This window comes from Acartia tonsa, chromosome 5 (genome assembly GCF_053477335.1).
Source record: "Acartia tonsa isolate MP-2025a chromosome 5, ASM5347733v1, whole genome shotgun sequence".
In the NCBI taxonomy this organism is placed as follows: domain Eukaryota; kingdom Metazoa; phylum Arthropoda; class Copepoda; order Calanoida; family Acartiidae; genus Acartia; species Acartia tonsa.
The window spans coordinates 10,405,735-11,279,358 of record NC_137264.1 but is presented as its reverse complement, the minus strand read 5'-3'; the positions used below and the strand labels follow the sequence as shown (position 1 = coordinate 11,279,358).

The following is an 873,624-nucleotide window of genomic DNA, read 5'->3' as shown; positions in this document are numbered from 1 at the left end:
TTATATAAACAAAAGGATCTCGCTAACCGCTGAACCTTTATGATTTTCCTTTACAGTGCAGCTTTTCATGGGTTCTGGAAAGGTTTATAAATAATTTAGAGGAAGGTAACACCACTCTTTCAAGGTATATCACCCCTAGAAAAAAATTACCCTCCCCAATTTTTTTTGAATTTGTATTTTTAAAATGAAATGGCGTGACCCTAAAACAAAAAAGTAAATAAACCTTCCCAAATTCTATGAAAAGCCATATTGTAATGGAGAATCATAACGGTCCATCGGTTAGTGAGATCCTTTTGTAGAACCACACAGAAATAAGATACTTTTAGGTGCTCTTTTGTAGTTGCGCCGTTTTCGGACATTCTCTTGATTTTACACAATTTTATTTGGCTGTAAATTGTTACAGAACAAAGTTGTTTTCTCTCACATAAAGGCGGTTTCCGAGATCTTAAATAAAATAGAATAACATCATTGGTACATTGAAAGTTGGGAGTTATTTCTAATGTAAAATGATGCTTTTTTATAACCTTAGATTCAGTTCAATGTTACTCGGTTCATGGCCTTTGTTAAATGTAGGCATTTATAAAAACGAGGATGAAAATATTCATGGATATATATCATAAGCTCAAAATCAAGGAACATATTTTATTTAATTATCAAACATGATGTTAGAAGGACGGAGAACATTTATATTGTTTTTATAGTTACAGAAATTCTTTTTCCCTATACCTTTATTGACAGACGGTCGGGAATTTGTAATTAAAGAGTAGTTTTGCTACTCTGAATATTTAATTAACATGATTTTGTTGATAAAACTAATAAATGATTGTCCATAAGAAGTACAGCAATAATAAAATCACAAATACCATGCTGAAGAGCAACACAACTTAAACTAACCTGGCACATATGTATATTCAATAAATGTATGTAAACCATGAAGGGAGGGGACAATGGACTGTAAATCTTACATGTATCTTAAAACTTTGAGTATTAAACATTGATTTTATATATTTAGCGAAGCAATGTAAAAACTTTTCAACCAATAATTTAAATCTACAGAAGGAAAAATTTTCATTATAATCATTGGGTATGTACCAGTACCTTTTTTTCATCCAATGTCTTATCCCTTAAAATCCTGGTGCAAACCTAAGTTGAATCCCGAGTTAAAGTTGGTCAGAGTTCTAATTTGTGCTGATTTAGCTTTTCCTTTATAGTTTAATTTTAAAAACAAGGATGACAACATCTATAAGAAGAGAAGCACAAAGAATTAAGGATTGACAAATGGCCAAAGACAGTTATACAAAAGAAGTTCCGTGTTCTAAAAATGCAGAAATGTTTTTTACTAAAAGTAATAAATCACGAAACCTTTTCACATGTATTATTTTTTAGCATGACTGTCAGACTGACGCTCCATTTAAATCCAATATTGAATGTTCATTGATACAGAGAATCTACACAAAAAAATCTAGAACATATGCCGAGTTAGTTAAAGAAAAGGGAACATTTCGAATTATAGAGTAGCTTCGCTACTAACATACAATTATTTCCATTAGTACAACAGTTTTAAGTAAAAGTAAAATAAAATGATAGTAAATGATATATCAGTGATAGTAATTTTTACTAATCTGATTTAAACATTTTAATTGTATATGTGCAAAGCTATGAAATACGGTCAATTGACATGATATGCTTGGGCATAAGGCCGAACTGAGTGTCAGATGGTTAGACGTACGGAAAAGGCTTTTTAAAAGAAAGTTGTGATATAAATTATTTTTTTTCCATTGGAGTGTGCTTTTATCTTTGAGAATTAGGAATTAAAATCTTAAAACACACAAAACAAATAAACACACACAAACACAATCATAACACTGAAACAAATACACAGACACAAAACAAATATATAAACTAACACACTGGGTGTTTTGGAAACTATTCAATTTCATAATTAGCTCAGTTTTAACATAAAAATTTTTTGTAGTTTCACTCAAAGTGTCTTGTGGAACACATAACTACACATAAAAATAAAGTGGGTAGTTTTTCATGTATTTCTCTATTACTTTAGAATAGGTTAGGTAAGGTCATATTGGGCACTGGGTATAGATAGACTCTGAAGTCTGCAGGGTTAAGACAACCCCTTATATTACAATAATAAGCAACACCCTTTTTTAGACATGCTTCACAATTTCTATGACTTTAGAAAAAGAATGAATACAGTTCTCTATTAATCTAAATAAAAATATTCTTTTCGTTCAGTGCATGACTATCAAGAATAGTCAAAAGCTGAGGCTTTAAAACTAGGAAACTCAAACTTTTAGATTACATAGAATTGGCCTATTTTCTTTGATTCGCTACCCAACGAAATAATTTCTCTTTTTTGTATTCACACTTCTAAACAATTCTAAACAAAACTTTGACATTTGCTTTGATTTCTATCTGTGAAGTATTTCACTTCTGTCGGGTTCTGAAGACCTACTATTATGTTAAATCACACAAGTTATGGTTCTGGCGAAGGGCTGAAATGGTTACCTTTCAAACTAAGAGTAGATATTATGATATAAAAGAGATTTTTAGGGATATTTATACGGGACTCCTTGACAGGTTTTGAATGGGGTAGACCAACCCTTGTCCATAAAAAAAAACATCTATGATAGCTATTCAATCATTGTAGAAATACAATAAAACACAAAATCAAAAATACTAAACAGATATTAAGAAGCAGTCAGACTAGATTTATGCTAGGAAATTCCTAGTTGTAACAGGAATCAAGAATATTTAATACGCCTATTAAACATAGCTGCATATGAAATATCAACTTTTGTTAGCATACCCTTACAGACGAACATACTCTAGCGCTAGAATAGCTACGTTTCAAGCCTTCAAATGTGATTATTCAGTAACAGAATGACTTTAGACCAACAAAATGTTTGTTGACTTTACTCATGAGAACCAAGAATTTTAATCAAAATCATGGAGAAAGGAAACGGCAACTTAGGTAGGTGACTTTTATAAAAAGTAAAATTTAAAGGAGAAGTAAAGGGAGGAAAAGAAATATTGGATTGAAAATTATGATGGCTCCCAAAAGGTTATGTGACCATATTCTCTCAATGGTTGGCATAAAATTATTTGTAATTTATATTCAAACCTTATTGGGTCAGCTATCCAATTTAATCTGCAAAAATTTTTTTAATACTATATATGTATGTGCACAAATTTATCATCCATTGTCATATCACTTTTAATCCCTGGAATAGAAAAATTAAATATACATTAAAGTTATTCTTTGGTGAAAATTATAGTCTACTAAAAAAAATATAATAACTTACTACCTCGGTTGTGCCCCTAGCATCCAGGACCTTCGTATTTAAAGGGATAGAAAGTAGTCTTAGACAAGCCAAGAGCTAGTGAAGCTTCCATAAAATGAAGATCCCAATCGTTTAAGTAGTTACCAAAATCTTAAGCTACGGAAAACAATCTTATTATTATATATAATAGGATAATACCAAGTTGATTTATAATAAAAATATATAAAAAAATAATAATAAAATACATTCCAAAAAGCCTTTATTATTAGGTAAAAAACAAGTCTATTCTTTTATAATCTCTTAAAATAAATATGATTTGAAACAGATTTAATATTATATACAGTAATAACCATGACAATTTTATATTATATACAGTTAGAATTAAGTTAAGCATTCGATACATTTTAAAATATTTCAAAATTAGAACAATTAAACTTTTTTGGCGGATTTTTTGTAACTTAAAAATGAATTTTTTTTTCAAAAATAAAAAAAGGTTGTCATCAAAAAAGTACAATAATATATTGCATTTTTTTTTTACAGAAACTCTCTATTAATTGACTTTTTGTCCGTCTGGATATTCAAAAAAAAACTATAATGCTACTTTAATTTTTGTCTTAAAATCAGTTGAAAAATATTTTGGCTCACTCTTATAGCAGCCTAGTATAGTTATTTATCTCATCGTATTATGGACAGCTCTCCGTGGAATTTTATGATTTTTATTTCAATATGCGTGGAAAATTGTCTGTAATAAGATGCTATACGTGATTTTTAGTATGGCTGAAAACCGGTTCCAGTCCAACGGATTATTAATCGGTTTCTAAGCCATATATAATATTCTTTTGGGTCTTAAAAATATATCTATTTAAATAAAAATTAAATTTGGCTTAATAGTATTATAATAGTTGATTATTAAATGATTTTGATTATTACTTTTAAATATAATAATTTGATGTTTTTAAAAAAATTTAAGCTTTGTCATACCCCTATTAATAAAGATTTTATACTTGTTTTTATGAATTTTAAATAAAAATCAGAATCAATATTTTTTAATTTCACAAAATGTTTATTTGCAGTTTTTGCCATGTGGAAAGGTTTTCATTTGTTTGTGATGGTGTCCGCCGCTGGAGGGGGATTTCCTGTTTGCCTGTCCGCCTGTCTGGCCACCAGTTACCTGCACAGGATTTCATGGTTTTATGTTTAGTCAAATTATTAAGATCTCATAGTTTTTTTCTAAAATACTTTATTATTTTGAAATTTAAGGTACATTTACTTTGTAAACAAGTATGACAACAATCATAAAATTGAAATAAAACAAATCAGAAAAAATAAGCATAGAGTTAAAACGCCTTCAATACAAAATGTAGAACAAAAATTTGACGTATTCACATTTGAGTTTGCATTTATAGAGATACTATGCATGACAAATTATTTTAGACTATAATATCTGAATGAGCCAGCCATAAATGTAGAAAAGCTTTGGTTCATAAAAATTGTAAACGTTATAATATCATATCTTCTGAGCATAAATATGAAACCTATATGTCTAAGTTTACAAAAAACCATGCCTGTATTTTATGAGTTTGTCCTTGTTGAATAATCTTGTGTCCCTGTCCTGCTGGGAGGATGGGTAGCCCCTTGTGTCCCTGCCCTGCTGGGAGGATTGGTAGCCCCTCTTGGGGCACCACCAGCCCACAATCCTCCTCCTCTATGGTCGCGTCGAAATGGACTCCCTGAAGGGACATAGCAAATGTTATATTGATGCACATCCTGCAATTATGATGAAAATATTAACACTTCTGTAAATCAAAATTTAAGGTAAAAAATAATGGACACTGCTAGATTGGTTAAAAGATCAAGATTTATTAAGCGTTCTAAAGTTTTCAAACACGATTATGAAAATAGAATTTAAAATTTTTGGTTTAAGTACCATTTACAGTCCAATATATAAATTGAAAGTAAAAAGGGGTGGTTTTTCGTCAGTTTGTTTGTTAATTAAATTAGGTTAAATAAGGTTAAAATGTGTAAAGAGTACAAAAAAAAGTGAAATTGGGTTTCTATGCTCGCTAAGAACTTTGAGGGAAATCACTGTTAAAAGTGTCAAATACTGAAACTAATTTTGATCGTTTAATTCTTTAAATTAGATCAAAATGCACTTTTACGCAAAAGTTTAATGTTTTATTTTAAAAATCAAATTTGAAGGCGACGCCTTTAATATTTTTATGCACCAATTTCTAAATCAAATTTAGTCGCAATTTCCCTTTAAAATGATTATACATACACATTCAATATAATTTTTGCTTCTTAAAGATAATGCGATTAATTAAATATTTAATTATTGAGAAAATCGTATAAGATAAGCAAATAAGGGTCTAAAATGTCATACTTATTTTTAGATTGGTTAGTTAAAACTAGCAAAGTCTAGAATTCATTTTAAAATTAATTTAATCTATGCATAGTAGTACTTTTATCAAAGTTTGAAGTGTATATCAATTTACCGTTTGAGTTATCCAAAAAGTTCCTTAACATCATTTGTTTCTACCGGCCTTAACTTGACCTAACCTAATATAAAATAAGCAATACTTTTTCTTTTCAAATCCCATTGTCCCTTTAAAGTAAATAGGATATTGACATTTGAAACTATAATTGCAATAATAGGTATTGATAAAATCAACATTGAACTTGCAATCAAAATGCAACCATATTATTTATTTTTATATTAGAGAGAATAGTCCTGGGAGGGAGGGGACATTGAATTTTGATTGGTATGATCAAAAGTTGAGTGTTCAACATTTTCAACCACTTATTGTAATCTACAGAAGGGGTAATTTTGTGTATCTTCATTGGGAGTGTACATAAAATCCCTTTAGATCACTAGAAAAATCAGACAGAAAGGGACCACTTAAGTGCCTGATATTAAAACAGATATTAAGACCAATTTTAGAATTACTACAAACCTACGACTTAAAACTTGAAAACTTTCGGAACTTCTATAAAATCTTAATTAAGTTGTACAAAACAGTAATGTCTAAACTTTTTAACCAATAAATTTGATAACAATACATATAATTAGTGGTTTACATCTTATCCCTAAAGATCCCTGTGTTGGTTTTGTCATGGATGAAGGGGTCATTTGGCACTGATTCCAAAAGTTTTCCAGCAACATTATCTTATTTGTTGGCTCTAAAACTTTGGGTAGTTTTATTTAATTTTGACTCCCTGTTTAGCGATGTCCAAATTTTTGAACCAATAATTTAAATCCGCAAAGAGTGTTATTCGTTGATCATAATTTGACTTGTACAGGACATCAAAGTATTGTTCATTTTCTTATCCCGTAAGATTCCTAATTATGTTTATTTATCCCTTTATCCGTGGGTGGGATAGAATAATTTTGAATTAAAAATAGTACAATTTGCATATTTGACACAAACTGACAATTTTTATGATTTTACAAATTTTTATTTTCCTTAATTTTGCATGTTTGGCACTTTTTATTTATCAATATTTATACTGTTATTTTATTAATCAAAAAAGTCAGTCAAAGGTCGATAATTTGTCAGCAAATGAATCTCTTAAACAATGTATTTTAGTCGACATATAATACTACTTTGTTTACTTTATGAAAATTTGGTCTGATTTAACATAGGGAGGGAGCGGACATTTGAATGTAAATTATACTTGCAACTAGGGTTTTAAAACACGTTCTCACATTCGTTGAAGTCGAAACTTTTCAACCAAAGATGAGATTAGCAATAGAGTTGAAATGGAGGGAGGGGTTTTAATGGTTAACCAACTTTTCAAATAATATAATTCAATTCAAGCCTTCCAAACAACAAACCCCTTTAAAATAAATTTACTAGAGCCCCTATTTTTTTGTTTTTGATGGAGGGGATTAGGGTTTTTTCCCACCAAGAAAATCGGATTTTTGTCAGTCTGTATATTATTTGTAAAACCATCCAATTTTCTTTTCATCTATAATACAAAGTAGAATGATGTCTGTCCGTCTGTCCGTTTGTCCGTCCGTCCGTCTGAAGCTTAAGATCTCGCTAACCACTGAACCGATTGGATTTTACTCTTCAGGGTAAATACCTACTGGTCCAGTGGTGGTTTTAGGTTATTTTCTTGGGGGGTGGGACACCCCCGACCCCCCAAAAAAACCAAAAATCCTCCCTTATTTTTTTTTTTTGCAGAAGATTTCCTTGGTCCTTTATCTTTATTTTTATTTTTTTTTGCAGAAGATTTCCTTGGTCCTTTTTTTGCAGAAGATTTCCTTGGTCCTTTTTTTGCAGAAGATTTCCTTGGTCCTTTTATGAATTTCACCTTAATTTTTTTGATCATCTCTTGGGGCAAAGCCCCTAGAGGCTAGGGGCGAAGCCACTAGTATTTTATAAAGTGGTAAGATTTTTACCAATGACTGAACTGATTGAGTTCTCCATTTAACTTGGTCCCAGGATGGTTTTAGCCTTTTTTTATATCTACGTCTTGGGATGGTTTAAGGTTATTTTTCCTACCCCTTCTAATACAAAGCCCCTAGATGCTAGGGGTGCAGCCGCTAGTTGTAAATAATATTTTAGATAACCAATTTGCTTTCCTTGAACTGAGGTGGGGGCGGGAGGATCAACTCCTCCGTAGCGTTGCTAGTGGTACTGCTCCTCACATTAGCCAGGGTCTCCTTGGATATGTGCTTCTTAGGCAAGGTGGAGAAGTGCCAGTGGTTCAGGCTAGATTTGGCCTTCCTTTCCTCTAGGTCCTGAATAATTAATACCAATTAAAAATATATGATGATAAAGGGGACATTGGACTGTTTATTACCCTAATCCCCAAATAATGTCTTCGTATTCGTTGGCTTAACAATTTTGGAGACTTTAATGGGTTTTGATTGGTTGGTTTATTAAGTTGAGTGTCCAAACAGTTCAACCACTAATTGTAATCTACATATATTTATGGAAGCTGATTTATTTGAAAATCTAAAAATTTTATTGCTGAAACTAAACCAAATTTTAGCCATACAAAAAAGTTTAAAACACAAACCTAATTTAGTCTTATAATGTAATTATCATACAAAGAATATAATTTAGTCTTATAATGTAATTATCATACAAAGAATATTCATTCATCCAATAAAACAGGCACATTTTTCTTTCAGATTACAAATAGTAATATTAGATAAAATCGAACCCGGTATTAGTGTCTTAGAAATTATCTTAGTGACGTAACTAAAAACGAGGGATAAGAGGGGAGGTGGGAAAGGTAACCCCTAAAAAAGAGATGGATAATAGAGGTGATTGATAATTGATAATTGATAAAGAAAATGTAGGAAATAATTTATACTCTCTGTACTTTCTACCATAGATTAATTAATTTGTATTTTCTAGACAAGGATGACAACATCCATAAAAACGAAGCACAAAAATCAGAAGGTAGAACAAACGCACAATAGCTAGAGTGTCAGAACTTAATAAGCAGAATTGAAGTCTAAATGAAATTGCACATAAATTTGTTGCAAAATTGCGTAAATATAGCATACAGTAAAAGGACATACTTCCGTGCAAAATTTGAAATCAATAGTATAATTCTAATATGTCTAATAAATGTTGTCATAAAAAGGTTGAAAAAAGTCCGCATATTTGATTAAATTTTTCTTAAAATCCGCATATTATGTTGATATAAACTATAATATATTATCACTAGCAGTAACATCACTAGAAGCTTTTAGGGTGGTAAGGGGGAAAGTTCATTCTTCCAATTTTCAATTTAAGTTTTAAAACAAAGAAGTAAAATTGCGGAGATGGTACTTTTTTTCTAGGTGTTATTTTTTTTGGAGAGTGGAGAGCCCTCTTCCTAAATAGTTATAAACTTCTCTATACCTATAATAAGCTTCACTGTAAAGAAGAACCCTTTAGGTTCAGCGGTTAACAAGATCCGTTGCTACAGTCAAAAAAAGCTTAGCTTACTAATTTATATAATAGGATATAATAAAGTAACAGGATGTCTGTTTGTCTGTCTCTTTGTTTGTTTGTTTGTCTTTTTCTTTTAAAATCTAGAAAAATAAATTGGTTTATTAAATTGGACTCTCTCCTCCTCAAGTGCCCCAAGAGGCCTCTAAGGCGTAGCCGCTAGTAATAGGATACAGTAACAAAATGCTAATCCTTATATCAAAGTAAAAGAATGTTTGTGTGTGTGTGTCTATTTATATGGAAGGATCTTCCTAACTAATATGCTTCTCCTTTGCAGGGACATAGGTCATAGGTCATGGGAAGATTTATAACTATTTTAGGATAGGGTACCTGCACCCTCACGCGCTTAGAAAAAAAACCACCAACATTTTTTAAATTTTTTTCTTTTAAAACTAAATTGTCCTTTTAAGTATATCTGTCAGACAGACAGACAATAAATATATGGAGCAGATCTGTATAAATATAAGGTATCTTGACTAAAACTTACAGCTGGCTATCTAAAAAAGCAGTTAAGAAAATAACATTTCTCCAACAATAAGGTTTTTTAAGCATGACCGACAGTCAGACAGACAAAATAATGTATAGAGTAGATGCAGGGGGGGGGGGGGAAGGGGTGATTACTTGAGGGCACCCTCAAATTTTGGAAGTCGTTAAGTAGATGCACATATATCTTGGGTATAGTCCCTTTCATGACAATGCCTCTTAAGGGACGTTTCTTGGTATTTTCACAGTAGATTTTATCCTATTTCTAGCCACTGCGGGGGGGGGGGGCTCTATCCATGCGGGGCCATTTTCCTAACCCTGCAGGGCAATCACCTAACCTAACCTAAAATAATCCATCAAAAGCTACTGTAAAAAAAAATACATTAAAACACCTCTTAAAAGACCTTTTCACTTAAAATTTCAGTTGTCTTTCTTCAATAGCAGCCAAAAAACACACAAAGCATGTTTTAAATGGACGTACTGACTTTCTGTTAACAATGATAGAGTTGCTTTCTAAATTATACCTAACTGTCATAGGAATCATCATGAAGAGTTTGAAATTGATAGGATAATTCTAACATGTCTTGTTTAATAATCTAAAATCAATTAATAATTTTATCTAATTTCAATTTATCTATGAAATAAATGTAAAGCTGTACAGGTTAAGGCTACTCTCTGACTCAATACATTTCTTTTTCTCCTCTTTTTAGCAACCGAATGAAAGTAATTCTTTTCAATTCCAGATAATTATAAGAATTGGTAACATTTGCTTAGATATTTATTTTATAAAAACATAGCAAAAAAAATAATAACCGTATTATAATACAGGTATTAAATATTTATATACAAACAATAAAATTGAATATGAATAAAAATTAAGGATAGATCAATCAAATAATAATTATGTACAGTGTCAAAGGACTAAACAATCTTGTGAGAGGTAATATAACTTATGCATTTTAAAAAGATATTTTAAATAGACTGATTATTTAAAGACATATTTGTTAAATATGTTGCTCTACTGGATATCATTACCCTTGTTAGAATGTACCATTCATAAAGAAGGTTATTTTTTAATGGCAAAACTGTTTAAGCTAGCTTTTTTAACAATTACGTTCAAATTCCGTTAAATTTATTGATATAAATAATCTAATAATTGATTGTTTTGTTTTTATTCGTAATTGTCTTTTTTATATATACATTATTATGCTTAATTAAAAATTTCTGATAAACATCTCATTATATTTAAAGAAAAATTAGCTGTCTCTAAATTTAATATAGAAATAAAATTATTATGGAAAATCAATTGATTTTTCATGGTAAGAGGTATAAGTTATAAAATACAGACGAATTTATAGATGTAATCTTGAAAAGATAGCTTTAATTTAAAATGATAAATATGCGTTATTTTTACCAAAAACTAGACAAAACCCTTTTTTTGTTGTTGTTGATAGCAATATCTTATTTCTTTACTCTCGTTTATATATAGTTTTAACCTAATATCTTTTGATTTAATTGTTATTGGTTTGAAATTTTGACTAAAAAGCTGGCTTAAAAAATAGCTCATATGTGATAAAATATATAGCAGCTTGCGCTAACTTATGGGAGGTTTATACAATAAGTATAATTATAAAAGCAAATATTTGAAAATTATTTAAAATCATTCAATGTTTAATGTTAGATTAAGCCAATTATTAATCACGAAATTACATATAGGTTTTTTATTATTTTGCTAAATAATCTATTAAATATTTACACATTGTAAGTCAACTCTTGAGTTATGTAAGAAGTACAATATCAGCTGATAGATCTTATTTCAATTTTGAAAGATAATTTTATAAAAAAAAATAAAAAAAAGTTGATTTTGTTTTTTAAAAGTGAGCAAAAATAATGTAGAATTTTTAGAAATATTTTAAATATTTTTTAAAAGCACAACAAATCTTGATTTCAGGCCTATATTAACAATTCTTAAAAATCCTAGTAGTATCGACACATCCTATTTTTTTTACGTCACTAAGATAATTTCTAAGACACTAATACCGGGTTCGATAAAATCATAATTCAAATATTTTGTAGTCAAATAGTTAGGTTATAAGTAATTGAGTGCCCCTGTTTGCTAAATGGTAAGGGTAAGGGTGTGCTATCAAATCATATTAGATCATGGAGTGTGTGAAAATTTATAAAAGAGCAATTTACTTTATAAAATAATGCATAAAATATATTAATCAATGCTTACCTTAATATCCCGTTTGTGTTGTAAAGAATTTGTATTAGAGACCATATGATGACCACTGGCAACTGGCTGCTCCGTCTCTAGCGTCACAGCGTCAATACACAGAAACTCATGCGGCGACCCTGGCACCCCCATACCACCACTAGAAGAACTACACTTTGACGCCGAGCTGACAACAGCTGACCCAAGCGAGGAAGACCGTACGCCGCCATTTTGTCGGGCGGAGGATTTTTTGTCTATTTTCCCGCCGCCACCATTGCAGGATGATGCCGTTATCAACGGTTTGCCGAATAACGGCGTGTTGTCCGGCTGCAGTACGTCGCAGGGATCCGTGACAATGACATGGTTGAAATGATTGCTAGAGTCAGGTAGTTTGTCACAATCACTGCTGCTGCTCGTCAGCATCACACTGTACGTCTTTTTTAATATAGTCTCACTTGTACCGTTACTTGTCGCCGCCGTTAAATTAACCACGGCTGCACTCTCAGGCGGCACGTCGACAATACAGGATTTGTCTTTTTTCAACAACTCGGAGGAGTTTGAAATATTGTCGACAAAACAGTTTGTCTTGGATGAGTGTAAGGTTATGATTGTTTTATCACTGGAAAAGCTGCCCTCGCTGACCGAGGTCTGGTACAAGTTGGGACCCGACTCGGAGCGGCGGCTGGCATTGTTGGCACGGCGGCGTTTTATGCCGCGACAAATCAGAAAGAACACCATTGATATGGCTATGGTCAGAACACTGATCACCAGCGACGTAACGCCGATTACTACAATATACTCATTATTGAACCGTTCTTCCACCTTCCGCTCTTTCGGCGATTCGGGCGGAACCGGTTTGACAACACTTATGGTAAAATTACCGACCACAACGCCGGCCCTATTTTCGGCCTCACACTGAAATAAGCCAGTGTCGGCCAGGGAGGTTCGTTGAATAACCAGGGTGCTGATTATTGTGTTTAGATTTTCATTGGCCTGAATTGAATAAATGTATGTTCGGCGGTCTACATCCGTTACCATTGTGGAACCGTTATTAAGTAGTAGTCCCTTGTACCGCCATGTTATCCCGCTCAACGGTATGCTTTCAACGGTACAGATTAAACTCATATTTTTGCCGCTTATTACTTCTTCAAATGAAGACGACGGCGAAACCTTGGGCAGGCAGGCAAGTTCACTGTCCGCTAGATCCGTTATCCGCTGGCCGCTGATCCAGTCGGGCGTCGCGCACAGCGGCTCAATCTGGTAGGAGATCACGCGGCGGTCCCTCAGAAAGTTGCGCAGTCCTATGAGGTGACAGTCGCACCGCCACCGATTTTGGTTCAACGACACGCCCTTGATGCTTGGTGGGATGTCAACCTCGGGGTTCAACGTTTCAATCAGGTTGTTCTCCAGCTTCAACCAGTGAAGCTTGCCGAGCAGGGCAAATGTTCCTGGTTCCACGTGCATTATCTGGCAAAAGGAGAGGTCAAGTGTCTCAAGGTGGTTGAGGCCGGCAAACTGTTTCTTGGTGAGCTGGCGGATAGGGTTGCCTGCCAGGATCAGGATCATCAGGTATTTGCCATCCTGCAGGGCGTCCTCTGGCACCTTCTGCAGTAGGTTCTGACTTAAGTCCAGCTCGATCAGGTTGGTCATCCCCTTGAAACATCTGAAAAAATATGCTATTATATAAAGTAAAGAGCTTTTTCATGTCTGTAACGAAGGATCTCGCTATCTGTTGAACAGATACGGTTCTCCTAATCAGTGAGGCTTCTTATAGGTCTTTTGATGGTTTTGTGCTATTTATCTGCCTTACTATAGATCCCTTCGAACTAAGATACTAAGGGCGCAGCATCTAATTTTAAAAAAATTGAGTATACAATTTAAAACGTTAAAATTCTTTTTAATAGTGCAGTTAATTATATGAATAGACGCTAGACGTTTTATATGACAACTTTTGAAGATGAAATAATTATCATTATTAATTTTTCTAAAGCTATGGTATAATCTTAAATTTCATCTTCAAGGAATATAAAATTATTAAAAATTGCTTTATAATATTATTAAATGTTAATAGTATATCTCCTTCCTAATTAAAAAAAAAGCTCAATAATCTAATTTAATTTTAAATCTGTAATCCAAAAAAAGTATTATTACGCTTCCTATGAACATAAACTTTGCTCAATAAAAATGGATTTGGAAAATACGTGGATATTATGACATGGGAAAATTTGTCATAAAAATTTAGGTCATCATTGGTCAGTTCGTTCAAACAGTAGGATGGGAGATGATGGGGTAAAGTGGTATGGATGAGGGTTATCTTAAGTTTAATCAGCTACAAGTTTCACTTTTTTAATATCAAAGTAATGATAATTCCATTCAATATATGACTTTATTTTTTACTTAAGTGTTATCAGCTGATAGATAACTATTGATTTATTTTCTACGTTACTTTTATAGGTTAACTTTAGTACAAGAAAAAAAGGATGAACTTTTGAAAGTTAGTTTTTGTTTAGATATTTGATTATTGCAAGAAAAAGCAAGAAAATGGAAAGTTATTTATTGTGTTAACTACACTATAGTAAAATAAAACTACGTAAAGCTAAAGAAAAGTATCCTATGTAGAATGATTTTTCTCTCTTTTTTAAAAGCGATGCGTTTCTATAAATAGGGTCGGTCCGTACGTACGTCCATAAAAGTTAGCTCTTTACGTTAATCTAAACAGGCTAGAAATGTCCTTTCGATTTCAAACTTTGTATGCTGATTCCTAAAACAGTTAGGTACGACTTAGAAAGCAAAGCAACTCTATAATTGCTACCAGAAAGTCCGTACGTCTAAATTAAACAACCAATGTTTTGAAAGTACCCAAAGTTTTTAAGTAAACAAATGTGAGTACTTTTGAAATTTTAGCACAAGAGTAATTTACTGCTCCGTTTTCCCTCCTATCTAGCGGACTGACATTTGAAAATCTAGAGTAGCTACGCTACTATGAAATTACCAACCTCCCCGTGATGGCATGGATGTTGCAATGGCGGAGATATATCTTCTGCAGGTTCAGCAGTTCCAGAGATCTAAAGGAGTCCTGGTTGATCCGCACCAGGTTGTTCGTGGACAGGTCCAGCACCTGGGTAGATAGATAGATAGATAGATAGATAGATAGATAGATAGATAGATAGATAGATAGATAGATAGATAGATAGATAGATAGATAGATAGATAGATAGATAGATAGATAGATAGATAGATAGATAGATAGATAGATAGATAGATAGATAGATAGATAGATAGATAGATAGATAGATAGATAGATAGATAGATAGATAGATAGATAGATAGATAGATAGATAGATAGATAGATAGATAGATAGATAGATAGATAGATAGATAGATAGATAGATAGAAATTTCTAAAAATAATTTTTAAAAGTTTAACAAAATATGAAAGTAATAATTGATTTTAAGGGGGGAAAAACAAGGATGGAAACATCTGTTTGTAGCGGAACACATAAATAATATATTAATAATTAAGAACAGAAACTGATAAACAAAAAAAATTGAGACAAAGCAGCTTCATGTTCAATAAAATCTAGCTAATCACTGAACCGATTGAGTTCTCCATCATTCATTTGTTGAGTTCATTTAGCTTCATGTCAGTCCTAGAATGGTTTTAGGCTATTTCTTCCATAAATTATAGTCTTGAAATGGTTTTTGACCATTTTTGTCGTCTGTTATTATCTATTAAAGAGTTGCTTAGCTCCTCTTTAAAAGAAGAAAAAACTTAGTGTATGGGAATTAAATAGTTCTCTGAAATAATAATCCATAGAATGGAAAACTAAAGAAAACTTTATTTAAAACACTTTTCAATTAATTCTGGGTTGGATCATTAAAATTATTATTAGTTGTTCAAATGAAGAAAACCTATTAGTGTATATTATCAAATGTAACCTAACCTAACCTAAAAAAATACAAACACACGAAAAGAAAAAAAATAATTGTGAGTTCGGGGGTTTCTGTGCTCGACTAAACATTTTATGGGAAAGCATCACTTTTTTTTAAGGATTGGACTGAATTTTTTCCGAGATTATGCAAATACTTTTAAGTTTGAGCCAACACTTTCTTTAAATAAATTCATATATAGACACATTAAAAACAGGATTAGGGGGCAGGGATCTAAAGGGATAAGACAATGACCGATAAATTATTGTACATCCCCAATAGTGCCACACAAAATCACCCTTCCTATAGATTACAATTAATGATTCAAACGTTTGGACACTCTACTACATGAATCAACCAATCAAAAGTCCCCAAGTTTATAAAGCCAACAAAAAAATGTAATTAAAAGACTTTGGGGACTAGTGTAATAAACAGACCAATGTCCCCTCTCTTACTAATTCGCTACTAAAATTTTAATTTTAACATTTATTTTAATATGTATAAAAATGTACTTTAAGAATTTAAAGGAAAATTTTCACACTTTACAAAAATTAAATAGAAAAGAAGTCAAGTGAAAAGTTGAAGACATCTTCAAACTTTTTCAATGGTGATAAATAGATAGATAATAGATGAGAGATAGATGGATAAATAGATAGTATAGTTGATAAATGGATGGAAAGATGGATGGCTGGATAGATAAATAGATAGAATAGTAGATGAATGGATGAAAAGATAGATGGTTGGATAGATATATAGATAGATGGATAAATAGATAGTTTTATGGATGGATAGATGTAAAGATGAATAGATAGATAGTATGGTGTATGGATACTAATAGATAGATTGATGGATATACATATGGATAGGTATTTGGATAGATAGAGGTTTAGATAGTTGTTAACAGATGGTTAGATTAGATAAATAAATGGATAGATATTTAGATAAATAAATAGGATGATAGATCGATACAAAGAAAGAAAATGAGATAGAAATTATATAATGTTGTGTATTCAATTATCATTTAATCTTCACATAAATAGAAAATTGGATAAATCATTTTCCTATTATTATTATGTGTATTTTATATCAGGGAGGTAGGGGACATTAGGTTGCTTATCACACTAGTCCCTAAAGTTTTACTCCACAAAAGAGGGTATCATGTGGTGTACATTTGTTTATTGTAATAAAATTTAAATAAAAATCCTAGATACATATAAACACAACTTTCATTTTTCTCTAAAATGTTTTTCAAATTAAAAAAAGTATAATTTTGATTCAGAAATCATTTAAAGTATAAAAAGTTTAACATTTAAACTGTCCTTAATAAGAAAGCTCTAATTATTTATGAAACAGAAAAATATAGTTTATGTAACTAAAAAATGGTGTCTTTACAATTTATCGAATTTGTCCACCATAAAAAAAACAAATACCCTAATACAAGGGATTTATATACATCTCCAATTATGATAAACAAAATAATCCCTTATTTACATTAAAATTTTAGGTTTTGACAATAATGTGTATTACAACTCTTTCATGATTTAATAAGGGTTCTCAAAGTTTGTATTGAGCCAACAAATGAGATAACTTTGGGGACCAGCATAATTTACAGAATAATTTACCCTCCTTGCCCTCTTACGCTCTCAGAAAACTAAAAATAATCTTCTTTTTTTATTATTTTAGGATATAGTATTGACCTCCTTTAGATTTAGAAGTTTAGTTGAAGTTCAAAACTTAGAATTAACTAACCTAAATATTGATTTTTTTCTACAAATTTGTTTTTCTTTAGAACACAACCCCTTAAAAAGTTTTCTTTTTCTCATGGTAATTTCTAAAGTCAATCTATCAAATATGACATCACAATAATGGGCTAGACTTAGTCAATTCTCTAATGTGATACAAGAGTATCAAATCACTCCAAACCCCATTCCCCTAATCTCACAACTTTTGATTGGAAAAGAAATTAAGAATGTTCCTGCTTTTTCACAGAGAATTTTGCAAGGCATTGAATAATAATTGTTTTATCAATTACTTTTAGTCATGTTCAATGTTTATTATCAATAGATATAATTCAAATAATCTAACAAAATTGCTATCAAATGCTTTGATTGTTATCATCAAATATTATATTTAGTAAAATGATTTTAAGCTTAAATCAATAAATAGTTTTTAGAAATTTAGTTATATGCAAAAAAAAGTAATTTATGAATGTAACATTAAAACTTTATCAAGAAAATAAAGGGATAAGACAATTGCATACATTTATGTACACCCCCAATGATGCTATACAAAATTATCCCCTTTGGTAGAATAGAATAATTGATTTAACATTTTGGACACCGCTAGTTTACACCGACCAATCAAGATTTAGTAAAAGTACAAAATTGGTAAGCCAACGAATTTTTTACAGAACTCACTCCCTGTAAGATTATTCCTGTCTATAACCTTACATTTAAAAGAAATTTATAATTTAAACAAATGATAATTAAGACATTTTAACTTGTTATAGCAAAAAAGCTACTTAACTATTTATCTATTATTTTCTATGAGTAAGGGTTTCTATGCAAACCAAATCAAATACAGACTTTAGATCTTTCTAAAGCATTTGACACTATACAATCACAGTTCATTAACAATAAAAGTAAACTTGTAATAGTGTTGTTATAATATTGGTGATGTTGGTTCCTAGAAATAACTTTTAACCGACAGTTTGTGCTTGTATTTTGATGTTAAAACATTCAAGGAAAACTTAGTTAAATAATTAATTTTTCGACCATTTTACTATTTTTATTAAAATAGCCAAAGATTTTATGCTAACTAATGATAAAGGAAATTCACAAAATTTAGGGTATAAATTGATATCAAATGTCCTTCCTCCCTGAGTAAAAGTTAAGCTTGTAATCATTTCTAATTTTGGTAAAATTCTTTTAGAGGGTTGATGACCTTATTTGACGGATAAAAAAGGCCTTTAATGTATACTCCGATTGGGGTTAATAATACCTGTTTTTAGGAAGCACTATACGAATTGTTAACTTTAAAGGATGTTTCTAAGCGTACAAAAAAACAAGATCTATAAACTAATCCTGTCTCCTTAACTGGGAGGGGGGGGAGGGAGGATACATTTAAAGTTTTATGTTAAAGTTTTCTTATTTGTTGGCCTTTTTATTGGTTGGTTCATTAATTTTATTAAATTTTTCTTGGTTGATTAATTACGTTTAGTGTCCAATGTTTTAACTACTAATTGTAATCTAAGAAAGGGTAATTTTTTGTATAATCATTAGGGATATACATTGATTAATCGGCCATTGTCTTATTCCTTTAGATCCCTGCTCCTTATCCCAAAATAACTAAAATGTTTATTTTTACCTAGGAATCTTATGGGATAAGACAATGGACGATAAATTAATGTAAATTAACAAAATTGCTTCCTCTGCAGATTTAAATTATTAAAAAGCGGCTAAGGAGCTGTCTGACCGCTATGACTAGAAAAAATAATTTTCTCTAAAAATACACATGAATCATCAGAAAAAAAATTTACGTCTTTATCTGTAACAGGAGCCGAGATAAAGGGGGGCTCTTGGAGCGTCCCCCCCCCCCCCCCTCGATCTGATAAGGTGGGAATTGGGGCCCGATCTGTAAGGGTTAAGAAAATTAGATACTACTAGTTTTAAACCATCCAATAAAATTACATGCTTATGAAACACTGGGTACCAGTGTAATTTACAGTCAAAATACCTCTCCCCCCTCTGCAAGAAAAAAAAAGAAAAAGAAAAACTAATAGTGAAGAAAGTGGAGCTAGAAGTGTTTAAACTTTGGAATAAATTTGCATGCAAAATGTACAAAGTGCTTTCAGAAGCGTAGCTACTCTTTACGAGGTTTGTACGTCGGTTTGTCCTTTTGTCATGTAGTTATGTAATAATCCATGGCTTATCCGATTGGAAAAAACTTGCTTTTTAGGCTAGTTTTCTTAATACTATTTTCAACTAGCTAAAAAATGTAGTCAAAAAATAATAATCAAGAATGAAAGGGCTATTAGACTGGAAATTAAACTAGTACCCAAAGTTTTATAAAACGTAGTTTTTTTTGTTCAATTTTCAAACGGGCAGTGAGAAATTTTTTTTTGTTTATCATCATTGGGAAGGTACATAATTTCATGGTCCATTGTCTTATCCCTTAAGATCCCGGATTTTGAATTTGGAAATGAAAAATCATTTTTTTTATCTATGAAAATACTTTTCCTTGTTTACCAATAAAAGTTAAATGTGTTAACGAAAAGAAAACTTTAATTAGATTAAAATAACATTGTGTAAAAATGAGAGACCTACCAGAGACAATGGACAGTTAATTACACTAGTCCTCAAATTTTTACATAAACGTTTTCTTATTCATTGGCTTAACAACTAAGGGGACTTTAAATTAATTTATTGATTGGTTTATTGAGTTGAGTGTTAAATTGTTTCAACTACAAATTTCAATCTACAAAAGGAGTAATTTTGTGTGTCATCATTATGGATATGTATCAATTTATCGCCCATTGTCTTATCCCTTTATATCCCTGTAGACCTCCCACCGAGCTCTATTTAAACTTAGGGTTCTAATTAATGCAAACACAAACCTATATTTGTTATAAAAACTAGGATGACATCATCCATAAAAAGGGAGGCTCTAAAATAAGGTGATAGGACAAACAATCATTAACCCTGCCCCCCTAACATCTAGGGGCTCTGAATAAGAGGGAAAAGCAGAAACGTAAATCCATCATAAAACTAAAATTCATTTATAAAATAGCCTAAAACCATGCATGAATATATAAAAAGCTTCTCTAAAGTGGAATAATCAAGTGTTTCAGAATTTATCAAAAATCTTAAGCTACAGATGAGAAACCTTAATATTTTATATAATAGATTAAGTCTAAACTAAATATCTATAACTAATCACCTTGTGAGAAAATATTGAACTATAGTATATAATTATTGCATCGTATTATAAACGGCTTTCCACAGATATTGAAATGTACAATTATAAGATTAAAACCAGTTTTTTTTAGCCAGGAGATGTCGAATGCACGGACAAAAATAACTGGTTTATTTCTTTTGTTCATTAATATTCGAATACAACTGGATATAATACGATGCTATACTTAATTTTTCAGTGTGGCTGAGAACAGGTTCTAATCAACCGGATATTAATCGTTTTCGAAGCGATACTGGAAATGAATAATCACCTGAGTTGACGCGTCCAGTTGGGGAATTTTTGTGAGCGAAGCATTTCTACACTCGACTGTCTCCTTGCCACCCTTCCACTTGCACAGACACTTCTCAGGGCACAGGCCATATGTGCTGGCCTAAATAAAAACAATGATGACAATATCTATAAGTAGCGAAGCAAAATTTTAAAAAAAATAGATAGAGTTCAGTGTTCATTATTAACACTTCTCAACGTACAGCCCATATGTGCTGGACTAAATAAAAACAAGGATGATAACATTCATAAATAGCCAAGCAAAAATTAAAAAAAATAGATAGAGCTCAGTGTTCATTATTAACACTTCTCAGCGCACAGTCCAAATGTGCTGGCCTAGTAGCGAAGCAAAAATTTAAAAAAATAGATAGAGTTATTGAGGAAATTTTCAGTGTTCATTATTAACACTTCTCAGCGTACAGCCCATATGTGCTGGACTAAATAAAAAAACAAGGATGATAACATCTATAATTAGCGTAGCAAAAATTAAAAATAATTATAGAGAAACAAACAGATTTACGTGGGTTATTGATAAAATGTTTAGTGTTCATTATTAACACTTCTCAGCGCACAGTCCATATGTGCTGGCCTAGTAGCGAAGCAAAAATGAAAAAATAGATAGAGTTATAGAGCAAATGTTCAGTGTTCATTATTAACACTTCTAAGCAAACAGTCCATATTTGCTGGCCTAGACATAAATAAGGATGACAACTTTCATAAGTAGCGAAGCACAAATGAACAAGGACTACAACATTCATAAGTAGCGAAGCTAAAAAAACATAAAATGGATAAACGGACAATGTTAGTTATAGAGCATTTGCTTAGTGTTCATTTGTAGTAATAACTTTTAGCTATTATTCGAATAAAAATTTGTTTTAAAAACTTTCTTAATTAATGTAGATTTGACCTAAGAATAGCGTTTGATATCCCATTATATTTGGTCATTAAGGGTAGGGTCTTAAGGGATAGAAGACGAAGAAAGTCCCTCAAAAAATCAGCATGTTACGTCATAAAACGAGGGATTATCCATATATTTTTTGCGGGTTTTCTTTCCCACTCTTCCTCTCCTTATCACTCTTTTTTTATGACGTCATTGAGGGACTTTCTTCGTCTTCAAAGGGATAAGACAATATCTGATAAATTTATGTATATCTTAAATGATTATACACAAAAGTGTCCTTACTGTAGATTACAATTAATAGTCGAAACGTTTGAACAATGAGCCAACCAAACAAAATTCAATTTAAGTCCAGAAAGCTGTTTAGCCAGCGGTACGGAAACTTTGGGGACTAGTGTAATAAACAGCCAAGTTTCCCCTTCCTCCCTCTGTAGGTTAGTGTTTGAGGGGGGGGGGGGGTTAGAATTACAAATAAATAAATAAATATATCATGAATTATTATTCTAAATATATGTCTCCAGAGATAGGGGGGACAATGGACTGTTTTACACTAGTCCCCAAATTTTTATCATAACGTTTTCTTATTCGTTGGCCTAACAACTTTGGTGAATTTTAATTTGTTGAGTGTTTAAACGTTTCAAACATTTCTTTTAATCTACAGAAGAAGTTATTTGTGTATCAACATAGGGGATGTACATCAATTTATCGTGCATTGTCTTATCCCTCTAAATCTCTGAAAAGTCTCTATCCTAAGAAAAACTAACTGCACACACATTGATAATTCTGTGAACATTTTTCTTTATTTCTTCTTAATTGTCTCAATAACAGAGAACCCTAATTGCACACACACACACTCTCTCTCTCTCTCTCTCTCTCTCTCTCTCTCTCTCTCTCTCTCTCTCTCTCTCTCTCTCTCTCTCTCTCTCTCTCTCTCTCTCTCTCTCTCTCTCTCTCTCTCTCTCTCTCTCTCTCTCTCTCTCTCTCTCTCTCTCTCTCTCTCTCTCTCTCTCTCTCTCTCTCTCTCCCTTGCACTCTTTTATTTACTAATTACTTTCTTCAGTACATTCTATTATGGACCTGCGGCAGAGCCTCTGGCACCTAGGGGATCTATATTTGAAAAAGGGTTGAGGAAGTGGGAAGCAAATAGCCTAAAACCACCATAAGTGTTATAATAAGTTTCCAAAAGTTTAAAACTCAAAAAATTAAGTAATTTGCAAGATTATAACAGACAAATTAAACAAAAAACCGTTCTACGTTATATACATATACTAGGAGTAAAGGATGCACCTATAGAATTAATCTCTTTCGTTCGAGAGAGAGATTTATTTTAGGTTGTTGGAAGTGCCTTATCTCAAGATGGTTATAAACTATCCCTGGACCTATAGGAAGCTCCACTATAGAAGTTCAGGAGTTAGTTAGAGCTTAAGCAGACAGACAAACAGAAAGACATTCTATTTCTCTTATAAAAAGATGACTTACTCTCTCTCTCTCTCACTGTCTGTCTTTCTTTTTTTCTTTCTTTCGTTCTCTCACACACTCTTTATTACAATGATTAATACTGAGATATCAAGATAAATAAGATATTTCTTCATAACTGCTCAATCTCAAAGTAGGGATATGTTTACTGAAGATAATAAGAAAGTTTCAAACAGTAAGAATAAATGGAAATCGTCTGATAGAGATAAAAAATATACATTGAGAAAGTTATAAGCACTATATTTATTAGAAAGAAAGGGGACGATGGGCTGTATATTACACTGGTCCCGAATGCTAATTCAGAACGTCTTCTTATTCGTTTGCTTAACAACTTTGGAGACTTTTAATAAGTTGATACATTAAGTTAAATGTCTAAAAATATAAACAATAATTGTAATTTACAGAAGAGGGAATTTTGTGCGTCATTATCAGAAATGTAAAACAATGTATCGGCCATTGTCTCATACCTTTAGATCACTGATGTTTATTAACTTAAATCTTAAACTATTCTTTTATAAAAGTTTTTTCGAATAAATATTCTAATCTTTTTTTATATAATCGAAGCGTTGAGTAATTATTTTTGCTAATTGGTTCCATTTATCCAATAATTAATTGTTATTGGCTAATAAGAATACATTAGTAATAATCTTAATAATAACAAGCGCATAATTACTCAGATAACATTATAGATTTGTATAACAACTTATTAAATCGAGAGAAAAAAAAGTTTTGTCCTATTATTAAGAGTTGTAAGGGATTTTTGTTTGAAGCTTGAAATTTGAATATCTATTCTGAACCGTTTTACTTCTCCTTTTTAGGGAAGCATGTCCCAGGATGGTTTACGCTATTTTATTTGGAAATTTAAGTCTTGGGATGGTTTTAGGCTATGGTTTGCCCTTCTCCCAAGCACCAAAGATAAACTATATGTATAAACATGATCTAACGTTTGTTGGAGTAAAGACTTTGTGAAGTTTTTCTTAATTGGGTTGTTCAAATTTCCAGTGTCCAAACCTTTCCACAAATAATTAAAATCTAAAGAAGGTGTAACTTTGTTTATCATTGTAAAGTAATCACCCCCCCCCCCCCCCAAGAAAATAGCTTAAAACCACCAGAGGACCAGTAGGTATATTCCCTGAAGAGTAGAGCCCAATCGGTTCAGCTGTTACTGAGATTTTACAAAAAAAAATGTAATTAATTTTTTAGGGGGTGGTTTTTTTAGTTTTGGGGGGGGGTTAGGGGTGTTCCAACCCCAAGGAAAATAGCTTAAAACCATCACAGGACCAGTAGGTATATTCCCTGAAGAGTAGAGCCCAATCGGTTCAGCGGTTACTGAGATCTTAAGCGCCAGACGGACAGACATCAAGCTACTTTGTATTATAGATAATAATTTAATGCTCTTTTTGACCTCTATCCTTCTTTTTATTTTCATATTTCTTGATAATATAATTCTACCACGTTTAGGTGTAAAAAATTGTATTAGAATTCTTCACATTCCTACGAGGGAAATAGGAAAATTATGTCCATAAGTAGAGCAGCAACAACCAGTTAAAGCTTATTTATAAACACGGATGATAACATCCATACAATTGAAAGTCTAAAATCAAAAGGTACGACAAACGAACATTAACACTTGTAGAGTGTCAGAACTTATTTGGTAGAATATCAATTTGCGAGTATAAACAAGATTGTAAATATGTAAATTTGTTGAAAAATTGTAGATAGATAGATAGCAAATAGATAGATAAATAGATACATTCTTACCATTAATATAAAGAATAGAAAGGATATATTAAAAGTTGCTCTACTAATATCATAGATAATTATAGATAGATAAATGGACAGTTTGATAGATAGATGGATAAATAGATAGATAAGATAGATATATAGATAGATAGATAGATAGATAGATAGATAGATAGATAGGTAGATAGATAGATAGATAGATAGATATAGATAGATAGATAGATATATAGATAGATAGATAGATAGATAAATTCTTACTATTAATATAAAGAATAGAAAGGATATATTAAAAGTTGCTCTACTAATATCATAGATAATTATAGATAGATAGATAGATAGAAAGACAGATAGATGGATAGATAGATAGATAGATAAGATAGATAGATAGATAGATGGATAGATAGATAGATAGATAGATAGATAGATAGATAGATAGATAGATAGATAGACATATGGATAGATAGATAGGCAGATAGATGGATAGATAGATAGATAGATGGATAGATAGATAGATAGATGGATAGATAAATGCTTACCATTAATATAAAGAATGGAAAGGATATATTAAAAGTTGCTCTTCTAATATAATAGATATATAGATAGATAGATGGATAGATAGATAGATAGATAGATAGATAGATAGATAGATAGATAGATAGATAGATAGATAAATTCTTACCATTAATGTAAAGAATAGAAAGGATATATTAAAATTTGCTCTACTAATATCATAGAAAATTATAGATAGATAGATAGATATAAAGACAAATAGATGGACAGATAGATAAATAGATAAATAGATAGATAAATTCTTACCATTAATATAAAGAATAGAAAGGATATATTAAAAGGGATAGTGCATTTAAAAAAAATAGTGAACTGTAAGTTTTTTCTATTTTAAATTACGTAGTAGTGCATAATATAAAGTTATTGATTAAAATTAAAAGATTTGACCAGGGATTTTCCTTAAAAAATGAGCTTTTCATTTTTATTTTCAACTTCGTTGCATGTTATATATGGCAAAAACTTTTTTGTCATAAATACAACTTTAGATAGCATTTACTAGTTAATAGAACTTCAAACTTTTTATACAACAAAATACACATAACCTCAAAGAATGACCAATAAAATATTTAGTATAGTACTTAGAGTAGTGATCTTTTTATATGTCTTAGTAGAATATATTAGGCATTGGATAGATATGATTGCGATAAAGAATTTTAACATTGACCTGACCGAACTTTTTTTATTTGACAATACCTCAAAAAGTTAGTGATTTGCAACATAAATTACATGATAATGGTCTTTATATATATATATATGTTGTATGGTTAGTTGGTATTTCCGCGTGAGATAATGTGTATATTGTAAGTAAACCGGACGTTTTTCTTTATTTAAAAAAAAAGAATCTATAGAATGAACTGGACGTTATTTTTTATGTTTTTAAGTAACTTGTCCTAAGGGGAACCCCTGTTCAATTTTTTTTTAACTCTTGTGAAATATGTGGAAAAAGATTCTCTGATATTGGTGTTTTGGCTATAAATATTTGGAAAAAAATAGACCACTCTCATGTAATTTATGTGGCAAATCACTTTAACTTTTTAAAATATTGTCAAATAAAAAAAGTTTGGTCTGGTCAATATTAAAAATTCTTTAACATATAATCATTTCTATCTAATGCCTAATATATTCTACTAAGACATATGAAAGTTCACTACTCTAAGTACCTTAACTCTTTAAATACACTTCGTAGAACTATCCCTTTGCTCTACTAATATCATAGAAAATTATAGATAGATAGATAGATAGATATAAAGACAGATAGATGGACAGATAGATAAATAGATAGATAAATTCTTACCATCAATATAAAGAATAGAAAGGATATATTAAAAGTTGCTCTACTAATATCATAGATAATTATAGATAGATAGATAGATAGAAAGACAGATAGATGGACAGATAGACAAATAGATAGATAGATAAATTCTTACCATTAATATAAAGAATAGAAAGGATATATTAAAAGTAGCTCTACTAAACATCTTTTCATTTATCACTACCATCCATTTTTCTGAAAATATAAAATATTTTTAAACTTTTTTATATTTTTTATTAACACTAGAATTTGATTTTAATAAGACCTATATCAATTATTTCGAGGTTGGCTTCGAAACTGCTTAACATCTGCAGGGTTAGAAACAGTTCTCAGCAATACTTTAAAATTATGTAAAGCATCTTTTTACAGACTATTTTTGTTAGCCCGGAACTTCGGCACCTCGGGGCTAACAAAATTGGTTTTAATCTTAAATTATCATTTTAAAATCCTCGGAAAGCTGTCCATAATACGATGCGATAAATAACTATTCCAAAGCCTTAGGTGTAGCAGACACTCTGTAAACAGATAACTGTGTGATAAAAAAAGATATAGGATATACTTCCTGGACATTAAAGGAAAGGGGGGGTTAACGAATTTTATAAATCCTATGTAAAAATCAAAATTCAGTACTATTGTACCCAAAGTTTTTAAGCCAATAAATAAACTTTAAGTATGAGTGTAATTTCAACCCAATATCCCCTCTCTCCATGGTCAGACGACTATAAAACTAAAACATAAAAATGTAAATGTGGTGTGTAATAACTTCCGCTTATAGTCCAATCAAAAGGTTTTCATGATCGCGATTGCTTAATTGATTTAAGGCTTTTAAACTTTGAGGGATATATAATATTTATTGATTTGGTTGTTCAATCTGATAATGTCCAAACTTTTCAAATAGTGATTTTATTCTTCAAAAAGTGTGATGATCTTATTTGGTTGACATCATTTTTATGTCAATTGTTCTTTATCTGGAAATTCTAACTGTGCATGGTAATGAGTTTTTTGGCTACGCATTTCCTTAAAGTGGCTTAAAGTCGTTCATCTTACATTGTAAAAATCATTTAACGTCTTTAGTTACGACGCTGTGTTGAGCCGAAGTACTAGAGATAAAATCAACCTTATTCGACGTTCACTCAAAGCCCAAAAATAATGGACTTGAAAGTGTATTAAACTGTATATAAGACATTTGCGAATATATTGATACCATTAATTTGCCTCTTAGATAGAAAAAAGTATGTTTTTTTAATATTTTTCTCTTGCTACAAATCAAATTTCAAATTTGAGTCACCAAAAATGCTAAACTAATTTTTGCTCTAGAAGAATCAATTTTTGGAGTTAGAAAGTGCTTAATACCTCATTTTAATCGCCTGGCATTGCTTTATAATATACAGGTAATGACTTGGTTTTTTATGGAACAGCTGACTAAAAAATCGAGGTTTTGTGATAAACCCACTTTTGTTGTTGCTCCATAAATGATATTTTTTTTCCCAATTTTTTTGGCTGTAAAGAAGCTTTATATATTCATATAACATCCAACTAAATTTGACTTTTGATATTTTATTTATAACATCACCAGAGGGAATTGAATTTTGGAAAAAAAATATCAATTTATATTTTACACTGCTATGCATTGTTCTTGTTCTTGTTTCTAAAAAAATTTATATTATAAAAAAGAGAATTATTTAACGCTTCTATAGGTATGTTTATCATTTTTCTAGGCTAAATATAACTATAATTACACCATTTTAAAGTTAGACATCATAACATATTAACACAATTATTGAAACGGTCTGTATTATTAAGCTGGCAACTCTTAACCCATTAGTGCCGAGCGCCACTTTTATGGGCCGATCGAGCTGTAAGTTTCAGGGAAGCTTTATAATGGTCAAAACGGAATTTGTATTTTTTTGTTTTGCTCTAGTGGCGTGCACAGGTAAGTTGCAAAAAAACCCGGTTCGGCTTGGCCATAAATACCAACCAGGCATTAACACCCGTTTTTGGTTCTTTCCCCCAGTTTTAAAACCCGGTTGACCTGTATAAACCCGGTTATTTTCACCAAAAATCGAAAAATGTAATTTTTGAACGCCAAAAGTGAGATGAACACTTTTTAGAACTTTGATACGATCCGTAATTGAAAACTACACAACCTCATGTAATCTAAAGAGCTACAAGTATAATACGAAGCGATTTATTTCAAATTTCGTGTTTACTTTCGGGTAAAAAAACCCTGTTTTGTTGTTGTTGTCAAAAAAGATCTATTAGTGAAACCGAGTAATAAAAATTTCAGACTCAAAATGGAAATGCCGAACCGGGCCTATATAGGACGTAAAAAAACGATAAAAAAATCATATAAAAAATAATAATTTAAATAAAACGAATTCACAAATAGATGTACTTGTCAATAAACTTTAGATTTAACGAAAAAAATCAGCGACTTTACTATAAAAACAAAAAAGTTAGATGGGGTATTTTGAATTGTCATGATTTTCAAACTTTGTTGATCTATACCGGCAAACGGAAGTAAGCAAAACTGCCTGCTCCAGGGGGAAATGAAAGCCAGGGTAGTAGAGGGGGGATTCATACTGAGAATGATGCAATTATGAAGCCGGAAACCGGTTTTTTTTACATTTTCTGGCACCGGGTTTTAAAACCCGGTTCGGCACTAATGGGTTAAAACAGCTGCATTTCATTATCCTATTATATAAAGTAGTAATCTTTTTTGTCTTCAGCTTAAGATTTTGACCACTACAGTACCTATTGAGTTCTGTGTTTTATGGATGCTTCTTATAGGACCCTGGATAGTTTTGGAATTTTGAAAAAAATATCAATTTATATTTACACTGCTATGCATTGTTCTTGTTCTTGTTTCTAAAAAATATTTTTATAATTAAAAAGAGAATTATTTAATGCTTCTATAGGTATGTTAATCATTTTTCTAGTCTAAATATAACTATAATTTCAGCATTTTTTAAACATCATTATATTCAAGTTATTGTAATTTTTAAATAAAATATCAATATCAAGAACTATTGGAACAATTTTTACCATGCAAAACAAGGTGTTATAAAGTGTAGGATCCCTCACAATATCTATCTGTCTGTCTATAATGCATTACACATGTAATGCTAATAGAGAGGATGCTATAAGAGTGCTCTTATAATGTGAACTTCTCATAATTGAATGGGCTTCCTGAAACCAGAGACCATAAAGTTGGCCTAGTCACTACAAGGGGGAGTGCAGGAGTATCCAGGGGGAGGTGCTTGTAAAAGGGTAATTTTTTTTAGGGATGGGGGTAATCACCCCCCGTAATAAATTATGGGGGGTATAAAACCAGCCTTTTAAATTTTTTTTAATAGGAGTAAAGAAAATCCTTAAAACTTACAAATCTAGGAATCAAACTAGCACCCCAACCAATAATCGGTTCCATGCCAAATGTAGGAGTGGAAAAACATTGGAGGGACAAATGCTTGAGTCCCAAACGTCAGAGTGGAACAAACCCAGGAGTGGGACAAACGTTGGAGTGGACAAACGCAGGATTTTTGGGACAAACATCGACGTGGACAAACACAGGAGTCCCAAACTTTTTTTTCAATTTTGAATTTTTTTTATACAAACACAGCCCCCCCTACCTTCGTCCTGTTACTTTTCTTAGTTAGGTTAGGTTAGGATATAGGCTAGGGGGCTGAGCGCTGCAGCCATAGTCATTATTTTGTAGACAAGGGTATAAAAAATTTCAAAATTGTATTATTATTAAAATAGTAGACACTCCTAGGTTTTATTTAAGCAATGTCCACTCCAATGTTTGTCCACCTTGATGTTTGTCCACTCTGACGTTTGTCCCATTCTTACGTTTGTCCACTCCGATGTTTGGGACTCCTGCATTTGTCCACTCCAACATTTGGGACTCCTATGTTTGAGGTAGAACCCCAATAAGTAAATCTCAATAAAACTTGATAAAATTATGCAAAATATCAAAGTATTCAATCCCTGAATTTCAACCATCTAACTTGAATAGGAGTAGAGAAAATCATGAAAACTTGAAATGTAGGAATCGATATAGCCCACCCCAGTTTTTTGGCAAATCCTAATGAAACTTGATGAAAATATGGAGTATTGATAGAGAGAGAGAATATTCAATCCATGAAAATTTCAGCCTTCTATCTTTTATAGAAGCCGAGAAAATATCGTTTTCCCCTTTCTGTCTCAGACAGACAGACATACCAATGAACAGACATACAGATGAATGGACAGACAATGGACGGACAAATATTTTGAATTATAGAGTAGCTTCACTACTAAAAAACTAAATAGGATAATTGTTGCTTTTTGATTTGGGGGGAAGGGGGGGGGAATTGAAATATCTAAATTTGGGCATCCCCATGTTCATTTTGTGGGGTAATCTTTATATTATAGAGGCAAGGACGTCAAAGCTTTTTATATTTTTTTTTTGGGGGGGGGGAAGGGGAAGATTAAAAATTATGGGGTCGCCCCAAATTAATTAATAACCCTTAACCCCCTAACCTCCCCCCCCCCACCGGGACATCCCTTTACATAAAGTAGTGATTATAAAGTTGCTAAGTACCTTACTGCTACAAAAATCATCTTCCAACATTTAAGATTAATTCTAACACGCCTGAATTAACAAAAAGAGCTAACCATGGCGTGGATATACACATCCTAATTGTAAAAATGTTTTGCTTTTTAAAATTGTAAATCAATTGTTCAGGAATCATTTTACTTTGTTTATTTACTAGCAGCTGCGCTCCAAGCATCTAGGAGCTCTGTAATTAAAGGAGTAAGGAAATTAGTAAAATAGCCTTATACTTTACCGAAATCTTAAGCTACAGACAAAAAAGCTTTATATAATATGTATTAATTTGTAAAACTGCAAATGATAAAATATGACCTATTTTTTTCTCTTTAAAGATTCTCTTCAAACACCTCCCCCTTTTTATATAAAGATGCTAATTCCCCCCCAACCCTAAGAGGATATAAGCAGTAAAAAACCCTGAGGGGGCACAATTTTCTAACACTTCTTTCTTAATTAGTCTTATAAAAGGATTCAAAATGCATTGACATATATATATATATTCTTTTTGACTCTTATTTTATACATTTTAATTGGAACTGATGATTTATTTTTATAGAGAAACATATGTATTCCATCAATAAAAAGTTAAAAAAATTAGTGTGTTTATACATATAATAATTACTATATATAATAGGATAATGAAATGCAGCTGTTTTAAGGGTTGCCAGCCTAATAATACAGACCGATTCAATAATTGTGTTAATATGTTAAGATGTCTAACTTTAAAATGGTGTAATTATAGTTATATTTAGCCTAGAAAAATGATAAACATACCTATAGAAGCGTTAAATAATTTTCTTTTTTATAATATAATTTTTTTTTAGAAACAAGAACAAGAACAATGCATAGCAGTGTAAAATATAAATTGATATTTTTTTTCCAAAATTCAATTCCCTCTGGTGATGTTATAAATAAAATATCAAAAGTCAAATTTAGGTGGATGTTATATGAATATATAAAGCTTCTTTACAGCCAAAAAAATTGGGAAAAAAAATATCATTTATGGAGCAACAACAAAAGTGGGTTTATCACAAAACCTCGATTTTTTAGTCAGCTGTTCCATAAAAAACCAAGTCATTACCTGTATATTATAAAGCAATGCCAGGCGATTAAAATGAGGTATTAAGCACTTTCTAACTCCAAAAATTGATTCTTCTAGAGCAAAAATTAGTTTAGCATTTTTGGTGACTCAAATTTGAAATTTGATTTGTAGCAAGAGAAAAATATTAAAAAAACATACTTTTTTCTATCTAAGAGGCAAATTAATGGTATCAATATATTCGCAAATGTCTTATATACAGTTTAATACACTTTTAAGTCCATTATTTTTGGGCTTTCAGTGAACGTCGAATAAGGTTGATTTTATCTCACTAGCGGGTCTTAATAATGTGATACTTATTACGGAAGGGATGGGACACTAAATATGATGACTCGGCGATTCTAAATAAAGCGGAGAAAAGATGTACTGAATTTTAGTTTCCGAAAGTGTACCTAGCTTCCGCGTCCTATCTCAATATTTACTACTAGCTAAAAAAGCGTCAAACTTCCAAAAAATCTAAATTTAAAAAATTAAAATTCTGAATGTATAATATATAAATCGTTTATATATTATATCGCTTATCCCGGAGTAGCTGAAAATAGCGTTTGCAATGATTGGGTTATCTGTTGTACAACTTTGGAATTTAGGGAGGAAATAGGCAATCCTTTTTCAGCACATCGGAGAAAATGTTTAAAAGGTGATAAAAGAAAACCACAAAAATATCAGTTTTTAGAACAGTGTTGACAACCAGGGATCTAAAGGGATAAGACAACGGCCGATAAATTGATGTATACTACCAATCATGATACACAAAATTACCCCTTAAGTAGATTATAATTAGTGGTTGAAACGTTTGAACAATAAACTTAATGAACCAAACAATCAAAATTAAATAAAAATCCCCAAATTTGTTGAGCCAACGAATAAGAAACTGTTATAAGGAAACTTTGGGGTCAACTCAATATCCCCTCCCTCCCTGGATAACAACATTTCGAAAGAGCGAAACACACTTTCAAAAATAATTTAAAAGAAGGGAAAAATTTACATTTGGAAAAACACTTTATTAGGGAAATTGCTTATAAGGAAAAATACAAGCCTCCAATAAACGTTTTGAGTGGACAGACGGACGGACAAAGTTATTTTCTACTGAATAAGTCATAATGATTTATACAGGTCATTCTTTATTTTTGTTTTTCGCTACTAATGGATTTAACGTTCTTTTTTTGTTCAAATACCCTTGAAAGAATTTTGAGTATATTTGTTGCTGAAATATTTTTCTTTTATATATAAAATCATAACATTCTTCGATAGGTGACACAATGAGCTGATAATGTTCAAGATTCAATAACTTAAAATTTTGAAATATTTAGGATTTTTTTCAAAACGTACTTTTCATAGATCTATCCATTAATACATCCACCATTCTATTCAACAATCTATTCATAAATCTAACCATTAATATATCCATCAATCTATTCATTAATATATTTATCAATCTATCCTTTTATCTATCCATCAATTATCAATCCAAACTATCAACAAATCTATCCATCAATATATTTATTAATCAGTCAACACTATCCATCAATTTATCTGTCAATCTATCCATTAAACTATCCATCAATTCATCCATCAATATAACAATCAATCTATCCATCAATCTATCCATCAATCTATCCATCAATCTATCCATCAATCTATCCATTAACCTGTCCATCAATCTATCAATCCATCTATTCAAAAATATATCAATCAATCTATCTATCAATCTATCCATCAAACTATCAATCAATCTATCCATTAATCTATTCATCAAGCTATCCATGAATTAATTAATCAATATATCCATTATTCTATCCATTTAAACTATTACGACTATTAAGGCAATTGATTTTTAAAATATTTGTAATTTTTTTTAAGGTTTATTTACAGCAATGCATAAATTTTTCCCTTCAAATTATTTTAGATCGCTGTACAAATGATATACTCTACAACAATTTGTACTTTTTTGTCCAATTTTAATACTTTTGTGCCACTGTGGTTGTGACAGTTTGTGATATTGTAAACAGCAATATCATACTTTTTCATAGTTTTCAATCTTTGACGGCAACGGAAATTATATTTTTGTATAAAAACGTGAAGCCCTTTTATGCTTTTCAATATATTTTTTTTCTTTACACATACAAAGCAGGGTTGGGGACATGCATTTGTATAGACAACAAGGACAATAATGCCCATAAGAAGTACAGCAATATTAAGCATATATCCTATTATATTAAGTAGAAAGGAAGTCTAAAACTGAGCTGATTGACACGACTAACTTAAAACCAACCAATCAAATTCAATAATAATACCCAACGTAGTAAACTTTGGGTACCAGTGTAATTGGTATTTTGGATAACAGTACAAGGTTTACTCTTTTTTTTGATTTTTAAGAAAACAACATTGGTTGAAAAATTTGAACATTCCTAGTTTGGAAACAACCAATCAAATCAAATAAAAGTATCTAAAGTTTAGGAGCGAAAAAAAATTGATGACATGCTTATAAAACTTTGGGTACCAGTGTAATTTACATTCCAATGTCCCATTCCTCCCTGATTTTTCAGAAAACATATCTCAGTCTAAACAAACAACAACCCACCCGCCCACACACCACAAACACAAACACACACACACACACACAAACCAATGTCTGATGTTTTATAAAAGAGATTGAAATAGATTTTTAAGCGTAGCTATGATATATCTTATAGTATGTCCATGTGGAGAGACGTATAACTTTTAACATTAATCTTAGTGAGGTTCAAAACGTTCCATCAATTGCAGCCTATTTATTGAGACAAATGTAAAGATAAAATAGTTATCATGTAGCATTGATTCATAGAACCTATGATTTTAATTGGTAATAATTAATTGACTTGAATTCAGATTAGATTCAGTTATATTCTAATTGGATCATGCATTATTTTAAAACGGTTTTCCGTTTTCAATCATTTTCCTTTCCTTTAGAATTTTTTTGGACAATAACTAATACAACCCCCTCCCCCCCCCTGACAAAATTACCATTTCATTAGATAATAGGTTTTAATGAAAACGTTAATATAATGCTAGTTTGTGCTACCAAATCAAGACTTATTAGTACCCAAATTTGTTTAGACAGCGAATAAGAGAAAGTGTTTATTTCCACTCACTCCCTGCGTACAATTCACCAGAGAGAGTAAGAGGACAATTGACTGTTTATTTCACTAATCCCCTAAGTCCTAATATCCTTATATATTTTCTTATTTGTTGCCTTAACAACTTGGGGGACCTTAGTGAATTTTGATTGGTTGATTCATTAAATTGAGTGTTCAAATGTTTCAACAACTAATTTTAATCTACAGAAAGGGTTAATCTTTTGTTTCGTCATTAAGGATGTACATCAATTAATCGGCCATTGTCTTATCCCTTAGATACCTGCAAGACAAACCAAAAAGTAAATTACATATAAGAATCTCTCGGCTTCAAAAACAACATAAAAGCTTCTTTATGAACAAGAATACCTCTTTTCAGATTCAATGCTATGGATGTAAAGCTGGTTCTGATATATTTTCATTGATAAAATAACAGTATAGTTTGTATCTAAATCAGACTGCTACGATTAAAAAATAACTTTATGGAACCACTTTAGCTGTGTGTGTTTGTAGGAGACTTAGGATGTTCCCCTAAAACGGAAAATAACTCCTATCATTTTTAAAAGCGAAGCTTTTCTATAATTAGGGTCGGTCCGTCCGTACGTCCGTAACGGATAGCTTTTTTCGTTAATTTAGGCATGTTAGGATTGTCCTATCGATTTCAAATTTTGCATGGTGATTCCTTTAATAGTTAGGTACGATTTAGAAAGCGTAGCAACTCTATAATCATTACCAAAATGTCCGTACGTCCGTTTTAAACATGTTGATTTTTTTACTTTTTTAACAACAAATTTTTATGTGATCAAATCATCCGATTGATCTGATTTTTGGTATATTGATTCCTGGGAGAACAAAGTATAATGTTATCAGCGAAGCAACTCTATAATCAAGTCCTTAAAATGTAGGTATGTCCATAAACATTATCCTGTATAAAGCATTTTTTAAAACAAATTTACTTCGACTCTTATATATTTATATTCTGATTATTTAGTTCTGACAATATATAAGTGTTAATGTCCGTTTGTCCTACCGTTTCAGTGCTTCGCTTTTATGGATGATGTCATCCTTGTTTTAATAAGATTGAGATACGGAAAGTTTCATGTTTGACGTCATAAAAATAATCTGAAATTGAAAGATGAGAGGAGAAGTGGGAAAGGAAACCCCTAAAAAAGAGATGGATTTTTTAATGCTAAGAAATTTAGAATACTCTTCTAGGATTTTAAATCACTTAATAAACAAGACAGTTTATAATCATTTAACACAACCCTGTTGGCCGAAAGAACAGACAAATAATAGCTGTAATGTAACTGCACTACAAATATACTTCAATAAATTGAATGAGTTTTGGTTGTTTTAAATGCTAACCCCGCCAACCTGGTTTAGGAGAAGAAAAATTATTCTGGTTTCAGTGAAGATTTTAGAAATATTGCCTTTCTTACCAGGAACATTTATATGGGCCAGCTAATTTTACGTTTAATAAATAGGATGATTATATTTAAATAAGCGCAAAAAAGTCTAGAACAGTCAGGGAGTAAAGGGACTTTGGACTGTTAATTGCATTGGTACCCAATGTTTTATAACCAAGTTATCTTATTCTTTGGCTCAAAAACTTAAGTAGCCAAGCATTCCATTGAATAATACATATAGAAGGGCTAATTTCATTTGAATCACAATTGCGAATGTACATCAATTTTACATCTATTGTCTTATCCCTTTAGATCCCTAAACTAGTACAACTATGTTTAATTTATTCGTGTGTTTAGGCGAGTGTCTGTGCACTGGTCATTACTGGTTTGTGTGTTAGTGTGCGACAAATCTTTTAGGTGAGATTGCTATATAATGCCCCGACGATTAAAATTTTTTAAGCCTTTCCAAAGAAAAAGTGTAAAGCAGTCAAAAAAGTTATTTAATTATTAGAAACTATAATTTTGTATTGATATAATACAAGTATTTAAATGAACATGATAATTGGTCAAATTTGCTAAAAAAATATATAAATTTCTGTTGGGTGGGAACACTGTTCCCTTTTGTGAGTCCTCTCATCAATCATTCTCCTTTAAAACATCACAAATTGAAATTTCTTTACCAGATACATTCACAAGAAATTTGAATAAACTTTCAATAAAAATATATATGTTTGATTTATTGTATGTGGGATGTCTGTTTGTCTGTCTGTCTTCATGTCTTAAACCATATTTGTAAAGCGAATTGCCCATGGAAAAAATATACTTTCCCCAACACTTTGAAAAACAAAGGTTTATCTTTCTGTCCTTTAAGAATTTTTTTTCTTTTCAGGGAAGCTTGGTAGTAGTAAATTTAGGATTTTTAATAGACAAATTTAATAGACAAACATTTAGACAAAAATGACAAACATATAGAAAACCAGACAAATATACAGACAAACATACAGTACAGACCAACACACTCCTGACAAACCTATCGACGAACATACATCAAACAGACAGACAAACTTACTGACAAACAGACAGACAATTTTATAGACAAACATATAGACAATTAGACTGACATACATACAAAAATACAGACAAACAAACTGACAAAACATACAGACAATCATATAGACAATTAACCATATAAACATACAGTCAAACATACAGACAAACATACAGACAAACATACAGACAAACAGACAGAAACACATACAATCAAACAGAAAAAAAACCTATTCTATTTATATTTTACTAAAATATTTTGAGCAAAAAAATATAAATATGAATATATTATGTTTGTATATCCTATACTTTATGATACAAATATACAAATAAATAGATGATATTTATTCATTTTCCTCTAGTATTTGTTTTAAAACATTTAAAAACCACCTAAAACAATCCATAGACGTCTAGAATCTTTTACCAATCTACTTTGAAACTTGTTTAGTTAAAAATTTTGGAAAGAACCAACCCTTTGATTTTATGAGATTTATCTGGAATTCTTAACTGACCAGAATAAAGGGTTGTCCCAATGGATCTAAAGGGATAAGACAATTACTCATCGTGTAGATCACTGGTAAAAAAGTTTGGACACTGCATGTTTGAACAATTAATGTTAAACAAAAGTGTTTAAGATAACGAATGAAAAATCGTGTTTTAAAACCGGTATTATGTACAGTTCAATATTTCCTCTCTTCGTGCCTGTTTATGGACCAAAGCATTATTCCTACTTTTGCTATAATTATCATGCGTCTGACATAATTTAAAATGGAAGCAAAGGGGTTATAGAAGAAACAATAGGAAATGAAATAGGAAAATACTTGTGTCTATATTTGTTTGTGGGGATGTAACACATATAAGTAGATATCATTGTTCTAGTAATCCTAGCTTATACTAGATAGATAGATAGATAGATAACACATTTAAGTAGATATCATTGTTCTAGTAATCTTAGCTTATACTAGATAAATAGATATATAGATAGATAGATATACACTGTATATTATAAAGATAGATAGATAGATAACACATTTAAGTAGATATCATTGTTCTAGTAATCCTAGCTTATACTAGATAGATAGATAGATAGATAATACATATAAGTAGATATCATTGGTCTAGTAATCCTAGCTTATACTAGATACATAGATAGATAGATAGATAAATAGATAATACATATAAGTAGATATCATTGTTCTAGTAATCCTAGCTTATACTAGATAGATAGATAGATAAATAGATAATACATATAAGTAGATATCATTGTTCTAGTAATCCTAGCTTATACTAGATAGATAGATAAATAGATAATACATATAAGTAGATATCATTGTTCTAGTAATCCTAGCTTATACTAGATACATAGATAGATAGATAGATAAATAGATAATACATATAAGTAGATATCATTGTTCTAGTAATCCTAGCTTATACTAGATAGATAGATAAATAGATAATACATATAAGTAGATATCATGGTTCTAGTAATCCTAGCTTATTCTACTAGCAAGTGTCCCAAAAATCAGCAATGTGACGTCATAAAAAAAAGGAAGATAAGAGGAGAAATGGGAAAGAAAACCCATAAAAAATGAGATTGATAATCCCTCATTTTTATAACGTCACTAAGCTGATTTTTGTGACACTTTGTCCAGCTACTAGATTAATAGATAGATAGACATATGGATAGATAGATTATTAGTGAATATTAAACTTCAAATATAAATTAAACTTACATTAATTTTACCATATAAAATCAATTCCTAAAATTTACAAATCTTTCCTTAATAATCATATATCAATTTTATACCGTTACATATTAATTTTTTTTTAAATTAGAGTCGGTGACTAAGGAAACGTTCTAACAAAACTTTGGGTACCCTTGTAATTTACAGTCCAATGTCCTCTCCCTCCCTGTACATAAGTGTGAGGCGGGTTTGTGGTGTAATACATTATGTTGCACAATGATTCAGGGTTTATAGGGAATATACATCCATTCTTTTAACGGATAGCTCTTATTGTTGATGTTAAAATTGTTCCATCGATTTCAAACTTTGTAGTGTAATTTTCATAATATATAGTTTAGATTAGAAAGCGTAGCAACTTTATAATCTTTACTAGCGGATACGCCTCTAGAAGCCTCTAAATACACCAAAGGTAGGAGGGGGGAAAGTTTTAACTTGAGTTTGAAAAGAGTAAAAAAAAATATTTTTTTGTGGGGGGGTGAAGACACCCTCCCCAAAGTTTTTAATAATGTTTTCTTGTTTATTGGCTTAACAACTTTGGGAACTTTTATTGAATTTTGATTTGTTGATTCAATAAGCTTAGGGTCCAAACGTTGCAATCAATAGTTGTAATCTACAAAAGAGGGAAACTTGTGTACTATTATTGGGGATGTACTTAAATCTGTCGGCCATTGTGTGGCTATATTATAGGATGGCTAAGGACGTTATGGTAACGTATATTGAAAGTATCTAATATTACGGACAGACGGACACTATTTACAGAAAAGCTCTGCTTTAAAAAAAAATGTGCGAATTTTTAATGATTTTAAGGGTTAAGTAAGTGGGTTTTATATGTACTATATTGATTTACAGATTTTTTAAAAGCCTTATTAAATTCTTTATGATTTAATAGTCCTACAGACTTCAAACATAAACAAAGTAATGAATATCAGCTACGCTGTCTAGATAGAAAAAAGAAATAAATTACATGATTATAATTCCGCGGATGTAGAAATAAAACCATAATAAATTTTCCAACACAACATAGAGGAAAACAAATAACATTTTTATTTTGTCTATTTTCATCTCATTTTTTTTATAAATATACTAACAGCTGCGCCCCTAGTGCCCTATAGGGGCCCTTTAGATGAGGGATAGGGGGAATTTTTAATTGTAGTTTCAAAAAAAGAAAGGTTTTTTTGGAGGTGTCATTTTTTTCTAGGGGCGATTTATTTTGGAAGGGTGGTAGTACCCTCTCAGGACCTATGAGAAGCTATCCTATAAAAAAAAACCATATCGGTTAAGTGGTTAGAGAGATCCTTTGGTACAAACAAACAGACAGATATCCTTTTACCTAATTATAAGGATACATAAAAAAAAAGTCTAAAAAAATAAGAAATTCATTTTGTATAGCAAATTTAATGAACTTTTGACTTAATAAGAGTGTTTGACGTACATTAATTAATGTCAAATACCATTATTTCGAAATGGAAATATAAAAATTTATTTGTAGAATCAATTTGCAATTATCAATAATAATAATAGGTTGCTAACATGGACCTCGCTTATTGGTCAGTTCGGATATCTAATAGAAGAGGAGGGAAAGGGTTTGATGGAGGGTATCGTTAGTTTAGCCAAGTTTCACTTTATTAGAGAATATAAAAATCTGGTAATAATATTTCCATTTCAGTGATTAATTTATATGTCAAATTTTAGGTAAGAAGTTATAATATACATTTATTTTTCGAGCTGTGGGCATGATCATGATTTTTAGAATCAATTTGCCAAAATTAGTAATTGAATCAATTATGTTAAACTTAATGTAAATTTGACTTAAGCAAGGTGTTTGATGTAAACATTATTCATTTAAAATCAGAGAGTGAGGGGACAATGGACTGTTTGTTACACTACTCCCCAAAGTCTTGAATGAGAATTTCTTATTCGTTGGCTTAACATCTTTGTATTTGGTTGATTCATTAAGTTGGGTGTTCAAACGTTTAAACCACTAATTTTAATGTACAGAAGGGGTGATCATTGTGCATCAATATTGGAGATGTAAATCAATTTATCGACCCTTGTCTTATCCCTTTGGATCCCTGATTTGAAATAATCATTATTTCGAGCTACAAAGATAATAATGATTTTTAGAATCATTTTGCTAATATCGTTAATTGATTTAATATGGTAAGTTTTGTGTGCTATAGACTTTCACTCAATGTTGTATAAATATCAGGGATCTTAAGAGATAGGCAATAAACCATAAATTAATATACATCTCAATTGATGTAAAGTAAAACTACCCCTTCTATAGATCAAAATTATTGGATGAAAAGTTTGGACAAAAATAGTTTGGAAATAATCTATCAAATTTTAATAAAAGTACCCAAAAATTTAAGCTAACGAATAAGACAACAAGGTTATTTGGGTACCAGTATAATTTACAGTCTCATATCCCCTTCCTCCCTGACATACATATATCGATATGCAGTTATTTATTGGGAAATGATTTTTTCTCATTTATTTGTGTATTATTATCAGGAAGAAGGAATCGGTACTTAGGAAAATAATCCTGATAATTTTCTTCTAACTCACCTCCCTTAGAAGTTTCCCAAAACTAATTCTACCCAGAATTTACACTGACAACATATCAAAGCTATTTCAAGTATAATAATGATTCTGATTCCTTACATTTCTGTTACATTTAATAATTATTATTGTTATATGTTTTTAGCCATGCGCTAAATAAATGTTATGTTAGATAACCAAATTATTACTTACATTCTTTATATACTTTATTAGTTGCCTCTAGGGGTACTTTAAAATATTTTTGGTATTTCTTTTCTTGTGCTGATTTATCTTGGGAGGATGGTAGTACCCTCCCCCAAAATAGTTATTAACAGACCCTATCAAAATCTACATTGTAAAAGAGAACCATTTCAATTTAGTAGTTAGTGAGACTCTTCGGTACAGACAGACACTCAGATCCTCTTACTTTTTTTTCAAGGAAAATCTATTTTCTTTTTGTGGCAACAACTCTAAATGTATAATATGTCCAGTATGACTTCAAAAATGTTGTTTGTCATCTCCGATTTAAATATACCTCCCCCCCCCCCCCTACCCCATCATCCCTCTTTAAAAAAATATATGGTGTATCCCCCAAATCAACTGTTGGGGGAAAGACACTACAGTACAAGAAAAAGTACAAATATATATTATATTATATATCTAATAAAGAACCCCCCTAAAAACAATTATTTTTTTCTGTGTCTCTTTGCTGAACAAAACTAGATGTAAAAATAACAATAAGACTAATTATATAACATTGGCACACTTCTCCTCAATATTAGTTAGGTTAAATCGTAGATTTACAGATGTCCAAGGAACGCCCAAAATATAAGGAAATACTTTAGATTTTGATCCCAGCTTCTTAAAGGCATAGGCATAATGAACAGTTTCATTTCGGGGGTCCCCTCCCCAAAACATCTAAACCGTTCAACAATTGATTTTTACAAATCATGGAAAATTTGACACTTTATACCCAAAATAGTATATTCATTTAGAGGGTAAATTTATACCCCCCCCCCACCCTACAGCAAAAAAAATAGACTTCCTTGAAGTATGGTAAATGAATCTCATATTCAGTTTATCCTAATCTGATGCCTGGAGAGGTGTGAAGAGACAGCAACTTAATCTGTATGTTGTCTCAAGCGTGTAATATATTTTTACCCAGGAAAAATAATTGTTTTTTATCATTAGACAAACCAAAAATATAAGCTTTTAAGTCTCTTTCTACTTTTTCTTTTTATTGGCCGTCTATGTTCATTCAATGGCAAAATATCCTAAAACTTAAGTGGGGCCATAATGATTATTCGTTATATCACAGACATCTACTTTTTATTTCAGATTACATGAATTATTATTTGTTTTAATTCAAAAATGACAAATAAACATAAAAATTATGAAATGGTATGCTGTATGACTTTGAGAAAACTTTTTCCTTCAAGTTTTGTTCAATTAATTTTGTTGGCAAAGTCTTATCTTACATGTCTTTCATCAAAACAGTTTAAATTTAACTTTTTGAAGAAAATAAATACTTTTAATCTTTTATTAAGTTTTCAATCAACGTTTAAAAATGCCTTTATTTACTCTAAAACTAACAAATCAAAATATCAATTTCATGTTAGGATGCAATTAAAATTAACCTTTTTTATAAAATTTATTAAAAACAATTTTATTAACAAAATCAGTACATAAATAATTTTATTCATTAACTATTTCTTAAATTCTTTGTAAATAAAATGGAAATGTTGAAAATTCCCTTTTAATTATTTTTCTGAAATTATAGCTTTCATAACCAAAAATAAACCATTCATAGGGTATACTTTTACATTAATATCATTGTAGCTAACCCAGATAGGGAGTATATGGTAGCCTTAAATTCATCTAAGATTACTTAAGTATGCATAAGAGTGACTATTCTTATATCAAACCTTTTTTATCAATGTTAGGCTAGTCTTAATTTTTTATTAGTTTTCAATACAAAAAGGGGGTCAAAAGTTGTGTGTAATCAAATGCTCTTATTAAGTCAAACTGTTCCTAATAAAAGCATTTGACTGAGCATTAGGTCATAATTAAGAACAGTTTGACTTAGTAAGTGCATTTGAATAAACCGTTACACACACCTTTATGGGAAATACGCAAAAAAATAAGTATTTTTTTTGTATGATTATGGAAACATTTTTTTAAAAGTTTGTGTGTATGCATATATGACTGTGTATTTTTACCAAACCATGGTAACTCAAGAACAAACAGCGATGGAAAATAGCCACAAAAGGGAAGATATACTTTGTGATACCTTTATATTTTTTGGGAGGCAATTTGCCTGAAAGTCCCTTCTGGAGCACAGAATTTGAGAAGGGGTTGGTTTCGTTTGTTTGTTTATTCTATATGCAAGATTATATCATATTGGGTACTGGGTAATTTTGCAAGGTAATGCATCGCAGGTGTTAGGGCCCCTTCGCACGGTATAGACAACTAACCTATCTCTTATTTAAAATTTATTTTAGAAAGAGAGGTGATAGGTTTTAATGCACGATATAAGTTTTGAGGAAAAGTACTTTTAAGATGAAAAATTGCCTAAAGCCTAACAAGGACAAATAATACGAATTCATAGAAAAATAAGATACATATAAGACTTTCTCATTAACAAACACTAATACAAACATATAGGCACTCAACTGTTTCACTATATTTGATTTTAACTTACCCTTTTGCATGTGTGAACTCGTCAAGAAATAGGTGTAAAATCTTGATTAAATTGTTTTAGTATTTTAAACCTACCAGCACGCGAAGTAAACTTTGTTTTGAGCAAAATTTAAGAAAAAATATAATTAAGTATAAGTTTATTATGTAAAAAGAAATACTATTATATATTTATACTAGTGGCTTCGCCCCTAGCCTCTAGGCGCTTCGCCCCATGAGGTAATGGAAAGTCAACCCTCCAGAATAATTTTATAGTTATATTTTCAAAAAAAAGTTATTCTTTGCCGAATTACTCTTTGGTAAAATTAAACCCAGGTTGTGCGCCGTATGCACAAAAATTTCAATTCGTAAAAATTAAACCCAGGTTGTTCACCGTATATCTCGTACGGGGCGAGCATAAGCGAGTACCCTGTATGCGGCGCAAGCTCTGATAGTCCCACTGATTGGACCACATATACACAAAAATTGAAAACTCTCCTCTGTAAATTTTATTTAATACCTATAATTGCAACAACTTTTTAAAGATGTCAATTTTTAAAAGTTACAAAAAGCCCAAAAAAAATTTTTGGTAAATTTTTTTTTTTTTTGGGGGGGGGGTTCATGGGGGCTTCGCCCCATGGTGCAGTGGGGTTCCCCCAACCCAATTACTGGTTTTTGTTTACAAAAATAAATAAAAAATAAAAAATTTGGAAATAGGGATTTTTTTATTTTTAGGGGGGTTCGGGTGTCCCACCCTCCTAGAAAATAGCCTAAAACCACCAGAGGACCAGTAGGTATATTCCCAGAAGAGTAGAGCCCAATTTGTTCAGCAGTTACTGAGATTTTACAAAAAAAATGTAAAAGTAAAAAAAAAATTTTGGAGGGGTGGTTTTTTAGTTTTTGGGGGGGTTGGGGGTGTCCCACCCCCCAGGAAAATAGCTTAAAACCATCACAGGACCAGTAGGTATAATACCTGAAGAATAGAGCCCAATCGGTTCAGCGGTTACTGAGATCTTAAGCTTCAGACGGACAGACAGACGGACAGACGGTCAGACGGACAGACATCAAGCTACTTTGTATTATAGACTAGCGGCTACGCCCCTAGAAGCCTCTAGGGGCACTGGTAGGAGGGTGAAAAGTCGACCTCGTCCCATTTTAAATTTGAGTTTCAAAAGAGTTTAAAATATTTTTGGGGGGGAAGTGGGGTGAAGAAACCCTCTTCAAAAATAGTTTAAAACCCTCCCAGGACCTATAAGAAGCTTCACTGTAAAGAAGAACAATTTCGGTTCAGCGGTTAGCGAGATCCTTCGGGACAGACAAAAAACGCTTACTATTTTATATTATAGGATAGTAAATATTTTTGTACTTTGAAAACTATCAAAATGTAGATCCGCCTTATCTTATATAATCTGGTGAAATTTTAGCCTAAAACCCAAAGTTTTTAATAATCAAATATAACTTTTTCCATATTCTTGGCTAGAAAGTGTTTATTTAAATAAGCTAATTTAATTTTTTCATAAATAGCTGGTATAATAATGGTAATAAATATTTAATTTGTTTATAATTATGTCTAGAAATTTGTAATAAAAAGAGAGTTTGATATACATTTTTATGAATAGGGTTTAATTATTTTGGATGATTTCATTATAAAAAGTATTAAAAAGTTTCTTTAAATTTTTGCAGCTATAATACTTTTGCTGTTTAAAATGACCGTCTTTTGAATGACTGGCTTATATGGCTAAAATACTACTACTAGAAACTAGGCTAAAACTTTTAATTACGAATATTCAGGGATCCTAGGGGATAAGACAATGGAGATAAATTGCTGTATAACTCCAATTTTGATAAAAAAAAGATTACCCCTATTGCATTGAAATCATTTCTGGAAATGGTTTGACCAATAGAATTTTTTAAAAGACTCCAAAGTTTTGAAGCCTACAAATTATAAAATTTGAATAATTGTATAATTATAAGTCCAATGAATTTTGAATACGAAAAGAGGTACAATAATTTCTTTTTAAATGCACAGCTACTATATAACTCTATAACTAGGATATAATAAACGTTAGTCAGTCAATCTGTCAGTTAAAACTTAAATTAATGAAAGTACGTCAAATTATGTATCTTAAAACACATAAATTGTTAAAATTAAAATCGAAACAGCAATATCATAGGAATAGATTTGTTGATAATTCGCCCGAAAATGTTCTTCTATACTAATAATTTGTATATTCTTGTTGGGATGCAAAATATGCTTTTTGTGATGTATAAAGTATTAATTTTGCGTAATTTATTCTTTTATTAATTAAAATACAAAATATAAGGTTTCTTTTTATCATTTCATTAATATCAGCTTGATGGAATTAAATCAAGGATGTCAACATCCATAAAAGCTTAATATATTTATGAGAAAGTATTAGAATTTAAGACTTAATTACAATTACAATTTATATCAATGTTTCTAATCGTTCTAAGAATCGCCATTCCAAATATTAATTTACTAGGATAGCTAGATTAATAAAAATCAATATTTCTATTCATGATTATAAAGTTACTTTGTCTAATCGTTACAGGATTCATTATACAAACTTTGACATCGATAGATCAATTCTAATATACATAAATTAAATATTAAAGCTATATTATACCGATATACAGGCAAACTAAATCTAAATATAGAAAAGCTACGCTTTTTAAAATATTTTTAAAATAAAGTATGTATATAGATAAGGAAAAAAGAGCAAATAGGAAAATTCTACAAATTTCAGCACTCTATAATTTTATGTGCCAATCTTTATGGAAAATCATGTGCACACCACTCAATAATTTCAAAGGCAGCTAAATAATTGACTGTAAATCATACTGTTATCCAAAGTTTTATAAACACAGTCTTTAATTTGTTTGAGTAATAATCTTCGAGAACTTTTATCAAATCTTTTTTAGTTGTACAATAAGATATATAAGTTTTCCGGAATTTTAAAGTTAGGGGGAGATTTAAAATCTGCATCAAATTTTAAGGATTTTTTATAAAATTCGTTTTTTCTATAATTCTTTATCTAAAAGCGGAAATGCAATTTAAGTTAATTAATTTTGGCATCTGTGATTGGTGGATTTAAAAAATCTGCGCTCTGATTGGATGGCGTACATCATTTGACCAATTAGAGCGCAGGTAGTTTAAAATCCACCTATCCTATTGGGCAAAATTAATTAACTTAAAATGCATTTCCGCATTTATTTTTTTAGCAATAATATAACCTACTGTATTAATGAAACTTTGCATTATGATTTCTGTAAAAGTTTTGCATAATTAAGAAAGCTAGCAACTCTGTAAGCCTTAATAAAAGTCATAAACTAAAAAAACTGTTCAGGGAAACTTCTTTTGGTTATTATTAAGGAGGGGTGTGTTTAATATGGCTTTCAGCTTGATATTGAAAAGTAATGATGATTTCTGTAATAGTTGGGCTTATTTTAATTCTTATTAAGGAGAGGTGTGTTTAATATGGCTTTCAGCTTGATATTGAAAAGTAATGATGATTCCTGTAATAGTTGGGCATATTTGAATTCTTATTAAGGAGAGGTGTGTATAATATGGCTTTCAGCTTGATATTGAAAAGTAATGATGATTCCTGTAATAGTTGGGCATATTTGAATTCTTATTAAGGAGAGGTGTGTTTAATATGGCTTTCAGCTTGATATTGAAAAGTAATGATGCTGATATGCTTTAAACTTCAAGTTGGGCAAACAAAACAACAAAAAAAGGAATCTATGAAATACATTAATTTTTAAATATTATTATTTTAAATAATTTAGGGAGGGAGGGGACCCTGGACTGTAATTTTCTAAAAAGTTATTAAAAAGATTTAATCTACAGAAGGTGAAATTTTGTTTATTATTATTGGTATCCTTATTTAGTACCGTCCATACCGTCTTCCATTAAGATCTCTAAAACATCATTTGAATCATAAAAATATTCTTACAATAAAACTATACTTTGTTGTTCTTTTCTAGTCAATTCTTTTGTTTAGCTGTTTTGTTTTTCTCCCAATATTTGCATCTTGAAATGCATATGAGCAACAGAAAAATATAATTAGAGTGAATAATCATACAATTTAAATAGCTAAAATATCTATTTACAATATTTTATCCGTAATTAGTAACGTGTCGACTTGCGACCGCATCACACTAGATACGTTGAAAATAGTAAGTGCTGCTGTTATGTCAGGCGCGTTAAATCAATACTAAGAGTTGTACCATAAACAGGCACAACTCATTTCCATGCGCGTTAGGACTTCCAGACAAAGGTCGTGCAATTAAAGGGTACAGCTTCTTTAGCTTAAAAAAAACTTTTGTTTTTTGTTTAAAATGTACATATTTACCTCCCCGTAACCCTTTGATAGCAGGACCTTTTTCTAGAAGTAATTATTTGCGCTCGATTTTGGACAAGGCATTCCTACTCTAAGATAATGTTGATAGTAAGATAAGGGAGAATTCGGATAATTTGGATAATGCTAGTTTAAACAAACCAATCAAAATTTGATTAAAGTTTTTAAAGCCAACAAATGAGAAAACTTTCTTTTATAACTTTGGGAACCAGCATAATTTACAGTCTAATACTCCCTCCCTCCCCCATTAGAAAAAAATTCGAGGTTGGTGCACTGTCTAAATAAATCTATTATATGCATTATGCACAAACTCAAGAAAACTCAATCGTGAGAGAAACCCAGGGATCTTAAAGGATAAGACAATGGATTATATATTAAATTACATCCCCAATGATGACATGCAACATAACCCCTGCTGTAGATTAAGATATTTGTTTTAAGTTTCGACACTAATAGTTTAAACTCAATTAATCACAATTTGATAACAAAGTATCCAAAGTTTTGAAGTTGCCGTTGTTATTCAACTTTGGGTACTAATGTCCCCTTCCTTCCTGGAGAAATCAGATTTTAAAGAGAAAAGGTTTCGTACATGCATAGATAGATAGATAAAGGAAAGAGTGAAAGTAACCAGAACAATTATGTCCACAAATAGCGTAGCAGTGTCAGTTAAGAAAGTTTTAATAAAAAAGTACTTGATCGATGTGACAAACGAACCTACTGGCGGACCACAAATTATTTGGGCATGTTTAGAATATGAATAAAGATTCAGAAGATGATTAGGTAGAAAGTAAAGTAAATAAATAAAAGGAAAAGTGATAAAAATGAAATAAGATTGGAATACATTATCAAGTTTTAAAATTAAAATGAAAATTATTTTACAGAATAATTAATTGTAAAAAGTAGGAAAGAAAATATAAGAATTTATTGTACAAATTTTTTTAGGGTTGCCTAAGACTTGCTCAGTCTTTTATGTTTAGTTCAATTCAGTGTTCAAATCACATGACTTAAAACTTAAAATATTTTTGTTCAATAATTTTTTTTTCCGTAACCATGAAATGTTTAAAGTAAATTTAAGGCACCCAGTAGACTGAGAATGTACGCAAGTTTAAAAAAACAGGGCAAATTGGGACTAAAGTATTATTGTTGTGACGTTACACACTACAGAAGACCAATTATAGACCAGTATATATTTTACCATTGGTCAATTACAATAAATATTTGCCTATCATTGGTCATTTGTATTGTATGTCTCCATTTTTTCTAAAGGCAATATAGACTGCTTTATCCCCTTATTTGGAAAATTTTTAAAATAAACATATTTGGTAAACTCTTGAAAAACCTCCATGTACAAACTATGTACTGTACAAATTCTGGCCATAAATTAACCCACCACCATTGTTCAAGTCCCATTGAAAAGTCATTGTCATTGAGATTCACTTTTCTAAAACCAAGGAAAATAAACTTCAAACTTTAAGATTTAAGGAAAAGTGCTTTGAAGACAAATAATTCAGGTCGGCAGAAGCCAGCAAAATCAATGGAAATAAACAACACTGCTAGTTTAGAACGGCCACAGTAAAAGTGTCTGACTATGACGTCAGAAAAAATTAACAACTAACCAATGAGAGGCCGCTATATCGCTATATATTTTACCATTGTGAATACTGGCTTCTCATTGGTTAAGCTACAGCTGAATTTTTAAGAACCATTCTTTATATTGACGGCTTGGTCTGACGGGCCCAACAAATAGATTTAAATTTTTTATATAAGAAACGGTATTTTACTATTATTTTTTTTACAAATTACTTGTAATTACAACTTAATAAGCATACTACTTTTTATTTAAAGAAGAAAAATGTTTTCTTCTTTTGAAGAAAAAAAGTGGTGCATTGTCCATCCAGTTTAATTCATCATTTTGCCAACAGGGAATATTTTTCAGAACAATTTTTTGAGCAGGGATCAACAGCCGAATGTAAGCCGCAGGAAAATCAAATTTTTACAATTCTTAAAAATCAGCTGGAAGTCTAAACCTGACTCAAATATGGCAATCCCTCTTTTTTGAATTTTTCAAACCATTCAAATGTAAGGCTGTCGAGCTCTGGTGTTGAGCTCTTTTAACTTTCCTACAGCAAAACTCATTTTAAATAATAAATATTATCCGTTAAGATTTAGCTTATCACTAAATTGTTTGTGTTCTCTAATTTAGGTAAGCTTGACATTGGATGCTAGGGGCGCAATCAATAGTATTATGCCCTGATTCAAAAGAGGTTTAAGTGTTTACTCTTAGTTTATACTTCTCAATTTATTTTTATTTTAGAATAAATATCTTCTTTGCCTGAGAATGAATTGTGCAGAAAATGATGCAATTTGGTTTCAATAGCTCCTCATAATATCTATCTATCTATTTATCTTTTTACATCTATCTATCTATTCATCTCTTAATATCTATCTATCTATCTAAGATACAAATTTAGTTTTAATAGCTCCCCATAATATCTATCTATCTATTTATCTTTTTATATCTATCTATCTAAGATACAAATTTGGTTTTAATAGCTCCCCATAATATCTATCTATCTATTTATCTTTTTATATCTATCTATCTAAGATACAAATTTGGTTTCAATAGCTCCTCATAATATCTATATATTTTATCAACTCTTTCTATCATTTTCTAATTTATATCTATCCATCTATTTTTCATTTCTATTTATAAATCTATGTTCCAGTTTTGCCAATTTAACATTTAAAACCTGCCACTAAAAACGAAGCCATCAATACATAAAAATTTAGTTTTATCTTTCCTAAAGAATTAAATTTTAATCAGATCTGCAGTAAAAAATAAAATAAACCCCAATCAACATCCCTTGAAACCTCTTATGGATACTTTTCCTTAAAGTGACTCTTGAGTACTAGAAACCTTCGTACACCCTGAGAGGCCTATACCTGCAGTGCCCTTACCCTGTGGGGTTACACAGTAACTAATATAGCCTAAACTGTAAATGACATAGATAATTAGAAGAATAAAAATAAAAGTACCTTTCCCCCTTATTTTCAATTTATTTAATATGAGGGGGGGGGGGGGTAGTTTCCTAACCAGTCTCTTTGAGAGAGTACACAAACCATTTTTTTTTTGAGGTTAAGAATAAGGGGGAGTGGTGTTCCAATAAACCAAATAAGAGAATAAACAAAACCCTTTAATCTTTGATCTTAATCACTCCTAAGGCAGAATTTTACATATTCAAACAATTGGGAGATTTATTTATCATTAATTGTCTTATCCCTGTAACCCTGAATTTAATGGATACAAATTTGCTTGGTTTCTAATATTTAGGTCAAATTTGGTTTTCAGAACTGATCAGGGAGTGTGGGGACATTTGGCTGTAAGTTACACTGGTACCCAAAGTTTTATAGCCACGTTAGATTATTCGTTGGCCCCTAGACTTTGGGTACTATTTCAGTTGCGTCCAAACTGTTGATACCAAACTTTTTCAACCTTTTATTCTAATCTTCTCAGGGAGCAATTTATTTTATCCTCAATTGTTATGTATATCAATTAATCATCCATTGTCTTATCCCTTTAGATCCCTGGAATCTATGAACAAAAATAAAACAACTTTAATAATATTTTTATCTGCATCATATTTTTAATTTCTATGGCGAAGCCACTCAAAAATTCAGAATGTCAGTTCGTTTGTCCGTAAGAAATGGTAAAGGGAATTGATACCACATTTTCATCAAAGATAGAGTCTGTCTGTCAGTAATACTAATTCATTCTTCACATATATGTGGAATAGGCTAAATGACGTCCAATGAAGGGGGGTAAAGGGGTAATTAGCCCCCCCCCCCCCCAAATGAATTTGGTGGGGCCATAGGCACCCCCAAAATTTTGAAGTTTAAATTCCCCCCCCCCCAAAAAAAAAAAGTTCGGACGTCATTGCTTATATAATCCCCTCCCCCAAATGAATATGTGGATGCTGTAGGCATCCCCAAAATTTTGAATTTTGAATTTTTACCGCCCACCCCCCAAAAAAAATGAAAAAGCTTGGACGCCCTTGATACGCTTCCTACATTCCATGTGAAGATTCAATACTTACCAATAAGAATTTACTGAATAACTAAATAATGTATTTTTGCAGAAATTGATAAATAAATTTCTTTATTCAATGGGCTTAAATGTGATAAAAAAAAAGAGTTTAATTGGACGTACTGACGTACACACATTGTAAATTGCGAGAAGCTACGCTATTCTATAACTTGGTAATGTGGACCGAAGTGCATTAAAGTTCTTTTCAACTTGGTTAAAGAAATAATAGATGAGCTAAATGACGAACAGAGGGTGTTCAAACATTGTGAACCAAAAAGGGATAAAATTTTACCGCAAAACTTTTTGAAATTACTTTTAGTTTAGGTTAAGTAAGGACAAAGCGAGTCCAATACATAATATGAGGTTTAATATTTTAAAACAAAAATGACTTACTGGACTTTTATCTATAGTAAATAAATCGTAATATTTTTATACCTATCATTTCGTTGTTTTATAAAAACAATTAAAATGAAGGATAGAGAGACCCAAAATGATATTAAAAATTCATATCATTGGTATTTCGACATTGTTAAAGAAATTATAACATATAATAAAAAGCTTTTTATGTTATGTTATGTTTTATTTTTTTTATGCTGTAATGTTTTTTTAAGTAATTAAGTACCTAATGAAGTCAGAAAATCTTTTATGTCTGGTTTTTAAACCATTAGTATTTTTTATTCAATCTCATATTTGTTCTGTAAAGGGAAGCTTTATAGACACTAAGAATCTAGATTGTTCAGGCACTTTTCGGTTCAAATATAAACCCACTAATAAGTAGGAGCGCTGACGATATACATTTAGCTATAATTAAAGATTAACTGAATGTCAAAAACACCTCTCATGTCCCCTCTTGTGAACTTTTGCCGTGTTTTTAAAACTTCTTTTTTCTTTTTGTAATGCAGTTTTATAATCATTCATTACTAGAAAATATGTAAAAAAAAAAGCCTTAATAGGTTTCCCTAAAAAGTGTTCAGTCAAGCATAGAAACCCACCTCTTTATTTTAAAATAAATTTAAAAAATGGGTAATTTTTCTTGTGTTGGTTCAAATTTTAGGACAGGTTAGACTATATCCTGTAGAATAATTAAATTTCACCAAAAAAGGCTTCCACGTCCTTCGTTTTGCTTTTATTATATAACAATATAGGTGGTTATAATGATGATAATAATTTGTGATTCTTAGACATGACTAAAAGTTATAGAATCTCCAAAATTTTATTTTAAATGCAATTAAGTACTTCATAGACAATTCTATAACTTGCTATAAATGTTAAATTGTTATTTTTTTTTGGTCTGATTCGGTGAGCTTCGCTCTTTTGTATGTTGTCATCCTTGTTAACATATCCATACTTCTAACAGCTAGAATACAAAGAAAGAGCACTTAAGATAATTATTAATCCAATATTTCTAATAAACCTCATATTAACACCAGAATAGGGATACTTATCCTTATATAATAATAGGATGTCTGTCTTTAGCTAAAGATCTCGCTAACCGTTGGACCGATATGGTTCTCTTTTCTAGGTGAAGTTCCTTTTATGTCCATGGAAGGTTTATTACTATTTTTGGGGATTAATGACAATTCAAAATTGGAGGGTATTGTTGGTTAAAGCTAGCAATATTTAAAATTTTCAACCAATGATTACAGAAGGGATAATTTTATTTATTTTAAATGGGTATGTATTTACTTTGTACATCAAATTATTGCCATTGTCTTATTCATTAAGATCCCTAGATAATTCAAACATTCCGAATAAAAAAAAACGTTTCCATCATATACTGTTTCTGTTTATTGTTCAAATGTTTTTTTCTGAAACTAAAAAAATCACCCAATACAAGTCCATGTCAATTATATTAGAAAAAAACATACAATATAAATGTGTTCGGGGAAAATAAAAAAAAATATAAATATGTAATATCTTTATAGTTGTATCAAAATGTTTTCATGTCATAAGGGATAAGATAAAGCATAATTAATTGATTTCCATCCCCATGATGATTTTAAAAATTGCCCTTTTAGTACATTAAAATTATAGGTTTAAAAGTTAGTAATCTACAAGTTTGGAATCAACCAATGGATTTTTTGTATAAACCAACGAATAAGGAAAGGTGGTTTTAAAACTTTGCGTGTCAGTGTAAATTACAGTCCAATGTCCCCTCCCTCCCTAATTTTAAGAATTTCTTGAAATGAAATTAATATTTTGAATCTAATAAGAAATCTAGAAAAAATACTTTATTGCTTGGTGTAAGAAAAGCAATATCTAATTTTTCCAAAAAAATTTAATCCAAAGAAAAACTTTTTAGATAATTGGAGATGTATACAAAATTATCGTCCTTTGTCTTATCCCTTAGGATGTAATCAGTGATCCATTGAAAATCTATTTATCTATTTAATCTAGTTTTAATCCATCTTTGTATCTATCTATTTGTAATGAATTATAAAGTTTGTATATATTATTCATATAAACTTAGATTCATACACAGCAATAAAGTAATAAGTATTATAACACAATGCTCAAAAAATTGAGGATTTTTTGAAGGGAAAGTAGTAAGGTTTTGTTTGTCTTTTAAGATTTACAGAACCTCTGAACAGATTGGATTCTATATATTTTTTTATGCAACTTTTTAACTTAAGGATTGGGATTTTTTTTTACGTCATTCCTCCCATTTATAATATACTAACGGTTTTGCCCATAGCTTTTAAGGGACTCGGAAATGGTAGTCATAGAAGAAAAATTGCAAAAACCATTCCTTGACTTGAAGCTCAGCAAACTGCTGGGGGTAAAGGTGCTAGTAGTTTAATAACTTTTTTAAATATCCAAAAAAAAAAAATTAACAAAACTTATTTGTTATGAGTTTAGGTATATTATTTAAAATTTTACATAATTCTATGGGCGTATGAGATCTTCTTAATAATTATACATCTAACTATTCCTCAACATGATTTGTATACTGATAAAGAGCAGGGACAATTTTTCTGTGTTTTTGTAACGAATGTCAAAAATGAATATTCTTTTTAATCTGCACTTCTTATAGATGTAATTAATTTGGACAGATTTTCTTTAATCACTAAATAACGGGGGGGGGGGTGCATACTATATAATATAAATGATACTGGTACCCTTCAATCTTAATTCGTTGGCTCAAACTAGCAATTTTTAAACTTTTTACCCATGAACCCGTGAAACATAAAGGCTAATTTTTGCTTCTTATCATTAGGAATGTGCATCAATTTATATTCGATTGTCTTATTCCTTTATGATTTAAATGTTTTACTGTAAGTATGTCTATATCAGTGATATTGATATTGTAATGTAGACTATTTCTTTGTCTACCAACTCAAACAGATTTAATTATGAACACAAAATTCACGGATTTTGGATGGGTAATAAGCACAAATATGACAGTTAGTAGCGCAGCAAGAGTTTTTAGCGATTTCCCTTGACATCAAATCCCTTTTATGCTTATTTTAGTTCAGGTTAGGTTAAGTAAAGGTTATTAGTACCCCAAAGGCTAGAAATACAATTTTTTGAACATTGAAAATAGGGGGGGGGGTTGAATAAAAATATCAAACCCTAGTCCCTATAGTCATTATATAACATATACAATAATATATAGATTTCTAAAGACTTTATAACTACAGTAAACCAATATAGAAGTAGTATACAATTCATCTTAAGGGATAAGACAAAGGAAGATATATTGTTGTTGAATATTGATATCATATCTTATTATTATTGTTGTTTAAAAGGTCAGACACCACTTGATTGGAACAAACCAATTATAGTTTAACAAAAGTACCAATAGTTTTTGAGCCAACGAATAAAATAAAGTTTATAAAAAATGGGTTTTAAAAGCTGTTCATCGATCTCAACCCAAAAATTGGGTATTAGTGTAAAATATCGTCCAGTGTCCCCTCCCTTCCTGAATTCTGATTTATTCCCTATATGTAATAGGAAATATTAGTTCTAAGGAACTGTCTATTGTTTTATTCATCATCAAACGTACAGTAAGATTAAAATAAATAACTAATGATTTATACAGTACATGATCGAATCGTCTGATTGATTAAAAAATTTATCGATATCATTTTTATAGCAACCAAATTTACATTATGTAAAAAAATGTTTATTGCTGTAAAACAAGTTAAATAGAGTTCAGTTACGAAATTGGTGGGTCTAAAAATATACTGAAAAATAGGATTTAAACGAAAAATGTTTATTTTGGATTTTACAAGGAAAAAAATATTTTATGTACACATTGAATAAAATGTTTTTGAACATTACAGTTATTTGTTGATATTTAATGTTAGTTAGACATTAGCAAAACATTCAATAAAAATCCACTATAAAAATAAATAAACAAAACTTTAAAAATTGTTTGTTTTAAATAATTAATGATCTTTAGGACAAAAATCATTTATAGATCAGTTTACATTTAATATTATGCTAAACAAAATTAATGTAGAAAAACTCATTGGTTGAAAAGTTTGGAAACTGTTTAAATTTACCAATAACAAAAGAAATTTTTGGAGACAACAAAAATTTTCAAATCCATATTATTTTCCGTTTTTAGGTATACAATAAAAATACACTGATCCCAAAATGTTATTTCTTGCTGCGTTACTTTTAAAGTCATGTGGTATATTGACCTTGTTCTGTTGTACAGGAAATGGGAAAAATATGAATGATATCATTAAAAGGACGCTCCTATATTTCTAGTCAGAGAGAGAGAGCGGTTTATGTACTGTTTATAACACAAGTCCCCAAAGTTTTAGAATGACGTTTTCTTTTTCGTTGGCTGGATAACATTGAGGACTTCAGTGAATTTTGATTGATTTATTAATTAAACGTATAAACCACTAATTTTAAGCTACAGAAGTGATAATTTTTGTGTATCATAATTTGGGATGTACATTAATTTATAGGTCATTGCCTTATCCCTGATCCCTGAATAATTTGTGTGTGTGTACTGAAAAATCTCGTAAACGGCTGAATCGATTATAAAATTTCAAAAAAAAAGTTTACACATATCTGTTGCAGAAAAAATCAAGTTTTAAATCAATAAACAATTCTATCATACTTGATAATTAAAGCTATCCGATACAGACGTACGACGCAAGGACGTACGGACCCTACCAAAGTTTCTTAAAGCTTCGCTTTTTTATAAAAGCAAACAGCATAGTGTCCTCTGAAATATTTATGCACATTGCACGGAGTAAAAGTAAAATAATAATAATAATTCAACCAAAAAAGCAAAAACTTTAACCATCAATCAAAAATGAATTCCAATTTTATTTTTTTATTTGTTATAAAAACTATTTTTGTGAACGTTAGTCATTCTTGGTCTAAGCATCAACAATTTTTTTAGTTTTCTATAATTAGGATCGGTATGTACGTCCGCCAGTCCGATCGTTTGGACACTCAACTTAATGAACCAACCAATCAAAATTCAATAAAAGTCCCCAAGGTTGTTAAGCCAAAAAAAATCAGAAAACGTTGTTCTGAGACTTTGGGGGCTAATGTAATAAAGAGGCCAATGTCTCCTCCCTCCCTGTATAGAGTGTATGATGTTCTACTTTTAAAGTAGACAATAGATGGATATATAGGTCCTTGTTTATTTTGAGGTCAATTTTGATTGTTCAAAAACAAACATTTACAACAACTTTTGCAAAGTTTAATTTAATACCTAACCTATTAAATTAGATATTTATGATTTTTGTATGTTTTAATCATTGATTGACATGAAAATCAGCTAAAATAATTTAGAGGCGCTTTATATATATATAAATTAAATTAGTAAAATGATAGGTTTCAAACTTTAAGGGAGGGTAAACACCGCTTTACCACCCTCTTGGACGTCTAAGCATAACTTATTGAAACTATATTTGTTATTAAAACACTTCATATTAGATATTTATTACAAAATTTCCCTGATTTTTAAATATTTCCATCCTTGTTATGTTTAAATGTTTACTGGGTGTAGTTGCAAAATGTTTTGGCTGACACAAATTAAACTTTAAGTTCCCAAGGTCTTATTATGATAGTAGAATAACAGCAGAGTTACAATCTAGCCCTTACTGTTAACATACTGTAATATATAAGTAGTGTATATCTAAAGAAACAGCCTTTATTAAGCCAACAAATATTGGAGTATTTGTACAAAAATTTATATTTTCACAATTTAGCAATTTTAAATTCAATTATTTTGCTTTGTTTATATCAACAAAATATCATGTTGATAATATTCCAGAAACAGCCACCTCTAGTTTCCCTTAAAGTACCTAGTCGAGCACAGAATTCCCCAGAACTTATCTTTAAGTAAATTGAAAATGAGAGATGAAGGGTAGGTTTTTCTTAATACTGTTAATTGTTACCAAAGTCCATGTTATGTTGGGTACTGGGTAGCCTTGCAGAAATCGGGCACTGCATGTATAGGCCCCGCAAGGTTCGGGCCCCCTACAAAAGTAAAACATAAAGAAAGAATAAAATAATCCCCACAGACAAAGCCCAAATTGTGTTAAAATTGTGTCAAACATTATCCATGTGACGTAACAAAAATGAGGGATTATCCATCTCTTTTTTAGGGGTTTTCTTTCCCACTTTTCCTCTCATCTTCCTCATTTTCTTACGTCACATGGATTATTTTTGACACAATTTTACCACAATTTTGGCTTTTTCATCCACACACTTTTCAAAGTTATTTCTTAAGAGGAGATCTGTGGTCGCTAAACAGTTTAAGGGAACGCACCTAACTATATTTTGTTGGTATGAATTACTGAGCTGATGTGTAAAAACTCTATAATATTGAGTTCCATACAAAATTAATTCTGAATTCATAATTTATTATGAAAACAGAGATTCTTAGAATAACCAAGGGATCAATTAATCACCAGTGGAATCATATATTTAAACATATTATTTTCAAAATCTCATAAATCTGATAATAAACAAGCCATACATAGTTAATATCTTGAACATACTTCGTCGTAGTTTCGTGCTTATAAATCGTAGTTTTGGAATAAGACCTCTTTTTAGATTTTGCAAAGTTTTGTTCAATAAAAATATTATTTGATTAATTTTATATTAGACATGGACATTAGAATTTGAGTGACCTGTGTTTGCCCTCTATGTGTGAATCAATCTATTATTAGTAGCGCAGCTACTCTATAATCAAACCTCTCTACTTTTATACAAATTTCTTTTTTTGCCGATTTTACTCTCAATTTTCTATCATCAGATATCATCAGGATTTTTATCCTGTAGAATTTAGGGAATTCTTAGCCTTAAATTGATGTTTAAAATATAAGAGATTTTAGATTTTCTCCTTTTCCTGTATTTCACTTTATTGTTCTATGATGATATACTTTTGCTACGCGCAACTAATATAAAACTAATGTACAAACTTATCCTTGTTATGAATATTGAACAATCCAGTCAAAGCCAATATGTATAATACAAAACGGTTTGTTAAAACAAGCCAAAAGTTTATCTAGGCTACTCTATAATTTGCCTATAAACATGTTCGTTTTTCCGTCTTTTTTTTCATTTGTTGCAATATGATAAGATATTTAAATCACAATTGATTATTCAGTCAAATTTTCTACATCAATAAAAGATGGAAAAAAGAGCTTGTAAGGTATTTTTTTATCTTAAGATTTCGATAACTACCGAACCAATTGGATTTTCAATTTTATGAAACCTTTACATAGGTCTAAAAAAACTGGTTTTAATCTTATGATTGTACATTTTAATATTCGTAGAAAGCTGGATATAATACGATGCTAGACATAGTTTTTTCGTATGGATGAGAACCGGTTCCTATCCACCGGATTTGAATGAATACGAGAAAATTTTTATATATAGTTGTTTTTATACACTACCCCTCAAAGTTTCCTAATTCGTTGGCTTAGCAACTTTGGGGACTTTTATAGAATTTTGATTAGTTGATTAATTTAGATTAGTGTCCAAACGTTTCAACCACTAATTGTAATCTACAAAAAGGGTTATCCCTTTAGATATCTGGATATATCACTATGTCCCTGCATATAAGCCCCCCCACTGTCTATTTTAATTACTTTCCTTTCTTTATATTATTAATTGTTTTTGATATGCAAATCTTTCATTATCAAATGGATGTTATATTCAATCATCACTAAGAAGGTTTGGAGGGGAGATTATTTTATTTTCTCGACTGTTATTAAAGGGTGTTGAAAAGAGATCAATCGCTCCTTTTTTTTTATTTAAACCCTACAGACTTAGTTAAATACTCAAGCTATGACAATAAGAAAGCAATATTGAATTAAAACCAGGATTCTAACACAATCCTGGTCAATTTGGTTAAGGTGTCAATAAAAAATACTAAATTTAACACCGCAAATGATTTCTCGTTCAATGCCCTATCTTTGTGGACGGTTTCATCCCATTACATGATTACTTACTTACGGATCTTATTGTTTACTAGGAATATATATAGAATATAGGGAATTGTAAAAAATGATCTACAGTTTTTTTAGATTTAATTTATCTTTTGATACTGTAGTGGATGCCTTAGAGACCAAAGACTTAAACTTTTTGTTTGAAACTAAAATGATTTTTAAAATACTGTTCGATTCTCATAGAGTCTTTACAATTTGTTTTTACATCATATTGATGATGATTTGTCAATTATAACCATTTTTCCACAAAAACTATTAGCTATTTAACATGTAACTGTAGCTTCGCCCATATCCCTAAAGGCCTTCCCCTTAGGAGAGTATTTTTTCGAAGAGAAGTGGTTGAAGTAATCCATTTTTAAATAGCCTTAAACCTATCCTAACGATTCTTTTAGATGCTACAGTTAGACTCTACACATCCTGTTAATTTTGTACGTAAAATTATATTTTTTAAGAATCTTTTCCTAACCCTATTTCCCTGTTTTTCCCCTAACCCACTTTCCCCCGTTGACCTTTGAGTACATATATAAATTAACAAGATTAATTGATATATCTTCCAAGGATGTAAATATCCACCAGTAGAAAATCAAATATATAATGTAAAGAAGGATTATTTTATAGTGCGACCAAGCTAAAAAACAATTGCCAAAAAAATTTTAAAAGTTCATCTATGATTCATAAGATTAAACATTATACAATTGTTTTGCAATTTTTTCAATACATAGTGTAAGTTATTAATTTTTATCATTTAATAAACTCATATTAAACCCTGTAATTACTGGCTAGGAAGGGTTAGTTTAATCCCATTATATAAAGTAGTAAACTTTTTTGTCTGTAGCGAAGGATCTCGCTAACCGCTGAACTGATATGGTTCTCCTTTTCATTGAATCTCCTTATATGTCATGCTATGGCTTTAGGCTGTTTCACTTTTATAAAAAAAAAGTCTGGGTATGGTTTTAGGCTATTTTTCTGCCCTCCCATATTCTATCGAATATAATGCCCCTAGATGCTAGGGGCGCAGCCGCAAATCTATTTATATAGCAAGAAGTAAACAGTGCTGTTTTTTTTATAATTTAAAGATAGTCAAAATCATATATTGCTTGATTCACTTCTACAAGAGATGCGATTGATAATGAAGATTTTTTTCTTTGAAATATATTTCGTTATGAAGCAGCAGCAGCAGTTGAGATAGCTTTATAACTGTTAAAAGTAAATCTGCAAATACGGTTATCTTCAATCGATATACACATCTCATAATGATAAACAATATTACCCCTTACTGTAGACATTGGTAGTTTGTACTTACCAATCAACATTAAATAAACGTTCCCAAAGTCTTTAGCCCACGAATGAAAGCTACATAAATAAATTTAGAATGCTAAATAAAATGTTAAGAAACAGTTTCTCCATTTTCCTATTATTACATACGTGAGTATTCTATTGCAGGGTGAGTTTTATAACGTTTTCTTATTCGTTGGGGACTTTTATTAAATTTGGTTCATTACGTTCAGTGTCCAACCCCTAATTGTCATCTACATAAGGAGTAATTTTGTATATCATCATTGTTGATGTACATCATTTTATCAGCCATTGTCTTATCCCCTTAGATCCCTGCGTAATATAATGTATCAATCTTGTCTGACCTTTATTATCCATTAACTACCAGAATCTCACTTTAGTCTCACTTTCCAATGCAGAGAGAGAGGACATTGGACTGTAAATTATATTGGTAATTTGGTACCCAAAGTTTTATATACACAATCTCTCCTTTGTTTGTTTGGTTCCTTTATTAACCTTTAAGTACCTTATTAAATCTTGATTAGTTGGCTCAAAACAAGCAGTATTCAAACTTTCCACCAATGGTTTTATTTTCAAGAATAGTTTCTTAGCGAAAAGCTACTCTATCTGTAGTTTTAAAATATATTTCCGTTATAAATTTTAACTAGATAAACAATAATAACGGCTTCGCTCCCAGAAGCCTCTAGGGGCAGTTAACTTCCCTGGACTTATAAGAATGTTCACTGCAAAGGAGAACCATAACGGTTCAGTGGTTAGCAAGATCTAAAAAAAACTTACTACTTAACATAATTGAATACTTACAAACTAAAGAAAAAGATATTTGTTAAGGCTTTAGAATAAATAATTTCTATTTATAACATATAAATGTTTATTGTTTGGACTTATGTTTATAAAAAAGTATAATTTATCTCAATATATATCGAGAAAAAAATGTATTGATACTTTCTTATATCAATAGATATAAATTATAATAAATAACCAATATTCTTAATATTCTTGTAGATTTTTTTATGTTTGTTTTGCGGATTTTTAATTATTTATTACCTTATTGATGATAAACAAAATTTCCCCTTCTGTGGAATTAAATTACAGGTTGAAAGGCTAAGACACTGTTAGATTTAACCAACCAATCAAAAATTTAAGCCTTTGAATGAGAAAACGTGTTTATAAAACTTTGGTTACCAGTATCAATCACAGACCCTCCCTGACAAAAGTGCATAAAGGAGGAATTACAAACAAAACATTTATTACGTATCATAGACAGATTTTTATTGTAATACTCGTGGAAAATGTATGTAATACGATGCTATGCATGATTTTTCAGTATGGCAAAGAACCGGTTCTAATCTAGCAGATATTAATCGGTTTGGAAGCCATACTGGAAAAAACATTTATATTGTTAAAAATTAAAACAAAAAGACAACCTAAATAAAACTGTTTAGATTAATTGAAGCGAACATTAAATCATTAATTAAGAACTATTTGCTTTTAATTATAGTATAAATTGTACGTTTTTTGTTGTAAACCAATTTATTTATAATTGTCATGTTAAATATTTTTGATAAAACTTTAATATAAGCCACGTTATTAACAAACCAAATCTTAAGACAATGGACGATTAATTGATATAAACTTTACTTATTATATAAGAAAATTCTGTAGATAAAATTAATGGTTGAAAAGATAGAACACTTTGTAATTTTTTTTGAATACATGTTTTTCTAGCAATGAACATATACACCCTTCTTAATACATTTAATGTTTGGGGCCAATTACAGTATTTATTGTCTTTTTACTATTGTAGTTATCTAGTTAAAAGAAAGCTGAAAATCATAGACCAAGGACCAGGGATCTTAAGGGATAAGACAATGGGCGATAAATTGATTATGTACCCATTTTGTAGATGAAAATTATTGGTTGAAAAGTTTTAACACTGCAAATTTTAACCAACTAATAAAGATTTGATAAAAATACTCGAATAAAGGAGTAGGATTTTAAAACTACAGGTACCATTGAAATTTACAGTCAACTGTCTCCTCCCTCCATACTTGAAGCAATGCATTGGGTTAATGGTTATAAGTAGTCAGGCTACTCTGTAATCTAATTGTTCGGTAGGACAAAAGTATGATTTATTGAGTTTCATTTATTAGAATAAACAAAATTGTAATATAAAGTTTTGAAAGCTATTGATCCATCTCAACCCAAGACTACTTTATCAAACTAACATCTTTGTACAGGCCATAATATAATATATATATATTTATTTTCAACTTAAAATTGTACCCACAAAAGCCATGTTTAAAGTTAAATTAGGTTAAGTTAGCTGAGGTCAGCTAAGGATAGCCCAATGCCGTGGTTTGACTACCCTAGTAAAGATACAGGGTCTTTGGGCTTAGGTTCAGTATGGTGGCTTATTTCTACTGGAAACATAAAATATGATCACCTTATTTGAATAGACTCGATCTAGGGCTTTCAGAAAATACTAAGAATTAAGAAAATCCGTTCATAAACAAGAAAATCATCTATATGTTACTATAATTGATCTGTACTCATCCTACTATAATAGATGAACGAACATACTTAAATTATTTTGTAGCTTCAATACTGTGGAGATTGTTTAGTTATTACTATATTAGCTTTTTATTAACTTAAATTAAATTAAATGGATCTATTAATTATGTTTTCAATTTTTAATTATACCATTCAAAATCAAAATTAAATTTTATTTTATTTCTATAGAAAAACACTCTTATATGTAATAGAATAATAAAATTGGATTTGGATTTCTATATAACTTTTTTATCTCATAATTGATTACATTGAGATAAAATATTAGGAAAAATTTTATCATAATGTAAATACGTAAATGGTCAAATAATTTTAATTTCATTTTGGTTAGCTAAAATAAAAAATAACGAATGATACTTTTTGTATTCATAACTAAATCTAAAATTTTCATTCATTTTTATGAATTTAGATTTTTGAAATATTTTTATAAAAAAATTATATACATAAAAAATTTACTTTAAAAGGTTTTAATGGAAATTAGTGTTCAAAAGTATATAGCAATTCAAAAGACATAAAATTCTATAAAATCATAAAAACCAGTCGTCCGAAGTGCCATCTTAAAATTTCACTTTCACCCAAATTTTAAAATTTTAACTGTATGATACTCTCTGTGAACAGTATGATGATTTCTAACCAACTGGCACAGTGAGAAGAATTTTGTGCTCACCACACACACACACACACACACACACACACGCACACACACCACACACCCACACACACAGTGTCCGATGGGAGCAAAGGCCCTACAGAGTAAAGGGAGGTGGGTTAAAGCTCTCTCCCCCTAAAAAGAGAGGTGGGAAAGCAAACAGTATACAAAAAGAGAAGTGGGAAGGGACCCTAAAAAAAGAGAAAGGGGTATAGAAGCTGCAATTAAAAGGAGAAAAAGTGTCATGGGGTAAAAGTACAGCTCTAAAAAGAGAAGGTATGAGAGAGGAAAAGGTGAAAAGGGACCTCTTACAGAATGGGAGTGGGGTAAGGTCCAGAATAAGATAAAGGAAGTGGGTAAAGGTCCAGCCAAAAAGAAAAGGGATGTGGGTAAAGGAAAAGAGAGAGGGGGAAGAGGGTTTTGCGGATTGGAGCATCCCTACCATTATACGAAACTCTTCAAATTAATTCAAAAAGGTTTTAAAAGCAAAGATTTTCTACTATTAGGGTCGTTAAGTTTTCCTCTTATCGTTGATTTAGGCATGTTAGAATAGCACTTTAAACTTCAAACTTGGCAAGATAATTGGAAAGCGTAGCAGCTCTATATTTATTACCAGAAAATAACTGAGTTCCTTAAAAAAAAATTAATTTTTATAATATTAATTTTTGATTCCTAGGACGATTACACATGATGTTATTTATGAGCTAAGCTGCTATATAATTGAGTCTATAATATGCGTTTCTACTCTATATTAGTAGATCTTCGGTTTTTTTTAATTTACTTTTATGGATTTTATCATCCTCTATGAACCCTCAGTAAAATATTTTTTGTGTATTTAATGTCAGTTTGAACTTACCATAGCATTTGATATTTTTTATTTTCTTTCGTTACCTATTTATTTGAATCAAATTAAATAACTGGTATATCCTTATACTAAAGTAACAGGATGTTTGTCTGTGTATCTGTGTGTCTGTACCGTAGGATCTCGCTAACCGCTGAACCGATCGGGTTCTCCTTAACAGGGTAGATTCTCAGGGTAGGTCCCAGGAAGGTTTATAACTATTTTGGGGGAGGGTACCACCACCCTCCCAAGAGAAATCACAATAAAATCGAAAAAAATTGAAACATTCTCCCCGCATAGTGTCGCTATCCTAGTGGCGCTGCGTAGAGACATGAATTTAACCGCTGATTGACCATAGACAAATTATTTCTCAAATCAGATATTTAAAATAATAAAAAAAATGCCACTAGAGACCTCTAGGGGCGTAGCCGCTAGTCCTATTATATAAAGTATTAAGACTGTAGTTCTGTCCTTTAAGATCTTGATAACTGCTTAATCGATTGAGTTAAGGCTTAGGATGGTTTCAAGCTATTTGTTAATCTCCCAGGGAAATAGAAAAAAACCTAAACGTATATCTTTTAATAGTTAACATGTTAACCCTATTCTTAAGTGGCTACTAAACATCTTTATTACAGAGGGAATGGGGAAGGGGCTTTATAAATGATTTGCGACTTTTGAATAGTAAATGGGGATTTATATTACCTCATCTCTCCCAGATTATAATATTGATTTTAACTAATCATAAAATGCTAATAAAAATATGTAGCTATCTTAATTCTCCAGAAGATGTGTGTACCTCTCATACCCCCCCACCCCCCCCCCCCCCCCCTAGAAATTTCCCTTTCAGTGACCAAGCCTGCATCCGTCCAACATCGGCTTCAAGTAAAACCCTTGATTCACCTCTGCTTGCGGTGTTCATATAAATCCTCTAAAAATGTAAAAAAGAAAATTGCACGAATGATAATTGGCTCATTTAGGGTCCGAATTTGTACGTTTGGTTCTTCTAGACTTTTTAAAAAATGTTTATTTCTTAAAATTTACCAAATAAACTTGTTTACAGAATCATAAAGTATTTAACTAAAAATGTAATTCATATTGTTTTTAAATCGATAAAAAGCACAGTGCAACTATTCAGTTTATTGAACTAGCGGTTACGCCCCTATTATCTAGAGGCCTTGTATTGGAAAGAATAGCCTAAACCCATCCAATGACTGAAATATAAAAAGACTAACGAAATTCCTGGACCCATTTTGAAGCTTCACTAAATTAGTTAAGTATAACAAAAAAAAGCCTTACTACTTCATATTATAGAAGTTTACGTAATTTGCGACCATTAAAATTAGAAAACAAGAATGACAAATTAGCGAAGATAAACAAATCAGACGGAATAATGAGAATAACAGTGGTTTTAATTAGGGTCGGGCCGGATACTTTTTTGGCCGGATACCGGATATCTGGCCAACGTTCGATATCCGGCACATTACAGGATATCCGGCCGAATAACCGGATATCTGTAATAAGAAATCAGTCGAATATCCGGTATCCGGCCAAAAAAGTATCCGGCCCGACCCTAATTAAAACCACTGTTATTCTCATTATTCCGTCTGATTTGTTTATCTTCGCTAATTTGTCATTCTTGTTTTTGTAATTTTAATGGTCGCAAATTACGTAAACTTCTATAATATGAAGTAGTAAGGCTTTTTTTGTTATACTTAACTAATTTAGTGAAGCTTCAAAATGGGTCCAGGAATTTCGTTAGTCTTTTTATATTTCAGTCTTTGGATGGGTTTAGGTTATTCTTTCCAATACAAGGCCTCTAGATAATAGGGGCGAACCGCTAGTTCAATAAACTGAATAGTTGCACTGTGCTTTTTATCAAATTCAAAACAATATGAATTACATTTTAAAATACTTTATCATCTTGTAAAAATATTTTTTTTGGTAAATTTTTGAAAATGGCCGGATATCCGCCCAACCCTAGTTTTAATGTGAAAAAAACTAAGACTTGAATCGCTTCTTACGTGGTTCCCAATCTTTTAAAAAATGCTTATAGAGTAACTAAATTATCCTTAGAATAAAATAACAAGATGTGTGTTTGTATGTCTGCTAACCGCCGGACCGATTGGGTTCTCCTTATCAGGGTAGCTTCTCATAGGTCCCAGGAAGGTTTATAGTTTAACTATTTTCGGGGAGGGTATTAACACCCTTCCAAGAGAAATCGCCCCTAGAAAAAATACAACCCCCCCAAAAAAAATTAATTTTTTTAACTAAAATTAAAAATACTTTTTCTTTTAAAATCTAAAATAATTGATTGAGTGATCAAATTCGACTCACTCCTCCTCAAGCGCCCTAGAGACCTCTAGGGGCGTAGCCGCTAGTATCTGTAAAAAGAGCAAATGACAAAGGGTAAAATCGATATGATGATTCTAGAAGGATCAATTTAACAAAAAAAGGTAATTTTTTACGGACGGACGGACCGACCGTTATTTTCAAAAAGCTTCACTTTCAAAACACTAAACATATTTATTGCAAATTAGCAATTTTTGGTATTTTCATTTTGACGTCATTTTTCTCTTTTTAGTTACATTAGGCTTTAGATGAGAGAGGAAGAGAAAGAGATAGACATAAAAAAGAAAGAGAGAGAGAGAGAGAGAGTTATATACTATGACATCCTTATTTGAAAAGAAACAAGGATGACAGCATCTATAAAAGCAAAGCTCTGAAATGGTAGGACAAACAAACATTAACACTTGAAGAGCGTCAGAACTGAATATGCAGTATAAAAATGTATAAGTTGAAACAAAATTGTACCTTGTTGTAATAAGAATCAGTATTCCAAAAATCAGATACTAGGATAAAAACCTGTTTAAAAACCAACATGTTTCAAATAGAGGTACGTCTATTATAGTAACGATTATAGAGTTGCTACGCTTTCTAAATCGTACCAAACTATTATAGGAATCAACATGCAAAGTTTGAAATCGATAGGACAATTCTAACATGCCTAAATTTACGAAAAGAGCTAACCGTTACGGACGGGTGGACAGACCTACCCCAATTATAGAAAAGCTTCACTTTTAAAAAGGGAAAGAGAAAGAGAAAAAAGGTATGTTTCTGATTATCTTTAGACATAGGTAGAGATTTTAGATTAATACTTATACAGAGATTAATAAAGCAAACGATGTACTTCAATAACGCCTGCTTTCGCTGTAAGATGCTGTATTTTTTTAGGGAGGGAGGGGACATTGGGCTGTTTATTAGACAAGTTCCCAAAGTCTTATAATAACCTTTTCTTATTCTAACAACCTTGGAGACTTTTATCGAATTTTGATAATTGGTTTGAATGGCATTGGTACTGTACATCAATTTATTGGTCATTATCTTATTCCTTCAGATCCCAGGTAATTTTCATTATTACCAACTAAACTCCATTGTTAAGAATGCTATGACTTGATGAGCAAGCTGTCTCACTCTCATGAGAGGTTTGGTAACTTCTCATCCTTGTAGACTTCAGTACGGAATGTGTTCCATATTTGATGAACGATGGACTCATTTTGTTCAGATTATTCTTTGTACATATGTATCTTTCAATTTTTGCAAATAATTTTAATCAGGTTATTTATCAAAATGTACAACAAAGATTCTTCATACTTTAAATTTTATTAGAAATATTAAAGGCAGTATTTTTTGGTATATTATTATTTACATTATAATTGTACTGTGCATCTGCTATAGTAAACGGCGAATAGAAATAGCTGCTAATTATTTAAGCAGCCGAAAACTAATCCATGTTAATAAGTAAATAATTCTAAATCGCAACTTACACACCGAAAAGGGTTATAGTGTGGTATTCGGCAACCGTGAGCCATGTTCAATGGCAACCCTGACCTTGGTTCGGAGAAGGGCCGAGGGCCCTCCCCCGAGTACTGGGGAAGGGGTCAGCCTGACCCCTCCCTATGCTTTAAAATTAATGATAGATTTTGACAGCCTTATTATGGTTAAGCTGTATTGTTTGGTTCCCCCACCCTTTCCAGGGATGGGGGATCATTATTGCCCAATCTGATTATTGTATATGTATTTATATTGATTCTGCTTTAGGATTATTTATTCCAATCTGTGTATTTATTATTTGTTGTATATAGCTTTAGTAAACCTTAGACCCTGAATAAAGTAACACCTGAATAGACTCTGTTTATTATTTAGTGGTTGCTAGAGAAGCGTAGCTTCTCTATAATATATGTGTCCACGTCTGTTCGCACTGCCGTAGTCATTTGAACTTGGGTGTCTGCCATTTAACCAAGGCGGATACCACAACTTTTGGTGACAGCTGTGTGAGATTACGGCAAACCACAAGTGTAGAGCAGACGCGCAGCTGAGGCTAATGTACTCCCAGCAGTGAAACTGGCAAAACTGACACAAGCAACCTGAATTACCCACCCTGGATAGCAAGGTCTAACTCTGTATCCGGCAGTTGTGGAAGCGAAACCTAGCAAAAGACCACGGAGAGTGGCGGAACCAGAGCTGCGGAGAGCAGCGAAATCGGACGAGAGACTGCGGAGAGCAGCGAAACTTGACGGAGAACCGCAAAGAGCGCCGAAATCTAACGGAGGATTGAGCGCTCAAGGGCTGAAACAGGCCTGCAGACAGGCTGAAACAGGCCAAATAATTGCAAACGGCTAAAAATAGGCCAACATTTACTGCAAAAGATAGCAGGATCCGAACCCACGGCGCTGCAGGATGGGACATTCCCTGCCGCCACCACCCGGATTCGGACCCACGGCGCTGCAGGACGGGACATTCCCTGCCGCCGACTGGCTGAAACAAGCAAAATAGCTGCGAGCTGTGAGCGAAAATACGAGTGTAGTGTACCAAGCAGAAGAAAAACTACGTTAACTCCAAGTATCCTGAGAGGCTACAGCGCAGCCACCCATTGAGAAAAACAGATATTATATCAGATTTTATGGATTACCACCCTAGTGTGAAAGCTGAACAATAGATTTATGGGCAGGGCTTGGTAAACAAATTTGTTGTGTATTGTGATAAAGCCAAAAATAGAACCTAGATGTAAGATAACAATGCATTGGTAAACAATCTGACCCCCAAACCTGCAGCACAACAAATACACCCCTTATCCCAACGGAAGGGGAGGGGCCCACCATAAATTGAAGCAAATACAATTGAGGTGACATAAGAATAAGCCAAGGATTAAGGGAGAAGCCCAATTACCTCACCACCCAGTCACCTCAAACCTGCGGCACCCCCCTCCCCATCTGGGGAAGGACGGCTTTACCCCGTCCCCTCACGCGCTCCCCCTTCTCCCCACACTTGGATAAGTCCGTCTACCGTGCGGAGATAGCGACCGGGAGAACGGAGCGCATTCCACGGGTTGCGCAGCGGAGCTCGGGACGCAACGAAAATTCGACGGAGAAAGGAGATAAAGCAGACCAATGAGAGAGCAGATTGAGGGATAGATGCGCGTTTTACCTGTGTGCGCACTCTGACGGCGCGTAGGCGCGTTGCAAGAAAAGGGGATATCACGCACACACACACACACAGGAGAGGAGCTACTCTATAACATACAACAGAGATATTTTTAGAAAAAAAAAAAGACTTGCAAGCTCCTCCCTCCTATCTACAGTGTGATAAGGAAAACCAAATCAGTTCCTGACAGCAGTTCAGACCCTCAACAACTCTCTACACCTACCAGCCTACCTTAAAGCTTAGAAGCTAGTGACAAGTACCCCAGTGTACACCTATTTTAGATCTTTGTAGTTCAAACTACCAACCAAGTGATAAACGGTATTGGCTGCTAGGATAGAAACCATAAGTGTAAACCGCCTATAGTATTGACTTAAAACTTAGTGTCCCGCCGCTGAACCTTTGACTCGATGGAGCAGCCACAAGCGCAAGGAGGCGACCAGCTCCAAGGATGGCTCCAGGACGATCCCCAGCCGGCTCCAGCCGAGTACCGCAAGCTGATGTTGAGTAACCTGCCGGAGTACCGAGGACCGCCCAAGCAGTCCTGGAACTCCCACATCCGGAGGCTGGAAATGTCATGGGCGGCTTACCGCGTACCCCCCCATGACACACTGAACCGCCGCAACGCCCTTTTACTATCCCTGGCGGGGCAAGCGGCGGAGATGGCCTCTCATCTGTTTGGAGAGGCAGGCCAAGCCTTGACCTACGAACAAGTCAAGGCCGAGTGTGAAATGTTATTTCGTCCAGCCTATGAGTCCCAGACCCTGAAGCAAGCCTTCAGGGACTACAGGCAACACTCGACGGAGCCCATACAAGCCTACATATCCACCAAGTGTGCGCTGTACAGGGAGGCCTACAGCCACGAAGACCTGGAGTTACTCATCAATGAACTTAACCGCGGCATCCGCAATGCCAATGTGAAACGCGTGATGATGGGACATGAGATCGCCTCGGTACCTGAGTACACGAGGCGAGCCATGTTCACCGTGACCATGATCACCAAGCAGCTGAAGGAGGGTGTGTGCCTAGTGGACGCCACCGACGGGCTCACGGGATCGGCCAGCGTCCAGTTGCCCCAGTACGATGAGTCGGAGCCAATGGAGATTGGCGCCTTGGCTCCGGGTCTCCACCAGATGGGGAAGGTTGCACCAGACGACGCCTCCAAGATTCCAGGCCGCTGCTTCCGCTGCCATGGGAAGGGCCACCGAATCAGAGATTGTCCTACGCCTATGGAGGTCAGCCTAGAAGAGCGACGCACCCAGCCACGCCGTGACCGTCCTGCCAAATGTGAACGTTGCCATTACGCAGGCCATACGGCAGCCGAGTGCAAGGCTGACTGGGACCAGGTAGCCGGCAGGAGACGTGTAGCTGGCAAGGGCGCTCACTCAGGGAAGCCCAGCCAGGTAGCCAACATGGAAGGGAGCGCGCCCCCAGCAACACTCCAGCAAGCAGCCGCCCCCAGCGCTGTGGGCCACTCAGAAGGAATGCCGCAGTTTGGGACTATCCCAGCCAGGATCAACGTGCTGGGAGGAGCGGCTGAACCCAACCGGGTTGGCCTGGGCTTCAGCCTCAACCACTTGGGACCGGAGTTCGTGCAGCCAACCAACATTGCGGAGCCAGAAGTCCTGCGGCCTCTACCATTCAGCCTCAACATGATGGGGCCTGCCAGATTGAGTCCCCCAAAGGAGGAGGTAGCCCCTGTCACCCCCAGCAAGAGCGGAAGGGCGCTACCCAGCGCCACCGAGACGATGTACGGGGAGGCCCTGGCGGCCGCCGAGCGGGAGAGGCGAGAGGCGCTAGCCAGCGAGTCTGAGTCAATGTATGGGGCGCCATCCGGCGTTGCCACCTGGGAAGACTGGGGGGTGCTATCCAGCGCCCCCACACTGGTGCCTGGGGCGACAACCGTCGCCGCCACCGAGAGACCTGGACCCCGGAACGAGCCTGCAGCCCCAGAGGGAGGGGTGACATCCGTCACCCCCAGTCAGCCAGCGCCCCCAGCCAGCAGGGAGAGTCCAGCTATCCATCATCCAGAGCCCTCAGCCAGCAGGGAGAGTCCAGCTGTCCCTCATCTAGAGCCCCCAGCCAGCAGAGAGAGTCCAGCTGTCTACCACCCTCAACTGAGCCAGGATAAGTTAAAATTGACAAATGCATTGTATCCAAAATATTGTAACCCTCCAGCCTTGCCTGTGCCTCCCGCACCAGAGGCTGGGGAGATTGAGATTTGGGGTTATCAGGACTTGCCTGTGCCACATTCAACTGAGTTCCTAGGGCAGGGGAGGGATGTAATACAGGGCGAGCCTGTGCCACACGCACTACAGCCCCATGCCACTGGGCATGCCATGGACGAGGGAAGGGCCACCTTGGGGCTAGGGGAGCCGACGCCCAGACAGGCGCCAGTCGCCTGTCAGTCCGTCATTGGGGAGGGTATCGGGACGCCCCGGGCGTCTAAAGATAACACTCAATGGAAATTTATATCTAGCCAGGAGCAGTCCAGCAGTGTCCAGCCCCAGGAAGCAGTTGTGGCCAGAGCCGAGAATCCCCAGATGCGCGCGCGAGGACGGTGGCTGTCTGGCAGATTCTCCCATTGGTGGATGGTTCTGTGGGGCCTATTGCTAGCAGCTGTGTGGCCTACAACTAGCTATGTCTTAGTAGGGTGGGACTGTGCCAACCCCACCCATGTCACTGCCTTCAACAAAGAGCAGATGTGTAGCAAGGAGCCACTACACCAGGAGGTGCCCTTGGGCCATGAGGTACATGTCCTGCAGCAAGTTAAGGTTCGGGAGACCACGGGATATAGCTGTCAACTCACAGTGTCCCAGTGGACATTTAGGTGTGGAGTCTGGGGCCACCTGAAGGTGACCTCGGTCCCCACCCTCATGCGGCCAACCAAGATTGACCCAGAAACGTGCCGGGACCTGGCCCGGAGCCGAGTCTACACCCTGCCAGGCAAGACCAAGCCATTGACGTTCCAGCTGAACCACCCCCTGTTCTTTACCCTTGATATGGTAGGCGAATTGGTCAACAGCCCCGAGGGGGTGGGTTGTGAAGGAGAGGACGTCCATTTTGAAGGCCAGCTGTACCGAAATGAGTTAGTGCTCCAGGAGCGATGGCTGCTGGTCAAGGAAGAGACCTACGTAGTTGAGAACGGACGGGTGGAGTCCCAGTCCGACCACCTGGCCCTAGAGTGTCCCCAGTCCGAGCTGTCCTGTGTCACTGGAAAGGCCACATATGTGTGGGACCACCTGGGGAGAGATTGCCCCTTGAGGCTGATCCGCAGCCTCCAGCCCAGCCTGGTGATGGATGCGTTCCTGGTTGACCATCAGGCACAATTCTTTATCAACATGACTACCCCCACCTCGATAGTGAACTGCGACTTTGAGGCCCATGCCACCAACCACCCAGCATTGTTCGTGGCAGCCAACCCGGCCGCGGCAGCGTTGCCCAGAGTATCGGCCAGGGACGTGGATGTCCCCCTCCAGGCCCAGATACACGCGGGTTACATCGGATTTACCCTGGAAACTCGAATGAGAAGCGCAGCAGCAGAAGAAGTAGCGGCCAATTGCTGGAAGCTCCAGCAGCTAGACCCTGCCCATCCGGTGCGTGTCCAGGGGAGCACGTTCTCTATTTTGAGGGGAGATGTATTGCTCCAGCTTACCTGCCAACGTAATAAGTACGTGGTAAGGGAGAGCAATGAATGTTGGGACAAGGTGCCGGTGGAGCCCACAGGATTTGTAGATGCCGTGACAAAGGTGTATAGCGGTCACGCCACCAAGATTCCCTGCTCCTCCACCTACCCCCTAACTGTACACGCCGAGGAAGGGTGGATAGAGCTAACTCCTGCACCTAAGAAGAGGCCGCCCCCGCTGGATACACCCAAGCAGCTGCTGACCGAGCCCTTGGATGACTTTAGCTCGGGAGGATTGTATTCCCAGGCTGAGCTGAATGACTGGCAGCAGCTACTAGCGTTCCCGGCGTATAAGGCCGCCATGCTGACCGGCCTGTCATATGAATCATGCGTCCAGCAAGGCAGCTGTTCAGCCACCGGAGACCATGGGATAGTGTCCTACAATATTGACCGACTGGCGGAGGAAGGGGAGGAAACCCTGGATGTCTGGGCTGGGTTCAGACAGGCTATTCACGAGTGGAGAATGGCGCAGCCATACTGTGTCTGTTGCTGTTGATCCTCAAGCTGCTGGGAGACTTAACCATCATCTCCCTGGCAGCTGCACAAGGAGGTGTACGGGCCGCCCTGAACGCGATGTCACAAGTATTCCTGTATCACCCAACCTTGTATCGTAAGGCCTTGGCCAGGGCCAGGCTCACCCATGCCAAGTCCCGGGACTTTTCAATGGACTGGGATGCCATTCCTATTGGCCGGGAAGCAGCCGAGGAAATGGTATCCATGAAATCAGCCGATAGTGGAAATGACCACCTAGGCAAGCCTGGGCCGCACTCTGGAAAGCCCCGCGGCCCCTCGGGAGGCCAGGCTGTCGCCCAGACAGTCAACCTGGTAGCCAGTGCCCCAGCCGCTGCCAACGCCAACCAGAATGCCCCGTTGCTGACCGGTCCAGCAGCGGCTGCGCCCCATGCCAACCTGACACCCGCTGGCGCCAAGCTACGTGCCCAACAAAAGCCAGCCTCTACCTTCTACCCCACGTTGGGGGCCCATCAGCTCTGAAAATCACCACTAGGATTCCATTGAATCATTATCTCTTGTACATAATAGCCCCTAATGAGCAGGCCGAAGGCCTCAACCACTGTCGGAAGTCTGGCAGGGAAACCCCCTCCCAGCCTTCCGAGGGGAGAGTTGTGGTATTCGGCAACCATGAGCCATGTTCTATGGCAACCCTGACCTTGGTTCGGAGAAGGGCCGAGGGCCCTCCCCCGAGTACTGGGGAAGGGGTCAGCCTGACCCCTCCCTATGCTTTAAAATTAATGATAGATTTTGACAGCCTTATTATGGTTAAGCTGTATTGTTTGGTTCCCCCACCCTTTCCAGGGATGGGGGATCATTATTGCCCAATCTGATTATTGTATATGTATTTATATTGATTCTGCTTTAGGATTATTTATTCCAATCTGTGTATTTATTATTTGTTGTATATAACTTTAGTAAACCTTAGACCCTGAATAAAGTAACACCTGAATAGACTCTGTTTATTATTTAGTGATTGCTAGAGAAGCGTAGCTTCTCTATAATATATGTGTCCACGTCTGTTCGCACTGCCGTAGTCATTTGAACTCGGGTGTCTGCCATTTAACCAAGGCGGATACCACAATAGTACACAAAAGATTTTATAAAATACAATTTTATATTATATAAATATGCCCAATGATTCATTATATATCTTCTTTAAATGAGTAGCTGCAGGCACCCTGGCATAGGCGTCCAAGGGGGGGGGGTAATGGGCCATTTGGCACCCCCAAACGATTTTGGGGGTGCCGTAGGCACCCCCAAAATTTTGTGAACAATACCCCCCCCAAAAAAAAATTACCCCTACCTTGGGGGTGCCGTAGGCACCCCCAACGATTTTGGGGAAGGGTATTTACCCCCCCCCAAACGATTTTGGGGGGGGTAATTACCCCCCCCAAAATAAATGTTCTTTAAAAAAATTTTTTGGGGGGGGGTATTTACCCCCCCCAAATTGAATGTTCTTTAAAAAAAATAGAAATAGGAGAGAAGCTTGTGTGAAAAAAACTAAGAAACGCCCCTTAAAGAGCGTTGCCACAAAAGGGACTATACCCCAATATAGTCCAACCAGTTAAAACAGTTCTTAACCATGATAATAAAAAATTTAATAGTTTGATCATGTTTTATTTGCTTGGGCCTTTATAAGGGCTAAAGCCATCCCGGGGATCTATGATGTAATTGTAAAGCACTGAAGATTCCATAAAATAGATTCCTAACTAAATTAAATATTTCATTAAATAATGAAAAAGAATTTCTATAGGCGATTTCTTTTGGGAGGATGTCAGGGTGTCTCAAAACTAGTTATAAAACTTACCAGGACCTATAAGACGCTTCACTTTAAAGTATAATCATATTGGTTCATTGGTTAGTGAGTTAATTATTGTATTTTTATGTTCTAAAGAATGAGATACTACTATATATTTGAATATTAGTGGCGCCCTTAGCATCTAAGAACTCGTGTTTTCTAAAGGGTAAAAAGGGAGGAGAAAAATAGCCTAAAACCACTCAAAGGATTGACCTATAATAGTGTGGAACCATCATGGGATCTATGTGAAGCTTTCCTAAAAAGGAGAACTCAGTATTAAAAGTAATGAAATCTGAAGCTATAGTCAAATAAACCTTACTTACTACTTTATGTTATAGGATAGTACTTATTAACTTAGTAGATTAGGTAGGTGCTTTTTTACATAATTAAATTACCCCCCCCAAAAATTTTACCCCCGGGGTAAATTAGTTTGGGGGGAGTAATTACCCCCCCCCAACAGATTTGGAGGGAGTATTTACCCCCCCCAACAGACTTTAGAGGGGGTAATTACCCCCCCCAATCAAATTTTACCCTTGGGGTAAAAATTTTTGGGGGGGTAAAAAAAAATTTCGGCGCGCTTCGCGCGCCATTTTACCCCCCCCAAACACGAATTACCCCCCCCCTGAAATTTTTTACCCCCCCCCAAAAAAAAAGCTTGGACGCCCCTGCACCCTGGACACAAATGATGTGGTAATACAAGTTGTAACGGATCGGACGTTCTTGTTGTGTTTTTAAAAACGTAGCCCGCCTCGAGCGGTGTTGACGGCGCTACTCGTTGAGTTGGTAACGTTGCGGCTGAGAGAATACAAGAGCGAAGCGGCTCGTTCCCTTTGTTGAACGTCTCCGATACGCAAAGAACAAAACTATTCACGAGTACCCACAGGGGATTTGTAAGTTTCTGGATAATTAATGGCAGCTAGTAATAGCTGCATAAAATTAGGAGTTGATCCTCTAATAAAGACTGTTTCTGCGGAACTGATATATTTTTAATAGACAAACATAGTTTACACAAATTAATGAATACATATATACATATAGGAAAATTACAGAGTATTGGAGGGCGTTTCTGATCATACAGGGATGGCTAGGGATACAGGTAGGTCTGCACATGACATTTAAGCAGGCCGGAGTGTATGCTGAGTTTCCCGAATAGTCACGTTCAGTTGTGCCGGGGAAATCTCCGTGATGCATTGAGGATGCCGTCCCTGGATATCTGGAGCCTTTCTAATAAAAGTACAAAAATTAGATATCTCCTAAAAACCTACACGCGTAGACTTAAAAATGTACATATTTATACTGCGCATAAATATGTATTTTGAATTCTTGGAAAATTTCCAGAGCTCACATGATAAAATCATACAATTTCACAGAATATAAAAAGTACTAATGTTTCATAATTTTAACTCGAGATCCGTCATTTGTGGGCTTAAAAATGCAAATAGAAGTAAAATCAAAAGAGAAAAATAAATGCTTTAAAATGCTACTAATTTCATAAAAATCTGTCCACTCGTTTAGGATATCGAAAATGTCATTCTGCTGTATTTTATAAGTGTCTCAAGTAAGCCCCACTACATTTTCTCCCCTTTTTATCTGGCTAGACAGACATGCCAGATAACATAAAGCTCAAATTGGCAAAGACAATAGACTAGACGGCCAATTATACCTATTATTCTGTCATGGTATTAAGGTTGATATCCTAGGTGATCTAGTCGCAGTGCTGTACGATGGCAGGGATGCAGGATCCAAGAGGGTAGGCTGTATCTCTGTCATCTGTATCTTCGGGGTTGATGTCGTTGGTAATAGTGACGTTGTCTCTGCTGCTGTAGTAGGTTCTCGCCTCTCAGTTCTGGTATCGGCCTTCTTCTTCCTCATAAGCTTCTGGTAGGAAGATTGTATGGTATTGTAGAGATATAGGTGGGCAACTAGGGCAATGGCGGCTCCAGGGCCTACACGTAGAAATGTGAGGATGATGCATATCAGATCAGTAATAAATTTTAGCCCTAGGATGACCAGGCATGCGAATGCCATTAGATCGCCATATTCATGGAGCCAGCTCTTGACGCTGCTCCATAAGTCAATCTCGCGTTCCAAATCTGGCATTAGATTGTCAAGGGTGTACAGGGGTAAATTGCTGGTGGAAAGTTGGTTACAGTTTCCGTCTCCAACGCAGAGTCCGTAGGTAATCTCCTTCAGGCTTGCTTCGGTGTAGGATGGGAAGGTTAAGGTGTGTAACCATTCAGCTCTCTCTCTTTCCGTGTAGATTCCTCCATGGCTGTAATCCGTCCAGTTAACTAGCGGGGTGTCGATGGTCATCTCCATGGGGGCCTGAGTCTTGATGATGGCAGGGGTCAGCTGTACCCAGCCTTCCTTAGACTTAACAGTTAATGGGAAAGTCGCAGAACATGTTACCCTTGTAGAATGCAACTTATAATGTTTAGTTGCGGCGTCAGCATAGCCATCAGGGTCCAAAGGTATATCTTGATAGCAGTTGACGTCATCCTTGATCTTCTGGGTCCTCTTGGTGCACTGGAAGGTCATCAAGAGATCTCCCTTCAAGAGTCCATAGGTCTGCTCATGTAGCAGGACCGGTTGGTCTGCCTCTCCGTGGTAATGGGTCTCGCATATGGTCTTCTGTAACGTAAAATCTAATTGGCTGAAGGTTTGGCGCATACTATAAGCTAAATAATTTAAGTGTACTGCAGCTTGAAGGTTAACATCTATCTGTCCGGGGTCGATGGTGGCGAGTCTGCTGAGTTCGCTGGTCTTGCCCAGGTAGATCCCATCGTGGTCCGTGGTCAGGACATTGAAGGGGCAATGCATTAACTTCATTGCGCCTGTAGTGTTGAGTAAAACTTGCTGCTGATGATCCACCAAGTAGGTGTCCATGGTGGTGAGGGGGTTGATGGTGTTGACCATCTGTAGAGTGCAGGAACTGTCGTTGATGTTCCACACGAAGGTCGCGGCGCCAGTGATGCACTCCCCTTTATGATATGGACATGGTAGAGATAAATGGTCTGTTTCACTCTCTACCTTATTATTGCTAACCAAGAAGGTTTCTTCTTTAAGTAGAATCTGGTACTCGGCTAGCTTCAGGGTGTTGTAGTGGATAGTGTCGCCCATGCGGATGGTCTGCCCAATGCAGGTGATCTTGTCATCTTCCATCTTCAGTGATCCGGCTAGGGTTGCCGAAACATAGGTGGGCTGGTTAAGTTTTACTTTGATAGGGTCACCGTAGCCAGAAATTTGATATTCCTGGAGTAGTGACATGCGGCGGCAATTTTCTGCAGTAATCTCCTCGTGCCTCATTGTTTGGGGTACCTGTTGCAATTTTAGGTGACCCCAAACTCCGCACTTAAAATGGTATAAGGATACCCTCACTTCGCAGGAGTATCCATATACCTTAGTCAGAGTTGGTCGTTGTAAAATGTGGTGTGTCCGGTAGGGGAAGGTTGAGGGGGTCAATGTTGGGCGGTGGTGGCGGTGCTCCTCCCGGTGCGTTGGGTGGTCCTCCCTCTTCATCGCTGTCGTCCCCATTTGAGAAATCAACTCTTGGATTAGGCGGCTTCGCCTGTCGTCTTGGATTCAAGGGAATTTGTTCCCCTGCTTCATCTCCGTCTTCTTCAAATGGTTCTGGGGGAGAAGTTGGGTCTCCATCTGTCATTGCTGGGGGGTAATATGGTCTTAACCGACCAACATGGACAACCAAATCTTCTTTTTCTCCCGCTGGTATTGTCTGGATTCTATATAAAACGTCGGCACACTTCTCGGTAATTAAGTATGGTCCACTCCAATGTTTGGTCATCTTCTTCTTTGCTTTACCATGGTTGGGTGCCAAATAAAAAACCTTTTCGCCTACTCTAAACTCGCAATCGTTGTGGTACTGCAAAGCATTTCTTCGAATGGTGCTTTCTTGACTCTTCGCCATGGCTTCATACATGGTCGTGTATCTATCCAACAAATTTCTCACTGCTGTGGGAATATCCTTGTCATCTTCAGGGTTCGGTAGCCGCAAAATTAAATCCGCGGGTAGAGTAGCTTCTCTACCCTGGAAGGCGAGAAAGGGGGTCACGCCGGTGGTGCTGTGGATCCTTGTGTTGTATGCCAGGACAACTCCAGGTAAATATTCTGGCCATGAAGTCTCCCGTCCTTGAATCACGGTTCTCAGCGTCTCTTCCATAGTCCGGTGCCACCTTTCTATGAGGTTGCTCTGGGGGTTCGCCACGGGGCCTAGCTCGTGCTTGACACCGAGCTTCTGCAGGAGCATCTTCATGATGCTGTTACAGAACTCTTTCCCTTGGTCGCTGTGGAATGCCTGTGGGCATCCAAAAGTACAGATAAACTTGTCCATTATCGTCGTAGCTACCTCATCAGCGGTCTTCTGTTTCAAGGGGTACGCCTGAACAAAGGGCGACCATCCGTCCTGCAGCGTCAGGATAAAATTGTATCCTTCTGGTGTTGTGTCGAACTTGCCTACCACATCCATGTAGATTGTCTGCAACGGATACCTGTTTTGGATGGGTACGTGCGCTCCTATCTTGATGTTGGCCTTGATGTTCTTTTGGACGCAGTCGTGACAGACTGCGATCCTCAGGCGGATGTCTGCTTGGTGTCCCACATAGTAGAAATTTCTCAAAAACTTTGATATCGTGGAATGCATGCCAAAGTGCGCTCCAGTGGTCGTTCTGTGGGAATGATTGAACACCTCTTCTCTCAGGGACAAAGGAACCATTATCCTGCGTCGTTTCCCTGTGAAGGTCTGTATCTCCTGCTCTAGAACTCCATCTTCTGCGATCCTCAAAGTGTCAAAAATCTCGGCCAGCCGGTGCACGTCCCTACTCTCTCCACGTAAGGTTGCCTTGTCCGGTGCACGTCGGTCGTGTCCAATCCATCTACGAACCTTCTCTAAAATTGGGTCGTCTAACTGATGTCGGTATACTCTGTCTCTATACCGCTCGGTGCTGCGGGGGAGTTCGTCTGCACTCTCGTCTGCTACAGCTCCGATATACTCATCCTGCTCAGCCTCTTCCTCGGCTGTCGGCTCTGGCATATCAGCATCGGTACACCGGCTTAACGCGTCGGCGTTGGTGTTGAGTCTCCCCGGCCGATGAACCACACGGAACTCGTATCCAGCCAACTCCTCTGTCCACCTGGCCATCATCCCGGTGTTCTTCTTCAGTGACTTCAACTGCTTGAGGGCGCTGTTATCCATGTTTATTTGGAACGGCTTGAAGCTCAGGATTGTCCGAAACTTTCTGATGCCATAAATCACGGCGGAAGCTTCCCCCTTCCACGAGGGATATCTCTGCTCCACTCCGGTTGTCTTGCGTCCCATGGCGGCGATCAACCTCTCGGCACCATTTTGGACTTGACTCAATACTGCACTAATGGCTCTTCCTGAATAGTCCGTTGTTAATTGAAACAGAGTATCAGCTTCAAAATCTGGCACAGCTCGGATGGGTGCACTCTCGAATTTGTCCTTCAACTGCTGGAACTGTTGGTCCATCCCTGAGGTCCACTCTAGCTTCGTGGCCTTCTTCTGTGCATTCATCTCACATGTCAAGTCGGCGTACTCAGGTAGGAATGACCTATAGTACCCGTAGAAGCCGAGGACGCTATTCAATTCGGCTACTGTATTCGGCGGCGGCCAGTTTCTGATGCGCTCCACATAGTCAGGAACCATCCCGATACCTTCCTTGCTCAGCATGTGGCCCAGGTATTGTATCTTCTTCTGGAATAACTTGCTCTTCTTAGCCTTCAGTTTGATTCCAGCCTTGCGGTGGGCCTCGAAAACCTGTCGCATCTGTGGCACATGATCAGCAACTCTCAGGTTATATGATATGACATCATCGAGATAGCATTGCGCTATCTCGCTTCCCAGCGGGTTCATGGCGGTGCTGATGAATCTGCTGTAAACCGCTGGTGCTGTGCTGATGCCGAAGGGCATGCGGCGGAATTGCCACAAACCCGTTGGCGTGGCAAAAGCCGTCAGCTCCCTGGATGCTGGATCGATGGAGATGTTGAAGTAGGCAGCCGTGGCATCTAACGTAGAATACACACGGTGCCCTCCTGCGCGGTCTGTATCCTCGGCAGCGGATAACTGTCCTGCTCTAAACAGCTGTTTAACTGGCGAAAGTCCACTGCCCATCTGATCTTCCCGTCTTTCTTGCGCACAGGAACGAGGGGGCTCGCCCATGGTGATGAACTTGTCTCGATCACTCCTTGGTTGAGCCAGTCGGCCATCTGCGCCTCCAGGTCCTTCAACATCTTAGGGTTCAGTTCCCTATATCTCTGCCGAATGGGCTCTGTTCCTGGCTTGAGTCTCAACTTCATGGTTACCAGGTCTGTGTGCCCAGGGGCCTCTCGACTGAATATGTCTCTGTATTCATAAATAAGCTCCTTGACTTGCTTCTTGACATCAGGGTGCTCGTTCAGTAGTTCGTTGTCCTCCATCTCCAGGTCCTCCCATACTTCCTTGAATGTGGGGTTCTCCATCTGCTCCTTCGTAATAGGCTTGCCGTGGTCGCCCTCGTTGCTCTTGGACATAGACTGTATATACTCATGGGGCTCTCTCAACACTAAGCTCTCGGTGTTGATCACCATACTGCTATCCTCACAAATCTTGGCGGTAAACACGCACCCAGCCGCTGTGACACACGGCTGCTCCTGGAGGTTCACAACAGGTATGCGTACAATTCCATTTTGCTGGGCTCTGTATACACCTTCCAGCACACGCACTGGACTATCATCTAAAACGGTCTCTTCTACCATGACAGTCATTTGCGGTCGGAATTCTCGACTGGGAAGAAAATTCAAGACAGACACTGACTCTGCTGCGAGAATCCTAGTCGCTTGGACGGACAAACGGACAGGATGCGGCCGCTTACCTAGCGCGACGGTTTTCAAACGAACGGCCGGCCCTTGGGAATTACGAAGCGGTCCCTTGACATTACGAGTCCAAACGTTTTTGCGCTCAAAATCTACTTTTGCTTTGTGCTTAAAAGAAAGTTGCGCAACATATGACTCGACGGAATCTGGTTTAAGTTCTAAAAAATCTCGTGAATGGTGCACATTACCATTAGCAAAATTATCTTCAGCTTTACATAATTCTTTAACAGTGGGTTTACAAACATTTAAGGCACTACTATAGCTACTTATTTCTGCGTTCAACTCCTCGAAGGCTCGTAATGAAACACTTATCTGAGGGTTGGGGGGCGAGTGCTCCCCCGGCGGCTTTCCAGACCGCTCTTTGTCTTCTGAGGCACTTGCAGCCTCGGAGTCGATGGACTGTACAAGCGGGACTCTCTTCTCCTTCACGACCAATGTCGCCTGCACAGGTGATGAATAATCCAGGATCCCGCGGATCTCCTCGACCCACTTGCACCCAAGGTTGATGGGGGTGCGAAGCTCAGGTATAACCAAGGCTTCCTTGATGTAGCTAGGACAGTCATCTCCCAAGATGACGCTGATGTTGTAAACACGGCCGATGACGTCCATATCTCCGCCATTCGCCGCTGTTCCTACTGTTAAATCGCAAGGAACAATCGGCAGCTGTAACTTCTGGGCTAACTCCTCATTTACGGCGACTCCTTTGTGCAATTTATTACGGTATCGATGAGACCGTAGGTCCGCACAGTCGGTCCTTTTGCACGCAGGCTGATCTTAACCATGGCCCGGGCGCCTCGTCGTCCTTGCATCTGGTTGAGGGTGGTAGGGTCTACAGCTGCTGAGGAACTCCGCCCTACCGACGGGAGCCCTCTCTGCCATTTTTTGAAGTCTTGCTTCGGTGGCCAACTGCTTCCAGACAGTTGACATCTCCATAATATTGCGCTTGGTCGTCATCACCTACGCCACTGTCGTTGTCTCCAGGGTCGTTGGCATGCATCTCTCGCACGGCATTGCGGGCACGGTCTTGCTGCTGCCTGCCGCGTCCATTGCCGCTGGCATTCTTCTCCTGGTTCCTCTTGCGCACGTTCGCCAGCCTGTCCTCAGGGATCGTACACGTCTTCTGCCAATGGCCAGGCGTGCCACACCGCCGACAGTTACCTTTCGGCTTGTCTTTAGTGGCACCGCCCGTACCTTTACTCGCTTGCTGCTTCTTCTTAGGACAATTACGCGAGTAATGGCCATTCTGGTTGCAATTGTAGCACTTGAAGCTACTGTTCCCATCTCCGACGGCGTTGACCTCCATGTCCTCCGTGCCATCGTTACGATAGACAACACGGTTGGACGTGGCGAGGCCATCCATGGAAGTGTCCTCAGCATCTCCATGGTGAATGAGCTGACGTTGCGTGGCAATTTCATTCATGATGGTGGCGCGTAAAACGGCCATGCTGGTGATTCCAGGTAACTGGCAAAAAACTCTTTTCAGTACCTCTCGATGGCGTAGACCAAGGGTTACCTCTTTCCGGAACTGTTGAGGGTCACGGTTGTCCGGGGAATAGGCTTTCAACCACATCTGCTCTTTCTTAGCAAGGTAAGTCTGGGGAATCTCGTTCTTGCCTTGCGACAACTGCTTATACGCATCCTTGTTGATGTCTGAATCCGAAGGTGCTAAAAAGATGGCGTCCAGCCTCTCCATGACTTGGTCGTAGCTGAGCGCATCTTGGTTGTTGGCAACTTCTCTGGCCATCTGGAACGTTCCCCTTCGAGACTCTGGATGTATTGGCCTTTCCTGCCCTCCTGATCCGATGCATGGTGGCGAGCAATTTTAAACGCGTTCTCCATCCTCGTCTTGTGGCCGTCCCAGTCTCCTGCACGGTTACAAAAACGAGGGAAATTCTGCTTGTTAAGCTTCCTACGCTGGTTTTCCAACCATGTGTTGCCTAACGCAATGAGCTGAGCCTGCTCATTCGGCGCTCCTTCCAGCTGAGCCTGTTGGATTGCCCGCTGCAAGTTCAACTGATCTAGGTCGGCAGCTTGCGCCATCGTTGAAAATTAACGAAAGTTCTTCAAAATTTAAAGAAAACTTTACCAAATTGGTGCTCCAAGCGTCAGAATGGTCCCACACTGGTCTCCAAACACAGTATTTCTTGTCCTTTCTGGCCTCAGTTCTCATACAAACTGTCTGGTTGCACACGATCGTCTGAAATTACCGTAGTTCCTCGGGGTAATTTCCACGTAAATCTCCTGTTGAGCACTTAGTTGATCCAAACACAGCTGTCACCAGTTTCGCTGTAACGGATCGGACGTTCTTGTTGTCTTTTTAAAAACCAAGATAGCCCGCCTCGAGCGGTGTTGACGGCGCTACTCGTTGAGTTGGTAACGTTGCGGCTGAGAGAATACAAGAGCGAAGCGACTCGTTCCCTTTGTTGAACGTCTCCGATACGCAAAGAACAAAACTATTCATGAGTACCCACAGGGGATTTGTAAGTTTCTGGATAATTAATGGCAGCTAGTAATAGCTGCATAAAATTAGGAGTTGATCCTCTAATAAAGACTGTTTCTGCGGAACTGATATATTTTTAATAGACAAACATAGTTTACACAAATTAATGAATACATATATACATATAGGAAAATTACAGAGTATTGGAGGGCGTTTCTGATCATACAGGGATGGCTAGGGATACACGTAGGTCTGCACATGACATTTAAGCAGGCCGGAGTGTATGCTGAGTTTCCCGAATAGTCACGTTCAGTTGTGCCGGGGAAATCTCCGTGATGCATTGAGGATGCCGTCCCTGGATATCTGGAGCCTTTCTAATAAAAGTACAAAAATTAGATATCTCCTAAAAACCTACACGCGTAGACTTAAAAGGTCAAATGTACATATTTATACTGCGCATAAATATGTATTTTGAATTCTTGGAAAATTTCCAGAGCTCACATGATAAAATCATACAATTTCACAGAATATAAAAAGTACTAATGTTTCATAATTTTAACTCGAGATCCGTCATTTGTGGGCTTAAAAATGCAAATAGAAGTAAAATCAAAAGAGAAAAATAAATGCTTTAAAATGCTACTAATTTCATAAAAATCTGTCCACTCGTTTAGGATATCGAAAATGTCATTCTGCTGTATTTTATAAGTGTCTCAAGTAAGCCCCACTACACAAGTCTATATAAAAAGTTAAATATTAATCAAGAAGGGAATAGGGAAGAGAAAAAAAAAGGATGTAGAAGGTTATATTAGGTGAAATAATCCAGTTGCCGAGCCTTGCTGTAGAGACAGAGCCAAAGAGAACATTATAAAGTGACAAAGAGTCGGATTTTTTAAAGAAATAAGATGACCAACTTTTACTAAGTTTTTTGAATAGATGTTCCTTTCAAATTTTTGCAGGTAAATGTCAATAGTAGGGATATCTATAATACAAAGTAGCTTGATGTCTGTCCGTCTGTCTCTCCGTCCCTTAAGATCTCGGTAACCACAGAACCGATCGGATTCTACTCTTCAGGGAATATACCTACTGGTCCTGTTGTGGTTTTAAGCTATTTTCTGGGTGGGTGGGACAACCCCAACCCCCCCAAAAACAATATAATCACCCAATTTTTTTGTGTAATGGGAAGTTAGTTCACAGAAAACTACTGGCAGCACCAGTAGTACTTATTTTTTATTTTTTTTTAATTACTTCTTGGGGCATAGCCCCTAGAGGCTAGGGGCGAAGAATCTAGTCTAGTATAAAACAAGGGTTATTGAGTTCAGGGGCGTCCAAGCTTTTTTTTTGGGGGGGGGTAAAAAATTTTAGGGGGGGGGGGGGGTAATTCGTGTTTGGGGGGGGTAAAATGGCGCGCGAAGCGCGCCGAAATTTTTTTTTACCCCCCCCAAAATTTTTACCCCGGGGGTAAAATCTGATTGGGGGGGGGTAATTACCCCCCCTAAAGTCTGTTGGGGGGGGTAAATACTCCCCCCAAATCTGTTGGGGGGGGTAATTACCCCCCCCCAAACTAATTTACCCCTGGGGTAAAATTTTTGGGGGGGGTAATTTAATTATGTAAAAAAAGCACCTACCTAATCTATTAAGTTAATAAGTACTATCCTATAACATAAAGTAGTAAGTAAGGTGTGGTATTCACCATCCAAGTTTATGTATCTCCATCCCTGTCCACATTCCTATACTTCTCTGGCTGAGTCAGACCTCCACTTGTAACCGCCACTATACTCCATCCTGCTGTGTTGAGGGCTAGTTGATTTTATGCAGGCCTTGTGAGAACATCTCTCCATCAGCTTGCACTTGGTAGACTGTATACCTATATGCTAGGTTGTCGACAGTCTTAGTCTATATTCCTGTGCACGTGGTTTTCTGTCCTTTACAGAAAACGAGACGTCCAAGCCTTTAATTGATATCATATTAAATATATCCTATAATAATAATCCCATTAATCTGCCTATTCTAACCAGTTTAATTGCTTAATAAATATTGTATTTTTTAGAAATACCTTTGTTATATTATTGATATTTAATTGTATCGAAGCTACTCTATACTCGTATTCCGGTCTGTCCGTACATCCCCTCATACGTCATTTTGGCGCAGTCTTGTCTACCACTCAATTTTTGAGGGGGGAAGGTATAGATAATTATTAACGTACAGACAAAATTAAATTGTAAAGAAGCTTCGATTGCAAAGTGAAATTAATATTTTCCTGATAACTAAGTTTATTCACGGAAACAGTTTATAGTAACAATTGGATCAGTAATATTTGACATAATATCATTTGCCATAAATTCATTTCACATAAAACATTTGACATAAAATCATTTGACATAAAGGTACATTTGACATAAAAACATTTCACATAAAGGTACATTTGACATAAAGGTACACTTTACATAAAAACGTTTCACATAAAGGTACATTTGACATAAAGTTACATTTGACATAAAGGTACACTTCACATAAAGGTACATTTGGCATAAAGGTACACTTCACATAAAGGTACACTTTACATAAAAACGTTTCACATAAAGGTACATTTGACATAAAGTTACATTTGACATAAAGGTACACTTCACATAAAGGTACATTTGGCATAAAGGTACACTTCACATAAAGGTACATTTGACATAAAGGTACATTTGCCATAAAGGTACACTTCACATAAAAACGTTTCACATAAAGGTACATTTAACATAAAGGTACACATAATATAAAGGAACATTTGACATAAAGGTACGTTTGACATAAAGGTACATTCTACATATAAACGTTTTACATAAAGGTGCATTTGACATAAAGGTACATATGATATAAAGGTACACTTTACATAAAGGTACGTTTGACATAAAGGTACACTTCACATAAAGGTAAATTTGCCATAAAGCTACATTTGACATAAAGTTACATTTCATATAAAGGTACACTTCCCATACGGTTCACTTTGCATAAAGGTATAGTTGACATAAAGTAACTTTTGACATAAAGGTATATTTGACATTAAAAAATATTTCACATAAAGTTACACTTACCATAATATTTCATACCTTTAGCATGGAAACGAATAAAGACCAACATTTGACATAAAAAAACAACAACTTAGTATTCATATTTCTAAATTAAAAAATTTATTTTAAGAACAAAAGCAAAAAGAAAACCAAACAATTGTATATTGTAGTTGTAACAAAAATTTTGATATCAAAGGAGCACCAGTTGTGCATTGTGCCAATAAACATTACAAGCATGTGAGGCTAGGCAGTGTGCCACCAAAGTCAAGTACTCGGTTTTTTGTAGATACTTGAATCGGGAAACTAATGACTGCAGTGTTTTAACCTTGGCCTCGGCCAGCAGCTTCCTGCCTGTGTTGGTGGTCAGGTCACGGCCCTGGGCATTTGAAAACATCAAGCGTTTTGTTTCGGCCTCCAACTTGACAAAAAACTTTCAACACTTTCCATAGGTTTGGTCGTATTCCAACCTAAAATAGAAACATGTCTAATTAACAAGCAATGTTTGAACTAAGGAAATTATAATAAAAACCCTGTATTCTCTAACTGTTTAAATACATTAATGAATTATTATATTTCAGTATTTTTTTTTTATTGTTTCACTTAAAATAAAACCTTCCCGTCCTCCTTGTCCTTATTGCTCCAGTCGTGAAAACGCAAGAATTCCATGTTGTTGCTTGTCAGCGTGTATTCAACCGGCACAGGGTTGTCAAAAACATCTGCAAAAGTTTTGGGAAGTGCTGAAACTTTGTGTATGGCCTAAAGTAGTATGATTTAATAATAAAACATTTATTATACTCTTATGACTTTTTTTAATTCTGAAAATTTGAGTAACCCTCAACCCCCCCCCCCCAAAAAAAAAAAAAAACTTTATCTATGGCCACAGCGCTCGGCTCCCTAGCCTGCCTAGCCGCGGGCGCTCGGCTCCCTAGCCTATAACCTAACCTAACCTAATTATAGTTCTCGCCAATAAAACTTTTTGCATTATATTCTCATGAATTTTTTTTCAAGTTTGAAAATTTTGGTACCTTTTCCCACCCCACCCCACCGGGAAGTTTTTTATTTAATTAGGTTAGGTTAGGTTATAGGCTATGGGCCCGAGCGCCCGCGGCTAGGCAGGCTAGGGGGCCGAGCGCTGCGGCCAGGGGGCGACGGGTATACAAAAATTTTAAAAATTTCAAAAAAAAATCAGAGGAGGATAACAGTTTTTAATCTAAACTACATGCCACAGAAGCTGTGAGCATTTAACTAATTTGAAGCTAGAAAACTGACTGACTCAGATTATGACGTCAAAAAAATTAAACAATGATAGGCCACTATAAATTTTACCATTGGTCAATTACAGTGTATACTGGCCTCTCATTGGTAAATTTTTTTGACGTCATAATCTCAGTCAGCCACTTTTACTAGCTTCACTAATTTCAAAGAAATATTTATTTTGCTTTATATGAACTAGTGGCTGCGACCCTAGCATCAAGAAGCTCTGTATTCGAAGTTTATAAAACTACTTTTCTATTACCTGTTTTGTTCTCCGATGAGCTTGTTTTATAGCACCCTGGCTGCGTGCACTACAGATCAGTGATGTCCCAGGGCGGGCCTGAATATATGTACATATACATATATGTGTTTGTGTGTATAGCCCTTGTATGGTTCACTTAATATAAATATTACAAAACATTTCTAAAATAAATGCAGCTATTAAACTTTTAAACGTTTTTATACCATCACACTTACACTGAATGGTCTGTTTTTGTATACTATAAAAATTATTGTTATAATGATTCATACTATTTTATTATTGCAAAAAAATATAAACGTTTGGTTTTCAAAATGTTATATTAACAACTGATTCTTACCTCTAAGTTGGAGCTGATTTCTGTTAAAACATTTCTCAGTGTTACACTAGGCATTGCAGCCATGCGCTTTATAACGTCATTCTCCATAGTTGTAGCAGCGCGCTTGAGAACTTGGTTGTTAAAATGGGTGTGGGTCTCCGGTATTTCGCCAACAAGTTTGAAATCTACAGTTGTCTTAAGCCGTGCGTTGCAGCCTTTTACTGCACAAAGCCAGGATTTGTGAGTGTAACCTTCTTTGTAATTGTTGAGGTGATAACAGTGGTTATTCTTGTCCTTAATACAGGTTTTACCCTTGGACGTGGTCGATAATGAAATTGACTCCGCCATTGTCGAAACAAGAATAACATATATCCCATATTTTAAAAGACTTTTGCAAAAAGTTTAACAGATTTTCATTCTTAAATTTGGAATATTTTTTTTCATGGAAAATATTTTGAAGAAAAAAACATGATTTTTTGCGAAGTGTAGTTTTATATTAAATGTACCTTTATGTCATATTTTTATACTGGTACCCAAAGTTTATACTAGTACCCAAAGTTTTATACTGATACCCAAAGTTTTATACTGTTACCCAAAATTTTATACTAATACCCAAAGTTTTATATGGGTACCCAAAGTTCTTATACTAGTACCAAAAGTTTTATACTGGTACCCAAAGTTTAATACTGGTACCCAAAGTTATATACTGGGTTCCAAAGTTTTATACTGGTTTCCAAAGTTATATACTGGTTTCCAAAGTTTTATACTGGTACCCAAAGTTTTATACTAGTACCCAAAGTTTTATATTTTTATGTGAAATGTATCTTTATGTGAAACGTTCTTATGTGAAATGTACTTTTATGTGATGTATACCTTTATTGAAATGTACCTTTATGCCAAGTGTATTTTTATGTCAAATATATCTTTATATTAAATGTTTTTATGTGAAATGTATCTTTATGTGAAGTGTACCCATATGTGAAAATGTAACTTTATGAAGCTGGTACCCAAAGTTTTATACTGGTGCCCAATTTTTTATATTTTTATGTGAAATGTATCTTTATGTGCAACGTTTTTATGTGAAATATACCATTATGTGATATATACCTTTATGTGAAATGTACTTTTATGCCAGGTGTATCTTTAAGCATAATATATCTTTATGTGAAATGTATCTTTGTGTGAAGTGTACCTTTATGTGAAATGTAACTTAATGCCAAGTGTACCTTTATGTCAAATGTATTTTTATGTCAAGTATACCTTTATGTGAAGTGTATCTTTATGTGAAATGTACCTTTATGTCAAATGTACCTTTATGTGAAATGTACCTTTATGTGAAATGTACCTTTATGTCAAACGTACCTTTATGTCAAATGTACCTTTATGTGAAATGTACCTTTATGTTAAACGTACCTTTATGTCAAATGTACCTTTATGCCAAATGTACCTTTATGTCAAATGTACCTTTATGTCAAATGTACCTTTATGTGAAATGAGTTTATGTGAAACGTTTTTATGTTAAGTGTACCTTTATGTCAAATGAGTTTATGTGAAATGATACTTTATGTCAAATGTTTTATGTGAAATGAATTTATGTGAAGTAATATTATGTCAAATATTACTGATCCTAACAATTTGTTACAGAATATTTCTAATAATTATTTCGTGGCAAACTGCCAAATAAAGATAAAAAGGAACCCGCCTTTTATTTTCACACTAGTATTTAATTTCACACATTTCCATATTTTCTCCCTAAAACAGGAAGAAAGGGATATTTCCAAGTTCTTAAAAAAAGTTCGTGGTAGACAAAGCAGTGTTAACGAACACTACACTCCAGCACCATGACCGATAATGCCAAGAAAGGGGATAATGATAAAACCAAAAATCCGCCGCCTCCGCCGGCTCCGGCCGTCCCTGGTACCTCGCAGCAGCAGTCTGACCCGCTTTCCCCTGAAAAAATCAAAGAACTCATAACGGAAGCGTTAAATGTTAAGTTAAACGAATACTCGTCACATTATAGAGATATAATAAAACAAGAATCCGAGATTATGAAGCTCGAAATAGAAACAAAATGGGCAGGGTTTAAGGACACGGAATCACATCGCAGATTATTAGCCGACACCGACATCTTAGATCTAAAACGTAGAGTATCAAAACTCCCAGCGGACGGAAATCTTGGCCCATTGTTTGCGGAAAAAACGTTAAACGAAAGTCTTAACACAACTCATTTTAACACCATAGGTGATGATTCAATTAATGCCACTTTTTATGACCGGCTATCGGTCCAGCAAAAGATAAACGTGATCGAATGGGTCGCCAAGGATAGAATTACAGCCCCAGGTTGTATGGCCTATTCAATTGTAGGCTTTATAGGTCCGGCGGATAATGACAATTGGATGAATGTAAGAGAAACTTCTCTAACGGAATATGAAAAAACCTTATTAGAAAGGTTTCCCTTTATCCCTGATAGGATTAAGTCGTTAGAGCCCCTCCGTAGACCTACACAGTCTGCACCCAATGTAGCAACAAGACCCTCTACAAGAAACACACCAAACACAGGCACATCCGCGACGGCAACAACTAGCGCCGCCGACGATGATTTTATTAAAGAATGCTTTATTAAAGGACAAAAATGGGATTCCGATTTTGCGAGGGATGCCCCTAGGTGGGACGGCAGGGCCGACTTTGATAATTTCTTTTCTAATTTGTGGAGGGTTGCAAAGACATACAGAATCTGTGACCCAATCCTTTTTAAGGATATTTTATACCAGCGAATTTATGACTCGAGAGGGGAACGATTAGGAGACCTAATTACGCCTGAAAGAAATCAGGCCTTATCTGCCTTAAGTTATTACCTGATGATTAGGAGGCTGGTCACTCCTTTCTCGGATCCAGAAGTAGCCTCGCAGTACTTCTACAACCTAAAACAGGAGACTAATCAACCCCTTGACACCTATTTTGAAAACAAACTTAGGGTGTTCAAACTCATGAATCCTGGCCTCATACCTAAAAAGAAGTGGAAAGAATTCTATCTTAACGTTAGCAAAAATCTGCTGTATACCAACCTTGCCATGGACATGGCCAATTACGTTGAGAGTATGCAATTTTTGGACGATTACAACGCTTACTTAAATAAACTTATTAACCTCGGACAAAGATACGTTAATTGGGATGGGTCTGGCCATATTAGCAAGGAAAACCTTTCGGCTTGCTATTCCCAAGCCATGGAAATGTTCCTACCTAAAAATTCTGCGGAAACGAAAAAACAACCCATAATCAGCATTATCGAAGATAATACCCCCACTAACACGGCAATGTATAAGGAAAACTTAACCGAAGAACCTGACGAGGTTCCCTCTTGGGTAGATCATGAGGATGATCCTATTGCTTGGGATCAAATCGAGGGCGTTATAGGAGCCTTTAATGGGAGGAGTAAAAATATTAAATGCTGGCATTGTAATATCCCTGGCCATGTAGTGCAGAATTGCAACAAAAAGAAAGCTGGGGAGCCCCCACATCCTGAGTCCCGCTTTGGTAAAACACGGAGTAAATTCACACCACCTAGAAAAGCTCCAGGTAATAGTAATAAAATACCTGAGCAGTATGCACGTAAAACTATCAACCAAATGGATCAGGAAGCCAGCGAGGAATCTGAAATAGATAAATATGTACAAGCGATTGTTAAAAATCACGTCCATTAGATGTAAAAAATAAGTGGATATATGCGATATTAATTGTCCCTATCCCAGAAAATAAAAATTTGCTGAATGAATTTCATATTTTGATATGAAAGATAAACAAAATATCCCATGTCAAGCTAAACTTGCAAATTCCTTAATATCAAATATCCCTTGCCAAGCAATGCTTTGGCGCGAAAAAATAAAACAAATTGTTATTATTAAATCTGACTAAGCAACACAAAATAAACTCCTTCCCCTCCTTTCCCTATCCAAATGTAGCTGATACAGGAAATTGGGGGAAATAGGGAGGTAACCTGAGGAGCATTTCAAATGCACTTAATATTTCCATTTTTTTAAAATTTAATAGTCTTTATAAAGAAGCCAACAAGTGAATACCTATTTTCTATTTAGTAGTATTTATTTTTAATATCGCATGATCTATCTAAAATGTAAATATCGTATATTTAGAGTGTATATATATAAGAATCTAAAACATTCTAGTTCAATTTTTAACCGCTAGGGGACCTTAAGCGAATTATCTGTATATAAACAATGATTTCTGAGTTAAATCCTCAGTATCAATTTTATCTGAGAGTTGCACACTTTTAGTCTCTGATTTTTGTAGCTGAAATATTTCAGCAATTATGTATAATAACTTATTTATATGGATAAATATTATTGCATTTTGTACAGTGACAATAATAGAACTATATTTAATTTATTATGTATCCGAAAGATGTCGCCTAGAATGCTATCGCGGTCCATATAAGTAAATAATAAGAAAGGGGGGGGGTCTACTGGAAAATCTGTATAAATACGAGCGAATTTCCAAATCTAATTCAGTTGTTCAGGAAGATTTTTAATTATCTTTTCCTCTCTGATTTTTTGAGCTGCAATCAAGCAGCAGTTAAAAATTAAAAACTTTAATCACTTAAAACGTGATTAATAAAATCTTAAAACATTTTGATTAAATTATTTTCCGCTAGGATTACTAGCAGAATAAAATAAATTTAGTTCTATTAGCTTCCGCTAGGATTACCAGCGGAATAAAAAGTCTATATAAAAGTGAATGCATATTATTAATCAAGGCCAGTTACTATCAAAGCAGTTACTACAAACCACTTCTTATTTTTGAAGCTGACTTCAGCATTAATTATACTTTAGTAAATATATAAACTTGTTCTACCCCATAGGTGGAAAAATTAAGTATAAATACTAACAATATCGGAATAATAAATCAGTCATCATTGACCCTCTTTATTATATTAGTCATATCTAATATTTTTTGAGCTGTAATTCAGCGCTAACTTTATATTATTTGATATTGTGAATCAAATACTAACTAGTAAAACTATATTTTGTATAAATACAGATATAAGTCAAAAAATAAGTCAGTCTGTTTTTAATGTCTTGTTAGTTGCAAGCTGAACACTTATTTTTAAGCTACTTTGTAGCCTTTCAATCTTTCGAAAACTTTTTAGTTCAATTTTATTCCGATAGGTTTTTATCATATATCCAAGTATATAAATAAGGACCCGTATTAAAGTTTAGTAGTCTCTTTAGAACTATCAACATTCTCATGCTTATTAAGAAATTTCTGGAGCTGAAAAGCGCTTAATAAAAACTTAATGAAACCCAGAAAGTTATATAAAATTATTTTAACAATTAACCATATTGTTAAAACATTTCATTATTTAAAAAGATTCGACAGACAACTATACCTGGAACACAGGAAATCTCTGTGTGAGGATTACCATCGTCTAACCGCTGAGGTGGGGATCTTGGAAAATATGCATCTTAGGCTTCGACTAAAAATATAATTTATTTTATAATGCCTATCTGTGCAAAACTAAAAGTTCTTAATCCCGTGGGGGGGGAATTCCTGCAACACGCTTTAGTGGATACAGGAAACAACTTTAGGTCCCTTATTTCTAAAGAAATCTTAGATGATAATAAAATCACATTCACCCCTGCCAATCTTAGCGCTCTGTCTGTAGATTTAAAACCAGTAAATATCATAGGACACGTAAGTTTAAAATTCAGCTTTGATGGGTCAGATAAAATATTCGAAGAAACGTTTTACATCCCTGAAACGACGTCTAAAATTATAAATCTAGGATATGAATTTCTCAAAGTTAATCGAATTAATTTGTTACTAGATAAGTTGTCCTTCGAGCTCCCCACTGGCGAGCAAATCCCAATAGAAAATTTGACAATTAACATAGTTGAAGAAAGTAAAAACATACCCTTGATTCCTACAAATAATGTTCATACGGAACAAAACTCCCTTATCCCAGGAATAAATTGGAGTAACCAGGGGGGGACTGGGACATTAAAACAAAATAAAACATGCGTAAAATTAGCAAAGAAAACAACATTCTTGCCGGGGGGGAATACAACGGTGATAACAATACCTATCCATCAAAAAAATAGGAAGCTGTATATATCCCCAAATAATTCTAAAATGACAAGCCATAACGGCTTGATGCTTATGGAGGGTATTTATAATGTAAATGAGAAGGGAGAATGTTGGGTAAATTTTGTCAATTTAGCAGGAAAAAATATTACCTTATTGAATAACGTTAAAGTTGGATATTGCTTTGAATTTGAATCAGATTCCCCAAATTCCTGCAATAAAAATATTAATCAAATAAATGAATTGTCAGGAACTACACTTCTTAAAAGAATTAAATTCATTAAAGAAAAATTAGACTTAGAAAATAGTGATCTTATCAAAAATAACCCAGGGATGAAGGAAAAGGTAGTAAAATTATGCCTTGATCATTTCGATATATTTTCGGTTGACGATGCCGATATCGGTAACTGCGATCTCTTACAGTATAAAATAGACTTGATCCCCGGGGCTAAACCTATTAAGGCTAGAAACATTCAATTAAACCCATTATACGAAGCCAAATTAAAAGAACAAATTGAAAACTGGCTAAGGGGGGGCGTCATTGAGGAGGGCTACAGCGAGTGGTCCTCCCCAATCTTTGCGGTAAAGAAAAAACCAACGGCTGGGGGGGAAGGCAAACTTAGGTTCGTTATCGATTTTCGTGCGCTTAATAGTGTAACACGAAAAATTAATTGGCCCCTTCCCTTGATTTCTAGTAATTTAGAAAAATTAGGCACTGGCAATGTATTTACCACCCTCGACTTGACTAGCGCATTCCATGCGCTAGCCATTTCGGAGGAAAGTAAACACTTGACAGCGTTCACAGCCCTTAACAGGTAGTATCTTTTCAAGAAACTGCCGTTCGGACTGTGTAACGCGCCAAGTGTTTTCTGCCATTTGATGGACAGAGTCCTAACCCTTATCCCTGGCTTATACAAATTTATAATTTCTTACCTTGATGATCTTATTATATTCTCAAAGAATGTTGAGGAACATCTGAAGCATCTCAGAAAACTCTTCGGAGTCCTAAAAATAGCAAAACTTAAGTTAAATCTAGCCAAATGTAAATTTTTCACATCCGAATGTACATATTTAGGTCATATAGTCAGTTCCCAAGGACTTAAAATGAACCCCGAATATTTAGAACAAATTAAAAATTGGAGCAGGCCCAGGACAGGCAAGGAACTCCAGCGTTTCCTGGGCTTCTCCAATTATTATAGGGCCTATTTCCCATCCTATGCAAAAAATTCTTGTACCCTAGATGAACACAGAAACGATAAAGTTATCGAATGGACCGATTCCCTATCAAAAGATTGGGAAAATTTCATAAATATGTTCTCAAATTCTATAAGTAAAGGCTATCCCCAGTGGGATAATCCTAACCCCTTTATAGTAGATGTAGATTTTTCTACAAGTTATTTCGCTGGAATTCTCAGCCAAAACCAGGGGGGGGAAGAAAGAATTATTGGAATATGTTCCAAAAAATGTAACGGGGCAGAGAAAAATTATCCAAGTTATAAAGGCGAATTAGCATGTCTAGTATTTGTTCTTAAAACCTTTCTTCATTATTTAAGATTTAGAAACTTTATTGTACGTACAGATTCGATTTCCTTAGTTCATTACAAAAAATGGCAAAAAGGAACAATAAATGGTGTAACTCTGAGATGGATTTTCTTTATCCAAAGTTTTGACTTTACAGTAATTCATAGGAAGGGTAGGGACCATTGCAATGCCGACAATCTATCTAGAGGGCAATTTTTATGCAAAGAACATAAGGAAACCGATTGTGAAAAATGTACTAGCTCATTTACCTTGGATCCTTACGAACAGGATTGCCCCTACCAAGACCAGATTTTTGAGTTACATGCGGCTTCGGAAGTCGGTGTGCACAATGTTTGGCAATCTGAAACACAAAAAGATCAAGTATTATCTGACATTCGTAGGTGGATATTCGAAAAAAAGAAGTTGTCGAGTTTTGAAAAAGCTGAACTAACCGGCCGGAAAGAGGTCCTTTTTAAATTAATAGAACATTTATACGTTATGGAAGGACTTCTAATATTTAGACAACCTATTAGCAATGGAACATTCATTGAAAGACCCGTCGTACCCATTGGATTATATAATAAAGTTTTTGAATTAGCACATAATAATATTATAGGTCACAAGGGGGTTAACGAAACAATACGCAAGATAAATGAAAGATTCTTCCTTATAGGAATTAATAAGTTTGTTGAATCACGCATCAAAAATTGTATCACCTGTCTAAGAAAAATAGGACAGGTACCTAAACATAAACAACCTATCACCCATTCAGCCATTAGTCACGAGATTTTTGGCCAGGTATCAGTAGACCTTATCGGTCCTTTAACCCCTAACTATTTCCAAGGACAACATGTCCGCTACATATTTATCCTAGTTGACCTATTCTCTAGGTACATAATCGCCCACCCCATCAAGGACGCCACCGTGGAAAGCACGGTGAAGGTCATCCTTGAACAGGTGGTACCCACCTACGGCTTATTTCGGTCATTGAGGAGTGACAGGGGAACAAATTTTACTGGGGAAGTTTTCAAAAAAGTTATGGATGAACTAGGTATCGAAACTAAACTTATTCCCCCAAGAAACCCTAATAGTAACCCATGTGAAAGGCATAATCAAAGCATTTATGCAGGTCTAAGATCTGATGACCGATTCGAAAGTAAAGACTGGGCAAGAAAATTAGCTTTGACCACTTTTGTAATTAACTCTAGTACGTCTAGAAGAACGGGGTATACGCCATATTACCTTATGTTCGGCAGACAACCAACTCTCAATCTCGATTTCTTTTCTCCAATCCTGCAGAAAAGGCAAGACATTGATTGCAGGTCTTACTTAAACTACCTAAAAAATTTGGAAGAAATTATTGCACAGGTTTCCAAAAAATCTAAAATCTATTTAGAGTTTCAAAATAAATCTAGAAAGGCTTCATCTCCCCTTTTCGTTAACGACGTATGCTTTGCTTTTTTTAACCTAGTCAAGATAGGGGTCAGTAAAAAATTGCAATCTTTCTATGGGGGTCCTTTTATTGTAACAAAAAAATTCTCAGAGGCCCTTTTTGAACTCAGTCCCTTTGGATCAAATCCAATAAAAACTAACCAAGTTGTTAGTAGAGATAAAATACGAAAAATAGATTCTAAAGTAGAATTATTGGGGGAAACACTTTCCTTTAACGTCTTTCCAATTGAGGAAATTGTCCCGTCTGAGGAAATAACCTTGACCATAGATAATACCGGGCAAACCGAAATAAACGATAATAAAGGTATGGAAAATGACGATTTTACCTACCTAGATAACGATGGTGACGATTTTATAGAAGAAAACCCTGAAACTAGTCAGGACTTACCCCAGGGGGAGGTAGATTGTGATGGGGGAGGGGATATAATGGAAAAAAACTCACCATTTGAGCCACAGCCCAAAGACCAAGAACCCCCTGGCGCAGATCGGTCATCCGGTCCTAACATCCACGTCGAAAATAGTTTCTTGGAAGAAACCGTCCCGTCCGAGGCTTCTTTCTTCGCACAAAGACCCAAACAATCCAGCCCTGAAAAGGTTATTAATGTTAACAAACAAAGCATAGTACCCAAGTATATATTAGAAGAAGAAAGAAAAACTAGGTCACAAGGGGGGGATAACCGCATACATGTCCAAATCGGACTGCATAACCCAATTAAAAGGAAGAAATAAAATGTATATAAAATGTATAATTATATAAAACCAAGGTGGCAAATGTATATAGCTTAATCTACGTATGTATAATAACGAAAATAAACAAAAAATATATGTTAAAACTAACTAATTAACATATTTCAGAGAAAAACAAGAAGCATAAAAATAAAATGCAGCATCATTTGGCAAAGGCACCAGGAGCTTGAGGTAAATTTATTTTGGGATTCTTGGGGCTTTTTATTATTTTGGCAAAATCAAATGCGTCCGAAATAATACAAATAGATGCGACTCAATGTGTAGCAAACGAAAATCCGCGTTTGAAAATCTCTGAATGCGCTGCGTTTCTTAATATTACCAATATTGAACAAAAACAATTTCACCTACTTCAAAAGGTTGAAAGAAAAATTATACCTGGAATTCGTTGCCACCTCCGAACCAGTACTCATTACTGGTATTGTGGCAGATATAGCCACATCCACCTCGCTGCTCCAGCACTCGTGGAGATACCGAGCCTCGTAACTTATGAAGACTGTTACACCATGTCCAAAACTAAAATATTTAACTTTGAAGGAAAATCAGTCTCAGTGTATGAACACCAGATGTCATACACGCGTTTCCTGGTAAACGGGACGCTTACTTACCCCAACGACCTCCTTAACGGCATCGACCCCGCCTGCGAGGGAAACGGCGTAACCATTAACGGCATTTTTATCCCTGGGACATTTGAGGAAAAACAAATAGGGGTCCAGGCTGAGCCTGTTGAATTATTACAAACAAAAGCGGGCTGTTACCTGGGCAGTCACTGGGTGGGAAACAATTGTTTAGATCACAATCTTAGAATAGGCTACGATAGAATTATCTCAGATGATAAATCTGATAACGCACAAAAATTCACTTCTCCTTGGCGAACGGTAGACATCTTTAATATTTCATTGTTTACATTTGAAGGAGAACAGGGTGCCCAAAAATATCTAGTGATCGATCCCCAAATTACGCTAGCGCTAGAACTTAAAGATAAAAAACATTTTGAAAAACTAATTCCCGAATTATCTTATTACAAAACTAATATTGATAACTTAATGGTATGGTTCACAAACTCTGTAAAACCATATTTCCCACTTTTAAACGCTAAGGAAAAGGATGACATGTTACCACTAGAGATTTTCTATTCCTACCAACAATATAGTAAATTAATTGTCCCCGAAACTCGCTGTTTACAGAACCATTTTCTGTCTAAAAGTAGTATTCAGACTCATCGTAAAAAACTAGTTAGGGCGCTCGGTGAACTGGATTTAGTAATACAGTGCGATAGTCTTAAAATCAATGTTTCTTTGGGAGAAAATTTACCCTGTTTTGTGGATCATTTCTCGGTTTCAATCAATAATAAGACTATGGGAATATCACCATTTTCACGCAGATTGGTTAACACCACCCATTTAACTCCGACTAAATGCTCCGAAAATCCAATTTTCTTACATTTGTACCAAGGAAAATTCCTTGGGAATCAATTTCTCAGAAAGTGCCGAGGAATTATACCTCAGCCAACTTGCTGCAGACTCCAATAATTTTGAAGTAAAAATAACTGACTCCTGGTTTATTCAAACGTATCATAAGGTGGTTGATTTTCTATCTAGTACTTGGTATCATATAGTGCTTGTAGTAGCAGCCATCCTTACAGGAATAGGGTCGTTATTATGCGTCGCTTTTATCATTTATATATTAGCCTGCACCAAAATTCACGCGTACAAAGAAGGAGGTACGAGTGAAACACACGAATTGCGGGATTTTACAAATAATGGGGAAAACTAATCTCCAAAAAACGGACGACCTGTAAACAGACATATATACCTATAAGATTGTCGTCCCTAAAGGTCGTCTTTGTAAAAATATTTCCTTATTCGGTATAAGGAATTAATGACCCTTAATTTTAAGTTTATTATTTTTATTTTAGGATATCCCAGGCGGAATTTTTCAAGGGGTTTCCACCACTCCCATGGGGCCGGTCACTCTTCATACCGTCGAGAATATGAAGAGGCACCCTTCTACAATGAAGAGGACTATTATTACGACAGCAATCATGGCTATCCCCAGGGCGGCCCTGAGGAAGCCTACTATGAACCTGACGAGAACAGGTATCAGCCGCGAGTAAAACCGCCACGCAACCCTGAAAACCTCAGTGAACTTCAATGCGTCTCAAGATCGATCCACGTCTACCGCACCGCGAGAAAAGATGTTCCAAAGGAACTCCTTGAATTGCAAGAAAAATTGCGGCAGGCTAAAAATTTAGAGGCCAACGAATATCCCGATAAAGCCAGGCCTAGGGCCAGGCCTCTAATGGAACAAAATAGGGGAGGGGAACCGCAAAAAAATCGGGTGGAATCGCCACCAAAACGTAGTGCCTCACCTGAACTGGAGGTAGTCGCCGTAAAATCAGCCCCAAAAGCGGTAGAAAAACGTCCGCCAACACCAACAGGCAGCGGCGGCCCAGCAGCCAAGAAGGCTAAGGTGGAAACTCAACCGCCTCCATTACCCCCTAAAAAGAAAGAGACATTAGCAGAAAGCAAAATTGAGCCTAAGGCTTTTTGGGTGACTGCTGAGGAATGGAAAAAAGTCCTATCCTCCACTGTAAAAGAAGCAATGGAGGAAGCTCTTCTCCCCTTCCAGAGAAGCCTGGAATCTAAAATTGCTAGCAATGCTTCATTCGTTGAGAAAGCATATATACAACATGGCAAGCGCCTTATTGAAATTTCCGCAGAATTACTGCGGAACCGCAAAACTTTGCGCGAAAAAATTCGCACTGTCTCTGAGGACTCGACCGTTGAGTTAAAATCACGAATGACCATGGTTATTGAGGCCACTAGTCGATTGTTGGACCAAAACTCTGACAGGGTAATTAAATATATTAATACTCGTTGTAATATTATGAATGTACCTGGGCAGAATGTGGCGACCATAGAGGCATCCCTTCCCGCTGAGGACGTATCCCGGCCAGATGATGATGGAGTTGAGCTGGTTTCCCACTATGGCGGTTCTGAGTGCTCTGATGAGTACAGGCCCACCGATAGAGAAGGCAATCCCGAGGTCCTGGATCCTGCAGAGGAAAACAGTGACACAGAGCTCGATGCTCAAATCAGTGAGCTCTTTCCATCTGGAATTGATCTGCCTGTTAATCCGCAGGCTGGCGCTGCCTCTGAAGATCCAGTGGCCACGGCTCCCTGTGAGGGCGTGTTGGCCCTCCAGAATGCTGTTGCTTCGGAGCTTCCAGCAGCTCCAGAAGATCCTACTTCCTCAGAACCCAATCCTGTTGATATCGTAAAGAGGGCTATGGCCGCAATCGAAGAACCTGCGAGTACAACAGCAACCCGCAGAAGCAGGCGTGCAGGTCAACTGTGAGGGAATATTTCATATTCCCTCAGAAGGGGGCGAGTGTGGTATTCACCATCCAAGTTTATGTATCTCCATCCCTGTCCACATTCCTATACTTCTCTGGCTGAGTCAGACCTCCACTTGTAACCGCCACTATACTCCATCCTGCTGTGTTGAGGGCTAGTTGATTTTATGCAGGCCTTGTGAGAACATCTCTCCATCAGCTTGCACTTGGTAGACTGTATACCTATATGCTAGGTTGTCGACAGTCTTAGTCCTATATTCCTATGCACGTGGTTTTCTGTCCTTTACAGAAAACGAGACATCCAAGCCTTTAATTGATATCATATTAAATATATCCTATAATAATAATCCCATTAATCTGCCTATTCTAACCAGTTTAATTGCTTAATAAATATTGTATTTTTTAGAAATACCTTTGTTATATTATTGATATTTAATTGTATCGAAGCTACTCTATACTCGTATTCCGGTCTGTCCGTACATCCCCTCATACGTCAAAGGTTTATTTGACTATAGCTTCAGATTTCATTACTTTTAATACTGAGTTCTCCTTTTTAGGAAAGCTTCACATAGATCCCATGATGGTTCCACACTATTATAGGTCAATCCTTTGAGTGGTTTTAGGCTATTTTTCTCCTCCCTTTTTACCCTTTAGAAAACATGAGTTCTTAGATGCTAAGGGCGCCACTACTATTCAAATATATAGTAGTATCTCATTCTTTAGAACATAAAAATACAATAATTAACTCACTAACCAATGAACCAATATGATTATACTTTAAAGTGAAGCGTCTTATAGGTCCTGGTAAGTTTTATAACTAGTTTTGAGACACCCTGACATCCTCCCAAAAGAAATCGCCTGTAGAAATTCTTTTTCATTATTTAATGAAATATTTAATTTAGTTAGGTATCTATTTTATGGAATCTTCAGTGCTTTACAATTACATCATAGATCCCCCCCCCAAAAAAAAATTTTCAGTAAAATTTTTTTTTTAAGAACATTCAATTTGGGGGGGGGTAAATACCCCCCCCAAAATTTTTTTTTAAAGAACATTTATTTTGGGGGGGGGTAATTACCCCCCCAAAATGGTTTGGGGGGGGGTAAATACCCCCCCCAAAATCGTTGGGGGTGCCTACGGCACCCCCAAGGTAGGGGTAATTTTTTTTTGGGGGGGGTATTGTTCAAAAAATTTTTGGGGTGCCAATGATTGAGTTATTAACATTTAGATTTTTTTTTAAAAATTGGAAATAAGTGAGGAGGGTAGTTTTTTCCTATGCCTAACCTCTGTGGGTGACCCTAACCCTGCGGACCTACACCTGCGATGTCTCAACCCTTCATTATCGAGTTCCCAATATAACATATCATAACCTGACCTAAAGTAATAAACAAAAAAACTCCGAGACAGCGTAAAGTGGCACCGAAAATATGACGTCATACAATAAAGTTGACCAATGAGAGGCCAGTATACACTGTAATTGACCAATGGTAAAATTTATACTGGCCTCTCATTGGTTATTTTATCGTATGACGTCATTTTTTTGGTCCCACTTTACGCTGTCTTGAAAACACCGCCCTCAGGCTCAACCACCCTATCACTTTATTTCTGTAAAAGATAAAGTGAAAAGTTACATAAATTTGCCTTTGTAATAGTCCAAAGGAATTGTATTTCAAGAAGTACCGACTTGTATCTTCCACTCAAGAATAGAAACATTCATATCTATAATACAAAGTAGAATGATGTCTGTCTGTCTGTCTCTCTCTCTCTGTCTGTCTGAACTTAAGATCTCAGTATTCGATGAACCGATTGGGTTCTACTCCTTAGTTAATATACCTACTGGTCCATTTGTGGTTTTAGGCTATTTTCTTTCCTCCCAATTTTTTTAGGCACATAAACCTAGAGACCAGGGGCGAAGCTACTATTATTTTTTATTTGTGTTATTTATCTATAATTTGTGAAAAATTAACTTAGGGCATGTTAGAATCGTCCCATCGATTTCAAACTTTGCATGATGATTCCCATGTAACAGTTGAGTAATTTTTTAAAGCGTAGCAACTCTATAACTATTAACAGCAGGTCAGTATGTCTACTTTTTTAAAAGCGAAGCTTTTCTATAATTAGGTTAGGTCCGAACTCCGTCCGTCCGGAATGAATAGCGTTTTTCGTTTATTTAGGCATGTTAGAATCATCCCATCGATTTCAAACTTGCATGATGTTTCCTGAAAGCGTAGCAACTATAAATGTAATCAGTACGAGAAAGTCCGTATGTCTATTTGATTTTTAGGTTTTTTAAAAAGAAATATTTAAGATGATGTGATCATACCACTTACTCTTTTTCCCCCTACAATTCTCTAAGTTCGTAAACACTAGTAATGGATAAAGAATATATGTGGATATTATGACAGAGGAAAAATTGTCATCAATTTAGGTTGCTAACATTAAAAACTTTATTGGTAAGTTCGTTCAAGTAGGAAGTGAGGAGAAGGGGTATCGTTATTTTAGTCCACTGCTAGTTTCAGAGTACACGAAAATCTGATGTAACATCCAATTAATTATCATATCTATTCCGCTAGAATAAAAAAATATAACAGTTTGATTAAGCGGCTGTTTAAGCGGCTGTGCAGTCTTTCAACTTTCTTTCTCATTTAATTAAATGTAAAAGTCAAAGAGTAGAACAGTAGAGATGCCAAGAATGCAGGGGACAAATTTTATATAAATCAAGCCATGTAAGAATCGTCCCATCAATTTCAAATCAGTACAAAGAAAGGGCGCAATATTTGTTTGACTTGTGACATATTATCTTTGATTAAATTCATATAAAAATGTCCCAATAAAATTACATATAAAAGGTTTCATCAGCAACAAACGATTAAAATTTGATGATAACATCCTTAAGCATTAAAGCACAAAACATCATGGATGGACAAACAGACAGACTGAATTAAAGAGTATATGTTCAGAGGTCATGAAAAAAAGATAAAGAGTGATATATGTAAAATGATAGCAAATATTTATGGAGCCGAAAAAAAAATCACATTTCTCCATAGCGTCATGGACTGACGTAAAGATAAAATAAATTATAGAGTAGCCTCGCTTCTATTAATGTCTGAATGTCTGACCGTTTCCCTGTTGATGAGAGTTGCAAAATGCATTGAAAAATTATTTCTTTATATATAACGTCAGAAAATACAGTGATAATACAATGGACGATAAATTAATTTTCCCCTTAAGTTTAAATTTCCATGTTTTTTGTCGATTACATGGCATTAAGTAAAAGACTGACATAAGAAAATATAATTTTCTTTACTTAATCTTTTGTTAATTAATTGTAGACCAACTGTTAAAAATTATACCAGTATGTAATTCTAAAGGTCTTTACAGGGCTTTTTAAAAAGTGGTTAAGACTGACATCCTATTTTTTGTCGCCTGTACTGTGTTAATAAAAAGTGTGCATTACTACGTAATATCGGGAAATAGCTAGTCTAATTTAAGTACATACTTCTGCTGACTATAACTAAATAAAATGTTGACATGGGTGGTTAGTAAATATTTGTAGAAAGAAAATTTATTTTTGTGCAAGAGTCCTTTCCCTCCCTGAAATGAAGAAATATCTTTTGTTTCCAAGACAGCAAATGTACTACAATAAATACTTAAATATTTTCCTTTTAATTTTGATTAAAAATTGAATAATTCAAAAGTAGACAGAGAGGTTTTTGGTATAATCCTTATATTAAAGTAACAGGATATCCTTTCTATTTGAGTGTCTGTCTTTTTGTGGTGTAGCAAAGAATCGCACTCCCAAGAGAAATCGCATTTAGAAAAATTACCCATCCCCCCAAAAATGTTTGATAATGTAGCTAGATCAAATTTTGATAACGTAACTCAATCTACAGTGTGTTTTTTTTTATGAGAACTTTTTTGAAAGCAATTTTACCACACTTAATGATTAATGGCTTATTTTCTTCGTTTTTTAATGCAATTAATAGAACAGCAAAAAAATATTTCAGTTTTTATTTAAAAAGTACAGTAAAATCTAAAATTCAAAACTTAGGTGTCAACATCTAAAAATGGTTTTAGCGCATTTTTCTTATGCTCAAATATTCAACCTTTTGCAAGAATGGCTGCAAAACACTTCAAAGTTTAGATATAGAGCTAAAATGTATACAGATACTATTAGGGACATGTACTAGAACATATCAAAGTTTAAAGGTCATATCTCAACCAGGGAGGGAGTACTGGCCCCCCAAAGTCGACTACAGAAAATCTAGTTTTTTTCTTAGAAGATTTAGGCATAAGAAAAATGCGCTAAAACCATTTTTAGATGTTGACACCTAAGTTTTTAATTTTATATTTTACTGTACTTTTTTAATGAAAACTGAAATATTTTTTTGGTGTTCTATTAATTGCATTAAAAAAAACGAAGAATATAAGCCATTAATCATTAAATTCTGATAACTATAAGTGGGGTAAAATTGCTTTCAAAAAAGTTCTCATAAAAAAACACACTGTATTTTATCTTCTTCTCTCAATATGAAGGTATTTTTCTACTAAACTCTCCTGAAAAAAATCAAGAAACGACAGGTCTAGCCGTTTCTAGATCGTTGGGGACATACAACTCAATTCTTTATAGGTGACAGAATTTCTTTCCAGATTCAATCATCATACAAATTACTAGTAGATCAATAAGTAAAACATAAAATAAACTTAGAGATACTTTAGACATTTTATAATGGATGCAATTTTAATCTATTTTGCAAATGCTCGGTTCAATAAGCCGAAGTAAAGTAATTTGTTTTTAAAATTTTCTTTATTGTTGATTTATTTTTTATCTTGTGAGTGTTTTATTTAAAGGTTCATTGGTATGGGCGTGCATGCGAGGGGTGTCGTAACCCTCAAAAAGGAAGATATTTGTAAGGACTACCTGGTGTTTTTTTTGCACCCTTCTGGGGATTACAATCCCTCCCCCCCCCCCCCCCTCTGACAAATATCCGTGCACGCTTCTGTTAATTGCCATAATTTTTTATTTACTTTGTAATTTCTTTCTATATTCATTTATTTCTTAACTAGAGTTGGCTCGATATAACTATCTCGCTATTGGCTAGTTACCTATTATGATCTTATAGAACAATTTTGTTGTCACCCTATAAATAGAAAATATAGAAAAAAAATTTTAAGATAAGAAATTTTTTTTGGAAAATACCTGCCCAAATTGGTTTTACATTTCTTAGAATCTTTATGATGTATTGGCATGATTTAATAACAAATTTAAAATTTAATTTACTAACCTTTATAAACTGAAATTTTAATTCATACACTTTATTTCACTCTCTCTTTAGATTTAAAAAAAAAGACAACATCAAATATGTTTTTGAAAACATGTTGTGTTCATCACAACATGTTGTAACATAAACAGAGGTAGGTTCTTCAGATGTCAAGGAGAGTGTTTCGAGACCCATGGCTATACAATATTTTTTTCAAGGTTATATACTTTGGCATTTAAATCAAGACTATAAAACATATATTTATGTCTTATACTTTGACATTTAAAATAATACTGTTAAAAACATACATATTTCTCATGATGAAATAGCTCTTTTGCTTAAGGCGTCAGATTTCAGATGTCAAGGAGGGCAGGGAGTAAGGGAGGGGACAATGGATCGAATATTCAATTTTTAGGAGTCTCAGACTTTGGGGACTGGCTTAAAGGGAATGTGCAAGAATTAAGCAGTTTCTGACTGAGTTTGGGGACTTGCCCATAGAATGCAGCTATTCGTTATGTATGTTTTGAATATTGCAGACGGGGAGAAGGGAAAAGGGAAGTGGGGGGAAGGGAAATAAACACTCGTTGTGTTAGTTTGGAATGTAGCAGACGGGGAGAAAGGAGAAGGGAGGTGGGGGCAAGGGGCAAGGGAAATAAACAGAATAAAAAGGGGCAGTCATATTCTTGCTAGCAGCTGGCCCGGTCCAATAATCTTTTAATATAAAAATCACACCAAAAAACCTCAATATATTTCATCAAAAACAAGTTGTGATTTCACTTTACATGACGCTATGGAAATCTATTATTCAATTAACAATCCCTTTATAATTTCCTACAAATTTATTGGATTGAACTGGATTTCATGCCCTTTCTTTGATAACTCTTATATTGAATTAATTGCCCATTGTCCCCTCCCTTACTCCCTGCAAGGAGGGTGGTTAAAGACACCCCACTGAAACAATATATTTTCAATATTATATACTTCGGCATTTAAAATAAGACTGTTGAACACTCACATATGTCTCATGCTAAATTAGCTCTTTTGGTTAAGACAACAGGTTTCAGATGTCAAGGATGGTGGTTCAAGACACACCACTGAAACAGTATAATTTTCAATATTATATATTTTGGCATTTAAAATAAGACTGTTGAACATCTACATATGTCTCATGCTAAATTAGCTCTTTTGGTTAAGGCAACAGGTTTCAGATGTCAAGGATGGTGGTTCAAGACACACCACTGAAACAATATAATTTTCAATATTATATACTTTGGCATTTAAAATAACACTGTTGATCACTCACATATGTCTCATGCTAAATTATCTCTTTTGGTTAAGGCAACAGGTTTCAGATGTCAAGGATGGTGGTTCAAGACACACCACTGAAACAATATTATTTTCAATATTATATACTTTGGCATTTAAAATAAGACTGTTGAACACAAACATATGTGTCAGGCTAAATTAGCTCTTTTGGTTAAGGCAACAGGTTTCAGATGTCAAGGATGGTGGTTCAAGACACACCACTGAAACAATATTATTTTCAATATTATATACTTTGGCATTTAGAATAAGACTGTTAAACACAAACATATGTGTCATGCTAAATTAGCCTTTTTGGTTAAGGCAACAGGTTTCAGATGTCAAGAATGGTGGTTCAAGACACACCACTGAAACAATATAATTTTCAATATTATATACTTTGGCATTTAAAATAAGACTGTTGAAAACTCACATATGTCTCATGCTAAATTAGCTCTTTTGGTTAAGACAACAGGTTTCAGATGTCAAGGATGGTGGTTCAAGACACACCACTGAAACAATATTATTTTCAATATTATATACTTTGGCATTTAAAATAAGACTGTTGAACACTGACATATGTCTCATGCTAAATTGGCTCTTTTGGTTAAGGCATCAGATTTCAGATGTCAAGGATGGTGGTTCAAGACACACCACTGAAAAAATATATTTTTCAATCTTATATATTTTGGCATTTACAGTAAGACTAAAACAATAAATCTACAAAACATGCATACCCCTGTAGAGATTTGGAGGTTTGGTGAGAAAATAATTTGTTTTACCACTGATATTTGGTTTAATGGATGCAAGATCGAGTCTCACCAAAAACAAATTTAAAAAAATATTTTAATATTTTAAGTGACTGTATAATGTATAATGTAAATGATTAAAAATATTTTAAAATTTTGTATTACTTATTATCTCAGACAGTGAAAATTAAATTTGGTGTTTGGGTAGTTTTGAACTGAAAACCCTCTAAATGGAACCTCATCTCTACCCCTGAGCTATGATGACAGACATAGAAGAATATGAAATTTTAAAGTATACTATAAGAAATAAGTTTTTGTATACATTGTCTATTTTCACAACTGATAATTGGTCTCCAATATAGCTCATTTATAGAATGTTGGTTTCCTTATCCGTATGTTGTGGGTTCGAGGCTCTCCGAGAGTGGCAGGGATTTTGTTGTTGTTAAAAATTGGGAGTTTCTATGTAGTAAAAGTTGTTGCAAATATAGGTATTAAATAACCAACCCAGCAGTGTTGTTACTGCAGGGATCTACAGGGATAAGACAAAGGTTGATAAATTGATATACATTCCCATTGATGAAAAACTAAATTACCCCTGTTGTATAATAATATTAAATCAATTGTATGAATAGTTTGGAACCAACCAACTAAAATTCAATAAAAGTACCCAAAGTTTTTGACCCAACGTAATTATAAAACTTTGGAGGCCAGTGTAATTTAAAGTTCAATGTTCCCTCCACCCTGGTGTTAATGATATAATGATTGTGCTATAATAATGATGATTAAATCATTAACATAAGAGGTATTCATACAAAGTAGAGCGATGTCCGTCTGTCCGTGTCCGTCAGTCCGTCTGTCCGTCTGTCTGTCTGTCTGTCTGTGCATCTGTCCGTCTGAAGCTTAAGATCTCAGTAATCACTTAACCGATAGAGCTCTACTCTTCATGGAATATACCTACTAGTCCCCTGATGGTTTTAAGCTATTTTCTTTGGGGGTGAGACACCTCCCCCCCCAACAAAAATTCCTTTCCCCCCCCAAAAAAAAATTTATACTTTTTCTTTTTAAATCTAAAAAACGAAAAATTAGATTGATCAAACCTCTTGAGGCAAAGCCCCTAAGAGGCTAGGGGTGAACCCACTAGTATTGATACAAAGTACCCAAGTAAATGCCTCTTAAAAGTGTAATATCTAAAGAACTTAATAGATAAGACAATGGAAGATAAATCTAGTACCTCCCCAATTAAGATAATTCGTTGGAAGGTTTGGGCGTTACTAGTTTGACCTAACCAATCAAAAGTTTTTAAACAAAGGAAACAGACCAGTATAAGTCAAAGTCTGGCGTTATCCTTTTAGGTTAAGTTAGGTTGTGTTGGATGGCAACGGGGACGTGCGCCCGCGGCTAGGCAGGCTAGAGGGCCGAGCGCTTCGGCCATGGTCATTTTTTTTAGACGGGAGCTGGGAATGGAAAAATCCTAAGAAGATTATACCCACAGTCTTATGTCCCCTCCCTCCCGGGTAAGATCCATAGTTTGTTGGAAGTTCAAAACCTCCACTCTAAATCACTTTGTGATCGGAAAATCCAATACTTTGATAATTTTTTTGTACCTGTTGATGGACAAAAACATTTTTTTCTCGATAATATTGGATAATTTTTTGAGGCACTAATAGTTAACCAAAATAATCATCATCATCATTTATGATTACCAGTATCAATTAATGATTGTGTATATAACTTGTTACCGCAGGGGAGGTTATAACCCATTTACTTTCATTTTTCCGGGTATAGTCCCTTTTTGACAACGCCTCATAAGGGGCGTTTCGTCGTATTTTCACACTATCTTTTTATGGGTTATTCTAGGTTAGGTTATGTTATGTTTGGATAGGTGATTGCCCCGCAGAGGCCAGAAATAGGGGAAAAGCTACTGTGAAAATACGACTAAACGCCACTTAAGAGGCGTTGTCACGTAAGGTAAAATTCCCATATTTTCTATTATAAATGAAAATGAGAGGGGGGAGTATGCTTACTAGGTCTGGGGGGGAAATTTGCCAACATTTCTTTTGACAAAAAATTGCAAGATATTTGAAGACAGGTGTGCATTAACTTCCACACATTATTAAATAAAATAATGCTATTGTAAATTACCAGGGATCTAAAGGGATAAGGCAATGGCGATAAATTGATTATATCCTTAATTATGAGACACAAAATTTCCCCTTCTGTACATTAAAATTATTAGTTGAAACGTTTGAACACTCAACTAAATTAACCAACCAATCAAAATTCCCAAAAGTTGTTAAGCTAACGAATAAGAAAACGTTATTGCAAAACTTTGGGACTAGTGTAATAAACAGCCCATTGTCCGCTCTCTCTCTGGTAAAGTACACTGGTACCCAAAGTTTTATATCCATGTTATTTTATTCTTTGGCTCAAAAACTTGATGAACTATTGTTAGATTTTGTTTGGTTGATTTGGAATCTTTTTACCCAATAATTCTAATTTACAGAAGGGGTATTTTTTTCATCATAATTTAGGATTCACACCAATTATCTTTCATTGTCATATCCCCTAAGATCCAGGCTGTTTAGTCTTTTTAACAGCGAAGCTTTTCTATAATTAGGGTAGGACCGTAAGTACGTCGGATAGCTTTTTCCGTTAATTTGTGCATGTTAGAATTATTCTATCGATTTCAAACTTTGTATAATGATTCCTGTAGTAGTTAGGTACGATTTAGAAAGCGTAAAAACTCTATAATCGTTACCAGAATGTCCGTACATCCATTTTAAACATGTTGATTTTTTACTTTTTTAACAACAAATTTTTATGTGATCTAATTATCCGATTGATCTGATTTTTGGTATATTGATTCCTTGGACAACAAAGTACAATATTATAAGCGAAGCAACTCTATAATCAAGTCCTAAAAATGTAAGTATGTCCATAAACATTATCCTGCATCAAGCAGTTTTTCAACAAATTTACTTACAATTTATTTTGATTACTTATAATTTATATTCTGATTATTCAATTATGGAACTACAAGTGTTAAAGTTCGTTTGTCCTTCGCTTTTATGGATGTTGTCGTATATATAACGAATATAATTATGTGATTATATATGTGGAAATGATAGAACACCATGAATAAGATGTAGAATGAGAATCATAAAAGTTTTAATAAAAGTTAGTTTTTGCATGAGATCAAAATGTTTTAAACATTTTGGTGACTTTTACAATTTCTTAGAAGCGGAGCTACAGTATAATGTCGGAATCTTGGCTATGGATATTAAATTTTTTTTTTAAATATTATTTTTGAGAAAATTAGCTTATTTAATGAAGGTATACAATAATCTGATGATTTTTTTGTGAAAACTGTGAATTTTACGTGTGTGAACATGACAAGAGTTAGTGTTCATTTCATTGGTAAGAATGTAGTTTGTCATTGAGTGCCAAAAAATTATATATCAAATAAACAAACATTTCTACAAATAGTTTTAATCTATATTGGGGATAATTTTGTTAATAATAATTGAGAGGTACATTTATTCATTGTACATTGTCTTATTCACAATGATGCTTTGATTTTCATCTCCGCTCTTTCTGTGTTGTCATCCTTGTTTTTAAACCAAAGCACATATTTAGATGCTCTTTGAACTTTTTGAACTTGAAGTTTTTTTTAGAAATGCATATATTATTCTGCTTATAGAATATATTGAATAACAAAGATGTTTTTTTCATAAGTAGCGAAACAACATAAAAAAGATTATTTTAATTTTGTAAATTATCATTCACTAGCGGCTTTGCCCCAGTAGGAAAGAGGTGCTGCAACACCTACTTTTAAATCAACTGACTTAAAAAAATTTGGAAGGATTTTTTTGTTCTGTCTTGGGGGGGGGGGGGGTTATGTGTTCCAACCCCAAAGAAAATAGCCTACTACACGACCAGTTGGTATATTTCCAGAAGAGTAGAATTCAATCGGTTCAGTAATTACCAAGATCTTCAGGGACAGACGGACGGACATTAGATCTTTTCATGAAAATACTCTTTTTCGAATTTTAGTTTTCTGCTAACCTAAAAAGTTACTTTAGGAGCCTAGAAATACATGTACAAAATTTCAGCTCTCTATCTCTACTGGCGACCTAGCGCCAGGCATGTAAAATATCAACAGATAACGGTAGCACGGCGGTTTTTACAATATCTCAGCAATGTGCAGGTTTTAAGCTCTTCTGCATATTTCAATTTAAACACATAAGGACAAAGGTATATTATCCCAAAAATCTTTTGTCAAAGTATACTCTACACCTAGCGCCAGTCAGTTTTCTAAAATCATGCATTTTATACCTGTGAAAATAGAAATCGCCAGCGCTAGGTGTAGAGTAGACTTTGACAAAAGATTTTTGGGATATTATATCTTTGGCCTTATGTGTTTAAGTTGAAATATGCAGAACACCTGAATTCATCTTCCAAGCCATTCTCTAGGCATTTTATTTTTTTTTATGAAATAACGGGATTTCAAAACTGCCCTTTGAAAAGGCCCAAAAAGTATCTTTTTTTGTCACTTTTTTCACTGCTTATAGTTACAACTTATTAAGATATTATGCTCAGTTAAAAAAAATCGGCGCCTCCAGCACCAAAACCGGCAAAAACTGGCAGTTAAACTTCTGTGCCCCTACTTGCCCCCCTCTTCGGTAAACAGTAGTTATCTCATGAAGTAAAAGAGATATCAACACACAGCAAGAAAGCTTTTTAAATAAAACTGAACTAAGTAACTATTACATATTTAATTTTGGGACTTTCCTTCTAGGGGCTTGTGGAGCAAAAGACCCACCAAAATACTAATAATATGAGTTATGAGCTTATTTTTAAAGATATCAACCTGATTTTTTTAAAAATCTTTTGTTACCATAACCAAAGTCAGTAACATTTACAGATTTCATTTTGGGACTTTCCTTCCAGGTGCTAGTGGAGCAAAAGACCCCCCAAAACACAAAAATTATGAGTTCTGAGCTTATTTTTAAAGATATCAACCTGTTTTTTTTAAAGAAAATGATTTAAATAAAACTGAACTCAGTAATGATTACACATTTCATTTTGGGACTTTCCTTTGAGGGGCTTGTGCAGCAAAAGACCCCCCAAAACACAAATTATATGAGTTCTGAGCTGATATTTAAAGATATCAAACTGATTTTTTTAAGAAAATTTTTTTAGGGGGGGTAAAATTTGCTTGGGGGGGGGGGGTAATTGCCCCCCCTGAAATCTGCCCCCAGGGTAATTTTTTTTTTTTTGGGAGGGGTTATTTAAATTTTATTAAAAATTTAGTATTTTTTATTTTTGGGGGGTATTCAAAATTGTTTACCCCTCCTAAAATACCCCCTCCTAAATGGTTGATATCTTTAAAAATAAGTCCAGAACTCATATTTTTAGTTTTTGGGGGTCTTTTGCCAAACAAGCCTCTAGAAGGAAAGTCACAAAATGAAATCTGTAAATGTTACTGAGTTTGGTTATGTTAACAAAGATTTCAAAAAAAAATCAGGTTGATATCTTTAAAAATAAGCTCAGAACTCATATTTTTTATTTTGGGGGTCTTTTGCCCAACTAGCCCCTAGAAGGAAAGTCCTAAAATGAAATCTGTAAACATTACTGAGTTTCATAGACTTCCAAGAGGGGGGGTAAATTGGGGATTACCCCCCCCCCCCAAACTAATTCGGGGGTTCGCCCCCCCCCCAAAAAAAAAAAGCTTGGACGCCCCTGCTGAGTTTGGTTATGTTAAAAAAGTTTTCTTTAAAAAAATCAGGTTGATATCTTTAAATATCAGCTCAGAACTCATATTTTTTTTGTTTTGGGGGGTCTTTTGCACCACAAGCCCCTCAAAGGAAAGTCCCAAAATGAAATGTGTAATCATTACTGAGTTCAGTTTTATTTAAAAAATTTTCTTTAAAAATTTGGGGGTAAATTTTGGGAAGGTAAACAAAATTTGCCCCAGCCAACCGGTTTCAGGGGGGGTAATTACCCCCCCCCCAAGCAAATTTTACCCCCCCCCCAAAAAAAAAAAAGCTTGGACGCCCCTGCTGAGTTTGGTTATGTTAAAAAAATTTTCTTTAAAAAAATCAATTTGATATCTTTAAATATCAGCTCAGAACTCATATTTTTTGTGTTTTGGGGGGTCTTTTGCTCCACAAGCTCCTCTAAGGAAAGTCCCAAAATGAAATGTGTAATCATTACTGAGTTCAGTTCTATTTAAAAAATTTTCTTTTAAAAAATCAGGTTCATATCTTTAAAAATAAGCTCAGAACTAATATTTTTGATTTTGGGGGTCTTATGCCCAACTAGCCCCAAGAAGGAAAGTCCTAAAATGAAATCTGTAAACATTACTGAGTTTCATAGACGTCCAAGAGGGGGGGGTAAAGTGGGGATTACCCCCCCCCCCCCCCAAACTAATTTGGGGGTGCGCCCCCCCCCCCCAAAAAAAAAAAGCTTGGACGCCCCTGCTGAGTTTGGTTATGTTAAAAAAGTTTCCTTTAAAAAAATCAGTTTGATATCTTTAAATATCAGCTCAGAACTCATATTTTTTGTGTCTTGTGGGGGGTCTTTTGCTGCACAAGCCCCTCAAAGGAAAGTCCCAAAATGAAATGTGTAATCATTACTGAGTTCAGTTTTATTTTATAAAAATTCTTTTAAAAAATCAGGTTGATATCTTTAAAAATAAGCTCAGAACTCTGCATAATTTTTGTGTTTTGGGGGGTCTTTTGCTCCACTAGCACCTGGAAGGAAAGTCCCAAAATGAAATCTGTAAATGTTACTGAGTTTGGTTATGGTAACAAAAGATTTTTTAAAAAATCAGGTTGATATCTTTAAAAATAAGCTCAGAACTCATATTATTAGTGTTTTGGTGGGTCTTTTGCTCCACAAGCCCCTAGAAGGAAAGTCCCAAAATTAAATGTATAATAGTTACTTAGTTCAGTTTTATTTAAAAGTTTTCTTTCTGTGTGTTGATATCTCTTTTACATCTTGAGATAACTACTGTTGGCTGAAGAAGGGGGCAAGTAGGGGCACAGAAGTTTAACTGCCAGTTTTTACCGGTTTTGGTGCTGGAGGCGCCGATTTTTTTTAACTGAGCATAATATCTTAATAAGTTGTAACTATAAGTAATGAAAAACAATTTTTAAACAGGTCAACTTAGCGGCTAATAAAATGCGACTGAACGTAAATATTATTTTACACGAAATTGTTACCGCAAATAACCTTTAATCAATAATGCACAGTTATCTCGCAGTGAACATACATGCACAAAAATAAATTATCTTACGTGTGTTTTATTCAGTCAAGCATGTTCATCGTTGGATATTGGCTATTCCAGATTATTTTTTGGCCTTATACCGCTTATAACAATGCATGTGTAGGTAAAATATTTACGTTCAGTATTTTTACGGTTACCTGTTGCTGTTTTATCCTTATAACACCACTCAACCGATCGGGTTCTCCCTATCAGGGTAGCTTTTAACCAAACATTTAAAGTTTCACTAGAGGCCTCTAGGGGCGTAGCCGCTACTTATAATCAAAGTATTATAATGTAGGAAAAAGAATAATTTATTGTCCATTGGCCTCTCCAAAATCATGTGTTCAACTATATACATATAAGTGTATTGTGTAACAAATATAGAGGGGACATTGGGCTGTTTATTACACTAGTCCTCAAAAGCTTATAATTTCTTATTCGTTGGCTTAACATTTTTGGGGACTTTTGAGTTTTGTTAGTTTTGCTTGGTTGAATCATTAAGTTGAGTGTCAAAACTTTTACCCCCTAATTGTAACCCACAGAATGAGTAATTTTGTGTATCATAATTGGTGATGTACATCAATTTATCGGACATTGTCTTATCCCTTTAGTTCCCTGTTAACCATCAAAGGCCCTTGTGTCTGTGAAGTATAAATTGAATAAATGTTTTGACCAGGGTGATTTATTACATACTAGCGGCTTCGCCCCTAGTCTCTAGGGGCTTTGCCCCAAGAGATGATAAAAAAAGTTAAGGTGAAATTCGTAAAAAAAAATAAGAAGGACCAAGGAAATCTTCTACAAAAAAAGGACCAAGGATATCTCCTACAAAAAAATATGAGGGGGGATTTTCTGTTTTTGGGGGGGTTGTGGGTGTCCCAACCCCCAAGAAAATAGCCTAAAACCACTACAGGACCAGTAGGTACATTCCCTGAAGAGTAGAATACGATCGGTTCAGTGGTTACCGAGATCTTAAGGGACAACAGACAGACCGACAGACGGACGGACGGACAGACATTATTCTACTTTGTCTTATAGATTATAAGTGTATTTATTTAATATCTATAATACAAAGTAGCTTGATGTCTGTCTGTCTGACTGTCCGTCCGTCTATCTGTCAGTCTATCTGTCTGTTCGTCTTTTAAGATCTCAGTAACCCATGAACCGATTGGATTCTACTCTGCAGGGAATATACCTACTGGTCCTGGTGGTGGTTTTAGGCTATTTTCTTGGAGGTTGGGACACCCACAATCCCCCCAAAAACAAAAAATCCCCCCTCATTTTTTGTAATGTATTAGTGGTTGCATCTCAAATTCTTTTATTTTTAAAATTACCTTTTGGGGCAAAGCCCCTAGAGGCTAGGGGCGAAGCCGCTAGAATGTTATACAACAATAGTATAAAATAATTAAAAACCATCTTTTTCTATCTCCTATCTATCTCTCTCTTTCTCTCTCTCTCTCTCTCTCACTCTCTCACTATTTATCTCTCTCCTTCCCTCCCTCTCTATCTTTTTCTCTTTCTACTTAATGTGCCGTAACTTTTCATTTGTAAAAGTTTCTCAGTTTCAAACGATAAAAGTTTTTGTGCAAAATTGGAACTAAATTTTAAGCGTTTTCGCTTGACAGCAAATTAATTAATAGTATCCATGTTCAGAAATGGGTTTTTGAAAGAAGAATGCCGCGTTTTATTATGTAATTATTATGAAAATGCCTCGTAGAATTTAAACAGAGTATACAACTTAGGAATTCAAAATCTTAAAATTATTATTTCAGCCATTTGTCTAATAAAGCTCTAAAAAGATGCATTAATTAACATACAGCAAAAATGGATTTAAGATTTTTTATTTTTCTTCTATAAAAGCCGTACCAACAAAAGCGAAATACTTAAATAAATAGTTGTATACTCTGTTTAAATCCTACGAGGCATTTTCATAATAATTTCATAATAAAACGCGGCATTGTTCTTTCAAAACCCATCTCAGGATATTATGGTAGGGATATCCTGGGATGGAGAGGACATTGGACTGTAAATTATACTGTTGCTCAAAGTTTTACAAATACAAAATCTTTGTGTACTTTTATGAAATCATGACTGGATTGTGCAAAACTTTTCAACCAATAACTTTATTCTACAGAAGGGATAATTTTGGTGATCATCATCGGAGAAGTACATCAATATATCATCCATTGTCTTATCCCTTAAGATCACCAACAACAATTAGTCCAGCCGTTTATGAGATATTACCATTTAAACACACATATTAATAAACACAACTGAGTAGGTATCCTTTTGAATATATGTTTCATTATAAATCTGGTATCTTATGAGACAAGATAATGTATTATGTACATCACTAATAATGGTAAACAAAATTACCCCTTAGATACATTACATCCATAATGATGATAAATTTTTTTTAAAAAGATTAAAATTTTTGGTTGAAAAGTTTTGACTATGTTTATTTGAACCAACAATAAGGATTTGTTAAAGTCTCCTAAATGAGATAACTTGTTCATAAAACTTTGGGTACCAGTATAATTTACAGTCAAATATCCCTTCCATTCCAGATTAAAATGGGTAATGTTTTCACAGTTTTGTGGGGAGAACTAATTCAGCATTTAGATTTTTCCCTTTGGCCCTTTTTTCTCACACACACACACACACTCCTTCACACACTTAAACATACACACACACTTACCCACACACACAAAATACCCACAAACACACACTCAAACATACACATACACACGCTCACACACACACACTCTCACACTCTGAAACATGCACACACACACATACCCACACTCACACAAACACACACAATTTAAAATGTGATTAAGAGTTGAAGGGAGAGAATAATTGAAATGCCGGCAGGGAAATTTTGTAAAATTGAATTATCTAATTTTAGAAATTTCTTATGTTTAAATTTAAAGTTTACTAGTGGCTTTGCATCTAGCCTCTAGGGGCTTCACCTCAATTATTTAGGGTGGTTCGTGTTTTTGTATTGTTTGAGGGGATGGAATTGTTACAACTTCCCAAAAATAGCTTTAAACCACTATAGGAAAAGTATCTTAACTTCTAGAGCATAATCTAGTCTGTTCAGCGGTTACTGAGGTCTTTAGCATCAGACAGACGGACTAACATACAAACATCGAGCTACTTTATATTATAGATTTGTTCTTATATTGGATGCGTCCCTTTCAAGAAGGGAAATACTCAAGAGATCTTAATGTACAGACTAAACTATTTTATTCCATTTAATTACAGTATTGTCGTCAGTGACGTTCCTTGGGCTGGGAAGGCATAAAAGCAGAGTATGAAAAAGAAGAACCATTGAAAAAAAAAACAATTTAACATTTTTTGCTGATTTTGAACTTCAATGAAACAATTTTATTTTTAAAAATCTACATATATAAAAAAAAAGCTACACAATTATTGTGATTTGAATTATCTGTTTGTTCCTCTCAAATCATCAGTTGATCTCAATACCTGAAATTAAAAATAGTTTAATCAAATAGCATCCTATAATTCAAAGAAGTTAGGGTTTTTTTTGGCTTAAGCTTAATATTTTAATATCTATTGAACCATTTGATGGATAAAAAGTAAAAGAATAGAGAGGATGGGGTTATTTTTCCCCAATAAAGTTAAAAGTCTTCCCTGGACCTAAGAGAGACTTCCCTTTAAAGGTTTGATTGATTGATTAGCCATAGTTTCTTATGGTTTGGACCTAAGTAGTCATGGAGTAGGCTGAGACACTTTTGTCTAGCCACTAGGGCAATCAAGCTCCACGTTCAAGCACATTACGACTTGACCCGCTGTCTCATGAGAGCTACTCATTATTACCTCACCCTCGCCGAGTATGGCAGGTGTGGCGTGATTATTATTGCGAATGAGAAATTCGAGTCAACATACGGAGAATTCAACTCTAACTCTCACCACCGTAGCTCAGTGTGTTACCCGGCGCCCCTCTTATGATTAGCGAGATTATTCCTTACGAACAGACAGACAGACAAATATAGCGTAAAAAGTTGTGCGTAGTACAATGTTGCATCTACGCATCTTTAACCGAATGCGGTCATTTTTTTATATTTATTTGTGCATTAAAAAAGAATATATTTAATTACTACAGGAAGATTCTATGTCTGTATTTGTTCCATGGAATAATATATTTAGAATATTTGTTTATACATTTATAAAGAAAGTATTTAATTACTACAGGAAGAGACTATGTCTATATTTGGTCCATGGAATAATATATTTAGAATATTTATTTATATATTTATAAAGAATATATTTAATTACTACAGGAAGATTCTATGTCTATATTTGGTCCATGGAATAATATATGTAGAATATTTATTTATATATTTATAAAAAATATATTTAATTACTACAGGAAGATTCTATGTCAATATTTGTTCCATGGAATAATATATTTAGAATATGTGTTTATACATTTATAAAGAAAGTATTTAATTACTGCAGGAAGATACTATATCTTTATTTGGTCCATGGAATGATATATTTAGAATGTTTATATATACATTGATAAAAAAATTTGTTTAATTATGACAGGAAGATTCTATGTCTATATTTGGTCTATGGAATAATATATTTAGAATATTTATTTGTACATTGTTAAAGAATATATTTAATTACTGCAAGAAGAGACTATGTCTATATTTGGTCCATGAAATGATATATTTAGAATGTTTATATATACATTGATAAAAATGTGTTTAATTACAACAGGAAGATTCTATGTCTATATTTGTTCCATGGAATAATATATTTAGAATATTTATTTATACATTGATAAAGAAAGTATTTAATTACTGCAAGAAAATTCTATGTCTATATTTGGTCCATGGAATGATATATTTAGAATGTTTATATATACATTGATAAAAAATGTGTTTAATTATGACAGGAAGATTCTATGTCTATATTTGGTCCATGGAATAATATATTTAGAATATTTATTTGTACATTGTTAAAGAATATATTTAATTACTGCAAGAAGAGACTATGTCTATATTTGGTCCATGAAATGATATATTTAGAATGTTTATATATACATTGATAAAAAATGTGTTTAATTACAACAGGAAGATTCTATGTCTATATTTGGTCCATGGAATAATATATTTAGAATATTTATTTATACATTGATAAAGAAAGTATTTAATTACTGCAAGAAAATTCTATGTCTATATTTGGTCCATGGAATGATATATTTAGAATGTTTATATATACATTGATAAAAAATGTGTTTAATTACAACAGGAAGATTCTATGTCTATATTTGGTCCATGGAATAATATATTTAGAATATTTATTTATACATTGATAAAGAAAGTATTTAATTACTGCAAGAAAATTCTATGTCTATATTTGGTCCATGGAATGATATATTTAGAATGTTTATATATACATTGATAAAAAATGTGTTTAATTACAACAGGAAGATTCTATGTCTATATTTGGTCCATGGAATAATATATTTAGAATATTTATTTATCTATAATACAAAGTAGCTTGATGTCTGTCCGTCTGTCCCAACCCTCCCAAAATAATTAATTTTAAAAAGAATTAAAATATATATATCATTGTTCTTGGTGAAATTCTTTTAAGATTTTAATCTTTGAAGAAAGTCTGTCCCGTCCGGTGAAAATGTTAATTATTTCACTTCTATTCGAGAAGTTCTGAAGATTGATCTACTATCTACTATACAACCGTCGGTCTGTCTTTCATGCTTTAGGTTTTCATGAACATTAATTAATTTATGATTAGTTAATTTTGTCCTTCTTTCTGCTTTGTATTTTTCTTACTTTAAAACCTCACTAACTTTGCATTTTTTATCCTTGTTAGTAGCGAAGCTACTCTATAATTCGAAATGTCCGTCCGTCCGTCTGTCCGTCCGTGTAAGACAGAATAGGGGAAACGTGATTTTCTCGGCTCCTATTAAAGATAGACAGCTGAAATTTTTTGACAATATTCCCATTATTAAGAAGGACAATTAACTATAAAACATCAAGGGCGGTCGGACCCCTTTTTAGCAGGTTTTAGGCTATTTTTGTATGTTTCACATTTTTCTCCATATCTTCAGTGTTTATGGTCCGATTTTCAAATTTTTTTCAGTTATAGATATGAGAATTAAATTTCCCGTCGTTTAAAGAAATCATCCATGACGGCCAGACTGCCTTTTTGCAGGTTTTAGGCTATTTTTGTATTTTTCACATTTCCACCATATCTTCAGTGTTTATGGTCCAATTTTCAAAATTTTTTCAGTTATAGATATGAGAATTAAATTTCCCGTCGTTTAAAGAAAACATCCATGACGGCCAGACTGCCTTTTTGCAGGTTTTAGGCTATTTTTGTATTTATCACATTATTCTCCATATCTTCAGTGTTTATGGTCCGATTTTCAAAATTTTTTCAGTTATAGATATCAAAATTAAATTTCCCGTCGTTTAAAGAAAACAACCATGGCGGTCAGACTGCCTTTTATCAGGTTTTTGGCTATTTTTATATGTTTTAAATATTTCCCCATATATTTGGTGTTTTTGGTCCAATTTTCAAACTTTTTTGGGATAAATACAATTTAAATCCTTTTTTACGTATTTCCATCCACGATTTTTTTGTGCTTCGCTACTTATGGATGTTGTCATCCTTGTTTTATTATAAATAAAACAGAACTTTAGTATAATTGAACTGAGCGCCGCACTGTTTCTTTTATCTAAATGCATTGAAGGCTACCTGACACTTTATCTATAGTTATCTTAGATTTGGTCAGTCTTATGTACTTCTCAGGGTAACGGGGATAGGAACATTGGTTAAAAAAAATTTATAAAAAATTATTTGTAGAAAGTTAAATCAAGTAGAAATATCAGTTCATTAGACAACAAATAGGTAATGTATTTATAAATTTTGGGGACCAGTACAATTTACACTCCATTATCCCCTCCCTCCCTGGCTATTTCCATTAACCTTGTTGGTATAGAACTAATCTCATTTTGATAACATACCCCATACTTGCATACTTCCTATGCAGAGATCTAAAGGGATAAGACAATGGCAAATAAAATGATGTACATGCCCATTGATAATACACAAAATTATCCTTCTGTAGATTAAAATTGGTGATTAAAACGTTGAAACAGTGAACTCAATGAACGACTCAATCAAAATTCACTGAAGTACCCAACTAATAAGAAAACGTTGTTATAAAACTTTCGGGACCAGTGTAATAAACAGTCCATTATCCCCTCCCTCCTTACTTCCTATGTGTCTATAATAAAGGCTGCGCCCCTACATGAGTAATGATTACACCCCCTCCCCTCCCATTACAAAATTTTAGCCTTGTCCTGTAAGGATATATATGAAAAAAAAAGTTGTATGGTTACTATGCTTTAATTAAAGATAATCTGCTGCTTAACGCATATAAACCATAACAAAGAAACAAAGAATTATTATTGGGGGGGGGGGGGGATAGGTAAATGGTAAAAGAATTAGAACGGTTTATGGCTATTTTTGGCTCCTATGGAATTCTTAACCCCTAATAGTTATTTATATATTTGAAATGTTTTTTGTTATTCTTAATTTTTCTGGAACGGCCATTGAACATAATTGATAATAGTTTTTACTTATGTAATTCCTATTATTATATGTAGTACATATCCTATAATTATGTATACTATTATGCAATGGATATAGAATACGTGGATATTGTGACAGGGGACTTTGTGTCCCAAATTTAGGTTGCTAATATAGTCCTCAGATATTGGTCAAAATGTTCCTATGTAATGGAAAGTCTTAAAAGTGTAGGATGGGGGATATAGTTATATTAGCTGGCTGGAAGAAATATTTCATCGGAGTTATGCGAGAATCTCTCACAACATCCAGGTATTATATATAACCATTATACTATCTTTATCTTCCTTTAGATAATCTAATAATGATCTTACATAAGTTCATGTGTTTAGTGTACTTTTTTATACATATTGAGATAAAAAAATTTACTTTTTAGATTAATTAATTTTTTCCTACTGTCCGGTATTTTATAAATTATGCATCTATCTATATATCTGTTTATCTATGTATGTTTAATAATTGAATCTATCTTTTAATTCTCACTCTAAATATACATTGATGAATCCGCCATTCATTTATCAATCCACTAATCTATCATTCTATATTTTAATTAATTTATTTCTCTATCTATTAACCTGTTTCTACTCCTAGGTTTAAGCCCCATGACCAAGAATTGTAAGCTTCCAATATTTTTTTTTTATTTGTCCACCTATCTATCTATTTATCAATCCAGTAATCTATCTATTTATCAATCCAGTAATCTATCTATCTATCAACCTGTTTCTACTGCTAGGTTTAAGCCCCATGACCAAGAATTGTAAGCTTCCAATAGTTTTTTTTTATTTGTCCACCTATCTATCTATTTATCAATCCAGTAATCTATCTATTTATCAATCCAGTAATCTATCTATCTATCAACCTGTTTCTACTCCTAGGTTTAAGCCCCATGACCAAGAATTGTAAGCTTCCAATAGTTTTTTTTTATTTGTCCACCTATCCATCTATTTATCAATCCAGTAATCTATCTATTTATCAATCCAGTAATCTATCTATCTATCAACCTGTTTCTACTGCTAGGTTTAAGCCCCATGACCAAGAATTGTAAGCTTCCAATAGTTTTTTTTTTATTTGTCCACCTATCTATCTATTTATCAATCCAGTAATCTATCTATTTATCAATCCAGTAATCTATCTATCTATCAACCTGTTTCTACTCCTAGGTTTAAGCCCCATGACCAAGAATTGTAAGCTTCCAAAAGTTTTTTTTTATTTGTCCACCTATCTATCTATTTATCAATCCAGTAATCTATCTATTTATCAATCCAGTAATCTATTTATCTATCAACCTGTTTCTACTTCTAGGTTTAAGCCCCATGACCAAGAATTGTAAGCTTCCAATAGTTTTTTTATTTGTCCACCTATCTATCTATTTATCAATCCAGTAATCTATCTATTTATCAATCCAGTAATCTATCTATCTATCAACCTGTCTCTACTGCTAGGTTTAAGCCCCATGACCAAGAATTGTAAGCTTCCAATAGTTTTTTTTTATTTGTCCACCTATCTATCTATTTATCAATCCAGTAATCTATCTATTTATCAATCCAGTAATCTATTTATCTATCAACCTGTTTCTACTTCTAGGTTTAAGCCCCATGACCAAGAATTGTAAGCTTCCAATAGTTTTTTTTATTTGTTCACCTATCTATCTATTTATCAATCCAGTAATCTATTTATCTATCAACCTGTTTCTACTCATTGGTTTAAGCCCCATGACCAAGAAATGTAAGCTTTTAATAGTTTTTTTTTTGTCCACCTATCTATCTATTTATCAATCCAGTAATCTATCTATTTATCAATCCAGTAATCTATTTATCTATCAACCTGTTTCTACTTCTAGGTTTAAGCCCCATGACCAAGAATTGTAAGCTTCCAATAGTTTTTTTATTTGTCCACCTATCTATCTATTTATCAATCCAGTAATCTATCTATTTATCAATCCAGTAATCTATCTATCTATCAACCTGTTTCTACTCCTAGGTTTAAGCCCCATAGCTAAGAATTGTAAGCTTCCAATGGATTTAGACCTCAGCTCAGGCCGTAGATTTCCATCCCTGAAATAATAATAGTATAACATAACAGCCCTGTTCACCCCAAATAACTTTGTTGACACACAGTTTCATATTATCTAAATGTCGACAATTGTTTCTGTTTACTTACATTACACTAATATTAAATTCTTTCGCCTTTTAGTTTCTTTATATTTTTATTACAATTACAGCATGCTGTTGTAAAATTGAATAATGCCTTAAAATAATTTTGATTGGCGGAAAAGATAAGGCAAAATATATTTTCTAAAGGTAATAATTATTACCTATAATTATTAGATCTTCTGTTTAAGTTACTTCTCTCTATTTCTTCCATTCTACAAAAAAAAATATTACTTTAACAAGCATCACAACATCCATAAGTAGCCAATTACCTAGTTTTGGATAAAATAAAACTAATCAAATATGAATATACAGAGTGGGTACTTTTGACTGGTACCCAACGTTCTTTAAAAACTTTAAGATATTTTATAATTATTAAATGGTTCAAACAAGAAGTGTCCAAAGTTTCTCACCAATTATTTAATTTACAAAAGGGTTTATTATTATTATTATAATTAGGTATATCTCTGTTAATATGAGACACAGCATGAAAGCAAACGGACAATTATATCACATTGAAATTCAACCTGATACTTTTTTCTGAGCCATATCTTCTTCTTAAACTCTTCTGAAACAAAATAATAACATTAAAATTATAGTTTCTATATCCTTATGTAAAAGTGAAAGGATCTTTGTCTGTCTTAACCGAATGATCTCTCTAACCCCTAAACCGGCATTATTCTCCTTTATAGGGTAGTTTCTCATAGTTACTGAGCAGATTTATAACTATTTGGGGGGAGGGTAGCAACACCCTCTCTTAAGAAAATGCAAAAAAAAAAGATAATTAACCCCATGAGGCGACTAAAAAATGGTTTTTTTTGGGGTATACAGCTAATCTTAACATAGATTGTTAAAATAAATTCTAAGGAACTCCTAGAGGCCTTTAGATATGGTACTTACTTCTACTATGTATGGCGCATTACATTACGAATGAAATTAGATAGATTGCCTTCGATAGAAACAGTCGCAACTTATTACAATGCATTCAAAAGGTTGGTTGTTTATTGGGTGTTACTTAACCTAATTACCCAAATTTAAGTTGGCATGTAAAATCATTATAAGATTATTATATTCTTGTTCAGAAAATACAATACATTTGGTTCGAATAATGATCATTAATTATTGGCTAACCTGGGATGAATGGATGGACCCGTCAGAATTTGTTCTTGTCAGACTTTTAAATCCATCATGGAGTGAGTCACAGCTTCGACTAGATAGATAGATAGATAGATAGATAGGTCGATAGGTAGATAGATAGATAGATAGATAGATAGATAGATAGATAGATAGATAGATAGATAGATAGATAGATAGATAGATAGATAGATAGATAGATAGATAGATAGATAGATAGATAGATAGATAGATAGATAGATAGATAGATAGATAGATAGATAGATAGATAGATAGGTCGATAGATAGATAGATAGATAGATAGAAAAGTAGATTAAGATAAAATTATTAATTGATTTAATGTAGGTTAGACATTAAAATAACATTCGACATGTAATGGTGAATATATTTCCTTTACAGGGGCTGGGGAGTGTGGCACATATTTTGGGGGAGTAGCTCCCACTCCCCCTCTGTTTCTTAATTATTTTCATAACTAAATCTTTTTAGTCAGAGCTTGCTAAGGCTAGGAACGCTAAGAATTCTTAATAGTGTTATCCCTGTTATTATGTGAAATCTATATCTATTTTTTTTTTACTTTTTCCACAAAATTGTTAATAAACCTTGCTAATTAAGTTTCTAATTTTGTAAAACCTTTTAATTAATTATTCAAATAAAAATAAACCGAGCATATAACCAAATTTTAGCAAAATCTACATTTTATACAAAAATTTTAAAAGATGAATTATTAAATATAAGATCTTTATAAAAAATCAAATTTATTAGGTAGATAAATATCATGAAAAATTAGATAGGTAATTAATTGAACCAATGGATAATTTTTTTAAAAATAGAAAAATAGACAGAAGGACAGACACTCATAAAAATAAATAGATAGCAAGAAAGATAGATAGATTGTTATCATTGTTTACTGTTATTTAATTTAAATAATTGGTTCATTAAGTTAAGTGTCTAAACGTTCCAACCACGAATTGTAATCTACAGAATGGGTAATTTTGTGCATCTTAGTTTGGGATGTACATAAATTTATCTGCAAATGCCTTATCACTTTAGATCCCGGCATCTAGATATTAAGAAAGATGAACAGATAGATGGATATAAGTTAAGATAGTTAGAAAATTTAACTAATAATATAATTAATTAGTCAATTACATAGATGATAGATAGATAAGTTACAAAATAGTTAGAATTTAAATTAAATATGTATACCTAATTTCTCTGATAAGACTGCTGGACCGCTTGAGATTGTGTTGGCTTAAAGCTACTCTAAAGGATTCATTTCTTGCTGAATGACGGCTGCAAAAAAATATTTTTACCTACATTTTAAAGCAAGAATATTTTCATTGATTTAACAGATTTTAAATGTAGAAGCAACGCAATATCCACTGGTCGCCGGAAGGGAAAAGCAGTTTTTTGAAACAGGCTCTCTGAGATTATTACAGATTCTGATATATACATATATAGACTAATGAAAAATGCAAAAAAACAAAATCAAAAGCGTTCCTTCTTGGGAGAAAATGCGGGAAAAATATTTTAGCTATTTTTAACCTAAAATTCACATTGGCAAGCCTATAAAAAAATATACACACATTTTAACATGTCATTGCTCAGCACCTAGAAGTGGTAGAAAAATGCTACACATACCATTGAAAAGCTCATAACCTCTAGTTTTCATATTGGTATATAACGTTTTTGTACTATTATTAGTTTTTGAGCTATCCTCTGAAGTATACACAAGTTTTAAAAATGCAGTTTTTTTCTTGAATTTTAGGTTTGATACTTGTTACCAATCATATTTGAAGTTTGAATATTTCTTGAAAAATATTAAATAAATCAAAACTAGGGTGATTTCGTAGTGAAATATTACTGTTTATCAATATTTTGTAAATATTATTTTCCCGTAAATATATTAAAATTTCTTAATATCCCATGTACCCCGGAAGTCCAAACTTCACACCTTTCTGTATATTTCCTAACACATAGAAGGGGAATATTTAAATTGAAAATCTGAATATACTAATATATATTAACAGAGGGTAATATCTTGTTACCTTCTCAGCTGGTCAACAAATATTAAAAAATATGTTTTAATATTTCAAAACCCGCTAAATTAGAATAAGGTTTGGTGAATATATTTTTGATGTATATTCACTAAATCTCGTAAGTACTGAAATAAATATAATCTATTTTTCCTTATTCCGTTCAATTTTGCTTCGACTCTTATACATTTATATTCTGATTATTCAGTTCTGACACTATACAAGTGTTAATGTCTTTTTGTCCTACCGTTTCAGTGCTTTTATGGATGTTGTCATCCTTGTTAATTATGTTTTCGTTGGCTTTAGATCTTAGGGACTTTTATTGAATTTTGATTGGTTTGTTCATTTAGTTCAGTGTCTAAACTTTTCAACCTCTAATTTTATCTACAGATGGGGCAAGACTGTGTCTCATCATTTATCGGCCATTGTATGTTGTCATGTAAGTGTAACTTTTTTCTTTAATTAAGTGTATTTTTTTTTAATGTTTCTTCCAATGATTTTAAAAGTTAGTCATGACTTGACTTGTTGTTTGCCTTTTTTTCAATATGAAAAGCCACAGAGACTATGGCTGCCGAACCCTGAATGAAAGAAAAGCTTTTCTAGTATGGCTTTGAAACCAATTAATATCCGCTGCATTTTCCATAATTTTCCACGGATATTAAAATAAAAAAGTTTGCATCCTTTAATACACCAATTTATCAGCCATTGTCTTATCAAAATTAAACTAGGAAACGGCTATACTTTATTTATTCCACTCCTTGGGGGGGGGGGGGGGGGGGGGCTATAAACATAGATATCATACGTGTCCTGTGACTTTACAAAGCCGGTCCAGGATATCATATTCTTAATGAATTCCGGCGAGGGGGGGGGGGTTGTTTTACAATGATGCATAAATGATGAAAATTAGCTATTTATCTATTAATTATACATTTAATATATTTTAAGTACAACTACGGACAAACAGACATCCTGTTAATTTTAATGTAAAACAGTAAACACACATGAAAGAAAGTAGGGGGGGGGGGGGTAGTATTTATCCGTATCATATTTCGCTTTACCATAGAGGGAAAGGGGTTGGCGTTGCGTTGGGATAGGATAGGAGGATAGGACATTTGAGGATAAATTTAATTCCCCTCTCATCTCTAAATATAATAATATAACTATTCATTATCATAAACAGCTTTCCACAGACATTAAAATTCTTTCTTATTATTATTTGATTAGAATTGAAAATATCCTAAATGCCTACACCAATTTATCAGCCATTGTCTTATCAAAATTAAAATAGGAAATTTATTTAATATTATATATATTCATAATTCTCCTCCTATTCTATCTATTCTTAATGAATTCCCGCGGCTTGGGGGGGGGGGGGGGAGGGTTTACAATGATGCACCAATAATGAAAATTAGCTCTTTATATAATATACCAAATACTCAAGTTTTTAAAATTTTGTCTTATTTTTCTACATAAATAAAAGTAAATCATTGTGTTTTTTGTTATATTTAAACATTGCTATTCAATATGTTTCTTTTTATTTAAACATTTTTGTACGAACACCGTGGCTGACCCAAAGATCAAATAACAATAAATAACAACTTACACTGCATTTTAAAAGCAAAGCTTTTCTATAATTTTCTATAATTAGGGTCGGTTAATTAGAGTCTTCCAAAAAAATTAACTTACAATTTTGCCCTGAATCTTTAAGTGTTAATATCCGCTTTTATGGAAGAAGAAGTTATAAAAAATCCTTGTTAGTTCCAAAATGAGGGTGGGGGAAGGGGAAGATAACATGACACCTAGGCTTTATAAGTTAACCCCCCCCCCCCCAAAAAAAAAAATAAAATCCCCTATATGACGATTGATATATATGATTTTGAGTTTTGACCCATCCCCCCCCCTTCCCTATTTAAGAAGGGTTGACCAAAATGAGGGTGGGGGAAGGGGAAGATAACATGACACCTAGGCTTTATAAGTTAACCCCCCCCCCCAAAAAAAAAAATAAATCCCCTATATGACGATTGATATATATGATTTTGAGTTTTGACCTCTCCCCCTCCCCCCCCCCCCCCAAGAAATAACAAAAACATATGGTAATAGATAAAAGTTCCCCTTCTAACTAAGCGAAGCTTTTCTATAATTTGTATAAAAGGGTAAACCGTAAATGGATTAATTAAAATAAAAGATATATGTTGGCGTCGGCTATGAAGGCTTTTGGCCCGTGTTTTACAGACGGACAGAATACTTACTTATAATTTTGATTATACTAAATATACTTATACGTTTATGTTAATGTTTTGCATTAATGGATATTGTCATCCTTGTTAAAAATTTTCCACTCCACACATCCCAAATAACAAGCCGGAAGGTGATAATAGAAAGTTATAGTTATTAAGGAAGATTAATAATTTTAGCAAAAAAATAACACAAGTTCCCAAAGTTTTATAATAGCGTTTTCTTATTCGTTGGCTTAACAACTTTAGAGTTTTATTGAATTTTGATTAGTTGTTTCATTAAATTGAGTGTCCAAACGTTTCAACCGCTAAATCTAATCTACAGAAGGGGTAATTTTGTGTATCATCATTGGGGATAGACATCAATTTATCGCTCATTGTCTTATACCTTTAGCTCCTTGAACTATATCTGTTATCACCCTAGTAAAGCTATTAATCAAGATAATAAAACAAAATAATATCAATCATATTTATTTTATATAAAAAAGAAGTATTAAAACAATTTTTATCAGAAGCAGTTTTGGGAAATTCGCATATTTTGCAAATGGAGTATTAGTAGAAAATTAGGATCATGGAAAGAAAAACGAAGTTGCGGGCTTCATCGTACGTTCACAGTAGCTTATGAAGATTAGGTTAGGTTAGGTAAAGTAAATTTTAATGATTACCCGACAGGGTTAGAAAATATGCACCGCTTTTTGCTTCTTATAATTTCGGTATTTTTTAATTAACGTTAAGCTACAAAAAAAGCCAAGAAAGTTCTAGAAAATATGCCAAGGTTCCGTGATTCCTAATCATGCAAATCACATGATATTTAGCTAAAAAATATTTTATATTCTGTCCAGAAGGGTAGTGAGATATTACAGAATTTTAATATTTTATATCCCCTATATTTTGGACTATTTCACACCTCTCGGACAAGGGTCAGTATATACTCGTATATGGAAATATAATAATAAACCCCTTACACCCGATATTATCAGACTTTTTCCCACGGACCCCAAATAAAACGAAAATTAGCCGTTTATTGCCCTAACTTGAACATTTACAGAGTCAAAATAATATTTGAAACTTCACATATGACTGCTTGTTACACAAACCTTTTTCAAATTATATTACTTAGCACCTAGGAGTTATAATTATTATTAGTTATATAATTATTTTATATAGGTAAAATTGTATATTTTGGGTACTTTCAATTTCAGCTGAATTAAAATTTGGCTTTGAAATGTGAATAGTTTGTAGTAAGAACCAAGGAGGGAGGGGGGAGATTATACACTTAAAGGAAATGAAATTCAGTATAAATTTTGGCCCTGGATGTTTTTGAGCTTGCTTTTACAGTTATTAACCTTTTTGTAAAATCTCTTATATGATTAAATCTACCAGTACAACTTTTAAAATTGAATTTTGGCACTTTTCTTCTAGGGGCCAGAGGGTTAAAACAGCCCCCAACACACTAAAATCTAAGGTCTGAGCATATATTTTTTAATGTAAACCTTTTTTTACATAATTAAGCTAAGTTGTCACTAAAGATTTCATTTTGTCACTTTCCTTCTTGGGGTTAGTGGGATATAACACCCCCAAACACTAAAATTTAAGGCTTGAGCTTATTTTTAGAGAAATCAAGATGATTTTTTTAATTTAAAATTCATTCTCATAATTGAGATAAGTAGCCACTAAAGATTTGAATTTGGCACTTTCCTTCGGGTAAAATTACTCCTTAAACATTAAAATTATATCTCAGTATCATATTTTTTCCTGGCTGTTTGGACTTGTTGACATAGTTATCAACTGATTCTTTTTTAACATATTCTTATATGATTGGATCTACCTTTAAAGCTTTAAAAATTGAATTTTGGCACTTTTCTTTAGGGGCTTTTGGGGTAAAAAAGCCCCCAAAACACTAAAGTTGTAAGTAATGAGATTATTTTCAAAGATATCAAGCTATTTTTTTAATGTAAACATTTTCACATAATTGAATTAAGTAGTCACTAAAGATTTCATTCTGGCACTTTCCTTCTAGAGTCTAGTAGGGTAAAATACCACCCAAAATAATTATTTATTTTCAAAGATATCATGTAGAATTTTAATGAAAACTTATTTCACATAATGAAAAAAAATAATTAAGTCCTTGAAAGAGAATGTCTAATTGAAATCTATAGTGATTTGAAAAAAAGTATTCATTAACAAAATCAGCCCGATCTTTTTAAAAATAAGCCCAGAACTTAAAGTTTTAGTAGTTTTGGGGGCAGTTTTACCCCACTAGTCCATAGAAGGAAAGTGCCAAACTTAAGTTTTACTGGTAGATTTAATCATATAAGAGATTTTACAATGATCAGGTTTATAACTATAAGAACAAGCCAAAACATCCAGAGCAAAATTTTATACTGAATTTCATTGCCTATAAGTGTATAAACTCTCCTTCTCACTTTGGATTGTATAAGTTTACAATTGGGGGGGTGTTTCACCCCACTATTCCCTAGAAAGAAAGTGTTAAAATAAAATCTTTAGTTGATACTTATCTCAATTATGAGAATAAATTTTAAATTTAAAAAATCTCTAAAAACAAGCTCAAGCCTTAGATTTTAGTGTTTGGGGGGGTGTTATACCTTATTAACCCCAAGAAGGAAAGTGCCAAAATGAAATCTTTAGTGGCTACTTAGCTCAGTTATGCAAAAAAAGGTTTACATTAAAAAAATTGGCTTGATATCTCAAAATATATGCTCAGACCTTAGATTTCAGTGTGTTGGGGGCTGTTTTAACCCACTAGCCCCTAGAAGAAAAGTGCCAAAATTCAATTTTTAAAGTTGTACTGGTAGATTTAATCATATTATAGATTTTACAAAAAGGTTAATAACTGTAACAACAAGCCCAAAAACATCCAGGGCCAAAATTTATACTGAATTTCATTTCCTATAAGTGTATAAACTCCCCCCCCCCCTCCCCTCCCTCCTTGGTTCTTACTACAAACTATACACATTTCAAAGACAATTTTTAATTAAGTTAAAATTGAAAGTACCCAAAATATACAATTTTACCTATATAAAATAATTATATAACTAATAATAATTATAACTCCTAGGTGCTAAGTAATATAATTTGAAAAAGGTTTGTGTAACAAGTATCAAACCTAAAATTCTCAAGAAAAAACTGCATTTTTAAAACTTGTGTATACTTCAGAGGATAGCTCAAAAACTAATAATAGTACAAAAACGTTATATACCAATATGAAAACCAGAGGTTATGAGCTTTCCAATGGTATGTGTAGCATTTTTCTACCACTTCTAAGTGCTGAGCAATGACATGTTAAAATGTGTGTATACTTTTTTTACAGGCTTGCCAATGTGAATTTTAGGTTAAAAATAGCAAAAATCTTTTTCCCGCATTTTCTCCCAAGAAGGAATGCTTTTGATTTCGTTTTTTGCATTTTTCATTGGTCTATATATGTATATATCAGAATTTGTAATAATCTCAAAGAGCCTGTTTCAAAAAACTGTTTTTCCCTTCCGGCTATCAGTGTATCTGCTATCAATGCAAATGTATATTTTAGCCACTTGAATGAACTTGGAATAAATAGAATTTTTAACATTGCACTCAAATGATTAGGGGAAATTTTTATCTATAACCATATTAAGCAGTCCTAGGATAAATGCAGGAATCCGAAACGTCGGAGTGGACAAACGTCGGAGTGGACAAACGTCGGAGTTGACACTTAACCTAACCTATTTTAGACCATCTTATAGGTTTTTTAAATGCCTAACCCCTGCGGGGGGCTTATTTGTACATTCATATCTTAACCTAACTCAATCTGTATTAAACTATTTATTTAAATTAATATTTTATTACTCTTGCGTTTGTCAACTCCGACGTTTGAGACTCCTGCGTTTGTCCTGGAACCTATTTAGCTTTTAATATTTACTATTGTGCTAGCAAATTAGATAATCAATAACTATCTTTGTCACTTTGCAAATAGCTTATTTTGTTTTTGTAATGAGATTGGTCGAACGAACATTTGCATACTAAACTATCGAGTAGCTGTGCATAGTTTGAATTGGTATGTCACCTGAATGTTCTAGGTGGAATAAGAGGTTTAGGTTTAATGACAATATCTTCCATAAACAAATCCTCTGTCTCTTGTTGGGGCTAAAAATAGAAAGTTTTATAAGTTATCCGAATCCGATTAATATCCGCTGGATTAAACCCGGTTCTTAGCCACTCTAAAAAAATCAAGTATCGCATCATAAAAACCATAAAAATAAATCCAGTTTTTTTGGGCCCAAGCATGATTTTCAATTTACTATCTGCGAAAAATTATCCATATTACGGTGCGATAAATAACTATTTCCTAAAGGCTCTGAATCCGATTTATTTCCTCTGGATTAAAACTGGTACTGGGCTATACTGAAAAATCTTAATAAGGTAAAAGAAAACAGACGATATCTTGATGTATATCTCCTTTAATGATAAACAAAAGTTTCCCTTCTGCTACTATTACTCATTAAAAAGTTTGTACACTGCTCTTTGAAAGTATCCAACGTTTTATAAGCCAAAAAATAAGATTTCATGTATATAAAACTTTGTGTATAATTTTAATTTACAGTCTGATGTCCCCTTCCTCCTTGGTTATCAGCTATTTTACAACATGAACATTGAATAACTATACTTAAAACTGTAACTGTTTTGTTCCTAACTTGTCATTGCTGCGCTACTTATGAATGTAATTGTCAATGTTTAGTAAAATGTATTGTAGAAAAAAGATAAGTTTGAAAACCAATTTAAAATGCAGTAAAAAGTTAAATGTCCTATAATAAATTCTTACAAAAAAGCTATAATTTATAGATTGTATAAAAAAAGAAGTTATATTGTATATAATAAATTCTTACAATGAAGCTATATTTAATGCTACAAATTAAACGGTACAATTTATAGATTCATAATTATTTTTTTAAAAAAAACTCCTATTATGAATTAAAATGGGGGGGGGGGGTAATCTTTATATCATATAGGCAAGGACGACCATGCTTATTAATTTTTTGGGGGGGGAACGGGAGGAGGGATAAAAATTCAAACTTCAAAATTTTAGGGCGAGTAATTACCCCTGTACCCCCCCCCCCCTCCCCTTATAGGACGTCCTTGGGTTCAAGAAAAGTATATTTATTTAGAATTGTTCTTTTCTTAAAAATACTTTTCTTTTTATCCATGCCTTTTTAAAAGTTTAAAACTATTTTATTGCAAGGAATAGTATTTTTATTACTTTTTTTAGATACTGCACATAAATTCTTTTAAAAATATAAGCTTAAATTGTTTATTAATTTTTATAAGCGAAGCTCCTTTATTACTTACTAGCAGCTACGCCCCCTAGAAGCCTCTAGTGGCACTTTAAATGTTTGGTTTTGTTTTAAAATAATACGATACCTATCTATGTTGCAATTCAAGTTTCTACGATACCTAGCTATGTTGCGTAGGATTATCTTTCTGTAAAAATAAATTTTTGTGATTTCGCTTGGGAGGGTGGTGGTCCCCTCCCCCATAATAGTTATAAACCTTCCCGGGATCTATGAGAAGCTACCCTGTTAAGGAGAACCCGATCGATTCAGCGGTTACAGAGATCCTTCGGTATAGACAAACAGTCAGATAGACAAACATCCAGTTACTTTATTATAAGGATGAATCTCTGTTTACAGTCATTTTAGATTTTTATTGTTTATGATTTTTAATTAAAACTCAACCAACAAAATGAAGGACATACTTTCATTTTTAGGACTTGATTATGGAGATTCTTCGCTTATAATATTGTACCTTGTTGTCCTAGGAATCATTATTTCTAATTTCTGATGAATAGGATAATTCTGAGATAAAAAAAAAATTGTCAGAAAAGTTAAAAATCATCATTTTTTGAAAGGACGTCAAGGCAGTTCTGTTATAGTTCGTAGAGTTGTTACGATTATAAATCCAACCTAACTGTTACAATAATCATCATACACAGTTTGAAATATATACGACAATTCTATCATCATGCAAAGTTAAAAACGGTATAATACAAATTGTTGAAAAATTCAAATTAAATTATCAATAGACCCAGAAGGAATTTAAATATATTAAGATTAATCAATCTTTTAAATTCAAATTGATGAATAAAATTAAATCCAAGAATATCTTTTTTTTAATATTAGATTTAATTTTTAGATATAGACAATTACACTATAGTACTCAAAATGTTATAACAACGATCTAACTCTATGGCTTAAAAACTTTGGGTACTTTTATTGAATTTTGAATGATTGGTGTCGTGCATAGCAATTTTTATAACAAATATTATTTTCAAAGAAAGAAAATAATTTTTGGCAAATTATTATCTAAATGGTTTAAAATTCGCTTATGAAAAAGGAATTTAAAGAGTCATTCTACTTGATTTACGTGGATAGAAGAGTTGTGCACTGTTATAGTTAAAGAGTAGCTATGTTATTTTCAAAATCATAATTTAAGTTTATTAATAGATATAATATAAATGTCAGGGGAAATTTTTCAGAACGTTCCTCCACATGTAGGAGGGGAGGGGATGGGGTAATAGTAATGGATGGGGGGTATCGTCAAATCAGCCGGCTGGAAGGACCATTTTATGAGAGTATGCGAAAGTATAGTGCAATATCCAAATAAATATATATTGATTAGTTTAATACCTGACTAATATTTCTATAAGATCTGATGAAATCTTTAATTTCAGTTTGATAATCCGTAGAATCATAACCAGAGCTCATTGGTTCATATTTTCCACCAATAGGAAGGCTCCAAATATCAGAAGGCTAAAAAACATTGATATGTCTTATTTATTTAATAACGGAGGCGTCCCTAGTATCTAGTGACTATGTATTGGAAGAGGAGCAGAAAAATTACTTAAATCTATTCCAAGACCTAAATCTAAAATTTAAATAGCTCGAAACCACCCCGGGACCAATGTGAAGATTCTCTGAAATGAAAAACTCAATTGGTTCAGTAGTTATCGAAATCTTAAGCTACAGACAAAAACCTGACTACTTTATATAAAAGGTTTCCTACAAATAGAAAGGCTCCAAATATCAGAAGGCTAAAAAAATAAATTAATATGTCTTATGCATATGCAGTGATTTATGTACAATACTCGCCAAAATTAAATTGTAAGCATTTTCTTTGCAAATATTAGTTTATCTCACTACTAGCGCCTAGGCCTATATGCATCTTGTCACTGCTAAATTGAATCAAGACTTTTACCCAACGAATATTAGACATGTTCATAAAAGCTTGGGTACCAGTATAATTGACAAAGTCCAAATTGTGTTAAAATTGTGTCCAAAAAAAACCATGTGACGTAAAAAAATGAGGGAAATAAGAGGAGAAGTGGGAAATAAAACCCCTAAAAAAAGAGATTTATTTACTCATTTATTTACGTCACATGGATCATTTTTGACACAATTTAAACACAATTTGGGCTTTGTCTAATTATGAACATAATTGCAATTTTTCAATAAAAGTAGCGCAGCAATTTTAAACTTCTTACCCTATACATGTCACTATACTGGTCACTGCTAAATTGAATACTGCTGTCAACATCTATGATGCTACTACTTAAATCATCACTACAAATAAATTCATGAGTTTATTATTTTTATATATAAAAGTTACAGGATGGCTGTCTATATGTCTGTCTGTTTGCACCGAAGGATCTCGCTATCCGATGGCTCCATATGGTTTTCCTTTACAATGTAGCTTCACATAGGTCCTAAGAAGGTTTATAACTATTTTGGGGGAGGTCTAAAAATCTATAGGGGCGTATTCGGTAGTATTAATATATTTTTAAGCTACTGAAGGCAGAAACTAGATTTAAAATACATTTTTTTCTAAAAGTAAAATACTAGTTCTCAGAAGCTTTGAAAAGTCATCCTCTCATTCAACGGTTTAAAAACTATTTAGCCAATAACTTAAATCTACAGAAGAGGTAATTTTGTTTATCATCAATGGGGATGTACATCAATTTATCATTCATTGTCTTATCCCTTAATATTCCTGATTTAGCTCATGAAAGTTCCTGGTATCATGTTCAGAATCCAGATGATGTATGTTAAGGCTAGCCTCATCAAAATAATTAACTTCATCTCGTTTTTCAACTCCAACACCTAAATGTATTTTATTTTTTTTTCTGAAACCAGTTTTTGACCGGAAGATTAATTATTATTATCCCTATATAAAAGTAACAGGATGTCTTTCTGCCTGTGTGTTAGTACCGAGGGATCTCACCAACCACTGGACTGTTATGTTTCTCTTTTCAAGTGAAGTTTCTCAATGGTCCAGGGAAGATTTAAAACTATTTTTGGGGAGGGTACCAAGAGAAATTTTCACTGCAAAAAATAAACTCTATCCTAATTTATTTTACTTTTCTTTGGTGTCGCCACCCACCCCCTTCACCCCAGTGCCCCTAGAGGCCTCTAGAGGCCTGGCTGCTAGTATGGGATATAGGGATAGGGCAATAGATTAAATATTTCATTACTAGGCTCTTTTGGACTTCAGGTACTGAAATATTTTCTTACATTAACAGGTTTTAAGACATTTTTTTTTCAAATAGTCATAGAGAGTTTTACAATAAACTTAGATATACTTAGATCAAATATGTCATTGTCTATAATATTATAATATAAAAATAGATTTACAGTTAGATAACCAGAGATAGATATAAAGTTAGATAGACATACATAATATGTAACAAACCCTTATTGTCTTTCATTTTAGAGTTTTCTCATAAAGTTGTAGAAATTCCCAGGAATCTAAGGGGATAAGACAAAAGCCGATAAATTGATGTACATCACCGAAGATGATACACAAAATGAGATGAAAATTAGTGGTTGAAACGTGTGAACACTCAACCACCAAAGTCCCCAAGGTTGTTAAGCCAAGAACAATAAGAAAAATTATTATTAAAAAACTTTGGGGACTAGTGTAATAAACAGCCCATTGTCCCCTCCCTCCCTGGATGTTGTAGAAATTCCAAGTTTTGGTAAAAGTAAGTTCAAGGATGAATAGAATACAAACAAGGATGATATAATCCATAAAATCGAAGCTTTGGAATGGCAGGACAAACGAACATTAATACGTCAAGAGTTTCAGAACTGAATAAGCAGACTATAAATATTAAACAAAATTGTAAGTAAATTACTTGCTAAACTTATAAATGCAACGTTAACTTATTCGTTGGCTCAAAACTTTGGGTACTTGATTTTGATTTTTGGTTTGGGTATAAAACTAATAAAATCCAAACCTTTCATCAATAATCTTCAGATTGGTAATTATTGGGGATGTATAACACTTTATAGTCAATTGTCTTATTCTTTTAGAATTAGATCTCCGATGCAATGTCAGAGACCATAACAATAAATAGTTTAACATGTATTGAAGTAAAGGCGCAGCCGCTAGTAGTTGAAAAAATCTGAATAGAAGCAGGAAAATAGACTATTTCTAACCTGTCAACATTGGTAAACACAAACTTTAAATCTGTCATTTAGTGAATATTTCATTCTAGATATAGTTTTACTGTTTGCCAAAATAGAAAAGTAATAATAGGAATTTTATAATGTTATATGCTACATCATGTAGTTGCATGTACATTTATTGTATATCATAGTATCCAATAAGATCATTGAAACGGTTGATTTAACATGTTGATACTCGAAGCTTAACTATCCAGTTATAAAAATACAGGTAGAATATTTACCTGGAGGATACCTAGTCCTACTAGAGGCTATAGTATCCAGATATAAAAATACAGGTAGAATATTTACCTGGAGGATACCTAGTCCTACTAAAGGCTTAACTATCCAGGTATAAAAATACAGGTAGAATATTTACCTGGTGGATTCCTACTAGAGGCTGTACTATCCAGGTATAAAAATACAGGAAGAATATTTACCTGGAGGATACCTAGTCCTACTAGAGGCTGAACTATCCAGGTATAAAAATATAGGAAGAATATTCACCTGGAGGACACCTAGTCCTACTAGAAGCTGTACTATCTAGGTATAAAAATATAGGAAGAATATTTACCTGGTGGATACCTAGTCCTACTAGAGGCTTCACTATCCAAAGATGAAAATACAGGCAGACCAATTTTATTAAAGTTTGGGTTTAGATTTCCTTGCATGTAAGTGCTTCTTCCATTACTAAAATAGTTATATTAATGAACTTTGTGACTGATAAAAAAATTAAATTTTTTCTTTTTAAATTAGGATAGATAGATAAATAGATAGATAGATAGATAGATAGATAGATAGATAGATAGATAGATAGATAGATAGATAGATAGATAGATAGATAGATAGATAGATAGATAGATAGATAGATAGATAGATAGGTAGATGGATAGATAGATATATAGATATATAGATAGATAGATAGCTAAATAGATAGATATATAGATAGATAGATAGATATATAGATAGATATATAGATAGATAGATAGATAGATAGATAGATAGATAGATAGATAGATAGATAGATAGATAGATAGATAGATAGATAGATAGATAGATAGATAGATAGATATGTGGAGAGGTAAGTACTCTAATTGGCACACAGATTAAAGAAGAAATGAATAAGATCAAAATAAAAGATTTACCATTCACATAGAATACTAAGAATAAAGGTTTAGGGGCATAAATACCAATATTTAAGTTTTTTTTAAATATACACCATTTCAGAAAAAACTGCGTTTTCCGTTTTTCTGACACAACCAGAACGAATACAGAAAAAATTTATAACTGGTTTTTTTCATTATCTCTAAAAATCAGGGATCGGAAGCCTCACGAAAGCCTCGCATAAGCCTCAGTTTTAAACCTGCTTGTGAGCAGAAAAAAAAATTTAAGAAAGAAGGATTGTCTGCTAAAGAGCCGTTTTATACATCCAGCTGAATTTTATAGTGATAAAATCACGATTTCACTGAGGCTTACACGCGGCTTACGTGAGGCTTCCGATCCCTGCTAAAAATACGGCCTCTATGATAGGCACATAGTTTCCAAAAATGCTTTATGTGAAAAATGTTGTGCAAGAAAAATTAAAATAACTCTTCTATTATGTATAAAAAAATCGTAGAATTTCAATATTAATTTAGAAAAAGGTATAAGAAAAGTACCTTAATGAGTTTTAAAGGTGAAATGCTTTTTAGCTCCTCACAAAAGCATTTTTAAGAAACTGCAATTTGTCATTTTTTCACATTTTTGATTGTGATGCATTTGCAGTAAAAGAATCTTCTTTAATAACGTAGGTTATAGCAAAAACAAAAAAACTCCTTTTTATTTGACAAAAAAATCTCTAAAGACAAAAAAGTTATTGAAGTTTGAATTTTTTTTTTAAGCATTTAATTACAAATTATGGATAAATTATGAGTTTATATCTTAACCTGTCAATCAAATTAAAGGATTATAGGAATAAATGAGGGGTGGGGATTTACAAACATGAGCAATTTTTAAGGTCATGTTTCTTAAGTATACAAAAAGAAAAACTGAATATTTGTTTTCAGTGAGGGAATTTTAAATGAAATTTTTAGTGTAATTGGTAGAAAATTGTATTGGCCGTATTAAGATGTAGTTTTCAAGTGAATAAATTTTTAAAACCCAACCTTAAGGCACAAAATTCTACCAGAAAAAAGCATCATACGCATCTTTTGAAATATTTATGCTTTAAAATGCGCCGTTATTTTCAGAGATATTAAAAAACACCTGTAACAATTTCGATGCATATTTTTATAGAGAATATTGACATATAATTATTTTTTTTGTACTCCTAATGGTTGTTTCCCAAATTTTAAAAATGCAGTTTTTTTTTAAACGCCCTGTATACAAATTTTTATTCAATGAAATTTGACATCAATTATTCTAGTGCCCGAAAGGCTTTAAACATTTTATCTTTAAAAACTTGATTTGGTTCCACACTTTTCAATTAATCATTTTAATACACAAAATGGTTAATTATGTTTTTCATCATTGCGGAAGTATAAAAATTAACAATTCGCTTATCTCTTAAATCAATGTATAGATTTTTATATCCCATTATAGTTATAGATTTTGCTCCCGCTGTTTTATAAAATTTAGTAGGAGGGGTGTGGAGTAATATTACTACGTACATTTTAGTATATGTAGCTCTATTGTTATGAGATGGAACTTTTGAAGCAAAGTCTTAATTCACTCAAGCATGTTACTTATACTCTAGTATATGTAGCTCTATTGTTATGAGATGGAACTATTGAAGCAAAGTCTTAATTCACTCAAGCATGTTACTTACACTCTAGTATATGTAGCTCTATTGTTATGAGATGGAACTATTGAAGCAAAGTTTTAATTCACTCAAGTAGATGCGTAAATTAGCACTACTCAAAATTTAAACAATTTCAAGAAAGAGGGAGGGGACATTGGACCGACAATAATACAATAACACCTCTCTTATTCGTTGGCTAAAAACTCTGGGGACTTTTATTAAATCTCAATTTGTTGGTTCTACAATGTATAATTTTCAAACATAACTTTAAACTAATGAAGGGGTAATTTTGTTTATTGCAATTGGAGGTATACATCAATTTAGAATCATTGTCTTATAAAAGAAATAAGATAGCAAATTCGTTCTTTCCGTGTCTGATTTTTGGGGAGAGGGGTTAATATTTTTTCATGGAAAAGTTAAACTACATTTTTAAGCCTTTTAATTTCAGAAATATATGTTTATGTATTGTAATTTAATAATTTTTGAGTCAGGCTAAAGAAAGATAGATAGCTAAGGTATTTAACTAAAGTTTTAATTCACTCTCTCTTCTCCATCACTTTCCTTCTCTCTCTCTCTCTCTTTTCATCTCTCCTTCTCTCTTTCCATCTTTCTATCTCATTCTCTTTAAATGCATTTGGGGATTTCAACAATTAAATGAAGAAAATTGTTTATTTAGTTTCCTAATAGCGTAGCTTGCCTATAATCTGTAAATACGACTTTCAGTCAAAAGATATATACATACAATATATACATATACTGAACTGTTCAATGTATTGTAATCTTAATAGATAAAACAATAAACTATAAATTTTTGTACATTAGATTAAAATTATTAGCTAAAAAGTTTGAATACTGTTATTTTGAAGAAAAAAATTCAAGTAATTTTTTAAACCAATAAAAAACAATTTTTAAAACTCTGGGTATCCAGTTCAATGTCCCCTCTCTTCCCGGATTTTAAGCAACTTTATTTAAATATAAATATTTTATCGAACACTTTGTTTGGGTCTAACTGCTAGAAATAATGATGAATGATACAAATTTGTATACATTTAGCCATAGACGTCCAAGGGGGGGGGGGTAATGGGGCGAGTCCCCCCCCCCCCCAAACGAATTTATGGGTGCCGTAGGCACCCCCAAAAAAATTTTCATTTTACCCCCCCCCCCCCATTTAAAATTTACCCCATCCCTGGGGGTGCCGTAGGCACCCCAAAACATTTAGGAGGAGGTATTTATCCCCCCCTAAACAATTTTGGGAGGGTAAATCCCCCCCCAAAAAATTTTAAAATCTCTAATAAAAAAAATTTTTGCGCGCTTTGCGCGCATTTTTAATACTAAATATTTAATAAAATTTTAATTACCCCCCCCAAAAAATTTTACCCCGGGGGTAAATTTTGGGGGGGGGGTAAACAAAATTTACCCCTGCCAACAGATTTCAGGGGGGGTGATTACCATTTTACCCCCCCCAAAAAAAAACCGAATTACCCCCCCCTTAAAAAATTTTTACCCCCCCAAAATTAAAAGCTTGAACGCCCCTGCATTTAGCGTAAAATTTTGGTATAATTATTAAAAGTGACAGCAATTTGGATTTGCCTATAATTTGAATTCGAACAAATTTTTCCTAAAAATCTTAAAATGTTGATTGACTAAAAATCTTTTTTACTGCATGAGAGTTCTTTCAAATTTTTTTTATGTAACAAAATTACTTTCAACTGGTATTGCTACGCAACTAATGAATGTCATTTTTTATAAAGATTGACTATTACTTAATCTCTGTTTGGCTCTAGTCGATAAATAATTTACTATTAGTTAAAAAAGGGAAAAATAAAATCAATTTCAATTAACATCTGTCTATCAAACTCATTATTTAGGATAAACACAGGGTTCTTAAGGGATAAGACAATGGGCGATAAATTGATATACATCCCTATGTGTCCCAATTAAATTACCCCTTTGTAAATAAAAAATTATTAGTTGAAAAGTTAGACACTACGAGTTCTAACCGACTAATAAGATCATAGCTAAGGTACCCATAATTTTGTGCCGCAGAATAAGTAATAAAACTTTGGGTACCGCTAAGTAGCGTTACAAAAACAAGCTGACAATACTTAAAAATTCTAAATAGTTTTTGTTTTTTTATGTTCATTTTTGTGGGGAAAAAACTAGATTTTTATTCGGTAGATATTGTTAAATATAAACTCTTTTCTTATTAGATATGTTGCTAATATGCAATACCGATGGTATACGTTGACTATTGGATTAAATAAGTGGCCAGGACTGACAACTTACCTTTCCAATGGCAATATAACTTACCTCTTAAAATTTATCAAAAAAAAGTTAATCTCATAAGATAATTTTCTTTTTTGCCAAGTTTCATATTTAAGATTCTTTTAATTTCCAGGAAAATTTGAAGAATAAGAAAAATTTTGCAGAAAAAATGTTGAATTATTTAAGAAAATTTTGTACAAAAATAATTCTATTTAAAGTAAATTAAATAAAATTGTGTGATATATATACAGTAAATGTTAAGGCTCAAATGATGAATGTGGAATTTAGACTATATTATAAAGATTTAGGTTAGGTTAAAATGTTTTGTTTTTTTTTCAATTTTCTGTATAGTCAGTTTAGGCCCGCGCATAAGTTTCAGCCAACTGCATGGGATAGAGACCAATGTTCAATTTAGTTGGTGCAAATTGTTTGGTAAATATTGAGCCTTATATTAAAATCATTCCTAGGATTTTTACATATTTTTAAAGAAATATGTAAACGTATAGAGAGACCATAATTATTAAGTAGCTTCGACGCTAAAAAAACAGCAAAGCTCGGAAAAATACATTTACATTTGCTTTATTTTATTTCTTACCTCATTACACAAAATTTCTTACTTACACAGTTAGGGAGGGAGGGAACATTGGTCTGCAAATTACATTGGAAGCACGAAAAAGTGGCTCCACAGATTATGACGTCATATGATAGAATAACCAATGAGAGGCCAGCACAAATTTTACCATTGGAGTATATTGGCCTCTCTAGTATGACGTCAGAATCTGTGGAGCCACTTTTTCTTGCTTCAATCTATTGGTACCCAAATTTTTATAACCACGTTATTTTATTGGGTGGCTAAAAAACTTTGGGTACTTTTGTTGGATTTTAATTGGTTGGTTCCAAACTAGCAGTGTCCAAACATTATAACTAATAATTCTAATCAACAAAAGATAATTTTGTTTATCATCATTGGCGATGTACATCAATTTATCGTCCATAGCCTTATCCCTGTGAGGTACTATTTACAATGAAAAATTACTACTAATTGTAGACAATCTTCAAATATACAGGGATAAGACAATAGCCGAGAAATTTATGTAAATCCTGATTCATGATATAACAAATTTTCTGTAGATTACAATTTGTGGTTGAACCGTTTGAACACTTAACCTAACAACCAACCAATCAAAATTCCCAAAGTTCCCAAAGTTGTTAAGCCAAAGAAAATGAAAACATTACTAAAACGCATGTATACATTTAAATTATCCAATGCTGAAATGTATACTGGCCTATCTTTCGGAGATAATATATAAACAAGGATGACAACATCCATAAAAGAGAAGCACTGAAACGGTAGGACAAACGTACATTAACACTTGTATAGTGTCTGAACTGAATAATCAGACTATAAAAGTATAAGAGTCGACGCAAACTTGTAAGTAAATTTGTTGAAAAATTGCTTGATACAGGATAATGTTAATGTCTTTGTTGTCCCAAGAATCAATATACCAAAAATCAGATCAAACGGATAATTAGATCACATAAAAATTAGTTGTTAAAAAAAGTAGAAAAATCAATATGTTTAAAATGGATGTACGGACATTCTGGTATTGATTATAGAGTTGCTACGCTTTCTAAATCATACCTAACTACTACAGGAATCATCACGCAAAGTTTGAAATCGATAGGACAATTCTAACATGCCTAAATTAACGAATAAAAGCTACCTATTAATTAACAGGTAGGTTTGTATGAATTCTGTGTAAGAAAGCCCATATTGCAAATATTAAGCTACCTGGTAACTAGGTGTGTTTGTATGGATTCCAAGTAAGGAAGCCATTATTGCAAATGTTAGTGCAAAAATGGTCTGACAGTGTTTATACAGACTAACAAAATAAGGAAGGCGAAGCCTTTTCGATTATTGTAATGATTCAAAACAGAATTAAGTGCCTTATCTAAAGACATAAAATAGCTTAAATTCTTCCCGGAACCTATGTGAAGCTTTCCTCATATGGACAACTCAATTGGTTAATTAGTTATTAAAATCTTAATCTTTAGACAAAAATACTACTTCATTTAATAAAATTATTACTTTATTTGTTAGAAATATATATTTAGTTACTTGTTTTATATTAATTTGACTCCATACAAAGAAAAACGCTATTTGAGTTTTCCAATAATCAATTTTTAGAAATAACAAATATATTAATGAAAAAGTAATTTTAGATGCTGCAAATTAACATCTAAGGTGTTAGCTTGGCTCTGCTTTTATGATGACGCGATTCCTAGAGATCTTTAAAGGCATAATATTTCAGTATAATTACACATAATCTAGTATGATATTGTGATGTTATATAACTTGATGAAAAAGACTTTGGAATCACCTTTGGTGTGTTACAACAGGGTGAGAGGGGACAATGCACTCTAAATGGCTTTGGTACCCAAAGTTGTATAATCTCATTATCTAAATCGTTGGTCTAAAATTTTTGGATACTCTTATTGTATTGTTCAAGATTTTCAACAGATATTTTAATTTAAAAAGGTTTAATTTTGTTTATCATCATTTAGGATGTACATCAATTTATTGTCCATTGTCTTATCCCTTAAGATCCCTGGATGTGTTTATATATTTAGGTCATAGACTTTGTGTGGTGGGCTTTTAGTTACAGAGAATATGAAACTTTAGAATATAATTTCCAGCATGGCTTTGAAACCAAATGATACCCGATGGATGAGAACAGGTTCTCAGTAATACTGAAAAATTATGCAAAACATCGTATTACAGACAATTTTCTACGTATATCAAATTAAAGATCATAAAAGGGGGAGGTAGGATGTGCTAAAAATCCGTAAGGGTGTGAGTTTTAAGGCTTAAAAACAGTAGTAGAACGATAATATTTATCAAATATGTGTATTTCTTATTGAAAAGAACTATAGACAAATTTTTTTAAGTTAACATAAATTTTATCGTTCTACAACTATTTTTAAGCCGTATAACTCACACTATAACGGAATTTTAGCACAATCTACCTATCCCTTAATACCAGTTTTACCGGAGGTTTTAATCCTACATTTTTTAAATATCTGCGAAAAGCTGTCTATTATAAGATGAGATAAATAACTAGTCTCAATTTTGTAAGAATTGCATAGAGAAATAAATACAACATTACAATGGAGGCAATGATAATTTTTTTGTGGGCTTTTAATTAAATCTAAATAAACAATTTGTCATTTTTGTAAATGCAGCCCAAATAAAAAAGTAAATCCAATTATTTTATGGAAGGAATGGAATTTTCAAATCAATGAACCAACATATTATTACAACAGTACGAAAAAATATCTTCCCTCTTACTCTATACTTATCATTAAATCACACCTCTAACTTAAATATAATATTGAGTATTTTTTGGGAATACTTGGAACACTTAAATTAGTATAGGTTCAAATTATAGGTTGGTTAAGTTCCTATCCTTTTATATAAAGCAGTAAGGTTTTTTCTAAATATCTCGGAAAGTGCTAGTCAAAATTGGTTGTATTTTACAGGGAAGCTTTATAATTTTATTGGAGATGTTTTACTTTATTTTCTAACCTCCTCCGCCCTTCCGTACAGAGGCTGGGAGTGAAGTAACTAGTTATTGGTATACAATATGTACTTATATCCGCAAACATTTTTGGTTCATTATAAATGTCAAACTTTTAAAACAATTTAATACGGAAGGATTATTTTGTTTATCGTCATTGAGGCTGTACATCTATCAATTGTTCATTGTCTTATCCCTTAAGATACCTCGAAACATTAATAGTATTAGCAGAGAATTTGTACTTTTAATCTGGAAGCAATTTTTAAAAGCGTATAATGTCAGGGTGGATGGGTATATTTGTCTGTTAATTATACTGTTTCCCAAAGTTTTATATCTTGTTCGTTGGCTTAAAAACTTTGGGCACTTCTACAGAATCTTGATTAGTTTGTTCATTATCTAGCAATGTCCAAGCTTTCCCACCAATAATCTACAGAAGAGTCATTTTGGGGGTGTACAATTAATCAATTAATCGTCCATTGTCTTATCCTTTAATATCCCTGATGCTTCTCGAGGATGATGATTCAGATTTATTGTGGTTATGGAAAGTTTTGTAATTTTTCATCCTTTTCAAAGAATGCTGCACTAAAAATGTCTATCGGTGAGTTTTAGAAACATCAAAATCCCCTGTCATACAATATAGTATGTACATAAGAAGCGCAGCAATAATAAGCTTTAAACATATTTGGAAGAAAAAATAGATAAAGTTATATTTGCTTTTTCAATTATAGGTTTTTTTTGTAATTATTTTAAGATGAAAACAGATATGATAAAAATGTATGTAGAATATAAGTGAATATTATGATAGGAGAAAAATTGTCGTCAATTTAGGTTGCAATTTTCCCTTGCTTTTATTGTTTGGGCTGTTTATCCAGTAGGAGGGGAGGGAATGGGGTAAAGGAGGAGGATGGGGGAGATCGTTATTTTAGACCGCTACAGAGTTCACTATATCATAGAACATGAAAATCTGGTGTAAGCTCCGAGTAATAATATATCCATTATGACAAATCAAATAACAGCAAAGATTTTTAAATAAGATATAGCCAACAACGAAATCTAAAATAACATTTTGGGGGCAGATAAAAATGGTGTCATTACTGCAAATCGTTGCCCCGCAAAATTGCTCAAACTCGGGGAAACCTTTACACGTATTTTTCTAATTATATTACATGCATATGTAGAACTGCGCGGTTACAATTCAAGTGTACACAGCGATAAGTCTGCAGCTGTGAATATTGCAACTAAATGTCTTTAAGATCTACTTTTCAATGTATGATTTATTATTTTAGCATGACGTCACTAAACACAATTCACATGTTTCATGCACAGATATTTCAAGTGGGTAAAATTTTGTTTTTAAGAAGTGTGCCTTCTCTACAATCAACAAAATAATGGATTGGGGGGGGGGGATATTAAATTGTACTTATATTGGTACCTAAAGTTTTACAATCACGTTATCTCATATATTGGCTTAAAAACTTTGGGGACTTCTAAAAGATGTTAATTGGAATGTAAAACTATCAGTTTCAAAACTTTTCTACCATTAATTTTTAAACAAAAAAAGTATTTAATGCTAGAAAAGCAGGAAGTGTCATAAAAATGCGCCTATTATAAATCTCTTTATTAAGGGTTTACTTTCCCACTTCTTCTCTCATCCTTCCTTTTAGACGTATTTCTATGACGTCACACATGACACTTTCCGCTGTCCCTCCTAGTTTTAGAACTTGCCTTATATTAGTCCCTACTAGTTTTAGAACTTACCCTATATTATTTGATTCGCCATTTGATGGTCTTCTCCATTCCTAAATAAAATACATTTATAAAAGCGTAGCTTTTCTATATAAATGATCGGTCTGTACGTTTGTTTTGGACAGCTTTTATAGTCTGTATAAAAGACAAGTATTATAAGACATGTTAAACTGTCCTATCAATTTCAAAGATGATTTTTACATTAGTTAAGTACATTTTAGAAAGCTTAACAATTATATGATGAATACAAGAAAGTTTGTTTCTTTATTTCATGAGTTTTGTCTTTTTGTATGTTCATTTGTAAATTGATTTTTGAACAGGCAATTACAATTTGATAAATTCTAACGGAAAGCATATAAGGGAAGATTTGTGATATTATAATTGGATTTTAAAAATACAAAGTGCCACATTTTTTTATAATATTCCGTAAAATTAGGTGCTATCTTCCAGCCAAATGCGCTTACTGGGTCAAATAGTTCTTAATGATGACAAAACGCATAGTATAATTAAACGCATAATTAAGAACAGTTTGACCTAATAAGCGCATTTAACTAGAAGATAGCACCCAATTTTACGGAATATCGCGAAAAAATGCCTCCCTTTTTTATTGTGTTGTTAGAACTAAAATTGTATAACTCTTACTTTTTTATGAAAATATTTTTATATGATGTAACTAAACCCCAAAATTTGTAGTTATGTGTAAAATTTAATATGCCATTTAATGGAAATTCTTCCTTAGATAAAAGGAAGATTAAGTAAACTAAATTGATTAAACATATATATTTTTTCGGTATGGCTTCGAAATCGATTAATATCCGCTAGATTAATACCGGTTCTAAGCCGTACTGAAAAATCATGTATAGCGTTGCGTTACAGACTATTTTCCACGAATAATAAAATAAAAATCATGAAATTAGTACCAGTTTTACTGTAGGTTTTAAAATATATTTTATAATTTTTCATTTGGGACTTACAAAACTTGTTATAATCTTATAAATTTTCATTTTGATATCTGCGGAAAGCTGTATAAAAGACTAAAAATAACTATTAAAGATGATACTTATTCCTTTTTAAACTTAGTTGCTAGATAATACTATTTTTTCTAAATAGGAGATCTTTTTGAAATAATATTGTTTTAGTATTTAAATGTCTATTGTCCATACGTCCATTGGCTTATGGCTTTAAGCTATTTTCCTTTGGGATAAAACTTTCCATCCTGTCTTTAAAAACTGCCCTCCCATACCCCTTAAAATGTTGCCTCCTACCATTTTTTTTAGTTTAGTTACAACTAGTCATAGGTCAAATAATTTCAGGTTTTTCCACAACAATACATCTATTCCTTTCCCCCTGAAATAGCATACTAACTATGCCCTGGGGGGAGTGAAAAGCCCTTGATTTAAATTATTTACATGCCATTATGTTTTATTACTTCTACCAGATTTTATATTAATTTTATAATGCTGTTTGAGTGTTTCAATGTCTAAATAGATATATCTAAATTGGTAATAGTGCTTTACTGAGGCAAAGTATTTTATTTTATATTCGTTTTAAATTTTTAGTTATAATTTGAATTTATTGTATAATAAGCTATCAAACGAAAAATTTCTTTTAGTTTTCAATAATGTATCATTCTTGTAAACAAAATTTTTTTGTCTACATTTATTACATATATCTTATCAATTGGGTCAATTGATTATAATTCTTGCTATATAATACTACAACTTAATTGTTATTTTGTACTAATTCAAAATTAAATTCTTTGCTACTTCTGGATATTTTCATCCTTTTATTTTAAAATACCTTATTTACATTTACTCTAGATGAATTTCCTCTATTTGACTGTGAGAATTCAGCACCTTAAAAAACATATCAAATAAAATATCTAAATCCTAAAAAAAAAAAGGTTTACGTAAAATTAAAGAAATAGAAAAAGTGAAAATAGTTCATTGATAAATGTAAATGGTTGAAATGTATTTATTTATTTATCCCTCGATGATAAAAACTCAGTTCGGTAAAGTTCAGGCGGAAATGTATTGGAAAATTGAGTATTTGTTCAAATAACACACGCATGTATTTTGCACTAATATAGATATAGTAACGCAGCTTATTGCTGTGCAGAGTTTGACAGTCAAGACAGTTGAAACAAATCAATCATACAATCAAAGAGTTGAGTTTCTAATTGATATTTCAAGAGGTTCTGCTAAAAATGTTTTCCTAAAATTAGTTTTTATACTCATCACATCATATTGACTTTTATTTCGCTGACAATAACTATTTTCTGGATGTACTAACTGTTCAAATCAAAGTTAAGCCTGGTTCCACGTAAATCATTTCAACTCACTATTTTAGTATGTCCAGCGCAGCAGTAATTAAGTAATGAAACTGCATTGCCTAGGACTTAAACACTTGTAGCTTGTAATTATAGTGAATAAGTTAGGAAATAGCTTGGAGTAAAAACTAAATACTTACCTACCTAAAACAATTTTATGAATTTTGAATAAATCCTTTTTATTTATCCCATTAACCTGTGCTAAATTGTATTTTGCGGGGAAAAACACAATCAATTTACAGTTTGTCTAAACTTTTAAATATTTTCATTTCACTATTTTACTTTTGTTTTAATCCTTTCTATCTTGAAAGCAATTGGAAGTCTGTTTGTATATGTCTTATAGGTTATTTGTTTTATTTAACACGGAGTGACTTTTGTCTGATTACGAATGCTTTCCAATAATTCTATTTTACTTTTGTTTTGATCCTCTCAATCTTAATAAATAGTGTAATGTCTGCATTTTATGGGTATTTTGATTAAATCAGAGGTTGTTACGACATATATATCAAGTCTTCTGCAGGGGTGTGTTGAATGGGGTTGTAGAATAGAGAAGGAACCACCCTACAATATTAAATTTAAAAGGACTGTCGTTCCTGGCAAGTCCCCATAAAAATGACTGATAAATTGATAATACACAAATTTAGATTACAATTAGTGGTAAAATGACTGGATACTCAACTTAATGAACCAACCAATCAAAACTCATTAAAGTCCTCAAAATTATTAAGCCGACAAATAGGAAAATGTTATTATAAAACTTTGGTGGCTAGAGTAATAAACAGCCTAATGACCCCTCCCTCCCCTGCCATTCTCTGTATAATAAACTTATTATTTATTTCTATTTCTCTGATCTGACTCCATATTACTTGCTATAGCTAAATCAAAGACAAATTTAGGTATCAAAATGCATTGTAACAGAAATGTGGTATTTTGAGGAGTTTCTGCTACATTGCCTGTTTCTATTTTCCTATCATTTTGTCTATCTAACAATTGTTTTTCCCCATATTTATTCATTTATCCATCTATTTATCTATCTATCTGATCATCTTTCCAATCAATTTATCTATCTATTCATCTGCCAGATTTGTTTACCTTTTTTCTCTATATTTATGTGTTGTGTTGGTTGTTGTGATCTTCTTAGGCAAACACACATTCAATTCAGGGGGAAAGATATTAATTTAAGGTTAAATAGCACAGCAACAGTAAGCTAACAACAATTTTTGAACAGTAAATCATAATACTAGATAGATATGAGGGAATTGAGTTACATAGAAAAAATTTTGAGGTAAATCCCCATTTGGTAACTTATATTTCTCAGTCGCAATACATTCACACAACCTCCACTTGATTGTTAATGAAGGGAGTTGATTGTCTAGTTTAGATGATTCTTAACTGTCAAGTACATAATATCATTTCAACCCTTAGCTCAGGCTCCTCTGCGGAGATTATCATTCATTACAGTGACATAAATTAGGACACCTGTCATACTAAGTGTATGGGGGGTATTAAAGAGTAGCTCCCATAAGACATACCTAAAGTCATAATGTGCATGAACGTGGAGTTTGAACTAGGCTATTTAAAGTCAGCTATAAAAAGATTTAAGATAGAAAAACAAAGATGTAAAAAGTTACAGTAAAAAAGATGAATTTGATTCCACTGGAAAAGACTATGAAATTCTTTGCTATCCTTTCTTCCTCTAAATGTCTAAATCCCTAATAATTATTAGAAGAGCCAAATTTATCCACCTAACCACTTATAAACTTATCTCTCAATGCCTGGATTGAACCAATAAATAAGAAAACCCAAACAGAGATTTTAAGATTTTATGTAAACAAACAACTCTCCAGTTTCTAACCCCCAATTTCGGTTGTAGATAAAGTATATCTGACATGAAAAATATATCTTCTAACCGGTTTATGATAATAACAATAATAAAAGGAAAATCTTATTATTCGCTCTTTTTTTAAGTGCAACTACAAATCCTAGCGATTTTAAAAGACTAAAAATGATAAAAAGATTTTAGAATAAAATAAGCATAATATTTGAATTGTAAACCTATATATTTAATTACATCCAAGAAAAGCCACAAGGCAAATAAATTAAAGAGTAACTGCACTGTTGATCAACAATTTTTTGGCTGGAAATCCATAGTTTGAAAATTATAGGACAATTCTAACATGCTTAAATTAATCAATTTATCACATCATATTATAGACAGCTTTCCACGGTTATTTAGAATGAAAACATATACAAATAAAACCAGTTTTGTGGGCCCTGAGGTGCATAAGGCCCATGGTAAAAAAATTAGCATTAATTTTATGATTTTTATTTTAATAATTGTGGAAATTTGATTGTTATACCAAGCTAAACATTATTTTTCAGTATTGCATAGAGCTGGTTCTAATCCAGCGGATATAAATTAGTTTGGAAGCCATACTGGAATAGGTATTTATCGCATTGTATTATAGACAGCTTTCCGCGGTAATTTAGAATGAAAAAATATACAAATAAAACCAGTTTTGCGGGCCCTGAGGTGCCTAAGGCCCATGCTAAAAAATGTAACATTAATTTTATGATTTTTATTTTAATAATTGTGGAAATTTGACTGTAATACCAAGCTAAACATTATTTTTCAGTATTGCATAGAGCCGGTTCTAATCCAGCGGATATAAATCGATTTGGAAGCCATACTGGAATAGGTATATATAGGTATTATAGACAGCTTTCCGCAGTTATTTAGAATAAAAAAATATACAAATAAAACCAGTTTTGTTTGCCCTGAGGTGCCTAAGACCCATGCTAAAAAATTAAACATTATTTTATGATTTCTATTTTAATAATTGGAAATTTGACTATAAAACGAAGCTAAACATGATTTTTCAGTATTGCTTAGAGCCAGTTCTAATCCATCTGATATAAATCGGTTTGAAGCTATACTGGAATATATATTTATCGCATTGTATTATAGACAGCTTTCCACAGTTATTTATAATGAAAAAATATACAAATAAAACCAGTTTTGTGGGCCCTGATGTGCCTAAGGCCCGTGGTAAAAAAATTAACATTAATTTTATGATTTTTATTTTAATAATCGTGGAAATTTGACTGTAATATGAAGCTAAACATGATTTTTCAGTATTGCTTAGAGCCAGTTCTAATCCATTGGATATAAATCAGTTTGAAGCCATACTGGAATAGTTATTTATTGCATTGTATTATAGACAGCTGTCTGCGGATATTAAAATGGAAATATAAGATTAAAACCAGTTTTGTAATAAAGGCCTGTGATAAAAAAAAACTGACATTATTATTTATGATTTTTATTTTAGTAATCGTGGGAAAATGTGGAAATTTGACTGTAATACGAAGCTAAACATGATTTTTCAGTATGGCTTAGAACCGGTTCTTATCCAGCGGAAATAAATTAGTTTGGAAGTCATACTGGAATAGTTATTTATTGCATTGTATTATAGACAGCTGTCCATGGATATTAAAATGGAAAATTATACAATTAAAACCAGTTTTGTGGGCTCCAAATGGCCGAAGGCCTGTGCTAAAAAAACTGACATTATTCTTTAGGATTTTTATTTTAGTAATTGTGGGAAAATGTCTGTAATACAATGCTATACATGACTTTTTCAATATGGCTTAGAACAGGTTCTTATCCAGCGGATATAAATCGGTTTGGAAGCCTTACTGGAATAGTTATTTATCACATCGTATTATAGACAGCTCTCGGCAGATATTAAAATAGAAATACAAGAGTTAAAAACTTAAAAACGAAGTGAAAAACGTTATTCTATAGCCATTAAATTACTAACAATATTTGTTAAAAAGTATCGTTAAATTGGATGGTTTGTAACGTAAAAACAACGTAAAAAATTCATTAAAATAACGGTTATTCTATAGCCATTATATTGCTAACAATATTTGTTAAAAAGTATTGTTAAATTGGACGGTTTTAACGTAAACATGATGTAAAAAACTATTTTAAAAAACCGTTATACTATAGTTATTAAATTACTAAAAATATTTTTATAAAAAGTATCGTTAAATTGGACGGTTTTAACGTAAAGACAATGTAAAAAAGGATTAAAAAGACGTTATTCTATAGCCATTAAATTACTAATAATATTTGTTGAAAAGTATTGTTAAATTGGACGATTTTTAACATAAAAACAACGTGTAAAACGATTCTAAAGCCATTAAATTACTTACAATATTTGTGCCAAATTGTCTGTAATATGATGCATTTCAGTATGGCAGAGAACCAATTATAATCTAGCGGATATAGCCATATAGGTTTATAAAACTTTGGGTACCAAATGTAATTTACAGTCCAATGTTTACTAAAGGTTATGAAACTTTGGGTACTGAGTGTAATTTACAGTCCAATGTTTACAAATGGTTATAAAACTTTGGGTACCAAATGTAATTTACAAACCAATTTTTACTAATGGTTATAAAAGTTTGGGTACCAATTAGTCCTGATTTAATATTGTTTGCCTTATTTATTATAGGTTTATTAATAGAGAGAAAATTGCCTGTAATATGATGCTTTTCAGTATGACTTAGAACTGATTTTAATCTAGCGGATATTTATCCATTGCAAAGCTGTACTGAAAAAATAAAAGATCCCTCATTCATGGAAATATTTACAAGGTAGAACATGTTGTATAGTTAGGTTGCTAATATGGACCTCATTTATTGGTAAGGGGTAAGGGGTTGGGGGCAGACCCACATGGCAGGATTTATGCTAGTTTTCATTTACTAGGTTTAAATTTCGGATCAATTACTTTTTTCCTGTAACAAAATTTACATTAACTTTTCGTGCAAAAAAAACCCACTAAAATTAAAGAAAGGAGTCTGAATTTTTTTGTGTAGATTTCTTAGGCAAATAAGAATCGCAGTTCTATTATGCTTTGTGCCCGATTTTTACGTTTAAACCCCTATAGTTATGTAATCTTTGTCCGTAGGTTTTTCGTTTAAATTTCGGATCAATTATTTTTTTCCTTTCACAAAATTAACGTTAACTTTTCGTGCAAAAAAAAACACTTAAAATAAAGATAGGAGTCTGAAATTTTTTGTGTAGATTCTTTAGACAAATGACAATCGCAGTTTTTTCATGCTTCATGATCGATTTTTACGTTTAAATCCCTTTAACTTTGCAATCTTTGTCCGTAGGTACTACATTTTAAAAAGTCTTTTTTTATACTATTAAATAAAAAATGTTGATTGTCTTTGAGTGTCGTTAACTCGTTGGTCTTTCAATGTAGATCGATGAAATTTTAAACATAGCTAGTTAAAGTAGTTGGTAGTCTCTGTATGAAATTTTTATTAATATCACATGAATACAAAAAAACTTATTACAATCGTAAAAAACGACACTAAAAACCATAAACCCCGAATGAAAATAAAAAAAACATTTTTAAAATAAATTATTTAAGACTGTACACGTTATCGTCAGCTAAGGGGTTAATACAAGCCCACTTATTGAAACCATTTTTAAGATTTTTCATGAAAGCGAAAGTGTTCCCCATTTTCAGGCCATAAAGGGGGAGAGGGAAATGGCCACAAACCGGTTTCAACATATCCAACACAATATAGAATTAATCTATACTCAATCCCAATTTCCTTCCTCACTTTAACCTTTCTTTTAATAACATTTACTTAGTACTTTTCAACAGTTTTTAAGTACTATTTAAATTTCTATTTGAATATTTGAAATGGTTGTTTATCACATCGTATATACAGCTTTCCGTCGTTATAAAAAAATAAAAATTATGATATTGAAACTAGTTTTGTTAGCCCCGAGGGGCCGAAGTATTAAAGAGATATTAATCTTATGATTTTTATTTTATTTTGGTGGACAATTGTCTGTAATACGAGACTATACATGATTCTACAGTACGACTGAGAACCGGTTTTAATTCAGCGGATATCAATCGGTTTTGAAGTTAAACTGGAGGAATAATAATTAAAATACTCAATCTATGAAATTAAACATGTGTTTGACTTGGTAAAGCATTGTCTTATCGATTAAAAATACTTGTGTTTAAAATTCAAAAAGATAGTAGGGAGTTTTCTTCAGCTTCTTCTCACTCAAGAATGATAAAATAGACAAAATGGCATAAAACCTGTCCTTAATTGAAGGCTTGAAAAAAGATCTTTTTACATGCCAAAGATATTGTGTATATTCTTGTTTTGCTGCATCAATATGGCAAACCAAAATGGTCCTACAGGAATTTTAAAAATATCTACAATATAAGAATGGATATAGTAGACGTGGATATAGGTTTCTAATATGGACCTCACTTATTGGTCAGTTCGTTCATCTAGGAGGAGAGGAGGGAATGGGGTAAAGTGGTTGGATCCTCCAGCCAATAAATTTTAGCCAGCTTCAAGTATCACTTTATTAGAGTACATAAAACTCTGGTGCAGCTTCCAAGTAATTACAATATCGATTAAAATAAGTCTAAATGTTTTTAACCAGGGAGTAATGGAGGGGACAATGGGCAATTAATTCAATTTTAGAGTTTTAACTCAATATCTTCAAAACCAGATATATCTGGAAAATTCAAAAAATTTAGATGGAGCAATCTTTATAAGATTTGTATAAATAAGAAGTTATTAAACACTGAAAGAAAAGTATTTACCATTAGGTTATCCTGTCTTATTTTCCTGTGAATAGTCTGTAATTTATCATAAGATGTATGACCTTAGTACTGGCACCATAATTTGGGTTTGTTTTCATATTTGACAAGGGGTTGATTAGAATGGATAGTTACAGAAGTATCACAGTAGAATTTCTGGTTTAGAAGAAAACTATTTTGTTTAAAAACCAAAATAAACTTGTTTTGAATTTTTTTTCAAATGGTCCGCTGGTATTTGTATTGGTTAGTTCAGTAAGAGTTGTCTGCTTTTGGGAATAATTGTTTTAGTGGCATTCTTTGCGCTGGTACCCAAAGTCTTTGAAATTTGCCAAAATAATAAAAGTTGCATGTGTTCTGGTACCCAAAGTTCAAGACTGTCAGAAATGTGAATTTTAGATCCATTGTCCCCTCCCTTCCTCCCTGGTTTTTAACAGTGGTTTGCAGCTGATGGTTTGCTAGTTTATACAGGGATCTAGAGGGATAAGACAATGGCCGATAAATTGATGTACATCCCCAATGATGATTCACAAAAATATCCTTTCTGTAGTTTACAATTAGTGGTTGAAACACTTGGACCCTGAAAAAACCAACCAATCAATATTAAATAACAGTCCCCGAAGTTGTTGAGCCAACGAATAAGAAAATGACTAGTGTAATAAACAGCCCAATGTACCCTACCTCCTTAGGTATATAGTAGCTTACAAAATACCAAGTATATAAATTTTTCTACATTTTCTCTTAGCTCAGCTAAAGCTTCTTTTATTTTAGTAAAATATATATTGTACCGACTGAAAAGCAGGCATTTTGTTAATACATTCATATTTCTGGGTTTAGACCCACATTATTATAGAGAAAGATTTGTACAATGTACCCAAAGAACTACGTACTATTTTTATAAATGCATTTAGTCCACTATCCATAGACGAGTAGAAATACAATTATAGACAACTCAAGATAATACTTCTATATATTTCGACTAGCGGCTTCGCTCCTAGCCTCTTATGATGACAAAAAAATAAGCACTACTAGAGCTGCCACCACTAATTTTAAATGATCTAAAAAATTTTAAGGTGGATTTTTATTTTTTGGGGGATTGGGAAGAAAATACCCTAAAACCACCACAGGACCAGTACGTATATTCCCGGGAGGGTAGAATCCGATCAGTACAGTGGTTACCGAGATCTTAAGGGACGAACAGACTGAAGGTCGAACAGACTGAAGGACGGACGGACGGACATACATCAAGCTACTTTGTATTATAGATAGGATTTGAACATCCAATTTCTGAAATTCTATCACCTTTATTAAAACAAAGTACGCCATTAAAACTGTTCAAAAATCTAATTTAACCTGTTCCATATTTTGAAATAAACAACATTAGTTTTCCAAAAAGGTGTATTCAGTAAAAAAAGGGTTTGCCAAATTCTTAAGATGACAGACAAACTTTTGTTTACTTTTTAAACTTGCGTACTTTCTCAGACTACTGATTAACTGTCACCCATTAATAATTATTTATCACAGCGTATTATATACAGCTTTTAGCAGCAGATATTAAAATGAAAAGATTAAAACCAGTTTGTTAGTCCTCAGGGGCCGGACGCCCAGGCAAACAAAACTGGTGTTAGTTCATGAAAATTTATCTATAATACGATTTTATGCATGATTTTTTAGATTGACCGACGTGAAACGGTTCTAATCCAGCGGAAATTTATCTGTTTGAAGCCATACTGGAAAAAAAACTATTCCTTCATTACCAAATTCTTGCTGTTTGGAAAGATAGAGGTGGAGGTGTAACAAATTGTGTAATAAGATGAAAATTTAACACACCGCAGCCATTCGAAGGACATTTAGTGTAACTCATGCAAAAAAAACATTCTACAGATTAGTTGATCAATATATGCAAAATAAATAAAATATTTTGCAATATTTTACCTCAATTTTTCAAAATTCTATAATTTCATGTTTTGTTTAACCACTTAAAAAAAACTAAATTGCCAGGAAATTTAAGTTTTATAAAGTATCATACTTTAAAATAAGGAAAACAAATATTATGATATCTTAACCTCTTTTAGAGCAATATCCGTTATTTTTTTCTTTTTTTGACAAATAAAGTAACTTAAATTTTTAAGAATTTAGATTTTGATTGGTTGATATAATAAATTAAAAGTCCAAACGTTTCAACCACCAATCGTAATCTACAGAAGATGTAATTTTATGCATCAGTATTGGGGATGTACATCAATTTATCGACCATTCTCTTATACCTTTAGACCCTTTGTAAAACATTTCTGTCTACGCCAATGTGTTGTATACTGTGGGTGGATTTCAGTATCTTATAAATCAACAAATCCCAGGGTTAAGGAACAACATAAGTAGCGAAATTTAAATTATTTGTTGAAAAGTATGGACACTATAAAAGTAGCAAAACTATTTGTACCAAATGACGTTATAAAACTTTGTAATTTACAGTTCATTCTCCCCTCCCTCCATGCGACCTAAGGCAATGTGTCCATTATTTTTAGGGTCTGTTTTCTTATTTTTTAAAGAATCTTAGGGGGGGGGGGGTGGCGGGGGGATTTTTTAACATCCAATGTCTTATCTCTGTAACTTGCATCTTCATTACAAAATAGTCTTTTCCCTTATCTATGACCATTCAGCAGAGAGAAAAATAACCTATTGTTTCTATAGTTATTAGATTTATATTATAACAGTGAAGTTTATGGTTGTACCAGCTAACTTTTGTGAGAGAGAGAGGGGACAATGGGCTTGTTATTACAGTTGTCCCCAAAGTTTTCTCATTCGTTGGCTAAACAACATTGGGGACCTTAGGGAATCTTGATTAACTGCCATGTTCAAACGTTTCAAATCACTAATTTTAATCTACATAAGGGGTAATTTTGTGTATCATCATTGGGGATGTACATCAATTTATCGGTCATTGTTTCATCCCTATAGATCCAAGAGCTTTTGTATTGTTATATTTCATAAATATGAATGACTTTAGAACTAGGACAACAAATGAAAAAATTGGTAAACATATTTGCAGCAAAAACATGTAATTATTCTTTTTAAATTTGTTTTCAACTCTACAGAAATTCGTCCTGGGAAGTTCTTTTAAAATGAATCTACTCTATAGACAGTTTATTGCTTGTTGGGTTTTAAATCTTTGATATCCCAAATGATGAAAAATAAAATTAAGCCTTTGGTGGAAAAGTATTTGGTAGAAAGTTTGGACACAGCAGAACCAACAAATTTAAGTCTAGTAAAAGTTTGGAGCCAAAGAATAAGAAAACTTTGGGTACCACTACATATAATGGATTAAATATTCATAGATTACTATAGTCAAAATAAACTGTAAACTGTAGGGTACTTAAATTTCAGTTGGAATTTTCCTGTTTATCAAAAAATTGTATATTTATGAAATTTTTTAGATAAAATTTGCAATATTTTGAGTTGAATTTGTGAAAATAAAGATTATATGCAAATTTCTTTCAAAACTTTTCTTTAAAATTTAAAATGATTTTGTATATGACAGCAAATATCTTTTTATAATATTTAATATTATAAAATAATAAAAATTAGGAATCGTTGTAGTCACGTTGTTACTCTAAAACTTGAGTATGTCTGTAGTCTGTACATCTGTTAATAGATAAAAACATTTTGTATGTATAAAAAAATTAGTTCAAAGTTTTCAAATTTATATAATTATTACTTTATTGTTTTTTTGCTGTATTAATTCAATAAATGTATGAGTTTAGATTAATAATCCAGACAGATACCTGTCCCAAGTGGAGGATACTCTTTTCGTCTGCTAGCAAATTGCTTTCTATTCTTTTGTAGGGACTCAGCTGTGTTTATATTTCTGATGCTATTAGCTGAATGTTGAATATAAAGGCAATGTAATGGCAAATAAAATTTGCCCAAATTAATATGGTGGTTGTTTAGCTTTGAAAAGTAGGGAATAGTTTTTTTCAAATATTATTTGACACACAAACACACATCATATTCAATAAGCCAAAGGGATAAGCCACTGGCTGATAAATTGTTTCACATCCCCAAGAATGATACACAAAATACTTTTTCTGTAGATTACAATCTAAATTCAATAAAAGTTCCCAAATTGGTTAAGCTAACGAATAACGTTATTATAAAACTTTAGGGGCCTAGTGTAATAAACAGCCCAATGTCCCCTGCTTCCCTGCATTCTATTACTACAAAAAAATTTAACTTTTTAAATTCAATATATGAATGTGTGTTCTCAATTCCTATTGGTGAATCCATTATCTCTGTACGCGCTCAACGACGACATTTGTGTTGCAGCTGATGGCGGGAAAAAACCGGTTTTAGAACCGAGCATTGGCTCACCGATTATCAAGCCTGGTACTGTTGTCTTGCTGGGCCCATGCATTGTTGTGTTGCTGAGCCTATTTCTGGATGTATTGCTTAGCCCATGTACCGAAGAACTCATTTGATTAGAGTTGCTTGTGACAAACCTCTCTGGTACTGTTTTAAATTAACATCATAACAAAGACATTAAAAATATCAAAGAAAGTCCTCTCTATAACGTATCTTTTTTAATGTGATCAATAAAAATGTCAATTAGGTTATTTTTCATCTTTTTTTATTTATTTCTGATTAATAATAATATAAAAATCAATTAAAGAAGGAAAAAAATATAATTTATATTTATTACTAACAGGATATTTACTTTCCAAAATTAATTTTTATCGATTTTTATTTAATCTTCAATAAATTTTCTTAATTTAATGATGTTTTTATAGATTCTGCTAAAAATGAAAAAAAAAATATTTACAGGATGTTTCCTTTAAAGTGCCTAGTAGAGCACAGAAATATTTGTTTTAAAATAAGGGAGAGGAGAGTTTAGTTTGTTTGTTTATTACTTTAGGGCAGATTAGGTTTGTTTTTATTGGTTAAAGGGGAAAGCACCTATTAATAATTCTGTCTAACTCTTCAATAATTTAGATCTGTCTGTAATCTGTTAGCTTTGAATATGTAACTTAGCTGTTAGTAGGCAAATCCTTATCCAGAGGTGAATTCTTAAAAAACTTTTGCCTCACTTAAATCAGTTTGCTTCATTAAAATCAGTGAGGCTCGCTAAAAATTTAGAAGGGATAATTTTGCCTCACTAAAATTTTAGTGAGGCTAACTGATTTTAGTAAGGCAAAAGTTTTTTTTAAGAATTCACCTCAGATTAATATCTAATTAAAACTAGAGGATAAATTTAAAGAGGAGCTAATAAACCTGCGTTAGAACTATTGGATACTCTTATTTTTTACTAATATAATTGTGAAAGGATCAAATGTTTTTCTTCGGGACAGAAAAAAAAAGCAAAAAAAGTTAAATTTGATAAACCTTTATGATGACTTTGCCTGGAGGTGGTGGGGGGTCCCGGTGAGAAGTGGGTTCATCGTAAACTTGTTGGACACTGAACAAAAAATATATAATTTTAATTGCGGGGCTACCCAGTACCCATTATAACCTAACCTAACTGGACCTGATATAATGAACAATAATAGAAATATACCCCCATCCCTTATTTAAATTTTTTCAACAGTATGTGAGGGTGTGGGGTTAGATGTTAACAAGAGTTAGCCACAGCTGTTATCAGCAACCCTAATACTTTAACTGTATACCATATCAGTCAAAATATAAAAAAAAATTTTGTGGGTATGTCTATAATGTTTGCATAATGTAATGTTTATGTTCTATTTATTCAGATAATGTCTTCGCTCCAAAATAATTATTAACCTTCACTAGACTTAAGTGACGCTTCGCTGTAAAGTAAAATCATATAAATTGAGCGGTTAGCGAGATCCTTCGCTACACACAAACAGACAGAAATCCTGATACTTTTATATAATTTGATATAAAAAAAATAATTACATGATTTTTCTTGTAATTAATTAAACAAATTAATCTCAATGATTTCATCTAATGAAATTCTAACTTAATAAAAATTAAATGTAATCAGATATTTAACCAAATTTGATTCTATTAGTTAAATAAAAAATTATGAAACAAATTACAAACTTGATGAATCTTAAAGATAAATGTAAAAATTTAAAAACTTAACACTTAAATACTTTAAAAAGTATTTCATTGTTTTTTTTATGTGCTTTTCTGATTTCCATATTTAAGATCAGTTTGAACTTAACAAAACGTTTAATAGTTTTTAAAAGCACATATCCTATTATGTAAAGCATTAAGGTTTTTGCATTGTCTGTAGCTTTAGATTCTGATAATTGCTTAACCGATTGGGTTCTCCACTTTAGGTAAGGTTGAAACAAGTACTGGGATGGTTTTAGACTATTATATTTTTAAATTGTGATATTTTTCTTCTCTTCTCATCCCTTCTCTTGTCCCTTAAGATCCCCGATTAATAATGACTATAGGTTCTGGAGGCAGGGGCTTGTATTTATTACTCTCATGGATGTGTGTCTAGAGATATCTAATCATACCTGACTATAGGTTCTGGAGGCAGGGGCTTGTACTCATAACTCTTATGGATGTGTGTCTAGAGATATATTAATTATACCTGACTATAGGTTCTGGAGGCAGGGACTTGTACTCATAACTTTCATGGATGTGTGTCTAGAGATATATTAATTATACCTAACTATAGGTTCTGGAGGTAGGGGCTTGTACTCATAACTCTCATGGATGTGTGTCTAGAGATATATTAATTATACCTCACTATAGGTTTTGGAGGCAGGGGCTTGTACTCATAACTCTCATGGTTGTGTGTCTAGAGATATATTAATTATACCTGACTATAGGTTCTGGAGGCAGGGGCTTGTACTCATAACTCTCATGGATGTGTGTCTAGGGACATATAATTATACCTGACTATAGGTTCTGGAGGCAGGGGCTTGTACTCATAACTCTCATGGATGTGTGTCTAGAGATATCTAATCATACCTGACTATAGGTTCTGGAGGTAGAGGCTTGTACTTATAACTTTCATGGATGTGTGTCTAGAGATATATTAATTATACCTGACTATAGGTTCTGGAGGCAGGGACTTGTACTCATAACTCTCATGGATGTGTGTCTAGAGATATCTAATTATACCTGACTATAGGTTCTGGAGGCAGGGGCTTGTACTCATAACTCTCATGGATGTGTGTCTAGTGCAAATTCAAAAACTTTATTATTTTGTTCTACTTTTTAAATGCAAAGCTTAAAATTCAAACATTTTCCATAATTTTTTATAAAAAGTACTCCAAAAATGAATCCGAAAAGTACACAAAAAATATTTCGTTACAATTGAATCACTTTAGATCTCAAATGAACATATACTACCTTTAATTTATCCTTAAGTTATGAAATTATGAGTTTAGATATTTGAAATTTATCCACTTTCTAAAACTAAATCAGTGGCGTATACATGGTTTTTCAGGGGGGTGCAAAACTTTTCACACCACCCCCCAATTTTATCACCTTTCCAAAACTAAATCAGTGGCGTGCACAGGGATTTTCAAGGGGGTGCAAAATTTTTGACACTAGCTTAAAATTTTGAGGAGCTTCTTAGCTATAGGAAGTTTTCATACAGAAAGCAGAGGGGTGTTATTCTATTACAAGGGGGGGTTGATACATTCCCCTTCTGTACGCCTCGGGTTAAAAATGATTGTAAATACCTCTTTTTCTTTTGGTGTTTTGAAGCATTTCTTCATTTTGTAATAAAGAATTGATGCAGCTATCTAAAATAATATATTAATTCATGACATTGCCTCTCCTGGTCAAGGACGTCGAATGAGGGTGATTACCCCCCCAAAAAAAATTTTAAAATTTGAATTATTACCCCCCCCCCCCAAAAAAAAAAGCTTGGACGTCCTTGCCTATATGATATAAAAATTACCCCCCTGAGGCTGTAAAATTAAACAGCATATCCATATAAATGTGTAGAGCACTGACCCCCACACCCTTTATTTTAAAATAATTTTAAATATGAAATTAAGGAAGAGGGGAGATTCCTATTCTTCAATCATGCGCGGCCTATACCTGGAGTGCATACATGCAGAAAGAAAAAAAGGACATGAGAAGCTTTATAGAATATGCTTTGCATGTTTTAAACAGTGGTGTGCACAGGGTTTCTGCACACTCATGGTTTCAAACTTTCTACCTGTATTATCAGAAGCCAGATTGCCACAGCACCTAATCCTAAATAAAAACAAGGATGAGAAAAAAATAAAAAAAAGCGAAACTCAATCAATAAAATAAACAAACGAACATTGAAAATTTTATTTATTCGTAAATACCCAGAAGTTTATCAAAATTTCGTGTAAATCTGTCCCACAATTATTACTTGCTGGTAATGATTTAGAGTTGCTGAGCCTTCAAAAGTGTAACTAACTGTTACAGGAATCTAGATCCCAAGTTTGGAAGTTGATAAGAAAATTCTGGCATACCTTAATTTAGGGCTAACCGTTATGAACCTATTTAAATCTTAGTAAAGCTTCGCTTTAAAAAAAGATTTTAAAAAAGAATTTTTGAATAACTGTATTTTTTTTATTTGTTTTGCATTTTAAGAAAGAGAGAAACCAACTTAAATATTAAAACAAAGCTTTTTTTTCTGAAAGGAATAAGCTTTTTTTGTTTTTGTTGAAGTACGATGTTACTCTTTAATTTACTATTTTTATATTTTAGTTATATCCTTATCTAAAGGCTGTGTATCTGTTTGTCCCAAATGATCTCGCTTATATGTTTCTTCTTTAGTGTAGCTTCTCATAGGTCCTTAGAAGATAGGAGTATGCTTACCCCTTCTGGACTTATTCCTGTAGTACCCTAAACCTGTACCCAGTACCCAAACTTTACACAGGGAGGGGTTACTCCTATGTATTTAATTATTCTAGTTTTGTTATTATATGCTGTCATAGTTTACACAGGGAGGGGTCACTCCTATGTATTTAATTATTCTAGTTTTGTTATTATATGCTGTCATAGTTTACACAGGGAGGGGTCACTCCTATGTATTTAATTATTCTAGTTTTGTTATTATATGCTGTCATAGTTTACACAGGGAGGGGTCACTCCTATGTATTTAATTATTCTAGTTTTATTATTATATGCTGTCAGTGTGAAGTTTACATCAAATTTATATGTGAATAAAAGTGTTTATTAAAAACAACAACAAAATATTTTGTTTAACAAATAGATTTTCAACTACTAAATCTTAAATTTACTTTAACGATTTCCATAAAATTGCCTAGAATCTAAAACGCCCTTATTTTGAAAAATAAATTTAAGTGTAAAACGAACATTCCGCTGCTATGTTAGGTTCGTGAAAATAATAATAAAGGAAGGGATCGGACATTTGACTGTAAATAATACTGGTACCAATTTATACATGTTCTCTTATTCGTTAGCCTTAAAAATGTGAGTTCTTTTGATTGGTTGGTACAAAGTGGCAGCGTCCAAACTTTTCCCCAATTATTTTCATCTAAACAAGATTAATTGTTGATGTAAATCTTATTTGTTTTCAATTGTCTTTTCCATTATGATCCTTGTATTATAAAATTAATTTGTTGGTTGTTTTCATTGAAGGTTTTGAATAAAATTATGCAAGAAAATTTGCATTACAATTTGCATTCAACCAAACCCAACTATTTCTAAACCACTGTGGAAAAATCTCGAAGTGCCTATAAAATAAGACGTCATACTGGCATACCATTGGTCATTTAAAATGTATACTGGCCTGTCATTGGCAATTTAGTCTGAGTTATGGCCTATAATTGGTCATTTGTACTGTATGACGTCATTTTTTTACAGGCACTATGAAGAGCTTCAAAATGTAAGGAGAATATGGATATGTTTACATTGTACAGCACAGTGAAAAAAATATAAAGATATGGAGTTTTTGTTTGAATTCAACCAAACCCAACTATTTCTAAACCATGTACTGTCGAAAAATTTTGAAGCTTTTATAGTACCAATAAAATATGACGTCTGGCCTACAATTGGCCTACAATTGGTAAATTGGCAGTTAGTCTTTGTATTGGCCATTGGTCATTTTAATGTATGTTCTCATTTTTATAAGCACAATTTTCAGGAGAATATAAAAATGTTTACTTTTTAATTTTTAAGTTACAGTGAAAAAAACTTATGAAGATATGGAAGTTTTAGTTGCATTCACAAAACCCAACTATTTCTAAACCATTATGGAAAATATTCAGGAAAAATGGAAATGTTAAATTTCTAGGTTACCGAATAAGAATACGTTTAAAGTACCCATGTTCATACGACAATTATTGGACGAACCCCAATCTGTCCTACTTTGAGAAAGACGATTCCAGTGATGTCATATACGTTTAGGGAAGGGGGGAAGACAATCTTTCCTTTTCTCCTATCTCTTTTGAAGAGATTTACTTCCCCCTTTCCCTTTTTCTTTCCCTAAACGTATATGACGTCACTGCAATCGTCTTTCTCAAAGTAGGACAGATTAGGGTTCGTCAGTTATTGGACTCAAAAACTATTGTTAATAGAGTTATTGATTTACTAATTTTACTTATTTTCATTTAATTTTATGCACAGTTTAAAATCAAGGTCCGGTATGGTCAGATTTAGATTGTTAAGCACAGGGAAAAAACTACCAACTTTATTTTCAATTAGAGTATATTCACATTCACAAAAGTACATTGTTGAGCTCAGTTGATAAAGGGGAGGAAAAGGTTCAGTGCTCGACAGTCACAATGATGGAAAGCACGAAAATTTATTATATGTTTGGATGTGTAAAACTGTTAAAGCAATTTTAGTTAGTGTTCTGGGTATTCACAAAAGTACATCGTTGAGCAATTTTTATAAAGGGGTTGGGGTTAATGCTCTTTAAGTACTTTGAGGTTAAGCACCAAAACTGTTAAAGCATTGAGAATTAGAGTTCTTCTGATAAACTAATAAAATAAACAAACACAGGGCTAACAAACTTTATTTGTCTTTCTAACCAGGGATAAAGAGATATGCCACTAGATGATAAAATAAACAAACACGGGGCTAACAAACTTTATTTGTCTCTCTAACCAGGGATAGAGGGAGATGCCACTAGATGATAAAATAAACAAACACGGGGCTAACAAACTTTATTTGTCTTTCTAACCAGGGATACAGGGAGATGTCACTGGATGATAAAATAAACAAACACGGGGCTAACAAACTTTATTTGTCTTTCCAACCAGGGATAGAGGGAGATGTCACTGGATGATAAAATAAACACGGGGCTAACAAACTTTATTTGTCTTTCTAACCAGGGATACAGGGAGAGGTCACTGGATGATAAAATAAACAAACACGGGGCTAACAAACTTTATTTGTCTTTCTAACCAGGGATAGAGGGATATGTCACTGGATGATAAAATAAACAAACACGTGGCTAACAACCTTTTTTTGTCTTTACAAACAGGGATGAAGGAAGAGGTCACTGGATGATAAAATAAACAAACACGGGGCTAACAAACTTTATTTGTCTTTCTAACCAGGGATAGAGGGATAGGTCACTGGATGATAAAATAAACAAACACGGGGCTAACAAACTTTATTTGTCTTTCCAACCAGGGATAGAGGGAGAGTCCACTGGATGATAAAATAATAAAATAAACAAACACGGGGCTAACAAACTTTATTTGTCTTTCTAACCAGGGATAGAGGGAGATGTCACTGGATGGTAAAATAAATAAACACAGGGCTAACAAACTTTATTTGTCTTTCTAACCAGGGATACAGGGAGAGGTCACTGGATGATAAAATAAACAAACACGGGGCTAACAAACTTTATTTGTCTTTTTAACCAGGGATAGAGGGAGATGTCACTGGATGATAAAATAAACAAACACGGGGCTAACAAACTTTATTTGTCTTTCTAACCAGGGATAGAGGGAGATGTCACTGGATGATAAAATAAACAAACACGGGGCTAACAAACTTTATTTGTCTTTTTAACCAGGGATAGAGGGAGATGTCACTGGATGATAAAATAAACAAACACGGGGCTAACAAACTTTATTTGTCTTTCTAACCAGGGATAGAGGGAGATGTCACTGGATGATAAAATAATAAAATAAACAAACACGGGGCTAACAAACTTTATTTGTCTTTCTAACCAGGGATACAGGGAGAGGTCACTGGATGATAAAATAAACAAACACGGGGCTAACAAACTTTATTTGTCTTTCTAACCAGGGATAGTGGGATATGTCACTGGATGATAAAATAAACAAACACGGGGCTAACAAACTTTATTTGTCTTTCTAACCAGGGATAGTGGGATATGTCACTAGATGATAAAATAAACAAACACGGGGCTAACAAACTTTATTTGTCTTTCCAACCAGGGATATAAGGATAGGTTACTGGCAGAGGAATTGTCTTCGAAGGTTTTCCTCGTATTTCTTATGCATATTTTAGGTTAGGTTAGGTTAAGTAAAGGTTAGAAGAGTTCCACAGTGATGGTAACCCGTAAGGAAAGGACCCCACAGGGGGCCTAAGGACGTTCATGCTTTCTTAGCAAGGGGGGGGGAGGTACAAAGATACTTTTAATTAAGGGGTAAATTTGTGATGAAGGGGTTATATATCTTCAAAATTTTATGTTAGGCCAAATTTATAAGGAAGGCTGAAATAGCCTAAATGACCCTTCCCCCTTTTTAACAACCTTGATATTACCGCCATTTCCTTAAAAGTAAAGAACTTTATTGTTTTTTTACTGCCATTGACCCATCCATGAATTCGTGGTCATTTTGTTTTCCATGGTTAGTCTGCTTCAATAAGTATTAGAGTGTACCAAAAAATTTAAAATTTATTAGGGGTTTTCATCGAAGTGCCTAGTAGAGCAAAGAATCCCAATTGTTTCTTTGTTTATTATTTAGATACAAATGTTAACTGAGAGGCCCTGCAGGGTAAGAAGAACAAATACATATATACAAATGTATATAGGCCCCGCAGTGGCTAGTCTTAGAAAAATACTATATTTTCAATTTATATAAAAAATAAGGGGTTGCTGGCACTGCTATCTAGGCTTTTTTAGGAAAGGACCTTTTTTCTTTTTTCTTTGCCTTAGAATGTTAATATGTAGGTAAGTATTTTGCAATTTAATATCTATAATTTTAATATTTTATTTTATTTTTAGTTAATAAAGAATATTATTAAAAAATCAATGCTTTGCTAATTTTCGTTCGTTTATTAGAGATTTTCATCTTTTTTTAAGTTATAACGTATCATACTTGTTTTATTTCGTAATTGATTCAACCTAATAATCTACTAATTTCAGTCTGAGTTGGATATTAACTTTAACGCAACCTTTAAAGAAAATTCGAAAATAAGTATAAAACTTTACTATGAATGAAAATTAAGATTATGAATGGCGCATCAATACTTAAATTGCTGTCGGCTATTCATATTTTTATAGTCATATTGCAACGTCCTAGTTATAGAGAAAGTTTGCTTCTAAAATAAATTTATACCTCCAGACCATGATTTAAGATAGATAGATAGACCTTCTCCACACCCCCTCGAGAATATGGGCTTACCAGCATGCCAACTAAATAGATAGTTAGATAGATAGATAGAATTATAATTAGAATGGTTTGATTAGGGATAAGACAATGGCAAATAGATTTATGTACACACCCAATGATGAAACACACAATCAGCAATTTTCAAAATTACAAATAGTAGTTGAAAAGTTTGGACACTAATATTAATGAACCAACCAAACAAAAAGTTGTTGAGCCAGCGAATAAGAAAACGTTATTATAAAACGTTGGGGAATAATGTTATTAACAGCACAATGTCCCCTCCCTCCCTGGGTTTAATATCTATATACCTGTCGAAGCAAGATTCCGGAGGCGATCTGTCATACATTATATAATCATTTTCTCCATAGCCCCCACAACAATGGATTATTCTAAAATAACAAGGACAATTATGTGTCTAAGTAGCTCAGTAACAATAACAGTAACAAGAAACAGCGTAAAGTGCAGGTATAAGGTATAACCAACAAGTGAAATAAATCTTAAATAATATTTGGGGGGCAAATGGAGAGGTCGTCAATTTTAGGATGTGTTGCCCCCCAACGACAGCTGAAAACCACGTATACGTTTTTTCGAATTAATTTCGTTACTGGTATAAGCTGCGTATAGTGGCCAATAAAAAATGTCGTCATAAAATACAAATGTATAATTTATCATTGGTCAATCAAAAAGTGTAATAGCCTATCATTGGTCTAACGTCTTGGTTAATGTTCTTTGGTTAAATATATTGCTCAAAATATCATGAATGCTATCTGGAATAGCAGCCGATATATCAAAATTTCTCCTAAACAATCAAACAGATTGACGAACTGACGGACGAACAAACAAAGTAAATTTCAGAGAATCTTCACAACCAAAAAAATAAATACACAAACATTATATAATTAAAATGATTTAATTGTATTAAAATTTGAAAAAAATAAACAACCACCCGCATATGTAAAATAAGTTTGACATAGATATACAAGTTTTTAAAATGTTAGTAGCGCAGCTAATCTTTAACTAAGACATGTCAGTCCTCAATCTAAAGGGATATAAAGGAATAAGACAATGGAAAATAAATTGCTATGGATTCAAAATAATGATAAACAAATTTCTCGTATTCATTTGAATCCGGTGGATAGGAACCGGTTCTCATGAATACGAAAAAACTATGTCTAGCATCGTATTATATCCAGTTTTCTACGAATATAAAAATGTACAATCATAAGATAAAAACTAGTTTTTTTAGCCGGTGCCTTCGGCACCACGGGGCTAAAAAAACTAGTTTTAATCTTATAATTGTACATTCTATATCCGCGGAAAGCCGTTTATAATACGATACGAGAAATAACTATTATCCTTCTATAGAATAAAATTATTGGTTGAAAATTTGGACACAATTAGTTTTTAAGCCAACGAATAACGTAAAAATATTAGAATATGAGTAATTTCCCCTCCCTTTCTACAAGAATGTTACTTGTTTTTCATCTTAAAATCATGAAACATATAATAGGTAATTGTGCTTTTCACCTAGCCAAAAATATTTTAATATAAACAAAATTGTCCTTGTTAATTTTACATTTTACAAATTAAAACCTCTAAATTAATTAGATATTAAACAAGGGAAAAAATAACCATAGAGATGTAATGAAAATATTATTATATATCTTTGTGGGTAAAGTACAATGGAGAAATAACCTAAAACAAAGGGCCCTCGTTGTTTTTTAGGAAAAATATACGGGGGGTGGTTCTAAGCTATTTTTGCGGGGATTAATCAACGTAAAACAGCCCTCAATTAAAGTTAATGGAAGAATAAAAACACCTTGCTATTAAGTCAAATATTAGAGGTGGTTTTTTTTACCCCCTGCCAAATAGCTTAAAACCATCCACAGAACAATATAAAAACATTCTTGAAATTTATGAAATGATCAGTCACTCGTGTACGAGATCTAAGCAGACATACATATACAATATATAATGGAATTAACCAGTTAAATCGTTTAACATAATAGAATGACATGTAGAGATGCTACTTATCTAAAAAAAATCTATTCTGAATTTAATGCATTTTTAGTAAATGCATTTTTAATCTAGTTATACATTATATATTGTACATACATACAAAAACTAATTAGAATAGATTAAATTTATGTCTGTTTTTTAAACTAAGTATTTATAGAGTACGTTTTAGGGCTTGGCGCATTTTCAGGTCTTTGGTAGTTCAGCTTAATAATGATATTAAGCTTCTTTAAAAAATCTTCCAATTTTTTATTGTTATCAAGGATCTTTAGGTAGAGACCGAAGACTAAAAATTTTTTCACACTACCAATTATGATAAATTTATAAAGCTGAGGTGGATTCTTAAAAAAATTTTGGCTCACTGGCTCACTAAAATCAGTGAGGCTTGACAAAAAATTTTGTGAAAAATCCTCCAAAACGCATAAAAAATCTACAAAAATTAAATAAAATTATAAAAGGGTTACATAAGATTTTGTTTAAATTTTGTAGATTTTTAATGTGATTTTGGAAGATTTTCCACAAAAATTTTTAGCGAGCCTCGCTGATTTCAGTGAGCCAGTGAGAAAAAAAGTTTTTTTAAGAAACCACCTCTGTTATATAAGACTTTTAGTTTTTGTATTTATTAGTCTTATTTGAAAATCTATCCGTCATTTGAAACTTCGCTTAGCAGAATATTTTCTTTCTTGTTGCCACTAACCTGTTCATTTCATTGAGAAAATCATCTACTCCTGCGTTATTGTAATGAGAAGGATCTAAAATAGGTACACTGTCACATGCTTTGGTTAAGTCTAAGATACACAAATCTATAACTTTATATTAATGGATGTAGAATATACGTAGATGATGTGACAAAAGTAAAATTGTCGTCAAGTTGGCTTCCTATTTACCCTGTCATTTACTGGTCGGGCCGTTCTTCCAATAGGAGGGGAGGGGATGGGGTAAAGAAGGGGGCATGGGGAATAATGTTATTATAGCCCGCTACAGGTTTCGATTTATTAGAAACGTAAAAATCTTGTGTAAGATCCATTTATTAATAAATAAATTGTTAAATTATAAGACAATAGAAGATGAAATTCTTCTAAAATTAAGAATAAAACTAAAATTATTGTAAAAAGAACGTAACTCTGTCTACGCCAGAGCTGGATCTTTAAATCGTTTAGTAGTGCGCTGAATCAGGGCGATCCAGTTCGGCGCACCTAATTATTATTAGATTTCAATCTTTAAATCAAAATGGAATGGGCGAATCAGCACGCCCAGTGGCGCGGTACTGGCGCGGCAAAGGCACTCAATGAGTGACATTGCCGCGCCAAACCGGGGTGAACTGGATTGCCACGATTCAGCGCACCACTAAACGATTCAAAGATCCAGCTCAGTTTTAATCCAACCTCACCAACCCCAAGATTTTCTCAAAAATTATTTTTAAGGGGTTAACTTCATTTTGGGAGATTTACTGTTACAGTATCGATAAAATACCCTTTTCTACCATTTATATCTAAAATATCTCTTTGACCCAATTTTATACATTGTAATTTTTTTTCTGATAGATTTTCATTAAAAGTTTACTTACCAATAAGTCCTGCAATTATGTGTGTTATCCAAGGTTGAGGTTTAGATCCATCTATGAGAACACATACTACACCAACCAGAGTTAGAACTACTGCGCATCCACTTGTTATTACATCCTTAAATTTGTTGATTGATTGATTGATGTGTTACCTGTTAGATTAATTGATAGAAAGGTTGGGTGCCTAATTGATTTATAGTTTAGATAAAAGATTTGTTGACAGATTGATTTGAATATTAAAAGATACAGCTATTGATAGTTTCTCGGGAATGATAGGTAGATTGATCGATAATATGATTGATAGATTGATTCACAGGTAGTTTTAAAAGATTCATTGATTGATTTTTTGACTGATATACTAAAAGACAGATTAAAAGTTTTAAAAAAAACATATTGTTCTCCATTACAGTGAAGATTCTCACAGAGCTTTGGTTTATAACTACTTTGAGAGTGTACTACCACCCTCCCAGGGGAAATAACGTCTCACCACTATAAAAAAATTTAAGCTTTCTTATTGTATTAAAAGTGAAGATTGCCACCCCCCCCCCTTTCTTTCTTCAAGGCCTGTAGGAGCGTAGCCGCTATTAAACTATATAAATTAGTTAGATGATAGATAGATAAAACGTACCTCAGTATTTTTAGTAGAAATAACCATAATGAAATGATAGATAGATAACCAATAAAAATATAAAATAGATAGATAATAAGATGATAGATAGGTAGATAGATAAATGAAACTTACCACAGTAATTATGGTAAGACTAAAGTTTCTAATTCCAATGAATCCCGAGATTGCAGCAAAGAAGCTTACACAACATCCTAGATATATAGATAGATAGATATACAGAAAGATAGATAGATAGATAGATAGCTGGATAGATAGATAATTCCAATGAATCTCGAAATTGCAGCAAAGAAGCTTACACAACATCTTAAACCAAAGATATTTTAGATAGATAAATAGATAAATAAAAAAAGAATAAAAAGATAGATAGATGCATTATTGGATTTGTAAAAGTATCAAAGGTTAAATTAGAGTATTCATATATTAATGGATGAATGATTAATTATGTCGATGACTATGATTAGATGTAGTTAAATTAATTTAATTAGATGGTCAGGTAGATTAGATAAATAGATAGATGGGTAGATAAATAAATAGAAGCAGCTTATAGTGCCTATAAAAATGACGTCAAACAATACAAACCCAATGATATGCCAGTTTATATTCATATTTACCAATTGGTAAATGTATACTGGACTATCATTTGTCATTTGTATTGTATGACGTAATTTTATAGGCATTATAAGCTACTTCAAATAAATAGATAGATAGATTTAATCATAATTTAGACGGGGGGAAATCAAGCATATCCCAACCTAAGAATTAAGCATAACATTATTTTGTTTGAAATTATCTGTTAAGCTACATTTATACATGAATTTATGTTTTGTTTAGATAAATAAGTAGATGAATAGATACAAATACTTTGGTTGGGGAAAATCCAGCATACCCCCACGTAAGAATTGAGCATAACATTATTTTGTTTGAAATTATCTGTTAAGCTACATTTATACATGAATTTATGTTTTGTTTAGATAAATAAGTAGATGAATAGATACAAATACTTTGGTTGGGGAAAATCAAGCATATACCCACCTAAGAAATGAGCAGAACATTATTTTGTTTGAAATTATCTGTTAAGCTACATTTTTACATGAATTTATGTTTGTTTAGATAAATAAGTAGATGAATAGATACAAATACTTTGGATGGGGAAAATCAAGCATACGCCACGTAAGAAATGAGCAGAACGTTATTTTGTTTGAAATTATCTGTTAAGCTACATATATACATGAATTTATGTTTTGTGTAGGTTGTAAAAAGATACAGATGGTGTGGAGACTTTTCTGCAAACGTATATGGGAGACCTTGAACAAATTGAAATAATTTGAATAATATGTAGCATTTGAAAAAGGAACTATTAACGTTTTTTCGCATCGTAAAAATTTCGTCTTAACCCTTAACGGTCGGGGGGGGGGGGGGCGTTGAACGCCCCCCCATCCGGTTTTTTCTATCTCATTTTCTGTGTGTGAAAGATAAAGAGCCCAAACTGCTTGACTTTTTAAGTATGGGTATGACACATAACTGAGAGTTGGAATTTTTTGAATATCTTCATCCTGGCGGGCACAGGATGCCAGCAAACCTGGCAGGGTCATCCAGGTAAAGAGCAAAAATTTGTTTTTGATTTAAACAAAGCATTTTATCTTACCAAAATACTAAAATATCCTCTAGTTGTACATCCTCATATTAAATACAGGTGTTCTAGTCAATTTCAGGTTCCAGGTATGATCCTGCAGGTCCTGATCCTCCAGGTCTCCAGAAATCTTTAAAATGCTCCTGTGGCCGCAATTTTTGACTTAGAGACTTCAAATTTTAAACTTAAGCTTTTCTTACATGTCTACATAATGTATTAAAATTTCCCGACTGCGGCGGCTGGCAGCTGCCAAGTACAGCTGCGGCCGCTGAAACTTATGTTTTGATATTTCAAATATAAAATTTAAATAAAATAAACATTTTCTCCAAAAAAAAATTTTCGGGTATAGTCCTTTCCATGACATCGCTCCATATGGGGCGATGATTTTAATTGATCGCCTCTTATGACAAGGGGCGATGTATTGGCTCCTTGAAAGGAGCGATTTAATAGCCCCTTATAACAAGAGGCGATGTTATGACTCCTTGAAAGGAGCGATTTGATAGCCCCTTGCCCTAAGAGGCGATTAAATGATCCTTTATCGCTCCATAATCGCTCCTTCTAAAGAGGTAATGATATGTCCTCTTATCCCAAGGGGCTATTTAATAAAATATCGCCTCTTCATGGCCCCTTCACGATTTTATATATATATCTGAGTTCCTTGATGGCCCCTACATCGCTCCTTCATCTCTCCTTCTTGAAATTTATATTACATTGTACTTACTTTGATGGCCCCTACATCGCTCCTCCATCGCCCCTTCATCGCTCCTACATCGCTCCTTCATCTCTCCATCTTGAAATTTATACTACATTGTACTTTGATGGCCCCTACATCGCTCCTCCATCGCCCCTTCATCGCTCCTACATCGCTCCTTCATCTCTCCTTCTTGAAATTTTTATTACATGGTACTTTGATGGCCCCTACATCGCTCCTCCATCGCTCCTCCATCGCCCCTTCATCGCTCCTACATCGCTCCTTCATCTCTCCTTCTTGAAATTTACATTACATTGTACTTTGATGGCCCCTACATCGCTCCTCCATCGCCCCTTCATCGCTCCTCCATCGCCCCTACATCGCTCCTTCATCTCTCCTTCTTGAAATTTACATTACATTGTACTTTGATGGCCCCTACATCGCTCCTCCATCGCCCCTTCATCGCTCCTCCATCGCCCCTATATTGCTCCTCCATCGCCCCGTACATCGCTCCTTCATCGCCCCTTCATCGCTCCTACATCGCTCCTTCATCTCTCCTTCTTGAAATTTATATTACATTGTACTTTGATGGCCCCTACATCGCTCCTCCATCGCCCCTTCATCGCTCCTACATCGCCCCTACATCGCTCCTTCATCTCTCCTTCTTGAAATTTACATTACATTGTACTTTGATGGCCCCTACATCGCTCCTCCATCGCCCCTTCATCGCTCCTCCATCGCCCCTACATCGCTCCTCCATCGCCCCGTACATCGCTCCTTCATTGCCCCTTCATCGCTCCTACATCGCTCCTTCATCTCTCCTTCTTGAAATTTATATTACATTGTACTTTGATGGCCCCTACATCGCTCCTCCATCGCCCCTTCATCGCTCCTACATCGCCCCTACATCGCTCCTTCATCTCTCCTTCTTGAAATTTATATTACATTGTACTTTGATGACCCCTACATCGCTCCTCCATCGCCCCTACATCGCTCCTACATCGCCCCTACATCGCTCCTTCATCTCTCCTTCTTGAAATTTATATTACATTGTACTTACTTTGATGGCCCCTACATCGCTCCTCCATCGCCCCTTCATCGCTCCTACATCGCCCCTACATCGCTCCTCCATCGCCCCTTCATCGCTCCTACATCGCCCCTACATCGCTCCTCCATCGCCCCTTCATTGCTCCTCCATCGCCCCTTCATCGCTCCTACATCGCTCCTTCATCTCTCCATCTTGAAATTTATACTACATTGTACTTTGATGGCCCCTACATCGCTCCTCCATCGCCCCTTCATCGCTCCTACATCGCTCCTTCATCTCTCCTTCTTGAAATTTATATTACATTGTACTTTGATGGCCCCTACATCGCTCCTCCATCGCCCCTTCATCGCTCCTACATCGCCCCTACATCGCTCCTTCATCTCTCCTTCTTGAAATTTATATTACATTGTACTTACTTTGATGGCCCCTACATCGCTCCTCCATCGCCCCTTCATCGCTCCACCATCGCCCCTACATCGCTCCTCCATCGCCCCTTCATCGCTCCTACATCGCCCCTACATCGCTCCTCCATCGCCCCTACATCGCTCCTCCATCGCCCCTACATCGCTCCTCCATCGCCCCTACATCGCTCCTACATCGCCCCTATAGCACTCCTACATCGCCCCTACATCGCTCCTTCATCTCTCCTTCTTGAAATTTATATTACATTGTACTTTGATGGCCCCTACATCGCTCCTCCATCGCCCCTACATCGCTCCTACATCGCTCCTCCATCGCCCCTTCATAGCTCCTTCTCCAAATTTATATTACATTGTACTTTTATGGCCCCTACATCCCCTACATCGCTCCTCCATCGCCCCTTCATTGCTCCTCCAAATTTATAATACATTCCACTTAGATGACCCCTACATTGCCACTCAATCACCTCTCCATCGCCCCTCCATCGCCCCTCCATTGCTCCATCTCCAAATTTTTATTACATTGCAACTTGATGGCCCCTACATCGCTCCTCCATCACCCCTACATCGCTCCTTCTTCAAATTTCCATTTTAATGGTTTGTTAAGTAGTTAATATTTATTTTAGAAGGTATATTTAAATCACTTCTTGGGGTTAGATTTTAAGGGATTTAATTTAGAATATCTACTTTACAACTAGGGTATTGCGTCAAAATCAACCACAAATTTAATGTTTTATAAGCAGGAGAGATCCAGTCAATTATATGAAATTTGGTATTTAATTATGTAAAAATAATAGTTATTTAAAGTCCACAAGATATTTAAAAGAAAAACAGTAAATTTTATTTTATTTACAAATTATGTTTATTCAAAGTAAAATTAGCAAAAAGAAAAATATTAAGTTGTCTATGGTCATAGAAATTAATCCACTTTTTAAAAGCGATGTAGGGGCCATCAAAGTATGTACAATGTAATATAAATTTCAAGAAGGAGAGATGAAGGAGCGATGGAGGAGCGATGTAGGGGCCATCAAAGTACAATGTAATATAAATTTCAAGAAGGAGAGATGAAGGAGCGATGTAGGAGCGATGTAGGGGCGATGGAGGAGCGATGTAGGGGCCATCAAAGTAAGTACAATGTAATATAAATTTCAAGAAGGAGAGATGAAGGAGCGATGGAGGAGCGATGTAGGGGCCATCAAAGTAAGTACAATGTAATATAAATTTCAAGAAGGAGAGATGAAGGAGCGATGTAGGGGCGATGTAGGAGCGATATAGGGGCGATGGAGGAGCGATGTAGGGGCGATGGAGGAGCGATGTAGGGGCGATGGAGGAGCGATGTAGGGGCGATGGAGGAGCGATGTAGGGGCCATCAAAGTAAGTACAATGTAATATAAATTTCAAGAAGGAGAGATGAAGGAGCGATGTAGGGGCGATGTAGGAGCGATATAGGGGCGATGGAGGAGCGATGTAGGGGCCATCAAAGTAAGTACAATGTAATATAAATTTCAAGAAGGAGAGATGAAGGAGCGATGTAGGGGCGATGTAGGAGCGATATAGGGGCGATGGAGGAGCGATGTAGGGGCAATGGAGGAGCGATGTAGGGGCGATGGAGGAGCGATGTAGGGGCGATGGAGGAGCGATGTAGGGGCCATCAAAGTAAGTACAATGTAATATAAATTTCAAGAAGGAGAGATGAAGGAGCGATGTAGGGGCGATATAGGAGTGATATAGGGGCGATGTAGGGGCGTTGTAGGAGCGATGAAGGGGCGATGGAGGAGCGATGTAGGGGCCATCAAAGTACAATGTAATATAAATTTCAAGAAGGAGAGATGAAGGAGCGATGTAGGGGCGATGTAGGAGCGATGGAGGAGCGATGTAGGAGCATGGAGGAGCAATGAAGGGGCGATGGAGGAGCGATGTAGGGGCCATCAAAGTAAGTACAATGTAATATAAATTTCAAGAAGGAAAGATGAAGGAGCGATGTAGGGGCGATGTAGGAGCGATATAGGGGCAATGGAGGAGCGATGTAGGGGCCATCAAAGTAAGTACAATGTAATATAAATTTCAAGAAGGAGAGATGAAGGAGCGATGTAGGGGCGATGTAGGAGCGATATAGGAGCGATGTAGGGGCGATGGAGGAGCGATGTAAGGGGATGGAGGAGCGATGTAGGGGCCATGGAGGAGCGATGTAGGGGCGATGGAGGAGCGATGTAGTGGCGATGGAGGAGCGATGAAGGGGCGATGGAGGAGCGATGTAAGGGCCATCAAAGTAAGTACAATGTAATATAAATTTCAAGAAGGAGAGATGAAGGAGCGATGTAGGGGCCATGGAGGAGCGATGTAGGGGCGATGGAGGAGCGATGTAGGGGCCATCAAAGTACAATGTAATATAAATATCAAGAAGGAGAGATGAAGGAGCGATGTAAGGGGATGGAGGAGCGATGTAGGGGCCATGGAGGAGCGATGTAGGGGCGATGGAGGAGCGATGTAGGGGCGATGGAGGAGCGATACAGGGGCGATGGAGGAGCGATGTAAGGGCCATCAAAGTAAGTACAATGTAATATAAATTTCAAGAAGGAGAGATGAAGGAGCGATGTAGGGGCCATGGAGGAGCGATGTAGGGGCGATGGAGGAGCGATGTAGGGGCCATCAAAGTACAATGTAATATAAATATCAAGAAGGAGAGATGAAGGAGCGATGTAGGGGCGATGTAGGAGCGATGAAGGGGCGATGGAGGAGCGATGTAGGGGCCATCAAAGTACAATGTAATATAAATTTCAAGAAGGAGAGATGAAGGAGCGATGTAGGGGCGATGTAGGAGCGATGAAGGGGCCATGGAGGAGCGATGTAGGGGCCATCAAAGTACAATGTAATATAAATTTCAAGAAGGAGAGATGAAGGAGCGATGTAGGGGCGATGTAGGAGCGATGAAGGGGCCATGGAGGAGCGATGTAGGGGCCATCAAAGTACAATGTAATATAAATTTCAAGAAGGAGAGATGAAGGAGCGATGTAGGGGCGATGGAGGAGCAATGAAGGGGCGATGGAGGAGCGATGTAGGGGCCATCAAAGTACAATGTAATATAAATTTCAAGAAGGAGAGATGAAGGAGCGATGTAGGGGCGATGGAGGAGCGATGTAGGGGCGATGGAGGAGCGATGTAGGGGCCATCAAAGTACAATGTAATATAAAATTCAAGAATTAGAGATGAAGGAGCGATGTAGGGGCGATGTAGGGGCGATGTAGGGGCCATCAAAGTACAATTTAATATAAATTTCAAGAAGGAGAGATGAAGGAGCGATGTAGGGGCGATGAAGGAGCGATGAAGGGGCACTGGAGGTAAAGGACTATGGAGGGGCGATGGAGAGGCTATGAAGGAGCCATCATGGGGCTATAGTATAGCCTCTTATCATAAGAGGCGATATTAACGCCCCTTCAAAGGAGCTATTAAGAGGCCATGAAGGAGCTATAGCATAGCCTCTTATCATAAGAGGCGATATGAACGCTCCTTAAAAGGGGCTATCACATCGCTCCATATGATAAGAGGCTATGCTATAGCTCCTTGAAGGAGCTATAGAAAATCATCGCCCCATATGGAGCGATGTCATGGAAAGGACTATACCCAAATTTTCTTCTAGCTTTAAAAATTAAAAAAATTACAGCCGTTTGAAATTTTTAAGTAAAAAAGGACCTAAAAACAAAGGTTGTTAAATAAAAGGGTGAAATAAGCGGAAATTGACCTTGACTTACTTAAGGTCGGAAATTCACCATAACACAGGGGACTTGCACAAAATTTTTTAGCCCTCTAGCTCTAATAGGAACTGAGATAATGAGGGGGGGCGTTGAACGCCCCCCCCCCCCCCAACTGATTAAGGTGCGGCAAGGGGCCCGACTGTTAAGGGTTAAAAGGGCTAACCTTTGATATTTAGTTTTAGTTATAATTTTAGGTGCTAGGTGTCTCATTTTTCACATATGAATACAATAAATATTATAAAGGTAATATTTTAAAACTTTAAGAAAACAAATAACCTATAGAAAATTTAAAAGATTTGATTTGAAGCAGTTAAATATATCCTTAAAAGTTTTGAGTAAATAAAACAATATTTTTAATTTTAAGTAGTTTATAGAAAAATGTTATGGTTGATTTAATATTGTTCACATGAATTGATAATATTTTCATTTTCTTGGAATATTTGTAAGTAAGTATTACCTCTGTTTTTATTATTACTGTTCATTGTATAAGATAATAAATATATCCATTAAAATTAGAGGCCTGCACAGGTAATCACCTAGGGGTGTAATAAAAATTAAGGTCTTAAAAACTTTATTTCTCCCTAGCCGCAAGCAATTGATGAAAATAGATTAAGTTGGGGAAAGATCTGATGGATATAAAAACTCCGGAAAATAAAAAGAATACAAAGTAGTGGGTTTCGTCGTTTTTTCACAGTAGCCTTTGATAGGTTAGGTTGGGTTAGATAACTGTTAATGAACACCCTGCAGGGTTAGAGCCCCCCGCAGGGGTCAGAAATGAAAAAAAAAGCTATTGAGAAAAATTTACTGATTTGTTCGACTAAGTAGCATTTGATTTATTCAAAATTTATATAAGGGATTCTTGGATTTTGCATAATAATTTGCTAATTTTATAATTTTGACGGATTTTCTAGCACACCCACTCTACAACTCGACATTACACATACATTATTACATTTCTTTCTTTGTCTTTATGGTTTATGAGCTTTTGCTTCCCTACTTTCAAAATGTAACTAAACCAAATCAACATAAAAAATATTCTTATACAAGAGTATTGTATAACATTGTTTTACTACTACTGGATTTAATTGAGTAAAACAAGGTTTACAACCTCCTTTTGCAGCATAAATAATAATCGATTAACAAGAATATCTAAATAAACGGATAATATAAATTGTAGATTAGATCATCAGAGAGAAGTTTCAGACATCTAGCTTTGATAGCAGTTGAGAAAACCAAATTTTATCTTTTACAACACATGTTTGACGTATGGACATTGGACAAAGTTAGTTATAAATGACTTTTAAAGCATTATCGCCAGAACTGACTAACTAAGTACATACCTATGGTGATTCTCAAAACAATTCGTAAAATTTAGAAAGAGTAGGAATTTTATTAACATTACCATTTGGTAGGTTCATTTATTATTTTACTTTTTTAATGATGACTGATATGTTATATTTTATTATTGTACTATTCAACCAATTTTTGGAATGATGAATACTAGAATGATTTGGCATCATGTTGTAAGAGAAGAATCTCTATAATGAAATCTTATAATGTAATGTTCAATTAGTTTTCGTTTTCTATATGGAATTTTGTTAAGGTTTCTGTATATTAGTATTGAATTTGATGTTTCTTCACATTGTCCAATAATCGTTTTTCTGAGCTGGATCTTCAAATCATTTAGTGGTGCGCCAGATCGGGGCGCGCCAGATTGGCGCACCATATATCAATCTTTAAATCAAAATGGCATAGGCGAACCGGCGCACCCAGTAGCGCACCTCTGGCGCGGCAGTTACACTCGTTTAGTGTAACCACCGCGCCAGATTGGGTTGAACCGTATTTAATAAATAAATATTTTTTCAATTAGTTTTAATAATAGTGAAAACATTTCTATAATTATTTTTAAAATAAATTATTTATTGTTTTATTATAAAACAATATATAACTTTATAACGTTAGCCGTGTCAGTACGATATTTTATATAAAAAAGTTATAAAGTTATACCGGCGCGGATTGGACAGCGCCAAAAATCTTTTAAAGATCAATGTTTTATAGCAGTGCACACTGGTCCGGAGGGGTCAACAATTCAATTTTTCCTACCCATCAATTTAGACAAAAGTTGACCTGCCAGCCTTCAAAGACATCCTGGGCCACCTATATTTTAAATATCAACCCATGTTGATAATATGTTTTTTGAAATAATTTGGGGCCAAAGCTGCAGAACTCTAAAATCTAAGAACGTATTATTGACATTGTTAAATTGGCTATACTTGCTTAAATCTGATAAAATCAAATATCCGCATGTTGGAAATTGTCCAACTAAAATAAGTCCTATATAAGTTCAAAAATTATTTATAACACAAAAAATGGTACAAAATGCAAAAATGTGTTTTTTTTCTCAGTTTTAAGATAAGGGTAAGTTTGGCAAAATTTTCTTATTGAGTACTCTCTGAGCTTTTCGCATGTTTATTAAAGAGAATTTGTTGATATTGTAATTAACTTCATATTTCACGATATATATGGCATCCGGTTTTGTTCGTTTTGTGCAATATCTTAAAAACTATTAGATCGATTAAATTTCATCGATGTTGTAATTTAAAATTATTCCGAACGCGTAGAGGGGGGAAGGATCTATTTTTGCGGAGTAATATTTGAGAAACAAAATGAAAACATACGAAATAGCTAAATAGTATAAAAATCTGTTATATTTCATGTAGATTAGTTAAAAAAAAATTCTAAATGTCAATTTTATTGTTTTATATTCATATAATTGATATTATTCTTTCAGCCTACTCTTTATAAGTCTTCGTGTGTGTGTGTGCCTCTGATTGGTCGAAACAAAGGTCCTTGTCTCCTATTAGTCGAAGCCAAAATACTGAGTTCTCATTGGACAATTAAGAAAAATCTCTTGCCTCTGATTGGTCGAAACTATGTGTTCGTGTGTCTGCGTTCGTGTGTGTGTTCGTCTTCTTCTATTTAAACATAAACACATTTTTTGGGCTTTAATAATTTTAAATATTTCATTATTTAAAAATTACAATTTGCAAGACTTTAAAGTATCAAATAAATTCTTTTTTAAAAGTATGTCTTAATAATATAATATATATATATATATATATTTATATAAATGGGTTAAAACTATAAATAAAGGCAAAATTTGAAATTCAGCTGGTGCAAAACCAGTTTATTTTACAAAAATTTTTACTTCACATGAAATTTAGCTAATGCAATCCCCTATAAAAACGTATTTTAGTGTTGCCTTGATTGGACACCTCCTTCCCCCCCTAAATGTCCAATAAAACCACGAGAACGGCAAAATCAGACTTTAAAGGTCATTTTAAAGGTCTTTGACCTTTAAGGTCATATATTTTTTTTCTCATAAATGGACTCCCTGACCCCTAAAACCCCCAATTTGCCGTATTGGGCATCGAAATTGGCCAAAAAACGGCTAAAAACGAATTGTTGACCCAAATCTCCGTTTTCGGACCAGTGTGCAGTGGCTGTGGCTCACCTTCAGCCCACCTCCGGACCACCTCTAGCGCACCCTGATCCGGTTCACCACTAAAATGATTTAAAGATCCAGCTTTTTTTTAACCTTTGCGTTTATGGATGTTGCCATCCTTGTTTTCAATTTAAGTTTTAAGGTGATAAGAATGTCCCAATTTTTAAAGGGCTAAATTGTTATACATAGATTAAGGATAAATCCAGAAAGATAGACAATTGTCATATAAAACTCAAATGATTCCATATACATACATATTTAAAACTTGAGGAAAAGAAAAGAATTCCTATGTATAAATTTTGTTTATTTAAATTTGTGGAATGATGTTTTCAGCCCGGGCCTACCAGGGATCTAAGGGGATAAGACAATAGCCGTTAAATTGATGTACATCCACAATGTTGATACACAAAATTACCCCTTCTGTAGAATAAAATTAGTGGTTGAAACGTGTGAACCCTCAACTTATTGAGTCAACCAATCAAAATTAACTAAAGCCCCCAAAGTTGTAAGCTAACAAATAAGAAATCTTATTGTAAAGCTTTGGGCACTATTTTAATAAAAAGCCCATAGTCCTTTCATTCTGTGTTTTCGGCATGGGCCTATGGCTTGCCTAGGTTATGGCCAAGATATATATATTATTATATACGCATCTTTCCTTTTGTCAGAAATTCTTTAGAATTCTGTTTTAAAAACATTTGCTTCACTAACATTTTTTTAAGGTTTCTTTTATTTAACCATACTTAATACATATGTTTTTGAATTAAAGTTTTTTTTTTATGAATAACCAAGCACTATATAATATTATTTTGTATATTTTTAATTATTTGGATGATTTAGTTTATTCTATCAATGGCAACCAAACGTACTTCAGTGAACCTTGAGCATCAGTAACCTGTATAATCCTTTTTCCGTGGGTCTTTAATAGCCCCCTTCTATTTTTTTCCACTTATTTTGATTGCATGAGAGAATAGTTAAAAAAATTTGAACTTTTCTGAACCTTAGATTTTAATGTTCTGATACAAATATGAAACTTTTAGTGAATTTTTTTTTAATCACTAATCCTGGTGGTCACAGGAGCTATCCAAAATCTAGGTATATTTTAAAAGTTTCATTAAAAACTGTGGTGCAATAATAAAGCACAGGTTTCACAAGACAAAATATTCTGAAAATTAAGGGTCAATTAAAAAACGGAAAGGTAGTTTCTGGTGAATACATCTATACGGTTTACTGATTTAGTAAACAAGTCTGTGACTTGTATATGTTTCATTAGGTCCTTGGAAGGTCTATAACTTTTTTGAGGGAAGGTACCTCAAGAAAAAAATTACTCCCCTAATCATATTTGATCTAAAACTAAAATTTTAAGTTTGAAGACCACCACCCCCCCCCCCTTCCCCTAATCTTAAGTGCCCCTTGAAGCCTCTAGGGCATAAAAAAATGTGCATAAAAACATTGTTGTCAAACCAGAATGTTATCGGTTCATTTGTCCAATGGAATGTCAGAATTATGTGAGTACACACACTCACACACAGAATTATATGTGTACACACACACGTACACTCACACACACACAGAATTATGTGTACACACACACACACACACAGAATTATGTGTACACACACACGTACACTCACACACACATAGAATTATATGTGTACACACACACACTCACACACAGAATTATGTGTACACACACACTCACACACGAGTAAAATCTAATTGGGTGGAAATATTGCTGAATTATACAGTACCAGGCAAACTATAACAATAGGTGCTGCAAAGTTACACAAAAAAAATATTTTTTTTTTCAATTAAAATTTCTAATTGCTGAAGGGTGATTTTTTTTGTAATTTTATATTGTCTAGAAGTTCATACTATTTCTTTTATGGGACCGGCAAGGGTTCCAGGACAAACACAGGAGTCCCAAACGTCAGAGTGGATAAACGCAGGAGTGTTAAAATATTAATTTAATTAGGTATTTCTATACAGGTTAGGTTAGGTTAAGATATGAATATACAAATAAGCCTTTGCAGGGGTTAGGCATTTAAAAAATCTAAAAAGTGGTTTAAAATAGGTTAGGTTAGATTAAGTATCCACTCCTGTGTTTGTCAACTCCTGTGTTTGTCCACTCCTGTGTTTGTCCACTCCGACGTTTGGAACTCCTGCGTTTGTCGTAGGACCCAGGCAATAGCAGCTGAGACTCAAAACTATTACCTCCACTATAACTAGCAAAGCTATTTACGGTGACTCCTTCAAAAGCATATCCGAGCGCAGAATTAAGTGTAGAGGGGGGGGGGGTTAGTGCTCAATACAGTAGTTGTATTTTAATTTATTTTGTTGATATACCAAAACATTTAATCATTATAAGAAGAAAGAAAGAAAATATCAAATAATGTTAGAAAAATTTTGAATTCTTCGTGATAAAAACATTTGAATATTTATCCTTTATATGCAGGGAATGAGGAGACATTAGACTGTTTATTACACTAGTCCCCAAAGTTTTATAATAACGTTATCGTTGGCTTAACAACTTTGAGGACTTCACTAATTTTAGTGTCCAAACGTTTCAACCACTAAATGTTATCTACAGAAGAGGTAATTTAAATATCATCTTTGGGGATGTACAATAGGGTGGGTCGATTTTGGACATTTTTTTTCTGAGCCCAAAGCGGGGATCTGCACTCAATTTATATAGATATAATACACCTCTGGATGATTTAAAATTTATCCTAAGTCTTAAAACCGCTGACGACCAGACATTCAATTGTATAGCTATTTGTAAATGGGAGTCAAAAATTTATTGAATCAGAACTATGGCTTCATGGTGCTCCCTGGAAATGCCTTGAGGAGCTGAGTCAGGAACTTTTGACCGTTTCAAAAAATCTCGTTCCTAGCCTGAGAAAATCTAAAAAACCTCAACAAATTGGACAATTCTCAATAAACCTTTAAAAATTTTGGTTTTTTAGTGATTTCTAAGGCTAGAAACGAGATATTTTGAAACGGACAAAAGTTCCTGATTCAGATCCTCAAGGCCTTTCCAGGGAGCACCATGAAGCCATAGTTCTGATTCAATTTTTTTTTGAATGTCGTCTTTGCATACTAATAAGTAATGAATTATATTTTTAAGTGGTCGTGTTCTAAAACTCAATTTTTTAAAATTCTTTTTCGGTCAGAAATGTTTTTAAGGTTAATTTTATCTGTTGCATATCCCCGCTTTGTCTAATTCCGATATGAACCCATCCTAATGTACAACAATTTATCGGCAATTGTCTTATCCCTTTAGAATTAGATCCCTGCTTTTTATTGCATATACAACACAGATCATAAACAATTCAACAATTTTATCATTCTTACACAAATGTCATATTCAAGTTAACAAACTTCATAGTAATTCACATTTTTAGTAAGATTTGTATATCTTTTTGAAACAATCCTTATGTAAACCGATAAGGTTCTCCGGTATTATCCTCTTAGAATTTTTTTTCTTCAATTTTGAAAATTTGAGTACTCCCCCCCCCCCCCTACCAGCGAACTATGAACTCTGGCCGCAGCGCTCGGCTCCCTAGCCTGCCTAGACGCAGCGCTCGGCCCCCTTGCCTGCCTAGCCGCAACGCTCGGCCCCCTTGCCTGCCTAGCCGCAGCGCTCGGCTCCCTATCCTAAAACCTAACAGTAACAAGCCCTTTTCACATCACAGGGGGGAGCATAGGCCGCTGACAATTCGTCAGTGTTTCTGTAACAATGTGGCTTATGGATATGGGATAGGGTTGTCAGCCCTAAGCCCTATGATTGCGGTGTAAAGCGTCCATCCTAAAACCTAACCTAACCTAAATTAGTTGTTGTCGGTCCTGGAAAGGTTTAAAATTGCCACTACCTTCTCAAGAGAATACGACATAGTAAAAAAATATTGTTTTTATACTTTTATTTTTAATACTAAATTTTAAAGTGTGGGGGGGGGCGACTTCCCCACTCTATAAGGCCTCTAGATGCCTCGGGGGGCGTATCCGCTAGTAAATATAATATTTTAATATTTAAGCTATGGAGAGAAGGTAAATCAGCACTGAACATTTGTTATGTTAAATGTTGCACACACATTGATTTATTCCAGGGATAAGGGATGGGAAACGTAAGAAAATATTATTCCAGGCCTATTTTCCAACTAGGCCTAAAAAACCAGTTACGGGATGGTGCAGTGGTTAGAATCGACAACTATCAACAAGAATAATAAAATAGCTTAATGAGTCCAAAGAAGATAATAGAATAAAATTCAGGTAGCTAGCCTTAAGTAAAAAAATTAAGGTTAATGTGTTATATCAATTCCGTATAAAATTTTTACATTTGAAATACAACACTTTATTTATAAACTGCCAATTGAATATTCTTAGCTACTTCCTTCTTAAAAAATAATCCATCTATTTTTGTTTTTTTATGTATTGGAGATGCGACATCCAAATTTCAAAATTCTTTGAACGTACAAACAAGATTCTTATAGAAATGCTTCGCATCTAGTTCACTTTATTTATATTCTCTATAAATTTAACACCATATAAAACTTTGATCTGAATAATGATTGACAGGCCATAGTAATTATCGCGCGCACTTCAGGCACAAGACACAATTACTCTGGTCAGCCCTTTGGCACTTTTTATGTATTTTTATGCATTTACAGGTCTAATATTACCAATATAATACCATATATGGGTAATACTAGCCTAATCATGGTAATCTGTATGTGATTGAATATTGTTATATGCTTATATAAAACATTATATCTATTGTTAAAGTAATCATGTAACCATTATGTAAAACTAAGTATACCTATAGCCATAGCTTCATTTACGTCACAAGTTTAACATACAAACACCTTATTAAACAGACAAGGACTTAGATCCTGGTAAATAGTTGTTGTTATAACTTGCACCTCTTAAAATTGCTCAGTTATTCATTGACTCTTGAACTATTAAGTTCTTCTCCTGGCTTAAAGGTAATGATCTTAGTTAATTTAGCATGCATTGTAGTTTAAATTTAGGTCCCTTAGTACTTAGCATGAATTGTGCCTAGGTCTTATGTTAGAGATCTAACACTATGCACAATTAGATGCTTTGGACTTAGGGCACTTTTCTGTCCTACACTACTTATGTTTATTATCTCCTATCCTGTATATATTTCATACTTAACTGATTCACTTGTAATGTAAATACACTTTATAAAACCATCTTCCTTCTTAAGTACTTAATATACTTATATAATATAGATCGAACATCCTAACCAGCCATTTATTCTTAGCTTAAAGTAATATAATACCGTGCGTGGGTATTTGTTGAACTGCCATGGGTTCAACCAAATTCGTATTATACTTGTGGGAATAAAAGGAAAAGCATTCTTCACTGACGAGCCGACGCTGAGAATGTCTATGTGTATTGCAGTAAAAATAGGATTTAAGTAGTACTCATAGAAGAGCGATCTCCATGCCATAATATTGGACAAGCGCCCCATTCGCACTACCAGTATGGTATTTTTTAATCTAAAACTCTGGGCATATTTAATAATTGAGCTAATGTGATCAAACACCATTTCTATTATTTTTTAGAAGCAGACAGATCATCATTTTTTTCTAGAATTGTCTGCTTCTAAAAATGCCGCGGTTTTCATATAGCTTGCCTCCAGTTGCCTATTGGCTGATACAAAACAAGCAGATCCTTATTGGTTTAGAGCGATAGCTAATTTGGAGCTGCCTCCAATGACTACATTTACTTAGGAAATAGTAAAAGTTGCAATATCCCTTGTGAAACTAGGCCAGGACCTAATTTATGGTTAGGTTTCCTATCCCTTATCCATGATTTAATCATATCAAATTAAAACCATGAATAGACCATTTTTTTATCTGTAAAGAAAGATGCACTAAAGCCAGGGATCTAAAGGGATAAGACAATCTCTGATAAATTTCTGTACATCCCCTGTGATTATACACAAAATTATTCTTCTTCAGATTACAAACGTTTGGATACTCAACTTAATAATCAAAATTCAATAAAAGTCCCCAAAGTTGTTAAACCAACGAATAAGAAAATATAATTATAAAACTTTGGGGACTAGTGTAAAAAACAGACCAATGTCCCCTCCCTCCCTGACTAAAGCAAACAGAGACAGAGAGAAAACAACCAACACAAACACATAGTTTTCCTTGCAGATTGAAACTCTTCAAATGCCTTAATGCTGGGATAGAGACATACAGGAATAGTTACTTATCGCCTCGTATTATAAACAATTTTCCGTAAATATTAAAATAAAAAATAATAAGATTAAAATCGTTCTTGTTAGCCGAAGTCCTGAACTAACAAAACTGATATTAATTTTAGGATTTTTTTAATATTCATAGAAAATTGTCTGTAATACGATTCTACACATGATTTTATAGTATGGTTAAGAACCGTTTAAATCATTTTTGTCAGCCACAATGGGTCGAAGGCCCAAGCTAAAAAAACTGGAATTAATTTTATGATTTTTATTTTTATATTCGTGGAAAATTGTCTGTAATACGTGGATATACATTAATTTACAGTACAGCTAAGAACCAGTTGTAATCCAGCAGATATTAATCGAAGCCATACTGTAAAGATTATTACTTAATTTCTCCTTTAATTCTTGTGTTTAAAACTATGCATTATATTTATTAGGGAAAAGAATGGGATGTAGATTGATTTCCCCTGTCTCTCTGAGAAGAAATTATCTATCTATCTGTCCATAGCTGACCCCACTCTTCTGTGGAGCTCTGATCCTTTGGAAAATCTTTTGAACTTTGAATGCACATTCTTTGGAGAAAATATTACTTCATCTTGGAGTAATTTTATACAGAGTTGTTTCTAATTATAACAAAACAGGAATAAGGTATAACCAACAAGCAAAATAAATCTAAAATAACATTTTGGGGGCAAATGGAGAGGTCATCAATTTTAGTACCTTTTGCCCCCCAACAACAGCTAAAACGCGTATAGGTTTTGTGATTTTTTTCCGAATTGATTTCATTGTTGGTAGAAGCTGATAACAAAAACATAAGTAGTGAATAAATCAACTGCATTAGCGTAAATGATACCGTGCCTGCTTTCTTTAGGAAGAGTGTCAGAATCGAGTCTGGTCCACACCATGTCATACTAGAGGCATTAAAATGGTACCTACTGCTGATAAGTCTGAAATGTGTCGCCAATATTGAGAGTTGGAGAAAGGCTCCTATAAACAGGCGCCACTCATTACCATACACAGTTAGATCTTATGAAACATACTTGGAAGGACTAAACCTTAGTGTTTTTTTACAAGAAGAATAGGTTCTTACAGCTTTCCATCACCTTATTCATGCATGGCTTCATTTAAAATATCAATTTATTTTTTTGTAAATTTTAAATTATTATCTGGAAAAGACACATTAAGGTGTATTTACTTATGGAACTAAATTAATCCTTTATCTATGAAAAACATTAGTTCTAAAACACATACTAAATCATCTGGAATATGATTTTTTAAATTGAAATCATTGGAAAATAATAATATTTGTTCTCCAAACTAATATTATTATTACGATTAATCATACTGCACCATTTCTATTATGCGAAAGTTCTACTTTCTAAATCTTGTTATATTTCAAAGTTCGTGGTGAAACAAGGTCAAGTTCTACATTTAAAGTCTTTATTTAAACTCAATTATAGAGAATTTGATTAAAAGTTTTCAAAATTAATTGTAGTTTCACTGTGATGTTTGAGTAATAAAGTTCTAACAGAGCTTAAACTAAAAAATATGTATAGTAGAATTAACCAAATTTATTATTTTCTGTAATACTTATTAAATTTCTTCAAAAATTGTGTACGAGTATCCAGTGGAGATAAGGGCCGGTTCTCAGCCTCACTGAATAACTATTATTGCATAGTATTATAGACTTCTTTCCGCAGATAGTAAAATAAAATAATATAAGATTACTTTGATTTTTCAGCCCCCTGTGGCTGACGCTATAAAAACTTGTATTAATTAAAGGATTTTGATTTTATTTTTTGTGGAAAATTGTCTGTAATCAAAACATGATTTTTCTAATCCAATAGATATCAATTGGTTTTAAAGCCATACTAGAATACATATTATATTTCTTAAAAATTGTCCAAAAAGTCTTAAAAATTTGGTCTAAATGTGGTTTGGTAAGAGTTTAGAAAATATGATTGAATTTTCAAGAAAATTTTCTAAATTATATTTGCATTTTGAAAATGAAAATGCTTTTCATGCATGAATATATTTACATACTTGTACTGTTTGTATTTATTGTGTTTGATGCAAAATTGATTAAGAATTGGAGCAAGGATAGCTTTTCTGAGATAAAATAATATTGGCTTTCTAAACACAATAAAATGATTTTTAATGTAATTATGACATAAAAGCAGTTAGTTCAAACTTTAACATCTTTAGTTATACAACAGTTTTGGCCAAATATTCAAACCCATCCCCTCCCCAATGGCAAAGAGATGCACTACATGTCATGAAAAGGTTAAGGGTGTAATTGAATTAAACCAAATTTAATCCTTTCCTACTTTTAAACACATAAGCAGTTAATAAAACATATAGCTTCTATTAAAACCTGTAAAATCTTTAAGTTTAATTATGCTAGCACAGAACCAGATGTCATTGGCCATATCCAGTCATCTACAGCTGTATGTAAAATATTAAAACCTGCATCCACATTGTTTCTTTTTACTCTGAACCACATTTCATCACTCTTGAGACATTAAAATTGGTACCTATATCTAGATTGTGACACTTACACAATGAGAGTAAAGGGGAATGTCGTGGTCCGTAAACAGGTGCAACTAATTAACCTGCACATTTAGGGCTTATAGTCAAAGGTTGAGCAATTAAAGCGTTGGTTGTCTGTTCGATGTTACTTATTTACAAGTGAAGGGTACCCCTTGGTTTCTCAAGATGATCTGTTGAAGGCAGTGCAACTAAAGAACACTCATAAATCTGAATGTATTCTCTTAGCATAATTATTCAATGTACCGGACAACGTCCAAGCAATGGTGTGGCGCCAAAAGAGCAACAAAATGTTTAATTTAACAATGAAAGTGAAAAGGACTTCATCAAATAAAAATATATTTTTTTTTCTTACAAATGTCTATATCAAATAAATTTAAATGAATTGAAAATAGAAATGTTATTTTAAGAAATTAAATTTTGTTTTTACTCCAATTCAACCCTTTTCTCTCCTTTCCTTACAACTTTCTCTCTCTCATACTCCATATTTCTGCCTCCCCCCCCCCCCTCCCTCTCTTGCTGTACTTATTTATCCTGCTATTTAATTCTCTTTGAAGACAGAACCAAAATTGAATAAGGAATTTAGATTCAGTGTGAATACAACATGGCAGAGAACATTAGGAAATAAAAAAAACATAAGCCGTGATTTTTAGCTTTAAGTGGAATAAAAGGTTAGACATTATTAGCAAAATTAGCCCAAAAAAACACATTTAAATCAGTAACTATCAATTTAAAACCTTTTTATTAAATTCAACTTTTAACTTATTCTTTAATTAAAAATACTTATTAATTCTCTATAAAAACTCTGTATTTTTGTTAATCTCAATGAATTACACACGCAAATTATTGCAGGACACCGTTTGAAATGCACATCTATATAATTTTACAGGGTGTCCACAAGTTTAAAGGTAATCATATTGTAGAATAAAAAATAGCATAGTTAAATTAGAAGAAGCGGCCCTAAAAGTATTTCAAAGTTTGAAAGAGGGAGGGAGGATTGTCTAACCAACGCAATAAAGTTATACAACATTCTAGTTTGAATATAAAATGTTTTGGATACTTAAATAATATCCTTATATAAAAGTAACAGGATATGTGTCTATCTGTATTAAAGAATCTTTGTAACCGCTGAAGTTATATAGTTATCCTCTACAGTGTAGATTTTCATAGGTCCTAGTGAGGTTTTTAACTATTTTGGCGGAGGGCACCGCCACCCTAATAAGAAATCTCCCTAGAAAAAAAAATATGAACCCCACAAAAATGTTTTTTTTTACTTATTAAAACTAAAATAAAAGGTGGTTAATACTGCTTCCTCTACATCTCAAGTGCCCCTAAAGGTCTCTAGGGGGGAATAGATGCTAGTACAATATAAAACATTCTTTATAGTAATGAGATCAATGTTCAGTTTATTAGAACTGCCCGTAGTATAGTCCAATATGAGAGACAGATACTGGAAGCTATATATTTTTTATGTTTCTTTTTTAAATTTTTGAAAGCCCGGCCTGCCATGCTAGTGCTACAATTACAGAAAATCATATACATATATAAATCTACAGGGAGGGATGGGACATTGGCCTGATTGTTATTATGTCCCCAAAGTTTAATGAGAACGTTTTCTTATTTGGGGAATTTTATTGATTTTTTAGGTGGTTCATTAAGTTTGTGTCCAAATGTTTCAACCACTAATGGTATTCTACAGAAGGTGTAATTTTGTGTATCAGCAATGTGGACGTATTTCAATTTATTGGTTATTGTCTTATCCCTTTAGATCCCTGATAAATGTATGAATATATATATTCCACAACATTACCTTTGAATACCATAACATTCAATTTCAAACATTGCAAATGTCAAATTTTTGTGCAAAAATTTAATGTAAATTTTGCTAAAAATAGGTTAATAGCATTATAAAGGTTGGATTGGATGACTTGGACATTTTCTAATTAATTCAAATATGTTGGTTGGTTTTAAGGGACCAATGTAAAGCTTCTCTAAAATGAAGAACCTAATCAGTATAGTTCATTAGTGTTACCTTGATTGACAAACAAATAAACCTTACTACTTTATATACTAGAAATAGAAACAACAAACTTATCATAAGTATTTAAGGAAAAAAATAAAACAAATTGATTTAAAATATCAATTAATAAGTAAATCGCCATCCAAAGTTATTTATGAAGTAGATGCAATAAAGGTCATAGGAATATTCACAAAAAGTTAAAAATTAATTAACATCATAAAAATTAGGTTAGTTAGATATCATTTTACATTTCATTATCCTTTTATAAAAAGTAGTAAGGCTTTTTTGTCTGAAGCTTAAGATCTCAATAAAAAATGAACTGATTGGGTTCTCTATTTCAGGTAAGCTTCACATAGGCCCTGTGATGGTTTTAGGTTATTTTATTTCAAGTCGCGGTATTGTTTTAAACTATTTTTCTCTCCCCTTTGAATACAGAGCCACTAGGGGCGCAGCCGCTGTTAAATATTAAAGATACATTATTGGAATTATAGAAAAACTTTCCAAATAAAATGCTACCTGAAAGAAATAGGTATATTCCATTCCAGAACATATGAAGTGGTATACTCTGCTCCCAAGCATTCACATCCCAAGATAACCTAGATTAGAAAATATTTTTTTTTCTTTCATGATTTGATGAAGCCTTTTATAGTGCCTATAAAAAAGGGAATAAATTGAAAAACTTAAAGAGCTTTATTCAAAGGATATTTAAAAATGGCATGCCTAAGGTTTACCATGGGGAATAAATAACTTTTAATGAGTTAAAAAGAACCAAATCACTTCTTCTAAGTTTTTATGGGAGGGTACTATTCCACCTTCCCAAGAGAAATAAAAAATAAAAAATTTTGAGTGGCCACTCACAAAGTGCACCCTGAGACATTTTAGGGACGTAGCCGCTAGTCTTTAAATAATGTAACAGGATATTCAAGAGTCTGTCTGTCTGTTTTTACCTAAGGAACTTGCTAACCAATGAAACGATATTGTTCTCCTTTAAAGTGAAGCTTACCTTAGGTAAGGTTTATTTTGTGGTACGGTAATCAATCCTTACAAGAGAAATGAACCCTCCAAAAAATATTAAAAACTATATCTAGCTCTTAGAATTTTATTATATAATATGTATAAAGTAATGTTTTTTCAAAAAAAAAATTTCTATTATTAAAAGCGAAGCTTTTCTATAATTAGGGTCGGTCCGTCCGTCCGTCCGTCCGTAACAGATAGCCTTTTTCGTTCAGTTAGGCATGTTAGAATTGTCCTATCGATTTTAAACTTTGAATGGTGATTCCTGTAGTAGTTAGGTACGATTTAGAAAGCGTAGCAACTCTATAATCATTACCAGAATGTCCGTACGTCTATTTTAAACAAGTCGATTTTTTTACTCTTTTAACAACAAATTTTCACGTGATCCAATCATCCGATTGATCTGATTTTGGTATATTGATTCCTGGGACAACAAAGTATAATATTATAAGCGATGCGACTCTATAATGAAGTTCTAAAAATACAAGTATGTCCATAAGTGTTATTCTGTATCAAGCAGTTTTTCAACAAATTTACATACAATTTTGCTTCAACTCTTCTATATACATTAATATTCTGATTATTCTGTTCTGACACTATACAAGTGTTAGTGTCCGTTTGTCCTACTGTTTCAGTGCTTTGCTTTTATGGATGTTGTCATCCATGTTAAAGATAATGTTGCATAATCGTGTTTTGATTAATAAAAAGTACAAAAATGACAAAATGTACTTTTTTCAACATATTCAATTTATCTTTATTGTAAGAAACAATTTTTAGAAAAGTGTCAATTTCAGACAAGATGTCAACATTTATATTCCTCAAAAGTTTCCGAGAGGGAGGGAACATTAGACTGTAAATTACCCTGGTACAAAAAGTTAGTATTGATGTAATCGTATTTGTTGGGTCAAATTTTGGGAAACTTTTTATAAACTTTGATGAGCTGATCAACGCTTGTAGTGTTAAAAATTTTAATCTTCAAAAGGGAGTAATTTTGTATATCATTCTTAGCTATGTATTGTATATCATTTATTGTCTATTGTCTTATTCCTTGAGATTCCTGAAAAGTTTGCATTGAATAAATGTAAACTTTAAATTTTTTTTTTTTTTTATCGTTTATGGTTATACTAATAAAAAATTAAAGTAGATGTCTTTAAATTTGATGCTGTCTTAGTTAACTATGTTCATAAAAAGAGAAGTAATAGACAATTTTATTTGAAATCAACAGAAAAACAATTTATTTTCATACTAAAAAATGTTATAATATATTGTCGTTATTAATCCTTATTTTGAGAATAAATAACAAGTAGCCACCCTGAATATTATAACATACTAATTAATCCTTATTCTGGGAATAAATAACAAGTATCCACCCTGAATGTTATAACATAATGTCATAATTAATCCTTATTCTGGGAATAAATAACAAGTAGCCACCCTGAATATTATAACATACTGTCGTAATTAATCCTTATTCTGAGAATAAATAACAAGTATCCACCCTGAATATTATAACATACTGTCGTAACTAAACCATATTCTGGGAATAAATATCAAGTATCCACCCTGAATATTATAACATACTAATTAATCCTTATTCTGAGAATAAATAACAAGTATCCACCCTGAATATTATAACATACTAATTAATCCTTATTCTGATAATAAATAACAAGTATCCACCCTGAATATTATAACATACTAATTAATCCTTATTCTGATAATAAATAACAAGTATCCACCCTGAATATTATAACATACTGTCGTAATTAATCCTTATTCTGAGAATAAATAACAATGCTTTTTATCTCCAGACATGATACGAATCAACCTTTTACGGGCAGGGTAATAAGGATAGGATAAAGAATGATAAAATAATTTCTTCTTTCCAATTTTTTTGTATGCATATTTTTCCCAGGAATCTTAAACTGAAGTAAATCTTAAATGATGATAAACAAAATTACCTATCTAAAGATTAAGATATTGGTATAAAAATTTGGACACTGAACAATTGAGATTTATTTAAAGTTTTAACCAACCAGGGAAAAGGGAATGTGATTCTGACAAACAATTCTAAAGAAAAATATCCCCACAACCCCCTTCTCTTTTTCTCCCCCTTCTTACCCACTCCCCTTCAGTTACGTAAAAGACACAAGTTTTACTTCAACTTTACTCCAACAAGATAATAAATTATGCGGCATTTTCAATTGGAATTAATTGGCTGAATAGCAGCCCCTGGAGCCAACGAATTAAAAAACGTATTTATTAATTTTTGGGTACTATCTTAATTTACATAAAAGCGAAGCTCTGAAACGATATGACAGGCGAACATTAACTTTTGTTGAGTGTAAGAACTGAATATACAAAATATGAAAATATAAGGTTTGACAAATTTATGCGTAAATTTGTTGCAAAACTTCTTAAATACAGAATTCTGTTTAAGGACATATTGACATTTTAATACTTGATTATAGAGATGCTTCGCTCATAAGATTGTACCTTATTGTACTAGGAATCAGTAATAAAAAAATCAGATCAATCGGATGATTTTATCACATAAAAAAATTGTTATTAAAAAAGTAAAAAAAAAACATGTTTAAAATGGACGTACGGACATTCTGGTAACGATTATAGAGTTGCTACGCTTTCTAAATCGTACCTAGCTACTACAGAAATCACCATGCAAAGTTTAAAATCGATAGGACAATTCTAACATGCCTAAATTAACTAATAGAAGCTAACTATCTCGGACGGACGGACGCACGGACAGACGGACGGACCGACCCTAATTATAGAAAAGCTTTGCTTTAAAAAAATATTTGTAACCCTGTTAACAAATGAAAAACTAACTCCCTATCTTTATTTTTTTTCTTCAAATTATGGGGAAGGGGTTCTGTACTCGACCAGGCACTTTGAAAGAAACCACCTACTATATTTATACAGAGAGGTAGGGAACAAAGATTATACTGGTGTACCAAAATCTTTTAAACATAATCTCTCATTCGTTGACTTAGAAGCCATAGGTACTTTTATTGAATCTTTATGATTTGATTTAAAATTGAAATGTCAAAACTCTTTGATCAATAACTTTTATCTATAAAAGAGGTAATTTGTTTAACATCATTGGGAATGTAACACAATTTAAAGTCTGTTGTCTAAATGGACCCCTTGGAAGAAGTCCTACAGAAAATACGAAAACGTAAGAAGGTTTTACGTCAGGTTCGAATCTTGGCCTAAACCGCGTCATACTGTACAAGTAAAAGTACATTTTAACCAAAAACTTAATTTTTGTTAAAAAACAATATTACTTTTAAAAATTGTGATTAATTTTTATAAAAATTACTGTAGAAAGAGCTTTAAATACACTTATTTTATATATAAAGTAATAATATAAGTGAAATGTTCAGAAAAATACTTTTTATTGATTTTAGAAAGAAAAGTTGAGTCATCTAGCGGATAAATTCTTAACTAAATGTTATAGAGCTTTCTAAATATAATGCTAATATTTCTATGCTATAATTAGATTTTGCAACAATCTGAAGGGATGAGACAATGGTCGATAAATTAATCTACTTCCCAAATGATGATACACAAAAATAACCCCTCCTGTAGATTAAAATTAGTGGTTGGATTATTTGAACACTCAACTTAATGAACCAACCAATCAAAATTCACTATGGTCCCCAAAGTTGTTAGGCCAACGAAAAAGAAAACGTTATTAAAAACTTTGGGGACTAGTGTGATAAACAGCCCATTGCCCCTTTCTCTCTGAATATTTTGTTTAAGTAAGACTACATAAATATTAACAAGGATGACAACATCCATAAGTAGTGAAGCACAAAAAATCGTCGATTGGAATACGTACAGGTAGATTTAAAAGGTTTTTACTAAAATCAAGAATAGATTTATTGGATAAAATAAAAATGAAACCTTGTTTTATTTTGCATGATGACGATGGTCAAAGTAAATTATATTAAAGATGCTCATAACAATGAGAAAAATTATTTTGATACAGATATCCCATAAAAGTTTGAAAATTGCATCAAAATAAACAAAGATATGGGGAAATATGTAAAACATATAAAAATAGCCAAAAACCTGATAAAAGGCAGTCTGGCCGTCATGGTTGTTTTATTAAAACGACAAAAAATTTAATTTTTAAATCCTTAACTTAAAAAATTTGGAAAATCGGACAGTATACACTGAAGATATGGAAAAATGTGTTAAATATATAAAAATAGCCTAAAACCTGCTAAAAAGGCAGTCTGGCCGTCATGGTTATTTTGTTTAAAAGACGGCAAATATAATTTTGATATATATAACTGAAAAATTTTGAAAATCGGACTATAAACACTGAATATAGGGAGAAAAATGTTAAATATATGAAAAAAACAGCCTAAAACCTGCTAAAAAGGCAGTCTGGCCGTCATAGTTGTTTTCTTTAAAAGACGGAAAATTTAATTTTGATATCTATAACTGAAAAAATTTTGAAAATCGGACCATAAACACTGAAGATATGGAGAAAAATGTGAAAAATATAAAAATAGTAAAACCTGCTAAAAAGGCAGTCTGGCCTTCATGGTTGTTCCTTTAAACGACAGGAAATTTAATTTTGATATCTGTAACTGAAAAAAATTTGAAAATCGGACCATAAACACTGAAGATATGGAGAAAAATGTGAAAAATATAAAAATAGCCTAAAACCTGCTAAAAATCGATCCAAACGCCAATGATGTTTTATAGTCAATTGTGCTCCTTAATGATGGGAATGTTGTCAAAAAAATTTAAGCATTCTATTTTTTATAGGAGCTGAGTAAATCCCATTTCCCCCCCATTTCCCCCATAGCGTTACGGACTGACGGACTGACTGACTGACGGACGGACGGACAAAGTGAATTATAGAGTAGCTTCGCTACTAAAAACAGCCCGTCGTTACTCTATATTTGTCGCTATTCGTATTTATTGCTGTCTGATCTGTTGTTTATGATGTTGTCGTCCTTGTTAAAAGTGAAGCGCTTGTATAATATGGGTCGGTCAGTACGTTCGCAATTGTTATTAAATTAGGTAAGGTAAAATTGTCCTATTGATTTTAAACTATTATGATTCCTGTAACAGGTTAGATACGATGTATAATTCTCCGTTCATGCATTTAAAACATGTTGATTTTAACTGTTTGATAAAAACAAAATGTATATGATTAATTATCATATTCATCTGAATTTTAAAATATTGATTCCTAGGACAACAAAGTTAAATTTTATAAGAAAAAATCTCTATATATAATAAAGTCCTAAATTATTTATATTTTATTTATATATAATTCTGTCTATCCCTATTCTGCTTATTAAGTTCTGACACAGTGCTTATGTTCGTTTGTCCTACCGTTTTAGAACTCTGGATGTTGTCATCCTTGCCTCATCTTACCTCAACCAGAGAAGTACGATGATGAGGGTTATTGATGACAGGCCTTGCAGTATACGCACCACTAGATACCTAGGCAGATAGATAGATAGGTAGATAGATAGATAGATAGATAGATAGATAGATAGATAGATAGATAGATAGATAGATAGATAGATAGATAGACAGACAGATAGATAGATAGATAGATAGATAGATAGATAGATAGATAGATAGATAGATAGATAGATAGATAGGTAGGTAGATAGATAGATAGATAGATAGATAGATAGATAGATAGATAGATAGATAGATAGATAGATAGATAGATAGATAGATAGATAGATAGATAGATAGATAGATAGATAGATATATAGATAGATAGATAGATAGATAGATAGATAGATAGATAGATAGATAGATAGATAGATAGATAGATAGATAGATAGATAGATAGATAGATGGATAGATAGATAAAGATTGTTATTGATGATATTGTTTTTAAGATACGCCTTGGTACTATCCATATTATACATATACAAACATACCTTTTACCTCTAAGAAAAAGAAAAAATAAATTTCACACAAAACAACAACAAAAATGAAAAACCGTTATATGATTGTTTGCCTATTTATGCTTAAATAAACCTATCCTTCTTTTTAAGTCTATTTGCAGCCGAGTCCCTAGCAACTAGGGGCTCTATATAGCCTAAAACAATACCCATTCATAAAAATAAAATTGACTTAAACCATCCAGGGACATTTCAGAATCTTCACTGTAAAGGAGAAATATATAGGTTTAATAGTACAGACACATACAGGCAGAGATCATGTTACTTTTATATAAGGATTATAGTTATAGTGGAAACTTATTGGTCTCAAATAAAAAAAGATTTCAAAATTGATTTTTTTGGTAGTTTTGTTAGATAACCGTACATATCAAATAGAGATAAAGAAGATGTATACTTAACAATATCAGGGATGGAGAGGATATTGGTACCCAAAGTTTTATAATAGATTCATAACCCAAAAACTTTGGGTACTTTTAGCTTTGAATTGTTGGTTAAAAGTAGCAATTTTTCAACAATTAATTTAGATCTATAGTCAGGGTAATTTGTTTGCTATCATTGAGGATGTAAATCAATTTATCGTCCAATGTCCAATGATCCTGAAGAACTAACATAAGAGAAAACAGTAAAAGTGTCGAACTATGACGTCAGAAAAATTAACAATTAACCAATAAGAAGCCAGTATTTAATGTGGTAAAATATAAAGTGGCCTCTCATTGGTTAATTGTTATTTTTTTCTGACGTCATAGTTCGACACTTTTACTGTTTTCAACATATAATATTAATTCTAGAGTGTTTGCATATTTTAGCAAAGCTTTATAGCCGCGGCTAACAAAACTTTAAATATTAACTAATTATTATTTTAATAACTATTATTTACTGTTTTTAATTCTTTAAAACAGCCAAAAACTTATTTTTTGAACACCGTGTATACATTTACATGTTGTTTTTTAACATTGAGAAAATAAATATAGAACGTCTAGATGAACAATCTCTCAATTAGACCAACAGTAAAAAGTATAGTAGGAACAATCTGACCCAGGGATCTAAAGGGATAAGACAATGACCCATAAATTGATGTACTTACCCAATGAAGATATACATAAAGTTACTCCATGTGTAGATTATAATTAGTGGTTAAATCGTTTGGACACTTAACTTGAACAAACCAATCAAAATTCAATAAAAGTTCCCAAAGTTGTTAAGCCAACGAAAAAAAAATAGATTATAAACCTTTGGAGACTAGTGAAATAAACAGTCCAATGTCCCCTCTCTCCCTAAATCCGACCGTATTATAGGTTAAAAAGTGCATAAAAAAAGAAAGGTCTAATTAATTTCCTCCATGCAATATTTTGAATATCTCCGTTTAAAGCTTTGCTTTTTTTCTATCATCCAAAAATTTTGTATATTGGGAATGGATATAGAATATTGACAGGGGAAAATTTGTCGTCAATTTAAGTTGCTAACATAGACATCAATTCATTCATCTCATAGGAGGGGAAGGGAATGGATGGGGAGTATCGTTATTATAACCAGCTTTAAAAACTTTAATAGATGATTAAAGTCCCTCCACAGATTATGACGTCATACGATAAAAGAACCAATGAGAGGTCAGCATCAATTTTACCATTGGTTAATTACAGTGTATACTAGCCTCTCATTGGCTATACTATCGTATGACATCATAATCTGTGGAGGGATTTTAATCATCTTCACTTTAATAGAGTACATGAAAATCTGGTGCAACATCCATTTCAATTATTATGGAATTGAATTATATGTGACCGCTTACGATAAACAGTAACTAAATATAAATTCGTCTGCTAGAAATTCCTTTTTAAGTTTGACTTATTATCGTGTTTGATTAACCATCTACATTAAAAAATCTATTATTATACATAGAGTATACTGTTAGCTAGGCATTTCCATCTAATATTGTTTTTTTTTCTTCTGATATTGAAAATATAGGTAAAAAACAACAAATAATATTGAATTATACTTCACTCGTGTTTTTAAGTAAATTTATTGAGTTGTTTTTTATTATTTTGACATGAAAGTAGAGATAGATTTAGAATATATAACAGGAGAAAATTTGTGTTCAATTTAGCTTGCTTACATGGAACTAGTCATTGTTTAGTTCGTTCATCAAGTAGGAGGGGAGGAAATAAGGCAAAGGGGGTGTAGTTATTTTAGCTCGCTGCAAATTTCATTTATTAAAGAACACGAAAATCTAGTGAAATATCTATTAAAAAAGTACAAAATTTATACAAAAGGAAAATCTAAAATTAACATTTCAAGATATGGTTTGGTTTTTTTAAGTGAAGCTTTTCTTTAATTTGGGTCTGTACGTTCGTACGTCCGTACAATTTCATTAATTTAGGCATGCAAGAATTGTCCTATCCATTTCAATGTACACTATTTTAAGCAAAGCATAAAAATGTATTATTTAAGCAAAGTCATTAAAATGTATGTATGTCCTTATACAGTATCCAGTATTTACATAAATCAAAAAAATTTGTATGAACTAAAATGCAGCTCATGAATTTCTAACACTTTACAAGTATTAATGTTCGTTAGTTCTACCGTCCAATGTCAGAGCTTCGCTTTTATGTATGTTGTCATCCTTGTCTTTTTTTTTCAAATATTAAAAAAAATATTATTCATTTACATCCTAAAATAAAAATTTTACTTACAAATTTTTATAATCCTGCAATTTTTCTCTTTTCTTTTGATCCATTTTATATCCTTTTTTAATTTTAAGAAATCACTAAAAAATAACTTTTTAATTAACTATTTTACTAAATTAACTTCATAACAAATAGCATTTTTTGTCTAACTTTTAATGATATGACTATTTTAACTACGGTATATTTTCCTAATATCTACATATAATGAGTAAGAGATAACAAGACAAGGATGACAACATTCATAAGAGCGAAGCACAAAGTAAGTGAAGGATCTCGGTAACCACCGACCCGATATTGTTCTCCTTTACAGTAAAGCTATTTATAGGCCAAGGAAAAGTTTTTAACGATTTTGGGGTAGGGTATCTCCACCCTTCTTAGAGTAATAGCCCCTAAAAAAATTATCCTCTCCCCCTAAAAAAAACACTTTTTACTTTTTAAAACTAAAATTGAAAGAATAGGATCGACTTCCAACACCCCACATTACCTAAAGTGTTCCTAGAGGCCTCTAGGGGTGTAGCCGCTAGTATTATATAAAGTAGTAAGGTTTTTTTTAAAGCTGAGTTTTCTTTTTTAAATAAGCTTTACATAGCTTCTGTAATGGTTTTAGGTCATTCTTTTTCTAGTTAGATTCAAGCAATTCTTAATTAGCATCATTGACTATTATTTATGTTGACTAAATTGCATTAGATAAAAGTGGTAATGGCTGACATACCTAATATCGACATAACGATATTCTAATGTCAAAATTTCTACACCATTTTGAAAGGGGGAATGAGGGGATATATCCTTCAATTTTGGAAGATCTTAATTAAAATGTTTGAAGATTTTTTACAAAAAAAAACATTTGACCAATAAATGACAGGGGAAATAGCAACCTAAATTGACGTCAATTTTTTCCCTGTAATCATATCCACATATATTATACATTCTTAAATAACATTATTAGACCAACTCTTACGTACTTACGTCCTCCTAATTGAAGAGCAGATGCGCTGCTAAAAAAGGAAACATTTCTCGTAAGCTTATCTCTCCCCTTTGTTTATTTTGTTAGTAATAACCCCTGCAAAACTTTTGTGCTGTTATTAAATTAAAAACATATGCCCACAAAATCGATATTGCACCAGATTTCCGCCTACTCCAATAAAATCGATCGTCTAACTAACTGGCTAATATAACGATACCCCTTATCCATCCCCTACCCTCCTACCGGAATAACATACTGACCAATAAATAAGAACTATAGTAGCGCCTCAATTATTACTACCAGTGCTTCGCTACTTATGGACATAATTGTCCTTATTAAAAAAAATTACGTTGTAGGAATAGGTTTCTAGTTGTAATACTTAATGTAATGGAAATTGGCCCTTTAAGCCGAGCTTTTATTCAATCATGGTCAGTCCGTACGCCGGTATGTAATGTTCTTGATTTAAACATCATTTCCTCTATTTAATATATAAATTTTAATCTAATCTATAATAATGGATTTATTATTACTTGGATCTTACAACAGATTGTCATGTACTCTGATATAGTGAAACTTGTAGCTGGCTAAAATAACGAAACACCATCAACCCCACTTAACCCCATCCCCTCCTACTGGATGAACGAACTTAGTGATAAATGATCTCCTTGTTAAATGGCAACCTAAATTGATAATTTTTTCTAATATCCTAATATCCACGTATATTATAATATCCATTTCCATATTTTGATTATTACTCCACTATTATAAACATAGAATTGACTTTGATGCAGCTAACCTATACAAACAATGAAATTAATTCGGGGAAAAAATCACGAAACCTATACGTCTTCTCAGCTGTCGTTGGGAGGCAATACCTCGTAAAATTGACGACCTCACCATTAGCCCCCCCCCCCCCCCCAATATTACTTAAGATTTTTTTCGCTTGTTGGTTATGTTATTCCTGAATTTAATGTACCATAAATATCATTGTCCGTTATGAAACAATAAAAAGTTTTAAAAATATTTTGCCTAAAACAATTGACAATTATTTGTAATGAAAAAAAACTTGGTCTGTCTCGTTTTATTTAAACTTTTCGGGATATTTTATGCATAAGATAGATAGATACATAAAAAATGAGGTCAAAATTGTCAGATGGATAGAAAAAATAATAGGTAAACATATCTTTTCATGATGTTCGCAAAGATCTTGTGAACGGATGGACCGCCAGTTCCACAATTGTCAGGGGCATGTTTTAGGCTATCTTTGCCGAAATCGATACATAGGATAATTAGAGATAGACTAGATTGATATGCATCTTTAATAATGACAAACATGAATACTTTTTTTGTAGTTTAAAAGTAATGTTTGAAAAGTTTGAACACTAATAGCTTGAAACCAACCAATCAAAATTCAAAAGTTTTTGAGCCAACGCATTTTTGAGAAGGTTGTTACAAAACTTTGGTTACCACTGCACTGGTGTAATTTATATTCCAATGTCGCCTCCCTCCCTAAACTACTTTAGTACATGTTGATATAGATGAGCAGAAACCTTGAACTGTAAATTTTTATTTACAAGTTGTCAAACATATCCTCTGCAAAATTAGCATAAAACCTACCCAACTACAATGAAAAGTAACGGAGATCTTTCTGAATAGATAGATACATACACATCAAGATAATTTTATACAGATAGATAGATAAATACATGATTAGAATAGTTTTTTATCGTATCGTATTATAAACAACTTTCCGCGGATATAAAAATGTACAATCTGCAAGATGGCTAATGCACAGGCTAAAAAACTAGTTTTAATACCTATTAAGATTGTACATATTGATATTTGCAGAAAAACTGTAAAATTCGATACAATACATGATTTTTCAGTTCTGAGAACCGGTTCTCATCCAGCGGATAGTAATCGGTTTGGAAGCCACACTGGAAACCTTGAACTGTCCTGCTTTATTCCTTCTGAAAGTTTTGTAAATTTTATTTTCAACTTCTGGGGAGAAAGAGAAGTCTGAAGGAAATACTAGCAAATAAAATTTTGGGAAACAAAAGGATATTTGGTATTTTTTCATACCAAGATAGATAGTTCTAAAATAGCTGAAACCAACTTCGATAATAATACTTATCAAGCCCTAAAACAATACGGGAATTAATCCCATTTTAATATTCGTGGAAATGAAAAAAAAGGGTAACAAAAAATGTAGAATACTAGTAAATTTAAAAGAAAATAAAGGGACATAGTTTTTTTTCTTATGCCTAACCCTGCGGGGCCTCTCCCAATAGCCAATACAACCTTATCTGACCAAAAGTAATAAACAAACAAACGATAAACTACATCCCCCTTTGTTTTCAACTTATTTAAAAACAAGAGAGGAAAAGGTTTTCTGAACTCGACAAGGTAGTTTGAGGGAAACTGCCAAATATTTCTGTCTTATTGGGAAATATCCCTACCCAGATAAACATACAAAGTTACTAACCCTGCATGGCTAATCCTTATCCAATATACCCTAACCTGACCTGACCTAAAGTAACAAACAAACGAAAAACTAACCATTCTTTCTTCAATTTAATTTAAAAATAAGGGAAGAGGGGGAGTTTTCTATGCTCGACAAGGAAGTTTTAGGGGAAACTGTCAAATATTTCTTTTTTATTGGAAAATATCCCTAACCAGATAAACATACTAACCCTGCATGGGTAATCCATACCTAATATAACCTAACCTGACCTAAAGTAACAAACAAACGAAAACTAAACCCACCCTAATTATTTACAATTCATTTCAAATAAAATGGGGTAGATTTTCTATGCTCAACAAGGAAGTTTTAGGGGAAACTGTCAAATATTTCTTTTTTATTGGAAATATCCCTAACCAGAGAAGCATCCGTGGCTATGATGTAAAAATTGAAAGTTTGCGGGGAGAACTTTTTCTATTGAATTATCATACATTTCTTTCTCACTTTGTCGTGGTCAGAAATTTTAGATTTTTAGGGTTAGATTTAGCTACGCATTAGTCAATAGCTTGAAAATAGCTTAAAACCTGTCTTGGATTAAAAATAAGCTGTCCCCAAGAGCATAATCCAATTTGCTAACAAACATGCGAAATAATATTTTAAAAAGGATGACTACATCCATTGAAGCGACTCTAAATAAACATATGTAAGTCTAAAGACTTATTTAAAAAGATGCGTACTTATAAACTATTACATTGTCAAGAAATCCACATTCAAAAAATCATGTAAAAAAGATGATAATATAGCGTAAAAAAAAACTATAAAACAAGCAAAGTATCATCAACATGTTTTAATGTACTGTTTAACAAAGTTCAAATATTCAAAGCTGCGATCAAATCTATTTATTACAGACCAGACAGACAGACAGACGTACAGTAGATGTGGAAAAGTTTCTGTTCTTTAATAATAACTTATATTATGAGTATTTTATTTAACTATCAATATATAAAAATTATAAATAAAAACAAATTATAAAAATGCAATATGTTTAAAAATCACAATTTTTATCACTTATCAAATATGTAAATGAAGTAAAAATAGGTTTAACATGTTTATAAATATAACAATGCATACAAAAATTATGTATAAAACCCAGGGATGTCAAGAGATAAGACAATGGAGGATAAATTTATTTACACTCTTCATTTTGCTAAACAAAATTAACCCTTATGTAGATTGTAATTATTGATGGAAAAGTTTTGAAATTGCTGGTTTAAGCAAACCAATTGAAAAAGTCAAAAAAAATTTTAAACTAGGTTAATTTTCAAAACTTTTTTTTACACTCCCATGTCGTAACCTTTCTCCCTAGATATTAGACATTTTCTAAAATATTTTTCATATAAAGCATTAAGAATCAAGATTAGCGGCCGCGGAAGCATCCAGAATCCAAATACAATCTCCGTTTAGCGGCTGTACTCTGCTGGCTGGCAGCGGGTCGGCAGTTGGCTCGCCGAGTAACTGCTTCATCATGGCGGCTTTACCGCCGCCGACTGCGGCAAATACACAGCTTTCAGCACTGTTTACTACCTAATTATATACATGTATTTTATTATAAGTTCAACATATGGTTAGGAAAGAAACAACAAAGAAGAAAACATCCATAAGTAGCGAAGAACAAACAAATAATACGATTACAAACGGACAAAGAGCGAATATTCCGTGTGAAAAAGAAAGGAAAAAAACAATAGAAGATTGAAGAAATGAAAAATCATAAAAAAATTGTTAATATTAATGTATGTTATAGTTTGACCGACAGACTGGCGAACCAAGCAATATATTCTAGGTACTCGCAGGATAGGTATATCTTCTTACAAATAATCAGCAATACATTTTAAATAGTAGCCGAGAAAATCATGTTTTCCAAATAGCGTTTAGGACGAGAGACAAAGTGAATTATAGAATATCTTCCTGCTATCAAAGTGATTTATAGAGTAGATTCGCTACTTAAGAGCAGATGATAGATCAAGAGAGAAACATAAAATGTAGTAAATATAGACATTTGATTTGAATAGATGATCAAAACAAGCTATAGAACAGCTTCGCTGAAAATAAAACAAGGACAAACCGGTAGGGTAAGCGTAACTCTAGCTGGTGGAGGTTTTGGAGAATCTTCTATGTGTGCCACAATTCTACCACCTACAAGCAAAGAATTTTTCTCACATTTAATTTGCATAATTTCTATTCTTGAATTAAAAAGGCCGATCAATTTCAAAAGTAACTACAAAGTTGAATAATGAAAGTTTCTTTAGACTTTTGGCCCACTTCTCATAATTTTTTCTTTGAAGTAATAAGGTTATGCTGAGCTGGATCTTTAAATCATTTCAATGGTGCGCTAAATCACCCCGCGCAGAATTTCAGCCAATCACAGCGGCGCATTTTACGAAATGCGCCGTTGTGATTGGCTAAAATTCTGCGCACCCCGATTTAGCGCACCATTGAAATGATTTAAAGATCCAGCTCTGAAAAAAATGATTTCATAATCTACTGAAATAATTGAGTTCGCTCTTAGGAAGGATCACATAGGTCCCAGGATGGTTTTAGGCTATTTTCTTCCCATTTCTTACTACTTTGTATAAAGAAACCCTAGATGCTAAGGGGGTCGCAGTAATATCTATAAAGTTAAATAATCAAAGGTATATTTGCGTTTAACAGTCCATTTTTTTTTATATATTTATTTGCACTTTACTTAGTACATTTACCTTCTTGAGGAGTTTTTTCCTGGAAACGTTGATGGCCAAGGAACAGAGAACAGGTGTGTCCGTGACTGACTGATGGACGAACTGACAAAGTGAATTATAAAGTAATATTTACCTTCTTGAGGAGATTTTTCCTCCAGCAGCGGATGGCCAGGGAAAAGGGAGCAGGTATGACCGTCAGGTCCTGCTCCAAGTAACAACAGGTGCAGGCACGGAGGGTTGCCCATCACTTCAACAAGCTTCTCTGAAAAATGTAGATATTTAATTGGTGAATACGCTGTCAAACTCTATTATTGGTTCTTTTTTTCCAGATTAAAATATCTTAACAGAAGGTTACCCCCCCCCCCCATTCCGTTACATTTTATAAATAGACTAACAAAACCAGAAAAGAAGTGGAAATTTGACTGACCTCCAAATATGGGAGTCAGTCAATAGCCATTGACTTTTCATCATGTCTTGATTGGTATGTATAAACTAACAAAGATTTAAAACTTTTTCATCTAGATATTATTTTAGTATAATTATCTTTAAAATAATTTGGGGAGTACACTAAACTTCTACTTATCTTTCATTGTCTTATCTAACTTTTAAGATATTTAATTGGATGGATGAATAAATGGACAAAAACATATAACAAACCTTGATAATTTTTGGCAGCCTCGGCGGGTGAGAGGTCCGTATCAACAGTTATAAACTGACTTTCTTCTAGTTGTGTTACAGGAATAAGTTTAGTCCTAAAATAAAACAATAAAAAATTTGACCTGATATTTTATTTCATATTACACAAAACCATTTAAGCGCTGAACTTGACAAAAAAAATAAATATGTTGAATTCTTTCTGATCTTTCACAAAAAAAACCGACTTAAACAGTTTTACGTTGCTTGACGAAGCGAAATGTAGGAGAATAAGAGGGGGTGAGGAAGTTTTGACACTTTTGCGTTAACAGTGATTATAGCTTTGTCTTAGGAGAATAACCTATCATCTTACTCCTAAGACAAATCCTATAATCACTGTCTACGCAAAAGTGTCAGAACTACAAAGCTATTTAAATAACCCTTTCTAGTAGATTTAATGAAAAAATGCCTTAAAAATTAAAATACCGAAATGAAGGTAATCCTTGTTTATTTTTAAAAGTGAAGCATTTCAACATATATGTGTGGTTAGTCTATTGATAACAATGACGTGATGGCGCAATGTGGGATGACTTCACTAAAACTTACTTGAAAAGTCCCCAGGTGCTATCTTCTGAAGATTCGGGAACCAGACGTTCGTCACAGAAAAATAATCTCCATCTAGAATTTAATAGAAGTCAAAATTATTCTCCGCTACAAAAAAATGAAAATGCAATGTGGGACAGACAAACAAACGCACAGAAATCAATGTATCATTATGTTATAGAAGCAAAAAATTTAAATCGTAGTATGAAATATTCAAAAATTTGACGGAATCACAAATTGGGAAAGCTTTGTTTAAAGGACCATTGTATTAGAGGTCTTTAAGTACATACAAATGGTTACCTAGACAACATTAAATTTAGAAAAACAATTTATTAGACAGCTTGGAGAAACATTTTATCAAGTATAAGAGAATCTCTCAAATATTCTATATTCATTATTAAAAGTTATCTTGAAATAAACTTTAAGGTCTAAAATAAGAATATTTTAAATTTTCTTACTTGCTCCATTCCGTATCAATTTTGGGTAGACCTTCACACAGAAATTTTGCCATAGAGCCACCTGACAGTCCAATATTGAAGGTGGGGTTCCTAGCCAGGCTTTCCTGAAAAGTAGGAAATGAAAATGCTGGAAATGGGAGGGAACATTGGAGTATAAATGAAATTACACTAGTACCCAAACTTTTCAACCTGTAATCCTAATCTGCAGATGAGGGAATTTGTTAATCATTCAAGTGCATGTCAATGTATCGTCCATTGTCTTATCCCTTAATATCCCTGAGTAATATGTCAATTTTGTAGTAGTATCAGGGATCTTGAGGGACAAGGCAATGAAAGTTAAGTTAAGGTACAACCTCAATGATATTTCACAAAAAAACTATTGGTGTAAAAGTTATGGAACTGAGTTTAAAGTGCAATCTATATTGATGTATAAGAATGGTTACTTATAGTAAAAGCAAAGCTGTTCTCGTATTCATTCGAATCCGGTGGACAAGAACCGGTTCTCATCCATACAAAAAAACTATGTCTAGCATCATATTATATCCAGCTTTCTACGAATATAAAAATGTACAATCTTAACATTAAAACTATTTTTAGATTTTTTTGGCCCGTGCCTTCGGCACCTCGTGGCTAAAAAAAAACTTGTTTTAATCCTATAATTGTACGCGGAAAGCTGTTTATGATACGTTGCGAGAAATAACTATTCTAACATTTCATACTTTTCTAGGTTTTATACGGACGTTATATGTACATCTTACAATAGCACTACAGATATACCTACACATAAGGTAGCTTCGCAATTAAAACAAAACATTGGGTTCTAATCTTTAAAATTTGTTTGGATTGAAGTTAGGCCTAATCAAAATCATTGGTCGGAAATATTTGCAATGGCTACCCAGAGCAAAATAAGCAACCTGACCCTTCAGTGATGAGTACAGTAGCAAATAATCCACCTACCTTAGCTTTTGTCTGTATAATAGAGCAAAGCTCCTCAATAACTGCAGCTTCGTCAGGTTTTACCACAATTTTTCGTTGCCCAGTCATTTTTATTCCTTTTTTCTGAAATATGCACAAAATTAATAATCATTTTTATAACATACTTTAGAAAAACACTTTCTCATTGTTTTAAAAACTTTGCGATACAGAATTTACGTGGATATTATAAGGGAAAAAAAGTCGTCAATTTAGGTGCTAAAATGGAACTCATTTATTGGTCAAAGTTTGGTCATCTAGTGGGAGGGGAGGGAATTAAGTAAAGTTTTTTAGAAATAAATTATATTACCCCCATCAAACCTTTTAAATCCCATCATTTTACCACCCCCCCCCCCCAAAAAAAAAAAATAGCTAGCTTGGATGTCATTGACTGAATAGGCAAAGAAAAAAAACCATCTAACACCCCTCCTTATTTTTAACACAAATGGACCAAGTAATGCCATTTCTCTCGGTCGTACGAAATCGTGAAATCTGGGATCTGAAATTTGCGTCACGCTTCCAACATGACGTATGACCGCGAGAAATGCATTATTTGGTCCCCTATCCATTCACAACTATAATAGGGGAGGGGAGACCAAAGCTCGATAAGCATTATAATAGCACCCAATTTTTCTTTATATTTTGATGTAAATAAATGATCTCGTATTATAAATGGAAAAGGAAAAATGTTGAAAATGTTCCCGGACTTCTTGTTTGCTTATAATCATTTGTAACAATTATTAAAACTAGAGGCTGCGCCTCTGGCCTCTAGAGGCACATCACACGCCCAAATTTTGATTTTAATGGAAAATAAGATATTTGAATTATAAATTAACCTTTAACCTAACCAAAAAAAAAAGTTAAAAATTCACTGAATAGACCAGCCGTTTATATGATCTTACTGTACAACAATTATTAAAACTAGAGGCTGCGCCCTTGACCTCTAAAACCTACAACAAGCCTAAATTTTTAGTTAATGGAAATGAAATACGAGAATCATAAATTAATCTTTAACCCAACAAAAAATAATTTAACAAGTAGGACAACATCCATAAAAGCGAAGCTCTGAAATGGTAGGAAAAACGAATATTAACTCTTTTATAGTGTAAGGATACTGTCGAAAGGTAGAACTCAATAAGCAGATTGTAAATGTTTTAGGATACTGTTTAAAGGACATACTTATATTTTACTTTCAACATCCAGTTAAACTAGACTGAAGAAGGTGCAATGTCCACCGAAATATATTTCAATAAATAACTAAGAAGTACAAAGACTTTATCACTCAGTGAATTTATCATATAATATTGTACTTTATTGTCATAGGAATCAGTATTCCAAAAATCAGATATATAGGAATTACATAAGACATTGTTTTTAAGAAAAAATTTAAAATGAACGAACGGACATTCTTGTAACGATTACAGAGTTGCTACGCTACGCTAGAAAAGCTTCTCTTTTAAAAATTCACTGAATAGACAGTCCAACCGTTTAATTGATATTACTGAACACAACACATTTCCAGTATTAACTATTCTCTATCACTATTTATAAAAACCCTGTATTTGAAAGAGTTTAGTATATACTAAAGGTAATATAGAGGTTAGCGTAACGACGGGTTCTAATAATATTTTGCAAGATTTATATCACAATAGAATATAAACCATATCTCACTATAACTAAGTGATGTTATTATTGCTTAATAATTATTGTAGAAACTGCTTTTAAATATCAAGGACATATTTACGCAAGCCGGCGTACGTGTGATCTAAGCTACTGTCAGGGATTTTAAGGGATAAGGCACTGGACGATATAAATTTATGTACATCCAAGATGACGATAAACATAATTTAACCTCATAAAGATTAAAATTATTGGTTGAAAAGTTTAGACACTACTAGTCAAAATTTAATAAATGTAACCAAAGTTTTTGCAACAACGAATAAAATAAAATGGGACTTTGGTTACCAGTGCAATTTACAGTCTAATGTCCCCTCCCTTCCTGGTTATTGTAGACGAGTCGGTTCGGTCACGCCCTTTAAACATTTAATAAGGATAGTTAAATCCATAAGTAGCGCAACAATAATAAGGTTATAACCCTATTGGGGCAAAGTAAATTAATATACCTACAGTAAGGGGGGGGGGGGGGGGGTGCGTAATGACATCTGAACTTAAACAGTGAGCTAAGTGGTCTAAATATTGAGCTAGATTCTTGAAACTTGGTAAATAAGCCTAGTCATATAGGTACTACATTTAAATGAAAAAAAAATTTATTTTCTTAAGTTATTTCTTGGATACTATTTAAGATGATTTAGCAAGTTTGGGACCGAATATTTAAAAAAAACCTATAATTTGACATATGACAACACAAAATATGAAAAAATGCACTATGACTATAGGACTAGGCTTATGTACAAAGTTTCAAGAATCTAGCTTAATATTTAGACCAATTAAACTTCTTTAAACACGTATCTGTAGAATTAGATGATTCTTGATATTTATATTTACTGTATTTCTAAAAGAAAGGTTAACAAAAACAATTTGTCTTTTATTTTCAAAGTGCACTTATAAAGCATAAACAGAGATGAATATAAAAACAAGGATGACAACATCCATAAAAGCGAAGCGCAGAAACGGTAGAACAAACGGACATTAACACTTGTATAGTGTCAGAACTGAATATTCAGAATATAAATGTATAAGAATCAAAGCAAAATTGTAAGTAAAATAGTTGAAAAACTGCTTGATACAGAATAATGTTTATGGACATACTTACAACTTTAGGACTTGATTATAGAGTTTTTTCGCTTATAAAATTGTACTTTGTTGTTCCAGGAATCAGTATACCAAAAATCAGAACAGTCGGATTATTAAATCACATAAAAATTAGTTGTTAAAAAAGTAAAAAAAATCAACATGTTTAAAATGGACGTACGGACATTCTGGTAATGATAATAGAGTTGCTACGCTTTCTAAATCGTACCTAACTACTACAGGAATCACCATGGAAAGTTTTAAATCAACAGTACAATTCTAACATGCCTGAATTAACGAAAAAAGCTATCCGTTACGGACGGACGGTCGTACGGACGGACCGACCCTAATAATTATAGAAAAGCTAATCTTTTAAAAAATGTGAAATGAAATGATGACTTAATCTTACCACTCCCGGACATACACTCTTTCAATCAGAAAGTGGAATATATACCTAATTTTGTTTTTCATTAGGATAGGAAAGTCGTGTTTGAAAACTACCAAAGCGCAAAGGTAAAAACCTGTTTTGGTGGTGTTTTAATAGGGATGGAGTGGGGCCATAATACCCAAAGTTTTAATGCATGACATCTTTTCTCTTTTGTTGGTTTAAAAATATTGGTTGGTTCAAACTAGGGGTGTCCAAGCTTTTCCCTTGATTCATTAGATCTAATTCTACAGTTAGGGTTATCTAGATTATCTTTATTAGAGATGTACATAAAGGGGGGAGGTAGGTTGTGCTAAAATTCCATAAAGGTGTGAGTTTTAAGACTTAAAATTAAATAAAAACAGTAGTAGAACGATAAAATTTATGTTAATTAAAAAAAAAATTGTCTGTAGTTCTTTTCAATAAGAAATACACATATTTAGTGAATAATACCGTTCTACTACTATTTTTAAACCTTAAAACTCACACCTTTACGGATTTTACCCACAACCTTCCTTTCCCTTTATCACATTTTGTCTTATCCCTTAAAGTCCCTGGGTTTCAGAGTTTGTTTTATTATATCTGTCTCTTTCCGTGGTTTTGCGGATACGAAAATGGAACTTGCAAATAATTTCTTCTGCAAACAAAATCCCTTTGTACTTCCTGTACTTTCATTTCAGTAAGGTTTTCTCAAGGAGGGAGGGGACATTGGACGGTTTAAACATTTGTCCCTAAAGTTTTATAATAACGTATTCTTATTCGTTGGCTTAACAACTTTGAGGACTCTAGTGAATTTTGATTGGTGATCATCAAGCTGAATGTTCAAACGTATCAACCACTTATTTTACGCTACAAAAGGGGGAATTTTGTGTATTATCATAAATTTGTCGGCCATTATTTTATCCCTTTAGATTTTCCTTCAAAGTGTCTAATCATGCATAGGACCCCCCCCCCCATATTTTAGAATAATGCCGACCATCTACTTTCAATATTGGATTTTTAAAACAGTTTTATCGCAAGGATCTAAAGGGATAAGACAATGGCCAATAAAGGGGGAGGTAGGTTGTGCTAAAATTCCGTAAAGGTGTGAGTTTTAGGGCAATAAAAACAGTAGTAAAACGCTAATATACACTAAATATGTGTATTCCTTATTGAATAGAACCACAGACAAAAATTTTTATTTTATGTACATCCCCAATGATGATACAAAATATTACACCTTCTATAGATTACAATTAATAGTTCAAACGTTTGGACTCTCAACTTAATGATTTAACCAATCAGAATTCACTGAAGTCCAAAAAATTGTTAAGCCAATGAATAAAAAAACGCTATTATAAAACTTTGGGGACTAGCTCTGGCCCATCATCTCCACTCTCTCGGGAGAGTGAGGTTCCCAAAGGCTATTTCTCTTGAGAGGGTGTAGGTGAACGCCCCTAAATCAGTTACAAACCTTCCATAGACCTATCAGAAGCTTCGCTGTAAAGAAGAAACATATCAGTCAGTGATTTCGAGATCTAAAGCTATAGAATGCAGACAGACATCCTGTTATTTTTATATAATAATTATACACTTCATCATCTTTATAAAAATCATTTTTAATCTGAAAATATTAAATATTTGAGAAAAAATATTCCATCAATAAAATAACAAAAATTCACAACAGTAATAATAATTTTATTAACGAAAACAATTTTAAATTTTTTACATTATTTTCAGAAAGATAGTTAGATAGGTAGAAAGCTTAATGGTTAAACAATAACTGTACAAAAAAATAAATAATTTAATACTGGAAAACATGATTTTAAAATCTTATTCTTTAATACATAATAAAAATGATAATATTATTGCAAAATGTTTTTATATGTATATCTACTATTACTCTTACTTATAGTCACTCGTGTCTGTCTGTATGTCTGCTTTTAGCTAATTGTAATTATACTTTAAGTGCTTATCTATAATGCGAAGTAGTACAATGTCTATTTGTCTGTCTGTCTGAAGCTTAACACCCTAAGATTTTAAGCCAACGGATAAAAATGGTGTTTATAAAACTTAGAGTACAAGTATAGTCCCCTACCCACAAGTATTCAATTATGTTTTTAATAGGAAAAAAAATCACTTTACGTTCATCGTGCAAAAAAATTGTCAACGGAGACTAAATATAAGTTTTATATAGACAAATGAAAGGAAGTATGAAAAGGGAAAAAGTGTCTGAATTGATATATTATTAAATATCAACGATTTTACTTGAATTATAGAGATGCAACGTACTATAAATAAAACTTATAAATTGAATTTAAAAAAATATTAAACCAGAAATGTACTTTAATTCCCGTACATAAAGTATTCAAAAACATTTCCCTAAAACTTTAATAAATTGTATAAAAACTAAATTTAAAATTCACGTTTTTTTCCTAACAAAAATCAAATAAAATTGTACTTTTTTCTTAAGCTCATAGCTTTTCATAGATTCAAAATATTGCTTAATTTCAACAACTTTATATAATACAGAAATATTCTTAGAGCTATACAATTATTAAATGTTGCATTTTAACTAAAAATTATTTACAAAAGTACAACGACAAAAACTGGCATTTAATAATCACTTAAAATCTACAAAATTAATGATTTTTTTCTTGTTTTTTTTAACTTCAGGTACTAAAAATATAAATATTCTAATACTTAATATAATCATTATGTAAAAGGGCAGATTTTATAGATATTTTTAAGAAGGTTTTAATAGGCTAAAATAACAAAAATAATTTTTTCATTTAAATTTTAAAATCATGATATTAAAATAATTTTAAAAACAAATTTTAACAATAATACTAACAGTATAATACATTAAATAACAAAATTTCAGAAAGATACTTCTTTTTTAAGATTTAATAAATAATTAAATTTTTATAATAATGTTTTTTTTTCTTAAAATACCATAGGCATATAACTTAAATAATATACAGAAATTTTCTCATTTGGCGTTAGAAAATATTTCTTTAATTTAGGATTTTCAATTGTTGATAGTTATTTATCACATCGTATTAAAGACAGCTTTCCGCGGATATTGAAATGGAAATTATTAGATTAAAAACAGTTTTGTTAGCCCCAAGGAACAGAAACATTACTAGAATTACTTTTATGATTTTATTTTAATATTCGTGGGAAATTGTCTATAATACGATGTTATACATGATTTTCAGTATGTTTCTATCTATACCAGCGGATATTAATCGGGTTCGAAGCCTTACTGGAAAGCAAAAATTTTCTAATGTCTAAAAGTTGGTTTCAGAGACTTGTAGATAAGTTTGTCCTGATGAGATTCAGGAGGCTCTAGGAGGTAGCTCTGGAACTCCAGCCTGTCCTTGGAGAAGGTGGCACTCCGCTCCAGAAAGTCAAGGATTCTAAAATTGAAAACAACGGTCAAAGGTCAGACAAACATTTTCGATACCGTCAATTCAGAAGTTCCCAAGGCCATAGAAATGACGAGAAAGCATACAATTTTTTTTTAATAGGTGAAAGATGAACATTTATGCCTGTATGAAACAAGGCATAAAAACCAGGGATAAGGGATGGGAAACGTAAGAAAATATTATTCCAGGCCTATTTTCCAACTAGGCCTAAAAAACTAGTTTCGGGATGACGCAGTAGTTAGATTTGAAAACTATGAACAATGATGAAATAGCTATTATATGAATGCAAAGAAAAAAAGTATAGAATAGAATTCAGGTAGTTGATTTCACCAATCATAAAATATAATAAAAACTTTCCAAAGAACCAATATGTTAGTGGCTTTAAGTAGAATCCCGTTATTACTTCGCCAACCCCCCCCCCCCATTAAAAAAAAGTTTTTTTTGAGATGATTAAATCTGATTTATTTTCAAACATTTTAAGGAGGGATCTACTTCACCCCAAAATTTGTATTTAGAAATGAACACCGCTTTAGCCCCCCAGCTTTAATAAATAAATTAAGTAGATTTGAATAAGTACATGGGTAACATTCTATCAACAAATTGTTCCATAGCATACATATAAATTAAGAATTTTTAAAAAAATTAATTTTACGTTAAATATTAACAGAAAAGTTCAATTAAGTGTGCATTAATTTTTACCAAAATTAATGAAAATTTTTTTTTAACAAAACACAGTACACTTTTATTTACATATTGAACTAGTTTTGTATTTGTAATCATTTAGGTGGGTTATCAATTCCACATGAAATGTAACTTTTAAATTGTCTAAAGACAATGAGTTTTTCACATTGTTCTAAAGTATAAAATGTTGAATCCTACTCAGTCTTCAAAAAACGATCTCTCAATTTATGTTTTGCTATATGGACATTTATTAATGTGTAGGTTTAATAATAAGTTGATGTGATTGAACGTCATATATATTGTTGTCCTTCTGATAGCAGAAACTTTCCATTGTTGTCTTTCTAATAGCAGAAATTTATGTTTGCTTGAATTAATTTAGCCAATAATGAACTGGGGGACGCGTTTGTTATTAATAATTGGTTAATGCTAAAAGCAAGTTTCAGGTTATTGGATATTGGCCTACAGCCAATGAGGAACTGGCGAAAATGAGTTGATTTTATAGGCAAAAAAGAAAAGTTGCCCCATCACTTTTAAAAGGAGGCTGAGACCTAATTTTCGGCCAGGTTTCCCATCCCTTATCCCTGATAAAAACGGCCAAAGGTCATTAAAAAGGTAAGGAAACCACCACAAAATTCCAATGCGTTTTTGTAGCAACACTTGTGTGTTCATTTATGGCAACACCTTTGTTTTGTGTTTTGAATGGTCCCCTTGCACACACACATATATATATATACACACGCACAAAACACAATGGTCCCCTTGCGGCAATAATGCAACCAGCAAAAGTTAGACCTTAAAAGAAAAGATGGGGGTGTGTATACACTGGGGCAAATATTCTAAAAAGAAAATTAGAAGCGAATCAAATAGAAAAGCAGAGAGGGGACATATTGGACTGTAAATTATACTTGTACCAAAAATTGTATAAACTTAAAAAAATTTGATACTTTTAGTTGTATTAAAATTCCGTAAAGGTGGGAGTTTTTAGGCTTAAAAACAGTAGTAGAATGATAAAATTTATGTTAACTTTAAAAAATAATTCTTTAGTACTTTCAATAAGAAATAAACATATTTAGTGAATATTATCGTTCTACTACTGTTTTTTAGCCTTAAAACTCACACCTCTACAGAATTTTAGCACAAACTACCTTCCCCTTTATCGTTTATTGTCTAATTCCTTAGGATCCTTAGGAATTAATAAGCAATAATGATTAGTGTATACTTTCTTGATCAATAGATTATGAACTATGAATACGGATGTAGAAAAATTACGGCAACGTAAAAACTCCCCAACAGTTTGGATGTGTTTTATTTGCGAATAAAGGAAGAGTTTTAGGCTCAGGCATTTTTCTACATGATTATTAATTAAAGGTATATTCTGGACATTTCATTCAATTAATTTGTAACTTAAAATCGTTACCTACCAGGAAGTCCGTAGGTCTACTTAAATAATGTGTTTTTTAACCATAATTTTTTTTAATGTAATATATTTATCCTATTTATCTCATTTATCGTTATTTAAATTAGTACCCGGTATTTTGATAGAATCATAAATTTTCTATTCTGCTTATTGAGTCATGACACAATTTTTAATGTTCGTTTGTCCTACCGTCCAACTATCAGATTGTTTTATCAATATAATAACATATAAACTTAAATGTGGGAGATGCTTTTCAAGTTAAAAGATTTAGGTCAGGAATCTGGATTTTAGGATTCTATTTTTATTATAACCTTAAAGGGAATGCAAAAACTGCTAAGAGATCTTAAGGGATAAGACAATGGACGATAAGTAGATATACATCTCCAATGATAATTATCAAAGTAAGGATACCTTTAATTTGAAGAATTTGAGAAAAGTCCACAAAGTTATTAGCAAACGAAAAAGATAACGTGGAAAATAAACCTTGGGTAACAGTGTAACTTAAAGTCCAATATCATCTCACTCCCTTAAACCCAAATTAAAAAATATGAGTCAAGTCTAGATTATTGTTGTAAAAAGGAGTGTTGTTCTTATCATTACCTTGTGTTTTTCTCATAAGGACTGTCCATATCTTTCCATTTCATAAACTGACTAACATGTTCTGCTAAACTTCGCGCCTAAATAAATATTATAATTGGTCAATTTTGTCCATGAATTCGAATTTCGATCTGAAATTTTGCATGAATAATCCTTGGTAGGTCTATTTTCCCTAAATCAAACAAATAGTTGGAAAAGTAATGGCTAACGGCTGGCGGCTCAGCCGTTTTGCCATTTTTTGGTTATCTTAATAGCAAATTAGTCAAGAAACCTATCTCCACATAATTTTTTTTTGTCGCTCAAAAACCTTATCAAACGGTTCTAGCCGGTAGCTGCTGGTACTAAAACTTTAAAAAATGGTTATTCCTATTATTTAACATGAATTAAACCAAAAATATGTTTTAAAAAGTTGATTCCTACGTAATTAATGATGAATTTGCCCTGAAAATAGGGAAAAAAGGCTAAACGGCTGAGCCGCCAGCCGTTACATTTCCACCTTTTTGGTCGAATTAAGGAAAATAGACCTACCAAGGATTACTCATAAAAAATTTCAGATCGAAATTCGAATTCTAAGTGCCATTTAATCATTGAATACGAGATGGTTGCATTAACCCCCTCCCTTTATAAACAATTTTGGATCAAGTCAAGCTGAGTATGCCAATAGCCTGTTTTGGCACACGGTACTTGACTTGGGGGAATATTGGCATACTCTACTTGACTAAGGGGAATATTGGCATACTCTGCTTTACTAGGGGGAATATTGGCATACTCTGCTTTACTTATCAAGATATGCTTTTCCTAGAATTTTGAAATAATTTATGTATATATACTAGCGGCTTCACCCCCGCCCCACCCTCGATGTCTCTAGGGGCATTTGAGAGAAGGAGAGAGCTGAAAATCTCCTTTACATTTAAGTTTTAAAAAGAAAAACTATGTAACAAAATCATGGTATTTTGAAGAACCAATAAGAAGCTTCATTGAAAGAAGAATCATAACAGTTCATCGATTAGTGAGATCTTTTTTTTTGAAATTTTGATGGTTTTAGGCTAATTTTCGTAACTTTTCTACTACTTGGAATAGAGATCTCCTAGATGCTAGGGACGCAACTGCTATTTTATATATTATGCGTACATAAAGTAGTAAATTTGTAGGTTGAATTAGATGACAACCTATATAATAAATATTAAACTTAAATGAATATTCTTAAAATCCTGAGTCATGATCATACAAGTAGCGAAGCTACTCTATAGTTAACTTTTTCTGATCGTGCAGTCTATCATTTTAAACTTTTTTCCCCACATTTAGAGTCAGTCCATTAAGTAGCCAATTTTCGTATGTACTTTCGATTTTATACCTTTAAATATGACAATATTACATGTTGTTATTTGACTTTAGACAGAACTTCTATAAATATTATCATTCTTGTTTCTGTTTAATATAATCCTTTGTAATAAATTCCAATCTGTTATATAAAACAATTTATAAATTTCCATTTCCTTATCCATAATTTTTTTTGGCCTTTTTTAACCATTCAGTTACGGGAAACATTAATCCCCTAATCTCTTAATAATTCTCATCTCCGCCCCCTTTTAAGACATTGATTGATTGATTGATTAGCCATAGTTTCTTAGGGTTTTGGCCTAAGTAGTCATGGAGTAGGCTGAGACACTTTTGTCTAGCCACTAGGGCTATCAAGCTCCACGTTCAAGCACATTATGACTTGACCCGCTGTCTCATGAGAGCTACTCATTATTACCTCACCCTCGCCGAGTATGGCAGGTGTCCCAATTTAAGTCACCGTAATGAATGACGCTCTCCTCAGAGGAGCTTGGGATAAGGGTAGAACTGATATTATGTACGTGACTATTGAGTATCCAAACTTACTCAATAATCCCCTTCTAACACAACCAGGGGAAGTTGCGTGATTATTATTGCGAATGAGAAATTCGAGTCAACACACGGAGAATTGAACTCGAACTCTCACCACCGTAGTCCAGTGTGTTACCACTGAGCCACGGCGCCCCTTTATACCAATAACAAGGATGACAACATCCATGAAAGCGAAGCAAAAAAGCTCAAACCCACAGACAAACTAACTTAAACTATTGATAAACTATTGGCATACTATGCTTTACTTGATGAAATATTGGCACACGCTACTTGACTTGGGGGAATATTGGCATACTCTACTTGACTAGGGGGAATATTGGCACGCTCTGTTTTACTTGTTGCCATTGGCACATTCAGCTTGACTTGATCCACAATTTTTTTAGATTTATAAATTGATAGTCCATTGGCTAATTTATTAGGCATTTTAAATTCCATATAAATATTTACCTTCTCCATGTTAATATGTTCATTGGCTAATTAATTGGCACATAAAATTCCATATAAATATTACCTTCTCCATGTTTATATGTCCATTGGCTAATTTATTGGCACATCCTTCGTTCAGAAAGTACAGGTCTTTTAACAGCAAACTAAAATAAAAGACAACTGAAGATAATTTGATTTACATCCCCAATGTTAATGAACAAACTTACATTTCCATTACTGGATAAAAAAGTTTGAACCAATTATGATTTAATAAAAGTACCAAAAGTTATAAAGCCAACAAATAAAAGAATGGAAATAAAAGTGTACTTAATAGAGAGACTGACTGATAGACTGATAGAGAAACTAACTGGCAAGGAAGACATGTAGAGTAGCTTTGTTAAATGTGAACAAAAATTAAATCCAAATAATTGAGATTTACCTGAAAAATGGGATTATGACTCTTTGTTTCTTGTCTGTGGCATTTTCAGATCTTTGGACAGCTGCCTAAAGAAGAAAAAAATTAATTAATATTTATTTTAGTTTTTGCACCATTCAAGGAGGGGGGGGGGGTTGTAGTTTAATGAATGACCCCTCTCCCCTTATTTAGAAAGCAGAGTGATATATTGAGTAGATGGGAATTGACCAAAAGAATCTTCACAAGAAAATTCAGAAGCATATCTAATTTAAAAGCTAATTTTTTACATCTTTCCCATGGCACTAGGAAAGCCTGGATGGACAAAGTAAGTTGCTCATTCTTTACAAGATATTTTAAGAAGTATATCTGTTAAATGAGCTGAAGGAATCCTTAAAATTACCACTTAGGACGAAAGGACAAATTTATAGCGGAGTTTTTGTTACTTAAAATATTTAGCCAAGAAAACCTCCAATATTCTACCAAAGTGTTGTAGTGTAGGTAAAGAAAAGAAAATACATATGAACAATGTAAAAACTGAAGCAAATGTAAATCCAATTTTACCAGTGCATTCAATGGAAAAGGGATAATATTCCATGAAAGTTTATTTAAGAGTAATTGTGAGATAAAATTAATCTAATTTATAATTGACCTAAAATGAAAATTTTGTAAAAAAAATTCAATTAGTCTCTACACTACTTTTTAAAACCTCAAATTCTTATCTAAAATTTTATTTTTATGCACCTTCTTCAAAATTTCAACTAGCATACTAATAGCAAAAGAATGATAATAGCCGAACCCATTAAAATAGTAAATTAAGGTTAAGTAAAGGCCCAACTGTGATGAATAAGGGATGGACCATGGTATCAACCTAATCCACCAATTTGTAAACCCAGCATCAGAATTTGAATCTGTAATCATGATTCGTAACTCAGATTCATTCAGAGACGAAATCAGTTTTGGATGTATACGCAAAAATTTAGACAATACCTTAAAATCCAATGTTTTAAATATGTGCCTTAGATTACAATCTCTGTATTTGATCAAAATGTTTGTCCCTGTCCCTAAGTGCATCTAACTGTAGTGTTGGTCAAGGTTGCTCAAGATAACAAGATAGTAGAAGAAAATTCTTTATTAGGGAACAAGAATCATAGAATTCACAGGAAAAAAATGTTTTATCAAATTCTAATTATTATAAATAATATGTTTACACCCAAAAACAATCTTAATTCAATATTATTTAACCAATGATTTGAATATAAATATGAGGATATACTTTTACATTTTGTTCTGTCCTTCTTTAACTACTGAGATGGAATATTCAAAACCTCTTAAAATGTTTACCTAGTTCTAATTGCCTGGTTTAAAGAATATTTTACAAGTAACTTTTTTGCTAGGCATACATGCATTAGTTGGGTTTTCGCAACCCAAGTGAAACCCAACTTTTGACCTCCTTATGAAGGGTAACCCTTGTGTAACCCAAACTTTGCCCCCTTATGACGGGCAACCCTAGAAAAAGAAGGGGCCCACTTTCTCACAAGGAGGGGCCACCCCCCTAAAAAGTAGGAGAGGGGACACCTAGTGCAACTGAGGAGCTGAAAAGTACTGCATGTATGATACTAGGTATAAATTAAGGATTTTTCTTTTATAAAAGAAAAGAAAAAATTAAACTGAATGCATTTAGGAAAGCTTAATTTATTGAATTAATTTCAACATCAATTTAATATCAGTGATTTAAAAGCAATAGTCTTGAAAATCATTCTGCATCCATAAGTCTTCTATAAAAATCTTATTCTATGTGTTATTGGCTCCAATAAGAAGTCCTTACATAAAATATATACTTTCTAATATTTTTACTCTATATAAGGTGCAAAACCCTAAAAGAAATGTAATAACTAAGTGCACTAGAATTATATTTCTTACCCATACCCATACATATGTGTTTATTTATTAGTCTTGCAAATATAAACCTGACATGTCTAGCCTTGTTGATGCGTTAAACATAACTTTCTAGACCTATAATATTTTGAAAAGCTCATGCAAGTTTTGTTTACCACTTCATTTTGTTCAGGTACTAAATTTGTCTAGTCTATGTACACAGTACAAGGATTTTAAACTAAATTCATCAATGAATTCACTCAAAGGTATAATATTTTATAATGTTAAAAATGTGTATTTTATCATAAACTTAAATCATTTAGACGATAATATATAATTCATAGTCTATAATTTTAAGTAGTAAGATTATTGTTTGATGCTAAAGGTTTCAGAAATTGCTGTTCAATATGGAGTAAAATTTTTCAGGAAAGCTTTATAAATATTCTTGTGTATATTAAGCTTTTTTCCTGGCATCTCCCACCCTCACTAGAGGATAGGGGCAAAGTAACTAGTATTTATCAAACAATTAATGCCTTTCTCCTCATCTTTCATTCCACACTCATATTAATGTCTTTTCTCTACACCCTTCCTCCCCATCTCTCTTATCCATATTCATTGTGTCTAACTACCCTCTCAATTTCAGTGCCAAACTTGTCATCTTAAAAACAAAGTTGGTGGGAAAATGCAGCTCCTGTGACAGCATGATATTTAGGCCACACTTTGCAGTGCAAGGGCACAAATAGATTTTACATTCAATGTGAATTTTGATATTTAGTAAACCACAATAGTTCTTCAATTCAAAATATGAAAATTAAAGTCAACTACTTAGATGTTTGAAATAGAACACAAAAGCAAAACTTTAAAAAAAAACTAATTTTTGAGAATATTTAATAGCATTGTCATAGGCCTATACTTTTATAACAAAGCTAAATACACTAGTCATTCCAATTATGTCCTTTTATCAACCCTTTGCTTACATGGACTTTGTCTGGAAGTATATACTTGGTAATGAGAGGTGCTTGTATGAAAGTATCTATTCATTATGTAATACTTTAAAATTTGTACCTTTCAATATAAATCTATTGTTCTGTTACCAAAATGAAAGAATGTCTTTCAACATTTCAAAAGGAAATGTGTATTTCTTGAAATGTTTCTACTGTAGAAAGAAAATAATTCAAAAATTTTACTGGAAACATATTGTTAACATTATTTGGTAAAGCCTAATTTTATGCAGTTCAAAATACTGATTGGTGTGGTGAACTATTTCTGTCCCTGTACTTATCTTTACAGCCTAACCAAAAAGATTGAAATGTAATGACAGTCTTTATAGAAATTTGATTTCTTATTAATTGAATGTGCAACAGGCACTTTAAACACCATCAAAAACGGAACATAGAAAAAAAATTCTTCCTTTCCATCCTAAACTACTAGGAAAGAATGGCAATTATGTCCTAAAATTCAAATTTACAATGTTAAAAAAAGCATAAATAATTCTGTACCTTTTTTTTGAATAAATTTTCCTGTCCCCAACTGAAACTTGGCAGTTGACATGAGGAAATGATAACTAGAGAAGATTATTGTAATAAACTTGATGCACCCTGAGGACCCAACCATCCATGGAATATTCAATTCTTCAATAATATGTATGCACATTTGGCCCTTGTTGTAATATGCTTCCAAATTGTTCCAAAATTCTTCTATTAATGTACAGTGTGTACTGGCCAATATGCATTTAACAAAATTCTACATATTTCTTTTTCTTATTTCAAGGGTTTCAATAAAAAAGCTTTGATGTCTTAGAAATTGAAAAGTATAAAAACTTCACAAATCTTAGTACTACCCCCTTTGAACTTTTAAGGTAGCTAATCATGTATTTCTATCCCAAAGTAAATAAATATGAAATTAGATACTTTGAATGTTTGAGGCTGAGTTAAACTAATTTCTTCCTATTCACTTGTGCTTTATGTCTGATATACTTAAGTATTAGGTACATATAAATAGAAAAATAAAATATTGATTCAAATAATTTATTTCAAAATTTAAACAAGAAATGCACAAAACCAATATTTTCGACACATCCAGGGGAGATATTCCATCTAATTCTTGTTTGAACACAAACACAGATGGAATTTTTATTGTTCTTTTTCATTCAGCGCAGAATAGTTTTAATCAGGGTTCAAGAGATTAGATAGCAAATAAGATTTTTTTAAAATTAATTAAATGTATGTAACTATTTTGTAACTATGAGGTCCTTTATTTGTTAAAATATGATAAACAAAGAGTATACAACAAATTAAATATGTACAAAATTTAAATATTATAAATGGATAAAATATATTTATTACAAACTGTTTATTTTGCCAAGTATTGAATAATTCAGAGAAGTTTATATAATTGTTAATTTCAATCTTTTATTTTAGTCCACATGTTTAACTTGATTAACGTAGGTAATTTATTTCAATTTCATCACAAAATACTGACAATTGCATCATCACAATTAAGTAATATTTTTCTATCAACTTACATATCACTTTAAGGCAGAATTTTAGTTGGGTAATTCATCTACAAGAGAGCAGAACATTGTAATTCTATTCAGCAATTCTTCTAATTGTTTTTTATCTAGTTTGTTTATTTTTCTTTTTAGTAGAGCATAGCTACTCTACATACATTTATGGGTCTATATTATGTTTATTTTAATAATTTTACCCAAAATGTAATAATTATCAAATTTTATCTTTTCTGTTAATGTGTTTAAGATTAACTCCTAGAAAATGATTATGAAGCCCAATAGTTATTTAACAATACACTGATTTATCTCAATGCTCTTTTAGTAAAACAAAGTTTTTTTTTACTTAATTTTATCTATTTTTAACAAGCGGTTTCAGGCTTTTTGCAATCCTTAGAAAGATACTAATAATTTATTTCTATGTGGCATTGTGAATCAGTTTTAAAACATTTGGGCATCCACATTCTTGTTTTGGGTAATACTGTAGACCATTCAATTCACGGATTCTATTTAACAATTACCCTGGGAGGGTAAAAGTATATTTTGTCATTTAGAAAGTTAAATAAGAGTCATAATAGTTGTGACATATAGGTTTTAAATAAAATAAAAAAGAAAATAAGAACTATTCTTTAACTTTATAAAAGCCAAAGTTTGAAAATTCTTATACACCTCTCGTTTTTAGTAGCGAAGCTACTCTATAATTCACTTTTTAGTAGCGAAGCTACTCTATAATTCACTTTGTCCGTCCGTCAGTCAGTCAGTCAGTCCGTCAGTCCGTCAGTCCGTCAGTCCGTCAGTCCGTAACGCTATGGGGGAAATGGGATTTACTCAGCTCCTATAAAAGATAGAATGCTGAAATTTTTTGACAACATTCCTATTATTAAGGAGCACAATTGACTTTAAAACATCATTTGCGGTCGGACCGATTTTTAGCAGGTTTTAGGCTATTTTTATATTTTTCACATTTTTCTCCATATCTTCAGTGTTTATGGTCCGATTTTCAAAAATTTTTCAGTTACAGATATCAAAATTAAATTTCCTGTCGTTTAAAGAAACAATCATGAAGGCCAGACTGCCTTTTTAGCAGGTTTTAGGCTATTTTTATATTTTTCACATTTTTCTCCATATCTTCAGTGTATGGTCCGATTTTCAAAATTTTTTCAGTTATAAATATCAAAATTAAATTTCCCGTCTTTTAAAGAAGACAACCATGACGGCCAGACTGCCTTTTCAGCAGGTTTTATGCTGTTTTTTTTTATATTTTTAACATTTTTCTCCATATCTTCAGTGTTTATAGTCCGATTTTCAAAATTTTTTCAGTTGTAGATATCAAAATTAAATTTCCCGTCTTTAAAGGAAATAACCATGACGGCCAGACTGCCTTTTTGGCAGGTTTTAGGCTATTTTTGAATATATTTAACACTTTTTTCCATATCTTCAGTGTATATGGTCCGATTTTCCAAATTTTTAAAGTTTTTAAGGATTTAAAAATTTAATTTTTAGTCGTTTCAAGAAAACATCCATGGCGGCCAGACTGCCTTTTATCAGGTTTTTGGCTATTTTTATATGTTTTACATATTTCCCAAGATCTTTGTTTATTTTGATCTAATTTTCAAACTTTTATGGGATATCAGTATCAAAATAATTTTTCCCATTGTTATGAGCATCTTTAATATAATTTACTTTGACCATCATCATCATACAAAATAAAACAAGGTTTCATATTTATTTTATCCAATAAATCTATTCTTGATTTTAGTAAAAACCTTTTAAATCTACCTGTACGTATTCCCATCTACGATTTTTTGTGCTTCGCTACTTATGGATGTTGTCATCCTTGTTTTATGATAATTTGGGGGTCATTATACCGCAAAATGTTTAGGAACCTTTATCTAGCTTATTTATATCCTTTCATTAATTCTTGAGAAACTTTGTCAAGCCCACGGTTTTATTTGAGTATATAGAGTACAATTACTTTATTTCTTAAATGTTTTCTTTCTGATTTTAAATAGTTTTTCTTCAATTTTGTTCTGGGCGTTAATATTAACATCAAACCATATGTTTTTGTAAGATTTAAAGACTTGAATCATAGTACATAAAAAAACAGCTGCACTTTAAAAAACCAAACAGCTTATATCATAGAGCAACTGCTTTACAAAGCAAACCTGGCCTTATACTAGACAAAAAAATAAATCAAACCGAAAGATCTACTAATACATTAAAATACATGGGATGTACTTGAAGCTTCTCTGGGAAAAACTGATAATAAAGATAAGGAAAAGCTTTGCTAAAATCAAATTGCTACTTGAACATTATACAAACAGAAAAAAAATATTTGAGTAGTTAATTACCTGTAACGTATTTCTTCTATAGGACAAAAAATAAAGCATATTAGAAAATATAGACATTGACACAAAGACATAAAATCTAATTGAGTTACCACGCTAATATTGTATACCTGTAAGGTAGTTCTATAGGAGACAAAGTTGGAGCTCGGGTCCATCTGATGGCCCAGCACGTCAAATTTCTCCAGCCGGATTCGGTTCCAGGTCTTCCGGAGCCTGGAAACCGGCTGCAGATTCAAACCTGGAATTTTAGATATAATATAAAATTTGGCAGAATTAAGGTTCTTAAGGGATAACAAAATGGAAATTTTTTTGATATACACAGCCCCAACATAGCACCCATTTTGTGCATTAAAATTATTGATAGAAAAGATGGGATATTATTTAAGAACCAATTAATCAAAGTTCAATAACAGAACCCAATGCTTTTGAGCCAGCCAATAAAATGACGCGTTTATAAATTTATGGATACAAGTATAATTTACAATCCTATGCCCCCCTCCACCCTACAAATAAATAGATTTTTCTAAAGATTATAACAAAAAATACTCCTTTGGTAGTATAAAATTCTTTTAAGAAAAGTTTGAAAAATATTAGTTTCTCAGATCCCCCATAGCAATTTAAAAGACCAATGACAGAATCTGTTTTTTAAAGTTCGGGAGGAAGAATCATTCTCAGTCCTCTCTCTCTCTAATATATTGATTACCTGAAATAATTCCCATCATAGAGTTGAAATTTCCTATATTTACACATTCCCTGGCCACCTGGAAAATTACAATATCATTAGCAGGGATATGACATTGGACGATCAGTAAAACCCTCTCCTCAAATGTAAAACTGTGGGGGTGGGGAGATATAATATATATTTTCAAAAACTTTGGGGTTGCCTACGCTACTCTAAAATTTCTTTGGGGCCAGCTATCAGACCTTTACCTTTTGTTGAAAAATGCAAAATATTTTTTTCTGTTACAAAATGCCCGAAGTCAATGAAGAATAAAGGAAATAAGATAATGATGAAGATTAAATTCTTTGAATCCTAAGTGAGTTAAATAAAGCAATACTTTCGTTTCATTGAAAAAACACACTGTATACGTTGAAATTCATGGTTTCATTATAAAAGGCTGATAGTCTGCTACAAATATTGTTTATTAATATTAAAAATGCTGCAGGAAAATAAGATATTCTGACTAACCTAATATAACAAGTGTATATAGAGTATCTTCGCTTCTGAAAAACCACAAATATAATATTACCTCTGTCCAAAATTCTATGATTTTAACCCGGTTCTTTTTCCGTTTGGGTACACATACGGTGGAAGCGGTTAGCTGGGTTAGTCTGTTGAACCAGGATATGTAAGATTCTAAATAGATTGATAAAGTGATGTAAAATAGATAGGTAAATTGTAGAGTTACATAGAAAGATAGATAATGACCGCTGGGTCAATGGATTGAACCATGATATATAGGATTCTAAAAAAACAAATTTACATATACATCGTATAACTTGTATCTTATATATATTAAAGTGGCATTAAAAAAAAGTCATAATATACTGTATGCTTATTGCTACAGGGAATTTTTATCTTAAACTTTAAGCTGTTTATCTTAAATAGCAGTGGAGAAAAATAAAATTTCTACTTCAGCGTTAAAGACATTGTGAATTGTAGAGTAGCTCCGCTAGGGGATTATAATCACCTAAATTTGGTGTTTTCTTTGCGGCCCTGAGCCTCGCCTCAACTGCTTCGGGTTGTAGTTCATGTACACTTAGGTTATGAGAACCTTCGCCATCTATAATAGGATATTAGGTATATAGTAGATAGATAGATATACATAGTTAGGTATTAGATAGAAAGATACAAAACTACTTAGGTTGTAATTCATATACACTTAGGTTATGAGAACCTTCGCCATCTATAATAGGATATCTATAATACAAAGTAGCTTGATGTCTGTCCGTCTGTCTGTCCGTCTGTCTGTCCGTCTGTCTGTCTGTCCCTTAAGATCTCGGTAACCACTGAACCGATCGGATTCTACTCTTCAGGGAATATACCTACTGGTCCTGTGGTGGTTTTAGGCTATTTTCTTGGGGGTTGGGACACCCCCAACCACCCCAAAAATAAAAAAAATCCAACCCCCAAAATTTTTTTTTTACATTTTTTGTAAAATCTCATTACTGCTGATCAAATTGGGCTCTACCCTTCTGGGAATATACCTACTGGTCCTCTGGTGGTTTTAAGCTATTTTCTTGGGGGGTGGGACACCCCAATCCCCCAAAAAATAAAAAAATCCCCACTTCCAAAATTTTTTTTTAATTTTTTTAAAAACAAAAACCAGTAATTGGGGTGGGGGAACCCCACTGCAACATGGGGCGAAGCCCCCATGAATCCCCCCCCCCAAAAAAAAAATCAAAATATTTTTTTTTTAATTTTAATTTTTGTGTATGCGAACAACCTAGGTCTAATTTTGACAAATTGAAATTTTTGTGTATACGGCAAACAACATGGGTTTAATTTGTACAAATTAAAATTTTTGTGTTTAAAGCGCACAACCTGGATTTAATTTTACCACAGAGTAATTAAACAAAGGATAATTTTTTGAATATTTCTATTAAGGAGGGTTGACTTCCCAAAACTAGATAGGGCGAAGCCCCTAGAGACTAGGGGCGAAGCCGCTAGTTAGGTATATAGCAGATAGATAGATATACATATTTATAGATATTAAATAGATAGATACATAACTACTTAGGGTGTAATTCATATACACTTAGGTTATGAGAACCTTCACCATCTATAATAAGATTTAATAAAGTTATGTGTTTTAAGACTTTGAAAAACGATTATAACACTAAAATTAGGCATGGCAATTGATATAATGAGGTATAATGTGGGATTGTCAATAAATAGCGTTTGAACAAAGAAGCACGTACATCTTGATTTAAAAAAAATATTTTCCCTTATAAGCATAGAACAGTTAATATTATAGGTTATTTGTTTATTATTGATAAAAATGTACAAGATGTATTTATGACATATAAAAAAATTTAGATGTGAAATTGGCAAGAAATAGATGTATAATTGACAATTTTGGATGTTTAAATGCCTGTGTTAGATGTATATTTGTCAGGGTACCTACGATATATGGCATATTACTGTCGAATTTACATCCAGACAAACAATTTTGACAAAAATACATCCACTGTATTTCTGCCAGTTGCAGGAACGGCAACGTCCCTTGTGTAATACCAACAAAACAATGATTTTAAATACCAACAATGATTTAAAATTAGAAAAGCGCATCCAATCTGAAGGATAGATAGTGATCCAGAACATATAATTTATCTAAAACTTTTTCTGATTTAGTAAAAATATCATACCTTGCCCATTTTATTTGATGGGAAGGAGGTTGAATATTAAAGTCATCCCAAGTATTTAAAAGGCAAAGCTTCTATCCTTTAAGGGTTCTCAGTATTGTTCATATAAATTCAACTATTTTTCTACACTAGACATAACAATCGGCCTCAAATTGTAAAATAAACTCCTATTTTGTGAGTTTGCATGCCTCATAGATGCAATACATACTTGAGATGTGCCACTTTTCTATATATGATGCATCAAAAGTCCTCAACATCCTTTCCATACTTACACATAGGCAAGGTATGCCATTTTTTCGTTTATGGTGTAGAAGGAGAAAGAAAGGAGATCAATAGGAATATTGGAGATTCAAGAAAAAAGGGGTGACTTATGCTCTTTCCTAAAAAGTATGTATTGATGAACTGTTATTAGAATTATATTTTACTGTAATTCTGATATTGAGGATGTTTCAACCTAATATCAGGTAGCAAAAGCTTATTGTAAAGTAAACCAAATTATAACTATTATTTTTTTAATTGATACCATTAACTTTATAATTTTTACATCAAACCTCTATTGTTGGTATTATTTTTAGTGACTTTGTTGTTTTTTTTTATTTTTTTATTAAGGGGCTTTTTAATAGGTCAAATATCTCAAAAACTACAAATCCTCTATTTAATCTGGCTTCAAATATGGAATCTACACAAAAAAAATAAGTACAAAAAAACCTATAATATTAACTATTCTATGCTTTTAAGAGAAAATAAATGTTCCAAAATTAAGATGTACGTGGTTCTTTTGTCTTCTTTTTGGACTAAATTGGACAATTTTAACTACCGTTTCTTCAAAGTTCCATATTGTACCTTATTAAAGCAACTGCCACGCCTATTTTAAGCGTTCATATCCTGTTTTTAAAGTCAAGAATCACAAACAATATTGTTGTTCTTAAAATCTTTAAATTTGGGAATTTTTTTCTCAAAATAATGGTTTTATTGGACAAGTAGGGACTAAAGAATATGATTCAGACAAACAGCTCTTAACCCTCTTCCCTTATTTCTCCCCCTTCTTACCTACTTCCCTTCAGTTACATCAAACAACAAGTTTTACGCCAACTCAAAGCCAAAAAAATATTTGAGTTTCGCCAATTTCAAATGGAATTAATTGGCTGAATAGTCCCAAGTAAAAAATCCTACCTGACTCATTTTTGCTGGAAGGGTTGGCCAGGTCCCTGGCAAATGCATTCACAAACTCGTCAGGGCCGACAAAGGACAGGTACTAAAACAAATAACATATTATTTGGTGACAATTGCCCAGGGTTTCCGAAAATATACTCAAGTTTTAAAAGCACTAATGAAATAACCACGAAATTAGTGCTTCTAAATCACAAATATTTGGTAGGTATTTTTAAAAACCACTTTATTTTGAACATATCCTTTTTTAAATAAATGTAAAACTCGAGAAAAAAAACCGTATGTACAAAATCGGACTCTGAATTCAGTAATCGATTATTATTTATCCCAATCAAGCTTAAAATTTAATAAAAAAGGTATGGGAAAGTTTATTATTTTACATGGTATGTACATCTGAAAGATAGCAGTGTAAATAAGAAGGGCTTTTGTTCGCTAATCTTATTATAAAAGTAATAAAAAGTAACCCCCCAGTCCAAAAAAGCGACTGCAACGTAAAAACAGATTCCCGCATTAATTGTTGTCTTTTTGCTTAATTTAATCATTAGGTCTAAATTGTTTTGCTATTTTTTTCCCTACAAATTCATTTTCTTTGCTCATTTTTTTCTGTTTTAACATTCATTTATCATGTTTTAATAAATAATTAAACATATGGAGATAAATAGATAATAATGTATCATAAAATACTTAAGCCGATGGACGGTCTAACATAAGATAGACATGCCTCATTATAAAAAGCATTATAAAAAGCTGAACTTCAGAAACTATGAATAATCTATTAAAGCAATGAATTGCATATTATAATCAAATTATAAAATCAATTTAACTGATACAAATTCTTCTTGTTTGAAAGTGGAGCCGTGAAAAAAATGCGATTGATGACCCCCGTAGGGCTTATTCCAAACCAAGCTTAGTTTCGCCTAATAGACGTTTAAACCTCAGAGCGACTGAAAATTATATATACTATTATTTAAGCCATAAGCCATAATTTTTTTTGTATCAGATAAAAACTGCTAAGAATGTCATAGGACATATCAAGAATATATCTATAATACAAAGTAGCTTGATGTCTGTCTGTCTTTCTGTCCGTCCTCTAAGATCTCGGTAACCACTGAACCGATCGGATTCTACTCTTCAGGGAATATACCTACTGGTCCTGTGGTGGTTTTAGGCTATTTTTTTTTTAGTTTTGGGGAAGTAAGTTCTTATAAAACTACTGACGGCAGCATCAGTAGTACTTAATTTTTTTCTTTTTAATTACCTCTTGGGGCATAGCGAAGCCGCTAGTCTATTATATAAAGTAAGAGTTTTTTTTCTGAAGATTAAGATCACAATAACTACTGAACTGATTGGGTTTTCTATTTCAGGTACGCTTCGCATAGCTCCTGAGATTGGTTTAGGCAATTTTATTTTCAGATTTAATGCTTGGGATGGTTCTAGGCTATTTTTTAGCCTTTCTCTGTCCCTAGATGTAGCAGGTGTAGCCTGTAGTATTATAGAAACTTAGAGAATGACTTAGACTGAATTTTTGGCGTTGCTACAAAAGACCTACTCTACAAAAGACCTACCCCTAAAAAAGACCTACTCGTCGGTTCTACAAAAGACCAACGCCTACAAAAGACCAACGCCTACAAAAGACCTACTCTACAAAAAATCGTAATGCTAGAAGGTCATTTTTTACTTTTATCTCCAAATTTTTTTTCTTTTCAAATTCTTGTTGAAAAGAGATACAAAATGTTCTTTTTTAGGGGGGAATTGTTGCTCCGCTAGCAAATATTTGAGGTTTCTTTATTCTATGAATGAAATGAAATTAAATATTCCATGGAATCAAATTTCAATCAAAACATTGAAATAAAAATAAATACCAGAAATATTATACTAAGGAAAACAAGGATAATGACGTTCATGTCTTCCGGATAATAAAAAGCTAATCTATTTGTTAAAAAGACTGACCTCCAATAACCGGTTAGGTTGGGTCTTATAGAGTACTGGGTAATCCAGCAGGTTTAGAACAAAGTTGGTTTATAACCGTAGAGGTTAATTATAGGGGGAAAAAATTAAACTCCACCCCTTATTTTTAATCTATCATTAAAAATAAGGAAGGGGGAGGGAAGGTTCATTTCTCGACAGGCACTTTGTAATTACATATAATGAATTTTAGAAAAACTTCGCTACGAAAAATCTTTGAAATAAAACACACACAATAGTATAGTGTTCTATATTTTCAACAATTTTAAAGCAAATTTATTTGAACTACGAGAATTTAATTTTAAAACTTTTTATCGCCAAAGTATTTTTATTTCAACATTGACACAAAGTTTAGGAATATTATTTTCAGAGAGAGAGGGGACATGCGGCTGTTTATTATACTAGTCCCCAAAGTTTAAAAATAACATTTTTTTGTTCATTGTCTCAACAACCTTGGGGCCTTTTTTGTACTTTTGATTGGTTGGTTCATATAGTTGAGTGTCCAAACGTTTCAACAACTAATTGTAATCTACAGGAAGGATAATTTTGTGTATCATTATTGGGGATAAACATAAATTTATCGGCCATTGTCTTATCCCTTTAGATCCCTGAATATTTTGCACAACAACTTGGAAAATAAAACAATATTTTAGTTTCTCTAATAAAATACTTACTAGGATGCAAATCTTACGGACGATTCCGTCCAAAAACAATCGATATATTATTACTTGGATGTTGAACCAGATTTGTAAGTACTCTCATTAAGTGATGGCTACAATTGGATAAAATTACGATACCCTTCATCTAAACCCTCCCCTCCTACTGCATGAAAGAACTAACCAATAAATGAAGTCCATAATAGCAATCTAAATTGACGAAAAATATTACCGAATCAATATATCATTTGTTTTAAAATATCATTGATTTTTTTTGCATTTTATCGAGTAAACCATTCATTCAATTTTTAAAAATTCAATAAAAAATGTATGTGCAGATTTTAGATAAACCTGTAAAAACCGGTTTTGAAACTGCTAAATACCTGTAGTTCAATGTGGGTCAGAATACGTGGGTCAGGCGGACTGGTCAGATCTTCGGGAAAACCGGTTTTCTCCCCGTCCTGCTGTATTCGTCGCAGCTTAGACACGTATTGCTGAAATTAAATAAGAGTTAAACAATATTTTAAATAAGAAATTTGCAAGGAGGGAGGGATCATTAGTACCCAAAGTATTCAGGTCATTTTATCTTATTTGAGTAACTACTCTTCGAGGATTTTGATTGGTTGATTCCAAACAAACTACAAGACTGAAGAGGGTGCAATCTCCACCGAAATATATTTCAATAAATAACTAAGAAGTACAAAGACTTTTTCACTCAGTGAATTTATCTCAAACGGATTGGTTTGAGGCTATCTTCCTGCCGATTCGAATACAGAGACCTTAAGTGATAATGGCGCAGCTGCTAGTTTATAAAATTTATTAAATATGACTCAAAATACTCACCTTATGTTTTTCAACAGCTGTTAAATGTTTCAATAGAGATTGCAAGAGTTGAGTTAACCTAACAAATAAAAATATAAGAATCATGGAAAGAAAACGAAGTAGCGGATTTCATAGTATTTTCACTGTAGCTTTTATCCCTTTTCTAGCCACTGCGGGGGGCTCTAACCCTGCGGGGAAGTCATTAAACCAACCTAACCTATTATGAAAATACGACGAAACCCGCAACTTCTTTCCATGATCCAAATAATTGCAATATTAATGGATGTAAAATAGGTGGATATTCTCGAATACCCTGATATGTTTCTCCAAGCTGGCTAATATATAACGATACCCCTATCCCACTTATGAATTCACCCCATCCCATTCCCTGTCAATGGAGGAACCAATTTCTGAGGAACCTAAATTAACGACAAAAATTCTATTGTCATAAATTTTACGTATTCGATATCCATTAATCTAAATAGTTCATGGAAATCTTAGAAATCAGAGGATTTCGAAATATTTTTAGGATTTAAGGGAAATTAAAAATTGTATTGTAATATTATAAAAGTCGCATTAATTTTGTTAAGAATACGTGATCTTTAATTTAAGTATTTTAGACTTAAGTAAAGAGTTTGATATAATAAATATGAACAAAAATAAGCGAAAGAGGCACAATTAATGTAATATAAAAATTTTTAGGTTCCAGGACAAACGAAGGAGTGGCTAAAACAGAATATGGGCAAACGTTGGAGTTAGTATACATAGGATTGGTAATTTGTAGCAAATCTCTGCTATAAATACTGTGAATAAGTGACATACACACACACGAACAGACGCAGCTTTTACCAACAACAAATTAATTCGGGAAAAATTCGTATTTTCAGCTGTCGTTGCAAAACATAGTAAAATTGACGACCTTTCCATCTGCCCCTCCCCCCCCCCCCCCAATGTTATTTTAGATTTATTTCGCTTGTTGGTTATATCTTATTTCTGGGACAGACATATAGACATATTCTAATTATAGAAAAGCTGCGCTACTGAAACACTTACTTGGTTTGTACGGAGGGGTCTAGAGAGGTGCAGAGTTGGGACAATTTTCTTACTTTGGCTCGCATTGATTCTTCCTAATATAATCAAAATAATATTAGATCATTCTTAAATGAATATTCAGCAAAAAGTTAATGTTTAAGTATGAAATGGCCCATAATTGTAGCCCGATATCAAAAAAAGCAAAATGTATCTACCAATCTATTTAAGTAACTTCTTATAGATCGGACCACCTATCTATTTATTTACATATTATCATAATTAATTTTCCCATCGAAAATTCATAGAATCCATCTATTTAAGAAAATTTTATTAATCAAAAATCAAGTAATATTATAAATATTTTCTATCAAAATCTTAAGGAATCATTAAGAAACCAAGTTACACAATACAATTTGACAACATTCAATCAAACTATCTATCTATGAAATTAATCTGACCCCAAAATCATAGGGGAACCACGTGATCCAGTTTGAGAACATTTTGACTATCTATCTATCCATCTATTTATCTATCAAATTAATCTAACCTGAAAATCATAAGGAAACCAAGTGATCCAGTTTGACAACATTTTGACTAGATTTGCAACGAAGCTGGGAATAGATTCAGATGACATCATCAGGGATAACTGGTCGGCTCGCCTGAAAAGCAAAATAGTTCTTATATAAAAGTAACAGGATGTCTATCTGTGTGCCGTTTAGAAAAGGATCTCGTTAACCGCTAAGCTGGTTCTCATTATCAGGAGGTTTTAAAGGTACATGAAAGTTTATAACTATTTTGGATGCGCTTACCTCAACTCTACAACCCTAAGAAAATATGCCCCCACCCCCCAATCCTCTTTTTTAAAATTGAGATTAAAAGAAGGTTGTCGATGTACCCCACCCTCACTCAAGTAATATTTATTATCTTAATCATATTTTTAATTTATTTAGCTTATTATTGATTCGCTAACTATAGCCATGGTTGTCCTTCTTATGTCCAATTAAATACCTGCATATTTCTGCAAGAAGCTGGGAGGGGGTCAGGTACAGTCTGCTGGAAAGCAGGAAAGAGAAGGAAAACGAGGTTGAGGGGGTGGTGTGTGCCCTGAAATATATTATATTATTTTTAAATTCTACTAACTTCTCATAGATTCAAAGATAAATTCTGTTGAACCTTTAAATCATTTGAAAGTCCTAAAGGCAACGAATAGGAGATTGTCTTTATAATATGCACCCTCCCTTAATGCAAATACTGCACAAACTAATGAGGGGATGGAAAGGGGGGGGGGGGGTTGCAGAAATCTAAAGGCAGAATTTCTAGATTTTAAAAAGTTTTTCTACTTCGTAAGTATATCAATCTATCTATCTGTATACATGTCCTACTTTCTATCTATCTATTTACCAACCTAGGTACAAGTTCATGAATGAGATCCTCTAAGCTTCCAGAAACCGAAACCTCCCTCTAACATATCTATAAGTCTCACTATCTATCTATCAACCAACCTAGGTACAAGTTCATAAATGAGATCCTCTAAGCTTTCAGAAACCACAACTCCCTCCCTCCAATATTATATCTATCTATCTGTATGTCTATCTATCTATCAACTAACCTAGGTACAAGTTCAAGAATGAGATCCTCTAAGCTTCCAGAAACGACAATTCCCTCCGTCCAATATATCTATCTATCTATCTGTATGTCTCACTATCTATCTATCTGTATATCCTACTTTCTATCTATCTATCTATCTATCTATCTATCTATCTATCTATCTATCTATCTATCTATCTATCTATCTATCTATCTATCTATCTATCTATCTATCTATCTATCTATCTATCTATCTATCTATCTATCTATCTATCTATCTATCTATCTATCTATCTATCTATCTATCTATCTATCTATCTATCTATCTATCTATCTATCTATCTATCTATCTATCTATCTATCTATCTATCTATCTATCTATCTATCTATCTATCTATCTATCTATCTATCTATCTATCTATCTATCTATCTATCTATCTATCTATCTATCTATCTATCTATCTATCTATCTATCTATCTATCTATCTATCTATCTATCTATCTATCTATCTATCTATCTATCTATCTATCTATCTATCTATCTATCTATCTATCTATCTATCTATCTATCTATCTATCTATCTATCTATCTATCTATCTATCTATCTATCTATCTATCTATCTATCTATCTATCTATCTATCTATCTATCTATCTATCTATCTATCTATCTATCTATCTATCTATCTATCTATCTATCTATCTATCTATCTATCTATCTATCTATCTATCTATCTATCTATCTATCTATCTATCTATCTATCTATCTATCTATCTATCTATCTATCTATCTATCTATCTATCTATCTATCTATCTATCTATCTATCTATCTATCTATCTATCTATCTATCTATCTATCTATCTATCTATCTATCTATCTATCTATCTATCTATCTATCTATCTATCTATCTATCTATCTATCTATCTATCTATCTATCTATCTATCTATCTATCTATCTATCTATCTATCTATCTATCTATCTATCTATCTATCTATCTATCTATCTATCTATCTATCTATCTATCTATCTATCTATCTATCTATCTATCTATCTATCTATCTATCTATCTATCTATCTATCTATCTATCTATCTATCTATCTATCTATCTATCTATCTATCTATCTATCTATCTATCTATCTATCTATCTATCTATCTATCTATCTATCTATCTATCTATCTATCTATCTATCTATCTATCTATCTATCTATCTATCTATCTATCTATCTATCTATCTATCTATCTATCTATCTATCTATCTATCTATCTATCTATCTATCTATCTATCTATCTATCTATCTATCTATCTATCTATCTATCTATCTATCTATCTATCTATCTATCTATCTATCTATCTATCTATCTATCTATCTATCTATCTATCTATCTATCTATCTATCTATCTATCTATCTACCAACCTAGGTACAAGTTCATGAATGAGATCCTCTAAGCTTCCAGAAACCGAAACCTCCCTCTAACATATCTATCTATCTATCTATAAGTCTCAATATCTATTTATCTATCTATCTGTATGTCTATCTATCTATCTATCAACTAACCTAGGTACAAGTTCATGAATGAGATCCTCTAAGCTTCCAGAAACCGAAACCTCCCTCTAACATATCTATCTATCTATCTATAAGTCTCAATATATATTTATCTATCTATCTGTATGTCTCACTATTTATCTATCTGTATGTCTATCTATCTATTTACCAACCTAGATACAAGTTCATAAATGAGATCCTCTAAGCTTCCAGAAACCACAACTCCCACCCTCCTATGTATCTTTCTATCTATCTATAAGTCTCACTATCTATTTATCTATCTATCTACCAACCTAGGTACAAGTTCATAAATGAGATCCTCTAAGCTTCTAAAAACCACAACTCCCTCCCTCCAATATATCTATCTATCTGTATGTCTCATTATTTATCTATCTGTATGTCTATCTATCTATCAACTAACCTAGGTACAAGTTCAAGAATGAGATCCTCGAAGCTTGCAGAAACCACAACTCCCTCCCTCCAATATATCTATCTATCTATCTGTATCATGTCTCACTATCAATCTATCTGTATATCCTACTTTCTATCTATCTATCTATCTACCAACCTAGGTACAAGTTCATGAATGAGATCCTCTAAGCTTCCAGAAACGACAACTCCCTCCCTCCAATGGACGCCAGGTGACTTGCTTCTATCACTTAACAAATACATATTTTAAGAGGACAATCCCATATCATTTGAGTTTGTAAAATGATGGAAATGTACTACTAAATTCAAATTCAATCCCCTTTATTAAATATTCTAATAATCTTTTTAAAAACATCTATATCCCCATAGGGCTCTAAATGGATAAGACAATGACAGATAAATTGATGTACTTTCCAAATGATGATGAACAAATTCTTTAGATTACAATTAGTTTGGACACTCAACTCAATAATCCAACCTATCAAAATTCAATTAAAGCCCCCAAAGTTGTTGAGTCAACGAATAATGAAACTTTTTTTTGATAAAACTTTGGCGACTAGTTTTATAAACAGCATAATGTTCCCACCCTCCCTGTCATTCTTAGCAAAAATATGTATCTTTAGTCCTTAAAAACATTTAAGTTTTAGATTTACTCAATGATTATTATAAAAAGGAAACTTTTATAGAGATTTCTTCTGAATCAATTTTAATAAAAATAGCTGGAAAAAAATGCAAGAAGCATACAACGTGAAAAAAACATGGATAAAACTGAAATTCATTATTTTTCTCTTTTCAAAATTTTGTCGAAGTTTTGTAAGTAATAAAAGAGCATTTATCATTTTTTAGTAGAATGAGAACTCTTTAAAAAATGGGATAAAATTATTTACATGCCCAATTATTATAAACAAAGTTACCCTTAATGTAAATTAAAATCATTTAGGACTTTTTAGGTCAATGAATAAAAGAAACTGAATATAAAACCTTGGGTACCAATGTACTTTATGTATGTAAGGGATAAGACACTAATATGATAAAATTATTCACATACCCAATTATTACAAACAAAGTTACCCTTTCTGTATATTAAAATCATTGGGCGTTTCTAGATATGATAATAGTGCCCAAGCTTTCAGTCATTGAATACAAGAACCTGTTTATAAAACATTGGGGACAAATATGATTCACAATCCAATGAACTTTTTCTCCCTTATTTTCAATGTTAATATTTACCTGTTCATGCTACAAACGCTGGCAGTATCTGTAGTTTTATTAAATACACTATCAAAACTAACATCCAAACTTTCCTGAAAAAAAGAAAATAATAAGGGGGGGGTTTTTAATGCAACCATCTCGTAATCAATGTATAAATGGCACTTAGAATTCGAATTTCGATCTGAAATTTTGCATGAGTAATCCTTGGTAGGTCTATTTTCCCTAAATCGAACAAAAAGTTGAAAAAGTAACAGCTAACGGCTCAGCCGTTTAGCCGTTTTTTGGCTATTTTACGGCAAATCTGTCAAAAATTACGTAGAAATCAACATTTTAGAACATATTTTTGCTTTAAATCATGTGAAATGATACAAAAAATATTTTTTTAGATTTCTAGTACCAGCAACTACCGGCTAGAATCGTTTAAAAACTTTTTGAATCGGAAAAGAGCATTATGTGGAGAGAGGTTTCGTGATTTATTTCCATAGAAAAAAGCCAAAAAATTACTAAGCGGCTGAGCTGCCAGCCGTTAGCCGTTACTTTTCCAACTTTTTGTTCGATTTAGGGAAAATAGACCTACCAAGGATTACTCATGCAAAATTTTATATCGAAATTCGAATTCTAAGTGTCATTTATACATTGATTACGAGATGGTTGCATTAAAAACCCCCCCCTTAATAAATTAACCTTTTTTAGGGACAGCACAACGTCTTTCCGTATGTATGTCTATATGTCAATCTTTTTGGCTGTCGGTCTAAATGACAGTCTGTCTGTCTACATTACTGTCTGTCTTCAGGACAGTCTGTCTGTATGTCTGTCTATCTATCTGACAGTCTGTCTTTCTGGTGATAGTATTTCTGATTATCTATCTGTCTATCTGATGGATTGACAGGCTGAAAGAGCGCAAAATTTTTTTGTATCTATCTATAAATCCAACCTGTGAGTTTGAATTCTTAGCACAGAGGTTATCATATTTTTCATAGCCAGAGTCAGAATCAGCTGTCTGTCTGTCTGTCTATCAATCCATCTATCTTACTAACCTGAGAGTTTGCATTCTTTGCACAAAGGTTGTCATATTTTTCAAAGCCCGAGTCAGAATCAGCTGACATCAGCCGATCCTTCAACAGTTTTCCAGATTCTGATCCCCTAGAATCAGCCCGATACTTAAATATTTTTACATCTAGAACTAATAATTTAAGTGGTATGACAGAAGGAAGAGATGATATTATTACAATGATATGAGGATTTTAGTTCCAGAGCTTATATTAATTGTGGTCATTTTTTTATATAAAGATTTTTTTGTCTTAAGCTTAAAATTTCAACTACTGAATTTCATTTTAGGGAAGCTTTTCTTAGGTCCGGAGATGGCTTTAGGCTATTTTTTTGCCCCCTAGTAGTCTATATTATAATTATATTTTAATACTTCTTCCAATAAAAAAATAATAAATCAGATCTACTTAATAAAAATTTAAAAATCTGCCAAATAAAGTGGGAATGGTCTATTTTTTTTTTCAAAGTTCCTAAATGAAAACCAAAAATATTTAGGTATCATTCCTGCTTCTAGTTCTATCTACAGTATCTCTGCCAGCTCCCTGAGAAGAACTGTGTTGGTGGTTTTGGCCGCCCAATTCTTCCACACCATCTTCGCCCTGCAAAAAAAATATGTTTCCTGCAAATGTACAAAAATACATAATATGCTAATTTTAAGGATTCCAATCCCCAAAATAAAGGAGGATGTGCTTAAGGACCATTTGGGCAGGGGGGGGGGGGGTTTACTCGAGAACCCTTAGAGCTAGAGGGAGCTAATTTTGGATTTAAGCTTCTATGGGGCCAAAGTTACTTTTAAAATTATCGTCGACCCCCCACCCCCCCCAAAAAATTTTTTTTTGGGGGGGGTAAAAATTTTTTTTTATTGCATTTCTCGCCGAATTACCTAGGCAATTTGGAATCATTTGAGACCATGTTATTTTTTTCAAAAATTTTTCCCCTTACAAGCAACCCTGCGGGGGGACTATTGGTATCTTTAAAAAAAAAACGGCGGCGGGACCGCCGCTCCCGCCGTCCGCCACCAAAAATTTTTTTTTTATTGCATTTCTTGCCGAATTGGGCAATTTGGAATCATTTGAGACCATGTTATTTTTTCAAAAATTTTTCCCCTAACAAGCAACCCTGCGGGGGGTACTTTTTTCAAATTCTCGTTTATGAAGGTATATCTTAAATACAGTATGCTACTCTCTTAGTTTTAAAGATAATTGGATGAAATCTTTTTGATTGTGTCACTAATTACCCCAAGTTTTGGTATCTTTAAAAAAAACGGCGGCGGGACCGCCGCTCCCGCCGTCCGCCGCCGTTTTCCGCCGCCACCAAAAAAGAAATTTTTTATTGCATTTCTCGCCGAATTAGGCAATTTGGAATCATTTGAGACCATGTTATTTTTTCAAAAATTTTTCCCCTAACAAGCAACCCTGCGGGGGGTACTTGGTTATTTTTTTCAAATTCTCGTTTATGAAGGTATATCTTAAATACAGTATGCTACTCTCTTAGTTTTAGAGACAATTGGATAAAATCTTTTGGGCTGGGTCACTAATTACCCCAACTATTGGTATCTTTAAAAAAAACGGCGGCGGGACCGCCGCTTTTTCCGCCGCCACCAAAAAATTTTTTTTATTATATTTCTCGCCAAATTAGGCAATTTGGAATCATTTGAGTTCATGTTATTTTTTTCAAAAATTTTTCCCCTAACAAGCAACCCTGCGGGGGGACTTTTGGTATCTTTAAAAAAAAAACGGCGGCGGGACCGCCGCTCCCGCCGTCCGCCACCAAAAATTTTTTTTTTATTGCATTTCTTGCCGAATTGGGCAATTTGGAATCATTTGAGACCATGTTATTTTTTTCAAAACGGAAAACGGCGGCGGACGGCGGGAGCGGCGATCCCGCCGCCGTTTTTTTTTAAAGATACCAAAACTTGGGGTAATAAGTGACACAATCAAAAAGATTTCATCCAATTATCTCTAAAACTAAGGGAGTAGCATACTGTATTTAAGATATACCTTTATAAACGAGAATTTGAAAAAAAATAACCAATTCGGCGAGAAATGCAATAAAAAATTTCTTTTTTGGTGGCGGCGGAAAACGGCGGCGGACGGCGGGAGCGGCGGTCCCGCCGCCGTTTTTTTAAAGATACCAAAACTTGGGGTAATTAGTGACACAATCAAAAAGATTTCATCCAATTATCTCTAAAACTAAGGGAGTAGCATACTGTATTTAAGATATACCTTTATAAACGAGAATTTGAAAAAAATGACTAAGTCCCCCCGCAGGGTTGGTTGTAAGGGGAAAAATTTTTGAAAAAAATAACATGAACTCAAATGATTCCAAATTGCCTAATTCGGCGAGAAATATAATAAAAAAAAATTTTTGGTGGCGGCGGAAAAGGCGGCGGGAGCGGCGGTCCCGCCGCCGTTTTTTTTTAAGATACCAATAGTTGGGGTAATTAGTGACCCAGCCCAAAAGATTTTATCCAATTATCTCTAAAACTAAGAGAGTAGCATACTGTATTTAAGATATACCTTCATAAACGAGAATTTGAAAAAAATGACCAAGTCCCCCCGCAGGGTTGCTTGTAAGGCGAAAAATTTTTGAAAAAATAACATGGTCTCAAATGATTCCAAATTGCCTAATTTTATAAATGTACCTATTTCAACTAACCTCGTACTCCGAAGAGCTATGATTTGATGCAGACTTATAATATCTTCATTTTAGGACATGTGTACTTTTTTGTACTAACCATTACCTTTGGTATACACTTTTATTATGGAATTTTTATGCTGTGATCTTGCACATTTTGTGTTCTTTTCTTGTACTTTATAAATTTTATAAATGTACTTTCTTGTACTTTATAAATGAACTTTCTTGTACTAACCTCGTCCTCTGAAGAGCTATGATTAGCCGTTGGTTCCCATGTTTCATCTGCCTTACTGGTGTACTCTTTGACCTCTGTCCGCTCAGAACAGTTTTCATCCAGGATAGTGCCGTTCTTGTGCAGGAATATGTTTTCAGCCTGGTACAAATACATGAAAATACCTATTATCCTAATATATAAAGTAGTTAAGTTGTGTTCTTCAATTTAGGGAGGCTTTACATAGGTCATTGGATGTTTTTAAAATTAGATTTTAGTCTTAGGATTATTTTTTCTACCCTTTGAATACAAAGCCAATAGATGCAATTGGAGCAGCCGATAGTATTATATAATATATTTTTTTCTGTTTGTCCGATAGAACACAACCAATTAAGTTCTCCCTTCCTTTTAGGGAACCTTTTGGTTTTAATATATTCTAAACTTATTTATGATTCAAGTATTTGGATTGTTTTATCCTTTTTTTCTGCTTTCTTCCATTCCCAATTTCCCACTTCGAACCTAGATGCTAGGGACGCAGATGTTAGTGTTTACTATAACACTAAACCATTTTATCTAACTTTCTCTGTAAAAATGTTTGACTTATCACTGCGTGTATTATAATAACAATGCCCTTGTTTTTTTTTACTTTTCCCGATAATTTTCGAAGATGCATGTATTGCCTGGGTGTTACAAGACTTCACGTTCAGCTCCGTTTTTACTTTCACTGGTTGGCGCAGTAATCCAGCCTGAATAAATCAGAGGTTTCCATCAAAGTGTCTAGTCGAGCTAAGAAGCCACTACTCCTTTTTGAAAAAAAATGAAAGCATGGGAGCAGGGCCGGGGTCCAGTAGTTGTTTGTTCATTACTTTAAATCAGGTTAGGTTAGGTTATATTGGGTTGGGTAGCCCTCATAATAACATAAGGTAAAACAATTTATTGTCAGATTTTTTTATATTTATTTTAATATTTATTTACATAAACTATTAGTGGAAAAATTTGGATACTATTACTTTGTCCATACGGACTTTTTTTCTACTAATGCATTAAATTATCGTCCCCGTAGAAAAAAATCAATGTCCTACCTTTAAAAGTAGATGGTTAATTAGATCTTGGTTTGGTATACTGCCTTTCAATAAACAATCCTATAACAGAACACAAATATATGTATGTTGACACAAAAATGTGAAATTTTTTTAGTAGCGAAGCTACTATATAACAATATATGTACGTCTTTCTTGTTAAATTTTAAAAGTTTTAATTTTTACCTAACAAAGTGCTTTTGTCTAGACAAGCTTTCAAAAACTAAAATTAACTTTTTAATAAGTTTTCGCTATTTACTAATAGGTTATGTTTCTGTAACTTTTCATGAATCCTTTGGATTACTCCAAGGAAGGTTTTTGACTTTTTTTGAAAGGTAACTTCAACTCGCTATTTTGTATTATTTGTATTAAAACTGTGGAGAACAAACAAATGCATCTCTGATTCATTGATTTATTGACTTTTAGTTAACATCTTTCTACACACCCTATATACACACAATCACATACATATACTATGAATGACGTCCGCAAAAAGCAATAAAAGGATTAGACATTGGACCATGTAAATTCTCGAGAAGAAAAAAAAATAAACACAATTATCAGCCCTTAAGATGAATGTGAGTACAGCTTAATTTACATTCCCTTTTTAAAAATAACAAGACATACATGACCAAGATAGTGGTTAATGTCACCTCTCCCCACTAATATTATATATCTTGATATTCAATGTAATACTTGTTTACCTTTTACTGATTAATACCTTTTGGGAAAGTTGATAACAAAGATGGGCCTTTATAGTCGGTCATTACTAACATCCCAACTATTTCAGACCTTTGTCTGTACGTCCTAACTGTGCATGGTAATGAGTTGCCACCTTTTCAGGGCCAAGGCATTCCTCCTACCATCACATACCCAACATCGAGAGGATGCGCTACAAGTTACGCTCCAGTCGCAGGTTAATTTTTTTACCTTAATCGCCCTGCCCTCCTCCCCCTCCAGGGTGATGGGGGTCCCGTTGACTAAAAGCACCTCCTCTTCCCTCACACAAACGTTCTTCTCCACACTTAAAATCTCCTAAAACACAAAAAAAAACATTTTATTATTAAAATAAAAGCAGCTGTAACTAGAGATAAGACAGTGAACGATAAATTGATATATATCCGCAAATTTTCCTTTCTATTCATCAAAATATTGGTAGAAATGTTCAGACACTATTTGTTCGAAAATAAATCAAATTCAATCAAAGTTTTTGTTCCAACAAATAAGATAAACTTGTTATAAAACTTTGCATTCTCTACAGTCTGATGTCTCCTCCATACATGAACTGCAGCCAACAACTAAAATAATTCGAGAGAAAAGGTTTCGTGATTTCTGCTGCTTAGGTGTTTTCTTATTAGAAATGGCAACCTTTTTATTTGGTACTAGCGGCTACGCCCCTAGAGGCCTCTAGGGGCACTTGAGGATAGAGTCGAATATAAAAATTAGATTTCTTATTTTAGATTTTTGTGGGGGTTGGGGGTGTCCCACCCCCCAAGAAAATAGTTAAAAACCTTCCCAGGACCTATGAGAAGCTACCCTGTTAAGGTGAACCCGATCGGTTCAGCGGTTATTGAGATCCTTCGGTACAAACATACAAACAAACAGACAAACATCCTGTTACTTTATTATAAGGATAGCAAAGCAATAACAAGCAAATAACAGTCAATTTGGTAAATAAATATGACATATGTTTCTATATGTTTTACTAGCAGCTACGCCCCAATACTTTACTTGGGGAAAGTCGAAATTTTTCTCACTTCCAATTTTAGTTTTAAGAAAAATTGAAGAACAAATAATTTTTTATTTTTTAAGGGGGGGCATCTTTTTCAAATGGCGATTTATCTAGGGAGGGTGACGGTACCCTCCCCAAAAATAGTTATTACCCTTCCCAGGATCTATTAGAAGCTACATAGGAGGATAACTTAATAAACAATTTATTTTTTATCCTTACAATTGCAAAAATGCATAAAATGTATGTACAGTACACAGACAAAATAAATAAAAATACTTTCTTTTATTTCTTTTTAAATGTTTTTGTTTTGTTTTTGTGTTAGTGCGTACTTAAAACTTATAGGTATGTACTGTTGTACTGTAAAAATGCTGAAATACACAATACTTGGATACAGTAGGATTATAGATATAACCAATTCTTACTGTAGATACCAAAATTGAACTAGTTTTTTTGTGAGTGTGTGTTTTCGAAAAAGATTTGGTTTGGTACATATAATTATTATTGAAATCCACAAAGCCCCCACCGGCACCCCCTCTCTCCTTAATATTAGTAAAAATTAAGAGAAAGGGAGATTCGATAGAAGGTAACAGATTATGAGTCCTCCCGAAAGTCTCAAAAAAATGTTTTAATTCGAAAAATAAGTCTGTCATAAGCCCTGTAGAAATAAATAACCATGCGGGGATACATGACATAATTTCAGGAATCTTAGGGGATAAGACAATTAACAAAATCATTGGACACTACTAGCTTTAAATCAACCAATCAAAATTGAAAAGAGGTTGTTGAACATTGTAATTTACTGTCCGGTCCCATACCATGACGACCCCACCCCCCCTGTTTAATTTGTTTTAATACAACAGATACAAAACCCCTATCCTCATAATTTCAAATAATGTGGTGGAGGTTGGGGGGGGTGTAATATATACTCCACTGGAGGCATGGAAAGATATTACCAGAATTTCAATATTTGCTCTCATGGAATTCAATTTAAAGCAATATGATCTCATTGTATTTACAGAATTCATAACAATTTCCCACATATTTCAGTGGGGGTAGTACTCAGCACCCCCCCCCCCCCCACAAATCTAAAGATTTAAGTAATATGTAGTGTAACTAGAGAGAGGGGGAAAATTACCAAACAAACTTAATGAACAAGTTTCTCCATTGGTAGCATCAACTTTTTTTTTTGGAGAGGTGGGGGAAAAGAGCAATAGAACACTATTCTTCCAACCTTTCCAATATGATTATCAAACAAAAGAGAATTTTCTTGTTGTTCATTGGCCTATCCCTGCAATGCAACTATTACAAACTAAGACATAACTGCCAAGTCAAATTTATTACTTTTAAAAGATAGGCATTTACAGATGATTCCTATTTTAGATCTTAATGATAAAAGAAAAATATGATATTTTGCAATTAACTTAAAATATATAATCTATTTGTGGTAGGCCTATAATTTGCATAATTTCACTGAAAAACAAAGCACATATAATAGAATAAGCCAATCGTTATGAAATATTTTAGAAATGGTACCCATTTGTTAAAATTAATCTTCCTCATGTGCATGTGCAAAGTTTAAAGGACAAATGCTGCATATTGCATAAGCCATATGATTCAGGGATAAAGGATGAAGTAAATAATGCCAACAAGGATGAAAATATGAACAGTACCCAAAGTTTAAAGGATAAATGCTGCATAGTGCATAAGGCATATGATATAATACAGAGATTAAGGATAAAATTAAGAAAAATAATAATATCCTAAAATATAAAGGTTTTTTATGAAATTAAATTCTTTAAATTTCTGGTCCGTGTGAGTTGTCTAGGGTGGTTTTAAGCTATTTTTAATACCTCCCCGACTCTCCGCCAGATTCTAGGGACGAAGCAACTAATAGTGTTATAGGGCAGTCTGGACGATCTTTCAAAAATTTTAGGTAGTGAGGGGGGCTGGGGCGATTATTCACAAAATAGTTTACATAAATTGATTCAGATTAATCTTAACAAGTAGAAACAGAATTATTATATATTATATTTTTTCTATATACAGAAGATTTAAGCCCCTTTAAAGCATAAAATCATAATTTTGATGAAAAATTAATAGAAAAAAAAAACAAATAATACTGTGAGTTTAATATATTATAGCTAGTTAATAACTTTGTTGCAATTGATAAACATAATCCAGTTACATATCCTTACTCCCTGACAAGGGTTATAAAATCCAACAGTCGCTATTATAGAAAATTGCAAAACGGCTCAAAAAATGACTAGCAATATATTGGTGTCTTTGCAAAACAGTATATTTTCTTTTAAATTCCAAGAGTTATATTTTTACATTGTCGGGTCCAAAGGTCAATGAGCTATGTCTTCTATTATCAGAGATCTTAAGGGATAAGACAATGGATGATATATTGATTTACTTTCCTAATGATGATAAATTACCTCTGCACCAGATTAAATCTATTGGTTAAAAAGTAAGGAATCTACAAAGCTAGTTCGAAATCAATTCAACATATTCTAATTCAATAAAAGTGCCCAATGTTTTAGAGCATACGAATAAGATAATGTGGTTAAAAACTATGGGTACAGTTTAATCTTTGAATGTACGACCTTTATTAACTCTGCATGGTAATGATTTTCGCCTGCTTATCAGCCAAGGAATCCCCCAAATTCTTGCCAAATGTCATGCGCCGAATATATCACAAAAGAGTACCTACTATTATTGAACTTTCTATATTTTCTATAAATAAACTTTTTTTTGCATATAAAAGAATACTTCTTTACAGATATGAAGTAACACCTAATATATCGTTGACTTTGGTTAAAATAGGGATAAAATAAAAATCTAGGGAGGAAAGTGAAATGGATATAATAAGAAAGTAAAAGGAGGGGGAGGGGAGTAAGTGCAAGAAAAAGGCATTTCTGTTACATAATAGACTTATTAGATATAGAGTAAAATACTTTTAACAATCTACTATGATTGCAAAACAAAAATTTGAAAAAAATAGATGAAAAACCGCTACCTAAGAAATGAAAAATTTATGGACAAAATTTGAAGCCCACTATTTTAAAAATCTGCAATTTTAATCTAAGAAAAGCTTTCTACTAGTAACATAATGGTTTTAAGCTGTTTTTGTGGGATTGAGAGGCTTACCAATCCAGCAGAATAAGCTAACATCACAATTATTTTTTCTTGAAGAAAAGTATTCAGAAATTATTACAATGGGGGAGGGGAGTAGTTTCCCCTATACTTAAATTGGTTCTTGAATTAAGTACTATTTAATTTTTGGCTACCTCTATTGTTAAAGACAAATCTTTGAGATGCAAAATTCACAATTTCTAACAGATTTTCTGTAGAGTGTTTATGCATTACAGAAACATTAAAGTAGCTGCATGTATATTTGTATGTCTTAAAAAGTTATTTCATAAAAATGCTGGAAATACCTAATACTTTTGCTTAAATTAGGATTAGAATTAATATTTAAAGATTAAATTGCTGTTTCTGAAATATACAGCACAGGGATCTAAATGGATAAGACATTTGCCGATAAATTGATGTACATCCCCAATGATGATACACAAGGGTAACCCTTCTGTAGATTACAATTACTCAACGTTTGGACACTACTAAAGAACCAACCAATAACAATTCAATAAAAGAATAAGAAAACATTATTTTAAAACTTTTGGGACTAGTTTAATAAATAGCCCATTATCCCCTCCCTCTCTGAGTTTAAGCATTTTTACAATGGCATAATTAATAATTTAGATCAATATAATGAACAGAAATCTTTGCCTTGCTGTTCTAATAAAGTATCAGTTTTCTGTGTTAAGATAGAACACCTGCCATTATGGTGGACATTTTCCACACACATTATAGATTGGCTCTAATAATGGGACACATGCAGTGATCTTAAAGGATATGATATGACAATGGGCGATAAATTCATATACATCTCCAATGAAGATAACTAAACTACAATTAGATTACAATTAGTGGTTGAAACGTTTGGACACTCAGCTTCATGAACCAACAAATCAAATTTCAACAGTCCACAAAGTTTAAAGCCAAACGTTATTATAAAACTTTGGGGACTTATAAATAGACCACTGTCCCCTTCTTTTCTGGGGAGTATTGATAAATTGAAATGGCATACTTTTAACGGCTACTAATATAATACTCAGCTACCTTAAAAAGAAAAAGCTGATATAAATAAGCATCTGCCGTCTATCGGTACATAACAGCTTACAGTAACATTATAAGGACCACTCATATTCCTGACAGCTGCTAATAAAGAAGCTTCTACAGATAGATTTAACATCTTACCTGATCGGGACCAAGCATATTCCTGACGGCGGCGACCGCCGCCGCTTTTTCTTCTTCTGTCACGGGCAGTGTTTCTCTTCTCACTGAAAATACCGTACGTTGATTTAGTCATTCTAATAATTAGACTGAACATTTACAAATAGAGAGTTCAATAGTGTCCATAAGAAGCGAAGCATCATTAGTAAGATAATATTTAAGACTTTCTTAAAGAGCAGAATGTTGAAAAGATTAGGTAACAATCTTTAGAAATGTTTATGTTGTATTTTGTGCAAGCTGCTTAATATTAAGCTACATACAATCATTGTAAGGACCAACTACAACCCTAATGAGAAATGATTACCTGTTGTAACGGCAGAACCAGTTTTGGGCTGACCACCCAGCGGTGAGCTGGCAGTAATAGATTTGGATATAGAGGCTCCATTGTTTCCCCCTAAAAACAAATATTAAAAACTTTTAAATCGAAGATAAATCAATAGGTATAATATTAATGTTAAAATTAAAAATAACAGAATGCTTTATATTAGTATTTCCTTCTGTTGATAGTAACATATATTGTCTTTGCGTAGAAATGGTTGAAATATATTTAATGTAATTGAAGTTGTGCTTTCCGCGGATATTAAAATAAAAAATTACAACTTTTTTACCTGTCATTATTAGAGATTTAGAAACTTTATCTCCATCATTATTTTCAGCCACAAGATGTGAGGACAATGTTGTTGAGCAGGGCAGTGACGAGTAGTCGCCCATTCTTGGCGCTAATTTTGAGTTCAGCTAAAACCGGTTTTTACATCTTAGCGCTAAGATTTATTTGTTTCAACAGCTGATTTTTCGCGGGATTATTTTTTGTAAATTTCTTCAGCTACATCTTATTTACAATTGTGTTTGTCTATTTTTTCGCTACTTTTTTCACTTTTTATGATTAAATATCTATTGTTTTGTTTATTTTCAGTTTAATAGGTTTGACTTGTCTTTTGTTTGCATCTGTCAAATTCTAAAGAAGGAAAGTTAATTACAAGGATGGAAAAAATCCATGAAAGTGAAGCTTTACCATTTGAAAATTTGACAAGCGCTCTTTTACGTACAATAAGTAGGAAGATTTAAAATTCAAGAACTTGTTACTTAAATTGTAAGATAGAATAAGAAGCTATCGCCGTTTGAAATATTTTAATTCCACTTTACAGTATCATATTGGATGTCGAAAAAAACATATCAAAGACATTTGAAATAAATTAAAAAATTACCTTAAAATATTTTTTTCTAGTTTTGTGTCTGAAACCCTTTGTTTAGGTACTTTACATTGTTATCATTTTAAAATCTATCAAAATAAAGATAAATATTATATATATATAAAATTAGATGTTAAATATGTAAATCAATAAAATTATTATAACATAACATTTCAATTTTTTAAATTAACCAATAAAGATTGCCTTATTTTTTACAATTAACATTATGAATAAGTGGGCAAATCCAAGAAAAGATTTTTTATTGAATGTTCTATTTTTATAGGGTAGGTGATTTTTTTTAAGATCTCGTAATTTAAGTACTTAGGTTAGGTGTTAATTTAGGTTTTTCATGGTTAACAATTTAACAAAAGCATGTAAATGGCATTTTTTTTATTTTCTTCAAAAAGTCGACAACTCTACTTTGGACCAACCAATCAAGATTTTAAATAAATACTATAGGATTTTAATCCATCAAATAGGAACCCGTGGTTATAAAACTTTGAGTAACAGTATCATTGTAATTTAGAATATAATGTCCACTTCCTCCCTTCGTTTATAAACAGATTACGAGATTCCCATAAAAGTCAACCCCCACCCCCTTTCTTTAACGTAGAAAACATGCTTGATGACTTTTAGAAATAATTCTTTTCATGGAATGGCCATTTTAAAACATATTCAATATTAGGAAATTTGAGTTAACTTCATGATAATAACAGGGTTAATATTGCAACAAAATCAAAGATACATATAACCTAAAATCCTCAATTTACAATTTATTCCAAAAATTATAGTTTTAAAAATAAAGTTTCTAGTGACAAGGATTTTAAGTTATAAACTTTTCACCAGGACAATAAAAACAATGAGAATTTTAATATTTTCATAATTTTCAATAGACATTTTTTTTTTAAATTTTATTTTCTAAGACCTTGGTTTCAAGCTAAACAAAACATTTAAAGCAATCAAAGCAAAACTATTGCATATTTTTTGGCTATTTTTTTATTTCTTTTCCTTAAATATTTTTGATGCAAAAATATAAAAGGCAAAGAAATATATTTTATGTTGACTATTAAGAAGTAGTTATTTAGCATTGATTATGTATTTTAATAACAATTAGAAACTAGGACAAACATTCAAGGATTTAAATTAATTTAAATCAGGGATCGGTAGAGTTAAGACTATGGCCGATAAAAATTATTGGTTGAAAAGTTTGTTTACTACTTGTAATAAGCAACCAAAAAAAATAAAGTTAAAGGTTCTCAAAGTTATTGGGCTAAAGAATAAGAGTTTATAAAACTTTGGGTACCAGTGTGTGTCGGTATGTAATTCTTGTATTCCCCGGCAAGTTCGAACCCATTAATCCCTTTTTTCCTTACACCAGAATTCCCCAGAGAATGAGTGTGTTACGCGGCATTCCCAACTATCTCCGCACGTGGCTTGTAAACAAACAAAAAAGACGCGCACTTTTCCTTTGATGATTCCCATGTGAGGAGCTATGTGAATGAAAATAATGTATTGCTTGAATATACATGCGCTCTAATCCGTGGAAGATCTCAAATAAGCCTTCCTGCTTAGTTTGACATCATATGTGGTAAGAATTTACATGACAAGTTCGAGACATTCGATAGCATCATGGTCGGTTTTAGCAAGCTTGGTTTGAGAATCCAAGAGCTTGATGAGTTTAGTGACATTTATTCTGATATAGTTACTGTGCAAAAAGACTATAGTGCTTTGAAGGATGCTCTTGATGCTATAGAAGAGCTTAGTGACATTCAAAGTGTTGTTGATTTAGTTGGTGATAACTTGCCTGACCATAAGGCTGAACTATATGATCGATGTTTGAATATTGTGAAAGTTATTAAAGGGTCATATTTTCCCTTGCCAGAACCAATTATAAACACTTTGTCTGCTTTGATGAAACGATTGGCTGAGGTTAAGCTTGAACCTGTGAAGCTACCCACAACGACGGCGGGTGCCTCGACAGCATCGCCATTTGTGTCACCGTTTGGCACACCACAGTTCGGCGCCGGTTCTATGTTCATGCCAGGATATATGAATCATGTCGACGAACGTTTACTTCCCTCCTTCGACGGCCAGGAAGCAGCCTACGTAAGTTTCAAAGACAATTTTAAAAAGCTTACTGTAGGACAGGACCCGTCATATTTACAGTTATTGTTGAGCAGTGAAAAGGTCTGTAAAAATAAAGAGCTGAGACTCCAGTTAATTCAGATTCAATCGCATGAATCTCAGTGGGCTTACCTTGATGCGCGTTTCAAGTCCAAGACACGTCAAATGCTCTGCCTTTTCAACCATTGGGAGAAGAAGTCTAAACCGTCGGACTCCAACCAGATTGTGACTGTGTTAGCAGAGTTTGGTGGTGCAGTTAGCCAGCTCGAGCAGCTGACTAAAGATGATGATGATGATGAGGTTACCACAAGCCAGTGGTTGACCGTGATACTTCTGGAGATGTTATCCAAGAAGTTGCCCCGAGACTTTCAAGATAAGCTTAATGTGGCGTTGGGCTCAATGGACGTCCCAAATCTGCCCAAGTTAATGCAGATTATCGAGGAGCAGAGGGGCGCCATTTTGATGAGGTGCTCGATTGATACGGACACCCCCTCTAAGAAGAAAGGTAACCCTGCGGCAGCTGCTACAGCCGTAGGTAAACCTGGGTCTCCAGCTAAGACCAAGAAGAAACAGCCTTGCCCGTCGGAAGGTTGTAGTTCTGAACACTTGTTGTTTAAGTGTTCCAAGTTTAGGGATCTGTCTGTTCCTGAACGTAAGAACTTTATCAAGAAGATAGGAGCCTGTTTGTTGTGCTTGCAAAAAGGGCACAGGGTTGCTGATTGCCCCAAGGCCGACAGACTTGGCAGCTGTACCATAGACAGCTGCAACCAGCCTCATAATAGTTTAATTCATGAGTCTGTTGCTAGTGGACAAGTTGCGGCAGTTTATGAATCACAGTTGTTCAGCAAGAATAATTATATGCTGACGTTGCAGCAGCTCCCAGCATTGGTGGCTGACAAACGTCAAGTCACCGTCAATGCTATGTGGGATTCTGGAGCAAATCTCACATTGATTTCTAGAAGTATCGCCAAGAAGTTAGAGTTGCCATCAACTGGTCGCACAGCTACTATTTCTTTGGCAGATGGAAAGAGCCAAGCATGTCCTACAGTTAAAATCTGCTTGGTTGACCGCAACCGGAATTGCCATATTCTGGAGGCAGCGGTAGTGCCCAGCATTGGTACTGAAGAAGGGTTACGTTCTATTGATCCTGCAGCCGCCGCCGAAATTTTTGATATGAAGCCTGATAATTTCTCTAAGGTTGACGGTAAGATTGACATTCTTATCGGTCATCTTACACCAGCTATGTTCCCGTGTGCAGATAAAATGGTTGGTGATTCTAGACTGTACAGAAGCTTATTTGGTACAGGTTATCTAGTTGTGTCTGCAGACGGCAGGACTGTTACTAATCCTGTCGCTTGTAAAGCTACTAAATTGGAGGTCAGCAAGATGGAGTTCCTGTCTACAGAAAGTTTGGGGATACAGCCGCCATCAAAGTGCAGCGGTTGTAAGAACTGCCGTCATTGCGCCGCCATTGCCGCCGGGCAGTCCGCCTTGGACGTGCGTAAGCGGCAGCTGATTGAAGAAGGTTTGACCTTGGATCTTGAGAGCCGTATCTGGACGGCCTCATATCCTTACAAGCAGCCGCCAAGTGTGTTGTTTGATAACTCAGAGCAGGCGTACAAGATTTGCCTACGTGACCGGCAAAGGATGGTCAAAAAAGGCGAATACGACACTTTCTGTCAAGTGTTCCAAGAAGCTGTTTCTCGTGGCGTGTATACAAGAGCGTCGCCAGAAGATCTGTCTTATACTGGGCCTGTGTATTATTCGAGCCTAGTCTGCGCATATAAAGAAAGCATTTCCACGCCATTGAGGATATGCGCCAATTCTAGCCTCTGCTGCAAGGGGCTAAGCCTCAATAGTATTATGATGGACGGGCCAGTTCCATTATATTCCCTGATGCACAATCTTATTCGGTTCAGAAGTTACAAGTGTGCATTCGTGGCTGACATTCAGAAGTTTTATAATAGTTTGTTAGCTACCTATGAAGATTCTCAGCTGAAACATGTTTTTTTCGCTGATACAGTTGATGGAGAGCCGGAGGTTTATCTCACCAGAACCATCAATTTTGGTGAAGCCTTGGCCGGCGATATGGCCGTGACCGCCCTCAGACTCACTGGTCGTATTTTCGGTGGAAGATCCCTGCAGGATGTTCAAGATGTTTATGGATCTGAGAAGATTAAAGGTTCTGATGTTGTAGCCCAGCAAGATGTGTGGAGAGATGTTCAGCAACCACTCAGATCTGAATTTGTTTTGTATCAAGATCCTCCTTCGGTCAAATTGGAGACTTGTACTTACGTGGATGACTGTTTAAGCGGTCATAACAGTAAACCTGAAGCTGTCCAGCTGGTCCGAGAGCTGGAGCAGATGATTGAACCTGGAAATTTCAGATTTAAATCTGTTATTTATTCTGGAGATGATGTTGACAGTGTGAAAGTTTTGGGCATTGTTTGGGTCCCAAAACAGGATATATTGTTCCTGCCTGTCAGAGCCAACCACGGCGCGAAGATAAAGGGTAGAAAGTTGCTGGAGGACCTGGATTTGGAGGATCTCTGGAGAAGTCTACCTGAGACGGTAACTAAACGAGAAGTTTGGAGAATCGTGCAACAATTATATGACCCAATGGGTCTTGCAGCACCATTGCTGCTTAAATCCAAGCTATGTCTGCGCCCAGTTTGCATACATGGCTGTGACTGGGATGATTCCATACCTGGAGAGTTGAGGTCAGAATTCGTGAGCAGCCTCCAGGACCGTGCGGCACTTGGAAATTTGTGGTTCAGACGTTCGATGGTTCCTGATAAGCCATTGGGGCTTCCAATGGTTGTTGGTTTCTGTGATGCATCAAGCTCAGCCTATGCAGCCATCACCTACCTGAGATGGCCAGTTGCTGAAGGTTTTGATGTAGTTTTGTGTTGCGCCAAGTCACGTGTCGCACCAGTGAAGATAGAGTCTATACCAAGGTTAGAAATGCTTAGTTGTCTGATCTTGGCAAGGCTTGTGGATACAGTTGTCAGAGCTCTACCTTTCAGCATTTCTGGCAAAGTATTTTTTAGTGATAGCAGCTGTGCCCTGGCGCAGTTATCCAGTGACAGTGTTATGCTAAATGTTTTCAACGGTCATCGTGTTTCTGAGATACAACAGTTGACGAGCCCTGAAGATTGGAGATGGGTTCCAACCCAACACAACATCGCCGATTTAGCTACGCGAGGTTTGTGTACGATTGAGGATGTACAACCTGGATCTACATACCAGGAAGGTCCAAGCTGGTTGCGCCTGGAACAGGACCAGTGGCCCGTTAAAACGGCGGGTGAGGTTAATGCATCTATTCCTGAGAGTGAGCTAAATCCAAAGATGGCGAAGCTCAAGGTAATGATCACACAAGCAGTGGACAATGATTTCTGGAGGTCGCTGGCAAGAAGGACCTACAGGCAGGCAAGAAGGACTGTAGCTGCAGTTATTAAGGCTGCCAACTGCTTTAAAATGTTGCTTGTCAAGAAACGTGGTGTTGCAACAAATGAGGATGGTGTTAGCAACAATGATAGTTCTAGGTATTATGAGAACTATACTTTCACAAACACTTACATGGATTCTGTTTGTGACCTGTTTTTGACATCCTTCAACCAAGAGAAGGAGATGACCATGGACGCCGAGGGGAAATTCGACTCCCTTCAACCCTATCATCACAAGGTCCAGGTTTGTTGGCCCATAGTGGGTCATGATGGATGTTTTCCTCTTCGGTCATTTACAATACTCAAAATGGCCGCCAGAGGTGACGAAGCTCTTGAGGCCGCTGCTGGAGGCCCCAGGAAAGTTATGAAGGACAGCCCAGGTGTTGTCTTGCTTAGCCGCCACAACAGGCTGGCGAAGCTCATCCTCCAACAGTCTCACGATGAGCTGGGACATGGAGGCCATCGTAAAACATTGGCGCAAAGCCAAAGGTATGCTTGGATCACACATGGCCGCATGGAGGCTATGAAGGTGGTCAAGAATTGTGCTGCATGTTCCATTGAATATGCCAAGCGTTCGAGTCCCGCAATGGCTAATATCCTGCCAGACCGTGTGGAGCCGTCAGTGCCCTTCCAAGAGGTGCACATGGACCTTGCGGGGCCCATAGAAGTTGTGAAACCTGGCGTTGGCACCAGGAATACCAAGACTAAGTACAAAGTCTGGTTGTTGATTGTAGCTTGTAGATTTACACAGGCTGTGTTTATTGATGTGTTGACCGATTATTCAACTGAAGCCGTGCTGGTCGGCTTGAGAAAACTTCAGGCGTTTTATAACATGCCTAGAAGAGTTACTACAGATCGTGGTACCAATATGGCTGGTACCAAACGCATTCTAGATGAACTTTTGAAGGATACCAGGATGCATTTTGAATGGCATCTTGTGCCCACCGCAGCACATTCGTTCGTTGGCACTGTGGAGAGGCAGGTTGGGCTGGTCAAGTGTGTGTTAAACAAGAAGTTGGCTGGTGCTACTGTAACCTTCAATGATTTATTGGTGTTGTGTGCTGAGACCGCTAGAGTGTTGAATTCGAAACCATTGACGTATGCCACTGCAGGAGAAGACGTCAATACCTGGAGGATAATTTCACCTGCTGATCTGTTAGGTGGCAGGACAAATGATGCAATCTGTACGTTTGAAACCGGTTGCAAAGAGCCCATAACCAGGAGGCTGGAGAACTTGGAGGAGTTGACCCGTCAGTTCCATCAGGTGTACAAGGAGCAGCTCATGCCCGAGCTACTCAAGTCCATCAAGTGGCGCCGCAACGAGGTGCTGCTCGAGCCAGGAGACGTGGTGCTGGTTGATGACAGCACAAGTTTGATGAAGAAGTTTAGATTGGGACGTGTTGAAGAAGTGCGCCCAGGTGGGAGGACCGTGGTTGCCAAGTATAAATTGTCAGATGACGCAGCCGCCACGAGTAACGAGACTTCCGCGAGACGACTGTTCAAGATCAATCTACCCAAAGTTTAGTATAAGTATCGTTCTTGTTTAACTTTGATTTTTTATTTTTTCGGTAGATTTATCAGATTTTTTCGAAAGACAAAAAACGCAAATTTTGATACAAATTCGTTTAAACTTTCAAATCGATGCAAGATTTTTTTTTCATTTGAAATGCAAACTTAAGTTTTTTATACGCAAGTTCTTTCAATGATTTAAGTCTTTCCGGGACCAGGGATTTTTTTCGCGGAAAATTTCCTAGGTACCTACGCAGATATAAATATTTTTATCCTTGTTGGATTGAAATTTGATATGATAAGAAATTAACAATGAGATTTTTACATCATTTAAATATTTCTTTAAGATTTATTACAATCACATAAATAATTTAATATTACATGCATATTAAAATTATTACTATTTACCTTTGAACTGATGTACCTAAAGAAAAAATGCAGATTTTTTTCGCCTTGAATTAAGTAGATTCTTTGAGTATCGTAGAATTAAGCTTAATAAGACCGCTTTACGCCGTACCTAAGCTCTGTTTCCTCGGCCAGGCATGACGCAAAACGGCAAAACTAAAGCATAAAATATTTTATTTGATTGCTTTGATTGATGATTTTAAAAGTTTCTTTGAATTATTTCATGATTCTTTTTATTTTTTGATTTGAATTAAACATCACTAATTATGTTTGTTTCAGTTGATGCAGCCCTGCGCCAGAAATCCTGTTAGAAATTATGCAGTATCAAAAGTTGTGATGGAAAGTCATAACGTCCAACAGGATAGCTGGAACATGGCAATTATTAATATTTGATGGATATTGTTAGTTTGTATCTTGAGGGATTCATTCTAACTGAGGCCCTTTGCCTTTAATTATGACTGTATGAATATGTATATGTTGCTTTCTTCTTAAAACAGAGAGAAATTGCAGATTCAGCATTTAGAGAAGTTCTTTTCTTATATTGAGCTTTTGTTTTATTTTGGTAAATTTATTTTGCATATTTCAATTGCAATTTTAATTTTACGCAATTTTGATTCACGAAGATTTAAAATTATGAAATTTTAATTTTCCGAAGTATGATGATTTTTTACAGTCATATTTTATTTAGATTTAAGTATCTATTTTATTAAAACATGTTTAGATTTAAGGATCTTACTTATCTTATCTGAAAAATGTTTAGATGTAAGCAAGTTATTTTTCTATCGGAGAAAAATTCTAATTATTGAGAAGTTTTTTTATGCAATTTTACTTTTCTTTTCTAGCAAAAAGATTTAGTAGAAGAAATGTCATTATTTAATCTTTCTTTCTTTTGATGAAAAAAGTTTGAGTTGATTATTTAATTATCGATGCGATTTTTAGTATAAAAATCATTACCTATTTTATTATGTAGGTACCTAATTAAAGTTTAGGTACTAACGATATTAATTCATGTATTCGCAATTACATGGTCTGTAATTCTAATTTTATTGAGATTATGAGGCCATGATATAATGAGATGTGTGAGTGGTAAATGTGCAATTCATGAATGTTGAATGCTTTTCCCATTCCTTATTCCTGTCCTTATGTGGTAGCTGAGGCGGTTTGAGTTATTGTGGTATTCGTAAGTTACCATAATTAATTTTAGGCCTTATGGCCATGACATTTTAAACTCTTGTGGTTTATGTGTTGTGAGATTGTGATTTCGTGGACACTGTCTGCACGTATATTGCAAAGATGAGTATTGTGTTCGATTCCCAGTGAATAGACGGGTGTGTGTCGGTATGTAATTCTTGTATTCCCCGGCAAGTTCGAACCCATTAATCCCTTTTTTCCTTACACCAGAATTCCCCAGAGAATGAGTGTGTTACGCGGCATTCCCAACTATCTCCGCGCGTGGCTTGTAAACAAACAAAAAAGACGCGCACTTTTCCTTTGATGATTCCCATGTGAGGAGCTACGTGAATGAAAATAATGTATTGCTTGAATATACATGCGCTCTAATCCGTGGAAGATCTCAAATAAGCCTTCCTGCTTAGTTTGACATCATATGTGGTAAGAATTTATTTTTAATTCTTGAAAATAAGCGTAGAATGGTACAATTTTACGAAGAAAGTTAAATCATTAATTTTTCAACAAATAGACCATTTAACTGCTAAGTTTTGATATACGAATATTTTCCTTTATATTATTGATTATTTTATTCTAAAATTATCAATTTCTGATGCGATTTAATATGTTTCGTGCCAATTTAAAGTTTTTTAGAAAATTAATATTTTTTATTAAATTGAAATCACGCAACCTCGATGTTACAAAAATAATAACCATTAATTTTATGTAATTAATTCTTATATTTTTGTTTTAGACTTACTGTTTTCATGGTAATAAATACACATTCGTAAACTTCACTATGTTGGTCATTCGGAGGGCTTCGAGATAAGATTTCGAGAACGGCTAGGCAATGCGTTCCGAAACACAGTGAAATTAAAAGTTCCTCCCTTCCTGTAATTTTTGTGTGTATTAATTAAGGTTCACCAACATCCATTTCTTTTTACTCTTTTTTTATGTTCCAAAATCTTTTAAGACAATATTTCAAAAATGTAATTAATTAAATCCACTGAATATCTGTCCCAGTATTAACAATAAGAGGATTATGTTTCTATTAATATGTTTAATAAATAATAAATAGTGAATATTTCTTCAATTAGGATTAACAATGAGGGAATAAATATATGACTTTTAAAACTTTTTTGTCTGCTTCTTGTATTTTTAGGAATGCAGCTACTCTTTCATTGGAATAGTTTATGAGCATCAAAATGCTCTCAATAAAATAGAAATTGGCTTTTATATGAAGAAAAAATTATGGTTTTCCCCAAAGTACCTAGTCCAGCATAGTTAGGGACAACCACAGTAGTAAGGTTGTGGAAAAAACTGCCCTTATTTTTTATTATTTATGAACTTTAGGGAGAGAGTTATAAATTTTTAAGTTATTAATATAACAAATGATGTTTAATGTTGTATGCGCTACTTATAACTGTTATCATCCTTGTTAAGTTTAAATATTTTTTAATTTGAAAAAGAAGCAGACATGAACTTTATTAATGTTGATGATCCTTTGTTTATCCTGGGACTATCAATCTTTCTTCTCTGGGTCTTCTACACTGTTTTCTACCTAAGATCGGAGTACAGAAGATATAATACCTATCTCTAAAAATTTTGAAGGACAAACAAAAAAAAAATTTGGAGGCAAATGTTTGAAAGGTCCGTGAAAGGTGAACTAAAGATATGACAATGAGTTTAAAATATATTTTTAATTAATGGAAAGTTTTTGTAATTTCTTGATAAAATTGACGGCCAGACGATTTTTTTGGAGACTCATTGTTAAAAGATCATTGGGGCTTAAAAAATGACGATGAAGTTATAAGATATAAAGTTAAAAATAAATCACAGCTCTGACAGGATATTACAAATTTTGACATACATACTGAAGGAAAGCCAAGCTTTTTAGAGAAATCCTTGGAACAGAAACAAAGTTTTTTTTAATTCAAAATTAGTGGACAAGTTAACTATGAAAATTCCTTTTTCAAAGAGCATAAAATATTTATTAAATGTAATATGCATATATGGAAATTCTTATGTCTCGGCAAACGTAACATAAATTATTGTTCTTGTATTTTTTATCTATAGGTGATTTTATTAAAAACTATTACCTAAACAATTAGGGTCTGTTTGCCAAAGTTTAAATTACCTGTCACATAGGTTTATCTTGTTGCTGTAGGGCAATTCTAACTTTTTCTGACAAAACACAATCCTCGGTGGCCACCAACAGTTGCTTCAATATGTTGAACACCCTGCAAAATTGAATGAATGAATTAAATTTTGCTACACCCTATTAATTTTCACCAACTTTGAATATTGTATTGAATTTTGTTTTAATATTCTGAACACCCTAAAAATCTTTTTTTTAATTTGCTGACACCCTATGTTAAAAAACAATATAAAACACGAAAAAGTTATATCTTGTGGAACACCCTAAAAAAATAACTTTTAGGCAACCGATAATTTTTATAAATCTTACTAGGACCCATATAAGGCTTTCTTTAAAAAGTGTTGACCCAACAAAATAGACAGGTCAAAAATCTTAATGGACACACAGACTAACACACATCCTATAACAGTTGTTTGTCTGTTAACTTAAGATCTTGCTAACCAATCAACCGATTGAGTTTTCTATTTTAGGGAAGCATTGCGATAGCTTTAAGACTTTATTTTCTAAATTTTCTATTTTCTAAATGCTAAAGGCTCAGTCGCAAGTATAATTATAACGTGGTTTAAATTACTTTGAAATAAAAAAAACGCCCTACTTTCCACTTTTATTGTGGAAAATCTTAAAAAAAAACAGACCTAGCTATCAATATTTATGCTAAGATGCACTTAACTTTTGATTTATTACTTTCAACTGGCGAGAGACAATTATTGGAAACTTAACAAGATAGAGAGAGAAAGGGGGGGGGGGAGAGAAAAGCAAGGTGTGACTTAACTTCCTTATATAAAAATAGTTGGGCAGAATCGCGAATATTTAGGGATCTTAAGTGATAAGACTGAACGATAAATTAATGTACACCCCAATTGCAATTGACAAAAATCTCCCTTATACAGAAAAAAATAGTTGGCAAAAAGTTTGGACACTAAAGGATTGTATCTATCAATTAGGATTTGATTCAAAGTACCCAAAGTTTTTAGTCAACAAAAGTTCCCTCTCTCACTGAATTTTAGCGAATATTTCAATTTGTGCTGCAGATATTTTTACGTGAACGATAGGACACCGGGAATCATATTTATGTGTACAAGGGAAAAGGCAGCAAAATCTTAACACAAGTATCCCCTTTAATGATCACATTATCTCAGAGAGGGAGAGGACAGTGGACTTTAAATTGTTCTTGCAACCAAAACTTTATAAACACTTTCATTCTTTTGCAACTTTTATTACATTTTGTTAAAACTTGCACTGTTCAAGCTATTTAACCATTAGTTTTAATCTAAAGAAGAGGCCATTTTGTTTATCATAATTGAGCATATAAATCAATTTATCTTATGATCCGTGAAATAAAGTGTTGAGTCAATGGAAGATAATTGAATTTAATAACAAATCAATGGGAACAAAAATCCTGCTTGTTCAGTTGAATTTATTATTAAAAGTTACAAACTTAAGGGATAATACAATAGAGATAAATTAAACACTCCCTATTATGATGGACAATGTAAACTTAAATTATGAGAATGACCTACCCAATTTCTTTCAACTTTGCCTGTCGTTCAGCGCTTCCCTCATCTTCCCTCCAAATTAGGTTCTGGATGCAAACCACGGCAGCTGTCTAGATAATTAGATAGATTTTACAATGTAGATTCTCAAAGGTCCTGGGAAGGTGGGAGAGGGAACCAAGATCAACCTCCAAAGAAAAATCTCTCCTAGCCAAAAATGACCCACCAAAATTTCATAAACCTTTTCTTTTAAAGACTAGAATTATAAATAGGGGGGAGGGATCTTCTCCCCTGTCCCATCACTTAAAGTGCCTCTAGAGGCCTCTAGGGACGTTACAGCTAGTAAATAGAAAGACAGATTGGCAGATATATGAATGGTAATATAAACCAAAAGATGTATTGATCAGTGGATATATCATCATAATAAGAAACATACCTGTAAATTCGGATTAAAATGTTGCATGTAGGATTTCAATTTCTTCATCATGTCTTCATTATCCATTATTAAAGTTTTAGAAGCCTCTCCATCAGCTATGTTAGCCAGCATACATAGTGCTTGTTCTTTCACCTTGATTGTAAATAATAAATATGATAGATGTAGATCCATAATCATTAAATAGGACCAATAAGAATATACTGTATTTTAGATGCCTCCCCCATAAGCAATGTTAGCCAGCATACATAGTGCTTGCTCTTTCACCTTAATGGAAGTCCTTATATAAAAGTAACAGGATGTCTCTGTGTGACGAAAGATCAGGCTAACAGCAGAACCAATATCGTTCTCTATTACAATATAGATTCTCATAGGTCCTGGATAGGTTTATACCTAACTAATTTGGGGATGGGTAGCACTAACCTAACAAGGCAAACCGCCCCTAAAAATTGACCACAATATCTAAAAAAAAAGCAAACTAACTTCTACCTATTTCCTCGATTCTTAACATAAAATTGCTCACCTCCTGTGAATTTTCAGACTCCAAAATGAAGACAACTGCTTGCATTAGCTGTTTCCCATACAAGCTTGTCATCTAAACAAGAATTAATGTATATTTATGTGCAAGCATTATAGACAGACAGACAGACAGACAGACAGACAGAGTAATGCAAAGTAAAGACAGCAGATTGTATTCACTCTTTCCCATACAAGCTTGTCATCTAAACAAGGAATAGAATATATTTATGTGCATGCCTTACAGACAGACAGACTGACAGAAAGACAGACAGAAAGACAGACAGACAGAGAAATGCAAAGTAAAGACAACAGCTTGTATTAACTGTTTCCCATACAAGCTTGTCATCTAAACAAGGAATAGAATATATTTATGACAGACAGACACACAGACAGACAGACAGACAGACAGACTGACAGACATACATACAGACAGACAGACAGACATACAAACAGACAGAATAATGCAAAAAAAAGACAACGGCTCTAAAAAAAAATGAACCCTCAAAATTTGAAGTTTTTCTTAGAAACTGAAGTTAATTTACGGACAGACATACGCTTGTTATAGAGTAGCACAACTACTATAACTAAAAAAAAACTTACATAATGTAAAATCTAGTCGAATGAAATGACGAACGTCCTGACAAACCCATTACATAAAGTAGCTGCGCTACTTGATAAAACTGACCTGATCAATATGATGTTTATCATTAGACAACAAATTTCTGAGTAGGCCTAAGGTTTTCATAACCACCTGCATCTCAGTGTCTGACAACAGACGAAACACCTGAATTACACGTTTTTATTAACCCATTATTCTATCCCTGCCTTATTTAGGACGATTTCTAAGGGTACCCAAGGTTTTTATAACCACCTGCATCTCAGTGTCTTACAGCAGACGAAAAACCTGAATTATTAGTATTAATTAACCCATTATCCTATCCCTGACTTATTTAGGACAATTTCTAAGTGTCCCCAAGGTTTTCATAACCACCTGAATTTCAGTGCCTGATAGCATACGAAACACCTAAGTTATTAGTTTCATTTAAGAGTAATATTATTTTAGTTTTAATTTTAGAGACTGCTTCGCAAACAATAATGATCTAATCCTTATACTAAAGTAACAGGATGTTTGCCTTATTAAGGACAATTTCTAAGGGTCCCCAAGGTTTTCATAACCACCTGAATTTCAGTGCCTGATAGCAGACGAAACACCTAAATTATTAGTTTCATTTAAGAGTAATATATTATTTTAGTTTTAATTTAAGAGACTGCTTCGCAAACAATAATGATCTAATCCTTATACTAAAGTAACAGGATGTTTGTTTGTCTGTGTGTCTGTACCGAAGGATCTCGCTAACCGCTGAACCGATCGGGTTCTCCTTAACAGGGTAGATTCTCATATGTCCCGGGAAGGTTTATAACTATTTTGGGGGAGGGTACCACCACCCTCCCAAGAGAAATCACAATAAAATCAAAAATATTAAATATTTCCGCCGCATAGTGTCGCTAGCATAGTCGCGCTACGTAGTCGCGCTGCGTAGACGCATGAATTTAACAATTGATAACATAGACAAGTTATTTCTCAAATTAGATATTTAAAAAAAAAACATTTAAAGGCCACTAGAGGCCTCTAGGGGCGTAGCCGCTAGTTATATAATATATCAATACATGAAAATGTTAGCACATTACTTTTTCAAGAATTCATTCTTTAAACTGAATAAAAAAAAGTTATAAATAATAATTTTACTAGAGGCTGGCGTTGAAATAATTAATTGTAATATTGAATATAAATTTTTTTAAAGAAGAGTAGGTAAGAAAACTACACTCCTCTAAAATATGACAATCGGTCCAGTGGTAATATCTTTAAAAGACATACATTTTTTTATATTATATCAGATCATTAATATCTTTCTCTTAAAGTCTATTTTTCAGGGATATATATTTAGGTTAATGGCATAGAAGAAGCATTTTTACGAATTTTGATACCAAGGTCTCTCTTTAGTAAGATTCTTTAGTTAAGTTAAAATTACTTTTCCTATTGTACTATCTATAACTCAATTATTACAAGCTACCAAAGTCAGACTTTGATTTATTTTCCATATACCTATCCCTGCAATTAATCCCCTAACCTAACCCCTTCTAGTTTAACACATAGTCACCAGGAAGGAAGGGGACATTAGGCTGTTTATTTGACTAGACCCCAATGTTTTATAATAAAGTTTTTATATTTGTTGCTTTAACAACTTTGGGGACTTGTAATAAATTTTGATTGGATTGATTGATTCAGTAAGTTGAGTGTCCAAACGGTTCAACCACTAATTGTAATCTACAGAATGAGTAATTTTGAGTATCATCATTAGGGATTTACATCAATTTAATGACCATTGTCTTATCCCTTTAGATCCCTGCCTAGACACGCGTGCCAGACAAAAGAATAATATTTTAACAATATTAACAAACTATTAATTCACAAACTATGGCGTAAAGTTGTAACAATAACATCATTAAAATAAGATTGTAAAAGTGGGATGGATCCTATAAAATGAAAGTGTTCTGTATATTTGAGATAAATTTAGAGAGCTAAAAAAAAGATTATGTCTAGCTTCCAAAAACAAGTATTAGAAAGAAATTGGCACAGAACTTCATACCTTTTTTTTTGGGGGGGGGGGGGTTTTCTTCTTCTAGGGGAAGTTTCTCTCGGGTGGTTGGTGGTACATTCACCCCAAAAAGATATATACCTTTTCTGATCATATAAGAAGCTTCACTGTCATTGTGAACCATACAGGTTCAAAGGTTAGCGAGATACATCAGTACATACAGACAGACATCTTATTGCTCTTATATAATAATTTTTGTCAAAAGTTTGATTAGTCAGTTTTATTTTCAAAGCGTTTTAAGCTTATAAAAAAAACGCATAGAGATAAACTGCGCTTTTTTATGGTAAAATCATAGATTTTAATATATATTTTAGAGCTTCCTAATACCAGTTAATAGGAAATATGTATAAATTTTTATTTTTAGCTTAGATAGTTGTAAAATTATTGGCTGTTTTAAAGAAACATATTATTAACCTTAATTCCCCAAAATTTTTAAATATAAGATTTATTATAGTTATGGGTTAAATAAACAATGGATATTAGGGGAATGCATTTATGAGTAAGCGGGTGTTAAAACTATTTAATACAAAGTTGAACTGTCCGTCTGTCTGTCTGTCAGGATTAAGCTTTAAATTCCTAAACCCAAGCGAGGAAGGGTACATTGGGCTGTTTATTACACTTGTCTCAAGAGTCTTATGATGACGTTTGTTAGCTTAACAACCTAAGGGACTTTTAATTAGTTTTGATTGGTTGGTTCATTTAGTTGAGTGTCCAAACGTTTCAACCACAAATTGTAATTTTCAGAAGGGGTAATTTCGTGTATCATCATTGGGGATGTACATCAATTTATCGTCAATTGTCTTATCCCTTTAGATTTCCACACATAAACCACTTGACAAACTATTATTCAATACAGATAAATAGGTAAAATCTTTTTGATGGAAGAAAACAATTTTATTTATCTATGGTGGCCTATAAATATTGGGGGAGATGACTTGTAGATTAATCTACCCTTCATTGTCCCCTCCTCTAAAGAATTATTCCTAAGGATATGAAATGTTTATTAATGTTTATAGTAAAGTTATTAAAGAGAAACTATTTTAAAACCAAATTTTCATCTTAATTTAAAAGCTTGGAGCCTTTAAAACTAGAGGTACGTCCATACGTCCATCTTACACTAGAATAACGTTAGTAGCATCAGTATCTTTGAGATTTTAATCAACATTAAATTATTGATTATTATTACTTGACTAGTGATATAGTAGAAATATTGATTACTTTTATCGGATCATGTTACTTGTCGATGCAGCGCTTATCACATGTTACTTGTAGATGCAGCAAACTCATACATGTTACTTGTAGATGCAGCAATATCCCCCCTCCATTCCCTATAGAGATACTAATAAAAAAGTGTAGAGATAATAAAAAAGTGGGACAAGTTTTTCTGGTTTAATTTGGTTGGAACAGAAGGGAGGGAGGGGGTTGTACATGAAATTGCCCTGAGTTATGTTTTTTAGAGGGTGGAGATTTTTTAAATCAAAGGTTTAATTTAGAAATTGGTGGAAATTTCTCAGGAGAAAAAGAGTGGGAGGAGTTTTCCTTGTATAATTTGGTTCAAGATGAAGGAAGTTGTTTGGGGTTTTGAAGTTCTTTAGAAATGACTAAAAAGCTTATTTTCGATAAAAAATATAACTAACATTGTCTGCCTATCTCCTTTTTTTTATCTCCCTTTAACATGTTACTTGTAAGTGCAGCAAAGTTAAACATGTTACTTGTAAGTGCAGCGCTGCATCGACAAGTAACATGATCCCTTTTATCTGCTGAACTAAATTGTATTTAAGCTTTAATTCAAATCGGATATAACAATGTATATAGATGTATATTGTATACCTCACCATAAACATCAAACCCCTAATAGAACCATTGCGAACACAGTTTATTTCTTCCATTATAGTAAAATTCAAGGATTATTATGTCTTATTGGCCTTCTAGGGTAATACATCTATCGAATAGTGTCCCTTTATATGTAAGTGTTAAAACAAGACAGGATGTATATAAATAAATGCGCATAAATAGATGAAAATAATTAAGTGTCTCATTAAAACTAAAAATAAAATGTTTATTTTTATGTAGGTATTACTAGACAAAAAATTTTCTTTATATTGTTAAAATGTTCGACATAAAAAATAATGATTATTGATTTGTTGATAATAATTATATCAAAAACTTTAATTTCTATCGTGCACATTTTTCCTTTTCTAATTAAAATATCTTTATTATTGCACTATTAATTTTAACAAAACCCCACAGCATGAGCGTAAATGATCGTGTGGCTGCTTGTTGTCTGGTTAGAGCCTGGAGAACATGTCATACTAGAGATGTTAAAAATGGTGTCTACTTTTGCTGTGTCTTGCATATGACACTAATAGTAATAATAGGGGGGGGGGGGGGTGCCTTGGCAACTAAACCATGCAGTTAGAACTTCCAGATAGAAATCGTGAAATCAAAAGTTCAGTTGTCTGTTGGATGTTACTTAACCTAGTATCCTAAATTGGTCGGTAAAGTAATGCATCTAATTACAAACGGTTGATATTATTGGGTTCTCCGGATGATCAGTTGAAATCACTTATAAACATATCTGTCCTTTTATTTTTTGGTTAAATTGTATGAACAATTTGCATATTTGTTTATATACATAGAGATTTATGTCCATAACTGTTGAGAAATATATAAACATACAAACAGAGAACACCTTGTTTCATAAATAGAGTAGATTCATCAGGCAAGAAGGGGATATTGGATTAAAAAACTTTGGGGGCCTTTTTTGGTTCGTGATTTGGTAGAAAAGACTAGCAGTATTCAATCTGGACAACCAATAATTGTAATCTACAAAAGGGGTAATTTTATTTAACACAATTGGGGAACTATTAACTTCTCGTCCTTTGTCTTATCCCTAAGGATCTAAATGGGATATTTGGACAGCTAGATTGCTGAAGATCCGCAGGTTTATAGCTAGTTTTAAATGCAATTAGATATCTTGAAAGAATAGCAAAAGCAAATGTAAATAATTTTACTTCGACAGATAAACAATAACCTCTTTATTTGAAAGAAAGATGGTTAATTGATCGCTAGAAAAAGATTTTTAAAAGCAAATGTACCTATAGCTAGTTGAAATTTTTAAAAAAGAATATTTATTTAAAAAGATAGATAACCATTTTCCATTAAAAAGGCAGCAATGTATTAATAGATTCTTAAATAAATAATCTATACATTGTATTCAAGTATCAATTTAGATTTAGGTACAGCAATTTTAAGCATAAAACATTTTTAATCCGAGAACTAATCTTATGAACTATTGGAAGAAATTAGTGCACTTAATTTACAGTATAGTTTTTAATTATTGAAAAAGCTAATAACAACCAATAACTATCAATGAGTGGGATGGACTTACATACAGAAACATACTATACTTAAAAGGTAGCTGCGCTACTAAAAACAGAAATGCGTACATTTGACCCCTGCAGTTCAAATATAAACAAATTCATACCTACACAGATATAGAAAAATAAATACTCATTAAAATATTCATTTACATAATAAAATCCCAATTTATTCATCATATTTAGGAATTTACTTTAATTCGTTCAGATCATTGAAAGTACTTAAATATTTTTAAAAGCGAAGCTTTTCTATAATTATAATCTGTCCGAGATAGTTAGCTTTTATTCGTTAATTTAGGCATTTTAGAATTCAAACTTTGCATGGTGATTCCTGTAGTAGTGAGGTACGATTTAGAAAGCGTAGCAACTATATAATCGTTACCAGAATGTCCGTACGTCCATTTTAAACATGTTGATTTTTTTACTTTTTTAATAAAATTTTTTTATGTGATAAAATCATCCGATTGATCTGATTTTTTGATTACTGATTCCTATTACAATAAGGTTCAATATTATGAGCGAAGAATCTCTATAATCAAGTATTAAAAATGTCAGTATGTCCTTAAACAGAATTCTGTATTTAAGAAGTTTTGCAACAAATTTAAGTATAATTTTGTCAAACCTTATATTTTCATATTTTGTATATTTAGTTCTGACACTCAACAAAAATTAATGTTTCGTCTGTCATATCGTTTCAGAGCTTCGCTTTTATGGATGTTGTCATCCTTGTTAATATACACATGATTACAAATAACAAAACCACACCTTACGCTGATTAAATTACCTATTGTTTGTACGCAGAAGGTTTGTAAAACCCGCTCAAGTTTTGATGCGAGTCCCCAAAGTTTTAAAGACCCAACGAATGAGAGTATGTTTAACCAGTTCAGTTATATTCACAAACTAAGACAATTCAACATAAATGACACGTTCTTTGCCTAAATCTGAACATTGTAACAGGTTTCATCTGGTTTTTAACCAAGGCATTTCCATTACTGAAGATAACCTGATCTTTGCCCAGCGTGGTCATTATTTGGGGCTTGATGCGCTGTTTCGATTACCCCTTTTAAGGACACGCCTGTTGAATGGCATTTCTCCATCATTGAATAATAAGCCTAACCTGATCTGTACCCAGCGTGGTCATTATCTGGGACTTGATACGCTGCTCAGAGTTGAAGGACAAGTTCATAAGTCCCCAGACACCGTTGAGCCGCAGGGCCGGGTCCTGCTTGCGGGTCAACTCGCACAGTACGTCCACAGCTCCTGTAAAGTACAATTGCAGATTATCGGCGACGCAATAGATATAGTACATTATATTTTATAATAAATACATACAATAAATTCGTTTTAACAACCCAAAATTCATTGATGAATTTTCTTATTACCTATAGGATATCTTTTAACTTAAGAATGTTTTATTACTAAATCTTTTTATAAATATACTATAGTTTTTCTTTTCAGTCCGTTAGAATCTGCCAACCAATCAAAATTTAACAAAAGTACTCGAAGTCTATCATTAAGACAACAAATAAAAAAATTGGATTATAAAACTTTGGGTACTATCGTAACTTCCTTCCTCTGTGGTGTTTATAAAACTTTGGGTACCAGTGTCCCCAATTTCCCCTGAGTATTACCTGAGTCCAAAATTGAGTCTTTGCTTGGAGAAAAGTCGAGGAGCATGTTGCACAGAGTGGAAGATGCCAATAACACACTCTCAACCTGTTAAAAAATTTAAATTAAAATATCTATTAAAGAAAAATAGAAGGTAAAAAAGCAGGTTGAAAATATCCCTCAAAGTGTCTTTTTAAACACAATATTGAATATTTTATAGTAGTTGTTCGTTTGTTTCTTTAGTACAAGATGGATTAAATTAGGTACTGGAAAGCCTCCTCCCACGCCCCCCCCCCCCATTATGTTTGGCATTGGGAAAAATACCCCCCCCCCCCTTATGTTAACTTATTACAAAAACATTACAGTGCCAATAAGCCGAGGAATAAGGGGGGGCACGGCAGATGGAGTGGTCGTCAATTTAACTATGTGTTGCCCCCAAACGATAAAGAAATAAAAGAAGCAAATTTATTTTATTCTAAAATTTTATAACACACATTTACAAAATCCTACCTAATGTTTTTTATGTAAAGTTGATATTATGTTTGAAAATATTTACCTTGGAGCTCGCGGAAGAAAGTATTTTCATCAATGGTTCCCAAACAATATTATCCTAGAATATTCACAAATATAGTCCCCAAAGTATTTTCATCAATGGTTCCCAAACAATATTATCCTAGAATATTCACAAATATTAGTCCCCAAAGTATTTTCAACGATGGTTCCCAAACTATAATATCCTAGAATATTAACTAATATAGTCCCCAAAGTATTTTCATCAATGGTTCCCAAACAATATTATCCTAGAATATTCACAAATATAGTCCCCAAAGTATTTTCATTAATGGTTCCCAAACAATATCATCCTAGAATATTCACAATATAGTCCCCAAAGTATTTTCATCAATGGTACCCAAACAATATTATCCTAGAATATTTTCAAATATAGTCCCCAAAGTATTTTCATTAATGGTTCCCAAACAATACCATCCTAGAATATTCAAAATATAGTCCCCAAAGTATTTTCATCAATGGTACCCAAACAATATTATCCTAGAATATTTTCAAATATAGTCCCCAAAGTATTTTCATTAATGGTTCCCAAACAATATTATCCTAGAATATTTTCAAATATAGTCCCCAAAGTATTTTCATCAATAGTTCCCAAACAATATTATCCTAGAATATTCACAAATATAGTCCCCAAAGTATTTTCATTAATGATACCCAAACTATATTATCATACAATATTCACAAATATAGTCCCCAAAGTATTTTCATTTATGGTTCCCAAACTATATTATTCTAGAATATTCACAAATATAGTCCCCAAAGTATTTTCATCAATGGTTAAGTTCCCAAACAATATTATCCTACAATATTCACAAATATAGGGAAATATACCATGGGAGGGAGGGGACATTGAGCTATTTATTACAATACTCCCAGTTTTATTCGTTGGTTTAACAATTTGGGGGACTTTTATTGAATTTTGAGTGGTTGCTTCATTAAAAAGAGTGTCCAAATTTTCCAAACACTAACTGTTATCTACCGGGTAATTTTGTTTATCATCATTGAGGATATTTATCAATACATCGGCTATTGTCTTAACCCCTTAGATCCCTGGAAATATACATTTCTTTTTTTTCAATGTTAAAAAAAGTTAACAAAAAAAAGGAAGAAGGGAAATTAATAACTCTAAATATTTGATAACTTTTTTATGTCAATTTTATTTCTTAAAATTTTTGGTTTTATCAGGGAGGAAGGGGATTTTATACTGAATTACAATGATACTTAAAATAATTTTTATATTATATCTTGTCTTATTTGATCCCTGTACTTAATTTTGAAAAGTATACTTTCTACATTAAACAAACTATACTACGCTTAAACAAAATAAACAAGAAAGTTTTAAAAGAAAACCAGTACAGCAAATGTTTTTGTTTTCTTCATTTTACAGAATAAAGTTTAATAAAAATGAATGTTGTAAGCAATTGTAATAAAGCAAGTAAAGTAAGAAGTAATAATTTTCCCCCATCTATAGATTTTAATCAATCAAATAAGCTTCAAAGCGGGAATAAGGTATAACCAACAAGGGAATTAAATCTAAAATAATATTTGGGGGGCAAATGGAGAGGTCGTCAATTTTACGATGTGTTGCCCCCCAACGACAGCTGAAAAACACGTATAGGTTTCGTGATTTTTTCCCGAATTAATTTCGTTATTGGTATGAGCTGGCTTCAAAGTAGCTTAGCCAAAAAAATAAGTAAATAATTCTGTACAAAACTAATACAAAAAACAGAATTATACTATATTTACATTTCTTTGTATCTAGATGTTTTTTATCTACTTATTCAACGACAAAACAACCTAAGTAATTAACAACCAAATTGTTTTTGTTATGTTAACGAATAGCAAAGCTATAAACATTGAGGGTCACTATAATTTTCAATCCAATATCCCGTACCTCCCTTGCTACACATAATCCAGAACTGCGAGAAAAAAAAGTTTTGTTATATTTTATTGATGGAAAGGGTAAATACTATATGCCTTTAAATAGGCACAAAAATGTTAAATTGTTACCTGGAAAGTTGTTCTGAGGAGCTGTACAGATCTGGAGAGAGAATGCAGACAACGAATTGCTGGCATGATCAGTTCTAGAATTAAAGAGATATGTTGATGTTATCCTTTTCTGAATATAAATTTTTAATCAAAATAATATACTTTTGTGTCAAGGCTTTTAAACAACAGTTTGAACCCATCAAACCATTTGATGATATTTCACCAAAGTTTTTTCATATAAAACCATGGTGAAACCTAACTTTAAAGGCGATAAACCAAATATCAAACATAAACCTAGTATATTCACTAAAAAATACTATGGATCAATGCTGGAAGGTGCTTAGAATCACTTTATTTGTGGATAGTCCCTTTAATTCAAAATAAGGTGGGAAGTCGGGGATTTTAATGCAGAAAAAAAATAAAATAACAGTGAGTTGGATGTATTTATAGATCTATTATCAATTAATAAAACATCTTCTTTACTTACAAATTATTATCAAACCTAACCTTACCTAAATCTGATTCCTTCATGGCCTTGACGACACTGTCGACTATGGGCTGGGTGTCAATCAACCTCTTCCTGATATCCTCGTCATTAGCCGCCAGGCTGGCAAATACCTATAACATAATTATGGTTCACTCCCTATTTTTGGCGTTGAGGGAGGGGACATTGGACTGTAAATTAAACTGGTGCCTTAGGTTTTGGCACCGTCTTATCTTATTAGACCAAAAACTTTGGATATTCTCATTGGATGCTGATTGCTGGTTCCAAACAAGAAGTTTCTAAACTTTTTAACCAATAACTTTAATTTTCTGAAGGAGTAATTTTATTTATCGTTACTGGGGATATATATAAATTTATCTTCCCTTGCCTCATCCCTCAAGATCCCTTAAAAAGTTAACCTTATGTTTTTTTCAACTGTAAAAGCGTTATATAATATTGTTTTATTAGATGAGCAGATGCGCTGTTATAAAAAAAAATCTCGTCTTTCGTCAATCCTAATAGAATCTAAAGAACTAATTATAGTGAAGCTGCGCTACTTAAACTTACATGGAAAGCAGCCTTTTTCAAATCCTTGGCTTGCTTCGCCTCCAGCTCAAGTTGGGTGGTCAGTTTGTTCAACTGGACTCGGGTCATCCCGTTTGTTTTCTAAATAATATTAATATAAAAGTAACAGGATGAATGTCTGTGTATGCCTGTCTGTAGCTGACCCCCCCCCCCAAAAAAAAAAACACCTGCCATAACTAAAAAGCTATACCTTTGTTCGGTGTGTTTTTGCAAAATACACTCTGATATTATCTTGATTTAATGGTTAAAACTAGAAGTTTCCAAACAAAAGGGGTAATTTTGCTTCTCATCATGGTAGGTATACATCAATCTATTGTCCATTGTCTTATCCCGTTAGATATCAGGCCTTACCCCTTGCTATATATCACCTTTTTTCTATGTGTGTATGTGTGTGTGTGTGTGTGAGTGTGCGTATGTGTGTGTGTGTTTGTAAATGCAATGTATTGACATTTAGTTTTTAAGTAAGGCCATGATGCAAAAAATAGCATAATATTAACATAAGGTTTTTGAGTGTTTTACAGTACATACATATATAAAAAAAATAAAAATGAGAGAACAAATCTATCATATACAACCCCTATATATACTACACATATACCCCCTCCCCCCACTAATAAAAGCCTGGACGTCTTTTTGATGTAGAGGTCTAATAATCAAAGAAGGAAGGAGACACTCAAAAATAAAAATAACAATAAATCAGATATATCATCTTACTATCCACTTATATAGTTCAGTTTTGAGTTTTAGATTTCTGTGTTGTTTTATACCTTGACTTACGAAATACCTACACTTTTATAAACCCTCCCTTTATGTAAAGAATGATTTTTTGGTTCAGTCGATACCATAAAAATTCGATACCTATAAATAAATAAACCATATGCAATTCCTGAGACAAATAATCTTAAAAACAAATCTTTCAGTGGTAAAGTTATTAATCAGCGCAGCTATTCTATAACTGTTGTATATTGTCTGTAAATCAGACGATCCTCTAATAATCAATGTTACTTCAAGGTGTATGATTTCTTAATAGTTTTTCAGAATATATTTCTATCCTTTGTGTACAAGATAGTGCAATGATAACTATCAAAACAAAACAAAATCAATATACTTTTTAGAGTACAGTAATGCTATTTTTTGTAACAACCAGTTAAAACAAGGATGACAACATCCATAAAAGCGAAGCACTGAAACGGTAGGACAAACGGACATTAACACTTGTATAGTATCTGAACTGAAAAATCGGAACATAAATGTATAAATGTCGAATCAAAATTGTAGGTAAATTTGTTGAAAAACTGCTTAAAAACAGGATAATGTTTATGGACATACTTACATTTTTGGACTTGATTATAGAGTTGCTTTGCTTATAATATTGTTCTTTGTTGTCCCAGGAATCAATATACCAAAAATCAGATCAAACGGATAATTAAAACACTTGAAAATTTGTTGTTAAAAAAGTAGAAAAATCAACATGTTTAAAATGGACGTACGGACATTCTGGTAATGATTATAGAGTTGCTACGCTTTCTAAATCGTACCCAACTACTACAGGAATCATCATGCAAAGTTTGAAATCGATAGGACAATTCTAACATGCCTAAATTAACGAATAAAAGCTATCTATCTCGGACGGACGGACGTACGGACGGACGGACGTACGGACGGACGGACCGACCCTAATTATAGAAAAGCTTCGCTTTTAAAAATAATAAAACCAGGGGGAAGTTTGTACAGTTATAGGAAATGAAATTCAGTATAAAAGTTTGGGAGGGCCGTGTGGGCTTGTTTTTATAGTTATCAACCTAATTCTTTTTGTAGGCTCTCTTATATGACTGGATGTACACATAAAACTTTGAAAATTGAATTTCGGCACTTTCCTTCTTGGGGCTTGTGGAGCACAAAAACCCCCCAAACGCTAAAAATATGAGTTCTGAGCTTATTTTTAAAGATATCAACCTGATTTTTTAAAAATAATACTTTTTTAACATAACTGAATTAACGAACCATTACAGATTTCATTTTGGGACTTTCCTTCTAGGGGCTTGTGGAGCAAAAGACCCCCAAACACTAAAAATATGAGTTCTGAGCTTATTTTTAAAGATATAAACCTGATTTTTTTTAAATAATATTTTTTTTAACATAACTGAATCAACAAACCATTACAGATTTCATTTTGGGACTTTCCTTCTAGGGGCTTGTGGAGCAAAAGACCCCCGAAAACACTAAAAATATGCGTTCTGAGCTTATTTTTAAAGATACCAACCTGATTTTAACATAACTGAATCAACAAACCATTACAGATTTCAGTTTGGGACTTTCCTTCTAGGGGCTTGTGGAGCAAAAGACCCCCAAAAACACTAAAAATATGAGTTCTGATCTTATTTTTAAAGATATCAACCTGATTTTTTTTATGGAAACTTTTTTACATAGCCGAACTAAGGAACCATTACAGATTTAATTTTAGGACTTTCCTTCTAAGGGCTTGTGAAGCAAAAGACCCCCAAAAACACTAAAAATATGAGTTCTGAGCTTATTTTTAAAGATATCAACCTGATTTTTTTAAGGAAACTTTTTGAACATAACCAAACTAGGGAACCATTACAGATTTCATTTTAGGACTTTCCTTCTAGGGGCTTTTGGAGCAAAAGAACCACAAAACACTAAAAATATTAGTTCTGAGCTTATTTTTAAAGACATCAACCTGATTTTTTAAAAATAATACTTCTTTAACATAACCGAACTAAGAAACCATTACAGATTTCATTTTCGGACTTACCTTCTAGGGTCTACTAGAGCAAAAGACCCCCAAAACACTAAAAATATTGGGACTTTCCTTCTAGGGGCTTGTGGAGCAAAAGAACCACAAAACACTAAAAATATTAGTTCTGACCTTATTTTTAAAGATATCAACATGATTTTTTTAAGAACACTTTTTTAACATAACCGAACTTGGTAACTTTTAGAGATTTCATTTAGGGACTATCCTTCTAGAAGCTAGTGGGGCAAAAGACCCCCAAAAAGTATTATGTTAAAAAAGTATTATTCTTAAAAAATTGGGGGTCTTTTGCTCCACAAATCACAAGAATGAAAGTCCCAAAATGAAATCTGTAATGGTTCGTTGATTCGGTTATGTTAAAAAAGTATTATTTTAAAAAAATCAGGTTGATATCTTTAAAAAATAAGCTCAGAACTCATATTTTTAGTGTTTTTGGGGTCTTTTGCTCCACTAGACCCTAAAAGGAAAGTCCAAAATGAAAACTGTAATGGTTCCTTAATTCAGGTATGTTAAGAAAGTTTTCTTTAAAAAAATCAGGTTGACATCTTTAAAACAAACTCAGAACTCATATTTTTAGTCGTTTTGGGGTCTTTTGCTCCACAAGCCCCTAGAAGGAAAGTCCCAAAATGAAATCTGTAATGGTTTGTTCATTCGGTTATGTTAAAAAAGTATTATTGAAAAAATCAGGTTGATATCTTTAAAAATAAGCTTATAACTCTTATTTTTAGTGTTTTGGGGGTCTTTTGCTCCACAAGCCCCTAGAAGGAAAGTCCCAAATGAAATCTGTAATGGTTCGTTGATTCGGTTATGTTAAAAAGTATTATTTTAAGAAAATCAGGTTGACATCTTTTAAAATAAGCTTAGAACTCATATTTTCATATTTTTAGTGTTTTGGGGGGATCTTTTGCTCCACAAGCCCCTAGAAGGAAAGTCCCAATATGAAATCTGTAATGGTTCGTTGATTCGGTTATGTTAAAAAAGTATTATTTAAAAAAAATCAGGTTGATATCTTTAAAAATAAGCTCAGAACTCATATTTTTAGTGTTTGGGGGGTTTTTGTGCTCCACAAGCCCCAAGAAGGAAAGTCCCGAAATGAAATCTGTAATGGTTCGTTGATTCAGTTATGTTAAAAAAGTATTATTTTTAAAAAATCAGGTTGATATCTTTAAAAATAAGCTCAGAACTCATATTTTTAGCGTTAGGGGGGTTTTTGTGCTCCACAAGCCCCAAGAAGGAAAGTGCCGAAATTCAATTTTCAAAGTTTTATGTGTACATCCAGTCATATAAGAGAGCCTACAAAAAGAATTAGGTTGATAACTATAAAAACAAGCCCACACGGCCCTCCCAAACTTTTATACTGAATTTCATTTCCTATAACTGTACAAACTTCCCCCCCCCCCCTTAGCCTAAAATTACTCCAGGACATTAATAAAGCTTCCATGAAAAGTATTCAGACCCGCATTTTCCAAGATCTTTAGCTTCAAAAAAAAATATACTACTTTATTTAACAGGATGTAGCGCCCCTAGTTTAATGCGCTTCCTTTAAAAGGGCAAATGAACAACATCCTATATTTTAAAGTTTTTGTTGTTGTGTGAAACTAAACATCTCGGAAACTTGTTGTCCGAATTAATTGTAATTTTTAGGGAAGCTTTATGTATGTCTTTGGGTGGTTTTAGGTACTTTTCTGACCCACTTCGCACTCCCCTTGAATCTAGGGGCGAGGCAACCAGTATTTGATAAAATAACGGAAATATAAAAAAGGATATTTAATAATCCTTTATAGTATGAGGGAAAAACTAACAATCTGAACAAAAAATGGATGTTAAACTGTTGTATGTTTTATTAAAATTAAGGATAGATTAATGTAAGATATATAAATAACCTGTTTTGGTTCTGGTTCCCATTTGAGGAATGCGGCGACGGTGGTGATGAGATGGTTGGATATTGACGCAATCTGCTGCAACTCAACATTGATCTGAAATTAAGAGATTTAGGTTAGGTATGATGCCTATGACTATATGGTATCCTGGACATTAATAAATCCCCTTAAAATCCTGTAATATGAAATATTTTTTTAGGTTTGTAAGTGGGTTTCAGTCCCCTCACTCCTCGCAGAATTCAGATCAACTAATGATTTTTTGTTTTTTTTTGTTTTTGTATATGAGAATTACTATGTGACATGTGATATACTATATAAAAAAAACTTATTTATAACTAAAGTGGTATTGCATGTAGTAAGCTTATTATAAACTGTTTTGATTTGGTTAATTTACATGAGACCTTTCATAGAACAACCCATAATGCTTTCTAGTACTATGTGACATACTCCATGAGAAACTTATTTATAACTAAAGTGGTATTGCATGTTCTAAGCTTATTATAAACTAAACATAATGTGTCCAACCACTAACAAGTGTTCATTCAATTAGGTTTAATCTGGAGCACTGTCAAAATATCAACCTTGTTGTACAAAAAAAATCGAAACAAAAACTAATTGTCAAATCTTAAGTTGTAAATTACCTGTCTGTGTGTTATATTACGGAAACGCCAAACCTATTTTCAAAAAAGGTTTTAAGCTATTTTTCTACTTTATCAAAGGAGAGAAAAAGTGTTGACTCACCCCTCCTACCAATAAAACTTAAAAGAGTATGAAAAAATTAAAAGTAATTGTAAAATACCAATAATCTAAGCCAACTTATAGACATCTTCATTAACTTCAGGACCAAAGAAAAAAAATTTAATTTGTAAATTTTAAGTGTTTTTGTTTACAGTCTGTAAAAGATTGTTATCAATTTGTAGAGTAATTTTTTTAAAAATATGTTTCATTTTTAATTTGCTAAAATATAGATTAGCTATAGGTATTGTGAAAAAATCTAGTGTAATAATGGTAACCTAGAAACAAAAATAATCTTTTTATAAAATCACATTTCTTTAAAATGCAATGTCTTTCATTTTAAATTTTATAACGTTTTTAATTTTGATGTCTAAAGTCTTAAAACCTAATTACTAGGTATTGACTTTTTCTAATTTTGTTTATTTTGTTTTTACCAAAAAGCATTCTGGTTCAGCCGTTTCAGAGATTTATGTGCAACAATAAAACACACGGAATTTGCTATCTCAGATTATAGAATTCTAAATGCAGTCTAAATATGTTGGTCTTTTATTCGTTCTACAAATATTAAAAAAAGGTTTCAAAATTCTATTCCAAAAATTGTATTATGAAAATTGATCATCAATCCTATATTCTACAGTAGCCAGTAGTATTCTACACCCCTCTCTACCCTCAATTATTATAAGATACAAAAGACAAAAGACTAGGAGCCCTAACCCTGATAAAAAGCAGTATATCAATTGAATAAAGAACACAATTATTGCTGTACAAATCTCTAAAATAATCGTTGCTAACCAAACAAACAAGCCGCATACTGAGATTTCTAATAACTTGGCATAATTGGGTAGTCTTGTTTTCTTTAGGTTTTTTATTTGTGCCACATTATTATAATTTACTTTGTCTGCTTGTCTGTTCGTTAGTTTTCCAGGGAGGAAGGTGACATTGGACTGTGAAAAACAGTGGTACTTAAAAAGTTTATCAAACTCATTATTTGCTGGCTTAAAAACTTCATGCACTTTTATTAAATTTTAATTGAGTTGTACATGCTTTTAACGCCCAAACTTTTCCGCCAATAATTACATTATTCTTTTGATAATTGGGGGTGTTATACATCAATTTATTGTCCATTGTCTTATCATTTAAGTTCCTTGGTTATAAGTAAGGTATCTTTGTAATATAATCATAGAATAATTATAAAAAAGCTACCACAAAAACTAGATTGCCCCCCACCCCAATTAATTGTTACTTAAACCATCTAAAACCTTATTATCAAACTTATTTTTATTCTAGAAAAAAAATGTACAAAAATTAGCTTAAGTTAAGCCCTTATTTCCTTAATTTTGGTTACACACAAAAATATTATTACAGGAATAGAGGGAATCAAAATTTGAAATAATATCTAACAGCGTAGAACCAATCCAAAACATTTTTTTGGTACGTACGGGCATTAATTTTTCATTTTATTTATCCATATCTGGAATCTTTAAGAGATAAAATAATGGAAAATAAATTGATTTATATTCCCAATGATTATAAATAATATTGCTTCTGTTGTAAATGAAAAGTATAATTAAAAACTGTACAAACAAATCAAGATTTGATAGAAAGTTCCCTAAGAATTAAAGCCTACAAATGAAAGAACGTGTTTATAAAACTTTGGACTAGTACAATTTACAGTCTTGTTTCCGTAGATTGTTTAAATATCCTTATTTCTCTGAATAATATACATTTGATGTAAAAGTTTCGTGTTTTATAAATAATATGATTAACCTTGGTTCTTAATATTACTATTCTTCTTTATCATACAACTAGCGGCTTCGCCCGTAGAAGAATTGGAAAGCCCCACTCCAATATAGAATCGTTGTTCATAATATTTTTTAAAAAAACTGAGGGTGTTGTATTTTTTCACGGGGGCTTCGCCCAAGGGTGCGGTGAGGGTTCTCCCACCCCGCTTATTTTTTTGTGTATTAAAAGAAAGAAAAAATTTTTTTTAGGGGGGGGTATTTTATTTTTTTTGGTTGTGGGGGTGTCTCATACCTAAAGAAAATAGCTTTAAACTACCACGGGACCAGTAGGTATGTTCCCTAAAGAGTAGAAAAGAATTGGTTCACCGGTTAATGAAATCTTAAGCTTCAGACAGACATCGTTCTACTTTGTAATAGAATAACAAGAATGATAACATTCATAAATAAATAGCACATTAATGGAAAAATCTAAGAATGAAAGCATTTTGCATTACAGAATATTATAAAGAAATTATTATTTCTTTAAATATTCTTAATTAGAGATTTGCTATTCTTATGTCGCGATGCTTGATCGAACTAGAAATCACCAGTTATATAAAACAAATCAAAAGAACAATTTCTTCATGTCACAGTCAACATCAACATGTTTAAATAGGTTTATTATCTAAACATATTGATTTAAGGCTAAGTTATTTAATATTTTCTTCTTATTTTATAATTTTTATTATGGTCTTTATCTTCACAATAAGATACATTCTTAGGCCATGTTAAAAAATAATACGACTTTCCAAAATATTAAGTAAGTAGTGTCAAAACTATGTTGCTTATCCGTAATTCAATAGCAACTGTGTTTAAACATTATAGCAAATTAATTTACAAGAGTGAGTTACATCATGAACACATTAGGAATCTAAAGTGATAAGACAATGGCCGATAAATTGATGTACATTCTCAAAGATGATACACAAAATTACTCTTTCTGTAAATTACAACTAGTGTATGAAACGTTTGGACACTACACTACACCAAATTTAAGTCTTGGGATGGTATAAAGATATTTTTCTAGCCCCTCTCTGCCTTTTCGAATAAATAACCCCTGAAGGCTAGTGGCAAAGCAGCCAGTACTTTTTCACAAGTTGGTAACTGTGAAATCACAAATTAATATGAATTAAAGCTACTCAAAAAATCTATAAAATACTAAACTTTTTTGCTATTTAACTATAATATTTTGTTATTTTTTAGGATAAACACCTAGGATAATCTATTTATCTAACACAAAATATACTTAATCATATTTTAACAGTTTGAAACTAGAGTAGCAAAAAATCATTAAATTTAGGTCTTAACTTGGAACTAATCCGTGTTTCATAAAACATCCGGATTAGGAACGCAAGCTTTTTAGTTGCGTAGCCACTCTATAATTTACAACGTCAGTATAACCGTAAAAAACGTCACCACCCACTAATCTTTGTCGGGGAAGTAATGGGTTAGAATCTTGTACAAAAAAGAATTAAAGACGTTAATAGGTGAAATTATTGTTAAGATGTGCGATAGTATGAGTAGGGTGAATGTCTTAGCCTTAAACATGCGCAACTCAAGACTTCCAGAAAATTGTCGTGTAATCAAATTGTGGGTTATCTACACTAGTTGGAATGCTATTGCCTTGAGACTAAAAATAAAGCAATATTTTATTACAATATAAAACATTTTTTTAAAAGCTCTGCTACTATTACAGATGCTCGTTGTAGGGTAAACAAGCATAATTAATAATAGAAGAAGTATCAAGTATAGCAGCTCGTTATAAAAAGGAAGCTTTTCTATAATTAGAGTATGTACGTTTATAGTTCGTTAAAAAGTAAATTTATCGATCTATTGTTTTAGCAATAAGACTTTTTAGACATTAAAAAAATCTTTATCATTTGTTTTTTTATTTTAATCTATTTATTAATTAAATACATAAATGTCTAAAAATACAAATGATGTAACATTTTTATGCAAAAAATCCACCTTTTTAAAAAATGTCTGAAATCATGAAACACGAACTGTTGAATCATAGCTTTCATAATCCTATTTTACATTTAAACAAAGGTTTATTTCTTGCTATTCTAATTTCATTTATCTATAATACAAAGTAGAACGATGTCTGTCTGTTTGTGTATTTGTGTGTTTGTCTGTTTGTTTGTAGCGAAGGATCTCGCTAACCGCTGAACCGATCGGGTTCTCCTTTACAGGGTAGCTTCTCATAGTTCCCGGGAAGGTTTATAACTATTTTCTTGGGGGGGGGGGTGGGACACCCCTAACCCCCCCAAAAATGAAAAATACCCCCCCCCAAAAAAAAAATTTCTTTTTTATTTTAAATCTAAAATACGAAAAATTGGTTTGATCAAACCTCTTGAAGCAAAGCCCCTAGAGGCTAATGGCGAAGCCGCAAGTTTTTAAATAAATTAAAAAATAAAAAAGTTTGATTAAGAAATGGATCACAATTATTTGTAGTAAAAATTTGGCCACTGCTAGTTTGTATACTAAAATAATTTAAGATCGTGATTATAAAACTTTGGGGACTAATTTAGCTTATTTACTAAAGTAACTGAAATACTCAGGGATCTACAGGGATAGAACAATGGCGGTGGCCGATAAATTGATGTACACCACTAATGATGATACACAAAATTACTCCTTCTGTAGATAACAGTAAGTGGTTGAAAAGTTTTGACACTTGACTCAATGAACCAACCAATCAAAATCAAATAAAAGACACCAAAGTTGTTAAGCCAGGGAATAAAAAACGTTATCATAAAACTTTGGGGACTATTGTAACAGCGCAATGTCCCCTCCCTGGAAATTCTGATTGTAATAACGTGTGTGTGTTCAGAAAGATCTCGAAAACCACTCCAATAAAAATGAAAGTATATAAACTGGTGCAGTATTTCTAATACCAGTAATAAAGGAATTGTCAAAAATTTATTGCATCTAAAATTGGAAATTCAATACCTATTGATAAACATTTCCAATTAAGATAAACAAAATTACATATTCTGCCGTTTAAAATTATTATTGAAACGTTTTTATAACGTAGATAAAATGCTTTTGGGTACCAGTGTAAATTATAGTCTATTGTCCCCTCCCTTAAAGAAATTTTAAGCATATACGGCATATGTGTAAATCCAAACATCGTGTACAGTTTTACGGTCATTTATAAAGTAGCTATGCTTCTCTGAAAGTGACTTTTCTTTTTAAAAATTAAATTTTTTTTCATGAAAACTAACCATCCCCTTAAACCCTGAAAACTCGACACAGTATGAAATAATGAAAAGAACAAGATTTCTATTAGGTTTTTACTGTATAACATTTGTCTTCGCTTTTCTTACGATACTGCCATTATTTCAAAATAGCTAAGTCATAAAAAAAAATTCTGAAGTAAAGATCTCTTATATAATGAACAGATTTAATTGCTATTTTCCTTACAGCTTTTTATTATCGTCTCATGGTTTTAAGCTATCTGTCACTAACTTAACCTCACCTAACTTGCAAAGTAGCCCCTTTTTATAAGGGGGAAGCTAATAGATGATACTTAGACATTACTTGTATTACTTATAATTCGTAACAATACTAAAACATTTTAGACTATATTCAAAGATGCTACATACACAAACAATGCGTTTTAAATAAACTACTTAGGTTTTCTTGATTAAAATTAGCAATGAGCCACTTTTTATTCAACCATTGGGTCATTAAAATAACTTACAAAGATGAACTTTTAAATTGCAATGTAATATCCCAAAAGCTGGAGTTGGTTCATAGTTATTTATCACATTGTATTGTAAACAGCTTTTCGCGGATATAAAAAGATTAAAACCAGTCTTGTAAGCCCCGATAATCTTAATTGTACATTTTTATATTCGTAGAAACTGGATATACAATACGATATATGATTTTTCAGTGTGCCCGAGAACCGGTTACTATCCACCGGATATTAATTGGTTTCGAAGTCAGAAAAGAAGTACTGTGAAATTAAAACAATGACCAAAAAGGTATATTTTTAATAAAATTTAAGACAACAAAAAAATGAGATCAGGGATCTTCAGGGATAAGACAATGGATGATAAATTCATATCTACCATTCACAATAAAAGTAAACAAGTAACCCTTCTGTAGAACAAATAATCCAAAATTCAATTTAAGTTCCAAACGTTTTTGTACAATAAATAAGATAATGTGCTTATAAAACTTTGGGTACCAGTCCAATTTTCCCTTCCTCCCTGGATGAAATAGAAACATTAAGATATCAAGGGTAAAAAATAGTATACAATGAGGGGTGGGGCTAATAAGAAGTTAATTATTTTTTCTTTACAAATGTAGCAAGAAATATATATAAGAAATATATGAAAGGAGGGGAAGGGGAGTAGATATTATAGAGATCTCGTAAATGTAAGGGCAAATAAAAGATAAATAATATGAAGAGAGAGGGAGGGGACATTTGACATTAAATTAGACTAGTCCCTAAAGCTTTTAAAAACCCGTCTCTCATTTTAAGTACTTCTATTGATAGGTTGCACAAATAGCAATGCCCTAACGTTTATAAAATTAACCTTCACTAGCGGTGATTTAATTCATCCCAATTTGGAAATTACATTATTTAATGACCATTATCTATTCCCTGAGACCCCTGCAAATTGAAAAACGTCCTTTGCAACGCTACTAGTTAATAAAACCATGTTTGTTTCGATGTTTTGATGATAATTTGATTGAATTTCTTCTAGGAAAATGTCTACACAATTCTCAAAGCAAATAAATGATAATGCTGAAAATTTAAATATTTTATCAACTCTTCCAACAACATAAAACTTTCATTAAAATTTATATTTTCACAAAAATGCAGAAATTGTAAAAAAAAGGCATTAATGGTTTCTATCCTCTATTGTAAAATAAGGTATTTTTTTTAACTTAAGATTTGAATACTGAACTGATAGGGTTCTATGGCCCTGTGATGGTTTTAGACTATTGTATTTTCAGATTTAAGTCTTTTTATGGTTTTAACCTATTTTAGACCCTTTCTGCCTCATCCATACAGAGGTCCTAAAATCTAGGGGCGCATTCGCTAGTTGTATATAATCTAGTATGTTTTTTTTTTCAGACAGTTGACCACGGATACGTGAATGATAAACTCGTTTCTTTGTCATATGGCAGGTAAGTGGGAAGGGAGAGGACATTGGAATTGAAAATAATATTGTCTTTAAAGTTTAATAACATGTTCTCTATTTTATTTGCTTAAAAAATTTAAGGACTTTTAAATTAAATCTTGATTGGAATGTACAAACTAGCATTGTCCACCGCCAATTTTAATCTACAGAAAGGGTATCTTTATATATATTGTTCCAGGGAAAATAAAATTACATCCAAAAATCAGAAAACAATTAAAAAGTTATGACAATAAAATTAATGAATTGTAAGAAATTTCAGACAGAAATTGGTGGTTCTAAGAATATTAGTTAGAGAAATATCACAGTAATATAGGAGTAAATTATAGGTAGAAATCATACTGTTACAGTATACAAAATAAATCTTTAGACATCTATGCTACTGTTTAATTGTGTGCATGTAATACAGATAGTTTAAAAAATAGCATATTTTTTTCCTGTTCATGTAGGGATCTTAAGGGATAAGACAATGGACGATAAATTAATGTACGTACCCAATTATAATAAACAAAATCCGAACAACCTATGCATGATTCTAATAGACAGACATCTTTAGGAATAAGACAATGGGCGATAAATTGATGCACATCCCCAATGATAAGACAAAAATTAACCCTTATGTAGATTAAATTTAGTGGTTGGAACGTTTGGACACTCATCTAAATGAACCAACCAATTAAATTCCTTATCAGTCTCCAAAGTTGTTTAGTCAATGAATAAAAAAACGTTATTATAAAACTTGTGGAATAGCGTAATAAACAACCCTATGTCCCCTCCCTCCCTGTTAATAGATCAAATAAATTATTTTATTTTAACTCTTTTAAAATTGTGGGGGGAATGTGTTGACACCCAAGTTTCTCTATAGAATTCCCATGAAGTTAGCGGTATAAAAACCTACATCAGACATAAAGAAACAAGCAAAAATACATAAAAACTGCTTAAAGTAATAAAAACTGTCTGACTGTGTGTACCAAATGATCTCACCAACCGCTGGACTAATATGGTTCTCCTTAGAGTGTAGCTTCCTAGTACATTGGAATGTTTATTACTTTTTGAAAGAAAAAATAGTTATATTTTTTATTTTAATGTTTAATTTCTAAAAAAGGTGCTCTTTTGACCAAACCAATCAAGATTTATTAAAAGGCATTTTAGGGTTTAAGCCAATGAATGAAAGAACGTGCTTATAAATTTTGGTTAACACTAATATTTAGACTCCAATGTACCTTCCCTTTATGATAATTTTACTGAACATAATTATCACTAAAAAGTAAGTTCTAAATGATGAACTGAAAATAGTTGCCGAATGTGTACGCAGTTTCCTCATCCTAGCTCAATATTTACTACTAGCTACAAATCTTCAAACTTCCCTTAAAAAAATCAAAATTTGAATGTATAAACGATTTATACATTATAAATTTGAATTTTTTAAATTTTTATTTTTTTTTGAAGTTTGAAGCTTTTTTAGCTAGTAGTAAATATTGAGCTAGGATGAGGAAACACTCAGGAAACTGCGTACACATTCGGCAACTATTTTCAGTTCATCTTTTAAATATGTTTGACCGACAGACCAAGATGTTTATTGGTACAGGCAATATTAATCAAACTGTCTGTCTTAAATAGCAGCTGAGTGAATCACATTTCTCCCATATCATTACGTACAGACATATAGAAGCTTCGCTACTAATAGACTGGCCTTTCCGTTTTAAATTATACGTCGTACGAGCTCTAATTTTAGAAATGCTTTGCAAAACACACAAAAAATAAAAATTGCTAAGTTTCTCTTTGAAACCAAAGACTGCAATCAAATAATTTTTGTGTGATAAACTCCAGGGATCTTAAGGGATAAGACAATGGACAATGAATTGATGTACATAATAAATAATTCAACCATCTCTGTTTAATAAATTTCTTGGTTGAAAAGTTTGAACCCAACCAATCAAATTCGATAAAAAGTACCCAAAGTTTACGAGCTATTAGGAAAACTTGGTTAAACAACTTTGGGTACCAGTGTAATTTACAGTCCCAATGTCCCTTACCTACCTGTAGTGTAAATTCTGGTAATTCTATCTTTTACGCGAAAATGAAAGGGTTGAATTTAAAACAAGGACAATTCTATCTAAAAGCAGCGCATCAATAAAAAAAATGAACAAAGTAACTTACATATTATACAGAAAGAGGGGACAATAACTTTGGGGACTCGAGGGATTTTTTATTGGTTGACTCATTAAGTTGAGTGTTCAAACGTTTCAACCACTAATTTTAATCTACAGAAGGGGTAATTATGTGTACCATCATTGTGAATGTACATTTATTTATCCCTTTACATCCTTGCACTTCTATCCAAAGGAGCCAATAAGAAAACAATGAATAAAAATCTTGAAAATAAAAAATAGCCTCATTGTTTGATATGGAAACTAAATTAACAATATGAATCATAAAAAATCAAATTATGTTAATATGATAATTGCTGATTTAGCTAGAAAATATGTAATTTAATACTTCAAGGAATATTAATAATTTAACAATGACTAATAATCAATATTTAATTTTATTGAATAAAAGTTAATTTGTTTATGTTAGTGTTTTAAATGCAAACCTTTTCTAAACTTCTACTATTTTTACATCCAAATTGTACCTAGTTGTCCTAGTTATTGTTATTCCAATAATCAGGTAAATAGGATGATTATATTATAGGAATCATCATTGTTTGCAATCGAAAGAAAAGACATGACAAAATATCAAAAAGAGCTAACCGTTACGTAAGGACAGACGTCTAAACCCTAATAATAAGAAAAACTTGGCTTTCAATAATGACTCAATATTCAAGAATTAATATTCAATTATATTTAATAAAAGTTAATTTGTTTATGTAAGTGTTTTTCATGCGAACCTTTCTTACATTTCTGACTTTTAACCATTTTATCTTATTCGGAGGCTTAAAAACTGTGAACTCTTAATGAATTTTTAATTTGTTGGTTCCAAACTTGTAATGTCTAAAATTTTCAACCTATAATTTTCAAGAAGAGGTAAATTTTGTTTGGAGATGTACATTAATTGTTGTCCATTATCTTATCCCTTAAGATCCCTGAGTTGAGTATATATAAAAGAGAAGATATATCATATGGGTTATTTCAGTGCTAAAAGCTTTGGCCAAAGAAATCGTCTGGAGGAGAGGACAACAAAATAAAAGAAAAGATGTTGCAACAAAACCACACATATTAAGTTAATAATTATCATTGTTGTAACAAAATGTACTGTTTTAGAGCAAAACAGAAAAAAATCTCTTAAATAAGGGAAAAGCGTTCAGAGTTCTTAAGAGATTTTAAAAATCCCGATGATTGTGAATACAATTAACCCTTCTGTACATAAAATTATTGGTAAAAAGTCTGGACACTACTAGTGTAATAAAAATTTAATTAAAGTTCCCAAAGTTTGCGAATACTATTTTATACCGGCATAATTAACAGTCCAATGTACTCTCTATCCCAATTCAAGTTCAGTTTGCAAGAGAAAGACAGACAGACAGATTTGCTAATAGAAAATATTAGCTTTATGAAATAAACATAATTACGAAAGGGTAATTTCTTATTAGACAAATAAGTCAGAGTGTTTCTGGTAGCAACTCTTTTTAAATTTTGTCCGTCAGTTAAAACTGATTTTGCTGAAATTTTTCTAAACTTTACTTAAATCTAAACTATTGCCAATTGAAATAAAGGAAAGATTTAAGGATCAGATAGGACAATGGACGAAAAATTGATGAGCATCACAAACAAGTTACAGAAAATATCTTTTGATAACACAGCAATAACAATCTAATAACAAAATATGCTCATATTTGAAATTAGTTCTAAGATTTAAGTTTTTTCAGCAATTCTTTATATATCAACTTGCTATCAGATGTAAGGGGGGGGGGGGGGGGGCGTAATGACATAAGCTCTTAAACAGTGAGCAAAATGGTCTAAATATTGAGCTAGACCCTTCAAACTTGGTATATAAGCTTAGTCCTATAGGTATTACATCTAAATGGCAAAAAAATCCAAAATTTTTTATTTTTAGGTTAGGTTAGGTAAAAAAAACCCTGCGGAAATGGGGTTTTTAGGCTATTTTTGGTCTATTATGATGTGGAAACTTGCCTTAAATTGTTTTTTCTTAGGGTTTTAACTTAAATACACTGTATCTATTCATATGGACATTGTTTAAGATGATTCAGCAAGTCGGGGACCGACTCAAGGGGGCTAGGTGGGTGGCCCGCAGGGGTTAAGTTCATTTTTCCCAATATATTTGTTGTGATACATCAAATTATAGGTTTTTTAGGTCAAGGAACTCAAATTCAGAGCTAAAATAAGCATTAGACTAATCTGAAGCTAGCCCCAGCGGGCTAGGTTGGTGGCCCGCAGGGGTTAAGTGCATTTTTTCCAATATATACCTTGTTATATATCAAAATATAGGTTTTTAAGGTCAAGAAACTTAAATTCAGAACTAAAATTGGCATAAGACTTACCTGAAGCTAACCCCCGCGGGCTAGGTTGGTTTTCTGCAGGGCTTAAGATCATTTACCTAACCTAACCTAGAAACTTACTTTTATTTTCACAGTTTTTTTTCTTGAATAAACTGTGTCTATTAATGATACTTTATTTAAGATGATCCAGCAAGTCGGGGACCGACCCCAGCGGTCTAGGTGGGTGGCCCGCAGGGGTTAAGTGCATTTTTCCCAATATAAATGTTGCGATACATCAAATTATAAGTTTTTTAGGTCAGTTAACTCAAATTTAGAGCTAGAATTAGCATAAGACTAATCTGAAGCTAGCCCCAGCGGGCTTGGTTAGTGGCCCGCAGGGGTTAAATGCATTTTTTCCAATATATACCTTGTTATATATCAAAATATAGGTTTTTTAGGTCAAGAAATTCAAATTCAGAGCTAAAATTGGCATAAGACTTACCTGAAGCTAACCCCCGCGGGCTAGGTAGATTTTCCACAGGGCTTATGTGCATTTTACCTAACCTTACCTACAAACTTACTTATTCTTTTTGGTTTTTTCCTTGAATAAACTGTGTTTATTAATGGGGACATTATTTTAGATAATCTAGCAAGTTGGGGACCGACCCCAGCGGGCTAGGTAGGTGGCCCAAAGGGGTGTAGTGCATTTTTTCTAAAGTATGTGTTGTCATACATCAAATTATAGGTTTTTATGTTAAGAAACTCTAATTAGTAAAATGCATTGCAGGCAACCCACCTAGCCCGCAGGGGCTAGCTTCAGATAAGTCTAATTCTATTATCAGCTCTAAAGGGGTAGTTTCACGAAATGCATTTGAACTTAATTAAGTGAAACGCATATTTTTTGCTAGTTAATGGGTTAAACTATATTTATATGGCATATATTTGAAAGAATTTCAATTTTAACGTAGTTGAAAATATCAAGACTTGCAAGACTTGCAATCAAAAAGACGATTTTCAAGTCTTGATATTTTTAAAAATACGTGGTAGAAAATTGAAATTCTTTCAAATATATGCCATATAAATGTAGTTTAACCAATTAATTAATTAGGAAAAAATATGCAGTTCACTAAATTAAGTTCAAATGCATTTCGTGAAACTACCCCTTTGAATTTCTGAACCTAAAAAACCTATAATTTTATGTATGACAACTAAGATTCACTTAACCCCTGCGGGCCACCCACCTAGCCTGCTGGGGTCGGTCCCCGACTTGCTTGATAATCTAAAATAATGTTCTCATAAATAGACAGTTTATTCCAGAAAAAAAACCTAAAAAACAAGTACGGTTCTAGGTTAGGTTAGGTAAAATGCACTTAAGACTTGCAGATTAGTCTGATGCTTTTATTACCTGTAAATTTGAGTTTCTTGACCTAAAAACATATAGTAGGATGTATAACAACACATGCTTTAAAAAAAATGCATTTAACCCCTGCGGGCCACCCACCTAGCCCGCTGGGGTCGGTCTTCAACTTGCTGGATCAACTAAAATAAGGTCCTCATGAATGGACAGTTTATTCGAGAAAAAAAACCTAAAAATAAATATTAAATGTAAGTTTCTAGGTTAGGTTAGGTAAAATGCACTTAAGCCCTGTGGGCAACCTATATAGCCCGCTGGGGTTAGCTTTAGATTAGTCTAATGCTTATTTCAGCTCTGAATTTGATTTATTTGACCTAAAAAACATATAATTGGATTTATCACAACATATATATTGGGGAAAATGCACTTAACCCCTGCAGGCCACCCACCTAGCCCGCTGGGGTCGGTCTTTGACTTACTGGATCATCTGAAATAAGGTCCTCATGAATGGACAGTTTATTCTAGAAAAAAAACTTTAAAAAAAATATTAAATGTAAGTTAGTAGGTTAGGTTAGGTACAATGCACTTAAGCCCTGTGGGCAACCCACCAAGCCCGCTGGGGTTAGCTTCAGATTATTCTAATGCTTATTTTAGCTCTGAATTTGAGTTCTTTGACCTTAAAAACATATCATTTGATGTATCACATCATATATATTGGGGAAAATGCACTTAACCCCTGCGGGCCACCCACCTAGCCCCCTGGGGTCGGTTCCCGACTTGCTGAATCATCTTAAATAATGTCCATATGAATAGATACAGTGAATTTAAGTTAAAACCCTAAGAAAAAACAATTTAAGGCAAGTTTCCACATCAAAATAGACCAAAAAAAGCCTAAAAACCCCATTTCCGCAGGGTTTTCTTACCTAACCTAACCTAAAAATAAAAAATTTTGAATTTTTTTTGCCATTTAGATGTAATACCTATAGGACTAGGCCTATATACCAAGTTTGAAGGGTCTAGCTCAATATTTAGACCATTTTGCTCACGGTTTAAGAGCTTATGTCATTACGCCCCCCCCCCTTTCTCAATATTCGCCAATAAACAAGGATGAATATAAAAGACAGTCCTACAAAACACAATTGTAGACTGCTGCACTGATATAAAAATAAAACATTGCTAAACAATGCAATTTTAAAGAGCTGAAAGCTTCGAAAAAGTATTTCTTTATTGCAACTAAGACAACATTTATTTTGGCCCAGTTAGTTATATATTGTTGTGTTGACTTTAACGTTCTCATGAATAGGGATGAGGAATAGGGACAGAGGAGACATTGGTATTAAAATAACACTGGTACCCAAAGTTTTATAACCGAGTTATATTATTCGTTGGCTAAAATACCTTTATTGAATTTTGATTAGTGTCTAAACTTTCCAACCCATAGTTTTAATCTACAAGAAGGAAAATTTGTTTCTAGTCATTAGGCATGTGTATAAAAGGGGGGGGGGGGGGGGTAAAATGTAGTGACTCTGCACACGACATACCAGCAATTTTATTTTGGGCGCTACTCCCTTAGTTTTAGAGATAATTGAGTGAAATCTTTTTGGTTGTGTCACTAATTACCCAAACTTTTGGTATCTTTCAAAAAAAACGGCGGCGGGACCGCCGCTATCCGCCATTTCCGCCGCCGCCAAAAATTTATCTCTGAAATCTGTGGATATAACCAAAGAAATCAATAAAAAGAAGTAGTAAACACCATAACTTGAGATGACCAACATCATAATATTCTCGACTTTACATGAACACACTTTGAAGCAGAAAAAAACAGTGATGACATACTAAGATATTATCAGGACATTTTGCAAGTGGTGTGTATTCACTTCCGCATATTTTCACATTGATTATAGTGCATCCAGGGATCTGAAAGGATAAGACAATTGCCGATAAATTTCCCCAGTGATGATGCACAAAATTACCCTTTCTGTAGATTAAAATTAGTGGTTGAAACGTTTGAACACTCAACCAACCAAACAAAAATTCACTTAAGTTCCCAAAATTACTAAGCCAACGAATAAAAAAAAACTAATATAAAACTTTGGGGACTAGTGTAATAAACAGCCCATTGTTCCCTCTCTCTCTACAAATATTTAGTGTATCACCATCTCAAAATAACATTTTAGCAATTAAATTACAGAGGTATTTTTTGACATAAATTTTCAAATTGGAAATTTTTTAAAAAAATAATAGAGAACGCCGTCTGTCCTATTTTAAGATTTGAGACCTTCGCTTTTTTTGGATGCTGTCTTCCTTATTTTTTACAAGTTTAAAAATTAGATTTGACATAGTTTAAATATTAAAAATCCTGAAACATGTCATAGCATAAATTAAAATTATAAGGTCTTTAAGTCAACAGTAAGTGTAACTCTTTTAACTTTTTTTAGTTAATCTTCAGAATGCATAATTAAATTATACACATTGTTTTTTGATTTTTAGATCTTTCCAATTACATCGAGAAAAAAAAATGAAGCAACTTGTTTTTGCCTGTCGGAAGCTAAATGACTATGAAACGAGTAAATAACTATGAAGGATAAATATGAACAAGCTGCAAGATGTATATCAACAAACAAATGCAATCTAATTTATTTTAGAAGCGCAGCTAATCAATAATTTTCTATACTTAAGTTTATCAATAAACAAAATCTCTCTACCACCGTCCCTGGCATCTAAGGTCTCTGTATTATAATGGGTAGAGTGAGGGCACGAAGTTATCCCTAAATCCATTCCAAGACCTAAAAATAGCCTAGGTGAAGCTTACCCAAAATGGAAAATCGATTCAGTGGTTAGCGTGATCTTACAAACAACCAATAAAACCTTAATACTTATATTCTGTTTTCTTTATTTGGTTGATATCATTCTTGTTTTAAACAGGAATAGAAACAAAATATGCAACTAACTAGGACAATTGTTTCCATAAGACCAGCTGCAATATAAAGCTAATCACATTTATAAAGAAAGAAAAATCATGTATAGCCTCTTATTACAGACAAACTTCAACGAATATTTAAATAAAAATCATAAAACCAGTTTTTTAAAACTTAATGTAAACTTAATTAGAATTGATAGTCAACTTTTAACTCGGACGTAAAGACATACACAACTTATTTAGTTAGCTACGCTGTTAAATTGAAGAAAAATTTAAATGAAGTTTTGAAGAAAAAGTCCTAAATTAGAGCAATTTCACGCTTCTAATTAAATATAGGAAACAAAAACTTAAAAATATTTAAACATTTTTCATTAATAAATATAAGTAGTGAATATTTTCTAAGTTTCAGCCTTGAAAGTTGGTCGTTATATTGTTTTTAATTTTGCACATAAGTTAGAGGAATTATTAAAATGAAGAAAATGAGAGAAAAAAGGATAATAAGAAGTAACTAAATAAATAAAAAATCATTCAAATATAGCCCCCCTCTAGACATGATTTGGAAGCTCAAAATTATCTTATTAATCATACCTATTCGTTAGGAAAGCTTTTTAAATCTTAAATAAATCTTTTTTTATCAATTTTAAACTCCGTCCACTAATCAGGAAAACACAATGAGTGTACAGTGCGTATGAAGGTGCTTTGACTTTTGTGTCAGAACCTAAATTGGGACATAGTGCATTTCATTACCCTAGGTTAGGTAACTTCATTTCACTTTTCAACAAAATCTAAAATGCAGCCGTTTTTGAGAAAATTAGATTTGAAAATTTTAAGTTCAAATTTCATCCACTAGGAGTTACTGCATAATCATGACAAGAAAAGCAAATATTATATGTTTAAAATTTTAAACAACTTTGCTTTTATAAAGTCTGTCATAAAACCTCTCTATATATGATTTATTTAAGGCCGAATTTATGTGACCTTAGCAACGCATAAAAATGGCCATGAATCTACTCACTTAAGGAGTGGTTTTATAAAGAACTTTATAAAAGCAAATTTGTTCAAAATTTTAAATAAATAATCTTTGCTTTTCTTTTCATGATAATGCGGTATTCCTAGTGGATGAAAATTGAACTTGAAATTTTCAAATCTAATTTTCTCAAAAACTGCTGCATTTTAGATTTTATTAAAAAGTGAAATGAAGTTACCTAACCTAGGGTAATGAAATGCACTATGTCCCAATTGAGGTTCTGACACAAAAGTCAAAGCACCTTCAAACGCACTGTGAGTGGTAAACGTTGTGCCTTACGGACAGGATATTCTTATAGAGCAGCTACTAACACAAACTAATCCTTATACTAAAGTAACAGGATGTTTGTGTGTCTCTGTGTTTGTTTGTACCGAAGGATCTCGCTAACCGCTGAACCGATCGGGTTCTCCTTAACAGGGTAGATTCTCTAAGGTCCCGGGAAGGTTTATAACTTTTTTGGGGGAGGGTACCACCACCCTCCCAAGAGAAATAATAATAAATCGAAATTTTATTTTAAGTATAGAAACTCCTACGTAACATTGCGAGGTATCGTATAAAGAGACTCTTACGCAACATATCGTAGAAACTTGAACGCAACAAAAAACCAAACATTTAAAGTGCCACTAGAGGCTTCTAGGGGGCGTAGCCGCAAGTAATATATAAAGAAAATAACTTTTGTTTGTTTTATCACTCCTGCAATCTAAAATAAAAACACTAAAGCTAAAACCACTAAAATTTTTAATTAAATCTAAGAAACACAAACTTCAAAATAAATTTTTTTTTGATTATTTCTAAAATTTATAATCCGTCAACAAACAGAAAGTAATAGTTAGACAAAGTAACTAAATTCATACGGACATTAAATCCTTATAGAGCATCTACGCTTACAAACTTAATGATAATATGCAAAGAAAATAACGTTTGTTTGTTTTATCACTCCCCACACACTAAAATAAAAACACTAACGCTAAAACCACAACACTAAACACTTTTTTTTAACTGATACAAGAAAATTCTTTAAACATATTTTCATCCCCTTTTTTCAAACACAGTGAAAATATTTGGTGAATGTTGGTAATGTTAATCCTCTTGTAAATAGGATGTCGTTCTAAATGTTTGTGTGAGTCTGTCTGTACCAAAAGATCTTGCTAACCACTGGACCGATTTGGTTCCCACAGGAGAAGCTTCTTGGGGAGGTGAGAGTAGGTAAGGTTCCCATAGTTTTTAAAACATGTATCCTCATTCGTTAGATTCAAAACTTTGGATACTTTAATATTATTTAAACTGCGAACCAGAAAAATAGGCAAATCTGAATTTGCAGAATAGCAGCTTTAATATTCATTTAGGACTATTTTACTGTAAATATAAAATGTAGATGCATCTTTTGGTTACAAGTTTCCACCGTTAATTTTTTATTAATAAGCACCAATGAAGCACAAGATCTCAAAAACAGCATTTTTGGTAAAAACTGGTGAACCAAAAAGATATGCAAATCCAAAACAAATCAATGGAAAAACGTTTTTTTGCGCTTTTCTTCTGTTTTAAAGATTGATTCTGATAAATTAACAATTTTTTAAGAGATTTATGCATTAATTGTTTTGAAATGTAGTATAAGGTAGAAATTAATGATTTTTTAAAATAAGAAATATTAGAAAAAAAGAAATTTGACCCCTATCACTTTAGAGGACAGTTGCTGACCTCCAGTCTTATGGATGAAGCTAAATACATATTAAAAATAATAATTACTCCCAAAAGTATACAAAAATGATTTTTAATGTGTTAAAAAAATCCATTTTAAAATCTTGATTTTGAGGATGATGGCCTTTAATATGCTCCTATGGGTAGTGATGGTGAGCCAAATGTTATCAAAGTGCATGATCATGATGACAACTTATATATTGAACTATGGTCCAATTTCTGTATTCATAGCAGCCTCCAGCCAAGCAGTATTAAAAAAGAAAAAAATTTCAATTTTAATTACTCCAATGCATAAGGTAAATACTGTCGTTTTAAGAAGATGTTTATATTTCTTGTCTGCAGGCTCCAGTGGAGAATGCTATGACTACAAAAAATGGTACATAGGTTGATAGACAAGTCGTTGTAATGGGCATGTACTTCGATAACATTTGGCTCACCATCATCACCAATAGGAGCATCTGAAAGGACATCATCCTCAAAATCAGGATTTTAAAATGTTTTCTTTTAACACATTAAAAAGCATTTTTGTATACTTTTCAGGGTAATTTATATCTTTAACATGTATTAGGCTATATCCATTAAACTGGAGGTCAGCAGCTGACCTCTAAAGTGATAGGGGATGAATTTCTTTTTTTCTAATATTTCTTATCTAAAAAAATCATTATTTTCTACCTTATACTACATTTTATAATAATTAATGCATAAATCCCTTAAAAAATTGTGAATTTATCAGAATCGATCTTTAAAACAGAAGAAAAGTGCAAAAAAAATCGTTTTTCCATTGATTTGTTTTGGATTTGCATATCTTTTTGGTTCACCAGTTTTTACCCAAAATGCTGTTTTTGAGATCTTGTGCTTCATTGGTGCTGATTAACAAAAAAATAAACGGTGGAAACTTGTAACAAAAAGATGCATCTACATATTATATTTACAGTAAATTCGTCCCAAATGAATAATGAAGCTGCCATTTTGAAAATTCAGATTTGCCTATTTTTTTGGTTCGCAGTTTATATAAGAGGCAATTTGATTTATCATGATAGGGGATGCGCATTTATTTATCTTGCTAGTCTTACTTCTTAAGGTCCCTATTTATTTTTAAAAAACTACACAACGTGCAGTTTCTACAACTGTGCTTATATGCTTTACCCCACACTTCCCCTTTTTATGGCAAATCTCTTTAACGCGTCTTAGATCCTAAAATGCGTTTCGATAAGCGCAATTTCCGCCCCCCCCCCCTTACACAATCCCATCTCCTAATAGTTATAGTAATATCAGGGGTAAACAGATTGGTAAAATAAGCAATAATCAAGGGAAGACTGGGACAATGCACAGTAAACTATAATGGTACCCAAAGTTTTATTAACATGTTTTCTTATTTGTTAGCTTTAAAAAATATGTACTTTATTGGTTGGTTCTAAATACAAGTGTCCAACCTCTTCGCCAATAATTGTAATCTTCGAAAGGATATTTTTGTTTATCAACAATGGGGATGTAAACCAATTTACCATCCAAAATTCTTAGGTAAGATGAAATAAAGCCTGAAAGTATAGAAGTGTAAATTAACTGTAAAATTCAAAAAAGCTTTTTCATGACTTGAGATGGTTTTATGCTATTCTCCCATTCCTCCATTGAACAATATATTAAATGCACTTACTAAATTTACTAAAGACTTAAATTGTTGTTTTTACAACCAAATCAAGATTCAATAAAAAGTCCCCGAAGATCGTGTTTATAAAACTTGTTATAACCAGTCCAATGTCCCCTGTATCCCTACTAATAACAAAGCAACTATTCTAAATTCAGCTAATTTAAATATCCCTAACCCCAGTATATTATACTTCCCCTCCATTCCCTCCTAACTCCGATTCTTTATCCTTCCAAGAGCCGGTAAATTGGTATTCAAAAATATCGGTGAGGTAGCGAAAATAAGTAATCTCATGGAGGGAGGAGACATTGGATTGTAAATTTATTAGTACTCAAAGTTAAATAACTACGTTATATCAGAATCTTTGTGTACTTTGAATGAGTTTTTATTTGTTGGTTCCAAAATTGTAGTATCCACTGAATAATTTAAACTATAAAAGGGGTAAATTTGTTTATCATCATTGTATATAGTATTATCGTTCATTGTCTCAAGCCTTAAGATCCATACATAAGTAATCTACATATGTACATAGAAAATCAAGAGTGTGCTTTCACTTACGCATATTATCATATTAGCAAAGTGTTTCATGATCGCAAAATCCTATTATATAAAGTAGTAAGGTTTTTTTATCTGAAGCTTAATATCTAAATAACTTCTAAACATATTAATTAAACTATTTTGAGGAGGCTATTTCAAAACAGATATATTTAATTGCAGTTTTATATCCCTTACTTAAAATTGGAAGCCAAAACTGATCTTGAAATAGTATAAATACAATACAGTCAAAATTATCATTTTGCACATTATTTGTTGGCCTAAAACTTTGGATATTTTTATTGAATTTTGATTGGTTGGTCCTAAACTAGAGGTATCCAAACATTCCAAGAAGTATTTTTATTTATCCATCATTGGGAATATGTATCAATTCATCGTCCATTGTCTTATCCATTGATATTAACAGTGTTAAGGTAACTTATCAAGTACTAGCGGCTACGCCCCCGAGAGGCCTCTAATGGCACTTTAAATAATTTTTTCTATGTTGCGTTCAATTCTCTAACCAGAAATTTGATTTTTTGTTATTTCTCTTAGGAGGGTGGTGGTACCCTACCCAAAATAGTTTTAAACCTTCCCGGGACCTATGAGAAGCTACCCTGATAAGGAGAAGAGATCAATCGGTACACACACAGATCCTGTTAACTTATTAAGGATTTCATGAGTTTAAGGCTAGTTTTAATAAAACTAATTATTGTTACATCGCAAAACACCTTTATATTACCAACCTAATCTGAATATAAACACTAGAAATCAAATAATAATCTTAATGCAGGGGTAAATATTACATTTTCAGAATACTTTTCATTGTCTCTAGGGGCACTTGAGGTAAAGGCTGGGAGGGCGGAGGTTGAATTCGTCATGGAATAATTAAATTGAAGACAAAAAATTAGGGGGGGGGGGGGGGGTGGTTGGCAAACACCGGTATCGTCCATTTTTAATTTTTGTTTCAAAAATAAAAAAATATTCTTTTTTTAAGGGGGGGGGGGGGGGATTTTTTCTAAGGCCGATTTCTCTTTTTTTTTTAGTAACCACCAAAATAGTTTTAACCCTTCTAAGGAACTACGAGAAGCTTCACTGTAAGGCAGAACCGTATCGGTTCCGTTATTAACGAGATATTATGTTACAGACAAAAACACACACACACATAGATCTTGTTGCTTTTAATTAGAATAGATTTAAGTTTTTTTAGCCGGTGCCTCCGGCACCTTGGGGCTAAAAAAAACTAGTTTTAATCTTATAATTGTACATTCTATATCCGCGGAAAGCCGTTTATAATACGATACGAGAAATAACTATTCCCTGACTTTTTCCGTTTACAATAGCTGACAAAACAACAAAAGTTAAGATTTTCCATTATAGGAAAAGGTTACATAAGTACAGAAATGCAACAATATATTGATTAAAAAGTTTAATTAAAAGATCACTAAAACAAAATTTGGTATTCTGTGTTTTGAAATTCTAGCAAATTTTTAAAAACACTCAAGAACAAAGAAATATTTATTTTACTTCACAGTGATTGGCAGTCGGACATACCTCTGCTAATTTTAGAGTACCTGTGCTTAAAAATAATAAGATAACGACCGATAATGATTATAATATGAACAAGGAATAAATATTCTTTGCTATAAAAACTAAATGATTTCAGCTTGTTTGTAGGAACAACTTTTAAGATATGTTTTAACTTAGTTATGCTAGTAAATATTTTTACACAACAAACGTTTTCTTAAATATTTTAAGATAAACAGGGGGAGTTCAGTAATTTTCACGTAAAAAACTCTTTAGGAAAAATAATAATACAATTTAGGTTAAATAGCTTCTAGGACGCCAAAGCTTTTTTTGAGGAGGGTAATCTCATATATTTTTCTGTTGAGGGGTAAAATAAGCGATTTCAAAGTTTGAGGATGGAAAACACCCCTTTGACCCCAAACTTGGAAGTCTTTGGAATAATTCTATTCATATAAGACAATTACCTAATTGTTTTCAAATAAGAAACAGTCATTTCAAGTGCATGTTCGAATATCTATCTATTTTACTCTGTGTACTTTACTAAAAATTTTCCTCAAACTTTAAAAACTCCGTCAAAAATTATACTCCCCCCAATAGTTTAATTTGCCAATAATGGTGAAAAACAAAAGTTTTGGCGTATTGACCCCTGCTTAGGTTAAAAAATATAGGGAAAAGCAAAATAAGAAAGAGTGAACATGAAAGAATTAGGCGTTTTTTGTCTCTTACTTAAAATTACAATAACTATATACTATACTGATTGAGTTCTACCTTTTTGGGAATCTTTAAATAGGTCCCTGGATGGTTTTAGGCTATTTATTTTTTCTGTCCTTACCTACCCATTTGAATACAAGGCCTCTAGATGCGAGGGGCGATGGCGCTAGTATTGAAATAGCGTAGCATTAACATTATTATTGAAATATGATTATGTAAAAAGAAAAAAAGGGGTAGATTAAATATTGTTTGTGTTCCATATGTGACATAAAGAAACCGCCACTTCCATGTTTTTTACGATTTAAATGGCAATTTACTAGTCTCTTTATTCATGGATAGCTCTCAAAGTATATTACTCGCTCGTAAAGTAATCATTATCGATGCACAACAAATTTCAGCCATCTCTAGCAGCGCAGCTACTCTGTGCTTTACCTGCAGACGGTTCTTTGCTACAATCGATGAAGTACCAGTTTTAAAACACGCTCATTCATAGACTTTAAAATTAAAATTTTTCTTAAATCTTGATTGGTTGGTTCAAACTATCAGTGCCTTAACTTTTCCACCAATAATGTAGACCTACATAAGAAGTAATTTTGTTTATCATCATTGGGAATGTACATTAATTTTCGTCGATTGTCCTATCCTTTATTTTTCGAAGGAATACACATCCGCGTAGTGTTTCTTATACCCCAGAAAATAGACTAAAACCGTCCCATGAGTTTATTCTAAAAATAAAAAAGCCTTAAACCATTTTTTTAAAGCTTACATAGAAATGATGATTACCAAGGATCTAAAGGGAAAAGAAAAAGGCCGATAAATCAAAGTGCATCCCCAATGATTATGCACAAAATTAAACATTCTGTAGATTACAATTAGGGGTTAAAACGTTTTGACACTCAACTCAATGAAACAACCAATCAAAATTCAATTTAAGTCTCTAAAGATGTAAAGCCAAAGAATAAAAAACGTATTATAAAACTTTGGGGACTAGTGTAAAACATGATGATACCTTTAGGAAAGTGAATACATATACAAAACAAATGCAAATAATCATCCCTGTTTATTTGCATAGAAAAATGCGCAAAAAAGGGGTAAAATTTGCACTTATATGTGGTTGCACTTTTGATCCCTTGTTAAAACCTTTCATCATATTTGCATCACATGCCCGCATGGATACGGGTTTAGTGTTTACAATCATGTTAGGTTTGTAACAAATTAGAAGCTTTTTATAGTGAGTATAATAATGACGTCATACTTGCCTACTATTGGTCATTGAAAATGTACACTGGCCTGTTATTGGTAATTTAGTCTGTGTATTGGCATATCATTGGTAATTTGTATTGTACGACGTCATTTATTATAGGCACTATAAAGAGCTTCAACAATTTAGAATTGATACTCCCCCCCCCCCTTATAAAGGTAAAAATTAAGAAAAATCTATCATTTGCTCATGAGTACAAGGGAAATTTTTTAGTTCGCGCCTTTAGCTCAGTTTTATAATCATTAATTAAGAAAATATTTAACAGCTTGAATTTCATAGAACCAAAATATTACGATTTTCCCTAGTGATAGGAAGATAATCGGTAAGTTAATTATGCCCCTATTCTTTAGTGTGAAAATTTTTATTTGGTACCTTATAATCATATCCTTCCAAGCTGCAGTTAAAGATATTGACAGGGATCTCGAAGGGATAAGCCAATGGACGATTAATTTGTATTATGCTGGTTTCTACAACCCAATCAAGATTTAATAACATACGCAAAATTTTTAATAGAACGAAAGAGAGAACGTGTGTATAAAGCTTTGAGGAACAGTTAATTGCAGTCCAATATTCCTCAAATTCCTGTAGTCTTAAAAGTCAAACTTCACGCCCGTAAACAAAGGGAAAGGTAGGTTGCGGGTAAAATCCGTAAAGGTTGTGTGTTTCAAGTTAAAAAGAGTTGTAGAACGATAAAAATTTGTGTCAACTTTTTGAAATTTTTTGTCTATAGTTCTTTTCAATAAGAAATACCTACACATATTTAGTGAATATTATCGTTCTACTACTATTTAATTTTTAAGCCTTAAAACACACACTTTTACGGATTTTACCCGCAAATTTCTTTTCCCTTTTTCATTCAGAAAACCTTTCCCTTCCCTGACTTCCATTTAGTTTCTGCAGTTAAAGATATTACTGTAATGGCTATCCACTCAGGGATCTTAGGGGATAAGACATATTGGTAGATTTATTTTTTGTACATCCTCAATGATAATAATCAAATTTACCCCTCAAAAGATCAAAATTAAGATTAGATTCTGCTAGTTTAAACTAACAAGTATAACAGGGGTGTATATTCTGCACAAGATTTATTTTTTTCCCCAGCTACAAAATTTGTTATTTTTTTCCCTCCCCTAGTTTTTTCTCACCATGTAGGGGGGAAAATAGAAAAATATTTAAAGGACTCTATATTTTATTTATCTTATCCCTCCTACCACACATTTTTTTTATTTTTTATTCACTAAGGAGGGGGGGAAATGGAAAAAATATTTCCAGTTTTCTTAATTTTTACATTTATTTCCCCCCCCCCCCCCCTGAGCCGGGGATCCCATGTAGAATATACACCCCTGAAGTATAATAAAACAATCAAAAAAATTAAAAGTAGCTGTAATAGAAGATTAAAAGCGTGCTTGAAGGAAAGCTTTCACCGAGTTTTATAAGTAGTACTTATTTCACTGTTTAAAATGTTTGAGTGTTCAACCATAGAATAAATAGGTTTATATTAGAAGATGTCAGGAGGGAAAAGACAATTATGAATGAATTAACTTTCAAACCTTTCAATCCCCCAGTCAATTATTTACTAAAACCACAAATAAAAATAATTTAGGGGTGAGATCAATTTATCATCCATTGTCTTATCCCTGTTTTCTGTGGTTGAACCACATTTGTATTAAATGGCATAATTTATGAAGTATTAAATTATAATGGTCAGAACTGGGGGGGATATAAAAATGGACGTGCATTCATTGTAGGGAAGCAAAGCTATGTATTAAAGTAGTAATTATTTTTTAATCTTCTTTATCTAAATACAGGTGGCTTCTCCCCTAGACGCTTGCCCCCCCATGTACATTACCCCCCATCCCACAGACAATTATTAATCAGGCTAGTGCTGAGACCAATACTATACTTCCCTTAAAAGGATATACACATACACAAATTACTAGTTAATACTTTATGATATAAAATTTGGTGTAAATTAAATAGGTATTAATTTCTTTCAATTTACATGCTAAAGATCAATTTTTATTATCTAATCTTTTTATTACAGTTAAGGACTATAATAACCAAGGTTTTTTGAGACCTATGCAAACAGAACCAATAAAATTAATACCTACTATAGGTAGTAAAAGATTTGTTAGAAAAACTTTATTTAAAAGAAAACATTTTGCTGTTCTTAGTAATGTAACTTTATTTTAGAAACAGCTACAATAGAGACCATTTTAGTTTCAACAGTGAGTGGATACTTAATATTTTGTTTAAATTTTCTTTTTATGAAAAAAATAGTGTAGTTCTATTTTCTTGCGAACTATTTTAGTAAAACTTGAGCTTAGATATAAAGTTGCAGTTCAGTAAAATTGCAAAAGCTAAAACCAAAAATATTCTTTAAAAATACCCCGTAGCATGAATTCTATCATTTACGTAACCGCGGCCAACCATACATATATAAAACCAAACAGTACAAATACAAAAAAAAATTCCTACCTCAATAAGATAAGCCAAAGTCTCAGCCGCTTGAATTCTAATTACAAAAATTGATCATGATATACTTAGTTACATTAAAACGTATTTTTTAACCAAAAAACAATGAAAATATTCTTACAATAATAAATATATAGTTGGATGTAGTTTACTAAAAGATGGTAGTTAATAGTAAAAAAGAATATCGTTATAGTAAAACCTCTAAGATGGTAGTTAATAGTAAAAAAGAATATCGTTATAGTAAAAACCTCTAAGTAGTAAGGTTTTTTCATATTAGGGAAGGTTTACATGGGTCTAGAGAGGGTTTTAGGCTATTTTTATGCTCCCCTACTAACCTTTTCGAATGAAGTTTCTTGTATTGATTACAGAGCTTCGATTAATTTCTTTTATTTTGTGATTTAAACGTAACGCAACGTAACCTATTGTTATAAATTGCCCCTTGTGACATAAAGACAAAGGTTCTAAAATGAAATGATCAATATCTGTTCCTTGTTTCCACAGGTTCTTGAGGTTTGGTTAGCCGGACCAGGGTGGGTAGGACTCGGTACACCAGCAGACGTTCATTGTCCATTACCTCACACCTTAAACACAATGATGATACACAAAAATACCCCTTCTGTAGCGTAAAATAATTGGTTGAACTGTTTGAACATTTGACTTAATAAACCAACCAATCCCAATTCACTAAAGCCAACAAAGCTGTTGAGCCAACTAATAAGAAAACGTTATTTTAAAACTTCGGGGACTAATGTAATAACAGTCCATTGTCCCCTCTCTCTGCCTACAACATAACAACTTGTAGTAGCGTAGCTATTTTATACTAGGCTATGTTTGATTGAGAGGCAAAGGACTCAGGGATCTAAAGGGATAAGATATAGCCAATAATTTGATATAATTATACATCATCAATGAGAATACACAAAATTACCCCTTCTGTAGCGTCAAATAAGTGGTTAAAAAGTTACTAGTTTCCTTATCTGTTAGCTTATCAACTTTGGGGACTTGTAATAAATTAAAGGGGGGGGGGCGGATGTGCCACTTTTTGAAACCAAAAGTAAAACGTGCACGATCTCAGCCCATAAAAGAGTTACAGCTCTAAAATTTGGCACAGCAGTTGCTTTTGTGGAGAACAATATGGAACTGTAAAGAAACGGCGGCAAACCGCCGCTCCCGCTGAAAACCGCCGTTTCCCGCCGAATTTTGTTTTTGCCTTTTCTCGCCATAATAGACAATTTTCAATCATCTGAGATAAACTTTTTTCATAAAAATTTCGCTTTTATTTTCACTTGACACTTGTAAGATTTTACACTTGCAATTTATTTTCAATATTGACATGTTTGAAATATTACAAGTGTCACGTGAAAATATAAGGGGAAATTTTTTTTGAGAAAAAAAATTTATCTCAGATGATTGAGAACTGTCTAATTTGGTGAAAAAAAGGCAAAAAAATTCGGCGGGAAACGGCGGTTTTTGGCGGGAGCGGCGGGTCCGCCGCCGTTTTTTCACTGTTCCATGTTGTTCTCCACAAAAGCAACTGCTGTGGCGAATTTTAGAGTTGTAACTCTTTTATGGGCTGAGATCATGCACGTTTTTACTTTCGGTTTCAAAAAGTGGCACATCCGCCTCCCCCCTTTATAAAGTATTAAGTTCTTAAGTTTGTCTTATCCCTTTAGATCCCTGATTAATCATGAAATTCACATAAAGTTGTAATGCAAAGGAAGATTAGTACCTGTACATATAGGTAAGAACCCTGCAGGCCTCCAGTTCTATTTTTTCTTCATAATCTCGGCAAGTGTACTGAATAAAGATACTTCAAAATATATTTAACCTATTATCTTATTAATAGTACTTTGTGGGTTATGAACTTATGATAGAACCCTTATCATTAGACAGTTTGCTAGATTAAGCTTGATTAGTTTCTTGAAAACTTATGCTTTTTTAAAATCATAAAGATTCTGTCTGGTTTTTCATGTACATGCATAAAAAGTAGATAAAACGACAGAATAGTTACTTATCGCATCGTATTATGGTCAGGTTTTAGCATATATCAGAAAGAAAAATTATAAGATTAAAACTAGTTTTAGTTTTACGATTTTTATTTTGATATTCGTGGAAAATTGTCTGTAATAAGATGCTATACACGATTTTCGGTATGGCTGAGAACCAGTTCTAATCCAGCGGATATTAATAGGTTTCGAAGCCATATTGGTGAACTATATTTTATTGCTTTAATAAACCCCTAGTTTTCTAAAAACAAATTCAAGACAAAAAACTTAGATTAAATCAATGAACGTAGCTTAACAAAATATGGATACATAAAAATAGAGTAGCTATGCTACAAAAACTAGTAATTTGAAGTATTCCTGTATTATAAGACTAGGTAAAGGCTTCCCTTCGTCACTGGTGGTTGTTAGACAACGTGCGCATCCAACATCGTTCTAATATTTATTACATTTATTTTCTATACCCACAGGTAACTATGAAGAAATTTCATGTTTTAATCCTTATTTAAGAATAATAGGATATGTCTTTCTGTGTGTCTGTATGTAGCTCAAGACAGCTGTACTGCTTTGGTTCTCCTATACAATGAATATTATTATGGGTCCAGGAAAGGTTTCTACCTATTTTGGTGGAGGTTAACTCCAACCTCCCGAGAGATTTCGCACTTGGAAAATTATAACCCACCCAAAAAAATCTTTCTATTTCCTTAAAAATTTTCATGAAAATAAGAGAGTGGATGGTCGACTTAACCCCTCTCCCATTCCGCCTTAAGTTTTTCTTGGCGCCTTCAGAGGTAAAGTTACTATTCATCAATATTATGATAAATGAATGTAATTTCCTTATAAAGTAGAAGAGCAAGACATTTGAGTGCTGCAAGCTGGGCCTCGTATACTGGCGAACTTAATGCCTGAAAATAAGATTCCATTATAAAAATTAAAAAGTATTTTTTAGCATAATATTTTAATAACTACTGAACTGATTCAGTTCTCCTTTGTCGAAAATCTTCACAGAGGTCCTTGGATAGTTTTATGCTAATTTTTAAATTAAGGCCTAAAGATGGTTTTGAACTATTTTTCTACCATATTCGTTTAATTAAAAAGAGTCACTAGATATTAGGGGAGCAGCGGCAAGTGTGAAATAATACAATAGCCTAAAATAAAAGGTTAGAGAGCTCGTAATACAAATCCTAAAGAAAAATGTACATTTATACAAATGTTTCAAACAAAAAGGACTACTCTCCAACTTACCTTAGCCAAAGCCTCGAGAGTGCCAGCGGCCACCAGGTTCGACTGCTGGATGGGGGAGCGACAACATTTGACCAAAAGATTGCACACAGCTATACAACACGTGGTTGAACAGCTTATTAAACTATAATTTATTCATGAAGTCCTTTCATTTAAACAGTAAAAATATTTTAGGAGCAAAGCAAATTATATTCCAAATGTCTTTTTGTTTGTCTGAAGGAAACAGAATTAGCAAAAAGAAAAATTCTGCTATAATCAAGATATAAAGCTAAACCTTTTTTTGATATTTCCTGTACCAATGAGCTTTCAGTATATAATTTCCTTTGTCTGTCGGTCTGTAAGTCATGCTACAAACATTTCAATATTAATCATAAATGAAAGATTTTGTGATTTTTTTATCTATAGCTTCTATGTAAACATTTCTTTTCAATCACATTATTCTCATGTTTATTCATTATTCGCTATTTATTGATGTTGTCAACCTTGTTCCAGTCACCATGATTATGTACAATGATCTTAATTTATCTATTAAATCTTAAGATAAATCCCCCTGATGAAGAAAGGGCTGTAGATTAATTTAACCATCACTGTTTCATAGACCAAATGTGAAAAAGACTTTCCTTAAAAGATGAGCTAGAATGAGATTATCCGAGTAAAGAATTTCAACTCCGCCCTCCAGGTTTTCAAAAATGGATGCCAAGGTCACCAGACACGCCTCTTTCATCTGGCTCAGATATTAACAATGTTATCTAATATATATCTATTTAATCTATTTCTTTTAAAATTTGTAATGATTTAGGTCTTATCAATATGAGTTATCTATCTGTCATGTTAATTTAAAGAGGGCAACGTCTTCAGACAGTAGACACGTCGCCTCTTTTATCTGGTTTAAGCTTTAACAATATTATTCCTATGCAAAATTAGTATCTAATATCTACTTTTTAAAATTAAATGTATCTAAATTTCATGGTTTTTTGTTTAGATTTAAAATGTTTATTTTTTGTAACATAATATCTTCCCTTGTATATCGACAATGTCTTTGAATATTTTGTCTTAAAACATTCTCACCTTTTATTGAATTACTATAGTACAAAGTAGAACGATGTTTGTCTGTCTGTCTGTTTGTAGCGAAGGATCTCGCTAACCGCTGAACCGATCGGGTTCTCCTTTACAGGGTAGCTTCTCGTAGGTCCCAGGAAGTTTTATAACTATTTTTTTGGGGGGTTGGACAGTACACCCCCAACCCCCCTAAAAAAGGAAAAATACCCTCCCCCCCCAAAACCCCCCCCCCCAAATTTTTTTTTAAATTTTTCTTTTAAATCTAAAATAAGAAAAATTGGTTTTATTAAACCTCTTGGGGCAAAGCCCCTAGAGGCTAGGGGCGAAGCCACTAGTATAAAAATAATGCACATTATTGTCCTGGTTTAAAATTATCTTCAAAAACCTGCTTCACTATTTACATTTATTAAATACCAGGGATCTAAAGGATAAGGTACATTGATATATATTACTTATGAAAAAAACACTCCTTATTGAATTGAAATGTAGACACTATTAGTTTGGAACCAACCAATAAAAATTCAATTAAAAGCTTTTTTGTCGGAGAATGAGATAATAGTTATTTCTCGCATCGTATTATAAATGGCTTTCCGCGGATATAGAATGTACAATTATGAGATTAAAACTAGTTTTAATCTTATGAATATGATTGTACATTTTTATATTCGTAGAAAGCTGGATAAAATACGATGCTAGACATAGTTTTTTCGTATGGATGAGAACCGGTTCCTAACCACCGGATTCGAATGAATACGAGAAAGAGGTTTTTAAACTTTAGGTATTAGTGCAATTTACAGCTTAATGTCCCCATCCTCTATGATAAATACGAATTGTAAAAAAGATTTACAAAATAAATATCTTTAGGAAATTAAATAAGGAAAGTTAGAAATGAGTTCATTTCTGTATTTTGTATTCTCTAGTTAACAATAACTTAAGAATTTATAATTTAAAACAAGGAAGATGATATTTATAACAACTAATTTTTCATTTAATATAATAATAATTTTTGTTTTAAAGTCAGGGTGGGCATACAAAAAACCCACACAAAAAAAACCACCCAGGTTTTTTTTTAAAAACCCAATAAAACCCCTTCAAAAAACCTTAAAAACCCAGGGTTTTTACGGGTTGGGTTGGGCTTGGCTTTTAAAAAAAACCTGGGTTTTTCCCCACCCTGGGTAAAGTTAATTTAGTCCGCAGCAAGTTTCACCATAGAACATGAAAATCTGTTGTAACATCCAAGTAATAATAAATCCATAAGTACCATTTCATTTCCTGAAACTTGGCTCAACATCGTCCTTGTGTGTTTGAGTGTATTAGAGACCCTAGGGAAACATTAACACTTCATTTGAATACAAATGATATCTTTACTTCACTAAAACACAGGGATTAAAGGTACACATAATCGCCATTAGAACACATAAACACCAAAAAGGAAACGAGAGGAAGAATAGTATTTCATTATAAACAGCTTTCCGCGGGTATAAAAATGTACAATTATAAGTTTAAAACAATTTTATAGCCCCGATATGCTGAAAACTGGTTTTAATAAGATGATTGTACATTTTTATATTCGTAGAAAACTGGATATAATAAGATACGATACATGATTTTTCAGTGTGGCCTAGAACTGCTTCTTATCCACCGGATATTAATCAGTTTCGACGCCAAACTGGAAAATATTTTCTATAAAATGGAAATCGGCAAAAACCTTAAGAAAAGGATAAATAAAATATTCAGAGCTTGATCTTTAAATCATTTTAGTGGTGATTTAAAGATCAAGCTCAGGATATGCCTGAAAATGGGGGGGGGGGGGAGGGGTTCTTTTCTCGACAATGCACTTTGAGGGAAACTTCCTAATTATTATTAAAACATACGAATTCAAAAGTACCATTCCGCATTTCCACGAGATGGTAATCACACAGGTAAAAGTATCAATTTAATAGATAAATTGTACAGTAATGGAGAGATTTTTTAATACAATTCTCAGAATCCCAAATTCCTGAGAAGAAACATAATACTGTGTACTCATTTCTCTTTTGTTATTCTGTAAACAAAGTTTGGAACGTAAATTTTTCTTACATTCATTTAAGTGAATAAAAACAAAGATAATGGGTTGGAAAAGAACATTGTATTACAAGAAAGTTTTTACCAAGAACGATTTTTTTTATAGTAGCAAAGATCTTTGATGTAATACAAATTTAAGAAATCTCTATATAAACAGAATGTCTGTAGCTTAATATCTCCACTGAACCGACATGATTCTCCTAGTTAAACACATGTTCAAATGTTTTTTTTTATAATCTTTGCTTTTCTTATCATGATAGTGCGGATTTTCTGGTAGCCAGAAATGAAAAATAAGCATCTTATTTAGCTCGATTGCATTGGTCTACAATTTAAATCTTTATAAGGAACTGTGTAATCTATAATACAAATTAGAATGATGTCTGTCCGTACGTCCCTTAAGATCTCGGTAACCACTGAACCAATCGAATTCTACTCTTCAGGGTATATACCTATTGGTCCTGTGATGGTTTTAAGCTATTTTCTTAAAAATGAAAATTTCCCCCCCCCCCCAAAAAAAAAAAAAATTTTCTGGGGAAACTACTTCACATAAAGTGGCAGCACCAGAAATACTTTTTTAAAATTACTTCTTGGGGCAAAAAGTATAAAAATGCAAAAACTTACTTCACCCCGCTTCAGAAAAGGTAAATTTCTGAAAAACTATACAAGCTTTTTTTAAGTTTTCAACGGAAATGGATAGCCCATTAGATGCTTATTAAGTCCCCTGAAGACGTCTAAGCTCTAGCTCTTACCAGTTTTTGTACAACCTAAATTTCTTCGACCTTCAATAAAAAACCAAAAAAAAATTTTTTCATCCGACTTTGAGACCCAATAAGTACCCTAAAAATTCACAAAAATTTCATTATTAATTAACGGCTTCGCCTCGCACCCGAGGTCGCCCCGCTTTACCCTATCAATTTATCGTATCATCTAATACCCTACAAATATAGTAATTAAAATTGTTAATATTCCTTAATGTCTTGACTAAGTATCCCATTCAGTAGAAGTTGGATTATGCTTTGATCAGATAAATAATTTACAGTCAGGTCTCGGCTCTACAAATAGAAAAATAATTGTGATTCTATCCATTAATATTAGTAGCAAAGCAGTTAGATTTACATTTTTCTACATAGCTCCTGAACTACAAATAGCACAAAAATGTTACTTATGTTTCCCAAAACTAGAGCTTTTGTCGATATGCATAGCCTTTATCTACTATTTACACAAGCTGCACAATTTTACAAGGTTACGCATTATTTTTTCACACCCTTAAGAACCAAGTAATTTTATGTAAGTGAATTATTTTATTGCTAAAAAATAATAAAATATAATTCAAAACATTTAAATGTGATACCTACTTACTAGAGCATTCTTTACTTTCTTAATAGGTAAATGATTCATGGTCTATATTCGTTAAAAAAAAAATGGTTATTTACATTAGTTTTCTGTGTTTGTTTGTTTTAAGTTTAACGTTTTCCTCCTGTTCTACTTTCCTGTTCTACTGTTCTACTCTAAAATTCCAAGTTTATAGTTTAATCCATGGGAAAGCCTTGTGAAAGTAAATTTAACAAGGATGTCAACATCCATAAAAGCGAAGCACTGAAGCGGTATGACAAACGGACATTAACACTTGTACAGTGTCAGAACTGAATAATCATAATATAAATGTATAAGAGTCAAAGCAAAATTGTAAGTAAATTTGTTGAGAAAATGCTTGTTTCAGGATAATGTTTATGGACATACTAACATTTTTAGGACTTGATTATAGAGTTGCTTCGCTGATTACATTATACTTTGTTGTCTCAGGAATCAATACACCAAAAATCAGACCAATCGGATGATTAGATCACATAAAAATTTGTTGTTAAAAAAGTAAAAAAAAATCTACATGTTTAAAATGGACGTACGAACATTTTGGTGGTGATTATAGAGTTGCTACGCTTTCTAAATCGTACCTAACTATTAAAGGAATCACCATGCAAAATTTGAAATCGATAGGACAATTCTCACTTGCCTAAATTAACGAAAAAAGCTATCCGTTACGGACGTACGGATGGACCGACCTTAATTATAGAAAAGCTTCGCTTTTAAAAATAGCAATGCTACTGACATTTACATACCTTTGACAATGAGTAGATAATATGAACAACATTGATCTTTACACTAAAATAATAATGTAGTTAAATATTAGAATATAAATGGCGGGATGACTTGATCATAATACAGCCCTCTGATTGAGCAACATTTGTCTGGGAGTGCTTTCTTTGCATGTTAACGAGTTGTGTTAATTTTTGGGTCAAAGAAAATTCCCTAACAATTTATATTACTTTTAAGTTTAAAAGGCGGTTTGTTTTAAAACACGTATCAAGAATAGTTTTCATGAAAGCCGATACCCTTTTAAAATGTAAAAAGTAAATACACAAGTAAAGACATAAAAATTCCATAGAACGTCTACTTAATATTTTCTAAAATTTAAAATCTAAATTGAGAATCCCAACCAAAATGTGGAGATCGTTACACAAGTTTATTTGGACAGACATATACATCCTACAACTTTCAATTGAAAAAGTCTAACACACACTTTTTAGAGACCACTGTTTTAGAGATTCAATTAACAAGACAGCAATTTAAAAAATGTTTAAATATTGGAAGAAGTAAAAACTTTATGTATATTAAACACAGGGATCTAAATGGATAAGACAATGGCCGATAAATTGATGTACAATGTACATCCCTAACGATGACACACAAAATTACCCCTTCTTAGATTATAATTAGTGGTTGAAATTTTTGAACACTTAACTTAATAAATCAATCAATAATATTCAGTAAAATTACCCAAAGTTGTTAAGCAAACAAATAAGAAAACGTTATTGTAAAACTTTGGGGACTAGTGTAATAAAGAGCCTATTGCCCCATCTATCTCTCTGGCAAAACCTACCTGGTAGAAACATCTGGATCCCCAAGAATATTAAGAAGCCTGCAATGCAGACGCTCCTCTATGATTCGCTCCTTCTGTTTTCTGCTTCCAATTATGCTGTTCTTCAACACTTTCACAGATTCCTCAACCTGATAAAACAAAAAGTTAGTAATAGTTATTTATTGAATCGTATTATAAACGGCTTTCCGCTTATGATTGTACATTTTTATATTCGTAGAAAGCTGGATTTAATACGATGCTAGACATAGTTAAGTTTTTTCGTATGGATGAGAACCGGTTTCTATCCACCGGGTTCGAATGAATACGAGAATAGTTATTTCTCGCATCGTATTATAAACGGCTTTAGGCGGATATAGAATTTTTGCCGAAAAAACTGGTTTTAATCTTATGATTGTACATTTTTATATTCGTAGAAAGCTAGATATAATACGATGCTAGACATAGTTTTTTCGTATGGATGAGAACTGGTTCCTATCCACCGGATTCAAATGAATACGAGAATAGTTATTTCTCGCATCGTATTATAAACGGCTTTCCGCGGATATAGAATGTACAATTATAAGATTAAAACTAGTTTTTATAGCTCCGAGGTGCCGATTGTACATTTTTATATTCGTAGAAAGCGGTTTATAATACGATGCTAGACATAGTTTTTTCGTATGGATAAGAACCGGTTCCTATCCACCGGATTCGAATGAATACGAGAAAGATTTTTAATAAGTCTTTAAAATACAAAGAGTTTGTAATGATCTTAAATAATACAAAGAGTTTGTAATAAATCTAAATAATACAAAGACATTATAATTATTCTAAATAGTACAAAGAGTTTGTAATGATTCTTAATAATAACTATTAATAAAAAAACGTGGATCATAGAAAGAAAAGAAAGTTGAAGGTTTCGTAGTATTTTTACAGCAGCTTTTATCCTATTTCTAGCCCCTGTGGGGCCTATTTCCTAACCCTACGGGGCAATCATTAACATTTATCAACCCAATGTCCCCTCCCTCCCTAGCAAAGAGTATATATACCTTTTCAGGTTGATACAATGAATCCCATGGAGATTTATGAGTTTCCACCTCTAGCTCCATATTCCCACAAACCATTTTAGGGAATGGAACCCTTTTTACATCTGAAAATACAAAATTAACAATTTTTCTTTCATTTGTACTGGGGATGTATATCAAGTTAAGATTTCTGGGTAAGTGGGCAATTCTCACAAAAAAATACTATAAATCCATTTATAAAAATGGAAACATTTTAAACTCTTTGAACAGCTTTATCAAAGCTCGTGTTAAGACTTCTTCTTTTAGCTCTTGTCAAGAAGCTGGCAGTCTTGTCTGAATCTTCGGCTGGGAACTTTTCTGTCAGATATCTCAATATTTCATCCTAAAATACAAATATGATAATAAATTTTAAAAAATTGCTTTTTGAATGTCCCAACTCTACAGACACTGCGCTGTCTGGACAATAAAGTATCTACGCAGTTTCTTTTTCTGCTGTCTATCAGGGATCTGAAGGGATAAGACAATGGCCGATAAATTGATGTACATCCCCAATGATGATACACAAAATTACCCATTCTGTAGATCAAAATTAATGGTTAAAACGTTTGAACATATAACCATTGAACCAACTCATCAAAATTTAAAAAGTCTAGTTGTTAAGCCAACTATTAAGAAAACGTTATTGTAAAACTTTGGGGACTAGTGCAACAAACAGCCCATTGTCCCCTTTTTCTCTGGCTGTCTACAGTTTCTTAACAATTTCTCTTACTCTATCGTAACATTTTACGTTTACTGTTCTTTTTATAATCTAACAGGTTGTTACAACATTTATCTTATAGTGTTCGATTGGACATTTTTTGGCCAGGCTATGTAGTGCAGAATAAGCTACCTGTGAACTTTCTCTGGCCTGGATAAGATTTCTGATATCCTCTGTACATTGTTCTATAGTTCGCTGGGCTCCTGCCACGTGGTTATTCTAAAATACAATGAGATTAATATGAAAGGCGGGCGCTATCGCATAAAAAGTGCTAAAGCAACAAAACCAAGGGGCCCATTGAGTTTCAATTGATAAGTAATCTTGGCTAAGGCAATGAGTAATGCCCTCTTACCCTTTTGGTAATTCCCCCAATAAATTGAAAATATAGAGGGGGTTCGTTTGTATGTTTATTACGTTAGGTTAGGTCAGGTTATGTTAGGGTAAATGAATAGCCCCGCATGTCGAAAAATGAGCCAATTTCCACTGATTCACAATAGGAATATTCCAGATTTTTGAACGATTGCATATCTATATCATTCTGAGCTTTTCAATGATTCATCATTCTATGGTCGGGTCGTATTTAATTCCTAAAATGTAGCAATTTATCTTTGAACAACAATACTTTACCTGGAAAAACTGTATGATATTGTCAAGATCTTGTGAGGTATTGAAATGTTTGATTACACCCATAATCAGTCTTTTCAACAGACTTCCGCTGGTGTACTGTTTGTTCAGCTCGGCGAAGTTATCCTACAAATGAATCAATATTAGTACCACAGCAACCTTAGTTACATCTCTTGCATAGAAGTATCATGATGTGTACCTGTGTGTCTGGCTAATAACCACTGCCTAAATATAGGTGCAGGGAAGGTTTACAATTATTTTAGGGGAAGGTACCACCACTCTTTCATGCAATATAACCCTTTGAAAAAAATACTTATCAAAAATATTTTATACTTTTCTTTTAAAAACTTAAATGGAAAGTGAAGGTTTGTTCCCCCCCTTCCCTTTTCCTCAAGTGCCCCTTGAGACGTCTAGAAGATTTTAGGAATGTTCAGAGAAGAGGGAGGAGAAAGGGGGAAGGAATTTAAAAATTTCGAAATCCAATAAAATATACATAGAAGTTGAGAATATTAAATTTTTTCTAACAGAAGTAAAATCTTCCTTGTAACAATACAGACATACATACCTACTGACTTTAGAACAACTACGCCATCAATATTTAAATTTCACCTGGAAAAATTTGAAAGCAGCACATCTGCCCTCCAACCCTGTTTCAGCGATACAACTTATCAGGAAGACACGATCTTGTTGCTTTACCTCGTCGCTCATACTCCATTCTAAATAATGGAATATGGATGTACAAACACATTTCAATAGAATATATACGAATATTGGTAAATAGTTAAATTGATGGAAAAAAAGAAAGATAGAAATACTGACCAAGCAAGGGTGCCAACACCCTCCCATAATTCACTACCAGAAAAAGCGTGCCCGCTAGCCAATAGAATAATAGCTACATGGTTGGATGATTAGGTTAAATGAATGGATAATAGTTATTTCTCGCATCGTATTATAAACAGCTTTCCGCGGATATAGAATGTACAATTATAAGATTAAAACCAGTTTTTTAGCCCCGAGGTGCCGAAGGCACGGGCTAAAAAAACTGGTTTTAATCTTATGATTGTACATTTTTATATTCGTAGAAAGCTGGATATATTACGATGCTAGATATAGTTTTTTCCTATCCTATACGAGAAATAAATATATATTTGAAGGGTTACTTTGTCTATTTTAATATTATCCAGTAAAAAAGTTGTATTAATAACCAAATTAAATGTTGATGAATTTTCAAGAAATCAAATTCTCGGTCTTAAAAAATTCTAGATAGATATATATATAATGATAGAAAAGACCAGAGTTGTGGATCCGGATCCGCAAGGATCCGCATATTTTTGAGTCCAAGGATCCGTATCCGCCGGATCCGCAAAAAAAATGCGGATCCGGATCCTGGGGTATAAACTTATGAAAAAATCTACCTAAATTTTTATAAAATAGTCACTTACCGGCTCAAGGAGGACATAATCTCATACATTCTCTTGATGAGAGCCAATCTTTAAGGTTTAGGTTCAGACTTGAAAATTAAAAGTATTTTTGACTTCGAGATTAAAGAATAAATATTTTTTTTTAAAATTTGGTGATTTTATTTTTATTGTCAAGGATCCGGATCTGGATCCGCAAGGATCCGGATCCGCACTGACCAAATTTGGAGGATCCGGATCCGCATACAATCAATGCGGATCCACAACACTGGAAAAGACATACAAAGATAGATATATATTTTAATTTACCTAACATTTGTTGCATAATGTTGATATTTGTGAAAGAACCTAGTAGTGTCAATATACTAGATAGATAGATAGATAAATATGATGATAGAAAGACAGATGGATAGATAGTGTCAATATAGTGTCAATATACTAGATAGATAGATAGAATAATAGACAGATATATATACAGGGTGCGCCACATAAATCCGGACTTTTTTAAAACGGTCATAGCGCCAAAACTACTTGACCAATCAGGACGTTTGACCCCACTATAAAAAGCTTAGGTAATGACCTTTTTGCCCATGAAAATCTTTGGGCGATAGAGGACGTGTACGCCGAGCTGGCCGCGCATATGTTCAACAAGGCAGATTCGAATTGCGCAGATAAATTACCGTGGATTTATGACTTGGGCCTACTTAATCTGACCTCAGCCCATCTGTAGGTGAGATGGACTAATGAAACTTGCTGGAGATACTATCAGATACCTAATGAAAACACTAGAAAAGACTAGAGCTCTCTATCCCAGCTGACTTGGCTGTAGTATTCCAACAAAGTGGATCGTGGTAGATTTTAAGATGTCAGAAACGTCAAAAATCTTGAAAATTTCTCGGTTCTTGACTTGTGCTGGCTAAGCCACAAACCTAAAAATTCAATGTTAAGGAAAGAAAACGAGTACCCCTCCTGGTCAACTATTCATCTGTACCTGTAATCCTGCCTGTACCATGAAGATGTTATAGTAAAATTATTTTATATATTTTCTTTCTTTCTGTTTAAATTACAAAAAATATTAAGCAAAATTTTAAAACTTATCAAACCATTTCAGAAAGATAATTCAATTTTTAACTCCGTGTAGCCACCTCATGTTCCATAGCTGGCTCAAGACCAAGGAGGAAAATGAAAAGTAAGCTTTCTTATAAAAAAATGTAATACAAAAATTCCTTAATTTTTAATTCAATTGATCAATTATCAAATTTTGTTATTAATTTAGAATGTGACTGCCATATGAAAGATTGTGTAGCTGCATTAAATTAATCTATCTTATTGCAAGAAGTGCTTGGTTGCATAAGAATCAAGGTAACTACCTATAGTACCTACCTAAAAGAACATTTATAAACTTTTTAATAATTTGTTACTGTGTCCTTAAAGAAATCAATATTTAGACTACAAGCTGTGTACCTGAAAAGCTGGTCAAATAATTGTTAACTGTGTACCTATTAGGTAATAATCAAACAAAAATGTATTTTTTTATCATTAATTTTATATCATTAAAATCTTAGCCTAAACATATTATTCAATTTAGATGTTTGTTGTGCTGTACCTGATGTTTTATGTTGGCATAGCAGCCTTCTTACCCTTCTCTGGTAAATATTTAATAAAGAAAAATTCAAATTCAAATACCCAGAGATAGTTAAATTTTAATAAAAAAGAAAAGAAAAAATATTTAATTTTAAAAAAAAAATTCTTTTTTTTTATAACTGCATGCTCTTTTCCTTTTTAGTCATTACGAGCGCAGTGTGTTTGAGTAAAATTACCAACCCAGGCAACTTAATATACCCCCAGAGGTAAATTTATTATTGTATATGTATTTTATGTTTTAAGCTCCAAGTTTATTCCATAGTGTAATACTTTACAAACTTATTTTATCATCTATTCTTTTAAAATTTTATATTTTAATTTTTATATTATCCTTTTACAAAACATAAATTCTTTTTTAGTTTTGTGAAAGCATAGCTGAGATGTTCTTCTTCTATTTCAAAGTTAAAATGCTGTCCACAGACTATGTTAACCATGCCTGTTCCTTGTCCATCGGAGCTGCCTGCTGAAGCAGGGCGGATGCAACCCTCCTACAAATTCCCAGGTTGCACATGACTTCAGGAGCCCATATGGAACCTTGAAACTCGTTTTAGACTATGTATTGCGCTGATAACCCTATCTTAATCTTCGTGCCATTCTTAAAAAGGTATTAAACGTTGTTCTAGCTTAACTGTGGCACAAATGAGAGCCAACGTGTCAAAGGGTAGCTTTAAAGATGGGTTAATTTGGATCCTGCTGTTACTCACTCCTTAAGGAGATATGGCCTCCCAGCAGCCCCGATCTTAATCCAATGGACTTTTGGGCCTAGAGCGCCATTAAAGCATGAACCAATAGACGCGCCCATACCAAAAAGACCTCTCTCATTGCTCCTATCATGGAGAACTTCGCCTGCTTGAACAGGGACATGGTGACCAGGGTCGGCGGGCGGTTCAAGGGGCGGGTAGAGGCGGTGATTGAGGCTGGCGGCGATTTTATTAAATAATCTAATAGTCATATACCTAGGTTGCTTCCCAGTTTTTAAAATTCAATAAAATCTTTAAAATTGACGATTTTATGTTTATTTGTTTAAAAATAAGAAAAAGTCCGGATTTATGTGGTGCACCCTGTATGTATAGATAGGTAGATATTTACCTAACATTTGTTGCATAATGTTTATATTTGTGAAAGAACCAAGTACTGTCAATAACATCCGTTTCTCCTCGTTTCTACCAACATAATATACATTAAATATTGTCAATATTTTATACATTTTTAGGTTTTTTTTTCAGGATCTTAAGGGATAAAACAATAGACGATAAATTGATATATATCCCCAATTATGATGAACAAAATTTCCCTTTTTGTATATAGTAATTATTGGTGGAAAAGTTTTGACATTTATAACTTGGAACCAACTTAAATATTTTGAGCAAACGAATAAGATAACGTGGAATTCCATTTACAGTCCAATGTCCACTCCTTCTCTGTATTTTGCAAGGGAAGCTTCTAAATATTTTACTTTCTATCATGTTTAGTCTTGTTTAAACCGTTAAAATTGAAAAGATTTGTTGGTTAAATTAATCTAAACATAACCAGCCCCTAGCTAAGAATGTACAAGGGAGAAGGGAGTTTAAAGGGGCCCCCCTTCAAAAAATCTTTTTGAAATATATATTTTTATCATTTAATCCCCCTCCCCCTAAAAATTTGGCCAGAGGGACTTCCTTTACAATTTACCTTTGCCCCCCCCCCCCCCACCCATAAAAAAATTAAAAGCTCGTCCTTGCCCCTCCCAATCAATATTTTCAAAAGCGTTTATAGTTCATTCATTTCCCCTGTTTTTTGTGTGTTATATCATGACATTATATTTTATGATATAAAGTAGTAAGCGTTTTATTGTCTCCAGCGAAGGTTAGCGCTAACCACTGAACCATAATGGTTCTTTTTTACGATGAAGCTTCTTATAGGTCAAGGGAAGGTTTATACCTATTTTTGGAAGGGTATAAAAATTATATTTAATATATTCCTTTGAACATTGCGGTACAGATTCAAGAAATAGTTCATCTCTCTCTGCCCTCCTTTGGCTGCGACCGTCCTGTAGACGGCTGGCCGGATACTCTTGCCCAGAGGTTGACCGCCGCGCTCTTCGCGCTGCCACAGCAAGGTTGCCTCCCCGCAGGTGTCAGAATGACCTATATAATGTATTTAATAGTAAAAAATAATAAAGTTTATCTATTTTATTTTGTTTGAAGCTCAAGATCTCGGAAAATGCTATACTTTTAATTGTACTTTTAAGGAAAGCTTTATAATGTCATGGGGGTGATTTTAAGGTATTTTACTAAACTCCCCCGCCATCCCCTACAGGTTGAGGGCGAATTAACTAGTGAACTAGCAATTATTAACTATTTTTTGTTTTACATTTCCGGCAAGGCAAATTTTAAAATACTGAAAAAGAGAAAAAAAAGGTACTAATAAGCTACTTTGGAAAACACAAGTTTGTAGACATATTTTGTTGAATACAATTAAATATTTTTGACTAATTTCTGTTAAAAGTTAAATTTTCAATAATTTTTTTCACGTAAAAAATTTTAATTCTATGGAAAGGTGCATAATTTAATAATCTACATACCTAACTTGCCAAGGCGTTGAATAACCGCCCCCTGGGTGAAGGTAATGTTTCCACTCAACTTCTCTTCATCCCAACCAACCTTAATAGTTATTCATTAATTTGTAGTATAGACATATTTAATATAATAAAATTTTAGAGATTAACCCAGTTTTCTTAGACCCAAGGGGCCGATGGCCCAGTTTCACAAAACTGGTATTAAGTTTTTTTCTTATTACTTGCGGAATAGTAATGTTTCTTCTTCTTATCCGAACTAACCTTTTCCACGGATATTAAAATAAAAATCATACTATTAATAAAATTTTTGTTAGCCCGCGCCTTTATCCTTTAAAGAATAATTTTTTTTTTGAAAAATTTGGTGATTTTATTTTTATTGTCAAGGATCTGGAACCGGATCCGGTAGGATCCGGATCCGGATCCGCACTGACCAAATTTTGAGGATCCGGATCCGCATACAATCAATGCGGATCCGAAACCCTGTTTGCTACTAAGAAATAAGAATAGTGGAAAGAGTTACAATGTTAGTCGCGGTTTCTTTGATACTACAATGCAATGGTATCACAGTATCTGAGTGGTATCTGAGTGCATAAACAGATCTTGAAAATTGATTTTATAAAAAAACCTAGTGATTTTTTTTTAAGTAGGGGGGGGGGTTGTCTTTTGGCGGGGAGGGGAGTGTTGTTTTTTGGCGGGGAGGGGAGGGTTGAATATAGGGCAAAGCTCAAAGTGGCATTCTATAAAAAAATATTATTTTGAATTGAGAAATTTCTGGGGTTTTTTTTGAAAAATAATACAATGACAAAGGCTTAAAGTATTACTTTTTTTTCCTTTTTATGTTTTTTTTCTTTCTCCTTTCTTTTTATAAAAATTTTACTTATTAATCTTCAATGATATTTTAAAACTTGAAATATGGTATTAAAATTATATACAACAATGATCTATCTTATTATTTTTCCTTTTTATTCTCTTTACTTTCATATTAATTTTGTTTTATTTTTCTCTAAATTCCTTCATATATTTCTTTTTCATTTTTCTTATTATTTAATTTACTGATTTCTCTAACATAATATAAATGTTTATTTGTGTTTTTTTTTTACTTTTGTTACCATCCTCACAACTCAATTTAACTAAATTAAAGTTTCAATTTTCCCTTTCACATTTAATTTGTTTTATATTCTTTTTTTTTCTTTTCGTCTTCTTTAAAAAGGGGCTTCAGGAATCAAATACACTATCCCCATTTTGGTCAAGATAGTACTCCTGTAGCTCCTGGTGCATATCCTAAAAATTTTACTTCTTTTCCACCAATTTATATTTAGTTAATAAGGGGGGGGGAAGTTTGTACACTTATAGGAAATGAAATTCAGTACCAAAGTTTGGGAGGGTCGTATGGGCTTGTTTTTAAAGTTATCAACCTAATTCTTTTTGTAGGCTCTCTTATATGACTTGATATACACGGAAAACTTTGAAAATTGAATTTCGGTACTTTCCTTCTAGGGGCTTGTGGAGCAAAAGACCCCCAAAACACTAAAAATATGAGTTCTGACCTTATTTTTAAAGATATCGACCTGATTTTTTCTTTATAATACTTTTTTAACATACCCGAATCAACGAACCATTACAGATTTCTCTTAGATTCGGTTATGTTTAAATATTATTTTTATATAAAAAAAAGCAGGTTGATATCTTCAAAATAAGCCCAGTACTCATATTTTTGTGTTTTGGGGGTCTCTTGCTCCAAAAGCCCCTAAGAGGAAAGTCCCAAAATGAAATCTGTAATGGTTCGTTAATTCGGTTAAATTAAAAAAGTATTATATAAAAAATCAGGTCGATATCTTCAAAAATAAGCCCAGTACTCATATTTTTGTGTTTGGGGGGTCTCTTGCTCCACAAGCCCCTAGAAGGAAAGTCCCAAAATGAAATCTGTAATGGTTCGTAGATTTGTTATGTTTAAATATTATTTTTATATAAAAAAAAGCAGGTTGATATCTTCAAAAATAAGCCCAGTACTCATATTTTTGTGTTTTGGGGGTCTCTTGCTCCAAAAGCCCCTAAGAGGAAAGTCCCAAAATGAAATCTGTAATGGTTCGTTAATTCGGTTAGGTTAAAAAAGTATTATAAAAAAAAATCAGGTCGATATCTTCAAAAATAAGCCCAGTACTCATATTTTTGTGTTTTGGGGGTCTTTTGCTCCACAAGCCCCTAGAAGGAAAGTCCCAAAATGAAATATGTAATGGTTCGTTGATTCGGGTATGTTAAAAAAGTATTATAAAGAAAAAATCAGGTCGATATCTTTAAAAATAAGGTCAGAACTCATATTTTTAGTGTTTTGGGGGGTCTTTTGCTCCACAAGCCCCTAGAAGGAAAGTACTGAAATTCAATTTTCAAAGTTTTCCGTGTATATCAAGTCATATAAGAGAGCCTACAAAAAGAATTAGGTTGATAACTTTAAAAACAAGCCCATACGACCCTCCCAAACTTTGGTACTGAATTTCATTTCCTATAAGTGTACAAACTTCCCCCCCCCCCCCTTAATCTCTTAGTATACCTATATTATTTTATTTTGTATGAGACTAAACATCATAATGTAAACTCTAAATTGTCGATAGATATCAGCAATTTAGAGTATTGTATGTGCTATCTCCTAAGCTAGGGGGTACCTGGCAGCACCAAATAAACATTATTATTATTATTATTATTATAAGTAAAACCCCGGCTTATATTTACAGAAATATACAAAGTTATTTTCTTGGAAACCGTCTTACGGTCAGTGAAGAGAAACTCGTTATTTTTTTTTTTATCTGCTTAACCATGAAAACTAAAAACATTTTTTAAATTAAAATATAATTATACAATAAAGACTAATTATGGAAAGTATTGTCAATAAATCACTAAATATGACATGTTTGTTATATCAAAAATATTAAAAAAGAGAAAAACGAAGAGTGTCCTTTAAAACAGGGCGCCTATCGTATCATGAAATCTTTTTATCTGATTAAGGGGGATATTTAACTTCTTTTCCCCCGTCCCTTTAATTGTTCATTAGTCCATCAGACTCTCAGTTGTAACTAAACCACTATTCTATATGTATGTATATACACAAGAAACTAGATTTTTTCATTAAAAGGTAATTTTACTTATTATTTAAACAAAAATAACGATTACTATAAAACTGTTCTGTTTATCTCAACGTATATCTTGAATTCACAGGTTTTTAGGTTTGTCCGTTAAAATATCGATAACCGCTGTATTATTGAATTTTTAATTTTAGGGAAGCTTCTGGGTAGGGTTGAGCTATTTAATTTTTAAATCAAAGTACGGTTTTAGCCTATTTATTTTCCCATTTCTACCCCTAGATGCTGGGTGCGAAACCACTAGTGGTAATTTAAGGAATTGTGTGTTTTTTTTCAAATACGATAATTGACAATTTTTATTCAAATATAAGTTACAGATATCTTTTATAATTGAACTTAGAAAAACCTGTTTCTAGATAGTAAGATGTATATAATTAAAAGCGAAGCTTTTCTATAATTAGGGTCGGTCCGTCCGTACGTTCGTAACAGATAGCTTTTTTCGTTATTTTAGGCATGTTAGAATTGTCCTATCGATTTCAAATTTTGCATGGTGATTCCTTTAATAGTTAGGTACGATTTAGAAAGCGTAGCAACTCTATAATCATCACCAAAATGTCTGTACGTCCATTTTAAACTATTTTTTATGTGATCTGATCATCCGATTGATCTAATTTTTGGTGTATTGATTCCTGGGACAACAAAGTATAATGTAATAAGCGAAGCAACTCTATAATCAAGTCCTAAAAATGTAAGTATGTCCATAAACATTATCCTGAATCAAGCTGTTTTTCAACAAATTTACTTACAATTTTGCGTTGACTCTTATACATTTATATTCTGATTATTCAGTTCTGACACTATACAAGTATTAATGTCCGTTTGTCTTACCGTTTCTGTGCTTCGCTTTTATGGATGTTGTCATCCTTGTTTTTTTTTCATTTTATAATGTCTTTTAAGTGTTTTAGATGTTTATAATCCTAAAATCATCTCACTCTTTGCTTAATATAAAGTAAATTAGAAACTTAAATTAATAATTGTCTATTTTCAGTAACGTGTAAAAGAACTAAGAAGATAAAACAACCCTAACCCAACAACAAAGCACAAAAAAATGGCAAATACTGTTAGTAATTATGTTGCCAAATGTAATTCAATCTTGAAGAGCCACAGAATGATACATACTGGAGAGCTGCCTTTCTCATGCAAAGATTGTCATAAAAAATTCAGGATCAAAGAAAACTTAACAAGACACGAAAAAGTTCATTCCAGCGAAAAACAATTTTCTTGTGATATCTGTGAAAAGAGTTTTTCAACCACTGATGATTTAAGAAGACATAAAATTATTCACAGTGACAAAAGACCTTATTCATGTAATCTATGCAATAAAGCATTTTCATTGAGCTCAAAATTAAAAGATCACATTAGGATACACACAGGCGAAAAACCGTTTTCATGTGAAACGTGCGATAAAAGATTTGCAACAATCTCAAACTTGTATGATCACAAACAAACGCATACTAACAAGTCTTTCTCCTGCGAATTATGCGGTAAAAAATTTAGAAGAAAAAATCTAAAGATACATAAATTGACTCACCGTGATGATGTTCAAGGAACATTTACATGTGATATTTGTAAAAAATCATTCAATAAATTAAATTATTTAAATAGCCACAAAATAATCCATACTGGACAATTTTCATGTGATATTTGTAAAAAATCGTTCACAAGTAAATCAAACCTACAGCAACACATACAAAACGTTCATGGTGAAGTGAAATTTTCTTGCAATATATGTGACAAGTTATTTTCAACAAAACAAAACCTGAAACGACATGACAAACTTCATTCAGATTTAAAACTGACATCACACAAGAAAATTATCAATTACAAAATGAAACCATGTCAAATTCGTTTGAAAAATTGTATTACAACAACAGTAAATTATGAAGAAAAATCCGCAAGTGATAAAAATCAGTTAAATAATGAAAGTTTTATATTAACAAACGCTTCGGTGGACCAAGTTTTAGATTTCTTTTCCTCATCAGAATATAATAAAAATCCATTAAATAATGAAAGTTTAATTTTAACAAACGCTTCTATTGAACAAGTTATAGATTTCTTTTCTTCATAAGTTTTATAAATACTCTTAATGGATATATTAAAAATATGTTGACTTTACATAATAATTAATTTTTAAATACTTTAAATGTCAAATAAAATAAATATGTGAATAAATAGTTTTTTTTTTATTTCAATATACAGTACCTAGACGTTTAATTAGCTTGGTAAATTTGGATCATGAAAGAAAACAAAGTAGCGGGTTTGGTTGTATTTTAATAGTAGCTTTTGATAGCTTATTTTAGGTTAGGTTAGGTAAATGTTAATGATTGCCCCACAGGGTTAGAAAATTGGCCCCGCAAGGGCTAGAAATAGGAGAAAAGCTAATGTAAAAATTCGACGAGACCCACAACTACGTTTTCTTTCCATCATTTGTTAAGATAGTTTAATACTAAAGTTAACTTAAACACATCTCATGAATAATATTATTGTTATCAATCTATTATATATCATTACTCAAGAATCTAAAGGGATAAGACAATTACCGATAAATTGATGTACATCATCAATAATAATACACAAAGTTACTCCTTCTCTAGATTACAATTAGTTGTTGAAACGTATGGGCAATCAGCTTAATAATCAAACCAATCAAATCAATAAAAGTCCCCAAAGTTGGTAAATAAATAAGAAAACATTATTGTAAAACTTTTGGAACTAGTGTAATAAACAGACTAATATCCCCCCCCCCCCACCCCCCTCCCCCATTATTACACGATCCCGTGCTTACCTTATCAAGAATAGGAAGTAGTATAGAGTAGGCCAACTATAAATATCCGTACTTACCTTATCAAGAATAGGAAGAAGTATAGAGTAGGCCCACTATAAATATCCGTACTTACCTTATCAAGAATAGGAAGAAGTATAGAGTAGGCCAACTATAAATATCCGTACTTACCTTATCAAGAATAGGAAGAAGTATAGAGTAGGCCAACTATAAATATCCGTACTTACCTTATCAAGAATAGGAAGAAGTATAGAGTAGGCCAACTATAAATATCCGTACTTACCTTATCAAGAATAGGAAGAAGTATAGAGTAGGCCAACTATAAATATCCGTACTTACCTTATCAAGAATAGGAAGAAGTATAGAGTAGGCCAACTATAAATATCTGTACCTACCCTATCAAGAATAGGAAGAAGTATAGAGTAGGCCAACTATAAATATCCGTACTTACCTTATCAAGAATAGGGAGAAGTATAGAGTAGGCCAACTATAAATATCCGCACTTACCTTATCAAGAATAGGGAGAAGTATAGAGTAGGCCAACTATAAATATCCGTACTTACCTTATCAAGAATAGGAAGAAGTATAGAGTAGGCCAACTATAAATATCCGTACTTACCTTATCAAGAATAGGAAGAAGTATAGAGTAGGCCAACTATAAATATCCGTACTTACCATATAAAGAATAGGGAGAAGTATAGAGTAGGCCAACTGCAAATATCCAGCCCAAGCCTTGGTATCCTGTTTACCAGTAAAAATATACATTTATTATTAACACTTATTATCTTATAATTACTTAACTATGGACATACTTATAAATTAAGTTTTTTTAATGGAGATGCTTTACTGTTGTTTTAACATATAAAAAAGCTAAAAAATTGTATTAAAGTGGACAGACTTATAGACTGCTTAAATACTAAACATATTTGTCTATTGAAGTATCTCTTAGGTATAACGTAGCAGACAAACAACCCTCGAACTCCACAAACCTTGAGTGCAAGTACTAAATCTTCTATGTAGCACCTGTCTCTAAAGCAAGGCATGTCCCTTGCCTACCTATTTTAGCATACTCCTGCATGCCCCTTTTAAGTTTCAAGTCCATTTTTATCAAAAATTGAACTTTTAAATTCTTCAAAAGTCAAAAATAGACTCGGCCAAAAAAAATATGCTGTGCTTTTCTTGATTTTAGGTCGGAGACAGATTTATTTTATTATTTTCACAGGCGGCTCCGTATTGCTGTTAAAATCGATTTTCAATTCTTAAATTTATTATTTACATAAAAATCTTCTAAAATATTTGTAAAAATCTTCTAAAATATTTGTAAAAATCCTTTAAATTTATTTTTAATTTTAAAATTAAGTTCTATAAAAACAATTGTATATATATTTTCCTGAACTAAACTCTCAATATCATCTAGAACACTGAGCAAGGCATCAACCACAACCCATTCTGTTTCTCCAGAATAATGGCCAACTAATTCTAGCAGGTGCAGTTTTGTATCAACACCTTGAAAAAAAATTTGTTTAACAATGAATACGTTTACCAAAGAGCGAGGGGAAATTACACTGGTCCCTAAAGATTTATATTCCCGTTATATCCGTTGTTGGCTGAAAAACTTTGGGTATTTGTATTTAATTTTAATTGATTGGTTCAAAACGATTAATAGCCAACTAAATGTAGCAGGTGCAGCTATGTATCAACACATGTAAAAAGATTTGTTCACAAACAATGAAGACGTTAAAAATGTGAGAGAAGGAAAAAAAGAAATGAAAATTAAACTTGTCTCAAAGGTTTTATAATCACGTTATTTTTTCTAAAAATGTTTGGGTTGATTTTCATCGGGGTCCGGGTATGTATATTAATTTATTGTACATTCGTTTTATCCCCTAAGATCCATGAGTTAAACAAAAATTAGTAAACTGTATAGAAACTGTAGAAGACGCATTGAGAAACAGCAATTAAAATTCTTAGGCAGAGTATTATTATAATTATAGCATATTGACAGACAGTCTTTTGGACGTAAGGACATGCTCTATTATAGAATAGTCATAATATTATGGGGGGGGGGGGGGCTGGGAGGGGTTAATGAAAAATATGCTGGAGGGACCAAAACTTTTTTCTCTCCTCCTCCTGCTTGGGGAATACTGGGGCGGAAAAGGGAAATATTTGCAACCAGGTTAAAAATTCTTGTGCAGAATATACACCCCTGAAATAAGTATATTTTTATCTTACCTGATCTCATAAAGTCGAGTGCCAGGTTTGACATAATTCCAGCCTTGTCTCTGGCGGCCAGGGTCTTTATGTCCACCAGGTAGTGCTTCATGATCGAGTCCCAGTCATAATTTACCCTACACAAATATATAAAGATATAATGTCTTTATGTCCTCTAGGTAATGTTTCAGGATCGAGTCCCATTCATAAGTTACACAAAACAAACGTATCAAGATATAATGTCTTTATGTCCGCCAGGTAATGCTTCAGGATGTAAAAACTTGGTGACTATTATTACATTTCTTTTCCACCTCCCCCCAATTGAACGTTCTTGAATGAAGGTAATGCAAAAGCTGGTTTGTCCAGAATTAACCAGAGGAAATCCAGGAACACCAGGATCCAGGTTCATAGTAAACTATTACCTGCAGAAACTGGTTTGTCCAGCATTAACCAGAGAAAATCCAGGTACACCAGGATCCAGGTTCACAGTAAACTATTACCTACAGAAGCTGGTTTTTCCAGCATTAACCAGAGGAAATTCGGGTACACCAGGATCCCGGTTAACAGTAAACTATTACCTGCAGAAACTGGTTTGTCCAACATTAACCAGAGGAAATCCAGATACACCAGGATCTAGGTTCATAGTAAACTATTACCTGCAGAAACTGGTTTGTCCAGTAGGGTGGGTCGATTTTGGACATTTTTTTTCTGAGGCCAAAGTGGGGATCTGCAAATGATTTGTATGAGTATAATACACCTCTGGATGATTTAAAATTTAGGCTAGGTCTTAAAACCGCTGACGACCAGACATTCAATTGTATAGCTATTTGTGAATGGGAGTCAAAAATTTATTGAATCAGAACTATGGCTTCATGGTGCTCCCAGGAAAGGCATTGAGGAGTAAAATCAGGAACTTTTGACCGTTTCAAAAAATCTCATTCCTAGCCTGAGAAAATCTAAAAAACCTCTACAAATTGGACAATTCTTAATAAACCTTTAAAAAATGTGATTTTTTAGTGATTTCTAAGGCTAGGAACGAGATATTTTGAAACGGACAAAAGTTCCTGTTTCAACTCCTCAAGGCCTTTCCAGGAAGCACCATGAAGCCATAGTTCTGATTCAAAATTTTTTGAATGTCGTCTTTGCATATTAATAAGTAATCAAATATATTTTTTAATGGTCGCGTTCTAAAACTCAATTTTTTTAAATTCTTTTTCGGTCAGAAATGTTTTAAAGGTTAATTTTAATCCCCTCTTTGTCTAATTCCGATATGAAGCCGTCCTATTGTCCAGCATTAACCAGAGAAAATCCAGGTACACCAGAATCCAGGTTCAGAGTAAACTATTACCTGCAGAAACTGGTTTGTCCAACATTAACCAGAGGAAATTCAGATACACCAGGATCTAGGTTCATAGAAACTATTACCTGCAGAAACTGGTTTGTCCAGCATTAACCAGAGAAAATCCAGGTACACCAGGATCCAGGTTCATAGTAAACTATTACCTGCAGAAACTGGTTTGTCCAGCATTAACCAGAGAAAATCCAGGTACACCAGGATCCAGGTTCATAGTAAACTATTACCTGCAAAAACTGGTTTGTTCAACAATAACCAGAGGAAATCCAGATACACCAGGATCTAGGTTCAAAGTAAACTATTACCTGCAGAAACTTGTTTGTCCAGCATTAACCAGAGGAAATTCGGGTACACCAGGATCCAGGTTAACAGTAAACTATTACCTGCAGAAACTGGTTTGTCCAACATTAACTAGAGGAAATCCAGATACACCAAGATCCAGGTTCACAGTAAACTCTTCTGCACAGTTAAGTTTCATATAATACTGTCAATATAATTTATATGTGCCACAATAGCTAAAGTTTTATTTTACTAATTTATAACCCTCTTGTCTACTCCATACAAAGAAAGTACACTTTCCACAATCTATAATTTCATTGTGATATGTTGTACTTCTTTAATGGTAAGTTGTTGATTGAGTTGCTGCACTCTTAAGATTTTGACTAGAAATAAAACTTATTTTTTTTCTTCTTAAAAATCTATTAATACAAATTCCTTAACAATTGGACAAAAAGTGCGTGACTTAAAATGCAAGATAAAATTTAAAGGTCAAATTCTTAAAATGGACTGTAGTAAAATAGCATAAAGAAATTTTCAGACACTAAGATAAAAATTAATTTCAAAAAGACTAGACTATTACTAAAATCAAATAACTATATCATACAAAGAATAGCCTTTTATATTTCAATTTGATTGTATTGCATGAAAACCTGAGCTAATCACAGCCATTTGGTCACCAGGTAATTTCAGGGGTATCTTCCAGGATTGTGATAATCTGCTGGTTTGGTTGATTATCAAGGAGCCATCCTCCATACGAACATTCAGTGTTGGATAACCTAAATGATAGGAAAAGGTATGATACAATGGGTGGAAAAATTATGAAATAAGAAAAGGACAAAAATTAAGGATTAGAGTCAAACAATGGCATGCCATGCGCTTTTTTAAAATTTAATTTTGGAAACAATATAAGATAAATAACACAAATCTTGAATTATTGAAATCGTTGCAATGTCTAGTGCATCTACTTATTTTTGTTCATCATTTTACTGTGTATTATCTATGTATATATTTTACATTTGTGAAAATTTAAAGACTTGTTAGGTATTTTTGTTTTTAATTTTTGTTCTAAAATCACAGTTTATTTCCACTACCTACCTAATATTAGGAACATTTGAATGGTATCTAAAATCTATTTATAACACCAAAATATAAAAATGTAATTAAAAGAATTCTTGGTAAAATACCTTGGGATCTACTGCAGTTCACGGTAAAATATTGCTGGTAAGCAATATTTCCAAAAATCTATACCTTGTAATGTGGTCCATTGGTCCATAACATCAGCCACAGACGGACTCGAACCCGTGTCAAGCGCGCACCAGAGGTCACTTGTTCGCGCACTTGACCCACTGTGCGTTGACAGATATTTGTGCATTCCACTCTGAATGATAAGATTAAATTTTAAAAGAATTTATTTAAAACAAAAACAAAAAATATTTATCAGCAATTAAAAATATGAGTGAATTATCTTAAAATTATTACAGTTGTTTTATTGACTACTTTTAATTACTAGCAAAAGTGCTCCCAGTATTTAGGAAAGATGGCAGTTAAATAACCTAAAACCATCACAATCTTACGATAAAAAAACAGTAAGGTTTTTATCTGAGGGTAAATTTCTCGGAAAATGCTGGTAGTACTTTTTAGGGAAGCTTCATCAACGTATTCGGTAGGATTAAGGCTATTTTACTGGCATCTCCCCTAGGGGCTAGGGGTGAAGCAACTAGTATTACATAGAGTTTCAAGGTTTTTTTTTGTCTGAAGATCAAGATCTCAATAACTATCGAACAGATTTCATTTTTAGATTGATTCTTGGGATGGTTCTAAGCCATGGTTTTTTTCTAGCCCCTTTGGATACGGACCCCCTAAATGCATGGACGCACCGCTAGTACCTCAAATAAATCACGTAATGCATAAGCTAAGTATGTCATTTGTCCAATAAACAAATCTATAAAGTAAAACACACCTGAAAAGCAGATTCCCCAATCCAATGGAAGAGCATGTGAATTATTGAGGCGCCTTTGTTGTAGGATATGGTGTCAAATATTTCATCTATCTGTCCAGGATCATGCACCTCTACCTAGATAGATATATAGATAGAATAGATAAATACACTATAGTTGTAGGATAGAAAGATGGATAGATTGACTATTGTTGTAGGATATAGTGTCAAATATTTCATCTATCTGTCCAGGATCATGTACCTCTACACAGATAGAAGATAGATGGATGGATAAATGAATAGATAGAAAAGTAAAATGTTAATGATTGACCCGCAGTGTTAGAAAATTGGCCCCCCGCTACTTCCATGATCCAGATATTCATTAATTAAACCTAAGATTAGTGTATAAGGGCAATTCAACCCATAGAATCTTTGTAAATAGATTTATAGAAATATGAATTGAAAGTTAGTAGGTAGAACAAGCAACTTTTTAGACTTTAATAAACAGAAAGGGTTAATTTTTTTATCATAATTGGGGGATAAAATATGTATATTATACTTTGTCTTATTTCTTAAGATCCCTAATCATTTTCGTTGCAGTGGTTTAAATTTACAATAATGCTGTTATGAACTATACAACTTACTTGAATGGGATGGCTACTATCTAAAGTATCAAGTCTCAAAGCTGTTGTCATTTCTGTAGTTAGGAAATCTGACCATATATCAAACTCTAAAAAATAATTAAGTAAAATATAAATTATCAAGGGTAAAAACATCCATATATTCATGAACTATACCACAGTAAGTTCAAATTGTAAAAAATTATTAAGTAAAATATAAATTATCAAGGGTAAAAACATCCATATATTCATGAACTATACCACAGTAAATTCAAATTCTAAAAAATAATTAAGTAAAATGTAAATTATCAAGGGTAAAAACATCCATATATTCATGAACTATACCACAGTAAATTCTACTATGCAATGTTTTTAGTCTTAATCTAGACTTAGACCAAAAAAAAATACTGTAAAATATAACTTTGATGCCATTGAGGCGTATGATGTTAAAAATAAGGGTAGAGGCAATGCCTCGGACAATAAACATAACTCAAGCTTGTTCAATTTAAGAGTTTGTTGTCTTAAGGATATTTCCCCACAGGATTATGCTCTTCTACCTGTTTTCTTGTAAAGAACTTATAGATCATGGAAAGAAAACGAAGTATCGAGTTTCGTGGTATTTTCACACTTTTGATAGTTTATTTTTATTTTAGGTTAGGTTCTATTGGCCCGCAGGGTTAAATAGAAGAAAAGCTGCTGAGAAAATACGACGAAACCCGCTACTTCGTATTCTTTCCATGATCCAAGAAAACTTCTATACCTGGAAACAGGTAATCCACGGCCAGAAAACTGATCCAGGTGGCGAATCCTTCCTTGAGCCAGGTCTGGTCCCACCAGGCAACAGAGACCAGGTTGCCAAACCACTGGTGGGCAATCTCGTGGCATACAAGGATGGCAACATATTGCCTCCTAAAATATCATTTTCAAGTTAGCTCTTAAAGTTTACCAAATAAGGACAATTTTATTTCTATCACACTGCACAGCAATATAAGTTTTGATCTAATATTAAAAGAATAGGTAAGAAAAGTATAAATAAAATTGTCAATGGATTACTTTAATTTTCATGAGGGCTTGTCAAAGCTTTGTTAACTTTTCAAAGAAAATTGTCAAATATTCATTTGAATAAAATTCGTATTTAAAGACTTAAATCTAGACTTGTTTCTTGCTTTATAACAATATCTTATATCTTCTTCATTGAAGTATCGTCTTGGTCTGTCCTAAACAACTTATCAATGAATATCACACCTGCTAAGAGTAGATTGCAATGGGTGAAAGAGGAGTGCAGTTTCTCTAAAAGTCAATAATCCCCAGTTTTCCATGGCACCAATATAGAAGTCAGGTACAGCTACAAGATCCATCTGAAATGTTCAAAATTATTTACAAGAAAATTTTTAAAAAGCTTAAAATTCTTAAAATAAAAAAAAAACGCAAACTTAAACACGATTTACAGGTTAGAAAATAAACTAAATTAATGCCATTATAACTCTCTTTTACAGTGAAGCTTTCCAAAGGTCAGACGTACCCAAATAAGATCGTGAGAAATCACCCCTTAAAAGACATCGAACCCCTCTACCTTCTCTAAAATAAAATAGGCGTAGCCGATAGCTGTATAAAAACTGGTAGACCTGAAATGAACCTAGAGTAATTTAGTGTTCTTTATATCCTATATTTTTAAAGCCTAAAAAAATACCTAACTTTCCCTGTTTCATAACTGTGTTTCTTTAAAAGCATTTTAATCTTACCTTTGGCAGTGTGTAGTTTACATTAAAGAAATCTTGATAGAATTTCAGTGATTTCGTGGCAATATCCAATGCATAGATAGATATTGTAACTATTTATCTATTTATCATCTTACCTTTGGCAATGTGAAGTTTACATTAAAGAAATCTTGACAGAATTGCAGGGCTTTCGTGGCAATATCCAATGCATAAATAGATAGATAGATATTATAACTATTTATCTGTCTATTATCTTACCTTTGGTAGTGTGTAGTTTACATTAAAGAAATCTTGATAGAATTTCAGTGCTTTCGTGGCAATATCTAATGCATAGAAAGATAGATAGATATCATAACTATCTATCTGTCTATTATCATACCTTTGGTAGTGTGTAGTTTACATTAAAGAAATCTTGATAGAATTTCAGTGCTTTCGTTGCAATATCCAATGCATACTCAGCCTAAGAAAGTAAAGATCATAAATATTCAATTTCATTAAATTCAGGGATATTAAGGGATAAGACAATGGGCGATACGTTGGTGTACATTCTTAATAATGAAAAACAAAATTACCCCTTTTGTGAGGTAAAAGTTATTTGTTAAAAAGTTTGGACAATACAACCAACAAAACAAAATTCATACAAGTATCCTCAGTTTTAGTTCCAATGAATTTTGGGTATCAATGTGATTTACAGTCAATGTTCATTCATTTTTTAAATATGAATAGGTATAATACTAACATAAAAGTAATAAATATAAGAACCTGTATGATTTGACCCACTTGAGTGTATGCGGATATTCTTACGCCAGATTCAGTTTTCCTAAAACAAATATCAATAGAAGAGTAACTTTTGATTATTTATTTGATTACTAGCGGTTACGCCCTTAGGGGCCTCTATGGACAAATAATAGTTATTTCTCGTATCGTATTATAAACGGCTTTCCGCGGATATAGAATGTACAATTATAGGATTAAAACTAGTTTTTTTAGCCCCGAGGTGCCGGAGAACCGGTTCCTATCCACCGGATTCGAATGAATACGAGAAAATATCTTCTTTTCAATCTAGGTAAGATCAGCTGTTTACCAAAAAAATTCCGCAAGGCGAATTTTTTGTTTTATTTTTTTAGCGATTTATTTTTTGAGGGCGGTGTTACCCTCTTCCTAATTAGCTATGATGCTTCCCAGTACCTATGAGAAGCTATACTGTAAAGTAGAACCTTATCGGTTCAGCAGTTAGTAAGATTCTTCGGTACAGACAGACACACAGAGATCAATTTACTGTATTATAAGATTTAGAAGATTTTTCATAAAAATAAGTAATAACAAGATCATGATAGCAGTTTTTACCAATTTTGAAATTATAGAATTATAGTCCTATTTAATATTTTACAATCAGATTTTAAATCAGGAAATTAAAGTCTGTTGCTTAAAAATCTCAATATGTTGGTCTGACGTACAATTATTTCTTATTTATAGAGAAGATGCGCTACTAATTCTACACTTACCTAGAAATACTGTCGTAGTACCCGATGACCAGGCAGATAAGGTATGTTGGCATGTTCGGAGTTCGTTTAAACTTTATTATTTCCTCAGTTTCTTCTTGACACGGCATGTTTGACAAAACCTAAAGTTTCGATGGTTTTAATCTATTTTTATTACTTTTGTCCGTTTGTCGATCCGTACATTATTCCGTATTATTTTTTAATCAAAAATGTTTTTTTTTTATCAACCTTTTTCATTCTTTATGAGTGTCAACATTGTCATGATAATAAACAAAATTACCCCTTATATAGATTGTAATTATTGGTTGAAAAGTTTGGACACTAGTTTGAAACAACAAACAAAAATTCAATAAGAGTACCTAAATTTTTTAGCCCACAAATAGATAATGTGTTAATAAAATTTTAGGACCAGTGCAATTTACAATACAATGTCCCTGATTAGTGATTATGGCTAACCACAGCAACATTATTTACAACGTACCTCAACATGATGATTTGGTCGCTTGACAGAGATGTCAAATGTGGATCTGAATTCAGGTTGGTCCATGCAGGGAAAACATTTTCTGGCACCCGTGGCCTCAAAATGACAGGCGGCGCCCCATTTAGACTAAACATAAATGCAATTTTGATCTATAAATTGAATATTCATAATATCCATTTCAATATAACAAATTTTTTTTATAAATTCAGGCTTTCAGCATAAATATTGCAAAGTGAAAGAAAAAATATACCTAATGCTTCAACCGAATGTTGTATATATAAATTATAATATATTGCTTAACATTTGCAGATCCTTGAGAAGCCCCTAATCCTGCAGGGTTACCCAGTACCCAATATAACCTAACCTTAAGTATTAAACAAACGAAAACTATACCCTCCCCCTGCCCCTTATTTTTATTCACATCCAAATAAGGACAGAGAGGGGCTAACATTGCCCAACCACATTTTAAACGTTAAATACACCATTAAATCAAGCTGACCTCTCCATTGACAACATGCTTTGTTCTGTAGAATCCTCTGAGCGAGTCGTCCAGGTCTCCAGAAAACTGGAAGGCCAGTTTATATTTTCCAGCTTGAATATTTTCTGTAGTCTGTTGATAGAATAAGTTACCTTTAAGTGCTCAGAATTGAAAATTCGTGCTTTGTAATTTATAAAACATGTACTCAATTTGTTCAGTGGTCAGAGATTTCAAAGGAAAAAAAAGAAGATTGCCAGAAATCATGGACTGACAAGTGGACAAACCACAATTATAGAGAAGGTCAACTTATATTTTAACTATATATTCTCTTTATTAAATAAACAATTTCCAAAAACTTAAAGCCAACTTATTTTCCTTGATTACGACAACTTGTTTGTCTCTTAGAAATTTGATTGAGGCAATTTCAAGCTCCTAAACCAAAAATTCAAAATATTGTACAATTGCAGGCAAATCAATATGAAACGAGTAAATGAATAGATCTTTTTTATTTAAAATTAACAGGATATTTGTATGCAAAGGATCGCATTCAGAACTTAACCGATATGATTTACAGTAAAGCTAGTTATAGATCCAGGAAAGGTTCATAAATATTAAATATTTTAGGGGAGGGTCCCAATCAAATTGGACACAAGAAAATAATACCAACCCCACCCCGCCCCCTTAAAAAAAGTTTCCCTTTCGACTAAAATCTGAAGTAGAGTTTCGACTCCCCACTCCCATCTTAACTCAAGTGCCCCAAGAGGTCGCTAGTGCATAATAATATATTTTGAATATCTGTTCCTGATCCGGTATTTCAGGCGTTTTCATGTCCAGCTCTGGACTTTCAGGGTTGTCAATGTCAGGATCATTTTCGTCAATATTATCTTTTTCAGGATTATCAACTTCATGATCATTTTCATCAATATTTTCTTCCTTCTCAGGATTATCAACCTCTTCCAGGATATCTCTTTGCATATCTTCATCTAAATCATTTATTTTTTGAAATTAGTGTAATGAAGCTTAATCTTACGGCAAAAATTTAAAGCATTAATAATCCCATATTTATTGGCTCCTTCTAAGGATTAATCTTATCATCGTGGATAATTTCGAAAATGTCACACGGTTTGTTTTATCACGTTTTAAAAGTTAGAACTGGTTATTATCCATATGAAATCAATATGATTTATCATACCTGAGCATTCCCTATCATTGTTGACCCCATCTCCCTCATCGTCAAGAGTATCTTTCTCTTCCTCAATGTCTTCATTACATTTCTCATCATCAACAATGTTTTCATCACCTTCTTAACAAACAAATAAAGAAATAAGAATTTAAATACTCAAAAAAAATATAAATTCAACGGCAAATAGCTTAGATACTCAAAATTACAGAAACCTTTTTTATGTGATCAAAACGACCGAAATTAAAAGAATTTTAGATTTATCTCATGGCTAAACAAAATTTTAAAAAATTTTAAACGGAGATATTCCTCAAATCTTTTATACAGACTTAGAAAAGACGACTACTTTTTGAATGAATAAAAACAGCTTTTTTCTTTTGTTATAGTCCAAAAGAGATACCTAGAAAAGGAGCTAAGATTTCAAATTTATTAAGCATGACAAACAGACAAACAAAATTCTTGACGACCACTGTTTTAGAGGTCTTTAATGAAAAGTGTTAAAATAGTTATTTATAGCACCGTATTATAGACAGCTTTCCGCGGATATCAAAATGAAAAATCAAAAGATAAAACTAGGTTTTTAGCCCTGCAGTCCGGGCTAACAAAACTGGTATTAATTTTATGATTTTTCAGTTCAATATTCGTAGAAAATAATCTATAATACGATGCTGTTTATTATCTTTTTGGTATGGTGGAAAACCGGTACTAATCCTGCGAAAATTGATCAGTTTAGAAGCCATACTGGAAAGAATATTAGTGATTGTACTTCTAATTAAGCAGGGAGGGAGAGGACAATGGGCTATTATAATTTATTACACCATATTCCCCAAAGGGTTTTTTTTTATTAGTTGGCTTAACAACTATTGGGATTTTAGTGAATTTTGATTGCTTGATAAGATAAATTAGGTTGAGTATTCAAACGTTTCAACTACTACTTTTAATCTACACAAGGGATAATTTTGTGTATCATCATTGGGGATGTACATCACTTTATAGGCTATTGTCTTATCCCTTTAGATCCCTGCAATTATGTCATTATTCCTACCTTCTTCTTCTAGTATGCTAGCAACAGTTGTTATAGTTTCTTCTTTATCCTCCAATGTTTCAGATACAGGCGCACTATCATTCAATGTTTAATTAGGATAATTATTTATTTTCATTTAAGGAAAGAGGAAATATTAAACTGTAGTAAAATAAGCTGAACCCAAAGTTATCTTATCCATTAGTTCATAAACTTTGGGCACTTTTATTGAATTTAAGATTGGTTGGTTCTAAAATAAATAATCCAAATTTGTCAACCAATAATTTTAATCTACAGAAGGGGTAATTTAGCATGTGATCATCATTGGTGATGTACATCCATTGTCTTGTCACTTAATATCCCTGACAATCTCCTTTCAAGGCTTTGGATACTTTAAGGACTTAGAATCCAAACGATTTTTAAAAAATAAATAGGTTCCTAATAATTCCTTTGTTGACTATGATTACTGCTTTCATCCATCTGTTTATTATTTTCCATGTTATCCTCGTCCAATTGAAGATTTAATGCTTTATCTTCTTCAATATTTTCTGCGGGATTTTCATTAGATGATTTATTGTCTATCTCTTCTGGTTCTAATAGGATTTTTCATTTATTTTTTTAGGAATAGTTACCTATAGCATAGTATCATAGAATTAGACAGCTTTCCGCGGATATCAAATTAAAAAAATATAAGATTAAAAAAACCACTTTTGTTAGAACCGAGGGGTCAAAGGCCCGGGCTAAAAAACTGCTATTAATTTTATGATTTTTATTAGAGCAACTGATTCTAAGAAGCACCTTCCAGAAATGATTCTAAATGTTTTTTGGTGAATTTACTAGGGGGTTGTTTTTAATATCCTTATATCGATTAAAATTTTTTTGTTTCAATATGGTTTTATAATTATATGAATAAAACTTTGAAATGCTAGATATTTTGTGACTAAAAATTTTTAAAATTCAAAAAATCTGTAATGAAATGAAAATATTCCTTGTTTTTCAGCATCAGTATCTTTATCCTTATCAACTTTGTCACTATTCTCGTCACTACTACTAGAGGAAGAGTTACCATCACCTTCACTTTCTTCTGTTCCTTCAGTATCAAATGCACCGTCAACCTAATAATAAGTTGAGAGTACAATTCTGCGTTTGATAGTTGATGAAAATAGATAAAGGGGTTGTAAATGTTGAGTAGTTTTTCAAAAAGGTGGTTGAATAAATATTCATTCACCATTGTGTACATAAATGTATATTACAATGTACATCCCAATAATAAAAAAACAAAATTACCCTTTTGTAGACTATAATGTATGGTTGATGAAAAAATTAGACAATTCTAGTTTGAACCAACCAATCAAGATTTAATAAATTACCCAGAGCGTGTTTACAAAACTTAAGGTACCAGTATTCATTTAGAGTCCAATGTCCTTTCCCTCCCTGGGCAATACAAGTGGCTAAAACTAAGGGATCTAAAGGGATAAGACAATGACCGATAAATTGATGTACATCCCCAATAATGGGGGATGTACTTCTACAGATTAAAATTAGTAGTTGAAACGTTTGAACACTTCACTAAATGGATCAACCAATCAAATTCCTGAAAGTTGTTAAGCCAACATGTAAAAAAATGTTAACATAAAACTTTGGGGACTAGTGTAATACAGAGCCCATTGTCCCCTCTCTCTACTAAAACTGACCTGCATGACGTCATCAGAATCATCTTCGTCGCCGACATAACAAACATCATCAACAACTTTATCAACATTGGTCTCACTCTCATCACTGGACAGCACGTAACCACCTTCATCGTCAGGTCTATATAGCAAGATAAATAGATAGATAATCTAAATTCAGGATGGACAGAAAGTTATAAGTTTATCAATATTTTGACTTAATATAGAAAATGAGTTGGCATAGGTATATAATAATCGATAAGCTAAATATGATCATAAAATACCATGAATCTTTATGGATAAGACAATGGACTATAATCAATATTATACAACCCTCAATAATGATTAGGGATGGCAATCCGTCAAATTTTTGGACCGGATTCAGATTCCGTCCAAAAAATGGCGGATTCCCGCGGATTCCGGATTCTAGCAATATTTTAAAAGGCTTTTTTTTTAAATTAAAAATTTAAGGTGCTACATATGCCCTAAAAATTAATGTTCTTGGTGTTCTCTATAATCAGGGTTGGTAAAAACCCGTTTTTTTAAATAACCCAACCCATTGGGTTTTATTAATAAAACCCGGGTTTTATTAATATAATCCGTTTTTTTTGGGTTTTATTGTTTTCTAAAGATTATTACCTAGGAATTTTAAGATATAAGGTTAAATAATTTTTAAAGTAACAGGATGTTTGTCTGTACCATAGGATCTCGCTAACCGCTTAATCGGTATGGTTCTCCTGTACAGGGTAGCTTTTCATAGGTCCAGGAAAGGTTTATTTCAATTTTGGGGGAGGGCACCACAAATCTCCTAAGAGAAATCTGCCCCGCCCCCCCCCCCCAAAGTAGTTAAAAATCTTCAACGAACCCGTGAGAAGCTAATTGTAATTGAGAACCATATCGGTTCAGTGGTTAGGGAGTTATTTTGGTACATATAGATAGACATTCCGTTACTTGTATATAAAAATAATCAGTTAAAATGCAGTTATACAATAGTTAAAATAAAATGTTTTTATAATTTCTATTGTTTGTTTGAAAATAGTACTCCTTATGAGTCAAAATAGAGTTAACATTATCGACAAAAAGTACATTTTTAAAAAACCCGGTTTTTTTTGAGTTTTTTTGAGTTAAAAAAAACCAATAAAACCCAACTTGGGTTTTTTACTTGGTTTTTTTATGCCAACCCTGTCTATAATTCACTTCCGAGCATCGAACCAGATTTTAAAAGATATTATATATAATGATGATAATCTTTGCCTTCTAAAAATGGGAGTTGATAGAAAAAACCCAAGACGCTAATTTTAGCCTACCAATTAAGAATCTGAATCCACTATAAAAACAGATTCCGGATTCGGATTTCAAAATTTGCCATATTGGGCGGATCCCGGATTCGGAAACAGATTGCCAACCCTAATAATGATACACAAAATTAAATAAAATCTTTAGTAACTCAAAATTATTAAAAGGAAACTTTTGACACTGTTAGTTTGTACAACCTAATCAAGATTTAATAATGGTCCACAAAATTTGTTATGCCAACGTGTACAACACGTTGGGGACCAGCAAATTTTGCAGTCCAATGTCCCCTTCCTCCCTGTGAAATAGCCACCTGTCTGACACCTCACTGTGAAATAGCCACCTGTCTGACACCTGACTGTATGTCCTACTACTACTGCGGCTCCTAATCAAACTTCTTCTGTCAAAAATATGATAAACAATATTACCCCTACTGCAGATTAAAAACCCACCTGTCTGACACCTCACTGTATGTCCTACTCCTACTCCTGCTGCGGCTCCTACTCCAACTTCTCCTGTCATTGTCGTCTTCCTCGTTGTAAATGTCTTCCTCATTCTCATTCTCCTCAGATTGTCTTTCCTCATCTTCTAACACAGAAATACACTCTTATATTTTCAGGGATTTTTAATGGTTCAATATTTGCATTTATAATTGCCCATATTTACAATTCATCTTTTTATAATAATAATAGCGGCTGTGCCCCCAGCATCAAGAGGCTCTGCATTCAAAGGGGCTGATAAGGGCTAGAAAAATAACCTAAAACCATCACAAGACTTAAATATCAAATTAAAAAAGTCTAAAACCATCACAGGACCTATGTGAAGTTTACCTAAAATAGAGAACTCAATCATTTCAGCAGATATTGAGATCTTAATCTTTAGACAAAAAAAACTTTACTTACAACTTTTAATATTTAAAAACTTTAAATTTTTTACATTTTATCAGATAAACAGCAAAAGATTTCAGAAACAAAAGATAAAATTTTTAAACTGAGTTTATTAAAATAACAGTAAAGTGAAATCTAGTTTTGTCTAAAAAGAAGCTTATAGAGCTTGTGCACTGGTGCAGTGCATATATTAGACAAAAATACACAACCCATAACTATTAAAAATTAAGGGAGGTACAACAGACTGTAATTTACACTCGTGCCCAATGTTTTATAAAAATATTCAATCATACGTTCATTAAATTCTTTTATTGAATTTTCATTGGTAATTAGGTTTATCATCATCGGTGATGTTTATTATTTTATCATCCATTGTCTTATCCCTTAAGATCCCTGGAAAATATGAAGAGTGTTCTTTCCTTCTATAAATCTTTGTCTGGCATAATCTTCCTCATCACTAGACTCATCAGAGGGTCCGGTCCATTCACTTCGCAACAATAACAAACCTTAAATAGTAGGGGAATCTTTAACAAATATACGATTTGGAGTGTGAAATATAGACCTTTGCAATAAGGAAAACATTAATATAGAACAACTTGCATAATTTTTTGGCACAGTGCTTTTAGTCATTAAAAAGTCACTAAAGTTATTCCCAACACCAATAAAAAGGGGGAGGGGGGGGGGGGGGTAATGCAACCATCTCGTAATCAGTGATTAAATGGCACTTAGAATTCGAATTTCGATCTGAACTTTTGCATGAGTAATCCTGGCCTTGGTAGGTCTATTTTCCCTAAATTAAACAAAAAGTTGGAAAAGTAACAGCTGACGGCTCAGCCGTTTAGCCGTTTTTTGCCTATTTTCAGGGTAAATTCATTATCAATTACGTAGGAATCAACTTTTTAAAACATATTTTTGGTTTAATTCATATTGAATGATAGCAATAACCATTTTTAAAACTTCTAGTACCAACAGCTACCGTCTAAAACCGTTTGATAGCGTTTTGGAGTGGAAAAGAGTATTATGTGGAGATAGGTTTCGTGACTAATTTGCAATATAGATATCCAAAAAATGGCAAAATGGCTGAGCCGCCAGCCGCCAGCCGTTACTTTTCGAATTTTTTGTTCGATTTAGGAAAAATAGACCTACCAAGGATTACTCATGCAAAAGTTCATATCGAAATTCGAATTCTAAGTGCCATTTAATCACTGATTACGAGATAATTGCATTAACCCCCCCCCCCCCCCCCTTTGTCAACAAAATTATCAACATTACCTCCACTAGTGCCAGCCTTCACATTATCGTTGGGAACCTCGGGTTCTTTCTTCTTTTCAACAACTGCTGCTTTGTCAGCCGTGTTATCCTTGGGGGGTTGTGGTTGAGGTGGTGGAGGAGAGGGGGATTTGGTGCTTGTGTCTGAATCACTGCCCGCGGATTTTTTAGATTCACTGAACAAATATTAATTCTTTCTGCCAGCAAAATTAATATTTTTACAAAAATATTTTAAAAAGGGCCTTTTAACTTTTAACACTAATTTAATTTCTACATGAGCGTTATGGTCAGATAAAATTGGTTAAAAGAATAAGGGCTTTTTACATAGGAATATCTCCACAAAATTTCACACTTCTATCTTTGATAGAAGCATATAAAAAAACTTATTTTTCCCATTTGTAGGTAGCATACGGTCGGACGGACCAAGTTAGTATATTTACTTTAAAGAAAACAATACAGAATTAAAGCTCAAGTTAAATAAACATTACAAAACAAAGATTGTCTTTTTTTCGCGTATTTTCCGTCAAGTTGTGTGTAACCTTTCAGTAAAACAGTTTGACTTAAGGATAACACACAACTTAACCAAAAAAAAAATACGCGAAAAAGATGACCCAATTTGTTGCGTTGTGTTACTTCTATCAAAACTAACCTGGTTCGTTGTTTCCTGAACCTGCCAGGTCCTGCAGGCCTTGATTTCTTGGCAACTACTGGTGTAAACTCTTCAGGTTCTTCTGATCTTCTCCTAATCAAGATTAGATATTTATCGAGGCGTATAATAAAATCAAACAGCTTTCCGTGGATATAAAAATGGAGATAATAAGATGCTAAACATAACTTTTCAGGAAAACAGTAAAGACTTGCATATTAAGAAAAGGAAAAATAATCTATACATATACAGGGTGAGTCAGAAAAAAACTGAGTTTTCCGATTTTCAGAAACAACCAGAAGGAATACAGAAAAAAATAATTATATGTCCTTGTTCTCTGAACAAAAGCACATCAAACTTGTAAAAGGTGTTTTTCATTATCTCTAAAAATGCGGCCTCTATGATAGGTGTATGGTGTCAAAAAATGCCTTGTGTGAAAAATGTTGATAAAAAAATTAAAATAACTCATCTTTTTTGTATTAAAAAATCTAAAAATTTCAATATTTATTTAGAAAAAGGTCTAAGAAAAGTACTTTAATGAATTTTAAAGGTGAAATGCTTTTTGGCTTCTCACAAAAGCATTTTTAGAATACTGCAATTTGTCATTTTTTCATATTTCTTGATTGTGATGCATGTGGTTTAAAAGAATCTTCTATAATAATGTAGCTTATAGTAAAAAGAAAAAAAAAAATTTTATTTGACAAAAAAATTTCTCAAGATAAAAAAGTTATCAAGGTTTGAATTTTTAAAATAAAAATGCCTTTTAGAAACCCTACCCTATTTAAATGAAGTTATTATGATGGATAATAACACACAAGTATAATTTGTCAAAAGGGGGCGAAGATTTTGGAGATTAAATCCAGTCTTGCACCAAATATAGAGGAAATTCAGGGGGAGGGGGAAGGAATTTAGGTAACAAGATGAAATATTTCCGGTCATGAGCTGGTTTTCCGGTCATGGGGTATTAAATCTTAACAATAGATTACAACAAAACGTTTGATTTATAATGTGATAATTTGATTTAAATAAATTGTATTTTAAGATGTTAAATATTTACAATCTGTTGAATAAAAATTTTAATAATCAAAAAATATGTTTGTTTATCTTTTTAGAATGGTAGACATTTTTTATTATAAATAAATCTACCTAAAAAGTACAAAAGGGGCGTCGTAGCTCAGTGGTAACGCACTGAGTTACGGTGATGAGAGTTCGAGTTCTAGTCCCCATGTGGCAACTCGAATTGAATACATTCACGCAACTTCCCCTGGTTGTGTAAGAAGGGGATTATTGAGTAAGTTTGGATACTTAATAGTCACGTACATAATATCAGTACAACCCTTATCCCAAGCTCCTCTGCGGAGAGCGTCATTCATTACGTTGACTTAATTTGGGACACCTGCCATACTCGGCGAGGGTGAGGTAATAATGAGTAGCTCTCATGAGATAGCGGGTCAAGTCATAATGTGCTTGAACGTTGAGCTTGATAGCCCTAGTGGCTATACAAAAGTGTCTCAGCCTACTCCATGACTACTTAGGTCCAAACCCTATGTTGCTAATGTCGTATGGGTGAGTTGCACCTGGACTGAACAGTCAACTTGTCAACTCAAGGCCAGACTCTTGGTCCATCACCTCATACCCGTGGTACAGTACATTACAGACAACCAACTCTCTGTGATGCACGACCTTTGTCTGAGAAGTCCTAACTGTGCATGGTAATGAGTTGCGCCTGTTTGGGGCCAAGGCATTCCCCCCACACTAACTATTTACGTCGCGCATCTGACATAGTAGCAGTGGGAACCATTTTTAACGTCTTTAGTTATGACGCGGTGTCGGACCGAGATTCGAACCTAACACCTTCCCGACGACGAGCGGATGCGCTACGTGTTGAGCCACGGTCGCATGAGTAGCTCTCATGAGATAGCGGGTCAAGTCATAACGTGCTTGAACGTTGAGCTTGATAGCCCTAGTGGCTATACAAAAGTGTCTCAGCCTACTCCATGACTACTTAGGTCCAAACCCTAAGAAACTATGGCTAATCAATCAATCAATCAACCTAAAAAGTACAAAATAATGGCCGAAAAAGTCATCACACACACTTTTTGAAATCTTTATGCTCTAAAAAGCGCCGTTGTTTTCAGAGATATTCAAAAACACCTTTTCTAAGTTTAATGTATATTTTTATAGAGAACAAGAACCTATAATTGTTTTTTCTATATTCCTATTGGTTGTATCAGAAAATCGGAAAACTCATTTTTTTTTCTGACTCATCCTGTACTTGGATTGTAAACCAATTAAGACATTCAAAATTAAATGTGATATTTTTGTTTTGTATTTACCTCTTATTTGAGTCAGTCACTTGTTCAACTTGAACATTACTCTTGACCACTGGTTTGAGTCCTTCATGTTGCAATATTGAGGAGCTAACTTCTGTCGTAGTATTCTATAGATTGTCAGGAATAAAAGGATAAGTCAAATGATGGGTATTTTGTCATGATTTTTTAGTACATAGATGATAAGCTTTTAAAAAATACACGCTGTATCCCATAGAAAATCTTGAAGCTAGGAGTTTGCAATTGAATTCAGGAACCTAAATTGTATTTTAAATCTTTAGCAAGTGAAAAATTACCAAAATAGCACAAATCTAAATTAAAACATTAGAACTATGCTTTAAAATATTGTATCCAAAATTGCTTATTCAAACCTGAATGTTACGATCATTAGTTAAAACAAGTAATCAAATAAGCTTTAAACCGTGAGCTAATAGGACTATTCTTACAGCCAAATAACTTATCCATTATTCCCTGTATATTTCCAAGTTTGATAAGATGTAGTACTGAAAGGTCTGTAAAGGCATGAGCGTTCACAACCAACTCGGTAATTTCTTCTTTGATATCAAGGTCTATTTCTACCCTTCCTAAAATATACATTGAAGAATGAAATATTAAATATCTATTAGTATTGCAGCATTAACAAGCTAGGTAGCAAAACTTTAAATGCAACAGCAAATTAAAAGTAAATAAAAATATAAGCCTATTTTTTAAATTTTTCCCCCCACATACTAATTCTATATATAACCTTCCCCCCCCCCCCCCTCCAACCTTTTTTTAAGCCATTAGCTGTCTTATTCATTCAAAAAAAATAGTTACATTAGGTATGAAATCTTTTTAGAACACAATACCTTGAAAAATACAATTTTCCAAGTCAGGCTCCAGATAGAGGTCATAATGGTCTGGAACCACTTGACTGCTTAATCTGTAATAATCCTCCATTATTTACCACATTTTTAATTTCTAGAATTAACAATTAGAAAATAAACAGTCAGAAAATATATACCTATGGGGGATCACATACCAATGTTACTTTGACTCTCCAATACAGTTGCATAAATGTAGTATAATTTGGAACCATGAAAAAGAGCAGCAATACTGTCAGTGCCGCCAAACAAATATCTAGGGATGATTGTTAAAAAATATTACAGCAGGAAATTATAGTACATAATAAGGCAATAAGTAAAAAAACATAGTCATTAGTCATGTAACCTTCTTTTGGCCGAGTTAATTTCTTTGCATTGGTTAATAAAAAATTGACAAGAGATTCGCCTCCCCCCGGTAACAGTTAGAAAGAGTGTAAAAATACTACAAAGAGAGAGATTGTAACAATTCAGTGCTTATCACAGCCAGTAAATACTTTAAATCATCTAAGTGAAAAATTGATTAAGCATACTGCACTTAAATACAATTAAAAATAATCTTTTCTTAAATGCCAAAATGCATGAAATATCAATTTTGAAACAGCTAAACAATTTACTCCTATTAAATAAAATTAAATGCATTTTAAAAGGAAATTTCTAATATATAACATATTATCACATCAACAGTTGCTAAATAATTTAATTGTGAAAATTGAAAAAATACATTTAAATAGTTTGGATCATAGAAAGAAAACGAAGTAGCTGGTTTCGTCGTAATTTCACAGTAGCTTTTCTCTGAATTCTAGCCACTGCGGGGGGCTCTAACCCTGCGGGACAATCATTAATATTTACCTTTCTTAACCTCACCTAGAATAACCTACGACTAAACCTGCTGATTCGTTTTCTTTCCATGATCCAATGGTTTTTCTTAAATTGATCTGGCGTTTTCCTGTTACAAAATTTTTTATCAATTTGAAAATTTGAGTACCCCCCCCCCCCCCCCCCCCCCCCCCCGACAGTCTGGATAGTCTGCGGGAGGAGGAAAAGATTTGGACACAGGAAAAAGGCAAGCTTCAATTTAATTCAATAACGTGCTGTGTGGGGAAGCCGAGCGAAGCGAGGCTTCTCCACAGCACGTTATTGAATTAAATTGAAGCTTGCCTTTTTCCTGTGTCCACAACTTGATGTCGGGGTACTCTAATTTTCTAAATTTCAAAAACTATTTTAGGTTAGGTTAGGTTAGGTTATAGGCTAGGGAGCCGAGCGCTGCGGCCACGGATGTTCGTTGTCTGGGGTACTTTAATTTTCTAAATTTCAAAAAACTATTTTAGGTTAGGTTAGGTTAGGTTATAGGCTAGGGAGCCGAGCGCTGCGGCCACGGATGTTCGTTGTCTGGGGTACTTTAATTTTCTAAATTTCAAAAAACTATTTTAGGTTAGGTTAGGTTAGGTTAGGTTATAGGCTAGGGAGCCGAGCGCTGCGGCCACGGATGTTCGTTGTCTGGGGTACTTTAATTTTCTAAATTTCAAAAAACTATTTTAGGTTAGGTTAGGTTAGGTTAGGTTATAGGCTAGGGAGCCGAGCGCTGCGGCCACAGATGTTCGTTGTCGGCTATTTCTTTTAAATATTGCTACGCAACCCACAAATAAAATTGTTCTTGCTAAAAAAACGCGGACACGTAGCGGACATGGAGTGCTCGCATGATGTGAGGGAGAACATTAAGGGGGTGGGGAAAAGGGGGTTGTTGGTCAGATGGGAGGGGAAAGGGGTAATCAATACAGTAAGAATTCTGCTATAAATAGACTGAGAGCTTGTAGCTGTTTGTTAGTCGACTACAATATGCCTTGTAGTGAGGGACTGCGATCCTAAACTGGTTGGCATGGTTGACTAAGGAGCCTGAGGCAAGGCAAGGCAAGGCTCGTGTCTCGCCTTATATACCCTCCCTCCCTTCCTCCTGTCCAACCTAATAATAGTTTACTTAAATTATTATTTTGTTGTCGGGGGGGGGGGGGGGGGGGGGGGGCTACTCAAATTTTCGAAATCGCTAAAAATAATACTAAGAGGAATCTACCATTGATCTAACTAATACTTTTAAGAATACTGTCTTGGAACAACAAACAACAATAAAATCACATGAACATGAGAATCAACCAGAATATAGCAATGTAAACAAGGACGGATACGGCCATAGTGTTCGAGACCAGGTAGGCAGCGTTTATACCACGTTTTCGTCCAAATACCATAAGCTCTAAAAAATTAAGTATTGGACATAAATGTAAACAATAATTTAATAAATAAACATAAGGATAACTACAATGAAGGCAAAACTAAAAACAACTTGTATAACTTATATTTAGGTTCTGAACAAAAATTAGATGCTAATTCGTTGTAAAATTGCATAAATGCAAGGATGCTTCCCGTACTTGGAAAGGAGAGGAAATTCGACTGTAAATTACATTTTTACCCAAATCTTTTTTAAAACACGTTCGTTGACTAAATAACTTGGTTGGTAAAACTGGCAATGGCTAAACTTTTCTATCAATAATTTATAATTATAGGGGGTATAATTTTGTTCAAATTTTTGAATAGTCATTAATTTAACGTAATTACAAGGATGTAACACTTATCAAGTTATCATATAAACAAAGTGATGAAAATAGTAAAGATTATTAAAAATTAAATTAATTTACGATTACCTTGTAAAGGTAGAACTATATGAATAATATCAGGTAACATAAATCCAATGTCTCTTAAAACCTAAAATACATCATAAAAAAGTAAAAGGATGTTTGTTTGTCTGTCTGTCTGTACCGAAGAATCTCGCTAACCGCTGAACCGATCGGGTTCTCCTTAGCAGGGTAGCTTCTCATAGGTCCAAGGAAGGTTTATTACTATTTTGGGAAAGGGTACCACGTCCACCACCCTCCCAAGAGAAATCGTCCCTAAAAAAATTCCCCTACAAAATTTTTTTTTTTTTACTTTTTCTTTTAAAATCTAAAATAATAAATTGGGTTTTCAAATTCGACTCTCCCCTCCCAAGTGACCCTAGAGGCTTCTAGGGGGCGTAGCCGCTAGTGGAAAATAAATTAACAATTTCTAACTTTAAACTTCAAACTAATCATAGTGGGGTGGGGTTAAAGGGGTGTTTACCCCTCTCAACCCTTGAAACCCATCATTTTACCCCCCTCAAACGTTTAAAAACCCTACCCCCCCCCCCCCTTAAACTCAAAAGCTTGGACGTCCCTGAACCTAATCAACAGAGAAAAAAAAATTCTAACCTGATGTAGATAACCTTCCCTCATTATCACATTGCTAATAAACTGATCCCAACTAAAATAAATAAATTAAAAGTATTAGTAATTGCAGCTTCTAAAAGAATTCCCCTTATCTGATTAAATTTTTCCAGAAAAGTAGCAATTTGTTGTATATTTTATTAATGAAAAAAAATCAAGAACAAATTTCTTTATCTTAGCTTAAAAAAGTAAAAGTTATTTAAGTAATACATTACACATAAACACACAAATAAACTGACGGACATACACTCATTTTGGGGACCATCATTTCGTAAGTCACACAAAGGCAATGGAAATGACGAGAAAGCATAGATATTTTTTGAAATTTTTAAAAGGTGAACATTAGACGCCTTTTTTCATAAATACATAATAAGACTAGTGAAACTTACCAGCTGACAAATACATGGGAGGCAGCAATAGTCATGACAAACAATAACTTTGATGGCTCAGATTTGATATTACTGTTAGCTAGGTGTAGAACCATCAACGTACTGGCTAACTAAAATATAATAGGTTAAAGATTTGATTTTATAAAATGATACGTGTAATGCAGGGATCTAATGACATAAGACAATAGCTGTTAAATTGATGTACATCCGCAATGATGATACACAAAATTACCCCTACTGTAGATTACAATTAGTGTTTTAAATGTTTAAACACTCAACTTAATGAATCAACCAATAAAAATTCAATATTAGTCCCCACTGTTGTTAAGTCAACGAATAAGAAAACGTTCTTATAAAACTTTGGGTTCTAGTGTAATAAACAGCCCAATGTCCCCTCCCACCCTGCTAAAATCTTACCTCTGTGACAGAGAAGAGTAGTTGATGTGTAAACTGTGAGTAGAAATCATCGTTGAAATAATTGAAATAAGACCACCAGGAATAGTAGTGAGGGTACACAGAACTCAGGAATACTATCAACATTCGGTATCTTAACTAAAATTACAAGATTATTAACATCCATAAAAAGCCAAACGGCCAAATTGAGTTTAAAAACAAAATGAAAGAGATAGAACATAAGATAGTAGAAGATCACGAAACCTTCATACAGAATTGAAATATTTGTCCTTTTTTTGTAGCATGACTGACGGACTGACAGACAAAGTGAATTTAAAATAGAAATCATCGTTGAAATAATTGAAATAAGACCACCAGGAATAATAGTGAGGGTCCACGGAACTTAGAAATACTATCAACATGCGGTATCTTAACTAAAATAACAAGATTATTAACATCCATAAAGGGCCAAACGGCCAAATTGAGTTTAAGAACAGATTTTCAGCACCAGCAGTCTTTAAAACAAAATTATTAAGAGAGAATATCTTATTTTGAGATAGTAGAAACTCACGAGACCTTTAAGAAAAGAAAATAATTGTTTTTTTTGTAGCATCACTGACAGACCGACGAACCATGTAAGTTATTTACTGGATTTTCTTTGATAAGGGGTATCTTCACCAATATAAACAGCCATGAAATAAAAACTTTTCACAACAACGTTGTGGATGTACTGACGGAAAGACGTAAAGACTGACTAAGTGAATTATAAAGTAGCTTCAGTAGTTAAAAATAGCGGCTGCGTCCCTAGCATCTAGGCAATTTTTAGTGTAAAAAGAAGGCAGAGAAATAGTCTAAACCATCTAAGGGCTTAAATCTAAAATGAAATAGCATAAAACCATCCCAGGACCTATGTGAAAAAAGAATTCAATCAGTTCAGTAGCTCTCAAACAATGCAATCACCGATATTATGGTTGAGGACCAGTTACCTGAGATTTAAAAGCCAGTCCAATAAGATACTTGATGCTCTCATACAGTGCTATCACAGATATTATGGTGGAACTCCAGATTAGAAAGGTTTGGATGGTAACATTGAAGTAAATGTGCTTGTATATTCCTGCCCCTCGCTCGTAACCACCCTAAAAGCCAAAACTAACAGTTAATTGTATTAGAAATAATTGTAACTAAAAGTTAATGTGCTTGTAAATACTAGCCCCTATATCATAAACTAGTTGCTTCTCTCATAGCCTCTAGGGGAGATCAAAGGATGACATAAAATATCCTAAAACCATCCTATGACATGTAAAAAGCTTCACTAAAAAGTAAAACCAAATCAGACCAACATTTTCAGAGATCTTTTTTAGCTACAGACAAAAAAAATCTTACTTCTTTATATTATGGATAAAAATATCCTGGGGAATAATGCTGAAAAAAGATTGCTTTGTCTCTTAGTAGAAAAGCAGAAGTAACGAGCATTAATATGCTAAAAACTGAGATTAAATAGTAATGCAAAAAAAAGATGAAACATTAAAGTTTTCTGTTTTGTAATTCCCAACCCCTCTGCCATAACCAATCTAAATGAAGAATACATAAACAAAAGAGGCAACATGCTTTCAATAAATCTTCCTCCTAAGTTAAGTATATGCATGTCTGTGGGGAGAAAAACTAGACAAATGCACACAAAAAATAAATTTTAACCTAGTGAATATTGATAAGTATTGGTTACCTTAAATACTGTGTCCCAACAACTATTGCTACAACTGTCCTTGTTCACTTTTTCCGCGTATTCATCCCAGATCTTATATATCAGTCCAAACTAAAACAAAACAAATGCATCCATAAGTATTACAGTAATATACCATTTTAGAATAGGAAATAAGAGTAAATTGAAAGGAAAATAAATAATAAAAGAAATCCCTCAGCAAATTGAATAAAAAATAGGTTAAATAAATTCATTTGCTAGGGTGCGTTATATTAAATTTCTGAGACATCCAAAGACAAAAAAACACACAAATTCTCTTATGTCAAACTTCAATTATTTTAAAAAGATACCTATTATGGGTTTCAATTTCAATGTAAGGTTTTTAAAATATTTGTTATTTTTCAGAAGGTATAGTTTCTTAGCTCTTCTTCAGGCTAAATACAAAAACCTATTTCTCAATAAAATAGAGAATGCAGTTTCATTTGAATCACAATGTTTGTTAATGGCACTATCAAAACTTTTCAATTGACACTGTTACATACATGACATAGTTAAAGAACAACTGTACTGCTGAAAATCTTCACCTGAACAAAAGGTATTGCTATTGGTAGAACAAGTCCAGCCAAGGATAACAATATACATTGTTTCCAGCCATTTTCTTCCATTGTTTTTAGTTTATTACTCATTTTTGTTTATAAAATCATTCTATTCTATAGGTACCTAGGTATTTACATTTTAGTGATACATCTGGAAAAAAAATCTGTGTGAATATTTTTCAGTGAAAAAATGACTAGGTCCTAGGTATTAAAACTATTAATCAAAAAATTAAATGCTTCAATTATAAAACTATGGACGGAATAGTATTAATATATCTTTTTAAGCATGTAAATTATATTATATTTTCATTACAGGTTTTAAAAAAGCTTTTTAATCTTCAAATAAAAAAATGAAGTATAGGTAGGTTAAGGGGAAGAGAGGGAGGCGGGGGTGGGGGGCGGATGTGACACTTTTTGAAACCAAAACTAAAAGTCAATAGTCTTGTAAGAAATTAAAAAAGTCTAACACGGCATAGATTTATAGTAAAAACTAGCAGCTTTTTAGGGGTTTAATAGCTCTGTTTTTAAGCTTTGCTTTATTGCCCTTTACTGTACATTCATCATAAACTATTATTTATCTTTTCTATTTTTTATTATTCCTGATAAAATCCTGTATGCCTCCAGGTTTTGGGTCTTTAGACAATGATTAAGCTTTCCAGTCAGCTTTTTCTGGAGGCCAAGTTGACCTGCCAGGTTGTCCAATGACCGCGTAGCTTCTTCAACTATAATCCTGTCCTCTGAGGTAGTTGTTAGCTCTACTTCTCCCAACTGAAAACAATATATTTTTGTAAATATGACAAACAATTATCCAATTTCATTATTATGGTTTCAAAAGGATTAAAACTACCATAAAAAAAAGCATAAAAATATCAAATACTCTTAACAGCTTCACAAAAAAGTACTGTTTAAGAAAGGCAGATTTTTTTTAAGACTACCAAACAAACATACTTTTTTTTCATTTCATAGGGGATATTTAACAGAATTCTAAATTTGCCTAGGCATTATACTCAAAATTATTGACTTGAATTATTATTTTAAAACTTAGGACTAAAGAGAAAATTACTCAAAACTGCCTTTGCCCATATGCAGGGGTATACATACAGAAGGGAGGGGGGGATAAAAAATGTGTGAGATGGGTAGAAAATTTTTTATAAAATAAAGAGTACCTACCTAATGAAAACCTTTTTTTTCTTCCCCCCTCCTTGGAAAAACTAGAAAAATGTGGGGTAAGGGTAAAAAAAGCAAGCTTACCTTAAATCCATCTGGCAGTGAATCCAAAACGATGGTAAAATTCTTCCAAATCCAAATTTGTCTTGTTGTTTCAACGTTTGCTAGAATAATCCACCCATCAGTTAAATTATCAACAGCTGTAGGTATTTCATGCCCAAGACAATTACTAATTTCTTCTGGGTTAGTTATTTCTTTGTAAATAGTTGACTCTATTGAATGTTGGTTTATGGCAGAAGGCATTTTTAATTCAATTATTTTATTTCTATATCTCAGCCAGTGGTCTTTTTTGATAAGCTCAAAATTTTCTCTGTCAATATAAATATCAACCATTGACTTTGTTTCCAACTTTTTCGCGCCTAAATTTTCAAGTTTCTGGACAATGTCGTCTGGGGGGCTAAACTTAAATTCAATTTCAAAGTTATCCTTGTCATTATTAGTATTTGGGGCATTTTTGTTTGCCTCATACTTTAGTCGTGCCCAGATGCCGCGACACATTGCCACCAATTTTCCGGTTCCCGCTAAATTTTTCATGTTCTTGTCTCGGCAGTGCGCGTACACGTGGCGAACAATTTTTTGCGCATTTTCATAATACTCTTGCTGCATCAGTGACATTGCAACAAACAACAAGCACTTGGCGATGACCTGTTTGTCACCGAATTTTTGAGCAACTATCAACTGTTTGGCGGCATTTTCTCCCGCCCTTTTGGCGAAAATTTTATCATGTTCGCCAAGGTTTGAAAAGGCTCCACCTAATGTTGATAACCAGTGCAATGCATCCTCTAATTCTATATATTCCCACAACAAAATAGAATTCATATCATTGCCCCGACTGTCAAGTTTATATTTGGATTCAGTCATTTTTATATTCAATATTATATTCTTTTCAGAGGATATATCTTTGTATAAATTTTTGTAAATTAATTCTTTATAAGCTTGATTGGTTTGTAGTAAATAAAGTAAGGCAAGAGTTATATCTGAACACATTTTAAGCTTCTTCTGTTGAATTTCATCTATTTCGTTTTCTGAATTTGATTCGGGGTTGGGTTTTAGGTCCATGCAAATGGCAGATTGTTTTGGATAGAATGCTCGAATTGTAATCATCTAAATGAAAAAATAAATTATTCCAGAATGGCTTTGAAACCGATTAATATCAGCTGGATTAAAACCGGTCCCTTTACACGAATATCAAAAGAAAATCATAAATTAATGTAAGTTTTGTTAGCCCAAGCGTTCGGCCTCTCGGTCTAACAAAACTAGTTTTATTTTTTTCCTTCATATTAATAACTGCGGAAGGCTGTCTATAATACGAGGCGATAAATAACTATTAAATCATTTGATTAACAGCATTTCAATGTTATTGTATCGCGTAAATCAGACATTCTAATGATATTTTTATCTAAATTTCTGCAAAGGATTACCTTTGTTTTTGGAGTTATGGCTTTTGACTAGAATGAAGTAATTCTTATTTCCACTATTCAGTTCTTTCTTGGATGTTAAATGTTTGCATAGCCTGTTGTATAGATATTGCATAACTATAGATAGATAATAGAGTAGCTAATTTGTCTTAAAACATTACTAATGATGAACAAATGATTATAATTGTGCTATATGCAATGCAGTGAAATGTTAACTACAAGCGGAAAATTACAACCAATAATCCTTAAATAAAAGTAACAGAATGTCTGTTTGTGTGTAGCGAAACATCTCACTAACCAGTAAACCGATATATGATTGTCTTTAACAATGAAGCTTCTCATGATCTAGGGAAGATTTGTAACAATTTAGAGGGGGGAGAGTACGTTCATAATCGGCAGAAATCAACCAAAGTAAAAAATAAACACCCATTAACCTTTTTTCTTTTGTTTACTTTCTTTCTAGATACCTAAAAACCTTTAGGTACTTGCGCATATTGAAAAAAGTAAATAAACCATACCGAGAAGAAAGGGGAGAATTTCAATACAGCGATAATAGAAAAATCTTAACAGAAATATTTAGTTATGGATCTATCTCTATCTAGTTATGAATTCCTGTGTGACGCTATGGAAAGCACTTCCTGGACGGATTATTTTATATGTTCCTTCTTCAGATAGATCAACTACTGTTGAACCCAGGCGGGATTCCTAAATATTAATACGGTTAGGATAATGAACGCCATATTCATTGCTGGCTGCTGCGTCCCTAGAATATATAGACTTTGTATTAGCAGAGAAAGGTGCAAAAATAGCCTAAAACCAACCCGGAATCTACATAAAGCTTTCCTGAAATGAAGAACCCAATGAATTAGTTCAGTATTTATCGAAATCTTAAGCTTAAACAAAAAAAAACTTCATATTTTAATCTATATGATAGGACATCTTATGTCATCCCCATTATTGAATGTAAAATTCTTGTATGGCTTAAAATCCGGATATGCTTTTTATAGGTTAGCTCGGCTTACACCAATAACGAAATAAATCTTGAAACCTATACGTGTTTTTCAGCTGTCGTTGGGGGCATACATCGTAAAATTTACGACCTCTCCGTTTGCCCCCCAAATATTATTATAGATTTATTTCGCTTGTTGGTTATACCTTATTCCTGAGAGTAGCTGCGCTACTAAAATAAGTTCAACCCAGAGAGAGAGGGGGACGATGGGCTGTTAAATACAATAGTCCCCAAACGTTTTCTCATTCGTTGGCTAAACAACTTTGGGAACTTAGGTGAATTTTAAATGGTTCGTTCATTAAGAAGAGTGTTTAAACATTTCAATCTCTAATTTTTATCTACAGAAGTAATGTTAACTGTTAAGTATCATTATTAGGGATGTACATGTTCTACCTCAGTATTGCCGAGCCGGCCACCGTCAAAAACACCTGCAAGTCTGTTATGGAGGTAGGAAAATTCGTCAACGTCTAGGCAGCTTTGACTCGCACTAACAATCATTTTTTGTATTATTTATATTTTCGTTTCTGTGCGCAATTTCTTTAAAGGTTTTCTTTTTTTGTTTAAATGAGCGAGTTTTGAGCCAATAAAGAGAAGATTATAGTATTTTTAAGTTCATTTATCTTGATTTATAGACAGTATCTTCCAAAAGTTACCCTCCCTTTTCATAAATCTTGCTTTTATATATTAATTGTTAGCTTGTTATTGCTGCGCTTTCAATGAACAAATTAACCTTTTAAATCTAGAATACAAATATTCCTGTAGTTAGCAGAGGTTAGGGCCAGTGGGGAGGAGCAAGCCCCGCAGACACTACGGATAAAATTATTATCCGGGATTCTCACTCCGATCAGGTTGGTGTCAGGATTAAAGTTTTTATTCAGTGTCTGAGTCCTGGTGAGGATAAAAGAATAATTTCAGTTTCCCTCATTTATTATTTACATTAGAAAGAGAGGGAGTGGATATGGGATTGAAAATTATACTAGTACACAAAGTAAATTTCAAAACACATCTCTCATTTTATGGCTCTAGAACTTTGAGTACTTTTTCAAATCTTGAATATCTTAATAAGTTATTTAAAATATTAAGTATCTATCCAAACTATTCACCAATAACTTTAATGTACAGAAGGGGAAATATTGCATATCTAAATAAAGAGAGGGGTAGGTTTCTGGTAAAATCCGTAAAGGTAATGTGTTATTAGTTAAAAACAGTAGTAGAACGACAAAAATTTATGTTAACTTTCTACAAAAAAATTGTCTATAGTTCTTTTCAATAAGAAATACACATATTTAGTGAATTTTATCGATCTACGACTATTTTTAAGCCTTAAAACACACACTTTTACGGATTCTACCAGAAACCTACCCCTCTCTTATTCTGTATTCATTATCTTATTCCTTAAGATCCCTGCTAAAAATTTTGAAAGAAAAACTTCGAGTTATCTTTATTCCTGTTAAATACGAGAGTAACTTGACCAGGCAAAAGACAACTCAACAAAGAATCACTCACAGTAACCTAAAAATGAGAATGACAACATTTAAAAATGCGCAGAAAATGCAATTTCTTTTAAACTATGATAGCAATGTGTATTATAAGATTTAATCAATAAACAACTGTTTAATAGATTGATCATTAAATTAGTCCAAAAGTAATGTTTGCCAGGACCCTAATCCCTTGTAGTAATGTAGAAAATTATGCTCATCACAATTAATAAATAATGCTTTTATAAAAAAAACCTATAATAACACGTTCAACTTTTTATTCAACTAGCAAGTCTACAAAATACATATACAGCGTAGCTGTTAAAAACTTGTACCTGAGCGTAAGTATGAATATCTTCAATGGCGTTGAGACAAATAGCAATGGGTTTACCCGGGTCTCTACCTATCATGAATAATAAGAATAAAGAAATTTTGTTATAGAAGAAAGAGAACTTAATCAATTATTTCCACAAAAAAATCATTTTTTACATTTATTAGGTATAGGATATACCTTAATTTCAAGATTATTGATTCCTAGAATGATTAGGCATAATGTTAATGAGCGATTCATCTATGTTATTGAGAATTCCTTCTTTCTTCATATGTTTAAATCAACTAATTAAAAAATCATATTTATAAACAATCTATTCGTACCTTTAATTTGATATATTCTATTGACAGCTTCTGAATTTTGGGCCAGTCCAGCTATTCCATAGATTGTGTCTGTTGGTACTGCTATGACCTAAATAGGATTATAGATAAATAAATAGCCTGATATGATAAGCACCAACAAGATTAGTTCTCATGAAAACTTATGCCTCTCTAAGAAATGAAAAATATAACTCACTGTTTTTTCAAGTATTAGTAAAATAAACAGACATACAAACCCCATAGAACCAAAAAATATTACTATATAATATGTTAAGTTTAAAAAACGCATATCCAATACATGCCAAATTTAAATATTTTTTATAGACAGTTTTAGAGGACCATAGGGCCATACAGATAGATAAATGGTAGATAGATAGATGGTGTAATAGATAAAACTAAATACTTTTTTTCTAAAAGAAATAAAAAGTGAGACGATCATTTCATAAATTCTATCTCTAAGTATTATACCATTACCTATTTAAATATTCGTACATACAAATTTCATAGGGCATATCAGAAGCAGCTTAAAGTGAAAACGTCTAAAATCATCCTACCTGTCCTTTGAGAAGTAATTCAGCAGCCAATTTCACACACGACTCGTCAACGGTGTCAGGAAGTGTCCTGAAAATACCGACAACTTTTCAGGATGGGAGTAGTGTTGTTTTTGCTGAATAGTTCTGAACATCAATCAGATGTTATATAGAAAATTTCAACATTAAAAAACAAGTATTAGGTTTAGTAAATCCTAGAATGTACCTTTTATATTACACCTATTTGACTTAAAATAAAATAAATACCTAATCAATGTTTAATGAAAAGATGTGTTAGAAAATGTTCTACGCAATAAAAAGAATAAGAGATGTAACAATAAATTAAGAACATATGTTTGATAATGAAAATTATAATCATTATTTGACAGATTTTGTCAAGTAATTGCTATATTTGACACTTTAGCGATTTCACAAAGTTAGTTAAGTATCATCACCCCCCGCCCCCTTTATTTACAATTCAAAAAATATATATTTTGACGATCAAAAAGGGCCAAGGATGAATAGAAGGAAAAGTGCACCACAGGGTTAGATACTCCCCACACGCAGGATAGTCAAACAGACACGTGAAATTTTAAAGTAGTTATGCTTTTCATCAGGGATCTAAAGGGATAAGACAGTTGTCAATAAATTAATGTACATTCCCCAATGATATGCACAAAATCCCTCAGTAGATTACAATTATTGGTTGAAACATTTAGACACTCAACTTATTGGATCACTCAATCAAAATTTAATTTAAGTCCCCAAAGTTATTAAGTCAACGAATAAGAAAACGTTATTAAAACCTTTGGGGACTAGTATAATAAAAGTTTTGTCTACCTGTTTGTTAATTTAAGTATCTTGGTCATTGAAACTATTCTCTTGATGGAAACCATAAAAATAACCTATACACATCACTTTTATATCTGAAAGAAACCTCAATTATTATTTTTTCTCGGGGATAAAGGGTTAAATATCACAATTTTTGTGATGATTTTGATACTTTTATCCTTTATTCAGTTGCTATTAGGAATAGAGATATGAATTTTGAAAATTAAAGAAAAAAATCTGCCAAAATTAAACTGAAATTATTTGGCTGATTAATTCCGCAAAGAGGGGTCATTTATTTCGCGTATTTTACGTAAATTTGGATGTAACCTTTTAGTCAAATGCTCTTAAGAACAGTTTGACACTTAATAAGCGCATTAAAACACAACTTAACGGAAAATACGCGAAAAAATATGACACCCTTTATTTTCAAAATACTTATCCCTATGTGGCACATTTTTAGCATACTAAAGTGCATCTCAATATGGAGTTAGCAGGCTAAAAATAACGATGCTGCTCTACTATTCTACTGCTAAAAATAATGCATTGTTTTTATAAACAAATTAAAATTATATATACCACACTTTTTAGGACTTCTTTGAGATCTAGACAAAGAATTTTTAAAAATGTAAAATAGACAAATTAGTTTTGAGTATCATTTATTTCTTTAACCCTTGTCTAAATCCCAGAATATTATAGGAAGTCCATTAAAAATATGTTGACTAAAAACAACTTTTTATTGACTTAAAAAGCATAGGCTAAATCGGGAAAAGTCGGTCACAACTTCACAAGGTCTTCTAGGTCCTAACAAGATATTAATCTTTTTCAGTAGAAAGCTCAGGGATCTAAAGGGATAAGACAATGGCCGATAAATAGATGTACAACCCCAATACACAAATATACACAAAATTCCCTCTTTTGTAGATTAAAATTAGTGGTTATGTCACCGAAATAAGCCCACTCTATCCTATGAGCTAAATCAAAGTAAACTAAAGACAAAACCAGGAGAAACAAAAAGATAGAAATCTACAACAGATTTTTAACAAGAATTATTCTTTATGGTCTTTTTCAACAGTTATTAACCAGGTTTAAGATGTTGTTATTTATCAAAAAATTAAGCTCTTTGAAGACCATTTTAAAAAAAAGATCACATAATTTTTAAAAACCAGAAATAAACGAAAAATTAACTTATCATAAGATAATAAGACAAATGCAATAAAATTGTTGTCCTATACTAAAACAAAGAATAAAAATGAGCTTTCTTTACATTTTTTAGAGTATAAAAAAAACTCTAAAATTTAAAGATTGCTTATTTTGTATCTAAAATCTAAATAACGAACAATTTTTATATACATTATTATTTTAATCAACTCTGGCAGGATTCAAATACAACAAGAGTAACAAAACTTTGGAGGAGCGCAGCTCCATAAAGATTTTGTAATAGTCATCTTCTACAGTTTGATGGTATTGGTGGCAATAGAGATATGGAAGTGAAAGGGCAAAATATTGATTTTTCTTCCTCTAGAAGTTTAAGAGGCAATCACAGTTATATAAAGAGAAAAATTTTAATAGCTAAATAGCGCACGACTGTTGACAAAACAGCTGATCTATCAACTTTGGCGCGAAAATGTAACAATCAGCTGATTTGTTAACATTTTGGCGCCAAATTTTAAATCTTGTTAATATTGGCGCCAAATTGAAATTACAGAGTTTTTGGCGGCTGTTTTTGTTATTCTGGTGTTTGTTCTTCGGCGTGGACGGTGGCGGCATTTGTAGCAGCCATCTTGGCATGGTTCCACTGCTGACTAGACTTCTCCTTTAGAGATTCTGCCTTCTCCCTGGAAAAAAATATTTGTTGTATTCGTATTTCTTTTTTTTTAACTGTGCAGCTTCTATATAAAATACTAGCGGCTTCGCCCCTAGCCTCTAGGGGCTTTGCCCCAAGAGGTTTAATCAAACCAATTTTTCGTATTTTAGATTTAAAAGAAACGTTAAAAAAAAAATTGGGGGGGAGAGGATTTTTTTTTTTTTTTGGGGGGGGGGGGGGGGTAGTCGACCCCACTATTTAAATTTTAGTTTTAAAAAGAAAAAAAAATTTTTTTTGGGGGTGGTGTTTTTCATTTTTGGGGGGGTTGGGGGTGTCCCACCCCCCAAGAAAATAGCTTAAAACCATCACAGGACCAGTAGGTATAATCCCTGAAAAGTAGAGCCCAATCGGTTCAGCGGTTACTGAGATCTTAAGCTTCAGACGGACAGACAGACGGACAGACGGACAGACAGACAGACAGACATCGTTCTACTTTGTATTATAGATATAGCGAAGGTATGTCCGCAGTTCATCACAAAAACATAACAAATAATCAAAATATTGTCAGGTATCTAAAGGTATAGAACAATTTACGATAAATTGATGTACGGTCCATTAATAAAAAATAATCTTTACTGTAGACTGAAACTATTTTAATTGAAAAGTTTGGACACTCAACTAAATGAACCAACCAATCAAACAACTGATTTTAAAAGACTTCCAATGCTCTATTTTTCATACTTTTAAATTTAAATCTCTAAACAAATATCAATATTCTTTCCTTAGGTATGTATATGGTTGTTTAAGTTTATGAATGAGATGAGTTTTATTAAATAATATTTTCTTTGTAATTAAGATGTAAAAACTAATAATAATATATTTGTTAATATGAAAAGCTAAAAGAACAGGTTAAAATTTACTAACTGGAGTTTACAACATCTAAGATAATTGCTTTACCTCAAACTAAACATAAAATAAGTAATTTAAGAAAACCTAGTATGTTTTTTTTTAATAATACTTTTAAGAAAGATAGGGACCTATTGAAAATTAAACACATTTACAGAAGAAATTATTTTTAGAGGATCTTAATAATATAGGTTAACAAAAGTCTAGCTAAACCCTTGCAAAATTGACTAAAGTGAACACTAAAATAGACAAATCTTATTTTTTCTTCTTTTGTCCCAATGTGAAATACATGGTTAAAAAGAGCATTACCTATATTGAGTTTTGAGCTGGGTTTTCATATTTTGAAATTCTTCAATTTTTTCTTGTCTAATTCTGGTCAAATTTTGTTGTTGTGTCTGTAGCCGTTCCAGTACATGGTTGAAACCATCTGTAGCCTAAAAAATTAGAAAGTGACAACAAAAATGGACAAACAGACTTCTGCGGTTTAATTTATATTTTTTCCATCAACTCAAAATTAAAATTTCTTCCACCCACCCACTATTTCTTCAATGCAGGATTTGACCTTATGTACCTTAATTTCTGGGGCTGGGGTTCAGTAATTAAATTAATATTGTGGAAATATCAGTTTTAAATGTTTTTATTCAGGATTTTAAGAAATAAGAGTTAGATTTTTCATCCTTAATGTAATTGACAAAATCACTGCATATAAAAACTAAAACTATTGTACCAACCAATTAAGATTTGTTAAAACTTTCAGTACCAGTGTGATTTACAGTCCAATGTCCAATCTCTCCCTGGTGTTTAGTTACAACCACATTCAGTTTATTATGAAAAGGAAAGAAAGTCGGTTGTAAGTTATTCGTTAAAACACCTAAAAACCCTAAGCAATGGAAGCTTGCATAAAAGGAATTTAGATTTCATAACTCTGTCATTAAAATTAAATAATCTTTACCTTAACACAATTCTGTTTAAATCTATTGACACCAAAGTCTTTTATCGCAGATCTGAGCCCATAAAAACTTGATTCAATCCAGGCCTCCTTCACAGCTATAGTTGTGTTAGGGTCAGTCTCACTAGCCTAGATAGATAGATACATAGATAATTGTAGCTACAGTGAGTCTCAATAAAAGATAAGAACAGGTGAAAATTTTTAAAAAATATATATATATCATTCCTACCTTATAAACAACTTTCTCTGCAACTGTCATGAATCCTCCCATTCCTACATTTCTAAATAAATAAAAACGTCTGCAATTTATTTATATATTTTTTGACGTTCTAATCACTTCATAATAAAAACATAACGTTGCTACTAAACAATTTCAGAAGCCAAATACTTATTTTCCATTTTACAATTGTGTATTAAGCTTTTCTACATTGAGAGCTGTGTACGTTAGTTATCGACAGTAATGATAGAAAATCTAAGGATGTTAAAATTGTTCTATTGTTTTCAAACTTTACATGAAGATTTCACAATATTAAGGTATGAAATTGGTAAAAAGCAAAACAACTGATATCATTCTAGTTGTTTTAACATGCTAATGTTTAACTAAAACGAAACCTTTCATCATGAAACCTTACTAACGTATTTTTATATTTTGCGGCCTGACTGACAGACCGACGGACTTAGTAAATTAAATACTAAATGCTTATTGATATAGGAAAACATCACAAAAAACAGCCGTCCATCTTGAATAGCAGCTGAGAAATCCACATTTTTAAAATAGCGTTACGGACTGGCTGACGGACGGACATAGAAAGTAAATTATAAAGTAGCTTTGCTATTAAAATTTAACATACCTTGTATATAATGTAATAGTCTTATTAATGCTGTCTACAAAGCTCTCCTCTACCAGGGGGACGCGCCTCACCAACCCAGATATAAATTTCTCTCCCCATTTTGGAACTTTGTTGGTCTTGGTTAGAAATCGCCGGGAATACAATACACCAGGTGTTAATACTTCCCTGAAAAATATTAGTTTTAGTAGAATTAGGATATGGCTACTTTATTCTATACATCAATCTATCTAATATTATATAATATACAGGGTGCGCCACATATCTAGGGACTTTTTCTAAATTGTAAACAAATGAACATAAAATCGTTAATTTTAAAGATTTTATTTTTTAAAAACTGGGGAGCAAATTAGATATATGACTATTAGATCATTGAATAAAATCGCCGCCAGCATCATTCACCGCCTCTACCCGCCTCCTCAACCGCCGGCAGGCCAAGGTCAGAATGTAACTGTCCAAGCTGGCGAAGTTCTCCTTGATAGTGGCAATGAGGGAGGTCTTTATGGTATGGGTACGTCTATTGGTGCATGCTTCAAAGTAGCCCAAGGTCCAAAAGTCCACTGAATTAAGATCGGGCTGCTGGGAGGCCCCATTTCCTTAGTAACCGCAGGATCCAAATTCACCCAACTTTCAAGCTACCTTTTGACACGGAGGCTCTTATTTGAACCACAGTTGAGCTAGAACGACGTTCTATACCTTTTTGGAAATGGCAGGAAGATTCATCTAGGGTTGTCAGCGCAATTTATAGTCTAAAATGAGTTTTAAGTTCCATATGGGTCTCTGACGTCGAGAAACAAGAAATTTTCAATATTTGACACGATTTTTGACGTTTTTGACATCTCTAAATCTGCCACGTTTCACTTTGCCGGAGTACTAAAGCCAAGCCATTTTAGATAAAGAGCTGTAGTCTTTTCTAGTGTCTTACTTATTCATCTAACAGTATCCCCAGCAAGTTGCATAACTCTAGCTCATCTACAGATGGGCTGAGGTCCGATTTAGTGGGCCCTAGTTGAGAATCCAGATTATACCACCGGCGCACTTCGAATCTGCCTTGTTTAACATAAGCGCGGCCAGCTCGGAGTACGAGCCCATCTTCGCCCAAAGATTTTTTGTGCTAAAAGGTCATTACCTAAGCTTTTTATAGTGGGGTCAAACGTCCTGATTGGTCAAGTAGTTTTGACGCTATGGCTGTTTTAAAAAAGTCCCTAGATATGTGGCGCACCCTGTATATATCACATTAATGATTAACCTGTAGAAAGTATCTTCAGAAAGGTTATGGCTAGCTGGAGGATTTAAATCTATACATCTTTTATCTATCTATCTATTAAACTCACCTATAGATAGTATCTTTTGAAAGAACACAGCTAGCTATATGATTTTCATCTTTACATATTTTTATCTATCCATCTATAAAACTGACATATAGAAAGTATTTTCTGAAAGAAAACATGGCTTGCAAAAGGATTTTTATTCTATTTATCTAATGTTAGCTATCAATGAATTAATACATTATTTTTTATCTATACATCCATCAATGAATCAATCTATTTATCAATATTTATCTATTCATCAATGAATCAATCTATCTATCAATACTTATCTATCCATCAATCTATCTATCTCACCTATAGACAGTATCTTCTGAAAGAACATGGCTAGCAAAGGGATTTGGATACCTCTGGAAGATGGCTCTAAACAAACACATATTTATGATTGCTTTTGTTAAATCAATATTATGGGATACGTGAAAAAGACAATGAATTAACATTTTTCTCAATTGTATGTGTCATATTTTGCGTTCAGTATCTTACATTTTTGGAAAAAGATTGGGATGTAGAAAATAGGGTGGGTCGATTTTCAACATTTTTTTCTGAGACCAAAGCGGGGATCTGCAAACGATTTTTATGAGTATAATACACCTCTGGATGATTTAAAATTTATCCTAAGTCTTAAAACCGCTGACGACCAGACGTTCAATTGTATAGCTATTTGTAAATGGGTGTCGAAAATTTATTGAATCAGAACTATGGCTTCATGGTGCTCCCAGGAGAGGCATTGAGGAGTAGAATCAGGAACTTTTGACCGTTTCAAAATATCTCGTTCCTAGCCTGAGAAAATCTCTAAAACCTCTACAAATTGGACAATTCTCAATAAACCTTTAAAAATGGTGGTTTTTAGTCATTTCTAAGGCTAGGAATGAGATATTTTGAAACGGACAAAAGTTCCTGATTCTACTCCTCAAGGCCTTTCCTGGGAGCACCATGAAGCCATCATTCTGATTTAATAATTTTTGAACTCTCATTAACAAATAGCTATACAATTTTATGTCTGGTCGTTGGTAAAAGGCTGGTAAATAAAGGGTAAGAAAGCGAAATATGACTTTGACTGACTTATAGTCGGAAATTAATTATACAACTGGGGAAATGCACAACAATATTTAGCCATCTAGGACTTATAGAAACCGAGATAATATGTAGAGATGACTTGAATGTCGTCTTTGCATATTTTTTTATTAATGAAATACATTTTTAAGTGGTCGCATTCTAAATATCATTTTCTAAAATTCTTTTTTCTGTCAGAAATTTTATTGAAGTTTGTTTTATCTGTTGCACATCCCCTCTTTTTCTAATTCCGATATGAACCCGCCCTAGTAGAAAAAAAGTATTTCTTAAAATCGTAACTGGATTATTTTCCAGAATGGCTCCCAATACGATTTACTTACAATTGTAGCTTAGACAATTTTCTAAAGTATCAAAATAATAATCATAGAATTTATTCCGTGATTTGTTTACCCCGAGAATTAATCACTTAATTTTTCATTTTAATATCCGAAGGATGGACCCCTCTTCCTCACTTCTAAATTTTAGGGGCGTAGTCGCTTGTTTAATAATATAAAAGCAGCTGCGCTGAAAAAACGTTAACTTACCTGGCGACCTGTTCCCAGCTGTAGGGGTGTTTGTGCTCTGTATTATAATATTTTGCCATTACACTCTTTATATATCTGAATCAGGTAGAGAGAGTTGTACAAACACTCATTTTTAATCCATGCACACAATATAAATATTATCTCAACATTAAGCATACAAAAGTATATTTTTTTTTCATTAAAAAGCATTAGAATTATTAATCGCATCGTATTATAGACACCTTTCCGAGACTGTTTTGATAGCCCCGAGGAACAAAAGCCCAGGCTAACAAATCTGGTGTTAATATAAAGATTTTTATTTTAATATTCGTGGAAAATTGTCTGTAATAAGCTGCTACACATGATTTTACAGTATGGCTGAGAAACGGTTCTATTCCAGTGAATATTGTTCAGTTTCGAAGCCATGCTGAAAAACCTAATTACAACCTTATATCTATTGTTTGAAAATCAGAATCCGATAAAATCGCCAAAACTACTTTTGAAAAATCTTCCAATATTTTCTGAAAAAAATCTACAAAACTTTTTGGCAATTTTTAATGTTAAGATAATATTTGATATGCCATACAAAGTTACGCTGAACAAAAGTATTAATACCATACGAGTATTAAAATTCTTCAGTTCAAAATACAAAATAAATACAGATTCATTTTTTAGGACAAAATAAACATTCATAAAAAGAATTCACACGTAGTTATGAAAATGCCATTTATGAAGAAATTAAGACAGTAATTTTTAAATTTGTTCATTAAATTGTACTTATTTGCAATTTTTATCATAAAGCAGAGTTTTATTTTAAGATAAGAAAGAGTTGGATTATTGCTAAAAAAAACTACTGTTGGAGATTAAAAAATCTGCTTTTTTATGACATTTTTAAAAGTAGACTCAAGCTACAAACTGAAATGAGCTATATAAAAATATTTGAGGAAAGTATAATGAAACAAGGTAGAATTGTCACAAAGACATGAAGATGGCCATTTACTATTCTAAATTGATCTAATTCTTATATATTAATCAGATTTTACTTTACACAATATCAAAAAAAAATGGAAGCAGACAATTTTTATTTTAAATTTTTTAAAGTTTCATATTTACTCACAAAAATTTTTTTTAATGTAAAGTCAAACTTTTTTATTCAAAGGGTAACTTGTCTCTTATACACAAAAAAATATAATGGTACTTATTTTATCAATGATGAAAAAACGAGAGAAAAAAAATTGCGCAGTCTGAAATCAGATGATACAAAATAAATGTGGTTCCTATGATATTTTAATCTGCAAAGTGTCATATCAAAATTACAGGATAGCCCTATAATAAAGTATTATGTAACACTAATGAATTAAAAACAATAGGAACCAATATCATTAATATTCCTGGGACGTGAACAAGAAAACATTTTATCAAAAGATTACAATTAAAGACTTTTTAATTAGGTTAAAACCGCAAAAAAAGGGGGACTGTAAATCAATGAATTTGCTTATAGTGCCTATAAAAAAAACCGCCATACAATACAAAAGACCAATGATAGGCCAGTATACATTGCCATTGGCAAAACGTAAAATGTATACTGCCCTATCATTTGTAATTTGTTTTGTATGACATTCTTTTTTTATGGGACTATAAGCTGCTTCTAAATTAATCTGGGGTGCAATAGATTCAAATATTTTACTATTTCAATATAAGTAATAATAAAAAAAAACGAATAAGATATTCTTAAATGTCTTCATTATGTTAAGTCCAGGATAATTTTGTTTTCATTGCTTTATTGTTTTTGCTGTTGTTGTTGTTTATGAAGCCCCACCTCCGCTCTGCTGCTGGAATACCTGAAAAAAAACAAGATTAGTTTTCATGAAAACTGATGCCTTTTTGAAATGGAAAAAAAAGTGACTGTCCTTTCATGTAAAAACATACCAAAAAGACTTAGACGTCCTTGTAACATCCCAATGTATGACGGACACAGACATCCCCTAGGCTATAGAAATGACGAGAAAGCATTGAATTTTTTTTTTGAATTGATGGAAGAAGTGAACACTAGATGCCTTTTTTTCAAAAAAGCATAAAAAGATCGTACATACAATATTTGAGGCAGACAATCAGGATGCTACGATTTCAATATCATCCTGATATTAAAGTATCATAGTGTATACTGTCTGCTGTGTGTGACAAAGGATCTTGATAACTACTAGACCGATATGCTTCTTTATTACAGTGAAGCTTCACATAGTTCCAGGAAAAGTAATTTGCGGGATAATGTCCCTCAAAGAGAATTACCACCTACTTTAAAAAACTTGTGCCTTTAAAGGCCTCTAGGGGCATAGCCGCTATTTGGAAATATTGGATTCTAGAATTAAATAATTTTTTCCGTTGTGAATAGTTACAAGTTTTAATTATAAAATTAATAATTTTGTGTGATCAAATTGCGAAACACTGTTAATATACCAAAACGAAGAAATAGGTTTTAAATTATATAGATAGGACAATTCAATAAGTACCTCGATAGTATCTCCATCTTCCATATCCAGGGATTTAGGTGTGTCTCCTTCATTGATTCGGGTTCCATCGAATGAGAATCTAAAATTAGATAGATAGATAGATACTCAGATTTAGGTGTGTCTCCTTCATTGATTCGGGTACCATCGAATGAGAATCTAAGATAGACACGCAGTTCAAAAGTTGGTTAGATTTGGTTTTAATGTATTTTGTCATTCTGCCTGTATTTTTGTTTATTACATCAATGTCTATATTTTTGTTGGCAAGACTGTCGTTCTACGACCCTAGAGGCATCTAGCGGAACGTAAATTTTTAAAAGCGAAGCTTTTCTATAGTTATAGTCGGTCCGTCCGTCCGTACGTAACGGATAGCTTTTAGTTGATTTAGCTATGTTAGAATTGTCTTATCGATTTCAAACTTGGCATGATTATTCCTATAACAGTTAGGTACGAGTTAGAAAGCGAAGCAACTCTATAATCATTACCAGAAAATCCGTACGTTCATTTTAAACATGTCGCTTTTTATCTTCTTTAAAATCAAATTTTTATGTCACGTGATAAAATTATCCGATTGGTCTGATTTTTGGAATACTGATTCCTAGGACAACAAAGTACATTGTTATAAGCGAAGCATCTCTATAATCAAGTCCTAAAAATGTAAGCATGTTCTTAAACAATATCCTGTATTTAAGCAGTTTTTTCAGCCGATTTACTTACAATTTTGTTTCGTTCGACTTTTATACATTTATATTCTGATTATGAATGACTTGTAAGTTGTATGTAATGCATCTTTGCTTCATGGCAATCAGTCTTTCTTATTGTATGTTCTGTCTTTCTTTCATTTGGTCTATCTAAAACGTCTTTCAGATTCTTAAAACTGTGTTTTTGTTGTGTACCTGATGGTCTGCATGGCAAGTCCTGCCCTCTCGCAGTACGTGGACATCAACTTCTTGAGGGCAGTGTGCTTTTTAATCTTGAATTGGACTATGTTTCCATCTTGGCCCATAACCTTAAATATTTCATCCATATATATCAGTAACATGGTTTCTGTCTGTAGTTATTATATTTCCCTAACTGCTGGACCGATATGGGTCTCCTTCACAGTGAAGCTTCTTATAAGTCCAGGGCAGGTTTATAAGTATTTTGAGAGAGTACCTCAAACCTTCAAAGTAAAATCGCCCCTGGAAAACATCCTTAACCCTACTTTTTACATTTTACGATGAACCGACGCACCTAACTTCTTAAGTACAGGGTAGCTGCGCCTCTAAAAACTTAAAATTATGTACCTTAAGGTTGATATGCTCGGGGGCTTCGTCCTTAGCTCCGTCAGACATTGCGAATTATGTGAAATTGGTAGTTGTCTGCAAATGTAACAAAAAATTAGAAGCTGCTAAAAACACAATTTTGCTGCTTTTGTAGAACATTGGGTAAGAAACAAAGGATATTTTTTCTGTAGTGTTTTAAATATAAGTATTAATTAAAAGAAATATAATTAGGGATCTAAAGGGATAAGACAATGGCCGATAAATTGATGTACATCCCCAATGATAATTCACAAAATTACCAATTCTGTAGATTAAAATTAGTAGTTGAAAGAGAAACGTTTAAACACTCAACTAAATTAACCAACCAATCAAAATTTACTAAAGTCTCCAAAGTTGTTAAGCCAACGAATAAGAAAACGCTATTTTAAAACTTTGGGGACTAGTATAATAAACTGCCCATTGTCCTCTCCTTCTCTGATTATTTGGCTGTTTCTTCTGCTTTTAAATAATATCTATATCTTTAAATACAGAAAAAAAATTTGAGTCATTAACAAAGATTCGAAATCAAAAACATAATCACAATAACATACACAACTATGAATGAATAGGGGTTTATGGTCTAATTTTTAATGATTTTATGATGAATTCTAACTTTTTAAGTACTATTTTTGTGATGTTATTTGAAACATTCGTATAATGAGAAAAGGAGATAAATAAAAAAGTAAAAAAAGAGATCTTAACTTGAAAATGCAAATAATTTTTTTTGAGAATCATATTCTTATGAAATGCTGTAAGAATTGAGATATTAAAAATACTAAAAAACTTATAGAAAATTAATAAAACTAAGAAAAAGGGAAAAAATAATAACATTGGTGGTGATAATAAATACTTTTCTTTTTACAATATATATTCACTAAAGAAGGGCTTGTTGTAGCACTTAGAGTGCCATTTTTCTTCCTTCTAGAGACATCTCTACAGCCCTGCGGGGCTTTGCATTCTTTTTTCGCTCTTGCATAGCCCTCATATGTTTGTCAAGTATGCCAGCCTGAAAATGATAAAATACATTAGATTGGAAAAATAACTTTTAAAATCTCTACTATTTTAAATTTATATTTAAGAACAGTCAAACTGGACAAATAACGCTATAAAAAGAACTTCGTAGAGGTCATATGCAGACTTAAACTTAGATTTGTGCAGGTAATCTTGTTATTTACGAATAAGAGTTATGAAGTTCAAATGTCTAACTTCCAATTAAAGTTTATAACCCTTCATGTTCAACCAATAAGAAACTAAATGTATTTATAAAAACATAATATAATCAATATTAAAAAATAACAGGATCTGTGTCTGTCTGTTCCGAAGGATCTACGAACCGGTGAACCGATATGGTACTCCTTTAATGTGTAGCTTCTCGTAGGTCTTGAGAAGGTTTATAACTATATCTGCCCTCCCAAGAAAAATCGCCACTTGAAAAAAAAACATTCCAAAAAAAAACTTCTACCCCCCCCCCCCTCTTAAGGGTCTCTAGGGGCGTATCGTATCTGAATATAAAATAATAGCTTACAACTTTCTTCTTTTTAGCCACGACCTCCACCTCTGTCTGCCACTTGGGTCTGCGGATGTAGTCCCCACCCGCGGGCATGGGGACGCGGGCTCTGGCAATCCAGCCCGGGTCTCCAGGTCTCAGTCCTTCCTCTGGCTCCTCCTCTTCCTCGCGACGACGTCTAAAGATTAATATTAATCAGGTATATAATCTATAGGGATAAGACAATGGCCGATAAACTGATGCACATTCTTAATGAAGACATTCAAAATTACCCCTTCTGAAGATCAAAGTTAGTGGATAGAACGTTTGAACACTCGACCTTATAAGCAGCGTTGTGGAGCCGGAGCCGCCAAATTACACCTTCTAAAATAAGTGCTTGAAACGTTTGAACATTACTGAATAAAGCAACCAATCACAATTAATTAAAAGTCTCCAAAGTTGTTAAGCCAACGAATAAGATAACATTACTATATTATGAAACTTTGGGGACTAGTGTAATAAACAGCCCATTGACCCCTGTCCCTCTGATATAATACAATGTTTATAATCTATGAATGATTAATTGTCTGAAATTGACGAAGAAAATTGTGAGAGACATGTCGCTTATTGTAGAACTGTGAAACTTACTTTTTATTTAAAATATCTTTGTCTCTCGCTGCTCTAGCTTCTTTCTCAAAATCCTAAAAATAACATAAAAATAAAAGGACAATTTTATCCATAGGCATTCAGGCATCTTAAGGAACAAAAATTAATGTACAGCAGTAATGATAAAAAACTAAATTAGATACCTCTTCTGTATATTGAAATTATTGGTTGATACGTTTGGACACTGCTAATTAGAACCAATAAATTAATAGGTACCCTTAGTTTTGAGACAATGAATTAGGAAACGTGTTACTAAAACCTTAGATAAAGGGACTTAAATAGCAGAAGTTCAGTGGTTATGAATGAATAATATATTTAATATTTTTGGATTTTTTTCCATTTAGATGTATTACCTATTGGACTAGGCTTATGTACCAAGTTTCAAGAATCTAGCACAATATTTAGATCATTTTGCTCACTGTTTAAGTTTAGATGTATTTACGCCCCCCCCCCCTTTATAACACAAATCCTAAAACCTTTAACATATCACGTAAATGTTTAAAATATTTATATATTTCAAGCTTTACAGATATGACTAACAGACAGAGTAAATTACATTTTCCCCAAGGTTGATAACACTATGACCGATAAATTGATATACATTATACAATACATCCCCAATGATGATACACAAAATTAACCCTTATGTAGATTAAAATCAATGGTTGAAATGTTTGAACACTAAACTCAATGCATTAACCAATCAAATTTCACTAAAGACCCCAATGTTGTTAGGGCAACAAATAAGAGAACGTTATTATAAAACTTTGGGGACTTGTATAATAAGCAGCCTATTGTCTCCTCTCTCTCTCTGATTTCCCTTTATGGACTGACTGACGAACAGACAACATAAATTATAGAGTAGCTTCGCTACTAAGATTTAATTATGAAACCTTACATGATAATTGGTGGATTTATTAAAAATAGGCCGGGCCCAGGAATTAATAATTTTGCCCGCCAAAACTTTATTTTCTGAGTTCTCCTTGGGATGTTTGTACAGATACATCACTGCTTTACCAATGCCGGATTCTTTAAGCCGTGTCTGGTCATCTATACGCAGAGTGAATAAAATCTTTAGTAATTCCTAAAACAAAAAGATATTTTAGCAGGGATTTTAAGGGATAAGACAGTGATCGTGTGATTGTTTTACACCCTCAATTAGGAAAAACAAAATTTCTCCTATAGATTAAAATTATTGATGCAAAGTGATGGTTTTTTTTAAATTCCTGTATAATTAAAAGCCAACAAATAAATTAAATACCTAGCATATTCATATTTTTTCAAAGATTTTTCATAAAAATTCCGTAGATTTAAAAAATCATATTACCTACCTATGTAAAGTAGAAATTTTTTTTCTGAAGCTTAAGATTTTAAAAGGCTAGTATTTTAAAGGAAAGCTGTTTTGAGTAGTTTAAGGCTATTTCCTGACCTCCCCCAGAGGCTCGGGTCGATTCTACTAGATTTAAAATAAAGCCTTACCCTTCTAATTTCTCCACTAGGTAAAGATTTATCTGGTAAAGGAGCTAACCAGTCTGTCATGACCGACAACACATTTGCTTCCACAAAGGCCATCTGTAGGTCAACCTTTTTCAACTGGGATAACACGTTACGAAGCATCGTCATTTTTCTAAAAAAAAATATTTTATTCGCGTTTAATTATAAATCTTCACTGCGGCCCTGCAGCGTAGTGTAGTGTATCTTTTGTAAACAACTTTAGTCAACGCGATATTTTGCCCAAATCCCGACAAAATTTATCCTTTTAGTAGGTGTTAAAAACATCATATCTTTGGTCTTATTTAAGATAAATTAAGAATTTCTTTGCATAAATAATTTAATTATGGCCTTATTTATTGTTTTTTATAAAAAAAATTTAAAATTTATTTTTTTTAGGGCAATTGGAAGTCCTTAAATATAAGGTATTTTTGAGCGGTTACTATTAGCCCAAAAATAGTGCTACCTATATACGCAGCAAAACGCGGCAACAAGACATGCTTAATAATGAGTGTGCAAAATTTCATTAGATTTTATCCGTGGGAAGTTCACCCCATCTCACCCCGTATGAGACATACTTTTTCCTACCTTTTTGGTTTTTCCCCCCCTGGCGGCTTGGGGGTGGGCAATATTTTTAAAATTTAAACCAAATGTTTTAGACATTTTTAAGACCTTTCCAAAACATATTTTAGATTTCTTGTAACTCAAGTATTACTTGCACTTCAAATTTTCAAATTTTTTAGCAATGTGTCTGAATTTCTCCCTCCCTGCGTTGAGTAAAATAATACGATTTTTTCATCAAAAATTTGCATATCTTGGTAAAAAAAAACAGTAGAATTGATGAAATAAATTATATTTTTTAATTTTCTTATTAAAATACATGCAATCCCATTTCGAAAAATGAAAAAATTAAGTCAAAACTCCTAAAAACAAAAAAGTTATGACAGTTTCAACTGTTAAGGTCAAGATTTTTAAGCCAAAGATACGCTAGGGCCACTGTGTCTTATGGATATCTATCACGGATCTTAAGGGATAAGACAGTGGACTATAACAGAATGTACATCCATCAATGATGATAATAGTTATTTCTCGCCTCGTATTATAAATGGCTTTCCGCGGATATAGAATGTACAATTAAAAGATTAAAACTAGTTTTTTTAGCCCCGAGGTGCCGAAAGCACCGGCTAAAAAACTGGTTTTAATCTTATGATTGTACATTTTTATATTCGTAGAAAGCTGGATATAATACGATGCTAGACATAGTTTTTTTCGTATGGATGAGAACCGGTTCCTATTCATCGGATTCGAATGAACACGAGAAATAATTTTACTCCTTCTATAGTTTGAACAAACCAATCAAGATCTGCAAAACGTACCTAAAGTTTTTAAGCCAACGTATGTGAGAAGGTATCTATATATGGAACTACATACTAATAGTCCTACATATTTCGAAAAAATTAATAAAACAACATGTTAATTTACGCTTTTCATGAATCTATAAAAAATATTACCTAATTGCAGGCTGGCCTGCTTGATTTAACTCATTATCTTCCCTGAAATAAGTTTAAAATAAGAAAAAAAAATATTGATTTGACTTCCATCCAAAAAATAATAAGGATAATTGTTTAATTAAAATATATTGTCATACACCAGATTTCCATGATCTCTAATAAAGTGAAACTTGTAGTGGGCTAAAATAACGATTCCCCTTTCACCCCCTTTACCAAGCCCCTCCCCACCTACCGGATGAACGAACTGACCCATAAACGAGCTAAATTGGCGAAAATTTTCCCCTGTCATAATATTATTATCCACGTATATTCTACATCAATCTTCACACAAAAACAGCCTCCTATCTTAGATTATACTAGTGGCTTCGCCCCTAGCCTCTAGGGGCTTCGCCCCATGAGGTAATGGAAAGTCAACCCTCCAGAATAATTTTATAGTTATATTTTCAAAAAAGTTATTCTTTGCCGAATTACTCTTTGGTAAAATTAAACCCAGGTTGTGCGCCGTATGCACAAAAATTTTAATTCGTAAAAATTAAACCCAGGTTGTTCACCGTATGTCTCGTACGGGGTGAGCATAAGCGAGTACCCTGTATGCGGCGCAAGCTCTGATAGTCCCACTGATTGGACCACATATACACAAAAATTGAAAACTCTCCACTGTAAATTTTATTTAATACCTATAATTGCAACAACTTTTTAAAGATGTCAATTTTTAAAAGTTACAAAAAGCCCAAAAAAAATTTTTGCTGAAATTTTTTTTTTTTTTTTTTTTTGGGGGGGGGGTTCATGGGGGCTTCGCCCCCATGAGGCAGTGGGGTTCCCCCAACCCAATTACCTGGTTTTTGTTTACAAAAATAAAAAAAAATAAAATAATTTGGAAATAGGGATTTTTTTATTTTTAGGGGGGTTGGGGTGTCCCACCCTCCTAGAAAATAGCCTAAAACCACCAGAGGACCAGTAGGTATATTCCCAGAAGAGTAGAGCCCAATTTGTTCAGCAGTTACTGAGATTTTACAAAAAAAATGTTAAAAATTTTTTTGGGGGGGTGGTTTTTTTTAGTTTTTGGGGGGTTGGGGGTGTCCCACCCCCCAGGAAAATAGCTTAAAACCATCACAGGACCAGTAGGTATAATCCCTGGAGAGTAGAGCCCAATCGGTTCAGCGGTTACTGAGATCTTAAGCTTCAGACGGACAGACAGACGGACAGACGGACAGACATCAAGCTACTTTGTATTATAGATTAGGAGGTAAAATAATTAAAGTTCTCTAACTCGTTTCTTGCGAGTAGACTGACAGACAAACAATTCGAAATATAGAGTAGCTTCGCTACAAAAACTATTTTACCTAGCTGCAAATCTCATGTCAGCAATGAGCCTGGCTATGGCGTCATCGTTGTCATTGATAAGATCAATATCCTTCTTCTTACGACGCTTCTTCTGCTCAGATCTTTAATATTGTCATTTATGAAATATGGTTTTTGGGCGTTATCCTCTTAGAAAATTTGTTTTCATTTTTTTTCAATTTTGTACCCCCCCCCCCCCCCCCCCCCCCGACTACCGACGAACAACTATTTTAGGTTAGGTTAGGTTTTAGGCTAGGGAGCCGAGCGCTGCGGCTAGGCAGGCAAGGGGGCCGAGCGCTGCGGCTAGGCAGGCTAGGGAGCCGAGCGCTGCGGCCAGAGTTTATAGTTCGCTGTCGGGGGGGGGGGGGGGGGGGGGGGTACTCAAATTTTCAATATTGAAAAAAAAAATTCTAAGAGGATAATACCTAGGATTTAAAGAATACTTAAGTAAACGCTACTAAATGTTATAGCATTTTTTTTCTTGGCCTGACACATTTAATCTAATTTAACACAAATCTACAAAAGTCATCCCTGCCAAAAATCCTTAGTTTTTAAAATTTATATAAAACAATTAGGTAGGGAGGGGGGTTCTTTGCTATAATAGGCACTTTGAGGTAAACTGCCTGATACTTTTTCGAATTTCATAAATCCATCCCTTTTTCTCTCCAACATCATATCAAAGTCTGACATAAGTTTACCGGAGCTCAGCCCGTTATCGCCGTTATTGACCGGCCTATCGTCATCACTGGATGAATCGGCGGCTTTCCGCTCAGCCTCCTCGTTATCACCGCCGCCTGTCTCCTTCTCTTTGTCCTGATAAAAATAAATGTTTAGAAGGTAGAAAAATCAGGGATCTAAAGGGATAAGAAAATTGGCCGATAAATTGATGTACATTCCCAATGTTGATACACAAAATCACCCCTTCTGCTGATTAAATTAGATGTTGAAACGTTTGAACAATGAACTTAATGAATCAACCAATCAAAATTCCCAAAGTTGTTAGCCAACGAATAAGAAAACGTTATTATAAAACTTTGGGGACTAGTACAATAATCAGTCCATTGTCCCTTCTCTCTCGCTGATGAAATACTCCTATACTATTAAAGTAGAAAGGTTTATTTTTGTCAATTAAGACTGTAACTAAAACTGATAAAGTTCTCCATATAAGGGAAGCTTCTCAAGTTCACATAGGTGTATGGATGGTTTTAGGCCATTTTCTGTCACAATATTCAACGAAGACATTAGGTGATAAAGTAATGATCAAAAAAACTCTTTTTCGTGAATTTTAAGGTGCCAGCTCCCCCCCCAAAAAAAAAAAAATTAACAAATATTATAATGTTACCTTTTTCTCTCCCCCTTCGTCTTCACTGTCAGAAAGGGCGGGTAGGGCTTTATCACCCCCCTCATCTCCGCTTCCCTTTCCACCTTCAATCAGAGTTTGTTAGCAATAGAATATTTAAGACATAATTCTAAGGGTTGGTCAATGAAATACAGATAAATCCAGGGATCTAAAGGGATAAGACAATGCAATGGTCGATAAATTAATGTAAAACCCCAATGATGATACACATACCCCTTCTGTTACAAATCAAATAGTGATTAAATCGTTTGGTCACTCACGTAATGAACCAAACAAACAAAGTTCAACAAAAATTTGTGAACTAGTTAATAAATATCCAAATATCCCCTGCCGCCCTGGATAAAAAAATCTATAATTCATCTCAATATATCACTAGTATAAAAATAATGTTAACTTCTTTTTATTTTACAAGCAACTATTTTTTTTAAAAAAAGGTGAGCAAAATTGCGCATTTTCTTTTGCAAACAAACATTCCTTCGTCATCAGAATCTCCCAGAGCGTCCTTGACAACCTTCTTCTTTTTGGTGGCGACATCACTGTCGGAGCCGGAGCCGCTGCGAGACCGGGAGCGTGACCGGGACCTGGATCTTGAACCAGAGCCGGATCTAAAACAAGGACAACTTTATCTATGAGCCACAATAACAAACTAACAGCATTTACAATCCGATTATATAAAGTAGTAGGTTTTTTTTCTGAAACTTTGGATCTTTCAAACCACTGAACCGATATGGTTCTCCTTTACAGTGAATATTCTCATAGATCCTAGGAAGATTATAACTATTTAAAGGGAGGATAAGATCACCATTCCAGGAGCAATCACCCTTAGAAAAGATGAACCACCAAACATTTTCTTTTTTCTTCTTTAATCTAAATTGAAATTTGAGGAGGGTCAATTCCTTCTCTCCATTATAGAGAAGCCTCTAGGTGCGTAGCCGCTCGTCCTAATATGAAAAGTAGTACCTAGGGTTTTCTTTTGCCAGGCTCTCCGTTTTAGAAAAGCTTTACATAGATCCCGGGATGGTTTGATGCTACCTTCTAAACAAAAATTTTACCTGGATCTTGATCTAGAAACACTTCTGGAAGACCTGGAGCCTGATCTGGACCTGGATCTGCTCTTGGAACGGGATCCTGACCTCGATCTGAAAAAAAGAACATCAAATGATATAATCAATCCGAAAACTTTTATGATAAGGAAATCAATCTTATCATTCTATTTGTATATTAAGTCAGCTGAAATATTTCAGTTTTTTTTTAAAGCTTGGGGAAAAACACCGTCACTCGTATTATGGGATTGACTAAAAATTAAAATTAAAATTGTAATATTAATAAGATAATACCTAATTCTTTTGACTTGCTGTCCTGAATTAGAAAAGACATATTTGAAGCTATTTACCTGGAACCAGACTTGGACCTGGACCTTGATCTACTGGCGGCTGAACCTGATCTTGACCTGGACCCAGATTTAGAACGGGACCTTAATAACATTTTTGTTATTAAGATGAATGATTGAAGAAAAAAAATTTTATCCTTAAATAAAAAATAACAAGATAGCACTTTATCTGACTGTGTGTGTCAATATTGCTTTCAATCTCGCTAACCGTTAGACCGAAATGACTCACCTTTAAAGTAAAGCTTCTTATAGGTATAGAAAAGGTTTATAGTTGTTTTTAGGGGAGGATAACTTCACCCACACAATATAATAAAAATGCCCCCCATTTTTTTTTGCAAAACTAAAATGGAAAATAGAGAGTAAATTATAAATCTATAAAAAAAAAAGCAGAAGGAAGAAAGGGATTCTTTAACATAAGTAGTAAAATTTAAAACATAGTTGGATACTTTTAAACATGAAAACTAATGAATTACCTTGAGCGTGATTTAGACCTGGAGCCAGCTCTACTGCCAGACTTTGACCTGGAGGCCGCGCGACTGCCAGATTTTGATCTAGAACGAGATCTAGACTTGGATCTGGACCTAAATATTTAATATGATTTTCGAACAATGATCTTTTTAAAAAATGAATATTGCATCTCAAGAAAACTATTATACCTCCATCTACAAAAAGGGGTGTATATTTAATTCTGCATGGGATACCATGCCAAAGGGGAGACACTGGAAAATATGTGGAAGGAGGAAAACATTAATAAAATAAAGAGTACTGAAACATTTTACCATTTTAAAACTAGGGGGGGGGGGGGGGAGGTGAAATCAAATAAATTTTTAAAATGAAATTCATCTTGTAGTAAAATATCCTAACAAATCGAAAAAATATCTTTCAAATTCTTGTCAATTTACCTGGAACGATCTTTGGAACCGGACTTGGACCGGGACCTCTGTCTAGATCCAGACCTGGAACGCGACTTGGCCTTCTCCCCGCCGCCGTTTTCAGACGCCGCCGCCGGCGACTTTGACCGTGATTTTGAGCGGGACTGGGACCGTGATTTGGTCCCACTTTTGTCTGCTTCCTTGCTTACAGATCTAGATCTTTGATAGGATACTTTATACTTCAGTAATTGCTTCGTACTTTGATGTCTCTAGGAGTACTTAGGGAAAAGACAAGGGAGGGGGGGGGGGGGCTTTTTTATAGGGACTATTTTTCTTGGAAAGGTGGAGGTACCCTTCCAGAAATAGTTATGAACCTTTCCTTGATCTATAGGAAGTTTCAATGTAAATATGAACCATTTCGGTTCAGCGGTTAGCGAGATACTTTGCTACACGACTTTTACTTAGGATTAAATAATCCTTCAACCCTTTCTACCATACAGTTATCCTTGTAAGTAGGCAGACTTTTTTGAGATGTGTTCAGATACCTAGATTTTGTTTGTTTACAGCATCGGATACTAAACATTAAATTACTCTTTTGTTAGGTACTTATGCAACAATTTTTTTTTTTTTTTGGGGGGGGGGGAACTAAAGTAAACGAGAAAAATCTTTTCTTGAAATGACAGTTATATTACATAAGTATCAATTCCTTGTAGATCTGGCTGGCGAACTTGACCGAGAAACTGATCTTGATTTATCTGCCTCTCCCTCCTCCAGGTCAGATTTGGCGCCATCCTGGAAAACAATTTATAATTTATCTATATAATTTGTGGCGGGCTTTTATTTTAATTCTTTCCTTGATCAGCCGGCAATAACTTTATATAAGTTTGTATAATGTTATTTAGTATATATTGGTATTTTTTATGCATTTACTGAGAAATACAGACGTACAATGGATAATGTTGTTGAGTAGCAGTGCAACTTAGAAACTGGCCTTACCTCTTCCCCCTTACTTTCATCCATGGTCGGTTCAGGAGAAGCAGGTGCATCCACTTCTACAGCCTAAACAGATAAATAAGAAACTAGAAACATGTAGAGATAGGAAGTAGATAGATAGAGAAGCAGAGCTAATTTTAACCAACCAATCTAGATTTTAAATAATTACCCAAAGTTTTATACAAACAAATGAGAGAGTGTGTATAGTTTACATTCTTATATCCGCTCCCTCCCTAAGATAGACAAGTAGACAGATGGACAGACAGACAGAGAAATAGAGGTAAAATATATGTCTCATTAGAATTTTACATCAATGTAGATGGAATAGGTAAATATACGTGTTATTAAACATGTTGTATAACATGAATGTTGATATAAATCTAGCCAGGGATCTAAAGGGATAAGACAAAGGCATATTTAATGTATATCCCATAAAATTATGCACAAAATTAGCCCTACTGTGGATTAAATTTTAAACGTTTTATCACTGAACTTGCTTAAGAATGAATTAACCAATCGAAATTCCTTAAAATCCCCAAAGTTGTTAGGCCAAGAAATAAGAAAACGTCATTATAAAACTTTAGGAACTAGTGTAATTAACAGCCCATTGTCCCCACTCTCTTTGATATCCAGCGGTGCTTAACTAACCTGAGTTGCATCCATGTCATCTTGTTGAGTTGGAGACCCTGGTACAACCGCTTGCGTAGCGTCCATGTCTTCACCATCTAGATTTTTTGTTGTTAGCTTTGCGGATTTTTGATCTTTACCCCATAAAACGGTTACTAGCAGGCTGCCGAAACCTTTCTGTTAACTAAGATAGCTCCAATATTACATGAGTAATAAGCGTTTGTTATAAGTTTGTTATCTGAAGCTCAAGATTTCAATATCTAGAGAATTTAAACGAGTTCTTTGCACTGGAGTCAGAGTCCCTAGATTTTAGGGGCGCAGCCGCTAGTATATTTGAAAATGAAACAACAATTTTTAATTTAAATTTTGCAATTTTTCTATCTTGAGAAAGATTCTCATACAATAGAAGGAAACTGAATTTTATCCCTTTCTAAAGATTGTTTTAATAAATCTTATACCTACCTATTTAAAATTTGATGATTTGGGATGTCGTATTGTTAGGTAAACATATAAGAATGGATTTATTATTACTCGGATCTTACACCAGATTATCATGTACTCTAATAAAGTGAAACTTGTACCGGGCTAAAATCAATCAAGATTGAATAAAAAGACTCAAAGCTTTTAAGCCAAAAAATAAATGAACGTGATGAAAACTTTGATTACCAGTATAATTTAAATTCACCGTACAATATCTCATCCCGCCTGGTGAACACTGTCAACATGAAAAAGTTTTGTGCTGACCTGAATGATAAGCTGTAACAGCTTGTGTAGGAGCTTCCCCATCATCTACATCATTGTCTGTATTATCTACCAGTTGTGTAGCAATATCTATAATACAACAAATATTGGATGGATAAAAATATAGTTTATATAAAACTGAAGCCTTATTATTGAAATCCAAAATAAAAAGGAAAAGTCTGTCTTGTATGTATGAAACGAAGGAATTTTTAATAGCTCGAGATGGATATTCCCATACTGTGTGTGTACTGTGTAATGTGTAGTAGCTGTTTTCTATAAAAGAGGGTAACAGGCAAATTCGGAGTCTGATTTTGTACCGCACTTTCCTCAAGTTGTACAAAACTTTGTTCAAAGGGTTTGTTTACTAAAATGTACAATTTTACAAATCAATAAAAACCTAATATTTTAACTTTTAGAAAAGGCATTTTGGTGATTATTTGGCTTTCAAATTTTTAAGCTAATGTACTGCTCAGACTACTTAAAACATGTCACCAAAAAAATAGGACTATAGATGGGTTCCATTGGAATTCAGTCCACACGGGATTCAACCCACGGAATTCAGCCCAGCGGGATTCAACCCAACGGTATTCAGCCCACACGGGATTCAACCCACGGGATTCAGCCCACACGGGACTCAACCCACGGAATTCAGTCAATACGGGACTCAACCCACGGAATTCAGTCCATACGGGACTCAACCCATTATATATGTAAAAATACCAGTTTTTAAAATTTTTTTTTTTAAATTTGAGAACTAAATTTTTAGAAAATAAAAAAAAAGTTTTGAAAAAAGTTAATGTAATTTTTTTTTTATTGTAGAAATTATTTTATAAAATATGCTTTATAACAAAATTTTCAAAAAAATAGTTTTTTAAAGAAAAAAAAATATTTGTTTTTAAAACTGAGAATTCAGTCCACACGGTATTCAACCCAATAAATATATAAAACTCAGTTTTAAAAACAAATATTTTTTTTTCAAATTTTAGAAACAATTTTTTTGAAAATAATTCTTTTTTCTCAAATTTTTTTATAAAGCATATTTTATAAAATAATTTCTACAATAAAAAGTTTACATAAACATTTTTCAAAACTTAAAAAAAAAAATTTCTAAAAAATTAGTTCTCAAATTAAAAAAAAATATTTTTTTGCAAACTGATAATTTTACATATATAATGGGTTGAATCCCATGTGGACTGAATTCCGTGGGTTGAGTCCAGTATGGACTGAATTCTGTGGGTTGAGTCCCATATGGACTGAATTCCGTGGGTTGAGTCCCGTATGGACTGAATTCCGTGGGTTGAGTCCCGTATGGACTGAATACCATGGGTTGAATCCCGTGTGGGCTGAATACCGTGGGTTGAATCCCGTGTGGGCTGAATACCGTTGGGTTGAATCCCGCTGGGCTGAATTCCGTGGGTTGAGTCCCGTGTGGGCTGAATTCCAATGGAACCCTATAGATGATAACCTTAAGAATTGAAAGAATTTGACAAAACGTTTTGATTTTCCCCACTGCACTGAGAGAAAAGCATACATTGGTATTTCCTGTATTATATAGTAAAGGTTTTTTGTCTCATGCGTAAAATCTCAAAAACTATTGATCCGATTGATTTCTCTATTTTAAGTATGCTTCACATAGGTTTTGTGATGGTTTTAGAATATTGTATTTTAAGATTTAGGTTTTAGTATGATTTTAAGCCAAATTTCTAGTCCATCTCTGCCCCTTTCAATACTTGGCCACTTGAGGCTAGGGGCATATCCTTATACTAAAGTAACAGGATGTTTGTCTGTGTGTTTGTACTGAAGGATCTCGCTAACCGCTGAATAGATCGGGTTCTCCTTAACAGGGTAACTTCTCATAGGTCCCGGGAAGGTTTTTAACTAATTTGGGGGAGGGTACCACCACCCTCCCAAGAGAAATCACAATAAAATCGAAAAAATTTAAATATTTCCGCCGCATAGTGTCGCTAGCGTAGTCGCGCTGCTTAGAGTTTAATTTAACAGCTGATAACATTGGCAAATTATTTCTCAAATTAGATATTTAAAATAAAAATAAAACATTTAAATGAAACTAGAGGCCTCTAGGGGGCGTAGCCGCTAGTATACTTGTATTGCATATATGCTAGACCTCCCGAATGGGCAAAGGTACTGTTAGGTGTAGGTGTACTAAAAGTACATACCTGCTTGGGTGTCCTGCATCATAGGGCTCCCAGGGTCATTGTCCTCGGACATTTTTTTAACTGGAGGAATCTGAAGAGAAAAAAATAATACATTAAGCATTCAAAAATTTTGATACAAAACAGTATTAGAAAGAAATTTTGGACTTCGACTAAACTTAAGAAAATAAAAAGAAGAAAAAACTTAAGTTAAATTTGAGGTAAAAGCTACCAAAGTAAAAAAAAGCCCAAAATAATACTTTGATAACTCTTTATTTGTTTCCTTAAAACAAAATGAGGTAGCTAGGTACGTTGATGTCAGTCTTTTTTTAATAATACTGATATCTAAATTGCAGTTTCAACAAATAGTCAAATCTAATGAATAATGGCAAAAGAGTTAGGTACTTTTATTTAACTTATATGTTACCCTGCATTAAGAAATAAATATATATCATATATGTCACTGGTTTCTTTAATTCACTTTCTTCTTAGGTGAAACTTTCTTTTTGGGGGATGGTACCCAATTCTTTCCTGTGGGACAAATATCTTTGTTTAGGCATTCTCCGCAGCGTGGCCCAACCGGTCTAATTTTTGGGATTAAGTGATAAGTAAAAAAGTCTATAATAAATCTCGTAAACAGCAGTACTGATTCAAATTGGAGGGGTATTCAATAATGGAATATTCAAGAATGCTGCAAGCTTTATATTTTGAAATTTTGGGGACTTTAGAGAGAACTTTGATTGATTAGTTGAATCATTATTTAAGTGTTCAAAAGTTTCAACCAATCAACCCATATTATTAATCTACAGAAGGGTTAATTTTATGTATCATCATTGTGGATGTACTTCAATTTATCGGCCTTTGTCTCATCCCTTTAGATCCCTGATAAATACAGGGTGGGGCAAATAAGACTGGACAAACTTTAAACGGCCATAGCGCCAAAACTTGACCAATCAGGACGTTTGACCACACTATAAAAAGCTTAGATAATGACATTTTAGCACAAAAAAATCTTTGGACGAAGATGGACGTGTACAACGAGCTGGCCGCGCATATGTTCAACAAGGCAGATTCAAAATGCGCCGGTGATTTAATCTGGATTCTCGACTAGGGCCCACTAAATCTGACCTCAGCATATCTGTAGGTGAGGTAGAGTTATGCAACTTGCTGGGGATACTGTTAGATACATAAGTAAGATACTAGAAAAGACTAGAGCTCTCTATCTGAAATGGCTTGGCTGTAGTACTCCAGCAAAGCGAAACGGGGCAGATTTTTAGATGTAAAAAAAGTAAAAAACCGTGAAAATTCGTGAAAATTTCTCGGTTCTTGACTCCAGGGACCCATATTGAACTTTAAAACTCATTTTAGACTATGGGTTGCGCAGACAACCCTAGCTAAAACTTTTTGCCATTTCTAAAAAGATAAAGAACGTCGTTTTAGCTCAACTGTGGTCAAAATAAGAGCCTCCGTGTCAAAGGGTAGCTTGAAAGTTGGGCGAATTTGGATCCTGCGGTTACTCACGTTCCTAGGGAAATGTGGCCTCCCAGCAGCCCGATCTTAATTCAATGGACTTTTGGGCCTGGGGCTACTTTGAAGCATGCACCAATAGACGTGCCCATTCCATAAAGACCTCCCTCATTGCCACGATCAAGGAGAACTACGCCAGCTTGGACAGGTACATTTTGACCTGGACCTGCCGGCGGTTGAGGAGGAGGGTAGAGGCGGTGATAAAGGCTGGCGGCGATTTTATTGAATAATCGAATAGTCATATACCTATTTTGCTTGCCAGTTTTTAAAATTCAATAAAACCTTTAAAATTGACGATTTTATGTTCATTTGTTTAGAAGTTAGAATTTGTCCGGTCTTATTTGCCCCACCCTGTATGTATGTTAATCAAATTTTAATTTTCTTTGTTACAATGCAAGATAGGCATCTTTATTAAAAATTCACTATATCCCCTGCCTGCACATCTCCTGTCCAAACCCAACCAGCATCCAGTTGATTTCCACCCACAGGTCTCGTGGCAGCCAGGTTTCCAGCGCTATTCTGGTCGCCTCTGGGGTCTTACACTCCTTCTGGGTCCAGCCAAGTCTTCCTATTAGAGAAACATAAATTAAAACTTGATCTATTAAAAAAAAAATAATTTAAAATAATATAAATGAAACTTACCTATTGAAAAAGATTTTTATTTTACAACAGAATAACAAGGTCAAATATATTTCTCAAAATCCTTTGGTTTATCTTACATTTGAACATCTTAAAGTGAAACTGGACGGCCGGCCGAATAAAAACTCTAATTAAGCCGTAGCGGGGCTACCAAAAAAGTACGCAAACCTGCAATTCTATGAACATGTGTATCTACGCCAATGCCACTTGGTTCGTTCCATGCTGAGCTCATACAAATATGCGCCATTTTTGGACCAACACCTTTCAGCTTGCACAGGTCCTTGACGGACCGTGGTATGTCACAGTCATATTGTTCCTAAAAATTCATTATGATTAGGGCATTGTGACATTTTTCTTTATGTATAAATGAGACCAAAAATTATATGACTAATCTAAAGCTTATCATATCCTAAAATGATTCCTTTATCTTATCATTAAAGTAATAAGGTTTTTGTCTGTAGCTTAAGACTATAATAACTACTGAACCGATTAAGTTCTCCATTTTATGGAAGCTTCACATAGGTCCCGGAATGATTTTGGACTTTTTAAATTTTTATATAAGTCTTTGGATAGTTTTAGAATATTTTTCTTTTATGCAGAGCTCTAGTCACAGATCCTAAGAGCGCAGCCGCTAGTATTAAATAAGGTACAGAAAGTACATGTTGCCAATTATAAGTCACCTTTTTAGATTAAGAATGTTTTATTGGTAAAATTATGATAATAAGTATAAAACTTACTTTTAGAACTTTAACAACCTCTTTGATGTATTTAGCCTTGGTCTTCCAGAAGCCCACAGGGTAAATGAGCTCCCCAACTTTTTGTTCACTTGTCTCAATAATATTTTCCACTGTTAGGCCGTGTTCTCTTAATCTTGTCATGGCAGCAAAATTTACCTCGTCTTTAGTTTGACTTGATAGCATCAAACTTATCAAACACTGGAATCTAAAACAATGATATGTTTAAATCCAAACATCAAAATCAACTTTTTAAAATTACACTATGTTATCGAATATCAATATTTAAAAATTGGTAGTACTAAAGTAAATGTACATATAGAGAAAACGAGCATTAACAAAGCGTATTCAACTCAAACACGTTTATTCAATTTATTTTATCTATGACTACTTGGTACCTGCCATACTCGGCGAGGGTGAGGTAATAATGAGTAGCTCTCATGAGATAGCGGGCCAAGTCATAATGTGCTTGAACGTGGAGCTTGATAGCCCTAGTGGCTATACTAAAGTGTCTCAGCCTACTCCATGAATACTTAGGTCCAAACCCTAAGAGACTATGGCTAATCAATCAATCAATCAATGACAGCTTGGTCCAAATACTAAGAAACTATGGCTATACACACACACACACAAGCCGTCAATTCAAGTTTTCCTTTTACAACTTTTCTTTTAACTGTAAGAAAGTTTTACCTTTGTACTTTAGGAGAAGCGTCAATATCATTACATCTATCACAGCCCATAGTATCAACGGGGGCCGTCCGGTCCTCCCGCATTTTTCTAATATTCCCATACAAACACTCCCAATTGTTAGGATACCATGTTGCTGATTCATTCACTGGTGGTAAATCACAAAAATCTTGCTTTATCTTAAAATCTGCAATTTCGGGTTTTATACTTTGTACTAGATTTTCAATGTCTAATGGCTCTGATTTGATAATATTTGCGTCAAAAGGTTCTTGTTTAACAGTAAGTTTGGTGGGGGTTTCTAAAACAGCTTTGGTTGCCTTTCGTTTAGGTTTAGCTGCCTGCATTATAAAATATGGTGATTTAGAAGAATTCATTCCCAAAATTTAGTCATAATTCATTATCAATCTAAAAAATCTAAAAAAAAACACTGGTTAACTGTCAAATCAGGTACTGTTTTAACAAAAACTAGGTAAATACTTTTTATAATGTACATAGTACATAATGTCAGTCTTAACAGATTCAAAAATGATATGATTATTTGCTTAGGGTTTTCTTTTTTGGTGTAGGAGTCTTCTTTTTGGGTGAAGGAGTCCATTTTTGACCCGTGGGACATAAATCTTTGTTTAGACATTCTCCACATTTAGGCCCGATAGGTGAACATATCTGCTGGCCAAATCCAACTAGTAAAATATTCACTTCTCTCCATCTATAAGTAAGCATTTAGTTTGAAAATAATCATAGAATATGGTATAAGATGCTTATTACTATATACAACAAACAAGTATACCTAGGCAAGTTTTAGTTTTAGAAAATAGACAATGGTGAAATGTGGAATTCTTCATAATCTATTTAACATTTTGTTTACCTGTCTTGGGGCAACCATGATTCCAACGCATTTCTTGTGGCCTCGGGAGTTTTACATTCCTTTTCTGTCCATCCCATTCTGGCGGCTATCCTGTGTACATGGGTATCCACTCCAATGCCAACACATTCCCCCCAGGCAGAGGACATGCACAGGTACGCCATCTTTGGACCAACTCCTGCGCAAAGAAAAAAGAAAATAATTCAATGGCAAACCAGAGTAAAATCAAAATTATTTATGTAAAAGGGGGGGGGGGGGGGGGGCGTAATGACATAAGCTCTTAAACCGTGAGCAAAATGGTCTAAATATTGAGCTAGACCCTTCAAACTTGGTATATAAGCCTAGTCCTATAGGTATTACATCTAAATGGCAAAAAAATCTAAAAATTTTTATTTTTAGGTTAGGTTAGGTAAGAAAAACCCTGCGGAAATGGGGTTTTTAGGCTTTTTTTGGTCTATTTTGATGTGAAAACTTGCCTTAAATTGTTTTTCTTAGGGTTTTAACTTAAATACACTGTATCTATTCATATGGACATTATTTAAGATGATTCAGCAAGTCGGGGACCGACCCCAGGGGGCTAGGTGGGTGGCCCGCAGGGGTTAAGTTCATTTTTCCCAATATATTTGTTGTGATACATCAAATTATAGGTTTTTTAGGTCAAGGAACTCAAATTCAGAGCTAAAATAAGCATTAGACTAATCTGAAGCTAGCCCCAGCGGGCTAGGTTGGTGGCCCGCAGGGGTTAAGTGCATTTTTTCTAATATATATCTTGTTATATATCAAACTATAGGTTTTTTAGGTCAAGAAACTCAAATTCTGAGCGAAAATTAGCATTAGACTGACTTGAAGCTAACCCTTGCGGGCTAGGTAGATTTTCCACAGGGCTTATGTGCATTTTACCTAACCTAACCTAGAAACTTACTTATTCTTTTTTGGTTTTTTCCTTGAATAAACTGTGTCTATTAATGAGGACATTATTTTAGATAATCCAGCAAGTTGGGGACCGACCCCAGCGGGCTAGGTGGGTGGCCCGCAGGGGTTAAGTGCATTTTTTCCAATGTATATGTTGCGATACATCAAATTATAAGTTTTTTAGGTCAGTTAACTCAAATTCAGAGCTAGAATTAGCGTAAGACTAATCTGAAACTAGCCCCAGCGGGCTAGGTTGGTGGCCCACAGGGGTTAAATGCATTATTTCCAATATAGATCTTGTTATATATCAAAATAAAGGTTTTTAAGGTCAAGAAACTTAAATTCAGAGCTAAAATTGGCATAAGACTTACCTGAAGCTAACCCTTGCGGGCTAGGTAGATTTTCCACAGGGCTTATGTGCATTTTACCTAACCTAACCCAGAAACTTACTTATTCTTTTTTGGTTTTTTCCTTGAATAAACTGTGTCTATTAATAAGGACATTATTTTAGATAATCCAGCAAGTTGGGGACCGACCCCAGCGGGCTAGGTGGGTGGCCCACAGGGGTGTAGTGCATTTTTTCTAAAGTATGTGTTGTCATACATCAAATTATAGGTTTTTTATGTCAAGAAACTCAAATTCAGAGCTATTTTAAGGATTAGACTGACCTAAGGCTAACCCCCACGGATTAGGTGGTTGGCCTGCAGGGGTAAATTTTCCAAATAATGTATTGTTATACATTAAACTATAGGTTTTTAAAGTCAATTTGGAGCTAAATAAACACAATAGCAACCTGATGCTAGTTTTTTCGTGGTATGTGGTATACATTAAATTAAAAAATTGTATCCTATTAGCATATTAAATTCTTCCACCGCTAACATTGTAATATCAAAATTTAAATTCTTTCAAATATATGCCATATAAATGTAGTTTAACCAATTAACCAGGAAAAAATATGCAGTTCACTAAATTAAGTTCAAATGCATTTTGTGAAACTACCCCTTTGAATTTCTGGATCTAAAAAACCTATAATTTTATGTATGACAACTAAAAATGCACTTAACCCCTGCGGGCCACGCACCTAGCCTGCTGGGGTCTTAAATCTTAAATAATGTTCTAATAAATAGACACAGTTTATTCCAGAAAAAAACCATAAAAAAAAACAAGTAAGGTTCTAGGTTAGGTTAGGTAAAATGCACTTAAGACTTGCAGGCAACCCACCTAGCCCGCTGGGGCTAGCTTCAGATTAGTCTGATGCTTTTATTAGCTGTAAATTTGAGTTTCTTGACCTTAAAAACCTATAGTTGGATGTATGACAACACATACTTTTTAAAAAAATGCATTTAACCCCTGAGGGACACCCACCTAGCCCGCTAGGGTCGGTCTTCGACTTGCTGGATCATCTGAAATAAGGTCCTCATGAATGGACAGTTTATTTGAAAAAAAAATATTAAACGTAAGTTTCTAGGTTAGGTTAGGTAAAATGCACTTAAGCCCTGTGGGCTACCTATCTAGCCCGCTGGGGTTAGCTTCAGATTAGTCTAATGCTTATTTCAGCTCTGAATTTGAGTTCTTTACCCTAAAAAACCTATAATTGGATTTATCACAACATATATATTGGGGAAAATGCACTTAACCCCTGCGGGCCACCCACCTAGCCCGCTGGGGTCGGTCCCCGACTTGCTGGATCATCTTAAAAAAAGTCTTCATTAATAGACACAGTTTATTCATGAATGGACAGTTTATTCCAGAAAAAAAACCTAAAAAAAATAATAAATGTAAGTTTTCTAGGTTAGCTTAGGTAAAATGCACTTAAGCCCTGTGGGCAACCCAGCTAGCCCGCTGGGGTTAGCTTCAGATTATTCTAATGCTTATTTTAGCTCTGAATTTGAGTTCTTTGACCTTAAAAACATATCATTTGATGTATCACATCATATATATTGGGGAAAATGCACTTAACCCCTGCGGGCCACCCACCTAGCCCGCTGGGGTCGGTCCCCGACTTGCTGGATCATCTTAAATAAAGTCTTCATTAATAGACACAGTTTATTCAAGAAAGAAACCTGTAAAAATATAAGTAAGTTTCTAGGTTAGGTTAGGTAAATGCTCTTAAGCCCTGCAGAAAACCAACCTTGCCCGGGGGGGTTAGCTTCAAGTCAGTCTAATGCTAATTTTCGCTCAGAATTTGAGTTTCTTGACCTAAAAAACCTATAGTTTGATATATAACAAGATATATATTAGAAAAAATGCACTTAACCCCTGCGGGCCACCAACCTAGCCCGCTGGGGCTAGCTTCAGATTAGTCAAATGCTTATTTTAGCTCTGAATTTGAGTTCCTTGACCTAAAAAACCTATAATTTGATGTATCACAACAAATATATTGGGAAAAATGAACTTAACCCCTGCGGGCCACCCACTAAGCCCCCTGGGGTCGGTCCCCGACTTGCTGAATCATCTTAAATAATGTCCATATGAATAGATACAGTGTATTTAAGTTAAAACCCTATGAAAAAACATTTTAAGGCAAGTTTTCACATCAAAATAGACCAAAAAAAGAATAAAAACCCCATTTCCGCAGGGTTTTTCTTACCTAACTGTGGTATTCACCATCCAAGTTTATGTATCCCCATCCCTGTCCACATTCCTATACTTCTCTGGCTGAGTCAGACCTCCACTTGTAACCGCCACTATACTCCATCCTGCTGTGTTGAGAGTTAGTTGATTGTTGCAGGCCAAAGAGTGAATACGCTTCCTCCCGTCTGCATTCGGTTAGATACAAGCCTATAAGTCTAGGCTGGCGGTATCTATATTTCCCACGTGTTTAAGTACGTCGTTTCTTACCTAACTAAGAAACAGGACGTCCAAGCCTTTAATTGATATCATATTAAATATATCCTATAATAATAATCCCATTAATCTGCCTATTCTAACCAGTTTTAATTGCTTAATAAATGTTATATTTTTTAGAAATACCTTGTTATATTATTGATATTTAATTGTATCGGAGCTACTCTATACTCGTATTCCAGTCTGTCTGTACATCCCCTCATACGTCATTTTGGCGCAGTCTTGTCTACCACTCAATTTTTGAGGGGGGAAGGTATAGATAATTAGCGTACAGACAAAATTAAATTGTAAAGTAGCTTCGATTGCAAAGTGAAATTAATATTTTCCTGATAACTAAGTTTATTCACGGAAACAGTTTACAGTAACAATTTGTTACAGAATATTTCTAATAATTATTTCGTGGCAAACTGCCAAATAAAGATAAAAAGGAACCCGCCTTTTATTTTCACACTAGTATTTAATTTCACACATTTCCATATTTTCTCCTTAAAACAGGAAGAAAGGGATATTCCCAAGTTCTTAAAAAAGTTTCGTGGTAGACAAATCAGTGTTAACGAACACTACACTCCAGCACCATGACCGATAATGCCAAGAAAGGGGATAATGATAAAATCAAAAATCCGCCGCCTCCGCCGGCTCCGGCCGTCCCTGGTACCTCGCAGCAGCAGCAGGCTGACCCGCTTTCCCCTGAAAAAATCAAAGAACTCATATCGGAAGCGTTAAATGTTAAGTTAAACGAATACTCGTCACATTATAGAGATATAATAAAACAAGAATCCGAGATTATGAAGCTCGAAATAGAAACAAAATGGGCAGGGTTTAAGGACACGGAATCACATCGCAGATTATTAGCCGACACCGACATCTTAGATCTAAAACGTAGAGTATCAAAACTCCCAGCGGACGGAAATCTTGGCCCATTGTTTGCGGAAAAAACGTTAAACGAAAGTCTTAACATGACTCATTTTAACACCATAGGTGATGATTCAATTAATGCCACTTTTTATGACCGGATATCGGTTCAGCAAAAGATAAACGTGGTCGAATGGGTCGCCAAGGATAGGATGACAGCCCCAGGTTGTATGGCCTATTCAATTGTAGGCTTTATAGGTCCGGCGGATAATGACAATTGGATGAATGTAAGAGAAACTTCTCTAACAGAATATGAAAAAACCTTATTAGAGAGGATTCCCTTTATCCCTGATAGGATTAAGTCGTTAGAGCCCCTCCGTAGACCTACACGGTCTGCACCCAATGTAGCAACAAGACCCTCTACAAGAAACACGCCAAACACAGGCACAGCCGCAGCGGCAACAACTAGCGCCGCCGACGATGACTTTATTAAAGAATGCTTTATTAAGGGACAAAAATGGGATTCCGATTTTGCGAGGGATGCCCCTAGGTGGGACGGTAGGGCCGACTTTGATAATTTCTTCTCTAATATGTGGAGGGTTGCAAAGACATACAGAATCTGTGACCCAATCCTTTTCAAGGATATTTTATACCAGCGAATTTATGACTCTAGAGGGGAACGATTAGGAGACCTAATTACGCCTGAAAGAAATCAGGCCTTATCTGCCTTAAGTTATTACCTGATGATTAGGAGGCTGGTCACTCCTTTCTCGGATCCAGAAGTAGCCTCGCAGTACTTCTACAACCTAAAACAGGAGACTAATCAACCCCTTGACACCTATTTTGAAAACAAACTTAGGGTGTTCAAACTCATGAATCCTGGCCTCATACCTAAAAAGAAGTGGAAAGAATTCTATCTTAACGTTAGCAAAAATCTGCTGTATACCAACCTTGCCATGGACATGGCCAATTACGTTGAGAGTATGCAATTTTTGGACGATTACAACGCTTACTTGAATAAACTTATTAACCTCGGACAAAGATACGTTAATTGGGATGGGTCTGGTCATATTAGCAAGGAAAACCTTTCGGCTTGCTATTCTCAAGCCATGGAAATGTTCCTACCTAAAAATTCTGCGGAAACGAAAAAACAACCCATAATCAGCATTATCGAAGATAATATCCCCACTAACACGGCAATGTATAAGGAAAACTTAACCGAAGAACCTGACGAGGTTCCCTCTTGGGTAGATCATGAGGATGATCCTATTGCTTGGGATCAAATCGAGGGCGTTATAGGAGCCTTTAATGGGAGGAGTAAAAATATTAAATGCTGGCATTGTAATATCCCTGGCCATGTAGTGCAGAATTGCAACAAAAAGAAAGCTGGGGAGCCCCCACATCCTGAGTCCCGCTTTGGTAAAACACGGAGTAAATTCACGCCTAGAAAAGCTCCAAGTAATAGTAATAAAATACCTGAGCAGTATGCGCGTAAAACTATCAACCAAATGGATCAGGAAGCCAGCGAGGAATCTGAAATAGATAAATATGTACAAGCGATTGTTAAAAATCACGTCCACTAGATGTAAAAGTGGATTTATGCGATATTAATTGTCCCTATCCCAGAAAATAAAAATTTGCTGAATGAATTTCATATTTTGATATGAAAGATAAACAAAATATCCCATGCCAAGCTAAGCTTGCAAATTCCTTAATATCAAATATCCCTTGCCAAGCAATGCTTTGGCGCGAAAAAATAAAACAAATTATTATTATTAAGTCTGACTAAGCAACGCAAAATAAACTCCTCCCCCTCCTTTCCCTATCCATATGTAGCTGATACAGGAAATTGGGGGAAATAGGGAAGTAACCTGAGGAGCATTTCACATGCACTTAATATTTCCATTTTTTAAAATCTAATAGTCTTTATCAAGAAGCTAACAAGTGAATACCTATTTTCTATTTAGTAGTATTTATTTTTAATATCGCATGATCTATCTAAAATGTAAATATCGTGTATTTTGAATGTATATATATTAGAATCTAAAACATTCTAGTTCAATTTTTAACCGCTAGGGGAACTTAAGCGAATTATCTGTATATAAACAATGATTTTTGAGTTGAATCCTCAGTATCTATTTTATCTGAGAGTTGCACACTCTTAGCCTCTGATTTTTGTAGCTGAAATATCTCAGCAATTATGTATAATAACTTATTCATATGGATAAATATTATTGCATTTTGTACAGTGACAATAATAGAACTATATTTAATTTATTATGTATCCGAAAGATGTCGCCTAGAATGCTACCGCAGTCCGTATAAGTAAATAATAAGATTAAGAAGGGGGGGGGTCTACTGGAAAATCTGTATAAATACAAACAAATTTCCAAATCTAACACAGTTGTTCTTCAGTTCTTTGTTGTTATCATTTACTCTCTGATTTTTTGAGCTGCAATTAAGCAGCAGTTAAAAAAAAACGTGATTAATAAAATCTTAAAACATTTTGATTAAATTATTTTCCGCTAGGATTACTAGCAGAATAAAATAAACTTAGTTCTATTAGCTTCCGCTAGGATTATCAGCGGAATAAAAGGTCTATATAAAAGTGAATGCATATTATTAATCAAGGCCAGTTACTATCAAAGCAGTTACTACAAACCACATCTTATTTTTGAAGCTGATATTCAGCATTAATTATACTTTAGTAAATATATAAGCTTGTTCTACCCCATAGGTGGAAAAATTAAGTATAAATACTAACAATATCAGAATAATAAATCAGTCATCATTGACCCTCTTTATTATATTAGTCATATCTAATATTTTTTGAGCTGTAATTCAGCGCTAACTTTATATTATTTGATATTGTGAATCAAATACTAACTAGTAAAACCATAGTTTGTATAAATACAGATATAAATCAAAAAATAAGTCAGTCTGTTTTTAATGTCTTGTTAGTTGCAAGCTGAACACTTATTTTTAAGCTACTTTGTAGCCTTTCAACCTTTCGAAAACTTTTTAGTTTAATTTTATCCCGATAGGTTTTTATCATATATCCAAGTATATAAATAAGGACCCGTATTAAAGTTTAATAGTTTCTTTAGAACTATCAACATTCTCATGCTTATTAAGAAATTTCTGGAGCTGAAAAGCGCTTAATAAAAAAACTTAATGAAACCCAGAAAGTTATATAAAATTATTTTAACAATTAACCATATTGTTAAAACATTTCATTATTTGAAAAAATTCGACAGACAACTATACCTGGAACACAGGAAATCTCTGTGTGAGGATTACCATCGTCTAACCACTGAGGTGGGAATCTTGGAAAATATGCATCTTAGGCTTCGACTAAAAATATAATTTATTTTATAATGCCTATCTGTGCAAAACTAAAAGTTCTTAATCCCGTGGGGGGGGAATTCCTGCAACACGCTTTAGTGGATACAGGAAACAACTTTAGGTCCCTTATTTCTAAAGAAATCTTAGATGATAATAAAATCACATTCACCCCTGCCAATCTTAGCGCTCTGTCTGTAGATTTAAAACCCGTAAATATCATAGGACACGTAAGTTTAAAATTCAGCTTTGATGGGTCAGATAAAATATTCGAAGAAACGTTTTACATCCCTGAAACAACGTCTAAAATTATAAATCTAGGATATGAATTTCTCAAAGTTAATCGAATTAATTTGTTACTAGATAAGTTGTCCTTTGAGCTCCCTACTGGCGAGCAAATCCCAATAGAAAATTCAACAATTAACATAGTTGAAGAAAGTAAAAACATACCCTTGATTCCTACAAATAATGTTCATACGGAACAAAACTCCCTTATCCCAGGAATAAATTGGAGTAACCAAGGGGGGACTGGGACATTAAAACAAAATAAAACATGCGTAAAATTAGCAAAGAAAACAACATTCTTGCCGGGGGGGAATACAACAGTGATAACAATACCTATCCATCAAAAAAATAGGAAGCTGTATATATCCCCAAATAATTCTAAAATGACAAGCCATAACGGTTTGATGCTTATGGAGGGTATTTATAATGTAAATGAGAAGGGAGAATGTTGGGTAAATTTTGTCAATTTAGCAGGAAAAAATATTACCTTATTGGATAACGTTAAAGTTGGATATTGCTTTGAATTCGAATCAGATTCCCCAAATTCCTGCAATAAAAGTATTAATCAAATAAATGAATTGTCAGGAACTACACTTCTTAAAAGAATTAAATTCATTAAAGAAAAATTAGACTTAGAAAATAGTGATTTTATCAAAAATAACCCAGGGATGAAGGAAAAGGTAGTAAAATTATGCCTTGATCATTTCGATATATTTTCGGTTGACGATGCCGATATCGGTAACTGCGATCTCTTACAGTATAAAATAGACTTGATCCCCGGGGCTAAACCTATTAAGGCTAGAAACATTCAATTAAACCCATTATACGAAGCCAAATTAAAAGAACAAATTGAAAATTGGCTAAGGGGGGGCGTCATTGAGGAGGGCTACAGCGAGTGGTCCTCCCCAATCTTTGCGGTAAAGAAAAAACCAACGGCTGGGGGGGAAGGCAAGCTTAGGTTCGTTATCGATTTTCGTGCGCTTAATAGTGTAACACGAAAAATTAATTGGCCCCTTCCCCTGATTTCTAGTAATTTAGAAAAATTAGGCACTGGCAATGTATTTACCACCCTCGACTTGACTAGCGCATTCCATGCGCTAGCCATTTCGGAGGAAAGTAAACACTTGACAGCGTTCACAGCCCTTAACAGGCAGTATCTTTTCAAGAAACTGCCGTTCGGACTGTGTAACGCGCCAAGTGTTTTCTGCCATTTGATGGACAGAGTCCTAACCCTTATCCCTGGCTTATACGAATTTATAATTTCTTACCTTGATGATCTTATTATATTCTCAAAGAATGTTGAGGAACATCTGAAGCATCTCAGAAAACTCTTCGGAGTCCTAAAAATAGCAAAACTTAAGTTAAATCTAGCCAAATGTAAATTTTTCACATCCGAATGTACATATTTAGGTCATATAGTCAGTTCCCAAGGACTTAAAATGAACCCCGCATATTTAGAACAAATTAAAAATTGGAGCAGGCCCAGGACAGGCAAGGAACTCCAGCGTTTCCTGGGCTTCTCCAATTATTATAGGGCCTATTTCCCATCCTATGCGAAAAATTCTTGTACCCTAGACGAACACAGAAACGATAAAGTTATCGAATGGACCAATTCCCTATCAAAAGATTGGGAAAATTTCATAAATATGTTCTCAAATTCTATAAGTAAAGGCTATCCCCAGTGGGATAATCCTAACCCCTTTATAGTAGACGTAGATTTTTCTACGAGTTATTTCGCTGGAATTCTCAGCCAAAACCAGGGGGGGGAAGAAAGAATTATTGGAATATGTTCCAAAAAATGTAACGGGGCAGAGAAAAATTATCCAAGTTATAAAGGCGAATTAGCATGTCTAGTATTTGTTCTTAAAACCTTTCTTCATTATTTAAGATTTAGAAACTTTATTGTGCGCACAGATTCGATTTCCTTAGTTCATTACAAAAAATGGCAAAAAGGAACAATAAATGGTGTAACTCTGAGATGGATTTTCTTTATCCAAAGTTTTGACTTTACAGTAATTCATCGGAAGGGTAGGGACCATTGCAATGCCGACAATCTATCTAGAGGGCAATTTTTATGCAAAGAACATAAGGAAACCGATTGTGAAAAATGTACTAGCTCATTTACCTTGGATCCTTATGAACAGGATTGCCCATACCAAGACCAGATTTTTGAGTTACATGCGGCTTCGGAAGTCGGTGTGCACAATGTTTGGCAATCTGAAACACAAAAAGATCAAGTATTATCTGAAATTCGTAGGTGGATATTCGAAAAAAAGTTGTCGAGTTTTGAAAAAGCTGAACTAACCGGCCGGAAAGAGGTCCTTTTTAAATTAATAGAACATTTATACGTTATGGAAGGACTTCTAATATTTAGACAACCTCTTAGCAATGGAACATTCATTGAAAGACCCGTCGTACCCATTGGATTATATAATAAAGTTTTTGAATTGGCACATAATAATAGTATAGGTCACAAGGGGGTTAACGAAACAATACGCAAGATAAATGAAAGATTCTTCCTTATAGGAATTAATAAGTTTGTCGAATCACGCATCAAAAATTGTATTACCTGCCTAAGAAAAATAGGGCAGGTACCTAAACACAAACAACCTATCACCCATTCAGCCATTAGTCACGAGATTTTTGGCCAGGTATCAGTAGACCTTATCGGTCCTTTAACCCCTAACTATTTCCAAGGACAACATGTCCGTTACATATTTATCCTAGTTGACCTATTCTCTAGGTACATTATCGCTCACCCCATCAAGGATGCCACCGTGGAAAGCACGGTGAAGGTCATCCTTGAACAGGTGGTACCCACCTACGGCTTATTTCGGTCATTGAGGAGTGACAGGGGAACAAATTTTACTGGGGAAGTTTTCAAAAAAGTTATGGATGAACTAGGTATCGAAACTAAACTTATTCCCCCAAGAAACCCTAATAGTAACCCATGTGAAAGGCATAATCAAAGCATTTATGCAGGTCTAAGATCCGATGACCGATTCGAAAGTAAAGACTGGGCAAGAAAATTAGCTTTGACCACTTTTGTAATTAACTCTAGTACGTCTAGAAGAACGGGGTATACGCCATATTACCTTATGTTCGGCAGACAACCAACTCTCAATCTCGATTTCTTTTCTCCAATCTTGCAGAAAAGGCAGGACATTGACTGCAGGTCTTACTTAAACTACCTAAAAAATTTGGAAGAAATTATTGCACAGGTTTCCAAAAAATCTAAAATCTATTTAGAGTTTCAAAATAAATCTAGGAAGGCTTCATCTCCCCTTTTCGTTAACGACGTATGCTTTGCATTTTTTAACCTAGTCAAGATAGGGGTCAGTAAAAAATTGCAATCTTTCTATGGGGGTCCTTTTATTGTAACAAAAAAATTCTCAGAGGCCCTTTTTGAACTCAGTCCCTTTGGATCAAATCCAATAAAAACTAACCAAGTTGTTAGTAGAGATAAAATACGAAAAATAGATTCTAAAATAGAATTATTGGGGGAAACACTTTCCTTTAACGTCTTTCCAATTGAGGAAATCGTCCCGTCTGAGGAAATAACCTTGACCATTAGACCGACTCAGAATTACCACTTTTTTTGAAATTCAATGGGCGCGCTATTTCAACCCATTCCTTTTATGATATCAAGACCAATGATACCAAAAAAAGTGTTCTAGTAGCTTTTTTTCAGCAATATGTCAAATTCGATTTTCATAAAAAAGGGGAAGGTTCCCCCCTGGGGGTGAAATTTTGTTTTCTTTCAAACCATGGCTTTATACACCTTCCTGAATTCGTCTTGAAGAGTACATTAAGGATCAAAAAACGATTTTAAAATATTTTGATCATAGCAAGAGCTATTCTCAAAAAACTAACAATTTTGGCCATTTTAGCAAAATCAGGTGATTTTGACGGTTATTTGAGGATAACTTTTTCTGGGATCAATATTTTTTAAAAACGTTTTTTGATTCTTAATGTACTCTTCAAGACGAATTCAGGAAGGTGTATAAAGCCATGGTTTGAAAGAAAAAAAAATTTCACCCCCAGGGGGGAACCTTCCCCTTTTTTATGAAATTCGAATTTGACATATTGCTGAAAAAATAGTCTGAGAACACTTTTAAAGGTATCAATAGTCTTATATTTATGAATAGAATGGGTTAAAATAGCGCGCCAAAAAATTTTGCATCTTGAGTCGGCCTATTGACCATAGATAATACCGGGCAAACCGAAATAAACGATAATAAAGGTATGGAAAATGACGATTTTACCTACCTAGATAACGATGGTGACGATTTTATAGAAGAAAACCCTGAAACTAGTCAGGACTTACCCCAGGGGGAGGTGGATTGTGATGGGGGAGGGGATATAATGGAAAAAAACTCACCATTTGAGTCTCAGCCCAAAGACCAAGAACCCCCTGGCGCAGATCGGTCATCCGGTCCTCACATCCACGTCGAAAATAGTTTCTTGGAAGAAACCGTCCCGTCCGAGGCTTCTTTCTTCGCACAAAGACCCAAACAATCCAGCCCTGAAAAGGTTATTAATGTTAACAAACAAAGCATAGTACCCAAGTATATATTAGAAGAAGAAAGAAAAACTAGGTCACAAGGGGGGGATAACCGCATACATGTCCAAATCGGACTGCATAATCCAATTAAAAGAAAGAAATAAAATGTATATAAAATGTATAATTATATAAAACCAAGGTGGCAAATGTATATAGCTTAATCTACGTATGTATAATAACGAAAATAAACAAAAAAAATATATGTTAAAACTAACTAATTAACATATTTCAGAGAAAAACGAGAAGCATAAAAATAAAATGCAGCATCATTTGGCAAAGGCACCAGGAGCTCGAGGTAAATTTATTTTGGGATTCTTGGGGCTTTTTATTATTTTGGCAAAATCAAATGCGTCCGAAATAATACAAATAGATGCGACTCAATGTGTAGCAAACGAAAATCCGCGTTTGAAAATCTCTGAATGCGCTGCGTTTCTTAATATTACCAATATTGAACAAAAACAATTTCACCTGCTGCAAAAGGTTGAAAGAAAAATTATACCTGGAATTCGTTGCCACCTCCGAACCAGTACTCATTACTGGTATTGTGGCAGATATAGCCACATACACCTCGCTGCTCCAGCACTCGTGGAGATACCGAACCTCGTAACTTATGAAGACTGTTACACCATGTCCAAAACTAAAATATTTAACTTTGAAGGGAAATCAGTCTCAGTGTATGAACACCAGATGTCATACACGCGTTTCCTGGTAAACGGGACACTTACTTACCCCAACGACCTCCTTAACGGCATCGACCCCGCCTGCGAGGGAAACGGCGTAACCATTAACGGCATTTTTATCCCTGGGACATTTGAGGAAAAACAAATAGGGGTTTAGGCTGAGCCTGTTGAATTATTACAAACAAAAGCGGGCTGTTACCTGGGCAGTCACTGGGTGGGAAACAATTGTTTAGATCACAATCTGAGAATAGGCTACGATAGAATTATCTCAGATGATAAAACTGATAGCGCACAAAAATTCACTTCTCCTTGGCGAACGGTAGACATCTTTAATATTTCATTGTTTACATTTGAAGGAGAACAGGGTGCCCAAAAATATCTAGTGATCGATCCCCAAATTACGCTAGCGCTAGAACTTAAAGATAAAAAACATTTTGAAAATCTAATTCCCGAATTATTTTATTACAAAACTAATATTGATAACTTAATGGTATGGTTCACAAATTCTATAAAACCATATTTCCCACTCTTAAACGCTAAAGAAAAAGATGACATGTTACCACTAGAGATTTTCTATTCCTACCAACAATATAATAAATTAATTGTCCCCGAAACTCGCTGTTTACAGAACCATTTTCTGTCTAAAAGCAGTATTCAGACTCATCGTAAAAAACTAGTTAGGGCGCTCGGTGAGCTGGATTTAGTAATACAGTGCGATGGTCTTAAAGTCAATGTTTCTTTGGGAGAAAATTTACCCTGTTTTGTGGATCATTTCTCGGTTTCAATCAATAATAAGACTATGGGAATATCACCATTTTCACGCAGATTGGTTAACACCACCCATTTAACTCCGACTAAATGTTCCGAAAATCCAATTTTCTTACATTTGTACCAAGGAAAATTCCTTGGGAATCAAGGGCAGGGTATGCAAATTCTAAATGTAAACCAATATCTTATGGATAAACCGATTAGCCTATTTCTATATCATTCTTGGCAAAGCCTAGAAAAAACTAATTTCTCAGAAAGTGCCGAGGAATTATACCTCAGCCAACTTGCCGCAGACTCCAATAATTTTGAAGTAAAAATAACTGACTCCTGGTTTATTCAAACGTATCATAAGGTGGTTGATTTTCTATCTAGTACTTGGTATCATATAGTGCTTGTGGTAGCAGCCATCCTTACAGGAATAGGGTCGTTATTATGCGTCGCTTTTATCATTTACATATTAGCCTGCACCAAAATTCACGCGTACAAAGAAGGAGGTACGAGTGAAACACACGAATTGCGGGATTTTACAAATAATGGGGAAAACTAATCCCCAAAAACGGACGACCTGTATCAGACATATATACCTATAAGATTGTCGTCCCTAAAGGTCGTCTTTGTAAAAATATTTCCTTATTCGGTATAAGGAATTAATGACCCTTAATTTTAAGTTTATTATTTTTGTTTTAGGATATCCCAGGCGGAATTTATCAAGGGGTTTTCACCACTCCCATGGGGCCGGTCACTCTTCATACCGTCGAGAATATGAAGAGGCACCCTTTTACAATGAAGAGGACTATTATTATGACAGCAATCATGGCTATCCCCAGGGCGGCCCTGAGGAAGCCTACTATGAACCTGACGAGAACAGGTATCAGCCGCGAGTAAAACCGCCGCGCAACCCTGAAAACCTCAGTGAACTTCAATGTGTCTCAAGATCGATCCACGTTTACCGCACCGCGAGAAAAGATGTTCCAAAGGAACTCCTTGACTTGCAAGAAAAATTGCGGCAGGCTAAAAATTTAGAGGCCAACGAATATTCCGATAAAGCCAGGCCTAGGGCCAGGCCTCTAATGGAACAAAATAGGGGAGGGGAACCGCAAAAAAATCGGGTGGAATCGCCACCAAAACGTAGTGCCTCACCTGAATTGGAGGTAGTCGCCGTAAAATCTGCCCCAAAAGCGGTAGAAAAACGTCCGCCAACACCAACAGGCAGCGGCGGCCCAGTAGCCAAAAAGGCTAAGGTGGAAATTCAACCGCCTCCATTACCCCCTAAAAAGAAAGAGACATTAGCAGAAAGCAAAATTGAGCCTAAGGCTTTTTGGGTGACTGCTGAGGAATGGAAAAAAGTCCTATCCTCCACTGTAAAAGAAGCAATGGAGGAAGCTCTTCTCCCCTTCCAGAGAAGTCTGGAATCTAAAATTGCTAGCAATGCTTCATTTGTTGAGAAAGCATATATACAACATGGCAAGCGCCTTATTGAAATTTCCGCAGAATTTCTGCGGAACCGCAAAACTTTGCGCGAAAAAATTCGCACTGTCTCTGAGGACTCGACCGTTGAGTTAAAATCACGAATGACCACGGTCATTGAGGCCACTAGTCGACTGTTGGACCAAAACTCTTGACAGGGTAATTAAATATATTAATACTCGTTGTAATATTATGAATGTACCTGGGCAGAATGTGGCGACCATAGAGGCATCTCTTCCTGCTGGGGACGTACCCCGGCCAGATGATGATGGAGTTGAGCTGATTTCTCATTATGGCGGTTCTGAGTGCTCTGATGAGTACAGGCCCACCGATAGAGAAGGCAATCCAGAGGTCCTGGATCCTGCAGAGGAAAACAGTGACACAGAGCTCGATGCTCAAATCAGTGAGCTCTTTCCATCTGGAATTGATCTACCTGTTAATCCGCAGGCTGGCGCTGCCTCTGAAGATCCAGTAGCCACGGCTCCCTGTGAGGGCGTGTTGGCCCTCCAGAATGCTGTTGCTCCAGAGCCTCCAGCAGCTCCAGAAGATCCTACTTCCTCAGAACCCAATCCTGTTGATATCGTAGAGAGGGCTATGGCCGCAATCGAAGAACCTGCGAGTACAACAGCAACCCGCAGAAGCAGGCGTGCAGGTCAACTGTGAGGGAATATTTCATATTCCCTCAGAGGGGGCAAGTGTGGTATTCACCATCCAAGTTTATGTATCCCCATCCCTGTCCACATTCCTATACTTCTCTGGCTGAGTCAGACCTCCACTTGTAACCGCCACTATACTCCATCCTGCTGTGTTGAGAGTTAGTTGATTGTTGCAGGCCAAAGAGTGAATACGCTTCCTCCCGTCTGCATTCGGTTAGATACAAGCCTATAAGTCTAGGCTGGCGGTATCTATATTTCCCACGTGTTTAAGTACGTCGTTTCTTACCTAACTAAGAAACAGGACGTCCAAGCCTTTAATTGATATCATATTAAATATATCCTATAATAATAATCCCATTAATCTGCCTATTCTAACCAGTTTTAATTGCTTAATAAATGTTATATTTTTTAGAAATACCTTGTTATATTATTGATATTTAATTGTATCGGAGCTACTCTATACTCGTATTCCAGTCTGTCTGTACATCCCCTCATACGTCATAACCTAACCTAAAAATAAAAATTTTTGGATTTTTTTGCCATTTAGATGTAATACCTATAGGACTAAGCTTATATACCAAGTTTGAAGGGTCTAGCTCAATATTTAGACCATTTTGCTCACGGTTTAAGAGCTTATGTCATTACGCCCCCCCCCCCCCCCCTTTAATCAATGCATAAAATAGTCTTAACTTTGTTCTTTTTTTAACTTCTCGATTCTTAGATCTTTTTTCTTACCTTTAAGATTACAGAGATCTTTAACTGTTCTTGGTATATCACAATCATATTCATCTTTGAGAACCTGACATGCTTCCTTCACAAACTTGACTTTAGTTTTCCAAAATCCCACGGGGTAGATAAGCTGACCCAACTTTTCATCACTTGTTTTTAGTATATTCTCCACTGTAAGTCCGTGTTCTGAAAAAAAAGCAAGTTAAATGGAACGAAAGTTAAGGTAATGAGCAGAATATGAAGTCTTGCAGTTGATTCAAACTTTATATATAATAATATTTTTTCTCGGAACTTGTGTGTACAGTTTAATTTAATTGATTTCTTCAAATTCAATTTCATTATTTTGTCAAGAGCTAAGTCTAAATGCAGAGCTTCAAAGGGAAATGAACCTATTTACACAACAATACACCAGATAAAACATGTATCGATCCTTCTAAGATTCTAAACTTTTGCTTTTTTAGTCAATGATTAGAAAATGGAAACATTCAATTCAACTTATCCCAATAGCACTTACAATGTGTGTGTTATACCTTTAAATATAATCTGATGATCTTGTTCATAATAAAATAATAAAAGTAATAGATTCTCTAGAGCTCTAATATTTTACAACAGATTTATTCAACAAATTGTAAATTAATTAACCAAAACTTACCTTTCAATCTTGTGACGGCTGCGTGATTGACCTCATCCTTGGTTTGACTGGACAACATTAAGGCCACAAGACAATGAAATCTCCGCTCCTTCTCCGAAAATTTACTCGTGTCTGACTTGCCCAGGTCGCAAGGAGCATTGCGAATTACGCGCATTTTTCGCAAATTTTCAAATACGTTTTCCCAGTTTTCAGGCTTCCAAATTTCTTTGCATTTTTTCTCATCACCCATGTCTTCATATTGAGGTGTGATTTTTGTCCTTTTTCTGTTCATTTTTATTGCTTTAATTTTAGTACACAAATTGAAATAATAACACAAACTTGACCAAAATCACGTCAAAAACTTTCACAACTTTTGGGACATTAAAAAATGCTGTTTACGCTATCGTCACTGCTTTAAAAGTTAAAAACTTAACAAAACACTGATTGCACAATAACTTAAATTAAAATTTGCAAATAAAAAAACTTGGAATACCATAAAATTGATGCAAAATGTGAGAAAAGTGTTGAACAAGCGGTTTCGCAAAGGTAGTGCGCATTAGTTCTAATGAATGCCGCGTTACGTAAGAAATCATAAACAACATAATAGGTTAACAACTTTTTATATTAATAATTTTATTATTCATACATATGAAATAATTTACCATTTCAAGGAATGAAACATACCAATTATGTTATGAAAAATGATAAAGAATATAAACATACGTTTTTACAACAAGATTTCAATATAAATTGATAGACTAAAAATTCAATTAGTAAAGTTTTGACACCCTTTACATAACAAGTCTTTAGTAAGCCAGACTAACATTTTTAGGGCCAAAAATATTTTTATGATTTATGTAGGGTAAGCTAAATACAATGTGAAGCTTTTATGAATCATTTTTAGTACTTTTTAATAACACAAATCATTTTCTTCAATTTCTGTAATGGCATTTTGTCTATAAATAAAATGTCCTTAAATATTCTAATTGTTATGGCAACCTAGTTCTAAACATGCGAAGTAAAAACATGGCGTGTTTTGTAAACAAAACAAGACGCCGCTAATTATAATTTTTGTATAATATTATTTTAAGTTTTAAGGGTTATTACTATGTATTATGTTATTTTGGTTGATTTTAATGGTTATTGTATATGTTTTTGTAGATTTTCATTCATTTCTTAGCACTGTCAACCCTTTAAAACCATAAATTTTGATGAAAAATTATTCTTGTTAATTATTATATTATTTAGAATTGTAATCAAGCAAAACAATGTCGAGAAGGGGTATACCCAGAGATGTCGAGAGGTAAGTGGCTTTTTCGCTTTTCTGTTTTGGAGATGTCACCGGCCTTTTTTTAAGTTGTTACTTAAATTATGTTTATTTTGGTTAGTGCCGGTAATCTTATACATATACCTTCAGCAGTCGCTGCGTGTGCATGATTGGTCCCAAAAATTCATAACTATTGTTATCAGACATTATCTTTAAAAAACAAATAGGAAATACACCGATATATAAAAGAGTCTAATATATCATATATAAGTTCTTCACATTTTATATGAAGATAAATGTTTGTTTATTGATATAAGATCGAAGGTTTTTAAATCTAGTTATAATCATGAATATTTTTAGGATGACCTCTTTGAAGGTTGACAACCTGACGTACAGAACATCTGACGAGGATCTCAAATATTTGTTCAACAAATACGGAGAAGTTGGAGATGTTTACATTCCCAGGGTAAGATTATTGAAAGTGTATTTTCTTACTTTTGAAAGTGTTAATAGATGAAAAATGTATCAAATTCATTGCGGTATATTAACGGTATAAGAAATCTTTGATTTATATTCTATTTAATCTTCCTAACGGAACTATTTATGAGTTGTAAGCATTCAAGGAAGTTTCTAAATAGGTGTGTCTTAAAAAATTTAATGTTTGAAAAGTCAACTATTTCACTTGATGCATATAATCTTTAATATTTCAGCACCGCACTACAAGAGAAAGCAGAGGATTTGCATTTGTGAGATTTTACAGCTAGTAAGTATTTTACACCTATTCCTATCAGATGAATAGAAAAATTAAAGTACGAACAATATGTTTTAAATGTACGTACGGACTTTCTAGTAACAACTATAGAGTTGCTACGCTTGTTACAAATCTGCTATCCACAAAATATGTGTTAAAGACGGCATCTGTTGACTGACAAGATAGAGGACCAAATGAAAATTTAATATTTAAGAAATATTTTATTTTGTTTATAAGAAGGAAAAGAAAAATTGAATGGACACAATCTTTTTTTAATCTGCCTATTTATTGTTTTTTTCTTTCTATTATTTACTCTCACTAATTACAATACTATTTCAGCCGTGATGCAGAAGATGCTTTGGATGCCCTAGACGGCAGACTGTACGACGGCCGTGACCTGCGCATACAGATGGCTAAACACAGACGGCCCTCACCCAACCCCAGATACCGTCGTAGTGGTCGATCCCGTTCCAGATCACGCGACCGCCGCCGCCGTTCCCGTTCTCGCTCCCGCAGGCGCCGTTCCCACTCCCGTTCCAGATCCCGTTCAGGCAGACGCGACCGAGACGAACGCCGCCGTTCACGGTCAAGATCTAACCGTCGTGAGGACAAACGGTCAAAGTCACGTTCGGCCTCAAAGTCCCGCTCAAAATCTCGGGACCGCAGGTCAAGGTCGGATGACCGTGGGGGAAAAGTAAAGGAGGAATCTAGATCTAGGTCGCGGTCAAGCCAGCAGCGGTCACGATCCCGGGCAACAGAGGATAAGGGTGACCGGTCTAAATCAAGATCACGCTCTCGATCCCGTTCAAATTGAAACCAAAATTACATAATCTTAAAATATGATAACACACACCAATAATTAAATGGTGTTAAACCTTTAAAAAAATCATCTGATAAGTTTTTGTATGAAAAGTGAATGTGAATTAATTTCTCTACAGAATTAAATTGTAATATCAAAGTAAATATTGTTTTAAACTGTTAATATTAATAAGTAAGTGTTTACTTACTTTAAATTGAAAAGATTGAACGATACCTTCAGTTTTCAAAATGTACCTTTTTTGAATTTGCCTTTTTTATAAGCTCTTGCTATTAAGATTCTGATTTCATATTCTTTTTAAGCATTTAGAATTAAAGTTCTTCCAAAAAGTATTTCATTTAAGTACCATATAAGAAACCTTTAACTTTTTAATGTTGCTTTCTTATTGGTGAACAAAAAACAATTAAACTTTGAAACGCATCAATGATTTTTATTTTAAATCCCTATACTAAAGTAACAGGATGTCTGTGTGTGTGTCTGTACCAAAGGATCTCGCTAACCGCTGAACCGATCGGGTTCTCCTTAACAGGGTAGCTTCTCATAAGTCCCGGGAAGGTTTATAACTATTTTGGGGGAGGGTACCACCACCCTCCCAAGAGAAATGACAAAAAAATCGAAATTTAGGGGAGACTTCAACGTCAAATAAGGTGGTATCGTACATAAAAAATAAACTTTAACAAACAAAAAAATTTAAAGTGCCACTAGAGGCCTCTAGGGGCGTAGCCGCTAGTCACACGAATAAAGTAAAACCTGATAAATGTACTTAGATGTTTAGTAGCAAAGTTTCTCTATAACTAGGATATGACACGACTGTCCAATCGAAAATGACAGTCTGCAAAATTATTAGGTACAGTTATGACAGTTTTCTTTTTAAGTTTTCACCTAAAATACTTGTATTAACCAATGCTGCGCTACCTATGAACATGATTGTATATGTTGCTCTAAATTAATTTTGCATTAAAATCTGTAATGAATTGTACCTTCAGTTATAAAATATCACACATTCTATAACCATTATTGTATTATTGAGTAGCGTCGCCACTTAATACTTTACTATGTTGTTGTATAACAATCCACTGGAAATGTAAATAAATACATTCTCTTTAGTTTTTTTCACTCTACAAATTCCATTTCACATAATCATATATTTTGAAGAATAAAATTTTTCCAGTATGGCTTCGAAACCGATTGATATCCGCTGGATTAAAACCGGTTCTACGTCATACCGAAAAATCATGTGTAACATCGTTACAATTTTCCATGAATAATAGAATAAAAATCATAAGATCAATTCCAGTTTGTTAGCCCGGAACTTATAATTTTTATTTTAATCTCCGCAGAAAGCTGTCCATAATACGATGCGATGTATATTGTATAACCATATGTATATGCGTGGACAAAAGACTAAATATCACTGATACCCTGAAATTAAAACACTCCCTCATTTTCTTTTGTCTTATTTCTTAGATCCATGAAATTAATTTTATATCTTTATGATGTTTCGCTACCTACCTTATTATTATTTCTTGAACACTATTATCAATATCATGAACATATTTGTACTTGTATTGTGAATCTAAAGTTTAAATAAAAAATCTTAATTAAAGTCAAGATTTTTTTTCATTGTCTTAGTTTTTCTATATTTAGGTCCGTTAATTTAGATATTTTAGCACGGTTCTCTGAACTTGAAAATCTACAGTTCTACAATAATTACCAAATGGTGCGAACGTCTATTTCAAATATTACCATTATTATTCAAATATTACATTGATATCTTGTCGCACCGACTTTGTTAGAATGGGGATGCGGAGCAGTTTGCATCTGACAATGATTGCTCCAACTTAAAATCAAGAAAAACTTAACATGACATTTTTTATTCTATTTTTGAGAAATTGGGCTGTTATTTTTTATACTAGTACCCTAAGTTTTATAAATAAAAAAACGTATTCTTATTCATTGGCTTAACATTAACAACTTTGGGGACTTTAATTGAATTTTGATTGGTTGGTTCAATAAGTTTAGTGTCCTAGCGCTTCAACCACTAATTGTATTCTATAGATGAGGTAATTTTGTGTAACATCATTGGGGATGTTAATTAATTTATCGGCCATTGTCTTATCCCTTTAGATCCCTGATATATGTTTTCAACTTAGATCAATTTTAAAAAAAGATTACATGTTTTTTTATAATTTATTCTTTCTATATATTATTTACAATTATTAAAAAAGGAACAAATAAATTACAGCCTGCTATTTTTATTAAAAATGTCTGGCTTTTTTGTATATGACAATAATTCTTAAAAGCTGTTAAATTTACTTATATTCTAGATGCAAGACAAAGGAAATAAAATACATTAAAAATGTTAAAGGGCAGTTCAACGAAATGCATTCGAATTTGGTTTAGTAGGTAATCAAAGCATTTTAGCTATTTTTCGACATTTTCATATCATTGAAATAATTCTATTTTTCACAAAATTAAGACTTAAAACTATTCAAAACTGATTTTCAATACCTAAAAGGAAATTTTTTTTTAATTTGAAAGAAAAGTATGCTTTGTAGTGCTTAGGTATTTGTTAATTACTACATGAAGTGTTATTCTTGTGATTTGTGCTATTAACCCTTTTCCCTAAATTGTAACTTAAACAATCACAAATAGCCCTCGTTCCTTAAATTGTTAAATGATTTCCGTAGAACTATCCCAAATTATCTTTCCAAATTAAATATGAATAGAATTTATCAAAAAGCATATACATAATGTTCAAATTAGTGTAGCAAGAATTTAATTAAACATTTGTTTAAAAATGTTCCTCTTCAAATTATTTCTCAATTAAATATAAACTTTTTGTGCTTTTCACTTTTCAGTCAAAATATTCCCAGGGATGTATATTCTGCACAAGACTAATTCTTTTCATAATTGAAACCAGATTTTCTATTCCCCTCTCTGTCGAAAACTGTGTAAACTTGATGACAGATTCACTTAATTTTTTTCCCACTCGCTTATTTTTCATTTGCCCCCCTTAGCTGGGAATCCCATGCTGTATGCTCCCCTGATATTTTTTCAATGAAACAGACAAAATTATTTCTAGAGCAGCTGCGACATATACATACAAATCTACATTATTTATAACAAATACATTAAATTGTGTTCCTCTCTATTATGACTTTAGTCTGAAGTCTAATCAACTCTTGCTGTAGTTTATTCAAGGTTTTTTTCAACTCATCATTTCTATTTACAACAGCCGTATGTTCTTTTTTTAATGCTTCCTCAGCTTTTTTCTTTTTCTCCCTATACCTCTCACAAGCTCGTAGGTTATCTTCCTTAACTTTTTCTGGATTTTTGTAGTTGCGTTTGGTTTTCGAGTATTTTTTGGAGGTAGTTGCGGATTCTGTAGTTGATGAAGGAGATAATGAGCAATCTGAAAATCCCCCATTCGATGAGGAAGGTGATTGGGAACCAGTTGAAGTTTGGGAATCTGAGACAGTACCAGAGGTTGGGGAGCTGAGAGAACTTGAGTGGGTGTTGCTAGCTTCAGGAGATAGATAGTTTGGGTTGGAATTGATAAAAACTGGCGCAAGATTGCCAGTTTGTTCCTCACTTACAATAGGATTTATAACGAAAACAGGCTGTTGCATTGGAGATATGCTGTAAACTTGAAAATCTTGACTTGGGCCCATGTTAGTTTGAACATACTGACAAGATTGAGTTGTAGATAAGGTATTGACATACAAGTGTTGATAGCTGTTTGTTTCTACTGAGTTAGTATCAGAATAGCTCTCTAAAAGATTTGTAATGTCAATATTTGTTTGCTGATGTACTATATTCTCAGATGTCTCAAAACCGGTTTGTGATGCATTAAAACTTGTCAGTCCTGTAAACAGCTGTTGTGTACCTGTGTTGTTAGAACCGGTTTCTGAAGCTAACATTGGTTGAAAGCCAGTTTCTGATGCATTACTATTCAGCTGATTATCTAAATTCTGAAAACTGGTTTGTGCTGCATTTACTTGTTGTACATTAACAAAATGCTCTAAATCAAAGTTATCAAGCACTTCTATGTCATTATGAACGTCTGCTACAGCAAGAGCTGGTAGAAATCCAAAATCATTGGAATCACTGGTTATTACTTGGTTGGAATCATCCATAATAGAGTCTAGGAGATCCACTATATCAACGTCACTTAGGACATTAAAGTCGGCCATTTTGGCCTCAAGTCTTTTTATAATTCTTTTCAATGAAAGATTTTTAGTAATGGCAATTGATCTAATTATAAAAATCAATTGATATAATCTTTTTCGTTCAAGCACTAGCTTTGAAGATTTGTATCTCTGGCGCAATCTATATCTCTTTGGGACCCCGCGGGGGTCGCCTAACGGAGTAGCTGACCTGCTTGTCAGCCTACCAGATGTGTTGGACATATTGTGTCCTAACCTATGGTGGCTGCGCAGGTGCTGCCATCTGGCGGCATACCAGGACACTGTAGTCCTAACTGCTTGAACCAGATAGGCATAGCTACTCTGTTGTAGGCGAATATCCGCTTGGCATCCTGTATGTTGAACATTAAGCAAATTTTGAATCAATTCCATGGTTATGCATGAAGGTTGATGACTGGGGGTCTGTTTGCAAAGTGGTCGAGGTATTTGATTCCTCTCATCACCTGAAAAATAATTTTAATTAGCCAGGAGCGTCAAAAAAATTTGGCAAATTTTTTATTTGAGTCTGGTAAACACCATTGCCCCCCCCCCTCTCCTCAAACGGCCTTTTCTCTTGGGGCATGTGCATGGTAATGAGTTCGGAATGTTTTAATAAAAGTCATTCTCCATACTCTCATTGTTAATGTTATGCTTCAAAGGTACAACTTTTAAAGTCTTCAGTTATGCCGCGGTTTGGGCCGAGATTCGAACCCATAACCTCCCAAACGACGTGTTAAACTATAGTTTTGGTTTCAAAATGTATATCTACATGCCACCAATTAGAAATATACTGCTTTAAAGGCCAATAGCGGATTCAGATACTTTTTTAGCAACTGAAGCATTTAATTTCCTAGCAATTTGCTTTTAAAAGGGGTCTATTTAATTTTATTTCAACTTTAAATATTTATTATTCCTATAATTATGTTAAATATAGATTACCTTTTAAAATTATTTTTAGTTTCATTTTTTCTTGTTTTTTTGTTTTTTTTTCACACTTTTTCGGGAATCAAATCTTTATTTCAATTAAAATAAAGATTTAGGTATGATAGATTTATAGGAATTAAATCTTTAATCTATCTTTTACTCCATTGCTACCGTGTCCATTCCATATATTGTTTTCTGGTCCTAAAATGAAAAAATAAAATTTAGATTTCCAAAAAAAAAGGAAAAAAATACAAATTGAATAAAAAATTAAACACAAATGAAGTACATAAAATCTTTCTTGAGTAAAATTTAAAAAAATATTATAGTAGTAGATTCAAGGACGTCCAAGGGGTGATTACCCCCCCCCCCCCTTCTCCCTCTTTGATTGAATTGAAAGAACTCTTTTTTTTATTGCAGAAATTAAAACATACAAAATGTTGTATAACTTTGTCAGATCAATACTACATATATAAACTAGCGGCTTCGCCCCTAGCCTCTAGGGGCTTTGCCCCAAGAGGTTTGATCAAACTAATTTTTCGTATTTTGGATTTAAAAGAAAATTTTTTCGGTTAGCGAGATCCTTCGCCACAAACAAACAAACAGACAGACATCGTTCTACTTTGTATTATAGATATAAATACTGCTTTATGTCTCAAAAATATAATTTTTGAGATTTTTAGACTGTCAGGTTTCTGTGGCTCAAAAATACGATTCTTGTCATACTCAAATAAATGCTATTATGCTACACTAGTAGTTATTCCCCTAAAGGCTTCTAGGGCTCTTGAGAGGTGGGGGTGGAGATTTCGACACCCCCCCCCCACCACTTTTAATTGTATTTTGAAAAAGAAAAATTTTAACAAAGTTGTGAGATACATTTTTCTAGGGGCGATTTATCTTGGGAGATTAGTGGTACCCTCCCTAAAATAATTATAAACCTTTCCAGGACCTATGAGAAGCCACCCTTTAAAGAAGAACCATATCGGTTCAGTGGTCAGTGAGATCCTTCGGTACACAGACAGACACACATAGATCCTGTTACTTTTTTATAATGATTAGGTTTACCTTCATCATAACTCGTTTCAAGTTTTTCAAATTTTGTTTCATCTTTTCTTCCATTTTCCTTTCCATTGGGCAAGAGAACTAAAATTGAAATTGATCAGGGATATAAAGGGATAAGACAATGACAAATAAAATGATGTACATCCCTAATGATGACACACAAAATTACCCCTTCTATATGTTAAAATAAATGGTTAAAACGTTTAAACACTCAACTTAATAAAACAACCAATAAAAATTCAGTAAAGGTCCCTTAAGTTAGTAAGCTAATGAATAAGAAAACGTTATTATAAAACTTTGGGGACTTAGGTGTAATAAATAGCCCATTTCTCTCTGGTTAATTGCACTCGTTTTGGACAAAGTTATCCTTGCTTAAATTACCTGTTTGATGTAGGTTTGCCGGATCAGCTCTGACATCACCTGGTAGACCAACTGATACCATCACTAACAAGAATGGCACTATTCCAAATTGCCATGGTTGTTGACTTTTGTGAACACACTTCATCTGAAATAAAAAGTAATTTTAAATAGATGAATAACAGTTTTTTTTATCGCATTTGTATTATAGATTCTTGTAATAACAGGTACGATTAAGGTAGCGTAGCAACTATATATAGCTACCAGAATGTCTGTACGTACATTATATATATATTTTTTTTTATTATTTTGCCAACAAAAAGAGGGGTAGGTTTCTGGTAGAATCCGTAAAGGTTATGTGTTATAAGTTAAAAACAGTAGTAGAACGATAAAAATTTATGATAACTTTTTTAAAAAATTGTCTTTAGTTCTTTTCAATAAGAAATACACATATTTAGTGAATATTATCGTTCTACTACCATTTTTAAGCTTTAAAACGCACACCTTTACGGATTCTACCAGAAACCTACCCCTCTCTTTCTATATAATATAATTTATTTTATATAAGTTTCTGTATTTAAGCAATTTAGCAACATTTTACCTACAATTTTTTTTAGACTTAAACATTTATATTCTGCTTATACAGTTCTGACTCTCTACAAGTGCTAATAGTCTGTCCTACAATTTCAGGGCTTCGCTTTTATGAATATTTTCATCCTTGTTTTTTTGTAATTTTAATGAATAATTTAGTAATTTGCGCATTATTCTCTTATCTTTCATGTCTCAATATTAAAATATTAATCATAAAATTTTATTGTAATTTAATATTTTTACAATCATTGCCATAAACGAAGCCTTTCTATAATTCAAAATGTCCTCTGTAAGCCCGTCCTTAATGAGAACAGTGGATATATGGATACTATGACGGGGAAAATTGTCGTCAATTTAGGTTAATAACATGGACATCACTTATTGGTCATAGAGGGGATGGGGTTGATCGTTATTTAGCCAGCTTCAAAATTCACTCTATTAGAGTATATAATTATCTGGAGTAAGATCCAATTAATAATAAATTACTTATAGGAAATGTGATTTAGTCTAGGTACTTTTTTCAAAGATTTCTAGATGGGAACATTTTTTCTTAGCTTCTATTCAAGATAGAAAGCTTAGATTTCCCATAGAGATTTCCATGACCCCTAAGAAACTACTATATAACTAAAACTTTTTCTCTGTCCGTCAATTCCGCTATTCTGTTGGAAATAAAATGATATAATGATGTAAAAATCTAACTTTAGTTTTAGCAAATACAAATTTTAATCTATCAATAAAAAAATACTTAATACAATTAGTAGTTATTTATCACGTCGTATTATAGACAGCTTTCCGCGGATATTAAAATAAAAATTATAAGATTAAAACTAGTTTTGTTAGCCCGAGGGTTAACAAAACTGGTTTTCATTTCTTATATCTATAGTTTGTTATTTGTGGAAAAATGTCCGTAATACGATAAGCTATACATGATTTTTCACTATGGCTTGGAAATGGTTATGATCTATGCAGTGTTTATATTAATCGGTTTCGTAGCCATACTAGAAAATTATTTAACCTTAGTTTTAACAGGCAGAAATTCTTCCATCACGTTGGAGTAACAAAAACTTTTAATAACTAACTACAAGTTTTTAAATGTGTTGTGATAATTTTTTTTACGTAGGCGTGTGTGTGTGTGCGTGTGTATTTACTTTGGATTTTTTACTTTTTTGCTGAATAGCTAGCTCTCAAAATCGTACCATTAAAAAAAATGATAAGAATGCAATAATAATTCAAATTATTGCTTGTATATCAAATTATTGTTCTATGACTTTTTTGTGAATGTTTGATAAAATTGAAGAGTAACCTTTTCATGAGTGAAAAATGTGTGTATGAGTAACTAAGCTGAGTGAAGTCCTAGAGCAAGCATTGCACCATGCAACAATTTAACCCTCTAGATATGAGTCATCCTATTTTGTATTCTTTACATATACAGTGTGTTTTTTTATGAGCACTTTTTTTAAAGCAATTTAACCCCACTTATAGTTATCAGAATTTAATGATTAATGGCTTATTTTCTTCGTTTTTTAAGGGAAATTATGAAACAACCAAAAAAAAATTACAGTTTTTGTTGAAAAAGTACAGTAAAGTTGAAAATTAAAAACTTAGGTGACAACATCTAAAAATGGTTTTAGCGCATTTTTCTTATGCTCAAAATTGGATTTTCAGTAGTCGACTTTGGGGGTCCAGTACTTTCTCCCTGATTGAGATATGGCCTTCAAACTTTGACCTATTCTAGTACATGTCCCCAATAGTATCTGTATAAATTTATAGCTCTATATCTCAACTTTGAAGCGTTTTGCAGCCATTCTTGCAAAAGGTAGAATATTTGAACATAAGAAAAATGCGCTAAAACCATTTTTAGATGTTGACACCTAAGTTTTTAATTTTCAACTTTACTGTACTTTTTCAACAAAAACTGTAATTTTTTTTGGTTGTTTCATAATTTCCCTTAAAAAACGAAGAAAATAAGCCATTAATCATTAAATTCTGATAACTATAAGTTGGGTAAAATTGCTTTCAAAAAAGTGCTCATAAAAAAACACACTGTAAGTAAAGGGATGTTAATTAAACTTTATTTTCTGTTCAAACTTGCACTTGAGGTGGTGAGTCGAAAATTTTTGTGCCCCTTGAACTCATGGGGCATAATAAAAATGGTTCCTGCTGCTATGTCAGATGCACGACATAAATAGTTAGAGTATGGGGAATGCCTTGGCCCATGAACAGGCGCAACTCATTGCCATGCAATTGCACCGTTTGGACTTCTCAGACAAAGGTGGTGAAATCAAAGGGTTTACCTGTTGGATGTTACTTAACCTAATAATATCCTTGGGTGTTAGAGTACCGTATTACAAGCGGATGATGCTCTGGATTCTCTGAATGATCACTAAAAAATCAAAGGAGAATCCCGCCCTTTTGAGGTAAGGTAATGAGCCATTTAGACGTAGCCTCAATTAAGGCTAGGGTTATAGCCACAAATTTATAAATTATGTTCATACTGTTTATTTTTGATTAGGTACCATAAGAACAAACAAAAAAAATATTTTTCCTATTTATAAGTAGCTATTCTACTTTTGCAGAAATTATGTATTTGTCTACAAAGGGTAAAGAGGAAATTCTGAAAAGTGACTTCACTATTTCACCATGCAGAGAGCGGCCGGGATATTAACCAATGAAAAACATGTATTATAGCGCGTCATGGTCAACCAATAAGAACACAGTAAATTTGAATGACGTCATAATATATCTTTACATTAGCGGATACGTCTCCACAAAAGGACTCTAGGGGCACTTTAAGTTTTAAAAGAGAAAGAAAAAAATTAAGTTCCCTCCCCAGTAAACAAGTATACTAATAATTAAAAAGCAAAGCTTTTCTATAATTAGAATCGGTCCGTACGTAACGGTTAGCTCTTTTCGTTAATTTAGGTATGTTAGAATTGTCCTATCGATTTCAAACTTTGCATGGTGATTCCTGTAGTAGTTAGACACGATTTAAAAAGCGTAGCAACTCTCTAACTGTTACCAGAATGTCCCTACGTCTATTTTAAATATGTTGATTTTTAACTTTTTCAACAACAAATTTTAAGGCCTTATAATTTTCTGATTTATCTGATTTTTGGAATACTGATTCCTAAGACAACAATTTACAATATAAAAGAATCATCTTACTAATTTAGTCCTAAAAATGTAAGAATGTAAGAAGCTCGTCTACAAATTTAATTACAATTTTGTTTCGAATTTTATACATTTATATTCTGATTATTCAGTTCTGACAATCTACAAGTGTTAATGTTCCTTTTTTCCTACCATTTGAAAAATCATTTATAGTAACTTATTAAGCTAATTTTCAACGAATAGTAAAATAAATCTTCTTAAAATTGATACTAGTTTTTTTTAGCTCTGGCTTTATTGCCCTCGGGGCTAATAAAACTGGTTTTAATCTTGTAATTATTCACTTTAGTATCCGCAAAAAGTTGTATATAATATGATCCGATAAATGAAACTATTATAGTTAGAATCTAATACAAAAGTGTTATACAAAATGATTGGCCAAATCATATAAAATTTCCTAGGCTATTTGACTAATTTATTGATTAGGGATCTATATCTAAGATGGCCGATAAATTCAAGTACATCCCCAATGATAATTCACAAATTACCCCTTCTGTAGATTACAATTGTTGGTTTAAACGTTTTAACACTCAACTTAATAAACCACTGAATCAAAATTCACTAAAGTCTCCTAAGTTATTTAAAGCCAACAAATAAGAAAACGTTATTATAAACTTTGGGGTGTATTAAAGTGTATTTAACAGCTCATTTTCCCCTCTCCCTCTGTCTAGGTCTACAACAAATAGATCTTTAGTATAGATGTACAACTACCTCCATATCTTTTTCAAAGACCTTTTTCATCTGCTTTAAAACATTTTCTGCTACTTGGCTGTGCTAATATAAGCGACACCATTGGTTGATTTTCAATGACCCAATAGAAAGGTTGCACAAGGTTGATGCAATGGGGAGATAGAGTTATTTAACTCTTTCTCCCTCTAGTGTTTTACTCTAATCTACTACATATATTTTTGGTTTGAAAATGAAAGTGAGTGGGGGTGGGGATTACAGAAAATATGCAGACATACATTCTTATGTGTGTGTGTATCGGGGCGTGTATGTGTGTTTGTGCGTGTGTGTGTGTGTTTGTGCGTGTGTAGGTATATGTGTCAGTTAGTGTGATTGTGTATGGTGGAATTTGGACGTGTGTGTGTGTGATCATAGCTCTGTGCATGAGCGCATCTAATACGCGCGTCAGGTGCGCCCTCACAGTGGTTTCAAATAGTTGGATGCATTAGAATTTCTACCTTAACTTGCAAATTAAGTTTTGCATTTAAACACTAGATGTCAGTAATTATAGTTTTAAAAATGATAAGTTGGTGCAAAAAGATAAAAAATTTGCAATAAAACTTCTTTTCTAATCTTAAAATAAAACAAAAAATAGCGTAAGAAGCCAAATTTAAATTTGATATCTTATATTTTTATAAAACATTTAAATTTATTGATATAAATATTTTAAAAGTGAAGGATTAAATCATACGTTAAACGCTTGGGGAGCCACTGTTAAAAAGAAAAAGATTGCTTTTTTGTTAGTATCTAAGCCTTATGTGCTAAAGATACTTACTACCTCTAAAATTGTTGAGTTGGTTCGAGGGAGAGGCTTACACTCTACTCCTTGTAGGAAAATGATATTTTAGCAGGAATAACCCACCCAATATAATCGCCAGGGGGGTGTGCTGTATTTGAGACCCTTTTATGAAGTAAAGCTTGTATATAATAAGGATTGGTCCACCCAAATAGCATAAATCGATGATTTGGGCATGTTAGAATTATCCTACTGAATTTAAATCATGAATGATGATTCCTGTAACAGTTGAATTAATAATCTGCTTATTAAGTTCTGACACTCTACAATTTTCGTTTGTCCTACCTGTTTGTCCTGTAATAGTTATGTAAGATTGAGAATGCGTATCAATTCTATATAACTTACTAGTTGTCTCGCCACTAGATTCTAGAGGATGGGGAAGGGAGTCAGGAAAATAGTATAAGACATTTATAAAGCTTCCCTGTAAAGTAACGTTAATTTGAACTACAAGTTTCCAAAATCTTTAGCTTCAGAAAAAAAACTTACTACTTTATATTATAGGAGGAGTTATATAATCGATACCAGGAAAGTTTATAGCATGTTGACTTTTTTACTGACATAATTATCCTATTCAACAGGTATCTAGAAAAATGATTTCTAGGACAACAAGGTATTATAATCAAGCTCTAAAATGTAACATTTCAAATAATAGCCTATGTTTAAGCAATTTTGCAACAAGTTTATAAAAAATATTTCTTATAAATCAATAATCTTTTCATGAAGTTTGGACACTCTACAAGTGTTATTGTTCGTTTGTTCTACAGTCTGGTGTTGTAATCCTAGTTGGGGCAAATGAGAATTTTTTGATGTTTCAAACCTTGTATAACCAATGAGCTACTAAGGATATATTAGTATAATAGCTAAGTATATAATACTAGTTGTTTCGTCCCTAACCTCTTGGTGAGGGCGCATGAGGTCAGAAAATAGCTTAAAATCACTCTAACACAAATGCAAAGCTTCCCTTTCGTACAAGTATATTCCGAGAACTTTAACTTCAGACAAAAAAATCCTATTACTTTTTATTTTAGGATATTTTTTTTATCCTTATACTAAAGTAACAGGATGTTTGTCTGTCTGTTTGTCTGTGTGTCTGTACCGAAGGATCTTGCTAACTGCTGAACCGATCGGGTTACTTAACAGGGTATTTTCTCATAGGTCCCGGGAAGGTTTTTAACTATTTTGGGGAAGGGTACCACCACCCTCCCAATCGAATTTTTTTTTACGTTTCTTGATTTTAGAAAGAGAGTTCAACGCGAACATAAACGTCAAACCCAACATAGAAATATTTTAAATATAAAAAAAACATTTAAAGCGCCACTAGAGGCCTCTAGGGGCGTAGCCGCTAGTGATATATAAAGTACTAGTGGTTGGGTCTTTTTAAATACAAGACTCTGTAAATGAAAGGGCGCGGCTACTTTTTTTATATAAGATATCGAACAACGACATTTGATTTCTTCTATATTTTTCTACAAAATTAACATTTATTAATATCAAATTTAACACATTTATTTTATTATATATCTGGTAAGCCGAGCGTTCTCGGCCCACGGGGTAACGAGTTCGGATTCAACGAGCCCTAGCCTTTAAGTATTCTACCAAACAAACAAGCAGGATTCAATCATACAGAAATTATATATTTAAACTGAATAATATTTACAAGTTATGTTTACTATATATATACAACAAAATATAACAATGGTTAGGTTTGAAGGGGGTGTGGGGCGCTAGGGCTTAGCGCCCGACGGTAGACAGGCTGTGGGGGCAGCGGTGGTAAAAGGGGAGGCAGCGCCTCCCGATTATATAAGCGCGTGAGGGACTCGTGATAGTTGCATGTTCAAGTCCCCTCCCCACATTTAGGCAGGCTAGTTTGACCGCTGGGTGCGGGGTCAACAGCGGTCATGAGATGGATAGTGATATAATAGGATTAGTGCGGGGGGTTTGTTATCATAAGTCACAGCGAAGCAACTCTGTAAACGGCCTGTCCGTCTGGGTGTCGTATTACCACAACCTCCCCTTCAAGGGTTGCGTGGCTCCTGAGCCACCAGGCCTTGAACCTGGGGATACGACAGCCGGCTCCTGCGCCGGACAGGCAGTTCTTGGGGCACAGCTCGATGGAGGACAGCTCGGGCTACACAGGCTCCCTGGGACACTCGTTGCTCGGTCTGACTGTGGTTGGTGATCAGCATTGTCAGCTCCTGGTTGGCTTCTAGGCGTGGGTTGGCGACGGCCAGGCCTCGCCGCTGGAAATTTTGCCTCGTCTGCAGGATCAGTTCTGTCGCGGCTGGTAGCTGGACACGGAGGCCTAGGCAGACTCTGGTGGTTCCTAAGGGTGGAATGGTGATGGCAAAGGGTGCATAGAACTCCATGGGGGCGCCGGCTTGATTCAGGTTGCTTGGCCTCCTAGCTCCTACCCGGATGGGGATGGCTGTCATCAGCAGGGGGCACATGGCTTCTTCTTCTTCTTCTGGGGCGGCTTCTTCCATCGCAGTGGCTGGCTCTTCTCCTGCAGGCTCGCTGCTGGCTGGCAGGTTCTCCATGTCCGCGTCAGGGTTCCAGATGGCATCTCTGAGTGGCTCTGGAGCGGGCGGCGGCGGCGGTGGTTCGTTGGGCTGCTCCTGCAGGTTTTCCTCCACTGGGTCACGATCTTGGCCGCTAGGCTGTGGGGCGGCTGCAGCTGGCTGGTGTACTGGGAACTCTCCTGGGTTGCTAGCTGCGGGCGCCGCCGCTCCAACTGGCAGCTCGGTGGCATCCTCGTCGCCGTCCATGTCAACTTGGATGTCTTCTGGGATCTGGTGGGCAGTCACATCTCCGGTGTATTTGCGCAGTCGGCCTACATGCGCGGTAACTTCTGAGATCCTGGCTACTGGAGAGGCAGGTTTAATGACATAATGGACTTCTGTAGCTTTCCTCACTACTTTCCAGGGGCCAGTCCATCTCTTGGTAATCTTGGCTGCCTTCCCTGGCACCAGGCGGGGGGCCAGGTACCAGACCAAGTCTCCAACCTCATACTTGGCCGTGCCTTCGTAAGCTGCCGCGCTCCTCCTGATGGCTCCCTCCTCCTTCTGCTGGATGGCATCATACACTGCATAGTAGCGCTGCAAGAGAGCTTGGACGTTGGCTGGAACTGAAGCATATTCGGTTTCTGGCAGCCGTAGCACCATGTCCACCGGAAGTTTGGCCTCTCTCCCAAAGAAGGCCAGGAACGGGGTCACACCAGTGGATCTGCAGGCCTTGGTGTTGTAGGCAAAGGCGATGGCAGGCAGGTGTGGCTCCCAGTTGTTATCGTCTCTGTCTAGGAACAGGCGCATGCCTGTGTTGAGCGTCCTATGAAACCTCTCCACTCGGTTGGACTGCGGGTTGTAGGGTGGTGGATGTGTTAGGCCAATCTCGAGCCTGGAGGCCAGTTCCTGGAATACCTGGCCGGTAAATTCCATTCCATTGTCGGAATGGATCTTCAGGGGGCATCCGAACGTGGCCAGGTGGCGGTGCAACAGGGCTTCAGCCACCGTGAGGGTGCGCTTGTTGGGGATGGCGTAGAGGCTGACAAACCGGCTGAATCCATCTTGGCAGGTGAGGATGTAGCGGTTCCCAGCTGGGGTTTCTGGCAGTGGCCCCACCAGGTCGATGAATAGGACTTGCTGTGGATACCCCTGGCGGGAGGGCACGTGGATCCCCTGCTTCAGCCTCTCCTTGGTAACTTTCTGGACACACTCAGGGCAGGTTTGTACCATCAGGCGGACGTCACGGGCCAGGTTGGGCCACCAGAAGTGCATGGCAACGCGGGCGATAGTTGCGTCCATCCCAAAGTGCCCAGCCATGGGGGTCCCATGGGCTAGAAAGAACGCGTCCTGCTGGAGGGCCGAAGGCAGCAGGTATCTTGTCCTCTCTCCTGTCAGAGTCTGGTCAGTGGTGGTGAGGCAGCCGTGCTCGTCAAGCCCCAGGGCTGGGAAGCGGCTGGCGTACTGCTGCTCGTCTCGTTCCTTGCCACGCAGCTCAGCCTTGGTTGGGGCCTTGCCATCAGCCACCCATTGGCGGACACGGAGCAGGAGGGGGTCCTGTGTCTGGGCTTCCAATACTCTAGCTGAATCCAGTCGGGCGGCAGGGGGCCGGCTAGCTGCGGCCTCCCCTAGCTGGCAAAGGTTGTGGATATACTCAGCCTGCTCTGCTAATTCTTCGGCGCTAGCCGTTGGCATGTTGGCATCTTCCCGGCGGCTGAGGGCGTCGGCGTTGGTATTCTGGGTGCCAGGCCTGTGGCAGACGGTAAAGTCTAAGGCCGCTAGCTCCTCCTGCCAGCGGGCCACCATCCCTGTGGATGTGTTCAGTGATTTCATCTGTAGCAGGGCAGAGGAATCAGTGTTGATCTGGAAGCTGCGGTAGGACAAGATGCCGTGGAATTTTCGGATCCCATAGATAATGGCGGCCATCTCTCCCTTCCAGGACGGGTAGCGCGTCTCAGGGTCGGTTGTCTTGCGCCCCACGGCGGCAATCAGCCTCTCCTTGCCCTCCTGGCATTGACTCAGTATGGCAGAGATGGCGCGGCTGCTGAAATCTGTGGTGAGCTGGAACACTGCTGGCAAATCAAACCTGGGCGGCGCTCGGATGGGGGCCTTGCGGAACTTGTCCTTGAGTTGCAGCAGCTGGGCTTCCATCTCAGGCGTCCAGGTTAGGGCCTTGGCCGTCTTCTGCCGATTCATCTCGTAGGTGAGGTCTGCATACTCTGGGATGAACAGGCGGTAGTATCCAAAGAAGCCCAGCAACGCCAGCAAATCCTTGGGGGTGCTAGGGGCTGGCCAGTCCAAGATGCGGTCAATATAGTCCTCTTGCATGGCTATCCCCTCACGGCTGAGGGTGTGACCCAGATAATCCACCTTGGACCGGAACAACTTGGTCTTGGCTGGCTTGAGGCGGATCCCTCCCCTACGGTGGGCTTCCAAGACCTCTCGGAGCCTGGCCAGGTGGGCCCAGGTATCCTGATGGAAGGTCAGGACGTCGTCAAGGTATGACTGGAGGTTGGCTGTGCCTAGTGGGTTTAGGACCCCTGCAATAAACCTGGAATAGACAGACGGTGCCGTAGCCAGGCCAAAGGGCATCCTTTTCCATTGATACAAGCCCCTGGGGGTGGTGAAGGCGGTGCAGGGCCGGCTATCCTCAGACACACGGATGGTGTAGTATGCGGCCACCGCGTCTAAAGCACTGTAGACACGGTGCCCGCCAGCTCGTTCCACCAACTGCTGGATCCTAGGCAGGGGGTAGCTGTCCAGCTCCAGACACTTGTTGAGGGCTCTGTAGTCGACGGCCCAGCGGGTGCTCCCGTCCTTCTTCTTGATGGGCACCAGGGGGCTGCTCCAGGCGGAGTCCGACGGCTCTATAACTCCTTCCTGTAGCCAGGTGTCCAGTTGTTTCTCCAGTTCAGCCTCTTGCCGCGGGTTCAGATCCCTAAATCTCTGGCGGATCGGCTGGGTCCCTGGCTTGAGGCGCAGCTGCAACTCAACCACATCTGTGCAGCCGGGGGTAGAATTGGAGAAGACGTCCCTGTACTCTGACAACGTAGTCCAGACCTCCTTCTTGAGCAAGGGGTCCTTGCGTAGGAACTCATTGTCTTCCATCTCCAGGGCCTCCCACAACTCCTGCATGTCTATAGGCTCAGCAGGTTCTTGGAACGAGTGGAGACGCGGGGGAGGCGTATCAGAGACCTCTAAAATGTCAGGTTTGACCAGCTCCCCTGCCACTGGGAGGCCAGCATCCAGCAAGAGGGGCACCTCCCCCTCATTGACCACCAGTACTCTAAACACAGTGGCAGAGCCAGGCCTGTGGGCATACAGGCCCTCTGGAATAACAAGGTCCTCCCCAAACCTCTGTTCTGGGGCAGCTAGTTGAATGGCATCCTTGGTGCGATGGCCTACTAGCTCAACAGGGACCGCCATAACCCCGCGGCCAGGCAGGACCACCCGCTTGGCTGTGCGGAGCTGGGGTGGTTGACCGTCAGTTGGAGTGACAGCGCTTAGCCTATACGTGGCTGGTGCGGGGTCAGCCTTGGCTCCGGGACCCACCGGCCGCGACTTGACGGGCTCGGCTTCTGGAGGGGCTGACGTGTCGGAGCCAGGCGTGGCTCCGGGGGCGTCCGGCCACGATTTGACGGGCTCGGCGCTGGGAGAGGCCAAAGTGCTGGGTCCAGCTTTGGCTCCGTGGGCGTCCGGCCGCGACTTGACGGGCACGGCGCCGGGAGAGGCTGGGGCCTGAGAGTTGAGTGTGGCTCCGGGTACATCAGACCGCGACTTGACGGGTCTGGACTCGGGCTTGGCTGGTGGACTGGCTGGAGGTCCCAGGTAGAGGGGGCCAGGTGGACACGGCTGGCCGTTGATAAAAATGTCGGCGGAGAAGATTGGTTCTGGAGGGCTGGCAATCTCAGGAAACGTTGTTGGCAGGCTCTCCCTTGGCACCTTGGGCACTGGGGGCAACCCCATGGCTAGCAGGTTAGCTCCCTTGTGTGCGTTGAGCTCAGCGTCCACCCAGTGTGTGCCTTTCTCAACCACACGCGGCTGCTCAGGCAGGGGGCCTGGCAGAGGCCCCTCATAGCTTAGCTCTCTCTCGGCTGTCTCCCGGTCAATGGGGACGCCACGGAGTGGGATAAACTCCCCACGCACCCACAAGCAAGGTGGTTGCATGTCGAAACAGAGCCTAGTTCCGAACTCCTTGAGAAAATACCCTCCTAGGTTCAGAGGGTGTGAGAGATTCCGGACCACAGTCACGTGGTATAGATGGAGTATAAGAGTGTGTGAAACTGCCATATATAACTCTTTTAATTTTCCGATTACCTGGAGGGGCTGGCCTTCCTCATTAGCAGTCAGGATCTGGGTGTTGTCCGGAATCAACATGCGTTGCACACCCATCGCGTGCATGAGATGCTCAGAAATTACAGCAGACCCTGGTACACGGTTGCCAGAATCAATCATGGCATCAACCTGTACATGCTGGGCAGGGTCAGGAGTAGGAAACCTCACCCTGACATGGCAGGGGAAGTGGAGGTCCTGCCCTTGAGACAAGGGGGCCTCTCGTTCGGCTGGGGTTGGCAGAAACTTTGGTGGTGGCCGCACTGCAGCTATGGTGGTATCGCTTACCATGGTGGCTTAGACTGTAGCTTCGAATCACTAGAGCTTATTAATTATCACTTGGTCAACAATTTTATATTTATTTTTTATCACTTGGTTGACATTTATACACAATGATGTGTTGTTATCACTAGGAGCTCTAGGTGTGATTCTGGAAGCACTGGCAGCAGGGAATGTCCGTCCTGCAAGGTTCAGAGGGGTGACGGCGGTAGGGAATGACCCGTCCTACAGCGCCGCTGGTTCGAATCCCGAAAAATGGCGGCAGGGAATGGCCCGTCCTGCAGCGCCTCGGGTTCGAATCCTGGGAGGCAGCGGCAGGGAATGTCCCGTCCTGCCGTGCCTGTGGCTCAAAATCTGCTATCCGTCGCAGTGGTAGGGCTTACTTGTGTGCTGAAGCTTCGCAGCCACACATTGCCTTCTTAGGGAGACCAGCACACAGCTGTCTGTCTCGTAGGTTTGGCCTGGGTGTCCTGGGGCTTGTCCCAGCTACACTTGCCAATTTAGACTCAGTTCTGTAGCCGTCTGAGCTAATTTATCCGATTGCCGTGGCTGCGCACCTAGCGCTACTCCTACACGACACGGAAAAAGCGTCTTAACTGGCGCTTTTAGCAGGCTAAATCTGCTTGCCGTAGGCCAGAGGCCCACATATTGCGTTCAAAATGATGGAAATTCGACCTAAAAAGGCCGTCTCACGGGTCAGTTGGCGGCTGATTGTCCCCTTACTTGCCAAAGGGTCCAATCAGAGGTAGAATAGGCTAGTTTCTGTAAGGCTCGATTGAAACACGCTGACACCAAGTTCTGGTAAGCCGAGCGTTCTCGGCCCACGGGGTAACGAGTTCGGATTCAACGAGCCCTAGCCTTTAAGTATTCTACCAAACAAACAAGCAGGATTCAATCATACAGAAATTATATATTTAAACTGAATAATATTTACAAGTTATGTTTACTATATATATACAACAAAATATAACAATGGTTAGGTTTGAAGGGGGTGTGGGGCGCTAGGGCTTAGCGCCCGACGGTAGACAGGCTGTGGGGGCAGCGGTGGTAAAAGGGGAGGCAGCGCCTCCCGATTATATAAGCGCGTGAGGGACTCGTGATAGTTGCATGTTCAAGTCCCCTCCCCACATTTAGGCAGGCTAGTTTGACCGCTGGGTGCGGGGTCAACAGCGGTCATGAGATGGATAGTGATATAATAGGATTAGTGCGGGGGGTTTGTTATCATAAGTCACAGCGAAGCAACTCTGTAAACGGCCTGTCCGTCTGGGTGTCGTATTACCACATATAAACTAGCAACTACGGCCGTATCAGGTAGAGGTTCTATATTCTAAGGGTCAGAGAGGAGATATCAAAAATCTGAACAATCCAAAGACTAATATCTGAAAAGAAAGTAGCCTAAAAACCAACACAGGAACTATGTAGAGCTTGCCCAAATTATAGACCCAATTCAGTTTCGTAGTTATTGAGATCTTGAGCGTTAGACAAAAAAAACTTAATTCAGAAATGAAAATTTTATTTTTAACAAACTAAAAGAAAAAATCACCTAATGATTTGATATCCTATAGTAGTAAAGTTTATTTTGTAAAGCTATAGATCTCAAACAATAATGGTTAGAATTGGTTGTAGTTTTCAGGAAAGTTTTTTTTAATGTTTTGGGATGGTCTTAGGCTATTTGCCTGACCATCCCCGCTCTCCCCTAGGTACCAGGAGCGCAGCAACTAGTGTTCAATAAAGTAATCCTAATTTGTGAACATAGATTTTGAATTTACTTGTGTATTGGCTGATTTAATGACAGATTGAATGTGTTTTTCAAGCCGAATTCTCCTTAAATATTTCCTTATCCTTAAAGGTTAGCATGACGACATTTGTCATGGTGGGGAATGCCGCAAGTAATTGACTATGCACATTTCTTCAATAATAAACAATACTTGGAATAAATCTGCTCCTCAAGATCTCCCTCAAGATGGGTGTGACAACTTGATTAGTTATAATCCAGAGAAGCCACTCTTCTCTTAACAAGATCATAGATGGGGCCCTTGGTAAGTATAACCAGTAGTGGTATAGTGTCAAATACAGCTTTGAAGTAAGAGTAGCCCAATCTCATTGCCCCAGGGGAGTCTTTGAGGCCAAATATAAACTGCAGAATGATAAAATTGTAGATGATTATTGCTGAAGTGCTACTGGCCATTTTAAAAATCATACTTTGTTCCTTAGACTCCTGTTTAGTGTTTGTTATGACAACAGTTATATTTTGATTCATGGTGACACCCTGAATTCTGTTAGCAATGTTTCTATCATATGGCTGCCTCCTGGCAAGAATGTTCTCCTTTTCTGGGTTTAAACCTGAATTTGTCAATATTGTCTCCTTGTTTCTATTATTAGGTGCACCTGAATCCACTGTGGCATGTTTGTGTTGATATGTTTCAAGATTTTCTGAAGTTGCTTCTGTCTTTTCAGCAACTTCTATTGGTGTTAGTGAGGAATTTAAATGTGATTTACTATGTTCTGACAAGTGTGTAACTCTTGCTGAATTTAAAACTTGTTTGCTTGTAGTCGGCTGGATTACTGTATTTGTATTAGTGTCATCTTTATTTTCTCTTACATTGTCTGGTGTGTTATTTGTGTTAAGGTTGTCAATCATGATTGTAAATTCAAGAGGGTTAACAGCATTTGTTCTTTTTCTTAACATTTGTTTCAACTTCTTGTGGACAATTTTCTTGTTAGATTTTACAGTAATTGCCAATGAAAATATGACAAACATTATCTGAAGAATCTTTATCAGAAGACCAGATCCTGTGCTGTTTAAAGATTCTGGAAACCAAATTGTTTCATTGCTTGGCATTAGTCTGGCTTCTCTTTCTGTAAATAACCTAGCTGCCTGTGGGAAGCAATTTCTTCCTGCTATGGCCAACTCATATGTCATGGATGACATTGTGAAAGCTACCAGGATTAACTTCATCAATTTACCTATAAAGTCATGGTCAAAGGACAGAAACATCATGGGAATCAGATAACTCAGCAGCTTGAAAATTACAATGCCATTTCCTGAAAAAGGACAAGAGTAATAAATAGCAGTTAACTAGAGGAGGGGGGCAGCAATAAGGTAAAACCAACAAGCGAAATAAAATTTGGGGGGCAGATATAGAGGTTGTCAATTCTACTATATGTTGACCCCCAATGACAGCTAAAATTACATTTAGGTTTCATAATTTTATTTTCAAATTAATTTTATTATTGGTAAAAGCTGGGAGGGAGGGAAAATTTTACTGTACATTTATCAAAAGTGTTTTTTTATTGCACAATTTATCTAATCATTGGCTAAGAAACTTTTATAATATCTTGATTATATTGTATAAATGTTTAATGTCCAAATTTTCCACCAATAAAAAACACAATGAAAATACAACATATATGTGAAAAACCTGAAACCAGTATAGCTTGAATCTGAATCTTAGGGGATAGTATTGTACACATTAGACCAGGCTCATTCTGAAAATTACTTCATTAAGATTTTAAAAGGGGGTAATTTTTTTAGCATATTTTCAGTAAAGTTGGGTGTAACCCTTTAGTCAAATGCTCTTATTAATTTAACTGTTCTTACTTGCTATTGCTGTCATACTAGTTGCTTTTCAAATTGAAAAAAATACATTTTGAAATATAATTAACATAGAAATGCCACTGGATGTGCATTGATTAGTTAAATTGACCAATCAACCTTTTTGCCCATTCATGAAGAATTAAACAAACCTCAGAACAGATGGATATTAAATGAATCACTACCTGAATCCATTCCAAAATCTGTTCTTCAGGGAAGAAGCCCAGAAAATTGTAGATAGTAAGTGTTAGTCCCATCAATTGAAAAGTATAAGTCAGGTCCTTGGCTAAACTGAATATTAAAATCATTATGATTTATTAAGTTTCCAAGTTTTTTAACCAAAAACAAAAAATTCCCCCACCAATTTTTTTTTTAATTATTTAAAATAGTGGTGGAGTGGGGGATCTCCAGGTAATAAAAGATTTAATTATACCTCTTGGGGCAAAGCCCCTAGAGGCTAGGGGCGGAGCCTCTAGTAATCATTTAAAATAATAACAATAAATGTAATAAGTATAGATGTATAACCCAGACAACTTCCTGACTACTGTCTTGGGGACCCTTTTCGTCTGCTGGCAAATTGCTTTCTGCTCTATTGTAGCAACTTGGCTGTGTTTATATTTCCGATTCTATTGTCTGATATTGGAAGGCCCAATTGAAAGTCGGCACAGGGTCCACAGAGTGGGGACATTCAGTTATTTAACCCCTTCCCTCTCTATTGTTTTAAAACACAGTAATAGTGTCTGACTAATTATGACGTAACAAAAAAAATTAGCCAATGAGAGGCCACTATAAATTTTACCATTGGTCAATAACGGCCTCTCATTGGCAAATTTTTTTTGTTACGTCATAATCAGTCAGACACTATTACTGTGTTCATTGTTTTACTCTATTTTAACTGAAAATCAATTTTGCTACAAGTAAATTCTATGGAATAAATGATCAAAAAAATGCAAAACAAATAAAAAAACACCTGTGAATAACTGTTTTGCCAACAGTCGGACCACTATCCAGAAATTCTCTAAGAAACCTCAAACTTATTGAATAACTTCCAAACATGAATGACCTATAAAATAGATAGGATAAATGATTTAATATTTAGGTCTATTTATCTAAAACAAGAATGACAACACCCATAAAAATCAAGCGCAACAAATAAGACAATGGGATAAATGATTTTTATTAAAGAGTGTTAGAACTTAAATGATGTAGAATATTAATTTAGAATTATAAACTAATTTTTGTGTAAATCTAAGCAAAATTGTTTTAATACAGGTTACTTAAGTTGATAAGGACAACTACATATCACTTGTAGGACTTTTCAAAAGCAAAGCTTTTCTATAATAATGTTCGGTCCGGAACGGTTAGCTTTTAAAATTAATTTAGACTTGTTAGAATTGCTCTATCGATTACAAACTTTTCATGATAGTTACGAATTAGGAAGCCTAGCAACTCTATAATTGGTATAGGAACGTCTGTACGTGCATTTCAATTTTTTTATGTGATATAATTATCCTATTTATCTGATTTTTTTAATATTGATTCTATTACATCAATGTACAATTTCAATGCAAAGCATCTCTATAATCAAGTCCTAAAAATATAAGTATGTCCTTAAACAATATCCTGTATTTATGCAGTTTTGATGCAACAAATTTACTCACAATTTTGTTTGGACTTATACATTTATATTCTGCTAGGTTCTGACACTCTTTAAGTGTTAATGTTTGTTTGTCCCACCGTTTCAGAGCTTTGCTTTTATGAATATGCCATCCTTGTTTTTATAACATTCTGACTTTTCGTCATTGGAGTTAACATTCAAACAATAGAATAGAATAAAATATAATTATTTAATTAATAATGATAATTATTAGGTTCGTCATATCAAAAATTGGTGTCAAAGAGCAAAAAACAGACGAACTGGTAATGATTATAGAGTTGCTGGGCTAGGTAAATTGTTCCTTATTGCAACAAGAATCAACATGCAAAATTTAAAACCAAAGGGACGAGTCTAGATAGTCAAATAGAACTTTATGTAACGGAGGCACTGACTGACGGACTCTAAATGTAGAAAGGTTGAATAATTACCTAAAAATGATAAATAACCAGAATGGAGGCTGGGTGAGGTATACCAAGAAACTGGAAACCAAATGGCCCAGAATTAGAAGCCATTTCCACAAATCTTTTACCATCTAAAATTAAGGAAGCTAGTTGAATGTTCTGTAGGCACTGATGTACATAAATGTATATATTATTACTTGGATCTTACACAAGATTTTCATAAGTGAAACAAGCATCGGGCTAAAATAACTATTCTTTCCTTCCACCCCCTTAATATGATCCACTCTCCTTCTACTGATTGAACGAACTGATCAATATATGAGTTACACATTAGTAAGCTAAATTGACGACAATGTTTTTCTTTGCCATAATATCCACGTATAATCTTCATCCATTTGTACATAATTAATAGAAAACAGTTTACTTAAAGGAACAAAATTGTCAAAAAAGAATGATGCCCTACTGCTGCTATGACAGATGCGCAACATTAATACTTACAATGTTGGAATGTTTTGAAAATTTCAGACAAAGGTTGTACACTCAAGAGGTAGTTGTCTATTGGGCGTTGAATTAATGTTCATTGGTATCAAATAGCAGCCAAAAAATCCAAAGGAATAAGTCATTGGCCGATAGATTGATGTACATCTCCAATGATGATACACAAAATTCCCAAAGTTCCCAAGGTTGTTAAGCCAACGAAAAAGAAAACGTTATTATAAAACTTTGGGGACTTGTGTAATAAATAGTCAAATGTCCCCTCCCTCCCTGCAACAAATCATATTTTTCCCAAGGATTATATCTTTAATCTACAGAATAATTTTTGGACAAACAAACCAATTTAGTTATTGAGTAGATTCTTAATTGCCTAGCAGATTCATCACTTAAAGATTTGGACATATATGTAAATCATATTTTTCATGAAATGCCATAAAAATAATTAATAAAATAGATTATTTGAAAAGCGCCTTTAGATTTATAGATAACTTTTTATAGCACTCCTTTACAGTGAAGCTTCTGCTAGATCTCGTGAAGGTGTATAACTTCTTTGGAAAAACAACCTTCGCCTTCCCGAAAGATATTTCCTCTAGAAAAATTGCTACATACTAGAGAAATTCCTTTTTCTTTTTAGAACTACTTAATGGTACACCTAAAGCCCTCCAGGGGCGTAGCTGCTAGTATAAATACAAAGATTTTATTTGAATTGCAGAGGAAAAGAAAATGGTCATAATTTTAAACACTATTTATATTTGTCGTACTTACTTTATAATTGCTCTTCTTTGACTGAAAAAATTCAATCATAGAATTTATATAGATTTATTAAACAAGGATAAAAAATGTCTTTTTCTATACAGGAATATTAAAATTTTTTAGCTGTTTATCTTAAATAGCAGCAGAGTACATTAGAGCTCCCAACAACAGTGTCTAGAACTTTTAAAAAGGAATATAATAGCTTGACAGTCAAAATATAGGTTTTAGTACTAGTGTAGTGTCCAGGCAGAATTTAGGCTAGTTGATATACTTTGTAAATTGGTTATATTCTGCATAGACGTTCAAGGGTGGGGATTAAGAGGTATTTACTCCCCTGTAACTGTGAAACCCCTTATTTGACTGCCCTGTAAATTTTAATAAACATAATAGATTATCCCATCCAAAAATAAAGAAGCTTTGACGCCTGGATGGTTATTTCAGACGGATTTACAGACGAACATTTGTAATATTGGAGTAGCTGCGAAACTTATAAAAAAAACGATACTTACAAATAGGAATATTTCTGAATGAAATGCTATTCTATACACCTTCCTTTCACTTAGTTTCAACTTTTGTTAGAACAACAATCCTATTATATAAAGTAATAAGCTTTTTTTTCTCTGTAACGAAGGATTTCACTAACCACTGAACCGATTTAGTTCTCCTTTTCAAGGAATCTTCAAATATGTCCCAGGATGGTTTTAGGCTATTTTGTTTCCGGATTTATGTCTTGGGATTGTTTTAGACCATTTTTTGCCATTACCTAGCTCTTGAAATACAGAGCCCCTAGATGCTAGGGGCGCAGCCACTAGTTTATTGTACAATACTCTTGTAAATTGTAAATAACAGTACCTATCGTTTAAAATTTTTTAGGAAATCTAATTATTAGTCCCGGGTATGGTAGAAGTTAGTTTTTTAGGTGGGGGGGAGGGGGGGGGGGGGGGGAGGATAGGATATGTTAGGCCACCCAAGAGAAATAGTCCCCGGAAAAAACTACCACCTCTCATTACATCATTTTAGCTCTTTATAAAACTAAATGTGAGCGTGCAATAAGATGGTGTTTTCGCCCAATTCGCCCCTAGTCAAATTGTTAAAATTCCCTTCCAATACAAAGTGCCTTATACGTCTCCGGTCCGATGTAAACTATTGTATACAGTAGTAAGGTTGTTTTCTGAAGCTTAAGATTTTAATAGCCAAACAACCGATTGAGTTGTACCTTTGAGGGAAGCTTTACATAGATCCCGGGAAGGTTTTTAGCTATTTAATTTTTACATTTAAGTCTTGGGATTGTTTTTGGCTATTTTTTTAATACAGAGTCCCTAGATGCTTAGGGCAGCAGCTGGTGTATTTAAAAGCGTTGAATGTTATATATCATTCAAAATATTCAAATTTCTTAAAATTATTTTACAAAAAATTATTTCTCGTCATTCTTGTCTATTAAATTTAATATAGTTTTTGACCTTTATTTCTGTTTTTATTAAATCAAATATTCCGTATGGATCATTTAAATTTACGTTTTTAAATATAAAAAGCTAAACTTTTTTTATATTCACGTAACGATAGCTCTTTAGTATTTAACTAGTTGTGTCAAAACTTCTCAACAAATGTCTAATTCTGTTGGGATGTTGCGATGGCTACCGTTCACAAATTTAGTGGGTAGCGCTTACTTTATCTTTCATTAGCGGCTTCGCCCCTAGCCTCTAGGGGCTTTGCCCCAAGAGGTTTGACCAAACCAATTTTCGTATTTTAGATTTAAAATAAAAAAGAAAAAGAAAAAAAATTTTTTTTTTTTTGGGGGGGGGGAATCATTTTTTTGGGGGGGGGGGAAGGTTAGTCGACCCCACTATATTATTTTTAGTTTTTTTTTTTTTTTTTGGGGTGGGGGTATTTTTCATTTTTTTTTTGGGGGGGGGGGGTTGGGGGGGTCCCACCCCCCAAGAAAATAGTTATAAACCTTCCCAGGAACTATGAGAAGCTACCCTGTAAAGGAGAACCCGATCGGTTCAGCGGTTAGCGAGATCCTTCGGTACAGACACACAGATACACAGACACACAGACATCCTGTTACTTTAGTATTTAAAATATATAGATTTTCAAACTTTACAACAGTTAGGTACGATTTAGAAATAGTAGCAACTCTATAATCATTACTAAAAAGTCCGTACGTCCATTTATGATTTGATGATATCTTTTACAACAGTTTTTGTATGATGTACTTATCCTATTGATTTGATTTTTAGATTAATGATTTCTAGCAAGGTCCAATATTATAACGAATTCCTAAAAATGAAAATATGTCCCTATACAGTATTCTGAATTTTCGCAATTCTGCAACAAATTTATGTACAATTTTGCAAAGACTTAGAAATTAATGTTCTGCTTATCAAATTCTGACACTCTACAAAATTTATTGTTTGTTTATCCATCCTTCTGATTTTAGAGCTTCTCTTTAATGGATGTTGTCATATCCTTGTTTTAATATAAATATGGATGACAAAATTCTCTTAATTACAAGGTCAAAAACATCCATAAAAGCGAAGCTCAGAAGATGTAGGACAAACGCACATTAACACAAGTTTAATATGAGAACTAAATAAGCAGACTTGATTATAGAGATGCTACCTTGTTGTAAATTGAATTAGTATTCCAAAAGTAAACAGAAGAATAGGATAATTATATCACACAAACTGGTGTTAAAAATGTCAGAAAGCAACATGTTTTAAATATACGTACGGATTTTCTGGTAATGGTTATAGAGTTGCTACACTTTCTAAATCTTACCTAATGTGTCTTAACCTCTTTTCGAGGAAGCTTTGTGTTTATCAAGTTCGAAATTAATTCCTTATCATTATCCTAAATTAAGCGCAAATGTCGTCTTTTTTGACTTTCCTTCATAAAGTGACGCGGTATGGATTGTTTATATATTTTGATGCGCACGTTCGTTACTTTTGAATGAGATATGAGTGTGTGAAGATTTCAGAGAACAAAATTGGGCCTATCATTGGTCTCATAGTGCGTGAACGACCCTAGTATACCAGGGATTTGAAACCATAAGAACTTCAGGTAGAATTTGTTAATTTTATTAAGAAGAATGGTGTATAGGACGATTATATGTAGTTTTAAAAAGGCTTTAGCCAGCTAAACATGAAACTTAATAATGATTAATATATGTTTTAGTATTTTTTTATGTGCCTTTATTTTTGCATTTAACAATGATTTATTAAACCAAATAATTTTCCTTTAAAGCCAAAGTTTCCAAAGATTCTTAACCGTAGAGAAAAATGATTTTTAAAAAGCAATTAAGATTACGTGGTTATAAATAACTGGAATTATGAACTAATTGATTTTGTAATTTCAGGACTTTGAAATAATTTCATCAATAAATCTATAATCAAACCTGCTGTTGAAACTTGATGGTTCCTGGTATTGGGGGTTTGTATGTTCGCCAACAGATCTCGAGAACTTCCCGCTAATTCGGAAGTCATACTCAACCAAAGTGTCATGGTTGAGACAATTTCAAAGTATCTGATGAATAGGCGTTAGCATTCATCAAGAGATCAATAGCATCCAGTGATTTTTGATGCAATAAACTGTGACAATTTTTTCTGTGAAATAAGTACCTAGTGAATCAATATGCCACTAACCAAAAAGCAGAAAATTGAGCGAGCCATCGCTATTGGCAGTGAAAGGCTAGAGGTGTTTGACGAACAGTTAAAAGTGTTTTATGACAATCTAAAAGCCTGCCAAAGTTTTAGTTCATGTGAAAATGTGAATGTAAAATCAATTCGTGACATTTTTAGTGAGGTCAAGGACCAATCTGACCTAATAAAAAGTCTAAAACCTGCCGTGGAGACTAGTGAGCTGCGCGAGTTCAAGCGTGATTTGGATGAAGCTAGTGAGCAGAAAACTGTTGCAGATAAAGTCTATGCGTCGTTGGAGCAGTGTACAAAAATTCTGTACTGGCTTGACAATGATTCAGACGACGCGAGGTCAAGCACTGTCGCCAGGAACCTCGACGTCATTGAGAAGGTGAAGATGGACATGGGAGTGCTTAAAATTTCCGTGGAGTTGCGCCAAGAAGTACGTGATATGTACCGAAGGCTTAGAGAGATGGAACGTCGTTCATCTAACTTGGATGAGAGTGGGACACCTGCCATGCTCTCCAGAAGTATGTCTGCCGTGGATATTCGGAGTTCCAACCCGCAGTATGGGCGCTGGGACAACAGTTTGCTGCCGTCCTTCGACGGTACTGACACGGATTACCCAAACTTTAAACAGGTCTTTAAGGATCTATGCTCTGGTTACGGATTTGCTGACCAGAGGTTAAGTCTGATGTTGTGTATGGAGAAGGTGATAACCAACCCGGAACTACGCAAGCAAGTGTCAGCGATTAGAGATCATAATGAACAATGGTCGTTTCTCGATCAGATGTTTTTATCAAACACTCGCCGGTTCATGAGGATTTTAACTAAGCTGAACAAGATGAAACCTGTAGATAAACCTGTGGACGTGGTTAGTGCAATTGCTACCTTCAAAAGCATGATGCAGGAAGTAGAAGCCATCGTTGGTTCTGCAGCTAAGGATTACAACCACCTAACTCTTATTCATATTTTTAAAGACAAGTGCCCTGAAAATTTGAGAGAGAAAATTATGATGGAGCTAGGTAGCATGAACCAACCAAACATCCAGAAGATTGTAGAACTGCTGGAGAGGACCAGGGGAGCAATGTTGGCCGGTGATATGTCCTATGACACTAGCGCCGGCAAGAGAAATCGTGACAGAGCTGCCGCCGCGCAAGTATCTGGCCGCAGCGACAATAAGAATGGAAAGGCTGGAAAGGACAAGGCTTCCAAGTGGAACAGTGCATGTCCTGTGGAGAGCTGCAAGGAGAAACACCCGATTTTCCGTTGCCTCACGTTTAAGAAGATGGATGTGGTTGACCGAAAGAAAGTTGTCCAGCAGAAGAAGTTATGTGAACTCTGCCTGTGTGACGGCCATGCTGCTGACAAGTGTAATAAATCGGATAAGCTTGGTGTTTGTGGCACCAATAATTGCGACAGATATCATTCTAGGTTGCTCCATGAGGCTAGTGCTGGTGTGAATACAGTCTACAAGTCAAGTTCTGCACCCAGCCCCTGTACCTTCTTACTTCAGTTAGTTCCTGTTGTAGCACCTGGTGGCGGCACCTGCCACGCCACTGTCATGTTTGACTCTGGTGCAAATTTGCCACTTGTGTCTGAGAAGTTATCCAACAAGTTGAAGCTGAAATCTACCGGCAGATATACAACTATTTCTGTAGCTGACGGCAGTGAGTCTTCCTGCCGCAATGTTGTGTTTTATCTGAAGGATAGGGACGGTAATTTGAGGGAGTTTGAGGCAGCTGTCATGCCTACCCTCGGCGGGGCCAACGAGATGCGCTCGGTCCACCCCGAAACTGCCGCCGAGATATTTAAAATGCCGCCAGAAAGATTTACATATATTAGTGGAGGCTTAGATATCATCATTGGAAATACACATCCTGACGTGTTTCCATCAACCTACCAGAAAGTGGGCCAGTCTATGTTGTGGCGAACCATTTTTGGTAGTGGTTTTATCTGTACGAGTGCTGACGGTGGAGCTGGAGATCAAAAGTCGGCATATAAGGCTGTCAGTGTCAGTGGAGGCACCTTGCCAGACTTTCTGACGTCTGAATCGTTTGGCGTACAGCCGCAGGCACTTTGTCCAGGATGTACTGCCTGTCAAGAGTGCAAGGCTATGGCCGACGGCACTACCTGGGACCAGCGTGAGAGGCAGAGGATAACTGAGGCAGGTTTAACACTAGACTTGCAGTCCAACAAGTGGACAGGTCAATATGCTTATATTGAAGATCCTCACACTTTACCCTACAATGAGAGTTTAGCCCGCAAAATTGCTGAAAAGGATCGTGCCAAGATGGTCAAGGAATGTATGTGGAGGTATTCAACGACGCCATATCCAGAGGCGTGTTTAAAAAAGCCACGCCTGAAGAATTGCAGTATGAAGGGCCTAAGTCTTGTTCATCAATAGTGGTTGCTTTCAAGGAGGATTCAAGTTCCACACCCATGAGATTGTGTGCAAATAGTTCTCTGACGTTCAAAGGTACCAGTTTTAATAACATAATGCTGGGAGGTCCGCCGCCAATGCAGAAGATTTTTTATCATTTATTGCTTTTCCGCGGTTACAAGGTTGGTTTAACCGCGGATATTTCCAAGTTTTATAACTCCATCCTGGCCACAGAGTTCGACAGCCAGATGAAGAGAGTTTTATTTTCCCCGACGCCAGACGGTCCACTTGAAATTTACCTGACTAAAGTTGTGAATTTTGGCGAGTTGGCTGCGGGAAATTTGGCAGTTACAGCCCTGAAGTTGACGTCCCGCCTGTTCGGCGGAAAGAGTGAAGCAGAGGTCAAGGAGATGTATGGAGAGGGGCAGATAAACGGTAGTGAAATTGTTGCTAAACCTGAATTATGGAAGGAGCCACAAATACCTACCTACCCTGATGAGGATTTCAAGTTACCTCAGATTCCAGTTGCAGTCAAGCTTGAGAAGCACAGCTTCATAGATGACGTTATTTCGGGAGCAGGATCGGTGCCAGAAGCCAAGGAGATGATGAAAGAAGCCGACAGAATTATCGGCAAAGGTAGTTTTTCCTTCAAACAAGTCATTTATTCTGGAGATGATTGCCAGCCAACCAAGGTTCTTGGGCTGATATGGAAGCCAGCCACCGATGTGTTATCCATCGCCACAAGAGTCAACCAAGATGGTAAAGTCAAGGGAAAGAAGGTGAAAGAGGATGCTGATTTGTACAACCTCCAGGACGCCTTGGACGAGAATCTGACAAAGAAGATGGTCCACAGGTTCGCCAGGTAGTTTTTCCTTCAAACAAGTCATTTATTCTGGAGATGATTGCCAGCCAACCAAGGTTCTTGGGCTGATATGGAAGCCAGCCACCGATGTGTTATCCATCGCCACAAGAGTCAACCAAGATGGTAAAGTCAAGGGAAAGAAGGTGAAAGAGGATGCTGATTTGTACAACCTCCAGGACGCCTTGGACGAGAATCTGACAAAGAAGATGGTCCAAAGGTTCGCCGCCCAGACCTTCGACCCGATCGGGCTTTGCAGCCCTATTCTGTTGAGAATTAAACTTGTCCTGCGGAAAACATGTTTGCTGAATTTGGGCTGGCAAGATTTCATTCCAAAAAGTCTACGGGATGAACTTGTTAAGTCGCTGGAGGACAGAGCCGAGGTCGCTAAATTGGAGTTTGACCGTTGTGTGGTCCCGGAGGAACCAACTGGCCTTCCATCCTTGATGATGTTTTCGGATGGGTCATCAGAGGCTTATGCATGTATGGCATATTTGAGGTGGCCAACTAGACAAGGATTTGAAACGTTTCTGCTAGCCACCAAGTCAAGAGTTGCGCCGGTCAAGTGTGAATCAATTCCACGCCTTGAATTGATGGGTTGCCAGATGTCCACAAGGTTGTCAAAGTCCATCAGAGATGCCCTGCCCTTTGATGTTATCAGAGTGATGTACTTTACTGATTCATCGTGTGTTTTATCACAAATAGTTTCCAACAGTGCTATGTTGAACACATTTAATTCTCATCGCATTGGAGAAATTCAATCTGCAACCAACAAGGATGACTGGAGGTGGGTCCCGGGGACACACAATGTTGCAGATTTGGGCACCAGAAGCACCTGCAAGGTATCAGATTTGGGACCAGGTTCCAGGTACAGATTGGGCCCAGAATGGTTGCGCCAGGATGAAAGTGCGTGGCCGGTGAAAACTGCCGAACAAGTCAAGCAGGATTTACCACCAGAGGAGTTGAATACCAAAATGGTTAAGTTATGTTCAATGAAAGTTGCCGGAGAAGCCGCTGAAGATGTCTTTAGGTTTAAGCACAGGAGATCATTTGGACAGGCCAAACGTATTATGGCAGCTGTCCTGCAAGTAGCGAACACCTGGTTGAAGAAGCTAAAGAGCAGACAAGAAGGTAAGACTACAGCCGCTGGTAGTCATGTAGCAGCCGCAGATTCTGTGTACAAGCCGTCTTTGTACAATTTTATGGCGGCGGCGGAACTTTTCATTGTGTCATGTAGCCAACAGGATGAGTGGATAAATGACGCTAAAGGCAATTATGCGTCATTGAATCCATTAGTGCATGAAGTATCATTGACCTGGCCTGTCGTTGGTCCCGGAGGAAATTATGTGACCAGGGAGATGAGAATTCTTAAAATGGTTGGTCGTGGAGAGCCCGTCATTGACGCCATTACTGGTGGCCGTAAAATGATATTTGAAGACATGCCAGGTTTAATAATTTTGGAGCCTGGTAATTGGTTAGCTGCTGTTTTTATGAGAGAAGCGCATGTTGAGCTTCACTCTGGTGTCCGTGGAACTTTAGCTGAGAGCCGCCGTTGGTGCTGGATTGTGAAGGCAAGGAGGTTGTCCATCATGGAAGTGAAGAAGTGTTGGCCCTGCAGTGTTGAGAGGGCCAAGGAATGTCGTACTACCATGAAGGATGTGTTACCTGACAAGTTGGTTCCGAGCAGGCCTTTTGAAGCTGTGCAAGTCGACCTGATGGGTCCGCTGGTTACGAGGAGAGCTGCCGCCAAAACGAGGAGTCAGACAGCAACGAAGAAGGTGTGGGTGTTCGTGGTGGTCTGCAGGTTCTCAGGGGCGTTATGGTTAGATGCCTTGGAAAAGTATGATACCAGCAGTATCCTGTTGTCCCTGCGCAAGTTGGAGGCTGTTCATTGTCTGCCGAAGGTCATAGTAAGCGACATGGGCACACAATTATCCGGTGCTCGCAAGGTTTTAGAGCAGAAGTTGGGCAGCCAGGTAGAGTTTTCTTGGTCTCAGATCCCAGCCCGAGCCCACCATTTTATTGGGCATGCTGAGAAAATGGTGGGATTAACCAAGAGATTGCTGTCCAAGAAGTTGGTGAATAGTTCTGTTAATTTCAACGAGCTCCTGGTGCTGTTGGCAGAGGTTAGCAAGTTGATGAATAGCAGACCATTGACGATAGAAGCTGCGAACGACATGGAGAATTGGCGGCTGATTACCCCTGGCCAGCTGCTGGGAAATGTTGACCGCCAGCCGTTGTGCAATGTGGCGATGAAACCGGAGGACCAAATTTCCTCCAGGTTGAAGTTGTTAGAAGATTTGTCTGCCCAGTTTTGGACTGCCTACCGCCAGGAGATCCTACCGAAGATATTACGGATGTCCAAGTGGAAGGATGAGATGGCGGAGCCACTAGCCGACGGAGATATAGTTCTGGTTACGAGTACCAATCCGCTGATGAGATGTTTGCGGATGGGCCGAGTGACGAGGATTGAAGATGGGAGAAAGACTGCAAGAGTCTTGTTCAGGCTGTCAGATAAATCTCCCCTGGAAGAACATGCTGTATCAGTCAGGCAGTTGTTAAAAATTATGATCAATAATTGATTCTTATTTTATGGAAATTGAGATTTTTTTTAGTAAAAAAGCCACATTTTTCATATGCCTATTTTTATGCCTAAAATAAGAATCAAATGAAATGCGATTAATTTTTATTCTATTTCATATGCTCAAATTTAATTTTATTGAGTTTAAATTCTTTTCAAAAGTACAATTCATCATAAAACTTACCTGAAAAGTTTACAAAAAAAAGGAATAAATGTGTCGAGGTTGCGTGATTCGATATTTATTCTAAGAAAAAAAAAATCAAGTATTTTTTAGCAGATTTTTTTTAAAGTATATATGAATTTCAATCAAGTAAAACATTTTTATTCAGATCAAGGAATGATTGAAAATTCATATTTAAAGTCTCATATTTTTTACAAAGAAAAATTGGTATTTTTTTTCATAATTTCGATGAAAATTCTAACGAAAATATTATTATTTGCTATTCTTTAAGTATTAAAAAAGTTTTATTGTTGATTAAGATAGTACAGTTCTTATTCATTAAGTTTGAAAAACTTTCTGCCCAAGGATTTTGAAATATTTTTTCTTACTACTCTTTTTGATGCTTAACAAATTTAATTTTAAGTACCTATAAATCTTAATTTTCTTGTCTAAGATTTATTTTGTTTTATTTTACCATTATTGTTTACATTTCAACCTGATTTCGTAGGTACTTATTGATTTATTAATAATGATTTATTACCTATTGATTATGAAATGATTATTATTTAGTATAAGTTGTTATATTTACAACATCATGATTAATAGGATTATCCATTTTAGGATTTGTGTATGTGATCTTGTGAGTGTCATGTGCATGGAATGTTGTATGGTACAAACCAATCCCCATCCTTCTATCCTAAATGTGAGGTATTATGAGTCCTAGTGAGGAGTATAATATTGTGTATGCATTTCACGGGGTTTCATTTAGTTAGGAGCAAAAATTGTCACGGTTTTCGGGATGTGGCCATTCTCATGTGATTATGGTGAGTTGAGTTTAGTGAGAAATGTTGCTAGTGCTCAGCGCAAAAAAAACCTTGAATCTCGTTAAGGAAGTTAATTTGACTTTCAAACGGGGGGTGTGTCTTAACCTCTTTTCGAGGAAGCTTTGTGTTTATCAAGTTCGAAATTAATTCCTTATCATTATCCTAAATTAAGCGCAAATGTCGTCTTTTTTGACTTTCCTTCATAAAGTGACGCGGTATGGATTGTTTATATATTTTGATGCGCACGTTCGTTACTTTTGAATGAGATATGAGTGTGTGAAGATTTCGGAGAACAAAATTGGGCCTATCATTGGTCTCATAGTGCGTGAACGACCCTAGTATACCAGGGATTTGAAACCATAAGAACTTCAGGTAGAATTTGTTAATTTTATTAAGAAGAATGGTGTATAGGACGATTATATGTAGTTTTAAAAAGGCTTTAGCCAGCTAAACATGAAACTTAATAATGATTAATATATGTTTTAGTATTTTTTTATGTGCCTTTATTTTTGCATTTAACAATGATTTATTAAACCAAATAATTTTCCTTTAAAGCCAAAGTTTCCAAAGATTCTTAACCGTAGAGAAAAATGATTTTTAAAAAGCAATTAAGATTACGTGGTTATAAATAACTGGAATTATGAACTAATTGATTTTGTAATTTCAGGACTTTGAAATAATTTCATCAATAAATCTATAATCAAACCTGCTGTTGAAACTTGATGGTTCCTGGTATTGGGGGTTTGTATGTTCGCCAACAGATCTCGAGAACTTCCCGCTAATTCGGAAGTCATACTCAACCAAAGTGTCATGGTTGAGACAATTTCAAAGTATCTGATGAATAGGCGTTAGCATTCATCAAGAGATCAATAGCATCCAGTGATTTTTGATGCAATAAACTGTGACAATTTTTTCTGTGAAATAAGTACCTAGTGAATCAATATGCCACTAACCAAAAAGCAGAAAATTGAGCGAGCTATCGCTATTGGCAGTGAAAGGCTAGAGGTGTTTGACGAACAGTTAAAAGTGTTTTATGACAATCTAAAAGCCTGCCAAAGTTTTAGTTCATGTGAAAATGTGAATGTAAAATCAATTCGTGACATTTTTAGTGAGGTCAAGGACCAATCTGACCTAATAAAAAGTCTAAAACCTGCCGTGGAGACTAGTGAGCTGCGCGAGTTCAAGCGTGATTTGGATGAAGCTAGTGAGCAGAAAACTGTTGCAGATAAAGTCTATGCGTCGTTGGAGCAGTGTACAAAAATTCTGTACTGGCTTGACAATGATTCAGACGACGCGAGGTCAAGCACTGTCGCCAGGAACCTCGACGTCATTGAGAAGGTGAAGATGGACATGGGAGTGCTTAAAATTTCCGTGGAGTTGCGCCAAGAAGTACGTGATATGTACCGAAGGCTTAGAGAGATGGAACGTCGTTCATCTAACTTGGATGAGAGTGGGACACCTGCCATGCTCTCCAGAAGTATGTCTGCCGTGGATATTCGGAGTTCCAACCCGCAGTATGGGCGCTGGGACAACAGTTTGCTGCCGTCCTTCGACGGTACTGACACGGATTACCCAAACTTTAAACAGGTCTTTAAGGATCTATGCTCTGGTTACGGATTTGCTGACCAGAGGTTAAGTCTGATGTTGTGTATGGAGAAGGTGATAACCAACTTTTATATCTTAATAAAAAAAGTAAAGTAACTGGGCTCCAGTAATATTGGTACTTTTCCTCTAATCAATTCTGCACCTGCTGAAGAGTTTAAAACTGAATATGAAATTACTAAGAAATCATTTAGTCATAGCAATATATATTGACCGACCAGTCAAGCATTTTGTACAGGCACAAGAAAAACTTTTAAGAAAGTGTAGGATGGTTTATGAAATGATAAAATATAATAATAATTTAAAAGTTTTTTTTTCCAGTATAATTTGATGCTACATATATCCATTCTTTTACTTTTATTAGCAGACACAAATAAATATTTTATCTAGAAAACCAAGGATAACAACACCAACATATAGCAAGGAATATGTGGAATTTAAAACAAATATAGGACTTAAAAAAGAAAGAGCCGTCAGTTTTCTTTTTTAAAGCATAATCGATTGGTATTGAATAAGAAACTTGGTTAAAGTTTCCATAGAAAGGCCTTTACATACCGGCCCCATAAAAACTTTAAAGATTATGGGGTCTATTTCAAGACAAACAAATGCTTTCAGGAAAGACCGACTTTACTTACTTTCTATAATTACTAGCGGATTCGCCCCTAGCCTCTAGGGGCTTTGCCCCAAGAGGTGATACAATTTTTTTTGGCGAAATACGTAAAAGGACCAAGGAAATCTTCTGCAAAAAAAAAGGACCAAGGAAATCCCCTACTAAAAAAAAATTGGGGGGGGGGGGGATTTTCGTTTTTTTTTGGGGGGGGGGGGTTGGGGGTGTCCCATCCTCAAAGAAAATAGCCTAAAACCACCACAGGACCAGTAGGTATACTCCCTGAATAGTAGAATCCGATCGGTTCAGTGGTTACCGAGATCTTAAGGGACGGACGGACAGACAGACAGACATCATTCTACTTTGTATTATAGATGTACGTTTGCAGGTTCATCTGTCTATAACAGATATCTCTTTTTGTTAATTTAGACATGTTAGAATTGTTCTATGATAATGGCATGATAATTAGTTAGGTACAATTTAGCACACCTATAACCTATAATTATTACCATTAGAATTTAATATTCTTTTTAGTAGCGAAGCTACTCTATAATTTGAAATGTCCGTCTGTCCGTCCGTCTGTCCGTCCGTCTGTCCGTCCGTCCGTCTGTTCGTCTGTCCGTCTTAGTTTGGGGGAAACGTAAATTTCTCGGCTCCTATAAAAGATAAAAGGCTGAAATTTTTGGACAACATTCCTATTAATAAGGAGCACAATTAACTATAAAACATAAATGGCGGTTGGACCGCTTTTTAGCAGGTTTTAGGCTATTTTTGTATTTTTCACATTTTTCTCCATATCTTTGGTGTTTATGGTCCGATTTCCAAAATTTTTTCAGCTAAAGATATCAAAATTAAATTTCCTGTCGATTTAAGAAAACAACTATGACGGTCAGGCTGTATTTAAGCAGGTTTTCCGATTGGTCCGATTTCCAAAAATTTTTAAGTTATAGATATCAAAATTAAATTTCCTGTCGTTTAAAGAAAACAACTATGACGGTCAGACTGCCTTTTTTCAGGTTTTTGGCTATTTTTATATTTTTTTTACATTTTTTTTACATTTTTCCTCATATCTTTGGTGTCTATGGTCCGTTTTTTAAAATTTTTGTAGTTAACATTATCAAAATTAAATTTCCCGTTGTTTTGAGCATCCAGTATGTAATTTACTTTAACCATCAGTCAGTTTGTCATAATACTGAAATATAAATATTAAGAAATTAAAAACAAATGTTGAAAAGGTTTCGTGATTTTTTCCTAATATACATGCTTTTGACAACTAATATCTAAATTCTTATTTAATTGTTTGTGCTTCGCTACTTATGGATGTTGTCATCCTTTTTTTCTGTATGGTTTGTTTATCTTTTATTTTATGGGAGTTTTCATGCCTTTTCAATAATAAAAGGTTCATTATTTTGATATTGTGAAAAGCACTTGTCTAAAAACTTTAATTTTTAATGGAACCATTTAACCTTTACTTTTTACATTTTTTGAAATTTTAATAAGAGCACTTCTACTTCTACTTTAAATCACTCAAAAATACTATTGTATCTTTTTCTTTTTGAACTAGCGGTGCTACACAATAATTATAATGAACCAGTTAATCACAATTCAAGTCCCGAAAGTTGGTAAGCCAACGTATAAGAAAACGTTAATATGAAACTTTTTGGACTAGTGTAATAAACAGCCCTATGTACTCTTTCATTCTGTAAAAACTTAATTATCTGAAGAAAAAAGTTGAATCAGTGGTGCTACAATATAACTCTAGTTTTTTCAGTCCATCTGTCATTCAAGGAGAATATGATCACTCAGCTGACAATAGAGATAGACAGCTAATTCCCTTTTGCAAAAAAATTCCATAACTCGAGAGATTCTTCTTTAAGATTCTTTTTGTCCGTCGGCTTATCTGTCAATGCTCTAGTTAGGGAGGTAGAGATGGGGCAATAGAATATCAATATAGATTTAGAGTTCTAAGTCAATAGTTTTGAAAACAAGATTTATCTAAAGAAAATTAACTAGCGATGCTACTCTACTGTAGAACAATAATTTTGCCTGTCCGTCTGTCCTTCAAGAAAATTATACGACTGTTTTCCTTTATCATAGAAGACCATATGACTCAAAAATTTCTTCTCTAGGATTCACTTTTTCCGTCGGCCTGCCTGTTAATGCTCTAGTTAGGGAAATCGGGATGGAGCAATGGAAAATTAATTCAGTTATAAAAAAAAATTGAAAATTAAAAGGGCATTGTTATTCTTATTTAAAAGTTATACAGCTTTATATACTGACTAGCGGCTACGCCCCTAGAAGCCTCTAGGGGTACTTAAGGTAGGTGGGGGGAAATTCGACCTCTTCCCATTTTAAATTTGAGTTTCAAAAGAGTAAAAAAAATATTTTTTTAGGGGGAGGGGGTGAAGACACCCTCCCCAAAATAGTTTAAAACCTTCCCAGGACCTATAAGAAGCTTCACTGTAAAGGAAAACAATATTGGTTCAGCGGTTAGCGAGATCCTTCGGGACAGACAAAAAACGCTTACTACTTTATATAATAGGATTATTAATGACACAAAAAAATGTAAAAAAAACCTACTTTTATAATGAATCAGGGAGGGAGGGAACATTGGGCTATTTATTACACTAGTCCCCGAAGTTTTATAATAATATTTTCTTACTCGTAGGCTTAACAACTTTGGGGACATTTATTGAACTTTGATTGGTTAGTTACGTTGAGTGTCCAATCGTTTCAACCAGTAACTGTAATTTACAGAAGGGGTAATTCTGTGTATCATCATTTGGGATGTACAGCAATTTATGGACCATTGTCTTATCCCTTTAGATCCCTGGTAATAAATGCATTCAAGTTGAATGTTTTTGTTGTTGTTAATTGATAATTATTAACAATAAAATTAGTTTGGAAAACTTTGTGTTTTCTTTTATAGTTCTTTGACATGATACTAAACTATTAATAAACAAGGACAATTATTTAATTAAGTAGCGCCACAATATTAAAAAGTTATTGATACCAACGTATCATAGACAGTTTTCCGATTACATGAAAATGAAAAATTATGATATTGTTGGCCCCAAGCGTTTGAAGCCTGGGCTAACAAACTGGCATTTATTTTCATGATTTTTATTTAGTCTGTAATAAGATGCTATACATGATTTTTCAGAATGGCTTAGAACCGGTTCTAATTTAGCGGATATTAATCGGTTTTAAAGCCATATTGGAAATTTACTAGCAGAAATAGGAAACCTCTACCCCCCACCCTGATCCCTATGTTCCCAACCTCTCATATTCATAAATACGTTTTTCTAGTTTAGTTTCAGTATACATCAATAAACAAAGAAGAACTTTTTTGCACATTTCTTCGATAAAGTTACAAAATCTACAGACATACCAAATTTGTAGAATAGCTTTGCCAAAAATTATATGTTAAAAACATAACTATTTATTCAATATTTATTTCTCAAATATTTTAATCTAGTTGACAAATTTGACTTTTCTGTGTTGAGATTATTATCTTCGTTAGAACGAGTAGCTCCATTGTTGTCCAGTTTCTATAAAAAAAACATAAATAAATTACTTTTAAAATAGCGAAGTTTTTGGATAAATTCTGATATTTTTAAAAGGGAAGCTGTCTTATAATTAGAATCGTAAGTCTGTAACGGATGGCTCTTATCGTTAGTTTGAGCATTGTTTTATTTGGATTTCCAATTTATGCTTTCATATGTTGGATTTGATATTGCAATATCACATGGGTGAATAAGGGCAGAAAGAGGGAGAGAGGGAGTTGTCGACTTCGATCGTCCGCCCGCAAAAAAATATATCCTTTTAATTATTTGCAGAAGATTTGACAGGGGAGGATATTTTGCTACATCCTTTACGCTATTTGACACATCTCACTAACCAAAATCGAGGGAGTTTGAGAATTAGGGAGGTGTATAACAGGAAACAAATTTTTTTCTCACATCTACCATGAATTTAAGGGTGTTTTTGTTACCTTAACACCCCCTTTGTCTATATGAGGGGGTGTATCTGGGGGGATACAGGGGTGGAGGGGGTGGAGGACACCTAGGGGTGTATCAACCCATCTTAATTTTGCCTGTGGTGTTGTTGGATACAACCCCCTCCTGCACGCCTCTGTATCCTTGTATGTACCTGATTTTGGTTTTTAGGTAGACTCTCAACTATTGAACTACAAATCATTCTACTATTGATCCAGTGGTTTTTGACGGCCGAGGGGGTATTTTTACGGGTGATTTCTCTAATTAAAGAAGTTGAGGGTAACCTCCCCTTTAAAAAGTTTTAATACCTTCACTGTATAGGAGAACCATATTTGTCGCTACACACAGACGGATAGATAGAATTAACGAGAATCTTGGAAAGAAAGAAAACGAAGTAGCGGGTTTCGTCGTATTTTCACATTAGCTTTTCTCCTATTTCTAGCTTCTTCGGGGAGCTCTAACCCTACGTGGCCAATTTCCTAACCCTGTGGGGCAATCTTTAACATCTACCTAATCTAACATATTCTAATATAACCTATCAAAATCTACTGTGATTATACCAGGGAGTAAGGGAGGGGACAATGGATCGAATATTCAATTTTTAGGAGTCTCAGACTTTGGGGACTGGCTTAAAGGGAATGTGCAAGAATTTAGCAGTTTCTGACTGAGTTTGGGGACTTGCGCATGAAATGCCGCTACTTGTTATGTATGTTTTGAATATTGCAGACGGGGAGAAGGGATAAGGGAAGTGGGGGCAAGGGAAATAAACACTCGTTGTGTTAGTTTGGAAGGTAGCAGACGGGGAGAAGGGAGAAGGGAAGTGGGGGCAAGGGAAATAAACAGAATAAAAAGGGGCAGTCATATTCTTGCTAGCAGCTGGCCGGGTCCAATAATTTTTTAATATAAAAATCACACCAAAAAACCTCAATATATTTCATCAAAAACAAGTTGTGATTTCACTTTACATGACGCTATGGAAATCTATTATTCAATTAACAATCCCTTTATAATTTCCTATAAATTTATTGGATTAAACTGGATTTCATGCTCTTTCTTTGATAACTCTTATATTGAATTAATTGCCCATTGTCCCCTCCCTTACTCCCTGGATTATACGAAAAAAAACCCACTACGTCGTTTTCTTTCCGTGATCTAAAATTTTTTTATATTTCATAAATTTTATTTTATGGTTTCCAAGATCTTATTGGACACGTGGACAATCTACTGAATCTATTAAAGGCAGAAATAAAAACACCAAATCAAAGCAGAATCATTCCTTAGACGTTGAATACTATTAAAATGCTCGTTTGTCTTTTCCCCAGAACCTAAAATATAAAATCTATCAAAAAATTTTTACTGTTTATGTATTTAAAATAAAGGTAATAAGAAAGAGAGGTAATGTCTGATTAAGCCAATAGGAGAATCGCATCGATACATACATTTAATTTCATTGGTTTAAATTGTGTACACATTTTGTTACGAACGCATCTTTTTTTCATTTCATACATAGATAAAAGTCAGCTGTAAACAGTATATTTTCTTAGTAGAAAGCTTTGCGGAATCAGAATTAATTGCCCAAAAATTTCGTCTTAAATTTGAAAGCTTCAAAAAATTTTTTCAAAAATTAAATAAAATCTTAAACATATGATTTTGTTTAATTTTTGTAGATTTTTAATGTGCTTTTGGATGATTTTTCACAAAAATAATTTTGCCTCACTATCGAGTAGCGAGTCTATCATTTTTTAAGAATCCACATCAGCTTGAGTCAAAAGTAAACAATACTTTTGTCTGCTAGAAATGTTCCTTTTTAGATTAGACGAAAAAAGGGTTCAGATTATGCTTCTATTCTTATAGGGTGTTAAAATAAAAACCAATCGCTTCACTTTTTTCAATATAAACCTTACAGTTTTGGTCCAAAACTAATAAAAAATTAATACAATTCATGCCCAAGCAATGACAATGAGAAAACAATATTGAATTTTGAATCTACTCACCCTTCCAGAGCCCTAGAGCTTAAGACCTAGCCCTTGCAGAGAAATTTGCCCTACGCCGAAAGTGCATATTTAATTAAAAATTTGTCTTTTTAAAAACCAATCGCTCACAAATTGAACCACCATAAGTACTTAAAATCTTGTAGATAGACCCCATAATGTTTTTCTGCTTTTGATAGGGCATGTAAAGACCTTTCTTTAGACACCGTAACAAGGTTTCTAACACAATCTTAGCCAATTTGGCATCAAAAAGAAAGACCTGGCAATCGTCAAGAACTAGGAATAGACAGAGCCGTCATGCCTCAAAGTTTGATGGGAATGTCTTTTTATGTCAAATCGGCATAAATTAAGTTAGAAACCTTGTTAAGGTGTCAAAAGAAAGGTCTTTTCATGCCCCATTAAAAACTCTAAACATTATGGGGTCTATCTCCAAGATTTGAAGTACTTATGGTGGTTCAAATTCTGAGCGATCGGCTATTTTTTTAACACCCTTTATATTCCTATTGTATTTAATTATTCAATTTTGTATAAGTGTTGAGATATGTACACAGATAGATATACCTAAGAAAGATGCGCAAAATAAATTGCTTCTTATTTTATTCATGCAGCTAGTCTTACAAAAGATCACATCCATTACAAACAATCCTTTGACTGCACGACCTTTGTTTGAATTTCTAACTGTAAACGGTATTGAATTTCGCTTAACCCCCCCACCCCGCCCCTTCTACTTTATGTCAAGCACCTGACTTAGAAGCAGTAGTCACCATTTGAAAAATATATGGTTTACATTAAGTATATCAAATTAGTGAAATTGCGAAGAAATTTCATTGGATATTTCTCATAAGAATTGTTCTAAAATGATAAATAAATCTATAAAATCAATGAAGTAATAATTATGATATGATTAGCATTGCAAAACTGCATTGTAAATTCTTAAACTCTAGTGCATTATAAACTTTTTGGTTGTATTTTAATTAATTAATTCTAATTCTTTAAGAAATCATTGTTCCTTCTACGACAAGAAAGAGTAGGTGAATGTTTTCAGCAATTAAACAGGCGCAAATCATTAATATGATCTGCTAATACTTGTGCAATCAAAGGGTTGGTTGTATGTTAAGTGTAACTTTGCTTTATATTATTCTGAAAAATATTGAGGGGTAAATTAGATGTTGATTAATTTTCTGTTAACCTGTAAGAACCAGGAATCCTAGGGATAAGCCAATAAATGATATATTGATGTACATTCCCGATGTTTATGAACGAAATAACCCATTCTGCAGATTATGAACATTTTTAACACTTCCAGTTTGAACCAACCAATCAAGATTTAATTAGATTTAATTTAACGCAATTATAAAACTTTAGGTGCTAGTATAATATTTAAGTCCAATGTCCCCTCCCTTCCTGGACTGAAATTGTTTATATAAATATTTATTGTTTATCTTGCTGGTCTTGTTGGACATGGAAAGGGATTTTCCAGGATGGCTTCAAACCCATAAATATCCGTTGGATTAGAACCGGTTCTTAGCACAACTGAAAACTCATGTATCGTATCGTATTACAGACAATTAACGACGTATATTGAATTAAAAATCATAAGATTAATAGCAATTATCATTATCCGCGAAAATATATGAATCTGAGGGAGGGGTTGCTTTTTGTTCTGTTTGTTTATTACTCTAGGTTAGGTTATATTCGATACTAGGTAGCCACGAAGTGTTCAAGGGCCTCATGTATAAAATATTCATGGTTAGGGCCACCCATAGGGGTTAGGCATAGTGGAAAAGTAACGCCCTTATATTCAATTGATTTTAGATTAGGTTGAGGGGGGGGAGGGGGCAATTTTCGATATGCACTTTGGTAGAAAGCACTCAATTTCTTCAAAACATGAAAATAAATGTAGAAATTCAATTTGTTTTGAGTTTAACAGTCCCTGATCTCTGAATTGAATTGTGACTGCTTAGTTCAGCTACATTATTGACAAAACTAAAAAAGTAATATTGAAGGAAACGTCCATGTTTTACTTTTCTTATTCACTAGTGGATGCGTCAGGAGGAACTCTGCATTCAAAGGGCGCAGAAAATTGAATACAACCATCATAAATAGAATAGCCTAAAACCATCCCAAAACCTGATCGAGTGAAGATTACCCAAAAAAGAAGAACTTTTGTCGTGTTACTTTATATCAGGTTACGTTAGGTTAGGTTATATTGGGTACTTTGTAGCAACGCGGGGTTAAGGCATTGTCGGTAAGGGCCCCTTAGCGATAGGGTCCCCCTCCCTAGGCCTGGGAAAAAAACTCCTCCATACCTTATTTTTAATCTTACTTTAAAATTGATTTGAAAAGACGATCCTCAATATTTATTAATTAAGTTAAGTTTTCTAAGAAGTATCAAAGCGAAACGCAGAAATAATTGCCATAAATGAATTTTTAAGAATGTCCCTTTAATAATATTGGAAAACAATAAAGTGCATAAGTGTATCCAGCCCTACCTAGCCTTTACTGTAAAAAGAATCAGAAAAAGAAATTTTTTATTCGAGCACAGAACCCCCCAAACATTTTATTTTAAAAGAAATTGGGGAATAGTCCCTTTCGTGGCAACGCCCCTTAAGGGGAGATTCTTCGTATTTTTAAAATGGCTTTTTGTATGTTATTTTAGGTTAGGTAGGTTATATTGGGTCAGGTGATTGGCCCACAGGGTTAGGCAATTGGCCCCGCAGGGGTAGAGCCCCATGCAGTGGCTAGAAATAGGAGAAAAGCTACCGTGAAAAATACGAAGAATCGCCCCTTAAGGTGCGTTGCCACGAAAGGGACTATACCCAGAAATTGAAAGAATTTGTTTTGTCCGTTTATTTATTATTTTAATCCAGGTAAGGCTAGGTTATATTTGGTACTTGATATATCTGTATGGCATGGAACCGGGCGCAGGTATGTGTAGGCATAGGAAAGAAATGATGTTGCATTTTATATCAAGATAGGGGGGTCATGTTTTCCTAACAAGGAATTTAAGGGAAAACAAGACCGCATATAGTCACAAAACGCAATGATGTAATGAAAAAAAACGAACACAGTAATAGTGTCTGACTGATTATGACGTAACAAAAAAATTAGCCAATGATAGGCCACTATAAATTTTACCATTGGTAAATAACGGCCTCTCATTGGCTAATTTTTTTGTTACGTCATAATCAGTCAGACACTATTACTGTGTTAAAAAAAAACTAATAAGAAAAGATGCATTGTAATTTAAGTACGATAACAAAATTTAATTACATTAATATTAAAAGTTATCTATGTATCATAGTCATCTTTTCGCGGATATTGAAATGAAAAGTTATAAGATTAAGAAAACTAGCTATAATACGGTACGACGAAGCCCAATCTGCACCACTTTTGATTCCTGTGACGTCGTAAAAATGAGGGATTCTCCATCTCTTTTTTAGGGGTTTTCTTTCCCACGTCTCCTCTCATCTGCCTCATTTTTATGACGTCACAGGAATCAAAAGAATTATTTAGTCGGACAGACGGATGTTTATAGCGGAGCTACTTATTAAAATATATATACCTGTTTTTAAATGTTGATTATTTGAAGAGGGAGACAAGATATTTAAACTTCCCTGAAATAAAGATTAGCATTTACAATACAAATTGGACGATTTTTTCAAAATATATTAGAAGATTTTTTCAACATATAAATTCTAATTTTGAACAGCTACGTTCTTTAGTTTGTTTAGAAGATGTAATGTTCTGTTGATACATTTGAAGAAATTTTTTTTTGGATATCTTATTATACATATTTTGTATGTTTTAAGTTTAAGATTGTAATAATTTCTGAAGTTTGAACTATGGAGTTTTCCATTTTAGGGAAGATCCACATTGGTTACGGGATGGTTTAAGACTTTTTTTTATTGCAAGACTTCATTCTTAGACTTTTTTGGCTCCTTCCAATAAAGAGCCCCTAAATGTTGGGGCGCAGATACTTGTAAAAGTTAAAAGATCTGAGATTGTTTTTTTTGTTGTAAATCCAGAATATTCTTATGAAAGTACTAAGTTAAAAAACTGTTTATAAAAGTTAATTGGTCTATACCTCTTATAAACAAGAATCACAACACCCATAAAAGCGAAGCTCTGAAATGGAAGGACAAACGAACATTAACACTAGTAGAGTGTCAGAACTGAATAAACTGAAAATTAATGGATAAGCTTATATGTACAAAATTGTAAGTTAATTTGTTGCAAAACTGATTAAAATTCATGATACTGGTTAAGGACATACTGACGTTTTTAGGACTTGATTATAGAGATGCTTCGCTTATAACACTGTACTTTGCTGTTCTAGGAATCAGTATCTCAAAAATCAGATCAATCGTATAATTATTTCATATAAAAAAGTTAAAAATAGTCATGTTTTAAAATGAACGTACAGACATTCTGATAATGATTATAGAGATGCTACGCTTACCTAACTACTACAGGAATCACCATGAAAATTTTGAAATCGAAGGACAATTCTAAAATGCCTAATTTAAAGAAAAAGCTTTCCGTTCTGGACGAACGAACGTACGGACCGACCCTAATTATAGAAAAGCTCCGCTTTAAAAATTGAAACATAATATTAGCACAAAGATTTGACAGGGCTTGGTATAACGGTATGATTTAATGTAGAAATTAAAATATGAATTAAATATCTAACAGTTAATTTATATATAAAATCTTTTTGTAAAAGTAGTTTTTTGAATGGCTTAATTTCAATTAATCTATCCTTTTAACCGTTTGATTTTCGTCACAGACAGAAAAACAACTTATAGATATCCAGCTTCGCTCCCAAACTGCTTGGTAACGGACAGTATGACGTAATTCTAATGTTTATAACCAGAAAAAGTTTAAAAGCATTAATACCTTCCTACGTCAAGACAACAAGTATTCTTTATACTTTTATTAATTACCAGCAGCTTAAGCAAATAAGCATATTTTTTAAAGATAAGTAAAAAAGAAGAGGATTGGGTAGTTTTTCTATAATACTTTAGGTCAGGTTAGGTTGGGTTATTTTAGATAATAGGTAGCCCGTAAGGTTAAGGCTACCTGCAATAGTTAGGCATTAGAAGAAACAAAACTCCCCCCTTCCATATTTTCATTTCATTTAAAAAATATATCATTTGACATAAAATTAGTTATTCTATTAATTTGCATTATTGGTTGAAAAGTCGAACACTAATAGTTTGAAATCAACCAATAAAATTCAATAAAAGTTCCCAAAGTTTTAAGTCAACGAATAAGGTGACATGATTATAAAACTTTGTGTATTAGTATAATTTTAAATTAAATGTCCTCAACCTTCCTTTACGTGTATGCTCAAAATTTAGTTCATATTAGTTCAGTTTATCTGATTTACAGACTAACAATAATTTATATTTGAAATTATGATATATTTATGCATCTAAAATAAAAAATGGATATAATTTTTTTTATAAAATACGAATTTTTAAACTTTGACTTTTGTTTTTAATGTTTATATTTCACAATACGATTATGTCAAACGCCATTCTTAAGTCAAACTGTTCCTATAAAGTTATTATGTCTTATGAGGTTTTTTGCGGATGGGGGATAAAAGATTTTTTATCAACTTACTCCACAATTCATAAGGCTGATGGTTCATTTTTCCGTGAACAACGATGCTAAGGCTCTAATTCTTAGCTGCTATTCAAGATAGTAATTTCAATGGATACTAAGTAATGACTTTTTCTGTTTGACTGTTTTTCTTTTTTACTTTTTGCTACATATAAACAATAAAGGTACTAAGAAAGAGAGGGAATGTCTGATTGAGCCAATAGGAGAATCGCATCGGAATTTACATTGGATCTCATTGGTTGAAATTATGTACACATTTTCCTACGAAGGCATGTTTTTTTCATTTCATACATACATAAAAGTCAGCTGTTAACAGTATATTTTCTTAGTAGAAAGCTTTGCGGAATCAGAATTAATTGCCCAAAAATTTCGTTTACAATTTGAAAGCTTGAAACAAAGTTGGATTCTTAAAAAAAAAGTTAGGCTGGCAACTCGCTGGTGAGGCAAAATTATTTTTGTGAAAAATCCTCCAAAATCGAATAAAAAAATTTACAAAAATGAAATAAAATCTTAAGAGGGTTATTAATATATGATTTTGTTTAATTTTTGTAGATTTTTAATGTGCTTTTGGATGATTTTTCACAAAAATAATTTTGCCTCACTATCGAATAGCGAGTCTATCATTTTTTAAGAATCCACATCAGCTTGAGTCGAAAGTAAACAATACTTTTGTCTGCTAGGAATGTTCTCTCTTAGATTTGACGAAAAAAGGGTTCAGAATATTCTTCTACTCTTCTATTTCTATTATATAAACACTGACATCCTTGTTTTATTTTAACTTTTTGTTGTTGAATGTATTGTTTAAGAAAACCCGTGACTGTGGCGGGAAGTTGATAGGTTCGAATTTCGGCAGAACTCCACGTCATAACCAAAGACGTTAAAAGAGGTTCCTAACTGCTATTTAAGGTGTGCAAATAAAATAGCAAGAGTAGGGCCTTGTCTCAAAACAGGCGCAATTCATTTCCATGCAAAGTTAGGACTTACAGCTAAAGGTCGTGCAATCAAAGGGTTGGTTGTCAGAGGGTTTGACCATATAACCATGCACAGCAATTAAGCAAGATTTGGTTCAATTATTTACCAAAATGAGATCTCGTGGTATATCCCGTCCTCTTAGGCTTTTTTCAGGCTATACTGTATAACAATACTAGCGGCTTCGCCCCTAGCCTCTAGGGGATGTGCCCCATAAGGAAATTAAAAAAAATTGGAGGTGCAACCACTATTTTCGAACTTTTCGAGAAAAAAATTTTAGTTTTTTTTTGTTTTTTTTGCATTGGGGGTTGGGGTTCTCCCACCACTTAAGAAATAACCACCACAGGACCAGTAGGTATATTTCCTTAAGAGTAGAATCCGATCGGTTCAGTGGTTACCGAGCTCCTAAGGGACAGACAGACGCACGGACAGACATCATTCTACTTTGTATTATAGATAAACTTAAGAATAGCTTTGCTGAATGAAAAAAATGAATGAAAGAACGCGATTATTTTGTAATTTCTAAATTTAGCAATTCTTACTCACTGTCAATAAAAGCCAATCAAAAGAAAAAGAAGAATTTCTCGTCATCAAAACAACATTAGTAAAAAAATATTTTTAAGCTGAAATTTATGTTTTATGATTGTATGGAACATTTGAACCCCTGCACCACATACCCCCCCCCCCCCCACCCCCTTAGGCCACGGAACTTTTAATCATAGATAAGTAAAATTATACATTTTTTTAATGAAACGATTAGTCTAGAATTCTGAGAAAATCTAGGAATTGATACTGATGCTGCGCAAAATGGTACAAAAAAATTGACGTCATATGATAAAATAACCAATGAGAGGCGAGTATATATTTTACCATTGGTCAATTACAATGTATACTGGCCTCTCATTGGATAACTTTATAGTATGACGTCATTTTTTTTGTACCATTTTGCGCAGCATCATTGATACTTTGATACTGTTTTTAGGCTATTTAGTGAGAAATATATAAAATTTCAAAGAAAACAAGCCCACCCCAAAAAAATAGTTTTCATATCAAACAACACAATGTGTCGATTGGAGGGGGGGGGGGGGGGGGAGGTGGAGATTCCTTAAAATATACAATTTAAAAAGAAGAGTGATTACTGATTAGGGGTTTAATTGTATAACAAGGAAAATTACAATTATTTTTAAGTGGAAATTTCCTGATATAATTGGTTATTAGTTTTTTTTTCAAAGTCATTACTTTTCTTTCGCCGATTTTCCGGGGTTAGGTTACTCTATAATTCTTGTCTATTTGTAAGTATATGCAGACTTCGCGTTATTAGAATTATTAATAAGTATGATGCTCCATACTTCATCTAAGAAAAAATAAGACATTTTTTTGTCAACATTCAGGTGTCTTAAGTGATAAGACAATGGACGAAAAAATTGTGTACATTCCCAATGATGATAAACAAAATAAATGCTTCTTTAGAATTAGATTATTGCTTTGAAAGTATTCATACAGCAACCACTCAAGAACTAATAAAAGTACCTACTTTTTAAGTCCAACGAATGGGGGAAACGTGTTTTAAAATGTTTGGGTACCAGCATATTTACAATCCAATGTCCTTTCCTTTTCTGAAAAGCAGTGTTGCGGAGCCTGAGCCGGAGCCGTGTAGCCGCACTATTTTGCTGGAGCCGGAGCCGTAAATTTCCTTAAAAAACGGCTCCGGCTCCGGACTGGATAAATAAAGAGATTTTTTATAAATTATAATTTGGTAACTCTGTTTTGTCATGTGTAAATTTTTTATCCATTTTTAGTCCATTTTTATCAAAAATTTAACTTTTAAAACATTCAAAAGACAAAAATAGACGTGAGAAAAAATATGTCGAGTTTTTTCTTGATTTTAGGTCGGAGCCAGAGCTAGAGCCGTAGCCGGAGCCGCACCAAAATCAAACGGCTCCGCAACGCTGCTGAAAAGCCTCAACGGTCAAACGACCCTTGTCATTATGAAATAGAAAAAAAAACCTATTGTTATTCATGTTTCTGCGGACAAACTAGGAAAATAAAATTCTATCTTTATACCCTTGAGAATTGGGAGGCAGATTAATTTATATTTCATTTACTTTTGTCTGATTGAAGAATATAAATTCTTCATGCAATAATATCATTAATATATTATATTACTATGTACATTGTTAACTGAATCGATATATTATTACTTGGATGTTGCAACAGGTTTTCATGTACTCTGATAAAGTAATACCTGCAGCTGGCTAAAATAAACAAACCCCTCATACACCCATTTTACCTAATATCCTCCCCTACTACTGGATGAATGAACTGGCCCATAAAATGAGGTCGATATTAGTAAGTTAAATTGACGACAAATTCTCCCCTGTCAATATATCCACATATATCCTATATCCATTGATCACGGGTAGACATAAAAAAAAACATTTTTGGGTGCTCTGTAAATGTGTAATAAATAAGGTTTAGTTAAGGTTGTTAATGCTGCGATACGTAAGTACATCCGCCTGTCTGTCTGTAACGAAGGATCCGGTGAACCGATGTAGTTCTCCTTTATAGGGTATTCTTTCATTGGTCCTAGGAAGGTTTTTATTAACTATTTTGGGGGAGTTAACCACCACCCTTACAAGAAAATCAACCCCCACACAAAAAATTAAATTAACAAAAATAAAATCAAAATTCCTTTTTCTTTTTAAATCTGAAATAAAAGTACACGTAGAAGGCTCTAGGGGCGTAACCGCTATTCCAAAATATCGTTAAAATGTAAAAACTGTTTTATAAATATCTAATCACTTTTCTCATTATTACCTTTTCCACGACTGTCTGATATTAATTGAGGGTTCCACAAAACAGCTGGAATTGTGAAACTAATCTTTAGAAGATTTAAATACTTAACTGGGAAATCATGTGACCTTATAAAAACGAGGGATTATCCATCTCTTTTTAGGGGTTTTCTTTCCCACTCCTCCTCTCCTTATTCCTCATTTTTATGGCGTCAGAATTTTATTTGAGGGACTTTCTTCGTCTTCCATTATATTTATAAGAAAAGCCAACATGGTAGGTATTGTAATAACTTATATAACAATTATCAAAAAGATTTGTGTTAGGAAGGGTGTTATTTTTAAAGGTTATGGTGGAGGTGTGTAAGTAACCTTAAAAAAGCCTAAAATATATTCAATGACCAATACATAGCTTCCTTTAAAACTTTAGACCCATTGTCCCAGTGGTATACGAAATTTTATTGGACACACATCCAAAGTCAAATATATTTTTTGGTATGTTTGTAGGAACTTAAAGACAAAGGTTGATTAGTTTTCAATGCTGTTGCCATTATTAGACCTTGAGACTCAAGGTGCAGACTATCCTCGCAGATTTCTTTATTATTGAATGATTAAGTCTACAAATAATTAGACATTACCTAGTAGCAGAGCTACTAGGTAATTGCACCTGTCCGTCCGTCAGTCTGTAATGCTATGGGAGTTTGTTTTATCAGTCTGTCTCTCGGCCATGCTTCAAATTTCATAAACTTTATTTTTTAAATGCTTTTAAAAGTTTTTTTGTTATGTAACTGAACATCTGCTTTATAACTTACTTTGTCCGTTTGTCCATTCCATGATTTTTTTGGGCTTCGCTACTCATGAATGTTGTCATCTTTGTTTGTTGATTAATTACGTCTACAGATAATAGATAGACAGTTTTTCATTACTTGTGGTTTGGAAGGGGTTAGAATAGTTATTTATCGCGTCATATAATAGACAGCTTTTTGCGGATATAGAATGTACAATTAAAGATTAAAACCAGTTTTTTTTAGGCCCAAGATGCCGAAGGCACGGGCTTATTTTAAACAACCTTAATCCAGTGAATATTAATCCGTTTCAAATCCATATTGGAGAGTAACTTCCAACATTTAACTTTTGTTTTTTAGTAAACAAGAATGACAACATCCATAAATAGGGAAGCACAAAAAAGTCATGGATTGACATCCATGGTTTGAAATCACAAAACCTTTATAAAAAATAATATGTCTTCTGTGGCATGTTTGAGAGAATAACAGACTAAGAAAGTTGTGTACTGGCTACTCTTTGAAAAAAGGAATCTTCACAAAAAATAGCAGTCTATCTTAATAAAAAGCTGAGATAATAACATTTCCCCTTATTGAATACATTTTCGCTAAATAGAATTGTTGGCCTATCATAATAAAGGTACTAAGAAAGAGAGGTAATGTCTGATTGAGCCAATAGGAGAATCGCATCGGTACATACATTTAATCTCATTGGTTACGAATTGCGGAATCAGAATTAATTGCCCAAAAATTTCGTCTTCAATTTGTAAGCTTCAAACAGAGTAGGATTCTTTAAAAAAAAAGTTAGGCTGGCTACTCGCTGGTAAGGCAAAATTATTTTGGAAAAAATCCTCCAAAATCGAATAAAAAAATTTACAAAAATTTAATAAAATCTTAATAGGTTATTAACATATGCTTTTGTTTAATTTTTGTAGATTTTTAATGTGCTTTTGGATGATTTTTCACAAAAATAATTTTGCCTCACTATCGAGTAGCGAGTCTATCATTTTTTAAGAATCCACTTCAGCTTGAGTCGAAAGTAAACAATAATTTTGTCTGCTAGAAATGTTCCTTCTTAGATTTGACGAATAAAGGGTTCAGAATATGCTTCTATTCTTATATTTCTATTCCTATCATTCAAGCCGTTTACGAGATATTTATGTTTAAAGAACCTAGTAATAGTGTCTAACTTTATATCTTTGTGACGTAACAAAAATCCATCTCTTTTTTAGAGGTTTCCTTTCCCACCTCCCCTCTTATCCTTCGATTTTTGTTACGTCACAACAATAAAAAGTTAGACACTTTTACTAGGTTCATGTTTAAATCCTGTTATTCGAAGTTATACTAGCGGCTACGCCTCTAGAGGCACTCAAGGTAAGCCAACCCTCCACTTTCTTTTTGGGTATTAAAATGCAAAGGTTAAAAATGTTATTTTTTCCATGGGTGATTTTTATGAAGAGGGTGGAGGTACCATAGTAAAAGATCAATCATAAAGAAAGCTTCACTGTTAAGAAGAACCATATCAGTTCAACAATTAGCAAGATCCTAAGCCACAAATAATTAGACATCCTGTTATTTTTATAATACTTACGTTATTTGAAGCTAATTTGTAAAGTTTGTTTTCTGCATCTTTCTAAAACAAATAAAGAATAAAAAATATGCAATTAACAAGGCTATGTACGGCAATAACATGTAATTTAATATAGAATAATATAGAAATAAAAAGCTATTAAAATATTTCCGTTTTCTGTCAATTCACACCAATGCAATATTTTGTAGAGTAACTTTGTTAACTAAAACAATAAAATGGTATATAAAATTATAAGAAAAAAATAAAAATCAACTTTTAAAAATTGATTTCATAGATATGCTTTCAAATTATTTTTAAATGTTACAAAAATCAAATTCTATTGTATAAGTCGAAAGAAAGATTTTGCCATGTATATATTAAAAATCAACATACGGATAGACAGACAGACGAATAAACCTTCAATGCTTCGCTTGTAATTAAAATAAAACCTGTGACATATTTAGAATTGATTCTAAAGTTTCAATATAACATATGGCGTTCCGTAATATTTCCACCTAAAATAATTATTTTTTTTTAAAGCGTTGATTATGAATTGATTAAACCAGCTGTTTGAGAGCTCTTTGCGGACGTAAATGTACATACAATCACATTAACACCCTACCTCTTTAGTACATACTAGCGGCTAAGCCCCTAGAGGCCTCTAGTGGCACTCTAAATGTTTTTTTTTTATATTTAAAATATGTTGCGTTTGACGTTTATGTTCGCGTTGAATTCTCTTTTAAAATCGAGAACGTAAAAAAATTTCGTTTTTTTTTTTGTGATTTCTCTTGGGAGGGTGGTGGTACCCTCACCTGAAATAGTTGAAAACCTTCCCGGGACATATGAGAATCTACCCTGTTAAGGAGAACCCGATCGGTTCAGCGGTTAGCGAGATCCTTTGGTACAGACACACAGACAAACATCCTTTTACTTTAGTATAAGGATAGAAAAACAAGGATGACAACATCCATAAAAGCGGAGCTCTAAAATGGACTAGCGAACATTAACCCCCAATATTGTGCCTTATTGTAATAGGAATCAGTAATCCAAAAATCAGATCAATCGGATAATTACATCAGATAAAAAATTGTCGTTAGAAAAGTTAAAAATAAACATGTTTAAAATGGACTTACGGACATTCTGGTAACGATTATAGAGTTGCTATGCTTTCTAAATCGTACCTAACTACTGCAGGAACCAAAATACAAAGTTTGAAATCGATAGGACAATTCTAACATGCCAGAATTAACAAAAAAGCTATCCGTTACGTACGGACCGACCTTAATAATAGAAAAGCTTCGCGTTTAAAAACACATAATAGATGTTATCTAATCTAATTTAAATTTCTTCTTTTTAATATGATAGTTTTTTTTACTGTTCTTTTATTTTGAAGTTTACAAACAAAGGTATTTTTCTAATCCTAGGAAATTCTAAATGATAAAAACTAATCTTTTCCATATTTAGGGTCGGTTCGTCTGTAACGGTTAGATCCAGGAATAAGGTATAACTAACAAGGGAATTAAATCCAAAATGATATTTGGGGGGGCAAATGGAGAGGTCGTCAATTTTACGATGTGTTGCCCCCCAACGACAGCTGAAAAACACTAATAGGTTTCGTGATTTTTTCCCGAATTAATTTCGTTATTGGTATGATCTGGGTTAGATCTTTTCGTTAATTTAGACATCATATAATTGTCCGATTGATTTCAAAGTTTGCATGATGATTCCTATAACAGTTAGGTATGTTTTAGGATTAGCGCCCATTTAAATATTTAAAGGTATTTCTTTTCTAGGGGCGATTTCTCTTTGGAGGTTGGTAGTACCCTCCCCCATATAGTTATAAACCTTCCAAGGACCTATGAGAAGCTACATCATGAGAACCATATCATTATATTGGTTAGCGAGACCCTCCTGTACTGAAAGACAGACAAACATCCTGGTACTTTTATGTAAGGGTACCTTTGGTAATCTGTGATTAGTTGTTGTAGAGTCTGATGTGTGTTTTCTTAATATCTCAAATGCTTCATTCACCTGAAAAGAAAACTTGATAGATTCGACTCTTTTCAATTTGACAAAATTTTGTATTTAGTTTTAGTTTAGTTTTAATTTTATTGAAGCATTACATAGGTCCCAGGATGGTTTTTGGCTTTTTTAATTTTCATGTTTACCAATTTTGGTTTCATTAGGCTATTTTTTGCTTTAATGCAGAGCTCCTAGATGCTAGGACACAGCCACTGGTTATGCTAATAAAGTATATCATTTTGTGAAAACGTTCATATGAAGTTAAAGGTAGCTTAGGATTTTACCATTCTAGGGTTAAAAAAATAAAAGGGCGATTTGTCGTATTTTCAAAATGGCTTTTGATAGGTTATTTTAGGTTAAGTTAGGTTATATTGGATTAGGCGATTGTCCCGCACGGTTAAAGCTCCCCACAGGGGCTAGAAATAGTTGAAAAGCTACTTTGAAAATACGAAGAAACGCTCCTTAAGGTGCGTTGCCACAAAAGGGACTATACCAAAAAAAATTATAGAAAATCGTCGCTTTTAAAGACAATAAATATGAATATAAGTAGGTGGGGATGAGAGACGAGAGGCAAAAGCTATGACAGGTGAATTAAACGGCTTGTAAAGTAAATTAATTATACAGAACGTTTGGCCAGCTGTAGATTAGCTTTGCTACTAAAATACCTTTCTTAATCTCTTCCTTTCCCTGATAGTGGCGGCGTGTCTTCTATCAACTTTATCCCCTCGGCGTTTGCAAGCTCTGAAACATAACAAGGATGACAACATCCATGAGAGCGTAGGTCTTAAATCAGACGGCAGGACAAACGAACATGAACACTTATAGTTTGTCAGCACTTAAAAAGCCGAATATTAATTTACAAGTTTAAACAAAATTGTAAATTGGAAGCAAAATTGCTAAAATATAGGTATACTTTACTTTAGGACTGGATTAAAGAGATGCTTCGTTTATAATATTATACCTTTCACAAATTAAATAATTATGAAAATTGTTGTCAACGTAGGTACAAATCAGAATGTTTTGAATGGAAATACAGAGTTTGTGGTAACGATTATAGAGTTGCTACTCCTTTATTAGAAAACTAAAAAATGCTGGAATTGTTGTATCCTATAGCCAAAATTGGAAATGTACAACAAAAAATTCTTTTATTACTAGGGCAACATCTATGTATCTTCAAATGATCTATCTCTGTTTATGCTGTCTCACTTATCATCAGGGCTCGGCAGCAGCAAGTCAGCCGCCTGTAAGCCTCAAAGTTTTAAAAGTCATCTAGAAGTCTAAACCTGACCCAAATATGGCAATCCCTCTTTCCACAAAAAAATTTCAAAGCATCTAAACTGGAAATAAAGATTAAATTGATCCACAAGCCTTTCTTCCCTCCAATATGTTACTACCTGCAGGCCCAGATGAGAAAACCATCCGTCAGGCCAGGTACAACTATATCTATCTATCTATCTACCTGCAGGCCCAGATGAGACAACCATTAGTCTGGCCAGGTACAACTATATCTATCTATCTACCTGCATGCCCAGATGAGACAACCATTAGTCTGGCCAGGTACAACTATATCTATCTATGTTTCTATCTATCTATCTACCTGCAGGCCCAGATGAGACAACCATTAGTCTGGCCAGTTACAACTATATCTATCTATCTACCTGCAGGCCCAGATGAGACAGCCATTATTCTGGCCAGGTACAACTATATCTATCTATGTATCTATCTATCTATCTACCTGCAGGCCCAGATGAGACAGCCATTAGTCTGGCCAGGTACAACTATATCTATCTATCTACCTGCAGGCCCAGATGAGACAGCCATTAGTCTGGCCAGGTACAACTATATCTATCTATCTACCTGCATGCCCAGATGAGACAGCCTTTAGTCTGGCCAGGTACAACTATATCTATCTATCTACCTGCAGGCCCAGATGAGACAACCATTAGTCTGGCCAGGTACAACTATATCTATCTATCTATCTACCTGCAGGCCCAGATGAGACAACCATCCGTCTGGCCAGGTACAACTATATCTATCTATCTACCTGCAGGCCCAGATGAGACAGCCATCCGTTTGGCCAGGTACAACTATATCTATCTATCTACCTGCAGGCCCAGATGAGACAGCCATCCGTCTGGCCAGGTACAACTATATCTATCTATCTTTCTATTTACCTGCAGGCCCAGATGAGACAACCATCCGTTTGGCCAGGTACAACTAGGTGGCTGCTATCATCCACATCAAAATCTAAAAAAATATGTCTATCAGTCTGTCTTTCTAGCGGTTTATCTGTTAATATGTTCGTTATGAATCTAAAAAAGGTGGCTACTTATACCTAAATCAAAATTTAAATAATAAAATGTCAGTCAGTCTGTCTTTTTAGCGGTTTATCTGTTAATATGTTCGTTATGAATCTAAAAAAGGTGGCTACTTTTATTCAAATAAAAATTTAAATAATAAAATGGCTGTCATTCTAGCGGTTTATTTCTTAATATGTTCGTTATAAATCTATCTATCTATCTATCTATCTATCTGATTAAACTCTCAGGGACCAGAATTCTGACAAACAATTCTTAATTTTCTTTCGTTAAGCAAAATAGTATCAGAATTTTTTTCTGCGTTACGGACATTATTTATTTGTTTCTGAGCTTCGCTTTTATGGATATTGTCAACCTAGTAATGGATATTACTTGGATCTTATTCCATCAAGTACTCTAATAACGTGAAACTTGTAGCTGGCTAGAATAAAAATTCCCCATCACCCCCATTTACCACCATTCCCCCCCCCCTCCTACTGAATGAACGAACTGACCAATAAGTAATGTCCATGTTAGTAACCTAAATGGACAACAATTTTTCCCCTGTCATAGTATCCACATATATTCTATATCCATTGTTAACCTTAATAATTATAACTTACCTTCATAAAATTGATCCACTATGTTACTTTTTTCACTGCGGTAAATTTCTGATTTCATTTTTTAATTTTAGAAATTTTATTTTCTCGTCTATCGGTATCCTAGTATTTTTATCACATTTATTCTAATTTGAACATTTTCTAGGTTTTGATAAGATTATGTTATGACACTTTTCGGCTCTCAAACATTTGAAACACTGCTTTAAAAACTTAGCTTTGCTTTTAAGCCTAAATTGGCATTTTATTTCCCCATTTTTAGGAGTGCTGCTGCTCTGTATCTACAGGATCTATCCGTTTATAAGGTTAATAAAATTAAGAGTATCTAGTTAATTAACAGCTTTAAAAAGGTAAAATATGATTTTTTTTAAAACAGCTTTAAATTTTAAAATTTGTATCATTAATATTGACTTAAAAATTGTTTACTTTTAAATACTAGCAGCTGAGCCCCATGAATCTAGTATATAGAAAGGGGCGTAAAAAGCTAACACCCTTAAAAAAATTAAACACCATCCCCAGGACCTATGTGAAGCTTCCTTAAAGTGAAGAACTCAGTTCAGTGGCTACTGAGAACAGAACGTTTATGCAAAAAGCCTTACTCATTTATATTATAAGACTCTTTTGTTTTCTATCATAGCTACGTTACTTATGGGCATTAATGTCCTAGACACTTACCTACTTAGGCGCGCATATGTTCTGTCGGAGCAATTTACTACAAGTGCCGAATCGCTCAATATTATTGGTCAAAAATGCCGCCAAATAAAATCTTAAATTTTGATTGGTTAAAAATTGGCGGCAAATCTCCCGGAAGATTTGATAAGCTGTCTCCGGTAATATCAGAGATTTGGGTAGATTTTGCACACCGCCGTATTTTTACACATTTAGACACATTTTCCCATTTGAACATTTTTTCTAGGTTTTGGTAGCGAAAATACTCTACACGAAGCCGGTCGTTTTTATTTTAGTATTGCTTAAATGACCTTTATATCATATTAATGGGAGTAGTCCCACCCCCATTTTCAATTTAGCATTAATTGAAGCAAAAAAATTGTGGGGAGGGTGTCATTTCTTGCTAGAGATGATTACTCTTAAGGAGGTTGTGTTTATAAAAAGTTATAAACCTTTCTCTAGCTGGAACTGCACATTGTATAGGAAACGATTACATTTCCTCATTTTTATATCTTTATAGAGTAAAGGCGGTTCATCTGTAATTCAATAGGAAATTGTCTGAGTATGTATTTGAGTGAAGACAGGTATTTAAAGGGATAAGACAATGGTGATAAATTGATAAGAAACAAAATTACCCCTTCTTTAGATTACAATTATTTAAAAAAAAGTTTAGATACTACTAGTTTGAAATTAACAAATAAAAGTACCCAAAATTTTTTAAGCCAAGAAATAAATGATTTTGTAACAAAAACTTTGGGGACCAGTGTAATTTACAGTCCAATGTCTCCTCCCTTCCTGAAGTGAACTGTGAAGCCCAATTTTAGATATTGTTTACAAAAATAAATCAGTAAAGGAGTAAAAACATTTTAGGATTTAGTATATTCTAGGGGATATAAGTTTCAAATACGCTTTAACAAGGACAATTATGTCTATTATTAGCGAAGCAACATTTTAAAATCAATAAGTCAATCTTTAAAAAAAAGATTTGGTAAATATCCTTGATTTTCACAAACTTTGTTTCAGCGACGGACTGCCCATATTTATTAAGTAGCTTCGCTGCTAAAAATTCTCCAAATTGAGGAACTATTACCATGGCTCGGCAGCCATGAACCGCCATTCAAGTTTTTCGAGCTCTTATATTCGGCATTTCTACAATAAGGTTTTGCACGTCAGTAGGTTTAATCATGTTTTAGAATATAATAGAAAGAATCGCTTAATAATTGTTAAACTTAGTGAATTGTTTCTATAACAATGTCTTCGAATCAGTTCGTTTTTTTAGGCAGGAAAGAATTGCCTTATAGTTCCAAAACTTTTTACTTACAATTACATCTCGGGGCAAGGTGTCGCTTTAGATCATAGCCCTCTTGAAACACAACTAAATTCATACTCCGCGCCTTCAAATTGTCTGAAAGTCCTAACTTTACATGCTAATGAGTTGCACCAATGAATGGGCCATTGCATTCCCACTACTATTAATATCGATGTCACGTGCTTTACATAGTTACACTAGGTACCATTTTTAATACCTCTAATGTGATGCGGTGTTGTCCAGACTCGAACTCGACACCTCCCCGGCAGGAAGCCGACAAATTATAACCTCAATATCTAAAACTTGGTAAAATTGTCTATCAATTGATTGCTGCAAATCATGTAGCAAAACTACTCTATAAAAATCAATAAATTTATTTCATTTTTTTTTACTTTTAATGCAACTGGCTCATTATGTAAGTTTATATTCGCTTTAATGTATGAGTTCGTCCTTGTTCATTCAAAAATTAATTATGTTTTAAATGCCTCAAATTCTAACAATTAAATTCGCCTGTATAAATAAAGAATAAACATCAAAATTCAATTTATCTTTTCCTAAGTATAAAACGTTTAAGCTTAAAGCTTTTCTATCAGTTCGTTAGTCTGTTAAGCGGTTATCTTAAGCTTAAGACAGACAAACGGACGGAAAGACATCCTTCTACTTTGCATTTATATATAGATTGGGTGGTTCAAACTAATTGCAAACTACTTGCAGAAATTTCTCGCTTTGGGTTTTCCAAAATATGCAAATCGTTTTGAAGCAAAATTCTGATTACCTAAGCAATTGTTTTACATAGAAAAAAGTGAGTCGAAAGTAAATAAGAAAAACAAGAAATGAGAATTGACAATACCATGCAAAGCGAAGCTACTCTTGATTATCTATACTAAAAAGTAGAACGATGTCTGTCTGTCTGTCCGTATTAAGCTTAAGATCTCGGTGACAGCTGCAATCATTTGGCTCTACTCCTCAGGAAAATACAGTTTCTGGTCCTGAAGTGGTTTTAGGCTATTTTCTCGGAGGGTGAGACAGTATTTTTTGTATAAAGCTAAAAATCGATCTATATAGTTTACTTTTTTGGACACAAAAATACTGGCTTTATATAAAGCAATATAATTTTATCTTTGAAAATCATAATATACTTAACAAGATGATTAAAGTCCCTCAACCGATTATGACGTCATACGATAGAAAAGCCAATGAGAGGCCAGTAATTGTATACACTGTAATTGACCAATGGTAAAAATTTATGCTGGCCTCTCATTGGTTATTTTATCGTATGGCGTCTTAATCTGTTGAGGGACTTTAATCATCTTCTATACTTAATCCTTATATTATACATACATATATAAATAACAGGATGTTTTTAAGTGTGTCTGGTTCTAATTTACAATGTAGCTTTCATAGGTCGTAGTAAGGTTCATAACTTTTTTGGGGGAAGGGTACCATCATCCCCTTTAAGAGAAATTGCCCCAAGAACAAATGATCCCCCTGGGCCCTCCCCCCCCCCCACAGAAAATATATTTTTACTTGTTTTACCCTCACTTTAAGTGCCCTCAGAGTCTAGAGAACAGCTGGGGCCTAGATGCTAGTAGGTAGAAGATAATCGGAGTAAACCCACTAAATTTATAAATTAGAAAAGAATACAGAATTTACATACATTAAGGTGTAACTCGGAAATTGCTTTGAAAATATTAGTTCACACCAAAAAAATTTTCTTTGAATGATTTTTCATAAATTTTAATAAAATACTTTATTCAAGGCTAAATAATTACAGAAAAGATAAACATAAAATAATTCAATCAGAAAATTTACAATGATGAAAAATGGTTAGAAGAACTTTGTGTGAAGACGATCTCTGATCCAGGTGATGAACACAAACAAGTAGTGGACAGCTGAAATAATTGAAATTATTTAATAATTAGATGCATGATCCACAAATAATAACATGATTTCAATACAAATAAATATATTTACTAAAAAAGCTACTCTATTAGCTACTTATAGTACATCTGTCTATTTGCAAGGCTGAAATGGACATGATTATTTATAGTTATGCAAATTTTAGAAAATGAATTGTAACTTTTATCCCACCCTTACTCAGATTTACTTTTCTATAAATGCCATCTTTGTTAACAACATTTCAGATTATTTCTTTGTTTTTATTAGTGTGCTTAATTCTTGCAAAATGTTAAGTAAATAGGTGGAATTTTAATTTTGAGAAGGATGACAACACCCATAACTTAAAAATCTAGGAATCATACTAGCACCCCAACCAATAGGCAAATCTCAATAAAACCTGATAATTCACTACTAAAAATAGTAGCAACATTATACAGAAATGATCTAGAAGAGAATCATAAATCCTGTAATTAATTTCATAGATTAAAAATACCTATAATACAAACAAGTGCAGCTGCCAGGTATGCAACAGCCATTCCAGGATCATTGGACCAATCCAGGATATCATAGATGTAGCTATTACCCTTAAAATTAAAGATAGTGCTAAAGTTTGTAAATATACAAACAATGAGTAGCTCAGTGAGAAAAGATTTCTTAATGATATTAATTTCAAACAATAGATTTAATAATTACATAATAATCAGTTCCACCAGCTGCCCAGTAGATAACATTGAAACAGGCATAGATAACAGGGAAGGGCAGACTCAGCCACCAATGACCACCATCCCAAGGTCGAGCTGACATAAACTGATCTATTATGGAGTAGATACCCTGAATAAAATATTGGTATTTAATTTTTTTTCCCTCAAAAAAGTGAGAAATAAAATATCTTGTTATATTTACTTTGTTAAAGAGACATTTTATTGTAATGATTTATTTACATAAAGTTATTTGGAACCTAAAAATCTTTTATTTAGACATATTGTGAATTTTAATTTTCCAACCTGGATAGCATGAACATAGAAGTTTTCAAAGGACAAGGTTTCTGTTCCCCAGTTGAATAACAAACTCCAGTACAAAACTAAAATTTAGAATTTATATAATTTACATTTTGAAATATCATCCCATAATATAAAGTATTAAGTTTTTTTTTACTAAAGCTTAAGATATCAATCACTACTGAACTGATTGTGTTCACTTTTTAGGGAAGCTTTATACAGCTCATGTTATGTCTTTAGGCTTTCTAAATTTTGGATTTAAGTCTTGGGATTGTTTAAAGATATTTTCTAGCCCCTTTACCTCTTTGAATACAGAGACTCTAGAGGCTATGGAGCGTTGCTGCTAGTATCACATATAGTAGTAAGGTTCCTAAGTTGGTCTGGTTAACTAGTTGATTTTTTCATTGTCGGGAGGCTTCATTTAGGTTCATTTGATATGTTATTTTAGGTTAGGTAAATGTTATTGATTTCCCTGCAGGGTTAGACATTCAGCCCCACAGGGTTAAATAAACTATTTACTAACTTGTTATCATGAGAGCTGCAGTGTATGTAATATGACTTATACCCCAGCTAATGTGTAAAATTCTTTAAAGGGTTCAGATGAAAATTAATAATCTAAAAAGAAAAGTAAACAGCTAGTAAAACTTCAATTTAAACATTTATATAAATTTACAATTTTCATCTGATTTCCTGTTCAATTTTTCACTTGGTTTGTCAGCTCTAAAAATAATAAATTGTTAGTTAAGCATAAAGATTCAAGTCACAAATATGTTATTATATCATTAAAACAAAATAAACATAATCCTTCAACAAACATGAAAGATAAGAAATTTTTAATAAAACATTTAATCTATTAGAAGGTTATATAAAAAGGTCATGCTATGCATTTTTTGATGACTTCACTGAACTTCAAATATCCTGAAAATTCAATATTCAATCCAATATTCTTTGTATTGTCAATATCATACAAATTTCTGAGAACTGAATTTCTTGCAAATAATGTCTAACATGGTATAATAATTTAGTGTGGAATAAAATAAAGTAAAGAAAAACAACTGTACACTTACTTGTTAAGTAAACAACAATGACTTTTAAATCATATCATATATCATAATATGCATGCTGTGGCATAAAATAAATATTACATTTCAGTGCATGTTTTTAAATTGAAAATAACTTTCTTAATGTACCCATTGAACTCTATTCTATTAAGTTTTTTTTTCTCTGGAAGTAAACTCTTGATTACAATTCATTAGTCAAAACTACAAAAAGATTTTGAAGTAACAAAAAATGACAATTACAGAAAATTGCAAAAAAAATCTGTGCAAAGGTCATCGGAAATCAGTGGAAAATATTGATGGGGTGCTTTATGCATGCATTAACAGTACTGTCAATTTCCTATTCTATTTGCAATCAGCAGAATTTGTACTGTATCTGTACCATTGCAAAAAATATTGGATCAATTATGTTATTTTCAATGTAATAATAATATAAATATCATACACTTTAATTTTGAATGTAATCTTTATCTGTAAAGTTTTTTACAAAATACAAAACTTGGAACTGCAGCAACTCTATAGTTACAAAAAGAAGTTTTAGTACTATCATTTGTATAATTACAATTACAATTACAATTATTTAACACTAAAAATTGATATCTTAGAATCATAATGATTTCATACTTCAAATGTAGATTCCTATAGTGATTTAGGACAATTATGGAAAAATAGTATAGAATTTCTAAGACCCTACTCAAAGATAAGGTCTTTGATAAATGTCTTGTATTTTTGAATTTTTCAACTGCAAATTTTGTTAATAATTTTAAAGAATTTTATGATTTAAGTTTATGCTCAAAGTAGATGCTACTTCATACAATTTTTGTATTTGTGATTTTATGAGCCTATGTAAGATACCATCCTTGTTTTGAAAATGAGTGGATTAGGTGAAGAGATTATTCTACCTGGATATCTTGAGATAAATGTAGAAAGTTAGACAGGTTTCAATGAAAACACAAAAGTTGATGGAGACAATACCCCAGTGGGTCATCCAAATTATGTACTTCCAGGAGCTATTCTTCTCACTCTAAAATTACGTAAATGTTTTAATAATTGCTATTATATGATAGGATATATGTTCATTATTACCTGATAAACAGCTGAAATGATTGTTCTAAAATTTTTTTTATTGGTCCAGGTAAGGTTTTAGGTTATTTCAAGGGAGACAATTCCCTGTCTTGGAGTGAAGACAAAGAGTTGGGAGGAAAATGAAAATAAATAAATGATTAGATATGCTTTTAATATTATTTTTATTGTTGTGTTAACTAAATAACGACTGGATACACAGTTAGGCTAAATCTATTAAGGGAAGCTGAAGCTTTTAACAGCTCTTTTCTTAGGACACTTACAGCATCAATCCAAGTTTTGAGAACACAGCCAAGTAAAAACATGCAGCTCAACAGCTGATATATCAAATACCAGACCCGTATTCTATCACCTGCAATTGAACATTTATTATCATAAGTTTTGTTAAGATTTCTATTTTTTTAATCAAAGCATAAAAAGTGCAAAATTAAATGTTCATATCATTTAAATTTCAAAATATATGATTATTGAGAATTAAAATATAATTACACTGATTTCTGGTCATTTTTTATGCAGACATGTTCAAAAATGTACATTAATCTATGAAGCATTTTCTGAGATGCTCCATCAAACAAAAAAACATAGACGGCTATGGCCAAAAGCAGAGAAGATGTTGGAAAAAGGCAAAACATGGAGTATAACTTTAAGAGATAAGGAATTTTGAAAAAGGACTTAGAAGTAAAGAATTTAAAGAGAAGGAAATTTTAAGCAATGAGGGAGTGAATTTTCTGCACCTCTAAAATTATACAGACACAAACACTTATAAAGAAGCTCCACTACTAAAATTGACCTGAATGCCATTTCTGTTTGAAATGAGCATGTGGAAAGGGGTGTAAAAAATGCTTCGGCTTTATTAGATGTAACATTTCTACTTTTGCATATTAATCTATAAAAAAATGGCAGTTTTCTATCGTGTTAAAAGCGAAGGTTTTCTATAATTAAGGTCTGTACGTCCGAACACACGTTAAGCTCTTTTAGTTAATTTATACATGTTAGAATCGATTTCAAACTTTGGACGCTGATTAATTCAACAATTCAATTCCTTAAACAGAATCATGCAATTTTCACACAAAAAATTTTGATTTCCGATTTTCGCTTTTATGGATGTTGCCATCCTTGTTTTTCGTTTAAGGTTTCGCATTTTATAAAAGTAAAACTTTTGTATATTTAAATTATGTCCGTTCATAAATACTTATGAAGAAAGTGCTTACACTAAAACTTACACTAAACTAAAGATCCGAAATGTGCTGCAATTCCTATTATTTATGTTTGTCTGTCCCTTTGTATTTTTGTTAAACTTCACAAATAAAAAACACTAAAAATAAGTTATTGAGTTTCCCTTTTGTGAATGTTATTATTCTTTCTTAAATTACAAAACGCCATTTGACTAAATTCACCAATAAAGCCATGGATCTTAAGGGATAAGACAATTATGCATCCCTAATGGTGAAAAAAAACATGATTATCACTTATCTAGAAAAAAAATATTGGTTTAAAAGTTTGGACACTACGAGTTTAGAATTATCAAATTAAAAAAAGTACCCAAAGTTTTTGAGCCAACGACTAAAATAATGTAATGATAAAACTTTGGGTACCCTGAATAAAGTTCACTTTGCTATTTGAGCGTCAGAAACACACTAAGCGACTTTTTTACATCAATAGCAGGTAGACACATTGTAAACAGTTTTAATCATTTAAAACAAGAAAATATTTGTTTTATCATTTTTTTAGTTTTTATTTAATTAGAATGAACTAAAATATCAAAAATTGGATCGATATGCTGTTTTGTTAAAAAATATCAAAATATAATGACACTTTAAGATCCTTTTAAGATTAATTTTTGTGAAGTTTTTTCTCTGTAAATTACAGAGTAGATGTGGGCGTTTAAGTAGGTAATTTTAATATACATATATTATGGTAGATCTAGAGCCTTCAGTGTATCAGTAAATTGTACCTATAAGAACAAACTGTAGGAACGATCCGGCCATATTATTGGATCAACGTGTTCGAAAAATTTATTCATGCACAAATGAAATATGTACAAAGTGGGAGAAACTCAGGAATAAGGTATAACCAACAAGGGAATTAAATCTAAAATAATATTTGGGGGGCAAATGGAGAGGTCGTCAATTTTACGATGTGTTGCCCCCCAACGACAGCTGAAAAACACGTATAGGTTTCGTGATTTTTTTCGAATTAATTTCGTTATTGGTATGAGCTGGGAGAAACTACTATGGATAAATATTTTCAAAAAATAAGTTAATTACAAATAGTTATTTTAAAGCGAAGCTTTTCTATAATTAGGGTCAGTCCGTCCGTCTGGAACGGATAGCTTTTTTCGTTAATTTAGGCATGTTAGAATTATCCTATCGATTTTAAACTTTGCATGGTGATTCCTGTAGTATTTAGGTAAGATTTAGAAAACGTGGCATATCTATAATCGTTACCAGAATGTCCGTATGTCCATTTTAATCATGATGATTTTTAACTTTTTTTAAACAAATTTTTATGTGATAAAATTATCCCATTGATCTGATTTTGGAATACTGATTCCTGGGACAACAAAGTACAATCGTATGAGCGAAGCATCTCTATAATCAAGTCCTAAAATTCTTAAACATTATCCTGAAATTAAGCAGTTTTTCAACAAATTTACTTACAATTTTAATTCGACATTTATGTTCTGATTTATTCAGTTCTAACACTCTACAAGTGTAAATGTTCGTTTCAGAGCTCCGCTTTTATGGATGTTGTCACCCTTGTTAGGATAAAGCTAGCTTTCAAGATATATCGTCCAAATATTTCTTCGCTTTTATTATTACATTGAAATATAAACAAAAATCTTTGTCTGCTAGAAATTCTATTTAAAGTTGAGTGGATTATTGTGTCTGACATACCATCTATGGTATTACATCTATTGTAATTATTATTCAAAACTCATCTAGGTGCATGGTTACGTAATTTTTTGGGATAAGACAATGGCCGATAAATTGACGTAGATCCCAATGTCAATATATAAAATTACTCCTTCTATAGAATATAAATAGTGGTCAATACGTTTGGACACTTAACTTAATGAAGCAACCAATCAAAATTCATTAAAAGTCCTAAAAGTTGTTAAGCTAACGAATAAGAAAACTTTATTATAAACTTTGGGGACTAGTGTAATCAACAGCCCATTGTCCCCCCTCTCTCTCTCTCTCTGGTAAACATTACTTTGAAAAATGATTCTTAAAAATTTTAATAAAAAAAAGACAATCATTTGTACAGAAAATGACAATTTCTAAAAGTGGAGGTAATTTATTTCTTATTTCTTTCTCCTTCTTTCTCACTCTGTCTGTCTATGCTTGTCTCTGTCTGTCTCTCTCTACTCTCCCTCTCTCTCTTTATCACTTTTCCTGTTTTCCACTTTTTCTTTTCTCTTTCTCTCTCTCTCTCTCTCCTATATCACTATCTCTCTCTGTCTCTCTCTTTCTGTCTCTCTCTACTCTCCCTCTCTCTCTTTATCGCTTTTTCTGTTTTCCACTTTTTCTTTTCTCTTTCTCTCTTTATCGCTTTTCCTTTTTTTCCACTTTTCTTTTCTCTTTCTCTTTCTCTCTCTCTTTCTCTTTCTTTCTCTCTCTCTCTCTCTCTCTCTCTCTCTATCGCTTTTCCTGTTTTCCACTTTTTCTTTTCTCTTTCTCTCTCTCTCTCTCTCTCTCTCTCTCTCCTCTAACTCTATCTCTCTCTCTCTCTCTCTCTCTCTCTCTCTTCTCTCTCCTCTAACTCTATATATCTCTCTCTCTCTCTCTCTCTCTCTCTCTCTCTCTCTCTCTCTTCTCTCTCTCTCTCTCTCTCTCTTTCTCTCTGGCTCTCTCTATCTATCTCTCCTTATTATTTTTCTTTTTTTCCACTTTTTAACCATATCACTTTTTCTTTATCACAATGCTTTTTTCTGAATATTGTGATTTTTCAATTCTGCGCTACTCAGGACATTATTGTTCTTGTTATTTTGATATGGGCATTTATGTAAAATTACATAACGAATGCACGGACATACAGTGAAGTCAGAGTTACATAGTGACTGCATTACTTACAAAGATGACACTATGATGAATTGCGGCATCGCCCCTAACATCTAGGAGCTTTGCCTTCAAAACGGGTAGGAAAAGGCAGAAAAATAGCTTAAAATCATCCAAGGGCATCCAAAAATAAATTAGCCTAAAACCGTACCAGGACCTAAGTGAGACTTCTCTATTATGGAGAACTCAACGGGTTTAGTAGTTATCGAAATCTTAAGTTGTATACAAAAAAAATTACAACTTTATGTAATTACTTGCGGATGCGCCCCTAGTTTCCAAGACCCTGTATTTGAAGAACAGAAAAATATTATGAAATTATTCGCAGACTTAAATCTAAAAATAAAAAAAATACTTAAACCACCTCTGAGCCTATATCTTAGGCTGCATAAAAAACATTACTTATTTCTATTATTACAAAAAGTTGCCTCTAGGGGCAATTAAGGGATGGTGGGAAGGACCAAGCCTCCACTTAACATTTTAGCTTTAAAAAGCGGTTATCGATATTCTTCACTTCAAACACACAAACAGACATACAAACATCCTGTTACTTTTTTTATACTGATATAATATAATATTCGGCTTATACTACAGTTTTCACACAACTCAAAAATAACACAATAATAAAAACAGCAAATGAGAGATATGAATTTATGAAAGCTTTATTACAGGGAAAAAGGGAATGGCTAAATGAAAACCTTATTCGATAATCTACTTTTTCAAATAACCTAAAGAAAATACTAATACCATTATTTTGTAAAATAGCGTAAAGTGCATGATACTTATTCAAAATGGACATATCAACTTTCTAAAAATAACTATAGAGTTGCTACGATTTTTAGGTTATTCCTTATAGTAACAGGAACATATTATATTTATTTTTTATTTTTTACAATCTTTATATTTTATTCATAATTCTAAAATCTCCTATACCTTTTATACTTGTATTAGAGAGAGGAAAAACAGTAAAAAGATAAGAGTATTTTTTCTCATTTAAAACATTATTTTTAATATTTTATCCTAAAATGTATAAACATTTGTCCATTATGATCTTGCAAACGGCTGGACTAGTCGTTGCAAAATTTTCTGAGAAGGTTACTTTGGTCCAAGGCGGGTTCTGACAATTTTAAGAGGAGGAGGGTCTGGTTTAATCAAATACATAACCCCATTAAGAGAGAACACTAAGTGTGTAGGGGGGGGGGGTGAGGTATTTATATTCTGTATATTAGGCTTCGCTTTCAATTGATGATGTCATCCTTGCTTTAAACTAAAACGGGATATTTAGTTTCAATTTAGGTGACATATTTTTTACACAAACATCCGAACTTATAGTATTTAGTAGAGATGCTCCTCCATAATTCCTATATTTATACGGATTTTATATTTAAGCCATACTAAAAAGTTATGTATAGCATTGTAATACATATAATTTTCCACTAATATTAAATTGAACATCAAGAAATGAATTCTACTTTCGTTACCCCGTGCCTTTGGCCCTTCAGGGCTAACAAAACTGGTTTTAATCTTTTAATTTTTCATTATGATATCCGGGGAAAGCTGTCTATAATAAGATTTGATAAATTCTTTGGATATTCATTTTCAACCCTAAAATAAAAGTCCCCAAAGTGTTCCCAAGAAGCAGTCAAGCGTGGAGGCATACAGTTTTTAAATACTGCTGCTTTGTCAGACTTTTACATTCACTTCATCGGGAAAAAAGTGGGCATTAGCAAAGAAAAAGACACATCTCATTGCTTTGTACCTTTGAAACCTTAATACAAAAGTCGTGTGATTGAAGGTTCATTTGACAGTTGTTCTTAACAATATTTATAGCACGTTTGTTTGACCTATAGAAAAGTCGTTTTTAAAGTTTAAAGTTGAAAATTTTTTTTTTTTCAAAAGATAATTTAATAACTTTTTATATTATTTTTAATGGATAAAAAAAGGCTTTTATATATCCTTTTAATTAACTAAAAAATATAATACTTTTTGAATATGTACTGTTTTGAATTTCTACTAAATATTGTTAAGAGAAAAAAATCCCCAAAATGGATATAAAAGGTATTATTGCCTAAGAGGATTTAAAAGCCAGGTGCTTCAAAATTAAAGGGGATTTCCGGAATATTCATTTTTAGTGCCTATTTAATAGCGAAGCTTCTATTTAATTCTAGATATTATTTTTCCGTCCGTCTCTGGATTACAATTAGCGGTTGAAACGTTGGAACACTCAACTTAATTAACCAACTAATCAAAATTTAATAAAAATCCCAAAAGATGTTAAGCCAACGAATAAGAATACGTTATCACAAAACTTCGGGGACTAGTGTACTAAATTAATAACCCAATGACCCTCCCTTCCTTGTACATTGTCTTATCACTTAAGATCCCTGGCGTTTATATAAAATTTACCTTTGAATTGAATATTGGTTTTCAATGACGGAGGCTGAACTCTCAGATTCACTTATATAATATTTTCCAATGCAACAAGAATAACTATAAGTACAGAAAAAAAAAATTTCGAACCTTTTTTTCCCAAAAAGCGCATCTCCTCCCCAAATCCTAATTTTTTTTATAAAAATTAAAAATAAGACGGCGGTTGCTTTTTTCCACACATCTAATCACTGTTGGAGACCTAACCCTGTGAGTCTTCTACCTGAGGTAATTTTACCTAACCTAAAGTAAAAAAACAACCAAATAAAAAACAAAATGAAAATTTTATTAATAAGGGGGGGGGGAGGGGGGCTAGACACCGCGTAATAGCCAAGGACGTTAAAAATGGTTCCTACTGTTTTTATATCAGGTGCGCGACATAAATAGTTAGATCAGGGGGAATGCCTTGTCCAAGAACAGTTTCAACTAATTACCATGCACAGTTAAGACTTCACGGCGAAGGTCGTGCAAAGAGTTGGTTGTCTTATGGGTGTTACTTAACGTACTAACTACAGAAAAGGAGTTATTCCTGGTTGTTGGATCTTACGTTAAAGTTTCAAGGACAGCAGCTTCGCCTGTATTAAGTACTACGTTTGAGGGTTGTACATGCTGGAATGAATCAAGAAAACATCTTTCTTTTAATTCTGTTTGTTTCATTTGACTCACTTGCTTATTCTAATAATCCTATTTTCTCTGTATCAGACTAAATATAAATAAAGGATCTAGGTTTTGATGACTAAATTAAATCTATCAAAAACAGGAAAAATAGTTAATCCTTAAGTATCGGATCCTCAGCCGGACCTTAATAGATTGGGAGGGGGGGGGGGTAGAAGACGAGAGGGGGAGGGGGGTTTACACCTATTCTATGAATCTTATATTATAAACTAATTTTGAAGTAAAAAAATCAAAGCCATTTAAAGTTTCCTGGGGACCTGGAGGATCTGGATCAAACCCATAAAAGTCATAAAGCAACCCCACCCCTATCCCAATCTATGAAGATTGAAGGTTAATAAAAAAAACATTAAATAAAATAAGCTATGTGCTAGATACATATATTTCAACTGAACTTTTGCATACATAAACAATTTTTACTTTACACTTATACACGCATGAATTCTGATATTAAAGATTGGTTAGGTAGTTTTATTAGTTATAGATTCTAAAAAAAAGTATTTTTTTTTTCTATTTTTAAACATGCATATTTTGATGATATTTTATAATGTTTATTTGTCTAAGCAATTTTAAGTTTTTTTTAACTATTTAATTCAATGATTAATGATTTTTTAAAAATGTCATTTCAAAGAGTTTAAAATTTGACTTTTAAAGAATGTTTTACAGCCCTAACAATGTAAGCAGAAAAAATGAATAAATGCAATATGCAAATAAATACATCTATTTTATCTCAATTTAAAACATCAAGGCATTATTATTCATATATATATGGATCTAATCTATTATCAACAAGAAAATAAATCCGAAAAAGTTGATCAAAAAAAATGCGCCAAAAGCTAGGATCAATAATAATGATCTTTTCAATCCTCATCATCGCTCTCCTCCTTCTTCTTCTTTTTCTTTTTCTTGATTGGCTGCCCTCGCTTAGCAGCCTTTAGTACTTGGTACGCCTCGTGCACAGACCTAGGTAGGAAAGTTTTAATTATTAAAGGGGACAAGGATGACAACATTCATAAGTAGCAAAGCAAAAAATGATCATAGTTGGGCAAAGTGATTTACAGAGCAGATTTTAAGTTGTCATTAAAAAGAAAAGAAAGAGAGAGAGTATGCTAAAATTCAAAGAAATGCACGAATTATTTTTGTCTGTTGGAGCATGATCGACTGACTGACAGACTAAATAGTTTTACACTAGATTCTTATTGGTAAAGGGAATCTTCACCAAAAATTTCAGCTGTCTATAATACATAGCTGTCGAGAAAATCACATGTCCCCCTATCATTCTCTGACGGACAAACAGACGGGCGGACATTTAGAATTATGTAGTAGCTTTGCTACTAAAAATGTAATAAAACTTACATGACATCTCTTTTGCTGCCAGGCTCTCTTGCCTAAAAAAATAAATTTTGAAAATAGTATTTGAATTCTATTTTTTGAAACTAGTGACTGTGCGCCTAAATCTAGGGGATCAGCATTTTGAAGGGATATGGAAGGACAGAAAAATATCTTAGAACCGTCCCAAGACTTAAAACTAAAAGTAGAAAAGCCTTAAACCATCACGGGACCTATGCAAAGATTCTCTAAAAGGAAAAACTCAATCGGTTCATTATTAAAAGTAATAGGATACAAAGGAAATATGATTAAAGTCCCTCCACAGATTATGACGTCATGCAATAGAATAGATAATGAGAGGCCAGTATACACTGTAATTGACCAACGGTAAAATTTATGCTGGCCTCTCATTGGTTATTCTATCGTATGACGTCATAATCTGTGGAGGGACTTTAATCATCTTCATACAGTTAATTACAGGGTACTTAATTATCTCAAAAATCCATACATTACAAATTTTTTTTATCACAATATTTTCTTAGGTTAGAGAAGGATTAACGAGGGCAAAAGGGCTCCACAGGGACAGTTATTACTTGTTGAGAATGTAACGGAAGGTTTAGGCTATATAAGTTTATCTATCTATAATACAAAGTAGAACGATGTTTGTTTGTCTGTCTGTCTGTTTGTTTGTAGCGAAGGATCTCGCTAACCGCTGAACCGATCGGGTTCTCCTTTACAGGGTAGCTTCTCATAGGCCCCGGGAAGGTTTATAACTATTTTCTTGGAGGGTGGGACACCCCTAACCCCCCAAAAAAATAAAAGATACCCCCCTCCCGCCAAAGAAACTTAAAAAAAAATTTTATTTAAAATCTAAAACACGAAAAATTAGTTTGATAAAACCTCTTGGGGCAAAGCCCCTAGAGGCTAGGGGCGAAGCCGCTAGTAACAAATAAATCACACACTAAATTAAAACTTAAAAAAATAACATTATCTATTGTGTATTCAGCAGGGAGGGAGAGGACATTGAACTGGAAATTACACTTGTACCCAAGATTTATAACGATGTTGCCTTTCTCAAACTTTTTATTGATTAATTTGTGCTAATTTAGTAGTGCCTGCACTTTTCAACCAATGATTTATTTCATTAAATGGGTAATTTTGTTTAGTGATGTACTTACATTTTACGTCCATTGTTCTATCCCTTAAGATACCTGGATAATCATGATTTATAAAAGTTACCTTTTCAAGTGCAGCTTCAAACAACTCTTTGAGACCTTCTTCATCGAAATGTTCAATCTGAGCGTTGATGGGCATATTCAGGATACATTTGGCCTATATTACAATAATAGTTGTAGAGTAGCTTCGCTTTTAGAATAGAATAGAATATAAACTAAGGAGCAAAAGTATTGATTTGTATTCTGAATTTGGATGTCTTTTAGTTTAAACAATAATGATTTAAATCTTATCTATCTGAAATTATTAAAAAAACTTTTAAAGCCATAAGTTGTATGCTGATGTATAATAACCAGTAACAAAAAACGTAATTTTCCCAAGGTATGATTAATCATTATTGAAACAAAATGTACTGTTTTCCATCATCATAAAGATGTACTTTTCCTTTTTGAAAATTTAGTTCCCTTAAAGTTCCGATCGAGCACTGAAAACACTTCCACGTATGTAACAAATTGACAGTAAAGAAATGCAATTTTTTTTATATTTGCGTTACCCTAACCCAGCGGGGCTCCCCAGTACCCAAACTATATCCCACGTACTTTTTATTTATTTCCATATGAATATGCAATTGAAGGGAAACCGCCTATTCTCTGTATTATCTCAAAGGGAGGAAGGGAACATTAGTCTGTTTATTACACCAGTTCCTAAAGTTTGATGATAACATTTTCTTTTTCGTTGGCATAACAACTTTCGGGACTTTTAATTGAATTTTGATTGGTTGATTTATATCAAGATAAGTATCAAAACGTTTCAACAACTAAGTGCAACCTGCAGAAGGGGTAATTTTGTTTATCATCAACGAGGATGTACATTAATTTATCAGCTATTGTCTTATCCCTGATTAGATCCCTGATTTTCTCACCGTAGTAACGTCCAGATCAGATTTTAAACTCTGAAACTCTCGCACCTGAACATCCATCTTCTGTCTGAAATTTTATGAAAAATAATTGACAATTGTTGATCCTTCAGTTTAGCATATTTTCTTCGTATTTTCATAGTAGCTTTTCTCCTATTTATAGCCCCTGCGGGGGGGGGGGGCTCTAACGCTGCGGGGCAATCACCTAACCCAATATAACCTACCCAGACCTAAAATAACCTATCAAAAGCCATCTTCAATATACGAGGAATCGCCCCTTAACGGCCGTTGCCACGAAACAAATCGAAACATTTAAATAATATCTTCTTTTTGAGGAAAAATAAGTCAATTTCTGACAAAGCTTCTCTGACAAACATAGTTTAATGGTTCTACCAGCTATTTTTTTATATGACAAACCATCAGACTCTCTATTGCATTACTTCACACTTGTGAGACATTTTTCTTTTCAACCCCAAACAACAACAAAAAAAAGTTCCATGAAAAAGTATTTCATGTCACAACTTATTTGGTATCAGGACTACTGACGTTCATAGTTTGATAACACGAGCACAAGTTGCCCCCCAATCATTATGGTCTATTATTCCCCCCAATAGAGTTATATACATAGAGTAATAATTCCTTTGAGTAATCAAATGCCTTGTTACTATACTTACTAGGAATTATTTTTGACATGCAATAAAGTTTTTATAAAATAGAAAAATGTGCAGCTATTGATTTAAGTTGAAAAAAGACTTTTTGAAAATGATTTATGCGAAAGGTGGTGGGGGATTTTTTTCTTTGGGAAATTTCTCTGCGGAGGGTTGAGTTACCATTTCCAAAAATAGTTGTGAACCTTCTCAGGACCTATGAGAAGCTACCATAAAAAGGAAAACCATATCGGTTCCGCGGTTAGCGAGATCCTTCGGTACAAACAGACAGACAGGCATCTTGTTAATTTATTATAATGATTCTACCAATTTTACTTTTAGCAATCTACAGATGTATTAGTAGGGGTATAGTAAGCAGAAAAATAGCCTAAAACCATCCTAAGAATTAAATCTTAAAATCAAATAACCGAAAACCATTCCGGGACTTTGTGAAGCTTCCATAAAAGATGAAATCAATCAGTTATGCAGTTTTTGAAATTTTAAGCCACAGACTAAAAGATCTGCTTTTTATCCTTAAAATAAAGTAACAGGTTAATGTTTGTCTTTGTGTGTGTGTACCAAAGGACCTTGCCAACCGCTGAACCGATATCGTGCTCCTTTACATGGTAGCTTCTACTAGGTCCTGGTAGGGTTTACAACTATTTTGAAGGAGGGTACCACCACCATCCCAAGAGAAATCACCCCTAGAAAATAATTCCCCCCCAAAATTTTTTATTAACTCTTTTTTTAAAAAACTGTAATTGAAAGAGGGGGTAGACTCCCCCCAAACCCAACCCTAGATACCTCTAGGGGCGAAGCCGCTGCTAGTAAAGGATAAAGAAAACAATTTATATTTGTTGTGCTTTATATTCCAAATATCTTTAATTCCCTTTGTTAGAATAAATACCTTAAAGAGAAGAGAGAAAAAATACTTTCAATGCCAAATGGTACAAAAATATTGGTTTATAGCAAAACTTTTTTACAGCTGGTATATTAGTCAGTCTGTAGTTTGTTTGATACTTGTCGTGTGATTTTAAAACTTAAATTGACGTAAAAAGTACCATGTAAATTTTAAAGAGAAAATAAAAAATTTAAAAAAAAGACAAAAGATAAAATTAGGGTTCTGAAATGGAAATGTTAAAACGTTTAAAGCAGTGGCGAGCACAAGGTTTTTTTTCATGGGGGTATTAACTATAGGCGGTGTAAAAAGGGGGTGTTGATAACCTCCTACACGTCCCTTCATCACGCCCTTTTTTGTAAGAGACCCAAGTATTAAAAAAAGACTTAAAAATTAATTTTTATGTGAGCAACATGAAAAAGTTTCGCTGCTTTTAACATTTTTGTCTTTGATATTGTACATTTTTGACCAATACTTTTGAAAACAGACAAATAAAATCGCATAAAATAATTCAAATCAAAAGAGCTAAAAGCTTTGAAACTTAAACTAATTTTAATTAACAAAATTTTTAAAAATTTATTTAAAAACCGAAAAAGATTGAATATTTTAGTTTTAAGAAAAAGTTATTAAAATACTTTTAGACTTGTTTTTCTAAATTATGCTAATTCCTGGAAAAAAATTGCAATTTGAAGAGAAAAATTAAAATTCGTGGATTTTTCCAACTGTTATTGTTGATTGAAGTCATTTTCTAGAATTATTTCTCTTGTCAATACAAATTTTTAATAAATAAGTATTTTCAGAAAATACTTTTTTTTCAAAGAAATCTTTTTTTTTAAATTGAAAGAAGCTTAAAAATTATTTAACTGTTGAAATACGGTGAACAACAAGGATGACAACATCTATTAGCAGCGAAGCACAAAAAACATGTTTAAGAGCGGATCTTTATATATTTTGTCAAATAAAAGGAGAAAGAGAAAAAAGGCGTCCAAGCTTTTTATTTTGGGGGGGGTAAAATGGCGCGCGAAGCGCGCCGCAAATTTTTGTTACCCCCCCCAAAATTTTTACCCCGGGGGTAAAATTTGCTTGGGGGGGGTAATTACCCCCCCCTGAAATCTGTTGGCAGGGGTAAATTTAGTTTACCCCCCCCAAAATATACCCCCGGGGTAAAATTTTTTGGGGGGATAATTTAAATTTTATTAAATATATAGTATTAATAATGCGCGCGAAGCGCGCAAAATTTTTCTTTTATTAGAGATTTTTTATTTTGGGGGGGATATTTACCCCCCCAAAATTGTTTTGGGGGGGTAAATACCCCCTCCTAAAGGGTTGGGGTAAATTTTAAATGGGGGGGGGGGGTAAAATGAAAAAAATTTTGGGGGTCAAAATCGTCAAATCGTTTGAAGGGGGTAATCGCCCCATTACCCCCCCCCCCTTGGACGTCTATGGTGAAAAGTCATAGAAAATCTGACAGATCAAGTTAATCATATACTAGATGCAAATTGGCACTAAAAACCTTACAAAAAATACAGATGTCTATTTTAATAAAAGTCTAAAACGTTTTTATTCTATCAAATGCGAGATCTAGTTTATTAACTTTTGGTATCAATATAATCTAAAGTGCAATTCCTCCACTCCCCCTAAAGTCTCACTGGATGTTTTAAACTTTCTTATAATCTATATACTTTGATAACAAACTAAGTTGATATATTAACAGCATAGAAAGAACTCTGCAATAATATTCCAGTATAAATCCCTAGCTATAGTTTTCAATTATAGAATTGCATGTAAAGAAATATTAGTAAAGAAATATTTTTATGGCTTTATTTACACTAGGGCTTTTTTCCTATAGCCCCACTTTAACTTTAGATGCGCATCTTCTCTATAATATAAAACTACACAATGGACAAATATTAATTGTACATATCATATCATAAATAACAAAAATATCTTTTCTGTAGATGAAAAGTTTGGAGACTGCTAGTTTGAACTAACCAATCAATATTCATTAAAGATACCCAAAGTGTAATAGTTATTTATAGTTTCGTATTATAGACAGCTTGTCGCGGATGTTAAAATGAAAAGTTAAAGGAATAAATCTGATATTAATACTATTATTTTTATTATTATATTTGTAGAATACTAGCTATACTACACTACGATACATGATTTTTCAGTGTGGCTTAGAACCGTTTCTAATATAGCGGATATTACCTGGTTTCGAAGCTATAATAAAAAGAATTATGAATGTCCTTGTTAGTTTTATTAGCTACTGGTACTTTTTAGTTGGGGGCAATAACCTTTTATTTAATTAGATAAAAAGTATAGATATTTAGAAAACTTTTGATAACTTTTATTGTACAATTATTTTTTGTTTACTTGTACATTGCATCTAATTTATCAAATTATAGGGTGATTTCCCTCTTAGTGTCAAAGCACAGAAACTCCCTTTATTTGAAAAAAAATGTAAATATGTAGGAAGGGAGTTTTCTTATTTATGTCTAACTCCTGCGGGGCCCAATGCTGCAGGGAAATCGGTTCTGTGGTTACAACTTGTACAGACAGACAGACGGATAGTTAGATGGATAGACATTTCCAGTACTATTTTGTATCATATTTAGATATAGTATTTTAACAAAACGCAAAATGTTAAACAGAATCAAATTTTAAAAGTTTCATGCTGAAATTAATTTCTACAAAAGTTCTTCATAAAAATACCATTTAAAGTTTCCTGTCACTAATTGTTATGTTCTTATTAAAAAAACTTTTTTTTGTTAAAACGACCAAGCTAATATTGCTTGATTCACTTTAACAAGAGACAAAATGAATTGAAAATGATTGTCAAAATCGAAATATATCTTCATGTCTTAGAATAGTGTATTATATTTTTAAAATAGGTTGAAAAAACATACTAACTTAAAAAGATTTGTCATTCCCTCAAAATGTGAAAATACAAAATTTTGTTTGGATGTTAGAAATGTCGTCCGGAAGAATACGGGGGAATGACTTTAGCTTTCAACAGGGTTTACTTACAACCTTCAAAATAAAAGTTGGTAATAAGCTCTATTTAATATGGCTATTAAAATACCTCTCAATCAAGATGAAATCAAATAGGGTTTTTTTTATTTAGGGAAGTTTTTTTATCGTGCATTCTGTAATAATCAAATAGACTAGACAATCTTACGAAGAAAATCTTCGGATCATGGAAAGAAAACGAAGTAGCGGGTTTCGTTGTATTTTTACAGTAGCTTTTCTCCTATTTCTAGCCGCTGCGGGGGCTCTAACCATGCGGGATCAATTTCCTTACCCTGCGGGGCAATCATTGACATTTACTTAACCTAACCTGAGCTAAAATAAAATACGAATTGTCAAAATACGACCAAACCCGCTACCTCGTTTTATGTCCATGATCCAAATCTTCTTTATATACTTCAACAACAAAATAAATAGCTCAACCAAAGGGGTCAATTTTTAAACTTCATTGTAAGCGCATTTCTCTTTTTTATTCTCAAAACTTTGGACAATTTGTTGGCAAATAATAATAAACCTTGAGTTGCACCGAAATTTGTAGAATTAAAATTATAATTCAAAAAAAGTCTGGTATCTAATTACAAAGAAATTAAAGATAATAGAAGACTGCCAATCCAATGTAAAATAACCAAAATTTGCTGAAAATACATTATATTTTTTTGAATTAATTCAATTGTTGTAATTACATTCATAAAATCAAATATTTTAAACTTTAAAGGATTTATTTTCGACAATACTAAACCAATTCAAAACCACAAAGAAAAATTTTTTCTTAGATTTATACAATTGTAAATGAAATGTCTATATAACCTTATATTAATGTTCTTCTGTTAAATGACTCAATTTCATATCTTGCTGTTCATATTTTGTTATTTAGAACGTAATTGTCTTTGTATCCCTTGCTATGCCTAGTTTTTAAATGGTTGTATACTGGTGTCGGAAATAAAACCAAGTCATGGCTTACCAGAACAGGGATAGGTTTATGGAAGAAAATTTAGTTGTTTTCTTTTCCTCAAAGTGCCTTGTTGAGCACAGAAACATCCCACAACCCTACCCCTAGTCTGAAATGAATCAGAAATAAATAGTTTTTCTTTTTTTAGATTATTATTCTAGTTTAAGTTAGGTTAGGTTTTATGGGTATCAGAGTGAGACATATGACCACCCCCCCCCCTTTATTTTTAACTTTTTTTAAACACAAGAAGAGGGAGCATCGACAATTTATAGAGCAGAATAAATGAAACTTTTGCTATTCCTAGCCATAAAATATATTTAACGTAAAGTTTTAACCAGGTGCATCGCCCCAAGCCTCTTGCATTCTAGATCATTATAATTGAATATTGACTTTAAAGTTTAGCTTAAACCCATTCGTATGATCGAATTGGTCATGCAGTGGTTGGCGAGCTTCTATATTGCATAAATTTAAATGGCAATTAATAATCAATATTCCTTTATCTAATGGTTTATTATGTTGAACAACTGTATGTGTTAAATATAAGTTGTTATAGCTGACGTATTATCGACATAACATAATTCTATCGTCTTATTTTGATATAATAACAGCATAAAAACCAAAATCTACCAATTACTAATAAGAATACTTATTCTCAATCTTTGCGGACACTTAATCAAAGCCGGGGAAAAGTTATTATAAAACTAAATTGGTTTAATTACATAGTTGATAGACTATTAAATGTTCAATGTATACAAAATTAGGTAGATTATGGACTAGATAGGATTTTACCTTTATAACGTTGTCAAAATTTTTGGATAGCTTTTAAACAACTGTGTAAACGGTTTGAACCAACATATGCTACGAGTTAGGGGTTTCTTTGCCTTACAAAGAATATGTAACTTCAATGCTAGCCTAATAAAAATGATATTTAGTGGACCCATAGGTTTTTAATTACTGTTATATCGATAATATTTCATCCAGAACAATCTTATTCCATACGAATTTGTCAACATGGTTAATTATCAAAGACTTCATTTAAAAAATATGAAGTTTTTTCTTGATTGGTAAATAAATTAATCTATCTAACACCACTCTTTGGTCAAACTGCCTTAATCCTTAAAAAAAGTAAAGGATGTGTGTGTGTAGCGATATGATTCTTCTAGACAGTGAAGCTTTTCAGGTTAGCTTCATGTTAAAGCTCCAAGGCAGGTCCTAAAACCTAGATGAAGTGTAAATATCACCATCATTAAGCCACAACATGGCAAATTAATATCCTTACGGTATTACGTAGAATTATGCTATGTAATTTATGTTAGCCTATAATTTATTTTGAATTATTATCCAATTTCGTGTCAATACTCGATACTTTAAGGTTTGCACAGGGTGTCCAACAAAATATTAAAAATATAAATCCCTTTGTTAATGTTGAAAATATTTTCATAGCGATGCTGCTCTAAAACTTCATAAATCCAACCGTTTGTCTCGGCTATGTTAAACAGAAACTTAATTTTAACAGAGCTGGATCTTTAAATCATTTTAATGGTGCGCTAAATCGGGGTGAGCCAACTTTCCACCAATGAGAGCACAGCAATTTACGAAATGCCGCTCTGTGATTGGCTGAAATTCAGCGCACCCCGATTTGGCGCACCATTAAAATGATTTAAAGATCCAGATCAGCTGAAATAAGAATAAAATTTTATGTGAAGATTTCCATATGGAAATATATATTGGAGAAATGTGATTATTTTCAAATGCTATTTAAGATAGGTATCTGAAATTTCTTGTGAAGATTCCCTTGAATAATGTCGTCCAGATATGGTAAATAAGGAAATGTCAAATAGGTGTAATATATTTTTTTGATGTTATAAAAGGTAGACCTGTCTGATGATTTTCTCGTCGAATGAACATCTAATCCTACTCTACAACCTGCTCTATCCGTCTGTAAGCCCAATAAGCTAAGGTAATGATAGTAATTATATGGAAAAACTGTGATTTTCTCGGATGCTATAAAATGTACTAAAAAATATCATATTTTTTTATTTTAACTTAGTTGGAAGCCACCCTGTAAATATATTATATTTTCAATATTGTTTATATATCATAATTTTCTTGGTAAAGCTAAAAATTTGCCATGGCACGACACAATAATTCACGTCATTCCATAGACGATTAATCACAAGAAAGTTTATAAAGGGGGAATGGGTATTATAGCCTTCTCCTCCCCCCCCCAAAAAAATATTTTAATTAAATATCCATTTAACTGAAGCGTAAGGTAAAAAATGTCAAACCTGAGCAATTTTTAATCCCAATGGTTAAACCCTTTTGGTAATTTATATCAGTAATGAGGGTGGATAAAACATTCTTCGTCATTGAATTACAGATTATATCTCCACCCCCCCCCCCTCCCATCATATACTTTGTACTTAAAATCTCTTAGAATTTTTTTTCAATTTTGAAAATTTGAGTACCCTCTCCCCCCCCCCCCCCTGACAGAGAACAACTATTTTAGGTTAGGTTAGGTTAGGTTATAGGCTAGGGAGCCGAGCGCTGTGGCTAGGCAGGTAAGGGGGCTGAGCTCTGCGGCTAGGCAGGCAAGGGGGCCGAGCTCTGCGGCTAGAGTTCATAGAGTTCTGTCAGGGGGGGGGGGGGAATGGGGTTACTTAAGTTTTCAAAATTGAAAATAAATTTCTAGGAGGATATGACCTATATGACCTGCATAGTTTTTACTGAAATTCTTGTCCACAACGGCAAAATCAAAATAAAAAATGACTGAGAATAGGTCCAATAACTATTTTATAAAAATAAAATAAAACTTTTAGATTCTTATATAAATCTGTTAACCTTATACTAAAGTAAAAGGATCTCTGGGCGTCTGTTTGTATTGAAAGATCTCACTGACCAATGAACCGAAAAATAGCAGATACTTTTGGTAAACAGCTGACCTTAACATAGATACTCTTTCTCTCAATCAGTCCTTCCAATTAAAAAGAAAACATTTTACGTGTATCTAGAGGCCTCTAGGGGCGTAGCCGCTAGTCATAAGATAACTTAAATAGCTGGATCCAATTGGTTCTTCTGGAAAATAAAGGCTTTTATAATTCCAAAGAAGGTTTTTTACTATTTTTTGATTGGGTAGCGTACCCCTTCCAAAAAAAAAAAAAAAATAACTCATATTGTATGAAACCCTAGGCTTTCTGTTTTGGAGTCCCCTTTAAAAGTAGTGGCGAAGTCAGTAGGCCTACAATATGAAGTAGTAAGGTTATTCTGTCTAAAATTTAAGAACAAAGAGATGGCTTGTCTTATCAGGTTGTGCTTTTCTGAACACCTTTTTAATTGACTCAAGTGGATTTCTGACACTTTCCCATTGTTCTCACAGGGAAAGTAGTCAGTATCTTTTAATATTAGCTCTACAGAATTCACATCATACAAAATTTGAATTCAAGGATATGGTAAAACGTTAAGACGTATGTACCGTTCCTAATTGTACAATACTTCGCAGTTATAAAATCTCAATTAAGAACTATCCTATCGGAAAAGACAATAAGGAAAATTGGAGTATTTGTTTTATTGAAAAGTTATAGGATTTACATTATTTACATAGCCTATCAAAGGGGTATAAAAAATACTTGGGAATATTTGATTTTATAGGCAAATAATTTTATTTGTCCTTTCAAGAAAAAATGTACTATATATTTTCGTAAAATATTATTACAATTTGAATGTAAATACTAATAACTGCGCCCCTTAAATCTCGGGGCTTTGTATTTGAAGGTGTAGAGAAGGGGAAAAATAGTATTTAACCATCCCAATAATCAAGTCTAAAAATAAAATATCCGAAAACCATCCCGGGAACAATATCAAGTTTCCCTGAAATTTAGAACTCAATCGATGCACTAGTTTAGGCTACAGTAAAAAAAAACTTAATACTTTAAATTATAGGATTTACAAGTGACTTTCCTTTTATTCTCAATGGAGAAGACAATGCTTAAAAAGTTGTGACAGAAAAACCATCCGAAGCCATTCAAAACCTTGTATAAAGCTACCCTGAAAAGCACAAAAGCCGTTGCGAAGATCTTTAGCTTTATACACAAAGTTTTATTACTTTATAAAATAAACCAGCGGCTACGCCCCTAGAGGCCTCTAGGGACACTTGAGGCGGTAAGAGTTGATAACTATTCGTTTTTGATTTAAGAAAAAAAAAATTTGAGGGGGGAATTTTTTTTTTGTGAGGGTGAGGCTGTCGCCCCTTCTTTTTTAGTTTTAGTTAAAAAAATTAAATTAGAAATTTTTTTTTGTGGGGGTTATTTTTTTCTAGGGGCGATTTCCCCAAAAATAGTTATAAACATTCCCAGGAACTATAAGAAGCTACTCTGTAAAGGAGAACCCGAACAGAGAGACAGACAGACAAACAGACAGACAGAAAAACAGACAGACATCCTGTCACTTTATTAAGGATATGTGTGTTAAGATTTAATATTCAATATTTTTATAAATTGTACAGTATTATTATGATTTAGTTGCGCTTTCCCTCACTTCTCACCCTGCTTATAGCAATAACGAAATTTATTGGGGGGGAAATCACGAAACCTAAACGTATTTTCAGCTGTCGTTGGGGGGCACCCATCGTTCAATTAACGACCTCTCCATTTGCCCACCAAATATTATTTTAGATTTATTTCGCTTGTTGGTTATACCTTATACCAGCCTCTTACCCCTTATTTAAAAAAATATATATATAAATAAGTGGGAAGGGGAGGGTAGTGCTTTTGTTCAGGAAACACCAACCCGTTAATTTAAATTTATTTCAATAACAATAAGGAGGAGGCGGGTTAGAGATTTCGAAAGACACGTTGAGGGAAAGCACCTTTAATAACTTAACTTGATAAAAATGTTTTTATTTTAATGCTTATACCAAGACAAATTAATACTGATTACCTAGATATGAAACCACTTGTAGAATAATAGCTTTACTGTAAAATTTTCTATTAATGACAGTCCGACAAATGAAATATAGAAAGACCTTGCCATCTATAAAATACTAAATATTAAAATATAAAAAGCAGATATTTTTGTGGCCATCGTTTGAGGTAGAGTGCCTGGTAGCGACTAACACAACTCATGGCCGACAAAATGAAAAGCTAGCCCAAACTTAACCTTACCAAACTTAATTTGTTTTTTTCTCTCTTTCCCCCCATTGCTGTCTATCTATCTATCTATCGATAGTTGAAGATAGTCATACTTAAAGTCAGCAAATAAAGGTTCTTATTTTTCAAGGTTAATGTTTACAATAAATCTATAGCATAAAAGTATAATCAGACAATTACCTGAATAACCCTTGTTAAGGTCCCTTTTCGTCTGCTAGCAAATTGCTTTCTTCGACTTGGCTGTGTTAATATTCCCGACGCTATTGGTTGATTATTAAAGACCATATTGAAAGTAGGTACTGGGTCCTCGGGAAGAGGAATACAGTTATTGTTCTATTCCACTGCCCTCCCCCCTAATCTAAAAAAATATGCAAGTAAAACTCTTTTTAGTACCTCTACTGTTAAAGCTTTTAGCATACTGTCGGCATGCATTTTTAATAATGTTTGTTTTATATAATGACTTAAATATGAGTGTCAATAGCTGACATAATGTTGACAGATGCATAATGAGATTAATTATATGAAAGAGGTTGTGGCTGACAATTAAATTCATATGTTGGCTCTGTCGATTTCTATGTTGGCTTGCCCTAATAGGTATATTTAAATCTTCTATTACCTACCCAGCCGAAAAAAATGCGAATGGATCGAAATTTTTCGCGAATAAATAGCGAATTCGAAAAATTCGAAAGAGAAAAAAATGGGGGAATATTTGTTTTTTAGGGGGGTTTGGGGTGTCCCACCCCCCCAATGAAAATAGCCTAAAAACCACAACAGGACCAGTAGGTATATTTCCTGAAGAGTAAAATCTGATCGGTTCAGTTGTTACCGAGATCTTAAGGGACGGACTGACAGACGGATGGACATACATCAATCTACTTTGTATTATAGATAAGAAATGCTAGAAACCAATGTCTACAAAGAAATGTTAGTCTTATAATGACATTAGCGGTAGTAACAAAAACAATCGGGTGTTTTCAAAGAACTGTATTTATTCACCTGTTATGAAAATAATCTTACAATCACCCACCCCTCCTCTTTTAGCATTAAACATCATCAATCTATCTGAAGGCTAGCCCACTCCCTTCCATTACCTGCTCTCAAAATATTGTGATTTCTTATTTTTTTTTATCATAATCGACGCTTATGTCTCAAGGGAAAAGTGATAATTAATTGTTTCTGAAAGATTCTGAAGAAAAGTTGCTTGCTAGACTACGATAGGCTTCTGAGACGGTTCATATACTCTTTACCACACTTGGCACGTATTTCTACCTGTGTTCCTGTAGAGGTTTCTAAGGTCACTTGACCCAAGGGGGGGGGGGGATCTACCATCCCTAGCTTTCTCCTTTAGTTTTAAAAACAAAAGGTATCTCTACACTCCCAAGAGAAATTACTCCTGGAAACTTTTTCTTTTTAAAACTAAGATTGAAAGTGGATGGTCGAATCCCCCCCCGCCCCCCCCCCCTCTTGCTTATTTGATCCTAGGGGCGTAGGCACCAGTAAAAAGATTAGAATGACTTTTTTGCTATTTCCTTTTTTCTTGGTATTATTTCCTTTTCTGCAGAAAATTCTTCAGGCAATGGCATGCCTTAAATGTTACAACAATGCAGCAAAATATTACATTGACAGTAACGTCCAAAACTCACAAAGCTTTTTAAAGAATTATAACATCAATTGAAAGCGAATTCTGAAATCAAACGGACAAAAACAAAACTTAAGAATAATATTAATTTAAAAGTCTAAACAAAATTGTGAATACTGGATTCTATTAAAGGACAGACTTACATTTTTAGGACTTTAATAAGAACATGTTTAGCTTAAGATATTTTACTTTGTTGTCCTAGGAATCCTTGTTAAAAAATCAGTAGAATGAGATAATTATATCATAAAAAAATTGCTGTTGAAAAATTTACTGGAAACACCTTTCAAAGTTTAAAATTGATGTGATAATTCTAAAATGCAACATGTAAAGAAAATATAAACTATTCATTATAGCTTTATAATGATACTAGAAATTTTTTTTTTTTTTTTTTTTTGGGGGGAGGGGTAAGGCGGATTTTTTGAATTTTAGTTTTTAAAAAAAATATAAAAATATTTTTTTTTGGGTGGGAGTAATTTTTTTCTAGGGGCGATTTCTCCTTGGAGGGTGGTGGTACCCTCACCCAAAATAGTTATAAACCTTCCCGGGACCTATCAGAAGCTACCCTGTAAAGGAGAACTCGATCGGTGCAGCAGTTAGTTAGATCCTTCGGTACAAACATACAAACACACAGACAAGCGACATCGTTCTACTTTGTATTACAGATTATTTTTGTCTGTTTTTAGGAAAAATTCATTCTTCATTTTGGTCAAAAACAATTGTATTAGTTGAAAAGAATGAACACCAGTTTCTCATTGTTTTTTTTGAAGGCGGGCATTAAGTCCTAGTTATTGACAAGATTCAGCTAAAAATGCATAGTAAACAAGGGCGCATTTAAACAAATTTTACGAGGGCAATCAAAAATTTGTATAATATTTGCATCACTAAATGACTTGCTCGATGTCTGAATGGATATAGAATACGTGGATATATTGACAGGGGAAAATTTGTCGTCCATTTAGGACCTTAGTTATTGGTCAGTTCGTTCATCCAGTAGGAGGAGAGGGGATAGGGTAAAGTGGGTAAAATTGGGGGTATCGTTATTTTAGCCAGCTTTTAGTATGACTTTACTAGAGCACACGAAAATATGATGTAACATCCAATTGATTAAGATTAGGTTCTAGCAAGCCAATGCTGCCAGCAAAACAACAATTCACAACTAAGATGAACTGCTGTGGGAAATATTAAGATACAGCTTCAAAATTTGGCGACTGACTACTGAAAAAATTATGAAAGTTAAAACACAGACGAATAATTTTGGCAGCTGAAGATAGCTTCCTTTGTCAAACAATTCTCAGCCGCAGTCGACTCAACCGTCTAACGGACAGAAAAAAACATTAGCACTACCCCTTAAAACCGCGAATGGTGTCACGAAAAAAAACGGAGGTCATAGAATCAAGAGGATTTTTTCGCCTTGATTGGAAAATTGTTTCCACTGCACAGCTAACCAAATTTATTGAAGATTTTGTCTACTAATTGTAGATTTTACAAATATTTTAAAATGTTTCAAAGTAAATTTACTATAAAAAATCCTAAGATAGCAAATAAGAACTGACCTAGATCTTAAGCTTCACTGTACATAGGGAGAACTATATCGGTCTAACGGTTAGCGAGATCCTTCAATACAAACACACAGACAATCATCCTGCAACTTTTTTTTATAAAGATATGCTTACACTAACTCCAATAAGCTAATTTTAATATTTAGCTGAAAAATTTATTTTTCATGATTGAAAAATCTAAGTGCATTTATTATTGTCATCGAGTCAATGGAAATTGAAAAAGGTGGATATTTATCCAGAAACAAGGATGACAACATCCAGCTTTTAGTTAAGACGATTAAGTCCACTAAATTTCAGATTTATATCACATATAAAATTTAGAAAATAGATTTGATGCTTTGTTTGTTCAAGACGAATGGTTTAAAATTTTCCAAATTTTTAGATCACAACAAATAATAGCTGTATCTTACCATTAAGTGTTTATACCTGATAAATACCTTGGGGACGGTTGATAAAAATGCAGAGCCAAATTTTTACAGTAGGTCTCATGGGACTAACACTATACATATAGCAGACAACCAACCCTGCGCTTACACGACCCCTGTATCTGCATGGTAATTGTTGTCTGTTTTCAGCCATGAAATTTCGAACTACGATTTTTATTGATGTAACACATCTGTAATGGTAGCATTAAATAATCTTTTAATGTCTTCAGTTATTACACTGCCTTTGCTTTTACTGTCACACATCTGAGGTGGATTCTTAAAAAAAATTTGCCCCACTAATCGGTTAGTGTGGCAAAATTGTTTTCTAGAAAAATCCTCCAAAATCACATTAAAAATCTACAAAAGTTAAATAAAATCATAGAAGGGTTATTAACATAAGATTTTATTTAATTTTTGTAGATTTTTAATGTGATTTTGGAGGATTTTTCTCGAAAACAATTTTGCCACACTAACCGATTAGTGGGGCAAATTCTTTTTAAGAATCCACCTCTGGTGAAATAGCTTTGGTATTAACGTCTTTAGTTATGACCCTCATTGAAATATATTAGACAATACTTGGTATGACTAAAATATTCCTCTTAAAACAGGTAATGGTCTAGCTATTACACAGATGAAACCTAATTATAGAGAAATATAAATAATTGGATTGAAAAGAATTCTTTTTATTTTTAAATTCATGATTTTACTTAAACAAGAATATGTTAATAAAATATAAATAAACATTTCACCCCATAAATAAAGATGTAATTTATAACTATTAGGGAATGATTATTTATTAGGGTAGGTTGATTTTAGACATTTTTTACCCAAGACCAAAGCGGGAACTTGCACATGAATTTTAAATTATTCTTAGAAAAAATTTCCAAAATCGACCCACCCTATTATTTATCTTCCGTTGAGCAGTCCATCCAGGAAGATTTTTCATTTATTGTTCTTCGTCCAGAGAGTGTGTATTATTGAATTTGAAAGGCATGCTGAAAACTTTGTATTTGGAGGAGTAACAGCTCACATCAACAATCTGATAATTATTAGTGTTCAATCAATTTAGCAAAAAAAAATAGGTTAATAGATAATAGGCCTCTTATTGATTCCTATATCTATAAGGAATAATCCATGTTAAATATGTTGGTTTCTTTCTCCCTTTTCATGTCACACAATTTAATAAAAATTAATTGTCTTGAAAATATTATCTTGAATTTTAGAATGAAAAGTCCTAAGAAAATTAGGTATAATAAAATATTATGGAATTTAAGTAATACACTTATAATTTTATCAAACACTGACATATTGTTTCATATTTGATTTTTGATTTGAGTGTTATTTTTGTACTCTTGAAAACATTTCACTAAAATTTTCCATGCCAAACTAATAATGATAGAATGTAACGTTATTGTAGAACAATTTCCAGCATAGCTTTGAATATAATTTCCGCTGGATTACAACCAGATCTAAGACATACTGAAAAATCATGTATCATATTGTATTAAAGACAATATTCTTTGAATAATAAAAAAATACCAGTTTTGTAAGTCTAAGCATTCGACCCCTTAGGGCTAATATCATGTTTTTTTATTTTACTATCCATGGAAAGCTGTCTATAATACGATGCAATAAAATAACTGTTCAACGTATTCTGAGATTTAGGTTGAAAGAATAGTTTTCAATTGAGTAATTTTGCTTCATTGATTGGACACCTGATAGTCTTCACTATGCCCACCACCACACTTGTACATCTGACCATCCTCTGAAATTATATGATATAAAAATTATGCTGTAATGATAGCACACCCATGGTAGTATTCACTATATCCCCCCACCACACTTGTACATCTGACCATCCTCTGAAATTATATGATATGAAAATTATGCTGTAATGATAGCACACCCATGGTATAAATATTATGCTGTAATGATAGCACACCCATGGTATAAATATTATGCTGTAATGATAGCACACCCATGGTAGTATTCACTATATCCCCCCACCACACTTGTACATCTGTCCATCTTCTGAAATCATATTATATGAGTATTATGCTGTAATGATAGCACACCGGGCCATGGGATAAATAATATGTTGTAATGATACTACACCCATAATATAAAAATTATGCTGTAATAATAGCACACCCATGGTATAAATATTTTGCTGTTAAGATAGAACACCCATGGTATAAATATTATGCTGTAATGATAGCACACCCATGGTAATATTCAATAGACCCCATCCCCCCATCGTTTATTTTCTCAAGGGATGCTGGGGTTTCATATCCACCTCAGCCTAAAACCTTGCCCAAAACAACTTACTAGAAAATTGTGGAACGATGAGTCCAGCTGTTTACGAGATCATATTAACACACAGGAACTGACAAAGTAATTTTAAGTAGCTACGCCACCAAATGAAATTACTTACCCATAATGGCCTCAATCCAACCCCAGGTCCATTCATCTACTCCTTTCACTTGAACGCTAAAATACAACAAATTAACCTGAATATCCGCTGGAGAACGGGATACACAAAAGTCGTGAATGGTCCCTTTCGTAACATCGCCCCATAAGGGGCGATTCGTCATATTTTTAAAATGGCTTTTATAGGTTATTTTAGGTTAGGTTAGGTTATATTTGGTTAGGTGATTGCCCCACAGGGTTAGGTAATTGGCCCCGCAGGGTTAGAGCCCCCCGCAGGGGCTAGAAGTAGGAGAAAAGCTACTGTAAAAAAAATATGAAGAATCGCCCCATAAGGTGCGATGTTACGAAAGGGACTATACCCCAAAAGTCTTATCTTGGTGTATCTTTGAACTAAATTTTGGTAATAAATTGACTGATTACGTCCTACAAACAACCAATCCTTTGATTGCATGACCTATATGTTTGTCTATAAGTCCTAACTTTGCATTAGAATTAGTTTCACCTGTTTCGGGCAAAGGCTTTCCCAACATATTAATAAATCATACAGCCATTTTTATTATCTAACAAACCCACAAAGTGTCATATTAATATTGTCCAATGAATACAAAGTAAATGTTAATACCTTATCCTTTGGAGTCCAGCAGAGAAATCATGACTCTTACATCCTTGCAATTCTGAACCTGACAATAAAAATGATTATGGTTTCAAATATTTTTGTTCCATCAATTCAACAACTTGGATTTAAATTTTATAATTTCATTATGTTAGCAAATAATTATTTTCCAGATAAAGCTAAAAAGAAGATGATTAAAGTCCCTCAACAGATTATGACGCCATACGATAGAATAGCCAATGAGAGGCCAGTTTATGGTAAAATTTATGCTGGCCTCTCATTGGCTATTCTATCGTATGACGTCATAATATGTAGAGGGACTTTAATCATCTCCGCTAAAACCTTCAGTGCATTTATATTTCATATGCAAAATGAGAGAAACCGTCAAAAAAACTGAATAAAAAGTAACTTTAAATGGTGTACTACTGACCTGAGAACGAGTCGACATTTCCTTGTTCAAAATCATTACCCCATCCATCCAAACTTTCTATAGTACAAGAATCTGTACCTAGAAAGTACAAAATCATTACCCCATCCATCCAAACTTTCTATAGTACAAGAATCTGTACCTAGAAAGTACAAAATCATTTTCCCACCCAAACAAACTTTCTATAGTACAAGAATCTGTACCTAGAAAGTACAAAATCATTGCCCCCACACATCCAAACTTTCTATAGTACAAGAATCTGTACCTAGAAAGTACAAAATCATTGCCCCACCCATCCAAACTTTCTATAGTACAAGAATCTGTACCTAGAAAGTACAATATCATTGCCTCATTTATCCAAACTTTCTATAGTACAAGAATCTGTACCTAGAAAGTACAAAATCATTGCCTCATTTATCCAAACTTTCTATAGTACAAGAATCTGTACCTAGAAAGTACAAAATCATTCACCCATCTATCCAAACTTTCTATAGTACAAGAATCTATAGAAAACAGTAAAAGTGTCTGGCTATGACGTCAGAAAAAATTAACAATTAACCAAAAAAGAAGCCAGTATTCACTGTGGTAAAATATATAGCGGCCTCTCATTGGTTAATTGTTAATTTTTTTTGACGTCATAGTCAGACACTTTTACTGTTTTCAAATCTATACCTAGAAAGTACAAAATCATTGTCCCACCCAAACAAACTTTCTATAGTACAAGAATCTGTACCTAGAAAAAAAGACAATGAACGAAAAATTAATAATCCCCAATGATGATAAACATAATATGTGTAAATTAAAATTATTTGCTTAAAAGTCTTTACTCTGCTAGTTTGAACCAATGATTAAAATTTAATAACTGTGCTTATTGTTTTAAGCTAACAAATAAGAAGACTTATTTCCTTTTTTCTACTTTATTGTCTCGTTTTTCAGATGTAGAAAGCGTAGCAATTCTATAAACGTTACAAGAATGTCTGTACATCCATTTTAAACATGTTGATTTTTAACTTTTTTAACAACAAAATTTTATAATTATCCGATTGATCTAATTTTTGGGATACAGATTCTATAGACAACAAAGTACAATGTTAAAAGCTAAGCATCTCTATATTCAAGTTCTAACATGTAAGTCTGTCCTTAAACAGTATCTTTTATTTACGCAGTTTTCCTATACATTTATATTCTTAATATTTAGTTTTGACCCTGAAAAAGTGTTAATGTTTTTTTTGTCCTACCGTTTCAGAGCTTCGCGTTTATGGATGTTGTTATTCTTGTTATGTTTAAAATGTTACTTGATGAGTAGAATATAAGTTGAACATCACTGTCTGTGCCTGCAAACCATTCATCTGCTGTACTTAAAATAGAGCACTTTCAATTGTTATAAATCTATCCCAACAATAACATTTATAAATTAGTCACTTCTGCTGCTTCATAACGAAATATATTTCAAAAAAAAAAATCTTCATTATCAATCGCATCTCTTAGTGAAGTGAATCAAGCAAAGTAAGCTTTGTCAGTTTATTGTTGAAATAGAGACAATATATTGTCTTAAGCTTCAGACAGACTAACTGACATAGAGACAGACAGACAAACCATTCATCAGCTGTACTTAAAAACAAACACAATAAGCGTATAAGCGGTGCAGCAAAAAAAGCTAAAAAGTATTTTATACACTTGTATACACATTTTTGGTCAGTATCTAAAAAATAAGTTAGACATGGCAGGTTTCAAAATTTAAATACCTACATTTATTTTGCTTCTAGTAACTAATAACCCCTAGCTTTGCTAATAACAATAATCGGGTATAGTCCCTTTCGTAACATCGCACCTTATGGGGCGATTCTTCGTATTTTTCACAGTAGCTTTTTTCCTATTTCTAGCCCCTGCGGGGGGCTCTAACCCTGCGGGACAAATTATTTAACCCTGTGGTGCAATCACCTAACCCAATATAACCTAACCTAACCTAAAATAACCTATAAAAAGCCATATAAAAATACGACGAATCGCCCCTTATGGGGCGATGTTACGAAAGGGACTATTCCCGTCTTGGTTAGCATACTATTGACATGTTAATTTTGAAATGATATTCTAAATGATTTTATTAAAAAATATCACTGCTGACAAAATATCGTCATAACATATATAACAACGACACAATTTTTGATATTGAGATAAACCAATAATAAAGAATACCTTGGACAGTAATGGCCTAAAGAAGCAAGACAAAAAATAAAACAGTATATACCAAAATTATAGAGTAGCTGCGCTACTAAACATACTTACTATGTTACAACACTTGTGATTGTCTTGGCATTAACACAACTGCTTAGGAAGGACAACAAAACTAACCTAAAATACATATAACAAGAATAAAATAGGAATTTAGCTTTTGAAGACAAACCATTTGTTAAGATCAATTAAATATTTTGCTTTAATCAAAAGTGCTTTAATCTGACGAATAAAAAATGAAACTTTTTGGGGATTTATCTCAATTTTTACACGAAGGGGAGAAAATTATTGAAGTTGGGGGTTGGTGGTGGAAAGAAAACTGTCCTCACGCATTATCTTCTAGATTTCTTTTGTTCTAAAATGTCCTTGATGATAATTTTATCAAATATCCAGTGAATTTTTAGTAAAGAAGGTGTATCAACTTTTTTTTTTATAGCTAGCCGGTTCTTTTAGTAAGTAGTAGATGTAAAATTTTTCATAGAATTCAGATATGCAATCGGTTTTTTTGTAGACCTCTTATTTTTTAAGTAATTTAAGTTTTTTAAAAAAATAATTAAGTCGGTTTTAAGGTACTAAAATGCAACAAAAAAAAGAAAGAAAATGGCCCTTATGAACAAAAATAGTAAGATCTTTAATTTGACACCTTACTTTTTCAATTCTGTCAGGTAATTATTGAAAAAATCTATTTTTTTAACCTCGGTTTAATAAAAACTTTAGACCTAAATATTTTCTCAAACAGACATAAAAAACATGGGTTCATATATACCTTTAGAATCAGAAAAATATTACAAATCCATTGTAAGCAAAATTGAAAAAAAGTAAAAAAATTAAAAAATTAAAAAATGGCCAATTGTATTTTTTGTTCTGGCAACACTATCGTCTTCCCTTTTTTACCCCCTCTTTACCCCCTCTATACCCCCTTCCCATTTTTATACTCAATTAAAGAGTTAAGACGTTGCCTGTACAATATAATATGATATTTTCATATAATTCCTTTTATTGTAGTTTATATACTATATTGTAAACTTTTTTTTTCAATTTTGCTTACAATGGATTCGTAATATTTTTCTGATTCTAAAGGTATATATGAACCCATATTTTTTTACTTGTGAAATGATAAAATTGAGTTCAAAGTTTTTATTCTCGTGGGTTTAAAAAAATCGATTTTTTCAATAATTACCTGACAGAATTGAAAAAGTAAGGTGTCAAATTAAAGATCTTACTATTTTTGTTCATAAGGGCCATTTTCTTTCTTTTTTTTGTTGCATTTTAGTACCTTAAAATCGACTTAATTATTTTTTTAAAAAACTTAAATTACTTAAAAAATAAGAGGTCTACAAAAAAACCGATTGCATATCTGAATTCTATGAAAAATTTTACATCTACTACTTACTAAAAGGACCGGCTAGCTATAAAAAAAAAGTTGATACAACTTCTTTACAATTTATCGGTGATTTTCAACAAAGTGTCTGTTAGGCATTTAAACTATATTTAACCACTGCGTGGACCCTATCTTTGTAGGGTTACTTTACCTAACATGCAATAAAAAATAGACAAAACAAGGATGACAACATCCATAAAAGCGAAGCACTGAAACAGTAGGACAAACGGACATTAACACTTGTAGAGTGTTAGACCTGAATAATCAGAATATAAATGTATAAGAGTCGAAGCAAAGTTGTAAAACTGCTTTATACAGGATTATGTTTATGGATATACTTACATTTTAGGACTTGATTATAGAGTTGCTTCGCTAATAACATTATACTTTGTTGTCCCAGGAATCAATATACCAAAAATCAGATCAATCGGAACAGAACACATAAAAATTTGTTGTTAAAAAAGTAAAAAAATCAACATGTTTAAAATGGACGTAAGGACATTTTTGTAATGATTATAGAGTTGTTACGCTTTCTCAATCGTACCTAATTACTAAAGGAATCACCATGCAAAATTTGAAATCGATAGGACAATTCTAACATGCCTAAATTAACGAAAAAGCTATCCGTTACGGACGGACGGACCGACCCTAATTATAGAAAAGCTTCGCTTTTAAAAAGGAGACACAAGTGCTCAACAAAAAACTTTCAGGGAATATGCCAATTTATCTTCGTAAAAACCAACTTCAAAGAACATTAAAGTAAAAATAAAAATTCCTTTTCGTTAAATGCATGTAATTTATATACATTTTAAACAGTTTTAACCTTAAGTTGCCAAACTCTTCGTCTTTCGTACACGTAAATATATCTTTAAATATATGGCTTTTAAAATGATGTAAAAATAATACCCGGCTGCTATTCTGAACATCTTTTTATTTTGAAAATAATATTTTTACTAAATGCGGATGAAAAATAAAGATATTTCTTATCTTTGTAAAATAATAAATGATATAACTCTAAACGAAACAAGGAAAATTTTGTCCATAGATAACACAGCAATAACAAATTGCCTATATTCTTAAAAACAGCCAACTAGTCCTATTTGACATTCTATGATTTTTTTCTCACTGCAGCTAAACGGATTTCTAGTGTTTCGTTTAGAGATCCCAGAACAAACATGAACATTTTAAAGTTCTTCCTAAGTACTGGTGTGACGAACGGATATTCCCTATTCATAAAGAAACATCTCTACTTATTAATTAAAGATAAAAATTAAGTTGTATGTTAAGTACAAAACATGCTGTGAACTCTTCACTTTTTAACCTTTGAATTTAACTCCAGACTAAAAAATCGTAAAAAGAGGAGGAGATTTTTTTTTTTTTTCGGGGGGGGGGGGGGGCGGTTGTCAACAACTCGCAGCATGAAGGGCACGAGCTACCTGCGCAACTCTAACCACTAACCAATCTGGGGACCCTTTACCGACTTTCAATTGGATCTTCGAATATTGGATGGATGGGGATTTTCGTAGAAGTTCTTTGTAGGGGCGATTGTCTTGGGAGGTTGGTAGTACCTTCCCCAAAAATAGTTAAATACCTTCCCTGAATCTATTAGAAGCTTTACTGTAAAGGAGAACTATATCGGTACAGCGGTTAGCGAGAGCCTTCGCTACAGACAAAAAAAAATACAGAGTCTATTTAAAGAATTCAAAATGCAAAGACATATATTTTTTAACTCTTATTTTTTTTGTACATCTTAATTGGAACTGATGATCTATTTAATAGTGAAAATAGGAGGATAATAATGTAAAAGTATGTCTATTTGTATCTATAAGGATCTTGCTAACCACTGAACTGAAAAGGTTCTGCTTTACAATGTAGCTCTTCATAGGTCCTGTGAAGGTTTATAGCTATTTGGTTGGTTCCAAATAAAGAAATTGTCTTTGGACTTTTTAATCTATAATACAAAGTAGAACGATGTCTGTCTGTCTGTTTGTTTGTGTGTTTGTCTGTTTGTTTGTAGCGAAGGATCTTGCTAACCGCTGAACCGATCGGGTTCTCCTTTACAGGGTAGCTTCTCATAGTTCCCGGGAAGGTTTATAACTGTTTTCTTGGGGGGTGGGACACCCCTAACCCCCCCAAAAATGAAAAATACCCCCCCCCCCCCCCCAAAAAAAAAAAAAAAAAATTTCTAAAATTAAAATAGTGGGGTAGACTACCCCCCCCCAAAAAAAAAATCCCCCCCCCCAAAAAAAATATTTTTTTCTTTTTTATTTTAAATCTAAAATACGAAAAATTGGTTTGATCAAACCTCTTGGGGCAAAGCCCCTAGAGGCTAGGGGCGAAGCCGCTAGTATTAATTATAGAGTGGTTTATTATTATGATCATGTTTATCTGAAATAAGGCTTGAAAAAAATTAAATGTTTGATTCTTAATAATATATCTAGATTTTAATTGACAGCTGTTCAAAAGACTTAAAATGTATATAGTTTAAATCGAAACAAGGATAACAACAGCCATAACACAAAGTTCAAAATTTGATTAATAAAATATGAACATACTCATAACATTTTAACTACTCTATACTTTCACCCTTATATAAAAGTAATAGAATGTGTTTATTTCTATCTGTATTTGTGTTAGTCAAAAAGATATCAACGCAAAGTTTCCAGGGGGGAGGGGACATTAGGCTAATTATTACACTAGTCCCCAAGGTTTAATAAAAGCGTTTTCTTATTAATTTGCCTATCAACTTTGGGGACTTTTAATAAATTTTGATTAGTTGGTTCATTGAGTTGAGTGTCAAAACGTTTCAACCACTAATTCTGTTAATCTTTAGTGGGGATGTACATCTTTTTATCGGCCATTGTCTTATTTCATTAGATCCTTGCATAGTTTCACAATGATAATACAATTCTTTTGTTGTAAAATATCATTGAAGAAAATTGTTTATATGATATCTGCCCCCAATTATAGAAAAATATTGAATTTGTTATCAAGCACTTTATTGTATTCTAGTACGCTTACATTGACATCTGACAAACAATGATGCAAAATTAATTAGATGCTAGTATTTTATCGTGGTGCAAAATTATTTTGGCGGTTTCTCATAAAATAAATTGAAAATAAGGGGGAATGGTTGTAGTATTATCATGTTTTAAGATTGGTCAATTACAATGTATACTTTTTAGGCACAATAAGCTGCTTCAGAAAGGTTAAGTGATTCACAAGCTATATATATTTATATAAAAAACTAGGACTAGAAATTTTTACTATAAATAAGAGATAGGGGTAAATAATGTTGATATCTCGTAATCATGCTACAAAGGACATAACCATAAAAAGTACTACGAAGACACTTAGAAAAAAATTTGTCAAAAATTTGTCACCTACTTTAAAATTTACTTTTAAAAATAGTTTTCTAAGTCAAACATTTTTTTATATAGGGAAAGGGGGGGGGGGGTAAATTATTTAGACATTCCACTTCGCATAAAAAAATTTTTGTTTTTTTTCAAATGAGGTATAAAATCTCCAAAAATATCTATAATAAACCTTTCATGGATAAACTTTACCATAAAGGAGATCATAAAGATTAAGTGGATATTAAGATAAAAGTGGTAATGACTGACATATTATTGATTCAACAATATTCTAATGACATCATGACTATAAAGCACATTTATGTTTTGGCTGGAGGCCATAAGATTTAAGACTAACAATAAATTGCATAATAGACATTTTTCACACTAAATTGGCAAGTTTTTTGTATCACAATTATTTTTCAACACATCAAAACGTTATTGATAGTTGAAGAGTGAATCCCAAACACTTTGTAGGGCAGACTGATGACTTATTGGTTTATATCCCAGTTTTCTCATTACATCTGTACACTCATTCTGTAATCACAAATTCACATTATCTTTAAGAAGCACTGCTACTCTAATTTTGTCCATACGTGTTGGAGTCTGAGGAAGATAAGCAAAATTCTCGTATTCATTCGAATCCGGTGGATAGGAACCGGTTCTCATCCATACGAAAAAACTATGTCTAGCATCGTATTATATCCAGCTTTCTACAAATATAAAAATGTACAATCATAAGATTAAAACCAGTTTTTTTAGCCGGTGCCTTCGGGATTAAATGTTCAAGTATAATAGCTTTAAACCACCTCGTGACCTATGTGAAGCTTCCCTATAAAGGATAACTCAATCAGTTTAGTAGTTATTGAAATCTTTTGATTTTGGTTACCAAACTTTTTGTTTGTTATAATAGCGTTTTGATTAAGTCTGTTCTGTGCATTAGAGTAAAACAATAGATGGGGGAGGGGTGAATAAACTGTAGGTCCCGAGCCCTTGGACCCTGTGCCGACTTTTAGTTGGGTCTTTGTATATCAGGTATTTGCGTCCCCAACACTTGATCAAACTAGTTGTATGGGTTATAGATCTATATCTATAGATTTATTTTCTTTCCAATTAGTTAATCGGCCGTTTAATTGGATAATGTGAATTTCCTCAATGTTCTCTATTGTTCTAGGAGCCATCTCTTGCCTCCAGTGGTTGGGGTCAAACTTTGGGGACCGAAAGGTGCTGTAGTAGATCCTAAAAAAGTTTAAATAAGAATCAGTTAAATAAATCTTACGTAATGATGTGTATATAATGCCAGTAAGATAACCAACCCTTAGATTGCAAGACCATTGTATTTAAATCCAACTGTCCACGGTAATGAGTTGCGCCTGTTCTTCTGCAAAGGCATTTACTCCAACTCTGACTATTAAAGTCGCTCTGGGATATCAGCAGTAGGACCCATTTCTGACGTCTTTAGTTATGAGGCGGTGTTAAATTAAAAATTTGAACCCATGAACTCGAGGGGATGCGCTATTTACTAGTGAGGTATGTTTATTATAATAGTCCCAAAAGGTTTATAATAACGTTTTCTTATTCGTTTTATTTAATTTGATTGGTTGGTTCATTTAGTTGATTGCCCAAACATTTGAACCACTAATTGTAATCTGCAGAAGTAGTAAATTTATGAATCATCATTGGGGATGTACATCAATTTATCGGCCATTGTCTTATCCCTTTAGATCCCTGACTACTCACTTTTTCAAGCTAAAAGATTTAGTATGAGTTGCGTGTGTGTGGGCATAGATAGATCTTTCTATCTCAGGTCGCATTGGCCACTGGTTAACATGATTTCATTTAGACAAGAGTTAACTTTTCTTGGACTATCCCCTCCCTCATTTACCTTAATTTTTAAAAGAAAGTAAACAAGGTAACCTTTTCCTAAGAAATATGGGTGCTATAGATTAAACATAGTAATTTTTCATAAAAAAATATACATGATTACAATTTACAAAAATCTAAATGAACATAATTATTGAGTTAAGATAAAGCTTCTTCACAAAATCTGTATGATCTTTCTACACTCTTTAAGGGCTTTTTAAAACTTTACCTAGATAACCTAAAGCGTTAGTGTTATTTTTTTAAAATTCCTTTAGTGGTTCAAAAACGATATACAGAAAAATTATTAAATTTTTTCAATATTGTCTAAATACATTTCCTGAAAATGTTCAAATATTCTGTCCATTTCTTCTTGAGGATATTTGGCAATATCTTCATATCTATTAACAGTTTATAGAATAAGAGGCAAAATATGTTGGGGGACAAAGTCATTCAAAAATTTTATGACGTCACATAGCTGAATTTTGAGGTACTTTGTCCCCATTCTTAAATATTCATTTCACACCAACTTTTAAAGTCTAGAGTACAAAAAAAGAAACTTGAAAAAAATATTTTCCATTATGGCTTCGAAACCGATTAATATTCGATTAGAATCGTTTCAAAGCAATACTAAAAAGATCATGTAAATATAGCATTGTATTAAAGACAAATATTAAAATAAAATTATAAAATTAATACCATTTTTGTTAGCCATGAAATTTGGCCTCTTGGAGCTAACAAAAATGGTTTAAATCTTATATCTTTTAATTTTAATATTCACGGAAAGCTGTCTATGATACAATGAGAATAACAATGAGTAACTATTCTATGTATGGATGTGTGGACAATCATTCATTAATTTTTAATGAATTGTTTTTTATTTACTAGTGACTACATCCCCATGGGCCTTTAGGAGAACTTGAGGCCAGCGGTTAATATGATCTTTCAGTACAAACATACAGATACACACCCTATTACTTTTTATATAAGAAAGTTAACTTTACCTAACTCTAATGTAGTTGTCTCCCAAATCTTGCTCAAGTTTTAAATCTTCCTAGAATTAAAAAATATTAGTTTTTGTGTTTTGTATTTTTCGCGGATAGGAAAATAAAAAAAGTAATTTTCTTGGTGTGCAAATTTTTTATAGTACAACTTTTATTCGAGCGAAAATATATCTGAATTGAAATATAATCCAAAACCAACAAAATTAGAAATAACCCATAAAAAGTACAAGGAAAAAAGACAAATTGCCATTAATAGAATAGAAAAAAAGGTCAAAAGCATATTCTATGTTATAGACTATTAGAATCATTAAAAAATTCTTTGCTTTTTTATCTGTAAATCAAAATTATGAAAATGATATTTTACCTTCAACCTTTTACAATGGAACTTAGTGTCAAGCATTATCCCCTTCACAACCCCAAATCCATCAAAAAAAAAAAAAAAAAAAAAAAAAAAAAAAAAATACACACAAAATGGCCAGCAACCTATAAAAACTGTGACATATTACTATATTAAGAACCTCTACCTTTTGGTTAAATATCTTTGTTAAACACCAGCAGCTAAGGAAGCTCTACAAAATGTCCGAAAAATTAGTTATGTGACGTCATAAAAATTAGGGATGAGAAGAGAAGTGGAAAAGGAAACCCCTTAAAAAGAGATGGATCTATTGACGTCAAACGGCTCATTTTTTCGGACACTTTGTAGAGCTTTGCAGCTGCGCCCCTGGTATTATAAATTAGGCTATATTTTAAAAAATGTAGTGGGCATTTTATGAAAAGGGCGTTTTTTTGAGATAGGCGTTTTCTGAGATGGGCGTTTTTTGAGATAGGCGTTTTCTGAGATGGGCGTTTTTTAAAGATAGGCGTTTCTGAGATGGGCGTTTTTTGAGATGACCCGTATTTATTAGCTCTTTTATCAAAGGGGAATAGAGGGGGCAGACAAATGACCTAAGCCCATCTCAAGATTTAATTTGAAATTTTAAAAAAAATATACAATATTTATAGATTATGTCAAGCTTCCTATGCAGAACCCAATTGGTTCAATTGAAAACAAGATCTTAATAGACAAACTAGAAATTTTTAAAGGTTTTGAAAAGTTTTCAAAACATACTTATATATGAAACCATAAAAGTTTTAAACATTTCAAAATATTGAAAATACTTTCCTTAAAAACCAAACCAAAAACCCCACAAAATCAAATAACAACACATAAATTGATAAAAACAGAAATGGATCATTAAAAAAATAGAATTGCGAAAACAAGACCAAGATCAGAGTATCACTAAAATCATTTAATATAAAAGTATAAAATTTAATGTATTGTTTTAAATTGTTTTAAAAAATATTTGCAAAACAATGTTCATGATTTTTAATTCATTATTGGAAGATTTTTTTTACAAACAACAATTTTTGTTAATTTTGGGTCTCACTGCCACTTCATTGACTCAAATTTTAAAGATCCACACAATTTTTTTGTTTAAAAAAAACCTACCATTAATCTAAGGCATTGATTGGTTGCATTACTCATAACATTCTTTCAAGTTAGGATTTTACATTGTGAAAAAAAGCTTTTTGCACAAATAACCACTGTGTGCTAGAAAATAAAAAAAATCTTTATAGTAAGATTAACATCCAACGAAATAAAAACGGGTTTGACAGAAAACGATTTTCTTTTGACATAAATCTTATATTAAACTTTTTTCATATCCAGCCACACTGTGTAAATGAGCACCAAAAGCTAAAAAAAGTGCTAGCCCCCTAGGGCCCACCCCCCCCCCCAAAAAAAAGCATAAAAAAATAGATAGCATACCAGTAATTTATTACATATGCTAGTAGCATTACTCATAATTGCCTTATTTCAAATATGGCTACATGAAACTTTTGTATCATTAAATATTTCTCTTTAAAAATATAATTTGTTTTTGCTAAAATGTGCCTAATTTAAAAAAATTCTATCAGTGTGGAGTGAATAGTCTTTTTATATTATTATTCAAGAATTTAAGGTCTTATCAAAAACACCTATTACAAAAAAAGCCTGTCTGAAACAAAGCCTATAGCTAAAAACACAAATAGAAATATATACAAAAATTTACATTTTCTAAGATAGTATGTAGTAGGAATTTCTAAGATATGTTATTCTTGGGATAGGCGTTTTTTTGAGTAAGCCAGAATTTGAAGCTTTTTATATTTTTTTCTGATGTATTCCATGCCTTCCAAATATCGTTAGATTTCACAGATTTGATCATCCCTCGGGGGTCCCGAACCAAATGGATAACCTAAAAGAATATGAAATAATATTTCTAGTATTGCCACAATACCGATTAATATCCGCTGGATACGAACCGGTTCCCTGGCATAATGAAAAATAATGTATGGCATCGTAATGCAGACAATTTTCCAAGAATATTAAAATAAAAATTATAAAATCAATACCAGATTTCTTAGCCTGGGTCTTTGGTCCCTAGAGACTAACCAAACTGGTTTTAATCATATTATATTTCATTTAAATATCCGCGGAAAGCTGTCTATAATAAGATGCGATGAATAACTATTATTACCATGGCACAAAAAATAGACTTATTGTAATAGTTTTTATAATAGCTTTCCGAGGGCAGTAGAATGAAAATTCAAAGATTAATTCCAGTTTTTTTGATCCATGTGGACGAAGGCCCGTGTTAACAACACTTGTATTAGTTTTTATGATTTTTATTTTATCAAAAATAGGAAATTATATATAATAATTTAGCTCAGAACAGGTTTTGATAATTGGTTTAGAATCCAAACTAGAAATATAATTCCTTGCTAATTCATTTCAAATATTTTGAATAAAGAAGGTGTATCAACTTTTTTGCTTTTTATTTAAGATAGCTAGCCGGTTCTTTCAGTAAGTAGTAGATGTAAAATTTTTCATAGAATTCAGATATGCAATCGTTTTTTTTTGTAGACCTCTTATTTTTTAAGTAATTTAAGTTTTTAAAAAAATAATTAAGTCGGTTTTAAGGTACTAAAACGCAACAAAATAAAAGAAGAAAATAGCCAGTATGAACAAAAATAGTAAGATCTTTAATTTGACACCTTACTTTTAAAATTCTGTTGAGTAATTGTTGAAAAAATCTATTTTTTTAACCTCGGTTTAATCAAAACATTAAACCTAAATATTTTCTCTTACAGACATAAAAAATATGGGTTCATATATACCATTAGAATGAGAAAAATAATATGAATTCATTCTAAGCAAAATTTAAAAAGTTTAAAAAAATTGTAATAAAAAATAGAAAAAATAAAAAGTTTATTTTAAGAATTGTAACTACTAAACTAGCCAATCACAAATCGGGAAGCTTAACCTATAAAATTAACCTATAGAATTGGCAGAAAAAAAGGAGAATGTTCATACAATATATACAATAGATACTACAATAAATATAGTGATATTAAAGAACATGTAAAGAATGAAAAATTATGAACAAATATGCATCAGTCTGTTTATAAACTTCAAAACAATGCAGTTAAAAATACATTATTGTTTCTTGTGTTTAAAAAATATCTGCTACATAGCATTGTCTTTTGTTTAGGTTTTGTTCAGGTTTGGTTCAAGCTAACCCTTTAAAGCCGAAAATTATGATTCTTAAAATAAACTTATTTTTTTTATTATAGTTTTATAAAACTTTTTTTTTTCTGATTCTAAAGGTATATATGAACCCATGTTTTTTATGTCTGTTTGAGAAAATATTTAGGTCTAAAGTTTTTATTAAACCGAGGTTAAAAAAATTGATTTTTTCGATAATTACTCAACAGAATTTTAAAAGTAAGGTGTCAAATTAAAGATCTTACTATTTTTGTTCATACTGGCCATTTTCTTCTTTTATTTTGTTGCGTTTTAGTACCTTAAAACCGACTTAATTATTTTTTTTAAAAACTTAAATTACTTAAAAAATAAGAGGTCTACGAAAAAACCGATTGCATATCTGAATTCTATGAAAAATTTTACATCTACTACTTACTGAAAGAACCGGCTAGCTATCTTAAATAAAAAGCAAAAAAGTTGATACACCTTCTTTAAAAAAAACATATTCATACCTTCCAATCTTTTTCTTTAATCCAATCCACCATGGCTGGTCTGTGTAATCTGATGGTTTTAATAATCTAAAATAATAAGTTCTATAATAAGGTTTGGGACTTTTTTGAATTTTGATTAGTTGGTTCATTAAGTCAAGTGTCCAAAGTTTAAACAGATTATTATGACTTTATTTACTGAATATGGTTTAAACTTACTTTAGGGTTTGTGTTAGCACAGGGTGTAGGCTTCCTGATAACTGTGATGGGCCCTTTGAAACTAAAACATACAAAATATACATTTTAAACTAGCGGCTACGCTTCTAGAGGCATCTAGGAAAATTTAAGGAGGGAGGGGGGTTTATAAGTCGACTCTGTGTTGTGATTCTAGTTTTAGAAAGAAAAAGTAAAATAAAACTTTGGGTGGGGGAATACGGGGGAAGGGAAGAATGAGCTGTTTATTACACTAGTCCCCAAAGTTTGCCATAACGTTTTCTTAAGGGTTGGCATGACAACTTTGAGGACTTTTATTAAATTTTGGTTGGTTGCTTTATAAAGTTATGTGTTTAAACATTACAACCACTAATTGTAATCTACAAAAGGTGTAATTTTGTGTATCATCATTGAGGATGTACATTACTGTATTGGCCATTGTCTTATCCCTTTAAATCCCTGGGGGTAATAATGGGTATCGATTTTCCTTGGCCAATTTCTCTTGGGATGTTGAAGGTACTCTACCCCCAAATATTTACGAACCTTCATTTTAGAGGATAACCATATCGGTTGACAGCGGTTAGCGAGAATATTTGCTTCACATAGACATTTTGTTACTTTTATAATTGGATGAATTATTTCGAATGCACGTTTTGCCGTCCAAATAATATAATATACTTGTTTTGTTTATTGGCGAATTATAATGAATTAAAACTAAATAAATACAATAATTAAATAAAAGAATTCTTTCGGATAATTAATTTAGAGCTGGATCTTTAGATCATTTCAATAATGCGCCAAATCGGGGTGAGCCAACTTTCCACCAATGAGAGCACAGCATTTTACGAAATGCCGCGCTGTGATTGGCTGAAATTCCGTTTGAAATGATTTAAAGATCCAGCTCAGATTGTTTAATAACTGTTCACTAACAACCCAGGGATGAAAGGTACTTTGGGTACATTTATTAGATCTTGATTGGATTCAACTAACTGGTGTCCAAACTTTTACACAGATAATTGTTATCTTTTTCAGGAGTATTTATTTATCTTGCGTGCTTTTTTTTGCATTGTCTTAGCCCTTACTATCCCTGCTAACGACCTAAGACACTAAATATTTTAACACAAATTATAAGTTAAGAATTATTGACACGATAAAGTTGGAAAAACGTGTTCTAAAATTTGTCCTAGCCAAAAACACTTTAAAAAAATAGTATTTAGTCTGCGTTTTTAAAAGCGAAGCTTTTCTATAATTAGGGTCGGTCCGTCCGTACGTCCGTCCGATATAGATAGCTTTAATTCGTTAATTTTGGCATGTTAGAATTGTCCTATCGATTTCAAACTTTGCATGATGATTCCTGTAGTAGTTAGGTATGATTTAGAAAGCGTAGCAACTCTATAATCATTACCAGAATGCCCGTACGTCCAACAAATGTTTGTTTTTTAACAACAAATTTTTATGTTATCTAATTATCCGTTTGATCTGATTTTTGGTATATTGATTCCTGGGACAACAAAGAACAATATTATAAGCGAAGCAACTCTATAAAAAAGTCCGAAAAATGTAAGTATGTCCATAAACATTTTCCTGTATCAAGCAGTTTTTCAACAAATTTACTTACAATTTTGCTTCGCCTCTTATACTTTTATATTCTGATTATTCAGTTCAGAGACTATACAAGTGTTAATGTCCGTTTGTCCTACCGTTTCAGTGCTTCGCTTTTATGAATGTTGTCAACCTTGTTTCATTTCATTTCTAAATAATTGTGTGCTTGACTAGGCACTTTGATGGAAATTTAAGTTATGATAAGATCAAACCAAAATAAAAGATTGTACAAAGCAGACAGACCTAAAGAGTAGACTGGCTGCGCTCCTATCAATAATCATATTCTTGTAAAAACTGTCAGGTGTAGTCCCTTTCGTGGCAACGCCTCTTAAGGGGCGTTTGTCGTATTTTCAAAGTAGCTTTTAATGGGTTATTTTAGGTTAGGTTAGGTTAAGTTGGGTTAGGTACCCCGAAGGGTTAGGCAATTAACCCCGCAAGGTTAGAGCCCCTCGCATGGTCTATAATTAAGGGAAAAGCTCAACTGTAAAAATACGACGAAACGCTCCTGAAGAGGCGATGCCACCAAAGGGACTTTACCAAAATTGTCTAATGTTATATTAAATTGATTTGAATGTTGTATTAAATGTTGTTTGTGATTTCTCCCCCAAAATACATAAAGGGAGGGAATCTGCTGTTATTATACTTAACCCGCCCTAATAATATAAATATAGAAGTAGTAATGTTCTTTAAATCCTTCCCTCTGAAATATGAATGGGGGAAGGATCTATCTTTAGCCTATGTAACCTAACCTAATTTTGTATATACCTCTTTAATTTAGTATTCTAATAGCCTTAGCTCAATAAACTTGTACAAAGATCTGCTGTTGTTTTGGTTTGAAGCGAAGCTACTCTACAAACTAGAAATTAAGATACGTCCGTTCGTCGTGTCTGCAGTTTACGTCCATTACACTAGACAAGTAAAGGTTTTGTTGTCTGCAAGCTCCAAATGATAGATAATACTCACTTGTCTAAATAGTTGAGCATCCCACTATCACAATCGAATACTTTCTCAAGCATATCTTCTACTAATGGAGAATACTTTAAAGGATCCTTAAAAAAGAAAAAAATGCATTAAATTCAACTTCTACAATTGTAGCTAGAAAGTAAATACTATAAAGCATACAAAATATAAGAATAACAAAATATCATGAATACATGAATAAAAGATTAAGAATGCACACATGCAGAGAGGATCTAGAAAAATAGCTTAAAACCACCCGAAGGCTTAAATCGGAAGATATAATGGCATAATACAATCACATGAGTTATGTTAAGCGGACTCAATCGGATTAGTAGCAATTGAGGTAATGAGCTTCAGAAAAAAAATCTTTCTGCTACTTGCATCGAGTAACTTTTTATTCGCAGGAGTAAGGAAATGGATAATAGCCAAAAACCAAACTTAGATATGATAACTAGATAGCCTAAAACCATCCAGGGACCTATAAGAATCTTCCATAAAATGGAATACTCAATCGGTTTAGTAGTTATTAAGATCTTAAGCTTCAGTATCAGACAAAAATCTGGTCCTAGGACAAACACAGGAGTCCCAAACGTCGGAGTGGACAAACGCAGGAGTTGACACTTAACCTACCTAACCTATTTTAAACCATACTTTTTTTTTCAAATGCCAAACCCCTGCGGGGGGCTTATTTGTATATTTATATCTTAACCTAACCTAACCTGTGTAGAAGTAATAAATTAAATCAATATTTTAACATTCATGCGTTTGTCCACTCCGATGTTTGGGACTCCTGTGTTTGTCCTGGAACCAAAAATCTTACTGCTTTACATAAAAGGATAGAACAAGAACATGCTACATGCAAATGAATTTACCTTTTTAATCATGCTTTCCACACCCATACCACCCTCATCTTTTACTCTACAGTCATGCATAACAATTCAAATGATCATAATTTAATCAGGGATGGAGAGGACATAAATTACACTGGTACCCAAAGTTTATGGTTTAGAAACTTTGGGTACTTTTAATAAATCTTGATAAACAAGGATTTTACCCTACGGAAGAAGTAAATTTAGTTATCATTATATGGGCTGTACATCTTTGTATTGTTCATTGGATGCTGTGAGTATTGGTGCAAAAAATATGACGTAACAAAAAAAATTAGCCAATGAGAGGCCACTATAAATTTTACCATTGGTCAATAACGGCCTCTCATTGGCTAATTTTTTTTGTTACGTCATATTTTTTGCACCAATACTCACAGCATCTGTTCATTGTCTTATCCCTGTAATATTTATATTACATGCATAACTAGACTGCATAATCCTTATCATGGAAAGAAAACGAAGTAGCTGGTTTCTTCGTATTTTTACAGAAGGTTTTTTCCTATTTCTAGCCCCTGCGGGGCGCTCTAACCCCTAGGGGCAATCATTAACAGTTACCTAACCTAACCTAAAATTACACATCAAAAGCTACAGTGTAAATACGACGAAACCAAGTTACAATATCGGAATACTTGGAATTGCAGAATGTAGATGGACAGGACAAGGACAAACCACAACCAAAGATGGCCACCTAATACTTTATTCTGGTCATGAAAGTCAACATATGTATGGGGTTGCTATAATTATTCAAAAACGACATGTCAATTCACTAATAGACTGGAAACCTATATCAGACAGAATAATTAAGGCTAGATTCCAATCAAGGCACTGCAAGTTGACCCTTATCCAATGCTATGCCCCAACAAATGACAAAAGTGAAGAAGTAAAACAAGAGTTTTATGATCAACTGCAATCAATCAGAAACTCAGTACCCAAACATGACATGTGTCTAGTTCTTGGAGATATGAATCCTAAAGTAGGAACTGACAGGACTGGAGTGGAAAATGCAATGGGACACTTTGGCATAGGTACAAGAAATGAAAATGGAGAACTTTTACTTGATTTCTGTTTAAATAATGATATGGTCATAGGAGGTACATTTTTCCAACACAAAAACATGAGGAATAGGAAACTGTCCCAATTTTGTATAACTTTTACGGAACAAGTTCCAATTACGTCTTTTCCGAAAAAGGGAGGGGGGGAAGAAAATCTCTTCAAAAGAGATGGGGAAAACCCCTTTTTCTCCCATCTCTTTTTTCTTCCCCCCTTCCCTTTTTTTTCTTTCCCCCTTCTCTTTTTCGGGAAAGAAAAATATGACGTAATTGGAACTTGTTCCGTAAAAGTTATACAAAATTGGGACAGTTTCCTATTCCTCCAAAAACATTCACAAATATACCTGGACAACACCTGATGGACAAACAAGAAACATGATTGACCATATTATGATCAATAGAAAATGGGTCAAGTCAATGCAAGACTGTAGGAGCTATAGAGGAGCCGACATATTCAGTGACCATGAACTAGTTGTCAGTAAGATTAAATTAAAGCTGAAGCGTACTGGCCATGATAAAAAGAGTGAGATTGGTAGACAATATGATTCTTCAAGATTAAAGGACCCAGTGATAAAGAATGAATTTGTCTTAAAACTCAGAAATAGATTTCAAGTCTTAGAGGACCTAAATGACGAGACTGAGATCACATGGACTTCAATTAAAGAAAACTTTCAATCTACTGCTAAGGAAATCCTAGGACACAAGAAACCAGAGAAAAAGGACTGGATCTCTGAAGAAACATGGAACAAAATAGAAGAGAGAAAGAAGCTTAATAACAAAATTCATAATGCTCAACATTTGGCTGACATGGGCAATTTAAGAGCTGAATATACTGCTAAAGACAAAGAAGTCAAAAAGCGCACAAGGAAAGACAAGAGAGATTACTTTGACAATATGGCTGAAAAGGCCCAGAGAGCAGCTGACTTCGGTAACATGAAAACAGTATACAACATAACCAAGCAATTAAGTGGCAAATATAACAACAAGAGTGGTGAAACTATCAAGGCTAAAGATGGTAAATTACTCACTACAGAAAAAAGAAGTTGCTAAAAGGTGGAAATCGCATTTTGAAGAAGTGTTGAACAGACCTGAACCTGAAATTACTGCTGAACCAGAACCAGGACATGAAATAGACATAGACATAAGACCACCAACTGTTCAAGAAGTTAAAGCTGCTATACATAGTCTAAAGAATGACAAAGCACCTGGACCTGACTTGATAACTGCCGAAATGCTTAAGGCAGACATAGATCTTTCTGCTAGGACTCTGACTGATCTCTTTGATAAAATTTGGAGACAAGAAAAGATACCAACTGACTGGTCTAAAGGTATAATCATAAAACTTCCTAAGAAGGGAGATTTGAACAATTGTGATAATTGGAGAGGAATTATGCTGCTTTCTATCCCAAGCAAGGTCCTATGTAAAGTTATTTTAAACAGAATTGATGAGAAAATTGACAATAAACTAAGAGAAGAACAAGCTGGATTCCGTGCTGGAAGAGGCTGTGTTGACCAAATTTTCACCCTTAGGACAGTTATTGAACAATTTGTTGAATTTAACAAGCCACTCCATGTAAATTTTGTTGATTTCTCTAAGGCCTTTGACTCCATACACAGACAAACACTCTGGAAAATACTAAGAAGTTATGGTATACCTGAAAAGATGATAATTATGATAACTAAATTTTATGACAACTTCCAAGCCTGTGTTTCAGTTGGAAACAATAAGACATCTGATTTCTTTAAAATAAGCACTGGAGTTAGACAGGGATGCATTTTATCACCTATTCTATTTGTATTGGTCATTGACTGGGTGATGAAGAAAACCACAGAGGACAAAAAACGTGGTCTCCAGCTGGGCATACTAGGACACCTAGAGATCTGGACTTTGCTGATGACCTGGCACTGATTTCAGAAACAATTAAACATCTACAAGCTAAGACAGATAGACTAGTCAAATACGCAGGACAAGTCGGGCTCTTTGTTAATGTCAAGAAGACTGAAATTATGAATATACCTACAAACCCTGATCAAACTATAACAATAAATGGTGAACAATTGAAACAAAGCAACAAATTCACCTATTTGGGAATGTTATCAGCAGTGAAAATGGCTCAAAAGCTGATATTAAAACCAGGATTGATAAGGCTAGGGTTGCTTTCAACAGTCTACACAACGTTTGGAATTCAAAGAAACTTGCTCTGAAAACAAAATTCAGACTTTACAACAGCAATGTGAAATCAGTCCTTCTTTATGGAGCTGAATGCTGGAGAACTGTGAAAACTGAAACAAATCAACTTAATGCATTTCACAATAGCTGCCTAAGAAGAATTTGCAAAATATTCTGGCCAAACAAAATATCAAACATTGAGCTGTATGCTAAGACCAAGTGCAATAGTATTGAAGCAGAAGTGAAATTTAAAAGACTAAGGTGGCTAGGACATGTGCTTAGAATGGAACAAAATAGGTTTCCAAAAAAGTGCTTAAAATGGAACCCCACCACTGGTAAACGTAAACGGGGACAACCAAAAATGACCTGGAGGCGGAGCAATGAAAAGGACCTCTTTAATTTGGAATTAACATGGGGAGAAGCTGAAGCACTTGCCAAAAAAAGGAATTCATGGAGGAGCAGGGTGGCCGTATTCTCTGGACTCCACAGTCCAAAAGAGAGACGCGCCTGAACTGAACTGAACCTAACCTAAAATTACACATCAAAAGCTACAGTGTAAATACGACGAAACCCACTACTTCGTTCTATCCCATATTCCTTTTAAAAAAAGAGGCTTGAAGTCTGTCTATCTGTAAGTCTGTGTGCAGGTTTGTTCACAGGGGGAGGGGCAGTTTGCACTGTTGTAATAATATGATGTTCCTATGACTAGCTACGTGTGCGAAATAAACCTTCTTAGTAGCAAAGCTACTCTATATTAATAGCGAAACTACTCTCTGATTTGTTTTTCTTCTAAATGATCATTGAACATCTGCTGTAACTCTCATTTGTCATTTGTCCAAACATAACTTCTTGTGTTTCACTACTTATGGATGTTGTCATCTTTGTTTTCCATTTATTCCTATTTTTGTAAAATGCATGTACAAATTTTCTACAGTTGAATTTATGAATTTAAATTAAATACTGAAAATTTAACATTTAAAATTGTTTTTCTAGGTGAATTTTTAATTAAAAAACAAGTCCCTAACACTTATTTGTCCAAACATAACTTTGTGTGCTTCACTACTTATAGATGTCGTCATCCTTGTTTTTTTTATTTGTTCTTAATTTTATGACATACTTTTACAAATTTTGAAAATGTTTTTTAATTAATAAGTGAAAAACTAGTCTCGAACAGGCATTTGTCTATCTTAAATTTTTTTGAGCTTCACAACTTGTTTTTTCTTCATTTATTTTTAAGTTTGTAACATGCTTTTTCAATTTCTTTTCTAGATAAATTTTTGTTAATTTAAATTATTTATTGAAAAACTAGTCTCAGAACTCATTTGTCATTTTTCCAAACTCATTTTTTAGGATTTTAATATATATTATTTTTTTCTTCATTTAAATCTATTTTTGTAACATGCTTTTACAATTTTAACAGTATGTCTAAGAAACCGATTAATATCCGAGGGATTTAAACTGGTTCTCAGCCAAACTAAAATATCATGTATAGCATCGTATTACAGACATTTTCCCACGAAAATTGAAATAAAGATCTTAAAATTAATATCAGTTTTGTTAGCCCAGGCCATCGGCCCCTCTTTTAATTATATTATAATTTTTCATCTTCATATCCACAGAAACTTGTCTATAATACGATGTGATAAATAACTATTCTAGATGAATTTGAATTAATTACTGAAATTTACCACAGTTGTATTTGAACTTTTATTATGCCTGAGGTAGAGGAGAGGCTCAAAAAAGTAGGATGAAGTTTTAATGGATGAAAATAGGTCTGCTGTGTATGATGAGCCAGACCTAGAATTAACAACAATCTCATCTTTAATTGGAATAATAGCCAAGAAAATACTAATTTTAACACAATATACATATGATACTAGCGGCTACGCTCCTAGAGGTCTCTGGTCTTTTTGAGGGAAGGGGTGGGCGGGAGGATCGACCACCCCGCTTTCAATTGTCACTGTGGGCTAGAATTGAATCAAGACAAAAGTAAGTGCCGAGCCCTGGGACCTATGTATGGTAAAAAAGACATAAAACCATGATGATTTTAGGTAAAACCAAAATATTTCAGCGGAAGCTTTTTGAGAAAATTAGATTTGAAAATTTCAAGTTCAATTTTCACCCCCTAGGAGTTGCCGCATAATCATGACAAGAAAAGCAAATATTTTTGTTTTAAATTTTGAACAACTTTGCTTTTATGAAGTCCTTCTTAAAACCTTTCTATGTATGATTTATTTTAGGCTGAATTTCAGTGACCTTAGCAAAGCAAGTGATAAAAATGGCCATTTATTAACTCCCTTCAGGAGTGGTTTTATGAAGAACTTTATAAAAGCAAAGTTGTTCAAAATTTAAAATAAGTAATGTTTGCTTTTCTTGTCATGATTATGCGACAAATCCTAGGGGGTGAAAATTGAACTTGAAATTTTCAAATCTAATTTTCTCCAAAAGCCCCCGCTGAAATATTTTGGTTTTACCTGGAATCATCATGGTTTTATGTCTATTTTCACCATACTAGGTCCCAGGGCTCGGCACTTACTTTTGTCTTGATTCAATTCTAGCCCACAGTGTTGTTGATTTAAAAAGAAAAAAATTGGGCGGGAATGTCATTTCTTTTCTAGGGGCGATTTCTCTTGGGCGGGTGGTTGTGCCCTTCCCAAAAATAGTTATAAACCTTGCCAGGACCTATTAAATGATACCCTGTATAAGAGAACCATACCAGTTTAGTGGTTAAAAAGATCCTTCATTACTGATAAACAGACAGTCAGACATTTTTGGTTGAATATAAGGATAAATGTATTTTTAAAAATGACAGTTATGAAAAAATTAGAAGAATCATTCCAGTATGGCCTCCAAACGGATTAATATCAACTGGCTGGATTAGAACCGGTCCTCAGACATAATGAAATATCATGTCTAGCATTCGACCTCTAGGCTCTAATAAAAATACTTTTAATTTTCATTCATAGCATGAGAATTCTCCGCTTTTATGAATGTTATCATCCTTGTTTTAAAGAAATGTTTGGCCTACCTGGCATAAGCTAAAATAAGTATATTTGTGTTATTGCTAAAACTTCTTTCTCTTAATTCTGTTCCTAAGATATATTTTACAAAATTATAAAAATCTAAATATTTATAAATAATAGTTTTAATGTATTTCCACCAGGATAAGACAATGGACGATAAATTTATACACTTCTCGATTAGTGAAAACAAGATTACCCTTCTGTAGAATTAAATTTTTGGATGTAACATTTGTACACAACTAGTTTTCAACTAAGCAATCAAATTGCATTATACTTTTATAAAAGTTTTTAAGCCAGTGAATAAGATAACGTGGATAAAATCTTTGGGTACCAGTAAAATTTACAGTCCAATGTCCCCTCCTTTCCTGGATTTCAACCAACGCGGGATTGCAACAACTAAAATGTTATTTGAGTATCCGATTTCATGTATTGCTTCAAAATCAATTAATATTCGGTGGATAAAAACTGGTTCTCAGCCACAATGAAAATCATGTATCGTATTATATCCAGTTTTCTACGAATATAAAATATAAAATCATAATAGTAAAACAAGTTTTGTTAGTTCGTGCATTCGGGGCTAACAAAACTGGTTTTTATCTTGTAATTGTACATTTCTATATCCGCGGAAAGCTGTTTATAATGCTAATATTGATGAAGGGAGTAGCATGCATAGTTGAAGTCTCCACATGATAGTCACTAAAATGGGTTAGTTGTCCGTTGGGTGTTAGTAAAAATTAAGTTGTAGATTGCATATAAAAACCTTTCAACTGGCGCGCAGATAAACTTTTCTGGTTCTCTACATCTGTATGTCTCTCTGAATCAAATATTCGGGTATAGTCCTTTCCACGACATCCCTCCATAAGGGGCGATTAGTCGTAATTTTAAAATGGCTTTTTATAGGTTATTTTAGGTTAGGTTAGGTTATATTGTGTTAGGTGATTGCCCCACATGGTTAGGTAATTGGCCCCGCAGGGTTAGAGCCCCCCGCAGGGGCTAGAAATAGGAGAAAAGCTACTGTAAAAAAATACGAAGAATCGCTCCTTATGGAGGGATGTCGTGGAAAGGACTATACCCAAATATTCTATAGAAATGATATGTACACAGATATGTATCTGTATTGTTTTTATCCCCGAAGAGATATACTTTAGTATTATAAGTGTCTATTAGAAACCTTTTTAATAGCGAAGCTACTCTACTTTTGTCTTTATTTTATTCAGTTCATAACGCGAATTTCTCGACCGCTATTTAAGATAAACGGCTGAATTTATTAGAAGACCTCTAATATAAATAATCAACCAGATCATAACTTACTAAGTCTTTCGGACTGAGTGACGAACGGACATACCGCTAATTTTAGTATAGACGTGCTGTTAAAAACAGGGGTCGCAACATCCAAAGTAGCAAAGCACAAAAATCTTGGATAAATATACGGACAAAACAACAAATCACAAAACTTTAAATATGTTTTAATATTTATATCTGTATGAGTAGCCTGACTGACAGACCAGGTAAATTATGTACTGGTTGCTCATTGGTATAGGGAATTTTTACAAACTAATTCTGTCGAGTTTCTTGAATAGCAGCCTAGAAAATTACATCTCCCTATGCCGTTACAGGCTGAATAAAGGACAGACTCAAAGACAAAGTATAATATAGAGTAGCATCGCAACTAAAACTAGAAATGGTTATTTATCGCATCGTATAATAAACAGCTTTCCGAGGATACAAAAAATGTACAATCATAAGATTAAAACCAGTTTTGTTAGCCCCGAGATGCCTAAGTCACGTACTAATAAAACTGGTTTTAATATTAAGATTGTATATTTTTATATTCGTAGAAAACAGGATATAATACGATACTATACATGATTTTTATTCAGTGGGGCTTAAAACCGGTTCCAATCCAGTGGATATTAATCGGTTTCGAAGCCATACTTGACATTTCTTACCTGGACTAGAATAAACATAGAAAACTGTGACAATACAAAGAAGAACGAGGAGCAACTCCATAATTCTGCGTCGCCGCCGGTCCCCAAGGGCGACCACATTTATGCCTCTGAAATCAGCCATTGGGGCTCCAACCAAAATGGCCTTTACAAAAATGATTATTTTACACGTAATTATTAAAAAATACAAAGTAGCTTGATGTCTGTTTGTCTGTCTGTCCGTCTGTCTCTTATGATCTCAGTAACCACTGAACCGATCGGATTCTACTCTTCAGGGTATATACCTATTAGTCCTGTGGTGATTTTCAGCTATTTTCTTGGGGGGTGGGACACCCCCAACCCCCCTAAAAACAAAAAAATCTCCCCCTCATTTTTAGTAGCGAAGCTACTCTATAATTTGAAATGTCCGTCTGTCTGTCTGTCCGTATGTCTGTATGTCTTAGTTTGGGGGAAACGGAATTTTCTCGGCTCCTATAAAAGATAAAAGGCTGAAATTTTTTGACAATATTCCCATTATAAAGAAGCACAATTAACTATAAAACATCAATGGCGACAGGACCCCTTTTTAGCAGGTTTTAGGCTATTTTTGTATTTTTCACATTTTTCTCCATATCTTTGGTGTTTATGGTCCGATTTCCAAAATTTTTTCAGTTATAGTATCAAAATTAAATTTCTTGTCGTTTCAAGAAAACAACTATGACGGTCAGACTGCCTTTAAGCAGGTTTTAGGTTTTTTTTTTACATTTTTCTCCATAACTTTGGTGTTTATGGTCATATTGTTAAAATTTTTGTAGTTAAAAATATCAAATTAAATTTCCCGTTGTTTTGAGCATCCAGTATGTAATTTACTTTGACCTTCAGTCTGTTAGTCATAGTACTGAAATATAAATATTAAGAAATTAAAAACAAATATTGAAAAGTTTTTGTGATTTTTTTCCTAATATACATGTTTTTGACAACTAATCTTTAAATTCTTATGAATATTTTTTGTGCTTCGCTACTTATGGATGTTGTCATCCTTGTTTTTAAAGAATTTGCTGAAGATTTCCTTGGTCCTTTTACGAATTTTGCCTTAATTTTTTTTAAATATGATAATTTTAACAGGTAAATATAAAAATAAATAGTAATTATCTAAAAAATAAACATTTTAAAATCTAAAATCCAAAACGTTCAGCTAATAATGAATATTATTAACCTGCTATATCCACTTCATAAAGTATGCCTTTTTGTTATTGGAATCCATAAGTTTTTAAATAGACAATCCTGTTAAAAGCTATCAATTATGGACATATTGATAGAATTAGGATAATCAGAATTAGATTAATTTATAATTATTAGAAGGAATAATCAATATATGCATAATAAAATTCAAATGTACCCCCTTAATTAATTAAATTTTCACATGTATTTCAAAATTTTACACCTTTACAAGTTTGACCAAACAACTGTTATTGACAGAAATACCGAGATAGGTCAATGGCTGGTAAATTAAACATCCTTACCAAAGGTAACTTATAAAATTATACCCCACTTGTTGTCTGTAAAACACCCTCAAAGTTCACAACAACCTAAAAAGGTAAAAACCTTGTGTATGCTACTGATTTTAATAATATTATTAATAATTTTAAATATTATTTTAGAGCCTCCTTTCATGTTATAATGCATAATTGATTCCTAAGACTATTGGACAATTAGACAAAATTGTGATAGCGTCGAATCATCAAGGCTTAGTTTAATAAAGTAATTTTTGGATACATATGGCATTTATATGCATTTTTCTTCAGACTTCTAAATAATGTTTAATATAAAATAATATTTGTTAAGGTTCGTATGTTTAACTAGAGTTGGCTCGATATAACTATCTCACTATTGGCTAGTTTTTATGAGTACATATCTATTTGTCTATTTCTCAATAAATCAATTTTCCTCCCCCATCATTACTATCTAAAAGAAAGAAGTAAATATTTAATAATTTAAATGATTTTAAAAAGATTTTTTTCAATTATATTTTTTTTCTCACATTACCATCACCAAAGGTTTAATGTAATTAAAACTTTAGTTTTAATGTTTGAACACACAAAAGGAAGTGTCGCCACAATCAAATTCTTTTAAAACAGAGTTTTCTTAAATTTACTATATTAAAAATTAAAATCTTCTTTTTTATGATTAAAAATTAAATACTTCAATATAATGTAAATAGCAACATGAAATGAAAAAAATGAATTTATTTTTAATAAAGTAACATAATGAGTCTCATCGTTCTGGCCAATGAGAGTTTATTATGAATTACTGGAGCACTATGAGTTTTAAACATATATTCCTTGGAAAACTTGACCTCATTTATAAACATTTATTTCCTAAATAGATCTGACATGGATCTTGAAGCAATAAAGCAGGCTGTTTTGTAAATGTTAAAAATTGGAAGAATCTATTAAATAAAAGTTATCGCAAATATACTTAGTAAATAATCTAACCGTTTAATTTGTTGAGCATGCTTGCTTCTACTATTTATATTTTTTTTTCAAGCGAAGCTTTTCTAAAATTAGGGTCGGTCCGTTCGTTCGTACGTCTGAAAAGGATAGTTTTTTTCGTAAATTTAGGCATGATAGAATTGTCCTATCGAATTCAAACTTTGCATGTTGATTCTTATAGTAGTTAGATACGATTTTGAAAGCGTAGCAATTCTATAATCGTTACCAGAATGTCCGCACGTCCATTTTAAACATGTTGATTTTTAACTTTTTTACCAACTAAATTTTTATGATATAATTATCCGATTGATCTGATTTTTGGAACACTAACTCCTAGGATAACAAAATATAATGTTATAAGTGAAGCAATTTAATAATCAAGTCCTAAAAATCTAAGTATGTTCTTAAACATTATCCTGTATTTCAGCAATTTATCAACAAATTTACATAAATTTTGTTTCGACTTTTATACATTTTTATAAATTTTGTTTAACAACATTTTTTTATGTGTTAAAATCATTCTATTCATGTGAATTTTGGAATAATGATTCCTATTATATCAAGGTATAATGTGAAAAAGCGAAGCGTCTATAAATTTTTAAAATGTAAGTATGTCCTTAAACAATATACAATATTTTAACAGTTTTGCAAAGAATTTTATTTCTAAATTGCTTGTAGTCTCAAATGATTATTTTAAGCTTATTCAGTTCTGAAACTCTACAAGTGGCAATGTTCATATGTCCTTCCTTTTTAACTTTATTTGTATTTAGTTAACCACTGACGTGAACTGAATACTGATTTAGTTTCATTTTATATATTACTAATTAGAACACTTGTGCATGCGGTCAATAGATTCATTACCCTAGATGAGCTGTCAGACACAATAATCTGTCCGACGTAAAAAGGAATTTTGAAGATTTTTGTTTATATCTAGTCATAAGATTTTTATATCAGAGAGTTAGGGGAAAATGGGCTTTTATTACACTAGTCCCCAAAGTTTTATAATAACGTTTTCTTAATTGTTGGCCTAACAACTTTGTGGACTTAAGTGAATTTTGATTGGTTGGTTTGTTAAGTTGAGTGTTCAAACATTAAAACCAATTTTTAACGCTACAGAATGGGTAATTTAGTGTATCCTCATTGGGTGTATATTAATTTATCGCCCATTGTCATATCCCTATATTTATAATCCCTATATTTATATATTACACGAGCGATAATATAGCTGATTTATTTTGTAAATAAAAATGAAAAAAAACTGCCTTTTTCTGCATAAATGTGTGAAGACACAATACAAACTGTCCCGAATTTGTATTAATTTTGAGGAACACGACTCCAGTGACGTCATATTTTTCTTTCCCGAAAAAGGGAAGGGGGGAAGAAAATCTCTCCAAAAGAGATTGAGAAAACACCCTTTTCTCCCATCTCTTTTTTCTTCCCACCTTCCCTTTTTTTCTTTCCCCCTTCCCTTTTTCGGGAAAGAAAAATATGACGAAATAGGATGTGCGTGTATGGTAGTCGTTTACAGTGGATGGTTGTGCGCGTGTGTGTGCGTGCGTGATATGCGTGAGTTTTGCGTGATATGCGTGAGTTTTGTGAGGAGAGTTTTGAGTGAGAAAGACTTAAGATCAATAATGTTGGGTCGATTTTTTAAAAATGACCCTGAAAGCCTACGGCCATTAGTTAGTGATATTATTTACAATGAAATAATAAAGATTTTTTTTGTTTTTTATTTCGGTTTCAAATAAATCAAGAATGATTAGGTTTTATATATTTTTTTTTAGAATTTAAGATATGATTAACTTCTTAGGCCGTCCTTTTTTTTTTTTTTTAAAGCGAAGCTTTTCTTTAATTAGGGTCTGTCCATCCGAACGTAACGGATAGCTTTTTTTCGTTAATTTAGGATTGTTAGAATTGTCCTATCGATTTCAAACTTCGCATGATGATTCCTATAGGAGTTAGGTACGAGTTAGAAAGCGAAGCAACTCTATAATCGTTACCAGAAAGTCCGTACGTCAATTTTAAACATGCTGCTTTTTAACTTTAACAACAAATTTTTATGTGATAAAATTATCCGATTGGTCTGATTTTTGGAATACTGATTCCTAGGACAACAAAGTACATTGTTATCAACGAAGCATCTCTATAATCAATTCCTAAAACTGTAAGTATGTCCAAAAATTATAATTTATAATTCTGATTATTCAGTTATAACACTCTACAAATGTAAATGTTCGTTTGTCTTACCGTTTCAGAGTTTCGCTTTTATGGATGTTGTCATCCTTGTTTGATTATATACAAACATATTTTTTAACATGATTTAACAAGAAGGATATATTGAAATTTTGGGAGTGAATTATTACAGAAAATAAAGTATAAATATTCAGACTTAAAACTCCAAGAAGAGATACCCTCCCCCAAAATACTTAAAAACCTTCCCTAGACCTGTAAGAAGCTTCAATGCAAAGAAAAACAATAACGGTTCAGCGGTTAGCGAGATCCTTCGCTACAGACAAAAAAAGCTTACTACTTTTTATTATAGGACTTGGGGCTTTGCCTCTAGAGGTTTGATCAAACCAATTTTTCGTAATTTAGATTTAAAAAAGTAAATTTAAAAAACAATTTCTTTGGGGGGGGAGGAAATTTTTTTTCATGGGGGGGGATAGTCGACCCCACTATTTTAATTTTAGTTTTAAGAAGAAAAAATTTATTTTTATTTTTTTTTGGGGGGGGGGGTATTTTTATTTTTTGGGGGGTTGGGGGTGTCCCACCCCCCAAGAAAATAGTTATAAACCTTCCCGGGACCTATGAGAAGCTACCCTGTAAAGGAGAACCCGATCGGTTCAGCGGTTAGCGAGATCCTTCGCTACAAACAAACAAACAGACACACAGACATCGTTCTACTTTGTATTATAGGATATTGTCATCCTTGTTTGGAACTATAAACAGAATTATAGTTAACAATAATGGTTTTAACTTTATTATAAGAAAGCTTTGCTTGTTACAAAGTGACTGATTGTGCAAAAAATCACCATTTAACTATGTTCCTTTTATTTTAACCAAGGAATTGGGGTACTCCCCCCCCCCCCCAAATAAAATCTTAAATCTATAATGGGTGGGGGTCATATGATAGATATGTATGGATCACCAACGGAATAAATTATGAGAAAATAAATCTAATGACGGAGGTTCTATACCCAACCCCCTCTCTCCTTGATTTTATTTTATTAAACATCCCATGTTTTGTTTTCTGAGGTGTACTTAATTTGTAATATTATTTTTATTGTTGGTTATCTCCTAGTAAACTAAATAAAGATACTAAAAATTGGAAACGTACAAAATGTACTCCACCATCCACCTTCCCCCCCCCCCCTTCCCCCGGTTCAAATATTTCAAATCCACACTACCAAATTCGTATCTATATATCTATAAATTCTCGTTCGTCTTTCGTGCATTAAGTGGATTTTTGAAAGCGAAGCTTTTCTAAAAATGCGTTAATAGATCTAGTCTTTGATTTAGGCATTTTGAAATAGTTCTATCGATTTCAAACATTGCATGATGATTTCTGTAAAAAGTGAGTTATAATTAAGAAAGCGCAGCATCTCTATAAGTTTTTTAAAAAAAAGTTTGTACACTCATTTTAGACCAATAATGCTTATTTATGTATTTACATGACTTAATTATTACTTTTACTTGTTTTTCACAATGGGGATGTGTGTGCGAATGGGGCGTTTGTCCATATTTAGGTATGGAGACCGCTCTTCTATGAGTACTACTAAAACCTAATTTTAATGCAATACACATAGACATTCTCATCGTCGGTTCGTTTGTTTAGAATGCTTAACCCTCTATTCCCACAAGTATAATACGAATTTGGTTGAGCTGGTGGAAGCTCAACAAAAGACCCACGCGAAGTATTATGTTGCTTTAACCTAAGAATAAATGGTTGGTTTTGATATTCGATCAGAATTATATAAGTATATTAAGTATTAAGGAAAGAAAATGTTTTTATAAAGTGTATTTATATCACAAGTGCATAAGTTAAGTATGAAAATATTTACAGGATAAGTGTTAAAATTATAAGTAGAGTAGGACAGAAATGTGCCCTAAGTCCCAAGCAGTGAATTGTGCTAAGTGTTAGAGTTCTAACATAAGGCCTGAGCTCAATTCATGCTAAGTACTAAGGGGCCTAAATTTAAACTACAATGCATGCCAAACAACTAAGTCATTACCTTTTAAAGCCAGAAAGAGAAGTTGATGGTAGGAGAGTTAATAAATAACTGAATAAATTCAAGAGGTACATGCTATAACATTAGCTCTGGACCAGGATTTTAGTGTTTGTCTGTGCAATTAAATATCTGTGTGTTAATATGTGACGTAAATCAGGCATGGTTGTAGGCATACATATTTGAACTGGTTGTTTATATGATTACATTAACTATAAACATAATATCTTTAATAAACATATACTATTAGCAAATCACATACAGATTACCATGAATAGGCTAGTGTTACCCATATATGGTGTCATATAGGTAAAGATAGGCCTATGAATGCATAAATTGATACAAATAATGCCTTGGGCCTAGCTAAAGTAATTGTGTCTTGCCCCTGAGTGCTACTAGTTAATTGCAGGGCACGTGTCAATCAAAGGTTCATAATATGATCTATAAAGTGTTGACTTTATATCAAGCATAGATAGATAGTTGTGGATGCGAAGCATTTCTGTAAAAGTCTCATATGTTCGTTCAAAGAATTTGAAAATTGAGGATTGCATCTCCAATGGGGGTAAGTTATTAAAAAAGAAAAAAGAGAAAAAGAAAAAGTTTAGTAGTCCCAGTATATAGGCATATATAATAAACTATAAATGTATTCCAAGCTAAGTTAAATACGCTTTCCATTAAGAAAGTATGCTTTGCGTATTTTCATAGCTGGGTATACAAGATGATAAACCTCCCAAATAGAATACATTCTTTTCTTGAGGGGTTTAGTTTTATCTAACATTGTCACATCAATAAATGTTTTTGCGTTGGTTGTTCTGGATAGTTCAGCTTCTTCTGATGATGAACTAGGTGGTGAAGTGCTCTCGTTCGAAGTGTAGGTTGAGGTTGGGGGTGAGGTAGATATGTAGCCAAGGGCGTCCACTTGTGCTACCTCGTTTCCATTCTCGTCCAAGGTGATTGAGTGATTTTCCAGGTCATAGTAGAGTTGGTTGAGGTCATTTTTAGAGAGGGATAGTGTGCTGCTGGAGCTAATGTCACTATCGGTCTCCACTCTACTATCTTCTGTGGTATTCAGGGCTGTATTTAACAAGAAATTCCTGATGGTGATGGACAGGTTCTCTGAGAATCCATCGTACTCTGGTGTGGTGATAATGTTGTTGTTCTCGTCTATAGTGTCAAGGTGTTGACAGGAACACAACCGCAATCCGTCCAAGGTAGGGTGGTGGTAGGGCTCCAATACTCCATGATCATCTAGGTTATCTCCAGGCTGGTCCATGGTAGATCCTAAAAAGAGTTAGTGCGCGTGCTCCAACCGGTTCCTTGGGGTATCCTGGCTATGGTAATCTAAACAAAAGAAGTTTTAATAATCTTTTATTAATCCTTTTATCCCTGGGATATTCTAGAAATTCTTTTCGTTACAGATAGACCTATAATGGATTGGTTAGTTATCTCTATTTCTGTTAAATATAACTGTTTCCTGAATATAAACAATATTTTATATAAAAATGTATAAGTACAATTAGTATTTACATATCGTATTAATTTCTTTGGTTACGTTACTCGTATGTATGTAAAAATATAAGATTTTACTAACAATAGTTGGTAACCCTTTGTTTGTATATTTTGTATATGTACATATGGTTTATACCATTGTTGGCATTAGCTGTATTTATGTTATTTTAATCATGAATAAATTTTAATCATTTTAAAGACTAATATCTTACATTACGTCGCTGTCAAGTGTACCTTTTAGACTTAATATCTACAAAATATATCGTTCGACGTCCGTAATTAAATTTTACGTAACAATAAGTTGTCAACCCTTTGTTTATGTTTGGGCGGTCAAAAGTGATAGGGGTTGGATTTGAGCAAGGTTATAAAAAGCTGGCGGCCCAGTAATTATGCTCATTTTATTAATAATTGTCTTTGCGAGCGGAGCTTGCGTTCGAGTGTTTAATTTTACCGCTAAATTCCAAGAGAATTTATATAAGAGTGATAAAATATAGTAACCCGTTTGTTTTATATGAATGTTTTTATGTTATAGATTGTTGATATGCCCATTATTGCATTCGTTAGCCGCTATTTAAGACTCAAGAATCTTATTTTCTTCGTCGATAAGGCCTTTATCACTGTATTTTTAATCGAAAGTGGGTTAGAAGCAATATGGGTACATCTTCAATATATGACAATTTTGTTTTATATAATATTTGTAGTTTTGATAGGACATATCTGAGTCATCAGGTAAATTGACGTACCTTGTTTTGTTTACGTTTTCCGTCTGCAAAAGTTAAATTCGTTCATCGTAAACAAAACTTATATTGACACAGATATGTTCCATCATTCTGTTCGTTTTAACTTTTGATTACAGCATCCCCTTTTTATAATCAAAATTTATTGAGTCCTGATTCAAATCTTCTAAAACAATTTCACTATAGGTTTTAAAATAAGATTTTCTTTTTACTTAATTCAATTATAATGACGCTAATTGATAGGTTATTTACGTTACGAGTAACTCAACCATATTTAAAAAAATGGTCGCTTACAAAAATTATATTTAGCTAGCTTTATCGAAAGTGTTTTTAAAACGTCATTGAAAATATTCAGATTTAGCTAGTACATAAGTTTTTAATTGCTTGATACATCATAATGAATATGTTTTTGATAGCTCAGCGATAGCTATTTTTAAGCGTTGAATCATGTAAAATTAATTACATATTCTTTAACTTAATTGAATCTAATAAAACAAAGTTTTGATGTTTGAATAGCTTAACGATAGCTATTTTTAAGCGTTGAATCATGTAAGATTACTTACATATTCTTTAATTTAAAGAATTTTACTTTTAGATGATAAATCAAAGTTTTAATGGTTAGGAGGCTCAACCATAGTTGCTTAGAATACAAAAAAAAATATTCGTGTGTACAGTCTTTTTCATAAAATTAACTTTGCTATATTGCCTTTCAGAATCATTAGTCCTCTATTTTAAATTTACATTCGCTCATAATGTATATACCTGACAGCCTGGACGCGCATCAGAATATTAAGGAAAGATTCGAGGAATCAATGAGAGCGGCTGCGGCCACTCTTGCCAATTCCTCGTTTCTTGAAACATCCTTAGACGACTCGAGTTCAGTGTACAGCGACCAGTCTGGGATGCCAAGCCTTGCTGATGTCGATGACTATGGGAGTACAAGTACTTTTGATACTGTAGAGTCCGAAAGGGATCAAGGGGAGATGTTTGGCAACGAGCATCTCTCACTGATGCTTAGTAGAACGATACAAATCATCTGGTCTCTCCTCAATTCGGTGATGCAGAACTCCTGCGGTGACATTGGTGACGATGTTGCCGGAGGTGATTCTGGGTCTGCCGAGTCGAGGAGAGACCAGAAGACGAGTCTGGACACATTCAACATGGATGGCTTAATTAACATGTTGTTGGGTTTAGGCTTGTTTTCATGTGCTCTCATAGTGGTCTTCTTCGGTGCTGTAGGGCTTGAGACTCTAACAAGATTAGATAACACCTCAGACAGGTCGCTGGCTCGCTGGATAAGAGATGTATGTACGCGCCTCCGAAACATAGGCGTCAGGACCATTGAGCTTCTTCACTGCGGTAACAGGACCAACAGGACTAGATCAGGGGTTATGTCGCCAACTGTGGAGCCGTCGGACACCATGTATGAAGCCGCGTCCTCTGTGATGGATGATATTCTGTCAGATACACAGGTGAGTTTTCTTCTGTTGTATATTTCTTTTCTGTTTTGTATAATTTTTTTTTTCTAGCCACCCGTTTTGTCTAATAAAGCATCATGTTGTTGCAGGGTTGTTCTGTCCTATTCTCACTTCCTCAACATTGACTTTCGGCTCTTCCATATATATCGCTCACCGTTTATCGTCGTTTTATGTCGCCAGAGAAATCCGCTCGGTTACCGCAATTAAATTGAGATACCAGTTAACCTTTACTAAAATCTTAATTAGCAACCTAATATTATTTCCCTCTGGGAAGGTTAAGAGTTTGCTCGTGCCGCACGTTTCTCATTGGGGGTTTAAATGTTAGATCAAGACTTTAATGTTTTCCTTTTGTTTTAGGCTCCCTCTGCTAGTCCATCGACTCCAGCCGAAGTGAGATCCAGAGTTGGGCTGTTTGCCGTACACCGTCTGTCTGCCACTGAGGATCGAGTTACTGGAAGTAATGTGCCTGCGGGATTGGACACCTCGTCAGGAAGTCCTGGCTTCCGTCCGTTGATCTTTGATCAAACAGAGCGTCTACATGTAAGTATCCATGCTTTAGTTTTCTATTAATTTTCAGAAAGAGGCCGTACATTTGTACACGTATCTAGAGGTATTTGCAACTAAAATTCTTTTATTGGTAGAATATTAATCTTAAAATGTATGGTTGCATAAGCATTTTTGAACCGATCTAAGATTTTAATTCTGGTATAAAGTGGGTTGAATTGCTACCTAATCATATAGCTTTACAGGATTTTAGGCATTCTCATTTCCTGATTTTCCTAGATTCTTTGTTGGCGTTGCGATTAAACTAATAAGATCTATTATATTTTAGGCGACCAACTCCATCCCCCTGACGCAGTTTTACACTAATATGGGGAGGTGTAATCGGGTCAGTTCTGAGAGGACAGCTGAGGGATCCAGCGACAGCTCTTCCTTGAGCTCTATTATGTGCCTTAGTCGCATTGAATCTCCATCTGCAGCTGATTTGTCTGTGGTAAGTTTGATAAGTTCTTATAATATTTCTTCGTTGCAAAAATTACGTAACTTAGACTAGGCTGTTTAGCTCAGATAGCTATGCGTTTAGACAATAACTTTACTTTAACTATGGTGTAACTCCTTCCTAATAGTTAATATCAAGATTCTGGATAAAGTATTAGTGATGTATAAAAAATTGACTCACAAACATATATGGATAAGCGTTGATACATTCTCTTGTGAACATTTATTAAAATGATTGTCTAATAATGTCCCTTTTCTTAATTTTAGGATGCGGCCAGTTTAGTCCCACTGGTTGACGATATCGAGGACGCCGATCTCCCGCCCATTAGATTTAATGCGGTGACTGATGAGATCAAGTACCCCACACCACTGCGGGTTCTCAGTTTAGAACGTCTGCGCCGCTCCATGCGTACTCCAACTCCTGCCATCTTAGAAGAGATAACATCAGCGGAGAGTAGCTTCAATTCAGCTACGCGTTCCTCAGATAATAACAGAACAGAGGATTCCGGCGTTGAGGGAGTCCCTCGACGTCGGGGTCCCACGTTCCCTAAACGTACGCCGTAAAGTGGCGCTGTTAGCTTGGTGGAATTATGACATACAAATTTTAAGACAATGACCAGTTTTAGACAACATGTGACTAAATTTACAGATTTTCTATTCTTATGTAACTAGTCAAAATAGTAATCACTTATGAAGTAAAGACTTTTGTTATTAGACATTATGACTTTTTATACTGTACAAAGCCAAACATTAATTTACACTTCTGCCATTATATTATGTATATATGTTTAGTCTGTAAGGATATTTAGTATGTAAGGAAATGATTATAAGGTTGTATTTTCTTTATGCCCATAATTTAAAACTTCATTCAATTTCTTAATTACTTTCTTCGTAAGCGAACTAATCCTTTTCTTTTCTCAATAGTATATTAACAACTGTAATTACAGCCTTATGTCGCAGTTTATTCATTCTTGTTAGCTTGTAAGGGTCATGTATATACAGATATTTAATCGAACTCGCACCTCAGTACCTTTTCTCTAAATTTCATTTATATCCATCCCTGTGCATTAATCGTGAATTTTAATTGTGCTGTGATATAGAGAGGACTTGTAAATAGCATATATATTTTTTTTGTGACCAATATCTAAGTAGACCGAAAGACTGACGTTAGACAAAGTTATTTACATACGCTTATTCAAGTATTTTTAAGAAAACTCATGTAAAGACTGTTTGTGATTCAAGTAATTAAAGTAATATCATTGATTGGATGATCTCATTAAGGAAGCTTTATTTAATTAGTAAGGCTTAGAATAAATAGCGTTTCCCTTTTAAATTTCAATACAATAGTCATAAAGTTTAAAGTCTCAAGGTAAAATGTTCTTATGTCCCTTTAGATTTAAAACTAAGTCTTATTTCCAACAAGTAGAGTTAAATTTTTGGCTCCCGTTGGCTTGTCATTAGGCTATGTGCTTTTTATATGTACAAATTCAACATTTAGCGTTCAATTAATCGTATTAGCAACCTCGAAGTTTTATTATATGCCATTATACAGCTTATGTCCAAATTATATTAACTAAGATGTTAAATTGTCAGAAAACTTCTTACTATCATAATGTTTTTCAACTACTGTAAAAATAAAAGTTTATGTTCTGTTTTCAAAATTGATTTAATTTTAAGTTTTCACCAAAGAAAAATATTTGTCAAAAAAAATTTTATACCTTTTCTAAAGATTATTTACTTTTGTTAAAATAAATATAGCGATTTTAAGTAGCATATACACTGTTATTTACTGATTTAGTATTTGTTGTGTACAACTCCCGTTTACGTAGCTACTCTATAAGTATTATTGTCTGTTCCTTAATTTAGTTAGATACATAATTAAAGTTTATTTTTACAAGGTGCTTAGTCTAGCTTACATTCACTTGGTTTATGATAACTTTTATAAATAACAAAATTTCTTGCTATGTTCTTTTTGATATCTCAACTATGATTTATGCGATTAATTTCCTATCGTTTTCAATAATTACATAGAGATATATGAGAATATAAGTATTTTACATCAATACACATATGTACAAGAGGTTTTATCATATGCAAAACTTTTATATCGTTAGGATACGTCCGTACGTCATTGTTAGAAATCAGATTATAAGAATCAGTTTTAATCTAGTTTACTCTTCGTGGATAGTGGGGAGAGTACAATGTCCAGAAATGAGGAGGACTGTGTCTCTCAGATTCTCTATTTGGCGTGCTACTGCCCGTAATTCGTCTGTTATAGTCTGTCGGCTTCTATACTCCTGCTGTCTATACCGTATAACCAAACGGTTGTATGCGTCTCTATAAGTGTTTCTAAGTATACGACAATGCAAGTATCGTACAATACGACTAGGTTGGCTGATTCCACAACTAATTTTAAACGATAACATTTCTTTAATCATCGTAAGCAAGTTATAACAATATTCTACTAGGTTTGCGAAGGTCTCATGTAGAATTCGTTGTGATCTAGGCATAGGCTTTCGGAATCTAGTTTGCATTTTATAACTTTTGTAAAATATTCTGTTAAGACTTACGTGTTATGTGATAACTGTAGTACTTCACAAGGTTGGTGATTTCCTCACTTGTGGATATGTTATAGTAAACTGACTCAATTTCAGGATAAAATTTAAGTTATCGTTATTGTTTACTACTACTAAAATTCTGAGTGGGCGTTTCCTGTCCGAAGTTATAATTAAAGTTTTTGACATATTTTTTTGTATGTAGAGTGGTTATAGTTTCTAATAACTAATCAACTCATCACAATTCAAGGCGTATATATATAGGTTGCCTATTAGTACTGCTATGTTTGTACACTTTGTACAATTTGTATTAAATGTTTTAAATAGTTTTTGTGTATACTTTAGGGTGCATATTTAACATTTGTAACATTCGTATTTTTGTACAATCTGTATCAGTCGTTTGACTCTGTTTGCCTATACAGAATCAAAACTCTCTATATGCAATTTTTTTTATGTAAGTGTTTTTGAAGGGATCGACTCTTTAGTCGACGTATATTGCATATAGTTGGTCTCCCCTGCTGAAGAGAAAAGATGTATATTTACCACTGGATATATAACCTTGAGTGGGAAAATTTACATGAATATGATAACTTAGTTATCAGATTAGAATAACATATTATCATATTGTTCACAAGTTTACAGGGTAAATGGAAATGTAAATTATGGTTGTGAACTTGTGCCATTCCGAAATCTGACATGTCTATCATTTATTTTCCTAAGTCGTCGACCTCCGGTAATAAATACGGAATCGAGTGTCATGTCCTCATCGGCACTTGAGTCCTCTATGTCCGAATCAGAGTCTAATGGTTTCTTATTTTGTGACGCTTCTTTTCGTGTTTCTAAGGGTGAGTGTGCGCGTATTCCTGGTTGTGGATCCTTTGAATTAACCGGGAATATAAGCGGAAGTGTGTCATTTTTAACTAATGTGGCTATCTCTTGATTTGTGAGTTTATTATAAGGCTTTGTAATAATATCCCTTATTTTCTCTGGGAGGGTGTCAAAATGTTCGTCCATAGGCTTGAACTTTTTGATTTCGTTGAAAGAGTATTTAAATATTTCAGTTCTTTTGTCTGAAATTCTTTCAAGCTTGCAACTGTTAGGGCTTACATCCAAAACTCTATAGGGTGAAATATGATAGATAGGAGTAAGGTTGGGGTTAACACCAGGTGTAATAGTGTGATTTCTAACCAAGACAAGATCTCCTATATCAAATTGTTTGTGTATGCGGGTTTTGTTAATATACTTTAGTCTTGCCTCCCTTCCCTTTTCAATAGCTTTTGCTGAAATGTCCAAGTTTTCTTGTATACCGTCCGAGAGGTCTTGCACATAGGCTTCTGTGCGAGCTATTTCAGGGTGATATTCGTCCGGTTTTATTGCTCCAAAGAACAATTTAGACAGGGAGCTATGTGTCCCGAATAATAATTCCATGGGTGAAAATCCAGTTTTTGGTATTTTAGTGCAATTATATTGTCTGACTATTAACGGTAGTAGATATACCCATGAGGTTTTTGAGTCTTGCGCCAAAATCTTAATGATTGGCCATTTTATTACTTTGTTGCTAGCTTCCACCAATCCTTTAGAGGGTGAAAAGTACGCAGTAGAATACAAAACTCGGATGCCAATAGAAGCAAAGAATATCAAATTTTGCTTTTCTAAAAATGATTTTGCATTGTCGCACAATATTTGTCTGGGGGAGAAATTAGGATAGAAATAAAACATGAATTTGTTTATAAATTCACGGGATGTGAGTGATTTCATGGGATATGCAAGAATCATTCCTGTTAGTTGGCAGACTATAGTGAGGATATGATTATAACTACGATATGGGGGCAAGGATTGTATATAGTCAATACTTACACATTCAAAAGGTCTTGAAATTGTACTATAAGTTCCTACTTGTTCTAATTTTGTAGATGAATTTTGAAGTTGTCAATTTAAACAAGATCTAGTGTAATTTCTAACATATTTCTTAAGGTTAGGGTGGAAGAAATTTTGCATATTCAAAAGCATTTTAATTTCTCCACTATGTACTAACAAAAGATGAGTATAGCATACTAGTACTGGTAATAGTTTGGTTGGGAGATAAACCTTTAAATCTCCTTTTATTTTTGTAAACAGAATCGTGTCTTTAAGTTCGTAGTTCTGTCTTTTATAAGTGTAGGTGTTTGATTTAGAGGTTAGACAACGTGTGTAAATGTTAGAGTATTCATCTTTTTGGTTTGCAATTATATTTTCTATGCTAATCCTTTCTTTTAGGATTTCCAAAGGTCTTAGTACTTTGCCTATAACTCTATGTTCTGCGGCAAGTGAATTTATGGTGATTTTGGGTTTTTGTTGCTTTGGCTGTGGGGGTTGTTCATCATAACCCAAATAGTCGGGGTTATCCATAATGAACTGTGTCCATTCTTCAATAGTCCAAACTTTATATTGGGGTAAGTTATCTTCAAACCCAGATTTAACAAATTTAGGTAGGGCTACCTTTTTAATGCTTGGTAAAGTAGCCTTATATGCCCTTGTTAAGAAATCTGCCAAATTGTCTTCTCCTCTTAAGAAAGACATTGTTAGCTTCGGTATTAGAGTTAACAGAGTGGTGTTCCACCTCTTTAGTTTATTAACGGCTGTTAATGCTTTAGGATTGAAGAGATAATAAGCACACTTTGCGTCTGTTAACAAAGTACATTCACAGCTTGGACCTATTAGAGTTCTAAACGAGTTTGCTGCATAAATAATTCCTAGGATTTCAATGTCTATGATATGTAATCTTGACTCAGCAACGGTAATTTTCTTTGAGGTGTATGCGATAATTTCAAACATAGACGCTAAAGATTTTAAATTAAAGCTATTGGTTGATGAAACCATTGCGGGTCTTACTATGTGTTGCTCTTTGTGTCCATATAGTAAAAATACAAAAGGGGGTTTTGTTTTGTCTGAACAGTGTTGAGTGACAGGTTTGGCACCCTCTATATTTGTGATAACTATCACAGGACGGTACATAGCTACACTAAGAGCTTCAAATATGAGTTGTTGCGGATCTAGATATACATATCCATGCTCTAGTTTGCGAATAAATTCTAAGAATTTATCCCTATCATTATTAAATACAAATTGAATATACTTTTGTCTCAACATCGTAGAACGTATAATTTTTGATGCTCTTTGCAGGATGGTGGTCAAAGGTGTTTGAACTTTATTTAGTTCTAGAAGCAATTGTAAAGATATCCCGAGACTATTGTGTACAGTGTCTTCAGGATAGCCCAAAGTTTTACTAGCCAAATATTCAAACTCGGGTGGTCCATCTTCAGACATACGCTTAGCATAATCCTTAATGTTTTCACCTTCGTTCTGCAAAGGTAGGGGTAAAATTGGTAACCTATTATCATAAATAACATGGTGTACAGGATCATCGAAGTTTAGCCCAGGGGGTAGGGTTTTAGCCTGTAATTCTGGTGTCACTATTTGCGCTAAGACTGCCGAATATGAGCCAGTTGAGGTGCCGGCTGCGTCTGATAAGATAATCTTAGGTGCCGATAAGTTAACTAATTTGCTAAAAATTGGTCCTGAAGCTAAAGCTTTCTTAATGTCTTCGAATGCTTGTCTTTGTTCTGGAGTTGGGACAAAAGTTTTACCTATTCTAGTAGATGTAAGTGAAGTTAGAATATGTGTAGGAGCCATAATATCAAATCTTAAATGTTTATGCATACTTTGTAGTACTCCCATAAAAGATCTCATTATAGTAATATCGGTAGGCATGGGAATATTTAGAAGTTTTTGTACTCGCCTTTGATCTACACAGCAATAATTATGTGAAATGAAGAACCCAAAGAAATTTACCCTACTTTTAAAAAGTTGTGATTTCTTTAAACTAATCTTTCCTTTATGCGTGTGTATTCTCCCCATAACTTTCTTCAAAATCTTAAAATGTATATTCAATGATTCTGATCTAGTTTTAGCTAGTTCAGTTGAGACAATGAAATCATCGTAAAATCATCATAAACCAATTCCCAGTGTAATATCTTTTCCATAAAGCGTGATAGACTTTCAGGTGAAGTCTTAATGCCGGTTGGTAAGGATGCGTGTCTAAAAGCTCCTAATGGGGTTGCAAACAATGTTAGGTCTCTGCAAGAAGGTTCTAGCGTTATACTATGAAAGGCGTTAGCCATGTCACTACTACTATGCACAAATTTATCCCTTAGTGACTGAATCAAATTTTCTGCTGTGGGTAGCAGTGCAGGTTCAGACTGCAGACAAGGATTCAATTGTTGAAAATTTACAATTAAACGAGGACAGCTCCCCTGATCCGACTTTGGAATCAGATAAGCTGGGCTTGCATAGTTGTTATAGGAATCCCCATCCAAATTAGCTCTTTCAATGGTCCCGTTCTTTAACAAAAACTCTAAGATAGATTGCATTTGCATTTTCTCTACGGGTGATAAATAATATAATTTCTTATGCTGGGGTAAAGTTTGACCAGGTTTTAGTCTAATTGTATAATTGCCCAGATATTTACTCATGTTACCTCTATCAGTAGAATGTGTAGATATGATATCAGCGTAAGATTTTAGGAATATGTCTTCTATATAATGTCTTACCTCTGGTGGATAGTCTGACAGCACCACAAGATCCTCTGGTTTAACAAACTGGTCCTTTGGCACACTATAGCCAGTAGGTTCTGTTACATAGTCCATGAGGTTATCAGATTCAGCTATATGTTTTAAGCCAAGTTCAATAACGTCATCACTATTCTCAAAGAGTTTATTCTTTTCAGGATCTGGTGTAGTTAGAATTTCATCAATATTAGAACGGTAGTCAGATAAGGCTACTCCTGGTACTGGAGTGTCATTGTTTATAGCTGTAGGATTCGGTATATATCCATCAGCTAAAGGAAAAGATCGTTCTACCAGATTGATGGCGCTGTATTTTGGTAGCTATAAGAGTTGAACTGAGTGGTTTCTGGTGTCTAGTGAGATCTGATTGATGGCTGGAGCCGTAGCTTTTTCTGCGTGTCGCTCCAGGGCTTGTACAATCTCATCTAGCTCAGTTGTCACAGATACATTGTGTAGGAATGATTGCGTAAAATCAAAGTCTGTGGTGATCTCCTTGACTACAAATTGGTTGCTTGGTTCCAAGTATCCGGTGATAACAGTGTTAGTGATTGCATGTTCAGTGACATTTGTTATCATGGCTCTTCCACTAAGTTGTCCTCGGTTGTTGACAGTCAGTTGCGTTTGTCCAGGTTGAATTTTAATTCCTCCATTTCTATCATTGGCAATGTGGTCATCGCTGAGAATGACTTTTGTTCCAGGAGCTAAGTTGAAGAAATGGTTGATGTTCATTTCTATAGTCTGAGTTTCATTAGGATCAATTTTGTCTATTGTCCCTGTGCAGAGTTGTAACTCATAATCAGAACAGAACAGGCTATCTAGTACTCTCCCAGGATGGAACATAGAGTATAGATATGGTGCTGGCGGGTGGTTGTCCGCAACGAAAGTCAACCCTAATTGGAGATCTCTAATGCCATTCATTCCGATGATCATAGGTGTGACATTCTTGTGTAGGTACAATCATAAATGGTACTGGTCTATAGATGCCTGAGAATTGTGTGAGACGAATCATGAGAGTTATTTCTCCAGCTACTGGGATTTTGTGTCCAGAATAGCTGACAAGAACCATGTCACTCTTTTCCAGATGGTTCTTAACCTCATTTTGTTGTACTCCAAATAACATACCAAAATAGCTGGTTGACATGATATTTCTGTCTGCCGCTGAGTCAAATAAAGCTGTCATGTATACATCGTAGTTTCCATTTGACATACAGCCGGAACAGTTCAGGTACATTTTCCTATTTTCATCCATGATAGCTGCAGAACTATCTACCGCTAAAATCTTGGGGTCATTAGGATCCATTCGAACGGTGATAGCGTTAACCCTACTTGTTCTGCCACGCTCTTTGGATTGTCCATTGGCTTTGGCGTCAACCCATTCTTCATATGCCTGTTTAAACACACCACCAGGTCTTACTTTACCACTATGGTACAGTTCCATCATCGCTGGTCGTCCAGGGCATAGGTGTTGAGCGTGGTATAGGTCTTTGCCATACTTCTTGTGACAGCTTGGGCAGTATCCGGATGTTAGTGCTGTTTGATATTGTCGTCCTTGGTCATCGCACAGTAGTCTGCATCCATCTGATATTTTGTGTGAATTTTGACCACATGCACCGCAGTAGCGCTTATTGGATGTTCCATAGGAGATATGATAATCTTGTTTGGTGTTCTTTTGTGGTTGTCTATCTCTATTATCCCTGTGTTCTCTGTTGTAGGTTTTAGGATAGGCTGGTTTAGCAGTAACTTCTCTAACTGTTGGCCTTTTATAATAGCTCGACGTAGCGGCAACTTTAGCAGGCTGTTTGTCTCTATTCATTCTTGTATCCCTGTCATGTGAGTAGTTGGTGTTGTTTGTCTTTTTATGAAGCGACAAATCTCCATTGTAACTGGCTGATACACCATTCTGCTGTAGGTCCAGATCTAGGTCTTCAGTTCTAGGATACATGGAAGCGGTCAACTCATGATATGTAGGGGATCTTCCAAGATCATGTGTGAGATTGTGATGGTTTTCAGATGCTATATTGCGGCTATTTGTTGGTAAGCTACGTTTGAGTGCCTCCACTGCAGTTATGTTGAATACATTCTGTCTTTCCTTCTTGTCTGTATAATGAACAGCGGCTCTGCTGGCAAGATTCTGAATTGTACTGACAAGCTTAGGGAATGACATGGCTTTGGTTCCCTTAAAGGCTATCAGCTTAGCTTGAGCTTCCTGTGGGCTGATGAGTATATCATACTGTAGCAGTAAGCTATTGTAGACACTTTCAATAGATAGTCCAAGATTGAAACTCTGCTGGATGGTAGTATATGCTTCGCCAGTGGTGGTCCTAAGCATAAAGGTCTCAAATTCTGATCTTGAGAGGTTACATAACTCCTGAGCAGTGTTCATCTCTGATAGGTAATCAGTAATGTAGGGTGGTTTGCCGTCTCCTTTGAAGCAATGCTTGAGAGGGAAAGTTCCATTGGCTAACTTAAGCTTTTGATCGTTGCTTAGGGTGCTCTTGCTTGCATAGCTGCTTGGTGGTTTAATTCCAGTTTGGTTGGTGAAGTTACTGAAGTGTCGTTGAGTGCGTTTGTCATTCTCCTCCTGTACAATACGCTGGGCCTCTAACTCAACTTCACGTCTTTGTTCCTCTTTGTATTCCCTCATACTCTGTGTGTAGTTGGTACAGAAATTCCTCATCATTTCTGAGTCCACACGTAGGTTGGGGTTACAAAGTCTTATTGTATCCAGGAATTGTGGGAACAGGAAATTTCCCAGAGGATCTGATAGTGTTGCTCTAACATATCGATCTCTGATCAGTGCATCTGGTGAGTCCTCGCGCATGGGTATGGATCTTACAGATTCCGTGTCTGGTTCTGGCGTCTTGGTTCTCTCACCATTCTGTTCTGGTTCCTCCTGGTTGGGCATTGGTTCCTCTCTTCGTGTATCATCTCCTGCAGAGGCTGCATCAGCTGACGGAGTTCTTCTTCCAGGCGTCGTCGAGCGTCCTCGACGTGGAGTGTTCGCCTTTTCAGCGTTGTCATCTTTCTTACTTTTATTAAATAATGGCATTACAGCTAGCTTAAAGCTTTTAAACTTTCTATGAGTTCTTTAAAGAAGCTTATGAGGTGTTGTACTATTTTAGGATTTAAATAGCAAAGGTACAAGAAGAAACTGACTAATGCGCCTAACGTTAAAACAATCAAAAGTTGTTTACAATAACAAATTTTTCTTTTAAAGTTGTTAAATATAGATGAGTATGTATTGTCTACTTCACCTACAGTTGTTTCTACGTCGTGAATGCTTGCGTGTGAGCTTGGAATCTTATTCTGGAGTGTGCGCTAATGCACTCTTATCCTTAATTAAGCTCAACTGTAGAAACACTTCTACTTAGATTTATTCTATATTTGCTTATAAAGCTAATGTGGGTTGGTTAGCTGTACAAATTAGCTATAAAGTTAAATAGAATGTTAAGGTTTGCAGCGAAGTTAATTTGGGTATGCTAATATACTATCACAAATTAACTGTTATTTGCTTAGGCGTCGACTTTTCCTAGCAAATGTTATTGTTGAGAAAAACAGCAATTTATAATCCTTGTTGAATTCTTACTTCACTCTAAGGATATGTAGCTTACAATCTGCTTATTCCTGTAAGGCTTTATGAATATAACTTACTAAGGTTCACTCCCAAAGGATCGTCTATATTCTAATAGTATTGCAACGGTTTTGCCTGAATATCAAAGATCTCGCACCCAATACTTATAGTTGTATTAGGGTATGCCTACCAATCCTACTAAGTATTATTCGCGAATTATTATGGGGCTTCACTTGTGATTTCAATCCTTATAACTATATTATTGAGACTCAATTTAGATTGTCCTATATATATATGAATATAATCAGTTTGTTTTCAAGGTTATTATAGACCGGATGTGCTCCACTTAATTAGTGAGAACACAATATTCTATGTGTCTTACTGAAGTGTGATATCCTACGCAAGGTGATCAATCTATACGCTGGAAGTTGTCAATCAAACTCTTTAAAGTAGACTACAAGGTTGGTGTTATTGCTTGGTCAAATATTATTGAAAATCAAATTAGCTGAATTAGTGCACTTTTTTTCTAAAAAAAGGTAACAATTTTAGATTATAAAGATTATGAACTATATGTACACACTTTATTTTACTTGGTTATAGACTTTATGCTAATAATCCTAAGTAAAATTAAATTTTCTCAATGGTATAAAAAGAAAATGTTCTTTCTTTGTTTTAATCCGGATGTTTATAAAGACAGTAGAGTACTTCCAATATTACTTGCTACTTCTTTTAGAGACGTCCCAAGACTCCCAAGATAGGCTGCTGCAACCTTTTGCTGCGTTTGGTTACTAGAACTTTGTCTCTTATAAGTGTGCTTTTAAATTACATATAGGGCTTAGGTTGTTGACTATACTTTTAAATCACTAATATTCACTATCACTAATGATTGATGGTTTATAACTCTTCTCAAGTTGTCTGTTGAATTCTGGCGGCACATGAAATAGAAATTTTAGCATTAGCAAAGCAAGTAAAAATTTAGTTTTCATGTCCTACTTATTGTTGAGTGAACTGTTTATTGCATTTATGTATATGTTTGTAAAGAACATACAAACAAAAAAATTTTCTAAGTTAAGATTGAATTAAAACTTTCTAAGTCAAAATAAAATAGAATCACTCTAAGTCCAAAGTTGGAAAATTTTGACTAAGTCCAAAAAGTTTCTAATGAAATTATTCTAAGTACAGAATCAATAAATTTTGGCTTAGGAAAAAAAAATTCTGAAAATATCTTAAGTACAAAATTAACAAATTTTGACTAAGTCAAAAAAAAATTTTCTTATTGAAATTATCCTAAGTACAAAGTTAGTGAGTTTTGGCTGAGTCAAAAAAAAATTTCTTTTCAGTGAAATTATACTAAGTACAAAGTTAGTGAGTTTTGGCTGAGTCAAAAAAAATTTCTTTTCAGTGAAATTATACTAAGTACAAAATTAGTGAATTTTGACTAAGTCCAAAACTTTTCAATGAAATTATGCTAAGTACAAAATTAGTGAATTTATCTTGAGACAAAAGAAATAGAATTACTCTAAGTCCAGACGTGGAATATTTTGTCCGAGAAGAAATTTCCTAACAGTTCATTCACAAAGCTACTTTAGAGATTGCCTATAAGTCAAAAGAAATAGAATCACTCTAAGTCCACTGTTGGAGTATTTTGACTAAATGCAAATCTCGCTAAGTTAAGGATTTTAAGATTATAAAGTATTAGAGTGTTAGAATTATCCTTCACCAAAAGAAATAGAATCTCTCTAAGTCCATAATTGGAATATTTTGGCTAAGACAGAAATACTCTAAGACAAAATTTTCTTTTAAGTGTGGAAAATGAAATTTGTTAATCTAGTTGGAAAAATCGTAATTATTACAAGTCCGAATTTTGGTAAATTTCCAACCAAGTTCACAATTTCATAAAAATTACTATAAGTCCAGAAATTCGAGATTCTCTCTGTAACAAAAGAAATAGAAACGGTGCTAAGTCCAAAAGTGGAATATTTTGCTCAGAGTCTCAGGAAGTCTCTGGAGTTATTTCTCTGATTGCATACAGCAATTTGTCTACACTTATATCATTCCAACCGATCGATGTTGAGAATATCTTTGAGACTTTGAAATATTTTGTTTAACTCAAAATTTTGGAGGCAATAGTTATTTTGATACATCCGCATATAAATCAGAATTGCATTAAGAATATAAGTCCTAGGCATGTATAAGTAAGTGCAAATCTCAGAAAATCGGTTCTAACGGCACCAAAGTATTAGTACAGTTTAACTTGAGTATAAATGCTACAAGTTTGTAATAATCTTTTGGCCCTTTACTACGACTCAAGAGTACTAACTGCTTTCGGCATATTGTTTCAGAAACATGGCTCCAAAGACAATATGTATCCCAACTAACAGCGTTTCCCGTGTTCTATAGGATTTGCTCCTAAGTTTTCATTTAATAAGACAGTTCAAAATGGTCCTTCACAAATAGTATTTTGATAGCTTATAAATGAAAAGTTACTCCATGCTTGATTCTTAATAAGTCCTGGTTTAAGTATCAAAGATTCAAGTATTTCAACACTTAGAGAATTTCCGAATAAGTAAAAATCATACTAAGTCCGAAGATTTATATATATACTCCGCCACCTAGCACAACTCCTAAATTTCAAAATTCTGACTAAGTCCAAAAATCAAAATTTTGCACATAGCTCAATCATAGACTGTTCCAACCCAAGTGTTTTACTAAAGAGAGGCGGACATGGAGGTGCCGGTGTGCTGGTATTCTCTAGGGCCTCTAGAGTGTCAACCAGTGCGAGTGTCCTTATAGGGCGGCGACCAATGGCCACAAATATGCTAGCATTCTCTAGGGCCTCTAGAGTGTCAGCTAGTGCAACTGCTCGTACACGAGGCTCTCAATTGCATTTGTGTCGTGCCTTTCAGTCCCTATCTCTTCAAACGCCTCATAGTCCTAACCTTGCTCTCAAATAGTTTCACAGGTTTTGGTAAATCCGATTTTGCCATAACTACAATTATTCGATTTTGGTAAAAATACCTGCCTTAGGCGGTTCGGGTACGGTAAGGGAAAAAAAAGAAAAAAAAATTTATGAAGTAAAATTTTTCCAAGATACAACCGGTAAGTTGCACCATTGTGTGTGCGAATGGGGCGTTTGTCCATATTTAGGTATGGAGACCGCTCTTCTATGAGTACTACTAAAACCTAATTTTAATGCAATACACATAGACATTCTCATCGTCGGTTCGTTTGTTTAGAATGCTTAACCCTCTATTCCCACAAGTATAATACGAATTTGGTTGAGCTGGTGGAAGCTCAACAAAAGACCCACGCGAAGTATTATGTTGCTTTAACCTAAGAATAAATGGTTGGTTTTGATATTCGATCAGAATTATATAAGTATATTAAGTATTAAGGAAAGAAAATGTTTTTATAAAGTGTATTTATATCACAAGTGCATAAATTAAGTATGAAAATATTTACAGGATAAGTGTTAAAATTATAAGTAGAGTAGGACAGAAATGTGCCCTAAGTCCCAAGCAGTGAATTGTGCTAAGTGTTAGAGTTCTAACATAAGGCCTGAGCTCAATTCATGCTAAGTACTAAGGGGCCTAAATTTAAACTACAATGCATGCCAAACAACTAAGTCATTACCTTTTAAAGCCAGAAAGAGAAGTTGATGGTAGGAGAGTTAATAAATAACTGAATAAATTCAAGAGGTACATGCTATAACATTAGCTCTGGACCAGGATTTTAGTGTTTGTCTGTGCAATTAAATATCTGTGTGTTAATATGTGACGTAAATCAGGCATGGTTGTAGGCATACATATTTGAACTGGTTGTTTATATGATTACATTAACTATAAACATAATATCTTTAATAAACATATACTATTAGCAAATCACATACAGATTACCATGAATAGGCTAGCGTTACCCATATATGGTGTCATATAGGTAAAGATAGGCCTATGAATGCATAAATTGATACAAATAATGCCTTGGGCCTAGCTAAAGTAATTGTGTCTTGCCCCTGAGTGCTACTAGTTAATTGCAGGGCACGTGTCAATCAAAGGTTCATAATATGATCTATAAAGTGTTGACTTTATATCAAGCATAGATAGATAGTTGTGGATGCGAAGCATTTCTGTAAAAGTCTCATATGTTCGTTCAAAGAATTTGAAAATTGAGGATCGCATCTCCAGGGATTTCTTGGAAGATTAGCCATAATCAAACAAACGAAGTATTTCTATAATAAAGTACCTACGTCGATTTTAAATATCAGGTTTTAATCGCCTATGCAAAATTGTGACATGCATATTTTTCTAATTCTTAATTGTAACTTTTTAAATTAAAATTATTTTATGCATGATGTGATCCTTGTTGTTTCTGTAAAAAAAATACAAAATCTACCAGACACACATTTCGTTTTCTTTCTTCCCCTAAGCCTTTTGACGTTAATCCACCCCTCCCCCCTCGCGTAATCTCACCCTGTGTAGTCGCACTATGCCTAAAAGTGCACACCATCCAAAAACGAAACATGAACAAGAACCATTCCCTTTTTTTCGTTCTCCTTAATTTGGGCGCACTGTTTCAGGTAGACGCGCCTCACGCTTTTAACGTTTTTTGAATAACGTAAATAATTATGGATTACAAAATAGCCTTGAACGTGTCAAGTAATTTGTATTGTACCCCGATCAAATTAGCCATTTACTAGATATTACCTAGCATACATTCACATATCAAGCAACTTTAAAATACAAAAAAATATTTTTTTCTTTCAATTTTCATTGTGTTTATATCTTTATTTTGCGTAATTAAAGTTAAATGTGCTTATACTAAAGTAACAGGATGTTTGTCTGTTTGTGTATCTGTGTGTCTGTACCGAAGGATCTCGCTAACCGCTGAACCGATCGGGTTCTCCTTAACAGGGTAGCTTCTCATAGGTCCCGGGAAGGTTTATAACTATTTTTTTTGGGGGTGGGACACCCCCAACCTCCAAAAAACTAAAATTAAAATTGATGGTAAGGGGGGGGGGAGGCACCCCCCTCCCCCAAAAAAATTTCCATCCTCCAAAATATTTTTTTAAAACTTTTTCTTTTACAATCTAAAATTCGACTCCCCCCTCCTCAAGTGCCCCTATAGGCCTCTAGGGGCGTAGCCGCTAGTATCCTAATAAAGTAATTCATAACTAAGTGAAAGGGAACAATGGGCTGCTTATTTCACTGGTCCCCAAAGTTTTATAATAACGTATTCTTATTCGTTGGCTTAACAACGTTGGTGACTTAAGTGTTCAAACGTTTCAACCACTAATTTTAATCTACAGAAGGGGTAATTTTGTGTATCATCATTTGTGATGAACATCATTTTATTGGCCATTGTCTTATCCCTGTATTTACAATCATACAATCATCTCTGTAAAGCATACCCATCTTGATATATTTATTATTTACCATAGCTACCTATTTATATGTTTCCAAAAAGTCTTTTTATACAATTTGGGTAAATCTAAAAAGTTTAACCTAAGATTATTTCCATTTCTTAATTTGGGAGGGATATTAATTAAGAAAGGGTTTGCACCCCTCCTCCCCCCCCCCCCCAACCCCCCTACAGCTCATATATAAAACTTCCAAGAAAGTTTTTAAATTATCTGTTCAGACTGACATACATACATCATGTTATTTTAGTACTGTTTTAATTTTGTTTTGCTATTTATTCATTTTGGTTACATTGCGGGTTCCCATGTTGGAGATTAATCCGACCCTGTGGGGCTCAGCTGGGTGACCTAATAAGCCTGACACTCGGGTTATGAGAGAACCATGCCAGGGAGGGAGTGGACATTGGGCTGTTTATTACACCAGTCCCCAAAGTTTTATAATAATTTTTTCTAATTCGTTGGTTTAACAACTTTGGGGACTTTTTTCAAATATTAATTGGTTGGTTTATTTAGTTGAGTGTTCTAACATTTCAACCACTAATTCTAAAAGGGGTACTTTTCTAAACATCATCGGGGATGTACATCAATTTATCTACATACCATTGTCTTATCCCTCTATATGACTGGAACCATGCCCTTGTAAATCAAGAAATATTTGAAACCTCAGGAATAAAAGATTAATTAAGTTTCGCAATGCTTTCCGAAAAAAAAGAGCTTAAACGGCCATAGAGTTTTTATAAAAATATGAATAGCGCAGCTTCTTAATTTTCGTTGGTACTTCGTAAAAGGATTAAAATTAATAAAAGTATTCTAACATGCTTGAAAATGCGATTTTATGTCTGCATGTGTTATAAGATCTTTAAAACGGTCGAATGATGCATAAATTAAAAACATAATTGTGAAGTTAAAAACTGGGCGCATTTCAGCTTTTATAAGCTCCCTCCCGGCCCCCTGACCCTTCTTTTTTTCTTCTCTCTATGCAGTCTGTTCTTCTATGATTGCCCAACCCCACGGGATTAAATGCGTAGTAGTTTACAATGCAATGGATAGTTTTTGGAATTTTTAATTTATATTTTGGGTACATTGAAACTACCCTAAACTTTTTAGAGAATATAGGCATAGGTACTGCAGGGCTTTTTTTCTAACATCAACCAACTAAAACTAACTCAACCTAAAAATTTCATTCATAATTTTCATTAAAAGAGTAAACAGAGATAAGTTTTTGAGTCAAAAATGCCGCGTTTTTTCGGCATTTTTAAAATCTTCCGTCAATCAATCATTATTATGAAAATGCCACGTAGGATTTAAACAGAGTATACAACTATTTATTTAATTATTTCGCTTTTTGTTGGTACGGATTTTATAGAAGAAAAATGAATAGTCTTAAATCCATTTTTGCTGTATATTAATTAATGCATCTTTTTAGAGCTTTATGAGACATTATACAAATGGCTAAAATAATAATTTCAATATTTTGAATTTCTAAGTTGTAGACTCTGTTTATATCCTACGAGGCATTTTTATAATAATGATTGATTGACGGAAGACGACAGGTCTAAAAATGTCAAAAAAACGCGGCATTCTTGACTCAAAAACCCACCTCAGAATTTAAAAAAAAACTATGATTCTGAATCTAATAATATTTTTAAAAATTGTAATCAACAAATCAAATTGTAAATGTATAAATATGTAAACGGTTTAATTCCCATTCCAAGCTTCCTAGCCCTGCGGGACTAACCCTACCTTTACTAAAAGAAATCTTAACTAGCCCAATGCAATCAAACATATCGCATCGAATAAATATTTTATAAAATAGGTACACTCCCAGTCATAAGAATAAAAGGGGGGTGTCAACACCTCCTTAAAATTAAAATTGGTAATACCTACCTTCCCTATTATTCCACCCCCTGGAAAGATTTTGTGCAAGCATTTGCAGCCCCTTTATATGTAATTCTATGTTAACTATTATAATTCGAAATGTTTTTTGGTTGTCCGTTAGGATCCCGTTAACGTAGTTTTCTATAGTGTTTAATGCTATAATAAAAAAAACACCCCCCTTGAACTAATATATAGAGCCTCTAGAAGTGTGGAGTTTCTAGTCAGCCAAAAAACTAAGAACTCCGAAAAAACTCCACTGTGATTGAAAAATGAATTGCCCAAGGCATTTTCGTTCTGTGCGCGTGTATTTTTTCAACCGTGTTCATGGGCATATTTTTTAAGGGATAAGACAATGGACGACACAATGATATAAAATCAAATGATGGTGTAGATTATTATTAGTTAAACATTTGAACCCTTTTAGTTTGGAACCAACAAAAAAAGTTTGTAAAAGTACCCAAAGTTTTTGTGCCAACAAATAAGATAAATTGGTTATAAAACTTTGGGTATAAGTGTATTTTTCAGTCTAATGTCTATTGTCTAATCCGACTTAGCTTGATCTAACAACAACCAAAAGTAATCTGTTCATTTGATACTGAAGAAAAAATATTCAAAAATTTAAACATATAGGGTGCTTCAAGAGAAACCTTTTTTAAAATCTAAATTAACCAGGTTTTAAGGCATAATTTGTTATTTACTCCTCATGTAGACTACAATTAGTGGTTGAAACGTTTGGACACTCAACTTAATGAACCAACCAATTAAAATTGATAAAAATACCCAAACTTGTTAAGCGAACAAACAAGAAAACGTTATTATTAAACTTTAAGGGACTAGTGCAATAAACAGCCCAGTGTCCCCTCCCTCCCTGTGTTTGAATACTAAATAGTATTTTTCTCACAGAGGTTGCGTGAATATTTTCTTTATATTCCAAAAATATAACAGATATATTCAGATTTTTTAGTTTATTTATTTGTAAATACTTAGATTATTTTTACATTCATACCAATTCTAAAATGTAGATATTCAATTATAGAAATATTTTTTAGTTTCAATAATAAAATTAAAGCTGCCTTTGCCAAGCTTCACCCAAAATTTTGGATCAATTGACAGACGGACAGATAAATTTGCATTACTATCTACTATTCTCAGGCAGGGAGAGGACAATGGGCTGTTTATAGCACTAGTCCCCAAATTTTTATATTAATGTTTTTTTTATTTGTTTGCTTTAAAATTTTTGGTTTTTTTTTATTGAATTTTGGATCATTCAGTCCAAACGGTTCAACTACTAATTGTAATCTACAGAAGGGGTAATTTTGTAAATCATCAATGGGGATTTACATAAATTTATCGGCCATTGACTTATCCCTTAGATTCCTGTACTATTACCCATAATTAATGTCTGGTTTAAAATGAAAAATAATGATAATGTAATTTGAATCTTAATTTTTCTAATCTGGAAAACGACATTTAAAGTCTGCTTTTAGGGTAACTCAAAGAAGAATCCGTATATAAAAGTAATAGAATGTCTTCCCGTAGGTAGTATAAGATTTCGCTAACCGCTGGACCGATATTACAGTGAAGGGGAGGTTTATAACTAGTTCGGGAGTAGTTACCTCCCCCCTCTTAACAATTTGCTTTTTCATTTTAAAACTAAACTGGGAAATTGAGTGGCTACTTATCAAGTCCCCCTTTTCTTCTTCAACCCTTTAAAGTAAGATAAACAGACTGACCATTCACTTAATCGAATCATGGAAAGAAAACGATGTAGCGGGTTTTATTAATTCATTACACAGTAGTTTTTCTCCTATTTCTATCCCCTGTTGAACACTACTCATTTGGAACCAACCAATCAAAATTCAAAGCAAACAAATAAGATTTCGTTGGTAAAAAACTTTGGATAATTTACAGTCAAATTTCCCCTCCCTCCCTGGTGAAGATAAAGTTATTGTTAACAGCGAAGCTTTTTGATAATCCGGGTCGGTCTATCCGTCCGGAACAGTTATCTCTTTTATATAGATTGAACATGTTAGAATTATCCCATCGATTTCAAACTTCTCATGATGATTCATTTAATACACTTTACTTTGTCTGTTCGTTAGTGTGCATTTTCATTTAATACAAAGGTACGATTTAGGAATCGTAGCAACTCTATAACGGTAAGTAGAAAGTCTATATGTGCTCCATTTTAAACATGCTGATTTTTTTCTTAAACTTTATCTTCTATTTAAGCAGTTTTGCAACAAATTTATATTGTACTTACTCAATTATGACACTCTACTCTATGTTCGTTTGTCCAACCGTTTAAGATCATTGCTTTTATAAATGTTTTCATCCTTGTTTTTTACCAAATTAAATCTATCACTCATCAATATAATGTGACAATTTTTCTTAAGAAATTAATTGATTATGAGTATTTGTTCTTTCATCCATGTTGTTGTGTAATTTTTTGGAAGCAGGGCTTTTCATATAATAAATGTTCATCAGTCATTATACATTATATCAGAAAAATGGATATCTTTGATATTAATTTAGGCATGTTAGAGTCATCCCAACCATTTCAAGTATTTTAAACAAGGTGATTTTTATACAGTGAGGGAGGGGTTATTTGACTGTAAATTATACTAGTACCAAAAGTTTTATAACCATCTTATTCGTTGCCTACAATTTTTGATCAAACTAGAAGGGTCCACGGGTCCACACTTTTTAATCAATAATTTTGATGTACATGAAGGTATTATTTTGTTTATACTCATTGAGGATGCATATAAATTCATCGTGAAAACGAATTTTATGTTCGTTAGTCTGTTTATCTGTCTGAAGCTTACAATCTCGGTAACCGATGGACGTACGAGGAGGTGTTTCTTCTGTGGGATTAAGCTTGTTTCATGGGCTATGAAAAAAAATTCAATTCCGCTTTGAAACCGATTAATATCCAGTGGATAAGAACCGTTTTTCAGTCATACTGAAAAATTATGTATAGCATCGTATTATATCTAGTTTTCTACGAACATAAAATGTATAATCACAAGATTAAAACCTTTGGCCTATGCCTTTGACATCTAGGAGCTAAAAAACTGGTGTAATCTTATAATTGTACATTTTTATATCAGCGGAAAGCTGTTTATATTACGATGAATAACCATTGAACATTGTGGCTCTGCACATTTTAAAGACCACCCAAACACTTTTTTAAATCTAAAAAAATCCTCGGGGCATTTTCTTAAAGAAATGATTAAAACACCTTCTTTCATGTCAGGCATGCCTGCTCATACTTTGTTTGTTCTTCTAAATAGTTTATATCAGGGATCTAAAAGGATAAGACAATGGCCGATAAATTGGTGTACATCCACAATGATGTTACACAAAATATCCTCTTTTGTAGATTAAAATTAGTATCTTTGTAGTAGTGATTTTGTTCCTTGTTTATTTGTTCAAAATTTGTAGAATGGCGATTCCGAGGTCAAGGAGACAACTATCAGATCTATAATGACGTCTAAAATGAAACTTCTGATTTTCTTAAAGTTTAGTTCAGTTTCTTTCTTATGGATGTTGTAATCCTTGTTTTTCTCCATAAAACATGCCCATAATTACATAATATTACAAGGGCAACTAATTTCTTAAACACGTCAATAAAATAAAATAAATACCACAAACAAATTTGAGGGGGTTACCATTTTCCCGTCCTTCGCACTTTCCGTCGTTTTACATATAATTTAAAATTTCATATTTGCGAATATTCTTTGTAGCGAAGCTACTCTATAATTAAGGCAGGTATGTTTGTCCGTCCGTTTTGACGTCATTACTTTAAAAGGTGAAATTAAATTATTTGCAGTAATTGTAGCCTTTTAAATCCGCGACCGTGGATTAACAAGTATCGCATCCGCTAGTTGTCAGATGTGCGACATTAATAGTTGGAGTAGGGGGAAAGCCTTAGCCCAAAATATTATTGTTTATTGGACCTGACGTGAGACAACAAAAAAGGTAAATAAAACATTATTTTTATTTGATTTGTATTAATGAGAGCATGATTTTAAAATCCTAGGCTAATTATTTTATCGGTATAGGATCTTCGCTAAACATGAACATGAATTCCTTGTTTCTTTCTATAATGATGTAACTTTTTCTCCCTGTGTTGTCATGTCTGTCACCTATATGTCTGTCATTTGTCTGCCTTTACCTAGTCATTTCCAGATAGACAGACAGATACTAGAGCTATTCTAAACATACAAATAATAGAGTTAGCTTAAACCTTCCAGATTTCTATTTAAAAACCCGCAGCCACTAGCAAGTTGAAATGTTTAAAGTAGGGAGGGAGGGGTCTTTGGGCTGTTTATAACACTAGTCCCCAAAGTTTTATAACAGCGTCTTCTCATTTGTTGTCCCAGCAACTTTGGGGATTTTTACTGAATATTGATTGGTTGGTTCATTAAGTTGATTGTCTAAAAGTTTCACCCAATAATTGTAATTTATAGGGGTAGTTTTGTGTATCATCATTAGAGATGTACAACAATTTATCTGCCATTGTCTTATCTCTTTAGATCCCTGTGTTTAATTCACATTTCAGCTGTTACACCAAGTTTTTTCACCACTTTATCTTATTCATGTGCTCAAAAACTTTGAGAACTTTTATGAAATTTTGGTAGATTTGTTTCAAACTATTAGTGTCCAAACTTTTTCACCAGTAATTTTAATCTGCAGAAGAGGATATTATGTTTATCATCATTAAAGATGTACACTAACTTCTCATCCATAGAATTATATTTGTGTCCCACACCCCAAGAAAATATATTTAAACCGTCACAGGACAAGTAGGTACATACCCTGAAAATAACAGACTGACGGACATCGTTCTACTTTATATAATATAGCAGCTACGCCCCTAGAAGCCTCTAGGTGCAGGAGGAAGCCTCGAGGTGTAGGAGGGGGAAAAGTCGACTTCATCCCATTTTAAATTTAACTTTTAAAAAAGTAAAAAAAAATATGTATTTTGGGGGAGGGGAGTGAAGACACCCACCTCAAAAATAGTTTAAAACCTTTCCAGGACCTATAAGAAGCATCACTGTAAAGGAGAACAATATCGGTTCAGCGGTTAGCGGGATCCTTTGGGACAGACAAAAAACGCTTACTACTTTATATAATAGGATAAAAACAATTTTGAAAAGTTCAATTTCTTCACCAAGACAAATTGATCAACATACATAAAAAAAAACATACACACTTTCTGTTACACTACAGACAGACGAACCCCATATTTTGTCCTAAATTGAAGAAATTATTCAACTTCCTCTGAGGACCTTGAAAAAAAGTGTTTTCCGTGCTTTATATGGTTATCACGTGAAACAACAGATATTTACAGAAGCTTAATTTCCTAAAGAATATTTTCAGCTTTTGCAACGGCCAACCCAGGTTAGAAAAATACCAAACTATGTACACATAAAATTATGTAAATATGTGTAATAATATTTTTTTTGGTATACTTATGTTGAAATACATATATCTAAAAATGAATCCTTACTTAGACAAAAAATTCTCCAAAACCAAAGTTGGTCAATTAACATTGTCGATGTGATTTTTCAATAATTCTTAATAAAAAGGCATACATTTAGAAGCTTTTTGGAAATTTGGCCAAATTTGTAAGCAGTTTTAAGAAGGTGCGTCAGCTTTGCTCACCTTTTTAAACCATAGTGAAAAATATAAAATGATAATATAGAAATATAGAAACGCTTCGCTATTAAGAGCATAAAACATATAAAAGGAGAAAAATATTTTACTGTCTATATTGCAGAAACCCAGCTCTATTTCACAAGAAAGTGGCTTTATACTCATTTACAGCAAATTAACATGGAATATATTTTATATAGATCAGAAATATAGACAGTAAGTTTTCCGCGAATAGTAAAATTAAAAATTAATTTCAGTTTAGTTGACACCGATGGGCAGAAGGCCCAGGCTAAATCAATTTGTATTGATTTTATGATTTGATTTTATTAATCGTGGAAAATTGTGTGTAATACAATACGATGAATGAATTTTCAGTATGGCTCAGAACTAGTTTTAATCCAGCGGATATTAATCGGTTTCGAAAGCATAGTGGAAAACTATTTATTGGTGGATGAAGTAAGAAAAGAGCAGAGAAAGAGCCGAAAACCCCCCTAAGGCATCAATCCAAATCTAAAATAGCCTAAAATCATCCCGGGACATATGTGAAGGTTCCTCGAAATATAATATTTTGTCATTGAAAAATCTTCTGCTCATACATAAATTTTATATAAAAATTTTGTGTGTGTGTGTGAAAGTGTGTGTGTTTGTTTGTGTGTGTGTGTGTGTGTGTGTGAATGTAAATCAAAGTATTATGCAAAAAAGAGATTCATATTTAACCCCACCCCCACCACCCCCCCCCTTCTCTATAATTTTTCATGTAAACAACCCATATTTCCACCTCCCCCCCCCCCACCCAACATTTCATCTAGAAAAATTTGAAATAAGGAAATTGCGGAAATTTCTGACAATGTTTTTACGAAAAAGCTAGGTTATAAAAATAGCAATAAGAGAAAAAACGATATCCTTATGATAAAGTAAAAGAATTTCTGAATGGCAATGTGTACCGAATTATCTCGCTAACCACTGAACCGGTAGGGTTCTATGTAGCTTCTCATATGTCCTGGGAAGGTTAATAACTATTTTTTGGCGAGGAAAAATATAAAATCATAAATTATAAAATATCGACAGCTTGACTGCATACATAACTCACATCCCGGATGATGATAATTAAAATAACCCTTCTGTAGATTTTTGGGTTAATTTTGAACCAATCAAAATTCAGTATAAATACACAAGATTTTTAAGCAAACGAATAAAGATAAAACTTTGGGACCAGGGAATCTTCAGTCCAATGTCCCCTTCCTCCTGAACTACACAAAATTTTGATGCTAATATCTGTTGTTTTGAGGGGTTACTTTGTTAAGGACTATAGCATGCAATAATTTGGCACTAATGCAAATTTCCTCAACATTTATATATGTGTGTTTGTCTGTCTGTGTACCAGTCTGTGTATGTTAGTGTTTTATGTGTGTGTCAGAACTGAATAAGTCGGTAATTTACCTCAAAGTGTCTTGTCGAGCATAGGAAACCTCTCCCCCCTTATTTTAAAATGAATTGAAAATAAGGAAGGGAGTATTTTTTATCATTTCTTTAGGACAAGACAACTATCAGAAAGACTCGCAGTGGTTAGTGCCCTAAGGGTGGGGCTGCCAGTAGAGGTTAGCTGAAGAAAAAAAAATTTCATTAAAAAAAGATATTTTAATGTCTTAGTTATGACGCGTTTTGGGGCGAGATTCGAACCCATAAACTCTTTTTAAAAATTTTGTGATATATTGTACAGAAAACTGAATGCCGTTGCCCCCCCCCCCCCCCCCATCTCTCTCTCTCTCTCTCTCTCTCTCTCTCTCTCTCTCTCTCTCTCTCCTTCTCCCTCTCTAATAATCATTAAATGTAGATAGAGTTCAAGGTTTTATAAACTTATTAATTGAGAATATACTTACTTAATTTTTTCCCTACATATTAAGGGTGTCTGTCGATCTTACAAGGTCCTGTGACGATAAAGTTAACTCTTAACAATTAAATTACCATCAGAAAGTTGACACGTCTATTGAATCTTGATATTGTTTTGCCTTTTAGCTGATTTGTTACTATATTGATTATGTTTTAGGAGTTCCTACAATGATAATGAATACAGATCTGGCTCAACGTAGAACCATATTTCGACAGGTCATAATATGATTTTAGACTATTTTTCGGAAAGCAATCAACCCTCCTCCCCCTAAAAATATAATTGTAGAGTAGGCAAGAAATTCGGTTTCAAAAGATATTGAAAATGATGGAGGCTGTGGGTGTAGCCACTGGTTCATTTGTACTTTAAATATATAATTGTACAGTGTTGATAATGGTATGATGAGATTATATTATTTAAATAATCATCTTTATTTCATTCAGTATCAGAATTAGAATACATATTCTTTCAGTAGTGTGGGTTTATTACAGTAAAGTAGTGAACATAATATCCAAATATATAAAGAAGTAAGGCTTTTTTGTCTGAAGCTTAAGGTTTCTCTATTTACTCAACTGATCGAGTTCTCCATTTTATGTATCATTCGTATAGGTCCCGGGGGGGGGGGGGTTAGGCTCCAATTTCCTACCCCTTTGAATATGGAGCCCCTAGATGCTAGGGGCGCAACTACTGATATATATAGACTAGCGGCACCTCCACTAGAGGTCTCTAGGGGCACTAACTTATGAGGGGTTGACCTCTTCCTTATATTCAATGTTAGATTTAAAACGAAAAAGTATAAAAAATTTAGGTCACTTTTTTCTAGGGGCTATTTCTCATAGGAGGTTGGTGTTACCCTCCCCAAAAATAGTTATAAACCTTCCCAGGACAAATAAGAGTTACACTATAAAGGAGAACCATATCAGTTGAGCGGTTAACAAGATGCATAGACAGCTCATAAAAATTAAAATTATATTATTTTATTTTATCATTTTATTTTGGCAGATGGACGAACGGACAGGCCCCAAGTTTAGATTAGCTTCACTGCTTAAAATGATTATAATTTATGTTTCGTTATATTTCTTGGATATTGGTAACGTTAATGATTGTTAAAAAGGCATCGTAACTATTCTTAAAAATGTTTTAAAGTGAATAAATAAGTGTGCGAGGTTTTTTCGCCTTAAACTTTTGGGACTATAATATTAATCTAAAGAAGGGATAATTTGGTTTATCATCATTTGGGGTGTAAATCTTTTTGTTTTCCATTGCGCGCCTTATCCCTTAAGATCCTATTATATCTTATTATTGTTAATGCTTAGAAGAGAGAGAGACCATGGGCTGTGTATTACACTAGTCCTCAAAGTCTTATAATAACGTTTTCGTATTAGTTGCCTTAACAACCTTGGGGACTTTTATTGAATTTGATTGGTTGGTTCATTTAGTTGAGTGTCAAAACGTTTTGAACCACTAGATGTAATCTACAAAAGGGGTAAATTTGTGTATCATATTGGGAATTTACATCAATTTATCAGCCATTGTCTTATCCCTTTAGATCCCTAGGCTGTGCCACTTGAAAATAATTAGCTGTTTCAATTTTAATATTGCAACGCACACCATCTCTCCATCTATAATATGGTTAGAATATCCATCCTTCGCTATATCGTGAGAACTTATTGGTAGACATGTGTTCATTCGAAATAACATTCCCGCGTTTTTTTTTTGTTCAAAAAAGGTATTTAAACTAATTAACAATATATCTGTAAATCCCCCCTCCCCCTCTTAAAAAAAACTTTTTTGTTGAGAAAAATATATATTTTTGTAGTGCTGTGTCTACTTTCCTCTTGTAAATGGCTGGAGTGATTATGCTCTATACCCATCTATCTCTAATAGAGGATGAGATATTACATCTTTTAGAGGTCAGACTGTATACTTATAAGGATAAGTATATTAAAATGTAAAATCAATTCAATTTATAAAAAATGCAAATAATTTCTATTGGCTAAAAGGAGGTTTATAACTTTGTTAGTTTTGTAAGTTTAACCAATAGATGATTTACGGATAGTAATCATCTCTAAGCAAATGATATTAAAAGGATATTCATTGATAATACCTACTAATAGCAATGCCCTTCCATGGAAACAATAAATATTGGTTGACAAAATTTTGAACTTTGAAGTTTACCAATCCAAAAAAAGTAATAGTAAGAGTCTTAAAGGGTCCTGGAGAGCGAAGGGGGGGGGGGGGGAATTAAAAATTCCACTTTATATTTTTTTACATTAAAAGATTAAAAATATTATTTTTCTGCTAAAATGAAAAGATCATGAGTCAAATGTACTATAATAAAAAAATTAAAAAAAAACTTTAAATTAAACACGCTTTTGAGACAGTCTGACGTAAGTACAGACTTATAATAAGAATAGAGTAGCTTCACTGAAAAAATATTAAAGTTTATGAGAGTCCCTTAAAGGAAGCGATGAACCGATCTAGGATAATAAAATTATTAATCAAATTTGTGCTATATATCTTATAATCATTTATATTTATAATCAGTTAATCATGTATACCAGCGCCTGCGCCCCTAGAGGCATTTTGAGATATCTTACAAACGGGGACAGGTTGGTACGATCACACAGACATCTTGGAGCTTTCCCTCAGAGATCCTTTTTAAGCATATATAACCCCCCTTCAATTAATCGTGAAATACATCTAAGATAAGAGTTAGTCTTTCATTTGTTTGTTTATTACTTTAGGTTAGGTTAGGTTAGGTTATAGGGGGTACTGGGTAGCCCCGCAGAGTTAGGGCACCGCAGGATAGAACCCGCAGCCTCTAATGAAAACAGAAAATAATTTCATATTAGTTATTTATCGCATCGTATCAAAGACAGCTTTCTGCGGATATTAAAATGAAAGTTATAAGATTAAAACAAAAATGGTATCAATTTATGATTTTTATTTTAGTAATCGCGGAAAATTGTAATACGAATCTATAAATATTTTTTCAGTATGGTTGAGAACCGGTTCTAATCCAGCGGATATTAATCAGTTTCAACTGGAAAAATAATATAAAACTACAAAAAAGCTACATCTACAAGTTGCATAACATTAAAGTACAAAATAACTGAATCTTAAACTTTTTTTTATAAAATATGTCAAATGCATCTTTAACAAGGATAACAAAAATCCAGAAAAATATAATTATGAAAATATCAGGAAAAACAAAAAAGAAGAAATAACAAAGAAAGAAAAAGGAAGAAAGAGTTGGAGGGGAAAAATATTTTGAGCAAGACTATATGAAAAGAAATAAAGAGTTTTAAAATAAAACGAAAATAATTAAGTTAAAAAAACGAGGATGACATCATTAATAAGTAGCGGAGCACAAAAGAAAACAACATGGATGGACAATCAGACTTTTGAAGCATAAGAGATTGAAAAGCGGACAAATCATTGTATATACTAGATGTGCACAGGTCATAGGAATATTGTCAAACCATTTCAGGTGTTTGAAAAGCAGCTAAGAAAAAATTACTCTTTCTCCAAAGCGTTACGGACTAGCTGACTGACTGTTGGACGCACGGACATACAACGATTATACAGTAGTTTCGCTACTAATAAGAGAAACGATGTTATTAATATTAAAACAGAGAAGTATTATTGTTAGATCCAAATTTCAATATGATTTTCTTTGTCCTTAGTATAGCAACTACCTTCTACCTTTTTAGCATGTGACAATAGCGTGCGAAAGAAAAAGAAAAAAAAGATGCAACTTTTAACAGAGACATGTCAAATATGTTTCACTTTATTCCTTTTCTCTCAAGTTCTGTGAAGCTTCTCTGCAATTAGGGTCGGGCCCTCATGCCAACTTCAACCAGTCTCCAAAGTTTTATAATAACGCTTTCTTATTTCTTGGCTTAATACCCTTGGGGACTTCTATTGAATTTTGATTGGTTGTTTCATTAAGTTGTGTGTCCAAACGTTTCAAATACTAATTTTAATTTGCAAAAGGGGAATTTTTGTGTATCATCATTGGGGATGTACAATGATTTTGATATGCTGCTTTTATAAGAAGGTATTTTTTCAATGTTTTAAATTTTTAAGTTATTCCCTTGGTATAAAATTAAAAATTAATTTTCTGTAATAATTGAAACATGCAGATTTAATTTTGGTTATTTATTACTTCAATTTAAAAAATGTTTCCAGTTATGCATTTATATAACAAGGATTTAAATATGCATTAGAATGTTGACAAATTTAAAACAAATAAATGTATGATAAATAAAGTTCTTTAATTTTCTCTTGAAAAGATTTATCTTTTCTTATTTGCCAATAATATTTTTTGGAGGGGTGGAGGTTTGTCTTGTTTCGAAGCCCTACATTTTTTTGATCCATTTATAAAAAGTAGAAAGGTTTTTTGTCTGTAGCTTACTGAACCAATTGAGTTTTTCATTTTATGGGAGCTTCGTATAGGTTCCTGGATGGTTTTAGGCTAATTGATTTTTATATCTAAGTTTGGTTTAGGGTTATTTTCCTACTTTCCTTACTCATTCGAATACAGATCTCTTAGATGCTATGAGCACAGCCACTAGTTAGAAATTATAAAGACAATTTTTTTACAAAGTTTTTACTCGCTGTTGCTATGCAGTGAACAGAAATATTACTAAATTTTATTTATAGAGATGCTTCGCGTCAACTGATGAATAAACCATTGTAAATTTATTAGCAAAGCAAAATGATTAATTTCATCATGAAAGTAAATTTTTGTGCATTATTGTTGGATTAGGGATAATTTTAAGAAAAACTAAATTAATCAAAGATTGAAAGCACGTAGATTTACAAGGGGGTGTATAACCTCGTGGGGTTAAAAAGGGTAAGGTTTTACTTCTGAAAATTTAAAACCTTAAAACCATCCCGGGACCTATGTGAAGCTTCCCTAAGATGAAGAACTCAATTGCTTAAGCAGTTTATAAAATTGTAAGCTAAAGACAAAATAACCTTACTACTTTAACTAAACTAGTTCTCATCTCATATAGCTTCTATGGGAGGGCGGTGAAGTTCATAAAAATAGCCTTAGACCACACTTTGGCATTTATAAACTTCCCCTTCGGACCAGAATTTTCCGACATCTTAAGCATCAGACAAAGAAATATTACTATTATATATCAAAGGATAAATAAACGAAAACATCCCTGCCTCCACAGAAGTTAGAATTACTGACAAACATGTTATTAATACCAATGGATCTAAAGGGATAAGACAATGGCCGATAAATTGATGTACATTCACAATGTTACTACACAAAATATCCCCTTCTGTAGATTACAATTAGTGGTTGAAACGTTTGGACACTCAACTTCATAGACCAACCAATCATGATTCACTTAAAGTCCGCAAAGTTGTTAAGCCAGCAAATAAGAAACGTTATTATAAAACTTTGGGGACTAGTGTAATAAACACTGTATAATACCAATATTTTTAAAGTTTGTTCCCTCTCCTGTCTTAAAGTCCGTTATTTGTATGCAATACAAGAACATGGTCAGTAATTGGTAAGATTTTCGCCGGGTTCATTAGAATTTATAATACAGACTGTGTTGTCCATCTATTCGTAGGTTAGTAGTTGATGATCGTATCTCAGCGTAAAATAAAAAGTTAAAGGCCTTTACTTGTCATGAATCACGAAAGTATAATTATTTGAGCTATTACCAAAAGTCTAAAATACTAATTAAACTAATGGAAATTTGATTAGGCAAAATTAAAACTGGTATATTTATTAACTAATGGCTACGCCCCTACAGGTATCTAGAGTCGTTGAGTGGAGGGGGGGGGGGGGAAGGCTGCGTTTGCAACTCTCCACTTTTATTTTTACTCTTTAAATGAAAAAGAAAATTGGAAGTTGTTAATTTTCTTGCAAGGATGGTGGTAACCTCCGGGACGTCCAAGGGGAGGAGGAAAGAGTATTTATCCCCCCCCCCCCAAAAAAAATAATAAATAAAAAAGCTTGGATGTCCTTTGGTAATCTTCCCTAAAATAGTTATAAACCTTCTTTGGATCTATGAAAAACTTAACTGTAAAGGAGAATCATATCAGTTTAGTGGTTAGCGAGATCCTTTGGTACAAACATACACATGCGCAGATCCTGTAACTTTTTTTATAAGGATTTATATAAAACAAAATTTGATGAACCCGCCATATTTTATCAGGCGAGTGATTAGCGTGCGAAATTTTTAACCAGCAAAATAGAACTGAAGATGAATCATTAACTTTCCAGTACGGCTTCGAAGAGGATTTGAATATCTGCTGGATTAGAACCGGTTCTTAGCCATACTGAAAAATCATCGAATCGAAACATAAACATTTTTTCACGAAACCTTTCACATTGGATATTATGTATGTTTAAATATTCATATATTTTTAGCATGACTGTCGTATCTTTACACACTAAATTAGATGTCTATCTTGAATTGCAGCTGAGAAAATCACATTTTCCTCTCATATCGTTACGGACTGATGGAGAGACAAACTAAATTATAGAGTAGCTTCGCTACTAAAAACAAAACGTATATAATATAGTATGTACAATGAAAATGTGTTAAAATTGAACAGTAAATTTAGATTAACATATTGATAAGTTTTTGCAACCCTCCAAAAATTATACACAGTTATAAATTTTAATAATAACAAGGATAATTTTGTCCAAGAATAGCGCATCAACAATTCCACTGAATTAATCAGGAATATAAAGGGATAAGACAATGGCCGATACATTGTTTTACACCCAATGCAATGGTTGTACACAAAATTACCCTTTCTGTAGATTAAAATTTGTAGTTGAAAATTTTGGGCACTCAACTTAATGAACCAACCAATCCATCGAATAAGAAAACGTTACTACAAAACTTTGGGGACTAGTGTAGAAAACAGCCCATTTTCCCCTTCCTTCCTGAAAAAATTTAATGCCCCTTATACAAATGGTAAAATAAAAAACAAGAACATTGGAAATTATAAAGAAAAACTTTAAAAGGCGCCGAAATAAATACAGTAGTGCTTAAATACTGTAGAGCATAAACTGCGTAGTTACTATAGGGTTGAAATTGCGCATTTTATAAGATCCCGAAGGTTTTTTAGTAGTTTATTGAGTAGATGTGCTACTAAAAGGGTGTAAGAACGTACGCCAAAATGCGTACTAGAGTAAGAATAGATTTATAAGGGATGAGAAGGCTATTTTATCAATTGCGCAAAAAATAATTCACCCTATTAATGATGTGAAATGCTACCATCAAAGATGTAAACATTAGAAGAAAAATAACCTCAAACCAAATCAAGGGTTAATTCCAATTATAAAATAGCCTAAAACTATTACTGTTACAAAACTGTTAAGATTCCTTAAAAAGAAAAACTTAATCAGTGCAGTACTTATTGAAATATTAAGATCGGAAAGAAAAACTCTTACTACTTTATATAATAGGATATATGTTAGATTAACAATCCGTCAACCAACAAGAAAGATTTAAGCAAATTTCCACAGTTAAAATAAAACATTAATTTGTATTACATAAATTGCAAAGGTGATATATACAATTTTATTTTATGCCGAATTTATGGAACACTCTGCGTAGAGGAGGATTGGGGGGTAGAAGCAAAAAGTGTAATGTTGTTGTACAGTTTTTGTTTAGTATTTGACAACTTATTAAAAGCGAGGCTTTTCTAAATTTATCACGAGTTATTACGTCAGTAACTTAGAGCGTTTTAAATCAAAAGGGGTTTAGCTTCGTTATATGGATAATGTCATCCGTGTTATGTCAAATGGTATAGCTTTTGCTGCGTTATTATGGATGTTGTCATTTTTGTTTTATCAATGGGTAAAGTTTTTGTGTCTTATTTTGGCAACTTGTTATATCAATGGGGAAGAAAAACACTAACAAAGCTACTCTCTAACTCTATTATAAGTCCAAGAAATGGTTAAATTTTTTCAAAAAACGCGCGGCTAGAGCTAACTACACAGTAAGAACACACTTCTTTGTAGAAAATATATTTCGCTTTATTCAAGCCTTCTCAATTCTAATTGTTTGAGAGTTTATGTACAACTGTTAAATTTTTTAAGGATAGGACAATGAACGATAGATAGTTTTATGCAACATCCCCCTAGCTGCACTACTGGCCTACCATTGGTCAATTAAAATGTATACTGTCTATCATTGGTCATTTGTATCTTATGACGTCATTTTTTAGGCGCTATAAGCTGCTTCTTGGCGAATGTCAGGCCGAGTTTGTCAATTTTTCGTTAAGTGTTTTCTTTGCAGATTACCATTCTTGTTGAATGTTTATAGTCAGTATGTAAAAAAGGGGTGGATGGATGGATGGAGAGATAAATGGTTTATGATGGCAGAAAAAGGGCTCATAATCAATTCAATGTCAATGATTCAATTTTTGCTTATCTTCAGGGAAAATGGATAATGATACTGGGACAAATCCAAGAAAATTGTTTCCAGTAAGGCTTTGAAACCGATTGATATCCGCTAGATTACAACCGGTTCTCAACCATGTATAGCATCATATTACAGATAATTTTTCACGAATTTTAAAATAAAAATCATGAAATTATTACCAGTTGTAATCTTTTTTTTTCATTTTAATATCCACGGAAAGCTATCTACAATACGATAAATAACTATTAGGCTAGCCCAAAAGTTATGGTTTCTACGGCTTTCATATTACTTTATTTCATTAGCATTTAGTGGATCTTCAAAGAGAAAAGAAGGGGCCATAATAATAGCCTAAAACCTTTCCAAGGCTCATATCTTAAAATGTAATAGGCTATGACCACCCCGGAACCTAAATGAAGCTTCCCTGATGTTTATGAAAGCTTGACACATTTATACCTTACTACTTTATAAAAGACAAACAATCCTTTAATTGTAGGACTTTTATCTGAAAGACCTAACTGTGCTTGGTAATTAGTCTGATGATAACCCATGTCATTCTTCTTAATCTAATTTTGAATTGCATACGCCTTACAAACAACAGCAACTATTATTTTAACGCATTAAATATAAAGCAATATTGTTCAGACTCGAACCCGACACCGTTCCTTATACTTATAAGATCAAGGGTAGGTCTATAAAAAATGGTGACTGTCAGAAAGAATGTTTATACAATGAGGTTAAATTTAATATTTTCTTTGAAAAAAAATTAGAATCAGCAATTTTCCTACAATTAACGGCAAATCGACTATTTTTTCGTCAATATAGCTTGCTAATATGGACCTCATTTATTGGTTATTTCGTTAATCCAGTAGGAGAAGAAGGATGGGGTAAAGGGGGTGGATGGCATGCATCGCAATTTTAGGCAACTGTGAGCATCATTTTATGAAAGTTACATAAAAAGCTGGTGCAAAATCCAAGTAAAAATATATTTATTGTTAGTTTACGTTTTCTAGTATGGCGGCGTCGAATAGATTAAATTTCTGCTAGTTTAAGGCCGGTTCTGCGGTATACTGAAAAATCGTGTATCGTATCGTATTATAAACAATTTACTACGAAAGTATAATTCTAATGATAATAATTAAAATATAAAAAAAACATAAAGTAAAAAGAACATCTTATTATAAAGCTAAAATTTATTTACTGAAAATTTGAAATATATATCTAATTTATTCAGATGATTTGTGGCTCTTGCTTGTATGAGTGTTGGTGCTGCTCTTCCCATACCTCTTGAACCTGTTGGCATCCTTGGACCTGGCCTTCACCTGGTGCTTCTTGGACTTGCACTTGATGTTGTGGCCTTTATCCTCTTCCTTGCGGGATGACCTTTCATGAAGCTTGGATTTGTAGCGCTTTGTTGATTTCTTGGTAGCAGCTCCGCTCATAGCTTTGCCTTTGTTCTTGTTAGCCATAGCTTTAGAAGATTTCGCCATTTTTGCCATATCAGAGTTTATGTGTTATATCTTCAAGGGATTTGATCGAACTAATAGAGTTTTTGAATGTTTCACTTTAGTTTCGTTGATTTTTTCTTTTTAGTTTCGAAGATTTTTTTATTAAATAATTTTTTTTATAGTTGAAACAAATCATCTAGAAAAGGGGGGGGGGGATGCCCTATTCCTTCATGAAAATTCTATTATAAATTAGTCCTGTTTATGTCCAAATTCTTTGATGTAAATATGCAAGGGGAGTTTTACAAGAGAAATTGGAATTATGCGCCAATCTAAATTAAAGAATAACAGCGAATAGTTATTTCTGGCATCCTATTTTAAACAGCTTTCCGCGGATATAAAATGTACAATTATAAGATTAAAACCATTTTTAAGCCCCGAGATGCCGAAAACTGGATATAATACGATGCTAGACATAGTTTTTTCGTATGGATGAGAACCTGTTCTAATCCAGCGGATATTAATCGGTTTCGAATTAATACGAGAAAAAAATGTATCAGTATTATTTAGTACATACATACATATTTAGGTTTAAAAAAGAAAGATAATAAAACAATTAGGGAGCGATGTTTTTTTTCTAGGATTAATTTGTCTTGGGTGGGGAAGTCCCATCCCCAAAACTAGATTTAAAACTTTCCCCTGAACCTAAGAGAATCTACATGCAGTGTAAAGAAGAACCATATTTGTTCAGCGGTTAGCAAGATTCTTAGATACAGACAAACCGACAGACAGACACACTTCCTGTTACTTTTATATCAGGATAATTCGCAGTCACTAGCAAGCTACCCTTAAAATGCCCAGCTGCCGAGCTCTCAAGGTCAAGTTTAAATGAATAAATTTATTATAAATGGACGCACAGCCCCTAAAGATAACTTTTGATTTATATCTTCTATTTAAGCAACAACAACACAACCCTTGAAAAGATTTTAAAAGCGAGACTCTTCTACAAATAGGGTTGGTCTGTCCACCCGTTATTTATTATTTGATTTTTTTTTTGGGGGGGGGGAAGAGGGTTTTCGATAACCCCCTATTTTAATTTTAGTTTTGAAAAGAAACATTAAAAAAATGGGAGGGCTAATTTTTCCTAACGTTGGAGGTTGGTGGTACCCTCCCCAAAAATTGTTATACGCCTTTCAAGGACCTATCAGAAGCTACACTGACAAGGAGAACCATATAGGTTTAATGGTAAGCGAAATCCTTTGTTACACACTCACAGACAGACAAACAGACAGAAAAATATACAGAAAAACAGACAGACAAACAGACACACAAACAAACAGATAAACAGACAGATATTCACAGATCCTGTTACTTTTTATATCAGGTTTACGTAAATCACTTTGTATTATTATTTAAGTTTCACTGACTTATATGCATTTCATCCTTGTTTATTTTTCAACCCTTAGTGTTCCTTATTTGATAAACTTTTTTTCGGAAATGTTTTTAAAATCCTGCAGAAAATAAAATAATAATTACACTTTTTTAGTTTTAAAAATTGAAAAAATATAAAAGCAACAACAAGATGTATGTCTGTCTGTATGTGTGTATGCAGCTTAATATCTTACGAACCGCCGGACCGATATGGTTCTCCTATTTAATTAAACTATCCAGTGAAGTTCAAGAGAAGGTTTATTACTATTTGGGGGGAGGTTGCCTCCACCCTTCCAAGAGAAATAGTCCCTTAAAAAATATCTTAATAATTCTATATTTTCTAAATTATTTATTATTTTTTCACCATTTATTTGGGAACACCCATTCTTTTCGCATTCCTATCATAATTGAAGTTTTAAAAGAATTCTATATGCACTTTTTATATCAGTTCATCATACACGGTTTAAAGTATGTGTAAATTTGAAAGATTTTTTTACTTGAAGTTATAAAAATGCTTCGGTTATAATATTTTTCCTAAGATTTTGTTTTATTGGATAAAAATATAAAAAATATCGTTTTAAAGGTTTTTTTTTGTATACGAACTTTCAGGAATCGATGATAGATTTGCTACGCTTTCTAAATTTTACCTAATTATTAAAGGATTCATCATGGCAGAATGATCCTGATATATAGATAAGCTTTTCCTTATTCCTAACCTCATGATAAAATCAATTATCCCAAGTCTAATTTGTCCTATTATCGTAGAAACTTTAGAGGATTTTTTTATTTAAAGTTGGGACGAAGCCCAATCTGTCCCACTTTTGAGCAAGACGATTCCCTTTTCTCCCATCTCTTTTAAAGAGATTTTCTTCCCCCCCTTTTTTTCCCCTTTATATGACGTCATTTAGGAATCGTCTTGCTCAAAAGTGGGACAGATTGGGCTTCGTCAAAGTTGGTTGATTTTTTTATCATAGAACCTAGTCTGGTGTTTATTAGTTAGGAATATTGTATGTGCTATCTCTTAAGCTAGGGGGTACCTGGCAGCACTTAACCCCTTACAGTCGGGCCCCTTGCCGCACCTTAATCGGTCGGAGGGGGGGCGTTCAACGCCCCCCCCCCTATTATCGCAGTTCCTATTAGAGCTAGAGGGCTAAAATTTTTTGTGCAAGTCCCCTATTTGATAATGAATTTCCGACCTTAAGTAGAACGAAGTCAATTTTCGCTTCCTTCACCCTTTTATTTAACATCCTTTGTTTTTAGGTCCTTTTTCAATTAAAAATTTCAAACGGCTGTAAATTTCTTATTTTTGAATCTAGAAGAATAATTTTTTCACAGAAAATGTTTATCTTTATGTAAATTTTATATTAGAAATATTAAAACATAAATTTCAGCGGCCGCAGCTGTACTTGGCAGCTGCCAGCCGCCGCAGTCGGCGGTCGGCGGGAAAACGGCAGCGGATCTTTATGAAATTTTAATACGTTATGTAGACATGTAAGAAAAGTCTTAAGGTCAAAAATTGCGGTCACAGGAGCCTTTTAAAGATTTCTGGAGACCTGGAGGATCAGGACCTGGAGGATCATACCTGGAACCTGAAATCGACTTGAACACCTGTATTTCATATAAGGATTTACTACTAGAGGATAATCTAGTATTTTAGTAAGAAAATATGCTTTGTTTAAGTCAAAAAATTATTTCTGCTCTTTACCTGGATCACCCTGCCAGGTTTGCTGGCATCCTGTGCCCGCCAGGATGGAGATATTCAAAAAATTCCAACTCTCAGTTATGTGTTATACCCATACTTCACCCATACTTCACGCAGTTTTGGCTCTTTATCTTTCACACACAGAAAATGAGATAGAAAAAAACCCGACCGTTAAGGGTTAATAAACATTATGATAAGATTTGTATTGTACGTTTATTTTATGATTTATTTATTTAGCGGTTACGCCCCTAGAGGCCTCTAGGGACACTTGAAGTGGGGGTCGCAATCGACATCCACTTATTTTCATTTATTTTTTTTGTTGAAAAATAAAGAAGAAAATTAAAGGGCTTACCTTTATCTTGTTGCGGTTTTTTCTCTTCGGAGGGTGTTGATGCCCTCCCCCAAATTAAATATAAACCAAGACATGTATATGAGAAGCTACGTACAACTGTATAGGAGAACCAAACACACAAACACTTTATAATAGGATTATTGAGTAGCTACTATTCCAATAACTGTAAATCAAAGAAATAAAGGGTAATCAACAATATGGAGGGAGGGGACATTGGTACTCAAAGTTTTTGACCACAATTTTCTTATTCACTTTAATTGAATTTTCAACCAACAATTTTATTCTACAGAAGGAGTAATTGTTATCATCATTATTGAGAATGTATATGATTATCGTCAATTGTCTTATCCCTTTAGATCCCTGGTAATCAATGACAAAAATGAGACAATTATAAATAGCCATTAGAAATAGATTATTTCAAAGTCCCGCCCATTTTAAGTGCATCAAATGTAATAATGGGTTTAATTTTAGAACTTAAAACCTTCCCCTAATATTCTACGTGCTGTAGTATCCCTCACTGCTTTTAAAAATCCGTGGTTTGAACCCATAATTATGATCCTGTAATTAAGGGTTGATATTCATAAGATAAATCTCGCATCTGTAAATTGCTTGGGTTGAACATTTGGTTTGAGTCTTTTATGTATTCAACAATTTTAGGGTTGAATTTGTATTTGTTGAATCCCACGTGGGTTAAATTCCATATGGACTTAATTCCGTTTTAATTACCTCAGATTATAAAACTTTTGGTACCAAAATTCTCTCCCGCACTTATACTGATCATTTCTTTCTTTAATCCAATAACTTAAGTTCCAAAGACAACATTTCAAATCAAACATTAGGATGTAGTAGATTAGTTTTTTTTCCTGTGGTCCTATCCCTTGTATCCCTGAGGAGAACCCAATGATTATGATATCACCATTATTATGACAACAGTGTCCTATCTCTTGTATCCCTGAGAAGAACCCAATGATTATGATATCACCATTATTATGACAACAGTGTCCTATCCCTTGTATCCCTGAGAAGAACCCAATGATTATGATATCACCATTATTATGACAACAGTGTCCTATCCCTTGTATCCCTGAGAAGAACCCAATGATTATGATATCACCATTATTATGACAACAGTGTCCTATCCCTTGTATCCCTGAGAAGAACCCAATGATTATGATATCACCATTATTATGACAACAGTGTCCTATCTCTTGTATCCCTGAGAAGAACCCAATGAATATGATATCACCATTATTATGACAACAGCCCATCACTGCTTCAACATCCTATCACTTGTATCCCTGAGGAGAACCCAATGATTATGATATCACCATTATTATGACAACAGAGTCCTATCCCTTGTATCCCTGAGGAGAACCCTATGATTATGATATTTCCATTATTATGACAACAGCCCACCATCACTGCAACATCCTATCCCTTGTATTCCTGTAATGAACCCAATGATTATGATATTTCCATTATTATGACAACAGAGTCCTATCCCTTGTATCCCTGAGAAGAACCCAATGATTATGATATCACCATTATTATGACAACAGTGTCCTATCTCTTGTATCCCTGAGAAGAACCCAATGAATATGATATCACCATTATTATGACAACAGCCCATCACTGCTTCAACATCCTATCACTTGTATCCCTGAGGAGAACCCAATGATTATGATATCACCATTATTATGACAACAGAGTCCTATCCCTTGTATCCCTGAGGAGAACCCTATGATTATGATATTTCCATTATTATGACAACAGCCCACCATCACTGCAACATCCTATCCCTTGTATTCCTGTAATGAACCCAATGATTATGATATTTCCATTATTATGACAACAGTGTCCTATCCCTTGTATCCCTGAGAAGAACCCAATGATTATGATATCACCATTATTATGACAACAGTGTCCTATCCCTTGTATCCCTGAGAAGAACCCAATGATTATGATATCACCATTATTATGACAACAGTGTCCTATCTCTTGTATCCCTGAGAAGAACCTAATGATTATGATATCACCATTATTATGACAACAGCCCATCAACGATGCAACATCTGGTGGTTATGGTGGTCACACAAAACAAAGAAAGTTGGGTCCAGATGAAGCAAAAAAGCTGTTAGTATGTCTGATAAGATAGCTAGTCAGATTGATTAACATGTTTTAGAGAAGTTAATTTTAAAGATGGGCAACCATCTTTGAGGCGAAGTCTTTTTCTGGCTAGGGGCAAAGCCATGTATATTGTTTTTATAGGAAAATAAAATTGAGTGAGGAATTATAAGTTGTGCTTAAACTGTTTTAAACCCCTTAAATGAATGTTTATATTAAAGTTTATGTTTTATTAAGACAATTTCTTAAAATTACTCTACATTGGAAGAACATCCGTACAAAGAGAAAGTTTTGATAAAATTGAGGGTAAAAGCTTATATGCAGCAGGGATACTTCAATGAAAGAAAAAAATATGTTAACAACCAATTATAATAAACAAGATTGCCACAATCAAACAATTAAACAGTTGTTAGGACACAGCTGGTTGTGTACAACCAAATCAAGATTTTTTAAATCTCCAAAAGTTTTAAGCCAGGGAATGAGAGAACGTGATTATATGCATTTAAGACAGTCCTATAGTTCAATGATCTAAAGGGATAAGACAATGTCCGATAAATTGATCTCCAATGATGATACACAAAATTAGGATACAATTAGAGGTTGAAATGTTTGGACACTCAACTTAATAAACCCATAAATCAAATCAATTATTGTCCCTCCAAGTTGTTGAGCCAAATAATCTGAAAATGTTATTATAAAACTTTGGGAACTAGTGTAATAAACAGCCAATGTCCTCTCCCTAACTGTTTATTTACCCTCCCTCCCTTAAGTGGTATAATACAGAGATGGGACAATCAATGATGAATTTATCAGACCCTCATTATCAATGTGCAAAGATGTTTCTTTTGTAGCATAAATTATTGAGGGAAAAAGGGTTTTAGATTCAATTTAACACTTGATGTCCTCTCCCTCCCAATGTGATTTAAGAAAGTATTTTTTTACTCAAAATTTACATTTTTTTAATAACTTGCGTAGTTATAACAAAATGGTAGATGATAACTTTTTTTGTGAGCTAAGGTGTGCTATTAATCCCGCATAGGGTAAAATTCGCTAAAAATTCTTATATTCATAAAAGACGTAATAACAGTTAATATTGACAAGGTATTTGCAGTTTATTCTGTCAAAATAATTTGAAATTTAATAATTTGGTTATTTAATACACATTGTTAGATTTAGTTAATATTGACAGTGTGTTTTATAATGAAGGAAAGATTTGAGGTATTTGCAGTTTAAACTGTAACAAGGATGACAAAATCCATACAAGTGAAATGGAGGAGGAAACGAACATTAACTCTTGTAGAGTGTTAGAACAAAATATGCAGAATACAAATGTATAAGTTTTAACAAAATTAAACAATATATTGTTGTAAGGGCAAGCTTACATTTTTAGAATTTAAATATAGAGATGCTTCGCTTATAATATTGTACTTTGTTATCCTAAAAATCAGTATTCCAAAAATCAGATATATAGGATGATCATATCACATAGTCAAGAAAGTTTGAAATTAGTAGGACAATTTTAACATGAAATCAACTAAATTAAAAGTTATTTTAATTTGCTTACTTGATACATTTTGTTGAAATGATGACACACCGTCATACTCATAAGAGAAACTCATATTTAACAGGGAAGGAGGGCGAGGCATTGGACGGCTTTTTAAAGCGTAAGTGGTACCCAAAGTTTTATAAATAAGTTATCTTATTGGTTGGCTATAACTTTGGGTACTTTAATTAAATATTGATTTTTTTGGTTAACACTAGCAGTGTCCAAGTTTTTCCACCACCAATTTAAGTCTACAAAAGTGTTTGAAGACCAATTTTTCGTCTATTGTCATATCTTATCCCTTAAAATCCCTGCATATTAATATAGTCTTCTTCTGTAGAGCCATCGCTAACGGCAATTTATAAAATTTTATATTTAATATAAAATTAGGTTATCAGTTTCAACTGAAATATGGGTGGAGAGATCAGTAAATATTGTTAGAATTATGTCTTTTAAAAGGTATCTTGTAGGATAAGACAATGGCCGATAAATTGATGTACATCCCCAAAGACTATACACAAAATTACCCCTTCTGTTGATGATAATTATTGGTTGAAACGTTTAAAGACTGAACTAAATGAATTAATCAATCAAAATTCCATAATAGTTATTTCTTGCAGCGTATTATAAACGGCCTTCGGCACCTCGGGGCTAAAAAACTGGTTTTAATCTTATAATTGTATATTTTTATATTCGTAGAAAGCTGGATATAATACGATGCTAGACATAGTTTTTTCGTATGGATGAGAACCGGTTCCTATCCACCGGATTCGAATGAATACGAGAAAAAAACCTTTACTATAAAACTTTGTGTAGCCAAATGTGCCCTCAAAATTAATACTCCATTTTCTTATACCGTTTCTCTGATTTTGAATACTTATATCAGATACAACTCTATCTTACTGGAATGGATATAGAATACGTGGATATTGGGTTAAGGGAACTTTTGTCGTCAATTTAGGATGCTAATATAGTCCTCAGATATTAGTCAATACCTTCCTCCTTTAGTGGAGGGAATAGGGCAAAGTCATTAGAAGGGGGGGGGGGGATATGATAATATTAGCTAGCTGTGAATAAAATTTAATCATGGTATGCGAGAATCTCTCACAATATCCATGTATTATACATCCATTCTTATTGGTCAAGTAGTATAGATTGGTTTACTGGTCATTGTCAAATAGGAATTCTAAGGTTCTAAATTTCTTTAGAATAACAACTAACTTTAAACTATAGCTGTTTTAAGCTCTTAAACGTGGGGATTATTTTAAAATCTTTGGCCTAAAAATCCCGAATGACGTTATTTTAGATTAATGGACTATATAAATATGACGTCATTCGGGATACTTCGGCTAAAAGTTTTAAAATTTGTCCTTTTTTTTATAGGAACTATAAAAGGCTTCCCATTTGGTATTGTGTGATGTAAACAAGACTCGAACTCGACACCTTAAAAATACCATATTCCATTTCCCATTTCATTGACCGGAGTTATTATTATTGGTTCCATTGGAATTCAGCCCACACAGGATTCAACCCACGGAATTCAGCCCAGCGGGATTCAACCCAACGGTATTCAGCCCACACGGGATTCAACCCACGGTATTCAGTCCACATGGGATTCAACCCACGGTATTCAGTCCATTTGGGACTCAACCCACGGAATTCAGTCCATACGGGACTCAACCCACGGAATTCAGTCCATACGGGACTCAACCCACGGAATTCAGTCCATACGGGACTCAACCCACGGAATTCAGTCCACACGGAATTCAACCCATTATATATGTAAAATTACCAGTTTGAAAAACAAAAAAAAATTTTTTAATTTGAGAAATAAATTTTTAGAAAATTTTTTTAAAAAAAGTTTTGAAAAAAAATTTTTATTGTGGAAAGTATTTTATAAAATATGCTTTATAAAAGAAATTGAGAAAAAAGAATTATTTTCTAAAAATTTGTTTCTCAATTTGAAAAAAAAATATTTGTTTTTTAAACTGAGAATTTTATATATATATTGGGTTGAATCCCGTGTGGACTGAATTCTCAGTTTTAAAAACTAATAATTTTTTTCAAATTTTAGAAACAATTTTTTGGAAAATAATTCTTTTTTCTTAAATTTTGTTATAAAGCATATTTTATAAAATAACTTCTACAATAAAAAAAATTTACATAAACTTTTTTTCAAAACTTTATTTTTTCTAATTTTCTAAAAATTAAGTTCTCAAATTTAAAAAAAAATATTTTTAAAAACTGGTAATTTTACATAAATAATGGGTTGAATCCCGTGTGGACTGAATTCCATGGGTTGAGTCCCGTTTGGACTGAATTCCGTGGGTTGAGTCCCGTATGGACTGAATTCCGTGGGTTGAGTCCCGTATGGACTGAATTCCATGGGTTGAGTCCCGTGTGGGCTGAATTCCGTGTGGGCTGAATACCGTGGGTTGAATCCCGTGTGGGCTGAATACCATTGGGTTGAATCCCGCTGGGCTGAATTCCGTGGGTTGAATCCCGTGTGGACTGAATTCCAATGGAACCATTATTATTATGTGTCTTGAGAAACCGCTTTGTTATAGTTCATACTCATTAATGAATCAAAATGTAATTTCTATTGCTTTGGGGTATAATCAAATTTTGCGATATTAACCCATTTGAAATCAGGAAATTCTTTAATTTGGGTCCAAATAATCTTCTACTTAAAATCATAAAAAGAAATAAAAGTAGTGCAGAATCCTTTCAGGATAGTAAGTTGTAATATTTTCTCCCTAAGGTGAACCAAAAAATTTCCTTAAAGAGTATCTTCGTTCCAAAAAAAGATCCAGGCCTCTATCATTAATAGCAGCAGTGTAAACGACGTCTCATCCCCAATAATGCTTATAAAGGCAGATAACGTATATTTAAAATTAAAGTATAGATTGGTTTATTTTATCTCAGTATTTGATTTAAAAAAAAAAAAAAAAAAAAATACGTAATTAACATACAAACAAATGATTAAAGGTCATTTCTCTCGTTAATTGGGAACCTAGTAATAGTGTCTAACTTTTTATCTTCGTAACGTAACAAAAATTAATCTCTTTTTTAGGGGTTTCCTTTCCCACCTCCCCTCTCATCCTTCGATTTTTGTTACGTCATAAAGATAAAAAGTTGGACACTATTACTAGGTTCGTTTATTGGACCAAATTTCCCCCCTTCGCATCCAGTTCATTTTGAAAAGAAAAAAATAATGGGGGGGGGGGGGAGGTTGGAGTATTTTTTTTTTAAAGTTTTGACTAGAAATAAATAAATTGATTAATTTTTTTTGTCTCAAACCGATAATAAAAGCACCTTTGACCATCCTTGATCTAAACAAGGATAACAACATCCATTAGTAGCGAAGCACAAAAATTCGTGGATGGGACTGACGGTCATTGTTGTTTTTTTCAAATGACGGGAAATTTAATTTTTATATCTTTGACTGAAAAATTTTTGAAAATCGATCTATAAACACCAAAGATATGGAGGAAAATGTAAAAAATTAAAATTAGCCAAAAACCTGCAAAAAAGCAGTCTGATCGTCATTGTTGTTTTCTTCAGACGACGGGAAATTTAATTTTGATATCTTTAACTGAAAAAATTTTGAAAATCGGACCATAAACACCAAAGATATGGGGGAAAATGTAAAATTTCTTTATGCCATGGTTGCTTGAAAAAGGATACTTAATAAATTATCTATAATTTGCATTCTATAAGCATTAGATCTGTTCTCTAAGCTAATCCCTGCCAATGTGACAATTCATAACAAACATGGAAACTAAAATGTGATTTCCAATAAATTTATATAACTATCAAGGATGAAAATAAGCAAAGCTCTCATATCAGACGGTAGAACAAACGAACATTAACAAAAAAATGAATTGAATTATGACTGACAAATAGTAGGACAAAACTATATGTCATAGAGACTAGATGCAAATATGGCATGTGATCCTTAAATGAAAATTTTAACTGCCGAGTGATTCATATTTCCCTTTACCTCACGGACTGACTGACAGACGGACGAACAGACAAAGTGAACTATAGAGAAGCTTTCTTCAAAAAAAAGAAGGAAATGTATTTAAAAGATTATGTAAATAAGTTTTATGTACTTAATCAATAAGAAGGATTATTCATTTGTTTATTAATAAGGACAACTATGTATAACTTAAGTGGCGAAGTTATATCAATCTTAATGGTTTGCGTTCAGTTTAAATAAATCTAGTAAATATAACAGGATGTTTGTAAAACTATATGTCAATCTATTCAAATAATTTCGGAAATTATTTTCTAATGTTCAACCTATATCTTCATCCTTAACTCTTTAAACATATTTTTCAGAATGCAGTCCCCCCTGATAGATCTAAAGGGAAAAGACAATGGACCGTAATTTGGTGTCCATCCCCAATGATGATACACAAAAACACACCATCAGTATATCACAATTAGTGGTTGAAACTTTGCACACTCACCTTAATGAACCATCTAATCAAAATTCAATAAAATTCCCCAAAGCTGTTACGCCAACCAATAGGAAAACGTCTTATATACTTTGGGGACCAGTGTAATAAACAGGCCAATGTCCCGTACCTCCCTGATTCCTATAAATATATAATCTTGAAAAAAGGTATAAAACGTGATTAATGAACTGTGTATGTTTAGAAAAGAAAATATGCATGTTTAATCTTGTGATGCTTAGATTATGTCACGGGTAGATACAAATGTTCTGGAAAAAAGAAACATGTGCACACCTAGGGAAGTTAAAACCTTTTAGGGGGTGAATTAAGATTTTTAATATTTTGTTGATGGGGTGTATTGATAACTGCCCTCGCCCTACAGTAAAAGTTGTTAACTACTAATTTGTTTTTAGTAGAAAAGTGGGGAATAGTCCCTTTCGTAACATCGCCCCATAAGAAGCGATTCATCGTATTTTTAAAATGGCTTTTTATAGGTTATTTTAGGTTAGGTTAGGTTAGGTAATTGGCCCGGCAGGGGCTAGAAATAGGAGAAAAGTTACTGTGAAAAATACGAAGAATAACCCCATAAGGTGCGATGTTACGAAAGGAACTATACTAATATATATTTCGGTCAAACTGAAAACATTAGGGAGAAAAATGAATTCTCATCTGATATTAAAGATAGTTGTCCTAAATTTTAAATAAAGATACCCTTTTCTAATACTAATGAGCCCCCAGTTTATAATTAACTTGGTCCGTCGGTCATGCTACAAATGACCGATTTCTATTTTATACAATAAGGATTTGTGATTTTTTAATATCTTGGTTTATGTTTATTTCTTATAACACTGAAAATCTGCTCTATGACTCACTTTATCCGTTGGTGCATCCACAATTATAGAACATTGCTATTGTTTAAATTCTATTTCATTAAAAAATAACAAATGTATAATTATTTGAAACCAACATGTTTAATCCCAATAAACCCAAAAGAAACATTGTTTCAAATTTTTATTTCAAAGAATGTCTGTAACTGTCCTTATGTCTAATCGTTTGTCTCAAGATTATGATTATGAACCTAATGCTTTATATTTAATGTAAAATTTATGCACATATAGTTCTTAATCGCATGTTCTTTTTAATCTATGTATTTTAGTTAAGTTTTTTTTAAGCCCAGCGTTTCCACATTTTATTGATTTCTATTCTTAGAATGGACATATTATTACTTGGATGTTACACCAGAATTTCATAGTCTCTAATAAATTGAAATTTGTGTTGAGCTAAAATAACGATACCATCCCCCCCCTCCATATATCTACAAAATCCCCTCCACTTCTACATACCCACAAATGAGTTATATGTTAGCAACCTAAATTGAAGCCATTTTTTTCTTGTCATAATATCCACGTACATCTATATCCATTATTCTCAGCACAATGGATGAAGAATTTTAACAAAAAAGAGAATAAAGATAATATAAATGAAACATTTATTATTTTACTTTATTAAAAAACGAAGTATAAATAAAATAAAAGAAATTAATAGATATTTTTTTAAGATAGTTATAAACCTCTCCTGGACCAAAAAGAAGCTTTTAAGATCCTACGCTGCAGCCACATACACACAGACAGACAGACTGTTACTTTATTTTGTACACATAATTGTGTGATGTGACAATTATATATTTAGTATGTTTAAACATTCCTTCACAATGGCACATGTGAAAACTTATACAGGATAAAATAGGACATTTTATTTCTAAAATCTATCACATAGTATTCCTAAGGTTCTAAGGAGTGGCGTACCTAGGGTTTTACTTTCATTTTAATGGGTTAGAACTTTTTTTTTAATTTACACTCCTCTTTGCTGTTTTATAGGGTTGTATCAGGAGGGTGTAGACCACTATCAAGGGGGTACACCTCTATGGGGTTCTACCCCCCTTAATTTTGTCATATCTCCCTCTCTTAATTTTAAATGGATTGAAATAAAATTATCCCAAGGTTAACCTCTGTGGGGGTACCGAGAACCCAATATGACCTATCCCAACCTGACCTAAAGCAATACACAAACAAAACTACCTCCCTACCCCCTTTTTAAAAGCGAAGCTTTTCTATAATTAGGGTCGGTCCGTACGTCCGTCACAAACGGATAGCTTTTTTAGTTAATTTAGGCATGTTAAAATTGTCCTATCGATATCAAACTTTGCATGGTGATTCCTTTAGTAGTTAGGTACGATTTAGTAGCAACTCTGTAATCATTACAAGAATGTCCGTACGTCCATTTTAAACATGTTGATTTTTTTACTTTTTTAACAACAAATTTTTTTGTGATCTAATCATTCTATTGATCTGATTTTGATTTTGATTTTTGGTATGTTTATTCCTGGGACAACAAAGTATAATGTTTCAAGCGAAGCAACTCTATAATCAAGTCCTAAAACTGTAAGTATGTCCATAAACATTATCCTGTATCAAGCAGTTTTTCAACAAATTTACACTTACAATTTTGCTTCAACTCTTATACAAATATATTCTGATTATTCAGTTCTGACACTATATAAGTGTTAATGTCCGTTTGTCCTACAGTTTCAGTGCTTCGCTTTTATGGATGTTGTCATCCTTGTTTATTTAATATTAAGATAAATATAAAGCCCAACAGGGTACTTTGTAAGAAAGCGACATTATTTATTTTGTCTTCTTTTATTCCATAGTGCTTAAAAGGTTCTAAGTGGCTTGTTGTAAAATCAATTTATTGTTATATGATCTTCACGCGTACAAACAAAATTGTGATAGGTATGGATAGTGCAATGTTTGTATAGTTTTTCTATAATTTGGGTCAATCCGTCCGTCCGGGACAGTTATATCTTTTCGTTAATTTATATAGGTTAGGATTCTCCTAACGATTTCAAACTTTCCAAGATGAATCATATAACATTAGGTACGATTTAGGAAGTGTAGCAACTCTATAATTGTTACCAAAAAGTCCATACGTCAAATTAAAACATGTTATTTTTTGATAGCAATTTTTTTGCATGTTATAATTATCCCACAAATCTGATTTTTGGAATACTGATTCCTATTACCACAAGGTATAATTAAGAGCAAAGCATCTCTATAATCAAGTCCTAAAATTGTAAGTTTGTCTTTAAACAGTATCTTGTATTTAAGAAGTTTCGCAACAAATTAACTCACAATTTTGTTAAGACTTATACATTAATATTCTGCATATTCAGTTCTGACAGTCTACAATTGTAAATGTTCGTTTATCCTACCGTTTTAGGGCTTTAATTTTATGGATGTTGTCGTCCTTGTTATTCTTTAGGACTGTTCTTGTCTGTCAATGTGTCGGTCCGTCAGTTTCTTTGTTAGTCAATCCGTCTTTCTGTTTGCCCATCCGTTCTGTTAACCGTCCTTAGTACAAAATTCAAAAAATCAAATCAGTTAATCAAATCAAAATTACAATTTTTCTTTAGAATTTTAGAATTAAAAAGCTTTTATTATAGAAGAAAAAGATTATTACATTTATTTATCGCATAATATTATAGACAACTTTCCTCGGATATTAGAATAAAAAATTATAATATTATAACCAGTTTTGTTAGCCACTAGGGGCCAAAGACCCGAACTAACAAAACTGTTACTAATTTTATATTTCAATATTCATGGAAAATTGTCTACAATACGATGCTGTATATGATTTTTCAGTATGGCTAAGAACCGGTTCTAATCCAGTAGATATTATTCGAAGCCATGCTGAAGAAGAATTTAAGATACTTAAAACTTTAAAATTCTTTTGTTATGAAAAAAAGAATCATTTAAGAAAATTAATTTAAAACACTAATTTAGAATTAGTTTTTCTAAATTGAAAACTTCTCGAAAATTAATTTTTCAGACACGGGCCATGAAAGAATTTTAATTGAAATATGTTTCCGGATTTCAAAACTTTTATTGGATTATGTTTTTTTTTGTAAAAGAAAAATTGTGCTATAAGTTTCTGTTGTTACTAAAAGAGTCTGTCCTGAATCTGATAATAAAAGAAATATCTTATTTGCTATATTAATTTAACCAGCGGCTTCTCCCCTAGCTAGCGGCACTTGAATGTTGTAGGTTTGAATTCGACAACCTAGTTATTTATTTTAGTAATAAAACGAAAAAGTAAAAACAAAATTTTTTGGGGGTGGTTGGAGAAGTCGTCACCACCCCTCTCATTTTTAATTTTAGTTTCAAAATTGTTAACAACCTTTCCAGGACATAGGCTACCCTGTAAAGGAGAACCATATCGGTTCAGCGGTTAGTGGGATTCTTCGGTACCACACAGACAGACAGAGATCCTTTTACTTTATTATGAAAATTGTTATCCTAGTAGTGCAGCTAATTTAAAATTGAATTAAAGTCTTCTTTGGTAAATATTATAGAGTTGCCATGCTTTAAAACTTGTAAATTTTCAGGTATCATTTGGTAAAGTTTGAAATCGATTAGACAATTCTGCTAATCCTTCATTTCCCTCTATATATAGGCTTAGATGTCCTTGGATGGACTAACACTTATTATTGAGCAATTTGTGTAATTTCTAAAATCCGGTAATGTGGAAAACAATTTTCAGTCAAAATCCTTTTTTTTTGGTCAGACGAACAGACCCTAAATAGCTTTGAAGAAGCCGCGCAACATTTTGATTTTTTGTACAGTATTCAACTAGGTTCCACTAAATCGGACCTCAGCCCATCTGTAGATGAGCTTGAGTTATGCAACTTGCTGGGGATACTGTTAGATACATAAGTAAGACACTAGAAAAGATTAGAGCTCTCTATCTAAAATGGCTTGGCTGTAGTACTCCGACAAAGTGAAACGTGACAGATTTAGAGATGTCAAAAACGTCAAAAATCGTGTAAAATCGTGAAAATTTCTCGTTTTTCGACGTCAGAGACCCATATGGAACTTAAAAACTCATTTTAGACTATGGGTTGCGCTGACAACCCTAGATGAATCTTCCTGCCATTTCCAAAAAGGTATAGAACGTCATTCTAGCTCAACAGTGGTCTAAATAAGAGCCTCCGTGTCAAAGGGTAGCTTGAAAGTTGGGTGAATTTGGATCCTGCGGTTACTCACATTCCTAAGGAAATGGGGCCTCCCAGCAGCCCGATCTTAATTCAATGGACTTTTGGACCTTGGGCTACTTTGAAGCATGCACCAATAGACGTACCCATACAATAAAGACCTCAGCCCCTGCCACTATCAAGGAGAACTTCGCCAGCTTGGACAGTTACATTCTAACCTTGGCCTGCCGGCGGTTGAGGAGGCGGATAGAGGCGGTGATTGATGCTGGCGGCGATTTTATTCAATGATCTAATAGTCATATACCTAATTTGCTCCCCAGTTTTTAAAATTTAATAAAATCTTTAAAATTGACGATTTTATGTTCATTTGTTTACAATTTAGAAAAAGTCCCTAGATATGTGGCGCACCCTGTATGCTATATAAATTTTATAAACTTGGTTTCTAAGCGGTTATAAATTACATTGGCTATAACACATAAACTTTAATATGTACAACATTTCTTAATCTTTATGTAAATAAATATGACTATGAACATAAAATAGCGCAGCATTAAGGTTTGTAATAATTTTAAGAGCCCTAAAAGCGTTTTAAAGTGTGGAAAATGTGTTCAAATATAAAAGGACAGTTGTAAATTTGAAAAGGAAAAAGTGGAAAAAAATGTATAGTAATACTTACAGATAAGCTCTATAAATAGAGTAGTTTCATTACTTACAGTATAACGTACCAGGGATCTAAAGGGATAAGACAATGGCCAATAAATTGATATACATCCCCAATGATGACATAAAAAATTACACATAAAAAATAGTGGTTGAAACGATTGAGCATTCAACATTCTCTCTCTGATAACGTACAAATATGAAACAGTAAAGTATAATAATAACCATCAAACCCTCATTGCACGCATATAAAGGCCTAATAATCTTGGCCCTTTATATAACCCTCCCCTTAATATTAAATGTGTCCCTGCAATACAACAAAATATGGATGAACACAACCATTAAAGAGAGGCTCATATAAAGGTAAGACAAACTAACATTAACACTTGTGTCAGAACTGAATAAGCAGTAACTATAGTCTAAACAGAATTGTAAGCAAATTTGTTGCAAAACTGTTAAATACAGGATACTGTTTAAAGACATACTTACATTTTAGGACTTTATTATAGAGATGCTTCGTTTTTAAAATTGTACTTTGTTGTCCTAGGAATTAGTATTAAAAATATCAGAAGAACGGGATAATATTTTACATACAAAAAGTTAAAACTCAACATGTTTTAAATAATAGGTTTTTAAATTAATAGGTTAATTTTAGCTTGTATTCATTTACTATATGAGTTCAAAATGTATGATTTTTATTTAGCAATAATCCTATTATATAAAGTAGCAAGATTTTTGTCAGAAGCTTTTGATCTCAATAACTACTAAACCGATTAGGTTATCTATTTTAGGTAAGCATTACATAGGTCCTGTGGTGGTTTTAGGTTTTTTTGTTTTCAGATTTAAGTCTTAGGATGGTTTTAAGCTATTTTTCTGCCTGCCCTTTCGAATACAGGTCCCCTAGATGCTAAGGGCGTATCCGCTAGTTTTTAATAATTAGCTACATAAATTTGATTGTATACATTATTGTATACACATATATACACACACACACACACACACACACACATCCCCGTACTCCTTATACCAATAATAAGGTTGTGATTAATGAACTCCATTTATTATCCTCGTTCCTAGGCTCTTCTGCCTTTAATGGACAAAATTTCCCCAGAAATTCCGCCAAAATTAATATGCTAAATAATTTGGGAAGAAGGGGATATTAGACTGTAAATTATACTGATACCCAAAGTTATATAACAACGTAATTAATTTTTGGATCAAAAACATTGGATACTTTTCATGAATTTTGATTTGTTTTTCGTTTTTTCAATCACTGCTATATAATCTACAGAATGGGTAATTTTGTATATCATAATTGGGAATTTAGTTACCATTGTCTTATCCTTTAATATCCCTGGCCATAATTTCAATTATGTTTCAAAGTAGCATCAGAAATGAACAATATTTTAGATTAACAACAACGTATTATACAGTAAAAAAGAAATATTTTAGGACAAATGAATTGTGATATTCCCTAGCTAATATAGCTTAAAACTTATTCATTCTTTTATATAAATATTATAATGTTTGTTTGTTTATCTATCTTACTGTATGTTACTGTATGGACTAAAAGATTTGCTAACCACTGAACCGATATGGCACTCCTTGAAAGTTAAACTTTTTAAAGAAGGTTTTTAAGGTACACTAACTCTCCAAAAAAGAAACCTCCCATAAAATAATTAAGCCAATTGTTTAATAAGAAGGTTAGAACCGCTTTGCTAATAAGAGTCTACTTTTAAGTGAAGCTTCTTGATGGTTTGTAACTATATTGAGAGAGAGAGTATCTTAACTTTTACAACTAAAACCACCATTAGAAGATGTATTTTTTTATGAAGTATGAATTATAAAGGAACCAAAGTAAACTTACCCTTAATATCCTTTGATTATTCTTACTATTAAGCATCCCCCTCCCCCTCCCCCAATAATTTCCAACAGGGGGAAACCAAAAGTTGCCAATTATAGCCACTCATCCCCCATCCCTTCATACCCCCCACCCTGTGTAAAATATATCTACTGAACAACTTATAAATTTTACCCTTATAGAAAATATAGTTATACCCAATAGCAGTTTTTTAGCAGCGCATCTACTCTTCAACTAAAATTTTCCGTACTTTTAATGACGCGAAGATCTATAAAAATTAGAATAGGGAATTTAAACTAAATTTGCAATTAATATCAACCGAAAATGGACTACATGCAAACTAATTAAAACAAGGATGACAACATCCATAAAAGATAGATGCATTAATAGATAGACTGATAAATGCATAGATAGACAGACAGATTTGTAAATAGACGGATAGATTTAAAGATAGACAGATAGATGCATAGTTAGACAGGTAGATGTATAGTTAGACAGATAGATGCATAGATATACAGATAAATGAATAGATAGACAGGTATATGAATAAATAGACAGCTAAATGCATAGATAGACAGACAGATAAATAGATAGACAGATAGATGCATAGATAGACAGATAGTTAGACAGATAGATGCATAGATAGACTGATAAATGCATAGATAGACAGACAGATTTGTAAATAGACGGATGGATTTAAAGATAGAGAGATAGATGCATAGTTAGACAGATAGATAATAGATAGACAGATAGATGCATAGATAGACAGATAAATACATAGATAGACAGTTAGATGGATAGATAGACAGATAGATAAATAGATAGACAGATAGATGCATAGATAGACAGATAGATTCATAGTTAGACAGATAGATGCATAGTTAGACATATAGATGTAAAGATAGACAGATAGATGCATAGAGAGACAGTTAGATGGATAGATAGACAGATAGATAAATAGATAGACAGATAGATGCATAGATAGACAGATAAATGCATAGATAGACAGATAGATGCATAAATAGATGCATAGATAGACAGATAGATGCATAAATAGATGCATAGATAGACAGGTATTTAGATGCATAGAGATACGAATAAATGATTAGATAGATAAATATATGCACAGATAGATGCTTAGATAGATAGATGGATGTGTAGATAATCTATGCAAAATTAGAAAGAAATCTAAAGAATTTGACTTACACTCACACACACACACTCACAAGCACACACTCACACACCCAAACACATTCAACATATATGAAATACTACAACAGCTATAAAATGGATGTTTCTATATTGCCACAAATTTGAAAATAAAACATCTATGAAAACGCTTAAATCAATTATTCTTTTACCTTTTAATATAACAAAAAAAGAATATATAACAGAAAGAGTAAATTACTATTTTTATTCAAAAGCTATATATTTATCTATTTACTTAACAAAATGTAAAACTAATTCTTACTTACGGGTAAACAGACCCTTGTTATAGAGAAGTTGCGCTACTTAAGATTTAATTTCAAATAAAATATAGAAAGGAAAAAAATCTGGCTATAATATGAAAAGGGCGTAATCTGCAACATTGTAACATGTCTCCCCCACCGTAAGAGAGGTTGGTTGTTGTCAAGGCCGTTCTTTCAATTAAACTTGAATCTAGTAAACAATTTAACCCTCCACCCACCCAACAAAATTATCCCCCTAAAATTTACTGTACTATTTCCCCCACAACAGCCAATGAATGTGTCTCTCAGGGTTTTTAAGGGATAAGGCAATGAACGAATTGGTGTAGAATGTACATTCCCAATAATGATAATCAAAGTTACCCCTTTTATAGATTAAAATTATTTGGGGAAAGTTAGAAAACTGCTAGTTTGAACCAGTCAATCAATATCTTATAAGAGTTACCAAAGACTTTGAGCCATAGAATTTGAAATAAAAAACTTTGGGTACCAGCATAATTTACATGCCAGAATCTCTGATTTTTCCTTAATTTTCCTAAGGAATTCCCCCCCCCCCCACTACCCCTGGCTTTTCTCGTCCAAGTATTTTCTAACATTAAAACATCAGTAAAAACGTTTACTAGCGGCTGTACCTTTAGCATCTAGGTCTTTTGAATTCTCTAAAAAAGGGGAATGGGGCAGAAACGCATAAACAATCTCGGGCCTATTAATAAAGAATATAATTCAACTAGCGGTTAACGAGATCTTAATGCACAAAGAAAACTTAATACATTGAATGTTAGGACTGTGTTTCCGACAGTAAATTTACGGATGTTAGAATTTTCCCATTGCATCGGTTTAAATCCTTGTAAGATAATTCCTGCATCATTGAGGTATAATTCTGAAAACGTAGCAACTTTATATTTATAATCATTAACAGAAAGTTGATAGAAAAAAACATGATTTGCATGATTACGATGCCTCTATACACCACGTATAACTCACCTACCCATTATAAGGTACGAGCAAGGAAGGAGGGGATATTGGACTGTAAATTACAATAGTACCCAAAGTGGGTAATCATATTTTTTTCTTTTGCTTCAAAACTTTGATTTTTATTGAATTTTGATTGGTTGGTTCATTAGGTTGAGTGTACAAACGTTTCAACTAATAGTTTTAAACTACAGAAGGGGTAATTTTGTGTATCATCATTGGTAATGTACATCAATTTATCGGTCATTGTCTTATCAATTTTTTATCCCGGGACACTAGCGGTTGCGCCCCTAGCGATATTCATCATAATGGCCAAGTAAGAGATAAGGCATTGGACACAAATTAAATAATTTTGTGAAATTCTGCCCTTTGTAGCAAGAAGGGAAGAATTGTTGTATTTTAATAAACCACTTTGCCCAAATCAGTAAATTATTATTGTTAGTTGTTAATATATTTTAAAACTAGCCATGGGGTGGTAAAAATGTTTGAGCGCGGGACCCTACAGCTAAAAATATTTAGGAAGGGCTGGCCACCCAGGGAAAAAGGTGTTGTTAATAGGATAAAAAAAGTTGATACAAAATGTTATATCATACAATGAAAAATGAACATTGTGGCTTTGGTAGAATAAAGAAATATATATTATATCAACCTTTTTAAGTCTTGAAAGTTGGGAATTTTACAAATTTTGAAGTAGGTCACTTTGTTATTTCTTATTGCTGCGCTACTTATAAATATAATTGTCGATGTCAGTTTAATCATATAAGTTCAAGTAGCAGCTAGAGGTCTCTAGGGGCACTTAAAAGAATGCGGTTTATAAGCGTTTCCTCATACTAATCAGGGATAAGGGATGGGAAACGTAGGAAAATATTATTTCAGGCCTATTTCAAGCCTAGGCCTATTTCTAGCCTAATAAACCAGTTTTGGGATAGCGCAGTAGTTCGTATAAAATGCTAATGAAAAAGCTGTGTGTGTGTGTGTAGATAAAGTATAGAATCAAATTCAGGTAGCTAGTTTAAAGTAAAAAACATAACTTTTTATAAACCTATATATTAATGGCTTTTGATAAAATGAAGTTTTTTATCTCCCAAAATTTTTTATCTTTTACTTTGGTAATTTGAACTGTCAGAAAGCTATCGTTGGGTTTCCCTCAGACAGATTTTAGTTTGTATTATTTGCATTTTTATTAATGAGTAAAAATTTTATTTGAAAATTTCAATGCTAATTAAAATTCAAAATAAATAAATAAATATGCACTTGGGTAACATTCTATCAAGTTCTTTGGATACTATACTGGATACAATGTAATGATATATCTGTACTGTGTTGTATTTTACAAAAATTAGGGTGAAGGTGTTGTATCAGCTCCGTACTAAATTTTTAAAATTCAAAATACAACATCTAATTTATAAACTACCAAATGAAAATTCGTAGCTACCTTCTTTCCAAAAAAATAATCCCGTTATTTTTGTTTTTTCTATGTGGCCCTTTTTTAATGTTTAACTCTAAGCAGATTTAATAGTTAAACTAATGTGATCTAACACCATTTATATTTATTTTTTCGTAGCAGACGAAATCATTATTTTTCTAAAATTGTCTGCTTCTAAAATTTCCGCCATCTGTGATTTGGGCTTGTTTTGTATCAACCAATCACCAATTGGCTCCGCCAATTGGTGATTGGTTGATACAAAATAAGCCCAAATCACAGAACACTATTGGTTTAGAGCGGTAGCCAATATGAGCCGTCCGCCAGTAAGGTCATTAAATTAGGCAAATGGTAAAAGTTGCATGATCCCTTTCAAAACCAGGCCGAGACCTAATTTATGGCCAGGTTTCCTATCCCTTATCCCTGATACTAATAGCTTCTCTGTAAAGGAGAACCATATCAGAATAGCAGTATTGAGATCCTAGGCTACAGAAAGACGGATACACATACATTACATACAGTAACTTTTATATCAGGAAATTATTAATTATAAACTTCTTTTATGTAATTTCCTTATTCTTAAATCTTAGTCTTCTGCTAACAACAAAATAACAACCCCTACACCACAACTTAACAACCTTATAACAACCCTATAACTACCCCAAGCAAATGAAAAATCAAACATTCCTCAAATTTTCAAAGAAAATACTTAGGGATAAAACTTTAACATTTTTAAAGACGTTGCTTTTCTATGATGAGGGTCGGTCTATACGTTCGTCGGTACATCCCTAACGGAAAGCTTTCATACGCGCTAATTTAAGCTTGTTAGAACTGGCCTATTGATTTCAAACTTGGCATGGTGATTTCTGTTACATTTAGGTACAACTTAGGAAGCGTAGTTACTCTATACTCCCTACCTAAAAGTCTCTAGGTCTATTTAAATCCTTTTTTTAACTCAACAAAAAATTTTATATGATACAATATCATCCTTTCTTTTGATTTTTGCAATAAAGATTCCTAGGACAATTAGGCAATATGTTGTAAATGAAGCATCTCTATAAACCAGTTTTATTATTTGATTATATTCGTATTAAATAATCTATGTTCCACTAATTTACACAAAATTTTAATTTCAAATCTAGATATTGTTGAATATTGCATGCGTTGGTTGGTACATTTATCTGTCTGATTTGTTTAGCTTTGCTTATATGGATGTTGTCGTCCTTGTTAAAAGCGAAGCTTTTCTATAATTATAATTATTCAGTTCTGACACTATACAAGTGTTAATGTCCGTTTGTCCTACCGTTTCAGAGCTTCGCTTTTATAGGAGTTGTCATCCTTGTTACTATAATGTCTTAATGAATAAGCTTAAGCGAAATTAATCAGGGATATTAAGGGATAAGACAATCGACGATAATTTGATGTACGTCGTACATACATAATGGTGATTATCAAAATTACCCTTTCAGTAGATGAAAACTATTGGTTGAAAAGTATGAACACTTCTAGCTTGGCAACAACCAATCAAAATTTTATGAAAAGTACCCAAAGTTTTTATCCACTGCATTAGATAACGTCCACTCCCTCCCTGAAAAGTACTCTATAAATAGAGTACTTTAGTCCGACTAATGTACTGCATTCTATGAAAGCACAGCTTTGACAAGCTGTTTCCGGCGCTTTAATAAACACAAAGTACAGAGCATAAATTATATGTCCTTAGTTTAATGTCTTGATTAAGATAAAAAAAACAAGGATGACAACATCCATGGGTAGGAAACCAGGGATCTATAGGGATATGACAATTGCCGATAAATTGATATACTTCCCCAATGATGAAACATAAAATTACCCCTTTTGTAAATTGAAAGTAATGGTTGAAACGTTTAGACACCTAACTTAATAATCCAACCAATCAAATTTCAGTAAAAGTCCCATAAGTTGTTGAGGCAACGAATTATTTAGAAAACTTTGGGGACTAGAGTAATAAACGATCCAATTTACCCTCTGTCTTTTTAGTTATATAGACCAATATAGTGTTTAAAGACTAGTATTTTATCTCTGCGACAGACAGACATACGGCCATACGCCACCAGAACAGCCTGGCTGTTTAAAACACTTTATGTACATAGCAATGAATGGTGGCACTTGATTTTGTCTACAATTATTTATGTCCTGTTTCTTTACAGGGAGGGAGGGTACATTCAGCTGTTTATTTATTTATATCCTGTTTCTTTACAGGGAGGGAGGGTACATTCAGCTGTTTATTTATTTATATCCTGTTTCTTTACAGGGAGGGAGGATACATTCAGCTGTTTATTACACTAGTCGCCAAAGTTTTATGTTTTCTTATTTGTTGGCTTGATGTTTCAACCACTAATTGTAATCTACAATTTATCGGCCAATGTCTTATCCCTTTAGATCCCTGTGTAGCGCAGCTAAACAGAGAGAGAGAGGGGACAATGGACTGTTAATTACACTAGTCCCCAAAGTCCTATGATAACGTTTTCTTATTTGTTGGCCTGATGTTTCAACCACTAATCATAATCTACAATTTATCAGCCAATGTCTTATCCCTTTAGATCCCTGGTTTCTTTGTGAATAACAAGGAGGATAAGATCTACATGTAGCGCAGCTAAACAGAGAGAGAGAGAGAGAGGACGGGTATGAAACAAAAAATAACATTTGACTACAGCTTAAATTAAATTTTGAAGGATAAAAAGTTCGGATTGACAAACGAAAAAAGGAGATTTAGAGTAGCTTTGCTACTAAAATTAAAAAAGTACAAAATAATAAAAGAAATGGTGGGTGGTACAAAATCGGAATAGCTTAAATTACAATTGGACCATCTACTCCCCCTTCACCTTCTTTAAATTATTTTTTTGTCTTCTAAACACCTTCTAACCTAATAATGATTACTATATTTCTTTTAAAAAGGGGTTATTCTGGGGATTTTTTCTCTCGGGAGGGTGGAGGTAGTTATGAACCTTCCATGGACCAAAAAGAAATTAAATGAGAACCAATCAGTCCAGCCATTAGCGAGATCTCAAGCTAAAAACACATAGCTAGACAGATATCATGATACTTTTATTTAGGATTAGTTTATAAAAAGAACTATATGGGGGAGGGGGGGGGGGTGTTGGTCTTATATGAGATTTTTCCAGAACGACCGACTATTTAAATGTGTTTAGATTAAGACACCATCAAATGTTCATGAAGCTGCTCGATTATAATCAGATATTATTTTATGTTTATGCCTAGTTCCAAAAGTAACATGAAACACATCATCCATAAAAAAGATAAAGAAAATTTGAGTGAAAAAGGACCGTTTTATTTTAATGTTCTCAGCTCTAATCCCTTAAAGGCAAGGCACAATTTTACTTGGGTATTGTACTTTTTGGGATTAAGTAACTAGTGGCTATTCCCCTACCCTCTATGGAAAGGAGTTGGAGGTCTTAATATAGCCTAAAACCATCCAATGGTTATCAATTCAGAACAGCAGTTTTAGAGATCTTTAAAGCTTCAGACAAAAATAATTACTGCTTTATATAATAAGATGTCATTAGAATAACCAAATGACGATAATATGTGTCAGCCATAACATTAACCAATTATACAAAAAAGTTTTGATGAAATCTTTTTTTTTAACCGAAGGTCCAAAATATAATGTCATATAGTCAACATGAGTCGTTGGAAAAATTTTGTCACCACAATGCTTTTAGATTTAACAGAGATAGATTGACATACATTCACAATGATGATATACAAAATTATCTAAAATGCAGATAAAAAGCTTTGGGCGCAAAAGTTTAGTCACTACTAGTTCTGAGTAAAACCGATAAAAAATAACTAAAAAGTACTCATAGTGTTTAAGCCATCGAATACGATAACGTGGTTATTATAAAAAATTAAGTACCATTGTAATATCCCCTCACTCCCTTAAGGGTTTCAATTTCTCCAACAAGCATGAAATTTAACATGATAAACATGAATCTCTACCACAAATATCAGGGACCTGGAGGGATAAGACAAGGGACGATAAATTGATATACATCTCCAATGATGAAAAACAAGATTATCTTTAATTTAGATTGAAGTTATTGGTTGTTGAAACCTTGGTACAGCTAACCAATCATAATTCATTAAAAGTGTCCAAGTTTTTGAGACAACGAATAAGATATCGATATTATAAAACTTTGGGTACCAGTGTAATATATAGCTCAACGTCCTCTCTCTGACAAACAAGAGCCTTTGGCTGTAAAATGAACTAGTCCATAAAGTTTTATAAACACGTTATCTTATTCGTTGGCTTAAAACAACGTTAGTGACTTGTATTTGCAAAGAAATCCGCCAATAATTTTTATGTTTATTTTTTGTCCTATCCCTTAATATCCCTGGATTGATCTTTATCATGGGTATGCAATTTTGCTAGCGGCTACCGTAGTTACTTGTTTTTAGTAGCGCAGCAGCTACTCTATAATTAGGCTAGGTATGTACGTCACAGCTAGCGGCTACCGTAGTTACTTGTTTTTAGTAGCGCAGCAGCTATACTATGACTAGGCTAGGTATGTACGCCACAGCTAGCGGCTACCGTAGTTACTTGTTTTCAGCAGCGTAGCAGTTAATCTATAATTAGGCTAGGTATGTACGTCCCAGGTAGCGACTACTGTTGTTACTTGTTTTTAGTAGAGTAGCAGCTAATCTATAATTAGGCTAGGTATGTACGTCCCAGCTAGCGGCTACCGTAGTTACTTGTTTTTAGTAGCGCAACAGCTATACTATAACTAGGCTAGGTATGTACGTCACAGCTAGCGGCTACCGTAGTTACTTATTTTTAGTAGCGTAGCAGCTATTCTATAATACGGCTATGTATGTACGTCCCAAATTAAATATACCTGAAACAGTCTACCTTAGTTACCTATTTTTGACAGCGCAGCAGCTACTCTGTAATTAGGCTGTATATTTACGTCACAGCTAGCGGCTACCGTAATTACTTGTTTTTAGTAGCGTAGCAGCTACTCTATAATTGGGCTATGTATGTACGTCACAGATCAAAAATGTCTAAAACAGTCTAGCAGCTACCGTAATTACTTGTTTTAGCAGCGCAGTACCTACTCTATAATTAGGCTGTGTATGTACACCCCAGAAACAGTTTATTGTTTGTAAAAATATTAAAGAATTATCCTACTATTTTTTAACTTTTAATGTTTGTTTACGAATTGTTTTTTAGCCATGCTATTCTTTGATTTTAATCAAAAAAGCATATAAGTCTTTTAATTAATAGCCGACCTTAAATGTTAATTTTTGAAGTGGCAACGTGTCTTGGGGAAATCTTCCCTAAAATTTTTTAGCAATTAAAACAAAAAATTCTTTTAATAAATATTTCAAATATTTGCAATTAATTACATTGATTACCTAATACAATATTGTAAAATAATTCAGACTTTTTATCAACTTAAATCAGTACTTTCTAATATTTATTTATAAATATATGAGCTTCGCTTTAAAAAATGCTACTGTCCTTGTTAAACTATGGTCAATGTTTAGATATATTATTTAGATATAAACTATCTACTTGTATATTATAACGAATTAGTGGCTTCGCCCTTAGCTTAGCCATAAGAGAAAAGAAAAAAAATAGAAATAAAAAAAGACAAAAATTTTATGAAAAAAATAAAAAAAAATAGAGGGGATTTTTTGTTAGCTTAAAACTACCACAGGACCTGTTGGTATATTTTCTGAAGAGTAGAGCCCGATTGGTTCAGCGGTTACAGAGATCTTAAGTGTCAGACAGCCGGACAGACATCAAGCTAATATGTATTATAGATAATGAATTAATGGCTTCGCATTTAGCATTTTTTTTATAAACTTTGAATATCTTTATAATACAATAGCATCTGCATCTAGCCTCTAGGGGCATTTCAAATAGTCAGGAAAAAAACTAAAAAACTTCCTATGAAAACCAAATACCTATTTTTCTCTTTGGAGATTAGATATACCCTTCCCTAGAATAATAGTTATCCTTCCCTGTTATCACTGTGAAGAAGAAAGTCGGTATAGCAGTTAGCGAGATTTTAAGTTACACAAATAGACATTCTGTTACTTTTATATAAAGATAATTATCATATATTTTGATTTATAAAATGATTACGAGTCACAATGTTATGAACAGCTCTATAATCAAGTCTCAAAATGTAAGCAATTTACATTAATTTCTCTATAAAAGACCTCGAAATGTTATTCGTTAACACTATAACATGTAATGTTGAGCTTCGTTTTTATTAATATTACCATCCATGTTTTGAATAACAAGCATCTTTTGTATATCTTACTGAGATGCAGCATATAAAATAGATTATTTTTTGTAACAGAATGCAAGTTAGCATAACTCAGCTCCCCGATAAATCTAAAAGTTACATAAATATATAACTTAAAAAATCATTAGGTATAAAGTAGTAGTTGGCAAAAAAATGTTTATTATACATAAAAAAATGTATAATAAATAATTGAACTACAATGTACAGACATTATAAAATCATGAACACATAAGAAATTTTAGTTTAAAAATGAAATCAATAATCGATTAGTATATAAGAGACGCCAAGCGTTTTCTTTTGAAACTAAAAAGTAAATAAAAGGTAGATAAAAAAAGTCAAAGGGATTAATGCTTGTGAAAAAGTGAAACGCGCACAATTTCTGGTTTTGAGCACGTAGCAGACACACCTGCTGTGCACATAAACAAACGTGCTTGCACCAACTCAAACACAAAACGCGCTTATACACTAGCTGGGAGTAAATGGATATAGAATACGTGGATATTGTAAAAGGTTTTTTTGTTTCGTCAATTTAGGCTGCTTTTATGGTCCTCATTAATTGGTCAATACGTTCCGGTAAAGTTGTAGTAAAGTCTAATAGGAAGAAGGAAAGGGGGGGGGGGTTATTGATTAAGGTATTGCTATATTAACCAGAATGGAGAAACATTTATCAGGGTATGCAACTTTAGCTAAAGGTGTAATGTTCATTATAGGAAAGCTTTATAGAAACTGGATTTTTAACTTTTTGACAACTTTTTGTTTTGTTTTGTTTTCCTAGGTCAAGAAGGTAAAATTTTGATATTTTAGAATTAGCATCTCTTAATAATCAAGTCCCAAAAATGTGTGTAAGTATATTCTTAAACAGTATCCTTTTACTTTATTTAAACAATTTTGCAACAAATTTATTTTTAATTTTGTTTATACTTATAAATGAGAATTATGCTTACTAGTGTTGATATTTTTTTGTTCTACGGGTGGATTTTTTAAGCTTCAATTATATGAATGTTGTCATCCTTGTTGACAAAAAATTGGTCTGCTTTAGTATTTGAGAATTAATCCATTCTTTAATACAAAAAGAATGACAAAATCTATAAAAGCGAAGCTCTAAAGTCATAAGGAAGGACAAACGAACAATAACTCTTGTATGGTGTCAGAACTTAATAAGCAGAACCATAATTTCTAAATCTAAACGAAATTGTACATACATTTGTTAAAAAAATTACTTAAATAGGATACAGTAAAAGGACATACTTTAATTTCTAAATCTAAACGAAATTGTACATACATTTGTTAAAAAAATTACTTAAATAGGATACAGTAAAAGGACATACTTTAATTTCTAAATCTAAACGAAATTGTACATACATTTGTTAAAAAAATTACTTAAATAGGATACAGTAAAAGGACATACTTTAATTTTTAGGATTTGTTTATAGAAAGCCTACAATACTGTACTTTGTTGTTTAAAGAATCATTATTAAAAAATCAAATAAATAGGATACTTATATCATACAAAAAATATTGTCAAAATGTTTAAAAAAACTGAATGTTTTTTATTAACATTTAAAAACTAACGAAAAGAGACCGATCTAAATTATAGAAAAGTATCGCTTTTAAAAATCTAACCAACAAAACATAGGATTCGTGTCATCTTATTTGATTAAATATTATTTTCTTGTTTTCTATCCGTCATCTAAAATCTTATCCTGTAAGATAAATCATCACAAAATTATTGTAAAAAATTCTTCAAATAAGTCATTCATACGTCGTAATCAGTGTATCATCAATGCCACATAATTTTACATTTCCAATCTGTTAATTTTCGCGTAAAAAAAATATTATTTTGATAAAAAAAGTTACAGGATGTCTGTTCTATGTTCTGATATGTTCTAATAAAGTCATCAAATTACTTTATTTTGCTGTTATACTTATTAACTTTTTTGTTTGACCATCTTCAAGGTTTTACCCTTAATCCTATAACTGTGTTGGTTTTCTAGGGGCTTTCAAACGGATTGGTAAATAGGCAATCAAACTATCCTATAGTATAAAGTAGTAAGGGTTTTGTTGGAAGCAAAATAACTGAGGAACTGTTTTACTGATTTGTTTTTGATTTTCAAGGAAGTCTCATATTTACTAAGAAATGGATTTAGGCTCTTTTCTTTTAAAAGAGACCCTAGAGGCAAATGGTGAAGTAAATATAAATATACAATCCTTTGTATTATAGGATACCAGTATAACTTTTACCATAAATAGAACAGCAATAATACGTATATAATAAGATAATTTATTAAATATGCGACCAGCCGTTTTGCCGTTGATGTTTTTAAACATTTTATTTACAAGAAACCTTTATTGGAAACTTAAATATCACACTCTTTTTTTTGATCATATAAGATATATAATGTTGATTTAAATTTTTCCTTAATTTTCCTATTCGCTGTTCCCTGAAGTGGTAAAGTGATGCGATAAAAACTTGTATAAAAACTAAATTGATTAATCAAACTATACAATTTCAGACTTATAAAGAAATTAAACATGTTCTTTCGTTGATAATAAAGCTACTCTATTAGTAATTAACAATTAATAGATGTAAGAGGGGCGTTTATTTTAAAGCTGTTTATTACACTAGTCCTCAAAGTTTTATGATAACGTTTCTTATTCGTTAGCGTTATGTTTCAACCATCAGTTGTAATCTACAGAAGAGGTATTTTTCGGCCATTGCCGTATCTCTTTAGATCCCTGAATAGCTAGAGTTATTGGTTGGCTAAATGGATTTATAATTACTTGGATCTTACACCAGATTATCATGTACCTAAAAGTGAAACATGTAGCTTGCTATACAACCCAATCAACTCCTTTTACCCCATCGCCTCTTCTCCCAATGGATGAACGAACCGACCAACAAGTGATGTCCATGTTAGCAACCTAAATTGACGACAATTTCCCCTGTCATTAAATACACTTGTAATATACATATATCAATTTCTGATGGCTGTAGTTTAAAGAAAAAAATATCAAGTTATGTATAGCATCGTATTACAGACAATTTTCCACAAATATCAAAATTAAAATCATAAAATTAAAACCAGTCTTGTTAATCTGGGCCTTCGGTTTTAATCTTATAATTTTTTATTTTGACATCCTCGGAAAGCTGTCTACAATACGATATGATAAATAACTATATAAAATATTTACTTGTTTAATCTGTGTGTCTATGGGCTTACTTATCCCTGTTTATTTCACCTGTAGGAAAAGTATAATGAACTACATTTCACACACTTTAAAGGTTTCTTAAATTTGAATATCTAACTTTTTACACTTTTTTACTTTCTTAAAGAAAGTATATAACTATAATTCTAATAAATTGTTTTAATTTTAACATTTATTCAATTGTATTTGTTTTTGAAAGCGAAGCTTTTCTATAATTAGGGTCGGTCCGTCCGTAACGGATAGCTTTTTTCGTTAATTTAGGCATGTTAGAATTGTCCTATCGATTTAAAATTTTGCAAGGTGATTCCTTTAGTAGATAGGTACCAGGGTTCGGAAGCCGCAGCCGCAGCCTCAGCCTCAGCCACCATCAGCCGCGCGGCTTACGAGAAGCCTCAAAATCAGCCGCGCGGCTTTCTCAGCCACCTAATAAGCCTCAGCCTTAAACGCAGCCGCGCGGCTTAAAGAAAACATAAGCCACTGTAAGCCTCAGCCGCATTCAGCCACTGTAAGCCTCAGCCACTGTAAGCCTCAGCCACAAAACTCCAATTCAGCCACATTAAGCCTCAGCCGCACTAAGCCTCATTCAGCCAACGCCCCTCTAAGCCTCAGCCGCAATCAGCCGCGCGGCTTATAGTTGGGGAAGCCTCAGCCACATTCAGCCGCGCGGCTGTTAATGATTTGATGCCGCAGCCGCACTCAGCCGCGCGGCTTCAAGAAAGCCTCAGCCGCAGCTGCAAAGTTATGAAAATGCCGCAGCCGCAGCCGCAGCCGCGCGGCTTGATATTTGTAAGCCGCAGCCTCAGCCGCAGCTTAAGTTTTTTAATTCAGCCGCAGCTTTGAAGCAGCCGCGCGGCTGAGATATTGTAAGCCCCAGCCGCAGCCGCAGGTGCATGTACAAGCCTCAGCCGACAATTCAGCCGCGGGGCTTAATTTTCATTTTATTTTGTCTGTCTGAAGCTTAAGATCTCAGTAACTACTGAACTGATATGGTTGTCCTTCTCAGAAAATATATATATATGGTCATTGGGTGGTTTTGAGCTAATTTTGGAGTGGGGGTCAGACATTTCCATCCCCCAAAAATAATTTTAAAACATGTATTTTTTAAAAATGTTATCCTATTAAATTTTTTTATATTCTTTTATAAAAATTTTATTTTAAGTTTTTTTTTAAATTACGACATAGAAACCACCATTTCGAAGAGCTACAAAAAGTTTGAACCTGTAATGTAAGAGCTCCAGTTGCGCAATCGGTTAGCGCACGGTTCTTCTATACTGTTATGCCGGGGTTATAAGTTCGAGTTTCACCTGGAGCAAAACGTTTTTGAATGTTGATACTTATGAATATTATTGAATACTATTTATAGGGTAACTGCCATACTGACGTTTGCCTAATTTTATTGTTTTTAAAAGATACAAATTTTTCAGAATTTACTTAATATTCACTATGGATTTGTATTATCTTAAATTTTTTTCTCTTGTACAAGTGGCCTATTTAGCTCAATGGTAGAGCACTCGTCTCGTAAACCAGGGACCGTGAGTTCAAACCTCAGGGGGGGCAATCAGCTTTTGTGATACTCAAGTTATATCGTAGCTTCTCTATTATTTTTCCGTTTAGGTACGCAATACATGTTCTATATAATTTAGCTTCTCCTACTTAGATATTTCTTCAATTTTAAATGTATTTAATACTTTGTGGTTGATGAGAGACACTGAAAAAGTTATGCAAAAAATAGATTTATACATATTTCATTTTTCATATAGTATCTTTAAATTAATGAAAATAATCAATTAAATTAGGATTTGGGGAGGGGGGAGGGGGAGAGTGTGTGTGTGTGTGTATTTATTTTGAACAAAAATTATCCTAATATAGTTTTCTAACAAAAAAAATTAAACAGCGATGTATTTTACTTTTAAAAGTTGGTTAAAAAAAGGTCTGTAAAATGCAATAAATTGTCCTTTATAATATGCAAAAAAATATTTACTAAATAGAAACTTTCAACTCTAGGTTGGGTTTGAACCTGCAACGTAAGAAGGTTGCCTTTAATGCCTTATGAGTGAGCTATGAGAGACATTGAAAGATATGCGAAAAAAAGTTATACATATTATATTATTTCTAGTATTTGTATGCATTATCTATTAAGATTACCAGTATGACTTCGCCACCGATCAATATCCGTTGGATTAGAACCGGCTCTAAGCCATATTAAAAAAATATATATATTGTATAGTATTCTGGACAAGTTTCTACGAATAATATAATGATAATATTATAACAGTTTTATTAACTCGTACCTTTGGCCCATTTGAGCTAACAAAACCGGAATTAAACTTATAATTTTTCAATTTACTATCAGCGGAATTCTGTCTATAATACGATGCGATAAATAACTATTACAATATTGAGATTTTATATAAGTTGATGAGATTGTTAATAAGATTTTGTAATGTGTTAAAAGAGAGCAAACAAGATTTTAATTTTTTAAAGTCATTATTTTAATTTGAGAATTAAATAGTTTCAGCATTGTAGCACAATGTTAAACCTTACATTATTCTTTTACTTTTAAAATCATATCCCGAGGATACTAGATCGAATCAACCTAAACATACAAAATATAATTTTCACTTTCTGAGATTTTGCTGAATAATGGCGAAAACTGTTTTTTATATATATATATTAAACAACAGTCTGTTAAAATCTTAGAAAAAGCTATATTTCTCAATTTGTTTTTAAAGGGACTAGAACTCGCATTCATTAGCCAATTAAGGAAAAGTAAAATTATAAAACACACGCTACCTCTAGTCCACAAAGGATCATTTATATAATATAAATTTGTTAGTAATTATGTAAATTTAGATGTATCCTCATAATAAAATAACAAGATGTCTATCTGTTTTTTTGTTTGTTTGTCTGTACAAAAGGATCTTGCTAACCGCTGAACTGCTATGGTTCTCCTTTACAGGGTAGCTTCTCATAGGTTATTAGAATGTTAATCACTATTTTGAGGGAGGGTGACAACACCCTCCCAAGAGAAATCGCCCCTAGAAAAAAATTATTTCCCATAATCATAATATGGACTAAACTTAATTATTCTCAGTGTTTTTAGTAGATTTTAATATATTCTTACACATAAACACCCCGGAGATATGGCTGAGTTGTTTCATCTTTGCTTGTTTGTTGGGGAGTTCATGGGTTCGAGTCCCCTATCAGCATCAATATTTAAGATAAGAACATTTTTACCCATAGTTTAGTATTTTTTGTCAATATATCACTTGTCATAACTTCATAAGTACACTTTTCATTAAGATTATTTGACATATAAAATTTGTCATAAAAATTATACTTGTCACATGAATAATCCGTATACTAAAGTAACAGGATGTTTGTGTGTCTGTGTGTTTGTGTGTTTGTTTGTACCGAAGGATCTCGCTAACAACTGAACCGATCGGGTTCTCCGTATCAGGGTAGCTTCTCATAGGTCCCAGGAAGGTTTATAACTATTTTCTTGGAGGGTGGGACACCCCCAACCCCCACTAAAAATGAAAAATTCCCCCCCCCCCCAAAAAAAAAGTGAGGCCTCTAGGGGCGTAGCCGCTAGTTGTAATAAAAAGCACGTTTGTAATAAAAACATTTTTCATAAGAGGTAAGTTTTTATGACAAATACATTTATTGCAAGTGTACATATGATAAGCATTTTAAAGACGATAATTTTTAGGACATATGTAACCTGCGTACCATGGCTTAACATGTAGCCCATCTGCTTCTCATCATGTAGGTAATAGGTTCGAATCTTGGCCAGACACTGCGTAAAACTGAAGACGTTAAATGGTTCCTACTGCTGCTATGCCAGGTGTGCAACATGTAAAGTTGGAATAGGAGGAATTCCTTGACTTGTAAACAGGCGTAACTCATTACCATAAAACTTTCAGGCAGGTAGTTCAATAAAAAAAAGTTGGTTGCTTGATAGATGTCACTTAAACTAATACAGAAAAGGAAAGAATTGGTTCCCCAAGGTTCAACAAGTAGCGCATCTGCTTGTCATCAGGGATGTAATAGGTTCGAATCGCGCGCAGACACTGCGTTATAACTGAGGACATTAAATGGTTCCTAGGTGCTAGGTGTGCAACATGAACAGGCGCAAAGGAAAGATATAATTCCCCTTAGTTATCCAGGGTAGTTTCTGGCAGGTAGTTGGTTGCTGGATAGATGTCACTTAAATTGGAAAGAATTGGTTCCCCTTAATTATCCAAGGTTCAACAAGAAGCGCATCTGCTTGTCATCAGGGAGGTAATAGGTTCGAATCTCGGCCAGACACTGCGTTATAACTGAAGACATTAAATGGTTCCTACTGCTGCTATGGCAGGTGTGCAACATGTAAAGTTGGAGTAGGAGGATTTCCTTGGCTCATAAACAGGCGTAACTCATTACCATAAAACTTTCAGGCAGGTAGTTCAATAAAAAAAAGTTGGTTGCTTGATAGATGTCACTTAAACTAATACAGAAAAGGAAAGAATTGGTTCCCCAAGGTTCAACAAGTAGCGCATCTGCTTGTCATCAGGGATGTAATAGGTTCGAATTGCGCGCAGACACTGCGTTATAACTGAAGACATTAAATGGTTCCTAGGTGCTAGGTGTGCAACATGAACAGGCGCAAAGGAAAGATATAATTCCCCTTAGTTATCCAGGGTTGTTGGACCTTGAGTTAATGTCATAGAAACCCTCGACCGTGGCTCAACATGTAGCGCATCGGCTCGTCGTCTGGGAGTTGATAGGCTTTGTACTGCATCATAACTAAAGATGTTGAAATAAATTCCTACTGCTAAAAAACTTGTATAAAACTTTTGGTACCAGTATAAAACTTTGGGTATCAGAATAAATTTTTGTCTATTAGTATAAAACTTTGGGTACCAGTATAAAACTTTGGGTACCAGAATAAATTTTTGGCTATTAGTATAAAATTTTGGGTACAAGTATAAAACTTTGGGTACCAGTATAAAACTTTGGGTACCAATATAAAATTTGGGTACCAGTATAAAACTTTGGGTACTCGTATAAAACTTAAGGTACCAGTATAAAACTTTGGGTACCAATATTAAAACAAAATTTTAGGTATTAGTATAAAATTTTGGGTACCAGTATAAAACTTTGGGTACCAGTATAAAACTTTGGGTACCAGTATAAAACTTTGGGTACCAGTATAAAATTTGGGTACCAGTATAAAATTTGGGTAACTGTATAAAACTTTGGGTACCAGTATAAAACTTTGGGTACCAGTATAAAATTTGGGTACCAGTATAAAATTTGGGTACCTGTATAAAACTTTGGGTACCAGTATAAATTTTTAGTACCAGTATAAAACTTTTGGTACCAGTTTAAAACTTTGGGTACCAGTATAAAACTTTGGGTACCAGTATAAAACTTTGGGTTCTAGTATAAAACTTTGGGTACCAGTAAAAAACTTTGGGTACCAGTATAAATTTTTAGTACCAGTATAAAACTTTGGGTACCAGTTTAAAACTTTGGGTACCAGTATAAAACTTTGGGTACCAGTATAAAACTTTGGGTTCTAGTATAAAACTTTTGGTACAAGTATAAAACTTTGGGTACCAGAATAAAATTTGAGTACTAGTCTAAAACTTTGGGTACCTGTATAAAAACTTTGGGTACCAGTATAAAACTTTGAGTACTAGTATAAAACTTTGGGTACTAGAATAAAACTTTGGATACCAGAATAAAATTTGAGTACTAGTATATAATTTTGGGTACTAGTATAAAACTTTGGGTACCAGTATAAAACTTTGGGTACCAGTATAAAATTTTGGGTACCAGTATAAAACTTTGGGTACCAGTATAAAACTTTGGGTACCAGAATAAAACTTTGGGTACCAGTATAAAATTTTGGGTACCAGTATAAAACTTTGGGTACCAGAATAAAAATTTGTGTACCAGTATAAAACTTTGGTTACCAGTAAAATTTGGGTACCAGTATAAAACTTTGGGTTCTAGTCTAAAACGTTGGGTACCATTATAAAACTTTGGGTACCAGACTAAAACTTTGGGTACCAGTATAAAACTTTGAGTACCAGTATAAAACTTTGGGTACTAGAATAAAACTTTGGGTACCAGAATAAAATTTGAGTACTAGTATAAAATTTTGGGTACCAGTATAAAACTTTGGGTACTAGAATAAAACTTTGGGTACCAGAATAAACTTTATGTACCAGTATAAAACTTTGGGTACCAGTATAAAATTTGGGTACTAATTCTGAATCAAACATTTGAAAAAATCCTGCTGTCCTCCCCCCTCTTCCCTCCACTCTTATTCTCACAACCCCTAACCACCCTCAACTCTCCAAAAAATGTCCTAGAATGCATTTAAAAAATCCAATTTAGCCGAAGCCTCAGCTGCAAAGCTTATTTTATAATCAGCCATAAGATCAGCCGCAAGGCTTAATATTGTATTCAGCCGCAGCCGCATTCAGCTGCGCGGCTGAATTTAATTCAGCCACAGCCTCAGCCGCACGGCTTTCAGTAAGCCGCAGCCTCAGAATCAGCCGCGAGGCTTAATTATGTTATCAGCCACTCTCAGCCACAGCCTCACTCAGCCGCGCGGCTTAATTTTCCAATCAGCCACTGTAAGCCGCAGCCGCTATGAGCCGCGCGGCTTTCAGTAAGCCGCAGCCTCAGCCACAAATCCTTCAGCCACTGTAAGCCTCAGCCACCCTCAGCCACTGTAAGCCTCAGCCGCTCGAAGCCTCAGCCACAAAATTCCAATTCAGCCACTGTAAGCCTCAGCCACCCCAATTCTTATTAAGCCTCAGCCGCATTCAGCCGCAGCCACTCTCAGCCGCACTAAGCCTCAGCCACTCTCAGCCTCAGCCACTTCCATAACTTTAAGCAGCCGCAGCCGCAGCCGCAGCCGCAAATTAGGATTCAGCCGCAGCCGCAGCCGCGCGGCTGATAGCGCGGCTTCCGAACCCTGATAGGTACGATTTAGAAAGCGTAGCAACTCTATAATCATTACCAAAATTTCCGTACGTCCATTTTAAACATGTTTTTTTTTTTTTTTAACAACAAATTTGTATGTGATCTAATCATCCGATTGATCTGATTTTTGGTATATTGATTCCTGGGACAACAAAGTATAAAGTAATAAGCGAAGCAACTCTATAATCAATTCCTAAATATGTAAGTATGTCCATAAACATTATCCTGTATAAAGCAGTTTTTCAACAAATTTACTTACAATTTTGCTTCGACTCTTATACATTTATATTCTGATTATTCAGTTCTGACACTATATAAGTGTTGATGTCCGTTTGTCCTACCGTTTCAGTGCTTCGCTTTTATGGATGTTGTCATCCTTGTTTTTTAATGTCGGGTTTTTCCGACAAAGTACATTTTTGAGCACCGGTAACCCCCTTTACTTTTAAAATAAATTGAAAATAAGTGGTGTGTGTAGTATTTAGATTGTTTGCTTATATTTTAGGTCTGGTTTGGTTAGATTATATTGGGTATTATGTAGCCCCGAAGGGTAAGGTCACTGCAGGTATAGATCCCGCAGGGGCTAGGCTAAAAAAAACTAACCCCTTCTCCATATAATTTTTAATTAAAAAAAGGAAGGGGGGATTTAAGTGCGCTCAACAGACTATTTGTGTAAAAGCACTGAAATGCCAAAATGTGATAGCTTCAGAAAAAAAACCAACAAATGAACAAATGAACCCATGGGTAATCCTGAAAAATCGTTGGTAATAGTTTTATGTTTTAGCAATAAAATACAAAAACTAAACATTTTATTCGAATTGCGAGGAAGGAGGCAGAAAAATGGACTTACACATTCCAAAATCTCTAAACAAAAATAGCCTAAAACCAACCTGGGACCTAGAGAATCCTCATTAAAATTGAGAAATCAATCGGTTCGTTGTTATTGCAATAATATGCTTAAAACAAAAAAAAACTTACTACTTTATATAATAGGATTAATCATAATGCAAAGTTTTTAAAATCTTTTTTATATAACTTACACGAAATAATTATATAAATGTGTGTAAATCTAATCCTTTATCAATACCATTATTATTAACATTTACTAGCGCAAATACTATTTAAAGTACGAAATGTCTTTACGTCCATCCTATAATATAAAGTATTTATTTTTTTTGTCTGAAGTTTAAAATTTCAATATCTACAGAGCTGATTTAACTATCCTTATTAAGGAAGATTTACTAAATTTTCAAGATGGTTTTAGAATATTTTTTTTAGATTTATGATTTTATGGTTTTAGGCTATTTTTCCGTCCCCTTCCTACCCCTTTCATGCCAGAGTCAATAGAATGTAGGGGCGTAGCCGCTAGTTATCTAACTTAGGATGTAAATTTGTAAATATCAATTTGTGTTAAATTTTATGTAAGTAAATAACCTATTTAAACTGTTTTATTTACAACTAGCGGATGCGCAACTAGCATATTTGATATCTGTATTCAAAGGGGTATGAAGGAGGCAGATAGATAGCCCAAAACTGAAATTAAAATAGCCAAAAACTATCCCAGGATCTATGTAGAGCTTTCCTCAAAAGGAGAACTCCGTGAGTTTAAGTCAACCATAAAAGCTAACTGCTTTGAATTATAGGATACCTGCTGAAAGTTTAGTTTCATTGAATAATTGCTTTACTTCGCTACTTAAGGTAATAATTGTTCTTGTTGATTAAATTTTTCCATACAAACCAGGGAAAGGTATTTTTGTGTATAAGCCGAGTATAATATATGTCTAGAGGGGTTTGAGTAAAATAGGCCTTAATACCTTACTTCCACCCTCTTCCCTTTTTATTTCCCCCCTCCCTTTAATTTCCTTCGAAATAATCCCTCTTTCCCTCCAAATTCTTGACTTTTCCTCTCAACGTAAGTCGCGTCGCAGTGCCTTAGACGGTGTCCGTCCGGTATGCGAGATATTATTATTACAGAAAGAAAAGGTGGTAAAGGAAGGAGTTTAAAGTGGTATCAGAACTTTCCCTCTCTTCTTGACTTGGTACATCCCCCCTTTGCCAACCTCTGTAGTTGCGACACCTCCTTATAATACCCCCTCCCCCTATGTTTGTTTGCCCCTATAAGTTCCGACGAGTAGAGAATCGAAACTAAAGTCAGTCATGGTTATCAGATCGTTTGTTCCGACTGCATAATTCTATATTTTAAATTCTAAGAGTTTAATGGTAAAATCAAACGATTTGCAACTTACGATGTTGACTTATACTTCTCTTAAAACAGCTTTAAAACTGCCCTGAAACAATTTAAAAACATTCAGCTGGTTTCTATCCACCGGATTCAAATGAATACAAGAAATGGTTTTACAAAACTTAAATTAAAGTTTATGACAATGTTTTCTCATTCAAAATGGTTTAAAAAACACAAAAATCTTTTTTTTCCCATATGCAAAGAAATATATTGTAAAATCACATAAAAAACACTAATCGTTCTTGATTAATAAAAAAGAAATTCAAGTGTTTCTTGTTTGTCTATAAAACATATGTTAAATAAAAAACAAAGCAAATAAATAACTTCATTATCAGAATTTAGTTGTTTCCATATCTTTAATACAAAGTAGAAAGATGTCTGTCTGTCTGTCTGTTTGTTTGTTTGTAACAAAGGATCTCGCTAACTGCAGAACCGATCAGGTTCTCCTTAACAGGGTAGCTTTTCATAGGTCCCGGGAAGGTTTATAACTATATTCTTTGGGGATGGGACACCCCAACCCTCCTAAAAAATGAAAAAAAAAAAAATTTCTCCCTCCCCCCCCCCAAAATTAAAAACTTTTCTTTTAAATCAAAAATACGAAAAATTAGGTTAATCAAACCTCTTGGGGCACAGCCCCTAGAGGCTAGGGGTGAAGCCGCTAGTATTATGTAAGATAGTAGATTTTTTGTTTATTGTTTAAGATTTCTGAAACTTCTGTACCGATTGAGTTATCTATTGTAGCTAAGCTTAACAGAAGTCCCAGCATGGTTTCCTTGTTTAATTTTCAGATTTAAGCCTTGGGATGGTTTTAGGCTATTTTTCTGTCTTTTGTTATTATAATATAGAGCCCCTAGATGCTAGGAAAGCAACCGCCAGCTAGATAATGTAAATCATGAATAAAAAGAAACATAAATTTTCTATTATCACGAAACCTTTTCATAATTAATAAAATTTGCACCGAGTATATATTTAAAGCGCGGCATCCCTGTTTGGTTTACAGAGTATAAGTCTTAATACATAGTAGTGTATGGGAATCCGTCCTAACTTAAGCACAGTTAGGCCTGTCAAGCCATATTCGTGTATATGGTGTCTTTTCATATGCTTTCCACTTTTTAACTTTAATAATAATTGATTATTATTTTTAACTTTCATAAAACCACAAGAGATTAAAGTGTTTTTAAAATTGCGATTTTTTTGAGAAAAAAAAATCTGCGAAAAACCGCTGTAAAAATGCGCCAAAGTGCTTAAAATACTTCCTCTTATTATGACGTTAAGGCGTGAAGCAAACAGAATGTGAAAAATTGTTCCAAATTTTCCGTGACAAATAAAATACGTGGAAAAAATGTGATTTTTTTAAACAGTGAAAAATAAAATAAAAATAAAGTTTATTTTAAAGTGAGATAAAAACAAAAAAACATCATGTTTAAGTCATCTTTTGCCCGGGAAATATTGGAAAGTTCCCAAAACAATCTTGACGAGCTGATCAACAAGAACGTATATCCGAAAGAGCGACATACTATATATAAGTCAAACTTCGCGGCTAGCACCCACTCGCCGATGGACTACATCACGCCGGATGCCATAGACATAAATGCCGCGGCGCATCATCATAGCACCGCCGTTGGCGGGACAACGGTTGGCGGTGTAACGTCACGTTATCCGTTGCCAAGCAGAAATTGTAATATTTCTAATTATCGCGGCGGTATTGGCAGCGATGAACATTTGGGCGAGTTGACCACTTCGGATTTAGGAAATTAGTTTTTTGTTGTTTACTTTTTAGTCTTAAAGATTGGTATTAATCGCACCGCATTATAGACAGCTTTCCGCGGATATCAAAATAAAAAGTTATGATATGAAAACCAATTTTGTTAGCCCCGAGGTGCCAAAGGTTTAATATTATGGTTTTAATTAAAGTTTTAGTAGAAGACTGGCTGCAGAACGACACGATACATATTTTTCAGAATGGCTTAGAACCTGTTCTAAGCCAGTCGATATCATTCGGTTTAAAAGCTATACTGGAAAAGTACTAAATATATATTTCAATAATGTCAATAATACGACATGAAATAAAAGTGTTAAGTGGTGACAAAATATCACAATCAAGAGTCTAACTTCACCTAACCTAACTTATGTAGATGATTCTTCATTAGTTAATTAAGTAATGAAAAAAATTTAATATTTTTAGGACCAAAAAATACACATATTTTTGGCAAACCTTTGATAGACATTTTCTATTTTGACATGTTTTTATTAAATATTACAACATTAAATGATTTGATTAGTTTGATTATACGTTTAATTTCACTTTTAATTAGAGAAACACTGATAAATATTATGAAAAATAAGATGAGTTATAATTTTTAACTCTTTTTCAAGCAAGTGTTACTTAGGTCCCCAATAGAAAAATATTTACCCCAAAATTTTAAAGAATATTTTTTGTAAAAATGTATATTTAGGAAGTTTGGGATTATGCCCCTCACCCTATTCTTTTATAATGTTCGTATAACCTACTATGGACCAATACTAAACTTCACTAAAAATTATGGGATGTAAGGTACATCCTATAATATACAGAAGTAGTTTTCTTTATTGGTAGCGAAGGATCTCGTTAACCGCTCGACCGTTATGGTTGTCCTTTTCAGTGAAGCTTCATATAGGTCCTGAGATAGTTTTAGGCTTTTTTCTGACTGTATCTCTTCGAATATAAAGCCCCTATATGCTAGGGGCGCAGCAGATAGTAAAAATATATAGACAAACATCCTATTGCTTTTGTAAATACAATTTATATTTCTTAATTTAAATCCAATATTTACAGTGATGAGATAAACAAGTGATATTGACACAATATGTAATCACGAAATATCAGGGATACAAGGATATGATAACAGAATATGTATTAATTTTGCCCACATGCTGCCTATATTATTTTGGTGGAAAGAAAGGTTTAAAGAACAGGGACAACCAAGCTTTTTATTTTGAGAAGGGTAAACTGAGGAATTTCAAAGGTTTGAGGGTGTAATCTAATGTATTTTGAAATTTTTGTGGGGTTTAAATGAGGGTTTTCAACGTTAGAGGGGGTTGAATATCCCTTTACACCAACCTTTGGACGTATAGTTATTTGTTTCCTCCGTCTTTTAATATGTGATTTTATAGGGTAATTTCAAGGAAATATATTCTATAAAACTCATCTTCCCTAACTCTATCTGTTTTTATCGAAATATCACTATTCTTAATACACAGAATATAATAATTTTTAATTTTTATTGTTTAGTTATCTCTTTAAATTTTGTACCTTGATTTTAAAGGTTAGAAATCTTGCCAAATGAAATAATTTTTTTGTGTTTTTTATTATATTTTAATAACTTTATTACTTTTATATTATTTACTAAAGTTTTAAAAGTGTAATACCTTTAATTCTTGATTTCAAAAATCATATTTGTGTCTTTTCAACTGTAACTAAAAGTATCATTTAAAAAAACACACATAAATATTACTACACAATTGATAAACATACATTTTTCTCATATATAGAAAAAAGGTTTATTTACATTTTTCATGCATCTTTTTTTTACATTTTCTTAATTTAACTGAAAATAATAAACAACAAGGATGACAACATCCATAAAAGCGAAGCACTGAAACGGTAGGACAAACGGACATTAACACTTGTATAGTGTCAGAACTGAATAATAATAATATAAATGTATAAGAGTCAAAGCAAAATTGTAAGTAAATTTGTTGAAAAACTGCTTGATTCAGGATAATGTTTATGGACATACTTACATTTCTAGGACTTGATTATAGAGTTGCTTCGCTTATTACATTACACTTTGTTGTCCCAGGAATCAACATACCAAAAATCAGATAAATCGGATGATTATATCACATAAAAATTAGTTGATAAAAAAATTAAAAAATCAACATGTTTAAAATGGACGTACGGACATTTTGGTGATGATTATAGAGTTGCTACGCTTTCTAAATCGTACCTAACTATTAAAGGAATCACCATGCAAAATTTGAAATCGATAGGACAATTCTAACATGCCTAAATTAACGAAAATAGCTATCCGTTACGGACGGACGTACGGACGGGCCGACCCTAATTATAGAAAAGCTTCGCTTTTAATAACTTAAAGATGTATTTTAAATGTTAGCTTAACCAAATATTACTAGCGAAACTACTTTACATAATACCATAAAAATATTTATAGGAAATAAAGCCAATTAGCAGTCTCTATAATAGTTATTTATCGCATCGTATTATAAACAGCTTTCCGCGGATATAAAAATGTTCAATTATAAGATTAAAACTAGTTTTGTTAGACCCAAGATGCCGAAGGCAACAAAATTGGTTTTAAAGGAAGCCTGCAAGAAATACCACGCTTTAACTGCTGAAAGACTGCCACAAGTAGACCAAATACCCCAAATTTGAAGCCTTTAGCTTCTATAACAAAAAAGTTCTAGGCATTTTAAAAGACATTTTATGTACAATGAAAATTTTGAAAGAATTGCAATGCTCATGTTGAAAACTTTGAAATTAGACTACGTGGCCTAGAAACAAAATTATAAGCTTATTTTTGTCAAAAATTTAGGTTTCCAGTAACTAATTATATTTTTACAATAAAAATACCCATTTTTATAGTCAAAATCATTAAAAAAAATTAAGTTTTACTTGCGTTGTACCGAATGTACTATAGCCAATCAGAAGGCTGAATCAGCTTAACAACCAATCACAGCTAAGCTTGTATTAGTTTACACCTTTGTTTCCGCTATGATTTTCGTTTAAAAATGCAATTTAAATCGAATTTTTTTCATAGATTTTGACTATGAAATGTAGTGTTTTTATTGTAAAAATATAATTAGTTACATGCAATCTAAGTTTCTGACAAAGATAAGGTTATAATTTTGTGTCTAGGCGACGTAATTTAATATTGTTTTTTTCTTTTATGAGCATTGGAAATCTTTCAACAATTCCATTGTACATAAAATGCTATTTTGAAATGCCTAGAACTTTTTTGTTATTGAAGCTGAAGGTTTTAAATTTGGGGTATTGGGTCTTCTTGTGGCAGTCTTTCAGCAGTTAAAGCGAGTTATTTCTTGCAGGCGTCCTTTAATATTATGATTATGCATTTTTATATTCGCAGAAAAATTAATAAAATCCGATATGATACATAATTTTTCAGTATTACTTAAAACCGGTTCTAATCCAGTGGATATTAATCGGTTTCGAAGCCACACTGGAAATAATTTTCCGTAATATTATTAGAATTGATTGGAGTTTAACGCTCATTTTAAATCTAAAATTTTATTGTTGCGCTAATTATGGAAAACATTTGTCCTTGTTGCAAAAAAATGTAAACATCGCCAAATTGCATTTATAAGTTCAACAAACTTGAACATAAAAAAATTGTAAATGATTTTGGCAATAGTACCAGCTCTTGTTTAGCCGTTGTAGAACATTTTTTTTTAGTTTTTAGATAATTCAGGGAGAAAGAGTATTTGAATTAATCTACGACCCTTTCTATCCCATACTATAAAGGAAGAATTTCACATATGGAAATTAGAGGAAAGATTAATTTATCGTCCATGGTCCTATCCATACTAGAGCGAAAACATTACGCGTAGGGGTAGTTTTTTTAGGGATGATTTCTCTTGGGAAGGTAGTGGTACCAAAATAGTAATAAACCTCCAGGAACCGTGAGAAGCTACATCATAAAGGCGAACCAAATCGGTTCTAAGATTTGCAAGATCTTTCGGTAAACACAAACATCCTGTTACTTTTATATAAACTAGTACATGTGTTGGATCTTCATCTTCATCATATTATAATTATAGATCATCAAAAAAAAATTAGGATCCTCATCTTCTTCATACTATATAATTATACTTCATAAAAAAAAAGAAAAAAGAAAAAAAATGAGGGGGAAATTTTCATTTTTTTTTGGTGGGGGGGGGTGTCCAACCCCCAGGAAAATAGCTTAAAACCACCACAGGACCAATAGGTATATACCCTGAAGAGTAGAATCCGATCGGTTAACGAGATCTTAAGCTTCAGACGGACGGACGGACGGACAGACAGACAGACATCAAGCTACTTTGTATTATAGATATTGTTAGGTAATAAAGTAATTAAGGGTTATATACCCGAAGTGTTTCGGCTTCATGCAGGGGTAAGAGACAAATTGTTCATAATTGGAATTTTTCAATTGGCCATTCCCTACATCCGTGATGCAATTAGCTTTCAATTAAGCAGTGTAATTTTGAATTATTTTGTAACTATCTTAACAATACAATCATGGCATGGGAAAAAAACACTGTTTTTAGATAGTAGCGTAGTTACTCTATAATTCAAACTTAGGCGCTTTCACAAAAAGTTTCCTGTTGGGCACTTATGACCTCAATAATTAAAAAAAATTGAAAATAAGAGGGGAATAGTTTTTCCTTTTTTTTTCTTTGGGTAAGGTTAGGTTATTTTAAATTCGTTACAGGGAAGCTTTGCAGGGTTGGGATACCGCAGGTAGAGAACTCTGCAGGGGTTAGGTATAAAAACTACACCCCTCCTTATTTTTTAATTATCTAAGATAAAAAAGGGAGAAAGAGGGGGGGGGGGAGGTTTTTTTTAAAACATAATAATATGTTTTATTTTTCTTAAATAATGTTAATCAGAAAAACTAGCTCTTGTAATTGAATGTTTATTTTATATATTCATTTTGCTTTTTTAAAATTCTTTGGAATATAATGATTCTTGTTATGCTCTGATTGTATTTGTTGCAACGCATTCTTTACCATAGTCACAAACCTTTTTTTTTATTGTGCATTACTGTTCAATCTATTTGCTGTCTATCTATCTATCTATTTGACGCAAGTCAATCTATCTTTCTATCTATATTGTTGTCTATTTATTTATCTGTAGTCTTTTCATCTATACGATGTCTATCTATCTATATGTTTAATCTGTCTATCGTTTATCTAATTATCTGTTGTCTATCCATGTATCTGTTGTCTATCCATCTATCTACATATTGTTTATCCATCTATCTACATATTGTCTATCCAACTATCTATACATTTATTTTTGTAATAAAGGAAATTTATATATTGTTTACTTTTTACAAATAATACACTACACTGTTTTAAAATATTGCCCTGCTGTTTGCGAGATATTTCTGGATACAATTACAAACATATTGCTTTGTATTATTTTATTCAATGATTTATTGATTCGGTTTTATTCCATCTTTGTTTTTGCACCTTGGTATGCGAAAAACTCATCCAATTCTATGCCAATTTTTAAATTATTACATAGACAAAAATCAGATAGATTGTTCGTTTACATACATAAGAAGCTTTACTGTAAAGGAGAACCATATCGGTTATGCAGTAAGCGAGTCACATAGACAAACAGAAGACATCCTGTTACTTTCATATAATGATTATTGGACATAATAATAATAGTTCTCCTTGTTTATACTATACTATTAAACAATGGCGAAACCTTTCCACATTTGGAATGGTCTATTTGTCCATTCGTCCATTGCGGATAGCTATGATCGCTAATTTAGGTATGTTAGAAACTGGTTTTCCTATCGATTTCAGCGTTCGACAACTTTTATAACAAAATAATTAGACTATTTCCAAAAAATAAAACATAACAAAAAAACTAATTTTACCAGGAACCTCCGACTTTTCCTCCAGTGAAATATTATCCAGCAACTCTGAGCGCCGGAACGGCAGCGGAATCGACGATCTTTTCGGAGGACTGTACGCCGGAATTGGCAGCAGAACGGGCGGCGGCATCAAGGACAACAACGGCGGGCCCGGATCCGTCAAGGATTTGTCGAGTATCTACTCGAATCCGAAAGACGGCGGAGGATCCTCTAGTTTGTATAGCAGCTCTGATAAAGGAGAGAAAGGGGGCTCGAGCTCGACAACTTCGTTTCTGAATCTACAGTCTCAGATGCCCTTTGCTTTTCTTCAACAGGTAAGAATATTTATTGACAATATCTGCAGTTTTTAATTATCATTGGGTTTGTATATCAATTTATTGGTCATTGTTTTATCCCATTAGATCACTGGCGGTTACCACTGAACTGAGATATTTCTTCATTTAGGGAGAATTCACAAACAATGGTTTTAGGCTATTCTATTTTTAATCTAAAACTTTGGAAGGATTTCAATACCCTCATTCCATAGAAGGAAGGGGCGAAGCCACTGGTGTTTAATTATGAGAGTGCAACAAAAGAAGAGTATAGGCCGGGTGTGTTGATATTTTGCGTTTATGATGATTTGATATGGCAGGGATCTAAAGGGATAACACAATGGTCGATAAATCGATGAACATCCCGAAGTGATGATACACAAAATTACCCTTTAATTAAAAGTTGTGCTCAAGTTAATGATGCAACCAATCAAAATACACTATAGTTGGTAAGAAAACGTTATAATAAAACTTTTGGGACTAGTGTAATAAACAGTCCATTGTCCCCTCTCTCTCTGGATAATGTGATACATTTGGGGGAATTCATGATATACTTTTGCTGTGACAATGGATATAGAATACGTGGATACTAGGAAAAATTCTCGCATACCCTGATAAAATGTTTCTCCCAGCTGGACAATATGACGATATCCCCCCTCGTTGTTACTGTACCCTATTCCCTCCCCTGACCATAGAGGTACGTATCGACCAATATCCATGAATTATATTAGCAACCTTAATAATTCTGCTGTCATATTATCCACTTATTCTATATCCATTGGTATGACCTTAAAATAAAAGTTTCATGAGAATTTATCTTCCATACACTGAATTGAATAGAATTTTAATTGTTTCTAACTCCTTAAATAGCTCTCACATACATTAGACATACAAAATTCTATATCTGATGGTAGCAAGCACGGACAATGAAAAAGATTCTTTAAATTTATGGAAAATATCCTAAAACCACCACAGGATCAGTAGGTATATTCCCTGAAGAGTAGAATCCGATCGGTTCACTGGTTACCCAGATCTTAAGGGACAGACTGACGGAAGGTCGGACGGACAGACAGACGGACAGACAGACAGACAGACGGACAGACAGACAGACAGACGGACAGACAGACAGACAGACGGACAGAAAGACGGACAGACAGACAGACGAACAGACAGACGGACAGAAAGACGGACGGACAGACAGACAGACATCGTTCTACTTTGTATTATAAATAAAAAATGCGTTTAAAACTTTGCCCCTAAAGGTTTCCCAAATAGCTTAAAACTATCTAAAGAGCTATACAAAGATACCCTTGAATTGAGAAGTTGATTGGTTTAGTGGTTAGCGAGATGATCTCAAGAGAAAAACAAAATACTTTAATGCTTTTGAATTTCAACATTTAAGTTTTTCACTATTTTTTTTTTTACAGATTCTTTATCAGAATTCCTAATGTCATATCCTTACAATGCTTTTGTTTGATTTAATCTTTGTTTTGTTGCTTAATACCTATGAAGGAAGGGGGTGGAAATACACGTTTATCTAACTAGAGAGAAGATTATTTATATTTAAAATTAGGAAACCATATTTGAATTCATGATGATATGAAAAAAAATTCTGAAAAATATCTTCTTTTTTTTTACAAATTTTCTTTAATCAAATAGGTCTGAATTTTATTTAAAGTATGTTCATGTTCAATGCTCATAGATTAATGCACAATTTATAAATCTGCCCCCAAATAAGCAATTAAGATTCTAAAATGTCGAGAAGAAAAAGTGTTTGCTATTAGTCAATCTGCCATTGCACTCCCCTTGCCTGGTAAAATTTTGTGTAAAAGATTCTTTTAAGATTGATTACGGTTCCATATGACAGTAATTTAGTGACGTATCACTTCCACATAAATCATTGTTTTTTTTCTTTAAAAAGTTAATAATCCCGTAGATAAATGCGAACAGGTCTCTTTAGTGCTTTACCGATTTTACAACATATTTTAATATGTTGGCAAAGCTACTTTATAATTAAAGTTTTCTGTCCATCCGTCCGTCTTTTTGTCAGTCAATCTGTAGCCCTATGGAGAAAATATAAACATTTGAACATATGTGAAAGTTTCTTTGTTTCTTCAAAGTTGATGAATTCTTGAATGTAGGCAGACCACCGATATTGAAATCACTTGAGTCTGTACAGTGTCCATCCATGATTTTTGTATTCCTCGCTACTCATGGATATTGTCATCCTTGTCATATTTAAAAACTCTTTACTGCAGTGATGTCACACCCACTAATTCACTCACAACAGAGGTTTTTTCAAGTCCAAGGACTGACATCTCTGGTATAGAGCATCTCAAGAGAAAATTGTTTTGATTGGTTGGTACAATTCAAAGTAAGAAACACTTTCCTTTAAATAAACTAGTGGCATTGCACCCAGCATTTAATGGCTCGGGGGGGTAGGGAGGGACATAAAAATAGCCTAAAGCCATCCCAACACTTAAAAATCTAAAAATGAAATAGCCTAAAACGATTCTGAGCCATATATGATGCTTCCAATAAAGAACATAATGATTTCATTAGTTATTAATATCTTACAGACAAAGAATAACCTTACTACTTTGGATAGTTTTGGATTAAAGAAAAAGTATTCAATTAAAAAAGCCTCATACCTTTAATCCTATGGTCAAGGATTATCATAATGTAATTATTAAACAGAAAAATATAAAAAAAGTGTTTATTAGTAGCGAAGCTACTCGTTGTTCTTCTAATAAAATTAAGACTACAATTTTCAATCTCAAAATTTAAGAAATGTTAATTAACATTCAAGAATTAATTACATATTTAAATCCACTTTTTCTTAAGCTTTTTAATAAACTTGTGCTATAATACGCAGCTACGCCCCTAGAGGCCTTAGGAGGGTAGAGGAACTCTCATCTAAAATACTTTTTGTTCTAAAAAAAGGCTTCACTGTAAAAGAGAACCATATCGGTTCAGCGGTTAGCGAGATACTTCGCTACACACGCTCATACACACACACAAAGAAAGACATTTCATTTTTAAAAGCGAAGCTTTTCTATAGTTAGGGTCGGTCCGTACGTCCGTCCGTCCGTCCGTCCGTCCGTCCGAGATAGATAGCTTTTATTCGTTAATTTAGGCAGGTTAGAATTGTCCTATCGATTTCAAACTTTGCATGATGATTCCTGTAGTAGTTAGGTACGAGTTAGAAAGCGTAGCAACTCTATAATCATTACCAGAATGTCCGTACGTCCATTTTAAACATGTTGATTTTTCTACTTTTTTAAAAACAAATTTTTATGTGATCTAATTTTCCGTTTGATCTGATTTTTTGTATATTGATTCCTGGGACAACAAAGAACAATAGTATAAACGAAGCAACTCTATAATCAAGTCCTAAAAATGTAAGTATGTCCATAAACATTATCCTGTATCAAGCAGTTTTTCAACAAATTTACTTACAATTTTGCTTCGACTCATTCGATACTTTTATATTCTGATTATTCAGTTTCAGATACTATACAAATGTTAATGTCCGTTTGTCCTTCCGTTTCAGTGCTTCGCTTTTATGGATGTTGTCATCCTTGTTTGATGGAAGTATATATTTTTGAACTGCTTACGGATTTTTTTGTCCTTGTTTGTAAGATTAATTATCATAAGAAAGACAAAGTTTATAAAATATAAAATATAATAGTTAGTAATTGTTCTATATTTTAAATATAATCATGCAAACAAATATGTCATATGTTTAATTTAATTTTTTTAAAGGAAAGGTTAAATAACAAACAGGGCTAGACAGCCGCGCGTCAGCTGCCTCAGTTAAATCGTCATATTAGTTATTTCTCGCATCGTATTATAAACGGCTTTCCGCGGATATGGAATGTACAATTATGAGATTAAAACTAGCACCGGCTAAAAAAACTGGTTTTAATCTTATGATTGTACATTTCTATATTTGTAGAAAGCTGGATATAATACGATGCTAGACATAGTTTTTTCGTATGGATGAGAACCGGTTCCTATCCACCGGATTCGAATGAATACGAGAAAATAACTTTAAAATATTTAGCTAGATGTATGAACATTTTCATTTACAAACAATCCATATTTTCGAGAGAAAAAATATATACACAGAGTTTCTATGTTACACATGTATCATAAGGTTTTCCGCTGATAGGAAAATAAAAAAAGATATAGATTTATTACCTATATTGTTTGGAACAATTTTGATATAAACCAATACGATTATTGTATTTCAGAAAGGTTCAAAACTGGTTTTTATCCCGCGGAAAAATATTCTATAAACAGTTTAAAAAATGAAATTTAAACATAAAATAAATAAAAAGGACAAAAATGTTTCATGATTGTCAAAAAATTGCATGTTTTAGTAACATTGATCAAATTAGAGCACCACATGTATTTTCAACATTTTCTTTTTTTTATTTGTATTAACACGAAATTAAACAGAATATTAACGCTAAAATGCTTCAATTTGAAATAAATACCAAGGACATTTTTTCAGTAATAACCTTAATAAGTCCTTTGTTGCATGACAGACAAAGTAAGTTGTATTCTGGATACTCTGTAGAACAGTGTATCTTAATAAAAAGAATCAGCAATCAATCTTGAATAGCAACAGAGAAATTCAAAAACATGTTGCAGATTAAATGGTACTTTTCCTTTTATTTTCTGACACAAAAATCATACAGCGTTACGGACTGACCAACGGACAGACTGACATATTAAATTTAAGAGTATTTTTGTTACTAAATAATATAAACTAACAAATATAACATTTATAACGAGAAAAAATATAGAAATTTAGGGAGATATCTATATGACATAGTGACGTATGAAGTCACGATCATATCATACATAAAGAGTAGCTGCGCTACTAAATATGTATGTCATTTTATTTCAAAAGAATCTAAATACAAATGTTAAAATAACCATGTTATATTGAAAGTAAAATTATTATAGGCTGAAACTTTCATTTTTTAACAAATAATACACACACATTTAGGATAAAACATGGGTGACAGCAGTAATAAGTTGCAAAGCTCTTAAATATAAATGATAACACAGTGTCAACGCATACTGAACGAACAGACGGACAAAGTGAGGTATATAAAAGATTGATAACATTTACTCCGTTAACTTTCTAGATCCTACAGACTGTAGTGAAACAACATACGGACAAAGGTTTTTTTTGAGTAGATTCTCATTTGTCATACTCATGTAAATCTATGCAAGAAAAATCAGGCATTTATCTTAAATAGAAGCTAAGAAAATCCCATTTCCTTAAAATATTACAAATTATAAGTCAGACTGACAGAGAAAGTTAGTTAAAGAGTAGCTTCTCTACAATAAAAGAAAAGAGCCCATTATCTGCAAAAATACACAATCATTTTTTTAATATTTTGACAGCAGGGGAGGGTGGGGGAGGGGGGACATCGATTTCAAATGGGATAAAAAGATGTTATTTCATATAAAACAGCTAGAACATGAATTAGCCAGCACCACCCCCCCCCACCAAAAAAAAAATAGTTTTGAAATTTGTTCAGCACTTCTACTATAGCTTTGAGGGGTAATATTAATTTTTTTTTGTTTGTTAATAGTGAAATTTTTCCACCAATGTTTTCAATTGATACAGAGGATTGAATTCAATGATTTTTAGCTATAATATAAACCTATTTTATATGTTACATTAAAAAAATATACAAATGAAGATTGTATCTAAAAACCATTTTAGTGAAGGAGAAAAAAAGCTTAATATTTTTTCTAACACCATGTGGTCTTTATAGAAAAAATTTGGATAATTAGATTGATAGAAATTAATATAAGTAGGTTTAAATGTGTATGTGTCTTTTTGTACTTACTTTTAATAGTGAAACTTAAGCGAAGCAACAATAAGACAAGAGATAATACGTTGGCCGATAAATTGATGTAAATCCCCAATGATAATACTCAAAATTATCCCTTCTGTATATTAAAATTAATATTTGAAACACTCAACTTAAAAAATTAACCAATCAAAATTAACTATATTCTCCAAGTTGTTAAGCCAACGTTATTATAAACCTTTGGGGACTAGTGTAATATACAGCCCATTGTCCCCTCTCTCTCCCTCTCTCTGATACGAAATGCAGCAACAATAAGACGCACGGACATTAATTATAAGGTAGATGTAAAAGTAAGTACATTAAAGTTCAAAATAGTGTTACAAAAGTAGGCTTGTTGCAACGTTATTTAGTACACAGTCGTTCTAGGAATCTCTGTTGTCTACATAAAGATCATCAATTGATTAACTTATCATTTTTGTTGAGGGGACTTTTTTGATTCAAGTTTCACCTTGGCTTTTAAACATTTTTAGCAGCGCAGCTACTATATAACTAGGATTGGTCTTTTCGTTCATCGGTAACATTAAGAATCGTCCTAGTAATTTCAAACCTTGCACTGTTTGGTGCTTTAGCACAAAGTTCCTGTTGAGGTCAGACCCCTTTAATTTTTAAATAAATTGAAAATAAGGGAGGTGCTTTACCCTTCGGGACCTGTAATAGCGGTGCCCAAATATAACATAACCTAACCTGACCTAAATAAAAATCATTTTTAAAAGAAATTTAAGAAGAGCAGCAATAACACTTTTTGTTTAACATTTTGATTAAAGGACAGGCTTACGAATAATAGAGCTTCGAAAAATCAAAAAAAAATCATGAAACCAGTTTGATTTTGCAGACTAGCCACCTTAGGTGTGCATTCACTGGCGCATATTTTTACATTGTCATAGTATTTCCTATTCGTCAAATGACACAATAGCAAATAGAAAAGAGGGGTTAATTAATTAAAGACTGAAGCAAAATAGTAGGGAAAATTGTCAGGAGTCTAAAGGGATCCCAATAATGATACACAAAATTATCCTTTCTGTAGATTACATTTAGTGGTTGAAACGTTTGGATACACACCTTACTGAACCAAACAATCAAAATATAATAAAAGTCCCCAAAGTTGATAAGCCAACGAATAAGAAAACAATAAAGTTTTGGGACTACTATAATACACAGCCCAATGTCACCTCCTTTCCTGGAAAATTGTGCTGCTGTAATAAAATTTTGTTGTGATGATTTGATATTTGCTACATATGCGGCATTATATGCATACCACTTGACCAACTGTTTTCTCATAAATTTTAAGATTGCCTACCCATTCAGAAGAAAGCTTAAGTTGTAAGATTTGTACTGTAGTAATATTGTACTTTATATTAGCTCTACTTTTTATATTCAAATAATATTTTGATATATTCTTTAGCTATGAATATGATATGAAATAAATAACGATGTATAAGTTTAATAAGGAATGCATAGTGACATATTTTTTTTAATTCTTAAGCTTTACATTTAAAAGTTATTTTCTCCTATGTTATTAAAGGTAAAAAGAGTATATTTTACAGACTGTACAATAACGCAAATTGTTTTTGTCGGCCACTATTCAGCCACTTTCTACCTATATTTGCACAAATCTTTGTGTATAGGTATAATGAGTGTGTTATAGCTTCAACCAAAATGTGTTCTATTAAGCAAAAAAGCAGAAAGAGAAGGAAATTGGGCTACAGGCAAAAGATATCTTATTCGTTGGTTCAAAACCAAGGGTAATTTTAGAAAAAATTCGGCTAATTAGCTCAAAAACATTGTATTAACCAATAATTTTTATCTACAAAAGGGGTATTCTTGTTTGTATTTCAATTTATCGTCCATTGTCTTATCCTCTAAGATCCCTGCAAAAAGGCACAATTGCAAACAAATAGCAGATATGCTTTAGCAGAATCGATTGGTAGCTTGTGATATAGTGGTAATTTGCTGAACTGATGCCTATTACAATATGAAAAAAAGCCTTCAAGCGGATTTTATGTTTCACCTGTATAATGACATCACTCAGATACAAGTTTTTGGGGTGTCATAATTTTACTCTAAGTGACATACCTAATTGCAAAATGTTTTATATTAGCACTAAAACTTAATGATTATAACATTTATATGATTAATTCCTGTTTAAGATTTTAGTTTTATTTACTGTGGAAAATTTTCTTTATTAAGATACTATACGTGAACTTTTTCAGTATTGCTTACAACTGGTTTTAATCCAGCAGACAATAATTGGTTTGAAAGCAATACTGAAAAAAAGATGAATTATTCTCATTTGTTCTTAAAACCAGAATTCTTTGAGTACTAAATAAATAACTTGAAAGATATGCGTAAACTAACCAATGACCTTTTAGGTTTCTTTTTTACATTATTTACCTAGCTCATTCTTTACTTTTATGCTTTAAACTTTGTTCACAGTGGATTTTTATGGAATCTTTAAATGTTTTTTTTTTTGCATTATGAGATTAAAACTAGTTTTTTAACCAAGGTGCCGCAGGCACTGGCTAAAAAAACTAGTTTTAATCTTATGATTGTACATTTCTATATTCGTAGAAAACTGGATATAATACGATGCTAGACATAGTTTTTTCGTATTCATGAGAACCGGTTCCTATCCACCGGATTCAAATGAATACGAGAAAAAATATTAAAACAATTTTGTAGTATAACTCAGGAATCGTAAAAGATGGGACAATGGACGATATATTTATATACATCCACATTGATATTAAACCAAACTAAACCTTCTGTAGATTAGAATTATTGGATGACAGGTTTGGACACTTCTAATTTGGATCCAACAGATCCATCAAAATCCAAAAAACACCCAAATTTTTTGAGCAACGACTAAGATGACATAAAACACCAACAGAGCTTTTCATAATCGAAAAATAAATAAACTTTTTCGTTTTCAAAATTCCATTTAATGGTATTTTATTACACTGTGACCACATCAAAAAAAAGTGCCGTTTCCTTGTAATTTTACCCATCATTCCATACTTTTTACACATTCATAGATAGATGGATTTGGGTGTGTGATCAATTCCGCCAAAATAAGTATTATTACATATCTTTATTAGCGTCTACGCACCTGGTATAAAGGGGCTCTGTATTTAAAGGGGTAGAAAGGGGCTAGAAATATAGCTTGAAACCTAAATAAGCTGAGCTAAATAAGTAAATTTAACCGGTCCAGTAGTTAATGAGATCTTAAGCTTTTGACAAAAAAACTCATACAACTTTTATAATAGGATAATCATATTTTTAAAATTCTTACTTATAGTAACTTTTTACTAGCTCATATAATAAAAGTGATGATAATATTTAACAAAGGTTCTAGGTTGCGCTAAAAATCCGTAAAGGTTGTGAGTTTTAAGTTAAAAATAGTAGTAGAACGATAAAATTTCATGTTAACTTAAAAAAATGTTGTCTATACTTATTTTCAATAAGAAATACACATATTTAGTGAATGTTACCGTTCTACTATTATTTTTAAGCCTTAAAACTCACACCTTTACGGATTTTTAGTGCAACCTACTCCTCCCTTTATGATTTAGTTTTTGGTGGATTTATTTTTTTTGTTGAATCGATGGCACACTCATATATGTATGTATGGATGGATTGAGGGAAAATTTTTGTCCAATTTTAGGGAGATTACCCTGTAATCTTACCAGGCTTCCGAGATTAGGCATAACATGCAGGGTTCTAAAGGGATAAGACAATATCTGATAAATTCATTTACACCCCCCAATGATGATACACAAAATTACTTTTTCTGTAGATTGCAATTAGTGGTTGATTGAAACGTTTGTGTAATAATCCAACCAATCAAAATCAATAAAAAGCCCCCCCCCCCCAAGTTGTTAAGCCAACGAATAAGAAAACGTTATTACAAAATTTTTGGGACTAGTGAAATAAGCAACCCAATGTCTCCTCCCTCCCTGCATTTTAGCACTTTTTAGGAATAAAAATTTCAAATTTACCGATGGCTATTTGTTTAGAATTATTATAACAACTAAGTTTTTAATTGTGACAGACGGACAGAAGGACAAAAAGAATTAGTTTCACTAATCAAAATAGAAAAATAGACATCCTATTACTCATCGTTTACCGGATTATAAATTTTACGTTACTCTTTTTATGTAGAAGCATAAAATAATAAATTTAAATTAATTATCTCTATGATTGTCTCAAATTTCAAATTCTTTTAAATGATGTCATTACAGATTCTTTATTAACAGGATCTACAATGAAGTTGATTTGGCGCATTTATCTACATTTTTTATTGTTATTCAGTGATTTATTGGCGATTTAAATTTATAGATCAATTTATCCGCCATTGTTTTATCCCTTATGATCCCTTGCTACTATTGAAACTATGGGTACCAAGAAATGTAACTATAGGTTAGAAGTCCTTGCTCTTGATATCCAGGGAGGGAGGGGACATTAAGCTGTTTGTTAAACTAGTCCCCAAAGTTTAATAATAAATTTTTTATTCGTTGTCTTAACAACTTTAGGGACTTTATTAAATTTTGATTGGTTGTGTCATTCAGTTGTGTGTCCAAACATTTTAACCACTAATAGTATTCTAAAGAAGGGGTAATTTTGTGTATAATCGTTGGAGATGAACATCAATTTATCGGCCATTGTCTTATCCCTTTAGATACCTGGCTCTTGAAAATATTTCTTTTCAAAGTACCATGCAGAAGGTTTGAAATCACAGCCGCTATATGGATACTATAATCAGAAACGTATATATTATTTTACCTTCTTCTTTCTCAACATCAATAAATTCACTAATAGAAGCGGCTTATAGTCATACAATACTAGTGACCAATATTAGTCCAGTATATGTACATTTTACCATTAGTCAATTACAATGTATACTGGCCTATCATTGTTCATTTGTATTTCATTACGTTATATTTTATTAGACCCTTCATGCTGCTTCACACCAAAATGTGCTACTTTGTGTTTATACGATAAATAAAAATTAAGAATATGATAATATGCGGAAATTATAGATCTTTAATGCAGATAATACTAATTTTAGTAGCGCAGCTACTGTAGATACTTCTGTACATCACCAACAGTAATATATATTACAGGTTTATAACTTTATTGTCTGTTCCAATTTACTTTTGCATGGTTATAAGAAGTAGTAAGATATGAATTATTTAAACAGAATAGCAATTTATCAAATCGTGTAATAAACAGCTTTCTCCGGATATAAAAATGTACTATTATAAGATTATAACCAGTTTTTTTTAGCCCTGAATCCACGGGCTAACAAAACTTATTTTAATATTATGATTATACATATTAATATTCATAGAAAACTGGATATAATACGATACAATACATGATTTCTTAGTGCGGCTGAGAAAACAAGGGTTAGGCATATAAAAAAAAACATATTTCCCTTCTTATTATTATAATAAATGTGGGGATTTCAGTGCTCGATAAGCACTTTAAGTAAAAGCACCTAAACATGAAATAAGCGAAACTTTAGATAATTAAAAATTCTTATTAAAAAGCTATTAAAACTCTGATTCAAAATATAAAACACTTAATTTAAATAAAATTTAAAACAAAACTACAAATTTCTCCTCGAAGCAATCCACCAGCCACCAATGGCATTGAACTATGTATAAAGCCTAAATTGTATAATTTATTCAAAATATAAAATGTTCCTGTAATTTGTTTTGTGTTGTAATCTGTAATCTTGGCTTGGCAAGCTCGTATATAAGTAAGATGTAGTCAAATACCCACCACATGTGAGTCGAACATCTGAATATTGATTACCCATTTCTTGCCCAATTTCCGAAGTTGTACAACAGATAACCCAACTATTGCAAAAGCTATTTTTAGCTACTCCGGTCAAAGGGAAAAGCGATATAATGTATAAACGATTTATACATTCGAAATTTTAATTTTTCAAATTATGATTTTTTTGAAGTTGAGATATTGAGATTGGATGAGGGTGCTATGTCCACAATCGAAAGCTATTATTCAGCTGACCTCTGAGGCTGTATAAAAAGGGATAAGACATTTATATAAAAAAAATATTAATACTTGAATATTTGAATAAACTTTAAATGAATTATTGCATATGCATTAATAACATTTTCTTTAGTGGAAAAGTAATTTAATGTTAGTTTTTAGTCATGTTAGGTAAGGGTTATAATGTAGGGTTGTTCCCTTTGAAGAGGGTTTCAGGTTCAGTAGCAAGACACCTGTTATTAAAATAATTTAAAGAAAATTGGAGAAATGGGGTTAAATGTTTTTTTTTATAGGTTTTTATAGGTTATTAAAGCACTTCTGAATATAATTCACCAATAAATCATTAGTTCTAAAAAAATATTTATGTGCATAATGATTCCTGCAACAATAAAGCTTTAATAGAAGGAATATGATCTTTTTTCTGTTTGCGGAACCACAATCTCGATAAATCGCGACAAGTTTATTTCTGTTTTTTTTTGCGGCGAAAAAGTCGACAATAGTTTCTTGGAATATGTTGTGTCCGTAGCAACAATTAGATTTACGGTGGGTTCAATAATTATATTACATACTAGTATAACATTGAAAATCATTATAAAAGCAGACTTTTATTCTTCTGTAAATGAAGAGATTTAAAGAACCTAGAACCTGAAGTTAAGTTTAAACCTGACCTAGACCTTTGCATTCCTAGCTTTCATTGCAGAAAATTGTACAAGGAAAGGGAATCGTTAAATTGTTGCAATAAAAAAATGCGCGAAAAAAGCATAAAGAAGTAAGCATTCAAAATAATACAGACGATTGGACGAACATATAAAAAGTTGTTAAAAGTAAAGTTTCAAATTCTCATTCAAGTCCTCATTAATCAAAGAATCCTATGGTAATTTATCTATGGATAAAACACTTTGAGCATTAAAGAATACAATTCTTATAAATGTCTTTTTATTATAGGTATGTCTATCGATTGTTTGAAATAAGGGAACCGAAGTGTTATAGAGTAACAAGGACATTATGTCCAATAGTAGCGTAGCAATAGCAAGATAACAACAGACTAGATTTAAAATAACAGAATAATAACATATGTTTTAATTACAATGTTCTCGATTACTGAAAATGGTTTATTTCTAAGAAAGCTCATTAAATTGAAGGCAATAAACCTTTTAAGTCCATCAATAAACAATGAATATATCTCAACTAACATTACGTAAGATAAAGAGTAATTACGCTTGTTGAATTGTTGCTTGAAGTTGCCTAATTGAATATTATAAAAAATGTACTTTAATTTGACAAGATCAATAACATGCTAAACATGAGAATAAGGATGTTTATTCACTTCAGCATAAACAAAATCTACCACAAAAAGGCACGAGATATAAATAACAGGATGTCCGTCTATGTGTCTGTCTGTGTAAAGAATCTCACTTACATTAAACCCTATATTACTCTCCTAAGGTATATATATATTTAAAGAGATAAAACAATGGCCGACTAATTAACGTATCTTCCCAATTTTAATACACAAAATTACTCCTTCTGTAGATTAATTAGTGTTTGAAACGTATGGACAAAAATTTAATAAATCAATTAATTAAAATTCATTAAAAGTCACCAAAGTTGTTAAGCCAACGAATAAGAAAGATAAAACTTTGAAAACTAGGGTAATAAACAGCCTATTGCCCCCCTCCCCCCCTCCCTCTCTTTATATATCTCTCTCTGATTTCATAATTTGCTATTAAAAAATCAATTTCGAGTAATTTTGGAAACTCCTAATTATATTATAAGAGGCAACAACTTGACTTTTTTTCTAAATCAAATTAAAACTGTATTATATCAAAAACATCATAGACATAAATGTTTGGATTTAGAGTGTGAGAAAAAATATCATTTAATTGATTTTTTGTTGTGTAAATCAAAGATTTTCTATAAATAGAGAGAAGTCACAACCAACCTACGTCGAAGACAATAGGCATGAAGGAATTGTTTGATCATTTTAAAATTCAGATGTTTTTTTTAAATTCTGGCAATTAAGAAGCAAGCTAGAAATAAAACCAAATATCCATACATCAAATATGATTAAAACATTTTTTTTTCCATTTTGACAGAATCAAGGACGTCCAAGCTTTTTCATTTTTTGGGGGGGGGGGGGAGGTAAAAATTCAAAATTCATTGGGGGGTTGGGGATAATCTTTTTATCATATGGGCAAGGACGTCCAAGCTTTTAAATATTTTTTTGGATGAAGGGGGGAGGGGTGGTTAAAAATTCAAACTTTAAAATTTTTTTGGGGGGTAATAAACCCTTTACCCCCCCTATTGGACGTCCTTGGACAAAATGGCTACTTTAATTTCAGATCACAAGTTAATTACATTGATGTTTTTTATTTGTGAGCTTCGGTTTTATTGATGATGTCATACTTGTTTGTTTAGAATTAGATTTGATTTATGTTTAACTTGTTGTTATTTCCTTATCCAAAAACAATTTTAGTATTTTTTTTGTTTAATTTATGATTACGGTATCAAACAAAGGAAGGAATTACATCTTTAAATACAACCAGTGGCGTACTCAGACATTTACCAATGGGGGGGGGGGGTCCAAGTACTCTCCCCTCCTGCACAACCCTGATGACTATACCTACAGGGATATGTAAATGGCAGTACGTTTCACAAAAAAAGCTATTAAATGTAAATTATGCACTTTTTTGCCAAAAAAATGCAATATGTAAAATATAAGTTTTTTTGATGATTTAATATGACATAATGTGATGCCAAAATTGATTATTTAGCAGATAAAAAGAAGGCCCATAATTGTCCAATCAGTGCGTCAAGAGTGCAAAATTTTGGTTAAGATGTTTGTCTATCTATCCATCTAAATTTTTGGTGCATTTTTACGTTCCAGTCAAAACTTTAAAATAGCAAGACATTTACAACTAATCACTAAATTTATCAAATTAATTAAAAGCATTAAAGTTTAAGCCATTTTAGAAATCTATAATTTTTCTTTACATTATATTGGCAGCTACGCCCCTAGTTGATGGAAGTAAAAATTTAGAGAATTTTTTGCCAGGAGTGATTTCTCTCTTGGGAGGAACCTCCCTCCAAAATAGTTATAAACATTCCCTCGACCAGAATCTACATTGTAAAGGAGAACCTGATCGGTTCAGCGGTTACCGAGATCCTTCGGTACAGGCAGACACAGAACTTTTATATAAGATAAAATGAAAGAGACTTTTGGTGTGCCTAAAACACTCTTACACACACCACACTCACATACACACACATTCACATACATACACAAAAAAATCCTGTGCTAGCAACAAAAGGCTTAATTGGATTTTCAAGGTATAAAACAGTTTCTTATGTCCCTATGTAAATATACAATAGACCAAATTTATCATTTCAGAGCAAAAATAGTTAATCTTTAAAGTTTGTGTTGCTTTATTATTTCCATTTTATAGCGGATGACTATGATCTAGGGGTTGGGGGCAAATTTTTAGGATACCCCTATAGCAAAAAAATCTGTGCAGGCAACCCTACCAACCCCCCCGCTGTGATTTTTTTTGTATTCTTGAATGTTTTCTTTTTTTGTGTCTTACAAAAGTCATGGTGATTGACAATACAAAAACAATTGTGGAAAAGTGTTGTTTCGTGTAGATAAATATTTCCATCTGAAAAATGACCGCGGAAACGAAAATAAAAAATAGCCATTCTCAATCCGTTGTGAATACAAGTATTTGCATATTTGGAAATTTGGCATCTTTTAACTTTTTCACAAAAAAAGACGTTCCTTCAAAATTGTAAAAATTAAATACAGAATTTTCAGCCAATACAAAATTGATAAGACTTTTTTGTCTGTCAAATTAGATAAGAATAGACAAAAACCATAAGAAAAAAATGTTTTGCTCCGTTTTTCTGTCAGTTTATTAACTTTCTTTCCTGGTAGAGATTTACTTCTTCCTCTGAATAAAGTTTGCTAATTATAAAAATCGCTGTTTCCTAAGCAAATGTCCAGCAAAAAAAGTGAGTTTAGCGCAAGATTTTGGGGTGTAAATGCCATTGGTAACTGTCAAACCCATGTCGAAGGTCACTACGGGCGTTTATTAGTTGGTAAGCAAATACGAATTATTTATGTACATTGGTGTACTGTATGAAATACAAAAAAATCAAAGTTTTTAAAAGAGTCCAAAGTTTGTAATTTAAATATTATTTAAATTTTGGTTAAATGCTAGTTTTACAAATATTTTAAACAGCATTTTTATGTTAGAATTATGTAGATTTTTAAAACAAAATATTGATCCACTTTTAGAAACAGCATTACATTGGTGATTATTGTTCTTTGTAAAAGAACAGCTTAGTAAACATTAAGCAGTTATTTCAATAGATTAATAAGTCCAATATTTTTTTTTAAAAATACCTTAAAAAGTTTTAGGCTTATTTTGGATAGATGTGACCATTAGTAAAAAAGTTACAACTATTTTATATTCAGACAACTACAAGCGTACAGGCGGAGATACAATAATGCATGAAATATATAGTAGCTACGCTGTATAAAATTATGCAGGTACCCCTAGCATTCAAGTATACAGTTGTAAATGTCATTAATTAAATAATAACTTTGAAATAATTAATTAAAATAAAAGGATCAGTTTATTCGCTAAAAAAATGGGAGATTTTTTAATTAAATTTAACAGATTTATTTTAAAAAGCATAAACTAATTGAAGGAATAGGACAATGGACTCTAAACTACACACAGGTACCCAAAGTTTTATAACAATGTTATCTTATTCGTAGGTTCACAAACTTTGTGTACATTTATTCAAACTAGTTGTGTCCAAACCCTTTTAGTTCTATTTTGCGCACATTGGGATTTACATATTCTTGAACAGAAAAATAATTTTTTCCTCGCTGTTTACATATTCCTTCCTTTTTAATAATTAACCAGGAAGAAAAAAAGAATAGATGTGCATTAACTTCCGTACATGTAGCATATTGTTAATCCTAAGATTATTAAAAGAGCACAAATGGCCCTACCCCCTTGGCTCTCTTCATTAGACCGCCTATTATTTTCAAACTAATTATACATAAAGTGAAGGAAATGGAATATGATTGTCAAGCCACCAAAACACTCAAAATGCACAGCTAAATTTATGGACACAACCCAATCTGTCCCGATTTTGTATCACTTTGAAAAGTGCGATTCCAGTTACGTCATATACGTTTCGGGAAAGAAAAAGGGAAGGGGGGAAGAAAATATCTTTAAAAGAGATGGGAGAAAAGGGAAGAGATTTTCTTCCCCCCTTCCCTTCTTATATGACGTCACAGGAATCGCACTTTTCAAAAGTGATACAAAATCGGGACAGATTGGGTTGTGTCAATTTATGACTTACAATAAGTACAATGAAGAGGTTGAAGATAATCATAATGTGAAACCTTCAGCTCTCAAAGGAAATGGGAATTTAGGATTAGCAATTGACTAAAATGCTCAAAATACATTGCTAAATTTTAGTATGTTTGATTAGTCTGAAACAGAGGTTTCGTATTTGATTATTTGTGTCCAATTATTCATTTTTGTTTTAACATAAAAGAGTTTTCAGATGTTGAATATGCGGAAATTAAGGCACACCAAAATTAGAATCTTGTTTACTTTGCAGGAAATTATAAAGTGGAATAACATAACATACCAAGGATAATGTAAGAAAAGTTGTAATAATTGTACAAACTATATAATAAGTAAAACTTTGCCTGTTTGTGGGTGGGGGGTGAAAGTCGGACCTCACTTCAGTTTTAATTTTAGTTATTAAATGAAAAAGTAAAAAAAAAAGTTGTGGGCATGGGTTGGTCATTTTTTTCTAGATGTGATTTCACTTGGGAGGGTTGTGGTACTCTCCCCTATAAAATACATACTGATATCATTTTACTTTTATAAAAGGATGCTTTTTCCGATTTCCTTGAAGCTTCAGGCGTAACCACTACAACTTATATTTTATAAACTTCTGATTTTTAAGTAAGTTAAATCATAGTTGAATTTAGCTGTTTAAAATTTTATCCATACTTGGTTGAGTTAAAATAAAATTTTGGAACTCTGATTATCCTTTCATAATTACTGCAGTAAAATAACAAGCAAAATAGTAATTTCCCACAGACGGAAAATGGACCACAAACAACCTTTTTAGAAAAATTTCTTTTAGGTTAGGTTAAAGTAGGTGAGGTTGTCCCGCAGTTATGGGATTCCAAAAAGGCTTTCCACAATGGCTAAAGCATGTTTTCTGAAATTTGAAAATTATGAGGGGGGGGGGGTATCACGCTCTTTCCACTTGTCATATTAAAGAATTAAACCTTTTACAACTTAATCATAAAAACTTCTAAAACTTTTTGTTCATATTTTTGCCTTTTTTGATAATAGAGAACTTATACTAAATCTTATTTTCATTTATTTGTTTAAACAAAAATTAAACGTCCATAAGTTTTGTATATTAAAATAAGTATACCTACAATTTATTGGCTCTTTAAATCATCTTTAAGTTAGATTATATAGATGCTTATGACTAAGAAAGAGAAAAAACCTCTCATAGAAAATTATACAAGAAGCTAAATGTAATATATTATTATTAATTGTTTCTTACCCCTTGAAAAACCATATGTTTGTATCTTAAGCTATTTCTAACCCTTTTTCTGTCAGTTCAAACAAATGTTCAGTTTAAAACTAAATTGTAGTTATCTACTTTTTAAAAGCGAGGCTTTCCATAATTAATGTCGGTCCGTCCATCCGTGACGGTTAGAATTGTTCTATCCATTTCAAACGTTGCATGATGATTCCTGTGACAGTAAGGCACGATTTAGGAAGCATAGCAACTCTGTAATCGTTACCAGAAAGTCCGTACTTCAATTTAAATCGTGCTGATCTTTAACTTTTTTTAACAATTACATTCATCTGATTTTTGGGAATATAAATTCCTAAACTTTATATAGGATAATTTAGGCAAAGTTTAATTTATTCTCCATTATCCTATCCCTACAAAACACCCGACACTTTATTCTATACAAAAGTCTCTTATTAAAATGTTTAAACTTGGTGTTTCTCTAAAGAAACTAATTTTAAACTAATTTATTAGCGCAGCTAATTTAGAATTGAGTAAAGTCCGTACGTCTATATGACCGGTAATCACTTTATTTTTGTTAAGAATAATAACTATGAATAAAGAAGACAGAGAAAGTCCCTAAAAAAATCAGCATGTTACGTAATTAAAACGAGGGATTATCCATTTCTTTTTTAGGGGTTTTCTTTCCCACCTCTCCTCTCCTCATCCCTCATTTTTACGACGTCATTGACGGACTTTCTTTGTCTTCCTAGAACTATTATGCTTATTGGCGAATTCATAAAAATTTTTGCTGTATTTTTCCATACACTTTTTTGATGCGTTAAAGAAAATGTTTCCAAAATGTTTAAAATCAAATTTCTATGACATATGTTCCATGTTTTGTTAGTGGTGTGGAATACACACACACACACACACACACACACGCACACACACACACATACAACACTTTATAACTGGTTGAAGAAGGGAAAAAAATCATTTTCCCAATTACAAATTTACAACCTTCTAGTTTTCTAGCAGTGTCCGTTTGCTTAAAAACCGAGGGACCTTATTTTGAATGTTGATTTGCTTGAGTGTCAAAAAGTTTCAACCACTAATTGTAATTTACATAAGGGGTAATTTATGTATCATCATTGGGGATGTACATCAATTTATTGGTCATTGTCTTATCCCTTAAAATTCTTGGATTTAATGTGGGGTTTAATAAGATCCATAGTGAGCGAATGGGAAATTGTTAAAAAATGTGTCAAAACATTAAATTTCTCGATGATTAACATGATGGATTGATAGATAGATGGACAAAGATTAGCAAGTAGATAGATAGATTAGACATGTACTAGGCCATAGATGAACATAAATTTATATATTTGGATGTACATAACTAGAGTAGATAGACCAGAGATCTAAAGGGATACTACAATTGCCCTTAAATTGATGTACATCCCAAATGATTATACGCAAAATAAACCCTAGAACTGTAGATTACAATTGGTGGTTAAAACGTTTGGAAATTCAACTAAATAAACAAACCAAAAAAAATTTTAAAATAGTCCCCAAGTTTGTTAAGCTAACGTTATTTTATGACTTTTGGGGCTAGTGTGATAAACAGTCCCCTCCCTCCCTGTGGATAGATAGATAGACATAAATCATATAGATAGATAGATAGAAATTGATGAATCACAACTTAGTCAGCTAGCAATATGTTCTAATCAGAAACAAGAAAGTATTTACAAAAGTGACGCAGCTTTAAAACCTGACAAAATTTACATGGGAAAGAATTAAAAGATGTAAAATTTGACGGAAGAACAAACGAACATTTACACTTGTATAGTGCCAAAACTAAATAAATTAAAGTATTTTCAAAATTGTTTATAAATTTGTTTCAATATTGAGTAAATTCAGGATAATGTTGAAGAACCTTCTTACATTTCTGGGACTTAAAATATTGTACCTTGTTGACCTAAGAATCATTTTTTAAAAACTGATGAAAAGGCCAATTATATTATAAGAAATTGTTTTATATGGACGCACTACCTTTCTGGTAAGTAAGAGCACTTACTGACTTTCTAATAATGACAAACAGAACAAACAGACGTACAAACGAAAGGTTCTAAGGATCTACTGCAGTTCACGGTAAAATATTGCTGGTAACGAATATTGCTAAACAATTATGAATTTTAAAGGCTACTAGCTGCCAAACGGCTAAACGTACAGATCATACCTGCACACCATTTTAAGCGGCATAAGAAGGCCTACAAATAATCTGGAATAGCCAAGATCCAATGATGCACAGGGAAAGCTTCACTGAAGAAAAACCGCGTAAAATAGGTCTTTTTCGCGCATTTCTCTGCACTGCGAGATAATTATGCATTATTGATTTATGGCTATACCAGATTATTTGTAGGCCTTCTAATGCCGCTTAAAACACTGTGCGGGCATGATCTGTACGTTCAGCCGTTTGGCAGCTAGCAGCCTTTAAAATTCATAAATTTATAGCAATGTTCGTTACCAGCAATATTTTACCGTGAACTGCAGTAGATCCGGTTCTAATTATAGAGTAGTTGCACTACTAAAAATTGTTGATAATGGCAAAATCTAACTGTTTATTCTTTCTTTAATGCACTTTCCGTTGTCGTGGTTTTTGGATAAAAGAGTTTCGTAGATTTATTAAAACCCTTTTTAAAACATGTGTTTTCTTCTTTATTTGCAGACTCTTTATCTTAACCATCAGCTATGGTTATATTTTTCTAGGGGCGATTACTCTCCATGAAAATAGAAGCTTCACTGTAAAGGAGAACCATATTGGTTTAGCTGTCAGCAAGATCATTCGTTACAGACATACAGACATTGTGTTACTTTAATGTAAGGATTTTCTAAACTAAAACATGAAAAGAGAATATCTTGGCCCAAATAATGTACAACTCATTACAATGCACCTTTGGTCATGCAATCAAAGGTTTGTAGTCTTTTGATAAATTAGCAGTAAGTAAAAATTAAGCAAATTTCACAAATCTAGAAATTGAAAAAAGAATATTATATATTAATAAATAAATTATGATTAACAAAAATCTTCTAATATCTCAAGAAAATTTATAAAAGTTGAATCATGATTATTTTTTTATGCCAAGAAAATGCATGTCATTTATGCACAGGGATAGGTTTTAAGCCATTTATTTATTGAAATTATGTAATAATTTGAGTATTATGAATTGTTATTTTTCTCGTATTCATTCGAATCCGGTGGATAGGAACCGGTTCTCATCCATACGAAAAAAAAACTATGTCTAGCACCGAATTATATCCAGCCTTCTACGAATATAAAAATGTACAATCATGAGATTAAAACCAGTTTTTTCAGCCGGTGACTTCGGCACCTCGGGGCTAAAAAACTAGTTTTTATCTTATAATTGTACATTCTATATCCGCGGAAAGCCGTTTATAATACGATGCGAGAAATAACTATTATCGTATTTCACATATTTTGTATATACTTAATTTAATGTAAGCATTCTATGTTTTATAAGATTATTAAATTTAAAGTCAGTTAATAAACAATAAACATTTTAATATATGTATGTCCAGTAAGATCTCACAAACCAAACAACAGATAATTCAAAATTCATTTAGCATTTTCATAATATTGCATAGGTGTAAAAGAAAATTAAAGGGCTCACAGTGTCATAAAATTGCATGATAATAGAATTGTTGAAAAAGACCTTACACAATTCTTCACTAATCTTGTAAAGAGTATATTGATTATTTTTGTTGCAAAACTACTCTATAAGTTTCTTTTGTGTTTGTCTGTTCTTTTTGTTCTTCTGAAGGTCTGTTAGGGTTGGGCGATTTGTAATTAATTGGGTTTTAATAATCCATCACTTAGCTTCCCCTAGTTTCCCCTTCCCTACAAAACTCATCCGTCCCCATTTTCCCCCTTCCCTTTATTTGCGTTTTTATTTAGATTAAAACTTCAAACAGCTTAGCCGCTATTTAACGTAATCGTTCTTGTAAGAAGTATATTTTAACAAAAATATTTCAGTATGGCGTCGAAACCGATTAATATCAGCTGGATTGGAACCAGTTCCGATTAAAAATCATGTATCGCATCGTATTATAGACAATTTTCTACGCATAATAAAATTAAAAATCATAAAATTAATACAATTTTTTTGTTGGTTATATATAATTTTTCATTTTACTATCCGCGGAAAGCTGTCTGTGAAATTTTAAAAAGGGGACTTTTTTTGCCATTTCTACACATAAGTCAGCTGTCAGAATAATACATAAATTACAGGGAAACAGGGATAGGATAATTCACTTTAGATTTTAAAAAGGAGGGAAATGATATTGGGCTGTTTATTGCACTAATCCCCAAAGTTTTTTTAATAGCGTTTTCTTAATAGTTGGCTCAACAACTTTGGGGACTTTAATTTAATTTGATTAGTTGGTCCTTTAAGTTAAGTGTCCAAATATTTCAACCACTAATTGTAATCTACAGAAGGGGTAGTTTTGTGTATGATGACTTTTGAAGAACATCAATTTATCGGCCATTGTCTTTTTCCTTTAGATTTCTGGATATATATTTACATCCAACCAACATTTTATACATACAACTGTTTCTTTACTCTCATGTAACTTTTATTTGGGGGTGGGGGGAGATTATTTTAGCCCCATTGTCCTTACATTCCTGATAAATTATGTTAATTTTCTTATAGGAATTATATACCCTGGGTTCTTTCAATACCAAAAAGAAACTTGAGTAGGGACCAGGGTTCCTAGGGAATAAGACAATGAACGATAAATTGTGTTAAACAAAATTACCTCTTCTACTGGAAAGTTTTCTACATTTATTTTGGAACCAACCAATCAAACCAAACGTTTTGACCCTATGAAAGTGGTTATAAAACTTTGGGTACCAGTATAATTTACAGCCCAATGTCCCCTGAATGCCTGGTAAGAACTGAATTTGGAAAGCAAGGACGAGTATATACAAAGACAGACAAGTATAAAAACATCTACGTTTTATATTCAATTGTAATTTAAAAATATGCAATATTCATTAAACGTTTATTATTATTTTTAGGTATGTTCATGTTTAATGTAGGTTCGTTTACAAACATTTACCTGTATGTGTAAGGGGGGAGGGGGGGGGGGGAGAATTATAGTTTAAAAAGCTAAATCTTCAAGAAAATCACTCTCTTCTTTAATAATGTTTTAGAAACATACACATTTTTGTGAAAGTTATTATATTTTAAACCTTATTTTTCATCCCATCTTTTATCAAACTTGGTTGCCTGTCAAAACAGCATAAATTGACTGATAAAATAATTTTTAGTGCGTTCGGTTCGCTTTTTGGGCAATAATCTTGTATTAAAACTTTGCTTTAATCTCCAATAAAATACTGTTGGTTTGTTATTGCTGCGTTACTTTTATTTATTTACAAAATACTTCGCCCCTAGCCTCTGGCTTAAAACCATGCCAAGATATTCATAAAGCTTATATAAAAAGTATAACTAATTGGGACCAGTAATTTCCGAGATCTTTATCTTTAAAACAAAAAATCTATATTATTGGATGATTTTATTTTAAAAGAACTTAAAAATTTTGCTGAATTAAATAAATTAAAGTATTTTACAAGTGGGATTGTCGGTTGCCTTTCATTATGATTAAATGTACCGAAATAGACATTTTTGACATATAAATTGATATTCTTTGAAAATATTGGACCTATTTTCTCTTAACTAAATATGTTTAAAATGAATATTATTATAGATTTAATTATTAGTTTTACATAACAGAAAAAATACATTTTAAACTTTTCAGTGGAGAGTCTAAAGCTCCCCCAAACCATTTCAAAAGCTTCCCTGAATAGAAAACATAATCGGACTATCCATTTTTGTAAGAAAAAAAAATGAAAAAAGTCGCTCTTTACATGTTTTTATTGTTTTTATTAAGATGTTAAAATACGAATTTGAAAAATATTTATTTTTACTTTTTAATCTTTAAGAAAGACTTATGGATTTTGTAATCCTTGTTCTTGCATTTTTGTTGCAGATTTATAATTTGACAAAACTTGATTACATGCATTTGTTTACAGGGAGTAAGGGGATATTTGGCTGTTTATTACACTAGTCCCCAAAGTTTTATAAAAGCGTTTTTTATTAATTGGCTCAACAACTTTGGGGACTTTTAGTAAAATTTGATTGGTTGTTTCTTTAATTTTACCACTAATTATAATGTACAGCAGGGGTAATTTGAGTATCATCATTTAGGATGTACATTAATTTATCAGCCATTGTCTTATCCCTTTAGATCCCTGATTTGTTTATGTGACAGTATGTTGATTTGTTATTAATTAACCTTCCTTATCATTAGGATAATTTAATAAACTGTATCTTAGGATAAAGGTTCTTAAGGAATCATAGTTATATTTTCAGTATGGCTTCGAAATCGCTTTATTAGAAGTAAAACCGGTTCCCAGCCATATTAAAACATCAGCGTATTACTGACAATTTTTCACTGATAATAAAATCATAAAATTAATACCTTCGGCCTCTGGAAGCTAACAAAACAAGTTTTAATTTTTCATTTTCATACCCGCAGAACGCTGTCTATAGTACGATGCGCTAAATAACGATTCTACTTATGATAAAATTACCCCTCGTAAATATTTATATTATTGGTGGAAAAGTGTAGACACTGTTACTTTGTATAAACAAATCAAGATTCAATAATAACTCTGAAGAAGGAAAACAGCCCTAACATCATGTATTCAAGCAAAAATTAAACATCAAGCAAAAGAAAAATGACAACTTAAAAAAATTAATTGAATAAGAATTGCTATTAAATATTAAAATATCATTTAGGATTTTGTATTAATGCAAATTAGGTGAGGAAGGGGTTAACAGGGGGGGGGGGGAGATTGATTTGAAAAGGAAAAGGAAGAAAAAACGGTATTCTACTTATTAGGGTGTTTACACAATAAGGATAACCCTTTTGTGTTTTGTTTGTCCATTGATGTCTCGTTAATATAACTTATTCTTTCAGGATATTTTATTTTTGGTATGGTTTAGGCTATTTTTCTGCCAACTTATTCCCCTTTTAAATAGAAAACCTCTGGAGAAGTCCAATTTTAATATACTAAATATTCTGTAGTTTTTTGATATATTGTCTTCACACCGGTATATTCTACATAGCATTGCAATTTAAAATTGATAATGTGGTCCAATTTGAAAAAAAATATATATCTGCTCTTATTATATGCCATCTTGTAGCATTCTGGTCCTACTAGCAATTTGCTAAATATGAAATAAAAGTCAATAATTAAACTGTAGCTGCGTTTTCAATAACTAGTAGGTACGTCTCCAGTTGCCTATAGGTGCACTTTAGTAAAGGGAAGGGGGAAGTCGACCCTCCACATAAATTTCAGTTTTAAAAATAAAAAAATATTTTTGAGGATGTTTTTTTCTATTTGCAATTTCTTTTGAGAGGGTGATGGTACCCTACCCTCAAAGAGTAATAAACCTTCCCTGGCCCTATGAAAGCTTGACTTAAAAAAAAACTATGTCGGTTCAGCGGTTAGCAAAATCTTATGCTATACACACACAAACGTGATTTTACTTATATAACAATAAAAACATAGAGGTTGTTTTCTAAAGTAAAATATATAAAAAATGCTGGTCCCAGTGCAGTGGGTTGTTCTTTTCATGGAAGTTTTCTTAATGTCTCTTTAGGTTTAACACTTTAACCTGACAACTATTCAGGACTTCCCCCTCTTCGTATAGGCTAGGGATGTAGCTGCCAGTTTTATACTTTGTTTCTATATAAAAGAAAATAAAACTTAGAAAAATGAAAAGATGAATTAATGCAAAAAAGTAAATTCCAAGTAGATCTGCTAAGCACAATTGATTTAAACTGTTATTTGACCCCTCTTAACCCTCCCCCTGACTAAATTATTAGGGGTTCCCCAAAGCCCTCCCTTATCCCCCCTTCTTTAAATTATTGGGGTTAACTACACCCTATGAATATCAATTCATTTTAGAGGTGTTCCAACAAAAAAGCAATAAACAACATTGAAATTCAAATTACAATAACATTTAACTTATGTTAATGATGTCGTTGAAAAAACAACAGGATTGATAATAGTATGTCAGCCAGGGCCACATTCATCTAAGGCTGTATTATAAAACTGTAAATCGTTCTGACAATTATTTTGCTATTTTTAAGCATCAACAGTTCTATGAAAACACCAATTTTGAGCTTGCAAAAAAAAATGGCTGCAAAAATTCTGCCAAATTGAATAATTACATTTTAATGAAAAGGAACTGCACTGCAAAGTTGGTTCAGGATATTTGGGGATGAAGTCGCAATTATAAAGTTTTGTTGTGTGTGTAACTAATTCATAGAAATCCGCATTTGACAAACATAAGCCAAAAAGACCGATAATGATAAAAGTTAGTTATTTCAGCTGATTCATTCTGAAAACTGCTTAAAACCATATTCTAAAGTTTTTTTTTTTCGAGAACAGCCTCTAAAGTTGTGAGAAAATCATACATTGTATTGTATGATAAATTTATATACTTACCCACTGATATTTAACAAATTACCCCTTCTCTGTAGATAAAAAATATTGGCTGAAAATTTGAACACTATTCATTTTGAGCAAAATAATCAAATTCAATGAAGTACTCAAAGTCCCTTCCCTCCTTCAAACACACGTAGCATTGCTTTTATTAGATTAATCAAGCTTTGAATTTTGGAATGTTGTCATCCTTGTTGTCTATTATTTATTTTGAAAATCGACTGAAAGGTTTATTAAAATAAAAACACGATTTATCACTATAACTTTCTATTAAATTTGCGAACATCTATTAAAAATTCCCAGGAAAAGTTCGCAAAAATATTAATGCTTATAGTTAAGTAACATAATATCTGTCTGTCTGTATCTCACTAACCACTGAACCGATATGGAACTCTTTTTCATAGAAGGATATATATAATAGGTCTCAGAGAGCTTTTTTTTTATCTAGCTTGATCTTTTTTCTTAAACTAGTTGTTGCGCCTCTAGCCACCAGGGACGGACGGATAAGCCATGAAAATACCTAAAAAAATTACCCAATCGCACCAGACATATTCGTTTTTCATGTTTTCATGCCACACTTTATTAGTTTATTATGGGATCAAAATCAGGAATTTGAAGGGATAAGACAAAAGCCTATACATTGCTATATATCCCTAATGATGATAGACAAAATTACTCCTTCTTTAGATTACAATTAGTGGTTGAAACGTTTGGAAACAGAACTTAATTAACCAACTATTACAAATTTAATAAAAGTTCCCAGGGTTGTATAGCCAACGAATAAGAAAACGTTATTATAAGACTTTTGGGACTAGTGTAATAAACAGCCAGATTTTCCCTACCTCCCTGAGTTTATTATGTGATCAAAATGGTAGCAATAATTGATAAATTTCTCCTTAATTGGGAAAATCAAATTCTTTTATTGGCTATTGTTAAAAAAATAATTTGGTGTTCAAAAAAACTTTAAAAATGAAAAATAGGCAAAAAAACATTTCAAATCAATATTCTTATTACTGAAAAATTAAAATAAATTATTACAGACAATTTTCCACGAATACTAAAATAAAAATCCTAGAATTAATACCGGTTTTATTAGCCCGTGCCTTCGATCCCTCAAGGCTAAAAAAACTTGTTTAATCTTTTAATTTTTTATCTTATTATCTGCGGAAAGCTGTCTACAGTATAATGTGATAAATAACTATTCTATATTTGTCGCTATTTAGTAATATTAAAAGAAATACACACTAATAAATACATAAAAACAGACAAAAAAATGTATTAGGTTTGTATCCAATTTAACCTAAAAAATATGCATTTGTAAAATAACATTAATCCTAATCCAGGACATTTTGCTAATTATCAGAATTAGCTGTTTTGTTATTAAAACTTTATTAGCTTTTAATTCTAATTATTATCTGAACACGTGACCAAACAATTAAATTTAACTTCACAGCAGAAAATAAAGCAATAGCCAGTCAAAATCGTAGTGTAATATCTTAAATTATTCATTTTTAGAAACCACTTTAATTTTATATTTGTTTTACTATTGTTTTTTTATTACACAATTGATAAACGGCTGAGTGTTCATTATTAGAACACTGTAATCACAAAAAGAACATAATTTAGTCCTAAAGATTCAACTTTATTTAACACTAGCGTCTACGCCCCTAGAGGCCTCTAGGGGCACTTAAGGTTGTGGAGGAGGGGGAAGTCGACCCCTTCAATCACAGGACCTACGTAAAGTCTTCTTTATCTTTTCTCAATAAAGATACCTCAAATTTAAGTTACAGTATATGATAAATATAACACAGTGGGATCTTTTGAAAAAAATCGGGACATCCAAAAAATATAAAATCGACTTTTATCTATCCTAGGAATTAATAATGGCTGTAAGTAGACAGCTAGAAAAGAAATTTTTTAAAAATATTAATTTTTGGCGGATTTATGCCATTTTTAAAAAGTGGAAAATTTCTTTTCAGTTTTGATGATTTTCCAGATTTTTTTACACAATTTTTTCAAAGCAACAAAAAATACATTTATGTTCTGCTTATGCAAATAATTTTTGATTGAGGTACTTTTCAGATACCTGTACCAATGCCTAATTAAAGAAAAATTAAAAAAAAAATTTTTTTTGGTGGTGTAAATTGACATTTTGTGAGAAAATTTCACCAAAAATATTACGATTTTTAACCCCAAAAATCAGTATTCTCCATTTTACCCAAAAACGGCCAGGAGGCCCCGGGTTTTGCAATAATAATATTAATAAGCAACATGTATTGTGTATAAAACAGTTGTCACAACCTTGGGCCTCCCGACCGTTTTTGAGTAATTGAGTATTTTACATTGCATGGTTTGAACAATTTCGTTCTTGTTAATTTTAAATTTTCCTTCGTTAGAGGGGGAAGGAGTCATTTTAGAGCCCAAAGTCATCTCTGCAATATTTTTAAGGCGGAGTTTTCTTGACTTATGCATCATTTGCCTCTGGCGAACCGTTTCGCCGTTATTTGCCGCCGTAGGTGTGATTTTTAACGATTTTGCCGTGCTCGCGGTTTTAATGGACATTTAAGGGATAAAGGAGTCCCTAAAAAAAGATGACTTATAAATACTTTTATTTTAGCAATTAAATTTGTTAAGTTTCATGTGTTATGAAAAGATTTGTATTTCTAACTGGTTTTGGTCCAGCAGAAATTCAAATTTGGGGATTAATTATAAGATTGCAAAAACATTATATAGTCAGAGAGAGAGAGAAAGAGAGAAATATACGTTTGAGAGAGAATAAATTATAAGCAATTATGTTTAAATTTTTATACAAACTTTAAATGAAGATATCTAGACTTAGAATAAAGGTGTTAACACAAAATCAAAAGTGTTTTGAAAATTATGTTATTGTTGTTTATATCTGTAAAAAAAACATTAGAAAACATGCCTTATAAGTGTCCTATTTTACTTATACTGGATCTACCTAAAAATGCCGGGACTCGAACTGGGTGCACCTGACGCTATATTCATGTTCACAAACATTGTTTGCATTGAAGAAATATTTACATAGACGTTTATTTTGTTAAAATATTCAAATCGTAACTAAAGTTATGAAGGTTTATAGATTTAAAAATAAAAGGGTAGCTTCGCTCCTCCAAAACCGCCAGACGTACTTACCAAATGCACATTAGAAGTTTTCAGAGGCAAAATATAAGTTATTTCCTGGCTAAAGCAAAAAAAATTACATCATTTTTTCAAATACAAGCTTATTTATTGAAGTTTACTTTTGTCTACTCTTAATGTCCCGTTTTTTGGCAAAAGATCCCATTGTGTATAATTCAAAATAACATATTTTAAACTTTTAATATTTAGATTTATTAAGAATAAAGACAAAAATACAACAAAACTTTTTATTTGTTAATCATACATAGTCAAAACTTTTATTTCAGTAGAAGAGTTTCAATTATCCAGATATGCAACTGTAAAGTTAATTTCTGTAGGTGTTTTCTACACCTATTGCTATATAACAATGGTAGTATTACCCTAAGTATTAATACCAAAGCATCTTATTCAAAAATTTTTGGATACTTGTATTAAATATTTAATGGTTAGTTTGAATATAGTAATGTTCAAAATTTTCAACCAATAATTTTTAATCTGAAGAAAATATTATTTGTTTATCATCATTGGGGATGTATTTCAATTCATCGTCCATTGTCATATGCCCTAAGATCTCTGAGTAAAAAATGAATAATTTTGAGAGAAAAAATCTCACAAAAATTTAATTTTAAAACATATCTTCAGTTACATAAGATTATGAAATAATAAAAAATAACGCCTTGAAAAAATAACAGTCCTTCACACTAAGCTTATATCAGCGATAAAGGACTAGGTTAGATTTTTTTCTTCTCAAATTAGATGCATAGATTCAGTGGTTAGCACATGGTTTTTCAAGAGGTAGCACGAAGCGCACCCAAAAATTTTATTAACCCCATATGATGATTTTAAATTGAAGAGAGGTGTGACTATTTTTACTTAACACTCCCCCATGGTGAACACAGTAATAGTGTCTGACTGATTATGACGTAACAGAAAAAATTAGCCAATAAGAGGCCACTATAAATTTTACCATTGGTCAATAACGGCCTTTCATTGGCTAAATTTTTTTTGTTACGTCATAATCAGTCAGACACTTACTGTGTTCCCCCATGGTTGTTATTTACAGTGCAGTGTATAGGGGTGTAGTAAACTCTTGTCAAGGGTGATGTATACAATATACACACTCTCATGCCTTTGTATAAATTCTTAAAAATATTTCAAAGTAAAATTTATGCTATCTTAGTAATATCTTGGGTTTGTCCGCCAGTCTGTCTGTCTGCCTTTCCATCTGTTTGCCAATTATTGCAACTAGTCCAATAGTGCAACTTTTACAGATTAACGAACAGAGTCCAGTTGCGTGCAGAAGTGGCTTGATGTGTTTTGCAATACTTTTCTTTGCAAATGTCTGTGCATGCCACTAAAACAAAAAATTCATGATTATAGAGTAGCTGCGCTACTAAGAACAATCTACCTATCCTTTTATCTGCAAACAGAGCTAAGATTGTAGGCAATTAAAAAGACACTTAGGTTGATGATCCATAATTTTGTCCTAACAATGACACATTTGTTACATCAACATGACCTAACATCAAAGAGAAAAATGGAAGAAATGAATCGATGAAGCAACATTTTAAGATAGTCTTTATGGTCGTGGTTGTAAGTTTTAACGATAGACTATATCAGTTTCATGTTATGTGAAATTTCATAAAGCCAAGTTTAAGCTTTTTTTGCTTGCTTTCAAGTAAAACAAGGATGACAACATCCATAAAAGCGAAGCACTGAAACGGTAGGACAAACGGACATTAATACTTGTATAGTGTCTGAACTGAATAATCAGAATATAAAAGTATAAGATTCGAAGCAAAATTGTAAGTAAATTTGTTGAAAAACTGCTTGATACAGGATAATGTTTATGGACATACTTACATCTTTAGGGCTTGATTATAGAGTTGCTTCGCTTAAAATATTGTTCTTTGTTGTCCCAGGAATCAATATACCAAATATCAGATCAAACGGATAATTAGATCATATAAAAATTTGTTGTTAAAAAAGTAGAAAAATCAACATGTTTAAAATGGACGTACGGACATTCTGGTAATGATTATAGAGTTGCTACGCTTTCTAAATCGTAACTAACTATTACAGGAATTACCATGCAAAATTTGAAATCGATAGGACAATTCTAACATGCCTAAATTAACGAAAAAAGCTATTTAAAAAATTAAAGAAATCAACATTTTTAAAATGGACGTACGGACATTTTGGTAATCATTATAGAGTTGCTACGCTTTCTAAATCGTACCTAACTACTACAGAAATCACCATGCAAAGTTTGAAATCGATAGGACAATTCTAACATGCTTAAATTAACGAATAAACATGCCTAAATTAACGAAAAAAGCTATTTAAAAAATTAAAGAAATCAACATGTTTAAAATGGACGTACGGACATTTTGGTAATGATTATAGAGTTGCTACGCTTTCTAAATCGTACCTAACTACTACAGAAATCACCATGCAAAGTTTGAAATCGATAGGACAATTCTAACATGCTTAAATTAACGAATAAAAGCTAACTATCTCGGACGGACGTACGGACGGACGGACGGACGGACGGACGTACGGACGGACGGACCGACCCTAATTATAGAAAAGCTTCGCTTTTAAAAATGTAAGTAAAAGTAAGGCCCATGTGTCCTTAAATTTATAGCTTTAAATCTTAACATGTCTAGAATTGCGATGATAGATCTGCTTAGTTTTAAGGATTTTTGTAGCGGGTGAGATTATTCAAGACACTAGCGACAGCGCCCCTAGCATCTTGGGGCTCTGTATTTGTAGAGCTATGGGAGGAAAAACGTAGCATAAAACCATACCAGGACATATGTAAAGCAGGCTTCCCTTAAATGGAGAACTCAGTTGGTACATTTGTTACCAAAATCTTAAGATACTGTCAAAAACCTTACTGACAATTATAGAAATTTCCCAATGAAAACATTGTCATTAATGTCACAAAACTAGGGTCTAAAAATGTGTACCGGCATTGTGTAAACGTCAAATGTAAAAATCCGCGAAGCAGAAGTCATTTATCATGGCAATGGTTTTCTTGCTGACTTTTTAGTAAATTAACAGTAGTTAAAAACAATTTTACATTATTTCCATATTTATCAGCGAGGCTTATATATAATAAGGTTTTGTCTTAACGTCCATAAGAGACTGCAAAGCTTCAATGTCTATTATCGTCTTTTTAAATAGGAATTCAAAAGCTACTTTAAATGTAAACTCAAGCAAAAGATAATCTTTTAAAATCCGTTTGAACTACGGTTGAAATACGGTTGGACGTACTTACAGCCACAACTTAGTTATAGAGTATTTACACTTCAAAATTTTATAATATTTCCTAATGAGACCAAAATTTCCTTTAAAATCTTTTTTTTCTTGACTTTGATTAATTACAGTTTCCTAACTTTTTTTCCTGAAGCTTTTTATGTCAAACTTAATGACATATTAATTTATGATCTTTTTAGTCCCTAAAACAGTTGATTTATTAAGAGTTCTTTATTATTAGTGTTTCATTTTTTGAAAATATTATTCATCTGTTTTAGTTATTCTAAATATAAATTGTATAATTTTTTTTATAGAAAATATTTTTATCTCCCAATTGCTTTCAAAATTGATGCCTAACAAAATTACCCCTTCTGTAGATTAGAATTATAGATAAAAGAATGTAGACACTATTAGATTATAACCAACCAATAAAAATTTAATGATAGTACCCATGGCCTCTGATCCAATGGATAAGAAAACGTGGTTATAAATCTTTGTGTACAAGTGTAATTTACAGTCCAATGTCCCCACCCTCCCTGGGAATAGATGATACTCTTGCGATTTATGGTAAATTACTATCCTTACTAACTAAGTCCTAAACCCATATCTCAGGTTTCTAGGATTTTCATTAGGAAACTCAAGGGATTACAACACTTCTAATATGCACAGTTCATTAGGATTTATTGTAATACAATGTATACGAGTGAATATGTCCCTAGAGGCTTCTATGGGCACTTGGACGAATCGTTGGGTAGGTTCGTTTTTTGGAGGGAAAGGTACTTGGGTGATTTCTCTTTGGAGGATAGAGGTACCCTCTGTCAAAATAGTTTTAAACCTTCCCTGGACCTTTAAGAAGATTCCCTAACTAAAGGAGAACCCTATCGGTCCAGCAGTTAGTAATATCTTACGCTATAGAGACAGATACACATCCTGTTACTTTTATATAAGGATTACTAGAAGTGTAGCTACTTTACAATTAATTTTTGCCCGCACATCCACAGTAAATCCTTATCCATTAGACTCTTAGGTCTGCCTTTCATTCTAAATTACAAACACACAAGAACGAAGCTTTTTATAGTGCCTATAAGAAAATGACGTCATACAATGAAAATGACCAATGATAGGCCAATACACATACTAAATTATAAATGGCAGGCCAATAAGACGTTATTTTTTATAGGCACTATAAAAAGATTCCACTAGAACAAACCAGATTTTATTTATAACAAAGTAGCATGCACCCAAATTTTATTAAAAGTATTTAAAAAGTCATAATAAAATGACTAAACAATTTAACTTTTTCTATATTGACTAATTTTTCATTAGTTTGAAAATATGTTGTCAGTATGCACTGGGACGCGGGGCGGGTAACACATCATGTGTGCTACTCTAACCGCTGCACACATTATTTGTGTCAACATTCTTTGTTAATTGTTTGATAACAAATTCTTCGTTGTTTTCCGAAAGGTGCTGTGAAGATATTGTTGGTAATCGGACACAGACGATTTCTACCATCACTGGAGAAGAATCAGTTTTCTATCTGCCTACTTTTTTCCCGCTTCAAGTTTTTTTCAGTTATTATATATCCATTTTTTGTGCTGGAAATATTGTTTTGAAATCTGAAACCAAGCCGAGACGAGATGGCCGCTAGTAATCCCGCCTTATCAACAACAGTTTCACCTACCTCTCTCCCCTCCAACTCCTGTCATCACCCCTTCTGCTACACCTGTTCTACCTTTTTTTTACCATTTTGACTTTTCATCAATTTTGTAAGACCCCAAAAGAGCCCAGTAAGCTGAAACTGGGACCCCCCAACTCCATGATCTACTCCTGCCCAAACTGCTTGCTATCAATCAAACCAACCAACTCTAACAAACTGAAACTGAAACACCAAACCAATTAAAACATTATTAATTTAATTGTGTAGTTAGTCTTTATGTTAGTTATTGATATTTTATATGTATAACAGCTAACCCTTAACCTACTAACACATATCTAATTTTTATTTCGTATTTTTCTTATTTCATTATGTATGATTTTTTTATAAAAATAAATCATTTTAACAACAACGAAAATATGTTGCAAAATCTTAATGAACCAGCTCTTTAGCCTCTGCTTAAATCTATGAAATGTAATCCCTTTATGATTTTATAATAGGGCTTAACAAGCTTTACATTTACATGTATTACACAATTTAGGGAAGGATAATTATAGGTAAAAATGATCTGTAAGTCCAGTAAGTTCTCGTGAACGGCAAGACCAATCGTTCTAACATTTTAGGAAATCATACTATTGGTCCAGGACAAGTTTTAGGCTACTTTTTGATTAAATTTAATGAAATATTTTGCTGGCCCAGTTAGTGCACTGTGTGGTGAATTTGTTTAAGGAATTTATTTTGCTCAGATTGCATGAAATTTATTCAGGGGTTAAAGTTTATTTAATTGAAGTATTAATCCTGAATCAAACGTAACTGGATGTCTGTTTTTTTTTATTGAAGATCTTGCTAACTGCTAAACCGATAAAATTTTTCCTCACAATATTGCTTTTCATTGGTCCTGGGAAGGTTTTTTACCATTTCTTTACACACCGTAAAAAATAGCCTAAAACTTAGTTAACATAATAATTTCCTAAAAAATGTAGACTTAACATTCCAATTTATATTTTGAGATCATAATTAACACATTATTGTTATATTTGATGGGCTTACTTGTTTAAGAAAATTACTAGGGGGGGGGGGGGCCGGGGGGGGTGAAAAAAAAGTAAAATAATTTATCCGCCATTTTCATTTTCCTCGCTGGCTGGCTGAATTGTGTAATATTTATGCAAAACTAAGGGAAACAAAAAGTAAAGAATTTAAGGATGTTCTGTCAAAGCAGCATGCTTTAATTGTCATCAATAAAGTAATCTTTAAATGATTAAGTGACAGTTTTAATATTGAATTATATTAAAAAGTGAGGCAATATCTATTTGTGGTATAGCAAGTAAATTAAGATATCAAGAACAGCCAAAGAGAATGTCGGACAAAGTAAACTATAGAATAGATGATCTTTTCACGGGAACCTTCACTAGAAAATATATTTTTAAAATTTCTTCAATAGAATTTCAATCCTCAAAGCAGATTAATGCTTACTTTTCAACTTAGCTGACGGACAGTCGAACATACTGATTCGTGTAAATGCTTTACAACTGAAAAAAATAAGAAAAAGGAAAAATAGTTTTTGGTAATTTTATACTGTATCGCTTAATCGAAGGAACATCTTTTCGCAAATGACAAAGGAAGGGGTTAAATCTTCCCTTTACCTCTTCCTATGCTCTTAACATCCATTCTAAACAATTCAACCTGATTGCTGTGGTGTCATCCCTTCCATCACAATGGAAAAATAATTAAAAATTGGACATTTTTAAAATCTTCCTGAAATAGACAATTTTTTTTGGTATTCTAAGTGATAAAGTTTTCTAGTGGGCTATATGCTTCTTAGAATAAAAAATATAAATATATATGCAATTAGCTTATTTGTTCTCAAAGTTTATACTGTTTATTTAAATACTATAATTAATTAAACTAAAATGACACTGTGCATTGATAAAATTAGGTACACCGACAAACGTCCTAATGCGACAACCTCCTAATGCGACATCTCTTAAGTAAAACGTTCTAATTTTTTTTCAAAAATTAAATCTTTCAAATTTAATTTAAAATTGTTCTAAAGTAAAAGGAAATAGATATATATTATTTTTTAATTTAGAAAATTAAAGGTTTATTTTTGTAATGCACGGTTGTTTTGGATCGAAACCATTCCGTTTGTGATAGCCAACACAGACTTTGGGAAAACTGTCGGACAGATTTGTAAAATTTAGTCTATGGTTATTCGATTTAAAAAGTATTTTTTCCTGTGTTATATCGCCATTTTGAATTTGATATTGTTAAATATTTTTATAATTAGAGGATTTTGTCCTTTAATGTGGAAGATTTTTTTTATTTCATAAGTTTATTTATAGGACGTTTGTCGCGGTAGGACGATTGTCGGTGTACCTAAAATTCAAGTATTTTAATAATAGTCCACTGTTTTTTTTAATTTTCCATTAATATTTCATAATGTTTTGATTCAAATAAAGCATAGCTCTTTAAAGACCATCTTCCTCTACTTTTTCCACTGTTTTATTACTTTATAAATTCCACAAAAATTGCACTGTGGTTTGATTCAACTTAAGTATTTGCTTGCATAGGCAAAATTCTGCGAACTTCTTCTATACTTCCTTAGACGGATTGCACGTCCCTATTCATAAAACATCAATCTTTCAGATTTTCATAATTTTTTATTATGAACTTGGACAATCCATAATTCAAAGTAGAATGATGTCTGTCCGTCCGTCCCTTAAGAACTTGGATTCTACTCTTCAGGGAATACCTACTGGTCCTGTGGTGGTTTTAAGCTATTTTCTTTTGGGGTGGGACATCCATAACCCCCTTAAAAACAAAGAAATCCCCCCATCATTTTTTAAGGCAGTTATTTTAAAATAAATAACAGCACCAGAAATACTTATTTTTAAAAAAAAATTACCTGTTTAACTGTTTCATGTTTGGGGATGTCAATCAAATTAATCTCCATTGTCTTATCTCTTAAGATCACTGCTCAAAACTGAGATGAAAATATAATTTTATTTACATTTTATTTTTACAACAGAATATTAAAAGTATTGAAATTTTTCCAGTGTTTAATGAATATAACCCTAGATCCGTAACTTAAATGTTTAATTTATTGGGATAGAAAAAGAAAAAAATTATTTCACTAATTTATTGTTTTCTTCTTTAGGTATGTTGTGTTATTTTGAAGATTTGTGGAATTTTCTTTTTTGTTTGTGGATTTCCAAAAATGATTATTCTATAAAATGATCAGTAATAAGTTGCGAATTATTACCGACAGCGGGCTAAAGGTAGGGATAAAAAAAAAATATTTATCAAATTCTGTCCAAAAATTTACCATCAAGGGCACTGTGAAAAAATGATATATATAGAAAGATAGCTTATTGAAAAAATACCGCCATTCTAAGTACATTTATCATACAATGAGGAGATATTTAGACAAATTTATTTTTAAAAATATTTAAAATATTTTCCATTTTGGCTCCAATACCTATTTATACCCGCTTCAATAGAACCGGTTCTTAATCATATTGAAAAAGTGTGGAGAGCATCGTATTACAAACAATTTTCTACAAATGATAAAATAAAATTGATACCAGTTTTGTTAGCCTTGGCATACGGCCCCATTGGGGCTAACAAAACTAATTTTAAACTTATTTTATTTTAATATTCGCGGAAATCTTTCTCTAATACGAGGCATAAATTTTTGGTTTTTTTTTCGTTAAATTAAATTTAGCTGTAATGTAAGGCGTCAAGGTGCATGTTATCGCCTTATTTGGATGTATTTTCATTAATTCTTTTTTACATTTTCCCTTCAGCATTTTGGTATATGCATATTTTTGGAATAATACGTATGTACATTGCAAATTTTAACTAATGTATGTATGAAAGCGAAGATTTTTATATTTACGGTCTCTCATTGTGTCTGTTGTTACCGTAACTGATTGTTCTAACCTTTATAAAGAATCGTCCTAATGTATTAAAACTTTTTCTTCTCGAATGTTGTCATTCTTGGGAGTTTTTATTTTAATGAAGGAGTATTTAATAATAAAAATATTTGTTTATTTAAAAAAAAGGGTTACAGTAAAAAATTATAGTATAATTTAGAAGTTTAGAAAAGAAGCATATGTCTTAGAATAATAGTTATTTCTCGCATCGTATTATAAATAGCTTTCCGCGGATATAAAAATGAACAAATATGAGATTAAAACCGTTTTTATATTCGTAGAAAACAGGATATAACACGTTGCTATACATAATTTTTTAGTGTGGCTAAGAACCGGTTCTAATCCACCGGATATTAATCGGTATCTAAGCGATACGGGAAAGATATATTATAAGTCTTTATCTATCGTGTTTACATAGATTAGCCCCTCCCTTTGCCCGTAGTAACTCATAGCCTCAGGATATATTCAGTCTATAGTGAAAGTTTTTTTTTGTAGTGGAGCTACTCTAAAACTAAGATTTGTCCGTACGTCATTTGCCCATAGTAAGTTATAGCCTCAGGTCTTTATTTTTGTAGCGAAGCTTCTATAAAACTAAGGTTTGTTTGTACTTACTTTGCATATATTATCTTACATCCTGGGAACCTCTCCAGTGCAGCTACTCAACAATTAGAGTATCTATACCTTTGTGCGTAAAAGCACGGAAAGTTTATAATATTTTCCTTATTTATTTACAAAGAATTTTAAAATTACAGAAAATATATATAGCTTAAAACTTAATGAGACATTTATCAATGATTGTTTTACAATACCTGCCAATATTGAAAATTGTCTACATATTAAATATTGGCGTTATTTCTAGTTCTTTTTTTGTTTACATTGTTACAGCTGCGATACTAAATGTTTACCTCACTTAAGCTTGTAATAAAGATGCTCACTCTATATATAGTGATTTTAATTCTATTGTTTGTATGCCCTATTTGTTAGGCTTTTAAAATGCGTTTAGTTATTCGTGATTTTTAATATACACTCTTTTAGTCTAGTTTATTTAGGTATTTTTTTTATGTCGACAAACATATATCTTTTATTGTCGTTTTATCGACTTACTACAAAAGTAGTTAATTTGCAGTGTAAGTGAAATTTTTAAGTACTCGAAGGAAATTATCGAGCGTCTAAAATACTCAAAATAAACCGCTAAATTTTACTTTTAAATAGCCCAATTAAACCCTTCTTAACCATTCCATCACTTTTCAATAAAATTATTTTGAGTATTTTGGTCGTCGATAATATTAGATTCCCATTCTCCAAGTGCTTAAAAGATTTACGTTATCTAATATCATTTTGTAAACCTTTACCAATAAATTAAAGTGTAAGAGCATCCCTTTAGAATTTGCATATTCAGTATTTGTCTACAATGTGCTATAAATTTTTTGCTTTCAAGATTTCAGCCAGTCAGCATTGGTTCTTCATGGATTTAGGGATTGCACAATGGAATACAAATTGACTTCCCCTCTCCCCATCTGTTATAGTCTGTTTTACCCTTTTGTTTATCAATATACAATAGGGTGGGTCGATTTTGGACATTTTTTTTCTGAGGCCAAAGCGGGGATCTGCAAATGATTTAAATGAGTATAATACACCTCTGGATGGTTTAAAATTTATCCTAAGTCTTAAAACCGCTGACGACCCGACATTCAATTGTATAGCTTTTTGTAAATGGGAGTCAAAAATTTATTGAATCAGAACTATGGCTTCATGGTGCTCCCAGGAAAGGCCTTGAGGAGTAGAATCAGGAACTTTTGACCGTTTCAAAAAATCTCGTTCCTAGCCTGAGAAAATAAAAAAAAACCTCTACAAATTGGACAATTTTCAATAAACCTTTAAAAAATGTGTTTTTTTTAGTGATTTATAAGGCTAGGAACGAGATATTTTGAAACGGACAAAAGTTCCTGATTTAGCTCCTCAAGGCCTTTCCAGGGAGCACCATGAAGCCATAGTTCTGATTCAAATTTTTTTTGAATGTCGTCTTTGCATATTAATAAGTTATCATATATATTTTTTAGTGGTCGCGTTCTAAAACTCAATTTTTTAAAATTCTTTTTCGGTCAGAAATGTTTTAAAGGTTAATTTTATCTGTTGCATATCCCCTCTTTGTCTAATTCTGATATGAACCCGCCCTAATATACAATAACTTATCTGAATTGGTTAGACAGCCATGATTTACTCTTTTTAGATATTTATGTAGTGCCTCAAAAATGACATAAAAATGAGAGAGATGAAAGGAGAAGTTGGAAAGAAAACCCCTAAAAAGGAGATGGATAGGATAATCCCTCATTTTTATGACGTCACAAGTCTAATTTTTGAGACACTTTGTCCAGCTACATATTTATGAGATTTAAACCATTTTTCTATGTGGCTAAATTAAACAAACAATAATGCTGTTTACAAAAAGCTTGAAAAGGCCTAATGAGCGAACCATTTTTGAGGTTTTACTGAGCATTAGACAGGCAAAAATCTTCATCTATTCCTTATTAAATCCTTAACTTTTCCTTTATATATAGAGAGTGAATTTTATAGGCCAGGTTCATTTGTTTTATCTGAATAGTTGTAGGGATTATTTACGATAATACTGGAAAATATTGTCTACCCTTACTAACTGTTAATGTATATACAATGTTCTAGAATTTTGTTTTTCCTATAAAACGGCAGCATTAAAACTTTTCAAGTAAGGAACTTGTCGATTTCTCTGGCTACATGTTACATCTCTTTAGCGTTTTATTAATGACAACCTAACCTTTAATTGTCCTTTACTTTCCCAGAAGTTTTATCTCTGTATTTATTAATGGATCTAAAGGGATAAGACAATGGCCGATAAATTTATGTGCATCCCCAATTATTATAAACAAAATTAACATTTCTATAGAATACAGTTAGTGGATGAAACGTTTAGACACTCAATCAAATTAACCAACCAATCAAATGTTCAATAAAAGTCCCCATGGTTCTTCAGCAAACTTGTAAGAAAAATTATAAGACTTTGGGGACTAGTATAATAAACAGCCTAATGCCTCCTCCCCCAATGATATTTAGTAGTATCTAGATTGTGTATAGGCCAAGGCAAGCCTCCTCCTTTTTAAAATAATATTAGAACATTTACACTTTTCATTTTGGTTTATTTCATAACCTTTAAGAATATAATTGTTAAAACTTAAATGCAAGTTTTTATGTATAAATATGAATATAATGATGATCTTTACAAGTTTATTACCATATTTTCACAATCAACAATCTTTTTTCTCAAAACATCAATGACTTTTAGAATATATATATAATTTAATTATTTATTAGGTTTTATAAGGTTTTTTTTAAAATACAGCGGGTACAAATATAAACATTTTTTAATAAAGCACAACCGAACAGGTGAGGTAAAAAGACATTATTCAAATTATAGCATTACAATTTACATAATGATTTTAGACAAGATAAAAACAAAACAGCAGCATCAAAAACAAACAAAGCACAAAAATAAAGATAATATCAACTAGAAGGAAAATTAAGATACGGGTTGAAAGGAAAACGGGGAGGGGGGGGGGGATTCCGGGAAAGGAGGAATGAGAAATTTTAAGGGTAAAGCAATTATAGAAGAAACAAGTAAGACAAGGACAAGGATAATTGAAAAGGATGAGTTGGAGTAAAGAAAATATAAGAGGCATGGTTTCATAGCCAGGATCCATGGGCAGTACAGGACAGCAGGCAGCTTGACAGCAGATTGGGAACCAGGGGTGTACATGAAACCATCAGCCGTTTGGGAACAAAACATAGCACCTAGATTATAGAGTTAAAGCCCTTAAAAAGGGCACATTTATTAAACAATATAGTATCCAGTCAATATGCTGGGAAGGTACAGCCTTTATATAAAAGAGGGAGATGGATCAATAGGCATAGGTCTCAATAGTCAATGATATAGCGTCATTAGTAATACGACAAATACTAGCTAGTAGAGATAACTTTGCACAAACTAAACACTGAAAAATAGGAACGAAATAATTTATTAAAACAAAACATAGATAATTTATATGTTCCAAAAAAATATAACATTAATAAAAACAGCAGGTAACAATAATATATACAATTCATATCTGGAAAACAAAGACAATTATCCGCAATAATACAAATGACTGTAGGTACAGATTCATTAGACAACATTGCAAGCAGTCACAGCCAGTAATTAATATGTAGGTAGAAAAACATAACACAGCATAGATCAAAAGTTGCAACTAAAAAGAGATCAAGTAGGAATTGGAGGAAAACACTTTAAAAAGAAACTAAAAGACAAAGTTAGGACGAGGAATTTGCTTTAAAAAACAAAAATAAAACAAAACAAACCAAAAAAAAAAAAGAAGGGGGGGGGTGAAAACCATTGAAGAGAGAGGAAAAGTAGTGTAACAGAAAAAAAAAACGGACAAGGACAAAAAGAACACAAAGTTCGCATAAGTTTAACATATTTAGTGTGAAAAACAGACCAGGAAATCCTGAATAAAGGGAACTAATACATGATATATAAATAAAGGAAAGCCGCGTAGGGCATAAAACTATTGTCAGCTTGGGCGCAAGGGGGGGGGGGGGGGGGTATAAATTAGTTTGATAAGATACTATAGACCCAAACTGATCACAGCACTAGCAGAAAGAATTGATATGACGGCAGGATAAAACTAAGAATCATGAAACAAAAGAAAAAGAAACAACCTTTTCTATAACGCTTATCATGATTAGAAAAAAAATAACAGGTAATCCTGATAGCTTATCAACACACAATAAGTAATTGGATAAGTAAAAAAAATAAGAAGTCCCTAGACAAGAGTGGTAAGGAGAGTTTTAGACAAGGACCACCTAAACTTTGGTGATGTGGTCAAGTTCCATCAAAAAATTGTCACACTCCATAAGGATGTCAGGTGTGCTGCAACGAGGAACAGTAACTGGCTCAAGGTCATCAAAGGTATCACCATTCCAACCAGTAATTTCCTTTACTGCCGGAGATTCCCTGTCTACCAAATCTTCGAAAGTTGTAGCAAGTGGGAATCCGCGGTTCTTCATGCTGTAAAAATGGCGTACAGCATTGACTGCAGGATTGCTCTCCAGGTTAAAAGTAAGAGAGCTTGATGACCAATTATCTGGATCGATCCCAATGGATTTACATATAGCTCTATAGATCCCAACACCTGCTTTAAAGATCATTGCATTGCTTAAATGCATTACCCTGACAAACCAGTCTGGCTTCTCAAAATCTGAGGGAGGAACCCGCCATTCCTTAATTGAATGATATGAGGAAGCAAAAAATCTTGCATTGTCACCATATACAGAGATGTAACTACCATAACTGACATCACTTCTAACAGTCTTGAGACCACGTAAATGCAAGCCAATTAACTTCGGATTATCAGCACTGGTACTACCATAAAATGGGTCCCCCTCATTATGAAGTTGATATCTCCTGTTGAGATCAAACACTAATTGAGTTTTATCAACAATTCCATTGGCTGACATAATGTCGCTGTAAAGGTCTTGCCCTAAACAGGTAAGCTTCGGAGGGAGGGGGACTGTGATGAAGCGTAGGTTGTTGCTAGGGTTGAGTTCATTCACTACCTCAATAAGCTTGTTGACGTCACCAATGATGGACTCCAGGTTCAAGTCATGGCACTGGTCTATATCATTCAAGCCACCGATGAAATATATATTAAAAGGTTTCCTAAAGGGCCGGAGTTCTACGTAGATTGCATGTGTCAAATCCTTGATCTTAGCCCCTGGGATGTTTATTTCCCATACATGGGTATCATCACCTAGGTACTGAGCCCCATTGTTTGAGTACCTCCTCCAACCTCTAATCGTTGAGGAACTAACAATCACCTCATGACGGATAGGCCAGACAGCTAGATGAGGAGATTGTTTACAAGTTGGGCAGCTAAACATACCTTCATTTGATAAGATGGATCTCTTGAAAAACTCAATTGTGGAGTCATGAGTGTGATTTATGTTAATCTTGTCATTAATCTCCTCTATTGGACCCAGGGATGACATACAAATAGTGCAACCAGAATCCTCCGGGGCATTATCTCTCATTTCAGCATCAAGGTAATTGATGATGTTTTTCTCAGCATGTGCAATGATGGGACACATGTCAGGAGTGGGTATCAGGGAGTTTGTGATAGCCTCATGATCAAGTAGGGCAGGGTTAAGGTATGCTAGGGGGGGAGGAGCCGGAACATTCTTGTAATACTCTGGGTCAGTTGAAGGAAGGGTAGTTGGTATACAAGGCGGGGGAACAGCCACAGCTCTTTGTTTCAGCCAGCCTTGCAAAACTTCATCGGCTATATCACTCATTGTACCTAATAAAAAAAAACAAAACAAATAAGCAAGAAAATAAAGTAGTTAGCCAAGAAGTTAAAGAGTAATAGTTAGACAGACAATAAGAGGCAGTAGAGGAATTAAAGTAGTAAGCAGTACATCAAGGACCTTAACAAGAATAATAATAAAAAACAGAGGATAACTAAGAGAAGTAGGCATATAAGAGACAAATAATAAAAAAAACAGATATAGAGACAGTTTGGTGATCCATATTCTTTAGTAATCCAACTATTGATTGAGTTAAAGAGACACCCTTAAGTTGAAGATACATAAGAGACAAATTAGTGATCCATGATAATTAGTAGTCCATTTATGGCTTAAGCTAGCGCAGCAAAGACGAATTTCGGGTAGTGAAAAATGGGCAGTAACGAACATTAGAGATCCGTATGTTTAAACAAGTGAAAAAAAGAACTAATAGTACTTCAATAATGTTCAGCAGCACAACTTTCAATATGTATAATTTTTAAAGGGAGGAAGAAGAAATGAAGCTGTTGGATAGAAGGGAAAATACAACGCTTGTATGTTTAGGTCCGCAGTAGTCTAAATTTTGATTGAGGGAAAAAAACAAACATTTATGATTTAGGATTTAGGCCAGGAGAAATAACAAACAACAAACAAGCTATATTTTAAAACCACAAAGAAAGGAGACAATAATTCCATATAGAAAATAAATTCTTTTGGGTATTAAAAAAACACAGGGAAATGTAGGCATAGAGATCCAGAATATGACTAAAATAGGAAACCCTGGTAGTTAGTGTGAAATTACAGGAGAAAAGGCTGAATTATAGGGTAAACTTTGAGAAATAAGCATGATAGTAATCCAAGAACAAATGCAGGGTACATAGCAAGAAAAAAAAAAAAAAAAGGTTTGTACTACTTACAGCAGGGCATTTTTAAAAATCAGATTGTCAATAAAGGACCAACCTCTACTTACTTTTTGATTAGAATATGGTTCGAGATATTTCTTAAGGAACTTTTTAAGATCATCTAGGGCCAAGTTAGTTATATTACATCTACAGTTCCAAATATATTTTTTAAGTAGTAGTAAAAACAGCCCTCTTGGCTGTAAATGGCTTCTGGCATTAAAGATATACTCAGATCTAACCACTGGGCCTTTATTTTCAAGCCAGTTGTGACGAAAAGAATTGTTAATTGTATTCATAAAAACTTGTATTCTAGCACAGCCCCATAGAGCATGAAGGTTATCCTCCATTAGATCGCAAAAGTTGCAGTTTGGGCTAAGTATTGTGACAACGTGGTGGACAGCAGAGTGGTTAGTATGAAGAACGGCACGATTGATCTGAGCCTGAAATAATAACAGCCAGTTATCAAAGTTGATCAAGGCTGTGTTCTTATAAACTTGTTCCCAAAATCTAGCATCCAGATTTAGACCCAAGCCAGCGCTCCAAATGTTTTCACGCTCAATTAGAGAGCTATTGCTGAGCCTATTGTACTTCAAGAAATTAGCCCATTTACTGTAGCCTTTTTTTGACCAATAAGCAAGCCAGGCTAAAACTGGGTAAGCTTGACCAGTGCAAGTCAGTAAGGAATTTGAAGGTTTAATAACTTCAATGATATGCCTGGTAGCATTATGAACTCTCTCCAGTTGGCCTAAGGGAGCTCTTGGGAACCAAGTACCTAGGGAGGCTATGTCTTTGGAAACAAGCAAACCTCGATCACCAGCCTTAACCAGCTCCTTGAAACTGACAACCTGTTCATGCGGTAACCTAACATGAAATTTAGTAATGTGACCATTAGCCGTAAAGGCAGGGTGACCCCATGGCTGGCTTTCAAGGAATCTAGGGAAATTTGATAAGTCTAACAGCCCTAAGAACTTAAGCACAATTGAAAAGATTTCCTTCCAAAATGGTAGTTTAACATGTTTAACTGCAAATTTAAAGTCGTCTGGAGACCAGAAGCAAATATTGTCAAGCTTAAGTCTGTTACTGATAGAGATAAGATAGGCTTTCAGCAATAAATACCAGGGAACATTTCTGTTATTGCAGTCAATAACTTTCCTGACCCAAGAGAACTTAAAGCTTTGCCAGGATGACAGAATGTCAGGGAAGTTAAGCCCACCCTTATTGATCGGCAGCTTTGCATCTTTCAATGACATTTTCGGGCGCTTATTTTTACCCCAAATAAAATTAGTGAAGGAAGCTTCTAGGGTTTTAATTTCAGCTGAAGAAATAGAGGGAAGAGTAGCAGCAACGTTTGTCAGTTTTGATAGCCCTAACGATTTAACAACTGTAAGCCTGCCCAATGGAGATATAAGTCTGAATTCCCATGATTCCAATTCCTTCATTATATCATTTATTTTAAGAGCGTAATTGACTTTAGTGTTAATATTACAGTTGTCAAACTGAATGCCTAAAAGTTTAAAAGAAGTGACCCAGGTAATATCCAGTTCGGGGCAGAGTTTATGATCCTCATGATTATAGGGACCTCCAATGTAAGTACAACAAGTTTTACTTAAGTTGATTTCAAGGCCTGATATTCTAAAAAAATTCCTCAGAACAAGTATGGCTTGGCGAAGGGAAGTAGCACAGTGTGCGAGATACAGGTTAATGTCGTCTGCGTATGATAGGCTGGGGATATTAATATCAAGAATTGAGAAAGTGGTGATGTTAGTATCATTGCGTATTCTAATGTTAAGAATTTCCACACATAATATGAACAGAAGGGGTGACAAAGGGTCACCTTGCCTACAGCCCCTAGCAACTTTAAATTGTTCAGATAAGTGACCACCATTGACTGTAACAGCAAAAAAATCCTTTAGGATTGAATTTACCATAAAAATAAACTTTTCACCAAAATTAAAGAACTTAAGAACTTTTTCAATAAAACTAAAGGAGATGGTGTCAAACGCTTTTTTAAAGTCGATTTGAAGTATAATTCCAGGTTTAGAGAAAAGTTTAGCAAGTTCAATAATATCATAGTTACATCTGAGGTTTTCATTAATACTCCGGCCTGGGATAAAGCCAGTTTGTGAGGGGTCAATTAGGTAATCCACAGCAATAATAATTCTATTAGTAAGAATAGAGCTTATAAGTTTATAAAATACACACAACAGGGTAAGCGGACGCCAATTAGCCAGGTCATCCTTATCTTTGTCACCTTTGGGGAGAAGACTGACAACACCCACCCTATGCAGTTTAGAAAGTAATCCTGTTGATTCAAAATGTTTAATTGCAAGGAAGACAATAGGTCGGAGCTCAGGCCAAAATTTCTCATAAAAGCGATAAGAAATACCAGTGATACCAGGAGCACCATCCTTTTTAGCCTTACCGAGGGCATTGTCAAGTTCATCAATTGTAATAGGACGATCAAGGTCGGCTTTAAGATTGGCTGGCAGTTTAGGTATCAGATTTGGGTTACCCCCACCCTTATCCTTTAAAAAGTCATCAATAGTGGCATTAGTAAGTAGATCATCCTTGTTTTCATATAATTCCTTGTAAAAATTGTGTATACATTCACCAATATCTTTAGGGTGGGTTAAATAAGAGGTATTATTATTAATGATTTTCTTGAGTTTGCTAATGCTTTGTCTGCTCTTATTATTTTTTTGTAACCCTAGAAAAGTGCTTGTCATTTTTTCACCTTGATCTACCCATATTTTTTTCCTCCCCCTAAAGAAATTATTAACAGACATATCAAGGATATTATTATATTTTGTGTTAAGGTCAGAATATAATATTTAAGGATTTAAAAAAAAAATTCTAAGATAATGTTCTATCTATAATGTTGAAAGGTTGATTAGTTCATCTGTTCGTTTGTTTGTCTGTCTGTCTGTCTTTAAACATAGGAACCTAGAGTTTTGTACAGATATCTCAATATAAATTACTTCACTTATAATAACGTTTTCTTATTCGTTGGCTTAAAAACTTTGGAGACTTTTAATGAATTTTGATGGGTTGGTTTATTGAGTTCATTATACAAGCGTTTCTAATGTAATTATAATCTACAAAAGGATAATTTTGTGAATTAACATTGGGGATGTACATCAATTCATTGGCCATTGTCTTATCCCTTTAGATCCCTCTAAGTTTTGCTATCACTCTTCCATGGATGTTTTCATCCTTGTTAAACTTTCTATTTGTCTTTCTGGTATTGTATATCAATAAATACACTTTTGGCATCTCTTCAGTGATCTTTACTTTCAATGATTTATGCTTACAGCAGGTGGTAATACAAAATAACTAAGTTTCGATTATTTTTAAAAAGTATTGTACTATCGATTTCAATCTTTGCGTGATGATTCCGGTGTCAGTTATCAAGTCTATAATCGTTACCAAAAAGTCCGAACGTATATTTAAAACATGCTTATTTTTTTACTTTGTTGACAACAAATTTCTTGTATGTGTAATTATCCTATTGATCTGATTTTTGGAATATGATTCCTATTACCACAAGGTACAATGTTATAAGCAAATCATCTCTATAATTAAGTCCTAAAAATGTTAGTACATCCTTAAACAGTATCCTGTATTTAAGAAGTTTTGCAAAAAAATTACTTACAATTTTGTTTAAACTAGAAAATTTATTGACAAAAGCTGTTAGAACGTATAAGTTTTCATGTACAGTGCTTTACTTTTATGTATTATTTATGTTGATGAGTCATTATTACTGCTTAATTTATGATGATAATAGTGCTTGGTTCCAGGAAGGGAGCGGACATTGGGCTGTTTATTACACTAGTCTCCAAAGTTTTATGTTAGCGTCTTCTAATTCCTTTGCTTAACAATCTTGGGGTATTATGGGTAATTGTGAATTTCGATTAGTTGGTTCAGTAAGTTGAGTGCCCAAACGTGGCAATCTAAAGAAGGGGTTGTTTTGTGTATCATCTTTGGGGATGTACATCAATTTATCAGCCCTTGTCTTATCCCTTAAGATCCCTGGCTTGGTTATCAGATTTTAGCCGCTTTACAAAAATCCCATTCATTGCGAATTCGTGCAAATACTGAGTCTGAGTTCAAATTTCACAAGGTACGGGGCGCTGACAAGTATTAATGGTCGAGAAATCTGAATTTAACATGCTACACCTCGCTGCAACTTTGATTTATGGGCTAGAATTTAATTTATGTATGTTGCTAAATGAAATAAACATTTGATATTAATCTTATTCTTTTAGTATAAAATATTTGAAAATAGTGGTGAAATCGAGAGAGAGAGAGGGGACAATGTTTATTACACTAGTCCCCAAAGTTTTAACGTTTTCTTATTAATTTGCGTAACAACTTTGGGGACTTTTATGAATTTTGATTGGTTGATTCATTAAATTAAGTGTACTAAGTTTCAACCACTAATTTTATTCTACAGAAGGGGTAATTGTGTGTATCATCATTGGGGATAACGTCTATTATCTTAACCCCTTATATCCTAGGTTAAATCGTTTAAAAAATAAGACTGCAATTATTTTATTAATGACTTTAAACCCTACAATTGTAAAATAAAAAATCCTTTTGAAAGCATCTACAAAGTACTTAGATATGTTTTCTTTATATTATAATAAGATTTAATGAGTATGCAAAAAAATATATATCACCTACCTACATTTTTAATGTATCATACAGCATTAAATGAAAGGGTTGCTTTCAAACCAGGCTTGTTTTCACATATACTTTCTTTTGAAAGAAAAGTTAAAGTCATGTTAAAGGTACTGTTTGTTTTTCAGGGCTCGGCAGTCGTGCGCGTCAAATGCCGCAAATTAATTACAGTTTTAAACAAAATCACCCCTTCTGTAGATTATAATTAATTTTGAACCAACTAATAAATTTAATAAGTACTCAAGATAAGATAGGTCGATATAAAACATTGGATACCAGTGTAATTTGCAGTTCAATTAATGTTTAAAAATGACGATTTCCTTGTGGCTTACAACTAAGTGGCTTAATAGCAGCTGCCGAGCCCTGTTGTGTCTTTTTCAAATAAAATTTTTGGCGAAGAGTTCCAAGTTTTCTTTCTCACATATAATTGTTCTTACAATACTTGCAAAAATCTGCTGCCTATTTTGTTTGATAATTATGATCTCACTAACCATTGAATCAATAAAGGGAATCTTTACATAGGACCCAATATGGGTTTAGGCTAGGTTTGGTTTTTGGCTATAATTCTGTCTGATAACTTCCCTTTACAATAAAGAGCTCCTAGATGCTAAGGGTGCAGCTGCAAGTATTAAAAGAGCAAGGTGGAATGCCTTAGCTATTAAACAGTATCAACTCATTGCCATAAACTAAATTTAGGGCTTTCAGAAAAATATTGTACAATCAAAAGGTTTATTGTCGTTAATCATCTGGATAAATAGTTATAACCTATGATTTATGTTATCAGGTTTTAAGCTATTTTTAGCAAAACCTCTAAGAAATATTAACGCTAAGTGACAAAGGCCTAGTTTTTCGAAAGGGAGGAGGGAACTGTGAACATATTTTATAATCTATGTATATGTCATGAACTAATAGGAAAGAGATATGTCAACTGAAAATTATTTTCTTTACTTATTTGCTAGTTATTTTAAATGGAGATATGTAATGTGTTGTCTATTTATTTGTCAAAAGCCTAAAGTCAAAATGTCTCATTAATTAAGTAACAACATGTTCATAATGTATCAATTTTCATCAATTGCAAAAAGTCACAATGTCATAAAAAAATATTATGTCTATGATACGTCAGTGCTTTGATACCTGTCAAAAAATCGACAAATCCAGCATTATTCTTTTTCAGTACAATATCCTTGTCACCGTAAGAACCTAAATTCGTGCAAATCCCAAGTTTTTATTATTATTCTTACAACATGAATAGGTTTTCTACACAATGATTGGTGAAACACAGGAATGGAGGAGACATTGGACTATAATTTACACTGGTACCCAAAGTTTTATAACTTATTTTTTGGTTTTAGAATTTTCGGTACTTTTAAAATTTTTTTTAATAATCAATAACTTAAATCAGTAGAAGAGGTAATTTTGTATATCAGCATTGTGGATATATATATAAATTGCTAAAAAAAACTAAGTAATACTTACAAAGACATTTTAATTTTCTCTTTAAGATCTCCAACAGAGTGATATATACAGTTCATAACCTGATCACAGCTAAACTTTCGACGATTTCCCTTATATTGAAAGTGGACCAAAATAAAACTTTTCTAGAGAAAAAATATTTGATGCACTTTTCAAGTTAGGTTAGGTAAAGTATGGGTTCGTACTTAGAACTTCTGCAGGGGGTAAAAAACACGTTTCTATTTATAATATTAATAAATATCAAACTTTGGTGGAAGTAGGTATTTTGGTCCACTCATTGGTTCGAAGGATAAGCTTTCTTTTTTTCTCTTTCAACGAGAGGAGGATAAATTATTGATACCAACAAGAATGAAAAAAAATATTAGAAGCATAGGTAGTAATTTCTAAAGCATTTTTATATTAAAATGTATCATCACATCCATAACCTCATTTAATGCTTATTTTTTTTAAGCGAAGCTACTCTATGATTTACCTTGTCTGTACGTCCTTAAATCAGTCCGTCCATAACGCTGTAGGGTAAAAGAAGTTTTTTTTCTGCTGCTATTTAATATAGGCAGCTGAAAGATACTTTGATGGAAAGCACCCTTATTATCCCCAACAAGTAACTTCTAACATGTTAAAAATAATTATTAGGGAGAGGATAAAATTATAGGCCATTGTTCAATCCCTGTATGTCCATGTTCAAGACAGTATGCAAAAGTGACTGCTATTATAATAACAGTTTAATAACTATTTTCTCAGCTTGTGTCCTACTATGCATCTATATATATAGTTATAACCATGGAGGAAGGGGACATTAGACTGTAAATTACGCTGGTACCCAAAGATTTACAACCACATTTTCTTATTCATTGGCTCAAATACTTTAGGTACTTTATTTAATTTTGATTAGTTGATTTGCTAATAGTGTCAAAACCAATAATTTTAATATGCAGTAGGGGCAATGAGTAGGTACACCACTTGAATTGTCTTATCCCCTAAGCCCCCTGAGTTATATTTTAAACTTAAATTAAACATATTGATCTTAAGGGATAAGATGATAGACGAGAAATTAATATACACCCCATATAATGATGAATAAAATTAAAACCTTCTGGATTTTAAATGATTTCTTGAAAAGTTTAGACTTTCTTTGAACCAACCAATTTAAGATTGAAGTATCCAACTAATGAGAAAACGCTTTTTTTTATAAAACTTTGGGTACCAGTAAAATTTCTTTCTTCATACAGCGAAAATTATTCTGATTTAGAGCAATACTGGAATATATATTTACTTGTAATTTATGGAAGTTATGCTTTAATATAGCAATCTTATAATGTAAGTGCAAGATATTAAATATCATATAAAGGTTTCATATTACTGAAAGGATTATATTAAACACGTACAAAGAAATATTTAACAGAATATACAGAAAAATATATTTTTGCAATTTTTATCAATGATTTTTCAGAATGCTTTACTTTAAAGTACCTATTGAGCATAGAACCTCTCCCCCCCATTTGTTTTGCTTAGATGCTTATGATAAAATAACAAGATCTTTGTGAATGTGTCTGTACCGAAGAATCTCGCTAACCGCTGAACCGATATGGTTCTCTTCTACAATTTAGCTTTTCATAAGTCTTGGGGAGGTTTATACCTATTTTGGGGGAGGTTAACACCATACTCTCAAAAGAAATCGTCCCTAGATAAAAATTACCCCCTTCAAAAATATTTTTTTTTTACTTTTTCTATTTTAAGTGCCCCCAGAGGCCTCAAGGGGCACTTGCCGCTAGTTGAAAATAAAGTACTAGGCGATATTGTTCTTAACGATCTGCAATTAACTATCTTATGGACGGACGGACCTATTAGCATAAAAGCCTTTAGTAAAGAGTAGCTGCCTTTCTAAAAATAATAATTTAAAGCGTCTAGTATATTATAGAATGTTTGAGGGGGGAGGCCATATTTCTATGGACAGAGAAGATAGAAATAAGGATGAAAACATCCATAACAGCGAAAAAGGGTTAAACAAACATGGAGTTAAAATGCTTTTTCAGTAATCAAATTTTATTTTTCGTATGATAACAGTGTACCTTATCGTCGAAGGAATCGTCTTTTCCTGTTTTTGTTAATAATTCAATATGTGTATCTAAATTCTGTTATTGTTTATGAAGTTGTTTCAAAATTGTACTTGCAGATTATAGGAATCTTTATTCAAAGTTTGATATCCAATAGGATGACAGACAGACAGCTTCTATTTGAAGAAAAGCCTCGGTGGTCAGAAATTGTTTGTAAATATATATGGGGTGCAGCTATAGGGCTGCATAGGAATTACAGAGGAATATAACAGGGCTGTTCCCTCATTAAAACTAATTTTTCATATATAATTTATTAGCGAATAAAACCCAAAACGCGAATTTTTGAACTAATGTACAGCCCAAAATCATGACAGTTTAACTACTAGACAATGACCGATAAATTTATTTACATTCCCAATTATGATACACAAAATTACCCCTTCTGTAGATTACAAATTAGTGGTTAAAACATTTAACTCAATGAACCAACAATTCAAAATTTCATACAGTCCCCAAAGTTGTTGAGCCAGCGATAAGAAAACGTTATTATAAAACTTTGGGGACTAGTGTAATAAACAACAGATTGTCTCTCTCTGGGTTGGTTGTCTGTTGGGCGTTACATTTACCAAAAATATCTGAGCGTAATAAATATTTTCACCGTTTCGTATGTACATAAAAGTTTGGCTAGTTGTTAGTAAATTATATATTTGTGTGTCAAGAATTCTTAACGGAGATACGGACATACATAAATATAAAAATCGTCGAAACTTTTAAATTTTAGGGATTGGGCGATTTTTTAAATATACTTTTAAAAATAATTGTTTAAATCAAACATATTACAATATATTAAAAACATTTTTACTTTAATCATAAACAGCTGCCCCTTCCTCCCCCTAGTAGGAAGTATGGAAGGGCTGATAAATAGTCTAAAACCATCCAAACCTACTAAATACAAAAAGCGTCAACAAAAAGGAGATCTCAATCGGATGAGTAGTTATCTAAATCTTAAGCTACAGACAAAAAACTTACTACTTTGTATAGTAGGAATAATATATTAAAAAAGACAAAATAGTCTGAAAATTAATTTTATGTAGAATTGTCCTTTTCCTTGGCTGTAAGACCTTGGCCCTAACTTGATAAAAAAAAGATGATTGACTGTCCTATATCATTTCATTTTTAGTGGAACAATTCTGAAATAGATTTTAGCTTTTATTTAGAAATTCTAGTTTAACAACCTATATTTGCGTCTTATAATAGACTAGTGGGGGGAGAAGGGTTTAAGGACAAGTTTCTGTGCACGCACCTTATAAGGAGTCTTTTAAATTTTAAGTGCTTAACAAATCTCCTAGCTTCTCTAATATATCTAAATATCAATCTTGAAGACATCTTTAATTTCGTTTTGACGAGGGGAATAGGTCAATAGATGATTAATTTATTAGTCCCAATTATTTTGTGAAAAATGTCGAAAGAAGAATTGATTGTAGTTTACCCCCCTTTACCACACAAATTTGCTAAGGCTACCCAGCGCAAAATTGCTGTGTCTATCCCTGGTTCTAGAGGGTGGATATTTTGCATATTGTTGCAACCTTTTTGCACGGAAATTTGCATCAAAATTTTGCCTAAATCCAGACAATTGCATCCCTTACTATATTTCCGGATCGTTTAATAGGACTGTCTATATGGATTTTTTATGCTCGAATTAATTAATTGACTTAAACTATTTAGGTATTAAATCTTTCCCTTCTTCGGCAGTTTTTTTTAGGAAAGAGGGGACATTCTAATAGCAGCGTCCAAACCTTTTAACTAATAATTTAATGTACAGAAAGGAAAGTTTTGGTTATCATCATTGGGGATGTATATTGATTTACCGTCCATTGTCTTATCCCTTAAGATCCATGTATTTATTAGTTATATTACTAATTAATTTACTTGTATTTTTAGGTATGTTTTTTTTTCTTAGAATAATAAACTTTCACACCAAAAATGTATGGACAGTCTTTTTAAAGAAGATTGCTTGGAATTTTGGCTTGCGACTTCTTCTGCCTTCGGAACCATGGACAGACATTCAGTGATTTTATTTTATCATTTATTTTTTTGTGTTTATATGTCTATTTTCTCTTTGAAACAGACGTTGGTCTGTGTATAAGCAGCTAAAAATCCAAATGAAATAGTTGATTGAAAATTTACTGTTTTTCTTTACCTTCTTAGGAATTTTTGTACGAGTTTGTTATACTTTTCTATTGGTATTGGAGGGTTTTATGATATTTTCTGCCAACCCTCTAAAAGCTAGGGGCGAAACCACTAGTTTAGTATTAAGGCACCATCAGCCGCATCTGCTGCCTGTCTAGTTAGCTGCGGCAGAACCAAAATCATTCCAAAAACATTGTTAAATCTAAAAAATGCAGATTTAAAAAAATGTTGCTCGCGGATTTTTAAAAGCACACAGCATACATAGGTATGTGTTGCATATCTTGAATAAGATTAATCTTTTTCAAAGGCGTTAATGAAGGTTATGGGGGTGAGTCATCAATTCCGTATGTATCATATTATATAAGGCACTTTTACATTAAGTACACTGTTGAGAGCCCTAATACCCCCCCCCCCCCCTATTTTTGGGTATTGGGTAGCCCCGCAGGCCTAGGGCATCTTAGTTATACGCATAGAAAAAATAATTACCCCCCCCCCCCTTTTTAGGCTTAGTTTAATATATTCTAAAATATTACTTATATATTTACTATTTAGCAATTCTTAAGGATTTGTGAAAATACTTCTTATAAAAGTGAAATGAAGCATTTATAGTTCCTATAAAAATGACGTCATACTGGCCTACCATTGGCCAATTAAAATGTATACTGGCCTGCCATTGGTAGTTTAGTCTGTGCATTGGCCTATTATAGGTCATTTGTATTGTATGACCTCATTTATGTCCAAAGAGCTCTAGGCGGAATCAAAGACACACCAGTTAGAGAAGGTGGAAAGATATTCTATGAAGATATGATTGTGTGTCGCCACAAATATTTGACAAGAGTCATTAAACATAATTAATGTCTTTATCTTTTTATGTAAATTATAAATGAGAAAAAATATAAAAAAGAAGAAGTATCGTGAGGGGGAGGACCTTTTCAACTTATATTTGATAAGAAAGTTGGGTTGGGGGTGGGATTTTGAGAGCGATTTTTCTTTGGAGTGTGGAGGTAACCTCCCCCCCTAGATATACCACACTTTTCTGGGATCTTGCCAGATCAAGTATCAACTGTGGGGAATACCAAAGGATGACTCCATGCAAAATTTGAGCCGGATCCGGCCAAAACCGGCCGGGATTTTTATGAAAAACCGTTTTTTTCCGGTTTTTAGGGGGTATCTGTAAATCAAGCCCCCTCCTGGGTACGCCCCAATGATGATTTTTGCTTTAAGGTCTGATCTGAATTCCTCAACACTGGATATGACCCCTAGAGTTGAAAAAATGGTTTAAATCCGGTCTTTTGACCGGTTTCCGGCCATTTCCGGCCCAAAAAAAAAATTTTAAAAATCAAAATTTCATCTAAAATTAAAAAAAAAATGCTTTAAATTACATTTTTCATTAATAATTTTTCAAAACCCAAAAACCTTAGGTAATGAAGATAATTTTTGCAACTTAAAATGTGAAAAAAGGTTGAAAATTGACAAACTTGTGTCAATTTGAAAAATGTTGGTAAATCTTAAAAATTTGACGGATTTATACATACATTAGAATTTAGGTTGACTATGGTCTTTAAGACACGCCATATCCAATAAAATTGCAATGAGAAGGTCTAAATGTTTTTCTGAACCAAAATTCTACATACCCTGGCGGTTCCAGGGATATATCATTAAGGCCAAACGGTTGGCCAGAAAGCTTTTAACAGGTGGCCGACTAAAAGCCGGATTTGATAGTTATCAACTGTAAAAAGTAGCGATTTTCGTTTTTTTGGCCAAAACTCATGCAGGGAGTTGTTTTTTGAAATTGACACACAATAGCAAGTTTGTACAACTTTTTGGGGCGGACATTTCTTTACTTACGCATTATCCGCCACAGGTGAACCGTTTGGCCATTATTTGCCGCCAAAATCGCGATTTTCGGTGATTTTGCCATTCACGAGGTTTTAACGACCATTTTTGAGGGGAAGGCGTCATCCAATCAATATAACTCTGAAATACTTTTCATTTGCAAATTAAATTGGCTACATTTCATGTAAAGTAAATTTTTTTGTGCGTCCAACCGTTTTTGTTCCAGTTGAAATTTAAAAATTATTACTTTTTAATTATAATTATTTTTTTCTTGTAATTTCAAAACTAAGGGGGGGGGGGGGTTTAATGCAACCATCTCGTAATCAGTGAGCAAATGACACTTAGAATTCTAATTTCGATCTGAACTTTTGCATGAGTAATCCTTGGTAGGTCTATTTTCCCTAAATTGAACAAAAAGTTGGAAAAGTAATGGCTAGCGGCTCAGCCGTTTTTTGCCTATTTTCAGGGTAAATCCATCATCAATTACGTAGGAATCGACTTTTTAAAACATATTTTTGGTTTAATTCATGTTAAATGATAGCAATAACCAATTTTAAAACTTCTAGTACCAACAGCTACCGTCTAGAACCGTTTGATAGCGTTTTGGAGTAGAAAAGAGTATTATGTTGAGAGAGGTTTCGTGACCAATTTGCAGTATAAATATCAAAAGAATGGCAAAATAGCTGAGCCGCCGCCTTTAGCCGTTACTTTTCCAACTTTTTGTTCGATTTAGGGAAAATAGACCTACCAAGGATTACTCATGCAAAATTATAGATGGAAATTCGAATTCTAAGTGCCATTTGCTCACTGATTACGAGATGGTTGCATTAAAACCCCCCCCCCCCCCTTAAACACTAATTGTTAGTACATCATAATTTTGATAATTAATTGCACATTTCAATCACTGATATTTACTACTTGGTAATTTTTAATTTATCTTTTAATTATCTGATTAATCTCTAATGATTATTACTTTGTAAATCTGAATACTTATTATTCATCTCTAGCAATTATTTATAAAATAAAAAGTAATAAAAATTACTATAATATATGTATTAGGTTAGGAAGTTCAATTGATAATCAAATAAAGTAATCTAGAAATGGTGATAGTTACTACATTATAAAAAAAAATTATAACAATATGAATAAGTATTGATCAATTAGTAATAGGATATTTTATATGATTAATAATGATAAAATCATAAATAATAAGTAATAAAAAGATAATGATAATTAATATGAGTTATTATTGATAGATTTAAAATAGGTTATGTAATATAATTTATTGATTGATTTGTAATAGGTTATATTATATGATAATTAATACTTATAATACTATAACTGAATAATAATAATAAGATAATCATAATTATTATGCATAAATATGGTAAGATAATATAATTCATAATTATAGTGTTATAATCAATAATAAGATAATTTGGAGCCTGCGTCTTAAAAAAATATTTCACCCAAACTTGTTTCTTGTGGGGGGGAAATACATTTCATTGGGTTGGTGTAATAAGTAATTGTTTTCCTTTTTTTAAAATTTCAACTGGAACAAAAACGGTTGGACGCACAAAAAAATATACTTCACATGAAATGTAGCCAATTTAATTTGCAAATGAAAAGTATTTCAGAGCTATCTTGATTGGATGACTCCTTCCCCTCAAAAATGGTCGTTAAAACCTCGTGAACGGCAAAATTGCCGAATATTGCAATTTCGGCGACGAATAATGGCCAAACGGTCCGCCAGAGGTGAATGATACATAAGTAAAGAAATGTCCGCCTTAAAAAGTTGAACATTTATGAAGAAGTGTCCTAAGTCGCAAAATTGGCTACGTCATCCCCTAAAGGGGCAAAAAACCAAGATTTTTTGAAAAATCGTCAAAAATCGTGCCTTTGGCGGCGCATATCGGCCAAACGGTTCATCCGTGGCAGATAATGCGTATGTAAAAAAAAGTCTGCCCCAAAAAGTTGTACAAACTTGCTTTTGTGTGTCAATCCCAAAAAACAACTCCCTGCATGAGTTTTGGCCAAAAAAAACGAAAATCGCTACTTTTTACGGTTGATAACTATCAAATCCGGCTTTTAGTCGGCCACCTGTTAAAAGCTTTCTGGCCAGCCGTACGGCCTTAATGATATATCCCTGGAACCGCCAGGGTATGTAGAATTTTGGTTCAGAAAAACATTTAGACCTTCTCATTGCAATTTTATTGGATATGGCGTGTCTTAAAGACCATAGTCAACCTAAATTCTAATGTATGTATAAATCCGTCAAATTTTTAAGATTTACCAACATTTTTCAAATTGACACAAATTTGTCAATTTTCAACCTTTTTTCACATTTTAAGTTGCTAAAATTATCTTCATTACCTAAGGTTTTTGGGTTTTGAAAAATTATTAATGAAAAATGTAATTTAAAGCATTTTTTTTTAATTTTAGATGAAATTTTGATTTTTAAAATTTTTTTTTTTGGGCCGGAAATGGCCGGAAACCGGTCAAAAGACCGGATTTAAACCATTTTTTCAACTCTAGGGGTCATATCCAGTGTTGAGGAATTCAGATCAGACCTTAAAGCAAAAATCATCATTGGGGCGTACCCAGGAGGGGGCTTGATTTACAGATACCCCATAAAAACCGGAAAAAACCGGTTTTTCATAAAAATCCCGGCCGGTTTTGGCCGGATCCGGCTCAAATTTTGCATGGAGTCATCCTTTGGTATTCCCCACAGTTGATACTTGATCTGGCAAGATCCCAGAAAAGTGTGGTATATCTATCCCCCCCCCCAAAAAAAAATAGATAGAAACTTTACTTTAACGAAGAAATATATCCGTCCAGCTGTTAGCGAGATCTTAAGCTACAGACAGACAGACATCCTGATACTTTATATAGGGATTGCAGTACATAGTTAATAATAGTTATTTCTCGTATCGTATTATAAACGGCTTTCCGCGGATATAAAATGTAGAATTATAAGATTAAAACCAGTTTTTTAACCCCGAGATGCCGAAGGCACGGGCTAAAAAACTGGTTTTAATCTTATGATTGTACATTTTTATATTCGTAGAAAACTGGTTATCATACGGTGCTAGACATAGTTTTTTCGTATGGATGAGAACCGGTTCCTATCCACCGGATTCGAATGAATACGAGAAAAAAATTTTCTTGGTTCCTTCAGAAAAACAGCCAGTGTAAACAAAAAGAATAAAAATTAAAAATGCTTTAAATCTACAAGACATTGATTTTCTTCACGTTTGCGTTTGACAGGAATTGTCAATAAATATTTAACATCTGAAAGATTTAAGTAAACAAACCTTGAAGTTTAAGGTCATTTCTGACAAAAAAACAAGGATGACAATATACATAAAATAAGAAACTCAAATCCGAACAGGAACAAATAAATTATATAACTTTGGTTATCAAAGAATGCATTAAAACACTAGAAATTGTACCTAATTGTCTCATGAATCATTTTTGTGAAAATCGTGTCTGTTTATATTGAAAAAAATATTATTTAAAAACTTGGTGTCCATCTGTTAAAATTCGACAAGTTCAATTTGGACGTAAGAATAAATAAACAATTTAATAAGTTTTCAAGATTATTTCTTATTGTTAATGCAATACTCATACAAAGTTACTATAATGGCTATTCATTATGGCCCTACAAACAAACGGCCACATATATAAAAGCTTCGCTTAAAAAAACCTATTATCACAAATTCTATCTCCGAATCTTTTCACGAATATTGAGAATAGCCTCTATTGAATATGAAAATTAAGTAAACAAGATGTCTGGCGGGTTTTAAAGTCATTGTACCATTCTTTATAACATGAGAATTTCATAACATTTACTAGTATCAGGTTTCTTAAGAGATGGGAAAATGGACGGATGCATCCTTAATGATGATAAACAAAATTCTTTGGGGAAAGGTGTAATAGACAGTCCCATGTCCCCTCCCTCCCTCGAAATTATGAACAAAAACAGTATTTAAAAAATCAGAGCCTTTTTTGAATACTGTTTTACATGAACTCTAACTTAAATATGTAAAAAGTTAGTATTGAAAGCCTGAAACATCTTTATTGAATATTCAAAATAGTTGAAAATAAGATATATTCACACCGCCCATTATTTATCAAATTCCTTATATTTTTAACGCATAGCCTTGGAAATATATTTTTAATAATAAAAGCCTAGCCAAAATATAATTTAGTCCATCCGTTTCTTAGATTTTAAGTAATAAACCTTAGGTTTAGAAACTCTTGTCTTAACCTAACAATATCTTATATTCAGGGAGGAGAAGACATTGTGCCGTTTATTACACTAGTCCCCAAAGTTTAATAATAACGTTTTAGTATTCTTTGGCTCAACAACTTTGGGGACTTTTATTGAATTTTTATTGGTTGGTTAATTAAGTTGAGTGTCAAAACGTTTTACCCACTTTGGAGATCATTGGAGATATTGGACTGTGAATTAATTTGGTTGGTACCCAAATTTTTATTAATATCATGTTTCATTCCCTGGCTTAAATACTTTGGGTACTTTTATCAAATATTAATTTGTTGGTACAAGCTATCAGTATCTTTTCAAAAAAAGATGGGGCAATTTATGTTCACTAATTTATCATCCATTGTCTTATCCCTAAAGATCCCTGTCAAATATTTCAACTAAAATTACATTTGCATAATGTAAAGGAGTTGAAACTTTTTCTTTGATGCTGTGAGTATTGGTTTAAAAAATATGACGTAACAAAAAAAATTAGCCAATGAGAGTCCACTACGCATGCCGCCATTGGTCAATAACGGCCTCTCATTGGCTAATTTTTTTTGTTATGTCATATTTTTTAAACCAATACTCACAGCATCTTTTTCTTTGCCATGTTTAACAGCGTAGCAACTCTTAAATTTACTTATTTAAATGGTTAATGACCAAAAAGGTAAAAAAAAATATATAATATCTTAGGTTAGGTTAAATTAGGGGTTAAAAGAACCCGCTAAGATAGTATTACGAATGTATAGTGCCTCTCAGCAACTTTAAAATTGTATTTTCTTTAAATTTTTTTTTGGTAAATTGGGAGTGGGGGGGGGGGGGGCTGACTGTTATTCATTTATATAAAGGAACCCACAATGAGTTATGAGAGTTATTTCGAATAGCAGCCCAGTCTTTTCCAAATTTATATGGGTTAAACCCTACTTTAATTTTTTTCCATACATCTTTAAAATATAGAATAATTGGTATAATATTATATTATGAAAGAAGGGCGTGTCACAATAAAAATCGATACCATAACTGATATACCTTTACAAAAAGCCGTCAAAAGAAAGTAAATTCAATCTTTACATTAACAACTCCAACATTTCTGAGAAGTTATCACAAAAAATATGATAATATTCATAAAAGCTAATTCCGTATATGTCTTTCCAAAATTATAAAGATACAGAATAATAAACGTGGAATTAGGATAAATTGAAGTAAATCAAATTTGATTGGACATACTTACTTTTTTGTCATGATTATAGAATTACTAAGCTTTCTACATGAATGATCCTGCCAAGTTTGAAATCGATAGGACAAATTTTACATACCTAATTTACAATAAGAACTATCCTTTACAGACGGACAGACCTATCATAGACATAGAAAAATCTTTGTTTTTCCTAAAATAAGTTTTATAGATTTTTATTTAATGATTTTTTAATTTTTCAAGAAAATAGTGGAAGCACTATGCCTATTGAAAATGACGTCATGCTGAGCCACTGGCCTACCATAGGTCGATTAAAATGTATACTGGCCTCCCTGCCAATGGTAGTTTAGCCTGTGTATTGGCCTATCATTGGTCATTTGTATTTTATGACGTCCTTTTTTTTCGAAATAGTTCACCAATTAGGTATGAAATGTATTTTTTTGACGTAATTAAAGACTGAGAAGTCGTATTTAAATATCTCCTATTTAGATCATGAAATGCCTCTGTCACTTATTGTTTTTCTTGTTTTATTTAACAATGAAAAGAATACATACATACACATACAATACTTCTTTAAAATCAATTGCATAATATCAGTCAAAAAGGAATAAAAATGGTAAGAAATAAGATTCAGAAAAATTTTGCCATTGACAATTTTTTTATATTCTAAACCACTGCGTTTAGCCTTAGCCCTGCTGGACTAAGCAGTGCATAATTTACCTAAACCTAACCTGACCTAAAGTAACTTCAATAATGAGAGATCATTTTGAAGAAAATACTCAGAGGTGAATTCTTAAAAAAATCTTTTGCATCATTAAAATTTTAGTGAAGCAAAATTATCCCCTCTAAATTTTTAGTGAGGCAAACTGATTTTAGTGAGGCAAATTTTTTAAAAAGAATTCACCTCTGATGTTTTAACATGAATTATTATTATTATTTTTATGTAAAATTACTTATGTTTTTATCCCTGTAAAAAAAACTTAAAAAAATAGGGGCTGAACAACCCCTCTCATTATTCATTATTTCCTTCAGAATTTGAATAGAAAAATTTGACACACTACATGGTAATGTTGGTGGTAGAAATTTCTCTTTTATTATTTTCCTATTTATCATGGCATGTTACAAAATATGTACCCAAGGCAATTAAGGAAGGGGGTTTAGTTTTTTAAAAGCAAAGTTTTCCACTTTAAGGGTGGTGTGCGTCAGTAGGTCTTCTCGTTCTTAAGGGTGATGGTTAGCTTTCTATATCAATTTTCAAGTTATTTATAACGAATGTTTTATATTATTCTGTGGTTTTAAATCTATGGCTCTAAGTTTTTTATAGTTTATAAATATTTTAGGTGTTATAACGATAATATGTCAGCCCCAGTTACTTTTATTTAATAACATTTTGTTGATATGCATAATGATAAAAATTTCATGTTATTTTATGACATAAAGTTGACATAAGCCATTGAAATTATATTGCTTTGTAATAAATTTAATTAAATCGGCGGAATATTTTCAGTGAAGCTTTATATTGATATGTATTATGTAAAAATTATTATATGTTTCTATGAAATACAAATTGTTATGGTCTTAATTGACCTCTAAGAAGCTTCCCTAAGAATCAAACTGGTCTAGTGGTTAGCGCGATCTTTTGGTACAAACAGACATAAATTCATCCAATCTATTTTGTTTAAGAAATTACGAAAGTAGTTAGTATAAATCAAGTTGGAATCAGGAATCTAAAGGGATAAGACAATGACAGATAAATTTATGTACATCCCGATTGATGATATACAAAATTACCTGTTCTGTACATTAAAGCTATTAGTGGACACTCAAACTTAATAAACATTTAATCAAAATCTAATAAAAGTACCCAAAGTTTTTAAGGCATTAAATAAAAAAATCTCCAATGTCCCCTCCCTGCCTGAGTTGGTATGAAGTAAAGGAAATAGGAAAGGGAAGTCTTGTGCGTGTGAGAGTGGGGGTGGGCATACAATCCAGCAAAAAATAATACTAGTCCCCATACTAGTTTTATGATAACGTTTCTTATTCGTTGCCTTAAAAACTATGGGGACGTTAGGTAATTAAAATGAATTAAGTTGAGTGCTCACATATTTCATCCACTTATTGTAATCTACAGAAGGGATAATTTTGTGTATTATCATTGGGGATGTACATCAATTTATAGGCCATTGTATTATCCATTTAGATACCATAGCTGTAAATGAATATCCATGCTATTTATTTTTCTAGCCTAAATAAATAAACGCTTATCATAAAATCATTGTATTTTAAAGAAAGTTAAAATACAAAATACTGCTATTGAAACAAAGTATAAAATATTAGTATTGTGAAATAAGTTTTAAATTCGCAGGTATTAAAAAGGATATAATAGAGAAATAATGATTTTAAAATGCCACAAACGTAAAATGAGTAAAATTGATTTGAATATCAGAAAAGTTGTCTATATTTGTGCGTTTCGTTAGGAAATAGAATATCAACAAATCATTGAGATACCTTCCTTTAATTACAGTCTTAGCAAGAAAGAAAAAAAACACTCCAAGGATTGTTTCAGAGTTTTTACCCATTTGTATAAATATGACACTGAAAACCATCCATCCCCCTTTACATTTAGAATCAAAAAGACATGTTACTGTTCCCTTTCGACGAGTTGTTCCAACCCTGCTGGGACCTGTCCCTATTGATTGCTATTCCTGTAGATCTCTCCTAACCGGTACTTAACCAGAACTTGCCTAAAAAAAGCATCAACAAGTTTTTTTTAGGACTAAATGTGATATAAGGTAAAATATAACACAATAAATAAACTAAAAGATACAGAGTGAAAGCAACTAATTAAACCAAAAACCATTAATTCAGTTGTAGGTTATTCAAAAAGGGCGAATCATTCGTTCGACAGAGTATTAAAATTGTGTCTATTTATGGTTCTAAATGTTTAAAATGTCTGAAAGTAAATCAAATTTCTTCAACAGAAAATTTGCTATTCAATTCCTAGTATCCAAGAACTAGAATTTTGTAACTAAAACGTGTCTTAATATACACACACAACCAGCTACTTACCAAAAAAGAAATCCACAAGTGCAAAATTACCCTAAATGAAAGTGTGCAAACTGCAAAACCTATTTTCTGCCTAATTTTAAATTATCCCGGTCGCAAAATTCCAACTTCGTGATTTGTACACTACTCTGAATTTGTACTCTAGTAAAAAAATTTAATTTTTAAATAAGCAAAATTTACTATTATTGTGTATAAAGTACATCGCAAATAATGCATTTCCACAACACACATACATTTATAAATACAAATTTTTTGTGTTTTTTCTACTTTTTACCAGAGGCGTAAAAAAGTGCTTGTATTACAGAGAAAGTTATACAACAAATAATGAGGGGAAGCATTTTGCGGTCCTTGCATCTTTTTTAGTAGCGAGGCATATCTATAATTGTTAATGACCTCCCGTCTTTCTATGGTACTGTGCTGTATATGGTTATTTATTTTTTTCATTTGCTTTCTTTCTCATTCTTTCCTTTTTTATCTTTCCTTCATTTATCCCTTTTTCTTTTTCTTTGTTTATCTTTCTATCGTTCTCTTTTCCTCCCTCTTTCTTTATTTCTCTCTCTCTTTTTTTCTTTCTTTTTCTCTATTTCTCTTTCTTTCTACATTTTAAATTATACTCTTATGTTTAGTTAATCATTTGTTAACAGCTTCGCTACTATTAGATGTTATTGTTATTGTTTTACTTTGGGGATTTTTAAAAAATTTATAGACATTGTTTGGTAGAATTTTTTTATTTAGAATATGGTTTCCTTTAAATTTTTCAAAAACGAAGCTTTTATATACCTAATTTAAGGCATGTTAAAATTGTCTGATCAATTTCAAGCTTTAAACTATGATACCAAACAACTTACATGTTCATATGTTCTTTATTAAATAGACAAAGCAATCTGTATAAAGCATATATCGTCTAGATATGCATACTTTGTTAAGAGATAATCAATCTTAATATATTCTTAACAATCTTAAAACAATGCATAGTGAAATTTTGACCTAATATATTTTTAAAACTTTTTAAAAAGTTTTTGCTGAGGCTCGGCAGCTGTCTGTATAAAGATACTGGCGGCAACTGTTGCTTGTCCAAAAAGATGGATATATCGACTGTGGCTGCAATTTGTTATTAAAATGTTAGATCAAATAATTGCCGAACTAAAATCTATGGAAATCACAGCAGTTTTTTCAACAGCTTCTAAATTTTAAAATCTTATGTGAGATATACCCCCCCAATTACAATATACAAAATTAAACCTTCTCTACATTCATTCTATTGGTAGTAAAGTTTAATAACTGAAGTTTTGTACTGCTTAATTAATATTCTATTAAGTCCCAAAATTTTTAAAACCAACCAATAGGATATCGTGTGTTTTAAAATTTTGTATGATATACAGTCGGATGGCCTTTCCTGATATTAAGTGATTTGACAGATAAACATATCGACATACTCTACTATTTTATGTAGAGAGGCTACCTTTTCAGAGAGAGAAAGAGTGGACAATGGGTTGTTTTTTACACTAGTCCCCAAAGTTAATAATAACGTTTTCTTATTTATTGACTTAACAACTTTGGGGACTTTAGTGAATTTTAATTTGTGGTTAATTAAGTTGTGTGTTCAAAAGTTTCAACCACTAATTTTATCTACAGAAGGGGTTATTTAGTGTATCATCACTGGTGATGTTTATCAATTGATGGGTCATCGACTTATCCCTCTGGTTCCCTGCTGCCTTTCTCTAATCAATGTTCCTTACTACCATCTATTCTAGGGTGTAATAAATTGATCTACTAAGGCAATGTCAAAAGGTTAGGGAAATTTACTTTGTTAAGGGGGTTGTTTTTTACAGACTTCCTTTTCTTTAAAACTTTTTGTTAGAAATAGTTTTTAATTTGTATGGAATTTTAATATTTTTTTAAAATTTCAGGTAATTTAAAGACAAGAGGATGAAAAATTTTAAGCATTTTTGGGGAAGGAGGAGACGTTGGACTGTAATTAAGAATGGTACCCAAAGTTTTATAACCAAGTTGGATCAACAACTGTGGCAACTTTTATTGTATTGTAACTAAACTATTAATGTCAGACCATTTCACCAATTATTTTATTCTACAAAAGATTTATTTTGTTATCATCATTTGAGATGTCTATCAACTTATCGTCCATTGTCTTATCCCTTAAGATCTTAAGGTAGACAATTAGGGAAACAACAATACTATACAGATGCAACGCCCCTAAAAAAACGTAAAAATTGAATAAAACCCAGCGTTTGTATTTCCTTTCTCATGCTGAGAGTAATAATAGATACTAAAGTAAACACCTAGGCAAAGCGTCCTTACAAAGTGGAGATCTTTTTAGACTGCAAAAATTCGTCAACGCCTCTAGAGGCCGATCATATGGTATATTATATGATTTAAGTAAGATATACTGGGTGAAACATTAAAACATTCTGATGGTTTTTTTGCTGCAATTGGGCAAAAACATCAGAGATCTAAAGGGATAAGACAATGACCTATAAATTAATGTACATCCCCAATGATAATGCACAAAATTATCCCTTTCTGTAGATTAAGATTACTGGTTGAAACTTTGAACACTAAATATAATTCACTCAAATTCACTAAAGTCCCCAAAGTTGTTAAGCCATCAAATAAAAAAAAAGTTTCCATTAAACTTTGGGGACTAGTGTAATATACAGCCCATTGTGCCCTCTCCCTCTGCAATTTTGTTGTTGTAATAATGCAGGGACAGTCTATTAAGAAGCTAATAGATAGTTAGGGGTGAGTGGGGTGAAACATTAAAAAATTACACTTTCTAAAGACAACCTGCACTCGGAAACAAGGATGATAACAACCATGTTATTGATACAGTATATCTACATAAGTTATAATCCGATTATATAAATTATTGCAGGGAAGCTTTATATATGTCTTGGGGTGGTTTTATCCGGACTTCACCCGCTATCCTCTAAATCCTAGGGAAGTTATCTAAATAACCTAAAATATAGGTCAATAAAAAAGGAAAGATGCAGTCATTATGCATAATTAAAAATGGAATAGTGACTGAGTAACTTTGTATCGTAAAACCAGCTTAATAAATTTGCAAAGAAAATGTGTTTTAAGAGACTGTATAGGATATAAAATATTTTACTGTTATTATATACACTTTTGTTCAAATTGTTACTAAAAAGATTTAGTAATTAATAAAACTTAAATTTTGTTCTAGAAAGTTATTTAGGGGGTGATTTTTAATAGTTGTAGTAATTATGAATGGTTTCTGTAGAGTACAATCTTTCATAAGGTTTTGTACATATAATTGTGTGTACTTTTATAATATAAACGAAGTAAGCTTAAAGAAGGTCGCATTTTAATATCTTAAGTTACACACACATACACACACACACACAGAAAGGCAGTCAACTTCTTTAGTATACAAGTGTTTTAAATGATTTATTCTTCTTATTAGACAAATAAACATCTTCTGTATCCTCAAGTTTTTGTCTCTATAGGGTGATACTTTTTAATAACAAATAAGTCTGACTAAACCGTGTTACATTTGCCATATATTACACTAGGACAAGCACTAGGTATAAAGTAGCTTCACTAAAAAGTCCATTACACAAATTGTATAAAATCATCAATACATTTAGGTGATGTGATAGTTTTTGTGTGAGTTTAAGGGAGTAATGGTACAATGGATTGAAAAATACTCTCCCATCCTTCCCCCTTATCAACTCTATAAACTAATTCAGTCATTTGTTAGCAAAAAAATATTGGGGATTAGGATTGGATTGGACATGTAACATTATACAAACTTTGTTCCAATGATTGTAACAAAGGACCCTAATAATATAGGGGGGGGGGGGGTTACTTTATCTCCATTGTCCTACCCCTGCCATCCCTGGTTATCCTGTTTGTATGAAATTAGGGTGAGGAAGGTTGAAAAAGTTTTAAATGATGAGAAACTATGTGTTGGTCTATCTCACAAAACTGCGACAAAATTAAACCTATTTTTAGCATAAAAATATGATTTCCCCCCCCCTCCAAAATAAATAATCCCCAACAAATTTTATATAAATCTTCTTATTTTAGATGACCAGAGGCACACCCATGAGAAGCAAAGCAAGCCTAAATAAATTGTTTCATTCCTGAGCATACCCCCCCTAAAATTTTTCCCAATTACTGAAAGTCTTGTACTTTCAGATAACACAAAATGACAGAATCTGAAAGCTCAGGATTGGAACAGTTTTTTTTCACATCTTTTTCTTACACTTCTGTATCTTAAGATTTATAATGTACATATAGTACAATTATGGACGGGGTATTTACCACTCCCAACTGATTTAATGGGGGGTAACTGCATCCCCAAGCCATTTTTAAGGGGGGGGGGGGTGTAAAAAAAATTTACCCGCCCCCCTTAACAAATTTTTTACCTCCGCCCAAATAAAAAATCTTTGACACCCTTGATTCTTACTTTGTAATAATTTACTGTTCATTTTTTACGCTTTCTGTTCCTACGTTGCTTTAAGACAAAAAGATCCTTCATATTTATCATTAATATAAAAGTTTATTTTTATAATTACTAAATATAAAAGATGCGCTATATTAAATGGACACTATCGTGTATTTTGAAATATATGGAATGGTTGGAGGGTAGTAAGAGGATTTTTAATAGTATTAAACATTTCAACAATGATTAATTTATTAACTTCGATTGGACAAAAAATTCAGTTGTAAGAAAAGTCTTAGGCTGCAGCCAGAAAAAAAACCTAACTACTTTATTATATAGGAAAATTTTTGCGCTACTAAAATTGTACATAATTATCTTTGTTCTTTTATTAAAGTAAATAGCAAATTTTAAGATAATTAATCATTTAGTACAAGTATAAAGCCTAGAGAATTTTAAAAGAAAGATCCCTAATATAATCACATTAATAATAATGCATGTAGAATATAAGTGGATATTATAACAGGGGATAAATTGTCGTTCATTTTGCTTCCTAACATGAAACTCATTGATTGGAAAGTTCGTTCATCCAGTAGGATAAGAAGGAATGGGGTACAGGGGGTTGGAGGTGGGCATCGTTTTTTTAGCCTTTTGTGTTTTTTACTTTATTAGAGAACTTGTAAAAGGATATCAATACTAAGCGGAGCAATAACAAGAAGGCTAATATTGTTTTAATGATATTTTTAAAGGGATTTTTTTCTTCTTCTTTTTCTCTCAATTAATCTTATTTAACAAGAAGAAAGGCATGGCTCGGCAGACGCCTCTAAGTCTTAGTGAAATCAACGTGTAATTGGTTTCAAAATCAGCTTTGTATGTAAAACTATTCCTTATATATCAATCCGTCCTTAGAGTACTATATTTTTTTACGACAAACTGGGTTTAAATTGGCGGCAAACAAGCAGTTGTCTAACCCTGAGGAAAAGTACCGCTATTTCTTCTAATTATAACTAATATATCTTTAAATAGTACTTTAATGATTTTTATATAAGGGTAATTGAACTTTTATGTAACATATTAAAAAGTAGAAATTTTTTTCTGCATTTTCGACCGTATTTTAATCCTATTATATGAAGTAGAAATGTTTATTTTGAGATGCTTCACACAGGGATGGTTTTGAACTATTTTATGTTATTTTCATTCCTTAATTTTCATCGGCGCTCCATTATGCTTGGGTTGCAGCCGTTAGTTAAAATTAGAGTAAGTGCCTTATTTAGTGAAAGGTTTAAAAATTGTACTTTTTTTACAAAATACCCTTATATTAGGTTAGGATAGGTTAAGTTGTTTTAGTTAACTGTAATGTGTATTAAAGTTTGGTTCTTTGGCCAAACACATTCGATGGTTAGGCTATTGCAAGGTTTATGTACTCCGCAAGAGCCAGCCTTAGTATTAGAATTGCAAAGTATACCTAAATATAATGAATATTTGCAATTTTTTGTAATTTTGTATGGATACTATTAGATTGACACTAACATTGAGTAAAAGTTGAACGTACTCGATGATGAATACAAGAATCTAAACATACAAAAAAGTATTCGGACTTTAAACATCAAAATCTGACTTTCCTTTATGAATATTTCACTTCATAGAAAGTTAAATATTTTTAGTTATTTTTGAAAAAAAGTAGCTTTTGTACAAAAACCAATAAGAAAAAATATTTTACAACGTTTTATCGAAGAAAATCTTATTTCCCTTTATACTATGGAATTGACTTATAAACAACAATTATTGAGAAGCTTCGCTTTAATAATATTCATGAAATATTGTAAATATGTCATGTTAACATACATAGGACAACCTAGCAAATATGGTACATACATACATTTACAATTCAGCTTTCTATAATCTACAGAGTCTTCATGAAGTGACAGTTTTTCATATACTAACGGCCGCGCTATTAGCATCTAGGGGGTAAGGTGGTAGACAAATAGTCAAAGCCACCCAAAATATAGATTAAAAGTAAAGCAACCTAAAACCATCTCGGAACCTATGTAAAGCTTCCCTAACTTAATTGATTCATTGGTAAGCGAGATCTTAACGGACAAATATAAAAACCCCACTACTTTAAAAAGGATAACCTTTATAACTATAACCCAAACGTCCGTTTTAGCAAGCGATTTTAAGGGATAAATCATTGGAGATAAAATTTAGTTTACCCTCAATGATAATAAACAATATTAAAATTATTATTTGAAAAGTTTGTACATTAATATTTTGAACCAAACAATCAAGATGGAATAAAAGTGACCAACGTTTTAAGCCAAAAAATGATAGATCGTGTTTTGAAACATATATTCCAGCAGCATTAACAAACTTTTGGACATTATACTTATATTGTAAAGATAATATTTTATATTATGACTGGGAATTATAGAAAATCATCGCTGATTTTTATACCAGGAAAAGTATACAATTATAAATACCTTTCATTTCATTGATTGTCATTTTCTCTCAAATGCCTAATCAAGTACAGATCCCCCCCCCCTTCTTTTGAAAAATATGGAAGGGAGAGGGTAGTATTGTGTTTTTTTCACTTTGGGTAAATTTGAGTTAGATTGGGTTATATTGGGTACATTTATCAATGAAAAAACTATCCCTTACCCCTTATTAAAAAATAAATGGGAAGAGGGGAGATTTCTGTGTTCGCTATGCACTATAAAGGAAAACACCAATTGATTTGAATTTCGTGACAAGCCTCAATTTATGTATAAATATGATGAAAATATCATTTAGAAAAACAATTAATAATGATCATATTTATACTAACTTTCATCACAAGTCAATAGGTACTAATTTTAGAAGCTTACAAAGTGTCTATAAAAAATCAGCCGTGTGACGTCATCAAATCCATCTCTTTTTTAGGGGTTTCCGTTCCCACTTCTCCTCTCATTTTTATGACGTCACGCGGCAGATATTTTAATAGTCAAAAATAGAAGAAAAAACAAAGAAAATTGTAGTAATATAATATCTGTAAAATGGTTTAAAAAACATATTTTAATATTTTAATATTGCTTTTATTTTCCAGGTATGTGTTTTTAAAATAACAATGGTTCAAAAAATTGCGTCTTTGTTTGTTATAAAATATCATGGGTAAATATTTTAGAGACTTCAACGATTGTTAAGAAAACATCGTTTTTAGATTCATCTATTAAGTTATGATTTCTACACTATTTATAGCTTAACAGTTTTTGTTTGTTATTTGTCAATTTTATGCATTGAAAAACGCCATTACATTGCTAAAAAATTGCCAGGATTTACAATGAAAACAAAGAAAATTCATTGATTGACAAACGGACAGAGTGAAAAACAGAGCAAACGTGCAGTGATCAAAAAAAGAAGGAGAAAAAAAAAAAATTTCAAAATAGAAAATTAAAAGGTTTAATATATCAATAAATATATGTCTTTGTAGCACAACTAATTGACTGGCGAACTAAGTGTTTTTCAGTAGGTGGTATCCTCACATATAAATTGCTGCTAAGAAATCACACCCCCACCAAATCTTTATAGACGAATGGACGGATTGACATACTTACAAAGCAAATTGTAGAGTAGCTTCGCTACTAAAAAATCTGACACAAAGTGTATATTTTAAAAGTCATTAGGTCCCTCTTACTTTCTGAGACATAAACAGTTAAAATTGTAGTTTAAATAATGTGTTTAACTTGTATTTTTTTATGTTTTCTAGACATATGCGTTTACGTGTATTAGATTTTCATGTATTTTTAGTAGCACAACTGTTCTACGATTAGGGAGTGGCTGTCCGTTCTTCTGTCTATTTGTAACGTTAGTGTACTTTTCTCTTACTTATCCTCTTATTTTATTTTTACTTTTATTTCTTCTCCCCTTCTCATTTCTCCCTTCAAGTCTGTATCTACTTAATGGCGTCTAGATAAAAATCGTGTAATCAAAGAAACTGATGCCTTAATCTACATAGTTAAAATTAAAAGAACTGTTTGTTTGAAATAAATGTTAGGCCAAAAGTTGACGTTATAAACAGTGGCGTGCAAAAGGGTTTTACCTTTTTTCCCTTCATAACTTTACTCCTTTCCCAATTATGTTTCCATTATAACCTTTTCTTTTCCTTTTTTCTCTTTACTTTTCCTCCTCCTATTTCTCCCTTCAAATCTAACCATCTATCTATTTTTTTTAGATAAAGGTCGTGCAATCAAAGGATTGGTTGTCTAAAATTATTTAGATTAAAAAAGCCAATTTATTTAAGTAAATATTTAGCTCTAAAGTTGATTAATAAACCAAATAAATCCGTATCTATATTTATAGACAGACAGGCACAGCTGTTATTGAATTTAATTATCCTTGTTGTGTGTTGATAAATTAGTGTTTTTGTGTGTAGATATGTGTGAAAGAAAGGGAAAGGCTGATCAGGTGTTTATGCACAGCTGTAAATATCCAACAAATAGCCTTAAACCTGCAATTAAGGCAAAAAATTAGCTTCATAATAAAATATAATCAAATTCAAATAGCCGTTTTCGAGATTTTACTTTACACACATCCAGTTTAGATCGTAATATAGGTCAAAAAATAAAAAAACATAATTCTTAAAGAAAAGCTATTTTAAAATATTTAACATGAACGTGGGAGCACTTGTGAATTATGGTATATGAGATTTTAATTGCTTAATGTTGCTTACTTTTACTTACCCTACATACGGCTAGTCAGGTAATATGGATGACTGGAGGGGGGGGGGGGGGTTGGAGGAAAAAGTTTTTATTACACATGTGGTGCCCTATCCCTAACCCAATCTGATCTAAAGCTGTAAACGAAAATGGGACGGTTTTTGGCTATTTTATTGACTTCTGAGATGTTAGGAGCGTAGCCGCTATTAAATATCAATTATTCTAGAATTGTTTTAATTCTAAAATTTGGACTTGTTATCGATGTAAATATAGGTAAATATGACATTAATATTAGAAGGATAATATTTTATAGATTATTTTAGTTACTATTATCCTCTCCCTACCTGATAATTTGTGTATTATTAGTAGCGAAGCTACTCTATAATTCGAAATGTCCGTCCGTCTGTCCGTCTGAGACAAAGTGGGGGAAACGTGATTTTCTCGGCTCCTAGAAAAGATAGACAGCTGAAATTTTTAGTGAAGATTCTTATAACATATGCCCATCTAATCTATACATTATTTTGTCCATCTGTCTGTTGTTTGGGGTGCTAGATCGATTCCTAGATTTTCATGTTTTTGTAATTTTCTCAACTCCTTTTTAAGATAATGGGCTGAAATTTTCAGGAATTGTTTAAATTTGCATTCTACATATTTTCTTTAAGTTTTATTACGATTTTTTTTATTAGTTGGGGTGCTAGATCGATTCCTAGATTTTTAGGTTTTCTATGGTTTACTCGAATCCTATTCATAATTTGTGGCTGAAATTATCAGGAATTGAATATGCTCATATTCTACATTTTTTTTATCAAGTTTCATTAAGATTTGTTTATAAATTGCGATGCTAGATCGATTCCTAAGTTTTTAAAATTTTCGTTGTTTTTAAGGTTGCGTGATTTTTAAGGTTTCCTTATTTCCCTATTTTATCAACATTAATGTTTATTGTATGAAACTGCTTTATAGCATTTTTTTCCGATATCCATTCATAATTTTTGAGCTTCGCTACTTATGGATGTTGTCATCCTTGTTACATATATATAATTAGGAAAAATAAAGGAAATACTTAACAAATTTAATGTATTTGTGTCATTTATCTATCTATTTTAATTTCTATCTATCTATCTATCATTTAGCCTATACTTTTTTTTGTCTATCTACCTATCTATCTTTAATATAATTATCTATCTACCTATATCTAAGAATATATTTAGTAAAATAAAACAACTTCTAACCACAAGTTTATCTCAAAGCATTAGTATTTTTATTCTTACTGAGTAAGACATATTTTCAGCTTTCTAATTAAGACAGACATATGTAGATCTATAAAAGCGAAGCTGTTATATATTTGGTTTATGTTCGTCCTTCTGACCGTCAATCATTATTTGTACATGTGATTTATTTGCTACTATGTTAGATAGGTGTCTGATTTTTAGAGTGAAGATTCCTTAATCAGTAAGTATACAAAACACATTCTAGACATTTAAACTTTGTCTGTTTGTCCCTTATAAAGAAATAAAGATATGCACTCACGCTTACAGAGGCTGTGCTAAAACTTTATTTTGTAAGACAACGATCGATGAATTAATGTAGATCCTCAATACTTATAGTAGATACACAAAATTACCCCTTCTGTAGATTATAAATAGTAGTTGTAGCGTTTGGACACTCAACAAAATGAACAAAACAATCTAAATAGAACCTAGTAATAGTGTCTAACTTTTTATTTTTGTGACGTAACAAAAATCCATCTCTTTTTTAAGGGTTTCCTTTCCCACCTCCCCTCTCATCCTTCAATTTTTGTTACGTCACAAAGATAAAAAGTTAGACACTATTACTAGGTTCATCAAAATACAATTAAAGTCCCCTTGGTTGTTAACTCAACTAATAAGAAAACGTGCATCATATGAGTTAATATAAAACATTATAAACAGCCCAATATCTTTATATTTGTTAAACTGTTTTTAACCTATTTTTAAAACGTATATAAAAAATATACTATGACACCAGTAAAATCAGACTGCAGAGCCTAAATTTGAATTAAGTCCCCAATAAACTTTTTTGGGGGGATTTAAATATTAATTTTTACTGTTGCCGTGGTCATTTTTACCAGAACAAAAGGTCTTTTTTTTTATTTGGGTAAAATTCGTAGCTTTTAGAGTGTTTTGCTTCATAAATATTGTATTCTGGTATAGAGTAAAATTAGGCCTTATGATTTTACTATAAAAATTCACTAAAAAGTTCAATCTTTACAATATACCAATGAATTAACATTAATATGTTTGTGTTCGTTCACCTATTTTAAACACATAAAAATTGGCTGTAAAGGGTTAAATTTGATGACAAGATGACATGATGTCAACAAATGTTTATGCAATACAACAAAATTATTTTTGACACATATACAAATATGATATAAAATAAGATTATTCAAACTTATTTTTTTTAAATATTTTTAAAAAGTATGTATCTTTTATGTGTATAGTTTTCATTCTTTTCATTTTAATTAAATAAAAATTATTTAACTACATTGTAAATAAGCCACTTTGTGAAAACACTCTTTCAAAAAATTATAATAATTGAAATGAAACAAGAAATCTTATTGGTTTAACTTTAGCATTATGTGTTTTATTGTATTATGTTAAATTTTTTACTGAAATTGATTGTTTTAGAAAAAATTATTTCCATCGAACAGAGTAGAGTTTTTTTATTATTGTATTGATATAAACTGAATCATATAAAATTGTTCTGTAAGAAACAATTTAATCCCAAACTAAAAGTTGCTTTTGCTCCCGTCAAAATGATCACAGCAACATATAAAATTAATTTTTAAATCCCCCCAAAAAAGTTTATTGGGGACTTAATTCAAATTTGGGCTCTGCAGTCTGATTCTACTGGTGTCATAGTATATTTTTGATATATGATTAAAAAATAGGTTAAAAACAGTTTAACAAGAATGTAATGAATTTACTAAAATAAGCGGAAAATCCTGCGCGCATAATTTATAATTACAATTAGGTGCAGAAATGAATTTATAATGTGCGGTTAATTTTATACAATTTTACATTATTATCAATTATTTGATCATTTAGTTAATTTACTAAATGATCTTATCTCTATATTTATTTATAGAATAAGGCTTTGTAACTAGGATCTAGACATTTTCTTTAGAAGTGGCGGCAGGGCCCCAGGGGGGAGGCAGAAAAATAGCTTTAAGTCAGCCTATGATACTTTTGATTTTAGAAACAAAATAGCTTGCAACCATCCTGGAACCTATGTAAGGCTTCTTCATAATGGAGAACCCCATCAGTTTGGAGTGTTAGCAATGTTAGTGACTTCATCCATATCATCAAGGAGCTTTGATGTACTGGGGTTTTTAGAAGTAATCCACCCTATAGTTTTTAGGGGGGCGGGGAAGTTTTTTTTCTCTGATGCTTAATTTCTTTGGAAAATGTTTTGACATTATACCCTTAAAACAGCTTAAAACCTGACTCGAACAAAATTTTCCTAAATATTATGCACTATTTCAACTTTGCTCTGAGATTAAAACCGACGGACAAACAAACATTTAGAATAGCTTTGTTAATTTATTTTAAAGTATATAATACTTTCTTTATTTGGGTGGAGTGGGAAAAAATATTTAAATTATTCTAGTGTATAAATCATAACAAGGACATTTTTGTTCATAAAAAAAAACATAATAACAATGTTTTAGATTGTAAAAAGAACAGTAAATTATAATACAGTTTAGTTATATTAAGAGTATATTAAACATTTTAATGCTCCATATATTGTGTTTTTTGCTATAAGCGTTGTGTAGTTTTGTGTATGTAATACAATCTAAGTTACATTTATCGGACGTACATACATTTAAAACTATAAAGTAGCTCCACTCCTTATATAAACATCCTATTTCCAAGATTTTTCACGGAACATTAATTATAGTTACAACACCCTATCTTAAAAATTATATATATTTTTTCGCAACATTGATTTATACCTTCCTAGGAGAGGGTGTACTAGTCTGGGGTGAGATAATGGCAGTTAAAATTGTTTTTACACTAAAAATATTGCTTTATTTTTATGACTAGTAGCTTCTCCCTAAGCCTCTAGGTTGAATCAACCAAGGGAGGATTGGGGACATAAAAAAGTAAAATTTTGTATTACTACATTTAATTGAAGCTCCTGTTTTTTACGTTTTTTTTATACAGAAACTTTTACATAATTTTTAGATATTGCCATAGTAAATAAAAGTTTATGTATTATTATGAAAAAATCATCTGATTATTTAAATTATTTTTTACTAGTTGTATTAATAGTATTTTTTACAGATAAATATCCTAAAGCAGTGTCTTCTTTATATTTTTTAGTAAAAGATTAATTTCATTATGAAATATGAAAATCAGTTTATTTTTATTTATAATGATCATAATCTTCTAATTAATTGATATAATTGATTTATCATATTAAGCCTTCAAATTTATTAAAATTAATTTAAATTAAACTTGTTAAGAATTCAATTATAATAATATTAAGACTTTAAATTTCAGAAAATTCTCACTGCCCAATTAAGGATTCATGGGTTTTGCCATCAGGGATCTTAAGAAATAAGACAAAGGGCGATAAATTAATATACATCCCCAAGAATTATAAACAAAATTACCCCTTTTAGACATAACTAGTTTGAAACCGACCATTTAAGATTCATTAGAAGTACCCTAATTTTTGGACCCTACGAATAAGATAACGAGGTTATAAAACTTTGGGTATTATTGTAATTCCTGTCTGTATGAAGGCATAAGATCCCATTAACCGCTGGACCAATTTGGCTTATGGATATTTTTCTAGGAGGCAAAAACAAAAGTAGATAGGGGCAAAGGTCCCCGTGAAAAGTAACACCTCATATAGAAAACTAAAAGATTTTTTAAAGTCTAAATTTGTCAAGCCTTTAAACTAAAGCCATTGTTACACATATAACTGTTTGCTTCAAATGCATAACAAATTAAACCAACGGAAGTAATGCTTTATTATTAAGTGAATTAAGGAAGGAAAGGGTGGCGAAAATGAAAGTACTTATGCCCTTCCCTTTAGATAAATAATTACATTAGAATTTCAGGCTTTTAAAATAAAATTCGTACTGTGATGTAAGGGTTTAATACTTTAGAAACCTACTTTAATTTTTCACTTGCATAGTTGAGTGTTCATGTAATAAAGTTAGAAAATATAGGTTTTAATTGCTAATAACATTTTTAATACTAGTTGCCACGCTTTTAGCCTCTAGGGAAGGGCGGAGTAGTCCAGAAAAACACACCAAGGCAATGAAAAAGCTTCCTTGAAAAGTAAAACCAATTTCAGAGATCTTTAGTTTTAGACAACAATAAACCTTACTACTTTTTATTATAGGATGAAGAGACAGTAAAGTATAAAACAGTATTTTCCATTTAAAGTTCCATTAGCTTTTCTGAACATTTGTAACATTGCATGATACCCTTTCATGAGGGAGGGGGGGGGGGTTAGAAGAAAGTTTATTAAGACCCCCCATTGATAAATATTGAAAGGGGTATTGAAGGGGTGTAGATTATGTAGAGCAGAACTGTATAATCATATATTCAAAATAGTAAATTCATACAAAGCAGTAAGCTTTTACGAAAACAGCAAAAAAATTGACAAAACTTTTTAAACAATAATTTTAATCTACAAAAGTAGTAATTCTATTTATCATCATTGGGGATCTACATCTCTTTATCATTCATTGTCTTATCCCTTAATATCCGTGATTGCTAATATATACATCAACAATCAACAGTATGGCAATAATTTAAATTTTACATATTTATAATAAACCATATGTGCCCTGTATGTCTAAATTCTATGGGCAGTAAGGATCCACAGATTTTGACTTGATTGAGTTCTAAAACCATACTGCATTTTATATATATGTAAATACCAGAGAGTGACGGGACATTAGACTGTTAATTATACTTGTACCTAAAATTTTACAAATAAATGACTTAACAACTGTGGGTAGTTACAAACTAGTAATTTAAGATTTCTGTGTTGTTGCATTTTATCTAAGTTGTTAACTTATTAAAGAGGGAGTGGGGTGGTATTACCCTCCTTAACCTACCCCCAGACATTCATTTTTTTCTTCAAATTTTGCAATTCCATAGTTTTATGATTGAAGTCAATGACGTGCACATGGTTTTTATTGGACATTGACACCCCCCTCTGGCTGTTTTAGGGGGATAAAGGTGAGTGTAGAAGGATAGACCCTAATGGGTGGTTCATCAACCACTTCAATATTGGCAGGGGTTGAAACACCCACCCTCTGCACGCTTCTGATTGAAGTTGAAGCCCACATAAAATCTAAAATAAATGAAAGGGTTAAGATGAGAGTGAAAAGTTAATACAGCTAAACACATCTGTAGTGGTGGTGGTGTTCCATCCCTCCCACATATTGTCATTTCCACATTTGCCAAAAGGCACAATCCTATAATATAAAGTAGAAAGTTTATTGTCTGTAGCCTAAGATTTTGATTGAATTCATTTTAGGAAAGCTTAGTGCCTTGGGATGGTTTTCGGCTATTTTGAAGATTTAAGTCTTAAGATGGTTTTAGGCTATATTTCTACCTCTTTGATATAAAGCCGATAAATTCTAGCGGCGCAACTATAAGCATTAAACAGAAATAACATTGAATGATGAGATATTAATTAAAATTTTTGTTTTTTGTTGAATTTGTCATATAATACGTTTAGTGGAAATTTAATCACACTTATATATGTTAACCCTAGCTATGAAAGGTTAAGGTAACTTTGTGGTTATAACTTATCAGAAAGTCAGTTGAATATCAGGGAGGAAGGGAGGGGACATTGGGCTATAAATTACACTAGTCCCTAAAGTTTTATCATAACGTTTTCTTATTCTTTGGCTTGCCAACTTTGGGAACTTTAATAGTATTTTTATTAGTTTGTTGATTAAATTGAGTGTCCAAACGTTTTAACCACACATTTTAATCTACATAAAAGGGTAATTTTGTGTATCATCATTGGGGATGTATATCAATTTATCCATCATTGTCTTATCCCTTTAGATCCCTGGTTCAATTTGGAGGGGAGGGAGGGGGTGGAAATTATTGTGGTCTAGGCCCCCGTCCGTCAGTTCGTCCGTTTATAAGAAGCAGAATTACCATATGATTATGAAATGCCCATTCGTTAGAAATTTCAAATTAGTATAATTTGCAGTAATTTTTATATTGATTGTGAATTTGTAATACTTCTTTGAATATTATATAAGAGGAGAAAATCCACCAAATTAAAGCTGCTATGGAAAATTAAAAAAAGATTATATAGGTTTATATTGACTTAAATTTATTTTAGCTATGATTTCTAATTATTCATTTTCGTTTAAGTTTTTCCACAAATGTTTGTTATTCGTGGTGTACCTTCAAGGCAACATAAAGTTTGTTTTTATATTGGCTAAAGCTATCAATAAACTATTTATTATTGTAACAAAAACTAACTTTTTTTATTTACCTTTTCTTTCCCCCCCTCTCTCTCTTCCTTTCTTTCTTTCTCTCTTTTTTTCTCTCTTTTTCTCTCTTTTTCTTTTCTCTCCTTCTTTCTTTCTTTCTTTCTTTAAATATTCTTTCGTAATTTCTTTGCCTTAAAAACATTCGAAGTTATGGCACTTTGAAGGAAATGATAGCACACCCTATTATTGAATATTACAATAGAGTTGGTCAATTAAGAGATTTTTAGAGTAGCAAGTGGCTTTTGTTGACCTTGCATCAATTGTAACAGTTTATGTCGACTACGGCTCTTAATTATAGTACTCATAGCTGATATATAATCGACTTCTATTATTAAAGCTACAGCATTGACTATTATTCATGTCGAATAGTATTCATGTTGACATAACGTAATTCTAATGACATTATGAAGATTTATTTTTACTTATGTTGAATTAATAACTACAATAAATATAAGCATAATTATGTAATTTGATTAAAACAATCTATTTAAAAAAACCTAACCCTACTTAAAAACTGGTAAACAATTAATCTGATTATCTTATTTTTTCAGGTAATTGTTAAAATGAAAATAAAATTCTATGGAGAGAAAAGATGCAAAGATGATTGAAATTGAATTATTTGTTAGTAGCAAAGCCTCTCTGTAACTGTCAGTGTACATCCGTTTGTTTATCCGTCCGTTAGACAATTGAAAAAATGTAATTTATAAAAAAAAATTATTTATGACCAATTATGTTCTTTAGTCTGCTGAAATAAAATTTATTCAGCTGGTATACAAGGTAGACGTCTGTATTTTTTGTATAATTCTAATTGTATGTTTATATCTTTGTTCCCTACTTATGTTTCCTATTACGAGAATATGGAATGGCTTGGCATGGTATAGACACTCATATCAGGGAGGGAGGAGACATTGGGCTGTTTACTACACTAGTTCCCAAAGTCTTTTAATAATGTTTTTTTTTTATTTGTTGCTTAACAACTTTAGGGACATTGAATTTTCATTGGCTGGTTCATAAAGTTGAGTGTCCAAACGTTTCAACCACTAATTGTAATCTACAGATGGGGTAATATTGTGTACCATCATTGAGGATGTACATCAATTAATGGTCCAGTGTCTTATCCCTTTAGATTCCTGCACTCATAAAGCCAGGCAGGGTATAGACACTTATATAGCAAGGCAACCCCTCAGGCTCATAGCATATAATTACATATACACAAAGACAGAATACAAAACAGTCAATTTTGCAAAGTAGCCAAAATTTGTTGGTAAGATTCCAAGGTATAAAAAATAGGAAACTAGCAAAATTACAAAAATATAAATGGGTTTATGCTCTTACATACCTTTCAATCATACTTTTTCTATTAAAATATCCTGTTTATTTTTGGCAACAGTTTTGCTAACGCAAAGAAACACTCATTCAGACATATAAGTAAATGTATGAAATTTGGTGCACTTACACTACCGCATATATTTAAATACGCAAAAAGTTTCATAGTTACTAAAAGCCACAAATTGCACACCTTGGAAGATCTTTTTATTTTTCGTATAAAGCAAGAGTTGGTATTATGTGCTGTAATAATTATTTTATACAATAGAGTACTTTTTAAATATACAAATGTACAAAAAGAATGTATGCGGATGTCATAGCACCCATTGAAATTTTCAATGCAAAACAATGTACAAATAGATAAGTTAGATAATATGAAATATCCCCAAGTATTTTAAGTAGTACAGCTATTATATGACTAGAGGTTATTTGTTCGGTTTTCATTCCGTCATGATTTGTTGACTTTATACTTTGTCTAGATTTTATTTATTTATTAGGCATGTCTTATACAACTTTATGCCTTTGAATCAGTTTATTGTGGCTTCGCTTCATATGGAAATCATGTTGTCCTTGTTTATTTTGTAAATTTTATTTACTGTTATTTTTTTGCTGACATATGAAATATTTTTACAGGAAGAATCATTTAAGAAAATTGATAATTTTATTTCAATATATCAATCCTAATCATGCATTATAAAGTTTAGCGGCTACGCCCCTAGAAGCCTCTAGGGGCACTTAAGGTAGGAGGGGGAAAAGTCGACTCCATCCCATTTTAAATTTAAGTTTCAAAAGAGAAAAAAATATATTTTTAGGGGGGAGGGGGGTAAAGACACCCTCCCCAAAAAAAGTTTAAAACCTTCCCAGGACCTATAAGAAGCTTCTCTGTAAAGGAGAACAATATCAGTTCAGCGGTTAGCGAGATCCTTCGGGACAGACAAAAAACGCTTACTACTTTATATAATAGGATATAATAATGACTGTCTGTATAAAATGTGCTTTCATCTTCTAAATTTCGTAAATTTCTGGCAGATGTATTATATTTTTGAGGGAAGTTTTATGTTGGTCTGTAGTTAGTGAATCAACTTTCCTTGAATTCCCCCCTTTTCAACAAAAAGAAAACTTGTCTCTGGTTATTTATAACATTTTGAAGCGCTGGAAAGTGTCAAGTGTGACGTCACAAAAATACGTTTATTATCCATCTCGTTTTTAGGGGTTCATTTGCCACTTCTTCTCTCATCCCTCCCATTTAAGTCTTTTTTTATGACGTCATACATGACACTTTCCAGCGCTTCCTACATGTAAAAAAAAAGTATAAGAATGTTTGATTTCCACTGTCTTTTCCCTTCCTGACGAGGGCACAAGTGGAGTAAATTAGTTGCAAAGAGTCATGCAAACCTCTGAGAGGGATAGGACAACTGCAAAAAGTTTATTTTCTTAAATTCTAGCCTCAATTATGCATAATGGTTATACTACATTTTGTCTTAATTATGAAAACATTTGATTAATGGAAAAGTTTACGGCAAAAAGATGTAACTTGACAAAGTTTTTAAAAAAATTAGCCATGTGACGTCATAAAATGAGGGAGATGAGAGGAGAAATGGGAAAGAAAATCCCTAAAAAAGAGATGGATAATCCCTCATTTTTATGACGCACATGGCTGACTTTTGAGACACTTTGTAAAGTTACCAAAAAGATTTTCTTTATCCTATTTACAAAATATAAAGGCCTTCGCATTCACACTTTTCCTCAACAGTTTAGCGGATTTAAGACCAACACGCAACAAGCGGTCAATGGATCCTATAAATAGACATATTTGCAAAATCAAAACTGGTTTTAGTTAAATTGTATCTGCTCCTTCTTCCGGATTATAGAATTTTTAAGAATTTGACTAAAAATGTGTGATAATTTGACTTTAAAATAGCCTTTGATGTAAAATTTACATGAAAGCAGTAGTTGTTTTAAAGACTTTTTTTTGTAGATTAATTATAACTCATGAAATTGTCGACGGCGGTACCTTCTGGTTTTAATTAATGCTTTTTTTCTTCAAATTACCTTGAAATCTTAAACTTAGAAAGTAAAAACAGTAATGAAAAATCAACATATTATTCAACTAAACAATTATGACAACATCCATAAAAGTGAAGCACTGAAACGGTAGGACAAACGGACATTAACACTTGTATAGTTTCAGAACTGAATAATCAGAATATAAATGTATAAGAGTCGAAGTAAAATTGTAAGTAAATTTGTTGAAAACTGCTTGATTCAGGATAATGTTTATGGACATACTTACATTTTTATGACTTGATTATAGAGTTGCTTCGCTTATAACTTATACTTTGTTGTCCCAGGAATCAGCAAACCAAAAATCAGATAAATCGGATGATTAGATCACATAAAAATTTGTTGTTAAAAAAGTAAAAAAATCAATATGTTTAAAATGGATGTACGGACATTCTTGTAATGATTATAGAGTTGCTATGCTTTTAAATCGTACCTAATTACTAAAGGAATCACCATGCAAAGTTTGGAATCGATATGACATCTCTAACATGCCTAAATTAACGAAAAAAGCTATCCGTTTGTGAAGGACGTACGGACGGACCGACCCTAATTATAGAAAAGCTTCGCTTTTAAAAATACTGACAGAATTTATTTACAACATATTTACTGTTATTAAAAGCGAAGCTTTTCTATTATTAGGGTCAATCCGTCCGTACGTCCGTCTGTCCGTCAGTAAAAGTTAGATTTGAAGGTGGAAATGTTAGCTTTTTTAGTAGAACGGTTAGCTTTTTTCCGTTAATTTAGAATTTTCCTATCGATTTCAAACTTTGCAAGGTTATTCCTGTAGTATTAAGGTACGATTTAGAAAATGTAGCTACTCTAAAATCGTTACCAGAATTTCCGAACGCCCAATTTAAACTGTTGATTTTTAAAAATTTTAAAACAACATATTTTTATGTGATAAAATTATCCGATTGAACTGAATTTTGGGATACTGATTCCTAGGACAACAAAGTAAAATGTTATAAACGATGCATCTTTTTATCAAGTCCTAAAAATGTAATAATGTCCTTAAACATTAACTTGTATTTAAACAGTTTTTAAAAAATTTACTCATAATTTTGTTTAGACTTTAATAAATTTATATTCTGATTATTCAGTTCTGAAACTTTACAATTAATAATGTTCTTTTGTCCTACGGTTTCATAGCTTGGTTTTATGGATGTTTTCATCCTTGTTTATATAGAAACAATAAGCAATTTAACACTCGAATTTTGTATGAAAGACACAATAGTATAAGTTATCAAACACATAAACAATAGATTGTTGAAGTAATTAGGCATTTAATTGATTATATCAAAGGAAAGTTATTAATAAGTATAGTCTAATTAGTTAAAAACTGAATAGTTCATTATACATTAAATAGTTTTACTATTAAGTAAATTTGTTGCAAAATACAACATACTGTTTAAGGACATTCCTACATTTTTAGGACTTTATTATAGATGTGCCTCGTTTATAACGTTGTACCTTGTTGTAGTATTTATTACAAAAAGGTTTAAAACTTTTTGTAGAATTGCTATGCTTTCTAAATCGTACCTTACTACTAAAGGAATAACCATGCCAAGTATGAAATCAATAGGACAATTATAAAAGGCCTAAATTAATGATAAGAGCTATCCGTTATGGACAGCCAGACCAACCCTTAATAAAGAAAAGCTTTACTATTAAAATCAAGCATCAGAAAAAGTCTAGTTTTTTTTAAAAATTATAATTATAGATCCACAACGACCAAAATCTTTGACCTATGTAGATTATGATCACATTTGAAAACGGTTTTGCCATGTCTTAAATAAGATACAAAATTAAATAAAAATTTTTTCAATTGCTAAATAATCTTTAATACACCAGACATTAATTTGATGTTAAATTAAAATATACTATATATATCTCTATATAAAAAAAATAGAATAGCGATTGTGCCCCTAGCATCTAGTTGGTCTGTTTTCTAAGGGGTAAAGCATAAAATCATCCAGAGACTTAAATCTAAAAATAAATAGCCTGAACCCATCCTGGGTCCTATGTACGTGAAGCTTTCCTAGAGTGTAGAACTAACTCAGCTATCGAAATCTTAAGCTACAGATAAAATACATACTGTTTGCTTACAAAACATATCAGATGATCATTGTCAAATTCTTGTAAGCTTTAATGCAATTAAAGTTAAAAAACATTTACTTTACCTTTTAATAAAATGGTAAATGAAGTGTATTCAAGTATATCTTTTAAAGTAATGTTTTTAAATGAACCTTTCGTGTCATATATTAACCTACTTACTGTTTCATTATATCAAAATTTTATCCATATAAAATTTAAAATGGTTTAGAACAAAAAAGATAGTTTTTTGTGTAATAAACGGCTAAGTATCTAATCAATAAGGATTAGTGCTTTTTATATGACTTTTTATATCACTTATAATGCATAAAATAACCACTGTTATACATCCTAAATATGCAGTGTTGAAATGTCTATAAAAATATTGTTTTAAAGCCTCAACAAATATGACAAAATTATATTTACAAGCTTTAAACTATAAGATGATTTTTGATTAAAGGTTATTTTAAAGTCAAATAATCACATATTTTTATCAAAAATCTTTGAAATACTATAGACACGAAGAAGGAGCAGATACAATTTAGGTAAAACCAGTTTTGATTCAGCAAATGTGCATATTTATAGGATCCATTGACCGCTTGATGCGTGTTGGTTTTAAATCCGCTAAACTGTTGAGGAAAAGCGTGCATTGAACACGGTAGGAATAGAAATTAGGTCATTTTAAATAACAAGGGTTCGAACCTTAAAATTAAGATTGATTCATGTTAGAAATTTTTAAACAAAAGCTTGCATTTGCAATTTAAAGGAGGTTTTTGAAGTCCATTGTCCTGTGTAGATATAGCTCTAAACCTGCCCAGGACTAACAGCAAGCTTCCTTTAGACTTTGATAACCTACTTTCCACATTTTGAAAAGAGATCGTGGCAAAAATAGTTTTAAAGGAATGTTTAAGGATTAAGCTTTGCAAAAAAAAAACAATGATTAAACTCTCAGATAAAGTTTTCTGTATACGGATTTTTATGGACTTTTAATTTAGTTTCGCTTAGATTTTTGCATGCCATAACATGTATTCTAACAAGATGAATTATGTACATATTTTTTGCAGATTTATCTGCAAAAATTAATTAATAATTCCATTTAATTGTTAGATCAAGATAAAGTAAAAATATTTTGTGTCTGCCCATTACGATCTTGTTAACGACTATATGTATTGTATTTTCCATTTCAGGAAAACTTTATACATAATTATGTCCTAATAAACGGTTGAAACTCGAGGCTAAAGTAGAAGCCGCTCTGGTTTAAAATAAATCTCGTAATAATATGTCATTGGTATTTTTACAATATATGTTTTTGAATACATTAGTACGTTAAGAACCGTAACGATCTTTGATGATTTGACGGAAGAACGTTCATAACTTAGGTCTAGAGTAGCTCCGTTTCTAAAAAAATTTTTTAAATAGATTTCCTTTTAGAGATAAAATGCTTAATAAATGCGGCCTTTTTAGGGATGTAATATGCAAGACAGCTTTTTGGTGAAATACATAATAATAACTTAAGTTATTGGTAATAACAAGGATAGAAAAATCCATAAAAGAGAAACTCACAAATAACTTAAGTTTGGCAACAATTATAGAAAGGCTACTCTTTTTTTTATCTTATCAACTCAAATCAATACCTTTTTATTCAGTTGATTAAACCTGTTTTCTATATACTAAAATAAAAGGATGCCTATGTCTCTCTCTTTCTCACTCTTTCTCTCTCTCTCTCTCTCTCTCTCTCTCTCTCTCTCTCTCTCTCTCTCTCTCTCTCTCTCTCTCTCTCTCTCTCTCTCTCTTTGTATTTATCTGTGTTCTTTGTTATTAATAATTGAAAAACTATAAAACAAAATTAATATAGATAGTAAAAGTTCTGGGTTCTTTTGATTTACAAATTTCTTTTTAGATAACAATCTTTAGCCTAATTTTAAATATATGGGTTTAAGCAAGCAATTTTCTATTTAAGGCTAAATTAAAAAATGTTTTGCAGTTTTCTACTAACTAGATCTACAGGCTCGATCTTTTTTATATTTTACTTTACTGTTCTTTTCTCAATATTATTGCTGTGCTACTGATTGTAATAAGTCTTAGGTTGGTTCATTAGTTAAACCTAAATAATCATTATCCATCATACATCTACAATTAAAATAAACGAAATCAATTAAATTTTTGTTAGATAGTTTAGACACTGAACCGCTAGATTGTACTTCCAATCAATGAAATATGGAGTTTGTTTATGAAAAAACAGTCTAAGTTTATAATCCAATGTATCCTCCCTCCCCGGGTTAGACCTTAGCCTTTTTATAATGTGCTGTTTTATGCCCACGTTATTATAAAAAAATGCTGCTAACAAGTTTCAAAGAATTCGTTAAGAACAAAAATTATTGATTATCATTTTAGATAAAAAGTCCAACAAAATCTGTTAACATACATAATAAAAAGTAGTAATTGTATCCTGTTTTTTTTATATTAAAATTCAGGGAGGAAGGATATTCGATTGTAAATTTCACTGGTACCCAAAGTTTTATAGTCATGTTAATCTTATTCATTGCATTGGCTAAAAATCTTTGGGTACTTTTAATGATTTTTTTTGGTTGTTTACAAAATTTTCAACCAATAATGTTAACCCAAAAAAAGTATATTTATTTAGCATAATTGGGATTAAACATCAGTTTACCGTCCATTACCATATCCTTTATGGTCCTTGGGTAAAAGTGTTGTATTTATTTGAAGCGCAGCTACTCCAAAACTAGAGTCTTCAAACCGTTGTCTGTCAGGTTTTAAGATATTGTCCACGAAAAAAAAAAAAAAAATATTAATTACTTTATTGTCTTTATCAAGGGGTATTTTTTTATGTAAGGACATTTTTTCTCTAAAACTAGCAACTAGCGGTTGCGGCTAGGTCTCATTAATCGATGGAGAGGTCATAAAGAATAGCCTAAAACCATCCTAATAGTTATATTTAGAAACAAAATATCATAAAACTGTTCTCATGCATTTGTGGAGCTTCCCCAAATCTGAAACTCATACGGTTCAGTAGTTCTTGAAATTTAAGCTGTAGATAACAACAAAACAAAACCTTACTACTTTATATAATAGGGTATGTTTTATAGCTTGTATTGTCTATACATATTTATATTTATGATTAAAAAAGAAAACTCATTTTTTATTGTTTATATTTACTTTGCATGTCTTAAAAAATTGAAAGTGTGTTTTGGAGCGTTTTTGCTATAGTGTTTTTATAGGTAGTTAGTTGTTTTTACAATGTGCAGAATATTATTTTATTTTTTTTCAAATGTTATCACGTATCCTATGATATAAAGTATTTGGTCTTTTTGTCTATAGCGAAGGAGCTCGCTAACCGCTGAACCGCTATGGTTCTCTTTTACAGAGATGATTCTTAAAGGTTCAGGGTAGGTTTTAAACTATTTTAGGGGAGGGTGCCTTCAACCTCGTATGTGAAATTGTCCCTAAAAAAATACCCCCCCCCCCCCCTTGCACACTAAGTATTTTTTACCTTTACATTTAAAAATTAAAATTTGGTGCAATTACAAAAACTCTTTAAAGATACATAATTTGTTTATAATCTTATATAGATCTTTAATGGGGTGCGATCACTTCCGACAAATATCAAAATTTCTGATTTGAGCTGCAAATTATTACTACAGCATATACTTTTTCGTCCTTTAATCTTTTTATTCTACTTCTAATATAGTTTATTTGTTACTAGCGGCTATGCCCCTAGAGGCACATGAAGGAAAATAGGGCGGGGGGGGGGGTCGACACTCCACTTTTGATTTTAGTTTTACTAACGACTCCAAAATTGTTATAAAACTTTCTGGACCTATCAGAACCTTTACTGAAAAGAAGAATTATATCATGTTGTGGTTAGCGAGATCCTACTTTACACACAGACAGACAAACATCATGTTATTGTTATACTAGGATTGTGTTTTTCTGCGAATATTTGACAGTATTGGCAGATATAATGCAATATGCAGAAATGAAGTCCCAGCATGTTTAATCAGGCTATTTGATCAGAATCCTATCATACCACTCACAGACACCTTTCCCTGCCAGATTTACGCCTTGTATGGCCCAGGTCAAGCAAGGGGCCATTTTTTTTAGGTTCTTATGTTGGCCTTTATTCCTTTAATAGAATCTTTAAATAATAAAGTTCCAAAAAACATCACCTTACTGCATAATATTTTTATGTTCGTTTTTTAAAAAATGTTAGATATTACTAAAGAAACATAATTATGTTTGCCATGCTTTAACAAAGTGCTTAAAAAATATTTTGGAAAACTTCTTTAAATGAATATAGATAAGCTGAAAAATTTATTTGTATGATAACGATAATTCCTAATTAGCTCAAATGAAGAAAAAAAACTACGTCCGTAAGTCCGCTTTAACATTATTTTTTAATACAAAAAATTTATCCAGCTATCCCCCAAAAAGGGGTGGAGCATGTCAGTTCATTGGATTGAAGGAATTTAGGGTCAATGTCAATTGTTTTCTAATAATATATGGGAGTGGGATAAATAAACCAAAATCTGTATTTTTCTCTCATTCACACATATACGCAAGGATATATTTTAGTTATGGAATAGCTCCGGTTCTAAAAAACATACACTGTTAATTTGGCCCTTGAAATCTTTAAGATAGATGTACATTGTACAAACAGAAACACTTTAATTATAGATTAGCTTAGATAAAAAAGATTTTTCAATATATAATGTAAAACATTAAATAGTTGCTACACTGAAATAAATAACGTCTAAAGATTCTTTCCCATAAAACAAGGATTACAACATCCATAAAAGTGAAGCTCTGAAACGGTAGGATAAACGATATGGAGTGACAGAATTGAATAAAAATGTATAAACGCTAAACATATCAACATGTTATAAATGGGAGTATAGACATTCTGGAAACGAATATAGAGTTGCTACGCTTACTAATCATAACTTTTATAGGTAACATCGAGCAAAATTTGAAATAGATAGGACAATTTTAACATGTCTAAATTAAGGAAAAGAGCTAACCGTTAATTAATTATAAAAAAGCTTTTAAAAATTGAGTTTTAATTAATGAACTAAATTTTGTATAAAATAAAATAAAAACTAATCTAATGTTTAGAATTATGACCTTGGCATAAAACGCGCCAAGTTACGTCCCTAAAAAAACTCTACATAATGTTTATACAATAAAATTGATGTATAAATTAGCAGATTTCATTTAAGTATATGTTTTCTGCTTCTAAATAGTATCGGTTAGGATATCTGTCTGTCTTTATGTACCAAAGCCTGATCTGGTTCTTCTTGATAGGTTAGCTTTCCATATGTCCTGAGCTCGATCTTTAAATCGTTTATAGGTGATTTAAACCGGGGCGATTCATTTGGCGCACCATCAAATTATTAATATCAATCTTTAAATCGAATTTGCATGGGTGATTTGAATCGGGCAGTGGCGCGGGCCCGGCGCGCCAATGCCACTCACCGAGTGGCATTGGCGGTTTAAATCGGGGTGATTTATTTAATAAATAAATATTTTTTTTTAATTACTTTAATATTTTATTGCAAAACTATCGTGAAAACATTTTTATAGTTATTTTTAAAATAAATTATATATTAATGTTTTATATAAAATACTATACTGACACGGTATTTTATATAAAATACCTTACTGACACTGCTTAAGTAATAAAGTTGTACTGGCGCGGATCGATATTTTAGTGAGTGCGCAAGCGATTTAACAACACCGCACCGAAAATCTTTTAAAAATCAGGTGCGCTGTGGCTTACCACCAGCGCGCCTACGGTTTACCTCTGAATCGCCCCGATTCAGCGCGGCATAAAAACGATTTAAAGATCAAGCTCTAGTCAGATTTTCATATTTTGTAGTGAGGAAAATCATAAGAAATGTTAAAAGAAGACGCAATTCTTATCATAGACTTTTAAAGAACACCAAAAATATTTAATCAACAACGCCCATGTAATATATCATAAACATTGAACGCCAATTTCTAATAAAAACAAATTTTCATTAACACTAAGGGTGGGAGGGGGGGGGGGATGGCATCGGACAATAAAATTATTCTGATATACAAATTCTCATGACCACATCATCTAATTTTGTTTATAATAAATTTTTATAATTGACCATCCATTTTCTTATGCCATTAGATCTTTGATTAACATAGCTCTTAATTATACATTAAATTAAGATCTGATGTAAAGCTGGAGGCTTAGCCGCTTTGATTAAAAAATTTAATGTTATTTTCTTCTGAGCATCTAAAGGAAAAACTATAATTGATGAATGTTATATATCCAGAATTCCAATGATTTTTATCCTGTATCAATCTATCTATGAAGTGATAAAACCAAGGTCAACTTTGTTCATATTAGCGAAGCAATAACAATTTTTTAATATACTATTTAAAAGAAACTACTATTAGGAGGCCAAATTTATGTCTTTAATATAAAAAAAAGGCATAATATTTATCCTTTAGGTTAGGTTAGGATATATTTTAGTACAACCCCCTCCCCTTTCGAAAATAAGGGAGAGAGATTATCAGCTTCTGAACAGGCACTTAATGTGATGATATCCAATTTTTTGTTCCAATACCGGCCATACAATGATACCCTAATTAAAAGGCAGCTTCGCTGCAAAAAAAATGTCTGTCTCACGATTAACCAATTAAGATATAAAGCAATCAAGAAAACACTTTTACACATGTAATGCTATGGAACAATAAGGGGCAAAATTTCGAATTTGTATTTTGGAAGATTTTTTTTCAAGTTTTTTCGAAGATTTTCAACAGATATATTTCGAGGATATTCTTATAATATCAAAGATTTTTTTCTTATATACATTAGCATACCTTACTAACTAGCCCTAACAAAATAGGTATTTAAAACACAGACAATAAATTTTCAAGCACGTACCAGTGTGTTTTCTGAGATAGTCACTTTAAGTTTAATGCCTATGTTGTATCTACTAATACAGCAAGCATTAACATGTAGCAAAACTTATTCTTGTTTTTAATTTATACAATTATTACTTACTTTTTAAGTTTAGTCATAGACTAAAATACGTACACACAGACAGGCAGATATCATGTTACTTTTATATATAGGAATAATCTTTTTTTGACTATTAAGAAATAAATTTTTATGTGATTTTATGAAAACATTAAAGATTTTAATGCCTATCTGACTAACCTTCGCACATGAGGTTGTTTCTAGAGGCAATTAATATTGGAAATCACAAAACAAAATAAGGCTTTGATGCTACAGAAATTATACTATGATGTTTTAGTAAATTAAATCTTAAAAATGTTATTTTTAGAATATATCTAAATAGTAATCTGTTTTTGGGAAATTAACATGATTGAAAAAATCTAGTACTTTTTAAATAGCGAAGCTTCTCTATAATGCACTTTGTCTGTTTGTCAGTCCGGCCGTACTTAAGACTATATAAGGGAAATGAGTTTTTTGTTTAACTGCTATTCAAAACATACAGATAATGTTTTTTAATGATTCTTTGTACCATCAAGTACATAACTTACTTCGTCCGTCTGTCTTTTGGTCAAGCTTCAAATGAAAAAATATATTCTTAATAAAGGTTTCGTGATATAAAAAAGGATTAATCTCCTATTTTCTCTTTTTAAAGACAACTGAACATTTTTCACATCTTTCTATTTTTTTGTTTTTAATTATAAATTTTGATTTAAATTTTAGGTACGAAAAACAAACAGCCGAAAAAGTAATCTTCAATACAACCAAGTGAAATAAAGCTACACCTAGTTAGAAATTAGACGTTAGAATATTTTGTCTTTTAGGTTTTTTTATTGCTCTATTTTTGATGAAGTGACCTTTGGGGAAATCAAAAACTTTTTGTGGGGCAATTTAATTTATTGTAGAGAAAAGTTTATAACATCCCTGTAATAAACTATTGGACCATGTTTACTCCCCCTTTCATTGTTCAGATTTAATAAATTTTATTGATTTTCAATAAAATAATCAAAACAAATTAGGGAGAGAAGGGACATTTGACTAAAATTACACCGGTACCCAAAATTTATTACTCTGATATCTTATTTTTTATGTACTTTATTGATTTATTTATTGATTGGTTGGTTCCAAACTGGTAGTGTCCAGCCTTTTCAACCAATATTAACTTAATTATATAAGGAGTAATTATGTAAATCAATTCATCGTCTTATCCCTTAAGATCCCTGAAAGCAGATGCATTGTTTGACAATACATAGTATGTCTGTTTGTCTGTCTGTTTGTACCGAAGGAGCTCGCTAACCGCAGAACTGATATGTTTCTCCTTTACAGGGTAGCTTATCCTAGGTCCTTGGAAGGTTTATAACTATCTTGGGGGAGGGTACCACTACCCTCCCAAGAAAAATCACCCCTAGAAGAAAATTACAAAATAAATAGTTTGGTTATCGAATTCAACTCACCCTTTCTCAAGTGCCTCTTGAGGCCTCTAGGGTCGTAGCTGCTAGTAAATAATATAGGGGGACCACTTTCTATCAGAAGAAAATTGCCTGCAAGTTTATGTGAATAAAAATAAAATTAGTGGCGAGCATTCCAAAATTCCTTCATACATCATTTTGATGCCTAAGAGGATCTTTTTCAAGATTTGTACAACATTGAATTGTTTCCTCTTAAATGGATAAAACTACAAGTGGAAAACAAACCCGCCCCCCTCTCCCGATTTTTCTTTTTTTTAAATCCCATGGGGGGAGCTGAAAATATGCATATTCTTTTCTCTATGGTTCACTAGCCCTTCAAGATCCTTCTAATCCTTCCTTAACCTAACCCAACCAAATTAAAAGTAAGGCACACCTAGCAAATAAACATTGTTATTAATATTTGTTGGGTTATGTTAGTACAAATTGTATATATATTGAAATGAGATTTTTATTCCGATTTTGAATTCGATCTTTTATAAACTTCGCATCATATCATTCCTTTATGTTTATACGATACAGTCAAAAATTTCTGTACCAACAGGGTCATAAGAATGGTTTTTATTTTTTATCCAGCATTCTAAGGTTATTATCCTTTGATTGAACTTACTTTGTTTGGAAGTCTTAACTGTTCGATGTACATCTTTTTAGGACAAGGCATTATATTACTACATCATTGACTTAACAAAGCAACAGCAATTATTTTTCTTTTAAGGGTGAGGTAATAAAGAGTATGTCCCTTGAGACAGCGGGTCAAGTACTTGTTCTTGAGCGTGGACCTTGAGCTGGCCCTGGGGCTCGCATACAAAAGTGTCTCGTACAACTCCATGATTACTTAGGTCCAAACACTAAGAAACTATGGCTACACACACACGCCCACACACACACACACAATTACTTTTCTTTTTAAATATTTTTTTGCTACAAGATTCGAACACAATACCTACCTCCTCGACATCCACTGGATTTGATTTAGTTTACGCTGCAATTGTAGGTTGAAAATTCACAAATTTTTCTTGGCTTTATTGTCTAAAATAAAATTATGAGGTCACGAAATTTACATAGTTAGGGATAGAAGGTTAGCATGCTAATCCTCTTACCTCCCCCCCCCCTCCCCTACCATGAATTTTTTTCTCGATATAAGCAGTAACTAAATGTTAACTAAAAGAATTAGATTAGTTGTAAATCGCATCATATTATTGACAGTTTTCTGCGGATATTAAAATGAAAAATTACAAGATATAAGTGCATGGCCTGGCTAACAAATCTAATTTTAATTTTATGATTTTCATTTTAATATTCGAAGAAAATTACCGGTGCTAATCCATCGAATAATAATCGGTTTCGAAGTCATACTGGAAAATAATCTCTTGTAATATTTAAAAAAAAAATGAAATCTTGATATACTACCTGTATATTTTAATTTCTTTTTTGATTGCATTTTTAACTTCTAACCTATTATTTTCTCGTTGATGAATAAAAAACTTTTTAGATATAATTTCAAATTAATTGTTCTTCTGATTAAAAAACCTTAAATCCTGTACATGCAATGTAAAATTGTTAAAAGCAAAATATTTTTGTATAGGGAAATATTTTAAAAGCTAAATATGAAATTTTTACTGCTAAAAGTAGGAATCAAGTGAAAATTAAATGGGTCTAAAAGATTTAACTCTACTTTGTTGTTACTAGGTCAGAAAAATAGCCTAAAAACCCAAAACATTTCCTTAAAAACAAAGCCTCTTCGAAACTGCAATTTCTGAGATCTTTAACTTCAGACAAAAAACCTTTAATTCTTAATATAAAGTAGTACTTTTTTTTGTCTGAAGCTTAAGATTTAAATAACTTCTGAATTGATTGAGTTTTCCACTTTAGTGAAGCTTCACTTTGGTCCTGGGATGGTTTTGGGCTATTTCTCTGCTCTTTTATACCCCTTCTTTTATAGTGCCCCTAAATGCTGGGGACACAGCCGCTAGTACGTTATATCAATGATGAATTTAGATATTTTAGAGACATTTTGTTAATAAATCATCCAAGACCATTTTTTTTGCAATGTCTCATAGTCGATATTAAACATTTTATCTTTTCCTATCACTCTGAGAGGGCCTAAACAAGGATGCAATTTTTTCAAAGTTTTTTCCTCACATTTATAAAGCAGAAAACGCCCAAAATTTTGCATAAATATTTGGTGTGGCAACGAATTATCCGCATTTTTTATGGCTAAATATTTTTTATGAAGCTTGAAATAAACAGCGTATAGATGTGTCTTTTCCACTACTTTAAGAATTAAGCCTACTTTGGTATTGTGCAAAGAGTTAAAAACGTTTCAACCAATAATTTTAATCTACAAAGTCGGTAATTTTGTATGTCATCCTTAGAATGTATATAAGATCCCATTTATAACTTTATACAAAATATAAAATTAGTTAGAAATCTCAACATAACAAATAACAAAATTATCCCCTCTGTAAATTATAACTATTGATAAAAAGGTTTGACACTAAAATTTTCTTCAACCTAAGATTCAATAAAAATGCCCAACGTTTTTAAGTCAACCAATGAGTAATCTTTTGTATATTTATTTGGGTACTAATGTAATTTACAGTCCAATGACCCCTCCCTCCCTAAAACAGACTGTAGCCATTTTGATTGCCACACCATAAACATTATACGACCATAAATTTAGAGGACGACTGGGTTTTTCCCAACAATAAAAATATAAATGTTTCGTAGTTAGCTGGCTGTGTCATGTATTATCTCTTAAACGGCTGCTCCATGTTCCATGTTAAGGCTTTTTAACAAAAGAAAGGTAACTCCATAAAAAAGCTTTCCAATAAATCATATCAACCTAACTTACCTACAATTAGTATCAAAAGTTTTTTATGTTTGTTTTTGTAATTTTGCTCTAACTTAGAAAGTCCTTCGATTTAATCAAAATAAAACTAAAATATAAATAGAATTGGCGAATTTATTACCACTCTTTTATTTTGTTGTCCATAATCCACCCCTCTTTATTATTTTCTCATTTATTTATTCCATATTTAATACTTGCAAATCTGATATCCAATTTCATTTTTAATTTCAAATAATTTAATTCAAATTGCTAAAATTTATGTATACAACTTTTTTTAATTTTTTCTTTTACAGATTAAGTTTAAGATTTTAAAGAAAATAAAGAATAAATGATAAAGAAACCTGTAAAACTACAGTTTGAAATAAAAAAAGCAAGGATGAAAAAATCCTGGAAAGAGAAATCTGTCAATCAGTTATGAAATTTCTTACGATGTAAGCAAAACGATGCTTCACTTTTAACATTTCTCCTATGAATAAAAGTTTCAAAATCCAACTTTTATAATTATAGCAAGAAAATGTTGGGTATCGAGACTTTTTCGGAAACAATTTCAGAGTTACAACGCTTTTAAGATTTTACCTAATTATGCCAGGAATCCCTATGGAATATCTAAAATTAAATAACTTACCCTAATTATGAGTTAGTTGCCCTACTAGAAATTAATTGAATTCTCATGCATAGTTTAAAATCGATAGGACGGTTTTAACAATCCCAAATATACAGACGTGCCCTAATTATGAATTAGTTGCCCTACTAGAAATGAATTTATTGTCCATGAGTGGAATGCATAGCATAACATAGCATAGTTATAACAAAACATAAATAAAACAAAGAAAATTAATTAATTAGCCAGGCAGTAACAGGGTTGGGTATAATAATTAACAAATTAGAAGTTTTATTACGCTTAGAGGGATGGGACATTAGGCTGTTTATTACACTAGTTCCTAAAGTTTTATAATAATATTTTTTAAATCATCGGACTAATAACTAATAACTTTGAGAACTAAAATTGAATTTTGCTCCTTCAGTAGATCATTAATTATTTCATGAAAGTTTCGAAAGTTTAAAAGCCAACGAATAAGATAACGTGGTTACAGTGTCTATTGTTCTATCCCTTCCTGACTTGAATTATGCCACCTCTGTTTAAAGCTTTTGTTGTTACTAAATCAAGTCTCTGTCTTTGGTAGCCCCTCCCAGTAACTCCTTACTCCGCCCTCAACCATTTTTTTGCATAAACTCGACCACGGCAAAATTTAAATTTCACCGCAAAAATTAGATTTATTATTATCTTCATTGCGTATCTGCCCTCTTTTTGGAAGCAGATTATGGTGCCGTCTTACAATACAAATGACCAATGATAGGCCAGTATGAATTTTAAAAAACTTTTGGCTGAAAAATCCCGATTAGCGTAGTATTATAAATGAGTTATCCCCTTTTAAGAGGCAATTGAGCTTCAATAGTTTAGAATTCATGTATTCGTATAATTGATATTCTTTTGAAATTTAGTATTGCTTCATTAAAAAAACAAAGAAATTAGTGTGTAATGAATCATGCATATTTACAAAAAAAATCAACTAATTTTTTCTCATGTGTTAGTTATGTTAAAAATGCAATTAATATTTTTATGACTGTTTGTCTTTTAACCAAAATATGTAGAAACAAAAAAAGTAAATCACACATTTTCGAGATTTATTACTCCAAAAAAAAATTTTTTTTCTTTATAGAAAAAATAATAATTATGCATATAATAAACTGGTTTAATGTTTTGGAAGATTTTTTTGTTCTAAATCTTTTTGTTCTTTATTAGGTAATGAATTTTATTTTGACATGGATGTCCTTATTGTCTAAGGAGTAAGGCTACTATTCAATTGACATAAATTTGGCTTTTTAATTAACAATATGCATTGATTATAGATGAATAGATACATTAATTTATTAATTTAAAGATACAACAAATCCTTATACTAAAGTAACAGGATGTTTGTTTGTCTGTGTGTCTGTGCCGAAGGATCTCGCTAACCGCTGAACCTATCGGGTTCTCATTAACAGGGTAGATTCTCATGGGTTCTGGGAAGGTTTATAACTATTTTGTTGGAGGGTACAACCACCCTCCCAAGAGAAACGACAAAAAAATCGAAATTTTTTAAAATACATGGGAGACTTCAACGTAACATAAAGAGAGAGAAGTAACGTAGAGACTTTAACAAACAAAAACATCTAAGTGCCACTAGAGGCCTCTAGGGGCGTAGCCGCTAGTTTATAATAAACTATAGAGTAAACAAGGATGACAACATCCATAAAAGGGAAGCTTAACCTTGAACTTTATCAATAAAAAATATGCAATAAGTGGGTTATCCGTTACGAAAAAACAGACACATTCGCAATGTATAAAAGCTTTGCTTTTTAGAGCTTTTTAGAAGAGAGTTAGATTAGAAGATGAATATATTAATAGATAAATGCATAGTAATGGATATAGAATACATGGATATTGTGAGACATTCTCGCATACCCTGATAATTTGTTTCTCCCAGCTGGCTAATATAACGATATACCTATTCCCCCTCCATTAATGACCTTACCCTATCCCCTCCACTGACTATGGAGTAACATATTGAACAATATCTAAGGACTATATTAGCAACATGTATTGACAACAAAATTCCAATGACCCGAAATCCACGTATTTTATATCCTTTTGCACAGATGTAAAAGTTTGCAGAATGGCTATAACTTTTGCACACCAAAGTGGGAAATAAAATTACAACTATTTGCTTAATGGATGTATTTGTACAATGTATACTTTCTTTATCATGGACAAAGGTATAAATAAATAGCTCAAAACCTGCCTAGGACAAACACAAAGATTCCTTTTAGCTGAAAGCAATTATAAATTTGGCAGAGATCTTAAGGGATAAGACATAGGGCGATATATAAATGATGATTAACAAATTAACCCTTTTATAGATTTAAATTATTGGTTAAAAACTTTGGATTCTACTAGTTCTAAACCTTCCAATCACAATTCAATAAAAGTACCCAAAGTCAAAACCTTTTTACTTGGGGTTGAGGGTAAATGTATTTTAAGAATATTATCCCAGTCTCTTGTCATATCTTATCTTGTTGAATTAAATGTTTTTGCACATCCAACACTTAACATACCCTCATACTTTGATTATATTTGCAAGGGCTCTGCAGCCACAGATAAGTATGTAGCCGCAAACAAAAGTAGTACCCACAGCTACTTAAAATTACTTCAGCTGCAAGCCACAGTATTTGTGAAAAAGATAATTAGCAGCTGCCAAGCTGCAATCTCAACAATTTGCAGCAGCTGCAATCTGCAGCCACAGTCAGCCACCTTTCAAATAGGCGGCTGTCGGCCCCTGAGATTTGCAACACCTTGCTATAAAAATGATAAAAATCAAAGAAATTATCTTTTCCATTATATTTACAAAATTCAAATAAGGAAGTCGTTAAAATTAACATCAAATAAACTTCAACGTGTTAAAAATGTGTAAAATATATTTTACATTTTTGGGCATTTAAAATGCTATTTTTGTGATTTCAACGATAGTATAGACAAATGTCGTAAAAGTTCTTGATACAAATAATTATAGACAATTTTTAGTTTGTCGTTTTCCCATCTGTGAGATGGTAATTTAAATTGTGCATTGGCGGCTTATAAAGTTTAAAAAGAAATAATTATCGTATTAAGGGATTAGTTGGCAATTTAAAAATTATTCTGCTTGTTAGTCTAGCTCTTCTTATTTTCATATTTTTATTAAATTTTAGGTGTGTTCTGACCTGGATGTCGGTTTGACCGCCAGCGATTGGTCCACCCTCCGCCAAACAGTCCTCCCTACCTCCCAGGAGGAGGGAGAGGGGGAGGAGGAAGGGGGCAGCAAGTCAGGGGAGGAGACTCACGTCGTTTTGGGGGATTTTCTGTCGGAGTTGCAGTCCTTGCGCAGGGGGAAGGGAAGAAGAGGCTCAAGGGGAACCCCTGAGGTGAGAATTTACATTTTCTAAACATTCCTAAAGACAATTTCGTAAACTATATACCACATATTTAATTTATTTTTTTGTAATAATTTTACTTATTACTCTATCTTTAGACATATTGCCCTTGTTAATTTAAATACTAAGGGCTGTATGTAATACTAATATATACGTACATTATTAAATGAGATGCCCGTTTATCTGTACATACAAGTGCCTACTTACAAGGTCAAGTATAAAGTGTTCTCGCAAGCACGCTATATTTTAAATTGACTATTGATGAAAAAAAATATTAAGATTCAAGAGGCTTTTCGAGATTTTGGATGAAAGGGTATATTTTTTCCTGATAAAATCTTCTCGGTAGCTAAAAGCTGAAAGGAGAACCATATCGTTGTTTTACGTGTTTTGGAAGGGTTAATTCTTACCTAATAAAACTCTTCCCGGGAACTAAAAGCTAAATGAAGAACCTAATCGGTTCAGAAGTTAGCAAAATCTTTGAGTACAAACAGATATACAAAGAGACATCCTACATATTTTATATAGAAATCAACCAGATACCCTTTGTTCAGTTTATAGTTTCAAAAAAGCTAGTTCGTTAGTGTTCGAACACGTAAGGGTTGCTAAAAAATAAATGGGGGAAGGGTAGGGACTCATATATAGGCCAATAGAGTATATATTATTTTGTTATATAATTTAAAGGTGGTTAATATTGAGGGCAATTTATGATTTTTTCTGCCATTGTCACCTCCCTCCCTGGATTGGTTAGTTTAAAGCATAAAAAGTTTAAAATAAATAATGTTCAATTTTGAACCGTGTTCGCCCTAAAAAGGGATACTTAAACATATTAACACAAAATTTTTGGTGCAATTTAATCATGGATTTTTGAGAAGAAAAAATACATTTTATCAGATTTTTATCAGTATAGAAGTTTTTTTATATGTATATATTTTTTGTAGCTAAATGACTGTCTGTTTTAGGCGTTATCCTCAATTTTGAAAACTTTTATACTTTTATGACTCTGGCAGAGAACAACTATTTTAGGTTAGGTTAGGGTACCGAGCGCCCGCGGCTAGGCAGGCTAGGGGGCCGAGCACTGCGGCTAGGTAGGCAAGGGTGCCGAGTGCCTCGGCCAGAGTTCTTAGTTCTGTCGTGGGGATAATAAGTTTAATTTATTGGTTAGCCAAAAAACATTATGTTTTTTTATTAAATTGTAATTGTTGGTGTTAGACTTGTAGTGTTCAATCTTTTTTACCAATATTTTTAATCTCATATTGATTGTACATCAATTTATCTCCAATGTCTCATCCCTTAAGATCCCAGAAAATTACAGAAAGATAATTACGAAAATTATAATGCAGCAATTTTATGACACTACCTGCTTTATATTGACTTTATATTGCTGATATACTATATTGGGAAATAAATCTATTACATGCAAAATAAATCCGGGAATCAAAATTGCAAAAAATCCTGCAAAAGTGGGCAAAATGCGGGTCGGAAGCTGGAGTATTAATTCTAGTTTGGCCACGAGATAATAAACATTATTAGTACGGATACCCATCATTTCTGCTAGATGTATCAATTTTTTATTCATCAAAACCGCGAATTATTACTACAGCACAGCACCAAATATAGTTATAAACCTTTTATAGATCTACAAGAAGCTGCACTGTAAAGTAGAACCATTTGGGTTCAGCATTTAGCGAGATTATTACTACAAACACACAGACAGAAAACCTGTTACTTTTACTTACGAATTATGTTTTTTTTGCAATTATGAAACAGTTTAGAGGAAACTATTGCACACCTTTTTATACATTCATTTATTATATAAAAAGAAGTATAATTAAAGTTGTTAAAAACCTGAATTCATACATTAATGACCCAATGCTGTAAATTCTAAAGCCTTCATAAAATTTAATCTTATAAATTGAATCCCATATCTTTTTTGCAACTATTTTCCTTTCGTTCATGTCGTGTGTCCGACCGTCCGTTCGTTATTTCAAACAATATGGGGGTGTGATGGGGAATGATTTTCTTAGTTGATGTTCAAGTATGATGACTAAATTATCTTTGTGAAGATTTCCTGTAAAAATGAGCATGACTTTGTCAGTCGGTCTGTCAGTCAGGCTACTAAATATAAAATACACCTATAAGGTTTGTAGTTTTTTCCCAATAAATTTATTACTTCTGCTCTTTATATCAATATTTTTTATTGTGGTTCGCTACTTAGTACTTATGGATGTTGTCATCCTAGTTTCTAATACATAAAAATTATAAGTCAAACAAAAGCTAATTTTCCCAGTAATAAAGTTTGCAAATTTTAAGCATAATACAAAAAAAACTATACCAATTTAAAATCAATTTATTTTCAAATTTGAGACTCCGCAGAAATTATTACTTTTCCATGATTTATGGTGAAGAAAATTGTTTAATTTATTCTTGGATAATAAACAAGAACATTATGCTTATAAGTAGCGCAGCCAGTACAGAAAAATTATATTGCTCATTTCATCGGAGTGCATTGTAAAATTGTACATGAATTGAAAATTATAATTGGTTGGGGGTTGGGGGTTGATTGTTTGTTTATTCCTTTGGGGCAGGTTAGGTTAGGTTATATTGGGTACTATAATTCCCGCAAGGTTAGGGGCACCTTCAGGGGTGAAGCATTGGGGAAAATATTACCACCACTAGAATTTATAGAAAAAAAGAGGGAGGGTGAGGGTAAGTGCTCGAATGGCACTTTGGGGAAAAGGTCCAACAAATATTAATAAGCCAATTTTTAGATGTTTTTTTTGCCTAAAAGAAGTTAAATTGTTTTTTAATCAACATACCACGATGATTTGTGACTTATGCACTGAGGTCTGGAATACTCTAGTTATTGAGAAGCTTCGCTCCTAAATTATTTAATAGAGTTTGTGTTTTGTTCAGACTTAATTTGTGAATTTCTTAACCTACAAAATTTGAAAATATGGTTTTCATAATGATAATGGCTTTCATTTCTTTTTACAAAGGATTTGTTCTAGTTACCAAAAACTTGTTTTTAATCAGGAAGGGAGGGGACACTGGGCTGTTTGTTACACTTGTCCCCAAAGTTTTATTATTTATTGGCTTGATAACTTTGGGGACTTTTATAGAATTTTAATTGGTTGGTTTATTAGGTCGAGTGTCCAACATTGTATACCACTTATTGAAATCCAAAGAAGTTGTAATTTTGTGTCAATTTATCGGCCATTGTCTTATCCCGTTTGATCCCTGGTTTTTAATTGACATATCAACGATTTATTCTTTGAAATGTTTATTTCACAACAAGATGAACTTTTGAAGTTAATGCTAGAAACCTATTTCAACCAAATCATAGAGTTTATCTAGGGATATTAAAGGATTGGACAATGGTCTATATATTGATGTACATTCTAAATGATGATTATTCTAATTACTCAATCTGTTGATTAAAATTTTTTGTTGAAAAGTTGAGACAATATAAGAAATAACTTATCAAAATTCTATAAAAGTAACCAAAGTTTTTTAATTAACCACTTTGGGTACCCTCGCAATATAGTCTAATGTCCCCTCCCTCCCTAGTTCTTCTAAAGCAATAACTAGGCATAAAAGCTTTTTATTTGTTTTTTTTTAAGTTGAAAATTCCGCTATTATGATTTATTTCCATATAAATATAAATAATAAGCTAAATATGGGAAAATTTAACTGTTTTAATATTTTTGTTAAACTTAAATAATATGATAAATTGTTCTTTTAAAAGCAATTTTGGATTATTAAGTTTAAAATTATTATTACATATTTCTAGAAGTTTACTTTGTAAGGGGTATTTTTATTGTTTGATAGTAAAAATCTCTGAAACGGCGCGGTTACAATTTAGTTTGTCTAACTTAAAGCTGTTTTTCACAAAGAATATTGAGGATTAGAGTTTAAGTTTCCGTATGGCTTCAAACCGATTAATATCCACTATACTGAAAAATATGTATCATTTCATTTCATAGACAATTTTTCAGGAATAATAAAATAAAAATCATAAATTAATATCAGCTTTGTTTGGAATCTTAAAACTTTCCATGTTAAAATTCGAGGAAAGCTGTCTATAATACGATGTGATAAATAACTATTTTAATCGTTCTAAATTGAATAGAGTTTGAAATAAAACTAATTTTGTTTATTTTTATCACTTTTTACTTAAAATAAACATCGTTTATTTGTCTATTTTTCTTCTTGAAACAAAGAAAATTTTTATATGATAGGAATATAATTAGTTTTAACAGTTGGAAGCTTTAATTACAAACAAAGCTAAATTTTTCTTGTAAAAGTGTAATCATTTATTTAAAGTGAACAAGGATGACAACATTTAAAAACAAGAAACTAATATGCTGCCAATCATTTTGAATAAATAAGGAAGCTTCGCTCAAGATACAATGAACAAAAAATGACAATTCTAAAAAAACACACCTTTCTATTAAGATTCATAGAGTAGCTTTGCTGCAATAGTTATGACAAACAACCTTTTTTTTTTACTGATTTACATGTTTATTAAAACAGCAACCGTCACAAAAATTTGCCTAAAAGATTTGCTTTTAACGACGAGAATGCTTTTAAAAATACTTTATATAAGAAAAAATGAAAATATCATGTTGTGTTTGTTATTAAAATTTCTTGGCTTTAGGGAGAAGTTCTTTTTAGTTAGAATTATATTAATTTGTCTTTGTTGATATATTTAGACTTTATTTATTAAATTAACTGAAAGTTGAAAACAACCAAGTCACATTGAATAATATTTGCTTTTGACAATTTTGTTTCTTATGGCTTTGATTATTCTTGCTAAGGGGTAAAAAGGGGAAGTGTATTACACTAGTACCCAAAGTTTTATAATAACGTTTTCTTATTCAACAATTTTGAGGTCTTTTATTTAATTTTGATTGGTTGGTTCATTAAGATGAGTGTCAAATGGTTTCAACCACCAATAGTAATCTACAACAAGGATAATTTTGTGTATAATCATTTGAGGACGTACATCAATTTATCGGCCATTGTCTTATCCCTTGAGATCCCTGCGGAAAAATTCAAATAATATTCCATCATTATTGAAAATGCTCAGAGCTAAGGCATTGACATTTAATAGTAGATAATTACTAAAAATCCATATGTAATTATGAATTTTTGAATCATGTATGTAATACGAAGAAACGTATTTTTTAAAACATTTTCAGAGGCTTCTAGCTAGCTGAACGTAAAACCTAAGTTTTGCATATAATTATAATCGCTATACCATAATAAATTTTTCGCATTTTGTGGGTTCATTATTATTGCAATATTTGTAGCCCTTTTAATGTTAATTTTTAAAACTATGATCGCTGGCTGAGAATCCAGCCGTTTTGCTGGTAACAGCGGCAAGCTTTTTATTGTTGTTTAAATTCCTTCTATCATTTTTGCGACTTGATCCAAATATTGTTTTAAAAAAGTAATAACCTTCTAAAAAGTTATGAAACATAGGCAAAAAAAACCAACGCTCATGGGCATACATAGACTTTTCATTTCATAGACTTTTTTTCAGTCCAGCTTCTCTATAAAAAGGATATATAGTCTGTTATTATGCAAATAGTTAAAACATTTTTGGATGAAAAAAATATTCTAAATGAGCTATTCACCAAAAAGACTTATATGTCTTCATATTTAATGTTACTTTTGTATTGCTTCGCTAATTATATACATTATATAAGTAATTGTCCTTGTTTTTGGAAAGAACCAAAAATTAATATAGACGTTAGCAACTTGATATTGGTCTTAATACGGTTTTAGGCTAATTATTGCTTATTTTTAACAAAAGAAATTTAGTTCCTACCGGCTAAACTAACATAGATGTTTCGCCGCAATTGAGTTTTGAGATCTTTTATACAATTGCGTAGACAAATACCCAGTACTTGCTGCCTGACGGGGATGTAAAGGCAGATTGGTTACAGATTTTTATTATGAGATGAAAACAGAACATCTAAAAAATATATATAAAATACATTAGAACATAACACATATAAATGCGATAGTTAGATCGATAAGCATAATAGAGTCGTAGATTGTTTTAAACGAATACAAGATATTAATTTAAGCATAATACATTATAATTAACATGTTACATAGGAACGATTGGTCTTTTTATTAAAAAAAACAAAGAAAATAATTTGCTCTTCATTTACCAAAAGTGATTACTTTTAGATTTTGGCCTTATATTCAACATGCATGTAATAAAATAAATCGTTACCTGGTTACGTCTCGTGGAAGCAGGACAGACTTATAGATGGGTTCTAGCATTCAAACACATTTTTCACGACATACGACATTTGCTTCATGCATTCTCCAAAAACAAAGGAATTACACACACATGAAGACACGCATCTCACTAACGGATGCCGCGCCCGCTCTGGGAGCTACCTCTGGGGTAAATGTCGTCGTTTCTGATTTTCCAGAGTAAGGATTAAGAGGCTTGGGAATTTTCATTTAGTACACGACACAGAGACTCAAAGGACGCTTTCTTGCGGCGATACAATAGATTATCATTTTTTGGCTTGGAGTGGTTTTAGACTATTTCTGCCCGTTTCCAACCCATTTAAGTGAAGCTAGATGCGCAGCTGCTAATAAGTACAAAATGTACCAAGAGGAAGTTAGATATTAAAAAGAAGGAGGAGGAAAAACTGAAATAGTACAAATCATTTTAATTAAATGAATTAGTGTGCCAAAGATGACACGGATATAAAGGGATAAGACAATGGGCGAATTGATGATACACAAAATTACTCCTTCTGCAGATTAAAATTGGTGGTTGAAACATTTGGACACCAAACCAATCAAAAGGGTCCCCAAAGTTGTTACGCCAACGATTAAACAATGTTATTGAAAAGCTTTCGGGACTAGTATGATAAACAGCCCAATGTTCCTTTCCTTCCTGCGAATATGACGTTCCTTCATTTCCGAAAATATAACTTCAAATCATCAAAACCACAAATTTTTACAACAGCGCAAATTGCTTTATTAAACGTTGCATAATTTTCCTTGTTATTTTGTTTTATGCAAAATTGTACTTATGGTAATTTGCAGAAGTTATTGCATATCGCCAAAGATAAGATGTCTGAAGTTTTTGCAATACTGAAAAATATTTTAGCATGTGAGAATATTATGCCTAGATAGATTAGCTTCGCTTTTAATGCTATTTTCTCATGGTATACTTTATAATATACAATATAAAAACAGAACCTTTTCCAGATCAATAATATAATTTTGTAAGATTTTTTATTTGTCCATTAATTTCTTGTCAACCCTTGATCTGACTAAGTTCTCCATTTCAGAGAAGCATTATATAGGTCGTCCCGAACAAGTTAGACAGTTTGAAAATGTTAATCAGTAAAGCTAAAAGAGTTTTGAAAGTGTAGTAGTTTTAAAGGAGCACTCGTATGGGCGTGGAGTCTTTTAACATTTTAATTTCTTGTTAATCATCTAATATAATTATACCATTTCTGCCGTACAGATAGACAGACACAGATAGATAGACAGATGCCAGACAGAGATAGCTAGGGTGTGGCAGATATATAACTAAAGACACCTAAATGTCAACTAATTAAAATGGTGTTAAAAATAAATAATTTTAGTTTAATATCCAAAATAGAAATCAATTCATGATCTTTGATATTGGTTCGGTTCTCAAAGTTTTATAAACATACTATCTCAAAAACTTTGGGCACTTTTATTATGTCTTGATTGGTTGGTTAAAACTAGCAGTGTTCAAACTTTACAACCAATAATTTTAATCTACAAATTTGTAATTTTGTTTATGATAATGGCGGTAAATTGATATACACTTGGGTACCAGTGTAATTTTCAGTCTAACCCAAAATTATCCACTAAATTTCATGTCATTGCTGTGCTTATTAAAAGATTTTTAGCTTAATTCTTTTCCTACTTATTTGTTTTGTCCTTTTTCCTTATCCTTATGGAGCAAGGACAACTATATTCATTTTTTATATGGAAAGAACATATAACATTAAATGAAGTTTGATTTCCGTGATCTAAAGGAGTAAGACAATAGCCTATAATTTTATGTACATCCCCAATGATGATAAACAAAATTACCCCTGCTATAGATTAATAATAGTGGTTGAAACGTTTGAACACTCAACTTAATTAAACAACCTACCAAATTCACTAAAGTCCCCAAGGTTGTTAAGCCAACAAATAAGAAAATTATATTATAAAGTTTTGGGGACTAGTGTTATAAATAGCCGTTTGTCCTCGTTCTCTCTGGTTTTATTTACTGTTTAAAGTTTTTTTTAAATCCGTCAATAAATAAGAAAATTATATTTGGAACTGCGGTCAGAGCCGCAAAGAATGTATGTATGTATGTATAGAGTGTATACGCTACCAATAATAGAGATACAATAAAGTTTTTTTTGTTATTGCTGCGCTACTTGTGGATTTTAATTGTTATTGTTAATGTTCATTCTGTTTGATAGGCAATGCATCTAATTTTGTATTAATTAGAGTATTTAGCATTGGACATTGGACTTTGAATTATAATGGTACCCAAAGTTTTATAAATATGTTCTCTCATTAGTTGGCTTAAAAAGTTAGGTACTTTTAGTAAATCTTGGTTGGTTCAAACTAGAAGAGGTACTTTTGATAATAATCTGTGGAGATTTACATTAATTTATCGTCCATTGTATAATCTCTTAAGATGTCTACTGAATAGTAATTGTATATTAATTTGAGCATTCAGACTTTAATCCAATAAATATATTGAGAACCTTTTTATTCAACTAATCCATGGAGATTAGCCTAGTTTTAAACAATTACATTTTTATAATCTAAAAAAAGGACAACTATATTCCTAAAAGTGAGGCTCTGAAACGGTAGGACAAACGAACATTTACACCTTCGTAAGCTCAGCTAAGGGAGGTGTAGATGTCCAAGTTGACTTAGGAAATGAGGGGACAAAACTTTAAATTACACTGGTGATTTCTTGATTTAATTGGTTTATTCAAAACTAGTATGTCAAAACATTTCAACCGATAATTGAATTTACAGAGGAGATTATTTTGTTTATCATCACTGAGGATGTACATCAATTTACCGTCCATTGTCTTATCCCTTAAATTGACCTGTGTGTCCCAAATTGACATGTCTTACACAATACAAGGGAAATATGGTATACGTGGATATATTCACAGGGGAAAATTTGCCGTCAATTTATGTTACTTACATGGTCCTCATTCATTGGTCAGTTCATTCCTCCAGTAGGAGGTAAATGGATAGGGTAAAGGGGCGAAGGAGGTATTGTTATTTTAGCCAGCTCCAACTATCACTATCAGAGTACATGAAAATCTGGTGCAACATCCAAGTAATACTATATTGATTCACAATTACATATGTCTGTTAATTATTTGGAATGACTGTTATCTTAAATTCTTATCAATCTAAATAGTCAACACTATATAATTTCTAACACGGCGAGAGATAAGTATTCAAAATAATGAATTACTTACATTTTGTTTATTTTGTTGTAGAATTATAGTCAATAATTTTATAGAAATAATAATATGCCTCAAAAAGGCAAAATATATATGTATATTTATTAGAGAATCTTGATTTTACTGTGCAGTCTAGCTCTTTACCAATACTTGATTTTTAAAGTACTAAATTAGAAATACATATTTCAGTAATGTTTTCTTTATTTTCTTTAGGTAAGTTGAATTATTGTGGATACTGTTGGGTATATTTTTTTAATAGCAGATAAATGTATCTTCCTATTGAAACATGGAAATATTTGGGTAATCACGTATCTGACATAGCATCAGTAAGTACAAAATTTACTTTCTCTGCAACTTAGTTTAATTGAGTCTTTCAGATAATTCTTTTTGGGTGTATTTTTATTAGGGTAGAGGTCGCAATAGCCTAAAACCTTCCTTTTTACATTCATTCTTCCCTAAATATTTCGTATGGATCATTCCTTTCCCTGTATATTTTTGACACTAATTGTAAAATGGTCAAGGCGCTAATTGTTTTATATGTCCTTAGATTAAGAGCAACGTTGTTATGTTAGTGGAATTAATATAGAAGATCTAAATAGACAATTAGACAGTTTTGGCCATATTATTGGTTAGAAAATTGTACACTTTTGGTCAACAAAGGCAGTTTTTTTCCATTTCATTCGCAAAATGAGTCAGCTATAAAGAGTTAGATTTCTTAGGATAAATCTAGCTTTCGGAAAATAAATCATCGAAAATTTCCTCGATTGTATTATTTCACCATATTATCACATCTTCAAGTGAATTTAAGAGCCATTGTCCCTTCCCTCCTTGAATAGTAATCTATATACTTCATATAAAGTCTGTTAAAGTATTAAATCTACTTAAAGTATTTAAACGAAACGAACTAAATTTCAAAATAGCAACCTTATCAAGGTATATTTGCATTCCCAATAAAATATTAATACTTCCTTAGTGCTAATATAAGACTTCTCTCAAAATGAAAATCTACAACGAGATCTGAAGCACTGCTGGTTAGACAAACACACAAACTGACAGACATCCTTTTAAATGGAAAATTCGTTCATTTTTCTTCAAAATAACCCTTAAACAAAAGAAATATTAAAGTCCTTTTATTAATTTACTATGAACTTTCATATCCATAAAATAGAATAAAAACTGCGAAAATTTTTCCTTGAAAAAATGACACCATTTTTTAAACAATACTATAGGAATGCCATACTTAAGCATATTAAATATCTAAAAGTTTAGAAAACCTGCAAGTGTTTAAATATTGCTTTAAATCCATTAATATCTGCATTATAAAATTAATTCTATAAAAATAATTAAGAAAATTAAAGACTTTCGTATGAAGCATGTTAGAGTCGCTTAATCGTTTTTAAATTTTTAACAATGTTATATTAGGCGAAAAATCTCGGTAATCAATTCTTAAAAATATACCTATATTAAGCAACCTGTTATTATGCAATTTTAGAATAAATTATTATGCTTTTTGCGCTAATATTCCTTAGCCGCGCTCTCGCTGTGGATACTAAGCTATTACAAATTATTTGTTGTTCTTTTTTATGTCATTTATTAAAATAAGCATAATTAGGTCACTAACTTTTATTCTAGAAAATTGTATTCCTTTTATTCGTGATATTGCTATTCTAGTTTAGTAGATATTATAATTCATGATTGCTATTTGGCACAAATAGGTAACACAATATATTGTTTTGGGGCGCATACTAGAATTTGTCTTGGTGGAGGAGGAGGGGATTTGCAAAACCTCTATTCATCACCTAAACAACTATAAAAATCGCATATTTTTCAGGTTGTTTTCCTCAAAGTACATAGGCGAGCACAAAAACTCCATAACCTCTAATATTTTGAAATAAGTTAAAAAATAGAGCGGCAGTTTTTCGTTTGTTTGTTTATGACTTTAGGTCATGTTAGGTTAGGCTATAATGGGTACAGGAAAGCCCCGCAGGGTTGATAACACAGGTATAGCGCTCATTTTCATAGATTATAAATAAGAAAAAACTACCCCCTCTTTTATTAAAGGGGTAGTTTCACGAAATGCATTTGAACTTAATTTAGTGAACCGCATACTTTTTGCTAGTTAATGGGTTAAACTATATTTATATGGCATATATTTGAAAGAATTTCAATTTTCTGCCACGTAGTCTTGAAAATATCAAGACTTGAAAATCGTCTTGCGGTTCACTAAATTAAGTTCAAATGCATTTCTTGAAACTACCCCTTTGTTTTAAAGGCACCTTATCAACTTATCAAGACACATTGGATAAAGGCAAAGAATCTCTTTTATATTAACATACTTACGAATAATCTAGCATTGGCATTGAGGAGTTGTTTTGCTACAAATTTACTGGTTGTGTAGTCAAGGATTTTACCCTTGTTGCCAAAACCAGCGGGAAACGCATAGGGGTGGGGTGTGGCTTTAAATTTGCAAGATAATAATTGCGAGTACATAAATTTAGAGGCAGGGGACATTGGACTGAAAATTAAACTGGTACCCAAAGTTTTATGACCAGGTTTTCCTATTCGTTGGATAAAGACTTAATTTAATTTTAATTGGTTGATTCCATACTAGTAGTGTAACTTTTCAATAATTAGTTTGAATCTGCTGTAGGAGTTATTTTATTTATCATCATTTGGTATGTATATCAATTTATCGTCTTCAAAACACTTATAAAGTCGCCTGCTTAAAGTCAAAATACCCCAATCTGACCTTTACAACTTAGTAGACATTTGATGCTTATTTTCTAGTGTTTAAATTAAACTTAAAGCCATTTTTCATTTTTTATTGTATTAATTTAAGAGACAAGCTTATAGATGACACAAGAATTGATTTTAGAATTAAGAAATACGAATTGTCCTTTCAAATGCTTCATATAGTATTTCATATGGTTATATACTATTTTATGTTTGCTGCTTCTTATAAGCCACACTTCTAAAGTTATCTATTTAACATCATTTAAGTCAAGTACAGAGAACATGAATAAATTAACTCACCACACAGAAATATTTTCTTAAAAACTAAATCAATGATATTCTTTTCATTCTAATACTGTTCTGTTTTTTTTTTCATTTTTAAATACCCCCTGCCCCATTATTATCTAGAAAATGGTAGTTAAAAGCCTAAAACCATCACAAGGTTAAAATTTAAAAATTTAATGTACTAAATCCATGCCAGGGCGTATATAAATATTTATTAGAATGGAGAACTGAAATGGTTACCGAGATCTTAACAATAGCATAAAAATTCCGAGGAAAAATTATCAGATATCTTATTTCTATCCACGCAAATAATCTTGGATTTTCAGGGATAGGACGATTGTCGATAAATTGATTTACAAATACACACACTTCAATTGAATGATTGGTTGTAAACTTTATACAACCCAACCTAGTCCATAAAGTTTTGAAGCTTGTTAATAAAACTTTGGGAACCAGTATGACGTACAGTCCAATGCCCCTTCCCTCCCTGTATGCAATCTTTACATGCTATAGCAAATTCATCATGGTTATATGACTATAGAGTTTTTACTTTACAGTCAAAAGTAGATATCAAAATTAATTTCAAGATTCACTGTTAACAATTCTTAAAAGAGCTATTCATTAACCACAGTACGCATAAGCATAATGGCTAAATCTTTCTTGATTATTGGCTGATTTTTAAAATTAAAAATTTGAATTGCTTAAATTAGTTATGAAATCAATGCCAGGCTTCAAATAAACTAGATAGGTACTTGCAGTTACGCTTCTAGAGACTCCAAACACAGACAGACACAGATCCTGCTACTTTTTCGATGTAGAATATTATCTGTATCGTATGAATACCTAGTTGACTGGAAATATATATTGTTATTCATTAGTTATTTTAGTTACGGACGGACAAAATCGATTTGTCTTTTTCTACACTCTGCTTAACCTAGCAGGATTTATTGATAATTATTAGAATAGTGTTATATATAGTCATTTGAAGTTTAATCATAAGGGCACAAAAACGTTTTTTTTCTGTTATTTTTTTTTATTTGGAGGGGGGGGGGAAGGTGTGTTACAGATTACTGGAATTATCCCCCCATATATAAAAATGTGAATGGTTTGGACTGAATAATTAGTTCAAATCGAAGGGGTAACTTTACAAAGTGTTTAAAAAACCAGCCATGTGACGTCATAAAAATGAAGGAGATTAGAGGAGAAGTGGGAAAGAAAAACCCTAAAAAAGAGATGGATAATCCCTCATTTTTATAACGTCACATTTTTTAGACATTTTGTAAAGTTACTCGAGGGGTGAAAAGTTTTTTTTTAGTTTGTAAATAATCAGTTTAGCATATCGTTTCATAAGCAATTAGCATTTTTTTTTCAAAAATTAATAATAAACTATTTTATTACAACTTTTTCTTAGGGATCTCTTAATGACGAACAACCAACAATGATGGATTATCTGTGCTATACATGAGATTTCAAATTTTTAATCAGAGAGAGAGAGAGAGAGGGAACAATGGGCGTTTTATTACTCCAGTCCCCAAAGTTTTATAATAACATTTTCTTAAACGTTGTCTTAACAATTTTATGGACCTCATGGTTTTTTTATTGGATTGTTCATTAAGTTAAGTATCCAAACGTTTTAACCACTAATTTTAATCTACAGAAGGGTTATCACTAGGGATGTATTTGTACATAAATTTATCTCCCATTGTCTTATCCTTTAGATCCCTGGTTTTAATCCTTTTTTATCAAACAACATGAAATTCAATTTTTTTTGCTGTTCTATGCACTTAAAACGTTGCCATTGAAATATTAAATTGTAAAATATTGGATCAAGTCAAAAAAAAATTCCATTATGGCTCAAAACCTGATTAATGTCCATACTAAAAAAGCATGTATCGTATCGTTTTATGGACAATTTTCCACTAAAATGAAATAACATTGTAGAAATAATCCTTATTTTGTTTATTCGGGCCTTGGGCACTTTGGGCAACAAAACTGGAATTAATCAAGTTATTTCAATTTTTAATCCAATAAATAAATATCATTCGACAACTTCATATTTTTCTTCGTATATTAGACTTGATACAAATTTTGTGCTGATAAAGCTTGATATTAAGAATGCCCAAAACTAAGTCATATCAAATGCAGTTAAATGCATCATTGAAGGCCTTTTTAAAGGCCTATCTTCAAGGTTTATGTATCAGGGTGTGTAATATTTTAATTAATTTTTTTTATTGAACGAAAAATGATGTTTTATCCTCTAATAATCATAAGCAGAAAATTTAAAATATAAGTTATAATTAAAATTAAAACTTTTTTAATCACTGAAACCTTTTTATATTAAAATCAATATTTAAGTTTATCTGTTATAGTTATTGTCTCTTACTTTATTTCAATCTCTCTCTCTCTCTCTTTCTCTCTCTTATTCATGTAGGCCCATTCAATACTGAAGGATATCTGACCCTATAGCTGTACATATGTAGGCCTATTCCATTGTGAAGGATATCTGACCCTATAGCTGTACATATGTAGGCCTATTCCATTGTGAAGGATATCTGACCCTATAGCTGGGCATATGTAGGCCCATTCCATTGTGAAGGATATCTGACCCTATAGCTGTACATATGTAGGCCTATTCCATTGTGAAGGATATCTGACCCTATAGCTGGGCATATGTAAGCCAATTCCATTGTGAAGGATATCTGACCCTATAGCTGTACATATATAGGCCTATTCCATTGTGAAGGATATCTGACCCTATAGCTGGGCATATGTAGGCCTATTCCATTGTGAAGGATATCTGACTATAGCTTGGCATATGTAGGCCTATTCCATTGTGAAGGATATCTGACTATAGCTGGGCATATGTAGGCCTATTCCATTGTGAAGGATATCTGACCCTATTGGAGGCCTATTCCATTGTGAAGAATATCTGACCCTATAGCTGGGCATATGTAGGCCTATTCAATTGTGAAGAATAGCTGACCCTATAGCTGGGCATACGTAGGCCTATTCCATTGTGAAGGATATCTGACCCTGTAGCTGGGCATATGTAGGCCTATTCCACTGTGAAGGATATTTTACCCTATAGCTGGGCATATGTAGGCCTATTCCATTGTGAAGGATATCTGACCCTATAGCTGAGCATATGTAGGCCTATTCCATTGTGAAGGATATCTGACCCTATAGCTGGGCATATGTAGGCCTATTCCACTGTGAAGAATATCTGACCCTATAGCTGGGCATATGTAGGCATATTCCATTGTGAAGGTTATCTGACCCTATAGCTGGGCATATGTAGGCCTATTCCATTGTGAAGGATATCTGACCCTATTGGAGGCCTATTCCATTGTGAAGAATATCTGACCCTATAGCTGGGCATATGTAGGCCTATTCAATTGTGAAGAATAGCTGACCCTATAGCTGGGCATACGTAGGCCTATTCCATTGTGAAGGATATCTGACCCTGTAGCTGGGCATATGTAGGCCTATTCCACTGTGAAGGATATTTTACCCTATAGCTGGGCATATGTAGGCCTATTCCATTGTGAAGGATATCTGACCCTATAGCTGAGCATATGTAGGCCTATTCCATTGTGAAGGATATCTGACCCTATAGCTGGGCATATGTAGGCCTATTCCACTGTGAAGAATATCTGACCCTATAGCTGGGCATATGTAGGCCCATTCCATTGTGAAGGATATCTGACCCTATAGCTTGGCATATGTAGGCCTATTCCATTGTGAAGGATATCTGACTCTATAGCTGGGCATATGTAGGCCTATTCCACTGTGAAGAATATCTGACCCTATAGCTGGGCATATGTAGGCCTATTCCACTGTGAAGAATATCTGACCCTATAGCTGGGCATATGTAGGCCCATTCCATTGTGAAGGATATCTGACCCTATAGCTTGGCATATGTAGGCCTATTCCATTGTGAAGGATATCTGACCCTATAGCTGGGCATATGTAGGCCTATTCCACTGTGAAGAATATCTGACCCTATAGCTGGGCATATGTAGGCCTATTCCATTGTGAAGGGTCATTAAGACAGAGAAAACATGACAATTTAAATCTTTCATGCATAGCCACAGACAAAGGAGATGCTATTTAAGTTTTACCTCTTGAAAAAAAGCCGAAAGAATAAAACACATCTTGTTGTAAAAAGTTAAATTTTATTTCTTAATAAGCTGAAATATTAAAAAAATGTTATACAATAATAGTTTCTTTTAGCAAAAAATTAGTCGCTAATATCGAAGCAGCTTACAGTGCCTAATAAAAAATGACCTCATACATTACAAATGACCAATGATAGGCCAGTATACATTTTACTATTGGTCAATTACATTGTATATTGGCCTATCATTAGTAATTATATTGTATGACGTCAATATTAAGTAGCAACTGCAAGCTGCTTCGCTAATATCTTAGGATAGAGTTGCAGATTGTCTAACAGTATAATAGCTTAGCTGCAGATAGTTAAAAACCTGCCTGAAAGTATCCGTGGCTGTCTAGCAATTATTTTTAGAGTGAAAAACAAGCATGCTCTTCCCTATAAAATTATGCATACCATTCATTGCTTACAACTTTTCTTTGTGAATGCAAATTAGAAACAAACATATGCAATACAATAACATACATCATCTCAAATTTTGAGCAATTGGAATGAAATCTTTACAAGGATGAAATCAATTGTAAAAAGTAAAAGCGCAAAAAAAGCAACTTAAAAGCAGTCAGGCCACTATGGATGTTTTATACCCAATTGTGCTTCATATTGATGGGAATGTTGACAAGAAGTTTCAGCCTTTTATCTTTAATAGATGCCAAGAAATTACGATTCCCCAAAAACCTTTCAAACATACATACAGACAGACGGACATTTCAAATTAAAGAGTAGCCTCGATACTAAAAATAAAAAACTTTTTGAAAATTAAAACATGTAGAAATACTCTCAAAATAAACCTAAAAATACACACAGACAAACATCCAGCTACTTTTGAATACAGTACTGCTTTGTATTACAATAATAAAAGTAACATGATGTTTGTATATCTCTCTTTACAAAAGGATCTAACCACTGAACCTATATGGTTCTTCTTTACAGTGAAGCCTCTCATAGGTCCCTCCCCAAACTAAAGTCCCCCAATATATCTAGTTATTAAAATGATTCAAAATGCAAGGACATATATTTTTTTAACTCTTATTTTATACATCTTAACTGGAACTGATGATCTATTTAATAGTAAAACAATTGTATTGTCTTCCATCAATAAAATGTTTATAAAAATAACCTGTGTTCATATATAATATATCTAGTTAGACAACATAAGAGATACTTTCTTTGCTTTTATTAACTCTATTCGATGGGAGGGGGATTTTCTGCTCTCTCAAGATGAGGGAAAAGTGTATTTTTGTTATTCCTAAAACATCAATTAAAGTAATTGAATTAAGAATGATCAGAGCGAAATTTTATAATGTCATGGATGACCTCGAAATTGATACCCAAATAACCTCTAATAACAATAAAGTAACAGGATACCTGTCTTTCTTTTACAGATCTTCTAATCGGTCAAGTGAAATATCATGACTAATTTAGGGTGGGTTACCTACACACTCCCAAGAGAAATCCCGATTGAAAAAAGTCAACCACTAAAAATGTTCTTTGATTGATTCTACAAGTGAGGTCGACTTACCTTCGTCTTTTCCATTAAAAGACCATAGAGGCCTATAGAGGAGTAACAGTTTTATAGAAAATGTTTAAATTGTGATTGCTGCGCTCTTAATGAACACAATTGTCCTTGTTTCCCGGCGTTTTGCATCTTAGCTTTAATAGCCGAAGAGAAAAAATACAAAATCACGGCCTTCGATTGTAATTTTAATTGGGGCATAAAAAATACAATTCGATTTGCTCTAATTTGAATTTTTGGCAATTTCACTCAGATATATTGGACCATAAATAACCCCTTTGAAAATCCGTTTTTCAATTATATATGTTAGGTTAAGTATGGTGGGTGAGAAGGTACATTTCGGGATAAGTTCTAAGGATCTAAAGGGATAGGATAATGGCCGATGAATTTATGTAATTCCCCAATAATGAAATAAAAAATTGTCCCTTCTGTAGATCAAGCATAGTGGTTGAAACGTTTGAACACTCAACTTAATGAATAATGGAACTCCCCAAGGTTGTTAATCCAACGAATAAGAAAACGTTATCATAAAACTTTGGGGACTAGTGTAATAAAAAGTGCATTTCCTCCTCTCTCTCTCTCTCTCTCTCTCTCTCTTTCTGGGTAAGACCAATACAGGGACTAGAAACACATTATTAAAAATAAAAAGGGGGGTATCTGCGGTTAACTCGTTCTTTCAAGGGATATTCATTGGCTACAAACACCGGGAACGCAGCATACGTTTTGATGTAAATGTTGATTATAATTTAATTAATTTCACAAGGGTGGCAAGGACAATTATGCTCATGAGAGTGCGCAACAAGTAAGTTTTGCGACTAATTCGCTAGATAAATACAAAAATCTTGAAATGTTACGCAGTTTATGTATATTAGGACCGTAGGAAGGACACGTGAATTTAATTATAACCAAGTTTTAGAGTATTCTAAAAAAACTTTGATTAACTTTTTTTATTTTTTTAGGTAAGTTATTTTTTGTGTGCAAATTCCATTATTCTTTATTAGACAGATAGATGATACACAATTGAGGCTACGCTCCTAGAGGCATCTAAGGCAACTTTTAGATTTGTATAATAAAAAGTAAAAAGATATCCTGTTACTTTTATATAAGGATAGACAATTCTTATTTATTAAAAATGTTTCGCCACATATGGACATAATTATTCTTGTAATATGAACATATAGGAAGTAAATTATGCAAATTTTTTCCCCAATCTAAAAATAAACAACATTTTAGCCAACACTAGAGGGATGTGCAATTACATCCGCTAATTGGATAATTGGAAAATCGCATAAAAGATGCCCGATCCCAAAAAAATTAAATAGAAGGGGTTGTTTAATGATTGGAATGAAGTAAAGTAGAATAAGTAATTTTAAAGAAAAACATTTGAGTTTGATATTTCGATTTTGATAAAGTATAAATTTGGCGATAATGATAGCACATCCCCTAGAAAAAAAGTTATAACATCTTATACTGAAGGTTAACGCTAAAATATCAACATTTTTTTTATAATTGGCATTTTTAGAATATTTTAAAAATATATTTTAATAAAGAAATCAGCAAAGCTATTAAAATAATCTTAAATGATTTTTGATATGTGCTGTACCGGCTTCTAAAAAAAGTGTCTTCAAAAGAGGTTTCATTCACAGAGAGAGAAAGATAGTCCCAAAAGTTTCATAATAACGTTTTCCTATTCGTTGGCTTAACAACCCTTTTGGACTCTTATAAGATTTTGATTGGTTGTTTAATTAAGTTGAGTGTTAAAAGTTTCAACCACTAATTTTAATCTACAGATCAATTTATCTGCCATTGTCTTATTACTTTAGATCACTGGGTTTCATCTTTCATTAAGTATATGGATGTCCATCTGACAGCTATGCTAGAACGCCACTTAATATTCCATAATGTTATGCTAACGTAAATATCATTATTATGCCATATTTAGAGGTACTTCGTTTTTTATCAGCGCTGCTACTCTATAACTTACTTCTGGATACGCCCCTTTTAAGGCCTCTAGGGACAACTGAGGTGGAGGGTGTAGGAAAGTCGACACCTGCCTATTATTATTTAGTTTTAATAGGTTTCTTTGGGTGATTTATTTTGGGGGGTGTCGGTACCACCCAAAATAGTTATAAACCTTCCTTGGAACCATGATAAGCTACATTGCAGAGAAGAACCATTCCGCCGTTAGCGAGATCCTCTGGAGCAGACAGACATACATACAGATAGACATATTGTTACTGAAACATCCAAACTTAGTAGGCTATGGATAGTATAGTTCTTGTTTTTTTGAATAAATAAATATGCCATTAAGGAATTTTAAACCACACAATTTTGAGAATAAAAATATACTTCATATATTTAAAACAAACAATAAACAAAAAGATGTAAATGATATGCTAACATAAAAAAAACTTTTTAAGCAACAAATAAAGGCTTTTTATAGGTAAGAAGGGATAAGTAGATAGGATTTTTTTACTAACATGTAAAAAAAATTGTACTTTTTTCTCTAAAATCGAAACAAAAAAAGTTGAATCAGGTTATAGAGCCTTATAAAAATAAGGTCATACAATACTAATGATCAATGATAGGCCAGTATACATTTAATTGATAAATTGTAAATGTATACTGGCCTATAATTGGTCATTTGTATTGTATGACGTCATTTATTATAAGGCACCATTAACTGCTTCAAAAAAAAGTTGTATATAGATTGTCCCTTTATTATAGCTTTGGTTGTGACTATAATATATTTTACAATGTCAGTGTCAACCAAAGAAATGGATATATTATTATGTGGATGTTACAATTTATTTCCATGTTCCCTAATAAAGTAAAGCTGACAGCGGGCTAAAATAACGATACCCCAATCCACCTCCTTTGCCCCTACCCCATACACACCTACTAGATGAACGAACTGACCAATAAATAAGTTCCATGTTAGCAACCTAAATTGATGACAATTTGTCCCCTGTCCTAATATCCACGTATATTCTATATCCATAACTAAATATGTGACAACCATGCTGAAAAACTTTTTAAAAAATGATCTTTAAGGCTGGTAGGACATCTCCCCCTCACCCTTACGACAGCAAATAGACTAAAACCTGCTTTGGACCAATACAATAATGCCAAACACAGCTGATAAAGTAAATAGGATTGATAAAAAAAACAGGTTTTGTAATAGTTATTTCTCGTATCGTATTATAAACGGCTTTCCGCGGATATAGAATGTACAATTATAAGATTATTAAAACTATTTTTTTTAACCCCGAGGTGCCGGAGGCACCGGCTAAAAAAACTGGTTTTAATCTTATGATTGTACATTTCTATATTCGTAGAAAACTGGATATAATACGATGCTAGACATAGTTTTTTCGTATGGATCAGAACCGGTTCCTATCCACCGGATTCGAATGAATACGAGAATAGTTATTTATTGAATTAAAAACAGCTTTCAGCGGATATAAAAATTTACAATTATAAGATTAAAACCAGTTTCGTTAGCCCCAAGATACCAAAGGCCCAGACTGACAAAACTGGTTTTAATATCATGATTGTACATTTTCATATTCTTATAAAACTGGATATAATACGATGTTATACAAAAATTTTCAGTATATCTGAGAACCGGTTCTAATCCTCCGGATATTAATCGGTTTCTAAGCCATACTGGCAAAAAAATCGCAGTTTTGTAAAAACTTCTGAGCAAAGACAACATTTATCCTTGCTTTTATTATGTTGGCATGATTTAAAATAATTTTTACATGCTGCATCACATTTAACCTACATATTTTAAATTATTTTCTTTCAAGTTTGTACAGGGTGTTTCATGTATTTATTATTTTTCCTAAGAGACCTAATTTCCTAAGGACTTGTTATATGTAACCTGTTCATTGAGATTCTGTAAATTGCAGAAACGATACATAATTATTTTAGAAGCTTGGTAATGGTCCATGGTAGGTTTCAGGCTGTTTTTTCTGGAGTAAAGATGAACTCTTCTTAGAATACTGCTCACAGAGAAAAAATATAACCTCTAAAACAACTTTTACATTTGAAAAATTAAATTCTTTTATTGTTATTGGGTATTTCCATCAGAATTTTTATTTACATGGAATTCTATCAATTAACTTAATTTTATGTACATTTCTTATATATTCTGAAGACAATGGAACGAACTGTACATAACGTTTAATTTTGATGTATTAATTTTAATGTATTTTACTAAAAACAGAGCAAATAAAAAAAGCATTTCATACATTAAAGTGTAAAAACATTAAATCAAATAATATTTTTTCTTAAATTTTATTTTATGGTTTCATTATTGATGAAAACGTTTTATTTTTCTACTATCTAATATTATTTTTTTTCTTTTCTTTTATTGTTTTGGACTCATTTTTACTACATTCATTTCTAGAAAATGTAAAATATTTTTGTCTTAAATATACATCAGCATGATTTTGAAAATTCTAAATCTATTCTTAAAATACATTCATAAAATTAAAATCATTTTTGGTACAAGAGGATTTCCTTAAGCATATTTTTATATTCAACTATTTTTTAAAAAGTTTAACATTAACAGAGCTTAATACATATCAATTTTAGATTTTTACTGTACTATCTACTACTAGCGGCTACGCCCCTAGAGGCCTCTAGTGGCACTTTAAATGTTTTTGTTTGTTTAAGTATCTTGGATAATTCTTTATATTACGATACCTCTTTATGTTATGTTAAAGTCTCCCAGACATTAAAAAAAAATTTAATTTCTTGTCATTTCTCTTGGGAGGGTGGTGTTACCCCCCCCCCCAAAAAAAAAAAAAAATTAGTTATAAATCTTCCCGGGACCCATGAGAATCTACCCTGTTAAGGAGAACCCGATCGGTTCAGCGGTTAGCGAGATCCTTCGGTACAGACACACAGACAGACACACAGACATCCTGTTACTTTAGTATAAGGATACATACATTTAAAATATTAAATCTTCATGTGCGAAACTTCTTATGGACATAGTTGATCAACGAAGAATCAGATATACATGCTGGGGAGGGGTGTTATCACCCCCCATTAAAATTGAAATGTGTAATGCATATCATTAATGTTTTTCCTTTCCTGGGGGGAAGGAGGAGGCTAATGTTTTCACCCCATCCCCTGGTGAATCACTGTGCTACCTGAAACATAATTTTATTTTTGGCAACCAGGAAGGATGGGGGAAATTATTTAGATGGATAGAAAGATAGGAAGGAAAAATAAAAATGACATTTAGGGCTGGAGAAATGGGATCATATCAGACATACGGAGAAACGTAGTTTTTCCAACCTTAAATGACCGCCATTTCTACTTTAATAGTTCTCTATCGGATATGCCTCTGGAGGCCCTACACTCTAGGCCCCCATCCCCATTTTAAATTTAAGTATTAAAAAGAATATCGCTTGGGAGGGTGTTGCTAACCTTACATCTGCACAAACAGTCAAAAAACCTTCCCATGACCTATAAGAAGCATTATTATAATGGAGAACCATTTCGGTTTGTGAAATCTTTGGATACAAACACACAGATAAACATCCTGTTACTTCAATATGAAGATTATTTTTAGTCAACGTTTTAGTGGTTCTTATGTTGTAATCAATTGATTTGTAAGTCTACCTGATAGAATTAGAAAAAGCTAGAAAACGTTCTTTCGTCATATACCCGACAAGATCCCCAGAAATGACATATTTATACTTTACCCATTAAAAGTTTTAAAAATAAGTTCATGAACTCAAGATTTTAAATTGTGAGCAAGTGTCACGATACTCATGTCAGGCAGGGATCTAAAGGGATAAGACAATGGCCAAAAAAACTAATGTATGTAACAATGATGATACACAAAATTACCTCTTCTGTAGATTACAATTAGTGGTTGAAACTTGTGGACACGCAACTTAATTAACTAACCAATAAAAGTCCCCAAAGTTGTTAAGCCAACGAATATGAATATGTTATTATAAACTTTGGGGACTAGTGTATTAAACAGCCCATTGTCCCCTTTCTCCCTGCATGTCAGGGGAGTTGTTCATCTTCAGCACATACAAACATTTCGTGGTTTCCCCTAAAGTGTCTGTTGATCTTCCCCCCTTTTTTTTTAAAAAAGAAGTGGCGGATATTTTTTCATTTGTTTATCTTTGTATAGGGTACTAGGTAGCCCCATAGGAGTAAGGCACTGCAGGTTATGTCATTTATTATTTTAACAAAATGATGTTGATCTTGGTATACACAAACATTTATACAGGTTGTCTCTTTAAAGCTAAATTGACATTAATATACAGGGTCCCTAAGATTTTATAGAAAATATTTTACGTAGTGTATATTTAAAAAGTTTTTTTTATTTTTTTATCTTCTAATTTTCAAATATTTATACAGGGTCTTTTAGTAAAAGTTGAGTTATGTACTGAGTGACTTAAAATCTATAAGGAAAAGTGTTACTTTATTAATTTCTTTTTAAATATAAAGGATACTAATTTGAATACAGGGTGATTTTATGCACCCCATTAAAGTACATGTTATGCACATACACACACACACACATACATAGACACAAGCAGACACACACCCACAGAGGCACACACACACACACCCACAGAGGCACACACACATACACATACATGCATGTACACACATTATTCTTACTCATTAACATGAACATTTTAAAGATAATTAATGATTCCTTCTGGCAAGAGAACTAAACATGCAAGCACCATACCATACGTGTCAAGGGATTTTAAGGGATAAGATAAATTGATAAAAATACCTAAGTTTTTGAGTCAACGAATAAGAAACGTAATTGTCCCCTTTCCCCCCTCTCTCCTATCATCTATAATTTTTATGACGTAACACGGCTGATCTTTTCAGACACTTTGGAAAGCTAAAGGACAAACTAGCAATAACCTAACTTTTCCACCAATAATTTTGTACATGATGAATTATTTTGTTTATCATGATTAGGGGAGTACTCCAATTTATCTTCAACTGTGTTTTCCATTAAGATCTCTATGAATTTGATGATGTTATTCTTTTTGGGGAAGTGGTATCCAACCTAATCATATCATGCTGTAAGCCAATAGCAGGAAAATAAATGACATTGGCCATAAGTACTAATCTACAACGCTTTCTTTCCCTTATTTTACCATTTTTTTTTGTTAGCTTATATTCGACCTTACAAGAGAAATCTTCCTCTGGAAAAAAATGTTCCCGACCCCCATAAGAATATCAAGAATAGATGCAAGGCCTTTTATTATAATCGCATAGTTGCTATGTTATACCGTGTTGTTGTAGGAATCATTACACAAGGATATACTTTAAATATAGAATTTTTATTATTCGCTAGGTATAATAAACAGCTTTCCGCAGATATACAAATGTATAATTATAAGATTAAAACTAGTTTTGTTAGCCACGACTAAATTGCCGAAGGCACGGGCTAACAAAACTGGTTTTGATATTATAATTCTGCATTCTTATATTCGTAGAAAACTGGATATAATACGATACGATACATGAATTTTCAGTTTGGCTTAGAACCGGTTCTTATCAAGTGGGTATTAATCGGTTTCCAAGCCATACTGGAAAGCTTCTTATGGAATACAGTTATCCCTGTTCTAAGAACAACAGTATAACAGCAACGATAATTTTCTAGGTTTTGCAATGAAATCCAATTAGCATTTTTAGGCTTTTTATCATTTTACATGGAATTATGTTTCTACGGTGTAGATTATATCTTATTACAGCGAATCATAAAAAATTAAGCTGTTTTAGCGCCTATAAAAATGACGTCATACAATACAAATGACCAATGATAGGCCAATAGATAGAATAAATTACCAATGCGGCAAGTCAGTATACATTTCAATTGACCAATGGTATGCCAGTATGACTATAAACAGCTTAAAAAAATTTCCTACTTCAAAAATTCGCGATGATAATTTTTTTTCTGTTGACATTTCCTCGTATCTTTTCGTTGTTCTTAACAAATTTTATTGTTTTGATGTATTTTTTGCTGTTGTCATAACAATATAAGACATCAGTCATACTGTTAGTAGTAGATAAGTACATTTATTTTGATTTTAATAGATTGATTGAATATATTATTGCGCATTTTTTTTGTCAGTGTTGGAAGATTTTTTGTGTAGATTTGAAGAAACACAAGCCATGTGTGCAATATAGAAACATAGAGCATTGAAAATTTCGGACACAGTGGCATTTTAAAGGGGTTATGAGTCAATTGATTTAGAACCTATGTCCATAATTTTTTCTCGTATTCATTCGAAACCGATTAATATTCGGTTGATTAGAACCGGTTCTCATCCATACGAAAAAAACTATATCTAGCATATTATATCCAGTTTTCTACGAATAAAAAAAACTGGTTTTAATCTTATAATTGTACATATTATATCCTCGGAAAGCTGTTTATAATACAATGCGAAAAGTAAATATTCTTGTATGACCAATATTATGAAAATATGATGATTTACTATTTCCTAACTTTTTATATTAAAAGATTCATTATGATATTTTCATGTTTAAGGCTCCATAAATCTAACTTTTTCCACAGTGAATTAGCAACAAAAAAGTTTGGCGCTCCATAAATCTAACTTTTTCCACAGTGAATTAGCAACAAAAAAGTTTGGCGCTTTTTGGATGATAACTTTATTTTGCGGCAAACGCGCAAAGGAAATAAAAGGGTACAGAGATCTAAAGGGGAGAATAAAAAAGGGTCAATAAAATAAAACACTTTTTGCTCAATTTTAGCGCATATAAAATACTTCATGGAGGACGTTGCTGCAAAAATGTTGAAAAATAGATTTTATTTAAATTTCTTTTTGCACAGCTTCCTTAGAATTTAATCCTTTCAATTGATTACAAAAAATCTTTTTTATTCATTGGAAGATTTTGAAATTGAATATAACGTGGATTGATTAAAATTTAATTTTAATTAAAAGCCACCAAATAATTTTGTTAATCCCAATTTTATGATTTAAAAGTCTTTCTTATTTAAGAAATTTAATCAACAGGTTTCTTCAATTTTTTTTCAATATAAAAAATCCTTTAAATTTAAAACAAAAAAGCGTAAAATATTGGATAACACATGTTTAATACAAGTAAATTTTGACGAAGCAAAAAAATTTAAATTAAAAAAAAAAAGCATTTCTTTTAGATGTAAACTTTTGCTTATAATTCATGTGTTGAAAAACATAAGGATGTATGTAAAAGACCATTTTAATTGTACATCTACAATTGACTGCAATGGTTAATTTCTTCCTTGATAGTACCATGTTTTTTTTCTGGGATGGAGGGGACATTGGACTGTAAATTTCTCTGGTATCCATAGTTTTATAATCTTATTTGTTGGCTTAAAAAACTTTCGGTACATTCATTTGATTTGTTGGTTCCAAACTTTTCAACCAATAATTATATTCTATAAAAGGGGTATTTTTTATCATCGTTAGGGAAATATATCAATCTATCGTCCATTGTCTTATCCCTTAAGATTCCTTAGTTTTTTTAAGAATATTTTTTGGCTTTTATTGGCTTAAGATTACATATTTATGTCTAAAACTGCTTTAAAGATGTAATTATGTGTGTGTGTGGGGGGGGGGTGTGGGGGTGTGTGTACATTGATCAAAAATAGCATCCGTGACCCACCCTAATATTTTCATAGTGTAGAAACGGAAACACGGGGGCAAAAGGAATCGGAAAAAATAAAAAAAACTCACATTTTTTAGATTATTTCGAAAAAGTACTATAGTTTTCATTGGAATATTAAAGGGAACCTTTTAATTTACTGGCCCTACGACTAAGAATTAATTTATATTATCAAAATATTGTCTGAACCTAAATAGACCCCTTTTGCAAATCCTGGGTAGGGGTAGTAAAACATGTAAAAAAAAAAACTAGATGTAATCTATTTTAATGGTTTATGTCGACAATCTAACATTAGATAAAAATTGTCATCGCGGACATGTTATTTTTCATTATTTTAAAATTGGTCAACTTTAAGTAGATATAACTATAGTCTTATGTTGTTATGATATCAGCATGTTGATATTCCTATATTCCTGATATAAACGTATAAATGCACATTCCTTGGGATTATGGTAAAACTTCAACGTGAATGAAATGTAACTAACTTTTCTTTAAAAGCATAAATAGTGCATAAATTAATATGACAAGACCTAAACGAAACCATTTTCACTCTGAATTTTTCTTATTAGAGCGGTTGACCTACCCATTTTTAAATTGCTTAAAACCAGGCCATCTAGAAAAACCCCCCCCCCCCCCTTCTTTCTTCAAGTAACCTTAGAGGACTTTTAAGGTGAAACTGCTAGTTATACACATTGTAAGCACACTTTAGAAGGCAAGGACAAGGGCATTTAATGAAACATACAGGAAGAAGGGGAGATGACAATGACGTTTAAATCTTTATACTACCCTTTTTTAATTACCATGTACCAAAGGCAGATTTTAACTCTCTATATTTTGGGTAAAATTAATTTGTCATGCAATGTCCCCTCCCTGTATCCCTGGAGAAATAGCAACAAGGATTTCCGAGTTATGATAATAATATTATCATAAAAGATAAATCTTAATAACATCTATGCTGTATAATATACAGCTTCAGCTAAATTTTTATATATTTTTACATTTTTTTCTTTTACTTATTGAAAAGTTGGAAGAAAGTAGCGTATTACAAAGGGCTAACTGTCTGTGACGTACGGATGAACGGACCGACCCTAACTATAGAAAATCCTCGCTTTTAAAATTTTATTTGAAATTATGATATGGGGTTTACCTGTAAATAGCCCAAAATATTGCCATGATTTCATCCATACCCAATATAATGAGCCCAACATGCTTTTTTATAAAGTGCTAAAAATGCGCCAAATTTACGACCCCAAATTGCGCGGCAGAATGGGCCGTTCGCCGCCATTTTCCTGCTCAACTTTTAACAACCTTTAACAACCCGTATAACCAGGGATCTAAAGGGATAAGACAATGAATGATAAATTGATGTACATCCTCAATGATAATACACAAAATTAAAATTTAGTTAGTGGTTGAAATGTTTGACACTCAAAGTAATGAACCAACCAAAATAGTCCTCTAATTTTTTAAGCTAATGAATAATAAAATGATATTATAAAACTTTGGGTACTAGAAAAAACACATTGCAATGTCCTCTCTCTGCCTGCTAACAACCCGTATAAATATGGGCAATTAGAAAATAAGGTGTTTGCGCCTATACCTCGGCACGACTTTTCTATCCATGGTTCTATGTGCACTTGTTTATATAAAACAACCAAAATTGCAATTAAAAATAGTATAACAAAGCAATTATTTCTTTAATTGTTAATATGATATTTTAAAGCAATTTGTATTCTAGTTTTTTGGTTTAAAATAAGAGTTATATTCACTAAATTGTCATATTTATAGCTAAGCCTCTCTATTAAAAAATATTTGCTAATTATTCAAACTTATAATTTGTTGTTTTGTTGGATCATGTATGCGAAAATAAGCCGTTTTATCAATGTTTTTTCTTTCAATCGATACGAACTGTCTTAAATTTTTGGAAGAAGTTACTATTTTTCTTATTCTTTTTCTTTAGGTTTACTTACAAACCCAATATAGCCTTAAACCTGACAAATGTAAATCCTCTGATTCGGCTATTTACGGGATCTTACTGTACAGTCACAAACTTTAAGAAATCTAGTGAAAGAAATCAAGGATCTTAAAGGATAAGACAATGGGCAATAAATTGATGTTTATCACAAATGATAAAATAAAAATTTAATTCTCCTATATATCAAGATTATGTTTTAAAAGTTTGGACTTTTTAATTTTTGTACTAAAAGTTTTAAAATCAACCAATAATATGTTTATAAAAATTTGGGTTTCAGTGTAATTTTCCAACCAATGTCACCTCCCTCCATGAAAAAAAAAAACTACAACCTGTATTTGTAAACCTTGAAAGGTTGAAAGGAGGGCAAACAGGCAAACACATGAATAAGCTTGCTCATGATTCGGATAAATCTGCCAGTTATTTTTTAAGTTTTTCCAAAACAACAAAAAAACTGATATATAATTGAATTTTATTCGTTGTTCTAGTCTAATGCCATTAACAAAATTTGGGTATTTTTAAGCATTTAATAACAATTTGTATTTAGAACGTGTTTACTGGTTCTCTATGAAAATATCCCAATATTTTTTGTGTAGTTTCCCATAACTTACTTGATTCTTTAAGGATCTCAAGACATTAGCTGATTCTTAACCCTTTTTGTCTATTTTTTCAGGGGGGGGGGGAGGCATTGAGCTGTTTATCATAATAGTCCCCAAAGTTGTATGTTAACGTTTTCTTATTTGTTGGTTTAGCAACCTTGGAGACTTTTATTGAATTATGATTGGTTGATTCATTTAATCAAGAGTGTCCATACGTTTCAACCACTAAATTTAATCCACAGAAGGGGTAATTTTGATTATCATCATTGGGGATGTACATCAATTTATCGGCTATTGTCTGTAGACTTGTTTTCTTTACCAAATAAGAGTGTAATATAAAAGGTACATATTTCATAATCAGACCTAATGCACAAACATAAATACTTAAATAAGGTGAACTGAAATTAGTTTCCGAATGTGAACACATTTTCCTAGGTGTTTCCCAATCCTATCTCAATATTTGCTACTAGCTAAAAAACCTTCAAACTTCCAAAAAAAAATCTAAATTTGAAAAATTAAAACTTTTAATGTATAATGTATAAATCGTTAATACATTCAAATTTTGATTTTTTTTTGAAGTTTGAAGGTTTTTTAGCCAGTAGCAAATATTGAGATAGGATTGGGAAACACCTAGGAAAATGTGTTCACATTCGGAAACTAATTTCAGTTCATCTTAAATAAATATTTACAACATTTTAACCCTTTGCTTGTCGTTCATAAAGAAATTCTTAAAACGTGAAAATGTTTCTTTAGTGTTAAATCTGAAAAACCAGTGGTGGGGGGCGGGGGTTGTTTACACAGCCTTGAGCCCTAACTCCCCCTACACCGCTCTTTACAAACGCCAGGGATCTTAAGGGATAAGACAATGGACGACCAATTGAAGACGCTGAAAGTCGCTCAATGTGACGTCATAAAAATGAGGGATTATCCATATCTTTTTTAGGGGTTTTCTTTCCCACTACTCCTCTCCTCATCCCTTATTTTTATAACGTCAGAATTTTTTTGAGGGACTTTCTTCGTCTTCATATACATCCACAATGAAGAAAAAGAAATGATCTATTACGTAGATTGAAATTATTGGTTGAAAAGTTTGGATTTAACTACCTTGGAACCAACCAATCAAAATCGAAAGTACCCAAAGTTTTGAGCCAACGAATAATATTGTTTTGAGATTTTTATTATTATCGTTTGAATAGGGGTAAATGTCTTGTATGGTATTAATCAAAAGGCATTAGTGAAGTTTTGTGTCGTGAGCAAGCATTTTTAAAATTTCTTTACAGGCACAGTGGATATATTACTACTTGGATGTTACACCAGATTTTCTTGTTCTCTAATAAAGTAAAACTCGCAGTAGGCTAAAATAACGATACTTCTCATTTACCCTATCTCCTACCCTATCCTGATGGAATTTACCAATAAATGAGTACCAAGTTAGCAACCGAAAACCTATTAATATCCGATGGACAAAAACCGGTTATCAGCCTTACTGAAAAATCCTGTATCTTATCGTATTATAGACAAATTTCAATTTCAATGCCTTCGATCCATTGGCTATCAAACCAGGAATTGTCTTATAATTTATTATTTAGTTATTCGCGGAAAGCTGTTTATAATACTGAAATATGTTTTCTCTTTTACTACAAATTCTTAGTTTCATAACTATATTTAGACTTTGCATACATTGCATATATAACACATACTGTAAATACATATGTAATAATCTCTAATCTTATAAATATTCAAAGTACTGTCTTCCAGCAGAAAGCTGGGACAATGGGATGTTTGTTTATTACACTAGTCCCAAAGATTTTTAATAACGTTTTCAATTTGTTGGCTTAATAACTTTGGGCACTTTTGATTGGTTGCTTAATTAAGTTGAATGTCTAGACGTTTCAACCATTAATTTTAATCTACATAAAGGGTAAGGTGTATCACCATATAGGATGCACATGAATTTATCCACCATTGCCTTATCTTATCCCTTTAGACCCCTGACTGTCTTGTCTGTATGTAGAGTTACATCATAAGGTTTGGATTAAAATTTTAACAAGGCTAATATGCAATAGCGTTATACATTGTCCTATATCCAAAAGTAGTGCTTCATAAAGTCGTACTCATAAAGGATTTGATTTATTATAGACTTTGTTAGATATAGTTAAATATATCATATAAAAATAATAGGATGTGTGTCTGTAGCTTAAGATCTTGCTAACTGAACGACTTATATAGCTCTCCTTCCTCTTCTCTCATAGATCCAGGGAAGGTTTGTAACTATTTTAAGAAGGGTAACCTCTAACCTCCCAAGAGAAATTGCCCCGAAAGACTTGCCTTAAGTGCTCTAAACGTCTCTAGGAGCGTAGTTTAGATGCATTTAAACTTATTCCTCTTTTCTTTTTCAGAGCATGTCAACGGACAGTGATGAGGGTGTGAAGGAGGATGACGGCTATCACGTGACCAACAAGGACAAGGCTATAACAAGTTATGGCGGGAATAATGAAGAGAATTTGACCACAAAGGAGATGTCTGCCCGTCTGGCTGCCAAGGAAAACATTCGAGATATTTTTTTTGATTAAATTGCTGCTTTAAAAGTGTAAAAAGGTATTAAAAGTGTTAGAAGGTGTATTATAACGTATTGTAGTTTTGTGTCGAGCAAATTTTTTATAAAAATTCTTTGGTTAAGACCTATTTAATGTAAATACCAAAAGGACAAAATTTCTCTATTTTTACTCAACAATATTCCACTGTATTTGATCAAATAAGAGATAAATTCATGTACATCCTCAATTATGATGAACAAATCCACCCCCAACCCCCCTTAGTAGGTTAAAATATTAGTTGGAAAATTCGGACACTGCTAATTTGAACCAACCAATCAATTTCATTATAAGTACCTCTAACGATTGAGGCCAGCAAACGAGAGAGCGAGATAATCAAACTTTGGGTACCATCAAAATTTACATTCCAATATCCTCTCCCTCCCCTCCATGCAAAGACAACAATTTTGAGGTTATAGGGCGTATGATAAAATTGAGAATATTGCACAAGAATTGTTGAATTTAAAGTTTGATTGTGGATGATGAATGCGCTACCAATGAGAGTCGTGCCACAGTTAAAATAGACCTAAATTCTATGATTGATCCTTAATTTAATTCCTATTGAAAATGTATAAATCTATAACTTATTCATATTATCACACATTTATATACTTATGCACATACTAGCGACTAAGCCCCTAGAAGCCTCTAGGGGCACTTGATTGGGGGAGGAATGTGAGGGTAAGTCAACCCAAAATTTTCAATGTTTTTTTTTCAAGAAAAAAGTTGCCAAAAATTTAGGGGTTGACTTTTTTGGGAGGGTAGAGGTACCCTTCTAAAAGATAGTTATAAAACTTCCCTTTCCTCTTTAAAAAGCTTAAGTATTAAGAAGAACCATAGCGGTCCTGTAAGATCTTAATCTACGGACACAGAGATAGACATCCTGTTACTTTTATATAACTTGCTTTACTGTAGTGACGTCGTAGTTATTTTGCAACATATTGACGTACGGACAGACTCCAATTATAAAGTAGCTGCACTGCAAAAAAAAACCTGCCTTAAATTGAATACTAAATGTAATATTGCTTCGCCTAGGTTTAACGGAAATGTGGCTAGAATACGTGCAAAACATTTTTTCGCAATTTTTCAAAACAAGAGTGTTTCTTTATTGTAGCTAATAAAAACTAGTTGAAAATAGCAAAATTGTACTAATACATTTTGTCTCAATTATTCTTCTGTAAAGTTATTACAGGTGCGTGCACAGGAATTAACCTGTAAAAGTAAGACTTAGAGGAAGGGGTGGAGAAATAAATAAGAGGCTAAAACACCCTTCTGCGTGCCCAAAGACACATGAAATCTAAATTATAGTTAATGCTTTACTAATAAAATAGGTTTATATCAGATTTATACAATAAGACCTTTTAGCTGTTTTATGTTAATATTATTTAACTTTTTTTATAGAAACACTTTTTATGTATGCAAAATAGTTTTTTTAAATAGTTTTTAAAGCACTTTCCCTGCTAAAGGCTTTTTCCCAGCTATTTATAAATATACAAGGTCAGTTGGGTCCATAGATTGCGCAGCAATAACAAGCTAACGTGTTTGCAGTGGAAACTACAGTAAAGTATTGTACATGAAAATGACATAATTTCTTTTGCCAAAATATAAAAGTATGAATTAATAAGTTGTATTTACATGTGTGTGTTTTTCTTGTAAGATCTCATAAACAGATGTAACTGTCGATGCACACAGGGAATTTTAGTTTTGGTCCAAGATAGGTATTAGACTATTGGTAGGGAAGAGAAAGAGGTGGAGGGAGTCTCCCCATGCCAAATGAAATAAATAAGTGTAGAGGGGAACCCTATTAAATAACCATTAAATTTATCTTTGCTCTTTCCCTTTTTTCGCAAAAAATTCATTATGCACCATTTCTATGAAAATAGAAAAAGCTGAGGTATTTCTATTACCTTTTTATTATCGAAGCTATTCTACAAATAAAGTATGTTCGTCACACCATCGTGTACAGAAACAATCTCTACTCAACATTTTTTACTGTCCAATGTCCCATACCTCCACGAAATGTGTTTTAAGAGTTTTTAATAATGAAATACGATATTTTCAACTTCTAGAATAAATAAAAAAGGTTTCTTTATATAAAAAGCTCTTTCAAAAGATTTAAAAGTATCATATTCAAGAACTACAACAAAGATATTTTTCATATTTTTTACAAAAAAAAAGATAATTAATCTAAACAAAAGTCATTCTTTAATTAATGAAATGAAAGATTTTTTTTTCTTTTTGCATTTTTTTATAAATAAAGATTGAATAGAACTACTGGCTTCGGCCCAAAACTTCAGATTCATCTTAATTGAGGTGAACTATTCTTTTCTAGCGAAAATATCATATCATATAACATTTGCGTAGCCAGTGGTTTTGCCAGGGTTTTGAAAACTTTTGACACCCACCGTGGACCTATACGTTGTATTTGCCCACCTTAACTTTTTACTAGGTTTTTGATGACCCTCTTCAGCTCGCCTCTGGTTAATAGATTGACAATACCTTTAAAAATAAATGGCAACTAGTATCACTAACTAATCATCTAATACTAAATATTTATACTCAAGAATCTTCTCTATTCTGGACAATTTTCTTGCACTTTTCTCACAAAAAAATATAGTTTGTAACTCTTGGATTAAATTCCTATTTTTAAATAACCCAGGGGCTCAAACTTTTCGGTAAAAATTAATTAGAATGTTTGTTTGACTAAGTTTTAGGTAATTAAAAATTTAGCAAAAATATTAATTATAAAATATTTTTGGGGAAATTAAGTGGGCTGGCTTATTTCAATTTTAACGTCCAAATGTTGGTGTATAATTAATTTTTTTAATAAATGCGCATTTTTTGTTTAACGTGGTTCACTAAATCCGTCAAATTTCTTGGAGTTTATGTGATATTGATAAACTTGAAAATTAGCCAAAGGCAAAATTTGGGCCTGTTGAGTTTTTTTCATTTGTCATATCTCTACGAAACCAACTCATCTCACAAAACAGCATTAAACCTTACCTACACAAATAAGCTTTCCTTTAGTGAAGATATAATTATAGTTATCCAGCCAATTGTGTACTACTTTTTCGTTGTTTCGCTAGGAACATCAATTTTTGGTCAAAATTTGAAAACAAAGAACTTCTTGAGACAGCTTAAAAGATGAAGAAGCTTGCCAAAGTTTACATATTTAAGAGCGAAGCTTTTCTTTATGTATTTATGTCGTTTAGTACTTTTATACCGTGGAATAACTAAAGACCAAAAGTTCGGCTACGCACAATGCTGCTATATTTTTACCCTTGGGTTTAATATTATCAATGTTTTTGTTAGTGTGAAACATTTACTCACTTAATTGATTGATTTCTTTATTTCAGGAAAGCTTCACATAGGACCTGTGATGGTTTTAGGCTATCTTATTTAGATTTAGTTATTATGATGGTTTTAGGATATTTTATGTTCTCCTCTACCCTTTCGAATGCAGAGTCTCTAGAAGCAAGGGCGTATCCGCTAGTATTAGATGAAAGAAGTAGCGGGACAAAGTGTCTCAAAAATCACCCATGTGACGTCATAAAGATGAGGGAGATGAGAGGAGAAGTGAGAAAGAAAACCCATAAAAAAGAGATGGATGATCCCTCATTTTTATAATTTTACGTGGCTGATTTATGAGACTTTTTGTCCTGCTACTAAAAGATGTGTGCTAAAAGATATTTTAATTTAATTTTAGTATTAATATATTGACACAATTAATACAGCCATATATTGGCTGTTTATCTGAATTCTCATGGATTTGATCATCCTTGTCTTTTAACAGTAAAATATTTTGTTGATTGTTACTAATGGAAAAGAAAAACTTTTTTGACACCTCAAAGTGTTTAAAATGCATCAAGTTTTGGTCTTTATTTGGTTGTTGTTGATTTAATGTTTTCGAAGATTTTTTAAAAATACTCAGATAATTAGAGTAAAACACTAGAGGGAGAAAGGGTTAAATAACTGTAACTCCCCATCGCAACCGTCTTGTGCAACCTTTCTATTAGGTCATTGAAAATCAACCAATGGTATCGCTTATATTACACAGCCAAGTAGCAGAAAATATTTAGAAGCTGACAAAAGAGGTCTTTGATAAATGAAGGAAGGTAGTTGTCTGTTTATACATCTATATTATAGATCCTTTTATCAGAGGGCATAATTGTGTAATATACTGAACAATTATTTAAAGTATTGAAATAAGAATTAAAGGGAGGGGGAGTGATTCAAACCAGGCATGTATAAAAATTTATATCATCCATTAAACCGTTCAGTGGATCATTGGAACCCTTTTTGCTAGCCTCTGTGTAGTTCTCCTAACCTAAGAGAAAATAAGTATTAAAGGTTCATATTATGCTACACTTGGATTGGAGGAGGAGGGATTCAAATTTAAAAGGTATATTAAAAGTCAGGGAGGAAGGGGACTAAAGAGATTGCAAACTAAACTGGTACCCAAAGTTTTTAAATCTTATAAATTTTAAGGTTGGTTCCCAAATATCAGTGTTTAAACATTACAACCAATAGTTTATCAAATCTGTTGAAGGGGTAATTTTGTTTATCATTATCATTGGGGCTTCATATCAATTTATCATTCAATGTCTAATCCCTTAAGATCCCTGTTAAAAATTGGGCACACTATTTTCATCCTTGTCAAATCAAGCAGGGAAAGAGGGATAGATTATTAGGTCTATAAGTAAAAGTTACAGGATGTCTATGTATCGTGTGTTTGTTTTGTAATAAAGGATATCTCTTAACGCTGGAACGATATGGTTACTATCACAATGAAGTTTCTTATAGGTCCCGGGAATGTTTATAACTATTTTGTGAGAGGGTACCTCCCCAAAAGTAATCTCCCCTGGAAAAAAACCCACCCCAAAAAAATACCCCACTTTCTTCTAATAGACTTTTGTCTTTTGCTAATTGATCATTTTTTGACAGGCATTGTATATAAATCACTATTTTTTATTACAAGATAGTTGACTAAAGTTATTCGAAATTTTAGCCATTTTTTTATTTATTAAATAGTATGTTGTTGAATTTATCTTGAAATTACAGATCCTTATATTCGTGAAAATGAACTGAGAGAAAAAGAGATATTTTCAATAGGATTTTGATTGTGATTTTAATTCGCCATGAAATGATTGTTTATATCTGTATTGTGTGTGTGTGTGTGTGTGTGTGTGTTTGTCTGTGTGTGGTTTAATTTAAGAGAGGGTATAATTGAATTTTTGAATATAAAACAGCGCCAAGGCGAAGGTCCGTTGGTTATACTACTTTGATTTGATTATGGGTATATAACAGTGGAACATTAACAAGGTCCGTTGGTTATACTACTTTTATTGGATTATGGGTATATAACAGTGGAACATTAACACTTGTTGAGTGTCAGAACCTAGAGAGCAGAATATAAATTCGATTGTAACATAATAGTTAAAAGTTTGTTGTACTATTTATTTCTAAAACCAGATGAGAGTAACATTTAAACATAAATCAGCATGTTTTAAATGGACGCTCGACTTTTTGATAACGATAATAGAGTTGCTGCGCTTTCTTAATCGTACCTAAGTGTTTTATAGATCACCCGGCAATGTATGAAATAAAAAAGACAACTAACTCGATCTTGCCTAAATTAACAACAAAAATTAATTCAAAATATGTTAATCTCGAATGACACCACAATCAACAGGAACTGGAGACCCTGCAAGTACGGCTGGAGTGTCAACACCTGTACACGGAGAACCTGAAGCTGAGGCAGGAGTTCAAGGAGCTGAAGGGCGTGTCCAACCCCCGCAGGGTCCTGGAGCTACAGAAAGAGATTGAACATCTGCACTGGCAGCTTAATAAGATGGAGAATTCCAGGTACAATTTAGAAAATGAACAAAAAAATTAAAAGTTTGCTTTTAGGTGCTTTCACTAAATTTGATTTTTTGATCATCATACCCATCTATTATTTTTAAATTTTGATTACATATTTGTAAACAATGTGGGTTCCTATCCCTAACCTTTAACTTAACCTAACCTAACTAACAAAAATAATCAAGAGGTAACCAAAGTTTTATTAAAATCAACTTTCATTGGTTGACTTTTATTGAATCTTGATTGATTGGTTTAAACTAGAGCAGTAACCAAATTTGTCAACCACTAATTTTAATCTGCAGAAGGGGTAATTTTTTTTTCATCTTTAAGGCTGTACATTAATTTATCGTTCATTGTCTTATCCCTTAAAATTCATGGATTTATGGTATAAAATAAGTTTATTAAACAGTTTATAATGATTATTTCTAAATTTCTTTAATAATAAAGAAATTTAATTAAAGTAGCATGCTGTTAAGTATTGGGGGTTTTAGTAGCGAAGCTACTCTACAGTTTACCAGGTCTATCCGTCAGTCAGTCAGTAACGCTATGGGGGAAATGTGATTTTCTCGGCTACTATTAAAGAAAAGCAGCATAATCAGATGGTCATTCTTCAAATTACATCAACTTATGTCTTAAAGGTTTCTTGATTTATTTGAGTTTTAGCATTTTCTCTTTTTCTCTTTTCTTTGCTTAGACAACTGAATTTCTACTCTATACCTCATTTTTTCCGTTGTCCATATGTTTTATGCTTCGGCACTTATGAATGTTGTCATCCTTGTTTGTCTTCTTATTTCTTTTATTTTAGCCTGAGCGTCCAATTATGGTTAATAGGCAACTAAGGTCAAATTATTGTTTAAAGGTGCACATACATAATTACCATGGATCTGCAGGGATAAGACAATAAAGGATAAATTTCTTTACTTCCCCAAGGATGATAAACAATATTATCCCTTTTATTATTTGGTTGAAAAGTTTTGATACTACTAGTTTGGAGCCAAACAATGAAAATTCATAATAACCTAATGGTTTTAAGCTAACGAATAATCTAAAGTAGTTAGAAAACTTTGGGCACCAGTGTAATTTACAGCCCAATGTCCATTTCCACCCTGATAAATACATACTGCCTTTTCCCACCCCTTAATATTACTCTCCCTCTTCCATTTTGAGTTTCTAAATAGGGTATTTCTCAGATGTTGCCGGATTTTTAAAACTTGCTCATTTTTCAAATAAGATATTTTAAGTTTTGAACCATTGCGTAAAGTAGATATTAAATGTTTAATAAAAATTATCTAAGTTAAATTTAATTGGAAAAGTATAACATTAGAAGGTTGGATACATAACATGATTGTTACTAGCAGGGATCTAAAGGGATAAGACGATGGCCAATAAATTGATGTACATCACCAATGATGATATACAAAAATTACCCCTTATGTGGATTACAATTGCTAGTTAAAGCGTTTTGACACTCAACGCAATGAACTAACCAATCAAAATTAAATAAATTTACCCAAAGCTGTTGAGCCAATGAATAAGGAAATGTGATTATATACTTTGGGGACCAGTTTAATAAACAGTCATATGTTCCATCCCTTTCTGGTTATTTGAATTTTGGATTTAACTAGTTTAAGACATAAATTAAAATTTTTGGCGTATTTTTAGGAACACCCTTGAACATGATGGATCATGTGCCTTCCATGGCAAAAGATAATGAAATCATTAATCTTCCTACATGTAGTTTTTAGCAGCGCAGCTACTTTATTCAATACGGTCATTTTGATATGCAACATGCCTGTGTTTGAAGGAATTACAATTTTTAGTTTTATAAGGGGGCGGGCACATTTTATACCCCCCGCGCGCCCGTTGTTTTTGGATTAAAAAACCTCTTTCAAGTTTCACAGGGTTTTATATTGGCCCAGTAACCCTTGCCAATGTCTGATAATGTGAAATTCCAAAATCGACCCACCCTAGTCAGTATGTCCGTCTAATATACATAATTTCTCCAAATGTACAAATGTCAATATTAATTTTTATTAATATATTATAATTTACTATTTATAACTAAAAAACTGTTTTAAACTTTTTATTGATTCACTACTAATAAACAAAATTGTTCTCGTAATATTTAATATATCTAATTTAATTAGTAAGAGGTTTTATCATAAATAGATATGTTTTATAAATAAATATATATTCTTTTTATCCATATATACACCCATTTATCCGCCTATCAGTATCCATCCACCTATCTAAACAAAATATCTATCCATCTATATAAGAAACTATACATCTATTTTGCTCGTACCATCATATCTATCTATCTAACTATCTAGGAAACTATATAATCTATCTTTATATTACCCTCATATCTATCTATCTATCTAGGAAATTATATGAGCTAGCCACCACCCAGCTGGTGACCTTCCTGGAGCAGGTGTCCCACTCCCTGGCACACTCAACAGGATCCAGGTCAAGCTCCAGACTGAACTTGGACAGTCCTGATCCTGTTTTATCCAGGGAAAACCTTCTCCATGCCAGGTAGGTCTTATTTTGAGATACAAGGAACAATTTCATTCAGAGATAACGCAGCAATAACAAGCTTACAACATTGGCATATTAAAATAATTCAGGGAGGGGGAGGACATGGGACTGTAAATTATAATGGTCCACAAAGGTTTAGTATGGATACCCTAAAATAATTGAGACTTTTATTGAATCTTGATTTGGCTGTACAAATTATTCTTCCATTAATATTTATCTATTTGGGTGATTTTGTTTTCGTGTTTGGGAGTTTACATTAATTCATGCATTATATTATCCCTTAAGATCTCTGAAATAATTTGTATAATTTGTAGGGAGCTGTCCTTGGCAAGCCTCAACATGGCGCGCAGTCAGTCCATGCCAGGCTTGGCCGGATCATTAGCCGCTTTCGGCGGTGCCTTTATGGGCGGCGGTAGCGGACTGAGCCGCCGGTCGCGCTTGATGCGCGGCAGCCGGGACGGCAGCACGAGTGGCGGCAGTATTGATGGCAGCTCGGTGAAGCGGAGTAATTCTGTGTCGCGGACAAGGTTGGCCAGCCCGCTCCCCAGCTTGGCAGAACAAGAGGACAGGTATGCATTTTCTTACATTGCGTATCCATTAATATCTTAAAACAGTGTAAGTCAATTCTCAACTTTAAATTTCAATAATAAAAATAAGTTTTCCCCCAAAATAGTTGTAAAACTTCCCTGGATCTAATGGAGAACCATATCGATTCAGCGGTAAACGATATCGTTCACTACACACATAGACAAACGAACATCCTTTTATTTTTAAATTACTTTAATGTTTACATATAGAATTTTAATATCTCTATTCATATTCTTCAAATAGCTGTTTCATTATTAAGAATTCTTGTAATAAAGATGAATTAAAAATAAATGAATGCATGAACTGGCTAAAAAAACTTTCTTTTAGACAGCATTTCTTTCTTGCTATTTTTATCCTTTCATTGGCCTTTTGTTGTTCATGCAATAAAGTTGAAAAAATAGAGAAAATGAAAATGTTTTGGTAGACACACTCTCTCTCTCTCTCTCTCACTCTCTCTCACACTCTCTCTCTCTCTCTCTCTCTCTCTCTCTCTCTCTCTCTCTCTCTCTCTCTCTCTCTCACTCTCTCTCTCTCTCTCTCTCTCTCTCTCTCTCTCTCTCTCTCTCTCTCTCTCTCTCTCTCTCTCTCTCTCTCTCTCTCTCTCTCTCTCTCTCTCTCTCTCTCTCTCTCTCTTTCTCTTTCTCTCTCTTTCTCTTTCTCTCTCTCTCTCTCTCTCTCTCTCTCTTTCTCTTTCTCTCTCTCTCTCTCTCTTTTATTTTTGTGTGACTCTTTCTTTCTTTCCTTATCTATCTCCCCATGTATCTTTTTTTCTCTCTCTCATTCTCTATCTCCCTTTTTCTCTTTTACTCTAACTTCTCTACTTAAATAAATGGTTTAAGCCTATATTGCAACTTAAAAGCTCCCTGACAATTAGCGGTTAAATTGCCTGTAAAATATGATAACTAGGTAGGCCCCATATGATATTTCTATAGCCTAGTCCCTGACAACTAGCGGCTAAATTGTTGGTAATGTATGATAACTAGGTAGGCCCCTTATGATATTTCTATAGCCTAGTCCCTGACAACTAGCGGCTAAATTGTTGGTAATGCATGATAACTAGGTAGGCCTCTTATAATATTTCTATAGCCTAGTCCCTGACAACTAGCGGCTAAATTGTTGGTAATGCATGATAACTAGGTAGGCCTCTTATGATATTTCTGTGGCCTAGTCCACAGTTTAGACACGCAATATTAAACAAGCACAATTGTATACATAAGTAGCGCAGTCACAACAAGCTAATAATATTTTAAAGAGAATATAATAATTAGGTCTAATACAGATATTGTCTAGGCATAGGCCCTACACGGTTATAGCTTGCCGCGGTGATTAGAAGAAAAACACCCTCCCTCCTTTTTAAAATGATATCTAAAAAAAAAGAGGGGGGGGGGGGTTGAAGATATTATTGCTTAACGGGAACTTTTTTTGAATAGAGTATCTATGCTGCAAACGTGATTGGGTATGTATGTGTGACTATAGACAGCGCAGATACTTTGAATGACTGATATAATACGTACGGACATGTTATGATTATAGAGTAGTTGAGCAGCTATAAAAAAGTAGTACAGCCAAGCTCCAAATTAAACAGAAAATGGTTTATATCATACAAACATATTTTACTAAAATGTACTCAACATTTATTTTGTGATATGATCAAAGCCACTCTATGAATTATCGTTTTATTATGTCTAGCCTTTTGTCTGTCTGTCCTTTTAAATTCTGTTTGGTAATTTCTCAATTATTAATACATAGTCAATTGCTCTAGCTAACTGAATACATAGTTTAACTCTTTATTTATTTCTCTCTCTATCTATCTATCTCTCTCAATCATACGATTAGTTTTCATTTAAAACAGCTTCGCTTTTTTGAACAATGTCTTTAAAAATTCAAAGTTCTTTACAAAAAAGTAAATTGACCTTATGTTTTCCTAAAAGGGGTTTAAAATTTCTAGGAATAATCTTGATTAGATTTCTTTTGGAGGCCTTTTAGTACTTATTAATTTTTAGATATATATAAAGCAGCTTTTTAACAAAAATTACTGTTCGTATATCAGAATTAATCAAATGAAATGGTTGGACAAAGTTTAATTTTTCGGTCTTTTCCCTCAAAGTGCCTTGTTAAGCACAGAAACAGAAAATATGGGTGAGGGGGGGGGGTGGAAATGAGTAGCTTTTCGGTTATTGCTTTAGGTTAGGTTATATTGGGTACTGGATAGACCCGCATGGGTAACCTTTCCTTCCTACTCAAAGTTTAGGGATAGAAAAAAAATACTTCTTTCTAATATCAATTTTCCATTTGCTTTGAAAATAAGGTAGATAAAAGGGGGGGGGGGGGTCAGTTCTTTATAGACACTTTTAAGGAAAGAACCATATAAAAAGTTCAAAATAAATGCATTTTAAATGAAGTGTTAGTTTCAATAACAATAAATTGTAATTTATACTGAATATAAATATGATATTATATAGTCTTCTCTTAGATAGTGTTTACAAGGATGACAATTTAAGTATAAAGCGAATCATAAATTTTTTGCGCGATTAATTTTTCTAAGGGGTAATTTCTTAAGATACCTTCCTCGGATAAAAATCCCTGTAATGGAAAATCGAATAGGTTCAGTGGTTAGCAATAAACACACAGATAGTAAGTAAAGATACATTGAAGTTAATCTTCTATACTGTTTATTATTAAACCTACATACATTTCATGATTTTACAGATGCTTCGCTTTAAAAATAAAAAATAAGTGGGAGAGGTCAAGGAGTGGTGAAATATCGATAAATGTTGAGACAACAACAATAATCTATTGATCATTCAAGTGTAAAAATTCATTAATAGTTGGATATATGTAGTTTTTCTTTCAGTTATCGGATTAAAAACTTTGGGTACTTTTACAATTTCTTGGTTTTTTTTTGTAAAAACCTTCAGTGTCAAAACTTCTCAATCAATAATTTTAATCTACAGAAGGAGTAAGTTTTTCTATCATTATATATGGGTGTATACATTTATTAAGTACCCATTGTCTTATCCCATTAGACCCTTATAGTGATTTACAATTTCCAGGGAAGCTTTGTGTTTGTATGATAAAAGCTATTTTACTGGTGAAAAGGTGAACACCCAAGCCAAATGAACCTTTAAAAAAGTACCTTTATAATGTAGTATTATAAAAAGTAGTAAGGTTTTTTTGTCTGAAGCTTTAAATTCCAACTACTAACGAAGTGATTGAGTTTTCTTTTATGGGGATCTTTGGGATCTTTTAAATGTTTCATATTTCATTGATTTAGGGGAAGAATAATAAGATAAATACTTTGAGTACGATAAATTATCATTAGTAGCTTAAGAATCAATGTAGAAAAGGGGGGGGGGGAGAGAATAATTTATCCACAATGGTCCTATCACCCCCCCCCCCCTGAAGATGAAAATTTAATGATGATAAGCGCGCATCATCAATGAGATCTTGTGGGGGGATATAATCATTTGATGTGTGAAAATTTCACTACACTTTTCGGATCATGGAAAGAAAACGATGTAGCGGGTTTCGTATTATTTTCACAGTAGCTTTTGATAGGTTATTTTAGGTTAGGTTTTGTAAATGTTAATGATTGCCCCGAAGCGTTAATGCCCTCCACAGTGGCTAGAAATAGGAGAAAAGCTACTGTGAAAATACGCCGAAACCCGCTACTTACTTTTTTTCCATTAGCTACTTTTCTAGAAGCTTTTTAAGAACCGGTGACTGGTATTCGGGATTTTAAGGATCTTAAAGATATGACAATGGACGATATAATAGTATACGCCCCAAATTATGAAAACTAAATTATACATTCTGTAGATTGAATTTATTGGTTGAAAAGTTTGAACACGTCTAGTTTAAAATCAACCATAAAATTTAATAAAAACACCAAAAGTTTTTGAGCCAATGCAAAATATTTGTGGTTATAAAAAATTGGGCACCAGTGTAATTTAAAGTTCATTGTCCCCTCCCTTTATGATTATTAATTGTTGTTTATAAAAATCGTCACAAAAAAATTTAAGCCTTATATCTTTCATAGAGTCCGAGTAAATCTTATTTATGGCGTTGTTAAAGGTTTGATATTATGAGTCAAATAATAGCTGCAATACTTAAAAACATTCAATATGTGAAATTTTTAACTGTTAATGGTATAATTCGATTTTTCTGGTTTTCAAAATTTCCAGATAATGTAAAAACAAGGATGACAACATCCATAAGTAGCGAAGCACAAATAATTGTGGATGGGAATACGTAGAAGTAGATTTAAAGTGTATTTATTAAATTATTTTGAAACTGTTAATGCAAAAAAGTTTTAAAATTAGACCAAAAATACCAAAGATATAGGGAAATATGTCAAACATATAAAAATAGCCAAAAACCTGCTAAAAGGCAGTTTGGCCGCCATTTTTTCTTTTCTTAAAATGCCAGAAATTTAATTTTAATATCTTTAACTGAAATTTTTTTAAAAATTGGACCATAAACACCAAAGATATGGGTAAAAATGTGAAAAATATAAAAATAGCCAAAAACCTGCAAAAAGACAGTCTGACCGTCATTGTTGTTTTCTTCAAATGACGGGAAATTTAATTTTGATATCTGTAACTGAAAAAAATTTTAAAATCGGACCATTAACACCAAAGATATGGGAAAAATTTGGAAAATATAAAAAATAGCTTAAAACCTGCTAAAAAGCAGTCCAACCGCCATTGATGTTTTATAGTTAATTATGCTCCTTAATGATGGGAATGTTGTCACAAAATTTCAGCTCTCTATCTTTTATAGGAGCTGAGAAAATCACGTTTCCCCCAATTCATTAATTACGGACAGACGGACGGACGGACAGACGGACGGACAGACGGACGGACAGACGGACGGACAGACGGACGGACAGACGGACGGACGGACGGACATTGTGAATTATAGAGTAGCTTCGCTACTAAAAATAAATTTCTAATGATTTTATTTTATTGTGGAAAACTCCCCAAAAGTGATTTTTGATTTATTTTTGATTATACATATTGTTAGAAATTGTATAGGCCTGGAATATATTTAGGATCTATCTATACTCAAATCTATCCATTTATCTATTTAGGAATCAATGCATCTATATATTTATTCAAATACCTATCTATCTAAATTTTATAAAACTATGAAACTACTCTATACTCCATTTCTAATACGAAAAAAATATTTTTTCGGCAACTATCTATAATACAAAGTAGAATGATGTCTGTCCGTCCGTCCGTCTGAAGCTTAAGATCTCGGTAACCACTAAATTGATTGCATTCTACTCTTCAGGGTATACACCTACTGGTCCTGTGGTGGTTTTAGGCTATTTTCTTGAAGGACACCGACAACCCCCCCAAAAACCAAAAAATCCCCCCCCCCATTTTTTTTTGCAGAAGATTTCCTTGGTCCTTTTTTTTGCAGGAGATTTCCTTGGTCCTTTTACGAATTTCACCTTAATTTTTTTTTATTACCTCTTGGGTCAAAGCCCCTAGAGGCTAGGGGCGAAGCCGCTAGTTTAATATACACTACTAATTTCTTTATTAAGATATCCATTTGTCTAAAAAAGATTTTAAATGCCTTATATCTATTTACCTTTCTAATTATATAAATATTTACTTATCTGTCTATCTAAATATCTAAGTACCTAGATTTCTATTAATCTACCTACTACACTAAGTGTCTTTATATCTCTTAAAGCATTTCTATAACCATCTATCTATCTATACATCTCTAAATTATCTATGTATCTTTCCAGGAGATCTGAATATGAAACTGGAAGCACTATCAGTCAAGATCCCATCCAATCAATTAGGTCAGTATTAATTTCTATATCAGTAATATCATCTCATGTATCAAAATCATTTTTCATCATTTTTAGTAGATTTTTAGAAAACTGAAAATGGCAATGTTAAAACCTATATTATAGAATAGCTATGAATTTCTTTTTGACTCCTTTTTCATAGTGAACAATCATTTTAGATAAATATTTCAAATTTTCCATTTTTTGGATCTTTACGGTTTCTTATCAATAATATGTCAAGCAATACTTGCTGGACATATTATTTAATTTTGAAGGAAAGGCTTATACCTATTTTTGGGGAGGGTTGACCTAATCCCTAATCCCCTAGAGGCCTCTAGGAGCGTAAACGATAATCCCAAATATTGTAATGCAATGGTTTAAGATCCATATTTATAGGCAACACTTAATAATAGTTTTGTCCTTCACTTTATTATTACTATACACATACAACCATATTTATTTAAACTCAAATTATGGACATTTATACACAAATTTAATTTGATTTAGATTCTGTATTTTTCTTATTTAATAGCGGCTGTGCCCCTAGAATCAAGGTGGCAGCAAAAAATCCCAAAACCACCAAAGGATTTATCTTAATTTAAAATAGTCAAAAACCAATTCAGGACCTAAGTAAAGCTTCTCTAAAAAGGAGAACTAAATAGGTTTAGTAATTATTAAAATCTTAAGCTTTTGCAAAGAAAAACATACTACTTTACATAAAAGGATTTTCCACCTTTTTAAAAGCTGCATATAGTTAAAAGTGCAGTTAGCTTCCAGCTGTTAATTGGTCGGCAAAGCCTATTCTAAAAAGCAGTTGAAAACAGCTGAGGATGTTGCTTCGACAATGAAAGACATAATACATGTAATATAAATTAATTTGAATTGTTGAATGATTACTCTTATCCATGATAAACCCCAAAATTGATAACAAATCTACCAACCAATAAACCCCCTTTGCAGTAAACATGGCCTATATGTTCTAAAGGACACTATGTGCTGTCAACATATAAAGTAGTAAGGTTTTTTATGTTTGTTTGTTAAGATTTCGTTAGCCACTAGACTAGACCGATTGAGTTCTCCACTTTATGATATCTTTATATTGGTCCCGGTTTGGTTCTTAACTATTTTTAAAAGCGAAGCTTTTCTATAATTAGGGTCGGTCCGTCCGTACGTCCGTCCGTCCGAGATAGATAGCTTTTATTCGTTAATTTAGGCATGTTAGAATTGTCCTATCGATTTCAAACTTTGCATGATGATTCCTGTAGTAGTTAGGTACAATCTTGAAAGCGTAGCAACTCTATAATCATTACAAGAATGTCCGTACGTCCATTTTAAACATGCTGATTTTTCTACTTTTTGAACAACAAATTTTTATGTGATCTAATTATCCATTTGATCTGATTTTTGGTATATTGATCCATGGGACAACAAAAAACAATATTATAAGCGAAGCAACTCTGTAATCAAGCCCTAAAAATGTAAGTATGTCCATAAACATTATCCTGTATCAAGCAGTTTTTCAACAAATTTACTTACAATTTTGCTTCGACTCTTATACTTTTATAATTCTGATTATTCAGTTCAGACACTATACAAGTGTTAATGTCCGTTTGTCCTACCGTTTCAGAGCTTCGCTTTTATGGATGTTGTCATCCTTGTTTTTTTTTATAGATTTAAGCCTAAAAATGGTTTGATATATAGTTCTCTATAAATGTAAAATTATAGTTAAACTTGAAAATTTATGATTTTTAGCAAGTTTTGCCAACAAATAATTAATTTCAAGCGAGTTTTTTTCTAATATCTATATCCATTAATAAAAAGAAAGCTATTGTTATTTTACTGTAAATGAGTGGAGAGCGGACGTACTGCACTGCTTAAATGCAAAAAAAATTAAATCTGGAATAAGCCTAAAAATGGGAAACTCCATTTAACCAAAGTTGTATTTCCTATCATATATAACAACGGTTAAACGATCACATAAAACCGTAAAATAAGCATAATACAACATTCCAATGACCAATATTAAGTTTTTTTTGCAACTAAACTAATCAATCCTGCCGTTTACGAGGCCTTGTTGGACACATTTGTTTACAAACCTATAGATACTTTAGAATATGCATTGTTTTTCACATACAATTAATATGTAAGATACATAAAAAGATTTTTTAACAGCATCTTCCAAAATTTGATTTATTTATGTTACTCCAATGGTATATTTTGTCCTTAAACCAATAATTGGTAACATAAACGTTTAAGTTGTAACATGTTCTATATTATCTAAGTTCAATTTAAGCTGGGACCATAAATAGTATACATATATTATATATTTACATTACAATTTATGTCCGTACTATGTCAACACATTGTTGTACTTTTGGGTTTAATTTGCTTATAGAAATAGCGTTATGATAGTTTTATGGTGAATGGCAAATGTCATCCCTTATTTGGGTAATTTTTAGGTATCTAAGGGATAATACAATGGGTTACAAATTGGTGTACATCCCCAATGATGAAAAACAGATTATTTCTTCTGTTTATCGAAAAATTTACACTGGCAATTTGAACCAACCAATCAAGATTAACTAGCAGTGTCCGAATTTTTCTACCAATAATTGTTATCTGCAGTAGAGAATATTGTTTGTTATCAATATATCGTCCATTGTCTTATCCCTTAAGATCCTACAAATAAACTATTTATAGAGAAGCTTTACAATTCAAAGCAATTGACTCAAAAAATACAAAAACTTGAAATTATACAAAATAACAACCATTGAAAAAAATCACCATAGAAAAGTGTAAAATCATTTTGGGAAATAATCGGATTTAAGCATAAAACCCCAGCCACGGTTTTTGTGAGGAAAATTATACATAAATGGGAAATTTTTCCATTGTCCTTTTCGAACCATTTAAACTTTTTACACCCACCACCTTCCCCAGGGCTTGTAATAAACTTCACTGTAGATGAGAACCATTTCAGTTTAGTGAGATCTTAGGCTACAGACATAGCCATTTTGTTACTTTTATATGTAGATAAACCATGCCAGTAAATAAAGTAGTCAGTTTTTTTTGTCTGAAGCAAAAGATATCGGAAAATATTGGTCCGAATTGGTTGTACTTTTCAGGGTTGGCTTACAAATGTCTTGGGATGGCTTTAGACTGTTTTCCTGGACCCCCTACCATCAAATAGAGGCTGAGGGCGATGCAACTAGTTTTTTTTTATAGATTGAAGGGGGTTCAAATGTATAAATGTGGGAAATTGTCATCCAAATTTTGCTCATTAGGTTGAGTCATTCTCCCTCAATTTAGATTTTTACAGAGGGAGGGGACATAGGACTGTAGTCTACACTGATACCCAACGTTTTATAGCAACGTTATTTTATTCCTTTGCTCAAAAACTTTGGGTAATTTTAAAGAATTTTGATTGGTCGGTTCTTTGAACCAATAATTATAATCCAAAGAAGGGATAATTTTGTTTATAAGCATTGGGGATGTATATCATTCAGTGTCTTATCCCTTAAGATCTCTAGATTTTAATAATTTTCAGTCCAATGTCCCCTCCCTCCCTGATAGGAAGGTATACATTTAGATAATTATTTCCTTGTGTATATGTATTATATTATGGTGTCCTATCACTCCCGCATATCAATAGGTATGGATGTTATTCGGGTAAATGAATGCGGAATAAAAGAGAATTTCTGCTTTAGAATAGTTTTTTTTCATCAAAAACAGTTTTCCGCGGATACCATATGAAAATTTTTTAGATTAAAATCAGTTTTGTTAGTCATCAATGGATGTTATTTGAGTAAATGAATGGGGAATATAAAATAATATCTGCTGTAGAATATTAATTTTTTACAGTATCATAAACAGTTTTCCGCGGATATCATATGAAAAAATTTTAGATTAAAATCAGTTTTGTTAGTCCCGAGGGGCTAACAAAACTGGTATTAATTGTTTGATTTTTTTATTTTAATATTTGTATTACGATGTTTTACAGGCTTCGAGTCGGTTCAATGTCAGCAGAAATGAAACAGTTTCGAAACCATACTGGAATCAATTTTAAAGTTCTAAAGATTTAATTCAATACATTTGGTGGAAACGATGGTACATGATTATTTTTGAGTATTATTGTGTAACCAGAACCAAAATTATTTTCTCACTTCCCTCCCTCCCCCCACCTCCTCTACACAAAACCACTTAAATTCAGTGAAAAAAAACTTTCTTTTTATAATTTTGAGCTGTTTTTCAGGGAGGGAGTGGGCATTGGACTGTAATTTACATTGTTACCGAAAATTTTTTAAGTTATCTTATTCGTTGGATTAAAACTTTTGTAAAATTTTGATTGGTTGATTTCTAAAAAACTTTAAACCAATAATTTTGATCAACAAAAGTTGTAATCATTGTGTATCATCAATTGGGATGTATTATTGTATTTAAATTTATCGTGCATTGTCTTATTCATGGCTGTTTTTCTGTTTTCGGTAGCGCAGATATACTTAAACTAAGGGTTTTTCTGTTTGTCTCTTAAAATTATTGAACTCGTTTGCAATTTAGTGCCATTTTCCTATCACACCCCTCCATCTGTTTATATACATATGAAATATAACCCAACCATGATGATCTATAATAATATATGTATCTAATTTGAATTGGTCTATATAAGGCAATGACAATAAGAGTAAGGAGGCCTGTGTTATATTATAATTGTTGGGAGCAGAGCTGCTCTTAAACTAAAGTCTATTTGTAAGTTACTCTATTAGATTATGTTGAATTGACTAAAATTTCTTTTATATACTTTTACTTTACTGTTCTTTTTCAATATAAACAAGGATATAACATTTGAAAAAACAGTTGGATAGAAAGTACAAAATTCTTTAGTGATTATCCTAAATAAAGTTGTTATAAAAGTAACAGGATAGCGATCTGTCTGTCCGTCTGTAGAGAAGGATCTCGCTAACTACTGAACCGATAAGGTCCCTTTTTTCACTGTAACTTCTAATTTTTCTTGCTTTTTTGGGGGACGGTACCAACACCATCCCGAGAGAAATTGCAAAAAAAAATTCAAAAATATATAATAGCCCGGCCAGCCGAAGTTTTGATATTTTTTTTAAATTTTAACCATTTTATATGCACCTAGTCCTAGGGGCCTTTTTGGACATAGCCGCTACTTATATTATAATTAAGTGATAACGCTCTTCACTTTAATAAAAAAATCCTATAAACAAATGACATATCTTCAGCTGACTTGCATTTTTATTGTCTGATATTAAAATAATCAACATTTTTGTTTCAGTGCTGAAACAGCAGAAAATCTGGCGGATTCGCTCAGCTTGGATAGTCACAGGTAATTGATAGTTAGTTATTGCATAGAATTATAGACAGCTTTCCGCGGATAGTAAAATTTAAAATTGATAGACTCATTCTAGCTTAGTTGGCCCTGAGGATCCGTTTTGCCCGGGCAAACTAAACTGGTAATGATTACATTTTTCGTAAAAAATTGTCTGTAATACGATACGATACAGGATTTTTCAGTATAGATAAGAACCGGTTCTAATTCAGTAAATATTAAAATGTCTGCATATCTGATTTATACTATTTTATGTACAATACACAACATACATCAAAATTATATATTATAGATATTATATAAAAATACAGGCATACAGGATCAAAATGGTCGAAAACTGGCTGTTAAACCACCAGCCATTACGGGTTTATAGCGAAAGAATTTGGGACGGGTGGGAGGTTACCTTTTATTTTAGTTTAGATGCAAATTTTTTTTCAATTTTCGGGTGTTTACGATTTTCAATTTTTCTTTTAGAAATTGTATCTCTCTTTTCCAAAAATTGGACCAAAACTGTATTAAGCTTTCCTGAAAGGAAAAACTGAATTAGTGTAAGATCTTAAACTACAAACCAAAAGTGACTGTTTTATTAAATTCCTGAGAGTTAAATAAATGCACAAATAGAGAGAGGGAAAAATTAGCTTGTAATAACATAAATCTAAAAATTTTATAGTCGTATAAAGGTATGAAGTTTTGAGCTACTATACAACTAATCAAAGATATACATGGGGGTGAGGGGGGGGGGGTATGGGAGTTATTTACCCTCCAATTTTCTTGAAGTATATAAGATTATAAGATATAATCCCCATTACCCATTCCAATTTAACCCCTGTAGGCACCAATAAGTTTTTCTAGGCAGTTTTCGGTTGGCAAAACTTGGAATTTATTGAGTTATGTTTCTAAAGCATGTTATCATCCTTGTTTTATTACATGAACTGCATACAAATTATTAAAATATTTTATCCTTGCACTTTCATGATTTATTTATGAATTATCTACTATTTTATATTATTTATTATATGTAGGATAAAATAAAGATTATTTATGACTAATCATATGATTATTTTTATGTGTGATCAATAACATCTCGGAGCAGCTAAACTAAATCGGCCTCAATGTTAAAATGTGTGTGTGCCTTAGGATCTCGATAACCTCTGAACCGATAAGATTCTCCTTTACACCGTCTGATAGGTACTGAGAAAGTTTTTATAACTAAAATGGGGGAGAATATTCTAGAAAAAAAATGACCCTTCCAAAAACGTTTCTTTCTTCAAAAAGGGAAAGTGGGGTGAGGTCGACTTCCCCCCTCACTTCATATTCCTTAAGAGGCTTTAGGGTGCAGCCTCTATTCATAAATCAAGTTCCTAATTAACAACTCATATACAGACATGCTTAACTTATAGACATACAGACAACAAAAGAATATACTATAATAGTGTAGCTACGCTATAAACAACAGTCTAACTGTGCACTGCTAACCTTCAAAAGCAACAGAAACGGTGGAAGAATAATTTTAATATTTAAACCTTGAATTATCACCGCAATTAAACTTCAAAGCAAGATAACATAAGCATAGCAATAACTTAAAATTTACCCCTATCTTATTATTAAGAGTGCATCTACTCAATAGACTTTCATTCTCATGTATCTTAAGGGCTAAGACAGTGGACTATATATTGATGTACATTCCCATTGATGACAAACTAAACTACCTCTTCTGTAGATTAATTTTATTAATTTAAAAGTTTGAACAATACTAGTTTAGAAATAACGAAACATAATTCTATAAAAGAACCGAAAGTTTTTAATCAATTCCAATAAGATATCGTTTGGTGAGCATATAGTAACAAGAACAATACTGACTATAAGTTGCGCAGCTCAAAACTTCTATAAACGTCAATCAACGGACGGACAGACAATCAGACCCTAGTTATAAGGTAGCTGCGCTAATAATAATCAAAGATTACCTTTAAGCCATGCAAGCCTATATAGACTCCATATAGACAAGCATATTATGCTCCATATTCAATTTGTCACGGGTAATTCCAACTATTCAAAAGGATTCAGGCGCTAAATATAGATTGGTTACTCTACATTTCAGCAAGTTTCAATCAAGAGCTAACAATTATATCATGTGATGTATGAAAGTTCATTAAGATCCCGTAAATAGCTAAAAATTAAGAAACCCCTTTTCTTAAGAAGCTAGTAACCGTTAGGGATAAAATCTAGCATCTATGGGCTCTATTCGAAGGATACAAAAATAGCATAAAACCATCCCGGGATTTTAGTGAAGATATCCTTAAAAGGTAGTTTTGAAATTTGAAAAAGGTGAAGAAACAAACATTACTGTTTTAAATATTTTCTCATTCGTTAGATTTTTTACTTTTTTGTGTGCTTTTTGTATACTTGTAAAGACTATAGACTACTTTTTGTAGCATATCTTTCATCAAACTATCATAGGCATATTAAAACTCAGACACTTCAAACATAAATGCAACAAATTCAGTTATTTTCACAAGTAGCGCAGCAATCTATTTATATAAAAAAGTACAGTAAAGTATAGTAAGTATTCCATTAGGATTTTATTTATTTCAACGTTTGTTAAGAGAACAATTTAAAAAGTTTCAATTCAACATTTTATTTTTGGAAGCAAATCTACACTATAATTCACATTGTCTGTCCGTCAGTCCGTAATGTATTTTGTGTCTGTTACTTGTTATGTTAAATAATTGTTTTAAATTCATGAGCTGCGCTGCTTATGAATGTTGTTGACCTTGTTTTAATTGGATTTATTTTAAACCAACACTGTTTTACTATCAATTGTATGATAACGCAGACCCATTTTTGTTGAAAAAAGCAGGTAGGGAGAAGATAATAGCGTATAATCTATCTATACCTTACCCCCCCCCCCCTTTTTGATAAGCTACCAAAGGCATAACAGATATGACAATAGGGATAAAATAAATATGTTCATAATATATTCATTCCGACCCCAATCGAAAGAAAATATTACATATTATTATTTCATATTCAACCAATAATATAAGATACAGAAGTGATAATTTTGTTTATCATCATTTGGGATGTATCTTTCATCGTCTTATCCCTTAAGATCCCTGGATAAAATCAATACCAGCTGAGTATCCACGTGGATATTCAGCTACTATTGGGGTCATTTTTGGATACTCAGCTACCATTGGGAAAATCTGTGGATATTCAACTACCATTGGGGGGAAAAAACGTTTTTAAACAATTATTTTGGTTAGCTTTTTTGTTAATTTAAACATGTTAAAATTATCCTATCGATTTAATAAAAAAGGTACGATTTAGGAAGCGTAGCAACTCTATAATAGAAAGTCCGTAGGTTAATTCTAAACATGTTGCTTTTTAACCTTTTAAACAATTTTTTTCATATAATATAATAAATGAAAGCAAAGTTTTTCTACATTTCTAAGAAATTATATCAACTCAATAAAATCGTGGCTTTAGGGATTTTTGGTCCAAAAATAAATAATGGATTATTAGCCCTGTAGATTGATTATTTTCAAAAGCGAAGCTTTTTTATAATAAGGGTCTGTGTGTCTGTCCGTCCTTCGATTTCAAACTTGGCGTTATGATTCCTGTAGAGCACATTATAATTACCAACAAATCAAATTGATCATTGTATGCCCAAATACGCTTTTAATTATTTTGTCCTCCTTGTTTTAAAGTGCAAGGTGCAATAAGTGGGTGGAGATTTTTCGGCTTCTTGTACAATTTAAATTCAAGACAAAAACATACGTGGATTGATTTATATCTAAATGGTATTTATCATCTATAAGTTTGAGGATTTCTAATTTATGGAATACTGATTCTTATTACGATAAGGTACAATGTTATAAGCGTAACTTCTCAATAATCATGTCCTAAAATGTCAGTATGCCCTTAAAAAGTATATACTTAAGCAGTTTTGCAACAATAATTTTTCGGAGCTTTGCTTTTATGGATTTTCAATATTTGGTTCCTAAATCTGTATTAAAGTTAAATGATAGGTGTGAATTGCTTGCTTTAATGTGCTTTATGTCATGGGAATCAGCATTATGAAAGGATATAATGAAAATACCAATAGGAAACTATTGTGGATATTCAACTACCATAGGGGAAAAGTGTGGATATTCAACTACTCTTGGGAAATATGCGTGGATACTCAGCTACTATTGGGGACTTTGTGGATACTCAGCTGGTATTGAGCCATTTTGTGTAACCAATTAGTGAATATTAACCCTATAATTGTAATCTATATCATATTCTATTATTTAAGCAAAATTATAACTTTCAACGTTTAATATTGGAGAATAATTTCTTTGTTTATAACAATAAAAATCATCATATCATAGGCAAAGTAGTCTTCTTGTAACTACCCGTCAATAAGTTAGTCAAACAAACAGACAGACATACAAACATACAGACAAACATACAAACATTCATGCAAAAGACAGAGAAACAATGATTAGACAAACAGACAGACAGACAAACATACAAACATTCATGCAAAAGACAGAGAAACAATGATCAGACAAACAAACAGACAGACAAACATACAGAAAAAAATACAGACAAACAGACAGACAGGCAAAAAAAGACAAACAGCAAACAGACAATCTAACGAAAGGTAAACAGAATAAACCGTTTATTAGCTTCGCTGTTATATATAATTTCTGCTGTATCAAATATCCATATTAATATTCCTTTCTTATTGTGATTACAGAAACTAAGCAGACCGGCTATGTACGCTAGTTTAAATGGTACAAAGGCAAATAACGACTAAAATATAGCTTTAACAAGGATGACAACATCCATAAAATGTACCTAACTGTTATAAGAATCTTGATGCAAAGTTTGAAGTCAACAGGACAATTTAACATGTTTAAATTAACGGATTTTAAAGTTAGTATGTTTTTCAACCTATTTTTTAAAAAAAAATACGCTATTCTAAGAACTGAAGATATATTTCGATTATAGCAATCATTTTCAATTCATTTTGTCTCTTGTAGAAGTGAATCAAGCAATATTAGCTTGGTCGTTTAAATTAACGGAAACAGCTAACCGTTACGGACGGACCGACCCTAATTATATAAAAAGCTTCGTTTTAAAAAGTGAAATTATTATTCCTTTAAATCTCATTGTCTTGTACATTCTAGTAATTAAACCTTTGCTACATAAAATACTTTAAAACTCGAGTACTGTACAAAATTGAACCCTGAATTAGCCAATCATCCTTAATGTTCCCAATTATAGATAAAGGGTGTAATAACTTTAAGATAAGCTAATACAACTTATCAGTGCCCCTTCACTTCAACACAACAAAATATTTCAACAAAAAAAAGTAAAAAACAAATTAGGTGGGGGAGGCAGTTATTTATAGGGGCGATTTTTCTGGTAGGTTGGTGGTAACCTCCCTAAAATTAGTTATTAACATTCCCAGGACCTATGAAAAGCTATCCTGTAAAGGAAAACCACATTTGTTCACCGGTTAGCGAGATCCTTTGGTACAGACATAAAAGCTTATTATTCATATATTAGGATTATTATTGAAATTGGCGAACTCAAAATCAAAAATTTTCATACAAGCATTTATTTATCTTAATATCATTTATATTATATTGTATCAGTTTAGCCATTAATAGTCATATTAGCAAACCTTAGTTTATCTAATAGTAAAAATAGATAGGGTTCAAAAATAGACCAAAACCTTACCAAAGCCTAAAACTATCTCGAAACCCATGTGAAGCTTCCAAAATGAAGAACTAATTAAGTTCAGTGGTTATTGAAATATGAAGCTACAACATTTCAGAATGTAATAATATTTTAACAGTTATTTTAATTTATGCTCTGAAAATTTGTGCGGAAATAATGGCAAACATAACTTATTAGATAGGCTAATATAATTCAAGATTTTATCATATGTACATTTAATTTAAAGTTCATTTGTTCTGTAGATTATATTTAATTGATTGTATATATATCCTCTCACATAAAGTAGTAGGGAATTTTTTTGTTTGTCCTTTCAGATCTCAACTGAATTGAAATAGTTATCCATTTAAGTAAGTCAAAGGATGGTTTTAATCTAGTTTACTTGTAGACTTTAGTCTTTAGAGGTTCAAAGGTATTTTTAGACTCTAGATGCTAAGTGCACTGTCTTTAGTTGATCTTGCAGGGATCTTAAGGGATAAGACAATGTACATCCCCAATGAGGATAAACATAATTTCTTCTTCTATATGAAATAATTATTGGTTGAAAAGTTTGGACTAGCTATCAATATTCAATAAATGTTCCCAAAGTTTATGAGCAAATCCTGTAACACATGGCTATAAAACTTTGGGTACCAGTGTAATTCACAGTGCAATGTCCCCTCCCTCCCTGTAATGTTGTAGTAACTGTTATGATTGACATGACAATAATGACAAAGTTATATAAAAATGTATTCACATACACTTTTTTAAAAGCGAAGCTGTTCTATAATTAGGGTCTGTACTTCCATACAGTACGTCCGTGACAGTTATCTCCTTCGTTATATTATGTATGTGATGATTCCTGCAACAGTTAGGTACTATAAAGAATACCGTTACCAGAAAGTCCGTACAATTAAAAACGGTGATTTATTAACTTTTTTACAATAATTTTCATAAGATAAAATTATTCTATTCATCTGATTTTTTGAGCAATTATTCCTAGGACAACTAGGTACAATATTATAAGCGAAACACCTCTATAATCAAGAAATAAAAATGGAAGTAAGTATGTCCTTAAACAGAATCCTGTATTAACGCGATTTAGTGAATACCTTTATATTCTGCTGAGTAAGTTTTGATTCTCTTAGCTCATTTTTGATTTCAGAATTTCGATTTTACGGCTGTTGTCATCCTTTTTTAAAGATATTCAAAAGCTAAGCTTTTTCATATCATTTATATTTCCTAACTTTGTCTTTCATCAAGGACAGCCATGGTGATCATAAAATGGTGATTCCAAAGGCGATAAGACTCATTATTAAAAGCGTGCCATATCTTTAGATATCCTTTGAAAATCATTTTCAAATAAGGATATTTCATATCCTGCATATTTGATTTTCGTCCTTGGCCTTTATGGATGTTGTTATCCTTGTTAATATTATATTTTTATAAATATGTGTGTAAGGATAATAACTGTGCTTATAATTTACATCCTGAGCACTTTTTATACTATTCCTAAATATCTTAACATTAATATCATATCTCAGAATTAGTAGGGATACTGAATTTAAAGAAAAACAAGATCCATAAGAAGCGAAGCACAAAAAAACATGGAATGGACAAACGGTCAAAGTGAATCATAGAACAGGAAAAAAAATACAAAAGTGTCACTAAAAAAAATTCAGCTAGCTATCTTTAATAGCTTTAAGGACTGACTAACTAACCGACAGACAAAGTGAATTATAGATAAGCTTCAGGAAAAGATAACTAAGAAAACTCTAATGTATTCTGCATAAAATAAAACATAAGTAATTTTCCTTATTTCAAGCTTAAATTATTGAATCCTTACATAAAAGAGGCAGAACCCTTTCCCTTAAACTTAGACTAAGAGAATAAATGGGAAGAAGCTTAATTTATCGTCCATTGACTCATTCTGATAAGAAAGAGAAGACAATTTAAAGTCATTACCATGGTTCCACCCTTATAAGTCTACTCAGGGATCTTAAGGGATAAGACAATAGATAATAAATTGATATTCATCCCCAATAATGATAAACACAATTACTCATTTTGTAGATTAAAAATATTGGTTGAAAAGTTTAGACACTGGTAGTTTGGAACCAACCAATCAAAAACAATAAAAGTACCCAAAGGAAAAATATAACGTGGTTAAAAAACTTTGGGTACCAGTGTAATTAAAGTTCAATGTCTCTTCCTCCATAAAAATTGTACATACAGCATACAGTTATTTTTTTTAATAGCATTCAAAATTTACGATTTTTAGCAAAAGATCTCGTTAAATGCTTGGAAGATCTGACTGTTCTTTGCAGTGAAGCTTAATACCTATTGAAAATAAAAAAAACCTTTTTAAATATTTCTTTTATTAAAATAATAAAGGGAGTTGTTTAATAATACTTTTAGATGTTATAAAACTTTCGCTAATAAATTCAGAATTTCAAATTTTATGAATAAAATTAATAAAAACAAAATTTATCAGATTTAAATAAATTGATAAGGATTCTTTGTGGAATCAAAATAATCATTAAATAAATCAGTTCACTAAAGGTACACAAAAATAGCAAGGATAATAATTGCTATACATAGCGCAGCTCATATCATAGTTTGCGGTTTTAGGTTAAACGTACAGACAAACATACACTAGCTATAGAGTAGCTATGCTGGGGTAACAAGAGGGAAAAAACTTGACAAATATGAGTATTGCAATGTGTCATTTTTTGCAAGGTTTTTCAGTTCATTTGCAATTATTTGGATCTAGTTGGGTATACTAAGGAAAGACTACTTAAGAGGTAAGACAATAGACGATAAATTGATATGCTTTTGCAATGATGATAAACAAAATATATCTTTTTTCAATTAAAATTATAACTAGAAAAGATTGATGCCAATAAAAGTTCTCAAAGTTTTTAAGCCAACAAATGAAAAAGGACGTTTATAAAACTTTGGATGCCAGTATATCTTATATCTTAATTTTCCTTCCCTTTCAGCATACTTAAGATTATATTAAAGGCTATACACGGCCATAACAGTCAATATTTAAACAGACATTAGAACTGGCGCAATATCCTGCGTTTCTCATTGGATATTGAGATTATTCAAAAGCCTTTTAAATGTTTCATCGACATGTGAACATTGCCTCTAAAACTAGGCCTATCTTCGTAAGTCCGACTCTATTCCAATATTGTACCATTATTCTACGTTTCCGTTTACATTAGCATATTCGTTACTCTTTCAACATTTCAAGCTAAATACGATAATAGGTTAAGGAATAAGACAATCGAAGATAAATTAATCTTTTAACTAATTATATGCAAACAAACTATTTCAATATATAGGAGAAATTTTTGTGAAATTACCTACAACCATCCCAAGAATTTAAATAGTTTAAAAAGTAGCCTTAAACCATCTAAGTACCTTATAAAGCTCCCCTAAATTGGAGAAGTCAGTCGGTTCAGTGGTTAGCGAAATCTTAAGGGACAGAAAATAAAAAAGGCGTCTTAATTAAGAAGTAACTTTTTGTCTCTTTTATAATATCCAAGAAAATAGTTGTTTTCGGGGATTGGGTTAATGATTAAGATTTTAATGTTTTAAATCTCTGATTGTCTGTCCCTATTTATATTTCTTTTTTATATAAAGGAAACTGTCAGACCGTAACGTAGCTAATTTTAGTTTTAAAGTATTCATAAAAAAAAACTGGGAAAATCCCTGAAAATGCAAATGAGCCTCCCATTAATTTGCCTAAGCAAAAGCTCTACTCCCCCCCCCCCCTAAATAATTGCGATATATGTGTTAGGTTTAGTGAAACCAATGGCCTATAAATTGATGCTCATCCCCAATGATGATACACAAAATTACCCCTTCTGTAGATACAATTAGTGATTGAAACGTTTAGACACTGAAAAACGTTTTTATAAAACTTTGGGAACACCCTGGAAGCCTCACCTTTTTAGACCTCTTAAAAGGGCCTCGAAAAAATATAGAAAATTAGAGGAGGGTTTTTGTGTGGTCAAATTTCAATTTAAGGGGACTATACCAACAACTTTTTTGTTCTTTTATCATTAATAAGTCAAGAAACTTTATAAGATGTCTTAGTTAGATAAAAGACAGAGATTGCCAGCCGCATTTATAACTCGCAGTTATTCAGCCGCAGTCGATAAGATCAGCTGGCAATTAACCAACAATCTGTAGCCAAACCGCATGCTTCTTACGGCTCAACTGCTACAATAACGGCGGCTGCCAATCCCTCATTAAAATATACTTAGACATTTTACAATTGTCTGAAATGTATATTTTATATAATTTGAACAAAGGCAATATAATTAAAAATTATTTTAGAGAAACTTAAATTTTAAAATTTAAAATGCTAATTTTCATAAAAAATTTCTTTAATATAAAGTAGTAATGTTTTTTGAAGTATTTAAGGGAAGTTTTTTGATTTAAGTATTATATGTCTATAATACCATACAATAAATATATAATGTGTAATACAAAATATCTAAATTACTTCAATGTAACTGAATATAATTGAAATTGAAAACACATAGTCTATAAACAATTATATATCAATCTGTCTTTAAACCTAACCAGAAACTCTGATTTAGATTTGTACGTTGTTTAAACAAGGATATCAACATCCATAAAAAAACGCGGTAAAAAAATGTGATAAAATCCGCGAAATGCTATAGAAGCAAAGCATTTTCAAAATTAAGATCGGCCCTTTTGCAATAACATAAAGCTCTTATTGTTAAAATTATGAAATTGATTTCAAATTTGGTATGGCGATTCCTGTAGTAGTTGTTACAATTTACAAAGCGTAGAAACTCTATAATCATTACCATAAATGTACGTATAAACCCTGTACAAAAAAAATAACTTTTGAGGACCTTTAATCCTGAAAATATAACTTTAGCTGTGGTTAACCACTCTTGTCTTTGTTTGTGTCCTAGAAGTACATGGATCTTAAGGGATAAGACAATGGACGATAAATTGCTTACATCCCCAATAGTGATAAACACAATTGCCCCTTCCGTAGATTAAAATTATGGATTGACAAGTTTTGACAAAACAATACCAATCAAAATTCGGAAACAGTACCCAAAATTTTTGTGCTAACGAATAAAGTAAAGTGAATATAAAACTGGGTACCAGTGTAGTTTACAGTCCAATGTCACCTCCCTCCCTGTAGAAGTCTCAATCTTTTACTGATTACGAGAACTAGAGTGGTTAAACTCCTATTTTCAATGTTATGCTCTCTGGGACCTATATGAAGCTTCTCTTTAAAAAATAGACGAATAGACAGCCAGACATCGTACTACTTTGTATCAATATTCGACACAATCTAAGTAATTGGTCCTTCCATTGCATTGGGTGGTGAGGAAACCAGAATTTTAACCAGGGGCTAAAAAAGGAAAAAAAGAAGACGTTTTTGGATGTGTGTCGCACCAATTATTTAGTAGCGCAGCTACTCTATATCATAAGAAGTTTATAAGTCCTTGTTTCCAAGCTTAAAATCTAAGCTTTATGAAAGCGAGACTTTTCTAAATATATAGAATGTCCTTCCATCTGTTTGTTCATAAAAGGATTCTTTGTTATAAATGTTAGAATAGTCTGATTTAAGTTAGTTAAAACTTCTTAGAAAATCCCTAATAAAATTACGAAAGAAAATATTTGTTTAATATACTACTTTTTAATATTTGCTAACTTTTTTTATTTAATAGAATGTATGATGTCATCCTTGTTCCCTAAATATATATATAGATATACATATAAAATTGCTCTTTAATATATAAAGCAAACATTTCCTGTATTAAAAGACTTTAAAAGTACATCTTATAAAAGGGCGTCATAATTTTTTTTGTACAAATATCAACTGTTTCATTTTTCATTCATCCAATATAATCCCCAATGATAAATAAGAAAACTACCCCTAATGTATGTACATATTTTTTGTTATTATTAGTTTGAATAATCATAATTCAATAAATGTATCAAAGTTTTTTATCCAACCTAAAAAAAATCTACCATTGCAATTTACAGGCTAATGTACCATCTTTCCCTATTAGAGAAAATTTATAATAATTACTTAAGATTAAATTATTTTATTAAAGTTGAAGTATTACAGTTTTTAATACATCAAGACGGCTAAAAAGTTTAGACATAAGTTACAAGGATATAAAATTGAAGGAAAAAGGAAATAAAGCTCTCACGAATATCAAATCATTCAAATCAGGTGGGTATTCACTTCCCCATACAGAATTATCAGAATAGCATACAACAGCACGGAATTGTAACACACCCTTGGGGAGGGTTGGGAAAATAAACTGTAAATTATTCTAGTACCCAAAGTTTTAAAACTAAGTCATCTTATTTTTTGTTGGCTCAACAACATTGGGGACTTTTATTGAATTGTGTTCGGTTAGTTCATTAAGTTCAGTGTCCAAACGTTTTAACCACTAATTGTAATCTACACAAGGGGTAATTTTGTGTATCATCATCGGGGATGTACATTAATTTACCGGCAATTGTCTTATCCCTTTAGATCTCTAGATTTATTTGTAAATATATAACGCAGGGCCGGTATGATTATATGGGGAAGTTTTTGCACACCTCAAAAACTCAGGGAAGACAAAACTGGTGCTAGTCATTAAGGATTATCTTGTCTTTACATGATTTCGTATATCAATGATTTTAGGTTCGTCTGTCAAAATGCAATATAAGGAAGGGGTTTATAGTGCCTATAAAAAATGACGTCATATGCAGATGGCCAATAATAGGCCAATAAACAGGCTAAATTACCAAATGGCTAGGTGAGTGAACATTCTAATTGAACAATGGCAGGCTAGTATGACGTCATTTTTATAGGCACTATAAAAAGTTTCCAATATAAGAAAAACTGCCAACAATTGATTATTAATTCTATAAATATTTTCAGAGTGTACCGGCGAAGCATTAGCGCACAGGACCCGCTGTGCATGTCAACTCCGCGCTCCAACAAGTCCAAGCTGCAACGCCAGGTGTCGGCCGCTAGCAGGCGGTCAAACTACGGCCCTGGCGTCGGTGGTAACGGCGGTATGCCAAGATCCTCCAACAGTTCCACAATTTCTATCACAACCGACAAAACTAATGATTATCATACTAGGCAGCGAAACGCTGTTGAACGGCGGCGAAGCCGCCTGGAAGCGTCCAAGCCCGAGCGCAACCACCGCGTTGACTATAGATCTCACGGTACAAGCACCACTGCCGCCGCCGAGTCGACTAATCGAAGTACCGCTAGCACTTCGGCGGATCGGGCTAGCATCGGCGTTAATACCGTTGGTAACAACAACAACTCTACGATAGACAGCAGTAACTGCAGCAATTTTGAACAAAGTGTCGATTGTATTAGCGTAGTAAGTGTCGAGCAGAGTGTGCGCAGTGTACAAAGTGCGCGCAGTAACGGCGGTGCAACAACTGCCGCGGCGTCGATTGTCACTGATGCCGCCAGTGTGCGCAGCATAGAGTTGCGCCCCAAGTCGGCGCGGTCGTCTGAGTTTGAGTCGAAGCGCGGCACGTTGACCAGCCTGAGCTCGGGGAGTACGTCTGCCAGTCCCCCATCTACTACTACATCAAGGTGAGTGATTTTAACCATTGAAAGAGGGGATAATGGGCTGTTTATTGCACTAGTCCCCAAAGTTTGATAATAACGTGTTCTTATTTGTTGACATAACAACTTTGGAACTTTAGATTTTTTAACACTATAATAACTTTTTTCGGGTATAGTCTCTTTCGTCGCAACGCCTCTGAAGGGGCGTTTCGTCGTATTTTCAAAGTAGCTTTTGAAAAGTTATTTTAGGTAAGGTTAGGTAATTGACCCGCAGGGTTAGGCAATTTGCCCCGCAAGGGCTAGAACTAGGGGAAAAGCTATTGTGAAAATACGACGAAACGCCCCTTAAGAGGCGTTGCACGAAAAGTACTACACCCCTTTTTTCTTCTAGATCCATCTATCTAAATGCATATATCTATCTGAAAGTTATAATTGATTGTATTATATAGATATCGCATTTCAATTGATTTGAAATGAAAATGTTGTATCCATGAAATTTTCCTATAGGCCGCACCTTGCTTTTTTTTGTCTGCCTGTCAATTCATTGCTGCACATTCAATATTACTAAATATTTTTTTAGGTTTTAGCTAACCTCTGAACTATATAGTTTTTCTTTTTCTTCTTTAGTATGGTCTCAAATACCTATTCAACAAGGATAACAACATCCATAAAAGCGAAAGCTCTAAAACGGTAGGACAAAAGAACATTAACTTTTCAGTGTGTCAGAACTGAGTAATATTGAAATATGTAATATGAAATATTGTAATTTTTTGTCCTAGGAATCAGTATCCAAAAAACAGATGTATATGTTAATTGTTTTACATAATAATTGTTGTTAAAGAAGTTAAAAACCAAAACATTGAGAGGAAGAAGGATTAGATTTTTACATATTACATATTATTGGCTGAAATGTTGGACCACCTTGATTCCTTGGCTTGCAGCCCTATACTTTATAGATATCAATTTCATTCATATGAAAATGTATATATAGTATAGTATAGTTGTATATATGCATATTTGTTTCATTAAATTTCTATTCATTCATAATTCAAATTTTATTTCTACTTTTTCTCTTTTGCTATAAGTCTTCGCGCCCATACAGACAAACAAATTTTAAGCTCAGTTAAAATTATGATTCTGATACATGAAAACACTTTACCTGAATTATAAGAACTAGGGGATTTGAACGATGATTTCTCTAGAATTTTAGAAATTTTAGAAATTTTATCTTAGATAAAAGAAGAATCAAAACATTTTTCCTCTAAAATTAACATATCTAAGTAAGCCCATTTGTCTATAACAGCATAGAGAAAACCCAACCAAGGATACAGGTATAAGACAACTCCAAAAATCAATATAAATATGAAGGAAAGACGGGTTATAGATTAATTTAAATATTATTAACCTGTCCCTCCATGTGTAAGCCTTACCAAACATTTGAAAACTGTCTCTTAGGCCAAAATTTTGTAGTTTTTAAGAAGAATAAAGAGTTGAAGATTAATTTAACTGCTATTTTCCTCTCCCTCCTTGATTAGACCTTACCTAACCTTAGTATATTGTCTGTATGTATATAATGTAGGCCAAATTTTTGTACTTTTTAAATATCAAGGAGAAGAAAGGGTTTAAGATTAATTTAATCATCATTGTATTTTCCCTCTCAGATTATACCTTACCTATCCTTAGTATATTGTCTGTTTGTATGTAGTTGAGAATTTTATAGTTTATAAATATTGGGGAGAATAAAGGGTTGTAGATTAATTTATCCATTATTGTCCTGTCCCTCCCTGACCTTACCAAACCTTAGTATATTGTCTTTATGTATATAATGTAGGCCAAAATTTTGTACTTTTTAAATATTGGGGAGAAGAAAGGGTTGAAGATTAATTTATCCATCATTGTATTTCCCGTTCCTGATTAGACCTTACCTAACCTTAGTATATTGTCTGTATGTGTGTAGTTCAAAATTTTGTACCTTTTAAATATTAATGAGAAGAAAGATTGTAGATCAATTTATCCATCATTATACACTCCCTCCCCGGAAAAACCTTACCCAACCTTAGTATATTGTCTGTATGTATGTAATGTAGGCCAAATTTTTATACTTTTTAAATATCAAGGAGAAGAAAGGGTTGTAGATTAATTTAACCATCATTGTATTTCCCCTGCCTGATTAGACCTTACCCAACCTTAAAAGATTGTCTGCATGTATTTAATGTAGGCCAAAATTTTGGGGAGACGAAAGGGTTGAAGATTAATTTAACTATTATTTTCCTCTCCCTCCCTGATTAGACCTTACCCAACCTTAGTATATTGTCTGTATGTATATAATGTAGGCCAAAATTTGTAGCTTTTAAATATTGGGGAGAAGAAAGGGTTTAAGATTAATTTAATCATCATTGTATTTTCCCTCTCAGATTATACCTTACCTATCCTTAGTATATTGTCTGTATGTATGTAATGTAGGCCAAACTTTTGGGGAGACAAAAGGGTTGAAGATTAATTTAACCATCATTGTACACTCCCTCCTTGATTAGACCTTACCTAACCTTAGTATATTGTCTGTATGTATATAATGTAGGCCAAACTTTTGGGGAGACAAAAGGGTTGAAGATTAATTAAACCATCATTGTACACTCCCTCCCTGATAAGACCTTACTCAACCTTAGAATATTGTCTGTATATATGTAATGTAGGCCAAAATTTTATGCAAATGCTTTAAACTTAATGTAAATACGGCCTGCTTTTAAAACAGCAAAAAAAATAATTAGAAACAATTGCATAAATTAGAAATATGATTTAACCTTAAAAAACTTGTAAGTAAAAGGCGTTTTTTTTTTTTTTTTGGTCCGAAATTAAATTTTTAATTGCCATTTTTGTCTTCCCTGTTAATAAGCCCAAAAAAATCCGCAATTTTTTTTTGTTGTTTCATAGGACAATAAATTCATATTCAAAAAGATAGGACTAGAGAAAACACAAAGAGAAAGAAGAAAATATTTTCATCTAATTTTCTAAAGGTTTCAAGGGTAAATTTCATAAACATTATTATATGTACATTTTTATTTGAATTTTAAAGCACACAAATTTTGAAATTTTCTTACAATTAATTAAGAATTTGGCCAAACAAATAACATATCCCATTTCCTAGGGATCAATTGATGTGCATCCCCAATGATTATAAACATAATAACACCTTCTGTGGAAGGAAATTTAAACAGTAGTACTTTAAAAACAACCAATCAAAAATTAATAAAAGTTTTTGACAAAGACCAAATTGTGTCAATAATGATCCATGTGACGTCATACAAATGAGGGAGATGAGAGGAGAAGTGGGAAAGAAAACCCCTAAAAAAGAGATGGATAATCCCTCATTTTTATGACGTCAAATTGAAAATTTTTGACACAATTTGGTTTTAGTCAAAGTTTTTAGCGAAGGAATAAAACTTTGTCTATCACTTTCAATTTTTATTATTTCAAATATTTTTTTTGTACGGGTTTGGGGGGCTGGGTCTATCTCTAGGGGCGATTTTTATTGGGGTGGTGGAAGTAACCCAAAAACAGTTACTAAATTCCCTGTACCTATAGGAAGCTTCACTATAATATGAATTATGTATGAAAGAAACTTAAAACTGTTAAAAAATACATAATGTACTGTAAAGCAACAAAATAAAGAACTTGAACAGTTTAAATAACCCAAAGTGTCAAAAAGTCAACTGATAAAAAACTACAAACCTTTGAAATTAAAAATACCATGTTTCCTTTATCGATATAACCAAAATAGGGCTACGAAATAAAGGGATAATCAAGAGATACTTTTTGTTGGTAGATTTTTAAAATATTCAACTTTATCTATAGAATTAACCATATAGTTTATTAAAGAGTAATATAACTTAAAAGATCCAGCTAGGTTTCTTGTAGTATTCAATGCTATAATCCACTTTGTCTGTCCGTACTTCCGTCAGTCAGTAACGCTATGGGAGAAATATGATTTTCTCAACTGGTATTCAAGATTTAATTTTTTTGTAATTATTTCCTAAACTAATAAGCATCCAGAATATATACATTTTACCTGGTCCGTTGATTTATCAATCAAAAGAAAATGAATGTTAAATGATATATAAGGTTTCGTGTTTTTTTCTTATTTTTTAGATATATTCTTGATTTATAACCACTATTTATCTTCTTTTTAAATCACTTTTGGCTTTTTTTCTGTGATTTTTTTGTGCTTTAATACTTGAGGATGTTGTCATCCTTGTTTGAAACAGTCTATCCCTTCTTCCCTTACGGCTACAGATTGATACCAATGACATTTGGTGTCAGATTTTCATATTTGGGCATTTGGAAACACAGATACCACCGGGTGAGCCCTCATTTCCGTAAATTATCATATTTACAAAATGTTTCGTATTTGTAATAAGACACAATATTATAAAAAAAAGTAGCAGTATGTATGACCATGAATTAGTCTTTGTGTGTGTATTAAAGGATACTGCTAACCTCTAAACTGTATGGTTCTCCTTGACTCTTTTTATACGTTTATGAAAGGTTAATAACTATTTTTGGGGAAGGATACCTCTGATGCTGTGAGTATTGGTGCAAAAAATATGACGTAACAAAACAAATAAGCCAATGAGAGTCCACTATAAATTTTACCATTGGTCAATAACGGCCTCTCATTGGCTAATTTTTTTTGTTACGTCATATTTTTTGCACCAATACTCACAGCATCGATACCTCTTACCCAAAAGTATAAAATTGTTTGTCTTCTCTTTTTAAAACCAAAAGTGAGTGGTAGACTTACGCCACCCCTTTCCTTCAAGTGCATCTAGAGGTGCAGCCGCTAATAACAAACAAATTAGAAGCATTGTTGTTTGAACTGCAAAGGAACGGTGGGTTTACTATCGTAGTAATTATTTACGGTTCTTATGATTAAATATATTTGGCGGAGGTGATAGTATACCCACAGAGGATCAGGGATCTTAATGGATAAGACAATTTTAATAAATTTCAATAACTTTCTAAATATGATAAACAAGATTAAAAAGATTAGTTGTAAAGTTTGAACACTACCAGTTTGAAATAAACCAATTAAAAGCTAGTACCAAAATTTTTTGAGCCAACGAATAAGGTAACACAGATATAAAACTTTGGGTACCACTTCAAGTTACAGTCCAATGTCCCCTCCCTCCCTGAACAGAACAGATATAAATTTTAAATAGGATATAGGGAAAAAGGTTAAATATTATTTGTCCGACGTTTTTACATATAAACCAAAAAAGATAACTTCAAAACTTCCCATACTCAAGCGTTTTTGTAATACATTTTCAATTATGGCGATATTCCCTGGATTAAAACCGGAAGATGGTGAGAAAAATATAGCCTAAAACTAATCCTAAACATTAAAAAAAATTAAATAGTCTAAAACCAATCGGTTTCTGTGGAAGAGAGAACTTATTGGACATACAAAAAAATAATACTTTATACTCTTGGGCGAGTGTGGCTTTTTGCGATTATTAAATTTTGTCATTATGGCTTTTTAAGAATATAAATCATTTTGCGGAATAGAGTGTACACCAATATTTTTAGATATCTGATATTGATATGTTTCATATGTCAAAACATTATTTTTTCATGTCCTTATTTTAATTTTTAGTAACAATATTTCTTGAATAGCTATTGAAGCATCATGAACACCCCCCCCCCCCCACCCTTCATCGACCCTTTTCTATCTTTTAGGAAATCAATGTATGTATAATTCTTTTTTTAAGGTTAGATTGGGTAACTTGCGGGTTATGAAAACAATTTTAAAATAAATACAAAGTTTGAGGGTGGAGGGGGTTGATATATTTTGCTGTATAATGGATTACTGCTGATAAAATCCATTTGGATTTTTGGCCTTGTGGCAGTTTTGAAACATATTGTTGTCTGTTGCTTTTATTTTTTTTTTTTGGGGGGGGGGAGTGGTATGAACTTTGGGTTCCATAATATTTTACCGTCTAATGTCCCCTCCCTCCCTAAGTCAATGTTCAACACTTTATTGACTTTATAATAGAAGCATCAATTGAAAATAATTACTATCAAATCAAGAAGTAAAGTTTTTTTTGTCTGAAGTTGAAGTTCTTGAAAAATGTTGGTCATAATTGGTTGAACTTTTCAGGTAATTTTTTAAACTGTCTTGTGATGGTTTTAAGCTATTTTTTACCTTACCTAGAGGCTACGGGGGAAGCAACTAGAATCTACTGTTTACATAAACTACTTAAATAATCCTTAATGCAACTTTATATAATATATATTTAGGCAAAAACATAATTTTAATATTTACATAAACAGCTTTGATTTGATCAAATTGTAAATATTAATAAGCAATGCAATAATTTCTTACATAAAAAATTTTAAATCAACTTTTATAACACTCAAAGATAAATGAATAAATAAATTTGTCTAAAATTATTTTCCTTTCTCTTTCGAATGTGGAGATAAATAGTTTACAATGTTACGGTATGGTTTATTTTTACTAAATTATTATCGATTTAAGTGTTCATCAACATGCTTTCTGATTAAAAATAAATAAATATTTTAACTTAATGATAAAAGTCCTAAAATAAAGGGGTGAAGGAAGAAAAATATGACTTTGACTGTCTTATAGTCGGAAATTCTTTATCAAACTGGGGAACTGAATAGTTTTTTAGCCCTCTAGCTCTAATAGGATTCAATATAATAGATAAACCCCCAACCGATAAAGGTTTCGGGAGGGGCCCGACTATTTAGAACTGGATAAAAATTTTATTCCAGTATTGCTTCGAAACATATTGATATCCGTTGTATTACAACCGGTTCTCATCTATACAGAAAAATCATGTATTGCATCGTATTACAGACAATTTCCAAGATTAATAAAATAAAAATTATTATTCCTTTTCCCATTATTCTTAAGACTAAATAAATGATTTAAACAAAAATGCATACTTACTTCTGACCTTTATAGGGTTTCAGCCAAGATTCTTTTTAAAGTTAATCTTTTATACGTTTATATTTTGTCCGTCGGTCAATCCCTATCAGATAGACTTAAACATAAATTTAGATCGTTCTTTAGATTTCAAAACCTTCGTAAAGATTCCTGGTACAATGAAGTATCTTTTGAAAACAACAAAAATAACCAGAGTTTAGATTATAATTGTTATTTATAGCATCGTATTGTACAAATTAATCACAAGATAAATTCCAGTTTTGTTAGGCCCAAGGGGCCTATGCCCCATGCTAAAAAAAACAAGTATTTATTCAAGAATTTTCATATTATTATTCGTAGAAAATTGTCCATAATACGATAAATACAAGAATTCTTACCAAGGCTAAGAACGGGTCATAATTAAGCGGATATTGATCGTTTTTAAAGCCAAAATGGAATAGTTTATTCTTATGAAAAAGATCTTTTTATTCTGTTTCTACCTTTTTTCTTGACTGTTTTTTTTTTTAAATTCAGGTCTCGCGAGTATACAAGTGATGACAGTCTGTCGGGCATGAAATCCAAGAGTAAGAGTATGACCACTCTAAACAGGTAAAACTAACATTACCAGACAGACGGACTTACAGGGTAAATTGTAGGGCAGCTATGCTATTAAAAATGTGTCTATTGCGTTAGGTTAGGTAAAGATGGGTTGATAAAGTTTTTTATATGTAGGTTAGGTTAAAACTACTCAGTGATTAGGTCCCTGCAATGGTTTAGCTTCCAGCTTGGGCTAGAAACTTGTATGAAAAAAGTTGAGTGCATAGCGATTTACCAGGTGGGAGAAAAACGGAGAAGTCAGTTCTTCTTAATTTCTAGTTTTACGGGGCTGTTATTCCCTAAGGCCCCCCTTACGCATGCTTATGGATATAATACCATGCAAGAACTTCAAGTTTTATAAGGGAATTTTTATTTTGGAAGGTTGTGTGATTTTTTTGCGTGATTATATAGTTTCCTATTTATTATTTTGGATTATGTAGACATAGAAATAAATAAATAAATAAATATATATATATTTTATAGTAAAACAACGTTTTTTACTTCAATTTTATTTATCTTTAACTTAAAGTTTCATGCTTTCGCAATCTTCAGAAAGATACTAATGATTTTTATAACATAATTGGATGATTTTTTCAATAAATTTTAGGAGATTTTTTAACATATTTAATTAATTTTACATGAAAAAAATACTAATTTTGAACAGCTACATTCTTTAGTTTCTTAAGAAGGTGATATTTTCTGTGGATACACTTAGAGAAAATTTCATGCCGTTTATTGAGAATAGATTCTTTGTCTGAATATAAGATTGTAACTTTTTCCATAAGACAAAGTTGACATTTATTAGAACCAGGATCAAAGGGTGGCTGCATAGAAAGGATACTCCACTTGATGTTATATTGTAACTCGTCATTTTTTAATTGCCAAATATAACCAGATAGTTTTGTAGAATTTTGAAGGTGTAGATTATTGAAGGTAGAATTGTGGTTGTTGTATCTTAATTTGAAAGTTGTTGAGGCCATTCCAATATACTTTTTGGTAGATTGGTCTGTTTGAACATCAGCTTGGTAGACTAAAGAATCAGTTAAGCATTTTCCGTCAAGTGGGCAAGTTGTGCCTCTCCTACAGTTACAACCAGCTTCGGTTGTATGCTTTGTCTGTCCAAGAACTTTCTTATTATGGCTTGTGATTATGCTGGCCATATTAGGCATACAACTGTAGGAGATTTTGATGGTGTTTCGGTTGTAATACTTTTTAAAGACTCTGTTGTTTGAAAAGTGTTTGTCTACCAGGCGTAAGAACTCCTTTCCAATATTTGTGGACACAGCTGTATTGTAAGGAATATTACACCATATAACTTTTCTTGTTCTGGTGCGGTTTTGTTGACTATTTTGTTGCCTATCATTTTGAAAAATCAACTTGTGTTTATAACCTGATGATTCTAGGGCTTCTTGGTAGATATGTTTTTCAGAATTAAACAGATGATTGTTACTTGACAGGTTACTAAGTCTCTTCTCTACCATACAGGGAAGATCTCGTTTAATGTTAGGTGGATGGCACGATCTAATGTTGATATAATTTGGTTTGTTGTTGTCTTTTCTAAAAGGTTTGTATTCTTCAGTTTCTAGGTTTAAGTTAACGTCTAAAAAGTTTGTAGTTATGATATTCATATTAACTGTTATTTTCAAGCTCTCATTTGAAAAGATTTTAATTACTTCTTTTCTTATTCTATCCATTTGTGGTCCAGAAGCTGATAAAACCGCCAATCCATCATCTCTGTAAAGTCCAACATGGTTCTGAGGAATGATTGTTTCTAACTTATTTAGTAAATATAGGCCTACTAGATCAGATACTTCTGCAGAGTCATACCCGCCCATAGGAACATCAAAATTTTCTCCATTTTTCTTTATCCATGGATCTCCATCAAAGAATAGGAATGTTTTTCTTGAATGGAAGATAATGTGCTTGTCTTGTTCTGTAATGTTGACATATGTAGAAGCGAAATCAATTGATTTCCTTAGAAGAGTATCAGTAATACTTGGATAGAAACTTTCTATATCAAATTGAAAGAACTTTAGGGAGCTTTTGTTTTGCAGATTGTTGAACCAAGATAGTGTGTCTTGAGTGCTTCTCCATTGGTTTGAATTTGTGCTTGCTCTAACAGTTTTATTTATGTTATCCAAAATGTTTTTAGATATTATGCCAATTTTTGTTTTGGCTGGATTTATCAATCTGCATTCAACTCGACCAGGAAACGAATCTTTATGGTCCTTAACTGTTATATAACATGGAGGTTTAGCTAACACCTCAATCCTATCAGCTACATTCAGCTCTGTCGCTATTTCCGCTGCTTCAACATTGACATTGTTAATATTATTAGTATTAGATTTTTTATAATCTTTGGTGACATTGTTTCTTAAAGTTTGGTTATAATTTGTGACAGGAATCTCGTACAAGTTTGAAGTTTTGTCTGCATTGACTATGACATCTTTGCTATTTTTAATTATTTTACAATCATCTCTTAACTTTTTTTGAAAATTGTCAGTTACTGGTTTGAATGTTACATTTTCTACTAAACTTATTAAATCATCTTCAAAGTCGCGTAGCTGTTCAAATTCTGTGTAGTTGGTTGGGGCACTATTGTCAGATTTGAATCCAAATGTTTGTTTATCATCTCTTGCCTCTGGATGGTTGATAAAGAACCAGGACCACCTAAGTTTGTTGGTGAACTTTTGTACCTGGCTGACAAGTTGTTTCTTGTATTGAAGTCTTGAAGGAATTGGTATGTTCTTTAATGAGTATGGGATCTCAAATTTCTTCATTGTTTGATTAAGTTACCTCGGTGAACAGAGTGCTCTACTGTTTCCAGGAGACAGAATAAACGTTGGTTTCCAAGGTAGCCAAGAGTGCTCTACATAGAGTATTCTATGGAGCCTAACATTTTATAGTAAAACAACGTTTTTTACTTCAATTTTATTTATCTTTAACTTAAAGTTTCATGCTTTCGCAATCTTCAGAAAGATACTAATGATTTTTATAACATAATTGGATGATTTTTTCAATAAATTTTAGGAGATTTTTTAACATATTTAATTAATTTTACATGAAAAAAATATATATATGTTTAGTTTAAATATGAAGTAATTAGTTTTGATTATTTGAGAGAGACATTTTCTTAATGTTCGCCAACTTTTATAATGAGTTTAATCTTAGGTGTGCCCACATTGCTACGAAAAAAAATACTTTTTTCTAATCCAATGACATTTGCTCTAAAAGCATACTATTTATGCTGCGTCCCAATCATCTAGAAATTTTCACAAACTGCTATGCCAAAAAGAACTCCTTCTAAAAACATTCTGTCTAAATTTTGATCACATTACATGAACACTTCTCAAATTTGGACAATTTTGTGTTGTTTTTGGCCAAAAACAAGGTTGGATTCCAATTTTATTTAACAGTTAGCATCATTTAAACCCTTTATTTTTCTTTATATTTACGGTTATGTCAGTTAGACTAAGAATAATTTACCAGTACGCAGTAGTAAAAGCCATTTTAAAAGTAAGTCTAAATTAATATGAAAAAAATAGTAACAGGATGGCTGTGTGTCTGCCTGTGTGTTTGTTTGTACTGAAATATCTCACTTACCGCTGTACCGATATAGTTTTCCTTTACAGTGAGGCTTTTTAAGGGTCTAGGTAAGGTTTGTAACTAGTTTTGGGATATGGACTACGAACCAGTATTGCGTTGGACATTGGAATAAATGTGATAAATTTGTAGCCTTTATATCTAGAGGAAAGAATTGTGTAGAATATTCTAACTATCATTATCCTCTCCTAGCTACCCTGTACTGTTCACAACCTCATGGATATAAAGGGATAAGACAATTGATGTACATCTCCAATGATGATACACAAAATTACCCTCTTGTAGACTACAATTAGAGTGGTTAAGACGTTTTGACACTTAAACATTAAACAATCAACCAATCACAATTCACTAAAGTCTTCAAAGTTGTTAAGCCAACAAATAAAAAACTTTATTATAAAACTTTGGGGACTAGTGTAATAAACAGTCCATTGTCCCCTCTCTCTCTGGTACAACCTAAAGAATTCCTTTTTATGTAAAGTATCAATGTCATGATGTTATTCCCACAAAACAACAAATAAATATAAGGTCAGAAAACTGGTTAAATTGCTTAAACAGGAAATTGGCCTAATTTTGAACTTATTTCTAAGGAGCTAGGTATTTAAATGGAATTATTAGACTACAGATGAAAGATATATGATTTATCTTAGCCGTTTTATGGCATATAGTTTAACAATTCAACAAAAAAAATAATAAGTGCTTTCAGGCGTTTTTTATCAACATTTTATATTTATCAAATAACTTCTATGCGCTATATACATAGTCTATACATGAAGGAAACGATACCTTTTTCAATTCAGTAAATCTAATCTCATTTAATTTTTGCTATTTTCTTTTTTTTAATTTGTATTTTTTCTATTTAACCTCATGTCACTCTCTGGTATAGAATTAATATAAGAATAATTTGAAACGCTTTTCAACATTTGAGGCACAGATTATATGTGATAATGGCTTGTTTTCATTTTTTCTTGATTTATTTTATGTTTTTCCTTGTCTACTTGCTTGTCATATTAATACTTGAAACTTGACATTGTACTATAAATTACACTGGTATTAAAAGTTTTTATAACAATATCTTATTTTTTTCCCCAACTTTTATTTTTTCTTAATTTGATTGGTTGGTTTCAAACTATTAGTGTCCAAACTTTTGAACCAATAGTTTTCTGCATCTACTCCATCTTTCTCTTTATTTTTCTATATATCTTATTAATTATCTATTCCTCTAATCTCCCCTGCTTTTTTATTGTTCATTATCTTTTTTTTAATTTCTCACTCTCTCTCTTTTTCTTTCTCTCTTCTTCTTTTTTCTATTCTCTCTCTCTCTCTCTCTCTATCTCTCTCTCTCTCTCTCTCTCTCTCTCTCTCTCTCTCTCTCTCTCTCTCTCTCTATCTATCTATCTATCTATCTATCTATCTATTTATCTCTCTCCTTCTATCTTTTTCTTTCTCTCCTTCTTTCCCTCTTTCTCTTTTTTTCTTTCATTTTATCCCTCTCTCGTCTTCCCTTCTTATTTTTTAATTTATCTAATTATCTATCTATATCTCTCAACACCCACTCTTTCTCTCTTTACACTTCATTCTCTCCTTCCTTCATTATCTCTCTCTCTCTCTCACTCTCCCTCTTTCTCTCTATCTATCTATCTATCTTTCTCCTATTACTTCTTTGACCAGAAAATTGACCACGTTATCATTTTTTAGAGTCGCCTAATTTTTTAAAACCATGCATCGAACAACAAAGCAGTTCGTGAGAGTTTACTGTTCTCATTTTTATACGAGCAATAATTTGATATAATAGGCTCAATCAATAGACATTAGAAAACTGAAAATAACACTACAAAATTTCTCAAAAAACGTCAAAATAGTTCTGTAATTTTATGGATTTAAATGGCTAAAGAAATCAAATATCATAAGGATGCTATAATATTTTGATTGGTGTGCCTTTACGTCCGCATATAGTCTTTATTTCGTGCTAGCGGTTACGCCCTTACAGGCCTCTAGGGGCACAGGAGATGGGGGGGGGGGTGACAACCCACCCCTTCATTTTATTTTTTTACTTTAAAAAAGTTTGGGATGGTGTTATTTTATTAGAGACACTGAGAAACTGCATTGAAAAGGAGAACCATTTCGGTTCAGTGGTTAGTGAGATGCGTGATTGTACATACTGACAGATAGGCCTCTTGTTACTTTTATATAAAGATTGTCTGAACTTATCAGTTCTGCAGTTATAGTTACAGCATAAATTCTTCCGTGACCTTTCTTCATGTATCAACCCTTTAAATGTTTATGTTATTGTTTTATATGGCTACTAGCAGATACGCCCCTAGAGCTCTAGGGCCTCTTAAGGTAGGAGGGGAAAAAGTCGACCTCAATTTAAATTTGAGTTTCAAAAGAGTAAAAAAATATTTTTTTATGGGGGGGTGAAGACATGCTTCCCAAAAATAGTTTAAAACCTTCCGAGGACCTATAAGAAGCTTCATTGCAAAGGAGAACAATATCAGTTCAGAGGTTAGTGAGATCCTTCGGGACAGACAAAAAACGCTTACTACTTTATATAATAGGATTATGAAAAGTTTGCAGTTACAATCCTTTGGTGGAAAGTATAGCACACTATTTTGATTACTGTTATGTGTCACTTCAAACAGGTCATTTTAAATGCAAGTAAAAAAATTGAAGATTTTGCATTAGATACACTTAACAAAAACTAATTTAAATTTTAAGTAAACATACAATAAAAATTTGTATTTACAAAAAGACTTTATTATAACTTATTCAACTCAGCCCTTCTTATTTTTTTATTGTTTATCTATCCGTGGACAATAATCTAAAACACCACAAAAATATATCCTTTCTATAATACAAAGTAGAACGAACGATGTCTGGCTGTCCGTCTCTGTCCGTCTGAAGCTTCAGATCTCAGTAACCACTGAACCGATTGGATTCTCTTATATACCTATTGGTCCTGTGGACAATAGTGTATAATAGTATATTATATTTTAGTGGGGATGGAACAACCAAAACACAATTAGCTTCCACTACCCAACTATAATATAGAACTAATTATTTTCCTATCTGAGGACAACAGTGTATAATAGTATATTATATTTTAGTGGAGATGGAGATGGAACCACTAGAACACAATTAGCTGCCACTGCTCAACTATAATATAGAAATATCTGTGGACAATAGTGTATAATAGTATATTATATTTTAGTGGAGATGGAACCACTAGAACACAATTAGCTGCCACTGCTCAACTATAATATAGAAATATCTGTGGACAATAGTGTATAATAGTATATTATATTTTAGTGGAGATGGAGATGGAACTACAAGAACACAATTAGCCGCCACTGCCCAACGACTCCTTAGATCATTGAAGTTTGTCTTGGCTAGGTAAATTTTGAAAATCGAAGCTTTTTTATAATTCAAAACGGATAGCTCTTGTCACTAAAGTTTTAATTTTCCCAGCGATATTAACAGTTGTTTGATGATTCTTATATGATTTATAGAAGTAATCGTTTCCAGAAAGTACATAACTTATCGTTCATTGTATTCTATCCTATTAACAATTAAAATATATTTTTTAATAAAAATAAACTAACGAGGAGCTGAGTGTTTGCAACTGTATTTGATACATTAATGGTGCTCTTAAAACGTCAATGCATGACATTTTAAATTGCACAAACATCTTTATTATTTTACAGTCCAGCTTAGCTTTAACTAAACTTTTCTGTTTTTCAAATTTTATGTCTTTTAAAGGTCTGACACAACGGATCTAAAGGGATATGACAATGGCCGATAAATTGATGTACATCCCCAATAATGATAAAAAAAATCACCCTTCTGTGCTTTACAATAAGTGGCTGAAACGTTTGGACACTTGAACACAATTGAACTAAACCAATCAAAGTTCAATAAAAGTCCGCAAGGTTGAAATACCAACGAATAAGAAAACATTATTATAAGATTTTAAGGACAAGTGTAATAAACAGCATTATATCCCCTCCCTTCCTCGGTATAGTTTAAACGAATTTGAAGCTGATTAATAAAAGATATTATTTTGGTGATTCATAAGACGAATAGGCATTGAATTTCTATAATTATGTCCTTAGTATGAATAACGTTACACGCATGGATGTATTATTACTTGGATCTTACACCAGATTTTTCATGTTCTATAAGAAAGTGAACTCTGTAGAGGGCTAAAATAACGATCTCCCCCAGCCCCTCGCCCATTTTACCCCATCCTCTTTCCTCCTACTAGTTGAACGGCCTGACTAATAAAGAAGGGGGGAAATTGGAACCTAAATTGACGAAAATTTTCCTCCTGTTATATCATCCACGTATGTTCTACATCCAATGTTACACGCAACTTCTTATGCTGGTTTTCCTTGTAATTATGCATTGCAAATTTTATGTATTTTCGTCATTGTTTATTTTACACAACTTTATGGACCAAGTAAAAATTAAGAAAATAAAATGTTTTTTTTTTCAAAAATTTAGCGGAAAAACAGCTGATCATATAGCTTAATTTATGAACAGCATACAATTAAACTGCAACAGATATGTTTGTCTGTCCGTCTATATTCAACATGGCTTTTCTGGATTCTATTTAAAACATCCAACTAAAATTCCCTTTACCAAAAGGCATTTAATACATTATTTACTAGGTCATAATACAAAAGACAAATAAATAAAGGTTTCGTGATTTTCTATTTATTCTCCGATTTCTTTTTCTCCCTCTTATATTATGACTATACTATAAATCTTCCATATAAAGTTAAACACGCAGCAGGCTAAACTAACGATTTTCCCTTCCACCCCTATTTACCTCATCCCCTCACCTTCTACTGTAAAAATGAGCTAGCCAATAAATGAAATGGGAAATAGCAACCTTATTTGAAATTTTTCCCCTGTCATAATATCCACTTATATTCTAAATTATTATAACAGACTTGATTCCAACTATTTTTTTTACAGAGAAAAGAGTTACAACATTGTAAACGCCGAGGGAAAATATTACAAAGATCGGGATGGCGGGAGCAAGGCGGTGACTGGCGGTAAATCATCAACAAGAGGCGGTGATAACGGCGGCGGCAAGGCGGGATACAAGTCAGCCTCGACTGTACGAAGGCAGGAAAAGGGAGGCAAGGATAGGAAGGCAGTTAGAACCAGGTAAAAATATCTACAGTATGGCGTCGAAACCGATTAATATCCGGTGGATTAGAACCGGTTCTAAGCCATAATGGAAAATCATGTATCATATCGTATTTTATCCAGTTTTATACGAATATAAAAATGTACAATCATAATATTAAAACCGGTTTTGTTGGCCCGTGCCTTCGGCATCTTTTAATTGTACATTTTTATATCCGCGGAAAGCTGTTAATAATACGATGCGATAAATAACTATTCTTCACAAATTTATCATTTCAAATCCTAATATTTAAAGTAGAAAGGTATTTTGTCTGTAGCTTAAGATCTTAGGAAAGCTCTATATAGTTTCCGGGATGGTTTTAAGCTATTTTGTTTTTTGCCTTAAGATGGTTTTAGGCTATTTTTCTGCTCTTTCTAACTTGTAGATGCTAGTGGTGCAGCCGCTATTTCAAATCAAATATATATATAGGGAGGGAGAGGACAATGTTATTTAATGTTTCAACCCTTTCGTTAAGTTATGATAATAAGAGATTGAAAGATTGACTTAAAACATATTTTATATTATTCTAAATTTCTATTTTATAATATTAACTATCTAACTACTAAACTTTTGGTAAAGGTTTTATCTTAAATAATTAAAATAAAAAATTGCATGCTAAATCTAAATAATAAAAATAAATCTTATTTTGGTATTTTAAAAATTGGGGAAAGGAAACATCTTGCTGTTGGTTAGGTGTCTGGTTCGAGTCCACATCACTCTACTCTATATAATACTAGAGAGAGACATTAAAAATGCTACTTATTAAAAGCGAAGCTTTTCTATAATTAGGGTCGGTCCGTCCGTCCGTCCGTCCGTCCGTCCGTACGTCCGTCCGTCCGTACGTCCGTCCGAGATAGATAGCTTTTATTCGTTAATTTAGGCATGTTAGAATTGTCCTATCGATTTCAAACTTTGCATGATGATTCCTGTAGTAGTTGGGTACGATTTAGAAAGCGTAGCAACTCTATAATCATTAACAGAATGTCCGTACGTCCATTTTAAACATGTTGATTTTTCTACTTTTTTAACAACAAATTTTCAAGTGTTCTAATTCTCCGTTTGATCTGATTTATGGTATATTGATTCCTGGGACAACAAAGAACAATATTATAAGCGAAGCATCTCTATAATCAAGTCCAAAAATGTAAGTATGTCCATAAACATTATCCTGCTTCAAGCAGTTTTTCAACTAATTTATTTACAATTTTGCTTCGACTCTTAAACTTTAAAATTCTGATTATTCAGTTCAGATACTATACAAGTGTTAATGTCCGTTTGTCCTACCGTTTCAGTGCTTCGCTTTTATGGATGTTGTCATCCTTGTTCCTTTAATAGAAAGAGTATGTAAATGTCTTGGCCCATAAACAGGCGAAAAAAGCACTCTTAAACCTAGAGATGTGTTGGTTGTCTGTTAGGTGATATTCTACCCGATCGGTTGTTAGGTTGTAAAGAATAAATTAAATATACTGTAAAAAATCATTATTGATTCACTCCTTTTTTATTTTGTTTCTTACAGTGCAATGGTTAATCGGGGTAAACTGTGAATTTCAAATTTCAATAGTTTTTCAGATTTTTTCTTCAAACAGATTTCGACCAAAATTTTGACAACTTAATTTCAATGGATGACTTATAAAAAAAACATTCCAGGAGACATTTTAAGATATCTGCTCTTAAGATTTTTTTTTTTAAACAAAAATATAATCGAAGTACTCTATAACTAATTTCTGTCTGTATGTCACTCAGTAAGTTGAATGTAACTTTCCATTTCTATTCATACATGAAATTGGCAGGAAATCAACCAATGTTAGTCTCCTTAAAAGAGGAGATTCTTTTGGGTCCTGGGAAGGTTTTAAACTATTTTTTGAAGAGTTATCGCCCCTAAACAAAATAAGCCCCCTCTTCCCAAAAAATAGTTTTGTTTCCTACTAAAAATTTGGAGTCATAATTTAATACTCTACTTTTAAAGAATGAAAAAAAAAACGAATGAACCTTATTGTCTATGTTGCTGCATGCAAAAAATGCTCCTTTGAGGTGATAATTTTTTTCTGGCGAAAAAGAGTTATTGTGTGACAATTCTGAAAAATATTTAGTCTCTACTAATCTTTGCTAAATAATTCTCATCAATTATTTAATACTTTTTTGTTTATTTTACTCACAGAAAATTTTTCTTTAAATTCTTTAACAAAATTTGTTGATTTAAATAATCATGATTATATCCATTATTAGCGCAGCAAAATAATGAAAAAGGGAAGATTTTGAAACAGTGTATTGAAAAGCATAAAAAGCATTCAAATGTATTAACATATCCTAATTATAAAGTAGATATACTAAAAAGTAAGGAAAATAAAATGGTGTTGGTCAAAATATTTGATAACAGTCAAAAATGGCTCCGAGTACCAAAAGGTAGAGAACCAACAAGAGAAAAACTAAACATTGCTTTATTTTAAATTATTGGGGAAATGAACAATAAATTGATGTAAATCGTACATAAACAAAACTACACCTCCTGTAGATTAAACTTATTGGTTGAAAATATTGGACACTACAAGTATGGAACCAAGCAATTTGAATTTAACAATAGTACCCAAAGTTTTTGAGCCAACAAATAAGGTAATGTGGTGATAAACCATTGGGTACCAGTGTAATTTACAGTTAAATGTCCTCTCCCTCCCTGGTATTTACCAAGGCTTCCCCAAAAATGATTCAATACACAAGCAGTACCCAAAGGACACAAAAGGGCCCTTTCAAGCCCCAACCAAAAATATTTGCACTTAATTTTGCATGAAAAATTGCCTTTATTAACTTTTTCCAAGTTTGCCAAAATTTCTAGTTCATTTCATTTTTTTGAGCAATTTCCCAACAAGCACCGGGTGAAGAGCATAGAACCTACCCCCTATGCTGCATATTAAACTAAATACGCATGAAACATATTGATAGGTGGGTGGCGTTAAAGTACATAGGTTAAGTTAGGTAACAAGTATCTCTGCAAGGGTTATACAAAAGGAATCCTGAAAAATGTCCTTCAGTCCAGACTTTGTCTTTTCTTTAAAGGGGGCGTAGCAACAATTCTCGTTCCATCCATATTACCTTTTACCTTTTTAAAAAATATTATTTGAGGGTGAGGGGGAGGATTAATATGGTCCACTTTGTGCTAAGTGGGAAAGGTTCTATTTTCCCCCATAAAAAAAATGAATTTAAAAATTCAAGGAAGTGAGTTTTAATATCATATTAAATACAAATTTAATTTATTAATTTAAAAAACATATCTTAATTAATAATAATAATAATGTTTATTTGAAAAATCTACACAATAAATTGTTATTGTTACTGTTAAAGATTAATGTTTTAATTTTTGAAAAATTAATCATACATAAGCATTTTTAAGAAAAAACATACATACAAACTAAATGGCAATTACGGTTCTTTTTAAATTATGTCTGCGAATTTTTCTAGCAAAAAAACATTGACCTGAAATTTAACTTTTAAACACATTTGATGAGAGACAATCTTTCATTGTTTCTTCTTTTTATACAGAATGTAAAGTTAAGAGGGGGTGATGGCGGATCATTACCGCTTTAATATCAATAGTTCACGTTTGTATAGCAAAAAAATCAGAATAGCATATCATTATATTGCCAAGTATCATTTTATCCATAGAGAGAGGGGACAATGGGCTGTTTATTACACTAATCCCAAAAGTTGTTTTAACGACTTTTAATGGATTTTGATTGGTTGGTTAATTAATATGAGTGTTTAAATGTTTCAACCACAAATTGTAATCTACAGAAGGGGATTTTTAAATCTTCAGTATTAACATTGGAGATGTACATCAATTTGTCGACCATTGTCTTATCCCTTTAGATTTCTGCATTTATTCAAAAGTATTTAAGCATTTGAGCATATTATTGTTCTTTATAATAGAAAAATCTTAAAAATGATCAAATAATACGATATAATTCTATCATATTGCTGTCTATCTTTTCTAATTTCGTCCATTAATTTTTTTTATACAGAAGTGATGGGAAAACGTTAAGTTAATGTGTTATGTATTTTATCTAGAATTAAATGTTTAATACATGAAATATAATATGCTTTTTTTCTCATCTATCACCACATATTTTAAAATCTCACAAAAATTAAACATTTTTTAATGATTTAAAAAAACACTAATAAAATATAAAGAACATATATTTTTTTTAAAGTAATTGACCAATTAGAATGCAAGTTTAGAATATTGGCCAATGAGAGAAGAGTGTCTGAATGACCAATTAGAGAGCAGATGTAAAATATTGACCAATAAGCGATGAGTGTCTGAATGGCCAATTAGATTGCAGTTTTAAAATATTGACCAATCAGACAACATTAGAAATTTACTGAGAGATATGAGCGGAATAATGAAAAGGTATCGTAAATGCCAGTTTCTAAAATTTTGGCTTTTTCAATCTTGGGTAAATAGCCTAGAAATTTATATTTACCCCAATAATTGGATGGAAGAAAGATTTAGATAAAACTTTAGGTACTTTCAATTATTTTATTGGTTAGTTTCAACTTGTAGTGTGTAAACTTTTTAACTAATAATTCTTTTGTATAGAATGGGTGAAATTGTTTTTCATCATTGGGAATGTATATCAGTCTATCATCAAGTGTGTTATCACTTAAATCCCTGGGGAACCTATGCAAGATTTTTTTGTACTTACGTCCAGACATAACCAAAGTTATAGAGTGGCTGTGCTAGTTATAAATTATAGAGACATGAATGAATCTCCGCATAACTGTTTTTCAAACAATTTTGCATTTTTAAGTAAATAAAATCATATATAATTCCTGCATATGTAGGATCAATTTCTTGCATTAATAGGAGGGAGGGGACATTGGGCTGTTTATTACACCAGTCCCCAAAAGTGTGATTAAGAATTTTGGGGACTTTAATTCAATTTGATTGATTGTTTCATTTAGTGGAGTGTCCAAACGTTTCAACCACTGATTAATAGTCATTTGCTATCGTCGTCATATTAGAGACGTTAAACTGACATTACAACTGCAATAGGTATTATTTGTGAATTAAGTGAAATGCCTTTGCTTAAAATAGGCGAAGGACAGACAAATGTTGTGTAATCAAAGGGCTGTTTGTTTGATAATTTTTTTTTAAGAATACTGCCTTACTTGGTAATCACAAAGTTTAACTTAGGTAAACCTATCTAAGTACATAAAACACATAAAAGATAGATAGCAGTCGAGATAAGGATAACCTTTTTTCTAATAACAATGCCAGCGATAATTTTGAATATTTTATATATACTGCTCTTAATTACATATTTGCCTTAATCGCATAATCTCTAAATTATTTCTTCACTTCTGCGCTACTTATGGATTCAGTTGTCCTGGATACTAACTGAAAATGAGCAAATACATGTAGGAGCTCACTTGATTTGAAAAAAAAGATGTTTTATAAAATGTTGCGCCTGTCTACCTTGCGTCAAACGGCGGCAATTTCCCTCAAAATAAAAGTGGATCATTTACCAACTTTAAAAAAAAGAAAATGTCTTGAGTAGATTATACAGTAGACAATTGGACAATAAATCGAAATTCATACCCAATGAAAAATAAAATTACCTCTTCTGCAGACTAAAACTATTGGTTAAAACTTAGATAGTCTACTAGTTTGGAACTAACATATCAAAATTCAGGAAGTGTTCCCTCAGTGTTTCAGTAAACGAATATGATAAATGAGTTTTAAAATATTGGTTACCAGTGTAGTCTATCCACAGGGGATCCAGGTAACACATTCTTCAAAGGTTGCAAATAATCAAGGAGGAAAGGGACATTGGGCTGTTTATTACATTTGTTCCAAAAGTTTTATAATAACTTTTCCCTTTCGTGTTTTAACAACTTTTGGGACTTATATTGAGCTTTGATTTGTAAGTTATTTTAGTTGAGTATAAAAAAGTTTAACCACTAATTATAATCTACAGAATGGGTAAATTTGTGTGTCATCATTGGAGATGTACATACAACAATTTATAGCCCATTGTCTAATCACTTTGGAAATCAATTTTTCTTATCTGGAAATAATAAATAGGGGTCGTTTATGGTCCACTTTTAGATAGAAGGGATAATACCTGTCAAATTGAATGCAAACTAAGAGAATATTTTTCAAGTGGTCAAACTTTGCAGCCAATTAACAATTACATAAAAAAGATTACTCTTTAAGGATTTTTAACTTTTTCAATTATAAGTAAATTTGGCCCTAGAGGCTATATATTATGTAGTTTATAATCTTGATATTTCATTGTTAATGCAGCCTTTAGCATTAGTTTCTAACTGGTAATATAAGTTTTCTATAGTATCTATTCAGTTTATCTACTGTATTACACTTTAATTTTCTTTTTCTTGAAAGTTTTAAAGACCAAAAATAAGCTCAGTAAATTTTAATTTTGAGTAGGTTTTTTTGTTGGATTGTTAAAATGTTCCATTTTTCAAAACCAAATTTTTCTTCCCATTGATTTTGCATCAGATTTATAAAATCTCACAAAAATAAAAAATCAATGCTTTATGGATATTTTATCTCTTTTGTCATAGAATTTTTTTAAAGGGAAAAATAACTTTTATTTACTTTAGATTATGTCATTCATCAAGTACAAAAAACAACAAATCTAATTTAAAAATCATTAAATTAAATATTTATGACTTTATTTAAAACACTAGCGGCTACGCCCCCTAGAAGCCTCTTGGGGCACTAAAGGTAGGAGGGGGAAAAGTCGACCTCATCCCATTTTAAATTTGAGTTTCAAAAGAATATTTTTTGGGGGGAGGGGGGATAGACACCCTCCCCAAAAATAGTTTAAAACCTACCCAGGACCTACAAGAAGCTTCCCTGTAAAGGAGAACAATATCGGTTCAGCGGTTAGCGAGATCCTTCGGGACAGACAAAAAAGCTTACTACTTTATATAATAGGATAGAAATTACAGTAGGACCTAAGTACATTACAAAATATAATACCTTGTCGACCAGAACTCCCCGATCCTTATTTTGAAATAAATTGGAAATAATTTGTTTTAACTTTAAGAATGTTTGGTTAGGTTTTATTGGTACTGGATAACCCCTTAGGGTTAGCCTCCCACCCTTTTTCAGGGTTTTAGGCATTATAAAAGAAGAATAACCCTCCCTTATTTTCTGTGCTCGCAAGGCATTTTGAGGGAATGCACGTATAGATCTTAATTCTCAAAGTTGAACGCACTTAGACTAATTATTTTATTTCTTGAGACAGACGTCTTAACAAGGATGACAACATCCATAAGTAGCGAAGCTTAAAAATTATTATTGGAAATACGTATAGAGTGATTTAAAGAGCAGATGTTAAGGCAAGGTGAATTTAATGGAAAACAAAGAAATCTTTTCGGGTATAGACCCTTTACTGGCAACGCCTCTTAAGGGGGTTTCGTCGTATTTTCACAGTAGATTTTCTCCTATTTCTAGCCCCATGCGGGGCTAATTGCCTAACCCTACGGTACACTCACTTAACTTAACCTAACGTAAAATAACTTATCAAAAGCTACTTTGAAAATATGACGAAATGCCTCTTAAGAAGAGTTGCCACGAAAGGGAAAATACATACCACTCTTTTCAATTGATTTTGTAGAATGACTGACGGACCTAGTAAATAATATTCTTTAGATGCTCATTGTTATTATATATCTTCACAAAAAATACCATCTGTCTTGAAAAGCAGTCGATAAAATCATATTTTTCCAATAGCAGACTGACAGGCAGACAAAGTTAATTACAGAGTAGCTTCGCTACTAAAAAGCTATAAATTATTCTAATTATATCACGTTCTTATTTTGAAACTGTATTGGTTCTAACTTTATATGGGAATATATTGTTTAACAAATTAAAAAAGGTCCTTATTATTTTTAGTAGCACAGCTACTCTATAATTAGATATTATGTATGTACGTCAGTTAAAAGTGTTTTTTGATGATTTTAAAATCAAATCACTAAGATCTAAGATACTCTTATTTGAATTAAAATGTAATGTTTAGTGTCTTATTTAAAACACCTGCTAGAAAATCAAAAAGCATGTATTATCCCAAATTATAAAGACAAAACTGCTCCGACTGTAGATTAAAATTAGTGGTTGAAACGTTTAAACACTCAACTTAATAAACCAACCAATCAAAATTCAGTAATAGTCCCCAAAGTAGTTTAGAACAAATAAGAAAATGCTATTATAAAACTTTGGGGACTAGTGTAATAAACAGCTCATTTTCTCTTTCTCTCTGTATAACCTTATCTTTATTATTTTAAAATATTGATTGACTTCTACTTTGTTGTCAGCTCAAACTGCTGCTCTACCTATGGATTTAATTATACCTGTTGTCGATATGTAAAGCACGAAAATGACATAAAATAATTGACTTTGTCTTTTAAATATTTCCCATAAAGTAATTCAATCTTTTTATGTGTATGTACATAACGTTTAATCATTTTTAAAATACTAGCGGTTACGCCCCCGAGAAGCCTATAGGGGCAAGTAATGTGGGAGATACCCTTAACCAAAATAGAAAAACCTTCCCTGGACCTATAAGAAGCTTTATTGTAAATAAGAACCATATCGGTTTAGCGGTTAGCGAGATCCTTCGCTACAGACAAAAGAAGGTTACTACTTTATATACTAGAATACTAGGATATAAGATTTCTATGCATATGTATGTATAATTATATCCAGCAAAATCTCTAAAACGGATTATTGGAAGTTTATACAATTTTCTGGAAAGCTTAAAATTGGTCCAGGGCATGTTTCAAGCCAGTTACTTCCCAAAAATAGTCTAAAATCTGACTACTGAGTTTACCTGTGCCTTTTATGAGATCTTACGTGACTACTAAAACATAAAAGAAAAATATAAGAAAATATTATTTAAAAAGTATTACTAAAAATTAGAATATACATGTGCTGTCAAATACAGTTTGAAATGTAGGTCTAAACATTGAATTTGACAATAAAATTATAAGACAATCAAGTCTGTCTTTAAAACATTGATTTTTGTATCTTCCTGTAATGCAATATAAACCAGGAATGGAAGGGACATTAAACTTTTTATTACACTAGTCCCCAAAGTTTTACAATAACGTTTCTTATAAGTTAGCTTAACAACTTTTGGGACTTTTATTTAATTTTGATTGGTTGGTTCATTAAGTTGATTAACCAAATGTTTCAGCCACTAATTGAAATCTACATTGGGGATGTATATCAATTTATCATTAATTGTCTTATCCCTTTAGCTCCATGAGTTAGTATGCATCTCTACAAGTGTTGCTTTCCCTCACTCACATTTGTGTATAGATAGATTAAGAATACTTTTTTTGTTTGGTGAATGGTCTAATTTATACTTATCACAAGATTGTATTTATCTAAATTGTAAAGTAGTTAAATGAAAGGTTAAGGGTTTTCTAAGTAACAACTATCTTTCCAGTATGGCTTCAAAACCAATTATTATCTGCTGGTTTAGAACTGGTTCTCAGCCATACTGAAAATCATGTATAGCATCATTTTGCAGACAATTTTCTACAATTAAGAAAATAAAAATCATAAAAAATAATACCAGTTTGTTGGCAAGGGCCTTTGGCCTCTTGACACTTGAGGGTAACAAAATGATTTATTTTTTATGTCAACATCTGCAGAAAGCTGTCTGTAATATGATGTGATAAATAACTAATCTATCTCTTTTAAACTGCATCCATGCTGTGGCTACTAAACACTAACACACATTTTTATCGCTCTTTAGTGAGCTTATTACAGGTCCGACCCAGCAACAGTCGGGGGCGCCACACAACAAGAAGACGACTTTCCTGCGGAACAGCTGTTCGCGCCACGTGGGAGAGAGAAGACAGCTTTCGACGCCAGATCTACTGCATCCACTGAATCTCGGTCGATACTGAAGGCATGTTGTTAATGGATATTGATAAGAAAAACTTAAATTATTAGATTATAGCTCTAGACCTACCCTTGCATAGGAACTGCAGGTTTAACTTAAACAAACAACTAAAGTAACATAAAGGTTGATAACTCACTGGCAATTGCATGTTATTTTTTTTATGCTAAAAAATGGTTCAACGCCAAGATTTTTAAAAATTATTCTGTCCAACAGAGAGAGAGAGGGGACAATGGACTGTTTATTATACTAGTCCCCAAAATTTTATAATAGCGTTTTATTATATATTGGCTTCCCAACTTTGTGGACTTTTAGTGAATTTTGATTGGTTGGATCATTAAGTTGAGTGTTTAAATGTTTTAACCTTTAATTGTAATCTGTGAAATGGGTAATTTTATGTCTCATCATTGGGGATGTACAACAAGTTGTCGACTATTGTCTTACCTCTTTAGATGAAGATGATTAAAGTTCCTCCACAGATTATGATGTCATTTTATAGAATAGCCACTGAGAAGCCAGTAGACACTGTAATTGACCAATGGTAAAATTTATGCTTGCCTCTCATTGGTTGTTCTATCGTATGACGTCATAATCTGTGGAGGGACTTTAATCATCTTCCTTTAGATCCCTGTTGGTTATGTCCAAACTAAGATAAAAATCTCTAAAGTAATGCATTAAAAAATTATTTCTTTGTTTAGAAAAATGCCTTACCACTTTCCTCACGCCTAACCCCTTCTATTTACATGCCATATATTTTTGTATGACCCTCATATCTAATTTCAATGCAACTTCTTTCCTATTCAAAGTAGAAACCTTTAGAAATCTGCTCACATAAAGACTTATCTTAATTTTTATTATTTTCTACAAGGGTTGGAATTATTTATTATCTAGCAAACTAATTTATTTCTAGTGTAGCAGAAAAAAAACATTTTTTCTTCAAATCATAAAATCTCTAATCTAATCAAATTATTTGATTAGATGTAGCATTTTAGACAGACAAACAAACTGACAGACAGACATAAGTACTTCTTGAAGAGCTGTGCATTACAAATATTTATTTTTTTGTAATGATTTCTATTTTAATTATTTCTGAACGAAAATTTAGAAGTTTTTGCCCAACCCTAATCCAAATTCTTATCAAGATATCTTCAAAAATTGTGGCAAGCTTTTGCACACACTATAGTGACTAGTGTTGCATTTTAGATCTCTAAATTGGACTTTACAAGGGTCAATTCTTCTTCTGGAAATACATTTTTGTTGCTTATGATTGCACCTTCTCAAAAATACTTCTTGGTATTCAAATCATATGTTTTGTTAGGATTTAATTTTAGTTCAATAGTTGCTTCCTGATTATTATACCAATCTATTGTTCCTAAATGACCTAGAGTAACCTTTAAATCATGCTTGTTTAATTCTATACATTTTTTCAATATTTTTAAGAAATAGTTTATTTATAGTAGTAAGGCTTTTTTAACTTTAGCTTAAGATTTTGATAAATAATGAACCGATTGAATTCTCCTTTTAAGGGAAGCTTCACATACTGGGATGTTTTTAGGGTTTTAATTTTCATATTTGATTCCTTGGATGGCTTCAGGCCATTTTTGTTTAAGCTTATACATTTTTTCAATATTTTTAAAGAATATTTTACTTTGAAATTAAGCGCTTGAGTCTAGCGGGGAAGATTAACTTAATCTCTTAAAACAGAATATTGTTTGCTTTGATTTTTACTCAATTATAAAACTCGATCTTTATTTGAAATTATACATCTATTAACTCCTTGTAACTCTCAGACAAAGGTTGCCATAATTCCCACACTGGACCTTGATCACACCTCCACTATGGACATTTCATCATCAGCTGACTCCAGTACCGAGGGAGAAACAGGAGGACTAAGGACAAAATTTGGCGCCAAAACTTCCACAAAGAAGAATGCCGCGTCGTCTTGTGTGCAGGAAATGCGCAATAACAATCCGGAACAAAACTTCCGCCATTCCTTTGGTGTTGAAAATGATGATGAACATTTGCATGCAAGACAAAAATTTTCCCGCATTTATGGCGAGGGAGGAGGAGATGGGGAAATTGTACTTGGAATGATTGGTAAATTCAATGATGATGTAACAACCACCTTCCCCTCAAATGCTGATAATGGCGGAAACACAGAAAATTTGGGGTCAAAGGATCAAAGTCACAAGGGTATAAAACATGTCAGCAATGCTTCAACTTCGGGCACTGGGCGCCAGGGGCCGCCGGTGGATAAGCCCGCCAGAACAACCATCCGCAACCAGCAAAACCGCGGCGGAGCCGTGGAAACCGCCACCATGCGACACAAATCAAATTACCACGCGGCAAATGATCTATCCGTAAGCCTGAAACGGTCCAAGTCAGACGCACAAGACATTTTTGTGCCCTTAGTGAGTTCATCGTCCGACGATTATAAAACAATGGGCAATAACAAGTCATCAAAAAAGCCGTTGTCCGCCATTGTGAAAAGGTCCAGATCTTTCCAGAAGTTATTTTCCCCGCCGAATATTGGGTTTGGCCGCTCTAAAGAATATTACTTTAACTAAGAATAGTTATTTCTCGTATTGTATTATAAACGGTTTTCCGCGGATATAGAATGTACAATTATAAGATTAAAACTAGTTTTTTTAGCCCCGTGGTGCCGAAGGCACCGGCTAAAAAAACTAGTTTTAATCTTATGATTGTACATTTCTATATTCGTAGAAAACTGGATATAATACGATGCTAGACATAGTTTTTTCGTATGGATGAGAACCGGTTCCTATCCACCGGATTCGAATGAATACGAGAAAACAATTTAAGTATCTCTTTAACTCCAAAATTTTGTTTTAGCCCTTGCATAGAGCTCTAAATCTTTGGGACTTATAAACCATAATTTAAGTGATTTATAGGCGATACAAGATATTTTAGTTCATTGAATTAATACTATTACCTTTATGTGTCGTTTTAAAACTATAGTTTGAATCTACAAACTGTATGTAGCAAAATTAACTATTTTCCAGTTTAATTCTTCATTTAATCATTTTTGTATTTTATAATCCATATATATTATCATTTACTTATAACTAACTTTTTTTCTTGTAAATATTAATCTTAAATGATCTTAATAAAAAGGGCATATCTATAAACTAAAAATCATGTTTTTTTGTAATAATATTTGTAGTTGTAAATATAATATATTTTTTGTGGTTGCCAAGATGAAAAAATAATGTGTCATATTTTAATGTATTTTTTGCATAGAAAATTTTAGTACACATGAAGTATTTTTTACAGTTAATGTTTTGATTTTTTGTCGGAAAACAATTTTCAACAACTTTAAAGCAGGGAGTAAGGGAGGGGACAATAGGCAATTAATTCAATATAAGAGTTATCAAAGAAAGGGCATGAAATCCAGTTTGATCCAATAAATTTGTAGGAAGTTATAAAGGGATTGTTAATTGAATAATAGATTTCCATAGCGTCATGTAAAGTGAAATCACAACTTGTTTTTGAAGAAATATATTGAGGTTTGTTGGTGTGATTTTTATATTAAAAGATTATTGGACCCGGCCAGCTGCTAGCAAAAATATGACTGCCCCTTTTTATTCTGTTTATTTCCCTTGCCCCTTGCCCCCACCTCCCTTCTCCTTTCTCCCCGTCTGCTACTTTCCAAACGAACACAACGAGTGTTTATTTCCCTTCCCCCCACTTCCCTTATCCCTTCTCCCCGTCTGCAATATTAAAAACATACATAACGAGTAGCGGCATTCTATGCGCAAGTCCCCAAACTCAGTCAGAAACTGCTAAATTCTTGCACATTCCCTTTAAGCCAGTCCCCAAAGTCTGAGACTCCTAAAAATTGAATATTCGATCCATTGTCCCCTCCCTTACTCCCTGACTTTAAAGGCTGCTTTATGCAGCTTTTGAGGTTTTTTTGTATCTTCGACCTAATCTAAATAACCTAATAATGGCATCTATAGCTAAAGACTAACATAAATAATCTTGTAATTAAAATTATGCTTTTATTATAATAAATTAATATTTTTGTTAAATTAGACTATTTTGTATGTTAATCTAAGTCATTCTTGTAAAATCTTAATGAAAATAGCCATTTATCTGTATAAGGTAATATATATTAATAGAATGATAATAAAATGATACATTAATTTTGTTTTTATTTACTTTATTCTATAACTAGAGGCTACTTCCCTAAAGGCCTCTAGTGGCAAAAAAATGTTTTATTTCATAAAATAAATAATTTGAGAGGTTATAAACCTTCCCAGGACCCATGAGAAGCTACCCTGTAAAGGATGACCATTTCAGTTCAGTGGTTATTCGGGAGGTCAGCTTTAATTCCAATTCGAGTTTATCAAAAAGGTTTTGTGGGGTGTGTTTTTTTTCTTAGGGCTATTTCTCTAAAGAGGATAAAGATAACCTTTAATAATAGTTAAAATAGTTCCTTTCATGATCTATAAGAAGCTTTACTCTAAAAGAGAGTCATAGTTTAGCGAGTTCTCTTGGTATTGATATATATACAGACAAACATCCTGTTACTTTAATATGAGAATGCATAATCTGGACAACTTTCATCAGATGCAAAGCGCATGAAAACAAGGATTATAACATCCATAAATACATTTTTGACACCCATTTACAAATAGCTATACAATTGAATGTCTAGTCATCAGCGGTTTTAAGACTTAGGATAAATTTTATCACATTTAATGTGAGAATGTTGCTATTATCATATTCAAAATAAATGCTGTAATAAGCTTTAAAATATTTAAACACTAGTCTCTCATTGGACACAAAATGACGTCCAATAAGAAAAAGGAATAAAAATATTGGAAAGAAAATTATTTTATTTCAAAATTAATTCTTGGCATTTTGGAATAAAAAATATAGGGGAAAGAAAATTATTTATTTCAAATTTATTTCTGGTCTTTAAATAATATTCATTATTTTATTTTAATTCGAGTGTCAACCAATAAGAAATAGGCATGCTGTTTTAAAAGTTTGGATTAAAAATTATTATTTTTTGTCAATTCCTTTTTTCAGAGTATAAAATGAGAATAAATTTTCCAACATCATTATTGATTTCTAATTTAACATTTCATACATTGGGTAATATTTATTTCAACTTTTTTTGTCATTCAAAATCAAGTGTCACAAAAATAATAATATTTAACATAAAAAAGAAATTTTTAAAATAATTTTGTTTTCTTTATTTGTTGAAGATTTAAGCCCAAGCTTTTTCTGAGGGGGGAGACCCCCCTCAACCCCCCCTCTCCTGAGGGGGGAAACCCCCCTCGACCCCCCCCCTGACGCTCTCTTCTTTAAATCTTTCATTATTTCTGTAATTTATTCTAACTATCTTATAAATTTCAAAACATGAGATAAAAAGGAAATAATTTGCTGTACATGATTAAAAAATTTAAAAATTGTAAAAAAAATTCCAACATGATTTTTAATTTTAAATACAAGAATATTTTTTCCTATATGATATGTTAAATTTAAATACAGGAATAATTTTGTACTGTGGAATTGAAGAAATAAATGCTGTACATTAGAGTGGCTTGATTTTCAATGATTTTCTAATTTTAAATGTGCTACATACACTTTCAGTCTGAACATCATATAAGAGACCAAAAAATGAAAAGAAAATATTTTGAATAATGGGGAGGCTCGCTGATGCATGTAAACTTTTAGAAAGACACTTGTGGGGAGAATTTTTTTTTTTTTTTTTTGGGGGGGGGCAATTATTTTTCTTTCAAAGTATAGCTTTATGCACCTTCCCAATTTTGTCTTGAAGAGTAGAATAAGAATAAAAATCTGTTTTTAAAACTATTGATCCTAGCAAGAAAAATCCATAAATAAATTTAAAAACCAAGAGATTTTACATTTAATTTAAGATTTTTCATGCTTGGATGAATATTTTTTAAAACCAATTTGATATTCTTATATTAATCAACAAGACAAATTCAAACAGATGCATAAAGCAATACTTTGAAAGAAAAAAAGTTGCACCTCCAGAATAAACTTCTAAAATTTTTAATGCATGGAAACACCTTCCCCCAATTTACCCTCAAGGACAAAATCAATTTTTTATATTTAGGTTTCTTATATGACGTTTAAACTGTAGATGTTGATTACAAATTCAATGTCCAAAATTGATCCACTCTACTGTACATTGTTATAATTTAATATTTGATGTGGGTATAAACATTAGACATAGATGGTCAATCTGACCCCATTTTTTTCTTAAAAAGAAACCTTTGTTCACTTTTTGTTGTATATGAAATACAGCCCTATAGGCAACATTATTTGCAACTAAATTTTGCAATGATATAATTTTTAGAAAGATAACTTTATTATAAGAAATTAAATTATTTATAACTAACTTATTATATGTTGTGTCATACGCTTCACATTATATGAGGGAAGAAATATTTTCTTCAAATATTTCACTCAAGGAAAGCTTTAACCTAAGATATTCAACAATTTATAGCTGATACATAATGTAAACAAAATTCCCTTGTGCTGTCTCTAGGTTATCTCTATTGTATAAATGAACGTACAAAAGAGGAGGAGAGAGAGAAGGAAATAGACAGAAAAGTGAGGGAGGGGGGAGGGGGAAGAAATATAGAGAAAAATAGACAGAGATATTTATTGTTCACCCTTAGATGATGTAAATTTTTTGATAGACTTTTTTGAATTTAAGAAAAAGATAGAGAATGAGACAAAACCAAGTATCATATTTTATTAATATTGCTTATACAAGAAAGGTCATTCAAAATTATTTCACCAATATTAAGGTCAAGTGACAAAAATTTAAATTTCCACCTACTTCGCCCCCAGAGGGGGCAATAGTAGAAGGAAAATTCAAATTTTGATCACATGACCAAAATTGTTGAAATAATTTTAATATCCTTTCTAGCATTCACAATATTACGAAAATATGATAAATAACTATTAAATCATCCAGAAGTGTATTGTACTCATAAAAATCATTTGCAGATCCTCGCTTTGGTCTCAGAAAAAAATATCCAAAATCGACCCACCCTAATAAACAACCAAGTTAAAATAATTGGACCTTTAAACAAAGTTAATTAATGTGCAGATTTTCAGTGGTTATAATTTAAAAATATTTATAGAAAACTTAAAAACATGAAATCAGTATTTTTGTATCCTGTATGACATACCAACGGACAAAGCATATTATATATAAACTTAGTTCTTATTTAAATTCAATTGATTAAAAAAATGACAATGAAACCCGAAGACAACATTGTTCGCTACCAACTGATATACAGACAGACATTGTTAGCTTGTAGAGTAGCTTGTAACTAAATATCAGCCATATATAGTTTGTTTACAATAGTTTATATTTAGATAAGCGTGCGCATGAGGGGGGAGGGGATATATCCCCCCGTTTTTTTAAAAGGGTGGTAATTTTTCAGAGGTTATGGTTAAATTTAAAGAAAGATGGGGGGGAGGGCCCGAGGGGATGTTGTGGTACTCACTCCCCCCCCCCCCCATCAAAAGAAAATCTTTTTTGCTCGGGGGCGTAGTTTGATTTTCTTTCAATATCAAACAAGGACAACTATTATCAAAGGTAGCACAGCAATGATAGATTATCACTATTATAGGTGATAGGATAACACCGTGTCAAAACTAAAGACGTTAAAAATGGTTGCTACTGCTCCTAAGTCAGATGAGCGACATTAATAGTTGTGTTAATGCCTTGGCCCAAAACAGGAGCAACGCATTACTATGCAATTGCACAGTTAGGACGTTATAGTGTCATGAACAGCAGACTCGCTGATAGGTACAGTCGGTAGGTAGCAATAAATAAATTAATGAATCTTAATAACGTTTTTCTACTAGATATAACATTTTAAAAGTGTGTAATTTTCTGTTCTTGGGATTTGATAGTTTTGTGTACCTGACTTTAACTAAGGAAGCGTAGCAACTCTATAATTGTAATCAGTAATTTTGTTTTGACACTCTTTAAAAGTTATTGTTTATTTGTCCTTTCTTCTGATTTTAGAACTTCGCTTTAATAGATGGTGTAATCCTTAAAAATAATAGAAGAATGAAAGACAAAAAAACAGATATACAATATTTAAGTGTAGCTACGCACCCAAGAAAAAGAAAGTGAGCAGATTTATTTCAATAGTAAGATTGGTAGAATAATAGGCTAATTATAACCCCAGCCACCTACCCGCGTCCATTGCTCAACACGTAGCGCATCCGCTTACTGTCGGGGAGGTAATAGGTTCGAATCTCGGCTTAACACATTGTAATAACTTACGATGTTGAAAATCGTTGCTACTGCTGCTATGTAAGGTGCTCTACATTAATAGTTAAATTAGGGGCAATGCCTTGGCCCATAACAACGCATAGTTTGGACTTCCAGACAAAGGTCGTGGTAACAAAGAGTTGGTGTTACTTAATCTAATACCCCGGGTATTTTGAATGAAAAGGAGAGATTTGGCTCCCCGTAGTTATCTTTGGGTGTCATTGACAGCAGCCTCGCCCTTATGAGGCAATTGATAGGTAACTCCATCCACTTAATTTAGTTTCAATCTACTATTTGTGTAGGAACCCTCACAATATCGCAATTCTAAAATTTAAACAAGGATGACAACATGATGTGGCATTGTGACCAAAATCTCGTTTTAAAATAAAGAGTCAGTAAAAAAATCTATATTTAAAGTAAATGTTTGTTAATTGTTAGTTTAAAACATTGCTTTAAATGTTAATTATTTTTATCTTTAAAGAACAAACAACTTAAATTGCATAAAAAAAACATTAGCTTTGTTTTTTCTTCTTCAAATTGTTGAAAGCAAATCTACTCTACAATCAAGGTTGATCTTTTGAAAAAGTAAGGTAATCATGAAAAATTGTTTTTCGAAAATAAAACATGTGTCTTACTAGTAGGGGGAGAGAATCACTTAAAAATCGGGCACGTGACGTCATAAAACTGAAGGATTATCCATCTCTTTTTCAGGGGTTTTCTTTCCTACTTCTCCTCTCTTGTCCCGCATTTTTATGACGTCACGTGGCTGATTTTTGAGTGACTTTCTCCCCCTACTCTTACACCGTAAGTAGGGGTTTAGTGTCTTACCATTTCTGACCCAAACCAACGGAGGTTTATATAGCCTGATGGAACCTATCAAAAATTGGTTATGACACCCTAAAATCTTTATTCAAGGGGATAGTATTACTTCCATCTTCCCCTTATGTTCTTGTATTTCTTCTTGATCGTGTCTTCCTTGTTAAAATTGTTCCAAAAATTATGTAGGTGTTTAAATATACACTGACTTTGAAAAACATGAAAAATAAGAGTCATAACTAGAACAAATAAATTGCAGTATACCACCCTAAAATTCTCTAGACTCCTATTTAAAAATAATGAAATAGCTTAAAACCATCCCTGAAAAGATTTCCTAAAATGAAACAAATCATTTATGTTATCAGCGAGATCTTAACTAACAAACAAATGATAGTTATATGTAAACAATGGGCGTGTGAATGTAGATGTGGGGGGATAACATGTTTTCACCTCCATCTGAAAACAATTTAAAGGTGTTCAAGTTAAAAGTTTATATATATTAGCCTCAGATACAAATTTAACAAAAGGACTTTAAAAAATGTTTTTATGTTTTCAATTTTTGACATTTTTTTAATTAATTAAATTCTAATATATTTTTGGTCAGCTTATACCAACAATGAAATTAATTCAGAAAAAAATCACGAAACCTATACATGTTTTTCCGCTGGGGGGGGGGGGGGGCAACACATCGTAAAATTGACGACCCCTCCATTTGCCCCCCAAATATTATTTTAGATTTTTTCGCTTGTTGGTTATACCTATTCCTTATTTTTGGTAAGGGATTTACTATTACTTGGATCTTACACCAGATTTTCATGTTCTCTAATAAAGTGAATCTTGTAGCGGGCTAAAATAACAATCCACCCCTTTACCCCATCCTCTCTCCTCATACTGTATTAAATAGCAACCTACATTGAAGACAATTTTTCCCCTGTCATAATATCTAATTTTTTGTGTAAAAATAAAGAACAATAGAAGATTCAGATAACAAATGTCGTCATTGTTCAAAAATTTCTTTTTTGAATGACAATAAAGAAAAAAAAATCGCGAAACCTCTTCCAAATAAACCATTCAACGTACCTTTTACATAAAAAGTTACTAAAATATTCACGAAACCTTTCCACGTAGCTTCAAGGTCACTTTGTTATTATATTAAATTTCTGGTTGGCTGAGTTTGGAGGGATTAAAGCGGAACTTGTTTTTATCAGTGACAAAGATTCTGATAAACAACCACTTAATAATTGTGCCTGTTTTCGGCCAATGCATTCTGCTTATGCTTTCTCAAAATGTAGGGAGGATGGGGACATTGGACTGTAAATTACACATAAATCCTAAGTTTTTTTGATAACTATATTATTATATTGGTTGGCTCTCAAACTTTGGGTACTTTTATTGAATTGTTATTGGTTGGTTCTAGACTAGTAGTTTCTAAACTTATCAACAAATGATTTTAATTTACAGAAGGGGATGTGATTGTAAATCTATTTATCCCAATTGTCTTATCCCTTTATATCCCTGGTATAGTTAACTAACAGTCAACCAACCTGTTGAGCCACTGCATTTCGCTTAATCTTTCTTAAATTATTAAACACATCTAATACAACAAAAGTAGTCACTATATCAGAAAAAAATGGCAGTCTCTTATTTTATAAAACGCAGGTAATTTTTATATCGTTTCGGCGGCTAATTATGAAGCGGCTCTTGATTATAGGCCTCCTGGATTTGGCGGGAGGTCCAAGTTCTATTTTCCGGAAAAACTGTCATCTGTCAATGTTATTGTACAATTTTCTTTCTGTATCATTATATAATTCTATCATTACACCTTACAAAATTGGATATAGAATATACGTGGATAAATTGACAGGGGAAAATTTTAGGTTGCAAACATAGGACTCATTTATTGGTCGGTTCGTTCATCCAGTAGAAGAAGAGAGGGGAAGGGATAAAGGGGATGTATTGGGGTTATTGTTAATTTAGCCAGCTGTGAGCATTACTTTAATAGAGTAAATGACAATCAGGTGGAACATCCAAGTAATAATATATCGATTATTTTTATAATTCTATTATTACACCTTACAAACATTTAACAGTACCATAATCGATATATTATTACTTGGATGTTGCACAAGATTTTCATGATAAAGTGATGCTCGCAGCTGGCTATAATAACAATAACCAACTCCACCTCCTTTACCCCATGCCCTCACATCCTACTGGATAAACGAACTAACCTCTTAATGAGGTCAAAATTAGTAAGCTAAATTAAAGACAAATTTTCCCCTGTAAATATATCCACCTATGTATGTATATCATATATTTTATTAGAACCATTAATTTACAACTAAAGGGTTCTCCCATAGTTTCTAGGGCATTGGTTCTGGAAATAAAACTTCTTAAATCTTCTATTAATCTATTTAAACAAGGATGACAACATCCATAAGTAGCGAAGCACAAAAAATCATGATATACACAAACGGATAAAGTGAGTTATAGAGCATGTGTTCATTTCAATACAAAGACAAGAAACAGAGGGAATATAGAAGAAAATCACGAAACCTTTTTAAAAAGGTTTAGATCTACTGTAGTTCACGATAAAATATTGCTGGTACCGAATATTGCCAAAAATCTATGAATCTTAAAGGCTGCTAGCTGCCAAACGGCTGAACATACAGATCATACCCGCACACCATTTTAAGCGGTATAAGAAGGCCTACAAATAATCTGGAATAGCCAAGATCCAATGATGCACAGGGAAAGCTTCACTGAAGAAAAACGCGTAAAATAGGCCTTTTTCGCGCATTTCTCTGCACTGCGAGATAATTATGCAGTATTGATTTATGGCTATTTCAGATTATTTGTAGGCCTTCTTATGCCGCTTAAAACAGTGTACGGGCATGATCTGTACGTTCAGCCGTTTGGCAGCTAGCAGCCTATAAAATTCATAGATTTTTGACAATATTCGTTACCAGCAATATTTTACCGTGAACTGCAGTAGATCCAAAGGTTTATGTCTATGAAGCATTACCGACAGACAACAGACGACCAAAACAATATATAGACTAGATGCGCATATGTCATAGGAATCTTTACAATAACCCCACCCCCCCTCCCCACCAAAAAAACATTATCAATCTCTACATATTAAAAATTTGTTTTGTGATATTCCCTCCATCCCCCAAACCTTCTTTATGATACACTAGTGGCTGCGCTCCTAGCATATTTGTTGTAGTAAGAAAGTAGGAAAATTGCTGAACACAAACTTAGATATTAAAACTAAAAAGCCTAGAACTATCCAAGGACCTATAAGAAGCTTTCATAAAATTAAGAACTCTTAGAAAACTCTTAGAAAATTAGAAAATCTTAAGCTACAGATAAAAAAACCCTACTTCTTTACATAATAGGATTTAAGACGCACCCTATTGTCAATAAAAAAAGACTATGATAAAAATAATGCAAAATTAGAAGTATTGAATGTACTCTAAATATAGAAAACTCTGCATTTAGAAAGCCAAGAAAAACAGGGATTTAAAGGGATAAGACAATGGCCGTTTAATTGACGTAATTACCCAATAATGAAGGACAAAATTATTTATGCTGTAAATTATAATTAGTGGTTGAAACGTTCGGTCGCTCAACTTAATGAACTCAAAGTCCTAAAAAATAAGAGAACATTATTATAAAACTTTGGGGACTAGTGTAATAAAAAGCCCAATGTCCCCTCCCTCCCTGGAAGAAAAACTTCTTGAAGTTGACCTTTACTTAATTTCACTGCTGTTTTACAACCCCGGCGAGTTGGCATTTACAGCATGGATACCAGCAACATTTTACTAATTTTTTCTTTGTACACTACATGGTTATCCTTTACAGTAAAGCTTCTATTATGACCAGAGAATAACTATTTTACCCCCCCCCCCACACACACACATTTTTTTTATTTTTCTTTAAAATTAAAATGTATAGGGGAGGGTCACCATTCCCCTCTCTTTATCTACCCCTAGACTTAAGTGTAATATTAATCAGAAATGGAGGGGACATTGAACTGTGAATTACATTAGTACCCAAAGTTTTATAACCTCGTCATCTTATACGTTGTCTTAAACATACATTGGGTGCTTCTACCAAATTTAAATTTGGATTGCTTGGTTCCAAACTTTTCAAACAGAGGGTAAAAATTGTGGATCCTTATAAATCTATCGTCTATTGTCTTATCCCTTAAAATCCCTCAATAATAGTACAAAAAAATAAAAGTGCAAAGATTTAATATTTTAGTAATTTTTTAGTGTTTTAATCTTATGCACTGTTCTGGTATATTCTCAACTTTTCCAAGTATTATTAACTTAGGGATCTTAAGGGATAAGGCAATAGTAAATAAATTGAAATGCATATACAACGATGATAAACAATATAACCCCTTTTGTAGAATAAAATTATTAGTAAAAAAGTTTGGACATTGCTTATTATTTTCACAGCTTTCCGTGGATACAAAAATATATTCGTGGAAAATTGTCTGTATTACGATGGTATGCATATTTTTTCAGCATAACGGAGAACTGGTTTAAATCGAGCTGATGTTGATCGCGGTTTGGAAGCCAAACTGTAAAATAGTTTATGATAAATAAATGCAATATTATGCAATCTAATTGATATCATTGTTTTTCTGAAGAAAAAAAGATACCTGCGGGTTCGCCCCTAGCCTCTAGGGGCTTTGCCTTAAGAGGAAGAATTACATCTTTTATTACCTGGAGATGCCCCCACTCCACCACTATTTTAAATAATTTTTTTAAAAATTTATGGGGGGATTTTTTATTTTTTGGGGGGTTGGGGGTGTCCCACCCCCAAGAAAATAGCCTAAAACCATCACAGGACCAGTAGGTATATTCCCCGAAGAGTAGAATCCGATCGGTTCAGTGGTTACCGAGATCCTAGGGGACAGACGGACAGACAGATGGACAGACAGACGGACGGACGGACAGACATCATTCTACTTCTTATTATAGATTACAATTAGAGTAACTGATACCATTTGGTATTCGTTGAAAATTGTCTGTAATACGATGCAATATACATGATTTAGTATGGCTGAGAACCAGTTCTAATCCAGATAAACAAACATTGTATAATACCTTCGATAGCAGACAACAACAAAAAGAAAATAATTTGAATTATATAAAAGTATCGTATGACCCGAATTAAAAATTTAATATTTAAGATCAAGCTTTTCTAGTTTATACAAGAATTCAATATCCATGAAAGCGAATCTCAACAAATCAGACAAACAAACGAACATTAACAAACTTTGAGTGCAATAGCGTGTATAGGGCTTTGCTATAGGGTGCGCGGGGTGCGCGGAGTGCGCGTCAAAATTTTGTGACATTCCTTACTATTTTGACAACCCCTCCCCCATTAAAAAGTTTGGTGAAGGGGGTGTAATTCAGACAATAAGAAGGGTGTAATCTTAGAGGGGTGGATACACCCTTTAAGAAGCTTTACAAAAAAAACAGCCATGTGACGTCATAAAAAAGAGGGGTTATAATCTCTTTTTTAAGGGTTTTCTTTCTCACTTCTCCTCTCATTCCTAATTTTATGACGTGACATGGCTGATTTTTTTATACACTTTGTAAAGATTCACCCTCTATGTATCCTCAAGACAATTTAAACATAACTAATTTAACGCTTATACCTATCATTACGAACGTACGGGCGAACGCAATATTTATAAAACCTTTACTTTTTATCAACCAAATAAATCTAAATGGGTTCTAACTGGTCAAGCGAAAGTTATTTTATGTTGGAACTCAAACAAGAACAACTACATCCTATAGCTCCGAAGGTTTTTGGAACTATTAGCTGAACAATGCCTCTTATAAAAGTAACAGGTTGTCAGATATGATTATCCTTTACAGTAAAGCTTCGTATAGGCCATGGGAAGATTTGTAACATTTTTTAAAGTTAAAGTGGAGGGCAGCCATTTATTTACAGTGATTTATCTATAAATGTTCTATAAATTATATTAACTTGCGTCCTATTCGTCATGATAGTATTTTTTAAAGTCTTTAATTAATCCTAATTTATTGTTTTTGTCCGCGGATTGCTGTCTATAATACGATGGTATTAATAACTGTTGATTAAATTTAAATCTGTGGTTTTTCTAATTTTGTCTATTCATGTGAATATAAAAATGATTTAGAATTATAACAAGAAATTCAATTTCATTTGCATAAATCTATACTACAAAGTAGAGCGATGTCCGTCTGTCAGTCTGAAGCTTAAGATATGACTCTACTTTTTAGGTAGCTTAAACTGCATCCCTTCAAAATCAATCACGTAGCTGTAACTATATTACCAACTAGCGGATACGTCCCTAGAGGCCAAAAGAGGGGGGAAAGGGGGTGGCATGTCGATCTCCCTCTATTTTCAATTTAAGTCTGACTTTATAATCGTCGATCCCTTAAAATAATCTTTAACCACTGAACCGATTAGGTTTTCTTGGTATAGTCCTTTCCACGACATCCCTCCATAAGGAGCGATTCTTCGTATTTTTAAAATGGCTTTTTATAGGTTATTTTAGGTTAGGTTAGGTTATATTGTGTTAGGTGATTGCTCCACAGGGTTAGGTAATTGGCCCCGCAGGGTTAGAGCCCCCCGCAGGGGCTAGAAATAGGAGAAAAGCTACTGTGAAAAATACGAAGAATCGCTCCTTATGGAGGGATGTCGTGGAAAGGACTATACCCGGTTTTCTTTACAGAATTCAGCTTACAGGTCCTTTGATGGTTTTTAGCTATTTTTCAGGAGGCTGAGTCATCCACTTCCCAAAAAATAACCCCTCTCCAAGTTGTATGTATTTTGTATATTTATGTAGAGTATTTTTTTTGATTAATGAGTCCATATGTTCATTTAAAAACAAATTACAAAACCATTATAACTGTTATATCTGGAAGGGTATTTAATTCTAGGCTTATTTTAAGCTCTTCTACAATTAGGGTCTTTATGAAGACTACACGCACGTTCCGCCGTTAGTCTGTAAGTAACCTAAAGCCATATTTGTAAATATTTGCGTCACTTATCATATAGAATTATAACCTTTTTCAAATATTCCTATAATAATAAGGTAATAGGTAATGATTCTAAAATAATTTAAAAATTGAAGGGTGTTTTCACATATTTTGATTCCAGAAAGTTTTTTGTTAATCATTCTGTTTTAATGCAATTTCACTACAAATTAATATCTAATTTATGGATGTTGTCATTCTTGCTTTTGATAAAAACATAATCAGTTAATTTAACAAATAAATTAGTAGAAAATAAATAAAAATGCAAAATAAATAATGGTTTGAGAGAAAATTTTTTTGAAACAATTTAATTTTTCTACTAAGGTGTGTGAGTATGTATGTAAGATCTCACAAACAACTGGAACTCTTAAGAATTAAGAAAGAAATCCCATCATTGGGCTACTAGATAGAAAAATAGTTCAACCAAACTTTAAAAAATGTATAAGAATATGTAGTTGTTGGGCGTCGAACACATATCCCCACTTCTTGAGGCAAAGCCCCTTAAGGCTTGAGACGAGACAACTATAAAACTAATAAAACATTTTTATGTACTTTTAAGTACATACATATTATGACATGCCTATTTTTATTATTTTCAATGTGTCATTCTTTAGTCATAGACTGTTGGTAGCTAAGCTACTCTATAACCTACTTATATGTATCTGTATGTCCTACAGAAATTTATTTATCATTACTTGGATCTTACACCAGATTATCATGTACTCTTATAATGTGAAACTCGTAGCTGGCTTAAATAACGATATCCCCCCATCAAACCGTTTTACTCTATCTTCTCCCCTACTATTAGATGAAAAAACTGACAAATAAATGATGTCCATGTTAGCAACCTAAATTAAGGCCAATTTTTCGCCTGCCTACCTCCATTATTTGTTGATTGCTTTAAAAAAAATGATTTTTATGACAATTAGCCGAATCCTATAAAATTTCTTAGGCTAGCCTAGGAATTAGAGTTTCACAAGGCTTACATATTCCATTATATCTATGCAAAAAGGCTAAGAAAACACCATCTTCTAGAAAAGTCGATGAAATTTTATAAGATTTTACCAAATATATTTTTAAAAATATTTATAGCTTAGTTAAAGCTGCACTTGTCCTTGTGTGTATGTGGGAAGGGGGAGGGGAGTGGGTTAGAAAAACATACATAACGCAGGGAGGGAACAATGGGGGACAAAAATCATAATGGTACCCAAAGTTATACTAAAACTTTGGGTACTTACAAGATCTTGATCGTAGCTGTGTCCAATCTTTTCAACTAAAAATTAAAATCTAACGTGAATACATCGTTAATTGTCTTATCCCTTTAGCTCCCTGCACATAACGGTTCAGATCCTTGTGTAATGTAAGTTTGGGGGTCTTGGTTTCTCATTTCCATATAAGTACATGCATTGTCAACATAAGGTTGTATTCTTTAAGTTTACAAAATAACAAGGATGACAACATCCATAAGTAGCGAACCAAAAAAAATCAACGGACAAAATTCAATGCTTATACTTGATGTACTCTGATAAAATGATGCTCACAGCGGGCTAAAATAACAATACCCCACATCCAACCTTTTCCACAATCTCTCCCCATCATACTGTATGAACGAACTGACCAACAAATGAGGTCCATATAAGCAAGCTAAATTGACGACAAATTTTTCCCTATCAATATATCAAAGAATATCCTATATTCATAAATAAGCCTAACTATTTATCCAGATTTTGAGAAAATCTCCTTTCAAAACATATCCACACAATTTCAAATCTCTCCTTTCCTTTCTCTCTCTTACTCTATCTGTCTATTTATCATGACTACCCCTTTATTCCCTCCCCCACCACACAACAGCGTTGTTGTTCTGAAGATAACAACAGCTCTAAGGCTGTGATGTAAAAGAACGGCAGATGAGAAAATATTCTTTTCTATAAAAGTAAAATTGTTCTTTTGTTTGTTAGTTAAGATGTTTTTAGGCTATTTTAATAATATTTACCAATACCTTGTAAGGGCGGGATTCTCCTTCGATTTAAATGATCATCTAGAGAATCCAGACCATCATCTACGTGTAATGGGATGCGATTTACCCAAGGATATTTGGTTGAGTAACATCCATCAGACAACCAACCCTTTGATTGCACGACCTTTGCCTGAGAAGTCCTAACTGTGCATGGTAGTGATTTGCGCCTGTTTATGGGCCAAGGCATACCCCCTACTCTTACCATTTATGTCGCGCACCTGACATAGCTAACGTTTTTAGTTATTACATGGTGCCTGCCCGAGATTCGTACCTATCACCTTCCCGGCGACGAGCGTGTTGATTATTTCATAATATAATACAAAGCTAGGGGGTAAAGCAACTTATGTTAAAATTCATCGATTTTTAAAGATAAGCATTACCAGGAACATTTTACTGTGAACTGCAATATATCCAATATATTTTTATCTTTTCAACTAAGTAACCGTCTCCGTACAACAACAACAAATTTACAACAGCCAACAACACACACACACACACATACATACACGCACACAATCACACACACACACACACACATGCATATGTTTTATTTAACATAACACATAATCAACTGTAATGTTATAATGTGACTAGCAAGCTAATGGAAGCCTTATTTTCTTTGTGCAGTGGAGTGGGGGACACTAAGACAGCAGACAGGATTACCAGACAGTGTCACACAAATTCCGCAAAATGTACCTTTTTTATCATTGGATTTATCATTACTTATATCTTGCACCAGATTTTCATGTTCTCCAATAAAGTGAAACTTGTAGCTGTCTAAATTAGCGATTTTTCCTCCTTTATTCACTATTTTAATAGAATAGACACTCTTTATCTATTGAATCTTTCAGCGAACGAGAAACAGTTTACTGATATAAAAATAATACTATCTCTCTCTCTCTCTCGATCAGTCCTTCCAATCTAAATACACTTTCCAGATAGACCCGTCTACCTTAGCCATCAAAGCATTCTCATTCTCCCAAATATACGGAAGAAATGGCACACCTTACCTTATAATAGCAGACACACAGAACAGCAGACACACTGAACAGCAGACTTCAAGTTCATGTGCATTTGTTGAGGGAGGGTAGGGGGGAAGGGGGTGCAACAACTTCTGGAGATGAGGTTAAATACGTGGTTGGGGGGGGGGGGGGCGCTGGAACGATAGTGGAAGATGGCGATCATAACTATTCTCAGATATCTTCAAACTAGTTTACCCCCACTCTTCCCCCTCTCTTTTTTTCCTTCCCCTTTCAAACCTATAATTCTGGTGTTCATACAAATGCGCCAATTTTTGTTTTATAAAATTTTTTTGAAAATAACATCTGTTTGGTTTTCCTTTGCAATTAAGCTTTTTTTTAGGTACAGGGAAGGTTTTTAACTATTTTGGGAGAGCGTATCTCCACCCTCCCAATTTAAAATCCCCCACAAAATTTTTTTTCTGAATATTTCTTATTAAAACTCAAATTAAAAAGTAGAAGGGCGGTTGACTTATCCCCCTCCCACCTTAAGAACACTTAGAGGCTTCTTGGGGGCGTTCGTTGCCCCTAGTCTTTCTTAAAATAAGAGCTATGTCTTGCATTTTTTTTCAATTAGGTGTTTGATCACGAATTTCATATGGTAAAAATATTTTTCTTATTTAATTGTTATCCTAAAAAGATAAAAGTTATGCTTGAAAATTGTTTTAATAGCTATTATTATATGTTGCATTTTTATATAAACGTGAGAGTTGTGATCACAATTGGCGTAACATTTGTACTCTTTGGCGTCAATGCGTATTTTCAGATATCCATTACTCGCTATCGCTGGAACAACTTCTTCTATTGAGGTTAATTACGTGGTTGTGGGGGGGGGGGGGGGATTCTCTATGGTTGGTATGAAAGCTAGAACCATCTAAGTGATAAAGTTTTAAATGATTTTACCACTGATTTTATAATATAAAAAGTCTTTTTATATCTAGGGATTTGACAATGAATGAGAAATTAATACTTTATCTCATTTATATTCATTTTTTTGTTTGCTTATAAATATACATATAATTATAAGGGGAAGAAAGACGTTAGAATATTTTTTGAAGCTAAATTTCTTTTATACATATGTGTATATATTTAAAGATAGTCATAATAAGGTTTTTCTATATATTCTAATCAATATTCGAGTGAAAAGCTTCGAACCACTAAGAATTCTGTCTTTTTTGAGAATAGATAATATTATAAAATTGTAAGGTTGAAGGTAAAATTAGTTTGAAATGAGAAAAGTAAAGAGTTTTACTGAGTATGGGAAGGGGGGGGGGGGGTTAAGGGGTCGAAGAAAAGAAAATACTCCGAGGGAGGTAGGGATGGTTTAGCAGTTAGAAGGAAGAGTATGTGTTTGAGGGGAAGCAGAGGTGTTAATAGTGGTTATGTAATAACAAAGAGATACAGAGAGAAAGAGAGAGAAAAAGAGAGGAACAGAGGGGAGAGAGACAGAAAGAGACAGAGAGAGACAGAGGGACAGAGAGAGAAACAGAGAGACAGAGAGAAAGAGAGAGAAAAAGAGGGGAAAGAGACAGAGAGAGAAAGAGAGAGACAGAGACAACGACAAAGAGAGACAGAGAGAGAAAGATAAAGATACAGAATGAGAGAAAGAGAGATTTACAGAGGGAGGGATGTGGAGGGTTAAATTATGTTCTTATACATTACACCAAATTTATCTCCCATATTAGCATAATTTTACACAAAAACAACATCCAAGAAGCAAAGCTGAACAAATCCAAAATATGAACAAAAATTAAGATATATCACAAAGAACTATTTGATGTTGATAAAAGCATATAAAAATCCATGTTATATTCTCATTGGCGATTATATTCTTCACAAAAAAAAACTCTCTCTTAAATAACAACCGAATTGTTCACAATACTCCAAAAAGCGTTACTAGCAGAAGATTGGCAGCTTTTCTACTATTAATTCAAAAGAATTTTCTAATATTACGGTTTTGTGGGGAAACTATTTAAATTAGTTTAGGTTATCGAACTCTGTCTTGAAAATGTATATTCTTGTTTCACTTCACAATATTCAGGGATCTTAGGGGATAAGACAATTGACGATTAATTCATGTCATCCCCAATGATGATAAACGAGATTACCCCTTCTGTAGTTAAAAATGAACCAACCATTAAAAATTCACAAAACAAGTACCCAAAGTTTTTGATCAAACGAATTAGACAACGTGTTTACAACTTTGGGTACCACCAATGAATATTTCAGTCGATTGTCCCCTTCCTTCCCTGACGTAATTACATTTTGCAAGGCTAGAAATTTTACACGGTTACGTTAAATTTTGAACATTTCTAAAATCTTTGGAAAAAAAATTTATTAAAAGCGTAGCTTTTTTACGATCAAGAATTTTAAATTTATTTAAAAGCTAATTGGCAAGGCAGACCTTCCTAATTTCAATTTACAGAGGGACAATTGAAACCCCACTACCCCACGTAAATGTATGAAATAATCATTCCTAAGACGATTCGGTATGCCTTATGTAAGATGAAGTAGAGGACATTGGGCTGTTCATTACTTATACATAATTATATTTTAGTTATCTTATTCATTGACTTACAAACTTGGGTACTTTTTATTTTAGTTGGTTTATTAAGTTAAGTGTCCATACGTTTCATCAAATAGTTTTAATCTGCAGAATGGGTAATTTTAGTTATTATCTTAGGAGATTTACATCAATTCATCGTTCATTGTCTTATCCCTTCGGATCTCTGAATATTTTAAAGTTTATAACCATTTAGATTTGGAGACTAATACGATGTTGTTCTTTTCAGCGTTTATGTCTTTTTTCCATTTTCTCCATAAATCTATCAAATTATCTCCTACTATCTATCTATGTTTTTCCTTCTCTTTTTCTAAAATATTTATCTACTATTTTGTAAAAAAATTCTCAATGTTTTTATTTCTCCTTTCTTATCTAAATTTCATCAAATGTTTTCCCTGTTAAATATTAAAAGCGAGACTTCTCTTAATCTAACATTGTACATCCTATTGTAAGAAATAACATTTAATCGGCTGCGATATGAGAAAGAACATTTATGGCATTTCTTGCAGGGATCTATAGGGATGAGACAATGACGATAAATTAATGTACATACTTAATGAGTGAGCACAAAACTCCATCTTCTGTAGATTGATTGAAAGGTTTGGACACTTAACTTAAAGAATCAACCAATCAAAATTCATTAAAATTTCATCTTAGGGCTCTATATTTGACAATCCTAAGATTTAAAATTAGAAGTAAAATAGCACAAAACTTTCCTGAGACCTATGTAAAGCTTTTAAGCTATTGAGCACTTAATCTGTTAGTGGTTACCGAACTCTTTATATGATAGGATTTTTTTATTCTGTGTTTTTGCTTTTTAATATGAATGTTATCATTCTTGTTTAATTTAACAGTCACACCTCATAGAAAAATGGCATTTATTATGAGTGATTATTTTCAAAGATTTGAGCATATTTTAAATTTAGTTTTTAACAAATTGTAAACTACAAAATCTAGCAATTTAACTAATTTCAAACATAAGAATAAGAATTTTAAAAGATAGTGCTTCTTTATTACTAGCGGCTACGCCTTTAGTGGTCTCTAGGGTCACTTAGGGGGGAAGGGTAGTCGACCCCCCCCCCCCCCATTTAAAAAAGAATATTAAAAAAGTGTTTTTTTTGTGGGGAGGGGGGGGGGAATAGTTTTTAATCCAGGGCGATTTATCTTTGGAGGGTGAAGGTACCCTCCCACAAAATAGTTATAAACCTCAAGCGGACTAAAGAGAAAGTTCACTGTAAAGGAGAACCATACCGGTCCAGTGGTTAGCAAGATCCTTCGTACAGACAGAAACAATGACATCCTGTTACTTTTATAGAAGGATAAATGAAACTTGTAACTCAATGTTAGTCAGGGAGTAAGGGAGAGGACAATGGATCGAATATTCAATTTTTAGGAGTCTCAGACTTTGGGGACTGGCTTAAAGGGAATGTGCAAGAATTTAGCAGTTTCTGACTGAGTTTGGGGACTTGCGCATGAAATCCCGCTACTCGTTATGTATGTTTTGAATATTGCAGACGGGGAGAAGGGATAAGGGTAGTGGGGGCATGGGAAATAAACACTCGTTGTGTTGGTTTGGAATGTAGCAGAAGGGGAGAAGGGAGAAGGGAGGTGGGGGCAAGGGGCAAGGGAAATAAACAGAATAAAAAGGGGCAGTCATATTCTTGCTAGCAGCTGGCCGGGACCAATAATATTTTAATATAAAAATCACACCAAAAAACCTCAATATATTTCATCAAAAACAAGTTGTGATTTCACTTTATATGACGCTATGGAAATCTATTATCCAATTAACAATCCCTTTATAATTTCCTACAAATTTATTGGATTAAACTGGATTTCATGCCCTTTCTTTGATAACTCTTATATTGAATTAATTGCCCATTGTCCCCTCCCTTACTCCCTGATGTTAGTAAACTTTTAAAAGTTTGTTGTCAATCTGTCCTATAATTTAGCTTCT

At 33.1% G+C, this 873,624-nt stretch overlaps 21 protein-coding genes and 3 long non-coding RNA genes across 43 annotated transcripts; 4 read left to right on the top strand and 20 right to left on the bottom strand.

The window, feature by feature from the left end:
• Window positions 1–3,541: 3,541 nt before the first annotated feature.
• LOC145318745 (uncharacterized) lies at window positions 3,542–5,080 on the bottom strand. Its single transcript, XM_080160237.1, has 2 exons — window positions 4,865–5,080; window positions 3,542–4,470 (listed from the first exon to the last, which is right to left on the bottom strand). Exons 1-2 carry the CDS (start codon window positions 5,063–5,065, stop codon window positions 4,363–4,365), a joined length of 309 nt encoding a protein of 102 aa, XP_080016363.1. The 5' UTR covers window positions 5,066–5,080; the 3' UTR covers window positions 3,542–4,362.
• A 2,770-nt stretch (window positions 5,081–7,850) lies between these two features.
• On the bottom strand, window positions 7,851–27,313 carry LOC145318744 (uncharacterized). Of its 2 annotated transcripts, none has more exons than XM_080160234.1 (5): window positions 27,233–27,313; window positions 21,105–21,224; window positions 14,948–15,069; window positions 11,973–13,614; window positions 7,851–8,046 (listed from the first exon to the last, which is right to left on the bottom strand). In XM_080160234.1, the coding sequence occupies exons 1-5, from the start codon at window positions 27,302–27,304 to the stop codon at window positions 7,867–7,869; spliced, it is 2,136 nt and encodes a 711-aa protein (XP_080016360.1). In that variant the 5' UTR covers window positions 27,305–27,313; the 3' UTR covers window positions 7,851–7,866. The 2 variants fall into 2 exon arrangements, with proteins under 2 accessions (XP_080016360.1, XP_080016361.1); XM_080160235.1 differs by lacking the exon at window positions 27,233–27,313 and adding an exon at window positions 25,257–25,297.
• Window positions 27,314–63,325: 36,012 nt separating this feature from the next.
• On the top strand, window positions 63,326–435,326 carry LOC145318738 (uncharacterized). 4 transcript variants are annotated; one of them, XR_013879491.1, is made up of 6 exons: window positions 63,326–63,354; window positions 432,135–432,188; window positions 432,513–432,618; window positions 432,863–432,915; window positions 433,243–433,861; window positions 435,061–435,326. XR_013879491.1 is itself a non-coding variant. In XM_080160228.1 (5 exons), exons 2-5 carry the CDS (start codon window positions 432,154–432,156, stop codon window positions 433,715–433,717), a joined length of 669 nt encoding a protein of 222 aa, XP_080016354.1. In that variant the 5' UTR covers window positions 63,326–63,354; window positions 432,135–432,153; the 3' UTR covers window positions 433,718–433,952. The 4 variants fall into 4 exon arrangements, 1 of the variants encoding a protein (XP_080016354.1); XR_013879490.1 differs by having other exon boundaries at window positions 433,243–433,894; XR_013879492.1 differs by lacking the exon at window positions 435,061–435,326 and adding an exon at window positions 433,896–433,952 and having other exon boundaries at window positions 433,243–433,850.
• Window positions 94,932–100,154, bottom strand: LOC145318722 (uncharacterized). 2 transcript variants are annotated; one of them, XR_013879481.1, is made up of 5 exons: window positions 99,526–100,154; window positions 98,679–98,765; window positions 96,872–96,928; window positions 96,133–96,198; window positions 94,932–95,227 (listed from the first exon to the last, which is right to left on the bottom strand). It is a non-coding gene; the product is annotated as an uncharacterized LOC145318722 (long non-coding RNA). The 2 variants fall into 2 exon arrangements; XR_013879480.1 differs by lacking the exon at window positions 94,932–95,227 and having other exon boundaries at window positions 95,803–96,198.
• On the bottom strand, window positions 101,164–103,977 carry LOC145318721 (uncharacterized). The gene is made up of 4 exons (XR_013879479.1): window positions 103,469–103,977; window positions 102,789–102,932; window positions 102,137–102,232; window positions 101,164–101,255 (listed from the first exon to the last, which is right to left on the bottom strand). It is a non-coding gene; the product is annotated as an uncharacterized LOC145318721 (long non-coding RNA).
• Window positions 124,382–214,490, bottom strand: LOC145318730 (uncharacterized). Of its 2 annotated transcripts, none has more exons than XM_080160218.1 (27): window positions 214,322–214,490; window positions 211,084–211,152; window positions 205,165–205,244; window positions 182,916–182,992; window positions 182,177–182,291; window positions 181,307–181,361; window positions 178,902–178,982; window positions 178,540–178,616; window positions 173,217–173,254; window positions 172,732–172,794; window positions 171,937–171,992; window positions 170,464–170,519; window positions 169,341–169,576; window positions 159,513–159,555; window positions 157,892–157,947; window positions 156,104–156,144; window positions 146,298–146,413; window positions 144,294–144,379; window positions 143,764–143,844; window positions 142,910–143,032; window positions 140,293–140,372; window positions 133,169–133,255; window positions 131,960–132,038; window positions 131,356–131,396; window positions 130,993–131,043; window positions 130,643–130,732; window positions 124,382–124,514 (listed from the first exon to the last, which is right to left on the bottom strand). In XM_080160218.1, the coding sequence occupies exons 1-27, from the start codon at window positions 214,363–214,365 to the stop codon at window positions 124,508–124,510; spliced, it is 2,028 nt and encodes a 675-aa protein (XP_080016344.1). In that variant the 5' UTR covers window positions 214,366–214,490; the 3' UTR covers window positions 124,382–124,507. The 2 variants fall into 2 exon arrangements, with proteins under 2 accessions (XP_080016344.1, XP_080016343.1); XM_080160217.1 differs by lacking the exon at window positions 171,937–171,992 and adding an exon at window positions 171,861–171,916.
• Pgls (6-phosphogluconolactonase) lies at window positions 218,712–223,225 on the bottom strand. Its single transcript, XM_080160226.1, has 7 exons — window positions 223,127–223,225; window positions 222,170–222,273; window positions 221,715–221,786; window positions 221,133–221,227; window positions 220,609–220,737; window positions 219,863–219,933; window positions 218,712–219,324 (listed from the first exon to the last, which is right to left on the bottom strand). The coding sequence occupies exons 1-7, from the start codon at window positions 223,211–223,213 to the stop codon at window positions 219,145–219,147; spliced, it is 738 nt and encodes a 245-aa protein (XP_080016352.1). The 5' UTR covers window positions 223,214–223,225; the 3' UTR covers window positions 218,712–219,144.
• Window positions 227,912–268,017, bottom strand: LOC145318728 (ras-GEF domain-containing family member 1B-like). Of its 4 annotated transcripts, none has more exons than XR_013879483.1 (27): window positions 267,942–268,017; window positions 267,345–267,691; window positions 267,041–267,130; window positions 266,701–266,783; window positions 261,576–261,680; window positions 260,649–260,708; window positions 260,247–260,312; window positions 259,591–259,728; window positions 257,225–257,317; window positions 256,709–256,816; window positions 255,690–255,763; window positions 254,599–254,688; window positions 251,901–251,996; window positions 251,440–251,551; window positions 250,914–250,987; window positions 249,882–249,939; window positions 249,422–249,532; window positions 246,421–246,502; window positions 243,573–243,665; window positions 243,132–243,238; window positions 242,585–242,642; window positions 241,992–242,119; window positions 235,177–235,241; window positions 234,823–234,901; window positions 232,425–232,501; window positions 229,496–229,717; window positions 227,912–229,367 (listed from the first exon to the last, which is right to left on the bottom strand). XR_013879483.1 is itself a non-coding variant. In XM_080160216.1 (26 exons), exons 2-26 carry the CDS (start codon window positions 267,445–267,447, stop codon window positions 229,582–229,584), a joined length of 2,286 nt encoding a protein of 761 aa, XP_080016342.1. In that variant the 5' UTR covers window positions 267,448–267,691; window positions 267,942–268,017; the 3' UTR covers window positions 227,912–229,581. The 4 variants fall into 4 exon arrangements, 1 of the variants encoding a protein (XP_080016342.1); XR_013879484.1 differs by having other exon boundaries at window positions 229,506–229,717; XR_013879485.1 differs by having other exon boundaries at window positions 227,912–229,310; window positions 229,506–229,717.
• LOC145319932 (armadillo repeat-containing protein 8-like) lies at window positions 277,607–334,811 on the bottom strand. Its single transcript, XM_080162334.1, has 24 exons — window positions 334,709–334,811; window positions 333,681–333,808; window positions 332,860–332,902; window positions 331,713–331,794; window positions 328,242–328,345; window positions 327,623–327,745; window positions 327,216–327,282; window positions 326,714–326,814; window positions 326,104–326,171; window positions 324,865–324,955; window positions 324,378–324,416; window positions 297,113–297,205; window positions 292,436–292,534; window positions 291,897–292,002; window positions 291,406–291,479; window positions 289,382–289,435; window positions 288,849–288,933; window positions 288,335–288,477; window positions 281,866–281,964; window positions 281,185–281,256; window positions 280,665–280,796; window positions 280,256–280,341; window positions 278,715–278,817; window positions 277,607–278,138 (listed from the first exon to the last, which is right to left on the bottom strand). Exons 1-23 carry the CDS (start codon window positions 334,781–334,783, stop codon window positions 278,718–278,720), a joined length of 2,064 nt encoding a protein of 687 aa, XP_080018460.1. The 5' UTR covers window positions 334,784–334,811; the 3' UTR covers window positions 277,607–278,138; window positions 278,715–278,717.
• LOC145318726 (puromycin-sensitive aminopeptidase-like) lies at window positions 334,809–369,432 on the bottom strand. Of its 5 annotated transcripts, XM_080160210.1 has the most exons (37): window positions 369,324–369,432; window positions 368,949–369,059; window positions 368,482–368,587; window positions 366,149–366,241; window positions 365,503–365,675; window positions 364,652–364,736; window positions 363,796–363,933; window positions 362,075–362,192; window positions 361,371–361,495; window positions 360,831–360,975; window positions 360,405–360,480; window positions 359,372–359,482; window positions 358,983–359,162; window positions 358,557–358,613; window positions 358,201–358,313; window positions 357,702–357,827; window positions 357,224–357,342; window positions 356,481–356,538; window positions 356,098–356,178; window positions 355,246–355,358; window positions 354,761–354,909; window positions 354,025–354,110; window positions 353,405–353,518; window positions 352,693–352,822; window positions 352,095–352,220; window positions 351,549–351,624; window positions 349,833–349,948; window positions 348,994–349,106; window positions 348,276–348,344; window positions 341,691–341,769; window positions 341,090–341,253; window positions 340,256–340,292; window positions 337,793–337,831; window positions 336,675–336,781; window positions 336,069–336,191; window positions 335,574–335,660; window positions 334,809–335,066 (listed from the first exon to the last, which is right to left on the bottom strand). In XM_080160210.1, exons 1-37 carry the CDS (start codon window positions 369,412–369,414, stop codon window positions 334,938–334,940), a joined length of 3,963 nt encoding a protein of 1,320 aa, XP_080016336.1. In that variant the 5' UTR covers window positions 369,415–369,432; the 3' UTR covers window positions 334,809–334,937. The 5 variants fall into 5 exon arrangements, with proteins under 5 accessions (XP_080016336.1, XP_080016335.1, XP_080016338.1 ...); XM_080160209.1 differs by lacking the exon at window positions 337,793–337,831 and having other exon boundaries at window positions 340,217–340,292; XM_080160212.1 differs by lacking the exon at window positions 337,793–337,831 and having other exon boundaries at window positions 340,217–340,292; window positions 359,372–359,479.
• On the bottom strand, window positions 369,426–375,858 carry LOC145318733 (uncharacterized). Of its 4 annotated transcripts, none has more exons than XR_013879487.1 (9): window positions 375,694–375,858; window positions 375,134–375,223; window positions 374,397–374,546; window positions 373,435–373,569; window positions 373,018–373,127; window positions 372,614–372,665; window positions 372,032–372,092; window positions 371,393–371,583; window positions 369,426–370,284 (listed from the first exon to the last, which is right to left on the bottom strand). XR_013879487.1 is itself a non-coding variant. In XM_080160223.1 (9 exons), exons 1-8 carry the CDS (start codon window positions 375,793–375,795, stop codon window positions 371,465–371,467), a joined length of 819 nt encoding a protein of 272 aa, XP_080016349.1. In that variant the 5' UTR covers window positions 375,796–375,858; the 3' UTR covers window positions 369,426–370,275; window positions 371,416–371,464. The 4 variants fall into 4 exon arrangements, 2 of the variants coding, with proteins under 2 accessions (XP_080016349.1, XP_080016350.1); XR_013879486.1 differs by having other exon boundaries at window positions 371,407–371,583; XM_080160223.1 differs by having other exon boundaries at window positions 369,426–370,275; window positions 371,416–371,583.
• LOC145318731 (threonylcarbamoyl-AMP synthase-like) lies at window positions 375,856–382,983 on the bottom strand. Of its 2 annotated transcripts, XM_080160221.1 has the most exons (10): window positions 382,859–382,983; window positions 382,043–382,109; window positions 381,492–381,579; window positions 381,173–381,240; window positions 380,810–380,871; window positions 380,118–380,250; window positions 379,753–379,848; window positions 378,967–379,055; window positions 378,354–378,449; window positions 377,772–378,036 (listed from the first exon to the last, which is right to left on the bottom strand). In XM_080160221.1, exons 1-9 carry the CDS (start codon window positions 382,912–382,914, stop codon window positions 378,407–378,409), a joined length of 702 nt encoding a protein of 233 aa, XP_080016347.1. In that variant the 5' UTR covers window positions 382,915–382,983; the 3' UTR covers window positions 377,772–378,036; window positions 378,354–378,406. The 2 variants fall into 2 exon arrangements, with proteins under 2 accessions (XP_080016346.1, XP_080016347.1); XM_080160220.1 differs by lacking the exons at window positions 378,967–379,055; window positions 379,753–379,848; window positions 380,118–380,250; ... (3 more) ...; window positions 382,043–382,109; window positions 382,859–382,983 and adding an exon at window positions 375,856–376,473 and having other exon boundaries at window positions 376,957–378,036; window positions 378,354–378,445.
• Window positions 382,937–390,421, bottom strand: LOC145318737 (PRELI domain-containing protein 1, mitochondrial-like). 3 transcript variants are annotated; one of them, XR_013879488.1, is made up of 8 exons: window positions 390,283–390,421; window positions 388,982–389,047; window positions 387,360–387,524; window positions 386,738–386,789; window positions 386,512–386,637; window positions 385,869–385,993; window positions 384,187–384,684; window positions 382,937–384,080 (listed from the first exon to the last, which is right to left on the bottom strand). XR_013879488.1 is itself a non-coding variant. In XM_080160227.1 (7 exons), the coding sequence occupies exons 1-7, from the start codon at window positions 390,339–390,341 to the stop codon at window positions 384,576–384,578; spliced, it is 702 nt and encodes a 233-aa protein (XP_080016353.1). In that variant the 5' UTR covers window positions 390,342–390,421; the 3' UTR covers window positions 382,937–384,575. The 3 variants fall into 3 exon arrangements, 1 of the variants encoding a protein (XP_080016353.1); XR_013879489.1 differs by having other exon boundaries at window positions 384,200–384,684; XM_080160227.1 differs by having other exon boundaries at window positions 382,937–384,684.
• Window positions 390,357–394,138, bottom strand: LOC145318741 (small ubiquitin-related modifier 2-like). The gene is made up of 4 exons (XM_080160231.1): window positions 394,055–394,138; window positions 393,665–393,777; window positions 392,772–392,850; window positions 390,357–392,102 (listed from the first exon to the last, which is right to left on the bottom strand). Exons 1-4 carry the CDS (start codon window positions 394,100–394,102, stop codon window positions 392,067–392,069), a joined length of 276 nt encoding a protein of 91 aa, XP_080016357.1. The 5' UTR covers window positions 394,103–394,138; the 3' UTR covers window positions 390,357–392,066.
• Window positions 394,129–531,719, bottom strand: LOC145319931 (uncharacterized). The gene is made up of 20 exons (XM_080162332.1): window positions 531,691–531,719; window positions 408,728–408,799; window positions 406,554–406,640; window positions 405,831–405,907; window positions 405,186–405,248; window positions 404,899–404,981; window positions 404,220–404,411; window positions 403,791–403,898; window positions 403,321–403,401; window positions 402,980–403,066; window positions 402,357–402,532; window positions 401,910–401,992; window positions 401,227–401,380; window positions 400,570–400,675; window positions 399,227–399,268; window positions 397,704–397,851; window positions 397,123–397,308; window positions 396,207–396,259; window positions 395,598–395,757; window positions 394,129–395,078 (listed from the first exon to the last, which is right to left on the bottom strand). Exons 2-20 carry the CDS (start codon window positions 408,777–408,779, stop codon window positions 394,971–394,973), a joined length of 2,046 nt encoding a protein of 681 aa, XP_080018458.1. The 5' UTR covers window positions 408,780–408,799; window positions 531,691–531,719; the 3' UTR covers window positions 394,129–394,970.
• LOC145318743 (endonuclease III-like protein 1) lies at window positions 408,805–431,482 on the bottom strand. Its single transcript, XM_080160233.1, has 8 exons — window positions 430,907–431,482; window positions 430,261–430,440; window positions 413,156–413,330; window positions 412,826–412,996; window positions 411,607–411,646; window positions 411,038–411,185; window positions 410,666–410,798; window positions 408,805–409,287 (listed from the first exon to the last, which is right to left on the bottom strand). The coding sequence occupies exons 1-8, from the start codon at window positions 431,175–431,177 to the stop codon at window positions 409,176–409,178; spliced, it is 1,230 nt and encodes a 409-aa protein (XP_080016359.1). The 5' UTR covers window positions 431,178–431,482; the 3' UTR covers window positions 408,805–409,175.
• LOC145318740 (uncharacterized) lies at window positions 435,892–441,998 on the bottom strand. Its single transcript, XR_013879493.1, has 5 exons — window positions 441,854–441,998; window positions 440,272–440,395; window positions 439,894–439,971; window positions 438,847–439,032; window positions 435,892–438,371 (listed from the first exon to the last, which is right to left on the bottom strand). It is a non-coding gene; the product is annotated as an uncharacterized LOC145318740 (long non-coding RNA).
• Window positions 463,917–471,989, top strand: LOC145319930 (uncharacterized). The gene is made up of 3 exons (XM_080162331.1): window positions 463,917–464,047; window positions 464,094–465,383; window positions 471,976–471,989. Exons 2-3 carry the CDS (start codon window positions 464,189–464,191, stop codon window positions 471,987–471,989), a joined length of 1,209 nt encoding a protein of 402 aa, XP_080018457.1. The 5' UTR covers window positions 463,917–464,047; window positions 464,094–464,188.
• On the bottom strand, window positions 477,424–495,031 carry nau (myogenic-determination protein nautilus). Its single transcript, XM_080162330.1, has 8 exons — window positions 494,862–495,031; window positions 494,116–494,188; window positions 492,607–492,682; window positions 491,879–491,950; window positions 490,369–490,434; window positions 489,941–489,982; window positions 481,747–481,798; window positions 477,424–477,515 (listed from the first exon to the last, which is right to left on the bottom strand). The coding sequence occupies exons 1-8, from the start codon at window positions 494,917–494,919 to the stop codon at window positions 477,424–477,426; spliced, it is 531 nt and encodes a 176-aa protein (XP_080018456.1). The 5' UTR covers window positions 494,920–495,031.
• On the bottom strand, window positions 498,558–815,380 carry LOC145318734 (protein rolling stone-like). Its single transcript, XM_080160225.1, has 10 exons — window positions 815,347–815,380; window positions 502,662–502,759; window positions 502,135–502,223; window positions 501,691–501,812; window positions 500,423–500,450; window positions 500,254–500,317; window positions 499,737–499,813; window positions 499,426–499,563; window positions 499,226–499,316; window positions 498,558–498,725 (listed from the first exon to the last, which is right to left on the bottom strand). The coding sequence occupies exons 2-10, from the start codon at window positions 502,735–502,737 to the stop codon at window positions 498,661–498,663; spliced, it is 750 nt and encodes a 249-aa protein (XP_080016351.1). The 5' UTR covers window positions 502,738–502,759; window positions 815,347–815,380; the 3' UTR covers window positions 498,558–498,660.
• Window positions 527,405–534,829, bottom strand: LOC145318739 (uncharacterized). The gene is made up of 8 exons (XM_080160230.1): window positions 534,727–534,829; window positions 532,494–532,559; window positions 531,503–531,564; window positions 530,211–530,288; window positions 529,790–529,847; window positions 529,172–529,227; window positions 528,453–528,502; window positions 527,405–527,776 (listed from the first exon to the last, which is right to left on the bottom strand). Exons 1-8 carry the CDS (start codon window positions 534,744–534,746, stop codon window positions 527,684–527,686), a joined length of 483 nt encoding a protein of 160 aa, XP_080016356.1. The 5' UTR covers window positions 534,747–534,829; the 3' UTR covers window positions 527,405–527,683.
• LOC145319927 (carbohydrate sulfotransferase 3-like) lies at window positions 538,250–556,078 on the bottom strand. The gene is made up of 14 exons (XM_080162329.1): window positions 555,941–556,078; window positions 554,752–554,805; window positions 553,997–554,060; window positions 552,685–552,765; window positions 547,735–547,780; window positions 546,866–546,951; window positions 544,307–544,367; window positions 544,112–544,177; window positions 542,245–542,310; window positions 541,527–541,568; window positions 540,038–540,087; window positions 539,377–539,434; window positions 538,914–538,996; window positions 538,250–538,412 (listed from the first exon to the last, which is right to left on the bottom strand). The coding sequence occupies exons 1-14, from the start codon at window positions 556,059–556,061 to the stop codon at window positions 538,250–538,252; spliced, it is 1,041 nt and encodes a 346-aa protein (XP_080018455.1). The 5' UTR covers window positions 556,062–556,078.
• On the top strand, window positions 652,222–790,155 carry LOC145319926 (uncharacterized). The gene is made up of 3 exons (XM_080162328.1): window positions 652,222–652,567; window positions 756,904–757,116; window positions 789,982–790,155. The coding sequence occupies exons 1-3, from the start codon at window positions 652,544–652,546 to the stop codon at window positions 790,153–790,155; spliced, it is 411 nt and encodes a 136-aa protein (XP_080018454.1). The 5' UTR covers window positions 652,222–652,543.
• On the top strand, window positions 795,649–854,044 carry LOC145319925 (uncharacterized). The gene is made up of 12 exons (XM_080162327.1): window positions 795,649–795,654; window positions 795,869–796,041; window positions 798,424–798,576; window positions 798,894–799,148; window positions 804,932–804,988; window positions 810,270–810,320; window positions 822,979–823,656; window positions 831,107–831,181; window positions 838,082–838,165; window positions 839,753–839,947; window positions 849,769–849,910; window positions 851,692–854,044. The coding sequence occupies exons 1-12, from the start codon at window positions 795,649–795,651 to the stop codon at window positions 852,466–852,468; spliced, it is 2,646 nt and encodes an 881-aa protein (XP_080018453.1). The 3' UTR covers window positions 852,469–854,044.
• The last annotated feature ends 19,580 nt before the right edge of the window (window positions 854,045–873,624 follow it).

What these genes read in the sequence shown, in the direction of transcription:
- LOC145318743 (XM_080160233.1), bottom strand. Translation starts at nt 431,177, where the DNA reads ATGAACAGAAAAAGGACAAAAATCACACCTCAATATGAAGACATGGGT. An exon ending in AGCCGTCACAAGATTGAAAG is followed by an intron (nt 430,441 to 430,906) that starts GTAAGTTTTGGT and finishes CTTTTTTTTCAG; the next exon opens with AACACGGACTTACAGTGGAG. An exon ending in TTTGGACAGGAGATGTGCAG is followed by an intron (nt 409,288 to 410,665) that starts GCAGGGGATATA and finishes CCCAAAAATTAG; the next exon opens with ACCGGTTGGGCCACGCTGCG.
- LOC145319925 (XM_080162327.1), top strand. An exon ending in GAAAACCTTCTCCATGCCAG is followed by an intron (nt 798,577 to 798,893) that starts GTAGGTCTTATT and finishes TATAATTTGTAG; the next exon opens with GGAGCTGTCCTTGGCAAGCC. An exon ending in AGGAAGGCAGTTAGAACCAG is followed by an intron (nt 839,948 to 849,768) that starts GTAAAAATATCT and finishes AGCTTATTACAG; the next exon opens with GTCCGACCCAGCAACAGTCG.
- LOC145318728 (XM_080160216.1), bottom strand. Translation starts at nt 267,447, where the DNA reads ATGGGCGACTACTCGTCACTGCCCTGCTCAACAACATTGTCCTCACAT. An exon ending in ATAGCTCTTCAGAGGACGAG is followed by an intron (nt 257,318 to 259,590) that starts GTTAGTACAAGA and finishes TTTTTTTTGCAG; the next exon opens with GGCGAAGATGGTGTGGAAGA. An exon ending in TGACCCACATTGAACTACAG is followed by an intron (nt 246,503 to 249,421) that starts GTATTTAGCAGT and finishes TATTTGTTTTAG; the next exon opens with TACCTGTCCTTTGTCGGCCC.
- LOC145318734 (XM_080160225.1), bottom strand. Translation starts at nt 502,737, where the DNA reads ATGTTACATCTAATAAAGCCGAAGCATTTTTTACACCCCTTTCCACAT. An exon ending in TGCAGCTCTCATGATAACAA is followed by an intron (nt 499,814 to 500,253) that starts GTTAGTAAATAG and finishes TCTAAATTTTAG; the next exon opens with TTTTGTACTGGAGTTTGTTA. An exon ending in TGCACTTGTTTGTATTATAG is followed by an intron (nt 498,726 to 499,225) that starts GTATTTTTAATC and finishes CAATTATTTCAG; the next exon opens with CTGTCCACTACTTGTTTGTG.
- LOC145318741 (XM_080160231.1), bottom strand. Translation starts at nt 394,102, where the DNA reads ATGTCTGACGGAGCTAAGGACGAAGCCCCCGAGCATATCAACCTTAAG. An exon ending in CTTGCCATGCAGACCATCAG is followed by an intron (nt 392,851 to 393,664) that starts GTACACAACAAA and finishes ATCTAATTTTAG; the next exon opens with ATTCTCATTCGATGGAACCC. An exon ending in AAGATGGAGATACTATCGAG is followed by an intron (nt 392,103 to 392,771) that starts GTACTTATTGAA and finishes GTTTTTTTTCAG; the next exon opens with GTATTCCAGCAGCAGAGCGG.
- nau (XM_080162330.1), bottom strand. Translation starts at nt 494,919, where the DNA reads ATGAAATCAGAAATTTACCGCAGTGAAAAAAGTAACATAGTGGATCAA. An exon ending in AGTGGATCAATTTTATGAAG is followed by an intron (nt 494,189 to 494,861) that starts GTAAGTTATAAT and finishes ATATTTTTTTAG; the next exon opens with ATTTTGATGTGGATGATAGC. An exon ending in TGTCTCATCTGGGCCTGCAG is followed by an intron (nt 492,683 to 494,115) that starts GTAAATAGAAAG and finishes GTTATGTTTCAG; the next exon opens with AGCTTGCAAACGCCGAGGGG.
- LOC145318745 (XM_080160237.1), bottom strand. Translation starts at nt 5,065, where the DNA reads ATGTGCATCAATATAACATTTGCTATGTCCCTTCAGGGAGTCCATTTC. An exon ending in GACAAACTCATAAAATACAG is followed by an intron (nt 4,471 to 4,864) that starts GCATGGTTTTTT and finishes AATCCTGTGCAG; the next exon opens with GTAACTGGTGGCCAGACAGG.
- LOC145318739 (XM_080160230.1), bottom strand. Translation starts at nt 534,746, where the DNA reads ATGTTCAGAATAGCAGCCGG. An exon ending in ATCACAAGTGTTGTAACATA is followed by an intron (nt 531,565 to 532,493) that starts GTAAGTATGTTT and finishes CTCTATTTTAAG; the next exon opens with TACAGCAGATGAATGGTTTG. An exon ending in TTGGATTGAGGCCATTATGG is followed by an intron (nt 528,503 to 529,171) that starts GTAAGTAATTTC and finishes ATATAATTTCAG; the next exon opens with AGGATGGTCAGATGTACAAG.
- LOC145318738 (XM_080160228.1), top strand. Translation starts at nt 432,154, where the DNA reads ATGTCGAGAAGGGGTATACCCAGAGATGTCGAGAG. An exon ending in ATACCCAGAGATGTCGAGAG is followed by an intron (nt 432,189 to 432,512) that starts GTAAGTGGCTTT and finishes GAATATTTTTAG; the next exon opens with GATGACCTCTTTGAAGGTTG. An exon ending in TTTGTGAGATTTTACAGCTA is followed by an intron (nt 432,916 to 433,242) that starts GTAAGTATTTTA and finishes ATACTATTTCAG; the next exon opens with CCGTGATGCAGAAGATGCTT.
- LOC145318731 (XM_080160220.1), bottom strand. Translation starts at nt 378,036, where the DNA reads ATGATTACAATTCGAGCATTCTATCCAAAACAATCTGCCATTTGCATG. An exon ending in CACTGCCAGATGGATTTAAG is followed by an intron (nt 376,474 to 376,956) that starts GTAAGCTTGCTT and finishes TATTGTTTTCAG; the next exon opens with TTGGGAGAAGTAGAGCTAAC.
- Pgls (XM_080160226.1), bottom strand. Translation starts at nt 223,213, where the DNA reads ATGACTGGGCAACGAAAAATTGTGGTAAAACCTGACGAAGCTGCAGTT. An exon ending in TTATACAGACAAAAGCTAAG is followed by an intron (nt 222,274 to 223,126) that starts GTAGGTGGATTA and finishes CCTACTTTTCAG; the next exon opens with GAAAGCCTGGCTAGGAACCC. An exon ending in GGAAAAATCTCCTCAAGAAG is followed by an intron (nt 219,934 to 220,608) that starts GTAAATATTACT and finishes CTTTGCTTGTAG; the next exon opens with GTGGTAGAATTGTGGCACAC.
- LOC145318737 (XM_080160227.1), bottom strand. Translation starts at nt 390,341, where the DNA reads ATGGCAAAATATTATAATACAGAGCACAAACACCCCTACAGCTGGGAA. An exon ending in TTAAACAGAATTGTGTTAAG is followed by an intron (nt 385,994 to 386,511) that starts GTAAAGATTATT and finishes CTAATTTTTTAG; the next exon opens with GCTACAGATGGTTTCAACCA. An exon ending in CAGCTCAAAACTCAATATAG is followed by an intron (nt 384,685 to 385,868) that starts GTAATGCTCTTT and finishes ATTTTTTTCCAG; the next exon opens with GGAGAAGGCAGAATCTCTAA.
- LOC145318733 (XM_080160223.1), bottom strand. Translation starts at nt 375,795, where the DNA reads ATGAGTAATAAACTAAAAACAATGGAAGAAAATGGCTGGAAACAATGT. An exon ending in GACTGGCTTTTAAATCTCAG is followed by an intron (nt 373,570 to 374,396) that starts GTAACTGGTCCT and finishes TTGTAATTTTAG; the next exon opens with TTAAGATACCGAATGTTGAT. An exon ending in TCCCATGTATTTGTCAGCTG is followed by an intron (nt 372,666 to 373,017) that starts GTAAGTTTCACT and finishes TATTTATTTTAG; the next exon opens with TTGGGATCAGTTTATTAGCA.
- LOC145318730 (XM_080160218.1), bottom strand. Translation starts at nt 214,365, where the DNA reads ATGGATCAAAAGAAAAGAGAAAAATTGCAGGATTATAAAAATTT. An exon ending in GGACCCCCCACCACCTCCAG is followed by an intron (nt 169,577 to 170,463) that starts GCAAAGTCATCA and finishes AATTTAAAACAG; the next exon opens with TACCAGAGAGGTTTGTCACA. An exon ending in AGTCTTATCAGAGAAATTAG is followed by an intron (nt 132,039 to 133,168) that starts GTATACATATTT and finishes CTATCTATCTAG; the next exon opens with TCGAAGCTGTGACTCACTCC.
- LOC145318744 (XM_080160234.1), bottom strand. Translation starts at nt 27,304, where the DNA reads ATGGTAGTGATAAATGAAAAGATGTTTAGTAGAGCTACTTTTAATATA. An exon ending in ATCCATGCCATCACGGGGAG is followed by an intron (nt 13,615 to 14,947) that starts GTTGGTAATTTC and finishes ATATTTTTTCAG; the next exon opens with ATGTTTCAAGGGGATGACCA. An exon ending in AACACAAACGGGATATTAAG is followed by an intron (nt 8,047 to 11,972) that starts GTAAGCATTGAT and finishes TTAATTATTCAG; the next exon opens with GACCTAGAGGAAAGGAAGGC.
- LOC145319930 (XM_080162331.1), top strand. Translation starts at nt 464,189, where the DNA reads ATGATGGAGCTAGGTAGCATGAACCAACCAAACATCCAGAAGATTGTA.
- LOC145319927 (XM_080162329.1), bottom strand. Translation starts at nt 556,061, where the DNA reads ATGGCTGATTTCAGAGGCATAAATGTGGTCGCCCTTGGGGACCGGCGG. An exon ending in ATCTGCGCGCCAGTTGAAAG is followed by an intron (nt 554,061 to 554,751) that starts GTTTTTATATGC and finishes AATATATCTTAG; the next exon opens with GAACAGAATTAAGAGAAAGA. An exon ending in ATCAATGCCTTAGATTAATG is followed by an intron (nt 540,088 to 541,526) that starts GTAGGTTTTTTT and finishes TTTTAATTCTAG; the next exon opens with GAAGATTTAAAACTTGAGCA.
- LOC145319926 (XM_080162328.1), top strand. Translation starts at nt 652,544, where the DNA reads ATGCCCTTTGCTTTTCTTCAACAG. An exon ending in CCTTTGCTTTTCTTCAACAG is followed by an intron (nt 652,568 to 756,903) that starts GTAAGAATATTT and finishes ATTAAATTTTAG; the next exon opens with GTGTGTTCTGACCTGGATGT. An exon ending in GCTCAAGGGGAACCCCTGAG is followed by an intron (nt 757,117 to 789,981) that starts GTGAGAATTTAC and finishes TTTCTTTTTCAG; the next exon opens with AGCATGTCAACGGACAGTGA.
- LOC145319932 (XM_080162334.1), bottom strand. Translation starts at nt 334,783, where the DNA reads ATGGTTTGTGGGAATATGGAGCTAGAGGTGGAAACTCATAAATCTCCA. An exon ending in TCATTCTAGCTCATCTTTTA is followed by an intron (nt 327,746 to 328,241) that starts AGGAAAGTCTTT and finishes TGAATAAATTAT; the next exon opens with AGTTTAATAAGCTGTTCAAC. An exon ending in GCAAAGTTGAAAGAAATTGG is followed by an intron (nt 278,818 to 280,255) that starts GTAGGTCATTCT and finishes TCAATTTTGCAG; the next exon opens with GGTGTTCAACATATTGAAGC.
- LOC145319931 (XM_080162332.1), bottom strand. Translation starts at nt 408,779, where the DNA reads ATGTCCGAGGACAATGACCCTGGGAGCCCTATGATGCAGGACACCCAA. An exon ending in ATGAAAGTAAGGGGGAAGAG is followed by an intron (nt 404,982 to 405,185) that starts GTAAGGCCAGTT and finishes ATTGTTTTCCAG; the next exon opens with GATGGCGCCAAATCTGACCT. An exon ending in GGTTCCAAAGATCGTTCCAG is followed by an intron (nt 403,899 to 404,219) that starts GTAAATTGACAA and finishes TTAAATATTTAG; the next exon opens with GTCCAGATCCAAGTCTAGAT.
- LOC145318726 (XM_080160209.1), bottom strand. Translation starts at nt 369,414, where the DNA reads ATGGAGGATTATTACAGATTAAGCAGTCAAGTGGTTCCAGACCATTAT. An exon ending in GGAAAATTGTATTTTTCAAG is followed by an intron (nt 369,060 to 369,323) that starts GTATTGTGTTCT and finishes TGTATATTTTAG; the next exon opens with GAAGGGTAGAAATAGACCTT. An exon ending in AGGCCAGAGAAAGTTCACAG is followed by an intron (nt 335,067 to 335,573) that starts GTAGCTTATTCT and finishes TTTGTATTTTAG; the next exon opens with GATGAAATATTGAGATATCT.